The 1,013,308-nt window shown below is 37.9% G+C and overlaps 5 protein-coding genes, 1 long non-coding RNA gene, 1 other non-coding gene and 2 pseudogenes across 9 annotated transcripts; 4 read left to right on the forward strand and 5 right to left on the reverse strand.

The window, feature by feature from the left end:
- Positions 1–6,709: 6,709 nt before the first annotated feature.
- Positions 6,710–522,410, forward strand: CFAP299 (cilia and flagella associated protein 299). 2 transcript variants are annotated; one of them, XM_037051036.1, is made up of 6 exons: positions 6,710–6,838; positions 21,182–21,336; positions 202,805–202,895; positions 454,547–454,689; positions 510,020–510,149; positions 521,642–522,410. In XM_037051036.1, exons 1-6 carry the CDS (start codon positions 6,728–6,730, stop codon positions 521,729–521,731), a joined length of 720 nt encoding a protein of 239 aa, XP_036906931.1. In that variant the 5' UTR covers positions 6,710–6,727; the 3' UTR covers positions 521,732–522,410. The 2 variants fall into 2 exon arrangements, with proteins under 2 accessions (XP_036906931.1, XP_036906932.1); XM_037051037.1 differs by having other exon boundaries at positions 202,805–202,889.
- LOC118990408 (uncharacterized) lies at positions 27,044–43,466 on the forward strand. Its single transcript, XR_005067219.1, has 3 exons — positions 27,044–27,140; positions 35,999–36,001; positions 43,454–43,466. It is a non-coding gene; the product is annotated as an uncharacterized LOC118990408 (long non-coding RNA).
- Positions 372,425–372,548, forward strand: LOC118990473 (U6atac minor spliceosomal RNA). The gene has a single exon (XR_005067235.1). It is a non-coding gene; the product is annotated as a U6atac minor spliceosomal RNA (small nuclear RNA).
- Positions 422,861–423,029, reverse strand: LOC118990462 (uncharacterized; annotated as a pseudogene).
- Positions 522,411–572,976: 50,566 nt separating the features above from the next.
- On the forward strand, positions 572,977–599,793 carry BMP3 (bone morphogenetic protein 3). Its single transcript, XM_037051038.1, has 3 exons — positions 572,977–573,812; positions 588,587–589,497; positions 596,057–599,793. Exons 1-3 carry the CDS (start codon positions 573,491–573,493, stop codon positions 596,246–596,248), a joined length of 1,425 nt encoding a protein of 474 aa, XP_036906933.1. The 5' UTR covers positions 572,977–573,490; the 3' UTR covers positions 596,249–599,793.
- Positions 599,794–624,332: 24,539 nt separating this feature from the next.
- Positions 624,333–710,505, reverse strand: PRKG2 (protein kinase cGMP-dependent 2). Of its 2 annotated transcripts, XM_037051039.1 has the most exons (19): positions 710,322–710,505; positions 700,438–700,911; positions 683,651–683,817; positions 678,723–678,836; positions 677,257–677,362; positions 674,216–674,279; positions 666,762–666,839; positions 665,143–665,237; positions 661,913–661,981; positions 660,108–660,206; positions 658,605–658,758; positions 656,581–656,717; positions 654,478–654,567; positions 652,315–652,456; positions 639,217–639,380; positions 634,983–635,105; positions 631,559–631,621; positions 628,182–628,248; positions 624,333–626,287 (listed from the first exon to the last, which is right to left on the reverse strand). In XM_037051039.1, the coding sequence occupies exons 2-19, from the start codon at positions 700,896–700,898 to the stop codon at positions 626,192–626,194; spliced, it is 2,289 nt and encodes a 762-aa protein (XP_036906934.1). In that variant the 5' UTR covers positions 700,899–700,911; positions 710,322–710,505; the 3' UTR covers positions 624,333–626,191. The 2 variants fall into 2 exon arrangements, with proteins under 2 accessions (XP_036906934.1, XP_036906935.1); XM_037051040.1 differs by lacking the exons at positions 660,108–660,206; positions 661,913–661,981; positions 665,143–665,237; ... (5 more) ...; positions 700,438–700,911; positions 710,322–710,505 and having other exon boundaries at positions 658,628–658,697.
- Positions 710,506–842,589: 132,084 nt separating this feature from the next.
- Positions 842,590–844,341, reverse strand: LOC118990455 (60 kDa heat shock protein, mitochondrial-like; annotated as a pseudogene).
- A 49,711-nt stretch (positions 844,342–894,052) lies between these two features.
- On the reverse strand, positions 894,053–930,516 carry RASGEF1B (RasGEF domain family member 1B). The gene is made up of 14 exons (XM_037051041.1): positions 930,366–930,516; positions 918,798–918,980; positions 917,018–917,140; positions 916,512–916,649; positions 909,610–909,822; positions 909,074–909,148; positions 907,564–907,659; positions 907,344–907,446; positions 906,119–906,198; positions 904,729–904,824; positions 899,821–899,916; positions 899,099–899,222; positions 897,854–897,926; positions 894,053–895,051 (listed from the first exon to the last, which is right to left on the reverse strand). Exons 2-14 carry the CDS (start codon positions 918,972–918,974, stop codon positions 895,027–895,029), a joined length of 1,419 nt encoding a protein of 472 aa, XP_036906936.1. The 5' UTR covers positions 918,975–918,980; positions 930,366–930,516; the 3' UTR covers positions 894,053–895,026.
- Positions 930,517–941,311: 10,795 nt separating this feature from the next.
- Positions 941,312–941,572, reverse strand: LOC118990414 (small nuclear ribonucleoprotein F-like). Its single transcript, XM_037051044.1, has one exon. It carries the CDS (start codon positions 941,570–941,572, stop codon positions 941,312–941,314), a length of 261 nt encoding a protein of 86 aa, XP_036906939.1.
- Between the last annotated feature and the right edge of the window lie 71,736 nt (positions 941,573–1,013,308).

Here is a 1,013,308-nt window from a genome sequence, read left to right on the forward strand (position 1 = left end):
AATCTCCGAGTCAGTACTTCACTATTTGAGTTTATTAAGTACCAGCAAGGTTTCATTGAAAACAACCACATTGTTGTATATCTTATATAGAGCAGGCAATAGTTAATCTAAGGTGAAATTCTTCTGAATCTAACTTAAGGGTAAAACATGTGTATTGAGCTTGAAATCAGTTCCACCTCTGTAAAATTCCTTCCCAAACATTTCTTGAATCGGTATCTCTTACAACTGTTCTTAAATTCACAGGACTTTCAACATGGCTTATGAGGCTCTTCGCGGTCTGCCTCTCCTCTGACACCCTCCCTCTGACAGACTGCCTGCTCCAGCCACACTTCTCTGAGTTTGTACGATGCTCTGTCTTGCATTATTATTATATTAGTAAAGTACTTTTCTAAAAGGTAGGTGATAAAATTCAGGTTATCTCTATATTCCTCACACTAAGTGTAGTGCCTTTTAACAAGTAGTTAAATTTCCAAAATGAATGAAAGAGATAGGAAGCTGTTTTATTTAGCAAATACTTTTGAAGACCCACTATGTGTTGGGTACCATGTTGGATGCTGGAAATACAGCGCTAAACAGGGATGATAACATCTCTACCCTCATGTGCACAGACCCTAACATGGAATTAGACATTTTCCAAATACTTGATCATAAGTGAGATGTTCTTAATAATTTGGGGGAATAGAAAATGTTCTGGAAATATGTAAGAGAATATTAAGTACTATATCTCTATTTTTATACCTATATTTATAATAGGAAACTCTATGTGAAATATAGTGTGTATCGTGAAAGAACCTTCTAGGTAGAGGCAATGGCATGATTTAAAATCTAGTAGTGTTAGAGATGGTGGCTTCCTGGAAGCTGAAAGCAGAGCATGTAATCTGTGAGATGCCGGCTGTCAGAAGAAGAGTCAGACGAGAAGGGCCTTATAAGTCATGAGAAGGAGAAGGAGAAGGAGGAAGAGGAGGAGGAGAAGGAGAAGGAGAAGAGGAGGGAGAGGGAGAAGAAGGAGGAGAAGAAGATGTTGAAGTTGTCGAAGTTATTCCAAGCACGGTGGAAGGCCAGTGGGGGTACCCAGCAGAGTGGAGTGAAACCAGACCTGTGTTTTAGACAGTCACTCTGACTACATTGTGAAGAGTGGAGTGCAGAGGTGCCCGAGGCTTGTAAGGGAACCAGAAGAGTGGCTAATTTTGGAGTCTAGATGTCAGTNGGAGAAGGAGGAAGAGGAGGAGGAGAAGGAGAAGAAGGAGAAGGAGAAGAAGAGGGAGAGGGAGAGGAAGGAGGAGAAGAAGATGTTGAAGTTGTCGAAGTTATTCCAAGCACGGTGGAAGGCCAGTGGGGGTACCCAGCAGAGTGGAGTGAAACCAGACCTGTGTTTTAGACAGTCACTCTGACTACATTGTGAAGAGTGGAGTGCAGAGGTGCCCGAGGCTTGTAAGGGAACCAGAAGAGTGGCTAATTTTGGAGTCTAGATGTCAGTCTCTGGCTTAGGCCAAGGTGCAATGGACATAACATTGGGGAGAACTGAACCCTTTAAGGAAAGTACTTGGAAGATTGAATGAAATAACAGGCCATATGCTTCAGGGATGAAGGAGAGGCAAAGATCCAGACTGTCTTCCAGGTCTCTGCCATGAACCAGCTAGAGGAGGGGAGACCATGTGCTGAGAGAGGGACACTGCTGGAGGAGCAGGTTAGGGAGCAGGGGACGATAAAACTTCAATTTTATACGTTGTACCTCCAGTGGTATCCGATAGACAGGTGGATTTGGGGTCTGATGCTTAGCAGAACAACCTGGTTAATTTTATGGATTGGAAATCACATGCATATAGGACATAAGTAAAGTTATAAATGTGGATATTATCTCAAAGTAGGATGTATAAAGGCAGAAAAGGTCTATGAGAGAACCCCAAGACTCCAACCCTTAAAAGCTAGTTAAGCAGAAGAGGAGCCAACAAAGACCACTGGGGGAAAAAAACAGCTGATGAAACACCACCCAACCAGTGAATGAACCAACCAACAAATCTCGGGACAAAATAATGTGATGGAAGCAAAGAATTTTGAAGAGGAGAAAATTGCCACAGGGTCAAAGACCCCTGAAAGTCAGGCAGTGTGAGAGACAGAAAAAGTCTATTGGCCTTAATGGCAAGAAGGTCATAGTTGACTCTGGTGCACAGCCTCAGTGGAACAGAGCATAGAAACAGATTGGAGTGTGTTGGGCATGAAGTGGAAGGTAAGAAAATGCAGATGCTGACTGCAGCTGACTCTTTCAAGAAGCTTTGCTGTGGAAGGTAGAAGAGCCTATAGCTGAAGTAAGCTGTGGAACTGACGGGCATTTGTTTCGGGGTTTCTTTGCTTGTTTTTAAAATCAGAAAGAAGGTGGGGGAGAGAGGGAGATAAAGAGTAAAGAAAAGAAGAGAAGAGATGAATTCATGTTATAGTAGAGAGACGGAATAATCAAATCTTAGGAAGGAAGGAGAGAAGCTTCTGTGTTGAATAAATGTCTAACAGGAGGCAAAACTCTCCCTTTGAAACAGAAGAGAAGAAGTAAAGGATTGATATGTAAGATATATTTGACCATAGAATATCTGACCTGATTACCTTTAATTCCTCTATGGAGTAGGAGTTAAAATTATTTGCTTTGAGACAGGACGATATAGGGTTAAAGAGAGAAGAAAAGGTGGGAAAAGCCATTATAGAAAATAAGAGTGAACTAAAGGAAAAACACTTAGTAAGAGGCGGGGCAGTGCTGGGCTGCTACTTGAAATTGGCAGCTCTGCGTTGATAGCGGGGGCTGTCTGCTCATGTGTGATGTTTTCAGAGCCTGTTGGGCCTATTAGGAGAAGTGGTGCTTTAGGGTAGAGCCTGATTTCCATGTGGGTGGAGAGGTTGAGGAAATTTTCAGTGAAATTGTAAGGAAAACCACTGGGAGAGCCCAAGTTTTGCACTGTTCAAAGGAGACGGTTGTGGCTATCATATGCGTCCTCTACCACATAGCCCTGTAGTCATTTTCAGCCTTTAGCATCTGATGACATCTGCCAACCCCGCTCCTGGGAGCAGTTCCATCTTATACTTGTGTTTCTCCTGGACCCTTTCTCATACACTATCAGATACAGAAAAAGACTTGTGAGTTATGACATGTGAACTCATGCGTCTCTATGACAGAGAAGCTGTGGAACCAGAACTGGAGCACCGTGGAATAACTGAGACAGTGTGGAAGTCCAGTGACCTCATCACAGTAAACAGCCTAAGTAAATTCAGTGTCATCATGATTACAAGACACAAAAAAAGCTCTCCTTGACTGATGATTAAGCAATAGTCCTCATCTGCAATCCACAGAAACTTAGTAAGGAATTGGGCAACATCAGACACAAATCTCCACTCTTACTGGACTGCATATATGTTTTTCTTTCTTACACTGTGGTAATGCATTATTAAGTCCATTTTAATGGAGCCTCAAGTTCTTACTCAGAGTACCAAGCATCTTATTAACCTGATAAGCAAGGCATTTCCCTTCCTACCCTGTCAGCAGTACCAAAAATATGTTTCCTACCGACTTCCCTGGACATCACGTGTATTGTTTACTATTTGGAAATAGAAAAGTATAAAGATTAATTTGAAATTATTTTGTATACTTTCACCAGGTGAGTACAGGAGGAAAGCCTATTTACTTCAAAGACATGCTTATGCTTAGATTTTCCTACATTCCCGTGACCTTTGTTTTACACGGTACCATGTTTTCACTCAGTCACTAAGCGTAACGTGGCATATATTTGTTATTGCTACGGAGTGTGTATTTCTTCTCTCTCACACTTTGTAGTTTTGTTGTGAGTGTACATAGTATTTCTTGGTTCTTTTGCAAAGAATAGAATCTCTTGGGGATCTGGTGCTAAATGCCAGGGTTCCATCTTTAAAAATCCTGGGTGAGTAAGAATGTATCTCAAATAAAGTATTTCTGGATTGTAACAAAGACTTTGAAATAGGAAACAGAGACTTACTGAAGCTCATTACTTTCTTCGTTGCCCTCCTTTCATGTGATTTCTCAGACACAGGTTTGAAAGTGGTTTTGAATTTAAAGTAAAAAAAAAAAGAAAAAAAAAGACAGTTGAATTAGGCCTCTTACCGCTCAAGTCTTTCTGTGAGGAACGAGGCTAAACTTATAAAATTTTTAATTTCAATATTTATAGAGAAACTGATTTGTTGAAAATCACTCTCTGTGTTTTTAGTTGGAAGGTGTTACTATACTAAAATATTTTTGTAATCATTTAACTTTAGATACTTTAGAGATTATTTCATCAAGAAGCAGTTGACCAAATGGTAAATTTAATGAGGTTCCACTGAAAATGCACAATCACAATGGGCCACAATAGAATGATATACAGGCTAACAATGACCTAACATTTTTCAACACTTGGGTCCTCAAATCAGAGTATTATAGTTTAATGGGCCCAATGAGTCCCTAGATGCTTTACTAGTTTCTTAAAAACCATGAAATCTTGGTGGAGGAGAACTAAAAGGCAATTATAATGAGTGCTAATATTTAGTAGTGAGGTACTTTTTTTCAGTAGCACATAATCAGCAAAGTCATTTTCATTGCATTCCCCTCTATTCAAATGTATAAGTATTACATTTTGCAAAGTCTTCAGTCTAGCCTTCAACGTCTTCTTCCCAGTTCTCCTCCCCTAGTCGGCTTCTTTTCCCCTGCTCTCTTCCCTGGGTTCCCCCAACTGTGGAAACAACGTGCACTTCCCTCACACAGGCCCCCGTCTTCTTTGCCTCCATGGCTCATGACACACCATTTTGAGCCTTTCTTTTGTGCCAATCCATGTTCCCATTCACAATTTGACATATTTTTCTAATAAAAGCTAACTTTCATAATTAATTGGATCTGGCTCTTCTCTATTTATCTCTGCTTGCTCTTTGTGGAAAATTGGAAGTAGAGAGCTATGTTGCTATATATACATAGAATTTCTTTTACCTTTAAGACTTTGGCCAGTGTATTTAGGCTCATTCTGTCTATTTTGAGAATAATGCTTATGTTACTTTCCTAATCGATTTGTCATTGTGATTAAATAAGATAATACATGTAAGGTATTTAGAATAGGGCTAAAACATGGTAAGGTATACACATTGCCATACTAAAGCAAATATTTATATTTTCTGTACATACTAATTGACTGAGACTTTTCTAAGTCCTTTCTTGTGCTCAATTCGCCCAGTTTTCAAGAGGGACTTATAGATACACTTTACGTAGAGAATACTGAGACCTATGTCCCTTATCCGTTAGAATAGCTTAAGGAAAATGAATTTCTTCTCATCCTTGGGGTGCTGGGATTTTCATATTTTTTAGATATTAGATAATGTCAAGTTGTTGGTGGATGTTAATTTTAGCCCAAATGCTAAGGATATAATCCATTGATGGCACCAAGGACGGTGCTTGGCATGCAGAAGGCACTCAATAAATGTTTTTGTTGTTATTTGTATTGTTTTTGTCATGTTATGAGTGTCCAGCGTTTCTCTCTCCTTTCCTTCCCTTCACCTAAATCCAATGACTAAATTGCATTTTAAAACAATGTCCAAAATACCCTTTAAATTTTTTCAGAATACATTTATTAATTAAGAAACAAGTCAGTGATAGCCTAGAGATTATTGATTGTACATTTGTGACATTCTAATTTTTGAGATGATCTCTTTAAGGGAAAGCTAACTATATAGGAAGTATCTTATCAGATGATTTCATTGCAAGAAACCTTTTTGATCATATGTGACAATCTTCAAATTAATTCAGTAAGTACTTACCAGATTGCACTAACCACAGACTCTACATTGTAATATGTGTTAGTTTTGAGGATGATTTGAAGACTATGGAATCCAAAAATGGATTCTGAAAAGTTTTGCCAGCTACCATGTTGGATTACTTTAATTTTTGTTTTTAAGTGCAAAAGTTTGTTCTAGAGGGAAGTTTTTAGTGTAAAACTTTGCTTTCTAAGTTTCCACATATATTTTATCATTTACGAAAGGCAGCTTCAACAAGTCAAGCTTGTTCAATGTGCGCTTATTAAAACTTAAAAAGCAAAAAGGTTTTTTTAAAAAATATATTTATTTACTTTTAGAGAGCGGGGAAGAGAAAGGGAATAAAAGGTTTAAAAAACAAGCACTTGGGACCAAAAGAGATCTTTTAAGATATTTTATTTGAGTTTCTTTCTTCTGAAAAATTCATAAATTTTTCTCATATTCAAACACTAGCAATAATTTGCCTTTAAATTATCATTTTTAAAATAATTGGTTTTGGTCACAAGACCATTACCTGAGACTTTAGTTTTAAGATATTCTCCTACAAAAATGGGCCTTCAGTCACTAGAGAAATAACTTTGATATTTCTGTCCTGAACAACATTGTTTTAGAATGAGATAAGAAAGTCTGATCTATAATAATTTGTCTACACATGGTGGCAACCTCATAATTTTAGATTTTGGATTGAAATTTGCATCTCTGCGTGGCTCCAAATTTCACCCTATCGTGAGCCCGTTGACGGGTGTCAGTCCTGAACTTGGAGTGGGTAATAAATATTTGAGACCTCGTTCCCAGGAGTAAGGCGGAAGCCGCAATAGTAACCACACCTGGGGGCGGGATTAACTTCTAAATCCACAAACGGTTCCTAACCGATTGAAAGGAAAGAGGGGGTGGAACCCGTTGCTTCCGTTGTTAGGGACGCTTTAGCCCAGCAACTGCAATGGATCTGGAAGACGGGCTGACCGCCCTGGACAAGATAGTCACTCAGTTCAACACTTATGAAGATTACCTCGACTCGCAGATAACTGACGAGGACTTGTTCTACTTAGAGGTAAGGTCGGCATCACCGCAGAGCGACCACTGCTTTCCAGTCCTTGGGTCCCTCCGCGAGGTGGGGTGTTTGCCCCCTGGCGGCGAAGGTCGGGCTTCGCAGTTTCCGGGTGGCAGAGGTGAATCGCTGCATCCTTCCCATTCTGTGTTGCCCCAGGCAGGGGCAGGATTTGGACACCTGTACAGGATTTGGACACCTACTATCACCCAGGGCAGAAACCTGTGCTTGCACAGGCAAGCCCGCACGCTGGACAGCCATGAGTTTCCCTAGCTCAGCTTCACCAGCCACCTCCACGCCTGCTCCCTTGCCCAAGTCATTCTCTTGTAACCAGTGGTTCAATTCTGGAATTGAAACTGCTGTAACTCAGGTTTGACACCCTGTTTCTCCTTCTTTGCCAGTCGGTGTTAAAGAACAGAAGCCTATTTTCTTTTCTGACGCAAGGGACATTAATAACAGTACATCTGGTGAAATACTGGGCATTTGGGTCCATAAATTCCTACCTTACGCTAGTTGATTCAGAAAGCCCTCCAAGTAAGGGTACACAGGTCGTTGTGCCTGCATATTACTGATTCATGTTAATCGAGTTGATGATCACAGACAAGGCTGACAGTAAGAAAACAAAACAAAACAAACACCACCTCCACCCCCCCCCCCCGCCCCAGTTTGCAATACAGCAAAATCGGACACAAGGGGATTGACTAACGTCTTCTACCCAGAAACCATGCCCCTCCCTGCTTCTTAAAGGTGTGTGTGTGTGCGAAGGGGGAATTGATGGGAGGCTGAGAGTGGGGGTTAAAGCTTTTGTCTTCTCCAGGAAAACCAGGATGGGCCAGAAAACAATAGGCTACGCGTCTTAAGGAGTGGGATGTGAACCTTTTGGATCCCTGTAGCCCTCCTCTATTCCCAAACCAGGCCAACCAAGTGGGCACTGACTTGGAGATGCTGCCGTGTTGGGGCAAAGCCCCAGAAGCCCACATTTCCCCGTTTCTCTTTAGGCCAGAGAGAGCAGCACCACCATGTGGTGCCAAACCACCCCTGAACCTGAGAAGGGTTTGTATTCTGGAGCCAACTCCAAACTCCTTATCTAGAACATGATTGTGTATTGTAATGGCTTGAAATTTTTGGACTCCAGGGATCATATGAAGAGGCATTTCAGTTAAATGTAGATTCTAAAAGTTGAACAGTGTTTGGTCTCCAAAACGTATTCATGTGCTGTACGTAAACTTAATTTTAATGAAATGAAAACATCTAATTCTAGTTTTATCTCTGACACAAATCACTTGTGTGACCTTGTACAAATACTGTGATCTTTTTGGAATTATCTGTTAAAAATAAACCCAGTTAGTATTTTCAACATAGCTTCTGACTTCAAAAACAAACCTTTTACATATTTTATACAGATAATATATTTAAAGTCATAAAAGTGAGTTTTTCACCTTGCATCTAAGTCACTGAAATGAAAGGAAAAAAGTAATGGTGCTAAACAATGTTTGCATCTAAATTTTTCAATGTGTAAAAAGAATGAAGTATAGACAATAAACATCTCAATAGAATAAAATTGTCTTCATAGCTCATGTGGAAATTTGCCAAGCCTAAGGCTTAAGCCTAGTATCTTTAAGAAAGTTTTCATTTTTCATTTTTTTAATGCAGTGTTTTTCATCTGAGAAGAGAATTAAAAACATTGATGTTAATTAGGAGTGAATAATTAATAATTTGTATTTCATCAATCAGAACTTTAAGGTCTTCAAAATGGGGAATGGTGACTATATTTGAGAGAATGATACATTTTAATGTTGGCATTGATTTAGTTTATCTTATTGTACTTTTATAAAAAAGGTAAGATGACTTAGTTGAAGGTTGGTATTATGTCAAGTATATATATTTTTGGATTGGGTAATGAAAATTAAGGGCCACTAGATCTGGGGACCTCTATTCTCAAATACTTTCTGTGAATGCAGGTTAACTGCCTGTGTAGGTCGCAGAGAGACGAGAGGATTCCAAAATTGTTTCAGTAACATGACTAGTCTGGCAGGCCTGTATCGGGGTCATGGATCATGCTCTGTGAGGTGACTCTTGCTCTTTTGTTTGGGACGGAGTATCAGCAACTGACTTTGGTTTGAATAGAGCAAATTTTAAACAGTTAATGAGAGACAGCGTGTTGTAGTTAGAAGACCCTAGGGTCATGAGATTTAGGTTCCAAATCTGTATTGTTGTATTTTGAACCAGTTTGAAACTCCATTAGTTCATCTGAAAAATCAAGTGGTTGGACTAGATTATGTTAAAGGGTTTTTATAGCTGTAAACTTTTATAAATCATCTGTCCACCCATCTGTCCACCCATGCATCCATACAGTCGTCTAATTATGTATTTAATTAATAAACCTTCACCAAGTGGCTATAATAGTAAATATTGCCCCCATTGATAAGAATTTAAGTAAAAATCAGTTCTAGATTTGATCTTAGTCACCTAACTTTAATATAGTACTTACAGTCCAACCTAAGTTTTATTTATTCAGTAGACATTTCACAAATATTTCCAGGTACTCTATTGTTTTATATATTGTTCTAATGCCAAAAGTTTTCAGCTAATTTTGATAGAAATTAGCACCAATAATTCACAGGCTAAATGACTACATTACTTTTGATTAATTTATTCTCTACCCTTCTCCATACTTACTTGTGCTCCTGGTAGCTATTCTCTGAGGTCATTAACCAGACTCTTTTTGGCTTTGGGTTTGTTTCCTCCAATAGGAGATCAGAGGACTGGAATTGGGTAGAGGATTTGTTACCTGTCATCTTTCTCCTTGTTGTGGTTTGGACATGGCTGCATTTGTTAGGTTTGGCCAGCTTCTCCTTCCATCAGCTGGAATCGCTCCCTGTTCTAGGATCTGTAGGTATCCTCTCCTATCTCCTTGCAGGCCTGATGGTGTCAGTGGTTTCCCACTGTTGCTAACCCCAGGACACTTTACCATCCCACAGTGGTTTCCATGAATCCTGCCCATGTCTTTGTAAATTATGCTTTATTGTTTTAACAATCTATTTTGAGTTTGCCTGCCACAACCTTGACCTCTGTATTATCATTTAACATCTCAGGCCACTGTAAGCACACAATTAGTATATGACTATGATAACTACAGTGCCTTTTAATATGATAACTGATTAGGAAGAAAGGGAAGTTGGAGGAGGGAAAAAAAAACAAAACAAAGACTGACACCAGTTAACTATTTGATGCATTAGAGTAACCCCTCTAATGGTTAAGGAGGTTGAAAGAGGCTCTTCGTTCTGTGCCTACCTTGCAAGCATTTTACTAAATAACTATAAACTACCAAAAGAAATTTATAACAGTATCAACAACTAGATTTATCTCTGTCTACCCAAATAATGCTATTTGCTTGGGGAGTTAGTATCATCTTACCTAGTTAAACCAATCCCCTAAATCAACATACGGAAGTACTTTAAAGGTTTTAACAACATTTTGGCCCTGTGTTTTCCCAGATTCTTTCTGGGTGATTCTTCCCTATGAAATAAGCAGAATATCTTCATTACATTGTCTGTGACCTCAGGAGAAGTAAAAGTCCTACTGAACTGCTTTTCATTGATTTGAAATCAAGGAGTGATTTTAGAATTATTTTAAAATTTTCCCAATAAATGAACCCCAATCACGGCTAAATTATTTAGAGAGATTAGCAAGGTAGAAGTTTTATTTAAAGATCATATTCCCGTTACTTAGAAAAGAAAAATTAGTAAATTATATAAATATATAAATTCAACCTTTTGGATATAATCTTAAAATTATTTGGCAGGCATCGATTAGATGTGATTCTAGGAAAACTCCAGTAACATAATTTACCATGATTACACAACAGGCCACCTAACAACTAACCATTGTAGTTGTCTTTCCGTTATTTATTGCATCAAGATACAGAGTAAATACTGGTTCCTTATGAACCAGTATCTTAAATCATGTACTTCAGAATTAGCTATACTCTTTTGTTTATTCAGTAGGAAAAATTGGCAAAACTTAGCTGCTCTCTGCTTAAGAGGCATCGTATATTTTTCTTTCAACAAGTTCACAGAGGGACTTCTCCTTAGTAAAAATAGATAGTTTCCTCATGGACATGAATTCTGATGACTGGAGAGTGAAACTGAACCAAGAATGCTGTATCCATGATACTTCTGAAACTTTATCATAATGATGAAAATAAAATTCTATGAGCCTATTATCCTCAGCGTCTCACGTAATCCCCTAAAATCTATATTCTATGCATATAAAGTATGTTCCATTCAATTTTTATTTATACGAATTTCAAGAGCTACTGCTGGGAGGAGACAAGAGAGGAGGCAGGGCAAGTCCCCAGGGGTGTGTGCAGAGTGAGACAGGACATGGGCTGGAGACAACATTTGGGAGAACAGCCATTGTTTTAGGCATGGGCGTGGCGGTGGTGCTGACAGAGGAGAATGAGAAGGGAGGTCAGAAAGATAGAAGAAAAGAAGGAGAACAGGATGAACCAGAAGCCAAGAGCAGCTGGACAGCAAAACCAAAACAACATGGAAAATACCTACGCAAAACTCGGTGAGAGTTATCCCTACAAACCCCAGCACAAGAGCAGATGGGCAGCTGTGACTAGGCGTCATCCCACAGGGCGAAAGGTCACTGGCTTGAGGCCCAGTCAGGGAACATGTCTGGGTTCAGGACAGGTGTGAATGTCAACAAATGTTTCTCTGCCCCTTTTTTTCTCCCTCCATTCTCCTATCTCTCAAAATAAACTAATGAAATCTTAAAAAAAATAAAAGCAGTTGGGGAGAAACCATCATAGCCATGACACCTCGAAGATATCATGATCCATATGTGAGAAAAGCAGAGGAAACTGAGAGGCATCTAAAAGACCCCTAATGAAGAAACTGCAAAATAGGCCACAGGCGTTCGCTGGAAGTGAAGTAGTCCGACTTGAGAACAACAGCTGAAACTGGGAAGGGTTTTGTGACCGCAGTTCAGTTCCCTGGGGACGGAGGGTCTGGCTCACGCTACGAGATACGCTACGAAGACCAGCAGCGGTCACTTACCAACCAATGTTGAGGACGAGGGGAGTCTAGCCTGGATGGTGGAGGTTGGAGACGGTGAGCATTTGTTGCGATTCTGAGCCAAGGTGTATTAGCAAGGGCTGAACTTCACCCCTCTCTCTCTCCCCTTTTTGCATACATATGAGTAGTCTTCAAAAATTATATATGTATTTTTATTATATGTAAAATTATCATTATATGTAAATATATTATTCTTTGTTGGTATTTTCCACAAAAAAGTGATATCTATATTTTTAGTTTCCTGAGGAAATTCTGTCCTCTTTTCCACCGTGGCCGCACCAGTCGGCAGTCCTACCAACAGTGCACCAGGGTTTTCTTTTCTCTGCAGCCTCTCCAACCCTTGTTTGTTGATTTGTTTATGACAGCCATTCTGACCAGTGTGAGGTGGTATCTTATTGTGGTTTTAATTTGCATCTCTCTGGAAGCTAGTGATATTGAGCATCTTTTCATGTGTCTCTGGGCCCTCTGTATGTCCTCCTTGGAGAAGTATCTGTTCAAGTCTTTTGCCCATTTTTTTTTATTGTTTTTTTTTTTCTTTCTGAAGTGGGGAGAAAATACAGACACCTGTAATTGAACAACAATAAAATAATTTAAATTAAAAAAGTAATATCTATATTTTTATGTAACTAAAAACTATCTAACATTAAATTTTGGAGACTTTTAATGTCACTCTGAATAGCTCTCCCTATTCTTTAGAAATTCATTTTCCTTACAGAGTATTTATAAACAACAGTGAAATGAACATCTTTTGCATATCCTCCTTGTGTGAAGTTGCAAATATATTAAAATGTGTAATGGATAGGTATAAGACATAGTCAAAAGGCTCTCTGGAGTAGCCATTACTCTCCTAGAGCCTTATATGACACCTTTTGTTTGTCTATTTCATATGTGAAAAATCTCATTGTTTTAATTTTAATTTCTCAGATAATTGGTGAGGCTTATCATCTATTGAAATGCATTTGCATTCCTTTTGTGAATTGCTCACTGATAGCCCTTGATTTTTTCACAACTTTTTAAAACTATTTTTACACACTTTAGACTTCTGACTCTTAGTGGAGACCATACCTCTTAAAGTCAACAAAGAAGAGTTATTCAGGCTGGAACCCTTTCCAGTTTCCTACCATGAAACTTATAATAACCTTAATTTCTGCCCACCCTCTCTTTCTTCCCTCTTATGGTAAAATGTTAATGGAGTCTACCCTGTGTAGTGCCCACCTCTTCATTTACTGAATATGTTATTTTGAATGCCCACTATCATTGTAATGTTTTAAAATTTTCCCAACTCTGAGTCCACCCTCCTAAGGTAGAGGCAGAAATTCACCTTCTCAGTTTCCTTTGTTGCTAGTGTATCTTTGTGGGACTAAGGCACTGCCAATCACTTTCAGAAAAAAAGTAACATGAGGAGAAATGGGTCCCACCACATGGGACCCATCTTGTATTGTATTTGGTGGTGGTGGCGTTTGTCTTTCAGTTGATGCGGCGACAGAAGTCATGGGGTCTAATGTCCTAGGTTAACAGGGGAGTTGCAGTGTCTGTTTTCAGGGTGGCAGCAGAGGGCTGTTTGCCTTGTTCTGTTCCACTCCATTTCATTCCAGACTGGCCTGGTCTGCCCCATCCTGCTCTGGTCCTCTCTGGTCTGCTCCACTCTGGTCTGGTCCGGCAAAACGTCATCTGTGTTTCAGCTCCAGCCAGGAAGGTGCAGTCTTTACTCTTCAGTGGGAAGGGAAACTGCATCCTCTGAACTAGAGGGGAGCTGACTTACATAGAGAGAAGTCCCCGCCCCTGGTCCTGATGGGTCTGTCCTCATGCAGAAAAGGCCTCCAAATACTTGCTGTTTTATTGGTCCAAAAGGACTGTCCTGACTGATCAGGATGGAGCTGCTCTGAAGCATCAGTGAAGATAATGATGGGGATGTAGCTGCATAGTGCTGTTTGGTCAAGGAAAGTCTCAGTGTTACCAGATTGAAGGAGTCTGTTTACTTGTGGTCTCAGAGCCCAGTAAGACATGAATAGGAGCTCACAGCAAAGAGTTTATTTTCAAGAAGTAGCCCACCCCTGCAGACACGTGAGCTAATGCTCAAAAAACTGGCTTCCAGGGAATGGGTTATATAGGGGAAACATCATTAATCATGGTGACTAAGGGAATTAGGGCTGTAGTCATGGTCCTGGTCTCTACTGATTGGTTGGCACTAGGGTAAGTAGTAGTTGATCTGGCCCTGATATCAGTCATGATGTCACTTGTCTAGTTTCACCCCTTTTCTGGGCCTGCGGCTGAAACATGACCCACGTGTAGATGTTCCCTCTAGTTTGACCAAAACTCTGTCTCTGGGTTTGTTCCTGACTAATGGATGCTGATCAGAACCTCATCGTCCTGAAGGCTTAATGATTAAATAAGTGGTTGTGCCAGGGAGAAAGAGGCAGGGGAGTCAGGGTGCTGGATGAGGCCAGTTTGAATCAACATGAAAGAAAGGAAAAAAGGTCAGGTTAAAGAAATGAAATTTCTGCTGGTTACATCCCGCTTATTGGTTGAAAGAGGATTCCAGGAACCCCTTTAAAAGGGCTGGCTCAGGCCGCAGGAACACAGTGCAGGCAGGCAGGTCAGCACCAGAGGTAGGCAACTCCGAGTGGGCTTGCCCCTGAAGAGAGGTTTGTATGCTCCCACCTGTGTAGAAGCAGCTACTATGCTCTGTTTTTAAATTTGAGCCCAGCTAGCCATTCAGAGCCCCTTCTTGGTAAGCATCTTCTTTTTCAGGGTCAACAGAAGTGAAATAAACCAGTCACAAAAAGACAAATACTGTGTAATTCTATCTGTGTGAGGTACCAAGGGTAGATACAATTCACAGACACAGAAGATAGAATGGTTGTTGTCAGGGTCCGGTAGGGAGGAAGAACAGGGTTGTTGTTTAATTACTGTGGAGTTTCAGTTTTGTGAGATGAAAGGGCCAGTTTCCTTCTGATAATGGATGGTGGTGATGGTTGCATATCAATATAAACTGTACATTTAAAATGGTTAATTTTGTGTTATGTATATTTTTCCATAATTAAAAATGAACTCACTGTCAACAACTTACCCTTACATGAGAATAAGTTTTGGTCTTGGACTTTGCATTCCCTACACTGATTCCTAGAAGAAAAAGGAGTAATTTCTTTAAACTTCTTAGAAAACTTTATTTTGAACCTAGAAATCTGCATTTCAGATATTGTGTTTAGCCCTTGAGATCTTTGTCCTGTCCTGCCCCACCCAGCTTTGGGCTCTGCACCCCAAGAGCTTGACTCCCATTGGCTGCTTCAGCTGAGCTCTCTTTCCTTTTGGCCAGTTGGGTTCAGCCAATCAGAGGCACCAGCAAGAAGTTAGAAGCCAGGAGGAGAGAGAGGTTGGGTGTTTTTTTCTTCAGACTTACTTTGTACTGTGCTTCAGTTTAGCAGGATATTTTCTTTTATCAAGCCATAACATTGGGTTCAGTAACTTTTTCTATAACTATCTCCCTGGGTTCTATCAGCTATTCCCTCCCCTTACCTAATTTGGACTAGTTACTATTAATCGTTTATTGCTATCAACAGGTGTCAGCTCAGGGTGCTTCAGTGTCCTTCTTGGATGACTCTTAAACCTGCCTCACTTTTATAAATTAACCTAGCCATTCAATTAGCTTTGATTACTCCATTTGAGTGTATCATCTATTTCCTGCCTGGACTTTGACTAATCAACTAGAAAACCTAGCATTCAAATGAGAATGCAAAATAATTTATTTTTGAAAAATCAAGGACTCATAAAAATCACCTGTAGATCTCTCCTAAATTCACAACTTAAGAAGGAGTACATTCTTCTTATATTTTCATATTTTTTACTATACACTTGTATATAGTTTTATTTATTGTTATGGCTCTGTTTGATTTCTAAAATTATTTGCATATTCTTTCTTTTCCATCATCAGTCTTGTCAAATGTTATCTATTTTATTGGTCTTTTAAAAGAATAAGTTCTGGCTTTCATTAAGTAATCAAAACTTACTGGAATTTAAATGTTAATTTCTTGTTTTATTCATTTTCTTGTTTTTATTAATTATTTTCTTCTGTGTTATTTGAATGTTATTTTGTTCTTTTTTCTCTGCTTTCTTTAGTTGAATGGTTAGTTGTTTATTTTCAAGTTTTCTTTTTTTTTTCTAGCAAACGCATCAATGCAGTGTTTTCCATGTACTCTATTAAGGTCTGATATGTGATTTCTTTGTCAAAAAATTTAACTTCTCTATGATCAAATGTATCATAAATAAGTCAAAAGACAAAAAACTGTCTGAGAATAAATATTTGCAAAATGTATAATCAACTTGCTGTCTAGAATTTTGCCCTATAAATCAGTAAGAAATAGGTAAAATTCAGTAGAAAAATGAGCAACTACAACAAACAAACAATTCTTATATGGGCACTAAAATTATCAATGATTATACAAGTTGCATGGCATAGTGGAAATCACTGATGGAAAGAGTTTTAAAAACCACGAAACTGTACCAATATTTTCCCCTTTCACAGCTTGTTAATCACCTAAGGGCTGAGCTCTTCCCTTTTTTCCCCACTAAGGCCTTGAACACAATTATATTTCTTATTGGCTTTAAAATGTCCTCTGGTGGCAAACACTTGGGTACATACCCAAAGCTTTATCTTCATTGCAGGCATCCAGAAGTGATAAATAACTTTTGCCTCTGCATTCCATGGACTACAAGGTACTCCTTACCACGGTAAACAAGGCTTTTCATGTCTTTAATAAGAGTAGAGAACTAAGTCCAGGTAGACATAGTTCAGACAATCCATCCTTAAATTTCTATTCCTCTGGAATCATTACCAGTAGCTAATTGTGAATCATTCAGGGTTCAATCAGAGAAGCAGAATACACACACACATATGTGTGTTCTTGTGACACATAAATGTGTGTGTGTCATAAGTACATAATTTTTTTGAGATTTGACCATACACAATGGGAAGTAGTTAAACAGTCCATTAAAGCTGTTTGGTGTCCGGTTCTAGAGCTGAAAGTCATTAGGACAGACAGCCAGGAAGGAAAGGTACATGGGAACTGGGAAGCAAGTGTCAACTGAGATCTGAAAGGAAGAGTTAGAACTCAAAGGACAAACTGGAACTTGGATCAGGTGATCTGCAGGAGAAGCTGGCACTTTCAGCCACAGAGTGGAACATGCACAGGCCCCCGGCACAGCCATAGAGAAAGCTGAAGGAGAAGGTCCTGCAAGACCTAGAACAACATGGTCGTTCCTTCTCTTCTGCCTCCCGAACCTATTGCAAATGTCTCCTGTGGCCCAACCTAACCTGGAACTATCCAAGGAAGTAAATTATGGGAAACGAATTCTAACTTAGCTAAGTTGATGCAATAAAATTGACTACCTCTGCCATGTTTTAATTTTCACAAGGAGAATAATTTATATCCAATTTAATTAAAATTAAAAAGAAAAGGATGTAATTTTAATTTTCTTAAATCATTTTATAGGGCTTGTGCAACCCTAAACAGCAATTCAGAAAAGGATAGTACAAAATAAAAAGTTAGAGACTAATTCTACATATGAACTGGATGAAAAGAAATGTAAAATGAATCTAGGGTTCTATTAAGAAATAATAAATCAGAGTAAGAGTAGTGTGATTTGTCATAGGATGAGCTCATGTCATTAATGAATTAAAAAAGAAAAATATTTATTGATGTAATAATATCTATAGATACAAAAAGATCGGATAAAATTCTAAAGTCACTCATTTAACTTGATGAAGAGTATATGGCCAACCGTTGTAGTACACTTTTTATCTAGTGGCTGAACACCTTAGCATTTCAATCAGCTTAACTAGTCCTCTTAATTTTTTATTGGCAGTGTGGCCAAAGCAATGCTACAATGAAAGAAAACTGGCATAAGTATTTGAAAGGAGTCAGAATATTATTATTTATAAGCAGTATGATTACCTTGTAAATGCAAGAATATTAACTGGAAACCTATTAGAACAAATTAGTGAGTTTAGTAGAGAAATCTAAGATTGAGCTACAACCACTGTTCTCCATCAATAAACAACATAATAACAAATGACACAAGAGCCAACTGAACTCAGTAGGCTATAGGAAAATGTCAAGGGTTCTAGTAGCCATAGACTCTTCTCCTTTTTTCTTCTTCAGATGAGAAACACCTAGGTGCCCAGGTTGCCAGATGCCCCTTGTCCTAGACTCCTCCATAAGGAATCTGGCTGAGATCATCCACCATGCTAACCCTACTTCTCATCTACCCTCGAATCCACCCCCTCTCAGAGAAACAATGAGGAGGTGTCTCAGCTGCCCAGCCACATGGGGGGAAAAGGGCTCTGGCCCAAAGGCTGTGTGAGTGATTGTTACAGCCTGAAACCAGTGCAGGGAGTGAGCAGTGCAGATGCAGCTGCAAATCTGCAGCCTTCCAGGAATGGGACATCGACCCTCTGGCTTCTGGCATGGAACTCACCTGCCAAGATCTAAAGCTGGAGAAACCTGAAGGCTCTGTGCCATTGCACATCCTTGGGGCCAGGCGTTCCTCCCAGCACCTGAGAGTGTCTAAAATTGTCCCAGTAGGATATGACCATGCATTCAGAACCCAGTCTTTTACATTTGCTGCACACTGGTGGGAGCCTACTTTTGCTGCATGTCTCACAGCTCCGGTAAAGTAATGAAGCCTTCTCTTCAGGGCTGAGCCTTTCAGGGTTCTCTTTTGCATGATGCTGCCTTGTAGCTAAAATCCTCAAACTTCTAGCATCCCAAAGTTAGTGACTCATGATCACATGAGGGAAAAAAGCATCAACAATTAATAAACTATTACTGCCTTATTCATATGAGGTATACTTTGACTATCATGGCTAATCATTTGTTTTTACTAAGATGAGCTGTTACACTTAAAACCATTAGAGTTTGATAAAAAATGATAACATTTTCTTTCAAACCCTCCCCACAAAGTAAGTGTAATCCCAAAAACATCAGAAGGAATAAAATATATTGGAAAAATTAATGGCTAAAATGTTTTCAAGTCTGGTGAGAACTATAATAAATTCATAGGGCCAAAGAGTATAAAGAATTCCAAGCATAATAAATGAATAAACACAAAGAAATCACTCCCATCTTAAAATCACTGAACACCAGTGATAAATAGAACATTTTAAAGGAATCTAAAGTAGAAGGCCACATGCAGAATAAAACAAAAACAGGAAAGACTGAAGGCTCCTCACTGGAAATAAAACCAGCCAATGAGACAATGGGATGACATCTTTAAAGTGCTGAAATGTAGAAAGTCAGCCCGGAACACCACTAATCTGGCAAAAATATCTCAAAAATTAAGGTGAAATAAATGGGTATTTGTTTTCACTAAGAAAAAAAAAGCCAACATAATTTGTTGTTAGCAGACCTGAACGTTAAGAAATGTTCAAGTGTTCTACATAGAATAATCGCATACCAGGAGGAGACTTGGATCTACACAAAAGAATGAAAAGCCCCACAAATGCTAAGTATATGAATCCATAGAAATGTTTTATTTCTCAGTTCATCCTTATAGATAATGTCTAAAAAAGATAATGGGCCATTTAAACTGGAGAGATGATTCATGATTTGACCAGTTAGGTAAGTAAGCCAGGCAACCAGTTTCAACTCTCCACTTGTTTTCTAAGTAGAGCTTGTCATTTGCTGCAATATGCATTGGTGCAGATGAGTGCAGAACTATCCAAATAACTCTGTTCGGCCCAGGGAAGGTGGCACGAATGCATAATCCACTCTGAGTACAAAAGTTACTACAGCACCTTTCTAATGGTCTTTGCTGTATAAAATACTCTGTGGACCAAAGCAATTTATGTTCTGCTAGAAGACTCTCAGAGGCTCAGAGCGCTAAGCTGAGACTTCTTCCCATATGCCCACATTTAGTAATGTATTTAAGAAAATTTACACACAAATCATCTCATTTTGGTAAATCAAACCCACAATCTTTTGTCTTTTCTTTAAATTAAATACTAATTCCACTAGGTGGAGACATTTGCCCAGTTTTGTGGTTCAGACTGACGAGACTAGAGGAAGCAGTACTAAGCAAGGGAAAGAGTCAGAAAGAAGGCACAGAGTCTGGGCAAGGCCTGGTGCTTCACATTATATTAGTGTATAGAGCCACATTGCTGCACAGTATTTGCTTTTAGTGTTTACCAAAGAAAACCAGCAAGTTTTCTAGGTTGATAGTATAGTTTTTTCCCCCCAGTAATTTCAACTTTAAACTAGTCACTATGGGTTCATTAGATTACTAACCATGATCTTAAGTTTTCTCATTTAATCCTGTTTTATAGTTGTATTCAACAGTGAGGTATTAAGTAAGTGTCTCTAATAATAATGTATAACACGATTTCACTATATTTCAGATATTTTATATTTACTTAAGGTGATAATATAAGGACCATTATTACTATATGTATATTTTATGTAATATGTTACTTTTTATATTAGTAACTTCAGGTAAATTGACACCTTCAGATGATTTGCATATAAATTTTCTTAAATGTGTTACTAAAAGTGAGCATATGGAAAGAAGTCAGATTATTTTTTGAATATAATTTTCAAGTGACAAAAATGTGTGAGACAATTCTTAAAGTAATGGAAATCTAAAAGGCCCAATGTATTGTGGGAAATTGTTTCCAATTTGAAGCTTTGTATAGTCATCTTGGGTTTCTACTTTTCTGTTTTTATTGGTGCCAACATTGTATGGAAACAATATCTTTTTACTTACATAGGAAATTCGTCTGCTCTTTATTTTGTGTTTGAAGTTATAATTCTCTGTGTCATCAGTTAATTTACTTCAAGGAAGTAAGTCTCTGAAATATTGAATTTTCTGACAACAGCCCAATTCTGTTTTTGTGTGATTGGTTTTTATAAAAGTCTTTCTTGTAGGAGTACAATTGTCTCTAACTTTATTGTTTTAAAGATTCTTTATTAATTATCTACAGCTGTTGTCATAAGTTGATTTAAAACACCACAGACTTTTGTCTTCCAGTCCCTTAGAGAAAATGTAGTGATTGATTTGTTTTTCATTTTACATCTGTGGGAAAGAGATGACAAATCAAATGTTTATAATACAGTATTGTGAGAAAAAATTCTAATTTTCATATCTAATAGACCTTGTGTCATTTAAAATGATAAATCTGATTTTTCATTTAACACAGGTATTCAGTATACACTGGGTAAAATAAGATGTGTAATTCATCCACACATCTAATAATTGGTATTCTCTTTAGGATGAAGACCTGGCCCACCAGCTGGTGGAGCTAGGTGGCCGAGGGACTGGCAAGGTGGTGAAACGGGGAGATTTTGAAGCCAGGAAGGCAGCTATCGTGGCTATCAGGAAGGCAGCGATAGAGGCTGCAAAGCTGGCTGAACGAACTCAGAAAAAGTAAGTGTCCATGTTCCAAATCGAGATCTTACAGCAAGCTGTAGAGCCCCTGGAAAAGTTCATTTTGTTGGCCTTGTTATAATTTTGAAACATTGACTTAGCCGGTCAAGCTCGAAATGTCCTCAAAGTGTGTCCTGTAGGTCAGGAGCTGGAGGAACTGTGGCATTCTTGTGAGAAAACCACCTGCAACTTTGAGCTACCAAGCTGTGAAAAAATAACTTGATATTATTGGTTTTATATATTTATATACTAAAAATATGAGTGACTTTTGCCTTAGAATTCTTTGTGCTTCTGAGGCCTGTAAAGCTTTGGTATCTTTATGTTCTTATATTTTTGTAGACATTGATTCATTCAACCCTTTTAATGATCACTGGTCTTTGTTCATGTGACTATGACATCGTTATATAAAATATGAATCTAATAAAATATATTAAACGTGTTTGAAAAGAGATGTGCATCTAAAGTAAGCTATATGAAACTACTAAAATAACTTGACAAAGTGGTTATCTATTTCTCATTTTAAAGTGAATGCTAATGTTGTAAATACTGGAGAGGATAGTTACTTAGAAATTGGTATATTATTCCTAGATAACATTTAAAAAAGTACCCTGTAATTATCTGTTATCAGTGGTAGTGGAGTTCGTGCAGTGTCATGAGGAAAAGAATTTCCTGAGACCCACCCAGTAGGATAGGGCTCTGTGATTAACTTTATCGATCATGTAAAATTAAGGGGCTTCCCTCCTGACTTCCCAGTGGTCTCATCATGGAAAAGGTCCAGTCTTGTCTTCAGGAGGGCCAGGATGAAGTCCACTGTCCAGTGTTTCTGCTCCATAATAAAGTCCAGGCTAGTCCAGCATCCAGCTAGCTAGCGTGTACTTCCAGCTGTAGTTTGTTGCTGTGCTGTGGTATTCGGGCTCCCTTCTGGAGTCTACATGTGGAGTCCACATGGTCATGAGCCATGTAGCTGCTGAGGTCACATGACTATGGAGAGATGATGCATGGATGCACAGAGTGTGTGCGTTATCAGGTGGGTGAGAGAGCAAGAGAGATTCTTTGTTCCCCTGGGATTATATGTCTTGGGTTTGGAAAAGCGCAGAAGCTTTTTCAGAATGGCCAGTCAACTTCCCAGGTTTTCATGGGCTTTTATTGGATTATGCCACTTAGTTAGACTGGCAGGCCTCTGTGGTCCAGCACCTCCCCTTACACCCACACCCACAACAGTCCAGTACTGGAAGGGGGAGTGGAGGCGTGTTAATCCCCTTGGGGGAGCAATGCTATGACTCCCTGGAGTGTTAGGCTGCAGCTTCCTGGTGAAGCAAACAAGCTCAATGTCTAATACACTTTGTGTTCTTTCCTTTATTAATGATTAGGCAAATTCCAATGGTAACAATTATGAATGGACATAATCTATGTATTTTTTCATAAAACATAACATTTGGTAGTAGGATATAAATTGGTTCTGGAAATGTACAATTTTAATGGATTATTCTAGTGGTAATTGTATTTCAGAACCATAGAATATTAGAATTAATATATTGATATTTGGTGATATATTAATTTTCTATTGCTGTCATAGTACATTACTACAAACTTGGTGGCTTAAAACAACACAAGTGAATTTATTTATTCATAGTTCTGTAGGTCAGAAGTCAGAGTATAGTGGTTCAGATGGGTTTTCTGCCCAATAAATATAGCAGGAAGTTGCTATATAGCAAATATAGCAACTATAGTAATATAGTCATATAGCAGACTAATCCTGATGCTGGCTGGACAGAGTTTTTGCCTAGAGTCTCGGAGGACGATGACTGTCTTTCCACGCTCATTCAGGTTGCTGGCCAAATGCAGTTCCTTGTGAGAGTGTAGGACTGACGTCCAATTTCCTTGTCAGCTGTCATTTGCAGACTGATCTTTTCTCCTACAGGCTGCCCGTTTTTTCTCACCCTTTCCCTGAGGTCCATGTTTTTCCAAAGGATCCTGACCCACCAACAAGAATGGGTCAGGATCCCCTCACTCTTCACATCTTTCTGATTTCCTCACTGCAGCATCTTTCCTGACTCCAGCCAGAGAAAGATCTCTCCTTTTAACAACTAATGTGATCACACTAGGTCCATCTAGATCATTCAGGGTAATCTCCCTACATTCAGGTTTGAACCTCACCTCATCTGCAAAGTCCCTTTTGCCATGTAATGTCACATATTAACAGGTTCTAGGGGTTCATGGGCATCCTTGAAAGGAGGGAGGGCACTCTGTTCACCACAGATATTTTATATAAAGCTTCAATATTTTATTCAACATAGTTACACTCAACTCCTTTTCTTGGAAAACTGAAATGATGCAAAGTACTTGTGTACCGTGTGTGTCTTTCATAAAACACTAAGGGAGTCTTCCTCTTTCTATAGATATCAATAAATACTTACGAGTCAGGGGCAAAAGTAGATATTTATGAAGTTTTATAAAGAATTAGTGTTCAACATTGACATTTTATCCATTTACATGTCCATTTTGTGTTTGAGGATCAAAGGGAGTACTTACTCTATGCAGTAGACTGTCTAACTGGCCAGAGCTGGAAGTCATTAGACTACTTAAGTGCCAGTCATGGGAGACTAATCCCCACCCGGAGCTGCTAGAGTTGGAAGGCCCTTTCATCTCCAGATCTTCTCAGCCTGCCTTTGTAAGGAGTGGGATCCATATGTTTCCTCTTGCCCCATGTGGCAGTCGCTTTGCTCCCTTCCCTGCCAGGTCCATTGCAGCGTTACTGGCAGCAGGGCCAGGAGAGAGTGTTCCCGAGCCAGACATGCCCTGTGCCTTTATTTGCTGGAGGATCACGTTGAAAATTTGCACAACTGAATGACGGCCTGCCAGCTGGTACCAACTTGGAAATACCTGATTTTACTATCAAATTATCTGACATCAATGTGTCTAATGTGCTGCAAGCAGCCCCAAGGAGATCACAATCCTCCGTCCCAGCAATCACAGAACACCCCTTACAAGAAGCGCTGGCACCTAAGAGTGTGTCATTTAAACATACTAGTTTCATAGGGAAAAGAGTCTGGAGAGATTAAAGTTAAAGATAGCCAGAGGGGGCATTTTAGTAAGTATTTTGTCAGAAGAAGACATAAGGTGAAGAAAATTATCCTGCACTACTGAGTCAGTCACTTCACGAACAGTCAAAGGCAGTCATACTGCATTAGGCACTATGCTCAGTGCCGGGGAGACTCTAGACCGTAACACGGCTGAGGCCCTGGTAATCCTACTCTCTTCAGGCCAGGGTTGCAGCATTTATCATTCTCATTTAACATTTTTAAGGGAGTACCAGGTGGATTTTGCTTTGCCACATGTTCCTACCCCCATTCTGTACCAGCAGTCCTATTTCTTCTGCTGATCAGCCTCAATTACCATCCACAAGATAGAGTTCCCTCTTCTTGCCTGCTGCTCCCTGGTCACAAGAAGCCCAGTGTGCAACCATGGCTTGTGGTTCAGTGAGATGCTTGATGTTTTCTCTGGTGACACTGTCCTGAAGGATGGCACCCCATTCTCAAAAAATATTGCCTTGAAGCTAGCAATTCAGCCATGCCCTCCATGACCACCTTGTGCTAGGGTTGTATGCACACCACTTACCCCTAGGGTTGTGGATGTGATTGCTAGAGGGCTTGTGAGAGATAAGTCCCCAAACCCCATCTTACTGCCTGTTTCCCTACTACTCTGGGTGCAATATTTACAGACTAGCCTTTCTGGGAAGCAGGCACAGAGATGGAGTTAATTCAGAAGATTAACTGGGAAGTAATAAACGTAAAAGGAAAAGGGTAGAAGCAAGATCGAAAGGGGTATCTGTGACACCTTAATGCCTACCTGGAAAGTCTCTGCCAGGTCAATGGAGGGTCTGCAAAACAAAGCTTGCCTGTCAGAGGGGTCTCCCATTGGTGAACCGCTGTCATGCTCCCTTGCTGGTGAAGGCTGACGCAGAGCACCGTGACATCTGCTCAATTGCTGAGGCTGATCAAGAAAGACTTAACTGGAAGCTGTCAGCAAACATACTCTTTGAAGATCGACAGCAAATTCTTTATTTTTAGAATTCATTTTTGTTGACAAAAGTATTGTTTTTACTTTTGAAATATTTTTTGCTGGGTATAGAATTCAGGTGTCCGATCTTTCTTCAGCTATCAGCAATCCCTGCACATCCGTGCCTTGTTGGTAGGGTGGGCTTCCTGCCTTTCCCTGCTTGCTCTTTTGCCAGCAGCCAGGACTGAAATTTAATGTCGGTTCACTTAGTTTTTGTTCTGGCAGTTGCTCTGTTCTGCTTCTTTAGCTTGATCAAGATGATCATCTTTCAACACTTTCATCTAGAAAGATGCGTTACTTCTACCTCTTAGGTTTGTAGGGATTAAGAACTACGGGTGATGCCCCATTACTCAATGCATATAAAAGACAGTTTAATTAGCTTAGTAATTTTATTTATTTATATATTTATTTTCTCATTAAACTTTGTTCTAATATGTCTCAAAATTCTGTGACAGATTTTGGTCAAGTAGTTTCCATTAAAAAGTACTGATTTTAAAAACTAATAACTTAAAAATGGCCACACACAAAAAAACCCAAATGGCCCACAAAACCTTCTTTCCTTCTGAAGGTTTTACCATGCATTGTAATCACCAACCAGTCCTTCATTATTACACTTAGGTGGCTAATTGAGGTAAACAGTTCTGAGACCATTTTTCCACCACTGATTAAGACTGGGTGGCACATGTTGGGAATAATATTCATTTAGCCATCTGAGCTTTCTGGGCAGACTTGGGGACTTGTCCACCATCAAAGACTTCTTGTCTACCACTTTAATGACACCAACAGCAACTGTCTGTCTCATGTCACGAACAGCAAAGCAGCCCAGAGGAGGATTGTCAGAGGAGCTCTCCACACACATGGGCTTGCCAGGAACCATATCAACATTGGCAGCATGACCAGATTTCAAAACCTTTGGGCCATCTTCCAGCTTTTTCCCAGAAGGCTGATCAATCTTCTCCTTCAGTTCAGCAAATCTGCAAGCAATGCGAGCTGTGTGACAGTCCAGAACAGGTGCATGTCCAGCACTGATTTGGCCTGGCTGGTTGAGAATAATCACCTGAGCTGTGAAGCCAACTGCTTCCATTGGTGGGTCATTTTGCTGTCACCAGCCACATCGCCACTATGAACATCTTTGACAGACATGTTCTTGACATGGAAGCCCACATTGTCCCCAGGAGGAGCTTCGCTCAAAGCTTCACTGTGCATTTCAACAGACTTTACTTCAGTTGATGACTGGAGCAAAGGTGACCACCATGCTGGGTTTGAGCACACCAGTCTCTACCCAGCCCACAGGGACAGTACCAACACCACCAATTTTGCAGACATCCTGGAGGGGCAGATGCAGGGGCTTGTCAGTTGGACAAGTGGGTGGCAGGATACAATCCAGAGCTTCAAGTAGCATGATTCCACTGGAACTGCCATCTTTATGGGTCACTTTCCATCCCTTGAAGCGAGACATGTTAGCACTTGGTTCCAGCATGTTATGGTTCTACCATTCCAACCAGTAACTGGTGCAAATGCTACGGTGTCAGAGTTGTAGCCTATTTTCTTGATGTAGGTGCCGACTTCTTTAACAATTTCCTCGTACCTCTTCTGGCTGTAGGGAGGCTCAGTTGAGTCCATTTTGTTAACACCAACCATTAGCTGTTTCACACCCAGTGTGCAAACCAGAAGGGCATGCTCACAGGTCTGCCCATTCTTGGAGATACCTGCTTCAAACTCACCAGCAGCAGCAGCAACAATCAGTACAGCACAATCAGCTTGAGATGCACCTGTAATCACCTTTTTGATAAATCCCTGTGTCCTGGAGCATCAACAATGGTCAGATAATACTTGCTGGTCTCAAATTTCCACATGGAGATACCAGTGATAATACACTCACATTCAGCTTTCAGTTTATCCAAGACCCAGGCAGGCTTGAAGGAGCCCGTCCCTATCTCAGCAGCCTCCTTCTCAGATTTTTCCATGGTTCTTCTGTCTATCCCGTCACGTTTGTAGATCAGATGGCCAGTAGTGGTAGGTTTCCCGGAATCTACGTGTCCCATGACCACAATATTGGTGTTGATGTCTTTTCCTTTCTCATTTTGGCTTTAATTTACTGGTGGTTTTCTTGACACTTGTGTTCTGGCAGCAAACCTGTTGCAAAAAAAAAAAGAGCTTAGTAATTTTTTAAAGCCGTTATCTTCCAATCTCTTAAAATTTTGTATCCAATCAAATAAGCATGAATACTATCAGATGAAATTCTCCATAAGTTCTTTTCTACAAGGTAGTTGTTTTTATTTCAAGTTTATTAGAATTATAGCTCTTTTAAACCAATAGTTGTATAGAACTCATTGAGAAATCATTTCAAACACAGCATTTTATACATCCAAATAAGATCTAGGTACAAAAACACTGAATGATGTTATTCTCTCCTATGTTCAAGGGTGTGACTAAATTAAAAGGTTATTTCAGGTAAACTTACTGAGTCAGAAAATTACACAGGGTTGGGCAAAAATAGGTTTACTGTTGTAATACAAATAAATAATATAATAATAAATAATAAAATAATAATAAACTATCTGTTTCTCATATTCACAACTATGAACTAACTTGTCCCCGCTCCTGTTTATTGGTAAATGCTCATGGTAAGTGTTCAAGTAGCTGAATACTGGAACATCAACAAAACCACACACTGAGTTTTTTCCTTCCTCCCTCCCTCCCTTCTGTCTCTTTCCATTTCTTTCTCTTATTTTACTTCTCTCTGTCTTTTTCTCAAACAAACAAGTAATTGGGTGCTACTGATTTTTCCAAGAAACATCATTATCTATCTCTATTCATGAACAGAAGTACAGTTGACTTTTCAGCAACCCAGATGTGAACTGTTCAGATCCACTTGTATGTAGATATTTATCAATGAATACAGTAAATGTATTTTCTCTTTTTTAATGATTTTCCTTAGTAACATTTGCTTTTCTCTAGTTTACTTTATTGTAAGAATGCAGTACATAATACATATAACATACAAAATAAGTGTAATTGACTAGTTGCATTATTGCTAAAGCTTCCAGTCAATAGTACACTGTAAGTAGTTAAGTTTTTGGAAAGTCAAGACCTTATATGAAGGTTTTCAACTATTGGACTGTTTGAGGTATCTGTGCCTCTAAACCTGATGTTGTTCAAGGATCAACAATATGTTATTATTCTTTTGTTGAATACTTACAGGGATTCTTTTGTTAATACTTACAATTAATTCTAACTCAGTAAGTAGGTCCATTGTTGAAATGAATTCTTTTTTAATTTAACATGTTGCTACCACTGCCACTTTTAGTTATGAAGCCTTAAGTTAGTTACAGAGCCTTAAGTTGAGTTACAGAGCCTTAAGTTTAGTTACAGAGCCTTAGCCTCTGTAAGCTTAAAATACATCTAGAAAGACTCAAAGGGAAAACTATGTGACAGAATAGAAAATTGATGAATAATCAAAAACAAATAAAATTCATATTTAAATGTTATAGCTATTTTTAGAATAGTACTTAGATTCTGTTTCTTTTTTGTTCTTAATTTGGCTCATGTTAAATTTTGTTGATTCACTTAAATAGTCATTCATAACTGCTTTGTAGGGAGATTCATAAATCTCTTTTAAGATTTACCTAAATTACTTGACCTCTACTGATTCCTTTGACAGTGATTTTGGATTATCCATTTCTTGAAAGGTTTCTTCCTTTGATTTTTATCACCTCATAACCTCTAATTTTTCTTTAATATTTGCTGTTGCTTACTAACTTTATCTTCTTCCTTTATCTCATTAATTTCAGTTTCTTCTAATAGATACATTTTTTGGGTTTTTAAAAAAGATTTATTTATTTATTTTTATTTTTAGAGAGAGGTGAAGGGTGGCAGGAAGAGAGGGAGAGAAACATCAATGTATGGTTGCCTCTCCCATGCCCCCTACTGGGGACCTGGCCCACAACCCAGGCATGTGCCCTGAATGGGAATTGAACCAGCAACACTTTGGTTTGCAGGCTAGCACTCAATCTATTGAGCGACACCAGTCAGGGCTTTTTAAAAAAAATCTCTTTCATATTCCACTATTTTCACATCTCAAATAATTTTATGTTTTCAGTTACCCAAATAAGATCTCTAATCCTGACTTATCTCCTGGGCTTTTAGTTCCATATCTATTTTTAAATATTAAGTTGTTAAGCTATTAATAAAGTACCAAAACAAAGTTTTATTACTTTTTTCTTATAGATTTCTTATTTTTTTCTGCTCCCATACAAAAATATCATTCAATTCATTTAATGCTATTAATACTTTTTAAAAACTCTGTAGGCTTTATATTTTAGAATATCTTCAAAATCTACTTGACAAGCAATCCTAAAGGGTAATTAGCAAAGGATTTCTGTTGATTCTTTTGCTTATAGTTGATCCTACATTCATACATTTTTAACTTTGCTACATTGCTAATCCAGTTTTTCTTTAGATGGACTTCATGTATTGTAATTTCTAACCTGATTGTTCAATCTCAATTTTTTCCTCCTCTAATACCATGCTGCCAGATCATGCTCCTGTGAAACAGCTTCCAAGACATCTTCCTCCTCCCATCCTTCCCTCTTTCTTTTTCTTCCTCTTTCTATCAACTCTCTAAATCTGCATTCCTGCAAAAGAATTTGAGGTGGTTTGTAAAGAAAATGTGAATACCTTATGGTGATAAAATTTTGTGAGGTAGAAAGAAGGACAAGTAAAAGTTGAAGAAATACAGTGAAACTGAAGTTGAGGTTAGTGCCCAAAATCTATGTCAGATTTGGGAAGATGATGGAAAGAGGAAAGTATTTTTGTTATGTAATTTATGTCCACCTGAAACAAGGCAACCACTAACCAGAAGTGTATATATACATGGTTCTAAGACCTGAAGGAGAGGAGAAGTCTTTCTTGACCTTTTTAGGGTCCCTGAATGTGCTTAAAAATTAAATAGAAATACAGAGATTAACAAAAAGGACCTGGATTTATGTATGTATGTATGTATGCATTATTTTTATTAAATGTATTTGGGTGACATGGTTAATAAGCTTATATAGGACTCAAGTGTACATTTGTATGATATATGATCTATGTATTGCATTGTGTGCTCACCAAAGTCAAATTGTCTTCCAGCATCATATATTTGGCCCCCTTTTTAAAATTTAATATATGTTTTATGTGACACAGGAGCCCTCATGAGGCTCCTGATAAAGATCTTTATGCTTTGTTTTGTGAAGGGTCGACAATTGTGGAGGAATGTAAGATGAAAAAGATTATGAGGTAATTTTCATAATACTGGGGAAAACTGGGCAATGCCTGTTTGTTCAGATTCATGTTGGTGTCCCTTTGTCTTCAGAGATAAAGTTGCTCCTTTCCTTTGGGTATAGGGAAGAATCCTCTACTTTGAGGATATAAAGATTATTTTAAGGAGGAAGAATAAGTAGGGATGAGAGCAGAGTGACCTTCTTGCTCCTACTTACAATAAGCAGCATGTCAAGTTGCCATATTTGGGGGTAGCATATCCTGAGCCCCATCAGAGCTGAGATTTTTTTCTCTAAATAGTTGCATGATGAGAACCTAGTATGGCAGAATAAACTATATTACCATCAACTTTTTCTAATGATAATACCAAGTTTTATAGAAAAAGTATTTAACTCTTGCCCTATAGGATCAGTAGGAATTTTTACCCATTTCACTTAGAACCTCATTAAGTGATTTACCTGATTTAGACTTACCTGATTGTGTATACCAAAATGTATCTTTCTTTATTGCTGGTTAAGCAAATATGTTGACCAATGATCTTAAATTAATGTTAACTAATTGCAAGAAAGAAACATTATTACCTTGGACAGACAAAAGAATCAGCTTTGGTACAACCTGTCTGTACCTGTGCAACAGCACACAAGATGTGGTAGGTGGAGTGACCCTCAGTCAACCAGCTGGAAGGAAGGACACACCAAAGAAAGACCAAACATCAATCAAAACCCAATTACATCCAGAGAACCAATGTAAATGGCATAAAGGGCATTCCAAGAACATCAAGTTCAGGAGATTGAGGGGATTGCACCAGTGAATCTCACAGGCATCCTACCACAGAAGTTTACACCACAAAATCAGGAAGTCAAACAGATCAATTGAAGAAGCAGAAGTCAACAAGAAGAATCTCACAAAAAATGGGAAGACACAGAAATAACCCCCAATTGAAAGGAAAAAAGGAATTCTCAGAAAGAGTGCTAAATGAAATAGAGACAAGTCAACTATCAGATACTGAGTTCAAAATAATGCTTGTAAGGAAGCTCAATGAGCTTATAGAGAATTACCAAAAACTACAAGGAAACTCAATGACCTCACTGCGAACTATATCAGCACTAAGAAGGACATAGAAACAACCAAAAAGGGCCATGAGGAAATGAAGAATACAATTTCTGAATTGAACAACACAGTAGAAGGAATCAACATCAGGCTAGATAAAGCAGAGGATCAAATCAGCAATCTGAAGGACAAGGTAGGAAAAAACTCCCAGAAAGAGCAAGAAAAGGAAAAGAGGCTCAGAAAGAACAAAGCAGTGGTAAGGGAACTGCAGGGAAACATGAAATGGAATAATATCTATATAATAGGGATACCAGAAGAAGAAGAAGAAGAGCAAGGGATAGAAAACCTGTTTGAAAAAGTAATGATTGAAAACTTCCCTAATTTGATGAGAGAAAAGTTACACAAATCCAGAAAACACAGAGGGTCCCAATCAAGAGGAACCCAAAGAGGCCCACTCTAAGATACACCATAATTAAAATGGCAAAATTCCAAGACAGAGAATCTTAAAGGCAGCAAGGGAGAAACAGAAAATAACATACAAGGGAGCCCTGATAAGGCTAGCAGCTGGCTTCTCAATGGAAACATTCCAAGCCAGAAGGGAATGGCAAGAATTATTCCAAGTAATGAAAAGCAAAGGCCTGCAACCAAGACTACTGTACCCAGCAAGGCTCTCAATCAAAATGGCAAGCCAAATAAGGAGCTTCTGAGACAAAAGAAGTTTCAAAGAATATACCTCCACCAAACCAGCACTGCAAGATATGCTAAAGGGTCTGCTTAAAGGAAGAAGAAGAAAAACAGTGAGAGTGGAATAGAGATGTGAAGGGGGGGGGCGAATAAATAAATACCTATCAATAATAACCTTAAATGTAAGTGGATTAAATGTTCCAATCAAAAGACATACAATAGCTGAATGGGTAAGAAATCATGACCCACACATATGCTGCCTACAAGAGATCCGCCTCAGAACAAAAGACCTACACAGATTGAAAGTGAACGGTTAGAAAAAATATTCCAAGCAAACTGACAGGAAAAAAAGCTGAAGTAGCAATACTCATATCAGACAAAATAGACTTCAAAACAGAGGCTATAAAAAGAGACCCAGAAGGTCACTTCATAATACTTAAGGGAAGAATCCATTAAGAAGACATAAATCTTATAAACACACATGTGCCCAACATAGGAGCACCCGAATATATAAGAAAAATCTTGGAGGACTTCTAGAAATATATAGACCATGACACACAATCATAGTAGGGGATTTTAACACCCCACTGTCAACAGTAGATAGATCTTACAAATAAAATATCAACAAGGATATTGTGGAACTGAATGATGCATTAGAGCAAATAGACTTAATGGATAAATAAATAAATAATATATACATATACATATACATATAAATCTATATGTGGATTATACATATAAATTATATATATAATATACATATAATATATATAGAACCTTTAATCCCAAAGAAGCAAAATACACATTCTTTTCAAATGCACATGGAACATTTTCAAAGATAGACAACATGATATGACACAAAACAAGCATCAACAAATTCAAGAAAATTGAAATCATATTAAGCATTTTCTAGACCACAAGAGCTTGAAACTAGAAAGCAATTTCAAGGAAAAAAATTCAAAAATACTCAAACTCATGAACACTGAATAGCATGCTATTAAACAATGAATGAGTTAATAATGAGATCAAGGAAGAAATCAAAAAGTTCCTTTAAACAAATGGAAATGAACACAAAACACTCCAAAACTTATGGGACATAGCAATAGCAGTCTTGAGAGAGAAGTTCATAGCAATATTGGGCCTACATAAAAAAGATCAAAACATTTCAAATAAACAACCTAACCCTACATGTACAAGAACTGGAGGAAAAACAAACAAAACCCAGAGTGAGTGAAAGGAAGGAAATAATCAAGATCAGAGCAGAATTAAATGACACAGAAACTAAAAGAACTAAGAGTCGATAAATCCAGGAGCTCGTTCTTTGAAAAGATAAACAAAATTGACAAGCTTTTAACTAGATTCATCAAGAAAAAAAGGAGGATCAAAATGCATAAAATTAGAAATGACAGAGGAGAGATTACAACTGATACCACAGAAGTACAAAGGATTGTAAGAAATTACTGTAAACAACTATGTGCCAAGAAATTTGAAAACCTGGGTGAAATGGATAAATTTCTAGAAAAATATAATCTTCCAAAACAGAATCAAGAAGAAAGAGAAAGCCTAAACACACCATTAATAGCTGGTGAAATTGAAGCAGTAATCAAAGAACTCCTGTCCCACAAAAGCCCTGGACTGTACAGTTTCACAGGAGAATTTCACAAAGCATTTAAGGAAGAGCTAAACCCTATCCTTCTCAGACTACTCCAAAAAATCCAAGAAGATGGAAGACTACCAAACTATTTTTAAGAAGCCAACATCATTCTAATCCCCAAAACAGACAGACAACAAAGAAAGAAGTAAACTACAGGCAGATATTGCTGATGAACATAGTCACTAAAATCCTCATCAAAATATTGACAAACCACATCCAGCAATACATTAAAAATATCATACACCATAATCAAATGGGATTCATCCCATGGATGCAAGGATGGCATACTATTTGCAAATCAATAAATATAATTCACCACATAAACAAAGGGAAAGACAAAAATCACATGACCATATCAATAGATGTGAAAAAGCACTTGATAAGGTATAGCACCCATTTATAACAAAAACACTCAGAAAAGTGGGAGTAGAGGGAACATACCTCAACATACTAAAGACCAGATATGAAAAACCTACAGCCAACATTATACTCAACGGGTTTAAACCAAAAGCTTTCCTATTAAGATCAGGAACAAGACAAAGATGTCTGCTTTCACCACTTTTATTCAACATTGTTTTAGAAGTCCTAACCATAGTGATTAGACAAGAAAAAGAAATAAAAGACATCCAAATTGGAAAGGAAGAACTAAAACTGCCATTATTTGCAGATGACATGATGGTGTACATAAAAAATGTATAGACTCCACCAAAAAAACTACTCTACTTAATAAGTGAATTTGGCAAAGCAATGGGATACAAACTCAATATTCAGAAATTGAAGGCATTTTTTTTGTACATCAACAACAAAATACCAGAAACAGAAATTAGGGGAGAATCCCATTTGCTATAGCAACAAGAAAAATAAAGTACCTAGGCATAAACCTAATCAATGAGTTAAGATACCTGTACTCAGAAAACTATGCAACACTGAAGAAAGAAATTAAGGAAGACACAAATAAGTGGAAGCATATACCATGTTCATTGATTGGAAGAATTAACATAACCAAATGTCAATACTACCCAAAGCAATTTATAGATTCAACACAATCCCTATTAAAATACCAATGAAATATTTCGCAGATACAGAACAAACACTTCACAAATTTATATGGAACCATAAATGACCCCCCAATAGCCACAGCAATTTTGAGAAAGAAGAACCAAGTAGGAGAGATCACCATACCTGATATCAAACTGTATTACAAGGCCACTGTAATCAAAACAGCCTGGTACTGGCATAAGAACAGACACATAGACCAATGGAACAGAATAGAGAGCCCAGAAATAAACCCACATCTTTATGGTCAATTAATATTCAACAAAGGGGACAGAAGCATAAAATGGAGTAAAAACAGCCTCTTCAACAAATGGTGTTGGGAAATCTGGGTAGCTAGATGTAAAAAAATAAAACTTGACCACCAACTTACCTGAAAATAAACTCAAGATGGTTAAAAGACTTAAACATAAGTGTGATACCATAAAAGCCCTAGAGGAGAACATAAGCAGGAAAATCTCAGATATACCATGCAGCAATATTTTCACTGATATGTCCCCTAGAGCAATGGACATAAAGGAAGGAATAAAAAAATGGGACTTCATCAAAATAAAAAGTTTCTGCGTGACTAAAGAAAACATCAGCAAAATAAAAAGGGAACCAACCATATGGGAAAATATGTTTGCCAATGATATCTCAGACAAGGGCCTGATCTCCAAAATATACAAAGAACTCATACTACTTCACTGCAGGAAGATAAACAATCTAATTAAAAAATAGGCAAAGGACCTGAACTGACATTTCTCCAAGGAAAACATATGGAGGCCCAAGGAAAACATATAAAAGGATGCTCAGCATCACTAGCCATCAGAGAGATGCAAATTTAAAGAACATTGAGATACCACTTCACACTGGTCAGAATGGCCATCATAAACAAATCAACAAACAAGTGCTGGCAAGGCTGTGGAGAAAAGGGAACCCCAGTACACTGTTGGTGGGAATGCAGACTGGTGCAGCCACTGTGGAAAACAGTATGGAACTTCCTCAGAAAACTAAAAATAGAACTGCCTTTGACCTGGCAATTCCACTGCTGGGATTTTACCCTTAGAATCCTGAAACACCAATTCAAAGAATCTATGTACCTCAATGTTCATAGCTGCACAATTTACAATAGCCAAGTTCTGGAAGCAACCTAAATGCCTATCAGTAAATGAGTGGATCAAAATATTGTGGTACATTTACAAATGGAATGCTATGCAGCAGGAAGAAAGAAAGAATTACCCTTCGAGACAGCATGGATGGAACTGGAGAGCATTATGCTAGTGAAATAAGCCAGGTGGTGAAAGACAAATACCATATGATCTCACCTATAAGTGGAACCTAATCAACAAAACAAATAAGCAAGCAAAATATAACCAGAGACATTGAAATAAAAAACAAACTGGCAGTAACCAGAGGACAGTGGGAAGGGAAATAACAGGGGGGAGAAGGAAAAGGGTTGTCAAGGAACATGTAAAGGACCCATGGAGAAAGCCAAAGTGGGTAGGATTGAGGGTGGGAGGTGGGAGTGGGCAAGTCGGGAGGAAATGATGGTGGCAAAATGGAGACAACTGTATTCAAACAACAATAAAAATGATAGAACAATATTAACCATCACAAATGTTGCCATTTGTTCTGTTGATCCAAATCATTCTGTCATTTCTGGTTTTCTTTCCCTCATTAAAATTCAGGAAGATGGGTTTTGTCTTAAGAATTTACATTGCTCCTGTGCTATTTTGTGTATCTACTTGGTTCTGCCCCAGTAAGACATTTGTAAAATGCAGCAGATGATCTTCAAGTGTTCGTAATGTAGTTAGGTTATAAGGCTCAAGAGACATCAAATCTGCTCAAGTTTTATTCAAAGTGTCTCATTTTACTAGTACTCTTTTCTTCCTAGGATTGTTTTCTTTTTTTATATTTTCCCTTACCAATTCCTTACCCATTCCTTAATTTCTCTACCCCGGACATATACACACACCCTAAACACATATATATGTTCCACTACCTGTTATCCATCGTTTCTACTGCCCAGAGGACCAGGTCATAGACCCTAAAAAAATGCTGACCAGAGGCATATACTCTATTTTTTCTCAGGAGGATTATGATGAGAATTAAAAGCAAAATTATTCAGTACTTTCAATATTACTCATAAGTTTTTGAGTGATATTGATTTTAGTTGATTTTAGAAAACCTTTGTTGACTTTATAGATAGAGTCTGACATTCAATTAGCAATGTTTAATTCACAATCTATGAATGAATCTGTCAAGTTATTCTATCAGTGCCTCAGACTCCTTTTGTCTGCATTTTTAATACTGTGATCTTTGGAATGCTGGGTGATTTTGAAAACAGTACTATTTTCAGAGATGACAGGAAAAACACCGATCTAGTGATCAATCAGAAGGAAAAGTCTCATGCATGATTTAGGAGAGGTGATGAAGGGAAGGAAGGAAATTGTACAGAAAAGTTAATACATGAGCCAAGAATATCGAAGATGTTTGTTTGAGAAAACAAGCGTGATTTCATGCCTCCCACTTCCTTTTAAATTTAAGATCCTCAGGAACATAGAGTCGAATAGATTGTACTCCTCATTGCATAGCATGCTACCGAGTGCCTGCTAGCCTCCTCCAGTAAAAAAATTTTATGAATTTGAGTCAAACTGACAATATACACTAGGGAGCAAGATCTCAAATGCTCCCCAAGCTCCTTTTTAATGAAAATATTTTTAATGTTTTCTTTTTTTATCATCCCATTTTCAAGCACATTTCTCTTCCTCTTCTCCTTATACACCTACCTTACAATACTTATTTCTCTTGCTTTCTATCTCTCACATAATTATTTACATACATGATTTCTAGAAAAAATTATTTGGGGAAGTAGGATTTCAATGTAGGTAATCATATCATTTGCAAATAATAATAATTTAATGAAATTTAATCATTTTTCTTAATTTCTTATATTTTTATTGTCCTTGTAAGTTACTCCAGTATATGGGTAGGTAGGTGGAAGTGTGGATAGTGAGCTTTCTTATGTTACTCCTCATTTTGTTTTATTGATTTTCTTTACTTTTTAAAAATCTATTGATTTGAGAATGAGGGAGATGAGATGGGAGAGAGAGAGAAAGAGAGAGAAAATTTGTGTCCACTTATTTATGTACCTACTGGTTGATTCTTGTATGTGCCCTGACCAAGGATCAAACATGCAACCTCGGCATAACAAAATGACACTCTAACCGACTGAGCTACCTAGCCAGGGCGTGTCTCCTTTTAAGAGGATAGTGTCTGCTCTTTCTCTGCTGAGAGTGGTGTGTGTGTGTGTGTGTGTGTGTGTGTGCACATGCGCCGTGTGTTTGGCATGGAAAGGGACTATATGCAGTTAGCTGAAATGGGTGATGTTTTGTCCCCCTTTTTAAAGGGCTGAAAGATATTTAATTTCTAATAATAAACTATCCATACATTCTTGGGAGAAACTCAATTTTTTAATTATCTTTAGTATTCATTGTTGGGTTCACTTAGATAATAATTTTTCTGGATCGTCTCTAGGATTTTTCTACCAAAATTATCTGTTGTTCACTTTTACCTGATACCATCATAACAAACAACTGTCTGTTCAGAGTTTTCCCTCCTAGCCTCCTTTTATACCTCTGGGGTTCAATCAGTCTTTCATAAGCCCCACTTTTAAAGTCTAAGGAATGATTAAAATACAGCCAACTAATTGTAGCTCTGCTTATGGGCCATTATCATTAGCTCTGGAATTAAAAAACAAAAGAAATCCCCAGCTGTTTCTAAATCTGTAGTCCAAGTGAGAGTTCTGTGGTTAGAGTGGGCAAATACCAGAGCAGAAACTCAGTAGTAGCTGAGGGGTGAAGGAGAAGTGGAATACATGTTGGCTTTAACTGTGCCAGGGTATCAGGGATCCATAGAACTATAAGACTGGCAGAAAATGCTTATTTGAGGGCAAAGGCTTGGTTCTTTCCTGGAGACATCAAGATCTACGGTCTGTGTAAAACGTATTCTGGTACCACATTGGCTGAGTTAGAAGCAGTTTTACTTCGTGCCTCCTTTGTTTAAGTGATAACAAAAATAGCTAACATTATTAAACACATACTAAGATGCAGACATTTAATACTAAAATCCTTTTTATAGTATTTACTATATGACTTTATAATATTCACTTTATAGTAAATGCTATAGTATTTACTATATTTAAGTATATTCTATATATTCTTAATCGTGTAAGTCATATGACCAAGCATGTACTAAAGTGAAGTCATAAGCACCAAGTGCTACTTGACAATATTGGGTTTGGAAAGGAAGTCTGGAAATGTAGGCTTATCTTTATCAGAATCCAAGTAGCTTTTTTCAATAACTCTGAGTAGTAAATTGGGCACTAGAACTTTTTGATGACTGAACATTCATGTCCTTAATATATTTACTTTAACACAATATTAAATCAGTTCTGAAAAGGGGCAGGTGTGTTTGGGTAGCCTTTCTCTCTTAAGTAGTGAATTTGTAACATTAGCAAAAATGTTTTTGCACCTGGATTTGGACAGCAATAACAAACTTTCTCAGCCTGAGAGTAAATTTGGACTCCTTCAAAACTTTCTTTCTGTGATTTTAAAATATTCTAATTCTAAATAGTTATGGAAAAGCTAACAGCAATGAACAAGTAAAATTCATTTACATAGGTGAAACAAAACATTCCAATTTAATAGGGATTGCTGCTCTTTGTAACAGTGATCTGCAAACAAAGGGGGCTAGTACAGTAGAAGCAATGATCTGTTTGTGGAATCTGAGGCTCTTATGGATAGGTTTAAAATGATTCTTTTTTAGTCACTTTTTGTTATTGTTTGAATACAGTTGTTCCCATTTTCCTACCACCACTGTCCCCAGCCCCACCCACCCTCACCCCCACCCTCAATCCTACCCCTTTCTGGCTTTGTCCATGGGTCCTTTATTATATGTTCTTTGACAACCCTTTCTTTCCATCTCCCCTCCCCTCTGATTACTGCCAGTTTGTTCTTTATTTCAATGTCTGGTTATATTTTGCTTGCTTGTTTGTTTTGTTGATTAGGCTCCACTTATAGGTGAGATCATATGGTGTTTGTTTTTCACCTCCTGGCTCATTTCACTCAGCAGAATGCTCTCCAGTTCCATCCTTGCTATGGCGAGGGATGGGAGCTCCTTCTTTCTAATGATTCTTGTTTCCAACCCCTCTCTTTTTTTAAAATATTAACTGATAGTTCTGATTTTTTTCTTTTGAGAACATGAATCTTCTTCTTAACATAGACTCTATACCGACTGTTCTTTTTGTTCAGAAAATTCTTCTGCCTGATTAATCATTGTATGTTTGGTGCCATTTTTGTCATTCAGACCACAGTGCATATCAACTCACAACAAAGGCATTCTCTAGATTGTCATCGCAACCAGCCGCCCAGTCACTTGCCCTTACATGGCTCTATTTTTCCCCTGAGGTCTTATTACCTAATATGTTTTTGTTTGTATTGATTGATTGATTGATAGATGTATGCAACCTTATTCCTCAGCTACATGTAAACTCTGCATGAGCAGGTATCTTTTTCCCCTTGCTAACCACCGTCTCACCGGAGTCAATCATACTGGCTAATAAATAGTAGGTTCTCCACTACCAGTTGGAAAAATGGCTTTTTGATTCAGGGTTTGCAGTGCCAGTTGCTGGATCCATTATGGACAAGGCAGCAGAGAGATATTTTGTCATTCAGTCTGCAACACGAATGCTTATCCAGCTTTGACAACAATGCTTATCCAGCATTATCCTAGGTATGGAACCCACGGCCTCGCCTGAGCTCTGGGATTTCACTCATGCAATGTGAACCTGCATCATTAAAAAAAAATCACATCCCCAAAACCTACACCTACGTGTATTTTTTTAAACTTACTTTCACATGTAATTATATACTTAAACATGGAAATCAAGCAAATATTAAAAAATATATGTGTTTAATGTATATTATTATGAAACAGACTGGGATTAAAATTGCAAAACTCAAACCAGACTTAAAATGTAATGAGGACTCACCATTTTCATAAATTTATTGATGAAAATTTATTGACTTTAAATTTTAACCTTTTTTTGTAACTTGTTTACAAGATATACCTATAAAGTCTGTCAGATTATATCATTTTTATGTCAGAAGAAAGTTAATTTCTACATACATATGGAGAAAACATGTTTTTCAGAATGTCATCAAAATATAAATGTTGCTGGTTATTTTGTGGATTGTATGAATTTTGATTTTGTTTTCACAGCTTTTCTATTTTAGTTTTATAGAAGGTAGAAAAATGTTCTGGAGCTGTGTGCCTCTAAATTTGATCCTCACTGACAGGGCAGGATTATTTGAAGCACCTGAAATCTGATATAAGCCTTGGAGAAAGATACCACAAAATGATAGTATATATGGTTACAAAGCAAAGAGGATTAGAAAGAGCAATATATTTTTGGAAAATAGGGCAGGCGCACCACTTGGAATGTTTTATCAGGAGAGGGATACAGAAGTGAAAAGTAATCCTTCTGCTTTATTTGGCATTATTGCTGTGTTCGATTTTGGTCTTTTCATTTGGCAAAGGCTATATGGAGATTCTGGAGAAGGTCCAGCGAAGATCAGCAAAAGTGATGTAAGGAATGGGGACTAGCTCCTAAGAGAGGGCTCAATGGGATCAGAACTGTTTAACTTGGAGAAGGCAAGACCAAGGGGTGATTTAACTGTCTTCAAGTATTTGAAAGGTTATTATATAAAAGATGCAGAACAGATGTTCCTTACTTCCACAGGAGACCAAATAAAGGGAAATACTTTTAAATTGCAGCAAGAGAAAAAGTTCAGTTGGTCATAAAGATGGACAGAAGTATAAAAAAGGATTAAACACTGAAACAGGTAACCAAGGAATACAGGGAAGTTCTGTCCTTAGAGATCTTTAACACTAGGAATAGATAGCCAACTGCCTTGATGGTTTGTCTATCCACCTCTGTGCAGGGACCTACCCTGTATCTATTCTTCAAACTCTTCTAACTCCGAGATTCTAGGCGTGTTGTTTCCACTCTCTTGGCGTTGCCTGGAAGACAGGAGTATTTATCCAAAGATGCAAGCTAGGATTCAACAGAGGCAGAGATGAAAGAGCTACCTAGTGTTCCCCTGAGTACTTGTTCTCCTCCTAACTTCATAGGAATTCATGACTGGACCAGAATGGAGAAAGTATTTCTCGCCTGTTCGTTTGTAGAATTGTAGTATATGTAGCCTTTCTGTTCTGAGTTTTCCAAATCTGTAGTGATAATTCAGGAAGTTATAGTAGCTACTGTTATACGGAAGGTCAGGTGTTGCATTCAATTATCCCAGTCACAGGGTGGTGGTATGTTTCTCTTTTCACAGATAGAGAAACTGAGACTTAGAAAATGTAGTCATTAGCTTATGTTCCTTCAGTGAGTTAGTGACAAAGGCAGGATTCAAAGCTTGACCTTCTTGACTTTTTGTTCTATTCTAAGGAGAAGTTTTATGTATTTAGAAGCATTCTTCATTGGCACTGGCAGATTTTGTTAATATCAGTAATCAGAATGAGCTCAAAAAGTAATCATCTCCACTGGGAAAATAAGGAAATATGTGTCCCATGAACGAGGACCAGTGCTGGAGTAAAATTTGGTGATGTTTTGGGACATGTGTCATAATTCAATTGTCCCCCTCTACCAGAGCAACACTTTATGTAGCCAAGGGCAGTTATTTCCTTTGCCCATTTGATCCATAATTAAGACGATTGAATGGGGGCTTTATGAATCATGAAAGCTTTACAATTCAATTAAGCTTTCGAGTTTGATCAGCTAGACTAATGAAAGACATGAGTGATGTGGGGTATTGAAAACTTACACAATTAAGATAAAAATTGATAATATAACTCTTTTAGAGGAAGGTTAAATAAATAGCAATTTGGCTTGCTTTCTGTATGGCAATATGACAAGTATTAATCTAAAAGCTCTGCAGGTATTTTCTCATCTGATCCTCATAAACATCCTCTGAGTTTTAAGGGCTTGAATTAGGCCCCTTTTATGGAATAAGAAATGGAGTCACAGACAGCCCTGGCTGGTGTGGCTCAGTGGACTGAGTGCTGGCCAGCGAACCAAAGGGTTGCTGGTTCGATTCACAGTCAGGGCGTATGCCCAGGGTGTGGGTCAGGTCCCCAACAGGAGGTGCGCAAGAGACAACCACACATTGATGTTTCTTTACCTCTCTTTCTCTCCTCTTCCCCTTCTCTCTAAATGCAAATAAATAAAATCTTAAAAAAAGAAAAGAAACTGTCTCACAGACAGGTTAAGTAACTTACCCAGGGTACCCAGATAGAAAATTGAAGAGTTAGGATTCACACCCAGGCAGTCTAGTGACAATGCTTTAAGCCTTAAACTGTGCGGTCTGTCTATTTGAGACCACTTGCTTGTACAGAATCTCTTAATGGTCATTTCAACTGTCCCAGGCTTTTTGTGCCTTATTTCTAATTAATATCTGAATCAACATACAATTCTTACTTTTTGCTTATTAAACACTAATCACAAAACTTTACAATTCAAATAAATATGTTTGTTATAAGCTAGTACTAAGAGAATGTGTTTTGCATGACACACTTTGGGATAAAAGTTAACCACGCAAAATCCCTTTGTTAAGAAACTTACAATTCAGAGAGGAGAGTAATGCATAAATTCAACTAAATATATTGCATAAAGCAGAATGTGCTAAGTTGTACAAGAGAAGTATAAACAACATATCCCAGAAGCACAGAGGAGCGAGATTAATTTAAGGTGCCATGAACCTTGCTTTAGGGAGAGAGAACTAAAGGATTTGTATTAAATAGGACAACTATGAAGTATGGGGGACACAGACAATGTGCAGTATGAGATACAGGGCCATGCTTGACAGCAGCTTTTCCCTTTGAGATTCGAGGGCATGCAGTGACATGTAGATACATAGCTCCATTATATGGTGGATCATGAACATCAGGAAACAACAGCTTCACAAACACACATATCCACCCATCTCTTTATTCATTCTTTTATCAAATCTCTGGTTAAAGTAATCTCAGTTCATTGGGATGGTGACTATGTTTCTTAAAGAACATTCCTTTTTCCATCTCAAGAAAATTAAAAATGAAGTACTAAAGTGTTTAAGAGTCAAAATTATAGCATTAATATCTGTGTGTTAAGGAAAAATCTGTTCATATTTAGTACTACGATTGCTTAAAATGAGTAAAATTTCAGCCTTTTGGAATAATAGTCTAGTAACTTCAAATTAAAATGTGTAATTGAGAAATTGGTTTCAGCTTGTGATTTTTTTAACATTTTTAATTAAAAATTAAATTTATTGTGGGTAACATTGGTTAACAAGATCATATAATTTTCATGTATACATTGTAATTTGACATCTTGTGTACTCTATTGTAAGATCACTACCTGAGGTCTAGTTTCCTTTCATTATCAGTTATTTCACTCCTTTACCCATTTTGCTCTTCTCTATACCCTTTCCCTTCTGGTAATCACCATTTTGTTGTCTGTATCTACGAGTTTGTTTTTCTTTGTTTTGTTAGTTTGTTAGTTTTTGTTTTATATTCCACATATGAGTGAAATCACACAGTTTTTGTCCTTTTCTATCTGATTTATTCACTCATGTTATTACAAATGGCAGTATTTCATCTTTTTCATGACTAAGTAATGCTCCTGTGTGTGTGCACATGTGCACGTGTATATGATATGTCAGACATCGTTAGCTAATCATTCATCCATGGTCTTAGGTTGTTTGCATGTCTCAATGCTGCAATCAACATATATTTACAAATAAGCATTTTCATATTTTTCAGGTAAATATTTGGAAGAGAAATTTCTGCGTCATATGGTAGTTCTATTCTTACTTTTTTTTTGAGGAACCTCCATACTGTTTTCCATGGTGGCTACAATAATTTGTATTCCCGTCAATGATGTATGAGCATTCTCTTTTCTGCACACACTCTCCAACACTTATTGTTTCTTGTGTTACTAACAATGGCTGTTTTTAACTGATGTGAGGTGTTATCTCATTGTGGTTTGATAACTTGTGATTTTATGTATAAATGTTTCTAAATTTTCATATTGTATTGGAACATTTAAGAGAGCTTAAGATTGCCCTTTTGTGTGTTTAACTTACTAAGTGTACAAAAATAACTTCATTACTTTGGAAAATTTTTTCTGAGTAAGACAATCGAACTATTATATCAAATATTATAAATCATATCAAATATTATAAATTATATTGAATTTATAAGTGCTCTTTAATATATTTGAAAGTATTTAATTGTGCAGATAGAGTCTAATGTCAATGAAAGGCTGCTTAAATAGACCCTTAAAGATTTCTAGTCTTATAACAAAGATTTATCAGTGTAATTTAAAGGTTAGAGAAAAAGGTGGTTTGAGTCTACATAATTTTGTTTGCATCCCAAAGCCACCTGTGTAGGCACATCAATAATATGGGTAAAAGTCTAATCGGGTTGGGTTTAAGAGAGACTGGGAGGAGTGTAATTTAATAGTGAACGGAGCTCATGGACCCAGTTCAAACGTGTTGCCAGTAGTTGTCCAAGAATCAAACTCAATTTTATCTGTACTTTTTTGTATTCCTGCCAACAATGAATGTGAGTTCCTATTGCTACACATCTTCTTTGGCTTTTGGTGTTGTCAGTGTTCTGGATTTTGGCTATTTCGACAGGTGTGCAGAGGCATACCATTATCATTGTAAATTGTATTCTCCTTATGATACATGATGTGGAATGTTTTTTTTTGTATGTGTATTTGCCATTTCTATGTTTTCTTCAGAGAAGTATCTGTTAGGATCTTTAGCCAATTTTTAAAAAATGAGGTCATTTGTTTTTTTGTTGTTTAGCTTTAAGAGTTCTCTATATATGTTGGAAAACAGTCCTTCAAGTGTGAGTTTGGGGGGGGGTTGCCTATATTTTCTTCATGTCTGTGGCTTCTTCTCATTCTCTTTCTGCTGGCTTTTTGAAAAACATTCTTTTCTCAAAGGTTGCTGAAAGCAAGTACAAATTGTTAGTAGTATAAATGCTAGAAAATCAGTTGAATACTCATATTTTAGAAAACCTGACATCCCAGGGTTATTAAACAGTTATATCAGAAGCAACTTAGTTATGGAATATCTTTATGATGTTCCATATAGACATCATGATGTATTTAAATGGAAACTTGACTTCACCATTTAAAATTTTTGTTTTGTTATATAGGTTAAGACTGTGTTTTGATTGTAATTTACCTTAGACATGTTTTGTTTTCATTTTTACATTTTTTGGTTAGGTTTTGACAAAAAAGCTCCTATCCTTTACTTGAAGGTTTATAATTTAGGACATGTAGCAGAAAATATGTTAAAAGCAGACATACACAATATAAAATTTCACTATACATACAGTGGCAGGGTTATTTGTTAATATGACATTTTAGAGCTATATAATTTTGCCTATCAGAAACAAAAGAAATATAGCAAGTTTCTCTTTGGCATTTCAACATCTTTCCATAAACTTTATCCTACCAATTACCGACGAGTAAAATGAAGACAACTCTCAAAAGATGCTATTATAATGAGCAAACAAGGTAACATGTAAAGATATGTTATCAATTGCATCAATGTTATAATTATTGACTTAAATATTAATTTATAATGATCACCCACATGTAGATGTTAAAGCCTGGGGGTTTGGTAGAGGCTCATAACATTGACATTGGGAGAAGGAGAGGATGATGGCAGGAGTTCTATCACAACAGCTTCCCAACAGTAAAACAGGCCCATGCTGGGACATGAGATCAGGATAAACACTCTGATGTCGCAGTGGTGGCTCTTTCCTCCAGGTTGTAGTCAGTGTGTGTGTGTTTCTATTTTGACAATGACAGGTCATTTTTACTATTAGAGAAGGATTAGTTTCACATTTGGGTGGTGCTTTGAAATCCAATCATATTTCATATTCCGCTATAGTAGAGTGTAATGCTTCGTACCCAAGATGCAGGGTGATGTGTTGTGATGTAGAGAGTTTTTCACAATGAAATGGATATAACGTGCCCCATGATTCTGATTCTGGGGCTCTCAACACCTGTGTTCGCCCTTAGATTTTCGTATCCTGTTTTTGTCTCAGTAAAACACAGCTCTAGTTTGGCTTCTAATAGCTCAGAACCCCTAATGACTTCTCCTCCATTTTTCTAGCATACTTTTCCCATCTAATTCCCCATAACTCCCCTTCACATTTATTTTCAGCAAAATGAGTTGCTCTCTGTGCCTCACATGGGGCTTAGACTGCCCTTCTTTGCCTTTTCACATTCCTTTGTTTGCTCATTTGGTGAATAACTATGTGTCAGGGAACAGTTTTGTTCTGACTAAGATGACCTCTTTCTTAATCTCCTCTTATGTAATCCTGCCCACTATTCAGAGCCCAGCTGAAACATGTGTTTTTTAAATGTTAATATTGTTTTATTTTTCAATGACAGTTTACATTCAACGTTATTAGGTATTAGTTTCAGTCAATGTACAGCATAGTGGTTAGACAATCATGTACTTTACAGTGGTCCCCCAGTACTTCAAGTACCCACCTGACCCCACAAACACTTATTACAAAATTATTGACTATGTTCCCTATGTTGTTCCCTATCTCTGTAACTATTCTGTAACCAGCAATTGATATACACAATGGAATACTACTCAGCCATAAAAAGAATGAACTCTTACTTTTTGTGATAGCATGGATGGACCTAGAGGGTATTATGCTAAGTGAAATGAGTTGGACAAAGACAAATACCATATTGTTTCACTTACATGTGGAATCTAAAGAACAAAATAAATGAGTGAAACAGAAAGAGGCTAATAGATGCTGAAACACTTCTTGAAGCCTTCCTTTGATGTACCTTGATAGCCCCATTTGCCTCTTCTGGAACCTCATGCCATAATATTATATTATTTGTACTTTTCCTAATAAAAAGTCACATTCAGTTTTGCATTAGCATTTTTTCTGTAAGGCATTTAAAACTTCTGTTAGATTGTAGTCTGCTTGAGGACACACACTACACAGTTTCAGTTCCTCTGCTTTCCTTGGAATCCTAGCGTGGTACTTTGTAGATTGTCAGAAGCACTTGTGGAATAAATAACCAAAGGTATATTATTTTAAAGCAGTTTAAATTCAAACTGGTTTCTATGTCGAGAAATTAGAAAACCAATATATCTGGTGCTTTATGATATTTTGTGGTCTTGGTACAGCAACATTCTAAATAATTAGCATTTACTGATTACTTATATTCCCATGAATTCTTATTTCCTGATGTCTTATATTCCCCTTACTTAAAATGCATAGACAAGAAAGATAAATAGGAAAAAAGCTATAGAGAATAATTTAAAGTAAGCTAAGTCGAGTTTTGAACCTGGGTTTTCCAAACTCCTTGGAGAGGGGAATTCCATGAATGGACTTTAGAGGGTTTGGAAATTCCATGATATTATATGTATAACTTGTTGTGGGTATGTCAGTAATTTTTCTCCAGTTCCCAAAGGCATCCTTTTACATGGAAACAAAACTACACAAAACACCAATTCCAAAAAACTCAATGTTTTAATCAGACTTCTTCATCCTTCTACTTTATCCTGGCATTTCAAAATAGTGTCATTATATGTGAAAGGCTTTTGTGAATATGAATTCTATATGCAATTTAATTTTAGAGATTATGGCTATCAACACAACTCCATGCCATAGAAACAGTCATGTAGTATAGTTTGGTAGGATACCATTCACTAGTAAAAGTGAATGTCAAGGTTGCCTTTTTTCTCCATTTTAATGAGATAAAATATAAAAATATGAAGACAACAGTCTCAAAGGTTGGTATGCAGTTATGAAAGAGCATGTTATTTGTTTCCGAAATACTACAAGAGACTGAAAAAAATGCTGCCTTGCTTAAGGTTGGCTAAAGCGTGAGGAAACAGATAATGCAATGACTCTGGAATGATGCTTTCATCCACTGAATCTGTACTCATAACTATCCACTATGATTCAGTGTCGTATAAAACTTTTAATATTACAAACCTAATAGGAAACAGGCCTCTGCAGTTTAGGGAATAAATAGTCTTACCACTTAGTAATCTAAAAAGCATTGTTTCTTTCTGGTGCTAACCAAATTAAAAGGAATTCCTCAGCTTAGTGATCCACAACATGGTAGAGACTCCATTTTTAACTGCATCTTCTAGGACATTCACACACAGACCCTTAGTTCCCTACAAGAGAGATTCCTTAAGGGGTCTTGCACTTTTTCAATTTTCTGCTTCTTCTTATCCTATTGTTTTTTTTCTTAAATGGAATAAACTTTATTTACTTATTCAGCCAGATTTTTAAAGTAAGTATGCTATGCTAAGACTGAGAATCATGGATTTAATGATGAGTAAGATGTAGTCTTCAGACAGCTAACCCTGCCCTGGCCATATAAATAATTAAGTAGAATAAAGTATTAGTAGACGACCAATATGTTTGTTTGATATACATGTATAGTAAAAGTATCCAGGCAGAAACAAATAGTGTTTTACGTGAAAACCTATATAAGATAGGACTCACAGTCATTGCTGCAAAACCTGTACTTCCATCACTATGTAAAAACGACAAGGTAAATAAACACATATGCCAACATTTGGAAAATATTTTTACTTATGTACCATTTTTTTTAAAAGCATTTTATTGATTACACTGTTCCAGTTTTCACAATTTTTCCCCTTTGCCCCTTCTGCCTGGCACTGCCCTTCTCTCTAGCGATCCTTGCCTAATTCATGTCCATGGGTCATGTATACAAGTCCTTCAGCTAATCCATTTCCTATACTGTTCTTAACATCCCCCAGCTATTCTGTACCTACCAATTATGCTTCTTAATTCCTGCACCTTTTCCCCCATTCTCCCCCTCACATCTGATAAACTTCTAAGTGATCGCCATATCTATGATTCTGTTCCTGTTCTGGTGGTTTGCTTAGTTTGTTTTTTTAGATTCAGTTGTTGATAGTTGTAAATTTGTTGCCATTTTAAAGTTCATAGTGTTGAACATCTTCTTCTTCTTAAATAAGTCCCTTTAACATTTCATGTAATAATGGCTTGGTGATGATGAACTCCTTTAGCTTTACCTTGTTTGGTAAGTACTTTGTCTTCCCTTCCATTCTACACGATAACTTTGCTGGATACAGTAATCTACATTGTAGGTCCTTGCTGCTCATCACTTTGAATACTTCTTGCCAGTCCCTTTTTGCCTACAAAGTTTGTTTTAAGAAATCAGCTGATAGTCTTATGGGAACTCCTTTGTAGGTAACTCTCTGCTTTGCTCTTACTACTTTTAAGATTCTCTCTTTTTCTTTAAGCTTTAGCATTTTAATTATGATGTGTCTTGGTGTGGTCTTCTTTGTGTACAACTTGTTTGGGACTCTCTCTGCTTCCTGGACCTGTATGTCTATTTCCTTCACCAAATTAGGAAAATTGCTTTTATTATTTTTTTCAAATAAGTTTCCAATTTCTTGCTCTTTCTCTCCTTGTCAGGCACCCCTAAGACTCATATGTTGATACATTCAGAACTGTGCCGAGGCTCCTTAGCCTTTCCTCATTGTTTTGAATTCTTTTTTCTTCTTGCTCTTCTGGTTGAATGTTTATTTCTTCCTTATTTTCCAAATAGTTGATTTGAACCTCAGCTTCATTTCCTTCACCGTTGGTTTCCTGTAGATTTTTCTTTATCTCACTTAATGTAACTTCATTTCTGCCTGGGTCTTTTTTTATGTTGTTGCCATACTCAATGAGTTCTTTGAGCATCCTAATAACCAATATTTTGAACTCTGCATCTGTAGGTTGGCTATCCCCATTTCATTTTGTTATTTTTCTGAGATTTTGTTCTGTTCTTTCATTTGGGCCATATTTCTTTGTCTCCTAGATTTGTCAGCCTCCCTGTGTTTGTTTCTGTGCATTAGGTAGGGAGAGCTGCTTCGACTCCCTGTCTTAGTAGAATGGCCTATTGCAGAAGAGACACCTGTAAATGATGTGGAACAGAGCCTTTGGTAATCATGAGGGTGGGGCAACATGTTTCACCATTTTGTGTCCCTGTGTGGGAGGAGAGCTCTGAGAGAGGATAGTGAGAAGGGACAGTGCTGGCTTCAGGAGGTTTGCCCAGCACTCACACTATTTCCAGTCATTTCAGTTTCTACCTGTATGTGACTGATGCCCTTCTAGCTCTTGCCCTGGTGCTGAATCCCAGAGGCAGTGTGTCTATCTAAGTTCTATGCCTATGTAGGGCCTTTAAAAGGAGTTTTCTGAAGATCTGAGCATTTCTTTCACTGCCCAATGCCCACTGGTTTTTACAGCCCGAAGCTGTGGGGACTTATCTTCCTGTTGCCACTACCATGGTGTATGTGGTCTGGCATGGAGCTGGGATCCCTCACTCCCGAGGTGTCCCTTCTGATTTTTATCTACTACGTGTGACTGTGGAACCGCCTGTTTGGCCTCCTCTCCGTGCCTCTTCACTTGTCTCTGCCTCTCTGCCCTTTTTTGCATCTCCACCCCTCCTACCCATTGGATGAATGTAGCCTCTTTAAATCCTTGGATGTTGGACTTCCCTACAGTTCCATTTTGTGATGGTTCTGGGTGACATTTGTTTTGAGGTATAGCTGTAATTTTTTTGTAGCTGTGTGAGGAGGCAAAGCATGTTTACCTATGCCTCCATCTTGACTGGAAGACTCTGTGCCTTTTTTGAACACATTATTTAAGAAGTATTCTATATGGTAAACTAATATTTGACTAGGGAGATAAGAACACCCAGTGGACAAAAGACAATTTGTTCAATAAATGATGTTGGGAAAATTGGATATTAGCTTGTAAAAAATAAAACTTTTAACTACTATCTTACACCACTCATGTAAATGAACTCAGATGGATTAAAGGCTTAAATGTGAGACCAGAAACTATAAAGCTCTTGGTAGAAAACATAGGAAAAAAATCTTCTTGAGATTTTGACAGTGCTTTTTGGATATGACACCTAAAGCACAAGCAAAAATAAAAATAGACATGTGGGGCTACAATAAGCTTAAAGGTTTCTGCAGAGCAAAAGAAATAATCATCAAACTAAAAAAGCAACTTACTGAATGGAACAAATATTTGCAAATCATATATATGGTAAGGAGTTAGTATTCAAAATATATAAAGAACTTACAGAACTCGGCAGCAAAAAGCAAATAATCCAATTAAAATTGAGTAGAGGACCTGATAAAAATATTTTTCCACATGTGATATATGAATGACCGACAGTACTTGAAAAGATATTCAACATCACTCATCATTGGAGAAATGCAAATCAAACCGTAATAATATATGTCTTCATGCCTGTTAGGATGACTGTCATCAAAGAGACAAGAGATGACAAATATTGGTGAGGACGTGGAGAAAAAGGGACCCTATGCACTGTTGGTGGGATTGTAAATTGGTACAGCCATTATGGCAAACAGTATTGCTGTTCCTCAAAAAACTAGAAATAGAATGGGCATATGATGCAGCAATTGTATTCTGGGAATATATCCAAAGGAAACAAAACACTATGTTGGAGAGATAGATCTGCACCCCCATGTTCATTACAGCATTATTTACAGTAGCCAAGGTATGGAAACACCTGAGTATTTACCGACAGGTGATGGATAAAGAAGAGTGTTACGTACATTTTTTTCAGGAAAATGGGAGAATTTCCTTCTTAAGTTTTTATAGCTGAACTAGTAACAAAATTGATGCAAGATTAGATTACCTGAAGGAAAAAAAAGCAATACAATATGTACACACAGGAGAATCATAAATAAAGCTCTGAGAAATGATAAACTAGTTAGCCAACATTTTATACTTTTCTAGACAGAGAAACAAAACATTTGTGAAGAATTGACAGGACAAAGAAAAACTAGTGCTCATTAGAAAGGAATCTAAGGTTTGGGTATTCGTTAGTGAGGAATCCAAACAAAGTTTGGTCTTGGTAATAAATTAATAAAAAGACAACAAGGTTTGTTTATACAGTCTCTCTCGGGCCCTGGATCTCTTAGCTCCAGGAAGGAGGTTGTATCAGGGCAACTTTCAGATGGGAGAATTATTTCCTGAATTCAAGGAGACAAAGATAGGTTAATGTGCTCTTCCTACAGTGTCTGTTTTTCAAGTAACTTTAATTTCTGTAATAATATGCCATTTGGGGATATTTTTCTGTGGCTTTCCCTAGGTCCTGACAGTATAAAGTAGAATATTACTGAGCCATAAAAAAGAAGAAAATCCTGTCATTTTTGACAACACGGGTGGACCTTAAAGGCATTATGCTAAGGGAAATAAATCAGACAAAGACAAGTACTGTGTGAACTCACTTAATATGAGGAATCTAAATTTCAAAAAAGAATAAAGAAAACAAAAAGATAAACTCATAGAAAGAGAGATCAGATTTGTCATTGTCACAGGTAGGAGGGTGGGGAGAGGGGAAATTGTGGGAAGGTGATCAAAAGTACCAACTTCTAGTTGTAAGATAAATAAGTACATGGGGATATGATGACATCATCATATCCCTACAGTTAACACTGCTGGGATATGTGTGGTTATTTGAAAGTTATTAAGAGGATAAATCAAAAGACTTCTCATCATAAGGAGAAAACTTTTTTCCTTTTTTGTATCTATATAAGATGATAGATGTTAACCAAACTTATTGTGTTAATCATTTCACATTATATGTAAGTCAGTCCACTATGTTGTATACTTTAAATGTTTACAACACTGTTGTGTCAATTATATCTCAGTAAAACTGGGGAAAAAACAAGTCAGAAAACAGTGGAAAGGGTAAAGAGCACAGTTCCAGGTAACAATAAGTTTAACAAAATTTTGCTGAATAGATTAATGAAAGGAAAAAAGGAACACTGAAAATTTAAAAACAGAGTTATGGTGGGCAGGATCTCAGAGGTTCTGGGATCAAATTCAATTAAAAACATTCAGACCATCAAAAAAAAGTATTGTAAATACTTTTTTGTAGTATTTGTAGACCAAAAAATCAATAAAAAATAATAATGTAGAAATCATGGTATAATAAATAGACTATTGGTAATTCCTGGAATGAATAAAGCCTGATATACCTGGGATTGCCAGATTTAGCAAAACAAAATGTAGGACACCCATCTAAAACTGATTGGCAGAAGCTCCATCTTCAACTATCTGAAGTCCTATTCTGGTTCCTGGGGCCTGCTGATACTGGTGGTGAGTTCCAGAGCCTCGCTCAGTGTGGGCTGCAGTCCCTGTGTCTCCCACTGGAGGAGATCTTCCATGCTCTACCCTGCACATGGAGCCAATCAGATGTCCTGAGAGCACTGGAAGCCCTGCCTTTTCTGTGGCTTCAGCCCGTGGGCAGGATTTCTAGCTCACAGTCTGGCAAGCAGATCCCTCCTCTGACAGGTGCAGTTCTTTCTCTAATGAGTCAGCAATGAACCGCCAGATGGAGCTGACACACAGATTATGGGGAATTTACCCATGTAGGAAAATAAATTAATTCAGGGCTTTAGGTGAGTGATTGAGCCTTGGGCTTGGATGGTTTATACAGGCCCATGTGTTGTAGATGCGTTCTAACTGTGGTACTGCCTCCAGGATACTGTACCCAATTGTCAGGCGACCCTCCTCCCTATCCAGGGTGGCCACTCACCCCTCTACAGGTGGTCTTCCAGAGTGACCATGTCCATGCTTTCTGAGGACTCTAGAAACCATTGCTCTCAAAACTTATGGGCCCTCATGATCAATATTCTTCTGGTCTCTGATCTGTGTGGGCTCATGTTCTCCCAGTTAGTCTTAAGCCATGATGGAAGAAAGAGAGACATTCCTTGCTTCAGCAGGATTGTGTTCTCTCTGCCCATGACTCTTCCTCTTATCTTCCCACTTGTGGTGGTGTGGGGAAGATGGGGTTGCAGTCTCGGCACAGCTAGGAGATCACATTCTAGGAGTGCAGCGATTTTAGCCTATAGGAATTGCAGAAGAGGCACTGCTGGGAAATGTTTGTTCTGCATTATAAAATTCCAGTGGTAGATTTAACACGACCAGAAAAGGAATTGTCATGCACAGGTTTTCTGCATGCTCTGGGTAAGACTTGCTTTTGTGGTTATCATTGATATAGCACAATGTCATCTTCTGAGAGTCATTGCATACCAGAATTCATGGGTGGCACTAGGGATGAGGCAGCTTCCTAAGTAATGATGGAGTCAGAATGACAGAAGTTGTATTAGGGAAGTGCAGAGGCAACAAAGTCTAATATTATTTCAATATAAAAAAGTCCCAAAGGGCCATGACATTATGAGCAATAATAGTGTTGATATCTTTTCCTTGCTCATAGAGATAGGAAATCAATCAAGAATAGCACACGTGACAATAAAGACTATGAAGAGATATCTTCTGGACCTGTTCAAGAAAAGATGTTAGCTAGACATTAGGGTGAATCATCACATGCACACACTGGACAATAAAAAGTTATTTAAGTACTCCTCCTAACCTTCATAGTAAATTGTCATCAATCACTAGGTATAACATATTGTAGGCTTATGACTTTTAAGACTACCTTATTTAATCAATAGTCTATATAGATCAGGCCCTGCATACTCAAGGCAGCCCAGTGAGAGCCATCACTTGGTCCATGGTTCTTCCAGAAGGAATGGCTCCTTTTGTTCCTTGAGACTGTTCAGCTCCCATCTACTTGTAGGGGACAATACCCCTTTCAATTGTCTGAAGACTTGCAAGCTACTCAAAACACCAGTATGGCCATGGACACCAAAGAGCTGGTGGAAATATGGGGAAGGAATGCCCTCGCTTCCACTGTGTAGAATTAAACAGAATTGTACCACTGGGAATCTGTGCCAGATCTGGGCCACCCTTGTTTCGACAGTCGAAATCACCTGAAGATTGACAAGGGTTTTGAGAAACTCAAAGTAAACTAAATTCTATAGCCAAGTCCATGTACAGTAGAATATTAAGTTAAATAGGTAAATTAAATTAAGTTGGTAAAAATATTAACAAGATAGAACTATATGGTAAAAAATTATTTTGAATTGCTTTTAAGAGTTTAAATTTTGTAGCAGATTGTGTGAGAATAGTGTTATATGTGTGTATATTTTCATGTGTTCTAAGTCTTTCTCTGTTAGAAATAGTATGAAATGATAAGATGTGTGGGATTTCCTCTCACATACTTGAGGAGAGGAGAAGAATGACAGATAATAGGTAAAATGATAAACATTGATAATTGTGGAAGCTGGATGATGGGTGATTGGGGGACTTAATATACTGTTCTCACTATTTTTGTTCTTATTTTTTAATTAAAAAAAGAAAAAAAGATTCAAACAAGTCAGTTGGCATAGAATAGAGTCAGATTTAAGGAAGAGACTCTATAAGTCCTTATTACATTAATGCACGTCTCTTCTTCTCTTTTTGAATTCTCATAGCACTTGGTGTTATTCTGGATAGTGGTGTATAGTATCCTTTGTAATAGCAATTGGATAGTAAGCTGTATTTAGTATTTCCATTTTCTATGTCCACTTTTCAATTTGCACAGCCTACCCACTAATTTCTCGCAACTTTTTTTTACATTGTATACACAGCACATATGGTAAGTTCTCAATAAATATTTATTGAATGAATAGTAAGTGCTAAATACATACCTGTTGAATTGAAAGGATAACTGTATAACAAATGACATCGAGCAAATACTTAGCTCTTGCTTCTGGTAACTATTTCTCCACTGGGGGATAATAAGAAATATTTTCCCTGATAATCTAATAAATGTGTTATTACTACACGAATTTCTGAGAATCTCTGGGGATACGTTTGCTAGATATAAGGATTTTTCTCATTCCTTCCTTTTCTTGGGGAAGGACTGATTTAGCCATCTGTGAAGACAATGTTTAGTGTTATTTCTTGTTCCTTTGTATGTTCCTAGGTCTTTCATTTGAAATCTTTGTAAACACAGGTGTATAAACAGAATTGTTTTCAATGAAAAGGAACCTTGCCCTTAGCAAGCCTCTGAACAGTTGCGTTCTGCACCTGCAGCAATAAAATTTGAAAGAGATAATGTACTGAATTTTAATCACATGTTGCCTTGTTACATATTCAATGTTTAAAAACATTTCCTTTGTTGTGAAGTTGTTAGTAAAAGGGTAGTGTTGCTAATGAAGCCACTGAATGGCCTGGATAGTGATTTTACAGTGGGGAAGGGACAGCAGACCCTTCGGAGGTTAAAGTGAAAAAGTCTGGTAAACAAGCTTGGAGAAAGTTGATCTCAGTAGAAATGCTGTGTGTGTGTGCACTCATGTATGTGTGTGTTCAGCTTTTAGATGAAGTTGGATTTTTGTCCAAATACTCAGAAATCATTTAGTTAACAGTTATGTATATTAAATTTTTTCTAACATCAGTACATTTAATAACATTGACCAGTGAAGGATAACAGAATTTGCCACCCCCAAATGTTCCTCTTTGGCATAAAGAATACCTTGAGCTGATTATATTTTAAGAAGCAGTGGAGGAAAAGCTCTGAAAAACTTAGAAGTTCCCCTTTTGTAAGGGATATTTACATTCATAAGGGAAATCTCCATTTGTAAGGGTGTTTCCCTCCCCATCACAGGAAGAGGAGGCTGATTAGATCTGTATCGACTCTTATCAGTAGAGATGGCCTGAGACTGTGTAACATCCTTACCGTGGTTTACTTTGCTTTCTCTCATAACTTCCCATAACTGACCCCTCCCCAAAACATCTTTTCAGCTGGAGCTGGTTTTTAAGGTCATATCTTAAGCTACTTTGGAAAGTTACTCAGTATTTCTGGGTTTGTTCCCTATATACAAGAGGTATATGTAATACCAAACTGTTTATTTTTCTTCTGTTAATGTTTTTTTATTGGGGGGGTAGGTTCTCACCAAGACTTTGGAAGCATAGAGGGAATACTATTTTTCCTTCTCTATAGCACCAAAGACAGTTTAACAGAGTTCAACAGGGGTCCTAGAGATTTAGTTGCTTTTTAAAAAATATATTATTTATTTTTAGACTGAGGAAGAGAGAGAGAGAGAAACAGGGATGTGAGAAAGAAATGTCAGTTAGTTGACTCCTGTACATGCCTCCAACTTGGGCAGGAACCTGCAGCCCAGGCATGTGCCCTGAAGGGGAATTGAACGGGTGACCCTTTGCTTCGCAGGGCCACTCCCAGCCAACTGAGCCACACCATCACGGCTAGTTTTGTTTTTCTTTGACATTTTAGAAACAGTCTGACATTTAACATGTTGACTATTTCCACATTTATTTTCCTGCTCATATTAAATGATTATTTAATAGATTATTGATTATTTCAGTTATTTTTAAAGGTAATTACAAAAGAAAAAAGATGTTAGTCTTATTAGCTATTATTTTTACTGTTTTTTTAAAAAATATGACCATTATATTATGTTTTGCTATGTTTTCTAGGGTGCTCTGGATATTTTCTTTATACCAGGATGTGGAGTTTGCTAATAATTTTTAAAAGGTGGGAAGTATACAAAGATAAAGGAATATCTGCTATTCTCTGTCCTCATAAAAGAGTGAATCTAAAAGCTAGAACATATGAATTTAAATTATATATATATGTTAGAATTTAGGTTACATGTATGTTGGAATTTTCAGAAATTTAGCATATTGCAGTGTTGTTACTGGTAGAACATGAGTTCTTGCGGTGTCGAGAGAAAAAGAACTTCCTGAGACCTGCATGGGAGGGTGGGTCTCTGTGGCATGGTTTACTGATGATGTAAAATTAAGGGGGTTCTCCCAACTTCCCAATGGCCCGTCTCTATTCTTTTCAACATGGAAAAGGTCCAGTGTTGTCTTCAGCAAGAACAAGACAAAAGTCACTGTCCAGAGTTTCTGCTCCATATTAAGTCCAGTCCAGGCCAGCATCTGGCTAGTTTGGTGTGTGTTTCCAGCTGCAGTCCACTGATGTGCCACAGTATTCGGGCTCCCTCCTGAAGCCTGTGTGTGTAGAGTCCCAGCAGTAATGGGCCATGTGGCTGCTATGGAGAAAATGACTCAGGAGTGCATGGTGCTAGTGCAGGTCACCTGGATGAGAAAGAGAGAGACAGAGAGAGATTAGACCTTTTGAAGCTCATGCTGTCTGCTGCAGGCCCTGGTGAGCTGCTAGACCACATGATCATGGACAAGAGAGAACACACAAACGAATGGGACAAGTACGTCACTGGATGAAAGAGAGAGAGAGAGAGCCTTTGTCCCTCTGGGATATTAGCTTGGATTTGGAATGGACCAGGTGCCTTTTCAAAAGAACCAAACCACTTCCCAAGTTTTCATGGGCTTTGGATGGGTTTATAAGCCCCAGTTACACTGACAGGCCTCTATCGTCCAGCACCTCCCCCTGTGCCCCGCAGCAATCTGGCACCAGAGCAGGGCGGAAATACTGTTAATCTCTCTGTCAGAGAGATCCTGTGATCCCCTGGAGTGTGAACCTGCAGTTTCCTGATGAAGCAAACTAGTTTATGGTCTCCATTAAGTTCACTGTCTGTTTCCCTTTGCTCTCCTTTCTTTATAATATCTAGTTAAATACTGATGGTAGCAGTGTGAGATTTCCCAAACTTGCTTGTTCATCAAATCTTCTGGGAGGACCCCTTGCTTAGTAGATTTTGGGGTTCCCAATGCCTGACAAATCAGAATATCCAGAAGGAGGGGCCTGGAGTGTTTGCGAAACGTAGGAACGTGAGTCACAATGGTTAAGAGCAGTCATTTGAGTCTAGAATACCTGTGTTAGAATATTGATTTCACCGCTTGATAATGATATTAATGGGGAAGGTTTAATAGCTCTAAGCCTCAGTTTTCTCATATATAAACTGGGGGACAGCGGGAATATCTACTAAAAGGGATGCTGTGTGGATAAAAGGAGATGGTAAACGATGTTAACCAGCATGAGTAATGTTAGACGTGATACGATGAGTGGGTTGGGTAGAATCTGTCCAACTTTTGCATAGCTGGATAAAAAAGTTAGGCTCACCCAACAGTTTAACCCCTTAGATTAATGGAGATATATAGACTTTTCTTCAATCCTTTATTTTACTTCTCAGAGGAGAGGGGATTGCTTGATTTAACTAGAAGCTGAGATCAGCTAATCCTGCCCCCAGGATGCTCTGTGTGTTTGTGAATCCATCTTTAATATGAAGCTCTTGTTGGAGAGTCCAAGGGCAAGCAAAGGCTTAATCTAGTTTATAGAACTGGGTTTGTGCCTCCTTGCTATACATGTTTATGCATCTGGCAGAACTCACTGTGAAGCTAACTTTGTTTTCCACATACTCTGGTGGTGAGTTGTAGGCAAGGATGCTTTTACTACTCACTGGCCTTCAATCATTAGAGGTGATTAAACAAGAAATATTGGAAAAGAACTTACAAGGTGGGAGGAAAAATTAATTTTTTGCTCCCCCACAACAACATATGATTTGTTCATGGTGTTTAATTCACTTGGCCAATCTTTGTCTTTTAATTGGTATATTCAGGCTATTTACATATAACTTTTATTTGTTATTATTTTTTATTGCTCCAGACAATGAAAGGGAAACTTTATTGAGTCCCCAGGACCATGAATTCAATCAGGAGCCTCCCTTTGGGGCCAGGAAGGTGGTAGAAAGGCCTTATTTGGCCTTTGGAGGGGGGGCACAGGTTGTTGGTGAGGCTGCACTTCTCATGGCAGTTGACAGCCCATGGGTGCAGGCGGGTGGGGTACTCTCAGCAGATCCTCTCATCACAGTTCTACTTCGGGCCAGGTAGTGGAGGGATGCCACCCCACAGACAAGCACCGAGTGCAGGGTGGACTCTTTCTGAATGCTGTACTATGAGAGAGTGGAGAGAGTATGGCCGTCCTCCAGCTGTTTACCCATGAGAACCACATGCTGCTGGTCAGGTGGGATGCCCTTCTTGCCTTGGATTTTAGCTTTGACATTCTCAGTGGCATCACTGGGCTTGGCCTTAAGGGTGATGATGGTCTTGCCAGGCAGGGTCTACACTAAGATCTGCAAGTCTGTGTTGGTGGGGGGGCGGCGCTGCTGCCTCGGTCATCTATGTGCTGCCATGCTAAGGCTTAGACCTGCTGTTTTATTTTTTTGCTTTCTATTCTCTTTTTCCTTTATTCTCGTGTGTTTCTTGAATACTTGTTGCAGTTTCATTTTGGTTTGTTTGAGTGTGTCTTTTTGTAGAGGTCTTTTTGAGTTGTTGCTATAGATATTAATTATGTATATGTAATTTACCACAATATACTGGTATAATAATTTCTCTAGTGTGACGTGAATTATAGAAGACTTGCCTACTTTTTAATCATTTTACTTTCTTTTGTTTATAATATAATTGTCTTAAATATCTCCTCTAATATATTTTAACTACATCAGTGTTATAATTTTTGCTTCAACCATAAGTTAAATAGCTGACTTGACTCTTTCTTGTGTTATTCTTACTTGACTACCACTCAACTGCCCCACTTATTACTTATAAAATGTAAATAAGCGGTAAAGTGCTGTAGATAGGCTAATCATCTGAGCTCAGTAACTATAAAATAGTCATCATTCTTAGAAGGGTTGAATATGGGAGTAGGGTCAAGTTCAATAAGAAGCAGAGCAATATTTTAGTGCTTGTTATTTTTTGCCCATTAGGTTTTCATTTTGTTGGGGTAAATTTTAAGAAAGTTGGCATTCCTATTCAAAGATGCACAAAATGTGTTTCAAAAACAAATACAACATTTTGAAAATTAGTATCTGTTATTTAATATTTGCAGTCTTGCTTCAGGCTTCCAGCTAACACACATAATGTCTGCAAAAATTAGAGGAAAATGCTCCCTGGGGAAAACACTGTACAAAGGTACCAATTCTCAGGGCCATTGCAGCCCCATAACACGTGGGCTGAAATTTCTACCCCTGGGCTTTGACAAGGTCTCTCTCTGCTGGGCTTAACCTGCCTCGCTGTCTTTTACCTGCACCCGTGTATCACTTCTTGTGTATGAGTATATAAGGGAACAACGTTACCTGTTGAGTTCTAAGGAAATTTTCTAAAAAATCTGCTCAGATATATTATGTTTATTTTATTCTGATATCTTGTCATTTTAAGAGGAATAACATGTAAATTAAATATAGATTTTCATCCAAAATTCAGTATTGATAAGAAAAATTGTAGCTCTTACCACACTCATCAGAAATAATTTCCAACAACAGGTAACAGGTGTTTTGAGGAAAAGGGACTTCATGGTCAAATGAAGTTGAAAACTGCTCCATAATATATCCTGTTTTTGTTTACTTGCATGGTGACAACTCAGTGTTGTATGGTAAAGAAATACCTGCTTAACTTTGTTTCATCTAGCATTCAACTACATAATTCTACAGAATTAAATAATCCATACTTATTTGACTACATAATTTCTCTCCAATATATTTTATTTTACTTTGCATACCAATAACTAATAAGTTTTGGTCTATTTATACTTATTAAGACTAATGTTAGCTTGGGAAATATAAATTAAAAGTAATTTATTTGGTGCTTACAATGTGTGGGATATTATGCTATGCACTGATGTAATTAATCTTTCCTTGCCTTTTAAAGGAAATCCATAACTTCACTGTTAACTTCCTTTGTAGAAATACATCTGTAACTTCCCTGTTAACCTTCTCTATAGAAAGCTTTCTTAATCAGCATCCCATGGATGTTTTTAGGTTTCAGCAACTGGCATAAATAGTCCCAAAACTGGGTATGGCATTTTGTGTAAGATCCGTACATATCTGGAGAAAGGGCTTATTGTTTCAAAGTTAGATCTTCAAAGGATTGTGTGACCCCTAAAAGACTATGAACTGCTCTGCATAAGAGGTAGTTGCCACTGCTGATATTTTTCCTTTCCCAAATTAAGGTTCCGCATTAAACAACAATTTGGGTGTCTAAACAAGACAGGAGGTTACATTATAATCTATTAATGATGGCCTTTAGGACATTTTATTTTAGTTTCAACTAACTATAATGCATATAACTTATATTAAAAGGCATGTGCAGTCATACTCTCTATTCTTTATATTTAATAGCAGATTCAAACTTTATTTTTCAGTATTGCTCCAGATTCCTGATGTGTTTATTTTAAAAATCTATTTGTATTAATTCACAAATGGTTATTAAATAGCTACTATTTACTGTGCATTAGAGACTAGTACTATCTTAGTACCTTAGAGACTATTACTAAGAGGAATCATTAGGGGATTTTAAGGGATAGCTGTCTTTGAACTTGACATTTCCTAGAAGGTAGTAAAGTTCACATGCCAGAGCAAGTCATGCAGAAGCTGGTCATCTAACAAAAATAACAGAGTCTGAAGAGATGAGTTTTTTGGTAGTTTGTTGAACAACCCTACAACTTACCTATGTTCTTGTTACTCCTGACATCTCTTTTGATTGTGTTCCTTGGCTGTGTATTAAAGTTCTTCCCGTTAATGGCTGTCCTTTTATTTCTAGCTTGATTCTTAATTCTACAATCAAGAATTCTACAATTTTTAATTTCTACTTTCATTCTGCTTCCATCCCTATCCATTCAATATCTTGTATAAGAAGTGTGTTCTACATTGAAAACAGGCAGGGACTATTATTTATCTGTAGTCTATAAAGTGATGTGGGTAGAATTTAGTTACGGGGTATAATTTTAATAACTTAAGTAATTTGCATGGGAATGGGGAATGACTAGGGTGTTGAATCTGAAACCTTAACCTTAGTAGCATGAATGTTTTAAACAGCTGAATTAATTACTCTAAGAAAATAATGTAAAACTGTAGTAACAACATATGAAGAAAATATTTCCTTGGGAGAAAAATGAACTAACTATGGTGAAAATATTTCAGCAGAAACAACACTGCATTCTTTTAAAGTGAAATCATGAGTAGAGGTAAACTAATATTTCCAAAATTATTGACATCTATACACAATGTGTATATTTTTCTTGGCCTTAAACACTTTTTCCACTAAATCCGACTCATTGTATTTGGCAAGATTTTCAGAAAGAGCATGAGGTTATTTGTGGGATGAGTATTTGACAAGTTCACACAATGTACAGTTCAAAGTTCAAAGTTGAAACTACAGTACTGTTTTTCTTGACAAGAATTCTCTCTGGCAAAGAGCCTAGGAAAATTCTGGTAGGTTTCCATGCATCCCACCCAAAATTCAACTAATAATTATAAAATCAGTCATCAGCTGGGACAAACTAATTACTCTAGAGTTATTTATCTGGATAAGATGACTCTTTATTAGTCTTGTTGAAACAATGAGGCACATTTAATTGAAGGACTTAAATTCTCTTTTGTCTAAAATGGAAATGTATCTTTGAGAATATAAAATATTTTAGACCATTATATTGGCAAGATGTAATTATCGAAACACCTAATCTATGTACCTCTATAAAATCTAAGTAGGAACTTCCTAGAAATATTTCTGCTTTAAATTTATTTAATGACATGTTACTGTTACATTCTGCTAGGCCATCAGCATTCTTTGCTTGTTAATTTATTTTGGTGGCTCAGTGCTGAAATTTTATGCCAATTTGATCTATAAACTCAGCTTTATGGAAGTCTTATATGACATTAGATAGTACAGATTTATATCAATTATTATAAATGAGTATAAAATTTTATTTTTAAGAGTTTGACCAAGCTATGAAATATCTAAGTAATGTGATTCCAGCAGAGTTATTCAGTGTCTTTTAATATAATTAAATATTATTTGTTGAAAGAAGTTGATTTGGGATTAAGAACTGTAATTTGTAATGCATCATTTCAAAACATAATATAAAATGGCCATATTTGTAAATGTGCAAAGTTTAGAAATATAAGAAAGAATCTGGATACTAAAGTGGAAATTAGGAATGCAAATTGTTATTTTTTATTTCCCAGTTTCCCTTCCTTTGTACTCTGTCTCTTAATTTTGTATTTAAATTACTGCCATCTAGAACCTGAAACTTTATAGCAAAGTTTTACATTCTACAGTTTTTAATCCAACAATGTTTACAAACCTATTTTCTATTTCATTTAGATTATTTATATTCATAACTGAAGTTTTTTTCACTTGCTGATATTTACTGAACATGATATAAGTGCCAGGCACTGTTCTAGTCACTCAGAATTATTAGTGGTTAACATAGAAAAACGTCCCTACCACATAGTGTTTACGGAACAGCAGGAGAGAACACAATAAACAATGTAAAGCCACTGGCTGATTCTCGGTCCTTACCATATTTGACTTCCAGCAGCGTTCTACACAGCTGATTTTCTGCTCTACCTTGCAAAGCTTGTCTTCACTTACTTTCAGAATTTTCCCAGGTTTTCTTCTCTGGCTGTTCATTTTCAGTTTCCTTTGCGAGTTCCTTTTCATCTTCTCAATTTCTTAATAGTGTAGTGCTCCTGGGCTGTCTTCTTTGAGCCCTTGATGATTATATTTATTAGCATGTCTTTAAGTACACTCTTTACTCTGACCACTGAATTGGTTTCCAACTCAGCCCTCTCCCCTGATCTCCAGATTCATTATTGAATCGTTTGTTCCCCATATCTTACTCCCTCTCCCCCTCCCCTTTCATTTTTGTAACAGGCTTGAAGAAGCCACAAAGTTAGGGCTGATTTTCTATTTCTAGCTCTGTGTTTGGATTGGCAGCTACATGGATATATGGGAAATCTGTGCCTAGTCTCCCTGCAGTTTTGACTTTCTGGACATTATAGAGAAGCCTCTTCATCTTCAGAGTCGCTACCCATTAACCTACAACCTGCTGTAGGCTGCTTGCTCAGTTGCCATCCAATGTTGCTGACATGCTGCTGCAAAAGTTCTGTTTGGGGAGGGACTTGTTCCTGTAGAGAGTGTTCCAGCTGCTGCCTGCCTGCCCGCAGAGCCCTGGATGGCCCTCCCTCAGTCATGGTGAAGTGTGCGCTGCATCGCAGAATCATTTATTACTCCTCATGGCAGCAAACTGTGAACTCATGAGGAGAGGAACATTTTTTTTTGAATATCAAGTCCTAGAATAGTGCTCACTAAAAGAACACAATAAATATTTGTCGAATAAAGGAAGGAATGTCTGAATCTCACTTATTTTTTTTAAGTATAACATGACTTTTTAAAAAGACTTTATTTATTTATCTTTAGAGGGGAGGGGAAGGAGAGAGGGAGAGAAGTATCAATGTGTGGTTGCCTCTCGTGGGTCCCCTGCTGGGAACTGGCCTGCAACCCAGGCATGTGCCCTGACTGGGAATCGAACCTCGATCGTGTGGTTCACAGGCCCATGCTCAATCCACTGAGCTACACCAGCCAGGGCTGAATCTCACTTATTAAATAATAGATTGAAAAATCAAAAAACAAATAAAGATGGAAACTCTTTTTAATGATAAAATATCAGGAACCCCCAATTAGTTCTCTCTTTCATTCATCTATGCTATTTCTAAAATAAAGTCTAGTTTTTGGCACAAAGTTTCCAGCTTCTATATAATGTATGAGCTATTGTTTATGTACTTTTTGTTCATGCTAATGGGAATTTGGACTTGGATGGAGAAGAATGTGTGCCTAGCTTGCTATCCTTCCTTGAATATTTTCATCAGTGTTTATTTTTAATAAAAATATCTCTCAGCTTTGTAATGTATTTTGCATGCCCAATAGAACACTAACTGACTTTGCTCTCAAAGAACAAAGTTTACTCTCATCAAGGAGATTTCAAAAAGGAGCTTCTTTGTGCGGCGTGGCAGGCGGTGAGCAATTGTTTTCCTGTACCCGTTGTCCTTGATCAATTTTGTACCTGTTCCTAAATAGGTAAAATTATAGAGAATAAGTGATATAAGAGGCTTTATAAAGACGTATGATTTCTCCCAAGGTCTTATTTTGTAGAAACAGTGTAGATGTGTCATGTACGTGAGTGATTAAATGCAGCATTTTACTATATGTATTTCTCAAAAGGATCTGTGTTGAGAGCTAAATTCTGCTTCTAAGATGGAAGAGGGAAACATTTGTGAAAAAAATGAGAATACTTTATCTTAAAAGAAGTACTGCTTCAAGTCTGCTTTTCTCAGTTTCTCAAAACCATAGCTGAATTATTTTATTCTTCATATGAATGCATGAATGGCTTTGATGGTTGTAAGTATAGTTCACTTATTTCTTATTGATTAAATTACTTGAAAAACATCTTAATTCTTAACAAATAATTGTATGTGACAATTTTGTGCTAAATCTTTAATTATTTTTTACTAAAATTTGAAGTGTGGAGTATTTATTTACTTATAATATAAAATTACATTAAAATACCAATTAGGCTCACCATCCTTCACCCCCAGGCACACACACATGTCCTTCTGCACCGCCCTCTCTCCATGGGGTGCATCCCAGGGACACAGGTCCAGCCAGTCCCCGCCCCATTTCCTGAGTGAAGTGAGAGTGACCCCACCAGGGTGAAAAAGCAGGAGTTGCTCCCAGAGAGGCCTGAGACTGCCAGAGAGGCCGGTCCCCCATTCACAGCACAGCCTGCTTTGGCAAAGTGAATTTTGTGTTGAAGGCAATAAAGATGTTAATGTGAAATTTGAAAAATCCAAACTTATAGTCAGTTGTTTTGGAGGAAGTGATGATTTTAAACATTTATTTATTTATAAAGATTTTATTTATCTTTAGAGGGGAAGGGAAGGAGAGAAGGAGAGAAATATCAATGTATGGTTGCCTCTCGTGAGTCCCCTGCTGGGAACTGGCCTGCAAGCCAGGCATGTGCCCTGACTAGGAATCGAACCACAATTGTGTGGTTTGCAGGCCTGCACTCAATCCACTGAGCTACACCAGCCAGGGCAATTTTAAACATTTAAATGAAATCAAATTTTGTCACTGTATTGATCTGAATAATTCCAAGTGTAAAAGAACAGGCAGATCAATTTTATATTGTTTATGAAAAGGAGAATCTGGCCAGTCATAGCCGAGGTTAGCAAAAGAAAGGGCAAAACTTAATCAGCTTAGTGTGGACTTGAATCATTTTGATGTTTCTCTGAGATGATGAACAACATGGGTGGTGATGAAGATGTTGATTTACCAGAAGTAGATGGAGCAGATGCTGACTCACAAGACAATGATGATAACAAAAATGCCAGATCTGGAGAAAGGAATGTTGCCCTTACCGGATTCTGAGAAAGAAAAATAACTTCTCTGCAAGATTTCATAAATGAGAGAATTCCTGAATTGATAGCTTGAAAGGCAGATGCTTCATTTGCCTTTCAACCTGTTTGTTTTCTTAAAGGCTTCACAAAGGGTTGATATGTACAAATGTATGGGGCAAGTTAAGACAGCTAAGGCAACAGCCTTATGCATAAACATTTCCCACACTTCCATGATGCTGCTGAGGTCCTGGGCAATGGATAAAAAGCATTTGTGATAAATAAAAACATTTCATCTAAGTCTCCTTTACATTACAGCATAGATACTGAGAAGATAAGAAGCTCTCAGATTACAGAAAGATAACTAAATTATAGATTTTAGCACACGGACCCAACCTGGCTGAAACAAATTGGTTGATTCCTTAAACTGGTAACCTGTTGTTCCTCTGGTACATTCTTCAGGATTATTCCACTAAAGTTTTGTTTATCAAAACATTTACTTCACATTATTGTCCATGTGATTACTTGTCAGTGTTCCAAATGTATCTCAGCTAAAACTAATGAATGCCTTAACTTAGAGGGTTTTTAAAGCCTATATACTTGTTTTTGTTTGACCCTCATACTTTTATATCTCTTGGCATGAAGGACAAGCAAAGACTGCACATTGTGGCTTGAGAGTCTGTACACTTAGCCCAGATTTGTATTGGCAATGTCAGTATGGCAAATGAGTCCAAATAATTGGTGGCACACCATTGGATGATTTATTTATTTATTTCCAGTCCAGCTTATACCAGGGCTGAGAAATTCAGTTTATGTTCATGAAAATGGAGATTTTCTCAAGATTTTATTTATTTATTAACAGAAGGAAAGGGAGGGAGAAAGAAAGGGAGGTAAACATTAATGCGTGGTTGCCTCTCACATGCCCCACATGGGGACCTAGCTTGCAACCTAGCCATCTGCCCTGACTGGGAATTGAACTGGCGACTCTTTGGTTTGCAGGCTGGTGCTCAATCCACTGAGCTGCACCAGCCAGGGCTGACAGTGGGGATTTTTTAAATGGCTGCATTCTTTCTAATAAACTGCTGGAAGACTTTAAAAAATGCAATTGATTTATATGCCCTTTTAGTAACTGTCACCATTCAGAGTAATGAAAAAGAAGACACCTGAGCTTTGTATTTTATTTCAAATTTTAAAATCATTTTAAGAACATTGTTTAAATGTAGAAAAGCATTATAGAGCTACATGATAGAAAGGGCCCAGGTATCCCAAATGAGCCCTGGACTAGCACCTCCAGAATTGAATGTGAAATGACTTAGCCCCTGATTACTTTCTGTATTACATTGGAATCTCCGTTGCACATCCCAAACCAACATCCTAACTAAAATGGAATTTGATATCAGAAACAGGGTGAATTAAGTGACATAATCTATGGATGTGGTACAATATGTTTAGAGAGTGGGAAGCAGAAGGCAGAAAACAGAGGCGTAGATATTGGAGGTCAAAAGCTGTTGGACCTCTGGGATGCTGAGACAAAGCACTGATATAATTGTTTCTCACAATAGTTCAGAAGGCAGACCACATAGTAACTGAAGCCCCCAATAACATTAGGGGAAATCATGGGAAAGCTGCAGAGTCTTGATGTGTGCTGGCTGCTGCTTGTTCTTCCAGTAAAATCCTGTGACAGAGATGGATCCAGGCTAGAGTTAGACAGTCTGCAAGCAGAGGTGGAAAGGAGTACAGTCTGTTAAAAGAGGCTCTTTTTGTCGGCTTAGCAAAATAATTTCATGATGAGTCCTATAATTTGAGGTCTTTAATAGGTTGAAAAAGTCAACCTATTCTGTGCTCCAAACCAAAGCAATCATAATTGGTAGCTTCAAAGCCAGTGCCTTAGTAGGAGATAAGCTCAATGCCCTGCCAGATTTGGGAGCCAGACCAGAGGCAAAATCAAATTAAGGGTATTGGTTTTCCACCCAAACAAAATGATTCAGATAGCCTAGATGTAGCTTCCATCCAGAGAGGGGGTGAGCAGAGTACACAGGGTAATAAGGAAAAGACAAGCATCTTCTGGCTTAAAGACTACAGCTAGATTAGATCTTTGGCTATAGTTACTTACATATGGAATTAATCCAAAACAAATTGCCTGGAAGCTTGAGGGAATTGTATAGATAAAGAACAACAACATAGCCTACAAAAAGCCTGTAATTGTTTAACCCCTTAGGAAATCCCTGGGCTGCCAAATCTGGACCAGAAAAAACAATGCAGTCTCTAAGAAGAGCAGTCCTTATAATACCTACTTGATTCATGGCAAGAAAGGACCAAAAAATAGCAAATTACCATGCAGGGCATAGAACTAGGGGCTTTGGAAGAAAATGGGCATTTCTTCCCAGAAAGCAAAATCAATGGCTTCCAGATGAGACTAACCAATAGAATTACCTTATTGTTGGATCAGGGAATATTTGTCACTCCTACCTAGTAGGATTTCATTTTTGCCATGGCCCAGTGACTGCTATATGCTTCCTAATGCCCCTTGCTTGGCAGGGTGCATTTAGTTTGCTAGATCTACCTTCTTCACAAGCCTTGGGTACTGAATGAATGTGTTGGGGACAGATGAACCCGTGTTTTAGTCTATAGTGGACAGAACCATGAAACTCCACATTGGTGTTGAATTGGATGGGTCACATAACCAGAAAGGAGAGACTTTTAGCTGAGGACAGTAACCAATGGGACTTTGGAATTTTCTCCCTTGTGGAAGTCATCAAAATATTCTGTGTGAAGGACAGAAGTTCATATGAATGAACGGCAAATAATGATGGTTGTATTCAAACTTTTATTCTCTCCTTCTTTGCCAGAGTCATAGCTCCTGATTTTTTGCTTTGTGCAGGACTGCTAAAAATAAAGTAACTTTTCTTGTCTTCCTTTCAGTTAGATGTGGCCACAGAACAAATATTTGGCCAATGGGATGTAAGGAGACTTGGTGGATGCAAAATCTGGGATGTATGAAAAAGGAAAGTGTGTTTCATCTGTCAACTTTTCTCTTTCCCATTTTTTTTTAATACACACTTTAAAGTGTGTATTAAAGGATGTATTAAAAAGGAAAGTGTGTTTTCACCTGTCAACTTTTCTCTTTCCCATTTTTGGGTAAGGCAGTGAGCTACTTTGGAATGATAAGAATGGTTTTGGTGGGGAAGGAGAGCAATAAAATAGCATGGACGTTTGTGTTGAGTAACTGTGTGCAGCTGAACTACCATACTAGTCCTGCATTGCCTACCTCAAGAATTTTTCACAAGGGGGAAATAATCTACCACATGGAGAATGTTGATATTATGGGTCGTGTATTAGTCAACTGTAGCTATACAACAACGTAAAAATTTCAGTGGCATACAAAAATAAGCATTTATTTTTTGCTCATGGTTTTATGAGTTGGTTGGAACAGCTGTGTTTTGTATTGCGGATAATCTGGTAAATATTGCCTCACATATATTTCCTTCTTATTCTGGGATCATATCTTAGCCAGAGTGGATATATGGCTTGTAGTTACGAGTTTTGATAGTCGGATAAATGGTAGCAGTGAACTGATGTGCCCTGTAAATATTATTCGTTTAGGAACTCATCTAAGTGGAAGAGAAGTGGAATGATGCTTCTAAGGTGTAATGTAGTTCTGTACCGTATTAAGTGGGAACAGAGGACTCTTATTGCTAATGTTAGTATTTCTACACAAGTCCCGTTATTTTGACATTTCTCAGTCTAGAGCTGTAAAAGGTCTGGGATTTTACTCTACCTGCACACTAATGAGTTAGCCTGCTATAGTTTTATAGATGCTGGCAGGCAACCAAGACTCCTGGGTCAGAGATGAAGGAAAATGTTTTATTCACAGCATTTGCAGCAGCACAGTACCAGCCTTTTTTGCACCTGTTCTATCAGCCCCAGTTCTTGAGAACACAAAGAAGGTGGGTTGATGTCTGTACACTCAGTAGGTTGCATTACAACAGAAGAATTCGGAGCCCAGAGAGCCCACTTTTCTTCATAATGAGCAGTAAGCATGCCTGCCTGTTACTCCAGAGGTGAGTCACTGTCTTTATCTTCCAAGAGCAAACCTGCCTTTTACTCCAGAGTAAAATACTGTATCTTTTAAGTCTGTTGACTACACAAATAGACTTGATAACACATTCTGGAGTAATGCACAGTCAGTATTTCTGTTAACAACACAGATAGAAATGAGAAACCCGTGGAGAATTGCCTCCAAAACTACTCTTGCCAAAAAGTCATTAATAATGACATATTAATTCTTATTGTAATGGCCACTTTTTCTGCTTATCTAACTTGGTCTCTTACAACTTATAGCACTGTTATCATTTTCCCCTGTTTTGACTTTAATTACAATGTTTTTTTCTAGGCTTCTTACTCCTTTGATCTTTTAAAAAATGCATTTATTCATCAAATATAGTTTGAGCACTTTGCTCCAGGTAGTGCTGTAGGTACTTCGGAGTGGGGAAAAAAGCACCTTTGTTTTTATGAAGTTTGCAGACTAGTTGGAGAAGTAAGATAATAAAATAATATATGTTAGTTGATGGAAGTGCTAAGGAGAAAATTAATGCAAGGAAAAGGAATATGTGAATAGGGAGTTTAGGGTGGATTGCAATTTCAGAACTAAAGTGAAACTATGAAGAAATTGAACAAACCTTGAGGCTATGTGGGGCAGGGTGGATGGGACAGATCTAGAAAAAAAAAGGGGAAATACAAGGCTCTGAACCTGGGGCGGGCCTCCTGTGTCTGAAAAATAGTGGGAAGTCTGCCGCTGCTTGTCTGCTTTATGTACAACTTCCAAAGGTCATCTCAATGCTGACAATGTGAATTTAATTATTTTTTCTTCTACAAACGTATGGTTTAATGCATGTGTGTGTATGTTACATGCTTTTTCTACCCCTATTCTCTACCTTTATGCATCTATTTGTAGGCATAAATATAGAGAAGTTTCCAAAAGCTTATGTAGTTTTTCTAAGAAAATTTTGAGTAATATTTTTCTTTCTCCACTGATTTGAAATATTACTTTTTTTATAAAGTAAATTTTTATCTTAATTAGGTATTTATTTATTTTGTACTTTTTATGTTCTGTTCCTCTGTTTGTCTTCTTAATTATCTAATTGTTTTTTAAATTCATTATGAGGTATTTTAATTATTATGATTTTTAAAGAAATTTATAGACTTTCCGCTTTATTTTTCCAATCAAAATGTACAGTTCTTATGTACAATTTCATATCTTTTAGGTATTTTAATTTATGTGGCACTCCATAGGTGATAGGTAGGTAGATGTGATGAGTCATTTCATACATGAATGTGGTTTGTTTATTAATTTATTTAAATAGTCTTTTATGTTCTTCAATAGATAATGTGTCTCTTTGGTTAGTGGGTTTATACTAGTCTTTTTTTCTTTTCAATTGCTATTTCAAATGACACAATTTTATTTTATAATTCTTTAACAGTGTTTATACTATATATCTTTTTTAACATTAAATTTGTAATTTACTACCATATAAGATAGTTTTCAGGCAATTCTTCTGGCTTGTTTTGGTAGAGAACTATACTGTTTACAACTTAAAATTTGTCTTGCCCCTTTCAATTTTTATTTGACCTATATCTCTCCATTTTCTACTTTTTTTATTAGTACATTAAGAACAATGTAAAACTATAGTGATGTTCCTGGGAATCTTTATCTTTTCCTTACTCTAAAGAGAATGCTTTTCATGTGTCATCATTAAGCATAATGAGGATACTTGTTCTGCACCATATACTTTTACAAAGTAAAGAAAATATTTACTGTGAGACTGTTACTGAATGAAAATGGACAAGGGTCGACCTACCTGATGTGCAGCAAAGACGAACACTGAGCATCAAGATTTGCAGTGGAGTCATTAAACCCATTTTATTTGCAGGGCACCAAGCAAGGAGAACAGGAAGTCACCTGCCTGGCTGTAAAAACCTGTGGGGGGTGCAGCAGCAGGAGAAACTGCCAGTCTCAAAGGAGAGTCCATTGGGGGTGGCCATGGGGTCCTAGAACATACATGAACCTACCCACCCAGGAATCAGCACCAGGGAAGCACCTCAAAGGGCACAATTTGCATGTGAGAAGTGGGGGAAGTGAGTGAAAATGGGGAAAAAGCCAAGCAAGGGGCAAGGTTACCTCTCTGGTCTCTCCCCCACAGACAGTACCACAAGGCAGCTATGTGAGTTGCCCTGCCCTGGCAAATACCTAAGGCTTGGTCCCTTACAACATAACAGGTGGACGGAAACAAAGAAATACGGCCCAAGTGACAGTACAGATCAAAACTCCAGAAAAAAGAACTAAGTGATGAGGAAATAACCAACCTATTAGATGCAGAGTTCAAAACACTGGTAATCAGGATGCTCAGAGAAATGAATGATTATGGCAATAAAATAAAGAAAGAAGTGAAGGCTATACAAAGTGAAATAAAGCAAAATAAATGGGGAACCAACAGTGGCAGGAAGGAAACTGATTCTCAAATCAAAGATTTGGAATAAAAGGAAGAAATAAATATCCAACCCAAACAGAATGAGGAAACAAGAATTCAGAAAAAATGGGGGGTGTGTGCGCGTAGGAACCTCTGGGACAAGCTTTAATGTTCCAACATCCGAATCATGGGGTGCCAGAAGGAGAAGAGCAAGAAATTGAAAACTTATTTGAAAACATAATGAAGGAAAACTTCCCCAATCTGGCAAAGGAACTAGACATCCAACTCCAGGAAACTCAGCCCCAGACAAGCTGGACCCAAAGAGGAACACACCAAGATACATCATAATTATTAAACTGCAAACATTAAAATAAGGAGAGAATCCTAAAAGCACCAAGAGAAAAGCAGAGAATTACCGACAAAGGAGTTCCCATAAGACTATCAGCTGATTTCTCAAAAGAAACCTTGCAGGCATGAAGGGACTGGAAAGAAATATTCAAAGTCATGAAAAACAAGGACCTACAACCTACATTACTCTATCCAGCAAAGCTGTCCTTTAGAACCGGAGAGCAGACAAAGTGCTTCCCAGATAAGGTCAAGTTAAAGGAGTTCATATTCACCAAGCTCTTATTATATGTAATGTTAAAGGGACTTTTCCAAGAAAAAGAAGATCAAAAATAAGAGCAGTAAAATGACAACAAACGACTATCAATAGCTAAACTTAAAAGAGCAAAAACAAAATAAAAACAAACTAAGGAAACATCTAGAACAGGATCAGAATAACAGAAAAATAGATCACTTGGAGGATTATCAGCAGGGAGGAGGAAAAGGGAAGGTGGGGAGAAAGGTAAAGTGAATAAGAAGCATAAATAGTAGGAACAAAATAGACAGGGGGAGATTAAGAATAGCATAAGAAGCCAAAGAACTTACACATACAACCCATGAACAGGAACTAATGGGTAGGAATGCTAGAGGGAATCCGGGTACCAGATGAAGGAAGATAAAGGGGAGGAAAAAATGGGATGACTGTAATAACAAAATTAGTACAATATACTTAAAAATAAATAAAATTGGAACTCCACTATGGCTTTTAATCATGGGTTTTTAAAGGCAAAGATTGAGGATTAGAGACTGGGGAGAACAGGTTGGTAGGCAGAAGCAGGGGCAGTGCAGGCTTTGATTGGAGAACTTTGGAACTTGGCTGTTTTTGGTAGGATATGGCAGGGGCCTCAGCACCAGATCTTTCTGCAGAGCAGACCCTTCCTCCTGAAAGGGTTCTGGTCATGTCTGGGTCCTTTGGCTCTGTGACGAAGGTGAAACTGGTTTTGGATGCAGCTGGTGGTCAAAATTAATTCCTTTGTTCCTGCTTCTGCTGCATAACTTGTGATTTTGGTCTGTAGTCTCTGAAAGGCAAGTCAATGTCTTGTTGGCAAGGACCATTCTGAGCTGACATTACACTATCAAGAATTTAAGGAGTCAGTAATGGAAGACAAATTTTGTTAAACATACTTGTTGGTGTCTATTGAGATCATATGGTTTTCTTGGGTATAGTTTGTATGTTATTACACCACTAAAGTCCCCATTACTGAGTCATCATTGTATTCCAAATGTGCGTCTTTGTTAATGTGGCATTAAACTGGCATTAAAAAAAAAACCCTTTCAGGTTTTTTGTTCTTTAACTCTGCTGGAAGTTTTAAATGGCATCACTCCCTTCAGTGTTGGTGTTGCACATTGAAATTCTCAGGAGGAAGACTTGGGGATAGAGGTTAGCATGCTGGGCATGTATTAGGGAGTGACTCACTTGAGAGCAGTGCTGGGGAAGGGAGGGTAAGGGAGTAAGAATGGGTGGAGAGAGACCTGAAGTCTCTCTTCATTGATCGGTGTGGAGCTGATCAATGAAGGTCTCAGCCTAGCCCTAGTGGGGTCCTGAAGTTGTGCATAGCCATGTGTTTTGTGGGGAGGGCCATAGTTTTTCAGATTTTTCAAGGTCTTTGTGATCCAAAAATAAATTAAGCATTATGGTGCAGAAATTCCTCCTTTTATGTAACTTCATTCTATAAAATCAATGTATTCATTCTAGTGTAAGGATTCAGAACAAGGATTCAGCTACCCCAGGATGTGCTTCAGTGCTATGCAGAAGATTATTTTGAACTACAGGCAACTGAGACCTTGTGGGCTCAAGAGAGCCCTCTTAACTATCCAGAAGAATTTAAGAGTGTGGCCCACAATAAGAGTTATCACCAGAAATAATATTTCATCTATCTATGTGGCAGGCAGGGCAAACTAATAATCACTGAACGTGTTCTTTTCCTGCAATTACTTTCTGAAGCCCCAAATTGTATTACCTTATCTCTAGCTGAGAATGTCTTATATACCTCAATTTCCCTATTTCTGAACCTCTCATGTGTGTGGGGTCTCTGACTCTTTCATGTATGTGAGGCTCCTATACATAGGACAAGGTCTGTCTGGAAAAAGTCCAGCCATCATTAACATAACCAGAACAGCTTGCACACATTGATATAATCTGGCAGCCCCAGAGAGTGGACTGGAATGTGCATGTGTGAACAGTGGCGACTTTACTGTACTAATCAGTGGGGGACAGTAGATGCTGTTGAATGAGCATGTGTACTGTGTGAGCACATTTAAATTGATTGAGCAAGTAGAGGAGTGAATCTGCATCAAATCTTGCATTAAGCTTGAACATTCCTCCACAGAAACTATTTGGATGATTCAGAAGGCTGCAGCTTTGGGCAACGGGTGATTGGCAGCTTAATCATGACAACGTGCCGGCTCACGTATCATGAGTCTTATGCAGAGTTTTTTTTTTTTTTTTTTTGGTGAAACATCAAATTATCCAGGTGACTTAGCCTTGCTACAGCCCAGATTTGGCATCCTGTGACTTTTGGCTTTTCCTAAAACTAACATCATCTTTGCAAGGGAAAAGATTTCAGACTGTGAAGGAGATTCAGGAAAATATGATGGGGCAGCTGGTGGTGATTGGGAGAACTGTGTGAGGTTCCATGGTCATTGTTCTATGTACAACGTTTTTTGTATCTTCTTCAATAAATGTCTCCATTTGTCATATTACATAGCTGGATACATTCTGGACAGGCTTTGTATGTATGAAATTGAATTTGCTCATTTTCTCTTGCCAGTCAATCTCATGTCTATTTGAATATTAGAGCATCCAAAAGAACCTTAAGGGTAGAGGAAAGTTTCTTCCCCAACACTACCTACTAATTTTTCCAATGATTAGCCTCACCTCCTTCTTTAAATAGGCAATTATTTTCTGTTACATTGCTTAGTGACCACAGTGTCATTAACCTCAGTTAATAAGCTCCTTTTAGTTTTAACATCATCCTCTCAGTGCATACCCTTCCCCACTTTGCTAATCAGTTTCCTACTCTCTTGCCAATGTCAACCCTCAAAAAATTTATGCTGCAGTAGAGAATAAAAGGCATTTATTTGACCAAGGGACTGCAGCCTGGGAGGCATAGACTTAGGTAGCAGCTTAAACTGTGCTCCAGGAAAGACCGAGTCAGAGCCCATAAAGGCAAAAACTATTTTAACAAAAGAAACTTTTCCTGTTGGCTATCTGGCACGGAGTGATGACTTTTCAAAAAAGGTGGGTGAGATCTACATGGTGGGACTTTGAGCTAAGCAAGTTCTAGGGTGTCCTTCAGTGGCAAGCAGGGAAGTCTAAGGGTTTCAACCTCTTCTTAGTTCTCTATGCAAATGCAGGATGCTGGCTGGTGAAACAGGCTACCTCTTCTCAAGGTGAAGAGTGCAGGTGGCCTAGTTGCTGTGGTAAGGAGTAAGGGAAAGTCCAGGATGCGGTTTCAAGGCTGTTTCAAAAGTTTAAAATATCTGAAGTGAGACCAGAGTAAAGCAAACCTCTTCATGGCCTACGATTCCACTTTAGTTCTCTTGACAGAAATTTCCATTCACACCAGGTTAATTTTTTTAGACTGCAAATTATACTAGGATGTTACCCTAACTTAATTATACCACTGGATAAGTTCTTAATTATATCAGGATAAGTTCTAGCTCCTTCACATAACACACAAGGCCCTTCATGATCTAGTGTTTATTGATCTCTGTGGCTTCACCTGCTCTTACTCAATCCTCATATTTCAGGACGGTGGATCCATACACCGGCTATATGTCTTGTAGTTTTGTTCACGCTATTCTCCCTACTTGGATTGCCCCACTTTGAGGCAATCTTGCAGGTTTTGTTCATCCCCCAATTAATTTTTTCATTTGGGAGATATCAGCTTTTAGTGCTTCTTTTACGGTTCTCTGTAATATAAGTCAACAGCCGAGTATTGTCTGCTGGTGAAAGTGTAAAAAATCTTAGGGGCTGTATTGTTGACTGCGGACTCAGTATTATTCATTGTATTTAAGAATGACTAGGAACTCTGATATTCTTCTGATCACAAGCTCTAATCATCATCCCATTAATATAATAATAAGTTTGAAAAGTTTATGGAACATATTAAAGTATAACACAGTTGGTTGAGTTTACCATTCAGATGCTATTTAATATATTTAGTGGTGAGTATACATTTGTGGTTATTATAATACAAACACAATGTTCAATATTTAACATAAGTTTCTTTTAACCTGAATATTTAGAAAAGTTCTTTACCTTTCTCTTGCTAAGAGAACCAGACCCTGACCCAAAATTGATGTGATCACCAACACCTAAAGCTGAGAATACAATGAGTATCCTGCCCTGCTTTGGTGTTAGTGACTCAATTTAGCAGTTTCAGGTAGTTCTTAGAATTCAAGTTGCAGTTTGTTGATTGTTTTAATGGCATTGTGCTGTATTCATGTAGAAACCTATCAAACATATGTCTAAATGAGAGTCCTTGGTGCCCTGGGATTTGCATGCACTGGTGTGACAATTACAAGGCAGTCACAGATCCGGGGACAGAAACAGATGGCAAGAGACCATGTAATATCCTGTCTCCCCTCGGCTAGGATGGAATGAAAACATTGGGCAGAGTGGCTTTATATATGTTTTTGGAGTTTCAGGTTGAGATAATAAATTTCACTTGGACACACTCTACAAATTATGCCAATCCTTTTGCAGATAATCTTATATTTGAATTGGACAAAGATATACCACCTGCATGTCGGTATTTTGTTTTGATTTTTAGTCAAAGTTTGCATGATGGCATGGTGACTGTCTCCTCACTTTGCTGCCTCAGTCGAATTTTTATTTGTCATGATGTTTTTCAATAAATTTCTTTGTTTTGAGACTACAAGGAAATATCAGTTTTATAAAGTTTTATTTTGCTCTGAATTTTCACATGAAAATGGTTTTATTATTAATTTTATTATTATTACTTTTATCACTCTCTTACTATTAGTATTCACAAATACAAGCGAATTATTTTATTTTCTCTCTTCATTTTTGTTTTTATAAAATTTCCTTATTGGTTATTGATGTTAATAATTAGCCAAGTCTGATTCTTGATGTAATTTTATGATTTTTTTCATGTAAAGATAGAAAAGGTTTATTCCTAAACACAAATAACTACTCAATATATGAATACTACTCAATAATTTTCTTAAGAAAAATTATATGTCCTACTGGATTTATATACTTATCTTTTAAAAAATTTAAAATTATGTTCCTAAGTGATAATTACATTTTTCATTTTCCAGAATGACATGAAATTAAATAATTTATCAGTGTTTTCTATTTTACTAAATATATGCTTAATTTTTAAATTTTCCATGGGTTTTTGTCTTACATAATTTCTAAGGATGCCAACACCTAAAAGACACTGATAAACTAATTTTCTGAAGTTAGAAAGACCCATAACTCAGGTACTTTATATTTAACTCAATTCAATATTTATAGAGAATTGATTTTTCACCAAAATGTACAACTTCATTGTCAAAGGTATAAGATTCTCTGATTCACAAGATTGACTACTTTGTCATTAATTGAGCAACACAATAGGAAACAACTCAAATGGCTTTTTTATGCCCTTATAATTTCTCTTGTCCTCTGCTTAAATGTCTTATTTGCCTGAAAAATGTATGCAGTAGAGCAAAGTAAACTATGTTGGCACAAAATTTTAAAAAACCTTATTTTGGGATTGCTTAAAACAGTGTCATATCAATCCTGAGAACCTAATATCAGAATTAATTATTAAAGCCAGAAAAAAAGACACCTTACATAACCCCAAACTTTTAATTTGCCAGCCTATATAAAAACTTATCAAAACGATATACTTAACACCAAAGAAGAGAGTAGGAAAATTGCCTTTTCAAATAATGTTATAATACATTGACATTTATATCAAATACAAGAGAGACAACATGAATCCAGGTTAGTATACCGAAAAGTTTTCATTGCAAATGGATAATTTCACAGAAGTAATAACAACACTAATTTAATATAATACTGCTTAGAGTCCCTGAAGAGAAATAATTGTAAGAATATTATTTACTCTATAGAAGCTCTCAGTTGAACAACTGAGAATACAATGTTTGAAGTGGTAAGGGAATACTTGAAATAAATCAAATACTAGTGAAACACTATATCTTATTTTCGGCGCTGATGCTGGGTTGCAGGAAAGTATAACAAAATTTACACCAAGAGTTCTTTTTGAAACCCAGAATTTAGAATTACATTATTTAATTAACATTACTGATTTTGCATAGGTCAATATATGTGTAAAATATGATTAGAACTCTACTTTCTACTGAAGTACATTAGTTGCCCAAGAAGAGTTAGGCAAAACTTTATAAAATAATCGATTGTGTGTATGTTTAGAAAGAGAGAGAAGTGAGGAGAGGGAGGAAGAGTGGAAGGGTATGGGAAATTGATAGGAGTGGAAGGAAGAGGGGAAGGGGTTTGTTTGTCACTTTGCACATTTTAAAAAGGGATTTTTATTGGCAATCAAAGTAGTGTACTTGGCTGATGTTTTTTTATGCTTCTAAGGTCCTTAGTTAAAATATTTGAACCTGTACTTATAGACTTAGTGGGGAAATTTGAACCCTGAAGCACTATGATGAGCTAAGTAAAATCATTGTAGGCTCAGGGAAACCTTTAGTTTTTAAACATACTTGAAGGTTCAAAATGAGCAGCACCACAAGAACGTTCACTGTTACATTTGTCACAGAAAAAGAAGGAAGACCTTTCAAAGACTGATTTCACCACTGCAGTATAATTTAAACAGAGTATCTGAATTCTGGTAGTTCTGTAAAAAAGCCATTTCAACAACTGAAATGCGAGAAATCTATATATTCATTTGTTACCATCTTTTATGTGAACAGCATTTTTTGGAGAGAGTGCCCTTTCCGCATGGTATGTTTTTGGCTTTTTTTGTAGTAGATTAATTGTCCATGATTAAAATCATACATAATACTTGGTTTAGCATTTTTTAAATCTTTGATAACATAATCGATTCATTTCCTTCCCCTTTTTAACTGTTTTACTCAATTAAAGGAAAGTCCCAGTGATACATATTTAAAAAACAGTTTATTGTTGTTCAATTACAGTTGTCTGCATTTTCTTCCCACCCCTCCCCCCCACTCCAGCCAAACCCACCTCCCTCCCTTGCTTCCACTCTGCCCCTTGGTTTTGTCCATGTGTCCTTTATAGTAATTCCTCAAAACCCTGCCCACCACTGTCCACCCCCCCTTCTGGTTACTGTCAGATTGTTCTTAATTTCAGTGTCTCTGGTTATATTTTACTCGCTTTTTCTTTTGTTGATTATGTTACAGTTAAAGGTGAGGTCATATGGTATTTGTCCCTCACCATATCTTATATTAATATATTCTTTTCTACAACTTTGCCTGCTACTCAAAAAATAGAAGATGAAGCCTAATTTATCATTGACTGCAGTGGTCTGATAATTACTCAGTGAAAGATTAGTAATATTTAAAGCCTGAGTCTGTTATGTGGAAAAATATTCCTAGGAAACTGACTAGGCCCTGTGGTAAACACTCGGAAATGTGCTAGAGTTAACTTGGGTCTAGTGGGCACAAGAACAGTCGTTGGCGGTAGAAAGTATAAATCCACTAGAATAAATATACATGCAACTTCTAGAAGGCCCTGTGGGTCTTCTAGAGACATTATCCTGGTGACAGATGTTTGGTGGCCCCTTGATGCAGTGAAACCTGCCCTCTGCTAGGTAGTGCTGTAATGTCATGTTTGGTGTATCTGTAAGCTGTGTGCTATAACCTCAATTTTCCCCTTACATTAAAGGAACACGTAGCCTCTGCATGGATTTGTGGATGTCTTTCAGTCAATTCCATCATCCTGTTGGGGCAAACATGCCTTCAGCTATTCATTTCTTTCCTCACTTGTTTCTCTTGATGCAGAGGAGTAACCAACAGAATAATGACTAGACATGAATCCAAATTAGTTTTTTCTGGATACTCTAATTTCTAGGAAAGAGAAGAAGATAAAATTGCTTTTAGAAGTTCTGAGAGTTTGTCAGTCTCTTGGGTTTATAAAGGCCATTGGTATCCTATATGGAAGTAGCTAAGTTAACATGCTGCTCTTTGGGTAAAGACCATTGTAAAATACATCAGATGGTTGGTTTATTGTAGATGACAGAAATTTAATGCCTTTTGGAGTTAAAGCTATTATTGTTAATATTTTTAACAATAAAAGAGCTGTCAAACCAAGCTGAATGAAAACAATGTGGTACAACAATAAGTTGTAAATTATAAACAATATAATTAAATTATTTCATTTTACTTGATTACTTATTAGGCAGAAGTTGTGGGGGTAGATTATGGGATTTGTTTGAAGGGTGTAACACATTTCCCCACATGAAAACATCTGTCTGCATTGGTGTTTTCCATTAGTCATCTTCAGAGATGTTAATTTAAATTAAAACAATTCACACTACTCTGTTGATGATTACATTTGAAGTGGTGGTTGCATTATTAGTTGAAGTCAGAGACACCATGAGAAATGGTAATAAGAACAGATGGCCACAGTGAGGCATTTGGTACTTACAATGTTTACAGTAAATCTGCCCCTGGTGTCTGTATAGAGATTGAGAGCAGAGGGGAAACTAAAACTGGCACCCGTTATTCGCATGCCCGACTCGGGGAGTCAGTGTATACCTTGAGTTCTTCTCATAGGAACTGCAGTCTTGTCAGGTCTCATGTGGTTGACATAACATGTACTCACCTATCCTTCTATAGAGCAATAAACAGTCAGAATGTAATACCTTTTATTTACATATATTTAAGAAAACTTTTAAAACCATACAAATTGTTAGAAGACATCACACTTTTGTCTACTGAACCTTGCATGTCACAAGCATTTCAGTTAATATCAGGCAACAGCGGTTTCTGGCAGAGGCAATATTCAGGCAAAGGCATTTAAATTCAATTAAGAGAATTCAAACTAAGACATGTATTCTCATATATCATCCTTTAAATTTATTTGTCCTCAAATTTTAGTGTGTACTCATCCTGTTCTATATGTCTTAATTTAATCAGTAAGTGGTGTGACCTAATACTTTATATTTTTACCAAGCTTTCCAAATGCTCTAAAAATAGTCTTAAAATTTTCTCATACATCCATATTTAAAATCATCCTGTAAAAATAATTCTGCAAGCCTGATATTCATTTTTCCAAGTAGTGTGACCTAGCTATTTTCCTAGCATTTTAGCCTTAGAGTAGTTTAAAAGAGCAGAGGAGGTTTTTGGTTCATGGTGACACACTAATCACAAGGTAGTGTGTCCTTCACCATCTCAGATCCCCTTACTTAAAGGAATTTAAACATATAACCACCCCATGGTGAGCATAACAGGAGATGACTGTGAGTAGTTGACAACTGTCAACACACTGCATACAGAAAGCAGTTTGGGGAATGGTACTGAAAGAAGCCAGGGCCTGGGAAGGGAGTTTGTCTGACCTATTGAATCCTGAAGAGGCTCAAGACTCAGGAATGCCAGGTCTGCTGAGGAACAGGAATGAAGGGTGATTTGAAAAACAAGAGCACTAGATGTGTGCATGAAGGGTCACACTAATCTTATACTTAACATGGTGGATACAATACCCAACAATGAGCATTAACCCGTTTGGGCAAAATACTGGAGGGCTTTTCTTTTCGGAAAGAGGTGTCTGACTAGATTGCATGGGGAGAGCTGGTGTGGAAGTTGGTATTCAGAGCAAAGACATTCGCATTTTAGGCTAGAGTAAGTCTTTAAGCCAAAGGACAAGCTCACCACTAAAAAATTTCACCAACACCCACACACACATTCCCAGATAATTAGGTTATTTATTGCCTCATTCCTGAATGTGAAAAGACAACTAATGTTCAACAGACATGTGAGGAAGCTTGAGAAATACGAAAGAAAAATGAAGATAAGCATACTTTTAAAACTGGCCATAAATATACACATGGGCATAAATGAAGAAAAATACTTGTTCAAATTGTGTGGGAATTTTAATGAGCTCTCCCACTACTGATTCCTACATGCTTTCATACCCTGTTCAGTATTCTTAAAAACAAGGATATAATGCTATGAAAAGCCAACACTTGGAGGAAAAAGATTTTTTAAAAAGGTGAAATTAAAAATTTCAGAAAAAGAATAAAGTTGATGACACTTCATATATATATATATATATATATATATATATATATATATATATATATATATATTTGAAGTGGTGGGTCAAACAAAATGACCTGTTTTATTTTGTAACATGTAGCCCAAAGGAAAAACACTTCATTGAATATTTTTATGTTTTTTAAGTTCATATTTTAAAATATAAATTTTGGCTATTATAAGTATATGATAGTCAACATTCACATATTAATAAAGTATGCTTTTTCATTTATTAGTTCATTGAATTAATTTATTGAGTGAGTATCTACTCCATATCTGTCATTATTTTAAGCACCAAACAGTCACCAAAATAGTGTTCAAAATGTACAAAAATTTCTATATCCACTAAGTTTATGTTTCACTTGGAGAAAATTGACAATAAACAAAACCCAAAAATATATGATAGAGACATGTAAGTGCTTTGGAAAACATAAAAGAGGAAAACATAAAACAGGCAGGAAGGTTCTAGGTGTGGGGCTGTACTTTTAAAAATAATGGCCAAGAAAGACCTCATTTAGAAGATGACAGAAAAAGCTGAAGGAAACAAGGTAGCACCCCAAGGATAGGTAGGGAAAGACACGTCCATGAAAAGGGAGAATGGAGCCGATAACCTAAGAGTAACAACTTGATGTGCTTGGGACATAGCAAAGAAGCCAGTATGACTAGAATAGAGTGATTCTGAGGTAAATGAGATCAGGAAAACACAGGGATTGAGTCGATTGACTATAGGCCATAACATAGATTGGCTTCCGCTTTTGAGATATCAAACCATTGGAGGGCTTTGCTAGAGGAATGATAAAATCTGGTATAAAGATCTGTCTCTGGGTGGAATAAGAATAGATTAGCCGAACCAGAAGATTGTGGTTCGATTCCCAGTCAGGGCACATGCCTGGGTTGCAGGCCAGTTCCTTGCAGGCCAACTCCCAGCAGGGGATGCACGAAAGGCAACCATACATTGATGTTTCTCTCCCTCTCTCCTTCCCCTCTAAAGATAAATAAATAAATAAAATCTAAAAAAAAAGAATAGATTACAAGTCGGAATAAGAGTGGAAGCAGGGACAGCATTTAAGGCTATTGTAGTAAGCCAAACATGAGATAATGCCACTTGGATCAGCGTGGTAATGGTAGAATTGGTGGGGGGCGGGGTGTCTTTCTTGGATGTATTTTGAAGCTAGGGGAAAAATAGACTTTTCTGATGATTGGATATAAGGTGTAAAGTAGAGACTCAAGAATATGACTTCAAGTGTTTTCCCCTGAATATCTGGAAGGATGAAATAACCTTTCAGTTAGAAAGGGACAGTAGGAGGAGGGTTTTTTTGAGGACTGGAATCTGGAGTTTGTGTTTCAGACACACAGAATTAGGGATGCCGTGTAGAAATGCAAGTACAGACGGAGAGAGCAGTTCGATAAGCATTTTGGAATTCAGTAGAAAGGTGTGGGTTGGAAATGTTAATCTGCGATAACATTTAAGTTATCAAGTATAGTGATATTTCAAATCATGCAAATTGGCACGCTAGAGAAGAGTTACAGGAAATGGGGTCTGCAGCGCTCCAGCATGTAGTGGTTTGGCTGACGAGGAAGAACAAATTAGTGGAGACAGAGAAGGGACAGACAGAAACACAACAAAGGGAGTATGTTGTTCAAGAAAGGAAAGTATTTTGAGGAGAAGGCAGTAATCAATCATTTGAAATGCTTTTGTAAAAATGTTTCATGTACAAATGGGTAGTGATAGTGCTCTTATTATTTCATGAGACTACAAGAATATGTAAAAACGGAAGAGTTATATTGCACCAGTATTAGTTTGCATTACACCAAAATGTAGCCACTTCAAATACAACTTTGAAGTAAGACGATTAGAATGAAATTATTCAGTTAACCACCGAATTGAAAGGCAAGGGTCATACTATTTGATGATCCACAGGCAGCTTTTCCCCCACCATCGCTAATATGTCACATGGGAAACTGAGTAATTGTCTTTATTTGCCTATGTCCTAATAGCATCTCTGAAACCTGAAATGATTATTGGAACATGTTGGCAAGTTGTTTTTAGTAGTTTCCCCAATTTGAGGAAGAGAGTCAAAGAGGCTGCCATGTTGGTGGTATTTAAAAACATATTCTTTTCAGTTTTCACACTTATACAAAATTAAATGGGATCACAGATGTTTATCCACTGAATCCCTTTGGCTTGAATTGATTGGCAGAGCGGCAGGAAATATTAATGCTTTTCATATAGTCTTTGAGTACCTAGAGTGCTGTTAATACTTCATTTATTATAAACATATCGTTGTGAGGTAAATGAAGTCGCTGAGATATTTTTTGTTGGTCCTTTGCATTTCCTTACCACATTTATTTTGCTAAGGCTTCTGCTTGGAGTCCTGCAGAAGGGAGGGAGCCCAACCTACGAGAGTAAGGAAAGGTACAGAATAGATTTCCTCCTGATTCACTAGGAAATAGGTTGTCAGATTTTCCGAATTGCAAGGGATCCACCCCTACCTCACAGCGGTAGCCTGCAGAGTGGGCCTAGGGAACCTGGTTCCTAAAAATGGAAGGTCTCAGCCAAACCACAGATTCTGTGCCTCAGGTGTAACATGGGAACAGCCTTCAGCTTCCAGGACTTACATGGATAGAGGCAACAAATGCCGTTTTCTGTGGCCTTTGGGAGGCATGGGAACAAACTTTTGTGCAGGAGTTCCATGTAACACTATCATACTTTTCTCATTCTTGTCCTTGATTCCTGTGCTACTGCTCAAAACTCAAAGGTTTTGTAGTTATGGCTTTACCCCTGAGCGACACTATTTTGGTGGTTTCCCCCTGCCCCATGGTGCATTTTCAGATGCCTTCTAGGCCTTATGTGACCACATTCTGCTGTAGCACTCATTTTTCATAGGATGCCTCGTGCAACATCTTGCCCTGACTGAAAGTAGGTCCCCTGCTGCTGACATGATTTTTCTGGCAACCATCTGTATAGAGACTACTCATTCATCCCATGTTTCACTGGGCTTGTAGCTCCTTGTTAATTTTCTGGACTGTTTCCTCTGTCTTCCAGTAAAAAAATCTTCCTTCTACTTTGAGACTTATTCCTGACATCCATTTCCATGCTCTGTGGCATATGAATTCATCTCTGTGTTTGTCAAGGACTTTGGTACCTAGGTTCAATTTTACTTTGTCACTGCAAGTGCTATAATTATAATTATTATTATTTTCATTACTTTCTGTGGTTAATGCAGCTTTGAAAATTCAAAGTTTTTATAGTAACCTGCTTTTATTTTTATTTTTAACACCCTAGGCCCTTTTATTCTCAGGATTCCTCTCTGTCTTTGGACTTTAAAATTCTGCTATCATAACTTCTGGTCACAGCTTCTAATATTTGTAGCTTTCTCATACCTACTTTCCAATCTTAACCTCTAGTCCCTTACCTGCTTATACTTCAAGTCTCTTCTTTCCCTCAGGCTTAACCTCATCTTCTGTTACTACTTAAATCTTGCTTCACCTGTATTCTCAACTTCTCAGTCTATGTCTTTTCCTCTTTCAGTTTTCCTTCCTCCCTTCCACCCTCCCTCCCCTCCTCTCTTCTCTCACTTTTATCTGACTCTCTGTTCATCTGAACTCCTGTCCATCCACTCATTTTTCCACCCATTTATTCATTTACTCATCCTAACTTCTTGAAACCCGCACTCCCACCTCATGTCAGAAAATGACTATCTGTTCACCAACAACCTTTGTTCTTCTTAGCACACAGGCATGAAGTTAAGTTTTGGCACATGCCTGAGATTTGACCAGTGAACTATGAGGAGAAATTATCTGCTCCACTTCAAGACCTGGCCTGTTTAAAGTTCTGGAGTGACTCCCCCCATTCTCCCCTGTCCCCATATGCTGGTTGGATGGCAGCACCTTCCATGTGCTTGGAGGGTGCATCTGAAGATGAGTGAATCTTCACTAGCTTGATTCTCCAAATAACTTAATGAATAAATCCCCACTCTTATTCTGAAGAATTATAAATGAAAGAGAAATAAGCTTTTATTGTGTTAAATCTTTGAAATTTCTAAATTAATCTGTTACAGCAGATAATATTATCATAACCAAAGGTGAATTCTAAACACTTCTGACTTCTCCAACCATATTTGGCCTGCCACGCACTGAGCACTACTGGGGAAAGTCATACCATCGTGTGGATTCACAACAAAATCTACCACCTTCAACTTTCGCTGGATTATCAATTTTGCACTGTGATTATCCCATGGGGCACATTCCTTCTTTTTCTCATTTTCTTCAGTAATTATTTTAAGTCTTTACTATAAACTTCCTCACTTGGGTATCTCACTTGCATCCTGTGTCAGAGATAGGAAAGCCCTTGAAGTATGAACTTCAAACTCTTATTCTGTCCCTTCTATCTACAAATATGTCTGCATTTATCATGTCCACTTTACCTCACTTCCAAGAAAGAACTCATTCTTTCTTCTTGAGGCTAGTGACTTTACTTGGATTCTCATTTTCTTTACCTCTCTAGAGCCTTTGGTGCATCTTGGATTCCCAACAAGGTGACAGTCATGCTGCTTTAACCCATCCTTGGGTCCCCAGTAAGAAGTGCAGTATGCGTCACATAGTAGGTGTTCCAAACATGTTTATTGACTGAGAAAATACATTTTATTTCTCATATTTTCATCATCATTCTCTCTACAGACATGTATCTCCCTCATTGACAAGTAGTCAATTTTGTGCCTATGAAAAAAAATTAGGTAAGCAAAACTTCATCAACCTTTACATTCCTCTAGGAACTGCTGTATTTCTCTTCTATTCACAAGCAGGTAGAGAGTCATCTACATGTGCTCACCTCCTCAACCCTCTATAGCTGGGTTTCTATTGCTATCACCCCACTAAGCTGTTTTTACTAAGGTTAGCAAAGACTTGGTTGCTTTTAGATTAAAAACAAAACCAACACTCTTCAGGTCTTAGTCTCCTTGACTTCTCTGCTGAATTTCCCACTGTTGGCACTTCCCCACTCTCCCCGTGTTTCTCTGACTTGTAGTTTTAGTTTACTACTTATTGCTCTGCCCTTGTCCTCCCACAATCAGTTTATCTATTAAATGCTAGTACTTACTCTCTTTTCTGTTTACAGACTCAATTCAATTTCAAGTTCATCTATACTTTCCTCATTTAAAATAGCCCCGATTTTAGATCTGTTGATGGCAGGTCTCAGACTGAATGACCCGTAAACACATCAGACTCAACATGTCCCCAAGTGTCCTCATCAGCCTAGCCCCCAGGCAAACATCCTCCTCTTCCTAAATTTGCCTTCTCAGCAAAGTCCTAATAAGGGTGTATACTGGAAAATTTAGGGTTTTTTCTTCACTATACTATTTTACTCCAGAGTATTGGAGAATGAGTTAGTGAAAGCAGAAGTTGACCTCTCAGGATAACAGAATAGGATTAGGTGAATATCTGGGCAATAACTGAAATAGAATAAGGGCTATGGACACGGGGATTTTTTTGAAATTATAGATCTGAAAAAAGAAATCAACTGCTTCTCCCAAATAGTGAGTGTGACAGGACAATCATAAAAACTCTATCTTTAGACAACACTAAGTTTGAATAAAATGATTTAATAATTTAAAAAAGTGTTAATAGAAGCCTTATTAAAACTTTTATAAAACAAAGCTTTATAAACACTCACGAGAAAAACAAAACTCTGAAAAGAGCAAAGGGGGGCCATTTCAAAAACTCTATCACAGGAGTGGATGGATTAGGAATTAGTGGTACAAAATTATGGGAAGAAAGAACATAACATACCAACCACCAAAGGAACTTTTGTAAAGAATTTTGGAACAAAAGGGAATGGCCTTAAGGAGATGCAATACAAATATTTGGTTGAAATAAACCTAGGTCCTTTCAGTTTTTTATATTGTGTATGTATTTGTTTGCTTGGGCTGCCATAAAAAACACCACAGGCTGGGTGACATAAACAACAGAAATTATTTTCTCACTATTCTAGAGGCTGGAAGTCTGAGATCAAGGTGCCTTCAATGTTGGCTTCTGGTAAGGCCTCTCTGGCTTCTTTTCGTGTTCTCAGGTGGCCTCTCTCCTGTGCACGTGCAGGCATCTCTGGTGTCTCTTTCTCTTCTTATAAGGATACCAGTCCTACCAGATTAGGACCCCACCCTTAAGGCCTCCTTTAACCTTAATTACCTCCCTAAAGTTCCTAACAGCAAGTGCAGTCTCTCTGGGCTTTAGGATTTTAACCCATGAATTTTGAGGATATATAATTCAGTTCATAACATTATACTAGATAGAGTTTCATTGAACTGATGTTTTGCTTACTTGGTGATATTATTACTTCATGCATAGGCTCTTCTGTACAAGCATTAACACTCTGCCAGTCAGACTTGGCCTTCATTATCCACGAATGTCTGCAACATTTCATTTTTAAAATGAAAACTGATATTAAACCAGAGAAGCATAAAAGTATGTAAATTCAGCCAAGTTTGTTGTTTATGGCCACCTTTGATTAAATGACAAGAAAAATACTTTTGAATATTTTTTAAGTTAAAAAATTTGCACTGTCCAATCAAGAATATTCACTCCAAGTTTAAGCCTGGAGCCAATGTTAAGATCAAATTATAACTCCTTAAAAATGTGAGAGTTTGCTAGATCCTTAATATCCCTGTTCTATCAGTTGCTTACTGTAATATTTACTTATATTATTAATACTTAAGCTAACAGAACTGAATGCAGCTGTATAGTCAAGATGTGAAACTATGTGCTGCATTTTCTGTGCATGTTAATTTTTTCAGCATTTGCTAGGAAAGCAAATGATTTTTACCCAGAATTGCAAAAAGGTTACTTTCATTGGCTACTCAAAACTTTGCTAAATGTTAGACCCATAGTGTATGAAGCAGAACTTGAAAAATAATGAGTGTCTTTCAACTTTCCAATATTTAAAATTGAGCTCCCAACCTTTTAGAGCTTTACAGATGAGATATATCATGCAGGATTCCAAGCTTCAAGGCTTAAAAAATAAACTGCAAACTAGCAAACTTTTTTGTTTTACTTCTGCTATTTTTCTAACCTTTCCATTAAACACACTTTTTCTTGCATCTGCCATTTGCAGATACAGTTAGTGGTAGCAAAATGATTCATTTTTAATAAATTATAGATGTGTTAGGCTTTCTCTGACTTGGACAAAATGACATAAAAACTGTAAACTTCAGAAGTTTTATAGCTTCTTCTACCTTGTCATAATATTTTGACATCTTCTAGTGAGTGTCATATTAAAAATGTACCTGGAATATTATTGATTAATAGAAAAATGAGGATCCTGTAAACTGCCAAGAACACTTTTATGTCTTTTACTTTTTCATTTATTTAGTTTTCTACTCTGGCAAAACTAAACTGACAAGTATTCTTCCTCTTCTATGATGGACATAAATATTTTACCAAGAATAGTATTAAAATTATATCATAATTCCAGTTAAAATTATTTCCCATGGCCAAGTTGTTTAAAGTATTAAATTTTATTTACAATAACAAATAAATACAAATTATAATTTTGGGGGGTGTGTGAAACCTAAATGGTTGAAATTATTTTGTTAAACTACTACTCATTGCATGGACTAGGCCTTACTTTTAAGTTGACAAAAGTCAAGAAAAGAGAAAAATAGAAGTTAGCATTTCAATTTTACATGATACCCCAATTTAGATAATGCAAATGAACATTCTGGACAACCCACAAGTGAAAAATCAAATAAAATCCTCGTATCAGCAGCACAGAGTAAGCGGACAGGAGAGGAGGGAGGTGGTGTTGCCAGGCTGCAGTTCTGCGTGAAGGAGAAAAAGGAAGGGGCGGAGTTTATACAGAGTTAGAGAGGAGAACATAGGGGGTCGCAGAAGGGAAGACTCCAAATGCCCCTCAGATTCTGGGAGCAGCCTGTGCTTTTGCAGGATCTTGAGGGGGGAACTAATGGCTTCCACTTTATCTTTCGCTGGCCCTCCATTTGTTCCTCACTCTAAAATTTGTTGCTATATTATGAAGAAATTAAGAGATCCTTGCCCCCGACTCTCTTGTACCTTGGGAGAGATAAAAACAAGGAAAGCTGAGAGAAGAAACAGAGTGACACAGAATAAAAACCAAACCAAACCGAACAAACACACAAACGTAACAAATCACAGCCTTCCAACATATTTTGGAGATTTTTCTCAAAGTTCTAATCCTCTTAGGCTGTTCTTTCCTTGAACAGGCATGAGCAGGGCTTCTAAAACAAGCAGTCCCAAAGAAAACAGAAAAGGAACACCTAATGAATAAACACTTCATGTGATTAACATTCACAAGCTTGAGAGCTGCAGCTGAGCAACTCAAGCTGTGTCTCACATGCAGGAGAGCAGACTCCTCTTTCGTTTGGCAGCCATAATTTCTGGGGAAACAGAGAGGCTCTCAGAGGTGCAGAGGAGTGCGGAAATTTCCGGGTGTTGAGGTTCCCAGTGGCAATGTTTTTTGTTTAAATGAGGATACCTAAAAATAATTTAGGGCACCTTAAAAAACCCAAGTCACTTTTTGGTCATTTAAAATGCATATGAACTAATAATTGAGGGAAAAAAGATCCAGTTTTTATGTGATATCATCACAGACCTGAATGGCATCTACTTAAATGTAAAAAAAATGACACAAAGTAGTCATCAGAAACCCTTTTGGGGCTAAAATCTTTCTAGGATCTGTGAAAATGAATCACAAGCATAAATCATGGAAATACTACCATAAATATTTGTTTTGTACTTTCAAACAAAAGGAACCGAGTATTTTAAGGTTCTAAAAAATCTATATGAATTGCTTATGAATGTTTGAAGAAAGGACTTGTATGAAGCTTTCTCTCAAAGTATTTAAAAAATAAATATGCATAACTGTCTAAATAGTTGCAAAGAATCTGGAACTAGATTTCCAATGTGTAACCAGAGAGCTTAAGGTTGAAGTAAGGCCCTTTTCTGGACCATTTGCTCGCACTAGAACTTTGGTAAGCGGTCATGGGGGCCTTCTGCGCCTGGGGCAATCTCTCTCCCTCTAGTTGCCTTGAAGCCAACTGTGGTAGAGAGTCTTATCCCCCTCATCAGCCCACCCCAAACCACCGGGAGTCAGCTTCATCCCTCAGACTCTGAATTTTGTTTTGGTCCCTGCAGCTGACTTCCACCCCACCAAGGGCTCTCTCTCACCCCAGGCTGCGCCAGTCTCGCATCATCTCAGATCTTGAACTGTGGTGCATGTGCAATAATGAGAGCAGCTATGAGTGAGAGATGCATGCCAATACCAAAAGATGCAATAACTACATGCTAACTAATGCATCGAGAGACTTGAAAGAAGTTAACCCCATGCCTCTTATCAGTTGCAGAGAAAAGAGGACTTTCTATTTTGCCTAGGAGGATTTTAAGGTCAACCTTCCAACTGAAGGCTATGAGAAGGCTGTAGAACTATTGTCCCAAAGCTGTGTTTGAATAGCAAGTCCACTGTTTTTCTCTGAGGTTGTGTTTTCATCTGAGGTGGATTTTGTACTGGAGCCAGCTTCCACAAGCTAGCAAGTCGACTGGGCACTTCTTTTCCCAGATAGGCCAAGGTAGTAACTTTAAATTAGCCAAGATGGGAGTGTTTACACATTTAACTATGGATGCTGCCAAATGCTATCGATCAGAGGCTTTTCCATCCCCTCCCTTACTCTTTGGGGAAGAGATATTAGTGGTGATTGGAGAAGAGCCGCTAAAGCCACCCTAGGTCAGTAGTACCTTGGTGGTACCACTTCCTAAAATGCAAAACTTGCTTCCTCTTCCTCATTTTCTCTCATCTTTATTTTGCTCAAGGTTCCCTCCCCAGACTAATACATCCTCCACCTCTCCAACTTCCCCCACTCCACAGGTATTGTAAATTCATCTTTCTTCTGAATCTCTTCCCTCAGAAGTTCCTCGATTCCATGACTTACCTCAACCTGGTAGGCTTCTGGGCCCACAACTTCACTTGTGCCTGCATCCCTTTTGTTCCCCATATGGGAGAATGTTTTCCATTCCTATGCCCTCCAACTCTAGAATATATGACTAAATAATATAGATTTTAATGCAAAATAGCATAAGTGTGGATAAGGGTCAAGTTGTAAAAAGAAAAGTTGATACCACATAGGCATAAAATTACCTGTTTTTTTTTTAGCCCTTACGTGTAATCCAGAATGTTCAGTTATAAAATCAGATTGAACAAAGGAAATATGTGAACTTTGCAGATGTCTTTAATAAATGAAGGCGGTGAGAATTAAAGTGAGCATTGTTTCCTTTGTTAGCTTTAGAGAACCTGTTGCTAAATACAGGTTAGGAAAGAACCCTGGAGCTCTTCTTCCAGTATTCTTTATCTCAGTGACTGAAACTACATTGCTAAATAAATATGGATGGCTGTGAAAAAGAAGCCAGCAAAAACACTCTATCAAGTATGCTATACGTTTAGAAGCTTTGAAGTTCTAGGCCAGTGATTCTCAATATATGGTCCCTGACCGGCAGCCTCAGGATCATGTGGGAACTTGTTAGAAATGCACATTCTGAGGCTATAGGGACAGATCTACAGAACCAGGAACTCAGAGGGAGGGAGGGGCCCTGTAAACTGTGTTTTCACGGGGGCTCCAGCAAACTCTGAGGCCTGCTGACCTTTTAAGAACCACTGTTCTAGGCCTTGGCTATAGAGCTCGCTGCCAATTCCATGCCATCTTTTTATCTGAGAGAGAACATGGGGTTTTGAGTAACAAGACATGCACGAATATTTATGAGTAAAATGCATGATATTTATTCACTAGTTATAAGATAAAGGGATGCTATTTAATTTTTTATTAGTAGAAATGTTTTCTCACCTTAAGTGAGGGTAACAATATCAAATTCAAAGGATATTCTGAGGGGAAAACATAAAATTGTGCATTATTGTAAATATAGTATTAATAATAATAGTACTGACAATAGCTAACAATGCATAGAAGGGTTAGGATGTTAGGAGGGGGCATCATTTAATACATTATCCATGAATGTCCAACCCAAGAGACTAGGTAAGAAATTTTCTTTAAAAGTTTACTATCAAGAAAACTGTCTTATTTTTTCCTTAAAAATAGTGTCTTTATTCTTTTCTGCTAATGGAGGTTATACAGTTTTTTTATGTATTCATTCTTACTTTGGCAGCTAGGGCCAGATTTGCTATTTAGCTGCAGCAATTATGTACAGTTTCTTGTGTAACATATTTCTTCCGCCTTTCCCTGGGTCTTGTCCTTATCTTATATAAGTCTCTAATTAAAAGCTCCTCAGGATTTGTTTTTGTCTTGCTAAAAAATAAAAGAGAGAAAGAAGACAAGAGCTAGGAGTACCATTTGATTGAAAGAACTTTACTGAAGAATTTTAGGAATATTAGGAAAGTTCTCATGCTGAAGGAATGCCTGTGTTCTTTCTGTAGTCATGAGCTTTCTCAAGCTCAGCCTCTCCTTTGCGTAATGAAAAATGCTTCTCCAGTGTCACATTGTGAAAAGAGCACAAGACAGTGTTCAGGAAAACCAGTTATAAGTCTCTGTCACCTTGGACAAATACGTATTCAGTTCCCTCATCTCTTAAGTGGATTATGAATACAGAAGAAGAAAGTGTATATAAATGGGCTTGGTAAACAGCAAGCCTTTATGCAAATTAAAGGGATTGTATATGAAATTTTGGTCACATGGATACTATTTCTTAAATAAGTGAATGAGCAGTGAATGAAAAGATTCTCAGTATGCCTTCTTTACCTCTCTCCAGTATTGTACTTGAATTTATCGGCTTCCAGAACAAAGATTAGGTCAGTGCTTTAATAAATCAAATTATTTTTGTCAGTGAGAACATGGTGTTCATTCCATGTAGACATCACCTCAAATGGAAAAATGATACTTTTAAATACCTTATACATATGCAATTGTTGTATACATTAGTTCTGAGTCACTTGATATCACTTAATGGCTCACATTTGTTTTTGTTTTGTTTAGCTTTAATTGGGAATATGAAGTTGTCTCAATTTTGTGAGAATATTGTGTTGACTTAAATTTTGTCAGTTATTTTGTGATTCAGGAATGATAGCATGGTTTGTCATCAGTGAAATCCTAGGATGCATTCCAACAGTTTTCACCAGAGTGACATTTTTTTATCCAATGGAAGGAACATTGTCTCAGGAGAAAGGTTCAAATCTGAGAAACAGGACAGGACAGGGGACCCCTATAGTATATACATATTGTAGTACAGAAACTAATTACATATATATTTATTTGCATTTTGTAGTTAATCATTTCATACAATCAAGCAGTTTGGAAAACATTAAATGAAGTAAAATTCTAAATGAAATCAGCTGACACTAATAAAAAAGTGATGGTAGTGACAGTAATAGTTATTTCTCACTATTTCTAGGCACTGCACTAAGTGCTTTCTGTGTATTCACTCATTTAATCCACAAGATAGCCTCCTACGGGGAGATATCACAATTCATCTCTGTTTCACGAAGGAAGCCTTGAGGCCTGAGAATTTACATAATCTGCTCAAGCCTCACAGTAGCAGGTTGTTCAGCTAAAATATGAACCCGGCGTGTCTGCCTCCAAAACCTGTGTTCATAACCAAGGGCTACCCTAAAAGTTATCACGCACTATTTTTCTGAGAATAGACAAATATTCAGTAAATTAAACAGCCCCTCCTCCCACAAAAATAAAAACAAAACCCAAAACATCTACAAAAAAGCAAAACCATAAAAATGAAAGCAAATCCTCTCAAATCTATCAACAAATATTATTATTATTGATGCATTTATTATAATGTAAGCCATATTCATTAAAAAGCTCAGCTATGCCATTTAACAGACTTGGGCAAAAAAATTTGCTTTTGTGGCATTAATTCCATGTAGCCATAAAAAGAATCTTTGCTAAATGCCAGCAAACGAGGTGGTAATAACTTCCAGCTACTTTACTCAGCAGGGAGATGCTCAGCAGGGGAAAAAATGGTCTGCTTTTCAATCTCTTAATTTTTCAATCTAAAACAATGATAAGAGGGTCAGGTATGCTTCACAAACCATTTAAGTTGAGGATGTATTAACATGCAAAATTAGATGTTTCCATTTCACAAAAGCAATCTATTTTCAAAATTGAGCATTCAGACTCCACAGCGTGACTGCCAGTGTTTCTTTAGCTGCTGGAGGGGAGAGCCCTTGAGCTCCTTCCCTCACACCTGTGTTTACATTGAGGCCTTGGCAGCGCGCGACCCCCCACGGCCATCCTTCACTCACAGCTTTTGGTCGGCTTTCAGCCATGGCAGGCCACACTGTCCCTGCGCTCTCACTAGCCAGTACTGTTAGAATGTTGACTGAGTCCTAAGCTTGGAATTTAATATAAATCAGTTTGTTGAATCTCACTCATTCTAGAGTGTCACTTAGACATTTTCTTAAGTCCTAAACTGGAATGATGTCTTGTAAATACTGTTGAACTTTAAAAAGAGTGTCAGGACAGGGGTGGGAGGAGCGGTTGTTTCCATGTAGCTTTTTGCTTTTATATGGACTTAGGTTAGTCCTCCTGCCCTCATTGCATCTCTTGGAAAATAGGGATCACGGCCTTAAAATGCTTTAGTTAATAAAGTGAATAGGGGAGGGGCATAAAGTTTTTCTGAGGCGTCTTTAGTTTCAGGTACAATATATTAAAGCAAAAGCAATCTATAGTAGCATACCTTGGTAGGGACACATAAAAGTTCTTTTTTTAAAAAAAATGATGCTTAATCAATGCTTTCATCAAATAGATGCTGCTGCAGTTAGAAGCTGACGAATGACTAGAAGAGCTCATTGACCTCTAGATTTCTGGGGAAATGATGGGCACCGGGACTATAGTCTAGTACAGTAAGTGTGACTGAAGTGATTAACTGGAACTCAATTCACTGATTCATTAAAAAACAAACAGACAAACAAACAATCAGGATACTTTGCAACAGTTACTTTTCTGAGGAAGATAATCAGCTCCTGCCTGCAAAGAATTTAAGATAGGTTGGGGCTTAGAGACAAGCAAATGGACCATTATAACACAATATAAATATGAGAAGGGACCTGAAGAGTGCCTTGGGAGTCCACAGAAGGGACCCTACCCCAGGTGCTGCGGGGCCAGGAAAGCCAGCGCACGGGGATACAGCCCTGCCAGGTAAGGACCAGGATGAAAAATGTTCTAGGCCGAAGGCAGAGCACGTGTGGATCCCCAACACTCAAATCACAGTCCTACAAAACAAATTGAGTAAAATGAGTCTGAGGGCCAATATCATTAATTCTTCTCAAGTGGCTCTCACGCTTAGAATATTAGGTTTTTCATATGTTTAAATGGCCCAATGCTTAAAAAACAAAACCCCAATGTGTAACTTTTTTAAGGTGGCAGATTATCCCTCATGGGATGTCTGTTTTAGTTAGAGATTTGGTGCCTGTTTGAGCAAAATAAAAAAAGCACAGCCTATTCAAAAATAATTGAAATATTGTTTTAGTCCACAAACTACCAGAAGATTTTGATTTTAAACTACACTGAAACTAAATATCTTTATGGGAATTAAAAATTTCTACAACTAAAATCTTTTATTATTAAAAACAATTATTTTTACTATTTAAAATCTATTTTGACCATTTAAAGTTATGATTTTATCATTGAAATTAAAGTAATGAAGTGATTTAAAGAATAATTTTAAATTTAAAAGCAATGAATAAGTTCTTGGACTCTAAGGTACACATAGTATTTATAGTCAGTAATGCTGTATTGTATACTTCAATGTGGCTACAAGAGTAAGTATAAAATGTTCTCACCACCAAAAAAAGGGGGGAAATTATGTGACGATGCAGGTGTTAGCTAATACTATGTTGGCAATCACTTTGCAACATATAATTATACTATATCAATAAGTTATACACTTTAAACATGCACAATGTTATAGTCAATTATATCTCACTAAAGTTGGAGGAAAATAAATTTGATTTTCATTATGTTATATTTGTGTCTCAGGTTGTTTCCATTTTGTATTAGTGTTCTCATTAAGCAAAGTAACATGAGTAATAAGAGCAAAGATAATTTATTTGAACAATAATGTTTGGTAGGAGTTGAGAATGAGGTTACTCACATGACAAGTAATACTTCTCATTTTTACAATGGAAATAAGGAAAGTGATTGATTATACAGGGTGGAGCAAAAGTAGCCTTACAGTTGTGAGTATGCAAAACATGAAGTTTATTCTTGTATTATTATTTATTAATTTTTATATTATTTTCCATACAAACCACTATAAACCTCCCTACCCTGTAGTTAGAATCTGACTTTTGTACCTGGAAATTTCTTTTATGAGAGAATAAATTTAAAGTCAGTAAATTTGAACACCATAAAAGTTAATAAGCTATTAAATATTTGCCCTGTTCATCTATCAAGAATCATTTAAGACAAATTCAATTTTCCTTCTTTGTCATAGTGGAGTAGGTTGGAGAATACACATGTTTAAATTTGACTTCAAAATAATTTTCTGCATCTCATCATCACTATACTATGACAACTATTTAAATATGATTTTATATTGTATAATGGGCTACAGGAGATAGGTCAACTTAGAAATGTCTTGCAGAATGCAAAGAACAACCAAGCTGAGTTGTGTAAGTCAGTAAAAGTTGAGATTAGTATGTAAAGCAACAAGAAAGAATGAAAGTATAAAGGATGTGTTTATACTTTGACCATTAATTTATTAATCAATTCAGCAATATTACTTGTTGATGGAACTAGTCTAGGTTTGGGGGCTACAGGGATGAAAAAGATAGACATGGTCTCTGTGTTCATGGGGCTTATATTCTTGTGAGGAAGACAGGTAATAAAGAAATAAATCCATTTGAAATGCAATTTCAAGTGGTATGAGAGACTATGAAGAAAATGAAGTGGAGCAAGGCGACTGGGTTGACTTGATGGGGTATGGTTTGCTTTTTATAGTGTGTTCAGATATAGCCCCTTAGAGGCTTGAGACTGAGAATGAGCCCTGCAAAGCTTCTGGAGGGTCAAGACAAATGAAAGGAAGGCTGGGGGGGGGGGGTGCTGGTGTTGGGTGGCCAATGTGGAGAGTAATGAGGAGGCTGTGAGGCTGGTGTGAGGGCCAGAGTGGGAGTGAGTGGAACAAGAGCTAAAGAGGTAAACAGGTGCCTGTGGAGCCTGGGACTTGGAAGCCATGTAAGGACTTTGGGAAGCATGTAGAGCTAATACAGGGTAGTAGAGATGAACATATTTGCTTTTCTTTTTTTTAAAAATCACTCTGTTGGCTGTTGTGTAGGGTGTAATTATGGGAGGAAACAGATACAGGCAGAAACTGACTCCCGTGGAGGAGGGTTAAAAGTAGTAATATTTTGGGAAGGCTCTGCTTGAGTCAGATAAATACAGTTCAGATATGATGTCTTTCTGATTTTCTTTAGTTCTAATAGTTTCACTTTAAAATAAATTTTATATCAAGTCTGGGGTCCAAGCAGTTTCCCACAATAGCATTCGAATTAATCTCATTATGTCATTTCCCTGTTTGTGACAGGCATACAAACACTCAAGACTTCCAGGATTTCTCATCCCCTGGAATTTCATTCCATTTGTTCATCTCCTTTTCTAACTAAGTCTTTTATCACTTCCGCACTTCCCAGTTTAGGATTCCGTCCACTATGTTCTCAGGAGCTCTCTTCCAGTCATTCCCTTGACCTCCAGCTGGCTCTTCCAACTTCCTCCAGCTCTCAGTTTTGAAAATCATGTCTGCACTACAGTACCATCCCTTACCCCTGCATCTCAGTGTTCTCCACAGACCTCAGGGTAGCCTGCTGGGGCTGTCTGCCTCTTCAAGCTGCTAAAAGATAAATAGCATATCAAAAAATTTCAAGAGTTTATTTAAGGAATAATCTATTTCCATTAGGCAGTGCCAAACCGAAAGTGATTTTCGGTTGGTGATTTCTCTCCACCAACAGGGTCTCCAGGAGAGACTTGTGTTGCAGAAAAAAAGAAGGAGCAAAAACACTGATATTATTGATTGAGTGTAGCTTAAAGCCTGGTTGGCTGTTTGTAATTAGTTGTCCTTGGGTTTAGATTCTGTATCCTGGAGGCATTAGGGTTTATATTTTGTTTGCTAATTTATGTAGGATTCTCAGTCTAATGGCCTGCTAAGTTAATTAATGTAATTTAAGGATTCAGTAAGCATGAAGATCAACCTTCCAGTCTGGCCGCTCTGATCCTGACCGTTCTTTCTTCAGTGAGCTCGCACACCAACCAACCTTATCCCGCTCATCCTGCCATCAGGCCCTCGATCTTCCATTACTATGTTCGTAATCCCTCCACAAGCTCAATTTCAGGTATTTTACTTTTCAATACTGAGACCGAAGTTTCCACAGTTCTCTTGGTTTATTCTTTGACTCCCATGAGCCCTGTTACCCATTGTTCCTATCACCTTTATACATTTTTATGTCTCCATTCTCCTATTTCCCTCAGTACGTTGTGGAGATTCCACAGTCCATTATTATAATCACTCCCTGAAGACATCATCAGCTCCCTTGCTTTTATTTTTTTGACTTATTGTTGTCACTAGTGAAACTCTAATTCTGATTAATCCAGTTCTCCTCTCCCTCCACACCCGCACTTGCAGACCTGATCCTGGCTAGAGACAACCTGCAAAAGTAACAAGTCTTGATTTCAGTTCATGAAAGCTGACCAGTGTGGGCAGCCAGTGCTCCAGCAATCATACCACATCTCTCTAGTGCCTCTATTTACCACCTCGCTTTGCTGTACCAGTGGTCTTTAAACACTGTGTTCATTTACTCCTTAGCAGAATTTTGAAAACTATGTTAACTCCTCACATAATTTTAAGTTTGTATCAATATTTTCACCATAATTTAAATTGGTATAAAGGATGTCGCTCCTGGTGGGTTGTCTGCTAGTTTTTAAAATTTATTCAGTGGGAACTAAATATCATAACAGATGATGTCCACTATGTTCCATTTACAAATCCATATTGAAAATATTATGACTCACTTTTTTCTTGACTCTATTTTCATTTTACTTACTCCACAGCAGTTTTTTTATTCTAAAGTAATTTTTGATAGTTCTTATTTATTACCATATGATACTTATATGGAATAAAAATGCATGAAATAAATATTATTATTACTTTTATTTTTCATGAGCAAAATCCTCTAGCAGTTAAATGTGTTTTAATAAGCAATTGATCTAATAAAAAATCTGTTACAGCCCTGGCTGGTGTAGCTCAGTGAATTGAGCATGGGCCTGTGAACAAAAGGGTCGCTGGTTCAGTTCCCAGTCAGGGCACATGCCGGGGTTGCAGGCCAGATCACCAGTTTGGGGTGTGCGGGAGGCAACCACACATTGATGCTTCTTTCCCTCTCTTTCTCCTTCCCTTCCCCTCTCTCTAAAAATAAATAAGTAAAATATTTTAAATAATCTGTTACATATTTTGAAGAATAATATTAAACCTGAAAACAAAACTATTGACTAGACCCTCAATGAGAGCCCTAAAGAGAGGGACATAAATTTTACGTTCTGAAAAATAGTGCCCCGATACAACCATTTGTTTGTGAGTGTGATAGTTGGGTATGAGTTAATTCTATTTCCTTCCACATTCCTGAGATAAAAGCTTCACTCTTGTCTTAATTTATTTATCATTTAATTTATTATCATTTATTTATAAAGTTTAAAATACTTCACTTAGAAGGACATTGCTGTAGGGATGTGCTCTGGCAAGTAAAAGCCATATTTTTTGAGGGTGTGGGGGGGATGTTGTTGATATGGTGTTTTCACATAAACTTTCAAAGAATTCCACTTTAAAAAGGGAATGCTCACAAATAGTGTCAGTGTTTAATAGTGTCTCCTGATTCATGGACGATGCTAAGTTTTTAAAAAAAGATTTTATTTATTTCTTTATCTTTAAAGGGCAAGGGAAGGAGAGAGGGAGAGAAATATCAGTGTATGGTTGCCTCTTGTGCATCCCCTGCTGGGAACTGGCCTGCAACCCAGGCATGTGCCCTGACTGGGATTCAAACTGCGATCCTCTGGTTCACAGGCCCGTGCTCAATTCACTGAGCTACACCAGCCAGGGTGAGGCTGCTACATTAGTTGGACTAATATGCCTAGTGTTGATCATAATAATTCAAAATAATTGTAGATATTTTTGAAAAGATAGGGTTCCAGAAAGATAACCAGATGGATGTGAATTGTGTTTTATAAGGAAAAAATAGCAGGACTTTGGTCTACTTAGTTTACCCAAGTGAAAACTAAGGGATGGTATAACAGTTTTACAACACCAAGCATAGCACCTTACTGAATATTTACTATACTGAGTTGGATTATGTAAAAGTTGAAGTTAAGGTTACCAGTTTACTAGTAGCCTCTATTTTTTTTAATGAGATATGAACCTTAAAGTGAAAAAAAAATCTAAACTTGAACATTTTAGAAAAAAATTGTTGAGGAATTACAAACAAAGTGTACAGCCCTGACTGGTGTGGCTCCATTGGTTGGGTGTTGTTCTGCAAAGTGAAAGGTCACCACTTTGATTGCCGGTCAGGGAACATGCCTTGTGGCTGGTTTGGTCCTCAGTCAGTTGGGGTGCATGTGAGAGGCAACCAATCAAAATTTCTGTCTTACATCGATGTCTCTTTTCCTCCCTTTCTCCCCCACCCCTTTTCTTCTCTCTCTAAAAATAAATAAATAAAATATGTAAAGAAAAAAAATGAAGTAAGTATACAAAGAAGACTTGGTGACCTTTTCCATCCCAAGGCTTTTAAAGTACTTTCAGTATGAGGTTGATCTCTTCATGGAATCTAAGGATTCCATAGTCAAATTTTGGGAGTGCTGAATTAGGGAAAATCAAACTGATTTCTTTATTTCTAGATTCCTCAGACCATTTAATCTGCTAATATGCAGGAGAAAAATCAGATAAAATACTTTGATGTTTTGTGGAATGCATACTGTGGGAAAGCACCAAATCAGACTTTGAATAATTGTTTGTCATTAGTTGGTCTTTCAACTTTTAGGTAATACTAGGACACATTCTTGATCAAAAGTGTAACCATTCGCTACAGACCAATAAAGTAACAAATTATTTTTTATGAAAACTGGTCCGTTTTGAATAATAGAGCATTGTAAATAAATTTATTAGTTAAATCAAATTGATAAATATTTTAATGTTAAGTAATCATGTAGAACTTATTGCAACTTCGTAGACAGCTGTATTAGTTTAGTCCAATAAACATTTTTTAGTTCAATAAAGTTAGACTACATCTTGAAAAATCTTTATATTGGTACTAACCGAATTAAGTGGACACCTGGAACATTAACACATTTTGGGAAGCCTTAAGAGAACCAAGTGACAAAAAGCTCACACTCTGTTGCCATGAAGCTAAAACATATGTTCTGCTTTATACTGGCCAAGTATCCTCTTGTAGTTGTATCCAGATTTTTTTTAATGGTTATACCCAGCTGTAGCCATTTAATATGAACCTGGGCAATACCTAGTTGAGATATTCTTTTCCTTATGTATTAGGCCATTTTCCTTAAAAACAAATTGATGCAAAACTTTTAATTTTGTGCTTTCTTCAAGAATTATTCCCATGCTTCCTTCAACTTTTACATAATCCAACTCAGTATAGTAAATATTCAGTAAGGTGCTATGCTTGGTGTTGTAAAACTGTTATACCATCCCTTAGTTTTCACTTGGGTAAACTAAGTAGACCAAAGTCCTGCTATTTTTTCCTTATAAAACACAATTCCCATGCAAAACTTTTAACTTTGTGCTTTCTTCAAAAATTATTCCAATGCTTCCTTATGGATTATAGTATTTCAATTATAGTATTCCATCTTTACAATTGTAAAGATATTGCTGGTTTTGGTTTATTGGATTAATTGTTACAGAAAATTACATTCTTAAGACGCTATATTCCTATCAAACTGAATTTCCAATTATGGTGTATGTAGAAAAGCCTCTTCACTTCCGGGGTTGGGTTTGTTCTCATTATTTATAGCACAACTTAATCTACCTAGAGTGCACTGTAAGATAGATTTGTTCATGAAGTATTTTTTCTTAAATTATTCTGTATTGATTTAGTCATAGGTCATCTAAACAAATAGGTGCCTTTGTTAAAGATCAATCAATTGCCCAAAGCCTCAACTGCCCTTGGCCTCTTCCAGACAAGTTGGCAGAACTAGCATGTTCTAAGACAATGACATTGTCATGTATGGCAGCTGGGAAAACACAATCATAGGCAATTTGAAGAGGAGGTAACAACACTTTGTTGTAAAAGCTTAGTGTTAGTAGGGGCAGCCAACAGATGTTCTAAGAATTTTAGGGCTGACTTGTAAAGGCCAATAGTCTAAACAAGGATGACAGTACTTCACTTAAATGGGGACACTCTTGTGAAATTCATAGCTGCTTGTTTCTTGAAAGTCTCCATATGCCACAAAAACTAAATAAGGTCCTAAAATTATCAATTACTACTGGTTAACTCCCCTGAAACTCATAGCAAAAGACACAATATTTTAAGATCTATGTATAGGTTAGTGAGCTATTGATTTTTTAAATTAACAGAATTGAAACTCACTGCAGACATTGTACTCTTAAGGCATGCTGTTGAAAGAGTACATTTATTTTTACTGGGTTTTCAAAGTACATAGGAAATAATTTTGTTAATATGATTTTTTTCTTGAGAGAATTTTGGTTGGACACTATGTGCAGATAAAAATTTAAAACTAGAAGGAAACTTGGAGACCTAGTCTTTATTTTCTTACTTTATAGATTAAGGAAACCATGCATGACCACAAGGGCATAAAAGTAAATTGTTTAAAAATTATATGGTAATTAGTGGCAGAGCTGGAGCTATAAAAAAGGTGTTCCTACTTCTAAACCCGAAACTAGCAAATACCTTTGAACAACTATATGTTTATTGTCACCAGTTAACATGTAATGATAGTGGTGCTACCATGTATTTTTCCCCATTTATATTTTGTCCACCTAAGAATTTTCCAATATGATCCTGCCTGACATATTTTGAACCTAGTACATAGCTAATATTCAATATCAAACATTTAATTTATGGATGCCATTCCAAGAAACAGAATATTTTTGTGTTCTGGCAGTATTTGAAAATATGGAAACATACATGTTCTGAGTGATTATAGAAAAAGAATTCCTATTAAGACTGTCATAAAAAATGTGGAAGAGTCAGAATCTGGTACAATGGCTTTATAACTGCACAAGCAGCAACTCCATGTGGGGATATAGAATTTAAGGAAAAATTTTATGATGCTTAAAATCATTTTATCATAAATGTGTACTAGATCAATAGGAACATAAATAGTTAAACTCTTTAAGGTAACAACTGTACTAGCTTTAATGGCCTTTTCTCTAACCATGAACAGATACTCAGAGTGAAATCTCATGGATTGTCATTTTTGGTTAGATGATATTTCTATCATTTATTTAATAGTAATATTACCCATACATTGTTCTGCTTGGAAAGATTACAATATCATTCAAGATTATAATGTTCCTCAGAATCCCTTATTGAAACATCCAAGAAATGAAGCTTTAGCATATCTTGGCGTGTTGGCTATAACATTATATGCATTTTAGCAATTGTTCAAGTTAGCAAAATATTAAAGAACAAAGTGGTAGAGAATACATGAAAGAAAATAGTTTTAACCCTTGGCAGAAATTTGAAGAGGTTGCAAATAATCTATTGTTTTCAACAATGTAATAACATTAGCTAATGTTTTTGAAGGACTTATGATACTAAGCTAGGCATTGTGTTCATGCTCTTATCTTTATCATCACAATCCTGTGAAGTATTTTTGTCTACATTTAGTTTTTTTAAAGATTTTATTAATTTATTTTTAGAGAGAGAGGAAGGGAAAGAGAAGGAGTGGGAGAGAAACATCAATGTGTGGTTGCCTTTTGTGTGTCCACCTCTCCCCTCCAGGAACCTGGCCCACAACCCAGGCATGTGCCCTGCCTGGGAATCAAACTGGTGACCCTTTGGTTTGCAGGCTGGTGCTCAATCCACTGAGACACACCAGCCAGGGCTTTGTCTACATTTCTTAGATGAGGAAAGCATTACCTTGATAATTTCAAAATATTCTCAATAACCATTAAATGCTGAAGCCAAAGTTTGAATAAGTTTTTTCTCTGAATACTAGCTCACAGTGAATGGCATGGCACTTCAACTTTTGTCTTCTAAGCATATTCAGTAGTATATACGCTTTAGTAGTAAAGCAGGGACTTCAAAGCAAAGCAAAGGGCTGTGGGAAAAATAATGGGTGCCCAAAGGTGCCCATGTCTTAATCCCTAGAACCTGTGAAGCAAAGGGGAAGTAAAATTAGATGGAAGTAAGACTGCTAATCAGCTGACATTAAAAGAGGAATGTTATCCTAGATAATTCCAGTGGGCCCCAGGTAATCACAGGGGTCTGTAGAAGTGGGAAAGAAAGGCAGAAGAAGAGGTCTTGAATTTAACTAGATCTGTGTTATCTCCTATATACTACAACATTCTAGTGAACAGAACTTACTTCTTGAATTGCCAAGGCACAAGTGTGTTTGGGCACTTTCTATAGCTTGGCCTCTTTCTCCACATTCTTAGGTGCTGCTGTTGTGTAATGCTACCTCAGTTACATCAAATACTAGGAAAAATTTACAAAACTTATATCACCAAAGAATACACAAAGTAATCAAGTAATATCAAGCTATTATTTACTACATTATTTCAGCAATAATGGAAGCAACATTCAACTTTTTAAAAATTTACTTTTTTAGCAATGATCTTTGAGATAATTTCAGTCTGTGGTAGTTTAGGACTTGGAGTGGTGAACACACGATATGAAAGACAGATGATGTATTAAACAATAGAATGGTACAGCTAAAACCTACATAATTTTATTAACCAATGTCACCCTAATCAAGTAAAAAAAAATAAAAATATTTTAAAAGAATACAAAAATTTTTAAAAATGAAAAGAGCAATATAAATTTTATTTCATTTTTTTCCTGATAGTTCTCTTTGTGTTCTACTTAATATCCCTATATGAAATTTAAATACAATCTATCCAGCTCAAGGATTTCTGGGGAAATTGATAAGGGTGTCTTTATCCTCTCCTGCTGTATCTTATATGTGAGTGTCTGGTTATTTTTCTGGGTTGGGCGGATGAGAGCCCCATCACTCAGAGGGTTTCAGAATCCTTACTTACTTCTCACTTTGACTCTTGTAAACTCTAGCATGCCGGGCGCTTAGTCTTTGTTTCAGCCTGCCTATACCGCTTCTCTAAAAGGACCTGCGAACTGTGATTTCACCATTCACCACCCACTTTTCTTCAGCTTTATCAACCTTCATTCCACAGAGTATAAAGTACGTGGGTGAAGAAGCCTTCTCTGTCTTGTTCACTGTGAATTTCTAATATGCACAAGAATTGCTAGATAATAACAGATGCTACATATGGAATAAAAGCTGAGCCAAGAGGGTCCTTATCCTGTTCTTCTAGAAATAGCATGATTTATATATTCTGGGAATTCCCAATTTGTATTCTTCATCTTTACCAGAACTTTTCTATATTTTTTTGTTTAAATTAGCACTTAAAAACATCAAATACATTTGTTTTGTGATCTCATTGTTTGAAATTCAGTGAATTACATAGTTACTATGTATAAGATTTAAACCATAACTATCTAGTAACAGCAAGCTGCTCTACAGAAGGAATTACTGCCCTTTTAAAGATGCAATTTCATTTGTCACTTTTAATTATCTATAGTGTCTCTAGAAAGGGGATTTTTTGAAGTTAATCCATCTTATACACCTCTCTATTTTAGGAAAGGCAAGTGTTTAGTTTTAACAGTGCTCAAGTCACTCTCCTCGCAAAAAGTTCATTAGCATTTTACAATATTTGCCAAGAGTAAAAATACTCAGACATGAAATGCTCTGTTTAATATGTTTAATTTTGTCTAATATGGATGTCATTAAGCTGTGAATCAAAATTATTTAACTATAATAAAAATAATTGTAATATGCTTTTCAGGAAAGACCACACGTTTTATGTAATGATTGTTTTAATGAGCAAGACTTTAAAAAATTCTAAGGATAATTTCACGGTTTAAAAATAGAATTAATATAGGCTGGACACCAGGTTTTCTGTAAGTTTAATATGTTCATAAAATAGAGGTAGTAAATTGGACTTAGAATTCTGAATGCCATGGATAAAAACACTTAAGTAATAAACTTTGCTCAGACTTTTAAAAAGAACTCATCTGAAAACTATGGTATGTAAAATAACACATATAATATACACACACAGACATAATAGTTAACATTTATAAATAGGACATAAGGGTAATATAACTGTTTTCTTTCTCTATTTAAGGAACTGTTTTATCATACATTGGGTAAACAGCATTACACAACCCACATATATGTGTAACAAATTTGAGAAACTTTTACTTTTCTGTTCCTTCTCACCAAATTTCATAAGTTAACATCTTTTACAGTCCAGTGTCAAGAAGGACTAATGATGTTTGTACAAGTGAACAAACATGTAGTAGCTTGTCATAAACTAATCCTTTGGTGAATCCAGAGAAAGTAGCAGTGACCAGTAGGGCGTCAAAGACAGAGAGTTTTTTCGTCCTCAGATGCTCATGACCTCTGACTGTTCTAAGTTTCTTTCCGTGCCTCAAACCCTAAGTGCATTCTCACTTTACTAACTTGCTTTTCCCTTTACTGGGATTGCTCTGCTACACACTTGGGACTCCTCCTCCTCCTCCCCGTTTCAGCTCAAATGTCAATGAAGTTCAGCAGTTTTCTGTGACCAGCTGCACTCACTAAGTCATCCTCTGATCTTTAACCCTATATCACTTTTATTTCCTTCACAATTTTTTAAACCACACTTCATAGTTTTCTTTAGTTATTCATGCATCTGTTGTTGTTTTTTATACCACTAAGATAAAACCCTTTAAGAGGGCTGTGCCTTTCACTCTCTTTGTGGAATAGATAAATATATTGATGTATATAGCAAGTGCAGAACATTTCAAGTGATCATTTATGACAATCAAGTGTCATAATTCCAATATATCTGACTCCATTCCAACACTTTCTCACTTCATGTTTTTTTTAAAAAGATCAGTTTATATACTAAATTTTATTGATATTTCATTTTCTTAAAGCATATAAAGGTAGGCTAGATTTTACGGATTTGGTGTTCCTCAACAATTCTAAAATTTAGTATTATATTTTACAATGCAGGTAGCAAGAGGAGGGAGAAGGAAAAACTATTTAATTTGGCTGAAACTCTAATTTCCTTCCTGAAATGTATACTTATGTGGCTTAATTTCTTAGCAAAAAAGGGTCTGCTGCAAGAACAAATTTTGCCTATATATTTAAAATAACATTCTAGAAAATGATATAATGAAATATTATAGACACATGCTGCACCAGTTCTTGGTCATTGTGAAAATTTTAATGTGGGTAAAAAAATACCTGAATTATTGTTCATTAATTTCTCTTGATTTAGAAGAAAAGTTTTATTTTCTACTTAACTAATTATATAATTCATACCAATTTTCACTCATTAAAATTTCTCAAAGAAGTAAGGCAATTTTTGTTAATTAACAAGTGAGTTTTATGTTTTCATTTGAGATAGATTTTGTTACTTGGATTTGATATATAAGATGCTTAAAATAAAACTAAAATGTGCCAATTTTAAAGTTAAGAAATACAGTGTCAAATAAGATAAAGTCAATACTTATATATCAAATACAAGTCAATACTAAAGGAGATATTTTATAAAATTGATATACATTCACTAATGTATTTACATACTATATTAAATTTTGACCATACCATATTTTTCCTTTTAAACTTGCTTTTCAACCTAACAAGATATTATTCTGTTACATGTTTTTTTATTTATAAAATATAGTTAATAAAAATTGCGTATATTTAAAGTTTACAACATGATGATTTGTTCCTGGCCTGCCATTCTCTCTCTTCTTCCTGCTGGAGGCTCTGGTCCCCCTCTGCCACGTTGGAGTGTTACTGCAGAACTTGGACATGGCTGTGGTGGTGATCCCAGCCATGGTGCCCACCCAGCTTCTACTCCCTTTTGGTTCCCTGCCTCCTCTACTCAGTGCTGCAGCTGCTGCTCCAGGCATTCTTATCTAAACTTTCATTTAGTCCTCAGACCATTGCTGTCTGCACTGAGCTTCCATTTCAATTAAAATTGTCCTTGCCAACATCACCAGTGCCTTCTAGTTGATCAGTCCATTTGTCATTGAACAACGCTGTCCAAACTCATCTTTCTGAAGCATTTGGCATTACTGACAAAGGATTCCCAGAACGCGGTGGAAACCCATGAGAAAATGATGTCCTGGTGGCCTTCTTCCACTGCATGGAAAGTAATTTCATTCAGTGTTCAGTCTTTGACTCTGCTCTCTCTGACTTATTAATTTCTCCTTGGGAGAGCTCATTTAAAATCTGTTTCCTAATTTTTCACATAAAAGAGCCTAATGTATTCTATTATAATAAAATTCTTAAATTTAAATTTTCAGAGGTTATATTGTTTAATAAAAATAAACTGTATCAAACTACTATATTTTAAATTGCAATAATTCTAGTAGTTCAACATACTCAATCTTCTTTGTTGGAATAGCCAGGTATTTTGTTGAAACTGCTGTCAAAGCAATAGTAAATTTATTCTAAAATGGTTTAATATTTGGCAGTATATTCCATACGTCTTTAATTACATCTGATAGAAATACAAGCCCCATCTGTCTCACACGTGCGTTCTACTCACAACATGGCACCGTGTAGGACTGTTCCTGATACTCATAAAGAAGATACCAACAAACCCACAATACTGGTAGACTATTCTGAATTGGGTTCTAAACGTTAACCACAGGAAGTGATTTCAGTCCTTTTTTTAAAACATTTTTTCCTTCCATCAGACCGCCTACGTGCTCATGTCGCACTTTAGATTTCCTGGATCTTTCAAGTTCTCAGAATTATTGGAATAACCAAAGGGAAGATGATATTATTTGCTTAAACAAAATGTGGATAAATAACTAAAGTGGCAACTGTCTATGCCTGATTGTTCTGAAACTGCAGGTTTAAAAAAATCCACTGAAGCTAGTGATGTACGTGGTCACAGCAAGTACCAATCGGTGCTTTAACCATCAAACTTTGTGAAAATTTGTGAGATCACCTGAGCTTTCATAACTCTAGCTTATCTTATTACTGCTCTCGAACAGTTGTAATTTAAATATGTTACTGCTTGTTGAATTTTAAATGGCTTTAAATGGGAACAAAAGTACTAAAAATGGAATAAGTGCATTGTGCTTAATATTGTACTCAATTATTCTCAGTAGGTACTTTCTTTTGTAATTAAAATAATGTAGTCTTCATTAGTTTCACCTTATGTATAACATAAATATAAGTGTATTGTTACAACTATTTTATTAAAATCAATTAACACTTTTAAAATATTCTTATAATTTAGACAGGGCTCTAAAAGTTTTCTTAACAGTTTGACCTTGTCTCAACATTAAATACACAAAAAAGTATCTACAGTGTTCAAATATGGCACTGTTTTTTATGTAATATTTATCACTTTTGTTAGTTTCTTATTTATAACACAATAGTGAAAAACAAAGCATATGAAGTGTAGTAGTTAGAAAAATATTGTTTTTCATTTTTCAGGATTTATTTTAATTTGATCATTTTGCTAAAGTTATAATTCAGTGAGTGGTTCTGCTCAGTTCTGCCCAACTGCCCAATATCTTACATGGTAAATAATTTGAAATATTTTTATATTGAGAGTAGCCCATTTTAATTATTCTTTTTAAGTATATTTTATTGATTATGCTATTACAATTGCCCCATTTTTTTGTCCCCTTTGTCCCACTCTGCCTCTCACCCTTCTCCCTCCAGCATTCCTCCCCCTTACATAGTTCATGTTCATGGGTTGTACATATATAAGTTCCTTGATGTCTCCATTTTTATACTATTTTTAGCTTCTCCTTGTCTATTTTATCCCTACCAGTTATGCTTCTTATTCCCTGTGCCTTTTCCCCCATTCTCCTCCCTCCCCATCCCCACTGATACCTCTGTATGTGATCTCCATTTCTGTGATTCCGTTCCTGTTCTAGCTGTTTGCTTAGTTTGCTTTTGTTTTTGTTTTATAGGTTCATTTATTGATAGTTGTGAGTTTGTTGTCATTGTACTATTCATACTTTTGATCTTCTTTTTCTTAGATAAGTCCCTTTAACATTTTATATAATAAGGGCTTGGTGATGATGAACTCTTTTAACTTGACCTTGTCTGGGAAGCACTTAATCTGTCCTTTCATTCTAAATGAAAGCTTTGCTGGCAGAGTGATCTTGGATGTAGGTCCTTGCTTTTCATGAATTTGAATACTTCTTTCTAGCCCCTTCTTGCCTGCAAGTTTTCTTTTGAGAAATTGGATGATAGTGTTATAGGACCTCCTTGGTAGGTCACTGTCTCCTTTTCTCTTGCTGCTTTTGGGATTCTTTCCTTATCTTTAATGGCAGACAATTTAATTATGATGTGACTTGATGTGTTTCTCTTTGGGTCCAATTCTTTGGGATTCTCTGAGCTTCCTGGACTCCCATGTCCATTTCCTTCACTAAATTGAGGAAGTTTTCTTTCATTATTTTTCCAAATAAGTTTTTAATTTCTTGATCTTCTTCTTCTTCTGGCACCACTATGATTCGGATGTCAGAATGTTTAAAGTTGTACCAGAGATTCCTAAGCCTCTTCTCATTTTTTTTGAATGAGTCAAATTTGTGAGGTGTGGGAAATTCACTGTTTTTTCTCTAGACCATTGTGCATCAGAAATTAATTTGATCAACATTTGGAACTTGTTTTGAGATTTTGCAAATATCACTTTGAAAGGTGATTGTTAAATAGGGGAAAAATAAAATATTAATGCTTTGTATTTTGATTGAAGATACGGAATAGAACTCACCTACTCCAATGGTTTTCTCATATTGAAAACCATACCTGTAGCCAGGGCTACCTTGCCCATCAAATAATGCCATAGAAAGCAAGTCCGTTTCAAACGGATACCTTCTTTAAGGCACTACATTCCTGCTTATAGGGTGAGTTCAAATTGCAAATTACTTGTACTCAGGTGCTTCCTCTATTTCCTAGATAGAAAAAGACAAATAAGAGATACTGACTAAATGCTTTTCATATACTAAGAATTTAATCCAATGCACAATTGATATAACTTTAGTGGGAAACAAGTTTAGAGAGTGAAGTATACGATGTACAGAGGGGAAAGGGTAAATAAGTACTGTTAACCTTCTGGAGGATTTTGACAGAAAATGTGAGGCTAAGGATCTTTCTGTAGTGTTTTGAAAGATCCCTAATTCCCACCCATGGTAGGAAATATTAAAGAAAGTTATTACAGAAAATCTGAGGAATTACATGGAACTGGTAAACTGAGATTATTTTCTTTTAGTTTCTCAACAAGTTTGTTGTTCAGATTATTTTCTTTAGTTTCTAAACTCTGATTGAATCCTAATGTGTTTTTTTTTGTTTTTTTTTTACCATGGAGTATCTTTAAGATGTCTTCTGCATTTGGTCCTTTTCCTTCTCAGTCCTTAGATATTTGTCTGATTTCCTTGACTCATTTTATTGGAGACCTTCTGAAAAAGGCCAAGTCCACTGCTTTTTGAAAAAATCTTCATCTTACCTAATCTTTGTTTAGCATTGTCCTTGGAGACCAGCACCTCCTTGGTGTTATCTCACTTCCTGCCTACCACGTTACACCCTCTCCTAGTTTACCTTCTGCTTCCATGGGTCCTTTTCAGGGCTATTTCTCCTGGATTTACTTCTGCCTGAGTTTACTATAATGGTGTTCTACTGGTATTTTACGTCTGCTTTTTTGTCCTCCATCTGGCCTGTCTTTCTTTGTCTATCTCATTTATTCTTATGGCTTTAACTACTGATGACTCTCTTATATGCATGCAAACCTTGCCTTAGCTCATGACCTTGGGTCACTCATGAAACATAATTCGAGCTCTTGTAGGTGTTATAATAAAACTCCAGGGAAGTTTTAAGAATAAACAAATGATTTTTAAAAAATGAAAGGGAGAATCTGACCTAGCTGGAAAAGGTGGTTAGGGAAGGCTTTCTGGAAGAACTGAGAGTTCAGGTGTAATATGAAGGCAGTGGTGGAAATGATATCAAGAGACAGAAGAACAAGTGAGATTCTTGCATCCTGTCCAAAATGAAATGTGCCAAACATCATTCTCATAATAGTAGTACCTGATTAAAATCCTTCAGTGCTATCTTCTCACCTATAAAATAAATAAAAACACTTTAGCTTAGGAAAGCCTCAAGTCCTTCCTATCCTTGCCTCAAGCTGATTTTCATCCAATTTCCAGCACTCCCCCTGACCTATTAGGTCGGTCCTTAAATGTTAGTGCATGTTTAAGACTTCTTCATTTGATTTCTTCTCTTCCCTTTGCCTGGATTGTCTTCTTCCTCCCATGTTTTGTTTTCCTGGAGACCAACTCATTCAGAACCCAATGAAATATTATTGTTCCTCTGTAAGTTTCTTATCCAATGGGATTTTATAGAACTTTTTACATGAGTTTATTGTGCTCATATCAGTCTCACAAGAGGCAGTGTTGTATCGCTGCTAAGAGGAATAGCTCTGGACACGGACCACCTGGAGCCAGGATCTGATTCCTCTGTGTAAGGCCTGTGTGATCCTGTAAAAATTAATGATACTGCCTCCCTTATAGGGTTGTTGTAAGGGTCACGTATATTTATTTCTTAAAACAGTGGTGGCCTGATATTAATTGGTCAGTTTCTTAGTTTTTGTCACTTTTTTATTATACATCATTCAGCACTTTTAGGCTACAACCTTGAGGGTAGAAGCTATTTTACTCACCTTTGTGATGGCCACAAAATAAACTTAAAAATAGATACTTGTTAGATTGAGTTGAAAGAGGTGCCAAAGCATCAAATCTCAGGCTTTAGTTCGTTGATGAGGTGGTGTTTTCTATTATGCCTCAAGGCAATTTATTACTTTAACAAACATGAATGGAGCATCTACTCTGTGTCAGGCACAATGCTAGCAACTAGAGATGAACTGTTGAGCAAAGATGTAAGGTTTTTGCCTCTGTGAATTTATAGAACAGTAGTTAAAGAAGGATATTAAGTAATCATGCAAATAGGTGCATAATGCAAACTATGTCCAGTGCTGTGAAGGAGTGGAATGTGGGATTTCTTGTGCTTATCCTGGGGAGGAGGACTTGCTTTGGGAAGTAATTCATGTCTTCCCGAGGAAGTGATAGTTATTTTGAGGTGAGATAGATGAGGAAGGATTAACTTGGTGGTAGGGAAAATTGGGTGAGCATGAAGGAAAGATGTTAGTGTGGCTGGGACACAAAGAGTGAGGGAGATCATTTTAGGAAATGGAGCTCTAGAGGTAGGTCTTTGTGGAGTAAGAGTATGTTTTGTATTGTAAGAATTGTAGGAAACTATTTTTTGTACTGGATGTTATTAATTTTACACCTAGAGAAAAACTGATTCTTGACATGCAATGTGGAGAGCAGATGGAATAGCCTGGAAAGGACATAAGCTGATACTTTAGAAAGATGATGATCCATTTCTATTGGTTTGATGACGGTTATGTGTGGTTAGGAAGATGGAGAGACTTGAATGATGGATGGACTTGAAATAAAATGAGTGTCACATAAGATATCTGAAAAGTTCTTCCTGGAGCTTAAATCCAGGGAAAGCCATAAAAACATACCAAGTATATGGCTGCCTAGCATTTCTACTTAAATTTTGTACTTTTTAAAACTTACTTTAAAATTTTCTTAAATATTTACTTGAATTTTACTTAAAATTCTATTATTATTGATTTCTTTTTTTGTGGAAGAATAGAATAAATAATTTCTTCTTAGAATTTTATTGGTGGCATAAAATGCAACTTTTTAAAATGTATGTACTACTATCATACTAGAAAATCAAAACATGAAACTATTATAGTTTAATATTTCAATTTTTTTAGATTTTTGGGAGTTTGTAGAGAGCAAACTTTACAAACATCTTAACATCATGTCTCAGTCATGTTTACTGTCATCCTTGGCACATGGGGGGACTTTCGAGGAAAGTCACCCCCACATGTACTCCTTTAGAAATGTTGAACTGTACTACTAAGATATATATATAGTGAGCAAAATTTAACCCAGCTCTCTCCTGAGTAGAGGAACTAACTTGGTACATTTTCAATGTTTTTCCTCCATTAATTCACTTGTGTAGGTGCTAACTGATTTATGAAATAGTATCCTATTATTGCAGGGGAGTGACATAAGCTTTCATCACCTTCTGTCATGTGCAGTTGTATTTATTTTGACAGAGGCCATGAATGATAAAACTGTTAAAAGTAGCAATGCAAAAATGCCTATTACTATAAAAAATTTAAAAGTGAGTCATTTTATAAAATGTGAATATCATTATGAATGATAACAAAAACAGTTCAATCTGCCTCTCATTTTTTCCAGCCAAGTCACTTGGATACTGAGCAAGGATACTCTATAAGAAGGCTGCCTAAATAAGTATAAGCGTGTATAGATATATAAATGTATATATGAGTAAGGAATATATATATATATATAAATGTAATACCTTTATATAAATATATGAACTGAAAATAGTCCCTTTTTAATGTGAAGTTTTGGATGATATTTTATCTAAAAATTAAAGTATATAATATATATGAAGAAAAATATTTTATTACTTCAAAAAGTAATCCTATGGGTCATATATTTATGTTCTTTAAAAAAGTGTGACCGTGGCTCATGTGGCTCAGTGGATTTAGTGCCAGCCTGTGAACCAGAGGGTTGCCAGTTCAATTCCCAGTCAGGGCACATGCCTGGGTTGCGAGCCAGGTCCCCAGTTGGGGGTGTGTGAGAGGCAACTGATTGATGTATCTCTCACACATTGATGTTTCTCTCCCTCTTTTTCTTCTTCCCCTCTCTCTAAAAATAATAAGGTCTTTAAAACTAAAATGTGTCTACTTGCTAATTTTTACTTGTGGCTAAATTTGAATGTATGTATTTTATGTTTTTTTCTCGACCTAGTGTGTGAGATGACATTTAGAGGAAAGTGACAAATATGACAATTGCTCTAGATTTTCAATGTAAAACACTGCCATCCATAAATTTCTAAAGTGAGTTATAGTAGATGATTACATTTCAACATCAACTGTCATTTTAAGAATTTTTAGTTATAGTAAATCCAGGTGAGATTATTTGAAACACGTACCTATATAAAGAGATTCCTGGGATTTGGAAATCTTATTTCTTTATTATCATAGGATTATTATTAAAATCAGTGGGGGTTGTATATGTGCAAGATAATACTGTAGTTGAGTACTTATTAGCAGAGAAATGTCAGTGAAGCTAGACTGGCTAAATGGAAGTACGATTTTCTTTTCTAAGAAATGCTTTGAATGAAATGTTTGTCACCACCTTTGTGCTACGTTGTATTTGTGATAGTTCAGGAAAACAACAGAGAACAAACTTTAATCTCTATCATCTAAATAAGTTTTCAATATATTGACTGATGTGTTGACATAAAGTATCTAGGAAGCCCTTCACTGAGTTGTGAAGTAGACAAAGTTTGTCTTTTTTTCTTCTAATTCTGCATTAATTCCCAAAGTTCTTCTGTTCCTAATCTCAAGTAGCTGTTCCTTAGCTGTCTCATAAACTTCAACTCTTAATTATCTGATAAGCATATTAAAAGCAAAGGGATTAGAAAATAATCGGTGTGAATTATTATCAATGTTCTAGATATAGAATTGGTTGTTTAGTATAATATAAATAAAAGAAGAAAAGTTGATCTTGCACAACCTATGGTGATTAATCCAATTCTATGGATTAAAGTGTATCTAACAATATTTTCCATTTTATTTATTTATTTATTTATTTACCCATATTGCTGAATACTTTTTGAAAATTTTATTTTAATAGTTGTTCAAGTACAGTTTTCTGTCTTTTACTCCCATCCCAGCCCACCCACCCAGACCTCCCCTGCTCCCCCTTAGTTTTCATCCCGTTTCCACCCCCCTTAGTTTTTGTCCATGTGTCCTTGATACTTGTTTCTGTAAACCCTTCCCCTGAAACTCCCCTGAAATTTTCTTCCCTCTCCCCTCTGGTCACTGTCAGCCTGTTCTCTATTTCAGTGTTTTTGGTTATATTTTGCTTCTTTGTTTGTTTTGTTGTTTAAGTTCCTGTTAAAGGTGAGATCATATGGTATTTGTCTTTCACCACCTGGCTTATTTCAATTAGCATAATGCTTTGCAGTTCCATCCGTGCTCTTGCAAAGGATATGAGCTCCTTATTTCTTTCTGCTGCTTAGTATTCCATTGTGTAAATGTACCATAGTTTTTGGATCCATTTATTTACTGATGGGCACCTAGGTTGCTTCCAGCACTGGGCTATTGTAAATTGTGCTGCTATGAACATTGGGGTGCATAGGTTCTTTTGGATGGTGTTTCAGGGTTCTTAGGATATAATCCCAGCAGTGGAATTGCTGGGTCAAAAGGCAGGTTCATTTTTAGTTTTCTGAGAAAAATTCCATACTGTTTTCCATAATGGTTGTACCAGTCTGCAATCCCACCAACAATGCACTAGGGTTCCCTTTTCTCCACAACCTCTCCAACACTTGTTTGTTGCTTTGTTTATGGTAGCCATTCTGACTGGTGTAAAGTGGTATCTCATTGTGGTTTTAATTAGTATCTCTCTGATAGCTAGCAATATTGAGCATGTTTTCATGTGTCTCTGGATCCTCTGTATGTCCTCCTTGGAGAAGTGTCTGTTCAAGTCCTTTGCCCATTTTTTAATTAGGTTGCTTGTCTTAGAGTGGAGTCTTGTAAGTTCTTTGTATATTTTGGAGATTAAACCCTTGTCTGAGGTATCATTGGCAAATATGTTTTCCCATACAGTTGGTTCTCTTTTTATTTTGATACTGTTTTCTTTAGCCATGCAGAAGCTTTTTATTTTGATGAGATCCTATTTGTTAATTCTGTCCTTTATGTCTAGGGGGCATATTAGTAAAAATGTTGCTGCGTGAAATATCTGAGATTTTCCTGCCTATGTTCTCCTCTAGGACTTTAATGGTGTTATGGCTTATATTTAAATTTTTTATCTACCTTGAGTTTATTTTTGTGTATGGTGTAAGTTGGTGCTTAAGTTTCATTTCTTTGCACGTAGCTGTCCAGTTTTCCCAACACCATTTATTGAAGAGGCTATTTTGACTCCATTTTATGTTGCAGCACCCCTTTACCCAATATTAATTTACTGTAGAGTCTTGGGTTTACTTATGGGCTCTCTGTTCTGTTCCACTGGTCCATGTGCCTGTTTTTATGCCAGTACCGGGCTGTTTTAATTACAGTGACCTTGTAATACAGTTTGATATCAGGTATTGTGATCCCTCCTACTTTGCTCTTGTTTCTCAAAATTGCAGAAGCTATTCGGGGTCATTTATGGTTCCATATAAATTTTTCAAGTGTTTTTCTATTTATGTGAAATATTCCATTGGTACTTTATATATTTTGGAGATTAAACCCTTGTCTGAAGTATTACTGGCAAATATGTTTTCTCATATAGTTGGTTTTCTTTTTATTTTAATGCTGTTTTCTTTAACCATGCAGAAGCTTTTTATTTTGATGACGTCCCACTTGTTTATTCTCTCCTTTATGTCCCTTGCTTTAGAGGACATATATAATACTAATGTAAGGAGCATTGCATTCTTGGATCTTTTATAAGTCTTCTTTTGGGAGATTCATTTTTAATTGAAATCTCATGTATCACCAAATCATATTGATTCCAGTTTAAAAGTAGATCTTAAAGCATTGACATCTGCCCAGTTTCGTTGCCATGCCTCTCCTCCAGCCACATCGTTTCTCCTAGAGACAGACAGCCGCCAGGTCTCCGACCTGGTCTGGGTGCTCCTGCTTCTGCTCTTTTCCACACGCTCCCCTGTCGTGATTTCAAAACATGCACACTATGGGTGCCAAACGTCACACCTCAGGAACTTTTGTGATGTACTCTTAAGTTCCAGAAGCCTCACTTACTGGAGATTTGTGTTGAATTTCCTTGATTCAAAAAAAAATCAAATGCAGCTGATTTCTATGTAAAGGCAGATGACACTTTAAAATAACAGTTTTGTCTTCATAGTATACACTGTAATTAGACCAAAATAACTTTAATTATACTAGTTAGATACATTTTTAAAATTAGTCTCAGCTGGTATACAAGAATAATACATAATTGAGACCTTAAAAATTATGTCATGTCTACTACATTTCAAGGGGAAAAACAAAAAAAAACCCCATATATTTAGATTGTACTGAGAAAAGTGTTATTTTTTAAATGTTTTTTAAATTTTTTTATTTATTTATCTTAGAGGGGAAGGGAAGTAGAGAGGGAGAGAAATCTCAATGTGTGGTTGCCACTCATGTGTCCCCCGCTGGGAACTGGCCTGCAACCCAGGCATGTGCCCGGACTGGGAATCGAACCTCGATCCCCTGGTTCATAGGCCCACGCTCAATCCACTGAGCTACACCAGCCAGGGCAAGAAAGGTGTTATTTTAACACAGATAAGTTAGTGTGAATTTGATTTTAATCTCACTCATATACTTAATATTATGAAATTTATCACACTTCTGTCTTTTTCCTATTAATGTCCAAATAATTGGACCATCCATGAAAGTAATTGTTTCACAGAGGAGTGTGTAATAATACTATTCTGTCATATGGTTTTGGGTATCACAATTATTTTTCTATAATGAGGTAGAAAGAGATAATTATTTTTTCACTAAAGTCAATTCTGTGGAATGGATGGTTCCACATAAGCATTTTTTGTTTTGATTTGTTTATGTCCAACATATTAAAATGAGGAACTTGTGCAATAAGAACTTAGTTGTATAAATATTGTAATGTTCCTGTCTTGCTCTCAAGAGGATTTTGTCTTTAGAGTCTCTCTACCTTTTCAAATTTAATCAATTCAACTGACTACCTACTGTAAATTGGAAGAACAATACTGTATGTGTGTGTGTGTGTGTGTGTATGTGTGTATGTGAAAGAGAGAAAGACATGGGAGAAAGGAAGAAAGGAACAAAGGAAGAAAGGAAAAGAGAACAAGAAACTAGAAATAGGGAATAAGACTAAGGATGATGTTGATCATCAAATTTCAAGCCTTCTTTTATAATAAAAATGGATTTTACCTGTTCATTGAACAGACTGCAACTGAACATCATCTACACTTTGATAGCTAGGTCTTGCAGGCAGAAGACTGTGGTTTATATTAGTTTCTATAAAATATTTCTATGTGGTTTCAGTATCTCCCACTACTCCAGTGTATCAGATCATTTCCTTGGCTCTTTCTCCTCAAATTATGTCATCTTCCACTCTACCTCTGTCTCTCAACCTCAGTGCCATACTCTAGACTTTATCACCATTAGTAACTTGAACCTCCCTTCAATCTCAGTTACAAGGAGACCACCCTCCAGCTACCATGTATTTTTTTCAGTTCACATACAAAAGGACACCAAGTCCAAAGATTCTTCAAAGTCTCCAGGAGCTCCAGCTCCTTTATTTTATGCCTTGTCACTGTCTACTCAGTTTCTCGCATTTTAACTTGTGCTTCAATTGCCAGTTATCCACTCGGATTCCATGACCCATCACTATAGCCCCTGATTGGTAGACTCAATCACTTACTCCTTTGCCCCTTTCTCGCTCTTTCATGTTCACCCAGACTTAGTAAAACACAATTTTCTGCTTAACATGTGGTTGCACCTATGGAGCTGAATGTGTCTGGAAAACCATGCATGCTATGTGGAAATTCACTCTCAATTCATGATCACTAAACCAGGTGTCTTGTTAGTGCTTCCAGGCAATCCTATTACATTTGCCTAATCCATTTGCTCCCCTACTCTCTTAGATGACTTTTTTATATTTTCCATCTGTTCAAAACACCTCCACCCACCCCCACTATACTCATTCTTGCTGCGAACATAGAAACAAAGCAAATTATAAAAGCTATTATCACTGTAGCAAGCTATCCATCGACATCTGTGTCCATATATTGTACTTTGACATACCTCCTGTTTTAATCAGTGAACTAATTGTGCTTCAGTAAAAAGCTAATCATGCCACTAATGTACTAAATCCCATCCCCTTTTTCCAACTGAAAGATATTGCTCCAGCCACCCCCTCTACTTCAACATAACTTTTTTCCTCACTATTAGGTGATTCACATCATTGGAAAAATATGCTGTAATTTTTCTCACTTTATAAACCCTTATCTTGAGTCCATATTTCACTCTAGTTATCATCTTATTTCTCTCTTCCCCTTGATAGTAAAACTACTTGAGGTAGTTATACTTTCTGCATCCAAGTCCTTTCCTCTTACTACATTTCACATTGAAAAAATTATGTTCAATTTATTGACCAGCACCACGTAGCATACAAGATCTGTTTTATTTTTTTCATGGTTTCTGAACTAGTGAGTTTAATTTAATTTTTCCATTTAATATATTAAAAACCTTTTGTGTTCTATCATCTTAAAAACGTGGTTACTAACAATGTCTCCCTTTACTAAATTCCCAGGGAAAGATACTTATATATGACATTTCATTCTTTAAAAAATGCATGAGACATTTGATAGCTACTTTTGTAACAATGAGAGTTTTCATTTTATCTTTATGCTTTGCTAGCAAGAGAAGTAGTTTATGAGCAAAGGTAGAGTCTTAATGCAGGATGCTGTGACTAGAAACACATAATAGCATTGCTTTTCTTGCCATCAAGCTGCAATGCCTTCAGGAACCCACTCTAATCAAACTTCTTTCCATCCCCACTTCTCCGCTGAATCTGCTCTTGTTCAAGTCACCACTGTCTTCACGTTCTTTTTTCCAGTGGAATATCCTCGGTCTTGGTCTGACAGAGACAATCACTTTTTCTTCTAGAAACAACATCTTTACTTGATTTCCAAAACTCTTTCATGAAACCCTATTCCCTCCGATTTCTGTCCAATTTATTGCTCACTTCTTCTCAGTCTCACTGACTGGATACTTTTAATATTTTGTACTTAAAAATGCTTGGCTACTCTAGAGCTAAGATCTTGGCCTCTTCATATCCAACTACATGATGTTACCTCCAAAGTTATACCTTCAACCCAGACTTCTCTCCTAAATCCCAGACTTTTATATCCAGATGTCTGCTGGATTTCTCCACTTAGATGACTGCCAGGCAACTCAAACGTACCAGGTCTCAAACAGAACTTCTGATCTCCCACTCCATCTCCAAGCCTTCTTTTTGCATAAGCTTTTTCATATCAGGTAATGGAAAATCCATCTGTCCAGTTGTTCAGATCCTAAAATATTGGAGTTATCTTAATCCCTTTTTACCTCACCCTAAATCAAATCTGTTATCAAATCATGTAAGATCTACTTTTAAAATATACCCAGAATTAAATAATTACCGCCTTACGGCTGCCTCCCTGGCCTATACACCATCATTTCTAGCCTGGAGTGTGATATGCCACATTATAGCCTCTTCACTGGTCTGCCTGGTCCAGTGCTCTCCTCCCTACCCCACCACTTTCTTTTCTCAACTCAGCAGCCAGATCGACTGTAATAAAGGCAGGTCACTGCTGTTCTTGACCCCAAACTTCTAATACATCTGCTTCACTTTTATAAAAGGCAGAGTCCTCACACTGGTTACCAGGCCTCACCAAAACTGGCTTCTTCCAACTTTCTGACCTTATCCATATATTGTAGTTCTACCAGAACCACAGGAATACTGTCATTCATGTAATATTTTCTTGAGGATTATTGTTATTTTTAAGCTAAGATGCTTCCAAGCTCTTCTTCATTGTGTAGCACATAATAGTGTGCTAGGCCCCTTTGAATTACATTTAAAAACATTTTGCCACCAATCTTGACAACTTGATTAGTATCAATTAATGGGCAAATGTTTTTAATACTTTCTGTATCTTGGGGAATTAAGTGTTGATTGGTTGCCCATTGTCGGATTGAAATTCTAGGTGAAGTACAAGTCCAGTGTTTTCAGGAATTTCTATTAGTGTTATAACCTGTATTTTCACATCTTGTTTCTGTCTGGAAGAAAGAGGTCAAGATGAATCTGACTTCTTATAACATTCCCTTAGGAACCAACTGGCTTCATATAACTTAGACATAGTGATGGGAACTGAATGCTGACTATCCTCATGATACATTTTTGAAGCAATGTGGGTAGTTTGAAACCATTTTAGAAGGCTTCTTCAAGTTGACTCTTATTTCCTTATTTAAGAAGGAGTAAAATGTATAATACACATTAGAAGACCTTTACAAAATTGTTAAATTTGATTTGTATTGTTTATAGTCAGTCACTTTGGCTCTCTGAAAAATGTGCATAATTATTTCTATTATTTCTTGATAATGTTGGGTATAGGAAGTGTTATCTCACACTTTTAATTAAATATATAGTACACATAAAATGTACAAGAATAATTGTTTTAAAAAGTATTATATGTGAGTTATACCATTTTTAGGTTCAAAAATTCTTTATTCAAAATGTATATATTGCATAAATAACTTTGCTCATATGAAGTTGGCTGACAAGCCCTTAAACAGTAATAAAATCATTGTAGCCCTGGCTGGTATAGCTCAGTGGATTGAGTGCGGGCCTGCGAAGCACACGATCGTGGTTTGATTCCCAGTCAGGGCACATGCCTGGGTTGCAGGCCAGTTCCCAGCAGGGAACTCATGAGAGGCAACCATACACTGATGTTTCTCACCTTCTCTCCTTCCCTTCCCCTCTAAAGATAAATAAATAAAATCTTTAAAAAAATTTAAAAAAATCATTGTAGTCAATAGTATTTTAAGTATAATCTGCTTTCTTTCCCAAAGGGTTTTGTTCACTTCTTGTTTGTTTTTGTAGATCTTGGTTCATCCACTATTCAATATGTTAGGGCAGTCTTTGTTCATTTCTCTGGAGAAGTAAGTACTAAGAAAAATACTGAAAATAAAGGGAATAGCTAGAGGATTTTTGCTTTAGGAGGATGTAGACACTGGGATGGGCAGAAAGTCAAAGAAGTGATGTGGGCTTTGACCCGGTCTCAGGAAACCCTGAGAAAGGAGACGTGTGCTCTGAGTGCCTCCTTCCTGTAGTTGAACTCCAGGTGAAGAGCAATAGGTGGAGATTTTGAAGTTCTAAAGCACAGGAGACATCGAGCTTGCCTGTATAAAGTTGTCTGGGACCTGGAGAAAGGAAACTAATCCCTAGCGTAGAAATGGCTATGTAACATCTCTAAGCAGACAGGCCTGCATCAGACCCAATAACCATCCCATGGATCACCATACTCTGCAGTGACTAAAAGTCCTCAGGGACCCAAGCAGTCATGAAAATGGCAGAGAGAGTTGCTGGATACAATGTTATGAATGAAAATTAGGTTTGACAGAGTTGTAACCTCTGTAGATGAACTTCTAAGAGCAGACCACAGATGAGATAAGATTCAAAGGGTGTGAACATGGACAGATGACACTAAGGAGCACCCTAAACCTGTGTTTTTGCTAAGATGCTTGGCACGTAAACTCAGTCTTGAGCAATGCTGAGTAATCCCCAAGTTCATGGTAAATTGCCTCCTCCCCTCATTTTTTTTAGGTTTACTCTGGAACATAGCTCTCCAGACATGAGAACAGGCCAGGTGACAAGTTGCCAACAGAGAAACATGACACATGGTTGAGAGTACGTTTTGGACTGAGAACCACAAACTCCTAGAGCTGGAGGTCAACTCTAGGAGTTTAGTCTTTCTTAGTTATAAACCTAGAAGACAACCTCATGACCCCAGATGTCTCCATGCAGATCTTGGTGACTAATGAGGGGAATGAGGAAAGAAGATGTTCAAATTACATGATATAGTGTTTGGCATAGACGCCTGAGTATGACTGATGGAAATTAAATATTAAACATTTTCTCACATACTCTGAATATGTGAAATTATGTAATTTAAGTTTTAAACACCTTATAAAATTAACAATATGGCACTCTATATTTTATTAGCTTATAGTATGCTAAAATTTATTGTTAACTCTTGAATTTATGTGAAAGTGTTCTAGAACAAGCTTGAGTAAGAAAGGCAGAATTAAATGTATTTATTGGCAGTAGAACTCTGCGTACAGAGTAACAATGCCCAAAGATGTATTATATTTGCTTCTACATGAAAAATGCTTTTAATTAGGATGAAGTGAAATGCTTTTAATTAGGATGAATAAATACCCCAGTTTTTTTATCTCACATGAGGATATGGCCTGTAGTCAAAAATAGTTTGGCTTGTACATTGATAGCAGTTTTCCTTAGCTGAGTCTTCCATCTTGACTTCTGCATGTGCATATTGGAACTCTCTAAAATCACCTATTTCTGAAAAATAGTAACTCGCAACAGAATTTATGATGTCATAAATGATTTGAACAACATTATGCACTAGAACATTATCCATTAAGGATATGTAATTATTATTTTTTTCAGATAGAATTTACTTTTACAGATGTTAGTATTAACTAATCAGCAGCTGAAAATCACCAGGCATTTTGAAAATTGAATGTTTTACTTCATTAAGATAAATGATGAGGCACCTAAATCAACTAGAAAACACCATGGATTTATTACAAAATGAATTCTCTGCTCTGCTTCCAGAAATGGCTTTTAAAACCACATATTAGAGCTCATAACTCATCTCCTTCAAATCCTGTTGGTTCCTCACTGTTCAGATTCCTCACCATCAGAGCAGCTTCAGGGGTGAGCGCCTGGTGCGATTGCAGAGCCCTGCCTTTTGAAGGGCCCTGTGCCTGGTTAATACTCTGTCATCATTTTGGAATGATGAGTGATTTCGAACAAGGTGTCCCACATTTCATTTTCCACTGGGTTCCACAAATTATGTGGGAAGCCTTCTCCAGCTGCCCCAGACATAACATTTATTTTTCCTCTTTGTTCTTATCCTTTTTTTGTACACATACCAACTATGATAACAAATTACACTGTCATTTGATAATCATTTACATCCTTACCCAGAGAGCTGCAGTGAATGCTGGCGGTACCCACCTAGATCTCATTTATCAACCAGTTCACTCATCTTCTAGTTGCTATGAGTGCTGGCTGCTAATGACCCACAACTGGCTTTTCTCAGAGAACTGTAGTATTACTGAGATACAAATGGTACATCCTTTGCCTTGAGGTGGGAGCACTCTATGCTGCTGTTCATAGTGCAGAGCTCCTGGTGGTTTCTTAGAATCAGACCAAAGCAGGCTATATAGCTGAGCCCTTGTTGCTGCCTTGCTTCACCCTCTTACTGTGCTCCCCTTGCTGCTTTTCTCCTTTGAGCATTCCCTCAACAGTGCACAAGTGATCGAATCTGTCCCAGGCTCACTTCCAGGTGCTCCTGTCTAACCATGGATTAGTACAGGGACAGTTTGTTAGTCACTCTGCAATTCTACCACCTAAGGCAGTTCTTGGGACATTGTAGCTATCCTTCAATGTTTGAATAAAAGGCCTTTCTAGGATGGTTTATTTGAGTGATATACTTCTTTCAATTGAATATTGTTTAGGATGTAACTGCAGAAGTTACTAATTTTGCTTTATTTTTTTCCTTCATTGTAATGCACTTCCCTCTATCTTCCTAGCGTGGTATTTCCTGGCAGAACCCCAGCTCTGGAGCATCACCTCTGTCTTTCCTCTTGGGTTCCTAAAAAAGTCTACTTCACTGTTTCTTTGAAGTGTTTTGAACTCATAGAACATTAAAATGAGAGAAGTCTTAAACAATATCCAAAAAAGAAATAATGAAAGAAGAAATCTTGAAGCTGAGGAAAGAAAAAGAAAAAATGGAAAGATCAGAAGTATGTGTGTATATCAAGGACTATCATTTTCCTATGAGTTGAACGAATCATTTTGATGATTGTAACAAAATTATAGTACCATCTGATACACAAGACAATGAATTTAAAAGTGAGAGAGAGAAAGGGACTTAAATAGTAGTGATGTATCCTGACTTAACTGTGAGTGGTAAAATTGCTGACACCAGTAGGTTATTTTAAGTTTTAAATATATATACACACACACACATACATACACACATACGTACACACACACACACACTCAGAGTCACACTACAGAAACTATAAAAAGAGACACACTATAAAAATAACTATATGAATAAATCATGATGGAAATCCTAAAAATATTCAAGTAACCCATAGAAAGGCAAGAAAAGAGAAACAAGATTGAATTCCAGGGGAACAAACAGAAAGAAAAACAAAATGGTAGACTTAAGTTCCAAGAAACAATAATATTGATATCAATGATACCACTCAAATTACACCAATGAAAAGACAGATTGGTAGAATGAGTTAAAAAATTTTAAAATGACATGGTTTTTACAAGAAACTCACTCAAATTCAATGACAGAGGTAGGTTAAAAGTAAGATGTGGAAAAAGGTAGACATGAAAACAATTTCAAAAAGAAGCAGGAGTAACTATATTAATATCTGATGAAGAAGACATCAGGACCAAGAAAATTACTAGAGGCAGACAGCACTGTGAAAGGATAAATCCATCAGGAAGACAAAATGATCCTAAATGTATACACAACAAACAATGGAGGCTCAAAATTCAAGAAACCAAAACTGACAGAGATGAAAAGAAAGCTAGACATATCTACAATAACAGTCAATAACTCGAACACCACCTTCTTAGTACAGATAGAAATACTACACAGAAAATCATCAAGTATAAAAAATCTGAAGAACATGCTTAAATCAACAGAATCTAATTGACATGCAAAACCCTCCACCCAACAACAGCAACAACGACAACAAAATAACAAAAGAATAGACAGTTTTTCCAGTGCTTGTGGAACATTCATCAAGGTAGACCAATTCCTGAGCCATGAAACAAGCCTCAACAAAGTTAAAGGAATTCAGATCATACTTAGAGTGTTCTCTGAGCGTAATGTAATCAAACTACAGATCAATAACAGCAAGAAAACAGAAACATCTCTAAACATGTTATATTAAACTACATACCTCAAATTCATACTACAATACTTCTAAATAATACATGGATCAAAGAGAAAGCTAAAAGAAAATAGAAAAATATCTAAAATTGAACAAAAACAGAAGCATCACATTAAAATATGTGGGCTGCTGCAAAATTGTTGATTAGAGAAAAGTTTGTAATTTATAAATTGTCTATAATTTGTAGCTTCCATTAGAAATGAGATAAGGTCTTAAATATATGGTCTAAGTTTTGATGTCAGAAAGTAGAAAAAGAAGATCCAAATAAACACAAAGCAAACAAAAGGAAGTAAATAATCAAGATCATTAACCAAGGAGATAGAAAATAGGAAAAATAGAAAAATTCATTTGAAATAAAACTCATAGAATCAATAAACTTCTAGCAAGACTGACAAAGTAAAACAGTGACACACAAATAGCTAACGTCAGAAATAAAAGAAAGAATATCACCACAGATTCTGCAGCCACTAAAAATGAATAAATGAGTAATATGGACAAATTTACATTAAAATTTGATAATGCAGAAGAAATGGAACAGTATCTTGAAAACTACGAACTATGGAATCTCAAAAACAAGAAGCAGCAGACAATCTGAACAGCCCTTAATGATTAAGAAAATTGAACTTATAACTAAAAATCAACTGAAAAGAAATCTCTAGATGCATATATTTTCACTAGAGAATTCCGAAAAGCACTGTTAAAAGAATCAACAGCAAATTTACACAATCACTTTCATAAAATAAGTAAACCAGGGGCACTTTCCAACCCTGCTTATGAGGCCAGTCTGATGCCAAAATCTGAAAAAGATGATACAAATAATATTATGAGAGACTAATATCTCTCATAAATTCAGACATAAAAAATTTTAACAAAATATAGTAAACTGAATTCAGCAATGGATAAAAAGAATTACATACCACAACTGAGTGGCATTTATTCCAGGTATGCAAGGCTTATTCAAAATTTAGAATCAATCAGTGTAATTTATAGCAGTGAGCTGCAGAATAAAATTATGTGATCATATCAATTGACACAGAAAAATCATTTGAAAAAAATTCAACATCTTCCTTATGATAAAAAAACTTTTAGCAAGTTAGGAAAAGTGTATCCTGAACAAAGCGTGTTAAGGTTATATGTGCTGGAAATTTTAGAAAATGGTGATAGAAGTAATCAGGATCTAGATAAATGGAAAGACACAGCGAGGTTCATGGATTGGGAGGCTCAGCATAATACAGACATTAATTCTCCCTAACTGATCTCTGGGTTTAGCGAATTTCTATCAAAATCCCAATAAGCCTTTCTATAGAAATAGACAAGGTTACTGCGAAATTTATATGTAGGGCACAGGCTGGGATGACTGCAACAGTCTTGACAAAAAAAAAAAAAGGGAGGAATCACTCTGCCCAATATTAAGTTTTACCATATAGATTCAGTAATCAAGACAAAGCACTATTAGTAGAAGGGCACCCTGATCAGAGGAATAGTATAGAGAACCTAGAAACACACACACACAAATATGCTTAACTGATTTTTTTAGAGGTACCCATTTTCTCCTCCTCTGCCTACCTCCACCCAGCTGCAATCCCCCCTTCCCTCTGGCCAACACCACACTGTTTGTGTCTATAGGTAATGCAATTGTGTGTTTTGGCTAATTCCTTCACCTTCTTTCATCCAGTCTTCCTCCTCTCTTCCCCTTTGACAACTGTCAGCCTGTTCCATGTACCTATGTCTCTGTTTCTATCCTGTTTGTCAGTATATTTTGTTCATTAGATTCCACATATAAGTGAGATCATACGGTATTTGTATTTCTCTGACTGGTTCATCCATGCTATCACAAGAAGTAAAATTTCCTTCTTTTTTGCAGCCTCATAGCATTTCATCACGTGTATGTTCCAGAACCTTTTTCCCCCATCCATCATCTGCTGATACCTACTGGGGCTGTTTCCAGATCTTGGATATTGTAAATAATGCTGCTGTGAATATGGGGTTGCTTGTGTTCTTTTGAATTGGTGTTTCAGAATTCTTGAGATATATTCCAGAAGTGGGCTGGCTGAGTCAAAAGGCAGTTCCATTTTTAAATAATTTTTTGAGGAAATTCCATACTGTTTTCCATAGTGGCTACATCAGTCTACATTCCTACCAACAGTGCACTAGGGTTCTCTTTTCTCCACTTTCTCTCCAGCACTTGTTTGTTGATTTATTCTGGTAGGTTTAAGATGATATCTCATTGTGATTTTAGTTGCATTTCTCTGATGATTAGTGATATTGAGCATCTTTTCATGTTTCTATTGGCCATCTGTATGTCCTCTTCAGAGAAGTGTCTATTCAGGGTCTTTGCCCATTTTTCAATTGAATTGTTTGTCTTCCTGGTGTTGAGTTGTATAAGTTCCTTGTATATTTTGGAAATTAAGCCCTTATCAGATGTATCATTGAAAAACATGTTCTCTTATACAGTGCATTCCCTTATCATTTTTTGATAATTTCTCCTATGCAGAAGCTTTTAGTTTGATGAAGAATATAGGCCTAATTATGAATGTACCTATTCATTGGAGAAGCAGTACAATGTGGTGACTGAAGTCATGGATCATCAGTTAGGACAATGTGAATTCTAGTCCCACTTCCACTTATCTGTGTATCATGTTAACCTAAAAATACAGGGCTGAAGTGAGAGGCAATAAGAGTTTATTTGACATCCAATTAATAGCTGATTTGGAAGTACTGATTCAGGCAGAAACCCAAAGAGTGTTCTGAGTAGGAGATGAAAACAGGGGTATTTATGAGAAAGGGAAGTGGAATAATTATATGAAAAAATGGAAGAAGTTTCTGTGGGTGCTAATAAGCTAAGGAGAGGATTTCTCTAGGTGCAAGTAAGCTAACATAGTGATGCTCATACTAAAGAATGTCTTCAGTTTTTTTGTCTGGTAGTCAGGTCTGCTTTCCTATTAGCTTTGCAAACAGTTGTTTGATATTCAAGGCTGCTTTAGGCCCAGCCCAAAGGTTGTTTTGCAAATAGAAGAGTAAGATGTGCCAGGCAGTCCTCTGGCTGCTCCACTCCATTCCGAAGTACTCTGTGTTTTTTTCACAATTACCTTGGGAAACCCAATTAAAGTCTTTGTGCCTCTCCTTATTTACATAGTTAAAATGACTACCTATTTTGCAGATGAACTAAATTAATAGATATGAAAAAGTTAGAATGAGAACAGATGGAAGCATTATATGATGTTGATGAGGGCTCCTATTGACATGATGTACAGGAGATGCTGATAGTGTCTAATAATTTCTGTGAGAGGGCTTTGTAGCTATCGCCAATGCTGATTTGTATTCGCTGAACATGTGAAATGATTATACATCCTAATTGGGATAATCTTTTTTATGAGGAACTAAAATCATGGTTTTGTGTAACTAATATATTGAAGTGCTCAAAACTACTTGTTTATATTTTCACTAAAAATATGACTGATATTTTAATATCTATATTTTGTTTGTCAATAACTACTAACAATGAAGGTATTGGCTATGGAAATGGTAATGGAACTGGTTATTATACAGCACTTAGGGTGTGATCATTTTCTTTGAATGTTACAAATAATGAGATTCTTCAAACAAACCATATTGTGACCTTCATAAAGCTATTGACCTCTGGCCCATCACATGACCTAAAGATTGACTAAAGAGAATATATATTGTAATGGTATGTTTAATACCTAGAGTCAAACCAACCATAAAATAACAGGTCCTTTTCTCTTTAAAGTTATATTAACTCAGAAATTGTCTCAAAGCTCATTTATCTTAGGATTTTTGTAGAAATCACTAAGCTAAGACTAAGATTTCATAGGAAATCCTGAGAGATTCATAGAAACCCCAAAGTTGATTTTGAAAAATTCCTGTTTTTAAACTTAAGTTCAATCAAATTTTATAAGTTTTTGTTTATTTGTTTTAATAAGAGAGACTCCTCCTTTTAGTGTTTTCACCAACTGGGACAAATTAAAGTGTTCGGCTTCACCTTGTGATACCTTTATATGGATAAAATAAAGTCAAAATGAAGATTAAGTGCAACCATAAGAGAGGAAAATGGTGAAAAGGTCCGTTCTACTGGGTAGCAGTGGCAGGCATGCATTGTACACGATGGATGTGGAATAGATCACAGCTACATCTGCGCCTCAGCCACCTCACTGACTTATTACCTAGGTGTCCACCAGATTGAAGGAGGTGGGACAAGGGGACACAGCATGCTGTGCTAAGAAGAGCTGCATCCTTAGAAGTTGTACACAAAAAAATTTTTCTAGAATAATTTATGGAGCAACATGCTCATGGAGCATACACGGAAAACAGCTCTAAATGGTGGTACTCATAGAGTGACACATTTAGAATTCAGGTGACATCACAGCCCTTGGGGATTTTAATGAATAAATCACATTATATCTGTGAGCTGACTAATCAGAAAACTAGAGCTATTTATTATTGAGGTTGTACAGTAAAAGAACTGCCTGTGAAGCTCAAGAAGTCACCCTGCTTGGGTTCAAGTCCCAGCTCTACCATTCGACCATTGTGGGGCCTTGTGTAAATTGATCAAATGCTCACTATCTCTGTATTCTCATCTGAAACATGGGAATAATTCTAGGTACCTGATAGGGTTGTTATAGAGACTAAGTGAGTGATTATACTTAAAACAATGCTTAGTACTTAGCAAACACTCAGTATATGCTATTTTTTAAATTGGGTAACCTAGTAATAAACCGTACAGGATTCAAGAAGAAATATTTTCTTTTTTTTTTTTTAAGATTTTATTTATTTATTTATTTTTAGAGGGGAAGGAGAGAGGGAGAGAAACATCAATGTGTGGTTGCCTTTTGTGCATCCCCTGCTGGTAGTTAGCCTGCAAGGAACCGGCTTGCAACCCAGGCATGTGCCCTGACTGGGAATCGAACCACGATCGTCTGGTTCGCAGGCCCGCGCTCAATCCACTGAGCTACGCCAGCCAGGAAGAAGAAATATTTTCCTATTTTGATTTCTACTTTGAAATGATCAGTAGTCTTAAAATGTTTAAGGATTCCTTGCTTTTTTATACCCATTTTCTTTATACCCATTATTATTGCAGTATTTTAAAATGCATTATTTAAAATGTTTTGTAATCTGTTATTTTTAGATATAATTATGTCTGTCTACCTATATCAGGTAGAAAGTATATTAGTAAAAATAACTGTAAAAATCTTACCTGTAAAACTATGATAAAACTTACCTCATTTTATCTTGGAATACTGAAAAACTATAAACAGGATTCAGATTCTATGAATTTTTAACATAGATTCAAAATCATTGCACAAACATGGATTTTCTAACCTAAATGCAATCACAAATACTTAATTCTCCAGAACTACTGTAAAGGGAGATACATAAGGTAGAAAGCATAGGAGTAAAGCCAAATTCACCTTCTAACACAATTCTAGTATTTAAATATATGCCAAAAGCTAGCTAGTGAAAATAAAGTGCAAAAGTGGTTGTTTGTACTACATGGTTTATTTAATAAGTTGCATGCTTAAATAAAGTAAAACACTCGATTACAAATTTTACTAAATTCAATCAGGGAGCATTTGAAAGTATAGTTTGTAAAGTACAAAACTGAAAATTAAATTTTAGACTTAAATGCTAATAGGTTGTATATATCTGTACCTTTCCCACCACCCCTACCACCACCCCAATACTCACGCCTATAGAATATCATAGTGGTCAGGAGCTCAGAAACCAAGACCAAAATCTAAGGGTTTGAATCTTAGGTCATCCAAATGCTGGCTGTGTGACTTTGACTTTGGAGGACTTATTTATCTTCTCTGTTTCAGTTTCCTCATTTGTGAAACAAATTATGCTCGTACTGTAACAGGATGCTGAGCTAGAGGTCCCTAACGCTCCCACTAACATAGCTAGGGAAAGGGGAAGGGAAGCAGGGCTATTGAGAGTTACTCTGCATGTCTGAAGAACTTGGCCAGTGTTTTAGTGGTGCTGTGCCTGCTGAACTGAGAGCTGGGAGATGGGCATGACTGTAACCTGTGTTGCAGCTGAGAGGTGCTCCCTGGTTTCTGTGCCTGTGCAGACGGCCTGGAGGCAGTTCCCTTACATTACAGGGCCAAGCTTGCTCAGACTAACAATGGCAGCCAAGAAGGGCAGACGGAACCAGAGCACTGGCAGGGGTAACCCTTTGTGGGAGGAGTAAGAAATGCGGTTATGGAGGAAGACTTACCCCAGGATTTAAACCTGAGTGTGGGTCAGCCATGCACTCTTAACCATGTGGCTTGGGAAGAAGCAGCTCTGGACCATGTGGCCCAGTGTGGTTTGAAAGAATTCTCCAGAACCCCCACTGGCCCACCATGAGGAGTAGGAGCCATGCAGTTTTGGTTAAGAGCAGAAGCCTAGCCAAGCACAGACAACTGGGAGAACCTGGAATGTTAAAATGGGAATCTGCGTAGCCAAGTTACAGACTTCTGTTTCTTTTTCTGAGAGATGATACCTCTGATGCACCTGGTTTGATAAGGGGAATCAGGACTGTGTGTACTTGTGGGTGTTTCTTTTGTTTTTAAGGAAGTGGGGTTTAACGGGAAAATCCTGCTGTTATTTTAATCCTGTATAACCTTTAAATAAATAGGTCTTTTCCTTTTCACAAGAATCTGGCATTGGTAGTCATGTTTTTTTCTCAGTTGTGGGCAATAGAACCCAGTGGTTCTGTTTCAGTACCAACGTCAATCGGTTTATGTGAGTATTAAAGATACAAGGGGAACCTAAAAAACTGAAATTATCTTCTGGAGGGTGGGCCCTTATAGTACAGGCTGCTCAGTCCAGGTGAGTGTTCTAGGAACCCATCTGTGTTAGTGTACCACCTGGCATTATTGTGAGAACCTACATTCAGCTTCAGTGAATTTGTTTTGAAGACTTTCAATGCCTTTACCCATTTCATGATTTATGAGTGCACCTGCCCACACCATACCGAGTGTTCAACAGTTTTTAACCAAAAACAGCATGACCCCCGGGCCTCACCCTCTATATTCATCTGATCTTTCCCCAAGTGACTTTTTTATGTTTCCGTAGATGAAAAAGTCCTCACAAGGAAATGTATTGCCAATGTAGAAGAGGTGAAACAAAAAATGGCAGAAGCACTAAAAGGCATCAAAATTGATGAGTTCAAAAACTGTTTTGAGCAGTGGAAAAAGCAACTCATAGGTGTATTGCATCAAATGGAGAGGACTTGGAAAGTAACTGAAGTTTAAATGTGTTAGAATAAGCACAGATTTTTTTATAAATAAATTCCAGGGTTTTTTGTGTCCCTTCTTATATATTGATATGTAGGTATAGATACACATACACAGGTGCATGCATACACATACAGATGTGTGTATTTAGATGTACATGTCTATATAATACATGCACATTGCACATGTGTTTGCCAATATGTGTACACACATATCCATACACTAAGTGTATATTGGAAGAATCTTCATTTCCCTATATCTGGTTTCTTCCTGAGCCATTATCACTCTTGAGCCTTTCTCTGTGTGTAGAGGGAGAGAAACCGGATCATTCCATAAGACTTTCACTAGCGTGGCCTGGGAAAAATACTGAAGTTGTTAAAATTTAATTTTATACCATTTCTTCTCTCTTTCTGTGCTCTTACTTCTTTTCTAGGGCTGTGTACTCTTCTTTCAGCCACTCACAAATTAACGTGTTCCAGCTGCCTATGCTTCTTGTCTAAAGCCCCTTTCTCTAGTACTCTCCTTGTGCCTTTCCTGTCACAAAGTGTTAAAATAAGAATTTCTTAGCTACTTGCCCCCTGTCCCATCAATTCCAAACTTTTTTCTTATGTGATCAGCACTTGGGACCACATCCCATAAACAAATACACACCAGTGTATGACTGATTAGAAGTCTTAACTGGGGCTCCCTTCCTTTGATGAAAAAAAAAGAAAGAAAAATTGTGCCCTTTCAATGGAGTAGTGAAATGGGATTGCGCATTTTTATTTGTATTAGTGGGTGTGACTAATGGAAGATGTGACCTGACACCTTCTTGGGGAGGAGCTGACTATAAAGAGAAGGTGACAGCCTTGGTGCTAATATTTAGTAAAATGACTGTCATTAAAAGGAAAAGAAAAGAATCTAGAAACTAAGGGGAACATTACTGGTTTCTATTTAGAGTCACTATCTCTCACTAAGCAGTACTGTTTATTTCCTAAGCCATTATCTAAAAGTTATCTTGAGTGTTTGAATACTTTTTTGAGGATGGGGGAGATACGGAAATAGACCTTGTGGGTTTTGTTTACCCACTGCGTCTCCCATGATAGGTGCTAAATAAATGCACGGTGAATACAAGAAATAAAAACAGACCTACTTAATTTTGGCTCTTTTGGAGGTGAGAGGCTTCATGGAAGGTGTTTGATTTTGGGGGGTGATTTTTAAATGGCAACTGGTAACAAATAGACAGGTTATTTAAAACATGGTGCAATAGAACTTCTGTAGTTTCAACAGTACTAAAATACACATGTGAGCAATTGTAGCTACGTTATTCCCAAGGCCAAGAGTGCCTGAAGAGAATGCACAGATGTAGACACAGCTCTGTCTGATAGCAAAGCCGGAAAAATCCGGATGCGTTTTAACCAGTTTTCCTCTCCCAGAGGTGTGTCACTGACCTTCTTTGGGGTAGATGGATGGGTCTGGGAATACAGCTCCTTTGAAGAGTCCTCAGAATATAACCTCACAACGAGTGCTCTTTTGGGAGGAGGCAGTTGGGCTATAATATTTCAATAAGTAAACAATTTTAAGCAGGTGTTGAAAGGTAACCTTCTAATAAGTGTATTTAGTTGATTCTTAACTGAAAATGTTATCTAACTCCTTGTTATCCAGTTGCAAAGAAGTTGCATTAGAACCTTCTTATATGTAAAGACCAAGTATTATATATATAACCGAGACCAAGAAAGTTTAGTAAAATGTATTTGATGATTAAGTAATAATAAAGTTGAGGAAAGCAAATGCATTGCACTCGTCTCTACAAGGTTAACTCCAATTACATATTGTCCAATAGCTGCCATTTTTAGAATTTTTTCTCATCTTATCTCACTTTCTCCACATAAATTATTATTAGTAATGATTAAAATAAGTTAAATGTAATATAGTTTTAAAGTAATTTAGTTGAGGGCATGAAATAACTATAAGCAGCTTAAGAGTATTTCTGATTATAACCTAAGCTGAGTTCAAATTTTAAAACTCGGTTGAAGTTTCGTTTAAATAAAAATGTACAGGGGGACTACATATCCTTTCTTCCCTTCATGTTCAGGAGACCAGGTTCAGGTGACTTCTGATGGTTTCGGGTTGTGTCAGTTGTCCCAGCATGATAATTCGTATCCCTGTTTGTGGCTCTGAAAATACTGCACTGTAGATACTAAAGTACATACACATCCTACCTAGTGCAATGAATCTGCTTGTCAAGTGCTATTAAAATGTAAAAAATTCTGGAACTGCAGGCAATAAGCTCATAATAACTTTGTCTGGTGACAGATGGTTATTAGAAACATTGCAGTGATTTATATAAAAATCGAATCACTATGTTGTACAGCTAAGTCTAATAATATTATTGTATGCTAACTATAATAATTTTTCAAAAAATTCTGAACCTTTTCAGGTAGTAGCTGTGAGCCACAGCTAGTGGTAAAAAGTATAGCCAGAGCAAAGGTCATTTCTGCTTGCTGCTCATTCTTGCTGTAATTTCTTCAAATATTTTTCAGTACATATTCTTTAAAATAAAACACATATTACTACTTTGTAGCACATTTATTCAAATGATACTCTAAAATCCAAAATCTCTTTTTTCTACATATTTTGTTTTTGTTGATTTTAATTTGCATAGTACTCAAGAGTTTGTGTTATTATTCAGTAAAGAAAAGATATTTTGGAAAGCTAAACTTTTGTTAGATAATTTTATCCCCAAGTAAACTCCTGGCTTCTGGGAGGGCCTCCAGGATACAGCAGTGTCTGCTACGCACTAGTCACTACCTAAAAGATATATAGTAATTGAGTGCACAGGTAGCAACGGTAGTTTTTCTTAACTTTTAAAAAATTATTAATTCATTTTAAGTTAAGAGTATTTTTTTAAGTCATCTGAGCTACCATGAAATAATAACATCTTACTGGCAGAGTGTCCAATCATTACTATGTACATTTATTAGGTTAAACACAATGCACATGTACATTGAAGGACAATTAATTAAATTAACTGTATAAGATATTAACTGAGAAACCCCAACTCATATATGTTAACTATGAAGGAGGAAAAGAGACAATATGGAGGGAGAGTATCATGAAGTAATTGAGTTTGTCATTATGAATGGTGTTAAGAATGAATTTCTGCTGTAGAATTATTGTTGAAAGCCCATCAAACATTGTGGATCCCTTAAAATATATTTTCTGTGTTATGTTGCAAATTTCTCTCATGGTCAGAGATGTAATTGTGATTTCAGGCCTAATACACCATATGATAGAAAAGGAGAGCCTGGGACCCCAGAAGGCCATGAACTTTTCAGACATAATTTGAAACCAAAGTTTGAGAACTGCCTTTTAAGGGGCGGGCTTTGGTCTTTGATCATGTTATTAATCTTCCAGGAATTTAATAAGACTTAAGCCAATTTGATAATTTAACTAAGAGGTAGCCAATAAGTACAATAAACTTTAAGGGTCCATAATAGCATGATGGGTAAAGAGAAGGCCAACAATAAAGTACATCAGGATTTTAAGTCTTAAATTCTTCAAGTCAATAAGAAGAGAATTATTTGCATAAAAATAATCCAGGTGAATTACCACAAGGTGACTGGGAAGCCACCACCAATTAGAATGATTGCTTAACGCCCACTGGTCCCTTGATGCGGCTGTGGAAGCACATCAAAGCCCCAGCCTGAAAGCTTCTTGTCATTCTAACCACACCTTTGTTTCTCTGGTGGTTCTCTACCTTTCTACTTCTTTCTCTTGGTTTCACCTACCTCTCTGAGTAGATTTCATTTGTTAAAAAAAGAGTATCATTTCATGTCCTTTGGAAAAAAACATCTAATGGAGATAAAAGAATAGCCACCTGAAAGTCCAATAACTACATATTGAAATTTCTGGACTAAGTTAAAGAAAATTAGTAATTTAATATCTTACATTATTACTGTTGGAGACTAACTTGTCTTACTTCTAAATTTAATTTGATGAGGCTGGTTTTCTTAACACAAAAGGCACAAAATGTTAATGAATCACTTCCTTCTACCCCACACTATGTCTGCTCTAATAGGACAAGACCTGCAAAACAAACTTATTTAATGTAACACTCAAATGTCAAAACCTGCAAGCAGTAATTTTAATATCTCGTTTTACATAGCAAAAAAATGATCTAAACTTCTTTCTTTAGAATCATTTCTTTGAACTTTAATACCCAAAGAAATGTTTTTAAAGCAGATATCAATCATTACAAAAGTCTCCACTAAGTGCTTTTCCACTAAACAAGATTTTTCAGTGATGCAAACACTAGAAATATATTTTTACATGGAGGCTATTGTCAATATAAGAAACATTTAAACCTGTAGTTTGTGAGTTTATTTGAGCCAAACTGATGACAATTGCCAGAAGCAAAACCTCAGTGAGTTGAGCAAATGCTCCAGAGAATGACAGTTTTGTATATATATATATACATACATACACATTGGAATCAAATGAATAGGCGTCAGTGAGTTACATGAAATCCATTGGTGATAGATTAGGGAGATGAGAAGAAGCAAAGCTGGGGAAACCTCTAGGATCAAATTAAAAGGAAAATGATAGATACATCTTTTATACAGGTTGGAACAGGATGGTTAACAGTCAACAATCAACGTAATAACAATAACAATGAGGGGATTTGTGCTTTCCCCTTGGTGCAGTGCCTGACTTTTGAGGGGTCTGGAAAAAGGAAATTTGACGTTCCAAAGGCATGTGATTGCAGATGCAAAAAGACAACAGATATGCTCAGTTAGGGTAAACACTACCTTTGTTCAGGAAAAATACCGGCCTAGGATGTGACTACCCACCATGGACTGCTTTTAGTTCAGACCATCCTCCTATGTGGTTACTTTAGGTCCTGAGTTTGTATGGCTGCCATGCAGGCCTCCCTGGAGCTTGTCAGGTTTTGCAAGTGGCCCCTTTTCTTCCCCAAGATTAAAACATGGAATTATGATAAAAGCTGAGATGGTTGTTGAAACAAAGGATCCTTCACACTGTATTGTTGCAGAAAGCCCCAATGTTATCACCCGAGTTGTCTGTCTTAATTGATCTTAATTTCCTAGATAATTGCTATAGTCTGAATTTCATTTTGTCTCTAGAGGCACAGTCTTTTTCTTTGAAAAATGGCAAAAACTCAGCATCACTTAGAATAGCCTGCCTAAATCTCTGAAAAGTTTCATATTTTGTACTGTTTTCTTGATCAAATAAAGCTTATGATTAGTGTTATGTGCCAATAATTAAGATGAAATAACTTTAAATTTACTTTTGCTTAACTTTCTAATTAGAGTGGAAAAAAGTTTGATGTCACAATAGTTATAGAACAGGCTGTGACAACATAAACCGTACAAATGATTCTTTTGCCTCATGGAATCTACAGAACCTAATAAGACTTCATTTTTTTCTGGGTGGAGGTAATTGTGAACTTAATACAAAATCATTATTCCTGTGCTGACACACATATCCATTTATCTGGTTATCTGTTTATTTAACAATATTTTAGGAATCTTGTATGTGTTAGGCTCTGGGATATAGTCAGAGAATAAAAGGAGAATTTAATATAAAACCTGATCTGAAGGAGCTTATGAGTAAGTGTGAGTGACAGATAATTTACATGATCCTGATACAAATAAGGGAATAAAGATACAAGTATATGTATTAGTATGGGGGGCCAAGTATGATTTCTAGACTAACAGGAAATTTGGTCATATCTGACCTTCAAGAAAGTAGTTACCATCTTAAAAGTTATAAGGTACTCTGGTTGTAAGTTTTAAAAGTCAGTTGGAAAGTTTATGTAAAGAAATTCTTTTAGAAAGTATACCTCTCAGTATGTATTTAGTATATTACCAGAGTAACCAATTAGAACTCATGTTTGCCAGGCAGCACCTGTGTTTATTTTTTACAACTATCTTCAGCACCTAGTTCATGGCCTTGGTGTAACAAGGACTCAATAAATATGTATAGAATGAATGGGTGGGTTGAGACAGAGATGAGTGTTCATAACAAGAAATTATTTGTAACTTTGGAGAGATCCAATTTTCTTAGTGAAATGTCTAGTTTCACATTTTGTTGAGGGGTCTAAATATAAATCTACATGCAGCTGCATGTAAGAAATGTAGATTGTGGACTAGGAAGGAAACTGTTTGAGCAACGATTTGTTGTTTTATATAACAAAGATCTATGTTGAAGTGATGGTGAAAAGCCTCCTGAAGCGAGACAATGTAAGCCACAGAGCTGGCTCTTCAGACGTGGTCAGGGCTATGAGCTACACCATGGGAAGAGACTTACCCTCATCTGGGTGGGCAAACCCCTCTCCACTGCAGCAGGACAGAAGACAGAGGCATGTAGGTGCAGCTAAGGTTATAGATTTGATGGCAGTAACCTGAAGGGGTTCTATTGTCATTAATTGTTGTACAATATTCATTATTTTATATTGAACAAGGTTGTATCCAGAGCTTTGTGATGAGTTGAGAAATTGCAAAATGGCTACATAGGGAATGGAAAGACAGAATTCACTAGTGAAACCTAGAAATACTCTTAGACAGCAGTGAGTAAGCTGTTGAAGGTGGAGGCCACAGACCTAATAGTGATCTTTTTTTATGAAACTTTAAAAAAAATTTTATTTATTTATCTTTAGAGAGGAAGGGAAGGAGAGAAGGAGAGAAATATCAATGTATGGTTGCCTCTCATGAGTCTCCTGCTGGGAACTGGCCTGCAACCCCGGCATGTGCCCTGACTGGGAATCAAACCACGATCCTTTGGTTCTCAGGCCTGCGCTCAATCCACTGAGCTGCACCAGCCAGGGCCTAATAGTGATCTTGACATGAGCTTCTTAGTTTCTTCAGCAAGATTCAGCTGTCCAGGTGTGCAAGGCCAGCAGGTTTAAATCACTAAGGCTGTGTTATAGGGACAGTCCCGAGAGTTGAGGACATGGTCAGAGTGATTGATGTACTACACTGTGGAACTGAATATGAGAGAGAATAATGTCGAGGCATGAGTAGGCTATTTGATAGGGAGAAAGTAGCAGCATTTAGAAATTGGGTGCCTTAACAAGATCCAAGACTTGTTGCAAAGGGGAAAAGGACTGAGTAGCAGGGCGAGGATAATGGGTAACTGTGATTGTTTGAGTTTGGTAGTGTACCAAGAAATTGTAAGGTCCAGGGCATGGGCATTAGAGTTAGTTGGTAAAAAGAAAAGAACAGAAATGAGGTTTACTGAAGATGTGGAAGCAGAGGAACTGAGAAATTAAAATTGTTCTTACAGATATTGCAGACACCCAAAATGATATCAGCATTTTGTGTACAGGAAATGATGCTGAGATGTTCAAATGAAAAAAGACTTCAATGACAGTGGAGGAAAGACTAAAAGATGGGCAGGTATGCCCTGACCAGTGTGGCTCAGTTGGCTGGGCATCGTCTTGCAAAGTGAATGGTTACTAGTTTGATGCCTGGTTAGTGCACATGCCCGGGGTTATGAGTTCAATCCCTGGTTAGGGAGCATATGAGAAGCAACCAATTGATGTTTCTCTCTCTCATCAATGTTTATTTTCCTCTCTTTCTCCATTCCTTCCCCTCTCTCTAAAAATAAAAGAAAACCCAGTTGGGTAGATAAATAATAATAGTGAGAGATGGAGGTAGAAAGCTAGAGTGCTACACAAACCTTTAAATATCAAAGGTTCTCACAGAATTCCATAGGTATAAGGATCTGAAGGCATTATTGAGGATTTAGGACAATAATAACTACTCATCTTGGTTACAACATAAAAATAAGATGAGACAATGAATAGATTTTACTTGTGAGTCCTATACAAGAAAACCAGGTTTGAATTAAGGCAAGGACATATTGAGTAAATATTTTCAAATGCAGGTCAGTTTATTTTGCATACACTTTTTGTTTTAATTTTGAAAGAGGCAGGAGAACACTGAAATGTTGGGAGGAGTTGAACAGTATGGAGATAATTTAAGAGAAAGAAAATGACTGAAGAAATTTAACATTGGGTGGTGACCCAGGAAAGATAACAGGATTGTGTGAGGCATGTTGGCTTAACATGGCCATCAGGTTTCCTTGCCTTGGAAAATGGGAATATCAAACTAAGCTGACAGCTAAATCAGGAGCAGAACCATAGAAATGGAGATCACATGGAGGGTTAGCAACAGGGGAGTGGGAGGAGGAGGCGGGGGAAAAGGTACAGAGACTAAGTAGCATAGATGGTAGGTAGAAAATAGACAGGGGGAGGGCAAGAATACTATGGGAAATATAGAATATAAAGAACTTGCAGTACATGGACCTGAACTAAAGGGAGGGAATGGGGGGGAGTGGGTGTGTAGGATGGAGGGGAATGAAGGGGGGGGATGGGACAACTATAATGGCATAATCAATAAAACATATTAAAAATGCTGGTAACTAGTATCAGTATTAGTAACTAATTCTGAGCAACCTAAGGGCCTAGGTTGACCTTTAAGCTGATTCTTGACAAAATAACTAAGAATTCGCTTAAAGAAGAAGCATAGTGAGTGGGGGGAATAACAGGTAGAAGGAATAGCACACACTAAGAAATACAAGTTTGAAAGTACTTGTCAAGTGAAGTGAATGCTGAAAAGTTCAGTATGGATAGAACAACAGGATCTGTGGGCCAGAGTAGTAAATCATAGTGCTTGATTTTAAAGGAGTAAAAATTTTTTTGCCAGTGATGGTGATTAAATAAAAGTCAATTTTGTCTTTTTCATCTCTGTAACCCTATTCCTAGCATAGTTACTAGCACATGGAAAGCACTCTGTTAATATTTGTTGAACAAATACATATGCCATGACCTAAAGCCTTGAGGATTAATTAACACATTTGAATTAGAATTGAAAAAAATTTAAAGACAGCCTGGAATGGGCCAAAAACAATGAGATATAATTTAATATAGGGACTGGTACACAATCTTCGCCTCATGTTTAAGAAGTCAACCACCTAACTGAAGAATGGAAATGGTGGTGTGGTGGTAAGCCAGGCTGGAAAGCAGTTCAAGACTAAAAAATATAGGAATTTTAGTTGACCAAAGCCAAATATATGTCAACACCAACTTACACTGCCAAAAATTGTGGGCCCACAAATGCATGTCGCGTACTAAAAGTTACAAAAGCAAAGTGGGTAAGAGGCCTGTAGCCTACATGTCATTTCACACCTGAAACCTCAGTTTGAGTTCTGAGCACATAATTTTGTAATTCACATAGTGTCAGAAATGCAGTTAGTGAGTGTTGGGATGGGTCAGGACAGAGAAAACTATAGAAAAGAGACTTTCTGCCCCTTTCCTGCCTCCCCTCTCTCCATTCTAAGCAAGCACTAGTTTGTGGTCTGCTGGATAGCCAGCAACAGATACTTGGAAACAGCATGAAATAAACACATGTTGACTTTTAAAGCTCTTTAAAGCTTTTTACTTAGTTTTCTGTGTTTACTCTTGTGTGAGTACTTAATATGTTTAATTGTCTCATGTAGCACATCCAGACAGAAATAACGTTCTTTTGGGAGGGGAATTTCTGGCTAAAACATTGTTCTGGGAGAGGAATTTCTTAACTAATTTTATCTCTTCTGAGCACCTAGGTGGGGTAGATCCTGTACTGGTACTACCAGGTCTTGTTTCCTGTTAGCATTCTTTCCATGATAACCTTCACTGAAAAACTAGGAGGGGTTATGTTTTACCATAATTGGCCAAAAAATCTAGATAAAAATCTTTATCTTTAACACGGAAGTGTTAAAACATTTTCTAAAGAAGTAGTAGCATCAGGGTCATGGCAGCAAAAGATGTCTGTCAATTTTTGTCCCCCCTAACAACAAATATTTGGCATACATCCATGAATAAAGTGACTCTGTAGGAGTTGGGGGATTTAGCACTGTATGCCAAACAGAGAGAGTCTTGCCCACCCATGTATCAGGTAATAGGCTGACAGAACTCGGTACCAGCTGTGGAACCTTCAGTAGCCTGTGAACCAGTTCCAGCCCCTCTTGGCAGTGGTCCGGAGCACCTGGAGAACACTGAGTTGGGCAGTCACCCACAGGGGGACAAGAGAGCTTTTGTGGAAGCCCAGGTTTGTAGAGGAGAAGTTCCAGCACTCTGTAGGAGAAAAAAATGAATTTGGAGAAATTGGAGTGGGTAGAACAGCTTGACTTTGCCTGCATTACCCCTCCCCCAAGCTGCCACAGCTTAGAGCTAAATGAAATCTTTTTGGCCTGAGATTTTTTCCTCAGGGGAAAGGGAAACCTAGTGAATGAGCCCCTGAGTTCTCCAGCTATAACATGCTGGACACTACCAGGGACTTATTTCTCTCACAGCAATCAGAGTCCTAAATTAGGAGCTCCATGACTGGAGGAAGGGTTGAAGATAAAATTTTCAGAAAATAGCATTACAAGGATTGTGTTACTGTTGATTGCATAGTGGACTCTTTCAGGAAGCTTCCTCAGTATTGGCTGGGGAAGGCTCATGTGTGAATTCTCCCACCTGGTCCATGGGCATACCTAGTAACTGCATGTCTCACCTGTCCCTCTCCACATTCTGCTGCTAGCTCCCTATGCTTATTTCTGAGAATTGTGAGAGTTAGCTTCGGTAGAATGTTAGTGAGCATAAGCAGAAAGCCAGCACATGCAAGCCAGGGGACAACCGCAATCTTGAGCTGTAAGACTACCTTCAGGAAAACGAAAGAGAGGCTCTCCTGCATTGTAGTATTGAGAGAAGACATACAAACTTAAAAATTCTGTCACAAGTGGGAACAAGAAGTATGTATTCATACAAGGTCTAAGAATGTCTCAGAATCCCAAACATGACTGACAAGAAGTATTTCTACCTTGAAGGCAGTTGGTAAAGATTGGAGGAGGTAAATGATATCTGAAATGTGAAGATAATAATGCAAAATTTCAAGGAATGTGAAAAAATCAAAGAAATATGACATCATGAAAAGGACCACAGTAATATTCCAGTAACTGAACCTAAAGATGTAGATATCTGTGATTTACCTGAATTCAGATAGCTGTTTTAAGGAAACTCAGTGAGCTACAAGAAAACACAAAAAGACAATTCAATGAACTTGGGAAAACAATGCATAAATATGGTGAAAATTTTAACAAAAAATCTTATAACAAAGAATTGAACAGAAATTCTGGAGCTAAGAATTTCATGAATGAAATGAAAAATGCAGTAGAGGGAATCAACCACAGAATAGGAATCTGTAATTTATAAGATAGAAACTTTGAAAATATCAAGTCAGAGGAGAACAAAAAAGAAACAATGAAGAAAATAGAGAAAGCCTATGTGATCTATAGGGCATCAAAAGAACTATTATTAATTTTCCAGAAAAAGAGGGGGAGAGGAGGGGTTCAAAGCTTATTTAAAGAAATAATAGTTTTCTTAGAAAATTTCATAGTGTTTTCCATAATGGTTGTACCAGTCTGCAATCCCACCAACAGTGAACTAGGGTCCCTTTTTCTCCACAACCTCTCCAACACTTGTTGTTTGTTGCTTTGTTTATGATGGTCATTCTATGCAGCAGAAAGAAAGAAGGAGCTCCTACTCTTTGCAACAGCATGGATAGAACTGGAAAGCATTATGTTGAGTGAAATAAGCCAGGTATTGAAGGACAAATACCATATGATCTCACCTTTAACAGGAAGCTAAACAACAAAACAAACAAGCAAGCAAAATATAACCAAAGCCACAGAAATAGAGAACAGGCTGACAGGAACCAGAGGGGAGAGGGGAGAGAATTTCAGGGGAAAAGGGGAAAGATTCACAGGAACAAATATAAAGGACACATGGACAAAAACTAACAAGTGTGGAAATGAGAGGGAGGTGGGGAGCACTGGGTGGTGGGCTGGGATGGGAGTAAAAGACAGAAAACTGTACTTGAACAATAATTAAAAAAAAAGAAATAGTGGCTGAGAACTTCCCAAACCTGGGGAGAAATTTGGATGTACAAGTTCATGTAACTAATGAATTGGTTATTAGTTACATTAGCCAATGAATTGGCTCATTATTTCAGTCCAAAATAACCTTATTCAAGATATGTTATAATAAGACTATCAAAAATGAAGCCTCCCCCCCAAAAGCAGGAGCAACAAGAGACAATAAGTTTGGAACCTATAAAGGAGGGCCTATTAGCCATTTGAGAATTTCTAAGCAGACACCTTAGAGGCCAGGAGAGCATGGGATGATATATTCAAAGTGCTGAAAGGAAAAAAAATGCCAACCAAGAATACTCTCTCCAGTGAAGTTATCCTTCAGGCATGAAGACTCTACCAGATGAACAAAAATCAAGGAAATTCATCTTCATGAAACTTGCCTTATAATAAATGCTGAAAGAGGTTCATCAAGCTAAAGTTAAAAGACACTAACTAGTAACGTGGAACTATACAGCACAATAGCAAAGATAAATAAACAGTCAAGTTCAGAATACTGTAATATGGTGGTGTATTAACTACTTAAGTATCGTATGAAAGTTAGAGGACAAGAGTATTAAAAATAATGATATCTACTATAATTTGTTAATAACAATATAAGATGAAGTAAATTATGACATTAAAATATAAAAGGGGGAATAGAAGGCTAGAGTTTTGGGGTGCAATTGAATTTGATTTGTTATCTGTGTAAACTATACTGTTATCTTTATAAGATGTTTTATGTAATTCCCACGGTAACCACAAAGCAATTACTGATAGTAGATTTCCAAAAAAATAAAGAGATAAGAATCAGAGCAAACCACTATAGGAAATCACAATTCAAAAAGGAAGGCAAGAAAAGAGGAGGAAGGAGAAAGGAAACTATAAAACAACCAGAAAACAACAATTATTCTAAATGTAAATGGAATGAATTCTTCAATCAGAAGGCCTAGAGTGGCTAGATGGATAAAAGAAAATTACTCAATGTATGTGCTTCCTACAAGAGGCTCACTTCAGCTTTAAGGACACATGTGAGCTCAAAGTAAAGGGATATGAAAGGACATCCCAATTAAGTGGAAACCAAAAGAAAGCAGAGTGTCTGTCTTTATATCCAACAAAGTACACAAAGTCAAAACTGGTAACAAGAGACAAAGAATAATGAATATCATTATATAATGATAAAGTGGTCATATCATCAAGAAAGTATAACAATCATTAATATATACATACTCAACATTGGAGAACCTTACTGAGATCTAAAGGGAGAAATAGACAACAAGCAATAACAGTTGGGGATTTCAATAACCCATTTTTAATAATGTTGACCATTCCAGATTGTGTTGATGAGATTGGTCCTACACTTCAATTTAGAAGAAATTCTAAATTGAATTGGCCTGTTATATGTGTTCTAACTCACTATTCCCTGAGACACAATAGTATTGCAGTTAGGCCAATTAATAACCCTGTAATGACTCTAGCCAGGTAGCTTGGTTGGTAGGAGTGTTGTTCTGAGCTCCAAAATGTTGCAGGTTCGATTCCTGGTCATGGCGTATATGGGAGGCAACCAATCAGTGTTTTCTCTCACATCAATCTCTCTTTCTATCCCCTCTTCTCTCTCTAAAATCAATAAACATATTCTTGGGTGAGGATTATTTAGAAAAGACCTATAATGGCCTTTAATCATTCAAGTAAATGAAGGAGTCAATTGATGGGGCAAACTTCACTGTTGTCTTATTTTAAGAAATTGCCACAGCTGCAACATCCTTCCAAAAACACTGTACTGATTAGTCAGTAGCCATCAACATTAAGACAAGACCCTCCACCAACAAAAAAGATTGCTACTTGCTAAAGGCTCTGATGATCATTGTTTAAACAATGGTTTAAGGTATGTTCATTTTTTAGACATAATACTATTACACACTTAATAGACTACAGTGTAGTGTAAGCGTGATTTTTATATGCACTTATGGGGAAACAGTGTGTGACTCATTTTATTATGATATTTGCTTTATTACCATGGTCTAGAACTGAACCTTCAATGTATCCAAGATATGCCTGTACTAGCATAAAAAATAGACACATCGACCAATGGAATAGAATAGACAGCCAAACGTAAACTGTTCAATATACAGTCAACTAAAGGAGCTAAAAATGCTCAATGGGAAAATGATAGATTCTTTTAAAAAATAGTGTTGGGAAAACTGGATAACCATATGCAGAAAAATGAAATTAGACTCCTTCCTTGCACTACTCACAACAATTAACTTGAAGTAAATTAGAGATTTAAGCATGAGACCTGAAACTGCAAAACTCTTAAAAGAAAACATAAGGGGAAATTTCCGAATACTGGTCTTAGCAACACTTTTTACATGTGACCCCCAAAGCACAAACAACTATAGCACAAATCAGTAAGTGGAAATGCATCAAACTGAAATGGTCCTCACAGCAAAAGAAACAAGGGCATGAAAAGGTAACTTGTGGAATGGAAGACATTCTTTGCACACCATATAACTGATAAAGGGGTATATCCAAAATACATAAAGAACTCACACAACTCAACAACAATAACAACAACAAGACAATCTGATTGAAAAATGGGCAGAGGATCTGAATAGACATTTTTCCAAAAAAGACATTCAAATGCCCAAAAGTTATATGAAAAGGTGTTTAATATCACTAATCCTCAGGAAAGGCCAATCAAAACTACAATGAAATGCCATCTCAAACTTGTTAGAATGGCTATTAACAAAAAGATAAGAAATAGCAAGTGTTGACGAGGATGTGGATGAAAAGGAAACCTTATACATTGGTAATGGGGATGTAAATTGGTGCAGCTACTGTGGAAAACTGTAGAGTTTCCTCACAAAGTTAAAAGCAGAAATTTCTTATGATCTAAGAGTACAAATTTCCTGTTAGAAGAAGAATAAGTTCTGGGCATCTAACGTACAGCATAGTTACCATAGTTACCATAGTTAACAATGCTGTATTGTATACTTGAAAGTTGCTAAGAGATTAAATCTTAAGTGGTATCATCACAAAAAGAAAATGGTAATTTTGTGACACAGTGGAGGTATTAACACTACAGTGGTAATCATTTTTGCAATATGTATATAAGCATGTCAAATAAACATGTTGTACATTGTACATCTTAAACTTACACAATGTTATATGTCACCTATATCCCAATAAAGGCAGAAAATCATTTTCCCAGGTGCCATCATTGGGCATTTTCCAGAAGTCATAGTTCAACTATAACCTCACCAAATTATGCCTTAACAACATGGAAGTACACAAGATACTAAAGTCAGCCTTGAATGTTAGAAGAGGAAACCTTTATTATCTCTGTCTAGTCAGCCATAAATGATTGAACTAGCATAAAACTCCAAATCACACATTCTTTTAAAAAAGTAACCTCAAAAAAGTAAAATTAAGGAGAAGTTTTTAAAAATTAAAACTACAGATATATTCATGCCCATTTAAGAAGACTTTCTTCTGATTTTTAAAAAAATATACAAATCAGTTATAATGTAACTTATTCAATAAATGATTTAAGGTACCTTACAGCAGACAATATAAGTTAGAAGCATAAAAAATGAATAAAAATAAAGATAAAATGCAGTTAGGACTGCCATTTCTATGAAAACACATACTACAGAGTGCTATATATGTGAATAGTGAATAGTGGGCCACCAATCTGCAGTCAATGAAAAAAGGAATTATGTAAGTAAAGAGAAAAATAGAGAAAACTTTTGTCATTAAAGCTATGAAACCAGTTATATAGATAAAAGAAAAACTCAGGGTCACTGGAAAACTTATGAATAGTACAAAAACTTAGATATTAGAGACTTAAATATAAGTCACAACACCATAAAAATTCTAGAGGAGAACATCTGTAGGAAAATCTCAGACATTTCACACAGCAACATCTTCACTGATATGTCCCCTAAATCAAGGCACATAAAGGAAAGAATAAACAAATGGGACCTCATCAAATTAAAAAGCTTCTGCATGGCTAAAGAGAACAGCATTAAAATGAAAAGAGAACCAACTATATCAGAAAACATATTTGCCAATGATATCTTGGACAAGGGTTTGATCTCCAAAATATATAAAGCATTTACGTGACTCAACACCAGCAAGACAAACAATCCAATTAAAACATGAGCAAAGGACTTGAATAGACACTTCTCCAAGGAGGACATAGAGAGGGCCCAGAGACATATAAAAGGATGCTCAATATTACTAGCCATCAGGAACTAATATATTTTTATTTTAAATTAATTATATGACATATAGTCTTTGGGTATGACAAAAATAAGAGAATAGTCTTAATATACATAAAATTTCTTGTTCTATGCCAAATATTTTAAACACTTATCTGAAAATGGTTAGGTAAGATATTTAAGAGTTATTTCACCACTTTCAGAAAATATTCTGAAAAAAGAGGTAAATACAATACATAAGCAATATAATAAATTTAGGAGGAAGTTCCATAGTCTAGTGTTTGTAGAACACGAACCTAAAATTTTGAATATCATGTCCAGTTTTGTTTTTTATCATGGTGCACTCTTGGACCAATCTCTATTATGAGTTCTATAACTGATGCTCATACAATGGAAATCCATCTTGCCTAACATGATGTTTTCAAATGAGAGAATTATAAAAACACCAATTATGATCCTTAAACTAGAGACTATTTATCATTTAAATAAGCTGCAAGGAATGCTCTAAGTCATTGTAGAAGCAGCTGAAATTCATCCAAAATCAATAAGACATCAGATAATTTGCTGACCCAGTCCTTTATTTAATGATTGTGTAACCTCGAAAACCAATCCACTCATTTTACAAACATTTAATAAATGTCTGCTTTTCCAAAGCACGGTGCTATTTTTGGTGCCAAAAATAAAATTACAGGTGACATAATCTCAACCCTTAACTAGTTTTCAGTCTATTAGTAGAAATTAGACAAATACGAACATATTAAAATGAGATTAGAGCAAACACAGGAAACAACAGGAGTTGCAGAAGGCAAACTATAGACAAACTGTGTTTGAATGTCTAGTATATGAGCTAAAGACTAAAGACTGCCAAGACACTTTCCCCAAAGTGTCTCCCTGACTAAAACTTTAGGTAGGTCTTGTAGGCTTTTATGTTGTTAATAATTAAATGCCAGTTTCATAAGCACTAATGTCTTGAAAATTTAACATCTTAAGATCTAAAGATTTTTATAGTTATTTATTTAGTACCTACTAGGTAAATAACCTTGGGGTCATGGGGAGAAGAATATTTCCTTGAAGAAGAACAGAAGAGCATGTAAAAGAGACTCTAAAAGCTAACCAGCCCTGGAACCTGAATCTTAAGGCTTTCCAGGACATGGTGAGCTTTCCCACTAGAGATTGCTGTCTGCTTGTTTGCCCAGAACTTTGATAATATTATTGTTAAGACCCTCATTCAATTGTCCCAGAGTGGGTGACTCTACTGGCCACTGACCACCTGTCCAGCGTTTCCAGAATTTATTTTCCAAATCCACTAAGTTTACCTTAATATTTCAATAAGTTAAAAATTTCACATATGTACCCCTTGAATAGATCCTTTAATATTCATCATATTATTTGGGTTCACCTTTATCTCCTACAAATGCGGGGAGTCATCCCAGACTCCTTCCACAGCCTCACTCCCAGTTTCTGGTCAGTTGCCGATGCCTGCCATTTTACTCCATAAATATTTCCAGACTGTTATTTCTCCTGTTCATCTTTCATGTCATTTTCCTAATTCTGCTCTTCTGTACCACTATTCTGACCTCCTTTATTTGTTTCCCTATTGCTGTCTTAACACAGTACCAAAAATTGGGTGGCTTAAAAACAATAGGAATTTATTCTCTCACAGCTTTGGAGGCCAGAAGTCTGACATTAAAGTGTCCATAAGGTTTGCTCTTTCTGTGGGTTCCAAGGGAGAATCTGCTTCATGCTTCTTCCCAGCTTCTAGTGATGGCCAAGAACTGCACATTCCTTGGTCTGTAAATGCATTACTCTAATCCAGCATTTTCAACCAGTGTGCTGCAACAATTTTTAAAACATGCTATATCTAACTTTTTAGTCAGGAACACTAAAAAGTGTTTCATTTGACCTGGGATAGTCAAATGAAAAAATGACAACAGCCAACACAATAGCTGTTTGGTGTGAGTGAAACATAATTATACCTATTTTTGGTCAGGTAAGCAAAAGTAATAATTGACTTTTGGTGTGTTGCAGAATTTTAGTAGTTTATGTGTGCCATGAGATGAAGAATTTTAAAGATCTCTGCTCCAATCTCTGCTTCTGTCTTCACACAGTGTTACAAGAATCCCCTTTATCTTATAAGAATTCCGGTCACATTGGAGTAAGAGCCTTGTCTTACTCCAATATGACCTTGTTTTAATTTAACTAATTAAATTTGCAATGATGCTCTGGGCAAATAAGGTCATATTCTGAGGCACTGGGGGTTAGAACCTCATTATATATTTTGGCGGAGGGGGAAGGCACTCTTCAACTCATAACAGCTCCTAGCTGAAATTCCTGCCTCCAGGCTTGTCTTTAGCTAGAACATCTACATAACTGTCAACATAGCTCTTCTCTTCTTTTCCTCACTTAAATTTTTGATTTTAGAGAGAGGAGAAGAAAGAGGGAAAGGGGAGGAAAGAAACACCAATGTGAGAAAGAAATGTCAATTGTCTGTCTTCTGTACACATCCCAACTGGGGACCAAACTTGCTTGAACCAGCCACCTTTAGCTTTGTGAGACAACAGCCAACCAACTGAGCCACACTGGCAGGGGCCAAAATAGCTTTTCTAAACTATGACCTGTGATGTTGTTCCTTAATGATATTTTAAAAATTTCTGTCAGATATATGGTAAAATTCAAATGCTTTAATGTGGCTGAAAAGTGTTGCTTACTTTCTTTAGTTAAACTCTTATTTATCTTAAAATTTATAAATCCCCTAGTACTGTCTTTCCTTAAATGCAGTATGCTTTTCCTAGTCTCTGTCTGGTATCTTATGCTGTCATCTTCATCCAGAAGTTTTCTTCTTTTTCCCGGCTCCTGATTACTTGCCCTTAAGAAGAACGTCTCAGGCATCACGTCTCCAGCAAGTCAGCAAGTCTTCTCGGGCGCTTTCCCTTTGCCTCATGCTAATTTAGAGATCTCATTATATAATCGATCCCATATTCCTCATGGAGGAAGTATTTAAACAAAGCAAGAGTCAAACATAAGCAAGAATTTTACAGAACTCATGGAAATATGGTTCTATACATTTTATTTAACTCTAGTTTGTAAAGCTCAGGCTCATACATGATTGTAGCAGATTACTAAATCTTCACTTTTTGTTTATTCCATATGGTTTATGTACCTTAAGTCTCAGAGTCATTATTCATTTCTTTGAGTTGGTCAATTTCTCCACATGAGCACCTAAAAATACATTGGCAACACTGGGTGAGAAGAATAATTATTGATGTGTGCTGTATCACCTAGGAGCTAGGGATGTGTATGCATTTTCTCTTAGCTACAACAATGTGGCATCGATGTGACATGTCTTCATATTTCAAAGTTCAGACTTCAGTGTTTCACAGTGTAGTGTAACTGATGTGGCTGTATTTGACTGCAGTGGTATTTGCTTGACTAACTTAATGAAGATAAACATGACATTTTATTAAAATATTCTAATATTATGGAAAAAAGAAAAGACCGATTAAAAATGCAACTTATGAGTCTCTCTTAGTTTCACTTAGGGAGAAATCTGCTTTTGCTCTAAGCATGAATTGTAAACTCTGCTCCACAGTAGATTTTTTTCACACACTGTCTTCAAATTCAGGCCTCCAGGATCCTGCTTCTCAAACTACCCCATAAGCATCCCTTTCCTTAAGAAAACCCAAAACAAACCAACAAACCAACAAACAAAAAACTTTGTATTTTTCTAAAACTCTTTTCTTTGTTTTGTCATCTATCCAGTTTGTCTGACAACCATATTTAAGTCCTTTTAAAAGGAATTATTTTTAAATTCATTAAACTCTTTATATTATTTTCTGTGTTTTTCATATTGGAAAGTTTATTAAAATTTTTTGAGGGAAGGTTCATTAGATATACACATGTGTACAGAGCTAATATGATTAATGTAGCACTATTTACTGGAATTTTTCAGATTGATATCATTGCCATTTTTTATTAAAAGTTTTGATAAATCATATCTGATAAGGGTTTAATGTCAAACTATCCTCAGAATTTATACAGGTTAACATAAAAATTTTAATTAAAAAAGGGCAGAGGATCTGAACAGTCATTTCTCCAAAGAGGATGTAGAAATGGCCAACAGACACATGAAAGGATGCTCAACTCATGAATCACCAGGGAAATGCAAACTCAAACCACAAGGGGGATGGTACCTCACACCTGTCAGAATGGCTATCTTCAAAAAGACAATGGTTGTCAGGAGAAGGGATGGGGGATGGGGATGGGTAAAAAAGGTGAAGGGGAATACCAGGTTAAAAACTTACAACTATAACATGTACAGCGCAGGGAACACAGTCAATAATATCAAAATAATCGTGTACAATGACAGGTGGTTACTGGACTTAGAGGGGTGATCACATATAAGGCACATAAATGCAGAACTACTATGCTGTTTAACTGAAACTAATGTATCATATGTCAACTGTCCATTAGTAAAAGAAAAACATTTTTGTGTTACAGTTTTTCTAAACTGTTGTTACAAAATAATATATATATTTTAAAAGTTAGAATATAAAATTGTATGAAATAAAAAGCACAAATCTCTCTTTCTATACCCTTAATCCACTCCTGGGAGTAAGCTACTGAAAATGTTAAGGCTGTCATCTTCTCAGACATTTTCTTTTTACAGAAAATGTATACAGTTTTCATATTTGTATACACAGATACACATTTTTACATGTAATGGACTAACATAAAGTATCACAGTCTTTTAAAATCACTTACCACTGTATTCTGAATATCACTTTGTGTTGGTAGGTATAGATTTACCTCATTACTTTAATATATGAATGACTTATAATTTATTATTATTATTATTTTAAAATATTTTATTTATTTATTTTTAGAGGGGAAGGAAAGGAGAGAAACATCAATGTATGGTTGCCTCTCGTGAGCCCCCTGCTGGGAACTGGCCTGCAACCCAGGCATGTGCCCTGACTGGGAATCGAACCGCGATCGTGTAGTTTGCAGGCCTGCACCCAATCCACTGAGCTACACTAGCCAGGGTGACTTATAATTTATTTAACCAGATTTTTATTGGTGGACTTTTGGATTTTTTCTGATAATTCACTTTTATCAAAATATCCCATTGCACAACCTTATATAATATCTTTATTCTCTTTTATTAGTATATTTGGTAAATTCCAAGAAGTGGATCCTGGACTAAACTACATATATTTTTAATTTTAATAGATATTTCCAAATAGTCCTTCAAAAATGTTTTACCATTTTACATTCCTATGAAAAGGCTATGAGTTTTACTATACTTAACCACCATGAGACATTATCAATATTCTTTATAATAAATCTTTTCAAATTTTCAAATGAGAAATGGTATCTTCCTATATTTGTACTTGTACTTAGTTAATTTTGAGTGAGGTTGAGCACCTTTGCACATATTTACTCATGGGAAGAATCTTAATCAACTATTTAGAATTGTTGCACTCATTAGGACCAGGAAAATTCAAGAATATCTTTACACCTCCAGAAGACTTCCTTTTTATTTTTGCATGGAAGATTTTGTTTAATTACTTTTTAAGACATGAAAGAATGATATTTTATGTTTATTTGAGAAGAGATGAAATATTTTAGATCCATATTGGACAAGTAAAGACTAAGAGAAGAATTGATTTACATTTCTGAGACCATAGACACTATAATAAGCTGAGCGTAAACTTAGTCACTAATGATGAAATGCAATAATGTGTCCACTATTGGATGACTGCTTGTATTGGCCAAGCCATGGATTGAAATAAACTGGGGCGATTTTTTAAATACAAATTCACAGATATCTGAGGACATGGTAATAGGAATCAAATCATGCACCACTGAGTTGTACAGCAGCCAGACCTTGGGAATAATAACCCTGGAATCCTCACTTCTCTTGAAACTCAATAGTGGATGAGATCATTAAAGGAGAGTACAGCCTAGAAGAGGAAATACCTAGGACAAAGTCTGGAATAATTCAAAGCTTTATGTGATATAGAACTTACTCTCTCTTCAACCTTTCTTGCAGCTCCATCTTCATTTCCTTCGCAGGGTAGTCTTTCTCTACCCAGCTGTAAAATGTTGACCTTCCTCGAGGCTTAGTCTTAGGTTGTCTTGACTTTTCATGTTATGAGTTTTTCTAGATAATTTAATCTGTGCTCATTGACTGATGTATTATCTATACAAATGCACAAATTTATATATATAGCCCAAAGTTTCTCATTATCAGCATTATTGACATTTTTTGGACCAGAGAAGAGGGATGCATGGATATCTATTCTCTGCATGATAGGATTTTTGGCAGAATTCTTGGCTTCTTCCACTAGATGCCAGTAGTAACCCCCAGTTGTGACAATTAAGATGTTCCTTGACATTATCAAATGTTTCTGAGTGGCAACATTAACATTTGTCCAGCCTAAGGCTTCTCCTGAGATCTAGCCATATTTACAACTAATTGACGTGCCTCTTGAGTGTTTCAAGAAACCTCAAATTTAACATACCCAAAGCAGAGTCATTATGGAACTCCTGTCACTAAACCTGGATGTTTACTGCTGTTTGTTCACTCAGTGAAAATAACTGCACCCTCTGGCTATGCAAGTCACAAAGTAGCTATCATTTTTTTATTCAGGATGTATTAGTGTTTATTGGCCTCTAACAAAACATCAGCTTAAAAACAGCATACATTTATTAAGTAACATTTTTCTGTGGGTTGAGAGTCTGACACGGCTTTTCTGGCTCCTCTCCTGAGGTTTTGACAAGGCTGGGAAATAATCAGGGGGGTCAGCAGGATTTTATTCGTATTTGAGGGCTTGACTGGGAAAAATTTATTTCAGACTCATTTTGGTTGTTGATAAAGTTTATTTCCTTGTGACTTGTAACTGAGGGCCCTGGCTGTTTGCTGGCTACAGTCTGGAGGCGGTCCTCAGGTCCTAGAGGATGCCCACAGTCCCCTACCACACAGCTCTCTCCATGGCGAGGTCATGGGAAGGCACTTGCTTCTTCAGTGACAGAAATAGAATCTCTCTCTCTCTCGTCATCTTTGATATGATGTGATCAAGAGAATGAATTCCCCCTCCCACCCCCAAAAAGAGAGAATGAAATCCCCATTACCTTTGCCATATTCTGCTGGTTGAAAGAAAGTTACAGATTCTACCCATACACTAGGAGAGGAGATTATATAAGAGCATCAGTTATTGGGGATCACTATTGCCCCACTAGAGAATCAGTCTATCACCAAAACCTATACATTTCACCTTAACATATTTATCCATATCTATCAGCTTCTATTCATCTCTTCTTCCAGTTTTACCATGAACCTATTTAAACCTGTCACCTCCATTTATCTGGGTGGTTGCAGTACCTTCTTCAATGAGTTTGTCTGTATCTACCCTGGCCCTCTCCAGTCTATTCTCCACCTCAGGGCCAAGGTGCCTTTTGGAATGCAGATATGTTCATGTTCATGCTCCCCTAAAAATCTTTTCAGAGGCTTTCAAGAGCTCTTAGGAAGGTCTTTAAACTCCTTATCAAAACTTACAAGGCCCCTGCATTATCAGGTCATTTCCTATATAAATCACTGATTTCTTCCCTCACTGCTTCCCTTCGCTGTCTCTGCTGCAGTCATTTTGGCTTCTTTCAGATCCTCTGCTTCCTCCTGTCACGGGGCCTGTATGCATTTCTTTCCTTCACTCAGACAGATGGCACCCCTCCTCTTCACTCGGCTCACTTCCTCAGAGCAACATTCTGAACTCTATGATTATAAATTCTAATGATGCCAAGTTTCTTCTCTTAGAATTGATAGCAGTACCAGCATTATGAGTGAATATGCGATAAATTGAATAATCTCTCTTCCACCAGACAATAAACTTTTAGGAGGCAAGGACCGCATTTTTTCCTGTTGACTATTTAGCCTCAGCACGAAGCACTATGCTTGGTGTGTAATAGACATTTAGTATTTATCTGTCTTAGTAAATGACTAATTGATCACACAGATAATTCAGGGAATTATAGTCACATAGAACTTTAAGATTGGGTTTTAATATCAGATGATCCTAAAATGAGGAACAGTGCATATGTGTACCACTTCAGAGTTAAGAAGTCTGAGCTTAGTTTAGATGGATTCTCTGCTTGTGGTCTGCTATGGTTTGAATGTTTTGTGTTACCCAAAATTCATACATTGAAATCCTAACCCCTAAAGCTGATGGTAGTGGGGGGGGGGAGCTTTGGGAAGTGCTTATGTCACAAGGATGGAGCCTCCATGAATGGGGTTAGTATCCTATTAGAGGATCCCTAGCCCCTTCCACCACCTGAGGACACTGAGAAGTTACTGGTTATGAACCAGGGAGGGTATCCTCCCCAGGGAACACTATCATACCAGCACCTTGGTCTTGGACTTTGAGCATCCAGATCTGGGAGAAACACACCCCGGACCTTAGTTTATACTTTTATAGCAGGAGTTTCTGTAGTGTAGTGGTTATCACATTCGCCTAACACCCCAGACCTTAGTTTATACTTTTATAGCCATTTGAATAGACTAAAACAGGCTGCAGTTAAGTACTCAAAAAGCTTCAACTGAGATGAAGCACTCAGCAATTTTGATCAAGAAATTAAGAAAATGTATTCATTTGGAGAGTAGCTTGAAAGACTAAATTTTGGCATAGAAAGCAGAAAACTCATTATATAAAAAAAGAGCAGAAGTTCAAATGGAAAATAATTTTCTATTCCCTTAGGCCCCAAATCTTTCATGCTAATTCTACTAATACATACTAATTATAGTCATAAACCTCAAGAGACTGGAGACAGAGTTTTTATTATTTATGCTAATAAATATGTATTAAAGAACAGATTTAAATTAAAAAAATCTATGTGTCATTTTCAATATCTTGTTGTCTTAACATTTAAAAAGGAAGTGAAACCTTCTAAATATTCTAATGTTTTTAATGAATATAAATTTTTCATTTCTGTACAACCATGCATTTTCAAATTAAAGTATTAAAATCAAAGGAGGTTTTTCCATTATTGAACTGGAATTTTTGGTCTTGTGTTACTTCAGTAAATAAGGTTATTCTATAGTTTGTAAGGCATATACTGTGATTCCACTTAAAACTAACCAATAAACATAAACAAACTGACATATAGGCATAGCAGAATGGGTTCACTTAGCTCTTCATCATCTTCTATCCTTTTAAGTTCCCAGTCTAACACTGTGCACACTCTAAGAGCCTAACATCTAGTTCTGAAATAAAGACATATCTAATAAGGATTTTATTTTAAGATGTTACAATTAATTAGGTCAAAAGCATATTTTGATCTTTTTCCGTGTCTTTCTGAGGCATAGTTTACAAGAACCAGATGCCAACTATGTGACCTAGGGGCAGTTGCTTGAGTTTTTCAAGCAACATTTTCCTCATCCAGTGCCCACTTCATCTAATACTTTGAGGATAAACTGAGATAATGCGTACAAGTGCTTAATAGAATGCTTCGTTTCCACTATGCATATTCAGGAAATATTAGCAATTATTATTTCTCTTTGTATAAATTCATCACCATCTTTCAGAAATGTGCTCATCAGTGCCTGCTGGGGACCTGCTTGCAGAAATTTTTAATCTGAACAGTAGCATTTGTCTCTGTAAAAGATGTTATCTTACTCATACTGGCAGCAGTTTTCATGACAATTTGGATAGAAAGAGATAGGAAGGTGATATAATAATTAGTCATCTTCTTCTGTTTACTGCACCTTTCTTTTCCCATGTTTGTGTTTGTCAGTGATGGCAATGAAGAAACCAAAGGACATAGGGCTTTCCTAGTCATCCTTATACACCACTGTCCCATTCACCTACCTTTTACCAAAGCCCTTAATGAGGTTCTGTTGCTAAGAGGACAGTATGCAAAGTCAGAATCAGAGAGTAGAAGCCCTTCTATACTCAGGCCTTTCCCCACCTTTTATCAAAGAATACTAGTCCCCACTGCCCCAGCATCAGTGGTCTGATCTCCATTTCACTAACGTTGCATGGCCATTCTCACCTCTGTGCTTCCATTTGTGCCTTTATCCTTACCTGGTGTGACTCATAGGTTTCACAATTTGTTAGCTATTTGTGGCTTCTTGACTGGGGGGGTAGGCAGGGCAGGGGAAAGCAATGGAGGAAGGATTGGGACAACTGTAATTTATTTAACAACAATAAAGTTAAAAAATAAATAAAAGATTCCTGGTTTCTAGTGCAGTTGCCTGTCCTGCTTGTTGTGTGTTACTTCCTCATAAGTTAATGGGAGAGGCTAGAGCAGAAGTTACTGGGTAGTTTCCATCTTACAGGAAGCCCTCCCATCTTTGCATTTAATTCCAACCCTTAGAATTCTAGCCCGCTTTGGGTCCAACAGACCCTCTCTTCAATAGTTGGGATCTCATTCTGTTTGATGGCTCTTTACCTACAACATGCATATGCCACTCTCAGAATTGCCCTCATAGAAGGAAGCTGCCTGGCTCAAGTTTAACACCTCCCAGCCCATATGACCCAGACCTCAGGAGCAGCCCACATCTAATAACCAGTATATGTCAATATATACATGTCTGACCTCCTTGTCTCGAAGTAGACAACTCTGGAGAGCTGTGTCAGCATAGTAAGAGCACTGTTGCACCCATATGAGAGTTAAACTTTTCCTTTTGCTCAGCCCTGCTTTGCAGGAGTTATGAGAACATGCAGCAATAAGCCTCCTACATATACATCTCTAAGCTCAAAGCCTGATTTTCAGATAATTCAACCAACTACTCCTCTTGACAGTATATCTTTCTTCTAGAAAAAAATCCTTCTTGCTTTCTGCTGATAAATATGAAGTTCTGCTATTCCTGTCACTCTGACCTCTTACACCATACACTAGAGCCATGCCTACTTATTTCTACTTCCAGGAATATAAGATGATATTCCATGTCTCCCATTCCTTGTCTTTGAACATGCTCCTTTTTTCTCCTCTGAAATGTCACATGTCCCCATATTGTGTTGACGTTCTTGTTATTTTCCAGTTTTACAAATCACTACCAACTCCTATTTCCAAAAATGGGAATTTACACCCTTCTTGTTTCTTTATATTATCACAATGCAACATATTACATTATAATTATTTGCATTTCTGTCTTTTTCACTAAGCTGTGTATTTATTGATTTATCTTGGCATTGCCAGCTCTGACTGTGGTATTTGGCGTGAAATAGATAGCTATTGAAAGTTTGCTGAGTGAGTGAACAAGTGAGTGTAGGAGGAGAAGGGGGCTGAGAGAAAGAGATAGAATCAAGAGGTTATTTGATTTGATGAAATTTCCTTTTTTAAAATTTATTAGTTTGAGAGAGAGAGAGAGGGGGAGGAGAGAGGGAGATATCACTCTCTTGCTCCATCCATTCATACGTTCGCAGGTCGAATCCTGCGCGTGTCCCCAGTGGAGATCAAACTGGCAACCCTGGCATATCAGGAGGACCCTCTCACCAGCTGAGCTACCCTAGCCAGGGCTTGATGAGATTTTTTAACTGCAGGCGTGTGAGAAAGAAAAGAGCCATCTGTCAAGGGCATTTGTGTGATACTCATGTAGAGATATCTAGAAGAATAAAAGAAATATGAGAATAAAACCTGTAAGAGAAAGGTGGAACCCTAACATACAAATATGAAAGCATTTTATGTCTTAGCCCCTGTCTCCTGTGATTGCCTGGAACTTAAATGCTGGAGTCCCTTCCTCTTTAGGAAACATTTACTCTCGTGGCCTTAATTGTTGTAACTGAGGACCACCAAATCGATATTTTGAGTTGACTAGGATCTTTTCATACCCATATCTCCAGTTGCCTATTGGATAACTCCTCTCAAATTGATTAAAAATATTGGTCAATCACCTCCTATGTACCAGAAACTTTTCTAAGAGTTCAGAATAGTGATCAAAACAGATTCATTTTTTTCTTTTCTTAATTGTTAAGTACAGTTTTCTCCATTTTCACCCGCTACGGCCCCCACCCCTCCCATTACTGCCTCCCACCCTTGAACCTACCTTTTTTGGCTTTGTCCAAGTGTCCTTTACACATATTTCTTGATGGCCCTTCCCCTATTTTTCCCCATTATCCCTCTACCCCCTCCCCTCTGGTTACTGTTAATATATTCTTTATTTCAATGCCTCTGGGTATATTTTGCTTGCTTATTTGTTTTGTTGATTAGGTTCCACTTATAGGTGAGATCATATGGTATTTGTCTTTCACCAGCTGGCTTATTTCATTTAGCATAATGCTCTCCAATTCTACGGAGAGTAGGAGCTCCTTCTTTCTTCCTGCTGTGTAGTATTCCTGCTGTGTAAATGTACCACAGTTGTTTTTATCCACTCATTTACTGATGGGCACTTAGGTTGCTTCTAGCTCTGGACTATTGTAAATTATGCTGCTATGAACACTGGGGTGCATAGGTGCTTTTGGATTGGTGTTTCAGGATTACTAGGGTACAATCCTAGCAGTGGAATCATGGGATCAAAATGCAGTTCCATTTTTAGTTTTCTGAGGAAATTGCATATTGTTTTCCACAGTGGCTGCACCAGTCTACATTCCCACCACAAGTGCACTAGGGTTCCCTTTTCTCCACAACCTTGCCAGCACTTATTGTTTTTGGTTTGCTTATGATGGCCATTCTGACTGGTGTGAAGTGATATCTCAGATAATTTTTTTTCATTTTTCCATTGCATAGATATGGGTACAGGCAATCAAATGTAATTAAATGCATAATTTCAGGTAATGATAAGTTTTATGAAGGACAATAAGGATGACTGAACAGATAGAAGAAGGCAGGGTGATGTTTTAGACAAGTTCATCCAGGAAGACCAACCTCCCTAATAAGGTGACTCAGCACAGGAGAGAGCTATGCCAATATCTGGCAGCAGAATGTTCCAGGCAGGAGGAGGACCACTTACAGAGCACAGAGGTGGGAACGTGTTTATGTTGTCTGAGGTAGCAAGGAGGATGGTGGGGGAAACATGGTCATAGATCCAGACAGAGAGTCTGGAGCAGAGAGTAAGACCTTGGAGGTAATGCCTAAGCACTGGATTTTATCGAGTATGTGTCATAGGAGGTCTTGGAGGTTTTGAGCCAAGTAATGACACAATCTGACTTAAGTTTAAGAGGATCATCTGGCTACTACATTTAAAAAAATCCATTGTAAAGGGACAAGGGAGAAATCACGGAGGCTATTTAGGAGATTGTTGAAATAAACCCAGAGAGGGATGGGAGTAGCTTGGACTAGGATAAGAGCGGAGGATATCGTGAGAAGTGGTTAGTTGAGATTCTGGGTATATTCTGAAGTTTGAGCCAATGGTATTTTCTCACAGACTGGAAGACAAGAGACAAGGATTCTTTCTTAGTTTTGGCCTTGAATATCCTACAATAAGTTCAAAGACAACATATCCTCAACTAACCACACCCTACTGTCTTCAGATTCCACTCTTCCTCTGGTATGTCAAGGAATGTCATCACCATCTGCCCAGTGTCCCATGGAAGAAGCCAATTTCTCTTCCTTATTCTTACAATTTTTTCTCTGAGCTTACCAAAACTATTCCTAAGTCCTACCACTTTTACTATATTTTTTAAAGATTTTATTTATTTTTAGGGAGAAAGGATGAAAAGAAGAAATAGAGGGAAACATCAATGTATGGTTGCCTCTTGCACGCCCCCTACTGGGGACCTGGCCCACAACCCAGGCATATGCCCTGACTGGTATGGAACCTGGCAACCCTTTGGTTTGCAGGCCCGTGCTCAATCCACTGACCACACCAGCCAGGGCACTTTTACTATATTATTGATCCCAAATCCATTCACTTTTAGTCACCAATTATGTTATTTCAGGCCACGGAACTATCTTGACTAGATAATTATTATAACCTTCTTTACTTTCCTTCAGAATGTCTCCATTTCAAAGTAAATTCTACCTGTAGCAAAAGCAATCTTCCTAAAACTCACTGATATTGTTTTAGTGCCTTCTAGACCCTTTGGGACTTGGCAGCAGTCTGCTCTCTGTTCTTGAATTCTTCCAGCCCCAGTCAGTCACGTGTACCTTGACCTGTATTACATTCTCTTATGTGCAGTCCTTTGCCTGTACTGTTTCCTCTGCCTCATAGGCTCTCTTCTAATTCTTTCCTAGGAATAAATGTGACAGACCTGAAGTCTCAACTCTGTCATGTAAATAGTTTGAGAAGGCTTCTGTGGTTCATTTTTAGAATCTGTGGAACATACTGCATCATATATGACAAGCTATATCCTTATTTTCTAAACATTAACTAGCACAGTATGAATATTCAGAACAGTACTGTATGCGTGTTGGATTGTTTATTCCCTCTCAATTTGTGCTGATAGTTTTACTCATTTAGAGCAACTTAATTGCTGTTTGAATCTCATTAATGAGGTATAACCATTGCTAAAATGTAGTCCGCTCTTGTTTTGAATACAGTTGAAGACAGTGAAGGAAAAATAAATGTGACCTAAGGGAAGAAACTGTATAAATCACTAAGATAAAATATTTTTTCTTACACACTATAAAAACTAATTTTTAAAATGCACATGAGTTAGCAAAACAGGTCACACAGTCACCAGTGTGGTGAAAATATTTACCTGAAGGACACAAGGGATTTGAACTCCTTGATATTTGCTTTGGGATGTTATCGAAATGACATCACAGAAATATTTGAAAATATATCTGAAACTATGATCATAGTGTTTCAAAATTTGAAATGCGAAGAGTAGCAAAATATAGCATATTAATATTGGAGACTTCTTTCAGAAATAGTATATATTTTAATTATAAAATACAAATACTTCCTGAAATAGTCAAGTGAAATGATTTTAAGAAATTTAAAAATATATCATATGAGTACTCTGCTACCAAGATGATATTTTCTGGAGAATGTCAGTTGTAGAAATCTTAGGCAAAAAGGAAAGGCATTTGATTAAGCCATAATCCAGGTTTTTTCCTATTTCTGAGCTATACTTTTTTCCTTCTTTTTATTTAAATGCTGATATCCATCAAGACATCCAACAAATATTTAGTGACTATCTCCTATTTGCCAATAATGTCCCAGGCACAAGGATTCACTAGTTAACATAAAGTAAAATCCATGCTTTTCTAGAGGTGACTCTAGAGGAAAGAGGCACTCAACAGGGGACAAGACAAAGCGGTGACATGGTGATTAGGCAGTGAAGAGGAAAGTGGAAGAGATGGAAGGAATGCTAGAGAAGAGGACTGTGCCGTCATTTTTCATAGTGTCACCAGGACACGCCTCATCCATAGGATGATAATTCAGAAGAGATAAAAGGAAAGTGAAGAAGAAAGTGAAACACATTTTGGAGAGAAAGTGCTCCAGACAGAGTGTGGGCTTGTACAGAGAGTCTGCGTGGGCACGCGCTCCAAGGAGTGGGGAGGGTGGGTGAGAGCTGATAGGAAATGCGATTCAAGATCTGTGCTGAGGGGGTGGATGACGGCACAGATCACGGCCTCCTATGTTAACGTGTGAACCTGGAGGTTTGTTCTGAAAAAGAGTGCAACCTTTTAAATGGTTTAAAGCAGTGGCAAAAAACACTTTACACTTTACAAATGTGGCTGTAACTGCTGTGCCGAGAGACAAAAGATGGAGCGGGGGAGACCATTTAAAAGACCAGTTTTATAATCTAGGTACGAGGTGAGGCTGGCCTTTGGACCATGACTTAAAAGGGCGGAATTAGGGAGCTGTTGCCACATTTTAGACATTCGTTGAAAGTAGCTTGCAAAGAGTTTGTAGATGTGTTGGATCAAAAATGTCAGTGGAATAAAGAAATCATACATTATTTAAAATTTTTACCTTTATACTTTAGTATACATGTTCCTTTTTAATGTTTAAAATATAATTTTAAATATTCTTAAAGTATTGTACCAAGTACTTACTAATTTTTCTAGTTTTTAATATTTCAGCTTGTGATGGGATTTAAAGATTTGTTTTCAACCGTCGCTTCAGAATAGCAGGAACAACCTGCACTGATATAATTTTTTTAATTTAGAATTACAACTTTAATTATAACACTAAGTTATAGTCCTTTATTGTCTTTCAAAATAGGCAGAGAAAAAACAGAGACTATTCTAGTATGCAAGAAGCAACTGATGGTGACTGATTGAATATTCATTCTCTTCTTCCTTGAAAATAGATCCCTGATTTGGGTCAAGATGGCCATGTGCTCACCTAAAAATTCTCACTTTCTCAGCCTCCCTGCAACTAGATGTGGCCCAGTTCTGACCGCTAAGATGTAAGAGGCCAGCCAGCACAGTGCATGAAGTCACTGAATGGTTTTTTGAGAGGCAAAGATATATTTCAACCTATCACCTTTTTGTCTTCTTCCTACTTAGATTTGAGCCATCTTAACATTCACAATTGAGTATTTACTATGTTGGAGATCTGGCTATTTGGGGAATATCTTGTCACCATTTGATACTTCTGTTTTTTAAATAAGAGAAATGAAATGAGCATTAGGAAGAGTGCAATGTGTTTCCAGATACTTCACTGTTAAGTGTTGGGAGGAGATTTGTCAGAGGGAACATGATATTGAACAATAGTAATTAGTGCATGTCAATTCCTTGACTTTTTTGTTCATTTCTTTGCAATATACTGGTATGTAGGATGGGAGAGACATAACTCATCCTGCTCCCTTCTGTGTAGTGTTAAATCGAGTTCAGAGTGTCTCCTGCTCTGTCCCTTAATTACTATGTGGCCTTGGGCCAGCTGAGCTCTGTTCTCTCATTTGCAAAAGAACATTGATTGTTGTCTTCTTATTAAGTTTGCTGTGAAGATTAAATAACATAATATAGGTAAATTGTGTAAATTCCCTGAAATCCCATCGCCTATGCCTCTTACATGGTAAGAACCAATCAATTACAGGTCAGCTGCTCTCATTGTTGCTGTCACTGTTTCCACTGATACAAGGAATCTATGTGTTACTTGAAATGAACATTTTTTGTAAATTAAGTTTAAATTGTACATGATTTGTGAAGCAGGAAGAAACTCCACAGAGCTGGAGAGACCAGACAGAGATCTGATGTAGCTGTAGGGAGGGTGGCCACCCAGGGGGCACAAAGGACCTCCCACCAGGAGAAACCCAGGGATAGCAGAGTGCCCTGCTTTACCTTTCTCTTCTCATTACTTTAATGTCACTGGGCAGAGCGTCTCAATGCTAACACATGTCTTCATAATTTAGTACACTTTTGTAGTGTCTGTTTCCCATCTGACTGTATCTAAACCTTATGTATACTACGCCTTACTGAATTCCTTGAAAACATTGTCTCCTTTTGAAAAGCTTTTCACCTGCTCTACTGTAATCTGAGTGGAGCAATCTCCCATGCTTGTCTGTAGAACAGGATTTAAGAACTCATTAGAAATATTAAATCCAGAGGCAAGCACAGGTGCAGAACTTCTGGCTTCAGTTTCATTTGCATAATAGTAGCTGGGTAATTGAAGCTGTCAGTGGTTACCCCGCTAAACATAAAAGGTAACAACAGTGTTTTCAAGCATGGTTCCTTAAAACCCGTCTACCTTTTACTCTTTACAAAGTTGAGTGAATGTTGTTAACATTTATTAGTATGCACAGGTGTGGAATTCTAGGATTCCTATTTATAAATTCTTTTACTGGAATGTCCCAGTCTCCTCTTTAAAACTTATTTTTGACTCCTCTAGCTAGAAAGGAAGTTTTTGCCACCAAAAACTTTTTTCTTTTCCGAGTGGGTACCTCTTGCAATTTTAATTATACAAGAGCCTTAACTGTTGGCAAAACAAAGCTACTGGGTTTCCTGCCTCAGGCAAACTTTAAAAAAGGACTGGAGAAGAATTTGTGGACTAAATATGTAAGATCCAGCCATTCCTCACAGAGTCAATATTTGAAACAAAAATTTCAAAAAGCCTCTAACAATAATTGAACAATACATATCAGAAGTATTTTATTGCAAATGAATTTCATACGCACATAGGACATTAGGGTGTTCACCCTAAACTTATTTATGTTGAATTCTTGGGAAGCTCTCCAGGGTAAGATGTAAAACACACACAGTTAGATACTAAGCTGCCCTTTAATGTGATATTGTAAAAAAAACTTCTTCATGAACTGCGGATAATTTTCTTGCCTTCTTAAGTAAGAAATAAAAGCAGCAAATATGTTGTGTGATACTATATACAAATAATGGAAATGCACATAAATGTTGACTGATTCAGTACTGCCTTCAGAAGAATTGGGAGGCAAATACTATGATCACCAGGATACAATACCATGATTAATTATTGATATCTGCCATGGATAAAGGAAAGGACACTAACACCCTGAATGCTACGTTTTTAAAATTCTTGCCTAAAACAGTAAAGGGATCATTTCTGGGAGGTTGGAATAAAGGAAATTTTATTTTATTTTTTATTTATCTCTGGTTTTCATACCTTTGAGAAAATGAATTTATTTTTATAAATTGAAAATAAAATATTTTTTCAGAATCTTTTCTTAATCACATAAATTATGTACAGATGAAATAGAAAACATCTCTGGCTGGTGTGGCTCAGTGGACTGAGCACTGGCCTGTGAACCAAAGGGTTGCCAGTCTCATCCCCAGTCAGGGCACACACCTGGGTTGTGGGCTAGGCTCTGGTAGGGGGTGCGTGAGGGGCAACCACACATTGATTTTTATCCCTCTCTTTCCTGCTCTCTGCCCCTCTCACTAAAAATAAATAAATGAATAGCATTTTATTAAAAAGTCAACTAAAGTTTTCTTATAATACTTTTTTAAGGTGTAGAAAGTTTAAATAACATATAATATCTGTATGAGGTGACTGCATCTCATGTAGTTTTTGGCAATTTAAACTGGCTTGGCTTTAGTAGTTAATATACTTTTAAGAACAATGCACCATTAATCTTAATAATTAGAAATAGAAGTTATCTCTGAACATTTTGGTGATTTTTCTTAAACTTTAACAAATGTACTTTTGATCTCTGTATCTATAGAAATAAGCTGACTTAGTGTAGTGTTAAGGGAAATTTTTTGGTAGAGAATTTACTGATCTAGTTGGCTTTTACTTAGTGTTTCATGAATCAGGACACATCTAGTTTATAAAATAGTAGAGTTTCAAACAATTATAAAAGGTGAGAGGGTTTTTTAGACTAAAGGGAGCAGAAATAGGGAGTTAGAGCTCAATTGGATGAGCAGTTGGTCTGATGTACAGAGGTTTGAGTTCAATTCCCGGTCATGGGACTTAAGGAATCAACCAATGAATGCTCAGATGGGTGGAACAATAGCTCCTTATTTCTCTCTCTCCCTCTTAGTCTCTCTCTCTTTTCCCATACCCTTCTCTCCTTAAAATCAATAAATGAAAATTTGAAAGGAAAAATAAAAAATAAACTGAGCAGGAACTAGGGAGTTATACTAGACATCTGCGGATTAGTTGAAGCAGGGTTACTTCACTTATATGGTGCAAAGGGAAGTCTTGGAGCTGGGTCAGGGACGTGTTGAATAACTGATCTATTTCCTTCTTTTCTGCAAGAGCAGAGCATAGAAACTTAGGTCAGTTGGTTTGCTGACATGGGGTTTAACATGAGTGACTGCATTTGGGGGCTAATGTAGTTACTTTAGCAGTACAAAGCAGTTGAGTATAAAAAACCAAGATTTTTAATTTTACAGTTTTATTTCAGGAATATTAAAACATTTTTGTCTCTTTCCAAAAAGAAAACCATGGACTCATGTAAAAGAAATATCACCAAAATATTTTTAACAATACACTTATAGGGCAAAGATATCAAGTCACACAGGAAAATTTATGATAGGTATCCTCTAATATACAGAAAATATATAAATTCTCTTCTCCACTCGTAATTTTAAATAAATGTGGATTTCTTAAATGAAAGAATGATTGAGATCATTGGATAATATGAATAATCAGAGGTGAATGTATCAGAATATCAAGAAGTCTTTTTTAAAATTCTAGATTCATCAGGTTTTACACTTGATTTCTGAGCAATAAAAATAATAAGGATTAGAAGAGAACTTCCATTTCACAATGGAAGACAATGTGATATATCTACACGTTAGAGGAAAGAAACTCATAGTTTAGCTAATTTGTGTGTGTGCCTCTTCTATCAAAGACAGTGGTCTTTGACCTGGGTAGAGCAAAGTGTACACGTGGGGAGCAGGACCCGAAGCCACATTTGCAGCATGCACAGTCGAGCAGTGACTGCCAGGGATGGTGCTGCTCCCAGCAGGTTCGGTGCAGCGTGACGGACAGTCTGTGCTTATCTGAAGGGTAACCCCACTCGGAGAGGGCGACCTAGAGCAACATGTGCCTATCAGGACTGAGGAAAACAACATGGGCTTATCCAATTAAGGAAAACCTGTATATGAGAAATTGTGCAAAATCAACATGACTTTGCAATCAAAGAAGCATAAAAGCAGAGGATGACAGACCATGGTGACACATCCAGAGGACAAGTCACTGTGAGACATCCTGCACCATCTGCCTTGGGATAGAAAGAATGCTGCTGCACTTCTGTCCCTTGGACTCTGTCTTGCAAGACATCGACCGCCCATGTGGCCTCCCAGACCCAGACCTGATCTGGACTTTGGGGAGTTGGGTTCTTTACCTCCCAATTTCTGGTGGGATATTATTACTGATTTTTTCTGAGTGATTGTTATCGTTACTAGGTTAGTATGGATTTGGATTGAATCTGCATTAACAAAAGCTGCGTGTGTTGCTTGGTCGCCTGTGTTGACTCACTGTGATCCCTCAGTCGGTGCCAGCATCACCTGTAGCACTGAGGCCTGGGGCAGACAGCTCAAGCGGGGACGAAGGCTGACTTACAGGAAAGACTACATCGCAAAACATATGCTTGTGAAAATACATCATACAAATATTAAAAATATAAGTGAAACATTTTTAATTCCCATTTCTCAACCTCCACAACTCACGTGATATGAAGTTCAACAAAATGGCCATTCTGTTTTGAGTCATCTCTAAGAACAGGAGACCTGAAAGAGGACCCTTCCCATTTTTTTAAGTGAGAAAAGGGTTCAGTTTCAGACACTCAAGACTGAGGAGCTTCATGTAAATTCCTAGTCGTGTTTAGGAATATATAAACAAATAACTGATCTGTGAACACTTAGTGAAAGAGATATGATAACACTAGATAGAGTAGAACCTTGATTCTCAGGAACAAGAGTCTTAACAAATCTTTTTCCTGTTTTGATAAATTCACTAGCTTAGTAGTCAATTGATTAGCCTTGAGCTTAAACAGGGTGTGACAGAACCTTGCAAATACCTTGGGCAATTAGTTAAAAGTGACTCTAAGGTTTATGAAGATCAATATGTGTCAAAAGCATGATGTAAGTGCTTACAAATGCAGGGCATAAGTGGTCTCCTGATATACCCTCAGTTATCCACCTGGAGAGCACAGTTCTGAATTGTGGGGCTTTATTTTGTAGGAAATACTTACAAATTGGTGGTCATTCAGAGAAGAGTCAGTCATCAAGCTAATGAGAGCTCTAGGGCAACTGTGCATTTTGATGGTGTTAAGGAACTGGTGATATGTAGCATAAAGAAATAAGGTCTAGGGTGGTCTTGTAACAGTTCTCCTCAAATAGTTGAAAATATGCCTGATGGACAGGCATAACTGTAGAGTTTAGGAAAACAAAACTAGAAGCTGTGGGTGGTAGTTATAGGAAAGAAAATTTCAACTCAGTGTAAGGAACTGTTCTCTAATCAGCAAAACTGCTCAAAAAAATTCCTTGCCTTTGAAAATATTGCAGCAGAATCTGAATTTCTGCCTTTTAAAGATGTCACTAAGTAGATTCCTACATTAGGTAGGAACAGTTACATCCTCTGATTTTATGATTCTGTAGTTTGGTTTTACATACACAAATCTGCATAATTGTTCTACCAGGTAATTAAATGATAACATATATATATATATATATATATATATATATATATTATTTAAAAATTTTAATGTACTACTGTGAGATTTACCAGGTAAATACTTCATTAACAAATACTAATAAAGGAGTGCTTCATCTTTCATTATTCTTAGATTAAAGTACTTTAAAATGTGTTGTATGAACAATACAGTTCACGTTTCTTCACTGTAAGTCGCATAGTAGGTTTGCAGTAAGCTGAACAGCTCTAGAGACATTTTCAGATCAAGGACAAGGTTAAAGGACCTTTTGGTGGTCTTCCAGGGAAGTGTCCTAAACTGAAACTTGTTTACAGTTTCTCTCACTGAATTTAATTAACTGAAAAACTTTCTACTAATAAAATGATCTTATTTATGTATCAGATGTACTGGTCATTTATCATATTTGTGGTTATACAACACCTTTGGAATACCTGTTCTTTATTTGGACAGTTCCCTCAATTTTATGCCTTGGTCTCCTGTTCTAAAATTTGTACACTGGATTTTGTTTGAATTTGGTATGGTAAAGTAGCAGACATGAAGACAAATGCCTTTGAAGAAAAAAGTTTTTACTTACATTTTCTAAGAGAAGGGAGAATGCCATGCCAGGTAGGACCACATGGAGAAGCACCAGTTTTTGTTAAGAAGCAGAAGCCAGAGTGGGGGGAAGAGCATGGCCCAGAGACTTCACTGTTTCCCATGGGAAAAGGCAAGGCAGAACAAGGCAAACAGGTTGTGATTGGCCATTTTGAATAATGTCATCAGATCGCTGAGCAACAAGGGTGGTCTCCAGTTGTTCGGTACCTAGCTCCGGGTGATGAAAGAAAGGCATGAGAAACTTTGGCTCGGCATGTGCAAGTTCAATAAAGGAGATGGTTAGGAGAATGGAGCAGAACTGGTTGAGCATGTGGTCTTCACGTGCCTGCGCAAGGGTGTTACAGGGAAGATGTAAACAATTTCGATTGTTAATTTGGCCCTCTGATTAATGGAAAACAAATAGACAAATACAGAATTTAAGTAAACACAGAACACTTCCCTAGAGTAGAAGGCAGAGATCATTCATTCTCCTTGCCTGACTTGGGGCGTGAATATATGACTTCAGCCTGACTAATGAGTGCATTGGCGAGTGGTTTGGACTGGGAGTGGTCCCAGAGGAGAGGAGCAGAAACATAAGGAATGTCTTCTGGTGAGTAAAGCATCTAGTTTATGAGGCCAGCAGTGGCGAACCTTCTGGAATCTTGTCTTAGTATTTGTACGTAAGCTATGGAGTCTGTAAAAGCTGCCATTTCTTGGCCGAGGGCAGAGGCAATAGTTTTACCAAAGCTATCAATTCAGTGTGGTTGAGCATTTTCCAAGAGCTTCTGAGTCTGAATTTCTGAAGTGTTCTTGAGTTCTGTGAGCTCCTTAAGGTCCTTTGATAAAGACCATTTGTGGTTACCCCAGCCAGAGTGGATTCTATTGTTTGCAAGTAAGAACATTGAGATATGAGGTGTATTTCTAGGAGTCTATGTTTTCCTGAACTTTCTTTTAACAAATAGAAAACACAAACATAAATAGCTGAAAATTTGTTTTACTATCTTAATTAAATATGATTATCAATAAAATAATTTTGGTTTAAAACAGAAGTAGCTACTGTACCATGTAATAAAATGGAGAAATTGTAAGCAGGTTGAGAAAATAATGTTATAAGACTATATAATTCAAATATCCCAAATAAGGACAGAAAAAAAAATAGTCAAATTGACTTGTAAGCTACAATTATAAAATAGACTTTTATGACTATTTTAATGACACAAAGACATTTAGAAGAAAACGGCTCTTTATAATGAGCAACTTTAGCCAGAAACCCAAACAAAGTCTGTTTGCAGGTAACAGAGAGGAAAGACCGAGCTGATGATCAAGCCTCAGGATATCCGGCACACCCCTGCACACAGAGAGCCAGCTAAAAACCTTCGATACAAACAAGGAGGTTTTAAAATGTGTATTTTACCCGTATGTAGTTTTTTTTAATTTCCATGATGTAAATATTGTATACTTGAAACTCAGAAGTAATGAAGAACTGGTTCTTAATATGCCACAAATGTCCCTAAGTAATTTTTCCTATGCCACGTGAGAAACCTTTGTAGTTATTAGCAGGCATCTATCGAACAAACCCTTTCAACTTTTGCAAAACTCTCATATGTTCCTTTGAAGGGGACTATTATTCTCGATAATTATCAGAGCTGCTAACCACAGAGAAGGATCAGAGAAGCAGATGACTCAATTCTTGCTCTGATCTTTGTGTCCCAGTCAAATTAAAACCTGTTACAAAAGAGAAATTTGCTGTCTCTAAGACATTTAGGAATATAATTTGCTTTTTCCAAGAAATGTGATGGGAATAATATGCGATTTAGACATACTGTGGAGAGAAACTGAATGTTTCACATGACAGGAAGGATAATTGTGAAAAATAATATACATACAATTTTTCTAATTTTCCTTAGATATTACAGAAATAGAATTTCTCTGTTTATGTTCTATGTAAACATGGTTAAATTAAGTTGCTTGTTGCTTTGTTTTCCTGCTGCTTCATCATGGTTGGTAGTTCTGACCATTATAAGAATTAACCACTTCTTCAAAGAAACAGATGGGTTAGTTCAATCAACATTATAAACATGTTAAAGATATGTGTGTTTTCCTTCCTAACGTTATATGTTAGTTAAGAGAACCTTAGAATATTTTTGATGTAGTATTATATACCATTTCCGTAGGCTTATTTGGTACTCATTACATCACATAGATTTTACCAAACTTCTTTTAATTACCTACTTAATGTTCTGTATTTCTTTACTGCATTTATAACTTTTTAAGAAAAGAAATGATATGTTATCGCATTTCTTCTTCTAGTTCTTATCAGAGTAACTGGTGCAGTGGGTAATTCATTTATATACATTTGTTGAAGCATTCTGCTACTTATTGGGTCTGCTGCTTATTGGGTTTACTCATTAAGCAAAATCGATAAGGTTCTTGGTTTCACTAGATTCAGCCCAATGAGGGTAATAAACATTTGACAGTTAAAAATGCTATATATCTATTTTTTATAAGTGCTATAAAGAAAAAGAAAAGGAGCCCTGGCTGGCATAACTCAGTGTATTGAGTGCTGGCCTACGAACCGAAGGGTCACCAGTTTGATTCCCAGCCAGGCCACACACCTGGGTTGTGGGTCAGGCTCCCTGTAGGGGGCATATGAGAGGCAACCACACATTGCTGTTTCTCTCCTTTTCTTTTTCTCTCTTTTCCTCTCTAAAAAATCAATAAATAAAATCTTAAAAAGAAAAAGAAAAAGAAAAGGATTCTAAGTGAATCTATGGGGACTCTAAAATGACATGGTAGGTGTTCTAAGTAGTTTACTGATTATCATGGTACTAAATCACTATGAGATACTGGCCAGTGTGAATAAGAGAATCAAGGATAAAAGGTGTCTTCATAAGGGAAAGCTATTGTAACATATGAGAGCTGGGCTCTAAAAATGCCCATCTACATAATTAATTATGCAAACCTTAAGTTATAAGAAGCTCTGGTTGTGTGACTGCAGTGTGTTTTATCTTATCCCAATGAGGGTAACTAAGGCTCTACCATCTCCTCTCTCTTTATGAGTTCGTGTGAGTTAGAACTCTGATCAAGGTATGATGATTTGCTCAACTCATTCTTTACCTAGTATTACTATCTTTCAAGGTACAGAAAAAGTCCAGCTGTTGTTACTATAACAAGAACAGTTTGCACAACATCCATGTAACCTGGCAGCCAAGGAGAGTAGACTGGAATGTGCATGGGTGAATGATGATGGCTTCACTACACTGATCAGTGGGGGCCTTATATGCTGTCAAGTGAGCATGTGTACTGTGTGGCTGTTGCATTCAAAGTGACTGAGTGAGTAGAGCAACGAATCTGCATCAAATTTTGCATTACGCCAGACTGGACTCATTTGTTGGACATCTGTCTCCTTCACAGCACCCAGCAAAGTGACTCATTAGACATTTGTGGCATGAATAAAGCAGCAATTCTACAAAAAAAATTTTGCATTACGCTTGAACATAGTTCCTGCAGAAACTATTTGGATGATTCAGAAAGACATAGCTATGGGCAACTGACAATTAGCAGCTTCACTACGACAGTGTGCCCACTCACTCATCACATCTTGTACAGAGTTTTTTTGGTCAAACATAAAATCACACACATGACTCAGCCTGCCTATAGACCAGATTTGATGCCCTGCAATTTCTGGCCTTTCCCAAAACGAAAATCACCTTTGAAAGGGAAGAGATTTCAGACTGTTTATGAGTTTCAGGAAAAAAAGGCAAGGCAGCTGTTGGCAACTGGGAGAGCTGTGTGAGGTCCCAAGGTGCCCTCTTTAGGGAACTGAGGCATCATTGTCCTATGTACAGTGTTTCTTGTATCTTGTATCTTCTTCAATAAATGTCTCTTTTTCATATTACATGGTTGGATACCTTCTGACCAGACCTTGTCATATGTAATATAATTTTAGCTTTGATCTGTTGTATTTCCAAGTGCTGTGATTATCTTTCATTGAAATTGTGTGTTAGTCTACTATATGACCTAAATTAGAATGGAGGTCAGGGAAGGTGCCCTGAGGATGTGGTATTTAAGCTGATCTATTATAGATAAGCAGGAATTAGACAAAAACAGCTCTACATACTATTTTCAGCAAAGGACACATCTTGTAAAGAGACCTGAGGCAGGAAAAACCATCACGTTTCAAGAACTGTGCGTGGCTGTTATGGTCAGAGAGTAGTGAGAGGAGAAGAGTAGCAAGTGAAACCCTGCAGTGGCTTTAAGGCAGGCTTGTGATTTGTATATTTTATTCTAAGTTCTACAGGAAACAAAAAGGTTTGATCAAGCAATCAACATACACACACATTTCTAGGGTACTCTGGATTCAGTGAGGAAAATTAATTGGAGAGTAAAGTTGGAGACACCAGCTAAGAGGCTACTGTAATGAACATAAATGATGATAATGGGTAGGGTTTAGGATAAAGGCAAAGAACATAGAGAAAATTGACTGGATTCTAGATATATTTCAGGGAGAGACTTAGCAAGACTTGGTGAAGAGAGATGGAATTCAGGAGTTAAACTATTAAAGTGTTTGCAACAACATTTACAGAAACGTATAAAATATGTTAATGTGTACACATATATGTTAATAAATGTTTTGTAAAATGACATAAACAGTTTCTGTGGTAAAAAAAAAAACATTTGGAGGCACTGAGTTTAGGCCAAGTTTTAGAAGATTCTTAACTGTAAGTCTTTTTCCCTTTAATATGCTAATGTGCACTGTAGATTTTCAGCAGGGTGACAATGGAAAGTTATTTTTGATGAAATTTTTGTTGGCTTAGTCTCACTACACAAACATTGTGATTTGCTGCTTTACTAAAGGGGTCAATAATCTTTCGTAGAAATACAGTTAATTGTTCTCATTTTTTAGGATTAAAGTTTTATTTTATTTTTAATTGTTTACTAAACTGAATTTCAGTGAATTGTTTTGGTTGATTGAGAGTATTCATTCGTTTTAGGAATTGAGAGAAGATATTTTGGAAAAGAATGAAAGCAGAATAAATTTTTGATAAGTTTATAAAACACAAAAACATTTGTATGTTATAAAGTCCACTTTCTTAGTGCCACAAGGTAAAAGGAAAAATAAAAATTTCTCTACACAAATAACTCATTGCCAATTTTTGTTGCAAACTCCTTAAACTTTACCAGTTATTAAATGATATCTTTATTTTTATGTTTTACAGAGTTTAACTATTTATAAAATACCATTATAATTTTATTATGGCATATGATGGTGGGAGTAAAACATACAGCTAAAGGTTCATACAATATTGCTTTAATCTCCCCATCACAATAGATTGTATTTATCTATTGAACAATCATTTATGGAGGTCATACCTATGCTAGGCATGTATGGAATATAAGATTATGGATAAAACATGACAATTATGTTATACTCAGGCAACTTTAGCCAATGTTAAATTTATTTTTTTATTTAATCTTTATTGTACTTTTTCCATTACCCATCAGTCCCCTTATACCCCCTCCCCCCAGTAATCACCACACCGTTGTCCATGTCCATGGGTCCTTCCTCCTTGATTGATATTAATTGCAGGCAATTCTTTTATATTGTAATTGTACCATCTGAATCCTGAGTCACAATATCCAATTCTTTCTTTCCTACATTTAATTACATGTTTAAGTACATATGTTCAGCTGATCTGATATAGATAAATTCTACATTTTTGTAGCCAATTTAAAGCTCACATGTCTTTAGATCTGGCATTTGGGTAATAATAGTCTTGCTTGAGTGGCTTAAAAATAGATTCCACTTTATTATTTACTATTATTAATTAGTCATATAGAAAACGATGTCAGAGTCTGACCCTGATTTCTTTTCTTTTAATTCCTACCATTTTTGTCCTAATATTAATATTGTCTGTTCAACTTCTCCTATGACTCAGAGTGTAATAATGTATATAACTTATAATATATTCTGAATATTTAAAAGTAACTCTCAACACAAACACCATACACATAGACACACACATTTCTAAATATGAAATATGAAGTTCAAAAATTATGTCTTCATATACACTGAATTACACTACAATCACATAAGGAGAGCTTCTCAGTTACATTTTTTTTTCTTTCTGGAAGTGGTGGGTTTTACAAACTTAGCAGAAAGCTGATAAAGGAACTTTAGAATATATACATGTTGTTAATGCTGGATAAGGGACATGGCCATGCTGCTGGTAGCTCTGTGAGCTGGTTGAAACGTTCGTGCCAATGTTTGGTCAGGTGTGGGCTCCCAGTGTAAGCCAGAACTCTGATAACCATGGAAACTGTTCAACTGAAGTATGTGAGCAATAATAATATTTTTAAAAAATCATTTACTCTGTGGAGTTTCAAATATCATATATTAAGTGTAGTTTTTACAATTACTTGTTCATTTTATTAAACAATAAAATATGCAGTATTAAGGTCATTACAAAGGCATTTCCTGTACATTAGATTATGTAAGTCACAATCAAATTTTTATAGTAGATTTTTCAGCTGACAAGATGCCAACAATGTCAAAATGAGTAACAGTCTAAACTTTAAAAATGACTTCCTAATCCAATTATTTTTGTAAAGAATAGCACAGTTAAAACGTGACTTTAATTCAGAAATAAAATTCATGATAGAAAAATAGGTATACATAAATAAAATATATTTATTCTTGTAACATATAAATTGTTATCTCTAATTCATATGTATTTTAAGTCCAGATATCAGCTAACCATACTATAAATAATAATATCATGTGTTAAAATTTTTTCTTGGAGTGGGTTTTATTTTTATATATAGAAATTTATGTGTGTAATCCCTCCAATATTGAACCTAGTATTTCTTCACTTGACTAATACTGGAATTTCTGTGTGTGAAAGCTTTTAATATAAGTAGTGTATTTGCTAATAGTTTTGCTGAAACCATTCATTTACTTAGGATAAGAACATGGCATTCTATGTCTTTCTCACCAAATAATAGACTGTAGTTTGTTTTCTTAATTGGGGTAACATAAATAAATGCTGCCTGGGACATTGATTAATAAAAGGTATTAAAATATTGCTGGTTTAAATTAGAAATATGGTACTAGTTAACTGAGGTTACCACACTCAATAGCTTTTATAATTGGGGAAATAGAAATAGATTCTGTTTTCACTGAAGTAGAGAATGCCTTCAAATGGAAATGAAAAGAAAAATATATTTTCCCTGGGCCTGACCTGTTCAATGTTTTCATAGCACATATATAATTGTGCCACCAACTCTGAGCCAGCCAGACGAAATTCTCAACCAGAAGAGCATGGGCCATAATGCTTTTTATTGGAAATGATTGGTTTATTTTATTATCTGAACTTTAAAGTCTTCTAACATGTCTTCTAAGCATTCGTATGGTCCTACAAAGGAAACTGTAGATAGCAAAAGAATTATAATTATAGAAAAGGGGAAATATTTTGTTAATGTGAAAGCTGATTTTATAAAGACTTAAATATATTTGAACAAGAGTTCATTACTACATCAGTGAATTTATTCTTAGAGTGTGGTGAATGAATAGCTAATTATGAATGAGAGACAATTTTATGAAATGAAAGATAAAATGTGGCTTTTCATTCATTGAACATGAATATCATCCATTTTAAACATAAAGATAAAGGCTTGTGATATTTTTTCCAAAAGAAATAAATTCCACTCCACATCTTCTAAATATGTATTTATTCTGGTTATCTATTTCTACAAAACGTACCACAGCTTTAAATATTTATCTTCTTTTGCTCATACTTCTGAGGGTCAAGACTTTAGGAAAGGCCTGGCTGGGCAGCTGGTCTGTGTTCAGTGGGTGTCATGTGAGGAGGCTGGGGATGGAGGGTCCACTCCCAAGAGGGTTTCCTCACTCATCTGAGTAGGGTCTCAGTGCTCTTTCTCCCGAGGTCTCTGTCTCTCTTCTTCTCCCCACGTGGCTGCTCGTTCTCCAGGGCTTCCCCACATGGCTTGGGCGTTTCACAGCATGGTGGTCTCAGTATGGCAGTTGGGGTCTAGGAAGCACATTCCAACACAAAGGGAGAAAAGATGCCAGTTTAACCACAAGCCTGGTCTGGAACTGACAGCATGTTATTTCCTTGTAACTGTTGTTCAAAGTAATCTGGTTCAAGGAGGTAGAGAAAAAAAAGAAAAGACTTCCTGGGAAGATGACATGGACATGATGCATAACAGCATGCAGAATAGGAGACATCATTGCTGACAATCTGGAAAACACAATTTAGCACAATGACCAATAGGTCTTGTAAAAACAGTGATCTAGGTGGACAGTTTAAAATTAGCCCACATATCTCCTTAATCTGAACATAAGGAGAGACAAGTGAAGATAAAAGAGACTCAATATTTAAATGTCCAACTATATAACCCAACACTTGTTATGCTAGCAATCTCTGTTTTCGTTTTGATTTTCCATCAAATAATGGTGATGATAATCATAATTATAATAAAACTAGTTTTATTTATTGAGCACTTTTTATGTGTCAGGCAATGTGCTAAAGCCTTCCTTACATGGATTATTTCAAAGAAATCTTATTGATTATATACTATTGTTGTTGATGCTATTTTTTTTTATTCTGGGTTTATTCTGGCATGTTAAGAATTGCTAAAGGCAAATCAGGCATTTTTGTTGATGTTGCATTTGTCCAATGTTCTCTGCTTCTCCGTTTCCACTTGGATGTGGCACCAATCACAGTGAGTTCACCTTGTGTATAGTTCTATCTTAAAGACAAAGGCAATGAGAAAAAACTTACATTCTTCTTTTGTTACTGTTATTGAAGTACAGTTGTCAGATTCTTCTTATTATTAAATTAAGAAAGCTATCAAAACATAAGATCAGTTAGAAAAATACATTTGTTAAGTAAAGGAACATAGGTGTGATTAAAAGCCATGCACAATGGGTTGGCAAGAACAGAAGATAAAAAGGAGAAAAACATTAAAAATTAGACAGGATGAAGTGTTTAAAAGGATGTGAAAATAATAGAAGGTAGGTAAAGACTATATAACAGATTAAAGAACATGGATAGCATATATATATAATACTACTAACTAGAGAAGAAAAAAACAGAGCACCAAAATAAAATTAGAACTAAACATTATATTTTAAGGAAACTTGAAATTACACATCAGAAGGGCATAGACTACCTGGAGAGAAAAAACACAGAGAAGCCAACAAGACGTGGTCTAGAAAAATGGAAATTAAGGGGGGAAAAAACTTCTGGGAACAGAGGCAAAAAGGCCAAGACTTATAAGGGAAGGGAACTCAGATTGTTATCATATTTTTTAATGTTTTATGTCAGCAAAATGATAGACTAACATTTAAGAGACTCCAAGGAAGAAAAGATGACTCCAGGATTTTATACCCAGCCAAACTAAACTTTGTGAATCACCATCATGGGTGTGGGACAACTTAGGGAATATTGTTCCCATCAGACTTGCTGAGGAATTAGCAGGAGAATATGTTTTAGAACATCAAAATGACCAAAAAGACATAAAGCAAAGGACTCTTCGTAAAAACCAAATAGCTATTTATCTGTAACACTAAGACTTACTGGGACATGAGGAGACAGTATAGTATGAAATGATCATGTGCACTAACAATATAGATAAAGCAACTATCAAAATGAGGCAAAGTATTCAAAAATAGAATATGTTTACTCAGAGTAAAAGGTATATTATTTCAAGTTAGATGTTTAGAGATAGAAAAGAGTGGAGGAAAAAAATGCCACTACTTAATTTTAATACTTTTTTATAGTAGGAACAATAAACATTAACTTAAAAAAGGGAGAGAACAAGAGTTTCATATAAAGGTAATCATTTGAATAAAATACAAACCTTTCTTAATGCCAGAAAATATAGAAAGAGGTTTGCCAAAGTAGCAATGATGTAACTTCATAGAGAAAAATTGTGTGTGTATGAGGCAGTATGAATTAATATAACATATACTGAAATATGACAAAACTAAGGCTGTATTTATTAATTAAATCAATACATATAAATGAACTTATTCAGTCATAAAAGCAAAATGTTCCGTATTCCATATGGAGATACATCTAAATTAAAGCAATACAGAAATGTAAAAATAAATAAAAGACCTCAAGTATTCTAGACAAACAAAAAACTAAGAGTTAAAATTTTGACATTTAACAAATTAGTATTCAAATAAAAATGCATTAATAGGCAATGAAGGGAAAATTATAAGCTTTAAAGTTATAATTCACAATAGTAGGAATAAAAGTTATTAATAATTACTCACTTAACTACTCAAAAACAAATTGATAAATCAGAAACCATAGTGGAAGAAATAACAAATAGCAGAAACACACTGATAATAGGCGTCTCTAACACATTTCTCTCCATCTGAAACAGTGCAAATGGACAAAAGAAACAAAAGAAAATGCATTCATAAGGTCGATTTTAATTAGTGTGCAGTAAACTGTAAACTCTAATAACAAAAGCTTCACCTTGGAAAGTCCACATGGTAAACAGGTTGTAAATTAGACTATATCTTGCCCACAAATGTACACCAAAACCAAAATCCCTTTAATAAATTTCATAACCCCAGTTACTACAAAGACCATTAGCAAACCACAATTTAATACAATGTCCTTATAATAACAATAAAATGTCTTTTGAAATGGAACATTAAAAAGCATATTATTAAATAACCCTTGAGTCAAAGGGGAAACAGAAAATCAAATAGGATTTCTTGAAAATAATAAGAGTAAAAATACAACTATTAGAATATAGTGGATACAGTTAAAGCAGTTTTCAGAGAAAAATATATAACATTAGTTACCTTATATCTAATATAAGCTATCTTATATCATTATAGCAACAAAAAATAAAAAAGAGAAAAACAAATGAATTGACTACCCAATGAATAAAAAGGACTACAAAGTACCCTAAAAAAGAAATAGAAAAACATTAAATAAAAAATCTAAAATCACAAATTTAAAAATATAAAATAAGTTAACAAGAAAAATGTAGAACTAATACTAAATCGAAATGCCAATTCTTTGATGAAAAAAATTTAAAAATACTCTAACTGCTAGCTAACAACCCGAAATGACTAGGGTAGTTTAACTAGGGTGGTTTTTAAAATAGAAGAATTAAAAACATCAGTACAGACTACTTTATACAACACTATGAAAATAAAGTTGTAAACAGTACCTGAAATAAATTTTCCAGACACACACAACTATTGAAATGGCCACAGTCCAGATGAACTGACTTAACAGATCACTTATTATAGACAAAAATAGAGTAGGTGATGTGCAGCATGATAGTTTTTGTGAGTTCAGTTTGGTGATCAGACTCGTAAAATATGTGGTTTTACTCTAGTACAACGTTTAGTTAGCTCAATAGAAAGTTTTAGTCTAGAGAGAAAGCAAGTGGAGCATCTTCCTCTCTGAAAGACCCAGCAGTAATTCAAGTACCCAGCACTCACAGGAGTCTAGAGAGAAAGCAAGTGGAGCATCTTCCTCTCTGAAAGACCCAGCAGTAATTCAAGTACCCAGCACTCACAGGAGCCGAGGTCCGCGTGCCTCACCATGACCCAGAGAAGCTGCGGCTCTAGCAGGACGCCCTTACACCGTGCTACTCAAGGCCTACATTTCAGTTGAGAGTTCCCTCGGTCCCGAACAGTCCCACATGGCAGAGAGAGCAGATAAAAAATTTCATATTAATGTCCATTCTGTAGTTCCAAAGAAAACAGTGCTGTGCGAATGTTTCAGAGGTCATTCTCTTAGGCAGGCCTGGATCAACACCAGCCCGAGGCTAACTCTTCATTCAGAGTAGTTAAAAAGCTGCACAAAAATATTTGCAGGCGCAGATGGTGTCACGGGAATTCCACCAGTCTTTTAAATGTGTGATGGTCCTAGATGCTGCGCAGAATATTTCAGAACATTAAACAAGGAAAGCCTCCAAATTCATTTTATGAAGTGTTTAACATCGATTCACAAATCTTACAAAGCTTATACTTAAAAAGATATATGACTAACCTTGCTTATGAATATGATGCAAAATCTTAAATAAAATTCAACAATGCATTCAAAATAATATATTGTGATAAAGTGGAGTTCATTCTGGGAACTCAGGGGTGACTCGACAGAGGGAGACAAGGAACAATATAATCCATCATAAAGCAGTACTAGGGAGAAAAATCTTGATCATTTCGATTTTGGTTATTTTATCTATTGCTACAAATCAAACCTCCCTAAAACTCAGTAGTTGAAAATAATAATCATCATTTATTTGCCCATGATTTTTCAGTTTGGTGGGGATAACTTCTCTTCGTTTTATGTGGTATCTGTTGGGGCTAGAATATCCAAGATGGCTTCAGTTATGTGTCTTTTCAGATGGGATGGCTGAAACGACTATGTGTTGGCCAAACATCCATCTCTCTTTATGAGAACTTTCCATGTAGCTAGCCGGGGCTTCCATATAACATAACAGATTCAGGATAGTTATACTTCTTACAAGGTGGGTGGCTTTTCTAAAATATAAAAGTAGAAGATTTCAGGCTTTTAAAATGTTACTTGTTCTGTATTTTACAGGTTCAAGAGAGGAGAAGTCAATTCTACCTCCTAAGGGGTAGAGCAAAACGCACTTTACAAAATAACATATGAGATGGGAGATGGTATTGCAATCATCTTTAGAAACAAGCCATGGCATTTAGAAATTTAAAGCAATCCTAGTAAATCATAATCAGTTTTTGAGGGTTTTTTGGGGGCACTCAACAACTTAATTATAAAGTTTACTTGAAAAAATTAAACAAGAATACACACACATACACACAGACATACACACAACCTGAAAAAGAGTAACAGCATGAGGAACTAATTTTACCAGATATTAAAACATATAACTTCTATAATCAAGATAGAATGGTTCTGATGTATGAACAGACAAATCAGGGACACGAAATAGAAAACACAGAAATAGACTCAAATATGTATGGAAATTCATTATGAAAAAAAAAAAGGACATCTCCTCAAATCAGTGTTAAAAACAAATGTGGTTTTTTTTAATGCTGTTGTAATAACTGAATAGCCAAATGAAAAAAGTTAAAATTGGATCAATTTATCACACAGTACATTAGGGTCACTTCCAAGCAACTATATATATGTTGAAACAAATGAAAAATAATTTAAGTTTTTGAAGAAATCATGCAAGAATTCCTTTATAATTTGTAAGTGATTCAAAATCAATAGTCAGTAATGGAAAGACTGATCATTTTAATAACATAAAAATGAAATATTTTCTTGGTAAAATACACTACAAGCTAAATATAATGACAAAGAAAAACCTGGGAAACATATTTGCAACTTGTATCATTTCTCTATATCAGAGAAGAGCTAAAATTCCTCATGTTTATAGAAGAAAATAGAAAAGAGGCCAACAATACTATTTAAAAATGAGGTATTAACATATAGTTCACAGAAAAAGAAATGCAAATAATCTAAATATATGAAAATATGTTCACTTTTGTTTATAATAACATAAATGCAAAAAGTAAACTGAGATGCAGTTTCTCACCTATAAGATCAGCAAGATCTAGGAGCTTTGCAGTGTACTTTGCTGATGAGGCTGTGCAGAAACTGGCAGTCATGTAACCTGTGGGGGGACTGCCAAATGGCCCGGACCCAGTGAGGGGGAACTTGATCATATTTAACAAATGAAATACGCCTGCACTCTTGGACTGGGAATTCTACATCTAGGAATTTATTCCAAAAATATATTGGCAAAAATATGAAATGACCTAGGCATGAAGTTATATATACTAAAGCGATATTTGTGATAGCAAGCAACACGGAAAAACCCAAATGATCCTCAGCAGCTAAATGACTAGAATATTACAGTATTTCCATAATAGATTACTATGCAATGCAAAAGTAGTGAAAATGTCTCTTGTTACTATGGCATAATTCCCTCGATATAATGGTAAGTGAAAGAGCAAAGTTGAGATGAATGTACAAGATGCTATTATTTACATACATGACTATATAGCTAGCTAGGTAGATGATGAAGAGGTAGATATGCTATATTACCTATAATAGTTTAAAAGAGCAGTATGAGGCTAATCTGTTTTTAAATGATCTATCTAGACGGGAGGAAGTAGAATAGGGAAGGAGAACTGAAGGTGGTACAACTAGAGTTCTTTGCACCTCTGAATTGTCGATTTGGTTTTAGAGTTCTACGAGTAGTTTATAAAATTATAAAGTAAAATCTAAACTATATTAAAAATTGGAATAAAATCCACACATGAACCTAATTGTGCATCTTGTTAGTATCATATCCATAAAGAAAGAACATTTTCCAAGTGTAGTGATTTTCAAGCACAGTAACCTGGCTGTGCATCCCTAGTGGGATACATCCGAAGAAAAAAGATCTGCATGATGTCTTAAAGTGCTTCCAATAAACATATTGTTGGCGACAATATTGGCAATTATATTTTGAGACTATATTTTTGATAAAGCAAGTAATTTATTGTGTTCGTGTTTTTGAACTTTAGGATGTTTGATTCAGATGAAGCGAGAATCGTCAGGAGAATGCGTCTTGTATACGGAGTGTATTTAAGTGTGGCTCCCATGAGTGTGTATTTGTACCCAGACCACTCCTCCCATAGGCTTCTTTCCCCCAGTAAGTGAGTGTGGCAGGAATATTAAAATGGATCCACTTCTGGGAGCCATAACTCTTTATTAGCTCACTATGGATCAAAGGCCTTCTCCTAACAGTCTTCTTCAGGTGCCTTTCTCCCCAAAGTCCCCACCCATATTCTTCCTCCGCGCCATCCCTTCCCTCATCTGTAAACTCCTATGAGCACTCATGTACCCATTGTTCCTGATGCATGATGGTCCCACTCCCTTGTACAGTTATTGAGAAATGCAGGATCTTCTCCTATGACTGCTTTTCTCTGCTGAGGAGTTGCTCCCTGGAATTTCATTGCATCAGATTCTCTTCTTCCTTGTTGAAAGGAAACCTTTCAGAAATTATTAACTACAGATATACATGTAGAGACTAGGTAGTTATAACATAAGGATGTTGAGCCTTGACACCTTCACCTTTCTAAAGCGTCCCCTGCTCAGGGTGCTATGCATGACTAACCTCAGTGTTCTGTGGAGCAGTGAGGCTGATTCTCACAGGTGGAGAGGAGTTGAGAGGCAAGCATATTGAATGGGGGATTACTTTCCTTACCTTTGATTTTCCCATTGGCTTGCACTGCAAAAATGTAACAAGAAGATCAGGGAGTGTATTTCAAATGAGAAAAAAAGGTTTAGCTGCCTCCCAGAAGAGAGAAAAAGTTACATTTTAATGTGTTTTCAGAGTAAAATCAAAGACATTCAGAGACTAAAAACATTTACTTCCTAAGCAACCTTTTCCCCCCTCAAAGTGTGAGAATGTCTTAACCGTTCTCACACTTAAGCTAGATGGCATACATCTCTAGCTTAATTTAAAATTAGCTAGAGATGTATGCCAAATGCACCCAAAAGAACTAGGAGTTCAGAGACGCTTTCTCACACAGAAGCCAACCCATATTTGTCCCCTCAAAGGAAAGCACAAATTTTCATCCTGGGGAGTAGAATTTGATTGATAGAAGATGCCACCGTTTTCAGGACTCCCACTTGGGTTTCCCTCAAAATAGGAAAAGAAAAGAAACAGCCGTCTTGTGTGCATGCTAGCACTTCTCATCTTTGTGTGTGTGTTCTGTTGACAGTTGAGGTTTTTTCCCAGAGATGCGGAGAGCTTTACTGAACATTTGACCATCTAAACACTAGCCTAGGAAAGGGCGAGGAAAGTGGTGCCATTTATCTTCTCAATGGGAATTTGATTCTCATTCCTTCTTACCAATAAATGAATCTCATTTCTCAAGTAGTTTTTTTTTTTTCTGAGAGCTATTAGAATAGAAATTGATGACCTCCTGGAAATTCCAGGAGGAAATCATAGTAGGCAGTGTAAAAGTTTCTAAACCATAAATCTCTTTCAATGTAATCCTGACTGATCTGACTCCTAAGGAATATTGTTTCAAAAAATTATACATATATAAAAAATAAAGGCCACCATGAATAGCTTACAAGAAAAAACAGGAGATCAAAAACCACATATTGGATTTACCTCCACTATTTTACCCCCTTAGATCCTTAAAGAATAATCCCTTATCTATTAAAAGTAGATTCTCCTATTGAATTTATACTTGTGGACAGGACTTAAAATTGTTCCCTGGTTGCTTTTATCCTTCTATGCAATTTCTGGTATTTATGTAAGTTTTAGAGGACATACAAATGAGACATAAAAAGTATGTACATACAAGAACAAAAATAATAGGAACTGCAAATTAAAAACATGTTGAAAGACTATTAAAAACACTCCAATTTGCTTAATATTAAAAAGTTCTGAAATACAATATGTTGGAAATGATGTGGAGCAAAAACAAATTCATGCTGTGGTAGTGGGGGCGTAAATTTGTTTAACAATTTTGGAACGAAGTTGGCATTATTTTGTAAAGTTGAAGTTACAAATATCTTGTAACAGCTATTTCATTGCTAGCTGCAAATCTTAGAGGAATTTATGCTGAGGATACATGTGCTGGAAATTCTAACAGCATGTTTATAATAGACCCAGAGGAGAAACGACTCTGAGGTCTATAATAGAAAGTATAAATAGTTGTATATTCATGTAAGAGAATACAATGAAAATGAGGTATGGCCATAAAAAACAGGAAGGTTTCTCCATGCTGTTTGAAGCAAATCCCCATGGTCTATGTCACTTGGATCTTTTTGTTATCCGGCTTGAAATCATTTGCACCTTATAGAGGGAGTTGGAGAGGAGCAAATAGCTGACTTCGGTAACTTAATCAAGTCTACCTCAAGAAGTAAATCCTTGAGAAAGGAAAACTTGAAATTGTTCCAAGTTGTACGGGGTATGGCAAGAAAAATAAAATGTGGGAAATGAGTTATGAAAGGAGAAGGAGCATGCTATAGAAGGAATTGTGCCCTCTATCCTCCAAATTCATATGTTGAAACTCTTAACCCCCAGTGTGACTGGTATTTGAAGGGCCTTTGAGAGGTACTTTTGTTTAGGTGAGATTATGATGGTGGGGCCCTCACGATAGGATGAGTGCCATATGAGAAAGATACCAGAGAACTTGTTCTTACACGCTCTTTGCTGTATGAGGACATAGGGAGAAGGTGGCTGTCTGCAAGCCAGGAAGACAGCTGTCATGGAAACAAACCGTCCGGTACCTGACTTTGGACTTAGTGTCTCCCTGTGAGAAAAATGTCTGTTGTTTAAAGCCATATGTTTTACGCTATTTTTTATGGGGGCTTGAGCTGACTGATATAGAGCAAATATACTATAATACATTAAGAAAAGAAATGTAAAGATTTACCGGTGTCAAAGATATTTATAAAATTTAAAAAATTTCTAAATTTGGGCAAAGTAAGATTTTTTCTTTATAATTTATGAAAAAGACAAAACAAAAAAATACAGTATTGTCCTGGAGAAAATGTACAAGGTTTATTTCTGTCTGAGAAAGCATGAGGTGTCCTACATCAAAGTACTATAAGAACATATCTTCCATATTTAATACTCCAATGATTGTCTGAAAATTGAGACATTGTTCTATATAAAATTATATTTATAACAAGTCTGTAAATTATTTTCCAATTTGGCCTCTAAAATATAAAATTTAGATTATTTGAGACCAAATACACACACACACACACACACACACACACACAGTTTCATCAGTATACTTATCATAGGAAATAAAAGCATTTCTGTCTGAAAACTGATTTTTCATAGACAAGTGTGCTCCTTTCTTAAGCAGATAACATTATAAAGTTTTTATAGTAAAGTTTTAGTCATCTATTATTTTTTTACTTTCCACTAAATTTTTCTAGGCTGAGTAAAATACAAGCATCATTTTAAAGTAACTGAGGCACAGAGAGGTTGAATTATATATTCAAATGAGTGCTATGAGTAAAATATGAATTCTAGAAATATGAAATGTAGGCTACATCAGAGTTCACTGGCTGTGAAGGAAATCAGTGTTGGCTCTGAACAGATCAGTTGATCAGAATTCCAGTCCAGACTGGATGGATGATCATGGCTGATAAGCTTTACAAAGAAGTCTCCAGATCTGAAAATCTGATAACTCCCAGCAGGCCTTCCAACGTGATGGTTGCATACCTCTCCCCACGCCCAATCCTGCCACCAGGTTCAATCTCTCAAGTGCATTCTCATTGTTTTTATGATGTGAAAATATGTGATATACATATCATGTTTTGATATATTTTAAGCCTTCACTGTAGTAGAATAAAGCCTTGAGAATAATGATATCTAGCATAGAAGCCAAATTCCAGCTGATTACAAGAATCTCTAAAGTAAAAATTAACATTATGCTTTAGGGCTTGATTTGAGGATAATTAAATTTGTTTCAAAATGAAGCATAAAGACTAGTATGTAGACTTCCAAATAGATTAAAAAATATTGCTATTAAAACAGATATAATCTTAGATTTGATTTATTGATCACTAGGAAATTGCTTATTAGCACACATCACATTGATGAGTCAAACCTAGCCTATTAGAACACTCCCATTTGTACATTTAAAGTACTGAGGTGATTAATGTTATAAATATTTATTGAAAGACCTTATCTTTAAAATAAGTGAACTATTAAGAAAATAACTCTTGGCAATAAGTTTCCTATTTAACCATTTTCCAATTTTTTTTTCTGAGACCATGATCATTTAAAATGTTTCCCTTGAATGTTAAGGAAACATTTAAGAAAGGTCTGTTAAGAAAATATGTGTAGGACACAAACAAGATAATTAAATTATAAAACCAATAGCCTAATTGTTGAAAATTACAAATGTATTTGGAGTCACTAATGTTGGATCATATAAACCTCTTTAGCTAATGATTAAACAAGGTTGGTAAAATAGAATTCGTCCATGTAAATTTTACTCCATTTTGAAAGTGCAGGAGTGTAAACAACAAAGTTGGAGTATTTGCGTTTATAAAACTTATAACCCTAAGATTTTGTAACAGACCTACTTCACTCCTTGAGGAAGTAACTCTTTTTGTAATATTTATTTAGGCAAGATTTCTTAGGTCACTGTTAAATAAATCTAGTTAAGCAAGAGTAATGCATGTTAAAAATTTAAGAATTCCTAACCACACACTTTATATTAACTTTCTTTTCTAATATTTCCCTTGCTGAGAAGTTTCAGATGTAGTGTGGTATAATAATTGATTGTATATATAACTTTTTTAGTCTACTGCAAATAGTTTAAGGGTTACAGACTTTATCCCTTTTGTTTCCAATTTATATAACCAAAATACTTTTTATCTTCCTCGTAGGTGTTGTAGGAAATAATGTGAGTCTGTGTGTATGTAAGACTTGAATAATAGTAAAAGAGGAACAGTATGATCTTAATGTATTGTTAGTACAATGGTCACATTTTGTAGACTAATTATAAATTAATATGTTTGGTGATTGATGATAGAACATGCCATTTTAAATCATAAGTTTTACAGCTGCTAGGGGTTTGGAGATAGTTTAGCCCATCATGAAACTCAGGTTCAGAAAAATGTGGTGAGTTGATAAGTAAATAAGAATTAAAGACTGATGTCTGTGTGTTAAATTTTAGTTCCATTATTTCATGTTTCCATTTAAAATACTTAACTTTATGACTATTTTAAAAATAACTTATTTTAGTTACAGAAGTAATACAGTCTCCTGGGGGAATTCTTACAGTATGACAGATAAGGTTAAAGTGCACTTTGATTACCAAGCTAATTCCACAACAACATTTTTTTCAGAAGAATGAGCAAATTTCATAGGGTGAATGTGCCTGTTTACATTAGGTTTAGTTAAAAATAATAGGAAAACCCAAAATGACAGTGGCTAAAACAGAATGTAATTTTTTCAGTCCTGTATTCTAGAAATGCACATGGTGTCAATCAAGGCTGGGTTGGGTCTCTGAGGTGTTGGTGACCCTGCTCCTTTCTCTTGTCTCTCCATGGCAGTGGCCTTCCATTTAAATCAAGGTGGCAGTTGGAGGAACAGTCATTCCATTGCCTTCCAACTATAGGAAAAAAAGTACCCTTCCTCTTGTACTTCAAGAGGAAGTACGATCACTGCCTAGAAGTGATACATAATTTTCACATGGATACTGTTGTGGAAAAATTAGTCATATGGACATAAATAGCTGCAAGAGAGGCTAGGAAAAGCAGTCTTTATTTCAGAAATCTGCATGCCCAGGTAACAACTGGGACTTTCATTTTCACTGAAGGAAGAAGTCTACCGTAGCCCAGAGGTGGTGAGAATTCTACTGCTATGACTCTCTTTTCCTGTTTGGCCAGATAGGTCCTAAAAACCTCAGCCATTAATATGAGAGCCTGGCAGAATACTCGGGGTTCCTTCCCTGTTAGTGAATGGTGCCCAGAAATCTATTCTTTTCATGTCTGAATTTTTATCTTTCTCTCATGAACTATACCTGGGAACAATAACAACAATGCAATAAAAGAGTAAGCTACAATTTATGAAATAAAATGAAGAACCAAATGATATTATATATGTTTCATGGGCACACAAATATGTATGTAAATTGTAGAAAATAACCTTGAAGAATGCATGCAAAGCTGGTAATGATGGTTACCTTTGGTATTTTGGGATTGTGGTGGGCGATTAAATTGGACTTTACTTATCCATAATGTTCTAAAGATTTAAAATAAAACAAGAAGTATTTGGGGGAGATGGAGGAGTGGGGAGTTGACTTAATATGTGGAAAACTTTAGGAACTCTGGTGTGTCTTCACTGGATAATCGCTGTTATCAGTGATAGGTTTTGTTTGTGAGCAATAGAAGCCAATTTTAATTAACTGAATCAAAAATGGTGATTTATTGGAGGAACACTGATTATCATAGATTTGAATAGAAAGTTGAATAATTAGGCTATGTAGTAGGAATTAAGGGCAGCCACTACAACTCCAGCTGGTTGTCATCCTGGGTGTCTCTATTTATGCTGTATATTCTCAGGAGGTGCAGTGACATTGGTCAAGCTTGAGGCATATTCATTGGCTGAGGTTTGGCAGGTTAAAGTTGTGAGTAAGCAGTTACTTTGATTGACTGTTCTAAGTACAGAATGTGGAAAGAACCATTGCCCAAATAAAAATAAGGGTTCTAGCACTGGTTGGTGTGGCTCAGTGGATTGAGTGCCTGCAAACCAAAAGGTCATGGATTCAATTCCCAGTCTAGGGCACATGCCTGGGTTGCAGGCCAGGTCCCCAGTAGGGGGCGCACAAGAGGCAACCACACATTGATGTTTTTCTCCCTATCTTTCTCCCTTTCTTCCCCCTCTCTAAAAATAAATAAAACCTCTTTACATAAATAAGGGTTTTCTTACTGAAGGGGAGGCATGTTGGAGAGGCAAAAACAACAGGTGTCTACACTGTCACAGAAGACCACATACTGAAGTGTGTTTCATTCTCTGCACCATAAATTTAAAGATGTTTTATGGCTCTGTGGGGAAATAGTTTGTTGTGGGGCCAATATTAATTCTCTTTGTTTTCACATAGGTCTTAATTTGGTTATATTGCAATGAACCATATTGTTTAGCAACTTTTCTTTATTTTTAAATTTCAACCAAAAAAGTGTTTTCTTTATTGTTCTTGTTTGCTTAGCTAACTAGTCTCAAGCATGGGGCACATAGGCTAATATTTACAACTATTTACTACTCTTCTCTGGACAGAATTATACTTTCATATCTCATTAATTTCAGGATTAGCTATGACACTGGGTTTGGGCAATACAATGTGAGTGGAAATGACACGTTTCTCTTCTTGCAAGCAGACCTCTAATAGCCAGTGTGTGGCCATGTTCTCTTTTCCCTCTACACAATAATCGAAGATGTTTTAGATAAAAGATGCTGCATCAGCTTCTCTGCTCCTTCCTCCAAGGTGAAGAGCCATAGTCAGCCTGTTATTGATGGACATCATTATTGAGAAATAAGCCTTTGTAACCGTAAACCATTGAGAACTGAACTATTTGTTACTACACCATAACCTAAGCAGTCCTGACTGATGAACTTGTAAAACTCTCTGTTCAAACATCACAGAGAATTTCTAACTGATTCTTGTTTTAAATGTAACTATAAGCAGGAAATTAGAAACTGGCCAAGTGAGAAGATGATCCTGTGAGCAATGGATAAACAACACATATTTAACCAGGCAAGCAACTGACAAAATAAATTGTATATTTTAGAGATTTAATGTAAGAGCAGTGCATAGGTATATTGTAATAAGGAAGACTCATTTATGTACTGAATAATGAATTGAAAAACTTCTCAAATATCTGATTCTTTCCATTGGTACTAATAAGTATGTTTTAAATGTGTATTTAGATGTTTGAATTATTAGTGAGTATTAATATCAAACCAAATCATATAAAGCTAGAAAAGCAAAAGCTGACAAGTTATGACCAATGTAAAGTGTTGCATTTCGAGATCAACAAAATCATTAGCAGGTGTCATAATGTACATGTCTATATTGATTTAATGAAACCCAGTAGTCATCCATCTTTAACTCTTTACAAAAAGAAATAACCAGGTCCATTTTAGCCCTTCAATATTTTTCACACCTATCCCTTCCTACCCTTACCAACAGCTGCTTTGAATCAGGGCCTCCATCTCGTCTTAGTAAAGCTTCGCAATAGCCCCCTAATGAAGCCCTCCAGTGCTGCTGTCCTCCAGGCTATGTTTCTCATAGCTACTGAATATTCTTTCTAAAACATAAACTTGAAATTTTTATCTCCTCACCTAATACCCTCATGGTTCGACATCTTCTGGAAGGCTAGGCACAAGCTCCTTAAAGTAGCATACAGGCCTTAGTGGAAGGGTAATGTATCCTAGTGGTTATGAGAATGAGTTCTAGATTCAGATTGCGTAGGTTTGGGTGCAGATTCTGCTGCTGCCAGCTGAGTGACCTTAACTAAATACCTAGAACAGTATGCCTTTGAAAACATTCATTTTTATTAGTATTATATGGTTGATCCTCCACTCCTGAACTTCCTTTCTGACTGCTTTGTAATTACCGAAGGGCACTCTACAGTTTTTTACCTCTATTCTTTCGTTCTTTTGCGGTGTCTGATACTGTTCTCCTTCTGCCACGCTGTCCTTGCCCCGACCTGGCTAATCCTGCTTATCCTTTAACATCTAATTCAACAGTTGCTTTAAAGCTTAAGATTTAGTGACTTTTGCTTAAATAGATAGTATATTTCTTTGCCCTCTGATATCCATTCGTATCTCTATTACAATTATCACATGGTATTACATTATAATGTTCCTATATCTCTTCAACTCTATGAGACCACAGGCAACTTGAGAGCAGAAGTTACAAAGTATATCTTATTTATCTTTGTACCTGGCATACTTCTCAATACATAGTAGGCAAATAATAAAGATTTTTGTTGAATAAATGAGAAATTCCCATATAAGGAAAGAATTGTTATTTTGCAAATTATTCTTGGACCCTCTTTATTATGTGGTTCAATGATGCTTGACTGAGATTTTTGTGATAAGTTTCCTTTACAATTTACTTCAAGAGAAAGTCATTTCTCTTTTGAATTTCATTGTTGTCATTTTACAGTTTGTATTTTTTATCATTTTCTTTTTCTTAGATAAGTCCCTTTAACATTTCGTAAAATAAGGGCTTGGTGATGATGAACTGCTTTAGTTTTACCTTGTCTCAGAAGCACTTTATCTGCCCTTCCATTCTACATGATAGCTTTGCCAGATAGATTAATCTTGGATGCAGGCCTCTCCTCATTTTTTGAATTCTTGTTTCTTCATTCTGTTATGACAGAATGTTTATTTCTTCCTTCTGCTCTAAATCATTAATTTGTGTCCCAATTTCCTTCCCTTCACTGTTGGTTCCCTGTGTATTTTGCTTTATTTCACTTTGTATAGCCTCCCCTTCTTCCTTTATTTTGTGACTCAAAATAGCATCCTGATTACTAGTGTACTGAACTCTGTCTACATCTGATAGGTTGGTTAGCTTTCATTGCTTAGTTGTATTTGTATTTTTTCTGGAGTTTTTAATCTGTTCTTTCATTTGGGGTGCTTTTTTTTTTGTCTAGGAGCAACCTGTTACCTAGTAAGGGGTGGAGGCTTAGGTATTTGCCAGGGTAGAGCAACCCACGTCACCGCATCACAGAGCTGTAGGTGGGGGAGGGATCCAAGAAAAAACGATGCTACTTGCTCAGTTCTTGGCAGGCTTTCAGTTACTTCCCCTGCTACCCACAAGCATATTGGGCCCTCTGGTGCTGATTTCCAGGTGGTGGGTTTGTGTAGGTTCTAGGACCCTGTGGGTCTCTCCAATGAACTCTCCTGTGAGGCTGGGAGTTTCTCCCACTGCCACAACACCCACAGGTTTTTTCAGTCAGAGGTTTTGAGGCTTTATTTCCTTGCACTGGAACCATGAGTTGCATGGTCTGTCTTTCTCCCTAGTTGTTCCTCCTGGTTTATCCTTGTGCAAATGTGGGACCAACCTGCTCCACTAGCCGCCGCATTGCTGTGAGTCCTCTCTGTGCAGGCTGCCCATCTCCACCCCTCCTACTGTTCTAGGTGAATGTTTCCTTAATTCCTTGGTTGTCAGACTTTCATACAGTTAAATTTTCTGCCAATTCTGGTTGCTTTTTGCTTTTAAATTTGTTGCTGTTCTTCTTTTGGTTGTGTAAAGTGGCACAGTATATATACCTACACCTCCACCTTGGCCAGAAGTCTCTCTCTTGAATTCTTAATGCTTCCTTTTATGGGACAGAGATAACCTAGTTCCCTTCCTTACCTTGATTATCTCCGATCATAAAGTTAAACTTAATACTCTGTTCCAGTAATTAATTGCCTTAGGTATATAGTATTTTAATTTTCTTATATAAGATAAATAAATTGTACTTAAGTTATAGTAAATTTAAAATTATTGTGGGTAGTGGTGATTATAAATATATTTAATTTTCATGGCATAATAAAAGAATAAAAGGGAATGTAGATGAAATTAACTATCCGCATGAGTATTAAAATGGTCATGTATATTATTCAGAGAAGTTATTCCAATCATTTGTAAATAAAGACTATAATTGCATAAAATTAAACTGAGAAAGCTAGTAGATTAGTATAATTGTGCATGATTTATAATGATTGGGTATAATATGGTCTTAGTGTTATAAAAATGGCACTTAGTGTTATAAAAAATTTGAAATAAATAAGCATATTGTGGACTGAGAGTGTTCTAAATGTATTTTTTACTTAATATATTATAACTGAAGACCTGATTTTTATAGGACATTGACAAGTACTTCTAAAGACCTGCAAGATAATTTTCTGAAGGCTCTGGCAGTGAGAGAAGAAGACAATCGCAATGGGAAAGTGAGTGTGAGTACATTTCATCCAACAACTAAACATGTAAGTTAGTATATAATATATAGTTAGTTCATAATGTAACTTTTAATATCTTCCCCCAAAAGTAATTCATAAAGGACATAATATGGCTTTTTATTATTGATATATTATAGAAATGTGTGTAGATTTTTTATTCCAATTTGTATCTGCAGAAGTAACCAAATGGTAAAAATAAAGGATTCAGTATTTCTATTGCAGAAAAAATACCTATATTTGGCAGGCTGATGGTACTAGTCCCTCATTAACACTCCCTGCTTCTTTCAACCCGACTTCCTCCTAGTAGGCTTCTTGGAGTGACAACATCACTTCTTCCCAAGTTGTGCCCCCACCTACCTAATTTCATACTCCCTCTATAAAATAGTCCTGGAGTCTTCCCTGTAGTCTATCCTTGGGAGATGTAATAGAAAACACATAATGAGAGACATGATCTTGTTTTAGTTAAATGTGCTACTTTCAAATGCGTCAACTTGCAATGTGGAATACTATTTACTTTTACCCTTTGTTAATGTGATATTAGTGATAACAGTCTTCTGTGAGTTTTAAAATATTCCAATTCAAGAATACAGCTCCATGCTGAAATGGTAATAAGTGACTCACAGAAAAGTAATGATAGTAATATGATGAAAAATTTAGAGTAATGGCAAAAAATATGTGTATAAGGAATTTTATTTTACTAGAGTTTTCTCAATAAAAAGTTGAAATTTTTCTTACATTCAGGTCCCTTGAAAATTTTACATATAAAATCGTCAATGTACTTTACAAAGAAAAAATGATAGTTTGGCTATATAATTGTGTAGAATTAAGTTGGACTTGAAGTCAGGGAAAGTGTCTTGAAGGAAGTGGGCTGAGTGAGAGTTAAAGATGTGAAGTTGGAAATATGGGCAAAGACTGGATTCTGGAGGACTTTGCAAAACACAATAGCAAAATTTGAAATCTTTTAAGTCTTAGAAAGAGCAGGTAGCAAGATTAAAAGAAAGGTAGGAGAGCATTGTGTCATAGGAATCTATGATGATGATTTTCAAGAAGCAACAATCAAGCAGGATAAGGGCTAAAAAAACATGTATTCTCTTTGGCAACATGCATATTTTTAAAACCCCAGTCCCAGGAATGTAAAGTTCCACATAGGGAATATAGTCAACAATATTATAAAAACTGTCTGTGCTGTGAGGTGTAGGTACTAGAAATATCAGGATGGTCCCCTCATAAGTTACGTAAATGTCTGGTCACTATGTTGTACAACTGGAACTAATTCAATATTGTATATCGACTGCAATTGAAAAGTTAAAATTAATTTTTTAAAAACAATTTGACAAGAACAAATTTTGTCCATAATAAGGATAGAAAACAGTTTCCAAAGGGTTGAAAGCATGCTTCATGTTAGACATCAGCTCCACCAAAGAAGTGCCTCAAAGAGTGTAAGTCCATGTTTTGTACCACAATGGTATATGTTTCCTATCAAATTCTACTGAATATGTCAAATCACTTCACTTTTCACCATTTCAAGTTATCATTTAGTTGATTTAAATTCTCATTATATCCTGAATAAATTACTGTAATGGCCTCCTAAATGACACACTTAATGAATTTTTTGTGCCCACTTTTCATCCACTTTTAAATCCCTTGACACATATTGCTCGTGTACCTGCTCAAACCCAACACTGTTGTAGTCATTTGGGCACTGGGGCACTGCAGATTTTATGACCTTAAAAGTTTATATTTTAGAAAAGAAGATAAAAATATGTAATCAAAATAAAAGTGGAACAATTCATTTCAGTTCTGGAAAGATGCTTTAGAGAACATCAAATTACAAAATTGAATAGAGAGCAATCGAGTAGAGTGTACTTGGTTGCTTTTAACTGCTGTGTACAGAAAAGTCACTTGGAGGAGGTAGCATCTTTGGGACTTGAATGAAATGGAGAAGATAACCATGAAATATGAAGGGAGAGACATCCCAAACATAAATATTTCAGAGGGACAGATATTCCAAGAAGGAACAACATATTAAAATCTCCTGAGATAAAAGAAATAGAGGCACATTCAAGAGATGAGAAGAAGACCAGATGGCTGGAATATAGTTATTGAAGGGGATAATAAAGACAGATGCAGTCAGAGAGAAGTCAGCAGCCAGATCGTGTGGGTTTTAAGAAATTTTGATTGTATTCTCTAATTTTTATATTTATTCTTTTATTATAATGGAAAGTTGATGGATGATCTTTAGCAAAGAAATGACCTAATCTTTTTTACACTTCAGAAAGCCTGATCTCGAAGCTGCTGTGCAGGGAGGGAGATGGGGGAAAGAGATTTAGAGCACAGGCAAGGAAATGTTAGGAATCTCTCAGAAATCACCAGCAAGAGATGAAAATGAAACACTGTGGTAGTGGTTGAGATACAGGAGGACATCAGGTTTATGCTTTGGAGCAAGAGCAGACAGGACTTACTGATGGATTGGATGTGAAATATTAAAGAGGAAGTTAGAATGACTTTTTGGTTTTTGGCTTGAACAAGTAGGCGGATGAGGTGGCACTTTGACATGGACACTTTTGAGGAATGTGTATTTCTGGAATCAATAATGAAATACTTCTGTTTTGGCTATATTAATTTTGTGATGCCTATTGGATATCCAAAGGGAGAAGTTGATTGGTCATTTACATATATCAATCTGGAACCTAGTGGAGAAGTCCTGGCTAGAATATAAATCTAAATAGAAAGTTATCCTCATCTGAATGGCATGAAAGTCATGACCTTGCAAAAGTTTACTAGGCAGAGAGTATAGGTAAAAAAGACTGAAGTCCTTTGCAAAACCTTTAGGACACCTCAACATTTAGAGATCTGGAATGTGTAAAAGAGCTAGATGACAGTACCAGGAAGTAGTAGGCATGAAGAAAATCAGCTGAGAGCAATGCTACAAATACGAGAGAAGAAAAAAATTTCAAAAGAAAGAATGTTCACCAGTTCAAATGCTGCTGAGAGGTTAAATGTGATGATATATTAGTTTTCCATGGCTGCTGTAACCAGTTGTCGCAAGGTGGGTGGCTTAAAACCAAGGGAATTTGTTGTCCACAGTTGTGGAGGCTGGACGAGGGAAATCAAAGTGTCGGCTGAACCATGCTTCCGCTGAAGCATCTAGGAGGGAGTCCATTCCATGCCCTTCCCTTAGCTTCTTTGGCAGCAATCATTCATGTTTCTTGGTTTCTGGAGCTTTCACTAATCTCTGCCCACATCATCGCATTACATTCTCCCTGTGCGTCTGGATCTCTATCTTCTGTCCTTATAAAGACAGACGTATCCAATTACCCATGCCCCCGAATTGAATATGACTCAATCTTAATGTTATTACATCTACAATGATGCTATTTCCAAAGAAGGTCATATTCAAAGGTAACTAGGAGTTAAGACCTTGACATAACTTTGAGGGGTGCATCATTTAGCCCACAGAAAATGATTAAAAGTTAACTATTGTTTATGGCTGGACAAATAAATATATTGGTAAAGGCTACTCCAGTGGAAGGCTATGGTTAAATATTAGAGAAAAGGAAAATGTATACAAGTGAAGATAAGGAGAAGGAATTGTTTTTGAGAATATTTGCAGTGAAGTGTAGCATAAATATTATGCAACAAATGGTGTAGAGCCTGAAGTCCAAGAAGCTCGTTTTGTTGTGTTTTAAGAAAGATATTAGCTTGTTTCTTACATGAATGGGAATGGTCAGGTACACAGATAGGTATTGATGACATAGGGGAGAAAGGGAATCCTTGCTGGAGAGAATTCCTGCAAAGAAGGGTTGGATCCAGAGCAGCAGAGGAGTTTGCCTTTGGAAGGGGCAGAAGCTGCTGGAATGGTTACAGCCAGAGAGAACAAAGAGGCGAGGGGCATTTCTGCCATGTAGGTGGGGGGATTTGGATTTGGGAAGGTGAGATAGCTCTCTGGAAAGTTCATATCTATTTTCTCTATATTGTCACTCCAAATGTTTAATTACAGCATTATGATTCTTTTTGCTCTAGAGAAGTTTCTAAATTTAAGTTTTATTCAGAATGCTAAATAGTTAGCATAGAATGTTGGGTGTGTGGTCATTGATTTGGAAACTAGAATTTTGTCAGTCTTACAGCTTGCTGACTGTTAAGTATAACATATGGTCATTTATTTGTGCCTTTGAATTTATTGTATTATTACAACCAGCAGAATACATATTTTTGTATCGAGTTGGAACTCAAAGCTTAATTTTCTATTCTCTATTTTCTGTTGTATTAAAACAGACTCCAAGTGGTTTGTTTTATAGCGTACCATTTACAACAGAATACAACATATTTTAGAAAGATCTAATTAGGGTCATAATCTTACTTAAAAGCCACTTACCAAATGGATATACTTTTTAAAAAAGTAGTCCTATAAAATATGCAATATTTGTGAGATTTAAATTTATATTAATTTGCTCTCAGCAGAAACTATATATGAATTTTATGAGGTCTGAAGTCCCCAAGGGAAGTGACTGTTTCCTAAGCATTAGCATTTCTCTACATAAAGTGTAAGTGCAAAATAAATGGAGAACCTCAACCCGGAGGCACACTGCTCCTCGTTTTCTTTCATCTGACTGAGACTACATGCAAGAAAAATTATGATATGGCTTCAGAACTGACATGGTTGACCTGTGTGGCCTAGTAAGGCTTGAAGCACTAATTCTGTAGCGGTTTTCCTAGGGAATTTGCTTTCAATGTAACTAGGACATTAGAAGATTAGATACACTTTCCTACACATCTTTATTTTACTTTATTTTTTAAGCAGTGATTCCAGTTTGCAAATGCTATTTTGTATCATTGTTCTGTATGTCCTCTTCCTCACTAATTGCAGAATTAATTTATTAGTTTTCTCCATTTAGGCCTTGAATTTATTCTCTTCTATAGAGCCTGGTGCTCTGAGAAACAGTATTCCTTTCTGTCTTCCATCCCCTTTTCGTATTTTCAGTGCTTAAGTTATAGAACTGTTTGCTTGTTAATACCATTCCCACTGAGCTACTGCTTGGACATGTAGTCTTAAATATTTAAATGAGGCTGAGACTAAGTATATTTTTCTTGTGAGTTCTACTCTTAATAGAAACAGTAGAATTACAAACAATAATTGAATGAAGTTGTAACATCTTGAGAGCACTTCATGTGTATGAGAGGAAGGAAGGAACTGGGTTATATGAAAACTTTATAAGCTTGTATAACTGCTGACTTAAAGAAAAAAATCTTAAATATGTACTTCCTTAAAACTTGTCATGATTCAAAGCATCAGACACTATTGTCATAGCTATTATTTAAATAAATTGTATTTTTAAAAGCTTGTAACCAATCCAGAGTTTACCTAACTTAATCTAAGAGTCAATATTATTTTATGAATGCCTCTGAATTTCATATACAGAGTGGGCAAATGTAGGTTTACAGATGTGAGCATGCAAAGCGCAGTTTATTCTTGTATTATTATTTACTAGTTATTGTATTATTTTCCATACAGACAACTGAAAACTTACTTTTGTCTCATTCTGTATAATATATATTATGTATTTATATATTAATTATGTCTACTTGTTAATACACATACTTATTAATACATACATATAATAAACTCTATATAGAAACACATCTATATTTCTTTTCATCTTTTCTGAAATACTGTTTCAAATGATTATGATGTTCCATGCATTTAGTTTGGAAAAAACATTGAGCTTTATGTGCAGTACATGTAAAAAAATATTTTAAAAGATTAGTTGTATAGTACTTCAAATGGCAGGTGCACGGAATGATTTTCCTACTAATATAACTACTTAATTTTATTTTAAATGTGAACCCTTTGTGTACAAATACATTTCTACCTTATATATTTTATATTTAAAAAATTTTTAAAGACTAAAATGATTAACTATTTCCTTCTCACGGGTAAGCAGATTTCTTGTTGCCTGACTGTTCATGATATGACGTTGTTAACTCTGCCACCACAGTGAGGTATGGATTAAATGCATGTTTATGACAAGTGCTTGGAAAAAGCAACAGGCCTGGCTCTGGGTATCCAGAAACTTACAGCAGTGTTGCAAATCACCGTCCTGCAGGTGGATATAAAATAAATCACAGATAACTGAAGCATTGTGTTAATATGTGAGGTGTTACAAAATGCATTTTCTCAGAAAAATTGGTAAAAATGTCAAAAAGCTTAAATATTTAAATGAGGCTGAGACTAAGTATATTTTTCTTGTGAGTTTTACTCTTAATAGAAACAGTAGAATTACAAACAATAATTGAATGAAGATGTAACATCTTGAGAGCACTTCATGTGTATGAGAGAGACTAAGGAAAATTTAGAGGCCCATCTGTGATGACTGTATGATAAAAAAGACTACATAGACATTAAACAAGTGAAGTGGATTATTGTGAGACAAAAATTTCCAATTTCTCTCTATACTACTTTGAGATATTTATATAGTTCATCAATCTCTTTTCTTTCCTATCTTGTTGTCTATGGTATAATTATCCTATAGTCTTCCTACTGTCTTCTGACTCAATCTCTTTCTTGGGCTTTCAACCTTATACCTGCACTTGACCTGCATTGCCTTTCTTATAGTACATACACGTTTTCCTTTGGTGAATCATTCAGACCCATGAACTCACTGCCTCGATACTCCTTGCTCCCAAAACAAAGGCCAAGATGTTTGCTAGCCACCTGTTCATTATTTTATTTAATTATGCTGTAAATGGTGATAATGAGTTCTTTACCAGGCATTGTACTAGGAGATACAATGGATAGCAAGTGCCTTCGGGAGTTCAGAGTTGCTTGGGGGGAAAAGAGTGCAATTAAGTAAGCACACACATAAAAATTGAAATTGTGGTAGGTGGTGTGAAGGAAAAACCAAAAATTCTGTGTATAATTGGATGGGGAGGTGATATGATCAGATTTTTCAGATAGAAAAGATCAGTTTGCCTTCAGTATAGAGAATAAATTATAGGGAGGATAGAGCAGATATCAGTAAATGCATTGTAAGAGCAGATAAGAGGAGATGAGGTGATAGCATGGACCAGGAAGAGGATAGGGATGATGAGGAGAAGATGCTTGATTTGAGAACTACTTAGGAGGTAAACTAGGCAGGATGTGGGGGCAGGATCTGGCTCCGGAGGGGGCTGGGGCAAAGGGAGGGCCTCGGATAATGGGGCCTTCACATCTGGGTAGAGGTGCTTCCACTCTTTGAGACATGATACACTCAAAGCTCAGGAATGGGGTGCAGAGAGCATGAATCTGATTTTGGAGATACTGAGTTTGACTGGCCTTTGACAAAAGTTGTTGAAATACAACTTTTATTAGATTGCTGGAGAAAAAGATCTCTTGAACTTAACCCCAGGTTTATCTGCATATTGCTATACCTTAGTTACTTACATTTAATATACAACTAAATTAAATACCTTTTCCTCTTCCACTCTTCAGATCTCGCATCTAGTTAGTCACCAAGTCCAGTCAATTCTACCTGGGAAATATTTCTCAAATGTATGTGGGGAAGAGGGTAAGAAAGCCAAATAGGTGAGCACCAGCCAGCATAGACATTGCCTTGGAGATGATCGGTATCCGTGAAAAAACTTAGACAAACATTTGCTATGATCAGATATGTATTTTTAAAGTACACTGGCAGCAGTATGTGAGAGTCAGTACGTGTCTGATGGTTGGGGGGTTGATCTATGAGACAGGAAGGTTAACTGAGAGGCCTTTGTAGTGTTTCAGACAATAGATAATAAAAGGCTGGGATAAAGAAATGACAGAATGAATGGCGGGGAAAAAGACAACTTTGAATAATTTAGAAGATAATTGCAAAGTAGATTCCTTGTTTTGAGGAAGGAAAAGATGAGAAGGAATTTTTGAGTTCGATCCACATGCTCCTGTTTGGGGTAATCAATGGAGTATATACAGTTGATGATGATTTTTTTTAATGGGAAGAGAAGTGTGATTCTGGCTTTAGGAGATTTCATGTGATTGGAGTGGGGCGTGGCAGTTGGAGGTAACTACACTCAAATTCCAGATTTAGTATTTATTCCATATTACAGGTTGCCTAAGGATGATACCAGTTTTGCGAGCCACAATGCCCTGCTCTGTAATGCAGAGATTAAGAGTACTTTCATCTTAATATTGAGAATATAACAGAAAATGTAGGTTAAACATGTGGCACTTACGTGATACATGACAAGTATTTAATACATAGTACGGCTTCTGTAGTAAAAGAAAATTATAGTATTGTTAGAGCTGTGATTGTGAATAAAATAGAAATTTTAAAAATATGCAATACTTTTTGTTGATAATTTTTTAAGGGAAGCATTGAGTGGTTTTGAGTCTCCTTTTAGAAAACATGGTTGAATGTGTTCCCTGTGAAAATCAGGTACTTAATATTAATAGATTTTATTAAGGATCTAAAAGATTATTGGTCATGGGCAAGACATCATAACAATCAGAATATTAAGAAAAACACTTTATGTTATAGAAATTTTTGTGTTCTAGGAAACCACATTCCATTTTATAAATTTTCTACTCTGTGCAAACCACCTTGCTATTGCCATAAACAAAGATGGAAAAGACGTGGGTGCTTCCCACAGCATTTCTGATGTGGTACCCCTGTGTAACTTGTTCAAGTGGCTAGGGGCAGGGTGGGGTGGAGTGGGCGAAGTTGTACTTTTCAGATGGCAGTAAACTAAGAACGAGTAAACTAAGACTCGTGAGGATTGTAATGAAAGGTCACATGCTGTTCCCGCCTGGGAAAGTGGAACCTGTTGACACTTATTTTCCCACTGAATGTTGACTATGTAAATAGTTAGGTGGCCGACCAGTTTGGGCTTTGAAATGTGCATTATTAAAGCTGGTATAAAAGCACTGCTTACGGCTTTTTCTTCAGAGTCATTCAAAGAAACCAGTGTACGTGGATCAGGGAAAACCTATGAATTAGGCAGGTCTTAATATGCCTATTTCCTGTGTTGAAATCTCTATGAAACATAAGACGGCGTTGTATGTGACCAGGAACATTGCGCTGACATGATCTTTTCCCTCCTTGATGTTTTCCAACTTCTATAAAATGTTCCCTTTTAAGAAAATGAAGGTATTATATGGGTGTTTATTTCCTTTTTAATCGAATCCATGCTTGTCCACTAATAGACCCTTATGGAAATTACATGACTCATATGATCTTACCTTCATTTTAAACAAATTACATCAGTGTTTGTGGAAAATAAATGCACATCAATTTCCATTTCATCAAAAAAAACGTATAGTTGAAGAGATATTTAATTTTTTATTCCCTGGTTAAAAATATGATGGAGAAGCAGTGAGAAATTCTGTAGAGTTTATGAAGCCATATTAATCTGAGTTTTGATTCTTGGATTCTCCACTGATTACTAGCTAAACACAGGTTCCTCAACTCTACAGAGTCTGATTTTCTCCACTCACAATGTGGTGATAATAGTTATCATACAGCTAAGATCCTTCTAGAATAAAATTATGTAGTGTTTAAAGCACAGATAAGCCAAATCCTTAGTTTGTGTTCAGTAAATTATAAATAATGTACATTGTATTAATTCAGATTTTCTAGAAGCAGAGCCTAATATGCAGATTTTAGTGCAAGTGATTTGGTGAGAAAGTTCCTCCTTCTGAAACCCACTATGGGCACGAGGGAAGCATGATAGCGAAGAGGACAAACTGATACAGTTCACGCCCGTGAGCTCCCTCTGAGATCAGGTGGTTTCAGTGGAAATCTAACCTCAGCGATTCACACAGGGAGCTCTGGAGTGTGAATTGCATCAGTTTGTTCTGCCTTGAGGCAAGGGGGATGTGCTTATACAGGCTCTTTTGTACCTTTCCTGTCTCCATCAATTAATCACCAGCTGCCACACGGGTTTTGGAGGAAAGGGAGTATAGTGACTCCTGTCAGCGAAGGGCCGTCCTTTTGAGGAGAGTGCAGGTGTGAACCATTAGCCTTTAACACCTGCAGCATCTGGAGCCGAGCAGGCGGACTAGCCTGGGAAAAGAGATCCAGGAGGGACACCACTGTGCAGGGCAAATACAAAAGCTTCGTTTTTGCCATTTTTGAAAGAAATGAATGTCACTCTTTTAATAATATAATCTCATATAGACAAATATTTTTAAGATATTTAAATTAATAATTTCTGTAATAAAGTTTAATTGTTTCTTTAGTATAGCATTTGTCAATCATTGTATATGAAAGTTTAATCTGTTTCTTCAGTGTCCCATTTCCATAGTCATTTGAAGTTAAATAAAATGTATTTACTGCAAATGCAGCTTCATCTACAAATAATCAGAAGTACAAACATGGTTTTCAGGTCCAGAATTTTTGCATATATAATAAATGTTGCCATTTAAATCTTATATACACTGCTAGTACATGTTCCTGTATAGAACAGGTGTTGTTCTGTTTGGATTGACAGAATCAAACCTGTGACTATACTCATAAATGAGCAACTGGCATCATGTCTGGGTGCATTCACAAAATATATGTCTGCAATTATGAATAATAACTACTATTGTAATGGATGGAGATAGAATTTATTACTTTCTGAACACTAGGCATTTTCACATATAGTGCAAAGTTTTGGATGCCTTTGGCTCTTGTAGACTACAGAAAACAGTAAAGTTGATTAAAGGTCACCAAAATTTGAAAATGAATTCCTTTGCTACATTGTGGAGCTATTTTATTCCATTGTTTTATGCAAATAAGTTACCTTAGATATTTGTCTAATAGTGCAGTGCAGTAAGATTATTTAGGCCCAGGGGTGTCTATCCTGCAGCCCACAGGTTACATGCAGCCCAGGATGGCTGTGAATGCAGGCCAACACAGAATTGTAAATTTACTTAAAACATTATGAGATTTTTGTGTGTGTGTGATTACATGTCACAATGTATTTAATGTGGCCCAAGACAACTTTTCTTCTTCCAGTGTGGCCCAGAGATGCCAAACGGTTGGACACAAGAAATACTAATTTCCTATGAATACATTGCTTCTCTTTATAAATAAAAATAGAACTAAAAATGATAAAAAAGCCCATTGACTTGTTCATAGCTAATATGGTGATAGCAAAAGTTTATGTGAGCTTTCAAGTTCACAGTTCCTTAACCACCAATCTAAAATCCACAGAGTTTTAAAAATGAAAGGATTTTTGAAAATTTGAAATAAAGTAATTTTGCAATGAAACCCAGCCTTAGATGAGGTAATTCTTGGACTTTATCTCATTTAGTGTTAACAACATTCCTTTAGTTCATTGCAGAAAAATTAATAGGTTTGATTGCTGGATCCTGAACTAGGCATACCTGGGAAAGTTGATATATACTTGTGTATTTATCTAACACATTACCTTACCAAAATCAAAATATTTTTAATTCTAAAACAATTCTATCTCCAAAGCTTTCAGATAATGGATTATGGACCTGTATACCTATAAATATATGAAATAATATATTAGTTATGGTAAAATAAGTTGTATAAGAAACAAAAACAAACATTAATGGCTTGATAGTAAAAATATATTGCTCTCTGACTTTTTACTCAGTTGCCTGTGTATTGTAAACACACAGTAGGGCTTTTTCTGTTTCATGCACTCATTTAGGGAACTATATTGATAAATAAGCTCTTTTATTTTTATTATACAGTTTCTGAAATTTCTCTGACTATCGTGAATCAGCTCAGGGAAAAGAGAGGGAAGAATTATGCAGAAAGTTCTGTGTGGGTCAGGCCTGGAAGTGTGGTTTACACCACTTCCATGTGTTTTACATCTGTCTCAAATCTCCTGTCTTGGACTGAGTCATGTGGCCATGTCTTACTTGGAAAGACTGGGAAATGTCGTCTATCTGAGTGTCAGGAGGAAAAGGAAATGTGATTGACAGACTACCGGTTGATTCTGTTATCTGTCTCATATACATATATACACTATATTATTATCATCTCATATTCCCAAAGTAAAATTTTTATTCACAGAAAAATTATTTCTTAATTAAGGCCATTAGTGATCTTGTGAACTGAATGGCATTTAAATTTCTAAAAATAATGGGAAGACTCTGAGGAAGAAGAAAAATGTTGTGGGTAACCAGTCTTACTAGATAATAATATATACTAAAAATATATACAACTAAGAAAATATGGTACTGGATCATGGAAAGATGCTGAATGGTACTAGTAATCAGATAAATGAAAAATTAAAATGAGTTATATTTTACACCCACAAGATCAGCAAAAATTTAAAAAATTTGATCTTTCCAAATGCAAGGGAGGTTGTATAGAAGTCAGGAACCATGTGCAGAGATGCAGGAGAGTGCGGATGCTCACAATCTTTAAACTGGAAAATACACGTCTAACAGAAAGTGTTAATCATATTTATGAAGATAAGTGCAAGTATGTGCATTGTAGCATTGCTTAAGATAACAAAATAACCTAAATGTTTGTAAACCAAGAATAAGTTGTAGTTCATATGTAAATGGGGTATTGCACAACAATCAGTGTGAAAAGGTAAGTGTACTCTGTATATAAACATGGAATCATCTTTAAAACATCATGATAAGTAAAAATAAGAAAATTAAAAATGTATGTTTCTGAATGATATGTACAAAATGATACTCTCCTAGTCAGTGAAAAGCTCTAGTCCTTTCTATATCTCAATTTTTTTTCTTTCCATTGGGTTAATAACAGTATCATGATAGTAGAGCAGGCACGAGGAGTAAAGGAACTAACACAAGCAAAGTAGTTGAAACACTATTTGGAACACAGAAAACTCTCAACAAGTATCATCATTAAAATATTTAGATGAAGTTTGAAAACATACACAATAATTGATAATTTTTTATGGATACACTCATGTTCTAGGAAAAACTACATTGGAACAATACACACCCAATTTAGGGAAGTGGTTGCATTATGCAAGATAGGAGGAGATTGGAAACAAAAGAGGGAAGAAGAATAGGGTTTAAGAAAATCCTTTTATATAATGCTTTCTTTCTGTAATATTTATGCCAGTATGGGAGCACGTGAAGATTTGAATAAGCTACTTAACTGGATGTTGGTAAATGGGTATTAGGATAGTTATGTTAATAATATTAGTTATATTAACCTCTTATAATTTTCTTTATGTTTGAAATAGTTCATAGTCATAAATGAAAGCACAAAACAGATTATACTTTTAGAAAAATTTTGAATAAGTGAGTTTATGTCTAGCAAATGTTTATAAAGAGATAAACCATGCAGCCAGGAGATCCAAGACAGAGGGTATCCATTGGAGCAGCAGCTCACAACATTGTTATTGCTCTGGGAATGGAGCCCAGATACAAAGGAGGGCCTCCAGTGGCTGCAGGTATCCTGCCTTTTCCTATCTACCTAGATGACGGATTCATATCAAGCCAGTAGGATTCTGTCTGTTGGGCATTAACATTAGAAATGCTGAGATACAAAGCCAAGGGGCCACTGAAGCTGTCATGAGCATATGTTTGTGGTATAGTCTTTCTATAAGTCAGGAAAGACTTATAAAACTTCTAAGTTGCCCTTATAAAGGCAACTGCTTGGCTAGTTGCCTGTTGAGTAGCCTGGCACCAAAGTATAGACAAAAGTCACACATGGTAACTATACTATTCACTCAGCTTTTATTGAAGGTAAGTTCACTCAAAGTAGAACACCAATATACATTAATATCCTCCTCATACTCTAATAATCTGAGAGAATTATAACACACACACACACACACACACACACACACACACACAGCAATCAACTGAGGGATAACAAATCTGAGTCCCAGAGTCTCAGTCAGCAGGTCTAGGAGACAGCACAGTGGGCAAGTTGTCAGCATCTTGCAAGGAAGGATCTCTGGAGCCCAGCGGGGAGTAGGGTAGATGAAGTCCTCAGTCTGGCACGGCAGAGCCTCTGGCAGCCAATGCCAAGGGAAATCTGTGTGGCATGGAACACACTCTGGTGTGTGGAGCTTGGCTATCTCAGCAGTGGTTTGGAGCCTGCCTCAGTTATACCTTGAAAGTGGTGCACTCCAATTTTCTGGGTCTCTTGTGAAGTGTCCTGGTATCTATGATGGCAAGTGGGGAATTTCCCCAGGAGCTTGTTTATAGGAAGTCCTGCTCTGCAGACATGGCTACTGTAATCATGTGAGCAGATATCTTAGGTATATCTCTTCAATGGATGTGTCTGCTCTGACTTACGTAGTTTCCCTCTTGAACCAAAGTGTCATGGCTGACTGGCAGCCATGTTGGTTGACATGAGTTTTGTATACTTTGTTTTATATACTTTGTGCTATCTTGATCAGACCAATGCCATTGTATTGGTTCTGCTCTCCACAGCATCTAACCCCTTTAAAGAGATGTTCCATGAACTCCAGCTATTGAGGTCCCTGAGCTGCCTGAAAATCTACTGACTATAAATCTACAGAACCATTCCAATAAATCATCCATTTTTACTTAAATTAAAGTCCAATTCTTGGCTTCTAGCAAGGAAACCTTAACTATAATCTTAAAATTATTATGGTTTATTTCCAATGTAGAGAGGATAATCATTTAGCAGAATCCTTTTGTGGAAACAGATTATTTCCAATTCCATTCAGAATAACCCTTCAAAAGCACTGGCAGAGTTGGAGTCTATGGGTTCATTTCTGTGCGCATCTAAGAAATCCATTACTGCCTCTAAATTAAGTTCTGGGTACTTAACGTTTCACACAGCAATTCAAAGGTAATTAGAACTATTGAAAAACTATTATACATTTTGGAGAGATGCAATGCAAAATAGAGTGACTTTAGTAAAATATAAAATTAATGGATGTGTTGGTTGTGGTGACATATATAAGGACTTCTATTTCATTTTTCAAGTTATGTTAATGAAGCTGCTACTCTCCATAGTTAAGGAAAAATTTATAGATTGTTTTTTATTTGGACGTGTGCATTGAGGGCCGAGTATATTTATTTATTTATTTATTTATTTATTACATTTAATTATTGTTCAAGTACAGTTTTCTGTCTTTTACTCCCATCCCAGCCCCCCTGTGCTCCCCACCTCCCTCCCATTTCTACCCCCCTTTGTTGTTGTCCATGTGTCCTTTATACTAGTTCCTGTAAATCCTTCTCCCTTTTGCACTAAAATTTCCTCTCTTCTCCCTTTGGTCGCTGCCCTCTGTTCTCTATTTCAGTGTCTTCATTTTTATTTTGCTTGCTTGTTTGCTTTGTTGTTTAGCTTCCTGTTAAAGGTGAGATCATATGGTATTTGTCTTTCAACACCTGGCTTATTTCACTCAGCATAATGCCCTCCAGTTCCATCCATGCTGTTGCAAAGGGTGGGAGCTCCTTGTTTCTTTCTGCTGCATAAAATTCCATTGTGTATATGTACCACAATTTTTTGATCCATTCATTTACTGACGGGCACCTAGGTTGCTTCCAACACTTGGCTATTGTAAATGGTGCTGCTATCAACATTGGGGCACATAGGTTCTTTTGGATTGGTGTTTTAGGCTTCTTAGGATATAATCAAAATATACAAAGAACTTACATGACTTCACTCTAAGAAGACAACTAACCCAATTAAAAAATGGGCAAAGGACTTGAACAGACACTTTTCCAAGGAGGACATACAGAGGATCCAGAGACACATGAAAAGATGCTCAATATCACTAGCTATCAGAGAGATGCAAATTAAAACCACAATGAGAAACCACTTTACACCAGTCAGAATGGCCATCATAAACAAAGCAACAAACAACAAATGTTGGAGAGGTTGTGGGGAAAAAGGGACCCTGGTTCATTGTTGGTGGGATTGCAGACTGGTACAACCATTATGGAAAACAGTATGCAATTTTCTCAGAAAACTAAAAATGGACCAAATATATTTATGAGATAGTTTGAACCTTGCTGTAATGTTATAGCAATATTTTTTTCTTCAAATTCATGCATTTTAAGAAAAAAACTTCTGACTGCCTAAAGTTAACAAACACAATGGCTTTCATATTGTGAATGATATAAAACAAACAACAGGAAAAGAAATGTTCTTGACATATGTACCTACACCATATACAGGCAACAGTAGGCTGGTAGCCAGGAGGGAGGGTGGCAGGGACTAGGCAGAGGCGGGCAAAGAGAAAGAAAACAGAGACAACCTAGTAGTGTCAATAACAAAAACAAAGAAAACAAACAAACAAAATGTTCTTAAAACATGAATTATATTATTAGAAATGAATGAATTAAATAGATCTTCTGTCAACAAATTGTTTCAATTCCTATTATTCACAGAAAATATCATAAAGAAGATTCCAGTGAACAGTTAACTGTCATGAAAAATATTAAGTATACTATAGTAAATAACACAGTAGACCTTCAGTTCAATAAGAGGAATATAACAACTATTACTCTTTAGAACTGAATTTATGAACATTATTACTCAACTACTTTGCAGAATGTAATGATGAATTTGGGAGAAAGTTGTACTATCCAAAAGTTCTAATTGAATGTTTGTGCTATTAAGAGAAAATTATGTTGCATCATATTCAAATTTTTAAAAAATTTTCTAATTGAATATAATTTAGTACTTTAAGAGGCTGGTATATATGATGTCATCAAGGTTTAGATCACAAACAGAAACTTAGCAATCATGTTGAATTCTCTTTTCCTCCTCAACTCTGGTATGTGGTGAATGAGTTAACTGCTCTTGACAGTCAAGCTTTTGAAACAGTATTCTGTTTATTTAGATTCTATAACCGAAAAGGAGACACATTTAAGCCTTCCCATTCCTCCCCCCACCTCCTGCCCCAACCACAACTCCCAGGGGATAGATTTATTTTACAGCTGGCTCATCACAGGGTTGTGTTACTTAGTTGAGAAAACAGTGCATATGTTGCCAGGTGCTCTTCTTTGGACCAATTCTACCTGCTTGACCATTGCTGGTTTCTATATTCAAGGGTAGAGAGAGACCAGGGGAGGGACTAGATCTGAATCAAGTCTTCTTTACAGTCAAGATTGCAAGAATACTTGTTTGTTTTGGCATGGGGGCCAAAAACATTTATATCTTACTTTTATTCTTGAGAGATGGAGGAAAAGTTGCCAAAGGGTCAGTTTATCTGTCATTCTTTTTTTAGAAATCTCACTCCTCTTCCTATTTGACCAATATAGAGCCTTTGCAATGTTAACAATTATAATAATAAATAACATAGCTGTCTTTTATTGAATGCCTACTTTGTATTGGCACTTGTCATTTATTAATTTTTAGGTAGTTATTTATAATATTTCTTTATCACTTTAATATCTATAAGATTTATAGTGATAAATACTCTTATTCCTCATGTTGGTAATTTGTGTCTCTGTTTTTCTGAGTTGTCTGGCCCAAGGTTTATCAGTTTTAATTATCTCATAGAACCAGATATTGACTTTATTGATTTTCTCTATTGTTTTTGTGTTATTTATATCATCAATGACTGTTCTTTATTTCTTTTCTTCTGCTTAACTTTGGGTTTGATTTTTTCTAGTTTCTTAAGATTAAAGTTTGGATTTTCAATTTGAGACTTTCATAAAATTATTGTTATTTTTATTTTAGTTTAATTATAGTTGTCCCACCTTCTTCCCCATTGCTTCCCCCTGCCCGGCCACTGCCCCCCATCCCTCAGTCAATCCCCACCCTGTTGTTCATGTCCATGGGTCCTTTATACATGTTCCTTAACATGACCTTTCCCCTACATTCCCCCATTTCCCCCTCATTTCCCCTCTTGTTACTGTCAGTTTGTTCTTTATTTCAATGTCTCCAGTTCTGTTTTGCTCACTTGTTTGTCTTGCTGATTAGGTTCCCCTTATAGGTGAGATCATATGGTATTTGTCTTTCAGTGCCTGGCTTACTTCACTTAGCACAATGCTCTCCAGTTCCATCCATGCTGTCATGAAGGTTTGGAACTCATTCCCTTCTTTCTTCCGCACAGTATTCCATTGTATAAATGAATCACAGTTTTTTGATCCACTCATTTACTGATGGGCACGTAGACTCTTTTCAGCACTTGGCTATTGTAAATAATGCTGCTATGAACAATGGGGTACCTAGGTTCTTTTGAATTGGTGTTTCAGGATTCTTATGGTACAATCCCAGCAGTGGGATCACTGAATCAAAATACAGTTCCATCTTTAGTTTTTTGAGGAAATTCCATACTGCTTTCCACAGTGGGTGGCACATGTGTCTATGCACCCTCTGTATGTTCTCCTTGGAGAAGTGTTCTTCCTCCCGTTTTTAATTGGATTACCTGTCTTTCTGGTGTGGAGTCATGTGAGTTCTTTATATGTTTTAGAAATCAAACCCTTGTCAGAGATGTCATTAGCAAATATGTTTTCCTGTACAGCTGCTTCCCTTTGCATTTTGTTGATGTTTTCTTTAGCCATGCAGAAGCTTTTAAATTTGATGAAGACCCATTTGTTTATTCTTTCCTTTATATCACTTGCTCTAGGGGAAGTGTCGGTGAAAATATTGTTGCATGGAATATTTTAAATTTTCCTGCCTATGTTTTCCTGTAGGACTTTTATTGTGTCATATGTTATATTTAAGTCTTTTACTCATCTTGAGCTTATTTTGGTGTATGGAGATAATTTTTTATATAGGTGTTTTATTGCTATATATTACCCTCTAAGCACTACTTTAGATCCAATAGATATTTTGATGGGTTATGTTTACATTTTTGTGCAATTCATTTCTTTATGCCATATAAATTACTTTCTAATATCCCTTTGGATTCTTTATAACCCCTGGTTTATCTAAAGGTTGTTATTTATTTTCGTAGTATTTGGGTATTTTCCAGATTCTAAAGTTGCCCCAGCATCTCATATTAATTAATTCTATTACCCATTCTTCATCTCTTTTTATTGTCTTGGTCTTGTCATTTGAGATCAACAGGCCGGACAAGTATATTGAACAGTTCTAACTGGTATTCTTTCACCTTAGTATTGTGTTCTTAAGTGATCTCTGAGGAGGTTACAGCTTTTCATTTTGTTTTGTTTATTTGTTAATTTTCTCTGTCCTCTAAATTCTTTCTCTTCCAAGGTAAATCTTTTTCATATATATTTGTGTCTGTCATGTTTTAAGATATTTCTCAAGTTTTTAGTGACCCTAGGTTATCCATTCATATTTAATAAAAAGGCAACATAAAAGCTGACTATAAACTCTGATGGGTTTTGCATTAACCTATGATCGTCCACGGAACTCACCACTAGGTAGATGCCCTCTGAAATATGGAAGCTTTTGTTCTGTGGCATAAATGCCTGTTCTGATTCTCCACAAGGACTTCAATAGATGTTAATCTTCAATCCATCTAGGCATTTGAGGGTATGCCTGTCTAGCTCTTGATAATTTTGTCCGGACAGATGAAGTGTTTTTTTTAATTGACCTTCTTTTACCCAGCCCCAACTCTCATGTCTGGACTCTTATGTAACTGTAGTTTCAAAGTTCTGAGTTATGCAGGGCTAGACTGATAACATCAGTTTTCATGTTGGATGCGGTCTTCCTCCTCCTCTCTCCTGCCCGTCATTCCTTCTTCCATTCCTCCTCCATGAGTAAGCCCAACTATCCCCTTCTATTAATCATGATAAGTATATTTCCATACTCAGCAATTACAGAGCTTTATTTTTTAAGCAAAATTATACTATTATATCCTTTCTAATAAGCTGCTAATGTTTGATGGTACATAATACATTCATATATTGTATAATTTATATATAGGTAAAATAGCCTGTTCACATATTAATGTAATTTTCGAAAAAGCAGATTTCTTGCCCTAGTTGGTGTGGCTCAGTGGATTGAGCCACAAGCCTGTGAACCAAAGGGTCGCCAGTTTGATTCCCAGTCAGGGCACAGGCCTGGGTTGTGGGCCAGGTCCCCAGTAGGGGGTGCTAGAGAGGCAACCACACACTGATGTTTCTCTTTTTCTCTCTCTTTTCCCTCCTCTCTAAAAATAAAGAAATAAAATGTTAAAAAGGGCTAAAGCAAATGTTCTCATATTTTAAAGATGACTAGGAATACTAGGTAAAGTACTCTATGTACCAAGGATATAGGAACTCTTTGAACATTTTGTCCAAAAGGCTTGTCCAGCATTTTATATGTATTTGTTGCTTTGTGATAGATGCTGCTTGATAGGCCAGAACTCAGGTGACTTTTTTAAAAAAAATCTAAATGCTTTCTACCTTATTGGATTAAAATAAAAAATAATCAAATAAAGTGATATCTCAAATTTTTGAGAATAATATGCTAAAATGAATGTATAATTCAACAAAGTGCTGTTGTTTGTAGACCTGACAGAGAAGGTGTCATTTAAGGGAAGCTGCATTCCACTTTGGCATCTGTAATCAGGAAGGAAATATTTATTAAAATGTACCTAGCAAGGTCAGTTATGCTCATATTTTCTCATGTGTTCTCCGAGGTAGTGGAGTTCTCCAAGATTCTTGGAGAAATGTTTGGGCAGAAGGAATATCCAGTTCCAAAATGCTTTCTCCTTTGGGGGGAGTGGAGTTGACAGGGCATGAAATACACATCCCTCAACATCAGGCCCCTAAGTGAGGGGTCCCATCACTTGTAGGTCTCTGGATGACTAACCTGAATGAAAGTGGATTAGGAATAAAGGAACTGATTTTCTATTATTATCTTTTTGGAGCCAGGGGAGAGAGAGGGATTGTGGAGGGCAGGAAAGAGGCAGAAAAGGAGGGAGGAGACGGGAACAGATATATTTGACACCAGTTTTATCATGAATCATAGCATCTTAGCAATGCAGAGAGCAGAACATATCTTGTTCAGCCTCTTCTCCAATATTAGAATCCTCTTTTAGCTCTCTGACAGAATAGTTTAAATACTTTAATTAATAGGTAACTTATTTCTTTGTAGGTCATTATGTACATTTCAGAGAGTTCTAACAATTAGTGCTGGAGTGAAAAAAACCACCTTTTTTAGTTACTTGCCTTCTGGAAAAATAAAAATTAATGCTCTTGTTGTACTGTGATTTTTTAACATAGCTTCCATTTTTTTCTTTTAAATTATCTGGGCCTTTTTAAGTTCAATTTTTAAAAATTTCTTTAGCAATGTTTAGGGAAAAAAAGTGTGATACCCAATTTAACACTAGGAGTTCTAAATATAACATAGCATCTAACTGGAACAAAAAATGTATCATGATTTTAATAAACTTGGTAAACTATATGAATGAATAAAGGCAATTCAGCTATATATTATAAAATTATTAATTTGTATTAAATTTTAATAGTAATATTTACTATTTATGGACATTATCAGGTTACATTTTTAAAACCCAAGAATATTACTCATACATAATGTGACATTACAGAAACAGATGAGAAAAGCTACATTTATTTTTATATTTGTGTTTTACAGAAAAATATTGTAAAGGTATTAAATAACATTGGAAAATATAGTATTTATTTAAACTTCCAGAGTTTTAATAATTTCTCCTTAATACTTCCTTATTTTCTTTCTTTCTTTCCTTTAAAATCCTTACCTGAGGATATGTCTATTGACATGAGAGATGGACAGAGAGAGAGAGAGAGAGAGAAACATCGATGTAAAAAAGAAACATCAATTTGTTGCCTCCCAATATGCACCCCAACTGGGGATTGAACCTGCAACCTTTTGGTGCAGAGATGACCTTTCAAGCAACTGAGCTTGATGGCCAAAACAATACTTCCTAGTTCTCAATGTTCCTTAAAATTCTTATAAATTAAAGTATAGCATACATATATTGGATTAGCCAAAAAGCTCATTTGGTTTTTTGTAAAACAGCTGTGGTAGCACTTGGTTGTCTCTAACTTCATTCGAAATTATTTTATTAGATTGTATTATGACAGCTGTCATATCAATGTGCATTAGTAAAAAACCTTATAAATTTTTTTTGAATTTTTGTGTAGCCATTTTAATATCAAAGATGGAAGAAAATTTACAACATTTGCGGCATATTATGCTTTATTATTTTCAAGAAAGGTAAAAATGCAACTGAAGCAAAAAAAAAAGATTTATGCAACTTATGGAGGAGGTGGTGTGACTGATCAAACATGTCAAAAGTGGTTTGTGAACTTTCATGATGGAGACTTCCCACTGGATGATGCTCCGTGGTTGGGTAGACGAGTTGAAGTTGATAGCAATCAAATCAAGACATTAATGGAGAGCAATCAACATTAGACCACATGGGAGATAGTCAACATACTCAAAATAGCTAAATCAATAAAGTTATTGGTGAAAATAAAAAAATGTTGTTTTATGGAAAAAATCTAAATGGACTTTTTGGCCAACCCAATAAAAGTACACAACGCATAAATGTATAGCTTCATAAATAACCACAAAATGAAGAAACCATTGATTACTACCCAGATTTTTTAACAAAACACATTGCAGACTTCAAGTGAGCCCCTTGTGTGCCCATGTGATCACTACTCTCTTACCCCCAGATGTAATCATTATTCTGATTTCCAACATCATAGAACAATTTTTTCATTTTTGAAATTTTATATAAATGGAACCATATGGTCTGAATTCTTTCACTCAACATTTGGTCTGTGAAAATTATCCATGTTGTTGTGTGTAGTTATAGTATATACCATTTTATCTTTGTGGTTTTTCATTGTATGATAGCATACTTTATTTTTCTGTTTTACTATTTGTGGACAGTGGACTGTTTACAATGAATAGTACACATTCTTGTACACATCTTTGTACATATGTACACAAGTTTCTATTGGATATGTACTTACAAGTGAAATTGTTAGATTATAAGATACATACATGTTTACCTTTAGTAGATAATGCTAAATACTTTCCAAAATGATTGGGCAATTTATATTACCAGCAGCCATGTATGAGAGTTTCTTTTGCTTTTGTCTCATTAACATTTGGTATTTTATTTTTTATTTTAGATATTCTAATAAGTGTGTGATATTATATTTTGTGGTTTAAATTTGCAATTCTCTGTTGAGAAAGTCTTCCTTATGTTCATCAGTCATTTGCATATACTTCTCTGAGAAGTGTTTGTTTAATACTCTTTTCCATTTTTCTACTCTATTTTTTGCCTTTTTCTCATTGATTTAAGGCATTTTCCACACTCAAAATAAAAGCTATTTATTAATTATATATGCTGGGAGTATACACTCTGTACCTTGACTTTTTGCTCTCTTGAAAGTTCCTAATTTTAATGTAGTGTAATTTATTGCATTTTCCCTTTATGGATAAGCTTTTTCCATTCTGTTTAAGATATCTTAGCTATTCCAAGATCACAAATATGTATCCTATGTTATAATCTAGAAGTTTTATTGTTTACATTTAGATGTATATTTTACCTGCAATTATTTTTTCATGTATGGTGTGAAGCAGACATCAATGTTCATTGAGGTACCTATTGCCTATCTTAGCAAAAATGTCAAGTGGGTGTAGATGTAAAAACTGAATTTCAGAGTGTCAGTCTTCATTGAAGTTAAAGTTTTGGGATTATTCAGTGTACAATGCTACTTAGAGCAATGAAATTAAGTATAATTGCTACACAAATGAACATAAATTAGAAGAAACTGAGGACAGAGTCCAGGAGCACTCCAACATATAATCCAACGTTATATGTAGTACTCCACTATATGCTGATGTAGAGAGCAGTACACTAATACAGAGCATGCTTTATGATAGGTTCCTGCCATCTAAACACTACCTTTAGAGTGTATGCCATAGTTGTGTTGGCTTACACCACAGTCAGGTCAGAATATAAATTTGATGAACTATTATGGTAAACCAGAATGCTGTATTCTAAATATGAATTGTTATTAAGTCAGTCCTTCAGCTGCGCTAAGAGAATCGACTAGTTTGCACATAAAAGCAGCAGTTTTCTTTTTTTTTTCTTGAACATTTTCTAAGATTTTCATGGTATTCATGTCATTTGTCTCACCTACCAAGAAATTTTGGACATACTAGCTCTGTTATACATCTGTGCATTCAATATTTGTAGATTTGGTAAGCAAATGACTCACAGCAAATATTGGATACTGTGGGCTCGTACCCTGAAATCTTCGGTGCACCAGAGCCCTTCCTCCTCCAGCTGCCATAGCTCCTAATCTCACACCTTGTTTGGGCAAAGCTGTTCAATTATATCTAACCTACTATTATCCAGGTTATATTTTTTAGCTTTTCTAGAAAGGAAATCATAAGAGAAACCATCTTTTTTGTGTGTCCCCATTTCAAAGTCTTGAGTAGGGCACCTAACACTGGAATTTTACCCACATTTTTGTCAGAGTAAATTACTTTCTGTGTCAATTTATGACCTTTCTGAGAAAGAAATATCCACAAGATGGTATGCATGCCCAAATGTCATACTTGGCCTCTAGCCACCTCCAACTATGTGAAAGTAAAAACTTTGTGCAAAGTAGTAGCTTTTATTCAGCCAAATTAAGGAAGCAGAAGTCCCTGAGTGTGCATTGATTTCAGTTGCCACATTTACAAAGTGCCTATTTCATGCAATACACTGTTGTAGGTGATGTGAAGAATATAATGTGAATTATGGATCCCGGCCATCACACCTTATATCTAAGCTCTAGGTCTGTCTTTTAAATTACTGTTGAATCCACACTGTAATTTTCTTCATTTTCTGCATAATTTGTTTCCAAGCACTCTCAGTGGTTTCACTGTTTCTTAAGAACTGCCATAAATTGTTGTGAGGTGCTTTTAAGTTCTTACTACCAGTGACAATATATGATTCTTCATAGTTACATGTTTAACATCCATAAGCTGTGGGCCACCTTAGATTCTCTACTGTCATAATAGGCTTGGTAATGAGAGATAAGAACGCTTTAAAATTAGTCATTTTTAGGTTAAACCATATAATTAGTGGCCCAGTAGGATCTAGAAAATAAATTCCCTCATCCCCAGTACTATCCTTTTTTTCCTAGTCCACAAATTATGACTTCAACATTGCAGAGGTTTTACATTTAAGGATCTCTGTTAGCAATGAACAGAGACTTGAAACTCTCCTAGGTGTACCTTGTGATTGTGTTGTTATGAGTTTCATGTAAAATGAGGTACTTCTGCTCCTGATCTTGCAGGCTACTACTGTTACATTCCCAGGAAAGCTTTGAGGTCTGAAACTTGTGTTTAAGTTGTAAGGGATCATTTATTCCCGAAACATTTACAGTAGTGCTTTTATAAGGCATGTGACCAAATCATAATATATGCCTTCAGCAATGAAGGAAGGAAGGTTGCTGATTATCAGTAGGAAACTTGGATGTTGTACACTTGAAACTGGGATACAAAACAAAACAAAAAGCTAAAGATTATCAGATCTCAAAGGGGAAAATTAGTAATCCATGAATAATAAATAGGGGAAATATTTTTAAAAGGTAGGGTGTCAGAATACCTCTGAGATCAGTTTAACACATATGATCTGCAGTTATATATAGCAGATTACCTAACTTCAAACTGACCTTGGCCACTGTATGGGGGCAATATTTTTGCAAGTATGAACTGTACTAAAACAGTTTCTGCAATGTATTAGGCACAAATACGCTTTCCTTCCATGTTAGGCATGCAGAACTTTTTCCCACCTGTTTATTTTTCCTTAAACAAACATATTATCTGATATAACTAGTCCAAAGAAAATTTTCTCTTCCTCTGTGTGAATGAACTCCCCTTTTACCCTTTTGCTAAATCCTGGAGTTCTGATGTAGTTCAGGATCTTATATTACCTCCATGTCACTTTTTGGAACCACTTCAAGGGTATAGTGCCTTGAATTATTTTCAAGCATTTAATCAGCTTCTGTTTAAGTCAGTTTTCTCCTTTGACACTGTAAATTTATTTTCAATTGCAAATGTATGATAATACAGGCTGGACTCCCTGTGCCTGTTATGAGGTTTGAAATAAAAAACAAGCTTTGTCTATGTTGTATAGCTGTGAAAATTAGCAAAGTTAAAAATGAAGAATATTTCATCAAGTTGTAGCTCTGATGACAGTTACTGTACACTGTCATATATTCTCTCTTCACCATTGAAACATTCAGGTTTTTTTGGGGGGCGGGGGTAGAAATGGACAGCTCCTAAAAAATGGCTTTGGGTGTCCATAATACAAGGAAGAAAGTTTCTGTTACACGGACTTAGACTTATTCTATGGTAAAAATATAAGGCGTTGGAGTCAGAGTTTTAGATTCATAGTTGAGTGCTGATGTTTACTAGTTGGAGGACTTTGGGAAAATGACATGTCCTTTCCCGGCCACAGTTTTCTCAGCTGTGGAATGAGGGTAACAATGGTTATCTCAGTCATTGACTTATGGAGTGCTTTAAATGGCATAGAATATGCGATGTGCCAAGTATGGTGCCTGTACGTAATGATTGCTTTATCAGTATTAATTATTTTTAAGACTTACACAGTAAATTGTTCTGTAAAGTAGTGACTTTCTTAGATGGGAAAATAGAGGAACCATTAGGAAAAACTTAAAAGGTTCTATTACTTATAGTTTACAGATGACATCATTGAGACTCAAAGATGGGGTAGCTTATTATATCCATCTTACTTATCTAACAAGATAAAGCAGTTAAGTTTCTAATCTCACTGTTTTTTCATATGGCAAATTTCAATAGGAACATTTGTACAATACTATTATAACTTATTTTTACCTAAATCTTAAGCTTTTATGATTCAAATACTGCTTAAAGCTTTTTATTTGATAAATTTACCTTGATGGAAATGTACCACACTGTGCATTTTGAAAAGTAAATGGTATGAATGAATCTACTATAAATATGGTTGAAGGTTGAAGACTTTATATATGACTTCTGTATCCCCCCCTAAATTTGGAATTGATTGAGAGAATATTTAAAAGTCAGAGAGAATGAGAAAATTGCTATTCACTCTCAAACAGGTAAATCTATATCAAAAAGATGGTTTAAGATAAAAGCAAATGGACTTGGCATAGCTATCCTTTACCCCAGGCTAGATTTTGGAAAATCTAACCTAAGGGAAAGTTGGCTCTGTAGAGTCTGTGGTTATCTAGGATGACTACACCACTGTACACACACAGCTTTTCCTTGACTGGCTGTACCTATATGAGCAGCAAAAACCATTAACTTATTTACTTATGTGGGGAGGAGTAGAGAGTAGAACAGAGAAGGTTTTTTTTTAAGAGGTTACAAGTAAATGTAAGTGGGAAGATAGAGATGCAACCCTAGGTATATACCTATTAAAGTTAGACTATGCTTGGCAAGAATGTTGGTGATCACTGCAAGTGTGTGAGATAATCCTAGAGGCTCTAGCCTAAGAAATAAAATAAAATAAATAAAAATATATAAACAAAGAAAAGAAGAATTCAAATAATCAAATGTAAACACTGATTTTTTCTGAAGTTCAAAAGAATTAATTTTTTAGAAATCACAAAAGCTACTAGGTAGGAAGACCAAATATTAGATCTTTGCCTTATGCCAGAGGAGAATTCCTGGATAAAAATAAATATAAAAAATAACTCTGGCCATTGTAGCTCAGTGGATTGAGTGTGGGCTGAGAACCAAAGGGTCACCAGTTTGATGCCCAGTCTAGGGCACATGCCTGGGTTGCAGGCCAGGTCCCCAGTGGGGTCCATGTGAGAGGCAACCACACATTGATGTTTCTCTCCCTCTCTTTTTCCCTCCCTTCCTCTCTCTCTAAAAATTAAGTAAAATCTTTAAAAAGAAATAAACATATGTAAAAACAATCAACCATTATATTTAGGTTAGTGAGAGACAAATCCAGTGGCCCTCATAGTGAATCTTCTTTTCTCTTGGTTCTTTAGTAAAGAGTTGGCTCAGCAGGTGTGAGTTAGTTCAACAGAATAGTTGCTAGGGTCCAGAGGCTCCTCCTTTCTAACAAGGCCGTACCCTGATGAAGAGTTTTCTACTGTTACAGATCAGATGGCTTACCCTGCCCCTTAGCCTTATAAATATGTGGTCTGTTACTGACTCAAGTTTCTTCTATGCTGGAACATTGGCCATGTGCGCATAGACTTGAACAGTGGCTGATGAGACTTGAGGGCTAAGGATGCTCTATGCTATCCTCCTTCTTTGCTTATCAGATTTCTCTTGATAACTCCGTCTTTGACTTGCACTGTGAAGGGCTGCTGCTGTGTGCTTGTGAATGGCAACTGGAAAAGAGACACTCATGTTTCATGGTGAGTGCAGGGATGATTTTTAAAAGCAATGAAGTATACAAAAGTATGAATTGCATCAGAAAGGCAGGATGGATAGCTGTCAATGACTTTGGCTTGGACCTTTGTTCACTGAGGCCATTGTGATACCAGAGAGAAAAATTTAACTGAGGAATGGATTAAAAGGAGAATGGGGAAGAGGAGAATTTTGAGGCAATCAAATATTTTTCTGAAAGAAAGTGTGCTTAACTAAAAAGAAGGTAACTGAGTTTATTTTACACTGACAAGATCACATTTTTGGCCAGTGAAAATGAAGGCTCAAAAGATAAGTTTAGTTGTAGAGAAAAAAAATTTAAAGGTACAATTTTTATGGCTGACCTATGTAAAATTTATACCTCAATTAAAAGAGAAATGGGTATTTGAAGTCATGTTAAGATAATTTATTCATATTTTAGACAGTGGGAACGAGATGATTTCCATTGAGGAGATGCGTCTGTGCAAATACATTTTCTTTTGAATGTTTACTTTTTAACTAAGTGCTAAATAAGCACATCTATGACATTATTTTCCAAAGACAAAAAGTGGACTAATGGGAGGAGAGAGAAAATACCAAAATGATTTTCCTGAAGTGCTTTCACAATAATCAATTTAGAAGAAAATAAAAGAAGTTATGCTAATCTATCTCACTCTACATACAGACTGGAAGACTAAAAAAAACTAGATTATAAAATGAAGAGGATCCTATTATGAGATGTTCTTACTGTCTTTAGTACTTCACCTTTTAAATATAAGAAATAGAAGAAATCTCAGGAGTGTATTTTTAATAATGAATTCCTTGCTTGTATTTCATTCTGGCTCTAAACATAACAGGCAAATAGAGTGAAAAGAGGAAATTCATTTGTTTTATTTAAAAAAATACACTTATGTCACCTATTTGATATCATACCATTATGACAGCATTTTTTCCCTTATTTCAATCTTTTTCTTTAGAAGTAATTTCAAACTACTGAAAAGGCCAAAGAATAATACAGAGAATACCTATATACCCTATATCCATATTCACCCATTTTTACCTATAGTTTTTTGTCATTGCGAAATATTTTTTGAAGAAAAAAGAAAATTGATGATAATTTTTCAGCAATATACAGCGATCATGCCAAACCAGTTTCTCATGTGGCAAGATCATTTAACTGAGTGATGATACTTAGAAACAAGATAATTACACTGTGTATATAGGACACAACCAGTTAAAAGCTAAACAAATAATAATCAATCAGCTTGTTTCTCACCCTTTTGTTTTATACCTTGGAAAGCAGTTGAATGTGTCTTTTTCCTATTTTCCTGTTTATTTGATCACTGCGTACGTTAAGCAGGTAACTTTTAGCTTGAGGTTATTTTCAACTGCCTCAAGCATTTTCTTGTTGTCAATTTATTGTTTTTTTATTTATTTAGACTTTAGTAATGTTTTAATTTTTAAATTATAGTTGACATACATACACTAGTATGTTACTCTTAGGTATACAACCCAGTGATTAGACATTAATAACTTACTAAGTGATCATCCTGATGAATCTTGTACCCACTCATTTTTAATGGCACTTTTCAAAATCTTAATGTACTGAGTACTTAAAAGTTAGTTACGCTGCATTGTTCTGTGTGTTTCATGGGCAGCATCCCTGTTTCCTATGGTTGTCTGGGAAATAAAGGGTTAGCAAGTTCACCCATCTTCTAGTAGGGCAATCAGGGCCAAATTTCCTTTCCTTTGTCATCCTAAGAGGGGCTACTTCACTTGTTAAAAGAAGAGTCAACAAAACTTTCAACTACTTCTAGCTAATGAGTAAGTTAAAAAAACAATAAATAAATGTGTAAAGAAATAAGTAAGTCTTAATACCAGGTATGAATTTTAAGAGTGATAATCCCATTTAAAAGTCATTGTCTTTTTATCTTATAGATCTTCCCAGAAGCATCCTATGTATATAAAAATATAGTCATCAGTATAGTGATAGGAATATAATTATAGACAAATATAGAGGTATACATATACTTATAAATAGAATTACAGATATAGATTTAGAAATGTTTTGTCATATTTCTTTTTTAAAATATTTTAGTTATCTATCTTTAGAGGAGAAGGGAAGTAGAGAAGGAGAGAAATATCAATGTATGGTTGCCTCTCATGTGTCCCCTGTTGGGAACTGGCCTGCAACCCAGGCATGTGCCTTGAATGGGAATCGAACCATGATCATTTGGTTTGCAGGCCCACGTTCAATCCACTGAGCTACACCAGCCAGGGTGTTTTGTCATATTTCATATAATGGGATTATATAATATATACTCTTTTGCCACATGCTCTTTTCATGTAACAATGTACCCAAACTAGCTTTTGGTATTAGGTCATGTAGATCAGCCTTAGTCTTTCTAAGCAGAATAATATATTTATAGTATGGGTATGCCATAATTCCTAAATGTATACCCCATATGATAAACATTTAATTGTTTTATTTTCCCCTTTGTTGTCACAAAACAAAAATACATTTTCTCTCTATATATATATATCTTTCTCTTATCTGAGACATTTTATAAAATAAATTGTTAGCAGGGCATTTAAGTTGTGATGGTAATTGTTAGATCATTTTAATAATCATTGTTTGAAATTTCTTGTCTTTGGAACATAGTATGCATTCAGAAAATGTTTGTAGAAAGAAGGAAAGAAGGGAAGGAGGAAGCAAGAGGGGAAGAAAGTGAGGAAGGCTAGTATTTTGAGGACAGAGTCACAGGGCTCTCTTAGTTAAGATTATGATTACCTTTACTTACCAGTTTTCTATAATGCTTTTATAACTTTTTATTTGTATACTTTTTATATTGTGTGCTTTTTATATCTTTTAGGGGCCAACTTGAATGCTACTTCTTTAGGGGTAATATGACAAACATAGTATTAAATATTTTTATTATATCATCCTGTCCTATTCTAAACTTCTCAACACTTGCATAGATAGACAAGAAGCAAGAAGCCCCCCTAAGGATAGAGACCATGTATATCTTGGTTGGCAGTGTATTCCCTATTTTGCAAGGATGTCTAGGAGCCCAGCATTTGTTAAAGGGAAAAAGGGACTGGGAGATTATTAGAGAGGGTAACAGAGGGAAATAGAAAGAAAGACATGGAGAGAAAGAGAGAGAGACAGAGTTGGAGACAAATTGAAAGTAAAGAAGAGAAGGAAGAATGGAGAGAAGGAGGGACGAGAGGAGACAAGAAGGCTGACAATGCCGGGGTTAGAGCTGTAAACATGGGAGAATGATGTAAATATAAGTGGTAAGGAAAAAAACACTGACATATAAGAATCTCAATATTTTCTGGCTATAGAATCAGGGAAACATCGGGCCATTTTCCAGGAAAACAAAGGAGTCGATAGCCACAGAGCTTAGTTTCTGACTGCAGGATGAAAACTGTGTGTGTTGGAGGGCATGGGTGCAGAATAAGGATTGCTTTGAGAGCTTGTTTTGCAATTTAATTGGTGCAAAGCTAACTGGGAAAACTTTTACTGTAAGGGTGAAATACCTGCTTTCTATTGCCAATGTCCTGGGAATAGAAATCTAACAACAGTCATGAATCTATCATAGTGGGTGTATCTTGGAAATTGCACTGGGCCAGGAACCTATGTAGTGTAACAATGTGAGGGGGATATGAGGTAGTTGTGCTTATTTTTATTTTAGATTACACTGTAATGCAGTGGAGACATTGATAAAATATTTCCTAGCTAAAATTTCTTTGGGGTTCTGCTATAATTATATATACTTCTATACCTATATTTCTGTGTGCCTCTATAGATATAAACATACATATACATATATAATTCTGCTCTATGGAGCTATTCATATTAAAGAAATGAACTAACTGAAATTTATAAGCCACTCAAAATGTTGTTGAAACAAATAATTAGGAACTAAATTACTCAGTTTATAAGCTTCTTGCTTTTTCTAGCTCACCATCTCCTTTTTGGGCCATGTGTCTCTTTCCACCAACATCGGAAAGTGGGTTCATGAAAGGAAAGGATAGCAAATGCAACATTTAAATAATTAATGGCAAGTTACACATGTTTTGTTTATTTTACTTATCAATATTTTCAACTTATCACCCTGCCTGACTGATGGCTGATTCCAATAACACCAGAGGGTGGGATTCAATTATACATTAATAGGAAGACTTAGTTTATGGAACATGGCTTGCTTGATTTCCTCTTAATTATTGGAGTTAAATCAACAGGAGGCCGATGCTGCCCATACCTTGAAGAAGCAACTGGCAGAAAGTAGTCCTCATGGAAAAGTTTCCTTTACAAGTCAGAAAAACATTTTGGCTTCATCCTACATATACTACACTCCAAGGTCTATTGCTACCGTTTTCCGAGTTACTCACTGGCTGGATGAGTGGCAGGTACAAGTAGTGTTTTTACTGCCATGCACAGAGGTTGATATTTTCCACTATTTTCTTGGAGTAAATGGAAGGCTTTCATATTTTTAAAAAACTCATTTTAGATGTAGTAAAACTACTTAGGTTTCCACTTTTCAGAGATCTATACAACTTTCACATTTTTATTTTTAAAGTTTATTTTTAAAACTTGTCTTATTTGGCATTGGTAGAAAGCAGATGTTACCTAATGGGATGAAGCCAGGAGTTTTAATGAATAATGCTAGTGAGTAAGAGATAGAATAATCATGTGGAGGGTCAGAAATGGATTAGAGTTCCTGTATAAAACTAGGTAAAGCTAACAGTGTCTGCGCATTTGTGTGAGTGTGTGTGTGCCGAGAGAAAGAGAGAGACAGAGAGAGAGAGAGAGAGAGAGAGAGAGAGAATTGAAAAGAAGGAAATGCTAGGTGAAAATGTTTCATGATAAAATCCAATTCTGCAAGTGATTTGGGATTATCTACATTTAAACCTATTCTAACTGTGTATTTGAGGTTTGCATAGTGTGTAAGACTTTTAAATTGGGCCTTATAAAAAACTGCAATATAAAGGACTGCATAGATGAATTTTTCTGGAAAATTTTCCAAGGGTTTTATATATATATGTTGTTTTCATTTTTATCATTGACACCGTTACAGATGTCTTCATTCCCATCCCCAATTTGAACACCTTACTATGTCTGTTCATATGCCCAGAAACTTCAGGTTATTTTGAAAAAAATAATGAGTTTACAGTATGCTAAATAGTATGACTTGTAAATAAATAGGATTTTTGCTTTGTGTGCAGTATTTATACCAGCAAAACTTTACAGTGCAATCTGAGTAATATTTGTACTTATTAATATACTTATTTGAGATGTTATTTAACTTTGTTAGGGATTTTGATACCTTTGTCATTCTGTACATTCATTTACAACTTTTTCTACTTTTTGTTATTATGACACTATAGAATTTTATGTGTATCAGTATGTTTTGGTAGTTTTCCAGTGGTATGTAGCTTGTCTATGTACTAGCCTGTTTGTGTGCTATGACCATATCCCTGTGCCCACTAATAGATTTTATGTGGTGAAATAATATGTTTGAATGGTCTATAAATGACTCTCAAAATGATAAAGGGACAAAAGAAAGCCCCAAATTCTAAACTGTGTTTGAACAAACCAAATGCTGTTTAGTAGTTTTATCCTTCTCTGAATTATATCTGGGTACCATTTTACATATTAGAAGTTCAATAGATCTCAAAAATATTAATATTTATTAATAGCTATGGATTTTCAGATAGTTTGCATATTTAATCTTCATACTTCATGAAGTAGTTCTAAGTAATTTATTAATTGAAGAGATTTCAGTTCCTCTTTGTAGTACCCCTTTTAGACCATATTAAAAAGTTCTTTTTTTAAAGATTTCATTTATTTATTTTTAGAGAGGGGAAGGGAGAAAGAGAAGGAGAGGAACATCAATGTGTAGTTGCCTCTCATGTGCCCCCTACTGGGGACCTGGCCCAAAACCCAGACATGTGCCTTCACTGGGAATTGAACTGGTGACTCGAGAGTTTGCAGGCTGATGCTCAGTCCACTGAGCCACACTAGTTAGGGCAACAATTTTTTTTTTATTTAATACAAACTCTAATAAAAATAAATGATACATTATGCTGATTTCACTGGAGTGAATATCCCTGAATTCATCTGAATGTCCAGCCCCTTCAAATAAACAGTACTGAAATATTAAAAATATGTGTATTTAAGAAAAAGACAATGTTTTTTAAACTTTATTGAGGTGCCATTGACAAAAACTGTGCATATTAAAGTGTACAGTGTGATGGTTGGGTATACATGGTGAAACGATTACCACAATCTGGCTAATTATCAAGTTCATCTCTCTGCATACTTAAATTGTGTATATATGTGTGTGAAAGAACACAAATCTACTCTCATAGAACATTTCAAATCTGCTGTAGAGTATTATTAATTAAAGTTACCAGGATGTACATTAGATCCCCAGAATCTATTCATCTTCTGAGTTTGCATTTTTTGGCTAGTATCTTCCTATCTTCTCCACTCACAGCTGTTGGAAAACACCATTCTACTCTTCTTGGGTGAGTTTGACTATTTTAAGATTTCACATATAAGATCATACAGCATTTTTCTTTGTGTCTGGCTTATTTTGCTTAGCATGATGTCCTTGAGGTTCATCCATATGGTTGCAGATGGAAGGATACCCTTCCTTCTATGGTCAAGTAACACTCCACAACAATGTTTTTAGGGCTATATTACACACACATACAGTGGAATATTTCATATACCACACTTTCTTTATCGATCCATCATTAATGGACACTTAGGTTGTTTCCGTATCTTGAGTATTGTGAATAGTGCTGCAATAAATATGGATGTGCAGATATCTCTTTGAGATTCAGATTTCATTTTTTGGATATATACCAGGAAGTGGAAATCCTGGGCTATATGGTAGTTCTATTTTTAACTTTTTGAAGAACCTCCATACTGTTTCCCATAATAGTTCTACCAGTTTATACTTCTACTAACAGTGTCCAAGGGTTTTCTTTCTTTCCAACACTTATCTCTTGACATTTTGACAATAGCCAGCCTAAAAGGTATGATATGATATCTCATTATGCTTTTGACTTGTATTTCCCTAATGACTAGTGATATTGAGCACATTTTTATATACCTGTTGGGTATTTATGTATTTGTTTTATAAAAATATCCATTCAGGTCATTTGCTGATTTTTGAACCAGAATATTTAGGGTGTTTTTGCTATCGAGATATATGAGTTCTTCATATTATTTCCATATAAACTTCTTATCAAGATATATGGCTTATATATATTTTTCCCAAAGGAGAAAAAGTCTACAAAATAGTATACCAATTTAATGGCTAAAGAGAAATAGCCATTTCTGCCCTGGCTGCACTCAGTGGATTGAGTGCCAGCCTACAAATCAAAGGGTCATAGTTCGATTACCAGTCAGGGCACAGGCCTGGGTTGCAAGCCAGGTCCCCAGTAGGGGGCATGAGAGAAGCAACCACACATTGATGTTTCGCTCCCTCTCTTTCGTCCTCCCTTTCCCTCTGTTAGTAAATGAATAAGATCCTTTAAAAAAAGAGAAATAGCCACTTCTTATTCATCTCCCATTCTATCTGCATATTTCTTATTACATTTATCATATTCTTTCTTACAATATAATAATTTACATATCTTTTTTTTGCATTCTCAGTTTCCATAAACACAGTTTTTAAGTCCAGTGCCTTCGTAATAATAGTGTAGATTGTAATACTAACCAATTATATTTAACTAATTAGTATAATTTAGAGACCTTTTATCTTAAGATTTTATCAGAATGGACCTAAAGCTAGAAAGTTGCTTAGGACCTTATTTTTGGTACTGTAAAATCTACGAAGTGATATAAGCATCTTCCTAAGTGTAAACCTGTGGTACATGTTCAGTGATAATTATAAAGGCTTTGTATCCCCCATATTGCTATCCAAAATCTTGTTGTTAGCCCAGGGACTTGCTGGCGAGAGGGATTCATCAGTCATGGTTAAGTTACTCTGGGTGGCCTGTAACCATTACGTCATTATCAGTTGTGGGATGAGCTGGTAACACTGTTTGTAGTTTCACTGAGTTGTTCTATCAGCTCTCCCGAAGTAAACGCAAATAAACGGGTTCCAAACCCCTTCAGAGCACACTGTAAATCTTTGTAACTTCCTGGCCACATGGTAAACCGCAGGACCACATGACTCGAGTCCCTTGAGACAGTCATGTTATTCCTGTCAGACTTCTCTTCCCTCATTCATCAGCTGGAGACTTTCATCTCCTTTTAAAGCCATGGCCTTTCCAGTAGGGGTGAAATTACACCTGTCAGTAATAAGGGCACCCGGCACACTCACTCACTCTGTCATCTCACAAAGTAAATGAAAAGAAAGCATAGCCTATACCGTACTCATCTAGCAACACTTTTTATCTTTCTCTATAGCACTTTTAAATACCTTCCAGTGATGTAATTGTTGAGAGAATTTCTTAAAAATATTCCCCTAACCTGGGGGCTGATGTGGAAGCCTTCAGAAAATTAGCTTCCCTGTGAGCCATACATTATATTCAGTAACATTATATGCATTAAACATATTTGACAGAAAGATTTAACTGTGTACATAATCTACAATGGAAATCTAAATGTGCCCCTTAGCACACTTGTTCTGTTTATTTTTTCTATGTTACACTCTGATAACTTTGTGGTTGCCCATAATACCATACAGCAGGTGCACCTGGATAGCAACCATTTTATTTACATAGAGAAGAGAGTTAATGTTTTGTCAAATGCAGGCCACACCTGGGTTGGAAAGCAGTGTTCACATCAAAATTGCAAGTTGCTTTTTGCCTGATATTTAAACTCCATTAAACAACCTTTCTTGAAAGTTTTGAAGACTTGGTCTCTTGACTCTCCTTAACCAGAGGAGGAAAGGGAGCCAAAACACTGACTATATTACCCATTATGCTACCATCCACTATAGAAGGTCTTGACTTAGGCAGTGAAGAACTGAACTGTGTCACTACTGCCCAAACCACGTGCTGTTCCAGGCAGAAAATTCTTTAAGTACAAGTGTATTTGGCCTGATTTACCTGAGTGGGAGGAGAAAGGTCTTGATTAATGGCCTAAAACTGAACTAGATGAATGAATGAATGAATGAATGAATGAATGAATGAATATTGTATGAACTTCACAAACCACCAATGATGGTGATGCTGCAAAGGTTTTGCTGTTGTTATTCCTCAGGAAGAATGCATGTGCCATTTTTTTTTTGGATTAGTGCTAGAGCTAAGAACATATGAGTACAATTAGCCACCTGCAATAATTAGCAAAACAGTTTATTTTAGTATTTTGAGAACAAAAAGAAAATGTATATATTTATTTTATATCTTGTTTCTTACCCTCTGTCTTCCCTTTTCTTCTTTACTCTAAAAATAAAAATAACACAGTACACTAAAAAGCAGAGTCTAAAGTGTAATGAGAAGGGTAGGTTAACTCAGCTGGTTGACAAACTGAAGAATTATCTCAAAAGCACAATGTGAATTTAGCTTCTCTGGAAGTGATTATATTAGAGTAGATGAGAAAAAACCTAAATTATCTACTTCTAGTCTTATTAACTAATATCTTTATTTATAGAAACAACCTCATACATATATAAGGCTGAAATGAATTATTATCATATAATATTATGTTTTATAAAGTCTTTTAATGTAAATTATTTATATAATTGAATTATCTTTACCTGTGTATCCAAATTATTCTTATACTGAATAATCTTCTGAGTTTTAATTTAAAGTCCCAACACTCCTTCTGCTTAAATAGCAGTTGAACTTAATACTCTCATTCCTGTGAATTACATATAAAATGCTTCTGAACATCCCAAACCCTAAAATTGTTGCCTTTGGCTCTTACGCCAAGTCTTTTTTCATTTAATGCATTCTTCCTAACAAGCTTGTTTATCTTATTCCCCTTTATGAAATAAGAAGGATCAGGGAAAAAAGAATTAAGTGCAATAGTGAGACAGGAAAGACTAACAGACAAGGTGAGAGAAGAAAAATAACAGTCCTGTGCTGGGTGTATTAGTGGTTCTTTCACACACATTACCACATTCAATCCCCACAGCCCTACATGAGGTATACCACTTTTTCACAAGCAAATGCTCTAAGGCATAGGACATACCACATACAATCTCCCCATGGCTAATCGCAATGGGACGTTGACTCAGGATGCTCTACCTTAGGCCTGTGGTGAAGGTTCACCAGGATGACATAAGTGACCTCTTCAAGTTTAAATGTGTCAGCTGTATTTGTTGGAGCAAGAAGCCGAGAAATCATTCTTAGGAAGATTCATAGATTTGGTTAAAATATACAGAGCTTTGAAGTTATTGGTGCCGTGTCTTTTAGAACCTCTCATTTTCTAAAGTTAAAACATCATTTTATATATTTTTCTTGTGGTTGCCCAGATCATTTCACTCTAAAACTAACATAGCAAATATGGTGCCTTAAATAAATTTAAGTAATTCATGATAAGCCTCAATTATATTATTTCTTCCATTCCCTTTCCTAAACTAAGTCACACATACATTGCCAACCAGGACAAATAGAAGCATTTGTTTTCCCTCTTTCCATGCTACAGGCACATCCATGAAATATTAATATCAGTTAGCTCTGAAACTGTGCTCTTCTTTCTGTCTCGATGGAAAGAGTTATGATTAAAATAAACTGCACTGGAATATTTTTAAGTTTCAGGCTTGATTCAAAGCAAATAGAAAGTGTGTCCCTAACAGAAAGAGTCCTAAGAGGTGCATTTGTGTGACCAGTAATGACCCGGTCCTAGTAGCTCTAGATTTAATAGAGACAACAGGCAGTCAGTGCCAGTGGTAAGGGCGGACTCTAAATTAAGGCACTTGTATTGAAAAGAAGACCTTGATATGACAGTCATCACAGATACTCTAATTAGAGAAGGTGGCTCTGAAGAGATGTGTGTAATGAGGAAAAGTTGGGACCAGGACAACTACTGGAGAAGTTTGTGTTATGCATGTATTTGGAAGCCTGGCTGCACTATTAAAAATATTAGGAGGAAAAGTTAATGTAATTTGTTTCACAGAGAAGTTGGAAGATACAGTATAATATTTTTGACCTGAACAATTAAATTCTGACAATTGCTGGCAATGAGGCTCTTTCTAAATATGATTAGAAGTTTTAAATTTCAATGGGGCAGTCTCACTAATAAAAAATTTTGTACAAGCATCATGTATACTTACTATCCAAATGTTGTTTGAGGTTGAAATGTTTTGAAATGGTTTCTGATCAGAAGAGAAAAACGTGATTTTAGCATCAATGTGCAGGAGACATATCTTTGGTTGGTTGCATTTATATAGCACATCTTTATGAATCCATACCATATTTTGCTATGTAGAATGTGCACTTTTTGCCCAAATTTTTCAGGAAAAAATAAGGATGCTCATTTTACATGGATAGTACTAATTCCATATCTATATATGTAAGTGTTTTTAATTCTTTTATTTATGCTTCTGCTTCAAAAGTGCATCTCTACAAAGCAATAACAATATCCATTTGTAAAACAGTACCCTGGAATACAATAATCAGTTTTGTTAAACTTACAGTGAACTTGCAACAAAAGCAGTTTCAGCCAACAATTAAACAAAATGAAACAAAGAGGCATTATCGTCATGAACAGAGTAAGATAGGTGATGCTGATTGTTATCCAGTTGATCGGAGAGGTGATTCCAACTTTATTACCATAGGGTGAACAGCACGACATTTCTCTTCATATGTTTTAGGAAAAAGAAAGTATTGGAAAATCCATTGGCAAGTGTCAAAACATTTTTGTACACTGCAAGCTTTAGGCTAAAAGTTATTAAATATGCAAAAAAAACCCACATAGCAACAGAGCTGCTGAGAGACACTTTGGACCTGCCACAAAGCGTGTCAGCAGATCGTGGAGGCAACAGGAAGAAAAGCTTCTTCAGATGCCAGGACAGAAGAAGGCAATGAGAGGGAAGCCTCCCAAGTGGCCGGAGATGGACCAGGAGGTGAGGACCTGGGTTCTGGTCAAACTTGGATTTCTGTTTTGACCAAGATGATACAAGAAGAAGGTAAAAGAATTGCATGAGAAAAAAATTTAATGGTTTCTGGGGGTCACCTAAATGGTGTTTTAACTTCGTGAAGAGACAAGGTTTGAGCATGAGGACACAGATGAAACTTGTCCCAAAATTTTCAGCAGCCTGTGAGATTCAAGTTTTGTAATTTCGTTCTTATTTTATTCAAAAGGCTTGCGACTTCGAGCTGTCCCAAATCGCCAGTATGGATGAGGTCCCACTCACATTTGACGTGCCAGCCAACAGAACTGAGAATGTCACAGGAGCAAAGACCATGGCTGTTAAAGCCAGTGGTCATGAGAAAACACATTTCACTATTGTTCTAGCCTGTTGTGCAGATGGGACAAAGCTACCATCTATGATCATCTTGAAAAGAAAAAACATTTCCAAAGGAAAAGATTCCAAGTGGAGTTATTGTTCACATGCATGAAAAAGGGTGGATGAGTGAAGAAGGCATGAAAATCTGGTTGAACAAAGCGTGGTCACGAAGGCCTGGAGGATTACTTAAGAAACCAGCTTTGCTTGTTTGGGAGCACTTCAAAGCTCGTGTGACACAAAGTGAAAAAACAAACATAGTAAACTTGAAAACCCAATTTGCTGTGATACCTGATGTGCTCACCAGCCAACTATAACCTCCCCATGTGTCAGTAAAAAAGCCCTTTAAGGCCTTAATGAAGAAAGAGTGGACATTGTGGATGCAGTCAGCTGGTAATGATTTAACACCCACAGGCAGAATCAGGGAAGCACTCATCACCCAGGCTTGTGATTGGATCTTGAGGTCATGGAATGATGTCAAAAATGAAGTGGCTGTGAAATTGATTAAAAAATGTGGCATCACAATGAGATACCACTTCACCCCAGTCAGACTGTCCATCATTAACAAATCAACAAACAACAAGTATTGTCGAGGTTGTGGAGAAAAGGCAACCCTAGTACACTGTTGGTGGGAACACAGACTGGTGCAACCACTGTGGAAAGCAGTATGGAATTTCCTAAAAAAAAACAAAACAACTAAAGATGGGACTGCATTTTGATCCAGAAATCCCACTGCTGAGATTGTACCATAAGAATCCTGAAACACCAATTCAAAAGAATTTATGCACCCCGCTGTTCATAGCGTTATTTACAATACCTAAGTGCTGAAAAGCATCTACATGCCTATCAGTAAATGAGTGGATCCAAAAACTGTGATTCATTTACACAGTGGAATACTGCACAGAAGAAAGAAAGGAATGAGTTCCAACCCTTCATGACAGCATGGATGGAACTGGAGATTATTGTGCTAAGTGAAGTAAATCAGACGCTGAAAGACAAATGCCATATGATCTCACCTATAAGTGGAACCTAATCAACATAACAAACAAGTGGACAAAATAGAACCAGAGACATGGAAATAAAGAACAAACTGAGAGTGACCAGGAGAAGGGGACAGGGGATCATGATAATAGGGAAAATAAGAGAAGGCCCAAGTCAAGGAACATATATAAAGGACCCATCGACGAGGGCAATGGGGAGGGGTGCAGAGGATTGAAGGTGGGAGGAGGAATGAAGGTGAAAACAGGGAGATGGGCAGGGCAGTGGAGAGCAATGGGGTAAAATGGGGGCAGTTGTAATTGGATAACAATAAAAAAATTCTTTTTTTTAAAATATATTTTATTGATTATACCTTTACAGTTATTCTATTCCCCCCCTTCAATCCCCTCCACCCACACCCTCCCTCCCCCACCATTCTCCCCCCCTTAGTTTATAACCACATGTCTCAAGTTCTTTGGATTCTGTATTTCCCCCACTATTCTCGCCCTCCCCCCTATCTATTTTCTACCTACCATCTATGCTATTTTCTGTGCCTTCTCCCCCTTCTCCCCCTCCCACCCCCATTTCTAACCCTCCATGTGTTCTTCATTTCTATGGTTCCACTCCTGATCTAGCTGTCCTCTTGGTTTGCTTTTGTTTTAGGTGTGGTTGTTAATAACTGTGTGTTTGCTGTCCTTTCACTGTTCATATTTTTCATCTTCTTTTTCTTATATAAGTCCCTTTAGCATTTCATATAATAAGGGCTTGGTGATGATGAACTCCTTGAACTTGACCTTATCTGAGAAGCACTTTATCTGTCCTTCCATTCTAAATGAAAGTTTTGCTGGATAAAGCAATCTTGGCTGTAGGTCTTTGGATTTCATGACTTGGAATACTTCTTTCCAGCCCCTTCTTGCCTGTAAGGTCTCTTTTGAGAAATCCGCTGACAGTCTGATGGGTACTCCTTTGTAGGTGACTGTCCCCTTATCCCTTGCTGCTTCTAGGATTCTCTCCTTCATTTTGGTCTTGGCTAATGTAATTATGATGTGCCTTGGTGTGTTCCTTCTTGGGTCCAACTTCTTTGGCACTCTCTGAGCTTCCTGGATTTCCTGGAAGTCTATTTCCTTTGCCAGACTGGGGAAGTTCTCCTTTATTATTTGTTCAAATAAGTTTTCCACTCGTGGCTGTTTCTTTCCCCCTTCTGGTACCCCTATAATCCGGATGTTGGAACGTTTAAAGATGTCCTGGAGGTTCCTAAGCCTCTCCTCATTTTTTTGAATTCTCATTTCTTCATTCCTTTCTGGTGGGATGTTTTGTTCTTCCTTCTGGTCCATTCCATTGATTTGAGTCCCAGTTTCCTTTCCATCACTATTGGTTTCCTGTGCATCTCCCTTCATTTCAATTAGTTTAGCCTTCATATGTTCCTCTAATTTGTGACTATAATCAACCAGTTCTGTGAGCATCCTGATAAATAGTGTCTTGAATTGTGCTTCTGAGAGGCTGGCAATTTCTCGGTCGCTTAGAGTTATTGGCTCTGGGACTTTGAGTTCTTCTTGCGCCATCTTTTGGGCTGTTCGTGCCTGTTCCATAGCAGGATCAGAGCCCTAAAGTGTTCACTAGAGCAGGGCAACTAAGTCGCTGGGTTGTGACGTTGTATGTGGGAGCGGGGTCAAAGAGGAACTCTGGCGTCCCGTCTGCCGCCTGCCGCCACGGCCCTCACCGGTGCCGCAGTTGCTGCTGTCACCGGGCCCACGTGTTTCGTCCCACTGCACGGGAGTGTGCCACCGCTGTCAGCCCTCGCCCCCTGGGGCCTGCGTGGTCTGTCTCACTGTGCGCGAATATGCGCCCGCGGTCTGCCCCGCACCCCAACTGGTTCTGGCTGCCTGCGCGCCTGGGTCGGGGGCCCTGTCCTGCCGGACCCTGCTTGCTGCTGGCTCCGCCCCTCTTACCGTTCCCGTTGAACGGTTAGATGTAGTCGGACTTCCGTATAATTCAATTTTCTGTCCTTTGGTTGTGTCTTTGTTTCTCCAAACCTTTGTTGTATTCAAACTTGGTTGTGGGAGAAGGCACAGTGTTTCCACCTATGCCTCCATCTTGGCAGAAGTCCTGGTTCTTTAAAAAAAAATTCTTTAAAAAATGCAGAATCAGCAAACCTGTGGATGGAAGTGAGGTTGATGAAATTTACCAGGATTAGGAAAGTGACTCTTCAGAAGACACCAGTAATGTGGAGATTGAAGATTATACTTCTGATATTGACAGTGATGAAGAGTTCTTGCCCTTCTGTGATGCATAAATATCATAAATTTGTTACTGGTACATCAAATGTCTTGTATCTTATATCTGTTCTTATGCTTTGTAATTATTTGTTACATAAAATTTCTTGTACCATAATATATTAAAATAAATGCTAAAATATTTTATAATATAAAAACAAATATTTACCAGTGAATATACATAAATACAAACTGTATTAAAAATTAAAATGAAAAACTTATACTGAAAGTTTGGGCCAAAAACATGGGTGCTATTATACATAGCAAAACACATATAATGCATATTAATTATAACCTCCAGTTTCCCATCTCTTCATTGATATATTTAAAGTTTTATCAACTGATTATATTTTAAATACAATATTATATTATGGATTTCCACAGTGGGAAATAACATTAAAACTTCATATGTATTTTCATAAAATATATTATCTGAAAATCTCTATTTTTATTACGTTAACTCTTTCTCTTTGCCCTCTGTGTAGGCAATGGATTTTGGCTAACACTGAGAACTGGAGGAGTTAATATTTAGTAATATGAGCAAATTAGTTTACTTAGACTTTGGGAACCTTGATTTGAGCTTAGGTCACTGCAAACAGACTATAGCATTTGGAAATCACCGGCTATTTACTGGTGAAACATTGTTCATTGGGTAGATAAATAGTGATAAGGAGGCAAACTTGTACAAGTGCAGAGTAAATAATAGTGTGTTTACTTTTTTAAATATTTCCATGTATTTATAACAAAGTGTTATAGGTTATTAGAAGTGAAACTTCTTTACAAAGTAAAGCTTAAGTGATATTTTAATACCTAACTGCAATATGTCTAGCTTGGAATAGAAAATTGACAATGTAACAGTTATTCTCCTAAGGTGAGCATGCTTCTTGATACTTCCTGCAACAATACCTTAGAAGTTGTTTTTGTCTTCCCTTTTCATTCAGCAATCTCTGGAAAACCTTTAGGGTCTTATTGGAAGAAACACTATTGCTTGTGAGCATGGAGTGGAGTAGGTGAAGCCAGATGGGTATCTGGGCCATCAATATCTCCTTCAAATTATGACTTCCTGAGGGTCACCCTCAACTCCATTTTTTCAGCTGTTAGGAAGCTGGGAATTAGCCTTAATTATCTATTGCTTCATTATTAACCCTCTCCAGGAAAGGAGGGTTATCTCCTCTGACTGGTCAACATAACCTCAGATGTCTAGGAGTTAACCTCACCTAAAATTATAATAAATATCACATTGCATTGTATCATATCTTATTTCCACTTAAGTTTTCTGTTTTTTAAAGATTTTATTTATTTATCTTTAGAGGAGAAGGGAAGGAGAGAGGGAGAGCAATATCAACGTATGGTTGCCTCTCATGGGTCCCCTGCTGGGAACTGTCCTGCAACCCAGGCATGTGCCTGACTGCGAATCTGCTCAATCCACTGAGCTACACCAGCCAGGGCTTCCACTTAAGTTTTCTTTGTGTGTCTTCCCAAGTAAACTGTAAACTTTCATTTGTGCATTTCAAGTGTCAACCCTGGAACCATATCAAAGTTGTTCTTTGCGAGCCAAGGCCTTCTGGCTGCACCTAAACAGGTAAACTTAACCTTTGTTAAGGCTTCCTGATAAGATATAAAACATCTCATTATCACGAATGCAAGTCAAGTCTGGCCGGAATAGACTTTACTCTTTCAGGTCTCCAAAGGAAAAATAAGAGGTGGAGCAAGGTATACTTCTCAGAATTAAGAGGAAAAAGGTATTACATAAAGTAAAGAGTTTTTTCAAAGAAAAACCTGTCTGCAATATGTAAAAATTTTATCTTATGAGAATATAAGTAAAGAGAGTAAACAGTTTTTCTCAAACAGAGACATAGGACTGAAGAACAACAAAGCAAAAAAGTAAGTTGATAGTAATTCAATATAATTCACTCGAGTTTGTAGTAAAAAAAGCTGAGGGTCTATACTATATTAGGGAAAAATTAGGAATATATAAAAGTAATTTACAGGTGAAATGATATGAAGCACATATCAGTGAAGTCTTAAAAGATAAAATGGAAGCATGAATCAAAATCTTATAAACTCAGTTGAGAAGCAGGGAGTTCTTTCAGAAGGCTTGAAGCCAAATCAACCACATGAACACTGATTTTTTTCTGTAATTTTTATTACTAATAAACTAAAAAATGCATTAAATTCATTTTTTTCCATTCCAGTTGAGGATGAGGTGGGCAAGAACAAGTGGGATTTTACTTAGTGTAATAAGGGTAAGTAAGTCATCCTATACTATTAAATAAAATAAGTTATTAGTTAAGGGTTCAAAATAAATATATTCCAATAGTTTAAATGAAATAACAGAATTTTTATTTAAAGTGCTTATGAAACCCACACTAAAATTATTCATGAAAAAATAGGAGAAGGGCTCTTGGTCAAGGTGGAGGTATAGGTAAACATGCTCACTTCCTTCCACAATCACATAAAAATTACAACTAAATTATAGAACCGCCATCACTCAGAACCATCAGAAATTGAGTTGAATGAAAGTCCAACAACTACATAATTAAAGAAACCAAACGCATCCAGACTGGTAGGAAGGGTGTAGACGTGGAGATTCCTAATGGGCTGATCCTACACACATGTGTGGTAGACAAAAATTTGAGAGGGATGTCTCAGGAGTGAAGAGTCCCACCCATACCAGAGCCCCAATCCAGGGTTTCAGTGCCAGGAAGATAAATCCTCACAACTTCTGGCTGGAAAAGCCAGTGGGGATTGAATCAGTAGAAGAAATGTCTGGAGTCCCAAACAGTTCCTCTTAAAGAACCCACACATGGACTTACTAAGACTCACTCCCTCTGAGCTTCAGCACTGGGGAAGCTGCTTAAAGGTACCAGAGATGTACAGAGAGGAACTGAAGTGTTGGGCATTAAGGCAAGAAAAATGGAAACAGCTTACTCCCAGAGAGAAAGGTGGGCAGAGACCATTGTCCCTTTTCTGAACCTTCCCTGCAAAGAGTCACAGGGCCAGCAGGTAGATGCTGTATCTGAAATCCATCAACCTGGTTAACACTGTTTATCCCACCTGGGAAATCCCTTGAAGCTCTGACACACCCAACTTATAGGCCTACCCAAGTCATTAACAGTGGCTTTTCTGTATGAACTGCTGGTCTTCTCTCATGCTTCACACCTTCCTAAATTCTCTCAAACAAGTAACAGCCAGTCTCAGTGAGCTCACAGCCCCTATACCTCTTGCTAAGTGGCCCCAGGACTGGCATTAGCAACAGGCAGCCTAGTTCACAGCTTGGCCTCTTCTGGGAACCTCCAGGCTCACACAAGTAGTAGCGATCTGCAGATAGCTTTGTAGCTCATGCTGTGTGGCCATGGGAAGAACACAGGTGGGGTCTGACCTTAGCCTGCACCATCCAGGAAATCCCAGAGCCTTCACACCCATTGGATAGCTACAGGCCATGTCAGAGTACCACCAACCTGCTCCTGCACAGCTGATCCTCTACAGAAGGCAGAGGTGGATGGTCAGTTGTCACATCCAGTTGTTGCAGCTTACTGGCCTGGATAAATCCCTCCCATTGACCTGCCAATAGCAATCAAGGCTCAACTACAAGAGGAGGATATACACGGCCCACACAAAGACTGACCCTGGAGATGATAGGGGAGACTGTGCCAATGGACCCTATATAACACCTACTATTTTAGGGTGCATTACCAAGACAGGGAGTGAGAGCAGCTGTACCTAATACATAGAAACAAACACAGGAAGGCTGCCAAAATGAGGAAATTAAGAAACATGGCCCAAATGAAAGAGTAGATTAAAACTCCAGAAAAAGGACTTAAACAAAAGGGAGATAAGCAAACTATCAGATGCAGAGTTCAAAACATTGGTTATAAGGTTATAAGGATGCTCAAGGAAATCAGTGAGGTTATCAGCAGCATAAAAAATATCCCATCAGAAGTGAAGGATACACTAATTGAAATGAATAACAGTTTACAGGGAAACAACAGTAGAGTGGATGAAGCTGAGAATCAAATCAATGATATGGGACATAAAGAAACAAAAAACAACCAATCAGGACAACAAGAAGAAAAACAGAATAGAAAAAAGTGAGGATAATGTAAGGAACCTCGGAAACAATTGTAAGCATTCAAACATTTGCATTATAGAGGTGCCAGAAACAGAAGAGAAAGAGCAAGAAATTGGAAATCTATTTGAAAAGAAATGAAAGGAAAGTTTTCTAATTTGGTGAAGGAAATAGACATGCAAGTCCAGGAAGTACAGAGAGTCCTAAACAAGATGGACACAAATAAGTCCACATAAGACATATCATAATTAAAATGACAAAGGTTAAAGATTAAGAGTGAATTTTAAAAGCAGCAAGAGAAAAACAGTTACCTACTATAGAGTTTCCATGAGACTGTCAGCTGGTTTCTCAAAAGAAACTTTGCAGACTAGAAGGCATTGGCAAGAAATATTCAGTCATGAAAAGCAGGGACCTATAGCCAAGATTGCTCTATCCAGCAAAGCTATCATTTAGAATCAAAGGGCAGATAAAGAGCTTCCTAGACAAGAAAAAAACTAAAGGAGTTCATCATCACCAAATCATTACTATATCCAATGTTAAAGGGATTTATTTAAAAAAATTAAAGCTATGAATAATAAAATGGTAAAAATGCATATCTCTCAAGAATTAAATATAAAAGAAGAAAGTAGAGAAACATGAACAGAGATAGCATTATGGATATAGAGACCGTTTTGATAATAGCCAGATGGGAGGGGGTTATGAGGGAATATGTGAAGAGGTAAGGGGATTAAGAAGTGCAAATAGGTAGTTATAGAATGGCCATGGGGGTATAGAGTACAGTAGAGAAGATGGAGTAGCCAAGCAACTTATACACAGGACCCATGGACATGAACAAAGGTGTGGGGGTCACATGAGGGAGTGGGAGCGGTGCTGGGTAGAAAGGAGCAAAGGGAAAAAAATTGGGAAAACTGTAATAGCATAATCAATAAAATATAATTTTAAAAATAGAGGAAGAGTGATTATCTATCTATCTATCTATCTATCTATCTATCTATCTATCTTTAGGTTACTTGATCCAATTCCTCTGTGTATATGTATAGGCTTTCCACACCAATAAGCAATTCTCAAAAACCAGCAGGGTGTCTGAGAATTCAACTAAATTCTGATACTATCTACCAAGAGATAGAATCAGATAACCCAGGTGAAGGCTCAGTCCCACAAAACCACCATCCACTTCAGATGCCAATTGCAAGCCCACATTGCTGCCTGTGCTTCTGACCTAATGGTTATAAATCAGATGTTCTCACCACCCCCTCTTTGGGATTGATTCATGTGCTAGAACAGCTCCCGGAACTCATGAAAACCCATTTACTCACTGATTACCAATCTACTACAAATATGCTAAAGGATATTGATCAGAAGCCATATGAATGGATACAAAGGGGGAAAGTCTTGAAAGTCTTGAAGAAAGGAAGTTTGTCCTTGTGGAGCTTGGGGCCACGTGGAAGCCGATAGAAGTATTCTAGCTCCTGAGCTTGGAACTCTGCAAATACCCTCCCTTTGGGTTTTATGGAGATTTTATGACATTGGAATGATTGATTAATTCTTGGCCATTAGTGATTGATTCAAACTGTAGCCCCTCTGCCTCCCTGGTAAACAGGGGATAGGCCCCAAAGAGCCAACCCTCTATTTGTTGGTTCCCTTAGCAACAAGTCCCCATCCTTAGTTGCCTCCCAAAAGTCACCATCATTATCATAAACCCAGCTGTGGTGGAAAGAGGTTGTGATGAATAAGAGGACACCCATTTCTCCTTTATGACTCTGAAGCAGTTTTAGGAACTGAGGACCGGAGACCAAATACTATGACGAAGGATACTCCCATTGCTCCTACAGCTCAGGAAATCCCAAAGGCTGTGGGAGCTTTGAGCCAGGAAGTCTGAAGACCAAATACATATGAGAAATGTATTTTGGGCATGTATTTATCGCAATTGCTGAAGTGATTTTTAGTTACCTATCACTTTTTCAACTCATTGAGAAATCAGAGACAATGTTAAGTGGTTGAATATTTTATTTTATTAGAAGGTAATTACTTGACATGTCTGAACATGTGAAAATATAAGCTAAGGTATGAAAGAATCCAGTGAGAATCAGTTTACTCCCAAAGTAAGTATTTGGAAAAGATGCCCACTCCAGTTTGACACCCGATTCTGTTACGATGGGAATTGATCACCTATCAAAACTCATGGAATCAAAATGACACCAGATGGCAGTGTCCTGCTCAAGGTGGATTCCTTTCAGAGGGCAAGGGAGGCCCTTGTCTTTAGAGGTGACATTCTATTTTCTTCTGCCATTTTTATTCGAGACACATGGAATTTCATGAATATATTTAGTGTTGAAAACATGTAATGACTCATTTTTTTACCTTTAATACACTCTTCAATTCTAAAAAAAGGAGAGAAGAGACCAACAAGGGAAGAAAATATTTATTATATATTATGTTCAAGCCATCCAACTAGATGCCTTACATGTAGTATATATCTAGAATATATTTAAATCTGTAGTAGATATTTAATACTTTTTTGTTTCATACATTACTTTATTGTTGTTCAATTACAGTTGTCTGCATTTTCTCCCCACCACTCGCCCCTCACCCCATGGTGTCTAATACTGTTGAGAGACTGAACGCAACAGTGTATTTTCCCTCATCTCAAAATCCAGTGCGAATAGGTATTTACTAAGTACTTATTAAAACTCTATCCAGGCTTCTATTATTGGGTGTGATAGTTGATTTGATCTGCATATCTGAGGCTAAACTTGTCACGACAGTGTTAAGTGTCCACTTTCTGCTATGAAAATGACTAAAAGACCTTCAAAATCATTATTTTCTAATTTCCTTAGAAGCATTGATATATTAACAGAAATACTATCAATACTCAGAAGCATTGAGAGAATAAAATAGTATACAGTTGTGAAACCAATATTTAAATAAGTGATATAAAATACAAGGCATTTTGTCAGTTATTATTCGTGAATTGAATGCTCTGTGTTTTCATAAGTTACATTATGAAAAGCGATGCAGAAACACCCAGTCGTCCCACTGGCACGCATTTGTCTCAACACCTACAGAAAAAGCGCAGTGCTTAACACTGTGCAGTGAATTTACAAACATGAATCTTAGAGTTGAATGTCCGCCATCACCCGTGCTTGTTGTTCCAAGCAGTAGTATAATGTCTCCCTTTGCTTGTGGGTGGCTCATCAGTGGATGGCTCCAGAGAAGAGTGAAAATAATAATTCACTGAAAAGGGCTGATGGCGTAGCTGCCAGGGATGGCATGGTGACGAGGCCCATGTTGGTCTACTCGGGGACAGCAGACAACAGTTTCTGAAGAGGCTTTGTGGTTGACAGCCACTGTGACTCTCCCCAAAGATGTCCATATCGTGGTTTTGAAATGAATTTAATAAATCTTTCATTTGTATTTTATATACTGGGTTTGATCTACAATTAAGTGAACTTTAACTATGTTTCTGTTGCTTCAGGGTGATGGCTAGATTCCTGATGCCGTACTGATAAATTCAATTTGCTCTCCTTATTTCTGTCATCATTCTCATTACCAGCTTTAATGAGTTCTTTGAGGTCATGTTTAATCAAGTTTACACTGACTGACCGACGGTTTCTCCTACTTCTTTTGTCTTCTTGAATCTGTTGTCTGCACAAGGTCAGAGCTCTAGCTCTGGAATACAGATCTGGGTTTAAATGTTAGCCTAGTCTCTTTCTACTAGATTTTGGCCTATTTATCCTATGTAAACCTATTTTTCTGGTCTATAAAATGTGAGATATAATAATTGCCTAGGGGGTTGGTTTGCAATGAAAACTAAATAATATAAGTACATAAAGGATCTGGTCTACAGCGAGTATTTAAGAAAACTGAAGCTGCCGTTTCTGTGACTGCTACATCAGGCTCAGCAGTCTCTCAAGGTCTCCATCTACTCCTTCATCCAATGAGTGACCTTCAGCAAAGTCACCTTTTTCTAGTAGTCCCCCGTGGAAATTTCCAATGGAGTACTTTTCTTCCTTAATTATTGTCTTGGATATTTGGCATATCAAGAGTAAATTTTTCCCTGGGATCCAATTACAGGTGCAAAGCTCCACTCAATTTTATCTAAATGTTTTGAACTGTATGTTATGTATGCTGAAGATTACTTCATTTCTTTTTCCCAAGGCATACGCTTCGACCCCTGAACATCCTTAAGAGAGTATTTTAGAAAACTTACAAAAAATTAAATATCGGATTAAAAAATTGTTTTTGCCCTCATCGAGTAAAAATCTCAACTAATACTTAAAGACAAACACTGAGGATCTTGGGGTGGTTAAGACAATGATGTCTCTCTAGAAAATCTTAGTTGTAATTATTCATTTATGAATAATTAATACAATACAATAAGTGCTTCAAATAGATGTAAACCAATTGCAGAGGCATGCATAAGAGGAAGCTTTTCAGCCTGGGTTTTTAGGAATTCAGAATTTTCTAGGCTTTTGCAGGAAGGAGAGGCTGCTGAAGACAATGTATTAGAGGAAAAAAAGGGAATATTTTAGGTAGAGGAGCAGGTAGGGAGAAAGACCTACTATATTCTTAGAATGAAGCATTATGTTAGGAATGTTTTGGCTGACAATGAGGGCATGTAAGGTTCAATACTATAGGCTCAGTATAGGTTTGGTGTAGTACTATAGGCTGAGATTGTAGAGGTCAGTTGGGGGTGGTATTGTAAAGGCCTTTACTGTCATGCTTAGGAAGCTGGCCTCTTTTGTAAACTCTCAAGGAACAATTTATTCTTTAATGCAAGGATCTGCAATGATCATTTTGATTAGAATAATAATCCTTCTGGTCATGGAAGAACAAAAACCTACACAGTTAGACTTCCTGGGAGACTGTTGGCAATCATCCGAGAGAGAGAGGACATAAGGGGCACTAAGAAGGCCACCAGGATTGGATAGGAATGCAACAGGTCAGCTGTAGTCTGGACTCTCCAGAGAGATTCTGTTTCCTCTTCAAAGCAACAGAATGACTTTGCCTCTGATATGGCCCTACTCTCTGGTATCAGAACATCCCCTGATAAGTTAGATCAGAGAATATGGATCAACACTCAGTTTCAAATCTCAATATGCCAAGATTTTCTTTCTCAGATAGAGACTGTTATATAGGCATCTTTCCTAAAACCATCTTGTCTAATAATATACTAACTTTATTGGCCTTTATAATTTTATTATTAATATATTTAATAATTACTTGCATTCTGGTTGGGATAGCACACTATGGGATAGTTCATACTTCAAGTACCACCTCTATTCCAAACAACAGCAGTGGAATATGAAAAGAAAGAACATCTAAAAGGTATAGCTGGACTCCATAGAAAGATCAATATCTTTACAAATCAGAAACAAAGTTGTGGGTGACTCTAAAGTTACAGTCTCCTGTGGTCCAGTTGCTGAGTCACATGGCCTAAAAAATCTCTGTGCAATATTTAAAACTAGAGAGAGTGTGCTTACGGCTTCATGTCTGGGATGGGAATGACTCTGGGATGGGGCCCAGTCCAGGAAAGGAGGATTGACTTTTATGGTGATTGTGAGTCTGGGGCTATGGCTTTGTAAAAAATTACTGTAGGCCAAAGTAGGTGAGAGCAGCAAGACATCGCTTTTCAAACACCTGGAAATAAGTTAAGTGGTCCATTTGTTAAGTGACTGAATCTGTGTTATCATTGATAACACTATAAAGAAGGAACTATTTTATGGTTTGGTTCTGGACTTAAATAATTAGATGCTAAGAGGAAATAACTAAAATACAGAGGAATAAAATATAATAGGGAAGAGGCAAAGAGAAAGGAAGGTGGAGAGGAGGGACTCCTTTCATTCCAATGAGCTTGCAAGCCAAGATTCCAAAAAGTACACGAGTGATCTAACGTATAGAAGCACAGTCCACAAACTGGGAAATGTTCGCAAGAATGCATCCAAGATTAAATTCAATTTAAAAATAATCTGATAATATTAATGGATAAAGAACAAAATTATAAGACAAAAATGCAAGAAGGAAACAAAAATAATTAGACATGAATAAAACCAAGTGAAACTTTTGGAACTACGACAGTTTTTATTGAAATTAATAAAACTTCTAGAGGAAATAAATTCTAGACGGAACATAGCCTGTGAGAAACTCACCAAGTATGTAGCACAGAGAAGCAGAGAGATGGGGAATAAGATAGAATAGCCAGAGATACGAAGGAAACGTTGAGATGTTCCACATACTTTGAATAGGACTTCCAGAAACACATGGAAGTAACAGTACAAAAGCAACATTTGTATCTGTGCCTGCTTATTTTATTTATTCATTCATTTATTTATTTGAGAAGGAAAATGCTGATTAAGGATACAGTTATTTTAAATTCAACCTCTTCATTCTATATTCCTGTAAGTTGTATATGCCAGATTTAGCTGTTATCAGAAAAGTTCTGTCTATAAAGATCTTTTAAAAGAAAAAAATTCACATTTGTCTTCCATACTATAAACTCATAAATAGCATAATTTTATAAAGCTCTAAGTTAAGTGGTGATTAAATTAAGTATATTATAGTCTTTAAATTATGAAATAATGAGTTTCAGAAGTAGTATATTTTAGAATGATTTAAAAAGGTCTTAGTAGAAAACATATGCTATATTATTTATCTACTCATATTTTGTTCATTTCAAGGCAAATAAAAGGCATAAGAGTATTTTGTTCATAGCAAAAGCTCTGATCACTACCACTCCAGTTGAGTTTCTCACCTTCTTTGACCTACAGTGTCTTACTTCAATGATAGTAGGTATTGATAGTCCAGAATCTAAATATGTTACAAATTATGTAGTTTCTTAGGAAATATTTTTTAAAATAAAAAACTACCAAATTAGGTGATGCAATATGTTGAAGTTCAGAGAATATTTTAATAATGCAATTATAGGAGTACTAGATTTGCTAAGCTATATGATGTACAAACATTCTACACTGCAACTATAAATTAATTTCTCTAATATTTCTTATTTTCTTCTAAGGAATGGTTTACTTAGGGATGTACCTTTTAGAGTTTGCTACCAGAGGGGAGAGGGGAGGGAATTTCAGGGGAAATAAGGGAGGGATTTAGAGGAACAAATATAAAGGATACATGGACAATGGCTAAGAAGGGTAGAAATGGGAGGGAGGGGGGAAGTACAGGGGGGTGGGATGGAATGGGAGTAATAGACAGAAAACTGCACTTGAAAAATAATTAAATACATTTTTAAAAAGAGTTTGCTCAAAACTTACAACTTATAAAATAGTTTCCCAGGTATAATATTTGAAAATATCAATTGTGTGCCTATTTTGGAAATGGAAATAGTTCTACATTTTGCTTTTCTCCTTTAAGGCCTTGAAACTTTTTGCTACTTAGATGAACTTGTCAAATGAGTGAAATATCCAGGGGTCTGGAAATGAATTTCTCTAAGGCCATGGGACCCATTCAAAGAAGGCCAAAGACATAATGATGACATTTTTAGCATACATATTTAATTATTTAGTAGATGGGACTTGAATTATTTATTACATATTATTGTTATAGAAGGAAATTGATGATATATCTATTAGGTAATATATTGACCATAATTTCATGATATTTTTAAGTATCTAAAGGGAGTTATTTGAACAATGGCAGATTTTCCATAAAATAGACATACCTGTAAATCATTTTTTCATATTCAAACATACTAAAAAGTTATGTTAACTTATTATGTAGCAAAAATATTGTAGAGATTAATTAGGTTGAAAATGAGAACAGACCCTCACCAACTCCCATTAATGACAGGAAGATGTTACTTAGCCTGTTAAAATATTAAAATTAAAAACTGTAGCCCTAGCTGGTTTAGCTCAGTGGATTGAGTGTAGGCCTGCGAACCAAAGGGTCGCCATTTTGATTCCCAGTCAGGGCACATGCCTGGGTTGCGGACCTAGTCCCCAGTTGGGGGCACATGAGAGCAACCACACATTGATGTTTCTGTACCTCTCTTTCTCTTTCCCTTCTCCTCTCTCAAAAAATAAATAAATAAAATCTTTTTAAAAAGGAGTAGTTACATTTATTTTTAAAAAGCTTGAAGGAAGTATGATTAATTACAGGGCTAGTTGTAAAACAGAGTTGCTTCTGTATTAGAGTCTCATTGTTTAATTAGAAAATGATATTATTTTCACATCAAATAACACAGCATTTGACATGTTAAACTGTTATAGTCACTAGGATAATCTTTTTAACTTTAATTTCAAAGGACAAAAATAGTGTTGATGTTACTCTCATTGAAAGTTGCCAGGTTAGTAGGTAAGAAGACTAAACTATGTTGTTATTTTAGAATTTATTTTATATGAAGTATTCATTGCTATAGTGTTATATAATAGGCATATGCCTTATTAATTGCATTTACATCTATTATTGACTAATAAATTGTATAAATTATACAAGATTCAGTACAGATATTTCAAATAGACACTGACATAAGTACTAAACACAAGTTATGAATTAAAGAATAGGGCTAGAAATTAGTAGTTGGTAAAATTAAATACTAAAAAGAAAAATCGATATGGTGGGATTCCTAATCATGTGCACTTCTTCCCTTTCAATAATTTGCCATGAGGCAAGCATCTTTTTCCTGAATTATAATACTTGTGGCTCAGATGTTCAAATATGTTTCATTTGAAAACAAGGACATACTTCACTTTATCTCTTCAAATATTCAAGGACTGCCATAATTCTGTCTGTAGGGACATTGTTTTCAAGTTAATTTACATAAATTTTCTTTTAGATGTTTTCCTTTTTAATTTATGTCACTGGATTTTGGCTGTTTTAGTTCCATTAAAAAGAAAAAGCATTTTGGAATATTAGGCTTATTTAGACCATTTTCTCTACTTTCATATTTTAGTTTATTTTATTGATTTATTGCATTATGACCTTTTGTGATAAAATATTATTTTATCCTAATTGTTTTTCAACAATATGATTTTCTTTTCACAAAAGCCAAATATATCTGAAATTACCATTAAAATTTAATGATTCATTTCCTCTTTTCTTTATATTAATTGATTCACTCGGTCATTCTGTAAATCTACATTTCCCCAGCATCTGTTATGAAACTTGGGATAGTACTGGCAAGTTTCTGGACATCATGGGGACTAGTGCTCCCTAAAAAGGGATGGGCCCTAAATGAGTGAAAAATAAATAAAACATAATGATGACTAAAATACTGTGAAGAAAACAAAGATCAAGAATAATTGCTTATATGGGGCAGACTAATCTACATATATATACTTATGTGGCTCAGACTAATTTACATATACATACATATGAGAATACATGCACTTGTCACTATCCTGCATATTAATAAAGCATAGAATCATTTTTTGATGAGGAGATATCCTTTTGCAAATTTCTTTCTATATATTCAACACAAAAATGACAAAACTAGAAAAATATATATTTTCAAGTCAATAGAAATTTAAATACTTTCTAAGATGTTATTGATGGGATTTTAAAATTTTTATCAGTTTTATAAAAAAGAGAGAAAAAAGACCTTGAAAGTTATCTTCCATGTGAATAATATAATTTCAATAACAAAATTCATATTGTGTTGAAAACTCGCATTGTGATAAATGGACAGTTTTATATGGCCGACATATTTGATAACACAATGCATTGTAACATGTTTTGAAAGGACATATATTAGATGTCACTTTCTTCTCTTTAAAATACAATAAAAACTTTTAAATACTTATCTTCTATAAATTGAGAAATTTAAATTATATACGTTATGTTAGTTGAATCCTCTTTCCTCCTTAAAATGTGAAAATGACTACTTAACTTTTTAAATCACAGTTTAAAAATCACCATGCTTATTTTAAGACCTTATGGCTTGGTTGAATTTTCCATTCTTAGGACACATATTATGTGTATTAGATTGTTCCACGGTTTCAGGGCTTTATGAATGGCAGGATACCATCAGATGCTTTTATTTCTGAGTTTTCATTGCATCTAATTAAGATTACAACTTAACCAGCCATTAAAAAATATAAAATCTTGCTCCTTTTCTTGCTTCTTAATTCCATGGAAGAATAATTTATTTTAACTGTACTGATTTTATGCTTTGCTCAGAGACCAAATTTGGATCATGATATCAATTATATTATTGTATAAGAAGCATTATTTCCTGAAAATAATCAGTCTCAATTAGTTGTTTTTTTCTTCATGGTTTGACAATTTTTCTCCTTAAACATGTTTAAGAATATAGAGAACAGAATGAAAAACCATGGAACTATTAAAACAAACACATCAGTGTGAACTTCTGCTCACTGAGAGGAAAACTCTTAAGACCACATGGCACAGTGGTTACGAGCGGAGGCGTAGTTGCCAGAGCAGGATCAGCTCCGTTCAGATCAGCTCTGTAGCCAGCGCTGGGCAAGTTACTTAATCTGTCTTAGCCTCAGTTCCCTCATGTGTAGAATAGAGAGGATAGTATCTATCTCAGAGGGTCCTTTTCATTGTATATATATATAAATGCCAGCTTTTTAGGAACACTATATTAATTTCAGATATTTTTAAACATTTTTCACTTAGCTGTTTAAAACATTCTATCTAGCTTGCAATGATCATAAAAGAGTATGATCTTAGGTTGAATATGTGTAGACAAAACACACTTTACATTTTTTCAGTAGGCTACTATTACTGAATGATTACATTGTGCTCATAGTACAACCACGTCAGATCTCCTAATTCAAATTTTCTAAGCTTCTACAAGCATTTAGGGATATTTTTTATGTTTTTCGTACACATCATTCTGAACATCTGGTATTATTTAATTGTGGTTGTATTAAAGTTATGATTGACAAAGAATTTTGTTTAATGAATGCAGTAGAATATCCTTGGTCTAACTCGAAAGGAACAAAATGTCAATAGTAAAGTACNTTAATTTCAGATATTTTTAAACATTTTTCACTTAGCTGTTTAAAACATTCTATCTAGCTTTCAATGATCATAAAAGAGTATGATCTTAGGTTGAATATGTGTAGACAAAACACACTTTACATTTTTTCAGTAGGCTACTATTATTGAATGATTACATTGTGCTCATAGTACAACCACGTCAGATCTCCTAATTTAAATTTTCTAAGCTTCTACAAGCATTTAGGGATATTTTTTATGTTTTTCGTACACATCATTCTGAACATCTGGTATTATTTAATTGTGGTTGTATTAAAGTTATGATTGACAAAGAATTTTGTTTAATGAATGCAGTAGAATATCCTTGGTCTAACTCGAAAGGAACAAAATGTCAATAGTAAAGTACAGTTGACACTATGTATTCCATTGAGATTATCGTCATTCATTGCTTGTATGCTATCTCCCAGCAAAATTTAATACATGAAGTGATTAATTACACAACAATTATACAGTTCTTAACATCGGCATCCTTAGAGAAATCTAGCTTTTGAAATTCTGTAATCTTTAGAATTATAAATTAGGAATTGAATTTTGTGCATGTTTACACAATGATTTTCACTTCTGACTTTACAACTCGTTGAATTTCATACAAGTGGAACTAAGCTGAGAACACATAAAATATTGATTGTCATATGCAGCTTTCCCCACAGAAAGTGTGTTTAATGAGAGCTCACCCACAGACTAATAAATCTGGAATAAAAACTCTCTTCCATAAATTAAAGATCTAGAATCCAATTTTTCTCTCTCCTTTTTTTCTTCTGCTACAAATAGCCATATTATAATTGACAGCCACTATCACGCTCCTACTTTACCTCACTTACATTTGGCTCAAATAAATAACACTCAAAAACAGATTTACATTTCTAAATATTATTAAGACATAACATTTTACTGAGGGCTAAGATAAATTCTCCAAGAAAAAATCAATGACAAGTTGAATGCATATTAACATATGCATTGATTAACATATGATTGCTATGTCCTATTCATCCTCTGTGACATTCTTACAATTAGAAATCACTAGAATTATAAAGATAAAATAAAGTTATTTAATGCCTTTACATGCTCATTTATGTTTCAACAGCTGCCCTCAGATTCCTTTCAGGAAATACAATGGTAATTTTCCTGAAAACAGATTTTTATGATTCATGTTACTTTTGGAAGTAGCAACAAACATTCTTTTGTCAGTTAGTAGTATTCTAACAATGATGGACCCTCATTTACTCGACTTTATTCCCTTTGACAACTGCCAAGAATTTGGAGGTCTTAGATCTCTTGTTAAACATGGCCAGGTGACAGTCAGGACAGTTTCACATACTGGTAGGAGGAGAAATTAGGTGTTTCCTGGAACAAACATCACATAAATTCACTGATACACCAATGAAATAAATGTACCATGAAAAACAAATCTTATCAGCACTTCTTCTAGTAATTAGAAGTCCTACATTATTACCAAAATAACACATTATTTGAGTACTTCCCCAATCCTCAGTTATATGCCATAGCGGCTAGTAATCATTAGATTGTTCAAAAGAACATAATGGTCCATCTTTTCCTGAAAGTTCACTCTCATATTCAGGGGTACAGACAGGAGTTAGAGAGGGAGAAAGAGGGCACCTGCCTAGCTGAGCAGAACAGGAGTCCAGCAGCCTCAGCCTGGTCGTTCGGATGGCAGCACAGCACAGCCGGGTCACCCTCAGACCCTTCGTTTTCACTAGTAAAAGTTCAGCTATGGGTACATGTAGTGTTTCATTTATTACCATTCAGAAATTTTATTTAGTGGTTCTAAAAAATTATTCTTCAGCCCTGGCTGGTGTAGCTCAGTCGATGGAGTGTGGGTCTGTGAACCGGAGGGTCACCAGTTTGATTCCCAGTCAGGGCACATGCCTGGGCTGTGGGCCAGGTCCCCAGTGGGGGGCATATGAGAGGCAACCACACATTAATGTTTCTCTCCCTTTCTTCTTCCTTTCCCCTGTCTCTAGAAAATGAATAAATAAAATCTTTTTAAAAATAAAAACAAATCTCTTTTTCCAAAACAGTGAAGTAAAACATTTTACAAAAAAGAATTTTTAAGATTAAAAATACTGTTCACTAGTTTTAGTATTTAGTTTATCAGAATGTGTTTAGGAGGGGTCAAGGGCATGCTCAAGTGACTACAGACAAATTAGGGTTTGGCAACATTCACGGAGACCAAAGGACAAATCAGGAAGCCCAGAGGAGATGAGACATGGCCAAAGTGCCATAGGCAATGGAAAAAGGTTGTTCAAAATCAACAATATCATCCTGTATTTATGATTTGCACAACATTTATAGAATAGGGTGGAACAGGTGTCCACAAAGTATGACCTGTGGGCAAAATCCACTGTGAGCAGTTTGTTTGGTAAATAAAACTTTATTGGAGCACAGCCATGCTCATTTATTTGCATATTGTCTATGGCCACTTTTGTGCTAGATGGCAACATGAACTAATTTTAACAAAGACTGTATGGCCCACAAAATATAAAATATATACTACCTGTCTTCTTATAGGAAAAGTTCACCAACCTCTGCTATAGAGAGTTAAGGTATGAGGATATACTAAGAATTAATGTTTTCTAAAAAGTGTTGTTCATTGTGCGTATCAAAAATGTTTGAAAATTTACACTGAAACTGCAATGAAATATAAAGTCTATGGCCACCCACAAATGCTGTAAAGACTGATTATGTCACAAGTTACTTTCCACTTTTTAAATATCAAGAATCTGAGACCCATTATATTATGTTTGATAAAGATACAACGTATGAAGTTCTGTAAAAATGTAGGGATAATATTATCTAAATTGTATTGCAACAAAACAGAGGGAAAATGAGAACAAAGTCATTGTCAGCACAGCATAATAGATACACTCTAACATACAGTAAAACGGGGAAGTGATAGACATGCATTTTCTCTCTGTAAAACGCCCTTGCCCAGGAAAGAAGCGGTTGTCAGTGCCTGCGCATTTCCTTGACAGGCTGTGCATTTCCTTGACAGGCTGTGCCATGCCGCACAATGGCAGCGTTTGTCTTTGGTCTGTGGACCTAAGACATTCAGTATCGATGGGCCCTTTCTCAGTACAGGTAATAATAAGGTGGTCAGTCATGCAACCAAAAGATCGAGTTTAAAGTTAAAATTAAAGAAGAATTCCCAGCACTATAGCATTTCATTTTATGTAAAGGCCTCCACTGGCCAGGCTCGTTTACTTGTCATAGGTCCCCAAATGAGAATGTAAGTTGACATGAAGGATAGAAACAAGTATAGTAGTCTTATTCCATAGAAGAGGAGCTAACAGAAACACTAGAACAAGCCCTATTAGATGACTTAAAAGAATAGAAAAAGAGCAATTAACACAAGTATCTAATCTCTATCATGTCCTTGAAAAAATAACATGTCCAAGCAGTAGTTCAACTAAAGGTCATGGAGCCTTACTTCCCTGAAAAAGTCAGTTAAAAAGTCAGTACATTTTTTTTTTGGGGGGGGGCGGTTACACATAGTTGACTATCTCAAAATATTTATATTTGTAATATCATTATAAATATATAAGTATGTAAATATATGTTATAAATATAACATTTATAACATCATGGTTGGTTTCTAGCAATAAAAAAACTTTGTTTTTTATTTACTTTCTGCTTTCACTTAGCATTTAAACTGGGGGGAAGTTGGGGCTTCAGTGACTTTGAAGTGTTCAGAATTCAGGGAGATTCAGCTCACCAAATCTTTGGTGTTGACAGATGAGGACCCTGAGGCTCAGAGAGCCCCAGTTCTCAGAGCTATACTGCAGGGAGGAGCATGGCTGGTAGACCAGAAACAGATGACTCCAACTTCTTTGTACAGTACCACTCTAATTCCCCTGCTTGGAGAACTTTTATTCAGTTTACTTATTATGGTGTGGCATGGAATTATGATATCTTAAAAGGCTCTGATTTGAGACTATCTTGTTCAACATTGAAATACTATCATTCAGTTTGCCAATATGTGTGTTTGTGATACTATGAACTTTGAAGCCTATTTGGCCATCCTTTTTAGGGTCCAGTTCTAGGTCTCCAGATGAAGACACCTGGGGGACATGAAAGATACAAACAAGTAAGGTAGCCTTATTTCGAAGAAAAAGATCTAGAGACTTCCAGGAACAGAAACACTATGCCAAGCCTATTGGGTGACTTAACACATGGAGTCTAAGGCTTGGGTCACACTTCCCTGAGAATATGAGCACTAGGTTACTCTTCACAGTTTCAGTGACTGTATCAAGCCCTTGACTATGGTTTCTGTCTGTGTCACCAAACTATCACACTTCTTGGTGGAAAATTCTGTTGTTTCCCTCTCAGCTAATGTTAAATTCAAAGCCCAATAACACCACCAAGGGTGGCTCATGAGGGATACATGCATCCATTCTTATATTCAGTGACTGTTTTCTAGTGCTCATTGGGTAGGAAGAGTCTTCCGAGGCTGCCATAACAAAGTGTCCCAGACTAGGAGGATTAGACATCAGATATTTATTTTCTTGCATTTTCTGAGGCTGAGGTCAGAGTAATTTCATCTAGGGACTCTTCCTGACGTGCAGATGGCCACCTTTTCAATGCATCTTCAATACGGTAGAAAGAGAACAAGAGCAGGCACTCTGGTTTCCCTTCTTATTAGAACACTAATCCCATCAATACCCTTGCCCCCTGCTCCATATGACCTCATCTAACCTAATTACCTCCCAAAGGCCCATCTCCAAATATCATCATACTTGGGGCTAGGGGTTTCAACATATGCATTTTAAGACGACACAATTCACTGCATAGCACAGGAGCTACACCAGGCACAAAGGATGCAAGGACAAGTAAGACACAAACATTTCATCTAGCAAGGAAGTCATTTAAAAAAATCATAAATCACTATGCAATGTATGGAGTGGCATAAATGAACAAAATACAAGCCCTCTAAGGAATGTATTGGGCCATAGTATCTGTTCTTCATTTCACAGAAGAGATGAAGTTTAAGTAGGCCTCAGGAGGACATGGGAGTGTTTTTGGTGTCCAAAAGACATAGGTAGGGAATTATAAATATTCACATAGGAGCAACTACATAATTTGCTAAGGGCCAGTATAAAATGAAAATGGTGGGGAACTCTTGTTCTATAATTATTAAGAATTTCAAGATAGTGATAGTACATCATTAAACCAACTATGGACAAGATGATAGATATTGTATGATTCTACTTATATGAAGTACCTAGATCCATCAGATTTAGAGACAGGAAGTAGATTAGTGTTTACCAGGGGTCAGGAGTGGAAAATTGGGAGTTAATTTCTAAGGTGTAAAGAGCTTCAGTTTGGGATGATAAAATCGTTCTAGCAATGAATGGCAGTGATAGTTACACAGCAATGTAAATGTACTTAATGCCAGTAAATTGTACACTTAAATGATTAATTTTATGTTATGCACATTTTACTGCAAAAAAATAAGTAAAGCCAACTCTCCTGGCTTTAATTCTGTTTATTTTTATTTTTTTTAAATTTATTTATTTATCTTTAGAGGGGAAGGAGAGCGGGAGAGAAACATCAATGTATGGTTGCCTTTAGTGCATCCCCTGCTGGGAGTTGGCCTGCAGGGAACTGGCCTGCAACCCAGGTATGTGCCCTGACTGGGAATCGAACCGTGATCGTGTGGTTCGCAGGCCCGTGCTCAATCCACTGAGCTACACCAGCCAGGGCCCTAATTCTGTTTATTTTTAATGTTTTTTTTTTTTGTTTCACTGAAAAGGAAAGATAATGCTCAGTTTTGAATGTTACAAGTATACAAGTTGCTTTGTTACACTAAAACTAAATGTGTAAACACACACACACACAAATGAGAAAACTGAATGCATGGCCTTTCTGAGTCCAGAGCGCTGAAGAGTGCCGGGAGGTGTGACCATGAAGCAGGCTCTGATTTGCAGCATGCCAGGGAAATGGTAAGTCCTTGGATCTGGCTAGAATCCTAGAGGCTTGCATGTGGGTGTGATAAGGATGGCAGGAGATGAGACCTGGAATAGTAAACCGAGACCAGGTTCTACATAACCACGTTTACCCTTCTTTCTTCTTAGTAAGCCACCTGTTTTGTTTGGGTGTTCATCCCTTGAGCAAAGTAATCCTGTCACAAGCTCTGAGCTTAGTACTGATTAGCCTATGAAAACAGAGTAATACTCAGAGTATCTCAGTTGCCAGCAGGTACTTCAGCAGCAGCCTCAAATACATCTTCACATATTTTCTTCCAGGGGCTGGGAAACACACGAAATCCTGTTTCAGGAATAGTCCTGGGAATTTCATATTCCCCATAGTGAACTTCAGCAGAGACACTAGCCATCACTTACAATACTCATTGTATTTGTTTAAATGTGGTCTTTTTTTCTCTGTGTCCTTTTTCTGGTGAATTATTATTTTCTTCCCATGTGCACATAGCTTATATTCTGCCTCAGAGGCTTACTCAAGATTAATTAGTGGGCCCCTGTGTATAGAAAATGATGAGTTCTGCTGTTTGTCACTGGGGAATGGCAATTACTGTGCTCTACAAATCCAGATGAACAAATTTCAAATATTAGTGCAAGTAAGTATTATAGTGATACATGAAAAATATGCCATGACCATTTTAAACTTTATCAGGGTTATTTTGTCAATTTAGATGTAAAATTTTAATATCTGCTAAATGTAACATCAGACAAATTACATAAATTTGAATAGTTTTACTATACAGCATAGTATATTTCAAGACTTGTTTTTGTTGGACCATCAAAGCACATTGTTACAAGTAATTCTTTGTATCTATGCAGATATAACATCATCGTATCTGTAACTTAAAAGACATTTTCATAAAATTAATATTGATCATAGCATATTTAGCTACATAAACATTTTTTTAAAATCCAGTTTTAAGATGGTAATTATCCAGAGATTTCATGCCATTTTGCCCCATTTATCATCTTAGCTTAATAACTTTTAAAATTAAGTATATATTCTGTCCAAGATATTGTGCTAAATGCTTCTAGAATTTAAGTAGGAATGAAAAGTCTACCCAAGCTTGCGTGTCACACGAGAGTGCAGTGATTGTGGTAGTAAGAAGACCAGAGGAGTCAGCATGTGGGTGATACTGAGCATAACGTGGCCCTAGTGGGGGACATTCACATGACATCGAGTTGAACAGGGGTGTGAGATAGGCAAACTGGGTGGGGTGGAGCTGTTTCAGCTGAAATGAAGCAAAGTACAATCCAGCATGTACTTAATGAAGGGGTCATTTAGAGTGGAGAGGAGCCTATGAAGTCAGTGACACTGCTGGATTAAAGCGTGTACCTGCTTTGGGGGGAAAGGGGTGCTGTACCTGCTTCGGGGGGACAGGGGTGCTTTGGTTTCATGGGTGTTTAGGGGTAACTACAAAAGGGGGCAGAAATAGATTTACATTTGTGAGTATGCAAAGCACAGTTTGTTCTTGTATTACTACTTATTAATTGTATTATTTTGCATACAAACAACTATAAACCTACCTTGGCCCCACCCTGTATGAAGCTAATGAAGGGGGGTGGTTTTGTATTTAATAGGGCTTTGAAGCCAAGTATAAAATATTTGTATTTAATCTGTTCTTTTAGGGAGTTAAAAAACATTTATAAATTGTAAATTATTATTTTTAATCTTTTTAGGATAGATTAATTTGTTAACAGTATGGAGAATAATTTGAGATACATAAAAATAGAGGCCAAGAGATCCTGTTGAAAGGTGTATGGTGAATATAAAACTTTATAGGAGTTGGCAACTGACTAAATTTGAATTTAAGTACTGTTCTGAATAATCCAGTTGGACAGGGAAATGAGTGGTGGCATTATTAATTGAACTAGGAAAGTCAGGGGAAAAGTTGGTCTATTACAGAATATAATTAATTCTGTTTGGGCATTTCACAAATTAAGGGAATTCTTGAGGTCCAAAGTGACAAAATTATCAGTCTACTTTGATGATTCCATGAAAATTCAACAAACAATTCCGTTTTTCTGGCATACCATAAGTCTATGACACGGTTTACTACATACCAGACCCGAGTTTTAGTGCTGGAATATCAAGCACTTAACAAAACAGACAAAAACAAAACCCTCTCCTGATGGAGCTTACTAGGGTGTGAAAACAATAAAGAGCACTGAGTGAAAGAGGAGGAAGATCCTGAGCTGTGGTAAACTGGAGGAAACAGAAAGGAATTGTTTAAAGGGGGGAAGAGTGACCTACTAGACCACGTGCTGCTGGTGGACGAACAGGAAGATAAACAAATGTTCACTAGATTTGGCAAAATGGAAGTTGTTGGTGACTTTATTAAGAACTGTCCTGAGAGAGAGGTGAGGATAGAAGCCTGAGTGGAATGGGTTCAAGGGAAAAAAAAGGAAGAAGAAGAAATGAATATAGACAACTCTACAACTCGTTAGGGGTTTGCTGTAATGGAGAGTAGAGAAACAGGCCAGTGGCTAGAGAGGAAAGAGCAATTGAGGGGTATTGTCTTGCCTGTTTGGAAGTGGATGAAATTTCGAGTTATTTGTATAATGATGGGGAAATCCACCAGAGAAGGAAAAGTGGTGATAGAGTAAGTGGAGGGAAGAGCTAGAGTAATGTCTTGAGTGGGTCAGGGACAATGGCGTGCAGCATACAAATCGGAGAGTTTGCTCTTGGTTAGGAAGATGGGTAGGCAGGTCATCCTGTATGGTACAGAGGAAGCAAGAAATCAACAGATTAATACAGGATTTAATAGATCTGACTGGGGCAACGTGTGGAAGTTCCGTTCTTACTGCTTCCACCCCTTTTCACCCCAGAAAAAGAAGCAAGGAAAGTAGCTGAGAATGAGTATTTTTGTAGCTACCATGAAAAATATTATTTTATAATAGACTTAAAAAGAAACAAAAGAATCATTTTATATTACAGTTTGACATGATCTTTTGAAAGATATAACATTAGAAAGTACAGAATGCTTTAGTATCTATACTAAATACTGATTTTTTAATTATGTGAATTCTAAGGTAAAGTTTTAATACCACTAATGTTCATTAATAAGGTAAATAGTTGAATGCATTATAGTATGTCCACACATGGGGATATTATACAACTATTAGAAAAGAGATTTTCAATATGTCTTTGTCAAGTGAGTAAAGCCAGTTACAGGGTAATGTACTTATTGTGATCCTCGATTTTATAAAAACAAACAAAATATGCTGTGTTTGTATTTTTGTGTAACATCTTATTACAATAAAAAAACAATGCAGAGGGATACACAGTAGGCTACTAGCAATGACTACCTTTTTGGAGTTGAGAATAAAACAGTATTGGAGGGATGGATTATCAGCTTCATGCTTATAGAATGTTTTACTGTTCTCCCGGTGAAAATGGGTAAATGTTTTTTTAAAGTAAAAACTAATGAGCCAACAAGTCTAGAGCTCTACAAATTATTCAATATCATCTTTCATTAACATATCTTATACTAGACACCAGACTTAACAATTTCATTTGAGGGTTCTTTTCATATAAAAATAAAAATATTCATTGACTTTTTGCGTATTTTAGATTTTTCATAGTATTATCTCATTTTCTTCCTGCTACATCTCCAAGGAATTACAGCCTAGTTGGTAATTGGGGTGAAGGGGGCAGTCGTAGGATCCATCTAAGTGTTCTGTGACAGCTCAGTCAGATAAACATGTTTAGAGAATTCCAATGTACCTTCTTCAAGGAGATTTTGCACCCCATTTAGCAGAATTTTATGCCAAGGCAGCTCTTGCCCCTGTAATGGGCCTGTATGTGACTCTGGGTCCATTTGCCTAATCTCATAGGGCAATCTTTTTCATGCTTGAGTATGAAATGAAACAATATCTAAAATTCATGATTCACAACAAAAAGTGTGAAAAAAGTTTATTAGATGCAGAAGCATTTTTAACCTCCACTCTTATCCACTTATTTTTTTTTAGTGTCTGTGACTTTTAACCAAACCTTCCTTCTTGTAAGACTTATTAACTCAGCTTCTGAGACACAACCATCCCCCTCAGAAATCTCACTCACATTTCTATCTCCCAGCGCAGACTTCCTCCCTGAGTTCCCAAGTACTTGCTTTACAGATCTTCTCCGCTAGATTAAAATACTTCAAAGCCGGCTTTGCTTGAGCTGAACTCATCTTTCCCCATTACTATTCTCCAAGATATGCCATCTCAATGAATGTTGAGGGTCCTTAGAAATCCTTATAGCTCTTGTAAGTGGAAGAGAGAGACAGAAGAAGCAGAGGAATCAGAGAGATAGCTCTCACTCATTCGGTTATGGAGTAGTAATTCAACAGCAAGCAGAGAAGTGAGCCTGTGGTCCAACGGCCCACGAAGTACTGCTGATAGCCACATGAGTGAGCTTAGAAGCAGATTCTTTCCCAGTGGGGACTTCAGAAAGTTCAATAATCAACATCTTTGATCTACTTAGATTTTGCCTATTTCTGTACAGAACACATTAGTTTCTTATTGCTGCTGTAACAAAGGACCACTAATTTAGTGCCTTAAAACCAGACAAATTTATTATCCTAAAATTCTGGAGGTCAGAGGTCTGAAATGGGTCTCATTGGGTTGTAAAGGAAAATGTGGGCAGGGCTACATTACTTATGGAAGTTCAAGGAAAGACTCCATTTCCTTGCCATCTCCAGCCTCTAGAAGCCACCAAGGAGGCTTGCCATTCTGCTAGCAATGTGCATTTCTCATGCTGCCATCTCTTGGGTTCCTCCTCTTCTGCCTCTCTGTCCCACTAACAGGACCCTTATGATTACATTGGTCCCACTCTGGTAATCCAGGATATTCTCCCCATCTCAAAGCCAGCTGATAAAGAAACTGAATTTTATCTGTAACCTTAATTCCCTCTCTCCATGTAGCTAATATATTCTCAGGTTCTAGAGATTATATTGTGAACAACTTTGGAAATACTACTCCACCTAATACAGGGGTTCACCATAAAGATATATGCAAATTACACACACACACAGGGTAGTAGAGTTGCGGTGTCAGATATTTATGAGGTCTTTCCAGAAAGTATCCAACCATGTAATGTGAAAAATAGACACATTTATAGAAGAAGATACAAGAAACATTGTACATAGTACAAACATTGTACATAGGACTCAGTCCTCTTCAAAATAGGCACCTTGAGATGTCTCACAGTTCTCCCAATCACCATCAGTTGCCCTGCTGTATTTTTATGAATCTCATTGACAGTCTGAAATCTCTTTTCTTTCAAAGGTGATTTTAGTTTTGGGAAAAGCCAGAAGTCACAGGACACCAAATTTTGCCTGTAGGGGAGCTGAGTCACCTGGGTAATTTGATGTTTCACCGAAAATCTCTGCAAATGACACGATGCACGAATGGGCATGTTATCATGATGAAGCTACCAGTCACTAGTCACCCATAGCTACGGCCTTCTGAATCATCCTAATAGTTTCCATGGAGGAATTTTCAAGCTTAATGCAAAATTTGTTGCAGATTCATTGCTCTACTTACTCAGTAATATCGAATGCCATAACCACACAGTACACATGCTCACTCAACAGCATCAACCACCCTCACTGACTAATAGAGTTGAAGTCATCATTATTCATACATGCACATTATAGTCCACTCTCCTTGGCTGTCAGGTTATGATAATGTCGAACAAACCATTCTCATTACATTAACAATGGCTGGATTTTTCCCCAACAGACCTCATATAATGAGAGAGGAAGAAAGTGAGAGCAACCATGATATGAGTAACATGAGTGGCTACCGGGTCAGGGACATTTTTTCCTCTGAATATCTCTTAAGTGTTCCAATAAAGTCATCCTTGTACAATAAGAGCTTATAAGAGCTTATGAGTTTGGAATCACAGTAGACTAGCAGTATAAAATAAATTGGTTACTAGAGATAATAAATGCTTATTCTTTCCCTTATGTCTGGGCCTTTTTGTGACTGAATGTCCTAAGGCCACACTGGTTTGATGTGGCTCAAGCTATGCAGATGGGAAGCATCCCATAGCAGAGAAGCACTGGACACCAGCTTAACCCCCACCTTTAATGAACTCCCTTTCTTGGGAAAATTACAGCCTCTGTGTCCCTTCTATAAAATGAAAAATTCTTTTCCACCTCCAAAGCCCTATGATTTTTAGGGTCAATGCTAGCCAAGTATCATAATGACCAGGCAAACTCCCCTCTCTATTGTAAAGGTAGAGGCTGTCTCTTATTTTTTGCTGTGAAAGGATAGATGAAATATTACTCAAATAGATGAAGACATGAACATTGAGAACAGGAGGTCTGGCTTTATACAATGCATGTAACTGCCTAGATTTAGAGCTGATTCAAAGTAAGTAATACTACTCAGAAGCTGAATGAATTATTTTCAGGTCACCCTTCCAGTAATCAGTTGGGAAAATACCTTAGAATTTAGGATACTTGGGTTGCATGCCATCTAACTTATGGCAGATAAAATAACTAGGAGAAAGGGAAGGGCCGACAGCTCTCTGGGTAGTTGGAATGTCTTCCCATCACTTGGATGATTTTTAAGGCGGGGAAGAAATATTGGCCTCTGTCGTGGCAGGTCCTTCCCTTATTCAGCCTATTTTCCCAGGCTCTTATGACTTGAAAAGTCAAGTGCTGGTTGTGCCTTTTCTAACAAACAAGAGCAAGTAAAAATGAGGAAAATACTTAGTAGACATTATCTGCAGAGAGGTTTTTTTTTTGTATAGAACCTGTGTTTTTATTGTAAGCGAATTGTTCTGTTTGAAATATTTAAAATTTAACATGATCTCCAAACATGTGGTTCTTTCCACTCTTTGGCTTTTAGGACTTAGCTTTTACCACACCAGTCACCAAAAAGACAGGGTCCTTTCATAAATGTGGTAGTATCTTTAAACCACAAATTAATGAAAATGGACTATTGTCACTGCCAAACCACAACAGTGCCTCCCGTGTCTGTAATCTTGCTTTGAGCTGGCGCAAATGCATGTGTTCTGCATCTGTATGGAGAGTTTAGTCTTGACATTCCTTCGTCCCATGCAATATTTGTTCAATTAAAGAAAAAGAAAGGAGCAGACATGCTTCATCCAGATGGGATACTTAGCGTAGAAATTCTTTCGCCATGGCTTTACTGTCATAGAACAGAACCGAGCCAGTGCTCGCCTCCTGCATCCAATTTAAATTGATGATTGCTAGTGACTTATTATCCAAACTTATAATCAGCTTATTGCAGTACATGTGCTGTGCAGAATGAGTGCTGCAATTTATGCCAATAGAAGTTTTTATTCTCAGTTTCATGTTTACAAATTCTACAATTAATTAATGATTTCCTGTGCGAGCCCCTTTCATTTTTGAGTGTCTTTAAATGGTTAGAAAAAAAAAGGCAAACAAATCATTTAAAAAGTTTTATCAAAACACAAGGTCATCTGTCACATCTTTATTATGTTCATTTCTGGAAAACAGTGCACAATGATTTCGACTGGTGATTCTCACTGTTTTCTCTCCCTCTGAGATGCCGGATAATGTGGAAAGTCTTGACACTGTTTTTATTTTATTTTTTCCACCTTCTCTTGCCCCTACTTTTTCCACTCCTCTTTTTCTTTCCCCTTCCAAACTATAAACCATACTTAGCTATGCTAATTAGGTAACATAATTGCAGAATGGATTAATAAATGTTTCCATTTCATATTCTTCAATCTGACAATATGGTTTTGAAGCATGTAAACTTTTTAAAATTTTGTAACTGAATTTCAACTAGGTTTTTCAATTCTTAGAATATATAAATATTTCTAATGCATTGAAAAAGTAAGTGTAAGCACTTAGTTTATTGTTCAAGTATATGAACAGTTTTCCTTAAAATAACATTTGTCAAGTAACGTATATATAACATATATTATGGAGTTTCTGTGCCAGACACAACACTGAATGCTCTAGACCAGAGTAGTGGTCTTCAAACCATGTGTTCATAAATGCTAGGGTTTTGTAGAAACTCTATGGACAATTCTTCAAATATAATTTAAAACGGTCTCATGGGTGTTGCAAAGCTTTTTGTGTCCACCAATTTGCTAACTTATCTTGAAAACAGGTGTATTTGGTTTTGGTGTGGAGCACAAAATAAACCAATTCTTTCAATCACTGTACATAGGCCTTATCTTATAAATTTATCAAATGAATGACTGCATTTTTCCTAAGAAGCACTCACTTCTGTGCATGCCTTCTTATGTAAAATGGAGGAAGTAAAATTTTATTTTACCACATTCAGATTCATGGAATTCAAAGCTGACTGCATATTTCATAATATATAATATGTACATGTATATAATTTATAAATATTCATATACATATTTATATATGAGTATGTAGATAGTATATATTCACAATAGATCTATAAATATAGATATAGATATGATAGATAATCCTTAAATATTTTGACTGGTAGAGACATATGAACAAAAAGTTTGGAGCCTGCAACTCAAGAACATAAGTTTCATAAAGGAATGGATCTTTTTATCAGTATACTTCTAGAAACTAGCATAATTTGTCACATGTTGTGGAAGCCAAGGAATATTAATTAATGATAACTTCAATTCACTTGCCTAGAGTTCAATCCAATGTCAGTCAAGTCTCAGACACTGCTATTTGGTGTATGACTGGTTTATAGTCAATTGACCAACATCAAGTAATGTTTTAAGGTGTGTAGTAAGATGATATTAGTATTAGACATAGATTTAAGATGTATTTTATGTTTTTTCTGCATTTTATATCTGTAACACAGAGTCCAAAATAGTGTTAAGTAATTACTACAACAGAAACTCTCTAAATGTGCATTCCATGACTCACTGGACTGTAAAATAGATCCTTTTCCCCTAAAGGCCCATGGTAGAAGGCAAGTTCAAGGCTAACGAGATATTTACTCTAGCCTGTGCATTCCTGTTCCTTGTAGTTGTATTGTATGCTAATCAAGAGCCATTTATTTCTGTTTCCAAATCTTTTTATGCTAGTTATTTTATTTAATATTACATTCAATTTAATGTTGAATTGGTCATTTGATTGAATTAAATTTTGTGTAAGAAGATAACATATGGGAGCCAAATGAAATGTTGTTTCTAAGAGAAGTAAGTTAAATGCTTTGGAAAGTTTTGATTAAAATTGCAGCTAAGTTTGGTGTAGAAAAAACAATGAAACATTATTGGGAAACAATCATTAAAAACCTAGATGATTTTGGCGTGAAATTTGCTTCTAAAGTATTTAGACGTTCCTGTTATGTTTTGAAGAAAGGGATAGTAGACTTTATAGATGATGCACTGGAGTCATTCATGGAAAAAGATTTTGAGTCTCAGAAGAGCAGGTGCTTGCATGGAAAAGGCTTTATCCATAGTTTAGAAGTGGCCACTACGTGGACCTTTGAATGTTTTATATAAAAAATTAAGTTTGGATCCTTTCATAATTCTTTCCATAACTATATTTTTTACACACAGACTGATTACCAGTCTAACTGTGCCATTTGAGAGGTATCAAATTTGATATTTCCTACTCCACCACTCTCATTCTTCTGGGATAATGTCATTGAAAGGTCTTGAGATTGAAAGACAAATTATTAAAAATCTATAACCATTTGCCACTTAATGATTTTCTTGATATTATACAACCTAAAAACAATTTAGAAACAAGTGTAAAAGTACAGCTGGTAGACATGATAATAAATGTTACTCAGACTCCCTCCTTTCAAATATCTGTCAAAACAGCCACATTGTTTTCACTGATTAACTGCAAAATAAGCGAAGATGAAGATTATAAATGTAAATCTTAGCAAAAAATTCTAAAGCACACTTTCTATTGGGCGATCTATGTAAGTTTTCATCTGATGAGTGTTTATCAAAAATATTTCAGATGCTCTATTTTAGAGTGTATGAAAATAATTCAGATCCTGCCTGGGCTTTCAGGAAACAAGCATAAGAAAGCATCACATTTATATAAAGGGGGAAAAGGAGATTTTGTGCATGAAGTGTGGTTTAAACCCAGTCTTAAAATAATAAAGTTTTTTTGGCACATAGCTAGAGAGAAAGGTAATTGTAAAGAGAAGAAACTGGACCATCAAAGAGTGATTGACACAAGAGAAGCAGAAAGTATTTATAAAAAAGGAAGCTATGCGCCCTGGCTTCAGGTAAGGGAGAAAGCTGCCTGAAAGCCAAGGTACTAGATCTTTTAATTATTAGGACTTTTAAGGTATCAGAACTTTCTTGACCCACTGATGCTGCTTGAATTTTAAAATGACTCCAATCATTAATTTATGGAACATCTGTTATAATGGGTATAGAGTGTTATGGGAAAATCTGTGAAACAATGAAATATGCACTTCAACAATTGGACTTGATGGATGCATATTTTGGGACTGCTTAGAGAGCATTATTTGAAGGGGAAGTAGACCAGAGACAGAGATACTGATACTACCATAGCACAATACAAAATATTTCTTTTTTTAAAGGTTTTTTAAAAATTATTGTTTTGTATTTTCCTTTGCCATTATTGCCCCTACAACCCTCCTTCTACTTCCACCCACTGCCCTCAACCCCGCAATCACCACACTGTTGAAAATAATTCTTGCGCTTACTAAAACAATTTCCTCTGCCCTGGCTGGTGTAGCTCAGTGGATTGAGCTTGGGCTGTGATTCAAAGGGTAGCTGGTTCAATTCCTGGTCAGGGCAGGTGCCTGGGTTGCAGGCCAGGTCCTCAGTGGGAGTCATATGAGAGGCAGCCACACCTTGATGTTTCTCTCCCTCTCTTTCTCCCTTCCTTCCCCTCTATCTAAAAATAAATAAATTAAAAAAAACAGTTTTCCTACTTTTTAAGGCAATTATTGTTGATTTTTAAAAAATTTTCAAATGAATAAAAATTAAATTTAAGAACTTTCATTTCCTTCTACTTTATTAGTCCTTTTTCCTTATATTCAGAAATTTCACCATTAAGTTAGTCTTGAAAGATTCTGACTAAAATAAAGTGGAGAATTAATTTTAAAAACCCATAGACAAAAACTGAATATTATTATTATTTACAAGTAAAATGAAAGGGAAAAGATGCAAAATTTTATTGTGTAGAAAAATAAAATATTTGCTCAAATTATATTACTATTAAAAGGCAACTAAAATTGAATTTTAAAATATTTTTGAAAGATTTCTAATTGTTGTCATATGATTCAATTTCATGTACATTTAAGAAAAATGTCTTCTCTAGGCATTAAGGAGTATCCCTCCATAAATCACTGAAGAATATGTTCCTTATGAAATTGACTTTCAGCTTTATACATGATTAATAGGGAAAAAGTATATTTGTATCATTTTTTTCAGTTCTGTACAACTTCCAATTGAGAGGTTAGCTTATAAATAAGCAAAATAGTGACAAAATACTTTATAGCACAGAAGTACCTTATATAATAGCCTATGATATAAGAAAATATGAATACAGTTTATATATGAGTTATTCTAAATATATTGGGAAGGTTAGTATTTTCAGAATTCACAACATTCATATATTGAGAGCTGTAATTTTTGTGTATTAGAGTACTTACTTTTAAATAAAAATTTAAGTTAATAGTTAATAAAATTATGAAACATCAATAAGGCAAAACAATTACTTTTTTATCCTAATAGCTCCAAATACTTTGTAGGACATATCTTTAATGTGTGCAAAAACTATCTTAACTACATGTTTTTGCTGTTTTCTAATAAAACTTCTGTTAGAAGTTTTAATATTCTCTATTATTTTTTAGGAATGTGGTCTTAATGACTTACACAAATGTTACCATATTGATGTACCATAATATATGTTACTTAGCCAATTGTCTATGGTTGGCATTTACAGTGTTCAGGTTGTCTTTAATATAACCATGGAAATTAACTGCCCAAGACCTAAACATCCGTGCCTCTTTGTTGGAGGACAGTACAAGGATATAAACAGTATCTTAAGGCTTTTGAAATAGGCTCTGAAATGGCTATCCAGTTTATACACCTGCTTTAGCTGAACTCTCCCATCCTAGGTAGTATCAGTGTTTCATCTTTGCTTTTGTTATTTTTTTGTAGTTTTCTGCTTAGAAATCATTGTTTTCTGATATTCAACATTAATTGACTATTTGTCTCTTGTGTAATTTGTACATTCATATAGTTTTCCTTGCATTTATATGGGTGTCTTTTGTTATTTATATTGCAATGATTTTTTTCTGCTATTGTCTTTGCTTTGATATATTGTTTATGACACCTTTGAAGTGCAGGTATTTATGATTTGATGAGTTTAATCTTAGGACCTTGCTTCCCTGTCTGAGTTGTTAGGTTAGTGCACAGGTGTTTGTGGGGTGGGGGTAGCTGTGTGTGGGAGGAGAGTGTATGTATGGGGCTGTGTTAAAGAGGCACATGAAAGGGAAAAGCACTCAGGTAAATTTTCAAATATTTTCCTACTACATATTTTCAGTTTCATTCAGGACAAAGTCAAAGAGCCCCTGCAAACAGTTTATACATTTATGACTGAGAATTCACTTAAGTTGCAAGGTTGAGGCCTTAAAAATGTTCTTGGGCTCATGCATTGTCTCTAAAAGAAAGATATTACTTTTACAATCAGAAACCAGTTCAGAATTTTGCACCACCCCACATTAATGTATGTGGGTGGTTTTGAAAGTACAGAAGAGAGAATTTCTAGGAAGATGAAAAGCTACATTTATGCTAGGAGGTAAAAATTGATGCTAAGCCTTTCAGAACACTCAAGACCAAGTAAGTTGTGTTTGGCACAACAAAAATGCTACATGATGAGAATTTAAAGCTCACTACATAGTTGTCAATAAGTGTTTGCCGTTAGAAGTGACACTGTACATTTTAGATGATAAAATATTGTTGTTAGTGAATATAGAACTTTCCACAGTGGCAAAAATACCTCATCAAGTGGATTCTCTGCATGCAGTAAAATTTCACCAAGTACAAAAATTTTATGAACACTGTTTTATAAAATATGTATTTATCCATTTGGCAAAGCTATAGAGAAAAGCAAGAAATAAAAAACATAAATTTTATGTCAGTAGTTACCTCTTCCAGGGAGGGAAGAGGGTGTGATTCAAGAGGGAAGGGATAACTAGGGGACAACAAGTGGTACTGAGAATGTTTAAATTGGAGGTGTTATAAAGGTTTTTAAAATTATTATTCCTTATATATACATTATATATATATATATAATTTGTTTGCATAGGCTATTAAAATTCTTAATAATTATTTTTTGATTCACATAACTATTTTAAATAACTGCAATAATGATCGATACTCACCGAACATGTCCTATGTGGGAGACATGACCCTCACATTCTGGGCCCCTTTCCCCATCCTGTCCCCACACTGTGCTGACCTCCCACCCATGTGTGTCTCCACGGTGCCTGCAGTGCTCCCTCACTCCTCCCTGGCGGATGTCCCCTTATTCAACTGTCCAGAGTTTTCTCTTTACAGACTCACAAGAGGAAATATTTTTATAAAAGACATTAAAGGTCAATTTTAGGTGATGCTACACAATTATCATTAACTTGTTATTTTTCTTTAAAAATAATGTTCCATGAATTTGTATTCTATATGGAATTAATGAAGGACAGTCAAGGTTTTTAATGAAACTGACTTAGGACTTTGGCCATTAAATTGTTGGTAACATATTAGCTGTGCGTTTACATTTCTTTTCATCTAACTTTTTCCTAAGCAGTCTCTCTACCATGAAGAATAGAAAAGGTCTGCTATGGAGGTGACACTAGAAAATACTAAGAGAACCTGTCTCCCATTGAGGCTGATACAATGTAATTGAAATACAGATTTAAAGATAAATATTCTGGAATCATGGCCGGAAACACATTTCATATGTATAAAATTTGAATCTATAAAAGCTAGACAGTACACTGAATAGACAAAATCGGTATGGTAAGTGGGTCCTGCAGCTGCATTGGCTTCACAAAGGCTTCGAATGTGTTGTTTTTGAAGACGAAATAAAAAAGCAATCTCCTCATCTTCCAAGGGCATGAGAGTTTATTTTTTTTCTTTTAATAATAGTTACAGATATGATCCTCATTTTTTTCTTACAATGTTTGAAACAATGAGTGGGCACTTCAACTTGAAGACACAGCTGTTCGGTTGATGAGGCACAAAAGAAGCCCAATAAAATTCTCAAAGCAAAATTGAAATTGTAATTATGTGAATTTTAGCTACTGGAATTACAAACATGGAGCTCCACAAGGAAAGATGTAAAGCTGCCAACTGCATTTTATGAAAACATTCACACATATCACAAAAGAAATTTGCATTTTGTCTCCGCTTTTCCTTTATTGGCATGCAGACCACCTCCCTGCTCTCTGCTGCTTTCGTTTTCTGATGGAAGGTGGAGGTCAGGTGGTTGAAGTGGCTTTAATGGTTATCTCTCATCTGTTCACAATAAACAGCTGTACTAAACTGTGCAACATTATTATGAATATGCATAAGCCACTGCTCAGCCCAGATGAAAAATGTAACTTTATCTTCATAACTGCTTCAGTGCTTACACAAAACTTTTTTAAGGCATTTAAAAAATGGTGTGAAACAATTGTTGCAGCTTGATACTGTACAGACCAGTCGATTATTGTTACGGGACCTTCGAGATATATTTTTAGTTACTTGCAGTATACATTGGAAATTTTTGGCAACCTCTGATGAACGATATAGATATTTTTTCTTTTTAAAGTTTTTTAAAAACTCTATTTATTCTTTTTTTATGGTTACCTCTCAAAATGATTAATTCTACTGTTGGTTATTAATGATAGTCATTTGCCCTTGTCAGAGTCATGTGAAATAATGTGCTCTTTTCTTCACTTATTTCTCTTTATGAGGACAATATTAGAACTTTGTGACTTTTCATTAGTATTCATATTTTTATTCATTTTTGTGTCTGCCCAGTATTTGTTGTATTTTTCCAATCATTTAAAATTCTTTTGAAATTTTTAATTTTTCAAAAATGTTACCTCATTTTTTAATTGGGTTAGTTGTCTTCTTAGAGTGAAGTCGTGTGAGTTCTTTGTATATTTTGGAGATTAAACCTTTGTCTGAGGTATCTTTGGCAAATATGTTTTCCCATACAGTTGGTTGTCTTTTTATTTTAATGCTGTTTTCTTTAGCTGCGCAGAAGCTTTTTATTTTGATGAGATCCCGTTGTTTATTCTTTCCTTTATAGTCCTTGCTCTAGGGGACATATCAGTAAAAATGTTGCTGCATGAAATATCTGAGATTTTCCTGCCAATGTTCTCCTCTAGGACTTTAATGGTGAAAGGACTTGAACAGACACTTCTGCAAGGAGGACATACAGAGGATCCAGAGACACATGAAAAGATGCTCAATATCACTAGCTATCAGAGAGATGCAAATTAAAACTACAATGAGATACCACTTTACACCGGTGAGAATGGCTATCATAAACAAAGCAATAAACAACAAATGTTGGAGAGGGTGTGGAGGAAAGGGGACTCTGGTCCACTGTTGGTGGGATTGTAGACTGGTACAACCATTATGGAAAACAGTATGGAATTTTCTCAGAAAACTAAAATTGGACTTGCCTTTTGACCCAGCAATTCCACTGCTGGGATTGTATCCTAAGAACCCTAAAACACCAATCCCAAAGAACCTATGCACCCCAATGTTCATAGCAGCACAATTTACAATAGCCAAGAGTTGGAAGCAACCTAGGTGCCCGTCAGTAAATGAATGGATCAAAAAACTATGGTACATATACACAATGGAATTTTATGCTGCAGAAAGAAAGAAGGAGCTCCTACCTTTTGCAACAACATGGATGGAACTGGAAAGCATTATGCTGAGTGAAATAAGCCAGGTGTTGAAGGACAAATACCATATGATCTCACCTCTAACAGGAAGCTAAACAACAAAGCAAACAAGCAAGCAAAATATAACCAAAGACACTGAAATAGAGAACAGGCTGACAGTGACCAGAGGGGAGAGGGGAGGGAATTTCAGGGGAAATAAGGGAGGGATTTAGAGGAACCTATATAAAGGATACATGGACAACGGCTGAGGGGGGTGGAGATGGGGGGGAGGGGGGAGAATGGGGGGTGGGATGGGATGGGAGTAATAGACAGAAAACTGTACTTGAAAAATAATTAAATAAAAAAAATTGAAAAAAAAATGTTACCTCTCTGAATGTTCTTATTATTGCCTTAAATTTTAACTTGTGGTTTATAATATAGCTTCTGATCTTTTGATAAAAAGTATTCAAACAAAAAATATGTAAGTTGTCATTTGAATTTAGAGTCAGCATTTACTATTTAAACTAATGCTAAGAATATTTACCTTTTATCTACAGTTTTATTATTTCTTATGGATTCTGAATGCTAATGGATGCTTTGGAAGGAAAGTGAATACTTAAAGTGTAAAAATTGTTTTTGTATTCATTATTATGAATTTTGAAGTGGCAAATGATTTGGAATTATAATCAATATTTTAAAAATATCTAAATACTGATAACAAAAATTTCACTTAAAATATACTAGTTGTGTGTCTCAAAATTATGAACTGTCTGGAGTTAGAATTGTTTACCATGACTAAATTTATGATTTACTTCTAAGGCTTGGATTGGATTCTTTTTGCAGCATATGACAGTATTAGTCATTTATGCTTTTTGCCTCTTTCAAACTCTTCTACCTCTAGATCTGGTATTTTTTTTCATAGCAGTATCTCATGTTACTGCTAGTCTCTTAAATATGTCAGAGTTTTATATATTCTTTTCTCACTAAGCTTTTTCCATCCTGCGTACATTTTCCTGATTTTTATCTGATGCTCAAGGATCACAGATCTCTGTCTTTGTTTGTCTCAGCTTTCTCCCCTGAACTCTAGGACCATGTTATTAACTGCTGGAAATCTCCAGTGATTTGTTCTCTGGATAATTTAAACTCAGCTTATCTAAAACAGAACTTATTATTTTCACTTCTCCTATTCCAACCCAGTCCCTGTGGAATAGGGATCCTATGCTTTGCTGCCTATGCTTTTGGTATCATATCTAAAAAGTCATTGCAATCCAATGTCATGAAGCTTTTCTGCTATTGTTTGTTCTGAGAGTTTTATAGTTTTGGATCTTATGTTTAGGTCTTTAATCCATTTCAAGTTCATGTATGTAAATGACATAAAGTAAGAGTCTAATTCATTCTTTTGCATGTGGTTATCCAGTTTTCTAAACACCATTAGTTGAAAAGATGATCCGAGTCCCATATGTTCTCACCACCATTTTAAAATGCCAGGAACATCGACATTATTCTTTATATCCTGTCTTCCTTCTCACCTTATCTCCCACATTGTTCAACAAGGCTTCTTAAATTTAGCTTTTCAATACCTGTAGCAGATTGTCTCATTTAACATCCATTGAACCCCCTTCAGTCTTGACTTTTCTTAATCCAGAAGCTGGAAAATAACAAAATTGTATATTTCTAGACTTCCCTTGCAACTAGGTTTTTACATGTGACATAGATACCACCAAATAGGAAAGAACTGAACAAGAAGTAGTTGTCATACTCACCAAACATCATATCTTCTGTCAAGCCTTGATTGTACCATATGATTATTCTGGACAGCTTAAGCATAGTCCCGAACATTAAAAGTTCCAAGGGAAGAAGAGTAATTGAACATTTTTTCTGACTGAATTGCCTCCAGTTACTCTAGCCTGACAAATTCTCTATGATCAGCCTATCTACTGTTACTTTCTATTAATCTTCCCATTACTCTGTATTATAAACAAACAAACAAAAAAAAACCCTGCTTGTTATTCATGCCTAAACCATAATTTCTTGTGGTCATGCCTTTACTTTGCATTTTCCTCTGTATAGGTTTCTCCGTTCACCTCTACAAATATAATCTTACTGTTTCTAGACCGCTGAAATTCTATCACTTCTCTTATAATTGTATATATTGGAATTTATTTGTTTATATGAAGATGTTATTGATTGATTGATGTTTTTCCATCACCATATGGTCCCCTTATACCCTCCTCTCCCCCAGCAATCACGACACTGTTGTCCATGTTCATGAGTTCTTTCTTCTTTTTGCTCAATCCCTCCACCCCCTACCCTCCTTCCACATTAGCTGTCATCCTGCTCTCCATCTATGAGTCTGTCCTTATTTTGTTTGGTTTGTTCATTAGATTCCACATNGGAATTTATTTGTTTATATGAAGATGTTATTGATTGATTGATGTTTTTCCATCACCATATGGTCCTCTTATACCCTCCTCTCCCCCAGCAATCACGACACTGTTGTCCATGTTCCCGAGTTCTTTCTTCTTTTTGCTCAATCCCTCCACCCCCTACCCTCCTTCCACATTAGCTGTCATCCTGCTCTCCATCTATGAGTCTGTCCTTATTTTGTTTGGTTTGTTCATTAGATTCCACATATGAGTGAAATTATACAGTATTTGTCTTTCTGTGACTGACTTATTTCACTTAGTGTAATGTTTTGCAGCATCTGTTCTACTATTTTATAATTTTCTATAAGAACAGTTTATATTATTCTTTGTATCACCATGTGTTAACACGAGTTTTTGGACCTTTTGTATTTAAATATTTTGAATGAAAATTTTTGATTAAGGATTACTGAGATATGGATGTAATTATTTGCCAACATTTTATATTGTGATAAAATACATATAACTATATAATACCTCTCTATTTTCCTTCCCCCCAGACCCTGGAAGTGACCATTCTACTTTCTGTCTCTGAATTTGGCCACTCTAGATACCTCACATGAGTGGAAATATACAGTATTTTTCTTCTTGTGACTGACTTATTTTACTTAGCATAATGTCCTCAAGGTTCATCCATGTTCTAGTATGTTAGAATTTCCTTCTCTTTAAAGGCTGAAAAATATTCTATTGTAGGTATAGACCACATCTTTTTTATGTATTCATCCATTGATAGACACATAGGTTGCTTCCAGTTGTGAATATCATGGTATGAATATGGGTATACAGATATCTGCTCAAGTCTCTGCTTTCAATTATTTTGGGCATATACCCAGAATTGGAATTGCTGGGTCATATGGTACTTCTATGTTCTGAGGAACTGCTTTACTGCTTTCAGTATTGACTTTACCAATTTAAATTTCTATGAACAATGCATTAATCTCTTCACATCTTTATCAACAGTTATTATCATCTGTCTGTTTCTTTTTGATAGTAGCCATATAAGTGATGTGAAGTGGGTATCTCCTTCTTTATTTGATTTACGTTGCCCTAATGGTTAGAGATCCTGAACATCTTTTAATTTGCCATCTGTAAGTCTTTGGAAAAATGTTTGGATTCAGCTCTTTGCATCATTTGTTATTTGTGTTGTATGTGTGTTTTGCTGTTGAGTTGCAGAAGTTAGTTTATGTATTTTCAATATTCCCTCTTTATCAGATATATGATTTAAAATATTCTCTTCCATTCTATGTGCTTTCTTTCACTCTGTTAAAAATGCCCTTTGATGCAGAAAATTTTGCAATTTTGATAAAATTAAATTTTTTGAGTTTCTTTTGTTGCATATGTTTTTGGTATTATATCTAAGAAATCATTGCAATCTAATGTCATGAAGCTTTTTTTCTGTTGTTTGTTCTGAGAGTTTTATATTTTTAGATCTTATGTTTAGGTCTTTAATCCATTTTGAGTTTCTTTGTATAAATGATATAAGGTAAGAGTCTAATTCATTCTTTTGCATATAGATATCCAGTTTTCTCAACACTACTGGTTGAAAAGACTATCCTTGACTCCACTCAAAGAAGATGAGCAACCCAAGTAAAAAATGGGTGAAGGACTTGAACAGACATTTCTCCAAGGGGGACATACGGAGGATCCAGAGACACATGAGAAGATCCTTGATATCGCTGTCTATCAGAGAGAAGCAAATTAAAGCCACAATGAGATACCACTTTACACCCGTCAGAATGGTTATCATAAACAAAGAAACAAACAACAAGTGCTGGAGAGGTTGTGGGGAAAAGGGGACCCTAGTTCACTGTTGGTGGGATTGCAGACTGGTACAACCACTATGGAAAACAGTATGGAATTTTCTAAGAAAACTAAAAAATGAACGTGCCTTTTGACCCAGCAATTTCACTACTAGGAGTATATCCTAAGAACCCTGAAACACCAATGCAAAAGAACCTATGCACCCCAATGTTCATAGCAGCACAATTTACAATAGCCAAGAGTTGGAAGCAACCTAGATGGCCATCGGTAAATGACTAGATCAAAAAGCTATGGTACATTTACACAATGGAATTCTATGCTGCAGAAAGGAAGAAGGAACTCCTACCCTTACAACATCATGGATGGAACTGGAAAGCATTATGCTGAGTGAAATAAGCCAGGTGGTGAAAGACAAATACCATATGACATCAGTGTTAACAGGAATCTAAACAACAAAACAAACAAGCAAGCAAAATACGGCCAATGACACTCAAAAATGGAACAGGCTGACAGGGTCCAGAGGGGAGAGGGGAGAGAATCATAGGGGATAAGGGGATGGACTCACATGAACAAATATAAAGGATACATGGACAATAACTAAGGTGGGAGGCGGACGTGGGGAGCACTGGGGTGAGGGGGCAGGGCTGGGAATATAAGACAGAAAACTGTACTTGAACAAGAATTAAATAAAAATTAAAATTAAGAAAAAAGACTATCCTTTCCTTCATGGAATAGTCTTGGCTTCCTTGCCGAAAATCATTTGAACATACATATGATGATTTTTTCTGGCCTCTGTATTCCATTCCATTAGTCTCTATGTCTGTATTTATCTTTGTACCATACTGTTTGATTACTTTGTAGTGAGTTTTGCAATCAGGATATGTGAGACCTCTAACTTTGTTCTTTTTAAAGATTATTTTGGCTATTCAAAATCCCTTGAGAATCTGTATGAATTTTAGTTATTCACCACACTTTTTTTTGTCTTTTCATTGCTTACACATACAAATGGCCCTATGAATAAAAAATATTAGTCCATAATTTTTAGTGCAGGAGAATATTGCTTTTTTAAAAATAGAAGTAGCACTTGAAGCATTAGATTACAAAGAAAAACAATGTTCTGTGATGGAAACAACCCTGGATTAGCAGTTGAGAAGTTGAGAGACTTTAGTTCTACCCTCTAGCTATGTGGTCATCAGCAGGCTATTTAATCCTTCTGGTTCTGTTTCCTCATTCTTACACTAAATATATTAAAATGGATGATCTTTAAGATGTGTTCCAACTCTAAAATTTTATGAAAAACATAATCTTTGGAAACCCTTCATAGTATTTTAGTCCCTTTCCCTACTGACCCCTACCTAATATGATTATGAAAAATAGCCCTTCTCTCTATTGAATGTGTATTATGTGTATCCTTTCCTGTGTCAAAGGGAAATCCCACTTGTGAATTCTGTATATGTTTGTTAATGTTGTATCAACCAGTAGATACACCTATGAGGTTTAACTAAGGATGAGAGAGAAGCTGTACCCAGGTACACAGACAAGAGGCCATGAGTCGGGTAAACCAGAAAAATCACAAGGAATTAGCACCAGAGGAAATACATTGTGAAAGGCCAATGAAGTAAAGGAGGTAAAAACCTCATAGAACTAGAAAGTTACGGAACAAAATGCTGGAAACTTGGACAGCAGAAGATATTTCTTTTGGAGGGAGATGTCTTCATTAATTTACATATAAATTATAGAATACATATAATGAAAATCACCCATTTGAAGTTTACAGTCTATTTAGCCATATAACCATCATTCTAATCAAGATATGTAACATTTTCATCACTCCCCAAAGCTCCCCTATGCCACTCTGAAATTACCCACCCCCCCACAGCTCCAGGCAAGCACTGATTAGCTATGATCTGAATGTAGTGTTTTTATTATATTTATTGATTGCACTATTACAGTTGTTCTGATTTTTTCCCTTTTCCCCCCTTCTACCCAGTACCCCCTACTCCCTCGAGCAATACCCACACCTCTGTTCATCACCATGGATTATGCATGTATGTTCTTTGGCTACTCCATTTCTTCTACTGTACTTTACACCTCCATGGATATTCTGTAACTAGCAATTTGTACTTCTTAATTCCCTCATCTCTTCACCAATCTCCTATACCCCGTCCTGTCTGGCAATCATCAAAACACTCTCCATTACCATGATTCATGATTCTGTCTCTGTTTGTGTTTGCTTAGTTTGTTTTTTAGATTTAATTATTGATAGATATGTATTTATTATCATTTTATTTTTCATAGTGTTGATCTTCTTCTTTTTCTTAAGTCCCTTTAACATTTCATATAATAATGGTTTAGTGATGACAAACTCTTTCAGTTTTTTCTTGTCTGAGAAGCTCTTTATCTGTCCTTCCTTTCTAAATGATAGTTTGGCTGGATAGAGCAATATTGGATGTAGGTCCTCACTTTTCTTGACTTCAAGTGTTTTTTGCCAGTCCCTTCCAGCCTGAAAAGTTTCTTTTGAGAAATCAGCTGACAGTCTTATGGGAACTCCCCTGTAGGTAACTAACTGCTTTTCTGTTGTTGCTTTTAAGATTCTCTCTTTATCTTTAACCTTTGGCATTTTAATTATGATGGTTGCCAAAATGAGACAAAATCAAGGCCAAAATTAAAGAACAGATCAAAACTCCAGAAAAAAAAACAAGTAAATAAAATGGAGATAAGTAATCTATCAGATGCAAAGTTCAAAACACTGGTTATAGTGATGCTCAAGGAACTTAGTGAGGACCTCAATGGCAAAAACAATCCAGGCAGAAACAAAAGGATGCACTAATTGAAATTATGAATTTATAGGGAAATGATAATAGAGTGAATGAAGCTGAGATTCAAGTCAGTGATTTGGAACATAAGGAAGCAAAAAATAACCAATCAGAACAGAAGAAAAAAGAATCCACAAAATGAGGATAGTGTAAGGAGCCTCTGGGACAACTTCAAGCATTCCAACATTCACATCATAGGGATACCATGTAGGAGACCATTCTGTGTGGAATGGGCCCAGTTCCCACTCGGAGATGCACAGGACCCACACCCATGGATAGGTCCTCCTGTGGGTAATCAGGCCTGCAATATGTCTAAGCCACTTTGAGTCCTACTTTTTGCTAAAAACTCCCTCACCCAGATTTGTGGCAAACATTTACTGCAAAATAGCTTCCTAAAATCCGTGCTAAACCTTCCAAAGGTGAGTGTAACCGGTTCAACCACTTTTGCTCTTTTCATTTGCAAATATCCCTCTTCTGTGATGTGATTAGCGGCATTGGCTTCTTTGTTTTCCATAAAAGGTAACCACCTAAACCAACCTGCACATAGTAAATGAGGACCATCATGTAATGTGCCAAAAAACCCAATAAAGGCAGTCACAGCAACGGCCACAGCTTTTGCTCCCCTTGAGAGAAAAATCCGTACTGTCTCTTTCCCACCACTGGTCTCCATAGTCCATGTGAATGTCTCATTTCATACATAATGATGCGGACACTGCAGGCCAGTGTCCTCATCAGTACCAGAAGGAGAAGAGAAAGAGCAAGAAACTAGAAATCTATTTAAAAAAAATAGTGAAAGGAAAATTTCCTAATGTGGTGCAGGAAATATACATGCAATTCCAGGAAGCACAGAGAGCCCCACCCAGATGGATGCAAAGAGGCCTGCTCTAAGACACACTATAATTAAAATGCCAAAGGTTAAGGACATTTCTATTTAGTCTTCAAAATAGGACTACCCACTGCTTTAGTTACCCAGGGACCTAGAGATAGAGAGGTGAAGAAAAAGAAAGAAATATTTCTAAAGCAGTCAAAGAAAAGAGGGAAGCGTAAAAACAAGATAAAATTAGAAAGAGAATGTAATGTAGCATAGGATTAGCCAAAAGTAATTTAACAGAGGCCAAAATGTGTAAGATCCTAAGTGTGATCCTGACCAGTCACTACCAAATATTTGGTAAAATTCCCTAAACTCAATGATTTGTGTAAGAAAAATTTTGGTCTGGGAACAGAGAAAGGGCTAATTTTCATGCCCATATCTATGTAGTCAAGTACAGATGCAGCCCCTGATCATTCAAGAACCCGGAAAATGTTAGTCCACCAGAATTTCCCACAACTTTCAAGAAGACCCTGAAAATTTATAACCTCAGAAACTAGTCGATAATGACCATACAAGGTGGTAATGTAATACATATGAAAAAGAAAAAAAGCCATTAGTTTTTTATTGTTTAAATAATTTGTATAAGTTTACTCAGTTAATAAATGGCAAGATCAAAAATGTAACTTCCTTATGACCCAGTGATTCCACTTCTGGAAATTTATCTGAAGAAACCCAAAACATTAATTCAAAAGAATATAAGCACTCCTATGTTCATTGCAGCATTATTTACAATAGTCAAGATTTGGAAGCAGCTCAATTGTCCATCAATAGATACATGGGTGAAACAACTATGGTATATTTATACAATGGAATACTATTTGGCTGTAAAAAAAAAAGAACAGAATTTTACCCTTTGTGAGAGCATGGATGGACCTGGAGAACATTATGCTAAGTGAGATAGGCCATTCAGAGAAAGACAAATACCATATGATTTCACTCATGTGTGGAATCTAATGAACAAGCTGAGTTAACAAGCAAAATATAGACTGACCCATATACAGAGAACAAGCTGACAGCTCTGGAAGTGGGATTCAGAGTGGAGGAATCAAATGAAAAAGAAAAAGTACTCATGGACATGGACAACAGTGTGGTGATTGCTGGGGGATAGGGGTGGGTGGAAGTGGAAGAGGGTATAAGGGGGATAAATGGTAATGGAAAAAGTACAATTAGAAATGGCATGATTATAAATGAAGAGCCATTAGCTTAGCTTTTTGAATGGTCTGAATTCAGTGGGTTACACCAAAAATATGAACCTTGTTTTTCTCCAACTGCTTTCACATTTGTTCTGTGGAATCTGCCTTCCTTTTCCTTGGAAGATTGCAAGCATAGTTTTCTGTATTATTTTTTTATCCATGAAAAATAACCTCACGGCAATTTACTGATGGGCATCTAGGTTGCTTCCAAATCTTGGCTATTGTAAATTGTGCTGCTATGAACAGTGGTGTGCATAGGTTCTTTTGGATTGGTGTTTTAGGGTTCTTAGGATATAATTCCAGCAGTGGAATTGCTGGGTCAAAAGGCAGGTCCATTTTTAGTTTTCTTATAAAATTCCATACTGTTTTCCATAGTGATTGTACCAGTACAACTGATGCATTCTTGTCCTGCCAAAAGCAAAAATGAAATTTGCCACGCTAATGATTATTATCTTCTGGATTACTTTCTTATATTACTTCAGCTATTTTCCTAACCCAAGGCAAAGATGAAGCTGTTTGTAATCCTATAACTTTTCCTCTTCCTAACTCTCTAGTCTTCTCTTAGCAGGGTGTAGAAAATAATTTAGTAGCATTTGTCTAGCTATGCACTAAATCCTAGCATCTAGCATTTCTTTTTAGAATGTGAGAATACTTGTTCAACCGTTATTATCATCATTGTCAAGTCTTTAGCCAGATTCTGAGACAACGGTTATAAAATTTTACTTAATATTTATTTAATATTGATCTATTTAGGAGTAGATATTTCAAAATGGAAAGTATAGGACAAGGAGGTGTGTTAATCCTTGGGTGGTAACAATCATCCAACTCATAGGTCCCTTGGTTCTATCACAAGCAACAGGTTAATTCGTGAAGGTTTTATTTTTCATTCTAAAGTCATTAATCTCACTATTGTCCTTAGAAATTGCTTACTTTCTTTACATTCAACTCCATGAACTTGATTTACTTGGGGACATTGTTGGAAAGGAGGGTGGAAAGGAAATGGAACTTATTTCCCAGACATCTCTCCCACATTCTCACAGCCGTCAGGGAAATTTTCAAAAGATACTCAAAATCATTTGAAAATGAGCTTTACATATTCAAGTGTGAAAGTTTCAGAAACACATAGATCTAATTTTAATTTAAAACACAGCACTTTAAAAGTGGAAGCAAGTTGTCTGAAAAAAGTCATATTGAAATCGTTAACGTTCTTTGTTTACACCAAATAGTCGGAGTAAACAAAGAAGAAGTAAACAAACCCCATCTGTTGAACAGGCTTCTTCTACCCACATTTCTGATTTATTTCTTGCTTAATTGCAATGAAAATTAGGGGAAATAAGTGTTATCTCTTTTAAAATGTAATGTTCTTTAAGATCCTTTAACTATTCACAAATTTCTCACTACAATTTATTGTACTTCGATTTTTTGGCTTAAGACGTGAATATGTCATCTTGCCCTTGAAAACGCATTAGTTTTGGCTCCCGCTTACTAACATCTGTCGTGTCTTTAGTGAGTAAAACATGTTGACAGAGTTGTAAAGACTGCAGGTTGCGGTGATTTTTGGAGCACTGTGAACAAATAATTCAGGTTGATAGACTCAGCCCCTTGTTTTATGATTTCAGTTCTTGATTAAAGTACATCTGCATGACAGAATCAGAAAATCACAGCCTTATCAGATGTTAACAATTTAACAGGTATAACTTTTATTCCAAATAAAAGTGAAAAAAATGTAAGGGGCAACAATGTGAAATAGAGAGGGTTAGCAAAAAAGAAAGTATGGAGGAAGCTCAATTTTGAACAGCATATGCTATTTGTGATTGTGTTTTATTTCTCTCCAGTTTTCAGGAGACCACCCTGACATGAAGTTAATATTTCATGAATAACTAATGAACACCTCAAGGGCAAGATTTGCATAAATTCTTAATAGTATTACAACTATCAAAATGTGGAATTCGGAATTCAATCTCTTGTCAAAAATATCTAATATGAGCTATAAGCATGGGAATGTATTATTCTACTTAATCTCATATAGGTAATGAAAGTTTATTAAGTTGTTTTGTTATATATATGTATATATGTATATACAGTCAGACTATTTTCTTACAGTATGAACTATTTAATTTACATGATTCATGTACCTTGCTAATTATAACAATTAATACTTATTGAGCATTTCCTATTGGCCAATTTTATCCCTGGAATCTTCCCTCCCAACAAGCCTGATTTAGCTATTTTTATTCCCATTTTAAAGATTAGAAAACTAAGGCACAAGGACCTTAAGTAAAATGCACAAATCACACTTGTAGGTAGTGAGAGAGCTTGTCAATCTCATTTCAAAGTCCATGTTTCAGCTCTCAAAATTGTGCCTAACTCTTTTATTTTAAAAGGGCTAAAATAGTCCTGGCTGGTGTAGCTCAGTGGACTGAGCATGGGCCTGTGAAGCAAAGGGTCACTGGTTCGGTTCCCAGTCGGGGCACATGCCTGGGTTGCAGGCCAGGTCCGCAGTAGGGGACACATGAGAGACAACCACACATTGATGTTTCTCTACCACTCTTTCTCCCTCCCATCCTCTCTCTCTAAAAATCAATAAATAAAATATTTAAAAAATAATAAAAAAATAAAAGGGCTGGAATATTACTAACATCATATATTCTTAAGAGTACAATTTTAATGATAGAAGAAAAACAGCATTTTCTATTGAACAGCATATGCTATTTGTGATTGTGTTTTATTTTGATAATTTGTGATGGGGTTAGTGAGATATTTGGCAGATTCCAAAATCCTCTATATTTATTCACAAGGACCTTAACCAAGTTGTACTGAGCCATGACTAAATGCTAAGCACTGTGCATTCTATATGCATAACACATTTAATTGTTGTAGCAACCTTTCCATCACCTCTGTCACATAAATAAGAGAACTGAGATTTTGAAGGTTAAGTTCCTGTCCCAGAGGTCACATTTTCACTGCTTTTGAGCCAGATATGCCCCGCCCTTTATTTTAAGACTCCAAGGCCACATTTTATGTATATCACTTAAATTTCATTTTTCAAGTTTCACCCTATCAATTCTGATCCATTGGGATTCCTCCAATTTTGTTTCTACCACATGTTTCTGCTAGCACTCGAAGCCTGCCATTGGGTAATAACTCCACTGTCATGGTCCCAGTTGTTGATAGGAATGCTGGACATACGGTTACCAAGCACAGAGCCCTGAGCTCTTCTTCCAGAGACCCCTCCCTATATTGAATCAATTCACCCTTCAGCATTCTACGAGGACTGCTGATTTACAGGTTGTGAATTACCTCTCATTTAGCTCATTTTTCTTCATCTGGTCCACAGATTTTATTAAATTCTTTCTCCCCCACTAGTATATGTCAAATTCTTTCTCCTCCACCTCTATCTCAAAGACAGTATAAGAATGACTTTTCTACTATGGATTGATATGGTAATGGTGGTGGGAAGAATATAAGGTAAATATGAAGCCTCTGTAAACTATGTTTTGTAGATTTACAAAGGTGAAAAATATCTCAAAGGATCTCACAATGCTTTCTTTCATACTGATAGCTTAATAATGCATCATTCAATTCTTTTTTAAAATTAAACCTATAGGGTGATGTTGGTTAATAAAATTATATAAGCTTCAAGTGCACAATTCTATGACAAAGGGGTCACATATATGGTGACAGCAGATTTGACTTTGGATGGTAAATATACAATGCAATATACTAATGAGTTAACGTTCAACTCTTAAATTATCCATAAGTCCTCATGCTTCTTAGTAATGCAATCCAGTACCTGATATCCCAAATTTCATAAAGTCAAAAGTCCTATAGAAGTTCCCTTGAATATTCAATTTAATTTTTTCTTATTCCATCAGTACCAAGATATGTTTAATATGGGAGGTTGACATTTATTTTAGAACACAAAACTTAGAGATATACCTGGAAAGTCTCTACTTTCTTTCAGCTAACCTAGCATGGATCTGTCAGTACTAAATTTCATGAAATATCTCTTGAAAATATTTGTGTTTCTTTAGCTTAACTTCTACAGTTAATAAATTCTAGTTTACTGCTTCTTAAAGTATGTGTTTTAATTCTATTGTATAATTTTGGTCTTGCAAAGTAGGAACAGCACAAATTTTTGAGCTGTTTATTGGGCATACACTTCTTACATTGTGCCTTACACACAGTGTATGCTCAATAAATATTTGTTTGAAGAGTTTTTGTGTTATCATAGAATCTAGTGGACTTTCTTTTCTCCACTATAAAAAAGTACACATTAGTTCTAACATCTTAATATTTGACAGGTAAATTCATTTTTACAACTTTTAGAACTTCATAGACTTGAATCCTGACTATTTTTAAGTGTCACTTTCTAAATTGGAGTCCCAGTCATTTAAAATATATATTTATGAGAGCTACATGTCATCCTTGCTAATTGCAGTTGTCATTTCTGAGTCTTTGTCAGATTGCTTATAATGTTCCTGTTCTACAGCTAATGAATCAGACCATAAGCTCCTAGGTATACATGGCCATTATTCATTGTTCGAATCCATGTTAAGAATTTTTTGTCTGTTTGTTGTTTACCCCAAGATGTCTATTTTTCAATCTTTCTATTATATTCTGATTTAATTCAATAGAATCAGTGTCATTAATATCATCTAAACTAGACACCTTCTGTTTCAAATGAATTTATTTTTTCTTATTTTTTACCTGATGGATAAGGTTTAGTCACTATCTGCCTGGACTGCTAGTTCCTTACATCACTAAAAATTTTATTACAATCACATTCACACTTTTTCTGAGTAAGTAAAAGTACATCCTCCTGTAGATTCTATAATGTCTGTTTCCACAGTCTCAAAACTTTTCCATTAAAACCTAGACTTCAGACATATGTATTATGTTTGTTCCAATTTAAAAAATTTTTAAAATAAACAGAAATGGTAAAATACTAAATTTCACATTAACCGTACAATTATATTAAATGTATCATTTTTGTGATTACATATCATTTAAAATATAATAAAAATTACTTAAATTTTGCATTTGAATGTTGCTTTATCAAGGCAACAAACAGATTTTTTTCCCTGCAAACCAGAATTAAATACTCTGTACAATACTATTGTCCATTAAAATTTTTCAGATAAAAGACACTTTGGAACTGCCCTACACATTTACCTAAACATTTCTCTGGAGTTTTCATCAGGTACTCTAGGAAGCTCTTGTTCAGCGAATGAAATTCCAGACTGTTATTAAATTTAGGTTACTAGTTTCTCAGATTTGGTTTGAGATCTCTGAGGGACCAAACCCAGAGCTTCACCATTAGCTACCCAGTGCATAATGTCTCCATTCAAAACAACGAGGAGGGAAATATGACCCCATGCTTGGGAATTGAAATCTTGCCAATTGCACTGAAGTGTTACATTCATTATGTCATACCACACACATCTGATAAGGGAAGACATAATGCTATTGGATAGGTTCTTGTATACAAGAACTCTATAGGTCAAGTAAAGAGCTGTTTTTCATTTAATAAATGAACTATGCAGGTGCTAATTTGGACCATATGTAGGACAATGCAGAAATATGTTAGTCCACAGTGGAATGGTAGCATGTGTGTGTGAGTTTATATTAAGGGAAACTTTTGATTAATTAAGGTGCCGGTGCTCTGCTTAATTTAAACCATAGAAATCAATTGACATAACTTTGTATAAAATAAAGCTTGCAGAAAACTGTCATAATGCTGAGATTTTTTCTGTTCCTTCTCTTCACACACCCTGACTTTTTGAAGCTCCCTGTGGACCAGTTCATCTGAGAGAAAACATATTGGACACTGGGAAAGGCCAAATGAGAACTGTGGCAGCACTTGACTCCCTCATTAAATATGCCTGCCATGGGATCTGCATAGTGGATCTGGCACAAGTAATACTGAGTGATTCAGGTTCTTAATATTTTTCATCTTCTTGTGGGAACTAAGTTTTTAAAAAAAGACCCCAGAGGTAACATGCTAAGAACCATTTTCACAATTTAATTGCAAATTTGCACTAACCAACCAAGTTTAGCCTACAGGTTGAGGATTAACTAAATCCATGAGAATTTTGATGGAAATTTTGTTTCAATGCTATTGGAATCAACCCCTAAGAGAACTTTTTACATTGTTATTCTGTCTAGTGAAATCCACATTTTGCAACCTTCTGCCCTCTAGTTATGCATGTGACTGTCTTGCTGTTTGAGCATTCCTTGTGCTCCTTTTTGAGTCTGTTCTAAAAATGCTTTTATTTGCATTGCAAATAATATCCCCTTCCTAAAAATTCATTAGAGCTAAGTAATTTTTTACTTCATTGTAATCCTACCAATGCATGTGAAGAATAATTTTTCACCCGTCTGGATGTGGAAATGCTGCCCCAGCTCTCACTGTTCTGCTTGCCAGCAAAGAGCCACTGCAGGGTTCGTTGTGCTGTGCAATGCATGGATGCTGTTTTTCCTTCTGAGGGGGAACAAGATTTCCAGAGAATATCATTGTTAATCATATGTCTGGCATTTAACCAGGATGTGCCATTGCTGAGTTTAGATTTATACTGTGATGTGAAGCATCTGCCCTACAAAATGAAAACATGGACAGATTTTTTCCAAACATACATGCAAAACTTATCTCCGCCCTACAATGTAGTGATCTGAAGACCATGTTCATGGTGTAACATTTGTGGTCCACTTTTACACTCTCTTTTAAAAAAAGGTTTTTTTACTGTAGTTCAGTTACAGTTGTCCCCATTTTTCCCCCATTATCGTCCCCTGTCCTACCTACCCCCACCTTCCAATTTCAATCCTCCCCCCATTGTCTTTGTTCATGTACGTGTTCCTTCTCTTGACCCTTCTCTTCTTTCCCCTGTTATCCCCCTTCCTGCTCCCCTCTAGTTACTTTCAGTTATTATTTATTTCCATATCTCTGGTTCTATTTTGATCACTTGTTTCTTTTGTTGGTTAGGTTCCACCTTAGAGGTGAAATCATATGATATTTTTCCTTCACTGCCTGACTTATTTCACTTAGCATAATACTTTCCAGTTCCATTCATGCTGTCACCAAGGGTAGGAGTTCCTTCTTTCTTTCTACTGCATAGTATTCCATTGTGTAAATGTACCACAGTTTTTTGACCCACTCATTTACTGATGGGCACTTAGGCTGTTTCCAGCTCTTGGCTATTGTAAATAACACTATGAACACTGGGGTGCATCGATTCTCTTGAATTGGTGTTTCAGGATTCTTAGAGGATAATCCAGCAGTGGAGTTGGGTCAAAAGACTGTTCCAGCTTTAGATTTTTGAGGAAATACCATATTGTTTTCCCCAGTGGCTGCCCTAGTCTGCATTCCCACCAACAGTGTACTGGCGTTACCTTTTCTCCACAACCTGGTCAGCTCTTGCTATTTGTTGATTTGTTTATGATGGCTATTCTGACTGGTGTGACGTGCTATCTCATTGTGGTTTTAATTTGCATCTCTCTGCTGGCTAGTGGTGCTGAGCATCCTTTCATATATCCCTGGGCCCTCTGTATGTCCTCCTGTGAGGAGTTCAGGTCCTTTGCCCGTTTTTTAATTGGATCGTGTCTTACTGGTGTGGAGTTGTATGGCATCTTTATGTATTTTGGAGATGAAATCCTTGTCTGAGGTATCAGTTGCAAATATCGTGTCTGATACAGTTGGCTCCCTTATCATTTTGCTGATGTTTTCCTTAGCCATGCAGAAACTTTTTAATCTGATGAAGTACCATTTTTTTATTCTTTTCTTTATGTCCCTTGCTCAAAGGGACATATCAGTGAAAATATTGCTGCATGGAATATCTGAGATTTTCCTGCCTATGTTTTCCTGTATGACTTTTTAGAATATATTTTGTTGATTATGCTATTACAGTTGTCCCATTTTCTGCCTTTCATTCCCCTCCACTCTGCACACTCTCTCCCACCCACATTTCCCCCTTAGTTCATGTCCATGTGTCATATTTATAAGTTCTTGGCTTCTACATTTCCCATACTATTCTTACTCCTCTATGACTTTTATGGTGTTACAACTTATATTTAAATATTTTATCCATCTTGAGTTTATTTTTGTGTATGGTGTAAGTTGGTGATTGAGTTTCATTTGTTTACATGTAGCTGTCCAGGTCACCCAACACCATTTTTGAAGAGGCTATTTTTACTCCATTTTATGCTCCTGCTCTCCCTTTGTCAAATATTAATTGACTGTACAGACTTGGGTTTATTTCTGGGCTCTCTATTCTGTTCTGTTGATCTATGTGTCTGTTCTTATGCCAGTACCAGACTGTTTTGATTGTAGTGGCTTTGTAATATAGTATGATATCAATTAGCCTGATTCCTCCAAACTTGTTTTTGAGTTCATTGTTGCTATTCAGGGTCTTTTGTGGTTCCATGTAAATTTTGGAAATATTTGTATTAGTTCTGTGACATATACCATTGGTATCTTAATAGGTATTGTACTGATTCTATAGATTGCTTTGGGAGGTGGTGACATTTTTATGATGTTAGTCCTTTTATTTATGAATACGGTATATGCTTCCATTTATTTGTATCTTCTTTTTCTTTCTACAGTATTTTATCATTTTCTGAGTACAGTTCCTTTATATCCTTGGCCAAATTTATTCCTAGGTGTGTTATTCTTCTTGAAATAATTGTGGAATGAGTTGTTTTCTTAGTTTCTATTTCTGATAATTCATGTTTGGTGTATAAAATGCAAGTGATTTCTGGATATTTATTTTGTATTATGGTACTTTACCAAATTTATTAATCAGCTCTAGTGGTTTTTTAGGTGGAATCTTTAGGATTATCAGATGCAATAGCATATCACTTGAAAATAATGACAGTTTTAGTTCTTTCATTCTAATTTGGATTCCTTTTTATTTCTTCTATTTGTCTGATTGCTGTTGCTAGCATGTCCAGTACTATGTTGAATAAGAGTGATGAAAGTGGACATTCCTGTCTCATTCTCAATTGTAAAAGAAATGTTGTAGTTTTTGCCCCTTGAGTATGATGTTGGCTATAGGTTTGCCATGTATGATCTTTATTATGTTGAAGTATTTTTCCTCCATTCCCATTTTCTGAGAGTTTTTATCATAAATAGTTGCTGGATTTTGTAAAATGCTCTTTCTGCATCTGTTAATATAATCATGTGGTTTTTCTCCTTCATTCTGTTTATATGGTGTATCACTTTTATTGATCTGCAAATGTTGCAATGAACTTGCATCCCTGAAATGAATCCTACTTAATCATGGTGTATGTTCTTTCTAATGTATTGCTGGACACAGATTGCTAATATTTTGTTGAGGATTTTAGCATCTATGTTAATTGGAGATATTGGCCTATAATTTTCTTTCTCCGTAGTGTCTTTATCTGGTTTTGGAATTAGGATAACATTGGCCTCATAAAATGAGCTTGCAAGTCTTCCTATCTCTTGAATTATTTGGAATAGTTTGAGAAAGATAGGTGTTAGTTTTTTTTTTGGATGTTGGTAAAAATTGCCTGTAAAACTATCCAGTCTATGACTTTTTGTTGTTGTTGTTGGAAGTTTTGCTTACTGCTTCAATTTCAGTAGTTGTAACCTGTCTATTCATATTCTCTAATTTTTCTGATTCAGTTTCAGAAAATAGCATGTTTTTAGGAATTTATTCATTTTGTTCTGAATGTCCAATTTGTTGTCAAATAGTTGTTTGTGATATTTTCTTCTAATCTTTTGTATTTCTCCTCTGTCAGTTGTTACTTCTCCTCTTTCATTTCTGAGTTTATTTATTTGGGTGTTCTCTTTTTCTTGATGAGTCTGGTTAAAGCTTTATCAATCTTGTTTATCTTTTCAAAGAACTAGCTTTTGGTTTTAGAAACTTTTCGTATATTTTTTGGACTCTACTTCATTTACTACTGCCCTGATCTATATTATTTCCTTCCTCCTACTCACTTTGGGCTTTGTTTGCTGTTTTTTTTTCAAGTTACTTTAAGTGTAAAATTAGATTGTTTATTTGAGCTTTTTTCTTGTTTCTGGAGACAGACCTATAATGCTACAAATTTCCCTTTTAGGACTGCTTTCAGTGCATCCCATAGATTTTGGGTTCTTGTAGTCTCGTTTTCATTTCTTTCAAGGTATCTTTTGATTTCTTCACTGATCTCATTGTTAACACTTTTATTGTTTAGTAAAGTGTTATTTAGCCTTCATGTCTTTATGTGTTTTTTTTTTCTTATGATTGAGTTATGGTTTCATAGCATTATGGTCAGAGAACCTATTAGATATGATTTCAATCTTCTTAAGTTTATTGAGACTTTTTTGTGTTCTAACATGTGATTTATCCTAGAAAACATTCCACATTCACTTGAAAATAATATACTGCTGCTTTGGGGTGAAATGTTCTTAATGCATCAATGAAATCCATTTGATCTAGTATGTCCTTTAAGGTATTTAGTTGATTTTTTGTCTGGAGGATCTATCCTTTGAAGTCAATGGGGTGTTACAAATCCTCTACTAAGACTGTAAATCTCTCCCTTTATGTCCATCAAGATTTGCTTTATATATTTAGGTGCTCCTATGTTGAGTACATAAATGTTTACTAGGGTTATATCCTTCTGTTGGATTGTTCCCTTTATCATTATGTAGTGTTCTTCTTTGTCTCTTACTATAGTTTTTGTTTTAAAGTCTATTTTGTTAAATATTAAGTATTGCTACCCCAGCTTATTTTTTAAATTTTCATTTTCATAAACTATCCCTTTTCCATTCCTTTAAGTCTGTGTATATCTTTTGTTCTGAGTTGGGTCTCTTGTAGGCAGCATATGTATAAGTCTTGTTTTCTTACCCATTCAGCTACCTATGCCTTTTGATTGGAGAATTTAAACTATTTACATTTAAACTGATTATTGATGGGGATGTATTTATTACATTTTATTATTTTAACCATGTTTCTCTCTCCTTCTCCTTTTCCTCCTCCTCCTTCTTCTGATACTATTATTCAACTCATATCTAACCTGTGCTTGCCTAATTCCATTTGCCTGGAATGTGCTTCTCCATCCTATCTTCTTATTAAAACCCCATATTTTTCACATTCCCAACTGAAATATCAGCTCCACCACCCATGATTTCCTCAGCCTCAGAACACTTGAAATTAGTTATTTCAGAATCTTGTAGTTTCCATACCTTAAAGGAGCTGTGTAAATGCTCTCTTTTAATATCTCTTTTCACACATACGATGACTTATACCTATGGAAGATAAAATTCTTAGCTTGTTATTAAAGAAAGCTTTAAAGATTTTCAGAGAGGGAATTTACCCTGAGGTGAGGCATCACTACTATAAATTCTTTGACATCAGAGTTTTGGACTTATATCTGTAACCTAGAAAGTATGCGATGTGTAGTTTTTAAATAATTTGATGATGACAACATCATCATATAAATGTGGTAGAATATGGGAACCAATTTTGGTCATCTAAGGGCTATCTAAAACATAGAATATTAGCTTTCATTATTAGAAACTTTGCAAAAATAATTTGTAAAATTCATTTATTTAAGTCAGTAGATTATTGCCCTTATAAGCATCATAAACTGCTAAATTTAGTCACAGAGGAAAACATTCTTAGTGTGTCACCAACTATTATTTTGGTTACTATTATTAAAGTCTCATATATGTAGAATTTTTAAAAGAGTAGAAGAAAAATTTTATCCACTATGTCTTAAATATACTAATTTTCTTCCTTTTCTATTCACATTTTTCTATTTTTTACCTTTATTTTTATTTTTTATTGTTTTTAAACTACAGTTCTCTGCCTTTTCCCCCCACCCCTTCCCACCACCCCAGCCCTCCCCACTTCCTTCCCCCATTTCCACCCCGCCTTTTTATTGTCCATATGTCCTTTATATTTGTTCCCGTAAAACCTTCACCGTTTTATAATTTATAGACAAAAATTATAAAAACCTTTTATTTGAAAATTTATGAATAAAACTGTCACTGCTCTCACAACTGTGGTGTTTCTGCCTAACCACTTACTAAAGGAAATGCAATACTTGAGTTCTGAAAATCACACGTGGAGTACATTCTTTGGGATCTTCTTTGTTTGATCACTGCTGAACAACACACAAAGCTTTGTATTTTTTCACCTGAATAAATAGTGCTCTGCATTTCGCCCTTTGAGGTCAATACATACATCTCAGAAGAGAGGAGTTCTTCAGCTCTTTTTCTGCAGATCCCTACGAACAGCAAAATGTTCCGCACTCATGCCACCTGATTAAGAGTGGATGACTCTGGGTTTTTTGTTTGTTTGTTTGTTTCATTTTTTTTTTTGCAACACCAGATGCTGGTCATCCGTATTTTTATATATGGTAATGTTTTCTCATCAAAAAGAACAGTGTATATCCGTATGCTGGTATTAATATTGATTACCAACATGGTTTTGAAGCAGATAACTTGCCAAATATGCTTTTTAAAATTTACTGTAACGTGTAATAGGTGTACAGAATAGTTACCATTATCTGCACAGTCTTTGTGAATTCAATTATTACCATATTTGCCAGAATAAAATGGTACTTAATTGATATCTTGAATTTTTACTTGGCAATAGCTCTTTCAAAAGTTTCAGCTTTTAATAAATATCATTGTATTTATTATTTATAAACAAGTGGGTGTAGAAAGCATGTTTACTATTCTTAACAGTATCTCAGATTATTTGCAACATGTATTTACACAAAATTGTTTTAACTGTATCTTGAATTTAACTTTTAAAAATAAAGTGAAAGAACTGTGATTGAATTATTCAGAAAAATATTATAAGTTTTAGAGTCAAAATCAGAAACAAAAACTTTATTTGCATAGTCTGAGTATCCAAAACTTGACATTTTGTTAGGTGGAAGGGCCAGATTGTGGGGGCTAAAATTGTTCCGGTGGTGACCAGATCATTAAGGTTTTCTAACAAAACCTTTGCATTCTGCAGCCTTTGGATATGTCTTATAGTGGCATCATTAAAATAAACTAACTATACACTTAGATGTGATGAAAGCTAAATGAATACAAATATGCAGATGGTTTCTCTTTATTCAGGTATAGGATGATATTTCTATAGCACATCCACACTTTATAATTCATTTAGGGAAATGTTTGATGTATTGTTAACTAATAGACATGTGGACTATTCTGGATGATTCTAGATGTATTAGAAAATCAATTCCATTAATATCTCTGCCGAGCAAAATCTAGTGATAATATATGGACTGCTAGAGCCTTCTTGTTTTGTTTTGCTTTTTACCATCCAGCTTCTTGCCACTTACCTTATTCCAGGGACAGCTTCCTCACATGCAGTGAGATCCAATTGCCATCCTCAGCAAATATTTTCACTACCCACCCAGACGGAACAAGCTGTATGCTATTCATCTACATACTCATTTTTTTCAGAATGAGAATGTGGCCCAAATAGATATGAGCATCTGTATAAATATTTTTTGTATTATTCTCATTCATCACATCCTCAAATGACCCTTTTCTTTCATATAGCTAGAGTTAACTGCATTGGAAATCAACCACGGCAGACCACATATCCTCTCCTAAAGTAGAAAACAACTGTGGGTCTTATCTTTATCATCTTAAATGCTACAAAATCCTGGGCATAAACACAACAAGAAAGTCTCATATATGTAGAATTTTAAAAGAGTAGAAGAAAAATTCTATCCACTATGTCTTAAATATACTAATTTTCTTCCTTTTCTATTCACATTTTTCTATTTTTTACCTTTATTTTTATTTTTTATTGTTTTTAAAATATAGTTTTCTGCCTTTTCCCCCCACCCCTCCCACCACCCCAGCCCTCTCCACTTCCTTCCCCCATTTCCACCCCGCCTTTTTATTGTCCATATGTCCTTTATATTTGTTCCTGTAAAACCTTCACTGTTTTCCCCCTTTATCCCCTCCCCTCCCCCTTCCAATCACTGTTAGCCGGTTCTCAATTTCAATGTCTTTGGCTATACTTTGCTTTCTTGTTTGTTTTGTTGATTAGGTTCCTGTTAACAGTGAGATCATATGGTATTTGTCTTTTACCACCTGGCTTATTCCACTTAGCATAATGCTCTCCAGTTCCATCCATGCTAATGCAAAGGGTAGGAGCTCCTTCTTTCTTTCTGCTGTGTAGTATTCCTTAGTGTAAATGTACCATAGTTTTTTTGATCCATTCATTTAGTGATGGGTACTTAGGTTGCTTCCAGCACTTGGCTATTGTAAATAAGTTATTTATTCAGTGGACATATGAGAAAGAGAATATTTTTTAAGAATATTGTGGTCTCACTGTACCATGTAAGAGGAAGATACCCTGGTAGCAGTCAAAAGTGGCAAATGACAATCAAATACCAGGATAAGAGACAGAAAAATAAAGAAAACAGCACAAAATCTATAAAAATACACTGAATCTGCAACTTCATCACCAGGTCTCTAAACTGATTCTTTCTTTAATAATTATTGTCCTTCTAAGTTCCAGTAGGTGGTAAGGCTATGGAACAGTGAATAAAAAAGACACTGCAGAGGTAGAGCTGGGGATTAAACAGACAAAGCCCTTCTTCCTGTGTAATTTAATTCTATTTTGGGAGACACACTAAAAAATACATAAAGAAAAATAAACTGGATAATTTCTTGTGATAAATGCAAAAGAGAGTAAACAATGTAAGTGATAAAGTACGAGGGACAATTCCAAAGTGTGGTTATGGAATCTCCCTCTGAGACAGCAACATTTGGTTGAGGTCTGAATGGTTAAAAAATCAATGGGAAAAACTGATGCAAGTGTTCTCAACAGAAGGAACAGTAAGTGTGAAGGCCTAGAAGAATAAATGAGCTTAATGTGTGTGAAGAATGGTAAGAGGTTTACTGTTGCTTCAACTATGGTGAGCACTGGGAAAAGTAGTATGAGATGAGGGTAGGGAGGTAGCCACACATAAGTCACAGTGATCATTTCTACAGGGAAATAGTTTGGTTTATTTCTATTGTGCCAGTGGGAAAGATCAACTGAAGTTCAGTATACCTGACATGTGTAAAGAACTAGTGTTTTTATAAAAGTTTTAATCAAAGTAGTTAAATACGGTCATTCCTTAAAGCAGTTATTTCTAGTTATCAGAAAAATAGTCTATGTGAAACCACTCAGGAATGGTTAAATGGTGCCTTGAAGAGGATACATTTCTTTATAGGATAGTCTAAAGTATGGAAGTTATTTTATTTTGTTTTATTTTTTTAAACTCTTTTTTTAAGATCTTATTTATTTATTTATCTTCAGAGGGGAAGGAGAGAGGGAGAGAAACATCAATGTATGGTTGTCCTTAGTGTGTCCCCTGCTGGGAGTTGGCCTGCAGGGAACCAGCCTGCAACCCAGGCATGTACCCTGGCTGGGAATTGAACCGCGATCCTCTGGTTCGCAGGCCCGCGCTCAATCCACTGAGCTACACCAGCCAGGGCTGGAAGTTATTTTAGAAGCAAATATGTTTGTATAATCACGGTTTGGGTTCTTTTTAATCCCTGCCATTCTTTTCCAAATCCCATTGCCTCACCTTTTCCAGTCTGTTCAAATAGATACTAGATCCAGGACTACCTCCATCTCTAAATAAGCATACAAATCAACCAAACAAAGGAGCAGCAGCAAAAAAATTGACTGGAATAAGAATCAAGTGGCTCCTGGCCTTTTGAACTTGGGCATTGAACCTACACAATTTAGATTAAACCTCAGTGAAATTGGATGACAGCATTAGAGACCACTCCCTGGGATGGGTCGTGGATACCTCTTAGTTTTGTTGAATAGTGGATTTGGACCATGGTGAAAGTTAAGAGTGATTGTAAAAACTAGATTTCTCACAATGGTAGTATACAAGAGCAAGATTTATGTCTGTTAACAGCTGGCTTCACTTTGGTCCCACAATTTCATGTGGGGTAACATACAGAGCTATATGCCTCCGGATGTGACCAAAGTGATACTCGAGTTAATACGGAGTAGTTTCAGGACGACCTTTTATTTTGAAATGTTTATTTTAATGCATAATATGAAAAAGCAAGTGACTAATAGTTTTTCAGATATCGTCATTCTAGACATGTTCAAGCAAACCTATTTAAATAGAAACAGTATCTGATGTGACAAAACTTCTCAATGGCAAAGGCGAATAATGAAATATTGAGGAATGCTAGTATTGACCTAAATAGACTTTGTAAATTCTGGCTCTGCAAATTCTTGGTGTGTGACTTTGGCAGATCACCTTAATCTTTGAGTGACCATTTATAAAATGGAGAAGATAATACAAATTTCATTGTTATTTTGTGAGAACTAAATGAGACAATTCATTTATAGACACTAATATAGTTGACTATCTCTAGTACGTACCCCAATTTGGAGTTGTCATTACTGTTTCATACCACAGGATGCTCCTTGAGGACAAAAATTGTGTTTTTTGTACCATTATATCCCTAGAATCTAGCCCAGTGCTAGATTGAATAAATATAAGAATGAATGAATAGATAAATGAATCTACTGCATTTGAATTTCTTAATAAGTTAAATTGACTAGACCATTTTCTCAATTTTTATTAAATACAGTATATAAAATATATTTGGGAGCCTACTATGTGCTGAGCATTCTTTTAGGTTAGATTGTCACTGCCTTCAAGGACGATCCTGCAAAGTATGTTGCAAAACAATTTCAGCACAGATATGGGTTAGAACAGTGAGCTGGCCAAGTATGTTTGGGAAACTGTCAAATGTTTCATAATTCTGGCACAATTTGAGTTTTCTCACACCTCATAAACTTATTGGTACCAAAGATGTTATTTAATAGTGATACTTAAATCCTGTTCCTTTCTTGTAAGTTCCCTAGGCTTCCAGACCCCACCAAGGTTTAATTTATGCCCAACCCCACCAACCTAGTGATGTCTGCGGTGAGTCAATATTATCTCAAATGTGTGTAAAAACTTTGTTCCAAATAGGTTCTGCATGTGCTCTGTTGGACAGGGCAGGGTCTCTGTGGGAATGTGGGCGTCCTGTCAACATTTCATTGCTTCTCCAACAGATACCATGTTATCTATGGCTGCTTTTCCAGGCTTCACAATCCCCCATTAGTTGCCACATTTCTTCCAGACACAGAAAGCACAATTCCCCTTCCACCAGACAATACTAGAGGCACCTTGAATCCCCACTGTGCCTCAGAGAAAAAGCAACCTATGGCAAAATGGGCAGGAGGAAGGTGACCTCATCTCCTCTGATTTAAATTTTATTAAGAGTCTCAAGAAGTGCTATTAGCTAATATTTTACAGTCTCTTCAATTGTTCTGTGTTCTTAAGTTCCAGAGAACAGTTGAAGAGATGGTCAATGTGCTATATTTGACATAAATCCTTACCTCTGGTAACTAGGGTTTTGTTGCTGGTGCAAGTTTATTAGCTATTTATTGACATATGGATTTGCCATTGGCTCCTCAAGTTCAGTATTTCTAAAGTTTAACTCATTTTGTTATCTTTCAAACTTATCTTGACTCCTAACCTTTTTCCCCATGTTTTTGGCCAGTTCTTGATATTTCTTCTTGTTCCTATGTTTGACTTCTCCCAGAAAGTTCTTAAGTCCCCTACTCTTAGACTCTGCTAGGTTACCACACATGTTTGAACTTCAGCACTCACCACAGCTTAGACTCAATTTGGGATGTTTTATGTGAGGATAAAAGTGACAGGAGTTGTCACTGAAGAGGTAGACCGTACCTGTATATTGAAACCTGGGTTTTATCCTCACAGTCATTGGGAACCATTGAAGCAGGGAATTAATGCATCAGAATTTAATATTAGATAGATCTTTTGGTAGGATATGAGTAGATATATTGGAAAGAACTAAAATCAAAGAATTTAACAATCATATATATGAAATACAATGAGAATTTGAAGATGTCTACTTGTCGTATATGTAGGAGCTAAAATGATCTGAATATGCTATTAACCCAATAAAGAAAGTGAAGGCAGTGGGGAAGTCAAAGGTGACTTTCATCTTTTTGGCTTTCAAGCTGAAGTCAGTAAAGTGTAGGTAGGCTCAAAAGGAATAGCTGGTTTTACTACTTATTCGCTGTGTGACCTTGGGCAAGTTGCTTACACCTGTGCTTCATCAGATAGTGATACTATTATAATTACTCCATAGGAATTTTGTGAACACTGAGTTAATATTTCTAAATACTCTGAACAATGACACATAGTAAACATTCAAATTGCTTCAGATAGAGCTGTTATAGCTTGTCGTTAAAATACTTCTAGTGTTTTAATATTAGCATGTGGATGGTGGCAGTGCTGCAAACTAGAATAGACAATAAAGGAGGCAAAGCAAATTTGAAATCTAATTGAGAATTACTGAGTTTGAGGAACCAGTCCTATATCAGGGTAGCAGTGTATATAGCCAGAAGATGAGTCTAGCAAGTTCTAGCAAAGGTTCTGACTAGAAACATGAGAGTAAGCAAGATTGCCTTCTAAAAAATATGCTAGGGTTGAGGTATTATACAGAAGTGAATGTGTTCAAGAATACATGAAATGAAAATGTGGTGACAGGATGTCTAGCTGATTCTTTCAAGAGACAAAGAAAATAAGTGTGGTAGTAGGCAAAAAGAGAAGAATTATTTTAAATTCTCTCAAAATAAAATTGTAAAGTATTTTAAAAAACATGGGATAGATGTCATATATTGATAGACTGAGTTTATATTAAGCCACAGAAAAGGGCAAGAAAAGGAAAATTCTTAGTAAAAATTGTAATGAAAGCTAATATTATTTACTAGTGGAAAGACATATTTTATATTTATTTTGTGTAAGCCACTGTTCTAGTCACTTACATGCATTATCTCACTGAAGCCTTAGAACCAAGCAACATGGATACCAGATGAGGAAGCTAGGGGGTTCAGAGGCTAACTGAGCTGCATGTGTGGCCTCGACCCAGGCCTGCCTGGTGTCCAAGTTCATGTCTCTAAGCACTGTACTATTTTGCTTCCAAGACTTGAAAAAAGGAATAATGAACAATGACCCTAAAAGCAGTAGCAGGAATTAGAATTAAGAACACAAATGGAAAAATCAAAAGCATCAAATAGTTGAGGACATGGTTTAAGAATTTTGAGGTTGGATTAGAAAGGGAGATATTAAATGAGTAAGAGAATATAGAAAACAGATTTTTCATAGCTCTGTTCCTGTGAAAATACAAGTGGCATATATATATTAAAATGCCTGGATCTTAATATTCAGTTGTCAAACACCAGTCATCAAACAACTTTAATTAACTGCTTTCTCAAAAATACCTAAATGTGTTGGTGCTCTTGAGATAGTGCTAAAACACCTTTGGGAAGAAGGATTTGAAAACAATATCTAAAGGTAATAATTCTAGATGTAAGTCCATTTATCTGCATTCATTTTAAGCAAGACATACAGTGAAATTTACTGATGTGTCTATTTTTTCTCCACAGAAGTTTGAGTGTGGTTAATGGGATAATTGTTAGCAGAAACTTTTTTTTATAGCAGTGCTGGTGGGCTTTATAATCTCTTGCACTTAAATTATCTTCCCCCTGCCCCCTTATTTTAAGCTATGCAGTATATACTCTAGAGAAAAAAAAATCCCAATTGATTCATACCAGGCTTATAAAACTGAATGTGTACTTCTACTTTTTATAGGCAAGTGAAATAGAATGATTATAAACAATGAACTTGCCAGCATGATACTACTAATCAGCTTGTTTAAACAAAACCCAAATCATGTGCCAAATACCTGCCATCTTGTTAAGGAACAGTTTGTGTTCTTTGTATGTGGCCAGATTTTATTCCCCAGAGATTTGATGCTATGAGGCTGGAATTCAATTTGTATGTGGTTAGGAATGATATTAGGTCCCAGACACACTGCCAGGACATATCCTTCCAAACAGGTGGGAGAATGAGGTGGAGTGGAAAAACTCTACGGTGATGCTTGAAAAGATTCCTAAATAGATTTAATTTTTAGAATGTCCTTTCAAAACTCTTCTTAGCCTTTATCAATAATTCAAGTGAATTTCAAGGTTAGGAAATTTGCATTAAATACATTGTACTTTCTTTTGCTTAATGGAATGAAGATGTATTTCAATATTTGTAAGTATTCATTTTCTCAGAAACTCTTTTTCCATGCATTTTATGAGTCCTTACTTGGTTTTTAATTTTTTCCCTTCTGTTAAAAAGACATTTATTATTTAAGGAAACTTTTGGCACAGAAGATTTCTTTTGGAAATGCTGAAGAAATAAATTATTTCCCTGCTTCAGTATACAGTACTAAGCTTCTTTTTAGGTGGACTGGAGATAAATGCCTCACCAAATGCCTGCAATGTTGGCATTAGTTCAGACTAATCTACATGTCTGTGGTGCAGATTAGGTCACCCCAGAAAACTGTACTCAGATAAGGCCATACAACTCCTTTTTTATTTATCCCTTTTAAAGTTATTGCTGTTTGGGCAATTTCTGGAATTTTTAAAAATATTTTTTCCTGGCCACCTTGACTCACAACATCTGCTAAATAAGAAATAAATGCCTCTCTGCAAATATCTTATATTTTTAAAAGTATATAAGGTCTCAATTAAGTTTGCCTATGTGAAGCATTTCATCCTAGTTAATTGCTAGTGGGGTTTAAAATCTTGCATCATATAACAAATAAGCCTCATCAGAAAAACTGGAAACTATTCCAATTGAGTCTGTATTCTGATTCATGGAGTATTTCTGTACTAGCTTTGGAAAAATTGACATAGTGGAAGAAAAAAATGATTAAATTTTTGGAAAGATATCATGGAAATAAACTGCTAATGCCATCCTTCAAAGTTAGATCAACCACCAGCTCGACGTATACTCAGCTGTCTTTCCCCTACTTATGTGTATTTCTCCTTTCATGACCTGTCTTAGTGAGACTGGAGGGGAATCTACACCTGTCCCTTACCATAAACGTAGTATATGTCTGCTTAACAAAGAAGTTAATGGGTCTTGCTACAGGTTAATGCCAGTTAACATCAATACTTGACTTGTTTATTAAACTGAAATCTTTCTGAACGAAGACTGATTAGGCCTGGATCTGCTGACCCACTCCTGTCCATAACTGGTACACTGCTATGTGAAGGGGAAGACGTCAGTGTCAGAAAGAACAAATAAAGTATCATCCAGCTTGCCCTCTATACATCCTCTTAAAAACATGAAATGCTCACATTACCCTTAGACTGGCAATCATCATATCTTTAGACCTGTGCAGAATAATGACATCTTTCTTAGGACCAAAGATGGAAGCTTTAAGAAATAAGCCTGGGTTAAAATTAAACTATGAGAAACTAAGGCCTATAAACACAACAGAAGTATCTGTAGAAGTCTGTCTAGTCTCTTCCCCTCTCCGCTCTGTTCTCTCATTCCCCTCAGGGAGTGAAGAATATAATAGCAAGAAATAATTGACTACATATAGCAAAAGACATAGTAGCATCAGGAAGAATAGCTAATGCCTCTTATCTATTTTCCAGAATGAGTAAACAAGTAAGAGTATTATCTTATTTTGTTGGGTTTAAAAGTTGTGAATTATATCTTTGCCTAAAAATAAGTACAAATACCATATGATCTCACCGTTAACAGGAATGTAAACAAAACAAACAAGCAAGCAAAATATGACCAATGACACTCAAAAATGGAACAGGCTGACAGGGTCCAGAGGGGAGAGGGGAGAGAACCATAGGGGAAAAGGGGATGGACTCACATGAACAAGTATAAAAGACACATGGACAATAACTAAGGGTGGGGGGCAGAAATGGGAGGGAGGCGGGGAGCATGGGGCAGGGGGCGGGCAGGGTTGGGAATATAAGACAGAAAGCTGTACTTGAACAAGAATTAAATTAAAAAAATATTTAAAAAAATAAGTACAGTGAACCCACTGAATATGGTACATAGGATTTGATGTTTAGAGCCCTCTACACTCTATCACATTCTACGTTCCCAGCCCCTTCTTCCATTCCTCCCCTACAAGAACACAATTCTACCACCCAACCAGATGAGTGTATTTCCCTTCATCATCTTGTCCTTTGGTCTTGCCTTCACTCTTCTATTTCTATCTTTATCTTCATCTGACAATATCCAGTGTGCTTTCTCATAAATCTAGATTGAGAAAAATTAAGAATAAAGAGCCCAGAAATAAACCCATGCCTTCATAGCCAATTAATCTCCAACAGAGGAAGCAACCACATACAATGGACTAAAGATAGCTTATTCAATAAATGGTTTGGGAATATTGGACAGATACATGCAGAAAAATGAAACTAGACCACCTTCTTACACTACATGCAAGAATAAATTCAAAATGAATCAAAAACTTAAGTGTTAGACCTGAAACCATAAAAATTATAGAAGAAAACGTAGGCGGCGATATCTCAGACATTGCTCATAGCAATATTTTACTTGATATATTGCACCAGGCAAGGGAAACAAAAGAAAAAATAAACAGATGGGACTACATCAAACTAAAACTTTTTTGCACAGCAAAGGAAACCATCAAGAAAATAAAAAGATATCCCACAGAATGGGAAATTATATTCACCAATACATCTGATAAGGGGTTAATATCTGAAATTCATAAAGAACTTATAAAACTCAACACCAACAAAACAAACTACTTAATTAAAAATGGGCAAAGGATCTGAATAGACACTTCTCCAAAGAGGAAATACAGATGGCCAATAGACATAAAAAGCTGCTCAACATCACTAATCATCAGAGAAATGCAAATTAAAACCTCAAGGAGATATCATCTCACACCTGTCAGAATAACTATCATCAATAAATCAACAAACAACAGATGCTGGCCAAGATGTGGAAAAAAAGGGAACTTTTTTTGTGCTATTGGTGGTAATGCAGATTTGTGCAGCCAATGGGGAAAGCAATAAGGAGATACCTCCAAAAATTAAATAGATCTGCCTTTCGACCCAGCAACCCCACTTCTGGGAATCTATCCCCAAACACTAATTTGTATTTTCCTTTCTGGGAAAGGAACCCAGAACACTAATTTGAAAGAACATTAGCACCCCTAAGTTCATTGCAGCATTATTTAAAATTGCCAAGATATGAAAACAGCCCAAGAGTCTATCAATAGATGAATAGATAAAACAACTATGGGACATTTATACAATAAAATTCTACTAGGCTACAAAAAAGAAGAAATTTTACTCTTTGCAATAGAATGGATGAACCTGGAGAACATTATGCTAAGTGAAATAAGCCAGTCAGAGAAAGACAAATACCGTATGATTTCACTGATATGTGGAATCTAGTGAACAAACTGAACTAACAAGGGAAATGTGGAGAGACTCACAGATGAAGAGCAGGATGACAGCCAGTGGAGTGAGGGGGTCAGAGATGGAGAGACTGAGCAAAAATGAAAAAGGACTCATGGACATGAACAACAGTACGGTGTTTGCTGGGGGCAAAGGAAGTAGTAGAGAACTAATGGTAATGAGAAAAAAATACAATAAAGATTAATATACCATATGATATCATCATTAACACGAACCTAATCAATATAATAAACAAGCCAGCAAAGTATAGCCAAAGACATTGAAATTGAGATAGGCTGACAGTGACCAGAGGGGAGAGGGGAGGGGATAATGAGAGAAAAGGATGAAGGGTTTACAGGAATAATTATAAAGGAAACATGGACAATCACACAGTGAGGGATGGAAACAGGGGAGGGAGGTGGGGAGGGCTGGGTTAGTGGGGAGAGATGGGGTGAAAAGGCAGAAAACTGTACTTGAACAACAATTAAAAAATGTTAAAAAATAAAAAATAAATAAAAAGAAACCAGTTGCTAGAGAAGGAAAGCAAGCAGAAATGATAGATTCTTTTAATACTTTGTTAGTAAGAAAGAGGAGAAAAATGAATAACATCGAGAGTCTTTGAGGAAGATTTTTTATCTTTTTTGTCCGCTGAATATGTATAATTTTGCTTTTGATCAAAAATAATAAATTAATAAAGAGGAAGAGACTATGGTATTTACTGGGAAAGAGGAAGCATGGTACCTAAAACCTGGAAGAGTTGAAAATAAATTGAATCAAGAGCAAGGATGGATGTGTATCTAGAGTTTAGGAAGTATACGATAAGACTTCAGATAGATGCTGGAAAGTTATTCATCAGCTAGGAAAAGTAAGGAGGAACATATAGGTGAAGATACTGAAAAGTCAAAGGAGAAGAATTTGGGTGACCTCATTATGAAGGCCTGCATCTTCTCAGTAATATAACTGCTGAAAATGAGAAATGCAGAGTTGGAGGTGGACACTTAAGGAAGAATAAAAAAATTCTGGAATAGTTATCTTAGGAAATAAGATAGGTTGCCAGATGAATTTAAGGAATGCAAAATTGAGATTAGATACATATAGAGAGGATGCAGGTTGCATTTAGGGTTCTCACATTTTGTTCATTTCTGAAAATGAGACATGTTGCCATATAGTTACATGTTAAAGTTAGTTTCATGATAGATGTTTCAGATAATAGGTATAATTACATGCCAGTGTTATTGTTGGCAACGGATCAAACATTCCTGAAATTGCAGAAGCAGCATGCCTTTCTTCAAGTCTTTAATTTTAATTAAGTAAAAGATATTGGTTGCTAAGACAATCCCGTGGCACACCAGCCCTGTCTTAGATAGAACTCTATCTGCAGATACATTAAGCACTTTTGGAGGTTTCAACCAATTTTAATTCATTCTGTTTTGTAAAATGTTGTTATATATGGCATTATATTATTGGAGTTGTCAGCTAAGAAATAAGACTGCAGGATTAAAGTTACCATTTTAGATATGACAGAAAGTGGATAAGGCTCACCCAGTTTTTGTACAGATAGGAGAGAATGAATCCAATATCTTTAGGCTCTATTACAGGCTCCAGTATAGACTAGAGATGGTGATGCCAGTGAACCAGAAGAAATGCAGACAATGGAGGTAGGTACAAAAGTGTCCCTCCACTTTTGCTTTGAAAAGAAGGAAGAGAGAAAACACAGCCTCCTCTTTGCCTCTATCTCCAATGACATAATAATAGGGTAATAGTAACTGCTATAAAAAAATAACCACAATACTTGCCATTGCTTAAAAACTATATGTTTATTTCTTGTTCACCAAACAGCCCTGAGCTATTCCAGATGAGTGGAAAGTAGGGGCTACTCCATTCCAATGAGTTACTCAGGGATCCAAGTTAATAGAGTCTCTATCATCTTTGAGGCACGGTTTCCAAGGTTGTATAGTTGTCTCCTTCCAATGAGAAAATGAAAAAGATCATGGAGGTTGGCCTATGCAAAGTTTGATGAGCTTATCTAGAAGTATTGCACTTTGATTATGCTAACATTCCGTTATCCAGGACTCTGTCATGTCAACAAACCTAATTGAGAATTTGATGTAGTTGTGTGCCCAAGAAAAGAGGAAAAGGGGTGTGGAACAGCTCTGAGTCATAGTGGTGCCATTCTACCTGCTGACAACAGCAATGGCATATTGATCTAATGGGCAAAGCTACCTCCTGCCCAACGCCAATCTCCAGTAAGTGATTATGAACACTTGGCTGGTTTACTTCTAGGTAGCCTTGAATACACTTCTGCTTGAATACATTTTTTAAATTAAAAAAAAATCAACAATCTTATTATCCAACATTTGGAAATTGTTCAATATAGTTAGAATTACCTACCCAATGCTGTTACTCTAAATGATCCTTGAAGATGAGGAAACGTGAAAAAATCTTACCTTTCTGAGGACATGGAATTTTGTCTCCACAGTGATTGGCAACAGTAAAATAATTAGTGCATTTTGTCAAGGGAGCAGAAGAATATTAATATGTTAAGTTAATGGGATTTTGCATGATTTTTTATTTTTAAAATTTCTGCTATTGCTGAAATATTATTTATGGAATAAATAAAACCTCTTGCTGTTTAAATGGAAAGTACAAGTTTCTCAAGTGTGTTTAAGTGCATATATTAAGGTACATTGATGTGTATATTATCTTTATATGGCTGCTATGGAATTTTGAAAATTCAAAATTATAGTTTTCTTTATATTATAGTTTTCTTTTAATCTTAATTTGACTTTCAATGTAGGCTATCATAAACAAGTATACCCAGATATATTCTTTTAAAAATTGTTAACTATAATTCATAATTATAGTTTTCTTTATATTATAGTTTTCTTTTAATCTTAATTTGACTTTCAATGTAGGCTATCATAAACAAGTATACCCAGATATATTCTTTTAAAAATTGTTATCTTTGTTACTATGTGGTGCCTGCTATGTCTCAAGAAAATATTGCTTATTTTTTCTCATATTTGAGAGTTGGGTTTGTGTGAACATATCTTAAAACATTGAAACTTTTAATTAAGACAAATGAGAATATTTCAGGACCCTTGTATTGTCTAAGGATTAAATGAAAAGCTATTTATATTATGTCTTAGCCTCACAAATTAGTCCAAGCTTCAAAATTTCAAAAAATAAAGGTTTTGCCAAAGGAAAGGTTTTTCTGGGTCAAACAAGAACTCAAATCAAATGTCAAATTATTATCTTCTTCTCTGCTAATACCTTTCCAACATATATTCACGCAGACTTGTGATAAACATAGATATGAAAATATATAAAATTATAGCCTGAAAAATCATAAGAAGAAAGTTAGAAAATTTTACAGATACATGAAGTCGTTTCATGAGAGGACAGATTATGTGTGTCTGTGTGTATCTCTGTGTGGGTACTGTGGGTGCATGTTTAGCATATATGTAAAACTGAGTTTCCTAGTTTCCCTTTGTCCTAGCGCCAGTTCATTAGGGTGATATTTTCTTAATGGGTTAATGTCACAGTCATTTTTGACAACACTTCTATAGAAAATTAGAAAGGGGATCCTTTGGTTTCACGCATCAGCATGAAACATCATTTTAGTCCTTTATAATACCTAATAAAATATCTCTATCTTATGGAAGTATTTCTTGATCTATAATATAAATAAAAATTAACTGGATAACTTATTAAAAGTATAGGTTTCTAATGAAATAAAATTAGAAAAGGGGTATTCATATGCATTTATTATAAGCTGCTCCCCCAAGGTGCTTGATCCATGGATCACATGTCAAGAAACATTCCCTTAAGGAGTGTGTCAAGGAATATTTTGGTGTGTGACTTGTTTATCATGCATCTTACATCTAGGCTTAAGCAAAATGACTTTTCTGAAATCTGAAATGAATATTTTATGTTCTCACAGATTTACATTTAATTCATATTTTATGTGAATTCTATAGTGACACATGGAGACTCTGATCAGCCTACCCTGTTCTGCCTCTGAGCATGGAGCATCCAAAGCTTTAGAACAGGGGCTGGCAAACTATGGGAGTTGTATTCAAATTGTGGGTCACCCAGACTACTCATCTGTTTATATACTGCAACGACAAAGTTGAGTAGCCACCATGGAGATGGTCTATGGTGCTCTCTTCGCTTTGCATTGCTGCTTAGTGCACTACCAGTCACTGTGATGCTGTTATAATTGTAGAGTCATTCGAGTGCCATGTGTATGTTCAAATTAAAGCATTGGCAAAGCATTGCCTTTACTATGCAATGGTGCTATTGTGTAAAATAATGCAACTTATGCCAACATCACCAAACTAAGCATTTGTTGACAATATTCCCAACTCATAAGAAAACAATAGTCAGAAAAATTAGAAAATCAACATGTCATACCTTAGTATAGTATAATTTCTCCACAAAAGTAAAAAATGAAAATAAAGATGCAACCAAAGTAAGTTTCCATGTTTGATTGCAGTAGCTGAAAAAATGTATCCAGAGAAAACAAACTTGTTTAGGACTATTAGTCTTTTTGTAGAACAGTTACTGAAAGAATTTAGAATGTTGGGAGCAGCATTAATAGTCAATTGAAAAATGAAGCAGGCGATTTTGAGTTGTTTCCTTGGTTATTAGTCAGCGAACAGATATTGCTGATACTGCTCAGTGTGGTTTATTTGAGGAGTCGATGTCAAATCTAAAGTAACTAAAGAATTAGCCCCTATAAATAATCTGTATGGAAAAATTACAGGCAAAAAGTTTCTAAAGATGTCAAGAAGACTTTGGTACAACCTGAAGTGGAATTAGCTGATATTATAATTAATGGTGTTGCAAATCTGTATAGCACAAAGAAAGGAATAGTTTTACAAATTTACAGTTTGTGAAAATAAAGAGTGTTTAAAGTATTATTAAACACTAGGTACTGTGTGGACAATATTTGAACCTGTAGTTTATTATTGAACCAAAAATGTCAATGGTGAACTTCATTTACTGTTGTGGCTTTGACCCTTGTCAGGTCCATGAATTGTTGTCAGAAATACAAACTAAATATCCTTAGTTGCCCCACCATGCAGCAGTTCAATGGCTTACCAGTGATTAAATCTTACTATAGTTTTCTTTTTTAGGGCTGAGATTGAATTTTTTAACAGGAATAACAAACTTGAACCATTATTTTTAAATATCAAGTGATTTTACAAATTATCTTTGCTTTAGAATTGACATATTTCTTAATGGACTCAACCTAAATTTACAAGCTACACAGTGCTTACATGTGAAAACTTTACTCCAGTAAAATCATTTCAACCATCACTTTGTTTGAATCAAATATATGAGGCAGTTCCTTCCCACAACCTGGAATTTATAAAATATTGTGTGTTCATTCTTACATGTTTAAAATTCAATCACCTTCAAAGTACTCCTCATTTGATCCAATATACCTATCGAGGAATTTTTTTCCTACTTCTCAAAACAGTTTTTGAACTCATTGATTTTGGTACATTTTAGTGTTTCTACCATTTTTTTTTTTTGTTTCACCTATTCCACCTTGGTAAAACATTTCCCTTTGAGGACTTTTTTAATCCAAGGAAACAAACATGCAAAAAAGTCATTCAGGGCAAGATGGCATGAATAGGAAGGTTGGGGCATGGGGGCCTTTTTGGTGAAAAACTGCTGAACACTCAGTGCAGTGTGGGAAGGTGTGCTCATAAATCACTCAAAGAAATGGGCAAATGCACTGAGTCTTCAAAAAAATTCACTGAAGCTAAACACAGCTTCTCACAACAATGCCAGCTGGTGCACTGATATAGATAGATTCCTAGAACACTCACCAAGCAAGGGAAAGCTTGTACTACAAGGGGCCTACCCTCCAGAAGATAATTCCATTTTAGGGAGATTCCCCCTCACATTACTTTTCTATAGCTATGTAACTACAGCAATACTTTAATAAACACTAAATAAATTACTCCAGCTAGGCAGCTTAAAGCAAAAACCATTAATTAACTCACAGTTATATATGCTGAAATCAAGGTGTCAACAAGGCTGAGTTCTCCTACAATGGCTGTAGGGAAAAATTCACTTCCAAGCTCATGCTTCTTATTGGCAGAATTCAATTCCTTTCAGTTATTAGGACATAAAATCAAGTTTTCTTGATGGCTTCAGTCAAGAACCACTCTCGGCATCTAAAACTGCCCACATTTCTTCCTGCATGGCTCTTTCCATCTTCATGTCAGCAATGGTGCAAATTCTTCTCTCTAAAATCTCAGACTTCCTCTTATCTCTTACCTCTGTGCTAGATGCAAAGGGCTCTTGTGGTCAGGCCTAATCTGGGAGTGAAATCCACCCTATTTATAATCCCAGAGATTATACAGGGTGTGTATACTAGAGGGTGGGATTGGGGGAGTCATTTTAGAATTATGCCTACCACACACAAGTGAGGTCAAGGTGCTCCATACACTTCTTGTTCTGTCAAAAGGTAAAATGAAAAACAAGAACTCCATTTCCACAGATATTTACAGCAGGTACATTTTTTAATCCAGTAATATTTTTCAGACCTCTCTGTAAATACAGAGAGGAAATTTTTATTTTTTAAACATATTTATCAGTTATGCTGTTACAGTTGTCCTAATTTCTCCCCTTTGCCCCCCTCCACCCAGTACCCACAATCCCGGCAGCAATACCCCACCTTATATTCTTTGGCTACTCTATTTCCTAAACTATTCTTAACATCCTCCTGTCTATTTTGTACCTACCAAGTTGTGCTTTGTAATTCTGCACTTTGCTACCCATTTTTCCCCTTCTCCCTCCCAACTGGTAACCCTCCAATTGATCTCCATAGCTATGATTCTGTTTCTGTTCTGCTTGTTTGCTTAGTTTGGTTTTTAGATTCAGTTATTGATAATTGTGAATTTATTGCCATGTTAATGTTCATCATTTTGATCTTCTTCTTTTTCTTATACAAGTCCCTTTAACGTTTCATATAATAAGGGCTTGGTGATGGTGAACTCCTTTAGCTTTACCTTGTCTGGGAAGCACTTTGTCTGCCCTTCAATTCTGAATGATAGCTTTGCTGCATAAAGTAATGTAGGTTGTGGGTGCTCACTTTTCATCACTTTGAATACTTCTTTCCAGTCCCTTCTTGCTGCAAAGTTTCTTTTGAGAAATCAGCCAACAGTCTGATGGGAACTCCTTTGTAGATAACTCTCTGGTTTTCTCTTGCTGCTTTTAAGATTCTTTCTTTATCTTTAACCTTTGGCATTTTAATTATGATGTGTCTTGGTTTAGTCCTCTTTGGGTCCAACTTGTTTATGACCCTCTGTGCTTCCTAGACTTGTATATCCATTTCCTTCCCCAAATTAGGAAGGTTTTCTTTCATTACTTTTTCAAATAAGTTTTAAATTTCCTGCTCTTCCTCTTCTCCTTCTGGTACCCCTATGATTTGTATGTTGGTGTGTTTAAAGATGTCCCAGAGGTTCCTAAGCCTGTCTTCACTTTTTTAAATTCTTTTTTTTTCTATTCTGATTGACTGCTTTTTCCTTCCTTGTCCTCCAAATTGTTCATTTGATTCTCAGCTTCAACCCCTCCACTGTTGGTTCCCTGTAGATTTTTCTTTATTTAATTAATGCCACCTTCATTTCTGCCTGGGTCTCTTTTATGCCATTGAAGTACCCAGTGAGTTCCTGGAGCATCCTGATTACCAATATTTTGAACTGTGCATCTGATAGCTTGCTTATCTCCATTTCATTTCATTGTTGTTTTTCCCCCCTAGAATAGAATAGAGTTTTATTCTATTCTTTCATTTGGGCCATATTTCTTTGTCTCCTCATTTTTGGAGCCTCCCTGTGTTTGTTTCTATGTATTGGGTAGAACTGCTTTGACTCCCTATATTAGTAACATGGCCTATTGTAGAAAAGTACACTGTTAAGTTGTATGGGGAAGAGCCTTAGGTAATCACTGGGGCAGGGCGACCTGTCACCACTTTGTTGTTCTGTTGGGGGGAGTACTCCCAGAGGGGACAATGGCCACTGCTGGGCCTCTGACGTTTCATTCAGGAGGACGCTGTGTCCTGGCATGCACTCTCACTTTGCTTTCTCCCCATATGCTACTGGTGCCCTTTCAGCTGTTGCCCTGGTGCTGAATCCCAGAGGGGTTGGGTCTGCATGAGTTCTAAGTCTGTTGTGGGCCATCTAAGTGGAGTCTCTTAAGAATCCTGCAGTTTCTCCTGCTGCCCCAACCTCTGCTGGTTTTATACAGCCAGAAGTTATAGGGACTTATCTTCCTGGTCCTGGAACCCTAGGCTGGATGGTCTGGACTGGGGCTGGGGTCCCTTGCTTCCAAGGTATTACTCCCATTTTTTTATCCACCACATGTGGATGTGAGACTGCCTACTCTTGTCTCCTCGCCTCTCCCTGCCTTTCCGGGACTGTGCCCCTCCTACTCGTCTGGATGAATGTGGCTTCTTTAAATCCATGGTTTTCAGACTTCCATAGAGCTGGATTTTCTGACAATTCTAGGTGATACTTATTTTGCAGTCTGGTTGTATTTTTAACTATAGTTGTGCATGGAGGCAAGGTGTATATACCTATGCCTCCATCTTGTCCCATTGTCCAAGATCCCCCCCAATTTTTATGCTTAAATGTCCCCAAATTTTGGGAGTGATTGATCTGCAATCTAATAACCTGCTAAATAGAAACTATAGATAGAGTAATGCAACAAAATTTTATAAATGCCCTCCAAGCAATGAATATGCTCAATTAAAATAATACTTTTATTGATTGACATCAGTATTTGCCAGTACCTGGCTGTGTGAAAAGATATTTATATAGATTGGCATTAATAGATGATCATTTGCAATAGATTTTAATGATAAGTAACAATATATTTGAACCCCAATTAAGCAAAATATTATTTTAAAAAACAAGGAGTTTTATTCTTATTAATAGACTTGTTTTATAAAAAGTTAAAATCTATCATTATTATTTGAATTTTATCAAGAAATTTTCTTTATTGTTTTATAATTACCTAAATAATCTCAATTTTGTGTCTTAACCCACAAAACCTAATAAGTTTACTATCTGTCCTTATAAAAGAGAATTTTGTCTCTCCTCGTTTTAGAATTATGCAATTTACTACAAGACCTTGATGATAGGGATAGTCTATATATTTTGGTGGTTCTGAGTGATACCCTATATAGACTGGCTACTTAGCATCCTTATGAAGAGTCTCCATGACTTCCATCTTTGTAGCTCTCTTTGGACCATATACATCTTTAGGTCTCAGATTAATTCAGCTTTATTATAAGTTTCATGCTCCAGAAATTTTAACACATATAAAATTTTCTATTAATACATTGTATGTTAATCTTCTTTATATTATTTGGTAGTGGATTTAGATGTTATATAATGGTGTATGTATGCACAAATATAGGTCACAAGTGGGCTTTGAAAAGAGAGAATATTAATGAAGTGCTATTTATTAATGATTTCTTTTTAACTTTATTTCAAAAAACTTGGGATTAAAAATGAAACCTATGTAGAGCACACAAAATAGTTTTATGTTATTGCTAAAATTAGTAGACTAATCACTCCCCTAAGAAAGACTTAACGTCACATCATGTCCAGATACAGCTAGGATGACATCAATGAAATAAATCAAGCAGCATATTTTATATTTTTATTCGATCTCCACTTTGAGAAGAGTATATTTCCAAAGTCAATCTTCTTCATTCTTGTGATTTCAATTTATGACCACTGAAGACTCTATATCTATTCTTTAAGGAATTCCAAATCCAAATTTCATATTTTAAACTTGCATGTAGGAGGCCTGTCAAACTTAAGATATCTAAGCTGAACTGATCATTGATTAATTTTTTATTGTGGTAAACATGCCTAACATTAAATTTACACTTCAACCATTTTCAAGCTCACAATTCAGTAGTGTAAAATATGTTTATAATGTTGTGCAGCCACCACTACGATCTAGTGCCAGAACATTCCTGTCACTCGAAAAGCGCATCCCAGGCCCGTTTGACAACCCCTCCCCGTTCGCCCCTTCCCTTGGTGCTTGCATTCATCACGCACTGAAAGGAGTGGATGTGGATCTGTCCAAACAACTTTCTTTCAACAGAGAGAGCCACTTAGGCAGTTTTCCAAAGTTGTACTATAGATCACTCTGCCCATAACCACTCACACACAAAGGCAATCTAAATAATAAGGTAGTTCAAAAACAACTAACATTTAAGGCCGATACATCATAGTAAAATAACCTTGAATTTAAACTTTTGGTTACTGATAACCAGAAGCACTACATAAAGTATTAAAATAGATGACTATAAGCATTGTTTTCAAATGTGAAAAATAAAGATTAATATTGGGAATCAGTGTATGGTTAATTCGCCATTTGATTAGTAGGATATCAGTTTTAGAACTGTAAAAGTCACGGAAAATAAATGTCTGCTCTGTTTTTATCATTGTAAATGCTATGACTGTTAATGCTTTCACTATTTTTCCAGTAGCTGGAAAAAGTATGCTAAACCAAAATGTACCCGATAAATGTTATAACATAAGGAAGGCAAATATATTCCTATAAACAAATTAGACATCAGTCAGTAGTTAGAAAACTCCATTTTATTTTTAAAGTTCAGCTGTTTTAATTTTCCACATGTTTAATATTTGTTAAAGGATATGGCTTTTTTGAGAGACGTTTTTACTTACAGCCTCTCTGCTATATGGGTAAACGAAAGCAAATGATGCTGTTATAATAAAGTATAAAGACAAAAGAAAATTTGCCAAGATTGCAAACAAGTATAAGCCTGTAGTACATATAGATAATCTTGGTTAAATCTCAGGCTTGTCAGAAGCACTGTTATATATTGCTGCTTTCCTCATTCATATTTTGATATAAATCACTACTATAATTAAGAACTTTTATTTAGAATGTTTATTCCCAAGGTCAAATTGCTTCTTCAATGTAAATGGATCAGTGATTCACCCACACCTAGTAGTCCAGATGCTGGACAATCTTACTCAACAAAGGTCTGTGGTGTTCTGCCATTAGCAATGAAACAGACTGTGTCCTCGGGGTCATTAAGCACAGGGTTGAACAGACTGGTTGAACAAGAAGTTTGTTTATTAAGTCAACACTTCATACAGTGATCCAGAGTTCAATCATGTTGGTGGCAGTGGGCAAAATCATTGGTATGTTGCTTCAACATTGTAGGAACACAAGACTTATCTGGGGAAGGAAGGGAGAGAGGGAAGGAGGAAAATAGGAAGGAAGGAAGGAGTTTTGTCCAATGTATAATGGGGATTTTCATTTTCTTTAAAATTCATTTACCTTAATACAACTTTTGTTTAAATAATATGAATAGGTTTTAAGAAATAGTAGAGTGTATGAATAATAGCTAAAAATATGACTTCTGGAGCAGACTTCTAAGTCTTACAGCTGTGTGACCTCAGGCATACTGCTTAATGTCTCTGTACCCCAAGTTCTTCATCTGTGAAGTGATAGTAATGCTAGTACCTACATTCTAATGTAAAAATTAAATGAATTAATACATGTTAAAGTCCCTACGACAATTAACAACTACAGAATGAATGTTAGCAGCTTGCCTAACTGTTATTTAGTCAGAATAAAAGCTGTCTCCATACAACTGCATATAGACAAAAAGTAGTACACAACTGATTGACTTATTATTGTATCTATAGTGAACAATATAGTTAATGGCTGTTAAGCAACTATCATATTCATCCGAATGCTAGATGGAAATACTGATCTCAGAACAATATGAAAGGTAAGTCGAGACTGAATTACATAAAGCAGTGATGATTAATAGAGTAGCTGAAAGAAAATCAGTGGGATTAAAGATTGCAGGTTAAAGAGGGAAGAAAGCTCTGTAACCAGCTGTCTCCAGGGTTGAAAAATCAGAAGAATTTCTGCTAGGAGAGCATTTTATCTGAGCCGAATTATTTGAGGCCCAGTGTGGAGGTTAGTGAAGTTGTTTTCCCATTGGCCAGGATTTTTGAGGAAAACGGGCTTAACTTTGTCCAAGAAAAGCAACATGCAGAAACCAGGAAAGGAAATTGGATTTCTTAGGGATTTCAGAAAGAGACAAACTGGGATTAAAAGAAAGGGTTCAAATAAACATGCTGGAGAAGCAGGTTCTGATTCCAACTCTGCCACTAAGCTGCGGGGTGATCAGGGCAAGTAAGGCGTTCTCTGCCATTGACTTTCTTCCTTTTAAAATTGTTGTGTTTGAATGTCAGGCATTACAGATTGATGTCCTGGGATTAGAACTGAAGAATTGAAGTGAGGTTTTTTGTTGTTGTTGTTGTTTTTGTTTTTTGTTTTTTTGTTTTTGTTCATGATGTTTAAAAGATTTTGAATCTAAAAGCCTTAAAGAGACCTACATGCAGTTCCCAATTCACCCCGGGCGCCCTTACTCTACCCTTTGTTCCCCTTACTCGTGTACTTGCTTTGTCCCAGACCGAACTTGAATTTGAGACCTTTCTACCTCTCCTTCTATAGTCTTTGTTTTTGTTTTAAAATCGCGTTAGTCTCCATGCATAATAATAGAATGAGCAATAATACTAATTGGTGTGCCCTTTTATGTGCCTGAGACTAACCCTCAGAATAATCTTAAAGGGTAAATAATATCATATTTATTTTACAGATAGTAAAACTGTGGCTGAGGGATGTGAAGTGACTTGTCTAAGGCCATACACACAGCTTGTGAGTAGTAGGACCGGGGTCCTAATTCTCACTTCACTGGGATCAAGGTCTTTCCATTATACTATACTTCCTTAAACTGTTGTTCACTGTTTATATTTGTAAAATATGGAGACACAGAAGTCCAGGAAACACAAAGAGTCCCAAACAAGATAAACTCTGAGGCCCACACCATGACATATCTACAAAGATGACCAAATATTTAGCTATCTGGGAAACGTTCTCATCTATAGTGACATATTTCTAATTATTTTGGAAAAAAGGAGTTGCTACCTTTTATCTAGTTGAGAGCTGCCTCAAGATTGGAACCAGACACCATAAAACAAGGTGTATGGATTGATTTTATTCTGTTAAAGCAGGTTAAATATGAAGTTGGAATTATCATCCCAGTGTTTAAAGTGACATCTTTTGCTTGCATTTCTAAAATACATCATCCTCTGTGGTTAAACTCTAATGTTAGTAATGAAAAAGCGATAGTTAACTACTTTGAAATGTCATTCAGAAACTCCTTAAAAGTTTAATCTAGCCAAATGTTGGTGAGTTAACATGCTGAGAATGTGGATTGAAGTAACCAGGCTTCTTGAAAGCTGAGGGTGTAAGACTCTAACGACATGCCCCACTGATGTATCTAAGGCATGTGGTTATTTCTCAATAGCCATTGCTGTTCTCAGAACCATTATCTCCCAACATCTCCCAGTTAAATATTATCTGAATTATGACTGCTTAGCATACTAAAAAAACCCTATATCTGTACCATGTTGATATTACAAAGTCAATACAGCTGGGGTAGAGTAGATTAGCTTCATTTAATCCTGTGTATTAAGAAAAACTTCAGATAAGTTCTAAGTCCGGAATCTAGGTTGTGTGTGATAACTGCAAGTATGAGGAAGACCATCCAGAAATGGCAATCCTCACTTCTTAGCTACTTGCTTAAGCTTGTAGCACTGGCTGTGTGAAAAAATCTTGTTTTGACTCGAACGAACTGAATGTGTAAGTTAATAATGGTGACTAATTTGTGATCTATGCATAACAATTCCAATCATTTTCTTCACTAAAATGAATAAACTTTAAACTTATTATATAATGGGTCTAAAGACTTAAAAAATCAAATATTGAAATGCTTTTGAGTGACTTTATCCTCCCATAGGAACTGGATCATTTTAAGAAATAAGTTAATAATTTGTGCTGAAAGGATCTGTTGACCTTTACATTTAACAAAAACAGTGCTAAAAGTTAATGTATATGTGGACTGTTGTTACAATCTGACCAACATTGTACTTCAAATCTGCAAATGCAGTGTCTTATACCTCTATTTCCTCATTTCTCTGTAATGGGGTACCCTACCAGAGGACTATCCTTTTACCCATTTACTCTTTGAGAGCCTACAGTGTGCCAAGCACTGTACTAGGTGCTGAGATATAGTGGAGAAGCAACCATTGAATTCGGGGAGACTAGGAAAGGGTATGAGCACCGACTATTCAATGATATGCAGGAGTTAAGCTGATAGGGGAAGAGAAGGCGTTCCAGAAGAGCAGAGAGACTGGAACAAAGGCATGGACGTGAGAGGCCGTGTGATGTATAAAGAACTAAATAAATGTTAATGGTGGTAATGGATCATAAAGTAAGGAGAAGAGGCTGGAGAGTTGGGCAGAAACTTAGCTACAAAGACCTTGTAAAGGGTTTGAGTCCCTGTAGAGGGCCATGGTGCCGCCAAAGTCAGGAGAACTGCATATCCAACTGTGCAACACAGAGCTGTGTACAATTTTGAGAAGAGAACAATCAGTGTGACAAGAGACCAGACAAGAGATGATGATCTGAACTAGACTGTTCTTATTCCATAAATAATAAACTGTTTTGTATAATGTGGGGGGAATTTGAGGATATCAGAAGAATCCCACAATAGCAGCAATGGTAACATCAGTGGCAACATCAGTAGCAACTAGAATTTATGTTGCTACGCACCAGGCATTCTGCCAAGACTTTACATGCTCCAGCGCAATCCTAACTCTGACTTTGTGAGTTACATGCTCTTATTATTCCCATGTTTAGAGAGAGTCACACAGCTAGAAAATGGGTGAGCTGAGACTCCAAGGGAGACCTTTTCTAAAGCTGTGGTCGTAACCGTGTTATGTAACCAAGCTTATTTAATTTATAACTTTAAATTTGTGTAAAATAATAAAGTAACGGCTTCCAGAATAAAGACAATTAAACTAAATGGGTTTTGTGACTTCTGTTACCCTTACTCCGAAGAGAAATTTATTTTTATTTATGTTATTTTTAATTAAGGTATAGTTGACATACAATGTTACATTAGTTTCAGGTGTACAACATAATGATTTGACATTTATATACCTTACAATGTGATCACCATGGTAAGTATAGTAACCATCTGTCACTGTATAAAAGTTTACTATGATTTTAATTGAATATATTCCCTGTGTTTCACATTGTGTTCCACTAACTTTTTGTGTAACTTAAAGTCTGTGTCTCATTCCTTCCTCTCCACCTTTTTCACCCATCTCCCTGCCCCACTCCAGAAACCATCAGTTTGTTACATGTATCTAGAAGAGTGTTTCTGTTTTGTTTTGTTTTATTTGTTTTTTTTTTTTTCAATTCCACACAGGTGGAATCATATGGTATTTGTCTTTCTATGTCTGAGTTATTTCATGTGGCCTCTGGGTCTGTCCTTGTCTTCACAAATGCCAAGTTTACATTCTTTTTTATTGCTGACTAATATTCTATTATATAAGAAGGGACCCCCCCCAAAGAAATTTATTTATAAGAAATCGAGTATTTATTGTTACGTATTTAAACTTCAGTCACCTTCACAGTGCTCCTCTTTTGATGCAATACGCCTATGGAGACTTTTCCCCACTGCTCAGAACAGTTTTTGAACTTGTTGATTTTGATGCCTTTTAGTGCTTCTGCTCTTTTTTGTTTCACCTCTTCCACTCTGGCAAAGCATCCCCCTCTGAGGGCTTTTTTCATGTGAGGAAACTAAAAATGTCACTCAGGTGAGATCTGGTGAACAGGGAGGATAGGGCATGGGGATCATGCTGTTTGGGGTAAGAACTGCTGACACTAAAGTGTGGTGTGGGCAGGCGTGCTCATAAATTACCTACCATGAAATGGGCTAATGTGTTGAAAGAGAGTCATCAAAAAAGTTCACTGAAGCTGAATGCAGCCTCTCACAACAACCCCAGCTGGTGCCCTGATGCAGATGGGTTCCTAGAACACTCACTTAGGAGGGGAAGCCTGTACTATAAAGAGCCCACCAGGAAGAAGACAATTCCTTTTTTCCTTTGGGGGTTCATACATATATGGACTGTCTAGTAAGTATCTGGTCTGTAATATGAAAATAGAGGTCTTTATTGAAAAAGATACAAGATATAAAAAACATTGCACATAGGACAATGATGCCTCATTCCCCTTCAAATTAGGCACCTTGCAACCTCACACACTTCTCCAAATCTCCATCAGCTGCCCTGTCGTATTTTCCTGAATTTCATTGACTGTATGAAATCTCTTACCTTTCAAAGGTGAGTTTAGTTTGGGGAAAAAAAAACAGAAGTCGCAGGGCACCAAATCTGGGCTGTAGAGAGACTGAGTCACCTGGGTGATGTGATGTTTTGCCAGAAAACTCTGCACGAGACGTGATGAGTGAGCAGGCGCATTCTTATGATGAAGCTGCCAGTCTCCAGTGGCCCACAGCTGTGTCCTTCTGAATCATCTGAACAGTTTCCGTGGAGGAGTGTTCCAGCTTAGTGCAAATTTTGATGCAGATTTGTTACTCTACTTGCTCAGTCATTTTGAACGTGACAGCCACATAGGACACATGCTCACTCAAAGTCATCTACCACCTCCACTGACTGGTACAGTGAAGTTGTCATTGTTCCTGCATGCACATTTTAAGCCACTCTCCTTGGCTGCCAGGTTACATCGATGTCATTCTAACCATTTTCATTATATTAACAATGGCTGGACATTTTCTGGACAGACAAAAATAAGTATCTCACATCTTTGTTAATTTATCAACGGGCACCTAGTCTGCTTCAGTATCTTGGCTATTGTAAATAATGTTGCAATAAACATAGGGGTGCATATAGCTGCTTGCTCTCATTTTGTTTGGGTAAATTGCCAGAAGTGTAGTTGCTGCATCAAGTTTGTATTCACTTTGATGGGTGTCTGAATTCTAGAGAAGGAGGCTGTTTATACCCAAACAGAAGTGAGCCTCAAAGCAGGCTCTCTTGAACTTACTAAGCAGTAGAGTGTGTCTTCAGCACTTCCTGTCTCTTTACCCTTATTTCTTGTTGACTTTTATCTTCTTCCCTATGTTATCTGTGATCTAATTATGTCTTTGCTCCCTCTGAGGATGAAAGTTACCCGAGAAACTGATTTGAATAGCCACGCTTGTTGGTGACTCGATTGGATATTTCTCCTACAGGAGAGCTTTGTACGCAGAGGGGGCTGTTGGAGGGCAGAGGCGAAGGAGGCATCCTGAATATGTGGAGAAGGTTGCCCCCTAAAAGGGCTCACTCTAATTTTAAACTAGTCATCCGGGGTGATTAATTTAAACATTCAAATCACATAGTAATAAATCCTTATTCGACGTTTTATTATAATTTGACTTTTATTGTAGTTGGACTGCCTGTAGACAGTGCTCTGGGTGAAGGACCCGCATACACAGGCAGTTGCAGTTCTCAATTTCAATGTGACACATAGCATCTGGTTTTATCTGTTATGTGGCGATGAAGTTTGTTTAATCTGAGTCGGTTCCTGAGACAAAAATTCTGTTCCCAGAATGCTCTTGAATCAAATGTCTAAGTCTGAAACAATGAGGATGACTGGAGTCCTGGTGAATAATCCAAGGAAAATGGCCTCCTTTAATGTCCTTTGGCTATAATCCAGCTCATTTTCCTGTGTTACGCCCTTACCTTGCTACATGCCCCTTCCCTCTGGAAAGTCGTAAAATACTTGGTTAGAAAGTCAGATTGTAAGCATCCCAGGACTTGCAAGGGTGGGAGAGTTTTGACAAAGTCGACTTTCCCATTCCCTCCAGATCAGGCCACCTAAGAAAACCAAGCCACTTTTGAAAATCTGCTATACATACTTCCAACACAGATGGCTTCTTACATTATTCTAAGGAAACATGTCAATTCTGATAGCTGATAGTTTCTTATAATTTCATTTAATCAGTGAGTTTATTTTAAAGCTGCCTAGAGTTCTTACTGCATTCCACACGGCTGACTCTTGGCATATTAGGAGTACTGATCGCCTTATTAAAGCCTCATAATTTTCCAGGTAGTTCTGTCTTGGCTAATAAATCTCATTTTCTCTTTGCAAAAGTTACTAGACTTCCTGGGCAATGCACAAACTTGGAGAAGGCGTTTTGAAGATGATCTGATCAATTAAAATTAGGGGGAAGGTGTTTGGAGTTGACTGTATAAACATAATGGTACTGGAACTTGGCTGTGTGCTTTGGGTGGAACACAGTAACAGAAACACAGAAAGTTCGGCTGCCTCCAGATCACCCACCTTTAACAGAAGGGGGGAAATGACAAGTTGGCTTACCTCAGATAGATTTTGATCTCCCTACAAATTCTGGTTCTACAATAATTTGAGTCAGTTTGTTGCTGATAACAACAGACCAAGAAATATTTTCCACAAAAGATTTTGTTTTATGTTTTGTGATGGCATAAAGTTAATTTTGTTTCTGATGTCAAAATGACACACCTTTTCATATCCTGAGGGTCATCACAAACATTGCACTTAGGAAAGTGCAAAGTGAGTCTAGAATGTGTTCTCAAAGACATATATTCCATTGCTCATCAATTTACTTTACATTATGGGTAAGTGCTTTTTACAAAGTTTATAAAAATGATTTAAAAACAAATGAAAGTTGGTTTCAAATATAGAAAAATACATTTCCCTTAAATGAGTGCCTTCCTTAAATATTGACTGTGTAAGTACAGTGTAAACTCCTTATAAGAAGTTTACATTGCCACTCACAATTTGAATGAATTTGATAACTTTAAAGTTTGAGGCTTTAATACCCATTTTATTGATGAGAATTTCAAAGTGGAGATCACTATGCTAACAAATGCAGAGCTATGTTGAAAAGTCAAGTTTTTTCCATCAAATTTTCTTGAATTTGTGCCCATTTTAATGGTAACCATGACATAGCAAACATTTAATGTAAACTTTTTTGTTATTTTTCTGGGAACCTGTTTGATTTTCATTATGTCAGAATCTGAGAGTAATTTTGCTATTTGTAACCATAATCGGATGATGTTCATAAGCCTGAAAGAATGCAGGAATGACAACCTATATGGTTATAAAGCTCCAAAAAAATAAAAATAAAAATAAGGAAGAGAACAAACCTTGCTGATAAAAATAGGAATAGAGTAAAAAAGCTGACATGATAGCTCTGTTAACAACCCTTTAAAACTTTGAAGCCCCATATAAATACGAAATAACTTTCTCCCAGTGACCCTGTGAGAGAAACAAAGCACATGGCATTCTTCTTTGCAGATCAGGGAAATGAAGGTTAGAAAGCTTAATGAGATCTAATGTTTGACAACAAGTGAATGTTAGTAACCATAGCACTAATTCCTAAGATATTCTATAAATAAGTTAATTTAGACTTCAGTAGAGCTCACTGATAACATGTGCCGACCTGTCTGCCCCATGCAAAACAGCTGGAACACAATCACATCACTCTGCTCTACCCCAAAACATTCGCTCTTAACACGCAAGCTTACATCTTGTGAATACATCTGGTTCTTCTACTAACAGGCTGGATTACTTTCCTCAAGGTATGATGTCTTTTGCAGCCACTCTCCCTACTAACAGTAGAAATGATCATTCTACCACATTAAAGTTCATGCTATTGAGTGAAATTACATGATAAATCACATAACTTTTAGCCTGGTACGTACCTAGTTCTCTACACTCGTTAAATCGGACTATGTATATATTCAAGGTGCAGCAGTGGGTTAAGAAGTCCTGGCTGGTTCCAAAGTAATGTCAGTCCTGAAGGTCTCTGAGGGTCTGTGATGATTTTCAGGAATAGAAATGTTGCTGTGGGGATGCAAATAACATTTTCTCACTCTATCATAACCTTTGGAGGGGTGTGTTTTACGTCCTCTTGTGTCTGCTTCAAACCCAGATTCTATCTCTGACCCTAAGTTTAAATTTGTACATTCATTAGGAGGAATGCATTCATTTATTGAATACATATTTTTGTAGTTCCAATGTTGTGCAGAGGGTCTGCTTGGTGCTGGAGTAACACAATGGGTAAAATAGACATGTCTCTTCCCTTTATGGAGTTGGCAATGTATTGAAAAGTATAATACAATTAACAATAAACGTAGCCCTGACTGGTGTGGCTCAGTGGGCTAGCCACCATCTCACAAAACGGAAGGTTGCCGGTTCAATTACTGATCAGGGCGTTTGCCTGGGTTTGGTCCCCTGTTGGGGCATCAACCAGAGGCAGCTGATCGATGTTGTTCTCTCACATCAGTGTTTCTCTCCATCTCTTTCTCCCTCCCTCCCCCTCTCTCTAAAACTAAATTAAAATATTTTAAAAATAACTATGAAAAATTGATTTATAAGAGGAGGAACTGGGGTTTTGGCATAGGACCTCAGAGGGATCTACTCTAAAGAGGACAGCCTCACTGAGGAAGTGAGCGTTTTTATGCCAAAAAATAAAGGATGAGTCGAGTTTGCTTTTTTAAAATAAGAGAAGAGAACCAGAATGTCTGGCAAAGGTTTTCTACTGTGTAGTTCCAGCTTCTCCCATGACATACGAAATATACACAGTCATATTTGAAAGCTTTGTTGTGACCACTGCATGTTACTGGAAATAAACTCAGGTCGGCAGAAATAACATGGGCTACTACTCTTTCTTTTCAACTACCGGTAGAGAAAACATCTGCATTTCCCCAAAATGCATCCTGGAAATGCTTTTAACTTATTGTGTCTCAGGATACTTGTTTAAACTTTTTAAAAAATGTCTATCTTTATGTAAATTATTAGTAATCAAAATGAACTAGTGTACATCAGTGTCTGCTATGTGTAAAGAAAGCTTTTGTATTCATTAGCTCTGATGGTATAAACAACATCATAAAACTGGCATTTCTATCATCATTTTGTAAAATTAAAAATTAAGCTCAGGTTGGTTTAGTTTTCTTTTTCTTTTTTTTTTTTAAATTTATTTAATTATTTTTCAAGTACAGTTTTCTGTCTATTACTCCTATCCCATCCCACCCCGCGTGATCCCCACCTCCCTCCCATTTCCACCCTTCTTAGTTGTTGTCCATGTATCCTTTATATTTGTTCCTCTAAATCCCTCCCCTATTTCCCCTGAAATTCCCTCCCCTCTTCCTTCTGGTCACTGTCAGCCTGTTCTCTATTTCAGTGTCTTTGGTTATATTTTGCTTGCTTGTTTGTTTTGTTGTTTAGCTTCCTGTTAAAGGTGAGATCATACGATATTTGTCCTTCAACACCTGGCTTATTTCGCTCAGCATAATGCTTTCCGGTTCCATCCATACTGTTGCAAAAGGTAGGAGCTCCTTCTTTCTGCTGCATAGAATTCCATTGCGTATATGTACCATAGTTTTTTGATCCATTCATTTACTGACGGGCACCTAGGTTGCTCCCAACTCTTGGCTATTGTAAATTGTGCTGCTATGAAGATTGGGGTGCATATGTTCTTTGGGATTGGTGTTTTAGGGTTCTTAGGATACAATCCCAGCAGTGGAATTGCTGGGTCAAAAGGCAGGTCCAATTTAGTTTTTTGAGAAAATTCCATACTGTTTTCCATAATGGTTGCACCAGTCTGCAATCCCACCAACAGTGGACTAGAGACCCTTTTCATTTGATGCTATTAATAGTGAAGTTTCACTTTTATAAAATATTTGATGTACAACTGTGTGCTAATTCAAACATTTGACTTTTTCCATCTCACACATATCTTTCCATTATTAATTCCTATAATTTTTTTATTTTTTTAATTTTAGGGATTATAAGACCAATTTAGTCTTATCATTATAATTGTATCTTAACTTCATATTATTTTATACTTGGTAGTAGGAATACCCTACTAACTATTGAAGCCAGAAGTTCTGTAAGTCAAGGGAAGGCAAGAGAGAACAGGGAGAGATGAAATGCACAGTAGGGTTGTAGTGATCATCAGTGTAGTGTTTCTGGACAGGCTCTGCAATGATTTGAGCAATACTATATGGAAGTAGTAAAACTTTGAAATATTGTACTTGAGAATATGGAAACAAAACCATAAGGAATGGTAGCAAAACTCAAAATGGAATAACAGCAGATTATCATGTTTTTTCTGGGGAAGGGACCAAGCCTTCAACCTGGTATCTGTGCTACCCACGTTATACTTGATAAATTTTTGGTGAACTGAAGAATATATGGGTGGAGGGGAAAGGATCTCTTCAATATGAAACATGCTTAAAACAGTTATTTTCATTTTCATCGATGAAAACATACGGGAGCTATCTCTGCTTAGTATTTTGGTACAGTTTTCATAGTAAATAACTGTTGATAGAGGGGTTTTAGGAAATTTGTTGGAAAACAGAGAGGAGGATTGAAAGTGTTAAAGATGAAGACAAAAAATAAAAATAATACCCAAAAAACAAATTGTTATTTAAAAGATCAAGCATAGATTAGGTCACCAATAAAGCATCAGGAACTTTCCTAACATGAAAATAGTACCAAAAAATACTCTTCAGGTACAAGGCAAAAAATTAGAGATTGTCGACAAGAATAAAGAAAGAACAAAAAAGTCATTTCATCTGTAAATTAAAAATAAAATTTTCTATTAACTCTTGGATAAAAAGGGAAAAATAAACTGAACAGAATTTCAAAACCATAATTATAATAAAAAACTAAATATCAATACCAATGGCATCTATTTAAACAGGAATCAGAAGAAAGTTCAAAGCAGTAAATGTTTTATCATCAAAAACTGAAAATATAAAAATGAACAAATTAAGACCTTTGCTGCCACTGTCCTAGAGCCTAGGTGGAGAAATGGGATGAGAAGACGGTGGAGTCACCTGCCCTAATGGTTTACAAATAGTTAAGAGATTTTCACTTCTGACTAAGGTGGAGTCATGGGGACCATATCTACTTCTCCCATACAACAACTAGAGAAATGGGGAAAAACATATAAAACAATAGTTGCCCAGATATTGGATATCAGGAGCAAAGCAAAGTGTCCCTAAAGAGACTGGGATTAAATGAGATGAATCCTGAAATTTCCCCAAATTACTACCCGGTGAAAGTGCCTCTGATGCAATACAGGGAAGGGAAACTCGGCAGAGCCCAGAAGTCTCCGCGAGTTGAGGTGATGAGGCTGATAGTCTGGGGAGGCCAATGTTGCTATGGCTCACTGGGCAGTAGAATGGAGGAGAGTAAAATGCACAGAGACACCAGAACATCTAATATATGGTGAGGGTCCCTTCAGTCTTCAAGCTGATTATCAGTAATGCACGTGACAGCTAACATGAAACAAGGGATGAATTACCTGAAAGGATGAGATGGAACTATATTTAAAGTCAACACCAGGCCTCTCATTTGAATGAAAAAAAAATTCCTCACAATTTACAGAGCATCAAGTAGAGTACTCAGAGGGGTTTTCCCTCTTTAGCAGAAAAAATTAACCCCAGACTAAATATCGATCTGGTCCCAGTTAAAATTTAAAAGCAGGAACTAAGTTGATAAAGTGAATTCCAAGTAATGACCACTTTTCAGGATAAATTTCAATAGTATTTCCACGAATACCAAAGTGTTCAGCACCCCAAAAGGTAAAGTCCACAATGTCTGACACTGAGTAGGAATTATGAAGATACAAAGAAACAGAGAAATACTATACAGAATAGATTCTATTAATGAGGAATAAATTAACAAAACTGACTCAGAATTGGCATAGATGATAGAACTAATGACAAATGATATTAAAATAATTATTATAACTGTATTCCTCATGTTTAAGAATTAGAGGAAAGACTGAACATGTTACATACGGTTGTAAGATATTTTTTAAACTGCCCAAATTGAACCATTGATAAAACAGCAATGTTTGAAAAGAAAAATAAGCGGAGTAGGATTAATACTAAACTAGGTGTCAATTAAAAAAGATTAGTGAACTTAAAGAATTACTATAGAATCTATCCAAAATTAAACACAGAGAGAAAAAAGAATGAAAAAATGTATAGCAATTTTGTGAGCTGAGGGATAACTTTGAACAGCCTAGTATATATGTAATCTGAGTTCATAAAATAAGATAGAACAGAAAAATATGACAAATAATGGCTAAAAAAATCCAAATTTTATTGAACTTAACTTTTCCAAAGGTGCAAAGGTCCATCTCACCGTGGAGGACATACTGATTAGCAAAAGCAACTAAATAATCAGGGATCCCTTCTCTCGACTCAGATTCTTTCTCTTCAGAGATAATTTCACTATCAAGGACTTCTCTCATATTCTGCCCATAATATGCATAAAAAGCTGACAAATGTAGGCCTCACAGCCAAACTAAGAGCTAAGTAGAAAAAAAGGACAGGGTCTTCTTCTCAGACCTTCTGGTTTGCTGACTTTCACTTCATGACCCCGTTTTCAACATGGCTGCTGATGCTTTGCTTGACTGATTTCTGAGTCCCAGAGACCCTGTGTGTTTCACCTCCTCTAAACAATGGTGGTGATAAGAGAGGGAGACCCTTTCTTGGCTGCTACCAAGGAATGAAGTAGTTCAAACTGGTCCTCATACAGGCTTTCATATAATTCTCCTGATTTCAGCCCCACACCCACGGGCCCCTTCAGGAACCTAGTACCTCTAGTCTTCTTCCCCCTCTGCAGAGAATACTTGGGCATCGGCTTTTGGCGCTGTATGAAGTAGTGATCAACAAGCTGGTTTGCATCTTCTACAGTTTTGTGGATTTCTTTCTTCACTTCCTACCTAGTTCTCCTTTCCCTTACGAGATTATACATTTTTATGCTTTTACTGTTGTGATTTCAACAGTAACTCTCTTTACAAAGGGAGCAGAAGTAAACAGCTGTATTCAGTCCATCAAATGGAACCAGAAACTTGGAGTCTTCCTCCCTGAAATAATTGGGGTGATAACATTGAAATGTATGTATTAAGCTGCCTGTAATTTTTAAGTATTTTAAGTTTTTTTTTCTTTAGGTGATCACTAATACTTAAAAAATTTAACTTGTGTTAGTAGAGAGAGGAAAATCTCTCTTAGGAAGCCTCCAAATACATTTATTTTAATGTATTTATACTATACTTATTTAAATTAACAATAAAACAAATACATAGACACAATCTATGCTCAAAATAGAATAACCATAAAATCATGAGAATTTAAAAAAAGGAAAAACAAAATATATCAAAAAGATATTAACTTTATTTCGTACTTCACTGGTGCTGAAATGTGTTACGAGCGATCTTTCTCTGTAATGCTTTTGGCAATTCACATCCATAGCAGATCAACACTGGCGTATGTTCTCTCCCTGATTTTCCATTTCTTCACTAACTTAAACATTGTGGGACTGGCTATATTACTCACCAGTGGTGGAATAAAGTAGTTGGCTTGAAACGGATTCAAATTAAATCTGATATTTCAAAGATATGAACCATGTTTTTACAGTATTACCACAGCACCCATGAGGTATTATATAATCAGTTGGATGCACGTATGTGTTTATCAATTGGACTTTTCCCATCTAGGAATACTTTTCGTGATCACATTGCTTTTCTTTTGGTTCAGTAATTTAGTTAAAAAAAAAGAAACACCTCCAGTTTTTTTCTTTCTGCACCCACCCCAGCCTTCTAGCAAAAATAAAGTAAAAAATAAGTAAAAGAAAAATAGATCATTATGACTCAAGGCCATGTCCTATGTATTACATGATAACATTTAGGTGTTTTAAGAAAAAATATTTATTTTCAATGTGAAAGAACATCTATATATGCTTTCTACAAAAATATTTTTATTTTGGCTCAGTAGTAAAATATGACATAGCTCAGAATTCCAGATCATTTAGTGAAAATATCTACATGTTCTTATTTTCCTTGTGGAACATTTTATCGACTAGTTTACTACTATAATATTTTAAAATAGCTAGAATATCTTTGGAAAATTATTTAACCAGCCTGTACTGTACTTTATGACTCCAATAGCATACAGATTATAGAAATGAATTGGATTAAGTTATATGCTACTATCATGTGTTGTTTCTTTAAGGACTTCAAATACCTGGCAAAACACAGAGAGATGGTTAATGGCCGTGGACTCTGGAGCCCCAGGCTGAGTTCAAACCCTGATTTGTCTTCTGGAAGCACGGCCCTTGGTTTTCTTATTAAAATAGTACTAATAATAGTGGCACATAGACTTGTTAAGAAATTAAAGAAAGATAACATATAATAAGCATAACAAAGTGTCAGTTAGTAAGATCTCAATAAATGTATGTATTAATTATCAAAATTATCATAAACTCTTGTCATAAATACCAAGTCAAGAAAGCTCTTTTTAAGATGTTGCCCAAGTGCACGCTGGAGTTACGTATGGGACAGAAGCCTTACCCTGTTTCCTGACTTCCTAAGCTTGCACTGAAAAGCAAAATATATTTCAGAAAACAATCTAGAAAAACAAATGTGAACTATTTGGTAAAACATGTCAGTAAATTCCTTGCGCTATTTTGAAGGGGTAGCAATATACATAAATTTATAAATATAACTTTTTAAACAATTAATTTGCAGTTTAAGAAAAGCTAAATCAATTCTGCCTTTAATGCATAATAAAAATAACGTCTATGTCTAAAAGCCTGAAAGAGATTTTCCTTCAGAACATACTACAATTAAAAAATGAATAACAATAAAAAATTTTGGGTTGTATTGGAAACAAAGCTGTTCTTAATATTTCAGGTAAGTAATTTTTAGTAAATATTTTCCAACTGTTAAAATTTGTTGCTCAACAGTAATATTATTCATCTATCCCTTGTATTTCCAAACCTATAGAATATTTTTCTCTACTATTAGAACTTTTTTAAAATTCCAAGTCCACAAAACCTTGGTTTAGCACATACTCAGATAATGGAGGAGTAATAGACCAAAAAAATATATTTTATGGGAAAACAGAAGACAGCTGGCTGAAGAATGTTACTATGGATTCTACTTTTAATTAAAAAAATAATACTATTTTCTCTGTGTTACAGTTTATTAAGTTATTTCTGTTATCAAACAGCATATGAGGTCCTGTTGCCCTCTGCCACTCTCTAGGTAAAATTCTGGAGGCAGAGGTTTGGAGAAAAAAAAGAGTCTTTATTGAAAAACTACACAATTTTGGAATAACAGCTTTCCACATGCATTATTAGTCACTTAAGCTTATTAACTAAGGTTCAAATCTTTAACTCTTGAGTTCCTCTATCATTCCCCCTATTTGTTTTTAATTGTTTTAATTCTGTAAGGTTACTTTACAAACTAAAACAACATAATAACAAAAGCTACACAATTTTGGAATAATGGCAGGCTCTGACTCAGAGCTCATCCCCTCCAGAACACCCAAAGGAGAACAACTCTGCCATCCTCTGCCAGGCCAGACCAGTCCTAGGCTGCACCCAGAGTTCCTTCTCCCATTTAAAATACTGTGTTTGGGAAACACAGACAGCTGCAGCACCATCATTCAGGCGTTGTGAAGGAAGAAGACACAGTCTCTGCCTTCCTTCTGTTTCAAATCTATGATAACTTCAGTAATTCCATGTGCCCCAGAGGCGTTCAGCTCCTCAGCCAATCTCATTCTACATTGTTTACACTTGCCTTGGGCAACCTCCTCATACACGCTTGCCCTCTTCTCCCCAGTGGTCTGATAGGATCTCTCTGCATCATTTCATTTTCTTTTGATCTTAGATGTATAAAATTATTCAGAACTATATTCTCTATTTATCCTTTCCTCTTATAATTTCTTTCAAACATATTTTCTCCTATATTCCCCATTGATCTCATCAACTGTCCTAGGAGAATGGGAACTAACCTATACCCTTCCTTCTTTCATACACTGTACATTCAGTTAGTCACCCAGTCCCATCCATGCATTTTGCTGTTTACTAATCTCTCTGTTCCATTCTCGTTGTCTTCTCTGCCCCTGTCCTAGTTCCTGCAAGAGTCCCACAAATTGACTCTCTTTCCACATGGTTGTCGAAGTGCTGTCTCTAAAATGGAATCCCCTTTAGATGGCATGTGTCGCCCACAGCATAAATCAAAGCTCTTTAGTGAGAGAGACTAAGCCTGTCATCCCCAGTAGTTTCTTGCCTACCTATCTATTGTTTTTCTTTGCCCTTTGCACCAATGGTACACTCAGTTTCTAAAAGATGCAATGCCTAAAATCTCCCCTCAAGAAGTATACAACAAAAGCCATCAACTCCTTTTTCCTGTGATAAGGAAAATTGAGTTTAATTAACCAAGACAAAGTTTCTTAGATGAAAAGACTTGCAGTTGCTCTTGGCTTGTTCCCTTCGATGGTGAGGTAGATATTAACAAAATAATAAATAAATAAAAGGTAGCTAGATGCATCTTTACCCTAAATAAATGTCCGTATGTAGCTCTGGATGCTGCCAGAGATCTTTCACAAATTCCTACCATCTGTAGAATCGAGGCTACCAGTTTGGTCTCAGGGCAATAGAAAAGGTCCTCTGTGAAAGCATTGAGAAGCTACACCAAGCTAGTTTGGTTGCTGATTCCTCGGTCTCTGTTAATGCCACCTTTAGACACATCTGGAAGTTAATTCACATGCGTTTTTGGTAGGCAGCCTCTTAGATGGCTCCCAGTGACCTTCACCCTGATATGTATGCACTACACAGTCTCCTCCCCGGGAGTGGGCTGATTTTGTGACTCGCTTTTAACAAAAAAATATAAATAAAAAATTAAAAATTAAAAAAACAGCTGAAGTAGTGTTATCTCACTCTTGAAACCGGATTACAAAAAGCCTGCTGCTTTCATTGAGGGCACTTCCCATTAGATCAGTCACTCCGAGGGGCACAGCTGACACGTTGTGAACAGCTCCGTGGAGAGGGGCACTTGGATGAGGGTGAAAGCAGATCCGTCAGGCGCAGTCAGCCCTGGCCAAAAGCTTGACTGTGGCCTTATGAGAGACCCTGATTTAGAGACACCCAATGAAGCTGGCCCCAGATATTTGGCTTATAGGAGCTGTGAAATAATAAAGGTTTGTTCTTTTAAGATGCTAAATTTTAGGGATAATTTCAGCAATAGATTATACATTGTTCTTCACAACTCTTACACCTCCATGCAATGCGTTGGCTGCCCCTAGCTAAGTTGCACTGCTAAAATAGTGCAGTGCTTCAGAAATTCCCACACGCATCAGGTTGTTTCACTTTTTCCAGCCTTTGCTCGTCCCTTTCTTCTCCCCAGGCTGCCCTTCAACTCCACCTGTTCTCTAGTCTTACTCTGCAACTTCCTGAGGTGGCAACTTCCATAACGCTTCTCTGCGTTCCTTCTGTCGTTTGAACCTATTGCTCAAAATCTGTTGTCATGACTTGGGAGGTATGTCAATTCAAAACATTTAACTTAATTCAACGTGCCTCTTCTCTCTGTGTGTATGTTTAAAGATGACACCTGCTTTTCCTCTTGAAAAATATAAAGGAAAACCTTTCCTTTATATTCTTGTGACAGCAGTAGGTGCCTGGCTTATTTTTTTGAATCGCTTGAAAGTTTTAAAATGCAAATTGAATCGCACGTCGAAACAGGTACAAGGTGGTTCCAAGTTGCTAAAATAAACGTTAACTTAGAATATGTGTGTAAACAAAAACAGCTACAGTAAAATCACCAGGTCTTCTGAATTTTAAAAATGCCCTGTGGTAATTTCCCTTGAAACCTCCGCTGACAATAAAAAGGAAGGCATGCGTGAGGAAATGCACACTAATTGCTGGTAAAATAACTTTCAAATTACAAGGAGTCCAACATTCTGGTTCCTATCAGGGCCCAGGGGCCGTTACCAAGCTTTAATGGGTGCAGGTGCAGTTGTTCCTTCACATGTTTTTGTTTTTATTTAATCCCCTTGTCACTGGCTGTTGCCCAGGGCCCCCTCCATCTGTTTGCCCTCATCGTCCCACTAATTCGGCACTGCCATGCAAGCTCAATGTACCAATGGAGAGAAAACAATTCCTTGATTTCAGCACGATCAAGTAGTGAGTGACCTTGTATTCTTAAGTTCATTGACCTATAAATTATGGGAACCTTTGACTGAGTTGATTTTCATCAGTTATTCATGGTTTTTTCTCATAGTGCCATGAAAATCACCTGTTTACTTTCTAGGTATTGGATTTTTTAAAAAGTTTGACTTTTAAAATTCTCAACCACCTTAATGTGAACCTTTGTGGATATATTTTTTATGATTTATAATTTTTAATTTATCAACTTGCCATGTGTTTGCAATGATATAACCCCTAGTTGCCTCATTAGTAAGAGCTTCCATAACCTTTTCTCTCTACTATATGCATTTTCTCCTTAAAAATGCAGTGTGAAGATTTCCCTGCATTAAAACAGCAATATTTTGTGTTTTGAGTGCAAATTACTCTGAGCAGGAAAATGGCCAATCTGATTGGAAACATGCCAGAAAGGGTGGAATATTTGAAAGAAGTGATTCGTTTCGTGGTTTCCCTTCATAAATCTTGGTGTTTACTTGGAGAAAAGCCATAGACACTCTGTAGTTTGCTTTAAGAATCACACACCTTAAACTATGAGTTCTGCTCACTGTTCCCAGATGCATAGAGCGACCTGCTGCCTAATCTTCCATTATACATTAACCTTAGTTCCTTAGATTTTTAATAATTAAGAAATTGCCTTCATTTTTAACTAGAAGGAAGACAGTGGGACCCCAAGAGGGTTAGTTAAAAAATGCATCTGAATTTTCATCTGCTTAGCCAACAACGGAAAGAAACAACTGGAGAGAAATTCTTTCAAAACACTATAACCTTGAATTATTACTGTTCCAGTTCTTTAGAAGCAGAGTGGCAATTGCCCCTATTGGCCATATCCTTTTTTCTTTTTCCATGAGTTCTTCTTCTAACTGCAAGATCAACCAGTGTCCTTGAGGAAAGTCTTCTGACACCCTCTCATTCCCCACACTGAGTACTTAACACTGCATTATTGTTTTGTTTGCTTTTCTCTGTCCCGCTAGACCTTGAACTCATTCCTTTCTCTACTCCTTGTGTTATATAATAGATTCTCAACAAGTGATTTGAGAAAACAAAGCAAGAAGGAAGAACAGCACAAATTTTTTATCATCTGCCAAGATCCATGACAGTAATTTTAGCCTTGTTTTCTAACTCAGGATGAGTTACAAGCCACATAGAAATGTTTGACATAAGTTATACCTCAAAAATCCCAGGAGTCTTCCTGTATACTACCAAATCAGTATTAATGGGGCTCACATAGCAATGTGACTATGTTGCTTACTATCTGTGTGTGGCTATAATTTTGAAACAATAATATAATAAATTATGCATGTAATAATTTTGAAGCCCCCATGAATCTGCCAGCCTAAACTATAACTAAAAATCTATGAATGGGTATTGGATGTAAATTAAAACTTATGAAGGCATGCAAGTAAACTTTTTAAATGAACTACTAAGTTACTCTTTGAACTTATGCCAGTTTTAATGAATAGCTAATATTGTTTCACCTTAACATAGGGTATTACACAGGGAATAAAATCAGAAGTGTACAGAGTTCACATAGAAGAAATAAAATATTTTCTAACGAAAGGCTTTACATTTATTTATTTATTTTCTTATTCACTCAAGAAATAATTATGTAGTCTCTAAAGAGCACCAGGTATCATTCCAGCATTAGGCAGCAGCCAGAGATAAAACAAATTCCCTGCTCCCATGAGGTGAAACTCTAGTGGTGAAGATAAGCCATAATAAATCTATCACAGACTGATGGTTAGCAGATGATAAACAATAGAATCATGTCAGCCAAAAAAAAAGCTCAAAGAATAAGTGGGCTGTTTTAGTAGGTGGTAAGAAAAGACCATTTTCTCAGAATGATATTATCAAGATCTGAAAATGTTTTCTACAAGTGAGGTAATTTTAAAGGCTATCTGACTTTAGATAAGAATGAGATGCAGGAAACCAGCATTGGATGGCCAAGGAAGCCAAAAAATATTGGTCTTAAGTCTGTTTGATATGACTGTTCTGTGTTTGAAAGCACAGAACAGACAAATTCATCTCAGAAACAGAGGCAAGGTTGTAGCATACAGGAAATGTGACTCACTCTGGCAATTTGATTATATTGATCCTTCATGTATGACATGTGTTTCAGATATATTATATATGGAAATAGTACTGCTTATGAAAAAATAGACATTATGTACAAAATATTCTCCTAAAAATGTGTCATAAGTTGACTTGTTTGCATCTAATTACTTTTATTAGTTGACTCAACCTTATTGTCTAGCTTGTTATTAAATTTATTTTTTAAGATTTTATTTATATGTTTATTGTTCAAATACAAGTTATCTACATTTTTACCCCACCTGTGCTCCCTTGCCTCACCTCCTACCCTTGAACTTAGCCTCTTTGGCTTTGTCCATAAATTTAATATTTATCTTACACGTCATCAAAAGATATACAGCTTACATGTGTGTGTTTACACACAAAGTGCATTTAAGTCATATATTAATGTGGTTCATTCATAGAAAGGTTAAGGCCACTTTTCAAGCATTATTTTCTTAATGATCATTAAAATATCAGGGTTTTCTGGAAATAGATTGGCAAATAATTAGTGAATAGCAAACAGTAGGGTATTATTTTTATTTCCAGAATAGGTGGGGTTTAAGTAATCAGGGGTGTTTTTTTTCAAGTTCAGGTAGCTGGTAATGTTTTCAGACAAGTACATTACAAGTAACCTGTAACCTGGCATGTAAATTGTAACAGAGTAATCTCAAATGGGCACAGAAATATTCAACAAAAGTATCTGTAAAACTATGGTAATTTGATGCTAAAAACGATGAAAAAGTAAGAGGAAAGACAAATTTAAGAATCATAATATAACTAAATTCTTTATCTAAATTAATATGTATGTATATTATTTTCCATGCACACAAACACATTCAGACACACACAGATAAGTTTATCTGATACTGTGGTCAGTTTTTGACCTCTGACACAATAGAAAATGCATTTGACAGTAGACAATTATATATGTGGATAAATGTTTATAAATACAAAGTAAGGTCAAATTGAAATTTTGAATTCATCATATATAATGATTTGGTTTTCACAAACTAGTCTCTGGCTAACCCTAAGGAGAGATCTTAAAGAGACTATTCAACTGCTCAGTGGAATTTGAGAATGAGTTGAATCGAAATCTATAAACTATGACTTAATTTGCCACATGTCAGAAGTCATACAAGCAAGTATACCTAAATGTCTTTCATGCCTCCATGTACAACACAAGTGGTATTTTACATCATTTATAGTAAATATGATTATTTCCAGATTGTAAATATGGACCCAGGCTGTTCCTTGGGAAATTTAGTGCAATCTGCAAGTCTTTACAGATGTGAGTTTTCCATAAAGATGGAATCTTTGTACTTTGCTACAAACTATAAGATTATATTACTACATTTGTCTATGAAAGATATATGATAATATTACTTATGAAATTCATGTTAGGACTGAATATTCGTGATTTTCTATCATAGAAGACAATAGGAGAAATGGGTAGGAAAATGAGATGGCAGGTTCTTCAAAAAGGAATTATCTCATTTTAAAGGCAGCAGTATAATGACTTTAACGTAAGTGCTGTCCTCCCATTGCCAGGATGTTCTAGGAAGAATCACAGGACGTCGTGCATCATTGGGCTCATGGTTGTAATTCCTGCCATATTCTCTGTCTGCTTGTGGCTTTCCTTCAAACCTGGCCAGTCAGCTCAGAGGCATTTACTATGGTTCATGGGAACTGGGAAAACATAGTGGAATATAGATGGATAGGCACTCGTTCCACTTTTGAAAAACTTGATGTACCTATTTCACTAATGCAGGGTAGCCCTAACATTTTGTATGGAGGACACCATTTTTGCAAATAGTCCTGCTTTTCTGCCTATGAGCACTTCCTCTCCCTTACCATTTATAGATTTCTTCTTTTTCTTTTTCAAGGCTGTTTACTTTGTTATTCTCTATTAACACACAAGATCCCCAGCATGTAAATTATTCCTTAGGAGTCATTTATATAATTTATAGGGAGTGCATTGATATGTCAAGAATTTAACCATCTTTTATAATAATTATGAGTTTCAAATTTCTCTTTAACTTAAGAAACTGAATTCATGATTAAAATGTACCCAAATTATCTCAGACACAGATGACTTTTAAAAAATATGCTATTCCACTGGTTGTGGAGTTGTGCTGGTTGTATTATATGCAACAGTAAGTATTCCTGAGGAATAATAAAGCATTTCTGATAGATGCTAAAGTCATTCTGAACTAAGGCTCACACTACCGAAGAGGAGTTTCCAGTGCATTGTTTGTTTCAACCAAGACAAAGCCAAGCAATTAATCTGGTTAAAAAAAAAAAAAAACTAACAAAAAGGAAAAAAGAGAGAAAAACTGACTTCAAAATAAAGATCATAAACATACTAAGTGTCTGAGCCAGCTCTGCAGTGTAGGCCAGCATTAGGTCACAGGAAACACAAGCCGGAAGGAATGAGACAGCTAATCTTCAGAAACAGTGGCTGCTCATCACTGTTCCTAGCATCTCAGTACCCGCGTTTGGTGATTCATCCAGATGTCGTGGGACTTAACCCATCTTGCAGTGACATCTTAAAGGATATGTCTACTCTGCCACATATGCTCTCTGAAAGCTTTCAGATAATTAAAAGCAGGGGGGCAAAATTTGATGTTATGATCTCAAAAATGGTGTTTTAATAGGATAGTAATGTTAAGAGATTATATATATGACCTTTTACCAGACTTGATGTCATTATCTCATTTTATCCTTCCTTCAGTCCTGTGAGTTATCTGTTGATATACCCAGTTTATATATAAAGAGACGAACTAAAACTAGATAAGGAGTTTGTGAAAGGTCACTCTTTGATAATAAATATGAAACTCATGATATAGGTTATAGAAAAATACTACTACTAAAAATGACCAACAGATGCAAACAGAATATGTATCAAACCTTAATTAAGCTGCATGTTGAAATACTGCCATGGATATGATCCACCATGTAAAGCTGCCTCTCTGTTTCTGGAAAGTCTTCACTAAAAATGTTGCATTCAGTTTGAGAATTGAATTTATAGGTCTCATTAGTAAAAATGAATTACAACAAAGCATGGTTCAACTTTTTAAATAAACTTTTTACTTTAGAATAGATTTGGATTTACAGAAAATTTGTGAAGGTTCCCATATTACCACACACTCACTTTAGACTATTATTGTCTTACATTAGTATGATACATTCATCGGAATTAGTGAACAGACATTGATTTATTATTGTTAAAGTCTCTACTTTCTTCACATTTCCTTAGTTTTTACCTAAAGTCTCTTTTCTGTTCCAGAATCCCACTCAGGAACTTAGTTATTTAGTTAGTACATTGTATTTGTTTGTCACTTTCCTTTGGACTCTTCTCATCCTTCCTGCTTTTGAAGACTGGCCATTTTGAGGCACTCTAGTCAGAACACCCCTCGGTATGGATTTGCCTGATGGGTGTCTTGAGCTAAGAAGTCTCTGCAGGGATTCAGTTTCTGTCCCGATTTTCTAGTCTTCTAGCTGTTAACACCACCTGAGCTGAGGTAGTCATGCTGTAAAGAGTCCACAGCACAAACAATTTAGGGCCTGGAGCTTTTCTGCCAGCACAGAATTGGGACTATCACAGGAGGCAAAACAGATCTATGCTGGAGTCTTTGTTTTTTATTAGATTTTTATTCTTGGACAAATTTATTGATCTCCCAGAGCCAGTTTACAAATAAGTGAAGGGCCACCTTCTTCTTTAGAGGGTGTCGTACAGATTAAAAGAGATGGAACACAGTAAGTTTCTAATATACTCCCTTGATAGAGTAAGCTATTAACAAATAATAGCTTTAAAAACTATTGTTTGAAACCACGTATTGAGTTGGACACAGAGTAGATTATTATAAAACTCTGTTAAAATGAGTGATATGAAAAGCAAGTCAAGCTAATATGTGAAAATACTTCAGTTTGAAAATACATGTTATCCTAAAAGATAATTTGTGGCATATGGTTTCACTATAATGACCCCATAGCTCTTTCTACAAGTGAAATATCTATTCAGTTTTTTTAGAGTACTAAATTTTTTTGTTTATCAACTTTAGAGGCTGACATCAATCAGGTTAACGTGACTTCCTTCAGGAGCAGCGATGCCTCAGCTACTTAGTGGCTGATCACCTTTGAGTAATGATTAAATATTGGGACACACAGATGTCTGCACAGACTTCTATTCAAGTGGATAGTGAAAATAGCAAGAGATTGTATGTAGTCTTATTTGTAATGTATTTTTCAGTTAGCCTGTTAAAAGAAACCTAATCAAGTCCATTCAAAGCTTGTGTGCACAAATAAGGCCATTAGAAAAACGAAGTAGAAACTAGGAAATGTTCTGCAGAATGTGACAAGCTAGATAAGATTAAGTGATCGAGATAACAGGGACTGCCCTTTGTATCCACAGCTTTAAAGAAATCAGAGTGGGTTCAGTGGAAATTGCGCTCTGAGCCCAAAAAAGACTCAGGCAGGGAGCTTAAAGGGAATTTAATGATTTCTGCTTCTTTTTGGCTTTCTATTTAATTTAGTTTTGGGGAGAAATCTCCATTTCTAAGACAATTTTAAGTTTATCTGAAGCAGGTAGAAGATGGTTTTAAGTTTATTGAAATGGAGATGCAGAGAAAGATTGAAAGAAAGGAGTGGGCACTGTTGGTATGTGTCAGATCTTTTCAGATAGAATTTGATCTTCTGTAATGTAAAAGGGATGCGGAACTTTTGCCTGAGTGAGCTGGATATTTGGTTGTTTATCTTTGCTTCATAGTTTAGCTAATCTGTCCTCCATTAAACTAATATAATTGTAATAATTGCAAAGAAAAGACCTGAAATTGTTTGATTTACTAGACAACATTCCCAATGAAGCGAGTCCCACATATTTGTAAAATATACTTATATGTAAAGTGGACTTATTTTATTTTGCTTAAACCCAATGTTATTTTTAAGGTTGTGCATATAAACAATAGGGTAATGACCCACAAACTCAAATGGGAATAAATATTGTAGAAAGAAAATAAATAACTAATATATACAATAAAAATAAATATTTAATTGTTAAAAAACATTTCACTAAAATTGTAATATAGTTATAAGTTTTTTTATTAAATACTTTTAATTTTTATTGTTATTCAAGTACAGTTTTTTGCCCTCCACCCCTTACCACCACCCCAGCCTTTGCCACATCCCTCCCCTGTTTCCACCCCACCTTGGTTTTGTGCATGTGTCCTTTATGATTGTTCTTGTAAACCCTTCATGCTTTTTCCTCCATTATCCTCTCCCCTTTCCCTTCTGGTTACTGTCAGTTTGTTCTTAATTTCAATGTCTTTGGTTATATTTTGCTTGCTTGTTTGTTTTGTTGATTAGGTTCCAGTTAAAGGTGATATCATATGGTATTTGTCCCTCACTGCCTGGCTTATTTCACTTAGCATAATACTCTCCAGCTTCATCCTTGCTGTCACAAAGGGCAGGAGCTCCTCCATTCTTTCTGCTGCATAGAATTCCATTGTGTAAATATATCACAGGTTTTTGATCCATTCATTCACTGATGGGCATTTGGGTTGCTTCCAGCACTTGGCTATTGTAAATTGTGCTGCTATGAACATTGGGGTGCATAGGTTCTTTTGAATTGGTGTTTCACTCAAAACATTAAAAAAATTATTTGCTCCAAGCAATGTACAGAAATTGCTTATACATTTGTATTATGTCTAAAATGCTGTTGAAGATTTTTATAAGTAAATGTAATAAAATATCAGGAACTTTATAATGTAATATACATAGTATCTAATTAAAAATTTACAAATGCACTTCAATATCTCTTCAATTTTTCAATAAATGTACATACTAACTTGTTAGTGATTTCATTTATATAAAACATATTCAAATTTTATTTTAAGCAAAAGGGCATAACACTTAGCACATAAATTCCAACACAAAAGCCTAAGGTGGACTCAGATGTACATTGATTAAAATAATTGGTAGTAATATCTCAAATCAACAATTAATGACATTTGTGAATAGAGTTTAAATAGATAACACAAAAAATAGTTCCTTTTCAACTCCAGGGGCTGGAGTTGCTCTTTTTGAGTGGAAGAGATTCTATAAATAGAATAAGTAGGCCCAAAATAAAGAAGATATTGAATTAATAAGCTAAATAATCAAATGATGATAAGGTGATGTTTCTCATATTCCAAGTTGATTATATAATTAAGGTCTAAAGAATGCAGTTTAACACATTAAAATATTACTATTAAGTATAAAATAAAAATATTACTATTAAGTATAAAATTCAAAATGGAGAAAAAGGTGTTTTGACCAGAATCTTGAGTCCAGCTAGGTTGCTTAAAATTTATTATTATTTTGAACAAACATTTTCATGACAAGACCAAAAGTAAGTTGGAAGTTTTTCATTAGAATTGAATCTAACATAGTTATTTGTGTCTCGGTTAAAGGAATGTGCTCTTCCCAAGTTAGCAAATTTCACCTGAGTCTTAAATCTGAACCTATTTCTAGACTCACTTGCTGTTCTCACTGTTTACTGCTTTATAAGAACGAAACAACATTAAAATTAATAAATTTGGGGGCTCTCAATATAGCCAATGTTCCTAAATACATACAAAGGTAGGGCTACATGTAAAAAAAGGAAATATTATTGGATTCAAGCTTTCTTTGCTTTATTTTAATTTTTTTTTAGGAGAGACACAGTGGAACTAGAAAGTGAATTTAATCAGAGTGAAACGGCAGCCTTGTTTAGAGCCCAACTGGCTTACAGATGAGTCCGTTTTCTGTTTCCACTCCCGCTGCCATGACACCAGCATATCTATGGACAGTGTCCCAAGCATCCAGTCTGTTTTCCCTAACGCAGTCTTCGTACAGACATTGCCAAGGCAATAGTTCTAAACAGTTGGCCTCTGTGATTTCACTACTAATCAGATTACTTTGACAAGGAACAGTCACTTGAAAAAAAAGTGAAAAGGAGGGTGACTACTGGCACTCAACCACACAACAGTATGTCACCCCTGCTGTGCAGTCAGTTATTAGCTGTGGGCTTTCTAATTTGTCCATTGGGATTATTAATGTTTTAAGTCAGTGGTCCTTTAGTTACCAGCAGCTAATAAGAACACATTTATCACATTGATGGGATAATATTTATCACATTGAATGGATTTGCTGGCATTTAACTGGCACCCATCTGGATGCCCAAAGAAATCAATATTCCAAGTAAAGACTGATGTTTATTGTGTTTTTCCTCTCTTTCCTTCTTCTACATCTCCTCAATTCATTCTTGTAATGACATGTTCCAGGTTTCCACAGGCTGCAGCTCTGCATTTTGTCTTGGGATAGCAAGTGGCAGCAATCAGCCAACCAGTGATGATTTAGCTTCTATGTGTGTGTTGCTGAACAGATGACACTCAAGACACAAATTTTACCTAATTAAAATTATCTCTGATTTGGATGGTGAGGATCCCTGAACTTTAGTGAGTTCGATATGATATATTTGAGAAATGACATAGTTCTTATGAAATATGAGTTAAAACTGAGCAGAACTTTGTGAGAGAATGACTAGGGTCAAAAAGAGTTAGAGAAACAAATACCAGGCATTTGAGTTGTTTCCACCTTTGGCTTTTATGAGTAATGCTGACATGAACATTCTTTTATGGTAGACCTGTGCATACATTACAATAGAAAATATAACCAGCAGTAGAGTTGTTGAGCCATAGATTGTTGTTCTTAGCTTCATATTTAGTAGAAATATTAACAATTCTCTACCATAGTTTTAACAGGTTATATGCCCACTGGAAGTGTATGAGGTTTGCAGTTACTCTAAAACTTCATCAAAATTTGGGACTGTTGATCACTTTTTTAAAGTCATTCTGGTGGATCTGTAGAGGTATTACATTGTGATATTAATGATTTCTAATGGCGATGACATATTTTTGTATGTTTACTGGTTACTTGGATATATTGTTGTGAGGTTTTAGAAGTAATTGCTTGTTTTAAACTGGATTGTCTTTTGTTTGTTGTTTTGTGGTCTTTACATACTTTGTAATATTTGAGTCTTCTATGGATTGTAGATATAATTTCTCTTTATATACTTGCCTTTACATTTCTTTAATTGCATCTTGATAAACAGAAGCTTTCAATATAATGTAGAACACATTTGTTAGTCTTTGCTTTTATGGGTCTATAGTTACATAAGAGATAGTTATATAGTAGAGTACTGAAACAGATTTTGACTTCATCTTTCTTGAATATGAATAAGAATAATCCTGACTATGATTTCTTTTATGTGTTAATTACATTCTCATTTTCTATAATGTCTTGGAATCATTCTACATAGTTGATTTTATAATAGTTAGCATGACATAGCTAATACTTTCCCAAAATTCTTGTTACTTCTCAGTCTCTTTTTTAACTTCTACAATATTTGGCTTAAAATGATGAAATTCATACAGCTCTTACTCCTAGACTTGCTTCTTTTTATTGTTTATTTCCTCTCAGCTATATGCAGATAAGTTACACATTTATATCTTCAAATCAAACATCTTTTCTGAATTCCTGGTTTATAGACCCACCTAAGTAATACCTGTACCTGAATATCTTACAGGCACTTTAAATCAAACATGTCCAAAAATAAAATCATAAACTATCCTGCAATTCCTCAGTGTTCTCCAGCTAGGTAACTCATATGACCACACATCCGCTAGTCCAAGTTCTATACCTTTTCGTTGTGGACTGCTCTGCCTGGTTCTAGGAATTGTAACTTGACCCCTTGTGGCTAAGGGCAAGGGATGACCTTTGGAATGCGAGCCTCAGGAGACAGCTTGTCTCTGGTAGCAAACACTGCCTCAGTTTCCTCTCCTTGCCCCCAAAGTTTGGTCGGAAGTCAGTGATGGGTAAGACCCCTCATAGTGGGGGGCAACCTAAGCCAAACTTGATCTCATGGGAGGCCATAATGGAAGGACTTGGGGGGCTGCAACAAAGAGCAATGGACTCACCCCCCACCCCAGCTTTGACAAAGCCCAAGTCCCCATGTCCCCTGGGAGAAGTGCTTCCTGGCTCTAATCCCCTTAAGCTTGAATATCTGATGGGGAGAGGTGCAGCTCCTTGACTTGCTAGAGCGTGTCCTAGGGGAAAAAATCTGGCACCACAAAGACTTCCTGATAAACCTATGAAATCTGCTCTGCTAAGAGTGCTTTCATTCATATGACAAGGGTCTGAGAGGAAATGAGTATGTCTCCCTAAAGTTCTGCAATCCCCTTTCCTGACAGACACTGACTCACACAAAGCCCTCAGATTTCTTTGAAATGTTATCTACTGTTTGATCCTTGTGCTGTATTCCTGTGTATTACAATCCAATAGAAGCCCCTGGAGAAAAGGGCTCCAGGCCTTTGTTTCCCCTGAGAAACTGGCCTACTGTCCTCTTCGAGCAGATAACATCTTGTCTTGTTTACTTTCATCCCTGGCAGTTGGAGGGGACATGCGGGGGGAAAAGTCACCCCCACACCTTTTCTTTATCCTCCCTTATTTATTAAGTCACCTAGTCCTGCCTTTCTACTTATTAAGCATTTTTCTTTTTCAAGGCAATATCAAATTTAAATACATTGCAATACCTCTTTAATTAGTTTCCTTATATTTAGTCTGTGGCTCTAATTTTTTCTTCACATTGAATAATTATCTCTTTAAAATGCAAATACTAACTTGTTATTTCCTTGAGAACCCCCTTCAATGATTTCCCATGCTTTTCAGATAATAAATGTCCTGTAATCTGTTAAAGTGCCTTAAACAATCAGACATAATTTAATCTTGCTGACTTCTCTAGCCTTATCTCTCTCTCTCTCCATGGAACCAAACTGAGGTTTTGGTTTTTGTGGGATTATTTTTTTGGCACTTAGTAGTAGTTAAATATATTTTTATGAATGGATAGAATGTATCATGCTATTCTTTTCACATTCTCATTTACCCTGGAGTACTACTTTTTGATTTTAGATATGTATCACCAATGTTGTTTACAAGTATGCTCAAATTCATTTTAACCACAGTGTCTCCATTTATTATATCTTTAAGGATATTTCTTTTCATTAATATGCTCTGTAAAACTTCTGCCACTATCTTTTAACTTTAATCTTTCTTGTATTTTTTCCATTACCATTTAATCCCCTTATACTCCCCTTCCCCCAGCACTCACCACACTGTACCACTATTTTCTTATATGCCTGGGACTGGCTTGGCCCTCTTGAGAGGATTATACATTCTGATCATTTGCCCACATATTCAGCCTGCGTATTCTTTGCCATACTGCAACAGCAACAGGATTATTTCTTTTCTTTTGTCAAAAATTGAGATTCAATATTAAAAATAAACTTCTGTCCATATATGCAATACAACAGTATGTTTAAGTATTGCTTCCACTTCCTCTTTGTCTGTAGAATATGCTTTTGTCTCTTTCATTATTTAATATGCAGCATTTTGTAGGCATATAAACTTGAGATCTAGTTATGCATCATTAAATAGAGCACAAACATTCACCCATTCATTTTAAGACATTTACTGAAGAGACAGGGAGTCGTTAAAGATAGTGCTACCTGATGTTCAATGCCTGGAAGGCAGTACTGATTACCAGGCACAGGCATTTAGTGCCTACAGCCTGGTTCTGAATTGCCATTCTACTACATAAAAGCTGTTCAACCTACTGGTTTTTGTTTCCTAGGGTGTAGTGTAGAAATAAAAATAAATATATCATCATGCAGGGCCGCTATGAGGATTAAAAAAGAAAGCACTTATCATAATACCTGACTCTTGGTAGGCAATTAATACATCTTAACAATAACTAAAGTCAAACTTAGGAAGATAAATCTTTCATTTGACATCATAGCTTTTAATATAAAATATAGTTAATATAAAATATATTTTAATATGTGACATAGACCAATACGGATTTTTCTAATGTAAAATTACTAATATTGTAAAATAGTTTATACAAATACATAATAAATCATCCAAACTGTATAAAATGGTATTATAATGAAGTCTCCCTACCCTGGAAGAATTACATTTTTAAATAATAATATTCTTTAAAAAATAAAGGATACCACTTTAGAGCACTTATTCTTGGCATGTCTAGATCATAAATTACTAAGTGTTTTGCATACTTAAAAGAGGGTTCTATTCTTAATATTCCAGTAACTGTTAGACTTTGTAACATTCTGATATACTTTCTAATAATTGCTGAGTTTACATGTGGAATAATGCCATTATCAAGTTCATTATATGTATAGTCACAATGAAACCTGTGAATAAGAATCATAAATCTTGTATAATAGTAATCCACCTGTGGCTTTATGAATTTGGAACTCAGCCACAATTTTTCAACACCAGTGGAAGTGCACCTGTCTATCAGATATGAAAACACAGTGGTCATTAATTACATTCTCTCTTTCATTATCTTATGGGCTTAAAACCCTGAGTGTTATTTACAGGACAGATTTAGAGTTTGATGTAAGTCATGTTGAAAGCTCAGTTCATGAGTGAGTTACTTTGGCAATATCATGGTTGATCATGTTGTGAAGGCATCAGAAAACAAAATGTGCTTTGGATTATGTGAGGCTCTGCATAAACTATTCTTTAAGGAAGACAAAAATCATAAAAAGTGTTGCACAGTAATACCATGTTTAAAGTTTCAGGAGTTCGGTGCACCTTTTACTTGTCAGCTTAAAATAGAGGCCTAAGAAAGGAAGAAGAAGGAAAGAAAAGCAAGATTTTGAGAAAGCATGCTAAATTTCCACACATGAAGTCTATTAAGAAGAAGCATTCCCCTCAGAATAGTGGAAGCAAAAGTGAGGAGTTCTCTTCAAGAGAGAATTATCTGTCCAATATCCCTTTCTTTTAAAATTTACTCATTGAAAAATTTAGGTTCGTATTTATTACTTCCATTTTTTCTAAAGTATTTTTTATTGTTTTCTTTACTCTGTATTCTCTAAATATTAGTATTGCTGTTCAGAAATTTTCATGCATTAAACTTTTACTGGCAAACAGAGACTGGGAAAAACAACGATGGAGTGATAGAATAAGAGGAAAAGAAGGAAGTGCAAGAAGGGAAAANTTTATTTATTTATCTTTAGAGGGGAAGGGAAGGAGAGAAGTATCAATGTATGGTTGCCTCCCATACGTCCCACGCTGGGACCTGGCCTGCAACCCAGGCATGTGCCCTGACTGGGAATTGAACCACGATCGTGTGGTTCGCAGGCCCGCGCTCAATCCACTGAGCTACACCAGCCAGGGCTTCCATTTTTTCTAAAGTATTTTTTATTGTTTTCTTTACTCTGTATTCTCTAAATATTAGTATTGCTGTTCAGAAATTTTCATGCATTAAACTTTTACTGGCAAACAGAGACTGGGAAAAACAACGATGGAGTGATAGAATAAGAGGAAAAGAAGGAAGTGCAAGAAGGGAAAAGGACGGGAAAAGGAAGAAGTACAAGAAAAAGAAGATGATATTTTCTCTTTCCAATATCTAAAAGATTCCTGTGTACAGATTACCTCTAACTAAAAACACGGTGTTATGCACCATGTGCTCCTTTGCTATGGCCACCATATTGAAGTACCACAGACTGGGTGGCTTCAAAGAACAAAAATTGCTTTTTTTACAATTCCGGAGGCTAGAAGTGCAAGATCAAGGTATAAGCAAAGTTGATTCTATCTGAGATCCCTCTCAGGCTTAGCTTGAAGATGGCCTTCTTCCACAGGGTCTTTCCTCTGCATTTCTGAATCCTAATCACCTCTCCTTATTAGGGCAAAGTCATGCTGGAATATGGCTTGCCTACATGGCCTCATTTTACCTAATTACCTCTTTGAAAGCACCATTCAAAAGAGTTCTATTTTGAAGTGCTGGGGGTTAAAACTTCAACATATGAATTTGAGGGAGAGCGCAATTCAAATATCTGTAATAGATTTTGGACCAAATGAGTTTATGAAAAGAGTAGAACAATTAATTCCAGCCAGAGAAATTTTGGAGAGGCTTATTTTAGAGGGAATATATATTCTTAACATTATCACATGATGACAGTTTGAATTTTAAGGCTCTGGACATTTCAGTCAATATTTTATATATTGGGCAAAGTCATGCTGGACAATATAATAATGTCATGTATATGAGCAGGATTCGTTTTTCAGGAAGCAAGCTAAACATAATGTTCTTAGTTGCTATTTATGTAGGAGAAATGTTAAAATATTCCAATTCCCCTGCATTAACATTCAATTAAAAGAAATATTCTATATTAAAGATTGCTTCAGTTATAACCATATTCATGGGTCTTTCCCCAAATTGTTTTCAAATGTATATGTCCTAATATATTTCCTTATAGCTTTACCTCTTTACTACAACTTTGGAAAAAAAACTTGAAATGCAAAAGAGCTAGGTAGATTTAGTTTAAAAGGAAAAAAATACTCCATTTTTAAGATATGTTGAAGCTTTTAAAAATTAACAAGTTGTAAACCAAGAAGTGTAAAATTATAAAGCTATGCAGACATTCTAATTTCAGTTGTCTCATTTGTGTTCAGTACAATATTAAACCTTCTTTCAAAAGGGAATAATGCTCTTGTATTTTTGTAAAATATAACCAGACTGCTTTTAGTTCAGCCTGCATTTCTGTTGTCTGCAAATATTTCCATCCTGCAAAGATGAAGCATTCTATTTACAACTTCATTACTATTATTTTATTCTACATGTTACTTTAGCATGTCTACTATAGAATGAACACTTGTGTCCCCCCTCCAAATTCCTATATTCAAACCTAATCTGTGGTGTAATGGTATTTGACAGTGGGCATCTGGGAAGTGATTGAGGGTAGTGACCTCATGAATGAGATTAGTGCCCTTATAAAAGAGACCCCAGAGAGCCCTCTTCTCCCTTCTGTCATGTGAGGACATAGCAAGAAGACAGCCATCTGTGAACCAGGAAGTGGGATCTAACCAGACACTGAATCTGCTGGTGCTTTGATCTTGGACTGTGTAGCTTCCAGAACTGTAAGAACTACATGCATTATTGATAACCCACTTAGTTTAGGGTATTACAGACATTGTGTCTGCAAAACTGAGTCCCCAGAACAACTTTAAGAAATGTTGTCTGTTACTGGGGAAAAAGAAATTTTAAACATTTTAAATGAAAACAAAACCCTCAATAGATAAAAATCTCATAGGTTTCTTAGAAAATAATACAAACTATAATTTAATCTAGAGTCTTAAGGGCATGAAGCACTTCAGTCGTTTATATTGATGACAACTAAATTGAAGAAGATTAAGAGGGATGATGATAACGATGGTGGTGATGAAGTTGTAGTTTCATTAATCCAGATTATGAGGTAGCTAGAAGTTGTCTTAGGTTCAATTGATTAATATCCTTCTTATGGTTAGTGCTTTTTTCCTGCCATGTTTAAGAAAAATTTCCCTGCCCTAATGACATGCAGATATTCTTCCACATTATTTTGTATGTTTATCAACCACCTAGAATGGATCTTTAAATATTTTATCAGGTAGGGAAGTTGGTTTTTTATTTTACTTTCCCCTGTAAGGATATTCCCTGGGTTTGGAACCATTTATTAAAATGACTGGGCTTTCTTCCCTGCTTTCAGAGGCACCTTTCTTGCAAGTGAAAAAATTGTTTATTGTACATCTCATTTTCTTTCTTCTCTGTTTTGTTGATCTTCTTGTCTATTCTTGCATAAACACTCCTGTCTGAATTAATATAAGCTTACAAAAAGTTTTGATATTAGGCAGAGTAAATTCTCTCCCATCTTGTTCTTTGATGTTGTCTTGGCTATTTGACCTTTGCATATTAATAAGTGCTTTACAGTCATTTTGCCAATTTTCAACAAAAATATGATGGAATCTTTATTTTTATTGACTGTATAGAGCAATTTGGAGAAAATCAGGGCCTGTAAAGAATCATCTTTTTGGTTTATGAATATAATATTTTTTCATTTATTTAGGACTTATTTTTTCTCAAAATAGTGTTTTAAATCTTTATTAGATTTGTTTTTAAGTGTTTAATATTGTTACTATTATAAATGGTAACTTGAAAATGTCATTTTCTTAACTTTTTGTGACTGGTAAATGGAAATGGAAATGTTTGGGTTTTTTTTAATGCTAATTTTCTATCAAGTCAAATGACTAAACTCACTTATTTGCTTTAATTTTTTTCTTTTGCATTTTCTATATACACAATCATATTATATACAAATAAACTGTCATTTTTACCTTCTATGATTTAGAAATGCCACTCTTTTTTTTCTCTTTTCTCTTTATTTTACTGATGACTCTCTCTTCACTGTAGTCTGAAAAAAGTGGGTATGGTTGGCATCTTTATCTTGTTCCTAATATTAAAGGGAAAGAGTTACCACTGAGTATGAAACATGCTTTAACCTTTTTGTTAATCTTCTTTGTCAGATTAAGAACATTGCTTTCTAATCTCAATTTTACTTGTTGGCACTGAGAGCCTGATAACTGGTAGGCATTTCCCTTGCACGTGTGGTTCCAAAGTGTTCTATATTTCTTGCTATCCCACAGCCATTCAGTAATTTGTTTACAATTTTAGCTGAATTCTTCTTCCGTTTGTTCACTGATATCTGCTCCAGGTGAGCAACTGGTTGTGTTCCTGTCAGTCTTTGGAGAGTCTTCCTGTCCTTGGATTCTATGCTAGTTAATTTGTGACTTCAATTCCCTGGTGAGTTCAAGGGAAGTTGTGTTTGTAAACTGCTGCAGGTATTGTTGTTGCAAGAATGGAAACCATACTACTATTTCCTTCTTTCTACATCATGGGTGGAACCAGATATTCATTTTTGGGTCATTAGTTGTGGTGAGGCAACATGAAGCTTAGTCCTAGAGATCAGGGCAGTCTGAGATTTGTCTAGGTCACTAGTAATCCAATGAGATAGAGTCTGTAATAGTCCAGATGTTATTTCCCCCTTTTAATATGAAGAATCAAAATGTAACATCATTTGCTCTTTGAGAGAGATGAGTAGAATCAATTGGCATTAGGCTAAATGCAAAATTGTCTTCTTTGGAGTTGGATCTAAACAAAAGAAAAGAAACAACCAAACAAAAATCATGACTAAGAAATGTTAAGTTCTTCACAGGGCATTAAAATTTAGAACTTCCTTCCATTTCACTTGATTGATTTTCAAAACATTCTTCAATGTTATGTATTATGACAAATTATTTTGGGAATGAAATTAAAAGACCATAAATCATGTAGAACAAATATACTTAGAAGACTGCTAAGAAGATTCTACCATTCAGTTATTAAGTTCACCCTTTACTTTTTAGGGTGATAAAGCGGATAATGAAAGTTGAAGTTGAACTGAATGGGAGGTGGAAATCCAACATAATCCAATTAATAGTAGATCCTAGATAGAACTGTGTCATTGCTTAAGAAACTCTAAGCCTCCCTTTCTAAGCTGGAATTCTTGTGTACTGAGCATTGCAGTTTTTATTAGAACTCTGTGGCCAGCAGAAACATCCGCTTCATTCATTTTACTAGCAACTATTTTTGAACTTCTGTGTGAATAAATAAAAAAGACTGGCTCAAGCAGTCCTGTTACTTTCCTTTGATGCTTTTGGTCTCAGTTGTAGGACAGTCCTACCACACTGCCCATAGTTTCTCTCATGAAATATATTTGGGAGCTATATTGTGTAAACTGTGCTCTTTCTACCTTCAAAAAGATATCAGTTACCCAAGTTTATGGGATAAAGAGAGACCCCCTTCTTCTATTAGACCCCTCATTGTCCATCAAAGTTACATCTTTTCAAAGGGAATCAATATGCCTCTGCTTTGTAGTTAAGGTAGACAACACTTAACTACAAAGTGTTTTGAATAAATTATAATAGTTCTCCAACAGAAAATCAGGTAGTATAATAGATTAATCTGTGTGGCTTTGTGAATTTTGTTTTTTGTTTTCTATGCCTCAAGTCTTTCCATTTTCTTTTTTTCTGTTCAGATATTCGGCTGGTTGTATTTGTTGGTGTTACTGCATCTATTTATCCTCATGCAAACTGATTATGGTTCTTTCTTTAAGTATAAAAGTACATTTAAACTGATTTTATTTTTGTGTCTGGTCACCATCAATGAGCTTAAGATTGTTATCTAGTGACTAAAAGCAGTAGGCAGACTGCTGTACACAGACCGAAGGGGTTGGGAACTGTGGCCACAGACCAAATCTAGCCCACCACTCTTTTTTTGTACATTCAGGAACTAAAAATGTTTTTTACATTTTTTGATTAATTAAAAAATTCAAAGAAGAATAATATTTTATCACACAAAATTATATGACATTCAAATTTCATTTCCATAAATAAAGTTTTATTGCAAACAGTGTTTTCAATTTATGACTGGTTCCTGCTATAACAGCAGAGTTGAATAGTTGCCACAGAAATGCACGGCCCACAGAGCCTAAAATATTTATCTGTCAATTTACAGTAAATGTTTGTTGACCTATGTTATGCATAAAGTATCTAGATTTATCAAGATCAAGAATATTTCATGGAGAAAAAAAGTGTGCCTAACAGTAAATAATTCCAATGGGTGGACTGTCATTATAGTCATAGAATTCATGACTTTCTAAAATACATTGTCTATTTACAAAATAATGTCATTGACATTTTTGGTTATATGCAGCTAATACTGATACCACTCCAGGAATGTACACACCATGGATAGGATTTTAATCATTTCAGTTCTAAAATAATGAGAATGACTACTCAAACCACATATAGAAATTAATACTATTTTTTCTATTCACAACCATTGCTCTTTGGTTTTTCTTATGTTCTGGTAAGCCCGTTTTTATTATTCCTCTTCATTATTCCACAAGAGATATTAGAAACAATTTTTAAAAAGAAAAAAACATTTACAATAGATATTTAATAATTTCTGAAAGTTTAGTTTTTAAAAAATAACTTATTAATCAAAGGATGGTTTAATATTCAAAATTTAGTAAAACAATTTTTAAGATTGTTTTTCTCACAACTGCAATCAATTGAATTTACCACCAATGAGTGATATCAATATTTTGGGCTATTTCAATAGGAAATTTCTGTTGTTTTATGTCTATCATTTTAAACATACTGATAACTAAGTTACTTATACAAAACTTATTCCATGATCTTTCCAATATAAAGATAATGCTTTTATCCTGAATGCTTCTATATTTCTTACCAGAGCTAAGATTCCATTATTTACTTTCCTAGTCTAGTATTAGATATAAGCCAGTTAATTTGGATATTATTTCATTGTTAAATGTTACTTCTAACTTTGTCATAAAGTCAGTTTTTTATATTCCCAATCTCAGTTGAATAGACTGATGTTTCCTCATGAACCTATGTTCCATAGCATAATCATAATATAAACAATAAAGATAAAAATGTTGAAATTATGTGTTTGTGAACCTAAATGATATTAGTACAGACATAACAACATTTCCCTTCCCAAAGTAGTTATTAATTTGATTGCAAAAAATGTATATAGGCTATGTGAAAATGATATATTTTCTAAGGCTAGCAAAACAGATATAATTACATCAAAATGAGTGGAAAACAGATGTAAACTCTCTTAAATATGGATAAAATCAGGCCAAATTTTATTTGCCAAAAAGAATTCTTATAATCTGCTAAATATTAAAACAGCAGGAATGTATTATTAATTTTTTTCACTGTCCTGGGTTTTTATTCTTTTTAAAAATTTTTATTTGTTTAATTGTTAGAGAGAAGGGAAGGGAGGGAGAAAGAGAAGGAGAGCAACATCAGTGTGTGATTGCTCTTCTGCAACCCAGACATGTGCCCTGACTAGGAATCAAACTGGTGACCACACTGGTTTGCAGGCCAGAGCTCCATTCACTGAGCCACACCAGCCAGGGTGGCTTGTATTCTTAAAACCAACTGTGGAAAAGAAATGGTGAAGCTCACTCAAATTATTTGGAAAAACGTATTTATATTTTTATACAAAATAACAGCCACGACTGCAAAAAAACATAAAACTTGACTTGTGTAATAGTTGTACCTAAAACTAACTTTTTTTTAGCATGGATCAAATCACTTTAATTTAACAAACATTTCTGAACGTCTCTTACATGCCCAACACTGTTATGACCTGAAGAGACTACATTGTTGGTCAATATGTAGACCTGGTTCTAATGGTACTCAGAATCCAACAGTTGATGTAAAATATAAATGACCTCTACAAGGCCAAATGTATTACATGAGGTTATGAGGGAAAAGATTTAAAGTGGACTGAGATGTGATTAAAGGGAAAACATTGAATAACATGATTTTAGTTTGAACTTTACTCTGTACTCATTAAATACTTTTGAGGAAATGGCAGTGACAGTTATGGTTGCGCTTAAAAACTATAGAAGAGGTGGGGACTTTCGGCCAAGATGGAGGTATAGGAAGACACACTGTACCTTCTCCCATAACCAAAAGAAGGACAACAACAAATTTAAAAACAAAAAACAACCAGAACTGAGAGAAAATCAAACTGTATGGAAATCTGACAACCAAGGAGGTAAAGAAGACACATTCATCCAGACGGAGGGGGAGAGATGGGCAGCCCGGTGGAGAGGACCAGCGGCAAGGCAGCAGCTGGAGGACACGGGGAGGTTATAGATTAAGGACTGGGAAGTTTCACATTCCAGGGCAGATAAACCAGGAGAAACAACTGGGGAGCAAGATAGACTATACAACCCAGAGTTCCATGGGGGAAATAGAGCCTCGAAGCCTCTGACTAAAAACTGCTGTGGGGGTTGAGGCAGCAGAAGAAACTCCCAGCCTCACAGGAGAGTTTGTCGGAAAGATCCACAGGGTCCCAGAACATACACAAACCCACCCACCCAGGAATCAGCACCAGAAAGGCCCAGTTTGCTTGTGGGAAGCAGGGGAAGTGACTGAAAACTGAGAGTGGAACAAGTGCCTTTGTTCCCTCTTGGACCCCTTCCCCATATACAGCATCACAACATGGTGATACAGATTGCCCCTCCCTGGTGAACACGTAAGGCTCCACCCCTCACTACATAACAAGCACTCTGAGACAATAATAATAATAATAATAGCCCAAATGAAATCAAAGCTCCAGAAAAAATACAACTAAGTGATGAAGAGAGAGCCAACCTATCAAATGCACAGTTCAAAACACTGGTAATTAGGATGCTCCAGGAACTCACTGGGTACTTCTACAGCATAAAAAACATCCAGGCAGCAATGAAGATTGCATTATGTGACATAAAGAAAAATCTTCAAAGAATCCACAGTGATGGGAAGAAAACCAGGACTCAAATCAATGGTTTGGAGCAGAAGGAAGAAAGAACAGAACATTCAACCAGAATGTTCAGAACAGAATGAAGAAACAAGAATTCAAAAAAGCGAGGAGAGGTTTTGGAACCTCCAGGACACCTTTAAACATTTCAACATCTGAATCATAGGTGTGCCAGAAGAAGAGGAAGACCAAGAAATTGAAAACTTACTTGAAAAATTAATGAAGGAGAACTTCCCCAGTCTGGCAAAGGAAGTGGACTTTCAGGAAGTCCAGGAAGCTCAGAGAGTCCCAAAGAATTTGGAACCAAGGAGGAACCCACCAAGGCACATCATAGTTTTATTAGCCAAGGTTAAAGATAAGGAGAGAATCTTAAAAGCAGCAGGAGAAAAGGAGACAGTTACCTACAAAGGAGTTCCCATAAGCAAGGAGTGGCTGGAAAGAAGTATTCCAAGTCATGAAGGAAAGAAGTATTCCAAGTCATGAAAGGCAAGGACCTACATCCAACATTATTCTATTCCGCAAAGCTATGATTTAGAATGGAAGGACAGATAAAGTGCTTCCCAGATAAGGTCAAATTAAAGGAGTTCATCATCACCCAGCCCTTCTTATATGAAATGTTAAAGGGACTTATCTAAGAAAAAGAAGATAAAAATATGAACAGTAAAATGACAACAACCACAACTATTAACAACTGAACCAAAAAAAAAAAAAGAACAAAAACAAACTAAGCAAATAGCTAGAACAGGAACAGATTCAAAGAAATGGAGATAGCATGGAGGGTTATCAGTGGGGAAGTGGGAGGAGGAGAGTGGGGGAAGGTACAGAAAACAAGTAATATAAGGTAGGTAAAAAATGCACAGGGGGAGGTTAAGAATAGTGTAGAAAATGTAGCAAAGAGGTTACATGTATGACCCATGGACATGAATTAAAGCCGGGGAATGTGGGTAGGAGGGATTGTACAGGGTGGAGGGGAATGAAGGGATAAATGGGATAACTGTAATAGCATAATAAATAAAATATCCTTAGAAAAGTAAGAAAAGATAAAAGAAAAAAAACCAAAAACAACCCCCCCAAAAAAACTATAGAAGAAAAATTTGACCAGAGTCATCTTTTTGTTTTGTTTTGTTTTATTGCTATTTTTCTGATTTGAACCACTAGCCTTATCTATGTATGTTAAGTAATGTAGGGGGGAGATCCAACTAATGATACTGACTAGTGTATATTAATTACAATTCTACACCATGATATTTCATTCTTACCTGAAATGTTTTATTGTTTTTGTTGTTATAGATAACCTCTCTAGTGAACATAGCAAACTGGAATAATTTGATGTCAATGTTCCAGGGATCTAACAAAAAATAGAAATAATGATGATTTATATAACACTTACACTGAATATATTTAATAATTAATTCCATAACTTTATTCTGTATTTTGTTCTTAAATTTCCATAGCTATATTCTCCTAAATGTGGACCTAGTGGCTTAGGCCTTAATTTTTTTAACTTAAAAATTCCCTCTAGATAGTATCATAGCATTTTTTAATTTGAGATTATGTCTTGGATAAGTGTGCACACAGCTGCAAACAACCTCTTCACAAGTCTATGAAACATGTCCAGTGTAAAACCATGACTTAACTTGCCCTGATTTAGTCAATTTTATGACTTCTGTAAACTCCTTAACATAAGCTTCTTTATAAAAAGATTGTATTTTAAACTTTTCAAATCAGTTTAATATTTTTCTGCAATAAAAATCTCATAGAAAATTACTCACTTTGATTTTAATCTTCAGCATTTCTAACAATGTGTGAAATAATAAGAAAGTGAAAGAAACAGTGGCTATCACTCTTTCTATCACACAGGATTTTATCAGAAAAGCAGAACTGCTATCACAATTATGAAATAGTAGACTCATTATAGGAATAAGATCTAACAGAGTTGTGGGTGAAGCTGAGGAATTATGAGGGAGGACCCTCCCAAAAGGAAACAGAATTATCTTCTGCAGGGCAGGACCCCGTAGTACAGGCTTCCCCCACGAGGCGAGTGTTCTAGGGACCCATCTGTATCAATGTACCACTTGGGGTTGTTGTGAGAGGCCACATTCCATTTCAGTGAATTTTTTTTAAGACTCAACACGTTTGCCCATTTCATGATGGGTGATCTGTGAGGTCACCTGACTACACTTCCTACATCGCTCTGAGTGTTCTGCAATTTTTTGACCAAAAAACAGCTTGACCCCTGTGCCCTACCCTTCCTGTTCACCTGATCTCACACCATGCAATTTTTTGGCTTGTTTTTCTGGATGAAAAAAGTCGTGAAAGGGACACCTTATGCCAGTTGGAAGAGGTGGAACAAAAACCAGCAGAAACACTAAAAGGCATCAAAATTGATGAGTTCAAAAACTGTTTTGAACAGTGGAAAACTTCTCAATAGGTATATTGCATCAAATGGAGAGTACTTTGAAGGCGACAGAAGTTTATACATGTAAGAATAAATGAACAGGTTTATCAATAAATTCCAGTTTGGGGGGTCTCCCTCATATTAGGGGTCCAAAAGGAAGAAGAGCTGAACAGAAAGCAAGGGAGGGCAAGGCAAACAGTGACCGGCCACCCTCTGCAACTACTTCCCCCACCTCTAAGCACAATGACATTTCAAGTGCAGTGGCTATTGCTTAATTTCCAGTCTCCAAACGCTGTGCAAATTTTTCTTCTAACCTTAACCAAGAACTATACAAACAATAGAATAGTGAGAATTACAGTTTCAGTTTAGCTAAATTGACATAGCATAAAACTATCACACTGTTATTTTTAGTCATTTACATATCCATTTATTTATTCAAAATTTATTTAATAATGACTTAACTACTTTCCAGTCTCCTTGTTAGTTGTTGGAGGTACAATTCTAAGCAAAAATGCCTGTACTCCTCAAAATTCAACTTATTTTCAGGAATAAAATTATAAGAAGCAATTGAAATAAAAGTGGAAGGAGAAACACAGGTAAGAATCAGAGCAGCTAGCTGAGCCCTTAACAAAAGAATTTGCCAGGGAAACCATCCTAGGTAACCAGACTTCTAAACTGATACCTGATGGACAGGCAGATGTGCCCGGGGAGAGAAGCAGGGTAAGGGAAAGTACCACGTGAAGTGTGCCTGGACCAAGAGAGAGATCACGGTGTAGTGGGAGAACTGAAAAATGTTCAGAATTACTGACTATTGAGTCCTCAGGGGCAGAATGATTAACTTGCAACAAACAAATTACTGGGTTGTTGGGGCTTTTTTAATAAATTTTTACAAATATACTTAATTTTAGTTCTGCTCCCATACTCTTTTTGGTAGTGATTTAGTTACTGAAGATCATGATTTTTAACAGTTCCTCTAATCCTAGGTAAGACTATGTTTCAGTTGGTGTCATTGTCTCACAGCAGATGTTTCAGAAATAATTAAATCAGTAGGAACTGTCTTACTAAATCTCAATTTAAATTTGTCTAAAAGTATAATTTAAACAAGAACATATGTTTAAGCAAGTGTTTTCCTTTCTTTATATCCTCTGAGCAGCAAGTCCTTTACTTCTGGGTGGTCATTATTGTGGTGTTTGTTTTTAGACAAAGAAAAATATAAGAGAACTCTCCTATAAACGAAACCGCAGTGGAATTTTGCTTAGCATTAGACAACTAAAGAAACCACAATTGTGTATTACTTCCTGTGTTTATTATCAGCACGGCCAATCTCTAGTTACAATGATATGCTGCACTATTCAAAACTGAAAAATTGATATATTTGTATGGGAGAGAAGAGAGAATGCTTCATCTTAGAGTCAAATACCCAAGCTATAAAAACTAAAATGGATATTCAATAAAGTAGATGACTCCACAATGTATATAGAAAAATAGCAAAAGCTTTCCTCTATTTCTATACTATCCAATTGGAAGTTCTATGCAGTTTTAAGGTTATTTTAATGTTTGTTTTAAGTAAATAGTCTACGTTAGGAGAATGTAAGAGGATCTTGTATAATAAAAAGTAAATTATGAATCTACAAAAATCAATGTGATGCTGGTACAAAAATAGATAAGCAGATTAATGGGAATGCATAGAAAACACAAGAACAGATTGCAGTGCTGTATAAAAGGAGAGAAGGTTAGCACCCCCCTTCACGTGTGGAAGAGGCTGTTGGGCCTAAGGACTTGCATAATGTTAAGGCATTGCCACTTACTTCTAGGTCTTTAACCATTGTTTTTTTTTTTTTTTTAAGAGGCTTAAAGGGGAATAAATGGTAACAGAAATAGACAACTTTGAATGGTGAATACACAATACGTCATACAGATGACATATTATATAATTTTATACTTGAAACCTATATAATTTTATTAACCAATGTCACACCAATAAATTTTTTAAAAGATTTTATTTATTTATCTTTAGAGGGGAAGGGAAGGAGAGAGGGAGAGAAACATCAATGTATGGTTGCCTTTTGTGCGTCCCCTGCTGGGAGTTGGCCTGCAGGGAACTGGCCTGCAACCCAGTCATGTGCCCTGACTGAGAATTGAACTGCGATCTTCTGAGTCGAAGGCCCGAGCTCAATCCACTGAGCTACACCAGCCAGGGCTTAAATTTTAAAAAATTCAAAAGAACAGATTTTAGTGTTTGAATTTAAAATTGTGTATGCATGTTTATGTATTTGGGAATGAAATAAAATACATGTGTCATTTTAAATCAATGGATGTGGGATTAATTATTTCAAAAATGGTGTTGTATTTGTCATTTGGTATAAAATATAATGGAATATGAATATATTACATTTGGTACAATTCTTTTTTTTAAGATTTTTAAAAAATTTATTTATCTTTAGACAGGAAGGGAAGGAGAGAGGGAAAGAAACATCAATGTGTGGTTGCCTCCCGTGCATCTCCTGCTGGGAACTGGCCTGCAACCCAGGCATGTGCCCTGACTGGGAATGGAACTGCGATCCTCTGGTTCTCAGGCCAGTGCTCAGTCCACTGAGCTACACCAGCCAGGGCTTGGTACAATTCTGATAAATTCAGGTTAAGATTTAAAAGTTGAAAATACACATTTTCCTTTCTTCAGGTTGATAGACTAAGATAACATACAAAGCTTCCCATTGTACACATAGAAATGCTCGGGAGAGGAAATGTTCAAACCAAAAAATGACCTTTTGAAAAAAAACAAGAAAAAAAGATAGTTGGAATAAGTAAAGAGATACCTCATTTTGCCTGGGATAGTCCTGCTATTGAGTGTAACTGGACTTCTGATAATGTCTTGGTTTAGATGACTCCAGTAATTGTAAACAGGAACTAGAAGCTTATGAACATCTAATACATCTGGTCCTGGTCTAGGTTGTGGAGCATGATGGGAAGGGAGTTGATAATTTTGATGTCAATAAGTTAGAGCATAAATTTAATGTTCATATGAGAACAGGAGATGGAGTCTAGAACCCCCCTGAGGAGGGGTCGGAGCCTTTGAAGTCTGTACTGTGGTGAATGATATGCTGGTAGATTGCCTTTCGGGAATAAAAACCCTACCACACCAGTTGTTAGGAGTACTGCAGATCACCCTTTGCTGCCAGCCCCTTTTGGAAGTTGTATTCCTGAAGACTTCATAGTTGAAGAAAAGAGCTTTAACTTTCACAGGGACAAAAAATGTTATGCTAGAACTCTAGACTCAGCTAAACTTTTTAAGTATAAGATTCTCCTTATACAAATATAAAATATATATGGGAAATAATATGCTTATTTTAAATGCTTAATGTAATTGAATTTTATCCTCCCTACACAGTTACAGTAGAAATCATTGGCGATGATCAAAGACTGGTTTTACATCATTTATGGGGTCTCTTTTACAGGGAGTAAGACTGAGTCTCTGGACAACTTTGTGGCTTCTCCAGGCCTTTTGACTCTAGTTCCTCTGCTCTGTTTACTATACCACACAAACTAGAACCAACCATTCAACCAAAATACAAACAATGGTAAATGTTAGGATTTTGGGAGTCCCAGATAGCATGCTAGAAGTGAGGTTTTGTGTTTAAGGTCTAAATAACTGAAATATTGTCAGGTCATTAAATTTTGCTTTGCAAATTGCTATGAAGCTATTGCCTTATTCTTATTTGATTCTTTGAGTTAAGAATCTTAAGTGAAAAGTCAATTTGTTAAATGTGTGTGTGTGTGTGTGTGTGTGTGTNAGTTAGAGCATAAATTTAATGTTCATATGAGAACAGGAGATGGAGTCTAGAACCCCCCTGAGGAGGGGTCGGAGCCTTTGAAGTCTGTACTGTGGTGAATGATATGCTGGTAGATTGCCTTTCGGGAATAAAAACCCTACCACACCAGTTGTTAGGAGTACTGCAGATCACCCTTTGCTGCCAGCCCCTTTTGGAAGTTGTATTCCTGAAGACTTCATAGTTGAAGAAAAGAGCTTTAGCTTTCACAGGGACAAAAAATGTTATGCTAGAACTCTAGACTCAGCTAAACTTTTTAAGTATAAGATTCTCCTTATACAAATATAAAATATATATGGGAAATAATATGCTTATTTTTAATGCTTAATGTAATTGAATTTTATCCTCCCTACACAGTTACAGTAGAAATCATTGGCGATGATCAAAGACTAGTTTTACATCATTTATGGGGTCTCTTTTATAGGGAGTAAGACTGAGTCTCTGGACAACTTTGTGGCTTCTCCAGGCCTTTTGACTCTAGTTCCTCTGCTCTGTTTACTATACCACACAAATTAGAACCAACCATTCAACCAAAATACAAACAATGGTAAATGTTAGGATTTTGGGAGTCCCAGATAGCATGCTAGAAATGAGGTTTTGTGTTTAAGGTCTAAGTAACTGAAATGTTGTCAGGTCATTAAATTTTGCTTTGCAAATTGCTATGAAGCTATTGCCTTATTCTTATTTGATTCTTTGATTTAAGAATCTTAAGTGAAAAGTCAATTTGTTAAATGTGTGTGTGTGTGTGTGTGTTAAAACAGTAAGTTTTAGTTTTAAGCAGGTATGAGTCATGTTAAGTTTCTATAAGCCCTAAGTAATGTAATAAGAGCAATAACTGGCTTAGTATTATTTTCAATATTTAGTTGTATCCTTCTTATGACTTTCATAACCTGATTGATTGCTCTATTATTAGATGATTTTCATTCTTTGGAAGAACTTGAATTGATGTTTCCACTATTATTTATCAAGCACAACTGTTCTTTATCAAAATAGACTATTTTTGTCTCGCTGGTAAATTATCATTTCCTTTCAGTTGCCCTATATACATATCTGTCAAATTAATGTTAGCATTTCTGTTTTAAAAACCAATGCTGTAATTTCTAGCAAAAGTCAGTATTTCTTGTTGTACCCAATGTTTGCCTTGGTTGTAAAAGTATATTTAGTGCTTTCAATTTTGCAAGTGAGAGCATTTTCTTAAATGAGGTCCAAAGTGCCATCAACCTCATCGGCACCCATTTTATTCCCTTTGGGGAGGATGAATCATTAGTGACCAAATACATTTCTTAATGACACCTAAGACTTTGAAACAACTTTTGAAAAGCACAGAGAGTTCCATAGATGTGCGCAAGAAATTGTGGGGCACACTTAAGAAATAAGAAGGCATCAACTAGTAATAAATTGTATCTGTTTACTGTTTGAAGTATAAATGGCTTAACCTGAGGTCAAGAAGATTGTTCAACAATAATAAGACAAAAATCAGTAGAAATACAAAAAACTTCAACCCATCTACCAACTAGGAGACATTATGTTCATGTATGATAAATAAGACATTTTGAATTTTAACTTTATAAATTATCTGGTTGTTCCATACTGTATAAAAACTAGATGAAATTAGTAGCAGCATGAGAGATAGATTTGTGTTCGAAGCATGAAAAATTATTATTCACCAGATATATTCTATTTGCTTTGCCAAAATAAGTTCAATATCTAACCGTTACAAGTATACAGAAAACCTTTTTTTTGTCATTAACTGATACATTGTGTAGCATTCCCTCCCGGTGATTCATTTCAATTCAATACATATCAAGTTTCTACTGTGTACCAGGCCCTTTGTTAGATTCTGGGGTCAAAAGTCCAAGATATAGATAACAAGAATCAAACTGACTTAAAAAGGCCTTGCCATTTAAGAAGCATATAGACATGCAAACAGCCAAATACAGGATAGGATGAAATATGCCTTTAAGCAGAACTCAAATAGCATATACAGGGTCCGGCCGAAGTAATGCCTGCTTAACTGTGGTATGGTATCATTACCATATTTCAGAGTAATAATATGTGTGTAATAATTCATAGTTTTAATTTGAACATTCCATCTAAAATGTTATGTGGTTTACTTGAGAGTGATATTGTTATGTTACAGAATCACATGCTTAATGATTTTGTAATAAAATATGTTGCAATGAAAAAGGGGCGTTATTTGTGCCGCACCCCATACTGTGGTCATTCAGAGGATAGTCTGATTAATGCTATCTGAGAGGACCCAAACAAAGCTTTAGGAGGAAGGAGACATTGGAATTTGACCTGTGATGTGCAGGAATGCTTTCCAAAGGTGGAGAATAAGCAGAGCAGATTACAATGCCTTAGGTTACATTTTTGGATAGATTCCAATACAATCAGTTAAAAGAAAAATTTAAGGTTTGGGAACTTTCTTGGAAATAATGGTATATACATACTGTTGAGTGCTTACTTGTCCTGATGTTTTACTTAAGCTTAGTAAGAATTATTTCATTCAATATAATATGGTATGGTGTAGATATTATGATTCCATTTTACTGGTACAGAAACTATTACTTGGTCTGTTACAGAACTTTTGCTAATGGTGACTTAGCTCATCCGTGCTATATTAGATTTGTATTGCCAGGTAACAAATAACCATAAGCTTAGTAGCTTAAGACAATTTCCACTTATCATCTCACAGCCCTGTAGGTCAGAAGTGCAGGTACAGGTTACCTGCTGCTCGGGGTCTCCCCAAGCTGTAGTCAAGGTTTTAATCAAGGGTGATTCTCATCTGAGTCTTGGGGACATCTTCCAATCTCATTTGTTGTTAGCATATTCTTTTCTTCGTGGTGATGCCTAAGTTCCCTGTCTTCTTGCTGGCTGCTGGCTGGGGACCACACTTTGCACCTAGAGGCTGTCCACCGTTCCCTGCCAGCTGCTTACAACAGGGAGCGCATAGTGCTTGCTATTTCCCAAGCCCGTGGGAGCCGATACCTCCTTCTCACTTCCAAATGCCTCTGTCGACCATTAGGATGGAGTCTTATATGACATAAGGTAGTCACTGAGTGACAATCCCATCACCATTTGGCATAAAATTTAACCTGAAAATGAGCTACTATTGCATCATATTCACAGGTTCCACCCACATTTGAAGGGAGGCGGTTACGCAGGGTGTGTACACTAGGGGGCAGAAATCTGGGAGGCCCTCTCAAAATTCTGCTTACCTTGAAAAACACACTGGCTCCGTTTCCTAGGATCTCAGAGACTCATCTCATCACAGCATCAGCTGTGTTCCAGCACTGCAACTGTGAAACACAAATTTCACAATATCATTAGGTCAAGCCCCAAACTGCGTCTAAATTTCTTTAAAAGTAAAACAACAACTCATCATCTAAATTATCTTAATGAGGTACAGATGGGGCTCCTACTATAATCCATAAATACAAACACTTGGGGCTTAATTCCTCTCCATCTGTCTGTAGACCCACAAAAGTGAAGAGGCAAGTTATCTGCCCTCAACACTCCCAACGTACACGGTGAGACAGGCACAGGATTATAGCTGTAAACACTCTGCTCAGAAAGAGGTGAGGGGAAGTTACTGAATGGAGGGACTGAGCAAAAAGGGCTCGTGGACATGGGTAACTGTGGTGATTGCTGTGGGGAGGGGGCTATAAGGGGACTAAATGGCAATGGAAAAAATACAATAAAGATTAAATTTTAAGAAGTGGGGTGGAGGAGGGGGGAATGTAAGGTAAAAAGGAGTCACTTGTCCAAAGCAGTTTCCCAATCCAGGTGGCAAATGAGAGTTTCTTGATAAGTTTGTAAAGACTGAAAAAAATTTTGTGACTCTTCATTCCACCCTCTGGGTACTTAATTTCATCCTCTAAGTCACCCTTCCTTTTTGTGAAAAGTAGCACATGTTTGCAATTGACTAGTAACTCATCAGCCTGCTTCCTGCAGTAAGAACTTTGTGTGTTGAGGGCAGTGTGGTTTGAAAATCTCCTTTTGTTTGTTTCTTCTGTCCTTTTCAGGTCAAGCTTGAAACTCTCTGGGTCTTCCATGGGTTTCCATGACATTTGCTCCACAAAAAAAAAAAAAAAGCTCCATACCTACAAATTGTTGTGAGGTGTGCCCTTCTTTCTCTTTGGCTCCTCTTCTTAGTGGTCCTTTGGGTTGGTTTAGATCTGTGAGGTTACGCCTAATCTCTTGAAATAGCTTTTGAACTGAGTCTTTTGGCATTTTACTATAAGCAGCAGAAAGAACCCAGGCTACACCTTCGGTGCAGTGATTTACTTGGAACTTTCCTCAGTAGGTCCAAGTTTATCTATTAAAAAGGCTCAGCTTACCATGTAGCTGCAGGAGACAGTCCTGCTAAGCACTCTGCCATTGCAAGATCTCTCTTCTTCTTTTTAAGAACAGAACAAGGTACATATAAAACCTACTTAATATCTCTGCACTTCCAAACATCCCCTCCGGATACAGGGGTGTGTATCCTTTCACACTTTTTTATCTGCTCATATGCATGTATACCAAAACATGTACACATGTTTGATGTATCCATATTTGAAGTTTATTTTTTCTTTCCTTTCAAAGACACATTTCTTTGAATCAAGGTGTCAGCCAGCTGCTTCCTCATTTGGAGACTCAACTAAGGAAGTTTTTACTCCCCACTTCCCTTAGGTTGCTTGCAGAATTCATTTCTCTTGGTGGTGGGGCCAATGTTAGTGTTGTCTTGCCATCTGTCAGTGGAGAACATGTTAGCTTTTAGAGGCTGTTCTCGGGTCCTTGCATGTGCTATCACTCCACTAGTCCACTCACACTGCCAGTCTTTTTTAAATTTTATTTATTTTTAGAAAGAGGGGATGGGAAGGAGAAAGAGTGAGAGAGAAACATCAATGTGTGGTTGCCTCTCATGTGTCCCTTAATGGGGACAGCCTTAACTGGCCTACAAGCCAGGCATGTGCCCCAACTGGGAATTGAACCGGCGACCCTTTGCTTCACAGGCCTATGCTCAATCCACTGAGCTACACCAGCCAGGGCCCACTAGTCTTTTTGACTTTAGGTATGATCTGGTCTTTTTACTAAGGGCTCAATTAATTGTGTCAGGCCCACCTGGCTTTTCTACCTCTTAACTCAAAGTCAACTGATTAATAATAATTAATTGCAAGAGTGTTATCCTATCATATTCTCAGGTTCTTCCCACTTTCAGAGGGAGCAGACTGTAAGAGATATGCACATGGGGGAGTGGGAATCTTTCTGCGTATGTGTACATATACGTATACACTGTGCTAATGCATACGTATACACTGTGGCATAGCTATAACCCAGCTCCAGAGGTCTTTTCCTCTAAAGTCCTTTCCCTTACTGTTACACTATACTGCCATCTCCTATAGTTCTTTTCAAAGCACATTTCCTTAATTTAATTTGCCAAAGTCAGCATAGATATACATGCTTTTTCAAAGTATCAGGCACATGCCAAATTTATTTACATCCCACCAATGAAGAGATAAATCCACATTTGTACAGAAACATAGGCATTTGCCACAGAAACATTTTACATGTGTGAATATAGTTATAGTACATTTGAATTAGTACAGTTAATATAAATAAAATTTTTCTGCCACCCAATCAATTCAATTGAATACAATCTGTTGTGTTCCAACTAATAAAAAATAGATTAGCATGTTACTTGGCACCCTGTCAGCTTATATGCCATTTGATTAGTAATAAATGGTAAAGCTCAAGATATTATTTCTTAAATATCTTCCTTAAGTTAACAAGGTGATTATAAGCATCTAGGTCAGATTCAGTGGCCCTATGGTGCTCGGGACCCATGCTTCGTCTATGTCGTTGCATAATCATGCTAAGCGAATGTTTTCCATTGTGTACTCTGAGGTGGATCCTCTGTTCCTGCCATAATTCTAGGTAACATGGACAAGGAGAAGAACAGAGAGGGCCTGGTCGTTTCTGTTTAAGAGAGGAGCTGAAAGTTGCTTCCCCTCACATTCCATTTTTATAGGGCCTCCTCAAATGGTCACTCCCAGCAGCAAGGGACTCAAAGAAATTTGGCCTTTGCTGAACAATGATAGATCCAGTCAAAATTTGCACTATTATGGAAAAAAGGAAAAATGGAGATTGGAGGACAATGAACAGTGATGGCCACATGTTTTGGAATTGCTGCCCTGAGTTTCTAGGTCATTGCTTAGGTTGTTATGACCAGTTTTGATGTATCATTTGTGGCTAATCAAAGGCAGACAGATAATTGTGCAGAAGAATCACACAGAACATGACAAGCTGAAGTTGTACTGGCTTAGGCCGACAAGTATCTTTAAGGTTCCAACCAAATAAACAGATGATAAAGATCAGTGGTCAAGACAAAATGAATGGAAATTCTTTGCTTTACAAAGGACATTATAAACATCAATACAGTCTGAAGAAAAATGACAAAATATGTTGAGCAGCCAGAAGAAAAGTGTGGTGCCGGCACCTGATTGCTTCAGGGGATGCGAAGAAGAGAAGATATGGCTAATTGTGCACAGACATTGGGAGACAATTGTGTTTTGGCTCTGATTCAGAAGGCACTCCAGCTTCAGGGAACTCACGCCCTGTGACAAAGAGAATGTCTCCATGTACATCATCAAACTAAAACCTTACACATAATTAGATTGTTATTTGTCTACAACCACTCGAGAAAGCACATTTTCCAAATATTTGCTATGTTTTTATAATTGTCATCTGTGTGACTTGAGAGATGTAACCACAGAGTCAGTGTACGTCTGGTAGCTGTAAGGAATGTAGTCAGATATCATTTAAATATCCTTAAGAATTGTGGCCTGGCTATACTGTGAGATATGAAACAAATTCTGGATCGTATGAAGCAGGAAATAGATTTCGTTGAATTCTAGTAAATGGTAAAGTGAGTAGAGCATGAGGTTATTGACTCAAACTAGAATGAAGATGATTTCTGCTGAAGCTTCTCAAGTTGAGCGGCATATTGCTATCAGCCAGCTACATCTGGCGTATATGGACTCGGATCTATAGTTGTTACAGTGGCTAGAAAAGGTGGCCCGATTTGTCCCTCAGTGCTAAGGGGGAAATTCATCTGGATGTCTGAAGTCCATTTTTAAAACTTCATTCTGAAGAAACTGTGACCCCAATTTTCTTTTTTCCTTGGTGGATAATTTTCTTTAAAACTCTGGGAGTATTAGAATTGCTAAGATAAATAATAAAATGTAAATTATCATACAGACTTACTGTATTTTGTTTAATCTAGAAATGGAGGGTTGTGTTCATAGTACTTTTATCAGACTCATTTGATATTTCAATATTTTAATAAGGGAATTAGAAATAGTAGAGTGTTTAGCAGGTTAACTTTATTTTCCAATTAATGTGTATATAAGTATTTTTGTAGGACTTGCAATTTGTAGGTCAAAAATTATAAAATAATTTTTCCCATTATATTTCAGACTCGAATGGGTTACTAACATTTAAATAATTGAGTGAATTGCTAATGTGGAGTCACTAAGTTATTTTCAAAGAAAGTTAATATACTGGTAGTATATTTATACATGAGTCGTAATTGAAAGTATTTCAAAGAATTTAATTAACGAAGTTTGTAAATGGTGTAGTAAATGCCATTTCAGTTTGTTTACATTAGGCCGATTATACATTAAACAAAAGCTTTCTTGAAAGATGTTAAAATTTACTCAATTTATGAAAAGGATAATGAAAAATATAAGACATCTTAGAATTGAACTTAAAACCTTAGGTAAAATAAATCTGTGAATTTATGACTTCATTAAGTTTAATATTAATTTAAAAACTTCACCTGGCTGGTGTAGCTCAGTGGATTGAGTGCAGGCCCGAGAACCAGACGATCGCGGTTCGATTCCCAGTCAGGGCACATGCCTGGGTTGCAGGCCAGTTCCCAGCAGGGGCCAGTTCCCAGCAGGGGATGCACGAGAAGCAACCATACACTGATGCTTCTCTTCCTCTCTCCTTCCCTTCCCCTCTAAAGATAAATGAATAAAATATTAATAAATAAATAAATTGTTATTTAAAAAAAATTCAAATAGCTGTAATTAATTCCTGGAATTCCTGGACACAGAAGTTATTCTCAGAGTCACCAACATCTTGCACAGACAAATACCTTTTTGGGGGAAGCATAGTAATACTTATATATTTAAAAACAAAACTAATACCAATTTAAACCAAACAAAGATACATATAAAAAGTCAAATAACCTGTGTGCACATCCTGTGTGCACACCCCTCCAAAGCATGTATCCTTCCACACTTTTTTCTGCTAATATAAATATATACATCTATATGTGCACATAGTTAAAGTTTATTTTCTCTTAAAGAAACACATTAAACTGATATGGCAGAGTTGCTGGTATGAAGGAGCACTACATACATGGGCGACGCCCCTGAAAACAGGCCGATTCTCTGGCAGGTAACTACTTAGAACACCCATATCCTGTGATTTACTGTTTTTGTTTCTACATATTCATGGACAAAGATACTCTTCACAATCATACTAGTAAAAAATTGGAATAAATTAAATGTCCAAGGAAAGGACTCATTAAAAAAATAGTGTTTTTATTTGGTGAACTATGATGTAGCTATTGAAAACTGTGTTTTCAGAGGAATAACATGAGAATATTGCTTATTGGAAACTCAGATACAAATCTATATATAAATAATATACATATAAATAAATTTATATGCATCTTCTATATAAATATGTTTATAATTAAAATTAATATTTAATATGGAGATGTATTTATAAAGTATAAAAGAAGTCATGGGAGTATTATAATTTAAAAATCTTGGTATGGTAGAATTACAAATTTTTAAATATGTATTCCTTATTTTTGTCTATATGTCCAGGTTTTCTTCAACGAGCGTGAATTAATTACCTTAGTAATCATAGACAAAAAAGACTTACAATAATAAAAATAAAGGATATTTAATTTATGTGTATATATTTAATTAAATGGAAATTCATATTTATGTGTTCATTAATTATATTCACTAATTCATAATTAACACTCTTTTAGTTGTGATGAACCATATTTATTTTCTTGCTATTTGGCTTTCTTTAGTTGTTGTATTTTCATTTATTTATTTTTCCATCACCTTTTATCCCTCATATAGCCTCCTCCCACCCACAATTACCATGCCGTTGTATGTCCATGAATCCTTTTTCCTATTTGCTCCATACTCCCACCCGTAACCTCCCCCCTCACCTGTGGCTGTCAGCCTGCTCCCTATCTATGATTCTGCCTCTGTTTTGCTTGCTAGTTCAGTCTGTTCATTAGATTCCACACATGTGCAAAATCATACAGTACTTGTCTTTCTCTGACTGCCTTAGCATAAGGTTCTCCAGGTCCATCCACACTGTCACAAAGGGTAAAATTTTCTTTCTTATAGTTGAGTAGTGTTGTATTTTTAGGTCATCTACTTAGTGATTTGGGGGAATGAAATCAGAACACAGTCTTCCAAATTCCAACCAAGTATTCTCTGCCTGAGACTATACTGCAAAATGAGACATCATTCGAGAATTAACTAAAAGAAGCATCAGAACACTAAAAGTGGGGGGAAAATCGGTGCAAATATATTTGTACAAAAGTTTAAAATCTTAGACTTCTGAGAGTTTTGGAGAATATTTTGAAAAACTAGTCATCCAAATAAAACAGGTTTGTCTGGGATGCAAATTTATAAATAAAATGGCTGTATGAAGTGAGAAAGGCATGAGTCTTTGTTTGCTTCGATATTATTTTTAACACATTGAAATATTCCAGTAAGTGATTTGAATTGCAGTTTAGGAACCAACTGAGTCAACAAAATAAATATGACAATTTGATGCCATTTGAGGATACTGGCTTTTTATAAAAGAAATTGTCTTGTAGAGTAGATGGTGATTCTGGCTCGAGTTGCATCTCTTTTTCTCCCTTTTTTCCACCTGGGTGGAAATGGTTGCCACTCGTTTCAAAGCACTTGCCAACTCTAACACCATGGAAATAATTTAAAAGGTGCAGTGGATGAAGTGCTTCAAGGTAATAGAAGCTTTTACAACTGTTTAGGCTACAAGGATATACTTGTACAGGTGAGCAAGAGAGGGAACGTACAGATCTATCATGCTAATTTGGCAATTTTCACAGTTATTTTAGGACCACTGCCAGCAGTTCACCAATCCATGCTTCCATTCTCTCTGCAATGTCAGGCCACAGTGGATGCTCAGCCTCTACTTGAATGTTTCTAGAGAAGAAGAACTGTCCATCTTTCCTGGGTTCCTAACTTCGGGTCATAAACATAGGTATGCCTAAACGAGTTTCAGGGATCAGATAACACCTTAAAATTTTATGCAGATTTTAGATATGTGAACAGAAATTGTAGTCAGATTTCCCAATGTGCCAGTGTTCTCAAAAGAATTAAGAATCACTACAGAGGTTGCTGATTCTATTTTCAGACAGATCAAGTAATTGAAGAACAGATGAAGATTGTAATACAACAACAATTTCTACCTTTCTATCCCCCACAAGCCCCTTAAGGGACAACAAAGAGTAAGGCTAGTCACTCGATCTAATTACAGTCCTATAAATGGAACAAATCATTCACCATTTTTTATGAAATGCCCTCTACTCTAACCATGCTCATTTCCTTAAGCATTTCCTCTCTGATGACTTGTGCCTCCATCACCATATTCACTCTCTTTTATACACACTGAAATTCGATCATTTATTGATTGTTGAAGTGTTGTCTCCAGATGGCAATTTTGAGATGTGATCTAAACCAGAAAGGATTAACTTTTCTCCCATTCTTTACACTCATATTAATAGAGAAATGGTTACCTTTTCAAGGCATTCCCGAACAAATGTTTTCCTTCTTCGAAAATAAAGTCAAATAAATTCTCTATATGCTCAGATACACCATTTGTCATAACTATATAAATACGCTGAAATTCTGTGTCCCCCTTTCCTGCCCCAGCTGTCGTACCCCCTGCACCCACTCTGTTCTATCGCCAGGATGTTTGATTGTCTGACCTCATCTTCTGATGAATCACTTTTACCTGCTTTTAACTTTTCATTCAAGTCAGGCTAGGTTCTTTGTTCATGTACATTAGTACTGACCTTAAACTAACCCTCCCAAATTTTCCATCATGGCATATGGAGAAATACAAGTCACATAGATATAAAATACTGAAGTAGGAATCTTTGTTCCATAACATTAGTTGTATGAACTTGCACATTAATTAACATCTCAAAGCATCAAGTTCTTCATCTAGAAAATAGAAATATTCATATCTAATTCCCAGTGCTATAAGAATTAGAAAATATTATCTATACATAATTTCCTAAAATAGCTTTATTCTTTTCCTCTTCTCTGCATTTAATTTTTAAGTATTTATAGTTTCATAATAATATATACAGGTAGAAAATGGATAAATGCTTAGCAAATTCTTAGGCTTTATGCCATACGCATCACTCTACCTTTCCAACCCTTTCCCTTCTATGGGCCTCCTTACTGTTTAGCTTTGGTTATACTAAATTCCTTGCTATTTCTAAAACACTTAATACGAACTTCCATATGAACACTTTTAATTGGCTATCCACTTTGTTTGTAGTACTCCTTGCTTCCCTTCCACCTCCCCCAATAAAAAAATAAGCATTTCCTCTCCTCTTCATGTCTTTCTTTTTCAAGTGAAGCTACCCTATCAATATTGCAACACGTTCCCCTTCCAGATATAGGAGAAAAACTTCTAAAATAGCTTACCACACCAGAAACCAAGGAAGCTATTAAAAAATTCTGAGGTTGAAGATAGCTTCACAATCAATAAAAAGAATGGTATGTAAATGAAACTTCTATTTCTGCCTCTTATGGAGTAACTTGTATTAGTCTATCTCTTCTATAAGGTATCACATAAAGGCAGGGTGAAAAATAGTAAATAAGTAAATGCAGTGATTTAAAGTTAATGAGTGAACAGCCAAAGCAGCCAGCTTTGGAGAGCCTCATGTTTCAGAGGGGAACTTAGGTGAGCCAACTTTCTCTGACATTTTTTCCCCATGGAGCATTAGCTATTTTAGGGGGCACAGCGCTGAGGTGAAACAGAAAGTAATGGCCTAAAGCAGCGGTCAGCTAACTAGGGTGTGGGCCAACTCTGGCTTGCTGGGCACCTTGTGCTCATTGGTTAGTCTCTTTGGCTGCTTCTATAAGACACTGGCAGAGCTGAGTAGTTTTGTTCTATTGTTTGGCATGTACAGCAGACTTTACATCCCTCTTACAGACCTGGAAAGACAGATATTGGATTTTAGGGCTGCCAGTGAGAAAGGGTCCTGGGAAACACACCAGTGTTTCCACTGAGACCTCTGAAAGGCCATGTGCTATGAATAAGGGCAAACTCAAAAGGGTCCAGTCTGCACAAAACCTAAGACCAGCTTTTTTTTTTTTAAGATTTTTTAAATTTATTTATGTATCTTTAGAGGGGAAGGAGAGAGGGAGAGAAACATCAATGTATGGTTGCCTTTCGTACGTTCCCTGCTGGGAGTTAGCCTGCAAGGAACCAGCCTGCAACCCAGGCATGTGCCCTGACTGGGAATCGAACCGTGATCGTCTGGTTCGCAGGCCCGCGCTCAATCCACTGAGCTACGCCAGCTAGGGCTAACCTAAGACCAGCTTTGATCCAGCTAGGTCCTTGACTGGATCAGGGTCCTTGATTTATACCAGTTCTTATTGACAATTTGAAGAAAAGTAAATCCTCTCTGGACTAACGTAATTTTACCCAAAATTTCTACAATTTTTCATACTCAATTCTTGCATTTAATCAATAACTACCAGAAGCATCAGGAGACAGGGGAAAAAAAGGCAAAAAATAAAAAGGGACCCTAAAGTGGTCAAGATATTGATGTCACCATATATAGACCTTAAAATAACTGTGATTAATTTATTTAAGAAAATAGATAAGGATAGTAATAAATTACCACAGAACCATTATGTACTCAGAATTTGAAAATTCTAAAGGTGAAAAATATAATTAATGTAATTAAAACACAATAGACGTGTTTAGTGGCAGATAAAAACTATCTCAAGTAAAGCACTGAAAGAAAGAAGGATAAAAATACGTACAGGAATGTAAAGGACATGAGGTCAGATGAAAAGGCTTCCCATAGAGGTCTTAGGGACCTAACACAGGAGAGAGAGGTAATGGGATGGAAACAAAATTTGAAGAGATACTAGTTGGAAGTTTTTGTGTTTTATTTATTTTTTATTTTTTTAAAGGGGTCTTTTTTAAAGATTTTATTTATTTATTTACCTTTAGAGGGGAAGGAGAGAGGGAGAGAAACATCAGTGTATGATTGCCTTTTGTGCATCCCCTGCTGGGAGTTGGCCTGTAGGGAACTGGCCTGCAACCCAGGCATGTGCCCTGACTGGGAATTGAACTGCGATCCTCTGGTTCACAGGCCTGTGTTCAATCCACTGAGCTACACCAGCCAGGGCTTGGAAGTTTTTGTGTTTTAAATAGTTATTATTATTAATGGAAGGTTTCACAAATTAATGAAACCCTATGACTCCCAAAAGGGATGGATGAAAAGAAGCCATACCTATGCATCTCATGATAAATCTTCCGAAAACCTAAGACAAACAGAAAAATTGTAAAACAGCCATACAGAAATTTTTTAAGAAAGTTCATTTTTCTCAATGACGCTGTAGTAAGACTGATGGCTATTTACCAGAAACTACAGAAATCCAGCTTCAAAATATAAATATAGAAAACACAAGGGTTAGAGGAACATGTTCTCTGTATGTCATCATCTACAAAATCAGCCGAATACAGCAAGGCAAAAATTTGCATGGCCTATGACCTAGTTTCTAAATCACACAGAAGAAAAAAGAAGATGGAGCAAGGAAAGAGAGATGAAGGAGGAAGAAGAAAAATGGGTTATTGTGAAATGCATGTTAATAAAATGAACTGTTCTTGTGTCCTGATTTCCATAAGCTAAAAAAAAAAGACATTTATGAAACAACTGAGAAATCTTAGGTGTAACAGTTCTATTTTAAATTATATTTTGTTAAAGTCCTTAACACATAGAAATGTATACTAAACTATACACAGATAGTAATGTGATATTCATAGTTTCCTTTAATATAATTTAGTAGCAATGTGGCTACATGGACAAATGGAATAAGAAACCGATGGATATAGGAAATGCATTATACTATTATATTTGTATTTTTTATCCTTTGTATAATTAAAAAGACAAAATTTCAGGATGAAAAAATTTGCTTGTAGCTAGTTGAACAAAATGAGCTTTAGGCACACACACAGGCACACACACACAAACATATAATATATGTGAATCATGTTGTGGAATTATTTTATTATACCTAAGTCCTGGAAACATGGAAAGTCAAAACAAGTTTAGATTCCAAAGTTCTAGTCTCTTTGTACAGGCTCAGGATCATTTTTTAAAATTTCCTCTCTCTTTCTAATTTGTGCTGTTGAAAGTGGTTCAAAATTTCCTAGCTGAAGTGCAATAGATATTTAGAAACCATTTGCGCAGACTGTGCTTTATTTACACTCCAATTTAGAGAGGAGAAAGCCTTCTTGCGTCCCTGTTCTCACCCATAGAACTCCTTTGTGTGACTTAGAGAAAAATGGCTAGGCCTCTGCTGTAGGCACTTGCCTGGGGTCTGGGCTTTGGCCTTTGCCCATCCCTCCTCTGGGTGGTACTGTGCAGTGTCGGATTAAGCAAGCACTTATGCAGCCTTAGGGATTATGGAATCTTCTCTCCATTTTCCAGTTCCACTGCCAGTTATGATGATTTTTTTTCAGAGAAAATTACTGATTTACTACCACCACCTCCTCCCACTGGTTTTCTACATCCTCCTTCCCTCACACACTGCGGGTGGAAACTGCTTTTAAGCCCTTAATGGATGACTCATCCCTCCATATCACGTGAAATCCTCCCCTTCATTCCAACTGGTAAACTGCAACACAGCCATTTTTCCACAGACTTACAAAGGGATAGAGGGCAACCCACACCTTTTTTAAATTGTACTTTATTTTGAGATAATTGCAGGTTAACATGCAGTTGTAGGAAATGATATCCTTTACACCATTTCCCCAATGCTAACCTTTTACAGCCTATTTAGTACAATATTGCAACCAGTATATTGCCATAGATACGACCCATCGATCTTATTCAGCTTTCCTCAATTATACTAGCATTCATTTGTGCATATGCATTTAGTTCAATGTAACCTTGCCACATGTATAGGTTAACCCACACATTCTTACTTGTATGCTTTTGTACATGTCTTAACTGAAGTATTGTAAGAATAGTAGTTAACACATATAGTGTTTAACACATACCCAGAAGTGTTACTTAGTACTAAAATTGCTTAGAATATAAGTGTCATTTATTATCTCCACTTTAAAGATAAAAAACGGAGGCATAGAGGGGTTAAGTACCCCAGTCCTGTGTCACGCAGTGAACCAGGGGCAGAGCTGAAACTTGAGCATGGCGTTCTGGTCCTGGGTCTGCGCTCTTAATCTCTGCACCATATGCCCTGACAAATTACTTCATTTCTCAGCTTTTCCATATTGCCTAAATAGACACTAAATTTGAGATTTTTGAGTCAACATCTCTGTTCAATATATTGTTCAGTTCTGCTTCAGAGAAGCTATTTTTTGTTGCCTCGAAGTTCAGGTCACAACCTGGCCAGCACCTAGCTAGCTATAATTCCCGGCTTTATGGGAGCAGAATTCAATGAGATCAGGCAAGTCACTTGTCTGGCACAGTGTTGGAGGGAGAATACTGAGAGTTGTTTGCCTTGTCTGCCCCTTGAATCTATTATTCCTTCTCCATTTTACCATAGGTAGGTCCAAATCCTATCACCACCACACCTGCATTCCTTTAAGATAATAAATGTAGACGTTCAGACACTGGTCATATATACAGTGCAAGAGACTGTGGCCTTTGTATCTTCCTCTAGCCCCGCAAACCCTGTCTTCATGCACAATCCCCTGATGACACGGATTCTCCTGTTCGTACACCTGTGCACCATTTCCTACATCTCCACCTTGTTACTCTCCTACTCAGCATGTTAGTGTCTTCTCCATCTTTGGCAATCAGCTTTTATTTATTTATGTTAGTATTTACTTATTTGTTTGTGTGCAAAGCAATAGTAGTCTTATCTGAAGAAGGCACATGCAAAAGCCCAGTATGTAAGAGGTATTGACTCAAAGCTCAGGCTCCATGGAACAGAGCTTGAAAACTCCTCTTCTTGTACACAGTTTATTCCCCCTGTACATATTTACGCAACCCGTTTCACCCCTCTGGACCTTCTTCTTCTCCTCCCCCCATTCCCAGTTTTGTTGTCATGGTTTTTGGGGTTTTTTTGCTTTGATTCATACGTTTTATTCTCACCTGGAATGTGCTACTTCCTCCCCTCCACCATTATAATTTGTATTTATTCTTCAAACTCTAAAAACAGTAACGCCTCCTTTCACTCCACCTCAACCACCTGTTTTCCTTACCAGCATCTCTCCGGCTACTGTTGCCTGCACCCGTGCTTCATTTAGGCATTTATAATATCACCTTTGGTTGGGATTTATCCCTGCTGACGGTCTCTTTGTGCCGGTGTAAGTTGTTGAATGGCAGCGCCACTTTGTCACAATCCCATCTATGCCACTCCATAATCTTGGCCAAAGTCTGTCTTTCTACCCCATTGCAATGAACACAGTATACTACACATATAGCCCACTCAGACATTTCTGTTAAATTAGTAACTGAAATGTTCACAACACCGCAGCATTGGGCATAGAAACTGGATTATGTACTTAGTGTTTAAGGGAAACATCATTTAAATTCCAGGCAGCCTTAAAATCAAGCAAATGATTCTTATTGGCCTCATAGTTCTCTTAAAACCAATCATCTCCTTCTTATCTATCACTATGAACTTTTGGTAAGAAAAATGCTTGTCTTTGATCACATGCATGGAGTTATTGCTTATGATTTATGCTAATAGAAATTCAATAGTTGAGCTTATATGCCTACACAACTAAATTTGGAAAGGAAGCATATACAAAAATAATATCTAAGACTGTTAATGATTATACCATAAGTGACTAACTAAAGTCTACATTAATAGTAGAAATAGATATATATAGTTGTTATAAATAAAAATCTAAAGGAAAAAGCATTGATAAGTTGATTTTCCCCCAAGTGTATTATGCCCATGAATTGGACCCAAACTTGTACATTGTAATGCTCATGCTGATTCTTTGTGATGACCTCCTGCCATAAGAAGTTTATATAAAATATGTATTACATAAGTATCATGTACATAAATATATATACTTTTTATATTTATATAACATATTTAATCAAGTTCAAGAAGCCCAGGTATGAGATACCAGGGAAGGGAAGAGGAAAAGTCAGATGCCCCAACAATATCTGTTATTGTTGTTGAATAATTTAAAGAACCCTGTTTTTTAGGAAGATGTCATACTATTTTCTTAGTTTAAGTGAAGGTAACATAGAGGGAAGTTCTTTCATCATCATCAAAACTGTTTTATTAATACTGTTGATCGTGAAGAACTTAAAGTGGTTGTAATTATTGCTAACAATTTTAAGGTACTTCAAAAGAGCAAAACTGGTACAAGAATAAATTTCAAACAAAAAAGGTATATGCAATATTTGTATACTAAATGAAGAGGGAAGATAAGCACCTATACCTTTGCATAATTTTCTAGAATTATAGATTGTTTTTAAGATTTAATCTTCGAGGGATAGATGACTTAAAGAGCAGAAAGACAACCAACAAAAACTTGCCTGTCACAGGCTCGATCTAGTCTTCTGGGAACTGGAATAAGACTATTTGCAAAGAATGGCGGGGGACTTATTAGACTCATTGTTCATCTAGTAGCTATAAGGAAAAGTTTAGTTAGCAAGATTACACATTGATTTTTATATAACCCAGCTCATGTTAGGCATTTTATCAGACTCAAACATTTAGGTGTCACAGTTGAGTAGATAGGATAATTAGAGATATTGACCCAATTATACAGGTCAGGGGTATAATTTAGGATAAAAAGAGTAGAACAGATGTACTATCCGAATGACTCAAATTGCTAAGCCACAGTAAAATAATCATTTATAGAATTACTTAGAGAGCTATTGTAATTTAATAAGGTGGTGCAGCCTGTGGGCTCTCGGAACTGACAGGCTCTTCCACAGAGAGCTGTGCAGTCCTAGCTAAGCCACTCAAGCTCTGTGGGATGTGATAACATTATTAACTACTTCATATGATTATTATGAAGCAGGGAAGAGAATACCATGTTTTTCCTATCATCCATTTGACTCTTCTGAACACAAGACCGTACTATCCTATTTTTCTTCTGGTAGCCAGCCCGTCCTCCACTTTTAGCCCGTGCATTCACAAGAGGAAGCCTGCAATGTAACCTGGCTAATTGTGCTTTCCTCCTCTGACTCTGTGATTGGGTCAGAGACATTGACATTGTGCAGTCAGAGCAAAAGTGATACAATGATAATTTTCACAGCATTGTTGAGAGAGACAAGCATTTTCTTTGCCATTGCAGTGGAACCTAGAAGAATGTAAGGCTGAAGCGACTAGGAAACACCTTGCCATGAAGAGTTTGAAAACTAAAATAAGATGGAAGAAGAGGAAAGCCCAAGGATAGAGGAAGAATAGAGCAATATTGTTTAAGCCCCTGAATCTAACAGCTTGTAAAACAAACTCTTGTACTTTTAGCTACTTGAATCAACAAGTTCCTTATTTGGGAGTGGGTGGAGAGGGTTCAGCTAAAGCCAGTTTGAGTTGGGTCTTCTGATACCTGAAACATAAAGAATGCTAAATATATGAGGTCTAATGTTTAAATGAGATATTTTACCTATATATATTCTATCCCAGTTCCTAAAACATACTGACACTCAGGAATATAAATAACATTTCTTGCTTATTCATTCTATTCCAGATACTATTCTATTGGCTTCACATATTATCTCATTTAATCTTTATAACCTTACCAGGTCACATTTACTAGTTATTTGTTGCTGCATAACAAATTACACCAAAGCCTACACTTATGATTTCATAATCTCTGTAAGTTAGGGATTTGGGAGCAGCTTATTGGAATAGTTCTGACTCATAGTGTCTCAGGAGGTTTCAATCAAAACAGTGTTTGAGATTACAGGTATCTGAAGGCTTCCCTAGGGCTGGAGAATCTACTTTCTAGGTGGAAGAGTGAGTGATCCAATAGAAGCTTCAATATCTTTTATGACAGAGCATTGGAAGTGATCCTATGTTACTTACACACCATCCTATAGGTCACACAAGTGAACTCTATTTAGTGGATGAGGAGACTGCACAGGACATGAATGCCAAGCGGCAGTGATCATTGGGGGCCATCCTGGAGACTGGCTGCCCACTCAAAGTATATTATTACTCCAGTTTACAGATAAGGAAACTAAGGCTTAGAGTATTTAAGTACTTTGTTTTAAGTCACATTGCTATTAAGGTATAGATTAAGAATTTATTCTATAGTCAAACTTATTCTAGAACCTGCTCTATTAAGCACAATGCAATGCTTTTTTGTTAACTGTCTCAGTAAAAGTTACCCATTATCACTTAATTATAGTACATTTAGCAACTCATTCTTTACAAATGGATATAAAACGTATTTGATGTTTGTCTCTATCACTTTAATACTGACATAGGTCTTTGTTTTAAAACTGTTACAAATATTAATAAGGCTTAAAGCAATGTATTCTTGCAAAAGACTTGCAAAGGCATTTTTAGATATGTAAGGCATTTGAGACAACATCCCTGGTATCTCCATTGCCCAAACCTAATCAGACGCCTGCTGGTGTGGGAACCTGCAGTGCACTCCTTCAGGGGATGGCACCAGGCAGAGAAGTTCTGCACAGGCAAACAGCCCAATATCCCTGTACTTTTAGTTAGTAAATAGCTTACTTGGAAAGAAATATATTGGAAAATTAAGAAAACAATCCATTCACAATTGGTTCAGTAAGAATAAAATACCTAGGAATAAATTTAACCTAGGATGGAAAAAACCTGTACTTGGAAAATTATAAGACACTGAAAAAAATTGAAGAAGATACAAATAAGTGGAAGCACTTACTAGGTTCATGGATTGGAAAAATCAACATGATTAAAATGACTGTACTACACAAGCAGTCTATTGATTTAGTGTAATTCCTATCAAGATACTACCAATGTTGTATTTCACAGAACTAGAACAGATAGTTCAAAAACATACAGAAAGAACCTCAAAAGACCCTGAATAACAACAGTGATCTTAAGAAAGAAGAACAAAGCTGGAGGAATCACACTAATATCAAACTATACTTTAAGTCCATAGTAATCAAAACAGCATGGTACTGGCATAAAAACAGACACATAGATCAATGGAACAGAATAGAGACCCCAGAAATAAACCCACATCTTTATAGTTAATTAATCTCTAACAGAGGAAACAAGCACATGCAATGGGCTAAAGATAATTTGTTCAATAAGTTGTGTTAGGAAAATTGGACAGATACTTGCAGAAACTAGACCACCTTTTTATGCCACACAGAAGAATAAATTGAAAATGAATTACAAACTTAAATGTTAGACTCAAAACCATAAGCACCCTAGAAGAAAACATAGGCAGTATAACATTGGACATTTCTCATAGCAGTATTTTTTCTGATATATTTCCTCAGGCAAGGGACACAAAAGAAAAAATAAACAAATGGGAGTACATCAAACTAAAACTTCTTTGTACAGCAAAAGAAACCATCAACAAAAATAAAAAGACAACCCACTGGAGATGAGAGAACATATTCACTAATGAGAGAACATATTCACCAATGTGTATGATAAGGAGTTAATATCCAAAATTTATAAAGAACTTAAGAAACTCGACACCAAAAAACCCCCAAACAATCCATTTAAAAACTGGGCAAAACATCTGACTAGACACTTCTCCAAAGAGGGCATACAGAGGGCCAATAGACATTTGAAAAGATGTTTAACATCACTAATCATCAGAGAAATGCAAATTAAAATCGCAATGAGATATCATCTCACACCTGTCAGAATGGGCATCATCAATAAATCAACAAACAACAAGTGCTGGCAAGGATGTGGAGAAAGGGGAATACTTTTGAACTGTTGGTGGGAATGCAGGTTGGTGCAGTATCAAGGAGTTCCCTCAAAAAATTAAAAATGGCACTGCCTTATGACTCAGTAATTCCACTTCTGGAAATTTACCCAAAGAAACCTGAAACTCTGATTCAAAAGAATATGTGCACCCCTATGTTCATTGCAGTGTTATTTACAATCATCAAGATTTGGAAGCAGCCCAAGAGTCCATCAGTAGATGAGTGGGTAAAACCACTATGGAACATTTATACAATGAAATACTACTCAGCCATAAAAAGAATACATTTTTTATTTTATTCTTTTAATGACCTGGGAACATTATGCTAAGTGAAATAAGCCAGTCAGAGAAAAACAAATACCATATGAGTTCACTCATATGTGGAATCTAATGAAAAAACTGAACTAACAGCAAAACAGAGACTGACTCATAGATGGAGAGCAGGCTGACAACTCTCGGGTGGGGGAAGTTGAGGGTGGAGGGATGGAAAACAGAAAAGGATTCATGGACATGGACAACAGTGTGGTGATTGTGCAGAGTGAGGGGTGGGTGGAGGTAGAAGAAATTATAAGGGGGATAACTGGTAATGAAAAAATACAAAGAAAATAAACCTAAGAAAGAAACATATTGTAATTAAAGTGAAAAATAACCCTATATCGAGCACATTTGTAAAGGGATCTTTCAAAAAAATTTAACTCACCAAAATATATTAAATAATTAATATTTCATTCTTGTTCATTCTTCTTGGTTTAAATAGCCTGTCTTTCCTCATCTTTTCATATTGTGTTTTTTTTTTCCACTAACAGTATATTTAGAAGGCTTTGCCCAGTTCATGAAGTCAGGAGTTTAGTAACTGTTTCAGTGTCTGCATGCTCTGCCGTCTTACCTGGCACACTTCATATTACAGAACAGGGGGTGCTGTGTGATTGATAAGGAAGAAAATTATGTCAAATAATTATATTTAAGAAATTATTTTAGCACAATCAGGTTGGCTGATACATTCTACCAAATTTCAATATCATTTATAGTGACAAACTATGTGTAAAAAGCCTTTAAGTATTTTTTCATTGTAGCTTTAGCATTCCATGTTTGCTTGCCATCTGTTATTATTATTATTATTATCATCATTATTAATTATTTTGCTTAAACCTAAAATTTTTATTTACATGTGCTAAAAGCTCTCTGATGAAAACCTAAGGTAATACTTCATGGATATCAATATATGGCGTCCTAGTTCCCCACCTTTACCAATAGTGTCCTGTTTCCCAGATGGTCTAGAATCCTTCTTGCATGTCCAGAATGCACCGTTGCCCCTCCATTTCCATGGCCAAAGTTTCAGTCCATCTTCCGAGCACATCAGCGACGCTCTGCCGAGCTTATGCCTAAATATCTCAACTATTTGTTCTCTAAATATAGTGAAAATATGGGCTTATGGGTTCTGATGTAGACTAACAGTAAAATAGTAATGTTCTGAAGATAGTAAGAATAATTAGACTGTATGGAGGACAAGGGGTCAGGATAGAAGTCTGATTCATGAGACATAAAAAGTTACCTATCGATGCCATGTGAGTAGATACTTTTCCCAATGACTACGAGAGCTACTATTTTCCACAATGTAACTTTTTGTAATTTGAAAAGTCTATAATTGGTTTCATCAAAATACAAAAGTGCCTTGCTTCAAAACCCAGTTAAAATAATTCGGAGCAGTAAAATAATATTTTTTGAGGTACCCTCCTTGAGTCTGGCAGTAGAACTCAATGTTCAGGGCCAAGCAGAACAGAATAATGAAAAAAAAAAACCTCATAAGTTTTAAGGGTTTTTTTTCTTTTAATGTCAGAAATGACCTCCACATATTTTCTAGAAATCTTGCATTTTAGAATTGCTATTGTCTTTGGCTCTGAGTTACCCAGTAAACTAGCTACCCTGGATTCTAAGACACTCATGATAGAAGTGTGGCTAGTGAAATAGACCCTCTGTTTAGTGGCCTATGGTTTCAGCAGAAGGAATTGTAGTACTCCAGGCTATTTTAATGTCATAGTTTTAAAAGGATAAACCTTCCTGCAATTAAGTCATAGTTTGGAGTGGAAAGGAGGTGGAGAAGGAGATATTAAAACCAATGAAAACACTGCTGACCAAATTTCTTGGGTTACTTGATGGAGCAGATACAACAGATTAAAAAGTGGTGATTTGCAATACCATGTGTATAGGATACTCCAAGAGGGTATGACTTTCAGATTAATCAAGTTGCAAAGAAAAGTTGCCCCCTATGCGCTTGCTTACTTTTCCAATATGAAATACTTTAAAAACTAAAGTCTAATTATGGACTATAGTCCTCCTGTGAGCATTAATAAAAGTTTGACCAAACAGAAATTATGCTTTCCACAACCTTTTTAAAGTCAAATGAAAAAAAAATAAACCTCAACCAATTATAGTAACAGTGCTGTGTAGGAGGTTTGCAAATATATGATACATTTTGACAGCTGTTTTTTACTGGAATCCTATCAAGACAATCACTAAAATATTTTGGAATGCTTAAAATGAGGGAATGCTAAATTTGTAGCTGTGCCTAAGCCACAGGAGGCCCCAGAGTTCGAAAATGTTTTTTGGTTGTTGCAGTGCTACCAATTCCTGAAGTCTGCCACATTCTGTAACCCAGATTCCCCAATGATTAATGCAGAGTATTGACTTTTAAAGTAATCCCTCAGTGTTCAACATTTGTGTAAATAAGTTTGTCCTTCTGACACAACTGATCAACAATAAATGGACAAGTAAGATTTTCAGAGATGGTCCCTCTAAAATGGGTTTGATGATTATAAAATGACAGTCCCAAACTTGTAAATAACTGATTGCTGTGAAGATAGAGGATGGAATAAATGGAAGTGTGCAGAGTCAATCCTTCACTCTGTCATTGTCAAGAGTGTCTTAGCTAATGTTGAAGTACAGATAATGTCCTGTCTCCTACTCTGTGAACTGAGTATCAACAGCAACTATGCAATAGCTGTATATATTCATGTGGCTAATCTAAATTTCCCCTTTGTTGTTGTGTGTGTTATTTAGAATAGAGTTAACCTGAATTTTAGTTAGCACCTTTTCCCACTCTTCCTCCCCCATTTTTTAGGATTTTATTTATTTATTTTTAGGAGAATAGAAAGGAAGGAGAAAGAAAAGGGGAGAAACACAATATGCAGAAAAATAGTGATCAGTTGCTTCTCTCCCTCCCCCAACTGGGGACCTGGCCTGCAACACAGGCATGTGCCCTGACTGGGAATGGAACTGACAACCTTTCCAGTCCACAGGCTGGTGCTCAGTCCATTGAGCCACTACAGCCAGGGCCTTCCTCCCTTTTTTTAAACCTCTTTTTACTTCAACTCATTTGCCTTTGGTTAAATTTGCCATAGCCCAGCAAGGTCCCAGAGCTTCTGCACTTTTACTAGAGGCTTTCTTCTTCTGATTCGAACTCTTCTGATTCTGTCTTTCTCCCAGCATTTCCTTATTGGACAGCAAAAGATCTTCCTCACACTACCTAAGAGCATCCTGAGGAAGCTCCAGGGAGCTGTGGCCAGTAACCAGTAGATAGTGAATAAGAAACCCAAATTTTGCAGAATTGCCAGTTCCAGGTCTTTTTCACAGTGAGTCCCTCGAACTGTTTGCCACCGCCCTTGTGCCAAGCACTGTATGAGACAAGGCCTGAAATATTAAGGCCTACACATAGACTCTGGTCCCAACCTAATTCTAGTTCGGGACCATCCTCTGACCTTCAGTCACTATGAACATCCAACACATGGCATTCTTCCTCCTCTGTATCTGTTAATGTTGTCCCTTCCACCTGGAAAAAAATTATAAATCATCACAGTCCCATGTCAAGTGTCAGTCCCTCCAGGAAGCCTTCTCCCACATCTGCAAGACCAGTGTGTTTCCCTGTACCCTCTGTCTTTTGAGGCCACTGGTTCTCAAACTTCAGTGTGCACCAAATTAAGTAAGCAGGAGGGCTTGTTACAATACAGACTTCTGGGTTTCTGATTCAGCAGATCTGAGATGGGACCTGAGAGTATGCATGTCTAACAACTCCTTAGAAGTGAAGGCTGATAATCTAGGAATTACACTTTGAGAGTCACTATTCTAGCTTTTAATTAAGCATAAAAAATGGTAAGACAATATAGTTTACCCAACTCAACTGTAAACTCATTGAAGGCAAAATATTTGCTCTTATCTGCCTTTATAGGTACTTTAAATACCTAAGCACAGCACCTGACAGTAAGCGGTTAATGCCCAAAATAAAAATTACAGACTTGGAGTTAGGCAGAAATGCATCTTTAACTTTAGTGTACCAGTAACTAGCTGAACTAGCTATTGGGTAACTAGTCTTAGCTGTCAGGTTTTCGTTTTCTCATCTCCATTAAGGGCTTAAAACTAGTACCAACCATGTCTGGTTATTTTGAGGAGATTAAATTAAATATACTGACATGCATGTCATATATATATATCCAATGTGCATGTCAATATAGATATATATTGGAAGGAATATATATATATATATATATATATATATATATATGGAATATATATATAAGGAATATATATATAAGGAATATATATATATTCCTTTCTGTGGGTTTGGGGCTATGCATGGTGGGGAGTTCATTGCTTAGTGCTTCTTAAGTACTTAATAAGTGGTATCTAATTAGAATTATGAATAGATTAATTTGAAGTCTCTTTCTTCTATTTCCCAATGGTATTAACTGCAGAGTTTATACTGGCCAGTTTCATCGAGGGGTGGGCAGGAGAAGCAGGAGAAAGAGAAAAGCCATGATATAGAGGACAGAAAGACACACAATAGGCCTCTGAAAAATTGATTTTCTGTGGTAACTGAAAAGTCCTTGTTTATTAAAAGTGGTTTAGGGTTAGACAACATGTTCTTGAATTTTCAGGGCTTTGGTTTTCATTGGAATGGGTGGCTCTTTAAATCAAGTGTGGTTGATTAATATGAACATGTAATACTTTCTTCTTCCCCTATATCTGCTGTCCTTGGCACATTGCCGAGTCGCCTGAGGGTTGCTGAAATACGGATGACTCTTGAATAGTGATTAACATACAGTATGAGGTTAGTTTTCCATCTGGAGATTTTGTATTTTTCAAACTAAAATGTGGAGAGATTTTGATTATGAAAACATCAAAGATTCTAGAAAAAAATAGGTGAACAGCTATCGTGTGACAGAAACAAACAACTGGCTCTGTTCTGACCAGTGTCAGCCTAAAAGGAAGGTATTTCCATTGGTCAAGTATTTAGGACCTCACTGAGGCTATTCCTACAAGCCTGAAAACTGGGTGTGCCTTTGGAACTATATTGCTCCTATACTGGGGTGACTTAAGTATGAAGAATAAACTGACTTCTTAGTATATTTAGGTAGGGGTGTGGGAAGAGAGTAGCATTAATTTTTATAAAGGACTGTTGATTTCCGTTAGAATCTGACCCGCTCTATACTTTAGATAAATAACCTCACTGACTTGGGTAAGAGCTAATACTGATACAAAGTTACCTGATATAGAATTATTAGAAAATGGTTTGGTTAATAATCTGATAAATTATTCCACCCCAAACATCTTTATAAATCGATGCTCAGTTACTCTCACTACCTGTGAATGAAGAACCAAACATCACTAGGCATGTGCTATGTTCCATGGTCATTGTCATACATTTAATCTTCACATGGCTGTTCTTTATCACTACCTTTGACATGAGTAAAGAGAAGCTCTGAATAAGAGAGAGTTGCCCAGCAAAATAATTCTCAGTAAGTAAGCAGACTTGGGACCATTTCTTGACTTTAAGTCTATAACTTACTCCATTTCATCTCTTTCTCATCAAGCATGAAAATCTCTTATAAGCTGCATGTTAGCTCTTTCTATATGCTAACCGTTCAAATTAACCTAAGGGTTAATTTGCTCTTAAAAGCTGAAAATGCACCTTTCACCCTTACATATTCAACTTTTGATGGGCAGATGAAGTTTAATACTAATATATCTAGTATTATTTTAGGAATCATTAAGAGAGTTGCTCAAAATTACCCAACAACTAAGTCAGAGTCATCGTCACTATCTCTTCTCCCCCCAACTTTTTTTTTGCCTTTTCGTGTGAATTCCTGTTATAGTATTTTTTGTGCATTAAGTAAGATAAAATGTTATTCTTATCAAAACATTGCCATAATTTACTTTTCAAGAATTTGAAAACCACCAGGTTTCATTTTAAATGCCTAGGTTTTCTTGACACATGAATTAACCAGTGGCAAGAGGTGTGGAACCTCCCCACCATCTTCTGGTTCACACGACCAGTTCGAGGCTTCCCGGTCACGGTGCGGCACAAGCAGACTTCACAATCTAAGGGGTTTGAAAACCTCCATCTTAATGGTAACAGTGTGATTTTCTTTCCCACAGACACTGGCACCCACCTTGAACCACAGTCACAATACCCAAGGAACCTGAGGGCATTTACTTACTAAAGGTGCCACAACCATTGCATGTGAACAGAGAACATTTATGTAATGATGCCAATAGAGATATTTCACCTCAAATCCTAATAGTAGAAATGGTTCCTCTGTTAAAACTCTAATGGGGACACTTATTTGAGAATATCTCTTAAATTGTGGACTATATAACTGAAACTTTGTAATTTTCTAATTATATGGAGAACATACATGCCCCTTCCCTCCTCAAAAGCAAAACCCAAACCAAGAAAACCTCTTTACTTTTCAATGACTGAATCTTAATGGGCTTAGAAGAAACATGAGCAAAATTTCAAGTTGAATTTTCTGACTGGTTGCAGGTTTCATTATTATTTTAGACAAAGAAAATGTGTGACTTAGCTAGTCTCCTTTTGTTTCAGAGGTATAAAAGACAAAATTTCCCTATTATGAATGAGAGTTTCAGGGAAAAAAGTACTAGTCTGTGGACTTAAAGTTGCACAGACTGAGTTTAAATCCTAACTCTGTCATGTCCTAGGTAGATGAAGTTGGGAAACTGTTTAACCTCACTGTTCAAGGGACATCAGTAGAGATAATGATACCTACTTTCAAGAGCAGTAGTGAGGATTAAGTGAGAACCTCCACATAAAGGATTTAACACCATTCTTTCACACAGGAGTTCTTTTATATACAACAATAATAGAAACTGCTGAGACACAGTACATATTTTGATAAGGTAGAAGAACTCCTGTACATCAAAGGGAGATTCTGATACAATGTTTAGGTAAAAGTATGGATCTAATGATATATAACTTGTTTATTTTCTGATCTTGTAATTAAAGGATACCTATTTTTGCCCCCCCCCCAAAATAATGAAGTTTGAGCTTCAAAAATCATTTCATTATGCTAAGTGAGTAACTAACTTTTGAAACTATGGTTTTGAGAGCTTTCTACTTGCAATGGTTATCCACCACCCCCAAAAGTAAGCATTGTGAAATAAAATGTATGAATAACAAATGTAAGTAATGCATTGATTTTTTCAGTAAAATGGGTATGTTTATCACTTTAAAAATGTTTGTAAAATTCAGATAAAGAGAATATTGCATTGTCAGTCATTACTAAAAATACAGCTGACACAATGCTGGTAGGCTGTTCTTTAAATTCACATCCATAAGAGAAAACAAAGGTGGTATTTTAGAGCCTTTGTTCTAAGTCAGTTTTATGAATTACAACATCAGACTCATGGTAGGCAGGAGAAATCATGAGAGGCTGTCTGTCATGTTTCACTTACCACCTATGGATTATTTGCAGGTTCTTCCTAACTTCTGTTCAGTTATAGTATCAATGGGAAGAGGGGCAAGGAGAACAAAATACATTGTCAATCAAATTGGAATAGGCACACATTTGTGTAAAAAGTGCTTCTAACTTTCTCAGTCATGAGTTTGAGTAAAATCTCAAAACCATTCTGCCCAAAGCTGTCTTTGCTTTTTTGCATCTAAACTGTGAATTTCAGTAGAAACCTGGTCCTTAGGTTTCTGATTCATTTTCAGATAGTTCAGCACAATGCTGTTTTGCAAGCACTTTTTGATGTCACAGAAACATGTTGTGTTGTCTCTAGAAAGCCATTTTTTGTTGAAGCAGGAAGTCACAAATAAGCATAGAAAACAAAACACGTTTTTCAAAACAATTTAAATTTTCAAAGTGAACTAGCTTAAAATTTGTCAAAACGTGGTTGTCACATTATCATTTAAATTAATGAGTCTAAAAACGTTCTTTTCTTAAATTCTTGTTATGTTTTATAGTAGAAAGGATAGTTGCCAGATTTTAGAAATGGAAAGAGGGCATAATTAACTAATTGTAAATGTATTTTAAATGTAATGGGACACAGATTTTGGGACACATAGGCCTCTTTATTTTGAGTCCTGGCTTAACTCAAAATATATTGGTAGGTTTTCAGACGTGAGTGGGTGCTTTGAGTGCAGTGTATATCAGTATGATTATTGTTTAATTTTCTTTTATATTCTCTCATATTGCATTTTTTAAAATAATAGAATGATGGGTTCTCTGACACACACCTTTACCAGAGTTTCGTTACTAGATGCAATGACATTGGTTTGTTACTGGTCATCTCTGAGCACCTCAGACATTCCCTCCTCCATCCTACATGCACTCCACTGTGCCACCAAAGCCAGTCTCTGATATTTGGAACCTCCAGTGTTTCAAGAAATTCTAGGGAAATGATCAATATTTTTGAAAGGAGCCTTATTACACATTTTTTCCATTTCTTTCACTAAGTATAATTTTAAAAAATTACATTGTCTTTCACTTGGCCTCTTAGTATAAACATTTTGTGTCCATTTAATTATAATGAATTTCATAAGTTTAGAAATAGCTCATAGTTTTAAAAAACATACAGTAAATTATGACACTTGTATTATTAATTTGTATAAATTTCATTAACTCTTTTATGTTGAAATCTCTCATTAAACCTTAAACCAAAACCTGGAAATGTCTTTTACTAACAAAAGCTAAGTGGCAGGAAGCTGATATAAAGAATATATTTTTTGAAGGGGTGTTGAATGGTGTGCAATAGAATAAATACAGATTTAGCTCAACCCTTTATATCATCTGCCTACTGGAGTTCCAATAAATTTTCAAATGTACATATCTAATCAGTGATGAGGACATAATTTGGATCAAAGCCATTTGATTTCAAATTCTATTTATGTCCTTTCACTCCACAAACACTTATTAAGCACATTTACTGTTTGTGGGAGAACTCAGTCTGTGTTAGGAGATAACCATATACCAAAGGAAATTGTTAATATGCCTGGTGATCAGTGCTGACTGGATGGATCAGGGATCTTCTGAAACAGTCACTGAAATGAGTTTTGAAATAGTACTAGGATCTTACCAAGGAAAACAAAGATTGAAAGGCTTTCTGGCAAAGAGATGAGAGTCATTAGGTCTGAATTGTGTAGCTGCATCACAGAGGCTGGGTCACAGAGGGGACCACAGCCTGATTCAGTGACCGGCTCAGAAGCTGAAGATGAAGCTGGAAGCTAGAGCCAGGGGAAGCTCACATTTATCCTGTGGATCAGTTCAGTTTAATAGAAACATAATATTAGTTACATAAGTAATTTTAAATTTCCTAGTAGTCATATTATAAGTGAAAAAGCTGATAAAATTAATTTAAGTAAAATTAAAATTAACTTTAATAATAATATAGAGAATATAATGCATTGCACATAATATGGAATATATAAAATATTTTTATTTAACTCAGTATATCTCATATATTATAATTTCAACATATAATTAAACTAAAATTACTAAGGTGGTGTTTGAAAATTTTATACAAAGCTGTCAAATTTCTATGTGTGTTTTAGACTCATGGCACCTGTGAAGTAGAATTTCCTACATTTCTGGTGCTTCACATCTATACTGGATGATTCAGCTGTAAACAGTAACATATTTTAAGCAGGAGAATAATATGACCAATTTTTGTCACTTTCCTGGCAGTTTGGAGAGTGTATTAAAGGTGGACAGATTGGAGGCAGAGATTCCTGCTGGACTCTGAGAAGTTATTGCACTGGTCCTTGTGATGATGAGGAGGGCTTGAACTAATGCAGGAATCATGGGGTGGCATTAGAGATGGATTAGTAGTAGAGCTTAATGAGCATTACTGATCATTTTGAAGTGGGTATGAGGGAGCAGGAGGTCCCAAGAATGGCTCATGGTTTCTTATATAGAGAGGTTCATGGTTGGTTGTCTCATTAATTTTGTAGTTGACTCTGTAACATAGTATAGAGTCACTCTTCTCGGGTTTGAATCTTGTCTCTAACACTTACTGGTAGTGAGGCACTGGGCAAGTTATTTAATCTCTCTGTGCTTTAGTTTTCTCTTCTTTAAAATTGAGATAGTAATAACTTGCCTTCCTCTTTAGGCTGTTGTGAGGATTAATTGAGTTAATAAATGTAAAGCATTTAGAACAGTGCTTGCCATGTTATTCTATGGGTGTTAGCTAGATCATTTATGTGTAACTCATGAGGTGATAATACTCAATAAGCAAACAATTTAACTCACTGGAGCATACACAACTGATCTAGATAAATGAGGATTTTCTAATCTGTACTTTACCTTTACACCTAATAGTGGAATTGTTATGGTATTAAGAAAATACCTTTAGAATGGCATGGTAAACAATTTTGTAAGCATAATGCAGGCATGCATATTGTCAGTATATTATCAAATGTCATTGACCTTAGGAAAATTTACTTTATTCTTATCCCTGTAGTTACATTGACTTCTATTGTGGCTTGTGAAATTTTCAGTCAGGTGATACGTAAACTTAACCATTCAACCATTGCTTCTTCATGCTTCTCTACTGTCTAGATGTTACTCATACTGAATTGTTACAATTTTAGATATTTCTTCTATTTCTTATTCCACATAATTTATCTGTAGGTAATTTCAATGAACAATAATGTCAACAAAGAGGTGTTGGGCATTGCTGGGGGAAGTGGCAGCCTTTCCAATGGTCCTGAGGGACACGGGGGTGGGGGGGCAATCATACCTGTTCACACCCCACCCGACACTCACTCCCTCTCAGATGGTATGGTATTAAGGACATCTAAATCCTATTAGATGGTAGAGCACTCCAGGACATCTCTAGGGTGTATCTTGTTAATTTTTAATCATCTGAAGACATTAGCTTTCTGTTAATAATTGTAAAAGTATAGATTTAATTATATTAAGTATGCTTTGAAATAAGAAAATTATCTTTGCACTCATTCATGAGGTGTCAAAATTGTTATTTGAAAGATGATAGCTTACAGATATAAAGTTGCACCAAGTACTTCTCTTAGAAGCAAATTTTCTACCTGAAACAGGGGTTTGTACTTTAAAAAAATTTTTTTCTTTAAATATGTAAACTTATTTAGGAAAGGAGTAGCTAATAATGAGGGTGATAAATAAATATAATAATACACTTTTACACTACATTTGCCTACAGAGAAAGCCAAATATTTTAAATAAAAATTATCTTTATAATGAAATGTATGTACTTTATAAAGGTACAACCATGTTGAGAATCCGAGCATAGGAATACGTAATGATTTCAGAGTTAACTTGGTTTAGATTCAAAACCCACACATAGGCCTGCCATCTGCGAAGTCATAGTTATTGCATTGCCCATTCCATACACGTGTGAGGTTATGCTTACTTGTGACAAAGAAGGCACTGGAGAAAAATCAGAAATTACTTAGGGACTTCATTTAATGCTTTAAAAACTTCACCACTCAAATACAGCACATAAAATGAGTCCATTTTTTAATAAAGAGGTTTTTGTGAGAAAACACTTTCTGGGTATGTACCCTGGGCTGTGGCACAACGGGCTGGAAAGATGCTCTGCTTTGGCTCTAACTGGTTTACAGAAGGGCTTTCGTGTTGGATAGACACGACAAAGAGCATTCGTAACAAACTCTGATGGTGATATACTGTATCCCCCTGACTGATGACATTTTTCAGGCATTTCAAAGCTCCATGCTGGGGTGCTTAGCCCAGTAATGATGCATTGCGGAGTTAAAATAAAAATGTAACCTATTTCACTGTCATAATTAAAAGTTGGTCTGGAGAAATTCTCACCCTATGTCTAAAATTTGCATGCAGATATCATAAACAAAACAAAACAAAACAAAAAACCGACAAGAGAACCTGCCATAAATTGTGAGTTATTTGGACAGTGTCTGTGAAGAGAAAAGAAAACAAAGGGAGACATAGACATCTTTTTTTGTAATAGGGAACTTTTAAAAAATCTCATACATAAAAAAAGATTTTACATGTAAGAATTGACAGTTCATAACATTATATTTCAGCTTGTCCATTTCATAGTAAAATATGAAAATAATGAAAAATTAATTTACCTGTTAAATTTTTCTACAATGTATATATTTACCATTGTGACAAAACCATATTAACTCAGAGCTTTTTAGTTACTAATCAAAATCCTGTTTGAAGAGGAAATTTGGCATTCATGGATCGTACTAGGCTGCCACGCTGCGTGACCTCTGTGAAAGCACTTGCATGCATCAAGGCAGAAGTTTAACCCCAAAACACCAAACAGTGATATGTTGTCAATCTGTATTTTATGTTATTTTCTGACAGAATAACACCATAATTTCATTCAAAAATGTCGCACTTAAGCCCTGGCTGGTGTAGCTCAGTGGATTGAGCTCAGGCCTGCTGCAAACCAAAGGATCACGGTTCGATTCCCAGTCAGGGCACATGCCTGGGTTGCAGGCCAGTTCCCAGCAGGGGACGCGCGAGAGGCAACCATACATTGATGTTTCTCTCCTTCTCTCCTTCCCTTCCCCTCTAAAGATGAATAAATAAAATCTTTTAAAAAATTATTTAAAAAATGTTGCACTTAATTTTGAGTTCAAATGTGTGATCCATAAAGGTCTAAAATACATTGTTAATTCTGATGTACAAGAATTGATTGAATTTAGTGAAGTGGAGCTCTCTGGTGTTTGTATGTGTTACAGGGTCTGCCATAATGCCTTTGCACTGAGTATGTTGTTATCCTTTCTGTCTTTCCACAAAATAAGCATTTCCAAAGCCACTAACCTGCCATTCCATGTGCTGCACATGTTAGTCATTAACTAATGTGATTTTTCAAGCATCTCCTACATGTGACACATTTCGGGCTAAATGCTTGTGAGGGTCTTGATTCTAAGAGCCACAATTATAGGTTAGAGACCATTCTCCCTTTTTATTTGTGGTTAAGTTTTAATGTGGTCACGGTACATAGTCACATGATTTACAATCAGATGGATTAACCACCGACTTATGCCTCACATAAGCATTATAAATTCATGTGCATACCTTCCAGATGCAGGAAAAATGCAGAGACATTTTTGTAATGGATTATTCAGACCATTTTGAGTGGAGAGAAGAAACCAACCCAAAGCAAAAACAGCTTCTACATATGGCATCCATAGCTGTAACATTATTTTGCAGAAAACTCTTAGATGAAGCAAAAATGTCCTTGAGAAAGACAAAAAGGAAACCTCAACAAACTATTTATAGCCATGGCTTGAGCTGTCAAATTTAGAGTAAACCTTTTGCCTCTAACCACATTTGCTGCAGAATTCTTCTGGCTAATTGCAGGCTATTCCTGCCTTGCATGGAGACATCTGTACTGTGGCACACCCTGTAATTATACAGGAAAGGACCACTCATGATTTTGTCGATAGTATAATATAGCTAAACATTTTAGGTGGGGGCGGGAAGATTGCATTGTTTTGCTCTAGGTGATAAAAACGGAAACTTTTGAGGAAGTAGAATTGTCCACAAAATAAACCATACAAGTCATAATTGCCACCACAGTCTAGTTCAGGCCTTTATCACTTCTTGACTATTGGAAAACCTTCTAAGTGTAGATTTCTCCTAAAAGATCGCATCAAAGCCCTGATTCTTCAATCTCTCCCAAACATTAGTCATTGGCGTCATCTTCCCAACTTAACTGTTTATACGATGTTACACAGCCTTTCAAAAACTTCAATACCACTTACTTCTTACAGACCAGAGACCAATCTTTCTTACCTGGATTTTGTCAACCTCAAAAGCTGGCCCCCAACTTCCTTCCAGCTGTATGCCTTCCTGTAGTGCTGCGTCAGAATGCTGATGCATTCTGGAAATGCCTGCAGAAATGCATTTTGGAAATGCCCGTGGCCCTCTGAATTCAGATTGTCCACGTTTGTGGTCTAGTCCCATCACTTACCAGCTCTATAACTGGGGCACAGTGGTTTAATATTTCAAAAGCTTAATATTTTCATTAAACAGTGGGTGTAATAATTACACCCATATTGTGGGGTCTTGGTCAAAATTTAACATATTAGTAGTAAAAGTAAGACACTTTGACAGTGCCTGGCACATACTAAGGGCTCAAAATGGATAGCTGTTTTATTGTTATTGTTTATTGGAGAATACGTGACATATCCTCTAGCTGAATCTTTCCTTCAGTAGTGTATTATCTGGCAAGCCATGTCTTAATTATTTTTTGAGATTTTATATTTTTTAGACTTATCTTACTAATAATTAATCTTCCCATTTTTAAATGTTACCTACCAAGTCTTTGAACAAATTCAATCAGAATCCTCTGCCTCTGTGAGAATTATCCTGCCCAACTATAGTGAGTTGAACAGTGTCCCACTCAAAATTCGTGTTTATCCTGAACCTTACAATGTGACTTTGTTTGAAAATAGTGACTTTGTAGATGTAGTTAGTTAAGAATCCTAAAGTGAAATCACCCCAGGTTGCCATCGGCCCTAAATCCATTGACTAATATCCTTCTAAGGAAAAGAGAAGACACAGAGACAGCCATGGGATTACAGATGCTGACATTAGAAGAATGCCTCTAGAAGCCAAGGGGCACCCGGGATGACAACCACACCAGAGGCTAGGAGAGATGCATAGGGTGGTTTCTCACTTCAAGTCTCCAGAAGGAGCCAATTCTTCTGGATTGGCTTGATTTTGTACTGTTGGCCTCCAGAGATGTAAGAGAATAAATTTCTAATGTTATAAGGGACTCAGTTTGTGACATTTTATCGAGGCAAACTCAGGAAACTAATATGTGAGTATCTTTCTATCCATCTTATAAATCTCAGTTTAGTTCCCACCTATGTGGGGAAATCTTCACTGATTACATCACCCCAGCCTGGTGCAAATGCTTCCTTCTCTGAACCTGCACCGAAACGAGACATTTGTCAGTTCATTTGTTTTCTGTATTTTCTTACCTTGCTGCCTTTACACATGCATGTCTCTGTTTCACAGCAGGACTATAGACTTCATAACGATGAAAAGTGAGCACCCACATTGTTATACTCTTCAGACTAACTTCAGCACTATAGCTTATGATAGATAAGAATTGATTGATCCAAATTACCTCTGAACTCTATGAATAATGTGATTATCTATGTATATAGGAAAAATATACCATAAAACAATTAACTTACATTGTAGTCATCTTTTACCAAGGTATTAATAATATACAAATTGTATGTGTAAGATATGTAAAAATATGTGCTTAACTACCTTTTCAGTGCTATCATGTCACATGGATAGCAAAAAGCATATTTAACATCAATTGCAAAACTATGTATATACTCCAAACAAATATACATATATATGACTATCATTGTATAGCTGTTCCTTAAAACATGACTTAATTGCATAAATTGTGATTAGCTATGATAATAATTTCTTTTTCATGTAAAGTTTATATTCATTAAATGAAAAGTTTTGCATGCTTGAAAGCATGTAAACCAAATTTGCCATCTAGTTATTTTAAAGGGTGCAATAGTGACTGTTCCATTGAGCTGTTAATCATTTGTGTTTCAAGGATCATGACTAAGGCCATGGGTGTGATCTCCTTATGGCTTGGTTAGTTTTTGAAACTACAGACTGTTCCTCTACCACAGCTGGCTAACCCACAGATTCGTGGACTCTTGGTCAGTTGCATCTGCTTTGTTTTCAAAGGGCGGTGAGTTGTGAAGCAGCCTTGCTGGGGAGCAGGTTGTAAAGAACCTCAAAGATTGAAGATAAGGCATCCAGTACTTGAGATCTGAGAGGTTAAACTTGGTGTAAACCAAGGGTCTAGGGTCAGAAAGGAGAGCAGTTAGTTGTAAAAGCACAACAAAATATGAGTGAGAAAGTTGGAATGAATCAGGGAATGAACAAATGTGGAATACATCAAGATTATGGAAAGTAATAAATATATAAAATTGCAATACATGGAGTAGCTGAAAAACAAAAGTGTTATATGAAAAGAGAATGCAATAGCAACCACATAGTTTCCACAGTGGGCGATGAAGTCTTTTTAAATATTTTATTTTATTTTATTTATTTATTTTTAGAGAGAGGGGAAGGGAGGGAGAAAGAGAGGGAAAGAAACATCAATGTGTGGTTGCCTCTCATGCACCCCCTATTAGGGACCTGGCCTGTGACCCAGACATGTGCCCTGACTGGGAATCAAACCAGTGAACTTTTGGTTCGCAGGCCAGAACTCAGTCCACTGAGCCATACCAGCCAAGGCATAAAGTCTCTTTTTAATGAGACAAAGGATAATGTACTCATATATTTCAATATTTCAAAAAGGAAGCTTATGAAATGATGCTTAGTATGTCTATGATTTATCCTCAATGAGTTGTTGACCAATGAATCACAGCTGTAATGAACTGTTTTCTAACTGTCTTGATTTTTCTTTCTTCAACATTTATGGATTATCTTGTATGTGCTAGAAGCTGTTCTGCAGACAGTCCCAACCTCCCATGAGACTGCAGAAGTGGGTAGATACAGTGACACTATTAAAGTAGAAATGACAAGGATTTTGATAGAGGTTTTTTACGCATTACATCAGAGACTTCTATCTGTTATCCTGGGCTTGAGCACAGAAAGCTTCCTAGATGAGATAGCACTTAAACTGAAGAAGAAAGCTTTAAAAAGTGGTGGGAACACTAAAATCTGCCATGAAAGGTAGCTTGCACTTGTTCCATTTACTTAATTTTAATGATTAAGTATTTCACTCTGGCTGGTGTGGCTCAATGGATTGAGTGCTGGCCTGTGAACCAAAGGGTCATGGTTTGATTCCCAGTTTGAGCAAATGCCTGTGTTCCCAATAGTGGGTGTGGGAGAGGCAACCACACATTCATGTTTCTCTCCCTCTCTTTCCCTCTTCCTAAAAATGAATAAATAAAATATTAAAAAATTAATGTCTGTTAAAATTAATATTTGTTAAATATTAGTTTGATAAAATTAATATTTTAAAATATTTTAAATATTTAAAAATTAAAGTTTGTTAAACTTTCACCTGGAAAAAATAGAACATTAATTTTAAAAATGGCTACAGAAAAATATTTTACTTGGTTATAACTTACATTAATATAATTTTCACATCATTTTATCCTAAAGACTGGCTAAAATACTATTGAGATTGTTGTATTACTTATTATAATGCAAGTTGGTTTTATATTTCACATTTTACTTTAATGATATCACTAATGTATTTATAGGCTTACTCATTGAAATCTATGGCCATTACAGTAAGAGATTATTGACATTTTATATGAAATGTTATTTTCTATCCCAATGTTCTATTCATATTTTCAGAAAGTGTTAAATTATAGGAGGAAGATGTGTGGCCTTAAAACTTTAAAATATTCTTGTTCAAAATTTCATAATATAAGAATAATATGAGAAATCTATCATTGCATATTAATTGTAGTATTCATCAGCCATATATAATGCATTTTCTACCTGTATACACAAATTCGATACATGTAAAAATGTATGTATTTAGTTAAAATACATTTATTTGAACACAGAAATAAGTTTATATTCTCAAAGCTTAGAATGTCATTAAATATATGAGGAAAAAATATTATCTTGGGTCTTTGACATAATAAATTAAGAAGCAACAACTAGATTTATGCAAGGCTTATTTCTATGAACAAAGGAATTTTTCTGGAATTTAGAAGTTTATTATTAAAACTACATTAAATTCTTCAAAAAAATTTTGTAAAAAATAAGGAGACAATGAGGCAAAGTGGTTCTTTCTATATATTTATAGAAAGGACATCTCTTGATCTTAATACATTTATTGGAGTTAGGTATCTTGTCCAAATAATAAACTTTCTAAATAAAATCAATGGCTCATCAACATGTCTGTATGAAAAGAGCTAAAACTTGCCTGAATCAAGTCTTTAAGTCATGTAGAATCCAGAGGCTTAAGAAACTGAAGTTTATTTACACATCTGTTTGAGGGGAAATATATATGAATAGCCATAACAGATACTGTAAGACAAACAAAAAACAAACAAAATGAATAACACTATAAAGTATAGATTTAAGACCCAACCAGAGGCAGCCAAAAAATTGATATGATTTCTCACCCAAAAGAAAAAAGAACAACCCAGCAAATATAAAGTATTTGAAAAGTTCTTAGCTTATTGTGAAATTAGTTTGATCAGTTTGTCTGAATTTATTGTTATTCTCTGAATAAAGATAAGTGGCATTTTATCTTGTTTCTTCTCTAAATTAATGAATAATTTTTTAAGTTAGTATACCTTATTTTATATATTCCAATCTGCTAGGATTGCTTATATGTTAGATACCTCTCAAAACTGGAGGTATCTAATAAAACTGGAAAGTTTTATTAAGCACAATTCTTCTTTTTCTTCTTCTGTCTTCTGTCATTGTTCTCTCCCCAAACCCTAAGAAGTAGAACCTTCCTGCTCGAAGCTTTATAAAGTGTGTAGGAACAGAATGGACAGTATTATACTTTGTCACTTCCCTTAAACAAGTGAGCTAATGATGTCCTTTTCTTTAAAATGTTTGTTCAGACATCCACGTGTTCTTCAGCAACCCCCTAAACTTGTTAAAAGCACGTGCCTGTTTCATCAAGTACTTGGTGTTGGCACTTGGTATCAAACACAGATGGCCATGAGTGTCATTGTGTCATTAGGAAACTCACGAGAGAGGCATTTTTCCATGTTTATAATGAACTTGAAAGACCTTAAGGTAGTTTTAAGGAAAGGGGAATACTTGTGCCAGAACACACATTCCATAGAAAAAATATTCAAGAAATCAACTCCCCAGTGAGTTTTGTGTTCATATGATTTTTTAATAAGATTCTTTGTGTTTTGGGAGTAATTTTAATGTCTCTAACTGGCTTTTAAGCTCTGAGTATGTGATTTAAAATATTGTGCTTCCTTAGAGTATTAAGCAAAAGTAGTTATTTTAACTTGCTTTCAGCTATTAATTTAAAATAAAAGTTTAAAAAAAATCTTGGTTTCTTTCTTAACAAAGTAAAGAGTTGCCTGAGAGGAACTCACAAGTGAATATTGATGCTAGAAAAATAAGATGGGTGAAGCTTGAGGTAACCTCTTATCTCCATAAGACAGTCCAGGGAGCAAAACATTAAGGAACAAAATTTGCTCCTGTGAGAAAGTCTGCATTGAAAATTCTGACCCGGAGATGAGGACAGTGCACTGAAGAAGTAGAAAATCCAGGAGATTTACCACCCATACATCCGAAACTCATACAAGTTCTGCACACACCACAGAAAACTGGCCAAGGCAATCAGCCCCTACATTGTCCAAAGGCAAACTGGAGTTACAATGTACAAACATGAACAAATACATCAAACTTGCTAAACATTTGATGAAAACCAATAGTCAAGAGAAGTGCCAAACTCAACAAACTGAAGAATTAGCAACCAAAAAGAGTCAGTAAAATAGTGAAAATAGATAAAAACTTTAAGATTGGCATTTAACATACTTGAAGTCAAGAAGGTATTAAATCTATAAAATAAAGTTAGGCAACTATGAAAAGAAATAAAAACCTGAAAATTAAAAATATGATGTGTCAAATACTGTAGATTTCCTCTCACAATTCTATTCCAACTTTTCTGTTACATGCCATATTGCACGCTAGACTTGAAAGCCTGCATTTCTCAAACACCTCTACCATTTGGGTTCTGGGTGGGACCTAGCTAGCTTCTTACAAGAACAATGCAATGTGTGTGGTTTGGAAGGCAACTATATACATGCTGAGGTGGAAGCCATGCTGTCGTTGCTTTTTTTTGTGACAAGTACCATCGGAGAAGCATTTGACTTTTCTGGGGCAGCTCTAGCAGAGGTCCAAGTGTGCATTCTCTGGCTCCATAGGCATTCAGAAGCCACATGTGACATCAGGGCTGAGGCCTCATGGTCTGGTGTCCAGCAGAGGTGTAATGTGGTGGCAGCTATGTGTGGATTGTGGCCAGGGAATTTAGACATGAAGGCAGCTGTCATGGTGGTGGAATTCTTCACACTGCAGAAGTGGAAGACCCTGCCCAGCCGCTTCTGTCATGTTCTGGGAGTTTTCCTGGACTTCTCAATTACAGACTGCTCCTCCTGACTCAGATAATTTTGTGAACATCTCCTATCTATTAAATTTTTTCTGCTTAACTCAGCCAAGCACAACTGAACTCCCGATTGATATATGCAGTCATCTAAATAATACTACTTCATACATATGGGTTAAAGGGGAAAATAGATGTATTTAAAGATTGAAATACTAAACTGGAATATCAAATGCATATCTAAAATGTAACACAAAAGGGCCTGGAAGTGGAAAATATGAAAGAAAAGCTGAAACACGAAAGATAAATTTACGACTTCTACCATTTGTCTAATAGGAGTGCTAGAAAGATAGGGCTGAGAAAGTGCAGGGGAAGAAATAAAAGCATAAAAGAAAATAAGTTCTCAATATTAAAAACAAATTTTCAGAGTCAAGTCTTATAAATTCACTAACTATAGATTCTTCATATTCTAACACAGCTACTATAAGAAGGTTAAAATACTAAATATGAATAAACTCAAGAAAGAAGACATTAAATGAAATAAACAGTGGCCTTGAGTAATGAGCCTTGGTTTAAAAATGAATAAAGATAGCAGGAAAAATAAAGTAGTAAACATATTGCTAATCACAATAAATATAAATCGATTAAATTTCTCTATCAATATAGATACTGTATCTTTTTCATTTGTTATAAGTATACTATGGAGCCCTGAAAAGTTCTTCAAGTCAATTATAAAAATAAAATAAAATATAATGTAAATTGTGATCACAATTAAGTTTGAACACTGTATATGTGTACATATATATAAATGTGAATGCATAGGTAAAGGTCTAGATGGGTATACATCAAATTTTTAAACAATGCTTCCCTTTGAAATAGGAATTGAGCTAGGGTTGAGGTGGGGATGTAAAACTGCCATGGATCATTTTTTCCAATATGCCATTTTTATAATATTTGTGAGATTATGTAAAGTAGCAAATAGTTTAATATTTAATATTAATTTATTAATCATTTATTATTAATTATTTTAATAATTAAATATTTCTAAATATTTAATATTTGTAAAGTAGCAAAAATATTTTGCTACTTTCCAAAGATAACTCTATCAAACAAATCATTTTAACCCAGAAAAAAATTACTATATATGCAAACATAAAACTTCTATTTGACAAACCACTTCTACAAATCAACTTGTAAAATCAATGGTTTGGTTAAAGTCCTTCAGAATTTGAGAATACTTTTTTTAAATTGCCCTCTTTGGAATAATAATTCATATAAAATACATGGGAAACTTTCCCAGCACCAACTCACCCTGCACATGATTTATAAATGTATATAGATAAGACTCTTCTAAATCTAGAACCAACATGTAAGCTATAAGAAAGATAAAATAAAATGTAGAGTTTACAATAAGTCTGGGAAAAATGATAAAAAATACTTTTTTAGCAGTAAAAAAGTGTCTTCAGCAGTAAAGGAAATGAATTTTTCTAATTCAAAAAATGGCGTAATGAAACTATTTCAATTTGAAAGCAGGTGCTTTCAATATGATCATTCTTTTCCCTGACACAGCAGAAATCAAGACACCTTCTGGTATCAATTGTTTCCACAAAGAGCTTTTTTTCCAACCTTAGTAGAATGTGTACTATCAGCCAAGACACTGTTTTGGTCTTTATGTAGGCTATGTATCTCAGTGAAGCTTAATAGAGTTTTGCCATGTATATCATTCATAAATTGAGTAAATGGGAATCCATTTCTTTTGTTCTTATCAAGGGAGCAATTGATAAATTCAGGAGAAGAATGACTCTAGACTATTGATGACGCTCTTCAGACCCTTGACAATAATGGAGACTGTAATTTTCAGCAGGGACCCATTAGGATAATTGACACTCTAGTACTCTGCTTGTTATCCATATATAGTGAAAAATGCACTATATATTTACTTATGGACTTGCAGTTGTTTGAAAAAATTCAGCTATCAAAATGATTCTTCAGAAAATATCCTTGTTCATACATGTTAGTGCAGATTTATAATTTCCTTAGGGTATGGTTCTCAGTATAGAATTCCTGGAGTAAAGGACGTGCACCAATTTAAGTTTCTTAGTGCTTAATTTTCCTTCAGAAAGATTACACTAATTTGGAAAACAGACATGTCTGAGAGTATGTACTATACTTGGAAGATACCTTTTATTAAACTATATATCTTGTTTCAGTTTGTATTTTTTCACAAGTGAGATTAAATATTTTTCCCATCTATTGGTAATTTGTGATTTTGTTTGATGAGCTACATATTGATTTGCTGGGCCATGTTTTTAATCAGATTAAATGTAATTTTCTTATTAAATTAAAGAATTCACTGTATTTTAAGAATATAATATACAGTATACTAATGTAAGAGCTAATAAATAAGTGATAATATAACTGACATTGAAATGCTTATAGTCTGTATATTTTATAACTATGAATATATGAATAAATAAATTAAAATTGATTTGTTTTATGATATTAATGTGAAGAATCTAAAATTACATTACAAATGCAACTACCTCAATGTGGTCTTCTAGATACCAAAACACAACCTAGATTTCCTTAGTATTGTTTCTTATACCATCATGCAATTTTTCTTCACAGAGATTAACAGAGAATATAACTATGTATTCATCTGTGTGGATATTTAATAAAATAAAAAGTCATTTAATTCCGCTAGACTGAAAACTTTATGAGAGCAGGGATCATCAATAATTTGCATGTAAGACAAATCTGGTATAGAGTATGTAACTAGAATTATTTCTAGTTCAAAAACATTTTTGTAGGTAGATTTATATTTTTCCCAACTTTTCTTTACCTCTTAATTTTATCTATATTTTAAAAAATAAAGGTTAAAAAAACTTTTTATGATGAAATGGTTTTCTCATTATGACTTTGGTGGTGTGCTCAGTATGTTTTTTCACCATCTCAACATTTTTTTGTGCCATTATTTTCTTCTAGTGCTTTTTATAATTTTTCTATTATATATTATTCAGGTTTAATATATATGCAATGTATGTCAATTTTAGAAAGCAACCCTTTTTAAAAGTTTTTCTTTTGTTTGGTTCCAAATAGTTTTCCAAGAGCTTTTAAAAAAAAATAAACAGTTCTTTCAGTGCTGTTTTGAAACACTACTCTTTTTATTTTGTATGTGCTGAGGTCTGTTATATTATGTTTGGTTCCATTGCTCAATCTGACAACATTTTGGCTATTAGTAGAATAGTGAAGTTCAGCCACACATGCTTCATTATTCTTCTCTTTAGCATTTCATTAGATTCTCTTACATTCTTTCAAGGGAACATAAGGAACTGTTTTATCAAATTCCCTTCACCCACCAAAAAGGGGAAAAAAGGAAAAGAAAGTCTAGATGTTCAATAATTTACTGAAATTGGAAAAAACACAGATCAAAGAGAACTATCACAATAGACATTTAGAAAGACTTGACACATGGAACTAAAAATAGTGAGTTGTCATATTAAAATATCCCTAGGACCATAGAAATGTACCATTTACCACAAAATTATTGTTAGTCCTTCAAACAATAAGCATGAAGGAAGTCAGAAATAACTAAATTACAAGATAGAGAAAGACAAATACTGTATGATCTTATTTACATATGAAATATTAAAAAGTCAAACTCATAAAGCAGGGGCTAGGGAAGAGGGATGGGGAGGTGTTGGTCAAAGGATAGAAAATTGGAGTTAGGTATGATAAATAAGTCTAGAGATCTAATGTATAGGCATGATGACTATATTTAATAATACTGTACTGATACTAGATATGCTAAGAAAGTAGACTGCATGAGCTCTCATCAGAAAAAAAAGGAAAATATGTGAGATGATATATTAATTAGCTTGACTGTAGTAATCATTTCACTGTGTGTTTGTGCATAAAACCAGTATGTTTCACACCTTAAATATGTATTATTTTTATTTAATTAAAAACAGTGACCTAGTAGTGGCTGGTTTAGGATTGGTTTAGGTTCATCAAAAGCTTGTTCCACCAAAGCAAACAGGAATATATATATATATATATTTTTAATATATTTTATTGATTATACCATTACAGTTGTTCTATTCCCCCCTTCATTCCCCTCCACCCGCACACTCCCTCCCCCACCCTTCTCCCCCCTTAGTTTATAACCACGTGTCTCAACTTCTTTAGATTCTATATTTCCCCCACTATTCTCGCCCTCCCCCCTATCTATTTTCTACCTACCATCTATGCTATTTTCTGTGCCTTCTCCCCCTTCTCCTCCTCCCACCCCCCTGTTTCTAACCCTCCATGTGTTCTTCATTTCTATGGTTCCACTCCTGATCTAGCTGTCCTCTTGGTTTGCTTTTGTTTTAGGTGTGGTTGTTAATACCTGTGTGTTTGTTGTCCTTTCACTGTTGATATTTTTCATCATCTCTTTCTTATATAAGTCCCTTTAGCATTTCATATAATAAGGGCTTGTTGATGATGAACTCCTTGAACTTGACCTTGTCTGAGAAGCACTTTATCTGTCCTTCCATTCTAAATGAAAGTTTTGCTGGATAAAGCAATCTTGGCTGTAGGTCTTTGGATTTCATGACTTGGAATACTTCTTTCCAGCCCCTTCTTGCCTGTAAGGTCTCTTTTGAGAAATCCGCTGACAGTCTGATGGGTACTCCTTTGTAGGTGACTGTCCCCTTATCCCTTGCTGCTTCTAGGATTCTCTCCTTCATTTTGGTCTTGGCTAATGTAATTATGATGTGCCTTGGTGTGTTCCTTCTTGGGTCCAACTTCTTTGGCACTCTCTGAGCTTCCTGGATTTCCTGGAAGTCTATTTCCTTTGCCAGACTGGGGAAGTTCTCCTTTATTATTTGTTCAAATAAGTTTTCCACTCGTGGCTGTTTCTTTCCCCCTTCTGGTACCCCTATAATCCGGATGTTGGAACGTTTAAAGATGTCCTGGAGGTTCCTAAGCCTCTCCTCATTTTGTTGAATTCTCATTTCTTCATTCCTTTCTGGTGGGATGTTTTGTTCTTCCTTCTGGTCCATTCCATTGATTTGAGTCCCGTTTTCCTTTCCATCCAGGAAACAGGAATATATACCATCCTGGCAAATGGTGGTTGATGTACCATCTACTCTCTCTGTCTCTGCCCCGCCCTCATACTTTCCTTTGACTATTCTAAAATGAGGTCCTTTTACCCACTCTTTTAAATATAGCTTATGATGTCATCATGCTCTCAGGTCAACTGAGGTAAATGAAAGCCATTAACTAAAAATTGTAAAAGAAAGGAGAAAGACCTAAATATCTGAAGTACATCAAAGCAAGGTAAGCTGAGAGGTTCTCTCTCAACATGCAATGGCATGTAGGGGCGGGGATTGGTAATACTTCAACTTCACGGTGTTTTAAGCTGGGTTTGCAAAGTGTATATGTATAACTCAGAGTGACACAGATGCTGCTTAGAAGAACTGGTGAACATGGAGGGATAGAATTTTCTTTGATTTAAGTATATTAGGAAGTCATTGTAGGTGAAATTGATTTAACAGGTGACAAGAGAAAGCTGGAAGTGATAACATTTGAGCAATCAATGCTCAGCTAGAAGGAGAAGCCACGTAGGATTTATAAGGGCTTTGACTAGGCAACATAGAATTCAAAGTATAAATATGACTTGTTTGTGAGCTTTAGAAAAGTCGCTGAAGATTTGTAGGAGAGCCTCAGTGTAAAAAAACTGCCTAAAAGTTCCAGTCTTATCAAGGGAATACAGGCAACCTAGGACTTTTGGTTAGGTGTGTTACAAGTGTGTTCATTGAAGGGAAAGATCAACTGATAGGTTTGGGAGACTGTCAAGAGAATGGAACCAGACAAAAGTTATACTATTGAGTTAACCATGCCCACAAAAAATGTTTTTAGGTCAGATAAGCCAGGTAGATGGTCAAGTAGAACTTGATTTCTAAATAATTGAAAAGGAAAAGTAAAACTCTAATTGGTAAAGAAGAGGGAATTTTTTTTTATTTATCTTTAGAGGGGAAGGAGAGAGGGAGAGAAACATCAATGTATGGTTGCCTTTTGTGAGTCCCCTGCTGGGAACCTGTAGGGAACCAGCCTGCAACCCAGGCATGTGCCCTGACTGGGAATCGAACCGCAATCCTCTGGTTCGCAGGCTCGTGCTCAATCCACTGAGCTACGCCAGCCAGGGCAAGAAGAAGGAATTAATAGTACAGCTTAGTAAGAATAGTATAGGAGCAATAGAAATTATTCATTTCTAGGCTACAAGATGATTTCTGTGAACACAGACGTTAATCATTTCTATTTACTAAACAGAAACAGTTTATCGGCAAACATCCCAACTCAAAAAATATTAAAAAAGCACAACAACCATTTTTTAGCTTGAGTAAGTACTATGATTGTCTTAATATAAAACTAACAAAAACAAATACAATGATGTTGTCAACATCATGCTCCTACTATTTATAGACCTTTAAAAAGGCATCCTTTTCATGGATAGTCAAACAGGAGTTTACCCAAGATTAACTCCCAAACTCCAAAATTCTAGAAAAAGTTCTTGAGAACCAGCTACAAATTCTTAGAAAACAGTCCTTCCTTTTTCTTTCCCCCATCTTTTTTTTCCTTTTTAACATCCCAATAGTTTGAGAAGTAATGAGAATTATAAACAAAAGTGGCCAAAAGAAATATTAGAAAAATAAGAAAGCTTGACACAAATAAGGCTTTCCTTGACTTCTAAGCATATCTTTAATATAATGTGGATCTATATTTTAGTAAATTCATACTTTATCAATTATAAACAGAGGTATAATTATTACAGCATATTGTATATAACACTATAATGGCTTATGATGATATAGTATGATTGTTAATTCACATGTGACTCTTTCAGATAAGAACAGATACTACACTTGATCTTAGCCAAAGGGCCAAGAAGTGATAAATGTGGCTCTTTCTAATGAGAATAAAATCCAGGCATCAATGCTTTCATTCTATCATTGAGCCAGTATTTATTAAATTTCTACTCTATGAGGAACTGTTCCAGACACAGGAGACACAAGAAAGAAAAATGAAACAGTGAAAAGCTTTGCCCTTGTGAGACTTAAAATAAAAAAGAGATCAGACCAAAGCTAGAAATTAATGAAAAAAGAATCAGATCAGGAGATAAATACCATGATGATAATAGAGAAATGCACAACTACATTTGTAGAACAGGAAGTTGGGGGCAGATGCTCTGTGTGTTCGAGGAAAAATAGCAAAGCCAGCAGTGCTGGAGCAGAGTGAGGGCGGGTGTGGGGTGCAGTGTGAAGGCGGGGAGGGGAGGAGGAGCTAGCCTTAAAGGTGATCACAGCAGTTTTTAGCAGAGGAATAATGAGAGATGACTTATATTTTTAAAGGGTCCCTCTGGTTGCTCTAGGTCAGGTGGAAGGTGGGCAGAGGGTGCAAAGATTGTTGTCTTCGTGTCACTGCCTTGTCTGCTGTTGCCTACCACACAGTGCAGGCTCCATCAGTGCTCCCTGTGTCAGTGAGTGCATGAGCAGATGAGATGTTTAAGACTGATTATATATAGACTTCATGAATATAACAAATAACAACTTCTCTAATGATATAAGCTATCATTTTGAATAATATAGGTCATTAGACAGAGAAAAAATTTTCATCACTGAGAATCAGTTCGAAGATTTCCAGGGTAGTTATCAGGGTGGTTACAGAGAAAGTTGGTGAAGATGGTTGCAGAACTGATTTATCATAAGACACTTGTGCCCAGTAACTTCTACAGATGAGCACTTCCTTCAGCAGCAATTGGAGATATTAAACTTGATATACTTTACTATGAGTGAGCCTAAGAAGTAAACCAGAGGTCTTCCCACGTATTAAGTGGTGTTTCGAAACTCATCACATGACGTTCTTGATAAGAAAGCTGTGTTCTTATTCTTGGGTCATGGTAAATGTAAACTGAAAAGGAAAAGGTTTCAAATTTTAAAAGATGTTTGTTTCTGTTTAGTCAACTATAAGTAATAGATTTGAAAAACAAAATAGTCCAACATCATGAAAATGAGTCCTAACACCTTTAATAGTACTCCCCCTTTCTCCATTTTTGGAAAACAAATTATGCAAACAAACTTCTAAAGGAGAGAAATGTCTCAGAACCGAGCAGAGGATGTGTTCTTCTGGGAAGAGCTAAAATGGAAAAGCAGCGCACCTGCCTCCAGCTGGGCCCCCTCCACCTATCTCACACTGCCCCGCCATGTGAAGTCTGGGCCAAGTCAAACAAGGAGCAATTTTAAAGTAGCACCTAAAGAGAAACTCAGGCAGAGTTTGCTAGCAAAACCCCAGACCATAAAAGATCCTGCTGCACAGGCTTTATTTTCATTTCCTTGACCCATTTGCAGAGAGTTGCTACTGATGGCCGGCTTGGCCTCCCTGTACACAGCATCCCAATAATAAACAGAGGCCAGCTGACACCCAGAGACACCTGCAGAACACTCACAGTGCAGGATTGTTCATCCGAGGGGAAACGGTTTGCCTGGGGGGGGGGGGCGGTGGATGGGTAGCCATCCACTGGCTCAGCACACACACACACAAACACACACACCCCTGAAAGAAGTTTCCCGAGGACCCTCCTGACGGCCCGTGGACTGCCAAGAGAGCTAATAGAGAAGGACCGCTGACTGTGGGGAGCAAGGTGTGAAAAGGCCTCTGTATGCTGTCATCCCCTTGTATCCCAAGTATCTGGACTTGCTGAAATTAATTTTGCAAAGTTTGAGAGAAACTGCTTGCAAACCCTTATACCAAGACTTGAAGGCGTGGAGCTTATTATTCCAGTTTCTCAGGATCCAACTTCTTATTTATTCATAAATTACATATTTGCCAATGAAAATACTTTGTGGAAGCTCTGATCAAGCAGGTGCATTCAAGTAACCTGAAAAGCCTTCACTAACATTTGAAAACTTTTCAGAACTGGGTTTCTTGGAATTGACAACAAAGGGCTTTTTTTCCTTCCATGAATTCAAGTTTGAAATATTTTTAATAATTCAGGAAATAATTTATGTTGGTAATGGATCAATAGAGATATATGTAATAACATTTATCATTTTATGAAAGTAACTAATTTCAAATATGTTTAAATATGGTAATTAACATGTTTCAGGACACTGTTTGTTATTTTCTTTCTTTTTTTTAATTTAATTATTGTTCAAGTACAGTTTTCTGTCTTTTACTCCCATCCTAGCCCACCCCCCCCCAGTACTCCCCACCTCCCTCCCATTTCCACCCCCCTTAGTTTTTGTCCATGTGTCCTTTATACTTGTTCCTGTAAATCCTTCCCCTTTTTCCCTGAAATTCCCTCCCCTCTCCCCTCTGGTCCCTGTCAGCCTGTTCTCTATTTCAGTGTCTTTGGTTATATTTTGCTTGTTGTTTGTTTTGTTGTTTAGGTTCCTGTTAAAGGTGAGATCATATGGTATTTGTCTTTCACTTCCTGGCTTGTTATTTTTAATATTCGATATACTCAGTGTTTTTGGTTAATGTTTGTAACAGGAGAAATGATGAAAACTGATTTTTATAATGCTAAAGATTCAAAAACTTAGGGTTCGATCTACTTATAATATTTTTGACTGGATAAGTTCTATGAGAGAGCATAAAAATGGAAAAACAGTAACCTGAACCCAGCCGTGGCTGGAGTGGCTCAGTTGGTGGTACATCCTCCTGCAAACTCCCAGGTTGCTGGTCAGGTTTCTTTTGTCAGGGCACATGCCTAGGTTGTGGGTTTAGTCCTTGGTCGAGGCACATATGAAATGCAACCAATTAATGTTTCTCTCTCATATCGATGTTCTTCCTCCTTTTTTCCTCTCTCTACATCTCTATCTAAAATCAAAATAAAGAATAGAGAAAATGAATAGAATAGAATAGAATAGAATAGAATAGAATAGAATAGAACCCAAAGATTTAATATAACATAACTAATGGCCACATAAGATGAAGGCAGAGTTAGCATGGAAATTAGATTGCAAACTTCTAATACAATATGATCTTTCTGGAGCATTGTGCAGTCTATCTTGTGCATGTCTTTCTTCTGAATTTGTCAACGATACAGTGATCTTCTGCAAGAGAAATTGGTAAAAAAAATATGCGTACTACCTGTCTGGTGTGGCTCAGTGGATTGAGTGCCAGCCTGTGAACCAAAGGATCACTGCTTTGATTCCCAGTCCGGCACATGCCTGAGCTTCGGGCCAGCTCCCTAGTAGGGGGCATAGGAGAGGCAACCACACATTGAAGTTTCTTTCCCTCTCTTTCTCCCTCTCTTCCCCTCTCTCTGGAAAGAAATAAATAAAATCTTTAAAAAGAAAGAAAATGGGTACAATCTTTAAAATTGTTTACAAACTCCAGTATATTGAAATCTTTTGTTTATATCAAGTCTTAGGGATAATCCAAACCATTCTTGGACAAGAGAGAAAACACCAGCTGTGATTTAAATAGCAATGTAGTTGACCTGAAGCTGGAAAAAAGCCAGTTTTTCTTAAAAAAAACCCTCCACCTGGACCTACTTAGCACCCCTTCCTTTGCCGTAACCCTAAACGCATGCCCTTGGACTCCCAGGGGACAGGAATAAAACCTGTAGAAAGCAAGAGGCTTAGTCTTAGTTTGTGTTGGCAAGATTGTCCCAAGGCACTTCTATTTCCTGCCTCACCTTAGCTTTTGGCCCTTCACCTGCCTCCCATACCTCAGCTCTTTGCTCCAACAGGCAAATGAAAGTCAGTATAGCCAATAGTCACTGTATATATCAATAAATCAGAAATGATAAAATTTCTCCCATACTGCCTTTTTATTGTTTCTTTTTTTAAATTTATTTAATTATTTTTCAAGTACAGTTTTCTGTCTATTACTCCCATCCCATCCCACCCCCCGTGCTCCGCCCCCTTTCCCATTTCCACCCTTCTCAGTTGTTGTCCATGTATCCTTTATATATGTTCCTCTAAATCCCTCCCCTATTTCCCCTGAAATTTCCTCCCCTCTCCCCCCTGGTCACTACCAGCCTGTTCTCTATTTCAGTGTCTTTGGTTATATTTTGCTTGCTTGTTTGTTTTGTTGTTTAGCTTCCTGTTAAAGGTGAGATCACATGGTATTTGTCCTTCAACACCTGGCTTATTTCACTCAGCATAATGCTTTTCCAGTTCCATCCATGTTGTTGCAAAAGGTAAGAGCTCCTTCTTCCTTTCTGTGGCATAGAATTCCATTGTGTATATGTACCATAGTTTTTTGATCCATTCATTTACTGATGGGCACCTAGGTTGCTTCCAACTCTTGCACCATACACCAAAATAAATTCAAGGTGGATAAAAGACTTAAATATAAGCCATGACACCATTAAAGTCCTAGAGGAGAACATTGGCAGAAAAATATCAGATATTTCACATAGCAACATTTTTACTGATATGTCCCCTAGAGCAAGAAATATAAAGGAAAGAATAAACAAATGGGATCTCATCAAAATTAAAAGCTTCTGTGCAGCTAAAGAAAACAGTATTAAAATAAAAAGACAACCAACTGTATGGGAAAACATATTTGCCAATGATACTTTTATTGTTTTTATGAAGAAATCCTAGCCCTGGCTGGTGTAGCTTAGTGGATTGAGTGCGGGCCTGCGAACCACATGATTGCGGTTCGATTCCCAGGCAGGGCACATGCCTGGGTTGCAGGCCAGTTCCCAGCAGGGGACTCACTAGAAGCAACTATACATTGATATTCCTCTCCTTCTCTCCTTCCCTTCTCCTCTAAAGATAAATAAAATCCTTAAAAAAAGAAATCCAAAGGATATACTGGAGGCCTTCTTTCATGGCATGTAATCATAACACTTTAAATAGTAAACATAGGTGCATTGGTTCAACTATTTTAAAATAAAGTCTGTGTTCATATTATTCAGAATGCTTATCCTTAAATAGAGACACTGTTATTCTACATCCAGCAGCTAAAATATAGACATTTAAGCTCCTTGAGAATACCCAGAAACTTTGTTATGCATTCATTCATTAATTCATTTACTCAACAAATATTAATTCTAATAGCTTACACTGACTGCATATCTCTTACCTGGGTCTGCTTATAAGGCATAGATTAAATCATTTAAGTTTGGCAGCAATGCATAGCATAAGTACTGTTATTATTTCCTTTTTCTAGTTTGGGAAACTTAGATTGAAAGAGATTAAGTAACTTGCCCAGTTACCCAGCTAAGAAGTTGTAGAATTAATATTTGAATAAAGCCTCTTGCAAAAATATTAATTATGGGAAATAGGCCCAAAGTGTACAAGAGTTCATTGTACAAAGGTTTGCTCCAGAGGCTAGAGGGAAGAGAGAGTGGGGAGTTATTGTTTAATGGATGTAGAGTGTGTTTTGTAGGATGAGAAGAAATTTGGAGATGGGCAGTGATGATGGTTGCACACCAATATGAGTATATGTGACACTACTGAACTGCACACTTAAAAGTGATTCAGAGGGCACATTTTATGTTCTATGTATTTTACAACAAAAAGTGAACAAAAAGACACTAACATAGTCATCCAGCTCTTCTAGGATATGCTTATTCTATTTGTATAGACTTTCATCAACATTTAAAATATGTTATAGTATTCTCAGTTGTCAAATACTATATGTGAGTACCATCCAGACCCCCGTATCTCAGCATAAAAAGCTCTAAATGAATAAATAATGACAGTAAAATATGACGTGCATTGTGAAGAGTCATGTCCACAGAAAAGTGATGAAGCCCAACCCAAGAGGGAAGCATAAGCATCCAGAGGAAGGTAAAGAGGATGCAGAAAAGATGCAGAAAATGGTACGTGTTTTAGGCCAAAAGAATACATGTATGGACAGAGACCCACAAGGAAAAGTACATTCCAGGAATGAAAAGTGTTCAGAAATTAAAGTGTAGAGAGGAGGTATATCAAGAGACAAGACTAGAGGCTTGGGTAGGAATAGAATGAAGAGGATCTTATAAGTTATGTCAGCAAGCTCAGACTTTATCTCAAGGTAAGAAGTCAGCCATTGGAAGAGTTGAGTTAGGGGTAGGCATGTGAGATGTCTCTAACTACAGCCAGAAGGAACAAGCCTGAGAACAAGGAACTCAGTTCATTGTACCAGTCCAGATAAGAGATGATACAGGCCTGACTAGGGTACTGGCCATGAGAATAGGTGCAAGTGGACAATATTTGAGCTAATTAAGAAGTGGAAGAGTAAAAAAATAGTGAGTACTTAAGGGAAGAGGAAGGAGTTAAGAATGATAATAATAGCTGACTTTTTAGTAATGCTCATCACAGTCCAGGGATTGCATTAAGCACTTCACATAAATCATCTCATATAATTCTCACAATCGTCTACAAGGTATTTACAACTGTAGAAATGCTGGGTAACATGTCTTATGTTGCCCGGGTAAGAAGTAGCAGAAATGGGTTTGCAATCAAAGACTATTTACTCCCAAACCCATGCTTATCCCCACTCCCTAAATAGTCTCTTTTCAACAGGGTAGGTGCTATGACCATTTACAGAAGAAAAATGGGAGAGAATATATTGGAGAAGGAGGTCAATATAATGACAATATTCTTCAAACACATTAGTGGGAATGGATGTTATATGTAATTTATTAATTTCATGATAAAAATATTGAAAGATGTTTTATTATTTCTCTTAAGTTAAACAATTGGGTCAACTATTAAAAGCATTTAATAATAAATAGCAAAAGTAAGTTCCTTAGCCCAGTTATAAATCACAATCACCAGTAGAATTTTTAAATCTAGGCATGTCTGGACTTCGCCCCATGTAGTAAACAGCATGTGGACCGGGTATGTGCGTTTTTCTAAAATGCTTCTCAGAAAAACCCCAGACCTGCAAGCCACCATTCTATGAAGTTAATGGTACTGTTTCTCAAAATGGGAGAACAAGACTGCTGGCGTTAGGAATTCTGGAAGAGGTACTTATTGAAATGCAAATTCTAGGCCTATTCCTGTGCTTTTGAATCAGAATCTGTGGCTTTGTGTCCCTTGAAAATGTGCATGTTAACTAGCTTCCCAAGTGACAGTTAACTACAATAAAATTGTTATGATAAATATCACAACTATTGTGTGGTATTCATCTGCATTCATATTATAGAGGTGTTTCAATAATAAAAGCTATGCCATTAGTCTTCCAAATATGTGACATTGATACCATCCTTCGAGGACATACCATTTTAGCATCTAATAATTTTCTCTTCCTTTCTGTTAACTGTTTAAAACATAATACTTTTCTTATCATTCCCCAAACTGTCACTATTTTATAAAAGAAAATGCAGATCCTTGAATCAGCAGGAACTGGTACTTGTCGACAGTGCTCCAAACAATTTTGCACGTCACAACTGTAGTACATCCACTTATAAATCTAGTCCTTTGCAAGGTCACGGGAGCTGTTTACAAATAAGATTCCCATGGAAAATATGTCAGGTTTATTTTTCTGTGTCAGGACACTGAGCACAGCATGAATGAATTTTCACTCCTTTGATACTTTAAAATATTTGTTTTTTAATGCTCATGGACTTTAAATCTCCCCTGGAGCTGGCATCCCACGCATCTATTAGTTAAGGCTGCCATGTGCCATGGTGCAGGAGGTTCACTGCACAACTCCAGGGGGCACCATCCTTATTGTGGTTTAGGAGGGCAATTCTCAAAGCCAGTAATTATAGCCCAAGGGAATCTTAAGTTCCTAAATTAAGTTTTCTTTTACTATTTCCTATTACATCACATTGGAAAACATGCTCATTACTCAAAATGGTACATGTGCATTTGTTGACTAAAATAACTTAAAAGTACTTGGTAAATAAAAGCAAGACATGTATTCACCAAAATCAACATTTGGCAATTGTGTTCAGAAAAAAAATTAGACTGTGGCAGCTGGTTACAAAAATTGTTTACATAATTTTCAAAACCATTGCATTTTAAAATAAATACCAAGTTCTGATTTTTCCTTTATTTGAGTTTAATTTAAAATGTAAAGATATCAGGTTGTTAATTTTAATCTTGACTGTTTATTTTTTTCTTAAAAATACCTCTATTCAGATTGCTCTGTAATTAGTTCCCTACTAAGAAGTTTAGAAAAACATGTTATCATGTCTAAATCTGTTACAAAACTTTCAAGACAAATGATGAAAACAGAATGCAGTTAAAATCTTTGTGTACTTTGCATTTCTTGGCAAGTAAAAAGTAAAATTTGAACCTTAGTTAGATTTTCTTCTTTGGGCTGAAGTGATATTATTCTTTTTTCAAACTGAATTTGTTGGGATGACATTGGTTCACAGAACTTGTCAAACAGACAGGTTTCCAGTGCACAACTCAAGAAATCATCTGCACACTGCATTGTGTGCCCATGAATCGCCCGGAGCAAAGTCTCTTCCTGTCCCCATTTAAATATTGGATAATTTTTAATTCACTTCCAAAGCAGTAGTGTTTGTTTTCACAAAAGCTGAGGTCCCACTTACAAAATGTATTTTCTATTACAAAAAGATCTGTTATGATAATTAATTAAATGTTTTTAATCAGAGATTCAATATAAATATAGCTATTTTACATTTACACTGAAAGCAAGAAAATAGTGTATCTCAAACATTTCAAGAAATTTGACATAATTGTTATCATTTAGAGACATCTAGTTTAAAAACTAATTCTTAAAAAATAAAATCAGCTGTTTATCTTTTAGTTCTGATTTGTTTTGCTTTTTTAAATCTTCTACGCCAAGTGTTGTAGAAGAGTATGAATGCAAAATATGCATAACTGGAAGAGAGTATTGCATTTATCTTTTAGGAGTTTACAATAATTATGTTTTCTTAACCATATGCTTTAACAATATTTTACTTTACTCATTTAGCATGTGATTATGAAAATCAAATTTTGCAGTATATACTGAACAGAGTAACCAAAAGTGGGTTGAATATTTCAGGTAATAAATGGCACAATTTATAGCCCATAAACCTATTTTATTAAGTACTATCATTTTAATTTCAGAGTGTTGTAGTAAAATATAGTAATGTTTTTAAACCTGAAAATACATCGAATATTGAAGGTTAAAATCAATACTTGCTTATTGGTGGACCAAGAACCCATGAGGCCCCCCTAACATTCATGTAGTCCTCTTCAACTACCTGCTTCATTGTTAGTTGATAACATTATCAATAGTTTTGTAAGGAAAGGAGAGAAATATCACGTACTGAATTTGTTGTGAGCCACACAGTGTGTGAGGCCAGTACTTTTTTGAAATCAAGAGAGGAAGAAGAGGGAAAATGTGAATGAGACAATTTTGCTACCACTGGGGAGCACTACTAATCTCAATATGGAAATAACATGATGTTATTGACTAAAAGTATACTTGGGGATTTTTCTCTATATTTCATACTTCCATTCTGATTCCCCCCTGATCTGTCTGGCTGCTTGATTACTGGAGATATTTTAATGAATATAGAATTTCCAAAGCAACCAAATAGCAAAACGATGCTGCACAGACTCCTGTCTGTGCTTTGCTCTAATGAAGGAGCAGCGTCCTTTGTACGTATGAAATAAGGTCTGGTCTCTCAGCATGGACATCACTCCCACAACAACATACATGATAACTTCATTTTAACCTTCTCAGTGAAATCCAAGAATTACTTTTTGGCCCATACTAGAGTAAGAAATGAAAGCTGGCAGAGAACATCCCAAATTGGGGCATGCTGCACAGTAGAATGAAATGATAGGTTCACAAGTAGAGAGGAGGTAAAGGTAAAGCTCCTTTGGGCATTTCAGACAGGAAATAGTGCTGTTTGTTAACTCTATGTGCATTTGTAGAAGCTGAATGCTCAGTTCTCCGATGCTTTTTGTCTTTACTTTCCCTCAAACTGCAAGTATATTCCCAGTTTATTAAAATTACCTAGCATGCAGTGCGCATATGCTAATGGATGGACTGGTGAGCAGTCTCTCGCTTGTGATTGTGGATGATGCCAAGTGAACTGGCGATGACTGGCAGAAAAACTGACCACAGGCCAGGTGTGCAAGGAGGGCCGTAGCCTCCACATCAGTGAAGTGCCCCCCTACCTCTTGGTTATCATGAGGGTTGCTTGAGACCACAAAAGGGTTTCAGGAGGCACTTCCTGGCACCTCAGCTTTGGTGCTAGGAAGGAATAGTTGCTAGGACTGCTATGTTACTGTCAGTGCTATAGCTGCTAAGAACTGATGCGAGGCCAAGGAGTTTTGAAAGCTCTGAATTTAATGACAAGAAGGATTTTTACTAAGTATGTCCAGTATGATTATGCCACTTTTCTACTGAACAATTCAGTGGCTCCCTTATGCTGGTTTCTTCTGCGGTGTACTAGGACAGAGGAAGAGATGCTAATACTCAGAGCACAGGTGTAATGGATCTATGCCCGTTGTATTGGACTCACAAATTACACTAATTTGGGTAGTCATTTCACAGAGCCATTCATATCAGATTTCTTGTATAGCAGGAGCCAGACTTCGTGGAATATTTTCATTGAGCCTGGAGCTTGCCATCTCTACTTAGGTAAGGGAGAGACTCGTATCTCTGGGCAGCAGACAAATACCTACAGGAATAATTTCAGAGAGCAGTGACAATTTCACTCCATATAGCTCTAGCTTTCTTCTCTCATTCTGGGAATTTGTTCATTAGAACTAAACACTTTTGTTCTTGTAGATTAAAACTTTATTTTTAAAATTATAATGGTTGTGACAAAGTCTTATATGCTGCCTATCCTCTTACTCCATGCCTTCCTTCATTGCCAGTCACCTTGTCCAGTCACTCATGGATCTATCACAATGTATGGCTTTCAAATATTCCCTATGCATTGCTTTTCAAATTTTAATGTATGCATAAATCTCCTGTAGAATCTCATTAAATTCAAATTCTACTTTAGTAGGTAGGTACATAATTTTTTAAACTAAGTACAACTCAGAATAGCACCCAGATTTTAAAAAAATTGTTATTACCAACATACCAGATATCGACTGTAGTGGGCTGAACGATAGTCCCCCAAAACATTAGGTTGTAAGATGTTCTAGATAGAACTATATTAAGCTCTGGAAGTGAAAATGATTGTCCTGGATTATCCAGGTGATCCCTGAACACCATCACAAGTGCTAGACAGACGGAGGGAGGTTGGCCACACGAAGAAGAAGGGCGCATGAAGACAGAGGCAGGGGCTGGAGTGATGTGGCCACAAGCCAAGGAATGTCGAGCCTCCAGAGAAGACCTGCCAACACCTTCATTTGGACTTCTAGCCTTCGGGACATAGGGAGAATAAACCGTTGCTTTTAGGGGTGATTTTCACTGCAATTATAGGAAACTAATATACCAGCTGTAATTCCTTTTAAATAAAACATCCCCCATCCTTCAGTGTCATTAAATCTCATCTCCTTCTTTGCGAACACTTTTTAGAATCTGAAGGAGATGGGCAGAGATTCCCTTGTATGATATCTTCATAAATGCTGTATGACATAACTTGCTCACTTTTCTCATATTACTTTTAAATTTTAGATACATTTGCATATTTAACACTGAGATGTTTCTGTATCTCAGTGACTGCTTCTGTTTACTTAATTCATTAACTGTTGCAATTCTTTAATTAGCTCAGCACTTTTGCACAAGCCAGTGTATAATTAATTACAGCATTTAATTCTTGTAAATAATTCCTGGTTGTAACTAACATCTGAATAACTTCATTCTAATATCAAAGTAAAGTAAGCAATCTAAATTTTTGTTGTTTATTGTTTTCTATCCTGCTTATAACAAATTACTACAGAGCCAGAAGCATAAAACAAAACAATGTATTATCTCACAATCTGTAGGTGGTCTTACCAGAGGTGGGTCTTACCAGGATAAAATCAAAGTGTCCTTTCAGCAGACTTGTGGAGATAACCCTTCATAGCTTCTGGAGGTTGCCCACATTCCTTGGCTCATGTCCCCGTTTCCTCTAGTCTCAAAGCAGCAGTGTTTCTTCTATCTGAACAGTAGCCACATCCTCTCCCTGATCATAGCTGACAAAGGTTTTGTTCTCTTAAGGACCCTTGTACTTATATTGGGCTGACTCAAACTATCTGGCATAATCTCTCCGTCTCTGGGTCCTTAACCTTAATCACAAATTCAGAGTCCCTTTGCATGTAAGGTGATGTATTCACAGGTTCCACATATTAAGGTATGGACATCTTTGGGTGAGCCTTTATATGTCTGCCATATTTGCTACAGACTTTCTACTTCTACAATCCAATTTTGATGATGTAAGAGGTTTTAATATCTCCTATTACTTTTAGAAAACAAAACAGCTTTTTAAATTTTTTTATTTTAACTTATTTTCTAAAGTCATCCAGTTAATGAAAAGTTTTTACTTAAACCAGTGATTATTCATCTTTTTTTTTGCCTTTGTAGAATGTCAAATACAATTCTACAATTTTGAGAAGCATTATTAGGATAGCTGTTATACTGAAATTATTGTTTTTCCTAAATTAAAGATACATAATAATTTTTTAAACTATAGTCACTATGCTGTCCATAACATCCCCAGAACTTGTTTATGTTATAGCTGGAAGTTTTTACCTTCTGATGACCTTCACCCATTTTACCCACCCCAACTCCCTACCTCTGGCAACCACCTATCTGTTCTGTTTCTATGAATATGATTTTCCTAGATTCTACATATAGTGAGAGTTGACATTATTTGTCTTTCTGTCTGACTTACCATAATGCCCTCGAGATTCATCCATGTTGTCACAAATGGCTGGATTTTTTGTGTGTGTAGCTGAATATACATATATATGTGTATGTCCATGTAGATGTATGTCCATGTATATGTATATGCATGTGTGTGTATCACATTTTCCTTATCTGTTTATCCATCAGTGGACACGTAGGTTGTTTCTGCATCTGGTGCTGTGAATAATGATGCAGTGAACATCACAGTGCAAGTATCTTTTTAAGAGAGTGACTTTGTTTCCCTTAGATGCGTGCCCAGAAGTAGAATTGCTGGATGATATTATAGTTCTATAATTAGGTAGAATTTTTTATGGAATTTATTGGGGTGACATTGGTTAATAAAATTACATAGGTTTCAGGTATGCAATTTTACAGTACATCATCTGTATATTGTGTTGTGTGTTCATCACCCCAAGTCATGTCTCCTTCCATCACCATTTATCTACTCTTTACCCTCTTCTGCCTCCCTACCCCCTTTTCCTCTGGTAATCACTCTTGTCTTTGTCTATGAGGGTTTTTTTTTTTTTTTTTGCTTAATCCTTCTACTTTTTTCACTCAACCCCCCAAAATCTATTGGATACTTGCATATTTTTGAGAAAATGTCTATTCAGTTCCTCTGCTCATATTTTAAATACATTTCCCCATTGAATTATATAATTTCTTTATATATTTTGAATATTCACCACTTATGAGATATACAGTTTGCAAATATTTTCTCCCATTCTGTAAGTTGTCTTTTTTTATTGTTTCGCTTGCTGTGCAAAAGTTTTTGTGGTTTGATGTAGTTCCACTTGTTTATTTTGCTTTCATTGCCTTTTTTTTTTAAGACTCAAATCCAGTGAAATCATTGCTAAGACAGGTGTCAAGGAGCTTACCCCTGTTTTCTTCTACAAGTTTTCTGACTTTGGGTCTCACATTTAAGTCTTTAATCCATTTTGAGTTGATTTTTGTCTATGGTGTAAGATTGGGTTCTGGTTTTATTCTTTTGCATGTGGCTGACAGTTTATGGCAGAGACTATCTTTTCTCCATTGGGATGATATCATTGGGTTCTGTATTATAATTGCCTATATATGTCTGAGTCTATTTCTGGGCTCTCCATTCTGTTCATTTGCCTATAATTCATTTTTAATTATTTAAACTTCATTTTGACCAAGTTACCGATTTATTTTTTAACATATTAACTGGATATGTTGCCTAAACAAAAGAGAAAATCATCAGACTCTTATCTCCTGTTTTTTTTAGATATGTGGACACTTTTGCCTGTATCAGGTTCACAAATACATGAAACCCTATTAAATCCCTGCCTTCCAGTGAGCCTGTCTTGATCATTCCAACCACACTGATATGGTTCTTCTTCCAAAAACTTAAACTGCTTATTTAGTGTCTTGTTCAGGTGGTGCATGTGATGTGAACTGCACTGAATTATTCATTACTTTTATATCAATGAACATTTTTTGCAAGTGAATTGTGAAATGCTTGGTGGCAAAAGAAATCTTTATTTTTTTATATTCCTTTTGTACTTAGCATTACTGCTCTGCCTGTTGTAGGTAATTAGAGTGCATTTGCTGACTCCTTGGCAGTATCACATCCTCATCCTCATTATCATTATCAGCATCATCAGTGAGCATTTACTGAGGAAATGGCAGATCATTATCTAGAACAACAAAGAATGTCCTCAGAAATGCTTAGCACGTAGTTTTCTTGCATCATTCGCAAGAAAGAAAATACTGTCTCTTGTATTGGTGAAGTTATGGGCCAGTTATGAGCACAAAAGAGCTGTGAGAGCTACTGGGATGGAAAAATCAAGACGCCTGTGTCGCACTCTCTCAGACCTTCGCTAGCATGCTGACTCCATGTCAGCCAAGTCGTCTTAGGCTTTCATCTGTTCCCTCATCTTCAAAATCGCCACTGTAGCTGTTTGTTTCCCATGTAAAGCCCTGGGATATCCTGCAGGTAAAATGAGAAAATTAAAGACAATTCACTTTACAAAGTCAAATTCCTTATAAAAACCAACTTCTATTCATGACTATCTTATAATTACATTCTCAGATATAAATTCTAAAGGCGATACATGGTTTTTAAAAGATATTCTCTATGGGATTCCCATATTAAAAATCTCCCTGAGTATGTTTCAAGATAATAAGAGTCCCTCTCTGCTTTGCAGAGCTGCCCTAAAGCAACTCACTAACCTTTCTTGCTTCTGAAATCTTGAAGTTCCTGGGAAATGTCCAGGAAATGAACATGACCCCAGCAAGGAAAAACCAAGCCCTCTCTGAAGCCTAATACATCTGGACTGTGACTGTTGTCCTCACTCTCCTGATGACAAAACTACCTTACAAGATCGTTTTAAGTTGCAAATGAGTTTTTGTGTGAAAACCCTATGCAAAGGCTGGTTTTTAGGTGCTAAACTCAGGAAAATTAAAAATATTCATTTATTAATATTTGGTTTGTTGGTGTTAATTAAGCATATTTTCATGAAAAATTTACAAATTTGAGATCTCAAATTTGAGATTTGAATAACCCACATTCCAATTGCTATTTCTCATAATCAAAATATGTAACATACTAGATATGGTATAAGTTATTTTCTAATCTTCATTAATTAATAGGGTACAGCATTAACTACTCCTATAGCTGTATCTACCAAAAATACATGCTATTTTCATGAGTTTTTAAAATGCTCAAACAAATCATACAGAAAGGACATGAATGACTTGATATTTTAAACTGACATCAATATAAGTCAACATGTTGGTCTTTAAGATAAAAAATGCTACTGGGTTATTTGGGCATAATTGTCATAGTTAATAATAGAAGTGTTTTAAATGGGTCGGTAACAAAGATAAAAGATAAACACACATTTATTTTTTTTAATTTTGAGATTACAATTTAGTATTTTCACATTACCCTAAAACCACATCCTGCATATTTTGGGTTTCAGAGAGTTTAGGATTAAGAGAAGTTCTTTTTATCTAATGCTTATTCTCAGAGTTTGCTTTGATTATTTTTCTCTAGCATGATACACGAGAGTTTTGAGTTCTTTAAAGATCCTCTGAACTTATGAGCAAAGGAAGATGAGGATTAAGATGATCTTATTTTTATTTAGTATTTACTAAGCACCTAAATTATTCCAGAATTTGTGGAAAACACCAAACTAAAATAGCCTCAGAAATGTTTTTCTCAGATATTTAGATTTAGATGCCTAACCAATGCTGCCATCTTCCTCTTATAGATGAGAAAATTGAGTCACAAAAAGCTAATGTTGTTTATCTCTAGCCATACGGCTGGCTGATGACAGAACCAGGCATAGACCCTGAGGTTTTCACTCCCTCCCACTCATTATTCTTGCTACTACACCCATCTGCCACTCATGACAACTAAATGTTTCCAAGAAGGATAAATATGTAATTTTACATTAGACTATAAGAACAATTGAGGGCAAGGATGGTGTCTTATTACCCATGCAATAGCAATAGGTCTTTATAAATACATGCTGAATAATTGAGCTGCTGGCTGGTGCTCATCTCACCCTATAATATGGTGTAGGAATTAGTGCATCTTCTTTGAGCAATGTAAGCATTTAAAAAAAATTTTTAATTGTAATTGTTGTTCAAGTACAGTTTTCTCTCCTTTAATGCCATCCCAGCCCTCCCCTCCTCCCTCCCATCTCCACCCCCCATGTTATTGTCCATGTGTCCTATTACTAGTTCCTTCATCTTAACTGAAACCTAGCTGTTCGATTAGCCTCAATTTTGTGGTTTCACTGGCAATAAAGGTCACAAACTCCTTTTAGAAAGAAGTAACCTCTAGGGCTCTGGTCTTGAAAAACCTAGTGTTCCGAGTGACCGTGCAAAGCTTCCTGTGCAAATGTTATTTTCCAGTCCCCCAAGCTGATGTTTCAACACACGCCGACTGTATTGTTACACTGCCCAGGTGAGCAGACAAGTCCAAATAGGCACAGCAGTTTGTATCACAATAGGGTCCATTAACAAGGTTTTTGGAAGCCAATTAAGTAATTGAAAAATTACAAAATTACACTGAGTAATGTAAATTATATCTATGATTTATATCTAATGTAAATTAGATAATTAAATCATGTAAATTATATAATTGATTTATATTTAAATCAGTTATCTTTTGATTTAAATCCAAAAATAAGATTTGATCTCTAAACAACTCTAACTTGTTTGATAACAATGTCCCCCAATAAGAAGTACCTTAAGACAATAATCTAGGCAAATGGGTACCCTCTTTTAAAATGAGGTTTTTCTGCCAAACCCCAAAGTATACCCATGGTAAGCTAAGTTAAAGCACATGAAGGATACATTTTTGTCTATACCATATTTTGTCTAAGTGATCAAAGACACTTGAAATAGATTAAGAAGCCTACTTGTGTTCTTTTTTGAAAAAAAATGTATTTCTTGATTTTTAGAGGGAGTAGAAGAGGGAGAGAAACATCAATATGTTGCCTCTCATACACACCCAACTGGGGGCCTGGCTCAAAACCAAAGCATGTGACCTAAACAGAACCAGTGACCTTTTGGTTTGCCCAACCCATTAAGCCACACAACCAGGGCTTGTGTCCTTTTCACCCAAGCCCTCTTCTGAGTCTTTGTTTAACAGATTAATAAGAAAGTTTTGGCAAGAAAACAAGCCAAAATTTCTAAGGCCAAGAGAAAATAAGCCTAATCTGTTCACCCCAATTTTAGTGTGCAAACAAGGGGGGAAAAGTGCATGCCCCTGGCATCTCTGCTAGACACATATCCTAGAACCTGCTTTCTGGGGGTGGTATAAGGAAGATGGCTGCTGGGTGTGGGAGAGCTAGGAGACTTCAACTGGATCTTCCTCTAGACAGAAACTATGCATTACCCATAGATGAGAAGAGGCTGCAGCCTGTTGTTGGGCAATATTCCTGTTTCTGAGTTCTAGTCCTGCTCCACCGCCTACTACATGGGTGAACTTGACCAAGCTGTTTACTTATAATATCCTAGACTTTGGGGAACAGATGACACCTCTTTTCTTTCCCATATCACTGGTTGATCCCTCCAGCCGTTCCTCACTGTCAGAATGGTAGAGCGACAGTAGTGTGTAATAGCGAGGAACGTGGGCTCAAGAATCAGACAAGTTTTTCTTCTAATTCCAGCTGTCACCTAGAGCTCTAACTTTGGAAAACTACTTCTTATAAGTCACAGTTTTCTAATTAGTAAAACAGAGGTGATATGTGTGTTTGCTTAGTAAGTTCACTGTGTGTGTTAGATAAAATAATGTATGTACAGTATTTAGCACAATGCATGACCCAGTTTGATAAATATTAGATCTTAATTACAATGGCCAGGGCTTCAGAGCTTAAAAGGGATGTGGGAAGAGAAGGCCATTCAGTCAGCTATAAACTCAGACTCAGGGTCACCTCAGGCACCTAAATATAGGTAAGGCAGCCCACATCCTTAGGCTGTCCCTGCAGGTATTGCCAACAAAAACCTTCAAGTGGTCATGAAGGTTCACTAGTCTGAAATGTTCATTCCCCTCTGACTTCTTGCAGCAGTGGGTAGTGGGTAAGGTTTGAGGATCTGGGATATTCTTACTAAATCCAATCGTACTGTCATTTCTTTCACCAAATGTAGGTTAAATGCCAACATACTGCCTAAACATGAATCAACAGAATTTATGTTTATTGTGCTCATATTGGTTGCAGCAGTCCTCCAGTCCTGAAGTATTAGGACAAAATCTTCACCCAACTTGTGTATTTCAGTCTTCTTCTCTGTTCTAGCTTCCATTCTTATCACAGCACACTGTCTTCTCCAGTAGACTTCAAATTCTCCAGTGATGTCTTTAAACTGAGTATACATCCATGGTATTCTTGAATAAAACTACTCAATGATTTTCTACTGCATTTAAATCAGATGGAAAGCCATTCTTAGAACTGAGTTGGTCTATAGAATTTGGCTTCTACCTAATCCCCAAATTTATTTCATTCACTTCCCTACCCCCTTGTCTGTTCCCACTAAAATCCAGCCACATTGGCCTTCTTTCTGCTTTTTGAACAAGCCAGATTATTTTCCCTATGAAGGCTGTTACCCTTGTTCCCTCCACCTGCAGTATCCTTTCCTTGCATCTTCTCCTTGCTTCCTAATTATTTAAGTTGCAATTAAAACATTGTCTTCTGAGAGAGGCCTAATTTAACCTCCCCATCTAGCAACTCAGCCCATTCCAAATCATGTCCACTTTATTCTTCTCACAGCACTATCTTCAATCATTTGTTTACGTATTTATGATTCTTCTTTCTCCACTGGGAAGCAATTTGCTGAGAGCAGGACCTTATCTTACCACTTATCATCAATGACTAGAACAGTGACTTTCTCATAGACTATCAAAAATAGGGGGTGGAGAGAAAGTAGGTTTACAGTTGTTCATATGGGAAATAATACAATAATTAATAAATAGTCATACAAGAATAAACCATGTTTTGCATACTCAAAACTGTAAGCCTACTTTAGCCCCACCCTGTATTTATAAATGTGATGAAGAATGAGTGACCTAACATCTTAATAGTAGGCAGTTTTCCACCTACTTCCTCTTTGATAGCTCTGAAATTTATTCAGCACTAAATAAGAATGTTTAGGATATCGCTACCTCTATGGCGTTGATCATTTCCATAACCCCTCTAATTCTCCACATGGTGAGAATTTCAACTTCCAGGTGATATTGCACAGTCTTCCTTTGTGCATTCTCACTGATTTCTGGGTGGGGCACCATCACCTCTCTTTGTGTGTGGTAAGGAGTGAGGTGGAATACTTTTTAAACCCTTGGGTAGACAATAGACAATAGAGTTTCTACCAGAAGAGGCTCACTTCTAGGCAGCATTCCTTGGAGAGATCTATTCCCAGAAAACACAGACATTCCTAAATTCTTTGTTTTTCCTCTCCCCACTGAGCAATTCCAAACTACAACTATTTTTTCACATTGCTTTTTTGAGGGCATTCTTTATTTGTGCATTCTTATGCCATTCCTCAAACCATATTTATGGTTTCCCAGTCTTTTTTGCATTTTCTCTGCCCCTCGTTACAACCCTATAATAACTTAAACAAGAAAATCTGGCAATCAACATGAATTTGCATCATGCCTAATTGTCTTAATTCACTTAACTATTCACTTATTCATTTAACAAATATTTATTGAGTGCCTAGATTGTGTGATATGCTATGCAAATCCTGGGAATATACTAGTGAACAGGATAAAGTCTGTGGCCTCAGGTAGATATATTCTAGTAGGTATTGACAGCAACGAATAAATTTAAAATGGATTTGGTGTATGCATTATGCTGTATGTACAATAAACATTTATAATACATTGAGACATATATCTATTTGATTGTCTATCTTTAGTCTTAAAGGTTAAATTTTAATTTTTGGAAAGTACATATGATATATATGAATTCTAAATATTCAAGTAAATCATGATTTACTCCATATATTATGATTTACTTAAGAACTAAATATGCTATTATGTGTCCACATAAATCTTGACAAGTTATAACAAAAAAAAAACAAATTTAGCATGTCTCATCATTTTTCATTTAAGAGTTTTATTATAAATTATGGATTAACTTGAATAAGTAAATAATCACTGATATCTCCCAACATCAAAGTTCTCCCATTGTACCTCTTTTCAATCCCAAATACCCATGTATTATTTGTAAATTCATATGTGTTGATATTATTTTAAAGGTCTTTTCTTTTTTAAAAAAATCGAAACATTTTAAAGGTCTAGTTAATGCCACAGGGAAAATAGTTTCTTTCAACTTTACCCTAATTAGGTTACAGGGGTTTTTGTCTTTTCAGGTTTTTTCAAAGATTTTATTTTATTTTTGGAGAGAAGGGAAGAGAAAGAGACAGAGAGGGAGAGACACATCAATGTGTGGTTGCCTCTTGCATGTCCCCCCCTCCGGGGACCTGGCTGGCAACCCAGGCATGTGCCCTGATTGGCAATTGAATGGTGACCCTTTGGTTCATAGGCTGGCACTCAATCCACTGAGCCACACCAGCCAAGTCTAGATTACAGGGGTTTAAAAGTTTATTCCATCAAAGAAAACAAGGAGCTTGATATTTTACCTACAGGTTAAAGAAAAGAAGTGGCCCTGAACCCAAGTGCAAGCCCCCAGTGATTAAGCAAAGAAAATGAAATACAAATTTGTGTTGTTCCTTTAAACTATGCACAATCATCTTGTACAAAGGGAGAAGTATGGGAGTGTGAGTTTTCATAATGCCAGTATGTTCTTAATTTATTCATAGGGTTGAGGACACCCTTCTAGAGAATGTGCTCATTATCATAAAAACAGTTTACAACTAATCTGGGACATTTCTCTATGCTTGCTGGAATGCATACTGGTAGGGATCAAGGACTTGACTTGGTAAACTTTCATTCAAAGTGCCAACTGGGCCACTAACTAGCCATAGGTCCACGGGCAAAGTATTTGATATTTGCCTTATGTGATTTAAAAATGGAGATAGAAATGCCTAACTTACCTGGCAGAAACAAAGTAAAGCCCTTGTCATCTAGAAGGTTGTCAATCAATGTGACTGATACTTCTCACCATCAAGTATGCAGATGACATGTGCCCATTTTGAGGTTAATTTATGGGAAATACATGGAAGCAAGGTATTTTTTTTCTTTTTTCTTCTGGCAATTTGTACATTTAAACATTATTGCATGTTTTCTCTGTGCTAGGCATGCAGCGTGACTGTGGAGGAACCAAGAGAAATGATAGCTCCCCTAATCACAAGCAGCTCACAGTCTACTAGGAGGACAAGACAGTGGAAAGACCAATGAGATACAGTATGCTAGTTTAGGGAAGAGCTAAGAAATGGATTCTATGGGGACACACCCCGAGGGTGGGGATTAGTCTACAAAATGCTCCAAGAAGATGAGTTTCAAAGGACAAGAGAAAATGCTCCGATGATAAGAGAGAGGAAGTTTATTCCAGGTTTCCAGATGAAGGAATCATCTGTCAGTAGACTGTGAACTCCATGAGGTCAGGGTCTTAGTCTATTCAACATGAGATCTCTAGTACCTAGGACAGCACCCAGTACACACTGGTCTCTGAAATAGATTTAAATGAGCCCCTCTAAAGCATAGTATAATTTATTGTATTCAGAAGCATATACTAAGAGATATAGATAAGCTTTAATCTCAGGATTGTATGGAGACAAGGAAGGGTTTTTTTATGTTGATAGAATCCAGTCTATAATGAGAACAATGTTCACAGTCAATGAATTATAAAGCCTATACAGTAAGTTAAGATACCAATTTATAGTTTCTCCTCACTGAGGAAGTGCTTTTAACCCATAATTAGTCTGGTTAGTTGTTGAGACTCTATTCTGGTTTAGTCACATATTCTATGGTGTGTTTCAGGATGCTGTTACCCCATTTGGATGACCACACTCTTTCAGCCTTTCTTATTTCTGACTTTTTAGTCTTTGTTTGTGTCTGAAGCCCTTTGATCCAAACCAACACACTGAAAAGTTGTGAGCTGTCTGCTAACAACTGCAGTGTCCCAGTCATTTTCCTGTTAGGTTCCAAGGGAGTCTCTTACTCTCCTAATCAAGTGTATTCTCCCTGCAAGGTGGAGGTCACATCAATGTTGGTGGTGAAAAGTAAATACAAATCCCTTTGTTTATAAGAATCTCTTTGTTCCTGGAATCTGTACTAAAAACAGAACCTCCCTTCCTGCCTGCCACCTCAATGCACAGCACAGTAGTAAGAGCTTAACTATTCCTAGTACCTTTGTTTTGTTGCTTCAGATCCCCTTCCTTTCTTCTCCCCCCACCCTCTACCCAGGGAGGCTGCTTCTGTGCCAGTACACACATGGCATCAGGTCTCGGGCCCTAGTTAGTACAATGTGAGGCTCCACTATTTATTCCCTTGGTCCTCCTCCTGTGGGATGACCCACAGCTACCTACGTCCCTTGACATAAGGTCTCTGCTGTTTTCTAGGATGCTCTAAATCTGTATCTTCCACTACTTTTTAGGATTTTATAAACTTATAAACTTTCCCACTTGGGGGGTGAGGGGCAGGCCGGTGGCAGGGATGATGTCAAAGAAAGAAAGACAAATGCCATGGGATTTCATTTATATTTATATTCTAATGAACAAACAAAACAGAAACAGACTCATAGACACAGAGAACAAATGGAACGTTGTAAGAAATGAAAGGACTTTGAGGGGTCTGGATGAGAAGGGTGAAGAGATTATAAAGTACAAGTTGGTAGTTAACAAACTAGTCATGAGATGTAAAGTACAGCATGGGGAATGTAGTTGATAATATTGTAATAACAATTGATGCTGCCAGGTGGATACTCAATTTATCAGGTGTGGGGTCACTTCATAAACTATATAAATGTCTAGCGACTACCCTGTACACCTAAAAGTAATGTAAAATAATATTAAATATCAACTGTAATTCAAAAGTAAGAATAAAATGAAAAAATAAATAAAACCACAACTATGACCAAGGAAAAAAAAGAAGAAGAAGTCACTTTCCCTGCCCCTTGCACCCAGGCTGGTCTGTGACCCGCGCTGGCCAACAAGACACGGAAGTGGAAGCGCCGACTCTGGGCCCAGGGCCTCGAAGGGGAAGGACGAACAGCAGTCATACACGTGACCCCGAGGGTTGCGTGAACAGTGAGAGTGTGTCTAGACACAGGTGGATAAGAGGCTGTAGAATTTAAAATAATAACCAGCATAAAAAAGGTTCAGAAAATGACTTGTTTCAGGGAAGTGTATAATGTTTATAATTTATAATCAAAATTTCAGAGAAATTTTGAAAAGTTACAAAACAACTATTTGTTGGAACATAGGCTCCATTTGCACAGTGGTTTCTCTTCTGAAATGAAATGAAGATTCCCTAAAATTGATGATTCATAAAAGCCTTGCAGAGTTTTCATACCCTAGAAGATAAAAATTCATGCTTTATTTGTCTCCGCAGGGAGCACGCTGACAGCACCCAAGGGGCCGCGCAAGAACTTAGCTCGGCTGACAGCTCTCATCCCCTTGAAATGGATGTTTCGGTTTCAGTGCAGAGACACACTGCTTAATGTGCATTTTTTAAAGTGACTTTGGCTTCACTGTTGAAAAAGCCCCAATTTGATGTATCAGGTTTATGTCTCCTAGTTAGCGTTTGGCAAGAAAAATCAGGCAACACATGTACTCAACTCATAACAAGTTTATGATTTTGTATTTTAATCCACTTCTGGGAAAAGACAAACAGCCAAAGATCCAAATGATATATTAATGGTCTAAGTTATACTTTAATTCATCTTTTTACCAACACATGAGAAGTAGTGAAGACCTAACTAAGTTTTCCGTAAATCTTTTCAACTGACTTTAGCCTCACACTTGAGGTCTCAGACTCTCTCAGCAAAAATCTCAGAGTCTACATGGTCCTTGGCATCAGAAATACTCGTATCTTGATATTAGCAACAACTTGTTCTAGTGGGTTTGTTGTGGTTGCTGTTGTTACTGAAAGAAAAACTAGTGTTTTCTGCAAAGGTTGCAAATAATTGTACACCAATATTCATGGCTTCGAATGAATATCATTTTGATATACAGAAACTCTTGTACTGGTTATATCTTGACTTGTCTAGAGGGGATTAAAGGGTCTTACCCAAGAACAATGAGCATTTTGGAAGCTTCCCTTTTAGAAACAGCCATCATTTAAAGGAGCCCTTAAATAAATCAAGTATGGTGTTCATGTTTCTTTTGGGAAATTAACTGTGATAAAAATGTTATTAGAGTGAAAAATACCATGTATTGTATGATTCTATTCATATGAAAAATCCAGTGAAGGCAAATCTGAAGAGACAAAAAGTAGATTAGTAAGGACACATGGACAAAAACTAACAGGGATGGAAATGGGAGGGAGGTGGGGAGCACTGGGCAGGGTGGTCTGGGGTGGGAGTAAAAGACAGTAAACTGTACTTGAACAATAATTAAATAAAAAAAGAAAGCAGATTAGTGGTTGCCTGGGGCTGGGGATAGGAAGCAAAGGGGAAATGGCCGCCTGGGGCTGGGCATAGTGACTGACTTGGGCACATGGAATCTCTTTGGGGTGTTAAAAATATTGCACAGCTCTACAAATTTACTAAATATCACACAAAACTTTGGTGTAAATTTTATCTCATGTACACTATACCTCAATGATGCTGTTATATTTTTAAAGGAAAAAGAATTGTTATTAAATAAACTTAACACAGTTATTTATAATATTTTCCAGTTTCTTTTTAAACAATAAAGGGCTCCAAATATGAAAGCTTTCAATTACTAAAAAATGTCACATTCAGGCTGAAATAAACCTAATTCTTCAAAGAACTCTCATAACCTCTTCTGTACATTCTGGATGCCAAATGGTAACTCCATTATAAATTACATCTATCCTATATGTTACTTGAAAATATTGTTTAAACTTTAACTTCAAAATGCATTCAGAGTTTTAACTGTGAATGACTCAACTTAACAAAGGAATTGAACCATGTACTGCAACCCAAACATAAGTATACATACCTAGGCACTGATATTCTGATGTAATTATGAAATATTTCATTTCCTTATCCTAAAAAACTGATGAAGCTCTTAACATAGAATAAATACAATAGCAAAAGTAATAGTACAGTAATTTGTAAAGCAATAGGTAATATTTACTGAGTTTTTAACAGTGTGCCAGGCATGGTTACATGCTTAATGAAAATAGCGTTATGTAATTCACACAACACTGAAAGGCTGTTGTTATGCCTGATTTTTTTTTAAGATTTTATTTATTTATCTTCAGAGAGGAAGGGAAGGAGAGAGGAAGAGAAATATCAATCTATGGTTGCCCCTCGTGTGTCCCCTACTGGAGACCTGGCCTGCAACCCAGGCATGTGCCCTGACTAGGAATCAAACCGCGATCCTTTGGTTCGAAGGCCTGCACTCAATCCACTGAGCTACGCCAGCCAGGGTTTATGCCTGCTTTATAATAGAGAAAACTGAACCTCAAAAAGGATGACTGACATAGCAGTGCCACATAGTAATCAGGGGGCAGGGCGGGTCTAGGCTTGCGTGCCCCATGAAGAGGGTTAGAAACATGGTCACTGAGGGGAGCTGCCCCAGGTGTGAAGTGGGTACCCCACTCTCAAGCTGCATGTTCTTGAGCAGCTGACTCACACTGTCAATGCCCTGAGCTCTTACATTTATAAAATGAGGATAATAAATGCTATGTACTCATTATATATTTGGGGGGTAATCAAGTATGATAATGAATGCAAAGCTTCTAATGTTTTGCTCAGAATATAGTGTTTTCTTAATAAATGATAGCTGTTAGTATTAGTAGGAATAATTAATATTCACTTTGGGAGAAAATATATATTTCATGTATTAGTACATTAAATTAATTATTTAAAAGTTAATTAACATACTTCTAATTCTTAGGCAATTCATATAATAAAAAGTAAACAAGAAGAAAGAAGATTTTAAATAGCTCTCATATGTTTTACAAGTGCCTCTCACTTCTTCTGTCCCCTTATTTTTTCTTACATTTCTACTCTATACTTTTATAATGATGTATTTCTAGTTATATGTTGAGTTTTAATTTCCTGACAATTTATCACCAATTACTATACATCAATAGTTCTAATCAATTTTTAAAATAATTTCATGCCCTGGCTGGTGTGGCTCAGTAGATTGAGTGCCGGACTGTGAACCGAAGGGTCACAGGCTCGATTCCCAGTCAGGGCACATATCTGGGTTGTGGGCCAGGTTCCCAGCATGGGGCCTGCAAGAGGCAACCACACACTGATGTTTCTCTCCCCCTCTTTCTTCTTCCCTTCCCCTCTCTGTAAAAATAAATAAATAAAATCTTTAAAAGGTAATAAATTCATGAAGCATGTTCATTGGGAATATTTTTTATTGTAGCAAATACTTTCTTTTTCTATTTCACTCAAAAAACTTTAAAAATCTACTTTGGCAGACACATAGCCATGCTGGAAAAACATGAGGGGGGTCGTTTCCATTTGCTCTGTACAGATTTGTGTGCAAGAGTGCCTTGTGTTGATCTTTTCAAGTTCTAAAACTACAGAAATTTTAATTGAATAGTTTGTTCTATTAAAAAATTAAAATTATAGATATGATGGTCATCACAATTTCTATTGAGAAAGAGCCAGTATTTGCATATTGCTTACAAATTGGACACACAGGACAGAAAGTAAGGCCCTGACAGCGCCTGAATGTGAGCTGAGCGGTTCCATGGAAGAAAAAAAGGAAGAGTTTATTCTGTTGCTTTGTACAGTTGAAGGAGAAGCCATAAGGGAAAGGCTGCAAGAAGGCTTAATTAATTAAATGCTTAGGTTCAGGTAGGATTTTGGTCTTTGTTTTGTTATACTTTTTTGGTTTGAAGAGTGCTTGGCTTGGTTTGGTAGAAACTTGCTGGACTTTGTGGGAACTTACTTAAGAGAATATACGCCTGAGGAATAGAGAGAAGTATTAAGAGTTTGAGCAACCCACCTAAGGACAGAGCCTGAACCTAGAGGGACCCACACTTAGAGTCGGTTTGGCCTCACTTGAAGTTCTCTAGCTTCAGAAAACCTCAGGATTCACAAAGATCACAGAGCCGACACTTAAGTCTTACAAGGCTGGAAAGTGAAATTTGAAATAAACGTACTCAGCTTTACATAGACAGGAGTTTTAACTCACATGGGAGGGCTACATATAATAATGTAAAATAGTAAACTAATGGCCAAATATATGTAATTTCACACCATCAGTCATTTTACTCACAAGAACATTGAAAAGTAAACATATTAGAGTATTCAAATAAGGTAAAAATAGAGCATTCAATATTGTGTTTTTAATTCTTTACAATATATGTTTATTCTATAGTATTTATGCATTTATTCTTTCTCATAATACGGCTTAATGAGAAAGATAAATTAACCACAGTGGTGATGATTTGTCTATTTAACCTTATAGTTTTATCAATTTTTGCTTTAAATATTTTGAGGCAACATTTGGTTCATTTAAGTTTGTAATTATTATATCTTTCTGTGACTTGAATATTTTGTTATTATTTGGTGACTCTTTATCTCTAGAAATGCTTTTTTCCTCTCAAATTCCATTTAGTCTAATATTAATATATTGATACAGCTCTTTTTAGATAAAAATGTCTTATTTATATTCTTTGATCATTTAACTTTCCACCTTATATTTTATATCATATTTGGTGTGTACTCTAAAAACCTTTGCCTTTTAACTTAAACATTTTGCCATTTACATTAATTGCAATTACTTACCTATTTCAATTTATTACTATCTGTATTAGTTTGCTAGAGATGCTATAACACAATACCATAGACTGCATGGCTTAAATAACAGAAATTTATTTTCTCACAGTTCTCAAGGATACAAGTCCAAGATAGATCAAGATGTGAGCAGATGTTTTATGCTCCTTGGCTTGCAGATGGCTCCTTTACATTGTGTCTTCACATCATTCTTCTCCTATTCACATAAATCCCTGATGTCTCTCTGTGCTCAAATTTTCTCTTCTTATAAAGTCTGATTGGATTAGGGCCTATCCTAATTGGTTCATTTAAACTGAATTAAGTCTTTAAAGGCCCTGTGTTACAGATTGTGGTGGTCAGGGTTTCAACCTGTGGATTCTGAAATAATATAATTCAGCCCATAATACTATTATTACATTTGTGTATTTTATTTGTCCTTCCTTTTCCCATATTTTCCTCTTTCTTTTTACCTTGTTTCACTGACTGATCACTATTTTTCATTTTATTTTTTCTCTAATAATTTAAAAGTTATACAAATAGTTTTCTATTTATTGATGGTGATTCTAGATAGATACATGCATATTTATCAAATTCTAAAATTATTTAATATATTGATAGCTGCCATTATTCTAAAAAACAAAACCCAAAGACATTCCAACACTTCAATTCTGATCACCACTTCCAAATATATACTTCTTAAAAAATTTTTAGACATACTGTTCTTTTGTCATTGTAGAAGACTCTGCTGTTATTATTTTAAATCATTAAATATTTTATTTATTACTTTCTTTGCTTACCATTCTATTCTTTATCTCTGACTTTTTATCTGGAGTCATTTTCTTTTGCCTTAAGTACATCCTGAAGAATTTCTTTGAGCAAGAGTCTGGTGTTAGCTGAGTCCCTTCTATTTTTTATCTAAAATTTTTAATATATTGCTTACTAGAGATACTTTCTCTGGATATATACTTTCTCTGGATGTATAATTTTGAAATAATTCTTCTTTCCTGAAGACACACTGAAGAGATTTTTTATTGTTTTTTTTTTCTCAGCTCTTTGTTGAGGAAATAAATCCTGTTAATCTCCCTACCTAAAAGGCTGGATCTTATTTCATGTAACCCCTCACCCCCAACCCCCACCCCAACACCCACCTCACAAGGTAGTAAAACCCTTGAGTAAATTCCCCAGGGTCTGGAAAATGCCTGCGGGACAAAGATGACCTTAGGGCTCTCTTTTCCTCTCTGGGTTCCTGCTTTCACTTAGTTTTTGGCCTCTGAATATTTCTCATTTTCTTGCCAGAGCATAAATGCATGCTACCAGTTGCCTTTTAGATTATATCCAGAATTTTTATTTGTTTTCACCAGGAAAGTCAATTGTAATATCTGGTGCCCCAATCTGCTGGAAAAATAAGGCAACTCATTTTTCATCTGAAAAGAGGTAGAGATAAAGAAAGATGACAAAGGCAGAGGAGGGGTTTTTTTTCTTTGTCTGTTAATTGAGTTCCATTTAAAAGTTGAGGCTTATTTTGGATCTTTTTTCTCCTCTCTCTGCCCTTTCATGACTTGCCTAACATTAGGAGAAATCTTGATGAATAAGGATTTCAAGCACTTTCAGGACTGTGTATGAATTTTTCAGTTATAGCTCGTGGCCTTATACAAGCAGGGACAGCCATACTGGCTTCTGCTTTAGTAGTGTAAGCGTCTCAGGAAGTCCTTTTGAGTTACTATTCCTTTAGGATTTGTGCTACAAAAGCTAAAGAGCAAGTGGGTAAAAGCATGCAGAAATCTATATAAATTTAACTTGGAGTGATGTGGGGGAAATGAGGAGCACTAGGTTTGAGTCTATATGAGATTGAGCACAACAATAACAATGAATGCTAGTTCCTCCAGCCACATCTTTCAGAAATATCACCAATCCATCACAACACTCCCTCTGCCTTCTCAGCACAGTATTCTCAGTATTCACGCCGTACGACCAGAGGAGGCAGGAGGGTGATGCTTACCAGCAAAGTAACAACTATGTGCACACTATGTTTCTGTTCTTCAGTTTTTCAATTAGGATATTGTTAGTAATATGTTTTCTCAGGTCAACAGAGAAGAGAACTCTTTAAATTTTCTAACTTCAGCCTTTTGGACACTCTGCTATCTAAGGTAAACCACATTAGCGCTTCCTGTAATTGACTTCACAAAGACCCAAAAAGCACCATCCAGTAATTAACTGATAGAGAGGTAAAGGGAGATTTTCATATAGGTTTTTCCAAATGAGAACTTGCCAGGGAATTCTACACTTTGACCTAGATTTGGAAATAAATGCATTAAAAGCTTTTCTAATTGTTTTTTTTCTCCTAGAACTTGAGATCAATGTCTATTAGCTTGTTCAAGAAAAAACTATGATTCATCCATTTGTGCTACCTTGTTTCCACTCTAGTGCCTTAATGTCAGCCGTTCCCTCTGCCCAACAGGCTCCTATGCTAGATCACCACATGGCTTATTTGCTCTGGCTTTTCAAGTCTTGGCTTAAGTGTGACCTACTCAAGGTCTCTTCTGATTACCAAAAGTAGCCTTCACCACCACCAACTCATTCTCTATCAACCGCCTTTCACATTTGCTTTGTGGCATTTATTACCCACCGGGAGTATTTTTTCATGCCTATTGTCTGTCTTCCAGCACCGGAACATGAATTCTGAAAGTTCAGATCTTTAATGTCTTGTTTATCCCTGAATTCTTGGCACCTATAATAATGCCTAACATGCTCAAAGATTATCTATAAAAGAATTAGTATGAACGGGAGATATGTACTTACTCTATAACTTTGAACTATGGAGTTAATTTTATAAAGTTATTTTTTAATTTTTTAAAGAGATTTTTGATCCTTGTGGTACCAAGAAAAAGAGATGTCATTTATATTTTTATAACAAAAATACATAGGAGTTCAGATGAAAGAAGATTGTAAAGATTAGAAGGATAAACACATGAGCCTGGATTTTAATCTGAGCTTTTTCATTTACTAGCCATGAAACCTTGAGTGAGCTACCTAATCTCTCTATTCCTCAGGTTTTTTAAATCTAAAAATGATGACAAAAGGAAGATAATACAATTGAGGGGGAAATAAATAAATTGTGTATTACAAACACTTCAAATAATGTCTATATTTAGGAAGACCTCTAAGGGTTACCATTTAGATTGTTATATAAAATACTATAAATGCACACTTTTTTCATGCTCAGTTAACTTGTCACGAGTTTCTTTATCTGTCATAGGATCATTGTAAGGTGAAATATAAAGCACTTAGGAGAGTATCTGGCTCAGGTAACACTAAATAACTGTAGTTTTTATTATCAAGCACAATTTACTCAAATGACTAGTATTCATTTACTTTCTCCGTTCTCTGTTTTTTTCTGTTACCAGTCTGTGATCTTCATTCGTGACAGGAATTCTCATGGGCAGCAGGTGTCAGCATACATTGACTATGCCCACAGGCTAAAGACTGAAGATTTTGAAGCCTACTTTAATGGGAAAAAAAGACTTCTTCCAAGACCCACAGATTTGAGGTAAATTGTCCTGATTTCTCACACCTTTGGTAGGACAACAAGCTCCTCAGAAGCAGAAATAGAGGACTTTTATTTCATATTCTACATTGTGCCCAGAACATTCATGTGCATACAGTAGGAACATCTTAAGAGTGGTCTGAATAAAAAAATAAATTTGAAAATAGAGAACATTGAACATAAATGCATTTTTCCCATTAACAGCCTGAGAAAGAGAACTCTGCAGAGATGGGGTAAGTAAATTGCCATTGACATTCCTTTTAAAGGATAAGTAGAGCCTAAAAATTGCTAACCCCATAAGGATCTTGCACCACTTGGAACTTGGTTTGTCTAGAAGCCACAAGAGCAGTCCATCTGACACATTCTCTTCCCACTGTTCTTTGGCCACCAACCAAAATACAACTCTGTGACCGGCTCACGCTCCTTTACTCTCCTCACAGGTTTATTCTGGGATCCCTTCTACCCATCATTCTTTTTACCATGGACTTTAATGTTTTCCTCTGGAGCTGTGAGCTCTTCACATGGGAACTCCTCTAGTCACAGATCCCATCCCTCTGCCTTATTTTGAAAAGCTCTCAAGCTTAATATCTTATTCTATTGTCTCTCAACTGACCATAGAAAACAAAAGCAGAAGCAGCATTCTGCTTGGACTCTTCACTATCATATCCAGCTCAGTAGTTGACATTTGCAACAATTCCTGACACCCCTGCCATCTTCTATCCATACTCACTGCTATTATCTAAAGACTTCCTAACCCATCACCACTTTCATGGACTTATCTTTATCCTATCTAACCTAGATGCATGGTGTAGGATTTAACTATTCTCTTAACAATAATCCCCACTGCCCAAGTCTTTCTGTGCGTTGTTTCTACCTGTCCTGCTAACTAACCCCTCCAGGTAAATGTCTCTTGCCTGTACCTGTAGCCAGATCTCTGAATACTGCAAAAGGAAATTGAAGGAAATTTCACACGGGTGTGGGTGGCTACTACTAATTTATAGTCTCCAAACTCAGCTGGAGTGGCCATCAGCCACCAATTTGTGGGCTTTTTCTTAACTCTTAATTTCACTAACTTCCCTCAAAATACAGTGTCTGTCCTTGAACTCTTGCCTTACTTATTTCATACATGTTGGCACTCACCAGAGTTCATCCTTGGACTTCTTTTCTTACCATATTCATTCCTTGACTGTTTCACTCACTTCTCCAGAGTGGAGTAGTTTTCACACTGCAACCTGAGCACAGATAGCTCTCTTATTTCAGACTCAATTATCCCACTGCTTACTTCAGATAATCTCTTGGCATCTTATGAGCACTATCAATATAACTTATTTCCAAAATTAAATTTAGTTTTAATCTCAAGCTTACTGTGCCTTTTGTATCTGCTCCCTTGGCAAATTGCACTGCCCCTGCCACCCAAGGCGAAATCCAGATGTTAATCTAGACCTCTTCCCCTTCACTACCACCCATGTAACTAATAATTTACTAAAAGTATTAGATTCTATGACCTTAACAGCTTTGTTTATGTTAAAGCAACTACAAGCTATTCCTTTCAGTTGTTGACACGGAAGCATGAGTCTTTAATAATTTTTTAAAGAAAATGTGATGACATTATTATACCTAACAAAGTAACTCCTTAACATTTGAATGTTAACCTAGTTAATCCTTATTTTTCTTTCATTGATTGTCTGAAAGTTATCTTTTCAAAGTTGGTTTGACCAAATCAAAATCCAAACAGTATTGTTTTCTTATTCTATCTTTTGTGACTCCTTAAGTTTGTAAAGCCCCCTTCTTCTTATCTTTTTTAGGCTATAGATTTGTTGGAGAAACCAGTTCATCTGTCTTAAGAGATGTCTAATATTCCAAATACAACTGACCCCTACCATACTGCTTTTTGGTATACCCTACCTCTATCCTTCTATTTCCTGCCGGCTGGCTTGATGAAATTCAATGTTGTTGTTTTTTTTGTAGGTAAACATTTTCAATACATGAAGCTCCGTGAGCTTCATCAGTAGGTTTAGATAATGTCTAGCTGATTACTCCACTATAAAGTTTCCCCATGAATGCACACCCTGTGATTTTAGCACAAAATAATGGAGGCTACCTAAATATTTTTACTAAGGGTTGCATAATGGTGGTTTTCTAATTCTATTATTCATTCTGCATTTTTAGCTATACTTCTTCCAAAATGGATAACTCTCTTTATCACTTATTTGATTATTCTAGAATAGAATTCAACTCATGTAGAAAGACAAACATTTGATTATTTTTCCATAATTTATGAATGAAGTACAAAGCCAAAAACACAAGACTATGCAGAAAATATCAAATTGTTTTCAAAGTGCTATACTGATTTATACCCACCAGAAATTTACATAAGTGCTTTGGTTAACCTCTACTCTCACCAACACATGCTACTAACAAACATTTTGCTCTGTCATAAGTTATAAATATCTCCTGTTGTGGCTTTAATTTTCATTACCGTGATTACTGATCACATTGGGCATCTTTTATTGGTTGTTCAGATTTCCTTTCTGTGCAGTGTCCATTAAGATTTTCCTCATTTTGCTATTCGTTTATATTTTTCTGCCTAGTTTACATTTTTCTGCCTTTTTAATTCTTTTTATTTTTATATTTTGGATATTGATTAATCTTTTGCCTATCACATGTCTCACAAAGTATCATCTTCCAATGTGTAAGTTTCCTTTCACTTCCTTTACATGGACTTTTGGTAGTCAGAAGTCAGAAGTTTTGATAGATTAATGTGTTTCATTAATCTTTGCCTCTGAGGTTTGCTTTTACTTCTGTGTCTTCTGTTTAACAAATCCCAACCTTTCTGGAGGTCAATTGCTTATTATGTTGTATCTTGAAACTGCCTCAATGTAATATTGTATATGGTGGTTAGGTAAGGGTCCATTTTTTTATTGTTTTCCATTTCGCTAATAATGTGTCTTGGCAAAGCTTATTGTGTGAAAGGCACACTGTCTCCTTGTGCACGTCTGCAACATCATTTGTGCCGGCACTTCATTCTGTATGTGTTGGTTTGCTTCTGGCTTCACTCTAGGTTTTATTAATTCCTCTCAGAAACAACAGAATCTTGTTCATTTGTTATGTTGTCATAATAATTCTTGATACAAAGAAAAGACAATTTATTTAACTTTTTTCTTCTTCAGGAGTATCTATGCTATGTTTGTCTTTTACTGTTTTATATAAATTTTAGAGTCAGTCATAAAGTTCACATACAAAATGTAATTTTGATTGGAATTGCTTTCAAGTTGTGACTAATGTATAATTAATCGTCATCTTTATAATATTGTCTTCCATTCATTTATTTATATTTATTTATATCTCCTTAAATGTCTTTTAATAATATTTCATTATTTTCTCCATTAGAGAGTTTTATTATTTTGTGTCTTTTTCTCCTCAGTGCCAGATAATACATGACTTTTTAAACAAAATTTGTTCTAGTCCAATGATCCCACTAGATAGTTTTTTACCAAATGAGTTTAATTTAAGTGAACTATCAGAATTAAACTTCAGATTTTTTCACATAAGAGATTTCATGCCAATAAAGGACTTAAACAGTTGTTGCTAAGGGAAAAATATCTTTGATACATAGAGTTCCATACGTGGTTCAATTGGATAAAAAAAAAACTTCAAAGATTTCATAAGGTCTCTGTCTATTTGCTTACCTCTTTTACATGCTACTTTCTCCTGTGTAGGAAAGGCCATTAGTTCTGTGATTAGGATCCTGTGTTGCATTTTTACTTGGAAAACAGAAATATCAACAGACAGTGACCACTGTTAAAGAATGCAGTGGTAGAGAGGGCTCTGAGCACTTGATCATTCTGTCAGTTCAGACTCCATTTGGACCCCAGTACCTTCCCCTCAGCATACCTGTACATAACTCATAGTAGCATGTCACAATTTACAAAGCTCCTTTACACTTCTCTATGACAACTTCAAGAAATAAGTCCAACAGCCATTATTCCTATCGTCTGAGAGAGGAGAAAATAGAGTAAAGCACTTGCTAAAAGCTCACAAGCTAAATGATGAATATCAACAAGTTCTTAGAAATTATAATGCACTGCTCACCTCCAGGACAGTATTTTGGGTAAAAGCTTTGTATCCCGAGAAAGATTACACTTTATAGAATCCTTGAGCTATATTCTAGCCGCCCCCCCCATTTAGGCACTTAAATTTCTATATTTATATATTTTTGAACAAATATTTAAATCTGCCTGTAGAGTTCTATCCATTCCCCAAATGGGATAATCAGGAGGAAATAAAAAAGTTCTCTTTTTGTTTCTGCTGAGAAACTCCATGAAATATTCATACCCTGGACCAAAGAATGCCCCTTAATCCTAAAGCTTTGGGAAGTATTATTGTCAAATTTCCTTCTCAGTCCTATTGTCTGTTTTATTAAAAGGTTTAACATGCCAAACCTGTGAGGCTAGAATTATAAAGTTGTGCTTATCCTGTATCCTGTGCTTGAGTGCATTCTTGTGAAAGCATCTGGTAACATGGGCAGAGTCCCATGAGTTGTTTTTTTTTTTAAAGGAGTAAATAAAGTTAGTTTTTCTGCAACTAGTATAGAAAATTTTGCTTATTTTAAAGTTATTATTAACATTCCATGTCTAAATATGATGACTGACTAGCCATCAGAATATCAGGTTAGTCTCTTCAACAGACATTTGCTGAATTTGAAAGAGGAGGGAAGCTTTGGGTGAAAGGATGCTGACCATCTAGCTCTTTGATAAGCAGAGTGTAGTTCATCTACCTGTAGCACTTATACCACTTGGAATTCTGAAAGAAATGAAGCATATCAGGCTCTTTCCCAACCAGTGAATCACAGTCGGCATTTATAACATGATCCCCAAGGTTTCAATATGCATATTGAAATATTAAAGTTTGAGAAGCTCACTTTAAATCTGAACTGTCCAGTAGGAGAGACCCTAGCCATGTACAGCTATTGAGCAGTTTGAATGTGACTAAGTGAATGTGATTAACCCTGAATTAAGGTGTGCTGTAAGTGTAAAATATGTACTGATTTTGAAGACATCATTAAAAATATAAAATATATAATTAATAAAGTCATGTGAATTGCATGTTAAATAATATTTGAATGTGGTAGGTTAAATGAAATATATAATTTAAATTATTTTCATCTACTCTTTCACTTTTTAATGTGAAAAGAAAATTTACATTAAAAAGAAATGTACTAAAGAAATTAGTACATTTCTTTTTAGAAAATGTACTAATTCAAAATGATATATATGGCTCACATTCTATTAGAAAATTAGAAATGATATATTAGAAAATTCAAAATGATATATATGGCTCATATTCTCTCTCTCTCTCTCTCTCTCTGTCTGTCTCTCTCTGTCTCTCTCTTGTGCTCTCTCTGAAAGAAGAGAGAGCACTTTTTTTGCCTATTTGTCCCCAACCCAGAGGTTTAATCCTGTCCCAACTTTTAGGACCAATAATGATCTTAGACATGATGTAAGAAGCCATAAATCCAAGATCACCAGTGAGTAGGATCTGGCCGCAGACACGTTTTGTTTGGCCTATACTATGCATTCAAAAATTTTCCAATGTTTTAGAAACAGGAGGTATCATATAAATATTATTGACTTCCAGATTATTTTAAATACTACACGGGCCTTCATTTCTTATCACACCTATGATCTAGAATTAAACAGCAGCTGCTTCTCAAGATGGGACTTGTTTTCACAAGATGGACACAGACTGACCACTCACCTGTACCAGCTGCTGCCTCATCACCCTCCAGTCACTCTTTCATGGTACCTATCAAATTCTAGACTTTTGAGTTTGTTACTTCTGGTCTCAATTACTGTCTTAGATTTTAAAAGTTATATTTGCTAACATTATGGCAAATTATCTCAGTCATTGTCTCCCTTGCTCAACCACTCTGAGTGGGTTTAATTTTAGTCTTGGACTCTTGTCAGTTTGTTCCATATCACTAGTTAACAAAGCTGGACAGAGTCAGAGTCTGAGAGGATTATTATTCTGATAAAAATTAACTCAGCACTTCTTGTACACAAGGCACTGTGCTTAATTACATATATACACACATATATATACACACATACACATGTGTGTGCATGTACATACATAATTTCACTTACTCTTTACAACAGCCTTATGGGTAGAAATCTTTTTCATAATTTAACAAATGTATCACAGAGGTGTTAATTGACTCAACCAAAGTTACACAGGGACACATTTGCACTCACAGCTGGAAATAAAAGATCAAGTAAATTCTTCCAATCCATGAACACGGTATATGTTTCCATTTGTTTGTGTCTTCCTTGATTTCTGTCTTCAGTGTTGTGTAATTTTCTGCATACAAGTCTTTAACCTCCTTGGTTAGGTTTATTCCCAAATATTTTATTTTTCTTTTTGTTATATCGAATGGGATTTTTTTCTTGATTTCTGCTTCTGCTGTTTCATTGTTGGTATGCAAATTAAAACCACAATGAGATACCACTTAACACCAGTCAGAATGGCTATCAGAAACAAAGAAACAAACNTTTCCATTTGTTTGTTGTCTTCCTAGATTTCTTTCTTCAGTTTTATGTAGTTTACAGATATACAGGTCTTTTAACTCCTTGGTTAGGTTTATTCGCAGTAATTTATTTTTCTTTTTGCTATATCGAATGGGATACTTTTCTTGATTTCTTCTTCTGCTGATTCATTGTTAGTATATAAAAATGCCTTTGATTCATGAATATTGACTTTGTATCCCACTATTTTGCCAAATTCATTTATTAGGTCGAGCAGATTTTGGGTAGAGTTTATAGAATTTTCTATATACACTATCATGTCATCTGCAAACAATGCCAGTTTTGTTTCCTCCATTCCGATTTGGATGCCTTTTATTTTATTTTCTTGTCTTTTTACTGTGGCTAAAACTTCCAATAATATATTGAATAGAAGTGGTGAGAGTGGAAAACTTTGTCTTTTTATTTTCCCAATTTTTTTATTTATTTTTCAAGTACAATTTTCTGTCTATTACTCCCATTCCATCCCCCATCCTCCCATCTCCCTCCCATTTCCACCCTTCTCAGTTGTTGTCCATGTATCCTTTATATAGGTTCCTCTAAATTCCTCCCTTATTTCCCCTGAAATTCCCTCCCCTCTCCCCTCTGGTAACTGTCAGCGGGGTTCTCTATTTCAGTGTCTTTGGTTATATTTTGCTTNGATGGACTTACATGAATAAGTATGAAGGACACATGGACAATAACTAAGATGGGGGACGGAGATGGGAGGGGGGTGGGGAGCACTGGGGGGGCAGGGCGGGGAATACAAGAAAGAAAACTGTACTTGAACAAAAGTTAAATAAAAAAAGAGAGAGAGAAAAAAAGATCAAGTAAAGACCTATGGAACCCCAAATGCTGTAATTTTTTTTATAAATATATGATCTACTTTAGAACTTTGTCATGAAAAAATATTATTTTCTTCTTTTGTCTCATATCCATGTTCTAGTCATTGTCAGTTAGCATATTTCTTTACAAGACCTAATTTGGGGTTGTTTTTCAGAACTCTGAGCAATCCTGCTGTCCATAGTTAAGACTGGGGAATTGCAGCCATCCTGTACCCACCCTGGCCACTTCCTCCTTTCATTGGGCTTGGCAGAAAGCAGCCCTTTGTACTTAACCAGGCTTTTATTTTCAGTCACTCTGAATAAAAATTTCAGTGTCCCGCAGCTTTGTGTTTGGAAGAGCTTTGGTCGGAACTGAAAGTGGCCTTTAATTGTGGCTTCAGCCTAAAAGTCTTTAGGAAAAAATTGGCCCTGACTGAACCTCAGTTATGTCCCAGAATACTTTTAGAATCTATTCATACCCTCTAAACTGTGGTTCACATAATTTTGTAATATTTACTTGGAATTCTTTGACAAATAAATTTAACTGTACAATACTTATCTCATTTGGCTTCTTTTTATCCCAATCTAAACATTAAATGACATCTTTCATGGATAACTCAAAGATTAAGAGAGGCCTCAAAAGGTATATTTAGATGGACTTTTCCTGCCTCTCTATAAAACCCAAATATACTAGAGACAATAATACTTCCTAAAGTTTTACTGAAATATCTATCTGCATTATTCTATGGTAGAATTTTATCTAAGCCCTATTTAGTTCATTGCTTTTTTAAAAAGTCAGGCTCCCAGAACAATCACCTGGTAGTCTCTTTAATTGTCTAGAATGTGTTTTCCTGAAGATTATGTCTTTGAGTAAACCTTAAGTGAATAATTAGAGGTCTGAGACAACCTCAAGTTTATTGACTGTACTTAGTGTGGTTAAGATGGGATTATTCCTTACACAATATTTTTTCCAATGTTTAAAAAAATTTGGTAAAATATACATAACATGAAATTTACTATTTTAGGTATTCTATCAAGTGGTATTCAAACTGTGCAACTTTCCCAACTTTTTCTTATAAAAATTAAATTTTTTTGAAAAACCTCAAAGAATAGTACACTAGATACCAATATACTTAGCACCAGACTAAACAATTGTTAATATTTTCCAAATTAGCTTCAGTTCTACAAAGTACGTTGGTTGTATGTTTGTGTGTGTGTGTGCTATTTTGAAGTAGCTTGCAGATTTCACCTGTAAATATTTTATCATGAATTTCATAGGAATGAGACCATTCTCTAATATAACATCACTGTTATTATACATAAGGAAATCAATAGTTATTTCCAATTCTCATATAACATCAAGCTCATATTTAGGTTTTCTTAATTATTCTCAACATATATTTTATAGCTGGTTTTGTGAACCATCACCTAATTAGCCTACCCGCCTACCCCCACTTTCCAACAGGATATTTTTTTTGGTCATGTCATTAACGTGTTTTTTAAGAGTTATTTATTTATTTAAATTTTATTTTTCAATCACAGTTCACATTCAGTATTATTTTGTTTTAGTGTCAGGTGTACAGCATAGTGGTTACACAATCATATGCTTTACACAGTGTACCCCCTAATATTCCAGTATCCAACTGGCACCATACAGAGTTACTATACTATCTTGACTATGCTTTACTTGACATCCCCAAGACTATTTTGTAACCACCAATTTGTACTTAATCCCTCCACCATTTTCACCCAGTCCCTCAAGTTGGCTCCCCTCTGGCAACCACCAGTCTGATCTCTGTGTCTGTGAGTCTGCTGCTACTTTGTTTGTTTGTTTTGCTCTTCAGATTTCATGTATAAGTGAAATCACATGGTATTTGTCTTTCTCTGTCTGATTTATTTCACTTAGCATAATACCATCTGGGTCCATCTATGCTGTCTCAGATTGTGAGATTTCACTCTTTTTTATGGCCAAGCAATATCCCTTTGTATAGCTGTGCCATAACTTCCATAAATACTTGTCTGTTGATGGGCACTTAGTTGCTTCCACATCTTGGCTATTGTGAATAATGCTGTAATGAACATAGGGGTGTATGTATTTTTTTTGAATTAATGATATTGATATTTACATAAGGCCAGATGCCTTAAACATGTAAGATACATGTATCTTTTGTAATTAGTGTTTTCATATTCTTCTGACAAATACCCAGAAAAGGAGTTCCTAGATCATATGGTGATTCTATTCCTAATTTTTTAAGGACCCTCTATACCATTTTCCATAGTAATTGTACTAATTTACAATCCCACCAACAGCAAATTTGCTTTAATATTGTTGTTTTTGTTTAATTTTCTAAATTAAAAAAAGGGATTTGGTTTTTTAGTACATTTTATTGGTTATACTATTACAGTTGTCTCAATTTTTCCCCTTTGCTCCCCTCTGCCCAGTGCCCGCTTCCTTCCAGCAATCCCCACCTTAGTTCATGTCCATGGATTGTGATCTTTGGACATGAACATGTAAGATCTTTGGCTTCTCCATTTCCTATACTATTCTTAACATTCTCTGTCTATTTTGTATATACCAGTTATGCTTCTTAATCACTGCACCTTTTCCTCCATTCTCCCCATTCCCCTTCCAAGCTGATAACCCTCTAAATGATCTCCTTATCAATGATTCTATTCCTGTTCTGTTTGGCTGCTTAGTTTGTTTTTTAGATTCAGTTGTTGGTAGTTGTGATTTTATTGCCCTTTTAATGTTCATAGTTTTGATCTTCTTCTTTTTCTTAAATAGGTCCCTTTAACATTTTATATAATAAGGCTTGGTGATGATAAAGTCCTTTAGCTTTACCTTGCCTGGAAGCACTTATCTGCCCTTCCATTCTAAGTAATAGCTTTGCTGGATAGAATGATCTAGGTTGTAGGTCCTTGTTTTTCATCGCTTTGAATATTTCTTGCCCATCCCTTCTTGCCCACAAAATCTGTTTTGAGAGATCAGCTGACAATCTTATGGGAACTCCTTTGTAGGTAACTCTCTGCTTTTCTCTAGCTTTTAAGAGTCTCTCTTTTTCTTTAACCTTTGGCATTCTAATTATGATGTGTCTTGGTGTGGTCCTCTTTGGGTCCAACTTCTTTGGGACTCTTTATGCTTCGTGGACTTGTATGTCTATTTCCTTTGCCAAATTAGAAAAGTTTTCTTTCATTATTTTCTAAAATAAATTTGCAATTTCTTGCTGTTCCTCTTTTCCTTCTGGCATTCCTATGATTCAGATGTTGGTACATTTGGAGATGTCTCAGAAGCTCTTTGGCCTATCCTTATTTTTTGCTTTTTTTTTTTTTTTTTTTTTTGCTGTTCTGGTGAATACATATTTCTTATGTTCCAAATCAATGATTTGAATCTCAGCTTCATCCCCTCCACTATTTGTTCCTTGTAGTCTTTTCTTCATTTCACTTAACGTAACCTTCATTTCTGCCCAGGGCTTTTATATACCATTGCCATACTCAATGGGTTCTTTGAGCATGCTGATAACCAATGTTTTGAGCTCTGCATCTGATAGGTTTCTGATGCAGATGTTTCTGAAACATCTCTGTTTCATTTAGTTCTTTTTCTGGGGTTTTGTTCTGTTCTTTTATTCGGGCCATATTTCTTTGCCTCTTTAATTTGGCAGCCACCCTGTATTTGTTTCTGTGTATTAGGTAGAGCTGCTTTTACTCTGTCTTAGTAGCATGGCCTATTGTAGAAAAGCACCTATAAAATGTGTGGGGTAGAGCCTTAGGTAATCGCCAGGGGTGAGCAACCCACTTCACTGATCTGTGGCTCTGTGTGGGGGAATGGCCTGGAGAGGGGACAATGGCGGAAGAATGTATTTGTTATAACAAAATTTGAATAGGGTTACAGTTATAGTGAAAACTCTACACTATACCACAATTTCATGAATGTAGCCTCAACTCCTTAACAGTTGAGAAATAGTTACGTTTACAGAGTCCTAAAATTACATTCAGCCCTTTGAAGGCCACTGTGAGGCTGAAGTGGCCCCCAGTGAAAATGAGTTTGACACCTCTGGTGTAGAGCTATCATGAATTATAGACAACTTCCAATGTACAAATAAATGTGCCAAAATATTACTTGTTTATTGTTTGGAAGTCAAAACCATTTTCCTAAAGAAACTGCCAGTTAATTTTCAGAGGCCATCTCACAAAATGCCAAATCCATTATTTCCTTTAAAATTAATTTTTGTATATATTAAGAAGAAACTTAAAGACACCAGATAAATATTTCTACCTTCTTACAATTTCCCTGTCTCAGCTATATGAGTATCATCTCATTTGGGTTAATAAAATAAGCTTGGGCTCTGGCTGGTGTAACTCAGTGGATTGAGCGCGGGCCTGTGAACCACACAATCGCGGTTCGATTCCCAGTCAGGGCACATGCCTGGGTTGTGGGCCAGGTCCCAGCAGGGGACTCACGAGAGGCAACCATACATTGATATTTCTGTCCTTCTCTCCTTCCCTTCCCCTCTAAAAATAAATAAATAAAATCTTTAAAAAAATATGCTTGGGTATACCAAGATTATCTTTCTACAGATACTTTATCTGTGGCCACCACAGAACCAAAAAAGCAAAGTAACATGACATTTTAGGGAACTCATCTTGCTCTCCAGAGTAGTAGACAATAATCAGTTTCTATTCTTAGAAAACACATTAGTCAATGAATTTCAGGTAAATTTTGTTCAAAATTCTAGCATTCATAACTTAAGAACACTAGATATCTAGGACCAATCTAAAAATCTAAAGGTGCTTGAGTGTAACTCTCACAAATAGAGGAGAGTAAGAAAGGCTTGCTGTAGGAGGAAAGGGCAGATGCAGCAACAGAAGTGGGACTAGGTCCTCGGGCTTCTCATTTCCAGTCCAGATGCTTAACATTCTGCTAAGTACTTATCATGTGAGTCCCTTCATTTCACCTTACTTTCTTTTTAAATATACCATTAAAATTATGTTATTTTAAAAACCATGCTAATATTATTATAAAGCCCTTTTATTATATTATATTCTAAGTCTGAACATTTGCCATTGATTCACAAAATTTGTTTTGATGGTAGTAGAAAACAGTCACTAGATTTTGAACTGTCAGCAACCGTTAGAAAATCTTTATGAGTTCTCCACATCAAAATCCATCTTACTACATTAAAAATTTACAAAGCAATTAAAATTTTAATACAAGCTTTTATTTTTTTCATAACTATCCAAGTTATATATAGTGTAATATGTATAGAGTCTCTAAATTTTCTTCTGCTTTAGTGTGAAATAATTGTTTTTATATTATCAAGTGCCCACTTGGTTCTAGTTTCTTGCATAAAAGGATTGCATTGGGCAGTACATTGGGATGCAAGAACTTGTGCTGAAACTCTAGAACTTCAACTGCCAAGTTGCTTATAAAATTAACTTCATTCCATTTTTACTAATTTATGTGATTGAATAAAACTATACAAGACCAGTTCCTTCAAACAATACATGATTTCATTTTGAAATATTACACAATTTTAATAATATAAAATTTTAAAGAATTTCAAAACCAGAACAACAATTTGAAAGCTTGAATTGATGTTAAAGATTTTATTGTAAAGAAAATAATCAGTGTACTATTTTACATTTTTTCTATGCCTACTTTTAGGAGTAAAATTGATCATTTGAAAAAACTGAATAACTAAGTTCAATTTGATGATCTCTCAATTTGTATCACAGCCAAACCTGAGGAAGAATGAAGCAGAAACCCCAATTTAAGTATGCCTTATTCTGGTCTATTTCTATGAAAAGATATAGGAAAGATCTCACACACAGTCCTAAGTACACTCAACTAAAGTAGTCAAATCTAACTGCAGTTTTCCTGAGCATTTGAATTCGGGGACAATTAATATAATTAATTAAATTTCAGATTTTTTCACATTAGCAGAATTAGATGTTATTTGACTATGAAACAGTGGTACAAGGTACATGTTCAAACTTTTACATACATACACAAGTATAGTCAAAGTCTGTTGACATTAATATTCTGAGTCATTTGTGTTCAATCACCCATAAATTTATGAAGGCACAACAGAAGTTAACTTTTTTGTGACATGAATCTAAAAATCCCATAGAAATGTTTTTCACATATAGCATGTTTACTTTCTATCATATTTATATTTAATTTTCACTTATTTTTATATAATCATTTCCTAAAGAATGTGAACCATATATGCCCTCAAGCTGTGTAATTCTGATTCATGAACACACCTTACAATCTGGTAACATGTACATGCTCCTCTATGCCAAAATGCAATAAAACAGAATAATGGTACTTTCTTAAGTAATTTAGCATCTTAGTCATAATGCAGAGTTCAGCCTTTCATTTCCCTCTCTCAGTTTTAAATAAAGAAAGCAGTGAACAAGTTCAATATGAAAATGCAAGTTATTAGAAACGCCAGCCTACCTTCCCATCAGTTCCTATAATCTCTCTCCATTATTATTCATCTGAGTGGAAGCTGCAATATCAAACTTATGGGATTTTCTTGCTCAAATTGTACAGTATTCAGGATGTTTCTGACTATGGTGCACTGTTCAAGAGTGTAGAAAACGAACACAGAAAGGAAAGGGAAGGGAAAGGAAAGGGGAAAGAGGACAAGAAAAGGAAGGGAGAAGTAAGGCAAGGAACACAGGAAGAAGGAAAAAAGGAAGGGAGGGAAGGAGAGAAGGAGAGTTTGAAGTTAACTGAAATAACTCTAAATTGGAAAATCCCTTTGAATCTTTTCATTTCATGTGTGAATACATGAAATAAGTTTATTAAACAAGAATCATTGCCTTGGTTCTTCAAATCATGTTGACTAATTCCATTTTAAAGGCATTTGAGTGAAGTACTCGGTAGAAGTTGGTTAACCACACTTTCATAGACAAGAACAAAATTAGAAACTTTCTCAATTTTCTGGAAAAGCCTGCTTTCTCTTTATTTTCTGAATATGTACATTATGTTCTTCATAAATCTAGGCCTTGTCCCACTAGCTTTCAAAGAATATATGTGATTTTTAAGAGTTCAGAACCAGATAAAGATATTTCATGCTTTTCTATAGTCAAGGTCCCTTGAATATTCCCTTTAAAAAAACTGTAGCAATGGAAACTATCACAAAGAGATTCCAGTCACTGTTTCTGTGAAAGTCATAGGGGATTAGCCCATAGTTTAAACTTGTGTAAAGATGAAAATGACCTATCTAGCTCATCTGGGAAGCAGCTGTGCAGAGTTGTGAGAGGCAGTGGTAAGGAAAAACCACTGTTAGGTAAACAAAGCAATAGAAAGATGGTAAAAACAGTAAAGGAATAAGAAATTAGAATCCATTCAAACAAAACTTATTTGGATGAATGAGGAAGAAAGTCTTTTCCTGCCAACCCAGTAAATGTTTAATCTGGAAAAGCGTGCTTCCACATCTGGCTTAGGTTTACTATTATAAATATTACCTCCTTAATTTTTATTTTAATTTAAATTTTGGTTTATTAACAAAAATTAAATAAAAATCAGTGGAGAGATATGGCACTAATGTTACAAATGCTAAATGTTTCAAGTAAAATTTTCAAAAAACCTGCTCTCTAATATGTGCTAATTAAAGCCTGTAAGGAAGAAAGTTGGAAATATTGGAAATAATAAACATTTATATTGCTTGTCTATTAGTCACCTAATATATTTTATACTATAAATGAAAATTCTTCAGATGATCAGAGGAATGGTTATTTGGGGATAATTGTAATACAACATGATTTTCAAAGTGGTTATAATTCATTTAAAAGGAAAAAAGGAAGTAAAATAATTCATTTCTTTTTGTTTGCTTGTTTGTTTGAGGACAGTATCTTAGTGTTTGTATCCAGTAGTGAAATAGTTCCAAACTGAATTATCCTGTAATTGTCAGAGGAATGACCCTGAAGGAAACTTCTACTCTTCGAGTCAACCACACAAATTAGCATGTGGCTTCCTAGGGCTTCCTGGCCATTCCTTCCAGGGCTTGAAGAAGTCAGGTCATGTGTAAGGCAAGTAAGTCCTGAGAAACTAGCTAAATGGAATAAATTGGAAGCCTACCTATTAAAGAATAGAAATAAGTGAAATTGAGCAATAATTTTTCTCCATTTCTACATGTAATTATAAAGATATATTTGTGAGTCTATAGCACATTTTCAGAAACACTGTGGCATTTTAACATTTTTCAGCCACATACTTTACCTAGTAATTATAACATGACTCTGAATAATAAAATGTAATCTGTTATTCTAGAAAATCTATGATTAAATATATATATAAGGTATTATAAGAACATAAATTATAAGAACAGAAAACATGGCAAATTTTAGGAACAGTAAGTATCTGATACCTATTTGATGATCTCAATCCCCTAAATATATTATATGCTAGAACAAAGCTGAAATAAGAAATAATATATGGGGAGAAAGAGCACAGTGGGCTGACAGGAAGTTATTAAGAGACTATTCCAAAGCCGTTTCTATCATTGCAGAAGAATCTAAATATTTCTAAAATTTATGTCATCAAATTCAATTATTATATATTAATACCTGCTATGAACTAAGCTGTACCTGACATTGGGAATTCTGTAATTGACATTAAAAATTAATATCTCTTGAAGTACACATAGTCTAGTAATAAAGCAGACACAAAAATTATTAGATGTGCTGATCATTGTTCTTAGTTACAAACAGAGGCCACTGAAACTGCTTCAAACACAAAGAGATTTAATAAGCATATAAACAGTTCACAGAATCACTTGGAGAATGGAAGAAACAGACTCTCAATTGTTTCCACACTTAAGCCACACTGCAGAGCTGAGCTGACCGGGAAGCTGCAGCCTCCACCCACCACAGACAAGGAAGCACATTGTCAGGAAGCTTCCACCAGGGCTGACAGCTCTAGAAACATGCTGCTTCCATGACAACCAGGAGCTGTCCTGTCTGGCATCCCCGCCACACCTGACAAGCTCTGGAACTGTGCCTCTTCTGCCATAATCTGAGCAACATTGTTTCTCCAGTCCTCTGTCCCTTCCCATATAACTTAATTCCTGTGGGGTCGACTTTCCCCCACTACCAACACTACCAAGACTACCCACACTACCAAGACATGATCTGCGTGGGGAGGATAGGTGGCCAGTTTCTCTAAGGAAACAAAGGCCTGGAACGGTGGCCAGTTTCTCAGAGGAAAAAGGCCAGGAGATGGCCAGTTTCTCCAAGGAAAAAGGTCTTGAGCCCCTTCCTCCAAGGGCTTTTATTGGGTTGTAATACACAGGAATACAGGGTGGCAAGGAACAAACAGTACATAACATTTCAAAGAAATCTGAGGGCTTAGTCTGAGTCAGAGTCTGTCAGGAAGGGAGTTTTGCAAAAACTTTAGGGTTTCCTGCTCAGACCCTTAACATATGAATGAAAACACTCTTAGAAGAGCAGGTTTCACAGGTTCTTTAGGAAATCTTTGTGGTGCCAGATTTTTCCCCGGAATCTGCTCTGGCAAGGCAAGGAGCTGCACCTCTTGCCATCAGGTCTTCAGGCTTAAGTGGATTAGAGCCAGGAAGCACTTCTCCCAGAGGACATGGGGACTTGGGCTATGTTGCATAGCTGGGGGGCAATGATCCATTGCTCACTTTTCGTTGCAGCCCCCCAAGTCCTTCCATGATGGCCTCCCAAGTGACTGAGTCTGGCCTAGGTTGCTCCTCGCTGTGAGGGGTCTTACCCACCATAGACTTCCAACCATGCTTTGGGGACAGGGAGGAAACTGAGGCAGAATTTGCTACCAGAGACAAGGTTTGTCTCCTGTGGCTCTCATTCTGGAGGTCGCTTACTCATCCTTAGCCATGGGGGATAGTGTTACAATTCCTGAAACCAGGCAGAGTGGTCCACAAATTAATCCCTCCTGAGAAAGCTTTTGATTGGTGAAAACTAAATCACTTGGGAAAATCCAGCTGTGGAGTGAACTTAGACAAGTAGATTTTGTGATGTTCACCTCTGCGGTACAGGAAGGCACCCCAGAAAGATATTAGAGTGCATGCTGAGCAAAACAATCCATGGTGTCTGACAAAATCGATGTATAAATTGCATGAGTTACAGTTCTTCATAAATAATCTCAAGGAAATAAAGAGGAAACTTAGACCAAGGGTAGGTAAGCAAGAGCTGCTAGACAAGAAGACCAAGGACAGCCTGTCTGAATAGGTAAAATTTAGATTCATTCCTAAAGATGAAAAGTGCTTCCTAACTTCCCACATGGAGGGAGAGGAAAAGATGTTTTTAAGCAAAATCAAAAGATTGGAGTCCAGTAGTTCATGAGCATGAGTTCTAGAACCTAACTGGGTCAACAGCTTTCTCTGCCCTGTACTTACTTTCTGGTCTTGGACAAATTACTCAATTTCTAACTTATTATCTTTGTATAATACATATCTAAGAAGATTACTGTGAGGATTATATGAGTCAGCGTATGCCAAGCACTGACAACAGTGACTGGCATGTGCAATAAGAAGTTTGTTTTTGTTATTAACTTTTCCAACAAACTAAGTGTGAGTTACCTATGAGATATGTCTAGAGTTGAGAAGTCTGTAGATACAAATTTAAAAGTATTCAAAGAAAGGTAGTGCTTAAATCTCTGGGGAAAAGTATTACAAACTAGGGAAGAAAAGACAAGAGATACAGTTTGAAAATGCCAAATTTTGAAGTTGGAAAGAAGAAAATAATTCAATAAATAAACTGAGAAAGAAGCTACAGTACACAGGCAGGATAGTAGAACACAATTGTTCATGCAATTCAAGAGAGAAAAGTATTTCAGGAATGAAGAAGGGATGAAAAACAGTATGTGGATTCCTTGAAAATTAAAAAAGAGCTGCCATATAATCCAGCAAACCCATTTCTGGGTATATTCCAAAGGAAATGAAAACAGGATATCAAACAGTAATCTGTACCCCATGTTCATTGCAGCATTATTTACAATAGCCGAGATATTGAAACAACTTATGTGTCCATCAGTGGATGAAGGGAAGAAGCTGTTGAGCAGGTAGCTCAGATCACCACCATGGTAAGCAACAGATCAGATGGCAAGGCAGCCTGTTGAGGCAGGACCGCTTCCCTGGGGCCTGATGCAAAGTGGAGAAGGGATGGAAGGGGTGAACAAAATACACCTGTCACAGTATAGTCATACATGCACCTACATTACTTACATATTATGCATTCTTAATTTTTGAAATCCATTGCTTTACCAAAGGACTGAATTTTTTAAAGCAGCTCTCAGGATCTGCTAGAAACGTTCTTTTCTCCTTTCACAAACCATCCAAGAAGCAGTATAGTGATGTAATGGGTGTTACTAGATACTCTAAACATTACAGGTCTTTCTGGGGGTGGGTGGAAAGAGCACAAGTCATTTGGTCTCATGTCCTCAAAGGCAGTAAACGCTTTCTTTTTTTTTTTCAATTTTTTTTATTTAACTATTTTTCAAGTACAGTTTTCTGTCTATTACTCCCATCCCATCCCACCCCCCATCCTCTTTCTTTTTAAGAAAGATTTTTGGCTTCCCTTTGTTAATTCTAAGATGTTTCAAGACCTTCAGGTCTTGTTACAGGTTTGTGACAACCTATTTTATTGGCTTAGAACTTTAAAACCCACTGAAACTGGGTCACTGTTCACATGTTCATCTTACTCCACCATCTAGAATAACAGGTTTCTGGACTACAGATTTAATAATTATTAACATTTTATCCTCTTGGCCTGATCATTGCCAGCTATTTATCCAACTGTCTTATTTCTGTTGGATATGGGTACCTACTTTAGCTTGCATATGACTAGAGATTCATTAAGCCTACAATTCCAAAGGAAGCTCTAAATTAAACCTTCTTTAAAGTCTTAAAACAGTTCTCATTTTTTCTTCTCCAGAATCGCCGACTGAAATCTTCCCCTTCCCCCTGAGCTGGCCAACTAGCTTTTGGCTTAGACTAGCGTTTGTTCTCCCTCTCCTCATCTCTGATCCCCCTCCCCACCTCTGAAATTATGCACTTTTTTGTGTATGTATAGAGCCTTTTGAAAAACAGTTAAACATCAAGAGCAAGGCTTTTAAATAGTAAAATTGTGATGTTTTTATCCAAGTCATGCGCCTTCCTCTTTTTTATTGATATGTACTGAAATTACGTTTATTCTGTGAGAAAAGATTGAACATTTTTTATGGTAGTAGAAGAAGCCAGATGTATAATGCAGAGCTGTTTCTTTCTTGGGGGCAGATCTACAATGAGTTTGTGGCAGAGGTCGGTTGGCTCCTGCTCTTTGGTATTTTTTTAAAAACCAGACTGCAATGTATCATCATCACCTTTTGGTACAAAGAGGATGGTTAGTTTGCTAACCACAAAAGAAAAATTTTCAAGACAATATCACTCTTTATAAATATAGATATTCTTAAAGTAATTTTGAAAGAAGTTGATAAGCTAGTTTTTCTTTCCAATTTGATTTAATAACTTTTCAAATCAGAGGATAAATAAATTAATTTTACAAAGTAAGATGCTGCACATGGGATGTTATGGTAGTGTGTTATTAAGTTATGTATACACAAACATGCCTTGTAGATACCCATTACAAATACCTGTCAATGGATATTATTATGCTACAAAGAAATTAAGCTTATTTCAATACATCAGTGTAACATCTTATAGCATTACAATATAAGTAGGTCATTATCCTTTACTAGATTCTCGGAAGTCCTCAATCCAGGATGAGTCTTTTAAATTAACTTATTGGAAAAGACAAAGTGATATATTAGAAGGTTCCTTATCTTTTTGCACAGGGGATACCAAGGAATGTTATGAAAAATCTTTCATGTTGATGATTGCCACCAAACTAGAACACCCTCACCTCAGAAGTCAAATCACATGTCTGTCTACAGATGGGTCAGAAACAAGAAGTCTTCAGTGTGGTCTGTGTCTCATACCATTAGTCTGTATAGTTCAAGAAAATGATTTTCCTGTTGGTCCAACAAAAAGTGTAAAATTCCAGAGAAATAGGGAATGGAAAAGGGAAAAGTTCACTTCTATTTATTATCCAGAAGGACAAATTTCTACTTCTATCTCAGTTACATAGAAAACAATTAATATGAAATGTAAGGAATTTTTTCATAAGAAATTTTTATTATGATAGTTTTTGTTCTAACTATAAAATAGCTTACCTTTATTGAAAACAATACAGAAAGTACACAAAAGTATAACAGAAATTAAAATCACCCATTATTTTACCACTCTAAAATATTACTATTTTTATTTGGCCTTTTTCTCCTCTAGTCTTCTTTTCTGCATGGAGCTATATAATTAATACTATCAAAGTTGATATCAATATAGGTAGAGACATATAGATAAACATGTAGCTCTTAATATAGCTTTTATTCAAAATTTAAATAATGCTGTCATGCAAAATTCTTTCAATTGCTCCAGGAATTTTTTTTAAGAGTAATTGTTTTGATTGCTATAAGAAAGTCCCTTGAACCTATATCTGAGATGTAGTTATCAGTCAATTAAATGAAATCTATTAAATATTTTTATTATCAATAATATATGCAGTAATATAACATATAGTCATTGATATCAATAAACATTTATTATTCCACTTATTTATATATGAATATATAGAAAATAATGTTAAAATTAAATTTAGATTTGACCAGAGGCATAGAGACACATACTTAGTAGAAAATGTAACACTATCTAACGATAACTTCATAGATACAGCGTCATTTTTAAATATTTCTCCTATGTACTTGGGTGCTTTAGACTCTATTTAGAATGACCATTTGAGGTGCAGTTGGCTGACTGTGGATTTAAAGTAAAATTGAAAGTTTCCCAGTTTTAAGTGTATTAATTTAGAAATGCTAAATTATGTATACGCAAACATGCTCCATTGCCCTCTGCCAGGCTAAGGGTTTTCTGGCTTAATATTCACAAATGACCTGATTGGAGGATGGACATTTTTAGTCTGAGGAACACTGGATCCTAACAATGCTTCTCAAAAAATGCTTACAGAGTTAGGCTTTGAACATTCCAGCCCTTTTCAGAGTCTTGGAGTGTACATTAGCAGGCCAACAAGTGAGGCCTCCTGCAAACACCTGCCTCTCTCTGTCCCGCTCCATCTGACCCCACACTACTGATTGCAGTGGCAGGTGGGAGCCTTTTGCTTGAGTGCTGTGGGGAACCCTCCTTACGAGGCCTGAATTAGACAATATCATCTTTTTGTTTCACACTCTGGCTAAGGGAATGCTCTTTCCACCCTTATTTTCCTTGAAGGACTTTTCCTTAGGGCTCTACTTCCCTCACAATTAGCATGGTAAGATCTGGAGGCACTGATGTTGGAGATTGGGCCTAGCTAAAAGGGACAAGGATGCTGCTCAGAGTGTTTGTTACAGGCCTTAGGTCAATCTTCTTCAAGAAAAGCCACTGTTTAGAAGCAAATTTTTTAAAAAGATTTTATTTATTTTTAGAGAGAGGGGAAGGGCGGGAGAAAGAGAGGGAGAGAAACATCAATGTGTGGCTGCCTCTGGCACATCGTCCACCAGGGACCCAGCCTGCAACCCAGGCATGTGCCCTGACTGGGGATCGAACCAGCGACCCCCTGATTCGCGGGCCGGCACTCAATCCCCTGAGCCACACCAGCAAGATCTCAGTCTAACTCTTGAAAGAGCACATTGCAATTTGTAACAAAAATAAACCAAAAAAGCCTAATAATAAAAAGCACATGAGCACATTTTAGTGAGATGAATTTAAACTTTTGATGTGCAAGAAACTGATGTTGGTCCTCAGTGAACTCTGCGACATGTGTCATAAGAAGAAAACAGGAGTGTCATATCTTTGTCATAGGCAATAAAACACATGTGCCAAATATGAGAAAATAAGTATTGTATTTTGGTAGATGAATAAAAATTAGTTTTGCAATATGAAAAGCTTATCTTGTAATACACTGCTTTAAGATATTTAAAGGCATGTGTGAAATATCAATAAAATTTTACATGAAAAAAGTTTATAATAAAAATATGATTCAAATTTTTTACACTAAAACAATTTTTAAAGACAGTACTGCCACTCCCTGTTGCCTTTAATAGTATTTAAAACTAACCTTTATATATTTTTAAATACTTTTTTTTAAGGTCCCCATTTCTCAAGATTGGGAAAACTAGAAAAGCGTAATTAAGCTATTAGAATACCCGAGTTGCAATGCAAATCTATGCATTATTTCACTGCCAACTTTATCTGTTTCTACCATTTGATCATTTCAATCCATTGAGTTAATTGTCAATACATTCAATTCTAGTCCATTCAGAAGAAGAAGACAGGAAATTGGCTTTGAGACTAACTTTAGTCTACTAAAGGTAGCCTATAATTAACTAGCTATTATATTCACCATTCTAGTGAGAGGGGCCATAAACAGGGACTGCCATCTAGTTTCTACCCCTGACCCAAGACTGCTGGAGCGGTTCTGTTAGTTCCCATTGACTTGCAGTGCAGAACTTCCCTGTGGCAAAGGGTTTGTCTCTGCAATTTTTTATTGTGCTTTTTATCTTTTTTAAAATATATTTTATTGATTATGCTATTACAGTTGTCCCATTTCCCCCCTTCATTCCCCTCCACCCTATACACCCTCTCCCACCCACATTTCCTGCCTTTAGTTCCTGTGCATGTGTCATAAGTTCTTTAGCTTCTACATTTCCCACACTACTCTTGCCCTCCCCCCCCACCGTCTACTTTCTGCATACCATCTATGCTATTTATTCTCTGAACCTTTTCCCCCCTCTCCTCCTCCCACTCCCCTGTTGCTAACCCTTCATGTGATCTCCATTTCTGTTTTTATATTGAGATTAGCAGGCAAATGAAAAGTTTTTTCAGATTTTTCTCACAGAGCCTAAAGTGTCTCGTTCACTGGTATTTGAATTTCTCAGCTCTCAAGAACTCTTACACTGTACTTTCAATGGTTCAAAACAGTCGCCAAGTTAGGGAGTGTGTAATGAGCTGTGATGTTGCAGCTGAGACATTTTACATCTGCAAATGATGACAACTTGACTGAAGGTAGTGATCAAGTCTTCCAGGCTACATTTATCAGAGCTGTGAAAATAGCCACAAAGCACAAGCCAATAACGCTTAATTTATTTTGTTGATAGGATGTCCCATAGAGTTTAAATTTTAAAGGCATTTGTTTGGTTCAGGTTTTGTTCTCCCTCAGTTCTTTATTTACTCTTTTGAGAATATGAATTTAGCATGACATTCCTACCTGCTTAAATAACAAGGTTTGAAAAAAATTAGTGGAGAAGTGTTCCAAGACAGAGTTGCTTGCATGCCCAAATTTTACTCTTCCATGTACCTGCCCCCCCCCCCCCACATTAGAGTCATCAGAGAGAGCATTTCCTTGATTGGTATTTCTCACTATACTTCCAGATCAAAATATGCTTTAGAAGTCAGAATGCAAACCAAATGGCCTTGTTGGTATCAATGGACCCCACCTCCAATATTATTGCTAAGGTCATTCAATTGTCAATTGATGTATTTGCTAAAGAAGGGTCCAAGTTTGTTGATGTTATTGCAGGTACATAATGCTCGCCTCTCTCATCACTACTTAACTCTTGTGCTTGCCTATACTCAAATCATAAGTCAGAATTGAATCAAACATTTGGCCATGCATTTAAACATGCTAACATTCATGTGCGTATGTGCACAAACACATGTACAGTTTGTCTTAATTCCACCTGATTTGAACCCTCAGGTAGTGAGAGTCATGTACTGATGCTGACATTATGCCCCCAGACCTCTGGGAAGTCTCAAAGACTTTGTACTCTACAAAATACATACACAACTAATTGGGTTCTCCCCAATTTTGCAAAAGCAAAATCTAAAATCACTTACTTAAAATAAATACCCACAACAGTGGTTGTGAATTACTGTCTTACCAATAGCCTGGTGACATCCTCTCTAGTTCTCAGGATAGATTATTGGGAAGGCTTCCAAATTTAAAAGAGGAATTTGGATAATTTAATAAATGTTGATAAAACTATCTTACTAAACTTTGCCTAATCTTAGCTTTCAATGTCTTGACTCATCTCAAACTTAACATTTTATTCTTAAAATAAGTGTTTATATTTAAAGTCTTTAAGCATTTATAATTAAGCTCTTCAAAGTACTTGAATAAAATAAAACAAAAATTGTTTGTCCCTTTCTTTTTTAAAATTAATTAATTAATTAATTAATTTTTTAGAGAGAGGGGAAGGGAAGGAGAAAGAGTGGGGGAGAAACATCAATGTGTGGTTGCCTCTCATGTGTCTTTTACTGGGGACCTGGCCTGCAACCCAGGCATGTGCGCTGACTGGGAATCAAACCAGTGACCCTTTGCTTCACAGGCCCATGCTCAGTCCACTGAGCTACACCATCCAGGGATATTTGTCCCTTTCTATTGTCCTATGTCTCTGGTCTGTTCCATTTTTTTCATTTTTTAATTTTTATTTTTGTTTACTTTTGCTTTTAAGCATATAAATACATATATACATACATTCTAGTATAATTATTATATTTTTCTAAACTTTCCTTCTCTATTTACTCATATGTCTCTTCTATTCTATTCTGCCAAATTCATATTTGAAGATACTATTCTGAAAAATATAAATCATGTTAAAGAAATTTCCCATCAAATACATAAGTGACTTTGCTGACTAAAAAAGAAAGAGAATCCAAACATTTGTTGGTTTAATTTTACTGCTAACATAGGATTTTGACAGATTTGGAATCAGGTATCTACTCCAAATGGCACATATTTTTACCACATATTTGTCTGTATGCTAAAAGGAAATTTAAACTGAGTGGCTTCATCATCTAAACTTATGTCGGGCTTAGCTTGCTAGGAAAAACCTGGCTGCAATAAGATTCTGGTCAATTTTGTAAATCTTATGATGACTTTTATGTCATATTACAGCACATCACACCAGCCTTTAAAACCACACCACATACCCGAGAAAGGAAGTCAAAATTGCTTTGGTCAGTATCAACATAATGCCATAAGAAGTATTTCTTTTGGGAGAAGGATTTCCGAAAAAAAGGAAGAGGCACTTGTTTTACATTCAAGAAACTTGTGTCCATTTACTTCATCTCTTTAGTATCATGCAAAAATTGTTTGGTCTTTGACATTGTAACAAACTTAGAACTCAATTTCAAAAGCAGAATTTGCCTGGAATTGCCCAAACAAAATAATGTATATTTTACTTTTCTTTATTTCAGGAATGCTGACCTCAAGGCAATAAGCCAAAGTTATTTAATAGCTTGCTTTTTTAAAGAAGAAATGTTAAGCATTTGATACCCTGAATGAAATGTTTGATTTATTGAGAATATCGAGTATTCTATTGACTTATTCAACAATAAAAATGTGCTGGTGTCTAACAGAACTAGATGAGGTGAAAAATGCAAAAGAAATTTAAAATACTGAGCCTCTTCTCCAAGATCTTATTCTAGCTCTACCAGCAAAATTAACATTTAGGCAGCAGTTAAAAAATACTTGACATCATATTATCAGCCCACCCCTGCCTTCCACACATTGTACCAGGAGAACAGGTGGGAGGCTCATGGTCAGAATAAGTGAGGAAGGTACAACCTTAGGACCACACAGCCTGAGATAGACCTGGGAAAACTCAGTGACACTGTATCAATCTGTGTCAAGGCAGAATATCAGTCTGAAGAACCAGTTGACACAGCTGAGCAAGACTGCTGAATACCCTGGGAGGAGATAGGCACATTCAGGCCTAGATCACTTCCTCCTTTGTTTCATGGTACCGGTGGACAGCATGGGATGGTGTAGACAGACCTGCACAGACTTTGACCTTGACATGGCTACAGCTGATGCATCCATCAGGGTTAACCTGGTGTCCAAACAATTCCTGTGTCTAATCACTTAAAATCAAACTTCAGCTAATTCTGGTAGCACAATCTCTCATGATCTCATGAAAGAAATGCTTTGACAGCCAGGGGGAACAATCCACATGCCAGGTCACCCTCCTGGCCCAACTAGAGGGCCCAGAAAGATTGCAGAGGTGTTGGGACCTGAAGCTCCTTGAGTCTTCTGGTGGATATCACAAGCAAGAGTCAGGAGTAGAGAGAGGGCCATAGAACATGCTGAAGGGGAGAAACAGAGACAAGAAAAAAAACACAAGTCTTAATGCAGTCTGATTCTCCACCCACTCAGCCAACCACAGTCATTCCCATTACTAAGTGCCACTATAATGGTACTCAGACAATTTTTGTCTGAGCACTCCAAAACATGAGACTCCCAAGATGTAAGCCCTGTTTTCCTGGATCTAAGCGCAGAAAGAAGGGTTAGAGTTGGATTTGGAGAGACAGTAAGGATCCACATGAGAAGAAAGAAAGACTAGACAGCAAGCAAGAGAAAAAGATTAGGAGGCAGCAAGGGAAAGATCCCAAATAAAATGGAAAAAAAATAAACATGTGAGAAGCAGTGAAGAGACTAACCAGCCAGAACTTGAAGGTGAGCTGAAGAGCTGTTGTGTGCACTTACAAATGGCTCATTTGCTTTCCATTTCAACTTTCAAATAATGTGCCTTAAAGTAGTATGGAAATCTGGACAGCTCACGAACACATTGCTCAGACTCCAGTACAGCTAGGATTCTGGCTGAGAAATATGTTTTCCTACTTCAGTTTGGAATTGTGTCAACAGAGAGAAAGGTGGGTGGTAGGTATCCAGTTTTGTGCAGTGCACCCTGGCTGAGGAGGCAGAGAGATCTGACTGTGCAGACACAGCCTCCTACCTGGGCGACACTTTTGACAGAGGCTGAGTGGTTCTGAAACCCATAATTATAAAAAGGTTTCCACTCATTTGGTATGCAATTATTTTTCCTTTAATTATATTATTTTAAGATATAATCTACATACAATAAATCTTCCTGATTTTAAAAGGTATGATTCATGAGTTTCGACAAATATATGCAAGTCGTGCAAATACCATCACAAGACACAGACATTTTTATTGCCCCTAAAATACACTTTTACCACTTTGTAGTCAATCTCCAATACCTACTCTGACCCATTAGTACCTTTTTGGTACTATAATATGTTTTCTAATCTAATTTCATATAAAACTTAACTAACAAGGAAAATTGGGACAGACTCATAGATGGAGAGAAAGATGACAGCTAGGGGGAGAGGTTAGAGGGTGGTTGGATGGAGCAAAAAGGAAAAAGTTCTCATGGACATGGACGACCGTGTAGTGATTGCTGGGGGCGTGGAGTGTAAGGGGACTAATGGTGATGGGGAAAATGCAATAAAGATTAAATCATAAATGAATAAGTAAATAAATAAATAGAATTAAACAGTCTATAGTCTTTGGGGTATTGCTACCTTTCACTCAGAAGCTTTTGAGATTCATCCAGTCTCTTGTATGTGTCAAGTTTTGTATTACTTAAGAGTGGTTCATTGTATAGATATGCCACAGCCTGTTGACTCATTCACCAGTTGATTTGTGTTCTTTCCAGTGTGTGGCTTATCTAAATAAAATGAACACTGCTGTGAGCATACACAAATCTTTGTGTGGACATAATTTTCTTTTCTCTTAGGTAAATACCTATGAATATGATTGTCAGATATGATAAGCTCATGTTTAACATTATAAGAAATGCTAACCTATTTTTCAAAGACAGTGAAACACTTTCACTTCCACCAGCATTTTATAAGTTTGTTTTTTTTCTCCACATCTGTGTAACATTGGTAGTATCATTCTATTCATTGTAGGATGTTTAGAAACATACCTGTCTGATACCCACTAGATGCTAATAGTAATCCTCCAGTTATACAACTAAAATTATCTCCAGACATTGCCAAAAATCCCCTGGGAACAAACAACCTCCTCTAATTAGACACCACTAATGTAGTTAATGTAGTGGTATATTATTGTGGATTTAATTTACATTTCTCCGATGATGAAAGACAATGAGAACTTTTGCATGAGTTTATACATGGGGCTCTTCAGTATATCTATCACCTCAACTGATATTGTTTCTTTCAAAAAATGTATCAGTCACATCTAGGTTGTCAAATTAACATAATGTTATTTATAATATTCCCTCATTACCATTTTTACTTTCTGTAGGCTATTCTCTCTCTCTCTCTCTCTCTCTCTCTGTTTCCCCTTCATGTTTGATAAAACCAAATGGGAGTTTATCAATTTTGCTCAGTTTTTCAAAGAACAAGCTTTTGATTTTCTCTTTTGTTCTCAATTTTTTTATTTATATTTTCATCTTTTTCTGTCCTTCATTTACTGATTTATATTTTCATCTTTTTATATTTCCTTCTTTTTCTCTTAGATGGTTAATTTAAAGACTTTTTCCTAAAATAAACATCTATTGCTATGTTTCTCTAAGCACTGCTTTAGCTTTATTCTGCAAAGTTTTATATATTTTTGTTTATATTTATTTTAAATATTTTCTAAATGCTCTTGTAATTTTTTCTTTTATTCGTGGGCTATTTTTTAATGTTTGGAAAATTCTCTCAATTACCTTTCAGTCTTTATTTCACCCTTATTATTGAAAGATATTTTTTACTGAGTGTGGAGTTCTAGGTTGACAGAATTTTTAAAAGTACTTTAAAGATATTGTTCCATTTTCTCTAGCTTGCATATTTTCTGGTGAGATATTATCATTCTTAACCTTTTTTTGGTCTATACGCCATGTATCTTTCCTCTAGATTTTAAGAGTTTTATGTATGTCACTGACTTTCCAGAATTTGGTATATTTTGCACAATTTTTTGGTGTATTGTTGTGTTGGTGCATTTTTCTTTAATAATGTGTGTTCCACTTTAAGATATTGAACTTAAAGCTGTGGACTTACAGTTTTCACTAAATTTGGAAAATTTTACTTCTTTATTTTTTCAAGTGTTTCTTTTCTGAACCTACTCTCTACTATCTCCCTGGGTTCTCCCTCTGCTTCCTGTTTTATTCAAGTACTTAAACATGCGTTAGCCCACTGACCTTGTTAATTTTTTTTGATAGCTTCCATTGCAAAGTCTTCAAGTTCATCAATTTTTTTCTCTCTGCAATGTCTAATCTGCTATTAATTTTATCAAATATACATATTTTATTTCAGATGTTATATTTTTCTGTAAAACTTTGACTATTTTCAGATCTTTTATGTTCTTTCCTTAGCATGTCCATTTTTATTTTACTTATAATACACATAATAGCTGTCTAATCATTTACTGTTCATCATCTTTGTAACTTCTTTTTCCAGTAATTGACATTTTCTTCTGGCTACACTTTGTGTGTTCCTACTTCTTTGTACATCTGGCTACAGACCCTAAGTTTCTACTTCTTTGTATATCTAGTATATTGATTAGGTATTGGGCATTGTGGCTTTTAAATTGTTGGGTGTGGATATTTTGGTATGCCTTCAAAAAAACATAGCGCAGTCCTAGCCAGAGTGGATCCATTGGTTGGTCATTGTCCTGAAAACCAAAAGGTCACTGGTTCCATTCCTGGTCAGGGTACATTCTTGGGTTGCAGATTTGGACCCCCAGGGCATGTATGAAAGGCCACTGATCAAAGTTTCTCTCTCACATCAATGTTTCTTGCCCACCCTTACTTTCTCCCTTCTTTTTCCTCCCTCTAAAAAATCAAAAATAAAATATTTTTAAAAGAGAATGTAACACATCATCCTGAAACAATATTAAGTTGCATGGAATCAGTAAGATCCATCTGACACTAGATTTTAAGCTGTGCTTGGGTGGATCCAGAACCAACCGCCTCAAGTCTGGATCTCGGTGTTCCCGTGACTCTTCCCAGGAGACTGTGTGCTGTGAGGTCTGCTCTCTGGCTGGGGGAACATAGGCTACTTCCAACCCCATGTGAGTTCTGGCAAGCCTTCCTTTGATACTTAAAACAAATTCCTTATTTTTTCAAATTAGCAAGAATAGGTTCCTGAAAAGAAGATAGTGGCTGCTAGGAGCAGTAAAAAGTAGACAGTAGAAAGTAGAAAATGGTTAATATGGGCAACTGTTGGGTGGAAGACATTATTTTAATGGTAATACATATCAATAAACTGGATTAAATGATATTAGAAATGAAATCAAAATAGTCAAAGAAGACTCCAAGGTTTCTCCCCAGGGTGATACTAAAAGAAAAGGGCAAGAAAAAATAGCTTCCAAGGGGAAAAGGTGAATAAGTTTTGGACTTATAGTTTATGATGATGGTAGCCTAACCGAGTAACAATATCCTGGAGTCTATAGAAAGATAAAATGCAGTGTTGCAGATAATAGATCTAGGCAGGAAATCTAGGTCTTGACATTAAAGGGCATGTTCAATGTTAATAAGTTTACTTGCTTCTCAACGTATTAATGTTCAAAATTCTACCCTCCTGTCAATCTTACTTTCATAAAGGAAAAACTAATAATAATAATATTTCCCTGTATTAGATTTTTAATGCTTTTTGGATCCTAGATTTGAAAAAGAATTAGAAATATCATAATAACGCAAGGGAAGCCATTCTTTTGTATAATTACTTACACAAGTATTGAAAGACTCACATTAAATGTTGTGTTTGAGGGAACTCCAGCCCATATTCTTTACCAGAATGTTGGCTAACCTTCAGCTAAACAAGCCTCCAAGTAGTTCAATAGTCACCAGTTGCAGCTGCCAGGCCCCTGCTTTCATTTCCTTTCCGTGGCCCATTTCTCAAAGAATCTGAGCCTTTGTTTTGAGGAAACATTTTGTACAGCAGAAATAGGGCCTAAAAACACAATAAAGTGTTATTTTGCTCATTTCATGATACAGTCAAGTTCCAGAATACATCACACGATTTTCTGTTTTCGACAACCAATTTCTGAGGATAGCAACCCATTCAGCACTGCTACTTTAAATTAATCATTAGACAAAAGCATAAATAATAGCATTCTGGAGATTCTAGTCACCTACTCCAATGCTTTATTGTGTAGGTACAGAACTTGTTGCTAATAAATGCTATAGTACCTGCCCAGGCTAATGGCACAGTTAGAAGTAGAATTAAATTTGATATTCTGCTCAGTGCTACATGCTATACTATTAGCTCTGCTGCTTTGCAAACATTTTTTTTAAGTCTCTTAAGATAAGAAGGTGCCAACCAAGCATGATTTCTTTGATTTATTCACCTTAAATGCCAGTCTCGCATGCTGTCTGGTTTTCTGTTACACTCATAAAGCAGCTGGCCTACAATGATTCAGTTGATTTCACAACACATCTAAAACATGCATTTTGCTTATATCTCTTTTGTTACTACATGCCTTGACTCTAATTATGAGATAAATTTCTAGTTTCCATGGCTATGAACAACAAAGTGAATTTTCTCCCCACTTTAAAATGATGGGAAAAGCTAACAAATAATGGATTCTGATTTACGACTATTCATACCCAGCTTATCTTTATAGACCCCAATTTACAAATGAGTTATATTACAAAAGTTTGCAAGCTAGCTATTAGAATCATTTATTGTGTTTTCCAACAGTGTTACATATCACTGTTAAGTGGACTCAGTGATACTATCACATCTATAGTGTTTGTATGAGTGTGCACGTGTGTTAACTTTTCATGGCAAACTGATAACTATCCTTTATTTGTAATGCTGACTTTATGTTTAAAAGGTTTTACAAGTTCTAAAGTTTGTTGTCAGTAATATGTCACTCTAAAACTGACTGGGAGACTTTTCTACACTACCAAGTACAGGCTGCATAATGGAAGCTCCAGCAGAAGAGAGCGGGAGGGGAGGGGTGAGAGGCTGATAGAATCTTAGAGTGGTGTTTGGGTTGCTTCGATGGCAACTACTAAACAGGGGGACCTTCAGATTTAGGGAAGTCTTTTCTAAGGATAAGTTTTATGAAAGGGAGCTCAGTGGAAGTGTATGTAGACCATGATGGTGGCTGAAGTATCTGGCAGCGGCAGGAGCCCCTCTGCCTACCAGGAAGGTCAGGGAAGGGCCCCACAGAACAGCATGTATTAACTGTTGGTTATGAGTGTGGGCAAAAGCCAGGGACTGTCTGTGGTTTCCACAATTTGGCAATGAACCCCAAACCCTGAGGACCTGAATTTATTTTCTTTTCACTATTTTAGTAAATGCACATTTAGTTCTAAATAATAGTTCCTAAAGCATGCTGCAAGTCAAGCAAATTACAAAAGAGAATATTCCTAGTTAGAATGATTTCCAGATTCTACAATTGAGGCTATAATCCAATGCATTATATCAGTATTTTAGCCTCCATATGTTTTAATAACCATGCTGAATTAACCATGCAACCCTTTAATTCAACTTATTGGACAAATGTGGTACATAGAGTTCAAGAATTTAGCCTCAAGTCACAACCATGTCTGAGGCAGAAATACAGTCATCTGCAGTTCTCAACACATTACATTTCAAGTGGGTGAAATTTTCCTTTATTGTTTTAGGCTATTCAAATGTTTTCTATTTTCAACTATTAGTGTGAGATCCTGAAGTTGAATTATCCATTACTTAAGCTTAAGCAGTTCTTTCATTTTCTAAAGTACATAAGTAACTTTCTTCTGAGTCCATGACTCACAAATTCAATATGTCTGGATCATTTTCCTAAGTAGGTGGACATCATTTTCTATTGTTGTAGTCCAAATTATCTGGTTCACATAGAATCAGGACAACGAGTTCATTCGAGGAAAGCTTATTAAGGGTCTATTAATTCCAGACCAGTGTCAGATGCTGCTATTGTAAACATCACTATCCAGATAAAATCAGAAGTTGGATGCCTACCTCTGATCACTTGCTTAGGCATCGTTTTGATGTGCCCCCAATGAATAGACCTGCTAAAATACCCCATCCAGTTCCACAGTATGGGCCACAAATATAACTTCTCGCTTAGAGAATTATTTGACCTGTTTTAAACATTCTTGGTAAGAATTTAGACTTGCAAAACTTCCTATTGGCAAAACATTACCATTGTGTGATGCACCACCCCGCCCCCAATACCACCCCAAGGTCTTGCAGTGGAGTAACTTCTGCACTTATTTGCCCCCTTTCACACTTATTAGGTGAGACAAATAATTCTGCTCAAAATTCCTTTCTGACAAATAGTTAATAATGAAGATTAGTCAGTATTCATGAGACTAATATGAAACTGGATTACTAGTTCCTCACTCTGAATGAGGCTCAGCTATCTTCCCTCCATTAAATACATGTTGGATAGTATTGTAGACAAAAACATTTTCTAACTAAACCAAATGGAACCAAAGCAATGGAGGTGGGGTCACGTAGAGTAGGGGCCAGATTATAGTGTCAGCACAACTAACCTGCTTCCTTGTACCACAACAGAGACCAAGATTCATGGCTTAAGTCTTCACATGATGCCCTTAGGTCTTGAGAAAGTATGCCACCCGGAGTCCCTCTTATCCTTTAATTCTAGCCTTTCTCCTACTTCCCCTTCTCATAACGCTTCTTCCTGTTATTTGCTTTTCATAGGATGTCCCTGAGCCAGCCTGCTCTAAGATTTGTAACCTTGTGCTACAGAAGAGTGATGCCTCAACTTTCAGGACTTATTGTGATTTACTAATAACAGAAGGCCCATGACTTCTTTCAGCAGCAGGAAGGGGCAGCTCTGCACTGAGCTCCTACGACTTTGTGGGCTACAAATGGGGATTTAGGAGAGGGAGGGTTGAGATATGGTTAGGAGAGGGATGAGGACTTCTATTCTGAGCTGTGGCTGATTTTCTAAAATTAATTAAAAGTAAGCCCAATTTACCAATAAAATATTATTTTTCGATCAAGACTTACTTATTCAACCCAATCTTCAACCCAATAAAAAACACAAATTCCTTCTAATAACCTGAGTTTATTCTTTTCTTCACTAATTTATAACCATTACCTTATTTGCTAGTTTCTGCACTTGTCCCTTTCTAGTCTAAAGTTTTGTGACACAGTTTTCCCCGTATTATTTGCCAAAGCCAAGACCAAGCTTAAATCTCATATCCTTAATGCCCAGAAGGTTTGAGGAGAATAATACAGTATATCCTCCCACACATCGCTTTTACTTAATTTTCTAAATTTCTATTTATGAAACTATTATAAGTTGAACATAGTATTAATTTTGAAAAAAGATAAATAAAATACAATTGATTTCTTTAAGGAACACATTGGTAATAAATCATACACAGAGACAAAATTATATAAAATAATTTGGAAGTATAATGCTATAGATATGCCCAAGATATATCCAAGTACAGAAGAGACTAACTATAAAAGGAATTAGTGTGGGGAGAAGGCAAGGCTTCCTAGCGCAGGTGCTGACAGGGTTCATTCTTAAGGAATGCGTAGGCGTTTTCAGACATGAAAGTCGGGGAAATGGCATTTAGGCAGAGGGGACAGCGTGAACAAGAGCATAAAACTGAAAAACAACATGATCTAGGAACAGGAACTATTAGCAGTTCAGGGTTGCTACAGCATAACCTCAGACTGAGAGCAGTAAGACATGAAGGGCCATGCAAACCAAAGTCAGAAGCAAGGGTGAGTCACTGAAAGGGATTTGCATCAGGCGGTAGAATGGGTAAATCTGCGTGTGAGAAACACCCCTGGAGGCTGTGTGGGAGATAAGTTGAATAGATACAAAACAAGAGCCAAAGAGACAAACAAGCTGCTGCTCAGAGCCTGTATTAGGGCAGTGGAAGAGGGGGGGTGTGATGATACTGGACCTGATACAAAGGGGAACTGGCAGGACTTAATAGAAACGGACCGTGAGGAGGGGGAAGCATTGAGACAATTCCAAGTCTGAAACATGAGTGTATCAATGAACAGAGGAACTAACAAATGTGAGATAGAAAATTCAGGGTAGGTCAAGGACTCAGTTCTAGACGTGTTGCATGTAAATTGCTAGTGGAATATCTGTTTAAAAGTAATGCATACTCATTGTGGAAAATATGCAAATTATAGGAGAGTATAAAGTGCAAAAGAGAATACTGAACTCTCTCCTGAGTTTCCAACTTAAAATCTTAAAGTGCTATAAATGTTAAAACATTATAAATATTAAATTTTATAAATATAAAATAAAAATATTATAAGTATGAAAATTTACTGTCTACATGCATGTGCATACACATCTAGCATGTAACAGACATGGCTATAACACACATATGCACCTCTATGTAATAAAAGAGAGAAAGAAGATTGGGTCTTGGGCAAAATTACGTGTTCACCAAGTCAGTGACTGCATGTCAAATGTTTTCAGCTATATGTCTGCTACTTGCTAAACAAGGCAAGAGCTGCAAAACGTTTACATTTTTCTTAAATAAGAGCACTCTGAAGGGGAAAAAAAGCACTAGATCAAGGAGGGTTTTCTTCACAGTTGTTATGGGCTTTGTCTTCAAAGGGTTTCTGCCCATAGAAGAGTTTGCCCCCAGCCAGTTGGGGAGGAATGCCTGACACTCCCAGGCATCACCTGTTTGTGGAGCTGGAGATGAAACCACTGAGTCCCAAGCTGTGAACCTGTCACCACACCTACCACTATTCCTACCACTATCACTTCCATGTTGCTGCTCATTATACTCTTTCAAAAGATATTTAAAACAACATCAGTACTATATATATTGTTCTAAGTGCCAGTAACAATCAAGAATGGATTTGTCTATTTTTACTGTGATGTCACTGTGGAGAGGGAGACGATGGGTGGAATCTGAGTGCCAGTTGTATACGTGGAGATACTGAAAAATTATTCTAAGTTTACGGTATGATAATAAAACTGTAGTTCTATTTTTTCAAAGCCATCTGTTAGAGATAAAAGGAAAACTATTTCTCTGCTCACATTTTTAACACCAAATGTGTGTGGGGGTTCCTCACACCATTTGTCTTTTTTTAATGTATAATTTTTATTATATATTTTCCCTTACCATTTGTCCCCTTATATTCCCCCAGCAATCACCACACTGTTGTCCATGTCCATGAACCTTTTTTTCCTTTTTGCTTAATCCTTCCACCCCTTCACCCTTCCGCCCCCAACCAACTAGATGTAAACTTTTCTCCATCTATAAGGATGCCAACTGGGTATCCTCTAATTTAATACAAGTCTGACAGTAACTCCAAGTAGCTACTGTCAGACTTGCAGGCAGTTAGTGTCAGACTTGCCATAAATTTTGACTCTAACTTACCCAGAGTTAGCATCACACTCCACAAGCTTCAGGTCTCAGTGCCACAAGACTGCCCTCACCTTAGGTGCCAGGTGCAAGTAACGGGTGCCCAGGGTATCCATACTTCTGTCCAAGTTGGCTACAAAGTCAGGATCCCACAACCCCTACCCCTCTTCCCAACACACAAAGATTCAATAATTTGTTAGAACAGTTCAAGACTCAGGGAAATATTTACTTATGTTTAGCAGTTTATCACAAAGGATATAACAAAACATGCAGATGAACAGCCAAGGAAAAACGTTCATACTGTGAGGTCTGGCAGGGTCCCAAGCACGGGAGCTCCTGTCCCCATGGCGTGTGGGGTGTTCTACTTCCCTGGCGCGTGCACGTGTTCACCAGTCCAAAAGCTCTCCAAACCCCAACTGGGCAGGGTTTTCAAGGAGGTTTCATTACAGTAGATAGATATGTAAGTCTGAATTGCCCCTTTCTGAGGGGTAATCACCCTTTTCTGAAGGATATTTTAGAATATTTTCTACTCTAGTCTACACTATTCTATATTTTCTCCTGGTTGTGGCCCGCTAAACTGATTTTGCAATTCAACCCAGCACCACAGTATCTGCTGCTTAGGAAACACTACTCTCTGCGTATTCCACCTTCAAGTTAGTCTTTTTTGCTATTACTTGTTCAGACCCAGTTTAAGTCAGAATTTGGGACCTGCTTGGGCTAACTCCAAACTATTACCATTATAAATAACCCTGTGAAGCCTCTTTATGTGCCTGTATCTTTGTCTCTAATTGCTAGAAGTAGAACTGTTGGGCCTTTACTTGTAAAACTTGCTATACACATGGCCAAAATGTTTTCCAAAAAATGCATAATAACATGAATTCCCACAAGCTATCAATAAACATGTTTATCTCAAAGCACCCTAGATGTAGGAAGTATTATATCTTTTTAAATTTTCCTCACTTTAAAAGACAAAAACACCTCAATTTACTCAAATTGCTTTTATAATTAGTGAAAGCTATACTCAGTTTCAATTATTTGTTGGCTATTATTTTCTGTGATCTACTATCTGTTCTTGTCTTCTCCCAATATTTTAAGGTAGGGACTTTAAAATTTTCAAAGCTACTTTATAAGAGAGTTTTATAATTTAATGATATTTATAGCACATATTTTTTCTGTTTGTTTGCTTATTTATGACTTGCCTTGGCATAAAAAATATATTACATTGTAATGAAGTTAAATTGATTAGTCTCTTCCTTTAGAATTTCTTCCATTGTTTTAGGCTTAGAAAATCTCTGTGGACATGCCTATCAAACAGTAATCTACATATCCTCCCTTTTATTTCTCTAGAGGCTTTATAACATTTATAATGTATTCTCTCTTAATATTCTTCCTCTGTCTTTCCAGAACAAAGTATTGCTGGCTTACCTTTTTAGGTGTCATCATCATTATGTCAAGTTCAAATATGTGCCAAAGGCGTATGTTACCAGCTTCTTAATGAAGAAGCAAAAGATTTTAAATGCAGTGTATTTCACCCAACTATAATGACCTCTGCTATTTAACGTCCAATGGGTGCCTGATGCTTTGATCATACTGACGAGAGTCCCAAGCTGTGACTCTCTCATTACACCTGCTACTATCTCTTCCACCTTGTCATTGGCTATAATCTTCCAAAATATATAAAAAACAGCATGTTTTAAAACAACAAACAAAAGAGGAGAGTGACATTGCCAGGTGGTTGAAGAAGTGTTAGAAAGCTGCCTGTCCTTCCATTCAAACAGATTTCCCCTTAGGTGACCGAGCACGCACCCCCGCAATTAGAGATACATTGAAAGAGGAGATAGCTTATTGTGTACCAATGTATGGGCATCTAATAATGCCCTGACCCCAAACACTTTGTGGGGCATGAGAAGACCAGAGGAGAAAGAAGGTGAAAGTAGACACAAGTGCAAAGAAGGAGCTGATGTTGAGAATGAATTTCAGATCACATGGTTCATGGCAAGCTCATGGCAGCAGAGAAATGAACTGCACATCCATTGAAACTAACCCAGTGCCAAATGCTGCAGTAAGCTCTAGGAATAGCCAAATGAAGCCTGGTTACTAACTTCAAGAGACTCAAAGGCTAGTTGAGAAGACAAAATGCTAAATCAATTATTACAGGGTAGAACGAGAGTTGCTATAGTAGAGTACCTATTCAGCCCAGAGGCTAGAACATAAATTGGACTAGTGAAGGGTTGTATGTTCCCATGGAAGTATTGTGTGATATGAGTTTTGAAGAATGAGTAGGACTTAGCTAGATAAAAAAAAATGTGGAGAGGGGCCCTGGCTGGTGTAGCTCAGTGGATTGAGCACAGGCCTGTGAAGCAAAGGGTCACCAGTTCGATTCCCAGTCAGGGCACATGCCTGGGTTGCAGGCCAGGTCCCCAGTCGGGGACACATGAGAGGCAACCACACATTGATGTTTCTCTCCCCCTCTTTCCCCTTCCTGCCCCCTCTCTCTAAAAATAAATAAATAAATAAAATGTGGAGAGGGCAGTCCAGGCAAGGAAAATAATATGTCCACAGCTACAGAGGCACTGTCTGGACTGGCAAGTTCAAAGAAACGCACATAGTGAAAAACGCTGGAGAGAAATGTGGGGTTGAGAGTGTAGTCATAGATCAATAAGCTTAAAGAATATCTCAGTATGCATAACATAAAAATGAGTGATGAGGCTGCTGATGCAAGAGTTTAAAATATTTTTAGATTCACAAAATTTGAGTTGCCAAGACATTCCAATATAGAAAAAATATGTTAAACCAAAGCATATTTTTAAAGAACAAAATTTTATCTTTATAACTTCAATAAAAGCAACAAATGTGCTTTTATCTATACAATCTCCTTAGCCTAAGGGAAATGCACACTAGCCCCTAATAGTACAGTTACTAATAACAGCCACCAAGGTTTGGTCTTCAAATTCTCATTTCTTTCCTGCATTTGTTATTTTATCACACCTTCTTTATATATTCCCATTGATTCTCATGGCACTGCCTTATCTTACCTCTCCTACATGTGCACACAACTCTGTCTCCTTCTCAGGCACTCCTCTGATATATCCAGGTAAATTGTGGCATCAAAAACATAAAATGAGGGGAAATGTACAAATGAAGAGCTTTTGCCCTGGTGTAGCTCGGTGGATTGAGCACAGGCCTGCGAACCACACAATCATGGTTCGATCCCCAGTCAGGGCACATTCTTGGGTTGCAGGCCAGTTCCCAGCATGGGACTCACGAGAGGCAACCATACATTGATATTTCTCTCCTTCTCTCCTTCCCTCCCCCTCTAAAGATAAATAAAAAATAAAAAATAAAAAATAAATGAAGAGCTTTTGTATACATTGAAATTAAGTTGGTATCAGCTTAAAATAGACTGGTGCAAATATAAGATGTTTTATGTAAATCTCAGGGTAACTGCAAAACAAAAACCATAGTAAATATACAAAATATAAGAGAAAGAACTTTAAGTGTTACATTACAGAATATTACTAAATCACAAAGGAAGAGAACAGAAGAAGAAAGAAGCAAAGGAATTGCAGACATCTAGAAAATGAAATGACAGTGGAAATCCAAACCTATCAATAATCATGTTAAATGCAAATGAACAAAATTCTCCAACCAAAAGACTTAGAGTGGCTGAATGGATTTTAAAAAAATCAAGACCAAACTATATGCTGCCTACAAGAGATTCACTTCTGCTTTAAGGGCACACACAAGCTGAAAGTGAAAAGGCAGAAAAAGATATTGCATTTAAATGGGATTCAAAAGAAAATAACATGCAGAGATAGCTAAACTTATATCAGAGAAAATAGAATTTAAGCCAAAAATTGTAATAAAAAGCAAGGAAGCTCATAATATAATGATAAAGAAAACAATCCAATAAGGGCATATAACATTTGTGAACATTTAGGATATATGTAAGATTATAGGGTCCATTCACAAGCAAATGTTCTGCTCATTCCCACCAAATCATTAGAGCAACAGGCCAGACTGGTTGAAGGAAAATTATTTTTCATAGAAACCGGAGGCACACAGAAAAGGTGTTTCTTCTAATACAGTAGCATATCCACCTAATCTCTCAATCTAGGAGCCTGAGGGTTATCTGTAATACTTCTCACTAATGACTTCTATCATTGCTTCTGCTATAGATTCCCTAATTGTATCTTTTTTTTTGTCCAACTCCATAAACCTATTATCTTTTTTCAGTTCTAGCCTGGGTTTATGAAACCGACTTTAATCTTATTCCCTGGCTTCTAGCACTCTTCACTGAGAGTAGCCCTTTAAACTCATTCTTCATCTGCCAAGATAATCCATCCAAATCGCCCATCTAGCCATGTCACTTTTCTATTTACAGCCCTCAGGTGTTGCCATTGCCTACAAGACAGAGATGATATGGTTTGATGTGGTAAATAAGGCCTTTGGTAACTTGTTCTCTAGGTATATCTCCAATCTCATTTCTCTTCCACTTGCCTGAACTTTCTGTTCTAGTGATGTTGAATTGTTGGTCGCTTTCTGATTCTCAGCAACATGCATCCCCCACCGTGTCTTATGTAGTTGAAAGGCCATTTTCCCACCCCTCTGCTTGGCTAATGTCTAGGGCTCATTTAAGATTCAGATTGAATGTTACTTCTCCGGGAAGCTATCCTTAAATCTTCCTCTGTTCCCTCAGTCTGGGTAAAATTTTCCTCCTCTGTCTTCCCAAAGAATTACAGGCATATTTGTATTGTTTGGATTATCTCTTTTCTTCTATTAATGAAATTATAAGTCAGGAACTGTATTTTATACCTCATTCTATCCCAAACACATAAAATTGTGCTTGATGTATAGTACATTCTTTCCATTAGTGTTTTTTTTTTTAAATGAATAAGTGAATGACTTAATGTGACTTCACAGGCACTTCTCTCAGATTCTTGCCTTGGTCTAATAAGTCATGCGGCCTCTAGACAACATGTTTTCCTCTTAGCCTGTAGGAAAAATTGGACAAGAAGTCTCCTTTGAAGCCAGAAACCTTCCCCAAAACTTCCTTGCTTAAATATTTATGTTATTAGAACCTCTCAGCTGGCCGAGTTGGGTGGAAGGAGGAACATGAGATAGTGCCTAACACGTGGAGCACCCCTTGGGTCTAGACAATCGGCAAAGTTTCCATGAGTGACAGCAGGGATCTGGAGATGTCCTGAACCAGACCATCAGATCTGTTCACCTCGAAGCACAGTGTGTCTCACTCGGGTGGTAACCCTGGCACTCACATATGTAACTGTGTCTACAAGGTCTACTCGTTTCAATATCTGTCATGCCAAGAGGAGGCTCTAAAGCACAGAGAGACTGCCCAAATGGTTTTATTGCAGTCATCCCTCTGATTTAACCAAGAAATCTATCCTGAATTTTAATACACACACATTTCACTCGCACCTACCACGGTGAACTCACGCAAAGTTCAGAGGTTTCTAACCCTGCACTAATGCACCTAGTGAAGTCGGCCCAGTTTTTGAGAGGGCTCACTCATTAATACACACACATTTCACTCACACCTACCACGGTGAACTCACGCAAAGTTCAGAGGGTTCACTAATGCACCTAGTGAAGTCGGCCCAGTTTTTGAGAGGGCTCACTCCCTGAGATATACTCAGGGATATACCCTGGTATACTCCCTGAGATAAACAACTCCTTCTTGGTAGCTACTTTTTTTAAAGATTTTATTTATTTATCTTTAGAGGGGAAGGGAAAGAGAGAAGGAGGGAAGGAGAGAAATATCAATGTATGGTTGCTTCTCGTGAGTCCCCAGATGGGAACTGGCCTGCAACCCAGGCATGTGCCCTGACTGGGAATCGAACTGAGATCCTCTGGTTCGGAGGCCTGTGCTCAATCCACTGAGCTACACCAGCCAGGGCCTGTAGCTACTTTTTAACTTTGAAGGTTCTTTGGCTCAGACAGCTGTTGTTTATTTTCAATTTGGAATTTATTCCTTACCTTCTTCTCTCTATGGTTTGCTCTCAAGAGAGAATCATTACTTCTGTCATGGAATATGAGACTTTTGCCTTGCCCAAGAAAGCTGACATACAGTAAACAAACCGTGAAATAATCAACTGAAAATCATAGGTTAATGCTGATTTGGCTACAAATATCTAGAATACTCTGTAGCTTCAATCTTTAATTTTTTAAAGTAATAATTAATCATCATAATAAATACATACATACCCTGCTTCTCTCTCTCTCTGTTGTTTTGGACATTAAACAAGACTCTAAAGGTGAAAGATTTATAAACGATAAAGCACTACATCAATTAAAAATAACATTAGCAGCAATTATTTCAATAATATCAGAAATAGAATGAGATTAGGGTCAGGCTGTCTGTAATACCCAACCCATGTGCTCAAGGTCTGCTTTGAAAAAGTGCTTCTTCATTTGTTGTCCCACAAATGGCTGTATAGACCAGTGGCTATAGAACTAACTATTGGAATTCTTGCTTGACCTTGAGGTTCTCACTTTATGATGTGCAACTGAGAGGTACTCCAGGATATATCTAATACTTGCTCTGATCGAACAATCATAAAGAGTTTTGTGTAACTCATACAGCTGTCTTCATAGTCCTACTATGGAGGGTAGGGTGAAAGGGTAGGGTGACCTGGTAATAGCTACATGTGTTATTATCACCCACTCCTTTCCAGAAGTCTAGGGACCCCAGTGAGGAGGCCAGCACACAGTTTAGGAGCATAGAAGCAGGTATGAAATTCTTCCTCAGAATCCCTACCTATAAGAAAGTTTCCTCTGAACAAGGAGGTCCTTAGTGGTGACTTAAGAAATCTACCCATTAGGCCTAGCCAGGTGGTTCAGTTGTTTGGAGTACCATCCTGTACACCAAAGGTTTGGATTCAATTCCTAGTTAGAGCACAAGCCTAGGCTGTGCGTTTGATCCCTAGTTGGGATGTGTATGGAAGGCAACTGGTGGATGTTTTTCTCTATCATCGGTGTTTCTCTCTCTCTCTCTCTCTCTTTCTCTGTCTCCCCACCCTTCTCTCTCTAAAAGTCAATTAGCATAACTTCAGGTGAGGATTTAAAAATAGAAATGTACACATTGAGTTACATTATTCTCTATGAGACTGTATCACAATTAGTCAAGTGTTCCAAGTATCATATTCCACTTACCTCTTCCTCGGTGCCTTCCAGAGCCAGTCCATCCACTTGACACCACACTTTGGTTCAGAGCATATGACATGCTGAACATGCCAAACAGGTGTCCATCTGACTTTTTACTCAAGTGAAAATTAAGAGTGACGACCAGCTGGCAATGAACTCTCCCTTTTATCTCTGTGCCTTAAAGTGATAGGAGAGCCAACCTTGTTGGTCTTCCTTATGTCCACCCCGGCTCCAAAAGGAAGGCACATCCAAAGTTGCTAAACTTTGGTAGAAGATTGTTAAGAATCACAATTCATATTAAATATCAGCCCATAGAAATTTACCTTCTGTTTCATCTCCCAGGGTACTACTAATGATCTCTCATAACGATTAACGCTGATGTATGTGCACTGTTCAGTTCTTATCTAATCTAGTTTCTGCACTGTTTGGCCCAGATACTTTCCCCCAGGAAAATCTCATTAGAATATATTTCACTAAGACATGTATTCTTTTCTGACTTCTACAGTCCAAAAGTACCTTACATAAATTTCTACTCTATTATTTTCACAGTGTATTATAGTCCATTGTTTGCATTTTTGACATCCCACAAATGATGAGTTTCTTGAAGAACTGTTTCGTTTCATTATTAAATATTTGGGACAATTCCTGACACAGAACAGATGCTAAAAAATTGTGTTGAATTGAGTTGAGTGACTCTTCTGACTATCTGTCACGAGGGTTTTTAATGTGTTCATTATTTTAATAGTTACAGCAGGCTGTTCAACAGTTATCTATGTTTTCCCAATGGGCATATGCATTTATTAAATAGCTGATTGAATTTAGAGATACAATATATATCCAGGAGTAAAAGCCAAGTTAAATAACTTATGGAAACACTAAACTTTAGATTTCATATTCTTACCAACCAAAATAACTGATCAAACATATGCTTTTACATGGAATATGATATTTCAGATTAGTTATTATAGAATGTTTTATTGCTTTGATATTATTTCTTTGAAACATAGAAAAGAACAGGAATATTTATTATTCTAGATTAAATTTCATGTCTCTACCACAACTGTAATTCCACATAATATAATTTTCCCATAGCAATAAAATAAAATAAAAGGATGAATAATGAGAACATGTTTTAGCATTGTTTAAACATCTTTATCATATTTTTGGCAAATCTATGGACGCCTTTTACAAAAACATTGTAAAATGTTGATTTGCTGGGCAAATCAACTCTAAAATAGCTGTGTTTACATGGCTTGTAGGTGTGGAGACCCCACATCTGTTTGCCCAGCATTGTCTGGACTTTTGTTGTTTTGGCACAGTCATTAGTAAGGGCCCATTTCTTTTTCAAAAGGATCCTAGTTTGAACAATAAAATTATAAGGGCATCCTACCTCCGGCTATCTATACAAAGATAAAAGGGAAGATGATAATATTTAATGCTTAAATTCCCATGGTTGATATAAAATCTCCTAAATTTTAATTTTTCAATAAAATCTTTTGATTTTAAAAAACTAGTTTTCTAAGTGTTTAAGGTAGTTTGTTTTTACAAAATTTCTTTAAATATAAAAATTTCCCTATTCTAAAAATTATGTTTTATAAATACTTCTTGACCTCAGGTAAAGTGTGTTTTAACTTTATAACTACATGCAAACCTCAGGTGCTATAAATATCTACTGGTCCAATTCCATAAAACTCAAAAAGGTTCCATTATTGATGAAGTTTGAAACAAAAACTCATTCCTCATCAATATAAACTCTTGTTTATATTCATGGGAAAAATCTCTTAGATATTAACAGCTTCATTTTGAGTGATTTGTTCTCTGTAATATTAAATTTCATGTTCATGTGGTAGGTACTTTATTTTTTTCTACACTTTATACACTGGATGCTAGAATTGTTACAGTCATTATTTTTATTATGCATTAACCCCTAAGATCTTAGATTGCTTTTAAATGCATTTTATATGCATTTTAAAAATCTAGATAACATTGTTTTATTGTGCTTCAATAATTTCCATAAATATGCCTTTTCTATTCCATTTGAAGGGAGATATTGAGCAAAACTAGGCTAAACAAGGTATTTGGAGACATCAGCTTGGAAATTCCTGTCCCCTGCGCCCTGTGGGACAGAGCTCTGTTGCCCTGTGATGTCATCAAAATATTATCTCTGGTGCCAAGAGTTATCATGTAAAATAGATGACAAACAAGTAATTGTTTTCTAAAGCACACATTGAGATTCACTAATTACTTAATAAATAGACATTATGCATATTTATTTCATTATTCAAATTTATTTGTATAGATCGTATATAAATATACTCATACCTGTGCACAAAAATACTCAATTCCCAGGATGTTTATCAGAGAGAGAAAATGGAAAAATCTTCTTTTGTTCCAAAAACCTTAAATCATTTCATAAAAATTACCTCTTACATTCTTCTATGTATTATAGATATATGTTTAACCTTTTCTATATTTTTCAAGATATGAACCTAAGACATAAATCAAAATAACATGTAAAAACTTACTGAATCAGAGGTTTTTACAATCATGGAATATCAGCATTATAAAAAATCTTTTCAATATATAGTTCAACCTCTGAATTTTCGATAAGAAAAAAATTGAAATTATTGCATTAGTATTTAGATTTTAATTCACAGATTAATGTTCCTGATAAATAATCTTAATTTCCTTTTAAAATATTTACTCTTATTACTTCTATGTTGTATTTCTATAATAATAGAAAATAATATAATCAATTGGGTCATAAATAATAATAGTGGACAAGGGTTTATATCATTTGTTTAGTCAATAAACATTACTTGAGTGCCACTTATTGGTATAGAGCGTATAGCAAGGATAAATAAATTTGGAGGGTACGATACAAAGTTTTGAGTTGTTGATATGTTGAGATTTAGAAGTTTACAATTTATCTGAGTAAGTACAGTTAAACAGGTGATGTGGATATGCAGGTCAAGCAAGAAAACTGAGATGGAGAAGGGGATGGGACAGGTTGGTATGGAGAAAATAGGTTAAATTATAATGTATTTGGAGAAAAACTTAACAGCCTGGAGAGAATCTAAGTTTGGGGAAATGTTTTAATCTTCTCTTCTTCCTTTTTTCCTTCTTCTTTCTGTTCTATTCCCCCCCCCCCAACACACACACACACGCACACTCTTTCACCTTTCCTCTTCTTTTCTCTCTCTTTTTTTTCTGCTTTTTGTTTAGTTAGGATCATTTACATGAATTTGTTAGTTCTGGGAAAAAGTTTGAGGTGGAGTGAGTTATATCAGATAAATTTTGGATAATTACTGAAAGTAACTAAAAAGGAAATAAGGGATGGAATTCAGACCACACATGGAGATCATTTTTATCTTGAAAACAATGAGGGACACTTATTCCTCTGAGTTAAATGGAAAGAAGTAGGGAACACGGGAACACTGTCAATATAAATAAGTTTGCTACTAATGGCATGAGATGTTGATCATGCTCCCATTTAATGTCATTTATTTTCTAATAAAGTAAGAGATGAGATCATCTTCTGAGAGTAAGGAAGAAAGTAAAGGATTTATGGACTGGAACAATGTAGTGAATGATAAAGAAAGATAACTAAAACAGGAAAAACTTACTCATCAATGTCTGGAATCCATCTGTGTCTAGAGATTCGGGATTTAGAGTTACAATTGATAGTCCATAGTATGTTATATTCAGCAAGAATTGTCACATTGTATGCAGGAACAGTGAAGTCGACATTTGTATTAATCTAGAGCTGCTGTTTTTCAATATAAAGAAGCAAGACATTTCTTATTGTTGACCAGTATCTTGTGAATCATAGGTTAGTAAAGAAGTAAAAAAAAAATAGTGTTGTAAATTAGTATAAAAAGGGGGAGCCAAGGAGCCTAAAGCCTTAATGAGGGCAAAACAGTAGTATAGATAAACTAAGAAAGACTACCAAGAGACAATAAAAATCAATACGGTTATAAGTTACTAAAATACCTAGAGTAACGATCTGAATGTATGTGGTTAAAAGAGTGAAGTTAAGGTTGAAATATATGTTAATAATCCACTCTGCATTGACAATTACTTGGCCATAGAAAAGTAATCAAGGAAAAAAGTAATCAAAAAAATAGCAGGAGGGAAAAAGAGTATTTGTATTGGTTACATCATTAAGTACCAGAGTAGTAAGCTATGGTTCCTCCCACCCTCTACAAACATACAGATTTGTCAAAAGTCCCCAGAAAAAAATTTTTTGTGTGAAATCCAAAAACTAACTGAAAGGCTCATGCACATCCAGAGCAGAAGCAAAGCCACCCTCACCAAGCTAATAGAGAGGTTTAGGACACCATCTTGCTGAAATCCTTATCTCTATCATAGCACCTTATGATCAAATAGAAGCCCCCTACTCCTCAGATTCTTCCAGGGGAAGAAGGAATTGATTTGTACAATCAGAACCCTGACATTTCTGATGGGGTTCCCAAGAAGACTAGCTTCTGTCCTGCCAGTCTGGAGCTCTGATGGGTCTTGCACAGTCTATCCACCTAGGAGAAAATGGAGACAGTGGCATTGGCTGGTAGACACCGTAGATTCTACTTTCTGTTCACTGCAGAGCAAGCAGACAAAACCCATGGCAGCCTGCTTCTGGGCAGGGAAAAGTTGTAAGATGCCCCCAGAATCTCTAGCCAGGTAATTGGTAGCAGTTTTCTTCTCCGTGGGCCAGTCTATGAAGACCAGAAGAGTAGTCTGCCTTGTCAAATATGCAGCCTCAACTCTGAGAGGCTATCATACCATACCATACCATACCTGTTATCAAGGAAAATCAAGAATTGGGCAAAAATATTCCCTCAATAAAGGACTAAGAGAAATCTCCAGAAATGACCCCCAAAATGGAGTAATATGATTTATCTGAACAAGAATTAAAAAAACTGTCAAAGAGATGCTCACTGAGGTCAAGAAAGCAATGCATAAACAAAGTGAAAAATTCAGCAAAAAGATAGAAAATATTTAAAAGTACAAAACAGAAATCATGGAGCAATGATTTATTGCTTTGATATTATTTGAAACATAGAAAAAGAACAGGAATGTTTATTATTCTAGATTAAATTTCATGTCTCTGTACCACAATTGCAATTCCACATAATATAATTTTCCCATAGCAATAAAATAAAATAAAATAAAATAAAAGTATTAATGATGAGAACATGTTTTAGCATTGTTTGAACATCTTTATCACATTTTTGGAAACTCTATGGCAAAACCTTGGACAATCATAACTGAACTAAAAAAATTACTAGAGGATTTCAATGTTACACTATATCAAGCAGAAGAAATGATCAGTGAACTCAGAAATAGGTATCGGAAATAAGTCAGAGGAGCATATCATAAGGAAAATAGAATGAAAAAGAGTGAAGAAAATTTAAGAAACCCATGAGACACCATCAAGTGACCAATATACACACTCTGGGACTCCCAGAAGAAAAGATTAAAAAAAAAATAGAAAATGTATTCAAAGAAATAATGGCTGAAAACTTCTCAAATCTGAAAGGAAATGGACATCCAGATCCAAGAAATTTAAGGGATGCCAATTAAATATATCCAGAGAAATCCACATCAAGACACATTATAATCAAATTCACAAAAGTCAAGGACAAAGAAAAAAATCTGGCAGAAGGAGAAAAGTGACCTATTATATCCACAGGAAATGCTCTTAAGACAACATGCAGATTTTTAGGAGAAACATTCCAGGAAAAAATAGAGTGGAGTGATATATTCATAGGGCTGAGACAAAAGAGATACCAACCAAGAATACTATAGTCAGCAAAACTGTCCCTCAAAAATGAAGGAGCAATAAAGACTTTCCCGAAACAGAGAGAAGCTGAGAGAACTGATCAGCTATAGATCAATGCTACCTGCCTTAGAAGAATTGCTAAAGATTTATTTTTTTCAAATTGAAATGAAAGGATACTAAACAGAAACATGGTAGCATAAGGAAGTATGAAACAAATTGGTAAAGAGATAAAATAGATTTAAAATAGATAATTTTAAATAGATAAATAGATAAAAATTTAAATAGATAAAAAATACAGAGCATTGCATTACTGTAATTGTAAGGTGAGTAACTAGTAAATACATTTTCTCTTTGTTTTTTTTTTTTAATCTTTTCTTCTGGGAGTCCCAGAGTGTGTATATTGGTCACTGGATGGTGTCTCATGGATTTCTTAAATTTTCTTCACTCTTTTTCATTCTATTTTTTTTTTCATTCTACAGTAATTGCATTACTGTAATTGTAAGTCACTTTTAATTCTACTACAAAGGTTAAAACACAACAGTTTCGAAATAACTATAACTAAAAAAACGTTAAAAGATTCATGGGTTGAATAGATGTAAATTGTGACAACAATAACATTAAGTACATGGAGAAAGAAGTTAAAGTGTAAAATTTGTGTATGATTCAATTTAAGTTATTATCAGCTTAAGATGTATTATCACAACTGTAAGATATTTTATGTGAATCCAAGGTTACTACTAAAAAATAGTTATATCAGATACACAATAAAGAAAGAAATTATTTAAACCTATCAGTAAAAAATCAACAAAACACAAAGGAAGAGAGTAAAAGAGGAAAAGACAGACAAAAGAATTCCGAGACTAACAGAAAACAATAAAATGCCAAGAGTAAAATCCTTTCCTATCAACAATTACTTTAAATGTAAATGGATTAAACTCCTCAATCAAAAGAAATAGATTAGCTGAGTAAATTTTTTGAAAAACACTCAAATGTGTATGGTCTAAAAGAAACTATTCACAATAGACAAGATATGGAAATTACTGAAATGTCCATTGACAGGTGAATGGGTAAAGGAAAATGTGGTGTATATTTTCCTTTACAAGGGAATATTTATTCAGCCTTTAAATAGAAGGAAATTCTTCAATATGAGACAACATGGATAACATTGAGGACATTATGCAAAGTGAAATAAGCTAGTCACAGTGAGACAAATATTTATGGTTTCACTTACATGAAGTATCTAAAATAGTCAAATTCATAGAATCAAAGAGTGAAATGGTGATTACCTGTGATTGTGGGAGATGGGGAGAGGCGGGAATTGGGAAGTCAATTAATGGGCATAAGGTTTCAGTTTAGTAGGATGAGTAAGTTACAGAGATCTTTACAACATTGTACCTACAGTACAAAAATGTTTCCTACACTTAAAATTTTGTTAAGAGGGTCAATCTCCTGTTAAGTGTTCTTACCACAATAAAATAAAAATAAATTTAAAGAGCACTTATTTTATATTTTGTAGTCTGGGTTTGAGACTATATTCTAATAACTATTAAACATATAAACTTAAAAAATTTTATTATCTTCTCTTAACTTTAGATTTCTCATCCATATACTAAGAATGGGAATAAATAATATACAGAGTTCCTCCTAAAATAAAAATTTTCTTCCCAACTAAATTCTTAAAAGAATTGTTTTTATTCAATATTTTTCTCATCTTCCCTTCAACTTTCTATAACCTGCATTTTTGTTCCTACAACTGTACTGCAACTATTCTCCCTGTAATTTGTTCTCCCTATAAACTTTGTTCTTCCAAGAGCAAATTTTTATGGCCTCTTCTCATACCTTACCTGATTAGTGAAGCATTTGGAACTGTTGTCTTTCTTAAAGTGCTTTTTCTTAATATATTCTATTTTTACAATAGAATAACACTCTCCTCGTTCTTTTTGAGGCTTTAAATCGCTGTTTTCTACTCTCTTTTGTGAGCTCCTCTTCTATCTCTGCAAAGTTGGTGTTCCCAGATTTCATCCTTGTCTCCGTGTTCTCCTCCATCCATCACAGCCACCTCTTTGAATTTAAGCACCACTGATACTTCAGAATCTATTACTTTATCTTATAGAAACTCTCTAAACTTCAGAAACTCATCCATTATCTATTTATTCAATAAATATGCATTCATTACCTACTATGTGTCAGGGCTAGGTTCGGGGGAAGTATTGGCAGTAGAACAGTAAACACCAAGATCCTTGCTTTCATTGTCTTGGATGTTTCACAGGAATTTCAACTTCAACATGTGGAAAACTGAACCTCACCCCTCTTAACTCCTGCAATTTATTCATTTTCTTATATTTCATATCCTACTACTCAATAAATGCAAACACTGAGGAATCCAAATCAGAAATCCAAGAGAAATTCTATATTCTTCTAATTGATATCTCTCTCAACCATTAATTTCACTTTTTAGTATCTTCTCAAATGTAGTCTCTGATTTTCATCCACAAGTACACTTCAGGATCATGTGGACTATGCATGTACAAAATGGGATATTTGTATACTTACTCGATAGGGTTGATGATAAGATTAAAGGAGACAATACATTCATTAGGCTCTGAACAGTACCCAGTACATGATAATTAAGTAAATGTTAGTTTTCCTTGTTAACTGCTAAGAATTATTAGCTATTTGAATTGGCTTTTAAAATGAAATCTGTTTCCCATTCTACCAGAAGAACAAGAGTACTGACAAACAATCCAAATTGCTTCATCAAAAGTGCCATATGCTCTGCAGATTAACTTTTTTAATGGTTTTTTAATTGTATTTTTCCATTACTATTTATCTTCCTTACCCCCTCACCCATGCAATCACTACACTGTTGCCCCTGTCCATGAGTCCTTTTCCCTTTTGGTCTATCCCTCTACCCTCTAACCCCTGCCCTCAACCCAGAACTGTCAGCCTGCTTTCTATGAGATTGTCTATATTTTGCTTGTAAGTTCAGTTTAGTCATTAGTTTTCACATGGTACTAGCATAAAAACAGACACATAGATCAATGGAACAGAAGAGAGAGCCCAGAAATAAATCCACGCCTTCATGGTCAGTTAATATGTGAAAGGGGAAACTAGCATATAAATGGGCTGAAGATAGTCTATTCAATAAATGGTGTTGGGAAAATTGGACAGACACAGAAAAATGAAACTACACCAACTTCCTATGCCACACACAAGAATAAATTCAAAATGGATCAAAGACTTAAATGTTAGACCCCAAACCATAAAATTCTAGAAGAAAATATAAGCAGTAAAATTTGGACATTGCTTATAGCAATATTTTTTCTGATATATCTCTTCTCATCAACAAAATATAAAGACAACCTGTAAGATGGGATGACATATTCACCAATATATCTGATAAGGAATTTATATCCAAAATTTATAAAGAACTTATAAAACTCAACACAAAAAAATTTCAATTCAAAATTGTACAAAAGACTTGATAAGACACTTCTCTAAAGATGATATACACATGACCAATAGACATGAAAAGATGTCAATGTCACTAATAATCAGAGAAATACAAATTAATGTGAGATAATGAGACATCACCTCACACTGGCCAGAATGGCTATCATCAATAAATCAAGTTCTTAGTTGGTCTGAGGGTTGTGGGTTATTGTTAAGCTGAATAAATCAAGTTCTGTCAATGACATGGAGAAAGTGGGACTCTTTTGCACTATTGGTGGGAATGCAGACTGCTGCAGGCACTGTTCAAAGCAGTTTGAAGACACCTCAACAAATTAAAAATGGAACTTCCTTATGACCCAGGAATTCCACTTCTAGGAATTTATCCAAAGAAACCCAAAACACTAATTCAAAAGAACATAAGCACCCATATATTCATTGCAGCATTATTTATAATAGCCAAGATATGGAAGTAGCCCAAGCGTCCATTAGTAGATGAATGGATAAAGCAACTATGGGACATTTATACAATGGAGTACTATTCAACCATAAAAAACACAAATTAACTTTTTAATATAATGACTATATACACACATAAACACCCTCAAGCTACTTGGACTTTAACAGGAGTTTAATTTGAGATCTGAGCAACAAGAAAGGAATGTGTGATATAAACCGTGTCACTTCCAAGCATAGTTGTGACTCAAACATTTTACTGGGATTACTTATATCTATACATCTTATAAATAATTATTTAAGAGACTTATATGTAAGGTTTAGAATCACACCCATATTTCCTATGCCAATTTATAAAAATGCCCAACTGAATAACCAGCCAGATGGAGGTGAAATGATTTTCTTTGTTACAGATTAAACTGAATGAGACCCTAGCTTGGGTGCATGGTCAAACTGCCTCCTAATACCTTCATCAGTGAATTGGATTTATCACCATCACCCTACTGGGGTTTGAGCCTGCCATGATGAATCTCACATACAAAGGCTAACTAAAGTGCAGATCCCCACAACCATGAATAATCAGCTCCTTTCCTCAGTTCACCAATCAAATAGTCATGCCTGCTCCCTCAGAATGGACTAACTAAATAGACAAAGATGGTTGGAAAACCAATTTTCCTACCCCTGTGCCTCAAAGAGGGCAGACATGCCTATGTTTTGCACAAAGAGGAAGATGAAAGAGATACAATTCTCACTAATATGCCCTCAAAAGATATAAATATATGATCTATGTAATTAGTCCTTTGTGTGTGTGTTGAAAAATTTGAGGGTAAACATTACCTTTTTAGCTAAGAGCACAGAAGTTGATGCCTCAGAAGACAATATAATTTAGAGTGAATGTAATCAATGAAATACACTCTTTCAAAATGGAGAAAGAATAATGGAAGGCAAAACAATGCAGAATAGGATAATATTAGACATACTAGAAACATGTTAATATTTGAATGTATTAGCATAACATTAGAAATGTGTTAACAGAAATAAAACATGTAAAATACGTACGTTAGGACTTCTCCAACTTATATGACCATACTATATTCATTTTTGACAAGTAGGTATAAAACAGGACATGGAAAAATTAGGAAATTTCCATAGATCAAGAACAACCACAAAAAAGGGATAAACTGCAGGTGATGTTGAATAAGAGAAAGAGCACATATGTACCTTGAAACACAGAGATCTGGGTTGAAATATTAGTTTATGGCATATTAGTGTCAGGGCCTTAAACCAATGCTCATTGACCTGGTCTACTCGCCTTGTCTGTGAAATGAGAACAACTTCACATGGGTTATGACAGAATACATCACATCATGCCTGGCCTGTGGTAACCAATATATCTAATAACAGGCTAATATCCAAAATTTATAAAGAACTTATAAAACAGATGCAAATTGTTTCCTCACTCTCTGAGAAGTATATTACTGAAAAATAGAGCCTGAAAGAAATTCATTTGTTTTGAATGAAAAGAGGTGACTTAGCCTGCCTTTCCTTCCGGAACACAGTCTCTTAATACCCTGAATATTCTTAATACCCTGAAGAGTCTGAGCTGGAAAAAACAGTTTTAAATTGCATCAATTTTCTTCTTGATTTCCTGGGAATATAATACTGGAATAGACCTTAGATCCTAGAGTGTCCAAACCAGGAAATCATGCAAAATATCCATAAATATGTATCTGATTTGAGAAATATGTAAATGGTTTGAGAATAATTCAGTCTAAACTCCTCCGCAAGAGTTTTCAGCACATGGGCTCTTCATGGTTGTGCAGATTATGGTCTGACCCACTTATCTTGAAACTGAACTTTCCCGAATGTTGACAAATATATTTGTCAATTTAATGTATTTTACATATGAATTCCTAATAAATATTTATTTTTATAGCTTTTACAACTGGAACAGTAATACTGCTATTTGTAATTCAACTCCCAATTATCAAGTGATTGCTGATAATCCAGAGGGATTGGTTTTCAAATACAAAAGAGACAGCAAAATTCTGAAGGTGGACCCAAAAGTAAGTGTGCTTTTATACTTACCTCCAAATGCTATTGTATTTCTACCATTATTCAAAATTTTATTAAATATTTGACCACCTTAAGTTTTTAAACCTGGAAAAGAAAAGCTGTGTTGAAATTTAAAGCATGTACTATTGTTTAAAAACAAAAAACAAAAAACTCCAAAGCTGAATAAATGATCAGAAATCAATAAGGAAGGGTTTGGAGGAATCAAATAGAACACAAATGGGAGAACTTCTCCATGCCCAGCAGCAGAATGTAACCAGGGCACCAGTGGGCACTCCCCCTGTTTGCTCAGGTCCTGTGGAAGTCATTAATTTTTGCTTTAAATGTGGAGATGAGCCATTTAGGGAGGTGAGGCTCTTACCTCACATATGCACCCTTTGATTCTAATATCCCTTTTGATTTGTTTATTTTTTAATGTTAATAGAATAGTTTTCTTTTATTCTTTAATATTTTGGTATTTAAAACAAAATCTTGTTTATGGAACAATAGTAAATGATATATTTTTATTATGCCTACACCCTCCTCCACTTCTCCCTGCCCACCCGGCCTGGCAATCAACACACTGTTGTCCATGTCCATGAGTTCTTTCTCTTTTTTCTCCCTTTTTTGCTCAATCCCTTCACCTCAACCAGCACCACCCCATACACACATACAGCTGTCAGCGTGCTCTCTAACATGTAGGTATCGCTGAAAAAAAGGATGACCCTTAGTAAATTTTTAAGTGTTAACTTAGAAAATACATTTTATTTAAATATTTTAAAGGTATGTCCCATGATATTTTGAATTTATTCAAAGACAAGTATTTTTATCTTACATATTTCAAAGACTGCAATTGCATCATTATTTTAATCATGACATATACTTGGGGTGAATTTTAAGACATTATTTGAAGTCCTATGTGATTGAGTTGGTTAGGCCTTTTTTCTTTGAAACTTTTGAAATATATGTTATTCACATGACAGCATCAATCTAAAATTCAAAGTCAAGAAAAATATTTCTTTATAGTGAAAGAAATAATAATTATATGATAATTATTTATACTAATTATATGATATATCATATAATATATCATATGTGGTGTAATATAATATACTATATTATATGCAATATAATATGTCATATATTATATTATATGTGATATAATATATCATATATTATATTATACATGACATATTATATGATAATTGTTGATACTAATTGATAATATAATATTATCAATTATAATAATATTGTTGATAATTATAGTATCAATCATAATAATATTATTGATAATAACTATATTATAATGATATGAGATGATATAATATGTAATATATAACATAATATATTATATTATATTTATTATATAATATATAATATATTATATATTATAATTATATGATAATTACCTGTCATAGGGGCAAGGATAGACCAAGGAAAAGGGGAATCTAGTTCTAAAACTTTTCTAAAACATTTTAGAAATTTAAAATTAAAAATAAAATCATTTTTGTTTCATATCTATAGTTCCTTGATCATAAAAAGTGATTAATTACTGTGCTTAAAGAGTGAATGAATGAACTTTCTGTAGCAAGAAATTATTTATTGTCTGTAATCAGATACAGCAATACATGTCAGAAACCAAGGCAGTGACTTAATCAGGAGAAGCTTCTTTCTTTTCCATGCATGAGTGTATACATTGTCAGGCCAAAGGTGAAATGGCAAATCCACAGTCATCTAGGTGAGGGTGGTCCTCACAGGGCAAAATAGATCTCTGGCCAAAACAACCACATTCCCAACAGAATCAGGGGTGGAACTCAGAGAGTGCAAAGGATAAGCTCTCACTGCCTTTTAAGGAAGCTTCCCCAAACCTGCCACACAGACGTTCACATATATTCCACAGCAAAAGCTTAGTCAGATGGCCATTCCAGCTCCATGGAGGTTTGACAATGTAATCTTTATAAAGATGGCCATGTGCTCAGCTGAAAACAGGTATTCTGGGAAAGGAAGTAGAGAGGTTTGGCTAGCAGTTTCTGACATGATTCAATCTCCTTCCAAAGAACATCACTCTTGGGGTTTTTTTGTTTGGTTGGTTGGTTTTGGTTTTGATTTTTTGGTCTCACATTTCTCATTAATGAAATAAAGGACCCGAAAATCTTTGCCATATCTATTAAAAATCTATGAACACCAGAGAATTTATCAGCACACCTTCTCTCTAGAGGTGTCTCTTTAAAAGACCACCATAAGTGAGTGTCAAAATGTGATTAGTTGAGGCAAAGTACAGAAAACTTAATAATAGCATTTATAGAGTATTTTCTTTAGAATGCTAAACTATAACACAAGAAAAGATATAAAATTATTAATAGCTTCATTAAGATGTGTGAAACAAAGTTTTGAATCCATTTTGAATATCACACAAAATATTTTAGGGCTCGATTTTAACAGCATATACAAGGTCTGTTTGGAAAAAGTCCAGTCATTGTTAATATAACAAGAATGGTTTGTGTGACATCAGTGTAACCTGGCAGCCAAGGAGAGTGGACTGGAATGCGACATGTAAACAATAAGAACATCACAGGACTAGTCAGTGGGGGCACTAGATGCCATTGAGTGAGCATGTGTCCTGTGTGGCCATCACATTCAAAGTGACTAAGAGAATAGAGCAATGATTCTGCATCATATTTTATGTTAAGCTTGAACATTCCTCATGGAAACTCTTCAAATTGTTCAGAAGGGTGCAGCTATGAACAACTGGTGATTGGCAGCTTCATCACAACATTGTGCCTGCTCACACATCACATCTCATGTAGAGTTTTTGGCAAAATATCAAATCACCCAGGTGACTCAGCACCCCTTACAGCCAGATTTGGTGCCCTGTGACTTCAGACTTTTCCCTAAACTAAAATCAACTTTGAGAGGGAAGAGATTTCAGACCATCATTGAGATTCAGGAAAATACCACAGGGTAGCTGATGTCAATTGGGAGAACTGTGTGAGGTCCCAAGGTGCCCACTTTGAAGGAGACTGAAGTGTCATTGTCCTACATACAATATTTCTTGAATCTTGTATCTTCTTCAATAAATGTCTCTAATTTTCATATTACATTGCTGGATACCTTCTGGACAGACCTCCTACATACTTCAAGAATGTATGTCATGAATTATAGTTTTTATGATCTTTGTGGAGTCATTATTGAATGCACACTGTCACTTGAACATGGTTCAAATAACTTTAAATACTCATTTCCAAAATAATCAACCACAAGATTTCAAAGATTCAATCAACAATATACAAAATGTAACATGTTCCTCTTTATTTTTGGAAGATTTTTATCATTCAAAGATCCATGAGTCTGAAGGAAAGGTATTTCTAAAGAGAAAGAACAAGAATTTAGTTTATTAGTGATAAGAGTAAGGAATTATTAGTGGGACACCTGGTAATATTTGGAAACTTACATTTCTTCAATTTTTAAAAAAATTTTACCTTTTGAAGATAAAAATTAATAGCCAACTTGCTGGAAAAGTATGTTGGTCTCAGCATCAATAAACAAAGTCCAGGTCTCACTTTACTGTTAAATGGCTGCATGGCCTGGAGAAATTAACTTCCCTGGGCTCCAATGTTCACAACTGGAAGGCGAGAGTGGTGGTGTTCTTCTGTTCTGGTCTCCAGGGTCTTTCTACAGCCCGGGCTCAATTCACAGTGATTCTGACTCACCTGGGCCCGCGAGCAGCCAGTGTGATTCTGCTGCAGGTTGTCCTTGAACCACAATTTGAAAAAATCATCTCCACAAAAAGACTAAATCACACGAGAGCTGGCACTCTGTTTTCAAACATAAGTGTTCTCAAACGTTTGTTCTCGAACAAACTATAACACATATAGTATAGTTTTATGGTTATATATAAAATTCTGTGCGTTTTCTGTGTAATTTTTAAACTTATTTGGCTTCTTTAAAGGGCTACAATCCTTTTATATCTTATGCATTCACATAGCATCTCATACAGACTTACAAGAGAATCAAGAAATTACGTAAATTGTCAAGTTTTTGAAACTACTAATACACAATGAGAGGAATTACATTTTATATTTAATATTTTCTCAATAATTCTGCTTGAAATTCTTCCTGAAATAAATACCTTTTAACTCTATAGTTAAGGTGCTCTAAAATACTATGAAAACAATATAATTCAACTCTCTTTTTCCTTTCCTCAAGTATTCTTTTGAAATATATTTTATGCTTAAAATTAAAGAGGTCAAGGACCATGTGATTTCATTTATATGTGAAATCTAATGAGCAAAATAAACTAACAAACAAAATAGAAACAGACTCAGAGATACATAAAACAGACTGATGGCTGTGGGTGGGGGTTTGGGGAGGCTGAGTGGAAATGGTGAAGGGATTAAGCAAAAAAAGGAAAAAAAACCCCTCATAGACACAAACAACAATACAGTGATTACCAGAGGGACTGTGGGGGTGGGGGAAGTAGAAGAGGGTAAAGGACGGATAAATGGTGAGGGGAGACTTCGCTTGCCATGGTGAACACACAATACAATATAGAGATGATGTATTATAGAATTGTACACCTGAAACCTATATGATTTTATTAACCAATGTCCCCCCAATTAATTCAGTTTTAAAAATTTCAAGCAATATCAGTTTCTAATTGGTTATTCCTACTATTCAGAAAAAAATAAAGAGGTCAAGATAAATGAAAGGTGGAAACATTAATAAACAGGATGGGTTTCCTTTATACAACACAAATTTAGACTCATTAATTCTGAAGTATAGTTTCCAGGAATCATAGTTGTTTGTGAATGGTAACAGTGGAAAGAAAATTGTGCAGGTCTTAGAACAAGTAACGTGTGTTCATTGGTTAAGAAGTTCCGAATGCAGTAAGAGTTTGGTTGCATTCAGAACAGGGCCACTGGCTTTAACTTCCCTGCAGCTGTGTAACATCTGGAACAAATAAATCGAGTTTCTATTTTTGAGTGAAGAATGCTTATTTGAGTGATTCACACCCACCAAAATGTTTCCAGTGTATTATCTTTAGGAGCATTGAGTGGAATCACTTTGCACTCACTCCCCTACATTTTCTGTAAAAATAAAAAACAAATAGGCTCTTTTTTTAAGAAAACACTAACCACGAAAGAATTTGCATTGAGTCTTATCATAACATAGGTGGTCTAAACCTTCATAATCTACTAATGAGAGAAATAAATTGTATAGAATAGTTAAAATTGAAAAAAATATTCCTTAGTTACACTGGGTGTTCTCTCCCACTTCCATTCACAAAAAGTGAGAGCCCATCACCTGGAAAATTGCCTGGTTAATAGATACTCAAAAAATACTCATGGAGTAAATGATTGAATGAACAGTTCCCTCCTGACACACAGTAATGTTACACTAATTAAAAGTTGAGGAGTGGATTAGGTCACTAATACTTGATATAGCAATGACAGCCAGGAAGGGTACAGCCACCCCACTCTAGTGATCCAAGTAAGTCATGAAAAAAAAAATGGAATGTTTTCTCCAGTGGAAACAGCTAGTGCAGGCATCATTTCCACTTCCGTAGAGGTCCTATAGAAACCTCTACTTCAGTACGTGCTTTTAAGTCTTCTTGTGCAGTTCCAGAAGTAGGTCTTTAAGCCATCCCAAATTAAGACTGTTGAATTAGAATGTGTTTTGATTTATGAGTAAATTGACTCCAACTGAGGTACTCAAGGTCATGTAGTTCATTATTAGTAGAATCTAGCAATGGATCTTAAATTTTATTATGAAAAACCATAGAGGATGCAAAGGTAAGCAATATTTCTACCTTAGCCCTTTAGGTACTTACAGTATTTGGGGGGAAAACAGCCATGTAAAAAAACATAACTATAGTATAAGGCATAAAATGACATTTTGCCAAAGAGAGAAATTCTTTGGGAATTCAGTGGAAGAAGAGAGGGTTTAGGATCTGGGGCAGGAGCCAGTAGAGAGGGGATGGGGAGGGGACTGCACTGGGAATAATGTAAAATGATCATAGAGGAGGAAATGTTTTAACTAGACTTCAAGAATAATTAGAAGTCGAACTCATAGAGACAAAGAGGCAGGCAATACCAGGAAAGAGACCTACTGGCAAAAATAAGGTTAACGAGTGTAAAACAGACAAAGGAGTACCTGAACAGTTCAGTGTGGATGCTGCATCGGCTTGGAGAAGGCGGAGAGTGGGCATCAAGTGTAGAAAGGCCGTGAAAAGCCTTGGATGCAGGGCCGACGAGGATTTGGGACTGAAGTTGATAGGAAATGGAGAAGCAGGCCAAGGCTCCTGTGCAGGGAAATGCAGGATAAAAGTTGTGCTTTAAGGACATGAGAGGGTTTCGTTTAAGGCAGACTGGGGAGGGAAAACTGGAGAAGCTGAGCGCACAATAGTTCAAATGGAGAACAAAGAGGAGGAGAACTAGGGGTCCTGTTCCAGTGAGCAAGTTTCAGAGTTGATATTTGTAATGTGTCAACTACACAGTTACTCAAGGAAAGACCAAAGAATGCATAGTTATCTACAAAAAGTGGGTAAGAGATCTCACTTCACCCCAACCCTCAGAAAAGAGAGGGCATAGGGAGAGTGGGAGGCTTGTGCCGGAAAAGCATAGAGGAAAAGGTGACCTTGGCAGATGTCAGTACGTGGGTCCCTCTTCCTTCTTCCTTCTGTCCTCCTCTTTCTCATTTGATGTTTGCTAAGCATCTGCTGGACAGTGTGAGGTATAAAAAGAGAATCAGAAACGTGGTGTTCTTTTCTACAAAGCTTACAGGTTAATTTGTGGGTGGGTAGGTGAGGAAATACAATATGCACAGAAATGACAATCTAGAAAGTGACCTGGATGGACAGAACAAGCTCTGTAAGAATTCAGAAGAGACAGAATATGCTTTTGACTTAAGGCATTAAAAAATAAGCTAATGGAGGACCTAGGATCTGAACTGAATTTTGAAGGATGGGAACGGTGAGGACAAGACAAATGGAGCAGAAAGGGGTATTCTAGTAGGAAGGAACATCTAGTAGGAAGGCATGTGCAATGTAGATTGTGCACGAATTTAGCAGGATGTATTTCTATTCTTTTTACATATTAATACTCCTCAGAGTTCAACAGGAGCCAGACTCACCTATTTGAACATCAAAATTGGTCAAACATAAAAAGGTATTATTTTGAAATGTGAAATGTTTTCACAAGAGTTCATTATCAAACATCCAACCCACCATGGCTTAACTAAGAGCAGTTTCTATCAATTCAGTAACGCATTTCCCTCTTTTTCTACTCGTGCTAGCCAACTGTGAGGGCCCTAGGCTCCACCCCTAGATATTCAAACTGAATAAAGCCGTAGTGAGGCTCAGCAATCTGTGTTTTTAATATCTCCCTAAGTGATCCTAAAGGTGAGCTGGATTTGATATCCACTGCTTTACAATAGTTATATTTTATTAGCTGTTGCCTCACCTTACTGTATGTTCATACAGTAATCAAACTCCATTCTTCTAAAACAAGTTTTAATTCACAGTCTTAATTTTAGGTAGTCTAAATTACACATTCCTGAGACTGCACAAATAGACTAGAAAGTACAGATCATATGCCAAAGACTTCTGGGTAACCCCTGCAGCAATGTGGCCCACCACAGTAGGTGCTTCCACTGTTTTATCGCTGCTGGTTTCCTCTGCCCTCTCATTTGGATCATTACAGAGAGAGGCTGGTGCTATCCATTCTGGGTATCTCTGCCTCCTCAAGAATCACTTGATTGGGCAGGTTTATCCAGAGGCTCAAAGGAAACAATATACTGACAGAGACTTGAAAAACATAAAGTGAAACTTGGGGTAGAAACCCTTTCTGGTCATTTTACTATTGTATCACCAGCGCTAGCATATGGTAGGTGCTCAGTAAACATCTCTGGAATGAACAAACTGAGTATTCAATAATTGCTAAAGAAGTGAATGGGAGGGTCAAAAATAATCCTGGGAACTTTTCAGGCTGACTTGGAAATATTTTAGGGTCTTAGGCACCAGAAACACATATAGAGCTAACACTATTTTCAGTTGAAAATTATCAGAGTACTTTTGACTCTGGTGCTTTCTTCTCCTTGGTAGGTAAATTAACACTGGGGGTTCTTTGCTGAACTTTGGAGTATGACCCTGGATGTCCAGAGCAATGGCAATGTGCTAGGTCCATGGGTAAATGAAAGAAGCAATTATTTTATTATTTTCAAGTACATTGTAGTCATTATTATATATTACACGGATGCAAAAAAAAGTCAAATTCTACTTTCTTTTTCTATGAGAAAAAGAACATCTAGGTGAACAAGTTTTAAAATTAAAAATAACTTCTACCAATAAAAACACATGTTTTTATTTAGAGGGTTAATTTAGAGGAAGATTCCAGCAGTACCTTCCCACAGCTCCTCTCTCCTCTGTTCTCTTCCTCCCTAGTAACCCTCATGGAGCACTTGTTTCTATTAGTAGGAAAGGTGTTAATTGCCTCCTTAATGCTGCCTCCCAGTTCATTGACTGGTCTTAATTTCCCTTGCCATGTGGACATTAAAATCAGATGGAGCCTGTCACGACCTTGAAATTGCTCTTCTCAAAGCGTAGGCCCATAACATTCCTACATCCTTTCCACACACAGATGGTTAGAATTTAATCTCTTAAAGCTCCACCCTCCCGATGAAGGCCCTCAGTTTTGCAATGTGTTTATACAGGGCCCGGGTATATTTCCTATTGGACATTAAAAACAAACAACTCACATTGAGTAGAGTAAGTTTAAGCAAAGCTATGGTTTCTTCAAAGTCTCTAACAATGGATCTTAAATGCCACGAAAACTTGAAGTAGTGGGCCAGGGGACACTTCCTGAATCACCAACACCACTCTTTTGGCTCCTGGATTTTCCTCGGAGGCCCTTGTAAATGTTGCTCTTTAACTGTGGCATAGTCACAGTTATTAAGTAAAGCTGAGGCCCTGCCAACTCTCTGGTTTTGCTGCCCAAATTACTGAATGTTTGGTTGATTATAGCCCTAAAACAGCCACATACTAAGAAGCTTTTAAACATTTTCTCCCCTGGGCAATCACCTGGTATACCTGCACTGAAAGTCCACCACATACAGATTAAGTATTTACTCAACAAACTGCTGCTAAAATCAATGGCCTTGAGGTATATACATCAAAAATTACATAACAGAGAGTGGCTTTTATTAATTAAAACTCCTAAAACTTAAATGCTATGCCCTCATCTTGACCTGGAAAACCGATTTTAATTTTATACGCAGTAGTATGGAACAGTCCCTAGAAATAAGTATGTTGTCGTTAAATATCCAGTGTATGAACTCATGTATGAACTGCAACGAAAGGAAGGTGAACCACTGGAAAGAAAATATTAAATACCTAATTTTTAAATGATTATATGTATAACAATGTTTAGTAATAAAGAGTATAAGTGATAACCCTTCACCATCCAAGTTAAATATCTGCAGGAAAAAAAGTACATATCTCAATAATACATTCATGACCAAGAAAAATTACTGTTTTATTGTTCTAATTAGAAGGACAACCTAATCAAAGGGACCAATACAGCCTAGGGGGATGAGAGTGTAAGAATTTGTGGAAAAGAGGTTAGCCCCAGTCCAAGCTCACTTTTTCACACAGTTCATTTTTCATCGCAAATCAGAACAAGGAGTATGGAGACAACAGAAGGTTAGTTTCCTTGCTGGGTGAAATGGTTGAATAAGAACAATGGTGTATACAGATGTTGTATTATAAAGTTGTACACCTGAGACTTGTATAATGTTATTAACACCATTAACCCAATAGATTTAATTCTAAATTTAAAAATTGAAGATTAAAAAAATTGTTTCCTTCATGATTTCAAAGATCTAATAACTAGTGGAGAAGAAGCAGGCATTAAAAAACGTGAGTCAGGTTTTTAAAAATTGAAGATTAAAAAAATTGTTTCCTTCATTATTTCAAAGATCTAATAACTAGTGGAGAAGAAGCAGGCATTAAAAAACGTGTAGTCACTGCACGTGCAAGGCAACAGGTAAGGGACTATTTCTAATTTGTAGACAGCATTTCTCCTGGGTCTCGATGGTTGAACAAGTAGTCCACTCTCATGATTCCTTCACAGCAATTCACTACCACACCAGATGCTTACAGTTTATGAGACACTGAAATCCCCAAACAAGGCGAGGGATGTTGAAGCACACTGGAACATAATAGCATAACAGTGATCAAGTCCATTGACAAGAGAGGAAAATCGCACGTTTATACTGGCTAAGTGGTTATTGCTACAACATCTTCAGTGTAAACCTTGGTGGCCTCAGCAATATATGTTGCCTCAAATAGCTGCAGCAAAAGTAAGATATCACAAACATTTCAAAGGATTATTCAAAGAGCATAACGTGTATGAGGAATAGGAAAAATTGAAATTACTTACAAGTAGATGAAAAAGCAGGTCTCAATACAGGGCAATAATTAATTGGATTCCAGTAGGCAAAATTAATTTGCATCTTTGTAGACAAGAATATTTTTGCCTTATTACAAGTTTTCTACAACTTAAAAAGTTCTGAAACAGCACAAAAACAATAAAAGGAAAAATACTTGGATGGGTGAGCCACTCAGGACACTCAATCTTTTTGTTTAATCCATTTCAAAGTCTTTACAATTTTACTGACACTTAATAAAAGATAGACCTGATATAGTCTTTTGCAGCTAGCACGAAAAATCAGTATTATGAATAAAAGGCAATACCAAAGCTTTTCTCTTGTCCCAGATCTAATTTTTTTCATCTCTTCCTACCAAGAAGAAGAACAAATAACATTGTTTTTTTTATACATCACATACAGTAAAGGCCCAATGAGTAATAATTTTCTAGTTGTAGATAACATTTAATAAAACTCTCTCTCCTCTCAAACCACATCATTGAATATTTGTTCCCACATGAGCTTCCTAGAAGGCTGTAAGAATCATAGACTATCCTGAATAAAGGTAAAAGGAACAAATCTTTTTTAAAGGTCATAATTTAAAGGGGGAGAAAAGCACATCAATAGTTTTTAAAGTGATAAGAAACTTTTTGTGAAACCCACCATGGACAGGTTACTTTCATAAGTCTGAACTCATTCCAAACGTGAGACATTTTTTATTACTTGAAACCAAAATAGAATTTGTTTTCATTTATTAACCCGTGATCACATGTGTTTGCAAAGCCGGTCACCAGAAAGTCCTCAGAGTGAGTGACATACATGGTCCAGCAGAGTCAGGATAAGTAGGAGCCTGGGACACTCCTTTGATCCTAGATAATTTCAGTAATGTCACCACCCAGGGCCTCAAATCTCTTTATTGACATTTTCATTCGGAAAATGAATCTGGAGGAAAACATGGAAAAGTCTCCGTGGCCACAGCCTTTTTAGGTCTGCTTGCTACAGTACTGAAGCAAAAGGAAAATGTATTTAATGCCAATCATTTGCATGGACTGGACTGACTAACAACATGGTTTATGTATTTCAGGCTCCACCAGGTGACGATTCTACTAGAACCCCCATCGACACAGAACTATACACCCAAGCTGTCATTTTTGACCATATTTTCAGAGGATAGACTTAACTACCAACATGTTACACGGTTCCCCAATTGTATGCTAAATTTAAATGAAACCTGTAACCAGAAACAAATTAGAACAATAAATGAGTCCTATAGCTGGTGGGCAAATTAGAAAATTAAAAGTTAAAGAAATTAGAAAGAAAACTATAACCTTGACTGTTTTTTAAATTACCTTAAAGATGGCCTTTTAATATAATTGAAGTTTTTTCCTATTTTTTTTCTTAAGCACTGGGGCTAATTGGGACACTTCATAGAAGAATATCTTTTTGCTACTTCAAGTATGTAGTAATTATTGACACATTTTATAGCCCAGATTTTCAAAAATAAAAATGTTTCAGATCCTACTGTTGCCAAATTTAGGGGACCAAACCTTATGCCATGTGGCATAAAATCACTGAACATTGACAAGTGTCACGAACTGGGGCAGTCATAGAGAAATACAAATATACAGTCTTCAGTAACAGTCAGTGAGTGAATAAAATCTGAAATATGCTATCAGATGTGTAAAATGAATGACAGTGTTAGGTATGTTTAGTGCCTGGATGATGTGAACCATAGGACAAGGAAACTGAGGAAAAGAAATCTAAAAGAAAGCAGAAGATTGAACATACCATATAATGTCACTTATATGTGGAATCTAATGAGTAAAATAAATTGATGACCACAATAAAAAACAGAGGCATGGATACATAGAACAGACTGACAGCTGTTAGGTGGGGGGAGAATGAGGGGAACTGATGACAGAGGGTGAGGGGTTAGCCAAAGAACATGTATGCATAACTCACAGACACAGACAACAGTGTGGCGTTGTCCAGAAGGAAGGGGGCACGGGGGATGCATGGAGGTGGGGAATGGAGGGGAATGAGGATATCTGGATTAATGTCAACAATAAAAAGGGAAAAAATCACACACACACACACACACACACACAGAAGTGCAGAGGGATGAGAACTTTGCAAAAGAAAAAATCACATTTTCCTGATGTAATGTTGCAGGTGGCTTTTGTGTAGAAAAAGTATCATTCAGAGTCCACTTGTGACTTAAAACTAATCTTTGGTTCTTCCACTTCCCATTTTTTTCTCTTCCCTTTCTAAACAATCCAAAATTAGGGCAATTAGATGGGACCAAACAAGGTGGGAGTCTGCTCAGTGTCGTGGGGGAGAGCCCAGAGCAGAAAGCTCAGAGTTCCAATGGGGTGAGAAGAGTGTATTTCTAGGGGATGGCAAGAGGTGGCAGATCACAGTCAGGGTGAGTAGAGTGGTCTTAAATTATAATTAGATATACTGAGGTGTCCTCATCCTTTTCAATATACAAATACAGGATACATATTAATATGTGCACACATCTGAGTACATAGCCCCTCCGTCTGTGCACTGAGAGTGCTTAGGGGAGCAACATCCCGTACCACTGAGCGCACCTAGTACACAGATCTCAGTTTCTCAACACTGTTTCTACCAAAAGGAAGCAGGGGTCCTTAGGGAAAAGGTGATTCCAGAGCTGAGGCAGGGAAAATAGGAGCCTGAAATATTTATTTTGTGCCAGAAAGCAAAGAAGTTCTCAAAAAAAGGGGGGGGGGGATTTATCAGAAAGGCTTAGAACCCAGCTTGAAAGGTTCCCACTGGTCAAATCTGAGACAGTTCAGGCATCAGAATAAATAATGGTAATAAAAGACATAAAAGAAGGAACCAGGAGTTCGTTCTGATCTACATAAATGCATACATGGAAAGTTTGCTGTTTACACGGTATCTCCTCACAAAATACTTATTGATTGCGACAAAGGAAACAAAGGAGGGAACAAAGGAAAAGCCTGGAAGACACAGTTTTCAGTAAGTGATCAAAGAGAACATGATCACTTTTGAGGTGAACTAAATTTATTCTCCAACTAATAAGATGCAATCAGCACCTTCTTGTAATATTCCTGCCCGAGGGTCCTCACCTGAGTTTAAACAAGGGTAAACTCAGGTAAATCCCAATCCAGCGGCATCATACAAGATAACTGGCCCAAGATCTTCAAAATTGTCAAGAACATGAGAGCAGAAGACAGAGAAACCATCCCAGACTGAGGTTGAGGACAGAGACATGATAATCAAATGCAACAGGAGTCTCAGTTGTATCATTATCCTCAAAAGGGAATTTGGAGACAATTGGTGAAAATCAAATGGTTTCTGAAGATTAGATGAAAGTAATGTAGGAACGTTTGTGTTCTGATTCGGTTGTGAGGGTGTTAGGAAATGCCCTTGATTGATTGGATCACACTAAAGCATTTGGGAGTCAAAGGGTATCAGGTCAGCAAATCACAAGTATTTCAGGTGAAAGTGGTCTTTGTACTGTCTTTATAACTTTTCTGCAAGTCTGATATTATTTCAAAATATAATAAATATTTGATTTATTACATTTAAAGTTCAAAGCTCTACTTACTTATACTTTAAGTATATACATGTATAAATTTTATTGTTCTAGGTATAGACTTGATGAAATTTTCAGTCATTTTTATGAGTGCTGTAGTTTAACTAAATTATTTTAAACATTTGAAATTTTATTTATGAACTTCATTCATTCAATTTTTCTAATGACTTCAAATTTTCCATTTATGAATAAGCTTTCATATATATTTTAAATAACTCATAAATATAGTTAAAATGTTATATATATCATGCCTCATGTGCTCTTAAAAGTTTTAATATGGTTTACAAATTTATAAAATTTCAACTTAAAATCATGTCTAAATTAGTTATTGAAATATCACATTGAAGCCCTGGTGTAGCTCAGTTGGTTGGGCATTGTCCCACAAATGGAAAGGTCACTAGTTCAATTCCTGATCAGAGTGCGTGCCTATGTTACAGGTTCAGTTCCCAGTTGCGGCAGGTATAAAAGGCAACCAATCTATGGCTTTCTCTCACATTGCTGTTTCTGTCCTCTCTTCCTCCCTTTCCCTCTCTCTAAATAAAAATAAAATTAAAAAAAAGAGAAATATCACATTTAAAATTAGAATAGTAAAGCTTATGTATTAGATACTCGAAGCCAGCTTTAAAAATATTTTAACTATTTTAAATATTTGAAAGTATAGGTATTTAAAATATGGAATAAATTTAAAGATTTTTCTTATATTTAGCCCCAAGGTTGAAGACGCCAAAATATCAATTATATCATCACAAGTAATTTTACATTACATTCTGACCTGCATTTCCTAATAGTAAGTATTGAACATAGATTTGAGTTGGTTTATGAGATATATTCATTTGTTAAGGCCACCATAAGCAAATATCGCAGGCTGGGAGGAGCTTAAACAATATAAACTTATTTTCTAACAGTTTTGGAGACAGAAAATCTGTCCGAGACCAAGGTGTCAGCAAGTTTAGTTTCTTCTGAGGCCTCTCTCTTTGGCTTGCAGATGGCAGCCTTCTCGCTGGCTCTTTCTTTTCTTTTCTTTTCTTTTCTTTTCTTTTCTTTTCTTTTCTTTTCTTTTCTTTTCTTTTCTTTTCTTTTCTTTCCTTTTCCTTTTCCTTTTCGTTTTCCTTTTCGTTTTCCTTTTCCTTCCTTCCTTCCTTCCTTCCTTCCTTCCTTCCGTCCTTCCTTCCTTCCTTCCTTCCTTCCTTCCTCCCTCCCTCCCTCCCTCCCTCTCTCTCTCTCTCTTCTCTCTCTTTCTCTCTTTCTTTCCCCCCACACATGGTCTTTCCTTTGTGCAGGTATTTCTTGTATCTTTCAAAGTGTCAGATTTCTTTTTCTTATGAAAATACTAATCAGATTGGATTAGAGTTACCACATTTTAACTTAATTACCTTTTAAAGGCCCTATCTTAAATTAAAGTACAGTCACACTATCAGGTACTGGGGAAGGGTAGTGTTTCAACTATGAGTCAAATTTGGCAAAGGAGGGGAGGACATAGTTTAGCCCATAACATAGGGTGTGGACTACACATATTCAAGACATTTCTCTAGGTTAGACTCTCTAAACCAATGCTAAATCAAATCTAGACCACTGGAGATTGCCATGTCTGTCAAGTAAAGGTTGCCTTGGTATCCAAGACCCTTGGATTCAATGCCATGTTACCTAATTTTGTGGTCTGATTTGAGTTTGTAACACTAGCCCAGGTTGATTGATATTCAAATAATCTACGTAAGCTTTCATTCTATTTCTGAATTGTTTTTAAATTCCTTCTAGTAGCAATGCCACAACTCCTATAAATATTTAAATGACATCTGATTATACTGAGCACATCTCTGACGTCTTGCTTCACTCTGTGGTCACAGTTCTAAGGTCAAACTAATGCAACTACAGGAAATTAGAAATTCCCTTCATGTAAGCTCATTAAGGTGACTTTCACCCAGTACAGAAGAGAGAGCAATTAGAGAACTGTTGTGCCTGAGACTTGGTACACTAAGAAAGTAATTTTAACCTAAATGCAGGGCCAAGGAGAGGGGATATGTGAAATGTCTATGAGAATCAGCAGGACAGTGGGCCAGAGACAGACTACCAAAGAATGAGCTAGCTGACCAAAAGGAAATTAAACAAGAAATTGAGCAATGCAATAAAGAGTAAAGAGCATTAAGAACCAGACTATTTGGCAAGCTAATGTTGGTAATTGGCCAAATCACTTTATCTCTCCAGACCTTGGCTTGAAGGAAGGTCCCTTCAAAATCTGAAATATCTATGATTTCTCCTTGCTGTTTTTCTAATCTATGTACAGACTTCTTCAGCTAAATAGAACAGTCTCTCCAGGTTAAGTGTAATTTTCTCCAAGTGATAGCTTAAGTGTGTTATCCAAGATTCTGGTTGCGAGTAACAGAAATCCAATTTCAACCTAATTTTAAAAACATGGAGGTATTTCCCATAACTAAAGAAAGGAATATGTCTGTGTCCCAGAAATAATCATAATCAAACACTTGAACACTTTCAGAACTCTCATTTTATTCATTACTCTGTTTCTTTTTGCATCATTATTTTCTTCTGACAAAACAAACAGCTTATTTCTACAGATACACACACATCTCTCTCCACCTCTGTTTCTCCTCCTTTTTTCTTTATGTCTCTCCACCTCGCTCTTCTCTTTCCTTCCTTCCCCATCCTTTTTTTCCTAAGTCCAAAATCCCAGAGAAAAGACATGACTCAACTTTAATCAGAAGCCCAGTCCCAACTAAAATTTAAACTCTAAAATTCTCAGGATGTACAGAGTTATGTTCCCCAAGATTATAATAACTATGATAACCTTGTGAATAAATGAGAAAAGGTAATCATGCAACAAAAAATGCACCCAGTTCAATGAGGGTTCAGGAGAAAGTGTAGGAGAGAGGAAAAAGAGAGGTATGGGATGCCCGGGCACTTCTTCATTAAAGCAGCGATTTGTTCTTCCTCATTTTACTGGCAGCGACAACAGAAGGAAAAGCAACAGTGCAGTGTTGACTGGATGAATATTTCCTTTGTATGCGTCCTATTTTAGAACACACTTCTCTTAGATAAGCAATTCTATAATCAAAGCTACCTGACACATGACCAGCCTCTTCAATGTTATAGTATCTCTTAGACTAACATTATTTAAACAATAGACAATAACAATAAACTACCTTAATCTCAAGGAAATTGAAAGGAAGTATCTATCTGTTCACTCAGGGAAACCAACTGTGAGCCCGAATACTCCTCCAGGGCACAATAGTATACCCTTCCTTCAAGAAATTCACTATCTTGAACTAAAAAGGAATCTAAGGGATCTTATGTTTGTATTGTTGTTGCTCTTGCTCCTGGTATTGTGACTGGATCTTCCCCCATTACAGCTACCAAGAAATTTTTGTAGATACTGCATGAGTGGGCCCAGACTTTCCAAAACCGTGTGGAATCATGAGGGTTTATTGGAAATACCACCAAGGAAGTATTTCCCAAAGTATATTTTGTAGCACATTAGTCTTTTAATGCATCTGTCCCCACCCACCAAAAATTATGTGATTAAATAAGGTTGTGAAATTACAACCACGGCTTTCTCCTGGAGATTCGCAATGTGACATATCATTGACTCTGAGAAGTTCCAAACTAAAGAGAGCTCTCTAAGTTTGTTTAGCCTAAGTTCCCAACAAATTGTCCAGTGAGCAACACCCATTCATTTTCACCTTGACACACCCATTCATGTCTATGTTACTTGAGGCTTTTTATTGTCCTTTGCAGACCACAAAAATACAAATCTCACAGATTTAAGCAGAAAGAAGAATGTACTGGAATCCAAGGAAGAGTTGATATGTGTGACTCCGTATAAAAACGAATATGGAAGAATTCTGGAAGCCTCTCTGTCAAACACTGCCAGTGATAAAGCTGAGGCACAACTATTCCCTAGTCTCTGTCTTTTAACTACAAATTCCAAATACTTGAAAAAGGAAACCTGGTCAGCCACACTAGGGTCAAGTGTCCATCCCTGGATTAGTCACCAATAGTCAAGGTCAGATGGCAGGCATAGCACCTGGTGAGCCATCCCTGGTTCTTAAGGGCTATTTCTACAAAGAGATTATCATGAGTTAAGAACACACCCCCCAAAATATTGACTCTCAAATCTCTTGAAACTAATATGTTAAAACATACTTTGATAAAAACCTCTTAATGTGATATTGACTCTTCTTTTTAAATTTATTTATTTTAATTATTGTTCAAGTACAGTTTTCTGTCTTATATTCCCAGCCCTGCCCCCCCAGGGCTCCCTACCTCCCTCCCATTTCCGTCCCCCACCTTAGTTATTGTCCATGTGTCCTTTATACTTGTTCATGTGAGTCCTTCCCCTTTTCCCCTGTGATTCTCTCCCCTCTCCCCTCTGAACCCTGTCAGCCTGTTCCGTATTTGAGTGTCATTGGTCATATTTTGCTTGCTTGTTTGTTTTGTTGTTTAGGTTCCTGTTATAGGTGAGATCATATGGTATTTGTCTTTCACCACCTGGCTTATTTCACTCAGCATAATGCTTTCCAGTTCCATCCATGATGTTGCAAAGTGTAGGAGCTCCTTCTTTATTTCTGCAGCATAGAATTCCATTGTGTAAATGTACTATAGTTTTTGGATCCATTCATTTACTGATGGGCACCTAGGTTGCTTCCAGCACTTGGCTATTGTAAATTGTGCTGCTATGAACAATGGGGTGCATAGGTTCTTTTGGATTGGTGTTTTAGGGTTCTTAGGATATACTCCTAACAGTGGAATTGCTGGGTCAAAAGGCACGTTCATTTTTAGTTTTCTTAGAAAATTCCATACTGTTTTCCATAGTGGTTGTACCAGTCTGCAATCCCACCAACAGTGAACTAGGGTCCCTTTTTCCCCACAACCCCTCCAACATTTGTTGTTTGTTGCTTTGTTTATGATGGCCATTCTGACCTGTGTAAAGTAGTGTCTCCTTGTGGTTTTAATTTGCATCTTTCTGATTGCTAGTGATACTGAGCATCTTTTCATGTGTCTCTGGACCCTCTTTATGTCCTCCTTGGAGAAGTGTTTATTCAAGTCCTTCACCCACTTTTTAATTGGGTTTCTTGTCTTCTTAGAGTGGAGTCATGTAAGTTCTTTATATATTTTGGAATTAAACCCTTGTCTGAGGTATCATTGGCAAATATGTTTTCCCATATAGTTGGTTCTCTTATTTTAATATTGTTTTCTTTATACAGAAGCTTTTTATTTTGATGAGATCCCATTCGTTTATTCTTTTATGTCCCTTTGATATTTACTCTTCTGTTTTTAAATCCTCATTAGAGGACATTTATGCATTGATTTTTTTTTTCTTGAGCGAGAGAAAGGGAGAGAGGAAGAGAGAAGGAGAAACATCAACTGTTTGCCTCCCATACACACCTAGACCAGGGATTGCACAGGTCCATACCGGGGACTGTACAGGCTCCATCCAGGACCAGGATGGAACCTGGAGCCTAGGTGTGTGCCCTAACCAATATCAAGCTCACAGACCTCCAGTTATAGGAGAATGCTCTAACCAACTCAGCCACACCAGCTGGGATGTGATATCAACTGGTGATTTAGTATTAATTTTTTAAATTTTGTTATGCAGTATACTCCTATTTATAATTCTGTTTTGAGACTTAACCAACAATGAATTGCAATGTTTCCTTCCAAATGCAGTTTTGCTGTCAAGTGAACTTATTATAAATAAAATTAAGTTATATAATATGCTATATGCATAAAGTTTGAAATGCATTCCAGGTAAAATGTTTCTTGAATGATTTATTTAATAAACTGTCCAAAGTAGTTTGTTCATATATTATTTGAGATTTTTGCAACTCTATGAGAGCACTTTCTTTGTTTTATTTATTTATCTATCTATCTTTAGAGTGGAAGGGAAGGAGAGAGGGAGAGAAATATCAATGTATGGTTGCCTCTTGTGTGTCCCCTGCTTGGAACTGGCCTGCAACCCAGGCATGTGCCCTGACTGGGAATCGAACCACGATCCTTTAGTTCACAGGCCCACACTCAATCCACTGAGCTACACCAACCAGGGCTATGAGAGCACTTTGTTTGTGTATAGTTTTGTTTCTCTTTTCCATTAAAACTATTTCTGGACACTTGCTAATGAATTATATATTTAAATTAATAGACTTTATTTTCTTAGATAAGTTTTAGTTTATAGAAAAGCAGAAAGTACTGTCAGTTTCCAAATACCTCTTCTCCCCACATTTACAGTTTGCCCTGATATTCACATCTTGCATTAGTGTGCTGAATTTGTTGCAATTGATTAATCAATACCAAAAAGTTATTAACTAAAGTCTATGGTTTACATTAGGGATCACTCTTTGTGTTATTCAGTTTCATGGGTTTTGCCAAATGCACACTGTTTTGTGTCCACCATGACATTATCAAAGCAAACATCTACCAAGCCCTACATATCCCCTGTGCCCCACCTACCCATCTCTCCCCATTTACCTTCCTTTGCCTTTGACAACCACTTATTTTTTGTCAATGAATAGTTTTGCTTTTTCAAGAATGTCACATAGCTAGAATCATACAGTATGTAGCCTTTTCAGTTGGCTTTTTTCACTTAGTAATGTACATTTAACTTTTTTCCATGTCTTCATAACTTGATAGCTCGTTTTCCTTTACCACTGAATAACATTCCATTGTATGGATGTATCACAATTTGTTTATCAGGAAAAATGAAAACAAATACTCACTAAACCCCTACTGTATGCCAGACAATCTTCTAAGCCCTGGTACTGGAGTGGCATCCAATAGAATTGAAGCCCCAACCCCAAGGGATATTACCTTTCAGTGAGGAATACAGACGCAATAGACAAAGAAACAACCAAGATTAGTTTTAAAATGTGCTTCTGAGATTAAAAGGCAACTGTAGTAAACTCTAAAGAACAATGACTTTGGACTCAGAAGACCTACATGTGTGTGCCAGTTTATACACGTTTTAGCTGAATTATTTTAAGCAAATCACAACTGGTTTTTTTTTTTTGAGCCTGTTTCCCTACATGATAAATAGAAATAATAATACCTATTATTGTTAGTATTAATTAATATAATACCCAAGACAATCCTTGCAATGAAATATTATTGCAGAATTCTTTTTATCACCCAATATTAAATATTGCAGAATCCTATTGCCCAATATAAAGCACATCCTGATGTTTTACTAACTTCTGTGGAACATCAGTAGGTAATAGCAGAACAACAAAGGCAGAAGGCCAGGAAGAAGGTGGCTAAAATCCAAAATTAAATACAGATAATCTTTTCTCAACTATTAGCATTTTTTAGAAGCAAACCTCAATATCTTTGTAGTAGGCAGAGATAACAATCTGTGGTATTTTGAAATGTTTATTTGAAATAAATGTAACCACATTTTTAAATGCCAAAAATATTTATAAAATTTATGAAATTTGAGGAGGAAATATTAAACGCCAAGTCACATTTTTATATTTCAGTGTGAAATCTGACAACATAAAAGGAAAATATGCTATAAATTAGAATTTGATGTGGACTACCAATTTTGCTCCATTATTTGTACTCATTTGACAAATGAAATCTGTTTTTTATTTTTATAAAAGAACATTATGGAAAGATGTTTTATCTATGCTAATATATCACACAGTCAGTAGGGGTATATATAGTCCCTTGACGCAGAGGTTTGTATCTTTACTGTAATATTTCTATGTCTCAATCTATCTCTCAAAACTCAGATGCATATTTCCAACTGTGTTTTGACTTTTTCTGCCTGAATAAGTCACTGGCAAATCAAGTTCAACAACTTCAAAATGCAATTCATAATTTTTCTATCTAAACTTTGCCCTTCTGTTGATACCATCCTCCCATTTTCAGGAACTTCACTCAGTTTCAATGATTATAAGATCATCGATTTTATGTGAACTCCTTCTTTGTTTCTTTTTTCAAACCCTTCTTTACCATATCACCACCATTTCTCTATCTCAATTCCATACTGCCCCTTCCCTACATCAGATCAAATGCCTGTTCCTGGTTTCAATCTGTCTACTGGCCTTCGAAGGTGTCCACATTCTAATCCTCAGAACTGGTTACACAGTCAAAGAAGACTCTGCAGATGTGATTAGGGTTAAGGACCTTGAGACACAGGCAGTGTTCTGGATTACTCACAAATCCTTCAAGTCAAGGAAGCTTTCCTCACGTGATTCAAGAATAGTGTGACTAAATAAAAAGTGTCAGAAGGATGTCACATTACTGGCTTTGATGGTGGAGGGAGGTGGCCATGAGACAAGGGATACAAGCATCTCTAAAAGCTGGAAAAGGCCAGGGCAACATTCTCCCCTACTGCCTCCAGAAAGCAACACGGTGCTGCCGACACTTTGATTTCGGTTCCGTGAACCCCACGTCAGAATTCTGACCCATGGAAATACAGGATAACAAATTTGTGTTGTTCTAATCTGCTAAGTGTGTGGTCATTTGTTACAGCAACAACAGAAAAGGAATCCTCTGCACTGCTGGACTGACTGACTTAACAGCATCCTTATTTATTATTCCAACTCAGTAAACTTCGCAGCAACCCTTTGCCTGCCAAGTTTAATTCAAATGACTCAATCTTACCTACAAAAGATCTTTTAATTTCTTTGCAGACATTTGATTATTTCTTTTCACCACTACCCACCTTCGGAATGTTTGTAAGCCAGTCCCCAAATGGGTCCACTTTCTTGCCACTGTGCCTTTGCATATAAATTTTGTCTGGAATTTGCTTCCTCTTATCTCTACTTGTTGAAATACTAGTTATCCTGAAATTCAAATTTCATTGTCATCTTCTTCAAGTGGCCCTGTCATCCACATGTTTGGCACATTTGTCTCACTATTGCCTAAGGTTCTGGGTGACATTATTTAGACACAACAAAACTGTCATTTTCAAATTATGGAAAAATAAGAAAATCAGAGAATGGAGAAATAAATATTTGAACATCTTTAAAGAACCATAGCAAACGTAGGGAAGTTGTTCAAACTAAAGAAATTCTGTGATTTCTTTAGTTGGAAATGAATCATTTTTCTCTTCTGTGCTTGTTTCTCACCATTGTTTATGGTGAGAAACAAGCACTTTGTTAACTTTGTTTTACTTCTGTCTACATTTTAGTACACAAATATTGATTTGTCCTTATTAAATCTATGAACTTTTTAAGAATAAAGATTTGGACTTTTATCTTTCAATCTGATATGTGCTGAATTTGGCTCATTGCACTAAAATAAATACTCAAGAATTTTTTGTTGGCAAACGGGAACAATAAAAGAATGGTTAAATAAAGAAATATAGGAAAAACATTTATGTAATTTCCCCCTGACCAGTTTAAAGTAGACCTGGCATAACATATCTGATCTGCTTTAAAGGGAACAATTTAGATTTTTAAAACTACCCCATTGGATTATGGCACTAAAGAGCAAATCTCATACTATGGTCGTCAAAGGCAATCACAGAAATACGTCTTCTGATGCAACAATGCCATCTGGGGCTCTCTGCAACGTACTTGCAATGGACAGTGTGTATAATCTTTAGACCAGGAACAATCTTGTAGTTTGAACAACTTCCCTCTGTTGGATATGGTTCTTTAAAGATGTTCGAATATTTATTTCTCCATCCTCTGATTTTCTTATTTTTCCATAATTTGAAAATGACAGTTTTGTTGTGTCTCAATAATGTCATCCAGAACCTTAGGCAATAGTGAGACAAATGTGCCAAACATGTGGGCGACAGGGAAATTGTTTCCCTACAAATGATAACCACGTGAGAGTTCTTAGAATGTCCTCCTGGCTTTGGGATATTTGAGACAAAGAAAAAGAAATTATATGGGCTGGAGTAAGAGTCCTATAAAAACAAAATTGGTAAAGAAACATTTGATATTCTTAGAAAAGAGAATCATTATCTTTACATACATAATATCTTCATTATTTCTACAAAATGTTGGCTCTGTAACTAACAGGGCACTGTTGAAAAAAAGATAATCACTGTTGTTGAAACTAATATTTGGAGACACACAGAGAATGTTAATTAAGTTACATGGAGGAGATCATTTATTGAATGCCTGCTCTGCTGGGCATTAGACTATGAATTCCGGATATCGAAATGAATAACGCAAGGCTTTTGCCCTCAAGAAGCTCAAATTCTAAGCCAACTCACACTTGGTTAATTCACTAAGGGGCTAACTGGCTTTCAAAGATTTGTTTTAGTCATTTGCCTTTTGGTAAATTGACCTGCTTTTGATTTCTGAGAACGGAGAATATAGAGGTAGTGATAGGTAGTAAAATGATTTTAATTAAGTGAAATGAAGAAAATGACAGAAATTTTCACAAGATTATTTGATGGCCTAAATAAGAAGAATCTACCTTTCTGGATGAGGTGATTCCTAAGATAAGTCCTAAAGAAGGAGAAGAAAATAGCCAGACAAAAGTGAGACATCTACCACAAAGGAAGAATTCCAGAACATTCTGAGGTGTCTGAGGAATCCCCAAGTAGATCACCTGGAATAAAATGCCCGAAGTAGGATGTGGAAGGTGAGACCTGAAGTGGTAAACAGCAACCAGAACATGAGAGTTCTTGTGGACTGCATCCCTGCATTTGTATTTTGCTTCTGACAAACCCTAGGAAAACTAGACAGGGAGAAGCTGAGATGTCACTAGGATTGAGGTAAGAAGAAATGGGAGAAAGGGCATTCATTTTTTAGATCAGATTACATGAGCTTGGAAAGAAAGAAAAAAAAAAGAGGCTTGGGCTTCTGTAGAGATCTGAATAGATTGTGCATTGCAAGAGATATCAGCCTGGAGAGATGAGATGCAAGGGGGTCACTGAGGAAGTGATCCCAATAATTCATGCAAGAATCTTAAGGCAGTGGCAAAGTCCTGGAAAGAAGGAAAGAAATGTGAGGAAAAAATTGGAAGTGATATTAGCATGCTTTGGAGACCCGCTGGCTATGGGGAAGGAAGAACTCACAGACGCGCTGAGTGATCTCCAGCCTGGGCAGCGGGGAAAGTGATGCTGGCATCCAACAGTATTAACCCTCGTGAAAGTGGCTCACAGTTCATTGTGGAGGTTCACTGGTTTATTATGTTGACTTGTACGTATCAGCCCAGCATTGTCACAAGGAGCTTAAAGTTATTTGAGAGCTAAAAATGTATAACTTAGTGCAATGTTTCATTTAAAATATTTTTTAAAATTTTACCCGAACATGTTGTAATACATAAAACAAGATGCATGCAAGTGGATCTTAGAGTCATTTCTATATATTTTGACTTGGCAAAAAGAAAGAAAATAATTGCCGTATACTCATTACATGTGTTTTAGAGTATGTTTGCACACTATGTGCTCTATACACACAAAATTAGAAGAAAATGATGTCCACAAAAGTGTGGGCAACCTAGAGGCAGTCATCTTTGACTTCATCTATTACCTAAATTTTAACTTTGTTATTGGCTGTCTGTACCCAAGGCCAGAGACTAACAAATGTCCTTCCTATCAGAGTGCAAAGGTAGGCCATAGACAGAATAATAATTTATGTGTTGGAAGTACTTAGTTTTGTACATTTTTAATAAAGTGGTAATGCACTTGATCCTATGGCGTGTGATAGGTCAAAACTGTAATATGTCATTTGGACACTGGATGGACACTATCATTTTGAAAGAGGACTACTGTCTGCTTTCCTGGGTTGGGATATTCTTACGTTGGGTTTACATAATAAAGCTTCATTTCTGAAATACTATTTGGTCTCTGGCTTTGTGAGCCTGGCAGGGTACTTTTGCCAGTAGAAAATAAAAAAGGCAGTTTGGCTAACCCTTCCAGTCAGTCTATCCAAACACTTGCAACAAGTCAATCATATTATCCTGGATGGATAATGATGAATATAATACATGTAGTAAATTAACTCCAGGAGGCCAAGGGCTAAGCTAAGGACTTTTATGGTGAAATTAAGAATCAGAACACATTCAAATAATATCTGTCCCAGTGGGAAATGTGAGCATCAATAATTCTGTAGCATCCACATTGGATGAACACATTCTGAACTGAATGTGGTCTGGTTGTGAGTGTGTCTCACTGTCCCCCAAAGTGGGGGATCTGTGTAATCTTTTATTATATGAATCTGTTTGAGGCAGCATAACACCAGATTAAGAATTTAAGGGAGAAGAAATGAGAAGAACAGTGTCAGCTGCCTAGAATTTGGTATTAAGACAGAAGGAGAAGGATTGTGTGTGAAAATTAGAGAGAAGGAGATCTTTATCATATTTGTTTCTTTACCATATTTGGTAAAAAGAAAGGATTTCCCCTTATCTTACAGAAGGAATATAGAGCTGTGTGTGTTCTGATGTTTTGTGTTTACTTGTTTTTATGGAGCTTTGTTATCATTGTTGTTCATTTTTGAAATATTCAAGGATGTGACTTGCAGCCAGACATTACAGTCCACAAAGTCATATGACAGGTCCCTCAGAGGGTTACATAGGATAAACTCTAGGAGAGCTCAAACTTTTCAGAGACGAACCTTTGTAATGGATTAGAAATCAAAGCTAATGGATAAATCACTGAAGCCAGCCATGTGTCATAAAAGCACAGATCTTGGCCATTACCCTAGGCAGTGGCTCAAAATGGTAATAAGGAAAAGTAATTTTAAGAATTACATTCACCCAAAAGCATCTAGTGAAGTTCAGCTCTCAGGACAGCTGTCAGAGCTGAACTGGCTTCAGCTGCAGGTATATGCACTCGGGCCAGAGAGATTGCTTCCCATCTATCACATCTTGCTCTGCTAAACCCCACTGCCATTCTCTGTACAGTACAGGAATATCTGAAACACAAGTAAATATTATCTTTAAACAAATAGCACCAGCAGCAAACACTAATTTCCATGAGAAAAGTATATATTGCATGTATACCACTCAAGTGTTATCTTCTATTTTACAATATGATTTATATGTGAGTTTAACTGAGATTGTTGAAAATTATAGGTGATGCTGAAATATTAAAAAATCATTTACAGCTTAAGAGGTCAGAAAACAAATATATTTTGTTGTATTTTAAGTCTTCTAATTTCTAAAACAGGGTAGAACGAAGAACAATTGTATCTTCTCTGAATGGCTAATTTTCAGTTTTGGGGCATACATCTAGGTAACAATATTATGCTAAAGAGAAATATTATATTAAGACATAATAGATTACACACTTGTTTGAGCAGTAAGAGAAATAAGAAATTATTCCCATGATTGCATGGGTATGCCCACTTGCACATTTATATGTGCTGTTTCCAAGAAGCCTGGAAGGTGTCCTGCTTCTAGATGCTTATTGTAGCTGCAGAGAGGCACCATGAGAATATGTAGGTGGGAGGTGGTTGGAGGGTTGCTCACAGAGGTTATCATCAAAAACCCAGTGGATTGGCCCTGGCTGGAGTAGCTCAGTGGATTGAGCGCGGGCCTGCGAAGCAAAGGATCGCGGTTGGATTCCCAGTCAGGGCACATGCCTGGGTTGCAGGCCAGTTCCCAGCAGGGGACTCACGAGAGGCAACCATACATTGATATTTCTCTCCCTCTCTCCTTCCCTTCCCCTCTCTCTGAAAATAAATAAATAAGATATTAAAAAAAAAACAGTGGATCGTAAACTTGACTTAATATTAGACATAATTGGGAAAGTATTTTTTAAAATATATATTCTAAGCTACATTCTAGCTCTAGCGAATCAGAATGTTTAGGCAGTGACATGTGCAGATACTTCTGTTAGAAATTATAAAACCGCCCCTTTCAGTAGCTATGGCCCATAGGGCATCCGTCCGGTTGAGCTCCCTTCAGGATGGCTCAGACCTAGTCACCATCCTACATTCTCCTGGATCTTCTGGAAATAACATGTTCTATTTTCCTGCCAATGGATAGAAGGGTATCTTACCCAACTGTGGCCTTTGACCCTCACCCTCACCCTACTAGCTTCCCTCTTTTAGAATTGTTCAGGTGGGAAGCAAGCACTAATTCTATAACCAAAAACACTCCAAACTCCAAGGGAATATGTGTTGAGATCATACTTGAAGCTATGGTAATGGCCTGTGGCTATACCTCAGTCCATAATTCTTCAGCCCAAGTCAATATCCAGTACATGCCTGCCTAGTCTCCCTAAGTGTTTCTAACTTAGAGACCCCCACTGGACTAGGAAAGGGAGCACACTCTTCTCTCTTGAAAGAAAAGAGTCAAAATATTCTTTAGGAAATGAGTCTTTCTAAATTGTAGTTTTCTAGATGCTACAGATGAGTCCTGCCAGTTGAGAGACTAGTATTTTCATCATGTAAAAGAAGGAGATAAATTAAGTAATTCTCTTTAGAATATGGCAGAACTTATGTTGTTGTTTTCAGCATTCAGCTTTAGCCAACATTCAGGAAAAGTCCCATTTAGCATCCTTTTCCATGGATATTTAAACTCAGTGAGTTGAGTCCAATAATAAAAATCTGTGAGGCTAATTTTATGTATTAACTTGACTGGGCCACGAGACACTTAAATATTTGGTTAAACATTATTTCTAGGGTATTCATGAGAGTGTTTACGGATGAGACTGACATTTGAATCAGTAGGGCGAGAAATGAAAGTAGCCCTTCCCCAGTCCATTGAAGGACTAAATAGGATAAAAAGTTGCATAAGAACATATTCTTTTTCTGTCCGCCTGGCTGTCTTCAAGCTGGGACATAGGTCTCCTGTTTCTGAACCTGAACTTGGACTGATATTGGGTTAGACAAAAAGTCTGTTCAGTTATTTCCATAAAAGTAAAATATACAGTTTTCATTTTCCCAAATAACTTTATTGATTTAGATATTTTGAGTACGTCAGCTATCTCCGATGTGGTATAATGTTGATGGTTGTTCTCAATTAATGTCTTGATTTTATCACTATCGGCTTCAGCTGGTCTACCTGACTGGAGCATCATTTGGTACGAAACCTCCAGCACAGAACTTTGCAAACCACTTTTGACATGTTCAATCAGTCACAGTACCTTCTCCATACACTGCATAAATCTTTTTTTTTGCATTTCAGTTGCATTTTTACCTTTATTGAAGTAATAAAGTATAATATGCCAAAAATGTTGCACATTTCTTTCCATCATTGATATTAAAATGGTTCCACAAAAATTCACCAATTTTTGAGAAGTTTTTAAAAATGTACACTGATATGACAGCTGTCACAATACAATCTAATAAAACTGTTTTTGAATGAAGTTAAAGACACTTAACTGCTACTAGAGCCATCTTATGGAAAAAACCAAATGAACTTTTTGGACAACCCACTACTTATTGGCTGTCCCAGTTCTCAGAGAAGGCCTTCAGACTGGACTGGAAGTATACCAGGGGCCCTCTTGGGTCTCCAGCTTGCCCAATGGAGATCGTGATACCTCTCAGGCTCTGTAATTGCAGAAGCCAATTTCATATGACAGATAGGTGATAGATATATAGATGATAGATGGATAGGTAGATAGATAGGTAGATAAATAGATAGATAGATAGACAGACAAAGAGGTAGATAAACACGGATAAATGGTATCTCCTGTAGGTTTTGTCCCTCTGGAAAACCCTGATGCATACATGTAACTCTTTCTCACCACCCTCCGTTAAACTGATTCTGGGGCCTGTTTCCTCCCCCTCACATGAATCCCCACCCAAGACTCTATAAAAAGCTCATCCCGTAACTAGAAACTCTTCCCCATTTTCCATTCTCTGCTTACTCAAAAGCAACTTCAACTAGCTTGTACTAGCTCAGTTAAATTTTAAATTTGTCTACTATTCAGATATTGTTTTACCCTAGTTTTTAAAGCTCTGATAGCTTGATATTGGCCAGAGTGGAAGAATTTACACCAAAAAAAATTGGCAAATGCTAAAAATCTGGGTTTTTAAGGGGAGATCCAGTTTTACTAACCCCAGTTAAATGTAGAAGTTAAATTTTTTAAAAGATTTTATTTATTTATCTTTAGAGGAGAAGAGAAGGGGAGAGAAGGAGAGAAATGTCAATGTATGGTTGCCTCTCATGAGTCCCCTGCTGGGAACTGGCCTGCAACCCAAGCATGTGCCCTGACTGAGAATTGAACCATGATGGTGTGGTTCACAGGCCCGCGCTCAATCCACTGAGCTACACCAGCCAGGCCCTAAAAGTGAAATTTTAAAATTTAACTTCATGCTACTCCTTCCCTAAGATTTGTATACTGTACTGTAAATAATAATGTTACATATTTTTAAACCATTAGCAAAAATGTTTTAAAAGTAAGATAGTAAAAAAAAGTTAAAATAAAATAATAACTCTTCATTCCCCTAACTCTAGCACTATGGCTAGGTTCAGGCTTAGAAGCCTAGGATAGGGGAGAAGAACAGAGGAACGTGGCTTGCTTCTCTATTTTCTTTGCTTGCTTGCATAGTCCTCTTTCCCTACTTAGTGGTTACTGTTTCTAATCTTTCTAGGGTCAGACTTCAAAGGATAATAGTCTGGCATTAGTCCCCCTGGGCTGTAGTGGATACACAGTTGCCGTTCTCTTCTCCTGTGGGTTTCATTTAAGGTCATTTAAGGTCAGAGTTCTCAGGCTGGGAACTTCTAACAGCTGGTCTCTGGTTACTCCTCTGGCTCATTGCTTAACTCATTCCCTCAGTCTTTGGACTCAGAGAGTCCAGTGCTTTGTTGAGGTTATACAGCTCCTCTAGGCAGTTCTCTTGGACAATATCCCTTTTAAGATCACTCTGGGTAGACTCCTTCTGTAACAGGGTGCAGCCAGTGGGGGGGCACAAATAGGGATTTGTAATGGGGACCAGAACTCGGTGTCCAGGAAATATTAAAATGTACGTATGATGTCCTAACCCCCATGAGTCTGAGCTGGTGGGGGATGGGACGTATGGAGCAGGGCCATTGAGAGTTTAGCGATAGTTTTGCAGATAACCTCTAGAATAGTCACTTAACATATCTATAACCTTTAACTGGTTTCATGGATATGTTAAACAACTGTGACTGTGCTTTGAGCCAGCGGGATGCCAGTGACTTCAACCCAGGATGTAACTGGGGGGCAACTCCCCCTGGGTACAGAGCCTGCATAAGAGCTTGGAGATGATTGTCTCCAATCATGTCTCCACATGACAGGGCCACACCTGCCCAGACTTACTGTGGCAGCCCAGCCCAGTAAAGCTGAAAGAATATGGGAATGCTGGCACCTGTGGCCAATTGTGGGCAGAGTCGGAAATGGTGCAGCAGAGGAAGATTGGTGCTGGGATTTAAACCCAGGAGTGGCAGTCACGAGGTGTCTTTTTGGGACCACATGTCTTGGGTAGAGAAGAACCACAGACTTCTATTTCTTTTTCTGAGATACGGTACCTGCGACTGGGCAGAGGGGGAAGGACTGTGCGTCTGTGGGTATTCTGAAGGACTTTGGGATCTCAGTGAAGACATTAAGTTACTACTCTTAAGTTTGTATAATGCTTTGAATAAATAATCCCTTTCCTTTTCACCAGTCTCTGGCATTGAGAAACGTCTTATCCTGGCAGTGGGCAAAGTGAATCTAGTACAAGGTGGAGGACCCCTGAAGCACAAGGCTGGGTCCATTCGGTAATGCTGCACCATTCGCCTCCCCCAAGGGTCTGTTCTGGAACACTCCCACCCACGTTTGCCCTCTCCTGCATCTTCTCCCTCAGAGAACAGGCACTTGCCACCCTGCATCTACTCTGTCTCGGGAATCTCTTGCCTTTGACTTTGCAAACACGAGTCTGGTCCCTGTGCCCTTCAAACTCCTAGCAACACAGGTCAAGATCTCTGAGTAATTCTGTTGAAGCATCATTTCCCACTTGGGTCAATATAAAGTGGAAGGATCCCCACATTTCCTCATGGGAAAGGAGTCCATAAAGCATACAAACAACTCTCCAAAAATGCTATTCTCCCTAGTTTCTTTTCATAGTCTTGTGATGCATGATGGGCTGATAGCAAATACACAGGCTTTACAGCTTCTGAGTGCATCCTGTGTAGATAGGCTATGTCTGAGTACATCCTGTGTAGACAGGCTAGCATCCGATTTACTATGTGGGGAGAACTAAGTACCTGGTTTACCACTGTAGCCTTCTGGTGCCTCAGCAAATCTCTTGAGATAATGAGAAAAGTCATATTTAACATCTTATTATATGTGTATCTATAATTATGTTTAGATGTATATATAAATCATCTTGAGCAATACAAATATATATGACAACTTAACCTCTAGGGAAAAGTATTTGGGAGACACATGTGCTTTTCACGTAGTATGTAGTTTTTTTTACAGTGTGGGTGTAGTAACATATTCTTTAAAGGAAAACAATGAACAGAACGGCTCTGGTGCCTGTTCAGATTTGAGGGCCACTGTCTCTCAGGACCCATTGCTTGTCTAAAGAAGTTACTTATTACCATTTGTAATAATTCTGCTATTTTTCTGTATTTTTACTGTCTGCCCCACTTTCTAAATTATAATGTCTAAGGTATGTTTATATTTGTTAATGGTGTATCCCTGGTACTAAGCAGGTCCTAGATGTTCCTTGTTGAAGCCAAAATGAGAAACAGTAAAATAGGAGTTAATAGAAGCGGTTACAAGCTATAGTGTTTGGCATAGGATAGATAGAAATTGGAACAACACTTTTTAGTGAATATTTGTTTATATTGTTTGAAGTTTTGAACAGTGTAAATGTATTACATTGTTCAAAAAAAAAGCAAGAAAGTGTTTGAAAAATGCTGAAACAAATACAGAGAAAAAATTCACATCTCTTCACTTAGTACTGATATGTGTGTGAATTATTTTCTGAACTTTCTATGTGTTTAAATATTTCACAGTTTGCAATTTTAAGAAAAAGATAAAATAAACACCACATGATGTAATCGTTTAAAAAACACGTGCCGTGAAGTCAGAACAACAGCAGTGAGTCTGCTCTGTCTCCCCTCCGTCGCCTGGGCCAAGTCACCAGTGAATCTGGACGTTTTATGGTGGCCATCTTCTTCATTTTGCAAACTAAATGAAGTGACATGTGTTGAAGTGCCTTGTGAATTGTAACATGTAAATGCAAATATTAATGTTTTTTTCTCTTTTCAAATGTCTTAAATTTGAAGGCCATTGTTGGTTTTTTACATACTCCCCAGCTATTAGCTCAGCCCCTGAGCATGGGACTGCTATCTCCATTCCCTGAACGTAAACTCAGAGTTTTCATAGTTAGCAAGCCAAATAATCTTCACGGGGGGAAAAGTGACTAGACATTGTAGCCTTGCCTTTGTTCCTTGAAATTCATCCTCTATGTGGGGAAAATGGCTGTTAACTGTGGCTGCTGTGTGCTCAGCATCGTCCTGGGCCGCTGCTCTCTCTATCAGTGTGGTTTCAGTGTGTCCATGACTTCCTTGCCTGCTCTGGGCATGGCTGGAGATAAACCAACACTTTAAGAGACTTTACTGAGTACTTGGAGATACCTTGGGAGAAACAGAAGAAGAAAGAAGAGGAAAATAAAGAAGAGGGGGAGGAAAAATAATATTAAGCCAAATAAAGATTTAAAACACAAGATAAAAGAAAAATATACTAGATCACATAATCTTATAAAATTTTGTCTGTCCTTCAGAAGTCTCAGGCCCTAGCCCAGCCTAGACTTTGTGCAGACGGCTCCACAGGAGCACACACCATCAGCGGGTGCCCACTGAAAGGCACTTTACAATTCAAAATGCATTGTCAAAGAATAGGACACACACATAAACACACATACACACAACGGCCTTTTAATTCAAATTTAATATAATGTAAAGACTTACTCATTAACTAGGAAGAGTTTGGACTATTTATCAGGTGGACTAGAATCAGTGTCTCAGAAACTCAGAATTTTAAAGGGGTGCTAAGCTTCAGAAAAACAGAACACCTATTTGTTTGAGTTTGGTGTTAATTATATAAATCACATTAAACAATTCAGTAGAAGAAATTAACATATACGGTAAGCTGAAGAGTTACATTCTGTGATTTTTCTGTGGTCTAAAAACATGTGTTTGTTTGCTAACTGGAGTAAGATTTAACAGAAGAAGAGAGAAGCTTTTACAGAATTTTCCTAGGGATCTATAAAGTTCAAATTTTCTTATAAGTTATAACATAAACTCAAAGAAATTGACTTTGTCCCTGAAGAAACATTTTTCTCACCTGTTTTTTAACTTAATTGCCTAATATTTTAATAGAGATAGTCTTAAAGCTCAGGAAGTGAAACAAAAAGGAAAAGATGCATAAAGGTTCTTGAGGTATAAATTACCTCAGGCAGATCAAATACATGAGAGCCATTATTATTGTAGGAGAATAAAATACAGACTTTCTAATCAAATTAATAAAGAAAAAGAAATAAACTTTCCACTACCAAACACATTCAGTATTATGGAACAAATTCACTTTCTGATGTAAGTATAACATGAATCATGTCCAATTATGTAATTTGAAAACTCTACCACAAAGAAATGGAGTACAATCAGCAATCATTCAAGGGAAAAAAAAACTCTCCTTAGAAAGGAACTTGTCCTTTAATTCATTTAAACTGTTCAATGTACATTACATTTTGAATAATAGCAAATATTTAATCAGTCCAAATGGCAACTCCCTAAAGATCCAACTATTTCTGATTCACTTTCAAGCAAACATTCCAACTTGAAGATCCCTTGCCTGCAGAATAGAAGTGGGGGGAATGTAATGACATTTGAGCAGTCCAGGGTTTTATACTAGTCCCTAGCTATACATTAATGCGTTCAAAACACATCTTGTGAGTGTACATTACATACCAGGCTCAGTGGTGTGAAACATATTGCCAGCTTCTATAGAACTTACTAAATAACAAGGAAATGGTTAAACAAGCATCATAATACAATGTGGTAAGAACCATAACTACGGAGGTGTGGTATTCTCTGGAAGTACGTGGCAAAAGCAACTAAAAGTGTCATGGGGGCTGTGGGTGTGGAAGGGAGCAGACTCCAAAGAAGTGTTCCAAAGGTACACGTTTCTTTCTTCCCCTTGCCTCCTCTGTTTTCTCCTCTATTTCTCTCTTTTTCCACTTTCTTGTTTTAATCCTAACACCGTTTTTTTTTCCTTTTCCCCCTACCTGCCTGGTACCAGTTCCTTTACTCTTTCTGCATATGGGATTGACATCGGACTGAGCAACAGTCCTCTTTATAACTAAAACCCACTGAATTCACGTATAAATTCAGTTACCTAAAGCTGCACAGAAGTCTACAGCCTGGTGGAGTGAGTGAGCATTGAACTAGCAGTCAGAAGTTCTGGGTTCCAACCCTGATTTTGCTGTGTAGCAATAGCTGTGTGGCTGAAGGCAAATGTCTTCTTGAAGTCTCAGTCTTTATCTTCAACACAGGCCTCCCTTACGGGGATGGTGGAAAAAGGAATGTGGAAGAATGGTGTATAAAATGCAGAGTCAATCAGACAAAAGGGGATCTTCTGGTCAAAGGAATAGATAAGTTATGTCTACTTTAACTCAGTCAGGAGATGTTTTAGGACACTGTCTTGAAATACATGCAGAGTTATACTGCAATTGTGCCACCAACAAAATTAATTAAATTATAATGGAAATAGTTGGGGCTTTACTTTATAGAAGTCTATTTTGTTTTTAATAGATTTTGTTAACAAAACATAAGTCTCCAAACATGACTGACAGTTTGAAGAATTGTTTTAAACAAAATGTTCAACATATTTCCAACTCATTTCATTTACATAGCTTTTTCCCAGTAGAATGAAAGCTTCATGCCATGGGAACACTGGAAGCTATCTCAGGCATGGAATGGACTTAGATAATTGTTCAACATGCTCAAATGTAGATTTACATTATTACTTATATTTTTATTTTTAAACATCTAAAGAATACTGAGCAGTCTACACTTTATTTTCCATTATCATTTTCTTTTTTTTGAAGGCATTACAGAATCCTCAAAAAAAAAAAAAAAAGAACCAATGTTAGCCCAAAGAAAAAAAGAACATAAGAGTGAGTTACTGTGGCCCCTTGCATGTATAAAAGACCTTGATCCAGGACCTAAAGTGACAATCCACTTTTCTTGCAATATTTCCAGATAGGAGCCACCTTTTAGGAGAAACCCTAGGAAGAGTATATTTTAAACTATCTATATTTGTATTTTATAAAATAATTTATCTGATCTACTTTCTTATAAGACGATTTTTTAAAGTTGTCTTTCCTTGGCAAGGCACTGTTCAATACAAGGCACGTCCGGGAAACTACTTCTATTTTGGCCATTGACTAATTCAGTCACTCTTTGAACAAATATTTATTTAGCAACTGGTGTGTGCCAGGTAGCCTTTCAAAGTTTATTCCATTTAACTCTCACAACAACACTGTGACGTATGTATTATCCACATTTTAAAGGCAAAGATACTTGGAGATAGAGACAAACCAGGTGAGACTCTGTCAAAGGCATGTATACATAACATCTGTCATCCATGACTTCGTGGAATTAGTTTGCTCATCTAAGTACACTGGGCAGTAAACATCAAAACCTGTTTAGAACTGTTCTTCAGTGGCATCCCTTTCACTTAGTGGAAAGGCACTTTGGAGTCACTGTGTCTTGGCTGAGGGTACTCAGTTAGATTTTCATCTGAACTGCCGGCATTATTTTAGAACCCGGAAGAGAAAATAGGAGATCACCTTACCGGTATCTAGAGGATTTGCCACCTAGTGGTAGAGTTCAGGAAAAATTTTTGTTGTCCTTTAAGACATCATTCTTTAAACTGTGTTTAAAGAATAGCTCTAGGGAGGAGTCCTAGTTTTATGCAGCCACCTGCAGTAAGTGCAGGCACATTTTCATGACAATCAGTTACTGGGCAGAGTTTCTAGGGATTACAGGAAAACGGTTTGGCTCTGCCTTCCCCGAGGGAAGGCCAAAGTGCTCCCCTCAATCAAAGTCGCTGCCTTTGGAGAAAGGCAGAAACTGCATGCAACAAAACTACGCAGGGACGATCTGCATAGAGAGAGCATCACAAAGCACTCGGTAGACCTATTTGAAATGTAGGTGCTTATAGATTCATAAATGATCTGCCCTTTTGTTTCTCTGGATTTCAAAAAGGGTATTGGCCAATGTTTTACTCCTTGGTTTCCGATTTTTTTAACTTATTAAATGCGAATTTCGGTATTTCTAAGCGACAAATGTAAAGAGTTTTGAACTTTGAGAGGAACAGTGTTTTTGCAGACACAAGAGTTTGCCAAAAATTCTGAAGTTGAAGTCTGAGAAGTATAAGACTTCAATTTAATGACCAGGCAAGAAATACATCATTTCCACATCTCGTGCACGTATACAATTTTTTTTAAAATTTTATGTTTGGATTGTGCCACTGAAGCATTCACAACATGGAGGCGAGGGGCCGGGGTGAGATTTGTTTGAGCGGGAATGAATTGAGGCAGTCATCCTCAGATGAAATGCACAGTCAAGAGCTCTATGACTATCTGCGAGACAGATGGGAACCCCTGATGCATACCAGGCAACTGTTCTTCAGCAAAGAAAACAAAAACCCAGGTGCAGAATGTATTGGAACAGTGCAGATGGGCCTTCAAGGGTGTTCACTGTTTACAAGAAAAAGGAAAGGAGCTCTGATCACTGAGTGACCACTCTTCCTGGGGATCTATTTCCCCCAGCTGGTCTCAAACAGAATCTCTCTCCAAAGGCCCCAGCAGCAGCTGTCAATGACCTCTGCCCCTTCAAAGAGAGAGGCTGGGTGGCCGCTTTCACCCTGTCAAGATGTGCTAATTACTTGAATGCCGAGAATCGGAGCCTACATACTAGAACGGTATTTCTATAGCCTGTCTCCCTCCCACACTTCTTTTTCTTGTCTTTTTAAGGAAAACAATTTCCATCTGTTTCTATACAGATTACTGGCATCTTTTCTACTCAGTTGCAGGTTATTAGCTCCCATGTCTGAAATATGCTATTATTTTAGGAATTGAAAGCCAACTATACAAAGAGGAATTTGGGAAGAGAGGAGTGTCCCCTTGATATCTACTGTTTGCCAAGTGCACAGCCATCATTTTAGACATGGCTTCATCTGATTGTCATAATATCTCCTAGAAAAGACCATTATTGTTCATGCTTGGCTGACAAGGAATGAAGAGTAGGAGAGACTGATGCAGTTTCCTACTCTTCAGTCTCTCCCCTCTCCATCTCATTTTTACATGACCCAATTCATCTTTCTAAAATGTAATCCTGATTACATCATACTCCAGTGCTCTTCCCCTGTCTAATCCATGAAATACCAACTTCTCTTTTAAGTTTGCCTTTTAAGATGTAGTCTCAGCCTGATCTTCCAACCATGTCTCAACTACTAACTAACACAAATCTCTCCCTTCCTTCCTACCCCAGGTCTCTGCCCCTCCTCACGCAGTTAAGTCTTCTCCGACCCATCTATCTTACCATTTACTCTTGCCCTTCCCAGGGCAGCCTTACGGTATTTTCCCAGCAGTACAAAGGTTATCTCCCTCATGAAACATTTTTCCCTGCCTTTGCTAAGTGTTAAACCCATCACATTCTTATCATGTTAAACCTATAGCTCTTATCACAGTCTATCAAAGGTGCTGTTGAAGGATCTATGCCTACACTTAAAATCAAAACCAAAATAAAATATTATAGTGATCTTCATGGGACACCTAAGTAGCATGAAAGTAGAACTGGAGAACAGAGGCCAAATTTCTGGTATGTGCTGAGCTGTGTTGAAAGAGAGAGAGAGAGAGAGCAGAGAACCAAGTCACATAAATATCATAGTCTAAGTTTGGAGATAACAATATAAAATAGAGATTCCAAATAAAAATCTATTATCATACCATTTTTATCTGGGTGTATTGCAATCAAAAGTTTTCAGAAGCATTTATTTATTTATTTTAAAAAGATAAAGAGGGAGAGAGAAAAGCATCGATTTGTTATTCCACTTATTTATTCATTCATTGGTTGTTTCTTGTATATGCCCTGACCAAACATTGAAGCCATAACCTTGGCACATCAGGACAACACTCCAACCAACTGAGCTACCTAGCCAGGGCCCAGATGCATATGTTCTATAGGAAGAACTTAGGTGAAGGACAATTAATATTGCATCTTTATAATTGCTCAGAATGTATTTATTGCCTCATTTTACACATAAGAGGAAATGTACTAATAAATGTTTAACAACAGACACTCTATGAAAAGGGGAGGGCCTTGTTTGTGGTCTTTACCAATTTCTTTAGGGTAAATGTTTTCACTAATAATATTTCAGTTTCAGGCAACCAATATGACATCTCCGATCACAGAGTTAGAAGACATGGGCACACCCAGCTGCTACAAACTGACACAATCCCTGCCCAGCACACCACTCAAAAAGCCAAATATTATCCATATTAAGCCGATAAGGAAGAATCAGAGAGGTTTTATAATTTGTGCAAGACTGTGTTTGCTTTCAGTGTGATATGTAACATTATGAATTCTACTCTTTTTGCTAGGTCACATTATTTGGACAATTTCTCTGATTGAATTAATGAATTAAACATAGAAACCCCTTTGTCCCCTCCTGGTTGGTTCCACCAGGAGTGGAGAAGTTGAGCACAAAGGAAGAGTCACATGATGGGTGGGTCGTCGATAAAATATGTCAACTGGAGAGCCATGTCTGGTCAAATTTGGTGATTATTCTCAGAAAAATAGACAGATGAGCAGAAATAGAGATTGTTCCTTTGCACAGAATCTTAACTCTTTTTATGTAAGTCACTCACTTTCATAGAAAGCAACCAGTTTCCTTTCACCCTTAACCTAGCCACACAGTGAATTTTTCCTTGTAGTTTATAGTTTTTCTCCCCCTCCTCCAGCCTTCTCTTACTTTCTTCCTCCCTTTCCTTCTTCCTCGTTCCTTTCTCCAATACTATTTCACTGTTGCTCTTTAGTTATCAAGGGTCTAAAATAATACTTGGCCCTGTTTCCCAATGTTGCACGTCACATGTAATTTATCCTCCATCGTCACGAAAGTAATTTGGCCAAATAGACCATTAAAAAGTAGTCACAGAGTCCCGATCTGTTAATGGAGTGTTGTGAGGGTGTCAAATAGATTTACCCAGAGACATATAAAATACTCCTGTTAAAAGTTTGGAGTGAAAAATTAATTTCTGGGATATCAAGCTGAGTTTTGTTCCTTCTCAGTATGTATAAATCAAGGATAAATTCTAAATATCCATACATATAATGCTCAGATCCCATTATCTCACTGAGTACAAAGATTATATAGCACTATAAGAAATGGACAAAGTACACTTCCTCTTATCCCCATAATGAACTTGCCTGGTATGCTGTTTAACACTAAAATGAATTTTCACTTTAGCCTTTAAAATAAAAAAGACCAATTCTCTGATAATTGACATTGTACATCAAGTGAAATATCAAACAACTGATGGCAAAAAGAAACATTCCAGTGAAATCGAATGAGGCATTTAGAAAGACATTCTCAACAATCACTTTGTAGCCCTTAGCTTTTTGTCTAAGGTGTTCCCAAGGGGAGAATTAGCCCTCTCTCCCACCCACCCACACCCTCTTCACATCTCCCATTTGTCAAGCCATTTGTCAGCACGCAGCAGTATCCAAAGTGCCTGGACTTTGTCAGATTCTCATCTGGGAAGCAAAGCAAAGCTGTCTAAAGCCACCTCCTTACAATGAACAGAACCCAACCCACATGAAACTTGCCACTCCTGAACCACGTGTGTCATGCAGAGCCCTCTGCGTAGCAATGACACATCTATCTAGAGACCATTAAGAACATGAAATAACAGAAGGGACAAGAAACAGAAATTGAGGTTTTGCTCTGAGTGCCTCCAGGCCTCAGTTTCTTCATCTTTACATTAGACAGGATCTGGGCCAGATAGTTTTAAGGTCATTTCCAGCTTGAAATCCCTATAACATAAATAAATGCCTCGCCAGGCTATGAATTACTTTTCATCAGTTAGGGTACAATAATCTTGACCAGGCTACGGTTCTTGTTTTTAGCTTCTGAAGAAACAGATCAGAATGGTACACATTCCTGATTGCTTACTTAAATAGTGTTGCAGATAATTTATATATAATTTATATAATTGATATAGCATATACACTGTCCTAAGAACTTGACTGTGTTATATTCATTAATCTTCACAATGGCCCTAGGAAAGAATCGTTGTTAACCGTTCTTGTTTTACAGATGCAGAAACTGAGGCCCAAAGGGGTTAGGTAAATTGCTGAGGGGCACACAGCTGTAAACAGTAGAATTGCAATTTGAATGCCTGCATCTGAGACCCAGTTCACACTCTTATCTACCCTGCTGTACTGTTTTTAAGTATATTTTATAGGCCATTTGTGCTAGTTTTATTCTTCCATGGTGACAAATATCTCTACATTCAGGTGATATTTTAGAGATTGTAAATGTAACAGTTAAAGGTACAATTGACTCAGCATCATTTTTATCACACAGAGAGGAAGGATCTGAAATTAACAAGTTTTCTTTATGATATTCACTTGTCATATTTCCATGAGCACAGCACCCACCTCCATTCAATGATTATCTTCAAATTACAGAATGTAAATTCTATACATAAATTGTCACTTGGAATATAAAATGAACAAGATAAAACAGTGTGGTGCAAATGTATCACTTCTCTCTTCCAGTGTCATCCCTCCTGTGTGTCTAGATGTTTTTACTGATAAATTATTTCAAAATTGCCAGTACTCAAGTTAATGTAGACTTTCTGTTTTATAATTCCACCCTTACCCTATCACTGCTGAACTAATTTATACCTTTTACATCTATTTTTGAAAGATTTCTTTGAAGACCAATGACATCAGGAGGTGAGGGTCTGTAAGAATGATAACAGGCCAGATACAATCTGTTTCTACTGCTTTTTCTCTTTTGTGTGAAGCCCTGATTTAAACAGCATCCTAAAATCTCCACTCTGTACTCCCTAATGTTGCTTCTGCACCTCTGTCAGGTAGAGACAGGATCATTTGAATTTTCCAAAGAAGTGATTTAGGAAGCTGTAATCTCCATTGCAGTTTGGCACTGGACAGTGTTTCTTCTTGAAATGTTTGTCTTATTGTTATAAACAAAGGAGCAAGAACTTCCCTCTTTTCCCCCTTCTCATTGCTTTGATTTTATGTTGGGTTGCTAAATAGCAACCAGCCTACAATATTTCGTTTTAAGAAAAACTCCAGCAAGTCCCTGAGGAAAAAGGTGAGAGAGAGCAGTTACAGCCATAAGTTGAGGAACAGTCATCACAGGTTCAAAGTGTGAAAAGCGTAATCAGTCAAGCGTGGCTATTTTAGCTTCACTTGCACTCAGAGCAAGCAACGTGTGAGACCTGTAGGTCCCCTTCCTAAATCAGAGGGGAGACAGATCAGAGTTTCCCAGTTAAAATATTAATTATTTGTGGGTGGTACTTTTTAAACAAAGCCAGGAGTTACTATTCAAATGCAAATATGTGTTTATTGCCCTAGGGAGATGTTGTAAAAAAATAGACAATACTCAGAGCTGGAAATTGCCCCCTGGGCCAAGGGCAGATGTTGGGCAGGAGTACAACTTACAAAAAAGACCAGGAGGGAGAAGGGGTGGAGAAAGAAGTAGAAAAGGCCAGCATGGGCATCCCTCAAGAGCTGATTAAAAAGTCACAGTCTTTGTCATAATTAACGAAAGGATTGGCAAGATTTAATGGGTGGAGAGATCAACCAGTGAGGATTGAAAGACTCTTCCCAAGAGAAGCAACTATGGCCAAGCTGCTCTATACTGCCTTAATAATGTGGAATGATACTGCACCTGGTGAGATAAAGCCAAGTTAGGTGTTCCTTCCCCTTGTAGTTAAAAGTTGGCTTAGACACAAATATTCTGCTCTCTTTTAAAGAGCAGAATATTTGTACCACTAGATGCAATAGAGAAAGTGCAGAAAAGGCTGAACTTACACAATATTAATTGGAGAGACTTCCCACTAATCTATTTTTAGCCACTGAATGGTGGTAGAAGAGAAAATTGAAGTCTTACTAGGAATAGATCTGGAAAAAATAGGAAAAAGCCAATTAATAAACTCCCACTCTTTCATCACTTCCCCACCTTGTCATACTGGAATATGGAATGAGGGAAAACAACAGCTAGATATGCTCATGGACTTGGACATACTTAATCATCTATGAACCATTGCTATTTCTGGATAATTTAATATGTAAAGACTAGTGCTAAGGAAACTTGAATGTGTGTAGGTTGTCTGGGAAGCAGAACTAGACCTAAATTTGTATCTCCGTGTGTCCTATAGACTCACAGTGCCTTTGTATGTGACTCCACGTACACAAATACCAAGTGGCACAGAACTACATTTCACTTAGCATCATATTCAAGATGAATAGAATTTAAAATTTAATTTTCTTCATTGTTTTTTTTCAATCAAAATCTGTGTATGAGTACCTACCCTGTGCCACACACACTATTGGGTCCTAGGCTAGAGCAGCGAGCAAAGATGGGCATAAAGTTTAGGGCCAGATTATAGAAATGTGAGTGTTGATGAGACTTCCATGTTACTTATCTAAAGTACATACCCTAATTTGGCCAGACCTTTTATCTTTAATTATATGGACAATAAGGAACCACTAAGTAAGTGTTTATCAGAGGAAAGTTAGAATCAACTTATACTGCAGAAAAATGATGCATTTGTTGTATGTAAAGAATGAATAGATGGGAAGAAGAATTAATCTTCAAAAATTTGAAAGGTTAAGAAACTGTTTTATGAGGTGGCTGGATTAATGTAGTTCTGAGGACATTGGAAATGTGCTTTAGGGTGGTGTTCATTTGAATATTTTTTAAAATGATCAGATCTTTACTAGAGGAACTGGCAAAACTTGGAGACAAGTAGAGGATAGAAAAGGGGAAAAAGGCTACAAAATAATGAGCGGATTTTAGTTAACAAAGTCCACATGATGGGGAGTAATTTCAAAATATAAATGATTGAAGTCATTCTAAGAAGCACAGGACACCAAGAAATCAGCAAGTTTTCCTCAAACTGGTGGTAACTGATAAGACATGCCAGAATGCTCACAGCTCTCCTGGCACCAGGGCCAAGAGTGGTTCTTAAGAGTTCCATGTTACTTATCTGAAATTCATCAGTAAGGTCCTTAATGTTAACATATGAGGCACTAGAGCTAACAGTTTGTTTTACAATTGGTGGAGATATCCTTCACTATGCCAAAAAAAAAGGTAAGTGTTGGAAGAAGAAAAACACACTTGAGAATGACCCTTTATTTATTCTTAAGCAAGTGGACTTACTGACTTACATCCATTCACAGAACAAAAGATCTCCCCAAAACATGCTAGGTCTCAAGGATCCCAAATGTAAGGTTGGGGATAAAGATTAAGGATGGAGTGTAAAGAACATTGGGTCAGAAAGAATCTTTTGTTTTTTCCCTTTACCCTTGCTCTGCCACTTACTAGATATGTGACTTAAACAAGAAAGGCAATATGCTATAGCTAAATGCACACCCACACACACCTGTAAACTTGGGTGGCATTCATTCATTCAACGGGTTTTATTGAGCAACCTCTTTGTGCTAGGCACTATTCACAACCCTGTGGACACGACTAAAAATAAAACATGAGGTACTAACAGTAAAACACCAGAAAACACAGTGTGATGAATGTGCTACCAAAGACAGGAAGCTCCTCTTGGCTGTGGAGAACTCTCTCAAGGGTTGAGCAGGAGTTTGCTTGATGTCTCTGTTGAGGATGACTTTCCTGGTAGAGAGAACTAACGAGTTACCAGCAAACTAAAGCCCACTGGGTTGACATTGAAATGTTATATTTTGTAACCAATCTTGTAAATACTAAATACGAAAATATTTCTTTCCAGAGAAGAATATATGTTTTTTTGAGAAGAGGTTAAGAGAGGAAGAGGAGGTAAAGAAATTACCCTCTTTGGAAGAAATTATTAAGCATTTTATGAAAGCTTCAAAAAGAGTTGAGAACAGTCACATTTCCATATTATCTGAGTAACCTAAACAGATAGCGGGATGTTTTAAAATAGCGACTTATTCATTCAACATTTTTATAAAGTACGTAGGATCTTACAGGTTTTTTTAATGTGTTTTCATTCTTTCTTACTCTATGGAATAGACCTCAAAATGTTTAATTTAAAAAAAACACACAAAAGATTCTGTTTGATTGCATGAGCATTTAGAAGCTTCCTGATTTTTCCCATCACCATTTATCCCCCAATACCCTCCTCCACTTCTCCCCACCCCACTCCCAGCCCACAGCAATCACAACACCGTTGTTTGTGTCCATGAGTTCTTTCTCTCTCTCTTTTTCTTTTTTTTGCTCAATTCTTCCACCTGATTTTTTTTAAGTCAATGTTTCATTCCTATGATTGGGAGAATTGGTGCAATAAGAGTTTGTCTTTTGAAAAGATTATTACTTGCCCTGGCTGGTGTAGCTCAGTGGATTGAGCGTGGGCCTGCGAACCAGAAGATCGCGGTTCGATTCCCAGTCAGGGCACATGCCTGGGTTGCAGGTGGGTTCCTTGCAGGCCAACTCCCAGCAGGGGACACACGAAAGGCAACCATACATTGATGTTTCTCTCCCTCTCTCCTTCCCCTCTAAAGATGAATAAATAAATAAAATCTTTAAAAAAAAAGAAAAGATAATTACTTGATTCTATTCCATAATTTCATTTATCTACACCAGGGAATTCATAGTAGGTCTAATAAGTAACCATTTTTGCTATACATTCTTCAACTATAACATTTCAAAAATGTGTTCTGTTGCTTCTTTATGATACAAGTTATAGCATGTATTTTTAAAGGCACAATTTAAAAATGATGTATTGGTACAATGTAGTAAAATTTTCACTAGAATACAAAAATAGAATGAAGCAATACAAAATATTGAAAGAGAAAATAACCTTACTACAATTTGTTGAGTTTCTACTTTATGCCAAGCACAATACATTCTCTTATTTAATCCATATAATACTCTTAAGAAATAGAGTTAATTGTTGTAGAAGTTATGTTCTGTAACATCATCATGAACACTGTATTAACAAGATACTCAAGCACTGCTCCTGAGGAAATACAGCGCTAGGTTCCAGCAAGCCTCTGGTCACAACATGGCCAGGGCTTGTTTCTGATCATTCAGCTCATTCTCTTACATATCAAACATAAAACAAACCATAAACACTCACTTTTATAAAACAGAAAATTAGAAGAATTAAATTCAAACTTAAGTATGGAATCTAAATAGAAGAACAAACATAATCAGCGGTGCTCAGTCAGGATCATGGCATTACGCATGGAGTGTATGCCTGAGGACGTAGCGCACTGAGTTAAAAAGTTGCCTGAAGGAATTGACTTTTGAGCCACTTTGACCACTTAAGGAACACAGCTTACAAGAGAGAATGTGAGGAGAAGTTTTTCAGGTTTTAAATCATCTATTCATGCATTCTACAACTCTTTATTAAACAGCTACTAGAAACCAAATGCTTCTCATAGAACTGAACCTATAACTGTCCTCTGAGTCATGGAGTCTACTCACAGTGTAGGCCATTAGTGGAAGAATAATTAGATATATTGAGTTTGTGGAAAATGGAAATGAAGCTCATGGATGATAGAAGCCCTTGAATTCTGGACTGAGTTCAAATGTCAAATATCTTGGGCCCTAGAGACTCACTACATATGCTTTAAGCCTTAAGTGACCAAGCTATCTTTGCCCTATTTCTGTTTGTGGAAAGAGATAGGGGACATAAACAATTATTCTAAAGTGGCATAAATATGATTGTAACCTGCCATTGAAGAGTAAGATAATAGTAATGGTTGTGGAAATGGGAAAGAAGGCCTTCCCACCTTTTCACAGGATTAAAAAAAAATCCTCTTCAGACTGACTTTGAGCAGGGCTTAGCTAAGCATTTGGATATTACTCTCTGATAAGAAAAAACATAAAACACCTGTGTTAGGTAATAAAAGCCAACAACGTGTCCTTTATATCAGGACTCAGCCTGTATTCATCAATAGTTAGTAGGACTTCCACCAAGGCCTGGTAAGTAGACACAAATAGGTCCAACTTTCTGCAGAACTAGAGATAAGTACTGTGGCAGAATATTACTATTATGATGCTACCTAGACCACCTTTACAGTCCTGTAATAAAACCAGTAATAACACTTTGTACTTATGGACTTCCTCACACTGACAACCTCAAATGTTTTATAGACCATAAATTCTCCCAACATCCTTCATGAGATAAAGAATAATCACCCTCCCCAATTAACAGGTGAACTAGAAACTAGCTTAGCTGAGTGACTTGTCCAAGGCCAATGAGGCAAGACAGAAGTCCATTTGTTCTGAAGACTTAAGCAGAATTGATCTTGGACCAAAGAGTGAGGTAGGCACTACTTTATCCCAGGAGCTTTCTACTTCCTCTTTCTTTCTCTATCACTTTCTGGCACCTCTCCTAAATTTCCCTTAAGGTGTTAAGTGATACTGGTTGATAATGCTTAAGGTGTTAGCCTTCTCATGGATATCTACCTTTTATTGGGGGCTCTTGAAGGCTGGCTGCATTTCAAGAAACAAAGAAAGGAGCTCTTTGAATTCCTGATGGAAAGTTTGTTCCCTTCTCATAGCTCACAGGGCATGTACTACCTAGGGATCATTTACCTGTGTACTCTGCCACCCTGGAGTCCATCTCCAGGGAAAAACCTCCTCTTCTACTGCATCGACCAGCACACTGAGGTGTTGTTTTGTCTTAAGGACGGAAATGAAAATAAAAGTTACCTTTGTGCCCAGAACTAGCTGACATCAGTATCCATCTGAATCATCTCTGTATGAGGCAGCAGGATCTCTGAAAATATTTGCAACTCATTCTTTGTGCCAGTTCCTATTAGGTGAATTCTTTCTTAACATTCACTGGGAATACATTCCAAACACTGCCACCAGGCAAGATTTCTCTCACCCAGCAGATGAGAGAACATTCTTCACAGCATTTCCGCAATAGACATTATTTAAGATCTCTTCCTTCCTAACTTATGGAAGGGTGTGAAGGTGGGAGGGAGGGTGGAAGAATTTAAAATCACCAAGAAGGTGACTGGTTGCCCATTGACTTTGTTGGAAATTATATTTAAATTTCCTGACCGAATTATATGTGGTCAGTCTTTTAGACTCATTTCAAGGGTGGGAAGTCAGAACTCAGGGCTGAGGTGTGCTGTGAGATCCCTTGCATGTCTTTGTAACATGCATAATTGAAAAGATTTGCAAACTCACAGCTATTAACAACCACACCTAAAACAAAAGCCAACTAAGAGGACAGCTAGATCGGGAGCAGAACCATAGAAATGAAGATCACATGGAGGGTTAGCAACAGGGGAGTGGGAGGAGGAGAAGGGGGGAGAAGGTACAGAGAATAAGTAGCATAGACTGGTAGGTAGAAAATAGACAAGGGGAGGGCAAGAATAGTATGGGAAATACAGAAACTAAAGAACTTGTGACACATGGACATGAACGAAAGGGAGGGAATGATGGGGGAAGGGTGTGCAGGGTGGAGGGGAGTGAAGGGGGGGAATGGGACAACTGTAATGGCATAATCAATAAAATATATTAAAAAATAAAGTAAAATAAAAGATTTGGAGAAGGCAGTCCAATTTTCGTATTATACAAGTGCTGACCGCACAGAGAAAAATATTGAAAATCTTTTTTAAAAATTCNGAGGAGAAGGTACAGAGAATAAGTAGCATAGACTGGTAGGTAGAAAATAGACAAGGGGAGGGCAGGAATACTATGGGAAATACAGAAACTAAAGAACTTGTGACACATGGACATGAACGAAAGGGAGGGAATGGTGGGGGAAGGGTGTGCAGAGTGGAGGGGAGTGAAGGGGGGGAATGGGACAACTGTAATGGCATAATCAATAAAATATATTAAAAAATAAAGTAAAATAAAAGATTTGGAGAAGGCAGTCCAATTTTCGTATTATACAAGTGCTGACCGCACAGAGAAAAATATTGAAAATCTTTTTTAAAAATTCCAATCCTTTCAACACTGGAAGAAAAGTAATGCTACCTTTACCTGAAAAGGGAACACATTTCTTTGATCAACACGAAGATCCGAAGATCCTTGTTGCGGCTCTATGGGGGCCGCGGACGCATTATAAAATAAGCCTGTTTTATTTTTTTAAAGGAAGTCTCTCTTTTCACTCCTCTGCTATCTTAAGTGACAGATTTAAGATATCACTGATTCTGCCTCACTGTCCTTTCGGCTTCCTTTCCAGAGAGTACTTATTAAATAACTACTGTCTACAATGCACACTCTCGGGTGCTTGCATGATTTCTGTCTTACAAAGCTGCATTCGAAACAGAAAGGCAAATGTACCCAAATGCCCATTTAAATGGTCAGTTAACTTCTCATGTGTTGATGCATTAAGTAAAAATGGCCTGAGTCATCCAGGGAGATATCACGAAATAAACAACCAAGAAAAAAAAAGAAAAGAAAACTGAAGTTTGCTGGTCTGGAAAAGGTTATCACTTTGGTTTGGGTTGTGCGTCACATTATGAGGAAACAGACCAGAGTGTTTTAAAGCAAGAACAAGTCTGCCACAGGACAGCAACAGATTCCTTGAGCTTATTCTTTATCATTTCTTTAAATTCAAAAATAGATATGCTGAGCTTCAAGGATAATCACAAATCTCTTTTAAGTTATTTATACTTCCTGCAAAAATGTCTATTAATAAAAAAGATGTTGCATATTTAGAATAAATGTGGGGGTTACAGAAACGGGAAAGCCGCAGCCTCTGGTCCTGCAGAGAGTAGGATTCGTCAGCTTCTGTTCCTTTCTCATTCCTGTCCTGCCGAAGGCTGCAGAGCTCGCACAGCACTGTCCAGATGCTCCTGCTCTGTTTACAGCTCAGCAATAGTTACTAGGATTGACAACGTGGATACTTGAAATATTTAAGTACCATTTATACAATCACTCCTCGTTGCCCAGTTTTAAAAAAAAGTTTGCAGGGCCTGGCTCCTTGCCAAAGTTATCTAGATCTTAATTTTATAAGGCAAGAATTTAACCCAGAGTTCAAAAATTGAAAAAGAGGGTGGAGGAGTTGTTGTTGGTGATCATTTGTGGTCAAACAAAGCTGTTTGCCTTTCTGTGGGCAGATATCCAGGGGCAGTTTAAATAGACTTCCCTCAAGGAAGAAATGACCAAGAAAAACACCTGGAAATCCTGAAGCCAAAGGGAAGAATGAGATTAGTTCCCAGTGGTAATATTTATCATTTCTCCACCCCCATCTGTCCATATTTTTGAAGCATTCGTCACCATACCTAAGCAACTTTAATTGATCCTGTTAAGGTTTTATATGGGTCATCCGAACAGTTACACCTGGAAATTTGCAGGGTGGAAAGGCAGATGCTTGCAATCATGTCAGTGACCAAATCCCTGGGTCGCTGAGGTGACCAACGAGATCACTTTCCTCCAGTGCCTTTCTGCCCCAGTCACTGGATGCTCAGTAACCTCTTCTATCCACAGTCCTATTGCCAACCATCTCCTAGACTGTATTTAGGGTTAGGGTTGGTGAGAAGGAAGAGGGGCAACAGGAGGTAAAATTTTAAAAATGGGAGATGCAGAGCTAGGGGTCTGAGCCTGAGAGCAGAAGGAAAAAAGAGGAAGGAGGAAGCCACATGCATTTCAGCACTGCCTGGGACAATGCCGTGCAGCTATGAATGGAAACATTCACTGAACTGTGTATGGTACAATTGTTAGGGTGCAAGATAATTTGTGTTATGCTTTTAGATGCTAAATTCAAGAAACCATTGCCAAAGGGGTGAAGAGGAAAAGAGAGCGAATTCTAAGATGAAAAGATTTTTGAAAGTAACAACTTTTCCCAAAAGACAAAAATCAGACTCAATAAACTGTTGTGTACAGAAATCACTATGTTCCAGGGAGAGAAATTCTCTGCTGAAAGGGTTTTAGGAGGCTGTAGAATTGAAGCGCAAATTGCAGAGGAAGGACAGCACCTGAACGGCCTGCAGGAAGAACCTGATTAGGTTGGTGGGCAGAGTCCTGCCCGAAGATCCCACAGACCGTGAGGGAAAACAATGGAACAGCCCCGGAGGAGACACTCTGAGGATCAAGTCGCAAGGTGGGTCTGCAAAACTTCTCATGCTGTGATTCAGGTGCCACTAAACATTCTACCGAGGAGAAAAACATCAGCTGAGTTAAGTAAACTCTTTTTCACTTTGGGGGACCAGGGGAAAGAGAAGGTGCAATTCTCACAGTACTATTATCGGTAGAAATTTTCAGTAAAAGTGGAATAATACAAGGGAACATAGACCAGGTATATTAATTAGTTATAAAACATTCATGTGCACATGGTTCTGATATGCTAATTATGAAATATCATATAAAAGAGCAAAAAAAGATCCAGCCCCCTCACAATATTTATTTTTTCAATTAAACAAAAAGTCAAATACTGTGTAATTATAAAGATATAATTAATACAAAAAATATGCTATGCCCTAGGCATAGAAAAAAAGAGACTGGGAAGATGTATCCCCAGATGATAATTAAGGTTTTTTGGGGTCCTCTGACTACAGGTGATGCAAAAAATATATAAAATATAGTTTCTGTACTCAAGGAGCCAACTAATTCTTATCACTTATTATATTCGTTTAGTCATCTTTAGTTTTCATATTGTTAACATTTTAAGGAATGTCTTAGTTGAAAGCAGTTGAAGTGATTTCAGAAGAAAAGAAGGATATAAGCAAAGGCCAAAACCAAAATTGTTGTGTTTTTCAAAGATAAACACTTCTTTTTCTCTATATTTACACAAGAAAACAAATGTATTTGGGAGGAGATATCTGATGTAACACCCCTTCAGCTTATTATTATTCAATTGGATCTAGCTTGAAAATATTTGTTGAGCATGTCATAATGTGTAAGGAAATTAAGGGAAAGCAGTGGGAGTAAAAGATGAATAACTATTTCTGTGTTCCAGGCCCATACAACCAATAAGCAGTAAGATTAATGTAATGTCACTTCCTCCTCTTCCAGAACCCAACTGTATTCCTTGGATTCTTGTCTGACTTTCCTACTTAGGACAAAGAATAGGACCAAGCCTTTGGATAGAACCCTCTAAGAGACTGATTATTCTAATGAAGATCATTAAGAAAGTGGGAGACCCTCAATCACTGGACAGTGCTCAGCAGGCTCTTCTTTCCATTTCTCCCCTATTGTCTGGAATATTTTCCTTCCAGACGTTCTCTTGTCTGTCTACACCATCATTCAGGTCTCAGTTCAAATGCTGGGCCCTTAGAGAAGCCTCCCTGGACCGCGTCACCATCCTATGACACTGCCCCCGGTCCCCCTCAAAATCCTTCCTCACACATACACACTATTCTTGATTCTCTCAGTTCATTTTATTCCCTTCATGCAACTTCTGTGAAATTCTTATATTTTTTATTTGGGTTTATGTTCATTTCTCTTGGAATATAAACTTCAGGAGAGTGGGGATTTCTAAGATCTTTTGTTATGGTGATATCCCCACCTTCAAGAATAACATGTGGCTCATATACTCAATGAATGTTTAAGAACAAATGAGAGAGGAAACATCTGCTTCTGCCTCTCTGGATCTTACTGTCTTGACCCTAGAATTAAAAAAAAATACACTTTGTTCCCAGCTGGATCTCCAGAACAATCTCTGATACATAGTGGGTGTTCAGTAAAAACAGTTAACAAAAATGATGGAAGGCCCAGACTGGGTGGCTCAGTTATTTGGAGCCTCCTCCCATACACCAAAAGATTGCAGGTTTGGTCCCCAGTCAGTGCGCATGCCTACACTGCAGTTCCATCCCCTGTCCAAGTGTGTATGGGAGGCAACTAATCGATGTTTCTCTCCTTCATCAAGTTCTCTCTCTATTTCTCTGTCCCTTTCTTTCTCTCTAAAAAAAGTCAATAAGTATATTCTTGGGTGAGGATTTTTTAAAAAAATGATGGCAATACAGGAGTCAGAGGAGCCCAAAAGGCAGAAAATCAAGAGGAAAAATGTTATGTAAGCCAGATTATAGAGTTGTCTGTTGATTTGAATGTTTATTTCCATGAAACTTTAGTCAATTACTGTTTCCAAGTTCCAGGCTTGTCTCAACTCTATGACAAAAATTAAGGATGAACTGTGTGCATAAGCCTCGCCAGACTGAGAGAGAAAGGGTAGCAATCCCTTTCTGCAGTGCAGTAGTGAAAACAGGAATCAGCCAGAGAAGGTCAGGCAGGTGGAAAATCTCTGGGGATGAAGAGTCTGACAACAGTCCAGCCCCTTCTTCCCCAGGTGGATGTTTTCCCATTACTGCCAACCCTGAGGAGCTGGGTTTTATTAGCGAAGCAGCCATTTCTTTATAAAAGCAAACAAAAGCAGCATATGACAGAATCTCATAAGTGCTAGGAGAGGTACTAAATGCTATGAGGATTTAGAGGATTAAGAGCTCACAAGCTGATTAGAAATCACTTCATGGAAAACATAGCATTTTCAGATGGGTCTTGAGGAGCACAAATCAGGCAAAGGAAAATAACCAGTGAGGAAAGTGCAAAGGAACCATCTACCCTGGCTACAGTAGAGGGTATACTTGGGAAAGAATAGAGAAACAGAAGGAATTAGGTTGAGGACACATTGTGGAAGGCTATGAATATAAAACTGAGGTTTTGCTATGTTTTGCTAAATTTAGTTGGTAATGAGCAACTACTTACTGGTTTTTGAGAAAGTTTATAATATTACTGAATTAAGTTTTGGGAGGATAAATCTACTGGCAGTATTTAGATAATTACTATGGTAGGCAGGATTCTAAAATGACGCTCGGTCATTGGTGTAATGCATCTTCAGTGTAAGAGGGAGCTGTGGGTAATCATCACTTTCATGATTAGCTTCTATTTGTTATATAACAAAACCGAGTTTAAGAAAAGAGGGTTATCCTTGGTGAAGGTGATCTTAGTCAAGTCTCTTAAAAGGGTGTGAACTCTTTCTGGAGAAAGAGTTTAGGAATACTAAATTCAACTTGCAAAAATTCTCCACCGCTGATTTAAAAATGGAGTGGACCATGTGGCAGAAATAGCAGATGGCTTCTGGGGCTGATAACAAGAACTGAGAGATAATAAATGTGTGCTGTTTTAAGCCTCTAAGTTGGTGGTCATTTTTTATGCAGCAATAGAAATCAAACACAGTTGGAGTGAGAAAGAACTGGAAGCCATTTGGGAGACTATAAAACCAGTCTAGATTAGAATAAATGAGTAACTAAATGGAAGAGGTTCCAACAAAAATAAAGATGACAGATGGGGAAGATATCAAAGAGAAAGTCCCTACATGGCTTAGCACTGGACTGGACGTGGTGGTAAGAGAGAGGGAGGAGGTGAATGTGAGCCTAAGACTTGCAACCTGGATGGCTGAAAGGATAAGGGTGTTACTCAGAGAAGAATGAAAACCCAAAATAAAATAGGGGAAGATGATCAGTTCTGTTTCAGATGCACACAATTTTCAACGCCAACAAGATATCCACACGTGTGTTTTTAAAAGTGGGGATGTGAAATTCTGCAAAGAAGCTTAGGATAGAAATGTCATTTTTAGAGTTACTAAGAAATAAAGTGAGTTACTGAGAAAATAATTGGAAAAAAGATTGGTATGAAACTTGAGGAAGGTCCCAAAATAAAGGCCTCTCCCACTTCTATGTTCTTGATACTCCCTGTGCCTAGAATTTCCTATCCGAAATCACCCTGGGAAATCACATACTTAACTTTCAAATCTCAGTTTAAGTATCGTGGCCTTCATGCATCACATTCTGCCTTACTTGGCCACTCAAAATTATCTTAAGGTTTCTTAAGTGGTAAAATCCTTGGTTCCCCTGTTGACTAAATTTTCAGAGGACAGGGACCATTTTGTCTTGTATTCTCAGCACCAAATTAAGGGTCAAGAACATAACAGACACTAAATACTTGTTGAGTGACTGAAACAAAGATAGAAATAATCAAAAACATAGGAAGGAACAAGAAGAGTGTCATGTACATAAGATAAAAAAGGAAGAGGGTTCTCATGAGAGAGTGGTAAGCAATGTCAAACACTTAAAGATAAATAAGGATGAAGACTTGAGGGGGCGAGGAGTTGTTGGATTGGCGATCAGCATCTGTTAATACAAGAACCGGTTTGGAGAAGTACAAGGATTATATTATGTATATATTAATAAGATGAATTGATGGGATTATATAAAGTAAAATATTAGGTATAGATTACTTTCTAAAGAAGTTCATAGATCAAAGGTAAAGTGATAAGATAATTTGTTAAATAGATAAAGAAAAGCATGTTGGCATTTGTTTTTGTTTTTAGAATGGAAGAAAAACTAAACAAGTTTACATCAAAAGTAAGGAATGGATTAAAGATGCATAGACTCTTGTTGGAAGGGCTTACATAGAAGACCCTATTAGTTACTTCACATTTTCTATTCCCTCTTCTTTCTTGACAACTTAACTCAGGCTCTCTTTGCAGTGGTGATCTGCCTGGGCCCACACAAGATACTTCATTTCCCAGACCCCCATGCAGGTAGAGGAGACCCTGTAATAAAATTTTGACCTTTGAGGTACCAGAGACACTTGCCAGGGCTCTGAGAGAGCTTTTGCTTTTCCTGATGAAAAGAAGATATGGCTAGTGCTTCCCCTTTCCTCCTTTTTTCCACTGCGAGCAAAAGCTGAGTGGCTGGAGTTGCAGGAACCATCTGGTGACTCAGGCAGCAAGAAAGAAGAAAATGATGTCAGTCACATAAACACTAGTAATGACATTGCCAAGCCACTGAACAAATAACAACAGCTCCTTAATTACAGACTTCTTACAACAGGGGGATAAACAAACCCCTATATGTTTAAGCCACTATGAATCAGATATATACAGTATATGTATATATTTTTATTTCCAGCCAAATAAGTTTGCAACTAATAGGGCTTTAAATATCTTCAGTCAACCTTCTGATATTTGAATTAGCTCTAAAATTTCTCTAAGTTCTCATCTACCTTATGTTTACACACTTCCAGAGACAGGAAATTTATTAGCTATTAAAACTTTCCAGACCATTTTGGAGAGTTCTGACCACAAGAAAGTCTTCTCTTCTCATAAACTTTCTATGATTCCCCATGTTTCCCTGATCTAGCGCTGAAGGTCCTCTATAAATTCACTCTACCCTATATTCCGTCTTTATTTTCCTGTGGTCTCCAGAATACGGACTCTATTCCAATCAGTTCAGCCTTTTGTCCCAACAGACACTGCCTTATTAATGTGGAAAGCGCATTCTCATTTCTGCAACTTATTACTTGCTGCTATTCTTTCCTAACTTACAAGTCCTTTAGGTGTTACTCTTTAAAATCCTACACATTTTCAAGGCTACATAAAGCCCCACCTTTTCCAAGAAATTTTCCCTGGCTACTTCATCTCTCATTGATTGTGGCATAGCCTACACAACATGGCTGAACACTGTATTAATACTTCTTTCACTATTTGTTAGTTGTTCTGCTTGGGTTTCTTGGGTCACCTACTAGAAGGTAAATTCCTCCAAACCTAAGGCACACTCTCTTTATATATTTCCCTACAGCTACCAATGTATCCTCACGTAAGTATCCAATAATAATTACCAAAGAACATGTCTGAAGGACATGTGGACAAAGCCAAAGGGTGTGGATTTGAGAGTGGGAGGCAGGGAAGGGTGGGGAAGGGGCTGTGGTGGGGCGAAAATGGAGACTAATGTACTAGAACAACAATAAAAATGAATTAAAATAAATGACCATTATAAAAAATAATTTTCAATGGGAGTATTTTAGAAAGTAAAGGTGTGTAGTGCGTAAGAGGGCTAATAAAGACACGCATAATAGACACACACACATGCGATTTGGTTGTCAAAAGCAGAGCTCAACTCAACAGAATACACTAAAGCCCCAAATTGGTACTTGCTGTAATTTCTAATTATAGAAATGCCTTTTTTTGAAAGTTGTAAGCATTTATTAACTGGCAGAGACTGTTAGTGGGTAAATGAATAATGGGGATTTGCGTCATGAAACACCTGCTGAACATGAAAGAGAAGGAAGGGGACATGACCAGGACATGCTGTTAGTGGAGAAATGCAGGTGGAAGGAAATGTTCTAAGGGGCACTGCATGCATGTGAGTGTGTGTGTGTGTGTGTGTGTGTGTGTGTGTGTGTGTAAATTCAGAAAAAATATATGGAATCAGACCCTCAAGAACTATTCTCACTAGTAACATCTGGAGAGATGGAGCAGAGAAATGTCTTCCTTTAACTCTCCCTGTGTTTAGGAAAAGAGAGATAAATGTCCTCTGATTCAGTGGTTGGCTGTAACCGTGACACTTGCTCTATAGAATAAAATAAGAAATTGCTATCATTAAAATATAAAACAAATCTTAACCATACTAATAAGAAATCAGACACAAGACACTTGTAGCAACATCATGTTGAATTCTGAAGTTCCTCTTTCTGAATAACTGCAAATCCTCCACAAGCCAGATGTTCAGCCAGAATTATGAATCCAATAATGTATTCCTTGTGGGGAAGACATCTAAAGATGCCAGCATTCTGAGACAATTTAATCCATCCAGGTCTGAGATTCTGTGGCCTTTGATAAAAGAAACACTGTGCTATGGTCTTGAAATATACCAAAATGGTATCTCTAGGTGTTCTGATAGCAGAACTATTACTTCCAATTCAATTTTCTTTCAATTCAGTTCCCCAGGAGGTCACTCAGAGGGTGTGGCATAGGTGCCATTTATTTGTCACTGCTAGAAATGATGATCCTGCCTTCAACTGTTTCATCATTTGATCCATCTTCTTGGTATAAGTTAATTGCAAATGAGACATTTTTTTTTGTCCAGAATTTGGCTGCTCCAAATTGAAGTGTTCTTCAATTTGCTGGATCCTATCCACACTTTCTTTTCTAGTCCTGCAATTACAGCTGAGAGTCCTGGCTAGGGTTTATTCTATGTGGTTAACATCTCTTTGCTATTTTTACTCTTAATGCAATTGCATCTCACTAAAATACAAAGATGTGTATCACTTGACTTCTGCTTCAGACAAAAACATACAGTGTCTCTCCTAGCTTGTAACCGACTCTTCTTTAGTATTCACTCTGTGCTAGGCACTGTACTAGTATCTTGATGTGGACTGTCTAGTGATTCTTTACAACAACCCTTGAGACAGGAACTACTATTTTATATTTATGTCTCAAATAAGAAAATGGAAGCATGAAAAAAAAACTAAGGAGACTTCCTGTCAAGATGGTGGCATAGGTAAACATGGCTCATCTCCTTGCAAAACCACATCAAAATTATAACTAAATTATAGAATAACTCTCACTCAGAGTTGTCAGAAATAGAGTTGAATGGAAGTCTAACAACTACAGAAATAAAGAAGCCACATCCATTCAGATGGGCAGGAGGGGGTGGAGTGCAGAATGGGCTGGTCTCATATCCATGTTTGGTGAATAAAAAATCAGAAGGGATATCTCAGGAGCAAGGAGTCACAGTGCTACACCAAACCCCCCACTCCATGGTTCCAGTGCCAGGAAGATAAGTCCCCATAACTTCTGGCTGCAAAAAAACAAGCAAGGATTGAGTCAGTGGAATAAACTGTCGGAGTCCCATGCAAGTCCTCTTAAAGAACCCATATATGGACTTACTTAGACTCACTCGCTCTGAGCTCCAGCATCTGGGTAGCAGCTTAAAGGGACCAATGGCATACAGATGAATTAAAGTGTCTGGCATCAAGGTGAGAACTGGAGGACAGCTTTCTTCCAGACAGAAAGGCAGGCAGAGGCCATTGTCCCTTTTCTGAACCCTCCACCCATAGAACCACAGAACTGGCAGATGGGTGCATATCTGACTCTATCAACCTGGCTTACACTGTTTGCCATGACCTGTAGATTACCTGAGGTTCTGTTCCACCCAATTTATAGCTATTAAAAGTGTTTTTTCCATATGAATGGCTGGTCCTGGCTCATATTTCATGATTTCCTAAATTCTTTCAAACAAGCAACAACCAGCCTCAGTGAGCCCTCAGCCTCCTAACTACTTGCTAAGTGGCCCTAGGAACAGAACTAGCAGCAGCCAGCCTAGATTCACAGCTTGGCTTCACCTGGGAGTCTCCAAGCCCAACACAAGTAGCAGCCATCTCAGATTGCTTTGTAGCTCAGGCAGGGTGGACCCAGGAAGAACACAAGCTGGAGCTGATCTTGGCCTGTACCACCCAGGAAACCCCAGAGCCTCTGCACCTAGTAAACAGCTACAGACCATGTTACAGCACCCGAACAGGTGATGCTCCACAGAGGGACAAGGTTGGTGGTCAGTAGTCATAACAAATCCTAGCAGCTGACTGGCCTGGGAAAATTCCTTCTATTGACCTGCCATCAGCAACCAAGGTTCAACCACAAGATTAAGGTGTGCTCAGCCCACCAGAAGGGCACACCTCAAGTATCTAGCTTGGGTGATAGGGAAAGATTTGCCACCAGATGTTATAGGACACCTATTGCATTAGGCCATGCTACCAAGACAGGGAGTCATAGCAGCTCTACCTAATACATAGAAATAAACACAGGGAGGCTGCCAAAATGAGGAGACAAAGAAACATGGCCAAAATGAAAGAAAAGATCAAAACTTGAGAAAAAGAACTAAACAAAATGGAGATAAGCAAACTATAAGATAGAGAGTTTAAAACATTGACTATAAGGATGCTCAAGGAACTTAGTGAGGACCTCAAAAGCATAAAAGAAATCCAGTCAATAAAGAATGATACACTAATTGACATAAAGAACAATTTACAGGGAAACAACAGTAGAGTGGATGAAGCTGAGAATCAAATCAATGATTTGGAATATAAGGAAGCAAAAAAAGAAAAACAATCAGTTGAAATAACAAGAAAAAAAAGAATTAAAAAATTGAGGATGGTGTAAGCAGCCTCTGGAACAACTTGAAGCATCCCAACATTTGCATCATGGAGGTGCCAGAAGGAGAAAAGAAAGTGCAAGAAATTGGAAATCTATTTGAAAATAAATTTAAAAAACTTCATGCAAGTCCGGAAAGAACAGAAAGTCCCAAACAAGATGGACACAAAAGGTCCATACCAAGACACACCATAATTAAAATGCCAACAGTTAAAGATAAAGAGAGAATCTTGAAAGCAGCAAGAGAAGAGCAGAGAGTTATCTACAGAGGAGTTTGCATAAGACTGTCAGCTGACTTCTCGAAAGAAATTTTGCAGGCTAAAAGGGACTGGCAAGAAGTATTCAAAGTGACAAAAAGCAAGGACCTAAAACCTAGATTACTCTATGCAGCAAAACTATCAGTTGGAATGGAAGGGCAGAAAAAGTGCTTCCCAGACAAAAAGCTAACGGAGTTCATCATCACCAAATCATTATTATATGCAATGCTAAAGGCACTTATTTAAGAGAAAGAAAAAGATCAAAACTATGAAAAATAAAATGGCAATAAATACATATTGATCATCTCAACAACTGAATCTAAAAAACCTATTAAGCAAATAAGAAGAACAGAGACAGATTAATGGGTGGAGAGCACTTTGATGGTTGCCAGATGGGAAGGAGGTGTGAGGGAATGGAGGAAGAGGTGAGGAGATGAAGAAGTACAAATAGGTGGTTACAGAATAGCCATGGGGATGTACAGCAAAGTATAGGAAATGGAGTAGCCAAAGAACTTCTATGCATGATCCATGGAAATGAACAGAGGTGTGGAGATTGCCAGAGGGAGTGGGGGAGTGCTGGGTGGAGGGAAGCAAAATAAAAAAAATTGGTACAACTGTAAACATAATCAATAAAATATAATCTAAAAAAGAAAATGGGAGCTCCATGAAGGGGAAGTAAGTACATGCACCGTGGCAAAGTTTGTTACACAGATTTACACTAGAGCTAAAGGAAGAGGAGTGTCCAGGATGGTTTCAAAGGGGAAAAGAGATAAAATGTTGGCAACGCAGAGTGGGGCTGTGGAAGACCCAGAACTATGCATGTAAAGGTCAGAGGTGATCATCAAAGCAGAAGATTTTTCTTCTCAATTTGGCATCCTCCCAGGGCAGAGGATAAAGATGTGAGTAACATTGGAGGCAGGCCTAGAAAGAGGAGATGGCAGACAGAACTGACAGAGAGTAGGAAGGAATGGGAAAGAACCAAAAATTCACAGGGATAAAACAAAGGGGGGGAGTTTCCAGGGCCTATTGAATTTTGCAATTAGGTCTTTGTTATTAATCACAAAGGCTATTATGCTATTTATGCCAAGCAGACATCACACACAATCTCATTTAATCCTCACAACCACCCTGGAAGTAGGTGTCATTATCTGCAGAACAGTTTTGCTGAGTGAGGGGGCTGCTAAGGGCAAAAACCAAGCTGCAGTGGATTGAGAAGTGACCTTGTGCAGAGGATGCAGTCTGCATTGGGGATACATTTGGGATCATAAAGGGCTGAGTCCCAACCAAAAGCTAGTCACTTTAGCACTGTTTTCTAATTTCATCCAAACAAAACTCTAAAAGGGATGTGTTGTTATTCACCTTCAAAGAAGAGACTGAGGTTTGGAAGGTCGTCGTGGTCCTGAGGCCTAACTTCTTTTCAATAAACCCCATTCAGCTCCTCAAGAGGAAACAGATAGCTTCAAATGGCATTTGCTGAGAGTCTCAGTGCACCAGGGCAGACATTGTGATAAGAACATTTACATGAATTGTCACATGGAAACTTCACTTTAAATGCTAGTTTCTAATTAGGAATAATGGGATGATTAAGGGACTGAGCCCGGGGGTCAGACTCCCTGAGTTTAGAGATCAGCTCTGCCCCTTATGAGTGTCCTTCTACCTCAGTTTCCTTATATGTAAAATGGGCTTCCTCATGAAAATTCTTTAAAGATAATACACGTGAAATATAAAGAACAAGTACCTAGGCCACAGCAAGTGATGGGTAAATCTTTAGCTAGTTAACTTAATGGCCATTTTACAACCAAGAAAAGAGAGAGTGAGGAAGGATCTAGGAGTCAGCAGCTCTAAGAGCCTGCTTTGGATTTTGGGGTGAGGGAGGGGGTCTCCCAGAAGCCCTTGTGTTTCGCCACCACACACCATCCTGCAGAGAAATCTTGCGAGGAGGAATGAGGGAGTGGGGTGGGTGTTTGTGGTTGTGTTTGCCTGTTCATTTGCTCCTGAGATGGGATTGACTCGTACATTTTTCCTCCTCCTGGGTGTGGGGGCAGATGCAAGGGGAAAGATGCAGAAGAGAAAGAGATACGATGACGAACTTCTCCGACAGACAGGAAGGGACTGCCCCACTGCACAGGCACAGGTGCAGGTCCGCGAGCTCGACCAGGGGAGACCCAGTCAAGGAAGCCAGGGCGGTGTTCACGTCTTGATTTCATTCGGAATCAGAGGAGAAAGAAGCCAGAAAAAAAGTTTACTTTCCTTTGCTCTCTTGCTGGCTAGGTCACAACCAGTGTTCTTGAAAAGGATTAAAACAACGACAAAAAAAAAACCCACGGTCCCTCCTACCCTTTCTTTCTTCCTCGATCTTCTCCTTTCCCCCTCCTCTCCCCAACCACCACCACCCCTACTTCCTTTTCTTTCCCTCCCTCTGCTGGTTTGCCTGTTACTTCCCCGTTCGCTCCCTCTGTCCTCGCTACAGTGGGTCCCAGCAGCCACGGAGGGAGAGGGCAAGACTGGCTGCGGACTGTACAGATCAGGCAGAGAAAGAAGTAACTCTCACTCTCTCTCTCTCTCTCTCTCTCTCTGTCTCTCTCTCTCTCTCTCTCTCTCTCACACACACACACACACACACACACACACACACACACACACTCAGAACTCAGCTGGGCCGCACCGCAGCTGCTCCAATCCCAGGAAAAGGCGAGCGAGCGGGCCAGGCGTGCGCACCCCGCTCCGTGCCCCACGCAGCGCTAGTCCGAGTCCCCAGCGCCGCGCTACGGACGGGTGTGCCGGAAAATAAAGCAGAAAGGGTAAAGACAGATCCTGAAAACACCCTGGCCACACAAGCCACAACTTAGGCTTTTTCTCAGCACAGGAGTGAAGACGGCGCCTGCAGCGCCCTGAGCCGGCGAAATCCGCGCCGCTGTCGGTGAAGAGCCCACCTGCCATTCCTCGACACGCCAGAGCAAAAAGTGGGACTTGTCACTGTCCTGCTCAGTCAGAGCCCGGGGCTCCGGGCGCGCTCGCCTCAAGTAGTTTGGAGTTCAACCTTCGGCTCAGTCCCCAGCCCCTCGCGCTTCGGACTGTCCCCCCCGCGACGCAGGGAGTGGACGCGCCACCAGGACCTCGCTATGGCCGGGGCGCGTAGGCTGCTCTGTCTGTGGCTGGTCTGCTTCTGCATTAGCCTGACGCAGGGAGAGAGACTGAAGCAGCATTTCCCGGAGCTCAGCAAAACTGTGCCAGGTGACCTCTCAGCAGGTAGCGTTCCCGGCCCCGTGCTGCGGCCGCACGACAAGGTGTCGGAGCACATGCTGCGGCTCTATGACAGGTACAGCGGCGGCAAGGCCAAGGCGGCACGGACACCAGGGTCCTCAGAGCGGGGCGCGCAGCCCCTGCGCCCCCAGCCCCTGCGCGAAGGCAACACTGTTCGCAGCTTTCGAGCTGGAGCAGCAGGTGAGTGTCCCAGGAGCACCCCTTTCTGCGGTCCCGCCCCAGGTCTCCTCCATCCCCCATCTTCCATAGCTTCCTCTCTGGTCTAGGCCCCATAGTGCTACCTGGAGACCTTCCCTCACTCTCCGAAGCTGTCCTCTGAGCCCTTCCTCACATCACAGCCCGCATTTCGCCAGCAAGCAAATCCAGGTTTAGAGTGCCAAGTGGGAGAAGTGGAGAGAAGAGGGGCTCAGAGCAGTGGAGGGGTCGGCTGGAGAAACTGCGTGGGGACAGAAACGGGCTAAACACGCCCCCCTCCACACACACGTGCCCGGGGGAGCCTCATGCCCTGGGTGGTTGGAGCACCTCTGCGGTGCTTATGTGGATGTTTCTTAAGTCAGTCAGCGGAAATTCCCTTGGGCTGGGCTTTAGCCATGTTTACATGGAGGCAGGTGTCATTTTATGCCAACCGTAGGGTGCGGAGATAAAAGTCACACTTGAACTACAAACCTTCCTCCTGTCTTTTAGACAGCCGCTTCTCCAGACCTTGCACCCTTCCTAACTCGTCTCCTGTTACTGTAGTTGACACTTTTTAATTGATAGTCCCTTGGCGGCAATCACACACACTAAGCCAGGTGCTCCGGGTGTTTTTATTATTTAAAACCCATCTGGGCATACAGGGTTGTACCATCCACCCTGGGAGGAGTGGGGGCGGGAGGAGGAGCCGTGCATGTAAACACCTCTTGGAATCTGCCGATGAAAATCAGCTCATCCCATTTTTCAGCACACAGATCACTGTGGTCTGAAATTCATGGCTTAACAAGGCTTCTCCTGGCCCCTGTGGTGAGGGGAATAACTTATGCTAACAGCCTGCCTCTCCTGTGCTAACAGCTTGAGGGAAAGTTTCCTGGACATTAACTCGGTTTACATGCTTTGAGGATGCACCAGGCCTTTTTGTTCACTGCATTCATGATAAAGGGAAACGTAACTGCAAAGCCTGTCTTCAGTGAACCGTTGAAAAATAGCCAAGGCTCTTCAAGCAAGGAGGCAATGCCTCATGCTCTATCAAGTCTGTCAGAATCACTAGAAAGAAATCTCCCAAAGCTTTGATATGTAGGACTCCTGGAAAAAAAGGGAAAACCAAAGCATCCATCAAGAAAAGCCCCAGGTTGACACTGTAAATACACTCTAGAGCTCTTAGGCATGATGACATTTACAATAAATGTGAATTATGCTTTCTAATGCAGAAGTCTGTAGCTAGAGTCTGAGCTGAACCAGATTTCACTTTCTTCTTCAAACCATGACCATAACCTGAAAGGAGCTGGCCTCTGCTAAGGAAACAGAAACCTGCTCTGGGTTCTCCATAGTGCACTAGCCACTTGTGGAGGTTGTTCTGACAGCTGACCACACCAGTGAAGGCTCTGTTTACTTTCGTGCAGGTCCGAGGGCAGAGCTCAGTGAGGGAGCAGCAGGAATTCGGAGGAGGCTGGGTGGGCAAGGCAGGTGGATACATGGACATGCTCGCATCACTCTTGCTTTGACATTTACTTTCTTGGTGATGTGCTTAGGGAGCAGCGGAGGTACCCAAGAGATGAATAGTATTTTTGGTATCAAGTTTTATTTTTAGTAGGAATTACAAGCTTTGGAAGTGGAATGTGACTTCGTTTTCATTCACACATGTTGCATAGTTTTTGTATGTTTGTTTTAGGCTGAGTGAACCCTGAGTGGGAGATGGATAAGGATTTGAATAACTCGGGCTCCATATGCTTGTTGGCTTCAACTCATTTTGTGCATTATAATTTCAAAGTGTCCCTTATCAGCCTCACTGTCGTCTTGTGCCATCAAATGATAAACTCTGATACGGAGGTCAGAAGTTCCCCTGAAATGAGGAATTGCAACTTGGAGCATATATACAAGGCTGTGTGCCTCGATAAGAAAAGCAATCCCTTTAGCATCCTAAAGACTGTCCTCATGATGTATTCATCAAACATGGACACCGGTTTTTGTGGACGCTCAAGTGTCGTATTACTACACTGGAGACTCCTGGAGGGGTGGTTCATGTTGGATCCCTTCCAAGAGGGTTTAGTTACTAACACACTAAAAAGACCTTATTATAAGGCAATTATGGCTCTAATAAGGCAGGACTCCAGCAAGGTGCTAAGGCTTTCATGTGCGTCTCTCTCCTTTATCCATATCAACATTTCCATAACACCTTTTATCTTGTGACATATGTTCTGATATAGGTGAAAAGTGCTGTTTGCATTAATAAACCAGATATGTTTTCTAGTGCTTGGTGTTTAGATTTCCCAACATATGGGCTTCTCTGTGCCACTGGTGTTCCAGATTTTAATGGAATGTCAGGTGGTGCACTGTTTATATGGAGGAGCTGCTGATCCAGCAGACTTTCCAAGTGCTTATTCAGGCTGAGTTATAGCCTCAGAGCCCTATTTGCTCCTTGGAACATACCTGATTAAAATTATTTATTGTTCTAAACCTAGAATATCTTTGGTTGAAATTTAGCTGCTGTGGTCTCCCTCCGATTGCTTTCTACTTAAACCATTACTTGACGGTGGGTGGCATTCATCCTGAATTCCCTCTCTGCCAGCCCCTTTCTCCTCCCTCAGCGTCGTGCAGTCCGTGTGCCAAAACTGTTACGTTTGGAACGCTCCTAAGTCTTTTTGTGATGTGTAAGGGTTTGTATAAAGACAGGTTTTATCTTTCCTTTGTAAAAGGTAATTTACAAAATTATTGATGACAGTGAAGTTCGGCTTTAAAAAAACACACCATCTCGAAAGAAGACAAGAGGAATATGAAATCAGCTTTTATTTTCATCTCAGTTGAGGTTGTCCTTGGCTAATATATAATGAAAGAAGAATAGTTTACATGAGGTTTGCTCCTGGCTTGATCTTTTAAGATACAGACTTTGTGTTCCTTAGTTTCTCATCATTCCCATAGTCACTTAATCTTATTTTTCTTCATCATGAATTTAATCTCTTTAGGAAGAGCGATTAAAGCACACAGGTTCTTATTAGGAAACTGTAATTATTTTAATTTATGACATACAAGCACAAAAATGCGTTTCAGTGGGCGTGTGTCACCTGCTTCAAAAATAGTCACACCAGCTTCATAGATAGAAGAAAATGAAGTTGAGTTATTCCAGACCCCAAAGTGAATGTTTTTCCCTTCAGTGAGAAAGGGGAGAATCTGTCCTACTATGACCAAAGGTCTTTAAAAATAGAAAATATCATTGGACGTGTTTCTGAAGTGCTGGGCTAAAATGTAAGGCTTTGGGGAAAACATGGCTAAGGGGGCATGCCTGTGAAATACATGGGCCAGCGGGTCTGATGGCAAGGGGATATAATAGCTGTATTAAAACACTGTTACCTTAAAATTTGTGGCACTTAGAAACTAGGCTTGAAATTAAAGAATGCTTAGATTATCTGATGTGTTTCTTCTAAAGACAATAGTACATCTGGAGAGGGGGGAGGTGGCTGTGCAGCTGCTTTGAATTACGCGTCACTTGGAATACATGATAGTCCTTAATGAAGTTTTTACTGTAATAGGCAAGACAGCTTTACAATCTCTGACATTTACAAATCCATAATACTATGAATGCTTGATTATCCATGCCAATGGAAAGGAGAAAGAGAATGGGTTATATATAAAATAATTTAAATTTAGATTTTTCGTATAATTAGACACACTCAAAGAGACCAAGAGACCATGAGGGTCAGTAAAAAAGATCTCCTAAGCAGATAATCCACTCAGGGAAAATTTGTACATTAAGTATATATACTTAACTAAGAATATATGAAAAGGGTTACATATACTTTATCTAAGCAGTGGATGTTGATAAGCACTTGATTGACCCAGTTCAGATTTTTCTAAAAAAATAAAATAGGGACATGAATGTCCACTGTGCTTATAAGCCTTTTGAAATTATAAAATTTTGTACGTGAAATAGGATTTAAAGAAAGCAAGTCCAACTCCTTCTGATATGAAAAAGAAGTGGGTATCATAATATGTTTGCTAGACAATTTTCAAACATAACTGAGTTCATCTCAAAAACTATTATTTTTCATAATCGGATCTAATTTTCTAGGAGAAAATTTTGTAAAAAGAGGGTCTCTGGACATTGCTGACAGGTTTTACTTAAAATTGGGTTCCATGGTCAAATAAGTCTGAAAATAAATGATTAGTTTCCTTTTTTTCTGGGACCTCTCAGGGTCTTTAAGTGCTCATGAGTTTCCTTAAGGCTGGATCCCTTTCTCCCCATGAGAGTGTGGGAGAAAGCGGTGGTTCTCAGATACCTAGTCAGGAAAACAACTGTCCAGGGCCTTCTTAATTTCTCAAGAAAGAAGATATGCGAAATTCAAGTGAAAACTGTCTCATTTCTCATTTAGTACCCATCTCCGGATGTTTTCTTATGTCTGTACTTTCAGACTGGGGTCCAACTTGCATTGCATCATCCCCCTGCTCTCATGTTTTAAACTTCTGTGAGTATAATTTTTAAGACTCTGTCATTAAATTTAATTTTCCTCGTTTCTTTATAAATTCTTCTTCATTATTTTCTATGGGATTGATATTTATTATAACTCATTCTTTTAAAAGAAAAGCTAGTCATGGAAAAACTCACTGGACATCATATCCATCACTTCATTAATGTTTTATAACCATTAATACCTTGCTTAAAGACAAATTTACTCAAGAATCTGATCACATCCCTTATATAAATCCATTGTTTGTTGTACTTAGTAGGCCTAATAAAAGCATAGCTATCCAAAAGAGCCTAGTAAAAATTATTGAGCAACTTGGTATATACTTTTGATTCACTTTTCGGGTTCTTTGTGCTATAACATCAGAACTTTTCTCCCCAATTTTGATGATTTCCCATCTATTCAACTTGTATATCCTAGTAATCAGTATCTTAATAACTTTATATTGGTGGTAGTAGTAGAAAGGAGTTTGGCATCACAAAACACTCTCAGCCTGAACTTCCCTATGCCAAGTTTTAATTTAGAATGAATTTTTAAGATTATGTTATGAATCCATGAAAATAGGATTTTGTAATGGAAACATTGACATAATATTAATCAGTGACACAAGTATACCAGGATAATATCTGCTTTGGACAGTAGTAAATGATGACAATGGGACTGAAGAGCCCTTATGTGCAGAGTGTATTTAGAAATCCATAAAGTTTCTAGTCTATTCACATGTCAGTAGTTGTCATGTCCCAGTGTACTGGTGCATAAAGCAGTGCTCTTGGTAGCACACATGTTCAGGGCTAGTATTTTTTAAAGTGTGGCTGTCTCTTTTTTTAAAATTTATCTTTAGAGGGGAAGGGAAGGAGAGAGGGAGAGAAATATCAATGTATGGTTGCCTCTTGTGCATCCCCTGACGGGAACTGGCCTGCAACCCAGGCATGTGCCCTGACTGGGAATTGAACCGCGATCCTTTGGTTCACAGGCCCGGGCTCAATCCACTGAGCTACACCAGCCAGGGCTGCCTGTCTCTTTATTTGTCTAAACATCCACATTTATGTCGTGATCATAGTGTGTTTATTGACTCCTTCAATTTACTGTGCCAACAAAACTACAGCAAACACAATGCCATGATTTTATCTGGGCACCCTCTAAAAAAACAGTGTTTGGACAAATTGATCCTACTTACTGTATTACCAGCTTCAGAAAGTTCTTCTTACCTTACTGAGTTCTGTTAATTACTTTTTATAAAATAATTGCACCCGGTCATTTTAGAAATGCAAAATTATTTGTCCAGTCCTTGGACTTTACAGTTAAAACAGTTGAAGACCAACATAATCTTACTTGGTTTTCCTTCAAAGAATACTTTAATTTAATTGCAATGGAATTGATCTAAAGACTATTCAAATTTAATGTAATTCCTGCACTTAGACATGGGTTAAGAAAAATGATTTTCAAGTAGAGAAGAGATTTCTAGAGCTTTGATTTTTCCATTACCTTAGGCTACGAGTTAACAGATAAATGTTAATTTTGGCTCAACTGCTAATTAATAAAGTCACCTAAGGTTGCTAGGCCCAGTTTCTTCAAATGAGTCAAGTCACACCTACTATGCTACTCAATTGGGATGGTGAATCTCAATTGAGAAAGTGAATATGAAAATACACTACAAGTTTAGAAGCCCCATGTAAATGATATATTCTTAATGTTTTCAGAGATTCGCACTAGCTCCCCACAAAACCTTAAACGTGCCTAAAATGTTGATAATGTGCAAACAACCATTTGGAGCACTAAGGATATATCCAGGTGGCAATGTAAATAGAAAGAGATGACCTCTTGTAATGTAATCTGTAACATCCAAAACCTGCATTCAGGGAGTTATTCTTTTTGTCCTGATCTTGGTGGCCGAATGGAGCAGGGCTGCACTTTTTAACAGTGATGTCTTGACGTCAGGTGGTCCACAGGTTTGTTCTCTAGATAACAGCATCAGCAACAATAGGAACGTGGTAGAAGTTCCCACCCCCACCCAAGACCACCTGAGGAAACTTGGAGGAGGGGCAGCCCAGACATCCCTGTTTTAACAAGCCGCCAGCGTGATTCTGGTGCATGTTTAAGACACACTGCTCCCAGTTCATGCATTTAGAGTTTTGAGTGTCGTATCATTACCAGCATCAGAAATTTAAAATTGGTTAATGTGTAAGTGCTGGTCCTCGTGATGGGTCTTCCCATGAACAAATAAATGGTTTGTGAATTTGTATAAGGGTAAGCTTCTTTCACTTTGGAAGGGATATTACTGTCTTTTGACAGTTTGGGGGGGGTCTTTTGACCCCCCCTGAAGAGGGCTTCACAGTAAGTTGTCTTCCTGTCCTTCTTTCACAGCCGCAGAGTTTAGAGCCTAATCAGTTTGCCAGTGGGAAAACTATGGGAGCAGAAGCCTGCAAAGCAAGTCTCATTCTTGTGTTCTGAGGCCTGGCGTTGTTTGCCACCCAGCAGGCACCCAGTAAATATTTTAGTTGAGCCGAGTTAGCTGTTGAGAAGAGATAGTAGAAAAGCTATTGGCCAGGCAAAGGATCCTTTAAAAATAAATTTGCCATGAAAGAATTTCTCATGAAGCATTTTACCGTGTATATGTTGAATGGAAATAACATTCTACTCTATATACACTGTTCTAATAATGCTTTCCTGATGAATGGAAAGGAAACTCCACACTATACTTATGCCCAAGACGGGCTTTTGCTGACTTTGGGAACTTGAAACTACTTGAAAGATTTTTCACTTTGGTGTTAAGTAGGAAACACTTTTAAATTGGGTAAGTTTACACATTTGTTCATTCAACAAGTTTAACAAATATTTTTCAGGATATAAATGCTCCATTCTGTGCAAAGAATTAGAAGTTCAAAGATTTATAGGACATAGGTCTACCCTCCGAGAGCTCACAGTCTAGGAATGCCCTTGGGCGGAGGCTAAGAGGAGATAAACTGATTAATGAATATTTTGCTATTCTAGAAAAACCTACATTATATCATCTTTGGCCATGTTTTACTTGGGACAGAGAGAATGGTTGTTTTGAGGTCCCATAAAACTCAGTCATTTGACTGGGACTCTGCAAGAAAAACAAAAATCTGTGACTTAGTGTTCTATTTAGAAACACTTCATCTTGCCTTTGCCCAACATCTGAGGGTGGGAGAAAGAAATTGTGGCCTTGACTTAGTAATCTGCAGGAGGCATTTCACCAGTGACTGCGGGTGAACGGGGCCCCGTCCTAGGCACCGCTGGCATTTCTAGTGGCTGTATGTCGTTAAGAAAAAGAAGTGGGGGAAAAAGTTGTTGGTAGTTACATATTTTCTGAATGACTGAAATGTTTTTCCTGCTCCCTGGGGATTTAAGTAATCATCAAGATTTCATTTAGTCTATTTGTTTTAAAATCAAACTTTACATAAAAAGGCTTTCCATTGTGCATTGTAATTCCCTTTGAAAATGTTCTGTGGGGGCCAGCATGAAGGCGAACTTCCACCTACCACTTGCAGGGCACCACCTCAGGTGCCGCTGAAGAACAGCAAAGCTGGGGCAAGAGTGTAGCTGGTCCTAAGTCACAGTTTCCTTGCTGCGTCCTTGGTGTCATTCACTGCAGGTGCTTTGTCTTCAGATGAAAACAAATTGACCTTCTGTCTTCATTTAGCAATCAAACTCCTAAAACAAATTCATGTGAATAAAAGAAGACTTGGGTTCCTCTCCAAAATCAATTGCTAGCTAATGGGTCCCTCTTTTTTGCTTTGCTATAACGAGCAGCCTTAACTAAATCTGTTTATTCATGAAAGAAGCATTTACTGAGCACAGCTTACAAGTTAAACCCTATGCTAGGGGCTGAAGAGTCTGTTTTTAATTACTACAGGGCCTTGTCTTTAGGGAGTTTATGGTTTTATGATGCAAATGGTAATAATACACACAGGGTCTGAACCAGAGGAGTGAGTTGTCATGACAGTCTTACTTCAAGAGGTATTTTACCTCATAAGACAAATCTGGAATTCAAGGAGAGCAAGGGTGGATGAAGGCATTTCAGGTGGAAGCAACAGCAGGTGCAAAGTCCTAACAGGTGTGCAAAGGGGAGGATGGCTTGTTCATGAACTCACCTGACTTCTAAACCCCTTTTCAATTCTCAGATACTATGAACCCGAGAAATTCAAAATAAGATCATGATGCCAATGGCAAGTCCTAAATAGATTGTGGTAGTTATATCCCCAACAGGGAAAATTCAGCTGCATCACTGCCAGCAAACAGTGAGAAAACAGCACCACCTATTGGTTGCTATGGTTTGGCATCAAAAATACTTTGGGCAAAGCTGGAAATCAAGCTTGTGGTGTAGTTCCTTGCAAGGGATCTGTGAGGTTATGCGCTTTACCTCTCACACCCTCCCTACCATAAAGGGTTCTTCCTGTGATAGTCTTGATTTATGATCATTCTGTTTGCTCAGCCCCACAGAATGGTCTCGATGTCAAGCTAGCCCCTTAGAGCCTCGTGACTTACATTGGCCTGGATTTTTCCACCATTCAACCATCACCTTCGCATCTCATTCTTATCTTTGACACTGGAAAGGGAAACTCTGATCTTTGTGCAGGCCCTCAAGCATTTGCAAACAATTCTCATGGCACTGTTAAACCCCTTTGCCTCCCATCCATGTATGTTCTATTACTTCCTATCAAATTTGTGCAAAATGAACCAGACTCTTCAACATCTTGGTTACTTTCTCAGTTGCTATCTTCTATAGTAAACTAGTTAAAAGGAGAGCACCCAGAATTAAGCATGCAACTCTAGAGATAATTGGATTGGTGTGACATATAGTTAATGTTTCCTAGTACCTAAAGGCTATAAACAGCCTAAAAATGCATAAGCCATTGTTTTGTAACCTAATAAAACCCACCATTTGTTTATATTATTATGCCACTTTGTTCTCATTAATCAGAAATTACCTTGGGTTTCAGATTCAGTAGTTCCGAATGAATATGTATTGAAGTATTTCAAAAGAATAGAAAAAGTGGTCCTGGCTGGTGTGGCTCAGTGGATTGAGTACCCGGCTGCTAAACAAAGGGTCGCCAGGTCAATTCCCAGTCAGGGCACATGCCTGGGTTTTGGGCCAGGTCCCCAGTAGGGGGCGCATGAGAGACACCACACATTGATGTTTCTCCTTCTTTCTCCTTCCCTTCCTCTCTCTCTAAAAACAAATAAATACAATCTTTGAAAAAATAGAAAAAGTGAACACTAAACCATTTATAATTCACTCTGAATATAGATATCTGTATTCATAGATAAATCTCTGCTACCACTTGTGGGTAAGAGGGAGAGCGGCGTATTGCAGAACTCCAGATATTGAGTATGGGAAGATACTCATTTGAAAAGTTAAATTAATATGAAATCTAAAAGATAAAAATTAATGAGAATAATTGAATTCATATTATTATCACATAGTTCTACTTGCAGGGAAGTATTAACCCACTCTTATTTATTTCACCACACTCATTTGCTCAAGTCCATGCAACTCTCATATTACTGTTTTGGTCCATTGTAAATACGCACTATTTTGGGGGGTTGCTTTGAAAGAAAGAACATTGACATGCACAGAACTTAAATGCTGTAAGGTCAGAGGAAGCAAAAATGAAGTGTGAGTTAGAAAAATCAAGGAATGGTTTGTGGAATGGTTGAGGTTCAAGCTTATTGTTTAAACGAAGGTAGGGGGAGGGAACCTAGAACAGGAAAAGATAGTGAGTCCCCTGTCTGGGTGGAAATGGAGAGAGGAGCAAAGTCACCGAGTGCTGGGCATGCGACACTTTCTATTAGGAGTTAAATGTGGAATGACCATTCTCTTTCTGAACATAGGAAGCTTAGAGGTCTATTAGAACTTTAAGTAACTAGGTTAATTTACAAAACTTTTATAAATTTCTACTCAAAACATTGGAAACATTGCTCATGCAAAAGCTCTAAGACATCCAGGGCTGCATTACTGTTCTCCTACCATGCCCTCCCCAACACTTTCTTTCCCCTTCCTTCTTAAAAGTCTGGTTTGAAGGTGCCCTCCTCCCTGGGCATCCCTCTTCACTTTGATAGGCAAAGTTAATTGCTCCTTCCTCTGTGCTCCAAGAGCAAAGTCAACATCCTCGACAGCAAGGCGTGGCTACCTGCATATTGCTCATTAATTACCCCCTGCCACAGTGCGGGTACCAGCTGTTGCTTGTGCAGCCTGAGACCCAGCCTGGGTTCCAGCACCTAGTCGTAAAATGTTCCTGTTTGTTAAGTAAAACATGTGTTTTGCTTCAGTTCCTGTTCTTTGTTGGTTGTAGTGGATGTTTATGTGTAATACCCAGGTTAACACAAAGCTGTATATATAATCACTGTGTCATAAAACACTACTGCTAATCTGCCCATTTCACTCCATTTAGAGCAGTGTGTTGGTCTTAGGCTTGTAATTGCAGATGGAACCAATTAGGTATAACTGGAGGAAAAGTTAAAAAGCAATCACCAAAATTATCTTTATCTAATATGTCCTTGATAAGGGAAATATGTTGCATTCTAAGAAGGAATTTTTGCCCAGTTTACTTTTGGTTTGTGTATTCATGGTTAGCAAAATCACAATTCTTCACTGCATTTAGAAAAAAAGATACCTTTTTTCTTTCCCTTTGGACTATATGACTACTAAAACCGGTGGTTATTCTAGACCACCACCGTCCAATGGAAATTAAATTTAAGCCTCAAATGTCAACCACATATGTAATTTTAAAAATTTAGTGGCCACATTAAAAAATGTAAAAAGCAACATGTCAAATTAAATTTAACAATATATTTGAAATATTCTGCACCCAATTCTGAATGGGGGAGTGTTCCCCACACAGGCAAGCAGGGTGTCAGAGAATTCAATTCCATTCTGATGCTATATGCAGGAAATAGCATCAGATTCCACAGGTAAAGGGCTCTGCCCTGCAAGACCCACCTCTGCTTCAGATGCCCACAGTCAGCCCAGGTGGTTACTTATTCTTCTGACCAGCTGGCTACATGCTGGAGATTCCTAAGACCCCCTGTCCCCAGATATTTATGTGTTCACCAATCTGGACCCTCTCCAAACCCCATTTCTGGGGGCGGGAGTATGGAGGCTTCATTCATGGGCATGAACGGGCATGATTGATGAAACTATCGACCTTTGGTGCTAACTTCATGCTCCAGGTCCCTTCCATTCCCCAGAGAGGTAGGGAGTGTGTGGGGTGGAACTGAAAGTTCAATCCTCCAGCTGCTGTATTGGGTCGCAGGGCAACCAGCGTCCATCCTCACCTTACCTCCTAAAGTCACCTCGTTAACATAACAAAAGACACCTAGATAGCTCTCAACACTTAGGAAATTCCAAGGGTTTTCAGAGTTCTGTGCCAGAGAAACAAGGAAGACTGGTCAGGGTCTGGCACAAATAATGCCCCTTTTTTATTACAAAATCATAAGCATCTAATTCTGTAACACAACAATATCACCTGCAAGCACACCATATGACATTTTAAATGAAATGTCCAAATTAAAACTATAAATTATTACACCCATATCTTTACCCTACCAACTACACTCAAGCAAATCTTACTTTTGCTGGCTCCTGTATGTTGGGTTGGCCAAAATGTCTATATGGTTTTTTTAAAAAAGATTTTATTTATTTATCTTTAGAGGGGAAGGGAAGGAGAGAGGGAGAGAAATATCAATGTATAGTTGCCTCTCACACGCCCCCTGCTGGGAACTGGCCTGCAACCCAGGCATGTGCCCTGACTGGGAATCGAACTGAGATCCTCTGGTTCACAGGAACGTGCTCAATCCACTGAGCTACGCCAGCCAGGGCTATATGTACTTTTTTTCTGTTAAAAGAAGAGACACATTTTTTGTTTTCACCAATAACTTTATTGACTTGGATATTTTGAGTGTGTTGACTATCTCTTGTGTGGTATAACATTGTTTAATGTCTTTATTTGATTGCTACCAACTGCAATTGGTCTGCCCAACCGTGGAGCATCATTCAGCAAGAAACCTCTAGCACGAAACTTCACAAACCACACTTGACACATTTGATCAGTCACAGCACCTTCTCTATGCACTGCACAAATCTTTTTTTTAAATTTTATTTATTTACCTTTAGAGGGGAAGGGAAGGAGAGAGGGAGAGAAATATCAATGTATGGTTGCCTCTCATGCGTCCCCTGCCGGGAACTGGGAACTGGCCTGCAACCCAGGCACGTGCCCTGACTGGGAATCAAACTGAGATCCTCTGGTTCACAGGAACGTGCTCAATACACTGAGCTACACCAGCCAGGGCTCACTGGATCTTCTCTATGTGCTATGTGCTTACCTGCATCCTTTCAATTACTTTTTTAAAAGTGTCTTTCAATTACTTCTTGCAACTCTGTAGCTGATACTCCTGCTCTCACTTTACAGGTGAGCAAATGGAGACTTCATGAGCTTAGGTTATTTGCCTGAGGACAACTACTGGGCATGGTGAAGCTGAGAGGAGGCTTTAACTTCAAAATGATGTTTTGCATTAAAATTAAAGCCATCAGAAGAGGCCATGTGGCAGATTCCTGAGACATTTACGGGGAAGATACTGACAATTAGACACAGGGGTAGAAGCTGATTAACAGCAAGTCATAGGTGTCTAGAAACATGTTTGAAAGAAGGAAACAGTTTGAAGCAAAATGTGTGGGAAAGGATCACAATTAATTTACTCATTTAGACTCTACCAGTGATGACCCTCACCGTTCATTTCTTCCCTGCCCAGATGCTCACTTGTTAACCATTCAATTGGCACGTTCTTAGAAAGCTGAGTTCTCTTCCTTCCACATTGAACATCCGTCTGCTACACGAAGCTTGGATAAAACTATATTCTATGGTGACTGGTCTGAATTAAGACTAGAGTCTCTGGAGAACCCTGATGTCACAGAGGCCTGTAAAATATTACCCTGGTGTCATGCAATATACAAGTGTGCACAAGTGGCAGTTTTCTCCTTTTTCCTTCACACAATGTTAAAAATGAGTAAAATATATTTCACACGTCACTTCTCTCGTGCTGGAGGACTCAATAAACCCATTTTAAATTTCCACATCTTCGTAAAATTTTTTGACTGAAGTGTGTGTTTGATTAAGAACATAATTTCATGGTTGTGTGTATGTTTCTGAAACATGTATATGAAACAAGTGCGTGGAGGAGGGGCTCTGGTGACCCCTCCCAGGACTGGGTTCTTGAGTCTAACCTCAGCCTTACCTCCTAATGATCTTAAGAGAAGGCACCAGTCTTCCAGCCTCTGGCAAACACCAATCTGCATTTCATCTCTATGGATTTACCCATTCTTGATATTTCTTATAAATAGAACCATACAGCACCTTTTATTCCTGGCTTCTTTCATTTAGCATAATGTTTTCTGGGTTCGCCCACACTGTAGCATGCATCAGTACTTCAGTCCTTGTTATAGCTCAACAATATTCCATTGTATGGATATATGCATCATCCTTGCCTGTTGTCCTATTATAAACATGCTTGTACATGTACTTGTTTGAGTACCTAATTTCAATTCTTTTGGCTATATACCTAAGAGTGGAATTGTGGGCTCCCATGATATTTCTATGTTAAGCTTTTTGAAGGACTTCCAAACTATTTTTCACAGCAGGTGAAGCATTTTACATTCCACTAGCAATGCGAACAGGTCCTACTTTCTCCACATCCTTGCTAACATTTGTTATTTTGTTTTTTTTTATTATTGTAGCCAGCCTAGTATGTGTCAAATGGTTCCACATTGTGGTTTGATTTACATTTTCCTAATGACTACGACTGATGTTGAGCATCTTTTCATGTGCCTGTTGGCCCCCTGTAGATCTTCTTCGGAGAAATGTCTATACAATTCCTTGCCCATTTTTTATTGGTTCATTTGACTTTTTGTTGCTGAGTTGTAATCTATGTATTCTGGATCCTAGATTTTATCGATTCTATGATTTTTAAATACTTTCTCCCTTCTATAGATTGTACAGGCTTTCTTGATAATGTCCGTGGATGCAAAAAAGTCTTAATTTTGATGAAGTCCAGGTTATCTTATTTTATCAATTTATCTATTTTTTTCTTTTGGTGTGTACACATTGAGTGTGATTTCTAAGAATCCTCCACTGAATCCAAAGCCATGAAGTTTTACCTCTGTGTATTCTTCTAAGAGTTTTATGATTTTATCTCTTATATTTAGGTCATTAATTCATTTTGAATGAATATGATATGAGGTAGGGGTCCTGTTTACTCCTGTTTACTCTCTTTTTTTCTTCCTAGGAACCCTTGAAGGCAAGGGTCTGCATATTTTTAACATGACTTCTCTAACCAAGTCTGAAAACATTTTATCTGCCACACTGCATTTCTATATCGGAGAGCTGATGAATATCAGCCTGAGTTGTCCAGTGTCGAGAAGATGCTCCCATCATGCCCAGAGGAAGCATGTTCAGATTGATCTCTCTGTATGGATCCTCAAATCCAACAGAAACCAAAGTCGACTTCTGGGTCATCTTTCAGCAGATGTGGCCAAACCTCATCGAGATGGTGTGTCTTGGCTATCTAAAGACATCACTCAACTCTTGAGAAAGGCCAAGGAAAGTGAGGAGTTCCTCATAGGATTTAACATAACCTCCAAAGGACACCAGCTGCCAAAGAAGATGTTATCATTTCCTGAACCATATATCTTGGTATATGCCAACGATGCTGCCATTTCTGAACCAGAGAGTGTGGTATCAAGCTTCCAAGGTCACCGGAATTTTCCCACTGGACCTGTGCCCAAATTGGATAGCCATATTAGGGCCGCCCTTTCTATTGAACGGAGGAAGAAGCGTTCTACTGGGGTCCTGCTGCCTCTGCAGAACAATGAGCTCCCTGGTGCAGAATATCAATATAAGGGGGATGGGGGATGGGAGGAAAGAAAGCCGTATAAGACCCTTCAGACTCAGCCCCCTGAGAAGAGTAAGAACAAGAAGAAACAGCGAAAGGGACCTCATCAGAAGAGCCAGACACTCCAGTTTGATGAACAGACACTGAAGAAGGCAAGAAGAAAGCAATGGATTGAACCTCGGAATTGTGCCAGGCGATACCTTAAGGTGGACTTTGCAGACATTGGCTGGAGTGAATGGATCATCTCCCCCAAGTCCTTCGATGCCTATTATTGCTCTGGAGCGTGCCAGTTCCCCATGCCAAAGGTAGCCATGCTCTTCGCCCTGTACTTCCTATTTCTGTAGAGTAACAAGTTAGGTGTGTGTGTGTTTATTTACAAATCCACATGGATGCTTATTTATTGCATTCTGAATTAGAGTAGGTAATATGGTTATGCTTGGTTTTTCTTTAATAGTCGTTAAAGTTATATGAAGTCAGTGTTGGTACAAAGAAGGATACGAGAAAAAATGTATGTGTAAAATATGTGGGGTTTTCTTTGTGTGCTGCTTCCAAATGCAGTGCATATTCAGCTATATGGCCCATTCAACTATGTGAATCTGTACCTGTCTACAATTAGCAAGTCCCAAATGGTGGAAGGCTGCTTTGGAGGGGGTATTTAGAGAATAAGTGGATGTCATAGGAGCAAGAGGAAGGACTCATTGAACTGATGTCCTGATGCATAATGTTTTTTAATAGTCTCTTCTGAGATGAATTGTCCCCATGGGGTCAAGAGCAGCGTCGGGCCAGGTAAACTCACCTCATGAAATCCACCAGATGTTTATTGCATTCACTTCCCTGATAAACATCAGAATAGGATACAAGGAGTCTGGAAAGTTCTTCCAAGTCTCATTTCCACCAATCAGAGCTTACCTGTGTCTCTTTCAAAATCAGTGAGGACTGCACTTTATCATATCGGTACTCAGTATTCTGACAAAGATACTTCCAGAAACCTCCCTAACCCTATCTTGCACACAAGTCCAAGTGACTGTTCTCTTCCCCTTTATAGGTAGTGAAATGTAGCAGTGCCCTCTGGCCTTCATTTAAGCTTATTGCTACACTTCCATTCTTAGCTTATAACAGTTTGAATTTCTGTTATACAACAAAAAGAGGCCCTAGGAATAGAATTCAGAGAAAGAATAGAGGATTCATTTTTGTTTTGCAAAGCTTGAGGTGAATCAACTTCTGCTGTCATGTAATAATGGAGAAAAAAATTCCTTTGCCTCAGAGAGTAACCAGCTTCTCCTTATAGATCTTCACAGCAGCACTGGCGAATCCAGCCCCGCGATCACCAGGTGCTACCGCACCCGTGGGTGAAGCCAAGGGTCGATGGCCCGCAGGAAGCTGGGTCAGCCTGGGGCCAGGCATCGACTGAAATTCTGTTTTCTTGTTAGAATGTCTCGGAAGAATAAGCCCTCTCTACATTTTCTGAGACTTCCCCAAAATTCGTTTTGCAAATTCCATGTTTTGTAAACCCACACACAAAGTAAAGATTATGTACATTTACAATGACATAAAAGCCCTATTTTTCCTAATATTCACTTCACTGATTGAACAAACATCATTCCAACTACAATAGCATTAAAAACACAGAACAAAAATGCCGAGCATGACAAATAGTGCTGGATATTTTACAGAGTGGCTTGCTTTGTGGTGTTGAACGGCAGAAATGGATTCAAAATCTGTCTCTGAGCCTAGGATGACTGGTGTTAAGTGGGCCTCTGAGTCTTCCAAATAACCACTCGCATGCTCATCAACTGATTTCTCTGGATAGCCTGCAGAAAGCTTTTCTCTCTCCTCCTGACTCTGGATTTGAGGACCAAAGGGAGCTGCGATCACGTGGAGATATTCAGTGCGTTACCTTTTCCACCCCGAACTCTAGAGACCTGGTCTGGTCTCCACCCCACCCCCACATTGCACCATCTCTTGTGGGCTCCACCTGTTTTGATGGTTCAAAAACCTTGCTGTTTCTTCAGCAGAAGTCGACCCTGGTTCTCAGTGACTTAAGAATAATAATAATTGAAGAACTTGCGAGGGCTAAGTGAAGAATGGCAGGGACAGGTTGAAGGGGAGAAGTGTGTTAGTGCCGCGGGGTGATTAGGCACACGCGCTTGGTCATAGACGGGCTTCGTAACCTTAATGGGCCTGCTGATCACCTGGGGATCATGTTCCCCTTTGGGGTCTGTTCCAGTGCTCCAAGGCAGAGCCTACGACTCTGCATATCCACCAAGCTCGGAGATGTTGCTGCTGCTGATGGTTCAAAAACTACACTTTGAGTAGTAAACTGGAGCGTCAAATCCTTTGGCTTAAATCTCGGTTCCCCCTCTTAGTAGATATGGTTTTAGGGGGAGGTTACTCAAACTCTCTGTGGGTTAGTGTTCTCATCTGTGAAATGGATACAATAATCAATAATAAAAATAACAGTATCTACATAATATACGCAGTGGGGAAATGAGCTACTAGAGCACCTTGCACACAGTAGGCACTATACGAATATTTGCCACCAACATTATTAACGGCCACCGCGGAGGCTGGGGAGAACAGAAAGTTTCAGGTAGGGGCTGAAGAAAGACCCCATAGGGAAAGGGATCAAGAGAACGAAAGATGTGAGACAAGAGAAGGTTTTGTAAATGTTTCTAGTCCCTTTTTAAACATCCCAGAGCCTAAAATAGGATTCTCTCTGTAGGTTCAACAGCCTGTAAGCTCTTCCAGCAGCATTTCTTTGGAGAATAATAGAATCAGGAGAGCCTCGGGTGCAGCAACTGAACTCATCATAATATTTGTCAAAACTTGGAATGGCATCAGAACTCCAGGGAGACATAACAGGGATAAGTGTGGAGCTTTCTCTCGGAGCTTGAGATTTCCCTTTGCCAAGTTGAGAGTGGGAGTTTGGCTGTTACATGGAGTTCTCAGTCTCTCATCACCTAGTGTGGATCTCCTTAACTTTTAAAGCATTCTGGTGGTTCCCTTTCAGCCTTCCAGGCGTTGTGGCTTTCAAGTGGTAAAGTCACCAAAAGGAAGGGAAACATCAAGCAATGTGAAGCTGCTAGATTAGGGGTCATTAATCAGCATCGCTGTTATCAGCACGGTGTCCAAAATGGTAACCAGAGTGAACTGCTTAAGGAGAAATATCGTCCAAGCACCAGAAGAAAACGAGGTCTCCGACCAGATCAGTACAAACACATGTGGAATAACTGAGGCGCCAAAGAACCTTCAGAGTTCAGATATACATTTCGCCCCAGAGAGAAGTTCTTCCAGGCCAGACTCCTCTGCCGGCCCTCCTTCTTTTTGGCTTCCTGCGCGAAAGCCTGCTCTGTACGGCGGAGCTCTGCGCCTGCAAAAGTCGGCAACCTGTTCTGTAATTCAGAACAGCTGTGTTCTGCCTTTCCCAAATTCCAGGCTTTGCCCTTTCACTGATTCCAATTAGATAGTTTCTGGGCTATCACACCCATGTGGGCTGGACTGGAAGAGTGTGGAGCAAAAGCCCATGGCCCGGGTCAGGAACGAAGGCTCTTAGCTGATGACATACTCTCCCCTGCTAATGCATTTGTAATCAAATTCAACTCGAGGACATCATATGCAGCTTGGCAGGTGCGGGCCTGACCAGTGCAGATTTCATTCACAGGCACGGCAGTTTGGATTTTTCTGATTTCTAGCCCCGACAGCCAATCTGTTCTCCCAGGGAGAGACCCCTGGAATTCTGCCATCAGATGAAAAATACCCATGTAGCTAAAGCCAACTCCTATGCCTTTGACTCTCTTCTCACCACTTTCACAAAGATGGAAAACAGAGATTTCAAATGAAAATGATTGAACCATGGTTGCTGACAGAGGCCCCAGAGAACCAACAAGGATTGGAGGAATGAAGTTATGTTTGCACGGAATGGTGCAAAAGCTAGGAATAGCAAAGACACAGAACTAGGCAGCAAAGAATCTAAATACATTGAGCAGGTATCTTATAGAAAGAAGAAATTAAATGGTACATTTAATGAGTTCAAAATGACACACCCTCAATTAATTCCCTGAGTTTTCCAGTTCCAATCCCTGCTCGTAATTATGAACTCTAAAAATCCCAACTCTTGATATACTGAGTTACCTAAGCAAAAAATCACCTAAATTGATGAAGTCCTGTTTTGCCCTCATTAAAAAGGGATCCTGGGGAGGGAAATAATACAGATTTGCATTGGTGATTAATAGATTTCCTAAGCTATATAAAGAAAGTCATGGGGAATATGATCAAAACTCAAAAGCAAACAAAAATTATAGACTGGGTGATATGCTTCAAATAAGCAAATTACTGCCTGGATCTTTTGTGCATGACATAATTATTCCCGGTAGTGGCAGCTTGATCAAAGGATTCCATGGTGAAAAAAAAGAAGGACACTCCCTGGAAAACTGAGAGATTCCTGATAAGACACACCAACCGAGAATCATGGGCTTGTACTGTATTTCATGAGGCCACCAAAGACTTCTCATAGTTTCTGAATCTATCATTTGTGAGTTAAAGCATTGAAAAAAAAGGACAGGAATTTTCCTAGGGAACACCCATGAATGTTTTCCATATCTACTCTGGGTCATTTGCACAGAAGCTTTTATTTTTGTTGTTCAGAATTATTTCCATAGAAATAGGTACAGTGGAGTGTATGTTATTTTTTATATGTATTTCATCCACTTGGTATTTATTTAGTCTAAAGCATGCCGTATTCTAGGCTTGCAGAACAGGATTTATTGACTGAGGCCTCATGCACTTAAGTAGGCTCACTTCTTAGGAAATTTAAGTAGTATAGAGGTCATTAAAATATTAACAATAACAGAATAATGTCAGAAAAGTTATTGATTTAAAACTCTTTTGGGGCATTGTCATAAGCTATTTGGATGATTAAGTCTTAAGAACAGATCAATAACCCTCGCTGGTGTATGGTGTCGCTCAGTGGATTGAGCAGGGGTTGGGAGCCAAAGGGTCCCTGGTTCAATTCCCAGTCAGGGCACGTGCCTGGGTTGTGGGCCAGGTCCCCAGTAGGGGGCACACAAGAGGCAACCACACATTGATCTTTCTCTCCCATTCTTTCTCCTTTCCTTCCTCTCTCTCTAAAAATTAACAAATAAAATCTTAAAAAGTAAAGAGTAGATTAATAGTGAAGAGTATATGGCAGCAAAATTTTTCACCAATACTGATGAAATAGACAGTGGCTATTGACCTCTATTGTACAATACTCATTGTGGTTTGTGCCAGTTACACAGGTGTTATTGATGGTGGAGAGCACATGATAGATCAAACAGAACAACATAAACTTCCTTTCTTTAAAGGGGAAATACCTTTCTCTGCAAAGCTAATTAATTAAAAGTTAGAATTTTTAACACATACTTAAAATATCTAGGAAGAGCAAGTAAAAAACAGTTGCCAATCAAGACTAATTTTTAAATAATTTATGCATATTCATAATGAAGCTGAAGTCTAATCTATGGGTAATTTTTTTCATTAAAATTGGAAGATGGATTGAGATAAATTATACTTGTTTTTTCTCTGCCAAAAAAGAATCGTTAAAAAAATAGCATGCCATCCTTCTATATTATTTGCTTCTCCCTTAACTTGTATGTACCCTTAACCTTTTAGCTTTTTCCAGTTTCTCACACGGGGAGTTTCAAGGGCATGAACTTAAAATGCCAGTTCATCGCAGCAGAGATGCCTCTGAGCCGTGAGAAATACGGCTCAAAACCCTGAAATCTAAAAGCCAGAGTTTTGACCTAAATCCTACTCCTGATTTCACACGTGATTTCTGGCAAGTTACCAAATTTCTGTTCAAAATATGCTTAAAACAACACTGGGTTCACCTGTACATAAAAAAGGCATGGAGGAGAAGTAACATTAGAAAGTGCAGCATTTCTCCTGAAGTTCCTACCACTCTGGCAATGTCTGAACACCCCGGGCTTGGAAAAGTGACTGCCCTTCAGTGCTGTCAGGCACGCTCTAAATCAAACCACGGGTTTCACGTGGGTGTTAATGGGCTCATTTGGCATCTTCTCAGGGACAGATTTTACCCAGGCTTCTTTGGTCAAACTTCTGACATCCATGCGATAACCTTAGGTTCCCTACATCATTCCCAGCAGATGAGGCCCACTCTTAGAACACAATGTTGCCACAGTGAAGTTCCACCATGGAGCAATAGTGACCCCCAGTGGCCAATGGTGTGGTCTTCTCAAGCCCAATTTGTGCTGCTAAGGAGAGGTGAATAATTACTTACTAGAGTAATCACCATCCAATTCATCCTCGTAGCAACAGTTAAATTAATCAGTATCCCTTGATATGGCTGTTTTATTTCTAACAAAAAAGTACAAATATCACTATAGCAGTGGCAATAAGTATCAATGCCGAGTAAGGGGCTTGTTAGGGTTCTTTATGATTAGCATAGGATTTAAAACAAGTATTTTTTGTTGCAATCCTATTATTGAAAACATCCCAGGATATATTAATCCCATTTGGGAGCTATGTCACTCAAATCCCCACTCTCCCACTTAGTAGCTATTTGACTTTAGATGTGTTACTTAAGCTTTTTGAGTCTATTTCTTTTCCTGTAAAATGTAAGAAATTGTGGTTTTGTTGTAGGAATAGAGATACTGAGTATGATAATATGCCTGACACACAGCAGGCACTTAATAAACTATAACCATTTTAGTGATGGTGGTGTAGGAGATTGGCTGAATGTGTCAGGATGCCAGGGCGTTATGAAATTGCTGAAAGGAGATAATCATGTATGCATTTTAGTGGTGCAGGGTGAAGAGGAGAAAAGCAGTTTCATTTAACTCGTGTGTTCTCCCATTTCTTTTCTAGTCTTTGAAGCCATCAAACCATGCCACCATCCAGAGTATAGTGAGAGCTGTGGGGGTCGTTCCGGGAATTCCTGAGCCTTGCTGTGTGCCAGAAAAGATGTCCTCACTCAGTATCTTATTCTTTGATGAAAATAAGAATGTGGTACTTAAAGTATATCCTAACATGACAGTAGAGTCTTGTGCTTGCAGATAACCTGGCAAAGAACTCATTTGAATGCTTAATTGAATCAGTTTATTTTTATGGACTTTTTTTTGCATTGTCAATGCGTTTCATTCCAAAAGATTTTTTTAATACTCAAAAAAAAAAAAAAAGGAGCGAATAGACTGACAATTTCCACCTTGGAGAACTGGACTGTATTTGTTTCTGAATGTAACTCCAATGCAAGGATTTAATAAATGTAAACATCTATTTCTGTTTTAAAACTCACGTGAGGGAAATGATAACTCAAACTGATTTTAGGACTGTTAGAGAACACAGTGATTTATTTTTAATGGGCTTTGAAAATAGATTGGAAAAACAGTGATAGCTTATACCTCATCTCCACCCATAGAGAATCAAATACTTCCCTATTCTGAAGTAGGCTTATTGCCTTAGACTCCTGAGCAACTCAGTGAGTGCTAAGAACCCAATCAACTTTGACATTTATCTTAAAACTATTGGAGACTCCTGTTTACCTGTGTTTTTCTGCACACGGCAGAGTGTGAACACTTGCGCGGCGAGTGTGTGCCGAGTGTCACGGTGTGTGTGTGTGTGTGTGTGTGTGTGCACTGCCAGGTGCCGGTGCCTTCCACAGGAAGGTTTGCTTAACATGGTTTTCTAATTCGGCCTACACAGGATTCCTTGTTTTTTTAATTTCATGTTCTGGCCAGCACCATTCAATTATGAGAACTTTACCAAAAATGGATCGAGTGATCCAAGAGCAGATGTAGAGAGTTACCGCTTGGCCCAGCTATTTAATTGGAAATACAGTTGTTTTTATTTCATTGCCTCCCAGAAAAGGAAACCAGCAACCCCATTTTCCAAAATCCAGATGTAATTCCTCTCCTGTACCTCTCCTTGTATGTGCTTTCCTTTGTTCTTCTAAGTTGAATTCAAAAATCCTTCCTGAAACCATTAAATTTTTAGTTCTCTTGCTATGCATTTACTTCCTGTGAAGTAATCAATCGATGCCAAGGTTCAAAAACAGATGGAATATTAGAGATTTCTTTAAATAACCAATTTAATTATAATCACAGATTCATTATCATTCTCTGGCCACATTCAGGTCCAGGCACTTTTTCACATGGACCAAGACTTTTGACTCAGTGATGAAAGGTATTCTTTAGCAAAATTCACCAAAAATTATCCACCAAGAAAAGGAGTCAAATACAGATACTTTGTTTTCTCTCATTTCCATTTGTCATAAGTATTTCCTCTTATACTTTTGTTCTTGAATAGTGTCTCAACTTTTTTTCACTCTCTGTGAAAACATTCAGAAATGTTTTCAGACCGTGAATTGTCATTGATGTTGTATCTGTGGTTAAATTAATCCTCATCTTACTTCAGTCTCACCTGGTGAGAGAGGACCAAGCCATTGCAGAGGTTATGAAGTACCAGAAGACGTAGGGCTTGCTCTGTCTCTGCTATAGTCCTCTGTTGTGGCTCATCAGCTAATAAGTATTTATTGAGCATCCGTTTTGTAAAAGACACTGTTTTAACCATGTGTCTTTAGTGTCCTAAAATGAAGAGTCCATCTAACTAAGCTGGAGAACCCTCCTGGTACTGAAAATTTGGGTGTATAATATTGGCTATACGGTATACAGCTTTCTTGAATGGATTATAGTAAGACCTTAAAGCATAGCAAGTATCTCTGTTCACAAACCAAATGCAAAAACATTATATTCTTCAGTGCTTGTGAGTGTGGAAGTCTCTGTTTAAGTAGTACTTCTATCTTATTGGAACCCCATTCACAGACGATCACCATGAAAAGCAGGTCTTTGATACTTTTGGAGTATGCAAAGGTCCGAGTTCACATGCCTTAAGTTTGTGAATGAGACACACCAGTTCTAAATAATCAATTAAGTTCTGGTGCTTGAGTTACTATGTTTCTTATAGTTCATTCTTCTGTTGTCCTTGTTCCAATAGAATAAAATTAGATTTGAAATGAGATAGGTGATAAAAATTACTTTTAACGCCTTTTAATCAAAAATTTGAAAGGGAAATTATATAATAGAAGCAAGCCAGCTTGTGGTCACGGTATATCCCAGTCACACCGTTTTTCAATAAAGGAAACTTATTTTTTGTTGGTAGATTTGATGAAACTTTTAAATAGGTTTTTTCTAGAGGTATTTCAACCAAACCTCTAGCAATTCCCAGTGTTACCTTTCGGTCTTTTTCACTCCAGACGTCTCTTGCCACCTTTCTTAATGGAATTGATGCCTACGTGTTACAAATCAAAAACCTAAAATGGCCCAAGTCTTCTAAATAATAAAAATGCCCAAGTACAAACTAGTTGAGATTTTTTGTAAGTGGCAATTTATATGACAAAATTGCAACACAAGGCAAGAGCCCAGATGGTCTGTGAGATGAGCAGGGTCCTCGGCCAGCAGTCCTGCGGGGGGGCGGTGTGGGGGCGCGTCCCCTCAGGTCACGCTGCAGCGAGGACGAGAACGTGCTCCGGTAGGAACAGGGACAGTTTCATTCCCACATGATAAAAGAAGGTGGCAGCTGCAGTAGATGAGTTAATATTTTAACAAATAAAATTGTACTTGGAATAGTTGGAAAATGAATTAACGACTTCACAGTTTGTTAGGTGGTAGTGTCTGTGTAAGTGCTACGTAGATTTTTTTATAAGTCTCCTGATACAAAAGTGGCCGTGGCGAGAAGTCGCGTTTCTGACACCATCCCGCAGTCATTCGGCTCCGCCTGTCTCTCCGTCTCTCCCCTCCCCCACCCCCGTCGTCCCTGTTGGTCTCGGTCTCTCTTTCTCCCACCCCCGACCTTGACCCCATTCCTGGACGTGAGACACGGAGGCACAAACGCAGTCACTCAAAAGATGAATTGTTTTCAATTGCTATTCTCCTGAATTCAAATTCAGCAGTTGCCGATGTCAATATAGTATTTTCAAAGTATTTTATTGTAACCTGTGTAAATAATATACAGTTTACAGGATTCGGGACTGTGGAATTGCAACCGGAAGACTGGACTCCCCAGGGGCAGGACGATTCAGACACATTTTTACATTCGCTGATGGTCATTCGTTCATTGATTTCTACCTTAGTATTTCTGGGGAAAAAACTCTTGTTGCCCATTTAAATATTTTCATCAGTAATCATATGTGTATAATACTGTTATCAGTCTGACATAAAACATTTTTGTAATAACACTACTCAGTTTAGTTTTTCTGCAGTCACTCTGTGCTAATAAGTAACTAAGGTCTGCGTGTTGACCGAGTTGAATCAGAGTCTGTTGAATCAGGTTAAAGAACAGCTGTGCACACCTGATGCTTCAGATTTAATATGAGATTAAATAAGAAACCTTGGGTAAGTCCGACTTCTCTGTATAGCTTTCTTCCCCTTAAGAATTGTATTTTAATGTAGTTTACAGGTGATTAAATGATCGTCCTTTTCTAAGAGCCAATCTTTCCGCTGAGCTTTCTGCCTAGTTTCTGTAAATGTTTTAGTAGAGAATTTAATGCTTGTACAGTCAATGGCAATTTTAAAAATATAGATTATATATGTATATGGAAAAACTTTAAAGATGCTTTTAATTTATTTAATGATTGTTGCCTTCCTATAAATAGTCATAATTCCCATCCTTTGATGGTGAGGGGAAAACTCTTTTACTACAGTTCTTACCTGAAAAGTGAACTTTGGGTCATTGGTCAAGTCCACTCGCAGGGCCCGCTGCGGCGGGTCTGGGGAGGACACTTCACTGCTGATGCAGAAGCTGTGCTGACCTTGTATCCTCCCCTCCAGCGGTGGAGGGCTTTCCGTGACATAGCGTGGGAATAAAAAGCTGCTTAATCCAACATTCCCTCAGAGTTGAACATTTTTAAACTCAGCTGGTGTCGAATGGGGCATCATAGCCTGCTATCAACACAATATGATTAACATTGTGAAAAATATTGAAATACACACCTAAGAGGAAAATTCTTGTGTCTTCTACACTTGAGAAATCCAACTTAAATTTTTCCATACTCCTCTTTTATTCTTTTTTTTTGTATTTCTTGTTTAACCACAAACTCCACATTTCCTACTTGGAAAATTAGTTTTTTCTGGATGTCTGACTCACTGTTTAAAGTATAATTTTATGTCATCAGTCATTGTTTCCATTTTAGAATGATAAGCATCTAAATTTAATTAATCTGATCATTGAGATGCATTTGACCTTTTTTAAAAAGCCTATGGCTTTCACTTTTAAAAATGACCTGAGGTTAAAAAATAAAATATGCTCTCATATTATTTTCACTTGTTTAATCTACTCCTGTTAGATTTTTTATACTGGGATATTTAAATAAAAACCATAGCATTTTGGAACCACAGGGCCTTTCAGAGATCATTTTGAGCATGTTACTTAGCCCCTCCATGCCCCATTTATCTCCCTGGTAAAATGAGACAACTTCTTGCCTCACCGATTTGTCACAAAGTTTAATGAAATAATACATGTGAATTACGTCACCAAGTTCCTAAAACAGAGTAACGACTTCATTATCATCAATTATTATTATTGTCTAATCTAGTTTTCTTATTTTCCAAATGAGGCAACCTAGACATGCTGTGGTTTATTCCCGTTTAGATGTCTATTCATCATGTCCTCCCCTAAAAACTGGCTCTGACAGGGATGGGTTCCTTCTTACATGATGAGGATAAGCATGGGTTGGAAGCTGGACAGTGCTGGTGAAGCTGAGTGTCTGTCCAGCAGCAAAGCTGCAGACGACAGCTGTATGTAACTATCTTCTACAAGGCATGTGAAAAAGTTTTAAAGCCCAGTGTTCAGACAGAGAGAAGAATGAATTGGGCACCAGTAGAGCATTGAGCGTTGGCGAGTAAGGAGAGCTGCCTTGGTTCCTGATGATATTGCAGCTCCCACGTCTTTTATAAGAGAACGAAGAGCAGTGAGCGAGGAAGAAACAGGATGTGGCCCTCTCAGAAAGCTGGGTAGAAGTTGAGCCCATTTATGGAAAGGTAAGGAATGGGGTAAAATGACTCCTCTAACATAACTTGGGATATGAACTTCTCCTATCACTTTTTAAATTGTAATGAACATTTACCATGAATCTAAAAGAAACAACCACAATATACAGCAATCATTTCAAGTAACTGTTGGAATTTGTTTTTATTATGCACACACACACATCTCTCTCTCATGTCTCACACACACACGCACACACACACACACACATATGCGTGCACACAGATGTTGGCTCCACTGCCATGTCCCTAGAGCAGGGAGAGGTACAGTTATATTCCAACTCCTGGACTCAAAATATTAGCCAACTGCATTTTCAGACTCAAAACACAGGCAAATTGCCATGGGGTTACAGTCAAAACCAGCCCCTACCTCATGGGGGCTCAGGCCAGATGTGAACGCAGCAGTCCAGAGGTGAGGCAATTATGTGTACGAGCCATGTGACAGAGCTTTTCCCAAAGTGGACTTATTTAAAAGAAACATTTTGGTGTTTATAGGACTTCAGCCTGGCTTTCTGGAGATTTTCCATAACTATAAACACTGATATACATACACATGGACATACATGAACTTTTAAAATTGGGTCCAGCATATGTAATTTCATTAAGTCATCTTATTTGTTAGAAATGGGGGAAATTAATGACTCAATCTCAGAATTTTGGCAGTTGAAACCGTCACATAGACAAACACTGTATGGAAGCTGGAGTCCCCACTCTGGCGTCAATACCACGGATTGGGAAAGTCAGAGCTGTTAGTGATGTTTGTGCGATTTTATGATGCAGAGTTAGATGGCCGGCCTCGAGAGGGGGTGTGCATCAATCAATAGCGAGCAGTTGGGAGCTGTGCTTTCTACTTCCTTTGATCTGAAGCTCAATTTGTAACACCTCCAAGGGCTCACAACAAGAGAAGTCTCAGGTTTGATGGGCTGGGCTGAGAGCATTTTGAAGTTGCAGTTGGTTGCCTCTTAGGTCGTCAGTATTCTCATCTCCCCGAGCAGAGTGTTACAGGGGCGGTTTTAAATGCCTGTCCCACCCCAGCTAATTCCAGCACCAAGCTCTAGAATTCACTGCGAGGGTGAGATACGGTTGCCACACCGCAGGCAGCCTCCTCCACTGCTCTCCACCTGGAACTACCTGTTAGAAGCCAGAAAATGACCTCCTGCTTCGAGTACCAGGGAGAAGTCACCTAGACATGAGTATGTTGATTTGAATTAAATGTTATATTTTATGTGTGTTAAAAATCTGAAATAACCTTGGACTTTGTTATTATTTTTTTCTCAGGTCTTTTGCCACTTTCTGGAAGAAAATCTGAATTTGTGAAAAGGTACAGGAGCCATGAAACTGGCCTGTCAGGCAGAGATGATGGTCTACAGACCCGAATTAGGATATAAAGAAAAAATAAAATAAGTGGAAAATGGAACGATCTAATCTACACGTTAAACACTTACTTATTAAAAGGATTTTTAATTGGATTTATGGGAAAAATCACAAAGCCAAGTCTTAGACACTTAGATGGATGAAAAACAATTAGCTCGATTATAAAGACTCTTACTCAAAAACAAAAAAAAAGAAAAGAGAAAACGTCTGTTTTGAACACTGGGAATTTGAAGAGTGCCATTATGACCACCACTAAAGACAAGAGGTCCTGAATAGTAATGTATTCATTAATTGACAGAAACAGTATTGGATAAAAGGGAGAAACCCAAAATAAAAGTTTTTTCAGTAGTCTGAATGACAGGCAGCTTGAGTTTTAGTGTTGGCTTGGGTTTTAAAGGTCTAGCATCTGAAAACTAAAAATATAGTTATTTTACTTAAGAAATAACTAAAAACTCAGAAAAATGCCCTCAGTGGAGTAAAAAGATAAGAGCTTGAATCTAAGACTGCAGGGATACCATTGCCACTATCCTGTGTGGCTATCTAACTTTAAATTAATTAAAATGGAATAGAATGAAAGATTCCATCCCTCAGTCCATGAAACCATATTTCCAGCGCTCAGTAGCCACATGGGGCCAGTGGCTACCTTGTTGAACAACAAAGATCCAGAACATTTCCATCCTCACAGAAAGTTCTCTTGGACAAAGCTGACACACAGGATAAACAGGAAATACAATGCTTTCACTTTGACTCCGAGGGAGAAGTTTGTCTGTTTTATATCCCTCATCAGAACAAGGTGCACTAGCAATGGAGAGATCTTTGGCCAATATGCAGGCTCTGGAAAGTGATAAAAGATGCAGCACCCTTGTGGCTGACTGAAATTGAAAAACTATTACACATGAAATTTATAGCTCATACTTATTTCAGATTGTATGTTAATCACTCTCTAACCTAAAAGCTGCCTCGGGTCATTTCTTTTGGCACTGGGTCCAGTTTTTACTCACCTGCTATTTATAATACAGATGTTAATTACCAAGCCCAGCTGTGTTACTCCTTCCAGCATTGTATTATATGCTGTGGAGAGCTCCCGTGCCTTTCTTTGGACTCCGAAAAACTTTGTGTTACAACATTAAATTGTCCACAGTTATTCCTGATTATTCAGTCCACTTTTGTAAGGAACTGGGTTTTGGCCCTGTCAAAACATTTAGAATATGTGTAGATGACAGATAGGCAGGCAGGGACGTAGGTAGATAGATAGGTAGACAGACAGACAGATTGATAGATAAAGGTAAATACTGATAAACCACTTTACCCTGTTTTTCATCAGCAGTTATTTCAAGTCCTGGATAACTGTTCATTAATTTTTCCACAAGTGAATACTTTGACAAATGCATTAGTTACAATCATGTAAAATTTACATAAATTTCATAATATTATTAAAACTATGTATTTATATCTTATAAAAAGATAAAAGTTTCTCCAGACTTCTCAGTCCTTCTTTTGAGATACAGTGCTATCAAAGTAAGTAATAACCACTTAAAAGATAGTTATATCAGAAAGCTGTTTTCAAGGCTAAAATAGAAAGTTGTGGGTATAAACTAGACCAAAGCAGTTACGTTTCCAATGTTCCCATTGCTTCGCTGTGTGATGTTGGGTGTGTTTGCCCTGAGAAGCTGCAGTTTCAGAGGGGAAACCTGCAGTCTCTACAACCCACAGAATGCATTTGGTTTCTGTTTTCTGAAGGGCATATGATCGTCTAAAACCCTTAAATGTTTTTTTTTAAGTTTCTAGGGTGCAAAAGCCTGTGTCAGCTGACTGGAAGTGTCAGTGTTTCTAGACTAAGAATGAAATTACGTGTATAAAACATAGCTTACTTGTGTTTTCAAAATGTGTGTGGCTCTAGGATTTTTTCTTTCCAGGTGCCGGTTCCCTAGGAAAGCCAAGAGTTGCGAGGCAGGTGCTGGCCACCTGGAAGATTCTGGACTCATGTCCCAAAGCCCATCTCCATTCTCAGTAGAGACAGGTTTTTTTAAGGAGGGAGAGGGGGACAGAACAAAGAGATCAGGGGAGGGCATTGAAAAATTCTCTACACGAGAGGAGCTCAGTTCATTCCGATAAGGCAAGCAATGGTCCGGTGTGCCTCAGCCCGGTGTAGTCATCCCAGCTTCGCATCGTCCCGGCTCCACGGTTGAAGGTCGGCAAATCTCCCACAGCTGGGGTACGAGAAGGTTAGAGTTTGTATCATTTGGAGCTAGTTCCTAGGATTCTTACATAAACATGCTGTCTATCTACAAGATGCACATTAGTCAGCATCCACACTTACAGGGACAGTGTGAAAAGAATGCTGGGGTGGGTCACAATTTCCTCCAAGTTTCGATTTTCCACCGTTGCATTCTCAGTATGTCATCGATAGAGATGAGTGGGTAAATTGAATGATTACCGAATTATTTCTTTGTGCTTAAAAACCAGTTTTGAGTTAAATATTTAATAACTGAAGCAGGATTTCTAAAATAGAAACTGAGATACGGTAAATAATCAAGGCGATAATACAGTCACATGTAGACATATACGGTGTTATGGCTGAGAAATGTTCATCAGTTCTGGTTGAGAATAAGTGGCAGGCTTTGCAAATAAGAGACTTCTAAAGACTGGAGAGTGAGCAGTTCTAAGCACTTGCTTTGAAATTCTTCCCTGGCTCAGAGTAAATGGTCCTGATTCTCCTTGTCACGGTTTCTGTCTCACTGGATTCGGGAAAAGCTTTCCTCCTCCTATGACCTCCCTCACGTGCGGTATGCAGACAGAGATTCCTGTGTGTGTACACACACGGAGCTACAGAAAGTGTTCCTCCAAACATTGTCCCCCACCCAACAAATCTACATTAAATAAATCTGCACCTGCATTCTGATTTTCTGGCTAGGAAAGAGAGAGTGAAAACTTTTGGAAGCTATCAAACTCCTCTTAAATCAACCAGGTAAATGAGTTACACATGGCTTTTAGTGTTCATGGGAACTCCCAAATAATACAGTGAGAAATAAATGCAACCCACAGTAATGCAGGGAAATCTACCCACACAGCCCATAGTGTATTCCAATGTTGTGAATCTTGTGGTTGTGGAAATACTTTGTGCACCATAAAGTATTATACAACTTTTAGTTATCATTGCTTTCTATACTTTGTGTCTATCAACTCATTTTCAATTCCCCCAAATCAAAACCTAATAAATTTTCTTTGTTTTCAAATTGTGATTAAGAATGTTAATAATACTCTCACTTTACAGGTGATACATAGATAATAGAAACAAATATCATAAAATTCTAAGACCCCAAAGTAACTATAAGTGAATAATAATATTGATAATAACATTTCATTTATTAAACAATAGACAATATGAATTTATTTTCACAACATCTAGCTTGATCTTCATAGCAGCAGAGTGTGAGACTTACTAAGTAGATGGTCAAACTCTAACAGTTAATAGAAGGAAGACAGACTGCCTTTGAATTCTGATTCATCTGAATCCAAAGCCAATGACTATGATGCCTGACAAAGTTGTTCTAAGTGCCCCTAACTTATTATGAGGACTGGCATACGTGATGCCACACTGTGAGATGTTATTATGCTTATTCTGTGGACAGTGAAAGAGGCCCAAAGATGGTAAGTGAATTTTCTAAGTTGATAGGGCAAATTACAATACTCTTTCCATTTTGATTCATTTAAAATAATGTTTATTATTACCATTTTATTTACTCATGCACAAATATTTAATGAGCTCTGTGCTGAGCACAATTCTGTAAAATCTGGGAATACAAGCAAAAATAAGATGTTGTGGATGCTTGCTCCCAAAGAGCCCAGAGTCTGGTGGACAACACATGTTTGGCAACCAAGCCGAGCGACCCCACAGCATTCCAAGAAGGCCAGGCAGTGTCCTTCCCGCCTCGGGAAGTCCTACTACATTGTGTGGGGAGCAGCAGTCAGCAACCTCTGTGCCCGACCCACCAGGCAGCAGAGATGATTGTTGCTGCCTTGAGCTGACCGTCAGAGTGCAATTACCCAGCTACTAGAAAGCTGGGCTTACTGCCAGCAACCACCCGGAAAGTGCAGGAGGCATTTCCTGGCATCTGAGACTAATAGCTCCAGGGCATCTGGTCGTAAATTCAATAAATATTTATTGAGCATGTACAATATGCTAGGCACTGGGGATGTAAAGTCACATAACACACCATGGGGACACTGCTGTGCAAGCAAATAACAGTAATGCAACATCCGTACACCATAGATGTGTACTCAGGGCATCTTCAGATTCAGCCAACCCACGTTCTACTAGGAAAGCATCCAGATTCAGTGCTGATAGTAAAGCACCAACCGCTGTGAGTCATGAGTGGTTCAAGACAATCAAATTAAGAACCTGAAAACCGGAATGGTCACCTATCTCAGTTTGCCCAGGCCAGTTCCCGGATTGCATCTTGCATCTGCATAAAGGATGTCCCACCCTCCCACCCCACCCCTGCCTCCAATCTCAAAAGCAATCTCATTTGTTTGGTGAGTATGTGGTCACCCAAATTACGTTCAATGGAGGCTCATACCTGCTTTGCTTATAATTAATGCAGGGGACGACTTAATTTTTGTTTCTGCAATGCTATGTGCCAAGCATCGTGCTAGGCACTGTCCTTAGGCCACCTCACCTGTCACAGCAGTGTGATCCCTGCTCCATGGATGAGGAATTCGAAACTTTAGAGAATTCATTTACTTGCCCAACAATCACAAAGATATTCAATGGTGAGGCTAGGATTTGAATACATGTGTCTTGGCTCCTTGCAGCAGCAGATGGAGTAAGTTTGACAAAGATATTCAGGACTAGAGAAGACTAATCTCAGAGAAGGCTGTGGACAACACACTAAATGCTTGATGGGAGACAATCAGTACCTGGGCCGTAAGTATAGGGACAGGAGGCCTGTGGGCATTGCTGAGCCCATGAAAGGCCTGTGTCTCCTCAGCCCCACTCGCCTTCTCCTCATCCAGGCTTAGCCCTCATCAATCATTTCTTCAGCTCCGACCCCTTGATTCCTCCGACCACAGCAAACGCAGCAGAACGTGCTGGGAGGGGACTGCAAGCTAAGGAGGATCGATCAGCCTGCCTCCTGAGACTTTGCCAGAGTTCAGAGACTCTGCCAGGTTCCTTTTCACCTGCTTCCTTATGGAGCCTTAACATAGTTCCTGAGAGATCTGAGGAGCGAGAGTTTCCCCCCAGCGAAATGGACCTTCTGTGGTTTGTGAAAAGACACATCTTTCTTGTTAGTCTCTTTATTCACCTCTGCAGTACTATACACCGAATCAGGAAGTTAAGCTTTCAGATCAGGAAACACTGTGGAAGGAGTGGTTTGAGATTTTCACGGAAATTTCACACAGTTGCCCAGGGTTTATTTCCGTCTTCAAAAAAATTGATTAATTGATTTATTGAAAAATACAAGGAATAAAGTATAAAAAGAAAGTGAAAATTGTCTGTAATTTCACCACCGAGAGACAACTTTAGTAATGTCTTGATTTATATCTTTGTGGATGTTTTTCCATAGTAAATCACGTATACACACAATTTACTATTTTAATAAAATTGTGGCATATTGTATATACATTTTGTAAGCTATTTTCACCTTAACATAAATATTTTTAAGGTATAAATGGGGATCTATACAATTTTTACTAGGGTATAATGATCTATTATGTGGCTGTTCTCCATTATTTTACAACTTGCAAATAGAAAAATATCCAGACTTGGTAGTTTGTTGTCTTTTGCTGTTTCTTTTGCTGTTATATAAAACACTACAATGAAGATAATGCCAAGTAATTGCTGTGTAGTTGTCCACCCAGTTGTTTCTTTTAGTTATACCCCTAAAAATGGACTCTTTTCCATTTTAGTTCACATTGCCAAGCTTTTTTCAGATAGATTAGCAACACACACTCTCATCATCTGGGTATAAAAACCCATTTCATCTATGGACCATGCATACCAGCGATTATCAATCCTTTTATTTTTTACATGGCAAATAAGCCTTATTATTTTGTTTCTGGTGTACATTCTATACCTCACTTTAATTTTTTAACTTCATCTTTATTGTATTTTTTTCGAATACCACTTAGTCCCCTTAAGCCCTTTTTCTGCTCTAACAAGAATGTTTTAATTTACTGTTCTTAACAATTCCCTTTAGTTAGTTGAATAATAAAATAGTAATTATAACTAATTACTGAGCCCAAGGGCCTAGGGGCTCTGTATTTGAGCCCCTAGGGGCTCAAGTGTTGCTGTTGTCGCTGTTGTCATTTTGTTTAGTCACCTGCAGACTTTCCAACAGCAGCAACCAAATCTCCAGAGGACCAGTCTGTTCTGAGTTGGTCTCTTTATGTAAGAGGCTAGACCCCAGTTTGTTATTCCCACCACTAGAGGGAGTCCAGTTATTAGCCTGAGGAGGCGAGACTGCACGCCTAAAGTGCATCCTAGCTTCCTTGTGTACCCACTGACCAGAATAGGACCCACCACTCACAGCTCTTGAGTGGCCCTTGTTTGTAATGGAGACAATTCTAGATGAGGTCAGAGATCCAAGGGTTCTCTCTTCTTTCCCTCTTTTGTGAACTAATTGTCTTTTGTGAGGCTCCTCAGTGGAATTTTAAAGTTGCATGTAGATGTTCATTGGCTCCCCCTCCCTCGTCCACATCTCTCCTCTCTCTCCTGTATCATTATCATTTTTAAAGACAAATAGTATTCTTTGCATCCTTGTCCTCTGCCTGATATTTCTGCCCCCAAAGCAGTCTGAGCTGTTAGATTCTGGGGAGGGAATGTTGCTACATTAAAAAGCAGGAGGGAAATCAAGAAATAGTTTCACCTGAATTTAATCTAAAGGATATAATGCCAATTGGCTCTAGAATAAAATTCTTCTTGATCTCATGTTCAATTACAATGTTTTCATTACAATATTTGGGAGTGTCTTTTGTGAAATTATTTATGACTTAGTTTCAAAGAGGACATGGCAAGCTTTGTAATTGCCATCCTTTTCTATGTTTTGAATATTCCTTAAATTTGCAGTTTTTAGTAGTCACCTGCAGTTCCCTGACCCAGCAAACATAAACACAAGTGGGGAAGCATACTGATAAAAGAATATACTGGAGAAATATATGAATGAGAGAGTCTGAAGATGGATGTTTAATGAAGTTTTGCTAAGATGGTTGAAGTTACTTAACTCCTTTGAGTTAGTTCAGTTACCTCATCTGTGACTCATGCATTCATTCATGAACTCATCTTAGAAATTGTGGGTGAGTATTTAACTATACAGGCATTGTTCTAGACAATGGGAATAGAGTACCTGTCTTCATCAAGATTATGTTCCACTGCAGGGAGACGAAAGTAAAAAAATATGTAGATAATATATGTATGAAATACATATTATCTTAGAGAGTGGTAGATGCTATGGAATGAAGTAGTGAGCAGAGGAGTATAAAGAGTACCAGGCACTAGCAACGTTAAGCAGCAGCATCAAGAAAAATGACACCAAGAAGGTGAGGTTTGAGTCAAAATCTAAAGAACATAAATTGGTGGGGGAAAGGCATTCCTGCAAAGACCTGTGCAAAAGACAGAGTATAACTGCAGAGTTTGAGGAAGAGCAGGAGGCTATTGTGGTGGAAGTAGGGAGAGTGAGAGAAGTGGAACAGGAAGTCTGGGCGGTGATAGGTAGGTTGCAGGGAATGAATGATCCTGACTTTGTCTCTGAATGAAATGAGACGTCACTGTAGGGTTTTTTAGAGAGAACAGACACTGTCCAGTTTACAGTTAACCAGACCCTCTGAGCTGCTGCCTTGAGAATAGATGAGATGAGGGGGGAAGTAGAAGCTGGGGAACCAGCAAGGTGGCTGTTTCAACAATCGAGATGAATGATAATGGTGGCTTGAACTAGGTGGATAGCATTTCAGGAGCTATCTACATCGTAAGTCAAATTTAGTGACTCAGATGAGAATGGTTGGGAAATTGTAAATGTCTTCATAAATGTAAGATACTAATAACATTCTTATTTTTTAAGTTATTGGTTATTCCTTCATATGTACTATTCCAAAGCAACTTCAGAAGCAATTTTCTCAGGATCATTTGAAAAATACATAGTCCTTTGGCAAAGATATTTTTCCAAATTGAATCTTAATCTTTTAAAATGATTTATCAGGTGTCGGGTTAGGTTGTTTGTTTGAAATGTTTCTATCTTCTTTAGGTAAGCCTGTATTGCTATGAACTTCCCTCTCAGGGCTACCTTCACTGTGTCCCATAAGTTTTGGGTTGTTGTGAGTTCATTTTCATTTGTTTCCAGAAACTTTTTGATTTCTTCCCTAATTTCAATCTTGACCCATTCGTTGTTTAATAGCATATCATTCAGTCTCCATGATTTTGGGTGTTTTGGGTTTTTTCCTGTGGGGTTAGTTTTCAATTTCAGTCCCTTGTGATCAGAGAAAATCCTTGGTATGATTTCTATTTTCCTGAAGTTGTTGAGTCTCGTTTTGTGTCCTATCATGTGGTCTATCTTTGAAACTGTTCCATGTGCATTTGAAAAGAATGTGTATTTAGCTTCTTTGGGATAAAGGGCTCTATATACATCACTTAGGTCCATTTCGCTAGCTATCAGAGAGATGCAAATTAAAACCACAATGAGATACCACTTTACACCAGTCAGAATGGCTATCATAAACAAAGAAACAAACAACAAGTGCTGGAGAGCTTGTGGGGAAAAGGGGACCCTAGTTCACTGTTGATGGGATTGCAGACTGGTACAACCACTATGGAAAACAGTATGGAATTTTCTAAGAAAACTAAAAATGAACGTGCCTTTTGACCCAGCAAGTCCACTATTAGGAGTATATCCTAAGAACCCTGAAGCACCAATCCAAAAGAACCTATACCCCCAATGTTCATAGCAGCACTATTTACAATAGCCAAGAGTTGGAAGCAACCTAGATGCCCTTCGGTAAATGACTGGATCAAAAAGCTATGGTACATTTACACAATGGAATTCTACGCTGCAGAAAGGAAGAAGGAGTTCCTACCCTTTGCAACATCATGGATGGAACTGGAAAGCATTATGCTGAGCGAAATAAGCCAGGTGGTGAAAGACAAATACCATATGATATCACCGTTAACAGGAATCTAAACAACAAAACAAATAAGCAAGCAAAATATGACTAAAGACACTGAAATACGGAACAGGCTGACAGGGTCCAGAGGGGAGAGGGGAGAGAATCACAGGGGAAAAGGGGAAGGACTCACATACACAAGTATAAAGGACACATGGACAATAACTAAGGTGGGGGGCGGAAATGGGAGGGAGGTGAGGAGCAGTGGGGAGGCCAGGGCTGGGAATATAAGACAGAAAACTGTACTTGAACAAGAATTAAATAAAAAATAAAATATATGATTTATCAGTATGATTATATATAATTTTTTCCATTAATTCATTCATCTTGTATTTTACATTAAAACATTTCCAAATAGTTGAGTCAGACTCTATCTGTTTACAATGAATGAATCTTGAAATAGACTGGTAGTTTTGGATTTGATTTTACTGATATCTTATTCAGGGTTTTGCCTTTATTTTTATAAATAAGACTCATGCACATTTTTTATTACACACTATAATTCAATATCATGGTTATACTAGCTAAGAGAATAAAGTGGGAAGTACTTTTCTTTGTATAGAAGGAGTTTAAATGTTCCAGGAATTGTCTGATTCCTCTTAACTTAGATGGGCTGACTGATCAATTACTACTTCTTTCTGATTAATTCAGATACCTCATCATGAGATGATTTTTAGTGATGCACATGCTCTTAGATATTATTGTTATCTACATTTGTTTTTTGTTTTCTCATTTAAATTAGTCCAAGTCTGTAGTTATTCCTATTCTTAGTACTACCATCTTATATGTTTTCTCTTTCCACCTGGGTTGACCTTTCATATTTTTTGTGGTGATGATTTTTTTCAAAATATCAACTTTTATTTGTAGTAAGGATCTAAGATTATTTTTCATTAAGTAATGCTTTAATCAGTAAAATAGTTTCTCCTATTCCTTTAGATTTACTTTTTCTTTTTCCATTCTCTTGAGGTGAATATGCATTTTATTTATTTTCAATTGTTACACTGTTTTAATGAGTTCATGTAACAATATTTTCCTCTGAATACCATTTTACTGTGTTCCACGGGTTCTTCTTTTTTATATATATTTTTTATTTATTTATCTTTTTTTAGAGGGGAAGGGAAGGAGAGAGGAAAGAAACATCAATGTATGGTTGCTTCTCGTGCATCCCCTGCAGGGAACTGGCCCCTGCTAGAAACTGGCCTGCAACCCAAGCATGTGCCCTGACTGGGAATCGAACCGTGATCGTCTGGTTCGCAGGCCTGCACTCAATCCACTGAGCTACACCAGCCAGGGCCCACAGGTTCTTCTAATGCATTGCTGATTTCTTATTGATCTCTGCCATGACTTTTATTTTAAAGTCATTTTTAAAACTCAGAACCATTTTGAAAAAAATTAACTAATTTTCTACTCAGTAGTTGCTTGAGGTTTATCCTACATTGGTTCTGGTTTTACTGCATTGAGTGCTTGGTAGTTTTTTCCAAGCTAGTTTTGAATATGATAAGTAACTCTTTGATGAACCTAACAACCCTTTATCCCAAATTTAGTTTAACATGAAACTTAACTGCAATTTGGGTGAGGTGCTTTTAAGCACAAAGAGTTTAGACAAACTGCTTTCCTGTCGTTACATGTGTTTTGAACAAAACAATCCAACAGAAATCCAAATGGTAATGGACAGAAATCTAGGCTGGAGGCAAAGAAAACATTCTAAAGAGCTCAAATAATCCAAGCAGGAGATGGTGTGAGCCAGGAGAGAGATGAGAGATGCAGGAGGGACAGATGGGTTTTGAACTGAGCTCGTGGTAACTAAAAAATGTAGGAGGATGCTTTTAGAGGCAATTGTCCTGGAGTCCAGCCGTGAAGACTGGTCTGAAGGAGGGATTTGGAGTTACAGTTAGTTACGGGGGGGTGGTATTAAAAATAAAGCAAGTGGTGGAGTCATTTGTACGGGGGAACTGAGGAGAGGGGTGAAGTTTCGATTTAAAAGAAAGGTGTTATAAAGAATGAACAGAGAGGTAATACCAGAGTCCTATATAGAATATTACATTCAGAGTGTTGAATTTACAATTGTATCTTTTAAAAAACCTGTTTATTTACCTATTTATTTATTTTTAGAGAGAGGGGAAGGGAAGGAGAAAGAGAGGAAGAGGAACATCAATGTGAGAGAGAAACATCAGTCAATTGCTTCCTGCACGCACGCTGACCAGGGATGGAACCTGCAAGCAGGGCACATGCCGGGATGGGGAATCAACCAGCGACCTTGCCCTTGGTGGGAGGATGCCCAGCCATCTGAGCCACACCAGTCAAGACTATAGCTGTATCTTTGTACAGCGAGTTGGCCACAGAGGTTCAGTTTGGCAGCTGTTTGGCCTTCTCCATAGATAGGTGAGAAGAGGAGGAGAATTTGATGAATGAAAATGAGGAATTATATCTTAGACATGTTTAACAACAAGTACCAAAGTTTCTAATACAGTAGAAGTAGAAAATGTGAGTGCCTAGAGTTTGATTAAAGATTAGTAGTAGCAGTGAGCTTTAATTCAGGTAGTAAAAAAAGAAAAATGAATAAAATCTGGTACATGGCAGAAGAAGATGTGAGTCCATACTTAACCAGCATGTTAGGACTTACTCTTCTTATTACCTCTGGTCACTGGTGGAGATGGAGGTCACACCCAGGCCGTCTGGATCCACAGTCCTCATTCTTAGCTTTTTCTCATGGGCACATCACAGAATGCAGGGTTTGGGCTTCCAGGAAACAGTGGCATTTTGCCCATCAGCCTCTCTTCTGTATAGAACTTTGCTCAAACTCAGTTTTCCTGTTCTGTCTCAGTTCTCTCTGGGCTGTGAGAGTCCCACCTTTGTTCCCCAAACCTCTTTCTCTTCCCCTTAGCCTCCCTGATTAAAATCACCTGAGGCAGAGAGATTAAAGCCTGTTTACACACACACACACACACACACACACGCACACGCGCGCGCAGGTACACAAACAAGAACTTACTCTTCTAAAGGAGGGCTGCCCTCATGCCTACAGTAATCTTCTTGGGAGGCCATGCACTTGCTCCAAAAATTTCTTCATCCTCCCAGTTAACAAGAAAGTACATTTTTTCTCTTGATAGCAGAACATTATTTTGAACCAAAATTGTCTTGCTTATTATTCCAACTAGTCTATATTTTCTGACTTGGCTTGTGTGAATTTCTGATGGTTTCATAAAACATTAGGTTGCCCTTTCCATCTGAAGAGAAGTTGGATTAAAGGAGAAACTTTCATTACACGATTTTGTAGGTGACTTCCTTGAGTAACCAGCAATCTTTTGAATATATACTTTTCACCCTGTTCCACTAAAAATTATCTTATTCATACATTTTTATTCTTGCATACCATGAATGCAAAACATAGATATAAAAAGTCATTAAATCCTGTATGAAAAAAATAGAGATTTAATGTGATGGCCCAAACCTGCTGGCACTAACAAGAATTGCGTTTGAGACCTGACCAGAGCAGCTCAGTTGGTTGGGTGTCATCTGGCAAAGTGAAAGGTCGCTGGTCCAATTCCCCGTAAGGACACAGGTCTAGGTTGTGGGTTTGGTCCCTTGATGCAACCGATTGATGTTTCTCCCTCACATTGAGGTTTCTCTCCCTCTCCTTCTCCCTCCTTTCCCCTCTCCCTAAAATAAATAAGGACCATCAAGTAAGGCTAAACTCTTGACACCCTAGTTCTCCTATCATTTTTCCTGTTCGTGTTTAATTATCTTTTTTCTATAGGATTAGCTTACAAACTAAAATAACATAGTATACAAAAGCTACCCAATTTTAGAAGAATGGCAGGCTTCTGCCTCAGTGCCCATCCTCTCGAGAACACCCAAAGCAGAATAACCCTGCCACCCTCTGCCAGGCCAGCCCAATCCTAGGCTGCACCCAGAGTTTCTTCATCCAAAATACTGTCCTTTGGGAAACAGGCAGCTGCAGCATGATCACCCAAGCATCCTCAAGGAAGAGAACCTGAGAGCCAGTCTCCGCCCTCCTTTTATTTTAAATCTTCTGGCCCATAATTCCATGCATTCCGGAGGTGTTCAGCTTCTCAGCCAATCTCACCCTAGACTGTTTGCCATTGCCTCGAGCAACCTTCTCCTACGGTCCCTCCCTACACTTCTCTACGGAACTGATCAAATCTCTCCATATCATTAGTATTGGTAATAATGTTACCCATTTGGACCATCAACTACGATTACAATGCATTCAGTGGATCCTTTAAAAATGTTGGTTGAATAAATTTTTGAAGAGTATTAGTTTCTTTTCCTTCCAGAGTCAAGTTTTCTCATCTGTTAAATAGTACATATGAGAACGTCATAAATCTGAGGCATAAATTTCAAGTGAGATAACATTTATAAAGTACTTACTTAGCATGCTCTCTGTCACTTAGCATGCAAGTAACTGAAAATGTTGATCCTTTTCCTATTTTTATTTCACCTTATGAAGTTGTAATCAACAACATCTGGCAATGAGCCCTGAAAACTAACTCAGGTCACAGTCTTCAAACTGTTCTTAGAAGAAGGGTAGCCCTGGCCTGGTTGCTCAGTGGGTTAGACTGTCATCCTGAAACATCAAGGTTGTAGGTTTGATCCTTGGTCGGGGCACATAAAAGAAGCAATCAATCAATGTATAAATAAATGGAACAAACAGATGTTTTTCTCTCCTACCCCGCTCTCCAAAATCAATAATTTTTAAATAAAAAGGGGTACTTTTAAATTAAATATGTGTATGCATACATACCCGTACATCATCTACCTGTATACATATTATTTGCCTACCTGGAACGTTGAAAACTCCAAGAACCATCTTGCTTTGCTTCCTCTCCTTGTCTCCAGTCGCCTCTTCAAAACACAGCCCCAATCTACCTATCTCTCTTGACCCTCTTGACTTTCTAGTCTCAGTCAGCTCTCATTAGTTTTCCCCTTAATTAAATAATGAAACTGCCCACTAAATGCTCTGCCTGCTTTCTTTATTCCCCGATCTATGATCTATCAGAGAGAACACAGCAACCAGAGGGAGCTTTTGAAAACTTAAATCAGATCAAGTCCCTCCCTGGCTCCAGAAAGAAAAAAAAAATCACATGGCTTCACATTTCATTTGGGATAAAAACCAAACTCTTTACTGTGGCTTATGAGGTTCTTCTCATCATCTGGCCCTGCTACCTCTCTGAGCTCTCATTTTTTTTTTGGAAACTTACAAGACTTCTTTCTGTTTCCCAAACATGCCAAATTCATTAATACCCCACAGCTTTTGCATTTGATTTCTCTGCCTGGAACACTTTTTAGTAGACTGTCTTAAGGCTGTTTCCTTTTCATTATTCAGGTCTCAGCTCAAATGTCACCGAGGCAGAAAAGCATTTCCTTGCCACTTATTCAAAGCCTGCACCACTCTCAGCCCGCTCTATCACATCGTCCTGTTTAGTTGAATGACTAGAGTTTATCACTGCATGTATTTATTTTTGCAAATGGAAATAATCCTGTTTTACATTATTAATGTTATCTGATTTTTGCCTTCCTGAGGATAAATCTTGGTTCTTTTGCCATCCACTGGCAAATGAGGATTAGTTCCAATAGGGACCTACTGAGAAAGTTTTAGGTAACATTAAGCTTTTTCTTAAGATTTGGTCTTGAGAAAAATTATCTAAATTCTTCTATCTCCTTTAGCTTATAAAGGATCTGGCTTCATAGAAGAGACCAGAGAATTGTATGTGTTTAAGGGGAATTCAACAGAAGAGAAAGAGGAGAGAGAGGAGAAAGACAGATCTTTTCTACCTTCAGGGAACTGTGGAAGGAGAGAGGGGTGATAAAGCCCCTTCTTCCTATGTTTGAGGTTCATCACAGGCTGCCCTAGAGCAGAGGCAGCATAGTAACCTTGGGGGCACAGTAAAGCCCCCAGTTCAAGGACCTGAACTACAGTTATCCTGAGTCCCCTGGCTTCTTCCTTGTAAAAAGGAAGTGACCTATAATTCTCTAAAGGTCTGGCGTATGAGAGGGGATTCCCGTAATAGGGAACAGGTGACTTTGTAAGTTCTGCAAAGCAGGTCTCAGAGCTAGAAGAGACCACAGTCAAACTTTTAAGTCCTTAGTGCCAGCAGTAGCAAAGGAGAAACTGAGTCACTGAGGGTGGCCTTGGGCCCCATCTCTGTCCTCAGAGGACAGATGATGAGCCTCTTCAGCCATAAACTTCTGCCATGAACATCAAACAAACAGCAACTAAGGAGATACCTGGCTTTGGAGACATGACTCGTCCTCCATCTTGGTTGGTGATGCAATGGGAAGAGAAGCTAAATGAAAATCAGAGTAGGTTTGTCTAAGAGCAGGTTTGTCTAAGGGAAACAGAACATTTTTTACAGCAATGGTTCTCATACTCATAGTTTATCAGAATCACCAGGGATGCGTCAAGCCCATAGAGGCCCAAGCTCCTCAGAATGGAGTGGGGGATGGGCATCTAAATTTAATACCCACTAACATTTGAGAACTACTGCCTTAGAGGGGCTGTTTAAATTATTTGATTGGAATAACCTTAAACTGAATGAGACTTCTCATTCTCTGCTTACACTCTCCAGTAAATAAGTGCTCAAAGGAAATGAGATAAGCTACAGATGCTTCTTTTTTAATTTATACTTTCTGTATGCATATCCAAATTTTATGTTGGGTTAAGTTTTATAATGCTCTCCATTTGTTTAACCACTGTAGTCGATTGTCTTGCAATTCTAGTTGACTTTTGAACAATGCCAGGATTAGGAGCACCAACTCCTATGCCATTAAAAAGCCCCTCACTACTTTTGACTCCCATTGAAACTTAACTACCTTTGCTATTGCTGGGGACTTGTTTCCAGGACCCCTATGGATACCAAAATTCAAGAATATTCAAATCCCCTATATAACATGGAATAGATCAATACATACAGTGAGCTTGCTACATCTTGGACTCTCAAACACAAATCAAAAATAGCACCAGTATTTATTGAAAAACATTTGAAAATAAGTGGACTTGCATAGTTCAAACCCACGATGTTCAAGGGTGAATTGTGTACTACACGCTTCATGGTTGGGATCTTATCTACGTTGTTCACTGCTGAACACCAGTGCCTGGCACAAGGACTCACACAGATATTTATTGAGAGAATCTGTCAAACAGTTAATTAATTATGCACATGCATTTAGCAGAGAGAATTTGGTGTCAGGGGGTACTCTTCCTGGAGTAAGGGAGAAATTAGGGAAACAATAGACGGTAAGCAACAAAGAGTCTCTAAAAGTTTGACTCGAGAATTTAATTAAGCACATTGGCTTCTTGTGGAAGAGACCTGAGAGTTACGCCAGTCTGCTGCCTGTGAGTTGATTTGACAGTAAAATTTGAAGTTGATGTTCAACAGTCCTTTTTCTAATAATCTTTCTGGCATCTAGCTTTTCTCTCTGATTCACATTTACTTCTTAAAGTCAATTTTGTTCTTTATTACAAAATATAAATTCAATGCATAAACCTTAGAAAATAAAGATACACAAAAAGTATTCATGGTCACCCCACCTGGAGATCATCACTGTTAACCTAATTGTCTGGTCAATATGGGCACATCTAGGATGTGATCTCTGTCACTTTGCTGGATCCTCAGCACCAAGAAAAATGCCAGGAACAGTGCTCAATAAATAATTGCCAAATGAATCAATGAAGACATGTACTAAATATTTTTTAGAGATTTCATTTATTTATTTTTAGACAGAGGGGAAGGGAGAGATAAAAAGAGGGAGAGAAACATCAGTGCCTCTTGCATGCACCCTACTGGGGACCTAGCCTACAACCCAGGCCTGTGCCCTGACTGGGAATCATACCAGTGATCCTTTGGTTCGCAAGCCAGCACTCAATCCACTGATCCACACCAGCCAGGGCAAAATATTTTTCTTTATATTCACTGTCTTTAGAATAAGAGTATTATCCTTCTCTCTTTGATCCTTATGGGTCCTCAAAAAGAAAAAAAATATATGTATATTTTTAAATTTTTATCAGACTTTACTTTCTTTAGCCTTGACTGGTGTTTTGAATTGGTAAATACTTCTGGGAATAGTTTAATTTTTTGACTATCCTTCCTAAATGCAAAACCAAGCACAGATTTTAAAAGGGGCTGACCAAGCAGAATGTAGAAAATGGCAGCTTTCCAGGCTTACATCTTATATGCATTTAGCAATCTGAGCATCTTCCTGAATTTTAAATTAGCAGAACTGGGTAGTTGAATCGTAGTAAGCCTGTGTTCTAGTGTGACACCTGGCTGTCTGCCATCTCCCTCAAAAGTGAGCCCCATTTTCTCTTCTTGGTTTCAGGACCAATGCAGTGCTGGTATTCTTCTTTTATCAACTGATATTTTCTTCTGCCTTTTTTTTCATTCTCAGTGCATGTCTATTTGTTTTTTCCTCACTGAGGAAATTTATATGTATCAAAACAAATCTCACGTCACATTTCATTATCATTTCTAATTTAGTAACCAACAATTAAAGAAAAATACCTTGGTTTTGTATCTTCCAAAATTGAAAATGCTTCGGCTCTTCCCTGTGTGGTGTGGCTTAGTGGACTAAGTGCGGGCCTGTGAACCAAAGGGTCACTGGTTCAATTCCCAGTCAGAGAACATGCCTGGGTTGCTGGCCAGGTCTCCAGTAGGGGGCGCACGAGAGGTAACCCCATATTGATATTCCTCTCCCTCTCTTTCTCTCTCTTCTCCCCTCTCTAAAAATATATAAATAAAATATTTTTATGTATATTTTATTTATTTATCTTTAGAGGGGAAGGGAAGGAGAGAAGGAGAAAAATATCAATGTATGGTTGCCTCTCGTGAGTCTCCTGCTGGGAACTGGCCTGCAACCCAGGCATGTGCCCTGACTGGGGATCGAACCATGATCGTGTGGCTCACAGGCCCGTGCTCAATCCACTGAGCTACACCAGCCAGGGCAATAAAATCTTTTTAAAAAGAAGAAAATGCTTCAGCTCTAATGCAATTTAGAGCTTGACTCTAAATTACCTGAGACAGATTGTTATGCTGCCTTCACCTGAGTCGTGTGGCCTGTGCTCCATGTACACTTTGATAAATATTAGGTAGAAAGAGAAGAAGGAAACCTCATTACTTAAAAATTAAAACTAAATGAATTACATAAGGATTTTATATATTATATATTTCACTAGTTTTGAACTTGAATGACTTTGTCCTGTGTCAGTTTAGCTAAGTCATAAAGAAGTCTTCCAGAATTCCCTTCTCGGTACGGTTCTGAGTTCCACTTTGCTACAAGGGAAATTTGAATAAGACCTAAAATGCAAAAGTGAGTAGCAGCCATAATTATACTCTGGAGGCCAGGGGAAAGACCAAGCGCTGTTACAGTCCAATGCACATTGCGACTGGTCTGCTCACTCACCTACTGGTGAAGGGCAGCAGCCAGGTCTGTGGTGCCTCCATCTCCAGACATGTTGCTCCTTCTGCGTCTGCAAAATCCCAAGCTAGGAATATGTGAAACATGCCGACTTATCCTGCAGGCCGCCCATCTGATCTCGTTCTGGAAACCAAGAAAGGCCGACTCAAGTTCCAGTTGGTCCTCATGGGTTCTGGTTTGCCCTCACACATTCAGATTTTCCTCAAAATTCCAGTTTGTCCTCTTATGTCCGTTTTGCTCTCGCTTCCCTCACCTCGTGTCTGTCTTTCCTTTCCTACTAGGTAATTTTAAACAACGTCTTATCTCACAGTTTCTGTGAGTCGGGAACTTGGGTGTTGTTTATCTGGCTCCTGTGGCTCATTGCCTCTTCAGGTGCTGGCCAGGGCTCCAGTTTCACCTGGAGGCCTGCCTAGTGGACAATCTGCTTCCAAGTTCCCTCCTGTGGTGGTTGGCAGGATTCAACGCACCCCATGTTGTGGGACCAAGGGCCTCGTTTCCTCGTTGGCTGTTGGCCAGAGGCTCCCTCAGATATTTGCCACGTGGGCCTGTCCACAGAGAAGCCGTATCATGGCAAACTAGCTGCCATCAGAGCAAGTGAGAGAGCAAGAAGGGTAAGGAGCACAGAAACAGATCACGTGGTAACCTAGCTTCAGAAGGGATACCCACCAATGTTATTACATTCTGTTTGTTGGAAGGAAGTCATTAGTTTCAGTCAATACTCCAGGAGAGGATTATAAAGTGGCATGAATACCATAAGCAGGAATTGTGGGAGCCTGCCACGCCCTTCCTAACAGACCGAAGGCCTCCAGAGCATCTTAAGCATGTGCTATGCATACCCTCTCTTTTAAAACACAGAATGTCTAAGAATCGTTTTTCACACATCATCACAGAAAAGATTTGTGAGCATAGCTTTTGTCTGATGTAGTGAATCATGAATATGAATTGGAAATTCACAAAATTTTTAAAGGAAATGTATCAGCTTGGAATAAAGGGACAGAGATAAAGAAGAGGCATCTCTACCATCAAACATTCCGGAGCAGAAAACAGGCTAAGACGTCTGTTCAGTTTTAAATACCAGCCACACCCTAGAACAAAGTAACCACGGCTCAGATGTGCCTCCCAGCTCCCCCTCACTGACAGCAGCAGTCTGTTATGGTTCTTCTGGGACTGCCTCCCCATTCTACGCTGTGAGTGTGAGGATAGATGACTTAATTCTACTCCATTCCCAGGCTTTTGGACCTAAAGGAATATATCCAGAGAATTACACCTGAGAAGCCTCATGCCCACCTGAATGGATTTATATGGTGAGTTCCTGGGCCCTGATGGTATAATGAGATGACATTTTTAGGGAGGCTCTACGAAGGGAATAAATTTATTTTGCAAATGGCAGTAAGATAAGTAATTGGTGGCCAGAAAATGGGCCATGGCATTTTTAAGACTTGCTTGCTAATTCTTTGAAATCCCCTTCATTAACAAATGGAGCCTCTATTCCCTCTTCTCAAATCTGGGTGGGCTTGGGTTCCCACCAACAGAGTATGGTGGACGTGATGCTGGATGACTCCAAGGCTGGATCATAAAGCGTAGTACTGACTGGATTAAGGACACCGTGATGTGAGGACTCTTAGCCAAGGAAAGGACATGTACAGGCACCCTGTTTCAGCTGTTCCCGTCTCTGAATAGTTCCAGCCTGGGCTCCAGATACATGGGTAAACAAGCCTTCAGGTGATTCTAGCTCCCAGCCATTGAGTAACCCAGTCTTTGAGTCTCTCCACCTGATGGCCCAGGTACTCTGGCAGAGAGAAGAGTCATCCTCGCCATGTGCTGTTCAAGTTCCTGACCCAGAGAATCTAGAGGAGTAATAAAATGATTGTTCCAAGTGACTAAGTTGTGGGGCAATTTGTTACATAGTCATAGTAAGTGGAATTGAGCCATGTAAAAACATCACAATTAAATTGTGAATGAAATGCATATTTGAGGTCTATATTTAGCTTTAAGAGCAGTCCATTGTCAATGTGTTTATAATTATTTTAGAATCGTATGCAAATAAGATAACAGATGCAAATATCCCTAGTACAATGCCTAGCAATAAAGAGCATGGATTTATTATTATTATTATGCCATAAGAACTAAATGTATGTATCCATTTCCAAAGGGTTATTTTCAGTGACCTACAAGTAATTAGATGCCGGCCAATGTTTAAAAGCTTTCCTTGTGCATCTCTGAGTGATAGATGAATAGGGATGTGGTTTGTTTTTCAAAGTCACGCAGATCTGAACAAAGCTAGATTCTTAAAAGAGATCTTTTAAGAATCTAGCTTCTTAAACCCAGATCTTTCTGGTACCAGATCTCTTACTTTTCACCACTACATCCTCTTCCCTCCAGACATTTCAAATTTGGAGAAAAGGTTAAGCAACTACAGTCATGCAAAGCTGGCCCCACAGAGGAGAGGCTCAAGAATGAAAAATTAACTTTGCACCTAGAAAAGCAAGAGTAAGAGTGATTTAACAGCTAGGAATATAATAAGTTTGTATATAGTAGGATCATTTTCTGTACATCCTAAGGAAGAAATAAAATACATATCCTTAATTCATTAAAAAAATTAAATTTATATATTTAGTGAGCTCTTATTAAAGCACTTCATTTTGGTAAGGGTTAACTCTTCAACTTATACACCAGCTCTTGATCAACCATTGATTTAAAAGAGAAAGAAAAGGTAGATCATGGATTTAATTGATACAATTGTGCATATAGATACAAATGATACATATGGTTCTGCACTAAAAGGTTATTAAGGCTCTTTAATTCGAACGGAGATAGTGGCAGCAGCTCCCCTCTAGGTAGCATTGATCTCTTCACAGCCTTCACCGAAGAGCGCTCTAGGTCGCTTATTTAATCCCCCACACAGGCCTCTGAAGTAGGTATTACTTTACTGTGCTTTTTTCTATAGGCAAGAAAGCTAGGACTCAAAGAAATGAAGTCATTTTGCCAAGGTCACCCAGCTAGGAAATAGTGAAATGGGGACTATATGGTAGTTCAAGCTCTCATCTCTCCATTTTTCAAAAACACTCTAAAGAAACACAATAAAATCACACGTGAATGTTACATATTGATATGGCTAGTCACAGGCAAAATACCTGTAGTAAACTAAGTCAGTTTTTATTTGTATATATGCAAGTCTCTCTTGAATTACAACTCTTGATCTCTTTTAGGAACATCATTGCTAATATAACTGTACAATTGTAATATCGATCCAATACATAAATTACCTACATTTTGGTGAGTAATTTAAAAATATATACATGGAAAAACTTACAGTGCTTACAAACCAAATGCAAATAAAAATCTTTAAAAAATCTTAGAAATTCATTAAGCAGGTTATGTTTATCCTATTAAAAATGTTTTTTTTTTCTATGTACAATACATAATGTTTAAAAATACTACTCCAGGAAACAAAATTTCTTTGGTTCAGCAAAAGGATTCTAAATGTGAAAATTCAATTTGTTAAGGATGCACCTTCTTGTGTTGGGCTTCTCTCATCTGGTTTAACTCTTTAGGAGGCATGTAGCTGACTCTCTTTAAATGGAGAAAATGTGGTGGGGTATGGGGAGAGGATGCTCGTCCCATAGGAAATTTGGATATGAAAATGTAGCCAGAAGTTTGAATTGTGCACTAACTTAATGGTATTTTTACTCTCCCAGGTCAAAAAGATACAGAGAAAGTCTGCTTCCTATCTGTTTTGGAAGGAGGGTGAGGACGTAATCCCGGCTGATACACGGAAACATTTCCTAGTACAGTTCTTAGGCCCTGCCAGCCACAGCTACTAAACTGCTCTCTCGGTTATTTGGAAGACTGCGTGGGGGAGACGGGAGGAGGGCAGATGCTAGATGAGCCTTTCACTTCTAAAGCCCCAGCATTCTCCAGCACCTTGCCTGCCGTAACAAACTAATGCCAACAGTGATTACAGTGCATCAACGTTTACCAATGGGATCTTCATTAAAAATTAACTGCGCTTAGTCTTTACTCTTGGTTTATGAATAGCAACAATCACAGAAGTGGACAAAATATCTCAGAGTTTCTGAGTCAGCAACCTTACCTATCAGACTTTGCTCTCCTTCATATTTAATGGGAAGGAAAAGCCTTCACAATTTTTTATCTGCGTGATTTCTACTTTGATTGTAAAAATACTTAATCTATAAGATAAAACCCTTTCAAAAGCCCATTACGTAACTGCACATTAAAACCACCTTTAACAATGCTTTGGAAACTTTCCAAGTTATCACAGCTGGTCACAGGGGAACGAAAAGTACTTTTCGCTTTGTTTATTTTTTAAGTTCTCCAATAGAATATATTTACCTTGTTGGATTAATGAACTCATTTATTTTAGGGAGCAGTGCCACTGACTAAAATACTCAAACTTGCCTTTCCCCAGACTAATATCAGAAGCACATTAACCCATTTCTAGGTTGAACACAAGTAAAAGTCAAGAGCCTCTTTTGACTCCCAAGATTTCTGCAAACTGCGAATTTTAGATGCCACAATGCTTATATGGAGTTGTTGAGAGCAGGTGAAATCTTCCAAAATTCACGCTTCTTCTTGACACCATTGGCGTGACTTAGTTGTTCAAGGACAAGACACTATGAAACCTTATTAGGACTCAAAGGAGAGGGATGTGATGGGGGTAGGGCAATAGATTGCAGAGAACACTGCACCCCTTCTACAAAAATGGCTCTGACTGTGCAGAGAATAGAACAGCCTTCGACACTTGAGAAAAACAAAAAACAGAATGACATGAATAATTTGCAGCATCTAAATAAGACATTGTCATTCAGAACCACCTCTGTACCTACTATCATCCACCCCAGCTCATGAGCAGGGACTTCCTTTCCCAATGGTCTTCCAACAGATACCCTAATAGTCCAAAGAGAGAAATCGTCAGTACTGGATTATTGGTGCTCTCCATCCTCTTCTCTAGTAGACAGGCAGTGTTCACCTTTTTTTTCTGTCAGAAGTCTTTATCCCAGCCTGACAGCTCATCTGGAGGCACTCCCTTTTCAGGAGGATACTTGTCAAAGTAGCTGTGATCTGTGGGTCCACTGAGCTAATGGGGAAAGGATTAAAGCAAAGGTAAGAATGATGTTCACTGAGCATGCTGTAACATTCCAGCGATGCTTTCCATATCTGACCACAGACGTTGAACTGCAACTACTGGTAAGTTACATATAAGGAAAAGGTGACCAACTGTCATTTCTGAGTCATGTTCTCAGCCTCATGAGATCTCCCCTCTGGACTTGGACCAAATGGTTCAGGTGACTGGATTACATGCAGTAGAAGCTACCTGGCCTTCTACTTCTAAAAGAAAAAACGACAGCAGATACTTTAAAAAATCAAAATTTTCCAGAATCCTTTCACTTGATAAAAGTTTCTTACCAACTTTGAATTTTTATATAATTAATTGACCAGATAAAATTTCCAGAATGCCAAACAAAAGAACAACTCAAAATACCATTGACTCTTGAAAGAGCGAAATGACTCTTTTGCAAATTATGTGGTTTCCAAATCTTTACTTTCCAACAAATGTAAGAAGTAGCTGATTGAATTATCAGCTGATAGATCATTAAAATACTATTTGTGATAGATCATAATGTGTTTGGGGAGGACGGGGAAGTCACTTAGGCGTTCAAAGTACCATTGCTATTATAAAACGCTCCACTCTCCTGTACTTATGTATGTGAACAAAACTCTTACCACTTGCATCTACATGATTTTTAAAATGAATAAAATTGATGTGAAGTCTGAGATCATTTTTAAATAAGTAAAATTTATCCACAAGTACATTAAATATTATCTTCATAAAAATCATTTAATAACAACTTCAAAGTTTTGTAATATATTTATGTTATTTGACACTGCATGCTATAAAATTATAATCATAACTGAATCTAGAAGAAATATTTGTGTTGCCAAAGAAATTCTATTGTCATAGGAATTCTAAAATTTATAAAACCATAATTGAAAGGCATTTAAAGAATGATTGACTAAAGATTGCCAAGCATACAAATATTTTATATTAGAATGACATTTTGAAGGAAAATGGAATGGTGATGTGAAAATATAAATTCAGAGAAAAAGGTATGATATAATTTTCTATCTGTGTTTTTTAATGTCTGATTGGTACTAAATCTCAGTGATAGTTACATTACATTGGATATATTTAAAGGGGTAAAGTAACAGTAGCAGATTACTTTAACATTTTGATATTTCCTGCATCCTAGAAATCATATTCTCCACAACAACTTAAATGTATGAAAAATTCAGAGGTCAATCTAAAAATACACAAGCAGAGACAGATCTCTGAAATCCTCTAACCAGAGGACAGTGTGACATTTGCAGGGTGTTGACCCAGGTCATTCTTGGGTCATCCTTCCCCCTAAGTTTGCAAATATTCTGTTTTCTCTAAAGCCGTCTGTCCAATCAGCTCCACAGGGTGACCGAGAACTTGAAATGCAGCTAGTCCAAACTGACGTGCTGAGAGCGTAACCACTTGGGACTGTGAAAACTTAGTATAAAAAAATAACAATGACACCTCATTAATATTTTATGTTGATTATCTATTGAAATGATAATATTTTAGATAGTAATTCAAATTAATTTCACCTATTTCTTCTTACCTCTTTCAATGTGACTACGAGACAATTTCAAATAACCTATATGGTTCATACTATATTTCTAGAGCCATCTGTCAGCCTAACACACTGACAACTCGAGGTAATAGATTTATATGTAATTGATTCCTGAGAGCTGAACTAATGCCCACTAAAAAGGTAATATCATTTAGTTCCTGTAATCATAACTATTATGGCATTTTTAACTTAATTCTAAAATACTATTATACAAATCTAAAACGTGTTACACAAACACACACATCCTTAAAATCTGTTTACAAAAACAAATGCATGCAAAAAATTATGAGAGTAATATAGTAGATACCATACCTCTCTTCGTAAAGGTGATGGAAGGTTCCGAGCTTTCAGTCCCTCCCAGTTAAAACCATTTAACCACCTGAAAAATGAGGAAAGCACAGAGAAATATTACTTGCCTGAAAACTATTAGCATGTCAGCTATCTGTCAATCCATTTTGTTGTCTGCTCCCTGACAGCAATGTGGTCAGTGTGCTAGCTGTCCGGTCTCACACTAAACCCATGCCCACTAACCTCACGGAGCACTTACCACTTGCCCAGTAATCAGCCTAGATTTCCCTGTTGTTCCACTCCCTGTTCCACTCCAAGGCTGACATCTGGAGAATGGCAATAGGGGACAGCATGGGACAGAGGGTGGTGAGGTGTGAGACTGAAAGCAAGGAAGACTTTAAAAGCTGTCACACTCCCCCATCTGTTGGCCACACCACAGATTATGCCCTTCCACCCTTCTCAATCTTGTTCACCCCTGCTGTTTGTGTTGGTTCAGTCCTTGACTGGATTGCTCATTCCAAGTCTAAGTGTAGCAAGAGAAAAAGCGCAAAAAACAGAAGGGGCTGGTTCTAGTACATTCCAGTTCAGGTTTCATTCTTCACCCAAAATGCCATGTTGGTATAAGCTGCTGAGACACTAGACAAAGAGTGGGAGCCACGCAGCAACCCAGCCGTGCAGTCCCCCCGTCCTCACTACGAAACCACAGGCGTCCTCTCCTGGATCCACCATCAGCTTCTTTGCACAGACTGATGCTCCATTTTTAGGGATTTCTAGGCTCACAGTTCTGTGGATTCTTTTCCCTTGCCACCAAACACTGCCACAATTCCTTTTAACATATTTTACAATCCTCTCTTCCAAGAAGCGACTCCATAAATATTAATAAAAATCATTACTGTGACTGTATTGAGTCAAAGAGCCTATACATTTCTTGCTGAGCACTTGCTACAACTTGACTTGCAGCAGTATTTACTTAACATGAGTGGCTATTCACTTAGCACTTGGCCTTTTGACACTAACAGTATTTTAAGTGATGCGAGTGCCAGCATGCACTCCTGTGCAAAAAATATTCACCAGAGAAATATTAGCAGCAACAGCACATAAATTGCTTCTTCATTTTGGAAGGCTTGTAGAAGCCATTCTTGAAAGTAATTTTAGAGACTAGAAATATTAAAGGTAATGTGAAGGCACTCGAAACAAATTATTCCTCTACCTAGCAGGAAAGATTTAATTGTACCATACAAGTATATCATCTCTTTTTTTTTCAGAAAGGTGTGGGGAGACAAAATTGGTGTCTGGTTTGTAAGTTAGCTCACAAATAGGGAAGGGAGGAATTCTATTTTTAGGGAAGATGATTTAAGACAGAATGGGCAAACATATAACTATGTGGTGTGTTTTACTGTACTGTTTTAAATACAAAGTTAAAGGGAATAGTTCTCTAAGAAAAAATAAAAGTTATTTAGAGAAGAATGGGGAAAGCTGATGGCAAATGTTTAAGTTTGTTTGTTTGTTTTTAATTCCAAGAGCCTACTGGGTAGATAGCTATAAACTTTGGGGACTTGTAGAAGGTTTTAGAATTCTCCTTTTTGAAGGCAGAGAGAGAGATCTATTTTTCAGGCCTCCCTGTGCCAACTTTTTATTTTAAAAGCACCATGAAAATAGCATAAAATAATGTGTTTGATGACTCTGAGCTGACCATAAGTCACTGTAAATCTGGCACATCTTAGTAGTGAACTCTACCCTACACATTGTAATCTGACCACCCAGACATATCGCAAAAAACATCCTGCCTGTTCAAAAGCGTGGGCAAATTAATTCCTACAGGGAAGAAAATTCAAAATTCTTCATTATCATGCTGAGGTGAGAAAATTCTCTGGCATCAATTTGCATGCACACCCAATCACAATTTGACAGTTACATTTAAATGAGCCTCAGGTAAATAAGTACAAAATAAAACTGGAGCCAATTAACAATGATATCACTCTATTTCCCAATTACCCCAAAGAATAACATGAAGATGCTTCTATAATGAAATAAGTGAGAAAAATATATTAAAAGGATAACTTTAATTGACAGGACACTTGTTTGTTCCACATGAACGGTGCGTTTACGTGCCGTGTTATAATGAGGTAAGATATTGTGATAACAGCTTGTAGGAAGGAAGATAAACTGGAACCTAAGACGAGTAATGAACTTTACACTGAAGGCAATCCTAAAGATGACAAAGAACAATAAAATACTCTAAACATTTTCATGTTTATAAAACCCACAGATGTGCCTCTCTCTCCCTCTCTCCTTCCCTAGTATACCCTTAAGGCAGAGCCCTCTCTGAATTGACAATGTTGAATACATGGCTTTATTTCAAGAAAGTTCATGAATAGATAGAGCAGGGTTGGCAGCTGCACTGCCCATGTTCAGAAAATGAGCAGTGCTTCTATCCAGCAGCATCTCTCCCTTTGTTTTCACACTGTATTGATGTGCCCTTAATTCTTCAGTAAAAACAATCCAGGGAGCAATGCAATACTGAGAGGTGTTTTCATGTCTGAAAGTGAACATGTCAATGTGCTCAACAGTTCTCAGTAATGAAATTCCCACATTGGTTTTTTAAACTAGCAATAGGTGGTATATTATATGCGCAAATCATAAGCAAAATAAAAACATCTTGGGGATTGCAGGATTTAAATAGCCATTGATTTAAAAAAACAATCCTGAAGGCTTCAACTTTCATATATATAACAAATTAAGAAAGGATATCTTACAGAAGTTATCTATGGTTCTAACTGACAAATTAAGAAATTCACAGAACTGAAAAGGTCCATGTTAAATTACTGCATAAAGACAAAAGATTGAAGTTTTGAAATCAGTGTACTTTACCCAAAAAACTAAAATAAAACATGAAGCTTCAGATTTTGAAATGCTGGTTAAAGAAAAATTATATTTAATATTGATATATAATATTAAAAATAACAAAATACAATACTATTTAGTGGCTACTTTAGCTCAGCTGTTCTCTTGAATATTGATAACAATAATTATATTCTACTTTAATCAAAAATCAAATGTGAAAATTAGAAAATTCATTTATAGACTCCAAGTTGATATTTTAAATAATAATTAAGATAGCAGTGGATAAAAATTAAGTTGTTACAACTTGAAGATGTGATTTTATAACTTGTTTTAAACTTCATCCACTCTTGATATGAATTTCCAGATTTAGAGAAGTCATTTTGAGGTTGATTATTGTGACTGAATCTAGTAGAATACAAATTAAATATAAAAGCACCAAAAAGGTAAAAACTGAGAGCCTATAAAGAAATCCTTATGGTTTACTAAGAGAAGCTTCAAGATTACTATCATTTTATATAAATTTCTATATATTTCTGGGCAAAGAAGTAACTATGTACCTGTGTTTCTTAATGTCATTGATTCCATTCTTCAGATTTCCCAGCCTTTCTGTTGGATTTTGCCTAAAATGACAATATTTTTAAAGAACAGTTTATAATAACTATGCTTAAGTAAATTTTAAATTAAAATTTTACATTTCTTTATTCATTCATTCATTTACTCAATAACTCTTCTGTTCTCCAATAAATGATTTTTAATAGTAAATAGAAATTTGGACACATCAAATCTATAACTACCTATGGGACAATTCTCTCTGAAAAAGACCTGAAAAGTAGCTGAACTGCTCTCTCACAACATATGGTAGAAGGGCCACATCAAGGTGGGTAGGAGACACACAGACACGGTCTCACCCAAAACTCTACTCCTAGTATGGCAACCGACAACTGGGAGGGATCTCAAAAATCCAAATCTTCTTCCTGAGGAAGAAGGGGCTCCTACCCAACATCAGACAGCCCAACCCTTGGGAGCCTCAATAGAGAGATGAACCCCCAAAATGTCTAACTCTGAAAATAAATAAGGCTCACATTTAGGAAGCTTAAAGGGCTGTGGGGAACTGAGATATTTCTGTTAAGGGCTGGCACACAGACTCATTTACCCCAGGGACCAGTACAAAAGTACCAGTTTGAAAAGTGCATAGGCTGTAAAGGAAATGCATTTGCTAATCTCAAAGTGTCTGCTGGAGAGGCAGGGGCCTGTTGAGACACTCTCCTGAACGGAGGTGCTGGCAGGTGCCATTTTTGCCCTCTACCTCCACCTTGACAGTGCTGGAGAGCATGCCCCACCCCAGAGCTCTCCTGCAGCCAGACAAAATCTAGCAGGTGGACCCTGGCCCCACACTCCCCCACTGCTTGCTAAAAACATCAGGCATGTGTGGTCCACACAGAGGACACATTAGACCAGATGGGCTTGTTAGATATTTACAGAAAATCCCATCCACAAGAAGCAGTATACACATTCTTCCCAAATGCACATGGAACTTCTAAGGGATGGATCATATGATAGGGCACAAAACAAGTCTCAATAAATTTAGAGAAGACTGAAATCATATCAGGCATCTTTTCTGACCACAATGGTATGAAACTAGAAATCAATCACAAGAAGAAAACTGGAAAAATCATAAATATGTGGAGACTAAACAACATACTACTGAACAACCAATGGGTCAATGAGTAAATTCAAGTAAAAATAAAAAATATCTTGAAACAAATGAAAATAGAAATACAACTTGCCAAAATCTAGAGGACAAAGAAAAATTAATTCTAAGAGAGAAAATCATAAGGATATAGGCCTGCCTCAAGAAACAAAAAAATCCCAAATAAATAATCTAACTTCACACCCAAAGGAACCATCAAAAGAAGAACAAAGTCAAAAGTTAGTAGGAAGAAGGAAAGAATAAAGATCATAGCAAAAAAAAGAGAGAAAGAAACAGAGACTAAAAAAACAATAGAAACAATCAACAAAACTAAACTCTGATTCTATGAAAAGATAAAGTTGACAAATCTTTAGCTAAACTCAACAAGATAAAAAGAAAAAAAAGCTCCAATAATTAAAATCAGAAGTGGAAAGAGAAGCTATAATTGATACCACAGAAATGAAAAGGATCTTAAGAGAGTTCTATGAACAATTATACACCAATGAATTGCATACCTAGAAGAAACAGACAAATTCCTAGAAACATACAATATCCCAAGACTGAATAACACACATACACATAAAAGAAAATCTGAATAAACTGATCATTAATACGAGGATCAAATCAGTAATCAAAACCTCTCAACAAACAAAAGCCCAGGGCCAGATGGCTTCATAGGTAAATTCTATCAATTGTTTCAAAAGATGATGTAATACCTAAACTTCTCAAACTCTTTTAATAAACTGAAGAGAAGGGAATTCTTCCAAACTCATTTTATGAACCCAGGATTACCCTGATACCAAAACCAGACAAGGACATACATGTATAAAAATTGTAGGCTAACATCCCTGATGAACATAGATGTAAAATTCTCAACAAAGTATTAGCAAACAAAACATGCACCATGATCAGGTAAGATTTATTCCAGTGGTGCAAAGATGGTTTAACATCTGAAAATCAATGTGAAATACCACATTAACAGAATGAAGGATAAAAATCATACCATCATCTCAACAGATGCAGAAAAAGTATTGGACAGAATGTAATATCCATTTATAGACAGACAGAGAGACAGACACACATACACACTATTCAGCCATAAAAATTAAACATTTGAAATCTTGCCATTTATAACAACATAGATGGACCCTGAAGGTATTAGGCCAAGTGAAATAAGTCTGCCAGAGAAAGACAAATACTGTAGAATGTCACTTATGTATGGAATCTAAAAGAAAACAAATAAACAAACAAAAGAGAACTCATAGTTTCAGAGAACACAGCAGAGATTGCCAGTGGGGAGGTAGAGTGGAAATAGACAAAATGGGCAAAGGAGGCCAGGAGGTCCAAACTTCTCATCATATAATAAATAAGTCATGGTGATGTAATCTACAGCATGATGACTATAGTCAATAATATTGTAGTGCATATTTAAAAGATGCCAAGAGAGTAAATCTTAAAAGTTCTCGTCACAAGAAAAAATATTTTGTAATTTTGTATGGTGAGGGGTGGTAACTAAACTTATTGTGGTAATCATTCTTCAAAGTATACAAATATCAAATCACTGCATTGTGCATGTGAAAGTAATGTAATATTATATGTCAATTATACCTCAACAAAAAAATAACAAAATAAGCCCTGGCTGGTGTGGCTCAGTGGACTGAGCACTGGACTGTGAGGCGAAGGGCTGTCTATTCGATTCTAGTCAGGGCACATGCCTGGGTTGCAGACCAGGTCCCCAGTAGGGGACACAGGAGGGGCAGCCACACATTGATATTTCTCTCCCTCTCTTTCTCTCTTCCTTCCCCTCTCTCTACAAATAAATAAATAAAATATTTTTAAAAAATAAATAAAAATAATAATAAAATAAAATAGACCCAGAAGAGTACTTTTTTTTAAAAAAATGAAGCTTGAAAGAAGGCATATAGTAACATTTTATCACCACCACTGATTTTCTCTTAAGGTAGTAAGATTGTAAATTAATTATCCCTTTATTAAGCTAAGGTTTGTGGTCCCATTTTGCTTTATAACAGATAAAGATGATTCCTAAAGTAACCTGAAAGCTTTAAATCTCTTTTATATTATAACTAGGTACTGTAATTCTAAAACATAAGATAAACTCAAACTCCCAGCATAGACTGCAAAACAGAAAATGATTTTACTTTAAATAAATTTAGCTACAGATAAAAGTAAAAGAAAAATAAGTAAACATACACCTAATTTAAAATGTGTGAAAACAGAAATAAAAAGCCTTCCCACTTTCCCCAGAAACAAGAAGTTTCTGTCATTCTCACTTGCAAAGTCTTCTAATCAAATCCTCCGGTCGTCTTGTTATTTTTCTGGGAAAATCCATTTTTTCAATTCCTTTGAGAATCAAATTGTAGGTCATCATTTGGTCAACCCCAGAAAAGGGTGGGCTAGAGAAAAAAACAAATAGAATACTGGAACCAGGGTCTGAGACACATTTACAACTAAGTTTGTGCTTTTCTTCCTCCCTCCCTCCCTACCTCCCTCCTGTCTCATTAGTTGTTTTATGACAAATCTGGAGACATGGCAGAAAAATAATTTCATTAATTTCACATCACTTAACAAATTACACAGATACATATTTATGCATACAAGTAATTTGTCAGATGGTGATAATTGCTAAAAAAAAGAAAATAAAGGGAGGGACAAAAATGACAGAGAGAGGTATAATTTTTTTTAGATCAAAGTTTTTAATGCAAACCAAAACAGACTAGAAACAAGAAGCTTCTCTCAAGTTGACAGTGGAACAGAAGTAAGAATGAAGACAAGGAGTGAATGACCACGTGTGGTCAGAGGATTCTAAGAGAGCAAGTATAAAGGCCACGAGTTAGGAGCAGTGAGGACGACATTTTTGCTAGTGGAGTAAGCAAGCAGGGGAAATGGACATAAGAGATGGTCACTATATTTTACAGATCTAGTGGGCTATGGTAAGGACTTGGCAATATGTTTTGAGTCAAATAATCTGATTTCCAGCAGCCAGAAGTAAGCAGAAACTGTGATGGTGTCAGCCATGGAGGAAGAAAGGCCTGGTAGCCCAGATTAGACAGTAGTTGTGAAGGTGGTGAGATGTGGCTGGATTCTGGATTTATTTAGGCAGTTAAACAAACAGGATTCACTGATGAGGTGAATGTGCCGTATGGTAGAAAGAAAGAATTTAAGAATGATGACCAAGTGTTTTGACCTACAGAATGGAGCTAACATTGACTAAGAGAAAACTGGGGTAGGGAGGGGGTTTAGGAGCACAGAGCAGGTTATGAGGAATCAAGAGTTATGTTTAGAACATGAACTAGAGATGCTAAGCAGGCAGTTAAATTTATGAGTCTCACATTTGTGGAAGAAGTTAGGGCTGGAGGTATGACTCTGAGGACTCATCAGACAGTATTTATGACCGTGGAACTTAATGATATCACCCAGGGAGTGAGCAGACGGAACAGAGATCAGGAACTGAAGTGGCCCAACAGTGAGAGGTCAGGATGATGAGAAGGACTCAGCAAGTGAGACTGAGATAGAGCCAGTAGTGTGAGAAAATGAAGGGGGAAAGAGAAGTCCTGTAAAGAGAGTATTTCAAGAAAAGTGTTGATAAGATGAGTAAGTAAGCACCGGGAGTTGAATTTAAATAATATTTCAATGAATATACTTTGCTTTTAAAAACAGTTTAATATCTATTTTCTTATGTCTTCTAACATTTGAAAAATAAAGATGATTTTCATGAACTATTCTCTGTTTCTCAGTCATGCTTGAGACCTTTTTGATATTGAGAATCCCTATTCTTGATAATAAACTTGTAATAAGGTCAGTGCACTAACTTTTAAATAACCTGTGTTTTGCTTGTGAACAAAAAAGGTAGAAAACAAAAATATTGCTATAATATTTTCAACTTTTATATATTTACAAATATATTGTGTTTTGGTTTGGTTTTATTTTTAATTATTTTCTCATTTTCATTTACTTCCTGACTTTAGAATTCAGGGCATTTAAAAAAAGGTGAAGGAAATAGACATACAAGTCCAGGAAGAACAGAGAGTCCCAAACAAGAGAAACCAAAAGAGGACCACACCAAGACACATCATAATTAAATACCAAAAGTTGAAGACAAAGAGAGAATCTTAAAAGCAGCAAGAGAAAAGCAGGTATTTACCTACAAAGGAGTTTCCATAAGACTGTCAGCTGACTTCTCCAAAGAATTTTGTAGGCTAGAAGCGACTGGCAAGTGGTATTCAAAGTGATGAAAAGCAAGGACCTACAACCCGTATTACTCTATCTAGCAAAGCTATTATTTATAATGGAAGGGTAGAAAAGGTGCTTCCCAGACAAGGAAAAGCTAAAGGAGTTCATAATCACCAAGCCATTATTATATTATATTATATGTTAAAGGGACTTATTTAAGAAAAAGAATATCAAAACTATGAACATTAAAATGGCAATAAATTCAGAACTATAAAGAACTAAAACTAAAAAACTAAATAAGCCAACAAGCAGACAGAAACAGAATCATATAGAGATCATTTGAAGGGTTATCAGCTGGGAGGGGAAAGGAGGGGAAAGGTGGAAAAGATGCAGGAATTAAGAAGTACAAATTGGTAGGTACAGAATAGACAGGGGGATGTTAGGAACAGTATAGGAAATGGAGAAGCCAAAGAACTTAGAGGTATGATCCATGGACATGAACAATGGTGGGGGGGATTGCTTGAGGGAGTGAGAGGTGGAGGGGGGCAAAGAGGAAAAAATTGGGACAACTGTAACAGCATAATCAATACAATGTATTTTTAAAATAAAAATAACTCTTTTTGTGCCCTACCCTGAAAACCTTTATAAAAACAATTTTTCTACTTTTTTTCATAATACCTCAAGCTACCTTAGTAACTCCAAGGTGCTGTTTTTTTATTTTTATTTTTGCCTTTCCTTATTCCCTCATTTTATTTCCCTACACTTCTAACAGTTTATCCCAGCTGGTAAAAATGAAAATGTTTATTCTCCAGTTAACTACAGGAACTGTCATGTATTTCTTAGAAACACAGCTAACAAATTTTTCAAGGATGAGAAAACAAATTCACGAAGTAGAATTCCTTGTGTCACAAGACCTTAAGTAACTTTCTCTCTGAATGACAATCTGGATGTTTTTCTCTTCTTTCCTTCAAAATCTTAAGCAATGAATATTTAAGATTGATTACAGATAATATAAAATAATCCTTCACATCTGTTTGCTCAGTGCATATTGACAAGGATATAGAATGTAGTCACAGGTAACCTAACACTGAAATTTGTAGTGTAAAAAGTTCGAGAAGAGTCTGTTTGTAAAGTATGGGTCGAGACTTGAATTCCCATCAATGGGCTCATTTCAGTGTTTTCTTATGCCATTCCATTATGCAAATCCTCCCTGAAATTAAGCCTGAGAACACTTGGTTACAAAGCTTTATGAGGATGATCAAATCAGTTAATGAAAAGTACAGGCACAAAACTGGGAGGAGAACTGATCAGAATCCAGTGGCCATGTCCATGTGTGGTGCTGCCTGACAAGTATGCAGGGAAAATGCAGCACATTCAGAGCTAGCGGATCTGGAGTCAAATCCCTAATCTCTGGCAGGTAGCTCACTGCCCTGGTTCTCTAATCTATGAAATTTAAATCACAGAATAATAATAAGTATTTAAATTATATTAAATATTTAAGAAATATTTAAGAAATATTAAATATTTAAGAAAAATAATGAAGATTCCTGTTTTAATTTTCACACATTTGTGAAAACTAACCCAGATAATACACTGATAAGTGCTCTGTAAACTCTAAGATGCTCTACAAATATGAGTTAATATTACATATAGCCCACATATGTATATTGGTGCATGTGCATGCATATAAATGTGTATGTGCATGCATGTTGAACATTTGGAATCTTGGATTCATTAATGTAGCCCTTTAATTTCTTTAGGAATGACAATTCAGTTCTGACTGCTAAAACCCCGGCTGTGTCAGCTCTCTATTAATTAGCACCTCGAGAAAGCAGTTGATAGGGAAATAGAGTTTAATTCCAGCAATGTTGCTTTCTCTTAGCATTTCTGATTAATGATTTTTAGGAAAGATAAAAGAGCATAGCTAAATTTAGTTTAATTGATCAGTGAATTTAACTGAAACATGATTTTCTCAATTACTATATATATATATAAGTAAACAATAACATAGCTTATAATTTCAATTCCTCTTCTTATTCTTGTGCTGGATTATCAAAACCTGCACATTCTTAACATGTTATCTTTAATAATAGACCTTGCCATTTTAGGTAAACCATACCATTCCTTACTCCTTTGTTTTACCCTCCTGAGTCTTTTCTGTACATTATAAAGTAGAAAGAATACTGTATGTAAAATAATGTAAAGAGGAAGAAGCATCATATTTCCAAAACATTAAACTTTAAATTGTATATATATATATATATATTTCTATCATTCTGTACTTATTTTTCCACTTCTCTGAAGAAGAGGCTGAACACAACTTGAAGGACTTACTTGCCCGTTAGGAGCTCAAAAACTAGGATTCCCAGGGACCAAAAATCCACACTGAAGTCATGGCCTTTGTTGAGAATGACTTCTGGAGCTACATACTCCGGGGTCCCACAGAATGTCCACGTTTTCTGTCCAGATCCTATTTTCTTAGCAAATCCAAAGTCAACCTGGAAAGCAATGTCAAAGAAAGTTTCAGACACAATAAAACTCATGTCCCTTTTTAAGAGTCCCCCTAACTTCTCCAGTCTTCTTTCTACACTCTCATCCTTCCTTCACACCACACAAACACACAGACACACGCACACACAGACCCTCTTGTTTATTCTTTTATAGGGCCCAGTGTAAATCTAACTACACGGCAGGAAGTTCCGTGAACAAACCTCAATACCCATGCCCCTAGAGGAATGCTTTGGCAAGGGAAGACCAGAAAAACACACCCGAAGCAGCTCAGGGCCAGCAGGACAAACACAATTTTCAAATCAGTGGTGGTGCTCATTGGGAAGAGAAGACAAGGGTGAAATAATGGACTTAAAAGCTCCATCACAGAAGAAAAAATAATAACATAATTGAGAGTTTTGGAAAGGGACTACTGTTGAGAAGAAGAGGCATTTAAAATTCTTGATAGTCTTTTTTTAAGATTTTATTTACTTATTTTTAAAGAAGGGAAGGGAGGAAGAAAGAGGGAGAGAAACACCAATGTGTGGTTGCCTCTCGAGTGCCCCCTACCGGGGACCTGGCCCGCAACCCAGGCATGTGCCCTGACTGGGAATCAAACTGGTGACCCTTTGGTTCCCAAGTCAGTGCTCAACCCACTAAGCCTCACCAGCCAGGGCTTGACAGTCTTTGCTACCCTCCTCTGTCTTTTCAGAATAGGCCACTCCACTTTTCTGAGACTCTATTCAATGAACTCTGTGCACAGAATAGAGACAGGAAAGAAGGCTGGAGAAGACCCATGCACTGAATTGAGACAGTATATATGACTGACTGATACCCTGCCCCGCAAAACAGTTAATTTCCTTCCATGGGGCTTATTTAGCACATACTTTTTATCTTCAATGCATACTGATATTATTAACAGAATGCCCTCCACCTCCTTGAAGTAAACAGACACACATATTATACCTGGGCTTCAACAGGCACATTTTAATAGTGTCATTACCCACACTATCTCAATAGTATGGCAAACCCGATCTTGGCTAACCCCCTAAATAAGTAAGATTAGCACATCAAAACAGGACCTTGCCTAGGAAAGTATGTGTCAGTGAAGTAAAATTCAGCCCTCATTTAGTCATTCAAATGCTAAAAATATTCACCTTCATGTTAAGTAAACCTTTTAAACATTTAAGTTTTTACTAATGCTTTTTAACATTTATCACACAACAGCAAGGATTTCCTTCTTAGAAAAAGGGAATTGAAACAGCCCAATTGGAAGTGGGATTTTATTGCTTTCTTTTACCTACATAGAATGACTCACAAGGACTATGATGGCTGGGGATATTATGAAATAAAAAATCTGTAACGAGTTGAGATTGGCATATCTACTTATTCCTCAGAGAAAGAAGCATTATGAAAGTCCTAGATAATTTTTAAAAGACTAAAATTTAAGAGACAAGAAAGCAATGCTTATAATTGCATTTTTAATGCATGTGTATGTGGAAATATATTTTGTTGTCTTATAACAGCTTTTCAACTCATTTTTTCATGGCATTTTTTTCCTTTTAAGAACGAATGTAAATTTATTAGATGTTTAGGAGAGTTCTTCTAGTTCTAAAAGTTGTGAATTTTAATTTGAATAGCTGGTTTTCTTTTGAAATATTTGCATGTACAAGAGACAACCAATTCATGTTTCCTTCTCTCTGTTCCTTCCGCATCTGTAAAAAATCAAGTCATGCCCTCAGGTGAGGTTTAAGGGGGAAAAAGAGGTGGTGGCCCAAAGAGGTGGCAATAATCATATAAAGATTTTAAGATTCATGAAAAGTTACCACTTCTTTATCACCTTTGATCTTATCAACCTTGGTCTAATCTATTTGGTCAGAGGAGACTGATGTTCAGATCTACCCAGTCATTTGCTTAATACGCCCAGATCTTCTGATGGCAAGTTCTGAACCTCTGTGTTGTACCACCATGGCTAGCGCCACAGAGCCTGTCTTTTGTTTTAATCTCTTCTAGGCAACAGAAATATACGCTCTTTGCTTTATTCAGCAAACATTTATTGAACACCACTAGGTAGCAAGCACGAGGATAGAGACCAAACCCCAGTTCTCTTTGAGCTTATATTTGAGGAAGAGAACAAGCATAAAAAATCTACCATACATACTAATGTCAGATAGTGACATACTATGAAAAAACATACAGCAGAATTAGCTACAGAAAGCTATCTGAATTGTATTTTAAATAGGGTGATCAGGAAAAATGTCTCTGAGGTAGCATTTGAGGAGATTTGAGCAGAAGTCTGAGCGAGCTGAGAGAGCTCAGTAAAAATCTGAGCAAGAGTGATTCTGTCCCAGGAAGAGCTAGCACATAGCCCCTAGCCTCTGAGAACATGCAGGATAATTTCAACACAGACAAGAAGGCCATTGTGGCTGGGCCATAGGTAGTGATCTGCTAAACCACAGAAAGAATTTTAGATTTTTTTTCTAAGAGGCCATTAGAGGATTAAGTGAAGGGTTATGCAAGGCCTGGCTAATGTTTTTTAAAGGGATATTCTAGAAGACAAGAAAATACACATCCCTTTTTAAAGTTCTACTAGTAAACTGAGCTTTCAAGAATCTCTGGAGAAGCTACACACAGGTTTTCTTTTCCTCCATTAAATCCCATTAAGTCTCCAAAGATTTTAATAAACTAGAAGGTTTTTAGATGTTTCTAAATCTGCAGCGGTGATGGCATCACTTGGTAATAGAAAAATTAGCACTGTGGCCTACAGGAGCTGGGGTCCAGTCAGTATTAGCTTTTTCCGAGAAGTTTCTCTCTGGGTCAGTAAATTTGTCAGATGTTGGCTTTCTTGGTCACATAAAAAATGGAATCAAAATGACCAGTCTAATTAAGCCAGATGATTCAGAGAGACATACCATTCCAAAAAAATATTTACATGGCATTTTTAGGACACTTACTTTGCCCAAGTCTAGACAAGGCTACAAGGGAATGTGTTCATCCTGTCTGTCAACAGGCAACAGTAGATGGCTTCCCCTGGATGGAAGTGAGTGCAAGGGAGGCTAGGGTATGGGCTGGGTGAATCTCTTAGGATTCTTCAGGGGGGCATGGTGACTCACCTGAAATACTTGGAGTGTTTTGTAGGAAGTGGGAAAGATGAAGAGGAACTTTGCATACACATGAACAAACTGACAAAAATCATTAGAGTCTCGTCATTATGAAAAAATCATTATATATATAAACATCGATCGGTTGCCTCTTATACATGCCTTGACTGGGGATCAAACCCACAACCTAGGTATGTGCCCTGACCAGGGATCAAAACTGCAGCCTTTTGGTGGAGGGGATGATGCTCAACAAACTGAGCCACCTGGCCAGGGCTATACCACCACCTCCCTGAGCAGGGTTTACAGAACTAGTTCTTTCTCCTTTAAGGTTCTTTAATACTGTTTATATTCCACAGTTCCATCCCTTATGAAAGTATGGTCTAGTTGTATGACCAGCTCCTTCCTTGAGAAGAGACATTCTATCTTACCTGCTTTGTACCCCCTACAGCATTTGTAACACAGCAGATGTTGGACACATGTTTGGTGAAAAAAAATCTGAATACATCACTATTAATATCAGTTTCAGTAAGATATCTGTAATCTTTTAAAAAACTTTACAATTTTGTGAGCTAGGAACTATTATCCTAATGTTAAATATGAGAACATTAAAATTTAGGAAGGTCATGGATGTTTGAGGTGACACTTGAACCAGGTTCCAAAGGGAACATTCCCATAAGAAGTAAATTGATGAGGAAGTACAGGATATTTAAGGGAAAAGAAGCAGCATATGTTAAGTACTTTGGTGGGAAGTGTTTAATTTAATAAGCTTTTATCATTTAATAAGAATGGCTAATAGTTTTCTGGCAAAAAGAACATAGATGGAGACAATGACTACTATCGTTTTTAAGTAAGGAAATCCTTGTAGCGGATAAAGTTCTGGGACACAGATGCAAGTTATAAAGCATGAGAACACCCCCCACCCCGCGCCCACCCCTGCACTCCCTGCCAGTTAAAAATTAGAACGGAACTGATGTGGAAACCCTATGTGTGACTCCCGCAGGGTCCTCCCACCCGGTGCCATGGGGTCTTACCCTGAGTTTTGGGTTTATCATTTGCTTGTATTCATCTCCAATTTTACCACAGATCTGATACCCTTAAATAATACATAGTTCTCATTTTTAAAATGTTTAGATAAATCTTTTATCTACTCTTGATCCAATTGCTTCTTTTCACTTGAAATCATATCTGTGAATTTAATCCATATTGCAGTATGTGTATTTTCACTCTGTATCGGATACCATTGAATTGATACACTATGATTATTTTGTTCATTTCACTATTGTGGGACATTCATATTACATCTAATTGTATGCTATTACAAAAATGCTTCTACTAACCTCATTTTGTTATCTAGTGGACATGTGTAACATAGTAAAATTGGTGGGTTAATGATGTGGTAACTTCAACTTTACCAGATATTGTCAAATACGTGGGGTGGGCAAAAGTAGGTTTACACTTGTGAGTATGTGAAACAGAGTTGATTCTTGTATTATTTATTAATTGTTGTATTATCTTCCATACAAACAACTGCAAAGCAACTTTTGCGCCACCCACCTGTTTCCATTGCTCTAAATCCTATCATTTAGTGGTATCAACTTCCATTTTTTACCTTCTGTCAGTATTAAATCACTGTGGTTTTAATTACATTCCCTCCTTCATTAGTAATTGGTTTTAGCTATGGCATTTCAATTAGTTCTTTAATAAGGATATTGCATGTCCTCCCATCCTGTTCTTCATGGCTTCAGAAGTGTCTTGGCAATTCTTTGCTTGTGGTCATTCCACATAAACTTCAGAATTGGTTTGCCAAGCTTCATGAACTCCCCTGTTGGAAAGCCACTGGAAATGTATCAAACCTGTAGATCAACTTGAAAACTACTAATATGTCTGAGATGTTGAGTCTTCCTTTTTTAAACTCAGTACATCTTTCTCAGTTAGTTAGGGTAACGCTAGCTACTACCACATACACATCCAAGAAAGTATAAAAGCTTAAGCTCTACTCTAAGTTTCTTCTTCCTCACACAATGGGTTTTCCTGAGTAGCAGGGAGCTCTCCTCCAAACAGTGGGTCAGGATATGCAGGCTCCTTCCATCTCATGGCTCTGCCAACTTTAAATCTGCTCTTTTTTGGCCACAAGCCAGAAAGACTGTGCCTCGGAGATCAGCTGCGCAGATCACTATCAGCCCGGGTCTGAGGGTGGTGCGCAAAAGTCAGCTCCCATTTCACTAGCTACAAGCGAGCCACATGCCACCTCCAGCACAAGAAGGCTGGGGGGTGCTGCCTAGTGCTGCGCCAAGGAGAAAAAAGAATGAGCCTATTAATTTACAACTTTTTAATGTCTTTCTATAAATGTGTATGTTTCTCAAAGCTCTTTAGATTTTTGTTAGATTTATTTCTAGATACCTTATATATTTACTTAAATATTACATTCTTCTGTTTTTTGTAAATGGTATTTCTATAACTGTTTATCAATTACATTCCTGGTATTTAAAATACTACACCGAGGTCTTGTGTTATTAATCTTACATACAGCAACCACACTGAACTCTGTGCTTAATTTTAGTAATTTGTTGTTACATTCCGGATTTGTATAGAGTTAATCATATCACATGGGGAAATACATTTTGTTACTTACTTTCTAATCTTTCTTTTAATTTTATTCATATCTTACTGCACTGGGTAGAATCTCTGGTAAAATAGTGACTAGAAGTGCTTATCCCACTGACTTTTAAGAGCCTACTTCTAATGTTTTGTTATGTAAAGGGTTTGCTCTACATTTTTATCAGACATCTCTCATTAGGTTAATAAAATTTATTTATATTCCTAGTTTGCTAAGAGATTTTTATCCTAACTAAATGCAAAAGTGTATGAAAAATTTCCCTGTATCTATTGAGGTGATTAAATAGTCATATTTATTTTTTAATCTATGAAGGCAGTGACGTGTTTTATTGGATTTTTTTATTTCAAGGATTTTTATTTTACTTTTTATTGTTATTTGAGTACAGTGGTCCCCATTTTCCCCCACCATTCTCCCCTACTCCACTGACCCCCACCTCCCACCCTCAATCCTATTTCCTTTCAGTTTGTCCATGGGTCCTTTTTTAATATTAAATCTTTGCATTCCTGGGGTATATCCAACCTTATTATGATGTATTATCCTAATTTGTATTCATTGTCATGTTCAGTTTGCTAATATTTGGCTTAGGATTCTTGGCTTAAATTCGTGAGTGATGCCGAACATTAATTTGCCAGAATTTCTTAGGCATTTTCTTTGGAGAATCAAGTTTATAGAATAAGCTTCATTGAATAAGATAATGTAGAGTCGCCCAAATACTTTCTACTCCACATAAATCTCTGCTTTAACCGTTATGTTCACCTGCCATAGTATATATCTGTATCTCCTCTTCTCTTTTATCTTTAATCAGCATTTCTACAGATTTGTTAATTTTATTAATCTTTTGAAAACACCAACCCTTTCCTTTAACTTCCATGTCCTTTAACTTCATATTTTATTAATAACTTTATTTTTTCTTCTCTTTTCTTTGGTTTTCCCCTTTTCCACCTTCTTAAATTGGATGCTTAGCCCATCAATTTTATCTTTTCTTCCTAAGTTACCACAGACAGTAAGTCAGAGGGGCAAGCCACAAAGGGGCTGCACAGAGGATGGGGCATGCCAGATCCAGGGGTGCCCTGGAGAACTCCAACCAGCTCCCCCACATGTGCAGCCACCATGTCCAGCATCTGGAGGTGGACTGAGGGCTGCTGTATTCCCCAGCTCCCTGAGGGTGTCTCCTGCGTCCTCCTACTGTCCTCTGACCCTGATATTGTGGACAGGGAGCCCTGGGGAGTCTCCCCCATTGGCCAAGATGGAGTAGGGGGAGGTTTGTAAACTGAGCGTGCCAAAAGCTAGTAGGATGATTGGACAGAAGGAAAAAAAGCCACCCACCCTGTAAGAACCACACACGGGCTTGCACAGGAAGGCAAGAAGGTCTTTGAGATGGGAACCCACCATTCTTCCAGATCTAACACCTAAATACAAGTCTCTTTCCTGTTGGACCAACACCTGTCTCACAAGTTTGGCTTTTGCTGCCACAGGCAGCTGGACCCACTTGTTCTGCTATTCACATGACTCTAGCTATCACTTTATCCACACCCCACTTGTGGTGATGTGTATGTCGTATGTTCTGTTTTTTAATTGAATTTATTGGGTGACATAGTTAATAAAACCGCACAGGTTTCAGGAGTACAACTCAATGACACACCACTGCACACTGCACTGCGTGCTCACTACCCAAATAGTTCCAGTGCCCTGTTTCACCTCCGCGCCCACCAGCCCCCTTTCCCTTGGGGTCTGCTTTGCTTTGCTGAATCCCTTCACATTTTTAACCTGCCTATTAATATTCATTAAAGTTTCTTCTCCACGGATCCTTCAGTTATTTTGAAATGTTTTTAAAATGTCAGTGAAACGAGTTATGACTTTTATTACTGGTTGCTTCCTATTTTTAAAAGTTTGTTAATTGATTTCTATCTTGAATACATTGATATCATCATTTTAAGAACTTAGTGTTCCAATTTTTGGAGACATATTATTTTTGCCTTGGACTTCAGCAAAACATTTTAAGAACTTCTCACTCTACTCTTCAAGTCACCCCGTTTCTTTTATTTTTCAGTCTTTCTGTGTCTCTAGGCTACTGTTGATGTCAATTACTTAGATTTATCTTTCAATTTACTGATTTTTTTATTTATGTGTGAATCATATGCAGGTCATACTCACCGTACAGTCAAAACACAGATGCTCCCATTATCTCGAAAAGTTTCCATAACCTCTTTCCAGGCAAATGCCCCTCCCAGAGCAACAGTTACATTTATTTCCACCATCTGTTTTAGAAAGTCAATAGATGCAACCACAGAGAAGAAGTTCTTTTATGTCTGGCTTCTTCTGCTCCACATTAAAATTCACATTGCTGCTTGCTGTGTAATGCATTCCTTAATACTGCTAAGCGGCATTCCATTGCTGAATGCACTACTACAAGTTTATGCTGTCAGTGGGTGAAGGGTATCTGGGCTGTTCCTGATTTGAGGGCTTTTGTGAATAAAGCTGTTATGAACATTCTTGCCCAAGATTTCTGAAGATGTAATTCCAGTTTTCCTGGATAAATATCCTACAAGGAATGGAATTTCCACCAGGAAGAGAAATTTCTTGTCATAAAACAGGTGTAGGTTTGCCTGTATGAGAAACTTACAAAACCATTGTTCAAATGGCTTATAATTTTCTTTTCCCACCAGAAATTTAGGAGAATGTCTCACCAATACTTGGTATGGTCAATCTTGTAAATTATAATTATTATAGTGGGTATAAAGTGATTCCTCTTTGTGGTTTTTATTTGCATTTCCTTGGTGACTACTGATACGGCTTATTGATAATTCTTATGTCTTCTTTTGTGAAATGATTTTTCAAGACCTTTGAACATTTTAAAAATTGGGTTGGCCTTTTACTATGAGTCCTTTATATGTTCTTTATATGTTTCTGGCTACAATCAACTCCTTTGTCATAAACATATATTGGAAATATTTTCTCCCACTCTATGGTATGACTATTCATTTTAATAACAATGTACCTTGACAGTCAGAAGTTTTTAGTTTTGATGAAGTCAAATTATTATGGACTGCATGTTTATGCCCCACTGCCAAATTCATATGCTGAAACTCTAACTTCCAGTGTGATGTTATTTGTAGGCAGGGTCTTTGGGAGGTAACTAGGTCATGAGGATAAAGCACTTGTGATGGAATTACCCATATAAGTACCCATATAAGAGACAAGAAAGAGAAAGCTTGTCTCTATCTCTGTTTCTGTCTTCATCTTCTTCCTGCCCTCCCTCTCCCGGTCCCCACATGCGAAGAAGTGAGAAGGCAGCTGTCTATAGGCTGCCTAACCAGACCCCAGATCCACTAGAGCCTTGATCTTAGACTTCCCAGCCTTCAAAACTGTGAGAAATAAGTGTTTGTTTTTTAAGCCACCTATTCTACAGTATTTTTGTTATAGCAGCCTGAACTTTTAAGGTTACGAAGAAATTTCTGTTTATACCATGTTATAAAGATATTACCCTATGTTTACTTCTGGATGCTTTATAGGTTTATGACCCACCTTGAATTAACTTTTGTAGACAGTGTGAGGAGGGAGTCGGGTTCCTTTCCCCCACACATATGCATATCCAGTTGTCTCAGCAACGCCTGTTGAGATGACTAGCCTTTCCCCATCCGCTCTAAATCAGTTGACCATAGAGGTGTCTATTTCTGGACTTTAGTCCTTTATATTGATCTATTTGTCTATCCTTAAACCATTGTCACACCCCCTTAATTACTATATGTTTAAAGTATATCTGATATCATATATAATAACTTTCTCAACTTTGTTATTTTTTTCAAAGTGGTTATTAACTCTTCTAAACACTGAATCCCTGTGTAAATTTGAGAATAAACATCTCAGCTTCCAAAAAAAAAAGGTTCCTCCAAATTCTATGGCAATGGCCTTGAATGTATAGATATTTTGGATAGGATGAACATCTTACCAAATATTGAGTTAAGCAATTTATGAACGTAGTATATCATATTATTTAGTTATTTTTCTCAGCAATATTTTGCTGTTTTCAATGTAGAGCCCTTATACATTTATACAGATTAAATTTATTCAGTTATTTTATAACTTTTGATATTATTATAAATAGCATTTTTATTATATTTATTAAATATTTACTGTTAGTATATAAAATATAAAATTTATTTGTATATTGACTTTTTAGCTGTAATCATGTGCAATTTACTTGTTCTTCCTGGTATTTTTTTTGTAAATTCTTTAGGCTTTTCTATAGCAACAATCACGTTGCCCACAAATAAAAACAGGTTTTTCCTGTTTTTAATTTTTTCCTTTCTAATCTTTGGCTTTTCATTTCTTTTTCTTGGTTTATTTCATTTGCTAAGACCTCTGTTACAATGTTAAAAAAAAACTGTTGAAAGAAAATATTCTTGTCTTGTTCACAATTTAATTGAAAAATGTTGAATATTTCACTGTTAGATATAATATCAACTAAGGGTTTTTCCTCTGCAGTTTACAATAAAGTGTCCTGAAATGAAGAGCTGTAAACAGCTGTGTCAATCTGTGCCAGTGTTGATCTGACCTAGTGCAGTTTCCTTCTTCAAGGTTTGAAAGGCTGCTTTTTGTTGCTCTCCAAGGTATTTACACATCTTTACACATATATTATGATTCGTCTTAGCAAGATTAGTCCAATGCAAGCTACTCCAACCATTAAGGAAAACTTCAACTGAATATTTAATTTCAATATTATTTCCTTAATTTCTTAATAGAAGTTTTATTTGTTAGTTTTTTTCCTAAACCTGTTAGGTCCTTTTCGAGACTGTTCCTTATTTATTTGTTATTCCCTCTGTTATTTTCTTTAAAGATTTTATTTATTTATTTTTAGAGAGAGGGGAAGGGAGGAAGTGAGGGGGAGAAACATTGACCTGTGAGAGATACACTGATTAGTTGCCTCGCACATGCCCGTAACTGGGGACCTGCCCTACAGCCCAGGCATGTGCCTGGAGTGGGAATTGAACCAGCGACACTTTGCAGACTGGCACTCAGTCCACTGAGCCACACCAGCCAGGTCTCCTTGTTATTTTTAAAGGGTATTAGATGCATTTATTTTACATTCTTCACCTCATTATTCCAATAATGAGACATTTATGTGCAGACTAAATAATGTTTATGCTATCTTTTTCCCTCACCTTAAATTGTATTTTTAAATGTGAGTTCACGTTCCCTGGAACTTTATCTCTGAGAGTTCTGTGTGTCCTGAGTTGAGAATACATTCTTCCAGAAAGGATATATATATATATATATATTGATTCTTGGAAACTTGGGCATGCTACCAAGATGGATCCATTTTCATTTAAATTCTTGCTTAGGTATCTCCATCCTTGAAGACTGGGCACCCAACCACCATGAAGACCAGTCTGTGGCCAAGAATTCTTAGAAAAGACTCTTCCATTCCTCTATCAAAGGTCCAATAATGAGAAAAGCATATTTTTTGCATTTACTCTGTCTTTATGCATTAGATATATTTTTCTCAATTTCGGTTTCCCTGAGAGTACACTATGTGTGATTCCTGGCTCTGTGCAATAATGTTCTCTGTTTCAACTTCCCACACCACCCTGGTCCAAAACTTAGTCTCCTGTTCCGGAGAGCACAGCTCATAATACCAAGCCTCGCGGGTACCTGGGGCTGCTAGATGCTCACCAGAGAGCAGCTTCAGTGTTGGAGTTCCATCCTATGTGACTGCCCAAGCTTGGTTCCCAGCCTCAAGAGAATCTCAATGCTGTTGTATAAACTGAGCTATGTATGTAATAGTGCATTTTGCATTTCATCCAGTAGCTTTAGACATTTTGTAGTGAAAGGATTCCAGCATATCTAGTTTAATACACAGCTAGAAATGTTTACTTTGTAATCTCTAAAGGCTTTAGTTATTAACCTTCATTTAGCTGGTTGGCAAATGGGTTATTAGAATGAATAAAGAGCAATGGCTAACAAGAGAGATATCTGTTGACCTCCAGGACTATAAATACTGAATGTGCTGTTTAATGTTTTAAAAACAGCTCTGAGAAAAAAGAAACGAATCAAACAGATATCTGCATCCCTCGTGAAGGTTTTGCTTCTGGAAGATGCCAAAGGATTTCCCTAAAGGGCTGTGAGAGGCACAGCCAATGAAGGAACCATGAAAAGAGGAGTGATTGAGGCCTTGTGTGAGAACCTCACGATTCTCAAAGCCGTCTTTCATGGATAAGATAAAGCTTGAATGGATCAAAATGTTTCTTGGAAGTTAGCCAGATTTCACATGAAAGGACTTTTATTTTACTCTGTTGCTAGGAAGAGAAATCTCTTAGCAATTACACATAATACATTTGATTCCTAGCACTACATGCTATACTATAACCTATGGATGGGAAACCCTATCTTATCAATTGTCAAATATATTAATTCCAAAATGTTTAACATAGTAGCTTCACACATAGTCAACTACTCGTTAAGTGGCTGTTATTATGTCCATATGTAAAAGTTCTGACGTGAGAAACTTTTAATATTTATGTAAATGTTGAGCTCAGAGATGGTTTAATGTCCTTGAGATACTGACAAAACAGACTCAGGAAAACTGTGCCCTGGTTTCTCCTAAATTGAGACTGCCCAGTTCTACTATGGTTTCTCACCGAAAGCCACCTATGCGACGGCAGCATTTGTTTCTTCAGTGCTACATGAAAGGGGATTTCTGTTAGGCATTTGAGGACCACACAGATGGACAGCAAGAAAACTCTCTGTCTCCAAGGAACCTGTAATCTAGTGCTATGATTCCCAACTCTGGATGTACCCTACAAGATTCCAAAAAAAGAAAAAACTACCAACATCCATATGTGCATCTTTGCTCTACACAGAGACAGTGGACATCTCAGGCAGAAGCCATATGCTCTTCGGTCCTTATCCCTTATAGCCCTTCCCTATATGTAGCAGGAACCTATTAAAACCAAGTTAAAATTACTCAACAAAAATACTAACAAAACCCAGTTTTAAAGGCATTCTATTATATGAATCCCTAATAGGAGTCACAAATATGGTGGGAATATTAAATTTCTAAACCCCCCCAAAAGTGTGCTTGTAACACTGCTCCCTGTGTTTCATAGGCCCTATCCCCCAAAGTGGAAATAACAGGTGTACCAAAATTAAAAGAAAATCGTGACTGTAATTCAACTTTGTGTTTGGAAATAGCTCTTATGATACCGTAAGTTAGAGGATTTGTCTTACCAATTTCAGATAGCCCTCAGCATCTAGAATTAAGTTTTCTGGCTTCAGGTCTCTGTAGATAATACCTAGTCGATGCAGGTAATCAAATGCTTCAGTCACACAAGCAACGCAGAACTTGGAGGTGTGTTCATCAAAGCTGCCTCTGCAACGAAACCATGTTCCCTCTTAACACTCTAGAAATACATCTCTGTTGTATGCATTAGTAAATTTATGCAACAGAGGTGTTCTGTAGGACAGCAACACTAAGAAGTGCTTTATATTGCCAATGAGTTAGATCACAAAGAAATTCAGGGGAATACTAGATGCAAACCAGAACTACTTCACTAAAAGTAAAATGTCTACATACAAACAATTGTTTCTGCTAATTGCATATGAACATATAAAATAGAAAAATAAGAAAAGGTTTTTGGACATTTATGGAGATCTGCAATGCTGGAGAAAATGCAACCATTTCAATAGCAAGATTGAACCAGCTGTCTATTATTGACTGCTTGACTGAAAAATGACTCAAGTGATCATTTTCATTTCCTGTTTGTAGAGCATGTAACCTTAACTCCTTCCTATCTGGTGCACTTTGATGATATTAGAGCTGCCCTCTGTCGGCACTGTGTGTGCTTAGGTACTGAATCATTAGGATGTGGTGGTGATTTGCTGCACAGTGGAATAGGAGGATGTGCCTTTGGGGTGAGAGAGATCGGCTTTGACTCCTGCTGTTTCCACTTGCTGTGTCCCTGTGCAAGTTCTTCAGCTGTTCTGGGCCTCAGATCCCTATTTGTGAAATGGGTTTACTATTTACTTAATATTGTTGTTTTAAGGATTAGGTACAATGACTAACAGGAAATAGAAGTTCCCCTTTCTAAATAGATTTACATTTTCCAAACAGATTTGCCTGTTGAAACAAGGATGAAAGATGCAAATGTTTTTGCAGTGTCATGGAAGTCTTCTCCTCCTTCCAGGTTCTCCTCATTTAGATCCATTCAACAATATGTCCCAAACAACATATTCATCTTCTACTCAGATGCTCAATGGTCTCTTATTGCCTAGGTGTGCGGTGCTCAACCATGAATGTACATTAGAATTGCCTGAAAAGCATTAAAAATTATTCACTGGGCCCTAACCCAGATTAACTGAATTCTAATCTTTAGTGTTAGGGCTCAGCATTTTTGCTTTGTAAAAGATTCCCATGTGACTGTAATGTGTAGCCAGGGTTAAGAACCACTGGCCCAGGTAATACAGTCTAAATACCTGGTATTTACCCCCACAATCTACAGCAAACCTCCCTTTCCATCTTCTCTTCTGCTGCCCTTGTCTTCTCAAATCCTGCTCTTCATCATCCACAGAGGCCTGATCCTATCCCAACATTCCACTACATCTTACATCAGTTTCCCTTCCACTCTGCCTTTCTGCGTTTGGTCATCCTTAGAGTTTAGGTCAAGTCCTTCCTCTCTTCCACGATTACTATCTACCACACTCAACTGGCATTCAATTACAAACTGCCATATATAGTTACATATGACAACTATATATTGTCATATATAGTTTTCACATTAAACAATGAAATTTTTTAAATTCCATACACTGTCTCCCCAAATAAACTCAAAACTCACTGAAAGAAAAGGTTATACTTTTTATTCTTCTGGTTAGAAAAGTCTGCATTGTCTAGAAAACCTCTAACTGCCGACTATGGAGCCCTGGACACAGGTGGTGCTAGGAAAAATCAGTGTGTTTGATTGTGTGGAAACTCCCCCTTTTATAAAACTGAACCTTTGCAGACATCTTGCTCTGATTTCAGAAAGAGCTTCATCACTCCCCACCTTTCTTAATCTCCCTTCTAGAGGGTCACAGTCAGAAGCATCTGTTTTTATATCTACCACATCACAAGGAACAGGTTACCCTGGACTGGTCACACTGTCCCTAAGCCTGGGATTCTTTAGTCCCTGATATGGGGATAACAGTGATGGCCTTACAGGCTGCTTGTGGCACGACTATAATGCTGGCTAAGAAAATATCACCATGACTATTTTATTTTGTCAAGTGATAATATTTTCTTAGAATCATATCTCAACTACTTCCTTCATGACTTTTTAAATAAAGATGAACATAGCATGATGTAGGCCATTTGTGAGTAGTCAAAAGTTATTGATTATAATCTTCTTTCATTACCTGTCTCTTAATATACTCCACAGCTCCCCACCTAAGCAGGCTTCCAGAAGCATGTATACATACTTATTGTCCTTGAAAGTACGATACAATCTGTGAAGATGGATAAAAACACGGTTATTAATAGAAATCTAGTTTTCAAACCTCTCTAAAGTTAGTTGAGGGTATTATCAATAACATTTTCAACATTGGTCCTCTTCTGCTACCAAATACCTGAGTGCTCTGTGACCTTCCCTATTTTGCTTTTGCTTACCTTGGACCCTTTACTTGTACTATTCTCCCTCTACCTACAAACAACTTCTTCATCTCAGGGCCTAGCACAGAGGCCGCCTTCCTGATAAACCAGCTCCTTATCCCACCCACCAAACATGGCCTCTCCTTCCTCCAAAACCCCAGAGACCTCTGCATATATCTCTTTTAAGATCTGCCTTGCATAACACTTATTCCTACTCATGTCTTATGTCCTCTGGCTGGTTTCAAGAAACAGACTGTGAGACAGAGGTTTGTAAGAAGTTTAGTGGGAGTCACACTTGCCAGCAGTACCCATGGTGGAGGAATAAGCAGAATTGGGCAAAGAGAGAGTTGGGCTACCATCCCGTTCTAACAAAAGCCTCAGCTTCAAGGCGCTCTGCCATCACTGGATGTAGGATGTCCCTGGAGGGAGAGCATGAACTTGGGCAAGGGGGTCCTCTCTGCCTAGGAGCAATGGTGAGAGAGGGACCGAGCCAGAGTCCCTGCTGGCAGCACACTGAGAATCTGGGGGGACAACAGCCCCAGTCCTGCTGTGGGACCTGGGCAGGGTACCATATTCCCACACGGGGTGAAAGTAGTCTCTGGGTCTCAATCAGAAGACCTCCTTTTCTCTCTAGCACCGCACCCAGGCGAGAGCAGACGGCAGAGCAGCCAGTCATGTCCAAGTAGCAAAAGCACCTGGAACGGATTCAGGTCTGGCCCTAGAACCAGCTGCCTAGGCTTGAGTCCCTGATCAGTCACTCCTGACATTTACCTCACTGTTCTATTATGAAGAGCAAATGAATATATGTATTCATTTGATTATATATTTATTAGACGTTACTGACATATTATTGACTATATATCAGTTTTAAATATTCATATCTATATATTGCATATAAAATAAATCTGACTTTAAAACAAATACATATAATTCTATGCATATAAAATATATATTGCTTAGAAGAGTGTCAGGCACATGTTAATTTCTCAATAAATGTCATTAATATTTATTTGTCATATCATTATAACCCTACTATATGCCAAGAACTTTGTAAAGAGCTGGAAATGAGGAAATAAACAAAACCCAATCCATGCACTGAAGCTGTTCATTATAGTTAATGAATTATTTGTTTTAAAAAAAGGGGCTGTCCTTTTAGGACATAGTTAATATAAAGGCAACTGGATAACCCTATTATCAGCATTGCCTGGGATCACATTTCCTTTTTAATATTGAAAAAAATAGGAATATGGGTTAGCAAAAGCTTCTTTCATGGCATTTGATCCAAAAGTACAAATTGTACTCCTTGAAAGAACACTTTATATCACCCAGAATTCACTAAAGCTACATTAAAGTCATATAAGAAAATACAAATTGGCTTATATCACTAACCCATGAATTCACAAGCAAAGACAGCCATGGCCTAGAATAATATATTCTCTTCCCAGCTCTGGTGATAGCTGCAGACAAAACAAACTATCAGGAGGTGGAACTTTCGGCCTCTAGGCATCTCAAGAACCATGGTCTGTTGCTCCTTGGCAGCCTACATGTGCCCAAATGTCATTTCTTGCAGAAACTCAATAGTAGCAGTCTTCCTAAGGGGTTTCCAGTGAATCCTTGCTTCCCAAGTTCTGAATTAATTTTATACATGCACACACACAAACACACACACATATGCACACTCTTTCTTTACATTTTTACTTAAGAATAAAAAGATCTGGGTGCTTGACTCCAGATCTCAAACTTCTAACATTTTGTGTTGTGTCTGTGCCTGAGATGCAGAGTTCCAAGTGCAGCCTCCTCTTCCTCTTGCATGGAAACACTCACAGAAAGAGACTAAAATCCTAAGTTCTGGAAGCCAAATGCTGACTTACTTCACAATGAAGGGAGAACACAACTCTTCCAGGATCCTCTTTTCTGAGTACACATGCTCCTGTTGCTTAGTATCGACAATGTGCTTCTTCCTTATACACTTCATAGCAAAAGCAACGTTCTCATTTTTTACTTTAACCTATGTAAGAAGAGAAAGATTCCTCAAAATTCACTTACTAGGAAAGACTGACATCTGTACAAAACATGTTGACGAACAGAGGTTAAAATTCTTTCGCATTAAAATAGTATGTAAGTTTTAACCACTCAGTCCTCTGGGAACTGAGTTTTATTCAGGGGTACACACGTCCCCTTCACTGTAATGTCTAAAAGAGTTCACATATCTGGAACAAAATTCTAAAATATTTGTATTGAAACGGGAAGAGAGAAACTCTAGTTAAAAGATTTAATGCGTAGAAATCTATTCAATTATAAAGGTGACATGATGAGCTTTGACCAGAACTGAAGGCCAAAAAGTGTTTATTCTTTGATTTCCCAAAACAAAACTTACTAAATCAAGATCTGTATTTGCACTATCCCATGTAATAGCCACTAGTTGCATGAGGTTATTTAATTTTCAATTAATTAAAATAAAAATTTGCTTCCTCTGTTGCATTAGCCACATTTCAAAAGTTCAACTGCCACCTCTAACTAGTGGCTACCCTGTTGGATGACACAGGTATAGAACATTTCCACCCACGCAGAACATTCTATTGGAGAGCACTGTTCTGCCTGGACAGACAGAATAGTCCCTTAAAAAGAAATTTGTAAAGACATTAATAGGTATTCAGATAGGCTTGAAATTCCATAAGCAGACTACATTTGACAAGTAATAAAATTGTGCAGAAATGGTGCAAAAATCCCATATTTTTCTCACATTTACCATTAATGCTGCCTATGACTGTTAAACTAAAGGTGAAATTATTGTTTCAATTATGATTCTCTATAGAAAAAAACAGACCTTAGCATTATTAATCCAGTCCTTTTGCCAAGATCTTTGGTGAACCATATCACTGCAGATGGACCTTGCCCTCCCCTCTCCATATGTCACAGAAATACTACAAACAGTCTTTGGCCTATTAAGGAATCATCTCTTCCCTGCTCACCCATTAGAGGTGAAATATTGACTCATGTGAAGTGTATTATTCAGAGTCTCATGGCAACACCTCAGATTTGCTTGTGCCCAGGGCTATCCAGCAGATAGAAGTGTCAACATAGTTTCCAGAGGCTAATGTAAGAGAATTGTTAAAAATCTGCTGGGTAGAGAAGGGCTTGGTAATTGCCAAGGGTTCAGAACCATCTGTATCTAGTAAGGTCACAGATCTCCATCCTATAGTTTCCACTGAGCACCTGATCCGATGGTACCACTCTGCTCCTCCTGGGAAGCTGGTCCTACAGCTCAGAGAGGTGGTCATGTGGCAGATGCAGCGGAAGTGAGACCATACAGTCCCAGCTGTCCTGACCAACACTACCGAAGGCTGCTCTTCAGCATCCCCTTGCATTCATCTTCTTTTCTTTCTTTCTGATAAAGAACTTTGAGCAACCCACAAGTAGAATAATAAAAGCCAAAAATAGACATGGTAGTGAAGTTGTTTAAGAGATGGAAAATATATATAATATTGAAGATTTTGTTTCTACGGCACTTACACAGGACACATTCTTCTTTAGTATCTAGACAGTGAATGTGTCGTGAGTATACATATATACACATTTTGCCATTGGGAAATACATTCTTAAGGTTTTATAGTCTTTGGGAATGCTTGTGTGGTACATTCTTCAATAAATACCATCATGAATAAAATTCCCAAAAGCATGTGATGGAAGAAGCTTGAAGTAGCAGCTCTAAGTTACTTAATAGCACAGACTTGCCACTATACAACAAATAAACTGAAAAGTATACTTTCTCAATTCAAAGCAACATTTATAATAGCAATGACAATTCATACATTCCTCCAAGATAGACTGTAATATAAAGCAAAACAAAAAAGTCAAAGGCTTCTCTCAGATGCTTGAAACGTAAACCCCTTACAAGCTCAACTCTTCCGAACCCACCAACGCCCAGTGTTGCAATAATCTCAAGGTTCTGGAATGGGGATGAAGAGGAAAATCTGGCCACCTTCTCCTTCAGTTGAATCATCTCCAGAGAGAGTGCTTTGGACAGCTTCTGGTTAGACATGGATCTCCTGTTCAAGAGAAGTGACACTTTATACACACCTCCGTAAGGAGCCAAGAAGGGATCATGCCACACACAACTTCCACACTTACAACAGTCTTATTTCTGAGTGACGACTGCCTACACTTTCCACAAAGGCTATTTCAGCTTTCATAGGATCAGAATCAGTTACATCAGGGGTTAAAATAATAGAACACACAAACAAAATCTGGCATGCACACACATAATAAGAAATAGACAAAATCAAACTGAATCAATGAGAGGTAAGAATGAGTGATTTGTGTGGTATTTATAATACATCTCCATGAAGCGGTTGAAAAGAGTCAGTGAGAGCAATAAAACCTGAGAGCCATTTGCTTTGTTGCATAAACCAGAAATGCCTCCGTGAGAGTCACATCGCGTTTTGCTATTTTTGTCAGATCTTGATGCTTTCTATGATTGAACCAGAGTAGCTACTTTGTGAAATATAAAATATATACTTCCTGCAAACTATTATTATTTGGAAATACTCATTTTTCTTTTATTTAAGGCTTACTGCTCTGCATTAAATATTCATAGATTGTTGCAACAAAAGGCCTTTGGCATAAAAGTTGAAAATACATTCTCTGCCAAAAACCAAACCAAACAAAAAACCCATATAAGGTCCTGATCAAATGCTTGAATTTAACTTAAATGGGAGTTTTCTAGAACTTCTGACTCTTCACCTTCAATTGTACTCTCTGGTGGACATATGCTTAAGTATTCACTCTACAAAATATTATAGCAAAGGATTTTAAAATAAATTTAATTTTACAAAGTAGATTTTTCTTTTAAACAGAAAATTCCTTTTCATTATTGCTACATTTAGAGCCCTACCCAACTTCTTCCTACACACACACACACACACACACACACACGTACGCACACACACCCCCCCCCAAGGTATCTAATGGACAATAGCTCCCTTATATTTTGAAATAACTCTGACTATACCACTAGTTTTTAATCTGAAATCAGAGAATGGGCAACTCTGATGCCTTGGCATTCCTGTCTGATTTCCACCGGCAACAGAAGCTTTACTTCTGAATTACTGTCCTTTGAGTGAAGGCACCAGACAATGTGAAGAATCCCTTTCCAAGGCCCACTATTGGGAAATTTCTCCTTACCATCACTACTCATTACCCAAATCAGGAGCTGCTGACTTACAGATTGAAACAATCATACTAGTGGTGAGTTTCATCCTCTTTGTGGGAGGCAATTTAAAAGAATTCCCCCCAACTCTCTTGTGAAGGCACAATAACAGTAAATCACATCCCTTTGTCCCCTTCTTCACTGACTGCTGTGATCATGCCCAGCTTAGGAAAATATCCCTCCACTTACTTTGCATGTCTTTTTTCATCATCACGGGTCAGGTTTGCCACATAGCCTTCAAGGTATTTTTGGAGTTCTTCAAAAGTCCCAACTGTTTGGTTGAATGTTCTAAATGAATAACATTAAATTAAATTAAAAGCTCTGTGCTGATGGTTACCATTGCAACTTGACATTCTTCTTAAGCTTGTGAAAGACCATTTCTATGGTTATTCAAGGCTTTGTAAATTGTTTTCAATAATTTATGTATGTTAGCGTCATCATAATATGTCGAATATGTAAGTTATTAGAAGTTATATAGTGAATTCTTTAAGGTTATGAAAGCAAATAAGCTATCAGAAAAAAAAAACATTTCTGTAGTTTTCTGACTTGCAGTTCAGGTTTACCAAGTCTTTTTTTTTTAAGACATGGGAAAGGACATACTCTACAGATTGTCTCTCTTATTGAACACATACTATGGGAGCTGAATGGCACGGTGTAAAGCAGGTTGAAGGAAACGGGCGACCTGGGCAGGAGTCCCTGCTCCATCACAGATGGTGCCAGTGGAGCAGTCCTTTCACTGTTCTGGGACTCCCTGATCTTAGCTGTAAAGGAGAGATTATTCTACACGTGGATGTTCACCAGACTCATTGTGGTGATCGGTTCACAGTACAGACACATGTGGAGTCATTATGTTGTACACCTGAAACTAATACAATGTTCTATAATAAAAAATAAGAAAGAAAGAATTATTGTTAACTTCTCAGGTATGTTAAAGTTATTGTGGTCATGCATTATAAATAATACTTGGTTTTTAGAGATGCTACTCAACTTCACAGGTGATGACATTTTATGTCTGGGATTTGCTGGAAAATAGAATGGAGAAAGTAGGGAGGAGTGGTGAAGTGGTATAAATAAGGCATTAATACATCATTGTTGAACTTGCATTATGAGGTTCATAATAACACTTTTAAAAATATTTAAAAGTTTCCTTAATAAAAAGATTTTTAAGTGTTCTAAAGTTCTTTCCATCTCTAAAGCTCTATGATTCTATATTCAATACATGTTGTATTCAATTAGAAATCAATTATACATTCCTTTGTGATACTTCTTGTTATGATTTTTTGTTAATATTTCACATGGGTTTGCTTTGTTTCTTTGACTACAGTATAGCTTTTCTTATAGAATGACCCAGTTTTGGTATGTCTGATTTTCCTTTAATATAACTAGAGAATATTCAACTGATTAGTGAGATAGACAAGGAATCAAATTCACATATAATTTGAAGTGGGTTAAGGACACAAAACAAGACTTATTCTTAAAAATGACCTAAGACATTTAGATATTAATATTGACACACATCACTTGCAAATTACTACAAGTGTTGAATTAAAACTTCTCTAGAAATATATATTGTTTACTAATATTTTATATATTGTCTGAGAGAGATCAGTTTTGTCTAAAATTTTTTGACTGCTTAGAGAATTTTAGAAACAAATTATGAAATTGTTAACTCTATTATATGGGGAAAATTTATGAGGACGAATACAGCCATTTCTCTGGAAGATGGAGAATTTAAATCTATTGCTGATATTTATGTACAAACTTTACACACAAAATATTTAGTCTGCCAGCATCTGCCACTGCCAAAGACAGATTCGGATGAGAAGGCCCAGTTCCTTCCCATGAATTTTAATAGAATGTACTTGCAGCTGAAGATTGGCCAATATTTCCAAGTGGTGATGAATGAGAAGACAGATGGGCCCTTGGAATAACAGAAGGCCGCATCTTCAAAGGTGACAGGAGCCTGCCTTCTCCAACAATGTCAATATACTCACTCTCGATCTATAACGAGGCACGCGACATCATTTTCCTCAGCAATGATGTTAGCTGATCTGACGTCTTCACTGCAGACAAAAAGAGGGAAGTCAATTTTCTACAGCTAGAAATTAAACACCTATTTTTATTAGGGGATTTGCTACTTTGTAAAACATTATCACTTAAACTTTCCAAATACTATGCTTTTTTAAAAACATCATAAGCTATATCCCTCCTTTCCCCCCCCAAAAAAAAATTTAAAATAAATTCCAAATAAATATTATGTGTACAAGAAATTCTGGGGGGAAAAGGTAACTGTCCCAGGAATGCAGAGGAATCAGCGACTGTGACTATGTATGGAATCTCTTTGTGTTCTTGTGCCTGCCAAAATAAAACAGCTCTCCTCTGATCAGATGGGAATTGCTAATGAATAGGCAGGCAAAAATAAAATTAACTGATCGTAGAAATTTACTGGAGAAACATTTAAGAAATTAACATACAATGAGCCAATCAAGAATAAAGCCCAAAGGAAATGTTTTTAATGCCCTATCGCCCAATAAATTAAAAAACACTAAAATGCTTTCATTTCATAGAATATAATGCATACATCTTCCACTAAAATCTCTAAAATCAGAATGTGTCTTACAATTGGTGACGAGTCATAGTGTAATTAATAGCAATGTTTTTTTTCTCAGGGTATATAACATACTGGTGCATCTTACAACTGATATCTGAAACACAATGAATTATGGCATGTGACCTAATGATGGTAAATCTAGTAACCCAATGAATACCAATAGGTCAAGTGTTGGGTAAAGTATCTAGAGACTTATATTTAATGTTTCCTCCCTCTAACAGTTACGAACTAAAGACACTGAAAAGCAGGTGCACCCATATGGTAGCCAGTGCTCTGAGATTCATTCATTCATTCCACTACGCAGTAGCAGGCACACTGAGACTGCGCTAAGCAACTGCATCAGAAGATGCACCCCACAGAGTACAGTTCTTACATCTTCCTTTAGCCATGGGGCAGAGAAACCTGGGCAGCCATCTCTACACTCCAAAGAAGTCCCCCATCCCCATCAGGAGATTGGCATCAAGAGATTTTGTGAAATCCCTTGGGAGGGCACACGACCCACAGTCCCTCCCAAGCTTACAGCTTTTTTGTTAGAAGACATTACTGAAAACACTAAAAAGCTTGATGAGATTTTGAATCGGGAGCTGGGTAGCTTGTACTCAACTGGTACGTGTCCACATGTCTATAGATACATGGATACAGCTGCGATCTGGGACGAGGGCCAACTACTTGATTTGTGAGTTCAGGTAAGAGGAGGTACGGCATCCTTTTCCCTCCTCAGTGCTGTCCTCATTCTGACTAGAAACACTCTCGGCAAACACTTTGTAAGTATTAGATGTGTGTCAATCACACGTTTCTTTCATAATAACTGCATGCCATGGATTTATTTTGTACGTAAAATTCTAAAAGAACTCCTTGCATTACTTAATGGCAAGTCATGAAAATATACAGGATGTAAGGAATATTGCATCGCAGTCTGTGGCCCTGCGAAGCGATAGCATAAAAAATGCACAAAAATGTAAAATATGTTTGTATCCAACTCTCCTCATTGACTTTAGCTTTATGCTTTCAAATGCTTTGGGGAGTGCAGTGTTTGTATTAAATGTAAATTGCCATGTTTCTCATGAAAAAACCCACTGTGATTGGCTAGCTGCAACATACAGCACAAATCATTTCACATCCTGCAAAATAAGACAGTACAGTTCCCTTCAAAAGCTATTTTGACTCTATAGTACATTTATGAAGTTCTCTGCACTTTCAAACTTTAGTTATTTTGCTTGAAGTTATAAGAAGAATAATAGGAAAATCTTGAGAATACATTAAAGTCTTGAATAATGGCATTATGTACTCATATTACATGAATGTATCCTATTCTGTCAGAAATAAACAAAGGAAAAAGGACAATTTCCCTATTACTAAAACACTTTCATCACCAACTAGAAAATGGAAATGAAAAATTCAAGTTGTGTTTAAAATTAATTTTTAAATTGTTTATATAATAGTCAGTCATAACATTAACTTTAAATACCTGGTTTTCTTTAAAAAATAATAGTATCATGATTTTAAAATAATAAAACTTATCTTCAGATGTCAATTTATGAACACTTTTTTGGTTCTTTCTTTACATACAAATAAGCAGAACTGGAGCTATCCCGATAAAAGATGGAGGAAGACAAATTAAGAGAAATACTGCTCCTTTTTATGATCCTGTGATTTTATTTTATTTCTTTATGAAATGAAAGCATTTAGTAATATAAATTTTAAAGAATTGGCCCTGGCTGGTGTAGCTCAGTGGATTGAGCAAAGGCCTATGAAGCAAAGGATCACGGTTCGATTCCCAGCCAGGGCACATGCCTGGGTTGCAGGCCAGTTCCCAGCAGGGGACACATGAGAGGCAACCACACATTGACATTTCTCTCCCTCTCTCCTTCCCTTCCCCTCTAAAGATAAATAAATAAAATCATAAAATTTAAAGAATTGCTTAACTCGTATCAAGTATTTGCTTAGGAACAAATATAAAACTCCAAAAAATGGTGTTTCTAAAAACTTTAACTTGGTCTTTTATAAAACTATTCACATTTATGAAAATGTAATTCTTCAGAGTTGAGGTGGTTTTCTGACTTCCAGGAAGTGCAAAGTGTCTCCTCAGCCACTTGATTAACCTTTTTAAATATTTCTTTCATATGTTTGATGAACCAAATAAATTCATAACTCAAAAGGCCTAATGTTCAGATAGAAATTTCAAATACATTACTTTAAGTTTTTTCTAAAACTTGCAAAATAAGCTGATGAAAATTCTTAAAAACATAGCAGTCTTGTCACAATGATTAAAAAAGCACACAAAATGTATAAAGGCATTATCTGACTTTTTTAAAGAAGGAAAATGCCAATATTTCAAACTGTAGAAATATGGAAAACTTGTTAAGAGAAAATAATAATTTTGATTTTTTAAAGCTCATTCTCCAATTTTTTAAAACTAAAACACCTTGTTTTCACTAACAAACTTATGACCTTCTGATGTATTTCCTGCACAAAAGTATTTTATAATTTTTCTTTAATTCCCAGACATTGGCTCTCATTAATTTGGAAGCTCAATATGACAATTCTAAATGAGTAGTTGTACATGCAAAACAGATAACTGCTTTAGTGTGGTACATAAATTCATGGATTCACCTGATAAGAGCTTTTTCTCCAAAGTATTCTCCTTTCTGCAGAGTTTTTATCAGTTGTGGCTGATTGTGGCCCTCTGTACTCTGGGTGACTTTTACCTACATTATGTCAAACAGTTAAAAAGAGAGAGAAGAAAAGAAAGAGGATCTGAGCACATACTGATGTAACCACACCCTGCAGCTCTACGCAAACTTGACTGAGCAAGAAACTTGGCAGTGGTCCGGGCACTGAATGCACGGAAGAATCCCATGGTTTAACACAATCGCATGCCTCCACCCTCTGCGAGAGGAGGAGTCCTATTCAAACCCCACCTCCCAAAGTGAAACATTTTTATGTGAGCCCACTCTTTCCTAGTGATAGTCAAAGCAAATAATAATGGTCCTGTGGGAACTTTGTCTCGAAATGATGAATAGAGTTGACAAATTAATCAAGAAGAAGCCCAAGCATCAGGAGTTCTGTATCTGGTGTTTGTAACTGACTCACTGAATCCCGTGGACGCTTTAAAACTGTGAGAAATGTGGACGTGGAGCAGGGCCCACACACTTTCACACGTCATTGCAATCCACAGAGCAGGCAGGTTTCAGAGGCCCCACAGCAGAGACTCACAAAAACTCCACTCTTCCTTGTTTGTGGTTAGAATTATTCCAACTCAAGATGATTACAAGGCTTGCCTCATGTTGAAATTCTGATGAGCACTTATCTAAGTCACAATGAATTAAAAAATGTTTTTAAGAAATAATTTTTTAGCCATAATTCTTTCCAAGCACAGGGCCCAGGTTGGATGGGAATTATAAAGGTGGTTCTGAGGGTTCAGGAGTTTCTGAGGTTTGAAACTATTTTGTCAATTTTTTCCTTCACTGGGAGCCCACTTTAAAGTTCAGTCACACACCAATTTACAAAGGGCAGTGCCTGACTCACTGATGATCAACTTTTCCATGAAGAAGAGAGCATTTTTAAAAACCCAACTGTTTATAGACACAGGTGCACGATTACTCTTTCCTTCAGTATTTGACAAATGCTTTTTATCTCTGAGGACCATCGTAAGAGTCAACTTAGGAACAACTGGCAATATGTTATGCAATCAAAATGTATCTGGGTAAGAAAAAAGTGCAATTCTATATTGTATAAAATGTTTATCAGCATCTAGATCAACTTGAGCTGCTGTATGTGAATCGAAGTCCTGAGCCAGACTGTTCTAGAGCTTGATGCCTGACCGTTGCTGCCCTCAAGTGCTGAGTTCATCCTCCCCCACCTGCTACTGTCCTAATGTGTTGGATGGGAAAATGTTCCAGCTCTGATTTGGGACTCCTGGGCTGATTGAAAATCACACACTCATAGATAGAAAGGACCTCGGAAATAACCCTGTCATTTAATGCACGATAAAATGAGGTCCACAGCAAATCAGTTCCCCTGCTAAGGTTACTAGGAAGCTATTGTCTTGTCTGTGCCCCCAGACCCAGTACTCAGACTGAATCCCACAGGACTCTTCTGAGCAGAAACTCATTTGCCCATTCAGTGCAGGGGACTTCTTATGTTGCAATGCAGAGCACTACTGTGTTGGCGGCAAACTGATTTGACAAGACTTTTTTATTTACTTTAAGTAAGCTACAATTAATCCTTACCGTTCCTTTGGCTAAAATGAAAAAGGTACTTCCTTCCTCGCCCTCTCGTATAATGTAATCTCCTTTGTCATAGTATTCCTGTTAGGATGAGAGGAGAACAGGTTAGATCAGGTGGAGATATACCAATGAAGACATAAATAAAACAGAACTCTTAATGTCTCTGAAATGAGCATCCTATACCTATTTAATTTCTGCTATTGTAACTATAATCTCTTTTTTTAAAAAAAGGACTGCAGTTGTCAACTGTAGAAAAGTGAGGAGATTGTTGTATTATTTTCTGCATTTATGTTCATCTATCACAGGAAAAAATTGCCCGGACTACTGAATTTCAGGCATGGAGACTGAAGACATGAAGGAAAATGAGAGCAGAGCAATCATCACTCTTACACAGGTGAGCTCTCACATAAATAATCTGAATATAGACTGCTTAGTAATCTGCAACAGACTGAAGCTAGGTCTAGAGTTTAGAAAAAAGAACAAATAATTGTTTAATAAACTGAAAATATTATCCCCAGTGGATATTAGGAATATCAGCCTCCATTTCTCATTCCTTGAAGAGCAAAGGTTGGGAAAATTGCATGGACATATTAAGTAGCTCTTTCATATGAACTTTTCCCAAAGCTTTATCATTATAAAAGACTGACATCAGGATCTTTTACATGTCAATTCTGTTCTTCAATGTAGGTTTATCCTTATGAAATCTCAAAATGTCACTCATTTCTCTGTTTCCCTCATATATGTGTATAATCAAAAAATTATTGGGCAGGGAAAGGTAATTCATCCACTTGCCGGATCAAAAGAGCAATTCAGTCTTTTAGAAAATATTAAAGGTGAATTAAACTGTCTACCTCTATTTTGCTTTAATGTGCCCTTGTCTCAGAGTCACAGATCTAAAATGGAACTGTTAATCATTTATACAAGCAAAAATGGGCTTCTTTAATTTTTTAAAAGGCATAGTTCACAAGATAATATCTGTCTCATTTTTCCTTTAGACTTGGCAGTAATATTTAAACAAAACCATTGTGTCTACTGTATTTCAATATCTTTTTTGCTTATTTACTCTTAAAACCTATTTATATTTATAGAATCAATATTATTCCTAATACTAATAAACACACCTTTGAGTCACATAGCACTATGTACATATGTACATTTTATAATACATTTCAACCTTTCATGGAAGGAAGAATGACATCATAGGGGAAAAATATTTAAAGTCAGACAGAGCCAGATTCAAATCCTTAGGTGTGCTGTGAATTTCACCTCTATCAATCCATAGAGTTCAAATAAGAACATCTGCCTTCAGCCCTGGCTGGTGTAGCTCAGTGGATTGAGTGCGAGCCTGCGAACCATACAATCTCGGTTCGATTCCCAGTCAGGGCACATGCCTGGGTTGCAGGGGACTCATGAGAGGCAACCACACATTGATGTTTCTCTCCTTCTCTCCTTCCCTTTCCCTCTAAAAATAAATAAATAAAATTTTAAAAAAGAACATCTGCCTTCAAAGATTTAGAGAAGAGAACCACCTTACTGTTCTATTGCTGCTGAAATGAATAACCACACACTTAATGGCTGAAAACAACACCCGCTGATTATGTCTGTGTCAGAGAATTCAGGCACAGTGTGGCTCAACCAGATTTCTCTGCACTGGGTGTCTCACGACCGAACTCGAGGTGTCAGCAGGGCCGGGTTCCCTTCCAGAGGCTCTGGGGAAAAGTCCGCTTTCAAGCTTCATCAGGTTGTTGGCAGAATTCAGTTCCTTGTGGGGGTAGGATAAGGCCCCGCATCCTTGCTGGCTGTCATCCCAAAGCCCTCTCTCCATCCGTTCTCGTGCAAAGCCTCTTACGTTTCAGGAGCAGCAACGGCATGTGGAATTCCTCTCCCCACGGAATCTCTCTGACTTCCACCTTCTGCTGCATCTTTCCGACTCTGGCCACAGAAAATCTTGGCTCTTAAGGGTTCGTATAATTATATTTGGCTCATCTAGATTATCCAGGACAATCTTCCCATTTTAAGGTCAAGAACCTTAATTATATTGGCAAAGTCCTTTTTGCCATGTAACGTAACCTCCCCACATTCCAGGAATCAGTGTCTGAACATTTTTTGTGGGGGGTCCATTCTATCTACCACAATAAGCCAACTAAAGACAATGTCCTTTTTTGAAACATTAAAAGCATTTGAAAATAGTAAAAACTCAATGTTTGCCCCATTAAAGAGAATGATAATGGTTTACTGAGCTATTACTTAAATCTTCTGGACCTCAGTCTCCTTTTCTGTAAGATTAAGATTGTATTACCCACCACACTTAATGTTGCTGGAGAACCAGGTGAGATACTGTATCTTAAGAACCTGGTGGCACATTTGGTACATACCAGGCACCTGCTGACTGTTAATTCCTGTGAAGGAGGCCATGAGCTGGTCATTGAAGTCTTCCACAGTAAATAGTACCCCCACCCTCCCCGATGAAGTGATGTGTGCCCCCTGCATGCCAGGCACATGAACCACTTCAGGCACGGGTCTGCCTACTTTTCCCTCCATCACAATGGCATGGCCAAGAGAGATCTTGGAGGAGATCAGTTTGGGTTCCTGAATAACTCTTTGGATCCAAAAGGGACCATCTTCTTTGGACTGTTATGGAAGCAAGTGACAAACTTTTATTTTAGTTGGAAAATAATATTTTGAGTTTTTTGCATATCAGTTTGCTTACTCCAATTCTTTCACCTTTCTCATTGTAGCTTTATTACAGCCTTTGCTACATACCTTTTACATTTGAGATAATCATGACCCTCACAGGTTAAGGGAGTGAGCACCACACTGCAGTCCAGGCATCTTCATTACATCATGCTCAATCCTCTTTACTAAAACTGCATGTTAGACATTCCTGTCTCAGGATGCTCTTCAGTCTCTCCTGGTATCATCAACCACATGGAGCAGAGGAGCATGGAGAATTTCTGAAGTGCCATGAGGTTGTTCTTCAATGATTATAAAGACTTTTGGTGTGTGCAGATGCACAGCCTTAATTCCTGTCAACCAGTTTAGTTGAAATGGGAGAAGCTTGCAAGGGAACACTGAGAAAGAGCTTTGTTGTTTCTTGAAGGACAACCTTCTTAGTAGTATTTTTCCCAGGGTTGGTTCTTTGTCACCCTAACCCATGGGAGGAAGATAAATAATACCTCCCAGTTTGTTGACAGTAACTTCATAGATCAGAAAAGGCTGTGGATGTAGGTCAGACCAAAAATATATAGTGGTGAGTACTGGCTATGATGCTAGACTGGCCAGTGTTTGTCAGTGGGGAGTGCAGCCTGTCTAGCCAGGTGGGCACCAAGACCAAAAAGGGAAATGCAAATAGTGTGGTTATTGTCCTGTGGTTATGCTGCAAAGGGGTCCTCAGAGGACCAAGAAGCCATAGATCCATCCTATCCTGTGGAGCAATGGTTTCCAACCACTTTTCACTCTGACCTACAATAAGAGATCCATTTTACATGCACATCTAAATACATGTGAGCAGGCACACATACAGGCATTTGTATGAAACTGAAACATGTTTTTCAAAACAATATTTATACTTATTACTCTGATATTAAAAAATGTTCCTCTAAATTGGTTTTATGACCTATTGAGTTGTGCCCCACAGTGTAAAAAAGATTTTTTAAAAGAAGATTCTAACTAGTTGTCTCAAAAGGCTTATATATAGTTAGCTTTATGAAACCAAAGTCCTTTTAGGAGGAGCTTCCATTTATTTCCCTGTACCTTGAGATGCAGACACCTGGTCTTTTTCATGAACTCTCATCTGGGCCATCTTTTAAAATACAAGTTTCTGGGGGTAATTCTTTTCAAAAATGGGAAAACCTTAGCCATCTAAGCAGATAGAATTTAACTTATTTCTTTAAAAAAGAAGAAGAAGAATATTCTAGAAATCCAAAGAGTACATATTGAGTGCATGTCAAGCATAAAAAATAAGGAAATAAATCCAGGACAAACTGAGAGGTAGAGGTCAGAAGAAAACTATACAGGCAGCAACAGCTAAAGATAAAAGATTTTTTTTACTGTAAAAAAGTGTTCATTCTGTGATAGTCTAGCAAAATATGAGAGCCTGAGTATTTGTAAAAAAATATATATATAACCAGAAGAAAAACCAAAGGTGTGAAGGACAAAGACAAAGAAATAAGCCTGGGACCTTCTTATAGTCTTTAGAGTGTGGATAGAAAAAAGTGTTGAGGATACGCAACCACACACACACACACACACACAACCCTCCACGCACCATGTGACTATGCACCCAAGTTGGTTGCTTAAGAAACCGTATGCAGATATTTTAGTTGTCACTTAGCAACTTTTTGTTTGCACAAGGACAACAGTTAAAACACCTTAGAAATGTTAAAACAAACATACTTGGATCAATGGACCCTATCAATTTTTAGTGCCTCATTGCAGAATTCCAGGTAACCAGAGCCTACAAAAGGAAACCCAACAGTAATCCCCCTGACTTGGGTAAGCCAACTACCCAGAATTCTGTAACTAGAAGACTGAAAGAGCCCATAGATATGTGGCCCACTCCCCCCTCATTTTTATAGATGAGAAGACCCCACAATTACCTGACAGCTGCTAGTGACCACAAACCCTAATTCTGGACCTTAGACTAGTAAACATTCCTGAACACCTCGCTGCCCCACCTTTAACCAACTGGATCATAAACTGTGGCAAAATCTGCCATTACCTCAACTTTCTCATGGCTCTAGATGCAATCACTAAAGTGAGAAACCCTCTGACTTATGCATGTGTTAGCAGGAACTATAAGGAAGACTAGACTTTCAAAACAGGATTTACAAAAAAGGAAAAGAAAAATTCCTGAATGAAGAGGTAGACTGTGGCAAACTCTAAGTACCTGTGTTCTGTTCATAACTTTGAGCTAATGCTTCTCAAACTTTAATAAGCAAGCATAAGACTCACATAGTTAAAGTGTGGATTTCTGGGCCGCCACTCCACCAGAATTTCTGATTCTGTAAGTGTGAGGTGGTACCTTCGAATCTGTCTTTTAAGCAGTCCCATGGGTGATCTGAGTAAGGACTAGAACATTCCACATACCACAGCCTGCCCCACGCCCACCACACCTCCAGTTTCCAAGATGTCATGTCAGAGTCTGTGCAGAGGGTCACTGTGTCAAACTGCAAAGCTCTGAAACAGAATTAGGTTACTTTCCATCAAGCACAGTCAGATTCCATGCTGCCTGGACTGATCAGCACACATAGAAGTAGAAATTCGTTTCTCTCTGTGCTATACAATTGCCAGGTGCAGAAGTCACATTATCATTTTTATTATCATCAATAGTCACACTGCTTTGCAAATGGTGTTCATTCGTTAATGCTTAAAGTATGTCAGCGAATATATTGGTACTATTCCCTCTCATTTTTACATCAGAATGGGAGGAGAAACTTAGAGGCAACACCTACGTCCAGGACTAGTGTTCTGGGTGATTTGACTAAAGCAAGCGATGCTACTGGGATTCTCCATAGCTGGGGCCATTTGGTCTAGTAGTTCAACAATCAAGGTCTTAACAAACACATCAGATCAACTGCTTAGTGATGGGAAGTTCTAATCTCCCTTCCTGGTCCCTGTATAAAAATTTAAATACTCCCAGATCAACTCCTAAACAGCCTGCCTGATTCAGCCTTTTTTCACCAAGATTATGGAGCCAGTGTGTGGGACAGCTGGTCCCAGGTTCAGCGGGCGCTCTGTCGGAATGCTGATGCATTTGTGATGTGCTGTTGTACCGGCCGTGCTGATGGGTCCTAAGTCCAACCTATGCTGTTAAATAATGTGCTTTTCTCAGAGTTACACAGATTCCATTTCTCCCTTGTTAATCACTTTTCTCGTTTGAAAATTTTCACATGTGACTGAGTCACATGTGTTTGCCAGGTATGAATAAAGAGTTCTTTATAAACCATGCTGCTGCCTGCAAATGCTGAGATATAATAAAGCCTTCCTAGAGTGCTTTAAAAGATGAGACCTTCCAACTTGAATTGTGTGTTAATTAATACTGGATTTGAGCCCCCCGACCCCATCTATATATTCTGTAGCTGTTGCCTGTGGCTGCTATAAATATGTCTAATTTACCACTTATTTTTAATGATACTAAAGTTTAATATTTGCTGTCAGCATGGAATTCCCCTCTGGTGAATCTACTCTATTAGTATTATATTGAAACCAGATTTTCCTCAGCTAACAAAAAATATAGGGCCTCCCTAGTTTAAAAAAACCACTCAGAAATTAGGATGAATTATTAATTTGTAACATCTGTGACTGGGTTACGTTACACTGGGAAAACCCCAAGAGATTCAGGGCGAGCAGTCCTCTTGAAAATGACTTCATAACTGAACACCCTGGGGACACGAGGCCAAGCACTGTGTCATCATGGCCTGTCCTTGATAAACTGTTGGATGGGGTCCATGAATTGTAAATGGAAACATTACTGATGTCACTTACACTTAACGATTAAATGATCAGTGCTGCCTTCTCAACAGATATTAGTTTACATTGTATATTGTGATTGACAGAGGCATGAATCTGTCAACAATCAGTCTTGCAGGGGCTTTTTTTGGGGGGTGGGGGGTTGTCTCCTGCTGAGAACAGCTTCATAAAAGCATAGAGTCTACATTTGACTCCTTAACTTTCTTTTAAATTCCGGAAAAGCCATTTTGGTTTCAATGAAATTAACCCCCAAAAAAGTTACGGAGAGGTTATTTGCTTTGAATTTTAATCTCTGAAATCTGAAGGTTTTTGTATAATGCATATCATTAGACCCCAAGGTAAATGCCATAAAAGCATAATTCACGAAAAGACTTGACTAGTCTTGGACTAGAATCAACCATCTGGGTGACACTTAATATGTGATTTTGAACACATTCCAACATGCTGTTTTTTTTTTCTCTAGATGTTGAAATAAAGTGCTTCTTAAGTGCAGGTTTTTTTCCCTAATGTATTTTCATGGCCTAGAGTTTCCAAGTATGAAGTGTTTCACAGCCCTGATTCAGAAGGCTACCACCAAAAGCCCCAATATACCTTTCCCGAACTCTATTTCCTAATTATGTAACACTGACTTCTTTATAATATAAAAACTCTGTAAGGGATGATGATGTTAATTGTAGAAAATCAAATGCCTCTTGAGTAAGGCAGATTAGCTTTACAAAATACACTGAAAGAATTAAAATATGTAAATCAAATTTACACATGCAAATACAATTTTGTTTTATACATTTCAGAAGACGCATCTAAAGCCACCACAGTGCCAAATTCAGTGAGAACTGACCCACTGGTTTTTCACGGCAGAAAACGGCTCCTGGTCTCTATTAGACTGGTGATCTAACATCTTTTCCTTTTTGTTCATTTACAGTGCTAATAATAACTAGATTGTACAACCTCTTAAAAATGCATTTTTTTCCTTTAAAATTTCTTACCACTTCCAAGCAGTCAATGATCTTGGTTAATTTGTCTTCAGGTAAATTCTTCAGCAATGATACACTTCAAAATAAAAAGAAACATTTATCTCCCAAAATTAAACCATAAATATGCACCTATATGTAGATTTAAAAATCCTTACATGCATTTTAAAAAATGTGCTTTGATTTTTACCAAGTAAACCTCAAAATACATCACACATAAATAATGAAATTTCAAATACATTAAAATTATGCAAACACATATAATTACAGTTATTTATCATAGACAAATAAATAAAAACAGTACAATGCCATGAAAGGAAAGATCAAATTTTTGTCTTTTTGAGAAATAAAAAAAAATTTTACATTTGTTTTTGGTTTTCAAAATGAATCACTTCTGAAAATGTGTTTTGTTCCACATATCAATATCTCTTACTAGCATGGATGAGAAGTGCTTCTCCCAAAAGAGGATCATATTCTCATCTAAATCTTTGTAATTAAGTAAAGATTGAGTTCAGGGAAGAACCTAGGAATTAGCATGAAAATGATCTCTGATGAGTTATGTTATATTGCCTTTTAAAACTAATGGTAGCCAGAGGCATGTAACAGAAACATCTTTACAATAATAATACACAGAAAATGAAATGCAATACAGAAACGTATTTGGAAAAAAATCAGAAATTCCACTAGTATGACGAACGAATCAAGATGATTAAATTGCTCTATTAGAGAAATTTCTCCTCTGCTTCACCCATTTTTACTCAGGACTGTTAATAAAATTTCTATAACATAAATGTTTTTCTTAGCATCTAAACTTTGACATTCCTAAGGGGAAAAAAAGATGATATTCAAAAATACACAATTGGACCTGATTTTTTAAAAAGGAGTCTTAGACTGCCCTTTGCACATGTGCACAGAGAGGCATGAGGCCAGGAGATGCACGTGAGAAGGTTTGCATCTGAACCTGCATCTCAACCTGTGGTTGCCAAGCACTGGAAAGACACCCAGGAGCAGAGCAGACAAGCATGCTGTGGTAGAGTCAGGTATCAGAACTCCATGACAGAAGAAATGACTAAACTAACCAGATGGATAAATCTGAGCAAAAAATATCGAGTTGCAAAAATAACTCCATATTTTAATGAAGTGCAAAAATAGGCTAAATCAAGCTATAGACACAATAATACAGAACACCAAGGGAATGATTAGTACTAAACTTCAAAACACAGACTACCCCAAAAAGGCGGGGGGTAGGAGGCTGGAAGTGAACTGGGGGAGCACATGAGAATGACATTACTAACTTTCTACTCCTGGGGTCAGACAGTAGCTCGATGGTGCTCATTTTGTTATCTTGTATTAAAATTACATCTGTACCATGTATTTTTTAGATATACTGCATACTTCACAATAAAAAGATTTAACTGGAAAAAGAAAGGGCTTACTCTGTGTTATGAAAGAAAGAGAAATGTATTTCTCTAATATGTCTTCTTTTTGATGAAAAGGTAAAAGTATAACCAGAACATGTCATTAATTAACACATCCCTACCATTTCTGCTCCACACTGGGATCTCCAATGTGGGTGAAAAATCCCTCCTGTAAACCAGTACCTTTGAGGATTGGTGAGGAAATTAATGTGAGAAAAAAATCTTTTCTCAGTCTCTCCTCTATCAAGGCAAAGATCAGGTTTATCTTGATCACCACTGAATTGACAGTGTTTAGGGGGTGGCAATAAGTATTTGTTAAATATATGAATGAATAAGATAACAAAAGGAAAGAAAGAAAGAAAAAAGAAAGGGGGGAATATGTAATAGTAAATTCACTAACCAGAACACATGAGACTTCTTGGGAATGAACTGCTGTGCCTAGTGGTTCAGGTTTCATCTCAGATATTTAAATGCAACCCGCCAGCACTGATTTATTTACTTACCCTCCCCACTTTTTTGTCCCTGTGTAGGTGTGGCTAAATAGCTTTAAATGCTGACTTGTGTTCGGTTGTTCAATTTTGAGATCACCTACACTAAGGCATTGGTTGGCATAACATAAGGCACCTACTTGTCATCATTGTAGCTCTCTGCCAGGAATCATTATTGATTCTGGGAGAGAAAAGCAGCAAGATTCTGTATGAGAAACCCTAACGCCTTCAAAGTCCTACTGATTAGCAACGTGTTCATTCAATATTTACTGAGTCCTCGCTATATGTGAGGCACTGTACAGCCCTAAAATCATTGGTTCTGCAGACTTCATCTGCAAGATAAAATCACTATACTTAAAAAGAACTTAGAATTTATTTGTTATTAGTAGCACTTATCATAGGTAACAGTTCATTACAGTATATGCTGCAGCTTCGGAGACTGTCGAAACTGACACAAAGAAAAACAAAACAGGGAACTCATTTAAATGAGAAACTTATATGTTCCAAAAATCTTTTAAATGTGTAACTGACTTCTTCAGTTATATAGGTATTTCTTTCTCTATAGTTTTATGTATCTGAATAGTTGGAAGTATGGAACAGTTCACAAAATGAGTATGATGAGCATGTTCCCCGAGTCCATGCCATCACGGCAAGCATTGTAACGTTCTTGGCATGTTACTTTGCTACAACTACAGTAATCTGGATGATGGTGCAGCTAAGCAGATAAGAAGATTGCCTCTGATAAAGCAAGCAAGAATAGTGAAATAAAATAATTTCAATATTATTCTAAGCACAGCATTATGAGAAAGACTATCTTCTAAACTATATAATATTTTATGAAGTCAACTGAGCAACCCAGGTGAGTATTTTAGGATTTTTTTTTTGTTTTTGCAGTTTTCTATACAATATACAGTGACTCTATATGTACATGGGCAAAGTAGCAGGAGAAATAAATCACGAGTGATTGCATGAAGTTAATGTGAATTAAATATTATATAGAGTAGTATTTACTGTACAGATATTTCTGGCTGAGTCATGTGGAAAATGCTTAAGAAAGAGAAGCTATTGTGAAATAATTATGGTGCTAAAACCAACATATCCACAAAACTGCTACACCATCTTCTGCTCTTTCCACAAATGTCACTCTTACCTTCTGAGGAAGTTTCTGTACTCTTCATCTCTAGCTTGAGCTGTCCTTCTCATTATATTTTGGAAGACCTCTCGGTCTAGTGCCCAAGTTTTCACATTGGTAATGGCTTTAAGGAATAAAATCAAGAAAGTAATAAAATATTATTTAGCCCCACATTAAGAAAACATTCCAAAATGTTAATCAATACATTTGAATATGTCCTCATAAAATTATATTTCTTGGAAAATAAATTATTTAAACATGCAAGTGGAAGGAAGCAGGGATATAAATAGTGAGTAATTTTATAAAATCATTTTTGGCTTTTATATGAACAGTGGTTTAGAAGTGAGGAGCCAAAGATTTTCTTTCTAATTATGTTTTGCGAAAAATTATATTAAAATTAGTTTGCAATTCCCAATTAAGCATTGCATCATCAGGATGTATTTCAGATTTGTGCGGTGATACAAGAGAAAACCAGTAGCTAATCCAAAGAGTGAAGAAGAATTCACAAGCAGATAATTGAAAGTTAAAGATCTCTGGGTGTATGAATATGTTTTTATGTCTTTTTCTGTTGTTTAGAGATTGTTGCTAAAGAGAGTCAATATATTTTAAGGATCTCTATGGTTACTTCTTTTTTTTACAGGAAAGACTTTAAAAGCAAGAACAAAATCTAAACAGGAAGAGGAGCAGAAGTACTAGCTCTAAAAAACCTACATGAAATTATGGTTGTAAGATTATTTTTAAAAGGAATAATGAAAGCCTACAAAATAGATCAAAATCCAAAGCTCTGGTTTACTAAACTTTAGCATGAATTAGGATCATCTTAACATTCATGTTAAAAACATATTGCCAGAGATTCTGATTCAGGTTTGGAATGAAGCCCTGACTCTACATTTACCAAATACTGTAGCAACGCTGACACATGTAACCCAGCCTCAAATACTGAGAAACAGCTCATCAGAGTAATTCAGAAAAAAACTCAAGATTGCATAAAGTCAAAACAGGAACCTTAAAGAGTAGCAATTAAATTAATTTCAAAAGTCATTCATGAAAACTCTCATTAGGTAATTCATATCCCTTTTGATATTTATATTTTTTCATTGGTTTAATTAATTTTTCTGGTTTATAATATGATCAAAACCTCATCAATAATGGGAACCAAACATTCTGAAGGAGCCAAAGGCAGATGTCTACATGGCAAAAAAGAAAAAGTGAAATGATAATTAAAACAAATACTGGAGTAATTCAGCCGGAAGGCATGTTCATATTTTACATACAGGTATCTGATGGGAAGTTTCTTCAAATTTGAATTATTTAAACAAGTGCTTCAATAGAAATCTTTTTATGAGCATAGTATTCCTATTAATAAGAGTATAGGGGTCACAATGGAAGCCAAAAAGACTAAATCAGGATGCAATACCGACTCAACCAGATTATCTCTAACATTGTATAACAATTCAAAGCTACAACATTTCACTTCCAGTTACCTTTCACAGAGGCCGTCCTTGTACAGTTGTATAATATGGCCAGTTCCCCAAACGTGGTCCACATAGGAATGGATGGCAGCAATTTCTCCCCTTGGGACACCTCTACTCGACCCTCTATCAGGTAGAATTAAAAAAAAATCAAAATCTGCTTGGATTCTATAATTTTTTAAAAAATAAACAATTAGAAAGAACACAAAGTGTAAAGTTAAGATATCTTATGATTCTCAACATACTAAAGTACTTAAAAATGCAGACTTGTACCGGCTTGGCCACTTACTCTATTTTTTAAAAGGTTTTATTTATTCATTTTTAGAGAGAGAGACAGGGAAGGAGAAAGAGAGAGAGAAATATCAATGTGTGGTTGTCTCTCACGCGCTCCTACTGGGGACCTGGTCTGCAACCCAGGCATGTGCCCTGACTGGGAATCGAACCAGAGAACCTTTGGTTTGCAGGCTGGTGCTCCATCCACTGAGCCACACCAGCCAGGGCTGCCACTTACTCTTGAAAGAGTTATCTTTTTTTCTTTTAAGTTCCTTGTCCATAATGGGGATAATAATATTTACTTCATGCATTTTTTGAGATATAAATAACTTAATATAGGTAGGGAACTTAGAACAATGACTCACACATAGTAAATGCCATGTAAGTGTTAGTTATTGTGAATATTATCATTGTTACATGAATGGCAAGCACTTTATTTAAAATTCATTCTAACCCATGAAAAAAATTCTCTCGTACAAAAAACACAAATTACTGCATGTACTGGGAACACATCACAACCATTCACAGTTACAACTGAGACGTGCACTGGCCCTGCAGTCAGACAAGAACCCTGCCTGGTTCTAACAAGTCGCTGGCTGTGTGTCCTTGGGAAAGTTACTTTACAAGGCCTCTGTAAGTGTCTAACCCCTCATTCAATGACATGAATTAATAAATGGAAGTCATTAAGAAGAATGCTTGAAAAAGGCCACAGACTGGGAGAAAAAAAGATCTGCAGAACACACATCTGATAAAGGAATGTGGTTCAAAATATTCAAAGAACCCTTAAACCTCAACATTATGAAAACAAATAACCAAGTTGAAAAATGGGCCAAAGGCCTTCACACTCACTAACGAAGATACACAGATTACAAGTGTGCATATGAAAAGCTTGTCTACATCAAACATCATAGAGAAATGCAAATTAAAATAACAGAGATACCACCACACACATTAGAATGGCCAAAATCAGGAAAATTACAACACCAAATGTTGACAAGGACATGGAGCAACAGGAACTCTCATTCATTGTCAGTGAAACCACAAAATGGTACAGCCCTTTTGAAAGACAGTTGGTAGTTTCTTGCAAACTAAATATACTTCTACCATGCAATCTAACAATCATGCTCCTTGGTATTTACCTAAAAGAACAGAATACTTATACCCACACAAAAACCTACACACAGATTTTTATGTAAGCTTTATTCTTCATTGTCAAAACTTGGAGGCAACCAATATGTCCTCCAGTGGGTGAATGAATATATAAACTGTGGTACATCCAGACAATGTAATGTTCCTTAATGCTAAAATGAAATGAGGGATCATGCCATGAAAAGACACAGAGGAATCGTAGATGCATATTATATGTGAAAGCAAACAATTTCAGAAGCATGACATTCTAGAAAAGAGAAAATTATGGAAAAAACAGAGAGACCAGTGGTGTCAGGGCTGGGGTGAAGGAGATGAATAAGCAGAAAACAGGATTTTTAGGGCAATGCAAATGCTCTGTATAATATTACAATGAACAATACATGTCTAAACCCATAGAATAACACTGAGGGTGAAGCCTAAAGTAAACTATGAACTTTGGGTGATTATGATATGTTAATATAGGTGCATCCTCGGAACAAAAAATAAATTAAAATAACTTTTTAAAGGTACTGCTCTGGTGAGTGGTGTCGGTAATGGGAGAGGCTATGCATGTGTGGGGACAGGGTCATATGGGTAACCTCTATATCTCCCTCTTCATGTTGTTATAAAATGAAAAAGACTCTAAAAAATAAAGTCTTATGAAAAAAATAAAAACGGGTTTGAGGCTAATTTTTATTTAGGCAAAGATTGGGGGAAGGGACAGGCAGCACTTCAGGTACCTCTTCACGATTCTATTTTGTTTTCCCCTGAGGATTTTATTCTTCTTTCCCTTTGAACAAATGCAAATAAAACTTTACCTAACCAAAAGAGTATGAAAAGATTGAGTGCGGGCCTGTGAACCAGATGATCGTGGTTCGATTCCCAGTCAGGGCACACGCCTGGGTGGCAGGCCAGTTCCCAGCAAGGGACTCATGAGAGGCAACCATACATTGATGTTTCTCTCCTTCTCTCCTTCCCTTAAAAAAAAAGTATGCAAAGAAAACCTTATATTCTTATGAGAATCATTCCTTCTCCTAATTCACTATTAAGTAGCCCTGGATCATCTCTGTCCATCCATTCAACAAATCTGAAGTGAGTACTTATAGTGCAGTTCTGACGCAGGAACTGATCCAGGTGCCAGAGATGGAGTGGACAAAACAGAGATACCAGAGATGGAGTGGACAAGACAGAAAAGATACTGATTTCAAAAGAATTTATATTCTATCAATAAGTAAACTGTTTTGGCTCCAAATCTTATAAATTAGCTATGAAAATTTTAATAATTTCTCATTACAACTAAATTCTATTCCATGAATACCACTTAATGGTACCGTCAAGTTGGTAGCACAGATTTTAATGCATTACATTTTTTTTCTAATTGGTTATGTCTCATTGGACTTGAGCAATACTGAAGATACATGGAATATCAAACGTTTATGCTAAATATAATTTACCATTAGCTATTGATGCTATATTTTATGAGGGGGATATTTTTAACTAACAAATTAATTTGCTCAGTCAACTAAATGAGACAATTCAGTCCTGAGATAACAGATAATTTATTCAAATAAGAAACTGTCCCATTTTCATTTCCCTGTGTGCTAGAGACCTAGTTAGAATGGCTGTATTAATGCCACCCTCGGTTCTAACTTCTCTCTGCCCAAGCCTCCTGCCAGCTCCTTGTACCAGCCCTCTCACTGGCAAGAAGCAAGGTGGGCTGACAGGAGCTTCTCATCTTTTCCTAGTAGGTTCCATAAATATTTTCTGTCTTAATGACATATCTTCTCTTGCCAGAAGGTTCTAGTAATGCTAGAGCAGAAGTCAAATGGCTAGGAAAAAAATTAGAAGAGGGAAAAATTACTCCTGATGATCTGTCCTCAAAAGCTTGAAGGCTTTTTCAGGAACAACTATAAAGGACACATGGACACAACAAAGGGAGGGCAGGTGAAAGCAAGGGAGGGAGGCGGTTTTGGCTGGTGGGGGGGTGGTAGGGTATAAATGCAGACAACTATCATTGAATGATGATAAAATAATTTTTAAAAATCCTTAAGGTTGCTTAAATGAAGACTATAATTCACTTCTTTGGTAAAATAATTACTTGGGAAGAACTATAGAATTTTAAGGTTGTCAACAAAGATGTAGGTGGCAAATAATAAATCAATAATTATGAGACTGGGTTGTTTAAAGGATCAAAGTGCATGAAAACAATCTTTCACATACTATAAATAGAACAACACATGCTTATTAATTTGTTTAGATGGGCAACTTCTGCTCCACACTGAAGACCCCAAGTAAATGAGAATTGTAGAAGCACTGCCTGAGAAGTGGCAAGATCACTGGATCAGCACCTGTTCACTAGAACATGCCAAACTTAAAGACTAACTGCAAAAAGTGACTCAGTGAACTTAGCATCATCTCTCACACTAATGTTCACTTAAATTTTAGTGGTCTGTAATTTTAGTTAATATTCAGCTTATACATTTATTTTGGTATTTTTGTTGTTTTAAAGATATAGCCAAATGTCCTGGTGCTGTGTTTGTATATAAGTTTGAGGCTATCATAAAAGTAGTTTTAAAATAAAAAAATGTATAAGCATTGCTTAGATTGCCAAGAACTAAAATGCAAAACAGAAGGCCACAGCATATCTTAGGTCACCATCCCATCTAAGTAAGCCAATTTAACTTTTTTCCTTAAAACTCAAAAAGTTGGTGCAATTCAGAATTTGACAGGGTGTTCAATAGCCATAAGCCCTATTCAGATCATTTTTGCTTCTTTATCTAAAACAAATAAAAAAGTTTTGGGTACCACTATAAGACTTATGCATTTGATATGCATTTGAGAAATAAACCCTTTGCCTATCTAACCATGACAATCTTTCCAGCATGCGAGGCATGTTCAAGTGATCATATGGGAAGAAAGCCATGTAAAAGGCTCTAAGAACATCCGTTTTAATTTTAAGGCACTCCATTTGATTTATCGGCTAAACTGTACCCAAATTATCTTTCAAATGATGGTATGTAGCCAAAATATTTTACAACTCCATAAAAAGTAATTGTTTCTTTTTTTCTGGTACAATCACCCAAAAATGTCAACATAAGCAGAGTATTTTGAATGGAAACAGCTCCTTGGAGTGAGTGGCATCATGACTGAAGTGTGGCCCTGAGCCTGATCACCTAAGTCTGTGTCCTGTCTCCACCACGTAGGAACTGTGTGGCCCCGCACAAGTTATTTAACTTCTCTGGGACACAGTCCACATTAGGAACATGGAGATACAACCTTTGCTTAACAGAGCTGATGAGAAGATGAACGGGATTTCTCACAAACTGATCAGTAGGACGCTTGACCTACAGAAAGCATTCAGTAAATGTTAAGCATTATCATCACAATTTGATCAACAATGTTAATATTTCTTGAGTGCAATCTGTTACATTTCCTGCAAATACAGAAAATTATTTTGCATTTTTATAAATGTTTCCAAAATTATAAGACAACAGGCAAAATATTTGTTATAGATGACTGGAAAAATCTGTGAAACCCACCTGCCAGCACAAAGATGTGGTTTCCTGGCTCTCCTTGCTTGATAATGTAACTCCCTTGCTGGTAGTTTCTTCCATACATGCACTCCACCATGTCTTTGATCTGCTGGGGATCCAGTCTCTTTAGAAACTGATTCTTATTAAGAGCGTCTGTAATGAGCTTCTTCTCACTAGTGTAATGGAAAAGAGATATTAGTTATGATGAATAAAAACTATGTTTTGCTATTTAGATTCACTTTGTTTTGAATCTTGATACAACTACCTACGCACTTACAATTTCTCCAGCAGGACAAAATGTTTTTCTATCAACATTTGACCATTATAACTACTATCATTCACATGTAAACATCTTTGAAAATGTTTCAGAATACTTTTTGGTAATTATTATTACACCAAGGCTGATTATCACTCCTAATTGCCCTCATCACAAATGTAGCATCTCCCAAGACTCCTGGTGCACTATTACTGAACACATGACTTTGGAGAGAAATCAAATCTGGTTGGTAGATAGAAGATATATTTAAAGGACTACAACACAGTTCATTCACTGATGTATGTAGGTATGCATAGTGCCTATGGCACTAATTATCTTATATATCATTTAATCCTTACCACTATCCTGTGAGATAATTACTCTTCCTATTTTATGGATAAGTAGACTAAGAACAAACATCTTATTCTCTCTAGGATTTAAGTCTAGGTCTGTAAGTCTGAAGTCTGGGCTGATTCCATTCTGTCCATTGGCTTTTCTGAGCTGGAGAAGCCAGCTCCCTCGGGACTTGTTAGGTTTGATCAGACATAGAGGGTAGTTGTGGTGGCCTGGGTTTGCCTAGGTTTTGCCTCTAGTGTGTCTGTCTAGACTAGACAAACTATGTTTTCAATCTCACAGCCTTTTTATTCCCCAAATTCAGGGCCCATTCATTAATAATTTTAGAATTGTCTAGTTTTTTAATAGAAAAATATCTATAAATAATTACTCAACCTTCATAGCCATACACTTCAAATGTTTCTATTTATATATTTTATATGTAGCTATTATAGAATTGATGAACTAGAAAAATTGTTGCCTTGTGGGCTAATAATCTTTGCACAAAACATTTGCCCTCACTCAAATTCAGTGTGATTTATTTTTAAATAGAGTATTTTTAATGTACTGTTCATTCAAACTCTCCCACCATGAGCTTTATTGTTTGAAAACTTGTCATCATTTTTCACACAGCAAGTTCTCATACACAAGGTAAAATGTCATGGAAGTAGACCCTTCCGTCATGACCACCTTCATCAGATCATCACGTTACCTGAAGGAAACAGAACAAAGTCCTGCACAGAAATTCCTTCTTCCGTACAGTGATACCATCATCCTCAGAGCCATTCAGACTCTGAGCACCCTGAGAACTTCCCTCCTCCTTCATCTAATCTATCACCAAATCTTATCAATTCTCCTTACAAATATCATTTTTATCCATTTGGTTTCCATTTTCAAGGATGCCACAACAGTACCCCAGCGAAAAAAAAACTTAGGTCTTGACAACGTTAACAGCTTCTTTTTTCCTGTCTCAGCTTTAATGGCATGCCCCCACAGACCGTCCTATACCACCATACAGGTTCGTCTTGCCAAAAAACTGACTTCACCTTCATCTAATTCTTCCTTCATCCACTGAAACCAATTCATTCAATTAATAAGTACTGAGAAAATACTTGTGCTTGACATACTTAAGGGCAAGTAGGAGAAATGTGAATACTCCCAGAGCGCCAGCTTTTGTAGTCCTTTCATAATAGGTATCCTTCCAGCAAACACTCCCTCAGTGCACACACATCCTCGTATTAGAATTTCACAATGCATACTTTAAAGGTTCGAAGAAATCTTGCAGTAAACAACTCTGTTTGAACCAATGTTTCCCAAAGTTCAATGTCTTTCTTATTTATTTATCTACTTTTGACTTGACTTCTATTAACGTTCCATGGAAATACAACTGACCCTTGAACAACATGGATTTGAATGGCATGGGTCTACTTATATGAAGATTTTTTTCAATAAATACTGTAAATGTATTTTCTCTTCCTTAGGATTTTCTTATAATATTTTATTTTCTCTAGCTTACTTTATAGTAACAACATAGTATGTGATATATATGTAAAATTTATGTATCCACTGTTTATGTCATCACTAAGGCTTCCAGTCAATAGTAGGCTACTAGTAGTTAAGTTTGGGGACAGTCAAACATTATATTCTGATTTTTGATTGTGCGGGGGAGTCAGTGCCCTTTACCCCTGTGCTGTTCAAAGCTTGACTATACTCTGAAAACCTGTTTGCCCAGAGAAGAAAACAACATCCCACAGTGTGGTCTCCCCCATTTCTAACCACATGGCCCTACTATATCCATCTAGTACTTAGTCATAAAAAATCCTCTGTCACAGGTAGGCTGGTATCTTCAGTGTCTCCTCTGCTGGTCAGCTTTATCTTCAGGTTTAGCATATGCTTTCTCCTCTACTTAGCTTCTTCTCCCCTCAACCTATCAAAACCTTGCCAACACATGTAGCAAGAAATTCTTTATGTCCTAATGAATCCTGCCTAGACACTGTATCTCACACAATATTTTTATTCTATTCTAAACTCCTAGTGTACTTGTATTCATACCCATTCAATTAAATAATTTTATCAAGCATTTATTTAGGTCATAAAAATTAATTAAGCATGGCCCATGGCCTCAAAGAGTTCCCAGATACTTTTAACTTAGCTTACTGTAATATTCTATTATTAGAAAAAATTTTATTTATAAGTTTTTCTCCAAATTAGATTATAAATTCTTAGAGGAGTGGGTCTTTGTATTGAATTTTCTGTTTAAGAAGCAGCATACAGAAATATTAGGAGTATGAACTTTGCAACTTCTCCTAAAACTATGGCAGGCCAGCTAGTATAAGCAAACTCTCCCTGCTTATACAAAACAATTACAAAAGCTGATGAAAATATATATTAATAAATCTACGTGAAAGCATAGGAGACTCATCAACAGAGTAATGACTTGATGATCCATGATGAGAAAGAGAACATGAGGCTGACATCCATGTCTACTTTTCCCTTCAGGGCATTTGCTTATTTGTAGGCAGCACTAAGCAAAGTTTTGGCCAAAGGGTTTGCAAGACAAATGTTAATGTTCAAAACACATCATGTGGGAGAGATCCTGGTAAATACCCAGGACTTTGGTGGGACATAAAGGGATGCACGCAGCCTGAAAGTAAAGACTAACCAAACCAGACCTGTTCCCAAAAAGGCTGAAAACCAACTCTGAAACAACAAATCCCTGTTCTGATTAAGTGATTTGCCTCTGGACTGTCTGCCAGAAACAAAGGTAAATGTTTTCTGTGGGATGCTCACAAAATCTAAAACAAATTTTCTCTACAGTTTTTCTATAAAGAGTACTTGGCATGACGTAAAAAATCACCAGGCATAACACAAAAAAGATCAATGCACAGCAAGAAAAAAAAGAAAATAGAAACAGACCCACAGTAGATCAAAATATTGTACATACTCGACCCAGGTGTTACTATAACTATAGTTAATATGTTTAGGAAATCAAGGACGAAATGGAGAATGTCAGTGGAGAGAACAAATATTTCTTAAAATAAAAATAGATTCTAGAATTGAAACATAATATCCGAAGCTTGGTACACAATAAATGGGCTTAAAATCTAGTAAGATACAGCAGATTAAGATAAGAAACTGAATATGTAAAGGCACGTAGAATATATCTAGGTAGAATATTGAAGAGAATCTGGGATGGAAAACAGAGCAACAACAACAAAAACAAAACACAGGAGACATATATAACAGAAAAGTTGAACATATGTGTAATCTGAGCCCCCAAAGAATGGAAAAAATTGGTCTGAAACAATATATGAAGGTATTATATTCAAGAACTTTCTTACATCAATAAAAATACTTTAAGCCACAGACAATATGCACAACAAACTGCACACAAAATATATACACAGAAAACTGTATCTAGTCCCATCAGAACCAAGTTACTGAAAACCAAATACGAAGATGAAAATGTATAAAACATTTGGAGAAAAGAGACACATTACCTTCAAATGACCACCACAAATACATATATATATATATATAGTCTTTTTCCCATATGTATGTATATTATGTATATTTTCAAGACATTACTTGAAAACAACAAGCTTTAAAAAATGCTAACCCCTGTTAATTATCAAAGAAAAGCAAACTGGAACCACAGTGAGATACCACAACATACCCGCCAGAATGATTCAAATGATGAAGACTGACAATGCCGAATTGCCAGCAAGAATGTGGGGTAACTTAACTCACACACTGCTGGTGAAAGTACCTGTTTTGTTCAGCCATTTTGGAAAACTATTTGGCAATTTACATTAAATGTGACAACCCTGTGGTGATTGCCAGAGGGAAGAGAGGGAGGGGAGGTAGAGGAGGGTAAAGCGGGACCCATTGTGATGGGAGGAGACCAGACTGGGAGTGGTGAACACACAATACGAAATACAGATGATGTACTCCAGCATTGTACACCCGAGATCTCATTTTATTAACCAACGTCACCCCAATAAATTCAATGAAAAATCTACTACCCAGCAATTCCACCCTAGGTATATACCCATCATAAATCATAGTAATGTACGAAAAGACATGTGCAAGCATGTTTATGGAAGCTGTATTCAAAATTGCTAAATACTAGAATCAACCAAATGCCCATCAATAGCTGTAAATTAATAAACTGTGGAATAGTCATGCAATAAAACACTACATAACAATAACGACTAATGAACCACTGCTATGTACAATAATGTAAGTGAATCTTACTATACAAACAAAGGAAGCCAAACTCTGTATCAAGTTCAAACATAGGCCGAAAGTTATCTATGATAATACTGGTACTGACAGTGGCTTCCTTTGACGTAGACAATGGGCAGGGATTGGATGGGAGCTGAAAGGGCCTCTGAGGTGCTGGTAATGTTCTACTGCCTGATCTGTGTGGTGGGTACCTGGGCGTGTTCACTCCATGGTTTGTGTACTCAATAAGAAGTTCACCTAAAAATGAAGTATGTGTATAGTGTTGGAGTCAGAAAGCCCCAGGGTAAAGCCCAGCTCTCCCACACTTTCGAGCCGTGTGGCCTTGGACAAGTCACTTAACTTGTCTGAATCTCAGATTTCTCCTCTATGAACAGAGCACGGTAATCATAAACAGAGAAACATTATGCATATTAACTAAGATAAGGTGCCAGTAAGTAATTAATAAATGGCAGTGATAATACGGTTTTTTTGTGGGGTGGGAAAAGTTCTGAAAACCATGGAGAAACAAAGAGGCACTGTCAAGCCGCTGTGCTCAGCTCAAAGTCCATCCAGTCAGGTCGGACCTCCAACTGATGCCCTTAGTGACAGCACAGGTAATCCCTTTACATCCCCAATTTGCGTAGTCCACATTCTTTGAAGCAATAAATCCTTGTCCTCTAAATTGCTTCAGGAAGTTCAATTTGTCAAAGTCCACTGACAGTTCTTTTTTCTAAATTTTATTTTCATTGTTGACATTATTATGGATGTCTCCATCTTCCTTCCCTTTGACCACCTCCAGCCACCACGCATCCCCCTTTCCCTCTGGCCACCACCTCACTGTTGTCTGTGTCCATGAGTCATACACACATGTTCTTTGGCTAGCCCCTCACCTTCTTTCATCCAGTCTCCACCTACCCCTCTGCTCTGAGATCTGTCAGTCTGTTCCTTGTATCCATGCTTCTGTTTCTATTTTGTTTGTCAGTTCTTGTTATGCTGAACCCTAATGTTCCTCCTCTAGTCCTGTGTATGGGAGGCCACTATTTGTCTTTGCTGGGTCATAGCATGTGTCTTGCAGACCTCTTTGCATAAGGCTTAGTGCGAAGCGGAGGCCAGCACCTCTTATCTATCAGGGATTTCTTGTGAGCACAAAGGTCAAGGCAACTTAACTTGTGTGACATTTCATGGCTTTATTATATATACCTATGAAATCATATTGTAAAGCATATTTGTCAAGAGCACAAGAACTATAATGCCAGGGTCTCATTCCTAATTCTGCCATTACTAATGGTGGAACCCTGGGCAAGTCACTTGATCTCGAGTTTTCTCAGCTGTAAAATGACAATAACACAATATACAAGTCACTGAATTTCTATGAAAATTAGATTAGTTAACAATATAAAGCACTAAAAACAGCATCTGGCACATAAAATATGTTACATAAGAGCCATATAGTCCTGTTGTAAGTTACCAGCAACTTAAAAACCTTCCAGTTAGAAGAGCTCTAAAAACACTATACTTAACACTTGTTTCTATTGGGGAGACCCCTTCACAGTGCTGGTAAAATCCCTGTTAACCCAGCCCCCCTGCCTAGCCAGCCTCCCCATGCCCAGAGTACCCCAGGCCCACTGAGCTACTTGCAGGGTCCCAAACGCCAGGCCTCTTTGTCTCCCTGCTGTTTATTTCCTCCTTCAAAACCCAGCTCAAGTTCATCTCTTCTATGGAGGTTTCCCTGCTACCACTACACAAAGTATGCTCCCTCCCTCCTTTGTGCACCTTAGAATGTTAATCACAAAAGATGGCAATAAATTTAAATTTCCCCAAAGAAACAATGATCTTCAAGAATGTGATTACACTTTCTTCTTCTTTTTTTTTAAAAAAAGATTTTATTTATTTATCTTTAGAGAGGAAGGGAAGGAGAGAAGGAGAGAACCGTCAATGTATGGCTGCCTCCCGTGAGTCCCCTGCTGGGAACTGGCCTGCAACTCAGGCATGTGCCCCGACTGGGAATTGAACCGAGATCATGTGGTTCACAGGCCCCGGCTCAATCCACTGAGCTATACCAGCCAGGGCACACTTTCTTCATCTTCTTATAGCAAAAACCTAGAATTGCATCTGACATGTAATAGGAACTCTGCAAAATTAATGCTAAAGGACACACAAATTCTTTCTCCTCCTTTAAAAATCATGGGCACAGAGACCAGAGTGGAGGTAGAAAAACATCAGTCACCTAGGAAACAGGCACAGATTGTAAACAGGAGAATCGTGTATTCCCTTTTCCAAAAACATTTCGAGTGATAAACAAGAAAAAAATACCTAATAACTACACAAGTTATAGTTTTAAAAACTAGCATGAGAAAGATGGGGTCATTCCTTGGGTCATCAGAAAATGAGCATGACATTCTCCCTTACCCTATTGCCCATGTCATGGAGCACGGTGGTAATTTAATCATGTTTCCTGTCACTCCGTGCTTACAACAAACATTCCCCTGCCCCTTTCATAAAAATGTGCAGATGATACTATTCCCATGAGCACCGAAGAACAGAGTTTAATAATCAAACGTTGAAAACGACCAACACTTAAAAGGTAGTTAGTCTGACAAACTCACTGATACGAATAACCATCATTGTGCTGCATGGTAATTAGGTAGAAATGGCAAATAGTTCCTTTCACTGTCTGTAAGGAGTGTTGCTCTCAGATTGTCAAAGTGGGTATTTCTGGATTCCACTCCAGGGAAGCCTGTTCTTATAACAAAACGGCTCTCAAGTCGTTGCTGCACATTAGAATCACCAAGAGAACCTTCATAAATCCTGATGTCCAGGGCCCTTACCTCAAACCAATTTAATCCGACTCCCTGGGGGCTGGACCCCAAAATCAGTGCCTTTTAATCCTCATCTGGTGACTATAGTGTGCACTTAAGGTTAAGAATTACAGTTGTAAACAAGAAAGTGCAGGGAGTTTCCAGCTGTCTTTCCCCTCTATATTCCCACAGCACAGGGAACATGCCTCTGCTGAGGACTCATCAAAAAATCCGTTACTATCAAGTAATTAACAAAAATCAATTAATGTTTGACCCAAGACTTTGTCCTATCTTATTCTTCTTTGAAGAGAACTAATAGCTATGAAGAGAGGAACTTTCGACTCCCCTCCCCCTCCTGCCAGCATCCCGTATGAAACCGGAAACAGAGCCTCGCACTTAGGGGTATGCTGTCCGGTCAGCCTAAGGACTCTGGACTCTTATTTTAGTTGTGGGAAAATATACATGACAAACTGTACCGTTTTTGTCATTCTTAGATGCACAGTTCAGTGGCATTAAGTATATTCTCATTATTTTGCAACGACTGACATCATCCATCCCCAGAACGCTTTCATCTTTCCAAACAAAAGTCTATACCCACTAAAGAGTAACTTCTCATTCCCCCTCCTCCCAGCCCCTGGAAACTGCCATTCTACTCTGTGTCTCTATAAATTTGCTCTAGGTATCTCATATGACTGGAAAAATACAATATTTATCTTTTCGAGTTTGGCTTATTTCACTTAACATATGTCTTCAAGGTTCACTAATGTTCTGGCATATAAAAGGAGGGAATATCCTTCCTTTTTAAGGCTAAATAATATCTTCCTGTTACACTCACTGCATTTTGTTCATCCATTCATCCACTGGTAGGCTTTGGGGTTGTTTCACCACTTGGTTATTGTGAATAGTGCTGCTTTTAAACATGTGTGTTTAAGACTCTGGACTTCTTATGTGTGGCTTTACATATCTAATATGGCCAAGATTCTCCAGCCAAGAATCTCAGTCAGAGATGCAATAGGGCCTGGTGCACAGAATTCTAAGATGGCCTCATGATCCCCACCCCTCTGGTAACACCTGTGTCTCCCCCGCCCCTGGAGTGGGGATGAAGCTTGAGGCTTGCTCCTCAGGAACAGAATATAAAAATGGGCTTGGGAAGGTCACTCAGCACACACTATATGAGACTTCATCTTGGCCAAGAGATTGGCCAAGAGATTGGTGAAGAGATCCTCTAGCTGCCCTTGGAGAAGTGAGTGCCATACTGTGAAAGGGCCTGCGTACAGGGACATACAGTATGGGACTGCGCAGCCTCTAGGAGGGGAGAGTGCCCTCCAGCTGACTCTCAGCAAGAAACTGGGGACCTTAGCCATGCAACTGCAAGGAACCGAATACTGTCAGCCATCACATGAACTTAGAGAAGAACGTCTTATACTGGAAAGCTCTAGAAGGAAACACTGCTAGTTGACACCTTGACTACAGTGTTGTGAAATACTGAACAGATGACCTAAATAGCCATGCCTACACGCTGGACCCACAGAAATGCTGGGATAAAAAAATAGGTATTCTTTTAAGCTGCTAAGCGTGTAGTAACTCATGATGCAGTAACAGAAAACTAATAAACCTGGGTTTCTCTGAGTTTCTATTTCTAAGAAATTTCAGGTAGTATCTTTTTCTCATCTCATCTGGATAGAAGGAACGAGAAGCCAAACAGGTCCTTCTTTCCTTCATATTTCCCAGAGCTTGATCTATAAACCCCCCCAAAGGCCATCCAAACTGATGTTTGACATTTACCAGTAAAATTAATGTGGCATGACAAACAAAGACTACTTGAAGGATAAAAAGGAAATTGGGAGTTCCCATTCACTCATACTTTAGTAAGAATTACTTTAAGATATCCTTTGGTCCTTCCCAGCTGTAGATCTTTTAAAACAAACCTGTCAAACAAGATCGAACTGAAAAATCTATAGTTAACAAATACTTCTAAAGAGAGTTACATGGAAGGGAGAAGACAAATTATTTTAAAATGAGACTTTAAAGAAAGCAAACAGTTTTAGTCAAAGGATAAAAATTTCAAGAACTGTACCTTTCATAGAAAAACCACTTCTAGGAGCGTTTTTTTTTTTAAACTGAAAGACATTATTCCTAGCTTCAGATCTTTTCCTGTTCTAGAAAATTTTATAGAAGGAGAAGGAAGGCTCCCCTGGAAACGGACGGCACTGCTCGTCAGGAGGCAAAGGTAAGTGACAATGCTTCCTTCTGATAGGACAAGAAAGACAAAGGCCACTGGCGTCTCCGCTATTCTGTTTCTATTGCACCCTTTCCGGGAATCTAGCTAGAAAATGGGCAGTGTCCAGAAAGGCCTGAAATGTTTGTGAGCACGTAGACTGACTGACTCAGAACAATAAGTTGTTGAGTCCTGAGTGTTTTCTGGGACTTAATTAAACTTTCCCCCAACACCCAGCAAAGGACAAACTAAAAGATGTGAGGATAAAGTGAGGAGCAAAGGTTGGTTATAAACCAAGCGGGAGATAATTTGAGAGGTTGAGAGAGGGCTGAGGTGAGGGTGCAGAATGAGGAGAGCCCTGGGATCTTTATCTGCTAATGAGAAAGAAGAAAAGGCAGGGCAGGAAATGAGAGGGGCTGGGTGTCTGGGCTCAGAAAGCCTGACGAAACCTCTTTAACTTCAAGATGTCAAGGCAGTTGCCACTTAATTTCAGGCAGGTTCTCCATTTTCTCCATGCTCCTTGCCTCTCCCCCCTTTTTTTTTCAAGTTTAACACCACCACCTAACCTCTCCCTCTTCCCCCAACTCCAAGGGGGCCAGTCCCACGGCAGCAGCACCACCAGTAAAGGTTGCGCACACTGTGGCAGAGAACACACTTTGACGTCGGTCCACTCAGATTGGAAACATGGTTCAGGAAGGTACCACAGCATGGCCTCCAGCCAGTTGTTGACTCTCAGCTTTCATTTCACCTCTGGTACGACAGAGAAGCAAAACCCTCTTCCTTCAACACAGTCAATCTCCAGCCTCCACAAGGTAATGTACCGAAAACAACAGACATCTAGCAGTTAGCCAATCACTTGTTTTCTCGCCCCATCCCTGAGCAGCTAGCTAGTTCTGACTGGGAAGTACACACACACTATTGACGTGAAATACAAACCTTCTGTTTTCAAACACTCTGACCACTTCCACCAGATACATCAGCCAGCTGCCTCCACCCACATCTTCTGGCTGTCAGACCACCACACAATTAATCTTTTCTCTTCTTTTTTCCCTTATACATATCTCCTTTTTTTTTTATTTTTGCTTTGCTGAAGACCCAGGTTAAGGTGATAATATTTATAAGCATATGCACAATTTTTTCAACTATCCAATTGATAATTATCTGGATATGCACTCTTAAAATTTTTTAACAACCTATCAATGTGACCTCTAGATCTAGAACCTCTCACACAGCCACATCTAAGTCACTAATTCATAAAATACAAAAAAAATTTTCTTTCCCTCCTGGTCCCAGCAAAGTTTTCCCTACTACAAACTAACACCAATGCAACTCTCTGGAAGCATAATTTTCAGGGAGAAATAACAATAGCAGGGAGATACTTGTAACTACACAAAAAAAGCATTAGAAAAGTATCTATTTCTAATTATGTATTTAATTTTTTACATGGCTGCCAGTTGAAATGTGAAGTTATTCAACTCTCATCTTGGAAAAGTGGTATATAGGGCTGTTAGAACAGACTTCAGATAGCAGGCTTGGAATTCTGGTTTTGACATTGAAAATAACAAAATATAAAAGTATAACCTTAGGCAAGTTATTGAATTCTGGATGCCTCGGTGTCTCATATATAAAATAGAGCTGATAACAACATTATCTATCTTAGAGGTTTGTTGTGTGGATGATATGATCCAATATCTGTGATGCCTGACACAGAATTAGTGATGCATACATGTTATCATTATTACTATAATTATCACTCCTCAGAAACACTCCTGTTCAATAAAGGAGCCACATTTCTATAAGGCACACGCAAATGCTCAGCACCGCTGTAGAAAGGAAGCACAAGTAATAACAAACACACTCTCCATACTTCTTTTCCACGTCTTATTTAAAAAGATGACTCAGTTGCATTTTCTGCTTTTACCTATTTTGCTCCTGGAGTGGGAGTGACAGATGAAACTAATTGCCCTTCCTAAACTAGAGTCAACATCTGAAGTCAGACAGCAAGTCTTTGTTTATCTTTCCTTTTGGAAAGAACAATAGTTTTAAATGATAGATCAAGCCTTCTTAGGGAAAGGAAGACGCAACTTGCCAGATGCCTCTGATTAATTTGCCCATGTTCCACCAGATAGTCAACATGAGCTCACAATTTCGCTCTGCTGGTGCTGAAGTTTGCCACATAATGTCTACGTAAACAGAAAATTGCATTTCAGTAAAACGTCTGACCTCTGGATGCATGGTTGTCTCGGTGCTCAAGGCAGAGTCAGACATGAACAGAAACACCATCTGAGCTTTCTCCCCCTCCTTTGCCAGTGACATCCAGTTGCCAGCCTTGAAAAGCACTGTACCCATTTGGGAACCCATTTGTGTCCCTCCATATACACCACAGTCTGTGCCACCAGATGGATCAAACCCATGCTCTGTGTTCTTCTCACATGGGTCTGAGCTTTGTGGATCAGCCCTCAGTGAGTGCCGATGCCATGGGCAAGCTCTGCTCAACTCTGCTTGGAAGAAGCCAGAAGCACCATCATTCTTCCTACCAATCGATAGAGCATGTCAAAATAAAGCAGGCTGGTGTCCAAACTGGCCTGACTTAAGTGAGGCCTTTGATCTTTGTAGAAAGTCGAGAAACATTAGGATTGTTGAGAGAAAGAACTGGTTTCCAAGTCAAGAATCTTGGATTCTAATGTTCGCTCTGCACCTCCCCTGCACCCGCAACCTCATTCCACCAGTAAGTGGGGTCACATAAGACAATCTCTGAGGTTCTTACTCTAAAGTCTGCTGAGGATCACCACAATAAATTTAAATCAGAGATCAGACTGATAACTCTAGTGCTCTGACTCATCATGATTTATGAGATTTCAACAAAGCTGAGTACCTATAATAGATGTGGGCCACGGGCCCACAGAGTTTTTTGCTTCTCAGGATTGAATGTGGTTGGTGGGCACAAAGCCAAAGCACTGCATGTAGCTTGAGAGGATTCCATATTGTGCCCACCTCAATGTGACATGCACACACTCGTTTTCTGTGGCTCTGTCCTAAAACCAAACAGAAGTCTTATTCTGTCTATAAAGTTTTCCCAAACTTTCCTAGATCATAATTCCCACCTCAAGGGATAGAGGTTATGGTCCAAACACATAATGGAAAATTGCAATATCCAATACAGTAGCCCTTACACACATGTGGCTATTTAATTTTAAAATTTATTAAAATTAAAAATTCAGTTGCTCGGTGGCCCTGGCCACATTTCCAGTGCTCAACAGCCACATTTTTCTATTGGCTTCTAAACACAGATTCTAGAACACTTCCAGCATTGCACAAAGTTCTCGTGGACAGTACTGAATTATTCTAGAACCCGATCTTAAAAAGTCGACCCTTGAATTTTATAAAAGACAAATTTCAAGAGTTGCCCAATGCCAGTGGAGCATATAAATTCTTCCACACAAAGCAGGGATGTGCAGCTATGTATACAGTATGAGCAACCCCTGCAGAATGTTCATTTCACCTGATGGGCACAGGAGAGCAGAAGTGGCGTGAGCAGGCTGCCTGACAGTCGGTGAGGCTCACTTGCCATTTCTGTACATTTGAGCACAGGGACCTCCACAAACTCGCAGACTGCTGTGGCATGGGTTTTAGGGTTTCTGGTGAATTACTGCATCTGAATCCTCAAATTCTGAATCTATCATTCCCCCAAATCTTATTTTCTGGTTTCTCTCAGTACTTCCTATCTCCCTACTGTTTTTGATTGAAGGAGGGCTAAGTCTGCTTTCAAGTTCTTGCTCACTGTTAAGTATTCATCAGAGACATCCTTTTAGACAAAAAGACTGAAAACCCTCACTAGCTTTTAAATTCAGGATGGAGGAAGAACTTTACCCAAAATGTGGTTGACATGTATCAGTAGGAATGAATTTAGTCATAAATTCAGCCAGAAAACTTTATGGAAGTTCAACAAATGAATCATGTGAACCTAAAAACAAATGAAGGAAAAACTTGACAGATATCTTAAATACTCTACTATCTAACAGAAGTGCTTGGAAAAGGAGCCAAACCCATGGATACTGACATCATCCTTTTATCAGTGAATTATGCCACCATCTTCTTAAATACCCTAACTTCTAGAAAATTGTTTCTTTCAATTTTTTTCATGGACTGTATAGAAGATATATAAAAATACCCAAAGTTTATTTATGACTTTTCTCTAAAATTAAAACTAACTGGCCCTGACTGGTGTAGCTCAGTGGATTGAACGCGGGCCTGCGAACCACACAATCGCAGTTCAATTCCCAGTCAGGGCACATGCCTGGGTTGCAGGCCAGTTCCCAGTAGGGGACTCACGAGAGGCAACCATACATTGATATTTCTCTCACTCCCTTCCCCTCTAAAGATAAATAAATAAAATCTTAAAAAAAAAAACCTAACTGAACATGGAAATGAATTGTAATACTGAGCACTTTATAAAAAAACTGGAAAATTTGAACTCTCTGAACTGATGATGTCACTTGTGTTAGCCACTTATTCCAGGGGTAAGAAGAGAGATATTTTGCAAGAAAAGTTGAGGCACAAACTTCACCCATGAGGCACAATCAGTCAATAAAAAAGAGTGGTTCCCATATTTTAATTAATTTTCCATTTAGAATGACAAAGCCCTATAAAAGCATATAGGGAACATTAGGGCATGAATAATCTAGTTTGGTCTTTTTAGGACTTTATTATTAAGGAATCAATTAGCTTGTCTTCATCATGACCTCAACGCAGACTTGTACTCATTTGGCCTGTTTTCAATGATGATGGGAAGCACTGCTGACCCTTATTCAAGAGCTATAATGTCTTTCCTCTCCTGTGTCTCACTCGCTACAGACAGCAGGTCTGGCCTAGAAACTGGCTGTGTATAACTACTGGTTTTTTGTGTTTTTTTTTTTTTTTTGCCTAGTTATAATAGAGTTAGTAAAGAATTACAAAGAAACATATTTATTTTGGATTGTTGAGCCACCTAATACCTGGAGAATGGTGTTTGGCTTCAATATCTGTACATAAATCTTTGGAACAAAATAACTGAACATAATCTTTGTTCCAGAGGAAAAATATGATGGAGTATGTAAGAAAAAGGTCAGAGAAGGTAAAGTGCTATTAAACTCTCTCACACTTCTCCTAGATATACAAGCTCATTTCTATTTGAAAGATTTGGGGGGAGGGGGTAATTAAAATACTGTGCTATGTATAAATATATAGTAATATAATGCATAATACTTAATATTGCTGTATGTGCATGTATATCTGATATATCAGAAAAGAACCCTGGATGATGTTCAATTTTTGAAAAACAAGCATAATTTTATAACATTTATGATTTCTGAATTTCCACCATCAAAAATAAGTTATTATTAAAGGTTAGAAATAAGGTCTTTCTAAACCAACTAATAATAAAAAAAATCTTGGTTTAAAAACATTCGTCTGAAGTACAAGATGTCTTCCAACCACAGAATATTATAAGTAATAATCCAGCATGACTTGTTTTCTTAACAAATATTTATTGATCATTCACTGTGTCAAGTACTGTCAACAAATTGATGAATTAAACCTCCCTTTATATCTGTTGTCAAAGTTAATCATTTATTTCTTTAAGGTGACTGTTTTATCCTGATTTATATTACTTGTGTCAATGAATAAATTAAAATTTGTTTTAATTTCACAAATCTTTCATTTTACATGAGAGATCTAGGCTCAGCCAAGACATTATCAAGGCAAAATACCTTATTTCAAATAACAAATAACCCGCATTCTAAAGTCATGTGGAAGGAGACCCTGACTCATGATGTTTCTAGTTAATCTTTCCTGGTTGGGAGATTCAAACTTCAGCCATAAAAGAAATGTACACACATGTGCACACATGCACAGAACACACACACCAGAATGCTGTGTCTAATATTTACATGTTCTTCTAAAAATCCTTATTTTAAAAACTCATTCTTCTTTTCAATTGTTCCCTCTGCCAGAAATGCCCTTTCCACTTTGTTTACACTCCTTTTTCTCCTCTGGGTCTCAGCTAAAGCTCACCTCCTCAGTCAGACCTCCATGACAATCCTAATTCTGGTGCCACTTGGCCCTTCTCTCTCCCTGATCCCGGACACCATCCACTATACAGTGGTTTCCACCATATCGTGTGTCCCAGTGAATAATTATACAATGTTTACTTGTTTCCATGTCTACTATCTGTCCCTGAGAGAGACTCTGTGTCTAATTACTCACTGATATGTACTTAGCACCCAACAGTGACTGGAAGAACATGGAATAGTGCTCAATTTGCACTGTGGGGTGAACGAATGAATGTCATCCTCTCCTGAGCCTCCAGCTTATTCCTTTTTCACAAGAGACTAAATGCTAGAAAGTGGTTTTGCTATACATCATAATTCAATGTGATTTTTGTATACTTATAAATCTACTCTTACAGAAAGAGTAGACATCCTAAAACCAACTCTTTACTCCCTTAGGGTTTTCGAGAAAATGGAAATGACTTTCATAAACTCACTTCTTCAGTTGTACATATTATACATCAAAGTCGAAGTAATGCACAATTCCTGCTTTAAAGAAAAGTTCTCCCTAAAGGGAAACCATTTTTCAAAGCAAAACCAGTTTAGAAGTCCCTCCCAGGGGTGTCCAACCTTTTGGCATCTCTGGGCCTCACTGGAAGAAGAGTTGTCTTGGGCCACACATTAAATACACTGTAACATGTAATCACACACACACAAAATCTCACAATGTTTTAAGTAAATTTACAGTATTGTATTGGGCTGAATCAATAACCAACCTGGGATGCATGCAGCCTGAAGGCCATAGGTTGGACACCTCTGGTCCCCAAATCTGCAAGGGTTAATATGCTCTTTACCATTGAGGAGACTTAATAAATAGCACTCAGGGGGTTCATAATGTTAAGGCCATCTCCAGTTGAAAGAGTGTGGGAACTTACCTGGAGTCCTTTCTGACTCTTGCTTTCTCAAAGGAAAATTCAGGGGGTTTGTTGAGGTCGTAGGTCCAGGTGGTTGGCTCAGCAGACACCCCAGCCTTTGCCCCCCTCCTGCTATGGAGAGAGACCAACCCCGAGGCCTTCCGGTGGACCTCCAGAGGCACTTTGTCTGGAGAGGCCTGCAGCAGGCTTCCTCCCTGGATGTGCACCACATCCTGCAGTTTGTTCAGCTGGATGCACTTGTTCTGGAGCTCCTCCGTGAGCTCGGCAATGGCCACAGTCTGCTTTGAGAGCTGCTCCCGCAGTTCCTTCAGATGGTACTCCCGCTCCTGGATCTCAGCATCCTTCCTCCTCAGCTCTCTCTCCAGCTCCATCACCTTGTTCCGCAGGGCATCAGCAGTGAGGGGCCTAGATTGGCCATTGTGATGCTTGGGATGTTTGGGTTTTACTGAACCATTTCCCATTTTGCTCAAGGACCTGAGAGAGGGTACATAACTGAGAATTACCCAGAAGAGTGTTACATCCCAACAGCCCCCACCAACTCCTCTCATTCCCATCTGTTTCATAAGTAGCAACGAAGCTGTCCTCATTGTTCGGTAAGCACTAAGTCCCCCATGCTTCCAAGAGGAAAGCTATCAATCCATTTGCTTTATCCATCCATGAGGAGGAGGCACTAGCACCATGCTTCATTGTACCTGTCCCTGGGCTGGCACAAGTGTAACACCTGAGCCTTTTACACAAACAGCCTGTGTTACCTACTGTTCTCTTTGGTAATTCTCTCCAGACAGCTGTCAAAAGCATCCCAACAGAGCTGCGATTTGGATGTCAGCACGGCAAAGATAAAACACAATGAGCAGCTACTGCAGCAGGGCTTTACAAACGTGACAACTCTCCCAGCTCCCAGGTGGCTACACTAAGAAATCCTCTCGAGTGGAGAAAGCAACACATCTGCATTCTGTGGGAGGAGGAGCCAGAGCTGGTGTTGGTTGCTTTATTAGCACGCTTCTCTGGCTGTGTGCACCTGCTAAATTTTGGCATTTCTGATAAGGTTCCTTGGTTAAAAAAAAAATCAAATCCAAGCTGTGGTTACTAAAATGTAGAACAGAGATATGGACATTTTTCTACATCTTTTACTTTATATCCTAAAGTCAAGGTTGCCCAAAAATGATGACCTAGGGCGCAAGACAAGGCTCTATGTTTTTCCTGTTAAGAATGTGCTCAGTGTAGCTCCCAGAGTGGCCACTTGTACAGTGAGTCTTGGGAAGAGAAAAGCAGATCAGAATTATGAGGAATTATTTTAGTTGATTCGGTAATACTTTTTAGTTCAATAGCTATATATTTATTTTAACATTCGTTAGGAATATAGATAATGGACACCACAAATTTGTGGTTTCATTGATAACATTGCTTAACTGGAGGGGAAATCAGGTAATTAGGTTTAGAGTCAATTCCATGAAAATAGAAAATAAATCATCTGTATGTAATAAGCACATGTGAGCAACATAAAAAAAGTTTGGAAAGTACTGTTTTGATTAATTATGATAAGTTCCAGTATGTTTTAGGCCATCCATTTAAACTTCATATTTTTGCACGTGTATTTTTGACAGTCACAGCCCAAGAAGCATTGTAACAATTATAAACTTAGTTTGAATTACCTCCCATTATATAACCCACACCTTCTTGTCCCTTTCTCCCTCCAAATTTCAAACTCAGAAAGAAATAAAATTTTTAGACTGATTTCACTACCTCTACCAGGATAATCATGACCTCAACAACAACAAAGACAGAGGCATAAAGATGTAAAACAGCCTTTATGTAAAACATAAAGTTTCAAACAGATGCATCCAAATAGCCAGTGCAGGTTGCCGAAGATGGATAATATACACAAAAAATAAATGTGCTTATAAAAGTAATCTTAAAATACTCAGATGTTCTTCATAGAAGTCAGATTCAAAGCAGTCATTAATAAACATTAGTTTCCAGGGAATTGCCTTTACATGTTGCAGAGATGGGGCAGGTTTCACCTTTAAGTATCTGTTGACTTGGCAGCATTTACTGTTCTTAGGTAATAAGAATATATGAAAAGGTGGAAGAGACTAGAATTCAAAGAGGAGACTGGCATTCAAAGAAGTAGCCCTGGACACTCTTGTATCCCAAATAAGCAATTCACAAGACATTAGATTGGGATCTAAGAATAACCTTGAATGAGATTCTGAATGACAGGCATGAGAAGGGTACCCCCCAAAGGCCTCTGAAATTAGAGTGTGCACAAGATTCTAACATGAGCTGTGAGCTGTCTTCTAGACACACATTTCTGGTTCATGGGCAAGCATTCCTAAACCAAGGCAGGATGGAAGGAGAGGAGTTGGGGCAAAAGGAATTGCCCTATAAAGAAAAAAACTAAACACAAAAACTTAAAATCTAGTATAAAACTAATAACTCATTGTCATTCATTGAACAACTGTTAACTAAGGCCTGTCATGTATTGTATCAGGGGCATAGCTCCACAAATTAGCAGTCAGATTTGACACAGAAAACAGTTGCAGAATTCTAAATATAAAAAGGCTTATAACAATATTTGCTCTATGCGGGGCATTTAAAACATTATATACCAAACCAATAATTTCACAAACCTGAAGCACAATTAAGTAGAAGATGCTAAATTCTCCCAAAACACCAACTGTTCTCTGGTTTTAATGAAGTCAGTTTGAAAGCTGTATAAATCTTTCAAGTTATTTAGAATTCCAAAGAGGGGTGAAATGAGAGTAACTCATCTTTCAAGTGACTAGTTTAAGCTATATAAGTTACCAAAAGGCTCAGTACTAAAGCTGATTTCTTAGTGAGTTCACCCATTTCAATCTTGTCTTCCCTCAAGCCAAGACTTCAAGTGTCTGGCTTCATAAACCCTAATTGGATTCACTCTGTTTCCTGTATCAGTCACTAAGACAGATAAGCTATTTCTCAAATATGTATTGTTAGCCACAAGAACAAATGAACCACAGGATGTTGCTCCATCAATCTAGCAACTACAGGTCATTAGAATCATTCGTATAACCAGATGGCAGCGTATAAAGTAATAAGATATGATCTAGGAGATAAGGATCAGGATTTAACCTGAACAATGAAGGGTAGCAATCCAGGGTAGTAAAACAATCAGCCCTCCCCCAGCTGTGTAATCTTCTCTGAATTACTTAGACAGAATTCTCGGTTTTGTCATCTAGAAAATGGATCCTAATGGAAATTCTATCCATTTCATATGGATTATTATGAAGAATATGGTAGTAAGGCACCACTAGCAATGCCTAACATGGAGTGAGGACCATGTAGTTCTTCTACTACAGGAAGAGACAAGGCATTTAGAGTCTTGGTGTGAGAAAATGCCCAGAGGGGATCATTGTTGAGGGAGACAGTGGTCTAGTAAACTGGAGGTCTTGGTGCAAATTATTCTCCTGGAGGAGGGGGAGCTTACTCATTAAGAAAAGAAGACATTGGGATAGGATCTATATTTTCATTTCAAATAAAATTCTCTTTCTAAAAAAAAAAAGGAAGAGGAAGGGGAAGGGAAGGGAGAGGAAGAGAAGGAATCATTCTGGAACCAACAGCCTGGGACCCTTCTCTGTTCAGGGAAGCCCGCCAAAGGATGGAGGTGAGAAAGCTTCATGAATGACCCAACCCAGGTTCCAGGACTGACTTCATGTGGCCTCTATCTATTTACGCACACTGCAGTAAACTCCTTATTCTAAAAGGACCTGCCTTCTATCTCTGAAGGCAACAACAGCAACAAAAACAATGGTTCATTGTGAAAGCAGTATTCTGCAGTCTGGGATAGGAGAGAAGAACAGAATGATAGGTGGCATTTAGCAAGAAGAGAGGAAAATGATGTAAAATTATCAATTATCATTATATTAATTTAATCATTATTTAGGAAATGCCATAGATAAGAGGTAACTAGAAAAAACCCAGGAAAAGCAAAACTTACTGTGAAGACACTTGCAGGCAGATGAACACCTGGCAGCCAGTGTGGGAGGAATTAGGATTTGTTGTCTGTTTTTCCTCCAGCCCTAAAGTAGTTGGAAACCAAGTCTTGGCTCTGATCTAGAAAATGTCTGTTTCTCTCTTTACCCATCTGGAGTCTGATATAAAAATACACACACACACATTTATACATGTCTGTATATCTGTAAATATGGGACATGGTACCATGATGGCTAAGGATACAGAGCCAGAGCCCAACCCAAACACTACTGGCACGTAGTGTTTATGTGCACTTGGCCATGACTTTAGGATTGAAGGTCGATAATAGAAGAGAGAGATAGACACATACATAGATCAACAGGCAGAGAAATAAAATATTGTTGCATATTATTTAGAGCTGCTAAATGGTTAAACAAGATAAACCATAAGCAGCATGGAAGAGAGTGTCTGATATATAATGTGTGTTTAATAAATATCCAACTTACTGTTTTAATACTGTAATATTATTTACCCAATGAAATAACTCGTTTTAGTAGAAAAGTAACATTATCATCTTGGCAGAAAAACATATTGCTCACAACATATGTACTAAAGCAACACAATATTGTAGGAGAACAAAGTCAGAGTTCTGGTACTACTGTATGTTAAGACTTATTGTAAAGCTACAATAATCAAGACAGTGTGGTTCTGGTGAAAGAGCAGACAAATAGATCCATGGTACAGAATAGAGAGCCCAGGAATGGACCCCTACAATACAGTCAACTGACCTTTGACAAAGGAACAAAGGCAAGTCAATGGAGAAAGGATAGCTCTTTTAACAAACTGTATTGAAACAACTGGACATCCATATGTAAAAAAAAATGAATCTATACACAGACTTTATATCTTTCACAAAATTAGCTCAAAATGGGTCAAAGACTTAACTGTAAACCACAAAACTATAAAACTGCTGGTAGTCAATATAAGAGAAAATCTAAGTGATCTTGGGTTTGGTGATGTTTTTAGATAAAACACCAAAAGCACAATCCACAAAAAAACTGGTAAGTTGGACTTCATTAAAATTAAAAATGTCTATTCTGCAAAACAGACTATTAAGAGAATGAAACAACAGCCACAGACTGAAAGTATTTGCGAAGCGCATATCAAACAAAGGACTGGGGTTCAAAATAGGCAAAGAACTCAGTACTCAGTATGGTGGGTACATGTCTTCATACATTTGTCCTGACCCATAGGAAAAAAATAACTAAATGAAAAATGGGCAAAAATATAAACAGATGTCTCACCACAGAAGATACGCACATGATAAACAAGGATATGAAAAGATGTTTAACAGTATATGTCATTAGATAATCTCAAATTAAAACAACAATGAGACACACCTACTACAAAAGCCAAAACACTGACAACACCTAAACCTGGAGAGGATGTGGAGCTGCAGGAATTCTCACTCGTGGCCACTGGGAATGTGAAATGATACAGCCACTTGACAAAACAGCTTGGCAGTTTCCTGCAAAACTAAATAATCATACAATTCAGCAATCATGTTCCCTGGCATTTAACCAACTGATATGAAAACATATATTCACACTACACATGGATGTTTATATCAGGTTTATTTTATAATTGCCAAAACTTGAAAGCTACCAAGATGTCCTTCAAAAGGATGGATGGATAGACTGGTACATCCAGACAATTAGCTATTTTCAATATTCAGTGATGCAAAGTAATAACTAATAAGCCATAAAAAGACATGGAAGAACTTTAAATGCATATTACTAAGTGAGAGATGCCAATCTGAAAAACTCACATACTCTATGATTCCCAGCACATGACATTCTGCAAATGACAAAACTTGGAGACAGTAAGAAGATCAGTGGTTGCCGAGGCTTGGGGAGAGGGAGGAAGGAATGAACAGGTGGGTCACAAGGCAATTTTAGGGCAGTGAAACTATTCTGTATGACACTGTAATGGTGGATACTTATGTGCATACATTTGTCCAAACCCATACAATGTAAAATACAAAGCATAAATTTTATTATAAAATATGTACTTGAAATTAATAGTAATGTGTCAATATTGCTTCATCAATTGTAATAAATATACCACACCAATTCAAGGTGTTAAGAATAAAGGTGACATTAGGTGAATATATGGAAACTCTGTATTTTTCACCTAAAACTGCTCTAAAAAATAAAGTCTATCATTTTTTAAAAAATGTATGCACTAAGGAGTGAATGCAAGAAAGCTGAGAACACAGTCAGGGAACAGGCTGAAATGCATGAGGGGTAGAGAGTGATGAGAAATGAAGCTGAAAAAGTAAGACACTGAGTAAGATACTGAAAAACTTCATCATATGCCATGTTATAGTATCTGGATTTTAGTGTAGGACAAGTTTCTTTCAAGTGATATGGTCAGGTTTGTTCTTTAAAAATAATTTTCTTGGCAACAAATACAGAATGGAGTGAAAAGAGATTGGAGAAAGAAAGACAAAATAAAAGGCTATTGTACCCATCCATGCAGGGAGGTAGTAAGGACCAGATTACAGCCAGACAAAGTTCTACCCTTTTTCTAATGTCTTAAACTTCTTGAACTCCAGAAGAAAATTAATAACTTCCACAGTAGCCAGAAGGGAAAAAATATTATCATAAGAAGTTTGGTAAAAGGCTATGACTATAGATAACTGCAATTTTCCTCCCTTCAATAAATTATGAAAAGTAGAATAGATTTTTTTCATGATAATGGTAGAACCAAAGGCATTCTAGACAGGCTTTTATAAATAGTCTCCAGAGAACGCATAAAACATGTATATGGTATTATTCTTAACTTTGATTCACCAAAGTTTTTAAGAAAACAATTAGCTATCACTGAGTTTTCCTTGTGTGAAATAGTGCAATTTTATATCATTACCACCATTAAAAGCACCTGTCCATCTGATCCTATGACTGGTGACCTGGTGACCAGGTTTGAATCTACTGTTTTTTCTTTCTGTCCACAGCATCTTAATCTGGAGAGTAATTTGCTCTCGTTGGGCAGCCACACGAGATTCGCATTTGTACCAGTTTCAGCTACTCCAGAGTTTGGCTGTGTCTTTGAAGCACCCCTCCCCTAGCAGAATCAATTTTAGAATAGCCACATATCCTGTATTTTCAGATTTGGAGGTGTTCCATTCAGCTATTGTACTTTTGGGTGATACAGTATCAGATAAACAGGCAAACACAGAGAACTGTAATTTCATAGATGGAGGTCACGAGACTGTGGCTAATAGAATTTGAGTGATGATAAGAAGAAATAATAAAGATTGGAAGTTTCTGTTGGGGCAACTAAATAAGAGTTGATGTCACTAACCAAAATGAAGAACAGGTTTTAAGTAATAATAGGGTGAATTTAATTTTGGACACACTCAATTTGAGGGACCTGTGAAAATTTTAGGGTCAAGGAATTCAATGAGAAATGAAGGACTAGAAAATGAGAAGAGAGAAACTGAAAATATTTTGTAAGCACTGATACAGAAGTAGAGACCAAAGAAGTAGATGAAAGTGCCCAGGAGACTGGTAATAAGTAGAGGAAGAACGTCTAGGACTATGTGAGGCTTGAAAGAAAAACTAGAGATTGGATAAGAAGAAGCTACCGCTTTTGTGAAAGAGAATCTGGAGGAATTAACAGTAAAAGATGAGAATGGTGGAAGGAGTACAAAATCTCTAAATGTAGTAATTACATATGGAGGCAAAAATGATTCCAATGTCTTGATCTAGGAAAGCTTAGAGGAAGGTAGTACTATGAACGTATTCATTCACTCAAAAAGGATAGAGTACAATATATTGGCTGTGTACTATGACATGGACCAAGGTCCAGGGAATGAGCATGCTCTATGGAGACAGTAATGAGTTTTCATATGTTAAATTTGAGGTGCCTGTGGGTCATCAAGGTGAAAATGTTTAGTAGATAGTAACAAAGAAGAAAGGTCAAGGCAAGAGACCTCTTCAGAGAGGTAAGAATCTAAGTCCCATTCATAGACGAGACCACTGAGGGAGAAAAGAAAGGAATGCCTCGATTATGTACATTTAGATACTGCTGGTAGACATTATCTATAGGTGAATAGGACAAGGAGAAGAAAATGATAAAGATGCAGGAAATATAGTTGTACAATTAAGATATGTAGGAAGAAATGTGATGGAAGCCATGAGCATAAGAAGTTCAAGAGGTGAGTAGGCTCAGTTCACATCCCACCGACATGCTGAAGGGAATGACATCAGAGGGGAAAGGCACTGAACTTTGCCTTTTGTGAGCGAGTTAAGATAGAAAACAGATTACAAAGGACAGGGGAAGAGCCAAAGCTCAGAGTAGGAACCCCAAGATGGTATCATGGTTCATGAAATGTATTTTTTGAACAGTGGAAACTTGAGAGTTATTTGTAAGGCCAGAATAACGAACCAGTAAAGACAGAGAAAATAAAAACATAGGAAAAGAGGGGCTAGCTAACAGGAAAATGGCCTATGGAGGCAATTTTCAACCTTTTTTTTCTCCTATGGCACACATAAGCTAATTACTACAATTCTGCAGCACACCAAAAAAATGCGTTATGTATTTCACCAGTCTGACCAAAAAGATAAAAGTATAATTTTGATTCTTTCACACCAGACAGCTATTATTGTGTTGGTTGTTGTCATTTTTTTTTATTTGACAATCTAAGGGAAAAGAGGTCAGTGCCCCTGACTAAAAAGCCAGGTATTGCATGTTTTAAAAATTCTTGAGGCACAGTTGTTGAAAATCATTGGTGTAGAGTAAGTAAGACAATAGGGAGTCAAAAGACTCGGGCAACATCCTGGCAACAAACGCCCTCACTCCTGGGTGAATTAGCCTCACTTGTAAGAATTTCACATTTATGTGAAATGAAATATTGCACATAAAAGAAAAAATATCTCTGTGCTGTCTTTTTATGACTTTTCTTCTTAGATGCACAATGTTCCATTGGAGAGGATAGACTCCAACTCTCCAAAGAGAATTTTCTACGATATTAACTCCTCCTGTATAAAAAACTGAGCCGGGGTATTGGCAACAGATACTGTTCATTTGTGAGATGGTTAGTTTGCAGAGAAAAAACTTGCAAAAATGAACAATAATTTCAAAGGAACTTTGTGTGTGGGAGGAGCAGGTGTATGTTGCCCTGTTCCTTTATTAAAAGAATTTCTGGAAACTTCGTAGACAAGATGAAAATAAGGAAACCAAGGCATTTGTCGGGCCTTTCTACCTGTTCATTCTGCCTGCGCTGTTTCTGTCTAGTCTCAGCTCTGGACTCAACTGCTGTGCATTTGCATCTCTAGTTTTTCTCAAACTCGAAATCACGGCTTTTTCCCTCATCCCCTAAGTGGCTGGTTTATTATCTTTATGTGTTTGCTCTTGTTTCTTCGTCACCAGAAAATATAAAGCAAGAAATATGAAAGCGCCTCACGGTGCTAGGAGTGAGACAGGACACCCACACAAGTTTACAAGGACTCCGAAAGTCCTTGCCCGAGTGCTGCCTTCCAGCAGCTACCCCAGCGCAGAGAAGTGGAGCCAGGGGCGCTAGCCCTGAGAGCAGCACCAAGCTCCCAGCCCAGTGCAAGTCCCCAGGGCCGCTCTGGGGCTAAAGGCATGAGAACCCCGAGGAATACCCACTGGCTCTGAGCTCTCCCCTTCCTCTCCTCCCCTAGCCGAGTTGATTAAAATCAACTAGCCTTTCCCTGCCTCCAGGAGCTCACGAAAGGGAGTCACACCAACCGAAAAAACGTGTGCACACGTCCACATTGCAACAGCACTGGCAAGAGACCTGCTGGGCAGAGAAGAGAGGCTTACAGCCCGCACAAACCGGTGTACCTTTACTCCGTCCCTCCCGACGCACCCCCTCGCCCAAGCCCCCAGCCCATGAACCTCACCAGACAGCCGTGTAACTTTCCAGGTGCGCAGCTTGTCACTCTGGCCCGGCCGCCCCTGCGCCTCTGCGTCCTCTCCCACGCAGCACCCCTGGCAGCCTCCAGCGCCCACAAGGAGCCCAGGTCCGCTCAGACCGCCCTGGCCGTGCGCAGGGCGCAACGCGCGGCCGGGGGGCTGCCCGCACTGCCACTCCGGCTATGTGGGAGCTGGGGGAGCGTGGACCAACGTGCTGAGGGCTGGAGATGCAGTGGTGGCAGCGTCGGTGCTGCCGCCTGGCTCCTCCGCGGGGGCCAGTGCAGAGAAGACGAGCAAGGCAGGAGGGGAGGGAAGGAGGGAGGAGAGGAGAAAAAGGAGGGGGCGGGGGTCAGCCCGGTCTTTGGCGTGGAAGAACAGGGAGCTCCCTAAAAGTCGGATCACCCTCGTGCGCACCCACACCAGGGTGGATCTCTACTCCTGAGACCAGCCGGCCGCAATAGCCGCAATCTGCACTTTATACCGTATACCTTCAGGAGTGAGGCAACTGAAGTAGGAAGATAACATCGTGGTTGTAAGCATTTTTTCCCATGTTATTATTTCTATTTCAAGCATGTGAGAGGAGGGGAGAGGAAAGTTCAGGGAGGTGTTCCTATTTTCCATCCCCTCCTCCCTCCCCCCTCCCTCCAGCCGCCCAGTCTGTTTTCACTGCAGGCTCCCTCCCACCTCGCCTACCCTCCCCAAGCTCAAACAGGCGCACGAATCCTGCACGTGTCCTCCTCTGTCACACCACTGCCCTTCCGGAAGATAATGTGATCCCAGAGCTGCTTGGAGACGTGCTCTTCTCGGACTCTGAAGCCATAACTTGCATCCGGCTCGCCAGTTCACGTGATGCGGAGCAGTGCTTTGAACCGAGTTTCAAAGGAAAGATGTTTTATCTTCCTTCGGGATCTGAAGGTCTCGTGGCAGAGGACTTTCTTGATCGCCCAAGCTCTCTCCCCGTCGCCTTTTGATTACATGCTTTTTCCTGAGGCTTGCACTATGGTTTTCTAAATATATGTACACTCCACCGCATTATTTGCTGTGCTCTGGAGTCGTGAGATCTTCGTGTGCCTTTCTCCCTTTCCTCCTGCCTGCCCCGCCAAGGAATTTCACTGGCAAATCGAGGAGGACAAGAGCAGTTTAGTGTTGAGGAATGGGAAGCACAGTGAGGGTCTATTCTTCACTGTGTTTCTGGAGAATGTTAAAACCCAACTCTCTTGGGTTTTAAGCCACGTGGTGGCAGTGGGGCTCATGTAACACTGGTCCTCGACAGTATGTACTAAACACATACAAAAAAGGCCCACGTAAATATATTGAATGGAAGACGAATGCAGTCCTGTGTGTGTGTGTGTGTGTGTGTGTGTGTGCGCGCGCGCGCTTGCGCGCATGCAGTAGCTGGAAAAAAAACAGAAAAAAATACAAAGTACTTTTTCATGAATATGTGCCATTTTATTTAGGCCTTCAAAATAGCCCAACTAGAGGAGATGAGGTTAGGGAACAATTCCACAGGAAAAGGAAAAATAATTAAGCCATTGTTAAGTCACTCTAACAATGGACTTTTACGTTAATGGGCTGCATGTTTATATGTGGTCTAACAGCAAAGAAGATAAAATCAAAGATTTTCAAAATTCATACAGATCTTTTAGTCCAATATCTTTGGGGAGGAGGTATTAGAAGAAACTGTGGGTTGTTAATTAATGGGTCCAAAAATTGATATGTTAGGTCAAAACTTGCATATTTGGAATGAAATAAAATAAAAAGACCACAGTACATTACACATAGCAAGAGTGTGCTCTACAGACCTTTCATTTCACTTAAATATGTGTGTGCTGGGTCAACCAGTATGTATGTATGTATTTTCTTACTGCTCCTGGAGGTAAAAACTTGAAAGCCAAAATTGATGTAGTGCTGCCCAGGGCCACCCAACCAGTTGGAGTGCAAGAGGAGCACAGGTTCTTCCCCAAGTGTCCTGTGTTCTGTCAGCAACACCACGCTGAACTGCAGAGAACAGGGAGGAAGCCGAGAAGGAGGAGGAGGAGAAAAGTGACCACTTTAGAGCTCTTTACTCATTCTTTCAACAAGTGTGCATGCTCAGCTCCTAGGAGCTCCTAGGCCTCAGGCCTGGTGCTAAAGTCTGGAAATTCAGTGGGGAATAAAATCAACATGTGATCTCACCAGTTTAGAATCTACAAACCTGTGGTGGACAGGGACATCAAGCAAATACACACAAAAGAACCCCTCTGTGATCAATGCTATGAAGAAAAATATGAGAGCAAAAAATATGGGATTATAATTTAGATGTAGGAGGCAGCAATTAATAATTAACCCAATTTAAGTTGCCTTAAACAGTAAGGAAATTTACAGTTTTATATGTCTAGAAGTGCAAAGGTCAAGAGGCTCTAGCTGGTGAATTCAGCAGCTCATTGATACCAGGAGGGCCCAGACTATCACCCCTCCCATCTCCAGCATGCCGCTTTGTACCTGGGTCTCCCCCACCCAAGTTCCCCAGGTGGCTGGAACAGCCCCCGTCCTGACAGCCAATCCTACCAGTGCCCAAAGGTGGCACAGTGTGTTTCTTTTCAAGAGTGGGAAAATCTTTCTCAGGAGCTCCCAGGAGGTGTCTTCTCACCTGTGTTGAGTCCAAACCGAGTCACATGCCCATGCCTAAATGCTGGAAATGGAGGGGGTGTACCATAACTGCTCAAAGTTCTTCCACACTCCCCCCAGAACTCTTCAGGATTGTGTTCTTCTGGGGGCTGACACCCAAACAAAACAGAGAAGGTGGGAATGGAAGGCGGGAATAGACCATTCAGAGTCTGCTTCAGAGGAGGCCCAGGGATGATTTCTCTGAAAAATGACATTTAAATTTAAGATGAGTAAGAGTCAGCAAGGAGTGAGGAGGAAGCACCTTCAGACGGAAGGAACACTGTGTGTGTGGGAGCTGACTCTGTTAAAAGTGTACATGCAATTCCTCATTTACTATGCTTACCTGAAGCAAGCTTAAAGAATTAAATAACTTGATCAAGTTCACAGAGCTAGTAAGTCACAGAGCCAATCTATATAATTCCAGAGCCTAAAATGTTGACCACTTCTGCTTCTATGGAGACAGTGGAAAGCCCAAACCCACTGGCCTTTCCTGGCCATTGACTGAGGAACACAGGCCTCTTCCAGCCACCCCCCCAAATTGCTCTGGGGTCACTGGTAGTGTAGGACCTGTGCTCACAAACAAATACCCACCGCTGTGCCTCAGCTCCACCGGGTGCCACAGTCTCTGCCGAGCACTGTCACTAGAGTGCTAGGGTTCTCATGATATCCGAACTTGGACATAGCCTGTGGGAAAGTGGAGAGTAAAATGCCCCTCTTTGCTGCACAGAGCAGTCCCTGACCAGCCTCAGTGTTTTGTAGACATCACTCGTTTTCTCCTACTTTCTCTTTCCTACCTGGACCTGCATCTGAAAGACCGAGCTGGGAATAGGTTACGTAATGCTTCCATGCTGAACTCAGACTCCCAAGCCCCTGCAGGACTAAATTCTAATTCAAGTTCATCCAGCCTGAATTCTGTTTGCTTGAGATGCATTCTCTCACAGAAGGCTCTATAGCTGCCCTTGCACACAAACTTCTGTCAGGTAACCTCATGACCAGGCTTTGTGCCCACATTTGAATCCCCAATCAGAGAACCCCAAGGAAAAGGATGAGCTCTCTTCCATGTCACCAAAAGAAGATTTTCTGAGAATGGGAAAGGACAAAACCACCCATCTGATGGTTCTCACTGCAGTTGCTCACTATCTCTTTGGTTTTGCTGCCTTTCCTGCTTTCTTCTTTCATTTGTCTTCTGAGGTGCTTATCTCACCACACTGACCTCATGGGCAGCCATTTTTTTAAAGATTTTATTTATTTATTTATCTTTAGAGGGGAAGGAGAGAGGGAGAGAAACATCAATGTATGGTTGCCTTTTGTGCGTCCCCTGCTGGGAGTTGGCCGGCAGGGAACCGGCCTGCAACCCAGGCATGTGCCCTGACTGGGAATCGAACCGCGATCCTCTGGTTCGCAGGCCCGCGCTCAATCCACTGAGCTACACCAGCCAGGGCTCATGGGAAGCCATTTTAATGACTAAGGCTAGAACCTTAGGTCACTGTGCCCTGCTTTCCTGTACATTAGCTTTGCATAACCCTAACTAACCCAGGATAAATGCCGGGATTTGTCTTTGGTGTTCCTGCCCTCCAGACGCCAGCATCATTTAACATGGCTATGGAACTGGGCCCATTGATTCCCCCACAGTTTGTCTGCTATGTAACCTGTCTGCAGCCAACAACCCCTTTATCCACCTCAAAACCATTTATTTCTTTCTTGAAGTCTCACTGATTCTGCAAGACAGTGGTGCTCCTCGATCCCACAACAGTGTGCCACTCCAAGTCACAAATACTTGTTGACTTTTACATCCCCCTCACCGCACTACAGAGCAGGGACTTTGTTGTATCAATTCTTATATCTTCAGAAGATACATAATTCAACTCTTTTCAAAGAGGAGACAGTCAAAAATAAATCCATTCTTCAATCTATTGTCCTATTTTCTTTAAAACAAAACAAAAATGCTATTTACCAAAATAATAGAGGCTTGAGAGAACTCCATACTCAGTGTCTCTCCTTCAGCTCATTGCTAACACCGTGCAATCTTTCAACCCTAGCTCTGGGTGCACTGTTTTCCATTCTACTCCTGTCTGTCCAAGGGAACAATGGCCTCTCATTTCTCAAATGCCTCCCTGCTGATCCCTGGTGGGGAGGAGGACGAGCTCCATTGGCATCAACTAATGGCATATTTGGGCAATTTTCATGGCCCCTCCAGGTAGCATCCAGAGCCCATTTTGGAGTGACCAGTCTCTTGCCCATGCTCTCCTTGAATGTCCTCCCTCCTCTATCCCCACTCACACTCATTCTAAATTTTCCCAGGATTTCCTCCCTCCCTCCCTCCCTTCCTTCCTTTTTCCTTTCTTCTTTCCTTCCTTCCCTCCTTCCTCCTTCCTTCCCTCCTTTCCTCCTTCCTGGTCTTTCTTTCTCTCTCCTCTAGCTTCAATCATTACTTCTAAGTATATGCCTTTTTTAAAAAACTTCCACAAACCTACACTTTATCTCAGTCCTCTTATGGTATTTATCTCTTTCTGCTTTGTGTTATGGTTGTCTATCAACATTTTTTATCATCCTTGCTTGACTGTGAACACTTGGAGGGCATGGTGCACAGCACCTACTACAAGTCCAAATCCTAGGGATAGAGAGAATCATGACTGTATTGATGAGAAGAATTGTACTTATGTTTCTGAATTTCTAAAGAAAAAATTGAAATATGTCCTTGAGTTTCCTTCTGGAACAAAGACAACTATTTGGAATAATGACATAATCAGAAATTAATAATCTATCTAATTAATCAGATAGTACTAAATTTTACTATAAAGGACCAATATATAAGGGCATTTAATTTTCTATTTTTATCTTCATATACTGAGTTTCAGTCCATAGTACATTGACTTTTCTAAATAGTGATTTTTATTCTAGTTTTGGGTGCTCATTAAATAATATAGCCAGTGTATACTAACTATGCATTAGACTCAGCATGTCTGGCATCCCACCACTGTGGACCATCCATGCAACACTTAGAACTCTCAACTCCTTAGACCACATATCCAATATCCTTCATCTCCACTCACATTCAGCCATCAACTCTCATAGTCATGCCTGGAATCTCTTCTAAAATCATTAATTCAGATAATGTATATGCACCTCAGATCAGGTCAGCCCTATATGCTTCTCAGACACAATGGTCATAGCAATGCCTCATGGTTGTAAATCCCAAGCTAATGCTGTCCCCAACCTCAGCCTGCCCTGGAGTGAGGATCACACCATCACAGAGGGATCCTCAGTAGTTCAAGCTCCCTGGTCTGACTTGATTTCTACCCATGGAAGCACTGGCTTCCTTAGCTGCTGTTTGGAGGGGCCCCAAACACCCCAGAAATACAGTGGAACTAATGCTCTGTGGTGCTGACTGACCACTGAGAAACAGGAGCCAGGAAAAAGTCAGCAGATAATTGCTCAGATTTCCTGCCCACCTAAGAGCTATTCAAAGATGCAATGCCTCTGGACTTCAGCTGCTTTAGCATGACTCAGCAACCATCTTTGTTTTCTAGAGATACTGAGGACACATTGGTAATGTACCACCTTCAATCTGCTCTTTTTTCTTCTCTCCCTTATTCCTCTTTACTCCCTCATTCCTGCTTCCTTAAGATAACATCCCCTAATTCAGAAGGAAAATTACTAATTGGAGGATCTGACAACAACCTGATTTACAGATATTATGCAACATTATATTTTGCCTTCTGTGTGGATTCTTCAAGAAGCAAACTTGGCATTTTAGATTTAACTCAAGTAGCTATGGAAACATTAGACAGATGTTTTGAATATGTCTGTTAACTGTATCCAATTGTCCATGTAGACAAGGTTCATCATATTCTTGCAGAATTGGTGACAGAAGAATGGTACCAGAGGCCGATGTGAATGAGAGAGTTACACAACTTGATGCACAAAATAAATTGGAGAAACCCGAGGCTGGCTTTGAGGGAAGTCCAGCCCACACTGTATCAGCTATAAAGAATAGGAAGCTTCCTGAAATCCCAAGAAATATTAACATTAGTGACATCATATAAAAATGCCAAACTTGACCTCTTTTAAATAAAATAATTTAAAAGACTACTAAGTTTACCCTCCAGCTGTTTACCAAAAATAGAGAAGGATATTCTTAACTTTTGCCCTTGGATTCAAAGTCAAGGTACTGTACAGAAGTTGTGTAAAATCAGAACGGAGGTTCAATGATGTTTTTCTTGCTCAGTAATTTTAAAGAAATTGAGTAGTTACAGTGTGGTTTTTCTTCTTTCTTTTCTAAACTGAATTTCTGTGCCCACCTAAGGCAAACCTCTATGTAGTGGCTATGACAGTTTTTCATAAAGTGTTTGAGACAGTTCTTTAAATTATGTACAATCCAAAATGTTGGTGTTTTGTATGTGTCATAAGTACAGTATTCTTTAATTTTTTCTGTTATTTGTCACAATTTTTATCTGAAGAACGAAGTATGTATTGCATGACAATATCATGACCTTGTCTTCTTAGTTTAAATAAACTCTAAGGTAACTGAACTTCTAAAGCACTTTTCTGTTTGCCCGATACCTACTTTAGTAATAATTTTTATGACCCTCTGACTCAACAAAGTAAATAAAAGTATATTTTATCACTGTTTAAAAAAAGAATTAGTACGTGAGCTTTAACTCATGCTCTATTTTCTAGAGAACCTACCCTACAATAAGAACACATTCTGTGACCACTCCCTCCCATTCTTTAAGATTATTTGCTCAAGTACTTTTGTTACTTTAAAGTAACTTCTAGTTCATTGACCCCCTAAGTCCTTCCTCTTTGTCTTTACCCTACTTCTACTCAGTTTGTTTTTGGTTTATTTTTTGGGTTTTTTTGGGGGGTGGGTGAGGGGTCTTATAAACAGCAGAAATTTATTTCTCCCAGTTCAGGAGGCTGGAAAGTCCAAGATCAAGGTGCCAGAGCATTCAGTGTCTGGTGAGAGCCCATTTCCTGGTTCAAAGACAGCTGTCTTGTGTCTCCACATGGTGTAAAGAGAAAGAGCTCTCTGGGGTCTCTTTGATAAGGACACTAAATCCACTCATGAGAACTCTACCCTTATGACCTAGTCACCTCCCAAAGACCCCATCTTCAAATACTACCACTTTGGAGATAGGTTTCAACATGAATTTTGGGGGTGTACACATAAGTCCATAAAAGAGGCCCAGATTATACGTGGAGAAGGCCAATGTCAAGTTAGTCTCTATTTAGTCACTTTGGACCTGCCTTTTTAAAAATTTCTACTAAATTTATTGAAGTAACACTGTTTAATCACATTTTACAAACTTCAGGTGTTCAACCTCATATCTGTATACTCAACTGTGTGCTCAGCAAAGTCTAGCTTTCTTCGGTTACCATATATTTGACCCCCTTTACTCTCTGTCCTTTCTCTACCTCCTTCCCCTCTGATAACCTATGAGCTCATTTGTTCATTCATTGCTTTTTATTTTATAACCCACACATGTTCTTTCTTAAGAGTCCCTGGGGAAGGAATGGCACCAGGAGGAATACACAGAAAAAAGAGGTGAGAGGAAATGCTACAAATTGAACAGGGCAGGCTTCAGGGGGCTCTTGACCTGGATGAAAATGGCCCACATGGTCTAGGGAGCTCTATGGCCCACATGGTCTAGGGAGCTCTATGGCACACACGGGGACCTGCCGCATAGGAAGAAAGCAAGTATTTCTTCCCAGGGTTCCTTGTGGGATGTAGAGATGAAACCATAGCTTTCAAGCCAGGCTGACTAAATTCTGGTTTCTCTCTGGGTATATTATTTGCTAATTTCAATCATTTATCAAAGTCTTTTTTTATCTTTTAACTATCCCAACCTTGGAACATGATCTCTTTTTTCATCTGAACTAGCCCAGCAGAGTCCAAACTAGAATAGTTGAAAGAGGAAAAAAAGGACTCAGTTCAATATTCAGTGCTACTATACTGAATATGTACCAAATATGCCAGTATACTGAATACAATATTATGCTAAAAATTACTATATTTTAAACTATACTACAAAACCAGGGTAATTAAAACAATATGGTATTGGCATAAAATTAAGCACATGTATCCGTGGAAGAGTATACAGAGTTCAGAAATAAACCCACACATATTTGGTCATTAATTTACAACAAAAGAGCCAAAAATATATATAGGAGAAAGGACAGTCTCTTCAACAAATGCTATTAAAAAAACTGGACAGCAACATGCAAAAGGATGAAACTGTATGACTATCCTACACCATATACAAAAATTAACTCAAAATGGATTAAAGACTTGAATATAAGACCTGAAATCATAAAACTTCTAGAAGACTACAAGATCAATAAGCTCCTTGACATAGGTATTGGCAATGATTTTTTAAACATCACACTAAAACCAAAAGAAACTAAAGGAAAGATAAATAAGTGAGAGCGGAACATACTAAAAGATTCTGCACAGCCCCAAAAAACCATCAACAAAATTAAAAGACAACCTACTGAATGGGAGAAAATATTTGAGAATCATTCATATAGTAAGGGGCTAATATTCAAAATATATAAAAACTTACACAATTTAGTCCTGGCTAGTGTAGCTCAGTGGATTGAGTGCAGGCCCAAAGGGTTCCAGTTTAATTCCCAGTCAGGGCACAAGCAAGTGAGGGGCAACCACACATTGATGTTTCTCTCCCTCTTTTTCTCCTTCCTTTCCTCTCTCTCTAAATAAATGAATAATAAAAATTTAAAGGAAAACTTACACAATTTAATAACAAAGAAGAAGCTACACAATTTAAAAACAGGTTTATCTGAATAAATATTTTTCCAAAGAAGGCATCAAGATGGCCAACAGTTACATGAAAGATGCTCAACATCACTAATTATCAGGGAAATGCATATCAAAACCACAATGAGACTACCTCACACTTGTTATAAGGACTATTATCAAGATGACAAGGCCCTGACCACATAGCTCAGTTGATTGGAGCATTTTCCCAGTATGCCGAGGTTGTGGGTTCTATCCCCAGTCAAAGCACATATGGGAGTCAACCAATGAATGCATGGATAGCTGGAACAGCATATCAGTATCTCTCTCTCTTTCTCTTTCCCCCCTCCACACCCTCCCTTCCTCTTTCTCTCTTTAAAATCAATAAAATAAAATTATTTTTATTTTAATAAAATTTAAAATTTTTAATTGTCTTTTTAAATAAAAATTTAAAAGACAAGAATAAACCAGTGTTGGTGAGAATGTGGAGAAAATGAAACCCTGTGCACTGATGATGGGAATGTAAATTGGTGGAACCACTATGAAAAACAGTATGAAGTTTCTTCAAAAAAATGGAATTACCATATGATCCAGCAAGCCCACTTCTGTGTATTTATCAGAAGAAAATAAAAACACTAACTTGAAAAACATATATGCATCCCTATGTTCATTGCAGTACCATTTATTATAGCCACAATTAGGAAACAACCGAAGTGTTGTTTTCATAAAGAAAATGATCAATAGATTGATAAAGAAAATGGATATATGTTAATGGAATATTATTCAGTCATAAAAGAGAATGAAATCTTACCATTTGCAACAAAATGAATGGGCCTTGAGGACACTGTGTTAAGTAAAATAGGTCATAGAGAAAGATAAATAACATATTGTCTCTCTTATATGTGGAATCTGGGGTACCGCACAGGGGGGTTTCATAGGTACAGAGAACAGATTATTGGTGGTCGCCTGAGGCAGAGAGTGGGAGAAATTTTTAAAAATTAAAATAACTATTTTTTGATATGGTATAATCTATATTTATATCTCTGTCTTTACATAATAAAAGGAAAACATGCAGTGAATTATTTTACATTCTCAGTACTTTACCCCAACACTGTACTCTGCAATAGCTAGATAAAGCGCTCACCATGGTGGAAGCCCACTTGTCACCTGTAGTTTCTTAAACTTGGACAGTGAGTGCTCATGGAACAGGGCAAATATAGGCCCTGGGTCAAGGATAGGAAACTAGACCAGTGAAATCATTGTAGAGAGCCATCTTGTGTGATTTACCCTAATTAAAAATATATGGAGCCCAATGGCAATTCCAATTCTGAGTACATTATATACCCCAGAGAAATTCTCACACAGCTTCATACAGGTATATTCGAGGATATTTACTGGAGCTTCTTTTGTGTTGATATGGTCAAGGGCTGAAGGGTACTTGGATGTCTATCCCTGGGATGATGGACATGTATACCACTGGTGGATATATGCCACAGAATGATACAACACTTAGAAACAACAGCTTTGATATTCACAAAGCAAAATGATATACCTGAAAAATATAGTATCTAGTAGAAAAATGCAAGAAATATCATGAGATATGTGTTATAATACAGTATCCTTTAGGTAAATTATAATATGTACAAAATACAGGAATACACATATGTGTTTATAAAAACACATATGAATAAAAAGATACAAAATGAACCTATTGGAATGTTTGCATCTGTAGAAGAATGGAAATGGGAATGGAGTTTTTCAATAAAGTAAATAGTAAAAGAAAAAAGGAAAAACTCTGGGGAAGGAGAGAGAGAAAAGAAACAAGTGATTAAGAGAGACATTTTCCAATACTGACAAGCATTATAGAGACTATAAAGCAGAATGCCGTACGTTGTGTGTGGAGGTCACCTAAGAACTCCCTGAAGAAGGAGCATTTGAGCGAAGCCTAAGTGATGAAGCAAAACCCACCATCTATGACTTAGGAGAAAAATACGCCAGGCAGAAAGAACCACAAATGGCCGGGAGACCAGAGGGCATTTGATGAGTTTCAGAGGCAGAGGGAAGACCATTATACCTGAAACAAGCAAGCATGGAAAAATGTGGCACAGGTTCTGCTTCCATAGGTCTGGGGAGAAGCTGAGATGCTGCACTGCATTCTTCACATGCTCCCAGGTGATCCTGCTGCTGCTAGTCCATGAACCATGGAGTGGCAAGACTGCAGACGGCTGCCCTGCCTCTTTTGCTGGTCACCCCAGCAATGCTCAGAGCTCCACAGTGTCTAAACTGGCTTGGGGGTTCAAGGGCTAGGAGGTGCTTATAGCCTAATGGAAAATCCCTATAGAAGAAGAATATGATTTTGAGGATTAGAAGTTGAGAGATTGTGATGGTCTCCTCTATTCAGTGTTGGAGCTGAGCGCAAAGGGCAGGAGAGCAGGAAGGGCAAACAAGACACTTCTCTTTTCACTTGCTTGGTATGTGCTTGCACTCTGGAAATCCACTCCCACAGCCTTGAGCTGCCCCCAGGCCTATTTCCCTAATGTTAGAATCTGGCAGAGGTCTCATGTGTCTCACAGCTTTTTTTTCCACCTTTATTAATATATTTTATTGATTATACCATTACAGTTGTCCCATTCCCCCCTTCACTACTCTCCACCCTGCATACCCCTCCCCCACCATTCCCCCCTCTTTCGTTCATGTCCATGTGTCACAAGTTCTTTAGATTCTGTATTTCCCATAGTATTCCTGCCCTCCCCCCATCTATTTTCTACCTACCATCTATGCTACTTATTCCTTGCACCTTTTCCCCCCTTCTTTTCCTCCCACTCCCCTGTTGCTAACCCTCCATATGATCTCCATTTCTATGGTTCCGCTCCCGATCTAGCTGTCCTCTTAGTTTGCTTTTGTTTTAGGTGTGGTTGTTAATAACTGTGAGTTGGCTGTCCTTTCACTGTTCATATTTTTTACCTTCTTTTTCTTAGATAAGTCCCTTGAACATTTCATATACTAAGGGCTTGGTGATGATGAACTGAGACAGTTTTACAACCATATGTTCATGTGCCTGTTTTAGGATTAATCTCTAAATGCCTACATGGCCGAGATGAGCTCTTCTTCGTTGTGGCAATCATTCAGTAGATATCAATTAATAAAGGAATGACATTGAATACCTACTCAATTATAACTTCCAGTTGGAAGGCAATGTTGCTCTGGAATACTGGGAAATAATTCCATACCACAGGACAAGTTTGTGTACAACAACTAGAGATGGGTTAGCTGTTTTGGCACTCACATGCCGTGTACCAATAAATGGAAATAGCGTGTAGCAACAGTTCTACAAATGGCAGCCTAAGCTATAAATTCCAAAAGAACAACCATGCCTACCTAGCAATACCTAGGATCATGTAAGCTGTGTGTTAATAATGGCTGGTTGTTGCTTGTTGGTTTGTTTTGTGTGTTGTTTAGAAGACTGTTACAATATTAATCTGTAACTAGAAATAGTAAGAACTTTACCTGCAGAGTAATGAAAGGTAAATGAAAGCAACTTGAAGGCCATTTTTTCCCACTTGGCTCTTTTAGAGTTTCATGCCGTGTACACATGGGCTACTATGTGTTCATCTTGGCAGTTCAGCAGGAAAAACCTGGTTTGAACCATATTACATATATCTTTTCATGTAACCATTCAGGAGAAATTTAAATTATTAGGACCTCACTACAAATAAACAGTTGTCTTATTTCCCAAACCCAGATTCTCTATAACTGATTCTTCCTCCCTGTAAGTCTTCCAGACACCAGAAATTTTATTTAATCAGTCAGCAATAATATTTCCCTGAAATCAGGGTAATTGGGAATCCTATTTAGTTTCAGTATTTCAGTAGGTGAAATTGTTTTTCAGATTTTGCTTGGTTTATGTAAACAGTATACTGCTATGTGAGCTCATTTGACCTCACAATGCCAGGAAGAACCATCTGCTCAAAGACAGCAAACAATAAATCATCTGTAGGCTTGTATCTAGCCGACATGTTGCATGAAGAAGCCCGTAAAGCACAACTACATAGTCTTCCATCTTAGCACATTGTCAGATGTCACTGTTCATTTCCATTTTCTGATCTTGCCAGTGGGAATAGCCACAGATTAACCTATACTGGATACTCTCCTTTCCTCTGACCACTTTATTCATTGCCAACTTTGCAATGTACACATCTGGCTTCCCTTTGGAGACCTTAATTGGGAGTAAACTACCAATTTAATTGTCAGTGTGGTCCAGTTAAAACAGGTTCCTTTGTTAATGAAGCACAATAAAAACTTTATGCACAGTTTGTTCTGGTCTCTTGTTTCATTTTATAAAGGCCAAGGTGCAGCGACTGTTAATCAGGGACTGACTACAGGATACACAACAGTTTCTAAGCTGGGTATTTATAAACTTTCACAGAGTATACCTAACATAGAGTGGGTGGTCAATAAATATTTTTTCAGTGGATGCATAAATTTTGCTAGGCTTAGCTGTAAGACCAAAGGCGAACACCACCTTGGTTTTTGGCAATTACATAAAAGTGAAAATGTTTGAGGATCGATATTTTTAATTATAGAGTTTTATTAGAAATTCTGCAACTGTGATTAAGAGTTAAGAGTTGTTTTAGCATTCCCTGTTACTGAATGGCTCCCTTATTGAGAGAACATTTCAGGAACTACAAAATCAGCAGGCTCCCCAGTAGCTGATTGTAGTGACTCGCCCTTGAACAGATTTTATGTAGGAGTTGAGGCTTCAGGATGTCCGCAAAAGGCTATAAGGGATTTGCTGTAGGAAGAATGGAGGCCAGAGTTTGGCCTCAAGCCAGAGACTAAATATCAGTTCTGACTGTAGATTTCTGGGGAAGCAGAAGTAATGTCACCCTTGTGGAGGGAGTAGGTTCAGAGGAGTAACAGAGAAAAGGGGGTGGATGTCTTAAACTTGTAGTGATTCACCTACTGCCTCTACACCCAACCTACACAGCCGCTAGAAGGAAACACTCTCTAGGCAGTACTTCCTGAGGGGGCCGTGGGTTTGGAAACTTCTTGTGAGTTCATGTTTGATTCAGTGGTTCTCACATTTTTGGTTTCAGAAGACTTTTTACAGTCCTAAAATTTATGAGAACCCCAACATACTTTTGTTTATGTGGGTTTCATCTATCAATATTTATCATATTCAAAATTAAAGCTGAAACATTTCATAAGTATTTATTTATTTTAACATAAGTACTATAAAACCATTACATATTAACATGAGATAATTTTATCTAAAATAACTATTTCCAACAAATAATGAAGAGAATCATTGTTTCATGTTCCTGTAAATCTCTTTACTGTTTGCCTTAGTAGCTAGATTTGTGTGACTCCTGCGTTCAGTCAGTCTGGCCTTATGTCATCAGTCACGTAATGCCTGGTAAACTCCACTAAATGGAAGTCAAAAAAGCAAATAAGGTCTCTTTATGGATGCAATAATTGTTCTAATCTGTGACTCCCTGAAAAGATCTTGGGAACTCACATGGGACCCTGGACCACCCTTTGAGAATTATTGCTCTAACTTATTAGCCCATAGTATGCTCCCAAAGGCATTTACCACAGTGGCTGTTTTTGAGATTCAGCCCAGTGGCCCACTTAGCTTTCCCAAGCTCAGGCTTCCAACAATGAAGAGAACAAAACAAAAGAGGCTGTGAATTACTCTGCTCTAGGGTGCTTTTCAATTCCCAAATATAAGTGAGTAAATGAATAAATGAAAAAAAGAATAAAATGTTTCCTGATTTTAATGTTTTCTTTTTCTTGATCTGAAATTAACTTGTAGTCCCCATCCTGAACATGGATTAGCTGCAATTAATCTGAGGTTAACAGAGATTAAATAAAATTTTGGCTTCTTGTATGATCTTTTATCACTTGCTTCCAAACCTGGTAAAATACAGAGGGAAAACTGACACATGTTGGGCTTCTAGTCAGATATAATCATTTTTTTCAAGTATTCATTCATTGCCCAAATCATTCATTCAAACAACACATTTTTGTTCATCTAGGGGGGGTTCAAAATTTTAAAAGGCATGGTCTCTGTCTCTTAGAAGTTCAAAGTCAAATAGAAAATGCTAAAATTCTCTAATCCAAGCATGCATATCCTCAGCATGCAGTAATCCAGTCAACAAATAATTATTGGGTGTGTCTACTATGTGCCATTATTAAAATAGATGGAAAGAACCATTTCTTGTCTTGTGGAATTCAACCAACTGGACCTACAAACCTATATAAGTAATTAAAATATACTAATCACCATAAAACTAAGTGTCAAGTTCTACAGAAAGATGGAGGGAAGTGAATAGTTGGCTAGGAAAATTAACAAAGATTTTTGCCTTGGTAAGAGGCCAAGAAACAGGAGCATTGATTATGCAACCTGAAAGAGTTAGGTTGTAATGCCACCTCCACCTTTTTCTAAATCACAGCACTGTGAATGAAAGCATGATCATACCTGTGTAGTACCCAAGACAGTGCTGGTGATCAGAGGTAGAGAAGTCATGTAGTTCTTTAGGTAGAAATCAACTGGGCATACATTCTAGGTGAGAAGAACCACACATGCAAAAACAGGGAGATGTGAAAGAGCAAAGTGTACCCTAGAAAAAAAGAAAAAGAGAAGAGAGGAGAGGAGAAGAGAGAAATTATGAAGTTGGTAGAGTCAAATACCAATAAGGTCCTTATTGAGGTAAGATCAGAATTTCACTGCTTTTGTTCTAATATCACTCCCTGTAACACCTACAGAGTAAAAATATATAAAATGCCTTTGATAAAGTAAATCACTATGATTTAAAAAAAGAGAGAGGAGTAACTTTCTGAGCATAAGTCTAGGTAATATTTTATAGTTTTTTTAAAAAAACGAATCTGCATGGGGCTCAGCTTGCCAGTAAGCTGGAGGCAAAGACATGATTCAGAGATGCCTGACACACACAGTTGTTTCTGCCCTTGGATGAGGCTGTGGCTTTGTCAACATTGGGTTTGGATTAAGTACCATAAGAATGTAACATATGTAAACATTCTCTGGAACAGAGGCCATAGATTACAAATTCTTCAGGGATGGTGCCATAAGTTTACACATAAAAGTGCAGTGGTGGCACTTTTTCCACAACTGGTCCTGCATTCTGTACCTTAGTGAGTAGCTCTCTGAAGCCATAAATCTAGAATCTTCCCGACTCCTCTCTCCCTGTCATACCTATCATCAAGACTTGTCCATTTCATCTTGAAAATCTCTTGAATCGATCCTGCTTCTCCATTTTCATGGCTTCGGCTTTATTGAAGGACCTAGGCTTCTCTCATCTGATCTATTGCTCTAAGACCTTACCAGGTTAATCTAACAGTGCACTTCAACTTGCTGTAACTATACAGCCAAAGTGTTCTTTGCAGAATGCAAATCTTATCATACAGTTATGAGACAGTTTATCCATGCTAAGACTTTCCCCCGCCCTGCCCCTCACTGCCTGCTAAATAAAGTCCAAACTCCATTACAGGACCTACAAAGCCTGGTATGTCTTTGCTACTGCTTATCTCTAGACTTTGTCTCCTTCTATACTGCCATCTCCTCAGTACATTTTGGCACATTTAAGGACTTGGGAACTTCATAATCTCTGAATATCTCTTACTTCTTTGCACAGCATTCCCTCCATCTGAGTGTCCTTCCCCACCTGGTCCTCTGGAACCAATTTCCTGCCACCTCCTGTGCACAAACAATCCTCCTCTTGCTCTCTCCTACTTCTGCATCATATGATATACTGTTACGTTTACAACATTGTGTGTCATTTTTGAGGCAGTTGACCTCTCAAGTCACATGAAACCTCATTGAGGGCAGGACAGTCTAAATTCCATTCCACAAGCAGACTGAACATCTATTCTGTTTCAATGCACTATGCTTTTGCTCACAACACAGAGATAAATGGGTTACTCTTCTGAAGTATATGAAACCTCTGGACCAGAGAATTAGAAAGTTCAAATATTAAAAAGAAGCTCATAGCCTAATAGGAGAGTAAAAAATGAAAATGTAAAAAGAAAAACTAAATCAGTACATTCAAAAATGAAATATTGTAGGTCAGAATTTTAATATGTTTGGTAAAAGCCACTAGGAGACACACAGGCCACAGGAGCTATGGCACTATCTTAAAAGCATACTGTGCAGAACAAAACAAAACAAAGTAAGAGCGAATTTCCAAATACAAAAAATAATTACTTTTTTAGTTTTTTTAAGAAGTCTGTAGACTGATACATTGCCTCTGACATTTTATTTGCTCCAACTAAAGTAACTCTCAGCTTTGCTTTTCTCCAGTCAAAATAGAGAAATAGTACAAAAATAAATGTTTAAAAAAAACAGTAGAGCCCTGGCTGGTGTAGCTCAGTGGATTGAGTGCAGGCCTGCGAATCACATGATCGCGGTTCGATTCCCAGTCAGGGCACATGCCTGGGTTGCAGGCCAGTTCCTAGCAGGGGACTCACGAGAGGCAACCATACATTGATATTTCTCTCCTTCTCTCCTTCCCTTTCCCTCTAAAGATAAATAAAATATTTTTTAAAAAAACAACAAAAAAACCCAGTAGAATAGGTAAGCTATTCATCTTTTGATCAGAATTGACCTCCAGAAATATCTGACCTGGCTTCTGAATGATGGAAATATTTTCTCCTCTGCCATCAACACCTGTAATCCAACCACACTCATTTCTCACAAGGGTTAGTGTTGTCCTCACTGAGTTCCTCTAATTCTCTCCTGCTCTCTTGCACCCTCCTTCTTCGTTCTTCAGATCCAGTCCTCATTTTGGCTTGCAGACCTCCTGACCATCTGCCCCAGACTACTGCTCCTAGCTCTGCAGAACGAAGCCTGCTCTCAGTCTAAAACTTCCAACCACTGTCCTTTCTCAGGGTCTTTGTTAAAGGCTAGATTAAACAAACAGACTCGGCATAGCTCCATCAGCCAAATTATCTTGAAATTATTTCATATTTGAAAGTTCAAAAGTAAAAGCATGAACATAGTCATGGTGGGAATAATTTTAATTTGGCACAAGCTGCTTACACCTATTTTGTGTTTTAGTCCTGTTTTAATTTTGAATTACATGGGCATCACATGTATTTTGGAGAAGGGGAGAGTTATAACCATTTTAAAATTTAAGATTTTTTAGGTTTTAATTTAGTCCTGCTTCACAATGTGAATACACTTCTCTCTTAACCTTTCACATATGGGTCACACCACCTTACATTATCTCAGTTTAGAGAAGCCTTCCCTGACCTGTCTACTCTACATCATGCTTTCCTGTTAAAATCCCACATTGTTTCTCTATTTCTCCATCCAATGCCCTGGTCTGGGCTGCCTTCATTCTTTACCTGGACCACTGCAGTGACTAAATAACTGTTCTCACTAGTTCTACTTCTAATCCTCTCAATGCACTGTCCACACAGCAGAGAACTGTTCTTAAGACCAGCTCAAATCACCCTCTTGCTTAAAATCCTTCAATATCTTCCCACTTCATTAGAGTAAAACCATTCTCCTGTCCTATAAGGTCCTGTATGGTCTGGCTCCTGCCCTGTGGAGCACATTACTCTCGGGCTCATTAAGATTCCAGCTACTTTGAGTCAAGACCTTTCACCCCCAGGGCTTTGCGCCTCCTGTTTCCTCTGTTTGGACACTTCTGACCAATTCCTAAAAATGACAACTTCTTTCATCTTGAAGTCTCAAATTAAATGTCACTTGCTCTTCAAGGCCAGATCACAGCTTCCAAAGATGAGCTCACCTTTGTCCTTTTCTTTGATAACGTGCTTTCTCACAGCATTTATCACAAGTAATAATAGTCTGTGTTTATTCTTAATTCATTAACTTAGTTAGCCTTTGAACTGCCTCGAATCGCAGAAAGCAAGCTCTGTAATGAAAGGAATCTCTCTGACTCATTCATGTTGGTACCCCTATGCCGAGCCCTTTAACGGGCTCAAAATAAACCATCCAATATATCTTTATTGAGTGAGTGGCCCTTTATCGCACACTTTATGTTATATTGATAGAAATGTTTACAATTGTAATTATATTTTTATGTGTGCTTTTATAGACTTAGTATCATCTTTACTGGTGTTCTGTGAGAGAACAGGTTAAGTCCCTTTTGTTTATTGATGTATTACTTGGACATTGCAAGTAATAAGGCCTTCAATTGATATTTATTCAATAAAAATGCATTAAATAATTATAGATCAATGAAAGACAGATAAAAAGGGTCTAGCTAGACAACCTGTTGTGTTGAAACAAAGCAAGCAAACTCTGTTTTTAATAGTTAGAACATGAAAAAGGTGGGTTTTAACAAGTAATGACTCATTATGACCCCCTTAATTGCTTAATTCCGTTCATAAAATAACCAGCTTGTTGGATAGAGGTTTCATCTTATTTCTTTTTAATTCCTGATTCAATCTTGTATATTAGCATCTGCTTGAAACAAACTATTTGTCTGGGGACAGAATGAACTTAAAAGCATCAATGATGTTTAACGACCCAGTCATTTGAATATCAGCTTCAGTATAATTTTGGTGGAAAGGTCCATTTAAGAGGCTTCCAGAATTAAAACTGGAGTGTAATTTTGACCCACACCCCTGATCTGTGCCACGGTGTCAAATGGCTATCAGGGTAGATGGCAGAAGTGGCCAAAATACCCAGGATTCATTCCATCACAAGGTGGAGCCTATTTTCCTAACTGTTGGATCTGTGCTGGCCCCGCTATTTGTTTTGGTCAAGAAAGGGCAAGAGGGTTACTCTGCCAGTTCTAAGTCTCAGTCCCAAAAGGCCTTCCAACTTTCTGCTCTTGTTTTCTTAGAAATTGGCAAATGCCAGGTGGAAACCTTGGCTAGCTGCTGGAGGATGAGAGCATGTGGAAAGAGACCCCAGTTCCTTCGCAAACCTAACCTGAAGGCCCCGCGATCTGCCAGCCTGGCCAACCCACCAGCTACCAGCAGAGACAGCCTAGCTGTGTTAGTTTGCTAGGGCTGCTGTAATGAAGTACCAGACTGGTGGCTTCAACAACAGAAATTTATTTTCTCACAGCTCTGGAGGCTGGAAGTCTGAGATCAAACTGTTGTCCAGGTTGGTTTCTTTTGAGGTCTGTGAGGGAAGAGTGTGTCCCAGGCCCCTCTCCTTGGTTTATTGTTCACATAGTATTCTCCCTATATCTTCCCTCTGTATACATCTGTGTCCAAATTCCCTCTTCTTAATAAGGACCCCAGTCAGATTAGATTAGGGCCCAAGCTAATGACCTCACTTTACCTTAATTACTTCTGTAAAGACCCTCCAAATGTGGCAACATTCTGAGATACTGACGGTTAGGACTTCAACGTGAGAATTTGAGTGGGCATGGCTGGGGAAAGGAAGGGTTACAGGATGATGCATTTCAGCTCATTATACCAGCCAAGATCAGCAAACATAAGAGTTACCCACCTCAGTGAGCCTAGCCCAAATTGCTGACCAACCAAGTAGATAGCTAAGTAAGAATAGGCATTATTTTAAGTCACTAAGTAATTAATACAGCCATCCTTAATTGAATTTCATTGTGTTTACTGCTTGGTTTTAAGACTGTGGACTATGGACGTCCATTTGGCCTGCTGGCTTAAATAATAAACATTTATTTCTCAAATTTCTAGAGGCTGGGAAGTTCAAGATCAAGGCACTGGCAGTTGCAGTGTCTGATGAAAGCCTGCTTCCCAGTTCGTAAGATGACCATCTTCTCCATGTGTCTTCATATTGCAAAAAGATGAGGGAGCTCTCTAGGATCTTTTTTACAAGGAAACTAATCTTATTCATGAGGGATCCACTGTCCATACTAATCACCTGCCAAAGGCCACGCCCTCTAACACCATCATTGGGAATTTGGGGGGGAACACAAATATTCAGTCTATAGCAGGAGACTTCCCAGAAATTATTGAGTGACAAGAGCTATGTGGGTACATGGAGAACTTGCTAAGACAATCATTCGCTGTAACATCCTTACTCTTTCTAACATTCCAAGGGTGAGCTAGATATAATTTACCACACCTAGTTAATTTTTCCCTTGCAGGTTGTCCTTTGGGATGTCCAATAGCAGCGAGCACACTGTCATCTCAAACTCAGATTTAGTACTTTTCAAAGAATATCTCTACCAAAATTATGTTCCTCGGAGTGCGTACTTGTCCAAGTTTAAATGGCCTATTTTCTAAAAAAATCAAATCAAGCACACCTCATAGTACTATCACGTAGGGAGAGACCATGGTTTATTTTTATGTGTAATGTTGCATCTCTAAATACTAATGTTTTCACCAAAATAAACTGAGTCTTGTGAAGTTAAAGTTCATGCATTTCATAAATATTTCCCCAACTGAGTAAATATTGAAATGAGCAATTCTACTTTTTGACAGAGTGTTAAATGTGCTTGGTCATCAAATGTGACTTGCTATTCCAAAGGGCGTCCTAATGTTTGTGGCAATATTTTGAAGCTCTTAGGAATCTCCCAGCCAACTGTCACTTTGAAGGGCAGTTTCTTCACCTAGCAGGAGGTTTTCCTACTTATTTCATTTTTACTTAGAGTTCCATTTTTCTCTTTCAATGTTTTCTACATGTTACAGCACAGCTAAAATTGTGACTGAGGAGTGTTTTAAAAATTCCACCTGGTTAAGTAGTACTTTCATGTTGGGAACTGATGATTCAAGGTTCTAATTTTATCTGGATTAATCTCATTCAAAACCCTGCTGGGCATGCTACACATCTTGTTGCTCAACTTTGTCGAGGATTTTATGTGAAAAATGTTGAGAATTGAGATGTTTTTGTTTTGGAAGAAGCATTGTTCATGTTCCAAAATGTAATTTAGACCTAAATCAATGTCATAAGCCATTTAATTTTTCCTTTGCAAACATTTTTGCCGAACCTTAGTGTCTTTAAGATTTTCCACCAGAAAACACGAACAATCCTACTCTCAAAAGTACCACTGTGCTCCCACCTCCGCAATTCCTCAATGTGTTGAGGTCCAGGTACTGTTTTGCTTCGAAGGGTCAACATTTTCCCGTTGGGGTTGTCTGAGGAGGTGGCGAGGTTTTGCCACTTCTTGATCCTCACACTGCTTTTATTATTGCATTGGTTTTAACTGGGTGTCTGCCATTTCCTATGTTCCAGGAAGCCTGCTGTTCTTACTTGACTGTAATTCAGTGTGTTAATATTCAAAGTTTATCTGGTTTATGACTGTAGATTAAGTCCTAGATAATTTCATCTTTCTTTGCAAACTGACTTTACCAGATAAGAGCCTTAATGTCAACATTAAGCTGCCCAGAAATTCTTTTGTACATTGACTTTTCATTTTAATGGTCAGCAGTTGAAGAAAGTTGGTTTTGCATGTAAGAGCCCCTCTTTTGGCTGGAGGCCTCTTTCTCTCTTTCATCTCGGGTAGTGTAATAACCTCTCTACCATTTTCTTTATTTAATTTCCTTTTTATCTTTGCATGTTGGAGGACATGAGAGTTCTCCAATTTTGCTCCGCTTTCTTTCTCACTCTGGAAATGATCTAGTTCCCTCAGGGTCTCTTTTATAATCTAGTTTTCTTCACTTTGCCAGAAACAAAAAGGAAGTATTCCTTGTTGCAGTCCTTCCTGAGCAGAAAGTCTGTGGGCCAGACCACATGAGACAGTTTTTTTCTCCAGAGTTTTCTGAGATAGTGATGGTCATAGTCTTGCAAAAATAGCCATTGGCATCTCCTTTTTTAAGATTTCTGGTAGCCTTTCCTGTTCGGAAAATTGTCCTTCCCCACTCAGCAAATTTTCCAGAGATCTGGAGAGAAATGTCTCTCTGTCCAGGAATATCAAGTTTGTCTAAAAACAGACAAACAAACCAAAGGTGTACTAGCAATAGCAGCCTGAGTCATTCGTTTACAATCTCCTGATTTGATATTAGCAAACATAGTCTTCTGAGTCTGAACAGTGTGACTCAATAGGCCAGGACACAGATCATTAATCTGAACAAATGATTTTGAGATTTTTAATAGTAAAGGTAAGTTATGTCAGCTAAACTAATTCATCACTGATATGGTCAGAACAATCTTAAGGTAAGTGTCTTCATGGGGCCGATCTTTGGAGCTTCGGATACCATCTACGACTGCTCATGTACACTAGGTACTTAAAGATCACTGAATGTTTTAAAAACTGTTTTAGGCATCAGATATTCTGAGAAATTCAAATAAGTTGGTAGTTTCAGGGTGTTTTTAAAAAAGCAGAGGGTAAAAAGGCTTAGATGACTGGAATGCATTCCAATTGAAGCAAAAAATGGAAAGAATCAATATTTATTAGGCCGTTACTCTAGGGAAGACATTTTATAAAATGATCTCTTCATCCCTCACAATAATCCTTTATGCATTCTGTCCTTGATAAATGAGGAAACTAAGATTCAGAGATGTGAAGCCACCTGCCTGAGGTCACACTCTGCCTTCGCTAGTACGTTTGCCTGCTTGTAAGCAGACCTCCCTCCAAAGGCCACACTTCCTCTCTCTACTCAGATGGCTTCCTAAGAATAGAAAAGGGAAAAGAATAGGATCGATTTATTTTAGCCACATTTTTACATGAGTTATTTTTCACAAATACTAGGGACTTAGGAAAATTTATTTATATTTTGTGTAAGACAGCATCTCATAAACATGGAGATGATGAATATGTATGTTCTTCTGCACACGTAAATGGTAACTGAAACCAATGACATTAACATTAAAAGATACCGCTCAGGATCAAGTATTGTGAGTCAACTACTCTGTGGATATGCTTTCGTCTCACTGATCACAGGACACACAGGGTAGTGATTTAGAGCATGGGCCTCTAGAGGCGGACTGCTCATGTTCAAGCTTCTCTTCTTCTCACCAGCTGAGAGCTCTGGTTTTGCACTGCAGTTTCTTCATTCATAAAGTGGGGATGGTTTTAAAGAACAGATTACGTTGTTGGGTTAAAGTGTTGAATGAGTAATACATAAACATTATTTAGAGCTATGTCTGACTTACAGTAAGCACTTAAAGCACTCTGCCTCTTACTATCCTAAGGTCTCTAACTTAAAGATTCCATAAATCTCTCTCACAAAATTAGCCATTGGAACCTATGGTGGTATCATTAGACGGCCTCAGGAGTTCCCAAGATATTTCACAGAGTTCTTGGGAACACAATCTATATCATAAATAGCTGGAGGGAAGTCAATATAGAACTATGGCTAAGATGGGGGCCATCAAATGAAATGCAGGTAAGCAATCTGTCAGATGCAGAGTTCAAAACATTGGTTATAAGGATGCTTAAGCAACTTAGTAAGAACCTCCTCGGCATAAAACAGATCCAATCAGATACATAGAATACACTAATTTAAATAAAGAACAATTTACAGGGAATCAACAGTAGAGTGGATGAAGCTGAGAATCAAATCAATGATATAGAACATAGAGGAAAAAAACAACCGAGCAGAACAACAAGAAAAAAATCCAAAAAGAAAAACAAAAGGATGAGGATAGTGTAATTGTCCTCTGGGAACAACTTCAAGAGGTCCAACATTTGCATCATAGGGTTGCCAGAAGTAGAGAGAAAGAGCAAGATGTTAGAAGTCTATTTGAAATAATAATGAAAGAAAACTTCCCTAATTTGGTGAAGAAAACAGACACGCAAGTCCAGGAAGCACAGAGAGTCTCAAACAAGATGGATGCAAAGAGTCCCACTTCAAGAGACATCATAATTAAAATGCCAAAAGTTAAAAATAACTTTGGCAATAACTTTAAAAATAAATAGAGAATCTTAAATGCATCAAAATAAAATCAGTTATTTACCTACAGGGAAGTTCCCAAAAGATTGACAATCAATTTCTCAAAATAAACTTGTAGGTCAGAAGGGATTGGCAAGAAATATTCAAAGTCATGAAAAGCAGGGACCTACAGCCAAGATTGCTCTACCTAGCAAAACTATCATTTGAAATTGAAGGACAGATAAAGAGCTCCCAAGATAAGAAAAAACTAAGAGTTCATTATCACTAAACCACTATTCTATGAAATGTTAAGGGGGCTTAAAAAAAAGAGCAACAAAACTATAAACAATAAAATTACAATAAACATATGCCTATTAACAACTGAATCTAAACAAAGAAAAAATAAGCAAACAAGAAGAACAGAGACAGAATCATGGATACAGAGAGTCTTTTGATGGTTTCTAGATGGAAGGTGGGTGTAGGGGAATGGGTGAAGAGGTAAAGGGATTAAGAAGTACAAAAAGATAGTTACAGAATAGCCATGGGGATGAAAAGTTGAGTATAGGAAACGTGGTAGCCAAAGAACTTATATGCAGGACTCATGGACATGAACAATGGTGAGCGGGTTGCCTGAGGAAGTGGGGATTGCTGGGCAGAACCTCCTCTAAATTTTTCCTCCTTTTCCAAAGGTGGAAAAATCAGGACAACTCTAATAGCATAATCAATAAAATACAATTTAAAAAAAGAAAGGAGGGGAAAAGATGGCAGGCCATTAAACCATTTGTTTCTATAGACCAAGGTTTGAATCCTGATTCTACCACCTGGTAGAAATATAACCAGAGTAACCCAGCTGAGCATTTTTCCACATCTATACAATGGGAGAATAGTACCTAGCTCATAGGGTTAAACAAGAGACTAACAAAATCATGCTTGGGACAATATCTAGAGTCTCTCAAGAAGTTATTCATATATATAGTCATCATATCAGTTCAATACTTTAAAGTCCAGAATAGAAATTCCTTTATTCTGTCCCTTTTGAGTTTACCTACATACATTTCTTATACTGATAACGTGTTTCACTTGCCTGGTGTGTTATAATTTACTTCACATGCATTGTCCCATTTAATCCATAAAATAACTTTGTGAGACAGGTATCACTACCCTTAAATTGTAAAGAATTTAAGGAGGTTTACCCAAGATCACAAAAGTTGCTAAATAGTTGAGCTAGAACTTGAATCCAGATCTCCTGAGTAAAGGCTTCTATAACAGCTTCTCATGTTCCTTCTGAATGTTCTTAGGAGAGTTTTTTAATGACATGTATATGTAAGTCAGGAATCATAGAGCCATAAGTTACATTGACCAAAGCAAAACAAAGAAAGTTTTTTTCTAAAAGCAACTGGATAGCTTCGTTGTACAGAAAAGGAGAAAGAAATAACAGGATATGCTTCAGCTTTCACAAGTATCTTTCCTTTGCCTTTCTCAAGTCAGTAAGAACCATATGACTAATTTGCTTACAAAATTCCCACTGAGATTTGTGAACCCAAAAAAGGTAAGCAGGAAAATAAACTGGACAATCAAACTTTTTATATTTTATGTTTTCACAGATTCTTAAAAATATATTCTGTTTTCATACACACAGAAACATGAACACTGAGAAGCCATTTTAACACTCAGTAGAAATATTATTAAATTATGAATAAGACATAGTTGATAGGGATGTGTAGATAATTACTATGTTTTTTTTCCCTGATCCGCTGTCAATAACTTATTCCAGTGGTATAAGCTGACATTTACTTTCTTGCCTTTTTTAAACTCCTGGGTTTCGGCTGAAGTTCAGTTTCCAGGAAATCTCTCCCCATTTGGGGTCACTGTGTACCACAGCCTCAAATTCCTCCTGAGGCCCTTGCCCATGTACACAATCATACAACTCATCGTCTGTTTGGGCTGGTTTAGTGGACAGTGCCCATGTGACAAAATTATATCCCTCTGGAAGGAGCTGGAATGAAAGAGAACAGATATTATTCCCTGAGGGACTGGGCTTAGTGTAGAAAGCCATGTACACTAGCTGGTTATGGTCACAAGCTTTGCCAGCAGGCTCTGATTTTTTCATCTTGGTCTCTCATATCAGTCTTACTCCTTTTAAAAAAGTGCTGAGATACAGAAAATATAAAACCAAGTCTCTTTATTCAGGAAGGCAGCCCTGCCACTTTTTACATTGAGAAGTTTAATCAGAGAGGTAGAAGATCAGAATATTATAATAACCACTTACTCCTTGAAGGAGAAAAAAAATAAGGGTGACTTACAGGTCAAAAATAAATGCCTTGGCAATCCACAAGGACTGGAAAAGTAAAACGGAATCTAGCTTTACTAAGAATCACTTTTAGTTAATGAAATTAATAGTACTGACTACATTATTTTTCCCCAAATGAAGCTGCATTTAAATGCCTGGGCATTTGCTTTTTATCCAATATCACACATTCCTTCTCCCCCACTGAAAAGACCACTGTAACTTGGAAAATCAAGACTTTCTGTTGTTTACTGTGCTTTTTTGTGAGCTTGTTTATCAGATACACAGACACACTGCGAGGCCTTTATTGGTTTGGGACTTGGATGAGTATGTGGTGCAAAAAAGACCTCACCATGCAATTTAACAGATTCCTAAAAAAGGAACAAAAATTCTGAGAGAAGGCATTCATAACAGTGAAAATTATGGTTGGTGGAACTTGGTTAAATTGGCTGAGGAATTCCTCATCTTTCTAAAAAGATTTGCCTCATGGATTGGGGTTAATATCAGCCGTGAAAGGACCTATTTGAAATCATGTTGTTCTTGCATCTGGCTGAGGACACACTATCCCAGATTACCACACACTAATGCCATTTTTAATCTTTCAACATTTGATTAAGACATGGGTTCATATCCTTCAAAGCACAGATTGTTATAATTGCAATAGAGTTTCTAGCATTGGAATACTTATGCTCTGATTAAGTGAATATTCTGGTTAGATAAAATGATACCCATAATCAATTCTGGTTTCAATGTGTATTTCTTGAGAATCATACCCAAATGTGTCAGACTAGTATTCTCTACTATAGAAATCATTGCATAGTGAATATATTTTAATTATTTTTTAAATAATGGTAACCTGAAAGCAGAGTAAGATATTAAATATCTTTAAAAATAGCTTTCTGAATCTGTGATCACTATGACTGAAGGCCCTAGAAATATAGCATAAATAAGAAAATTTCTGAATAGGATTCCTGCCTCCCCCTAAAATGCCTGTTATGATTTTATGATTTTAAGTGGCTGTCAGGTTGCCATTATGATTATTAAATATATGTCTTAAGTGATGTTGAAAAAGATGATAGTTTTTACCAGATCAAGCTATATCTAAAAGATCTATTTGTAAAAATTACATGATTTATGTACATAACATGATGCATAATAGCTAGAAGATAGAAACAACCTAAGTATCTATTGACAGATAAATGAATAAACAAAATGTGATATGTACATACAATGGAATATTACTCAGAGTCTTCATACAATGGAATGTTATCTAGACTTTAAGAAAAAAAAGTGCCTTGGCTAGTGTAACTCAATGGATTGAGCATGGGCCTGTGAACCAAAGGGTCTCTGGTTCGATTCCCAGTCAGGGCACATGCATGACTGGGTCTCCAGAGGGGGTGCATGAGAGGCAACCACACGTTGAAGTTTCTCTCTCTTTCTCTGTCCCTTTCCTTCTCTCTAAAAATAAATAAATAAAATCTTTATAAAAAAGAAGAAGAAAAGGAAATCATGTCATATACCACAACATGGATAATCCACGAAGTCAGTGAAGTGAGCCCCAGTCACAAAAAGATAGATATTGTATAATTCTACTTATATATGTAGAGTAGTCAAATTCACAAAAAAAGAAAGTCAAATGGTGATTGCCGATAGTGGGGATGGGGGTTGGTGGAAAATTGCTGTTTCATGGGTACAGAGTTTCCATCCTTCAAGATGAGAAAGTTACAGAGAAGGGTTGCACAACAATGTGAATGAACTCAACACTACAGAACTGTGCGCACACTTAAAAATGGTCAAGATGCTAAATTTTGTTATGTGTATTTTACTGCAGTTTAAAAATTTTAATTCAAAAAATGTTTATGCTTTGAGCTTATGGTTTTGTCAGTTTCTTCTCTTATAAATTCATATGTAGAAGAAGATGTAGGTTGAGAAGAGGATAGAGTTAAGATTTTACTCTACAGGAAGCATGTGGAATAAGGTCTTAACAATACAGTGGCTTTAGATTCCCTTTTATAGCAGATAGTATTGATGAAGAATTCTCTCCCCCAGAAATCAACAAAGAGGTTATTTTCTTAAAACTTGCTCCCTAAATTTTTTTATTCCATTAGTTATCTTCCCACTATTTTTTTCTTTTATTTTTCTGTCCCTACTGACTCTTTTCCCACAGTCTTCCCAACATCCTCGGGACTCCTGAATCCATTAACTTGATTTGCCTCAATCTACCTCCAATCTTCCTCAATTCTTCACATTGGGGCTTGATAATATACATAAATTGGGACTAACAGGGAAATAGTTGGTAATAGAGGGTAGGAAATTCAAAATGCTATGTAGAAAGTCTAAACTTTGTTGAATCAGCATGAAAGATTTAAGCCTGGAGCTAAGAGAAGAGGCAATGTACTAGTGTTGGAGAAATGACTGGGGAGGAGCCAAAGGAAGAGAGGCCAGAAGATCAAATTACAAATTACAGACAAAGTCTTCAGATAAAGGCACAAAGAGACCTAACATAAGGCCAGGTATGGAGACAATAGTGGGTACAAACATGCACGCTGACAATTTTTTATATATGTTTTCAAGGTAGACCCTTAAAATAGTAAGTTCTCATTGAACAACAGGTATGTTGTAGAAGCTACTATCAAAGGATCAATGGTTCCAAAGCTTTTTACAATTTACTCACATCCTGTATTCCAGGCATCTACCTTCATTAGAGCCCCACTAAACTATTTGCTCCTTCACATTTCCATGATTTTATTTTTACTATTTTCAGTCTAGATACAGCACTGACCAACAGAACTTTTTCTACTGATGGAAATATTCTCTGTCCATACGATCCAGTTTAGTAGCCACTAACTATATGTGACTAGAGTACAATGTACTTGGACAGCGCAGATCTAGAATGCCCTTTTTTATTTCCAAATCTGTTAAAACACTACTCATTTCCTTCCAATATCCAATACTGGAGTAAATATTGTCAGTGTTCTGCCTGGAGCCTCTCGGATTCCTTTTATTGCTTCTGTCTGCCTCCCTCTTCCCTCTTTTGCTTCTAGCCGCCTGTACATAGGACTCTCTTCAGAGGATTTTCCTGAATCTACTGGAGCCATTGTGCATGCAGGGGTAAAAGTCAGAGAGCCTGGGACTTTGTGTCCTGTGTTACTTCCCCATACTCACACCCAGGGCAGCCCTCAGCCCCAGACAGATGGTTGCAGGAGTATGAAAACACAGCTCCCTCCAACTCAGGCCAACTCTGAGGTAGAACTCTCACTCCTGAATTCCCTGCAATATCAGTCAGAAGCTGCCTTCTGCTGGACTTTGCCTAAATCTTGCCCCTGTGCTTGGCTTCTTTCCCTTCCTTGTCCTACTCCTTCTACTTCTGTACAAATCTCTCTTGGGAACATTTCCTGGATAAAATCACTTGCATATAAATGCTCACATCAAGGTATCAATGTGCGTGTCTAGGTAATTCTAAGACAAACTAAAATGCTGATTCCTCTGTGAGGTTTTTCCCAGGCCCTACTCAGACCTAATCTCTAATTTCTCTTAGTTGCTATAGATCTTAATTAATATCTCTAGTACAGCACCAAATAAATGTGAGACAATTACATTCATGACCAGGTCCCCCACTAGAATGTGAGCTATTCACAAGTAGGGATCATGTCATATTCAACCTCATATCCTCTTGCTCAATGTCTTATGTGTTATAAGTCTAAAGTGTTTGTTGAATTTATTTGAAAATAAAGGAGAATATGGATATAATGACCTTTTAATCATTTTAAATAAAATATGTAATGAAATGGACTTCTGGTCAAGATGGAGGTATAGGTAGACACCTCTTGCCTCCTTGAACAGCCACCTCAGACAACTAAATTGCAGACAAAAGATAACTAAAAATTATCAGAAATGGAGTTGAATGGAAATCGGACAAGTATGGAACTAAAGAAACCTCATACATCCAGAAGGCTAGGAGGTTCAGCAATGCAGAAGGGCAGGTCCCACAACCACATGTGGCAGATAGAAATTTGGGAGGGATGTATCAGGAGCAAGAGGTCTCAGCCCTACACCAGACCCTACCAGCCCAGGTTACCAGTGACAGGAAGATAGGCCCCATAACTTCTGGCTGTAAAAACCAGCAGGTCTGGAGCTGGTGAAAAAAACTACAGGACTCCCTGACAGTTCCTCTTAAAGGGCCCATGCTGAACTTCCTCAATGAGCTCCCTCTGAGGGCCAGTACCACCAAGGTAGCAGTTTGAAAGGTACCAATGGCATATAGGGAGGACTTGAAGTGTCTGGCATCAGGGTGAGAGCTAGGGGACAGCTTTCTTGAGATAGAAAGGCAGGCAAAGGCCCTTGTACCTTTCCTGAGCCCTCACCCTACAGAGCCACAGAACCAGCAGATGGGAACCATATCTGAGCCTCCATCAACCTGGCTTATTTGCCCTGACCTGCCATTTACCTGAGGCTCTGCCCTACCCAACTAATAGGCCCACCCCCAGCCCCATACCTTTGGCTGAGCAGCCCCAGCCCCAGCACTAGTGGCAGCCAGTTTTGGATCACAGTTTGGTTCTGCCTAGGAATGCCCAAGGCCAGCACAAGTAGCAGCCATCTGCAGATTGCTTTGTAGCTCACACTGGGTGGCCCTGGGAGGAATATAGGTGGTGGTTAATCCTGACCTGCACCACCCAGGAAACCTTACAGCCTGTGTACCCAGTGGACAGCTACAAACCACATCAGAGCACCACCAGCCTTACCCTGCACAGCTGATCTTCCAAGGAGGGTGGATGCTGGTGGTCAGTGGTCACAGCCAGTTCTTACACCTGAGTGTCCTGGGTAAATCCCCCACATAGACCTGCCAACAGCAATCAAGGCTCAACTACAAGAGGAGGATGTACTCAGCCCACACAGAAGGTGCACCTCAAGTATCCAATTTGGGTGGCAGGGAAGGCTATGCCACTGGAGCCTACAGGCCATGCTGCCAGAGAGTCATAGCATCTCTGCCTTATACACAGAAACAAACACAAGGAGGCTGCCAAAATGAGGAGTCAAAGACACATGGCTCAAATTAAAGAAAAGATCAAAACTCCAGAAAAAGAACTAAACAAAATGGAGATGAGAACTCTATCAGATGCAGAATCTAAAATACTCGTTATATGGATACTCAAGGATCTCACTGAGTACTTCAACAGGATAAAAATAACCAGACAGAAATGAAGGGTATACTAATAGAAAAGAACAATTTACAGGGAATCAACAGTAGAGTAGATGAAGCAGAGAATCAAATTAATGATATGGAACATAAAGAAACAAAAAAACAACCAATCAGAACAACAAGAAGAAAAAAGAATTTAAAAAATGAGTATAGTATAAGAAGCCTCTAGACAATTTCAAGTGAACAAACATTCCCATCATAAGGGTGCCATAAGGAGAAGAGAAATAGCATGAGTTTGGAAATCTATTTGAAACAATAATGAAAGAAACATTCCCTAATTGGTAAAGGAAATAGACATGCAAGTCCAGGAAGAACAGAGTCCCAACAAGATGGACACAAACAGGTCCATACCAAGACACATCATAATTAAAATGCCAAAGGTTAAAGACGAGAGAATCTTAAAAGCAGCAAGAAAAAAGCAGATAATTACCTACAAGGGTGCTCCCATAAGACTGTCAGCTGATTTCTCAAATGAAACTTTGCCAACTAGAAGGGCTGGAAAGAAATATTCAAAGTTACGAAAAGCAAGGATCCACAGCTAAGATTGTTCTACCCAACAAAGCTATCATTTAGAAAAGAAGGGCAGATAAAGAGCTTCCCAGACAAGAAAAACCTAAAGTAGTCCATCATCACCAAACCATTATTATATGAAATGTTCAAGGGACTTATTTAAAAAATCAAAATTATGAGTAATAAAATGGTAATATACACATACCTACTTATGATTGAATCTAAAAATCAAAGCAAACAAGAACAGAAACAGAATTGTGGATATAAAGAGCATTTTGATGGTTACCAGGTGTGAAGAGGGTATGTGGAAATAGGCAAAGAGATGAGGGGATTAAGAAGTATAAATAGAAGCCCTGGCTGGTGTAGCTCAGTGGATTGAGCGAGGGCCTGCGAACCAGAGGATTGCAGTTCAATTCCCAGTTGGGGCACATGCCTGGGTTGCAGGCCGGTTCCCTGCAGGCCAACTCCCAGCAGGGGACACACGAAAGGCAACCATACATTGATATTTCTCTCCCTCTCTCCTTCCCCTCTAAAGATAAATAAATAGATAAAATATTTTTAAAAAAGAAGTATAAATAGGTAGTCACAGAATAGCCATGGGGATGTAAAGTACAATGTAGAAAATGCAGAAGCCAAAGAACTTATGTGCATGACCCATGGACATGAACAAAGGTTGGAGGATTGCCTGAGAGGAGTGGGGAATGCTGGGTAGAGGGGGACAAAGAGGGAAAATTGGGTCAACTGTAATAGCACAATCGATGAAACATTTTTTAAATAAATAAAATATTTAATGAATTAAGGTTATTAGAATTGTAAAAAAGAAAGTTTGTTGCCATAAGGTATTTATTGTAGTATAGATTCTTTCCCTATTTAGTGATGACAGCTGAAAGTTTTTTAAATTTAAAAAGGTTAACATAAGAATGTCTCATATACTCATTGACAACAGCAATGAAAATACTTCTTGATTTTTATGACTTCTTCAAACTTTAGAATTCTTAGAAATTCAACAGGGATGTCTCAGTTTACATCACCGAGAGAATCAGGGCAGCACACACTGTAGAAAGAAAAAAGCTACACCTTTTCTCCTTTGTTTATCATGAGTTAGTAAAACATTATATCTTGTAGCTATTCAAAAACATAACCAAAGACACACAATAAATATTTATCAGGTGAATAAGTAAATAATGTTTAATGTTAAGGAAAGAACAGGTCACAGAGTAGTACACATTTTTAAAATTAAAATACAGAAAATTTTTGAAAAAGAAAATAATTGTATCAGGGTGTTAGAAATGACTGGCTCTGAATAATGCCATTTTGGGTGTGTTTTTTTCCCCTCCTCAAGCCTGGTTGAATTTTTTACATTTTCTACCATGAGTAGGTACAATTTTTTAAATTCAAGAACAAATATATTTTTAGATGTCTGTAGCCACATCCACCCCTTTCCAGATCTGTCTGTTCCAAAAGTCAGCAACAATAATCAAAAGCTTAGTCAGGTTTGCATATAGGGGAATAAAAGTAAAAATAACAGCATTATTTTGCTCATGGAGAAATTATTTACAATTGAGTGAATTGGCTTCTAAGGCTTGATGTTCTGAGTCCTACAAACTCAGGATTTGACTTATTATGACAGAGATGTAATACAACACAAACCATAGGTTGCCCATCCAACTGTACAATTTGATTCTTTCCTCACATACTCTCATGAACATATGTATTTTACGTACAAAGCCATGCCCTTATGACAAAATGCACTAGTTCAACCATTTGTACTTTTAATTAGCAATTCAAATGAATCCTTGTTGGCTTAATTGATTATGTTTGAAGCTAACAAATTAATTGGGCCAAAAGAACTGAACTGGCCATACTATGCCTTATTCCATCATGTAAATATTTTTTAAACAGAATAGAATTATTAAATTAGAAATACATTACCCAGAGAATTCCTGTTGACCAAAGTGTTCAGATTTTTCAAGGAAATGTGTTAACTTCTTTTGCTTTGAAATGAACATTTGGCAATAAATTATAAAAAGAGAAACCTGACCCCAGCCTCTCTGTGTGGAAAGAGAAATGATCTATATGACACAAAGTTTTTAGGTATGCTTTAAATTAAATTTCCATCTAAGAGAAACTTTTGAACCCAATGCATAAAAGTATTTCTTTCTGAAATGTGTTCACCTTTATTTCCACAATCTTATACATGTAATAGCTCTGAGAAATCAGAAGTGCAGAAGCTGTTATCCTTAATTTTCTGATATAGAATCTGAAGTCACAATTGAGTCCTCTTGAAACCTAGCTGTATTTAGCTCTCCTGACCTCCCATTGCAAGTGCATTCCAACAGGTAAGGGCTCAAATACCTTAGGGGTGGTCTGGTCTGCCCTTAAAAAGCTGAGCGGAAATAATTCCTCCACCACCTCAGGAAACTGCTGAGTGTTCTGCTCCCTTGAGCACTTCTCCAGAGTCCTTGGCATGAATGCTCTGCCCCTGAGTGCAGAGAGAGGGCAACATGCAGCACCGCTCACGCCTCAGTCATGCTAGCTCTTGCACCATCCACCCACCTGGGTGGTCTTTAAGAGGAGCCCTCCACAGAGTACTGAGGAGGGCCAGAATTGCCACGTCACCCACACCGTTCTTAGGGTCAGAGCCCAGCCAGCTACAGCACATTAGCTATCCTAAAATAATAAAAACAAATTAATGGAATCGCCTCAAGGGAAATCAAATTCCACTTACAGGCCTAGTAGCAGAAACAGCTGTTAAAATTCTTTAAACTGGAAGTTCCTGTAGTAGCTTCTTGAGGATGTTTTTCAAAGTCTTTGGGTCACTAGTATAAAAAAAGTTAGTTAAACATTATTCCTCAGAAAGTGTTTTTGCAGGGAGGATAATATAGAGAACATTTTGAAATCTTCACAGGATGTGTGATTGTGGCTAGACATTTTGCAAAGTTTGTATTTCAGTAGGTTTTGACAGATGGGCTCTTTGTAGTTTTACATTTTAAGAAGGGGAGCTCAATGGCTGCATTGAAAACCCCCAAAACCTCTCCACTAAGAATGAAAAACCCAAACGCTTTCCAGTGAGCATGTTTTTCCCTATCAAAAATCTTCTATAAGATGTTTATAGATTTTCCACAAGCCTAGCTACAAATTCTATAACAAAAATCTTAGCTAATGACAAGAGCAACCCAAAGCCTATGTTACCTTAAAAAAAGAATTATCTACTTTTTTCCCAAGAATATTTCCACGCTGTTAAAAGGACTTTAATTATTGTACAGATTAAATATTTCAAGAATTCCTGTCATTTAAATAATAAAAGACACAAAAATCTAATATTTTTCTCCCCCCCCTTTTTTTAAAGAACTTTGTTTTGGTTCCATCATAGATAATGAATATAATCAAAATGCAAAAATTCTTCTCCCAGATTTTAAAGAAAAAATGAACAAGATAGAAAGTTATAATTCATTTGGCCAGAATGATTTCAGCAAAGGAGCTATGATTAAAGTTTAACAAATCAGAAAGAAAAAATAAGGTAGCGATGAATGAATTCACTTATTAATAAAATCCTTATGTTAAGTCTAGGAAGTACTGCCTTAAAACTTGAGTAAAGATGATTTAGGGCCTCCATATTAAATATTATTATGCAACTGGCATATATGTTTGACTTTTTGTTAGTTTAAAAAGTATATACAGGTTGAATACATGGGGTTGAGAATCTTATCAAATAAATAAATCTTCTAAATAAATTCCCTAATGATTATCATTAGTCATCAGATATTAAAAATGATTAATTTTTTAAGAAAGAGAGGGGAAGGGAGGGAGAAACAGAGGGAGAGAAACATTGATGTGAGAGAGAAACATTAACTGGTTGGTTGTCTCTCGCACGTGCCTGGACCTGGGACAGAACCTGCAACCAGGAATAGAACTGGTAGTGACCTTTTGTTTTGCATGATGACAGCCAACCAACTGAGCTATGTCAGCTCAGGCTGATTAAAGATTTTCTTAAATAAATAAAGAAACAAATACACATACATACATTATTTATACCACAATAATAAAGGAATATGGTTAGAAAAGAAATGAGTTAAGATGGTCTCTCTACTTCAAATTCTTTACCTTAAAAAAAGAGTTTGAATTAGCTGACCTCTGAAGAGTTCTGCTTTTGAGTTCTAGGGAACTAGAATCCCAAAAATGCTGCTCCCACCAGTGAAGAGCAGAAAGCAATAAATGCTGAGTTAATGCATTCATTCAGTTATTTAGCAAAAATGTGAGGATGAGTTGACAGGGCAAAACAGGATTCAACAGTATATAAGTCAAGGTGTTTGATTATAAAATAATAGAACTGTTAACTCAGGTAAATGGGTAATCATTATAAGGTCATTGTTGGGGCTCACAGACCCAATGGGAAGCCTGCAGATGCCCATAGGACAAGAACTAGGGCCATTCAGGAATGTAAGTGGCACATCAGAACACTGCACAGGGTGGATAAGCTCCAGCCATTTTTCTTCTGCCCTTTAAGCACTATGCTCAGGAGTCAAAATAAGGGGAAGAGAGTCCGTTACTCATATAATAGATTGATGTTCACTATCCGCCTGCCCTATTCCAGGGAACCTTCATTCACTGTAAAGACTAGGAAGCTAAAAAACAAACAAAGAAACAGATAGAAAAAAACTCTGTTAGTTAGCCTCTCTGTCTCCCTTGCAGCCAGTGCCTCAGAAGGTATTTATTATTCAGCTAGCTATACGCATTTTTGTGACACTGAAAGGTGGAAGTGAGGTGGATACCGCACTCATGCTGCTTCTGCAGCTTCTGACATGGCGTGGATCATTGATCTTGTTGGTTTATTCCCAGCAGACATGTCATGACACTGGTCTCAGCTAAGGTGGCATATGCCTGGGGTCAGCAGTTTCAGTGGCCACCAGAAGTTGGTACAGGGGCTTCCCAAATCCTCAGCTTTTCAAAGGTAGTCTTTTTGTACATCATTCTTGTACTGCCAGTAATTCCTGGAGGCCCAGTTCTCAGTAATGAATCCCCTTATGCTTAAATAGCCAGACAGAGTTCCATTAGAGTCCAGTTAGCCATCCTGGCTCACAATGCCCAGCGTGTGACTAGGGAAAGACAGACATGATGATGGGCACTCCCAGGAAGACTGCAGACACAATGGAAAATGGATAATTCTCCCTAAAGAAAATAAGCTGCCCTTATCACAAAAGGGGGGGGGGATGGATTGTGGGTGGCAGAAAACAACCACTCTGCAAATGAGTGCAACAATATTAAACCAGCATTGTTCCAAGAGTGTGTTGGAGGCCCATGATACAAAGCAAAGTTGTCTGAAGTCCTAAAACACGGAAGGGCATTGTGAAAGCTAGAGGACAACAAGGGAGGGAGTCAAAGGAGGCTACGTAGACATTCGATCTAGGTTTTAAGGCTTAAGTAGTTGTGAAGGCTTTCCAGGTAATAGGAAATTAATAACTTAACTCATTGTGTGTGTGTGTAGTATCTAAATAAAGATTCAGGGGTTAATTAATTAGTAAAAGGGAAGGTTTCATTCTGAGCTTTTCTCAAATTTTATAATCAGAAGGAAGCCCTAAAAAGGCAATGCAAATAACTGAGACACTGTGGACCCAGATTAACTAGCAAAAGATTCCAAGATTCCAACCTGTGTACTTCTAAGTGCTTCCCAGAGGACGCATAAAAGCAGGCAGCTGACTACGTCTGCCCCTTTAATTGCCCTATGCATCCTGACTTCCTTAAATAAGAATTTGAGTTAATTCCTAAACTCATATCAAATGCTAAAGTACATTATCCACAGAATCCCATAGCGCCTGATTTTTTTTTAAGACTTCCCAACATTCCTCCCTAGGCTTATTGGGCCTCCCATGGACATGGTCACTAGCTCAGGGACTGTCCCCTAGAATTATTAGCTTTGGGCCTCCAGATACTCCTGCTTCCCCCAAGGTAAACAAGACCCCTATTATTTCTTTCTCAACTCCAGCCAAGACTGTAGTTGTATTTCTCTCCTGATCTGTAGCTGTTATTTTTCTCACTCAGCCATTTCACACATTGAGTTTAACTTTTACCTGCACTAGAAATGCTACCGAGACAATACTGTCACAACAATGCTTTTGGCCCAAACAAACACAGGGTGTTTTATGTGCCACCTGGTAGCATCATCAAGATCAAGAAGAGGAGGGAAAAATAATACTAATTGAATTTTCATTATGCCAGGGACGCTTCTGAGACGTTTTCTTTGTGCTATTAATTTCATATAATTTATACAGTGGTTTGTGTCCCCAAGCCAATCGTCCTTCAGTTTGTGCCGGCACTTCCCAGGGGCAGGCTAGGGTAGAATTCAGTTTAACTGAATACCTTCCTCCCAGCAGTGCCCTTTCTCCCACTCATTCTGCCTTTTAATCCAGGAGACCCTCATGTCCACCTTCCCCGCCCTTGCTTTCACCACTGCCATCCTCAAAATCCTCTGTCCTCTCCTGTCCTGACTCCAGTCTTTCTACAGCAAACCCCACTTCCCATCCCCAAATTCAAGCGAGTTCTAAGGGAAATGAATCTATCCCCTCGAATGAGGATACTGACATCAGGGAGAAGGCCAAGCCCTGATAAGCATCACATTTCTAACATTCCAACCATTTTCCCAACACTGTGTCCACCTGTTTTGAATCAGTGGCATATGGTAAGTGTATGATTCTCCCAACAGGATAAAATGAGTAGATGTTACTCATCACACAATTTCTCAAAGCTTTTCTTCTCTACTTGACCTTCCACATTTTTCTTTTCAAGTGGCAAAAGAACTACTAAAAGCAAAGATTCTAGAATATGACAGGGTTTTCCTTAGAAATGAGGCAGGAAAGACAAAATCATAGGTCAAAAAAAATTTGTGAGCAGTAATATAAGCAGCCCTAAGGAGACTTCTGTGAGCTGCTAAAAAAGAGGAACGTCCTGTGGGTTCAATTAAAATGAATAAATAAACAAATAAATAAATCTAATGTACTGTATTGACTCCATTTTTCACACACTAAACTCCCAAACATAAAAGGTATTTTAAAAAGCTACTTTTTCAACAGGATTTCTGATATTAAGTATGGGATGACACTCTGCTTTTTAAAAAAAATATGATTCTGGCAGAGAAAAAATGGTGTTGAGTTTCTTAAAAAAGAGTTAGAGTTGGGTCCAATCACCTCTCCAAGACCTGAGGCGTCAGGACAAGACATTTCTACTCCCTCTCTCCCACCCCTCAGCAATGTAAGGGGAGAAATGGGAGCCAGAAAGACTTCATCTGTTGGGAAAGCACACGTTATGCAAAGAAGCCATTTCCTCCTCTCAGCTCCCCCTACTGGGAAGAGAGGAAAGTTTCCTCCCTGAGTTCAAGGGATGCAGCCTCACAAGAATTCTAAGAACCCTCAATGTCAGTATATGATAAAGATTGAGATATTTTAGCTTATTTATCTTACATAATAAACATGTATGTTTTTCAAAAACATTTCTCTGAAACTGTTCTCAAGAAGCAGCTGCAAAACTGATTAGAGTAGTAACAACTAAGGCGATGAAACAAATGTGTTCTTTTTCACAGAAGTGATTTAGAAAGAACACACATTTAGATACACCTCCTTTGTTGCACTTATTAAAAAGACTTGTTCTCGGTCATCTGTCATCTCAGTTTACATGGATTGTCACGTAAATGAAGTATCGGCTTAGCCAAAAAGTTTGTGTAGATTTTTTTCTGTAAAATAAATGACACATTTTTTATTTTCACCAATAGCTTTTTTGATTTGGCTATTTTGAGTATGTCAGCTACCTCCCATGGCCTATAACATTGATTGTTCTTAGTTAATGTCTTGATTTGATCACTATCAACTTCAATTGGTCACCTGACTGTGGAGCATTGTCCAGCAAGAAATGTCCAGCACAAAACTTCGCAAACCACTTTTGACACACGATCACTCACAGCAACCTTCTCCACACACTGCACAAACCTTTTTTAGCTTTTCATTTGCATTTTTACCTTTCTTGAAATAATAAAGCATAATATGCCAAAAATGTTGCTTATTTTCTTCAATATTAAAATTACTACATAAAAATTCACCAATTTTGATGTTTTTAATGCATGCTGATATGATAGCTGTCACATTGCTATATAACGAAATTGTTGAATGAAGTTAAACACAACTAAGTGCTACTAGAGCCATCTTATGGGAAAAAATGAATTTTTTGGTCAACCCAAAGGTTGTAATGTTCCCACCAATCATTAAGACTCCCCATGGTGTGTTTTCATGACTCACCTTTGCCTCCTGCTTTCATTTGTTGACCATAGGCAGTGAAGTATTGAGAAATGTCTAACAACCTGGCCTCTTATGGGGTGGGGGGAATGAAGACACAACAGATTTATAAAGGTGTGATTAGACACCATGCCTAATTTCAAGCTACCAATTCATATGACACATTAAATACGGACTTGGGAATTGAGGAGCACAGTCAGTCCTCAGGAGCCAGCATACCACTGAGCTGGTCAATGTGACTGTCAGATCCCTTCAGTCTGCACCATTGGTTCAGATTGTTATAAAGGTAGTTTTATACTATTACTTCTGTTAATCTTATGTTTGTCTTATGTTAAATGCCCTTCTCCAAACAATTCCAAATAGTATAGAAAGAACAAACACAGTCCCCAAGCACAAGCAAGAATGGAAATGAAACCAGGTGGGTACTTGAACTGGGGGGGGGGGGCACTCTGAACAGTATATGAGTTTCTAATCACTTTGCTGTACACCTGAAGTGAACACGAATAATATTGAATGTAAGCTATAATTTAAAAATAGAAATAAACATTTAAAAAAATAATAAAATTGACACCAGACTAATAGGAAAAAATGGAAATGAAAAGGAAATACAGAAGCTCCTTGACTTAAAATGGGGTGATTTTGCAATAAACCCATCGTAAACTGAAAAATATTGTAAGGTGAAAGTGCAGGTAGTACATCTAACCTACTGAACATCCTAACTTAGCTTAGCCTACCTTAAATGTGCTCAAAACACAATGTCCAAAACCTCTGGCAACACAGCACACTGCGGGGTATCAATTGCTGACACTAGCGATCGTGTGCCTGAGTGGCCGCTCTGGCTCACGGGGGCTCCCCAGCATCACAAGATGCCTCATATTGCATATGACTAGGCCAGGAAAAAAAACAAAATTTATAGTTTATGTACAGTTTCTACTGGATGGGTATTGGTTTAGCACCATCATAAAGTCAAAATTTTAAGTTGAGCCATCCTAAGTTGGGGGCCGTCTACCTTGAAAATGAAAAATGTCAGATTTTCTCAGGGAAGTCTTGATAGATAAAGGAGCTAATTGTGCATAACATTGTATGTAATAATTCCAGTTTCACAAAGACAAAGAAATAGTCCCACTGGCTTTAGATTCCTGCTCTCCTGTACTTTATCTTAAAGAATAGTTCTTTTAGATGAACTTGCCACTAAATATTTCAACATTATGGGGTACCCAGAGAACTTGCTTTTCCTTTGTAGTAGGAGTTCACTCACCAGCCACACTCAAAGACACAGTTCTTTACCCTCTGCAAAGGAGAGAACATTAGACTCAAAAAGTTGGTAGAATTAATTTTTTAGAAAGGAGAGAGTTCTGTCCTTCAGGCTGATGGAAAGATGTACTAGCAGCAAGACACAGAAGCCTGGGGACACTTTACAGCTAACAGTTTCCAAAACAAGATTTCTACCAGGGCCTCTCAATCTATATTATGAATCTGTTCAGGTTCTCAGATGTAGCCAAAGTGGAGATGAAAATGACCATAGTCCAATTAAGGTGTTCTCTCAGAAACTGAAATAAAAAAGTAATGACTAACACTGATCTTTCTTAGAGGAAAGCACCAAAAATCACACTGTTTTCCATCAAAAACAAAAAAGCATTAACAGCATGACCCCAATTTCACATCTGCATTAACAATTCAACAACAATTTTGCAATCATCTGTAAGTAGTAGAGTCTATCACTGGCCCAATTCAATTATGTGTTGAACCAAAGCCAACTCAGTTTTTTAAAAAAGCGTAGCAAAGAATTTCTGGATTTTCACACAGAACTTTTATAGAAGACTCACTTTGATTTTCGGCATGCTCCACATTCCAGTAAAATTCAGTGAGCAGCATGAGGTCAGCCCAATTAAATGGCAGCTTGAAGATCCTCTTTCACTCCCTGGTTTATTCCTGCTCAACTCTATTCATCTCATTTTCTAATAACTAGAAGGTTAGTATGGAGCTGAAGTTTAGAGGTTTTACTCTTTCTATGCTATATTAAATAAAGGAAAAGGAGGTTATAACAGTTTCATTTAAAACTCATTTGAGGTATAGATAACATCATACAGTCCTTCATGACCAAAGAGATAGGTCAGAGTTACAGTACCATATTTATTACTATTTTGTCAATTGTTATAATCCATTCTCCTCTTCTTCATAAAAAGATAGATAGGAAGAAAGTGGGGTGAGAAATCGATGGGGGGATTAAGATATGGTCAATTGTCTCAGGGGAATCTACTCAAATATGAAGAGCTTCTTCAGCCATGCAGAGGTGGAAGCAATCCCCAAAATGTGTCTGCAAATTGTTAGTTTAATATTGCACAGTTTGATGATACAGAAATCTGAACCGAGAAGGCTAACCCCTTTGAGATGCCAGCCAGCAGAATGTGACTTCAAAGCTTAAAGCTCAGTTCTGAACATGTTGAGAGTTATACCTCCCTTGGAAGTCACTTCTTCCCTGTGTATATCCAACAGCATTGCCTACAAACCTATTGAACAGTGAATGGCCAGTCAGAGACTCCAACAGTAAAGTGACATTCAGCTTGGCATAGCTTCACAGAACTGACCCCATTAGGGAAACAGATGACCACCAGACACTCAAGGAACTTTCATAACTGTGAGCTAAAGTAGGGCAGCCACAGCAGGATGGGGCATGAGGACTATTTTAAGGATTCCCTGAAGTGCAGCTTCAAATGATGAGTCCCAGCTTTGTCACATTGGTCTGAAGGGGAAGTACTTTCAAACGCCTTAGGCTAACACTCAAAACTCGGAGAGAGCAAGTAAGACTTACGTTCTACAAACAGCAGCTGTGGTTTGAGCCCTTTAAGTTATTATTATTCAAATGATCAGTTTCTGTCACTATTACATTGGAATTGAAAAGTCCATGCCTGTAAGTGTGATCTGGCCTGGATAGAGAAGTTAATTTGGAACAATTTGCCCCAGCAATGCAGATGCAGGCAATGAGTCAATAAGAAAATAAGAAAATAAAATAAAAACTGTTACAGATTAATGAACAATGCATGGCCCAATTTTTATTGGAAAAGAACACGGAAGAGCAGCAATTCCTTAAAGTAGAACTACACATCAGTAAATATATCAAAAAGTTCGTCCTGTCCTGGCTGGTGTAGCTCAGTGGATTGAGCGCAGGCTGTGAACCAAAGGGTTGCTAGTTCAATTCCCAGTCAGGGCACATGCCTGGGTTGTGGGCCAGGTCCCCAGTGGCGGCTATGTGAAAGGCAACCACACACTGATGTTTCTCTCCCTCTCTTTCTCCCTCCCTTCTTCTCTCTCTAAAAATAAATAAAATGCTTTAAAAATTTTTAAGAAGTTCATCCTAAATAATTATGAAGAACATAAATGATACCATTAACAAACATCAATTTTTACCTATTCCAAGATTTTTAAAAATATAGTGTTAGGCAGATGGCAGGAAAATAAGGCTCATGTGCATTTACTTATGCATTAAATATTTATTGAGCACATAACTCATGTCAAGCACTATTCTTGATGCCAGAAATACAGCACTGATCGAATTAAGCAAAATCTTTGTCCTCTTAGAGCTTACATTCTGAAAGAGGAGAGAAATTCACAAATTACTAGAACAACTTCAGGCAATGCTAATCCTACACAAAGTGAAATAGGATAATTGGAGAAACTGACAAGAAGGGAGTCTAGTTCCCACAGGTGAGGAATGACCTTTCAGAGAAGGTGACATTTGAGTCATGCTGGCAACGTGAGAGTCATTCTACCTCTAAAAATATGTTACGGAAACGATGCAAATGTCTAAAATACATTCACTTGTGAAGATGTTAATTGCAGTCTGTTTTATAATTGCAGAAAATTAGAAACATCATGAAAGGCATTGCAGCTTCCTGCTTGTTTTTGTCTCTTGGATCACTCACTGTGCAGGCAACCAGCTGCCACGTTGTGTGCAGTCCTGTGGGAAGGCCCACAGACAAGGAACTGAGACCTTCCCCCCATAGTCACTGGAAGCTGTGCATTTTAAAGAATTGCCCCAAGCCATATGTTTTCCTAATTCAGGCCAGAGAGAGAGACAGAGATGCAGACAGAGAGACAGAGAGACAGAGAGACTGATTTTTCTATTAAAAGCATTTGGAAAATGTATACAGTAACTAACTCAGACTTGAAGACTCATACTGTACACTGACATGGACCTTCAGGGAAAAAAATGTGTTCAACATTCCTTGTTCTGTGATTTCCCCAAATTTGGTTAGTTGTCTCTTTTTCCTTCTTTCCTGTCATCCTCTACATCAGAATAGAACTCATCAGACTGTGGGACACCTCAAGGAGTGCTCTTCCAATTGCATATTCCAGCTGCTACAATTGTGAGGCTTCCAACATTATCTGTGTTGGACTAACAGAAAGATGAATTAGAGTCTTGGGATTTTTTGTACATTTGAGTGAATAGCTACAGCCCTGCCTCTTCCGGTATCCTAAAAATCTGCCTTACCTGCTTTTTAAAAAAAATTATAATCGATTGCCTGACATGGGCGCATAGGTTAGCATTAAGTTGCTACCATAATTTTAAATCCTTGTCTAGCTTCCCTCCACCATTTTGCTAACACCTGAAACAGGAATGTATGATTATTCAGATATTAGCTTGAATTAAACCAAAAATAAAAGTCTAAATCAAAACAAGAAAAAAGAATGGATATAAACCTAATGCTGTGGTTATTGGCTACTTGAGTGTTGGTAATATACATCTTTCCCCATCCGTGAGGATTAACTAAAACTTCATTATAGGCTCCTAAAAGCTTTTTCTGATGGAGATTTCTGAGAATTACCAAAAGACCTAAAAATATCTAATAAATATAATCCCTTTTATTTATTTTAAATATATCCCACCTACAAAGACAAGAGAACATATTGGCCATAATTGAAAGCCATGTCCCATTGGTAAGTCATTTCTTAAAACTCACCCTGACCTAAGGGTTGACAGCCGCAGAGCAGATAGACCTGGGTGAAGCAAGGACTGAGAAGCCCACCGGAGTGGGAGCAGAACTTGGTTGCAGAGAGCTTCTGACTCAATAATAAATTCTGTAGGGCAGTCCAAGGAGCTGTGAGAATTCGTTATCCCAAAAGCCATATGACCACACCTACTGGAAGAAATCTAGGCCAGCAGCTAAGGAGAGGTCCCTGGTCACAGCATCAGCATCTTCTGGGAGCTTATTAGAAATGCACAGTGTCAGGCCCTTTGTAGATGCTATTTGTATGCTGGTTTACAAATCATATAATAGTAATTCATAAAAATACACTAAACTGAGGAATATCTAAATGCACACACACAGACAGGGCTTGCTAATGGTAGTTTTAACAGGTGTTATCCCATTAATGATGTTACCAAACTGTTTTTCAAAATTAGAAAGTAGGATTCCACTTATCTATCATTGTATAACAAAAAATGAAAAATTCAGTGGGTTAAAGCAATAATCATTGACCATTCCTTATGGTTTCTGTGGGTCAAGAATGTGGAAAGGGCTTGGCTAAGTTGCTCTCTCCCTGAAAGTCAGGGGCTCTCATCGGCTGCAATCAGATGATGTCAGAGACTGGAATCAGCTCTAGGGTCCCTCACTCACACACAAGGAGCCAGGCCCCTCCAGCCTCTTTCTCTCTCCTCGTATAGACTCTCTGCACAGGTTCTCTAGCATGGAATCCCCATGGTAATCAGATCCTTAAATGGCAAGAAAGTTGGCCATCTGACTCTATCAGAAATAAAAGCAGTATTTTGGCCTTTCTTATTTCTCTAATATTTCTGAAGCGGTTTAGCACCCAGGCGGGAAACAAACACGCTATTTACTAGGGCACCTTACAGACTCAATGCTTTGAAATGACTTCTCTCACTCCTGTACAGTCTTCTTGGTTGGGGTCCCCCCTCACTCTCTGCCCTGCTGCGCTCATATCCCAATCTCCCCAGCTCCTCAGAGCCTCCGTCAGAACACTTTGTTAGAGGAAATTGGCAGTTGTTTTAAAACATAGCACAGCACCCAGGGAATGAATTGTTTGTGACTTTTTTTTTCACCTTTGCTGCTTGCCTCTGTAAGCTGCTCACCCCTGTGCGCCAGAGATAACGCTTCCCTTCCTTTGCTTTTCTGTCTGTAAGCTGCTTCTTGCTTTCTCACCAGAAGTAACAGTCTAAGGGACAGGCCACCCCTCACCCTATATAAGCAATTGTTCTCCACTGAGCAGAGCCCAGAATTTGGTGACTGCCTCCTCTGGGTCCATGCGCGTAAATAAAGGAACCACTTTGCTTCTTCCAGTGTTCAGCCTGAGTTCTCCCCGTAACAACTTCACTCCACCTTACTCTAGAACCTCAGTGCGACTTTGTGCCCTCAGTCACGTCTTCGGCCATCTGTTCATCTCCTGGCAGCACTCTGACTCCTGACCATCGTGCACAGCTGGGAGAGCTCCTTGTCCGGGACTCCAAAGGGAAAGACACGGATAGATGTGGAACAGTTTGGAAAGTTGTCCAAGGCGGGGTAAGATAAGAGAATACAGTAAGGAGAGGCTGATGATTAAAGTATAATGAAGGAAAAGAGCATATCCTCCTTTATCTGATTAAAGGAAGATGACATTGTTAGATTGCATGGAATCAAGTATCTAATAGTAAAACATATTGCAGTTCTTTTATGCCGTGACAATGTGACTCGCTGCCCAGTGAAATGATGTGCTCAGCCATCATTACATGGCCTATCTGTGCCTTCCAAAAATGTCATCACCCTGTGCTTATGGCCAGGCAGCAGGTACCTCAAGGAAAAGTAGAGGAGAATCCAGGTGTTTGGAGAAGCTACAGTCACCCTCAGCCTAAGAATATATGTAATGGGTGTGGAAGGAAGTCCAAAATGAGATACAGGCTGAGAAGCCTCAAAACCCCCATTAATGTGGCTTGGGGAAGGGGAGAAGGGCCATTGAGAGTTACCTTGCATATCTAAAGTACCTGGCTAGTGTTTTAGTAATTCTAATAGGTGTGCCAGCCTGAGCTAGAGGCCCAGGGAGACGAGCATGACTCTCATCAGTGATGTAGCCAAGAGGCATTCACCCAACTACAGTACTTGCTTGAGAGCAGGAAGGCAGTTCCCCCCCATCACAGGGTCAAGCCTGCCCAGAGTAACAATGCAGCCAAGAAGCAAGAGACCTGGCAGATGTAACTATTTGTGGGAGGAGTTGGAAATGGGGTTACAGAGGAAGATCTGCACTAGGATCTAAACTCAAGCACAGGACAGCCATGCTGTCTTGGCCATGTGGTTTGAAAGGCCGCAGAAGGACCCACACAGGCCCACCCTGACTTCTGACCCCACACCACACAGTTTTGGATTCAGAGCAGGAGCCTAGCTGGGCACAGATGACTGGGAGAAGCTAGAATGTTAAAACAAGAATTAGCCTCGCCAAACTGCAGACTTCTTTTTCTTTTCCTGAGAGATAGTACTTCTGACAGGCCAGGTTTGTCAAGGGGAGGTGGACAGTGTTTATGGGTGTTTAGTCTTAAGGGACTTTGGGACTTAAAAACAGAATTTCGCCATTGTTCTGAACCTGTATAACTTTTTACTAAATAGTTCCTTTCCTTTTCATAAGACTCTGGCATTGGGAGTCATGATTTTGGGGATGCCAGACAACCGAACTCAGTGGTTGTTATACGTAGAGGTTAAACCTTGTCTGCCAAGTACCAGGTTTCTCAGAGCTAAGAGAAGAAAGATCTATGAGACCCTCAACTATTTGGCTCAGGAGCAGCAGATGGCATCTCTATCTTCCAGGGCATCAGGGAAAATTTCCTGGTCAGCAGTGGTCCTGGCTGCAGAGAATCAGGGCTGCAAAACCCTGTATCTGACTGTGGCGGAAGTATGAGGTAACCTATTTTCATGGCCACACAAACCCTTGTAGATTCTCCCTAGTACCTCATTGTCATTCAGGGAGGCAGAAAATGGCACTTGGAGTAGGTCACCCAGATAGTAGCTGGAAGAGAGGCAGCAGGTGTGAGTTTCCTAGTTGGTGGTGGAGCAGGAAGCCTGAAACATACCCCAGCCAACTAGACACAACATGAGGAGAAAAGATGAATGACAACTAAGAGACCATCGGTTCTTTCTTCCAAAGGGAGACACTTAGAAGGGCAACTATAGCTCAAAATAATTGTTATGGTATTGATTTACTCTCATCTGTACCCACAAGCTGACTTTGTGGAGAGAAAGAAAGAAATTAATAAACATTGACATTTTCTATCTTCTAACAAAAAAGTGTCTTCCTCTTCTCCAAGTATTTTGTTTGGTTGAGTTGTCTTAGTTGGAGCTCCTGTTGAAGACCACACCTAGCCAAGAATCGAGTGTGAATTGTTCAGCTGGGAGGTGATACAGGAAACCCCGGCAGGTCGTAAAGAAAAGAGACAAGGAAGAGAATGTGGCCAGTGAAGAGGACATGGCCAAGCCAGTCACCACCGTAAATAGCTGGAGCTTACTCCCAGTGGGAGCTCCAGGAATCAGTGTGGGACACTCACCTCAGAGATACCCTCCGAGGGAGCTGGGCGTTTGTTCCACCAACTGTGATCAGTGATCGGTTAAGGAAAATAATCCCCCTTAACGTCCATGCTCACCTGGCAGTCAGAAAGCCTTCAGGCAAAGAATCAGAGGTGCTGACCGAAGTCAGGCCTGGGTGCATAGAAGTGGTAGCTTGTGTACTACAGAGTCAATTTCCATCTTTGCTGGTGTCTTGTTCTTTCACCTTCCTTTTTTCCCAGGTTCTTCCCCTACTTCTTCTAGTCTTTCTGAATCACCGAGTGCCTTTTTCTAGAATAGTCTGAAGCTCACCTGTGTACCTGACCTTTCAGACAGACTTACATAAGCTACTGCTTAGGTCTGGTCAGTCCTCTCCACACTCCTACCCACACTGGACTCTGTTAAGATGCTGGGAAGCAATTAGATATCATATGGAGGACTGTTGGTTAAAATTTAGTTTCTTCACAAGCATTCATATTTGAATAACCTCTGGTAGCCATCAGATAACCATTTTCAGAACTTGACCATTGCTGTTTCCCCAGTGGGCTATTCAATTCACCTGGTTGCATAAACCACTTGGTAATTAACTAAAGAGGAAAAGCATTTGAACCACCTAAATATGCACACACGTATTCTCTTTATATTGGCTTTAATTATAAAGCACTTTCTCGCTATTAAACATCATGTAGTCAGATTTTTCTAAGCCCAGCATGTAAAACTTCTGACTTCCCAAAATAAACAAAACATACCAAATCATACCAAATTACACATAAAACCTAAAATAACACTAACATGTAGGAAAATTATAAAGTAGAAATAGTATATGTACAGTGTAGTTTCACTTCCCAGAATCAGGAAGACAGGGAGCATGCTGGACGGCTGAGAGGTGGTGATGACCGTGTGTCAGGCTGAGTGGTTGGTGGTTGTGGTGGCAGTGGGTACAGGTGACTGGGGTGTAGGAGGGAGAGAGGAAAAGGTTTATTAACATCTCATCATCATGTGACTTGTCAGAGCAGATGGGCCACTAAATTCTATACCTTCTATGGGTCTACCTGCTTCTATGTTGAAGGTCAAAGTTCGTTGTCTGCTGTTGCAGCTGACGTAAAAGGCTTGAAGTACAGAAGTCCTAGCCTCACACATTGTTAAGATAACAGAACACCATGCTTTGTACATTCACCAGTGCACTTTAGCAATAGACTTTCCATTTTATCCTTTACTGGATGCTGACCAGAAGAGACCACATTGCTTCTAGCAGAACTGATAGTATAGGGATACCTTGGCAATATTGAGAGTTCAGTTTCAGGCCACTGTAATAAAGTCAGTTTTAATCTTTCTGCTGGTAGAGGGTCTTGTCTTTAATTGTAAAAAAATACAACATCTGTGAAGCACCATAAAATGAAGTCCAATAAAATGAGGTAGATCTGTAATTTTGTCCGCATTCAATATTCTCTTTCTGAGGATAGATAACACAACTGGTGGATGCAGACAAGTTCAAAGTTTTTATTTCATTTGCATAATTATGTCCAATTTTATGCTAACACCCTTAAGAACATAAACACCCTTATGAACTCTTAGGCTTTTCTGATACCTTAGGACACATCCTGCTAGTGGACCCACAAAATAAATTGGGATGAAGCACAGATGTTCACAGACGTAATGCAGTTACAGTGGTTTCTACTGAGTGTAGTTCCTGGCAAGAAGCTTGTGGGCGCTACTCTTGCCACCCGGGGTGAGAACTGTTTTTATTAAGGCTCACTACAAGATAAATGCCAAACACTTTTTTTTCATGAAAGTGAAAATCCTTTTTGTGTTTCTTTTAGTTAGCAAAAACAAGTAGGTCTTTTATAAAAGCAAAGTGGTGTAAAGTGAACTTTCAAAAAGCGGAGAATACCTGTATTTCCACTCTATTTTTCTACAGACTTTAAAGCTAGAAAATATGCTGTGTTGGGAATAGCAAAAGCAAGTACTTCCTTTTCCCCTCCTCACCCTAAATTCTCAACATCACCCATATTTAGGCCCAACTAACCCTCTGAGTTACGTCACAAACTCATACATGTTTCTTAGTATTTTACATACTCACTTAGTCCTCAAGACAATCTGCATGGGAAGGATACACTGTTATCCTCTCTATTTTATAGATGAAGAAATAAAGGCACAGAGAAGTTCAGTAATTTTCCTAGATCACATAGTAAGAAACGGAGAAGGGATTTAAACCCATGCAACCTGGGTCTGGAATCTAAGACCCCTACAAGTTGTTCTCAGTGTCTCTTTACCTTTCCAGAGCTTCCTTTCATAAAGTCTACAGTCTGCTGAGAACTTCTCCCTCGTCATGGCTCTGATAACTTTCTAATCAGTCTTGTTTAAATACTTGTATGTCCGATACCCCCAGTACATTCTTACTTGTCTTTGTAGCTCTCACATAATCTAGCACCCTGATTGGTAGGCTATCTTACTTAGATGTTTATATGTGGGTTTCTATATTTATACTTATATTTATAGTTTATATATGCGTATTTATATTAAAATATGCCATACCAATTTTATTTTTATTAAATTTATTGAGGTAACACTGGTTAAAAAATTATATTTCAGGTGCACTATTCCACAACATATCATTTGTACAATGTATTGTGTGTTCCCCATAAGTTACATCTCTGTCCATCACCATTTATCCCCCTATACCCTTCTCTACCTCCCCTCACTCACCCTCCTCACGAAAATGCCCCCACTGTTGTCTGTACCCATATACTCAGTGAGCTACTTCTGGGAATTTATCCAAAGAAACCCAAAACACTATTCAAAAGAATATATGTACCCTTATGTTCACAGCAGTGTTATTTACAATAGAAAAAGTTAGAAGCAGCCCAGGAACTCATGAGTAGATGACTGAATAAAAAAGCTGTGGTACATTTACATAATGGAATGCTATTTGGCTCTTTAAAAGAGGAAATCTCACCCTTTGTGACAGCATGGATGGACCTGAATAGCATTAGTCAGAGAAAGACAAGTAACACAGGACTTCATTCATATATGGAATCTAATGAACTAACTAAGAAGCAAAATCTGCCATATCTTGATGCAACTCAATGTCACAATGATCTGACTCTTCCCACTATGTAAGAAAACAAAGCTATTTCTCATGCTTGAGTCTGACCTTACAGACACACCTATGTGACAGCACTCTCAGCATATAACACCTTGGAAAACATTCAGACTCTCTGAAGTGCTCATGTTATCTATCAAACCCAAGACAAATTGAAGTCTTTCACGTACGAGTGTTTTCTAATACAACTGCCCCACATCTAAAACAGCTCAGCTGTTTCACATCACATGCTACTTATAAATAAAAAAAATGATTGCAACATGTTTTTAAAATATGATATGTAGACATATTCTTGTATTCCTGTAGCCTTCCAAACATGATGACAATTCGCCAGTTCTTTGTTGTAGATGCAAATGCATAGGCACACACGGTGACACTAGTCACCAACCTAGTAAGAGTAGGTTCTTTAGGGCTAGCGAGGAAAGGAAGGGACCTTTCACACATGCAGAAGGACGTGTAAAGCAACGTAGAGAAGATAGAGGACTGAAGCTAGCAAACAAAAACTTAAGACAGTTTCAGGAAAATTATTTAAACCCAAACAAAGTAACTTTTTAAAAACATTTATAAGAAAAAAAAATTTAATTCAGTAATTTATAGACATCAAGCTTCCACAGTTCTTAGGATAGCAAGGAAAAGCTAGCTTTCAGACTCCTTTAAAAATGCCTTATTGATTTCAAACACTTTTCTTCAAGAAATGTTTCAAGTGTTGCTGGTTTAGGAATGTTTTATTGGGTAGAGAAAGAACATGGAGGCATATTTCAAAAATAATATAAACCTAGAAAGGGGTTATATTGATGACAAGCTTGATACAACTTCATAAAACTCAGCCCCTAATTCTAGCCCAGGTTCTCGTGGGTGTGGGTTTTCTGACCTTCCTACCTCCCCTGGCTATAATTGCTTCCGCCACCGAAAAAGAGTTGAGCTGAAATAACTCTAAAGCTCCTTCTTCTGTCAGGGTTCTATCAGAATCATCTGAATTCAGCAGCCCGTAATCCATATGTGCTTTAAAGTCAGCCACAGTGTATATGCTTGACTCTGGTAGAACAATAAATAGTACAGTCAGTAATGCATGTATTTAATCAAACAATATCATTTTCTTTCTTATTGTATTTTCTTTTTTTCTCATTGTATTGGACAACTATTTCCCTCTACTTACTAAAACCAATCCATTATTTAGGAAGTCACATAGACATAGATTAGGTGAGGTCATATTTGAGGTAAAAATGGCTTTAGTAAGTTAGTGTCTACACAGGGACCAACAGTACTCTTTATTTTTTCTCCTAACATTGCTGGTTTAATAGCATGATTTTATTTCGACTAAATTATGAAACAAAGTATATGGTGGTTTTAACAATATGGACATTAAAAGTTATCTTAGAGTATTATCATTATAATTGTTGTATGATCTGTACTCAGTGAAGGAAATTACTATACCTGAAAAGGATTATCTGTGTCCTAGAGATAATAATAGAATAGATTCGTCTCATCAGTTTAGGGATCTTAAGAATAGTAGCATTCAGGTCTTCTGGTATTAAACATCCATTTTCACCGTTGATGTTACTGTTTATTTCATATAAAATAGGAATAATACAGCACTCAGCTATTCCAAAAATAGATCTATCACCCCTAAATAATTACTAATGAGAGCATTATTCTATAGATACAGAAAATTTATATTCTACTAAACTTATTATTTATTCACTAAATAGATTCTAGTCTTTGGATAAATGACAAAGACAAACCCTACAATAAACTGAATTATATCTCCACTGCCCCCCAAGTTCATAAGTTGTACCTCTAACCCCCAATGTCACTGTGTTCGCAGGCAGGATCTTTACAGATAACTGATGTTAAAGGAGGCCATAGCAATAGGGGCCTGATTCATAGGACTGGTGTTTTTGCTAGAAGAGGAAGAAGGACCAGATTTCTCTTCCTCTCTCTGCCATGTAAAGAAGCAGCGAGAGGACAGCCATAGGTAAGCCAGGAAGAGAGTCCTGGGAAAGAACGGAATCAGCTGGCACCTTGATTTTGGACTAGAAGTGTTAGAATTTCTGTTGTTTAAGCCACAGAGACTATGGTATTTTGTTATGGTAGCCTGTGCTGGCTAATATAGGCCCTATAATGGAAGAAGAAAATTAATATTCTTTAGGTAGGATAAGGGAAGACCATCTCATTAAGTAATTCATGAATGTGGTTTTTAGTGTCTTCTTGCGGTTATTGTTTGCTTGTCTGTTTGATTTCCAGAAATGGAGATCTCCAACATGGTATGAGACTATATTATTTAACAAAAGGCAAGAAACTATTGTGTTCCTGACATATATTCGTTTACGAGATCACTTGTATTTTTCAGAAACCCAACCTGAGCTTCTGACCTATAGATTAGCAGAGAGGCTTATTTATGTCTTTTTACATCAACTGATAATACCTGTCCTTGACTCCTTGACCTGGCTAGAATTACTGTCTTTTCTGAGTCTCCTTACAGGACCTGTTGAAAGAGTTCAAAACACTATAAATTGACAGATCCCATGAGACTGATAAAAATAGCTGAAGTAAGTTCATGTGAGCACTGCTGTTGTTGAAGCCCTGATGTCAGATTCATTTTTTATCTGCCCAAGTGGGAATACAACAAAAAATATTCCAGGGGAAAAAAACAGTGTTTGTTTATTCTGACAAGAGTCATAGCAGATGAAATAGCTGGTTGGGAGCTGAAAGAGTCATTGCAGAATCGCAAAGATAGAACTAGATTAAGCAACAAACATACGCTGTGAATAACATTGCCGGAGCACACGCTGTGCAACAAGTACTCCTGGGAGCGTAAGGAAGCAGGATCTGACCTTGCCTGTGGTGTAAGATGATGTGATGGAACAACACAGCACAAAATCCATCGATGTGCATTTACTCAACCCCAACTATACCCAGGTCCTCACTGCTGTCCCTATGGCATATATTCCATTTTTCTATATGCAAGGAACTAATAAAATAGTTGGAGAGAGTCTGTATGTATATAAATACTAGCAATAGAAAAGAACAGTAAGTTGACTGGAAATTACATGGAGACCATGCTTTTTACCTCATAGAATTTGGGGGGTTGGAAATAAGAATTAAATGGAAAGCAAAAATACTTCATGAACTCCAAACTGCCTATTCTGACTTATGTGGCTTAGTAGGTTGGGCATCATTCTGTGAACCAAAAGGTCACACTGGTTCGATTCCAGGTCAGGGTGTAACTGAGCAGACAGGGGCCTGTCCACATGGTGCTTGGTGAATGACCCAATGATTAAAAAGTTGGAAAAAAAAGAAAGAAACAAGTCTTTATTTACAATATTATAACTTTGGGGGGTCTCAGAGCCCTCCTTTCCCATAAGACCCAGCACTTCTCTTGTTCCCCCAAAAGGCTATAAGCCCAAAACCCCAAACCAGAAGTTCCCCGCTTCCTTATGTGAATTTAGGCCAGCTGCACAAACAGTTCTCCAGTCGCTCTGGAAGGACCAAAGTCACCGCCCCCACACAGCAGCTCTCTCCTTCAGGATCTGGGGGTGCACTGTCGTCAGCTCCATGTTATAGTCCTGGAAAGCAGGTGCCATGCTACACTGGATCGTGGTGGAGTCCAGGGAAGGCATAAATCCTGAGAGTCCAAATAGACTTCGGGTCTGGACGGCAGCAGGTCAGCGTCTGGCCAGGAAGAGTCGAGGTGGCTCCGGAGTCTGCTAGCGCAGGCGCAGTCAGAGCAGCAGGATGTCTCTTCCTTACTACGCCAGGCTGCATGGCAGGATCCTGACTACACACTAGATAGCTGCGTGTGTACTTCTCTCTTGTCCAGGCCGCTACATCATTGCTTTCCTTGCTCGTGACTGTCCGCTTACTACAGCCTTTCCAAACCACATGGAATCTCTACCTAAGTACTGGCAACGTGGCTCTTCTTCTCATGGCCGCCTGCCCTTAGTTTAAATCGTGACCTGGAGCCTCTGCATGACCTCATCTCTGGCTCCTCCCACGATGAGCCACATTTGCTGTTTTTCTATATAGTTTTCATTTTCTCAGCTGCCACCCCCAGTCAGGGCAAGAGTGACTTAGTGATCCAGGGGCCTCTACCCACGCTGTTATGTCACAAGTTAGTATACAGCCTTAAGTCACATACACAACCCTTGTCTCCAGGAAGTAATACAGTTATTAGCAGCTATTAAACTAACTACCAGTTGTCATTGTAAAGTACCTTAATCCTTTAGATAAGATACTTTCTAAAGAATTAGAAAGTGCCCCTTATCTGCTCCCCCACCCTTAAACCATGGGCTATGGGAGTTTTCTCCTATTTTCCCTGGCACCCCTTGCCCGGTACCCCATTGCAAGGGCACATGCCTAGGTCGTGGGCCAGGTCTCAGTTAGGAATGTGCAAGAGGCAATTGATTAATGTTTTTCTTGAACATCGATGTTTCTCTCCCTCTCTTTCTCCCTCCCTTCTCCTCTCTCTAAAGATAAATAAAATCTTTAAAAAAAAAACTTAGGTTTGATTCTCTGCTCTACTGTTTATGGGCATGTAATTTATCCTGGGCGGGTACTGTGCCTCTTATTAAACCTCGATATCCTTATCTGTAAGATGGGATAGTGATAGTAGCTTTCTGTGATTGTTGAGAAAATTAAATAAGATGATCTACATAAAAGTGTTTAACAAATGCCTGGCATTTAGTAAGCACTTAATAAATGTTAGTTAATTCATTATACACATTTAAAGTGCCCAGAACAGGGTCTCATGTGTATAGTTATTAAACAACTGTTATTTTGTATTCTTTATTTTCCTAAGTGTCAAAAGATCATTAACACACAACAAATATGTAATTATAAACAGTTTTATGTAGTCTGTGCTACAGACATAACTGAAGCCCAATTGCACTTGAGGAGTGGACCCCAAACAGCGTCACTCAGGAGTCCTGCAGGGTCTGACATAATCAAGACCATGAGAAAACCCTGTTGGCAATAACTTCAGAATAGCACTCATCACCATCACTGCTACCACCAGGCCAAGGCCACGCCAGCTTGCACTACATTACCGAAGCAGCCTCCTCACTTGCTTTCCAGCCCATTGTACTCTCACCCTTTTGTACTCCATTCCCATGTAGCCAGAGTCGTTCTTTTAAAGTGTAAATCAGATCATGTCACTTCCTTCATTAAAATCCATGGCTCTCAACTTTACTCATACTAACAGCTCGAATTTTTAATGTCCTATGCCAGCTCCCTGACCCTGCACTCCTTGTTTTCTGGTTCCTGCCTCACCTCTCTCACTCTCCCCCCGCTCCGGGGCCAGCCACAGTAACCTCCTTGTTGTTTGTTGAACACACCAAATAGCACTTTGTCTTAAGGTCTTGCACTGGCTATTCCTTCTAGTTGGATCTATTGTCCACCAGAAAACTCCCTCTTCTCCTTCAAGCCTTTGTTCAAAACTCGACTTCTCAATGATGCTTACCTTATTTAAAACTACACCCTACCACCCACCCCCCATCACTACTGATTTTCCTGGTCCTGCTTGCTCTGTTTTTATTGTTTCATAGCAGTTAACACAATAATTTGCTTACTTATTATGGCTATAAGTTATTTCATTTTCCTCAAATAGAATGTAACTTTCTACGTTACAGGGATTTGCATCTGTTTTGTTAATGGTTTTGTTCATAGATCTAAAACAGTGTCTGGAAAATAATAGGGATTCAAAAATAATTAGTGAATGAATGACTAATCTATTTCCAACATATTAACATATAATTTTAACCATATTAATATACTATATATAATAATATATCACTAGTACTTCCAACATGCCTGCTTCCTTTAATTTTAATATATTTTATAAAGTTACAATTAATATTAGTAATTACTAGAATTACTAATAATTGTAATATGTTCCTAATACAATACATACAAGTAAAGGTTTGAAGTGTCACAGGTTTCACATGGAAGAACCATAGCTCCTTGAATTGGCTGGACTGTATATCATTACAAGACAGAATGAATCCTTGCACAGCAGGCCTGGCTAGAATGTTTAGTAGAATCGGTAGACATGGAAGCAATCAAAAGGAGAATAACCTTCCTCCCCTTCTCTACACAAACTACAAATGAGGCCATTTGGGAATGCCACGGTTATATACTATTTGTCAAACTGAGACTGTGAATAGGAATTTTAGGTAAGTGACTTAAACAAGGATCATCTAGCATGTCTTTTAAAAAACACGTCCACTGAGCTGACAGATTTTGTGATGGGCCATTCATCTCTGGTTGTATACTCTCCAGAAATTTAGGGGCAAATGCACAGAGAAATGCTCCATTTATTGGGTTCATCAAAAAGCACAGTTCATAGAGTCAACCTATCCATCATCATTATGTGTATCAATAAACATTGTTAGAGAGAGACCCAGGACATGGCCTTGGCTCTGTGCACCTGTCTTGGCCCTGATGCTAAAGAAATTTCTTCTCTTTTGTACCTTTTCTTTTGCTGTACAAGCAGCAAAATCTTTTCCACCTCTTCGTCAAACACATGGTTCATCATGTTAAGCATCTACCTAAAGTGTGGAATATATACTCTCCTTACACAAAGGCAAGGTCCTGTTGCCAACAATTTGTTTTAATGGGACACAAGGGAAAATAGGTGTTTTTTCACATAGCCAGATGTGAAATATAGATTTTTCTTTCAGCAATTTGCCAAGTGGCATTTTAAAAAAATCTCTTCCTTGTTTTTTCTTCTTTCAAATCTCTTGTGAGCAAAAAAAAAACATCCAGAACTTGACGATGGAATTTACTTGTTAGTAACCTCTTTCTAAACTCTAATATATATATATATGTATATATATACACATACGTATGTATATGCATATACGTGTATATATATATATATTAGAGTTTAAAAAGAGGTTACTAACAAGTAAATTCCATACACACATACACACATATATATATATATACATATATACATATATATATCAAAGAGGATGCTTAATTTCAATCTTTCCTTCATTCAAAAAAATACAAACATGAGAAAGTAAATATTCTTTCTACTATACTTGATACTAAGTGCTACAAGAATGTAAAATGGAGGGCTATTCTTAATAGTAAAAAACATGTCTTAAAAAAGGAAAGGAAAAGAAAGTTCTGAGTGCAGAGTAACAACAAAGCATGTCAGGCTGTAAGAATAATAGTGACTACTCTATTCAAACATTGTAAAATATAGCTTATTGAAAAGAAATTTTCATTACTTTCAGTTGCTATCTAATAAACATGAGCACTGTCACCTGGTTTTGTTTTTACAGAATGACATTGCAGCATTTTATTTTAATTTAAAAAATCTGTGGTTTTTTTCCTCCGTCAAGGTCAAGGCAGGAAATATCAGGTTGGGGAAAAATGATTATTACCTATTCCTTTTAGTAAAAACCATCTTTAGCCCTGGCTGGCATAGCTCAGTGGATTGAGCACAGGCCTGTGAACCAAAGGATCGCAGTTCAATTCCCAGTCAGGGCACATGCCTGGGTTGCAGGCCAATTCCCTGAAGGGGACACATGAGAGGCAACCACACATTGATATTTCTCTCTCTCTCTCCTTCCCTCCCCCTCTGAAGATAAACAGATAAAATCTTTTAAAAAACCATCTTTACAAGTTCTCGATGGTAATGATGTAACCATCATTACAAGACAGTTACAAACCAATCTCAAACAACATTTTTAAATACATGAGATATAAATAACAAATAAAATCTATTATCAAAAATACCAGGTAATAGATCCAAGATGAGGGCAGAGTGGGCAGAAGCCACATTAACCTCTTTCCAAGACCAAACTGGAATTACAACCAAATTGTAGAAAAATCACCCTGAATAACCAACTGAAGACTACTTGGAGAGGAGCCTTACAACCAAGGTCTTACAGAAGAAGCCACATCGAGACTGATAGGGAGTGTGGAAGTACAAGAGGGTTGGCTGGGCTCCCAGGGCAGCAGCTGTAGTTATGGAGGGATAGCTCAGCTGCAGGGTGGTGGATTTCCTCTAAGAGTGGGGCCTAAACCCCAGGCTGGGCTGGCTCCTCAGCCTAGAGCACCAGAACTGGGACTGGGAAAGGTGTCCACATGACACCCAGCTGTGAAAAATAGAGGCATTCTGTCCACTAGGGAAAGATGACTATAGAAGCAGCCACCTCTTAAAGGGCCAATACACAAAATTTTGTTGCAGCCATTTACTCTGAGCTCCACTGGAGGGAGGGCAGGGCAGACTAGAGCTATGTGACGATAGTCTGGGTTTGGTGGCTCTTGGGAGAGAGCTGAAGGGTCAGCCACCAGTACCCCTGTGTTGAGTCATTCCCCCATGCTACAGAAGCCATCTTTCTGGAGCATAGCTCTCCCCTCCACGTGGCATCAGCCAAGGGGGAAGCAATAGCCCCACCTGTTAGAATCCCTCTCATACCCTCTGTGGAGCTTACCCACTGCTGAGGAGTACAGCCAGAAGCTCTTTCAGTGACTAAGCTTAATAGGCAGCTTGCACATGCAGGCAGATCTCTGGATGCTTTGAGACTTTTGTTGACATTTCCACAAGCATGGTGCTGGTGAAAGCTGGCCTTGTTGTACAGCTTGGCCCTTTCCACACTCACCCAGGCCCTGCAGAGGGAGCCACAAGCTGTAGCTCACTGGTAGCTCCAAATAAGTTTCACAGGGCCAGTCACAGGCAGCATCTGATATAGGTCTGAAACAGAGTCCTTCTGAAGACACCCAAAACCAATACACTCTGTGGCCAGCTTCAGACAACAAAAGAGCAGGATCCAATAAGCTTCACAAGCAGCATAGCCACTGGAAGGTCTCGGCAGGCAACAATTCCTGCTGCGGTTAATCCTACTTCATAAAATTAGCACCTGTACAGCAGCTTGCACACTGTGTTGGCAACTGAGGGTTGATCTCACACAAGAGCAGGCCAATAGCAATCAAAATTCAGTTACAACAAGAGGTCCTAAATAATACACATGAGGGACATTCCTAGAGCTTCCAGGTCAGGTGATCAGAGAGATTGTGCTACTGTGTCCCACAGGACATCTACTACACAGGGCCACCATACAAAGACTGAAACTCATAAAAGATCTACCTAATACATAGAAACAAATACAAACCTACAACCAAAATGAAGAGACAAAGAAACAGGCCCCAAGTAACACAATAAGAGTTTCCCCCAGAGGACAAACTAAATGAAGTGGATGCAAGTAATTTATCAGATATAGAGTTCAAAGTAGTGATTATAAAAATGTTCAACAACATAAAAAGTACAATAAACCATAAAAAAGAAACAGTCAGAAATTAAGAGTGAAATAACTGAAGTAAAGAATACATTGGAGGGAGTAAACAGTAGCTTAGATAAAGCAAGGACTGAATCAGAGATTTGAATGACAAGATAGAAAAAAACTCCCAATCAGAGCAGGAAAGAATAAATAAATAAATAAATAAATAAATAAATAAATAAAGGAGGAGGAGAAGAAGAAGAAGAAAAAATGTAGTTAAAAAATAAAATGGCAATAAATATATACCTATCAATAATCACTTTAAATGTAAATGGTTTAAATGTTCCAATAAAAAAGATGTAGGGGAGCCCTGGCTGGTGTAGCTCAGTGGATTGAGCGCGGGCCTGGGAACCAAAAGATTGCGGTTCGATTTCCAGTCAGGGCACATGCCTGGGTTGCAGGCCAGTTCCTAGCAGGGGCCAGTTGCCAGCAGGGGACACACAAGGAGCAACCATACACTGATATTTCCCTCTCTCCTTCCCTTCCCTTCTGAAGAAAGATAGATAGATAGATAGATAGATAAATAAATAAATAAAAAGACATAAGGGAGCTGCATGGATAAGAAAACAAGACCCATATATTTTCTGTCTTCAAGAGATTCACCTCAGAACAAAAGATACACATAGACTAAAAGAAAAGGGATGAAAAAAGATATTTCATGCAAATAGAAAGAATAAAAAGCTGGGTTAGCAATATTTATATCTTACAAAACACACTTTAAAACAAAAACTATAGTGAGACAAAAAAGGACAATACATAATGGTAAAGGGAGCAATCCAACAAGTAGATATAACTCTTGTAAACATTTATTCACCCTACATAGGAGCACCATAATACAGCAAATCTTGATGGACATAAAGGGAGAGATCGACAGTAATAGTCATGGTAGGAGATTTTGACAACCCATTGATATCAATGAATAGATCTTCCAGACAAAAAATCAATAAGAAGGCAGTGGCCTTAAATGACACTAAATCAAACAGATTTAACTGATATCTTTGGAGCATTTCACCCTGAAGCAGCAGCAAAGTGTACATTCATTTCAACTGCACATGGAATGTTTTCTAAGATAAACCACACTAAGACACTGAAAAAGTATCAACAAATTTAAGAAGATTGAAAGTATTTACAGGCATCTTCTCTGTAGAAATTAATCACAAGATAAAAACTGAAAAACACATGAAAACATTGAGGTTAAATAAAATGTTACAAAACAATAAATGGGTTAAAATTAGATCAATGAAGAAATCAAAAGATAAGTTACAACAAATGAAAATAAGAACACACAAACCCCAAATCTGTGGGATATAGGGAAAGCAGACCTAAGAGTGAAATTCATAGCATTATAGGCCTATCTCACAAACAAGAAAAGTTTAAATAAACAATCTAACTTTACACTTAAAAGAACTTGAAGAAGAAAAACAAACAAAGTTCAATGTGAGTAGAAAGGAAATAATAAAGATAATAATGTAATAAAGTCTAAAAATTATAAAAGATCAATAAAACCAAAAGCTGATTCTTTGACAAGATGAAAAAGATTGACAAACCTTTAACCAGCCACATCAGCACAGAGAGAGAGAGAGAGAGAGGGAGGACCCAAATAAAAACAATCAGAAATGAAAGAAAAGAAAAACAGATACCAAAGTAATACAAAGGCTTGTAAGAAAATATAATGAACAACTATATGCCAACAAATTGGATAATGTGAACAAAATTGGATAAATTTCTAGAAACATGCAACCGTCTAAAACTAAATCAGAAAGAATCAGAATCTCTGAATAGACAGACAAGCAAAATTGAAGCCGTAATCAAAAAACTCCTGACAAACAAAAGCCCTGGTCTGGATGGATTTACAGGTGAATTCTGCCACATTCAGAGAAGAACTAACACCTATCCTTCTCAAACTCTTCAAAGAAATTCAGAAGGAGGGAAAACTCCCAGGCTCATTTATGATGCCAGTGTTATCCTAATTCTAAAACCAGATAAAGACACTACAATGAAAGAAAACTATAGCTCAAGCTCTCTGATGAATATAGATGCTAAAATCCTCAACAGAATGTTAGCAAACTGAATATAGCAATACATTAAAAAGATCATACACCGCGATCAAGTGGAATTTTTTCCAGGGATGCAAGGTTGGTACAAATCAATTGATATTGATTGATATCCACAAATCAATAAATGTGATAGATTACATAAAAAGGAAGAATAAACACCATATGATCATATCAATAGAGACAAAAAAGCATTTGATAAAATCCAGAACTCATTTATGATAAAATGCCCAGCAAAGTGGAAATACAGGAAACACACCTCAACGTAATAAAGTCCTTATATGACAAAAACGCAGCCAACATCATATTCAATGGACAATAAATAAAAGCATTCCCCTTAAGATCTACAATAAGACAGGGATGTCTGCTTCCACCACTCTTATTCAGCCTGGTACTGGAAGTCCTAGCCACAGCAATCAGACAAGAAGAAGAAATAAAAAGCATCCTGATAAGAAAGGAAGACATAAAACTTTCATTATTTACAGATAACATGATACTGTATCTAGAGAACCCTAAAAAAATTCACTAAAAAACTACTGGAATTAATCAATAAATTCAGTAAAATAGCAGGATACAAAATTAATATCCATAAATCAGTTGTATTTTATATACTAATAATAAACTATCATAAAGAAAAATTAAGAAAGCAAGTCCATCCACAATTGCTTCAAAAAGAATAATATACTGTATTTTGCCATGTAAAATGCATACTTTTTTGGCCAAATTTTTGAGGAAAAAATAAGGATATATATTATATATGGGATTATTATACCATTATTATACCCATGGTATGTACTCATGGATATAATATATCACACGGGTATATACATGCCACAGGTATAATGGGCTTAATAGTCCTATGTATAATGTAAACAAAAACATGGGTGTGCCTTATACACAGCAAAATACAGTCTCAGAAATAAATTTAACCAAGGATGAAAAAGAACTGCGCTCAGAAAATTATAAGACACTGAAGAAAGAAATTGAAGGAGATACAAATAGGTGGATGCATATACCATGTTCACATATAGTAAGATCTAACATCATTAAAATCTCCACACTACCCAAAGCAATCTACAGATTCAATGCAATTCCTATCAAGATACCAATGGTGTATTTCACAGGACTGGAATAAATATTCCAAAAATTGACATGGAACCAAAAAAAGACCCAAATATCCTCAGCTATCTTGAGAAAAAAGAACAAATTTTGAGGGATCATGTTCCCTAATATTAAACTACACTACAAGCCCATAGTAATTAAAACAGCATGGCATTGGCATCAAAACAGACATATAGATCAATGGAAGAGAAGAGAGACCCAGAAATAAAACCACGGCTTTACAGTCAATTGCTATTTGACCAAGAAAGCAAAAACATACAATGTACTAAAGATAGGCTATTCAATAAACAGTGTTGGGAAAATTGGACAGATATGTGCAAAAAAATGAAACTAGACCACCTTCTTACACCACACACAAGAATAAACTCAAAATGGATTTAAGACTTAAATGTTTGACTTGAAACCATAAAAATTCTAGAAGAAAACATAGGCAGTAAAATATCAGACACTTCTCACAGCAATATTTTTTCTGATATATCTCCTCAGACAAGGGAAACAACATAAAAAATAAGCACATGAGAATATATCACACTAAAAATTTTTTGCACAGCAAAGGAAACCGTCAACAAAATGAAAAGATAATGCACTGAATGAGAGAATATTATTTGCCAAAATATTTCATAAGTGGTTAATATCCAGAATTTATAAAGAACTTCTACAACTCAGTGCCAAAAGAACAATTCAATGAAAAAAAATGGGCTAAGGACCCGAACAGACACTTCTCCAAAGAGTACATACAGATGGCCAATAGACATATGAAAAGATGCTCAATGTTACTAATCATCAAAGAAATGCAAATTAAAACCACAACAAGTTATCACTTCACATGTGTCAGAATGACTATCATCAATAATCAACAGACAAGTGGTGGCTAGGATGTGCAATTCCAACAGCGCAAGTAGGAGTGCAGATTAGTGAAGCCACTGTGGAAAGCAGTATGAAGTTACCTTAAAAAATTTAAAATGGAACTGCCTTGCCCTGGATGTGTTGCTCAGTGCATTGGAGCATCTACCCAAAGACCAAAGAGTTTGCAGTTTCAATTCCTGATTGGGGCACATACCTAGACTGCAAGTTCTGTTCCCAGTAAGGACCTGTTCAGAAGGCAACAGATCAATGTTTCTCTCTCACATCAATGTTTCTCTTTCTCTCTCTCCCTTTCTCTCTCTCTAAAATCAGTAAAAACATATTCTCAGGTAAGTATTTAAAAAGAGAAAAAAAGAGAACTGCCTTATGAGCCAGTAATTCCACTTCTGGGAATTTATCTAAAGAAGTCCAAAACACTAATTCCAAAGAGTACTAGGCAGGACCCCAAAGAAACAGAATTATCTTCTGGAAGTTGGGCCTAGGACAGTCTTCCCCTGCTAGGTGAATGTTCTAGGAATGCATCTATATCAGTGTACCAGGTGGCATTTTTGTGAGAAGCTGTGTTTGGCTTCAGCAAATTTTTTTGAAGACTCTGTCAGAACATTTGCCCATCTAATATGGGTGATTTATGAGCGCACCTGCCCACACTGCATGGAGTAGATAGCAGTTTTTGACGAAAAGCATGTCCCATCCTCCCTATTCCCCTGGTCTTGCCCCAGGCAACATATTTTTTTCTCCCCGGATGGAAAAAGTTCTCAAAGGGAAATGTTTTGCCAATGTGGAAAAAAATGAAACAAAAAATGACATAAGCACTAAAAGGTATCAGAATTGATGAGTTCAAAAACTGTTTTCAGCAGTGGAAGAAACAGTCTGAGAGGTGTATTGCATCAAATGGAGAGTACTTTGAAGGTGACTGAAGTTTCAACGTGTAAGAATACATAATTTTTATATATATAAATTCTGGTTTTGGGGTCCACCCTCGTATATGCACCCTATGTTCATTGCAGCATTAATTACAATAGCCAAGATTTGGAAGCAGCCCAGGTAGCCATCAGTAGATGAGTGAATAAAAAAGCTATATGGTACATTTACACAATGGAATATTACTTGGCCATAAAAAAGAAAAATTTACCCTTTGCCACAGCATGGATGGACCGGGAGAACATTATACTAAGTGAAATAAGCCAGTCAGAGAAAGACAAGTACCATATGATTTCACACATGTGGACTGTAATGAACAAACTGAACTAATAAGCAAAGTGGAAAAAAGACCTCTATATAGAGAGCAGGCTGATAGCTTTGGGTAGAGGGGAGGGGTGGTGGGATTGAGTGTAAAAGATAAAAAAGAAATAACTCATGGACACAGACAACTGTGGGGTGATTGTGGGGGGCAGGAGAAGGTGTGTGGAGGTAGAAGAGGGTATAGTGGAGACGAATGACGATAGAAAAAAATTAAAAAGAAACATTTCAAAAAAGGAAAACAGGCAAATTGGCCTCATCATCTAATGAAACACCAGGTTATGCACTTAGAACTAGAGAGAGGAAGAGTCCTGGAAGGGTTAAATAATAATGGTGTTTCTTTAGATCACTGAGTGCGGACTATGTGACCTAAGTGGCCATCAGCCTCTATACGGGATGGCTAAATCATGCGGGTGTGAGATCCGAGACACTGAGACACCAAAAGAAGACAGCGAGCTAATAGCAAAGCAGGGAGTTTATTGAAAGAGGGGTCCCTTGGAAGTGAGGGAGGGAAGGAAGCTAAGCAGAGGCCAGTTCCCTACTCAGACCATTTCCCATCCCGTAGTTCTGTGCAGGGTTTTTAAAGGGGGGAAAAAAACACCCTATGGGGAAGCAGTCTTGTAATGGGTTACTTTGGGACTGCTATACTTTCTTCCTTTTCTTATTGGGTGTCTCTATCCCATAGTGATCTAGTTCCTGGAACTATCCTGTCCCTGACCGATTACTGGGGTGCTGTCCCACCCTGGCCTGTTTGTTCCAATATCCTGTTTTGCTGGCATGGGTGCCTCTATGCAAGGTCAGGCTAGACTGTCAATGGGAAAGACATGCAGTCGTGTCTCGTGTCAGAGACCCCCACACATAATGACGTGACTGCAGTTGACAGAATGTTTTAGGTCCTATGGTCTTCTCACTGAACCCTGATATATAAACAGATATACCAAGAAGAATGAACTGTTAACATCTTAAATACAGGTCTTATTTTGACAAAGGGCACTTGTAGCTGCAGTGTTCTAAGACCTATAAGTGAATCACAAGATCTTGAATTTGTTTAGAGCCTGTGCACTTCATGTTTTTTAAGTTCTGAACAGTGTCAGCAATAGACTTAATAACCTTCTTTTACCAACCTTATTGTTGAAGAAAAGTAAGCATTCCTTCTAGATTTGGTCTGAAGAAACTTCTTTCAATGAGAAATAAAATAAGTGAGGTTTCACTTTTATCTCTAGAGTAATTTAAGTTAATTTGTTTATTTTTCAGGGCTCTTTCAGGGCACAACTTTACCTAGTTCACATTGTATTGCCCTGTGTAGTTCCTCATACTTCCTTTTAGGCTTGGGACGTGAGAAGAAGCAAAGTGTGCCATCCAGAATAGGCCTTTGGGGATATTCATTATTTCAAACCAGTTATTTTTAAGAAACAAAAGACTAGGCCTTTGGGAATATTCATTATTTCAAGCCAGTTATTTTTAAGAAACAAAAGACTCAGGAAAAACCTCTGAACTTCGCCCTAACTGCCTGAAAGATCTGAAATAGAGGACCTATTCCGGGAAGAAATCTATCCCCACCGGGAACTACAGTTTAATATGAACCAGGTATGATAGACAAGAAGGAAGCTAACAAGGCCTGCTTGATCAAAGTGTCCCATTGTTAAAGATGGCCCAGCCAACAGTTATTGACGGAACAGTTTGCTTTTCCATCTCCCTGTGAATTGAAGTCCCAAACCACTATCCCTGATAGGGAACTGAAGACTTAGAAAATTTTAGCTTAAGGTAAAAAGTTATAAGTCTAGCAAGTATGATGTATGTTAAAGCTTTTGTTTCAGAAACTACAGATAAGGCTGATCCTGGCTCCTGGGAAAACAGCCGGCCCCCTGGGGCACTGATGGAAGATTACCCCCTGGAGACATCCCGACCTTTGTTCCAGGGGGAACAGAAGCCCACCCTCCCCTGGGAACAGCCAACTGCCCAGGACAGGGATGCTGCAGTTTTCCTCATCTAATCCTCCCTTCAATTTCAAAGCCCTCACCTCACCTTCTTTATCCACCCACCCCCGCCAGATTTATAAAAGGTCTGGCCTGGAAAGAAAAGGCGAGATGGTCTGTTAGGGTATGAACCCACCATCTTCTCAGATAGCCAGCCATCTGAATAAAATGCCCATAAAAGATTCGGTCGCTGTCATTGCTTATTGGATTTGGTAGTGACAGGCAGCCTGAACGCTGGTGTCTTTTCTGGTTACATCCCCACCCACTTCTTCTTCTTCGTCCAGGAAGGCATAGTAACCTCAGCTTTTCAGTGTGTCCCCGGGGGGTCTCATATTCTGATGGAACTCTCTCATTTCTTACCTTTTGCTTATTTTCTTTTGCTTAATTCCTTTGCTTATGTTCTCATCTTAATTTCTCTCATGTCAATTTGACTATTAGATCAGCCAGAAAAATGTATGAAGGTAGAAAAAAATTATTTCTTTCTCCCCGCACTGATGGATGGAAATGTCATCTCACTCTTGCATCCCCCAGAATGCTGGAAGATAGTGACGGTTGGCCCGACAGTGACAGATAATATGCTTCTGTTACCGAGAATAGCACTGCCAGATGGCTTGCACCAGGAGGAAGATGCCAAGAAATTATTTTCATTTTTTTGTAATTAAGACCTGTTGGGGTTTTTTAAAGAGGACTTAAAAGTGAAGGGGGTGTTAGTGAATGGGGTTGAGTTTGAATGAAATCGTTTGCCCTACTTGCTCTAAGAATGCTCTTTAACTTGGATCCTCCTTAGATCTAACCCCCAAACACAAACACAGTGACGCTTTGTTGTAATGAGTGCCAGGCCCAGAAACAAGTCTCCAGTACATGCGCTTGTTCCAGAAATAAACATTATTTCTGGTAAGAGAAAATACCAATCGTACTGCAGACTGTAATAATCAATGGCAGAGTCTACACTGCATCCACAGCCCTCACTGGGATAGTAAATAAAGTCTGTCTGACCTGATTTAGCTTGCTTTCATGACTTGGACTCCGTTCTTAATGTCAGCCTATTAGTAGTATGAGGCAGAGGAACAAAATTATTATACTATTCAGTTCATCACTGATACAGCCTTGACTTTAGTTAAAGAGACTTAGGTGTATGAAGGGACTGAGTCAGGCTCCTGGGAGACTCAGGAGTGTTAAACATAGCTGAAGAAAAACTTTTACCATGGCATTTTGCATCTACAAGCTCTGGAGCTCTTGCTATGCCAAGTTCAAGTCTATAAAACTCACACCACTTTCCACCTGCTTCAGTCCATTTTTCTCTACTTTATAGTAATGTCCAAAGGCCTCAGGCAGAGGTATTTAAACTCTTCTCACACCATGAGCCGAAGCTGGCTGGACCTCCATTCCTAGAACTCTTTCTGCCTCCATGACTCAGCTGGCACGGAATCCTGCAATGCTGCCTTGCTCTAGTGTATAATTGTATCCTATTTATGCATTACCTTCCCCAGTGAGTCTGCCAGGTGTGGAGCCAGACCTTGGCCAATGTTGGTACTTTTCCCTCCTGCCCTTCACTCTCCCCCAGTGCCTTAATGAAACAGGGTGCAGCCAAGAGGGGGGCCCCAAATGGGAATTTGGAATGGGATCCAGAACTCAAGGTGACCAGGAAATATTAGAAAGATATATAGGATGTCCTCACCCCTTACCCCACAGGTGTGAACTGGAGGAAGGAACATATGGAGCAGTAACTTGCAAAGCTGTTTTGTACAGCAACAGCTTTGCAGCTAACCTCTGGCATGGTCATTTAACATGTCTATAACCTTTAACTGGCTGCATAGATATGTTAAATAGCTGTGGCCATGCTCTGAGCCAGGAGAATGGAAAAGACTTCTACCCAAGATGTAACTGGGGGCCAGGTCCCCCCGGTTACAGTGCCTGCATGAGAGCTTGGAGAAGATTAGCCCCATGACATGGAGCCACACCTGCCCAGACTCACAATGGCAGCCCAGTAAACTTAGAATAATACAGGAATGCTGGCAGGTGTAACTGATTGTAGGAGGAGTCGGAAATGGGGCTGCAGAGGAAGATTGGAGCAGAGATTTAAACTCAGATTCAGCAGCCATTGAGGAGAGACCCCTGCAACATTGGCCAGAGTGGGGGCCCCTGCAGCTTTGGTAGAGGAGGACCACATGGCTTTAGGGTGCTCCCTTTGGCCACGTGGCCTAGGAAGCAGGAGAAACTTTCCTGGAAGAAAAGGGGTGCAAAGACTTTTGCCAGTGGTCCATGAGAAGGCTTTGGATTAGCTGGGGTCCAAAGCTGGAGATCCTGACAGCGACACAGCTGATGGAGCTAGGAGCCTGAATCACGGATCTCTACTTTTCCTGAGATACCATACCCCAGTTTAGGGCAGAGGGAGAAGGAAGACTGTGTGCATCTGTGGGTATCCTAAAGTGCTTTGATATTTTAATGGAGACATTAGGCCACTACTTTAAGTCTGTATAGCTTTAAATAAACATTTCCTTTCCTTTTCACAAATCTCTGGCATTGAGAGAAGTCTTTCCTCCAATGGCAGACAATTCGAACCTAATGGGATACTTTCGATAATAGTATATCGTACCCTCCTTGGCCCTATGTTCTGTAACATTACCCCATGTACATTTTTAGTAAATTGCTTTGAAATGAGTCACTTTATTGAATGGAACTTTATTTGTAGAAAAAAATGCCTCTAGATGAGCTGGTTCTGTGACGCTAGAATTTTATATTCCAGCCCCATGTGCATATTTTTTTAAAAATTAAGGGCCCAACTCTAGCAAACATTTCTCCTGAGGGGCAATTACAAATAACATCTGAATGGGCAATTCTGTCTTACTAATGGGCTATAGAAAATAAAATAGCAATGTACCTAAAATTATTTGATTTGGCAGTAATCTTACATTTTTAGAATTGTACTGCTTTGTCTTCTACTTCTAATCATTTAGAGTTTATATCCCCTACTGTGAAAAGGGCTAATGAAATGTTTACTAAGAAGATACTAATTTTTAAAAAGCTTTGCTGCCTCAATTCTATGCAAAAATAGTACTTAAAATATAGGAGTTACATTTTATGACAAACCCTCTGAGACTGTCCAGTGTATAAGAAAACAATGTGTAACTACGGATGCTACAGACACTCTGCATTCTTCCTCTACCAGGAGGTGCCCAGCCTAGTGATCGGCAGCATGGAAAGGCAGGCCCCAGGGCTGGATCATCATAGTGACACCAAGGCTCTGCTGATCTGCAAGGCAAGACTTCCATTTTCCTGCCCCACAAGCAAACAAATGCTCTGCCGCAGGCACAAGCAGACTTTCTGAACTATGAGGAGAACCAACAGAGCATGTCCAGCCTGCGTTCTCCGGGAGTCCCCGCTAAGGCTGTTCAAGCTCATTTTTGTCTGGAGATCCACCTCTGTGCTGCTCACGCACATACTCTGGCAGCCAGAGACTGAAAGGATAGAATCACAGTCACACCTGCTGCTGCACAGAGGGCACAGAGGGCCCCCCAACTGCTAACCGTCTCCCAGTCTTGAAGAAGAAAGTTTACACAGAGCAATTATGCTCTCATGGTCAACACTGTGCTCTTCAAATATTTAGAAACCTTTAAACCCAGAGTCCTTATAAACGCTTCACCCTTCCAACACACACACACACGCACACACGCAAGCGTCTGCTACAACCTACCCACACTCGGTGACCAGAATTTTCTTTTATCTTGGGAACCAACATAATCAAGCATACAGAGCCTCGGGGTTGTCTTTTGAAGCAGGCCTTCACTTCATGAAAAGCATTATTGAAATGCAGGCATGGTATTTTGTGGCACGATTCCCCAGAGGTCATGGCGTTTGGTTGGTCTGGTTATGCCCCCAAAATGCAGCACACAAAAAGTTTCCAGTGAGTGTGAAATTTCTAAGATTGTTAATAATAAATTCTCTGTCATTTCCCATTGGAAGTTCTCCTATTGGCAAAAGAAAGCTTCACCAGCTGATTAATGTGCATTGGTTCTACCCCATTATATGAACTAGAGTCAAAAATAAGTAAATGAAATCAACTGAGCTTACTCTATTTGCCAGATATAACGCCAGCTGCTTTTGCATGCTATTTTATTTAATCTTCCCAACGGTCCTGCCATTTACATATTATTCCAGTTTTTGCCAATGAAAAATGGAGGCTTTAGTAAGGCTACACCATGTAATTAGTACTATTGTAAATTCAAGCTCAAGTCTTCTGACGCTCACTCCAGAGTTCTTTACACTATAGCAGGATGCCTGTCATGTATTATGCCTCCCAACCTCAGTGGCACAATACCAAAAATTTCAAAGTTAAGGACTGTTCAGTAAAGAACCAGACTCTCTAGACAGAAAATAGAATTTATTTACTTAATCAGTTTAAATCTCAGCGTGCCCCCCTTTGCTTAAGTCAAAGTTAAATTGGAGTGTGCCGAAGCCATGTGTTTAAAATATAGAAATAATGTTGGTGCTCAGTAATTTTCTTTTTTCAAAGAGTTAAACTAGTGACCCACTCTCAGTAACATGAACGGGAAGTACCTACTCACTTCACGCACTCATCCTGTCCTACGTCCCATGGCTCAGAGAGGTCAGAAGAAAAGCATTCACTAGAGTCCTACACGCAGTTACCCCCCTTGAGGACTGTAGGACCCACCAAGACAGAAAGCTGAAGTTGCTACAAGACGCTGAAAGGAAAGAACTGTGCTTCCACTATGTTTCCCTAGAGCAAGCCCCACTCCCTCTCCCTCTGGACAACAGGGGTTACCTATTAGATCATTCGCTTTATACCTCAGTTTTTAATCTTTCACTAATAATAGCACTGGACAAAGTTCACCAAGATTTAGTGCCTTGTCCAAATGTTTAGTCAACAGGTCGTATGACGTTAGAGCCATCCAGAATAGTCTGTTTCTGTTTCCATATATAAAGATAATAAAAATTTATTACCACACATGATTTCAGCAATGGGAAATTGAATTGCATCTTCAAGTCCAACTTAAGCACTGCTATGTAACTGAATAAAGTAACATGATAGTTAATTATTTTGTTATGATAATTCGTTGTTGTATAAGTATCATCTCTGGGTTATTTTACCGAAACCAGTCAGTGTCTCTTACTTACAGACTGAGATTTCTGGTATTCTTGCCTTCAACTCTCCTCCGAAAGTCAACCCTGAGATATCGACATGAAAACCATTTTTTAAAAAAGCACGATGATACTGATACATTTTCAGTATTTGTTCAAAGTACATGTAAATGGGAAAAGCCTCCACAAACAACATCTACAAAACTTTTGGAGAAGAATATTTATACTCATTCTTTCTTTACTTTTGAGATGTAATACAGCCCAAGAAATTTTTTTTAGATCACTGATTCTCAAACTCTGGAACACATCATGAGCTCTTGGAGAGCTGAATATATACATTCATAATTCAGACTTCTGCTCCTCACATCCTTGGGCATTCTGATTCAGCAGTTCTCACTCCCTGCTTGCTCCCTGAACTCTTTATTGCTTTCTTGATTTACTCTTCTTCCCAGCACTTACCAACTTCTCAGATACGAGAAAAGTAAATTACCTAGGGAGTTTATTGTCTCTGTCAGCCTCCTCCCACCTGTTTTGTTCATCAGAATTTTGTCTGGTACAGAGTGGTATTCGAAGGGAAGGAAAGAAGGCAGACAGCATGGTTTGCTATGTGATCTTCTCAAAACCCTTTTAGTTTAGTGTTAAAGCCAGAAGGCAATCCTGAGATGGAAATGTCCACTTAATTTCCTGGTAAACTGTATGCCAGGCCTGCAACAGGATATTGATTATTGGGACTTCCGCCAAGATGGAGGCATAGGTGGAAACACTGTGCCTTCTCCCACAACCAAGTTTGGATACAACAAAAGTTTTGGAGAACTAAGACACACCCAGAGACCAGAAAACCGAATTATACGGAAGTCCGACAGCTACAAACTGTTCAACGGGGACAGTAAGAGAGGCAGAGCCAGCAGCAGAGCTGGGTCCGGCAGGACAGACCTAGGAGCGCAGGCAGCCCAGAACTAGTCGGGGTGCGGAACAGACTGACCAAGGTCGCACATTTGCACACAGTGAGACGGACCATGCAGGCCCCAGGGGGCGAACCCAGTGGTGGAGGGCTGACAGCAGTGGCACACTTGCGTGCAGTGGAGCGGGGCGCGTGGCCCTGTTGACGGTGGTGGCTGCGGTGCTGGTGGGGGTCACGGAGGCGGGCGCCGGAGGGAAGCCATTGTCCCTCTTTGACCCCGCCCCCACATACAACGTCACAACCCAGCGACTGAGTTGCTCTGCTCTGGTGAAAACCTAGGGCTCCGTTCCTGCTACTTAACAGGCACAAACAGCCCAAAAGATGGTGCAAGAAGAACTCAAAGTCCCAGAGCCAATAACTCTAAGCGACCAACAGATTGCCAGCCTCTCAGAAGCCCAATTTAAAACACTATTTATCAGGATGCTCACAGAATTGGTAGAGTACAGTCACAAATTAGAGGAACTTAGTCACAAATTAGAGGAACATATGAAGGCTAAACTAATTGAAATGAAGGGAGATGTCCAGGAAACCAATAGCGATGGAAAGGAAAATGGGACTCAAATCAAGGGAGTGGACCAGAAGGAAGAACGAAACATCCAACCAGAAAATAGTAAAGAAACAAGAATTCAAAAAAATGAGGAGAGGCTTAGGAACCTCCAGGACATCTTTAAACGTTCCAACATCCGGATTATAGGGGTACCAGAAGGGGGAAAGAAACAGCCACGAGTGGAAAATGTATTTGAACAAATAATAAAGGAGAACTTCCCCAGTCTGGCAAAGGAAATAGACTTCCAGGAAATCCAGGAAGCTCAGAGAGTGCCAAAGAAGTTGGACCCAAGAAGGAACACACCAAGGCACATCATAATTACATTAGCCAAGACTAAAATGAAGGAGAGAATCCTAGAAGCAGCAAGGGATAAGGGGACAGTCACCTACAAAGGAGTACCCATCAGACTGTCAGCGGATTTCTCAAAAGAGACCTTACAGGCAAGAAGGGGCTGGAAAGAAGTATTCCAAGTCATGAAATCCAAAGACCTACAGCCAAGATTGCTTTATCCAGCAAAACTTTCATTTAGAATGGAAGGACAGATAAAGTGCTTCTCAGACAAGGTCAAGTTCAAGGAGTTCATCATCACCAAGCCCTTATTATATGAAATGCTAAAGGGACTTATATAAGAAAGAGATGATGAAAAATATCAACAGTGTAAGGACAGAAAACACACAGTTATTAACAACCACACCTAAAACAAAAACAAACCAAGAGGACAGCTAGATCAGGAGTGGAACCATAGAAATGAAGAACACATGGAGGGTTAGAAACAGGGGGGTGGGAGGAAGAGAAGGGGGGAGAAGGCACAGAAAATAGCATAGACAGTAGGTAGAAAATAGATAGGGGGAGGGTGAGAATAGTGGGGGAAATATAGAATCTAAAGAAGTTGAGACACGTGGTTATAAACTAAGGGGGGAGAAGGGTGGGGGAGGGAGTGTGCGGGTAGAGGGGAATGAAGGGGGGAATAGAACAACTGTAATGGTATAATCAATAAACTGTATTTTTAAAAAAGGATATTGATTATTGTTTTTAGGACTGACACATAGGCAACCCGTTTACCTCATTCTCATCTCCTGACCAAATTCCCTGCTTCTCCTTATCACTGCATCAGACTATGTCAAATATCAGGAAACCCAGGAAGGTGGGTGGGAGTATTGTCAAAGACTAAGGCAGGGATGAATTTTTCCTTTCATATCTCAGCATGAAGGAAGGAAAGAAATGTGAAAGAAGGATGTAGGAGACCATTCTACATGGCATGGGCCCAGCCCCCAGTGGCAAACATTTACTGCAAAGTAACTTCCTAAAATCCATGCTAAACCTTCCAAGGACTTGTGTACTGGTCCAGCCACTTTTGCCCTTTTCATTTGCAAATACCCCTCTTCTGTGATGTGATTAGCAGCATTGGCTCCTTTGTTCTCTATAAAAAGGTAACCACATAAAGCAACCTGTGCATAGTAAATGAGGACCATGTAATGGTCCAAACATTATGTTTCTCCAAACATTATCATGTAATGGTTGGAGAAACCCAATAAAGGCAGGTCATGGCAAGGGCCAAGGCTTTTGCTCCCCTTGAGAGAGAAAGCCATGCTGTTCCTTTTTTTCTACCGGACTCGGTAGTCCATGTGAATGTCTCATTTCATCCATAATGACGAGGACACTGCAGGCCGGTGTCCACATCAGAAGGAAATAAGAGATTGACAACTGAGAGAATTCTCTAGATTAATCCTGGAGGTAACTGAGTGGGACTTCACACAAAACATGCCCAGTTACAAGTGCCAGTCAACTAACCAACAATTAAGAAGCTTTAAAAAACTCCATAAGAACATATAATTTTGGACCTATAAAAAAAGCCAAATGTGAATCATCTTAGATCTTTCCTTTCTAAAAAGTTTGATATGAAAAGAAGCATTTATTGTATGAAGAGAATTTGGAGAAATTTGGAAGTACTGAGAGATTAGTGAGTTGGGAACTTGGTTCAGGCTCATAAGAGACTTATGATCTCAACCCACTACATAGGGGTAATTAAAGGAAGCCAGAAAGAAAAGAGAAATGGGGCTAAATTGGGAAAGTCTTAGGCTATATTTTCCATGAGTGTCCAACCTGTGGCCCACGGGCTATATGCAGCCCAGGAGGGCTATGAATGTAGCCCAACACAAAATCATAAATTTACTTAAACTATTATGAGATTTTTTTGTGTTCTCATGTTGCAGTGTATTTAATGTGTGGCCTAAGACAACTCTTCTTATTCCAGTGTGGCTCAGAGATGTCAAAAGCTTTAAGCTATATCACTTAACCATTTAAATGTCTCTAGTTTAAAAGACATGTAATAATGTAATGAGTACAAAAATCATGTAATGGATATTTTTGTTATTGTTTTTTTTCTGTAGGCATTGATGTTGATTATGAAAAAGCTGGGCTCTAATTGACCCTGATCACAGAGTAAGTTTCTATAACAGAAATTCCCCCTACTGACTTCTATCATAAACTGAAAAATTATGTTTCGAGAAAAATAATAGTAGAAAAGTAAGTAAGAATATCAGGTCCTTTAAAAAATATGTAACCCAAGAAGTGCTCAGAAGCTGCCTTCTTCCTAACCCCAAACTCATGGTGTTACAGGCTAAGAGGTATGGTTTTCCAAGGATTTGCACCACATATTGCAAATATTGCAAAAACAAAAATATATTTGGAGCAAGAAGTTATTTTTTTAAAACTATCTTCTGGGTAGACTAATCTTACCAATTATTCTTTCAATAAATATTTTTATAACATCTAATAGCACCATGCACTGGAAGGAGGTAAATAAATTAGGTCTCTAACAGTCTCTGTATAGGAAACATACAATGCAATGTCAAAGTATTATTTATTATATATGTAATATATAGTCAGAATTATTCTAGGACTATAGGATTGGCAGGAAAGAATTGGTTTGAAGAATTCCATCAAGTGCCCAGAAAAATGAATGTAGAACAAGACCATAATATCAATAAAAGGACAAGTTTAAGACTGAATATACATGTCATATCAATGAACAAATGCTATAGAAGTTACCTATTAAAATAAAAAGATTCTCAGGCTGGATATAGAGCAAAATCCAATTAATGTAGCATACAATATATTTAAAACAAATTGATACAGAAACATATTTCAGATACTTAAAAATATGGTTCCTGAAATTTAAAAATAATAATAAATAATATTGTTGGAAGATAAAGTCAATTCAGAACAAAGCTAAAGGAAAATGAGAAGATCAGTGTATGTCCAGCCCATTGATTTGAAAGCACACAAGGAACATTATTTTGATATTTCAGAATGTCAGGAATAAAGAAAAGGTCCAGACAGCCTTCAGGGAGAAAAGGAAGGTCAAATACAAAGGTACAATAGGGCAGACAACTTGATTGCAACATGGGCTACTTAAAGACAAAGGGCAAGTACCTTCAAAATTTCAAGAGAAAATAATTTCAACTTCAAATTTTAGAATCAAATGTGAATCGTTCATGAAATTTAAGTGCTTATTGTAACAACCTTTTGCTTTGTAGATGTAAAGGGACAGACTTAGAAGCAAGTGCACAAAACCACGAATAGTTACAAACATTAAGTAAAATTAAGTTAAAATAAATTATTTCCTATTTGAAAAAAAGTTTTAAGTGGAAATAGTTAAATTATTTTAGATCAGTGAAAATGCAATATAAAATTTATATCTTAGTCTTTAAAAACAATCATTTTACCACATGCATTTTAAAAGTATTGTTTAATACTATACTATTTGTTGGTCAAAGAGTATAAACTTGCAAGTAGAAGATGAATGAGTTCTAGAGACCTAGTGCACAGCATGGTGATTACAGACAGCCAGGTTGGGTTGTATATTTTCAAAGTTGCTAAGAGCCTGGATCTTAAATGTTCTCACCACACATAAAAATTTGATAATTATGTGATGCAGTGATGAAGGGCATAGCTAACACAATGGTGGTGATCATACTGCAATATAAAAATGTATCGAGTCAACACATTGCACAATTTAAACTTATATAATGTTATGTGTTAATTATATCTCAATTTGAAAACCATTATGTCGTAAACCTTAAACATTAAAAAAGAATGTTGGGAATCACCCTGTCTGCTTTCAGGAGCTGTAATCGCCCCCCTCCTCATGGCTAAGGCTGAGTGAGCAACCTTCCGACCATAAGCCACTGAGACAAAGCTTATCTCCCTGGTAGGAGCGCCGCTTCTGCTCCTTTTACTTCATCCATAACTGGTCCCCAGTGCTAGATTGGTTAGCCAATGACGGGTAAGATTCCCCAAGAGGGGGAATGACCTAAGACAGACATGATCACATGGAAGCCCCAAGGAAGGACTTGGGGGGCTACAGCAAAAGGGGGTGATGGTTCCCTGCCCCTCAGCTTTGACATAGCCTGAGTCCTCATTTTGTCTGCAAGAGGTCTCCTAATCTCTTGGCTGCCTTACTACCCCTGCCTGACTTAAGTCTGAAACAATTCTGGTAGTGGGTACTGCCCTGTGCTGGAAAGGGCAGGTTCCCTAAGGCAATTAGGCCTAAGAAAGAATATGTAAAATCCTGTGAAACCTGATTTGTTTAGAATTCTCTCAATTAAATAAGGGTTCAAGAAAAAAATGAGTTTGAAGTTTTATAGCTCTTTAGCTGACACTGACTCAAAATAGGCCCTCAGAGTTCTTTGTTATCTACTGTTTGATCCTTATTGCCTGACAATGATTAGATTACTGAGCTTGACCTGTATTACTATGCAAAATGAACCCAATAAAAGCCCGTTGAGGAAAAGACTCTTGGCCCTTCTCCTTTGAGAGATTGGCCACCTTTCTTCCCCAGGCAGATCATGTCTTGGTAAACTTATTCTCATCCATGGTGGCTGGTGGGGGGGGGGGGCTGTGGGTAGAGCCCCCCACAAAAGGAGATTGTTCTTAAATATGAAAATAACTACCAGAAAGAACAGTTAAGAGTGGTTGCCCCATAAAATAGGACTATATGTTAAACATGCCTTGTGGGGGTTTTTTCAAAATAAAGCCTCCCAAAATAATTCACTTTTTAAAAAGTATACTTTATTGATTATGCTATTACAGTGGCCCCATTTTTTTCTTCCCTTCATTCCCCTCCACTCTGCACCCTCCTCCCTCATACCAGCATTCCAGCCACTTATGTCTATGTCCATGGGTGACATATATAAGTTATTTGGCTTCTTTATTTCCTATAGTATTCTTAACCTCCCCCTGTCTATTTTGTACCTATCTGTTATGCTTCTTATTCCCTGTACTTTTTCTCCATTTTCCTTCCCCCCCTTCACTGCTGATAACCCTCCATGTGATCTCTATTTCTGCTATTCTATTCCCATTCTATATATTTGCTTAGTTTGTTTTTGTTTGTTGTTTTTTTAGGTTCAGTTGCTGATAGTTGTGACTTTGTTATCATTTTTCTGTTCAGAGTTTTGATCTTTTTCTTAGATAAGAAATATTAATATTTAATATTTAATATAATAAGGGCTTGGTGATGATGAACTCCTTTAACTTAACCTTATCTGGGAAGCACTTTATCAACCTTTCACTCTAAATGATAGCTTTGCTGAATAGAGTAATCTTGGATGTAGGTCTTTGCATTTCATGACTTTGAATACTTCTTTCCAGGCCCTTCTTGGCCACAAGGTTTCTTTTGAGAAATTTGCTGGTAGTATTATGGGAACTCCTCTGTAGGTAGCTGTCTCCTTTTCTCTTGCTGCTTTTAAGATTCTCTCCTTATCTTTAATCTTGTGTGATATAATTACAATGTGTCTTGGTGTGTGCTTCCCTGGGTCCAACTACTTTGGGACTCTTTGGGCTTCCTGGACTTCCTGGAAGTCTATTTCCTTTGCCAGATTAGGGAAATTTTCCTTCATCATTTATTCAAATAAGTTTTCAATTTATTGATCTTCCTCTTCTCCTTCTGGCACCCCTATGATTCAGATGTTGGAACATTTAAAGTTGACTCAGAGTTTCCTAAGCCTCTCCTCATTTTTTTGAATTCTGTTTCTTCATTCTGTTCTGGTTGAATGTTTATTTCTTCCTTCTGCTTCAGGTCATTGATTTGAGTCCCAGTTTCCTTCCCTTCACTGTTGGTTTCCTGTGTATTTTTCTTTAGTTCAGTTTCCATAGCCTTCACTTTTTCCTCCATTTCATGACCATACTCAACCATTTCTGTGTGTACACTGATTACCAGTGTTTTGAACTCTGCATCTGATAGGTTGGGTATCTCCTCGTTACTTAGTTGTTTTTTCTGAAGTTTTGATTTGTTCTTCCATTTGGACCATATTTCTTTGTCTCGGTGCACCTGTTATGTTTTAAGAGGTGGAACATTAGGTATTTTCCAGGAGGGGCAACCCACATTGCTAGGCGCTGTAGTGCTGTAAGTGGGGAAGGGGTCAGAGAGGTAACAATGCTGCTTGCTTGGCTCCTGTCTGACTTTCAGTCACTTCCCCACTACCCACAAGCAAACTGTGCCCTTTCAGGTACTGATTCCCAAGTGGGTGGGTTTGTGTACAATCTAGAACACTGTGGGTCTCTCTAGAAAACTCTCCTGTGAGGCTGGGAGCTTTTCCTGCTGCTGTGACATCCACAGATTTCTACAGCCAGAGGTTTTGAGGCTTCCTTTTCCTGCACTGGAACCCTGGGTTGTGTAGTCTGTCTCACTTACCAGTTGTTCCTCTTAGTTTATCCGTATCCAAATGTGGGACCACCAGCCACTACCTACCCCGTCCTTCACCCACTACCTTTCCACACATCCACTCCACCCTGGCTGCCTGTCTCCACCCTTCCTACCAGTCTGGATGAATGTTTCTTCTTTAACTACTTGGTTGTCAGATTTCCATACAGCTAGATCTTCTGGCAGTTCTGGTTGTTTTTTTTTTTTTTTTAATTTGTTGTTCCCCTTTTTTGTGCAAGGAGGCATAGTGACCTACCTACATCTCCATCTTGGCCAGAAGTGTGATAAATCACTTTTTTAAAGTACCAAATTTATTTAGATCATTTAAAATGTTTGATTAACATTAAATGTTTGAACTCATTATTACTTAAAACACTGACCCCATCCATTTTTACTCTGTAACACATACCAAGGTACATTTGCTAATCCCCAAGTTATGGCTGATTTCAGGCTACCAATATGACATCCCTGGATGTAAAATGGGGAAAAAATGCCAAGTAACACATGATTATTTAGCATTTCTCTTATACAGATAAAATACATTTAAATAACTATAAGGACACAGATAACACCAGAGTAAAGCAAGACAATTTGGAAGTGATGAGTTTTAAGTATTCATTAACTTTCATTTTAATTCATTTAACTGTAGGTTTGGATCATTTAATTTTACTAAATGACTGTATTTAAAGCACAAAAATTTCTGTAAATTGGACAATTATCACTTTAAAGCCAGTTTTATCACACAAGTGACACCTGACATTAACATGCTCATCACACTCTTGTGTAGTTGAGTGCATGGATGTCAGATGGATGGATGGGTAGACGATGAATCAGAATGTAACAGAAAATGCTAACCATCAAAGAGACAATTCTCAGGGATGGTTCCTTATTTGGGGATTAACGATTTGAAGCTTGACGGCAATGTGTCCACAATGACAGCCATTCTGTGGTCACCATAGACATATATACAAACACTGTTGGCTGTTCTTTTATTTAAAATGTCATTTTTTTCTGACAGTTTTGGCTGCATTCATAAAAAATGGACTGTTTCATCAAGCAGCCACCATCTTGAAATCAAAAGAAATCAGCAATAACCAGAAATCAGGACCCACAGTGGCTATTTTCCTAGATTATCTGATGAGGTTGTGTTAATAAAATTCTGTTTTTCAAGTAACTTACAAGTATTTGAGGGCAGTTATTGAATCTAGCCTATTTTTCTAGCCTCCACAGCACTCACACATGTTTAAAGCTATGTTGAAATTTACTACTCATATTGCAATTATCTACTTGTACGTTCTCTTCCAATATACTGTGTGCTCCCCTTGAAGGTGAAGTTTTTATCTTGTCAATTCTATATGCCACCACCTGGTTGATATTCACCTCTCACTAAATATTAGTTCAGTTAGATTGAAGAGGTGTCCAATAAATATTTATTAAAACAAATGAACCATATTAAATCAGAACTTAATGTTATTTTGGGATAATCCAAAAAGGACTATCAAATAGGCAAGGCTTTGGATCATTAGGCAGTATAATATATACTACCTAGATTCAAATTTTAGCTCCATCTCTTACAGGCTTCCATAATTTCATCAAGTACATAATCCCCATAATCCTCAGTTTCTCTTCCCTAATGTGTAGGATATCATGATGCTTTTTGTATGACAGATAAAGCTGATATATGTTTATAATACATGATTGGCCTAAAGGGTAATATATGTTTAGGCCTTTAAAACAGTGAAACATATTCCTAGTTGCCAGTCACAAGGTTTCTTACAAAATTAAACTTTGTGATGCCCATCAGATTATCGCAGTTTTCCTTCTAGGTAGAACTGTGATTCATTAATCTAAATCAAGACTGAGTATTGAGAGATTATTGAATATTTATGTTTTTCTGCTTTAGGTTTGCCCTGGAGAACTGGTATACTAATAGAAGCCATGTATTGGTCTTCACATCATTCTATTAGATCTTCATATCAACCACGGATATTAATTTGTATTAGCCCTGACAGGAAAACTGATCCTGAAGTCAAAAAGTTCAAGCATAGAATACAGGATTTTTAACTCATCAGTCCCCACCACGCAAAGCTCCTTCTACAAGAGAATACTGCCTCTCTTAGACTGCGTGACATCTTGCCTCATTTTTTTAGCAATATTTCTATATCGACATGTGGGGTCCAGGGAAATTAATTCTACATGTTCACTTCTGATCCTCAGCTGTTAAAGTGAAGGTGTATACGGAAATTTTTTTAATGACTGAAAATTATTGACAATTTTTAATTGAGATGTGAGGTCTACATCCCTTTTCTTGGAATCTGGGTGAGTTTATGTCTGCTCTGACCAATAAAGTGTGACAGCAGTGACACTGTTACTTCTGAGGCTGAGTCATAAAAGGCACGAATCACCTTCATGGTTCACTGGAGCAATCACCCTTGCAGACCTGAACTGCTGTGGGCTGCCTTCATAACAGGAGTTCAAGCCACAGGCAGAGGCCAGAAGTAGACTCTCTGGTCAACGGTTCCAGGTAAAGTGAGGCATGTAAGTGGAGAATGCTGATTCCGGCTCTCAGCCATTCAAGACCTCACTAGCTCTTCCACTCCTCCCAGCTGAGAGCTCAGATTTATGAAGCAGAAGAAAGGTTCTCTGCTGTGAGATCCTTGCCCCCAGAATCTATGAGCATCACAAAAAGGTGGTTGTTCTGTACCACCAAATTAGAGGTAGTTTGTTATGCAGCTATAGTAACTGGAACATGCAAACCACTAAGGAAGCCATAGAGGTGGAAAGTTACATCAAAAAAAGAAACACACTATTTGAGGAATGTGCATGAAAGAACATTTTTCCCAGGAAACTAGACTGTAGCGCTTGTTATACAGATATATACCACCTCTTATCTTTATCTTTTTAGTACCAGAAAATGCTGTCATCTTTCTCCAGATCCCCTTCCTCTGTCTTTTCTGATCTGTGAAGCTATGCTAAACACCCCCTAAAGAGACTCCAAGACAATTTCTTTATTAATAGTGAGATGCAGCTATATGTCAGAGGAAACTTTTCAATAAAAGAAGGAGAAATCTCTCTTGCTGGGGTAATAAAAGAGAGGAGTATAAATTTGAAAAGGTCTTTTACTAAGGGTTACTCTTTATTCTTTTGAAATCAGTGATAGAGGTATGAAATAATAAGAAAAACCATAGACTTAAAAAAAACACTTGGTAGACAAGAAAGAGGCTTTATAAATTCATCTTGCCAAATCATGCACAAAATCATATGTCTACAAGGTCCTAGATATTTAATAGTGCCTGCTGCTGTCTCTTTGGCCTGACATGTCTGTACCATATGTAATGTGACAGAATGTTTAGGACTTTGCCACATGCTGCATTTTTTGTTTAGATTGCTCGAGCTATAAAATCAAAACACATCAATTACAAAACTAAAAGCCAGTATAATATTCATGGCTGCAAAAACAAGGGAGGCTCATACAAATAAAGTATAAAATAACACATTTTAATAAGGAACAAAAAGTTTCTTCTAACAGGTTTCTGTAACCCTGTAGTCTTTAAAAAATATTATTTGACATAGATTTTGGTAATAAATTACAGCTGTGATTCAATATGGTGACCATCCATTTAATGCTCACAACAACCCACAAGTTGGGGACACTTTCTCCCAATTTACAGGTGAAGCAATGAATAAGTGCAAGGATACATCACTGGTAAGGTAGAACCAGAATAAAACATGACTGAGTAAATATAACAGAGGGTGGTCTATTCTCAAAGGCTGTCAGGCTCGCTGGCTAAATAGAACTTGAGAATTTAAATCATACTTGCATGAGCATCATTAACCTCACTGCATCCGAAATCTGAAATTGATGCTGTGAATGAGTCTGTTCTTTCCATTGTATAAATAAAGAATCTTTAGCTCAGGGAGACTGAGCAAGCTTCCCAAGTCAAATCATAGCTACGAAACACTTTTTTTTGTACATCACTACTTCACAATAAGTAATGCTGAAATGCGTTCTTCTGTGAGAACAGTAAGGAATGTATTAGTTGGAGATATGGCAGCTTATGAAGATAGAGATTTTGGTTTTGTGGTGGACATTTTTGAGTAAAGGAATGCGTGATTGCAAATACAAAATTAATATCCTAAGTGAATATTTGCTCAGAATGAGAAAACAAAACACCAGAAATTACAGATTTTAAATAGCTGAAAAATACCTCTGACATTGCAAATACCTAACAAATAACAAGAAAAACTTTTATGAAATAACTGGTAGCATAGCTCTGTAATAGCTTTTCCCTGTATTTTTGGTTGCTTGCTCCTTTACCACCTTTTTATAAATAATAAAAATATTCTATAGAGAGAATAAAAAGGTACTTCATTCTCTCCTAACATGAATGACTGAAACCCATTTTTATTATTGTTGACAGCTGAAAGACCTAAAAACATGACCTCACACACAGGCCTTCACTCTGCTTGCAGAATTACCACAGGTTTATGTCCTACAGACCCAGGAACTCCGATAAATTTTATTTGAGCAATTTCTATCAGCAGTATGGTGGATTAATAATTGTATATGCTGTATCATTGAATATATTCCAGACATGAGGGAACTTCTATTTTGACTATGAATCAACAAGAACCAAATCCTCTGTTTACAATCATACACATCCAATGACTGAAATAATCTTCTGCAAACTAGCTTTTGAGTCTATCTATATATTTCAAGACCTACTTTTCCTCTATGACCTACCTGCTTTCAGGGCTGGGTACTGGTGGGTGCATCACAGTACCCCTCTGGTCATGCCCCTCGGTGTCACACACCAGTACCTGAAAACCCCATTACAGAGGAAAAGCCAGCAATAATTCAACTGATTTTAAACACCATAGATACATACAAACCTAAACCTACTCCCACCTCCAGATCCCCAAAATGTTTACTCCAAGGCCTGCTGACAGCAGAGTACATGTGACAGGGAGGAAGACACAAAAAAGTTAGACAGGAGTCTGAACAGATTGCAGTTAAATATCATATTTTTGCATTTTTTTAAAAAAACCACTGTCCTCAGGAAGATATTGCTTGGGTCCTTTCAGGACCTTATAAGGAGCCTGTCCCAGAGAGGGATTTTAAGGTTTAAGCTTCCTTAGTGAACCACCTCTGTTTTCACCAAAAAAGATGGTAGAAAAGAGCCCCACAGAAAGATCAAGTAATTATGAAGATCTCAAAAACTTCCATTACTTCTTTAACTTAGACTTTTTTTGGTCAGTCAGAAGAGGGTCAAAATTCTAACTGTTTAAGGATCACTGTGCCTTTTCCTTGCTGATGAACATCTTCTACATTGGCTTCTTTAGGGACAAACCAGGGCACTTACAGTATCCAGATATTTTAAGCTGTAAAATAACTTCATCAAGACCAATTAAAAAGTGTTCTTGGCTAACTTCATTTGCATATTCATATTAATTCTCCACTTCACTTGGATTGTACGGTCTAAGAGCAGCATTTAATTACAGCACAATCCTGCATTTGTGAACCACAGCTGATGCTAACAGTAAATAGTGTTATCTATCCAGTCAGCACAACATGATCAGAGTGCACAAGGAGCAGGAATCTTCACACTGGAGAGGCTTGACTGAACATGATAGCAAGGGAATGGAAACCCAGGATGAGTGAAAAGCAGTTGAAAATAAAGTTTTGAAAGCTTTGAATAAACGCAAGTCTCCAGAGATTAATTTCTTCGCAAAGTAGTGAGAGAATTTGCAAATGTGAGCATTGTTCATTTTGTAGCTTTTGCATAATTACAAAAAACAAAGGAGATGGTGAGAATCTAGAAGTAAAAAAAAAAAAAAAAAAACTTGCCCACTTCAAAGAAGAAGAGATTAATGTTATTTGGAAAACATCAAGACAATTGAAATGTCAAAACCGACAACCTTGGTGTCCACACCTAGCAAAATGCTAAAATAGATTATTATTGTATTGAGTAGGAATTCCACAGTTACTAGCTCAATAATTAAATTTGATTTCTGGCTACTGGCCACAATTCTAGCTGATAAAGAAAACCATCTACTCATTTCTAAGTTAAATCTGATGCAAATCAAGCATATTTTAATCATTCAGTTTTCTAATTCAGAAAGGATGAAGACCTTCTCTCAGGGTTTTTTTTTTTTCCTCTCTCTCTCTCTGCTCCTTGAGGTTAATTCTAAGCCCTAGTGTGTCCTTTAGAAACTTCCTAGTCAGGAGCAAGCTGATTACACTTGGAGTTGCCGCTGTTTGCCTACTCCTGCGTGAGCCTTGTGCTGCACAGATACTTCATCCCACAAGGTCCTCAGAAGCAGACAATGAAGCCTGCTTCCTCAACTAGCAGCCTACCTGGTCCGCCCATCTGGGATGCTGCTGGAGTCTAAGGAATTCTCATCAACCTGAGCCTGAGATACACACAAGGTTTCTTCTCAGAGAGACCACAGGAGTTGCTAACTTGGTTATCTCAGGAGTCCCTATATCATTCTAATGTGTATTTGTAAAAAAGCTTTCAGAGCAAATTTATGCTGCTCCTATAACTTCTGAATAACCTCCACTTGCAGAGGTGAAAACAATAGGTCACAAACTTGAATGTGCCGAGATGAGGGAAAATGCCCTGAATTGCCTGGAAAATTGCAGCATCCAGTGGGGTTTTCTCTGATTTTGTAAGGTTAGATTTTTTCCCTAGAGAGCAGAATGGGAGTTTGAGAATGGAGTGAAGCTTAATTTTAGAAAACTTGTGTTCTGTTTTTGCACAACTAAGCGGTGGACTATAATTCATACCTGAGAACTGTGCCACTGCCTTTTAAGCACTTAGAAAGGAAACACTTATCACTAAGAGCCCCTGTGATTTTACAAATAATCATTCCTACTAGATTAACCAGCATTTTTTAAGTTAAAACAAATCTGAGAAATCAAAAGAAAATTTAACAACATGCATCTTGAATTTTCTTTATCTTGAATAAAGAAAATTAATACACTTTCTGTAGCACCTCAGAGCTACAAATGGCATGGAAAAAGAACTACTTTAAATCCAATATTTTAAATGAGGCTTAGAGAGATTATATGGCACCCTCAAGGTCAAGCACTCAAAAAGTGATAGAGATTAAAGTTGAAATTTGGGCTCTTGTCTTTCAAGCTATTCACAAGCATGTTGGGTCAGATGCTGTGCTGGAAGTTGAGGACATAAAGATTAATATTCACAATGCAGAAGAAGCTGGCTCTCAACCAGCTCACAAAAGCCATGTGTTTGCATCTCTCCCCAATTCCATGTTCAGTAACATTATATTAGCTATATTAAATTGGCAATGGTGGGAAAATTTACACCGGGGTATTGGGCAAAGGCTACAAATCACAGCTTTTCCATACCCCACAGCCAGTTTTGAAACAACAGTACACCATTGTCTCAAGAACTCTAGCTTTTTACTCTTTTGCTGTCACTGTCTTCTCTAGAGCACTCTACTCTCTACAAAATAGAAGTTCTCTAAATTTTCTGTGATCCCTGAAAAATCTCATCATTTTAAGAGAATCAATGCTATTACAAAGGTAAAAAAAATCAGAGAAGTACATGAGGAGGTTACAAAGATTCCTCTAGTTTGCATTGTTCTTACTATCCCGGCCTTTAGTATATTTATATTTCCTAGTTCCCTTCTGAGTTCATAAAAGAGTACAATAGTGTACATAAACCTTGTAGTACAGTGCTCAGCCCATAGCCTTTACTGGGCTGAGATTAGAATACAATCCCCCGACTAGCCCTCCCTGAGGGCCCCCCTTGGAGGAAAGACCTGAGATGCAATTACTTCGGTCCAATACATATCAAATACATCAGACTGGGGCCCACTCTTCCACTAGAATTCAGTTCCTGTAAAGATCACTCCCCCACACACACATGCAGTTTTAGAGAATGTCCTCATCTACAAACATAGTGACAATACATTGACAAGTATTATTTTAAGGAGAAAGACAATGTATAGGAGTAGTTTAGCCTGGAGTGGGGAACAGAGGAAGGAGAAAAGCCTTGTATACTCTTTCCATATAAGATGTGTTTGAGAAGCAGATGGAGGAAGGAGGATTTACAGCTGAGGGAAAGGGTGTCCAGTCCAGAGAGAAGTCCCTAGAGCTAGGCATAGGCTTTTCTACTTGGCCCTGGCTGCTCAACCATCACATCCCCTGATATAAGGGGAGACACAGGAGATTTATTTAACACATTTTTTGTATGGCACAGAGTTGGGAGCAACTAATAATGCACCAAAGAGAAACAACAGGAGACCTCATTAGGCTAGTAAGATGAACCCTTTGATGAACAAGATGAAGTTTAGCTGTGGTATAAACAAACCCTGTTGTGCACTCAAATGATGAGCATAGGAAATATCCTTTCCTTTAAATATGTTGTGGTTAACACAGGCCCCTGCCAGGGAGCTGTGAGCCAGACTTTCTCACATATTCTCTCTTCCAGATCCTGAGCATACACCTGCTGGTTGGCTTTGAGAGTACAGCCTGTGTCTGAGGCACCGAATGTTTCTTTCCATACAGTTATCGGGCCCTTGAGGTGACTGAGCCTGGTATTGACATTAAATGAACTGTATTCTAACCAAAAGCTAACCAGAGTTTAGTATTTAGTATTTCTGGAGGGAAATTTGTATTGAATTATCTGGGAAACTAATCACTTCTTTGTTTACATTGCATAAGTAGTAGCAGATAGAATATCAAGGGTGTTTTCATCCCTCTAACTAACATTACAATTTTACCTTCAATTAATATTACAATTAATAGTCCAATACAAGCTCCAAATATGCTATGCAAGAGATGAATTTCAAAAGTCAAATGGTCTTAATTTTGTCTGTACATAGAAATGACTTCATGACCAGTTCCAGGAAATGCTTCAGCAGATGAACTTCATTACCCATTAGGTGTCATCCTCTCATGAATACATGAATGCATTTTAAATAGCTTAAAAATACATTCTTTAGTGGATACAAAAGCTATTTCTGTATTTAAATCCAAATAGTCTTGTCTGCTTCCCTCAGGGATATGAATAAATTTTATTATTTTGTCAGTGAGTTTTTGTCCATCAAAGTATATGATCACACTGTATAATAAAAAGTGACACAGGATATAAATCACACTGGTTATTTTTCTGAAACACATCTGATCAATATAATACTAACAATTGTCCTGATATAGAAGGAGGGTATCACAAACCCATCCTCAATTTTTAATATAAACTCTATCCAAATATATTTAAAGATTTAAAAATACCTTAAGAAAATTTATTCCTTCAATAGAATAAAGAAAGATGGGTTAATTTGTAAGTATAGGTAAATTTTTTTTGATAAATCAGGGGAAATATTAGAATGAATACAAGCACACTGTAAGGTCCTATTCATTTAGTTCTGAATTTTCAAACCAAGAAGCATACAAGCAAATGTAACATTCATAGTGTCCATGAGATAAGTGATAATGAATTGAGGAAAAGTACAGTTTTTACTACATACAAATATCGAAGAGGTATTCATCTCATGGACAATCAGTTTATCAACAGCAGACTTGTAGTTTAATCAGTTTATTAGGTTTCTCTCATAATTATAAGAGCATGGTTCAGTCTATCCTCAGGCGCTAGTACCATTCCTTCTGGGGCTGATGATGCTGGTGATTGAATGCCTGACGAAGAGTAGTGGTTACTAATAGATACTTCCAGTGATTTTCCCCCAGGAGTAATGAACAATTGTTTGTTACACACACACACACACACACACACACACATACACACACACACACACATTTACAACAGAGACAGATAGAAGAAACAATGATTTTTTAAATATGTATGTATTTACACACCTGGAGTTGACCTTCTCCTTGTAAAACGCCCTCTTCTCTGGGAGAAGGCAGCAAGGCAATCTCCTCCCCAAAACTTTCTGAAAAACAGACTCAGTTTCTGAAGAAAAGATGGGATTCATTTGCATACTGAGCCTAAGGATTTAGTGGTAAGAAGGGAGGAAGACTGAACTTGTAGTTACCTGAGAATGTAAATTAGAGAAACTGATGGGCCATGAGGCTTTGACTAGGGTTTAATCATCAAAGTCCCTATATTGTTCAAAGAAAGTCAGTTTTGATGACCTCCATTCTACACAAGGTCTTAGGAACTCGGAGAAGGACTGGTTCCCACACAGGGGTAACCAAAGCCAGAAATCACTCTAACTTAGCCCAGGGGCTAAATACTTTGTTTGAATAACAGCCACTGGCCATGTGGGTATGAACTGAAAGGAGCTTTTGCCTAGGATTCCAAGCAGAGGGCACCAGTGTGTCCTGAACACGTAAAAGCAAGCCACTCTCACCAACCACCTGGCACCAGCTCCAGTAGACAAAAGCAATGGCAGCAGTGCTCTTGTCCCCTTTTCTGATTTTCTTTGTAACTGGCATTTGGAAACATAGTTACTTCCAGCCACCTTCCCCAAATTCTTTAAACCCTCAGGGTTACTGAAAAATTGAGTGGGGTGGAGAAGGCATTAAGAGAGTGAGTCTGCACTTCCTATTAACAAGAAAAATGGTCTTCTCAAATGACTGTTTAGAAAAATGCAAGAGATGAAACAATATTTATTCCCCAGGCTTGTGAAACAAGCAGTAACTACCACAGGGGACTGGGTATGGAACTATGATCACATAGGTGGAGCTGGTCAGCCACACAGTAAGCCTTAGACATCTGCTAAGCTGTGTACAAATAAAGGGAGAGGAGCCAGGACGTACATTTGTCCAGGGTCTCTGCACATGTCAGGCAAAAAAATAAAAGCATCTCTTCAATATGAATCTTGGCACCTTTCTTTAATGCCTAAGTAGCTTTCCATAATTTAATGTCTGATGAAGTATCTTGGAGAAGCCACTTTCTTTAATAATATCTGGAGGCTTGTGTCCATTCAAAGTGCTTAATTTGTGTTATTAAAACCATAAACATATTGTACACTTATCATTTCCATCCTGTACATCTTGTAAAATTGCCAACAAAGGCAATGTCCAGGATACTACTCAATATTTCTGCTTAAGAAATTTTCTACCAATTACTTCTAGAAAATAAAATAAAATTTTAAAATAAAACATATTTCTTTGATATTCTGTTATTCATTCATTCATTCACTCATTTCCTCTATTACTTAAAGTACCAACAATATGTACCAATGTGGCAGTCATTTGCTACACACTGGGAATGTAAAAATGTGTGAAACACAGTCCCTGACCTCTGGAGGTGCTCGGTTATAGTAGAGGAGAAAGACATGCATAGAATACATTACAGGAAGTTAGTTAGGTTAGGAACTTAGTGGAAGGAAGAAGCATATAACCTGGAAGAGGTTAAAGAAGACTTATAGATGAGGTGAATCATGAGCTGAGTCTTGAAGAGTGAAGGAGGGACAGGGATCAAGGTGAATCCTGGGTTTCAGACTTCGGAAGCTCATGAATCATGGTACCATTAACTAAGACAAGGAATGAACAAAGAATGACTCATTTCTAGGGAAAGATACAGAGTTCAGTTTGGGAATCAAACCTTGAGACTGCTGCCCTGGTTTTGATCCCAATGTGGTATAGTTGATGGGCACTGGTCTTCACTTCTGCCGAATCAGGTTCATATCTTGGCTGTACCACATACTAGTGATATACCTGGGGTGAGTTTCTTAAACTGTCAGAGATGTGACTTCCTCATTTATAAAACAGAAATGATGATGCATATTTCACAAATTGTAAGTATAAAAATATACAATACTAACTACATTTATAATTCTTTTTTAAAAATTATTTTATGGTTGTTCAATTAGAATTGTCTGTATTTTCTCCCCACCCCTCACTCTCACCCCCTCCAAACCCACCTCCCTCCCTTGCTTCCACCCTCTCCCTTGGTTTTGTCCACGAGTCCTTTATAGTAGTTCCTAAAAACCCTTCTTCCCACTGTCCCCTCCCCCTCCCCTCTGGCTATTGTTAGATTGTTCTTAATTTCTATGGCTCTGGTTATATTTTGTTAGCTTTTTTCTTTTGTTGATTATGTTTCAGTTAAAGGTGAGATTATATGGCATTTGTCCCTCACTGCCTGGCTTATTTCACTTAGCATAATGCTCTCCAGTTCCATTCATGTTCTTGCAAAGGGTATAAGCTCCTTCTTTCTCTCTGCTGTGTAGAATTTCATTGTGTAAATGTACCATAGTTTTTTGGTCCACTCATTTGCTGATGGGCACTTAGGTTGTTTTCCACACTTGGCTATTGTAAATGGGGCTGCTATGAACATTGGGGTGCATAGGTTCTTATGGATTGGTATTTCGGGGCTCTTAGGGCATAGTAATCCCTTCATTGACCTCCCTGAAACAAATCTGAATCCAAACTGAATCTACTTTGCTTCTGCTTAGTCTCGGTCTTTGCCAATCTGTGATGCACTTATTTCTGTTGCCTACAATCTCATCCTGCGTGCTCACCTTTCATCTAGAACTGAATCCATATTCCCAGCATGCTGATAGCCAGTGTTGAGAAGTGTGCCCTGCTTCACTATTGTCTTTAAGCCTTTGGGGGTTGGAGGAAGGAATGAATAAAAATAAAGAAGCACATTATCTCCCCCGTTCAAATAAGTATCACCTGTTGGGACTACACCTTGTTGATTCACTGGGTGTTGACAGCTATGAACTTTGTCCTGACTTCCCTCCTTCTTCAATCCTCCGTCCTCCAAGGGGAGTAACGTCCTTCCACAGTCCTGGCGAAAAGCCAGAGTGCACAGCAATGTCATTCTGCTAGATTGCTCACGTGCACTGGAGGGTGACAGCTGTTGTATGGCAAGCTGAAGTGGGATAATCATGGACTGGGAGGGAAAAGGAAGTGCTCTGTGGATTCACTGAAGCACAACACCAAGAAACAAGAAAAATTGGAGACCGTTAGGAACCTCTGGCTGACAAGCAGCTATCAGGAACAGAGCTTTACTTTAAACAAAGGCATCAGGCTAATCAGTTACAAGCAGCAAACTGTCTCTCAGATAGCTGTGGTCAGCGGTAATTAAAGCACATTTCCTGTGTGCTCCAGTTTAGCAAGGACTGTGGGACCCTTGAAGGTATTTTTGGCTACATGCTCATCCAGATTTCAGTGCTGTCTCTCCAGGGAGTAATAACCACATGCCTCTCCCCTAAGTCCCTGTCTGTCCTGCAGAGCATATGGAAGCAGGGCCTTCCAGCTACACACTCTTCATTCGGATAAAAGGACTTCATAAGCCACAAAAGAAAGGAACACAGCACATGAGGATATTGAGCTGAGCTGCGGGGTCAAACAGTAGATGACGTGACAGGCTGACAGCTAGGAATGCAATGTATTATGGCAAAAAGGGTTGGGGTAGATGCAAATTCCAATTCCACACCAATGTGAGAATTCGCTTCCTAGTCTAGAAAAGAGTGAGAAAGTACCTCTCATGTTTTTTTTAAAAATCAAATGAACTAATAAATAGTATACTCATAATAGATGCTTGAAGCGATTAGTTCCCCACTTCGGGTTCAGAAGTGAGATTTCAGCTTTGCCTTCAGCTGTGGCATATATAACTCTTCCAATGCTCAGATTTTGCTTTCTCATTAAAGACAAAACCTAATTTTGCTCTCATAATCTAATTTGGTCATTCTATGTATGTATTCACTGGTAATAGTGCAATTTGCCATCTCTCCCTAACCCTGCAGAAGAAAGTGCACATGTGGAATACTCAGAGTTATGGCATAGACTATTTTTTTAAAAAGTAAACTCCAAGTAACATTTTGTATCTTGAGGTCAAGAAGGAGGAGGGATAACAAGACTTTGAAGCCTCCCCCAACCACAGCAGCCTTACTTGAAAATGTTTCACACATTGGCATTCCCATAAATTCCTTAAATACCCAACAGATTTCATGACAAAAAAAAAGTATGAAAACCACTTGTCTATAATGTTCAAGTTCATGAGAACACTTGGATGACAAGGTAGCAGTATTTTTACATCATAAATCAATTAACATGGCCATCACACTCATTTAGTCCATGCCAGGCTGGAAACTGGTGCATGATGTAGGGGATGCTCCTAAATGTCTCTGAAATGAATTAACTCCTGAAACGATGCAGGGGAAAGGAGCCATTTCAAGGTTTCTGAGTTGGGGGTTTCCAAGATCACCCTCAGGTTTGCAATTCCCTAGGAGGACCCACAGGATTGGTGTGTAGGCATACTCATGGTTATAATTACGACAGCTGAAAGATACAAAACAAAACCAACCAGAGAAAAAGGGGCAGAGTCTGGAAGAAATCAGAAGCAAGGTTTCAAGAATTCTCTTCCAATGGAATCACACAGCAACCAGCTGTGACAACACCTGTGGATGCTGTCTACCAGGAAAGCTCATTAGAGACTTTTGTTGGCAGGTGGTCACATAGGCATCCTCTGCTTAGAGCCTACCAAAATTCTACACTTCTAGAAAAAAAAGCAGATGTTCAATATAAACCCAATTGTTGTATAAACAATTTAAACACAGTAAGCCACCCTTAACCAGTTAGGACGACAGGAACCCTCCCCAAATACAAGTTCCCAGATGCCAGCCAAGCCATTCACTGTTTTTTCACAGGTATCCATAAAGCCTGGAAATCAGTGATGTAAGTATAACATAAACATCAGGATGTGAATGGCTTTGACTTATCTGTTATAAGTCAATCAGCAGTAATGTAAATACCTTTTACCAAGGGAAAAGAGAAATGGGAAAAACTAGACTGACATAAAAAGACTGGCTCAGTTATAACTAATGTCATAAAATGTGAACTTTGTGATTTCAAATATCAGGTTATACATTTAAATAATAATAATAATAATAATAATAATAATGATGATGATGAAGTGACTATAGTTAAGGAATCACAAATCGTAATTTATTCCTTATATTTTACAAGTAAGGACATAGAAACTAGAGATTATCTGACTATTCCAAGATCACACAGCTGGCAATAGGGTAAGTAGGGTGTTATGAGATCCTTGGGAAAACCAATTTCTATATTTAACACATTGCTTAGAATGCATTGCTTAGGTGTTACATCTGGGAAAATACAATAATGCTTTAGGAATATTACTTCATGGTCACAAAATTAATCCATAAATCAATAAATATTATAAAACCCACTAATAATATGGACAAATGAGCTCTAAAAACGTTTTCAAACATAAAATATAAATGTTATTATGACAAGGTTAATGCAATGAGGGCAGGATGGGCCCAGGACAAGTGGAAATTGCCAATTGAACATCAATTAGGTGAATCTGTGTTATCCTGAGGGCTTTTTCTCAGGGAATGTGTTTTATGAACAAATGAGTTTGAGCTATATGTGTTTGGCATTCATACAAGTTGTACTTTCACACATTCCAAATTGATTTTCACAAACTTCCTGTCCTCAGTGAACTTCAGTCTTTCCACATAACTTGGCTAAGTCATCATGGGATGTCTCCCACTGCCAGCTGGGCAGTTAGCTGCAGGCGCTACGGAGGCAGAGGTGATGTGTGGGGAAGGGGCTGGAGTTGGGATCTGAGCAGAGGGGTTTTGTGTTCTTCAACTTTTGGCTTGTTCTTTCTCTACTTTCTTACTCCTCCAAAAGGGCCACCTTTTGAGATAAGTATAAAGGGACATTGCCCAAACTCAGAGTAACAGAAGCCCTCCCTTCCCCTGGGGGTGAGAAATGGCTGGCAAAGAGGATATAGCCTCAGGGAGCTTAGAGAGCTTTATACAGGATGTTAAGAACTATGAAAGTATTGAGCTTTGGAGAGAGAACAAAAGTAAGGAAACCACAGGCCTAATCTTTGGGGATAAATGATATACAGTTGACCCTTGAACAATGTGGGAGTTAGGGGTGACAAGCCATGCCAGTTGAAATATCTGAATATAAATGTTGACTCACCCCAAATTTGACTACACTCATCTCTTGATATCTGTGGGGAATCAATTCCAGGTTCCCCGTGGAGACCCAAATCCAAAGGTGCTCAAGTCCCTTATAGAAAGTGGTGCAGAATAATGTATACAGTCAACCCTCCACATCCTTGGATTCCCAAAGATATTTCCCATCGGCAGTTGCTTAAATCCAAGGATGTGAAACCCAGAAATACAAAGGGTGAACTGTATTTATTTTAAAAATCTGCATATAAAGTGGTCTTGCAGTTTAAATTTGTGTTGTTCAAAGGACAGCTGTAGTGAATAAACTACCAAATACTTATTCCATTGTTTCTCCATCAACATAAGTGGTGATTATTGGAGCTAACTCCAAAACTGGGGCTGGGAGGATTGTAAATTGCTATGCAAGTCCTCTTAGTCCCCATGCATTACATCTTCCTGCTTGAAAAGAGTGTAGAGAACCTATGGGAAAACTGGGGAAAGACAAAGAGAAGATACAAAAAGTCTGGAGATCAGCAAATGTCCTTATTTTTTTAAAGGAGAGAAGGGGCCCTGGACAGGTACTCAGTTGGCTAGAGTGTCATCCTGACGTTGAGGGTTTGATCCCCAGTCAGGGCACATATAAGGATCAACCAGTGAATGAGTAAATAAGTGGAACAACAATTCAATGTTTCTCTTTCTCTTTCTCTCTCTGTCTCTCTTTCTCCCCCTTCCTCTTTCTAAAATCAATAAATATTAAAATTTTTAATAAATAAAAAGGAGAAAAGGTGGTTATGGGAAATAAAAGACTATTTATCTTAAGATTTATTCTAAAGAAAATCCTAGAAAAGATAATAATAGAAAATTGTGGTGCCATACTTCCAACATGCTGGGCATTGCTCTCAGCGCTGTAACGTTTGTTAAACGTACCTTAACATTTCATGCTCTCAGGTAGCAGGTAGGGATAAAACTGCCACTAGTAGGTCCTTTGGGATACCCACTTTCTCCAAATGGGCTAATTACAGATTGTCTCTGAAGATCATATTCCCCTGCTAGAAGGGAATTCTGATAAATACCATATTTTCTGTCACATGCTGTAGGGGATGAGATGCAGGTACAGGGAAACAGGCTTCTTTTCTAACAGTTAAAAATTACTATTAAAATCCTACCTTGTGTTCTGAAAGTGTAGCCTTTCTCTGGCCCAGACAACGTACAGTCTCTAGGAGAATCATCCAAGACCAGATCAAGGTTACTAATGTGGGAGACCATTATTGGGTCGGCCAGTGCCTATGTTGTCCCTGTCATCTGCAGTACTGGGCACGTTAGCCTGGTCTCTCCTATTCCCAAAGTCTGTAGCTTCTCCTCCAAACCCCAGTCCAGGGGTATGGATGATAGTGTCCTTTAAATATCTCTATTGGATGCGTTAGCACTTGAACCATTATTAGGGCGTGGTTGTCTAACCCTTTGTTTATTCAGGATATCCACCAATTTTACACTATTCCTTCAGACTCATGCAACTTCTGGCTCAAGATCCCTCCTTTCTCATCTTGTTCCTATGAGTATGTGTCGGGAGCCGACCAGCAGCCGTCCCTTGACACAGTCAGGAGGGATGAGATGCATCTGCACAGCAGAGGCAACTGTGGCTGGACTTTCTGTCTATCCCTCCCTTGCATGTTTGTGGTTGAGATTCATAGGCGATGGGATTTTGAGACACCTGCATTTCAGGTCCAGTGATCCGCATAATTCCAGTGAAGTTGTACAAAATGATTTCTTGGCCAGAGAACAAGGTCCCCCCTAATGAAGTGGCCCCTGAATATCTAAAAGCTGATGTAGCAACAACCCCTCCTCTACCTTGGACAGGAATATATATTAATTAGAAGTAGACAGGCAAAGAAACAGGAAAAGCTGGTTAGATGTACAAACTAAGCATGTAGAAACAATTACCAAGGAGTTAGAGTTCATATTACATAAAGAAATATTTTATACAGAAAGATAGATAGCTAAGTTAGACTTCACGAAGGCCTTATAATGAATTTCCTAATCTCTGCTTGATCTAACATACCTTTTGCCCCATGTCAAATTCTAAGACCTTTAATAGACAATAAGACATTCAAACTCTGCACATTGAGCTATTTCAAATTGTCTGATTAATGGTTCTCCTGGCCAAAAACAACTTCTATTTAACACAACTAAAACTATGGAAATTCTTGTACTTTTCCTGGTTACCTCTGTATTGTTTTTTTCTGCTTGTCTGATCATACCATGCACCTGTTCCTTTAATGTTAGACAACAATCTCTATAAAAATAAAGCCTAAATCAAACTCTATGAGTTCGGTCAGACCCACAGAGGCTGGCTGTTCTCTAGCATTCAATTGGGTGTCTGACTTATCATTCATTGACTGAGTCGTCCATCCTTCAGGGACCCCGAACCCTGCCGAGGCTGGACCCTGGCGAGAATGTAAACCAAGACTGACAAAAAGAGAGCTCTGTGCAGCTATATCTGGTTGGTCCTCAGCCATCCTCTTCTCTTCACAGGTACTTGCAGATCTGAGATTCTAATTCCATCTTAGCTTGTAGCTGTTTTGCTGAACTCTGAGGGTATGTCTGACCACGGACAGCCTTCTCTTCCTGTGCAGCCATGTTCTCTTTCTTCTTGATCATATTTTGATCTAGAACAGTAATTCTCATTTTCCTTATCATCTGAAACTTGAGGAAACCAGGTAAAGACCTGCTTTCTTGGGGTTTTTTTGTTTTTTTTTTAACCAGAACAGGTCTTTCAAAAGCTATATAGATGATTGATCTTTATTTTAGCATAATTAATCAATTTGGGTGGTTTTTTGCTTAGTTTACATTTTACGTGTATAAATATGAAAGAACAAGAGAACAGAAGAGGAGATGAGGAGGCTTTTTGTTGGTTTTGTTTGGTTGAAAGTGATGCTATTTTCATAGTTACTATACATAAGTATTATTTAAAAAACTATACAAAAAGGCATGCTGAAAATTTGAATAACTCAGTTTTTTTAGCCCCATTAAGCACAGAGCAAGGTACTGGTTCAGAGCACAAGCTTTGGGGTTTAGATGGTACTGGCCTTAAGTGCTGGTCCCTTTACTTACCCACTATGTGAGTTAGCGACTAATATTTTTAATACACAATTTTTTCATTTATATAATGTGGTTATTAAAATAACTTGTTGTGACCTGCAAATTATATAATACATAAAATGTGCTTAGAACTTTTCTTGGCACATAGTAAACACCTAAAAATTGGTAGTTATTATTTTAGTAGGGACTAGGCCAATTCCTGCATTATTTTGGGGCCAGCTTTATGAATGAAAAGAGTGAGCCTTATGGTTTAATATGGTATGCCCTCAAGAACCACTCACTCATTCTCCTAATGGCCTCAAGGCCATAAGGCTCTGTGTTTAGTGTATTAAATAAGCTGGATTCAATAGAGTACAAGCAAAAGGCAACTTTTTTCTTTTCGTCAGTATCCCTCTGAACCTACTCTCTCAACTTGTTCTTTCTCTGCTCATGGATGAATGTTTGGCAGGTCTCATAGATCTCCTAGTTACTATTAAATGATAAGTCATTATTAAATAAGTAGGAATTTAGTCTCAATAGCCACATTACTCCAAATTCACCTTCAACTTCATTCTACATTATACCAGCTTAGGTCTCCTTTATGTCTGCAAGACCATGGAGGTGGAAGATAGGTACCAGCTGCTTCTCCCTGGTCCCCATCAAATATTGTCTGGAAGAAGGACATATTGAGTCAGTCCCAGCTCCAATATCTGTATTCAAATCATCTTATTAAATTAGCTCTCAAGGCCTGACTTCCCCATGGTAGCCTCAGCTGGTGCCACTGATTCCCTCTACGATTGTGCCCCTTTTGGCGAGGAGAGATGGTAGGTACTTCATCCCCATTGGTCTGGCCTCCTTCTGTACAAGGTCATAAGCCATGCTGATGTGTCAGGGGAAACCATGGGAGTGGGCCAGTTTGGCTTGTGGTCATGTGTCATGGACAGGAGAGGCTACATCATTTGTGAGTTTCTGTGCCAAATGAAGTTGCAGGAAGGATCCTTGTTCAAAAATTATCAAGAATTTCAAGACAGTGGCAGCAGGACATTAAATTAAGAGCAGGGCTCAGCCATGTGAGATGTACGGGTCACACGCCCATGAAGCCAGCCCTGACATTGGAACAAATCCAGGATGAGGGTGTGACAGGAAATCACATAAAAAACTAGCACTTCTGTTTCCAGGCAAGGGTGGAGACTAAGAATAAAGTCCAGAGCAGAAAAGATGAAAGGAGGTGATTCAGGGAGAAAGAACGAAGGATTCCCAGAAGCTGGCTCGAAGGCCACTGAGCTAGTTAATAGAGCCACTAACCACACACGGCATCATAAACCAGGGCACGCATGTCTGAGGTGAGAGCTGGGTGTCCAAGTACAGAGTGAGGAGCAGTTCTGCTGTTGACCTGGCTGGGTTTCCCTGTGGGCATAATGCCCCTGATCAAAGTCCGATGAATTCTATCCATGGAGGAAAAACACGCTAAAAGGGGGAATGGAATGTTGAAGGACTGATGAAGAAGCACAGAAGGGAAAGTTTCTGATCCTCTTACCCCTTATTAATAATAGTCAAGATTATAAGGGGTGAGACTTGTGACTTTACCAAGAAATCCTGCAGTCCTTGTTCCACAGCTATGGCGTCTGTGCCTATAGAACCACTGGGCTGAGTTCCGGTTAAAACATTCCCGGCAAATGGGCACATCCAGACCCCCTTTCTGAGAAACAAACTTGAGAAGACTGGCCGCTGGCCACCAGAATGTCACTGAGCCCACCCATGCCCTGTGGCAGCCCCGCTCTCCCTCCCCTGTAGGAGACCATTCTGGCCCAGCCTCCAGTGGCAAACATTTACTGGAAAGTAACTTCCTAAAATCCATGCTAAACCTTCCTAGGACCAGTGTAACTGGCCCAGCCACTTTTGCCCTTTTCATTTGTAAATATCCCTCTTCTGTGATGTGATTAGCAGCATTGGCTCCTTTGTTTTCTGTAGAAGGTAACCACAAGCAATCTGTGCATAGTAAATGAGGACCATCATGTAATGTTTGGAGAAACCCAATAAAGGCCGGTCAGGACAAGGGCCGAGGCTTTTGCTCCCCTTGAGAGAGAAAGCCATGCTGTTCCTTTTTTCTACCCGACTCGGTAGTCCATGTGAATGTCTCATTTCATCCATAATGACCTGGACACTGTGGACCGGTGTCCGCATCACTCCTTCAGACGCCTCTCCTCAGCAAGATGGAGCAGACAATGTGAGTGACACTTATCTTCAGGATTAGCAGCGCCTTTCCCTCAATAGGAGATTTTATTTATTTTGTAGAACTGTTAACACCTTCTTAAATCCTAAACTGCTGTGAACTCCTTCAATCTACAATATCCTGCCGTGCCATCCTAGCTCAGATTATTTCAAAAGGGTCAGCTGATGTGGAGAAAAAATCAGAGGACTCACTATAAATAGTTCAGACACTTGGCACTTATATCTGAGAATGTGTAAAACACAACTCAATTTTTTCTTTACTTTCTCCTGAGCAGACACTTTATTTAAATCTAAGATTGTTTACTAAATTATTCTAATTGTAGATATTAATACATCAAAAAGACCCTTTAATGTTGAACAATGTATTGTCACTAATATGTTTTAAACATTAATTTTAAAAAGCTGTACTTTATATATGAGTAGATATATATAACATATTGTTTATTAGTGTTAAATAATATAATACAATGAAAACAATATTGTGTGTTTTGTGTGTGTGTGTGTAAAGAGCAGAGAGAAAAGAGATTGGAAGAAAATTCACCAAAAACATGCTGTAATTCTCTGAGTAGAGGAATTAGAGATAATTCCTATTGTCTTCTTTACATGTTTTCTCTGTGTTCCAAATGTCCTATATTGGTAACACATTTCATGTCACCAAGAGAGAAAATTATTGTTTTAAAACAGTCCCTGGGAACCAATAAAATAGCACATGTTTATTTAAACATAGCTTAAAAAATACTCCTTTGATATAATCATCATATTTTACTGCATTTTCATAGCTACTTTTCCTACTAGACTTTATTTACTTCAGATCTGTGACATTTATTTTTACAATCCTAGCTTCTCAGCTATCTAGCAAACAAAGTAAATACTTATGAAATGTTTGTGAGGTAAATGAATGAACTCATTTAAGACATTTTCTAGTTAGGACATTATATAACTGCTTTTCCTCAAAATTTTATGGGTCACTTCACATACTAATTCAACAGGAGTTTTATTTAGGTGACTTGATTTTAGACACTTTTCCAATTTAATTTTATTTTTATTAAAACAAAAACTTTTTTCTGTTTACAGTCATATCTTATTTGATATACCTAGTATTTAATTAAATTATGCAGTTACAAGAACAAGTACAACTGGCATGAATAGACTCCGGCTTAAAAATAACTGACCATCCGGAAAGTGCTCAGCTCAATAGTGGAAGCAGAAGTGAGGAAGGGCATTAGAAAGTGGCCCGAGGGCAATAAGCATTCAACCTGCAGAAGACATTGGTCAGGGTGTTTCTCAGGAAAAGACAGAGCAAGTGTGCTTAAGCGGAGGTCCATGCACAGAGCGCTGACTTCCTTGTATCAGGATCCTACAGGATCCTTTTAAACACGCGATCACCTGTTCTCCAGTAAGAGGAAGAGCAAGCTTTTCCTCTTGCTCTTCAGGAACAAAACAAAACAACTAAAAAGCAATAAACAGAACTTTTCAGTGTGCGTGTGTGTATGTGTGAGTGTGTGTGTGTATATCTGGCAGAAAAGGTTAAATTTTAAAAAACAAATAAATTAGATGTGAGAGGGAAAAAATCTCTAAAGTCACTTTGTTATAAAACTATTCTAAAATCTGGGAAACTGGCCCAAATCCTAGGAAGATTTGAATTTCATATTATACAAACAGGGTAAAACAGAATTTTCTAGTAGAAATTTGTGCATAGAAACATGATTAGAATTAGTGGAAAGATAAACATTGAAAATAAATGCAGAGAGTAATAAATCATAATTTGCATTTGGTTTATTTCAAAGTTACCCTTGAAATTTATTCTTAAATAGCATAATGTTTGTTTAATATGAGGGGGGACCCCCCCAAAACAAAATTATCTTCTGGAGGGTGGGCCTCTTGTAACACAGGGTTCCCCCACTAGGTGAGTGTTCTAGGAACCCATCTGTATCAGTATACCAGCTGCAATTGTTCTGTGAGGCTGCATTTGGCTCCAGTGAATTTTTTAGACTCTTTCTATACATTTGCCCATTTCATCATGGGTGACTTATAAGCACACCTGCCTGCATAGTGCTGAGTGTTCAACAGTTATGGGTTGGAAAATGGCATGACCCCCGTGTCCCATCCTCCCTATTCACCTGAATTTGCCCCAAGTGACTTTTTTTGTTTCCCCAGATGAAAAAGTCCTCAAAAGGACATCCTTTGCCAATGTGGAAGAGGTGAAACAAACAAACAAACAAACAAAAGGAGGCAGGAGGCATCAAAACTGATGAGTTCAAAAACTGTTTTGAGCAGTGGAAAAAAATGTCTTGAGAGACGTATTATATCAAATGGAGAGTACTTTGAAGGCGACTGAAGTTTAACCATGTAAGGATAAATACACAATTTTGTATAAATAAATTTCAGTTTTTTTGGTCCCCCCTCATATTGCTTATGCTTAATAATTTAATAATGATATATTTTTCAAAAATAGTTTAGTTTGACCTTTATTTAAACTCTTAAGCTCATTGTTTGAATTATATGACCATGATAGTATATTAATGGAGTTTACAGTCCATCATCACTTCAGAATTTAATTTTGGTGAGTAAATAAACTGAAATCTTGGTACAGAGCAACCATAAACATCATAATGGTGTGAGTTTGTGTGTGTGTGAAAAAGCATAAAGTTTCTCCATTCCCTTTTCCTTTTCACATTGAACTAAGTGTATTTGTTTTTTCTTTACTATACCCAGAATCTTCCTTGATGATCTATCATTAAGTTATATCATTGGAGAGTGCTTAGAGTGTATGAAGAAGTGTTTTGAATAGCAAATTATCTTCTAATGAAATCAGCACTACTTCTTGCGGCAGATGACTAGATATTGTACATGTTTTCTCATAAAATACCTGCCAACAGACCAGGAAGAAAATCGAATTGTGAAATAGATTAAAGCTACATGTATCTTGATTTGTATAAAGAGACTATATGTGTTATATGAGAGTTTATGAGGAAGTTTAAGAGTTTTGTGTAAACTAAGGTTTACAGTAATGATATATACACAAAGTAAATTAGTTTAAAATAGTTAAATCTTATACAAATATATGTGAACAACTTATTTAGTCTTTACTAGATTTGAAGCAAGTGTACAATACAGTTATAGCTGTTTCCATCTCTAGAAAAAGCATAAAAAATCTAAATATAAAATATATTATTTGATGGATATACTAGTGATATAATATGTTTGTACTACAAAGACTCAAGGCAATAAACATTGATAGTAACCAGCTATTGTTGAAATGTCAGTATCAATATTTATTCCTTGCCAACACTTAATCTATCCTTTTATTATTATCTACCTTTTTTTCTTTCTGTAGGCTTTCTTTTTCTCACAATGTAAATTCCATGAAAGCAGACACCAAGCCTCTGAAACTACCCTTTCTTTTGTAAGTTACCTCACGATACCAATGCATGTTATTTGGACACGTAAACAGTTTTTCTCATTATTCAAAGATTCATCTGTACACCAAAGCCAACCAACAAAAGAAAACACAGATAAATTGAACATTACCAAATTAAAAGCTTTTGTGCGTCAAAGGACACCGAGAGACAGAAAAGACAACCCACAAATGGGAGAACATTTTTTAAAAATACCTATTTAATAAGGAACTTATATCTAGAATATATAAAGAACAATTACAACTCAATAATAAAAACACAGTAACTGAATTTAAAAATGGACAAAGGATTTGAATAGACATTTCTCCAAAGAAGATGTATAAATGACCAATACGCACATAAAAAAGTAGGTGTACAGTATCACTAGTCATCAGAGAACTGTCAACTAAAACCACAGTGAGACACTAACTCACCAGGAGTGCTGTGATGAAAAAGTGAGATCATAACAAGTGTTGGAGGGAGTGGAGTCCTCAAACACAGCTAGTAGGAATATAAACTGGTGCAGCGGCTTTGAAAAAAAAGTCTGGTAGCTTTTCAAATAGTTAGACATATGGTTAGCATATGATCCAGCAATTCTACTCCTTGTTACCTACCCAAGTGAAATGGAAACCTATGTTCATACAATAACTTGCATACAATTGTTCATAGCAGCACTATCCACAATAGTCAAAAAATAAAAACAACCTAAAATGTCCATCAACTAGTGAATGGATGATACAAATGTGGTATATTCATGCAATAGAATATTACCTTTTATTCCTCAATAAAAGAGGAATGAAGTACTGATCTCTGCTACAACATGGATGAACCTTGAAGACATTATGCTAAAGAAGTCAGTCACAAAAAATTACATATGGTATGTATGATTCTGTGTATGTGGAATGTTAAGAATAGGTAAATTTAAAGGGATAGAAAGTAGATTGCTGGTTTCCTTGAGACTGGTGACCTTTAATTACAAACAGACCATCCTCTATCCACCAGATCCTATTACAGCAAAATATAAATTAGGCTGCAAGTTGTTGGAAATTCTGTCTCATGAATGTCCACATTTGTGTACTCAGCCATCCCTGGTAGTGGAAGAGTTCTGAATTTATTGTCAGAAGCCCTGAGTTTTTTCTGTATGACCTGGAGAAATTCACTTAATCTTTCCAAATCTTAATAAAATAAAAATCATCATAATTACCTCAAAGACAAATTGTGAGAGCTAAATGAGATATGAGTCAAGCTGTAAATTCTTATTCAAATAGAAGAGGTTGTTATTATTGATTCTGCAGACCTGGGTCCTTGATTTTTAGTTTACAAGAAATTAGGCCCAAAGAGTTCTGACTCACATTATCCAACTACATCTTATGCAGGAGCCAGGGTCTTAATTTACAATGAGAAATCACACTGCCAAGCAGATTGGATAGTCATGTCAGTCTGTCCACTCATTTCCTTCCCAGGAGAGAAATCTATTTGCAAAACTCAATTACCATCATAAGGTTGCTTGAAGAATACAGAATCAGAGCTGAGGGAGTTGGATTATCCTGGGAACATTACCATAAAGATTTGGCAAACTAATGAGTCCCCTCCTTTCTCTACAGAAATAGATCCACCAAATAGACTAACCATCTTCCCATTTTTAGTGCAGGAAACTGCTCACAAAAATGCCCTTTCACCCCTCTTTTTCAGGCAAACCTCCTCCTACTCAGGCTTGTAACTACTTCAACTTCATCATCCTTCTTCATTTCATGTATTGTTATAACAAACCAACTTCCAATTTCAAACTTTTTTTGTATTTATTGCATTTTGCAGGTAGACTGCTTCCCTGGTGACTATTTGTAACCTAGAATTCCCCACTCTCTCACAGAAACATTGATCCAATCAAGGTTTCTCAGAGAAAGCTAATCTAATCTAGGTGGTATGGTTTCTTTTCTGATCCAGTTAGTTGTCTTGTTTTCCTCTAGACAATTTTTCTCTGACCTAAAAAGTCAAGTTCTCTATGAGCATGAATTATTATGATTACTTTAAGCTCTGCAGATCAATACCTTGATGGTCACTCATCTTTGCAAGGCTAGAACCTGCTGGTAAAATACTCCTCAGTCCTTCTGAGCTTCCTTCTCTCCCAGGACAAACTTACCACCATTTTAAAAAAATATTAAGTTTTGCTTTGAAAAATTTCAACAATAGAAAAATGAAATAGCACTCAAGTCACTGGATCATTAATTTCCATCCATTTTTACTCTTATTGAGAGTTTTTTATTATTCTATAATGAAAATTCATTATCAATAGGTTTATCTGGTCTTCCCAGAAATGCAGATATCATTATGAATGTCACATGGCATAAGAATAAAAAGAAAGTAAATTTCATAGTGGAGAGTTGGAGAGTTCTGACCCATCCTCTCATTAGTAATGTGTCTTGGTCCAGCAACTTAACTCCTCACATTTTTAATCCATTACTGATTTCCAATGCTGGTGTCCTACAATAGTGAAAAATAACGGAAGATTACAAGAATTGTGGCTGGCATGTTGTGGGTACAATGCAAAGGATAACTATTATTTTTGAGACCTTTGAATTGCTTAAAAGGGCTCCTGTCATTACAGTGTGAGTTTAAAATCAGTGTTTGTCAAGGGTTGTTATGTGGGCTTCGTAAACTATGGACCTTTCTGTTTATTATTTGAAAAGTAAAGACGAAATAACCCTTTTATGTTGGAAAGTAATAACAGTGTGGTTAAATAACTTTTCATCAGCATACTGAATTTTTTAAATACATTTCAAAAAAGTGGCTCAGTGTATTACAGAACCTAAGTAAGCTTTATAGGGCAGACTCTTAAGAAATGGTCTTCTATGTAGAGAAACACAAACAGTATCTGTACAAATTTTCTCATCTGATCTCACAAACTATTTCAGGATACAGAGAAAGAACCAAGCTCACAGCATTACAGACCTCTGACTTCAAAGCCTTTTAGTTTTTAAACTGCTGTTTGATTTGGAAAAGCCATGGTCAGATGCTTAAGCTTTTAAAAAATCAAATACTATTTAAAAGTACTGCTAACTGCATGCCCAAAGTTTTATAACTTGATTCTTTTCCAGAAAGGAAAGAATGATCTGAAAAAGGAATACTATGTAATGAAATATTTTTAGTGGGTTGGGTTTTTTTTTACTTTCTAGAAGTGTTCTAAGCGTTGACTTCTGGCCAAGATGGAGGCATAGGTAGACATGCTTTGCCTCTTCATGCAACAACAAGGAGTAATTACAACTACATCTCAAACACATAACACCCAGAACTGTCAGAAAATTGAACTAAATGAAAGTCTGACAACCAAGGATTTAAAGAAGCCACATTTATCCAGACAGGTAGGAGGAGCAGAGACATGAAGACAGGGTGCAGAGGGGAGGAGATACAGTGTGGCGCAGAGAGGTGGTGGTGGAAGGGGCATGGGTGGTCCTACATTCACAAGTGGTAGATAAAAATTGGGAGGGATGCCATGGGAGTGAATTATCTGAACCTCAGGCCAGACTGCACAGCCCAGGTCTCCAGCTCTGGGAAGAGAAATCCCTATAACTTCTGGTTTAAAAACCAGTGCCGGTTGTGGTGGCAGAAGAACTACTGGATTTTCAGAAAACTTTGCTTAAAGGGCCTGTATTCTTTTAAAACGTACACAAACCTACCCACTCTGGGATTCAACAGTAAGACAACACCTGGAAGGGCATCAGTCTCATATGGAGAGTGGGTGAAGTAACTAGAAAGGGAGTGAGTGCCCAGAAAAATCCAAGAAACCAAGCGGCAACACAGTCTCCTCTCTGAGCTGTCAGCCCTCTCCCCACCCAGAGCCACAAAGTGGTGTAACAGTTTGCCCCACCCTGGGGATTACCTAAGGCTCTGTTCTATACAATTTGCAAATGCCTTTTACAGTTAAGTCAACCCAGCTCTACCTAATGTACAGAAACAAACACCGGGAGCCTGCCAAATTGAGGAAACAAAGGGCTATGGCTCAAATGAAAGAACAGAATAAAACCCCAGAAAAAGAACTAAACTAAATGGAGATGGCCAACCTATAAGATGCAGAGTTCAAAACACTGGCCATACTCAAAGAACTCATTGAGTATGGCCACGACATGAAGGTTACACTAAGTGAAATGGAAAAAAGTCTACAGGGAACCAACAGTGAAGGAAAGGAAGCTGGGATTCACATCAACAATAGGAACATAAGGAAGAAATGAACTTTCAACCAGAACAGAAAGAAGAAATCAGAATGAGGATAGTATAAGAAGACTCTGGGACATCTCTAAATGTGCCAGGATCCAAATCATAGGGATGCCAGAAGGAGATGAGAAAGAGCAAGAGATTGAAAATTTATTTGAAAAAGCAATGAAAGAAAACTTCCCTAATTCGGAAAAGAAGATAGACATACAAGTCCGGGAAGCACAGAGAGTCCCAAACAAGTTGGACCCAAAGAGGACCACATCAAGACACATCATAATTAAAGTGCCAAAGGTTAAAGATAGAGAGAGAATCTTAAAGCAGCGAAAGAAAAGCAGAGAGTTACCTACAAAGAAGTTCCTGTAAGACGACAAGCTAATTTCTCCAAAGAAACTTTGCAGACAAGAGGGAACTGGCAGGAAGTATTCAAAGAAATAAAAAGCAAGGACGTACAATCTAGATTACTCTATCCAACAAAGTTATAATTTAGAATGAAAGCACAGATAAAGTGTTTTCCAGACAAAGTAAAGCTAAAGGAGTTCATCAGCACCAAGCTATTATTACATGAAATCTTAAAGGGACTTATTTAAGAAAAGGAGGAAGATCAAAACCATGAACACTAAAAAGGCGACAAATTCACTATCAACAAGTGAATCTAAAAAACCTACCAACAAATGAATCTAGAACAAAACAAAACAAACAAACAAACAAACTAAGCAAACAACCAGAACAGGAGCAGAATCATAGGTATAGAGATAATTTGGAGGGTTATCAGCAGGGAGGGGTAGGAAAAATGGGGGAAAAGATGCAGTGATTAAAAGGCATAAATGGTAGGTACAGAATAGGCAGGGGGATTTTAAGAATAGTATAGGAAATGAAGAAGCAAAAAAACTTATATGTATAACCCATGGACATGAATCAAGGGGGTTATTGCTGGAGGGAATGGGGGTACCAAATGGAGGGGAACAAAAGAGGAAAATGTGGAATTGTAATAACATAATCAATAAAATATACTTATAAAATTAAGCAAATTAAGTATACAACAACAGAAAAAATAAATAAAAGTGTTCTAAGTGTTGATGACATGACTGTTGCTCTTCTACTGAATAACACAATGCAGAAAACAAAGGACAGTCTAAGGTGAAAGGTCTGGTACAGAACACCAGAGGTAACACAGTCCCAGAGAAAGTAAAGGGAGTTTTTCTTATTTCTTTTTCTAAGATGATGATCTCTGGGGTTTTCATTTTCTCAGGATGACCTTTTATGTTTCTTGAGCTTTTCCTACTTCACCTTCTTACAATCATTCAAAGCAGGGCTGCCTCTCTATATTCTATTAACCCCGTGTATCCATCTTCTCACATTGCCATAACAAAATCCATAGACTAAGTAGTTTAAACAAAAAAATATATATTTTCTTACAGTCAAGAGTCCAGAAATCCATGGTCAGGGTGCCAGCATAGTCTAGTTCTGGTGAGAGTCCTTTCTGGCTTTTGGATGACTGACTGCCACCTTGCTGTGTGATCGTGTGCCTTCTTTGTGCAGAGTGTGAGGGAAAAACAGAGAGAGAGAGAAAGAGAGAGAGAGAGAGAGAGAGAACTCTCTAGCACCTCTCCTTATGAGGATGTTATTCCCATCATGGGACCCCTACCCTCATAACCTCACCCTCATCTAAGCCTATTTAATTCCCAAAGATCCCATCTCCAAATACCATCACACTGGAGGTCAAGGCCTCAACATATAATTGGGGTGGGAGGCAGAAAAGGGCACAATTCAGTCCACCATACCCCTATGAACCTTCGAACCATATCACTTCACTAATATTTAATGGCTTTATGGCTTATTCTGCCTATAGGTGTGACAATTACCCACCAGATAATGTCAACTAATGTGCTCACAGAAGCTAAGTAAAAATGTTGATAGACAATGAGAAATAAAAGCCAGAATAAAAGTCACACACACCAGAACACTCAAATTGGCACAGACTCCAAATTCTAAGGAACTCTTTTTGGAAAGTCAAATTATAATCAGAAAGCTGATTGCTAACCAAGAACTCAGAAGATGAGATTATTTGCATAATTAAAATGTGTACTGTTGAAAGGCTAAGAAGGCCTGATATATCCAGCTCCACTACAGAAATAGCCTTAAACCACAGGGACCATGAGAGATACTATCCATTGGCAGGTCTTCCTCTCCCTGAACAATGCCTGAATTAGCCCTTCCAAATTACTCTGATTTTTCACACATCTGTCGCTAAGTAACACCATGTACAGTGGAACCCTCCAGTGTTGTTCAGGTCGGGGAGCCGTTGTATCTCTATAGTAGAGAGATTACAATGTGGGAGTGCAGAATGGGTGCTCAGGAGCCAGGTGTTCTCAATTTGAAGCTCAAATCTGCCACTTCTTAGGCACGTGACCTTGAGGACTTTATTGAAAATGCCCTAATACCATTCCTCCATTGCAGTATTAAGAAAATAACCCCATTTAATTTGAAAGTTTGTTTTATTGTGCGTGTAAAGCATTTAGCACATTAGCCTTAGAAAGTACCAACCATATCTTTCTTATTACTTAGTGGGAATTTGAAAATCTCTGCCTTAATTCATAATGATATGATTTTATAGCTCAACTCTCAGGCTACAAGCTAATGTCTCTTATTTCTACCTTCTGTGAGCTAGGGTTTATCTCATGTTTGTTCATGGATCCCACCACCTACAGTGCCAGTGGTAAGAGAGGTGATAGAACTCTTTCTAGAGCACACGCTGACATCTTTTCTACCTGACTAGATAACATAAAATTTACCTTCTGCAGATAATGGTATTTACCACTTTTCTAGGATAAAAAATTCAAACCATCGCTATGGAGAGTTTGGGATGATTTTTAAGGGAAGCAGCAGCAGAAGAGGACTATAGAGGTCAAAGGTGGAGGAAAACTATTTATGTTCTCGTGGGTTTGCCAAAACCCTTGGTTACCCCTTTCCTTCATCTTATACTTTTTTCATTACAAAATTTAATGCATTGACCAAAAAGTGCATACACTGGCTTTGTTAGTAATTATTTCTTTGCTTTTATTTATACTTTACTACCTAAATAAATAGGCCTAGCTGTTGTAGTTTCATCCATTTTGAACTTTATATAAAAATGAACACATATTATTTTTCATCTGACTTCTTTGTCTTAATTTTATGTTTTTGACTTTCATTCATAATTTTGGATATAGTTGGAGTTCAATTCATTTTTACTACTATATATGTGCTATTGCATTCTATGAATATGACACTATTTATTTATGCATTCACTTTTACGTTGGTTCCTGTTTTAGCTGCCAAAAATAATTCTTCTTTAAATATACTTGTATATAGTTTTGGGTGAATCCATAAAAAAATATAATGGACATTTTAAAATAGAAAATGTAATATATTAATGTAAGAATTCAACAGACTGGTTTGGCAGCAAATGGGACACAAGAGGAGACAATATGCATTGACAGAGGATGAATACAAGGAGCCAAACTGAAGCACAAAGAGAACAAAGACTGGGAAAAAAACAAATGCTTTGATGCTGGCTTGTGAGAATAGCCCTAGTCCCAACCAGCTCATTTTTCCTTGGCCACATGATTGGCTCAAGAGCTGGCATGTGATTCAGGTTGGTGGAACTGGAGCTAAACTTGGAACTTGGGCTTGAGCAACAAGAATGAGATGCTCGCTTTTTCACTGGACCTAAACCTAGGTTTCAGATACTTACCTGAAGCTTCTAGGCTAGTGTTTAGTCAACAGACAAAAGTAACTGAATCCTAATAACATCATTAGAGATCCTGAAGAGAGCTACACCAGCTCTATGTTTGTACCAATCAGTTCTATGAACAAATATTCCCCTTCTTGTATTAGACCAATTACAACCGGTTTTGGGGTTGTCACCATCAGTAAGAGTCCTAACTAAAAATACTCCTTTACTCTTATACATTCCCCAAAGGCCCTTACCCATGCTTTCCAAAAGGAAAGGTAGGACTCATATTATGAAGAACTTCAGAGGAACTCTCTGGTCTATCTTCCAACTTGTATGTGATCTTCCTTTTGGCCTTGCCCAGTAAAGCAACAGCACTGGTCTAGGAGCTGGACTGCAAACTGGACATCTGTACTGAGCTCTCCTTCCTTGTTGCATCCCTGCTGACCTATATTCATCCAGCAAATCTTTGCATTCCTCTTTATCTTGTTCACTTTTTGCACTCCCAAGTTTAGTATATTCTTTTAATTAACATTTTTAAAGTAAACTCTTAAAGAGCTGTGATTATGTCTAGGTGACAACTCATGATTACTTTTGGAGTGGAGTCATATTCAATGTGAAGAGCTAGTTGCAAATTTCAACAGTTTCTGCTTTTGAGTCTAACCCTAACATACAAACTGGCTGCCAGAAAGCCTGCTTACTTAAATCTGTAAATTGAGTTCTTGGAGCTTCACAGCCCTCCCCTACTACATTCTCTCCACTCCCCTCTCCTCTTTATGCGGAATACTCAAAGCCCAGGCTCTGGGCTCTCAACTCAGGACAAGACACTGCTCGTTGCCTAGATGACTACTTTACACACAGAGAAGAACTTTTGCCCTCACTTAAAACTAGACTGAAATCTCTTTCTTCAAGTTTTACATTGTTCCTTATTCCTTGTTCTTCACTGGGATATGTTTTTTGAAAAACTCACAGATAGGCTTTTGGTTCCAATATTTCTTTTAAGTCTTTGCTGTTTTTCCCTTTTGTATTCCCCTATAGTCCCCACATACATAAAATTAACTAAGAACAAACAAACTAGCAGGCTATAAGTCTGGCCCACAGATATGCTTTGTTTGACCTTTATAATATATGATAAAATCTTGTCTTTATAACACACAGCTAATACCAGGAGATTCTACATAACAACATTCATTTCAGGATTCACTTAAAATATCAGGATATCTGGCACCCCGGCCTATATTCCCTTCTGGCAACAATAAGCTAGAGCAAAGTAGCAGCTGTCTCTGTTGTCTTAAATCTGGCTCACTTCACTTATTTACTCTCCAGCTGGAAACTTAAACAGTGATATGTTGTCAGACATCGGACCAAGATTGGTGGATGCCAAAAACTGAAGGCATGATGGTCAAGATCAAAAAATGCTCAGTGCCTCAGCATTGCAAAGGTATAGATGAGGAAAGAAATAAATAAAGTTACATTATCAAAAATCTTGGAAGTTATCTCCTATATACCTGAATATGCAGACTGGAATTCATGCTCTCTGCATTACCAATGGATGCCTCATACAAAAATATTTTTCCTGTGTGTTTAACTACTCACCACCTTGATTTCTTTAATAGTTTTTACTCTCATTTACTCTTGCATAATCTTCTGACACACCTGATGATCAGAAATCATGTTTTTCCAGATGCATGATCCATATACTTAAGCATCACCTAGAGAATTTGTTGTTCTGATTAGCATCGGTTAGTAACCAACTCAAATGCAGTGGCTTGAAAGAACAATAATCATTCATCAATTTGGGCAGAGTGTGGCAGCCTTTCCTTGTCCCTCCTCTGAGAGCTTTCAGAGGTGCTGTTCCAAGATGTCCCACATTCAGGGACTGGATTCTTTGGAAGACTGGCTCTCTCAGGTGTCTTGTGGTTGTGAGTGGGTGTCACCTGGGCCCTCAGCTGGGGTTGTTGGCTGGAAGACCTCTAAAGGACCTCACCATACAGCTGCTTAGCTTCCTTATAGCACAGAGGCTTGGTTCAAACATAAGCATCCCAAAAGACAGGAAGTAAAAACTACTGGTTTCTTAGCTGCTGGACCCAGAAGCCTGCATATCCCTTCCACTGTATTCTGTTGGTCAAACAATGACTGCACAGTCAGGAAGAAGGGAAATAGAACCCAAATTTCAATGCCAAGAGTGTCAAAGAATTTGGAGCTATGTTTTAAAACGGCAACATTTATTAAAAGTACAAATACTTGAAACACTGAATAAAATTTTTGAGGTTTGGGATTGGGAATCTAGTTTTAATAAATATCCCAAAATTTTCTTAAGCAGAAAAAAATCTGATTTATATCTTTTTTTGACTTGAAAGAATTTTTTGTTTTTCAGTTACACTTAATGTGCAATACAAGGTTTGTCTGAAAAAAGTCCAGCCATTTTTAATACAATGAGAACAGTTTGTGAGACATCGATGTAATCTGGCAACCAAGGAGAGTAGACTGGAATGCACCTGCATGAACAATGATGACTTCACTGAACTAGTCAGTGGGGGCAGTAGATGTCATTGAGTGAGCATGTGTACTCTGTGGCCATCATATTCAAAATTACTGAGTGAGTAGAACAATGTATCTGCATCAGATTTTGCATTAGACTTGAATGTTCCTCTGTGAAGACTACTTGGATGATTCAGAAGGCCACAGCTATAAGCAACTGGTGATTGGCAGCTTCATCACAACAATGTGCCCGCTCATGCATCACATCCCATGCAGATTTTGGGGGTGAAACATCAAATCACCCAGGTGACTCAGGCCCCTAACAGCCCAGATTTGGTGACCTGCAACTTCTGGCTTTTTGCAAAACTAAAATCACCTTTGAAAGAGAAGAGATTTCAGCCATTTATAAGATTCAGGAAAATATGACAGGGTAGTTGATGGTGATTGGGAGAAAACTGTGTGAGATCACAGGGCACCTACTTTGAAAGGGACTGAGGTGTCATTGCCCTATGTACTACAATGTTTTTTGTATCTTATACCTTCAATAAATGTCTCTATTTTTCATATTACATGGCTGGATACTCTCTGGACACTTTATAATGTGGATACTTTCCAGTTTCAGATGTACAACCCAATGATTAGACATTATATAATTTACTAACTGGTAATCCTAGTAAATCTAGTACCCATCTGACACCATACAAAGTTATTATAATATTATTGACTATGTTCCCTATGCTGTACTTTACACCCCAGTAACTATTCTATAATGACTATCTTGTACTTTGTAATCCCTTCCTCTTCTTCACCCATCTCCCAAACACTCTCCCATCTGGCAACAAGTGTTCTCTGTATCTGTGAGTCTGTTTCTGCATTGTGTGTTTGTTTATTTTGTTTTTTAGATTCAATTGTGAATAGATATGTACAAGGGTAGGCAAAAGTAGCCCTACAGTCACCATGCAAATAAATAATACAATAATTAATTTAAAAAATAACACCAGAATAAATTGTGTTGTTTGTACTCACAACTGTAAACCTACTTTTGCTCACCCATGTATTTTATTGTTCATATTTTTAATCCTTGTCTTCTTCTACTTCTTAAAGAAGACCCTTTATCATTTCATCTAATACTGGTTTGGTGATGATGAACTCCTTTTGCTTTCTCTTGTCTGGGAAGCTCTCTGTATGGTCTTCAATTGTAAATGACAGCTTTGCTCAGTAGAGTAATCTTGGTTGTAGGTCCTTGCTTCTCATCACTTTGAATATTTTTTTGCCAATCCCTTCTGACCTGCAAAGTTTCTGGTGAGAAATCAGCTGAAAGTCTTATGGGAATTCCCTTTTGGGTAACTAACTGTTTGTCTCTTGCTGCTTTTAAGATTCTCTTTTTAACCTTTGGAATTTTAATTTTGATGTGTCTTGGTAGGCCTGTTTACATTCTTCTTGTTTGGGATTCTCTGCACTTCCTGGACTTGTATGTCTACTTCCTTCACAAGGTTAAGAAAATTTACATCATTACTTTTTCACATAGGTTTTCAAGTCTTTGCTCTCTCTCTTCTTCCTCTGGTACCCCCATGATATGAATGTTGATACACTTGAAGTTTTCTCAGAGACTCCTTATACTATCAATTGTTTTTGGATTCTTTTTTTCTTTTTGCTATTCTGATTGGGTGTTTTTTGCTTCCTTATCTTCCAAATATCTGACTTGATCCTCTGCTTCATTTATTCCACTGTTGATTCCCTGTGAGGTATTTTTCATTTATGACAGTCTCTTATTTATGTTTTCTAGCTCTGTTTTTGTATTTCCTAGCTCTTTTTAAAATTTTCCTCTAAGCTTATCTGTTTTTGCCCTAAGTTCATTGAGCATCCTTATAACCAGTGTTTTGAACTCTGTATCTAGTAGATTCCTTGTCACCATTTTGTTTAGTTCTTTTTATGGAGTTGTGTTCTGTTCTTTCATTAGGACAAGTTTCTTTGTCTCCTCATTTTGTCAGCCCTCCTGAGTTTGTTCCTATGTATTAGGTAGGGCTGCTGTATCTCCTGGGTTTTGTAAAGTGAACACATGTAGTAGGTGTCCTGTAGGTGTAGTAGGTGTTCAGTGACACACCCTTCCCAGTCACCAGATCTGGACATTCCAAGTGTGCCCCACTTGTCTCATTCTATGTGGGCTGTGTATAGTTGAGCCTTGATTGCTTTTGATTGCTGGGGGTGTATACTCCCAGGCTGATCAGCTGCAAGGACTGGCTACAACCACTGTGGAAAATCAGCTGTACAGGGGCCCATTCTATGGAGCAGGACTTACTTCTATGGGGTTCTGCTGCCCACTGAGGCTTCCCCTTGAGTTTGTCACTTGTGGAGGTAATTGATTAGTACATCAATGTGGTCTGAAGGTATCTACCCAGTCTGCTGGCTCTTGGGTTTTCTGAGAGGTATAGGCAAAGTCAACCACTGCCTATATTCTGCCCAGGGCCACTCAGCATTAACTACAAAACAACATGGAGTTGGCTGTTACTTGTGCTGGGCTTGAAGGTGTCCAGGGGTGGTGTACCTAGGAATCAGGATTGGCTTCCACTAGTTTCAGGCCTGGGGACACTTAGTGAGAGGTATGGGTCATAGTGAGGCCAGATGTTGCTTGTTTGAGAGATTTTAGGAAAGTCTGAAGCATGAGTTAAGATAAGCCATCCATTTGGAAAAGCCACTAGAAACAGTTTGGGAGGACCCTGATGTTGGGTGGGGTGGAGTCTCTGGGAATCACCAAAAAGGAGCAAACAGTGATAAGTAGGTTGACAGAGACTCAGATATGGTGCCTGCCAGCCAGCTCTCTGCAGGAAGGGCTCAGAAAAGGAACAATGGCCTCTGCTAGCACTTCTGTTTGAGAGAAAGTTGCCCCTCCAGCCCTCACGCTATTGCCAGACAATTAACTTCCTTCCATATGCTCCTGGTGCCTTTGGAACTGCTGCCCCAGTGCTAGAGCTCAGAGTTAGTGAGTTCAAGCAAGGTCATGTGTGGGCCCTTCAAGCCTTGAAGCCTCTAGAAGCCTCTGTCTCACTCAGCCACAATCCCTACTGACTTTTACAGCTGGAAGCCATGGAGACTTCTCTTCCTGGCACTGGCACCACTGGCCAACAAGGGTCTGGTGTGGGGCTGGGTTCCTCACTCTTCAGGGGGAACCTCCACAGCCCAGATAACCTTCCTAATTTTCATTCACCATGTGTGGATGGGTGACCAGTCCGTTCTATGTATCAGCCCCTTCTACATCAGCCCCTTCTCTAGTCTTGACGTGGTTTCTTCTTTATATCCTTAATTGTAGGACCTCAATTTAGCTAGATATTAGGCAGTTCTGAATGATGGTTGTTCTGTACTTTAGTTGTAATGTTGATGTGGTTGTGACAGGATCTAAGTACCACGTTTAACTATGCCATCATCTTGACCAAATTATATATAATCTTGAAACCTCCTGTGGTTTTTTTTGTTCTTCTTTTTTATTGTATTTTCCATGACCATTTGACCCCCTTATACACACCTTTACCCTACCATCACCACCCTTTTGTCTGTGTCCATGAGTCCTTTTTCCTTTTTTGCTCGATCTTTCCTCCCCCTAAACCCCCATAGATGTCAACCTTCAATCTATGAGCCTGTCTCTATCTTGCTTGTTAGTTCAGTTTTTTCATTTGATTCCACATATCCATGAAGTTGTATGATACTTGTCTTTCTCTGACTGGCTTATTTCACTTAGCATAATGTTCTCCAGGTGTATCCATGCTGTCACAAAGGGTAAAATTTCATTCTTTTTTATGGCAGAGTAGTATTCCATTGTGTAAATACCAGTAGTTGTTTTATCCACTCATTTACTGATGGTCACTTGGCTTCTTCCACATCCTGGTGATTGTAAATAACACTGCAATTAACATAGGGGTTCTTATGTTCTTTTGAATTAGTATTCTGATTTCTTCAGATATATTCCTAGAAGTGGGATTGCTGGGTCATAAGCCAGATCCATTTTTAATTTTTTGAGGTATCTCCATACTGCTTTCTACAGTGGCTGCACCAATCTGCATTCCCACCAACAGTGCAAAATTTTCCCCCTTTCTCCACATCCTTGACAGCACTTGCTGTCTGCTATTTCTTGATGATAGTCATTCTGATTGGTGTGAGGTTATGAGCAGAAGGCCTGAATAGACACTTCTCCAAATAGGACATACTGATGACCAATAGATATATGAAAAGATGCTCAACATCACTAGTTATCAGAGAAATGCAAATTAAATCCACAATTAGAAACCTCCATTTCAACATAAAAGTTCCATCTCCCCTGTATTTCTTTGGCTGGCAGTATTTTGTGATATCCACAAGAACCACACTTCATTTGATAGGAAGGGGCAGTGTTAAGTGTTTTGTTCTGAAGAGCACAAGAGAAGGTACATTCGACTGAGTAAGGGGAGGGCTGATACTCCAAAAGTTATCATGGATGTATATCCGTGAAGTGCAGTGCAGATGCACGGGAGGCAGATTTCAGCTGATTTTCATCTGCAGTAACCCTCACTGGTGAGATGTGCTTCTTTTCTCTGTTAGTGAGAGGGAAGTTCTTTGAGTAGAAATGTGTATCTGTGGGTTCTTCTGAGAAGCAGACCCTGAGATGCGGACTGAATGCCCAGTTTATTTGGGATGTTCAAGGATACATGAGGCAGACAAAGTCAGTCTGGCAATAAGAGCACATAATTAAGCCAGCCACCTCAGGGGGCAACCAGAGCTTAATCCATCTGAAAGGCTCTGAGAAAATGCCTTAGCACATACACATCAGAACTGTCCTGTCAAGGGGCAAGGGAACTGGGTTGTATCTCCACCCTCTAAAGTAATTTATAAGGATGGACCTGTTCATTTGCAGGCATTTCAATAGGGAAAGTTGGTCCTAGAGCCTAAGAGCAGGTATTGGCTGTTGTAAATCAAGCTGGAGTGCATGGAATTGGTAGGAGATCCATGAGGATATGGGTAGGATGACCCACAATATGCCAGAAGATCTCACGTCAGTACTCTGGCTTAATCAAAACGAAATCAGACTCAGGACTTGGACATGCAAGAATTTCCAGCTGGTCTCTATGATTATTCTCTGTTTTGTTGCCTCCTATTATACATAGAAACTCCTTACCTTTTCTGGAGGTGAAGAATCTGACTAGCTGAGAAACCCGTGTTATTTGATCTTTTTCTTTTTTTAAAAAAAAATTTTGTTTATTTATCTTTAGAAGGGGAAGGAAGGAGAGAAGGAGAGAAATATCAATGTATGGTTGCTTTGGGTGCATCCCCTGCTGGGAACTGGCCCCTGCTGGGAACTGGCCTGCAACCCAGGCATGTGCCCTGATGGGGAATAGAACCGCGATCTTCTGGTTTGCAGGCCCGTGCTCAATCCACTGAGCTGCACCAGCCAGGGCTTGGTCTTTTTCTAAAGAAAGCAACTTCTTGTTAATGAAAAAATTAACTTCTGGGGCATTAGTGAGATTTTTTCCAGATGTGCGCTTTTCAAATATAAACTAGCCAAATCCAGAGGAGCCTATAAACACAGTACAATCACAGATGCACCAAGGTTTCAGGGATATTTTTGATTCCATTAACACCCCAGCTTTGCAGACTAATTTGATATCATCTCTTCCAGTTTATTGTGTGGTATTTTATTTCATAAGCAGGGTGGACATCTGGGCAACTTCAGCTAGCTTTGCTCTTTTAGGTAGGGTTTGGGATTGTCGACTGGAAAGGGCAATGCTGAAAATTACTAGTGTTAACATATGTGCTGGCTTTGGACTTCCTAACATTCTTTTGTAACACTCTGCCTCATGCTTACACCAGGCCGAGTAGTGCCCAGATGACCCTTCTGATGCTCATCTCCATATTCATTGTCTTTAGAAGGCAAGGAAATGAGCAGGCAGCTAATGAGGTCTGATGATGATGCTCTTAACTGGAGTGAACACGATCATCTAATCATTACTCACCCAGGAGGTGGCCGGGGGGGAGGGCCCAATTATTTAGGCTATATTTCTGTGATTTATAAATCTACCCAGTGCACTAAATGCACATTATTTTCATCCCCCACAGGGTCTGATCTTCTTTCTAGGCAATTTCTGTTTAGGAAAGGTAAAGTCCTAGTGCTGAGATTCATATTTGTGATGGTTCCATAGACAAAATGACACTGGAGTAGATGGGATTTTATATCTTCTGATGGCATTTTTTCACTGGAGATTCTCCCCATGTGTCCCTTAATAACTGTCTGTTAATCTGTTCTTCCCTTGCTTTGCCACAATCTTCTCTGCCCTATTCACTGAAGCCCTTCAAGTTCATATAGGCGGTCAGTAAGTCCAAGTTAAATTAGAGTGTGTTTTCATAAAAGGAGACTGTGATATTAAATTTATTCCTCTAAATCAGAGGATACAAACTAGAAGTTCAATGGTCAAAATGATTGAATGTGCATAGATATTCATATATACAGATACAGAGATATATAAAAATATGTATATACATATAGATATGTTTTGCTTGGTCCTGAGAAATATCTGAATTACCTATATGAATATATTTAGATAGAAAAATCTATATTATTTGGTCATTTTACAAGTTACTAATTTTTAATATAGTAAACTAATTAAAATTTTTTGTGTGCTTGTGTCTCATAAAAACTTAAATTCTGTCCACCTTTTTCAAAACAGGATATTTTGTGTAACCATATGAATTTCTTCCTTCACAGGTTAAAGATCTCAGCAACATTGGGCCCCCATTATATAATAACCATATGTTACAGTGAGTAATAGCTACTCTTTTATAGAGGGCAAGTACTCTGCAGTTTGCCACAGACCCCACTGCCCTCTGTTGTCTACCCAACACTGGATAGACAGTGTCAGTTACCATTTTGCTTCCAAGAGCACCCAAAGACACACATGCATTGGTATGAGCACCCAAAGACACACATGCATTGGTATGAGCTCCTAATCCCACAGGAGATTAGAAATCCCAGTTCTACGTAAGCACAGACTGGAAGTGTCACAAGGACAGATGATATGTTTCTGCACCTTGTTCAGTCAGCACCTATGATATAGTCTCAGAGAATATGAGTTAAATGAAAGGAAAGGATAAATTTAATCTCTAGGCAGATAGGATACTTGGCTATCAGAATTCTATTTCTCCTAGAATGGTAGAATTTTATGGGCTAGTCACTACTAACCACGTAACTCATAGCCCCTGACTTGGCTCTACAGTGCAGTCACTAGCACCGTGCTGGGGGCCACAAAGGGAGTAACCAGAGTGGCTATGGGCCGAGGTTACTGACAGAGGCTCTGGAAAGCCTCCCCCTTCCAGATCACACAATATGTTATTAATGAGGGAAAAGTGACCTACTGTACCTTATAAAAGAAAAATGTACCCACTTGAGATTCGAGCAAGTCGTTTGGTGTGGTTCCAGATGGAAGCTGAGATGTTTCCCCTCGTTTCCCTCCCACAGCCTCTGTGCTAGTGATTAGAATTGTCCAACTAATAAAGAATATTTAATTTAATGTTTTTTAAATAAATCTTACTGGTAACAAACAAAGTACATGGTTTTGCTTTATTTTTACAGAAGGTCTTTGCTTTCTTATGTTTCCCGGTGCTCAGAGCAGAATCCCAGGTGTTCGCCATGATCAGAAAAATGCGTTCCCTGGGGCTGTGCTCCTGGCCCAGCTGACATCAGACAGCTCCTGACTGACATGGTCAGCTGTGGAGCATGGGCCCCACCCATCCAGAGTCCTGCCCTTCTCCCCCCAGCCCCCCACCCCCGCCCAGGCTCAACCACAGCAAGGAGAGAAAGAAGTAGCTTACCGGTAAGGCCCTCAGAACAAAAGCCCAAACTGCAATACAGATAGAAGGACATGAAAGATATTACCTATGCCCTTGCTGGATATTATCTATGCCCTTGCTCAGTTGGTTGGCGCATCATCCCATGAACTGAAGGGGTATAGTTTGATCCCTGGTCAGGGTACATATCTGGGTTGCAGGTTCAATCCCCAATTGGGGCACATACAAGAATCAACCAATGTATGCATAACTTAGTCGAACAACAAATCAATAGTTTTCTCTCTATCTATCTCTTATCAATAAACATATTCTTGGATGAGGAGTGAAAAATAGAAAAAATAATAGTAATAACAATGACTTAGAAAAAGATATTGCCTATGACATTGAAAGAGGAAACATCCACTTAAGGTATGAAAAGCGAGGGCTTTGCTTCAGAAGCAAACTCAAAATCTTTGTCCTGGCCTCTAAAGCCTGACCTGATGAACCTATTTCTGGTGTCACCTCTCAGCACCCCCCTCTCTCCCCTCATAGGCCTTGGTTCTGCCCTCAAATGCAGTAAATCTGCGTCGGGGCCTTTGCCCCTACCTAGAATGCCGTGACCTGCGTGTGGAAGATGAGTGTCATCATTCAGGCCTCAGCTTTGACAATGTCACCTCCTCAAAGAGGCCTTCCCTAACCACCCCGTCTTATACATCTCAATGTTCACTTTTACCTGCAACTTAACCACTACCAGATATTATCTTATTCGTTTGTTTACTTGTTTATTATTTGTTTTTTTCCACTAGAGAATATGTTTCATTAAAACAGGGCTCTGACCTCTATTCATCACTTTATTTCCAATATTTGGCACATAGCATGTCCTCAATAAAAACTTATTGGATGGATAAATAAATAAGAGATGTTGTTCACAGAATGAAGAATTTGAGAAGCTGAGAACCAGAATTAAAGAAGCAAGAGAAAGAAGCTAAGAAGAAAAGCCCCAAGGGTAATAAGAATAAACACAGGAAGAAGAAATTTTCTTCTCTTGGGTAGTCCTGCTCAACTAACCCTCCATTTCACCTTATATTTTTTCTTAAAAAAAGAGAAAGGTGAAGGGGAATAAAGTTAATATTGTGATAAGTTTGCACAGTGACAGATGATTACTAGACTTCATGTGGTGGTCATATCGTAAGGAATACACAACAAGGTCTGTCCAGAAGGTAGCCAGCCATACAATATGAAAAACAGACACATTTGTGGAAGAAGATACAAGATACAAGACACATTGTACATAGGACAGTGACTCTTCAGTCCCCTTCAGAGTAGGCACCTGGTGACCTCACACAGTTCTCCCAGTCATCATCAGCTGCCCTGTGGTGTTTTCCTGAATCTCATCAACAGTCTGAAATCTCTCCCCTTTCCAAGATGACTTTAGTTTTGAGAAAAGCCAGAAGTTGCAGGGCACCAAATCTGGGCTGTTAGCGGCCTGAGTCACCTGGGTGATTCGATGTTTCACCCAAAAAATCTGCATGGGATGTGATGTATGAGCGGGCACATTGTTGTGATGAAGCTGCCAATCACCATTTGCTTATAGCTGTGGCCTTCTGAATCATCCAAGTAGTCTCCACAGAGGAACATTCAAGCTTAATGCAAAATCTGATGCAGATACATTGTTCTACTCACTCAGTAATTTTGAATACGATAGCCACACAGTACACATGCTCGCTCAACAGTGTCTACCACCCCCACTGTCTAGTACAGTGAAGTCGTCATTGTTCACACGTGCTTATTCCAGTCCACTCTGCTTGGCTGCCAGGTTACATTGATGTCACACAAACCATTCTAGTTATATTAACAATGACTGGACTTTTTCCAGACAGACCTTATAAATGTTGAATGACTATACCATACACCTGAAATTAATATATGATTGTGTACCATGTATACTTAATATGTTTTAAAGTTGTGATATAATTGACATATGACAGTGTATAAGTTGAAGGTGCACAACATATTGATTTGATACACTGATACTGTAATATGATTGCCGTTGTAGCAATGGCTAACACCTCTATACATCACTGTGGGTCATTTCTTCTAGTGCTGAGAGCAGTTAAAATCTAGTCTCTTAGCAAGCTTGACACTCATAATACAGTTGTGTTGTCTATAATCACTGTACTGTGTGTTCCATCTCCAGTACATATTTTTCTGCTGGTTAGAAGTATGTACCCTTAAAAAACATCTCTCCCATCCCCAGCCTTTGGAAACCCCCATTCCACACTGTTTTTTCAAGTCCAGGTTTGTTTTTTATTTTTATTTTTTATCTTTTAGTTTTATGCAGTTCTACATGTAAGGAATATCATACACTGTTTGTATTTCTCAATCTGACTTATCTCACCACTACATCAAATTTATTGAGTTCTATACTGCAAAAGAAACAATGAACAAAATAAAAAGGCAATGTGTGGAATTAGGAAGAATATTTGCAAACCATGTTTTAGATAAGGCATTAATATCCAAAATTTATAGAAAACTCATGCAATATCGATAGCAAAAGTACCAAACAACTTGATTAAAGAATAAGTGGAGGAACTACATAGGAGTACTTTCCTCCCCAGCAGATTTTAAAGGCAAAGAGAAGAGGGGTGTGAATAGGCTGCTATGGCTCCCTCCAGCCCACCTGCATGTGGTGCTCACATCCTGCTCATTCTCTGCAGGACGCAGCCGGGAAAACACAGGCAACCCGCCGGGAATGACCGCACCCTGCCTGGAGCAGGGCAATTAGCACAACCCCCAGGAAGATGACAATATTGGCCACAGGGTTTGCATTGTCACTTCTTCCTCCTTTTCTTGCTGGACCCTTTTATTGCTCAGTCCTGTATCTTCCTTAGGAGCCTGACCCTGAAATTTAAAAAGCTTTGGAAGGGCAAAGTTTATTCCCTGCAATGAGCTGTGGGGGCACTTCACTCGTTTTTAGAGCTCACATTATTGACGATAACTAGCTGAGTTAATCGCTTCCTGTGCGTTATTCCATTTAAGCTCACAACCTCTTTAGGAGCTTGCTATTATTATCCCCATTTCTCAGATAAGCAAACTGACCATTAGAGAATTAAACAACATGCCTAGCCTTCCAAAACTTAGTAAATGGCAGAACTAGGAGATAAACCTAGGTCATTCTGCTTCTAAGTTCTTTTAAGTGTCATTAGCCCCAAATAAGTAAAATTATACTTTAAGCTTTCCTCCTGACTTTGACAACTTCTCAGTTTAACCGAGTAGCCGATTCCTTCTTCTATTACTGGTATGGAGGGGAGGGGCGGGGGATGGGTGTATCTAAACGTAGACATCTACTTTAGTTAGCCACCATGAATTACAAAAAGTATGGCCATCTTTGCACATCTGTTTAATTTTTTTACATGGGGTAATTCTAAAGATTATTTTTTTCGTTGCTTGCTTTTTGCAGACTCCCTTAAACCAGTAAAGTCTACCTGCATCACACTCTGTGCCGCGCTGCCCCCTAGTGGCTGAAGTAAATGTAGCTTCGGTTCTAGTGGCGCTTAACATACGCAGTGCCCAGCTGCGACCTGTTCTTAGAGCACCCAGAAACATCCAAATGTAGGGCTGAACCTACACTCACTGGATTTTTAAAAATTATTTGCCTGCACCTATTGAATGGTACATGGGCAACCATGTGCTATCTCTTTCCAGTAACCTTGCTTTGGAATAGGGTCAAACGACAGAGAGACCCTTCCAAATGAAACATATGCTTCAATCCATCAGCCTCACACGTGGAAGCATTTCTTATTGGGTTCCTCCCCATTGATCAGAAATAAGATAGAAGCTGAGAAGAGCCCAGAAAAGACAGTGGTGATACGTACATGTGCTCTGTAAGCAGGACTCCCTTTGACATGTCACAAAGGAAACATAAATCAGGCAAGCACTGCTGTCTTTACAATGAAATACAAATGTGAAATTCAGCCCACTTCTTAGAAATTCTGCATTTTCTCCTGACTCCGAGGGAAGAAGTGGAGACTTTGCAGCAAGCACGGAAGGTCTGGTAATAATTCTCTAAAAAGCCTCATGTTAGACGGAAGTACAGGTGAAAGTTGTAAGTATATTCACAATATTGTTTGTTTGTTTGTTGTGGCTTCTTTTATGATTTATGTATCAGATAAACAAAAACTCTGACGTTGTGTCTTTGTAAGGTTACAGTATTGGCCAGGCTCATTGAATTAACCCCTGGTTCAGCTGAACAGGTTTAACTGATTATTTTTTTCGCTGAATCCACCACTCGTTTTGACGATTCAGACACAGCAAAACCAGCCCAGTGAGTTAGGCCAGACCACAAAGTCTGGTCTATGTTTGCAAGAATTCTGACTTGGACTCTGTTCAAGGTTGCTTTCACTTCGGTTTTATTATCAAAGCAGCAAACAGAGCAAAACCAGCCCAGTGAGTTAGGCCAGACCACAGAATCTGGTCTCTGTTTGCAAGAATTCTGACTTGGACTCTGTTCAAGGTTGCTTTCATTTTGGTTTTATTATCAAAGCAGCAAACAGTGCAAAGGTTATAGATGACATCAAGGACACAAATGGGGAGGTGCCACTTGATGCTGCCTCACAATTTTCATCCCCAAGGCACACGCAGAGTTCAGCGGTCAGTGTAACTCTCATGGGGCGATGGGCCTCCCAGGCCAGGGAGTCACATGCACATCCAATAGGGAGACCTGCATATCACCTGGGCTTTCTGGAGAAAGGCAGTAGAGGGGGAAGCTTGGGGGTGTTTCTCCTGGAGAGGATGCAAATGCATTCAATATTAAGTGTATTTACATGAAGAAGGGCATGGGTGCATGCAGATTGTCCTAAGGGTACAAGGAGTACGATATGTTTTCCCTACTTAAAAGATCTCTGAATCTATACACACAGTGGTCTTATAAGTCATGGTATACAAAGCAAATACATAGGTAAGGCTATTCTTGGGACCGAGGATCAAAGGTTAATGTTTGATCCATTTGAAAATGTGGTTAAAAATCCTTCCCTCACCGCCGCCCACCAGTTAAAAAATAAAAAGAAAATTTGGTAAAATTCATCTCATGAGGCTATGCCCACTTAAAGAGATAGAAAATTGTTTAAAATAAAAGTATTCATTAAGTTATTTAATTCATAAAATTTAACATTGTCCCTTTGTTGGATGCAGGTTTGAATAACCAAAAAATAACATATTTGGCTGTCAACTTTTGAGAGAAATATCAGTTAAAGACACTTTAACTGATATTTCAATCCCTATTAAACAGACAAACAGATTTTTCAATCCTTATTTACTAACTTTATTTTTGTATACAGCCTATTCCTTTCTCCTCTCTATTTCTTAAAAACACAGATTCATCCAAAGAATCATGAGGAGAAATAACCCAGGCTGTGGACAGTCATAAAGTCATCAAACAGTGTATTATTGGGCACTGACCTACAATGTTGAATGAAAAAAAAATTGTAAAGAAACGGGTTGGAGAAGTACACTAAAAAAATGGGGAGTAGAACATGTCTTTGTGTTCATTGAGCAGAAAAGTATCTGGGTGTCAAGGAAAGAGTGCTATTAGCATCATGAGGGATACGTAAGTGCACACCTAATGCTGATCCACAACTGTAATTTTTGTTCCTAATTATGCCTTGCATTATTACACACTTGTATGTTTTCTACTGCATGAGTACCTCTATTACAGAATCAAAGCAAAAATAAATAAACACATACATACATAAATAAATGCAGTTCCAAACATTTCATTGGACTCCGAAACTTCTTTCATTCTTAAAAGTTACAGAGAGCCCTAAACATAGAATACCTTTAACAATTTCCCTGTCACATCTGTAAATCACTCAGCATTGCACACGAATCCCCTAGTTTCACACACCGTGGCTTCACGTCTCACAAGAGGTCGGTTTCTTCCCTGCTCAGCGAGCTAACACTGTCCTGCTGTCCAGCTTCAGGGCTAGAGGTCATACCCAGGCAGAGAGGTGGCTTTTTTGGAAACTTTAAACTTATCATGCGAAGGCCACATAATTGGGTATCTCTCTACTTTGTACACAATTATTCTTCCTCTCCACAGAAAGGCCGCTTAACTTCTCATCAGGTGATGCCACACACTAAAATCCTGATTTTTAACAGAATAGTGGGAAAAAAAATACTTCAGTGACTTAAGGTGAAAGCGATACATGGGCACATGGCTCTTGCACTGAGTTATCAGGAAAACAAATGTGTTTTATTCTAAAACACACAACAAAGCATCAGTAGGCAGGGACAGTGATGGCGGTACACTGTTGTATGTTGTCCACCGTAACCGGTAACTGAGGGTCACAGTGATTTCTCAAACGACAGCCAGCCTGTTCTCCAGCATTTTCCTTTGACTGACCTCTCTGAAGCTCTAGGTGAGGGGCCCAGCCTTCAGCATCCCCTCACTGTTCTCCCATCCAAGTACTAACCAGGCCCGACCCTGCTTAGCTTCCGAGATCAGACGAGATCGGGCGCATTCAGGGTGGTATGGCCCTAGACCCCTCACTGTTCTCATTAACAATGGTAAAGTGCTATTCTGCGATTAGAACATGCCATCTCCCATCCCAGCTCCCATTCCACCTGCCCGCCCACCCCAGGGTTTTTCTCTTCTTCAGGAATTTCTGTGACTACGGCTTCTGCTGTTGTTAACAGAGAGGCCACTCCAGCCACATCCAGTGAAGCAGTTCTTACAACCTTCGTTGGATCAGTGATTCCTTTTTCCACCATACTCACAAAATCTCCAAGCATCGCATCATAACCAACTCCTGAGGGATTTTGCCTAATTTTCTTGACTAACAACAACCCCTCAACACCCATATTCTCAGCAATGGTCATTGCAGGAATTCTAAGAGCTTTTTAAATAATTTCTATACCCATTTTTTTATCTTCATTAGCTGGAGTTAATGAGTTTGATGCTGGAATGCACCAAAGTAGGACACAACCCCTCCTAGAACAATGCCTTCATTGACAGCAGCCTGTGCAGCATTGAGGGCATCTGTCACTCTGTCTTTCTCTTCATTCACTTCCACGTCATTTGTCCCACTAACCTTCAGCACAGCTACTCCATCTGAGAGTTTTGCTAGATGTTCATTTAGTGTTTCCTTTTCATAGTCACTAGTTGTAATGTCTAATTGCTCAATGATTTCTTGAATGCGTTGTTTCAATTTGAGATTTGTCACCATTTCCTTTCAAGAGCATGGGGCCACCTTTGGTCACAATGGCCTCTCCAACTGTTCCTAACTCATGAGGAGGAACATCTTCAAGATTTAGAGTCCATCCTTCTTCTCCAAACACTGTACCACCAGTAGCAATAGTCATGTCTTTAAGCCAGTTCTTTCTATTGTCACCAAGACCTGGAGCTTTGACTGCGACACCCTGAAGACCAACTCTTAGCCCATTTAAAACAAGTGTACTTAGAGCTTATCCTTCAACGTTCTCAGCAATCAATCATGACCAAGGGGTTATGGTGAAAATTGGCAATTTCAAGAGCAGGTGCAATAGACTAAACACTAGAAATGTTCTTTTCACTCAGTAGAACATAGGCATCTTAGAATTCACATTTATGACCTTTTGCTGTGCTGATAAAGTATGGAGAAATCTAACCCCGATTAAACTACATGCCTTCAGTAATTTCTAATTCATCATTCAGCATTTTTCCATCCTTTACTGTGGTGAGGCCCCCCTTTCTTCTCACCCTTTTCAGTGTGTGAGAGATTATGTTGCCAATTTCTCTGTCTCCATTTGCAGAAATTGTAGCAGCCTGAGCTATTTCTTTAGAGGTTGTCACAGGTTTGGACTGCTTCCTAAATTCAGAAATTACAGCAGCAACAGTTGACATCACACCTCTCCTGATTTCCACTGGATCAGCACCTTTGCTAATGTTCTCAAAGGCTTCCTGGTAATAGTGCCGGCCAGGAAGTGCAGGGTGCTGGTGGCGCCATCCCCAGCCTCTTCATTTGCAATAGTGGAACATCTTGAACAAGTTTGGCACCAATACTTTTATGTTTATCTTTTAAGTCGGTGGGCTTTGCAATGGTCAAACCATCTTGTTACTTTGGGACTTGCCCAGCACTGCTCAGTGATCACTGATCTTCCCTTTGGCCCCATAGTAAGCTATAGCATCTGCTAAAAGGTCTACACCTTGAAGCATTAAGACTCTGGCATCTGCACCACATTCACGTCTTTGGCATAAGCCCAAGCAAGATGAGAAGCCAGTGGCCTAATCTGATGGACACTGGCCTAATCTGGAGAAGGACTTTGTATAATTGAAGCATTTCTGTGGGGTAAAGGCAGAGTGTGCAAGTGATGAGGTAGGTCGTTGGGGGCAAATGAGGGACAGAGTTGAGAGGTGGCCTTTTTTAAGAGTGGAAACACTTAGACATGTTGTGTTTCTTCTGAAAAAGTAAAAAACACTATTTTTTGTCATAACATATCTGGGAAGCAGTTAAGTCAAAATATCCCACACAGGTGTATCCAATGCCTGCAACGAATAAACAATGCCAAGCTTTGGACAACACTGACAAGCCACTGGGGGTTACAGTCAGAGGTCAGTGGCCTACACGCCATGTCCTGCCCTACCAGGATTCCCGGACCTCTCCTTTGCCCCGGTTCTTTTGCTGAGGCACTAGGGAGATTGTCCGGATTTCCCATTGATGTCTGAAGGCTCTTCTTGGAGTCTAGATCAAAGTAGGCTTTCTATGACCCCTCTAGTAGTATTTAACGTTCTATGTTGAAAGGAATGAAAACTTCAGGGACCCTGTAAACATATAGACAGGCCCACCCTGAGTAGCTGTCACAGATGATTGAAAATGCCTGGTCCCATCTCTTACCCCATGCTCCCCCTCTCCCTCCCCTCCCCCTCCCATACATTTTGTCCCCAGGGGACCAGGTGCACTGGTACAGATAGACCTCTCTTACAGGGCTTAGACCTTAATGAAATAGTGGTCCGTGTTGATGAGCCAGACTGTCATTTCTCCTTTATAAATGTCTTAAGGGCAACCAAATAAAAATTAATCATCTGAAGTTGCAGGGAAAAGGGAAGAGAGGGAGGAAGGGAGAAAGGGTTGGCTGGGAGAGGAGAGGGTATCCAACTACAAATGACTTATTTCACAATACAAAATTTGACTTTTCTCAATTTATTTCTTGGTAGGAAGCCATTTTTAATCCCATAATTTACAGCATGCCATGAATCTTTGCATTTAAAGAGTTTTGATATCAGTCCCCCTGAATTTCTTTCTTATAATTGTAGCTGCCATTCTAAGTAGTGACTTGGAGGCAAAAGGACCTCTGGGGGCTATTTCATAATTTATATGTTTGAAGACTGTGGGTTTTTCCTGTTTATTACTCTGAAAAGTTCATAACTTTAAGCAGTTGAAAATGTGTCCTCCTTCATTTATATTTTGCCTGATTGTTATCTGAGAACTCATTTTTTCTGATAGTAAAAATTTCATATAGTGTCTTCTAACTTTGTACAAAACATCTGAAAATAGCAGAATTTAAAAAATAAGATAATCTGGTGAAATTAACCTCTACTACTATGTATTACACGGTTATGACTGAAACTTCATTTCAAATAACAAATACATTTCAGAATATTTATTGCTTCTAAAAGAATTTCAGTTATGCAACTTGAGAATAAAAATGAATATAAGTGCATTTTGCTGCATGTATATTTCAATAAAAACATATTTAAAAGAAATATGTGAAGTAAGACAAGTTATAGCTATTTGAGTTCATTGCTGTTAAAAATAGTTTCCTTGTCTATTCAAATCATTCCCAATTAAATTAGGTTCTTTGGAGTCCACATGTCCCTGGTGTATAGTTTAAACAGATTTCCTTCATCTGCAGTGATTATGACTGCTTTTTGGAAGTACTAAGGTTACAGTTTTTATTCTGTGCTTGCAACATTCGTTGTCCTGACAACCCTGGACAGTCTGAGTCATAATTTATTCATGTAACCGGTACCACCTGCAAAGTGGAGGCACTGCCGCCCCACCCATGGCTCCTTCCTGGGTTTCATTACAGACACAGACCCTGAGAATTAAGGAATCTTGATTTGCAGCATACAGACATGTGATTTAATCACAGTGAAGAAACAAACTCTCACCCATATGTAAAAGTCAGAAATGGTTATAAAGTTTCCCAATGACATTTTCCATGAAGTTGTATTTTCATGAATCTCAGAGTATTGGTTCAGACCTGAATTCTGTTCCTCATTTCCTTTCTTCTCTAACCTATGTGTGATATGTATATTTGTGCTTGCCTATGTCTGTGTAATTTTTTTTTAATTTGAGGTGAAGAGAGAGTTGCTGAGACTAGCATTGCAAATGCGTGTTTAAGCAATCGTTAACCAGAAGGTGTAGAACCATACAAGATGAATCTACCCATGGCCAGTCAGTATTTCTCAAAGTATCTCATCTCCCCCAGTCTATTTAATGAGAATCTCTGCCTTTGAAGCCTGTCATCTATCTGTATTTTAAAAAGTTCTCCAAGTGATTTTTGTTGACACTAAAATTTAAAGGACGACTAGGTCTGATCATTTATTCTATTCACTCAACAAACATTTACTGAGCTGCTGTTAAGTACCGGAGGGTACAAAAATGGACTAGACAATCACAGTCCCTGTCCTGATGAAACTTCGAATCCAGTGTTTGCTGAACTGTGTCTCACTGACCCCTGGTGTCCTGCCAGAACTTAACAATGATAACATAACACTGAGCAGACCTTCCCGCTGAACAGGACCCACACACAAGAAAAATTCACATTATAAGAATAAAGAGAATCGCAAATAATTGCAGAGCAGATTCTTACTATCTCCAGAGCTTAGTAAGTGGCAGCTGAACTTAACAGCCATCATCACTCATGCCCAAGCCCATCCCATTCTCTGTGCAGGAAGAATAAAGAGGAAGAGGGAATGGTATAGTTTAAGGGACAGAGGTGCCAAAGCTCTTCCCACAGTACCATAGCTCTCCCTTCTCATCCCTGTGAAGAGAAAAGCTGCCTCATTACCCCCCAAACCAAGTAACGGAAGTGCTAGTTCAGACTCCCTTAGAAACTGGCAGTGCCTTTAAGAAGAAGAGATAGACATCTGATTCCTCAGTCAAATGTCTACCTACTCACACAGTGAACTCGCTGGTCTACCATCCATGGCTGTTGCCGAGGTTAAAGAGAATGAGAGGGAGGCAGTGTAGCGAGGCGTGGCAGTGGGACAACCTACACACCCACGGAAGGTCATCGGATTTGAGCCGTGGTGCAAGTGCCCTACCTAAGAGGGCAGCTGGTTGGTGAGGTGTCCCCAGAAGCAAGAGGCTACAAGGCCTGCCATGCAGGTTGGAACTGAAGGCATTGGAAGGTATCCGTCCTGGTGCTCATCAGTGCATCATCTAGGAAAGAACCATGTCTCAGAGACTGCAATCTCTCTCCCTATGAGAGAATGAGCATTTGGATGCCTGTCATGCCACACAGACAGCCTCACAGTCAACTGTGTCCCCCTAAGAGTAATACATGATAGTGTATTAAATTGCATTTCCATTTATGCAAAAAAGGACACTTGCTTTTTGTGAACTTTTCCTCTTCTATTCCAACACAGACAAAACTGAACCTAGAAGTTAGAGGCAAGAGTTGACGGCCCCCTCCCTTCTTTGCCTGTGATGAGGGAAGAGAATAATGTACAGTACTGCACTGGATACAATATTGAAGTTTTCAACTGGATTAAATTGGGCTAGAATAGCCAGAAAGCCATGGGGTCTGGCCATAGCATTATGGCACAAAGTATGTAGTTGAAGGAGATAACTGAAATATAGTCAGTATTTCATGTGCATACCACACTGCTATCGACTGAAACTACCCCCCTCAAATTCCTGATGTATGGGATTAGTGCCCTTAGTAAAGAGACGGCAGAGAGTTCCTTGCTCCTTCCTCCAGTGTGGACCCAGCAAGATGAGCAGCTATCAACCAAGAAATGAGCCTTCACCAGACACTGGATCTGCCGGTACCACGATCAGCTTCCAGCACTGTGAGAAATAAATTTCTGTTCTTTAAGCCACCCAGCCTATGGTATTTTTGTTACAGCAGCCTGAAAAGACTAAGACAGATGCCAGCTTGAGACTATTTAAAAAATCCCGTAAATAGGTATTCTGTCAAAACAACAAGAGCCCTGGCTGGTGTGGCTCAGTGCATTGAGTACCAGCCTGTGAACCAAAGCGTCACCAGATCGATTCCCTGCCAGGGGCACATGCTTGGGTTGCGGGCCAGGTCCCTGGATGGGGGTATATGAGAGGCTACCACAGATTGATAGCTCTCTCCCTCTCTTTCTCCCTGCTTTTCCCCTCTCTCTAAAAATAAATAAAATCTTCAAAGAAATTTAAAAACAACAATAAACAGAAGGTGTTAAATGGTCAAATAAAATTGGAAAACAGTGTAACCATAATGCCCATCACTACTGCCTCTACTACTATCCCCCTGCTAAAATCCACAGACCATCAATGTTTTGGAGACTCTGGGAAGTTGTATAGGAGAGATTATTTAATGTATTCGACCCACTATTCATCTATGCTGAGAGAGGTCGGGTGGTGGGGGGAGAGAGAGGGAGCTGTCACACTTCATGCGATTCGAATGTTCCATGGAGGGCAGTTTGGGAAATCAAAGTGAATGCTGGAAAAATACGTTTGTGTTGTGCAGTGTAGGGTACAGTGCTATGAGGCGATAGATTAGAGAGCTCACTTGTGCTATTCACATCTTAATATTCTACTATACGATCATGCTGTTTAATAAAAGTAACTTTATTAACCTTTTGAATGTATTATCACTTATAAAGATAATATAGTAACTTTGTTGGGTGATATATTGATATATTGATAATATAGTAATCTGTATTGGGTGAAGATTTCCAAGCATTATTATTGGGTGATATATTACTATATTGATAATATAGTAATTTTTATTGGGTGAAGATTTCCAAGCATTATGTATTTAATCTTCTCAAGAACCCAATGAAGACGTGCCCAGGTTACACTGAGAAATCGGAAGCCAAGGCTACGTCACCAGTAGAACTTCACCCCGTGCCTGTAGGATTCACGCCCTGCTCAGAACCACTAGGCTATAGTGTTCTGCATTCATTTTTTTCTCTGCACTCTTATGGGAAACCATCCAGACTACGATTCTAATATTACTCATGGCCACACGGAATAAGCAGTCATAGCTGTGAACCTCACGGTGATTAAATGATCCTTACTTTTCTAACCAGCATTTTCAGGTTAAACAACCATGTAAGGGTCTGCATAATAAGTGTGGTAATGATTTAAAATTGATATGAACTATAAGAAAAAGGCCAAAGGGAGGCTGAGCAGCTGTACACATTGCAAATGTTAAGGTTCCTCTGGGTGGCAGATTATATGAGTCTTGTGTGTGCTGAGGGGGTGGGGAGGGTATGGGGATAATATTTATCTTCAATATACCCTAAGTATGAGAAAATTGGTTGCAGATGGCTCACAGCTGTGAGGAATACCTTTGTTTCATTTGAAACTTGTTATAAATCTGCTCCTTAAACTACCTGCTCCAATGACTTTTAATTTAGAGGATATCAGGTAAGTCCCTGTATATGACCCTCATATATCATCATAAAAGTGGGGTGGGGGGGGTAGTTTGGCCTGGAACCCCCTGGGAGACCTCTTAGATTTATTGAAGGGCTGGGTTACCATGGGCACTTCGGGGAGTTTGAGCAAAGGTTTTTATTGTTTATCAACACTGAAAAGAAGAAATCAATTTTTACAGAGTGGGATTGAAGGAGAAAAATCCCCTTTGGCTATAATAAGAAAGTTATGTTAGAATTATATTTTTTATCTGATAGCATCTTAGGAAGTAGAAATATTATTCCATAAGTTAAAGAAGTTTAAGCTAATATAAATATGTAATAGGCTTTCTGTAGGTAAGCAGTCTAACATGCCTTCCTCTCAGAGGATAACTAAGGTTGAATCAATGTTCTGTGGTACATTTATCGGGGGTGGGGGAAGGCGATGGGGGAGATAAATTGATGATAATAAAGTAAGTTATTTGGATTCATAGTGTCCAAATAATGGACTTCATATTTGGAAAACAAAACTTTTTTCAACTACATTTTAGCACCTACCCCCCACCCCCAAATTTTAGTCCTCTAAAGTGACTATCCTTGAAAAAAGAAAAACTTTCCTTAAGTGTTGGGAGTTGCTATAGTTTCTGTATTACCAGTTATTATTCTTCTTCTTCTTTTACAATAACTTTTCAAAAGCCAAAAACTTTGAACTTAGCATTTTCTTCTGGCTCCTTTAAAGTCTGGAAAAGACTTTTATAATGGATTTGTATAGTCTACAGCTTCTTCCCTTTCTCTCCATCACAGCCAACTAATCAGTCTTTCTCAGAAAACTGCCTTTGAAGGCAATGGACATTGAACTTCCCCCACAGGTGGGCCAAAATGCAGATACAAATCAACGAAAACCTCATGGGCCATTGGTAACTTTTTCTATCACACAGGAGTCATGCAAGATAAACCGAAACTCATCTGAAAGACCAATGAGCAGAACACAAGAAGCCATGGTGAGGTTCCCTAGGACACCACTTCTCCCCTCACAGTTTTCTTTCAAAGATTTTTCCAACACTGATAAGCATCAAATGGGTAACAACATTTTAAAGACAGAGTGCCATAATTTCAAATAACATTTAGAAGTCTGAAGAATAAAGAACATCTCCATTAGCGGTACAAAGGTTTGCCAGGAAAGGGAAAAAAATCGATCACGTTCCTAACTCCACTGGATGTATATTTTAAGAAATATTGACAATTAAGTCTCTATAGAAATATCTTCAAGTAACAGCAAAAAATGCCTGATTTTACCAAATAAATATTGTTTCCTAACACTCTAAAAATTTTCACTTCTTTTTAGTGTTATCTGCCTTTATTTGGTGATCACAATGATAGAAATGAGTTTTCAGAGACAACATCCTTAAGCATATAATTACATTACAAGAAATAAAGTTTTTATTATTATGGTCCAACTTTCAATGACTAGAAACTATTCAGTCATATTTTGGGGAAAGGTGTTATCCATCAATTCAATTCAAAATATTAATACATGTTTTTATTCCCTGTATTCTACTTTTAAACAATGGCTTTCTCGGTGCCAGCAAAATGACCCAGATGTTTTAGAACAATACGTCTCAAATTTTAATGTGCCTATAAACTATCCAGGGATCTCATTAAAATACAGTTTCTAATTTCTTAGACTTGGATGGGGCCTGAGATTCTGCATTTCTAACAAGCTAACAATATAATGCTGATTTTGCAAGATGTTAGAATTCCAAATATTTGGATGGAAGAGGTGAAAAGTTCCTAAATTAAAAAAAAAAAAAGGCACAGCATAACCCTCTCAGCACCCTGGCATTTTCATGGCCATCTAGAAATGCCTCAGAAGAAAACAGATAACAAATGTAGTTAGAGCCGCCATGATCATAACCAGGGTTGGTTAAGCAGTGTGCAAAGAACTACAGCAAAAGGGCACCAAATTGGAAGTCTCCAGGGCCTGGTTCTAACTTTAGCTCAGTCACTAATTAGGTGAACTTGGCCAACTCAACTGCATGATCTGGATCATGGTTTCCCTGTCTCTATGGTGATGGAGGCGTGTCCTCAACTAATGACAGCACCAGAAACAGCATTATTAGGGTGTGCAGGAGAGTAGTGAGAGCTGCGGTCGGGAAAGAGAAATCAGCGTCTGTGTATGCTGCTACTGAGTGTATTTCTGGAACGCAGATTAACAGTCTTCACCTTTCGACAAGAATTCCACCTCTGGAAATTAATCCTGATATGGAATCAGAGATGCACACAAGAGGAGATCCCAGCTTCTTTTATCACAATAAAAAGAAAAAATCTAAATGTCCAAACAAGTAATGAAACTATAAAATTAATTATGGGTCATCCACAGAATGGAATACCATGCAGAAACTAAAAGCACTTGTTAAGGATTTTGTGATAAAATGTTATGTGAGTATAGTATTGAAACAACTAACCAGATATTCATTGAAAAATCAGTGTAGTTCTTTAGACTAACTTTTCAGCAAGTGCGCATTCTCCTACAAAGCCTATGTAATAGCCAATCAGCCTTTTATATATTGATCCTCAGGGAATAAAATTTTACAGTCCTGTGTGTGCTCCAAAAGTGTCTCAGTTTTGTTTTTCCTTCTCCATCTTGTAATCACATGAGTGTGGTTTCACTCACACACATTTAAATATTGGTCAGAAAGAGAACAAACTTCAAGTGTAAAAATTTCCAGTGCCACAAAACAATGGCTGGCTCTGGAGAAATTAGTCTCATAGGCTGACAGTGGGACGCGCATCAGGCTTTTACTTACTAAGGCATGTTTTGGTGAATCGTCTGTCAATAAAACTAAAACTGTGCAATAAGAGAATTTGTTATAAACAGATATGTACATATATATATATACATATATATATATCATTGAACTGTAAATGCCTTATAATTAGAACAAAATCCCAAAATGCCTTCTGAATTAAAATAAATATGAATCTATATTAACCTTTCTTTCCCTTTGACTAGAAATAGTCAACGCATGGTGCAGTATGATATCTGCAGTTAGTTGTTAGTTTTGGCTGAATGATTTGGTGCTTATTCACTTTCCTAAAGTTAGGCATACAACCCACGTATTTGCATTGACCACATTCTTGGGGTTCCTAGAAATTCTTCTGTACATCTGTGAGATAGTGTAGGTGAGTAGGTAGAGAAGTCCCAAGTAAGTGGTATAGTTAAAAATGTTTTATTTTGAATGTCACTTAATATTTTCCTGTTAATTATTTTTATTTCCCCCTTGGATAAAAAGAGGTGGAGTAAAAAGTTGTCCAGTGGGTAAATTCAAGAATGGTTTTTAGAGCTTAGAAAATTAGCAAGGGGATCACACCCACTTGACTTCCTGATGTTAAAGAATCGGACTTCAGTTTTCACTTTTCAGCCAGCACCGTCACTGGTCTTGGCCTCAGAGATGAAAATGTTAAAAAATTCTTACAAAGATTTCAACCTAAATACTTTGCTACTGTCCTGTAGAGTCACTGTGAGTAATCAGAGGGGGCATTGCCTATCTGACCTGCATGTTATGTGACATATGTGACTTAGAATGTCATTCTGCAACTTCCTTGCAAACGGCTCCACATCATTGATTTTTTAGAATGATGACTTCATTGTTTTTATAAAAAGAACACCCATTTCAAAAAATAAAGAAAGAATAACAAGAAATACACATTTATGATTAAACATTTTTAAGCAATAAAGTATAAGAAAGAAAACCACAGATGATCCTAAATCTTACTGACTGAAAATAAGCATTTTTAGTATTTGATGAATATTATCCCAGATCTCTATACTTACATGAGAGAGAGAGAATGAATGAGAGATCATACTATATAATATTCATAAATTTCAATTTGGGGTTGCCTTTAGCGTAAATTCTGATTTTAATTTTTTTAAATCTAAGTCCTGTTCCCAAGTTGTGCCATATAATTTCATAGCTGCCTCTCCCACTAATCTCCCCCAGTTCCTTCCAATTTTGACAGAATGTCTAGGGCATTCTATTGAGTCAGGTCCATGCTTTTCTGTCTTCTGATCTGCACTCCACTGACCTTTGCCTTGCATTTCCTCAGCCCACCCTGAGCAGAAGAGCTCTCTTTATCCTCTGCTCTCTAAAAATGCCTAACAATCGCCATCTCTCTTTTGGTACTGGTTGTCTGCCACCTTTTATTGTTAGTTGTCTGTTTGTATTTTAATACTCTCCCTATTAGATTTTAGATTGCAACCTTCCTTCCTCAGAACAAGACCTGTGTTTTATTCTTGTCTGTTTGTTAGTTAGTTTTGTTTTGTTTTTCATCAGTAGGAGCTTTCCACACAGCACTGAGCATGATACAGGTAAGTGCTCTTAATCAATAGTTGCTGATTGATCATTCCCAGACCACACAGATGAAAAGTCTGCCTTTATGCCATAGTTGGGTGATTGTGATGTGCAGTCTCCACGCTTGCAAAGCAGATGAGAGGTCTGGAGGTATCACAGAGTGGTGAGGTGTCATTGGAAGATTCACCAATGTGACCTTTGAAACTTGTTCAAAAATACTGCACAAGGGAGGCTGGGAGCTTTGCTGGGGAATGACGGAAACATGTCTACCAACAGCATGGCCAAATTACATCCCTGAATCACTTCTTTATACAGCCTTTAAGTAAATGAGGATCAGTAACTAAGTGCAATATTCATAAGGAAGCTAATGCATTATGACCTCTTATGTGAAAAAATGAAGGAAAAACCATTTCAAAGATGTAATAAACAGGAGAAAATTACCACTGTGAGGGAAACATGGAAAAAGAGAAGAAACTGAGGGCAAAGCCAAGGCAGACCAGAAGGTGTAGTCCTCTGTCTGGCTGAGTGTTACAACCCTGCTGAAAAATCCTGTTTACATGAAAGGGAGGAAAGCCTTCCAGTAAGAGCCATAACCAAAACCACGGGTACCCTTATTTTTAGGAGTGTATATCAAGTGCATATATAGACAATCTTAGGAGCCCATTTGCATCAAGTAATACATAGCAGTCCTACTTTTTCTTTTTTTAAAATATTTTGCTTATTATTTATTTATTTTTAGAGAGAGGGGATGGGATAGAGAAGGAGAAGGGGAGAAACATCAATGTGTGGTTGCCCCTCGTGGCACCTGGCCTACAACCCAGGCATGTGCCCTGACTGGGAATTGAACCTGCAACCCTTTGCTTTACAGGCCAATGCTCAATCCACTGAGCCACACCGGCCAGGGCAGCAGTCCTACTTTTTCTATGTGTGAAAATATATTTGTTAAACATACAAAATAAAAAAGCAGGATGATTTCTGAGCTTTGACTTCCAGATAATATCTCTTTGAATTTATGTATAGATAGATAATGTTTACATGTTCTCAGGAATGTTCACGATTCAGGAAGTCTCTGAGAGCTAAAGGAAGCTTCTGCAATCAGCACGTGCTGTGGGTCCCGAGCATCACCCAAGCCCACACCACTCTGGACTAAGGGCTCCGCCAGCTCCCTCTGAGACAAGTTCCAGAAAAAAAAATGCTTTTTGTTTTCCTCTGGTTCTACTTTGGGTTGGGAAAGGGAATAAAAGCAGGGAATGGCTTTCACCATCACAAGCCCTGTGATATCAGAGAAGTCATCAGTCTACTCTGTCCAAGTAGGTTAGCACCTCCCATCTGAAGATGTAAATCCTTAAGAAGCTTCTTAGAAAACGCTAAGAAGGAACTTAAACATCATTTCTACTGATATTAGGTGACCCTGCGAAAAACAATTGATAGGGATATATATTTTACAGATGTTAAAAGTAAACAAGATAATACAATCACATTTTATGAGAAATATTGGCTCATCCAATTTGTGATTTGTCCTTTTTTTATTTTCCAAATTTGTCTTTAGCCAAACAACATGGGTAAAATATAACAAATAAACAATAAAATTATCCAAAAAAATCTTTGGTCTGTGAAGTTCTATCAGATTCTCAGGATGCAGACAACCCTAGTATTCTCTTTCAAGACTACATTTGCTTTCTATTGCCACAGAAGGGGCAAGCACAAAACAAAGAAAGAAATGAAAAGCAGAAGGTCAGATCGATGGGGACCTTTATGAACTCATTTTACAAAATTTTCAAACCCATACAACACACAAAGTATTGGGTATGTAAAAAGGTGATCAAGACGGTACCCTCAGAGAAGTTGCAGTGCAATAGGAGCTGTAAAACAATTACACAGACATAATAATTCAGTCTATAGCAGGGCTCTTTAAGGGAAGTACTCAAGGGTAGAAGAATATGCCACCCAAAACACACCCCTTTGGCATACTGACTGTTTTGAACTGAAGGTATTTGAAGAGCAACAAGCAGAGCTAGAGGCTTTCTCTGTACCCCGCCCACCCCCATCTGCCTAAAATCAGATTCTCCCAAAGAAACTAAACTGTCATAGACCCCCTTTCTGGGAGTTTTACTAGCCAGCAAAGATTAACTGTCACCCAAGAAAGGAAATTCAAAGTCAGCACCACACCCAGGCAAACCTTGTCGCAACCATCCAACCGCCCATCTAGTCTTCTATGGGCACGTTCATCTCTCCTAAAAGCCATTCACTCTCCCTGAAGAAGTCGGTATCCCTTCCCCTTTTCCCTATCAGGATGGTATTTAATCCTGAATTCTAAGCCACCTTAGGGAAGGTGGCTTTTCCCTGGGTGTCACCCTTGTACACAGGAGATATGTGCATTAATAACCCATGTATGTTTGTTTTTCTCTTGTTGACTTGTCTTTTATTACAGGGGTCCCAGGTAACAACTCTGAATTTTAAGGGGAAAACAAGCTTTCCCCCTGCAGTAGGTCCACAGTTGCACAAAGCAGAGAGCCACCACATCCAATTGAAGGCACATGGATTTAAACCCAGATGTAGCATTTGAGATGGGTTTTTAACAGCAGGTAGGTTCTGAGGCAGGAATGTGAAAGGAAAGAGGATGAGACACAGGACTGAGCTCAGAACACTGTTCCCTCTGCCTGCACTGCATTTCCATCCCCCTTCTCATCCTGACCAGCTCCTTCCTACTTTAAGACTTGGCTCCCAAGTCTTCTCCTCCAGAAAACATTTAATGACGACTCACCTCTGCCTAAGTCCTGCTGAGGTGCTCAGTTCTGTGTTTCTCCCCATCATAGCATTTATTCATCACATTGTATAGGATGCCTCTGAGTCCCCCAATCAGGTCAACATTTCTGACCACTCTGATACAGGTCAATTACTTCTCAAATATGTTGCCAATTTGTTACTAATAATCATTCAAGCTTTATCACTCACAAGAAACATTACCTTTTTTTTTTAGAGACTATTCAAAGTGTTCCCACGATACCCTCCCCCATCCTTTACGTTATGGCAGGTTTACTTGGCTGGGAGAAATAAGGGGCCTATGTGAGAATTTAGGCCACGGCTCAAACCTACCAGTTTCCCATGAGTGCAGTGGTCCTGATGTTGCTAAGCTTGATGCGCCGCTGTGATCTTGTACGAGGGTGCAGCCAAGAGGGGGACCCCAAAGAGGGATTTGGAATGGGGTCCAGAACTCAAGGTGTCCAGAAAATATTAGGATGTCCTCGCCCCTTCCGCCCACAGGTGTGAGTTGGGGGAAGGGACAAATGGAGCAGGGCCATGGAGAGCTGTTTTGTACAACAGTTTTGCAGCTAATCCATGGCATGGTCATTTAACACACCTATAACCTTTAACTGGTTTCATAGATATGTTAATAGCTGTGGCCATGCTTTGAGCCAGGGGATGGGAGTGACTTCCACCCAAGATGTAACTGGGGCAGGTCCCCCAGGTGACAGCGCCTGCGTGAGAACTGGGAGAAGATTGGCTCCACGCCATGGGGGCATGCCTGCCCAGACCCACTATGGCAGCCCAGTAAAGCTGGAAGGATATGGGATTGCTGGCAAGTGTAGCCGATGGTGGGACGAGTTGGAAATGGGGCTGCAGAGGAGGACTGGTACAAGAATTTAAAACCCCCACTGCCATGTGAGAGCCACATGCAGCTTTGGTAGGGGAGGACCACGCAGCTGTGGCAGTGAGAAGAGAGCCACACACTTCTGGCAGAGTGAGGACCCCCTCTTGGCTTTGCCAGGAAAAGAGAGCCACGTGGTTTGGCCAGGGTGCAGACCCCCACAGCTTTGGTAGAAAAGGACTACATGGCTTTGGGGTGCTCCCCTTGGCCACGTGGCCTGGGAAGTAGGAGAGACTTTGCCTGGAGAATGAGTACAAAGAACTCTTATCAGCAGACCATGAGAAGGTGCCACATGGCTGTGGATTAATTAGAAATCCAGTCTGGACAGCAACACAGCTAATGGTGCCAGGAGCCTGGATCCTAGATGTTTGCTTCTTTTCCTGAGTTACAGTACCCTGAATTAGGGGCAGGAAGAGAAGGAAGCACTGTGGGTGCCTGTGGGTATTCAAAAAAAAACCTTTGACACCTTAATGAAGACATTAAGTCACTACTTTAAGTCTGTATAGCATTAAATAAACATTTCCTTTCCTTTTCACAAATCTCTGGCATTGAGAGATGTCTTTCCTACAGGCCGGCAGACATAATGAACCTTGGCCCCTTCTGTTCTATAACAATCTGTTTGGCTTCAGTAGTGCTATGACACTTACATCATGACAGGCAAGCCCTTTCTTAGCGGACTGGAAAATAGATGCACTCACGCTAGAATTTGGATAGTGATATTCAGATTATTGAACAAACGCACAGGCTATGGGCAATGGCCAGCCACAGCACACACTGGTAGTGCTGAAGCATGATTGTACAGCCTCTCCTCACCCACTCCTTCACAAATTAGCCTTTTCTTTTTTTTTTAGAAAGAGCATAAGTCTAGACGACCTCAGGGAAGAAGCCAGGGTGGCCAGGACTGCAGGGGGTATTTTAAGGCTCAGAGAAACTGTTATTTACCAACTGGTACCAAAGTATTTCAAGACACTTAACAGCAGGGCAAGCTGCACTGTTGTACCCAGCAAATACCAGCACAGCCAGCTGGGAGAGAGAATTGGGGCAATTAATACTGAAAAAAGAAAACACTCAGATTTCATGTGTGCTGAGACTCTAGAGGGGATTCTAGATGGTGTTCCATGAAAAAACATGGCCTATAAGATATTTCTAGATGTTCCAAGAGAAAGAGTTTCTGTGGTCAAATAAGAATGAGAAATAACCATGCACATTATATGCCTCTGGTATTCCACAACACATCAATGAACCCCAAGTCCTGGAGTGGAGGAAACTCATGAGCTTTGTTTAGCCTGAATAGTTAATGCACTTGTTTCCCAGAGAAAACCCCTTTCTCATGAAATGACTTAGCTTTTGTAGGACACCAGTATTCTGTGCAACAATGTTTGGGAAATGTCACCCAAAGCATCCTCTCCACATTTAGATATACCTAGGATGGCGAGTTCTCGCAGACAGCTCACCACTCATGCATACGAAAGTCAGATCGGTCCGGATGCTGTCATTTCAGGAGGTTTATCCTACACTTTATTTCAGAGGCTCAGGAGCCATGGCCACTTGCTTGCTTGTTTACAACACCCAAGAAAGTCCTCACACACTAACCCCTAGTGTCAGAGGTCAGCAAAGCTTTCCTGAAAAGACCCAGAATATTAATATCTTCAGCTTTGTATACTGTCATGACTCAACTGTCTTATTGTAGCCACAGGCATTATATAAGTGAATGATCATAGCTGTATTCCAATAAAACTTTATTCACAAAAAATAGGCAAATGGCCAGCTTTGCCCTGTGGTCCACAGTTTGCTGAGCCTTGATCAAAGCTGAAAAAATAGCAGCCTCCTCAGCCTCCTTTCTTTCAGCCTCTGAGCCTTGATCAAAGCTGAAAAAATAGCAGCCTCCTCAGCCTCCTTTCTTTCAGCCTTAGCATGGTCTTTGCTCTATTTGTGTCCTCTTTGGGGAGGGGGGCGGAGTGGGGAACTACATCTCAGAGATAAACTCAAGGTTTCTAAATTAATGGAGATAAATTAGCTAAACAAGTCCTTATTACCATTCAAACCTATACAGAGGAATAAAGGTGGGGCAGAGAAGGTAACAAAATCCCCAAAGGCAATGAAGACCATACACCAGGGAGAGCAAGTAGGAAAGCCCTTTTCCTGAGCTCCCTGAGACATTTAAAGTGAGCCTCACTTCAGCTGCTTCCATGACACTTTTTGAGACTAAAAGCCTAATGACAATTCCTTGGCTCAGAATTCAGAGCTGTCACTTTAGTGATCCTGCTGCTTGCTACTATTTTTATTTGATAAGCAGAAACTTATACTTGGGCCTAGATTTGGGGCAAGATTATCCACGATTCACGGCTTAGAGACAAGAAGGCCCATCTCCAGGCTGGCCTGTGTTCGGGTTTCTCTGGCAGAAGTACTGTAGATGTTTTCAATTAGGTGGAAAACGAAAACCCCAGGGAGTATGGCTCTACCCCAAACGAAACCTCCCCTTGAAAATAATTTCTCTCTTTCTCTTTTCTATATGTGTGTGGGTGTGTGTGTGTGTGCGTATAAAATGGTTGAGACAGCTGCGTTACACAGGTGGTGTCCTAGGCAGTAAATAACATGGCTTTTATAGATGGCTGGAGACACACAGTCTCAGAACAATTAATTTTACCACTACACATTTGACCTGAGAGCACTTTTTATCACAGCAGGAATTCCTTATCAAATTCTCAGGTGCAGGTGCCCCATAAACACTTTGGAGGCATATGGACCTCACGGCCGAGATGGCTCGTAACTGGAGGAGGGAGGAAGAGGTGGCCTGGGAAGAGAGAAATGTATAAAGTGCTGACCTCAACTCAAACAGGCAAACCTGCAGAGTCGACTTTGCCCTTCTCTGAAGTCCTGTATCCCACACACATAGGGGCCAGAAAGCCTTGGGAATTTAGAAGGCAGCCATAACAGGGACAGTTTCATCGTTGTTCTGAGGCCTGCGCACTCATTTAGTTACAAGTAGCTGTATTTACAGTTGAAAGAACTGAAAAAATTTTCAAGTAGAAGAGAAGGACTTTACCCTTTTACAAGCCGGGGTGGTGGAGTGCTCACCAACACAGCTAGCCAGCGAGAATATTTTATAGAAAAAAAGTATATGATTGGAAATACGTAGTTCTATGTGTATTTAAATATTTATATACTTATAAACGGTTGAAAGGGGTCAAATGTGCAAAATTCTAGTTATAAGTAAATAAGTCCTGGGGATGAAATGTACAGGCTGGTGACTGTAGTCCATAGTAACTGTATTGTGTATTTAATGCTGCTTAGAGAATGGCGCTTAAAAGTCCTCTTCACAAGAAAAATTCTGTAACTATGTAGGGTGACAGATATTAACTAGACTTATTGTATACAAATATCAAATCATTATGTTGTACACCCAAAACTAATATAATGCTATATTATCAATTATATCTCAAAACTCAAAAAGAACAAAAATCATACATATTGATTTAATAGTTCAAGGTGCTAAAGTGAAGCTCCACCACATCTTCCTGGTTGGTGAGAGCAAGATCGGGGACAGAGAGAGACCAGGCACCAGGTGCTTTGAAATTGTTCGCTTCTGCAATTCTGTTCCACATGTCAGTGAATCTGTGCATGACAATTACTCATGATCACTTGGTTAGGAGATGCAGGAAAAACAACCCATCGCAGAGACCCACATTTGAACAAGTAAAGGAACTTTTATACACAATAAATCCCAACATGATGTTGTCTTTGGTGACATCCCAGTTCTCACTAATTGCACCCATTCAAGTACGGATTTAACAGTGCATTTGGGGCATGTGTCAGTGGTATAAAAATAAAGAAGAAAGGAAGGGAAGAGAAGGGGAGGAGAGGGGAGGGGAGGGGAGGGAAGAAGAAGAAAGGAGAGAAGGAAGAAAGAGAGAGAAATTCATGTCTGATACTACAGAGAATTGCTTTTATTTGTTCACAAATTAATTTATTTTATCTGCAGAAAATGCCTAATCCAATTTTCTCTACTTGATTGGCTAAACAAAGATTTACTCAACTCAGACAAACAATCTGCAAATTAGAGAATCTGTAAGAATTTATATTTTCGGATTTTGTCCCTTTGTTTTTCCTCTCACATGACTGCTGGGGCATGACATTTTTGTTAAAAAGTGGGGGGATTGCTATTATAATTAGTTTTTGAGACCCATCAGAATCCTGGTACTTTTCCAAGTTCAACAAACATCTGGGATGGACTGACAGCCCCGAATAACCGGTACACGAGCAGAGCGTGACCGTGAAGGCAAAGGCAGAGAAGGCATCCGTTTACTGACTCTCCCGAAGCCTCTCCTGAGGCCGAGGCTCTTACCTCCCTGGAGCGAGGAGAGAGTTGGAAGGACAGGAAAAAGCACTGAATGAAAAAAACCTGACGAGAACGGCGCTTCTGAGTCTGAGCCCACAGGTTATTTTCATGTAGAATCATAAATTTATAGACTTTAAAATTGCATTTCTAGTTAAAAATGGAAAAGAGATTATATAACACTTCTCTAATTCTCTTCCTTAAAATCCCCTTCTTTTATTACATCTTTTATATCCACTTTGTCATTGTAAATAAAACTGTTTCAGTTTCTTTCTGACCAGAGACTCCTGACTTGATGGCCGAGGACCTGACCTCGGCTTGGGTTGAGGGAGGGGAGGATTAAGTGGCTGGCGAGGCACCCACATGCCACCAACACATAACTAATTAGAAGTAATTACAAAAAAAATATTCCAAGGCAACCTTTCACCCAGGCCTCTTTCTAGGAAAACTTTATTCTTTTTTTAAAATTCTACAATGCCTCTTTCAAGTATTTCTCTCAAAAGTCTGAAACGTTTGGCACTTTGTGAGTTTCCGATGACTCCTCCTCTTTCAAAGGAAAAAGTGAAACAGACATTCTCTTTGAAGGAATAACTGCTAATAGGATAAAAATGACAGAACTTTAAAACTGTAATTTGGTACTTGGGCATCTCCCTTTTCCCTACAAATAATGGGGGATGCGTATTAGAAAGGACCACACACATGAGGATCTTCAAATCTGTCCGATCAGAAGCCAAACATCCCTGCACGCCGGCCCTGTGGGTGGAGTAACTGAGCGCTCCAGCGCGCACGCAGATTTACGGCTCCAGGCTCCAGGTGTTGGTCGGAGACACAAACCATTCTCCACTGAACTATGAAGTCATGAGAACACCCCATAAATTTTTTTAATTTAAAGAAAATAATGGTGAGACTACAACTCTGTGTCCATTATACTTAAAAAAAACTGGAAAGAGAAATCTTTCCTGAGCAGAAGGCCCATCCCTTAAACGTGGCTGCCCTCCACAGACTGGAGGAAGCCACGGAGCCTGTCTTCTCCCCCCAGTGCACTCACGCTTTCTGTCTCTTGGAGAATTTCCCAGGTTCCACTGCGTTTCTTCCATCTCCCTGATAATTAGAGAAACTTCCCCAGGGGTTAGGAGTGCACGGGAACTGGCTTCGACCTGCTCGTGTGAGTTGATACTCTGAATCTCTTCCCAACTCAAGGTTCAGTGACCTGATGTTGAAGCTAGAAATTGGTCATGGTGCGGGTCATTACACCATGGTCATTACACCATGGGAACTCGCAAAGGCTGTAGATCAGGGCCTTTTTCCTCCCTGGAGATCTAGCCAGTTTTCCAGCATACAGCAGCGAAGCAGTGCCGTGGACACACTGCCCTGCTCTTTCCCTCTCCCCTTCTCCCATGTCAAATCCTACCCTGGGATAACCATAAAGCTGAAATGCCCCAGGAAATTAATTTATGAAGTTATTTTTTGGGGGGGGCAGGGGTCGTATTTACTTTACTATCTCTGTCAACCATATATTGAATAGCATCCAATGATAATATCTTTACTCATAGTAAAGAATTTCTATCTATTAAGGTCTGGGTATTGACGAGGGATAGTGCTTTTGTCTCAGACAAACTTCTCAGCATCCTTCAAGTTATACATTAAAAGCAGCTTATGCCTCTGCCTGAAACCAGTGTTGGCAAAGGGTGTTGAAAGTGTGTCTGCAGAAATAGCTGCTCAGACAGAGGGCCCGGTGTTGGCTGGAGCGCAGAGGCAATCTTATCCAGAAAAGAGGGAGAAGTTGATTTTTAAGTAAATAAGTATTTTATTTCACAGGGGGACAAGTAAAGAAATAAGGATGTTTCTTTGACACTGTCTATCTCAGGATCTACAGAAAGAAGGCTGCACACATCAGTTTCGCATTTAGGGCCTAAGTGCTAAGGCTGCCTTGAAGGCTGAGCCTGCCGTGGCACGAACACACGAAAGCAGGGATCGGCACAGCTTTCTGTAAAGGGCAAGGCAATAAACATCGCAGGCCAAGTGGGCCATCTCTGTTACAACTACTCCCCTCTGCTACTGTAGCGCAGAGGCAGTCACAGGTAATAAACATAAAGGAGAGAGTGTGGCTGTGGTCACGAAAGCCAGCAGCACGCTGGCTGGATTTGTCGCAGGGGCCTTCGTTTGTGACTTCTGCGTTAAACCACATTAAAGCACTATGGAAGTGGAGCAACCAGATATCATGTACCTGCCGAGGTCATGTGACAGGAACTCCACAGCGCCCCCTATAATGTAATTTTGCACCAACACCTCCCCACCCTCCAAGTCGCAAGGAAAGTTTAACTTAATGTGATTAAAACCAGCTTCAAGTTTTCCAGAAATACAGGAGCTAAAGAATCAAGTTAAATGACATAATGAGAAAACACACAGACATATCCAGAATGTGGGACAGTCTAGGTAGGCTTGGAACTGCTCCTTTGTTTGAAGCCTAAGTCCAACTGTTGAAACTTTTAACTGTTGAAAAAGTTTTTCAGGCATCAAGGAAATTTGAAAGTTGTTGGTATTACATTGATACCAAGAAATTATTAATCGTGTTAGGCATGATAATGACATTGGGATGATGTAAGAAAATATCTATATTTTTACGACGCATCCTTAAATATACACATGAGTGAAATGACATGGGGTCTACATTTCCTCAGAAATAATCACTTCAGGAAAAAATTAAGATAATGAAGAATATGGCATAATAATATTTTCTGCATCACGGTAAACATATATCTGAAGTTTCTTTCTTTGAATCAGCTTTTCTCTCAAAGCAGAGTTACAGTTTGTTTGACACTTAAGTTAAATTGCAATACAATTAAAATGCAAATAAACACAGTTGATTGGAGAAATTGGAGAGAGATTTTAGTGACAATTTCTTGAAAAGTGGCTCTGAAATGTTACTTAATTTTACTTGAGGCGTTGCCTCTATTTCAGTTCCTGGTAGATGTGTGTAACTGAACCGAGTCAGGGTGTGGATGCAAGCACGTACCCACGAAACAGCTCTGAAAGCATGAGCAGATCCATGGAAACATCACTGCCTTTGAGGAGGGAAACGGGGCGGCTCGGGAAGGAGAGAGTGAGGGAGATTTTTACTCTACCCATGCAGATCTTTGAGTTTTTAATCCTACGGATGCATTGTTCATGAAACAAGTAAACACAAGTTTAAAAATAAATAAAGTCACCTTGTACATAGCTTGCTCTTAAGGTTTTGTAACCCCTCTATGTCTCTCAAGTAGGATGTCTATCAATGCCTTCATGAGTTATTGTCAAATCGTAACTTATAATAAGAAATATATATTTGGTCTTCACCCCATTTCTGGCACAGAGCTTATAAAACCCTTAGAATTTCCTACACGATGAAATCTACAAGAGTATCTCTTCTTTTTTGTATTAATGAGAGGATTATTGGAAAACAACCTAGGAACAGGGACTGCTTGCCAAGGTAATCAAGCCTGTGATTGAAGGGTTTCAATCCCATTCTCTGACCTCCAGGGAAAGGAGAGGGATTGCAGGTTGAATCGATCACAATGGCCAGAGATATAATCAACTATGCCTACATAACGAAACCTCCATAAAACCCCACCAGGGCAGCTCAGAGAGCTTCCAGGACAGTGATGCCTGCAGGTGCTGGGAGAAAGTCAGTCTGGAGAGGGCCCAGGAGCTCGGCCCCTACTCACAGCCTCACCCCATGCCTCTCTTTCTTTGGATATTCATCTGTACACTTCAATATCCTTTGTGATAAAATGGCAATCTGGTGAGTAAATAGGTGTCCTGAGTTTCGTGGGCCAGTCCGGTGAACTAGTTGGCACAAAGGAGGGAGTCATGGGAATCTTTGATCTATTACTAGTTGTTAACTGGAGTTCTGACCGGTTTCTGGAGTGGAGGGTGGTCTTATGGGACTAAGCCCTTAACCTGTGGGATCTGGTGCTATCTTCTGGTAGATTGTGTTAGAATCGAGTTGAATTGTAGGACACCCCATGGGGGTCGGGCAGCATTGCTTGTAGGAGGTATGGGGAAACTCCACACACACGTGTTGGAATTGGGTGACCAGAACTCAAACTAGGTATAATAAAACAACTTGGGGAGTAACTTAGTTTAGTTTACAGAATCATTCCAAGTTTGACCTAGACATATTAGCCTTTCCCCAGTCTACTCACCAAAAGCAAAGTCAGAGTCTCGTGAAAACACAAGGCCATCAGTCAAAGGATGGATCTATTAGCAGGGGAGGAAGGAGAGGACCAACAGAAACAAACTGGGAAGAACATGCTCTTCTTCTCTTAACCCTCTTTTCCTTTTCTTCTGCATTGTGAGCTATCTTCCTGTCTTAGCTTTTATATGAATGGCCTGGCAAGACCAAACATAAAGGCTTCTTCTGATCTAGACTTCCCCAGACCGGGAATGCAAGAAGGAAACCAGCTTGGATCCCAGAGGAAAATAGGAGGCAAGGAAGGGAGTTGATGGTTTACATCATATACCCGCCATCTGCAGCGCCTTGAGGACAAAGACCACAATGTGTTGGCGAGTCCCACAACTAGACCCTGCCCACTGATAAAATTCATTTATTTAGTGTTCCCAGAATGTATCTTTTATTTTCCCACTTCTCCAATTTTATTTATATTCTTTCCCTTTGCTAGAATAACTTTTCCTACCTTCCTACTTTCTAACATTCCACTTTCCCAAGTTCGCCCATCCTTCAAATTCATTTCAAGTAGTCTCTTGTGCAAGAAATCTGCACCAAAATGCCCCATCCCAAGAGACAGGGGGACATCTAGGACTCTGGGCTCTGGACTCAGGGTCAGTGGTCCTCGTCACTCATTGCCTGCAGCCTGGAGGCGCTCCCTAACCATCCTGGCTCTCAGGGCCACAGCAAGAAGACAGGACTGAAGTAGATCATTTTCTAAGTTCACTTTTTTCTCTACCATTTCCTTCCTCTATAATTCATAGACTGGATTATCTATTTAGTCATTTTTCACTTTAACTAGGGTCCTATGATTTGCACATTTATAGCTCCCAGCACATAGAAGACAATAACTATCACTGATTGAATGACTGAGTTGTCCTTCTCTTAGGAAAACCCTTTTTAGATTCTTTTATTTATTCTTTCATTGGAATGTTTATTTGTGTCCTTTTAAATTGTGGAGTTTATTTAAGAAGAAGGAATTTGACTATTTATAAAAAGATTATTTTACAATTTTAAGGACACGAAATGACTATTTATTAAAAAGCAGAGCATTGCTGGGGAAACAAACTGAACCCCATGCGGCCCTTACCTGGCCGTGTGGTCTTTACCCTTCTGTTGTTAAGCCTGGAGCTTGCAGTTTGCCCCCTAGCAGAGAGGGCTCTGCGCCCTTGGCAGCACCAATCCTGGCCACCAGTCCTGACCACCGTGCCCTCAGTTACTCTTGTTTTTGGTTCAGGGTTTCCCTGCCCGTCAAAACTAACACTAATGACATGTGGGTCATTAGCGAGCTTGTTTAATGGAGCAAGTGACAGTTTCTCACTATTCAGCATTGATCTTAAACATATCTACAGCTTTTTATTAAATTTTTATCACGTCACTAAACTTGCTGAATACGTCCACTAAAAAAAAAAAACAGGATTCAATAAAACTCAACAAATGATTATTGTAATCCCCATATACAATAACTATCATACAGACACTATTAAGTGCAAGATAAATAATATACTTCCACATATGAGCTTTTATTATGGGCCAGGGTCCGGGCTAAGCATTTTACCTATATTATCTCGTCTAGTTGGTATGCTGCTTATATAGTGACTTATTATCCTTGTCTTGCCATTGAAGAAACTGAGGCAGGGATGTTAGGGGACTTTTAAAAGGCCACATAGCTATTACAGGACAGAGTTCCTACCTAGATCTGTCTGACTGTAGGCGTGTGCTCTCATCTCCTTGGTCACGCTCTCTCCTCGCCCCAGATGGTTGTGTCTAGTAAACTGGCTGGGAAATCGGAAAGTTGAACTCCTGAGGCTGAGTTTAGATCCAGGCAATTTCCTATCACCACTGATTCAGTAAGTTTTCAAGAGTTCGATTATTCAGTGTCCCTTGCTTCGCCAATTCTAAATGACGCTACCAACATTCCCTCTACTGATGTTTGACAAAATGCCCCTGAAAGATAATAAATTCCCAAATAGGGACTCCCTTTGGCCCTAGACAGCAAGGGCCCATTTGTGTGGAAGCACCCATGGTGTAAAGAAGGGGCTCCCTTTCTGGGGCCTCACCTCACCTGGGCTCAGTGCCTCAGTTCAGCTGAGGTGGGATTAGGCTGGGTTTAAAAGAATTTCCCTTCCATACAGCAGTGAGAGAGCAACCAAAGATAAGAAAGGAGAACACAAAAGCAGAGAGATGGATGTGTTCACAGAGCATGGGTTCCTCGTGCTGAGGAAGCACTGAGTAGGTTTTAGCTCATGGCCTTTCAAGCACAGATTCTGGTTCCTTCTGACCAACCCAGTCAGAACCAGGACTGCACCATGACCAGTCTGCACTTAGCACCCAGGCTAGGTGAGAGAGGACCTCTGGGCAGGTTCTCAGACCATCCAGGAAGCTGCTTTCTCAGGCTTGGCTCCAGGCATCAGTGTTGAGGTGGGGGTGGGGTAGGAGTCAGGGAGTGGGACATTTTTCCAAAGTGGGGCTTTCCCAAAAAACAAAGGAAGGACATGTGTTGACATAACTATTCTTAAGTCAATGATTAAAAAATTAGAGACGTAAAAATAAGACCTATGGGCAAAAGGAGACAAGGATTGTGCCATTTTTACTCAAACTCTTCCGTGATCAACATTGCACATTCCACCTTGAGCTTTGTCTTCCTGTGTTAGGGCTTAGGCATCCAGAGCTCTGAGCTTTGCTAGGCTTAGTTTCTGCTGACCTCCTGGTATAGTCCCCCTTTTTACTTTCCATTCTAGCCTACAACAGCCCCCCTGAATTGCCTAAAAAATCACCTGCTTCACTCCTCATAATGTGAGGGGATTCGGGTGCCCCAGTTTGCTCATGAATCTTTTTTGCTTTGCTCTGCTTGTTTTTCTAACACCACGTGTCTGCAGTCACTGGTTTGACTGCATACTTCTGGGCTCACTCAGATTCTTCACCTTTTCTAAGCAAGCATCCACTTCTAATCCAATTAAGACTCATGCCGGCTTAAGAAAAAAAAAAAAAAAAAAAACCTCAGTCAGGATGCAACACGTACTGTGAAGACAAGACCAGTCAGATAGTACCCTAGCGCTCCCGGAGAGATACGGGGTGGGGGGGCCACTGGGATGCCCCCCACTGGGCACTCCCAGTGGGGCTGGGAGAAGCAAGTGCCATCATGAAGGGCAAATTCACCTTGGCCACTTACCTCACAGGACAAAGTGAGGACTGACATAATACACGTAGCACACCTAGAACAGTACCACTTACATAAGAAGTGTGTAATGAATGTTAGCTATTATTTTCATTCATTATATATACTGGAGTTTGCCTTCATGGCTGAATAATGCTCTCTATTATTGGTATTGATTATTCATTCTGGGAATCATGTCTTTGTTTCCTGAAGAAGGAAAAAGTAATTTGCTGTAAAATGTTATTGCTCCACTTGCTGCATCTGCTTAATATGGTACCTAGTGCAGACCACAGAATTAATTAATATTCAGGGACAGATTCAAGAGGCAGTTTTCTACATTGGAGCAGAATTTGTAAACCCGCATTTGTTAAGAATTAGTACAGAATGGTCACTTGGGAACTAACTTCCCACATCCCTGGCTCAAAACTTTATCCTCATCCACGTCTCTCATCACTTCTGCCGGTTATTCAGCTCCATCCCCTTTATAACCCCTACACCACACTCCCTGATGGTTTCCTCTGCCTATTTTCATGAGTTTGTGTCATGTCATCAAGAATTATGACAGAATTGTTTACATCTCCCACAGAGGCGAACGGGGGCAGCACGCTGCTACTGCCGTGAAACGCTTGACTTCCACTAGCCTTTTGTTCTCACTCAGGAAAACAGATTCCTTTCCTTGAAGGACTCTTTGGTGTCCTGTTTGACTTCTGTCAGCTCTCAGGCCTGCTTCAGTCAATACTTACTGTCACCCCCAAACATGGTGATGTAGAGCTCAAGGGAATTACATCGATCTACTTTCCATCTACCTTGTTGGGCCTTTCATTAGCTATAGCTTTTTGTGAGCTGAATATTGTTTGACAGACACGACAGAAACCCTTTATACCACAGACGATGAGGCTAGATGTCCACATTTAACTTAAGAGCTTGACAACCATGATCCATTAGGCTATTATGATCTCTAGTTGCAGTGATTCCAAAAGCATCATTAGACCTACAGGGTATTGAACCCATACAATAATAGCTGTTATGACAAGATTCTTCTGTACCTGAATAAAAGTAGTATCTAAAAACAAACACATTTAGGCAACCATAAGTACTGTGTAACCTAACAATTTCATAGATTTTAGCTAGTGGGATTTTTTTTTCTTCCCAGCCTGCTTCTCCACCGCTTTCCCTTTTCCCTCTTCTACCTACCCCTCCTCCTCCTTCTGCTCCTATTTCTTGTTCTCCTTCATTGAGAAACCAATTATTTGACTGTAGCACAGTCCCTCAGTAGTGCAGTATATCTTTTAGGTATGAATATAATGGACTTTTTAAAATGTATACGATGACCTCAGTTATCTTGGAGCTTTTTCTTCACTTATTCTCTCTCACTTAGGGGTCTGAATGTTTTTTCCAACATAGAGTTTTTTCGCCCACTTGCCCCCTACCTCTCATTGCACTTATGAAGGAGCTATTTGGAAAACAAAACCACCCAAAACTTAATCTTTCCAGAACCTTCCCCTCTCAATCTTCTGGAGGGGGTCAAAGGAGATGCTTTCCCACAGGAGGCATGAACAAAAGGCATCTGCACGCACAACACATTTTCCTGTAAAACCTCAGCAGGGAGACTCAAGGCCATCAGTAAAGTGAGGTGTGATCATTTCCAACAATGTAAGTGTGAGTACAAAGCCATCACAGACTTGTGTAGGCGAAACAGACTGTATCAAATAGATCAGTCTCAGCAGTCCACTAATTGCAAAAGTGGTCTGCTTAAAAAAATAGAAGCGAGCAACACATATTCCACTTTAACCTTTCTAAGATAATCATTATGAAAACTTCACTTAAACTTCTCTTTAAGTGGTGTTTCCCTGGTGCATTTTTATTTAAAAAATTAGGTTATATACAACTTGAGAAACACATACCATCTGCTTAAAGGAAGGCCCACTCAATCGCAGGCCAAGACAAGAGACCAACCCAATCTGGGACAACGAAATGGTCACAATTTCTGGAGTCCCAGCAACGTCAGCCCACCAGTCAACAGGTATTTGCTGGGCGCCTACTCACTGCTGGACGCCACTCACTCTCTATGCCTAGACAACCAGGAGGAGCAACAGAGGTGGCGTTACTAACCTCAAGTTCACGGCCACATCACCAAAGAATATTTCATTTCTCAGTTTTGGGTTGCTTCAGTGCATTTAGTTTCTCTTCTAAGAACTGTGATGAATAACTTTGCATAACTTAACTGGTAAAGCAGTAAAGTGTTTCTGTTTTATTTTAGGTTTTCCCAGAACAAAATGGTAGTATGCCCCACAGGTAAATTTAGCCCACCATTTCTAATAAGGCAGAAAATACTTTTAACAATATAAATGAAATTTTTCTTGGTTGTTCCTCAATCAGTTTAGCAAAACAAAGTCAGATCCAAGTCTCTTCCAAGATACCATATTGTATTACATCTGAAGAAAAAAGAGACAGGGATATAGGAAATTAAAATGAGACAAGTTAGGTAGCAAAAGGGCCCTTGAAATGATGGATTTGGTATCAAAAAAACTACTGAACAAACACAAGGTGACAGTTGCCACTCATTTTGAAAAAGCCTTCTCCTAGGGGCTGGTTGGGACAGTCAAGTTGGGAGAGTAAAAGCCGGAAGATCACAGTCAGGGCTCCACCCTTCCCAAATCAACTCCAAGTGAGCAATGGCCCTGCTTTGTTAAGTCATCCCCAAGCTGCCTCCCCTAGCCCCTGCTCCTCAGGATAGGATATGGAGAGATCCACTGAGACTCTACATGGCTGCCTAGTGAATTGGACCCCACTCAAAGGGACAAGATCATTGGCTTAAATAGAAGTTCCAGAACCACTTGTTTTGTGACCATCTATGACTTCTTATTGTTCAGCTGAATAAAGGAAGCTATTTAAAAATAAACATTAACTACACAATTACTGTCATTCAAGGTTTCACCCCTTTTCAGGTACATATTAGGTGATTCTCTTTCCTGTTAAAGAAATGTCCCAAGAGGACTTCCGCCAAGATGGAGGCGTAGGTAGAAACACTGTGCCTTCTCCCACAACCAAGTTTGAATACAACAAAGGTTTGGAGAACAAAGATGCAGCCAAAGAACAGAAAATTGAACTATACGGAAGTCCGACAACAACCGAACGTTCATCCAGGACCAGTAAGAGGGGCGGAGTCAGCAGTGGACTAGGGTCGGGCAGAAAGGATCCCCCGACCCCAGGCACCCAGGCAGCCCCGCATCGGGTGGACCCAGAGAGGGCCTGGGGCAGCGGGCTGGCTGCGGTCTCACATTCATGTGCAGATAAACCAGCAGAATGAGCATTAGGATGGACTGCGCGGGCCCCAGCAGCGAACAGCAGCAGCAGGCTGACCGGGTCACACGATTGCACGCAGTGGGACAGAATGTGCGGGCCCCAGTGGCCACCATTGCTTTCCTCTGACCCCGCCCCACATATAGCGTCACAACCCAGCGACTGAGTGGCCCGGCCCTGGTGAACACCTAGGACTCCGATCCTCATATGTAACAGGCACAAACAGTCCAAAATGTGGCTCAAGAAGAACTCAAAGCCCAGAGCCGATAACTCTAAATGAAAAAGAAATAGCAAACCTCTCAGATGCACAATTCAAAACACTGGTGATCAGGATGCTCACAGAACTGGTTGATTTTAGCCACAAATTAGCGGAACATATGAAGGCTAAACTAATTGAAATGAAGGGAAATGCACAGGAAACCAATAGTGATAGAAAGGAAACTGGGACTCAAATCAATGGAGTGGAGCAGAAGGAAGGAAGAAATTATCAAACAGAAAAAAGTGAAGTTACAAGAATTCAACAAAATGAGGAGAGGCTTAGGAACCTCCAGGACATCTTTAAACGTTCCAACATCTGAATTAGAGGGGTACCAGAAGGGGAAGAGGAACAGCCACGAGTGGAAAACTTATTTGAACAAATAATAAAGGAGAACTTCCCCAGTCTGGCAAAGGAAATAGACTTCCAGGAAATCCAGGAAGCTCAGAGAGTCCCAAAGAAGGTGGACCCAAGAAGGAACACACCAAGGCACATCATCATTACATTAGCCAAGATTAAAATGAAGGATAGAATCCTAGAAGCAGCAAGAGATAAGGGGACAGTCACCTACAAAGGAGTACCCATCAGACTGTCAGCAGATTTCTCAAAAGAGACCTTACAGACAAGAAGGGGCTGGAAAGAAGTATTCCAAGTCATGAAATCCAAAGACCTACAGCCAAGACTGCTCTATCCAGCAAAGCTTTCATTTAGAATGGAAGGGCAGATAAAGTGCTTCTCAGATAAGATCAAGTTCAAGGAGTTCATCATCACCAAGCCCTTATTATATGAAATGTTAAAGGGATTTATATAAGAGAAAGAAGATGAAAAATATGAACAGTGAAAGGACAGCAAACTCACAGTTATTAAAAACCACACCCAAAACAAAAGCAAACCAAGAGGACAGCTAGATCAGAAGTGGAACCACAGAAATGAAGAACACATGGAGGGTTAGCAACAGGGGAGTGGGAGGAGGAGAAGGGGGGAGAAGATACAGAAAATAAGTAGCATAGATGGTAGGTAAAAAATAGATAGGGGGAGGGCAAGAATAGTAGGGGAAATACAGAATCTAAAGAACTTGAGACATGTGGTCATAAACTAAAGAGGAGGAATGGTGGGAGAGGGGGTGTGCAGGGTGGAGGGGAATGAAGGGGGGAATAGAACAACTGTAATGGTATAATCAATAAAATATATTTTAAAAAATTAAAAATTAAAAAAAAGAAATGTCCTGAAACTCATGCCCTTGGGGAGGTCTGAGACAGCGGGCCGGAGTGAAGTGGTGCAGGCAGGGGTAAGCCTACTGTGTGGTGGTGGTAGACTGACTACGCTGCACATTCAGTTGGCCAGGAGTGGGGGAAAGCCGTTTTCACTTTGGTTGTTGAGAAGATTACTCTTGCAAGAACGTGATGCAAGCTCGTCAGATCTCATTTCTGTGCCGTGGACCCATTTTGCAAGGTTCACAGCTGGAAAAAGTGCATCTCCATCCCCAGTGTAGTGGCTACAGGTGTCCCAACCGGAGCAGCCTTCTGGGTATGCAGAGTGTGGTGGGTGTGATCCCGGGAACCCCATATCTAAAACTGGAACGAGCCTGCTTTGGGCCTGGCAGTAACAGTGGTCACTGCCCTGCACATGTAGCACGTGATGTCTCTTAGCTGGGAGTACAAGTGGAATGTATCTGTAATGCAGTTATACATTGGTTTGTTTTTATTGGGCCAGACCCTCACTCTCTGAACGCAATAATAACTCTCTCATAGAACTTCAGAGGCTAAGAATCTGGCATCTGGCCTGGGGGTCAACCTTTGCTGATCACGAGTGTTTGGTTCCTTACAGGACGTTGCAATGGGACTTCTGAAATGCTTCATTCCCACATTTGGGGAATGGTGTGAATTTGCCCTGTGGTAGCAGAGGCAGAACAAGCTCAGATCAGCACTGATTGCTAAAGGAATTGGCTCCATCACTGAGTCACAGAGAGGGCTAAATCCCAAGCCAGGGGTCGCTAGGGGGAGGTGAAGTCAGGAAATTGATCCTCGCAACAGTCGGAATGACTTACAGCTCTCTGAATACCTTTGACAACCAGCATTCGTTGTGATGTGTGGCATGGATTTACCCATTAATGTCAAAGCATCCTTAGAGACATCGCTGCAGCTTTTAATGAGGAATTATAAAAGTGCAAGTTGTAACTATGGTAACAACACTACCCATAACAAAGACCCAAACATAACCTCAAATAATTTTTACATTTACCATTCTCCCATAGTCTTATGTATTTTCTGCTACACAAAATTTAAAGATGATTCCTTGAATTGTACTGATTGTATATGCACTACTTCCCATTTTACGTTGAAAGCTTGTTGGGGACAGAAGCCACATTCCAATCATCTTTGTAGCAAATATGGGACAATAACGACATAGTCTTTGGTACCAAATTGACTTGTGTTGGAGTGTCAGATCTTCCTAGGTTGGTGGCCTTATATGAAATGTAATTAGCTTCTCCATGCCTCAGTTTACTTACATGTAAAATGGGGATAACACCTTCATCATAAAGTTCTTAATTCATTTCTTTAGTTTGTATCAGCTGTCCTCTACCCCAGGGTCTATTACAGTGTTTTATATGAACATGGTTAATATTCAAAGTATTTGAACTTGATTCCTTAAAATAAGCAGCTAACATTTTCCAAAAATGGGGAAATGTTTTACTCAGCAGTCCTATATAGAAACAAGTAAAAGAAAACCAGAGAAAGCTGATGGACTGTCCAAGGCCATAGAAAACACCGGGGCCAGGTCCCAGGGCAAAATCAAGGCTCTTGAACCTTAGATGAGCTCTTCAAGGCCACCCAAAGCCTTCAGTAAATGTGTGACTTCACGGTGAACGATGGTCCCTCAGAAAACAGAACGGAGCAGGAAGGCGGCAGCAATTCTGTCGGAGCAGCTCCTGGACCTACCACACACCGGCTTCTCGGCCTCAGTCAAAGGCATTAGGAGAACAGAAATAGGCAGTATGATACCTGAAAGGTGCATTTGGTTAGGTAGAAGGATACGGTCCATACCGTGGCTTACAAGCAAAGGGCAGGGAATTGAGAGAGACAAGAAAGCACAGTACACATAATTTCCCTATCCACACCTTCTTCCCCATGCACTGTGCTTCCTTCCAGTTTCATGCCACACTTGAAAATAGAGAGAAGGAAAAAAGAAGCACTTTCAGACAAATACCACAAATGATATTACTATAGATGTATTAAAGGGGCTGCTGCCAAAGGCTCTCTTGACGGGGTTTTCTCCTGGCTCGGGTGACAGGATAGGCAGAAGGAGCTCTGGCCAGGGGCAGCGGGCCCCACTGTGACTTCCTGAGTTCTTGCGCAAAAATAGTCCATCCACGGGCTTCCATTGTGAAAAGATACGCTGTATCTAACTCAGTGATTCTCCATCCCTTTAAATCTCAAATATTATCCTTTAAGTAGTCAGTACGGACTAGTACAGACGGTGGGAGTCTTCTGGCCTTGGGCATTAGCTCAGCGGCTCTCAATGGTCTCAGGTCCAACCTAAGGGTTGAACTCATTGGACTATCTGATGTCTTTATAGGTAAAAGTGTCTCCAGGATGAAAAAAAAAATGAACAAATAGGTATGGACAAATAAACTCAGAGGGAAGAACCACTATCTACTAAAGATCAGACAGATGTTCTGATTAAACATCTCTGAAGTGAGACACTCATTTCCCAAGGAAAATTGGTCTTCCTTCACAGAACCCACTGTGATGACATGCTACTTCAGATGAGTCCCTTGAGCAAAGAGTGGGGCACTAAAGGCCACACTGTGTGTGAAGTTGACATGTGCAGGGATGACAGACCCTTGCAGGCCCTTGTAAGTTTCTTCCCCAATAATATGCACCACTCTCTCCCCTGCAGGACTTGACCTTCCCCTTTGAACATCACTGAACTGAGCGGGAACACCGATTCTAGGGAACTTGATAAATGTACTTTATCATCAAGGCGGAGAACCCCTGTTATTCCATCCTCTAAGGCCATCTTTCCCTCTCACCTTCTGCCTCCACCATTTGCAAAAAAAAGGTGTCATGCTGGAACTTCAGCATAATTTACGCTAAATAAAAATCCATGAAATGAGCACACACATTGAATGCCCAATCACACTCACTTTGAAAAGCTTAACAGAGAGAGAAAAATGTTGAAAACCGAAGAGTGATACGTCCGGAGCCAAGGAAGAAGCCTGCTGCAGCGTGAGAACCAGTGTCTGCGTGTCTGACAGTGTCAGGAGGAAGGGCGGGCACAGAGGAAACCAGGGCGCCCATAGCTGTTTGCTCAGCACCTCCACTCACCCGCTTTGCTCTTGTTTGTTTGTCTCTTTGACACAAAAGGCCGTTGGCGTAAACTGGTATCCAAGACACTTATGTGCGTCAAGTTTTTCCTTTCCTTTCACAGGAAAACACTACAAAGAAGATGCTAATTGACTACAGGGAAGCCCCGGGTCATTTTGCCCAACTTAGTATCTGAGCCCAACAGATGCCAAAGGCCCCAGCAGATGACCTGGGAGAGCAATGTCAGGGCCGGAGGGGAGAGCCCAGAGGGACGGGTGAGGATACGGTGACCAGCAGCACCCAGGCCCCATTGACTCAGCTCAACTGGCCCATGGATCTTGTTCTTCCAAAGCAGTTTGGAATCCAAATTTCTATGTGAATTATTCTCATTTCTAAATATAGGTAAAGCACAGTTCATCATAAAAAATGAATCTGTAGGACAGATATGCTCCGAGGGCCATCCTGTGTGACAAGCGCGGAAGCAAAGAGCAGGTGAGGAAAGGGGCAGACACCACCCAGATAGGAATGGGGTGGTTTTCACAAAACGGAAGGGCGGCTACAGAACAAGCATCGGGAGAGAGTTGGCAAAGGAGCCACGCAGGACACCACATAATCAGTGCATCGGGGTGCCAAGTGGGATGCGCATCCTGGAGCCTGGAACCCTCGCTTGAAGGCCAAGTTTGGCTGACAAGTTACTTGGCCTCTATGAGCTTCTGCTTCCCTGCCTGTGAACAAGACAATAATGCTGAGTTTACATGGCAATTGAGATGATTAGATGGGCGATTACGCTATAGCAGTTTGGCTGATAGATGTTGGTTAACTTTCTTTTTCCTCCTTTCAGGAATAGTTGGGTTCCTAGAAGATAACTCACTGTTCTGAAGGAACAGATTCTTACACTCTGGACCACTGTGTACTGTCGAAGGCCACTATGGGATTATGCATCTTTGTGAGAATGCTACAAAATATGTGGACTTTCCTCAGAAAAATTTACGTAGCAAAACACATACAAATGAGCTTATAAATACAGTTTACATTCCATTTCAGGAAGTCACAAGTCCTCCAAAGCCTATCTAGGAACTCCAAGTCAGAAGTGCTCATTTATTATAACTCTACCCCAAAGCACCAGAAAAGTGTAGATGTTGAAACCACTGGCTCCTCACATTCATGACAACAGTTTCAGAGCCAGACCCAGGCCAGTGTGAAAACCCGGATGTGTCTGAGCAGGGCAGTACATATGTATGGGCGTTGCTGACTTTTCCTGGCCGCAACATCAAAACAGGAATTGTTCTAAGGTGTATACCCAAAACCAATACACGATAAAGGACAGGAAGGAAGGAAGGAAGAAAGGAAGGAGGGAAGGAAAGGAGGAAGGAAGGAGTTGTCAATACCACCTGCTTGGATAACCCACATCTGATGGACATGTTTGCAGGGAGCAGGAAGTCCCTTGGGACAAACTGCGTTTGTCACTGACCTTAGGGGATGCTCTAAGGAATGCTCCCCCATGTGACTTGTGAGTGACTGGGGCCCATGGGTGGGCACATCGAGATATTCCAAAACGTATTTTAGGAACAAAGTGGGAAGCGAAGGCAGCGATGGAAACTCCGTCTCCTCTCCCTGAAGACAATGCCTCTGTGTACTGAACACGGCCAGGTCACAGGCAACCATTCACTGCTGCAACATCTGCCCGCCTTATCTGTTGTGCTAAACTGTGTAAAGTAACTTCCAGAGACGTTTTTTGAGAATCCTACCTTCCTCACCTCTCAAGAATTACTACACTTAAAGCAGGAATAGCTTTAGTACGTAAGCAATTGCTCTTTTGTTTGCATGTACCTAGAATTCAAAGCTGAAGCCTTCTAAATGTTTTCTAGGTAATATGTTTGTAAATACGGCTGGTCCCTTTAAAGCTCTGAAAAATATATGATTCTGTGGTCCTCCTGTGTTGTAAAGTGAAGATAACCTAAGCTAAGAATCACGCAGCGAGAAAGTTCTGTGCAAATGGAAAGGAGGCGGGGCCCAGGGATCCCAGGCCCAGGCAGCTGTCCTCTCACCCGGACTCCGGACTCCGGACTCCGCAGGCCTCCCCTTGCCGGCCACCTGTGAGGCAGGGAGCGCCTGCCCGGGAAACCCAGAGCGTTCAGGACCGCCCACACAGGATGCCATTGGGAATCTGTGTTTCTCCTTAGCCACAGTCCTTCTAAAGAAAGCAGATGGCACTTGGGACCGGCAGAGAATGAGCAACAGCTTCGGGGAAATGTAAGCCACAGAGGAACTGGTTTGCAGTGCATGGGTCACCCCATCTTTCGAGCTCTTTACTTTGGAAAATGGAAATCAATGAGCCTGTTTCTTGTTCATTGTTAAAAGCATAACTTCATGAAAAGTATTTTTTTCATTTTTATTATCTATTGCCTCCCTTACCGCTGTAAAGAAATGGGAAGAAATACAATACATAAGCAGGGCTTTCGTAACCTTAAGTAGATAAGATTTGGACAATGTCATTGGACGCTTTCCTGGGAAACCTGTGTTTGTGGGTGCTGTGGGCTCTCTTGTGCTCAGGATTTGCCTTGTGTGTAGGGCCAATACCGAAGTGATGACCTCACTACGTGGCCTGTGGGAGGGAGGGGCAGTGGAGGATTGAAACGGGAACCGAGTTAAATGAGTCCTCAGCTTGATTGAAATGTTAATGAGTTGAACTGGAAAAAGAAGGAATTGCCAAGAAGAGGGAGGAGGATCCAAGGTCTAGAAAATTATGTTTGGCTATAAAAATAAAGATTATTTTTGTATCCGCGTATTTTATAACTGTAGAACAGCCCACCAGTCTTACGTACCTTAGCGTGAATTAATGTGAGCAGAGCGTTTGTTTTCCTTCTGGGGGATAGAAAAATACAAGAAGCTCTTGTAAGGAGGAAAAGAATAAAAGGGAAAATAATATTGTATTCTGTATGTGTTATTATGTCCATTTTACAGATAAAAAACTAAGGCCAGCAAATTAATTTACCTGTCATCACACAGAACTACAATAACGTAATTACAAATTCTTCTGACTTCGCAATTTCGTTTAGGGCTAAATTCCTATTTTTAAGATCCTAGATTTCTCAGAAGGTTAATTTGCTTGCCCTCGGTGCTTCCATTCACATCTGCCACAAGGTGGCAGCATTTCTCCAATGATACAGTTGTCAGTCACTAAAGCTGAAGGGATTGGATAAAACAACTGCAAGTAGAAATCAGGCGCCTGATACAGAACATGTAAAAAGAAAAAAAAAGTTCCAAACTTGGGACTTTTTCTAACAAATAAGTGTGCTCTAACAAAATAAGGGTTTCAAACCCAATCATTAATTTCAAATGTAATAGCTTCCAGCCCCTCAGCTGCTTAAAAAATTAATTCCTATTAGGTTACTTTAGAGCTATCCTTTTCTTCACCACTAGATGACAATAAAGACTCTTAAATTGCTAACACCTGTCTTCTTTCCGAAAGCTGGTGATTCCGTCCCAAAAGTCCAGCCATCTATGCCTTTACCCAGGGTTCCCAGTTCCATTCTGTATATGCTGTGGTGGGCAGGTTGCTCTGATCATGTGATAGACCCACCCCCTCTGTCCAACCATCACCGGGAGCTGCTGTGAGGCGTTCACAGACTCCCACCGTCTCTGTGGCTGGTCTACTAAGTTTAGTAATTTTCCACTTCTAATCCTCATCCCTCCACACTTAACGAGGCTTCTCTGGTTCCTCCTTCAAATAGATTCTGAAGGCCCAGCTCCTTCCTGTTTGGCCTATCACACCTACTGCTGCAACACCTGTGGTGCTCTGTTACCTGCAGTCCACGCGGGGCCTTAGACACTGACACTTCAAGTAATGCGGTTCGTGACTCATTGCATCTGGTGCTGCAAGCAGCCCCCAGACAGCTCCTTGCAGCTGAGACCATGTCTCAGACATTGTTTTTGAGGCTGGACTTGAGTTTTCAGCAAACAGCCTGGCACAATGCACTCCCTATGGGGTTAATAGAAGAATGGGGAATTGTGAAGTTGTGAGTTCCTTTGTTTCAGTGACACTGCTGGTGACTTTCCTGAGAGAGGGCCACTTTCGGTACCTGTGCTCGACATAGGCCTACCGCTGGCCTGGTGACCCACGCAGATGACAGTAGTAGTGGTGACTTCATGTCACCCACAGGGAGGGAAGACTTAGTGAGAGAGGGGAGTGCTGTGGGCACAGGGTGCTGACTCAAACCCAGGACACACTCTTGGTGGCTTTCACAGCAGAGGTCATGGGCACAACTGAACCTCACCTCTCCAGGCAGGTGAGCCCCCAGGATTGGCAGGTGGCTTGAATGCCTCTCATGGAATATATTTTTCTGAGATGCATTAAATTATACACCAAGATGCTATTGCCTTTCCAGCAATAAGTTTTTGGCTGCGCACTGCTGGAAAGGGAGAATGGAGAGGGCTTAGGAAGGTCACTCGGGAAATGAAGACAAGGCTGCAGGCTGGCACCTCTGAGGTGTGCACATCTGTGTGCAGAGCGCACTCCCATCCAGCTCCTGGAGCACTTGCAGGTGGCAGAAGAAGTGAATGAATGAATGAATGAATGAATAGGAGTTGTCCTCAGAGAAAGAACATACTCTCTATTAAATGATTTTGATCTCTACACTTTCTTTTCCTGTAATTCAAGATGCACTATTTCTTCACCTGTCGTGTTGTTGCTCAGATGGCATCTCTGTGCCGAATTAAGCAATGGCTTCTTGGCATTTACACATGCACGCTTGGTGTTTGCAGACAGTTATCACATCATTAGTCATTGCCAGTCCATCCAACTTTCATGTTTCCACACAAACGAATCCCTCCCACTCCCTCAGTCATGTCTGTCCTCACTCTCTGATCTCCTTCCAGTATTTCCATCGCTTTTTAGGCCCCAGAGCACCTCACTGATAATTCATTGTCTCACACAAAACATCAGAGGCACCCAGAACAAAAACAGGGTGTGCAGACTCAGGGGAGAGTTAACCATTTTCACGCTGCTTCAAAACTGGAACCAGAAAGAAAGAAGCCTCATTACTGAGCACTCTACTTGTAAGAAATGTCCACACCATTTGAAGGACTTGAGAGTGAGCACCGCCCTTAAACTTTGTGTGCTAAGTTCTGCCTTGTCTCCCAGCTCCTGGCCCTGGGAGACTGGCTACACAGCCATGGGTAACACTGATGGGAGGAGCTTCCTGATTTGGCTCCTGGAAAGTTTATTCTGGACACTCACAGCGCGTCCAGTGACCTACTGCCCTGTACTCCAGGGCCGGCTGGTGAGCACCAGGGGCAGTCACCTGCCCAAAGCTGTACTGCAACTTCGAAGTGTGCTGACACAAAAAGTTCTGTTCGGAGAAGGTTGATGATGTTTAACTAAGTCAAGAGGTTGTTGACCTTGGATTTTGAATCAGGAAATGTAGAAAAGATCTGTCAGAAAACTAAAGTAATAATTCACTAATTCCTGCCTATGGGGTTCCCAGAGCACCCTTGAATCTCCTCCCTGCCTCCACGAAGCATGGATAGACTACAGTTCTTTTTCTCAGATTTCCTTGTTATCCCTGCTTCTCTTGAGCTAGCCTGCTAGAATTTTTCCCCTTGGTAACACAAAAATCGACCACAGTAGGTTTTTATCCTTTTCCTCCTCATGTTCTACTCACCTTTTATGTGGAATGATACTGCATCGCTTCCTCTAAGCATGCATCATTTTTCAGTCCTTTGCTCTTTGGCTAGAAGGCCATCTTTTCCATGTCCCCGAGAAAGGACACCACTGGTGCAGGTCCAGACTCGCCCCAACCACACATGACCCTTTAACTCATGCTGCACCCATCCACCAGCTTCTCCGTGCTCTGCTGTGAATGGCTCACACCAGCACTTCAGACCCTCACGGGCCTGCCCTGGAGATTACCAGCCTGTACCTGCTCTCTGCTCTCCATCAGGGTTGCCCATAACCAGTGGCAGACTGGTGTGGAAGTGCAAAAACCCAGCTCTTTGGCCTCAAGGAGGACAGACTCTGAGGTGTAATTCATGCTCCACAGCTCCCTATGGGATCGGGGATCGGGCTGAACCTGGGACACCACCTAAAATTACAGTCTTGCTTGGCTTCTTCCCCTCCCTCCCTGATAGTCCTCACTCCCTCGCGGGGTTCTCCAGGAAGCACTCCCCTGGCACAGATCCTCTCACAAAACTCATCCTGTGCTTCCAAGTTACGCTTAACTGTCCTTCTGTGAAGTGTCCCTGACCACCTAGGGAGACAGAGTCAGCCACTCCTCCCTCTGTGCCACTGCTGACTCACAGAGCAACTTCCATGGTTGTTTACACAGGCCAGCCTTCCTAAGTCAGCCAGCTGTCGCCTGCCTGGCCAGTGTGCCCTGAAGGTGAGGGCGTACCATCAGACACAGACAGACCTGTGGGTTAGAAAATCCCTCGTGTTGACTTGAGATCTGCCTTCTTGTAACTTCACGTTTTGGCCCTAATTCTTCCCTTGGGGACCATAGAGTCCTGATTATGGTTATTTCCCATCAAGTCTTCCCTTCAAGCTTAACAACTCTGGGCCCAGCCAAAGTCTCGCCCATTGGCTTTGATTCCTAAAGCTCCACTATCCTTATTACTATTTTCTTGGTGCTTTCAAGTTGGTCAAAATCCATCTAACTTAAGTCTGTCCATTTTCATCTGATTTGGTTTAACTTATTATTGCAGCTAAACAAGCATTTTTGAGTACTGAAACCATATTCACCTTGCGACCTTTCCAGCATTTAGTTCAGTCCGTGATAAAGAGGAGGACAAGACCAGGACTGAGGCAGAATGCGGTCACTCCATGGTGAACCCACCTCCAGGCCGACACTGACCTGTCGAGCCACAGCCTGTGCGGGAACCAGCACTCAGCGAGCTCTGAGTTCTGAATTTTCCTGTGCCATGGGCCAGGCTGAAATTGTTTGCCAGTAGCATGACATAAGTATTTCTTTTAAAATAGCCCAAATTGAGTTTTAACATGTCTCTGAAATCTTCCTAACCTACAAAGCAAAATTACATGGAAATGAAGAGCCTGACTTTTAGAATCTGACCCAGATAAATCTGAGTTGTACCACCTGCTCGTTTGGTGACTAGTTAAACATGTGTCCAGCATCTCTATTCCCTGCTTTCTCTGCCCCCTTATTAAAAACAACAGTTTCATTTCATAGGGTAGCTGTAAGTAAATGAGTTTGTTTCTATCAAGAGTTTAACAAAAAAAGCTACCAGGTAGCACTGACACACTCAATGCATGGTATTACAAAACACTGGACATGTGTGAGAGGGGGGGCTGCTGATTTAAGGGGGATCAATCAGCAAGCCTCACTAAGATGAAAATCTCAGCAGAGTTGAGGAGGAAGAGGAAATGGGCTGTGGGGCTGTCTGCAGAAGAATGTTCCAGACCAAGGGATGGGTTAGGACAAGGCTTAGTGAGTGCACAAACTAGAGATGAGAGTGAGACTGGATGTAAATAAATGAGCAAGGAGAGGATGGTAGGAGGTGAGGCCGAAAGGTGTCAGGGTTGGATCTTATGGGACCTCAGATTTCACTCTGAGTGAGATGAGAAACCATTGTATTGATGTACACAGTAGGACGAGCAACATAAGCAGACTTCTGTTCTAAGTGACCGTCTAGCTGATACATGGCACAAAGGCCACAGAAAGCCAGGGCGTGGGAGACTGCTGCGACAATCCTGCGAAAGAGGACGGCGTCTTGATGGGTGGAGATGGTGAGAAGTGGTCAGTTCCTAGATCTGTATGACAGTCTGCAGGACGACTGAGGTGCAGTGGAAGAGACAGGAATCAAGGATGAGGCCAAGTGATTTGGCCAGAGCGACCTGGGAAGATGGATCAGGCGGAGATTGGGGAAGTGGGTCAGTCATCACAGGCTGGGGTATGCAGTTTGTGGTGATGAGCAGACCCCCGGGTCGCACTGGCCTAACCCAGAGAAATATCCTTTCCACTCTTAGTACACAGCCGTCTGCCGCTTGGCAGGGAGCTCTGCTCAGAGTACTCACTCAGGGACCCAGGGGGACTGAGGCTTCATCAGGACGCTCTCCCGTTGTCACCACAGCAGTCAGAGAGAGGATGTGAAGTCCCTCCCGCTCCCGCTTCCTCAGACAAAGCAATCACAGACCTGCCTAACCCCAAGGGGACCGTGGGGAGGGACATGCTGCCACGCGCCTGGAAATCAGACAGCTGGGGCTATTTGGTCACTGGCACCAGTGACTACCCCTGGTGGGAAAATAGGGAGGCTTTCTTTTTCTTTTTTGGGTGAGGGCGTCTGAGTGGAGGTGTAGTGTGCAAGTCTGAAGCCCAGGGGGCTACAGTATGGGGTGGTTTCAGGCTTGTGGGACCCAGAAATTTTATCATTTTAGGAGGAAGGTTCTTTAAGATAAAGAATTCAAGACTGGGTACAAAGTTAAGTACAGGGCCTTAGAGAGGCTGTCCAAGTGAGAAGCCTTCAAGTTTAAGCTTTGTAAGCTTCAAGATGACTCCGCCTCTGGGCAAGAAGGCCTGGAGTGATGCATGGGTGAGTCACCACATGGTAGAGGATTTTAACGTAACAGGACTGCGTGAAGTCATCTACGAGGAGAATAGAAATAAAGGGGTCCCTGAACCCTCGTGTCATCCTGCGCTTGGAGACGGAGACGCAATCAGCAAAGAGACTGAGAAGTAGCCAGTGCCATAGACTCACTAACGAAATAACTTCCTTTCTCTTTATTTCCTTTGTGTCTGCTCCCCATAGGCTGCTATTTATTTTTATTACATCTTTTGTCTTGAACTGTTGGCAGGACGGCCACTTTCTCAGCTCATTTGACCTTTAACACGTTCATTCAGACACCAGGGGTGGCCTCAGTCCACCCCGTTCAAAGGGAAAATTTCAGCCCCACACCAGCAATGTCAGGAGGAAGAATTGACTACCGGTCAAAGATTAAATCTTAACTTCTAGCCCTGTTACCAGCTTATTAAGTCGCTAGCTCAAGGTAACATAAATTCTCGGGACATTAGTGTATGCATCTGTAAAGTACGGGAGTGCATTTTTTCCTCCAGAGTCCTTTCCAGCTCTGCATTGGGCCCACACAGTCCACTCCCCACGGGCTGGGCCCCAGGACTGGGCCACATCAGTTTCCACCGTAGGTATTTAACTGCATTCACTGATTTGTGTCAACACGTCGCGTTCCCTATTCATCTCACATTGATTAAGATACGATGCAATTGAAGGTAGCAAATAAATGAAATGCGGAATCTGAAAAGGATGTCCAGCAATAAAATGGAATGATTATGGCTGTGGAGTTCAAGGTAAAGGGGAGGAAGTATTACCTCATTCCTTTATAAACCTCCCCTTTATCAGAGGGATTTAATGAACGGCAGACTTCAACGAATAAATAATTTAACCATAAAAGAGACGGACAGTTTTCTAGGATTGCGGGGAACAGGGAGACACACATGTAGCGTAAACAACAGAGATGTGTCCTCGTGGCCACGTGGAGGTGGAAGTCGGAGCTGGAGGAGCCAGCGGCCACCTCCCTCCCAGCGGCCTCCCTCCTAACTCCCGACATCCTCGCCTTGTGGCAGCACAACTCCACTTCTCGAGGTGCTTTCCCCTCGTGCCTGTCCCTCTCTGTGTCCACATCAGCCCTCTTTTTAACAATGCAGTCATATCGATTCAGGGCCCACACTAATAACCTCACTTCAACTTAGTTATCTCTGTAAAGGCGCTCTTTCCCAATAAGGTCACATTCAGAGGTACTGGGTTTGGGCATTCACACATCTTTCAGGGGGCACACAACCCCACCCATGACACAGACCTACTTCTAACAGCTACTCCCCAGCTTCAGTCTCTCATCATTCTCCAGGGCATCCACACTCTGAGTCACATCCACCCTGGGCTTTCATCTCTGTCTTCTTAGCACATCACCAATCCATGTCCTCTCATCCTCCTGTTTTGGCTCAGGTGCCCCGGATCTATCCTCTGGTCTAAGACAAGAATCTCACACCCAGTCCCTGCCAGCGATGGTGGTGGTCACCCCCCGCCCACAAGCCACCCCCTGCCAATTCACCCTCCACTGAGCAGACAGTGTTACTTGGCTAGGATGCACCTCGCCACTAAAAATCCCGCAGTGGATTTTTAGAATCCCGCAGGCTCCTTACAGACCTTCAGCATAAAGTGCTATTTTCCAGCACAGAGCCCAGATCTTTTCTCCACCTGCATGCTGACTGCTTGTCAAGCCTCAGCCGAAAGGCTAACTCAGCCCCAACAAACACAACGTGGTTCTTTGAAGAGAGCATTTTGTCTGTATCCAGAAGGGTTGCTGCTCGGGTCTCAGGAGCCTCTGTACCAATTAGGAAAAAAGGCCTGATCAAGCAGGATGATCACCATAAAGCGATCCTCCGGCCGAGACTGCCTCGGTGCAGGCTGCATGCACAGCTCGGGGAGTGAGGGCCCGATGGATTTCAGTCCCCAGCCGCCTTCCTCCGCCAGGGCGGAATAACATGACACATCTGTACATGGCTGCCCAGCCCTGTACTCACATGCCGGAGGAGTTCCCCAGGCAAACATGCATAAAATCTCAGGTTTGCATGTACCATGAAAAGTTCTCTGATCTCCCAGCTGATGAGCTAAGAATGGAGGGTTGCATGGGAGCACCAAGGAGAGACCCAGGGCCAACACCTGTTGCTCTGTAAGGGTCATTTCCTCGGAAGGTAAGCTCCTTCACGGTGGGGGCTGGGTCTCAGCATCTTTGGCATCCTGCATAGTGTGCAGCTGTGTAGGTTCTCAGTAAATCTCAAATGAGAGTCTTCCATTTGTTTTTCTTGACAATTACAGAATTAGTGAATTCACAAGTCCTGAAATGGCTGAAAATACTGTGAATAACTTAGAGGCATGAACCTGGGCAGTGTCCCAGGCAGGCTGGCCCACTTTGGAGGAAGTGCACTCGTGCAAGGGGACAGTCCTAGATTGTGGCTCTAGTCCCAGGCCAGTCACCAACCAGTGTGATGGCTAAATGAATCAGTCACTTGTTTATGACCTTAAAGCTTTTATATTTTATGACTTTACAAGGTCTTCCTGCTTACATTTCTTTTCCTGCTGCCTAAATTTTAAAATTTCACTCTATTATATGACCTAGAAAGTGAGCATAAAATAATTTTCCGTCAATCACATAACAGCATGAGTTAATCAATGAATGTAAACCTTTGAATTGCTACCTAAGGTCAATAGACCTTGAAGAAACGAATGTCTTGATTTGGGGAGAGAAGGGAGAGGGCCCGGGGCATGGAGAGGCGGTGGGGTGGGAGCCGGGGACTTACCAGCCGCACTGAGAGCAGCGTTGTCTGTTACCAGCCGAGCTGAGCTTCTGCTTTTCACCCCTCAGTCCTCGGCAGGTGTGGGGCAGGTGGCCGCTGACCCCTGGGGCCCAGGCCCTTCCCGAGCAAGGGCTCTTTGTTAAAGCAAAGAAAAGAGAGACTCTGTAGACACAGTGGCACCTGGGAATTATGCTGAAAGAAGTGGCCGGTCTTAGAAATGACAGAATTATCTTCCTTCATTCCTCCCTTCTCTGCTAGAAAAAATAGTTCAGTTGAGGAGAAAGCATCTGGGAATTAAAGACCCAACACCTTACACCTGGGCCTGGCTGACGGCAGAGTAAAATTCCCTTCAGGGCCATTCCATCCTGACAGAGTATGGACCCCACTCTGAGCTTTGAACGGAGGAAATTCTATTAATAAAAATATTGTGGTAATAGCCCTGAACCCTCACCCCCTTTCCCATTTGCTCCTGGTCACCACAGCAGGGCTGGACTGATCCCTAAGCAAAGAGAATACCCTAAAGCAAAGAAAGCATTTTACAATTCTTGAGTCTTTGGCGGGCCCCCTAAGAACCCCTTGGCTTATGCTTATTTCCCATCGGAGTCTGAACTGGCTGAGAGAGCAAGCACTCCAGCCTGTTCCTCTATGCCCTGCACCAAGGTCTTGTTTGTTTTTGAACAGGTGGAAAGGATTTGGTGATGCTTATTTTCCAGAATTATACGAAATTTACTTTATGGTGTTAGTTCAATAAGTTACTGCCAGTGAAAATAATTCTCCCAGTTAGCTAGTTGTATTCACTTACCTCACTTTTCTAACATCCATTTGCATAGCAAACAGTTATAATTTCCCAGAAGAATGTATTTCCTAGCTTCATTGTTGTCTCATTAGATCGTACATAAGTGAGTTTGTATTTCAGAAGCTCTGACACTGCCAAGGTCGCACCTCTTCCCCCCTCCCACTTGGCAAAGCTGTGTTAGGTACACATCCCTCTACATTTTTCTTCCTCACTTGCGTCCATTTGTCTTTTCTTCCTCTGATCTTTTTCTCTTTCACAGAAGTCATCCTGGATTAGGATCTAGGGTGCATTGTGGCCCATGGAAGGAAGGTACCCAGCCCCCGACCCCGAGACTGGAGCAGGCCCCTTCGAGGAATTCCTCGAACAGGTATGTCGAATGCAGGCGCTGACCACCGCCTGGGCAGCCTTCAGAGGAGGTCCCACTCTGGTCCACGGAAGGACAGCTGACAAAAGGCAGGAGGGGATTCTGACCATCGCTTGTCTGAGTCTTGGTCTTTTAAGCCAAATAGTGACTCATTTATAAATGACTAGGTATGAACAGGCACTTTACATGTGATTTTATCTATATAAACGAGTAATTGCAACAGCTGCTATGGCGGAGATGCAGTCTACACAACAGAGTGATTTTCGTAGTCTTTGGAAACTATGCTTTCTTAATCTAGTCCCTTTGACATCCTACAACTGGCCTCCTACAAAGGTGATTTCTGGCTTTTGGTCCGGGTAGCAATTGTTGGTTACTCTACCGCGCTCTACCCTGTTGTGTGGCATGGGGTACGAGCCTTTACCATTCCTTCGCTTCCCATCTAACAGCACTTAGCCTCCCATCCCTTCCTCTTCAACACACTGAAACTAAACACAAAACAACCAGGCAGGAAGAAGAGAAGGTTGGAAGCACAAATGCAAGATGCAGGGTTTACTTGCTTATTTCCCTTTCAGTCCAGCAAACTGAGAGAGTGCTTTCCCGACTCTCAGACCGCCGGTCCACATCAGTCCACATCTACTACTTACGAGTGAGGACTCTGAGGCGGACATGTACGGGTGCTGCCCCAAAGCACCAGAAATATGAGAGTGGAGTTTTAGCCCTTCGTTCTCACATTTCCCATCTAATAATTTCACAGGATGTATGTCAGACTTTTCCCATGACTGTAAACATGTTTTTTCTTTAACTTTTTAATGATGGCTTTTTATATTTTCTTAGAAGATAGATTTCTTGTCTCGATTGGTACTAATAAACATAACTAAAAATCACTAATGAATGCCAGTAATTATTGGGTGTTACCAATGTAGTTAGTAATAACAACAATAAAACAAACTGAGAGCCTTGGATTTCCTTTGCTGATCTCTGGGAATAGTGCCATCCCTAGGAATGGATCAGAATCACTTAAATTTATACTCATTTCCAAAACCCAATGAAGAAAAACCCTGTATATCTCCAAGAGCCAGACTGATAACAGGCTGGTTCCTAGATTCAACATATATTCACTGAGAACACATTCACTTTCCACACAGCTCACGTGCACTTATGAGGATTCATAACGGCATTGCAAAAAAAATGAATACCCATGGTCCTCCAAACTGCAAGGTCTTAACCAAGGCGACCACACATTCTGCTGAACTTACTTTCCCACAATGATTCACGCAGAGAAAGATGATTTCACACGAACCTTCGTCCTCTCCAAGCAGCGTAGGTGGAAGGAGGAAAAGCACACTTGGTTTCACAGTAGAGAACTCCCTGGTTTGGCCCCCTTCAGGGAGTACAATTCTCTCGTTTATTCTAAGAAATACAAGTTCCCTTCTTCCTCTAATTCCCCAAATTATGACCACTACCAATTGTTACTTAGAAGTCCTAAAATGTTGGATTATGTGCACATTGACATTTAAGCATGTTAACAGGTAACAATATTCTAAGACAGTCATACTGTCCACTATTCATACACATTCGGACGTTTCCTCTTTTATTAAATGGACTCTTAGAGAAATGAAGCAGGGTTTCAGGCTGGCAGAGTGGAACCAGACTGCTGAAGGCTGCTAAGAATTGGCTGTCTGGGAATTTCCTCATTGCATTAAGAACACATATGCATCCTTTAAGGGGAGGTGGTTCTTAAGCACAGAATTGACGCAGTGGTCTCCTCTGCATGGAGACAGATCCATGTGCTCATTTTGAATGACAGGCCCTCACATAAGGTTTGGACAAAAACCCCAAACCCCAAACACTGACATGTCTTTTCTCAGCATTGACCAGAGTAAGATGATCTTGATTTTAGGAAGCAGAGACTTGCGGCAATTATCTGATCGTTGACTCTCAGTAAACACAACTTTGGCTCCAATTATCCAGAAAGCGCCTCCACTGAAAAAGTGCCTGCTAGAAGCCTGAATTTGTCAGGAGTCTTCTTTCCCTATATAACGTCTTAAGGGTACGGCTAATAGAGTTGCCATCAGAATAGCTTCAAGTTTTATACGTTTTGTTAGTAGTTTCCAGGTCACTAACCACATTTTTCTTCCCTAGAAACCGAATTCAGGAATCCCTTTGAACCCTTAGCTCCAAAAGAAAATGAGCCTAACCCCCTTTCTTTTGCAGTTGTGAATTCTCCATCAGAACAGTGAGACATGTTTGAAATAGAGGCAGGCCCTGTCTTTTGTTGAGACAGGCCACAGTATAAGCAAAATGCACCCAAGCAGAAGGTACATTCCTATGTAGTTCAGCAACTCAGCTTCCAATTGTGTGTGAGTGGGGGAGGGGGGGTTTCCTTGAGATAGTAAGTGCAAAAGGCATATGGACAGCTCCTGGAAAAAAAGAAATGAAAGCGGAGTAAAACTGAGGGCGAAGTACACCAGAAGTGAGGAACCAGAAAGGGGTGCCAGAGCCTGGCCAGCAGAGAGGCAAAGCAGAAAACCTTGGGAGACTGAGGCAGGACAACCGGTGTCTGCTGATGGTCTTTGCTAGATGAAAGGCCGTCCTGGGGAACCTGTGTCCTCCATGGGGACACTTCAAAGAGGGAAAGGCTCACTCTTCTTTCCCTGCCAAACCCCGCCTGTTCTGAGGCTCCCTCCAGGCCCCAACTCCAAGCCTGCTGCTTCAGAATGCATGGCGTGCCTGGACGGAGCCGCCCTGAGTGGGATTCTGCAGGCTGATGTTGCGTGCTGCTGCTCTCTGGGCTCGTCTTTAACCAGGCTCCCAGCCAGCCACGTGAGTTCTACACACAACTGCTGTCTGCCGGGGAGTCCAAATCCACAGCACTAAGAGGAGGAGAGCAAGTGATCTCCATGGACAAGTTACTACATGGTTTATGAATGCAAGTTTCAACCTCTGGCATACATTAAAACAAGAAGGTATGTGTACGAATGGTAACTCTTGTGAAAATTTTGATTAAAATAAACTCAGAATCATATTTTTTAGGCCTAATACTACTTTAGAAATTTTTTTTCAGTAGCCCCATTCACCTAATGCCACGAAATAGAGACCCGATAGCATTTTTGCAAACTCATTGTAATGCTCAAAATGACCACTGAGATCAGGAGTCAGCATTAATTTCTGTAAAGGGCCAGAGTAAATATCTGAGGCTTGGGGGCCAGCTATCCAGTCTCTGTCGCAACTACATACAAGACTGTAGCAGGAAGCAGCCATAAGAGAATGCATAAACTAACGAGTATGGCCATATTATCATAAAACTTTATTTATGGACACTGAAATTTGAGTTTCCTATAGTGTTCATGTGTTATATTTTCAACTATGGCTACCTTGTGGGCTGTGGAAATGGACACACTTGGCCAAAAGCCCCTGCCTTGCTGACCCTGACATCACGATTGAAAGGTAAACATTGTTGCTGTCACAGCGACAACGATGGGGCCAGGAAGTTCAAAGACAGGGGGTGCAGGGTAAAAGGAGGCAGCATCTTGGGGCACCTTGCTACTTCAAGCTGATGCCAGCGCCCACAGCATCAGCACCCCTGGACCCCACCCACCCAGGGCCCACAGAATCCAAATCTGCATGTAAAGAAGACCTGAAGGCCATTTGCAAGTTTGAAGGTTATGCTGAGGTTTGAGAAGGCTTGGCAGGGTGGCAGAAAGTTGGGGCTCTGGAATCAGAAGGCTGAGTCCAAATCATTGGGCCTCTCATTAGCTGTGTGGTCTTGAACAAATTATTATTATTATTGTTATTAACCTACCTATTTCCATGCCTAAAATGTGGGGATGATGATCTATGCTAAACACTTATTACCTGGCAAGTAATGTTTCTTAAATACTTACTATGATTCATTTTCATAAAAATTAACGCCCACGCACATACTCCTGGAGGCCACTTCCAAAGGACACACACATTTTTAGCTAGCCACTTGAGCTGAACGTCTGTCAGCGATGGCCCCCACCCACCCATCATTCTCATCCGTGAGTGAAAAGAAACGTGAACGAAAAGAAAGACGCCACGCCTCTGGCTGCAGAGTGTGCAATATATTGAGAGTGGTGAAGCGGCAGCTGGGAGACCCGTCAGGTCTGCTGCGATGGTACATGCTCTGTTTGGGGAACCACGTCATTCCAGTTTTCAGATACATTTCTGTTTTGAACACGATGTTTTGTTTTTTCATTAGCATGGTTTACTACTCTACAGCTTCTCCTAGAGTAAATAAATACAATGGTGTTTTGCAGAGCAACCACAGACGTATTTAGATGTTTAACAAGGTGAACTATTACACAATCGGGTGGAACTTTGAGTTAACAGCAAGATGTTTGTCATCTACTTTGTTCACTGCTGCGCTGCAGGTGGTAACTTTTCCAACTTATTCTTTGTTCACATGTTTCGTCACCAGCAGCCTCCAAAAGGCAAGGAAAAATAACAGTCTGTTAAAAAATTAAGTTGTAATTAGGCTTTGTGTTTTTCCAACACCCTTAAAGTCAGATCATTTAAATTTACAAGAGAAAAAAATATATGCGTTATGGAAAACTAAGTAACAAAAAACTACTGAAAAATACATCTGTCCAACATGGTGGTCAGTTGTAAACAGCTCAGTGGGGTAAAGAAAAGAAATACTCCTTCTAGAACGTTAAGCAGTCCAATGACAAACTCTGCTTTTTCTCTTTTTTTTCCTAGTGGCTATTTTCCTACCACAGTGTTGAGCTTCATCATTATTATTAAATAACTTATATGGGTAAAAAGGAGTTTGCTAACCAGCAGCCAACTCAAAACCTCATCAGAAGAGGGAGGAGAGGAATTCGCAACACAGCACACACTTAGTCCGAGGTCAGCTCCCAACCAGTCCTCCTCCTCCTGGCCGTACTGCTGAGCTGAAGTTCTAGATCTCATGGGCAGCTGCTTTTCTCTCCCTCCTCTCCCTTTTCCATTTAAGTTAACAAAGAAACGTGGGCTTCCTAAGAGCCAGCACTCTGCTGGACAAGTCCCATTAGCAGCAAATGTTCAACCAAATAAGAAAAACACACACACAAAAGAAAGCTCCATCCAGGTGCGGAGCGGTGATTCACATGGAAATTCCAGGAGATGAGTCATGTGCGGAGCCAGGGTCTCCGGAGAGTTCTTCCTCAAGTGTCTTCCGTGAACACTTCAGTCTCCCAAATCTGAGTCACTCTGTCAGCCATGGGGAATCAGATCCTGTCTGCTCTCCAGTGAGATCGCTTGCAGGGACGTTGTGACTTTTTGTAGCACTAGATGCCAGAGGACAAATGCCAGAGCCCCTCAAGGACTGCGTGACCCAGCAGCAGCCAGAATCCACTTTATTACACTCTGCCCAAGAGGCTTGACCTGAGCAATAAAAAAGACAACATGAACAAATGTGTCAGATTGTTTTAAATAGGGTTTAAAATGCTTTGCCAAATACTATAATTTAATTTTTCCTGTGTTTTAAGTTTCTTTTTTTTTTCTTTTTACATTTTGAAAAAGAGGAAGGAAAAATACTGTCGTAGTCCTGGTTTGGGGGGACAACACGTAGTTACTTAACATAAATATATATTAATGGAGAAGGCAAAAGCTTTGTTTATAGATAAGCCTATATCTTGAGTGACTTTATATGAAAACCAAAAAAAAGTCATTAATGATAGCTTCTGGCTATATGCTGGGCTTATCACAGGTGGGTTTATTTAGTGAATATAAGCATCTTCACATTCCATGCCCATTGAGGGCTTTTAAATAACAAGTGACGGGGCAGGTGTGTCCCCTCAGAGGTGCATCGGTCATTGCCACTGCTGAACTGAAGTGTCTGACTGGCTCTGGGGCCAGCGGGAAACGTACGAGCCTCTTGCTGCCTTCAAAGCTAATGCATGCACATGTTTTCAGGTAGAGTCATTAGCCTTAGAATCCACCTAACACATGTGGTTTTGCAAATGATCATAACCTCTGTTCTTTTCTTTATCCCCTTTATGGTTGCTGCTGTGCCTTGGCCAACACCTGAGTGACCCAGTCTCATCCCTCAACACTGCAGGAGCCTGTGTCCAGTGCTGTGGCCGACACAGGGACAGACCTTTTAAGGGTGTTATGGGGTAGGAGGGAAAAGAAGCACATGTACTGCCAAACCACACAGGGGTGCAGCAGGAGGGGAAGACGGCCACAGAGTGCAGGTGGGTCAGGGCGTGGGTCATTAGAGGGAGGGCTCTAAAACTGGACAGGGCGTGGAAGAGGCGGGGTTCATGGCTGAAACCCAGACTCAAAGGAGAGTTTGTTGTTCAAGGCCCCTTACAAACAGTTTTAACATGGGAACTAGTCTTTTATACCAAAAATGCTACTCTACTGTGTTTCTATGCATGTTCCCTCACATTCCATTCACTCAACTCGGACCGCTGCTAGTCCCTCAGCGAATTCTTCCCCGAAGCGTTATTACTGCGCCCCGCTGAGCGGAGCTGCACCGAGGGATGCACTCCCGGCTTCGCATCTGAATGTACGTCCGCCAGTGCGGAGCAACCTCTTTTTCAACGTCACATTTCTAAATTGTCTCCTGAATTCTTGGCTCACGTTTCAACCAGCCAGCTGTTAAATGTCATCGTGTACTGTGTGTCAGTCCATACAAATATGGGAAGAAATTACATCATTCAATCTTTAGCTTTCACGATCAACCTTTGCACCTACAGACCCTTCCAAAGGAACCACTTCTCCCCGGGAATATGGCACGAAAATACAATACTGCGAAGGGAATAACAACCAGAAAAGCATGTGGAAAGTCTGGATTTCACAGATGAGGCAGGGCCCGGGTGTCACGTATGTGGAGTGAACTCAGCGGCTTAACAATTTTTAAAAAATCTATATGAAAAGTAACAACAGCTAAGTTGCGCTCAGGGGTCGTACCAGCTTAATGTTTATAAAAAACAGAAAGGGAGGATTAGAGAGGAGAAATATGGAAGGCAAATTTTATCTAAAAACAATAACTAAGAAGATCAATTTCCTAATTTTTTTATCCGGCGTGGTGTATTTTGAGGTTCATGTTTCATACATATGTGAATAATACTTAAGAGTGCTGTTAGTATCTTTTCACATCAACTCTGAGTAACTTAAGATTTTAATGTAGGTGTGCACCAGCAGGCACAAAATTCCATAAAAGCAGAATTGGGCATCAGCCCAGCAAGCGGTTCCTTCCCCATGATTCCAGGTATTGGCCATGTTTGGGTACCTTCTTCATGGTTGGGTTTACCTAGCACCAAACTTGTTCTAAGGATGATAATTCCTGTGACACTGTACTTCACCCTTCCTCACTGAGAAGTATAAGGATGGCCTAGGTCTTCTACCGAAACAAACAAAATCGCACAGAACCAAATATACCTTAGACATATATCCTTATTCATGGAAACTCGTCCAATACTATTTAATGAAGGTTCTCAAATGACTGTGGGGAGAAGAGAAAAGGTGCTTGTCCACTTTGGTATAAAAATGTACATATTCCCAGTGTCTCAGTTTAGAAATACAAATACAACAATTTTGATTATGTCACTATTATATCCTAGGATGCTATTGCCTGGTAAAATATTTCAAGTGGTTAAAATACAAATCTACCTATCCTAGTTTTGTTTGAAAATACATTTATTTAAAAATACTAATAGATTAACAAAATATTTAAATTAGAAAAGATTCTGGGTTATGTTTAAAATCCCAACTCTCTCTCTTTCTCAAACCGAAGTGGGGACTAAGATCCAGTCGGTAAGTGACACAGATTTACTGAACCAACTGGCAGTGAGGTCTCTTTTATCTCAAGTCAATAAAACTTTAGTGTTAGAACTATTTGGAAATACAGTCCGAACTCCTCTGAGATGAAGAGAATGAGTCAGTGTGTTTTTTTTTAACCACAGTGTGGGGTAATTTCAGTTCCTCCTTCCTTAAAATAAGGGGAGATAGAAAGAAAAACAGACGCTGTATAAATCCGCCAATATAAAACAAAAGAAAAACAATAAAACCGAATGGTGGCAATGAGGATTTGAAACCACAAAGAGTTCAGTTAACAGGAGATAAGACACACAGGACTGGGAACACACAGGCAGGGACGTCCCACAGAAAGCCGCGGCCTTCCTTAGGGAAGGCTGACCCCTTTAAATTAGCGCAGCAAGGAGAAGCAATGAGACCCACCTTAAAGACTTCCATCTGTCTTTCTCTATGTGATTTTCAGGTCCTTCACTCTCATAGGAAGCCAAGTACAGAGCTACAAAATCAACCAAAAGTAAGAATGCATTAACATTAAAGCCTTCTCCTGACATCTTATCTTCCAGCATTCATCCCCCATTTCACCGGAGCCAGACCCAACAGCAAAAAGCACTCCTTCGCATATCAGTTAGGACAGCAGCGTCAGAGTTCCATTAAAACACAGAATATCATTTTGCCTCTGATCGACCATCTCCACAAAAGCTCAAGGGCCCCTAGGCCAACGTGGCACTTCATTAACTAAGAGACAATTTATGAGGCAAAGAAAAGGCTTCCAAATGCAATCACACGATGTTATCCGACACTCTCATTTATGTTCCCTACAAAGATGGGGATGGGAGGGGGATCCACTCCTGGTGGCCTCGGGTTTTTTTAAACCCTTAGGTAAAAAGCCAGATTTTCTAGGCCAATTTTTCATCCTTTCACTATACTTTCTTTATTTCTAAACCAAAAAGCATCTTCATTCAAAGATTTAAAAGTTTGTTATTAATCCCATATAGAGATGGAAAACGATCGAGTCCCCTCTAAGAATGGTAATATCAATTCCAAATGTTCTTCAGTCATTATCACAAACACTATCCATCTGCTACAGATATTATTAGTTAATAGATGCTACTGATTTATATAATACTAGGATAAAGCACATCAATAGAATAAACCCCCAAGTCTTTTATAAATAACTTAACTCTCTTCTGGTCATTTTTTTTTCTGTGTGTCAACCACTTTATCTGCCCCAAATTCCCTACTATTTTAACAAGTATAGACTTTCCACTGCTTTTTCAAACAGCAAGGGGAGGCAATTAACTGCTTGTTCACCTTGAATATGATCACACCACAAAACCTCTTCCTTTCTCCCTTGAAGCAAGCTCAAACAAGGGAAAAAAATTCCTTTACAAACTCTCCACTGATGCCCAGACCTTTGCAGATCTCATATTATAAAGCATGCTTAACCCCAGAAACATACTCTTCATGGTGAATATTAAGTGAGTGTATGGAAACTATGTTAGGGGCAGATCACAGTTTTCTCTGCAACAGAAAAGTCTTCCGATGGAATGGGTCAGAAGCCAGGCCTCCTGCTACATGAAGGACCAGGCACCAAGCACGCATACACCCGTTTCCTAGCAGCAGGGTTTGGGGGTGCCAGTGGCAGCGCCAGTGGAATGGCCCACTCACAATCTTCACTGAAGACTGGCACTGTGAGCAGGTACTGCAAGATCTTCCGGTCCCTCTCAAATGGACATTCCACTTGTTTCCATGTCATGAATTCACTCACTTGTTTGGCCAGTTCCCAAAATTTCTGTAAAAGAATAAATTAAAGAATTTTAAAGCAGTCATCAAAAAGTATAAGCTTAGGCCCTGGCTGGTGTAGCTCAATGGATTGAGTGTGGGCCTGCGAACCAAAGAGTTGCCGGTTTGATTCCCATTCAAGGCACATGCCTGGGTGGCAGGCCAGGTCCCCAGTAGGGGGTGCACATGAGAGGCAACTACATATTGATGTTTCTCTCCCTCTCTTTCTCCTTCTCTTCCTCTCTCTCTAAGAATAAATAAATACAATCCTTTAAAAATTATAAGCTTGGAAGACTCATTTCACTTAATGTTTTTCTCTGGCTTCCAATCTTCTGAACCATATAACTTTTTATCTAGTTCACAAAAACTAGATATAGGTATCTGCTAGGTACAGGTAGAAATTTACTCAAGTACTTCCAAATAACTAATAATAACGATGCAGCTCATTTATTCTGCTTGGTATTATTATTCTCTTACAAAATGTAGGGAAAGAGAAGACTTGGTTCTATAACTCCAGAACCAGCTTGGCTGCCCGGCCTCAGGTGCAGGACCAGGGGGGTAAGGGGGGGGTGGCTCAACCCCACCGAGCTCAGACTTTTCAGCCTCACCTCAAAGTTGACGTGGCCGTTCGGAAGGCGGTTGGCACAGCCCTCGTTGAGGAAATAAATATCTTTGATTAAAAGACTGAAGAATGGTATCACAATCTAAAAAAAGAGAGAGATTCTGGTTTGTTTTATGCAGATAAACATTTAGTCTCTTGTCAAACAGTATAAGAAATTAATGAACAACATTAGCTCGGGTTATGTAAAAGGCCAGAGTGAATTAAGATACAGTGTTTCATTTACCTCCCATGGCAGCAGCTTCCCCCTTTACACAAGGTTGCTTAGGAAACAAATGCTATTAACAACCAAAGCCCAGCAAAGACAAGTAGCATTGGACAGTGGATGCCTTCATATTATTCCTGTGGGATTCCTATTTTTCTCAATGCAATGGCATATAATAAAATCTGAAAGTTCTAACTATAATCAAAGGGGGAAGATCTAAAAGAACTCTTGTTTTTCATTGGTCAAATTATTCATAGCATACCTGTCATGGGAGGTACCAAGATTTTAAGATGTGTCACTCAGCTACCTACTAGAATCTGTATGGTTCTAGCACTGCCTCATTTTAGATTATTTTTTTCCAATGAAAATTTCATTTTACTCTAGAAGACATTGCTCAAGGTAACGTGAGAGCTCCGAGTTTTCGGTATTAGCTGCCCCAGACTCCTACTGAGTAAACCTGCCTTCAGATGACGGAACAAGTTAGCACCTGTTCTCAGGGGCAATCGCCAAAGAAATACCTTATACAAATGGTGTGAGAGGTGCCCAGTGAAGGAGGAATACAAACGTGCATATTAAAATTAATGGCTATTTGAAAAACAATGAGCCTTTTCCTGCCTCATATCTTTGGTTTGATGAGTTACTATTTAATTAATTGACCTAAAATAATAATAATCTCTAAGAAAGTCCCCTAAATCCTACTAAGCCCACAGTGAACAAAGAACAAAGCTCAAACACAGTAACTTCCACTTTCTCTCAAATGCCAACAAGATTTTAAAGATTCTAAACTCTCTCTAATGCAAAAACGCTCCAAACACAACTCCTGGGCCTATGCTGTTTACCCAAGAGCAGGTTTTTGAAGTTTCTCCTGCTGATGACTCATGTGATAGATCTATACTAAATGAATGAGAGGTCTGCAAAACACATTTTGGCTCATCGCCAAAAATACTAAGTATCAATTTCCACTTCTAGAGAGAAATTCAGATTTTCCCCTAAAATTTTTTAAAGCTTTGATTCTTTTTTTTTTGTTTCATTGATCTCTGAAATAGCCCAAGTGAATGAATCTTGCTTCCAATCGCCCCTTTGAATATCGTACTTTTAATCATTTGCTATTGTCTGCAATGGGAGTCTCTCAGCCTGAAGCATTCAAGATCCCCCTCTCCCTCGACTGATATGAGTGTTTCTATTATTCTAGAATTAAACAGATGCAGTACCAATGGCAAAAGCACAACACCTGAACCTTGTTTCTTGGACAGACCACTCCTGACTGAGCAGCACTGGACTTTAGCCTCCAACAAACATCAGTTTAAAATCTGGCTCCACAATTTTGCTGGGAGTGTGAGCCCGGGACCTGAAATGGTGGCCTGGGGCTGACCGGCCAGCTGTTTCTGGATAGCTGAAGATCCACACAGTGTACATTTTTAAATGGCTGAAAAAATATCAAATGAATAATATTTCGTGAGCGTGAAAATGACATGAAATTCCAGTTATAGTAGCCATACAGCTTTACCGGAAAATAGCCACACTCATTATTCATCCAGATATTGTCTGTGTCTGCCTGCGTGCCACTTACTGTACCCGAGCTGAGTGACTGCAACAGAAATGCTATGGCCCACAAAGCCTAAAATATTTATGATCTGATCCTTCACAGAAATTTGCTGATCCCTGGGAAAGCCCAAAATAAGAAAGCCTAGTGCCCTCGCCTTGAAATGGCAACAGCAGCAACTAGCTCATTGAGTCATGGTGAGGATTAAGCTAAATAATACAGGTTTGACTTCAATGAAGCACTCCCCCCCCAAAAAAACAATGGGCCTCACACAAAAGACAGGTATATTACTGATGCGCTTAAAAGATTATAAAAATATATCATCATAAGGCAGCCCCAGGGAAATGAGGCAACATTATAATCAAGATGCCGTGTTTATGCATTGTAATAGCTTTGAAGCAGAAACTCTACTTCTGTGCTCTGTTCTGTAGTGCTGGGCTGTGAGAGTCACGGGGTGCTGATAACATATGGTCTCATACTGACATTGAAACTTTTCATAAGTTTGTGCCGTGTGCCTCTTGTTGGGTGAGGAAGGCTACACTGTATGTGATTTTTGCATTGATGCAAAAATTCACAGTGCCCGCCAGATGCTGTACTACTGACTGAATCACTCGTCCAAGAAAAGAGAAATAGAAGCAATCTTCCTTAAAATACTTTCCTGTTCCTTACACTCATATGCAAGAAAAAAATCTCACAGCCTTCTTCAACTTCTCATTTACTCCCATCTAGTTTCCTTCAACCCCCTAGCCCCTACCTAAATCTAACAGAACAAAGGTCCTGTGGACTTGGCACTTGGTGAGCTAAGGCGAATGCGTGGGTTACTAACAGCAGAGAGCAACCGTCTGGTTCCTAGGAGGTCTCGCTGATGATGAACTTCTCACCTAAGTATGCCTTCCTGCTCCCTCTCAGAATGTTCTTAATTCAGAGACTCAGCCACTACGTGTTAAAGGCACCATCAGTTCCGCAACCTGGAAATTAACGCTGATGAGCACACACAAGCTCCCATGAACAAAAGGAGAACGGGAAGAGGAGTTAAAGCCACATGATTGTATAAAGAATAGTTAAACACCGGGAGACACGTGTTCCCATAGGAAAAAACATAACTATTTGAAGACTATTTCAGGCCCCTGTATGGAAGACAGATTTGACTACCTCTATAGGGAAGTATTAGAGGTGCCGCTTTGGCCACACGAACTAGACATCTGAAAGAACACCAAAGATTCTGTTACTCTAGTTCTATGTCCAGAAAGATTTCAAAACAGGAAATTACTTAGGAATGTTTATATTCACAGACTTTGAGACTAATTGTGAAAAAGAAATAGCATATTTCCTTTTATATGGTGATGATTTCCTTTGTTTTATAAACTAGAGAGTACAATGCATATGCTCACACAGAACTGATTTTAAAAAACACCAAAACTGCCTCAGCTGGTGTGGCTCAGTCGTCTGGGTGTCGTCCCACAAACTGAAAGGTGGCCTCCTTGGCTCCTGGTCGGGGCGTGTGCCTGGGTTGTGGGCCCAGTCCCCAGTCAGGGCACCTGTGGGCACTGGTCGATATTTTTCTCTTGCACAGAAGTTTCCTCCTCTTTCTCCCTCCCTTCCCCTCTCCGAAAATCAAAAATTAAATAAATAAACTAACTAGAACTAAGCAGACAGAATTTATTAAAAGATATAAAAGGTAAATAATTTGGGTATTTTTCCCCTAGGGAAAACTATTAGAGGCCCACAGATATTCAATGAGATTTGGGGGGCGGTGTTAGACTATTTTGACCACTGCAGCGGCTCCCCGCTATGAGACATGATTCTGCGGCTGCCTGGCTGAGGCAGAGCCCACGGACCGGTCACTGTGGGCCGGGCAGACCTGCCGAGGGGCTGAGCCCCTGACACAGACACAGACAGGTGAGGGAGAAGCTGCAGACAGCCTCCAACTGTCCTCACTCCCCAGGGCCCGGGATCCTCCCTGCGTATACTCACCTTCCAAAGCTCAAAAAACTTCGGCTGTGCTCTTTTCTCAATCTAGCCACAGGAGTCCTGGGATTTGGTCAAGTTAAATTGAAAAGCGTGGCTACATGATAGAAAACTCCACTGGGCTGCATTTCAGAAAGTTATTCTGCTTCATCCCCTCTCTAACCTTGGCTCTTTATTTTAAAAAATAGTTCATGTATTTACAGTATCTCTCATACATGACCAGAACTGCTATTTCAGATTTTATTGCACCCCAAGTTAGTTTCTTTAAAAGGTGGGAGTTCTTTTCGTGGTTGTTTTTATTTTAGATCCTGAGGCTGAGGCTTTTTCAGGAGAAGTGACTGAGAAACCCTGAACTATTTTTACCTTCATTTTCTTCTATTTGCTGAAGATACAGTTTAAGTGGAAAGATGGACAGAATCCATATAGAGAAGAACTTTATCAAGCAGCCTTCGTCGCCCCTTTACCACACCCAGGTATTTACTTCTCCTATACCATGATCTCCAAATGTTGAGACGACTCATCCTTCCAATGTAAGGAAATCCATCACTGGAATGTGCCGACAAAGGGCCCTCAGAGTCAAGAGCATAGTGGAGCCAGGGTGGTATGAAATCGCCCAAGGGCAGGGTAAGTCAAGCAAGAATTATTCACTCCTCAGACATCATTCCTGGGCTTCTCTGCCACCCACATACCCAATTAGTAACAGCAGGCTTAATGCTGCCGCAACTAACCTACTTTCTGAAAATAAATGACTTAACCACAGGAGGTAAGCTGATTCTTGTAAGGAAAAAGGTTATATTCAGTCAGCTACCTTGTGCAGAGCTTAAAACATCTATTTTCCATTAAATCAAATTACTCTCTAATACTATTAGTCATCTTAACATATGACTTAATTTATTTCTTGAAATGAGGCTAAGGCACATCACGAAATAATTATTTAAATATGCAATAATAACACAGTAACGTACATTTGCAAAATTCTACACCAAGTCACCCTTTCCCTTTCTGGGACAACTTCCCTTTGGCACTCCCCCCTTCCCTGTGCGGCAAGCGATACAATTTCTGCAGTGTATCGGCTTTCTCAGCTTTGGACAGGTAAAAGCAGCTCAGTATAACAGTTCACATTGCATTTCAGCACAACACACGGCAGCTTTGCCATGAATAAAACCCCTGCAAACACACACCTTCTCTCTGCTGCTGTGGGCAGTTAAAGACCGTTGTGCGGCCCCACGAAGAGCTGTTCGATAATTATAGAAATTGCTGGAAGGGTCCATCTGATGCTACAGACAAAAGAGAGGAAAGAATAAACTATTTACATCTCACTGGCGGAAAGTTTACAAGATCAGACTTTTCACTCAACCTAAAAATTTCAGAATAACTTGGGAACTCATTAAGAAGGTGATTTATCTTTTTCATACACACACACAGGCATAAAACACATAGGAACACCAACGGTTTCTTTTCTGAGGTTTGGTTTATTCCTACAAGCTAATGTCAACTTCGACAATGTGAAACCCAGACCGAATTCTTTCCCGGTTAACTGTTGAGATTAGACTTAAAACTGGTAAGAACGAGTCAAGCAGCAGCACAAGTGACCATCCCTGATGTCATCTGAAGGTGGACATATGGCGGTTAGCCATCGTACAGAGGTCCAGTGCTTTACAGTGAACTTGCTCTTTGCTGGTGCTAACAAATCATTCATGAATAATTGAGGCACACTACCTTATAAGAAGGAAAAGAAGTTTATTATACACTATGGATAAAGTGAAATGTAATANGTAAGAACGAGTCAAGCAGCAGCACAAGTGACCATCCCTGATGTCATCTGAAGGTGGACATATGGCGGTTAGCCATCGTACAGAGGTCCAGCGCTTTACAGTGAACTTGCTCTTTGCTGGTGCTAACAAATCATTCATGAATAATTGAGGCACACTACCTTATAAGAAGGAAAAGAAGTTTATTATACACTATGGATAAAGTGAAATGTAATATATCCAATGTTAATCTCAATTTGGGGGAAAATATACGTTCTTAGTATCTCCAAAATTAGCAGATTCAAAGCACCAATCCACCCAGACAATGATGATATGAGTGTGGTTCAAACACAAGCACCTTCGTGTACAAGTGTTACTGCCCTGAGAATCATAGGGGAAGGGCTTTTTCGCGGGTTAGCTAACTGTGTTGAAAAGATGGAGAATGAGTGTTTTTGTGGGGGTGGGGAACTCCTTCCTTGGGGTGCTGTAAATAAGTAAGATCCGTTGGCACACACTGAAGCAGAACCCCCGATCATTCAGGACCCAAATTCCATCCCACCACATGATGTGACAGGACTGACAGGTCACCACTTCTTCAGTCAGTTCACCCTGAAACAGTCACCTCGCTCTCTGAAAGGGCTCGCCTACAACCCGATTCATCACCCTGCCCCCCCAATTCCACCCCCTTTCCTTTCTCTGGGTCTGAACCACAGGCTTTCCTCTGTGTAGAACTATCTGATCAAGAGGCAGGATCACATAGAGGAATCGCCTTTTCCAGGTATAAAATGTTACCCAGCAATAAAACATCGCCTTCACCTACCTCAAGAACGTCGAACTTTGCGGTCTTCACTTTGGCCCAAGTTTTCTTTAGTCGAGAGACTGGGCTCATATTCATGCCAGCTTCCCATTTTAAATGGGAGGGGGAAGGAAAGTTGAAAGAGAGAAATAATAAAAGTCATTCTAACTCTGAAAACATGTGAAGTGTAAGTTAAACTTTATAAAAAGAAAACTTCCAACAGTTGTGCACAGTCACACTGTGACTTCAATTTGTGTTTTCCTGATGGTTAACAATGTGAATGGAGTACCTTTTTATATACTTATTATGCACTACTATAGCTTCTTTTGTGAAGAATATGTTAGCCTTTTTTCAAATATGTTAGTCTGAATAGGTTAGCCTTTTTTCACTGAGTTACATGTCTTACTATTGACTGTGGGGTTCTTTATAGATTTTAGATACAAGTTATTTTTCAATTATACATATTATAAATACTTTCTCCCATGATATGGCTTGTCTTAACATTTCCCTAATGGTAAAAAGGAAAAATAAGTAAGTAAATACTAAATGCATTCCATGCATTCTTACCTACTTAAAATTAAATCATCATCTATTACCTAGACTCTGGATCTTCCAGGCCACCTATTTAGATACCATTCTGGTCAGTATTTTTATGGGAAAGACAAAGGGGAAATGATGTGAAAAGGAAATGAAAAAAGAAATTGGTGAGAGGATTTATTAGGATCAAAATTATTGAATTAAATTTGGCGGGTTCTCTGGCTCACACTGAACCTGACTCTAAAGAGCCAGGTAAATACATAAATGTTTACTGAGCACATGCAGTGTGTGTGAAAGCCATATCATTTAAGAAAATGTCCCAGTTTCTCAAGCCACACTCTTGTCCACACTGATGAAATCATATAATTTAATCTCATATCAAATATTTCTATAATATTGGACACACAAGCTGCCCAAGCACTTTTTGAGAACAATTTATACAAATATCTCACTTACAAGCTTTTATAGGTAAATATTCAGATGAGGATAAATGGACTAAATGTATTTATTTCTTGAAGTTTAGTATACTGCAAAAAGATCATACAGACTTGTACCAATTCTGTACATTCTGAACACTCTGAAACAATTCAGGATTAAAAACTATAGTATTCATGAACTGTATTATTTGCAAATTTCAGAAGATACATTTCATAAAACCTATAAAAAGGGACTTAGAAAAATAAAGGACATGTATCCTCCAAAAAATACTCACAGATTATCGCCATCAAGGAATTAAAGTTGCCAATGTTAAAACACTCTCGAGCAACGTCAATGAAATACTCAATCATCCTTGCCCGATGCTTCTTCTTTACAGGCTGCGTAGAGAAAAGAAAAATGAGGGAAGCCATCCAACATGCAGGCCCAACAGATGTAAAATAACTATAGAAAAATGATATGGAGATCTCAGAGAGAGAGAAAACTCATTTCCTCACCATGCAGATTTCCGTAGCAACCAAGTAACTGAGGCGATTAAACCATTCCACGTAAGCTTCCAAGTTCCGTGTTTTCTTCCGTTCACTGTAGCAACTCTAAAAAGAAAGCAACGTGAGCAGGTGAGTTGGAGGAAAAGAAGAGTGCATTACACTCTCATTTTTGTCCATTTATTCTCAGTTTATGGATTAGGAAATCTTTATAGGAAAAGAGACAAAGAGAAAGATGGAGAGAGAGAGACAAAGACATGAATGTTTTTGACTCTTTTTACAGAAATATCAGAATCTCTTACTATACAGAGTCCAGTGAAACCCATAAGGTCTAGCAATGTACTCTGATACCTTCATTACAGTGTCCTTCCCTCCCAGGAAATTAAGTTACTCTGGGTGGGAACTAACTGCCCTCAAATATACAATTCAAAGGAAGGGTTTTGACTTCATTCTAAGACCATATTGCCTAATGCAAGGGGCATGCATACCAATTACTACTAACATAACAAGAAGAAGGTGAGAATGCCCTAAACTAGATATTTTTTTTTCTAAAAATTAAGCCTAGGACAAAATTTTGCAGGATCATGTAGTAAGAAACTAAATTATATTTCAAGACAGATAAGTGGAAGTCTGTACCATCGTGGCTCTTAATAGGGTGAATAACTTATTGTGCAAAAACCAAAGGAGTTAAGCTCATCTTGGAGTTCAAGGCCAAGCCTGAACAAGTTAATTAGACCTCTTTTTTCTCCTTCCAAAAGAAACAAATACACAAAAAAGTCCACTAGCCTTCTATTGATTGCAAAACCTAATCTTCACTTCCTGTACGGAGGGAAGCTGTTCTAAGGCCGGAAAACAGCTGTGGCCCTTACTCCCAAAGGGGAATTTTCATTAGTGGGTGATATAGTCTTTGCCTAATAATTTGAAATGCTTCTGGAGGTCACTGGGGAATAAAATGTGTATGTGTGTACACTGATTTCACAGTCCATGCCCAGTGTGATTTTCCTTACAGGTGGGCTTCACTCAGACAACAACCCTTTCAAGAGGGATTCACCTTAACACAGGAGGCCGAGCAGGAGGGTCCCTGACTCACTGCACTGAATGTGCATCCTGTCTTCACGGCCCCTGCAATTGTTGAGTCATGAGCAGGGCATTCTCTCCTAATTTCTTTTTCATTTAATCTGCTAAAACCATTATGATTGTCTCTCCTCACTGCATCACCGCAAATGCCTGCATCTACTTGCTTATTAAATTTCCCAGGAAGGAAGAAGAAGAGGCTTAAAGTTGGTGAGAGGGAAGAATACTGGAAAGGCACTTGGACACCTGGCTCAGGAACAACTGCAAAGAATCAGACATGGCTGATTTTAACAAACTATAGAAATGATCCCTGCAACTATAGTCTTAGACATGGCTGCTTTTAAAACCTAAAACAAAATAGTTCCAACTTCAGTCTCCCACATCCACGGTCCTAGGCTGAGGAATTTCATTTGTGATTTCAGGGCTGACCTCTGTGTAGACTGATTACCTTGTCGTTGTCCAAAGGGTCCTTCTGCACAAATGCCTGAACAAATTCTTCTGGTCCGATGTAATTGAGCCTTTCCTGAAACACAAACCCAGCAGGCCAACAGTGTTTCAAAAAACGAGAAGAAATGGACTTTCAACTGTCTACTGACTTTTGGCACTCCCCCCATTTTTTAATGCAGCTTGTAAAATGAGCCTTTGACCCTAAGCAGAGGCAATTTTCTGCTCAAGTCAGTGCTCCACTAGATAGCAAAAGGCTGACCTAGTTATGGGAAAATTAATTAGAAGGAGAAGATGAGGAACGTCAATGAACTCTTTGCTCTTTCAGTCTTGCTTAGTATTTATCTTAAAGTGAATTCCTAGAATGTGGGAAACATTCATATTCAAACGTCTAAACAGAACCCACTCCAGCTATTCCACAGATAATTTTCCCCTTGGATCATGCTAACCTCTCCCGTGGCATCACTGCTGACAAACACACTGTCTGGTTGCCACAGCAAACAAAGCGTGTGGCTGCAAAGAGTAGGACAATAACCTTACCAGCTCTATGTGAGTCAGCTGCTGGGCCAGCGTGTAAGGGTCACTGCAGACAGTGATGATGTCCCTCTGTATGGACTGAGGCTTGGTCTTGAGTACCGTGAGCCGGTCCGTAGATGTGGAGCTGATTTTTGCCAGGACTTCCTCGTACTGGCTGAGAGCAGCAAGTTTGCGGATCAGACACTGGATCATCTGCTGGACGTTCTTCCTATATGTCTGCCAGGGAAGAAGCACTGGATCACACCTTTGATCTGCACATCTATTTCACCGCTATGTGAAGGCACAGGCTACGTACTTAAATGATTTCACCTTGACGGTGGGGAACCACCTTGGCCCAGGACAGTTACAGGAGAATTCAGCCAAGCTCGAACAGTTTAAAAGAGGCACATGCACAAAACGTCTCTTTTCAGACTTGTAAGATTTAGTTCTTTTTTACAGAAAGACTGCTCATGAGAGTACAATTTTATTGGGCTGCTTATGAGAGTACAGTTCGGTTTGGGTCAAGAAAACATGACAGTGATGTTTAAGATTTGCTATAGAAGAAATCCAGGGTACTAAGAACCACATATAACTAAATGTTCTCTGGGCTGGCACAGGAAGGTACTGGTTTAATTTGGGTGGATTCAAATGCATTAATCTTAAGTCAGAACATCCTTTTTCTTTTGTGCTGCCTGTGCGATTTCCCCATTCTTAACATTCCCAATTCCATTAGTCTAAGGGCCCAGACAGCTAGCTGACAGAAATGCACCATTACTTCCCACTCGCCCCGCAACCACCTGCCTAACTTCCACGCATGACATGGGTGACCACAAGGAAGCAGTGGACATTTGTTTTTGGTGCCTGACCTCCACGTGACTCATGTCCATTCCTTTTAGATTCATGAGCCAGTGCTAAAGATCACAACCAGACTCTTCCACATGGCGATTCTCCCTGTAATGCTACTGTCATCTGCCACTTTGTTCACTTCTGCATTACACTACAGCCACAACACTTATGAGAAATTGGTTTTAAAAGCAATGCATGGACCCTGGCTGGTGTAGCTCAGTGGATTGAGCGCGGGCCTGAGAACCACACGATCACGGTTCGGTTCCCAGTCAGGGCACATGCCTGGGTTGCAGGCCAGTTCCCAGCAGGGGACTCATCAGAGGCAACCATACATTGGTATTTCTCTCCTTCTCTCTTTCCCTTCCCCTCTAAAGAAAAATAAATAAAATTAAAATATATATATATTTTTTAAAAAGCAATGCATGTATTATCAATAAATGTCAATGACTGACTTTAAAAACACTTGTTAAGTCAAAGAAATAACTTCCCAATCAATCTCTGGGGTACAGTATCTTGAAGTAAGTTATAAAGTTCTTTTATTCTTCCTTTTCTAGCCCCCAACTGCCAAACAAAAAACAGTCATCCTTCTTGGTAAAGTCCAAAGGCCGTCAGAACCAGGCACAGGGGCTGATTCAAAGCCAGCATGGTCCTTAGGTTAACAGCTCCATAAAGGGACAGTCCTGGCAAATTTACAGACGTGGAAAGGCCTCTGTATGCTTCACTGCCTAATCAGCTCCTTTTAAAAGGTTACCATAATATCACTGAGATTACTTCTCTGAAAATTAAATGGCATCTCACCTACAAGTGGAAGAACCATATTATGTATGGACACAATTTGGTTACCAGCACACATTACAACAACTCAAATGAATAGACATCTGCATAATAAGCCAAGAGAAACTGCATCTGGAAATGATCAGTCCTAACGTACTCAAGGCAAAAATACATCCCCGGACTTCTTCTTCTTTTCTTCTTCTCGACTTATCTGGTGTATAGTCCACTGAGTCCTTTAAACTCAGTGGAGTACACACTTTTTTTCTCTTAACATTCACAGACCACCCTAAAGTCATTAATGAAATGCTTAAGTGTTTAACTGAACCTTCAAACACCTATCTTCCCCACAGCAATGAGAGGATCAGTTTTGAAGATGCTATCTACTGGTCAATATGCTTGCCACACAAAGAACATGCCTCTTTCTTTGGAATTCAAAGCAGTTCAAGGCTGAATTTAGTGCTATTTCAAAAATCTTGCACGGAGAATCTTGACGGGGTGGGGGAAGGGGAGGAAGCACAAAATGGGTGAGGAGGGTCAACTTGCAACTATGAAATAAATAAGTCCAGGGGATGTACTGTGCAGCATGGGGACTATAATTAATCATCTTGTTTCACATACTTGAAAGTTGCTAAGAGAGTAGGTCTTAAAGGTTATCCCAAGATAAAAAAATTAACTGTGGATGGGGCCGATGTTAACCAGACTTATTGTGGTGATCAGTTCACAATACAGACAAATGTTAAACCATCATGTCGTACACCTGAAACTAATGTTTTGCATCAATTACACCTCACTAAAAATAAATAAATAAATAAAACTAAATTCCTGGTCCCTATTTTCCTTGCCTCTTCTACTTCCACTTTCTTGGGTTACAATAAAAATGTATGAACTTCAGATGATTTCTTCCGTCTTCTGTTTCAAATGTTATCAGAAATGCTGCTTAGGTGATTCTGATACGCAGCAAAGTGGGAGAACCAGTGCTCTGCCTGCTACCTAGTGAAATATTCTGTGCTTCAGAGAATTCCTTTTTAGGGAAGAGGTAGCAGTGGAATGTTCATTCGAGGGTTCGGCTGGGGAGCAAAAACAGCAAAGCATAAGGGGAAGATGTGTACAATAGAGTATGGCGGGAAACTATTCAAATAACAAGGAACTAGTCTGTTTGCCTTGCTCCCTCTCTCTCTTCCTCCCACCTTGAGACAGAGAGAGAGAGAGAGAGTGTGTGTGTGTGTGTGTGTGTGTGAAGGAGAGATTGAGAGAGAGGGCACTGATGTGTGTGCGACCTCTTTTAAAAACTTCCTGCTGCCATTGTTCCTTAAGAAACCAAGCTTTGTGGTGTTAAGCATGCTTCCTCACTGAGTCATGAATTGCTAAATATGTACTGATTCTTTTTTATAACTTCAAATGCCAATGACAGTAATTACCTGGCAAATAAAGATAAAAAAGACCAGCCCTTTAATGACAAGAAAACTGCATTTGACCCACTATAGTCATTTGTCATGTAATTCAATCATTAGTTTCATTTCATGTTCTTTCTGAGCAAGTCCTAATAATCTAGTTTATTTGGGGCAAATCCCCAGGGGGGAACATATTAAGCCAAATTATGTGGGACTGTCCTAGCAGATTCAGAAGAACCTGACTACATTATGCATGGGTGGGACACACCTGGATTCACTGACTGGCAAAAAAAAAATCTGTGAAGTCCCAGGCAAGAAGAAACAAGTCCCAACCCCAGCCCACGCTTCTTCCCAAGGAAAGAAATAATTTTTCAGTGGAGGGAAATATTTTTTCTTATTCCAGTAATTGAATAGGAAACAAATAGTTTGTTCATTTATTCATTCAAACAGTACTGAGTGCCTACTAAGTGCCAAGCACTGAGCTGGTAGTTAAGGATGCTGTGGGAGCAAAGAGGCAAAGCATGCAGTCCAATGGAAAACCAAGCCATCAGAAGAACAAGTGATCATGAACGACAGAGTGTTGTGAAGGAGACAGTGAAAGCCAGTAATGGGGGGGGGGGTGTGACTGTGACTGGGGTGGTGAAGGAAGGTCTCTCTGAAGAGACACACTTAAGCACATGACAGGTAAGTGGCACACCACACAAAGAACTGAGGAGGGAACATCCACCACAAAATTTTAGAGCTGAAAGGGACATTAACACAGTGAAGTCACCTCTAGATTTACAGAAATGAAGAAGGAGCAAGGAATTTAGGGACCTGCCAAAGCACATCAGATCAACCACTGGCCGAGTGGACCTGACTGTGAATCCTGAACACAAATAGAAGGAACAGCATCTCACTGTAAAACCCAACCTGATCCAGGCAGGTGACCTCTCTCCACTCAACCCCGAGCTTAATCAATTCCTGGGGTGAACTTGGCAAATGTTCTCATCTCTTTCCACACTCAGGAGCATCTGAAAACCTCAAGGTTTACCAAGGGCTTGTTATTAACACAGGCGTGCTGGTCAGAAGCCAGAGCACAGGCTCTTTGGTCCCCTTCAAAGTCCCACCCACCGCTTGAGGGGCTTGATCTTGTTTAAAAAAAGATCTAACTAACCAACACAGATAGAAACGATCTCCCTCTCTCCCATGAAAAGGACAAAAAGCCATCCATTTGGCATTTCAAACACTTAATAGTTTTGATTAGAAAAAAGTGTTCCTCTTGGAAAGGACCAAGTCACCATTTCTACCTTTTATCAGGGAGACAGGCTGACTGCCCCGCCAAGAACCCAAACACAACTGAACTGAAATGAAGCACCGACAGACTCAGGGCTCAACCCTCACACAGGAAAAAGTTCTGATGAAGTCACTAATCTTTTGAACAGCTTGACATGAAGTCACTGAGCCAGCATGGACCCTGGCCAGCAACTCAACAGCCAAGCCCTGTAATGAAAGATTGACTGCAAAAGTGAAATGTGATGCTTAACTTTTGCTTTTGTGAATGAGGGGCTTACCAATTCATACCTTGCTAGAACCTGTTACACACAGAGTGGCAAAATGATGGTGACAAACATAACTCGCTAAATGACTCAGGAAACCGCTTGTTCAGCCTTATGGAAGTAACGGCTGTCTTCGGCCCCGGATTCAATATAAGGTCATAAGGAAACAGTAAAAGGGTTAATTCCATTTTCACGAGAACATAATGCAGGAAAACAAGTGCACATTTTTCAAGTGCTAACCTTGTAAAATTTCATTCTGATTTTTTTAAGTCGGGGTAAATGGTATTAAAGTGTATTCCCGGGAAGTAGAAGAGACCCGGTGCCTTGTTCCGTGATCCTTACAGCACACCACTGTCAGAACGGGTTGCCAAGGAGGCGTGTCCGTAAATGGAGAATGCACTGTAAAACGCATGAAACCAGACAGCACTACGGCTGCCAAATGCTTTGTCTAGCTCCTCCTATGTGAAGATGTTGTACCTGTGCCTAAGTAGCTTGTTCCGGGAGCTGACTAGCAACACAGAAACTACAAAGACATCTTCTCCCAACAAGCCTCAACACAGAAGAGCAGCCCTCCAGGCCTGCTTCAAAGAGGATAACCCGGAATTTGTTGTAGCCAGTTAGCCCTTATCAAGGGCTCACCTGAGGAAAGTGATGCCTGGGAAAGATTACCTAAGGGGCTTTCCATCCGCACCTACGGTAAGTGCCAGCTTCGAATCAACTTCCGGGCACCAGATGACTTGGATCCTTCTCTTTTTCTCCTCTCCTCTCTCAGAGAATCCCCTTTGCTAATTTAATTTGCATATTAATCTTATGGCCCCCATTTGCTTGTTTTATCAAGGAACATGAGTTTCTATGGCCCCTGTACAAAGTCTGTCATACAAAAGTTTTTGAAAACTGTGTTTCATTTAATGGCCTGACAAACGAGAATGCATTCTCTCTTCTGACGGAAAAAATTATAGAACCAACTGTATTCACCTTTTATCTGGAGCTAACACTCAAACCCCAGCAGTCCTGTCTTCTGGGATGGGTTCTCAACATTAGCCTATTGGCCTTCTCATTTCCATCTGATGTAGAGACAAACTGTCTATTTCTACTAATATACTACTTATTATCTATTAATATAGTAGTGTTACTTTATAGCTATTAGTGTTTACGTCTACTAATATGATATGTAATATCTAACACTGGGCCAAACCTTTCTGGAAGGGAGAAAGGTGTAAGTAAAGCCAAACTAAAACACACTTGGAAAGGGAGTGCTCTTGCCTGGTTAACACTCTGGTCCAACCCTTGGACCATGATCTCCTTTTCCCCTTGAACTAGCCCAGCTGAGACCAAACTGAAATAGTTCAACTGAAATAGTTGAAGCTAGGGAAAAAAAGACTTTGATAAATGATAGAAACTAGCAAATAATAAATCCAGAGAAAAACCAGGATTTAGTTAGCCTGGCTTGAAAGCTAGGGCTTAATCTCCACATTCCCTAAAGAACCCCGGGAAAAAACACATCGTTTCTGACTTCCTGCTTAGCAGGTTCAAGCACGTGCCATCTCTCTAACCATGAAGCCGGAGAGCTTCCTAGACTGCGTGGGCCATTTCCATCCAGGCCCAGAGCCCCTCAGAGCCTGCCCTCTCCAGTGGGTAGCATTCCTACTTTCCTCTCTCTGTGCGTGTCCTCCATGAGCCCTGCCTTCCCCGGGGACTCTTAAGAAAGAACATGTGTGGGTTATAAAACTAACAACCTCTTAGATGCAGACAACAGAATGGTGGTTCCAGGGGAGAAGGGGGTAAGGAGCAGACAAAGAGGGAAAAGGGGGTCAAACCTAGGGACTCAGAAAGAAGCTAGACTTTGAGTGGTGAACACACAATCGAGTATGCAGATGTATTATAATGCTGTACACCTGAAATTTATATAATGTGATTGATCAATGTTACCCCAATAAACTTAGTAGAAGTTTTTAGAAAACACATGTGCAAGGGGGTGTGGAATAAAGAGGGTCAGGTATATGGTGACAGAAGGAGACTTGGAGTGGTGAGTACACCATGGAATAAAAAGATGATGTATTATAAAGTTGTAGCCCTGAAATTTATATAATGTTATTAACCAGTATTATTCCAATAAATTTAATTGAAAATAAAATTGAAAAATAAAAGAAACAAAAAACTCATGCTTACAACATAAATCCTGTATGTGAATTGACATGAAATGAACATACACCAAAATTAATTACATAAAAACTCTAGACCATATCCTTTGAGGAGGGATTGTATAATCATCCCTGTTTAACAGGAAGCTGTGAGATTCTGATGCCTAATTCAGCATCACCTCCCACCAGGCTCTGCCTAGAGATACAAGCAGTCATCCTGAAGTCAGATTACCCACCTCCTCGCCACTGGCTATTCGGTGAGCCAGATCTTTTAAGTTTCTCATCATTCTTTCATCCCGAAAATCATAAGGAAACGTTTCTGTCCATTCTGTCAGGAGTTGGAGGATTTTGGGTGCAATTTTTCTTATCTGGCTCTAGGGAGAAAAAGCAAAATCTAATTTAGTAATATCAATTACCATAGACAACATCAAGTAAATAATTACAAACAGTGTCACTGATAAACTTCTAGTGCAAAGTCTTTGGGATTGAAGAAGTTCTAGTCCCCCCGTCCAAAAGTCAATGCCAAGTGCCACCAGCTTAAGGCAGGATCTAGGAATCTTCCATGACATTGGATCTGTTCTGTGCTCTTGATGCCGTTCCCAATTCCCTCTGCTTAGCTGACATATGCACCTCAGCCTGGGAGTAAACTAGGGTTACATAAGGAAACCAACTGCACAAAATCCAAGCCACAGAGTTACCAAACCTAATAGAAAAATACGTAAAGTTCAAAACATATCATTACCTTATCACTGTTAGGGTCACTTAGTCTCTGGTGCTCAACACATAAGTGGCAAACTTTGGCCATTAGCTCATAGGGATGCATGAATAACCGAGAGCTGAGTAGAAAGGTAAATATGTATGTTCTCTGTGGCAAAAGAAAAAAAATCACATGGTTATATTCTCTTGGAAACTAACATTTTTCCTACATATGACACATCTTATTTCATTAAGTTCTCTTAATCAAAGTTAATTGGTACAGTTTCAAAAGCGATGCTTACTAGTAGTAAAACACCCACAAAATGAAGTTCTCCTTTACTTCCTCATATATCTTTTCCTTTAAACCATACTAAAAATAACAGAAGTACGATACAGGATAAGTTTAGCTACTGGAATTATTCACAGCACATATTCACATCCATCTTTTGGGAGCCAGCACACGAGGACATAGAACTCACTCTAGTAAGAAAGAATGGGATTCAGCCCAGAGAGACAAATCTAACTAAAACATGCCACTCATACAGAATCATGTCCTGTGTCCACATATTACGGTAATTCAATGGAAACCAAAGAAACACCCAATCCACAGCAGCTCAAGAAGGCTCCAGTGTGTCCGGGCAGCACACTGAAGCATTTGTGTGCTGTGTCACAGCGTTCAAAGGCAGGCTTTCAAGTATTCTATTTACTTGCTCAAAGGCTAAGCAATTTGATAAAATACAATATCACACTATACACTTTTCTTTAACCACATTGTCTCCCAAGAAGCCAGTAATGAAGTAGCTCTTATTTGTTATAACAGTTTCAGACTCCCAGTGCAAAGGAAAATCCCATAGGTCTTTTTGCCCCGTTCGGCGCCTTTGGTAGCCCATAAACACTGATAGGGCTGAACAAGGGGCTCCTTTTACTTGTGATTACAAGTTTTCCCTGTGTGTCAACATATCTGAAAACGCTATGCAAGAAAACACAAAGAGGTAATTCAGTAAGAAACATTATGTTGCATGACAGTGGTGAGCACAAACTTTCCTATGCACAGGAAGGTCATTGTTATATTTATAAAAATATATGAATCTGCTGTCTAGATATTTTCACAAGCTCATCGTCAACAACCAGCTGCTGGTTGACAGGGTAGCTGAGGCACCAGGGAAGGGGAAAAATACCACTTGCTCCCAAATTAGAAAATCTGGACTTGATGGCTGACACCAGAAGTGAGACCATGTGCAAGTTACGGATTTGTGTTCTCTAGCCTTTTTGAATTGCTTTAAGGACTAAATAAATATAAATGAATTGTCTAGATTAGCAAGTATGATCTATACAAATGTCTCACATCAAAGTAAAACATAAGCAAGCATGTCATCTGATGTCCAAACACAAAGAATTGTGTCTTAAATAAAACACTTGTTCTCTTTGCGATGACATTTCCTTAACTTTACTTTTTTCAGCATAGTGATTGTCTTGGAAACAAAAAGGCATTAAATATTCGGAGAGTATCCCATGTTCTCTGGCATGTCCATTGAAGGACCAAGCTATATGCCAGAATCAAGTCTGCAGATACTTCACTTAGACGGTATCTGACTGCCTACACTGTGGTACCAACCCTGAAAAGAAACTGACATGCAGACCACAACCAAAATCATCCCCAGGCTCACTCTGGTCTTAAAGCAGTCAGTAATCGTATGCAATTTCTTATTAGAAAAATTCTTAGCATCCCAGATGTAATCCTGTAGTACCTAGGGTCCCTGACTACTACATTATAATTCCTGCTGAATTACAAACCAAGGGCGTGTCTGGAGTACAGGGATACCTACATCAGGATAGTAGTCCACAGTGGGTACTAAGTGCTGGATGAGCGCTTCCAGAGATCCAGAGAGGAGGTTGTTGTCATGGTAATACAGCCCTCCACAGCTGTCCTCCGCAGACTGATAAAGGTTTCGGTTGTAACCACTGCTGTCAAACATTGCGGAAAAGGGAGGCGTCTGAGGCATGCTTTCCTAAAACAAATAAAAAAGGAGAACATAAGTGTTAGAGCTGTGAAATCCAAAAGAAAAGTAAGCTTTAGTAGAACTATGCTTTAACAGTAAGGAGGGAATTGGCCATTTTAAAACCAGGTTAGGTTCTGCTACAATATCAGAACCTGTCAAGAAGCAAATTGCTCTTGGAGTAACGTGTATATGCATACTTTTGAGTACCAATCTCATTCAATGAAATAGCATAAAATGTTTAGATCAAAGGAACTAAGACTGACTTTTAAATTCAAGTCCCCAGGTGGCCATATCAATCCTTCACATCTGGCCATCGCTTTACCCCACTGAGGCAAGTATTACCCTAAGGAGGAAATATGTAAGCCTTTAAAGCTGGGAAGCATTACCTAACACGTAGGGAATATCAGACTAGCATTGGGCATAGATCAGGAGGTAACCACAAGTTGAAAAAGTGACCTAGAATGGAAGTAAACTCTGTGTGTGTGTGGTCATAGGTGTGTGTATGTATCAAGAGATTTAATGCTGACTCCTCAGCTTTCACTGGAAGGTGGGATACTGTTGATTTTCACTCCTTTGTGTCAAAATTCTTTTGGGGCTGAGGAGCTCTACAAAGCCTCCGTTCTCAGTAAACACATGGGCTGAGAAAACACCTGACTTGGAGAACAAGGAGCAGTGTGCCGGGCCTCTCCATCTGTGTGCTTTGCGTCTCACAGAGCCTTGTCAAGGGGTGTTCAGCAGAGGCCAGTGGCTAGCCAGTAAGTTGTTCTTTGGATTCCTAGGGACAGAGCTCGCAGTGCAGAGAACAGACTCCCCATTCGGGCAGCATGCCTGGACGATGGAGGCATTCAGGAGCTACCCAGACGGAGGATTTCGGAAACCAAGCAGTGAGTGGCACCCGAACTCCAGCTTTGGGCTGACTGGGACAGGGTGTGTGGCGGCTGCAGGAGGACAAAACCTGGGCTGGGCCATCTTNTGGAGAACAAGGAGCAGTGTGCCGGGCCTCTCCATCTGTGTGCTTTGCGTCTCACAAAGCCTTGTCAAGGGGTGTTCAGCAGAGGCCAGTGGCTAGCCAGTAAGTTGTTCTTTGGATTCCTAGGGACAGAGCCCGCAGTGCAGAGAACAGACTCCCCAGTTCGGGCAGCATGCCTGGACGATGGAGGCATTCAGGAGCTACCCAGACGGAGGATTTCGGAAACCAAGCAGTGAGTGGCACCCGAACTCCAGCTTTGGGCTGACTGGGACAGGGTGTGTGGCGGCTGCAGGAGGACAAAACCTGGGCTGGGCCATCTTCCCAGGATGCCAAAGACATCGGCATCCCAACGGGGCAGAGCCGTGCAGCCCTGTCCGAGCAGGCACATCCCTCGCTGCTGGGGCATCTGTTCCAGCTCCAGCGACCCGGGGCCACAGCCTCACAATGCATGCAGGTGCCTTGGCAGGGGGTGGCCAGGGGTGAGGCTAAGAAAAACAGCGCCCTGATGCAGCCCAACCTGAGAGGTGAAAATGGCGTTTAGGGAAAGCAGCATCCCCAAAAGAGATACAGAAAAAACTTCAGCATTTTGTGCTCAAGTCTATCCACACACCAATGCTGAGGGGAGACTGTCAAAGGATCCCTGAAATCATAGCCACACATGGGAAGAAAGTGATTACTGAGAGTCACTCTTTCTGGGGAGACTGGTTAACATCAGGGTCATCGTCACTGTGCCTCTCACTTAGGCAGGACAAGGTCATGGCCAAAGAATCAGGAACTATGGAATGTAAACATTAACACAAATGCTCCACACTTCATTCGCAAGACCTCACACGTAGGATTCCCGGTTAAATAAATAACTCAGTGTTAACATTTCACAAGGCAATGGACAAAGTATGTTTCTGTCCTCTTCCAGTTGCCAGTTTTCTATGAGTACAATTCATGTGCAGTATAATCTTTGTGCAAATTCATGTGCAAATCCTTGATGGGAATAAAACACAAGAGCCTGTCTGTCCTTGCTCAGAGAAATGTCCTTAAACTGGGACACGGGGACCTGGAATGAGAAGCATCTAAAAGCTACATGTGAAGCCGGAAGGAACACTAGGTTTGGCTCCCCACAGCATTAGATGGTTAAACCCACACAGTGTCCTTCACGTTCAGGACAACAAGTACACCTCATGCCATCGTACCCCAGGAGGTTCTTATTTCTCTGCCTGGAACCATGAATTTTCCTCAGTTTCTCCACATACTACTCATCACTGCTGACAATATACTTGTAAATTGCTTTTGAGAGATGGCTGACCAGGATTTGAGAATTTCAAGAAATGTGAGTTCAAACGGACCATACATATCATCTGGTCCAAGATGGGAAATGGATTTCATTTCACATTCTGTAATAACAGCAATCAATTAGAAGTGGTTGCCTAAAGGCCTGAGGATGAGAGGGAAGGATTCGGAGGCTGCCAGTGGGTGGAAGGACATGTGTCCTAAGTCACTAGCAATGACTACAAGACAATCACAGAAAAAAAATTCCAGTGCCAGTCTCTTCTTTTTGTAAGCGTGCAAAGTAAGACCCTGGGAGGTGGCATGAAGTGAGCAGGCTGAGATCCTACCATGATGTGGCTACAGCCCCAGGTGTGCCCAATGGAACTGCCCTGAATTTTACACCCAGGCTACCTGCAGTTTATTAACACTAACATGAACCCATAAACTAGTCATGAGTCACTCAGAGTTCCCTTTCAAGGAATCAGCACCAAAAGCCGCCAAGTATTTGTACGTCTTCATTACATGCTCCCACTAAGCAGATAAGGACTCAGATCTGGACAAGGACCCTGATTTAGTGAAGCCCTCATCTGGTGCTTAATAGCCCTGAACACTTTGGAAAGTCATTTACCCGGCAACTCCCACCCTGGCCAGTTTGCCATCTGGAAAATGACTTCCAATTTTACTTACCCCTTCTGAAACTCTAACAAAACTGCCAATTTCCTTATAGCAAAGTTCTTCTTGAAGCCTTATTAGATCAAACACAAACAGCTTTTGTATTGTTCCTCAGAAACGTGTCACACACAGAATGTGTCTGAGGAGGTACAAAGTCCCAACACTTAGAAAACCCCCTCCACCAGGCACCAAAAGAAAATACTGCTAACAGCAATGGAAACCAAGTCAAGGAAAGTTCATTGGCATTATAGCTTACCATGCTTAAAAATCAATTTTAAGAAGGGAGTATTTCACAGATCATTTTCTACCTTTCAAAGTTCTGTTGCTCATCAGCCGATTTAATTTTCCCATGAGCCACCTTGATCACTGAACCTGAACATAGCAACTGCTGAGATTCAAGTCATTCCAAGAGACTCCAGCCCCTTCTTCATACACAGCAGTTATATTTTCTACCTTGCGATACAGTCAAGACAGCATCTTACAGTTCCTTACTTAGGCCTTCCCCCTTCCTTGGCTGCTCATTCCTTTATGATGCGATCCTGTGCACTACAAAGGGTCCCCACCTCCCACAGGCCTTCACGTCTCTGTGCCCCTGCAGGCCCCTCACCTGAGGAGCACAGCACGCAGCCCCTACCTGTGTGAGGTTTACCACTTACGGCTGAAGTTTCGGACTCTACAACCTCCATTCCACAGGCATCCTCACTCCGTTGTGACTGCCTAAGAAGCTAAGGTTCAGAAAAGCTGTAATAACTCTCTTGGGATTTCATGTCAGATTAAGAGACAGAAAGGGCAGGGTTTCCGATGTCAAGTTCAAAATTTATTACGCCACATCACGTTCTACTGCAAGTGGTCTTCTTTGAACTTCTTTTAACATAAAATGAAAAATCTGTCAGTGTGTCCCAAATTGTAGGCTATTAGAAAAATTTATATTTTACATGCACTACATAAATCCTTGCTCCAAAGATATATTATGGACACTAATTACTCTCCTTATAAAGCAACACTATCAATAAAAGTGTTTAAGCTACTGACCTTTGCAATGAAACCACAGTCCCATCTAGATAAAGATTTCAGAGATTCTAATACACATTTCTTTATATTTTTGTATCTTTGAAATAAGTTTGCACATAAATAGTGAAGTGATAAGAAAACTAATAAGATGTTTAAATCTTTTTTAGCAATATATGAACTAAAAGAGCATCTTACAAGGGATGGCATCTTAAAGTCAGTGAAACACAGTAATATTTGCTTGTGTATACTCTACAGATTTGCAGTAAAAAAGGTTAATGAGACAAGTGACCGAAAGAAAGACCATGGGTCACAGGATTTGCTCTCCGTCTCTGGATAACCTTTAACAAGTGGCCTACCTAGCCGTTTTCTGGAAAGATCAACCGCCTAGTGTAACAGATACACTTGATAAACAAGGGGAAAGGTCAGCAGAATGGTACAAAAAGTACTGTTTGTGAAGTGCATTTTTAAATACCTAACAAGTAAACATAGTATCACACACTGCAAGAACTACTGTTGTGCAGTATCACTCAGGTTTAACATCCAGAAGTTTAGTTCTACCTGCTTCAACTCTGAAAATGAAAAGACTCAGAAGATTAAATATTGGCTTGGCAGTTGTTTCAGAAAAATACAAGATCCAAGTACTGGACATGACAATCCAGAGAACTACTTATCCTTGAGCACTGCTAACTCTAGGACTCATTTGCTAATGATTTCCTAGCAGAAAAGGGGCTAAGCATGAGGCTCCTATCCCATAGCTTCCATTTATTTCTTCTTCAATCTTAGTATAGTTCTGATTTCTTATCTGCAGCGAACTTCTTTATAGCTCTCATATTTAACATTTTCTGTCTCGGGGGGCTTGTGAACTCTCAATTGGCTTCTCTCTGCCCTTTCCAACATGATTTCAACATCAATTTCTCCATGGTCGTTCTTCTTTAGCACAAATTTTGTCCGACCCAACATACCTATCCCATGGGCACCTGCTAACCTAAAACCTCATTTAGAAAAAATGGATTATTTTACAAAATTAGAATCAGTGACAGCATGAAGTTAACTACTGCCATTCCCTTGAATAGTAAGTCAAACTTCAAATTAGTTCATTCCTTTGGAAAAAGAGAGATTTATGGGAGACATTGAACAAGCTGCTGACTTCCTACTGAGTGATTAAAATCACTCCCAGTAAGATAAGGCAGAAGGCAGGTTCAACTCCGGAGCGATGCTCACTTTACAAAGTTGCATTTGTAAACCAGTTCCTAGAAACTCAGAATACATTCTGTTTGTCCAGGGGCTCTTACCTCTTTTCAGAAAATCACAAACATCTCTCCTCGAGAAAGCAACAAGTTTGCATGTACTTTCAAGGAGCTCAGGCTACAGGTTAGGATGTACATGTGCCAACCTGCACAGAAACTAGATCTGTATCTACTCTGCCTCAGAGGAGGACAGTGGGCGGTTCTAAAGGGAACCCTGGTCTAACACATTCAAGACTCCTCCTTAGAAATCAAAGAATACTGTGCTTTCATCAGGTATACCACTCATATGGAGTTGAAGAGGATTTTTAAAAGGACACTCCTTTTGGCTTGGGTAGAGATTTAAGCATCCCCCCCCCCCGCGCCCTAAATTGGGGCAGTCCATTGAGATGGAGAGGATGGAATGAAACAATGAAAAACAGATTTTGGTTTTTAAAACAATGAGCCAGACTAAAAGAAAGTTTGGCAACACCAAAATTAGCATGCAGATTATAGGTCCTGCTGGAAAACTTCCCAAAGGGAAGTAAAAGACATATCTAACCCAAGTACACAAGATGAATGTTGTTTTTAAAATTAATTTGTAAGCTGGAAAGTTGGTTGATAGACAAGATATCTTACCGGGGCAGCTAATTCGCAAAGATATATCATGTTCTTCCAAGGACCCTGTAAAAGTTCAGCCTGACGTGGAGCCAGCCACAAGGAAGCATGCACTGGCTGATTTAAGGGATGAATGGATTTGAAAGGCATGCCTAATGGTTTCAAAGCAACGAAAGCACCAGATGAAAGCTGCCTTTTTCTCAACAGCAGACTGTGTTTGGATTAGCAACTGCTTTTTCACAATGTTATTTATGATGAGGCAGGTGCACCAGGAGAAGGTGGTTTCAGGTGACAATTCCAACTGGAAAAGAGGTCAAGGAAAAGATGGGTGTGGGAACTAAATCAAAAGCTATGTTTCAGCATCTGCTATAGCTGCCTTGTAAATCTCTCCCAGAATGTCAAGTCAGCATTTCCTTTACACTCAAGAGACAGAAAAAGTAGGAGTCAAAGAAAAAAAAGAGAAAGAGATAGAAAAATAGGAGTCAAAGAAAAGAAAGTGCTTTTTCAAATACTTAGTAAATACAAAGCCTTTACATTGATCACTATCTTTTAGCTTCTGGTCAAATGCTGAGCATATGTCCCAATTTAAAAAAAAAAGAAAGAGAAAAAACCCACAGAGGTGGAGGAAGGCCTCCCTATCACAGCTGAACATTGAAAGCACATTTGTTCAGTGAGGAGAGGCTTAATTTAATACCCTGGGATTCCTGCTTCCCCAATATCCATCTAGATTCCAAAAGAACTTGTACTTTGGTGAGATATCTTCTTTCTGTTCTCAGTTGAGGTTCCAGAGACCTGAATGAGAATGCATTCATATATTCAGCTTACCCCAGTGGTATCTCACTGGCACTGCTGGATCTCAGAATACAAGGACTGACTGTAAGTTCATACAGTGTATCTAACTACAGATTTGGGCCAGGAAGAAAGTCAAAGTCAAGTTTCTGACACTGTCTAAAATGTGGCTTATTTTGATCCTGAAAATGTCTAAAAGATTATCTTCTCAGTCCTTTCCTCAGCCATAGGAAGTCCTAAAAGCAGAGACATCCAGCAACAGCTCTGGAAACTGCAGAAATCCTACACCTCTGCTAACCTGGGAAAAAGAGGTATTGTGTTGAGAGGACAAACACACAGAGCCAACAACTCAGAATCCACTCACTCCTCTGGCACCTGAACAAAAACAAGTAACTCCCCGATAAGTAAATTCTTTGAAAAGGAGCCACAAATGTTTAGTAGATTTCACAGACAAGGGGGAAAAATCAGTATTTTTGAGGAAAGAAGGTCCTATTTCTCTCCACAATAATGAAATGATGGTATTATTTTCTGATTTGTTATATAGGCTTCCATACAAAAAAATGAATTTGCATTCTGCTTGATTTGTTCTAGACATTACTTAAAAAAAATTCTTCAGTAATTCTTAATTGATGGAAGCAGGGGATTCTGACTTAAGTAATTACTACACTGTTTCCTTGGAGGACAAACAAAGCTAAAACTTTTCATCTTTTGTCTTAGGAATATCTGGCTGGCAGTTTATTCAAACATTTCAGTATATGGAAAAATTTCAGTACATGGAAATTCTAAATGGGCCTGGATAGTCATTTAAAACTTATCTATGAGGTAAATCTGTGTTCTAGGAATGAATGGCAGAATATGCGGACATTCTTTTTGCATTGTTTGTAACCTACAACTTCTATGCAGTTCCCAAGTTTAACAGTAGATGGCGCTACATTCATGGTCTTTGAAAGAGATGGTGCTTTCCAGCAATAATAACAGCTGCTGCTGGTTCACAGAAGTAAAAGGACAACTACAGTTCTGGGGAGAAAATTTGAAAAATTATTATTTGTAATCTTGGCATATTGTTGAACTTAGGAAAGTGGCATACTTCATTCTGTACTGCTGAAAATACACACTGGCCGATAAAGCCAGTCTTATTTCCTATATCTTAGGTGTCTGTCTATGATGAGATTAATTATTTCATTTTCCCATAGGAATAAAAGTGATCTTCTGGATAATCAAAATTATCATCGGCTAATTAAGTAATGCCAAAAAAGAACTTTCTGGGATCCTGGAAATATTCCTCTTTGGCACTGCCCAATATAGCAGCTGTTAGCCACATGTGGCTAAATGGCTAGACACATCTCAAACCAAATCCCAGAATATTATTTGGGAGAAAATCCTTTACTAAAAGGGTATGGTTTTCTAAACCCAATTCATCTCAGCAGGAAAACGAGTGGATACTTAGTGAGGACATTTAAGACACAAGCAGAATTTTCTATTTGCAGTTTACTATAAAACATGGTTACTGGGATAATTTTATTTTTTGGCTGCAAGTTCTCAAAAAACTATACCAATGCCTCCCCCGCCATTCTTCCAGATAAACAGAAAGATACTGGTAGTCTACACAGTAAAGTGTTTCCTTTCTTACAAGGCTTATTTGTACTTTTCCTGTGTTAAACTAATCCTCACACCAGGGTTTCCTACTAATACTTCTATCAGTTGAATGATTTCCTAGATGTAATAAATATATAAACCTGAGGGAAAAAAAGACTGGCCAAAAAACTGGTTTAAAATTTAGCAAATAGCAACACTAGCTTGTTAATTTTTTTTTAATTTCCAGATTCAAACTTCTTGATAATTAGTATTTTTAAATATAAGTGCAGGAGAAAACTGAAAGCAGTTTAAGGAAATATTAAATCTCCACAGAGTTTTCATCAACAACAATACATTTCCCTCTCCTGTCCTCATTTCCATGCACCCAGAAAGTGGCTGAATATCTCACTGCAGATCACTTCAACCCTCATTCTCCCACCACTAACACAGGGTAAAAACGTGTGAAGTGACAGTACAGCAAAATGAATCAATTATCAGAGAGCTAAGAGACTTGTAAATCATCTCGTTTAACACCCTAATTTTACAGATATTTGCAGGTATAGAGAATTGGTGACTTGTCAGGGTGCCATACTGGCTAGGACCTTAGTCTCTCTACTCCAAAGGCCAAAATCTGTCCACGGCACGAGGCTACAACACCTGCCATTATGGGATAATTGAGCATTGCACAGATATCATTTCTGTAGATTTCACTGAAGAACCAAGAAAGGGCCACTGTGGTTCTGAAAAAGTGAAAGGGAGGGGGAGGCAGCCCCTGAATTCACCCACAGTATTTTCAAGAGTACAATTTGTGTCTTGAAGATCTCGCAGAATGTGATAATGGCCTTTCCATTTGTTATTTATAAGCATTAGAATCAAGATTCTCAATCCCTGCTTCAGAGATTCTAGGTTTTTCTCTCCAGTCACGAAGAATACCTTCCCCATCTCCTACCCAAAGAGAGCCTCTCTTGGGTCAGCCAAACGCTGCTGCGAGTCTAATCCCACCAGGTTGCCTTTGGGGATCGATGCAGTGGATCCCATCACCTCCTGCACCATATCAGGTACCTTGCCTGGCATGGACAGTCACCACCCAGCTTCTCCCCTCCAATTTCCTGACCATTTTTTCTAGATAGGTGACAGTCAATTGATTTTCCCCCCTATTGTCATTTATTAACTACTATTAGCCAGTAGTTAATTTTAGAGAGTAATGTTAGCAATAATATAAGAAACATGTCTTATTGTGATAAATGATCAATATTCAGAAATATATGCCTAAGAATAAGTTAAATTAGATGCTAGGCTGGGGGGAATAGAATATATGTAAATGATTTCTGGTGGTTTTCTATTTCAAAAGCTCTGATCCCCAGGTATCAGGTGTGGCAGTAGCAGATTAACTGTCTAATGGAGCACATAGTATCAATCAAGACTGAAAATGCACATGGGAGAAATAAATTGTAAGAATTTAACCCTTCATTAGACAGCCAGAAAATCCAAGGCCTGTGTGCTTAGCAGCCAGAAATGTTGCCACCTCTAGGAAAACAAAGGATCGGAGGACATGTAGTGGAAGAATGCCAACAAGAAATTTGCTGATCAGCAGTGATCTTCTCATCTTTGCCAGAAAATCTGCTTGAAAGGCATAATATAGCACTACTTGTGTACCCAGGTGTCTATCAAACGTGCCATGGGTCCTCATTGGCTAAGCTACTATCTCCTCTCCCAAATAAACAACCATTCACTGAAAAAGTCTAACAAGATGACACTTTTTTTCTATGAAAATTTCAACAGCCAAGAATTTTTCTTTTTATTTTTCCTTTTTAGAGATCAATTCTACATTTGCTCTAAACCCCACCAGACCTCCTATTTTCCTCTCGACTCTCCAATCGGTATATACCCTGGTTAATTGTAACCTCCCTGTTTCTTAGCGTAGCCTTGTCCCCATGATCCAACTATGTTTTAAATTGAGACACAGCGATCACATGCCAAGCTCTAGCTACCGTTTTCAAGAGGAAAGAAGAATTATTCACCCCATCTGAGTCTGACTGTACCAGACATTATCCAAGAGTGCAAACCCCTCATCCCTGGACTCTTCCTCTTTTATGTGCCCAGTTCAGAGACCTTCCCTGCCGAGATCATCTAGGGCTAAATATAGATCTACGCACCCAGCAGTTCCTGACCACCGTCACGTGGTGCTGCTGACGAAAGATTCCCTGGAGACGTGTTCGGCCAAACACACCTACGCACATCTCTATGTGTTTTCATCTATACACATTATACCCCGAATTAATCGACGATGACAGACATGTATATCCACCAGAGAAAGGCTCTCCCTAGAGATCTCCTCCTGCTATTTAATGCACTTGTCCATCTTCTGCACGTTGCTTTTGCCTAACTGCGCCGATTCATTTGGGGTAAGGTGAGAAGCAATACTCAAGTGGTACGCGTGCGCGCACACACAGACACACACAGAGACCCCGATTTTGCTTTTTTCTTGTTATCCTAAAAAGAGCCCGCGAGGCTCCCAGGTACCCTCACTTCATGTTATTATCATCCGGCCAGGTCACCCGCGGCGACTCACCTGAGCTCTGGCAAGTGCAAGGAGACTCGGTGTGCCCCAAGTTCGCCAGATGAACCGGAGTGGGACGAAAGGATATCACCCCGCCGGGGCGAGCACATCACTTGGGTCCCCTTGTCCCTTTCTAAACCTGACCCTAGATTATGCGGCTCCGACATTAAAAATAAACAATTCCACCTCCACTCCCCCCAACTCTCACCCCCCTCCACACCCACACACGGAAACTAGCCAGTAAGTATGAGGAAACAACCTAGCTGAGTGCACTAGAAGAGAGGATAAAGAAAGGATGAACGCGACTAGAACTCGGACAAATCCTCAAAAACTGCACAACGGTCTCGCAACAGAAAGCCTGGCTGCGGCATCGAGGCCAAAGAAGGAAGGAAAAACCTAAGCTTGTCCTGGGCCCCGCACCTGTTGGCACCCGGTCCGTTCCCGAGGCTGCCCCAAGCGCCCTCAACCGCTGGACAGGGGGCCTCCCCGGTCCCTGGCGTTGCGGAGCGCTTTGCGCCAGTGAGAGCTCGCCAGCTCAGGGTCTCCCGCCGCCTCGGGGAGCACTCGGCAGCGTAGGCGCAGAACGAGAGCCGGGATGGCCAGGCTCGCTGCTCCCGGGTCGCCTGGAGGAACGCAGCGCACAGGGCGACCCCGCGTTCCCCTAGTCGAGCTCCGTTCTTCGAGAGAATATCCTGGCCAGGGAACAAACCCACCTGCAGATGGACCCCAGATCCTCGCCTTCCCGGCTGTTCGCGGCGCGACCACAACTGCAACCAAAAGACAGGGAGCGAAAGCGCGCGGGAATCGGTGTGGAAAAAAAATCCCGCACAACCAGTCGGGCTCCTTGTTTATACTGAAACTACAGCTCAGCCCTGGCGCACACCCCCTTTAGCTCAGAACACCCGCCCCCCATGGCAGCCCCGCCCACCCCAGCAGGCGAGGGCCAATCACGGGGCAGCGCACCGCCTCCTACGCCCGGACACGCCCACGCGTCCCCAGGAGCCGACTCCAGCTGTGCTGTCGCCCCCGGGTGCCCTCCCACGCTGCTGCGGAGGCCGCGGGGCCCCAGCGCGGCGGGGTTTACCAGCACTGGCTCGGCGGTCTCCGAAGGCGAGCGTTTCCTCTTGGGTGCACTTGCCGAGGGCTGTTTGTGCAGTCGTGTGTGTGTGTTCATTTACCTGTGTACTACCTGTAAAATACCCACCCGACTCGTTATACAGTATCTATTAACATAATTATGAGCTAAGGCTTACTGCCCATGTAACTTTCAGAAGAAAGCTGAGACTAATCATAAAAACATTTGCTCAGCAAGTATTTACAGAGAGCCTTCATGCTAGGCATTGTGCAAAACGCTGGGGGCACACTTCTGGCAAAAGGAGGCTGGTCTCTGTTATGATGAAGCTTACAGTTTAGTGGAGGACAAACGTTAAGCAAATGGTCCTACAAACAAAATGTAAAATTGCAGCTCTTACAAATTCCACAAAGGAAGGGAACCTGTGTTGTGAAATATGATTCTAGAAGCAAAAAGAAGAGGCCAGTCCTCAGTAAAGTCTGTGTTGTCATGGTAACCGTATACTATATCATTGGAATTTAATAACCTTTTTAAAATGTAAAACCTAAATACCTCACCTTGTACAAATAAAAGCAGGTGGAAGGGGAGAAATAATGGAAACAAATGAGGGAAGAAGGAGACAGACAGAGAGAGAAAGAGAAGAAAGGAAAGAAAAGAAAGAAAGGAAAGAAAGATCAGGAGACTACCTTGCCGGCTAGGTGAACTTCCGTAAATAAAGTAACTTTTCTGAGCTTGTTTTCCCATATATAACACAACACTATTTATTCCTGTCTTTTAGTACTGTAATTAGGATTACTGAGATACAGAAACCTTTTATGTCCCTGCTCCATCTTCTCCCCCTTCCTCCTCCTTCCTGGGTGGAAACAGTTATCTTGAAGTTCACGTTGCCTATTCTTAGCTGATCTCTACCCTCATTTTCTTCATCTGTGCCTCCTCTCACTTCTCTTCTAATTATATTCCCTCCTTCTCTTCTGCAAATGGGTCTCTCTGACTCAGTAATTCACTCTCACTTATCCCAGCCTCTCTGCAGTCTAAAGAAGCTACGCAGCCAAGAGCAGTTGGCTGGGCCAGCCATAGGGAGTAAAGCACAGACGCTTGGGCAGCGCAGCCCAAGTGCTGTGGCTGTGCTGGTTGATAAGTCTCTCATGCCCAATTTTCCATCGCGATGCTGTAACAAACAAGCCTTAGGAAGGTACTGGAGTCATTTACAATCGAGAGATTCCTAGTCTTATAGCAATAAATTAAAAAGGTTGGACTAAATCAGGCTTTCTTCATGAAAAATATTTGACATATCCTTTCTAACACCTGGATACACCCAGCTGCCCAGAAGATTTTGCCCAGTTTTACTTTCTGGAGTTTCTCCCCACCTACAGAAAAAAATGTTTATTTTAGTTCCTCAAAACATAAAACGGATACTATGATAATGTTGTTCACTGCTTTACAAAACCACATTTCTGCTTCCCATTCTGGTAGATCCCCAGGGCCCCTTCCAGAGAGATGAAGTGCAGGGGACGTCTCCAAAAGTAGTGGCCCAAACCCTAACCTGTGTCTGTCCCTTAGCTCCCAAACCTTAGAAAAGGCCCCAGTTCACTTATCTGAAAATAGCAATCATGGTTGACACAGGTAATTTCTTCACTAACATGCTGAGAAGACTGAAAGAGATAATACGTGAAATGGGTTTGGAACAATGTCATTCAGAGCCTACTCCACAGTGTCCCTCCTGGTCTTGTTCATGTTTCATCCACAGGACTCACCACCATTTAACATACTGTGTGTTGTACTTATTATTGCTTCTCTCCTCTCACTAGGACAAAAACTCCATAAGAGCCGGGTTTGTGGTTGTCATTGGAGTTGTTGTTCTCCTGCTGTATTTCCAATGTCTAGAAAAGTGCCTCACACATTGTAAGCACTAAATAAATATATGTTGTTTGACTAATTAATGACTAGCCCATGTTCGTTGAATTAATGTCTAGCACATGATAAGCACTCAATAGATAATACGATTATGTATCGATTATTCTCTATAATGAAAATACCTTCTTTACATTCTTTACTTCTAGTAGTTTCTTTTGGGTCTTTTGACTCCATTGACTCAACTCTTATCTCTGTAAATGTTGCTATGCTCAATAATAATGGTCAAACAGATGCAAAGAAAGCTAACACGGCAGGGAACAGAATTGTCACAGGTGAGTAAACTAATTGTGTCCTGTCTCCTGGGACTAGCACAGTGCCTCCTGAAATAAATTTGGAAGATCATTACTAAAGGAGAAATAGGAAATTGTGTAACAGTTAGCCTTTGCTTTGTAACCAACAGACCCAACCTTAGCAGCTAAAAAGCCATTTATTTGCCTATAGTGCTGTGGGTCGGCAGTTTGGGCTCGGCTCCTCTGAATAGTTCTGTTGATGTCACCTAGGGTTACGCCTGGAATGGCATTCAATCAGGTGACACCTCAGGTGAGGCCTGATGGTCTATGATGGTCTAGCTTACTTGTCTGGCTGTTGGCAGGCTGTTGGTGGGTGACTTTATTCTCTTCCATGCGGCTTCTCCAGCAGGTTAGCTCAGGCTTCATCACATGACAGGCTCAGGATTCCATGAAAAGGACAGTAGAAGCTGCAAGCTTCTTGAGTTCTAAGCCCAGAATTGGTACAACCTCTCTTCTGCTAAACACTTTTGATCAGAGAAATCATGAGGCTGGCCCACATTCAAGGGATGGGGAAATAGATTATTCTTCTTAGAGAAACTGAGAATAATTTGTGTCATTTTTCACCTATCACAAATGAATGATTTGCATAAGCAGAAACAGTGTTTCTGTCTTACTCTGTTTTGCTTTCTATTCCCCTCTTCCTCTCTCTTTCACAGGGCCTCCTTCTGCCCCGGCCGAAGTCACTAAGACATTGTCCTGGCCCTCGAATCTAGGGGAAGAACTGATGGGTCGGGGGTAGGCCCAGTCTAGTAGGGGCATCTCTCCTTCTCTACACTGGTAGGGTAAGATAGGACAGGTGGGACATCCAAAGGGGCTTCTGAAAACCAAGAGTCATGGCAGCAGGAGGGAGGGGGATGTAGAAGAAGGGTGCACAGTGAGGCTGGCCCCACTAAGGTATCTTAGTCCTTGGTGTTGCCAAACCTCAGTTTCTCCAGCTCAGTAATAAAGACAATAGTGCTCCCACCCATTCTCTGTCCCACGGGAAAATGACTGGGTGACCAATAGAATTTAAAAGGAATTTAGTTCTAAACACAATGTGATATCCTGGATTGGATCTTGAAACAAACAAACAAAAAAAGCACTTTAGTGGAAAAACTAGAACTCTGAATAAGGCCTGGATTTTAATTAATAATAACATACCATAATTGGTGTCTTAGTTTTGACAAATATACTATTGAAAGGGGTAAAATGTTGACTTGGGGTAGGCGAGGTGCTGAGTATATGGAAACTCTCTACCATCCTGGCAGCTTTTATGTAAATTGAAAATCATTCCAAAATAAACATTTATTTTGTAAAAAAAAAAAATCCTAGTAGATAATGTGTATTTAATTAAACTGGAAGTCAGTTGTGTTCATGGCAAAGTAGTGTTTATTATTTGTCTCAGACACAAGTTTAATATAATTTCTGTAGTTTATGAAATTCTTAATACACTTGAACTTTAAATGAAAATCTCAGAAAGCATCATTGCCTACAAATATTTAAAACTTGCCACATGAAAGAGGAATGAGGCCCAGAACACAAGATAGGATATAAGAGGAAAGAGTGTATAGGAATGGATCACAGCTTCAGTGTCAGAAACACATTAAAGAGTAGCAACGGCCTTTTCCAGCATTGAGCTCCCTCTCTGGACCTTAAAGGACCTTGTGAACTGGCCAAGTGACTCTTCAAAACACATCCACATTTTCTCTTTCACTTACTTTCTCAATATCACTGTAGAATATGGAGATGAACATTCCAAGAAAATGAAATTTTAGCCCCAGTTTATAAGAAAAGACAAAGACATTGGTCACACAACTTATCAATAGTCCATCTAGACCACAGCCTACAAAAGCCAAGAAGACAAGCCCATTTTTGATCAATTTGGTGCATATTGTCACTCCTGCATCTTGACAAAAGAGGAGTACTTTATAAAGCAAAAACATGAATAAATTTTTGTGAAAATCACCAGTTACTAAGCAAGGTATGTTAATATTACTTTGCAGCTGGTCAACTTAGCCTACAGGATCTATGATGTAATCACAGCTTCTCTGGAACACACAAGTCCAGTTTTTTAAAAAGGTAAATAATAACAAAAATCCTTCATACCTAGAGTATGGCACAGATACCAAAATGTTGATTTTATATAGAGAAAAAAAGCAATTGCTACTGCACAAAAAAAAAAGAGTTAAAGGAAGAGGAAGAAAATATAACCCTTCCACTCCCACCCCCAGCCCTTTTCACAGAGAACGAACCTTAGAGAAAACCCCTATCTTCCCCTTGTTTTTTAATGTGCTTTCCCTTGACTTCCCTTTCCTCATCATCTGAGGGCCTAAAGTGAGAAAGGGAGGGAGCCCTCTTGGGGCTTTGGTTTTGAGCCCTCTTCCTCCACCTATCCTGAGTGAAAGGAATTCTGCTCACGGGCCAACCCAGCTTACAAGAGGGCAGTGTTGGAATTTCATAGTAGTAAAAAGTGTGCATGTACTTGGCGTTGCTCTGGTACATACATTTCTCTAGAACCTGAGAAAAGGGTCATGAAGGCAAGACATGAAGATTTAGATACTCAAGATCCTGAGTCCATGCCTGGTAGTATCAATCCCTTCATAACTGTTAATGGATCCTGCCCCTTGGAAGAAATTTTTGTGAGAAAACATACAATTGGGTCAGCCTTGGAATGGTCATCTCAATAATTCCCAACATTTATTAGAGTTTACAATGTCCTCTCACCTCCACCGTCTCATATGCGGAGAATGCTGTGTCTCTGAGGGTCAGGCAATGATAACAGTGGTCACTACAGAGCATGTATTTTCCTTTCCTGGGACCACTAAAAATATCATAGATAGCCATTTATTTAAGTTTGCTAAGAAAACACTCCTAAATAGAAGGAAATGAACTAGAGAAGATAACTTCAGGGAAGTCTCTTCCACCCGTCCCGTGATCCTTTACCACCGCCACATGTTACCTCTGGGCCACAGAGTTGTACAGAAGAGTGTGATGGCCGCCTGGGAAACTCCACAACGCATAGAGGAGGTTTCTGAATCCTCTAAGAAATTTCTCCATTTTTATATATAGTAGATAAGAACTATTGAAAGGCAAATTTGTTATTTTTTCCTGTATAAGCCTTAGCACTTCGCTCATTTGTTAATTCTTATATACTCTTCCAAAGTAGTAAATTGCAATATTCTCAAGAGGGATATTAATATTGTGGAATTAAATACATTACATGGTCATGAGGCAGTCTCATCATCTTCACTCATTATATAATACAGTTAATCACTATTAGTGCCCTGACAAAGAAATACTTCATGACCTAAACACACATCATTTTGATAAGATACATATATCATTGTTTTAAGTAAAAATTCAACTATATTTAAAATGGTATATGTAGATACATATTCTTCATCCTATAAAATATTTGTGGTTAATAATAATAATATATTTCTCTATTTCTAGTGTCCCTTTCTAGCAGTTCTTTTCTGGTTCCTTGTGAATGAGTTAATTCTATAATGAATTTTTTAAAAAAGGTTTTTTTGTTTCAAACTCTTATAGCCTTTAATAGTAAGTCTGATTATTTTGCTAGAAAATCCCCTCAGCTTTGATTAATTACCAATCTCTACACTAGAACATTGAGTGGGAAGGGAGAAGGGATAAAATGAATAATAGAAGAATAAAATTTTAGAGCTGTGGGAAATATTAATGATAATCTCTTTTCATCTTTCCCTGCCCCAATGCCACCAACCAAGGAAGCTTTTTTTAAAAGACTTTTTTTGAGATGAGGAAATTGAATCCAGGGAAATTAAATGATCTCTCTCCAAGGCCATCCAACAAGGTAATAGCGAAGCCACACCAGTCAGAGAGCCTGGGTGATAAGCCCAAGACTTCAAACCCTACCCGGTTTTACTTCCTAATTATTCCCGCAGCAGTGAAATCTCTGGAGCTGCTCGGACATCGTGGAAGTACAATTTGTTTTCAAATACTGGCCACAAATATTCTCTGTGACACACTTCTTGATACAATGATGAAGAATTCTCTAGATGTTGCTAAAGCCTTTTATTAGAATCCTCTAAATATTCTTAATACCATTTATCTTATATAATATCCAAGGTAATGAAGTAGCAAACTCTTGTTTGCATTATCACTAAAGTCACATGGCCTACATTTATTAATAACATTTCAGAAAGTATATTGAAGAAATTATATTGACTGGAAAAGCTTATCTAGTAAGCATTTACTATTGTCATCATGAAAACATATCCCTAAGGTATTTTCTCTTTCACAGAATAAAATAATTGATTTTCATAAGACTCTATTATTTTTTAAATGTATTAGAGCATTGTTGTCATTTCTAGATGATTCTAGGAAGGTTAATTTTGTAAAATGCCAAACATTGCCAAACATTTATTTTGACACACAGGAATCATTATTTCCATAGTAAAGCCAGAATTTCTGTGTGGTATATTTAGCTAGATATTGCTACAGAAACACATAAAGCTAAATATGTTTTCTATATAAAAACAAATGGGGTGGATCATGGTAGTTGAACTATTTCTCTAGTAAATTAAAGAGCATGGCTGTTGCTGGAAAGGGGTGAAGGTGAGACTGAGGGGGGAAGGCAGAGGGAACTTCGGCGTCATGTCTGGTGTTTGACTTCCCTCGTAAAGAAAGACGTACAGCAGATGTGACAAAATCTTCATTACTGTCATTTGTGCACGGTGGGGACACAGGTGTTTATCCTTTTACAGTTTATACATTTCTTAAAAAAACAAAAGAATTTATTATCAAAATTGTATATTTCCACAGAGCTATACTGCATAATCTTAAACTATATTTAAAGCTTAGACTTTAAAGCAATATATAACAGTATATTTATTGTTTTACCTATTTTCTGCTCACTGATTAGTCACATTTATACAATATAACAGTCAACAGTACAGAGAATTTTATCTAGTCCCACCGTACAAAATACTACGTGAAAAGTTTATTAAAGGATATTACGCATCTCACGTAGTTTATCAAAATTAGCCTTTCTCTTGCTTTTTGATATGACAGTGTGTGTCCCCTCTCAGACAGAGATATGCATTGTGAATAAACACACCAATAGCTTTGATTCTTAACGGAAGCCTGCTTTAAAGTCAAATCTCCCACAGACCAACACCACTAGCATATGATTAATGTTTCTAAGGCCTGGAATTAACTGGTGATAATTTTAGAATCTGTAATTATTCACATAATTGTGTATAATTAGCTGTTGCTGAAGAGCGGTCAAGAACTAAAGGCAAAGGGGGTAGAAAATACGGACAAAATGTCCCTGTCAGTGGAATGGATCATGTACCTCAGGCCCATGGGGAGGCCCAAGGTGTGGAGAGAAGTGTGTGAGTGAGTAGGTGCGGTGGAAGGACTGCTCTTACTTGTCCAGGTAGACTTTGGAAAGGGTTGGAGGAGGAGTTTTCTGGCCCAGACTACTTGCTCAGTGATTATAAAGAGAGTTTCCCCTAAGTAAACGTTTGTAAAGAAACAGGCCTAAAAAAGACCAAGGCCTTTTCCACGGAGGTATGAATTTAACACCTTTCATGGGACGAAAGTCGTAACAAAGGATAAAATGAAATGTCCTGGATAAAGTTCCCCAACTAATAATAACACGTTCATCTTAAGTTCTAGTTTTTATAAAGAATTCATGAAAACTTGAAAATGCCTGGCTTCCTAAGTCAAAAGTTCAACACAAACTGTTACAAAAGGCAGTCACGAACCCAAACTTTCTAAATTTCAAAATACCAACAAGCTGTATATTTTTTCCAAACAGTTAAACTAGGACATGCTGATTTGAAAATATCTCTAAATAGATGCAGTTTGTGTAAGCCCTACTCCTGCTTTTTGCACTAAGGCTAATGGCATACATATACCATTTTTTGGAGTCAGAACAGACAACAAAATATAAATAAATGTAAATTTGTTCTGTACTTTCCATGAAGCAATCTTTTAAAGTATATCACAATGACACAAGCTCCAGGAACATCTCACCTAACAAGCAAGGTTATCTATTAAGCTTCATAATTTTTTATAATTTTTAGGGATTTTTACTTTTCTTTCCTCCCTCCCTCCCTCCCTTCCTTTCTTCCTTCCTAGATCAGCAAACTACATAGTGGTGAAAATTTACTCCAGATCTCAAAGAAGAAGGAATGTCTAAACCTGTCAAACAAGAGTCCTTTTAGGGAAAAACGTCCAGTGTATTGAAATAAGTCATTTGTGAAAAAGGTAGCAGAACTTGTTCCAGAGCACACCACATGAAGGCGGAAATGCACAGGACAGACTGCTCAGAGTACACAGTGGGCAGGACTAGAAAGGAGCACCTAGCCAGTATTGCAAAGGGACTCTGGTCAGTGTAGGAACAAATAAAGAGAATCCTGTAAAACTTGGCTCTCCATCAGAGAAGTTAACATCTCAAATTCTTAGTTTCCTCGACTGGAAAATTTGGGGTGGACTGAATTATATGACTCCAGAGATGTCTTCTAGCTGCCTAAAGCTACTTCATATTATGATTGTTTTAATTGTCAGTTTTTAGTCCAGTTCCATCTGGATACATTAGAAAGGAGCCAAGAGGCTTGAGGAAACCCAGAAGTGATAGACATAACCCAACCCCAGTGATTTTATGACTCTTGGCATATTCTTGCCCTAGAGTTCAAGGTCTGCAGTACAATAGTGATTATGATGCCTGTGAGTGTCCTTAGGGGTCTGCTTTCACTTTTCTCTAAGGTTTGGCTGATCTTAGAGGCAGGGGCTGCAACTAAGTGTACCAGGGCACAGTGATGCCTCTGCTCTGGATTTGACTAAGGGGACTTGAGATTGAACTGTGATAATGAGAGATCTACTTGTGGGACTAATTTCTTATCCAAAGGATATGCATTCCATACAGGGTTACCAACCATCCCCATTTGTTCAGGACTGTGCTGGGTTTAGCACCAAAAGACCTGTCTTAGGCAAACCCTCAGTTCCAGGCAAATTGAGATGGTTGGTCACCCTAATTCCAAAGATATTTACTGAGAATCTACTGTGGGCCAAGCCCTAGAAAAGGCACTGGGAACCTCTTGAGAACAAAATAGATAAGGTTCTTGCTATCATGGGGATACCATCCAGGTGGGTAAGACAGACATTATACAAGGAAAAAAATAGTCAATTGTTACAGAGAGTGATCATTACTGGGATGATGACAGCTGTGGGGCCCTGCTTAGGGGAGGGCAGAGACACCTTCTCTCAGGGTAAGTCCTGAAGGATGAGGAGTTAGGTATGAGTATTGCCAGGACAGGTTAGTTCTAGGTCATTGCTAAGAATGAAGAGGCACTTCAAGAAGAATGTATCACTCTCTAAAATCACCTTATTTATCCACTTATGTATTTACTATTGAAATTATATTTAGAAAAAATTCTAGTAGAATAATTAGAATAAAAATTACATGAGTGAAGACCTTATAGATAACTCCTATGCCTACAAGAACAGTTGGTGCTTAATACATACTGAATAAATAAATGAGTGAAAACATTGCTACCTTTTGACAAACTATGTAGCTTCCTAAACTCACTTTTCCTTTTCTCAACCAGGCCATCTATAAAACAGACGGAGTTGCAGATCTTATGGGCCATGGAACACTCAAGCTCTAAAGCAGAAGCTATTCTGATCAGTCTATGCACACTAGCTCCAGGTGAGATTTCTGAAGCCTTTTCCTTTGCTCCGTGCCCATGTATTGGCTCATAAGGTGTTAGGTGCTCTGCTACCTAGGTTGAGGAGAGATTTATCTCATAGTTTCAAGCCTTCAGCTTTATGATAACCAGCCTCAAACAGTGATTTGGTTGTAGTATTACTAATTAAAAGGTCAAACAAACTCACCATTTCCATCAGGAAATGTTTCACCTCCCCCAGAAAAGCTACCCCTTATGACCTTCTAAGCTCTGAGTGTGGGATCTCTTTCTCAGGGTTGAGACCTCAAAGTTCTCTTGGCCTCTTTATTTGAGCGTGTCCCTGCATTTAGTCCACAGCTATATCCTCTCATTTTCAACCCCCAAAATTCTCCTTACCATTCCTTGCCATTTCTGGTCCCATTGTACTCAGAGATTAGAGAAATAGCCACCTACTTGATTGCCACCCCCTGCGCCATCACTAAGATAGATACAGATACACATGTACTGCCAGAATAGATTCTCCATGATATGTGGGATCTCAGGAAATTGAATCACTCATTTGCTCCAAAATTGCCAGTGGTTTGCTCTATTGAAACAATCAAGGTTCACAACCAATATTTCCAATCTTATCTTTTATTTTTTACTTATTTTTATATTTATTTTACTATTTCTAAAAACGAGCATACGTTTTATTACATAGAAACAAATATTAAAAGAATTCCCCACAAAAGGTGCTATTCTCTCATCTCCCCATTTCCTCCCTCTTCTTCAACACCCCTGATACAAAGGACTTTATTACACCTTATTAAAACTTCACCTAGGCATCCAGACAATGCTCCACCTATGTATTCTTCCGAGTTTGCAAGTTGCACGTTCATATAGCCATCTACGGATGCCAGGTAGCCTTTGTACTCCATTCCCCACTTAAGTTTTACTATGACTGGCTTTCCTGTTAATCCACTGAGGGAAGGTTTGGGACTGAGGGGCACACTCATTGTGACGACAAACAAATGCTGCAGGTTACTCCCTGCCTGCCCGGGTCTTGTGTCTCTCCTGATCTGGAGCAGAGCCTAAATCATGGAGCTTTAAAAGAAATGCTTATTTTTACTTTTACATACATAATAATCCAATTGAGTGAACTGCCTGTCTATGTTTTCCCATTTCTATGATTTTTATCATACTATTCCATTTACCTGGAATGAATTTTTGTGGTCCCAAGATATATTGTAAGTTGTTCTTTTTGCCTACGTGTTAGAAACCCATATTTTTATTTTTTAAGAATTTTATTCATTTACTTTTGAGACACAGGAAGGGAGGGAGAAAAATGGAGAGAAACATCAATGTCTGAGAGATTCATCTATTGGTTACCCCTTGCACACCCCCAAATGGGGACCTGGACTGCAACCCAGGCATGTGCCATGACTGGGAATCGAACCAGCAACCTTTTGGTTCATAGGCCAGCACTCAATCCACTAAGCCACACCAACCAGAGCTAGAAACACATTAAAATTATCTTAATCTTAAGTTCCTATAGGGAATTTTTAATACCTTGCACAGCCATAGTAATGAATCATAAACTATCATACTGATGATTTAATACTGCAAACACATTTTTGAACACAAGTTGCATTCTCTTGTAAGAGTGGGAAATTGTAAGAGTGGGGAATTATAACCCACCCCACCATTGTTTTGACATGGTTTCTGTAAGTGCTGACTCTGTATAAGAATCTTTGTATAAGAATCCTAGGAACTAGCTTCAAAAAATACAGACTTTGACCTTTAGGCAACCCAGCTCCATAAGATTTGCTGACCTTCAATCATGGAGTCAGGATGATGTAAAACCAAGACATGTGAATCCAGGATGACTGAACAAGGATGCTATACACCAGATCATCACTTGCCTTATTGAAATGGACTGTGCTTGTCTGCATGTGGAGAACTTTCCAACCCCCTCCCTTTATCTCTTGGTTCTAGTCCCTTCTCCTTCCTGATAAAAAACAGAGATGGGCTTTGAGACTTGAGTTCCCCATCTACCCAGAAGATGCACATTGTGATGTGAGTCCCACCTTCTAGGTTAATTTATTTTCGGGTTAGCACCCGAAAATAAACCATTTTTCTTTACATCAGTACCTGCCTCTCAAGTACTGGCTTTCATAGTGGCAGGCAGCTGGACCTGCTTTTGGTTCCTATTTCTGGTGACTCTGCCAGGACTATACGAATCCTAGTAAGGCCTGGAGGGCCCAGGCTGGGGGATTCCAGATGCTTGTGTCAGATTTACCCCATTGCAAGGACTGCAGGAACTTCCCAGCAGCTGTCAAGCATCCTTTATATCAAAGACTCTTCCTGCTCTTTCACTCAAGGCATCAGCAACGTTTAAGTACTTGGCTAGTGGAAGGAAATGGTTTGTTGGTGGGCTGACAAGCCCAGTCTGGTTAAGTTCCTGGTGCCACTGCCTCACCACTTAGGTTCTTTGAACCATTGGGGATTCTGTAAGAATCAATAGGCACCACTGGTCAGTAGGCATGGCTCAGTGACAAGAAAAAAATACCCAGCTCCCCAGTGTCAGATTTGGTTGGAGCACTCTTGGTTTTGTTTGGGATATTGTTTTCTTTTCTTGTTACATGCTGCTTCTTAATTGTCTGTTAACTTTGTTTCTTTGTTCCTTTATGGGAGAATGTCAGGTTCTGTTTGAGAGCTTCATCTGTCCATTTTGGTTACACTTGCTTTGTTTGCTTTCTTCTCTTCTTCTTCTTCTTCTTTTCTTCTTCTTTTCCTCTTCTTCTTCTTCTTCTTCCTTTTCCTCTTCCTCCTCCTCACCTTCTTCTTCTTATTATTATTCTTTTTTTGTTTGTTTGTTTCCTTGTCTTTATGGGGTTTGGTGTGGTCATTGCTGTTTTGTACACACCAGAAATCCTATGTCTCCATGATTTGGGCTTCCTGCATTTGGACTTCATTAAGTCATTTGTGGCACTGGTTGGTGTGAGATAAGATTCTAAGCCAATTCTCAGACCCTCCTCTTAGAGCATTTAGTTTGAGAATACTCATTTTTGAAATTTGTCTGTGCTTTAGATTTTGTATTTGCTTCTGTTTTGAAAAGTAGCAACTCAGTCTTAATCTTGAGTCATTTTGGCAAGGTCTGCTGAATGGGATAAGATCTCTTATGTGCAAGCTTTTAAGTTGTTACATCATAAGGATTCTAGTCAGAAAAAAATTTAAATTGATGGTTTAAAGAGGTGAAAAGATCTTACTTCCCTCTGAGACAGTAAAACTCAGAAGGAAAAGGAATGAAGAAAAGGGATTACAGATAGAAAGAACATTGGGGGAGGGATTCTCAACAAGGGAAATGGAAATGGGGAGAAGGGAATAAGAAAGAAAAAGAAAAGGTACATAGATAAATGGTAAAGCAGAGTAGTAGTTTTAATGACAAATGAAAAAGCCAAAAGCTCTCTTTGATTTCCCCAAACCAATTGTTGTTTCCCAAAAGAAACCCCAGGTACAGTTGACAGTGGGAAACAAATTAATTGATTTCTCATTCTGATACACTTTCATCTATCTATAATACTGGTTGTTATCTTAAAACATTTTTACAAAAAAATCAAATTTCTTTGTCAGTTGCATAGTAATTTAATCTATAGCCATGTCATTGTATGTTTTTTGTTGTTTTGAGATATAGTTTTACATTCTGATGCATTTGTAAAAATATTACATTTTCTGACTTATTCTAGAATATGACTTTCTGAGAATAAATTTTCAGATCATACCTTTAAAATAGATGAGAATATATGGGGGCCCTGGGGAATGACTAGGATCATAGCAATGCTGGTGGATAATTGGGATAAACAAGAATTGATTCTGGGACTGAATGAACTGAGGATAATTATTGTTCTTGTGACTTTGTTAAAAATATTGCTGATTAAAAAATCTTGTTTGTTTTCATAGAGCAATTTGGTAAATTATAACAATATTGAAGAATTTATATTTTTCTTCCTACTTGAACCCTCCAAAATTTGAAAACTTTTAATGAACATTATTATTTTCTTGGCAATATAGTTGTTTGTATAACTTCAATAGGAATTTGATTTCTTCTACTTTTTGATTGTGGATTTACTAGCCAAGAATTTGATTGGAATTTTCTGTCTGGGACAGGCATGCCTAAATTCTGGATGTCAGAAGAAAGCTTTAAGAAATGAATATTTACTTTGAAAGCCAAGAAAAGCCTCTTGTAGAAATGGTCTGGTATTTTGCCTATTTACATGGTTCTTCGTAACCTTTCCAGATTAGGATTGAAGGTTGCTTTCCTGGGAGGTCTCAAGAAATAACATCAGGACATTTGGGGACCTTGAGAACTAAGGAACTCCTTTGTACCTGTCAGTATTGCAGGGAAAATCTGGTGCAATCGTTTGGCATGGCTTCTCTGCCGGGTAGAGCTAATTAAAATTCAATCTGAAAATTCCTTGTAATGGTCCAGCCAAGTAGATTTAAGAGAGCCTATATGATCAGTTCCTGTTGTGTCCATGCAAATAATCAGGCTGAATTGAAAGTGGACTTAATGCAGTAAATGAATTGGTTTTCATTAGACTCTCTGATATAAATGAGGGAGATGTTAGGAGAAAAGTTGTATTTCAATAAAATCTATCATACACAATTGTGAATACTATACTCTAGTTCAGTTAATTATCTGTAATATTTTATTTTTCATTTATAAATAAGACTGGGTCCTGAACGTTTCTAGTTTTCTGAAGTGTTTTGGCTACCACCATCTAACTTCAGTGGATAGGACAGAAAAATTGACAGTGGAGATTTGTAACAGTGGGGAATTATAACCCACCCCATCACTTTTGACAGTATTTCTGTAACTGCTAACTCTGACTAATATGTAGCTTATAGATAATAAACACCATCTTTGTGTATGAATCATAGGAATTAGCATCAAAAGATAGAGACTCTGACCTTTAGGCCTCCTAGCTTTAAGAGTTTTTCTGACCTTGAACCATGGAGTCAGGATGATATAAAACCAAAATATGTGAATCCAGGACAACTAAACCAGGGTGATGTGTACTGGACCATCACTCGCCTTATTGAAATAGACTGTGCTCATCTGCACATAGAGTACTTTTCAAACTCCCACTCTGATCTCTCTGTTCTATTACCCTCTCCCTCCTTATAAAAAAAAACAACCCTGCCTCCACTGAGATGTGGAGATGGACTTTGAGACACGAGTCCCTCATCTTCCCACGTGAGTCCCCCATCTGCCAGATGGCATCTGAAAATAAACCACTTTTCTTTACATCAGCACCTACCTCTTGAGTATTGACTTCTGAAGCAGCAAAGAGATGGACCTGCTTTTGATTTTACTCCTATTGTAGGTTTTAAGGATTCAAAGCTATGGTCCCTGATGCTAAGTTGATTGTTAATGTATCTGATTGAAGCATTCAGCATTGGCAATCACTTTGAGCATCAGAGGGTTTTCTATACAAGCAGGAATCATATGTGGCCATTCAAATTAAATTTAATAAAAGGTGGTATAGGGTGACTAACATATATTGAGCATTTACTACATGCCAGGGGTTGTGCTAAGTGCTTTATATATATATATTTATTTAATCTGCATAACAATCATATAAAGTCCTTAATATTATCGCCACCTTTATAGAAGAGGAAATTGAAGCCGGGGAAGTTTTTAGATATTGGCTAAGAACAAGCCCCTAATAAATGACACAGCCAAGACTGGATCCAGATGGGCCTGACTCTGTGGTCTTTGTATGACAAGGAGTACACAGTCTATAGAGCTGACACATAAATATCAGGTGGATTTTCATTGTAATGGGTACTGTATTTGAATTAAATCCAAAGCTCGTGTGCTTTCCTTACCCACATAAATGGCTGTGGTACAGTTTAGGGGCAGAGCAATGCTACGTAATGATCAAGATCAACCACAACGGAAACAGGAAGAACTTGGTCCAAATTTTGACTCAATGTGAACTTGAACAAGTTGTTTAATCATTACCAGCTTCAGTTTTCTCACTTGTAAAATTAAAATAATAATGCACATTTTAAAAGAGAAATAATATCATGCTTCAGTACGTTATCTGGAACATAGAGTTCACTCGATAAAATGGTAGTTAAATAAATGTAATTGTCATTCCATTCAGCAGCCTCTTTTATCCTTAATACTCAGCCTCTTCCAAAGTCCTTTAAAAGATATGACTATATTTGCTCATCTATTTGTGTGACTCAATTTAGTGTTGTTAAAGAACCATTTAAAAGTTGCTGCCACCCTTAAATATTTTAGCATGCAGCTCTGAAAAATATAAACATTCTTGTACTTAGATATTTATGTACTTAAGCTAAGAAAAATAAACAATATTAACTAATATCATTTAATTTCTAGTATTAAAAGGAAATATTTAAATTTCCTTTTTAAAATTTGTTTTTATTATATTTTTCCATTACCATTTGTCTCCCTCATATTCTCTTCCACCTCCACCCATCCCTCCACCCCCGGCCCCCAATCACCACACTGTTATCCGTGTCCACTAGTCCCTTTTCTTTTTTGCTTAATCCCTCTAGTCCCTAACTAAACACCCCCCTCCCCAGAGCTTCCAGTCTGCTTTCTATGAGTCTATCTCTACTTTGCTTGTTAGTTTAGCTTGTTCATTAGATTCCACAAATACATAAAATCATATGGAATTTGTCTTTCTCTGACTGGCTTATTTCACTTAGCATAATGTTCTCCAGGTCCATCCATGTGGTCACAGGGTAAAATTTCCTAAAGTGTTCCCAAAAACTATTCCAAAGGATTTTTTGAAACAGAAGGTAATCAAAGTTAATGAGTTACATTTGGCTGTTGTTTCTTTGCTCTCTTTCACATTGTGTCTGTCCCCACTCTATTCTCAGGCTTTTTCTGCTTTTTATGACATTGTCTTTTCTGAAGACACCAGACCACTTATTTTTGAGAAATGACCGCTTTCTGGATTTGTCTGATATCTTTCCTCCGGGTGCCATTTAACTTGTTCTTCTGTCCTCTAAGTTATCTATACATTGGACTACTACTTTTTAGTTAAACATTTTAGTGGCATTTAATGAATATTATTATTTTCATGAATATATATTATTATTAACGCTTTTTAGTGGCAAGAATGATTCAGAGTTGATGCTATGTAGTTCATATTACATCACATAAAAATTTCCATGACCACTTCCTCTTCAAAATGTTTTGTGGTTTTCTCGCTCTCTCTGGGGTATGGCTAGACCAACCAGTGGTTTTCCACTCTGCCTTCACTTCAGAATCTTCTGGGGAGTTTTTAAAAACATTTGTTACTGAGTTGCACCCCTAGAATTTCTGGCCTAGGGCAGGCATGGGTATTTTGGCAAAGCCGCCCCCAGTTATTCTATTGTAATCAGGGTAAAGAGTGACTGGTTTACAACACAGACTTTGAAAGCAAGAAGCACGCCTTGCTTATTTACCAGTAGATATTTTCAGTATTCCAGAGAATGCCTGACTCTCAATTACTGCTCAATAATACATGCAAAATTAATTTTCAACATACAAGCAACTAATCTTCCCATCATACCATAACTTTTTCTTTTTTTCTATGTGTGTATTATGAAGTCAATAAGTTAATTTTATAGCTGATTTAATAAGGACATGCCACTATTTTCCAAATTTTGAAAACTGTAAGCTGACTGAAGAAGAATCATTTTCAAACTTCTGAGAGAGGAAAGTGCAACCATTTAGCTATAGTGTTAGATTAATTCAGTTGCAGACAATTCCATTTTTTTCTTTTTGCATTACCAGTTCTTTCAGTTTTTATTGTTAGGACTGGTGAAATTATTCTAAAATCACTTACAGAGGAAGAAAGAGTGGGAGTTTCTCTTAGTTGCAATTGCTTCTTTCAAATATTTCAAGCAAATTTCAACCAGGTGGAGGAGAGCAATAGAAAAAGAAGGAATATATGTAGTTATGCTTCCATTTGCTCAAATTCAACTGTGGCCAAATCTTAAAAACAGAGTAATTTGTTAGGACTTGCCAAAACTAACCATCTGTAGTTTCAAATTCAGAAAAAGATAAAAATGGTCTTCTTTTACTAAAAAAGAAGCTTACCCCATAGCAAACTTAGGACATAGAGACTGTACACTTATTTACTGTACTTCTCCTAAGTGGAAATCATCAATAACCTAAGATAAAATCAGCAAAGGGTATGATCACACAGTTTGTATCTGAAAAAGCTTTTACACAGATGGAAGATGCTCAATCTGACTCACTAACAAAAATATGAATAAAAACTATACTGAGAACTTTTTCTTTAACTCATCAGATTAGCAAAAATCCATTGTTGTGAAGGATTACAAATACATGTACCTTTTGAACCAACAATACCAGACAAAGAAAATTATCCTATAGATACACACTACTTGTCATGTGAAATAACACATGAAAGGTAGATGAGAAGCAACTAATTGTCTTAAGTTTTGATATATTCACAGAATAAAACACTTTCCATGTGTAATAGAAAATACTAAGGAAATTGTCCTGACATGGAATGCTAATGTGCTGTTTAGTAAAAGAGGTATAGATTATTATGGAGTGTATGCTATAAAATATATAAAAGAAGGAAAAAAGAAGCAACACATATTTGTACTATTTATGTATTATTTTTTACATAAAAATTTGGGAGGCAGATAGAAGTGCTAAGTGGTTAGCCATTTGAGGGAAATAATTGCAACTAGGTAGGTGGTAGAGAGTGAGAGGGAGAAAGAGGAAGGAAACCTTTCACAAGACATCTCTTCATAGTTTATGGTGTTGGAAGTATGTGAATATGTATATATATTCAAAAATTTAAGTATTCCTGAGAAGCCCTATCAAAACTCCTGGGAAAATACATTTTTAAAAAATTAGAAAATATCCCAGATATTTTTATAGTCCTTATTCTTGTTGTGGAATGTCATAGTCAATTCTATTACTTCTCAGTTTCATGAAAAAATGAAACTGAGATTTTTGCATACTTCTCATACACTCAGACCTAAAACATGGACTCAGGGAAAAATCTCAGAAGAAAACTTATCAAGATAATTTCCAATCCTGAGTTTTGTTGTTCCACAGAAATTAAAAGTCTTAACATGCATTTAAACATGTCTTATTTAAAGTCCAAACAGACCTGTGTTGAAAGATAGCCATCCCAAAGCTAGTGCTTACATGAAACTGAAGTAATATTGCCAAGGCAAAATTAGCCTCTTTCTGCCACATTCTCCATGGAATCTACAGGAGACAGGACTATCTGACAGCATGATAGGGGAAGTCCATCTAAGGAAAAAGAGATTCTTTCTTCACAGACCAATCAATAAGAATGAAAGGAAGTTTGGGTTATTCATCTGGCTCTTAGCATCTAATACTTTCAGTTATCAGTTTACTTTTTGGTGCTTTCTGTTACAAAAAAATATGGGGCCCTTGTTGCAGCACCAGTACTTTGCCAGTGCAACGCATACAGAGGGTGTGTCATAAAAGCCGGATGGACCACAGTAGAATAAACCGGTGTCCTAGGGTTTTTGTGACTTACCAAAAAACATACATGTCTTCTCTCAGCTCATTTTTTGCTGAAAATAGAGTAACAGTGGCTAACTGGAATACCTCAGAGGTTTGATCTAGTCACTAAGTAATACAAAAAATATATAAGGCTTTAGAAAATATAAAATGAAAATAGTACTATTATAACTTCTATTATGACACAGATGTAAGGAGAAAAAGAAGGATTCCAGGATATCCTTCATGAAGAATTGGTCTCATTTTTACAGATGAGCTAAAGAAAACTTAGATATGTTAAATAACTTGCTCAAAATCACATAGCAAGTCAGAAGAAAACTGGAGACGAATCTCATTAAGTTATTTTGACTGAATGTCTTGTTTTTCTCCTACTCCACTTTTCTTGCATTGAGCCTTGGGAACACATGGAAAATGAGAAGGGAAAAGTCACTTGATGACTTGGGTGTTGGAGAGGCCGAAAAAACACTGAAGAAGTGATCAGAGAAAGGCACAGAAGGATAGCAAAATATTGGTGAAGCCTTGATTGAAATGGTTATAAAAGGAAAATAAGATGGGAGAGAGGTCATACAAAACTAACTTTTACTAAGCATTTGTGACTTACCAGTCTTTAGAAAGCCATATTATTTAACCATCAAAGTCTAATTAGTGGCATCTCTATTTTCTGGCTGAGGAAACAGACAAGAAGTAGTTAGCAGACTTATGCAAGACCAGATAGCTAATAGGTGGCAGAGTTATGACGAAATCTGGGACTATGGAACACCACTGGGTATGGCCCCTCATTAGTCTTCTCACTCCACAATTATACCTGAAACCTATGTAATCGTATTAACCATTGTCATGTCATCCCAGTCATTTCAATAATAATATTATGCACATATATATGTATACATGAAGATTGTAGAGGATGTGGCTCCAATAGGAGGTTACTACATATTTTAAAAATATTTATAATATGTGTTCAAAATTTTTAAATAATTTACACTCACTAAATATTTTCTTTCTGAACTTGTAGGTGAAATATTAGTGAAAATTTCAGGATGGACCCATGTTGTGAATTTTCTACATTAAAAATGAAAAATCTAGGGCCACTTCTCTAAGATTCACACCTTTAAAATCTTCGAAGAAGGAGCAAAACAGGTGGTTTCGGTCAATGAATAAATACTAACACATAGTACTCTTTGAATAAAAGTAGCCTGGAATGTTTTATTTTTCTCTACTAAGTCCCTGAATATATGATAATATCTAGCACATAGAACTTCCCAAGTTCTACTGCTCTGAGAGGTTACACATTCACTGAATCTTTATAACTTTATGAAGTGGGCTCTATTATCTCCATTTTGCAGATGAGGAAACTGAGACACAGAGAGGTCAAGTACCTTGTCCAAGGTCAGACCGTTAAGGATGGTAGAGCTGAAGTTCCAGCGCAGGCAGCTCAGGCAGCACCCATCAATGCTGCACAGAATGCGGCACTCTGGGTGGTCTGTCACCTAGGACTTCGTCTAAGAAGCAATCTTGCTGCCTAAACTAAAACTCTCAAATTATGCAGCTGGACAGATAAAAACTCACTTATTTATTAAGTCATTTAAATATTCATTGATCCATTCATCCATTCAATATGTGTTTTATCCTACTATGTATTGGGATCAGTAATAGCAAAAACGGATGTGGTTTCTGCTATCCTGGAACTCAGAGGTGAGTGGGGAGAAATGCTTACATCATTTAACTACATGTAAATTGACAAACTCAGAATAACTGTGAAGGAAAAGTAGATGTCATAAGATTATATGAACTTTTTTAAACATTATCAGTGTCTTAGAAACTGTTTTTTTTAAGATTTTATTTATTTATCTTTAGAGGGGAAGGAAAGGAGAAGAGGAGAGAAATATCAATGTATGGTTGCCTCTCGTGAGTCCCCTGCTGGGAACGGCCTGCAACCCAGGCCTGTGCCCTGACTGGGAATTGAACCACGATTGTGTGGTTCGCTGCACTCAATCCACTGAGCTACACCAGCCAGGGAGATTATATAAATTTTTAAAGAGATATCTGTCTTAGTTGAGGGCAGTTCCTGAGAAAATGCCCTTTGAGCTGGGATCACAAAGCAAGAGACCTTGAGTCTTTTAACATTTCTAAACCTGTTGGAATATAGGGGTAGGGGATTGCCCTTAAATCCTAGTGAGGTAATGCAGAGGTTATTCCAGCACTTCATTAATGATAGCTTTTGGTCTTGTCATTTTCATTTTTCTCATTATTCCTTGACCAGTATCCAGTTAGAGAACAAGATAAAAGAAACAAAGATTCAGAGTTATAATGCCCACAAAAGTAGAAAGTACAGGGGAACAAAAGAAAGTATTCTTTAAATGCTATGTATTTTTGTTATAATTTTTTAAACAGAGTTCTGCAGTAAAATGATGAGTATGTTGTAAGTAACTAAAAGGGAAAGTAAATGCATCCAGGAAACCTAGTGCTTTGTTAGTGCTTTTCTGACACTCCGCGGGTGTTGTTGTGATATTGCTTATGTCTGCTGATAGCATGTTCTGTGTTTTTTCAGCATTTCTTCCAGCATTAGTCCTGCATTGACTGATTGAAATGCTCTTTTGCTCAGAGCTTAATCTTGCAGCATACGGAAGAAAGGGTTAGACTGACTTTCCTTGGATGAGTAAGGGCTGTGGGCCTGAGGGGAGAGGACCTGGAGTGCTAAGGAGGAAAGATGTTTCCAAGCTGATACATGTATCACAGAGGGCCTCCAGCCCAGCTGCTCTCTGCTCCAGCTTAGCAAGGAAAAGAAGGAAAGCATGAGTTGGTAGATATTTATTTACTCCTAGTTCCTGAAATGTGAGGTGTCCTTGGAAGAGCCTCTCAGGGGTTGGGTTAAGTAATGCCACATTTTTCAGACAGAAATTTGCCATGCCTCCTTGGGGAGAGCACTTCAAAGGTCTAGAGGGCACTTGACAAGGCTAGGAGCCTCACCAGTGACGAGTGTGAAGTTAGACGGAGGTATGTACCCTGGAAATCCATGAGGACACAGCCAGACCAGCAGGGGGGCGAGGTGCTCTTGGGGGCTGTGCTGATGGGGACAGAGCCATTCTTATCCAGAATTCTGATTCCACACTGCTTCATGGTGGTGAGGGGGCGGGGGTGCAGGGGAGAAGCTGTGGAAGACAGGAAGGCAGTGTGGAGGGAGGCCTCTGGGAATTGTCCAGGCCCATCTCTTTGTCTGGACTTTAGCTTTCACCCCTCATTTAACCCAGCTGGTTTTGTCCCCATAGGGTCCAATCCTTGCAACAGCACCTTTCAGGACTTTCCTCGACTCTGGTACTCTGGAAAAAAGTTCTCTGTCCTTTATTCGTGTTATTTTGGGGTACCTTTAGCCCTGGCATCTCCATCAGTAAAACATTTGCTTTTCCTTAAGTAGTCTAAAAGCAATTAATGCATGTGCCTAGCCTCCTTTCTTTCTATTCCTTCTGGGAGAAATTCTAAAATATTAAAGGGAGATAGCTTACAGTAGGAGATACGGGACATTAAGTGTAGACAGACCTAAAAAGCCATCATTAACTACAAATGGAATTACCATGTTCCCTTTAAACACAATGGTGTTTTTCTCAACATCATGGGTAAACACTGGAGGTGTCTCATGTTTCTAGGGTGATTCCAAGGGGGGCTGACCTTTTATTAAAAAGGTAAGTTTTGTAGCTACAAGTGCATTTTTCCCTTTGTAATTAGAACATTGTGTCTGAGTATTGACCAATGACACAGCACGATTTTTGCCCTCTTCTCTTCCAAGCACACACATACATGCACAGACTTGGGGGACAGAGGGGCATATAGAGACCAGTAAAGAAATGAGGCAAAAAGAGAGCTTGACAGGCTTAAGGAGGCAATAAATAGACTCACCACAGCAAATCCAGGACTGAGCGAAGCAGCTTAAAGGCAAGATTACCTCCAAGCCTCTTTCTCCAGAAGCCCCCTTCGTCAAGTTCCTGATTACACAGGCAACGAGGGCAGGCAGGTGCTGCTAGAGTTACAAGGGTGGGACTCTACTCTGTTTAAATTCTTAATCTTAAAACCACACAGCAAAGAGGATGCCTTTTCTTCCCTAGAATTTAAAGAATGTGCTTTGAAACATATTTCCTGTGTACGTATAGGCACTGGGTTATTTACCGTGCCTCGCATGGAGTAGGTAGCAAGTAAATGGTTGTTGAATGAACTATGTGTTTTCTGATGACCGGGGAATTGACTCCTGTTGCCTTTGCAGAAAAAAAATTTGAAGTATCTGTCCTGTGTCAAAAACAATAAGCCCCAGTCACTCAGCTCTTATGGTTGAGGTCTCCAGAAATAGGAAACCACTTTTTATTTCTTGACCTATGACTGCTGTATCTGGGAGCTTATCTCTAGAAATAAAAGGAAAATAAAATCTCTCGAAACAATTTATTTTTTAAACATCGCTCCCCCAGCGATGTTTGCTGCCACCTTCTTTTTTTTCTCTGCTTCCTTCTTTCAGCTTGACATCCTCTCAAACGCTACCTGACAGACTACTGCAATCACCCTGTGAATGTAAGTAATTTCCTTATTGACAGCCTCCCATTCCCTCTGACATCTGCCAGCAGTCCCTGACACTTGAATAAGCATTAAGACATTAACAGTCTGGCACAGGTTTAAGGGCTGGAATAGTAATGCTTGGCAGGCCTGCTGCACAAAGCCACATGCACAGAGAGACCCCCACTCATTCAGCTCGGCCGTCCTTCTGGTTAGAAAACGTGGCGGAGCTCAGAGTAAATGCCGATTATTCGCTTGACTGCTCTGGCATTTCGGTGTCTCCTTAGACACACCAGATTGTAAAGGAAAGAAAAAGAAAAGAAAAACAAGAACATGTCTGCTTGTAAGACAGTGTAAGTGAGAAGTGAATGTTCATAAAAAGGCCAGTCTTTACTCATTGGGATGAGTTCATATTTTAGAGATTGACTTAAATAAGAAGCAAAGTCAAGCTCCCCTGACTTAAACATTGAACAACTTGCATCATGTTTTCCTCTGATAATATCAATTTTCCCCCAAATATAAGCTGGCAAACATTATCTTTGTACCATAGATTTCTGAAAGCCAATTTTCAGATCCTCATACAGAAAATGATTAGGAAAGAACACTACAGGGCGCTTTGTTGCCAGATTCGGTTCATTGAAGAATGGCAAAGCTATTAAGCTGCTTGATATTAAACTGCTAAAGTGAGTCAGAGGGCTGCCTCCACTCTATTCTGAGAAGCAGAAACCTGTACTCCGCATAGGTAATGCTAAAATTAATGTCAAAATAGAAGGGGCAGAACTGTGAATGTGACACTTCTTTCTTGAGTGAAAAATGACTCAATATAGCTGCACTTGGGAAACAAAAGAAGAGTTAAGGTAGCTTCTACGTCAGGTCAAGGCAGTCAGCCTAATAAATGATCAGGTTAGAGGTTTCCGTGAGAAGCATTCTGTGGCTCAAGACCTGGACAATCTCTGGGAAGTAGGAGCCCAGATTTCTGCCTCTCCTCCAGTTGGCCCACTGTCAGGGCAGAGTCCTCACAGAGAACTGCCACTTACATAGTGATTCCTTTTGCAAACGCCTTATTTCCTTGTTGTTTGATCTGAGCCTGCGGTTATTATCTCTGATGTGCAAATAAGAAAGAGAGAGCAGGAGAGGCTCAAAAAGGACACGGGACTTTCCCCAAACCACACAGGTAGCGCAGGGGGGAGGCCCAAATTGGCCCTGGGTCCTAATGCCCAGGTTGTGTGTTTCCATCACATCAGCTCCCTTCCAGCCCAAGGAATTTGGTCAAAATTACCAGAGAAAGGGATAGTTAACTTGAAGGACAATGGACAGTCGACAGTTTGTGATGAAAACGAGGCTGACTGACTGGTATCTGAGTGGAACCACAAAGCATGCTCCAATCCACAGAAGGTCGCTGCTCAGGTGGGCAGGGTGATTCCCTTCAGCCTGAACTCACTCCGTCCTACACACAGCAGGAGAAGGGGATGAGGGCCAGCCACATGGGGTTGGGCAGGGGGCAGGGGCTGTGTCTGAGTATGGATGGGCAGGGGGAGTTACAGTTCTTAAACTAAATTACAGTCATTCACTATTTAATGGCAGTGATGTGTTCTGAGAAATGCATTGTTAGGACATTTCATTGCCATTCAAACACCAGATTGCACTCACACAAACCTAGACGGATAGCCTGCTACACACCTAGGCTATATAGTATATAGCCTTTTGCTTCCCAGGTTACCAGCCTGTACCGTATGTTACTATACAAAACACATGAGAGTAACTCAATTAAAGAGAAAATGATGCCATCAAGAGACACAGTATACATAAAAGGTATGAGGCTGCAACTAGCATAACACAACATACTGCTTTACAGCAAACTTTTTTCATTGAGGTAGAAAAAGTACACTAAAATAATGATAAAAAGTGTAGTATAGTAAACACAGAAATCAATAACATAGTCATTTATTATTATCAAGGATTATGTCCTGTGCGTAAGCGTAGTGCTGTACTTTCATGTGACCAACACTGCAGTAGGTCTGCACCAGCATCATCCCAGGCCCGTGAGTAATGTGATTGGCTACCATTTTAAGACGGATACAAAGTCACTGGGCGATAAGAATTTTTCAGGTTCATTATAATCTCATGGGGCTACCGTCCTCTGTTCTGCAGGGTCCGTTGCTGATAAAACGTAGTTATCCAGTGCATGATTATAAACGCCACTCCGGGAACGCTCGTGCAAACCTTGGATGTTTAAGAACAAGGTCTTTGGCTATGTACACAGTATGGAGTTTCCTCAAAAACACACACAAAAAATGGAACTGCTTTGTGACCCAGCGATTCTACTTCTGGGTATTTATCCAAGGAAACACAAAACACTAGTTTGAAAGAATGTATGCACCTCTATGTTCATCGCCACACTATTCACAATAGCCAGGATATGGAAGCAACCCACGTGCCCATCAATAGATGAGTGGGTAAAAAAGTAGTGGTACATCTATCCAATACACAATGGAATATTACTTGGTCATAAAAAAGAGAATGATAGCTTACCATTTGCAGAAGCTGGACGGACCTAGAAGCTGTTATGCTCAGTGAAATAAGTCAGAGAAAGACAAATACCATATGATCTCACTTATATGTGGAATCTATAGAAGAAAATAAATAAATAAACAAAATTGAAACAGATAGACACAAAGAGCAGGTTGGTGGTTGCGGATGGGGAGGGAGGTTGGGGCACTGGATGGAAGCGGTGTAACAAATAGGCGGTTACAAATAGTGACAGAGATGGAAAGTACAGCATAGGGAAGGTAGTTAATAATACTGTGATAACTATGTTTGGGGCCAGGTAAGTACCGAATTATCAGGGGGAACACTTTGTAAAGTACATGCTTGTCTTAACCACTATGCTGTATACCTGAAACCAATACAAAATAATATTGGAGGTAAAGTGTAACTGAAGAAGAAAAAAAGCCTATGGGCTTTGGAGCCGGGGGACCTGAATTCAGATTCTGCCTCTTCTCAGCTGTGTAGGCTGGTCTAAATTAATTAAATCACAATTTCTTCATTTATAAAATCATGATGACAACCATGGCTTCCTTACAGACTTTCTGTGAGGACTAATTGAACTAAAGCTCATCGATGTTTAACATAGAAGATGCTCTAACATAAATGTTAATACATTGTTATTATTAATTGATGTACAGGCTCGTCCAAGGCTACCACCTTAGTGACTGTCCACTCAACACCTCTCTTTGGATGCCCTACACTTCCTTCAAATTCATTCCCCAAGCCAGTTCATCCCCCATGTAACTAAATAATTGCAACAAAAGCTATTGAGAGCTTAATCTGTGTCCTGTGCACAATATTTTTTCTTATTTAATCCTGCAACTTATGAGTTATATTTCATTTTTGCATATTGGGCAATCAAAGCTCAGAAAAGTTAAACGACCTACCGAAAACTTCATAGATGGTGTCAGACTGGGCTTTGAAGCTGGGGTCCTCTGGTGCCAAAGTCCACCCTATACTTCTGGGCTAAGCCACCTGGTTCCTGCCAAAGAGCAGGCTGCAAACTGCAAGAACTTTGGTTCTTCTGCCTTAGTCTCCCACCCACATGATCAGGAATCCCTCTTCTACTATTCCACCGACTGGGAGTCTGTCACATCTCGTCTGTGCTTTGCCTTTGCATTCACTCCGACGGCCCTGGTTCAGGACTCAAGCTCTCTTCTAGTTTACCCCCACCACACACAACACACACACACACACACACAGAGCTGCCTGAGTAACCCCCCAAAACCTAGTTCTCATACGTTTTTTGCAGAAGCCCTTCAGTGACCCCCCACATTATGCAGAAGAAAAATTATACTAGTCAGCTTCACAATAAAGGTTTACTTCCTCTATAAATGTGCAAGTTAGCTTTTTGGTTCCCACTACTTCTCTTTGCACACTCAGCAGAATCTAGAACCCCTGGGGGCAGGATTTGTGCCTCTTGTTCACTCCTGCATCCCCAGCACCTAGAATAATGTCTTGCTTATAGTAAGTGCTCACTAAACATTTGTGGGTGGAAGGAAGGAATGAATGAAACCAATTTTCCCAGCCAAAGTCGTTGTTGTTTCTTTCCACTGTGTTTTACTGTAGGGCCTGCTGGGCATTGAAAGACATGAAGTCTTTCATTTTCTGAAGCTGCTGGGGTATTTTTTAAAAATGAAGAAAAGTCAAAACCAGGATTTTAAAATATTTGGTATATTTTAGAAGATAACGTTGATCAATTTGATGTTTTTTTTTCTTAAACACAACATAATATACTTGTGCTATTCAAAGACAATTATAGGAATTATAAATATATTCATTCCTAGTCACTATAAGCAGTGTGACCCAGCATTAGGACATCTGTTGAAAGTAGAGTGACAAAGGTCCTCTTGACTCTTGCCAGTGCATATGTTGCTGAGACATTGCCTAAGCCCTTCTGAGGCCCCTACTAAATGTGTGTGCCTTGAACCGGTGGGTCTGCTGCCCCACCTCATCCCCCAGGCCCTGTCTCCATGCACCTCATTCCTTCCCCACCATCTGTCCTTCTTCATACCAACCTCTCCCATCCTGTTCTAGGCCTCCCTTCTCACAAGAAATCTCTCATTTCTTTCCATAGCACTCTAACTGTAGGTTCATATGTGTTTAGAATACATCAGTCTATTCCACACATTTTAATTATACCTATTCTGGCTAGGTTTCTGAGAGCAAAGCTATCATCATTTCTGGTCTATCTTTGTAACTGCTCTCTGCCTACTGCTTTGTATTGTCATGCTCACAAATGCCATATGTTGTTTTTTTAATGTAATAACATTTATACTATTTTTGATTTAATATTTAAATATATATTTTATTTTTTCAATTATATTTTATATTCAGTAATATTTTATATCAACTTCAAGTGTACAGCATATTGGTTAGACTGTATTTTTGAATACATAAGTGGATGTGGCAATACAGGTAAAAGTAGCAGATGGCTGAAGTCTCAGCATTAGGCATTAGGCAGAATAGACTCGTGGACTGAGGGAGAGGGAGAGAGGCGAACCGTGTTAGAGGATTATCAGAATGAGGACAGCATGTTACAAAACGTGACTTACTGATTATAGCCTATTACTTAAGTGTGAGCCCTTGGGCCACACTGCTTGGGTTCAAATACCAGGTCTGTCTCTCAATTGTACAAACTTTGTACAGCAAATGATATTTTTATCTACCTCATAGGATTTTTTATTTTTGTAAAGATTTAAAAAGCTAATGTGAAGTGGTAATTCTCAGTGTGGTATATTGCAGTATTGTTTCAAACATTTTGTTTCCTCTCCTGTTTGAAAAAGAATATATATTTTTAAAGAATATTCTTTTTAAAAGTATATGTATATATATATATGTATTTTAAAGAGTGTGTGTATATATATATGTATATGTATATGTGCACACACAGACACACCCCCATTGTCATCTGACTCACTGTGCTCCTCCCATTGGTGTCAGGCCTGGCCAGACGACTTGCTTTATCCAGTGCAATGTGAGTGGGAGTGGCTTATGGAAGGGCGCAGAGGCTTTCCGGACACTTGGCCCATTTCCTTCTGCTACAAGGTTGGCCCATTGCAAACAGAGCCTTCCCATTCACGCCAGACCCTGCCCTGGGGAAGCCATGTGGAACAGCACCTCAGCTGTCATGACCAACAACGTACAACACACGAGAAGTAATCCTGTGTTGAAAGCCACTGAGATTTCAGAGTTGTTGCTGGGGCATACGCTGGTGAAGCTGACTCACCGCCCAGTGGAAGAGATTCTCTGTCCGTGTAAATCACTTAGAACAGTGCCTGGAACATAAATAGGGAGCAATAGTGGTTGTCATTGCCAACGTGCTCTGACTTTTGGCACAACTTCTGAATTGTCCTCCCGTGCCTTAAATTAAAGGCCTCATCTCTGCACTCTTCAAAGTATTTTGTTGTAGACAATTATCTGGCTAACCGTCAGAAGGTTGGGGTTACAGCCCTAACTTGCTTTTTCTGGGTCTCTGTTTCCTCACAGATAATCATGAAGGTTCCTTCCAGCTAAAATAAATTTCAGAGTCCACAGGCCAGCAGCTGCCAGGGTCTTACACGTGAGTGAAGTGTCGGCTCTCTCAGTTACAAAGCTGGGTGATTCAGACACCTCCTTTCCCTTCACAGGGTTTATGTTAAGCTTTATTGCCATTGTTTACAAGGCCATGGCATTTGTATGGGCTCTTGAAGTACCGCATTGTGTTTTGGTTTTTGTGTTTTTTTTCTAAAATTAAGTTAGGTCACAAAACTCATAGCCAGAGGGGAAAAGTGATTTTCTAGAAAAGGGGTTATTAAAAATCTTTGGCTAACCAAGGAGGTGTTTAAGTTGAGGGAGTTGAAAAAAAAGCAGGGTGTAATCAGGAAAGAAAGGTAGGCTTCCCCAATGGGCAGAGCTATGGCCTAAAAGCTAAAGCTTGGGGTTCCAGCCTGTCTTTGGCCATTAGTCAGCCAGGTGACCTTGGGCAATCACTCATTTCTCTGGGCTTCTATTCCCCTCTATGTAATAATAAAGGATCTCTAATCCCTGCCTAGCACTAATGTTTTATCACTGTGACTCCATCAAAATTAATTGACAAGGTGTTTTTTTTTTTTTGGAAGCTTTAAGTGGCAGTTCTCTTCATTTACGGAGATGGGAAAATACACTAAAGTGAAATGTTTACAGGGGAAGCCCAGCCCACATATATCTTCCAGGTTGCTAATAAATTTTGACCCTAAAGGAGAAATAAAAGAAAGCACCTGATTTATAATCATTTAACAAAACAAGCACTATTTGGTTTGCCAGAAGAACAGGTGGTCTACTATCGTTTTTCTGCCCACTTGTGGGAGATTTTCTATTCCAACTAAGGAAAACTCATCTCTGCCATACCCTTCCCTGCTCTGCTGAAATATATCCAGATCCTCAAAGTCTCAGCCAAGGTCTGTCAAATAGAGTGTGGGTACCAAAGCTGGTCTGTGGATAGATGCGTTATTGGTTTCAAATTGAGGACCCCCTCCTATCACTTGGGATGGCAGGTGCTTCCTGTTCTCATGCTGCTGACTTTGGCAGAGTTAAAGATAGTCCAGCTTCCACACTCCCTTTTCCTAGATTCCCACTGCCATCCTTTTTCAGCCCATTCCAGCTCTTGGGCAGAGACAGCTCTAAAATTGCCTTTGATAAATATGCAGTCTAAGTAAGACCATGTGCTGCTCTAAGGTAAGTCCCCAGGACCCCACCTTAAAATCATATTGCCCTCCCCACATAGACTCTGTGATTGGTACCCTCAGCCTCTAGAAGGGCATTCTGGAAGGAAAGGTCACGAAGGCTCCCTGTGGAGAGAACCTGTTGTGGAACGCAGTTGACTGACAGCCTCTGGCCGCTGTGCTTTGGATCTGATGCAGCACTCACTGCAAGAGCACACTCCTCAGGGCTACTCCCAGCCAGTGGCTGAGCACCCGGGGTTCTAGAGCTGGGCCATTCCTGTCCTGAGGGGGATTCCTCAGATGGGAACTTGTGGCTTGGGGACTCTCCATCAGGATGGCCAAAACTTTCTCAGAACTGTGCTGTGGTCTGAAACTCTTCCTACTCAACCTTTCCTTCCCTCTTCACTTTTACAGGTCTTAGGCTTGCCTCATGAGCTGAAGGCTCCCTCTGCATACTCCTGCTCCTCCCCACTTTATTTCTTCACAGGCACTTCCCTCAGTAAACCTCTGGCACATTTAATTCCATTCAGCATCTGCTTCTAGGAGAGGCAGGAAAAACAGAACATGACATTTTCAAAAGTCTGTGTGACTAGCACACTGTATTAGGATTCTCCAGAGCAAGAGAACCAATAGGAGGTTTTCTATCAATATATATTATATAGAGATATTATATAGTATTACATATAATTTATATTATGTTACATATGATTATATATATATCCTCTTGGTTCATAATAACATGTGTATGTGTTATTCTGAGGAATGGCTCAAGTCTGAGAAGTCCCAGGGCCTACAGCTGTCACACTAGAGACTCAGGAGAGCCAACGTGTCGTTCCACTTGAAATCTGGAGGCCTTAGAGTTAATGGTGAAGCTCCTGTCAGAAAGCTGGCAGATGTGATACCCAAGAAGAACCGACATTTCAGTCTGAGTCTGAGGAATGGAAAAGACCAATGTCAAGGCAGTCAGGCAGAGGAGTTCCCTCTCAACTTCAGAAGGGCGGGGAGGATGCTATGGTGGTGGTGGTGGTGTGGTGTCAGCCTTTTGTTCTACTCCGGTATTTGATCGATTGGATGAGGCCCACCCACATTAGGGAGCACAACTTACTCAGTCCACGGATCCAAACGGCAATCTCATCCATGAACACCCTCACAGACACATCCAGAATAGTGTTAAAGCAAATATGTCTACTCCATGGCCCAGGCAAGTTGATGAATAGAATTAACTATCACACCCAGGAGTCCAACAGCTAATCAATTAAATCACTTTTACTAAAGTCATGAGTACAAGTCAAGTTCTCCTAGTCTGAGCTGCATTTATGCTTATAGCTGGACCTCAAAAAGGTCTATGAATGCCTTGAAGATAGAAATTATGTCTTATTTATTGGTAGATCCTAAGTAATAGCAGAAATTCAACAACATATTTATTGAGTTCCTACAATGTGCCATGCACATGGTGCTAGGGTTATAGCAGACCAGGTCCTTGTTCTCAGAGAGCTTACATTTAGGTGAGAGAGACAATGTATTGACAAATTGAATATATAAGATAATGAGGCAGCGGTAAGTGTGAAAAGGAAAGAGCAAAGCAGGTGAGGAGACAGGGAAGACTGGAGAGGCATCATTTTACTAGGTGCTCAGAGGTGACTTGTCAGATAACAGAATAGGTGCAAAGCTATGAATGAAAGTGTCAGGAAGGCTGCATAGGTGTGCTGGGGCAAGCAGGATTCTGGAGCCTTACAGAGCCCAAGGAAGACCTCCCCCCCAGGCAGGAAATCAGCTCACCTGAATTGTTATTGCCCCCAGTTCTGGCCTATATAGTGCTCTTGTTTGCTTTTCTTACTTGCATTTTTACAACTTTTCTCAAGAGTGGGGACAGAGTGCCTTTTCTTAAGTGACTTCTTCACTGAAATCAGCTTTTAAGTCAACTGACCTGCTTCACTGTGAGGGCTCAGGGCCAGTTTCTACTTTGGAAGAAACTTCTCTGAGAGAGGTTCTCTGGAGACACCTCAGTGAATGAAGACATACTTGGCACAGAAATTCCAAGTCTACAAGCAGATAATTAAGAGAGATTTTCAAAGCCTAGGGGAAAATCAAAGGCCATTATATATGTATGGTTTGCACTAAACCACTTTTATTGCAATTTGAGCTTCATATAGCTGTGCAGCAATTGAAGGGTGGAAATACATGGTCAAGAGAAAAACAAAAATCATGTGGATGCCAACCTTTCAGCAGCTTATAAGACCCACACGTTGAGTAAGTTTTACAGCTTGGCTTGAGGAATTTTAAAAAACACCCAGCATAGGTAATTTTATTGTAGTTCTAAGAAGGAAATGATGATGTAGAGATGGAGAAAGAAGTTAAAAATTTCCCTTTTCCTCTTCCACCTCTCTGACTTAACTCCTTACTGTAGATAGGGATGTGGTAAGAGGGATGAGATTTTGTATGGAGTCATAGGAAGTCTTCAGAACCTTTAGTAGAGGCGTCGGGACGTTAGGACCAGGCAGGTGCAGAAATGCAATTTAATTTTGCCAGTTAGGAGCTGTGTGATCTTAGGCGAGTTAGTCTCTCTGAGCGTCACATTCCTTGTCTGTAAAACACTTACTTGATAAAGTTGTGATCATGTGAGACAGGGTCAAAAAGGTGTCTGGCACATGATAGGTGTTTAAAGAGTGACGGTTCATCTTCTTGGAAAGGAAGTTACTTAAGGAACTCAAAAAAGCATTTATCATAGTTTCTCTCTTGTTATGACTAATAAAGCTTATGACATCAAAAGTTCTTGGTTATGAGCAGTTATCAGAAACATAGATGTCTTTGATGAACCTGCAGTAGAATTTGATTTGTGGTTTGTGGAGAACTGTGGTGAACTAGAGGGCCCATGCCTATCTAAAGGGGGCAACTGGAGAACTTGTGCCCAATCTGAAGGGGCCATTAAAGGATTTATGGCTGATATAAAGGAATCACCACCACCCCCCCCAATCTACTGGAGGGCCCGAGCCCTACCTAAAGGGAGCAGTTGCTATTTAGCTCCTACCTAGGGGTAGTGCATTCCCAATATGGACAGATTTTTTTAAATTTCAAATTCCATTTCTATGTGAAATTTCCAGTTCACATAAAATGCCTCCTAAGCCAATTAATAAAAAACATAGAGACCACAAAAAAGCACGTCTGCAGGCTGGATGTGGCCTGTGGGCTGCCTGCCGAGTTAGTGAATTCTGGAAGGGGAGCAACCCCTGGTGGCATTCTCACTCCTTGTATAGTAAAACATTTTAGTTTTAAAATAATTCTTCAAATAACTCCGCACAGAGCAAACAGTTCAACATACAAATAAATATCTTCCCGCATGTTTCCATATCTAAGACATCAAGGACCAAAAATAACCTAAAAGAAACCTATGAAGGATTTTGTTGTTATTTATTCCTCAGGACTCAGCTGAATGCTGGTGGACAGAATGTTCAATGTCTGCCCATAGGTAAAGATAAGCTGATGCCTACTGATGGAGCTCTTATCTAGAAATGTGCTTTAAAAATGTGATGGTTTCCCACACTTCATGATATCATAGACCACGGAATTGTTGCCTTCAGATCTTAAAAGAGAGAGGGAGAACAGAAATAGCTTAGAAGAAATTACTTTGTTTTTGAAAGAATCTTTCTGTTGGCTCCAGATGAGCTTCACCGTAACAAAGACTGTTCCGGAGAAGGGCTGCCTGGGAACTACCAGGGACTGAGAAGAGCTAAGCCATCCGTGTTTTAATGAACTTGTTTCACTCCATTTCTGACTTACAGCAGAGGGAAAAAAGGAATCGTGTTTCAGTATCAAAAGTCACAGTAAATGTGAAGCTCCGTGTGTGATTGACAGTCTCCTACACATTCCTACCCCTTGAAACTAGTAACTATAAATGTGGAGCATTTGTAAAACCCCATGTGTTTGTAGTGTATGTGCCAATCCAGATATCTGTGCACCACTTGTCTACAGAACCCATCTCCTGTGGGGGAAACCTACTGTGACATGCATGTTGATAGGTAACAGGCACAGTAGGATGGAATTACCTCGGTTAGAATACGGCTGTGATAACAAGGAGAGAAGCATTAGGCCAGAAGAATTACAGGGCATCTTTAAGGAACATAGTTCCTTTATCAACTCATACAAGGATTTGTTCAGAATTGACTGGGGAGGGGGCCGTGGATATGAATTATTAATACTTCTTCCTAAGGCATCTGGGTATTCCGCAGACATATCTTCACCGAGTAATTGCCCAATCTATAGCTGTCCAAATAGTATTTGGCAAGTCTTTGATCTGAGGTCCAATGGATTCACTTGGTAAACTGGTTACCTTAGTGACATGCAATGCAAGTGAATTCAATATTCCTCTGCTTCTTTTTCCATGTTTCTAATACTGAATTGAAAAAGTTCTGTAAAGAGAATATAGCCTGAAGATGCTCATGTTCCTATCCATGCTGTGCGTTATAGGTTTTCTTTCTCTCTTGAAATACTACGTTAGTGAATAGCGGTAAGGATCCATACAAAGAGACGAAATAACTATTCTACCAAAATTATGATTTTTTTCATTACTGGGAAAAGGCTATTTTTGAAGCTACAGAATTTAGAAACTAAGACAATAAAAGGATATTTTTGGTAAAGTGTATTGAGATATTTGAGAGGTGGGCAATGAAATAAAATAGCATTACTGTAAAGTAGAATACCAAGCAGAATTTCTATTTGAAAAACTAATCTTCAGTGATTTCTCTTGTTTCCCTCCCTCTTTTTTCATGGCTCCCTATCTCTAATACTATATTGGCCCAAATAATAAAGATATTTTGCCTCAGAAATCTATTCATTTGAATGTTAAGTATATTCTAATTATGATATCGAATACGTCTCGGTTTGAGAAAGGCTTTTTGGAAGAGATGAGTCAGATTCAAGTAACTGTAAACCAACCTGTTTGCTACCATGTCCCCTAGGATTACGACGTTTCCCCAGATATTTCATAATCTCCATTGCCTCATCACTGCAGTTGACTCGAATGGCAGAACTCCAAGGAAGTTGCTACGCTGGGTTTGGCACTTAATGATGCTGGAGTTGTGCTTTCCCCTGAGAGAGCGCCCCGGTATAGAAATGGAACAGTCGAAGTGGGATTTAAGGGGGGCAGTCAACGTATTGCTTTGCAAGGTCAGTGAATAGCTGATTGGCTGTTTGGGCAGAAGACAAGACACAAACTCTAATTGGGATGGTGGTAACATTTCCGAGCAGACTCTTGCATTATGCTCAAATCCCTGCTGTCATTTCAAAATCCATGGTCTTCTTTCTCCCCAATTCCCTTAAATGGGCAGTGTTGCTCTGACCTGCCAAGCATGTATGTATTAGGTTTCCTTAATAAAGACAGATACATCACAGCAGTGGGTTAAGTGATACAGCTAACAGTTAATTCTTGCTTCATTAAGCCAAACCAAATAATTCTCATTTAAATGAAGAAAGCCATCCTGTTTCTCAGTAAATATTTGGTATCAGAGCAGCAATGAAATCTCATGTTATATAAACCTTAGTTCTCTTTGGGGCCTCCTAGGATAGTTCCACTAGCACCCCGTTGAGGATGGCAAACATTCACAACAAAATGACACTTGTCCAAATAAATGGGAAAATAAACTTCGTGAGATCTCTTCCCAGAGGTTTTTTTTTTTTTAAGTGTGTATCTACTCTCTTGCCCTCTTGTTCAATCATGAAAATGTTGTACCCCTCCACGGTTGTCTCCACCGTTAGAATGAATTAGACAGTCCTACTGAACAAGCTCAGCACTTCATCCTATAGAAAGTGCCTGGGCCTTTCCAGGCTAAGTGAACATTATTCATATAAATCATTATCACCTTGGGGTTGATTAGAAAAGGGCAGGTATTTTGTAGTCTTAGCACTGTGTATATGCCTGGGGCAACTGATTAGCGTTTCAAATTAATAACAAAATTAAAACAAGCCTGAGGTTAGAATGAAGGGAAATGGGTTTTGTATGTAAGGAAAGCATCAGCCTCCTGCAAAAAGCCCCTTCCCTCCCCCTCTTCCTTTCCCTTCCTCTTCTCATCCAGCTTTAGAGCGATGATATCTGTCAGCCAGAAGACTTCCAGGGCTATGACTTACCATGTGAGTTTCCAGATCCCACCGGAAGGAAAGGCGGAGGGAACAGCCGGAAACAAGATGTCAATAAACTATATTTTTCTGTAGTCATCTCGCAAAAGCGGGAGCTGCCCTGCTGTGAGACAGGCTGTACCCCACACACCATCCTGCCTGGGTCGGGCAACTTCTGGAGACAGTCTACCTTCACCCAGCACGTCCACCACAGGGCATTAATCTCTCCCATTCAGTGAGAACCATAAAGGGAAGAAAAAAGTCAACAGAGAAAGAAGAGATGAAACAAGCACCTACCATGTTTCCAATGTGGGTGGGGGCCCAGGAGCAGGGAGAGTGGGTAATGTGGCTGAGGTCCACAAATGGAAAGAGGATCTGGGTTTTTTAAAAAACCTTTTTTTGCCATTTTGGTTTCTTGGTACTGGGCCTAGGTATTATTTTGGAAAGTATTATAAATGCAACTTGTACTACTATTTAGTTTCTCTTCTAAAGTTCAACTAGAGAGAAAGGAAGAAAAAGACTGTGTTTTTTAAAGACCCTTTTGACAGCAGCAGAAAATATAACTCCATATTCTTGCTGCCTCTCTAAGACATTGGGGAGCCCAAAGCTTCTCTAAACTTGGGATTTTTTGTTAGTTAACTTGGCGAGACTTTGTTTCTTCAATAGTTAACTTTCTTTCCCCAGTGACACCTGGTTGTTCAAATATTTTACTTGATAAGTAGAAGCTGTCCACTGTGTAATTTTATCTTAAAGATAGAAATGCTATTTTATAGGTAAAACTACATTTTTAAAATCAAATTACCCACTAAGAATGGACACTAAGCTTTTACATTCTTCAGTTGCAAAGATTGTCCCCACTGTTAACTACCAGTGAAATGTTGAGTGAAAAGAAAAAAACCTTTGACGTCAAGCAGATGGTTTATCAAAGTCCAGTGCGGCCACAGATTAGCAGCATGAGGTTTGGTAGGTCACTAACTATTTGTGAACATCTGTTGCTTCATCTCTAAAAGACAGAGCTAATTAAGACATACTTGGCAGCATTTTGTGAAGACTATGTTAGATAACAGGGAATGAACACCTATTGCAGCAGTCAGCACATAGTAGTTCTGTTTGTTCTCTTCCCATCTGAAACGCTTTCTGGAGATTCCATCTGATTCGTATGCTTACTTGGGGGTGTCAAACTCATTTTCACTGGGGATCACCTCAGTCTTGAGGTTGCCTTCGAAGGGCCAAATGTAATTTCAACTCCTTAGCAATTAAGGAATAGTTCCATTTACACATCCTAAAATTATTTCAGGACTTTGAAGGCAACCAGGAGGCTGATGCAGCCCCGAGTGAAAATGAGTTTGACACCCCTGCCTTAGATCACTTACTCAGCCCAGCCAGCTCTGTGGTGGGCATTCTGAGAAATGATAAACAAGCAGTAAACCCAAACTGTGTCCCAGGGGAACATTCCTTCTAGTTAAAGAGACAAGATGTATAAATAAAATGCAACTGAGAAGCAATTAGGGCACATATAGAAGTATTAGATGTTATTATATAAACAGCAGGTGCCAAGAAAGATTGTAGGAAAGACATGAGTTTTATTTAAGCTTTTTATTACACATAAAATTTTAATTGGCATAAACAAAACAAGTCCCCTTAAAAACAAACACGCCTAAGAGATTTATTTAATGGGAAGAATATGATTTAAGATTTGAGGCAAGAAATGAATAGAGCATATGTTTTTACAGTGCTGATTGACCTAGGGAAATGGCTCAAAAAGAGTAAATTAGAACCAATGGATGAAGAGCCTTGAAAATTATCCTAACAGCACGTGACCCACGAGGCCTTCAGGAAGACAATGAAGGCAGGATTCGGGATGAACTGGGGATGCGGAGCAGTCCCAGAAGCTCGGCCGGAGTCATGGGAATACAGGCAGAGAGGTCATTTGTGCATCTCAAATGCTTTCCTCTAGAATGTCTGCGAGCTGTAAGCTCAGTGGGTCTTGAAACTTGTTTTCACCAGATTACCTGTAGGTGGTTTGATCTATATTAACTAAACCCAGAAGAGCTGGCTCATAAAGAGCCACTTTAATGATTTAAAAGGTTACAGATAATTACTAAGAAGAATGGGGTATAAGTATGTCAATTAATTTAGCCTATCTACTCGCTCTCTAATAGAAATAGCATTCTGCAAAATTAAATCAATACCAGAATGTTTATTGGTCATTGATCCATCAACTTATGAAATATTTACGAAGCACGTACTAAGTGGCAAACAGTTAGGTAAGAAGCAGCATGGAAACACGGAGACCTGCAAGTGGTAGTGACATTCGAGGGCTCCAGGAGGTGATGAGGGTAGAAGGCAGGGCCCAGGCCCCTGAGGGCCACATACTTCCTGTTAGAAGGCCAGGAGTTAATTCTCTGTGCAAGCCTTTGAAGTGTTTTGGCAACTTTCTAAACTATTGTTTTAATGACTGAGTATATCATTATTTAATTTGAAATAGCATTGGTAAATAGTATTTTATTGTCTACAGAATACATGTCCTTGTATAAATAATGCTACCGGAATGAAACAGTAGTATATACAAAAGTGTATGAAAACTAACTATAGCCCTGGCTGGTGTAGCTCAGTGGATTGAGTGAAGGCTGCAAACCAAAGAGTTGCCAGTTTGATTCCCAGTCAGGGCACATGTGGGCCAGGTCCCCAGTGGGGGGCCACGTGAGACACAACTACACCTTGATCTTTTTCTCTCTTTTTCTCCCTCCCTTCCCCTCTTTCTAAAAATAAATAAATAAATAGAATCTTTAAACAAACAAACAAAAAAAAAGAAAACCAACTATAACAAGCTCTAAGAAGCTAAGTTTCAGTTATAAAAATTAACCAGTAGCTAAGAATTGTTATTATCCATAGGAGTTATTTGGATAAACAAAGAAATTTGAATACTTATTATGTGTTTAAATCAAGGAATGAATTAATTCCAAGGAATATTTTAAAAAAGAATAGAATGGAATACAATCAATTTGGGGGGAAAACCACTATCATAAAATTAGGTAGGCTTATTTACTAGGGCAGCCCTAAAATTTATAGGTCTGGAATTAAGACAAATTACAGACTTTTAATTTAATTTTTGATAATATATTTACATGTTTCAAAATCAAAACAAGATGAAAATGATATATAGAGAAGCAGTCTTCCTACTCAGTTTCTGCCTACCCCATACCAACTCTTCAGTTCTTATCATTTTTATTAATTCCTTTGTATCCCAATCTTTCTGTATAACTGCACAAACTTCATACATTTTGATAAACATGAAACACAGTTAGAAAAAAAAGGAAGGAAGCAAACTAACCTTTTTTGGGCAACCACTACTTTCCAGACACTGAGAGGAGTTTTTTTCATAAGTTAGGTCACTGATTCCTTGTAACAACTCTGTAAAGTTGGTCTTTTTTTAATTTACATTTTTTTCCAATTACAGTTGACATGTAATATTATATTACTTTCAGGAGTACAATTCAGTGATTAGAAATTACATAATTTCCAAAGTGATCACCCCAATAAATCTAGTACTCATCTGACACTAGACATAGTTACTACAACATTATTGACTGTATTTCCCATGCTGTACTTTACATCCCCATGACTACTCTGTAACTACCAATTTGTACTTCTTAATCCCTTCATCTTTTCACCCAGTCTCACAGCCCCCTTCCATCTGGCAATCATCAATGTGTTCTCTGTATCTCTATGAGTCTGTTTCTGTTCTGCTTGTTCATTTAGTTTGTCTTTTTAAATTTCTCGTGTAAGTGAAATCATATGGCATTTGTCTTTCTCTGATTTATTTCTTTTTTTATTTTTTAAATATTTTTATTATTTATTTTCAGAGAGAGGGAATGGAAGGAGAGATGGAGAGAAATATCAATGTGTGGTTGCCTCTCATGTGTCCCCCACTGCGAACTGGCCTGCAACCCAGGCATGTGCCCTGACTGGGAATCGAACCACAATCCTTTGCTTCACAGGCCCACGCTCAATCCACTGAGCTACACCAGCCAGGGCTGATTTATTTCTTTCAAGACAATACCCTTTAGGTCCATTCATGTTGTGGCAGATGGAAATTTTTCATTCTTTTTTATAACCGAGTCATATTCCATTGTATCTATGTACAATTCCTTCTTTATCCATTCATCTATTTATGGATACTCAGGTTCCTTATGTATCTTGGCTATTGTAAACAATGCTGCAATGAACATATGGATACATATGTCTTTTTTTTCACAAAAATACCATAAAAAGGTATTTTTATGAAATGAAATACCTTTTTCCATTCCTTCACTTTCAGCCTGTCTTTTGATCGGAAGTGAGTCTCCTGTACACAGCGTATGTAAAGGTCTTGTTTTGTTATCTAGTCAGCATCCAGATATCTTTTGATTGGAGCATTTAACCTATTTGCATTTAAAGTAATCGTTGACACATATGTGTTTATTGATATTTTGTTATTCATATTTTTAGTCTTTTTTCCCTTTTTCTTCTTAAAGAAGACCATTTAAAATTTCTTGTAATATTTGTTCGGTGGTAATGAACTCCTTTAGCTATCTCTTGTCTGGGAAGCTCTTTATCTGTCCTCCTCCCATTCTAAATGATAACTTTGCTGGATAGAATAATATTGGTTCTGAGTACTTGCTTTTCATCACTTTGACTATTTCTTGCCCAATTCTTCTTGCCTGCAAAGTTTCTATTGAGAACTCAGCTGACAATCTTGTGTGAGCTCCTTTGTAAATAACCAATTGCTTTTCTCTTGCTGCTTTTAAGATTCTCTCTTTGTCTTCAACCTTTGGCACTTTAATTATGACGTGTCTTGGTGTGGGACTCTTTGGATTCTTCTTGTTTGGGACTCTTCTGTACTTCTTGGACTTGTATGTCTGTTTCCTTCACCAGATTAGATAAGTTTTACATAATTTTTTTGCATAGGTTTTTAATTCCTTTCTCTCCTTCTAGCACCCCTGTGATGCAAGTGTTGGTATGTTTGAAGTTATCCCAGAAGTTCCCTATACTATCCTTATATGTTTTGATTCTTTTTTTTTCCTGTTCTGATTAAGTGCTTTATACTTTCTTTTCTTACAAATTTCTGATTTGATCTTCTGCTTCATCAACTCTACTGTTGGTTCCATGCTCTTCATTTCAGTTAATACAGTCTTAATTTCTGATTGGTTATTTTTTGTTTTTGTATCACGTTATTGAAGTTCTCACTAAGTTCATCTACTCTTCACTAAATTTATTGAGCATCCTTATAACCAGTGCTTTGAACTCTACATCTAGTAAATTGCTTGTCCCTATTTTGTTTAGTTATTTTTCTGGAGTTTTGTTCTGTTCTTTCACTTGGGACATGTTTCTCTGTCTCCTCATTTCAGCATCCTCCCTGTGTAGCTTTCTATTTATTAGGTAGAGCTGCCATGTCTCCCAGGCTTAGGAGAGTCACCTTATGTAGTAGGAGTCCTGTAGGGTCCAGTGGCACAGTCCTCCCTATCCCCCAAGTTGGGTCCTCAAGGTGCATCCCTGTGTGGGCTGTGCACAACCTCCTATCGTAGTTGAGCCTGGATTGCTGTTGACATATCAATGGGAGGGATTTGCTCCTAGGCTGATGAGCTGCCAGGTCTGGCTGCAACCACTGACTACTGTGGAGGATCGTCTTGTGCAAGGGCCAAGCCTATGGAGCAGGAGTCTGGTGCCGACTGAGTCCGGCCCCTGAGTGTGTCACTTGTGGATGTGGTTGGGTGGTATTTTGACATGGTCTGAGCAAAGTTTGTCTTCTTATCTGCCACAAGTCCAGACCGCATGTCAGGTGGGAAGAAAACCCAACTTTTTATATTACACTTCCTCTTTGCTCTTCAACCTTAGAGTTTTATGGATTGAATACACTTTTTGATTTTTATATTTCAACTCCTTGCCCCACCTTCACAACATCTTGAAAATATCTACCTTTCAGGATGGCTTTGAGGATTAAACTGAGTTGTTAATGAAGAATATACTAAGAGGTCTATGAATAGAAGCTGTTATTATCATGTCTCTGAGAGAACTTCCTGTTTCAGGCTTTTAAGCTTATTCATAACATACCGATTTCTGTGTAACTCATAAAGATAGCCCCTTTTTGGGATTTAGTCTATACTAGTGGTGACCATATCCCTGAGTGAGTAAAATCTTTGTCTACTCTTTATATAAATAGAAAGAAATCCAGGTTTTAAGTGACTACATCCTCTCCAGAGCAGCCAAATTTAAAGCCTATGAATGAGATTAAGCACATTCGCTCTGCTTCAAGAATGAGCAAACTTCTATAAAGGGCCAAACAGCAAATATTTTCAGCTTTTTGGGTCTTCATTGCAACTACAGAACTCTGCAATGTATCACTAAAGTAGCCACATAAATTAATGAGTGTAGTTATTTTCCAACAAAACTTTATTATGGAGACTGATATTCGAGTTTCATGTAACTTGCATGTGTCACAAAATATGTTTCTTCTTTTGATTTTCTTCAACTATTTAAAAATATAAAATTATCCTTAGTTCCACACAAAAGCAGATGGTGGGCTGGATTTGGCCTGTGAGACAGTTTGCCAACTCCTAGTATAAACGTAAAGATTTGATAAGGCATCCCTTGAATTTTCTCTCTGTCTCTGTCTGTCTGTCTGTCTGTCTGTCTCTCTTTTTCTCACCCCTACCTGCTACCATGAGCATGCAGACAGGAAAAACAAAAGGCCATTTTGGATGAAATACTCCTACTCACCCAGGGAGCTACAGTTTTATTTCTATCATAAGCAGATTCAGGTTTTATAAATACAATTTAATGTTTCATGTGCAGATTTATATACGTGATGTCAACAACATATCATGACCTTGATGTTGAAAAATCAATAGTAGACAGTATATCCAGCTGACAGAAAATTATGCAGCATTGGCATCCAAAAGTGAGTAATTATTTTATTTGAAAAACAGTCTACTTGGGTCCTTCGGAGGCAGAGGGTTCTGCTTTGTGGTACCAATTCCGGCAGGGAATGCAGGGAGCTCAGGAACTCCCTGGATTTTTGTCCTGGATGAGAGCCTAGAAGTCATACTTCTTGGGGACACATATGGCCACTGTCACTTCTTTGGAATGCTATGCAGCAGCCCCTGCCCTTTCTTGAGTCTTCAGCAGTTATCTCTCCATCTCCTGCCTCCAACCACCTTCATCTCTCCCCTCCCCACCTCCATGATCTCCTCAGGAGCTCAAGCTTCCAGAAACAAAAGCCAAGAAGGCAGGTTATCTGTAGAAACTTCTTTCTTCAACACACTCCTATCCTGAGCCAAAGGAGCCCCAAAGCTCTGCTGTTTGGAAATTGTTAGGGAAAAATACTGCCTACGATCCCATAAACTAGCCTGTGACACCAGCAACTCTTTAGCACCTGGGAAGCCAACCATTTCAAAGGGACAAGTAGTTAGCTGCAACCCACTCAGAACAATTCTGCCCACACGTGCCTGTGGGTTTGTCAGAGTTATGGACTATTGGAAAGTGGACCTGCACAGCTCAAGTGACCAGTGAATACTTTTTAAAATTCTTTGTTAGCACAGACCTAGCCCTTTTACAGGCTCAAAAGAAGTCTAAATTGTCATTTTGAAGAAGAAGTGTTTAAACAGAGGCTGAAAGAATCATAATTGTCAAGAGATGTGTGGGGAGTAGGAAACAAACAACAGCATAGGGAAGTGAAGTCCTGAGATATTTTTAGGTTTCAAGAAAGCCAGGACATTGTCTGTCTTATTCACCTTGATGTGCTTCACCTTGATGCACTGGCTCAGTGAATATTTGTTTAATGAATGAATGGATTTAGGTAGAGGTGGGGAGGAATACAGCTAGAAAGACAGTCTATCATTCAGGTGTCACTGAGAAATAGAATCCCTCCCAGATAATTCAACTGCAGCTTTAATGAAGGGATGACTCAAAGAGTATGGTTAAAGGAAGAAATAAGATGAAGAACCCCGAGATCAACAACAAGGGGCTGATAGCACTGCTAAGACTGAAAAGGCAGGAGCGTGGCAGAGAAGATGCAATTGTTACTCAAGAAAAGCACTGAAGTAGGGAGCTTGTGAGGAAGAAATACCCTACTGACCTCCCTCTCCTCCATTCCTGTAGTACCTGTAGTACCTCCGTTCCTGTAGTACCCATTGACCCTATCCAGCCAGAAGCCAGACAACGTGAGACTGGCTGGGGAGATGGCTGGAGACTAGATCTGGGAATGGGGGTAAACAATCACCAGCCCATAATGTGAGCTGAAACTGAAAGCTGGTCTAGAAAATTCCGTGCCTTCACCTCCTTATGCCTTCATTCGTTCCCTGCTCTCCAAAGACATATCCTGGCCCATTCATCTCCTGTCAGTTGGAACGAAAGGCCTAGCTGCCATTGGAGATTTGGGATGAGGAAATGGCAAAAAAATAAGGCTTTCAGAAACCTTATCTACGTTCACATTCCAGCCTTGCCACTCCTTAACTGTAAACATGTGCTAGTGACTTAAAATCTCTGTGCCTCAACTTGATTATCTATAAAATGAAAGAAATTATGGTAGCTATTTTATAAGGGTTAAATGAATATCAAATGAGGTAATCTAAGTACTTTGCGTGGGTCAATTACTATTGCTTTTTAAAAGTCCATCTTGGATCCAGTTTAAGCAAATTTGTCTTATATTTGTCTTATATTTGTCTTCACCTTACTATGTTACGGTGAAGTTTTAGTGAATTTGGCAATCATAAAGACTAGAATCTTTTTTTAAAATATTTTATTTCTTTATTTTTAGAGAGAAGGGAAGGGAAGGAGAAAGAGTGGGAGAGAAACATCAGTGAGTGGTTGTCTTTCATGTGTCCCCTACTGGGGACCCAGCCTGCAACCCAGGCATGTGCCCTGACTGGGAATCAAACTAGTGACCCTTTGCTTCAGAGGCCCGTTCTCAATCCACTGAGCTACACCAGCCAGGGCAAGACTAGAATCTTTTTATGACTTCATGACCATGCAGCTTTACTCTGCTTCTGGCAACTCAGCCTAAGTTCCCTCCCTTAAGCATTGAGTTGTCTGCCTTTAAATAATATGAGAATGTTACAGAGTCTTCAGGTAACACTGGTGAAGTCCAACTACATGGGATACACAGACCTGTGATTCAGCTCCCAGTGTATTTCTGAAAATTGCTTCCTCGGCATTTCAGCATTTTATTTGAAAAAAAAAACAACTGAAGCAGAAAGAAAATTAAGCAACAACACGAGGGACTTCATTTCTAAACTCATTAGCTTGCAAGCTAAAAATCTGCTTAGATCAGTTAGGGTTTCAAATGTTTAAGGATTGTCCTCTAATACAAAAGCAGTAGCTACAGTTAAAAAGTCTGAAGTACATTTTCTTCCCCTTCCCCTACCCACTTCCTTATTTTTCTAACAAGAGCTTCATGTGCCTTCTTATTAGGTGAGAGGTGTACCCATGGAGCACAACACATTCCTGTTCATACCACCATTAAAGTCTAAACAGACACACCTTTTATAGCAAGACTAGCTATAATTACCATTTTTCACTCCCCTCCCTCCCCCATTTCTAATAGTTAATATTGTTATAAAAGAAACATTATTCTTACTGAGCTCTTGAATACTCGTGGAAATTTCTAAAATTATAAATGCATTTACAAGTCTGATGAACAAACTTAACTCATATAGGTTAAATAACAAGGCAATGTAAACATATTTAAATTTCACTTTGATTCTTGGGACTTCTAGTTATTTCAAGGTATAGGTAAGCCTTCATGATGATCTTAAATGTAAATTGCTTATTATTATTATAAGTACACATCATACAAGTAGATGACTACTTTCCCAGTGAGTTAAGTTTTTTACATGTACCTAAAAATGTAACTTTTGGGCTATGAAAGCCTGTAAGCAATAATTTTCCAAGACTGCTCATCATTGCTAATAATATTCAAGGCCTACACACTTCAGAATTGTACGTTAAACATTGTATATACAATATAATTCCAACTGTTTGAAAAAACCCAACTACATAGCAAAGCGAGTTGCATAGCAAGATGAAAGAAAATTCACCAGATGCTCAAAGGTAGTTAGTTGTACATAGGAGACAGGAATAAAACAAAGCTTTAAAAACAGTGCTACTCCCTTCCGAGGGATTCCTGATCTGATCTGCTCTCCTTTTCACACCTTTTCTTTAAGATTATGGTGTCAGAGGCAGTGGTGAAGGGTATAGGATCTGAGTAGAATCTGGCTTCCTGGCTTTGCTTCTGTGAGATCATGCAGGGTACGAAAATCTCAGTGTCTCAGTTCAGTTATCTGTAAAAAAGGGAAGATAATACTTATCCCACATAGTCCTTGTGAGACTAAGTGAGTGACTACATGGAAATGACTTAGAACAGTAGCAGGAACTCACTTGGGTTAAGTAAATTAGACCTGTTATTTCGTCACTTATATTCCAATCTCTTCTAGCAGATATAACCTACTGAGTGCAGTGATAATCCTGCTTTATTTATCTTCTGTATCCCTGGACCATAACCTAACCATGGTCTAGCAAATAAGAAAATGCTCAATAAAGACTTGGGAATATATGAATGAATGCATGTCACACATAGTGTACAGTGACAGAGAATGTCACTATTTCATCAGTAAGTATCTAATTCGAATTGTTTTACCCTGGTCTATGACCTTTCCTTATTTTAGCCATCACTGTTTAGCACCTGCTCCGAAGGTGTTCCCAGCCTCCCTGTACTGATCCAGGTCACTAGCGAGTGGTTTGACTCATGATGACCCTGAATCATCCTACAAAGGACACATATAAGGAGTGTTGCTCTAAAACATATCAACCTTCCTAGCGTTAGACATTTTAGTCATCTCTAAATTTCTCACATAGGTTATGAAGACTAGGTCACTTCTAAACTGTGAGTCCGACTGAGTCAGGGGCATTTAATCCACTTGTGAGGTAAAGGGTTAAAAACCCATCAGTACTTTGGTGCCATGCTCCTTTCCAGCAGCTTTGGCCAAAGCTATTGGGCAAAGCCATACTTGCCTCAAAGGAATATACATAAAGGGCTAGAGCATACCGTCATACAGAATGAGTCTGACTGCCTGAGTTTTCTCCCAACCTCGCTGGACTTTTTTATAAAAGTGTAATATGCTTAAAACCTATCCAGAATTTCTTGCGAAGAAACAAAAGAGAATCACGTTCAATGGATAGATATTGTAAACACTAATATTCGTCTCTCCTCTCAAAGTTAGTCGTTGGTAGGAAACAATCTCCTTGGTTTTCTTCAGTCCATGTTTCAGTCCTTTTTCTTGCCCTTTTGCTTAGGCAAAGGCCTAACTTTCAAAATATTCAGCATGCATACATATGCCATCTGTATCTCTTCACTTGTTTGTGTCAGTAAGAAATGCATTATTATTACCCCCCTTTCAGATGAGGTAACTAAGGCACTCAGGAGTGGGAGTTGATGAATCACCCTAGGGAAGTACCTCACAGACCTTCAAAGGGCCGTACCCTAGCATCCCTAGCTGCCATTTATTAACCCATTATGGGTCATTATTGTATTCAATGAAACCATTAACATTCCCAAGGGATGAGGTGGGAGAAACAGATTGGTCAGAGTTAGTAGGTACCAAGTAAATAAGGCTCAATGGAGGGAATTGGGTGAGAAGGGTGAGTGGTCAGATCACACTGCCTGGTATTTATATACTGTCTGGTAATTTATAAAGCACTTTTTACATACGGGAGGAGAGTAAACAAGAGTAAAGAAGAGGCACTTGACTAGGGGTTCAGTTGGTCAGAGTGTCGCCCTGCACACCAAAAACGTTACTGGATCAATCCCCAGTCAGGGCACAAACCTAGGTTGTAAGTTTTATCCCAGGTTGGAGGAAACCGATCAATGGTTCAACGGTGCTCTCTCTCTCTCTCCAATAAACATGTCCTTAGGTGAGGATTAAAAAAATTAAGAAGAGGGGAGTGAATTATTATAGGTAGGGAAGCTCTAGTAACACAGTCTTTAGACCTTAAAATTGCCTTACTGTAATTTTAGGATACACTGAGGTGATAAACTATACTGGGAATATAAAGAGATCTGGCTATCCCCTTTAAATGTAAAATACGTCGTTCAAAACCTGCCATAAAGCTTTCTGAACTTTGACACCATTATCCCTCCTATTACAAGGACATTTGGTTTTTATCATTCTAAATCTTGGTGCATAGAGGGTGTGTCCAAGTGCTTTCATTCATCTGTTTCACACGGCCGTCTTCCATATCATGGGCATGGGACTCAGGAATCACAGCAGAACCAGGACACAAGCACAAGGATGACGATGTTCCTCAGAAGCCTGAGGTTGACCAGGAAGAAGTTCGCACGTCTGAGCACTTACTCTGAGGCAGGCTCTGACTCCCTGCGCTGGGTCAAGAAGCAGAGCAGTGCTTTTACAGAGAGGAACCAGGCACCCCCACACTCAGTGACAGCTTGTCTCCTCAAATCACAGCTCAGAAGAAGGCCAGCTCCTGCAGGGTGCAGTCTGCCACGCTTCCCCCACCTTCCCACTCTGGCTTAATATTGTTCTGCATAAAACTTTAGAAGCAGGAAAGTGTGAACATCTGAGAGCCAAGCCTACCCCTCCACCCCATTATGTACCATTTTACTGCGATTTCTCTTTACTTTGTTTTTCCCAATGATGCATTTAGCTACAGTAAGTAGAGAAAAACCCCATTCAAGAGAGTGGGGTCATTATCCACACACAAAAGGCCATTTAGAAAAAGAACAGCTCAGTCAGTTCAAGCTGTGTCTGCCAGAATCCAGACCCATTAGAAAGAAAAGGTTAGCTGTTTAAGTGGGAATGTGAAACAAAATGTAATAATTAAGGATAACTGGGCAGCCTCCCCCGCACGGAGAAAGCTGCCTGGGATCATAAACTAATTCCCCAAAAGCTCTAAGCTTAGGGGAAAGCAAATCATCAACTCTAAATGACAGTTCAGTTGTTAACCTTTACCCCAGAAGCTAGGTTTTCATTCATTCTTTCTTTCTTTCTTTTTTCCTTTTAGGTATGTTTTTTTATAGATGTCACTTTTATGGGCTAGGGCTGTTCTTTTTCTACCTCACCACTACTGACATGTTTCAGATCACTGGTGTGCATGTGTGTGCACGCCCGTGTGTAAAAACCATGAAAAGAAACAGATCCCCAAAGTTAACAGTAGTTACCTTTAGTAATGAAACATATGGGAGAATTGGGAATTACATTTTCTTTGTTTCCCTGTCTGTACTTTCTGATTGCTTTTTTGAAAAAAGATGTACTATAAAAGGGAGAAAAGACATAAACTATTTCCCATATAATTTTCTACCAGTTTCCCTTAAGGGATAAAAACCAATTAATTTCAGCATGATTAATTACAAGGGGAGAAGAGGTATATGCTTCAGAGAAGAGGCAGCGTCAGGAAGAAATGGGAACTGACATGAACGTCAACTACCCATCACCTCTCTTCTTTAGCCAGTTAGCAACATCGGGGGTAAAAGTAATGCCAGATATTTGTAGTTATCAGTAATACAGTAAATCCTCAGCTTTACCATGCACAGAGGCACAGCGTTCTGGTTAATGAAAACAATGCTAGAATGAGCACATGTCAGTCATTTAATAGATGTTCGGGTTACTAGAGGGTATATGTAGTGGGCATGGATAACCCGTAGCCAGTTCATAAGATAGATAAAATGCTACTGAAGATTCAGTGTTTCATGATTCAGAAGGGACTTTGAGACTGTGAAGAATCTTGACTATTTTGAATATCAGTGATGACTATAACACAGAATGATAAAAGTACAAATTTATGATGTGCTTCTTTTGCTAGGTTATATGACAAATTTGCTTCTTATATAATATTTCTAAAGTGACTTAAAGATAAAATGAAGATAAAATTAATTGCTTTATGGACTTTCATTAACACTTGTTTTCATTTTTATTGGTCTGATAACAAAATATTTACTGAGTGTAGAACAGTAAATCCAAAAATCATGATGCCTGTGTTCACATTGTTTAATTAATAACTTAGGAAGTATGTATGGTAAGGGTGTTTCCTTTAAATTGTATGAGACTTCTTTTTAAATGTTTGCATCATGAAGTTTTGTCTAGGTAGCAGAAAGGACAAGGGAGAATTTTTAAATCTGTAATTGCCTTTTGGTTTGTGGGAAAAGAGTAGATGTGAGTGAAGTACCAGCCAGTGAAAGGTTGAGAAAAGGACACTGAATTAATTCATTCGGCAAATATAAATGTTCATCCTCACCTGAGGCCATTTTTTCCATTGTTTTTTATAGTAAGAGGAAGGGAGAAAGAAGAGAAAAACATTGACGTGAGAGAGAAACATCGACTGGCTGCCTCCTGAACGCATCCTGACCAAGGTTCAAACCCACGACCCAGGCATGTGCCGTGACTGGGGATAGAACTCAAAATCTTTCAGTCCAGGGGACAATGCTCTACCTAGCCAACTGAGCCACACTGGCCAGAGCATCAAATATTTTTGAAGGCCTACTGTGTTCTAGGTATTGTTCTAGGCATCTGAGATATATAGATTTTACTGGAGGAGATAGACAATAAACAATAAGCATCATAAAAAATATAAATGATGCTAGGCAATGATACAAGTTATTGAAAAATAGAGCAGGGTACAGGAGATTTGGGGAAGGGTTTACTTCAGAAATTTTAAATAGTGTGGTCAGGATAGGCTTCACAGGGGAAACTTTTTAGCAAAACCTTGAAGGAGGTGAAGGAGTTAGTCACGTGGGTATAGGCAGGGTGGCGGGGGTGGAAGGACATTCCAGCCCACAAATTAGAGATAATGGAAAGGGAAAACTATTCATTGAGGAAAATAGAAAGAGCAGAATATGGAAAGAAGAAGAAAGGGACAGTCATTTGAGGCAAGTAGGCAGCCAGGAAATTCCTAACATAATGTAACTCTGAAATGCTTCGCTTTGGATTTTGTGATTGGAAGAAAGAATGAAAAATAATCTCTTTGTCCAAAACATGGTTAGCGTATGGAACAGGGACCTACAAAATAAATAGATAAATGCAGTCCACTTCTATACACCAGAAGACTGGCATAGTTTTTAGTTAGCAACCAGCAAATTGAGTGCATTAAATCCTTTATTATTTATGTTCTGAAAACCACATGTGCCAGACCTTGTATTAGGAGTTGGGGAACGTTACTGAGCAAAAACAGATGATCCCTACATTCATGGCAGGGACATACTTTAATTTCATGATGTACTTGTTATCTTCTTATAAGTGCTGTGGAAAATTACATAGAAGTAAAGTGCATAACAGAGTTATTTGACCTACTTGGGGAGTTATAAAAAGCTTCCACTAGGAAGTGCTATTTTAGCTGAGATTCAAGGGGTGAGTTAGTGTTATCCAAGGAAAGAGAAAAACTCGTCTAGGCAGAGGTAGAAGGAAGCATGGAATATTTGAGGAACTGAAGGGCCAGGAGCTGAAGGAGGGGAGAGTGATTCAGTCAGGGTTCCAGCAGAAAACAGGACACACTCAAATGGGGCCATTGAGGACAGTTTAATAAAAGGACTCTTTATAATGGCATCTTAATGGTTAAGGGAAGTCAATAAGGGATGTACAGTACCCAGAAATGAAAAGCTGCTTCTATGCCTATATTTATCGGAGAAAAGAGCTCCATGAAAGAGACTCCTCAGTAGCTGTGACTATAAGAAAATAGTCACAAACTGAGGCTACACCGCAGGAAGAGATCCAAGGGAATAAGTACTGTAATCTCCAGCCACCTTTCCATCTCCAGCCTTTTCTTTTGTCAAATGAACTATAAGTCAGATGGTGAGAGAGCTCTTTGAGGTAGCCTATAAAAGTCAGCTCCCAGGGCACAGAGTGGGATAGAGAAGGCTGAAATGTATCTGGAGGGGCAAATGCAAAACACTCTCAGAGTATGGGCCACATCATACCAGATCTCGCAGACCAAGAGAAGGAGTCTTGTTTTTGTTTTTCTAAAGTAACTGGCAGCAAGGGAAATGTGTCATCAGATTCACATTCATAAAAGAAGGCCACTGGTGCAAAGAGCAGATTGGAGCCACTCCTGGCAGATGCAGGGAGCTGAGCTGGAAGTGTGGTGGTGCACCTGTGGGAGACATAGCAGCTTCTACCTGTCTAGCGGTTGTGGAAGGTGGGGACGTGTGGGACGACTCAGGAAGTGATGGGTTTATGTTCTTTCGGAAATGGGAAATGTGGAAAAGGCTGTGATGTGTGTTAGAGGTGAGTTCTAGATTTTCATTTGTGTAAGTGGATGGGGAGTGTTGCTCTGCCCTGAAGCAGGACTGGGCTTAGGAGTTGGGAAAAATCATGAGGTTGGCTTTGGATATAGCAGTTTTGAAACAAACAGCTGTAAATTTTAAAACAGCACCCCCACTTGAGTAGGCATTTAACAGTCTACTTTCATTGCACCCAGCAAGGCACTACACTAGGCTTTTTAGATAAAACGTATTCTGCAGTCTTCAATACAGAGGCAGACATTATTTTTCCCATTTTATTGATGGCAAAACTCAAGCTCCAGGAGGTTAAATATCCTGCTTCAGTTCTAGTTGGAGTGGCTCAGTTGCTTGACGTGTCAGCAGGTAAACTAAAAGGTCACAGGTTCAGTCCCCGGAGAGGGCACATGGCCAGGTTGTAGCTCCCTCCACCCTTTGTCTCAGCCTGTGAGAGGCAACCAATCTATGTTCCTCTCTCACACTGAAGTTTCTCTCTCCCTTTCTCTCTCTCTCTGTCCCTTCCCCTCTCTCTAAAATCAATAAGCATGTCCTCAAGCAAGGATAAATACATACATACATACGTATGTAAGTACATAAATACATAAATAAATATCCTGCTTTACGAGTCAGTACTCAAAATCCAGACCTGTTTAACTCCAACTGTAAGTCCTTATTTGGTGTACTACTACATCTGCAAGTCACAGAAGCAACAAAGAAGCCTACAGAAGGGATTGAGGGCAAGTGGAAAAATTCTGTTATGAGGTCTTGTTTTATTTGGGGGAAACAGGAGCTTTGTCACATTCGATTGTAGAGTGGGCTCATGTGCGTTTCAATTCATCAATCAATTAGCGTTCAAGCAATTATTCTGTGCTTAGGACTTTGCCGGCCATTCTAAAAAATTATGAATAGTATAAAATATGATCCTTGATTTTAAGGGCTTAAAATCTAGTTGAGGAGGCAAATATACTAAGGGAATAATTTTACATGCGATAACATTATATGCTTATAACAAAATGCCAGACTCCATAGGGCTGACAGACTGAGAACTGGATAATGTATATCATGACAAGGTCTTATTTAGGGGAGGCTTGCATTGTGTATAGAAACAGAAATTGAAGATGGAGAGAATATTGTGTATTGACGATCTAAAAAATTCTGGTAACTGAAGACTGGATGTCTCCTTCCCAGGAAATTTCTTAAGATATGCAATTTGTCATGGTGAGCTAAATGAAGTGTGCATCAAACAGTCTGAGAGGTGAAATTTCTGAAAGCCTATTTTACTTAACATTCATTTTTAAAATTTCTGAAACCAAGAGAGCCTTTTTTTTTCCTGATAGGCAAGGGGCAGCAATCTGTTCCTATCTTTGTTGGAAGAAATACTGAAATTGCAAATGTGTTTAAATCTGATACAATCTAAATCCTTATCCCCAAAATGAAAAATGCCATCAACAAATCTTAGTCTAAGATCTTTGAGGTTCCATAAAGATTATTCTTTGTGGGAAAATCACCTAGCATTTATTTCCAAAAGGAAAGATAAGCCTTCTCTTAAATAACAGCATCTGGAAAACAGACATTTTCTTGGGAGTAGGTATTATAAAAACTGACATTTGTATAGTGGCTTATGATTTGCAAAGTACTTTATATACTTTATCTAGTTTAATAGCTAAGCAAAGCTAAACTTTCATCAGTAAGTTATGTTGGCTATATATAGTTCCCCAAATAGGATAAAATGTGTTGGTTTCAAAAGATTTAGAAACAAAAAATTAGCCTCTCCTTCTCAGGCAGTCAGAGGTTGTGGGTTATCATGTAATGTAATAACTGTGTAATGATCAGTAATGATGAAAAATAAATAAGAACACAGTTGAGAGTTTGCTATGCATCTGATATTGGTCTATGCACTTATATCCAAGGTCTATCCAGAAAAAGTTCAACCGTTGTTAATATAATAGAATGGTTTGTACGACATTGATGTAACTGGGCATCCAAGGAGAGTGGCCTGGAATGCACATGTGTGAACAATGATGACTTCACTATACTAGTCAGTGGGGACAGTAGACACCATTGAGTGAGCATGTGTACTGTGTGGGCATTGCATTCAAAATGACTGAGCCAATAGAGCGACAAATCTGCATCAAATTTTGCATTAAGCTTGAACATTCCTCTGTGGAAACTATTCAGATGATTCAGAAGGCCGCAGCTATTGGCAACGGGTGATCGGCAGCTTCATCATGACAACATGCTCACTCATGCATCGCATCGCGTGCAGAGATTTTTGGCAAAACATGAAATCACCTAGGGGCTTCAGCCACACTGCAGCCCAGACTTGGCTCCCTGCAACTTCTGGTTTTTCCCAAAACTGAAATCATCTTCAAAAGGGAAGAGATTTCAGTCTATCAATGAGATTCAGGAAAATACAGTGGGGAAGTGATGGCGACTGGGAGAACTGTGTGAGGCCTCAAAGTGTCTACTTTGAAGGGGACTGAGGTGTCGTTGTCCTGTGTATAATGTGACTTGTATCTACTGTCTTTTTCAGTAAATGTCTCTATTTTTCACAGTACCTGGCTGGACACCTTCTGGACAGACCTCGTATATTGATGTGCCTAATCCTACAACAAGCCCATGATGAAGAGGATGTCATTATTATTTCCATATTGCAGATAAGAAAACTGAGGCACAAGCATTTAAGTAACTTGCTGATGTCACAAAACGAGGAAGTGAAGAGTAGGGCTTTGAGCCCAGCACATCTGGCACCAGAACCCTCACTCTGAATCACTCAACTTTTTGCAAAATGCAGATTTTCTCTTATAAAAACATTGTTTCTCAAACAAAAGTTATGAAACAGCCAATGATTTACAAACAAAAATAAAGGGAAAAGTAATAGGCACTATTGTGAATGCTCGACAAAATCCCTTAATACAGTTATATAGAAAAAAAAATAATGAAAAAGTCTTAAAAAATTAGAAATTGAAATATTTCTAACTTGTTGACTAGTATTTGAAGGAAAGGAAGAAGATTTAAGAAGGAAGAGACTAATTTATGATACAAAAATAACACACTGTTATCATAATTATAAAACATGGGTTTAATCCTTTCTAAAAAATATTTCCTGTTCTACTTGGGGGGACACTAGCAGTCCTTCTAATGTAGAATAATTCCATTCCTAAGCAGAAAAGAGAGGCTCTAGAGACAAATGGAATATTCCAAAGTTTCGCCACCTCTTTGAGGACCCCAAACTTTTTAACCCATTGCTCAGACTGCGTGTGAGAGGCACAAAGGGAAAGAGGCAACAGAATCCTCCGGCTAACTCTGTCCTTTTGAGGGTGAGGATACCTGACACACGGACGTACCCCACTCTCCAGAATTCTTTTGTTATGGGAAGGAAACTTTGTCACATGAGGTCTGACGTGTCTGCAGTTTGGGGTGGGAAATGACCCATCCCATCAACTGCAATATTGCAGAAAAAGGAGCTTTTAGGTCTTCTTTGGATGTGAAGATAAATGAGAGACTCTTCTTTAGGATTTCCCTGAGAAGGCTGAAATACAGACTTTTTTCCCGTGTTTGTATACAGTCAAGGAGAGATAGGTGCAGACCTCATGGTACCAGCATCTCTTGCCTGCTGCTCAGAGTTAGAAACTCAGGGGGAAAGGCCCAAGTTCAAGGTCTGTGGTGCTTTGCTTTCTGACCCCTGCTCCAGAAGCCGCCTGTCACTTCCTATGACAATGGAAAGAGAAAATATTTTGCTTTGTATGATGACAAAATTAAAATCTCTGAAGTTATATGAAAAAATATTTTATTAAAAAGTCATATTGTGCTGAATTTTTTAAAATTTAGTTTAGATAAAAAGACTTCTGGAAGTGTTTGAATCTGTGGAACATTTTTTTTTTTTTTTAAATTTTATTTATTTATCTTTAGAGGGGAAGGGAAGGAGAGAGGAAGGAAACATCAATGTATGGTTGCCTCTCGTGCATCCCTTGCAGGGAACTGGCCCCGGCCGGAAATTGGCCTGCAACCCAAGCATGTGCCCTGACTGGGAATCGAACCGCGATCATCTGGTTCGCAGGCCCGCGCTCAATCCACTGAGCTACACCAGCCAGGGCTGAATCTGTGGAACATTTTTTAAATCTTATTAAGAGGGTTTTAATGATGCAAGGGATAAAATCTTATACAGTATGAATATTATACAGAGTCTGCCACATTGTTTTTCCTGGCCCCCCATAATTCATAATATTAAAAATAAGCATGCTATACTTTTGGACCTACTGGTCTATTCTCCAGGGTAAGACTTAAAGCTGTGTTTTATGAATTGTCACTACAACACAGGTGGTAATGAACTCAGTTTGGTTGGCCTCACCAAATGCTAATTAAGCATTAAAAAGTAAATATGGAAGTTGGACCCAAGAAGGAACACACCAAGGCACATCATAATTACATTAGCCAAGATTAAAATGAAGGAGAGAATTCTAGAAGCAGCAAGAGGTAAGGGGACAGTCACCTACAAAGGAGTTCCCATTGGACTGTCAGCAGATTTCTCAAAAGAGACCTTACAGGCAAGAAGGGGCTGGAAAGAAGTATTCCAAGTCATGAAATCCAAAGACCTACAGCCAAGATTGCTCTATCCAGCAAAGCTTTCATTTAGAATGGAAGGACAGATAAAGTGCTTCTCAGATAAGGTCAAGTTCAAGGAGTTCATCATCATCAAGCTCGTATTATATGAAATGTTAAAGGGACTTTTCTAAGAAAAAGAAGATAAAAATATGAACAGTGACAGGACAGCAAACTCACATTTATTAACAAGCACACCTAAAACAAAAGCAAACTAAGAGGACAGTTAGATCGGGAGTGGAAACATAGAAATGGAGATCACATGGAGGGTTAGCAACAGGGGAGTGGGAAGAGGAGAAGGGGGGAGAAGGTACAGAGAATAAGTAGCATAGACGGTAGGTAGAAAAGAGAGTGGGAGGGCAGGAATACTATGGGAAATGCAGAATCTAAAAAACTGTGACACATGGACATGAATGAAAGGGGGGAATGGTGGGGGAGGGGTATGCAGGGTGGAGGGGAGTAAAGGAGGGGAATGGGACAACTGTAATGGCATAATCAATAAAATATATTTTCAAAAAGTAAATATGAAATAGAATGGTAAAATCAGTATTATTTCATTAAACTTTGTTTCTATTGTTTATGTGTGTATGAGTACTGAAATACAGTGTACAATATATTTGTTTTTGATAAAAGTAAAAATAATTTTTTTGAAAGCCACTGACTTGGAGAGATTGTTGGACAAGCACATAAGCCCAGTTTTGATTCTTAATTCTTCACTCACAAACCAAATAATCCACTGTCAACAGTGACTAGCTAGCCCTGGCTGGTGCAGCTCAGTGGATTGAGCACTGGCCTGCAAACCAAAAGGTCACCGGTTCAATTCCCAGTCAGGGCACGTTCCTGGGCTGCAGACCAGGCACCCAGTGGAGGGTGTGTGAGAGACAACCACACGCTGATGTTTCTCTCCCTCTCTCTCCCTTGCCCTCTGTCTAAAAATAAATAAACAAAGTCTTTTAAAGAAGAGTGACTAGCTAAATTTTGATATATTTACATTTACACAATGGATGTTACACAGCTGTGAACATGAGTAAACCACAGCTTTAAGCAACAAATAGATGACTCTTAGAAACATAATATTGGACTGAAAATTAAAGTGCATAAAAATATATACAATATGATACCACTTCTATGAAGCTGAAAAAACAAGCAAAATACAGTATTATAGTGTCGAGTGATACATGTTTCTATGAGAAAACTGTTGAAAGAAAGCTGCATAGCAGATGGACATAAATCCAGGGCATGTTTCCCTCTGTGTGGAGGGTGGGGGGCACTTGAGAAGGTTGGCAAAGAACATGTAAGGGGTGGGTGTTGTTAATATTCTAGTCCGTAAGTCGGGGATGGCTATTGTGTTTCATAACTTAAATATATTCCTCAATTCGTATTGCAATAATTTTTGTTTTTTCCAACAATAGAAAGTGAACTTGTTAAACAGTTTTACAAGAAAATAAACCTATTTTTCCTTAAATTTTGTCTTTGTGAGACTTCTGGCAACTAATCTTATTCCTAAAACACGACCTTCCCCACGATGGAGTGGCCAATAATATCCCAGACAACCAAGCTTATCTAAAAATAAGATTAGCTCTCAACCAGCTGCCTGGAAATGATAGAGGAAATGAAGATCATTTTCTCAGGATTGTAGGCTCCTCTCTGTGACCCTCCATAATGTTATTTTTCATTGCCTCAGTTTCTCCTGCCACAAAGAAAAAAATAAAAATTAAGAAAAAAACCTCTGGACTCCCACTCCCTCCCTATCTTGCTCTAATCTTCAAATAAGACCCTGCACTTTCAGCAGTACCTCACAGGCCTGCTGCTGGATGGATACACCACCAAAAAAAAGACTCAAAGGGCTGCCAAATACCCAGTCCCAATCCACAAGCACAGTTCATTTCATCATTCAGGCTCAGTAAAGGAGCAAAGTACATCTTGAATGGGGGCGGGGGGAGCAGCTCCCTGCAATTTCCTGTCCTTAGAGAATTGAATTATAAAAGAATGGTAAGTGCTCACTCAGCACTCCTCACTCAGCAGTTGGACAGTAGTTGGTATCTGCAACCTCACTTCCTCAATGTAAGTACACACAGTCCCCAAATCAAACACAGCCTGTGTTCCAAATGTGTTGGAAAGTTGGTTGTTTGGAATTTAAACTATCTTTTCCAAAGGAGACCATTTTAGAAATTATGGAATGGGTCTCTCTCCAGGCCTCTAAAGAAAAAATTACTGAATGGTCCCCTGGTCCTTGTTACCTCCAAGGTGAGGGTGGAGGATGAAGGGTTTAGTGGGGCAAAGACTCCGGGTCAGGAGAGCAGAGTCAGTGGAAACATCCAACAGAGGGACTGTGTGAAAGGCCTGGCTGGGGAGTGTCCCTTGGGGCCCACGTCTCTGTGGGGCTGTATCCTGGGCAGCTGACAGTAACATTGGGAGGGGACCAGTCGTGAGGGCTTTTCAGTGGAGGATGCCAGTATCAAGAGAGGCTTTCAAAGGAAGGCAGGCCAGAAGGAACCTATTTGTAGGTACTCGAGGAAAAATGCGCTTCAGGGGTGTTGGAAATATATGTCCAAACATTTGTCTGCTAAACTATTCAAGGCTCAGAGAAAGGAAAGACTGTGATGGACTGAAGTGGACTTTTCTTGTCCTGTTTTCTTTTACTCCTGCATGTCTACAGCCACAACAACTCTATTTCTGGTGGCCAGACAGCCAAAGGCCACAGCCCTAACCTAGAGGCAAGGGGAAGTGTGGCAATAGCAGAGAAACCACAGGGAGTGGTGGGGGGCACACCATGAAGGACACCCATGGGCCATGGGAGACTTTAGATATGTGTTAAATACTATTATTCACCATCACCAAAATGATTTTTTTTCTTTCAAACTAATGAGTCCTTCCAGTCGACAGGGTGATGAATATAATCACTGAATGCTGACGGGAGATCCTGGGTGTTTGGGGAAGCCGCTCCACCCCTCAGAGCTCATCAGTTCCACGCGCAGCCTGAAAAGGTCCATGTAGATTTGCATCATCACCTGATTCATGCTATTGAAACCCTTTTCATATTTTCTTCTCACTATTCAAAGTAAAGATAAGTATGTTAGAAAATGGTCAAAGTTGGCATTCTGAGATTGAAGGATTTAATAATAAAAAGAAAAAAAACAAAATATAATCTAGGTTTACCTCAACACAGTTACACAAATTAGCAAAGGGACTAAGACTAGAGCCTGAAGTGGTAAACTATATCTCAAAGAAATAGGTCTGCAGAAAATGAGGAGTTGGATTCAAACTCACTTTGTTTCCAGCCTTGGGACAATCCTGTAGGCTACCATGTTTGAGCTACCAGCTGAATCTCTCCTCTCCTCTCCTTCCCTCTCCTCTCTCCTCTCTCCTGTCCTCGCCTCTCTCTTTCTTAGTAGTTGATGAGAATTCAAATATTGTTCGAGACAATATCAAAGAATAAATGGCAGCAAAAAAAGCTAAAATAATTTTGCTTGAATGGAAAAGAATACATAAGAGTTTTAGTACATTCTGATGGTAAAGAGAGGCATCCTCAATGTGATCTGAAAACTAAGGAAACAGTAGAAACCATCATTGGGTAATAAGTTCCAAACTACAACTTTAGGTAATTCGTTACAATTTTGACATTGGATTGACTTAACTGAAGGAAAGTTTTAGAGGAAAAAAAATAGTATAAGAATTAATACACTGAGAATAATTTATTTTAATAGCATATTCTGTAGAGCGTTAGTACTTTAATTAAATCAAGACTATAACATGACTTTGAAACAATACAAACATCCTCAAGTAAAGGCATGGCAAAAAAAACTTTGCAAAACACTCAGCAATAACAACCAACTAATAAAGTTAACTAAGAATTTTATAGGTGCCAGGATATTTCTTAGCCTCAAACTCCTCAGTTACTCATGAAGTCAGCACACTCAAAGTCTCCAATCAAAAGTGTAGATAGATTGATTGATTCATTCAAGAAATATTCACTGAGTGGCCCTGTTTGAGATTCTGTGAAGGATGTAAAGATAAATCAGGTATAGCCCTCAATTTTCTAGGGAACTTTGTATCTAATAGGTGAGGTGGGACGTACCCATAAATAACTAGAATATAAGGTCAAAAGTGGTGAGTGCCACGGAAGTGTAGAAGATAAATCAGAAGAAAAGATCTGGGAAAATTCTAGGGAGGAAAGAGAGATAGTAGACTGTGAACTAGACATGTAGGATAGACAAAGTACAGTCCAAATGGAGGGAAAAGTATCACAGGCATGATCTGGGGAGTTCAGTAGCTCAGTTTGGCTGGCTGGAGAGCATATGCAGGGGAATGCCAGGAAATGTGGTAGGGAAGGACTGAATGACTCCATTCTGGAACGGAGGATTAGGGAGTCGGGATGAGGCGATATGCTGGACAGCTCAGCTCTCAGCTCTCAGGCAGTTTGTTTCTCTTTCTACACCATCACCATCCCAGACACTGTTTAAAATCTACCATCAAAATACAGATGTGCCTTAGCTTATGATGGGGTTAATCCCAGTAAACCCATTGTACATTGACAATATCATAAATTGAAAATGCATTTAATATATCTAATCTATTAAACATACTCAGAACACACAGAGTAGCCTACAGTTGGGCAATTACCTTGAGTTTCATCTTAAGAGTAATTGCCTTCCTCTTCTTCTCACTAGAAGCAGGAGACACAGATGGGCACTTTGTAGACATGATGGGATGTAAAAGACAAACCATAACACCTCAAAACACAGTTCAGTGTAGAGTATCTGTCATTTGCCCTGGTGGTCTCCGGGCTGCCTGGGAGCTATAGCTGGCTGCTTCTGCCTAGCATCACAGGAGAGTATTGCACTGCATATCGCTAGTCCGGGAAAAGATCAAAACTCAAAAGTAAAAGTATGGTTTCTACTGAATTTCTACTTTTGGACTGTTATAAAGTCAAAAAATTTTAAGTCAGGGACTGTCTTCTTTTCACAGATTGAGAATTTACCACTTAAGAAAGTATATTACAAGATTGTAAAATAACATGTAATTAACTCTTTTACTTATTTTAAACTCACAGATTGACTTTGCTTTTACTTCATAGTTGCCAAAAAGCAATGTCACATATTGTTGAACAAATTAATATAAAGAAACAGGTGTGTGGATGGGTGGGTGGGTGGACAGATGCCGGGCATGTGACTGAAAGGATATGTGGAGATTGGGTGTGTGAGTGGGTGAATATATGGTTAGGCAGGTGGGTGGTTGGTGAATGGCAGTGGGTGGAGGAGTAGGTGGAAGAGTAACGAGTAACTGGCCTGCTGGATAAATAAAGCAGTTGGATGATGTGCTGTGTGATCCTATGATTAAGTGTTCATCAAAAAGGTCAATAATATAAACCCAAACCATCATTTGCTAGTAAATTTTAACCTAGCTATAAAAGTCAAGTATTTTTTAGTGTGCTTGTAAAGTAAGCACGTCGCTCATTGCATGTTGGAACAGAACTCTAGAGACCTGTCCTTTTGTTTCCTTTACCGCTTTCTGCAATTACAATGGATTTCAAGTTTTCCCAAGCACAACTTGAGTGAAACAAGGCAAAGCCATTGAAAAGCTAAAAGTTAATTAGGTAAATGTAGGCTGAATTTTAAAAACGATGGCTACCATCCTATAAAACTATAGGATTCAGCTATATTAACAGTTTCGAAAATTGTAGATCACTGATGTTCATTTTCAAAACTGATAGACACCAACCAACCAACAAGCCAGCCAGCCAGCTAGCCAGCCAACCAATCAACCAAAAATGATAAAACACTGTGTGTTGGGAGGGTGCAGTTCACTGGTAACATCAGGTTTTAGGAAAGACACCCTTACCCATACTGACATGGCTCAGTTGGTTGAGTGTGGTCAGCAAAACAAAAGGTTGCCAGTTTGATTACAGGTCAGGGAACATGCCTGGCTTGTGGGCCCGTGTGCAAGAGGCAGCTGATCAATGTTTCTCTCCCTCTCCTTCCTCCCTTCCCCTCTCTCTAAACAAAAAAAGAAAAACAGAATAAAAAAGAAAGAAACCCTTGCTATTCAAAGTGTGGTCCTTGCACAAGACTTGTTAAAAATGCAGAATCTCAGGCCCCATTCCAAACCTGCTCAATATGAAATTTTAATGCAGGTTAAATTTGAGAAGCATTGTTATATGTTTTTCTTGGAAAAAAATGTATATAGTGTTAAGTCTTTAAGTTTTGTTTAATCCAATGCTTACTGAAGTTACTGATCATGGATCCCCTTTGCAATGGAACACTCACTTAATACTGAATGGAAAGTGTGGAACATAGTTTGGGTGATGCTGAGCTCAACAAACACTACATTCCTCCCAAATAAGGCAATATACACACACATACACACAGAGTATTTAACTATATATTTACCTATTTATCTATATGATAGAAAATAGCCACGATTCTATTTATACATTAATTTAAAAAGGAAAATGAACTTAAATTTGAAAGAAATAAAAGATTGCAATTTTAAGTTCTTGGTTAAGAGAAGACATTTTGTGACAATGAAGCAGTTCAGTCAAGAAGGTCATTGTCAACCTGGCCAGGCAGTCAGTTCATTGGATTATCATCTCATGCAACCAAAAAAATCATGGGTTTAATGGCTGGTTGGAGCACAGACAGGAGGCAACCGATCAATATTTCTCTCTCATATTGATGTCTCTCTCTCTCTCTCTTTCCCTCCTTCTCCCTTCTTCTCTCTCTAAAATCAATAAGCACATCCTCGGATGAGGATTTTTTCAAAAGAGCATCAGTGTGTACTAGGGAACATTTATGAGAGGCTGGGATTTCCTTCCACTCTCCAATATCTTTTCCAAAATATACATTCTTTATTAATGGATAATTTTTATGCACTGCCTTCTACTTGTTTCTATTCAAATACTTTATTTTTGAAGGAATGTTGTTTGGGGGGGCTGTTATAATTTCCATAGACTTTCAGCATGTTATTAAAGAATGTTAGTTTTCAGGCAGTTTTTACTAATGGATGTGAGAGATTTAGACTTAATTTGATATAACTGGAAGTAATCTGAAAATAAATAATACTTCCTAGTGGTAGTGTTTCAATCCTTTAAACAGCTTTCAAACAGGAAATTTTACTGCATCTGGCATCATGTTCTCTTGTGCCTGTCCAAAAGCAGCTGGATCCTACCTGACCCTCCCGCACAAAAGTCCACATTGACCCAGAAGGGTGGGTTTTTTTTTTAAACCCCGAGACTAAACACTTGAGAATAGAAAGGGCTTTGTCACTGCAAATTTTCCTTCATTCTGACAGTCTGACAGATCTGGGGACAAGCAGGCAGAAGAGTGAGACTCTACTGATACTACAAGGAAGCCAGAGTGTACGTGAGACAATTATATACAGACCTTTTTTATTTTAATAGTCATAAAATTATCTTCATATGAGAAAAAATAGAATCAGTATGTCAAATATGCCACTTCCCACATATTATTGTTTAGGAGGAGGTTAAATTTAAAAAGTGAGGCTGTTTTTAATAAGCAAACATTACAGGTGTGAATACAAATAAAAACTGCGGCGGTGGCAATGTAAAGGCTGCAACTCAGGATATATTCCTCTGGTGCAACTCATTTGTGCTATCAATGAATACGAAGGCCTCTACATGTGGTGAATTCATGGGAATTAGGGCCTAGGACTTCTTACTTCTCAGAATCAAATGGATAGTAATAGGAACAGTCTCAGGTAAAAAATATCTCAGTTGTATCTGCAGTGTCTTTGGGATGTAGAGTTATTAATCACACTGAATGTCTACTTCCTCAGATACTGGACAACTGATCACATGCATTCAGTTCATAATGCTCAGGATTCTAAAGCATTCAGATGTATGAACACAGGAGAGTGAAGGAGTCTCACTCAACATACACCAGCTTTATCTTACCTGCGAACCGCAAACTGTCGCCCAGGCTTTGTTTTGCCTGCTCTTTTCAGATAGAAATTTGAACAAGAAATGGTTCTGCTCCAGTTTCTTTATTATATATAACATGTGGGAAAAAAAAAGACTCCTGTGCCTTGCCTTCCCCATCTGTAAAATACCACTAACTAATTGATCTCTGAGGTAACGTCTAACCATAAAGTCTTATGAGTTTATAACTATTTTTTAAAAAACTAATGTTATATTAAACACATAGAGATAGCTGAACTTCCAGGGAGAAATATATCACTAGATAATAAAACTGGCACTTTTCAGAGCCTACTCTGTTACCAACGTGTAACACACACTTTGTTTAATCTGCCCAGCACATGTGCCTGATTCTGACTTTACAATATGCAGGAAATGAGGTGCAGAGAGGTGCAGCAACTTACTCCAGATCACACAGCTAGTAAGTAGTAGAGCTAAGATCTGAGCCCAGATATCCTTTTTTCAAAAGTCCACTCCTTTCCTCTGTCATAACAAAATGCCTTTCCATGATCAGAGCACACGTGTTATTTATTACCTTTGCAATAAAGTGACTGGGGCAGGATTGTAGACAAAATATGTTTGTCAATTTGTCAACACAGCTGGAAACACACTTTAAGGATTGCCTAATTGGTGATAATACTGAGAACAATGTCATTTTGTAACTAATACCTTAAATACATGGAGTACATTAATGATATAAAAGTTCATAAAACTCAATTCAGACACAAAATCTTCATTTGAAAAACCCAAACTCTAGCCCTGGCTAATCTAGCTCAGTGGATTGAGCATGGGCCTGTGACCCAAAGGTGCACAGTTCGATTCCCAATCAGGGCACATGCCTGGGTTGCAGGCCAGTTCCCAGCAGGGGATACATGAGAGGCAACCACACATTGGTATTTCTCTCCTTCTCTCTCTCCTTCCTTTCCCCTCTCCCTACAAATAAATACATAAAATCTTAAAGAAAATCTCAAACTCTATTGATACAGGCTACAGAAATTAACTGACACAAATGTTATCCTTGAGGGGAAAAAATAAAGCCATATGAATTATAACACAAATAAAAGTATCCCCATAGTTTCCGAATTAGAGTAGCTTCCATTTCAATGGGAAACAAATACTGCCACTACCTGAAAGAGGGCAAGTTCTTGTGTATGATTAAAAAAAGAAATAAGTCATAAAATGGTCAATATCTAAAATTATAACTATAGTACTTATAGATGAAAAGATGCATTCTATAGTTAAATAAATTTATATGTATATGTTTAGGTGCCGAGTTGGAATCAAATTTTAAAAACGCATTAAGTCTCATCTACTTGTTGAAACAGCTTTTAAATGTAAACTGTATGCAGATTTGGCATTACCTTTTGAAATAATAACTTAGCTGAAAGAATTTCACTTTGAGACCAAGCAGTTTTGATCTGCAAGGTGGTTTTGAGGCAGCAACAAAGAGAATTCTTTGGACATAGAGAATCAGCTTTAGGTAATGACATAGGCTTTAAAAATTTTCAAAGGAATAAACTGTCATTTCTAGTTTGCAGACTTACTTTTCACTATATTTCAAAGTCAGGACACACTGAAATAAACAAAAAATAATTTTAAATTCCCTAATTAGCACACTAACATTTCATTAAAATAATGGCTTTATTATATCAATTGATAATTCTTTAAATAGCAGCATCTGTAATGGTCAGCATTTCAAGTGAATTAATTAGCTCATATTTTTACTATAGTTACCTATTTTGGATGAGCTGCTCTGATGAATGAGTGCTCAGATTGAGAGTAAAATTAAGGTAACTGTGATTTTCCCAGCAGCCATCAGTTTGTGGATATGAATGGGACCACCTAAAACAATCATTTTCACTGCCTTCACCTGCATGATGTAAGTCCTCAATAGCCATGGAAAGCTTCCCCATCCTCCAAGATTTCTGGAAGCCATCAGTGGGTATCTGGTGAATAGAGTCCTGCCGGGCACTGTAGCCCCTCCATCAGTGCTGAGCTGCTTTCTCCTGCTGCTCAGCCATTCCTGGTGTGCTTCACCAATGCTCCATCAGGTCTGTATGCTGGCTTTTCTAAGGCACATGTCACTCCTCTGTCACCACCCTATTGGGCACACCCCAGTGACTGCCTGGACCTTGAGAGTGCCAGAGCAGCATCTCAGTGAGGTGGAAGAGGAGGTTGTGATCCACTCTGACTCCCCACCAGATCCAGTGGAGAAAGTGCAAACTCTAGGAACCAATAAGCTAATTAGGTGGTCACTTATTAATGAACCACATTATTAATGAACTGGGCAACTGCCCAAGATGCCTGCAAACTCTGGTAAATTTTGAAATGGAGAATTCGGAGCTACAGCTGAAGTATTTGGTCCCGTCGCCACCCAAATGCGGACCACAGGGCCATCTGGAGCCTGGACTATGCTGGGAGGATAAGAGAGAAATGGGTCTTCAGGTGCATGAAAGGTCACAGGCTTCTCTCAGAAACCCTGTTACTGGCTGACCAGAGAGTAAAGAAGAAGAGGAAGAGGTAAACTCTCTCCTCTTGTGCTTTTTTGTGACAGAAACGACGAGAAACCCAGTGTCTGCTGCTCCCACGTAGGTCCTAGAGAGCAAGCCTCGTGCAGGAGCAGTCACTTGCAACCAAGGGACACTCCCAGAAATGAGCTACCCTCCCACTTTGCGGGGAAGCAGGTATGGGCTTGGGAAAGAAGCTACAGTCCTTTTTTTAAAGCCACAGCTTTGATGGGGAGGATGAAGGACATTCCTTTCTCTGTGAAAACATTAGGATGGGAGATTAGAGGTCTTCCCTCAAGACTATGTGGTAGAATGTGATAAGGAGCTGGTGAAGGAGGGGTGGAGGGAGAATGGCTGACCCTGCTGTGTTGCCCTCTGAGGGATCCCAAAGTACCTCCTAAGTACGAGAGAATGTGCCACTGCCTTGACCTGTCATGCTTAGCCATTTTCCCTTAAAATGAATTCTCTTCCAGAAGATACCACAGCCTCTAACACCCACCTCCTAATTCAAAAAGCTTTGGAGCAGATGCAAGAATTTGTCAAACATACCCACATGCGTCTAATCCCAGCAATAAACATACTGTCATTGGACTTTTTTCACCAGGAGTCTCTACTTCCCTCATTATAAAATGGCAATTGGTGTTCTGTCCTGTGAATTAACCAGGCACTGCCAACCCTGCCTGTGCTCCAATAGCAGACCTGGGCCAGGCCCAAGTAGGGGCCACTCTCTGTGTAAGTCATAATCTATGCAGGTATGTACTTGGGAGCTAGCTAATTTATGTAGAATTGAACTTTGAGGTACCTACAATATGAAACTAGTAAGGACAATGAATAATAAACTGGAGTTCACGAATTCATTTAAATGGAAGAGTCCATTAATTCATCTACTCATTCTTCACTCAGCACTTATGTAGTACTTTTGGAGGTGTCAAACAGTGTTTGCAGATAAAAAGGTAAGAAATATTTGGTCCCTGTCCTTATGAGCTCATACTCCAGATACAAAGGCAGATATGCAAAGGGGCAAATGATACCTCTCATAAATTTCATAAAAATGCAACATGATAAATGCCATAGCACATACAGTTCGGTGAAGTATAGTAGTGGGGAGTGGGGATCTAATTTAACATAATCATTAGACAGTCTCTAGATTAAAAATATTTGTGGACATACGAAAGACAATAAGTACTAGGCCAGATTTTTTGGTACATGACCATTTCCAGGGCTGGATTTGATAGTGTTTGACTATTATGACAGTGTTTAACATGATTATTTTTTTGGTTTATTTATGATATACTCATGGGAGCAACGACCACTAATGACCTTTGGCTTATGAAAACAGATCTTTAATAAAGTAAACATATTTACTGGAAAACTATTCGAACATTTTGGTCCTGTGGAAAAACACAGTTATGTGTTTACTGATAAATTATTTCCTGCTTATGTAACTGGCTTGCCACATTAAAGCATCATTCATGCAACATTTTGAAAAATCAAACAAATATTCTTCTCTGAAAGGAAAGAATCAATTTCAAGAGTTATTATTTGTTTGTTTCTTGCTTCATTTTTTGTTCAGTTATTTGAGATAAAAATTAAGGAATTGAAAAGTATTTCTTTTAGTTTAGAATTTTAAATTACTTGGAAGTAATTGTGGCCTATTTAATCTATATTACCTCTCTGGCTGGTGGGGCAAATCTCCTAAATATCAATGGATTCAAGGATTTGGAAGGATTGAAGGATTTATTTTTACATTGTTCCCATTTTCTTTACTTTTTTTATATTTTTCAAAGTTATATAATAAAAAAGATGAAAATTAACCTATCATATGTATTTGATCTTGGAATTCTGGTTTTTTGTCTTTGTTTAATCTTTATTGCATTTGTTTTCTGTTACCCTTAGTCCCCTTTTACTCCCCGCTCCCCACAATCACCACACTGTCGTCCATGTCCATGAGTCCTTTCCCCTTTTTGCTCATCCTTCCCTTCCCTCACCTTCACTCTCACCACCAGCTGTCATCCTCCTCCCCATCTATGAGTCTGTCCCAATTTTCCTTGTTAGTTCAGTTAGTTCATTAGATTCCACATATGAGTGAAATCCTGTGGTAGTTGTCTTTCTCTGACTTACTTATTTCACTTCACATAAAGTTCTCCAGGGCCATCCATACTGTCACAAAGGGTAAAATTTTCTTCTTTTTTAAGGCCTAGTAGTATTATATTCTGTAAATGTCCCATAGTTGTTTTATCCACTCATCTACTCATGGACACTTGGACTACTTCCATATCTTGTCAATTGTAAATAACACTGCAATGAACATAGAGGTGCTTGTGTTCTTTCGAATTAGTGTTTTAGGTTTCTTCAGATATATTCCCAGAAATGAGAATGCTTACCTAGGAATAAACCTAACCAAGGATGTAAAAGATCTATACTCATAAAATTATAAGACACTGAAGAAAGAAATAGAAGATACAAATAAGTGGAAGCACATACTGTGTTCATGGATAGGAAGAATTTATGTCATTAAATTGTCCATACTATCCAAAACAATCTATAGATTGAATACAATTACTATCGAGATCCCCATGATGCATTTCATAGAACTAGAACAAATATTTCAAAAATTTATATGGAACCACAAATGGCCTCACATACCAATAGCAATCCTGAGAAAGAAGAATAAAATTGGAGGACTCATGCTATCTAACATCAAACAATACTATAAGGCCATAAAAATCAAAACAGTATGGTACTAGCATAAAAATAGACACATAGATCAGTGGAACAAAATTGAGAGCCCAGAAATAAATGCATGCATTTAGTGTCAATTAATATCTGATGGAGGAGGCAAGCACATACACTGGGCTAAAGATAGTTTATTCAAAATAATGGTGTTGAAAAAAATTGGACAGATATGTGCGCAAAAATGAAACTAGACCACCTTCTTATACCACACACAAGACCAAATTCAAAACAGATCAAAGACTTAAATGTCAGGCCCAAAACCATAAAAACTGTAGAAGAAAACAGGCAGCAAAATCTCAGATATTGCTCGTAGCAATATTTTATCAGATATCTCCCCAGGCAAGGAAAACAAAAGAAAAAAAATAAACAAATGGGACTACATCAAACTAAAACAGTTTTGTACAACAAAGGAAATCATCAACAAAATAAAAAGACAACCTACAAAATGGGAGAACATATTCACCAATACATCTGGTAAGGGGTTAATATCCAAAATGTATAAGGAACTTACAAAACTCAACACCAAACCCCCCACACACACACAATTAAAAAATGGGTAAAGGACCTGAATAGACAGGCACTCCTCCAAAGACTACATACAGATGGCAAATAGACATATAAAAAGATGCTTAACTCCACTAATCATCAGAGAAGTGAAAANACTACATCAAACTAAAACAGTTTTGTACAGCAAAGGAAATCATCAACAAAATAAAAAGACGACCTACAAAATGGGAGAACATATTCACCAATACATCTGGTAAGGGGTTAATATCCAAAATGTATAAGGAACTTACAAAACTCAACACCAAACCCCCCACACACACACAATTAAAAAATGGGTAAAGGACCTGAATAGACAGGCACTCCTCCAAAGACTACATACAGATGGCAAATAGACATATAAAAAGATGCTTAACTCCACTAATCATCAGAGAAGTGAAAAGTAAAATCACAGTGGGATGTCACCTCACACTGGCCAGAATGGCCGTCATCAATAAATCTACAAACAGCAAGTACTGGTGAAGATGTGGAGAAAGAGGAACACTTTTACACTGTTGGTGGGAGTGCACACTGATGCAGACACTCTGGAAAACAGTATGGAGATAGCTCAAAAAATTAAAAATGGATCTGCCTTTATCCTTTTGTTTTTTAAAAGTCCCATCTTACTTTCCAATGTTGTCTGTTTTCAACCTTGCCTGCTCATGCATTGGGCTTCTCAATGGTACATTTGAACATTGCTTAGCTCTTTAATGGACCTCCATTTTAGGAAGCAATTCTATATGGTCATCTTGAATAGCAGTACAGAGTTCTCCTTACAGATTATATTCAATTAGAGAGTAGATATATTCAGTGTTTAGTATAAGGTAAAAATTGGTGTATCATTAAATCTAATGCTTAAGAGAGCGCATACTGTTTAATATAATTGATGACCATATATGGTGGATATCTGTTGCTTCTTCAGCAAGTAGCCCCCTGAGTTTTCCTTGGAGACTCACCCATCTCCAACTTAGTTCATACGACTAGGTAGCCAGTGAGGGTGGTGTATCACAGGACCACAGCGCTTGCACTGGTAGTGGACATGTGACCCAAGAAGAGTTCATCATAGCCAACTGTGGGACTTTGGCAAGAAATAATTCAATGGGGTTTCTGTTTTGGTGAGAATAAGTTTAGAGCTGTTGAAGGCAATCTGCTGCTAAAGATTGACACTTTCACAAAATAAAGCAAAATAAAAACAGTGATGAAAGATAAAGAGAGAGAGAAACACCCCGGTCCTGATAACATTGTTGAGCCCCTAGAACTAACTGGCCCTCAGGCTAGTACATTACACGTTTTAGAAAATGGAGTAAATAAATTACTAAATTTATTGCAGCACACTGTCCTTATGCCTAAAGTTCACATTTATTACATTGAATTTTTATTGTCTCTTGTCTGTTTCTCTACTAACTTGTAAATGCCAGGAGATAAGAATTCCCTACTACCTGACAAATAACAGATGCTCAATAAATTTATTTTGAATGAACAAGCCAGAATCTATCCTTAAAACAAGAATCACACAGCTGTAGATTTTATAATGATCCAATTACCATGTTTCTCGGCAGGATGTGAGCTAGTACTTGGTTTAAAAATATTTGGAAAACACTCTACATCAATAAAATTTCTTCTTATGGAATTGAAAAACAAATGGATAGATGAAGAGAAATACTTTGTATTATAATTAAAGTTACTGGACTTATAAGTACATACTGACTAGTTACCTACATGGAGTCCCACAATCTACTTTCATACACCATGCCTATCCTAACAAATTCACTGCAAAATGATGTATATGCAATAATCCTGACATATAGCTTCACCTTACCCTCCTCAGTATGTTAGGGTGGTGATACCATAATGGAAGAAATAATCCTTTATTCAACTAAAACTGCATTGAACAATTTGCAATTTCCCCGTAGGCCCCACTGTTGAAAAAAATCTACAAATGAAAGACTAGAAATATCAGTACCTGTCTCTGCTTGGGCTATTGGAGGGACCTACATATTCATGGATTTCTGGATTAAAAAAACATTGCTGACTAAGAAAGGTCAATGACTCACGGAACACATAATTTGCCATTCGAGATAAATTGTGTTTAGAGTGGCATAAAAATGTAGAGGCTGATCACAAAGCACTAGAATAAAGAAGTATATAATTTATCTACACTCTACTTTCTCTGTCATGATAGATTCAGATCTGAAAGGAACAGTCATACAAAAATGAAAAAACCCACATCATACCATACTTCTCTGCCATACCCGGTATCTTTTCTCTCCCTCATATCTTTCCCCCTCAGCCAACGTAAGCTTTTAATGAACAGGAGGGGTGAGGCTCACCCACTAGTAGGTGCAAGATTAATGGATGTCTTTCTCAAGGTGGATACCTCTCACTTTTCCTTTTCTAACTTGGAGTTCTACTTTAACTTACATCTAACTGAAAGTTCAATGTCTAATGGTGTTTTACTAATAGAGTTTGCCTTCAAAATCATTTAGCTTCATTTTAGTAAAGAGGCTTTTTTATCTTGCCACCTCAACTCTAAATCAAAATTGGAAACACAAAGCATTCTTTGTTTTATGACTGCCTTTATCCTTCTTGGTTTAGGAAAAAGTTGAGTTCTGCAAGATTCTGTGGTCTGACATTTGGCATGCTTTGTTCTTTGGTGGTAAGCAATTGCATAGCAATCCTTTGTCTTTTTTTGTTTGTTTTCTGAAGTATAATTACTAAGATTTTAACTTTGGAAGGCAAGCCAAACTTACTGTTTCTTTGAAAGTTTCTGCTTCCTATGGCCAATATTAGTTTTTTGAATATGATTTTTTAATTGTTTGTTCAGTTCTTAATCCTCTGGGTTTAGAATAAGCTCTGCAAGCTTATTAGCACAGGGTAAACCAATTCTTTACCAAGAGGTTTCTGCATGACTCCCCTGCAATGACAAGCAGACTTTTTCTCATGATAGGATCATATTTACACTAAATAAGTAATACAGTTACCAATGACTATTTCTACTGAAATATTGTAGGATGCATCTTGGTCTCAATGATCCTGGCAATAGTGCCTTTGAAAATATTTTCTGGAAGGTGCTCTTACGCATACGAATAGGTAACAAATGCAGATGCCTATCTTGTGCTCGTGCGTGTTGTTGAGTGCTCCCGAAAGCCCTGCAGCCTCTCATTTCTCCTCTCACAGCTGTATCAGTACTTAAATGACTGCTCCCAGGTATATGAACTGCTACAGAAGTCCTTGAACTTCATGCAGATAAATTTTGGACAACACTCACTTTCTTTTTTATGTGACCTTTACCTTATTACATCAGATGTATATGCTCATTGTTTTAAAATTAGGATGCATAGATAAAAGGAAATCTGCCTGCAATCCTACCACTCCCTTTTTGCATTTTGATGTTTGCATGTCTAGATTTTCTGTATTTCAGCATTCGTCTTTTCACTTAAAACTAAATTCTGAACAACTTTCTGAAATGCCATATTCTTTTAAATAGACTTTCTGCTTACAGAGCGTGCCCCACAAGCTTGAATCTATGAACAGAACCTTGAGGTAACCCCTCATAGCCTATGTAGGCATGGCTATCTTTTTGGAACAACTTCTCATTTTCTGCTGACTTACCAAGCACTGTCTTTCTACATATCATGGACAAAATAATTTGGAAGCTGCTCTTTGGGTTTATGAGTCATTTCAAGATGCTGTCACCCCTGCTCGGGCTTTTCATGGATCAATGAAATTTTCCAAAGTAATTTATTCAGCCAAAAGAAACCACCAGAAAGCTTACCAAGGATTTCACATACAAAGGACTTGATTGATTATCAACGGTGGTATTCTGGGTCCACAAATGATTCAACTTTGGGATAATACTTGTGCTTGGCATAGGGTAAGCCAGCAGTAAATCCCAGGTGATAAGCGAAACAGAATAAATCACATGAGAAATCTTTTTTATAATCAGTTTATTAGTGATCTCTTCCCATAGAAGAGAACGGGCCTAATTAGAGGGAGGGGTGAAAGGCAAAGTTTCAGGGCAAAGCAGGGTAGTAAAATTAAGAGCGGATGAAGATCAGGGTGGCAAGTCCCCAGATTGCCTGGGGCTGGGTGGCCAGAGGCCCAGTGGCCCAAGAGCCAAGAGCATCAAGAGTGCCCCAATCCCCCACGAGAGAGCTCACATGAGAATCTTAAATCTCCAATGTCAATGCTGGTGCTAAAGCTACTAATGAAAAAATATTTAATAAGGTAACAATTTTATAAAATAGCCTGGAAGTGATACTAGTTATAACCAACATTTTAAAGATTTAATATGTTCCTGACATTAAGTATTCATGACCCTTTACATATACTATTGCACATGCATGTTTCATAACTACTCTATGAGGCAAGTGTTTTAAATCCCATTTTACAGATGAGGTAAGGGAAGCACCAAAGTAATCTACCCACATCACACAGGTGGCAAATGGCAGAGGAGGTTAAATCAAGCTTTGTGTGACTCAGGTGTCCTTTGCATCATCCTTACAATGCACATGTCATTCCACAGATGCCTATGTGACTCAAGAGTCCATTACATTTCCACTGGGCTAAACTTCCTAACATCTAGCAAGGCTGGAGAATGAGAAACTCTCATATGAGTTATATTTGTGTCCCATCAATTATTTATCCAGACATGTCCTTCTTGCATGGTCCAAGGTAGAAGGAATACCTCTCAGAGTATGAATTTCAGAATGTGAGTTGAATGATATATAAGGTTTTCACTGAGAATTTGAAAATAAATTTCGATTGCTTTGTTCTTCTTTAAAAGGATCCCTTCCCTTGCTCTGAAATCATTGTAAGTGGGATGGTAATGAGAGTAGAGAATAAAGTGAACTGAAATGAATTAACAGAACTCTGTTAAGGCTAATACACATGTAACTAAATTTAAAGGGTAAAGAGAACCACAATGAAGAGAAAATGAGCAGATCAATACAACGTGAGTTATCCAACCTAGACAATATGATGGCAGTGAGAAACCTCCTGCAACGTGAAGAGAAAACAGCATTTTGAAAGCTGCCTGATGAGTCATTGGACAGAATTCCTGCTGGCTCTAACCTTTTAGAAGATATTTTTTTTTCTAACACATTGCTAACAAGCTTGTGTGACTTATTCCATGCCAAAGGAGAACTCTTTAAAGAGCAACCTGACCCTAAGAATAACTTCTAGTATGTAGGAGAAGTAACTGTGCTTCTGTTTACTGATGCCAGAGAGTGTCATTCCCACACACGGTGAATATATAGCATTTCTCTCAAATTATTTTCTCCTGGTTTTTCTGGGACAATATGATTTGACCACAAATTATAGTTGTCAGCACCATTCTATGTGCCAACAGTTCAAAGAGGAGCCTTGGCAGCTTATCTTAAGGACCTCTCAGTCAAGTTGGGAATGGAAGACCATTCTGATGTAACGACAGGTAGCCACAGCCACTCGGTCCCATGGCTCCATGCTTGCACAATGAAGGGGACATGGACAGAGTGAGAGAACAAGTGACTTCTCCTGAGAGATTTTGGAAAGGACATATGTGGCTCAGGTGAAGACACAGTGAGGGTTGCTCTCGGCTAAGGAGGCTATACATACAGCACAGATGAGACAATGCATTCTTGAGGAACTGGCAACAGTGAAGTGTGGGTTAAGTGTTAAGATGCAGATAGTGAGTTTTGGGAGAGTACATCAAACTCTCTAATTTGGTCAAATATTTCATACCTTTGGCTGATCATTAGGTGCTGAAGTAACTCTTCATGGATCAACACTCATACCGCTTTGCTGTTTTGTTCGTGTGCTCCTTCCTGTGTCTTGGTGTGCAGTGTGTGTGTGTACTTAAATATTCCTTCCAACTAGTTAGGTCCTTAAGGACAGGGGCCATGTGAATCAGGGAATGTTTCAGACTGAGTGTCATCCTCAAAGTCACGGGCAGTGCAAAAGTGCTACCCTTGAAGGAACACAGCTTGCAGAAGTTGAGATAAGTTAGAAAACATTTTTCAAGTAAATTGCTGAGTAAAACCAAAAGGAATACAGAAAATCTTTTAAGTATACAGACAGCACAAATCAACACTAATTAAAGAATGTTTTATGGGGGGGGTGTTGGATTAAAAAGAAAAGAGGGACAGGAACTGGCATGCAGAACATTTGTAGAGTAATGGAAAGGGGAAGCCTCACACCACCTGTGGAAGATGGCAGGTGGATTGACTCAAAAAGTAGACTGGGACTTTGTCAAGAATGAGCATAGTAGGACTAGATTAGGTTAGCTAGGTGGAAATGCTGATCAAAACAATCCTTATGAAAAGTGGGTGGTATATAGTTTACAAATAAACAAATTAAGTTGATAATGGAAGGCCCTGAGGGTCTGACAGAAAATAATTAGATTATAACCAAGGTAACACAAAGCAACAACAGATTTCTGATTGCTTGAGAAGGGCAAATATCATGGCTAAAAACATGTTTGAAGAAGATGGTGTCTGGCAATAATTTATCTCTGTCCACAAACTGGAGGTACCGAATCCAGAAAAAAGAAGAGGCCTATGGTCCCCTTGTTTTGATGTGACCAACTCTGTGTCAGGAACTGAGGAGATGAAATAAACAGAACAGGGGTTTTGGGTTCCAGCCTTGATTTTCTCTGTCCTACGATTTCTCCCTTCCGGGCTAACAACCTAGATCTTTTGTTTGTTTGTTTTTCAGCTCTTCTGTCTCTACTTTGGTATGTTATCTGGGGCAAGTCATGTCATCCCCCTGCTGGGTGTCAGATTCTTCAACTCTAACCCCAGAAGATACAATCGAGAGTATCACTGAGGATGCGTTTCAGATTTAGAATTCTATGAAACTGCATAAAATTAAACAAAACACAACTCTGCTCCTTTTCCCCACGAAGAAGAAAATCCCTGCTGGTCCTGGCAAGGGAAGAGCAGGGAAGCTAGAAGGCTTGAGGAGAGTCCTCCGAGTGTGATCAGTCCAGTGTTGATTTTTTTAAATGTGCATTTTTTTCCGATTTTAACATCTCTAAGATGGAGATGTCCTATAACTAATGACATTTTACAATTATAATGGACAGCCTGTTTTTCCTTCTTAGCAGTTGGTAAAATAATGGTGTGTTATACAATTGCATTTTCTTCTAACTTCCAAATCTGCTGAAGGTCAGAATATATATAGTAGCAGAGCTTTCAAACATCTATGGCAACACTACTTGGATGAGTCAGAAACACAGGTGGAATGAGGACAGAGTCTCTAAAGCAGTTGTCAACTGTTATCTCAGAAAATTCCCCTGGACTGTACGAGATTTCCTCCATGTTTTTCCTAGTCAGGTTAAATAACTCTGGCTCTTCTAAATAAGGTTCAGCGTTCTGTCAGTTGATGCTTTTATTGTATTATTACCGTGTACTGTATATTATTTACCAACATCATTATTATTAATCTAGGGCAGTGTTTCTCAAACTGTGAGCTGGGATGGCATAGTCATACACATACACAGTGGGTTGCCATAGCATCTTAGCAAATAAAGCAGCACAGACTAAAATAGAAAGTCTCAGAGTACACCCCATATGGTGAGTGTGTCATTTCCTGAGACTTTTGGGGGTTTGTGTACTTATATACATGCATGCATACATTCACATATGGGAGTACTAGTCCATGGCTTAAAATGCATTTCTATTGAGAGTTGTGATCAAAAAGGATCTAAAAATGACACTCCAGACCCAGCCGTAAAGATGGCCAGGGCTAAGGTGGCTACTGAAAACAGCTGGGAGCATAGCAGCCAAGCAGAGAACTGCTGAGTTTGGGGCAATGTCTTTGGCCCTCAGGAGCAGCATGTCCATCGTGATACGAATTAAATAACTGGCCAAGTAAAGTGGCACTTTGAATGGGCTTGAACTAGCCACTCAGAAATCTGTGACAACTCTATTCTCTGTGTGAGTTGTATCTGTTACCATCCTCCTTGAAGAGCTTCTCCACCTGACGGGTCCCTAACTACTTTTGCTTAACAGGCATATTTATAGCAAACAGTTTGAATTGACCTCTGATTGTAAGTGACAACATTTATTTCTATTATAAGAAAATTCCCAGGGAGGTTCTACATTGAAATTTAGACGCACACGTTTAATATCTCTTAGGCAGATTAGTCACTTAAGGAAGGGGTTACTTGAGGAAGAAGGTATTGTTAAATACCTTTCCTTCCAAATTAAGCAGAACAATAAATACCCAGGGCCCTCTTGCAGGCATATAGATGTTTCCTATATTGCCTGGCACTTCTGCTTTCGCTTCTATTTCAAGCATCCTTCCTGTACGTCACAGCGGGGGCTTCCTACAAAGAAATGAAACCAGCTGCTGTGAGAATGAAAGTGGAAGATTATTGGTTTTTTTCCCTACAATCTCTACAGGTAGTTGAGCCAGTGTTTTCACTGAAGGATACCCTTAGCTTAGATTTTCAGATGAATCAACATTCTAATGCTGACTCTCTTCTTTGAGTTTCCATCCAGGGAGAGCATCCTGTGATATTCTGAGATCTCCTGAGGCAACCATCTCATCTTTTTTTAAAGATTTTTATTTTATTTACATTTAGAGGGGAAGGGAAGGAGAGAGGGAGAGAAATATCAATGTATGGTTGCCTCTCATGTTTCCCCTGCTGGGAACTGGCCTGCAACCCAGACACGTGCCCTGACTGGGAATCCAACCGTGATCCTTTGGTTCACAGGCTCACGCACAATCCACTGAGCTACACCAGCCAGGGCCCATTTCATCTTTTAAGTGATGGAATGGAGGCCTAGACAAGCTAATGACTGGCCCAGGGTCAGAAAGCCTGTTACTGGCAGATTTGAGATGACTAAATGCCCCACAGCAGACTAGTTGTGTGACCTAAGCTTACTGTATTTAGACTCTCTCTCACAGATATCCTAAATCTTTGACAGCAGTGTAATGCCTGACTTCAGTTTAAATCTGTTACTGAGTTTCCAAAGGAAAGTTTCTCCTCTTACAGAAATTCATTTAACTAGAGTGAAAACTAGTAAACTCTAATAAACTTGATATCATCTAATCTGATTTTAAATTCCTTGCTGCTTTTTTAGGTACACAGAAGCAGAGAAGTAAAAGCTGGGTTTTCTTCCTCAAGGCATCTGAGAAAGCTCGATAGTGAGATTTCCCTGCACCATATACATTCTATAGTAGCAATTTTATTGGCCCATTTGGTTGCTGTGAAGTAACAAACCCCTCTGTCTTAATATGTCTATGAATAAGAAAATTAGTAGTTATTTAACTGGTGGTTCCTGAAAGATCTTAATAGTGGGTATCTTTGGTCATTTTTTGAGATATTCATTTTATTTCCTTTATCTTTGGGGTTTTTTTAAATTAATTTATTTATTTAGAGAAAGGGGACAGGAGGGAGAAAGAGAGAGGAAAACATCAGTGTGAGAGAGAAACATTGATTGGTTGCCTCTTGCATGCCCCTGACCAGGAACCTGGGCCTCAACCCAGGCATGTGCCCTGATCAGGAATCGAACCAGCCACCTTAGAGTTTGAAGAACAACACACAACAACTGAGCCACACCAGTTGTTTTTCATTAATAAAATGCCCTGAGCAGTCAGGGCATTTTCCTTTGTTTTTGATATTGTGTAAAAACAACCATGAATTCAAGTTTTGAAGGTAATAAATGTGCCTTTGTTTGGAGAGAACTCTGCCTTCCCTTTTCACAAACATTATTTTCACTGTCAAGTTTGCGCTCAGTGAAGCTTTAACAACTGCTTAGGATTTCCTCAACTTATGTTCAAAGTACTTCATTTTTCCTCAATTCACTTGGCAGTCTCTGTTAACAAAATCATAGATTAAATATAAAATAAAACAAAAATAACTCTGAGCATCCAAGTGATGTCACAAAGTTCACACACCCAAACCAACAGACTGACAGGTTTGACATGCTGAAGTTCCGGTATTTTGTCCCTGTACTGATTCAGAGCCTATTTCCTGGTACCTTGTCCATAGCTATTTGACTTCCAAGTCTTTAGTACAATAGAGACGGCCAGTTGGAGGGGGTGGTGGAGTGGCTGCTGACAGCCTGGCACCAAGGAGAGGGGCGGGAAGCTGAAAAAAGGAAATTCAAGAGAAAACCGTGGAACATGTAGTTGATCTAGACATTGAGCATAGGGGCAAAAAAAGTTTACATTTTTGCATAGGATCCAGATCTGACAATATAGTTGTAGAGGAAAACAATAATTAACATGTAGTGATGAAGGAAACGCAAAAATGTAACCAGAATACACTCTTTAAGAAAGAGAAGGATGAATTGTGTTGTTTAATATGAATTCCACATAAAACAACTACAATAAAAATACTCTTGTGTTTCAAGGAATATATTGTCAACCATACTGAATGACTCATTCCAGATGTTTCTGGATAATTTATTTGCAATCTTTTAACCTTTTGCTCACTTTTCTCCTCACTTGAGAACACTTGCTCCTTGGCGAATGTTGGCCCAATACCAGGAGTGTTACGTTACCAGTTCCTCTACAGACTGGCAGCATAGAGACAGGGGTGGCTGCACCTAAAGACAAGACGGACTCAATGGTCCCATCCTTGTTCTCTGTGGGTGTTCATCTCAATATCTATTGCCAGCTAAGAAAATGTCTTACACTAGCTGGTTCTTGTGGTGCTTTGGGTAAACTGCTGTATCATTCACTCCCTTTGACACAACCAGAGGCATGCAAAGAGCAGACAATGGTGGACATGGCTCAGCCCTAAAAG

This window comes from Sturnira hondurensis, unplaced genomic scaffold, assembly GCF_014824575.4.
Source record: "Sturnira hondurensis isolate 20B ecotype Veracruz unplaced genomic scaffold, ASM1482457v3 Scaffold0007036, whole genome shotgun sequence".
Lineage (NCBI taxonomy): Eukaryota > Metazoa > Chordata > Mammalia > Chiroptera > Phyllostomidae > Sturnira > Sturnira hondurensis.

Coding starts and splice junctions, on each gene's coding strand:
- CFAP299 (XM_037051036.1), top strand. CDS start 6,728: ATGGATCTGGAAGACGGGCTGACCGCCCTGGACAAGATAGTCACTCAG. Junction 21,337..202,804: donor GCTGAACGAACTCAGAAAAA/GTAAGTGTCCAT, acceptor TGATTTTTATAG/GACATTGACAAGTACTTCTA. Junction 454,690..510,019: donor CCAAGACCCACAGATTTGAG/GTAAATTGTCCT, acceptor TTATTTTTATAG/CTTTTACAACTGGAACAGTA.
- PRKG2 (XM_037051039.1), bottom strand. CDS start 700,898: ATGGGAAATGGTTCAGTAAAACCCAAACATCCCAAGCATCACAATGGC. Junction 677,363..678,722: donor AAGGACGGCCTCTGTGAAAG/GTAACTGGAAGT, acceptor TATTCCTTAAAG/CCATTACCAATGTGAAAACT. Junction 665,238..666,761: donor TCATTTTAGCCAAAGGAACG/GTAAGGATTAAT, acceptor GACATAATGTAG/GTAAAAGTCACCCAGAGTAC.
- BMP3 (XM_037051038.1), top strand. CDS start 573,491: ATGGCCGGGGCGCGTAGGCTGCTCTGTCTGTGGCTGGTCTGCTTCTGC. Junction 573,813..588,586: donor CTTTCGAGCTGGAGCAGCAG/GTGAGTGTCCCA, acceptor TTTTCTTCCTAG/GAACCCTTGAAGGCAAGGGT. Junction 589,498..596,056: donor GCCAGTTCCCCATGCCAAAG/GTAGCCATGCTC, acceptor TTTCTTTTCTAG/TCTTTGAAGCCATCAAACCA.
- LOC118990414 (XM_037051044.1), bottom strand. CDS start 941,572: ATGAGTGTGCCCCTCAGTCCCAAACCTTCCCTCAGTGGATTAACAGGA.
- RASGEF1B (XM_037051041.1), bottom strand. CDS start 918,974: ATGCCTCAGACGCCTCCCTTTTCCGCAATGTTTGACAGCAGTGGTTAC. Junction 907,447..907,563: donor TTGCTACGGAAATCTGCATG/GTGAGGAAATGA, acceptor TTCTCTACGCAG/CCTGTAAAGAAGAAGCATCG. Junction 897,927..899,098: donor GCCAGTCTTCAGTGAAGATT/GTGAGTGGGCCA, acceptor TTGATTTTGTAG/CTCTGTACTTGGCTTCCTAT.